The sequence below is a fragment of the Alligator mississippiensis genome, chromosome 5 (genome assembly GCF_030867095.1).
Source record: "Alligator mississippiensis isolate rAllMis1 chromosome 5, rAllMis1, whole genome shotgun sequence".
Taxonomy (NCBI): Eukaryota; Metazoa; Chordata; order Crocodylia; family Alligatoridae; genus Alligator; species Alligator mississippiensis.
The window spans coordinates 165273722-166427154 of NC_081828.1; the positions used below are offsets into that span (position 1 = coordinate 165273722).

At 42.2% G+C, this 1153433-nt stretch overlaps 2 protein-coding genes and 1 long non-coding RNA gene across 8 annotated transcripts; 2 read left to right on the forward strand and 1 right to left on the reverse strand.

The window, feature by feature from the left end:
- The first annotated feature begins 54640 nt into the window (after window positions 1–54640).
- Window positions 54641–674802, forward strand: DGKB (diacylglycerol kinase beta). The gene is made up of 25 exons (XM_059728962.1): window positions 54641–54905; window positions 97664–97913; window positions 168290–168366; window positions 186403–186423; window positions 211664–211817; window positions 216997–217137; window positions 226309–226358; window positions 230606–230680; window positions 232643–232762; window positions 248127–248244; window positions 251156–251244; window positions 251326–251442; window positions 266583–266681; window positions 279955–280071; window positions 294827–294900; window positions 306232–306306; window positions 335274–335359; window positions 336854–336943; window positions 345147–345307; window positions 445874–445938; window positions 553731–553821; window positions 559283–559478; window positions 654502–654622; window positions 658168–658228; window positions 672326–674802. The coding sequence occupies exons 2-25, from the start codon at window positions 97844–97846 to the stop codon at window positions 672431–672433; spliced, it is 2376 nt and encodes a 791-aa protein (XP_059584945.1). The 5' UTR covers window positions 54641–54905; window positions 97664–97843; the 3' UTR covers window positions 672434–674802.
- A 91442-nt stretch (window positions 674803–766244) lies between these two features.
- Window positions 766245–843906, forward strand: ETV1 (ETS variant transcription factor 1). 6 transcript variants are annotated; one of them, XM_059728963.1, is made up of 13 exons: window positions 766245–766384; window positions 766854–766987; window positions 767728–767815; window positions 769647–769694; window positions 779420–779473; window positions 805657–805786; window positions 807791–807979; window positions 812874–813121; window positions 826640–826706; window positions 829193–829263; window positions 832077–832246; window positions 837089–837190; window positions 841151–843906. In XM_059728963.1, the coding sequence occupies exons 2-13, from the start codon at window positions 766943–766945 to the stop codon at window positions 841370–841372; spliced, it is 1434 nt and encodes a 477-aa protein (XP_059584946.1). In that variant the 5' UTR covers window positions 766245–766384; window positions 766854–766942; the 3' UTR covers window positions 841373–843906. The 6 variants fall into 6 exon arrangements, with proteins under 6 accessions (XP_059584946.1, XP_019353556.1, XP_059584948.1 ...); XM_059728965.1 differs by lacking the exon at window positions 766245–766384 and adding an exon at window positions 766543–766613; XM_059728964.1 differs by lacking the exon at window positions 766245–766384 and adding an exon at window positions 766621–766703.
- A 207556-nt stretch (window positions 843907–1051462) lies between these two features.
- LOC132250671 (uncharacterized) lies at window positions 1051463–1059316 on the reverse strand. Its single transcript, XR_009462276.1, has 3 exons — window positions 1059155–1059316; window positions 1058902–1058955; window positions 1051463–1051975 (listed from the first exon to the last, which is right to left on the reverse strand). It is a non-coding gene; the product is annotated as an uncharacterized LOC132250671 (long non-coding RNA).
- Window positions 1059317–1153433: the final 94117 nt, after the last annotated feature.

Consider the following 1153433-nt stretch of genomic DNA (forward strand, 5'->3'; position numbering starts at 1 on the left):
CTGGACTGTTATCAGTGGTGGCAGGTGAGAGAACATGGACCAATAGTCTCAAGCTGTAGCAAGGGAAGTTCAGGTTAGATGTTAGGAAAACTTTTCTCACAAGGAGGGTACTAAAGTACTGGAACAGACTACCCAGGGAGGTTGTGAACTCTCCATCCTTGGAGGTTTTTAACACCCAGGTAGACAAACCTCGTCTGGTATGATCTAGTTGGGAATGGTCCTGCTTTGAGCAGGAGTTTGGACTAAATGAGCTCCTGAGGTCTCATCCAATCCTAATTTTCTGTGTTTCGGTGATTCTAAGACAAGTTTTTTTAATATCTTTATTTAGACCTAATGGTGTGTGTCCTTAATATTTTTTTTTTCTGTCAGAGTTCATTCTGGTCCATAGTTGCTGTTTAGTTTCACCCAGAGTTGTCATGAGGGCACTTGTTATATTGGATCAGGTATATCACATTTTGAGAAAGCCATGTATAGGAACCATGGATTCTGATTAATTTTTTATGGGTGGTGCTGATAGTACTTTCAGTGGAGATGTGCTGACAGGTTAAGCACTTCTTGCCAAGGCAAGGATGTGTTTCACATGATGTCTGTTGGGAAGCTGAAAGTCTGTTTCTAATAGTGGCCATCTATAAGTATGTAAGGGGTGTATATCTGGAGCTGGGAGAAAAACCCCAGGGCACCCGAGGGCACCCAAGGGGACAACAAGGAGCAATGGCCATAAACTGTTGGAGGATGGTTTCAGATTGGATACAAGGAAGAACTTCTTTATGGTAAGAGTGAACAGAATCTGGAACAGACTTTCCTAATAAATGGTGCAGTCCCCAACCTTGGAAGTCTCCAAGAGGAGACTGGACAGACATCTTGCTGGGATCATTTGATCTCAGCAGTATTCCTGCCCAGAACAGGGTGGTTGGACTCGATGATCTTTTGAGGTCCCTTCCACCCGTTAATTTTTATGATTCTATGATAGTACAGGTTTCATGGTGCAGTTTTCTAGAATTTTTTCCTCCAGGTGGCTAATGAAGAGGGTGGTATATTAAGGAGCCATCCTTATGCCATAGTTAGAAGTTATGGGCCATAACTTGAAGGAGCAATTCTTACACTATCTAGAAGACATTGGACTTTCCCCAAAATTCTGTAGAAATCTATATGTCAAAAGTGTTACTCTACTCCAAAGTGTTATCAGGGTATCTAATGAGGGACATTCAAGCAAACATCTTTAAGAAAAGAAAAGAGAAAAGAAAAAGAATGAAAGCCAAAGATTGATTAAGCAAATTGAAAAAAAACAGAGCATTTATAGTATGTCAATAGATGCAGAATACCCTTGATAAGGTTTTAATCTGCCCTTTGGAGTAGAGTAACGTTGTAGCACATATTGTAGATTTCATAGAAATTTGGGGAAAGCCCAATATCGTCTAGTGATTTATGCCTAATCAAAATAGCCATAGATATTTGCAGTGCTACTGATACTATCTTGTTTACCAATGAAGTACTATACATTTTTGCAATATACCATTATATTTTGCAGTATACCAGAGCACTTTATCAGTAGTATGAGTCCACATTAATTGGGATCGTTGGAATTTGAGGAATTCATTAACTTAAATGAACCATCCATCCAACTAAATCCCTCACCTTCCATACTTCAATGGCTTGGCTGAATGGTTTGTAATCCTTTTTCACAGTCTATGAAATCAGAAAAGGGTGCTTGGAACAGAGAAACTGGCATACCTCTTACTGCGTACAGAAAACCTCAATAAAGCAGCACCATCTGTTTTTTAAAGAATGCTTTGTTCTCAGCTGGATTTCTTGAACTAGGCCTTTGAGGATACATTTATAAGAAACAAGTAAAGGAAACGGCCAGTGGACAGCAAACCAGTTTATGTAAACTGAACCTCAGCCAACATTTTGCATGGAGACCAAAAATGAATTCTAGGTATCACATCACAGTTAGTATTGGTGCTGAATGCAGGGTAAAGGGTGACAAAGAGACATATATATGAATTTACATCTGTCATGGATGATATTTAATTGTAACTAGTTTGGTCCAGACTTCTTTCATACCAGGGGTAGCTTGTCCATATGATTTATGAATCTAATACATTCTACAGAACTTTCTCTGCTTGAGGAATGGAAGTAACTAAACCAACACCTACAGGCCCTCCTGTTCAGTGGGGTGATAAAACTAGAACCAAGGAATAGCAAAAGATCATTGAGGGATTCTTTTAGACCAGATATGTCAAACTCATTTGACTCTGTGGGCTTAAGATAGACTACAGGGCTTCCCACAGGCCAGATGACTGTTTAATTCTGGAGCTGCCAGAGCTGCTGTTTCAGTGCAGCTCCAGAACTCAAGGGATTAACTCTGCTGCCTCCTGCTCCTCCTTTTCTCCTACCACTGATCTTAGATTCCAGAAGTGACTAAAAACTCCTATTTAGGCCTTTGTTTGGGTAAAGGTGCAGGGAGATGAGCAGCACGAACTCCTGGACTTCAAAGTCTGTCTGCAACGGCTGCTTCTGCAGCCCCAGGGATAGACACTGCAACCCCAGGGATATACACTGCAGCAATGAGTCCAGTGGGCTGAATCAAGCTCATGGAGGTGGGTGGTCCAGCCCAAGAAGAGTCTAAAGGACTGGATGACTTCTCTTTATGGGCTAGATCCAGTCACCCTGTGTATTTAACACCCCTACTTTAGATAAAACAAACCATCTAGATAGAAACATTTGTCTACCCATCATAGTGCATATTTAGTTAATGTCCTTGTACTGGACCTTTACATTCAGTGCAGAAAAAAAATATGCATAGGTTGTATAATGGTATGAGAGCATTATGCAGTTATAAGTGTTAAGGTGTACACCAGCATGGCCTAAGTGTGCCCTGGTCAGAGCAGTTCTAAGCACACATATACTTTCTCCCCTTTCTCCTGAACAATACACTAAAAAAGTGGAAATACACTGGTAAGTAAACACATTCTGGGATCTACCAGAGTAGCCATTTTCAAGCATGCCAGAGACTGAGGTCTTGAGAGCAGCTGCAAAGAGGTGTCTTGGAGTTATCTTATGGACAATTTTTTCTGGGTTTGTCATGTGCTTATGGCAGCAACTTAAGAGTGGCTTGGGAAAGGTATATCTGAAAATGGTTTGGCCAGGGAATGCTGAGGTTGTGATGTAGACACAGCCTCCATGTTGAAATTTAAAAACTGAAAGTTTACTGATGTAAACGTATAAGAGATTAAAGAATTTGGTCCACCCACTGAATTTCTTCTGGGTGACAAATTGTGCCTGTGTGTTATCTTTAATTGAGTAGATCACTCCAAAATATGTTTTAATTTCATACTTAGAGATATTCTTGATGATTTGTAGGATGTTTTGTTGAGGTCTGTGGGTCAGTAAGTCACCTCTTTCACGTGTTTCCTATCTGAAATCCTTTGGAACCTGAATCCCCAGTTACATAGTAAAGAAACAGTCTTTTAACAAATTAGATGATCAGGGCAATTTTCTTTATTTTGTGTAATAGATAAAATTGCTGATTACTATCACCAAGTCTCCTTAGTTGTAGAATCCATTTTATTACAAGTTTCAAGAATTAAAAACAATAATACTTCATTATATGCTTCATAGATTTCATAGAATTCTAGGGTCAGAAGGGACCTATTAGATCATCGAGCCCGACCCCCTGCTCTGGGCAGGAAAGAGCACTGGGGTCAAGTGACCCCAGCCAGGTGCTTGTCTAACCTCCTCTTGAACACCTCCAAGGTAGGGGAAAGTACCACCTCCCTTGGAAGTCTATTCCATATTTTGCTAACCCTCAATTCATATTATGTAGTTTTTAAAATCTGTTTTATTAAGTAGGCATAAGCTCTAGAATTTCATGAGTGCATGCCTATAAGCATAGGCCACTAGGAGATTAGTTAAAGCTACTACAAACAGGAAAAAGCCACGAGAAAACAAGATGTGTGTAACAGGGAGCCAGGGGCTCCAGTTACTCTGAGAGCAACTGTAGCAGAAAGAACCCCAGGCAGTTGCACAGGGATTAGTGACAGGAGGGAAGGCAGCAAGGTAGCAACTGCAGCCTAGGCACAGTAAGTTGCCCACTAAGGTGAGGAGACACCTGCAGCTGGTGAGGAGATCACCTGACCAGAAGGAGAGGAGCCCAGGGGATATAAACCTGAGGCAGAGGGCAGTACAGACCTGAATTTTACAGAAAGAGGAGCTCCTGTCAGCTCAGGTTGGTGGGGAGAAGGAGCTTTAGGCCATGACAAGTACTCCCAGGGCAGAGAGCGCCAGAGAGTGGGAAGGTGGCTTGGCTGTGGTATGATGACCCAGAGAGGGAGGGACTTTGAGTTTAAAGCAGTTGCTTGAATTTTTGTTCTAATTTATACCAGAGGACCAGAAGTGACTGTAAGGAGTGGAAAGGAGATCACAGGGGCACCTGATGGGCATGCTAGGCTTGAGCCCTGCCAAGGGCAGAGGCATGAGACAGAATCAGGCTGAGGCTGAGATTGAAAGGCTGACCCTGAGAGGGGATACCAGAGGTGGCTTGAGGCTGAAAGGGCCAGAGCCTGAGCCCAGAGTGGGCAACAGGGGCAGCCAGGAGATGACAAGGTGCTGAGACTGAAAAGGCTAGGTCACAGACAGTGGGTCTAGGCCACCAGTCAGCCACCAGAGTAACTTGTTGGCTAAGGCTTAGAAGACCAAAGCCTATGCAGGAAGGCAAACCGTGACTGAGTGATATCTGCAGCAGAAGGACACAATTAAGAGCCCTAAGGCTTAAATAAGGGCCATTTTAGCCATAGGTGGTGACCACTGGCTCGTAATGCTGGCTGGGCACCAGTAGGTCCACCAGGGTGAAGAGCTATCTGCAGAGAACAGAGTAGTGTGGAGTTAGTGAGCCAAGGACCTGGAGACCCTAAGGGGTCAATTAGATCAATGGAGGACAGTGAGAGCACTCCAGGACTTCCATATCATTGGAATTTGAGAAAAACTGAAGTCATGATTGTCGTATCATTCAGTAACATCTTCCATTTAATTCATGCAAGTAGAGAGTGTTGGAGAAATTCCTGCCCGAAGTCTTACCTGAAATATTACATTGAATTAAGCAACTGCTGTAGATAAATTATGTAAGTGATTAGTATTAAAGGTGATAGTGCAGTCTGAAAGATCTAAAGAAAGCTTCAGGCAATAATAGACCAAAAAAAATGGGATTTTCTGGGACAAAACTGAACATTAGAAATATGAGCACTTTCCCCAGAATTGTGTTTGTAATGTGTGACATCACAAACAAATTTTATGCTAATAAAGTTTATTTGGGAGAATCCAAAAAGAAAATTAGCATTTTAACAAATTTGACTTTGAAGAACAACTTTCAGTTTTCAAGTCTGTCTGTACTATGATACTCTCTTGCTGCATAATTTATTCAGCGGTTCATACTGTACCAATGAAATCTCCTATTTTTGGTGTCTGATCTATTGTACAGTGGCTGTAACTAGTGCACTATATATCACATTGCCCTTTAGTAGCATTCTGCTTGAGAATAGCATTTCTTTGTAAGCAGAATTGTTCTTTTGACTCAAGAAGAAAAGTGTTTTGGACCTGGAGGTCCTGAGTTCATGCCCTGCATGAAGTTGGGCACAATAGAAGGAAAACATTTAGTAGCCTCATGAAAGACATTAAATGAGAAGTTTTATTCTTCCATTACAATGAAGTGCAATCCCTAATTTGTCTACAGTTTCCTACTTGAAATTGGCTGCTCTGAATGTGGCAATTGTGCTTACATGATTTTGCTAAGCAGTTGATGGCTTGATGTATTACTATGTCATGCTGCTGCCCAGTAGATGCTAAGGAACACTTGTTGGTAAGAATCCATGCCTCCGTCTGACTGGCTCTGCATGGGATTTGTTTCTATGTATGTGATAACCCCCCACCCCCCAGCCAGGCCCTCCAATCTCTATGTACTTAATGTCCTCTAGTAAGAAAGTGTCATCATCAGTAAGAGTACCTAATATCCCTTTTGCACTGTAGAGAGTGGCTTCACACTGGTTTCCTGTTTTATCACACTCCTAGGGCTACACCTGCATTTCTCCTGACTTTCAGCTAATAGTTACTAAGGCTGTGCAAAATTTAGATGGGTATTTCATTTCAAAGCTGTTTCGATGCATTTTGAGCTTGAAACAGATAAATTGAAATGAAACAAAAGGCTTCAAAGTGAAATGAGGGCACTCAAAACATTTTGAAAATTTTGAAAGGTTTTGAGCTTTGAAGCTGGGCTTGCTTTCAGCTAAGCAGAAACTAAGAAGTGGGGGGAAGGGGGAGGACTGCTCTGACATTGACATGTGTAGCTGGCCAGTGACTGTGATCCTTCCCTGAGGTCTCTTCCAATCCCAGTGCTCTGGGGGGAGGAAGAAAAAACAGCACAAACAGCAAATCAGAGCACAAAGAAGCATTCTGACAGGAGGCAGCCTGCCGCCATGATGATGGGGACACAAGGGATGGAGTGGGTAGGGCAATGCCAGCACAGCTGGCCTCGTCCCCCTGCCCTGCTGCCTCCAGGTGGCAGCAACAGAGCGGACGGAAGGGGGGGGTCGAGGCCAGCAGGGCTGTCCTTGCCCCCCTCCCCCCTGCTCCCTGAAGGTAATGTGGGGGGGAACAGGCCCGAGTGGGGGAAAAGCCGGCCCGCTGTGGTGGGGGGCAGGGACAGCGGTCCCGGCCTGACACAGCTGCAGCAGCAGGTGGGGGAGGGAAGGAGAAGGTCTCCTCCCCCCCTTGGGCCCAGGCCTACTCCTGAACCCGCTTCTCCCATCCCCGAGTGGGCCCAACATGGGGCAGGGGTGGAGAAGTGGACATGCCATGATGTCGGCAGTGATAGTGGGGCCAGGGGAGGATAGGGCTGGGCCTGACACAGGGGGGAGCATGCCCAAGCTTGAGGAAAAGCCGGCCCACCACAGCAGTGTGTGTGTGTGTGGGGGGGTGGCACAGCAGGCCTGGCCTAGCTCAACCAAACCCAACAGAGCAACTGCAGTGGAAGAGGAGGAGTGAGCCTCTTCCCCCCATTGGGCCCGGGCCCACTCCTCCCCTACCCCTGCTCCCCTGTGTCAGCCCCATGCCCGCTTCTCCCATCCCATCACTGCTGCTGGGTCGGCCCACGCTTGCTGCTCCCCCCCCACATCCTCCCGCCATGGCAGCCTGGCTTCTCCCCACCCTTGCACTTGGTCCTCCCCCGCATCAGGCCCAGGCCCATTCCTTCCTTCCCCCCACCACTGAGGCAGGGCGGGGAGGAGTAGGCCCAGACCCCAAGCAGCAGGAGAGAAGGGGAAGTGGGCACAGATGGGGAGGCAGGGCTCCGTCCCCACCTGCTCCCTCCCCGGTCATTCTCGATGGGCAATTGGCTAGTATTAGATAAACACATATTACACTACAGAAGAACACACAGATTTTTCCAGCACACCAAATATACTATGAAGTGTGCTGGAAAGGCAGCTGCCAAGCCTTCAGAGAAGGGCGGAAGAGCAGGTAGAGGGAGAGCTGTAAGTGTCCCCAACCTGCAAACTAAGACAATCTCTTTCCTACAACTAGCAGGCATGAGGATTCTGGTTGTACTGGCAGCAAGGAGAGGAGAGCAGTGCCACTGCCTGTGCTTCAGTCTGCATCGCCTCCAATAGCACCAGCCATAACCCCACCACCACCACCATGACCGTCTCCCCCATCCCAATTTCACTTTCCAGCCTGAGCCTTCCAGTGCCAGACAAAGAGCTGGAGGAAGAGCTGGGTCTAGATCTGAGTGCCATAGCAAAGGAAATTCTGGGTAAGAAGGGGGAATCATTTCAGTTTGTGCTCCAAACCCCTCAAGTTTCTCCTAGAGCCAGGTCTCCTTCCCCAGAAGGCACTTCGGAGCAAGTTGAGGTAGAGGTTGTAGAGGCAAGTGGCTCAGCTGAGTCTGCTCCTCCTGTTGCTGTGCCTCTGCCTGCTGAGGAGGGGGAAAAGGCAGCATCTGCATACGCACCTGCACCCCAGAAGCGAGGGGGTAGTGTGGTTTGGGATCATTTTGAGCTCACAGATGATCCCACATATACTATCTGCCTTCACTGCTGAGTCAAAACCAGCCGGGGCAAGGGAGTGAAATGCATGAGCACCACTGGGATGCTGATGCATCTCCACAGGCACCACCCCCTTGCCCTTGCTGCTCTTCAGCCTGGCACCAGTGAGAGTGTGCCCAAAAAGAAGTCCCCCTGTCACTCAAAAGTCCCTGTCCCCCTGAAGCAGAGGCAGGCCACCCTGGAACAGTGGAGGAAAGGTGGGCACATGGGAAGGGGGTTGTAAATTCCCTTTGAGGATCAGGTCTGAGAGATTGGAGACAGGTAGTTGGGTGAAATATGGTATTTTAAGGTGGATTTGACTCTATGTCCTTTTTTTAGAATTAAATCCTCGTTTATTATTTGTTTAATTTTATTTTGTATAAATACAAAATAAAAAAAAGAAACTTGCTCCTCCATATCCCAGGTGAGTGCCCTACACCATGGAACTAGCATAGCATCTCTCTCTCTTCATCACCTCATGGGGGTGAGGCAGCAATTGAATGGGAGGTTTTGAGAATATTTAATGTTAGAGGTAGGTTCCAAAATCTCTTTGTGGACCTAGCTTGTAGGGACTTGTGAAAATTGGACTAGGCATCTAGCTGTGTTTTTTTAATATCAAAATACCTTTGAAAACCTGACTGGTCCAAGTGCCACATCTTCTGCTAATGTAAATGGAATATGCTCCATTGAAGGAAAAAGCAAAATGGACTTATACAAGATGAAGTTTTGGCCTGTTAGCTATTAAGTACAAACTTGTTGCCATTGCTGCAGTGTGTTCATGTTACATTATCACAAGAGTACACTAAACCCAGAATATCTTTTAGGCATTGAGTGTACCATTTTGGTGACTGTCCTGACTTCTGGCATCTCACTCTGGATGGAACAACATGGACCCCAGCCAGTCTTGGACTGGATCTCTGATAGCAGCCCTGTGGTTACAAACTGTATTGATAACATAGCTCCAAGTTGCTCTTGGCACCTGCAAGGGTTTTTTCCAAGTTTCCAAGTTGCAAAGGATATGGAATAAAGGTTAAAACAGAATATGGCTTACAAGCTTGGCTATATTCTCTCAGCCCATCTATAATTTTATCTCTATTTGGGAGAAACAGCCCCTGCTAAGAGAGTGCGTGCGTGCATGCATGCATGAGTGCGTGTGTGCGTGTGTGCATGTGTGTGTGTGTGTGTCTCCCTGTCTGTCTGCCTGCCTGTCAACTTTTCAGTGTTGTGCTAGGCAATTCCCTCCTACCTCACTCCAATGAGTTCTTAAATGCAACTTATGGTCTGTCAATTTATACATTATATTCCACTAGCATAAATGGAATATAGCAGTGTTTTCTAGACTTAATAGTTTAAATCTGTACTCAAACTTGGGATGTATCCTGCATCCTCAGTTTTCCTTATGGATGTTCAGGGGGGAAAAAAGGAGAAAAAAAATCTTGACACAATACCATTACTTTCCCTTCTCCCACACTGAGCATTAATGGGAATGCGTATGGAGCAACCACAATCAGATGCAATCAATCAGAAGATTGTTTGACAGAATGGACAATTTAAAAGACACAGTTAACAAAAATAAGGCCTAGTATTCTTGGAAAATTTTGGAAAACATGTTTGCTACCCAAGCTGTTTTCAGCTAAATAAGAAGTCAGCCGTGAAAATACAGTGCCAGTTCCTTTGGCAGATTCCCCATTTTCAAATGTCTTTAAGTCGATGCCAGAAAATATTCCACAGCTTTAAACTTGTGTATTTGCTGTGGAAGTGTGGTAAAATGACAGCTATCAAAACACTATGGAATTAAGAACTACACATGTCTGAATGCAAGAAGGTACATCTAGTGTTTGGTTTTTTTTTAATGAGAAACTTAAAGGTTTACATATGTACATTTGGGATATACTCCTGCCTTCTTTGAAGTCAACGGGAACTGTCATATTGGTTTAAATGGATCTGCCATGCTCTTAACATAAGTAGAAGTATGTTTGTACTCAGTATATATTCTACATTTTTCTTTTTGATATAGGATATAAGTATTAATTCAAACAAGTTACCAAAGTAATACTACTAGGGGACATGCATAACACGAGAGACGTGCAAATCCTTGATTTGAAAGCAACAATGAAAAATCCCCAAGAAACCTTTCATTGTTGTTTTTCTGGAAAAAAAAAACTAATTACATTTTAAAAATAGGTCGAATGGAACATTTCACTTTAAAAACTTTTTTTGGCATTTTAAAATTAATAAAATTGCAAAACAGTTTTAAAATACAGAATCAAATGATTACATTAAAATATTAAATGTTCTTAACTTTTTTCAAAAGTTAAATATTTTTGATGTTCTTTGACAAACTAATTCAAAATCCATGTGCATTTTCAAATACGTTGTATTTCTCAAGTCTTAAGGATTAAAAACATCTTATAGCCCAGAAAGAATTTTTCTTATGCAAATAAAATACTGGACCAAAAATTTCCCTTTTATAGCCATGTTCATTGGCAGATCCAGGATTTGTAAAGTGAGGGGGTGGAGGAGTGGACTGATTGGAGTGCTGGCTTGCAGGTTTCTTAGGATCTATCTATGATACGACAGGCATCCTTCAGTCTCAGGCTTTGGGGTTCAGTGGCCAGTGCTGGCAGAATCAACAGGAAAGCTCAATTTTGGGGACACTTGCAGGTCTCAGGAGGGCTAAGATACAGTCAAATGAGAGGGTAAAAATTTTTGCTTGTTTTGGTTTGCTTTCTCCAAACCTATAGTCAGTATTGCTTGTGTAATTTTTGTATCTGATATAATAAATCTTTTTGCTGTTTTGTGTCCTTACTGATTGCCAGCAGAAAGAGTGAGTTTTAGGCAAGTGATACTCCAAGTTAACTCTTTTCATGGAAAGGGGGACTTATAATTTCTTTCATAACCCACCAAGGTGGCCACCTGGGGCTGGCAAAGATTCCCTCACAGATTCTGCAGCTACAGAATTTGGTATAAGGGCACAGGAGTTGAGGTTTGCTGTGATAGGAAGCTATCCCAGGGAAATCTCAGTTTGCTCCTTGGCACAGTGGGGAGAAACTCAAGACTCTGAGGCTTCCTTGTGGGTGGATTTGTGACACTGGGTACTTTTTTTAAAGTCCCCAATTCAGGTAAGAATCTTGCCTCTTCTCCCTAGCACCTGCATCTTTTCCTTTCATGCTCAACGGCACCTTCCCCCCCCATTCCCCTACTACTGCCACTGTCCCCAGTTGACTCAGGGGCGGCAGAAGTTTCAGAGTTGCTCCTGCCCTGCTCCAACCAGGTGGCATGGGAGTCAGGCTTAGCCAAGGACTGCAGCATTAGCAGTGGTGGTAGATGGGTTCCCCCTCTGTAAGCTTGCTCTTGGGCTGGTGGTGAAGACCTGGGGGAGGAGGGGCTACGCAAGGAGGAGGAACCCATCCACTTCTATCACTGCCTCTGTCACTGTTTGAGCCCAACTTTCCATGTAGCCTGACTGTAGTGGGGTAGAAGGAACTCCGGAGCTCCCTCTACTCCTGGGTTAGCGAGAGACAGCAGGGGTAGTAGAAGTGGGGGAAGATGAGAATCGCAAGGGTAGAGAACATGTCACTGAGTGTAGAGAAGGATGGAATTCTTACCTCCTTTATTCATAGATTCAAAGAAGTTAGGGGCTGGAAGGGACCTCATGAGATCATCAGGTCCAGCACCCCCCCCCCGCTCTAAGGCAGGAAAGATTGCTGAGGTCAGATGACCCTAGCAAGGTGTGTGTCCAGTTGTCTTTTGAAAATCTCTAGGGAAGGTGACTGTACCACCTCTGGGGGAATCTGTTCCAGACTCTGGACACATAAACCATAAAGAAGTTTTTCCTTAAGTCTAATCTGAAGTGAGCTTCTATCAGTTTATGACCATTATTCCTAGTCTTTTCCTGGGGTGCCTTGGTGAACAGATGTTCTCCTAGCCCCTGATGTTCACCCCTTATATACTTAAAGGATGCCACCAAGTCCCCCCTGAGTATTCTCTTTTTTCAGGCTGAATAGTCCCATGTCCTCCAGCCTCTCCTCAGATGGTCTGTTCTACAGACTTTAATCTTTTTTGTGGCTCTCCTTTGGACTCTTTCCAGCTTCTCTACATCCTTTTTGAAGTGCGGTGCCCAGACTGGACACAATACTTCAGTTGCAGCTTCACCAGTGCTGAGTAGAGTGGGAGGATGACATCCTTAGTCTTGCTTGTGATGCATCGGTTGATGCATGCCAAAGTGTTGTTCACTTTGCTGGTTATAGCATCGCATTGGTGACTCGTGTTCATTTTGTGATTGACCAGGTCTTTCAGTTGTCATGCTGGCCAGTGTAGCACCACTGAGCCTGTAAGTATGTTGTGGATTATTTCTCTCCAGATGGAGCACTTTACATTTCTCGGTGTTAAACATCATTACGTTTAAATCTGCCAACCTTATAAGTCTGTCCGGTCAGTCTGTCTTCCAGCATGATGGCACTCCCTCATAACTTGGTGTTGTCCATGAACTTTGCCAGTATTCTTTCCACACCCATATCCAAATCGTTGATGAAAATTTTGAAAAGCACTGGTCCAAGTACTGAGCCTTAAGGGACACCACTGGTCACTTTTAGCCATGTCAACTCAGTTCCATCTACTAATACTCGCTGGGTCTGACCTCGGAGTCAGTTTCCCAGACACTGAACCATTAAGTTGTTGAGGCTGCAATTTCTCAGTTTAACCATGAGGACATCATGGGGGACCAAGTCAAAACCCTTTTTGAAATCCAAGTATATGACTTACAAAAAAGTCTCTTGCTACTGCTCCTGCAGCATGGTCTGAAAGTGGGGTCTGACCATGCCACTGCAGCCCTTTGGATTCACCCCTGCCCATGTTGCTTGTATATGCATATGATTTTATATGTTTACATGTATAGCTGGTCAATTTACAAGTACAATTGTTCTAAATGCTTGCACAACTGGTTTACATTTTTACAAATAAACCGAGCATGATACTTCAAATGCTTGTCATGATGTGTTACACTATTAATATGCATCCATTCAATAGCCTCAAAGATTAATTATTTTGGTCTGTGCCTTTTGGAAAGTTACCTCTGCCTTAAACGTCCATGTGCCTTCAACTGAAGATGCAAGGCCATCACAGCTTCCTTCTAGGTCCTTCTTACATGTTTCTGTGTGTTCCATTTTAAATGTATGAACTTTGTTTAGATCTTTCACTTTTTTGTGTAGTGGTATAATTGCATAGTTCCTGTGGTAATGCTCTTCATTGGATAACATTTTGAGCAATTGTAAAGAGAAAAAAGAACTCCAGTCTCCTGGGAAACAGATAGTTGGTTTAATAGTTATAAATTAAGGGTATCTTGAGGTCCAGAAAGAGTTGCACCAGCAGTCATTCATGCCCTAAGCATCTGTTACTGCCACAGAAATCATGAGGTACTGAGGTTCCTCATATATATTATTTATGGTACCAATATCACCTACTTATTTGCCATCTGCAGTGACCAACTTGCATAGTGCCTGTGGTAATACCCATCATTTGACAAAATTTAGGGTCAGAAGGGAAAAAAGAACTTTAGTCTCATGGGAAAGAGAAAGTTGGCCTAGCATCAATAGAAGTTCTCAGTAACAAAAAAACCTAACCATTCCTCCTTGTTATGGAACTCCCCAGCAATAGCAGAAACCTCAACTGGTACCAGCAGCTATCCCAGTTGTAATACTGGTGTGGCGGAACACCTTTGGGGTGCTCGCCACGTGGCAGGGGCTGCAGTAGGCTGGGGCAGAGCCCAGCAGGGAAGGCAGCCAAGTGAAGCCCTCCAGATCTCATTCTAAAGGGAGAGGTGTGTGGCGGAGCACCTTTGGGGGTGCTCACCACTTGAGGGCTCTCACAGGCTCTGAGGAGAGTCTGCTTTGGAGGAGCAGCAGGGAAAACCTTCCCCAGGTACCATTTTAAGGCAGGAGGTGTGTGGCAGGGCACTGTTGGTGCCTGCCACTTCAAGACCTGAACCAAGCAGCCGGCAGGTGCTTGATTGTGGCAGCCATTTTAGATCCCTGGCTGCCTATATAAACAGATCAGTTGCCTCCTGGTAGGCCAGACAGCAACATTGCCTGGCTACAAGGCTGCATGTGTCATCCTGGAGGTAAGGGAGGAACTGAAGGAGATGGTTTAGAGGCTCCTGGTCCTGACCTAAAACTGCACCCTGCTGAGAGTGGGTGGCCTGGTGGGGCTCTCAGTGGTGTGGGAGCCCCCAGGAAATGCCAGGCTAGTTATCACCCTGGTGAAAGGTGGGTAGGGGCATCTTAACCCTAGCCCTCACCTTCAGGTGGGTTTGCGTAACACTGGAGGAAGTTGGGGCCAGGCACAGCTATGGCCACCTGAGCCCTGTGGGGTGTAAGACCCCAAGGAGGGGGCCCCAAGTGAGGGGGCAGAGATGAGGAACCCCAGCGAAGGGGGAAGAAAACCAGAGGGCTGAGAGCCCAGTATGTTTATATATACTGGGCTCTCAGCCCTCCGGTTTTCTTCCCCTTTCTCTCTCTCTCTCTCTCTCTCTGTGTGTGTGTGTATGTGTATATATATATATATATATATATATATATATATATATATATATATATATATATATATATATACAGAGAGAGAGCACAATGTTATGCTGCTCCAGGGGGGCAGTGAGAGTCCCCATGAGACCCTGGAACACCAGTCATGATGTGAGTTACCCCAGCTCCCACAATCAGCTGGGTTACTTCTAGTAGGGGCCAGAAGGCGGACCCAAGAGAGTGAGGGGGCTAGTGGCAGAGGCCTGAGGTAGAATACCCTCAACTGGTCAATGCTGGGGCCAGGACCAGAACGGTCAAAAGGGCCAGGAGCCCACTGTGAGAGACACCTCGAGTTGAGGGCCTGGGGTCCCGACTGGCTTTGAAGGTAAGGACAGGGCCTGTGTGGCCAAAGGTCCTTGGGGGGGACCACGCCTGAGAGGGGAAACAGTTTCAGGGAGCTAAGGAGCCAAATAAAGGCGGGGTAGGCTGCTGGAATGGAGGGATCTTAGTGGGATCCTGATAGGAGAATTCTGGGACCCAATGTGGAGCTGGTGAGATTTAACAGCTGGATGCCATCTGCGAGGCTTGGGCTGTGGTGTAGGGGAGGATCAGGGCTGCAGATAGTGCCTCCTGGCATTGGGGCAAGAATGGGCAGCTTTAATTAACATCATAATTAATTAAGAACAAGGCATGGCAGGAGAGTCAGGTGGGTGGCGTTCCCAAAGGCAAGTGGGGAAACTAGCACTGTGGCTAGTCAGGGAGCCCCACTTTGCCACAACTGAGTTTGTCCTTGATACTAGTTAGAACATATTCTATGGGTATTCCTAAACTGCCATTTGGTTCAATATTTCCTCTTGAGGATGTACAGCTACACCTTGCTTAATGTCATAATTACGTTGTTGAAAAATGCGACTTTAAGCAAAATGATATTAAGCAAATCCAATTACGTCACGGTAGTTATTTACTAGCAGGTGGCAGCCAAACAACGTTATAACTGAACATTATACAACTTTTAATGAGTAGGTTCTCTAATAGATCAGCAACATAATAATGAAACAACATTAACCGGGATGACGTTAAGTGAGGAGTACTTTTTATATTCATTTTTTCTCTTTGGGCTTTGAGGGTAGTTGTATGCCTCAGCAGCACCGAGTTTTGTAGCCTTCTTCTCTGTTTAACCTTGGGGAGATTTTAGAATTGATTTCAGATATCAGCACAGAAGCTAATGAAAAGACACCTTTCCCTATACTACACCCTTATGCCTAACAGCATGTCTAAGCTGCAATATGGCCATTACCCCTGGTTATATTGGGCCTTACAGTGAATACCCCATGGAAGAAAATCTGTATCAGTACCTGATTCAAAGGTTAGATCTCTTTCTGCAACATCAAAAGGGGGACTTGTTAACAGCCCTGTGTGCACCATCATTAGCTGAACTGACTGAGTTTCAGATGAAGAATCATCCAGCCTCGATTCATATAACCTAATTGCCTAAAGAAGACAATAGGACCAGAGTCATCTACTCCTGCCTGAGATGGTGTTTCAGGATCTTTTGGGAAGAACTGCCAATAATTTTAAGGTTGCAGTTGAGGTGGATTAAGTAAAATCACATACACTATTGGACATCCCCCACACTTTGTTTCCTAGACATCTTGCTATGTTAATTATGTAAGAGTTTTATATCCTGCAAAGCTTCTCTGGCAGACACCTGCCTCTGACTTCTTCAACAGAGAGCAGATTATTTCTATGAAGTACTTTTCCTTGCAAAATTTTACATTCATCCTGCACTCTACTCACCATTCATTGTAGTGTCTTATGAATGGTTGTGCCAAGGCAAAAACAATACACTTAAGAAGAGATAAACCAAAACTTGGACTGTGTTTGGGTAAAAATATTACTCAGTATCAAGCCTCCAAATGAGAACTGTCAACTACCAAACTCTTGATAAAATATTTGTTAGTTGGAACTCTGTCACATTAATGACACTTCCCCAGAATAAAAGAAGTTTAAGGCCATCATTGCTGAGGGTCAATTTATAGCATAAACTTCTCTCTTGACAGCCTCTAATGACTTCAGTTACTAGAGGGAAGATCCTTTTGGCCCCATTCTTCCGTGGTGCCTAATGAAGCTCCAAGAACAGCCAAAGGTATCCAGTTCATTGGCGACGTGTATGGGTGCATGTGGGTTCACATGTATCCCCTGAGCTTAGCAGTGCACTCCCTACAAAAAAGTGCTGCTGACACTGGTGGAGGCACGTATGGGCATTTGCTGCTTGCAACCCCCTGCCTTGCCACCAACACTGCTGGTGGTGTCTGCAGGCAGTCTGCGATTGTCACTGGCCGCCGCTGCCAACCAGCAGCATCTGCAGGCAGTCGCTGACCACCAGTTGGCACTCACCACCTACCCCCCGCTGCCACCAGTGCCACCACCACCTGCAGGAGCTTGCTGTGCTCCCCCTACCTGAGGGGTATGTGGCATTCATGATCCAGTTTAAGAGATGTGAACGTTGCAATGTAAAAGTCAAACAAGTGCTTGAAGAAGAAACACTTACTTACACTATACCAACTCTGGTTCTTAGAGATATGTGTGCATATTCCACAACTTTCTTTTCCCAAAGTCTTGATGGTCTATTGTGCTTATAACTCTGAAGCATGTAGTTATTTCTGCTCACAATGGGAAACTGGGAGAATTTTCCTCTTGGAAGACGATGTTTCCAAACATTATTTTAACTCTACAAATTCAAAATTAAAATGAAGACGCATCATTCTGAATGCAATATTAATACTGTAAATAGATACAATAACTCCAGTGATAAAACAGTAGTGTTTCATCAGGCATAGTGATGAAATACTGTTTTCCAGCTGCCACTATCATTTTTCTGATGTCCCAAAGAAAATGAAGTAAAGTTACAAAAGGTAATATTTAAGGAGAGTCAATTTGAACTCTTATCAATGACACAATATTTCCACTACCACTGCAGTTTAAATTTTGCAGTATCCAAGTATGCTTTTATAGGTTACCAGCAGTATTCTAAACTTCAGTTTCTTATTTTGTATCTTTAATTTGTGGTACCTGATAACTAGGAGAAAGCATGTAGCTCTTATTTAGAGGTGTATTTATCAATTTTCCTTTACAAACATGTAGGAAATTAAGACAGGCAGCTATATTTTATAAGAAATGCATTGGTTTTAGGAAGTGATTAGCTAATTCCCATCAAAGCTTCTCTACATGAGAACAATAGACACACTTTCGATGTAGCCATACACATAAATGAAATACAGTAAAGGACTTTCTAAAATTTCTCAGTAGGATGAAAGTTAAAGCTGGTTATAATTTTGTGTGCAATTTTGACCTTGCAAACTTAAGGCCAAGAATTCTCCATCTTTTTATGGACTTTTATATAAGTCCCTAAATGAGCTATAGTAAAGGAGAAATTCCAACAGTAAGTGAAGATGGACAAAACTGAAAGAGCTGAACTAACCCTGAGCACCTTAAGCATCTGAAATATTAGCAGTGGAACCCTCTGAACACATTTCAGCTTTACTTTTTTGCTGAGTCTTAAAAAGGTATCTATTTAGATAGAATGAAATGTGTTTAATATTATTAGTGTTCTTGGGTTCATGGAAAAAGGTATTTCATCTTCCTTCTTGATGATCCCTCACTAATAGTCCAGAATTGCCTCAGAGCCTACACATGTAATTATTTACAATTCACCTCATATTGAACACTTCTTTTGTTCCACATAGACTAGCACAGAAATAGCTACATTAAATTCAATGTGATTCTCATTCCACAGTTTTCTTGCTTGCCACAGAACAAATATAGGCTGAAATGGGAAAAAAAATGCTTTGAAAAATCAGGAAACCCAGTATATTAGGTAGCAACTTTGAAATTATAACACTAGAATCACTCAAAATCAACCCAATAAAGAACATTTTGGTTGTTAGCATACTGTTGGTTTGAAAGCATTAATACTTTCCCATATCTATCAGTTATTTGTCTAAAATGTCATTTATTCCTATATGGTCAAACCCTAAAGTCCTTACATAGACCAACTTCCGTTAAGTTCCATAAGTATTTAGGCTAATTAAGGAAATGCAGCAGAGGCATTTGGAATATTTGGTCTGAGTGTGTAAAAAGCCATTTACTGGTCCTTAACAGAAATAAAGGGTCTTTCATTTAATGTTATAGGTTTCCCTTTGATTTAAAGTTATGCATATTGTTGTGTGTGCCTGTTTTAAACTAACTGTGTAAAATCTGACATAAAAGAAGAATGAAACATAGATATCTTTGCAATTGTTACTTTAAAAAAACAAACCCTGTAGCATTTTATTCAAGTTTTAGAGAACACGACATCTCAGAGAAATGCTAGACTCTCTAAAGCAGGGGTGCTCAACACTCAGCCAGTGGACTAGTTGTAGCCTGTGGTGAATTTCTGGATTGATGGAGAACCCTGGGCCCTGCATGCTGGATTGGGCATCCAATCCTAGTGCACTGGGCCCCAGAGCCCAATTCTGGTGTGGAGGGTTGGTTGTGGGGGGCAAACCCCCCAAGACCCAATCCTGGAACACGGGGGCAGGAGTAGGGAAGTGCCAGGCCCCCAGAGTGCAATCCCAGTGCATGGGGGCAGGAGGGGACAGTACTAGGGTTTTAGGGTCCAATCCCAGCATGGACAGGTGGGAGTTGTGATGCCAAGCTTCATAGCTTGATTATGGTATTTGAAGTAGGGAGGGGTAGTGCTGACCAACTGGCCCAAACCTGACATGCAGAGCTTACTCCATCCTGCACACCTGCCCTGTGCAAATTATCTGGCTCATGTGGCCAAAAACTTGAACACCACTGGTTTAAAGCAATGATTCTCAACCAGGGGGTTGTAAGATTCTTTTAAGGGTGTTATGGGTTGCCACACAATATTAGCACTATGAGATGTGCAAACGCCTACACAATTCATAATACAGCTACTCCTCACTTAACACTGTAGTTATGGTCTTCAAAAATATGATGTTAAGCAAAAGGTTGGAATTACCACCAAGGAGTACTCGGCACTGGTCCTGTAGGGAGTGGATCAGGAAAACCAAGGCTGCAACCGAGCTCCATCTGGCTTCACATATCAGGGATAACAAAGTCCTTTTTCATATATGTAGGGAATTGGAAAAAAAGCAAGGGTAACACTGGACCCCTGCTGAACCAAATGGGACAGCTGATAACCGACACCCAGGAAAAGGCCAACCTGCTTAATGGGTACCTTGCGTCAGTCTTTCATCAGTCCAATGGGACCACCCTGCCTAGCAAGACATGGGACAGCCAGGGTGAGGGCGTATTTATACCCAGCATGAGTGTTGATCTAATAAAGGATCACCTTGAGAGGCTGGACACCTTCAGGTCAGCTGGTCCTGACAGATTATGCCCTAGAGTACTCAAGGAGCTGGCAGGTGTCATAGCTCAACCATTGGCAAAACTATTAAAAAATTCATGGCACTCAGGTCAAGTACCTGAAGACTGGAAGAAGGCCAATGTGGTACCCATCTTCAAAAAAGGGCTGAAAATAGATCCCAGGAATTATAGGACAATCAGCTTGACCTCAATCCCTGGTAAAATTCTCGAGAAAATTATCAAGGAGACCCTTCTACACAAGCTGGCTGACGGCAACATCCTGAGAGAGAGCCAGCATGGATTTGTCACGGGTAGGTCTTACCTGACCAATCTCATCTCCTTCTATGACCAGGTGATGTATCACCTGGACAAGGGAGAAGAGATTGATGTCATATACCTGGACTTTAAAAAAGCCTTTGATTTGGTGTCCCATGACCTCCTCATGGAAAAATTGGCCAACTGTGGCCTCGGCTATACCACAGCCCAGTGGTTGGGAAATTGGCTCTGAGGTTGGACCCAGAGAGTAGTGGTCGATGGCAGTGAGTCATTATGGCGCTCCATAACCAATGGCATCCCCCAAGGCTCTGTCCTTGGACCGGTTCTCTTCAACATCTTTATCAACAATGTGGACATTGGTGTCAGAAGTGCACTGGCTAAGTTCACCAATGATACTAAACTTTGGGGCATAGCGTCCATACCTGAGGACAGGCTAGTGATCCAGGCAGATTTGGATAAGCTTAGTAAGTGGGCAGACACAAACCTGATGATGCTCAATACTGTTAATGCAAGGTACTCCACCTTGGGGGGGGGGAGGTGCAAACCCGCAGCATACTTATAGGCTCGGCAGTACTACGCTTGCTATCACCACTGCTGAAAGAGACTTAGGGGCGATGATTGACCACATGATGAACATGAGCCACCAATGCAATGTTGCAGCTGGTAAAGCAAACAAAACCCTGGCTTGCATCCATAGATGCTTCTCAAGTAAATCTCAGGATGTCATCCTCCTGCTGTACTCAGCCTTGGTGAGGCCGCAGCTGGAGTACTGCACCCAATTCTGGGCTCCACGATTCAAGAAGGATGTTGAGAAGCTTGAGAGAGTCCAGAGGAGAGCCACACACATGATTAGAGGGCAAGAAAATAGGCCCTATGAAGAGAGGCTGAGAGCCATGAGACTCTTCAGTCTGGAAAAGCGCAGGCTCAGGGGGAAAAGTGCCCCAAGGAAAAACAAGGACCAAGGGTCATAAACTCCTACAAGACCATTTTAGACTGGACATAAGTAAAAAATTCTTTACTTCCAAGCCCCCAAGACCTGGAATAAACTCCCTCCAGATGTGGAGCAGGCACCTACTCTGGACGTATTCAAGAAATGCTTAGATGCTTATCTTGCTGGGGGTCCTTTGACCCTAGCTGACTTCCTGTCCTTTGGGCAGGGGGTTGGACTTGATGATCTTCGAGGTCCCTTCCAGCCCTAATGTCTATGAAATCTGTGAAAATGATGCTATCTACTAGCAGGCGGCAGCCAAACAATGTTATAATTGAACATTGTGCAACTTTAAACGAGTGTGTTCTCTAATAGATCAGCGATGTAATAACGAAACAATGTTAAGCGGGATGATGTTACGTGATGAGTAATTGTATAAACCCAGAGATTTCAAATGGATATCTATACTGTCCAAAAATATTCTGACCTGTTGTGATCTTTGAGTTATTTGCAACAGAAAAATTGCTCTATTGTTTTTCCATAGCCTAGAACAGTGGACTTTTTAAGCACAAGATCACTTTTTGACTTAAAATGAAACCTTGGATCTACCTCAAAGAAAATGTAGAAATAACAGTTTATATTTACATTTATGTTATATGAAGCTGAGTTCAAGTGTTTAATATACATAATTATACATTTTCCCTACTTACCAAGTCTTAGTGTGACACTTGCCCCTACCCTGGGGGTTTTCAAAAAGAGGCTAGACAGCCACCTAGCTGGGGTCATTTGACCCCAGCATCCTTTCCTGTCCATGGCAGGGGGTTGGACTAGATGATCTGCTTAGGCCCCTTTCAACCCTACCAGCTATGAAACTTGTGATTGCACATTATCTGCCAGTGTCTTGAAGCTCCCAGCAGCTCCAGGGCAGCCCCCTGTGCTCATAGGCAGCAGAAGGCTGGAGCTAAGGGAGATCAGCCCCCGTCCCCAACATGGGGCAGTGGGTAGGGCCACAGGGCAGCCCGGAAGCAGGCTCTGGGGGCTGCAGCAGGGGGAGAGGGGCACACACGCAGCCAGGATCACAGCCTGGCAGGCGGATCACTGACTTTCCAGCATGACAGACAAGTACCAACCTATTTTGTGAAGGGGAAGGGGCTGTGGGGGCCAGATCAAGGTCCCCACAGTGAAGGAGGGATAGGGGCAGGGACTAAGGTGATTGGGGCCCTGGCTGAGCCAGGTGGTAGGACAATCATGGCCTAGGTGGCTCATCCAGGCATGTGGTGGGGCTCCTGCTGCTGTGTGCACCCCAACAGAGGCCCAGGGGGCATGTGCCTCCCAAACTGTGCATGGGGTGCAGGTGGCAGCCACTGCACGCTGGTCTCTGAGGCCTGAGCTCTGCTACAGCTTCCCCAGGAGCAGCACAGTGCCATGTGCATCCTGCCACTGGGCTGAGCCAAGCCCCCACCTGCCCAGTGGTAGGATGCATGTGGTGTCGCACTGCTCTCAGGACAGCTGCACTGGGGCTTGGGGAAGTTTAGGTTAGTCTGGCAGCAAGAGACCAGCTGCCATGGAGATCAACAAACTGGAAGTGCTGGGGATTCTCCAGCAGTGAGACAAGCCGGCACGTCTGATATTAGCGCTGCGGTGAGAAACCCTGGCCCTGGTCCTGGCACACTTTGTTAGTGCATGCCAGCTCCAATTGGCTGGACCAAGCCTGGATGCTGGCATAAAGACAGCATGGGCAGTGAAGGAGGACAGACTAGAAGTAGAAGCCCACAGCTGGGAGAACCAGCAAGGAAGTAGGATACTGTGCTGTGAGAAGTAGACATCTGATTAGAGAGAGAGACAGGTGTTGACAGTTAAATATTAGGAAAAAATTTTGCACCAGGAGGGTAGTAGAACACTGGAGCTTTCTTCAGGGTGTGGTCTCTAAGCAGTACTATAGTACAAATAAATATTCACAATAAATGGGTAAAACTCTTATATGAACAGTATGTGATGGCTGAGTGAATTAAACCCCTTTCACTTTTTTCTGATACATACAACAGCACACACAAAGACTTAGGGTATATTCTTCAGAGCAGTGGTTCTCAACCTTTTGAGACTCAAGGTACCCTCGGACAATGCCATTCCTTAACTTACATTTATTTCTAGACCAGTAGTCCCCAACTGGAATATCGTGATTGATTGGTTGATCATGGAGCCTCTGACAGTCTATCTCAGCCTCAGTCCCCCACCCCCTGCCCAGCAGGTCAGTCTGTGGGGGAGGGAAGAGGCAGGGGGGGTAGGCAGATTGCGGTCCCTGTGGTGAGGGAGGGAGTGGGGCAGGGGCAGGGGCAGGGACTGGGGCTGGGGTGAGTGGGATCCTGGTCATGCCGGGTGGTGGGACAAATCATAGCCCAGCAGTTATCTAACCTAAAACTGAGACAATTGCTCCTTGTTCTGTCATCTGCCACTACTGAGAACAGTTTAGCTCCATCCTCTTTGGAACCACACTTCATGTAGCTGAAGGCTGCTATTAAATCCCCTCTCAATCTTCTCTTCTTTAGACTAAACAAACCCAGTTCCCTCAGCCTCTCCTCACAGGTCATGTGTTCCAGCCCCTTAACCATTTTGGTTGCCCTCCTCTGGACTCTCTCTAATTTGGCCACATCCTTTTTGGGGGAGGGGAGGGAACAGGAAAAACTGGACACAGGACTCCAGATGTGGCCTCATCAATGCCAGATACAGGGGAATAATTACTTCCCTCGGTTTGCTAACAACAATCCTACTAATGCCCGGTATGCTGTTAGACTTCTTGGCAACAAGGACACACTGTTGGCTCATAGACGGGTCCTTTTCTGCAGATCTACTGCCCAGCCAGTCAGCCCCCAGCCTACACCAGTGCATGGGATTGTTCCATCCTAAGTTCAGAACTTTGCATTTGTCCTTATTAAACCGCATGAAACTTCTTTTGCTACAATCCTCAAATTTGTTGAGATCTCTCTGAATCCTAGCCCTACCCTCCAGCACATCAATTACTAGCCCCAGCTTGGTGCCATCTGCAAACTTGCTGAGGCTGCACTCTGCCATCTTTCAGGTCATTGATGAAGATATTGAACAAAACCATCCCTAGGACCAACCCCTGGGGAATCTACTTGATACTGGCTGCCAACTAGACATCAATCTATTGATTACTACCCTCTGAGCCCAATGATCCATCCAGTTTTCTCCCCACCTTACAGTCCATTAATCCAACCCAGACTTCCTTAGCTTGTCTGCAAGAATGTTGTGGGAGAACATATCAAAAGCCTTGCTCAAGTCAAAATATATAATGTCCACTGCTGTCCCTGGATCCACAGAGCCAGTCATCTCATCATAGAAGGCAATCAGGTTGGTCAGGCATTACTTGCCCTTAGTGAATCTATGCTGACTATTTCTAATCAACTTCCTCTTCTCCAAGTGCTTAGAAATGGATTTCTTAAGGATCTGCTCCATGATTTTTCCAGAAACTGAGGTGAAGCTGGTCTATACTTCCCTGGATCCTCCTTTTTCCTTTTCTTAAATATGGGCACTATATTTTCCCTTTTCCAATCATCCAGGACCTCTCCCAATTGCCATGAGTTTTCAAATGTGATGGTCAGTGGCTCTGCAATCACATCAGCCACCTCCCTTAGCATCCTTGAGTGCATCCCATCTGGCCCCATGGACTTGTATATGTCTAGCTTTTCCAAATAGTCCTTAACCTGTTCTTTCATGGTTGGCTGCTCACCTCCTCTCCAAACTGTGCTGTCAGGTGCAGTAGTCTGGGAGCTGACCTTGCTTATGAAGAATGAGGCAAAAAAGGCATTGAGTACTTCAGCCTTTTCTGCATCCTCTGTCACCAGGTTGCCTGCTCCATTCAGTAAGGGACCTACTGTTTCCCTGGTCTTCCTCTTGTTACTGACATACTTGTAGAAACCCTTCTTATTACCCGTCACATCCCTTGCTATCCGCAACTCCAATTGCACTTCAGCCTTCTTGATTTCATCCCTGCATGCCCGAGCAATACTCTTATACTCTTCCCTAGTTATTTGTCTGAGTTTCCGCTTATAAGCTTCCTTTTTGTGATTTAGCTTACTGAAGAGCTCCCTGCTAAGCCAAGCTTGTCTTCTGCCATACTTGCTAGTCTCTTATGCATCAGGATGTTTTGTTCTTGCACACTCAATAAGGGGTTGGTTTTTTTTAAGTACAGTCAGCTCTCCTGGACTCTTCTCTCCCTCAGACTGGCTTCTCAAGGGATCCTGCCCATGAGTTCAATAAGTGAGTCCAAATCTGCTTCTCTGGAATCCAGGGTCCTTATCTCCTTTCTTCCTTTCCTTAGGATCCTGAACTTGATCATCTTGTGGTCACTGCTGCCCAAGTTACTATCTACAATTACATTCTCCACTAATTCTTCCCCATTTGTAAGCAGCTGGTCAAGAAAAGTATGACCCGTACTTGGCTGCTCCAGCACTTGCACCAAGAAGTTGTCCCCAACACTGTCCAAAAACGTCCTAGATTGCCTGCGCACTGCTCTATTGCCCACCCAGTAGATGTCAGGGTGATTGAAATCCCCCATGAGAACAATGGCCTGTGATCATGAAACTTCCACTAGCTGTTTGAATAAAGCCTCATCCACCACTTCCTCCTGGTCTGGTGGTCTATAGCAGACCCCCACCATGACATCACCCTTGTTGCTTCCCCCTCTGACCCTATCTTAAACTTCTATTTTTGCTCCAACATTTTTTTTAAACTCAGTTTTATGGGATTCATTTTTATAAAAAAGCTTGCTTCATACAGTGATTCATAGTAGTTCTTCATCAGTGGTGCTTCTAGACTGGAAAGATATACCCATTTATCATTCAAGGGTTTGGGATTTGAAGACAAATCTGAATATGTGATGTAGCACAAAGTGGGTACATCTACTCATGCACTTTATTGCAGAGTTGACTAATTAGTTCTGCCGTCACCATCTACATGTGCATCTCTATTAGGGCACAGTAAATTAATTCATAGATTAATAGATGTTAGGGGCTGGACGGGACCTCACAGATCATTGGATCCAGCCCCCCTGCACTTGGGCAGGAAAGACTGCTGAGACCAGATGTTCCAGACCATAGGCACTCGAAACATAAAGAAGCTTTTCCTTACGTCCAACCTGAAGTGATCTTCAATCAGTTTGTGTCCATAGTTTCTTGTCTTCCCTTGGAGTGCTTTGGTGAACAGACACTCCCCCAGGCCCTGATGTACAACCCTAATGTACTTATAGGCTGCCACCAAGTCCCGTCTAAGTCTTCTTTTCTCCAGGCTGAACAGTCCCACATCTTTCAGCCTCTCCTTATATGACCTACTCTCCAGACCTCTAATCATGCATGTGGCCCTCCTTTGGACTCTTTCAAGCTTTTCCACATCCTTCCTGAAGTGCAGTGGCCAGAACTGGATGCAGTATTCCATCTGTGGCCTCACCTAGGCTGAGTAGAGCGGGAGGATGACATCCTTAGTCTTGCTTGAGATGCATTGGTAGATGTATGCCAGTGTTTGATTAACTCTGTCAGCTATGGCATTGCATTGGTGGCTCATGTTCATTATGTGGCCTATCGTGACCCCCAGGTCTCTTTCAGTTGTGGTGCTGGCAAGTATTCCACTGCTGACCCTGTAAAATTAACTCTGCTGTAGGATAGTGCTGTCTAGGACAAGTGCTATTCCACAGCAAAATTATCTAATGCACTGAAACACACATGGAGATGGTGACTGGGGATAGGTGGGGTATAAGGGTGCTGCAGTACAGGGGCTGCCCACTAGCTAACCTCACACTGTAGCACCTTCGTGCCCCAACCAGCCCCTCCAGAGCACATTGAGCTGGGGCAGAGCAATTCTGGGCTAGCAGGCTGACCCCCAGGGTTGCCTGCCAGCTGAGGCTGCTCTGCCCTGGCTCAATGTGCTGCCATTTCAGGTGCACCTTTAAATGTTGTGCCTTAGAGCAATAAACTGCAGTATGAACTGTGCTGGAGTTTATTGCTATGTGCTAACTGCACATGTACATGTACCCAGTGGAACCTTTATATCGTACAAAAAAGAGTTTAACATAAAAGTCCCAATATAAGAACAAAGAAATACAAATGAAAATATTAATCTGTTATACATAATTGCAGCAATTAATCTCTGGAATCACTAACGTCTCTTATTCATTCTTTCATTGCCTCTAGACAAATGTTTACTCTGACCAAAGTACTGATACTGATCTGGAGTGTAAAATTGTACTTGCAATACTCTAAATTCTGCCTCCTGCTGATGTGTGATTCAAATTATGCTCTTTTTTTTGTCTGTATCAGAGTGAGGTGCAAAAACGATCAATGGAAATAAGTATATTGAAGGTAGAAAAAGTAATGCTTAAAATGTTTTAAAACAGTCATATTTAGATTTTTTTCATTGGTAGGATCAAAAGGTAATATTTAGTTTACAGAAATATCTGCCACATGTAAGCGCATTTCTCTAAACAGAGAATTGATAAATATCTTTGCTATCAGTTTCTTTTCTTTTAGGTACTGTTGAGACACATCCTGTATACACAGATCGATTGTTCTCCTAAAGCAACTCTAGATTAGAAGGCTACTTGTAGCCTCATTAGTGCACACAAACCAGACTGCTCACTAACTGTTTTTCAGCTGCTATCTTCAAAATTCTGTAAGAAGGTTCAATAGGTTTCCAGTCTGCTTTCACTTCAGACTGTTCTTAAATTGCAGTCAACAACTCTCATAAGAACCCTATTATATATATGACAAAAGCTAGTTATAAACCCTTGCACTGTTCTAAATGTTTCTGTAAAATAAATAATTATTATAACTTTCTCCTTCTTAGTAAGAACCTTTTATATATACTCGTAGTATTGAATTCATTGTATACAATGGGAAACTTGAAGATAACCAAATAAAAAAATACAAATCAGTATATAACATAAGAATTACAAATGAATAGGTGGGATTATATCAGTGATAGGTTCATACTTATAACAGATATGAACCTCCTTATAGCTCTTTGTTTCTTTGCTTTTTATGATGCAGTTAATAGTCATTCAAAATAAGGGCTCTGCAGCATAGTTACAGTGAAATGATCTTCACGAAATAAATGCATCTTACTGGGTGTATCTACTTATGCACTTTACTGTGGAGTTGACTAATTAGTTCTGCAATAAAGTGTCACCATCTACACGTGTGCTGGTATTATGATGCAGTAAATTAACTAACTCTGCCATAAAATAGTACGATTGGGGACTGTACAGAGCAGAGTCACTATATGTGCTGGAACATAACAGGGGGCTGCCTGCTGCCTAGCCACATAGCTCTGTGCTGTTGACACCCTTGTGCCCCAGCCTGTTGCCACAGCTCCATTGCCTGATGCTGCCACCTGGAGCCTAGGACTGACCCCCCCCATGCCCTCTACCAGCGTGGGGATGCTCCACCCTGCCCCAAAGTGCTGCTGTCCTGGATACATGTGTAAATGCTGCACTTGGGGGCAGTGTACTGTAGCTCAAACTGTGCCAGAATTTATTGTGTCACCTTAGCTTCACGTGTAGATGCACTCACTGGGGTCAGAAAATTGAATATTTAATTTAAATGTTTTATCCAGAAAGATGGGAATGAATGCAAGTGTTCCAAATGAGTTCATAGCAGAATATCAATGCTCATTGGACTTTTTTACTGTAACTTGGATGACAGAAGGCTTATCTAGAGGTCCTACATTTCCTTTTAGATACAAACAGCTATATGCCCCACAAATTACATAGCAAGTGCAAGATGGTCATAACAGTGGGTGATAAAGAACTGTAACATGAACTGATTTGGCCTTCAGTGGATCTTCAAAATGGGATTGGGTTAATATTCTGTGATGTTCAACCCTAAATTTAAATAGGTACAGCCCCCATTAGATCTAACTGGAATTCTAGCTATTTATGCCAGAACAAAATTTCTTCCAGGAATGTTGAGAGTATTGTGGGCCTGTAAGGTAAACTAGGAATGGAAGGACTCAGTCTCATATCCTTTTGCTATATTTCCCTTCTCTGTCTAGACTCTCATTTTGTACGTTCGATGAATACTAAAAATGAATGATTGTTTTGATCAATTTTAATTTTCCATTTGCACCTCTTAAATGACCATCATGCAATACTGTTTAAGGCATCACTATATTTGGTCTAGAATAATATAGTACCAAGTCTCACTTGGTTAAATGTAATCCATACAGAGCATGCTGTTAATAAACAACAGGACAGAAATAATCTCTAAATAAAACTACATTAATTTCAATAGAATTACACCAGAGGTGAATTTAGCAGCTTTTTATTGTTGTTTTTATTTTGAGACATGGTAATATATACCTTTCAGCTAGGAGAGGAAGAAAGTGTTTTCTTTGAACACTTTTCTAAACTATTGCATCTTTAAATGCATGACAGGAAAAGCCTTACCATTTTCAATGTGTTTATTCATTGAAGGTGAAATGGAGGTTGAAGTCAGACCAAAGGACAGTATATTGAAAATGTGCCTTGCCAATCTCAAATCTGACAGGTAATGTAAATGTTCCCATTCTGCTCAGGTTATAAATAGATGGTCCACAGCTATAAAAAGATAGATGATATTCGAAGTTGCTGGTCTTACACATGTAAATAAACAACAGTAACTGAAAATGTTTTCTTCTGTATAACATCTTTGTTCATAGGGTCAGGAAGAATGCATGGGTAGGCAAATATGCCTCAAAGCACTGAGGATTTATTGGAGATGATTCTTTTATCAGTTATACACATTTTATAGTAGTGGTTTGGCCTACCCTTTAAACTTTTATTGGCATAGCAGTATTGGTTTGATGTGTAAAAATCATCCCCAGTTGATAAACAAAGTCAACAAAAGCTCCTGTGTGAATACAACAGTACTCTTCCACACAACAGCACCAGCTAAGGAGAGGTGATGCTCTTCTTTCACCTATTCTTTCTTCTTTACCACCTTCTTTATCTCTCTTGTTTGTAACACATAAATCTTCATATGCAGAAGATCTGCAGATTATATACAAGCTTTTCTAAAGTTGACGTGGCTTGAAGACAAAGCAGGAGTCAGGAAAAAGTATAAAAACTAAATGAGATCTGGAAAAACACAGAACTTACCTTGAAGAGATGTGGATGGGAGAGATGGGATGATCACCTGCCTCTGTATAATGATCCTTTGGAGGGAACTTTCATTCTAGTTTATGATCCATTAAAGAGGTACAGAACTGAGGATATTCACATGGTTTCCTCTCCAAACCTTCTTGCTTAACTTTTTACATTAGTACTACAGTACTTCAGGATAAGGAGACACTTGCCAACTGAAAGTGCTTCTTTGGAAACATAAATTATTAGGTTATCCTGGCTCTGTTATGTGCGCTGAATCCTAGACATACATAAAGCTTGATAAGGGTCTTAATCAGCAAAGTATTAATAATTTTTTTATAAAGGAAAGCTAGGACATTCAGTTGAGGGGAAAGAATCCATGAAAGATGCTTTCTGACAGGCGTTGGTATAGTCAGCACTTAGGGAAGATCCTTTCTCATATCTTCAGTTTGTGTTTGATGAAATGAAATTGGTTTGAGGGCTAGAAATGGGTGGGTGATCTGCTATGACTAAAATAAATTGATCCAAACTAAACCCGAGTCAGAGTTTAATGAGCTTTGTAAGAGAATAGATTATCTTTGCTGAGATAATTTTACGCCTTTGTGTTTCTCCAGTTCCTGGTTCTATCATTAAGTATAGTACCAGAATTATTAAAGAAAGTCTTTTCTTGTGACATTGAAAATGTCAGAGCCACTGCACACAACTGAAACAAGGGTTGATGCCTCCCTGCCTGGCATCTTAAAGATATGTAGCCTGGGTAGTACCCAGTTATGTACTCCCTTCTCCAATTGAAGGGAATGCTAGCAGGGCAGGTGTGCTGTGGGGTGAAACTGCTGGCTGCATGCAGTTTCCCTCTTTCCCCTATAGAACCAGACCAAGACACTCAATAAACTTAACTATGTACAAATTTTAATGTGATATAAAAATGGTCATATTAACATATTTATACATAAGATATAGGAGCCATAGACAGTATATATATATTCAAGTCAATACAAATACTTTATATACAGGTGAAGAATCAGGGATGATCAAAGCAAGGGTCTCATTAAAAGATCATGCAATCTTAAACTCTAATGGGATGTAACACTCACAAAATATGAGGCGCAGAACTCACAAAATATGAAGCGCAGGGCAAAGCATGTCCAAACTTAGATGCCCAAGAAAATAAAAAGAGAGTCTGTGCTGCCCTGGTGCAATGACAGTGCCCCAAGGGTAAGAAGAGGGAAAAGTTTCACTGTGCCCTACAGGCCCCTGTACCCTGTTTGAATCACCCACAAGGGGGACCTCATAACTTGGGAATCCTCCCCTTTGGGGCTTCCCCTCCAGCAGCTAGCCACAAACGATGGGGGGAAAACCCTCTTCCCAGTAACTCACAATTCCCTGAGGCCTAACAAGGCCCTACTGTTCCTCTGGCCAAGGTGTCTCCTCTCTCAACAGGGGGTCCTCAGTTTCTTGAGGCCCTTCCAGCCTCAGGCCCTCTCTAGTATGCTGTCCTGTGCACCAACGGCCCTGGATCGTGCAAAGGGTTGGAGACCCGAGCCACCTTGTGCAGCTCCAGGGTTTTGGTCCTTCCCAGACCCTCCATGCACTGTCTGTGCACCGTGTACCCAGCCCCATGCTGGGGGTTGGGGACACTAGCTGTCTTGTGCAGCTTTGGAGTCTTGGTCTGCTCCTGGACCTCTGTGCACCATCTCGTGCATTGCATTCCCAGCCGCGTGCCAGGGTTGGAGACCCTAGCCTCCTCATGTAGCTCCAGGGTCTCGGTCTGCTCCCGGACCCTCTGTGCACTGCCTGTGCACCAGAATACTTGGCTTCATGCCGGGGTTGGAGATCCAAGCCACTGTAGCTCAAAGGGTCTTGGTCCCTCCCAGACCCTCTGTGCACTGGCTATGCACCAACACTGCGCTCCCTCATAGCGGGGCTCGGGACATGGCCACTTGCCACTCCCCATCCAATGAGTCTTCGGGCTCTTCCAGGGCTACAGCTTTGTTCCTCTGGCCAGCTCTGCTAGTTCTTCCTTGCCCTATTCTCTGTCCCTCAACACAGCCACCCATGTGCCAGGCAAGCTGCCTTTTTATTCCTTTTGGGGGCTTGTTATGATAAGTGAAATAGAAGAAAACACAATGTCCTTTGAAAATGGAACTATGTAAGTACACTTATGAATCCCTTATTTTCTTTTAAAATTTGTTCTTATTGTAGTATAAAACACCTTGAATATTTAGTGGATGGAGTACCAAGAATAGATATCTCTACTGCTCCCTTTTTTCACGTCATGTTGACTATCTTTCCTAAGCCTGGTAAAGTATCTTGAGTTTATAAAATCCCATTGAATACTGGTTGAACTTGAATGGGAAATGGTTGTGTGGTATGTCCATCACTGAATAGCAATGTTTAGTTCCTCTTCAGCCATAAAGTGAGAGCTGACCTCTATTGACATGAAGAATATGTGTTTGGTTAGGTAGGGATATGTGTTTTTATGGGTGTTTCCAGCAAAACTCTGAGAGGTTGATTTTGCTATTTCATGTTGAGGGACATATGCCCTTATAGTTCTGAAGATGTTAATTTTAGGCATTGTGTTTAAATGTCATTGATGTCTAAGTGTGCCCTATTAGTGAACCTGCATCAGAGTTTAAAACGACATCTCTGTGTATGTGTCTACACAAGATGTTTATTGTGCAGTACATATGAGCTCCTATGAGGCTGGAGTAAACTAATTTACTCCATAGCAAGATAGTGCTTGTAAATACAAATACATGTAGATACTGCCAGTTGGCTGGGGCATGAGGGTGCTTCAATGCAGGGTCTGCCTGCCACCTATGCCCACACTGAAGGACCCGTGAGCCCCAGCCAACCCCTCTGCAGCATGTTAAACCAGGGGGAGCAGCTCTGGGTTGGCAGGCTGAATCCCCTGCACCCCCTGCAACATGCTGCTGTCCTTGGCAAATGTGAAGACGCGGCACCCAGGAGCAATAAGCTCCAGGGCAATAAGCTCCAGAATTTATGGCATCACATTATTATGAATGTCTAGAAATGCCCAGTGATGACAACTGTTGGTTATATTTATTATGGTAGTATCTAGAATCCCAGGTTGAAACTGTGGTCTAATTGTACTAAACACTGCATTTATTGGCAGCTGTTACTAGAGTTTACAATCTAAATAGAAAAGGCAGATGGGTGGAGAAGCAGATACTCAGCAGTGAACTTACATTTCCAGGATCAGGCAATGGATCAGTGGCAGGCTCAGAAATAAAAGGAAGTATTTCCTGACCCCCTCTGCCCCTTTTTTGGTCTTGAAGGAAAAACACATTCTACTTGTTTTAAGACCTGGCTATTCTTTACTTTTAACAAGCTGTTGTTCCTCATGAACCAAATTTTTGTGTACATATGGCCAATCCAATGTGCCTGGTTACAGTTAAAATATTTTAACATTTGTATAGTGATTTCAATATTAACCCTGATGGCTAATATTCTTGCCCAGGACACACTTTTCAATGGGCACTAGTTTATAACTTACTGTGCAGCTTCCTGTTGTTAATTCAATACACAAATTGATCTTTCTGACATAACATAACACCGAATTGGTACACTTAAACAAGACCTTTAAGAAGTGCTAATTAATTCAGGCAACTTTTCTTCTGAATGCTCTCTGCTGGTTTAGAAACTATAAATTTGCACTATGGCATTTTTCTTAAGTGAATAAAAATCTCAGCACTTCCGTGCGAAAATTAAATTTAGTTTCACATGCTTTTTTCTCAGTCCTATAATTTCTGTTCACAGGTCATATTTCTCTCACTTTTGGTCCATATTCTATCACTATTTCTTTTACAATTTCCTCAGTTTTACCTGTTTTTTTACTCATAATTGTTAAAACTCCTCAAATTTAATTGAAGTAGAGTTGAGCCTCCTCGGTTAAACAAGCCATTTTCTTTCTATAATTTTGTTATTAAATTATTTGTCCTACTTTTTATTATACAACTTCGCCCATCTCACATTCATTTCCATAATGTTTTTACCTGTGTAGCTATCAGCCTGATCCAATGCCCACTTAAGTTATTCAGTCTTTTCACTCACTTCATATAGTGCTGGACAACGCCTCCATAGTTCAGTGGGAAATTAGAAAGGTAATTATTTTAGTAAGAGGCTTGTTTCAGTGATCATAGCTTTCTTGAAGGTCTCTAAAGAACCTCACTTAATATTAATCGACAGCCCACTGTACTATTAAAAAGCAATTTAGAAACATGGCACTGCTGAGGCCAAGTATCATTGGGTAATTAGTAGGCAAGACAGTGTGTTTTTACTCCTGTTGAGATGCGCCTTCTTTTTTGTGTACTTCTGTTGCATACATTTTATAGCTTAATCAAGAGATGTTGAAAATGTATTTTTTTTAAGTCATTCTGGTTGAAACATTATTTTATTACTTTTTTTGATTATATTAACAGGTGTTCCTACCATTCTACGGTTTCTTAAATAACTGAAACCATTAAATTCACACTTAATTCTATAATATTGATATTAAATACCTTATACTATAATAGTTGGATGAAAATACCACTTATATATATCTTAGCCACATAGGAAGTGGTTTAACACATCAGTGTTGTATGTAGAATTTCTCTCCATGGTTCATCTAAGGAGAACTAACACTTCTTAAAAGTATCATGACATTTTCAAGCATATTATTACAGTACTGTTTAATGTGAAGTGCTATTAGAATTATGTAAGCTTTTTACAAGCCATATTCTGTAAAATGTCACTGGAGTCAATGTTAGAATTTGGCCATATGAAGATGTTTTTAACTTCCCTAATAAGACATATTTATATTATTCATCTATTGCATACAAATTACCTAGAATCTCCTGTAAATGAGGTCCTCATAGACATTTCATGTTAGCAAAGGGTGCTCACCCTTAGAATTTTAGCTAAAGATGGCTGGATGGCAAAGAAAGAACATACTAGAAAACACCATTGCAGCCTGACATGGAGGCATTGTTAATTCCTTGGGCATTTTTTTCTACTGTCACCACAAAGCCACTCTGCTTCATGACTTCAAGTCTCTATTCATCTTCATGTTTTGTATCTAGAAGAAATAACACTTATTTCCAAATCAGCCATAATTTAATCCTCTTTCCTGTTCTTTTAAATGACTGTTTCTTTTGATATTTTAATTAGATTCTTTTGATCTATTTTCCTCTTTATCTACCATTTTTTAATCTCTCCACTATTGACTTTCAGTATTATTAATAAATCTCTTCTGTCTCTCTCTCATTGGTTGCTTTTCTCTTCCTTCCCTAAGAAGGAAAGAATAAACTAGTATCTTTCCACTCTGCCAAGTGTCTGTGTGAAATGTCCCTCCGTTGTTCTTATAAACGGATATGCTTTCTCCTTCTGTGTTCAAAGTAAGATCTGCTGCATGTAGTGACAAAAATGATTTTATTACTTTATGCCTGTTAATCAATAGAGTCAACTGGATTTTCTTCCTTCATTCTACCAAAGGCTTTTTTAGTAATTTGTATAGTAATCAGTTGCTGTTATTTTTATATAATCGCTTTTGTGGAGTAGATCCAAATTTTAAGAGGAAAGAAACAATAGGGTATTCTTTTTGCTTTTTAAATGTATATTTCTTTTGTCTTTAAATGTTGAGAGGACAGGAAAGTGAATGCAATTCTTTCTTAGAACCATAAGGCTAGAAGGCCTTTGAACAAGGATCATCTACTCCAGTCACCTGCAGAGACGCACTTGTTCTAAACAATCCTGGAGAGCTGCCCACCAATTTTCTTCTTGAAAACCTCAACTGAAGGAGATTGCATAACAAGGTTTTTACACAACCTGTTCTATTGTCTAGATATGCTCTTAATTTGGAATTTTTTCACTCTTTGGAAAGTGCTTTGAAGGAACTGTATTGACACAATGGCCTTAAGTGACAATCTTAGAAGGATGTAGAAGTATAATGGGGCCAGATCAGAACTATGTTCCTTTCTCGTAAGTGAGAGACACTTCAGGCTTTCTCTATAAGATGGATGGAGTGTTGAATGTCCTTGTAAATAAGCTTTAAATATTTTCAGTGTAATAGCCTTTCCAGGCAAAAAGCAAATTTTAACCTTTTTGCTTTTGTAAGAAGACTGTTTCTAATCAAGTATTTGCTGGTTTCCAGGGTAAAAAAAAAAAAAGAAAAAAAAAGTATTTTCACCATTTAGCAGAAGACCAGTTTTTTAGCTGATGATCATTTGTGTATCATGGAAAATTTTCTTTCATGACCTTAATGTGGTCCTTGAAACCCTGGAAGATGCTGGAAGGTATAGGGAGGGAATATATGCTAGTCAATCTGCCTCACATAGCTTCCTGCTTACTGAATACTTGCACTACAGTTATAGCCTTCCATATTCTTTTGTCTTCCTCATCACCATTTTCATTTCAGAGAGCTAGTACCTGTGCAGATAGTACAGTTAATTAGAGTTTTCATGGCCAAGTCACATTAGGGCTGCCCTCTGAAGGATGTGCCCATTGTGTTTTGTATTCTCTTCATACTCTTCAACACCTATTATATCACCAGAGCCTTACAAATATTATCTGGGTTAGATTACATGTGAAAACTCTTGATTTTCAATAATGTATGCATTAAATATTTAGAGAATGCACTTTGCATCTGCACAGATCCCTCTCCAAAGTAACACTGGGATTTTGAGACCGTTATTTTCTATAGTGTGCCTGTTGGGGACCACATTCTGTAATGGGAAGGTAGGACTGATGTTGAACTTGGTTGAACTATTCATTTTCCAGTGGTGACTTTAGTGAATCAAGACGGCTTAAGTTTCAATGTGCATTTTGGCCAGTGTATAGTGATATAAAAAATTAGTAATACACATATCCCCATAATTCCTGTGGAGCTAAAGAGAAGGGAAATTCCTATGGAGGAGACCTGGATGGATGTCAAATAATTGTAGAAAGCCACCATTTAGAAAAGGGCATTATCATATATAAACCAGTATTGGACTGTGGAAGAAGAGATATTGCTCTTTCTGCATTTATGTAGCAAAATAAATAAATAAAAATGTAGAGCTCCAGCTATGTAATCAGTTCATAAATTTCCTCTACATTTCTCAATGTACAGCTTGTGCTAGGTAAAATTATTGTTCTGCCAAAGCTATAGATTGCTCTTGAGCAGGGGTGGGCAATTATTCCGGGTGGAAGGCTGCTTACCGAGTTTTGGGGAGCTGTTGAGGGTAGCCCCGTCACTTGACAGTTGCCTGCCCCCTGGTCACCATATTGGAACTGGAAGTCCTGCCCCTGACCCCTGAACTTTGCCACTGGAAGTCCTGCCCCCTGCCCTGGAAGTACTCCTTTTGGGAGGAAGGGTACTGCAATCTTGAAACCAGAAGAAAACCCCAAATCATATACAAAAAAAATAAAACCTCTACTATAATTTATTTTAATTTTATTTTAAAATATTTTTATATTGATATATGCATTTATGAAGTGTATCTAGAGGTGACTGCATAATACGTAAAAAAACAGTCCTACTGTACGTTGTGTGTGGGCAGTAAGGGGTTATATGTGTGGGGTGTTGTTGGGGAGTGGGTGGTTGTGTGGTGGGGTATGGATATGGTGGATGGGCTGGGACAGAAAAAGAAAAACAGGGCCAGGATGCTGGCTCCATTGCATGAGGCTCTTGCAGACTGCATGTGAGCCTCATGTGATGCAGCCAGGTACACCCCATGCCCAGGCTCCACACTTTTGCCAGCCCACCCTAGGTCCCAGGGCACCTGTGTGGGCTCCTCACCCACCTGCCACCACTGTTTCCTTGCTTTCCCTCCCGCATGCTTGCCCACCACTTTCTCCACCATTGCCACTCCCCATGGCCCCCACCACTCACCAGTGCAGTGGCCCCCTCCGCTCCCTGCCTAGGGACCCCCTGCCTAGGCAGAAAAGAGTGCTGGGGTCAGATGACCCCAGCCAGATGCCTATCCAGCCTTCTCTTAAAGACCCCCAAGGTAGGGGAGAGCACCACCTCCTTTAGAAGCCCATTCCAAATTCTGCCCACCCTTACCATAAACAAGTTTTTCCTAATATCTAGCCTAAATCTGCTCTGTCAGTTTGTGGCCATTGTTCCTTGTTACCCCAAGAGGCGCCCTGGTGAACAGAGCATCTCCAATCCCTTGCTGCGTCCCCCTAATGAATTTATAGGCGGCCACAAGATCACCTCTCAGCCTTCTCTTGCAGAGGCTGAAGATGTCAAGGTCCCTCAGTCTCTCCTCATAGGGCTTGTCCTGTAAGCCCCTAACCATATGAGTGGCCTGCCTCTGGAGCCTCTCGAGTCTATCAACATCCTTCTTGAAGTACAGTGCTCAAAACTGGATGCAGTACTCCAACTGCAGTCTGACCAATACTGTATAGAGGGGAAGTATCTCCTTGGTTCTATGCGTCCTGCATCTGCTGATGCATGATAAGGTGTGGTTGGCTTTGCTGATGATTTCATCACATTGATGACTCATGTTCATCTTGGAGTCCACTATGACTCCGAGATCCCTTTTTGCTTCTGTGCTGCTGAGGGGGTCACTTCCCAGCCAGTAGGTGTGCTGGATATTTTTGCACCCTAGGTGCAGTGCTCTGCACTTGTCCCTGTTGTACTGCATCCTATTGGAGGAGACTTATCTTGGGAGACTTATCTTGACCCCTGGTTCAAGAACATGGAGGCAAAAAACTCATTGAATAACTCAGCCTTGTCCTCCCCTCTGTCGCTAATTGTTCCTTCTTCTTCAGTAGGGGTCCTATGCTGCCCTGTGCCAGTCTTTTACTCCCTACATACCGAAAAAAAGACTTTTTGTTGTCTTTAATTTGCGTTGCTAGGCTCAGCTCTGTAGTTGCTTTGACTTTTCTAACTGCTTCCCTGCAAGTGCAGGCCAAGTAGGTACACTCCTTCCTGGTAGCCTTCCCCTGCTTCCACTACCTATATGTCTTGTTTTGCCCTTAGGCTTCCCTGGATTTCCCTGTTTAGCCAAGGAAGTTTTTTGGCTCCTTTCCCCATTTTCCTTCATACTGGGATAGTCTCCCTCTGTGCCTGAAGGATCACTTTCTTTAAGAACGACCACCCTTCCTAGACTCCCATCTCACCAATACTCTTATCCTGCAGTGCATCATTGACTACACTCCTAAGCACACTGAAGTTAGCCCTCCTAAAGTCAAGCACTTCCACCCTACTAGTTATCTTACCCACCCTATGCCGTATGGTGAATTTGATAGATTGTCACTGTCCCCAAGGTGACCACGAATCTGCAGCTCCCCTACCAGGTCCTCCCCCATAGCCAACACCAAGTCCAGTAAGGCATTCCCCCTAGTGGGACCATATACCTCCTGCATAGGTAAAGGTCCTGCATGCAGGTTAAGAACCTACATGAGTGGATGGATTTAGCTGACTGCTCCTCCCAGCAGATGTCAGGGTAGTTTAGGTCCCTCATGACAACCACTTCCCTAGACTGTACAGCTTCTGAGAGCTGCCTCAAGAATTCCAACTCTAGCTTTTCCTTTTGGTGTGTTGGTCTGTAGAAGACCCCCAAAACTGAGTCCCTTTCCCCCCAACCTCCATGTATCCTAGCCCACAATGCTTCAACTTTCTCCTCCTCTGATCCCATTTTGAGTAGGGTAGATTTATAATGCTCCTTTACATAGAGAGCAACGCTGCCCCCTTTCCTCTGTACTCTGTCCCTTCTGTACAACCTGTAGTCCTCAACGTGTACCACCCAGTCATGGGTAGGGTCCCACTAGGTTTCCATTAGCCCCACTAAATCAAAGTTATTGTTGCTAGCAGGAGTGCGAGTTCTTCTTGCTTTTTCCCCATGCTCCTAGCATTAATATAGAGGCACTTGAGACCTCTGAAAGGTGCCTTTTGTGCCCCCCCCCCCCATTCTGATGCCCAAAGGGCCCCTTAGTACTTACCTGGGGTGTACTGCAGCATGTCTTGCAGTTTGTAGGTTCTAGATTCTCTCCATCTCCTGCCTCCCCATCCCCTGTTGTAGTTAGTACTTAGACTGGGAGTAAGTGGGCACATGGGAGCCAGCAACAGCCAGATAGCAGCATGGTATCCTAGGGCCAGTGGCGGGGCCCAGAGCAGGGTGGCAGGAAAGCCGGGTCCTGGGTGGCAGGGGCTCTACGGAGCCAGTCCAGCTCCCCTCTCTTTATGCTGGTGCAGCCCAGCCCAGCTCCATAGGCCCCTGCCAGCCCACTCCCCATGCTCCTGCCACCCATGCTCTAGGCCCCGTCAGTGCTAGCCCTGGGACATTGGCACTCCTGCGCACTTCTCACTTTCATTCTCCGCCACTGCCACTTTCCCCACTTTCCTGCCCACCTGCTGGCTGCTCTGCACCATGTGGCTCCCGGCTGCATGGCCAGACAGTGGGACTCAGTGGGAACCAGCTGGTCCCTGAGGACTGGGGCAATCACCTGCAGTCCTTCCCTGCATCCCTGTCCCCCCTACCTGAATTTCCCACTCCCACACAGGGTGGCATGAACAGCCCCATGGTCCCAGTCCAGAAGCCTCTGCTAGACAGGGACTTCTGGCTGGGGAGGTAGGGCCGGGCCGGCTTTGCTGTTCCAGGAGCCTGCTGTGGCTTCCTCCATGTCCTACTGCCCCTTGTTCCTGTCATCTTTGACAGGCAACAAGGGTCAGATAAATACTAATTTTCTAATTTTTTAGGAGCCCCATGAGCCAGATAGAAAGGCCTGGTGGGCTGGATCTGGCCCGCAAGCCATATTTTTCCCACCCCTGCTCTTAAGTCATATAAGCAACATTTTCTGAGGTGATAGATGTATATAAAAAAGTTATAATACACTGTTTTATTATCTTAAATCCTGAATTTAGGTATGTCGTATTTATTTAGAATAAAAGAAATGTAAAACTGGAAGGGGTGACCTCAGGAAGTCATCTAGTTCAAGCCCTTGCACAAAGCTGTATCATTCCTGTCTAAGCTATCCCAGTCAAGTGTTTGTCTGACCTACTCTTAAAAACTTCCAAATATGATAATTCCACAACCTCTATGGATAGCATGTTCTGGTGCTTTACCACTCTCTCATAGTGAGACAGTTCTTCCTAATATCCAACTTAAGTTTTTATTATTGCAACATAAAACTATTGTTCTTTGTCCTGTTCCCTGTGGCTGTAGGGAATAGTCTTTCTCCATCATCTTTGTAACTGCTCTTCAAGCATTTAAAGACTGCTATCAAATTCTCTTCTTAATCTTCTGGTTTCCAAACTAAATAATTTCAGTTATTTCAGCCTTTTCTCATAAATCTGTTTCTGAGGCCTCTGATCATTTTTGTCACTCTCCACTGGACTCTTTAATCTGTCCACAGATTTCTTCAATTAAGAACCCCAAACTGGACACAACATTCAGCATTGGTGAGGCCTCATCTATAGTGGGAGAATCATTTCCGTTGATTTGCAAGTGACACTTCTATTAATACAGCCTTGTATGCTGTTGGCCTGTTTTGCAAGAAGAGCGCATCTGATTAAACAATCAAATCCTACTTCCTTGGTTTTCAGTTGCTCTGTGTTCAGTTATCTCCTTATATCTTGGCTTTAATATCTTTCTTCTTTCAATCATCTTATCTCTACAGTTGCTACTTGTAGCCTTCTTAAATTGTACTCTAAATTTTAGACTTGTATTTGAATGCTCAGATTGTATAGTATACTGTAAAACGTTTTTCTGTTACTTTATTTTAAAAGAAGGTAGTCAGCACCACTGTGCTCAGTAGTACTTAAAGCCAGGACAGTTCCAATAGAAACAGTCCACGCCAGACTATTAAGTCTGAAATAGATACATGTTGAAAAGGAAATGAACAAATATAAATCAGAACTATTGTGATAGCACTAAAAGAAAACTCATAAAAGAATACAAATACACTTATAATAGTACTACAGTTATTTTCAGAGTAGTATTTCCACTAAATTACATGTAGATTACTTAATCAAGAGCCAGTTATGCGCCTTAGTTTCTTTTACATTAAAATTAGCCTTGTAATTAATTAAACATTCTATCGCCTTTTTTAAAAGGTGAACTAAAAGCTGTTGTTGAAAGTACAATACCAATTATATAAGTACTGTAAGAATTTTGCAGAATTGGGGTTCCACCTCTTGCAGGCTCAAATTAAGTGTAGTGTATATATCTTTTGTATGGTGAAAATCTGTGTTGTCTTTAAGAAGAGCATAGCACAACTCAGCAACCAGGAAGGATGTTGGGCAGAGGCAGCTTTCAACCACCTTTGGGCCCTAAAAAGCTAAAGAAGCTTTGGGAACGACTTAGGTCTCCTGAATTATATGAGAGCAACTCCTGTGGGCTGCAGCAGTGCCTGGAATCTTCACCGTGATATATCACTGTGAAGACTGTGTAGTGTGGGTATGTGTATACATATATTATATATATATGCATACACACATACACAAATACATACATGTGCCCTGCAAAACCTATACCTTTTATATATGTCCTGTCCTCAGCTCATTCTCTACTCCTAGCTATGGGAAGGGGTCAGCTGTCTTCCACAGTGGCTGCCCCAGGGGAATACTCCCGCAGCTGAAATAGGGCCTTTATACTACTCTGGCCTATTGACAGAGCAAAAATGTAAGAGTAGGACTGACTATCTTATTTGCAATGTTTAAAGTTGTGAACCCTGAGTAGACTGGGCTCTGCCTATGCTCATATGCAGGCAACTGCAGGACCAAAGCCTAAATTTCTGCCTACTAGGTCTGAATATCCTTATCTGCTTCATAGATGCAAACATATCTGCTTCATAGCTTTATCCTTTCTGCTTCATAGATGCAAACATCTAGCACACAAAACTATGAAATTGTGCAAATTTGGAGGGATTATGAGCTCTGACATAATATTCCCTTATTACATAGGGTCATAGGAATGTAGGGCTGGAAGGGACCTCATGAGATCATCTAGTCCAGCCCTCTGCTAAAGAGATGATCAACCCTGACTAAATCATCCCAGCCAAATATCTGCCTAACCTACTCTTGAAAACTTCCAAGGATGGAGATTCCATAATTTCTCTAGGTCACCTGTTCTAGTGCTTGACCACCTTCTTAGTCAGAAAGTTCCTCCTAATCTCCAATCTAAATTTTCCCTGATGCAACAAGAGGCCATTGCTCCTAGTCCTGTCCCCTACAGTCACAGAAAAAGCCCATCTCCATCCACTTTGTAATAGCTCTTCAGATATTTGAAGACTTTTATCAAATCCCTCTTCAGTATTCTCTTTTCCAGACTAAATAATCCTAGGTCTTTCAGCCTGTCCTCAGAAGGTCCTCATAAATCTTGCTTTACAGGGCCCCTAATCATTTTTGTTGCTTTGTACTGAATTCTTTCCAAAGTGTCCTCATCTTTCTTGATGTGTGTATCACAAAACTGGACACAGTGCCAAATAGATTGGAAGATTCATTGTATGGTTGCAGTTTAAATTTTTTATAATAGATCATTTAAATTATTTTAAAAATTCTTTTGTTTACAATTTCCATTAAAAAAACAAGCAAGGAACAAAAGAAAAAAAATCATGTTGCTATGCTATCAAAGAGCCATCATAATTAAGTGTCTTTTTTTCCTTGAATATTATGTCAATACATCACTCTCAACCTTTGCTGGTGTAGTATAGGGCTAGTCCTGTCATTTTATTATTGTTGCCCACTGAGCTTAGCTAAGGATTGTGCAGTGGTGAAAACTAAAATAAGGTAAATTAAATCTTCAGAAATGACTAAAAATGAAGGAAGCAGTACATCAATTAGTAACAGGTATATTCAACAACTGAGGATTAAGAGCTGGTATGAAAAATGTCACTAAAATTTATCATGGTCTTGTTTGTAGACAGTGAAAATACATGTTTTGCATTCATGTTATTGTTTCCTACTTAGTGGTTACTTCAGCATTTAGAGTCAAGTGTTTTCTTTGCTTCAAAATGATAACGTTGGCATATTTCTTAGGCATTTCCAGAGCAGAACTGAAAAGACTAGAATTTACATATAAGCAGTAATGATCATTATTTTCTTTTAAAAACTAGAGAAAATGGCATTGGTAGTGGCATCCCTTTTGTACTGGTATTAAACGGGTGCTTAAGCTATGGCCCACGAGCCTGATCCATCTCAGAGATGTGCTGGAGTTGATTGCTACATGCTAATTGCATGTGTAGATGCACCCACATAGTAAATAAATCCTAGAACTGTAGCATTAAAACACACATGTGTAATATACAGGCATTCTAAAACAAGATGCCAGTGTTCCAAAAGACACCTACCAGATGTATAAGTGAAAAATAAAGATAAATAATTGCAAGGATAAATATGGTAAATAAAGTGCTCTTTGAGATTATACAAAACACAGTTGGGCCATAATTATAGTCCTACTGATTGGAACAGCTGGGATTTCTCCTTGTTTTCAGAACTACTTCAATGAAAAAAATCCATAACTGAAAGAACTGCAAGATGAGTGAAATAGGTGCTTAGGCCTGAATGACCTATGTATAGGGTATCTATTCCTCTTCCTCCTCCAATTACTGTTTTGTCCATTCCATTCTACTGTAAGTAGATTAGGGATTTCCAAGTTTTTTATTGTTTTACTTTTGATGTTATATTATGCTTGTGTTTGAAGACAAGAAATACATGAAGAGTGAATCAAATTAGGTACATTTTGCGTTTTTATATAATTCTTCTTCCCTCAGTACATACCTCTTTGGATTCTCTTCCCTCTGCACCCTCCAGCTAGCGAGAATAGCAAAAGCAACATCATTCCCTATGTCTCTCCTCTTCTGTCATTCTCAGTTCTGTGCCTTCTGCAATGCCAACCTAAAAGTTTTTAACATTATCCTAGATTGTTTAAAACATTTTCATTTATTTTTACTTGGAATTCCCAAATTAAAGCCTGCTTCATGAATCTTTTCTGTTCATCTCCTCACCATTGCATCCTTAATACCTTGAGTTATCTCTGAACTTCTGTCCTCTGTCTTATCCGGCCTTTATTTGATTATAAACACTGCACTTTTCTATTCTGACTTTTTATATGCTGTACAAATGTACAGTGTTGTATAAATATATAATAATTATCATCTATAAAATCTTTGTAACTTTGGCAATTAAACATCTATCACTGAACAAAAACTCTGTTTTCATTCCACTTTTTGCTTACCTCCCTGTGGAGATCCATCAGGAGTAGGGCAAGGAAATGGCTCGTTAATCGCTCCTGTGCAGATGCAGTTTTAGAGATGGGATTAAGATTCTTCTGGCTTCCTTATGATCTGCTGCCAGTAGGCATTGTGTTTCCTGTCAGCCACTGGAATAGGCTTTGAGAGACACACACACACACACCTACATTCAGAGAAAACTGGGGAAGTGGAGTGGAGGGGCAATAAAAAACTCAAGGTTCCTTTACCAGATCTTTTATATGTCCTTATAATCACAAGAATGAGTTCTGTGCAGGATACATGCTGTGAATTAATAGTCAATTGAAGTTAATGATCCATGACTAGAAATCAGGCCATTGACTTCTGAAATGATTATTGGCCATCAGGAAACACATTGCACTTCAATTGTTGTTGCGTGCAATAATAATAATCTTTTTAAAGCCAATTTACATTGATTGTTGAATGTTAAATAGTGATTCTCAAGAACATACTTATTAAGATTCAACAAATGTTTATAGAGAAGCCATATCTTTTCACACAGTTGTCACACTGTCATAAACATGCAGATGGTTATTAACATTTTAAAACTATCTTTTAAGTATACATTAAAGCCATATTTGAGACACTTCACATAAATACAGTTCTTTTTATTGTGGTAATTCTGTGGGCCATATGCTTCCTTGTGATATGTTGCACATAATGAAGAAAAACCAGAGTTTGCAACCCCAAATCTTGTATGTTACTGCTAGACAGCAACACCAAGAAATATAGTCAGTGTTATTTGTACTAGGGGTGTTGGTTGTAGCCATGTTGGTCTAAGGCAGGAGCAGGCAATTATTTCAGGTGGAGGGTCGCTTACTGAGTTTTGGCAAGGCATTGAGGGCTGCATGACAGGCAGCCAGGGGCAGATAAATATTAACTTTTAAACTTTTTTAGGGGCCCCGCAGGCCGGACAGAATGGCTTGGCAGGCTGTATCCAGCCCACGGGCTGCAGTTTGCCCACCCCTGGTCTAAGAACATAGATGCATCTTCATAGACTTCTTGTTTACTTTAGCTTCTTTTCTACCTTGGAGAACTCATAACAGCAGCAGAGTCTCCCAGTTCCTGAAGAAGGGTGTTTGTGCCCAAAAGCTTGGAAAGAACTTTTTTTCCAACTATTTGGTTGGTCTAATAAAAGATATCACATCTACCCAAAGAACCTTGCCTGCCATTTATACTAGGGGGGCACCGATGAAGATTTTCTTGGTCCATACCAATAATCGATGATTAAGCAACCATATCAGCCAATGCTGATCTGTAAGCAATATTTAGTAATAATGGAAGGCATTTTAAACTACTGACATAAATAACATACACACACACACCTTCTGCCTACTCCAGCCCTCAGTGAGAAGGCAGTGACTGTTTTATTCCCATGCACATTGCCCCATCGCCCACAGCTTCTACCCATAGCCCCACTTCTGCACAGTCTGTGCTGCTGTCCTGGGTGGATGGGGCAGACCCTTGTGTGGACAGTAGAGCTGGGTGCATTTGGAGACCTAGAACATGCTGTTGCCTCAGCGCCAGTGGGCCCTGTGCAACTGAGCTACCACAGCTGCTGGGGAGAAGCTGCTTTTGTAAAGGCCCCCGTAGAGTGGCATGTCCCTTGTGTGGCACCTTACCCTTCCTGTGTGCAAACAATGTCTCCAGAGCAGCCCTGGCACTCAGGCCCCTGCTGCATGTGTGGTGTGCCATGGCAGCAGCAGCAGCAGGAGATAGTAATGGTGCTGTTGTTGCTGACCATGGCACCCTGTAACCATTTCCAAGCACCCCATCCCCATCCTGCTGCTCACCAGGATGTGTAGTTTGCTATGGGCTTGGCCTGGCAGCAGGGCACGGGGACCACACTATGCTCACCAGGGTTCTCCAGACACGCAGCCATAATTATTGGCTACAATGGCCAAAAAAAGCGGATAGCCGATAATGTCTTTTCTCCTATTGTTGCCAATCCAACCAATATATAAGTGCACCCCTAATTTATATTGTTTACCTTTTGCCCTACCAGTGTCAAGGAACTCATAATGAACTAATATGCTCCAGTTTTCTGCCACACCATTCAGACATGGGTGAACTGTAAGTAATCTGCTTGGCTAAATGTAAGCAACATAAAGTGCTCTCTGCAATGACATGGATATTTCAGATTTTATCCCACTATGGGTTTAATACTGCACCCATTTATGTTAAGAGCAATTAATATATTGATATAGATTTCATTGGGATCCCAGTCCAATCCTTACTAAAGTTTATGGGCGTCTTCCCACTGGCTTCAGTGGACTTCAGAACAGATTTTGCAGAGCAAGTCAAAGTAATGTGAGGGATGTTAAGTGGATGCTATGTCTCACATATAATGCCAAAATATGTACGAGTTAGATGAAGTAAAAAAATGAGAGAACAAAAAATGATACAAGAAAAATGGCATTTACAAGGAAGGTAAGGATAGGAGAGTGAATGGGAAGAAAGGAAATAAACATGCATCCATGTGTTGGAAGGTGTTTTAGTTTGACCATTTTATGGTTACCATTTTTGTTTAAACCATTGGTAATAATGTTTATCAAATCAGAGTATCCATACAAAGCAGTAATTCAACTTTCATTATATTCATACAACAAGTTTTGAATCACTTGTTTATATGGGCAGTAATTAGGCCTGGAAGTTTCACCACTGCCTTCCCACAAGCTGTCTCATTTGATGGCTGCTATCAAACAGGCACTGCACCACTTCTGTTTATAGAATATAAACACCACATTGGGAGGGAATCTAGCACATATGCTTTTTTATGCCAGTAACAACCCAATGGTTCCAGATTATAATGCTTTTAGTACAGTATCTTCCCTGCAATACCTAAAGTGCATCTAAATAAATAGTGAATGGACAAATACACAAAAGAGGGTTAACTTAGCTACTTTTTTCTGATTTTTGGTGTGTCCTTGAACAGGTCATGATTCAAATGTGAATGTTCTGTGTGGCATATTTCGCTAACCTCCAACACATTATTCATGAACAAATGCCTATAAAAATTTGATAAGTAATAGTCAAAATATGTTTTTAAGTTTGATTGGAGGACCATCTTGGGCTTCAAAAAGTTATGGGGCTTTTTGAATGAATTGTATAAAGTTGGAAGTTAAGCAGAGTTAGGAAGCTGTCTAGGATTTTGAACCTTTGGGTCATTTTGATCAAGGTATACTGAAATGCTTAAATGACCATAAAACAAAACAAAACAAAACAAAACAAATCTGGGTGAGCTCTGAATTTAATTTCTTTCCTCATAGCCAGGGATGGTTTACTCTATTTAAAAAATCGCAAATTATCTATCTGATAAAACCTCACAAATTCTCTGACTTAAAAACCCAAAATTTGTGTTTTTCTGCAATTACAATGAAACAACGCTATATATATAGGTATCAGTTGAACACAAGGTTTTATTGATATATTTACCATTTTAAAGTAATTTTGAAGCCTACCAATGCCTTAATCATTATAATAAAAACAATTCTAAATACCATTTTGGTGTGCGATTTTTACTTTTGTCGTAGAAAATCTGAGCTCCCCCTGCCCCCATTGCTCACCAGGATGTGAATCAAGTTGTGGCTTTGCCTCCTGCTGCTTTGTGGCATTGAGCAGCCCTGATATACCAGTGCCCTCCCCCTGCCATTGCCCCTCACTCCCAAGCCACAGCCCCTTGGTTCTGCTGGTGCACCTCACTTCCCACCCACCACCAGCTGGGCCCTGCCAGTGCCACTCACTTCCCCCACCCCAGCCTGCAACCCCCCCCGCTCCCCCCCACACTGCTGTTGCACCTCACTCATGACCCACAACCCCCTTTCCCCACCAGCCCTGCTGGAGGGAGCCCCCAGCTGCCAAGGTTACAGAATCAGGACTAGGGCCTGCAGTCACTTGTCCCTCCCAGCAGCGCCTGAGCCCTGGCTGCTGCCCATGGGAGGTGGCAGCTGCTGCAGCTAGCATGGAGCCTAGCTCCCTACTCCCCAATGGGTGGCATGGCCAGAGTGGAGAGCATTGTGGGAGGATGGAGAATGTGGGCTGCCTGCAATGGGCTTCAGGCTCCCTGCCCTGCTGCCCTCCACACAGGGCCTCGGCTGCCCAGTGGGCATGACCCAGCGTGGGAAAGCAGAGAGGGGTGATCAGGCTTGGTGCTGCCATTGGGAGCTGCCAGTGCCACCATTGCAAGGTGCCCTTTGCTTACCCAGCAGCAGTGGTGCAGAGCTGTGCCCCCGCTGCTGTTGGGTGGGCAGGAGGCACCTTGCCATGGCACTGTGGTCAGTGTGGGGCTCCTGGCAGCAGCACTGAGCCCGTCTGCCCCTCTGTTTTCCAGCACCGGTTCCCACCCACTGGGCTGCGGAGGCCCCCAGGGGAGGCAGGGGGGCAGCAGGGCAGGGAGACCAAAACCCACAGTGGGCAGGTCACATCTGTCTCCACCCTGTGCACAAATCTGCAGGGCACATGCCCCCCCCCCCCCCCATGCCTCCCTCCCCAGGAGTGTATGCGGTGTGGGGAGCCAGCCCTCCTGCAACCTCTAGGATGAGCCATCCATGGCTCCATCCTGCTCCCCCAGCTAGGCCCCGCCTTCCTGCCCCAGCCCCAAGCCCCATACATGGCCTGGCTGGGCAGTGCCCAGCCCCAGCCCTGGCCCACTCCCTCCCTCAGCATGTGGGGCTTAATCTGCCAACCTGCAAAGAGAACCCACTGTTTCCTACGTTTTTCTCCCAATTTTTTTTCTGTTAAAAGAGAAAATCCATGTCTTTCTCCATTAAAGGAAAAAAAATCATGTATTTCAGGAGCAAATCAAAAACACAGATCCCTGCTCATAGACACACAAAGCAATTGCTTACTTGCTTCAGTTCAACTAACCTTTTTAATTCAGTACCATTGTTTTGTTATGAGTTTGGATGCTTTCATATACTAACTATGTTAAGCACTATGTTATCCTGTAGAAACATACTAAATGCAAAAAAAGAAAATAAAATGTGTGCAGGGTGAGCTTATGTGAAATAGTTTTAAACCTTGAGGAAATACTTTGGGGAGTTTAGCACATAAAACTCTGTCTAATACATAAGCACAATAGGATATATCCTTGACTTGTAGAAAATGATATAGCTCTACTGAAGTCAATGAACCTATGACAGTTTAGGAGGACATGCTTCTAAGCATGATCATCCCATCACTTTGGGTATGCAAAATAGCATCTCCCTGCTCCCAGTTTGTCCAAGTTACTGAGAGTTACAAATGAATGATTGTTACAATTTCTCAGTAGGAATGAAAGGTTTCAAAAACAGGCTTATTTTTAAAGAGTATCTAATGTTTGCATTTTAAGCTCATATTTAAGCACCTAAATAAGAAGTTTTAAACATGCTATGCAAAAAGGCATCTCCTTTGATATAATTTATTTGTATGCCTAAACGTTGACTTCAGAATATAGTGTTAGATAACCACTTTCAAATACTTAGATTATGAATTCCATACATGGGTAATTTTTCTTGCCAAAAGAGAAAATAGGTTGCAGACAGAGAGGATGTTATAGTCTAGTTTATTTACAGTAGGTAACCTTTAGGGACAGATTAGATGATGGAAGCAAAAATAGTTTTATACATCACACCATCACAAGAGCTGTACAGTAGATCTTTAGCATTAAAGACTGCAGGCAGGCTGTTTCTGACTGTGCTATTCCCAAACACTTCCAAGATGGCTCTTTCATTCCTAAGCCAAATTCCACTCAACCATCCTGTGGCTATGTTGTCGTCTTAATGTGTCCTATAGCCATGTGTTTTGGGTGTCTGGGCAAATGGGTGATTATCACTGTATCTACTTTGCAGCATGGAATAAAACTTCTCAAACTTTATATTCCTCAAGGAGTTCGACAGCACTTACTCTGACACTGAAATACTGCATTAACTTAGCTCAAATGGTTGGACACGCAGTTGCTTTCATTTCCATCTGAACAATGACTTAGATATTTATTTAAATAAAGTAATTATTTTTACTACTCATGTCACAATGGCTTAAATTCAGCCTTGGTTTAACTGTATTAATCACAATGCAGTGACAACAGATGAATTTGCTTGTTATTTTTTAACTTAACATATTGATTTTTTTTTAAACATTCAAATATAAAACAAGAATATACAGTACCAAAAGAGAAAATATATATCTAAACTCTAGACAGTCTATTGAACTATACCTTGCAACATGTTTTTATAGCTATTCTTATCCTATGTTAAACAACAAGATGCCCTATGTTTATGTTTCCAAGCATAATTTGAAGGCAAAGAGAGCTTTTCAAATATCTTAAGTACGTAGCTATTCAACTTAAAATAAATATTGCAGAACAAGTATATGAAAACAGGGGTAAACTTGAAACATATTTCTTGCTATAAAATTATTTTATGGCATAGTTAGGATTCATCCTATTAAATATTGGTCACTGAGCAGTAATGTTATTACCCATACCCAAGCCTCATATTTGTATTAGGGCCAAATTTCTTTGAGAAAATCTCTTGGAATCAGTGTGTTCAATACAGGAGTGATAGGGAACAGTGGTGTACTTCAAATAATCTGTTATTTGAAAGGAAGGCAGTGCTGCTTTCTATAGTTCCTTTTCTGATGGCAGAACTGCCTCAGCTGCAGTATTTGAAAAGTTACTGAGAATGAGATTACTTCTCTAGGTAAATGCTTTTCCACTCATTGAGAGATTGCTTGCTTTCAGTTTTGTATATATTTGTAGAAGGGACACCCAACAGATAGTTGTTTACGCTGCCTTGATATTGCGATGCTCTAAATCAGTGGGGACCAGTCATTTTGGTAGGCATGCCACAAACTAAGTACTGTACCCTTCCCAAGTGCCACTCTGATCCCCTTCTCTCCTTTGCCTTATCTGTTGCTCTGCTTCTGCTCCCTCCTGCTTTGCTTTCTGCACTTATCTGCCACTGTGCTGCCTGCCCTCTCCCCTATATTCAACACACAGAGCTTGCCCATGCCACTACTGACACCCCTTGCTTAAAAAGGGAATATTGATCACTTCACTCACAAGCTGATTGGAGCAGGTGCCAAGAAAGTCCTTCTGGCCCAGATCTGTAGCTACTGAAGTAAACAGCAAGACTTGCATTGACCTTACTGGGAGTTAGAGCTAGCTTTTAGACATGTGGTTTTCAGGATAGGAGAGGAGGTTGAATAAAACAGCTGCAGGTTATTTGCATCTGAGATAAGTGAGGTGTTGTGCAATTGTAATGTGAGCATAGGCAGATCTAGAATTTTGAAGGGCAGGGGTGCTGATGGTGAGGTGCATCTTCAGGTATAACTCAACATGCGTTGTTCACCACTTAAAAATAAACTAGAAGCTTTACTAATATGCAAGGGGGCTAGAGCTGTATTATTCAACTTAAGACTGAAGCAAAAACAAATAACTTCATTGGAATGTGTTCAAAACAATCTGGAGGGCTGTGAAAAAGGAGCTTCACCAGGAGCAGCTAACAGAATTGCTGAACAAAGAACAGCTCTGTTGGTTGAACATTAAGACCATTTAAAAAAAAAAAAGAGAGGGTCATTAAAACCCGTGGAATGAAGGGTTTAGCTTATAATTGGTCATGAAGTCAATTAACTTCCTCAGCACTGCCTGATTAGAAAGTAGCTGCCACTGCCAGGTAGGTAGTTTTAAACTTGGGGTGGAGCCAGTGGCATACTGTGGGTCTCCAGCACCCGGGGGGCCAATACTTCCATTTGTACACCGCCCCCCCCCCCCCTGCAGCTGATCGCTGAGCAGTGGGGGTGGAGGTCCCCCAGTGACTGATCGCCAAGCCCAGAAACACTGGCAGTGAAATCGGAAATGCTGGTGGGGGAGCCAAGTACCCCTGGAGGGCCTGGCTGGTGCCCCCCTGCAGGCCAGCACCCAGGGGCATGGCCTTCCCCACCACACTGGTACACCACTGGGTGGAGCAGGAACCAAAGGGGGGTGCAAATGCACCAGCACACCCACCCTGGATCTGCCCCTGGTGATCATGAGATACTACCGAAAAGGATCTGGGGGTTACAGTGGACAAAATTGGAGGAGATGAAGCAGAGGGCAGTGATATCAAAAGGATCCTGCTTTTCTCTGGTTTAAAAAAGTTCACAATTTTGGGATTAAAAAAGAAACCCTAAATCCACGTTGTTCGCTGATTAAAATTGCATATGTGTGTGTGTGTGTGTATTCCATCCAGGAAGAGCACACAGCAACTGCTGCAGCCTCCTTAGTCTGACGAAGGGTTTTTGAACCCGAAAGCTTGCTTAATAACTATTCTCCAACCATTTGGGTTGGTCTAATAAAAGATATCAAATTCACCCAAGGAACCTTGTCTGCCTATATCCTTAGACCAACATGGCTACAACCTAAACCCCTGTGTATACACTATACACACACACATATATATAATCACATTAATATATAAATATCTATATAGATGTATATAATAAGATCCCTGGTGACAGTGCTTAGGGGACTGGGGCACATGATTTCTGAGGAGAGACTGAGGGAGTAGGGCTTATTTAGTCTGGAGAAGGGAGGACTGAGCAGTGATTATAATAGCAGCCTTCAACTACCTGAAGGTGGGTCCAAAGAGCTGGACTGTTCTCAGTGGTGGCAGATGACAGAGCAAGGAGCAACGGTCTCAAGTTGCAGCAAGGGAGGTTTAGGTTGGCTATCAGGAACAACTTTCTCCCGAGGAGGGTAGTAAAGCTCTGGGACAGGTTGCCCAGCGAGGTTGTGGGATCTCCATCCTTGGAGGCTTGGAAGACCCGCTCGACCAAGCCGTGGCTGGGATGATCTAGTTGGGGCTGGCCCAGCTTTGCGCAGGGAGCTGGACTAGACCTCCCGAGGTCCGTTCCAACCCTCGTTTTCTATGGCTGTGTGCTACTGGAGAAGAGGAAGGATGCCCTTAGGGAGGGCAAAGCCCCTGCTCCCCCCACCCTTGATTCATTCCTGGGCGGGGGACCCCCCCCGGCTTCTAGGCACAACCGCGTGTCCGAGACGCGGGGCCGCGAGATTGCAGAGCGGGCAGCTCCCTGCAGGCGGCCGAAGGGGAAACGTGCCCCGGGTGCGGGCCGGCCCGAGCAGTGCGGGGGAGAGCCCCGCCCCCCCCACGCGCACGCGGCGAGCGGGGCCAGGTGCGCGCAGCCCACGGCCGCCCGTGCCGCACACCCGCGCTGCCGCGCACCCGCACTGGCGCCCGCCCGCGCCCTCCCGGCTCCCGCCGCAGCCGCCGCCGGCGTCGCTGAAGTTGCGGCGAGCGCTGCCCGCGCGGCGGGGGTGTTGGACGCCAGGTCTCTGGGGCAGGGGCAGGCGGTCGCTTGTCCCCTCGCAGTCGGCGGGGCCGGGGCTCCGCTGCCGCAGCCCCGCGCCGGGCACCGCTCGGCAGAGCACTGCAGTGAGTCCGCGCGGGCGGGGCGCGGGGGGGTCAGGCCGGGGCTGCAGCTGGGCTTCGCGTCCGGGACCCGCGCGCCGGGGCGCAGGGCCCGCGGGGGCAGGGGGGGAAGCGGGGCCTCTCGGCACCGGGGCATGTGGCGGCGGCGGTGGCGGGTTCCCGCGAGGGAGCGGGCACCGCGCGGGCGGGCGGCCGGGCGGAGGGCGCTGGCCCCCTGCCTCCTCGGCAGGCGGCTCCCGGCGCAGGGTTTTCCTCGGGGACCTTGGTAGGCTCACCCGGCCTCAGCCTCGGGAAGCAGCAGCCTTCCCTTCACCTTCGTCGTCTTCTTCTGCCAGGGCAGGTTTCCCGGAGACTCCTTCATGCAGGTGGGGGGAAAAAATCCCAGTGAACTTTTGCAGGATCGGTACAAAAAATGGCATCGAGGAACCTATTTTTTTTTTTTCAGATCTGAGATAATTTACAACTGCGGGTAGGGACTATTAGGCTGATCTGCATATGGCAGCCAATAGAAAGCAGTGGCATTTTGTAAAATAATAATAATAATAATAATAATGGCTTTGACTTTAAAAAAAAACCCCTCTTTTACAAAGGTCTGCAGACAGCTTTTTAGGTTTGAGCAGTGAGAGTTTGAATGTCTTTTCTTTTTAAATTTAGTAGTTCTGAATGCTCAAAACATACAAACATCACTCTCTGCAAAGAGGGATTGCATTAGGTCTCAAGAAGTGTCTCGGACCCATTTTGGAGAGCCTAACGCACATTTCTAAGTAGGCCTGGACCCCTGCCATGCTTTGCAGATAAAATGACAGGAAATGACACCTTCCCCCCCCAGCAGTAATACAGAAATACCGTGCTATGCCTGGAAAGCATAGGCTATATGGAAGGAAAGCAGCTTCTAGGAAACATCTGACATCAAGAAGCAGTCATCTCTTGCTGGGATGTCACTACACCTCATGGTCAGGTGCGGTTATGGATGGCACTGTTTATGAAGCAGTTGCAAGCCCTTAAAAGTTAATTGCCGGTGGACTGATGTTTGCTTTTATCTTAAGTTTTAAAATATTTTTTGAAGAAATTATTACACATGGGTATTATTTAGACCCACACAATCCTGTGAAATTAATGAGGTTACACGGGTTTAGGAGGAATAAATATGTGTAGGACATGGCCTGCAAAGGTCGTTGCAGATTTCTTGAACACTTTTAAGAAGTGTCAGAGCAAAATGTTCGAATAACATGATAGCATCATCAGTACAAATACCTAGGTAGATATAGAAGTGCCTGTTTGAAGAGGTTAGGGAACTTGAGAATAACAAAGCTCTTGTAAATTAAAGTGTCTTAGACAGTATTCCGTTTTTTTTGCAACCGGCACTTGAGAAAAATATCATATAGATCTTTATATGATACAGGTGGACAGCTCTGGGCAACAGCTGAATTTGTCAGAAGGGGAATGAAGACAGCAGTGAAACACCTGTAGGAAAGCTGCTAGAGCAGCATATGGGCAAAGAAGGAAATAAAATTGATTGTTGTTTTAAGAAACAGATTTATGAAGAAAGGTAGGAATAAGTCAACACAGAAATTTTAAAGAGTCAGTTATGCGACTGGACTGGACTTTTGCTTTTTGCTGCCTGCTTGCACTCTGGTGTTGGGAGGCTAATGAGCACTTACCTTTTGAAATAAAAGTTGAGGGACTCAGGTTAAACTTTCGTAATCAATACTTTTGATTTCAAACAGCTAGGAGAGAACTTATTTGGAAGTTTACACAAGATTGCTTTTCACTGCATTGGCGTGACCTTTATAGTGCATTGCTTTGTTAAATGTTCTCCCTGAACACAATTTTAATAGATCTGTTATTAAGAGATATTTATTTGCCGTTTTCTCTTCCACTCATACTTTTGTCTTGCACAGCATATCTATTTTCTATTGATATCCATATTGATCATTTATCTGTTCTCATTTTGTCATCCCTTCATCTCCTGTGTGTACTGTGTGGGCCACAAGTAGACGGGAGCAAAAAGCTGTGGGCAGGAAGAAGAGGATATGGAAGAGACAGTTCTTGTTTTGTGACACGTTGTTTAGCAACACAGGAATCCTAACCAGGTTCCAAAGATGGGAATGATAACCTACCTTAGGATCCTGGTTGTCACGCTTTTTCCCCTGCTCACTGTGATACAATATCTCTGTAGAGAGCAGTGTGAAAGATGCTGACATCTGAGGGATTCCTTAAGACCATGGCTTCACAGAGAACAGCAGTGCTTCTGCTGCCCCTCTGAAATCCAAGTTTAGATACATCTAGGGAGCTTTTGATATGGTTTTGCTTGATTTGTAGTGCTTAAGTATTGTGTGGAATCTGTCCCTTCAATTTAAGAGCTTTTTAAAGGGTATTTGAAATATTACAAATGTTGTCTCTCTCCATGCACTAGATCAGTGGTGCCCAACCTTTTCTTCCTGTTGGCTAGATGGGCAGTGCCAGGTCTGTCTGTAGGCTGGACCTGGCTGGTGAGCTTGATCCAGTGCAGCAGGGTCTCAATCTGGCACATGGGGTGTATAAACAGCCTGGGTCTGTTCTGGCTGTGGGGGATAGGGAACAATAGGATGGCCCACCTGATCTGGCCATTTGCTGGCCTGACCCTGTGTTCAGAGCAGGCCTGCAGGACTCCCGCAGTTCTGGGAATTTAGCAGTATGGTAGCGGCAATTAATGCTGCCACCACAGCACTGTCGGCAAATTTCCTGGCCCTTTGGAGAGTCCTAGATCCTGGATGACTCAGCTCTGTGTGCTGGGGTTTGAGCAGCCCTGGTATATATTGGTTTGTAGGGTGTCATCCTGGACTTACACCCTGGTATCTAGAAAGTTGATGTTAGTGTAGAAGTATTCCAGAGGGAATTGAATTGAGTTGTTAAACCTGTAGTGAAAGTCAGTAAGCAAGTCCAGGTTTTCAGTTTCGATGATGAAAATGGCACCTCTATAATGCAAGTATAGTTCAGGTTTGGTGGCACAGTTTCCTAAAACCTCCTTGCAAGTGACTGATGAAGAGTTTGGCATACTGGGGAGATGCCTCTGTGCTGATAGCTGTGTCCATGGTTTGGAGGAAGTGTCAGCTGTTGAAAATAAAATTGCTGTGGGTGTGAATGAAGTGAATGCCTTGTGCAGTATGTTGTGGTTGCAAATCTGAGTGTTGTCCATTTCCCTATAGATATTTCAGGCTGGAAGCTGTGCCTTCATGGTGTGGCTTATTCATGAAGAGGCTGGTGATATCCATGGTTGCAAGTATGACCTTCTCAGGGAAGTGGTTGATGTTTTGGATCTTGTTGAGAGAGTCTGTTGTGTCTTGTAGAAAGCTTGCTTTTTTAGTGACAAGTGCTTTCAGGATGGTTTCTATGAGTCTTGATAGCGGTTCAGTGAGAGTACTGCAGCTGGATATGATGGATCTGCTAAGGTTGTCTCCTCTGTGAATCTTTGGGAGCATAAAAATATTCCTGGGGTGGGAGAGTTTTGTGTTAGTGGAAGTAGATTTTCCCTGAAGTTGGTAGGGTAAAGATTTGATAATATTTTCCAGTTCATGAGTGATATTTGTGTGGTATCTTCCCCAAGTACTTTATAGTAGTTGCTGTCAGAATTGTCTGTTAGTACCAGTAATGTAGTCCTGATGGTTGAGGATGATAATAGCTTCTTTGTCATGTGATTTGATTACTATTTTGTTGTTGGATCTTAGGGGCTGTCTGGCTTCTCTCTGAGAGACAGAGTTTGCAGTTCTGATTTTGTTGAGAAACTCACTGCTAGCATTCTTCCTGAAACAGTTGATGTAGTCTAGTATGTGGCTCTGTCCTCTGGGAGGTGTCCAGGCAGATTTTTTCTGTTCTTTGTTTTTCCTCTTGTGGCAAAAAGGTTGTCAGAAATGGCTGCCACCTCCTATCCCATACTTGAACCAATTAAAAGATTCAAACAATTGCCGACCAGACCTTGAGGGAAAAGTTGCCAGCCTTTCTACAACTAAGCTTCAGGCAGCCCCTAACCCTGCCCAACTTATCATCAGGAGTAAATTTCCTGTTGATCCACAGGCACTGAATGGGACCCAGCCTTGCCTTAATGATAAATGTCAATTAATCTCTGTTTCCACAACAACCAGTACTCCCCACAACAAAGCCCTCAAAATCCATGGATCGTACACGTCTGTCCCAGAATGTGGTGTATCCCATCCAGTGCACCATATGTCCTTATGAAAATGGTGGGTGAAACCAGACAAAAACAATGTACCAGAATGTATGGGCGACTGGTGCCTCCTGAGTCGGGGTGGGGGGGCGCGCAGTTGCCTCCCCCACAGTGGCCAGTCAGTGACATAAGCAGGGAACGCTGGCTGTCAGGGGGTGCACCAGTGCTTTCAGGGGGTGCATGTGCACCCCCTATGTATTGCCACTGCCAGAATGAATGATCAATGAAAAAAGAAAAAGGACATAGACACTAGAACATGGCAGGGGTGGGATTTTTCACAGGACTTGCACCTGGTGTGATCTTACAGTTCTCATGCTCAAGGGAAATTTATAAAATGCTTTCAAGAGAGGAGCATGGGAACAACACTTCATTAGCCTATTGGACACTGAGGGTGTTTATACACATGCTGTGGAGGGGGTGGGGGGGTTGCTTTAATTAGGATAGCTCTGAGAGCTACTCTCATTAAAGTGTCCAGTGTCCCTGTGCTGAAAAATGGCGGTGGGGGTACTTTAACTAAAGCTCATCCAGCAAGCTTTAAAGTGCCCCCGCTGCCATTTTTTTAAAGTCGGGACACTGATGCACATGATGCCAGAGTCTGCTGGAGCACATAATTACCATGCTCCAGCAGATTATATTAATTATATTGTAATTACAATACACTGAAGCAGCCTCAATGCACGTGTATAGGCACCCTAAGAACCAGGGACTCAGCATAGATGATTACTTCATGTTCTGTTACAATTGCCCTGATACTTGCTAATCTCTGCACTTCGCAGGCAATAATGACCCTCCTGAACAACCTTGCTTTTCCTTTTATCAGGTTCTTACTGCATCTCTCTTGCCTGTTGATTTGATAATTTCTCTTATAGCTAGTATTTATTTACATGTGCAGTTTTACACAAGGTGCTGTTTCATTTGATGCTTAGCTCTGCTGTCTGCTTCTCTCCAAGAGACCGGAAGGGTTCTGTGATACTGGAAATCTCATCCAAGTCAATCCCAACCATGCAGTTGATCCAATAAAAGACTGTTACCCACAAAAATTCTTGCCCCACTCATACTTCTGGGCCTATCGCAGCTACAACATTACTTCAACACTACCAATCCTGTCCTAAATAACACTTTTTATTCTTCCATGTAATGAATCAAATATATTTGAAATATTACATCTCGATAAGCTTTTTCTTCTTTTAAGAAGAAAGGTAAAGCTTTAAAGCCACATGTTGGTATCTCAGTTTTAGACCCTGTTGACTCAGTTCTCCAGTGGGAGCAGCAATGGACCTTTTGTGTATATAATGACACGGGTGCCCCGCTCCCCCCAGTTGTTCTAATTTTCCCTCTAAAGAATTTAACTTCAAAGGAAGCTGACCAATGCTAGTTAATTTCCTGCTGCTTCGAGTGCATTAGCTTTTAGGATTTGAAGGGTTGTAGAAGGAAGCTGACAACCACCTCCAGAATTTTAATTCTTTACCTTTTCAAGCAGAACAAGCTTCAGAATAATTTCCTTTTGGAATTCTGCAACAGTAAGATTAAGTACAGTTGTCACTGATATGTGGAACTGAACCCTGTTTGGAAGGGAATTTCCACCAGCAAGTCTGTTATGGGAAGTCAGCCATGCAGATGAATAGTTTTAAAGTGCACAGATTTAAGGAATCAGGTTGGTTGGTATCTGGCTTGAGTTGGACATTGCTGCTACTCTTTTTTGTTTGAAGTTACTGGTAATATCAGATAACATACGTAGGGTCTCAGTCCTGCAGCTCAGTCCTGTAATCATAAGGGACTACTCAAAAAAAGGTTACATATTTGCAGGACTAGGGCCCTAGCCTGAGGGCGAACTAAAGGGAATTGGTGGGTATTTATTCACCAAGGCGCCCCTGTGGGTTACAAGAAATAATGGCCACAAGCTAGCAGAGAGCAGATTTAGATTGGACATTAGGAAGAACTCCTTCACAGTTCGAGTGGCCAAGGTCTGGAACGGGCTCCCAAGGGAGGTGGTGCTCTCCCCTACCCTGGGGGTCTTCAAGAGGAGGTTAGATAAGCATCTAGCTGGGGTCATCTAGACCCAGCACTCTGTCCTGCTTATGCAGGGTGTCGGACTCGATGATCTATTGAGGTCCCTTCTGACCCTAACATCTATGAATCTATGAATAAATTCAGACAACTGAAAAAAATGGCAAGCTCTATGATGGGGCCAACCAGAGAATCAGAGTATGATTCTTTGCAGTGCCTTTCTCAAGACAGAGAATAGTCTATATCAATATATATCTGGGACCTGTGGAGAAGTGGAAGAAATTCAGAGAAGAAAGTAAGGAAGGGCAGAAATAACTGTTAATGGCCTGACAGACAAATATTATAACAGTTTTAAAGAGTGCACCTCACCTTATTGCAGTGGTTTTATGTAGGGGTGTCAAACTCACCCTGCTCTCTAGGCCAAATCCAGACCATAAGATTCAGTAGTGGTGATAGGGCAAGTGGTGATGGTTTTGGGGAGTTAATTCAGCTGTCAGGAAGCCCTTGCTGCTGGGGCTCTGTGTCCTGGATTTTGGTAGCAGGACTTGCCCACACATTCTCAGCCCCTCTGGGAGCCTTGTGGGCTGGATCCAGTCCTTCATTTGACACTGCTGGTTTAGTGTGTCTGCTCATATCCTGCAGTAATTGGAAACTAAATTAGGGGTACTGTATAGAGAGTTGTAACAACTGTTTCAATATCAAAGGATACTGATGTAAGCTATTTCAGTGCTCCTGTAACTACAGTTTTTAAGTCTCTTTCATAAGGGGTTGAAATTAGCATGATTTAGCTCACTTGTACTGCTATAAGATCATGGGGCTGTAACAGGACAAAAACAGATGTTGCCAAATGAGGCAGATCAGCTGTGCAAAGACACACCAGCACAGCTGATCTGCTGCATTGGATGAAATGCTTTCGTTGCCTGTTGTCTTGCTTATTCAGCTGTGAGGCAATGGGTGATATGTTCTTCTGAGGCTGAAGGGGCCAGTTGTGTACAACCTGGGAATTTCCATGGGTAATTGGGTCCTTCAAGGCACTAGAGGACCTGCCCAGATTTCTCTGCTTATAGAGACTCACCCACAGGATCTCCCAGGCACGTCTCCTTAAGTGGGGAAAGCCCAAGGTTCCCTGCTTACAGGGTATATCTACATGAGACACTTTATTGCACAGTAGACTAATCTACTGCATAGTAAAACATCACTGTCTACATGTGCACATGTATACTATACAGTAGTCTACTAGGCAGTTAGTTACTACCTGTAAAGAGGTAGTAACTTAACTGTGCAGTAGATACTGTGCAGTAGTGTATGTGTGAATGCTGGCCTGGAGCAAATCTGCTCTAGGTAAGTCCGTACAGTAGCGGGCCACAGGGGACAGGGAATGCCCCTGGTTCTGGCACTACTAAACTCTTAGCTTCCCCCAGGATCTGGGAGCTGATCAGTGCTGGGACTTGGGAGCTCCTTTCTGCCCCACACAGCCCAGCACTGGCCAGGAACTGTCCCATTCTGGGGCAGGTGCCAGCTAGCTCCGGGCTATGTGGAGAATTCTCTGGAGAGCGGACAGGTCCCAGCCAGGTCTGGGATGCACATGGAGAGTTCTCCTATCAGCCTGGGGCTGGCCAGGAAGTATCCCATTCTGGGGCAGGTCCCAGCTGGCCTTGTGTGGGCTGCCAGAAGATCTCTCCACACAGCATGGAGCTGGCTGGACCTTGTCCATAATGGGATGATTCCTGGCCAGCCCCGGGCTGTGCAATATTTTTACTGTGCTGTAGCCTACTTCAGATTAATAGCACAGGTGGATGCACCCACTGAGATGTGCCCTAGGAATCTTTTGGGTATTTCTCTGTAAGCAGGAAAGCTTGATGTTCTCTTCTTATGGAGACGCAACCCTGGGATCTCCTGGGCACGCCAGTTTAAGCAGGAAACACTGGGTTTTCTCCCCTTAGAGATGTGCCTGGGTGATCTCTAGAGGTGTGCCTCTCCATATGTGGGAAAACCCAGGCTTTCCCTGCTTCTGCAGATGCGTTCAAGTGATCCCCATGGATGTGTCTCCATAAATGGGAACACCCAGGCCTTCCCTGCTTAAAGAAGTGTACCTGAGAGACCCTGTAGTGCATTTTCCCATCTTTCCCTGGCTATGGAGACTCACCCTGAGATTCTCTGGCACATATCTGTCTAAGAGGGAAAAGTTGGGCAGGTGCCCCAGACATCTTGTTCTAGAAAGAAGTTGTTTCTAAATAACCAGTTTAACTGCCAGTTAATGTGGGGCAGAGAAGATGCCTAAAACAGGTGCAAACTTGTTTTGAAATGCCTAAGTCTTGTCCTTCTAAATTGGTGTAACTATTTATTTTGTTCATACCTGAGGGTCTATGCTTGTGGCAAAACTCTTAGAATTTAGAAGAAATGAGACCCCTGGCTTTCTAGAAACACTTAATAATTTTTAACAGAATTTTAAAAAAGGAGGAATCCTTTACTCTGAGCCGGTGTCATACAAGATGATACCATTGATACATAACATTTTTACCATTTTGAATATAATACTTATGGTGGCTTGGGTTAGTTATAAATTGTTCTAGACTTTGGGCGTTTACTCAGTGTTCTGTAACTAGAAAAAATGGAGCGTCCAAATTCTGAAAATGTATAAAACACATTCAAGCATTAGTAAAAATGAACATGAAATAATATGCTGTTGAGATGAGTGTAAAATAGGGTAAATTTTAGCAAGACTTAATTTTTGTTCCTCCACGTTCACTATGGCTAGATCTAAAAATTGCCTGCATAAAATAAGTACAGTTGGAAACTTCCACTTCTTGAACATATATATTCTGTGTGATTTTATTTTTCATATAAAAGTATCTGCCTGTCTTTTAAAATATTTATATGAAAATGGAAATATGTATTATTAGAACAAAAATTAAAAACCTGGAATAATGTTTTGAAGTTTTACATTTTTTCTGGTAGGCTCCAATCCTGTGGAGGCTTACTCAGCTTCTTAACCTAAATTTGTTCTACATTTTACAGAAAATGGAAAAATAATTGACAGTGAACATGTTCACTTCACAGTTTTAAATTTAGGGAGGATTTATGGAAAGTAAGTTGGAATTGTCAGAAGTGGATCTCTCTGCGGCTATAACATTAAAGGTCCTTTACTAAAAGCTACATATTGCACAAAAGACTTGAAATCTATCTATCTGTTTAATTTGTTGGCATCCAGAGACTATGAACAACAACTTGTGAGTTTATTTGTATGAACAATCATGATACTTATGACTAGACCTTGGTGAATTTTACTTGTCTGTCTTGGTGGTGAGAGAAATAATCTTGATGAATGACCCAATATTTCTCATAATGCACAAGAGGAAATGCAAGTCTTTACACCAAAAAAATCTGTGAATTCCTACTCAGGTTGAATGAACATAAGTCACAGGAATCTTTTTGTAGTTGATGGAGAGAGTCATTTCTAGAGTTTTGCAAATAGGCTCTTATAAACTGCAGTATTCAAAACAATCAATCATATTCTAAGAGCTACTAGCACGCTGATGTACTTATTAGCTGATTTTCTTCTTTAGACAAAGAACACAAATATGTAAATAATGCACTATATCAAATATTTATTGAAACCAAAATTTAAACCATTTAAAATTAATAAATTGTGCATCTTTTAGAATATTTCATAGGTAATTAAAGCACATGTTGGCAACCTTTTGTCCTTTCAGGCTGGATGGAGGTTGTGGCTGGCACTCTGCTGTGCACCACAAATTTCTGACATCTGGAGAGCTAAGTCACTTGTGCTTATTCCTGCTGCAGATACCCAGCCCTCTGTAGTGAGTTAAGCACAGGCACAAGAGATCAACAGAAGAGCTGCTCAAGGGGACGTTGCAGTGGGGACAGGTGGCTTAGTGCAGCGTGTGGCACCTGATTCCCTGTGCCACGTTGGGCTAGGTTGAGCCTCTTTGTGGTTGCCAACTCCTGAATTAAAATAGTTCAGAAATCATTTTCAGAGCTATATGGTATATTTCATATAAAAAATGATGTTAAAAGAAGTTTGCATGCCATGTAGACACTCTAAGGTTGAGATTCATCAAAGTTAAAACCCCAATGTAACATTTTTCCATTATTTGATTGCAGGATACATTTTTTAATTCATGACCTAGTATTGTATATAAAACCATACAAAATAATAGTGAGCCATTTCGGAGTTGGAATCTATTTAACTGATACAATCCTTTACCATTGTTCAAATAATGCAATGTATATTTTTAAGAATAAAACGTACTTATTAGAATGGGGTGAAAAGTACAGAGCAGGGGTTAATACTGATAGAGCATCAATTCTTGCAGAGATTTCAAAAGTAATTCTGTGGAGGGGGGTTGTGATAAATCTGTTTTCAAAGATAATTTTTGGGTTCTACCCACTTAGGGCAATTTCTTCACAGTTTACTCTAAAGCCCTGCTGTTATGGTTCAGTGGTAGAATTCTTGCCTCATTCTTGCCTCAATTCTTGGTCATGGGTGACCCAGGTTTAGATTCTAGACATGCACGTAACTGCAGCCATTGGGGCACCAAACATCTGGACTTAGTCTGACCTTTGGATTCTGTCTCAGTGGTTTAAGGGAAGATGGAAGGTCTGAGCAGCCTCTGCTCCTCCATACTTTTGCCTATGTGTACGCTTCGAAGGTTTAGGTAATCTGTCATGCACAAACCATGATCCAGAAGGTTCGATAATTGCCTCCTACTCTGTAAAGGAAAGTAACACTTCAGTGCTGTCTCCTCTTTTTAACAGCTTTGGCTTCACTGTGGATTGTCATAGCATTAACTTTGAAATTAAGAGCCAAAAGAGTGGTGTTCATGTATAACTTCATTTTTTGCTCTCTCAGCACTTCCATCTTCTACTGTCTGGATTCGCAGTTGTCATATTATTTAGAAGTCTCAGACAAGACAGAGCATTGAATCTACTTGAATTTATCTTTGATCTCAATCAGCTACATTTGTAGTAGGATATTAGTGCATATGCATTCCTGTGCCAGTTGGGTTATATTCCTGTAGTAAAGTGTTTTCATATTGAAGTGAAGGTTCAAAATGAATATTCTGAAAGGACTTTGATGATATGCTTCCACACTAGTTGTCACTAATTGGACAAAATCTCAAAGGAGTAAAGAAGAGAAAGTTCCTGTTCCATGGGATGCTCCTAGGGACGGAGGGAAACCTTATTTTACATTAGCTGTTGGAAAAAGTGAATAAAGAGCATTGGGAACAGCTCTGTATAGGCCGTAGTCCACGGAGCAGAGTGGTTGTGAGACTTCCTGAGAAGTGGGAGAAGTATATTCAAACTCCTTCTGCCTGAATGGGTCTCAGAACCTTGGACAGGGCTCCTTATTAGGTATTGAGAAAAAGCTAGAGTCCACCATGTACATTGATAATCTCACCTTCAAACAGCCACTTGGCATGGCTTTTGTCCACTTAAAGAACTGGAGATTTGTGTGGAGTTTATGTACAGCACTTCCTGGATAGTAATAGATTGCAAAAGGGCATAGTGTGTGAAGAGATGTTTAGGTGGCTGCTGTGGATCACTTCTGAACATATACGGTATGCCATGTTGTCAGCTTGGGAACTTTCAGGTCAATAAGGATATACATAGGGAATCTAGAAATATCAATGGTTTTATGCTTACTATTCAGGGTTAAATATATTTGTATTTAGTCACCTGGAGTCCTAAAAAAACACTTAAATGTACTTGGGTGTCTTGGACTTGGATCCTATTCCATCTTTGTGTTGTCTTTGTTGCATATTGTGCCGGTCTCTGCTCGAAGGCTCACTCCCGCGCTGCCTTTGCCTGAGCAGCTGACCTTGTTCACCAGGGAACCTTGCGTAGACCCCAGAGGGTACCTCAATTGCCTTCGGGGTGTCCCCCAAACTCGCCTGCCACGACTTTGGATGGTCTTTCAGTGAAAGGGGTCCCCTTTGAGTGTGTCTCCAGAGTGGTCATGCATCCCAGTGGATGTCCACGGGGCTCCAGCCTCCCCTACACCCTGGCCATATGCCAACCTTCGAGACAAGCCTCAAGATCTTTTGCGGCTATTCCCTGTTGATATCTTTCCGGTCCCCACGTGTCCTCCCTCGCCGGTGGGAGCCTCAGGCTCTAGCCGACCCAGAGGGTCTGGTGACACACGGCCTTTGGAGTTGTCACATTTGACGCCCTGCGCTATCTACGGCAGATGCTGCGGTTCCTTCCTGCGCACTCATGTGAATTCTTTCCCGCCCTTGACTGGGGTCACTTCCACCCCAGCCTGGAACAGGGGGCTCTGCGAACCTGCTCTAGACAGGGAACTAAAGTAGATCATCCCCCAAAAAAGGAAAACACCACTGATACCCCCCACCATAAAACCCCAGGGCCCCGAAACAACCCAGTGTGACAAATAGAAACTGATACCTCAACTACAAGAGCAATGGGACAAAAGAAGAGCAAAATGGATGAGGGGTAACCATGGGGAGAGTCCCACACTCCCTTAGCCCCTAACGCCCCTAAGCTAGTGTGCCCTTGGGGTCGGGGTACACGCCTCCGCCCCAGCTGGGGTCTCTCTCTTCCCCTCCAGGACCTGCCTCTGCCCTGGAGCTGCAGCACCTGTTGCCTCTGGTAAGAGCTCCCACGCCAGCTCTCACTGCAGCCGCTGCTGGTCTCTCCTTTGGCTCCTTTGATCCCCGCCGGGCTTCTCTGGCTCAGCGATCTCTTGCAGCTCCTGCTGCTGCCACCGCTGCCGCTTCCAGTCTCTCCGCCAGCTCCTTTGATCCCTGCTGGGCTTCTTCAGCTCGGGGATCTCTTGCAGCTCCTGCCGCTGCTGCTGACTGCAACAGCTGGATGCTCTCCGCCCGGCGGTTTCCCGCTGGTTCTCCGGCCCTTGGTGGCCCCTTTCCTGTGATTTTTGGGGCTGATTTTTATCTTCACCAGGTGACGCCTCTTCGTAGCGTCACCCGGCCCCAGCTGGAGATGGGCGCGGCTGATAAACCACTGGGGGGGTTTTCCCCGGCGTGCCTCTTCGCTCCTCCGGGCCCCTACAGCAGGTTTTTTTTTTTTTCTTTTTCTTTGGTCTGGGGTCTGCCTCTGAATAAGGCTTCCTCCTTGCCTGACCCTTCATCCCTGGGACACATATTAAGTGCAACTAATTGTCTTAGCTTTGTTCATAGAACTGACTTAGTGTTTTCCTTCATTTGATCCCCTATTTTTTTAAATTGTCTTTGCAATTTGCTCAAGTCCTCTATGTGTTTTAGTCTCAAAAAATCTGAATAACTTGACAAAATGTAATGGAAATGGATTTCCTGGGAGAAATCATGATTGCATTTATTTTTAAAAAGTGAAATGGAAACTGATTTTGTTTCAAAGCAGTTGTCTTTTAATTTTTAGTTTTTTGGTTTTGGTATCTTTAAATTATATTTCCATTTCAGACTTCTGTAATCAAATCCAAAGTAATTTAAACTGTCATTAAACATTTTTCTTGTGATTATGATTTTTATTGCTGATTATATGCTGAATATATGCTCAAACATTCATCGTGTACTGCAATCATGATTTAAATTTATAGCCTGTAAAAGATATCTATTACTGTTTAGGATACTCATTAATTAACTACAAGGGTTAAGAGTCAATATTTAGAGAATGCTAAAGCTGTACACGAATTGATTTTTTTTTTTATTTGACTCGTACAACAGTGCAGAAACCCACCATTCTTTTTAGCATGTAGTAATTAAGGTACTTTTAAATAAAGCATAGTTAATGCTGTAAAAATATTCTGCTAATTTTAATTTGGAAATTTTAAACAAATTTAATTTGACTATTTTGTGTTCTTGTCTTCCCTATTTTTCGAGCTTTTATTTTAGCAAATGAGTTATTGGCAGGGTTGCTTGAAGGTCTTTTTTAAAAGAACATTTTAGAGATTATTGGTAGAAAACAAAATTTGGTTCATAAATGCATGCCTTCTGACTGAAAGTCTGACTTACCCTTTTCTCAGTAAGAAAAGGTGCCTCCATATCTATCTGTGCAGTCAAAACAACTTTAATTTGAATTTAATTTAAAATAATGAATATCTTTGAGGAAAATTGTGAGCTGTCCAAACTTACTAGAAAAACAAAAAAGTGTTAACATTTTTAATAAATTATTCTTTACAAATTATAAACAGTTAAACGTTTATAACCCAACATTTTATTACATCATTTGGCTTTTTTATTATGAGTTGTAAATTTTTTGGTGAAAATCAATACTTTATCTGTCACTTCACCTATAGCTTATGATCTTATCCTACTGACATGTATATAGGATCATGAGTTGCTGTCTTCAAGGAAGACCAACAAATCATAAATATCCCAAGTCAGTGTTGGTTTGATAAAAATTGATAGAAGGGTTAAAGCAGGGGTGGGCAAAATGCGGCCCGTGGGCTGGATGCGGCTTGCCAGGTCATTCTATTCAGCCTGTGGGGCCCCTAAAAAATTTACAAAATTAATATATATCTGCCCCTGGCTGCCTGTCATGTGGCCCTCAATGGCTTGCCAAAACTCAGTAAGTGTCCCTCCGCCCAAGTGTGTGTGTGTGTGTGTGTGTGTAATTGTATACATGTATGTATGTATGTCAGAAAATGAGTGAAAACTAAGCGGTGGCATTTTCCAAGACCTGCTTCGATTTGATGAGTTTGAGAACCACTGGTTTACAGTCTGAAGGCTTTTGGTCCATTGTTCAGCATCGTGAATTCGCATATGCTGAATGACACAAGAAGATACCTTCTAAGTGAATATATAAATACAGGGATATAAATCCCATTCTGCCACAACAGCAAAAATCTGTAATGTGTGATATCCATAACCAGTCAGGGTCAAGGTCAATAACCTTATTTAAAAAAAAGTCATCTTAACCCCCCCCCCCCCCAAATGTTTCTGAAGAACTCAATGTTGCATTTTCAAAATACTCAACAGGAAAATAAATGTGACTAAGATGACTGAGTAATTATAGGCCAGTTAGTCTCACCTTTATCCTTGGAAAAGTCTTTGAAAAGATTATCAAGGATCATATTTGTGAGGGTCCAGTGGGAAATATAATGCAGCAGGGCAACCAGCATGGGTTTGTAGCAGGTAGATCATGCCTTCCTAATCTGGTTTCTTTTTATGACCAGGTCACAAAATGCCTAGGCGCAGGAGTAGAAGTGGATATTGTTTGCTTGGATTTTAGGAAAGCCTTCAATACGGTATCTCACTCTCATCCCATAAATAAATTAAGAGGTTGTGACTTAGATGTTTACACAGTCCAATGGGTGGCAAATTGGCTTGGGGCTCGCACCCTGAGAGTGGTAGTAGATGTGGGTCGGTATCAATCTGGAAGGATGTGAGCAGTGGGGTCCAGCAGGGCTCCGTCCTTGGACCTGTAATCTTCAATGGCTTCATCAGTGACTTGGAGTGAGGTGTACTCTGTCCAAATTTGTGGATGTTACTAAATCGTGGGGTGAAGTGAAGACACCAGAGGGTAGGGAATGACTGCAGGCAGACCTGGACAGGTTGGAAGAGTGGGCTAAACACAATAGGATGCGGTTCAACAAGGACAGATGCAGAGTGCTGCACCTAGGGAGTAAAAATATTCAGCATGCTTATCGGCTGGGGAATGATCCTCTCAGAAGCACAGAAGTGGAAAGGGGTCTCGGAGTCATAGTGGACTCCAGGATGAACACGAGTCGTCAGTGTGATGAAATCATCAGCAAAGCTAACCACACTTTATCATGCATCAGCAGATGCATGACAAATAGAACCAAGGAGGTGATACTTCCCCTCTATGTGGCATTGGTCAGACCGCAGTTGGTGTACTGCATCCAGTTTTAGGCATCATACTTTAAGAAGGATGTGGGTAACCTAGAGAGGGTCCAGAGAAGGGCCACTTGTATGGTTAAGGGTTTGCAGGCCAAGCCCTTTGAGGAGAGACTAGAGGACCTGGATCTCTTCAGCCTCTGTAAGAGAAGTCTGAGAGGTAATCTTGTGGCCGCCTACATTGGGGCCCCCATTGGGGGCAGGGGGCAGCAAGGAATTGGAGATGCTCTGTTCACCAGAGAGCCTTCTGGGGTGACAAGGAATAATGGTCACAAACTGACAGAGAGCAGATTTAGGCTGGACATCAGGAAGAATTTCTTTACGGTAAGGGTGGCCAGAATTTGGAATGGGCTTCCAAGGGAGGTGGTGCTCTCCCCTACTCTGGGGGTCTTTAAGAGAAGGCTGGATAGGCATCTGGCTGGGTCATCTGACACCAGCACTCTTTCCTGCCTAGGGCAGGGGGTCAGACTCAATGATCTGATGAGGTCCCTTCTGACCCTAACATCTATGAATCTATGAATGGCAATAACTCATTGGAAAGTATTATCTATAATACATGACTGTCTGACCAAAACACAGCCTCTTGAGCTTTGATTATCACTGTAAAAACTTTGGATTTGTAGGCAGTGGATTTTCTGTTAAGTCTTCCTTTTCAGGGAAAGACAAAAGTAAGGTTAGTCCTCCTTTGTTCATTCCAAAAACATTTTTCACTTAATTATGGCTGTATCCATATATTAGGTAAACTAAAATATTCTCAAGTTTTCTTGATCAAAGCAATTGGCCTACTGAAGTGTTGTACTGTTAAATTACTAAATAGACTTTAGGTTTCTTCTCCTTTGGATTATTGGACTTTCTTTCTCTGTCTCCCCCTCTCTCCCTGCCATTCACATAATTTAAGGATTATTTTACTCTTATTTTTTACAGGGCATTTTGTTTTAAATCGGATATGATATATAGAAACAGAAGGTTTATATTGTCATTGTTTTTTTTTTTTACTGTTGACGAAGCATATTTTATGATTGCTGTTACCTGTGCTGAATGTTATATCATTCATCTCCCAGTCCAAATTCAAACAGCTCATTCCAGCAATTTTTTAAATGAATATATGCCTAAAGCATTCAAGTATAGCGTGTTCTGTTCTGCTTTCAGTAACGTACTGTAGATGTAGAGCATGTACAATACATTTGAAATATATGAAATAGCCAAGCAAACTCACAGTGACTTCCTTAGGGGTGGCTAATCTGTGGCATGAGTGGCACAAGTGCCATGGGCAGCCTCTTGTGTGACATGCAGGGGACAGGCAGCATAGTGGTAGATAGGGCAGGAAGCAGAAAGCCAAGTGGCAGATTGGGCAGGGAGCACAGAGCTGGGAGCAGAAAGCAGAGCAGCACTTAGGAATGGTACAAGGCTAATTTGTGCATGCCTACCAGAAAGATTTGCCCCCAGTGTCTTAGCTGGTCAACTCCAAAGGTGACTAGATCAACTTGCCTCTCTTAAGACAAGAGAGGTGCCATCTGGAAATGATTGGTTACTGTGGCTCTGTCAATAGTAAGTTTCCCAGGGGAACTTGGAAATTTGCTGAAATATTTTGGTTAAACACAAGTCCTCTAGGTGTTCATTTCCACAATGCATGGCTGTGTTTTATCTGTAGTTGTTTGTCTTTACACTCATTCCCTGGTAATAGCTAGAGAAGGTTGTTAATGGTTGGAACGGAGAGTAAAAAGGAGTGTCAGATGAACTCATTTTGTTTGAAATCCTGGTGGGTTTGTTTTGTGTGTGTGTGTGTGTGTGTGTGGTTTTGTGGCACTTAAAAAAAAAAAAAAGTTATGAAGATGCTTGTCATCATCCTTTTTTTTTCTCTTGGGTTGGCTATTTTTCTGTCATGTTCTTCCTAAACTTTACATTTAAGACATTTACATACTATTTAGGGAAATTTAAGGAAAAGCATAACACTTTTCATTGAAGTCACTGAGCTCTGATAAAAAAAGATGGGAAATGTGGCCCAATTTAACACAATTTTCATTGTAGAATGATTTGTCCCCAGGCAAATTTACCATCCGCAAAACAGTAGAAGATGCAACTTCTGATAAATTCTAAGTCTAACAGCCCCTGATGGTTCAAAAGTCAAACTTTTTCCTACTGTAGGGCAAAAACCTACAGTAAATAGGATTTCAAAGTGATGTATGAATTAAAATGAAAAAAACCCTGTTATTTTTCTGGAAGTATTTTGGGTGGTTGTATAAATTGCATCTTAACTGTCAAGGAAAATATGCATATTTGAATTTTATAAAGGAATATATGCATAATATTTATTGGAGGTAAATAGGAAGAAGACGCATACTGTTTACTGTAGGTTTTTGACCAGGAAAAAAATGTGACTTTTGAACCATCACTTAGTGGGACTGTTAGACTTAAAAACCTATTCTTTTAAAATTCATACTTTACTATTTGTAGTAGTGTCCTGTCTTATTAAGTTAGGGAAGAAAGACATTTTAAATATACATTGTGCTGGTTGATATTCAGTGAACACAGTAATAACATTTTGCGCTTATCTGCTCTCTCTGCCTTCTAGTATTAATACTTACTTGTTTGGTTTCCTCCTTCCTTTGGTTTTGCTTGTAATCAGTTTGCTTCTTGGTGCCAAATTTAATGCATCTCATAGTGAAAGGGGCTACAGGGATGAAAGAATTTTCATACAAGTCCATTTAAAGCCAGTGGGAAGACTCATGCCAACTTTAAAGGGCCTTGGATAAGATATTAAATTCACAGAGAACTTGACTATCAACACTCTATTTGAAGATGCACACACTACTTAAATTAGCTTTAGAAAATATGTCAAGTTGATTTTGTGATTAAAACAGTGTACTTGATTGCAGATCTAAGTTTGACAGGTCCCCTATGTAACATGAGACTACCTGTTCGAAAGTATTTATCCATCTTAAAAGGCAGAAAATAATGGAGGTTGATTCTTAGGCTCTCTTAAAAATCTCAGTAGGTACCTTCTGGCCATTGCAGTCTTGCAGAATGTGAATTGTGCCTGAAATCACTCCAGGTGAAATGTGGTTGCTAAAATTTCCCTTCTTTGACCCTTTGTCTTTATTATTTGGTTAGATTGTAAGCAGCTTGGGCTATGACTGTCCGTTATTATCTATGTACGCAGCACCAAATATAATGGGACTTGATCTCAGTTGGTGTGCCTAGCTGCTTCTGGAATATAACTACATATCCATTTGCTAGTACTTAGCCTTTCATAGAATCATAGAAAATTAGGGTTGGATGGGACCTCACAAAGTCATTTAGTCCAACCCTCTGCTTAAAGCAGGACCATCCTCAACTATATCAACTAAACCAAGGCTTTGTCTAGCCGGGTCTTAAAAACTTTCAACCTTGCTCTTCAGCAATAGGTGAACAGCTCAAACGATATGGAATGACTAAAATAAATGCTTATTGTCTACTATAACCAGGTCCTTCTTTGCAGAGCTGCTGCTCAGCCAGTCAGTACCCAGCTTATACGGGTGCATGGGATTGTTTCATCCTAGATGCAGGACTTTGTACTCGTCCTTATTGAACCTTCATGAGATTTCTTTTGGTTCAAACCTCCAATTTGTCTAGGTCTCTCTCTGAATCCTAGCCCTACCTTCCAGTGTATCTTCTACTCCCCCCAGCTTGGTGTCGTCTGCAAATTTGCAGAAGGTGCACTCATTTTCCAGGTTGTTGATGAAAATATTGAACAAAACTGGCCCCAGGACTGACTCTTGGGATACTCCTCTTGATATCGGCTGCTAACTAGATATTGACCCATTGATTACTACCCTTTGAGCCCAGCAATCAAGCCAGTTTTCTATCCACCTTACAGTCCGTTCATTCAACTCATGCTTTCTTAGCTTGCTTGTGAGAATGTTGTGGGAGACTATCAAAAACCTTGCTAAAGTCAAGGTATATCATGACTACTGCTCTTTCCACATCCACAGAGCCAGTCATCTCATCATGGAAAGCAAGCAGGTTGATCAGGCATGACTGGCTCTTAGTGAATCCATGCTGACTGTTCCTAATCATGTCCTTCTCCTCCAAGTGCTTGGACATGGATTTCTTGAGGACCTGCTCCATTATTTTTCCAGGGACTGAGGTGAGGCTGAATGGTCTGTAGTTCCCCAGATCCTCCTTCTTCCCTTTCTTAAAGATGGGCACTATATCTGCCCTTTTTCAATCATCTGGGACCTGTCCCAATTGCCATGAGTTTTCAAAGATAATGGCCAGCCACTCCGCAATCCTTTTGGCAGACTCCCTCAGCACCCTTGGTTGCATTACATCTAGCCCTGTGGAGTTGTATATATCCAAGTTTTCTAAATAGTCCCTAACTGTTTCTTTTCCTACTGTTAGCTGCTTTCTTCCTCCCCAAACTATGCTGCCAGGTGCAGTAGTTGGGGGGCATAGGAGGTTGACCTTCCCTGTGAAGACTGAGGTAAAAAAGGTATTGAGTACTTCGGCTTTTTCCTCATCATCTGTCACTAGGTTGAACCTTGCATTCAATAAGGGAGCTACACTTTCCCTGATCTTCCTCTTGTTGCTGACATACTTGTAAAAACCCTTCTTGTTACTCTTCATGTTCCTTGCTAGCTCAACTCCAGTTCGCTTTGGCCTTTCTGATTTCATCCCTGCATACAGAGCAATACTCTTGTAGTGCTCTGTAGTTGTTTGTCCAAGTTTCCACTTCTTGTAAGTTTCCTTTTTGTGTTTTAGCTCACTGAAGAATTCCTTGCTAATCTAGGCTATTCATCTGCTATACTTGCTAGTCTTTTTGTGTAGTGGGGTGGTTCATTCCTGTACCTTCAGTAAGGTTTCTTTAAAATACAACCAGCTCTCCTGGACTCCTTTTCCTTTCAGACTGGCTTCAGCCTGTCCATCAGTTCCCATTAGCAACACACTGTTTACTTGCCCAGGTTGAATATTCACTAAAATACAAAGAATTGAAGAAAGGAGCTCCACAATGGTGTGTTTATTTATTTATTTTTATACATTGTAGAAATCTACTCTCCGTACTCCAGTATGTAATAAAGAAAAGAAGTAGATGGCTCTTCCATTTATAACAAATCATTTTAGGAAGCAGAACCAAGCTTTTATTTTCATTGCTAGAATAAGGATACTGAAAAGAGTCTATTCTACCATTTGTGTTTTATATAGATCATTTCTTTGGGGAAGGAATTATACATGCAAATCCTATGCATTTGGGGAACAAAATAGACCAAAGGGCCGTTAAAAAATCTTTTAATTTGAAAACTTCCATGAATCCATTCAGGATTGAACAATACAGAATAATTCTTACAAACCAATTCACTTGTTAAACAACAAATGTTCTCTCAGTGTTGTTTACATTTACTCTTACAGAATTGCAATTAAATACAAACTCAATGTACATTCCAGATATGGCCTTTTCATAAAGCACCTAAATCTTTAGTCATTTCTATATAAAAATGGAAGGAGAGATAGTGGAACAATACAATAGTGGAACTGTTTAAAAAGGGAAACTCTTAACATGGAAAACTTTGAAAAGCAAATAAAGCTAAATACAGTAAAAATAACAGACATAATGGCCATCCTTAAGATAAAAAGATTATTGTTCTTAGCCTCTGTCTTGAGATGTAAAGCCAAACTCAGAACTTATGAACAGCTGCTCTGTTTGTAGGTTGCTTTGTGATGGAATATTATCCATCTGGGCTACTCCTTAGTAACCTTTTAGGCACTATGGTTGCTTGCAGATGTTTAAAAAACAAGGAAAAATAACCCCGTGCTTTACCAGAACAAACAGTACACTACTTCAACTTGGGTCCTCAGTGTCTGTATAGGCGAGGCATTTCAGCAGGGGTTTTTGATACTTTTATCTAATGTTCATTTAATCAGCTATTAGATAAAAGTGCCAAAAAGTCCCACTAAAGTGCCCCATCTGTACAGATATTGGGTGAGCTGGGTCCAGCTAATGTGATACCTTTTCTGGACTTGTGCTGGGCTCAGTGTGGGGGTGCACAGAGTATAAAGTGAAGTGCTGTTTTTTCGCAGTTTTTTAAATGTCTGCAAGCAGCCTATATGTATCAACTTCTTCAACCACTGTGTCCACATAAAGGTTTCTATACCCATCACTACATGGCTTTATAAAAATAGAAATGAATTCTTCTCTGCCTGTTAAATGAAAAGGAGCTCATAAAGGGTTAAATCTGTTAAATCTGAGCTCATAAAGGGTTTCTGTGAAAATATTATTAATTTCCAATTTGAGTGTAAAATTGGTCAAATATGTTCACACAGAGTGAGCTTAAGGACCAGTACTGTAGAAGCTTAGAAATAATATTACTATTGAACTGAAGTATAGTAAAAGGACATTTTATCATGTTAATACTTTATATAAATTAAATGCTCATCTTGTTCCACAATTGGGTAGGACTTTCCTGTCAGTAGAGGGGGAAAACAGTTCTTGTAAAAGCTGTTGAACATCCATTAAAATAGAGGCTGGTATTTTGACTTTGTTTAGTTTGCCATAAATTGAAGCATGAAAGTTGTCATGCTATTCCTGAGTCAGCAGGGTCTAAATGAATCTGTTGGTTTTGGACTAGACCCTGTTTCTGTCACGCTGACTTTTGTAGTTGAATGCAATGCATCAAGTGCAGTGGACACATGCCAGCATTTCATCTTGGAAAGCAAATGAAGGAGGGAAATGGAGCCCAGGTTGGAACCAGAAAGAAGTTTTTATGACAGTGATGCACTCCTAGTGAAATAGAAATGAATTTGTTGTTGCAGCTCTATACTTGCATTTACTTAGTGCTGTTGCTATAGAAATAAAGATCTAAATTCATGCAGGTAGCATATACATGGTGAATATTACCATGTGTGATATTGCTTTTAACTGTGATGCTTTAAGTGGGGGTTGGGTTAGAAGAGTGAATTTTAAATGCTTTCTTTGACAGAAGAACAAATATAACAGTATCACAATGCCACCTATTTTGTGTTACTTGTACTTTTGTTTTCAATGTTGTTTTAACTATTCAGGTACATGGATAAAATATATTTTTTCACTTCTTTATTTTGGTTTACTTTTTCTTACTTTGACTTTGTGGCAATATGTTGGTTACCTGAATATGTTGCCAGAGTGACTGACTCTACAGTTTGTGTTTTGAGCAGTAAGTGTGGGTAATAGTCAGAAAAGACCTAACAGTTTTTGGGTTTTTTTTAAAAATCTTTATAGGAAAGTAGAATACATTGCCTTTGCCTGGCCCTGCATACCAGACCCATGAGAAGCCCTGTGGGCTGGATTACAAGATGCCAGGAGCTGAGCACCTCTGACCCAGCTCTGACCTGGGGGCTGATTGATGGATTCTCTGTGGGGTATTTCGGCTAACAAGCCCCATGGCTGATTCAGGGGCAGTCCACCCCAGGACATCCTGGCTATGCTACAAGCTGTCAGATGATGAAACCTTATGCAAGGTCTTCAAGGGCTACATTTTGCCCCTTGGAGGTTTTTCTTCCACTTAAGTTCAAGTTCAAATATGCACATGTTTCAGAGTATTTGTTGCTGTGTCGTCACTGCAGATCCCCTCTTGCCAAAGGGGTTCTCCTAAAAAGCAGCAAAGAGTTCATCAGCAAAGGCACACACCCGTACTTCACTCTTCAATACCTAGAGCTTTCATCCTGATATAGGGAGTCTGATAGTTCACTTGAGAGAGACACCTTATGCAGTCCCCTTTCCCTTCCAAAATTGGCCCTGTTTGGGTCCTGGAGTGGCTTCTACACCATCTAATTAATATCCCTGCCATCTCACAGGCCATCTTCTTTGCCCCTTTTTAGGGACCATTCCTTTGAGAGTTTCCTATGAGAAGAGATCTGCTCTGTGTTTGTACTAGAGGCCATAGAACCAGTGGTCTCACATCCAAGGAAAAAGGTATTCTGAAGTAGACTAATTCTAATTACAAAGAGAAAGGGAGAGGAGGCTGAAGAGCAGTCTTGTACAAAGAAAAGCTCGTATCTTTCAACTGCAAGCTCAAGAAGCCTACTCGCAAGCAGAAAGCCTACTTCTATATTGCTATAAAGCAGTGGTGCTCAATGTTTTGGCTCTGTGGGCCAAATGAATGGCATGGGGCTAGTCTGTGGGCTGGATAGGATCCTGCTTCCCAGGATTGGGCCCACATGCCTGGATCTGGACTGTGATGCCCTGTCCAGTCCCAGTGCTGGAATTTGGGCCTCGGGACCCTGTACTGCCTCTGCCCAGCCCTGCATGCCAGGATTGGGCTCTGGGGCCCTACATTGCCTCTGCCTGGCCCTGCATGCCAGCCCTGTGGGCTGGATTACAAGGTGCCAGGAGCTGAGCACCTCTGACCCAGCTGTGTGTGCTGTAGAGGGGCTAAACAGCAGGCAGGAAGCCCCTGCACTGAAGCACCCTCATGCCCCAGCCAGCCCCGTCAGTACCTACCTGTGTGTTGAGGCTCAGCAAATAATTCTGCTGTAGAATAGTACTTGTGAACACAAGTACTATCCTACAGTGGAGTTTATTAGTTTACTGTGGCTTAATAGGGCTTCACATGTAGATATGGAGACTTTACTGCAGTGCTAATTACCATATTTCACAGTATATAAGTTGACCCCAAATTTTTTACCAAAAAGTTAGGTTTTTCATATATCCAGTGTATAAGTCGATCTTCGCTTTGATCTTTGTCAAAGCAATAAAAAGGATCTGGCCCTCGTGTGTTGGCAGGCTCTGGGGAAGTTGAATCGGGATTCTGGGAGCTCAGGTAGCACCCATGCAGCTAGCATCCCACCCAGCTGGGCCCAGGGAACACCACCAGCACCACTGTGGCATGATGGACCAGGGCCCCCTGCCGCTCAGGTGATGGTTGGCCCACTGTTAGCTTACCCTGTGTCCCTGGGCAGGGTAGGAGGGCAGATTCTGTTGAAAGCAGGAGTGGGCCTTTTGCTAGTTCTGCCTTCAGCAGGTTCTTGCATCTGGCCAGACACCTGGCACTGCCTGGGAAGTGGCTGTCTATGCGCTGCCTATGGGGTGAGGCAGCCCATTCTCAGGCAGTGCCAGATGTTCTGCCCGGTTTCAGGAGCCTGCTTATGGCAGAAGAAGTGAGGGGCCAGATCCTGCTTTCAGGAGAGCCTGTCTGGATACAGTGTATAAGTTGAGGTGGAAATTTAAGGATAAATTTTTGGGGTTCAAACCCCGACTTATACACGGAGGAATACGGTAGTCAGCTTTGCAGTAAACATTTCATGTAGATGTGCCAACTGGGAAGCAAAGTACAGAACGCTTAGTTCCCAGTGTTCTGCATTTTTTAACATTTTCAGTTTGATTAAATATATCACATGGGAAGAATCTGGATTAATTTATTTAATCAGGGTGATTTTTATGTACTGGTTTGTTTGTTTTTTTTAGGACACTCTGTATTGCAACAATTTAAATTTTGTAACTGTATAATACACTTGTCAAGTCCTGTAGCTGGTAGCAGAGAGAACTTGCTATGATTCACCAGATCACAAACTTGGTAATTCAGAATTCTTTCATTGTGAGAGTCAGCAGAACTAGAATTCTACCATACTAGAATATCATTTATTCCTTGAATTTAATATTCGCACCATATTAACTGATTTTGCCAGGAAGATTTTTTGTTTAAACAAATACATTATCCATATTTGAGGTTGTATCTTACTGTATTCTCTTCTGTTTAAAATATGATGAGCCTATAAAGAAAGAACTTGTGTGTGAATGAGAGAGAATGCTTGCTGCCCTATAGTGAAAAGTAGCCAATTTTAATGAACATGTAAATGGTTTTGCTAATACATATGAGTCTGTGCATATGCTTATAAATAACATGGCTGACTTGCTATTCAACCTTACTTTTTACATTTAAATGAGTAATTTCTTTTTAAACTATAATCCCTGAGTTTGAACTCTGGGAAACAAGCCCCTTGAGATTCATTTAGTAAGCTCTTGAATTAAATACTTTTTTGCCTGTGAAGCTTAAAATAAATTCCACCCTGAAAGATGTCAATCTATATTTATTTGATTCATTTGTGTTATCTTAAAGGAAAGCATCCAAAGGAGAAGATAGGCTGCACAGGCCTAGCATACCATTAGCAAGTTTATGTACTTAATTTTTCCTTTGTAGATTTTGTCTTTGAGGGTTTTTTTTTTCTTTTAGTCTCCAAATCTATTTTTGTAGTGAAGAAGCCCTTAGAAATCCAGATATATTCTTTTGGATCCAACAGAAAGCTTAGTGTAACTGCTATGAAAAATTAAGGCTTTCTGAATTAGTCTTTGAGGAGCTAACCTGCCTTGCCTTCCAACTTGGATAATGGAGAGAGTAGATGGAGTTGGAAAGGCTTTATTAGGTTTCTTGGGATATAACTTGAGTAGCTTTTAAAATATTTGCAAGCTTAGAGAGTAGGTGTGTGTATGAGACAGAGAATTGGGAGGGTGAATCAGGATGCATGTTTTCCAAATATAATCATAGTGAAAGAGGTTCATTTTAAATATGCACCTCTATGTACTACTTAGAATGAAATACTTAGAATGAAATTGAATGTGTCAAAGGATTTTATTCAGCTCACTGGCCATTTATCCTCCACTCTGATGCATCACAGTTTATACTGATGTAAGAGGATCTCTGTTATTAGCAGACAGTAATGCAGACTACTACCACTGCAGTATTTTTCTCCAAGATTCAAGTGTCTGCCAAACTTGACACACACGTTCTCTGTGTTACTGGATATATTCCACATAAATCATTTAGGAAAGAACATGTAAGTAACTGGCTCTCTGAGGAATACAATCTGTTTTGTTTTTCTTTAATTAAAAATTTAAATGGACATTTTAACAAACTCAATAATAATATGCCTTGAGTGAATTTGGGATTTTTTTTTTTTTTATCAGAGATTTTGCAGTTTTTAAAAAGGGAAAACCAGGATTCCTGTTAGGGAGGCAACTGGCAGGACTCAGGCAGAGGAGCCTGCCTAGGGCTGGCACCCAGGACCCAGCTGGAGGTGGCTAACCTCCTGGCCAGGAGGACATGCTTTGGCAGTTCAAAGCAAACCACCACACTGGGAACATCTTCCAGACAATAGCTGCCCTGAAGGCAGGGCGGTAGCACACAAGCTGTCACAGGTGGTTATAGCCAGGCAGCAGCCCCCACTGCCAGACTGCTGTAGTGGGTGGAGGGTGCAGAGAACTCTTGGTTAGGGCTGCTTCAGCAGTCCAGCTGGCACAAGGGGTAGTGTCTCCAAGTACCAATTGGCTGAGCCCCAGAAACTCCTGAGAGCAAGTAGCCCTGAGCTGCTTGCCAGGGAAGCATTTTATATTGCTGGGGCCAGCACAGGTCCTGGCCCCAGGCTCTAGCTCCTCCTGGCTGCAGATCCAGGAGGAGCTGGGCAGGGTTATTTTACCCCAAGTGGCACAACTTGCTCCATGCCAAAGTGCATGTCCAGGTATGTGCACTGTGGCAAAAATCTCCGGCTCAAATTTGTGCCGCTTCTATTTGAGCTGCTGCCAGCGCACGTGTCTGCATGTGTGGATGCGCCCATTGTGACCCAATGATTTGCTAGGGCCCAACTTGATAGTATTTGAGGGATGATGATAATGAGGTGAAAATCAGTTCAAACTGTCTGTATAATAATCAGCTAGGCATAGGAAGGAATATAGCTATTTTTTTATGTTGGGGATGGTTTTGCTGTCCAGTATCTCTACCTTATCTACGTAGTTGTACCCTTCCATGTCCCAGAGGCAAAACAAGCTCCTTCAGTGGGAGAACGGGTATGCCAATTGTTGCAGAGCAGGGTAAAGTGGGAGAGTGATGGGAACAGAGGGGGAGTGAAGTTTTACCTGCTATTGCTCTCTGCAGAGTGAAGGTTGCTGCTGCTGCTATAGCATCATTGACTTGGGAGGCATCAGTCCCATGACCAAGTTTCCTGAGTGTCATCCCTGGTGCCACATTTACTCCCTTCTGCCACAAATATGTTACTGACTCAGTCATTCAGCTAATCATAAAAACTTATTGCAACATGTTTATGACTTTTACAGAAAAAATTTAGAACTATAAGACAACCACAGTTTCCTTTCAAGGAAACAACAATTGCTGTCTCACAACATGACAGATTGGTGACTTGTCCTGAGTAATAGGAACAAATAACATATCAGCAGAATGTTTCACACCTTAATTGGTATGGAGGTTGAAGTAATTTTGCTTTTCAAGAATTAGATTACTCAATGCAGGACTGACTGAAATATATTTCCAGCCCCCTGCAATGTCATTGTTTTGAGTCACCAGGTTCATTGTGCAGAATTCAGCATGAAACAAACATTCTCACTCATATCCTTCACCTATCCCAGATTCCTGCCACGTGCTAGCAGGGGGCAGCTTTCCTACAGAGGTTGGCTTCAAAAGTAGTATATGCCTTTGTGAAAAGTAATAGAGCATGCCTACAGTGCATGCATAATGAACTAGGTCAAATATTGGTTGAAACCAGTATAACTGTGTAGCACAGAGTTCAATGCAAGCTAATTTACCTCAATAAGGTTTAAACTGGCCAGAATGAATCTCCCAGCTACCCTGACTAGATTGCTTCTATTACCCAAGTGAACTCCAGTATCTTCACACAATACTATTCACACAGTGCAGCTAGATGGAGCAGTCAAAGTTCTTTTCGTACAGGAGGAAAGTGGGGCATCTCATGTCACAGGCAAAGCAGTAATAAAGGAAAAAAATCTTGATTTTTTTCAAGAAGGTTCAAGTTTTCAAAACCAGTTCAATTCTGTGTTATACAGCAGTGGAGAACCATCAGCAAATATCACATTTGTATTTTAACCTGCTTGTAGACTGAAGCTCCTACAGCCTGGGAACCCTGTGGTCCAAGTCAGGTAAAGCTCCACCTGAAATGATGTACACAAACTGTTTTTAAGCTTTTGAATGGAATCTCTGAGACAGTTTTCCCTATGGCTAGGGACAGACATTACACACAAACTGGTTTAAGTGATCAGAAACTGGTTTAAACCTGGAACAGAACAGATGTTCAATGCACATAAACCGGTTTGAAAATGGCTGCAACCGGTTTGAGATAAATCTGGTTGATTGTAGTATCAGACTTAACCGGTTTGACCCAAATTAGTTTTTGTAATGTCTGTCCCAGATCCCTTGCTTGTTTAAGATAAATCAAACACCCCCAGCATCCTGGCATGCTGTCTGGACTGGGCAGGGCTCTCTGCTGCACAGAGCTGGGCTAGCCCTTCCCCTCTGCTCTCTGGCTGGAGCTTCAGCAGAGACTGCAGGTATAGGGTGTCTGCCTGTCTTTGTCCTGCTCCTCCCTCCCCCTCCCCTCACCACTCCCTGCTCAGGCAGGGACTACGCCCTCCCCTCTGCCTTACACAAGTACCTCTCAGCATTAGCTAGTGTACCACATGCTGGCTACAGTCCATGCTGTGAGAGGAGTGACAAAGGCAGACAAGGACAGTGCTGCTTAGGGCTTTTTGGCGCTAATCAACAGGTATCTGGTAATTGTCACAACCCAAAGTTGTGATTTTTCGTTTGTGTGCGCTTCGGCACTGCTAAATTATTTTTCCCGCTAAATTGCAGCTTCTTTGCACGGTGGAGTTTTCTGCTGCAGAAGAGAACCCCGGTGCAACGGAGTATTCCCGCCAAATTTGAAGCTTTCTTTGCATGGTGCATTTCTTTTGCATCCAAGAAATGCACGATGCAAGGAGTTCCCGCCATTTGTATGAAGATTCGAGCCACATTATTGGCCGATTCTAATACATGCACACTTGGCGGCTAGCGATTGGCTTGCTAGCCGTATAAAGAGCTTGGGTGGTTTCCGCCCAAGTTGGAGAGAGAGCAATTGGAGTTCGAGAGGGAGAGCGTGAAGATCTCTAAGAGCTACGGATCCTTACGGACCCAACGCATTTCTTAAAAGGCAACAGAGGCCTGAACAGCCTCTAGCCTCTCCCCGTTGCTGATAAATTCCTAGACGTATCCCTTCCTGCAGATTAAAGATACGAACCCGCGGAGCTTTAACAACTCCGGGGCAAGAGAACTGAACCGAACCCACGGAGCTTCGACAACTCTGTGGGAGAGAAATTACTGAACCCGTGGAGCTTTAACAACTCCGGGGCTAGAACGAATTTGTCGTAGTCCTCCAACGAGGATTTAAGCGGAGCTGCACCTGAAAACTGTCCAGCCTACACTGCGACCATCTTGGGTGTAAGTAAATAATCTTTAAATCAACCACTACGCCTCTGTGACTAATTCTAGCTCGCCCCCGGTCTCCTCCGGCCCCGTGTGCCCGGGCTGCTGGCCACAGCCCGCATGCGCAAAGACGGGCCCAGCTTGCCCCCGGCCCGCTCAGTAATGTCCCTCTGCTCCTTCTTCGGAACAAGTTGTTTAAGAAGAGCTTGAACTAATGAGAGGTTATTTTGTTTTGCTGATGGGCTGATAAATGCTCCCTGCTGTGTAAGTAAATGCTGTGTAAATCCCTACTGGCTCCCTCCCTAATCCAGCCAGGAGCCTGGCCATGCCCCCTGCCCCCCCGCCCAAGCTCAGAACTATGGAAGGGAAGGATGGGTTGCTCCAGTCCCCCCCAGGATCTAGCCTGAGCCACTGAAGGTACATGCCTGCACTCCTTCAGTCCAGAAGGGGTGTCTGTACAGTTACAGACTGATTCAGCCTAGGCAGGTTAAACTAACCTGCAAAGATTGAATCAATTCAAGCTTAGGCTTTTTGAGTGTCTGTCCCTAGCCTATATGATTAAGAATGTTTCAGGTGCATGTCTGCCCAGAAAACAGTCTTCAATATCAGTTTTCAAAAGCCAGTTCATGATATAGAAATGTTCTTTGTGTGGGTGGGAATTAAGAATCTTTTTGTGGAGAAATGAATATTGGCATTTAGAATCTTATTTAACAACACACATTTTTATATTATTATGTACATTAGCAGAGCAGAAAATTAGTCCTGAGCTACTAAAAAATACCCTCATACTGACATTTCTTCTGAGTCTGTACATTATTAAAACTGTGAGGTTACTAATTACACTGTTTCTTTTCAAATAATTGAGCAACCATGATAATGGTACATGATATTTTCTGGGAATTGATGACCAGCTTGGCAGAGTTGGTGCACCCTTTGCTATTAATCCCCAGGAAATATCCTGCACTGAGATATACTGAAAGAAATAAATTGACAGTCCCTTGGAAATAAAGGAGTTCTTCCTGGTGCTGTGAATGTGACATCTCAGATAGATTTGTCAGACCTCATATTCATTTTACATTGTCTAAAGAAAATCCTCCTGTCTAAAATGGTAACTAGACTATTTTCCATTTAGTTTGTAATTTATTCTGCACTAACCAAGGAATTTAAAATTATTCTGTTTGAGGCCTGGTTTTACTTTTCTTTTAAACAAATACAGAATTATAATGAGAAACAATTTCATAGGATCATAGGAAATTAGGCAGAAAGGGACCTCACAAGGCCAGCCCCCTGGTCGTATCTTGAGTGCATATCTTTTTTCCCTAAAACTGAGTAAATTTGGGCTTTCAGTGAATGTATTGATAGATCTGTTAAATGAGGTGGGATGTAAAGGAATGTACTACTTTTTTGTGGCACATTCTAATGCCTTCAGCCACAACTGCATGGATGAATCCAAGTGCATGCCCTGCAACTCAGCGATATACACAGGAGGAAAAATCTGGCATGATGAGGGGGCAGAAAGCTGGGTGGGTTGCTATAGGTAGCAGTCACTTTCTTGGATTCTGCTTGGCAGGTTGGTCTGAGTTTAACTGTATTTTTGGGACTGAAGCCCTGAGATATTGTGAGAAGCTTCCTCTCTTGTCATAAAGAAACATTTGTTTTGCTTTTGGCCTCCTTGGCCTGGTTCTATAAACTTTAGGACAGCCAAAGACTCCTGACACATGGAAATTCCTTCTACTTAATAGTTTTATTTGTGAAATTTCTAACAAAGTGGTGATTATGGAAATTGGTGTTTATAGTGTACTAGGCAGTTGCCTGTCAAGAATGACGGGGTGGGGGGACAGGGCTCGGATGGAGTGCTGCCACCTAATGCCCCATGCTGCCACTGTTCTGCCTGTTGCAGGGAGAGGGGTGGGGGAGCCGGGGCCAGCAGTGCTGGCCTCAGCTCCCCCACCCCCTCTCTGGTCCTCAGCATGGCTTGCAGGGAGTGGCATGGAGCAGCGCTGGTCTCAGCTTCCCCACCCTCTGTCTGGTCCTCGGTGCAGCTTCTGAATCATGGTGGTGCTCCCCCCACGCTTGAAGCACTCTGTTTGGCTGTTTCTGTCAGCCAGTCAGAGTGCGAACAAAGTATTACAGCTGGATGGACAGACAGACAGATGGGCAGACTTAGGCTTTTATAATATTAGAATAGGAATCATGAAAGAAAAGCTGTAACGTGTTATAATGTAGAGATGAATAATTTAAGGAGCCTTGTTATCAGGATGTACCAGAGGAATTTTCTTTCTTATTCTTATTATCACAGGATGGATGCCTTACTAATATCATGTCTCTGTTTGTCATATTTGTACAGTCTATTTTATCTGGTTCTTGGTCAAGGAGGATTGGAAATTACAAAACATATTTTGTATGAAGAAAATGTTGGCAAAGATCCACATATTCTGGAACAGGTCAAACTCTTACAGGATCGGTAGATTTCTTACCTGATATCCTGTGCGTTGCTTTCTTCAAAGTAATATGCCTTTGCCTTTGCACTGTTGAATCTGTTTAATGCAGCTGATCAGTAATTTGCTTGCCAACAGGCAGGGAGGGACATGTTTGGTTTATGCTCGGCATTGAGAATTTTTTTTTCTTTTTTTTTCCAATGTGTTGTACTAGTGCCATTATGGTTTTCCATGTAGTAGAGTAGAGCTTTCTTTGTTCATTTGTCTATAGCTTAGAAAGAGGCATAGCTTCAAAACAAAGTACAAAAAACTAATGTAAATTAACATGTCTTTTAGCATTACTGAACATCATAACATCTGTAGAAAACATGTTTCTTGTTGAAATGAAGTGTTTACTTTAGCTGATTTGACACACATACCATAGAGTATAAGTATGCATTGGTGAATATTTGGCTTGTTTTCACCATCTGTATAATCTAAGGTAGCTACATAATTATCTATATATAATTAAAGTGCTCCACTCTAAAAGGTTTATATAGGGCTGGACTGCTGCTCCTTCAGTGCAACCAGTAGTAGGGGATTGAGGAGAGGAAATCTCTGTAAGGGTTTCCAATGTAGAGTTCACCTCCTCTACTATTCTACTTATGGATATTATGCCTCCATCAAGCAGAATTAGATAATCTGTAAGATTTTGACTTGCTTAGTATCCCCCATCCCCAGAGGGTCTGCACATCCATGTGTACCTTTCTAGTATGGCTGTGCAAAGCTTTAGTCACTGATTTAATTTGGTGGAGATTTGGCCTGATTTGGTGGCTAATCTCCGAATCAAATCAGGAGACCCTTTAATCTCTCCAAATCAAATAGGAACCCTCTGAATCAATTTGGAAAGATTTGCAGATTCAGACATAGACACAGCTTTAAATGTTTTCTCTACATACCTCTAGGTACCAGGTGGCTCGTGACTGCTGAGATGGTGGGGTGGATGGAATATCCCACAGGAGTGCAGGAGGGTTCCCACTGCACTCAGCAGAAGACCTGGACGTGGACCAGAAGCACTTCCGGTCCACTTCCTGGTCCGCCAGGGAGTGCTCTAGGCCCCCCTGCCCCTGCATATCTCTGGCTCAGTGACTGGTGCCTCCTGAATCTGGGGGTGTACCAGGGGTCTCCCCACAGCCGATCATGGAGCCAGGGGAGCGCAGGGGGCCCCCCATCAGTTGTGGACCCAGAAGTGCACCAGAAGTACTTCTGGATTCACTGCCAAGCATGAGGGGGCCACCCCCCCTCACGTTCCTGTCGGATGCTCCATCCACCCCACAACTGTAGCATTCATGAGCTGTGCTTGGTACCTCATGATATGTAGAAAAAACATTTAAAGCTGTGTCTATGGCCGAATCACTGATTCTCTGAATCGGCATCGAATCTTAAGATTTGCATTCAGCCGAATCGAATTGGGACAGTGATCCGAATCAATTAATTGAATCACTGTCCCTGATTCAGGCCAAATCAAAATCCAAATCAAATATGGCCTGTTTTGCACACCTTTACTTTCTAGCATTCCCCTCAGACTGGCAAATTAGTTCTGTTGGCACTGGCTCCCCTGCAGCATTCTAGGCTTAAAATGAGGGCCCCTGTATGGCTCCTCTGAAGAAAAGAGTATAATACAGCCTTAAACTCTTTTAGCCATTCCTTTAGTCTCTTTTTTAGGCAGGTCAAGCATTAGGTACCATTTCCTCACCATTTCTCCACACCTGGTCTACCCCAGCACCTCTAGCTTGTTCAGCTCTTGTCTCCTTTCATCTTGTGGATTTCCAAAAATTGAACAATTTTTCAAGGGTTTTGGGGAAAAGATATTTAATCTTACAGATGTTAATGCACACAGGAAGCAGGAGGTATCTGTGTGTGAAGACAGCCACCCCTCCCCTTTATCTATGATGTTTCCCTCTGACAGATTGGTCAACTAAAGTCATAGATTCATAGATGCTAGGGTCGGAAGGGACCTCAATAGATCATCGAGTCCGACCCCTTGCATAGGCAGGAAAGAGTGCTGGGTTCAGATGACCCCAGCTAGATGCCTATCTAACCTCCTCTTGAAGACCCCCAGGGTAGGGGAGAGCACCACCTCCCTTGGGAGCCCATTCCAGACCTTGGCCACTCTAACTGTGAAGAAGTTCTTCCTAATGTCTAGTCTAAATCTGCTGTCTGCTAGCTTGTGGCCATTATTTCTTGTAACCCCCGGGGGCGCCTTGGTGAATAAAACCTCACCAATTCCCTTCTGTGCCCCCGTGATTAACTTATAGGCAGCCACAAGGTCACCTCTCAACCTTCTCTTGCAGGGGCTGAAGAGGTCGAGGTGCCCTAGTCTCTCCTCGTAGGGCTTGGCCTGCAAGCCCTTAACCAAACGAGTGGCCCTTCTCTGGACCCTCTCCAGGTTATCCACATCCCTCTTGAAGTGTGGCACCCAAAACTGCATGCAGTATTCCAACTGCGGTCTGACCAGTGCCTGATAGAGGGGAAGTATCACCTCCTTGGATCTGTTCGTCATGCATCTGCTGCTGCACGATAAAGTGCCATTAGCTTTTCTGCTGACTCATGTTCATCTTGGAGTCCACTAGGACTCCAAGATCCCTTTCCGCTTCCGTTCCATTCCACTTGCACACATGATTAGAGAAATTAGTTGAGATCCCAACCATAAATTGTCTTGTTATAGATGGTAATGGCAATGCCAAATTGTTCAAATTAAAGATCTTTAAACTGAACTATGCTACAGCTATATAGTATATGCTAACATTAACTTTTACAGCTAAAGAAGCTAATATCATTGACAATACCTGTAGTAATATTGTAAAAAGTTGCAATAGAAACAATTGCATTGCTTGACTTGGCCATTTAAAAGTAAAACTGTCTTCAGTAAAACCCAATCATTTGTCAAAAGAATGAAAAAGTCTGATGAACCACCTATTTTCTTTTGATATAAATAAAAGGGTGAAATTCCCTAATTAGAATGATATGCATCTGATAACTGTCATTTCTCCTTACAGTAGTTATTCCCCTTTTCTTTTGATGTTGAAGTTGATTCATTGCTGTCTGGCACTACAGTCTCTGAGGGCTGACTTCCAAGGCCATTAGCCATCATTACCCACAATTATTTTACTGTTCTTCTTTTTTCTTATTCCACTGTGTTTGAGCCAGCCAATATTTGGTGTTGTTCAGTCACTCTTTCTAAATTCCACTTCTTACATTTCTATCCTGTTATTTTACTCAAACTTGAGAATGCAGATAACATGCTAATATTTCATAGATTTCATAGACATTAGGGCTGGAAGGGACCTTGGAAGATCATCGAGTCCAGCCCCCTGCCCAAAGGGCAGGAAGTCAGCTGGGGTCATAGGATCCCAGCAAGATGAGCATCCAGTTTGCTCTTGAAGGTGTTCAATGTAGGCGCTTGAACCACCTCCGGTGGCAGGCTGTTCCAGACCTTGGGGGCTCGGACAGTAAAGAAATTCTTCCTTATGTCCAGCCTGAAACGATCTTGAAGTAGTTTGTGACCATTCGACCTAGTCGTCATCCCTTGGGGCGCTCTGGTGAACAAACGTTCCCCCAGATACTGGTGGTCACCCCTGATAAACTTGTAGGTGGCCATCAGATCACCCCTGAGCCTGCGCTTTTCCAGGCTAAAGAGCCCCAGGGCTCTCAGCCTGTCATCGTAGGGTCTGCTTCCCTGACCTCTGATCATGCGCATGGCTCTTCTCTGGACTCTCTCAAGCTTCTCCACATCCTTTTTGAATTGTGGAGCCCAAAACTGGACACAGTACTCCAGCTGTGGCCTCACCAAGGCCGAGTACAAAGGGAGAATGACGTCCCGGGATTTGCTTGAGAAGCATCTATGGATGCAAGCCAGCGTTTTGGTCGCTTTACTAGCCGCAGCATCGCACTGCAGGCTCATGTTCATCTTGTGGCCATTGATGACCCCCAAGTCTCTTTCTTCCATAGTGCTTGCCAACATAGCACTGCCGAGCCTATAAGGATGCTGTGGGTTTTTCTTCCCAAGGTGGAGAACCTTGCATTTATCGGCGTTGAACACCATCAGATTCTCGTCTGCCCACTTGCTGAGCCTGTCCAGGTCAGCCTGGATCACCCGCCTGTCTTCTGGTGTGGATGCTTTGCCCCAAAGTTTGGTGTCATCGGCGAACTTGGCCAGTCCGCTTCTGACTCCAGTGTCCACAATCATTAATGAAGATGTTGAACAGTATGGGTCCAAGGACAGAGCCTTGGGGGGCCCCACTGGTCACCGGACACCACAATGAGTGACTTCCATCTATTACTACCCTCTGGGTCCAACCCCAGATGCAATTTTCCAGCCATTGGATCATGGAGGACCCAAGGTGACAATTGACCAGTTTCTCCAAGTGGTGATCATGGGAAACCAGATCGAAGGCTTTTTTGAAGTCAAGATATATGACATCAATCTCTTCTCCCTTGTCCAGGTGATAGGTCACCTGGTCGTAGAAAGAAATGAGATTGGTCAAGCAAGACCTACCCGCGACAAACCCGTGCTGGCTATCCCTTAAGATGTTGGAGTCGGCCAGTCCATTAAGGATGGCATCTTTAATAAACTTTTCTAAGATCTTCTCGGGGATAGAAGTCAGGCTAATGGGCCTATAGTTAGCCGGATCCACTTTCCTCCCTTTCTTGAAGATAGGCACCACATTGGCCTTCTTCCAGTCTTTGGGCACTACATCAGAGCGCCAAGGGTTTTCAAAGATTCGTGCTAGAGGCTGGGCTATGATGCTTGCCAGCTCCTTGAGTACCCTGGGGTGAAGATTGTCAGGGCTGGCTGACTTGAAGGTATCCAGCTTCTCAAGATGTTCCTTCACGAAGTTAGCATTAATGGAGGGCAGGGGATCACCCTCACCCGGACTTCCCTGTCCCGTAGCGGGCATGGGCGTCCCATGGGACTGATGAAAGACCGACGTAAAGTACCTATTTAATAGGTTGGCTTTTTCCTGGGCATCAGTTGTCAGTTGCCCCATCTGGTTCAGCAGGGGTCCAGTGTAGCCCCTGCTTTTCCTCCGGCTCCCCACATATCTGAAAAAGGACTTTTTATTGTCCTTGATGCTCAAAGTGAGTTGGAGTTCAGTTGCAGCCTTGGCTTTCCTGGTCTGCTCCCTACAGGACCGGACCAGTGCAGAATAATCCTCCTTGGAGGTGACTCCCATCCTCCATCCTTTGTAGGCCTTTCTTTTTAGCCTCAGGAGGTCTGCTAGGTCCCTGGAGAGCCAGGGGGGCTGCTGTGCCCTCTTGCTGCCTTTCCTCCGAGATGGAATAGACTTAGTTTGTGCATTGAGGATCACTCCCTTGAGGAGCAACCACTCTTCTTGAACTCCCCTCTCCCTGTGGTCATGGTCCCTTAGGGCCTCACTGACAAGCCTCCTGAGCTTGTCAAAGTCGGCTTTCCTGAAGTCAAGGACTTGCGTGTTGCTGACTGACTTGCCAGCTTTTCGGCGGATGGTGAAGGTGATCAGCTCATGGTCGCTGTCACCCAGCTTCCCATTGATCACTAGGTTGCCGACTAGGTCATCCCCAGTAGCCAGTACCAGGTTGAGCAGCGCTTTGCCTCTCGTTGGCCCATAGACTTCTTGAGTCAGGTAGAGGTCATCCACGCATGAGAGGAAGCTCTGCGACCGCTCAGATTTTGCTGAGCGATCCTCCCACGAGATGTCCGGGTAATTGAAGTCACCGATGACAACCATGGTCCTGGAGCATACCGCCTCAGCCAGTTCCCGGGCAAACGCCTGGTCAAGCTCAGGACTTTGGGTGGGAGGCCTGTAGTAGACTCCTACCATTGTGTCCCCTGTGCCGTGTTCCCCACGAAACATGTTTGTGTCTTATGTGTTTGGATTGTAGTTCTTACTCAAAATGACTATGGAAGCTGCCATAGCAGGGATTTGGTAGAGAAATTCATTATTTTTATTAAATGGCCCTACCTGTGATCTGTGTGCATATGTTCACATCACTAGTAGGGATGCTGCACTGGTGGGTTTAGAAGCAGGATTTGGAAACACCCTTTGAAAACATTCCCCATTTTCCCCTTATCCCAGTGAAGAAGCAGGCAGAAGGTAGTATAGGGTGGTACTTTAGAGACTCTCTAACTGGTTCAGAGAGACAGGAGCTTTCATAGACAATAGATTCTTTTGTCAGATGCTGTGAACGGACTTAAAAGGTGGGAGGGAGAGCAGGGGACTAGGGGGATGCTGGGGGTCCAAAAATCCCCTAGCACTATGCATTGAAAAATCCCCTAGCGCTGGCTCTTTACAGGTATTACACATAGCGCTACAAAATATACATCTACCAAGACATTTCTCTTTGAAAGAGGCAATGTTTTGTAGCACTCCTCATTCTCTTTGTAGTGCAACAAATGGTATGTATGTCTATATGATCACTTTCTGTAGTGCTACAAGGTAGTATTTAGCATTACAAATGGTAGCGTGTGTCCATGGCCTTTGTTTTTCCTTCCTTGTACCTCCAAGCTCTCAATATCTTTTCCTGCTTTTGTTTTCTCTTCTTTCCTTCTAGCCTTTGATCTCCTCTTCCTCCTTCTTTCTTTGTTCATGCCAAACTCCTCCAATCTGAATTCCACTTTTGCCATTACCTTAGTGTGACCTTTCAAAGTAATTCCAATGTTAAACATTAATGTAAGGAGTAGTACTACTAGAGATTCCCCCATTAGAGACAGAATTGCATCTTACCTTAAGAAGGTGAAGTCTGCAAACAGTTGTATTAAGACTGGGTACCAGGGCTTAATCCTACTGCCTGAACTGAACCATAATATGATTACACTTGATTATCAATTTTGTTTTGATGGTGGTATTGAAAATCAAAGCCCTAATCTTTCAGAGGATTAGCTTGTCTGTCTATAATACTTCTTACATAAATCTCTCTCTAAGGTGATAAGTAAAATTAGCCTATTTTTACAGGTGGTACCTGAAACACAGGGGAAAAACGTAGCTGGACTGAGTATAGAATCCAGTCTTTAGACGGACATTATGCAAAAACTGGTTTAAGTGATCAGAAACTGGTTTAATAAACCTGTACCAGAACAATCTTTCAGTGCAAATTAAACCAGTTACAAAATGGCATAAACTGGTTTGAGATAAACTTGGTTGAATATAGTATCAGATTTAACTGATTGAGCTCAAACCAGTATATGCAATGTCTGTCCCAGACCCCTTCCTGGTTTAAGTTAAACCAGTGTTCTTTAGTGTCTTGGCTGGACTGTCTGCTTCAGGGGAGCAGGGGACCCCTTCCCCTCTGCTCCCTAGCCCGAGCAGGGACAGGACATGGCAAGACACTGGCCAGCATGGTCCTGTTAAGGCAGAGTGGACATGGAGGGGGTCCCCTCCTTCTCTTTCTCCCCCAATGCAGCCAGGGTCTGCCTGTTTGTCAGGGAGCAGAAGGGAGGGGTCTGTGGCATTGGCCCCTAGGACTGGCAGATCGAGGCTGCAGCTTGGAAAGGATGGAGGGAGGAATTAACCCTTCCCCTTGCTTAAGGGGCCATGCTGGGGCTCTGTTCTGTGCTGGGGTGAACTCTTCTTCCTCCTCCAGGGTGAGGGGGAGGGCTTTGCTGTGCTGGGGTGGGGCTCCTGCTCCTCCTCTCCCTGCCACCATGGGGTGGGTAGGGGAGCTCTGTGGGGCTGCCCACCCCTGGGGGGGGACTTTTCCCCCTGCTCCTCCCCTGCTGCTGCAGGGTGGGGAGGGGGACTCTATGCCAGGTTGCCTGGCCCCAGAGGGGGACTCTTTCCACTGCTCCTCCCCCTGCTGCTGTGCAGTGGGGAGGAGGTCCTCTGTGTGGTGGTGCCTGGCTAGGCCAGGGCACAGGGAGCTGCTGTAACTGAGTGGCAACTGTGGCTCAGTTATGGGAAACCCTGTCAGCAGCGCAGCCCAGCCTGGTCCAGTGCTGGCCAGTCAGCAACTTCCTTGGGATGGCTCGAGACACCAGCAGGCCCAGAGCCCAGCAGCCATCCACCATGAGGGCTGGCTGTGGACCCACAAGCCCTAATGGTGCCTCTGAGCCAGCCTGGATAGCCCGCTGCCTGCCCACTGGCCGTGTGCACCAGGCTGGGCTGGGCTGCACCCCTGACAGGGATCAGCATCCCTGTCACTGAGTCGCAGCTTCTAGAGTTGGCCCTGCCCCTGTGACCTGGCCCCACCATGCTGCTGCCTTGGCTGGGGCTCAGGGCCACTCCCAGCAGCTGTGGCTCAGTGACAGCCACACAGAACATTGCCTCCCCACTCCACAGCGGTGGGGGGATGAGGAGAAAGAGGAAGAGTCCTCCCCCCCGCAGCACTGACCAGAGCCCCCCTCTGTGCCCCGCAATGGCAATGGGCAGGGGGAGGAGGAGGGGGAAGAGTCCCCCTCCAGGGCTGGGCAGCTCTGCCGAGCCCACCCTGTGGGGAGGGAGGATGGGGTAGAGTACTGAGCAGAGCCCTCCCGCCCTGCTCTGTGGTGGTGGGGGGTGAGGGAGGAGGGTGCAGAGTTGCCCTCTGGGGCCAGGCAGCCTTGTGTTCCAGGATTGCTCCCGGCTGTCAGGGAGCTGCTGGGTTGGGCAGAGCTCTCCCCTCCTCCTCCTCCCCCGCCACAGAGGGCTGGCCACACTCCGTCTTCCCCCATTCTCCGAACCCTTCTGGCCAAGATTGGGGTTTAAACCTCTCCTATGTTTTACTCAGGCCTGCCTGGGCCTGGCTATGCCCTCCCCCCGTGCCAGCTCAGCTTCCCTGTGGAAGGGCTCAGGCACCCCTGGGCTTCATGTGCTTGTATTTCTGGAATGAAAAGGGAACGTCTATCCACTTGCAAACCGGTTCAGTCTCTGCAGTCTAGACTAACCTGCAAAGATTGAATCAATTCAGGCTTGGGCTTTTTGAATGTCTGTCCTTAGCCCTTGCAGCCCTAATACCAGCTCCAGGTCCTATTCTTGTCCTGTGTAGCTTGATCTCCAAATCACTGCACAACTCTAGCTTCTCAAATGTTTGTTATTCCTCTTGTGTTTGCATCTTGAGAAAAGACAACCTAGCTCTTTCTTTGGTATGTAAACATCTCCTTACTGTAGTTAATGCAAATGGACTTTAATCTATAACCATTTTTTTGCCATTTCCTGTGCATTGTGGTTTAGGGCACAAACCAATTGTGTTTGGAAGTAAAAATAACTGAGGAAATGCTGAAAATCATTTAGCGACATATTTCTGTCCCAATGTAAAGCATGAAGTGCTAAGAGTGTTTCCTTTTGGGATATATCCAGAGCCAAGAAATTTTGTTAGTTTGGATAATAATCCTATAAGTTTCCAAGTTTCTGGGAGTTTCTTCAGAAATGATCATATCTACTTCTCAAAAGTTTCTCCTCCCTAATATAAGGTTTATTACTATTTTGTCAGTAGTTGTGTTAAGATTGAAAAGCTGTTTTAGGTCTACATAACACATTTTCTCCACTGAGGTGAAAGATTAGCATTTTTATAAACATCTTTTGCTCGATAACTTTATCTTACTTGAAATTTATTGTGCAGATTAATTTTTATGTAATAATTTTTGACGTTTCAGTACTTGAAATCTCAGAATTTAGTTAAAAGGGAAAAATTGTCCCGGCAACTACCATCCGTTAATGCCACTATTTACTGCCTGTGTTCATGTACACAGTTTGAACAGCCAAATTGCTGGCAAAATTTCAATAGTAGGGTTGGAAGGGACCTCAGGATCATTCAGTTCAAATCCTTAAATAGACACAGGATTTGCTCTTCAGACAGAGGCCTGTGCTGCCATTTACTGAAAACCTCAAATGTAACGCATACTATAGCTGTCATGGGAGAAAAAAAAGCTGATTAGCAGTGTTGCAGTAAGCCTTTAGAATAATGAAGAAAATTGGAAATACATGCAGAACTCTTAAATATTGGAATATTAATGTTTTTAAAAACAATTAATGTCCCATGTGTCAGTAAAATGATACTAGTTATGTAATTGGTGTGGGTATAAAATATATACATATAAAATATACTTAATGTTTTTCCTTCTTTTTAACAGTGCTTTAATTTGCCATTGAAGACAACTTACACCATCAGACATTCCATGTAGAGTGATTTCATCTAGCAAATCTCCAAGTACTGTGAATTGAAACTACCAAGCTGTGTAGTTTATGAGCAACTGACATACAGGGCAGATGGCATGTTTCTTTGACATTTAACAAGGAACCATATTACCATTATGATGAACCAGGAGAAGTGGGTTAATCTCAGTCCTGCAGAATTTTCTCAGCTTCAGAAGTATGCAGAGTGTAAGTATCTACTCTTTGAAATATTTTATTAATGCAAAATTAAGACAGCTTCAAACAGCAGTGTAAACCAAAATATTTAACTTATGCCATATATTGGAATGTTCAGTTTGCATTGTAAAACAACTCATTCTTTTTATTTTTATGGGGCTTAACATAAACTTTTTTTCCTGTTGGAACACTTATCCATAGATAAATTATGCTTTCAAGGAGAGAGATCTTATTTTTTTCCATAAAACCATAACGTGTTCAGAGGAGAGCCAACAATTTGATTATCCATGTAATGTGAAGTCCCTTGTCCAAAATGATTGTGGGTTATCTGAACAACCTGTTTGTCCTGTTATGCTCACCTAAATATATTCTTTAACTGAAGTATTTGGAAGCTAAGGGAGCTCAGGCATGAGTGAAACAAATATTTTGGCTTATAACCTGGTATTCAAGTTTGGTAGACGTAAGAAATATTGATTGCTTCGAGAAGAAAGCATAGAATCGTAGAAGAATAGGGTTGGGAAGGATCTCAACAAGTCATCTAGTCCAGTCCTCCTTCTCCCCCTCTCTTTCTTCCTCCTTAAAGTGTGATACCTAAAGCTGTATGCTGTACTTCAGGTGAGGCCTCACCAGTGCTGACAAGAGTGGAAGAATCACTTCCCCAGACTTGTGTGCAACACTTCAGTACACTTCAATAAATTTCAGTGTGTTTTTTGTTTTTGTTGTTTGTGTTTTGTTTTGGACTATTCTGTCATTCAGCTTATGGTCTGCCATAACCCCCACATACTTTTCTGCAGTACTGAGGCCAGTATATATACTTGCCAGTATATATTTGTCCATTTGGTTGTCCCATCTTAAACCCAGTACTTTACATTTTTTCTTACTAAATTTCAACAAATGTATTTCAGTTACTTTCTCCAAAATATCAAAGGTCACTTTTTTATCCCCATCCTACTCCCCCAAATGTCTACTAACCCAGACAATTGGTTTTCACTTGCAAATTTACTTAAGTGTGCACTCAAACTTGAAGTGATTAATTAAGATACTGAGCAGTACCAGACCCTGAACATACTTCCGGAGAACCCCTATCTCCTTCCAGTTAGACATTGAGCCATTCATGACTACTCTTTGAGCACAGTGATCCAACCTGTTATGTAGCCACCTTACAGTAGTTTTCACCTAGACTCTATTTCCTTAGCTTACCTATGGGAATGTAATGGAAGATTGAAAAACTTGCCATTGTGGTAGAGATCACTTCCAGATCTCTGTTAGGAGAATGTTATAGTATTGTGAAATATATAAAGATGCTGTTCCCATTTGCACGTGTCAGAAATCCAGAGCTCTTTGGAATACAGACATATTTAAGGCCCAAATCTGTAGGTCCCTACTCATACAACATTTCCACTAAAATTGTCTGAGAAAGTATTGTGGGTTGGGTTCATAAAAAGCAAATAGAAAATATAGGAACTCTTGTAATCAGTTTGGCATCATAAAGAGCAATGAAATAGTATGAGAATATTTGATTTCTTTTCTTGTTTAATGTATATGCAAATATTGAGAATAGTATGGTCACCTATAGACAGGCAAGAAGAATACTTGCACAATTAACTAATGTCTGAAGGAAACGTAACAATAATGCAGAAAGCAGGGTTTTTTTTTTACCTTTTTAGCTATGAGATATAGGGATATGTTTAGTTATACTTCATTGGAGTCATCCAATTTTGGAAAAAGTATTGTAATCCCAAAGTAATAAAGTTAATTTTAATCATAGTTGAGTGAAATGTACTATTAGGATTGAAAAATGTTTCTAGATATGGGAATTTGATGATAAGTTATGACTTCTGTTCAGTACTAATCTGAACTGCTTTTGAGAAATGAAAAGCTCCAACTTTCTAGAATTTACCTTTTTATATAATAGAGACATGGAAAAAATCCTTTTTTGTCTATATGCTATTATACAGTAGTAGTAGAATTTTAGCGTTTGAATGTAGAACTGCTTTGATAGCAATGCACAGTGTTTATCCATGAATACTGTGTGCAACTGGTTCTCCGTTTGTTATATTACTAGTGGGCATTAAACATATGCCATGACTTATTCTAAAAAAAAAAAAAAAAAAATCTACTTTTTATGAGAACTTTTTAAAAATAGCTTCAACAGCTTACTTTTTCAGTTCCAGAAATTGCAATGACTAATTATTATTATTATTATTTTATAATAATAATTCACTGGTTTGGTTTTTTTTTTACTTTTATGTATACTTTAAACTAAAGCCTCAAATGGAATAACGACTGAAATCAAAATAGACTGCTTTGATAGTTTTAAGACTGAATTAATTATTAGAGGAAACAAGCACAGTTTCTGTATGTGTGTCTGTGAGTCCCATTGGTTTCAGTAGGATCTGTGTGCATGCATAAATGGGATAATTTGGAATTCATTGTAGATTTTTTCCAGTCTTTTAAAACTGGATTTGACAAATATTAACTATATTTTCTCAAGAGCTAACATTTGAGGCTATTTGTGTCAATAACAGACATTCTCAGCAAGTCAAAAATAATCAAGAGAGTTTTAGGTTGCCTTGGTTTGGGTGTCTAACCTTATGCAAAGATACTATCACTGAACATTTACAGTAGTAACATTTTTAAATGTGTGACTGGTAGTTAGTTTAAAATATGCAGTTTTATTAAATATACCACCCGGAGCCCAGGAGCAATAATAGGTATGCCTATATAACTGTTGACTCCCCAAGGTTTCCTTGGGATCAAAGAAGGTTTGAAAAGCCCAGTCCACCAAAGTCAAGTAGTGTAAGAAATAATTTTAAGTAAATGTTAATATTAATATACAAATGGTAAATGAATTATAACAAGGTAGAAATTAGGCATAGCATACAAGGATTATAAATTTAAATAAAGGAGAGAATCATTTAATATCTAAAATAGAAATTGGTCTTAAATCTATTAAGTTCTAAAGTTCTAAAAATCACTAATAGGTGACTGACGTCTTAGGATAAAGCACTTTTGACTTATGTTTCAGAGAAGCACTGCTCTAAGTTTATCTGTATAGGAGCAATTCAGAAAGAAAAGGAGCGCAAGGTTGAAGAGCAAAGATTGAGACGGACCTGACTTTTTGTCCTTTATTATTTTTCCAGACTTAAAGCTTGCTGAATAAAATTACCTGAGATAAGGCTAGTGGGTATATAGATATACTTAATGGGTTAGCTAATCTTGAATATGCAGTCATTCTTTCTGATATGGTGATTGAATGTACCATTTTTCTAACCCACAAAATATGCCTATTTCTGACACTAATTTAAAATAACTTCCACAGTAAGACTAGATCTTACTGGTATGTAACCACAAAGCTAGGATCCCTAAGCTTATCTACGCAGTTTAGCCAATTTTCTGACTAAATTGTAAAGTCATCTTGCCTATGATGTTCTTTAACTGATTGCCTTTAGCTTTGCTGCTTCTTTCCGTAGCTTTGCTTGTTGGTCTAAGTTAACAGGTGCTAATTATAAAGCAACCTAGCAGTCTAAGACCTATAGGCTAATTACAGACGGTCAAAAAGCCTGTGGCTGAATTGATTCAGTCTTTACAGGCTAGTCTAATATGAAGAGATTAAATTGAAAAACAACTGGACACACATTTACTTTTGATTCAGGAAATGCAGGCACATATCAGGGGAGGGCAGGGTGCTAGAGCATGGCTCTCTGGCATGGGCTGTGTTTGCTTCCTCATCCTGGTGCCCCTGAGGTCTCTGGGATATCCAGCCCAGACTTCCAGCAGCAGGACTTTTCCTACTTCTAGGCACAGGCAGGGGCTGCTTCCAGGAACTGTAGTCCACAGTCACAGCCAGCAGTAAGTTTGAGCAGGGTGTTTAACCCCTTTCTCTGGCCTGAGACCTCAGCCAGGGTTTGCCTGGGGAGGGGTAGTCCCTGCCCTCCACTCCACTCCGCTTCTTGGCTGGAGCAGACAGCACAACCCAGCCCGGGGCTGGAAAGCATGCTGGGAGATTGTGATTTTACTTGAACCAGGAAGGCATCTGGGACAGAAGTTTCATAAACTGGCTTGACCCAAATCAGTTAAGTTTGATATTTATTAGTAAATGTTTAGGATTGTGAATCTAAAAAAGATGACAAAGCCAGTAGGGAAATACATATCGCTTGAGCGAGGGACTAACATTAGAGTGATGGGGGTGAAGAGGGGAATGCAACTAGGTTACAGGAGATGCAATGTTAGCCAACTAAGCCCGGGGGAGGGGGGCAGGGGAGGGAGGGGGTTCGCGATGCTGAGAGAGAAAGAAGATAGATAAATTCAACCAGGTTTATCTTAAACCAGTTTCAGCCATTTTGAAACTGTTTTATGTGCACTGAACTGCTGTTCAGTTACAGGTTTAAACCAGTTTTTGATTACTTAAATCAGTTTATGTGTAACTTCTAGGGCTGTGCAAAATGGCAGTGTTACGTTTCGATTTCAGATTTGCCGTTTTGAAGGGATAGCGTTTCATTTTGCTGTTTTGAAGCACTGTTCCATTTCATTTTGCCGAAACTATTTTACTGTTTCAATGCATTTCAGCGTTTTGCTCATAGGCTATAACGAGGAATCATGAACATGCCTATAACTTTGTTATTTCTTCCCTGATTCAGATGAAAACAGCATAGATGGAAGCCCCTTATGAGGCTATGAAGCATGTCAAGTTTCAAGGAGATAGGTACAGGGGTTTCTGGGAAACATCACCTCAAACTGTTCAGAGCAAAACTCATGATGTGTGAAGGCACAGGGGGATGAAAACAGCAGGTATGGTAGCCCCTGCTGAGGCCACAAAGCCTGCCAGCTTTCAAGGAGTTGGGTGCAGGGGTTTCTGGGAAACTGCACTTTGTCACAGAGTAGGGTCCCTAGGCTGTGATACCTTTAGGGCCCTGTGACTGTGCCAGTTGTGCCCTGAGGGCGCCTTCTCTTTTCACTTGCCACCACGTTTTGTTGGAAAAGATAATAGGGAGGTTGCCCTTAAGCTTCAACTCAGTCATGGTTCTAATGGACCCCACTAAACCCCATAGGTTCTTGGACCCCTTGCTGGGACTCGCTCTAAATAGGTGCCTCAACAGATATTGACATGTGTAGCTGGCCAGTGACTGTGATCCCTCCCTGAGCTCCCTTCCAATCCCAGTGCTCTGGGGGAGGGATGGAGAAGGAGCATAAAAGTATTATTTGAAATAAGCTTTGTCAGCTGTGCCTTTGCCAGCTTACTGAGCTGTATCCTCCAGGAGTATCAGGAAGGCTCTCACTTCCTACTTGCTGGTCTGTTCCCAGCAAGTGGGATCCAATCCTTTCCAAAATACCCTAATACCCTTTCCTAATCCATTCTTTCCCTGACAGTCTGCATTGACTGTGCAGGGTAGCTCAACATATATTACAGAATATATGTTTATATATTACATAAATACATACATTGCATTATAGAAACACATAGATCTTCCAGCACACCAAACATGAAGTGTGCTGGAAAGGCAGGTGGTCGCTTTTCTGGCCAGGGTGGAAGAGTGGGCAGAGGGAGAGCTTGTGTTTCATTTCAGTTTCAGTGTTTTGAGCTCAAAATGTGTCGAAACATCTTTGAAATGAAAAGTCAATCGAAATTTTGCACAGCCCTAGTAACTTCTGTCCCTAGCCATAAGGCTCAGGATAACCAAGGTACAGCCTTTTATACAGTATCTTAGCAGACTTTGGCTGGTTTTGACCCAGTTCATTCAGAATCCAATCAAAGTCTGAGCAAAAGGCTGATGGCCAGAATTAGCCTAGTGAGTGTGTCTCCAGTGTGCTTAAATCTGAATCTGATGCAAAAACAATTTCAGAATTGTGAACCGTTAAGGAACAGAGTTTTCACAATGTCTGTATGTAGTTTTATTGAATTAACATTTAATGAAGAAAAACAACAGAAATGCACTTATTTCAGTTTAGACATGCTAGCAGATGTAATGATGTGACAAAAATAATGTCGTTAACTTTTTTGTTTTCACATGTATAGCTTGAGTCTGCTAGAAACTCACTCTGTAAGCATTTCTCCCAGTCTAAACCTCCAATTTGTGGCTGGGGACAGATGTTCCATTTGTCCCGGGACAAGGTGTGCCTCTGCTCTGGAACAGAAAAGTCCCAGGATTGGTGTGTACACACCTCACTTTTTCATTGAATTACTGCTTTTCTGCCATTAATTCAGTAATGCAATCCTGAGACAACTGTGCAGATGTATTTCAGTATCTTGGGACAAATTGTTAGAAACCTTCTGAGGTGAACCTTTTTATGCTTGGTTCCGGGACAATGGTCATGAATGTCTGAATGATTGATTGCACTTTGTCCTGGGATAAAATGGTTTCTCTCAGGATAAATGCAATATCTGCTTGTAGCCTGTCTCTCTCCTTGTTAACTCTTCCCTTGAAAATGGAGCTGGGGCATAGTTTTCCCTAGTCTCTTGAAGACAAGCATGCTGACCCACATTGCTTCCCACCAGTTTGTTGTCAAATCCTCTTTTCCCTAGTGGTTCAACTGTGAACCTGTCTTTTTATCCACATAGTAGTGTTAGAAAGTAAAAGGAACCCCTTTGTTCCCTCGAGAACTGTTAGCATCAAGGCCTGTCCAGTGCAACTGGGATGCTATTTCCCAGTTCATGCAAATTGGTATGTAGTGATCAGAGTCCTGTTCCGTGCCATGTGCCACCCAGAGCACATGAGCTGGCTGGCATTGTTCACTCTTCACTGGGAGCCATGGAAAAGCAAAGGCTGGGCCACCATTGTCCATGTATCAAATTCCATACTCCCTCCATGTATGCAATTTGGTTTACTGATGGCACTTCCATGTATCTTATTTCAAGGAAGCAAGGACACTTCACCTCTTCCAACTATACAGTTGGTCCAGTAGAAGATATTACCCAAAATGCCCTTGCTGCTTGTGTATTTTTTTTTTGAACCGTCATAGTTATAGCAACACTTATTTTCAGGAGGATATGCAGTCCTCCAGGCTGTCTGTGTGAACAATGCATATGAGGAGTTCAGTTACACCAATATGCTCATTATTAACGCGGTGGGCTTGCCACTTTTGCCCAGCATGTGGGACTTGGAAGAGGGCAGTTCTGATTGATGGAACATTTCTACCAATCAGGCAATGACTGGGATGTGGGGAGTGAGGAGCCCCAGACCTGATTGAAGACTGCACTTTGCAGGTCTGACAGTCTCTAGGGGCAGGGCCTCCAGAAAGAGTAAAAGGACAGCATGCTCGGCACGCTGGGCAGACACGTGAAGGGACTCAAGAATAGTGGAGCCCAGATGAGCTAGGGAGGGCTGCCCAGTGGGCATTATTATAGTGATAATAGACAGCTGTTATAATGTACTGTAGCAATGTAAAATCTACTTTATAAACCTTGCAAAGAGCTGAACATCTTTGCTATTTATGTTTTCCAAATAATGATTGGGATCAGACTTCTGGAAACTGAAAAGCAAAACAAACATTAGTTAAATGCTAAAAGAATTTTATAAACTGCATGAATTATGCAATTTAAAATATTGTATTTTAATGCTGAATATAAATAAGATGAATTTATCTCTGCTTTTGCTGATAGACCATACAATGTTATTCTAACATTATGAATACACTTTTATAATTCACTTTCCTAATATTTTGTATATTTCTGTACAAGCACAACTTCTATGATATCACTATAAATGTATGACAGATGCATTATGAGAGCCTAAAATATGAGAGTCTTAGGAGCCCACCAAACAGTATATTTAGAGACAACAGCAAACAACAGAAGGGTTTATTGGTGGTAAAAATACCTTAAGCATATCACAGAATATACTATTACAGGCTTTTTTTCTTTTTCATCCCAACCCTTACTGTAGGCATGTACTTAGCATCTGTACCACTTTCAATCTTTTTTGTGCCAGAAAGCTGGAGACCATCTTGGATTCCACACTCATATACCTGTATGATAATACGAAACACTTCCAGAGTTCCATGAGATTCTCCACAATATCCCTTCTGAAATGAAGTGACTTTCAGAAGGGATATTGTTATGCGTTCAGAATTATGGATCCACAATAACAGTTGTAACATGAACTCAAAACACATTGGATGCTATAAAGGTCCAAGGGAGCTGATAAAGAGTTAAATAAACTCAGAATGGTTCTTACAAGTAGCATAAACATACTCATGAATAATGTAATATTTATGAGCTGTACTATATGAAAATTACTAAATACATCAAAGTGATATTTTTCACCCACATACTGTCACTTGAGATTGGCATCTGCTGTGCCTTGCATCCAGTTTTATTTAAGGACTTTATTTTCCAAAATCTTTGCTATATCATATGTATAATTTTAACTTTTGAAAAATCCCAGATATAAATGTTTGAAATTGAAAGATGACATTTAATTTGGTGCCAGTAAGGTCTTGCACTAAATTTTAACCTATTCCAAAGCCCACTTAAGTCCATGAAAGGTCTCTTGGGAACTTCAGTGAACTTTGAATCAAGCCTGTAATGACTGGTTGGATAATCAATTCCTATTTACATGTCTTTCTTAAAATTAGAACCGTGCTTGCATATGGCTGGCAACATGAACAGAGGACTTTTTAGCTGAGAATATTATAGATTACTTCTGATGACTTTCAACAAACCCTTTCAGACTTTTAATAGTAGGCTATATGCACCATATGAATGAACAAATCTATTGTAGGCACTTCTAAGAATATGTCGTACAACAAAGAGTCTTTTTATCCCCCCCAGTATAAATTCTTGTATGTAACTGATGGAGTGACAAAAAGGGGAAACACAAATGTACTAAGGATAGAGTCTTAATTAAAGAAAGTAAGTAAAATAATTCCGAAGTAAACTGCTGAAGTCTAGTATCGATGTCCTAGGATTTTCTGGTTTCTTACAATTCATTAAGTTCTGTGCATCTTTATTGGTTCATGGTTACGGTATTGTTTGTACATTTTATTCAATACTTATTTAATGCCAAATGCATTAGCAGTCACGGGGCAAGTGCTCCCAGGGCTCACTCACAGGGGAGAAGCCTTCTCATGGGACAACACAGTTGGACGCCATCTTGTATGTCTTCCTCATGACTCTTGCACTCTTTGCTCCTCAGTGGGCCATATTCAACAGGAGGAGTGGTGGCCCCAACTTTTTTCCCAGTCTAGGGAGGACTAGGACCCAGGTATCCCACTTGATGGGGAGATGTCCTAATCGATAGGTCATAAGTCTTCCTGTTTCTTTAGTCTTATCTACGTACTCTTTTCTTCTGAATCCTTAGCTGGATGAAGGGCAGGGGTGTGGCTAGATGGGGGACTGGCATGACTCCCTGAGGCAAAGGGAGAAGAGAGAAGTTTTATTCCTGCCTCTGTCCCCTCAGCGGACCATAGTCAGGGTCTAGCAGCCTCCAAAGCGGAGGGGGAGAAGGAGGGGGATTTCATCTCCCACTTCATCCCCTGTCCCACTGGGTGCTTGGATTCTGCCTGGCCAGATCCAAGCACTTCTGTCAGCCATTCCCCACTCCAGTGGCAGGGGAGGGAACATGGCCAGAACTAGCCGGAATGGTCCTGCCATCTGCCTGCCTTGCCAGCGGCTGGGGCTGGGGCTATGGGGCTGAGCTGGGCTGAGCCAGCTTGCAGGTGCTGCCAAGGGTGGACACGGAGGGCCCAGCCTGGGCTGGGCTGTGGGGACTGGGCCCTTCCCAGCAGCTTGGGCTGGGGGCATGGGGCTGTGCGGCCATTACTCCCAGCTCCCCATGCCCAGGCTGGGCAGGGCTGTCATGTCTCAGCAGTTGTGGCTCTGATAGCTCAGCCTAGCACCATGGGCAGGGGCTGGCAGGGTAGAGCTGCCCTGGCTGGCTCAGAGGCACTGGCGGGTCTCAAATGCAGAAGCTGTTGCTGCACCTCCTGCTTTGTGTAGTACCTGATGGCTGCAGCCACATCACCATTGGGGATTCCTAAAGGCACTCAGCAGAGGAACACTTAGGACAGCTAATAGGCAGTATAGAAGAAGAGTTCTACCTTTTTCCTGGACTTAGGTGCCTCCTTGCAGCCTTGTGTATGGGAGCAGATTCATACTATGAAACCCAAGGCTAAGCTTTGTTGTACAAGTTGTTAAAAGGTGGTGGCCAGCTTTTGCCCAATCACTGAGGAAACAGGACACCTAGGTTCTAGTCTCTCCTCAGCCTAGATATTTGGCTGAAGCATGATGGTATTGAGTATTGGGCATGCACAATAACTACATTTTAAGAGAGTAGGTTAGCTTTTGCTACCCAGAAGGAACAGTTCAGGTTTGGTAGGTTATCTGTGAATCTGTCTCTTAGTCCTAGGCATCTAAATTTCATTAAAATCCCATTGTAGATGTGTGGATTTCTTTGTGAATGTCACTTTAAATGCTGGCAGTGATTTTAACTGTCTTAAAATCCTGAGAGGTAAAATCTTGTTTTCTTTCCTTTGTTTGTGACTTGCTGCATTAGAATAATGGACTCTTTCCTTACTCTGTGCTGAGAGCAAATTTAATTTTAAGAGAGATGTGAAGAGAACCTAGGACATTATTTAAGATTGAAGCCTTTGAGTTGTAGCTTTACCTGATACTGTGCATCTTTCAGCATAAGTTTATTAAGTTATTTAAAAAAACCTCTTGTATCTTATTTAATATAGTAGAGAATGTCATTTGAGAGGTATATCTCTCATGTTCCTTGTATTATTGTGCATTTTCTATGTACTTTTTCTTTACTATTTAGTAGTTTCCACATATATTTTTTCCTGTAAACAAGAAAGCGCTTTTGTGTATTGTAAGATTTTATCTGTTCCTGATGCTTGTTCCTTTTTAGAATGATTCTGGGGGTAATGTATCTGGTTTCTGTGAAAATAATATACAGAGAGAGACTGATAGTTTAAGATCACTGACTCTGAAGAAATCAGAGGGTAAAGGGGTGGGAAGTCCTGGAAATTTGGGATTATGGCAGAATCTCATTTTTAATTTAAAAAGAAAAGGGGTTCTAGCCCTCAGGTTTATGAAAAATGCTTAACAGTATAACAATGTAGTAATCATCAGACAGTGAAAAAGTAACTGTGAAAAGTGGGAACAGTTCTATTGTTCCAATGGGATTTTAATGCCAAAACCATGTAGCCAGCACAACCTTGGAAAAGGACTGAGTGTGTATGTGTGCATGCACACCTGCATGTATGCATGTGCTCACCAAGAAGAGAGCAGTGCAGTGAGTCTGGACCACCCATGTCATTTGTAGGTGGGATACTGGTTTATTACATTGATCTTTCTTTCCTTTTTGTGCTATTGAAGATAAAAAGAATGTGATTATTTTAATATGTTCAGGGTAAGGTATGTTTTCATTGCTATTGAGTTTTAGTGGACATTATGGAGTACTGCTGCATAGTTCTGTTGGCTCTATTGCAAGTTGTAATGGCTGTTTTGAAAGATCATTGATCATTAATTTTGCATAAAGACACCATGCTGTGGTGTATAATTTATTGGTATAGAAAGCAATTTGGAATATATTGGAAGGAACTTGCTGTTTAAATACTAATCCTGGAGAAATTCAATGCTGTCTTAGGCTAGGTACAGACATTAAAAAAGCCTGAGCCTGAATTGATTCAATCTTTGCAGTTTAGTCTAACCTGCATAGATTGAACCAATTTGTAAGTGAATAGGCATTCACTTTTGATTCCAGAAATGCAGCCATATGCCTGCAGTGGCTCAGGCTAGGAGCCTGGTGGCACTAAAGCGAGTCCTTGGCTGGAGGGAAACTGAGCTGAGGGGAGGGCTGTGACCAGACCCCTGCAGGCCTGTGTATGATTGTGGAGGAGTTTAAACCCCCACCCTGGCTTGCAGGGATCCCAGCCAGGGTGTGCCTGGAGGGGCAAGAGGAGCCCGTACCAAGGATCCCCAGCCCACCATCCAAGCTCACTCGCTTGCTGCTCCAGTGGCAGGGGCAGGAGTGTGGCCAGACCCTGGTAGCCTGAAGGGAAGTGGGGTTTAATTCTCCCACTGTGTGGGGAGGGGGAGAGGAGCGGGAGCAGCACAACCACCTATAGGCTCCACTCAGACATCCAGGGCCGCTGCTGCCAGATTCTGGTAGCCTGAGGGGAAGTGACGTGGGCACCAACATGGCACTGACTCCATCCCATGCTGAAGATCCCCTCAGGCAGAGCCCGTGCCACAGTGCCTAGGCCAAGTCTTTCGGAGGAGCGGTGAGCAGCCCCCAGTGCTGATGTAGTGAGGAGGGGGCAGGGGAAGGAGGATGTCACTTGTCTAGGCATGGAGAGGGGGCTGGAGGAGCCAGACCTAATCACAGAGCCTGACTCACTGCTGCCTCTGGCTGTGGCAGCACGGCCTAGGCTGGGGCAGGGGGCCAGTGCCTGCTGCCTCCAGCCCCATGTGGTGGCCGTGGTTTGCAGGTGGACTGCAGGTGGAGCACAGCTCCCTGCCCCAAGATTTGTCTCAAACTGGTTTCGGCCATTTTGAAACTGGTTTGTGTACTGAACTTTTGTTCTGTTACAGGCTTAAACCAGTTTCTGATTACTTAAACTGGTTTATGTGTAACTTCTGTCCCTAGCCTTACAGTTAATTTGAAAATAACAGTTCTTTTTTTAGTTAACTGTCATACTGTTAATACCTCCCTATCTTGAAACTGAGTATTTCAAAACTATTGGTTTGACAGGCACCTTAGCATGTACTAGATGGAACTGTGATGATACTTGTGATAATTAAATCATTTTGAAAAAGGTATACATGCACTGGCCTATTCAAGATTAGGGGCCAAATCCTTTTCTACATCTTAGGCATTTAAATTTCTAAGTATGTTCTTCTTTCATCATGTTTGTCTCTCTTGACAAATATTAATGGAAAAGGTAGGTGGGCCTTTCTCTCTTTTTTGCAATTTACTCTTAAGGCTAAAATGAAGGTGTATTTCTGAAGCAGTAAAATTGCTTTTCATGGACTTCAGCAGTGGAAACCCTGCTAAACCTTATGCCTTGTGTACTACAGCAAATTGTTTCATTTCTGGGGAGGTGGGGAAGTTAAGAGAGAATCAGACCCCAGAGAGAAGTTAGGAAAAAATTGGATTAGGTTTATGGGAAATAAGAATAGGAGAAGAGAGCAAAAAATGAAGTGTTATTAGCTTTTACCTCTAAGGTAAATTCAGAGCGTTTGTGTCTGAGGAACCATAAACATAAACTGAAAATGAATGACACAAGCAAGGGACAAAAAGAATGAGAGTGATATCCACTGAATAGAAATCTGGAGAGGCTGGATAAACTTTCCCTTTTACCAGCGATAAAATGGATTAAATGAGCCATTGTATTATTCATGGAAGGCCCATGTAAAGGTTCTGCAGAGGTATAATAATGATGATAATAAGCAGTGAAAAGTTCTTAAAATAATGTTTATTGGCTTACTTAAGGCTTGTCTATTCATGGAGGGTGGAATCCAAAATAGAATTTGAAATAAGTCTAGAATCGGATTGTCCACACAGGGATACCTATTGATGGGAAGTTAGTCTGGTAGACAAACTGTAAATAGGAAATAGCTAATAATCATGATAAAAGAATGATAGAACACTGTAGAGGTGCCAAGTATGTGGGGGCCCAGGGGCCCCCCTCAGGAAGAGGGCTTTCACCTGAAATGCATAAAGCTTTCCACATGTCTGTCATCTTAGGTCTCCTGTGGCAAAAATAAAAGTTGGTGCTTATGGAACATTGATTTCATCAGTTTATTATAAACAAAGAGCCACACTGAGTTTTACGTGAAACTAGATTTAATTAATCTTGTCATGTTGCTTTTTAAATCCCAGTTCAGTACTTCATTTTCTAATCTCTGCAAAAATAGTCAAATGCATTCACTTTCTAAAACAGGGTATTACCAAATTGTAAATTACACTGTCATATACTTTTAAATAACAATGATGTAAGGTAATTCTGAAGATTCAATATGCACTCAGAAGAATGATATTTGTAATTAAGTTGTCTCTTTTTCTTTGATGCATTCTAAGTCTTTCAGTTTAATTCATATAGGCCCTGAGTCAGAAAAATAGCTAAGCATGTTTTTAACATTAAATAAGTACTCAAGCACTTTTCTGAATTTATATAGATAGTTATAAGTATGTGTTTAAAGTTAAACATTTTTTTTTCAATTGAGGTCATTATCTTCATCAGGCAGCTTAAGAACAGCACTTGGCTTCATGGTACCATGATCCTACCTGTATTGCTTAGGTACCAGAACTAATTTATAGAGGTTATGTTAAACTGTCCTTATGATTTTAAGTTGTTAAGACAATGCTTGTTTTCATATTGCAATATGGAATGCGCTGATGCCAACATGTACATGGTGAAACTTTGTAGCTCCAATCACATCTCTGTAATCCAAGCCAGTCTTCCTCATGTCTCTTGCTTTCCTTCTAGTTAACAGCTTTCACAAAACCCTGGGTTATTTTCCTTTTCCTTTTCCTTCCTCTCCATGATGTCAATGATTTCATCTATCCATACCTATCCTTCAGAAATATATTCTAGTTGCATACCTTGCATGAGACTGAATTGAATCCTTCTTTTCCTTTCAGAACATACTTTTGAACTGCTTTGCAAGGATTCCAGATATTAAAGCATTAACTTTGAAAAATGTTGTTCACAATTAGGCCCGATGAAGTATAATTCCAAGTCTCTATTTATCTGGAAACTGATAATACACTTTTTGTATTAAAGAAAGTCTTTATTTTATGGCTGAGTAAGACCTGTTTGAGTTGTGGAATATCTCTAGGCTAGAGCCAGAAGTTGCATGTAAACCCGTTTAAGTGATCAGAAACTGGTTTAAACCTGTAACAGAACAGAAGTTCAGTGCACATAAATCAGTTTCAAAATGGCTCATACTTGTTCAAGGTAAACTTAGTTGCATGTAGTATCAGACTTAAACTGGTTTGACCCAAATCAATTATGAAACTTCTGTCCCAGACCCCTTCCTGGTTCAAGTTAAATCATAGTCCCCAAACAGCCCAGCATGTTCTGTAGCCCTGGGCTGGGTTTGCTGTCTGCTACTGAGAGAAGGGCTGGCTCTGCCCCTCTGCTTCCTAGCTGGAGCAGTGAGGGCTCTCTGACAAAGGGGAGAGGGGAAGGCAAGCTGGGTTAGGGATGTATCCCAGTCTGCAGGGGGGGGACAGACTTCCTCCCCTCAGCTTGGGGCTGGGGCCAGGGAAGAGGGTTAAACACCCCTTCCACCATTCAAACTTACTGGCTGCAGTGGTGGACTACAAATCCCAGAGGCATCTGGAAAACAGGAAGAGGAAGCGATGAACAGCCCTGCAGAGTCCTGCTTCTGTGATTTTTGGACTGCAAGTCCCAGAGACCTTGGGGGCAGGAGGAAGAGGAAGTGAACACACAGTCCATGCTGGCTACATGCCAGAGAGCTGTGCTCTAGTGCCCCCCCGGCTTCTGGCCTAAGTCACTGCAGGCATGTGGCTGCATTTCCTGAATCAAAGGTAAATGTCTATTCACTTCAGTATAATTTCTGCAGCTTAGACTAACGTGCAAAGACCGAATTAATTCAGCCTCAGGCTTTTTGACTGTCTGTACTTAGCATTAATGGATTAAAGCTGTAGAAGATAGCCAACGTGGTCCCCATCTTTAAAAAAGGGAGGAGGGAGGACCCGGGCAACTATAAGCCCGTCAATTTTACCTCAATCCTGAGGAAACTCTTTGAGAAGATCATCAAGGAGCACATCTGTGATGGGCCGGCATCGGGGATGATGCTCAAGGGCAACCAGCATGGTTTCATTAGGGGCAGGTCATATCAGACAAACCTGATTGCCTTTTACGATCAGGTCACAAAAGCATTGGATGCAGGTGTCGCCATGGATGTAGTCTTTCTGGATTTCAGCAAGGCCTTTGACACTGTCTCCCACCCCATCCTCATTAAAAAACTAGGCGACTGTGGCATCGGTGCCGACACGGTCAGATGGATTGCTAATTGCCTGAAGGGTCGTACTCAGAGGGTGATGGTGGACGGGTCATATTCGACCTGGGGGGAAGTGGGCAGCGGAGTCTCCCAGGGCTCGGTCCTTGGGCCCACACTGTTCAATTTTTTTATCAGTGATTTGGATGACGGGGTGAAAAGCAACCTGTTCAAATTTGCTGATGATATCAAAATTTGGGGTGAGGTGGGCACGCTAGTAGGGAGGGAAAGACTACAGCAAGACCCGGATAGGTTGCAGGGGTGGGCTAACAAAAACAGGATGCGTTTCAATACGGACAAGTGCAGGGTCCTGCACTTGGGCAGTAGTAACTGGCAGCACACTTATAAGATGGGGAAACTCCCTTCTTGAGAGCATGGAGGCAAAAAGGGATCTTGGAGTCATCATTGATCCCAAGATGAACATGGGCCGACAATGCGAGGTCACGGTCGGCAGGGCTAACTGGACCCTATCGTGCATTCACAAGTGCATCTCAGGTACGGCCAAGGAGGTGATCCTCCCCCTCTACACGACACTGGTCAGGCCACAGCTGGAGTACTGTGTCCAGTTCTGGGCACCCCACTTCAAGAGGGATGTGGACAACATTGAGAGGTCCAGAGGAGGGTCACCCGCGTGATCCAGGGACAGCAGGGCAGACCCTACAATGTGAGGTTACGGGACCTGAACCTGTTCAGCCTTCACAAGAGAAGGCTGAGGGGGGACCTGGTGACCGTCTATAAACTCACTAGGGGAGACCTTGTTTCCCCTAGTGCCCCCCGGGATAACAAGGAATAATGGCCACAAGTTGTTGGAGAGTAGGTTTGGATTAGACATCCGTAGGAACTACTTCACAGTTAGGGCGGCTAGGATCTGGAACCAACTTCCAAGGGAAGTGGTGCTGGCTCCTACCATGGGGATCTTTAAGAAGAGGCTCGATGCCTACCTGGCTGGGGTCATTTGAGCCCAGTTTTCCTCCTGCCCAGGCAGGGGGTCGGACTTGAAGATCTACAAGGTCCCTTCTGACTCTACTTCTATGATTCTATGAAGTTGGACTGAGTCTATTGAATTAAATTAATGGATCTAATGGTTATAGAATATCTATATATTTTAGTAGTGAAGTGAGAATGGTATAATGCAGGGGGGTGGCAGTATTTCTCAGTGGTGGGGCTAGAATAACCCAGTATGGGTCAGAAATAGGTAGGCATTAGGACCCAGTCACCACTGCTGCTTCTCTGCTGGTCAGCTGCAGTTTGCCATGGTAAAAGCCCTCCTCTCCTGGAGCGCCTGATGCTGATTGTGCTGCAGCAAGGACAGAGCTCCTCTCCCTGGTGGAGGCCCAGACAGCTGACTGGGGTGTGCTGCTGGGAGAGCTCCCTGCTGCCAAATGCTGTCAACATCACATCTCCATGGGCTGTATCATCCAAAGGCTCTGTGGACCTGATCAGGCCTGTGAGCTGTGTTGCTGACTCCTGTTATAAAGTGTCAAAGTCCTTGGCTTTAGCCTGTGCATACTTTATTATTATCTTTAAAATTAGGATTGCTTTAGATTGCCTTGTGCAAGGGCAAAAGGAATCTTTGATGTGGTTGTCCTTATTTTTGTGGGTAGCTAGAGCAGCCTATATTTTATAAAGATATTGTGTTGTATTTTCCTTTCTAAAATGTAAGATGCAGGGCAAATCTGACTTTCACTGCTTTACCATCATCCAATATAATTTTGAAAACTGAATATTATATGGGGCTGTTAATATCGCCCTACTGGATGCTGTGCCCTGCACTCTGCATTGCAGAGAGCATGTGCAGCACTGAAATAAAGATGGGCATTCTTTGAGCTTAGTTAAATACCGGCTATGGCCTCTGCGTTGTTTAGTGTTAAATGTAAGGGCTGTTTATAAATGTTAACAAAGAAAAGTGAGAGACTAATGTTTATTTTTCACTTTCTATTGGGAGTAATTTATAGAATTGTGTCTGACTAGCTGAATGGAACCGGAGAGAGCACTTAGCAAAAGCAGTGGCCTGGTAAAGGAAATAAACTGTTTCACATCCCATTCAGGCATCTGAGACAGATGGCTAGCTTTCAGATCAAGTTTTTATGTACTGTTTATTTGGAGTATAATAAAACAGGAGGAGTATTCTATTTGTATTACTATTCAGATACACAGCACATTGTTTTGGATAATATATTGACTGGAGTCTTTGAACTAAAAAAAAGATTTTGAAAGCTTTATGGAACTTTGGAATAGCAGCTAGGAATAGGAGGTATTTAGTTATCTAGGATGGCTGAGAAAAGCAGTGAGTTTTGTGAGGGACAGCTAGGATTGCAAAGGTCTGAAAAAATAGACTCACAGTAGGAGACAGTGGCAGAGAGGGAAGGCTAATAGGAAGCTGGGTAATGTATGTTAAATGAACAGAATAAGAAGTTGTGTGAGAGTAGAAAGCAAAAGAAGTTGGAGATGACAGGATCTGGAAGAAAGTGCGAGTAGAAGGATTCAAAGGGATTAGCAGAGTAAGAATTGCATTTGTCTGTGTCTCTGCAAGGTAAAAAAGAAACAAGTACTTTGGCCACTCAATCGTATGCATGTTTATGAAGGACTTGAATTGCAGTTGATCCCTTGGACATGAGTCAGTTGTTAATTCTTATGAGGGGATCACAAATCCTACAAGAAACAGCAATTTCCCAGCATTTGTGTAATTGGAAGAAATCTGTGTGATAATTACTGTTGTATTGGTGACTAAGGCACACGAGACAGCATCTCTGTTGGGATAACTAAGTGAGTAAGTCTTTTATTTAAGAGAATAGGAGCAGAAAATTATAATTAAAATGATCCATCTTATTCATGTATAATGTATTATGCTTAAGAATGTGCCGCATGGTGCAAAAATAGGGTACAAAAGTAGGATTTCAGTAATACGGTTTAACTAAAATTAGAGGTTCTTACTTGATTAATGAAGCCAAAGTTTGGCTGCCAAAAGCAAGGCAGTATCTAAATGCATATGCTCATGTTAAGTAATACTTAGTATAGTGGTTCTCAACTTTTTTAGACTCAAGGCATCCCTCAGAAACTACCACTCCTTAGTTTTCACTCATTTTTTTTTATTATAGAATAATAACAGAGAAATTTTTCTGTTGCAGAGAACTCAACCAGGGTGCTCAGCTGGCACCCTGGTTAGTATTCACTGACTTAACAGACAGAACACTTATAGTCTGGAAACATTTTAGGCACCATAATTGGGAATTCTGGCTTAAGGTCTTTTTTATGGTATGTACATGCATGAAACACACAGAGCCTGAGTAACGTTCTGCATGTTTACAATAAGCTTGCACTGCAGGCTGCTGCACAATATAGAGATACCCAAGTTTGCATGAATACAGGCAGCAGTATAACTCTGAAGCATAGTTCTGCATAGTCCAATTAACTCTGCTTCTTGGTAAAATGAATTAGCACCCGTGGATCTCTGTGTTGGCATGATTCCACTAACTGTACCTGAGCTAGCTTGCTAAAAGCTAACTTAAATATCTCTACACTCCTCTGCAACAGCATTGTTGTACATTTACAGTCAACCAGAACTGGACACAGAGTAAGGCAGGTCTCTTGTATGCATCTTAAGATTTACAAATATTAAATGTTTAGTTCTCACTGAAATCAGTTGGAGTTAGGAACTGATGTTTTGGGCTGGAGTGATCACTGGGCTTTGGTTGAATACCACAAGCTACACATGGGAAATCAAGTATTTGTCCATATCCTTTATTTTGATATATAACTTATAACTACTAAATTTGAAGTGTATGAAATTTTAGGGTGAACTGTTTTGTCAAAAATGCATATCTGGGTAAACAAGTAAATTGAGTTCATGTTGCATTTTTCATTAACAGAAGAAATTGGAAAAAATATTGACATGTCTCACTTCTATATTTTCAAACAAAATACATTGATTTTTCCTTTAAATGATGACTTAATCTCAGATATTTAAAAAAAATTGTTTAAAAATTGGAAAAAGAAACAAAAACATTTGGGTTGACTGAAATTTTTCATTCAACCCCAAACAGCATTTTTTATTTTGTTTTTGGCATGAAACAAAACCAGGAAAGAATAAAGCCTTCCATTTTTGAGATAAACAAATACATTCTGATTCAGGTTAAGTTAGCTAGGGCTACCAAAAAATTACCTTATTTCATGGTGTGCAGGTTTACCTGGTGTATAAGTCAACCCCATTTTTCTGATCCAAAAAGTTAGGAATTTCATGAGAGTCATATAAGTAGACCTAACTCTGTGCATCAGAAATATGTGGTTCACCTATACCAACCCCTATGCACCCTCACTATGGGCTGGGCACCCGGGGGGTGGCTATGTGCCGCAGTGCCACTTGCAGGGCATGGCATTTGGCTGGCATGGCCTGGATAGCACTTCTCGCAGGGGATGGGGCTGCACCAGCTGAGTGCAAAGCCCAGCCTCATACCTTGAGAGTAGTGCTGCCTGGGCTGTGCAAGTCAAGTGCTGAGCCTGGCCCTGTTCCCTGTAAGTGGTACCTGGCTTGGCACTTGGCTGGTGCAGCCCCATCTCCTATGTGCCCGCTATGGAGATGCTGTTGGCTGGATGCTGAGCCCATCCCTGTGAGCAGCGCTGCCTGGGCCACATGCCAGTCGAGTGCCAAGCCAAGCACCACTCACAAGGGATGGAGCGGGGTTCAGTGCTTGGCTGGTGCAGTCCAGGCAGTGCCAGTCGCAGGGGATGGGACTGAGCTCAATGCCCAGCCGACTGGTGTTTCTTTATTGATGGTAAAGGCCCATAGGCTGTGCTCAGTCTGGACCGAGGTCCATGGTCTCCAGTGACAGGGATGCTGTTGGTAGGTGAAGAAGGTTGGTGCTGGGCTGGGGTTCAGATGGGGTTGCGGCAGTGCTGAGGTGGGGGTCAAAAGTATTGATACAGTGTATAAGTCAAGGTTAAATTTTAAGAGTTAAAAATTGGGCTTCAAAACTACTTATACACTGTGAAATATGGTATTAGTACAATTTTATATTTAAATATAGATAAAACATTAGGCAGAGATTTTTTGAAGTTGCCTTGGCAGTTTGGATTTGAATTTTGGTGTCCCTCAGAATTAGCAACCTTTGATCCTAAATTTAACACTGAAGAGCTTTTGAATGGGAAGGTTTATTGTTATTATTTTGATGTGGTAATGTATGAATATTTACCTCTTTGCCGTTTGTGACTGACATCAAACTTGAGATATTCTGACAGGCTCTGATATATCTCTTAACAACTTAGCAAGCTTATGGCAGAGGGGCAGGGGGTGGGGATATTATTTTCTTCAGACTAGACCTGTATAACATTTGACATGCCAAAGCCTTGACAGCCTGAAGATTGGAACCTAGTAAGTAATTTATTTTTTGTCAGTCCCAATTCACGTTGCGATGAACATTGTTTCGAAGTGTACTGAACGTTAAAAAAAAATGACAAATGCCAAAGAGATCTATGAATGCAGCTTTGGGTTGTTGTGTACTATGTAACGCATAGAATTATAAGGGGGATAGGTATGGACATTGTAAAGTTGTGTAAGGATTTTAATGTCCTCCTGTTGTAAATTGTATAACATTCCAAAATGTTCATTTTCAGGTTGAATTTATCACACTTTTCTCAAATACATTATTTTTGTATGGAGAAAAAGCATTTAACAGAAATAGTTGCATTGTTTTGGAGGACAAGGTAAAGGGAGGATATACTTTATTTAAAATGAGCTGAAATGTCTATGTTTAGGAAGCTGGAAACTTATCGCCTCCAGGAATTTATAATATACATGCTGTTCTGATTATAAGGATAGCAACACCTTTAATTTCTTTTCTTGTCTGTATGTTCATTCCTGCAAATGTTAGGCCTCATGCCCTTAGTTTTTCTTAGATCAGATGACTCAGTTCTCTTACAATTGGCCGTGTCCAAAGCTACACCTCACAGGCTATGGACAGATATTCAAAAAGCCTGAGCCTGAATTAATTCAATCTTTGAAGGTTAGTCCAACCTGGCTAGATTAAATCACTTTGTAACTTCATAGACATCCCAGACATGCAGACACATGCCCACAGTGGCTCAGGCTAGAAGCTGGGGGGCACTAGAATAGCCCTCCCTTTCCTTGCACAGTACTGAGCTGAGGGGGGAGTGTGGCCAGGCCCCAACAGGACACGTTGATTAGTCCAGCAGGGAATTGATAACAGTGTTTATCACCCCATTAAGAAAACAACAGAGGGACATTACCAGCTATCTTTGATTCTACCTGTTAATACAGCACAGACCGTAGCCAACATGTGGTCTGCTAGCTAATACACACACACCTCTCGGTGAGGCAGAGAGGAGGGGGGAATTCCTGCTTATCAGGGAGTGGTGAGGGGGAGGGGGGAAAAAACAGCTCTTCTTAAACAGGTTTTCCAAGGAAGGACATTAAGGTACCTGTTGATTAGCTCCAAAAAGCCTGTCTGCCTTAGTAATCTCCTACAGCATGGACTGTAGCCAGCATGTGGTTTGCTAGCTAATGCTGAGGTGTCTGCGTAAGGCAGAGGGGAGGGGGGAATAATCCCTGCTTAGCAGGGAGAAGCCAGGCAGATGCTGCTGTGCCTGCAAGTCTCTGCCAAGCTGCAGCCAAGGAGCAGAGGGGAGCGGCCAGCCCTGATGTTGAGTGGAGAGCCTTGCCCAGCCCAGCCCAGAGAGCATGCTGGGATGCTGGGGGTGTCTGGTCTATTTCAAACCACCAAGAGGTCTGGGACAGACACTACATAAACCGGTTTGAGCCAGATCAGTTAAATGTGATGCTGCATTCAACCAAGTTTATCTCAAACTGATTTCAGCCATTTTCATACTTGTCTATGTGCACTGAACATCTGTTCTGTTACAGGTTTAAATCAGTTTCTGATCACTTAAATTGATTTATGTGGCTTATGTGTAATGTCTGTCTCTAACCCCAATGCATTTATTGACAGTGTTTACTTGGACTGAATTGAAGACCTACAGATCTTTTCTTCAGGATCCTGTGATCAGTGAATTATAGTGATCTTGAACAGCCTCTTAAAAGCACACTGTTCCACTGCATTGGGAGTAACAGACACTGCCCATTGTCCCACAGATTTGGTCTCCTGCTGCTCCTAGGGCTTCAGAGACCAGATCATGTGGAACAACACTGGGGTGCATCTCTAAAAACTGTAAAACCCTTTGTTTCCCCGCTTGCAGAGGTGTGTCAGTTAGAATTGCTCGATGAGCCCCTGCAAGCAGGGAAACTCAGAGTTCCCCTTTATTTACAAAGATGTGCCTGGGGATTCAGGGCACCCCTCTGCAAATAGGTAAACCCAGTCAGGCAGAATTAGGCCCCCTAAAGCCCCAGGACAGTCTGCTCAGGGTGGCTGAGGCACATGCCTTAGACATCCACCACAAAATAGGAGCACAAATTTATACTACCTTTTGTTGCTGCCACAAATTTGGGCATTTGTAGAACAACAAAGGGCATGGATGGCTGCTTTTGCTTTGTGCTGCCGTAATTTTTTTCCTGGACAGGTCTAATTTTTTAAATACTCCAGACTCTAAACTTTTTTTTGTTATCTTGGATCTCTCTGCAGGGAAAACTAATTTCACCTGTCCTGTACTTCTGCCAGTGTTCTGTTAACACTTGCCAGTTGCTGTCCTATTGACTTGTAATAACTGCCTCATATTTACGTGATGATTTTTCTTGAGTCATTGTCCTGCCTTTTTGCTTGTATAGTGTGAAAAAAAGATTATACATAAGTTTCCAGTGGATTACACATGCAAATACTTGGGCAATATTAGGATTTGGCAATCATATTCTTTGAAATTTTGAATGTTGTTACATTAAAAAAACACATGTTTTTCTCTGCATTGGAATCTTGGCAGAATATTTCATATCAATAGGGGCTCCTGTATCAATGCTATATGTCATAGTTCTTTAGAATATCAGGGACAAACTAGGTCTTTTAACATTCTGTGGGTTTAGATTCTCTAAAATGGTATGTCATGATTTTTCTGACCTCTTTAAAGTCTTCATAACTGTTTTATTATTGCAGGGGGCTGTTTCTCATATGACTTGTTTCTGAGACCATCTTTTCTGGAGAAGGGGACAGGTGAATGGACTAGATAAAGTGGGGGGGAGGGATCTGGAATCATTTCTTCTCTTAAGTTTCCTTTACTCTATTTTTTTCAACCCTTTCCTTCTCTTTTCCTAGGCGTCTCATTTCTTTTCCTTGCCTACCTTATTTTTTAAAATCCTTTTTAGGGCTGCTTTTCCATAATTCTCTTCCATTTTCTCTTATTCTTTTCTCGGTTTGAGAATTCACAAGTAAGATTTAAAATATTAAATTCTTCTTCCTTTGCAGTAATGCTAACACTAGCTACCTTCAAGAAAGAGCCTTGGGTCGGTAGTAATATTGTCTTGGAGGACTGTGCCTCACCAGTTAGAGGATATCTATAAAAAAATCAAAAGAAAAAGCTTGTTGCATGTTTGAAAAGAGAATAAAATGAAGAAGGGACAGATAAATTAATTGTAATGTCTCTGGGCATTGTTAATTTATTTACATGCAATGTATGGCAACATAAATTTGAGGCCCTTGGCAGATGTTAAAATAACAGCATGATGGGGAATCTTGGCTGCTTGCAGCTGTTAAAAAAATCCCCAAACAAACCAAACCATGCTTTACTGGAAGAAGCACTGAGTTACTTCTACCAGGTTCCTCAACATCTGTGTAGATCAGGCACTTCAGCAGGGCTTTTTGGTGCTTTCATCTGATTTAATAAGCTATTAGATAAAAGCACCAAAAAAGCCCCACTAAAGCACCCAATCTATACAGCTGTCAGGTGAGCCAGGTCAAACTAATGCACTGCGTCTTTTGGGCATGTGCTGGGCTCAGCACAGGAGCACACAATGTTTAAAGTAAAGCGCTGGGGTGGTTTTTTTTTGTTTTTTTTTTTTACATCTGCAAAATAGCTTTTATGTCCTATCCCAAAAATGGTGCACCCTGCCATTCCTCACATGCTTCTGCTACTTCCCCTATTGGAGCAGAAAATTAATATATTTAAGATATTGTGACGACATGGTGGTTTAGAAAGTTTCTCTCTTCCTTTTCAGTTTCTTGATGTGATGCTTTCCATTTGGGGTGGGGGGGAATCTTTTTATTGTGTATATTGAAACATGCCTGTTCATGTTTGCTTTTTAAATTCCTTTTTCCATCCAGACCTAGTCAGTTGTACTATGTTCCTCTAAAAAAGCAGAAAACTGTTATATATTTTCTCATGAATTGTGTTAGTTGTCCATGATACCCCCATCTGTTCTTACAAAAAGCTACTTGAGCTAAAATCAAGGAGCCCTCAAAAAGGCTTAACAATGCTTAGGGGGAGTTGTCTGCCAGTACCCTGGTTTTATTAAAAACTGACCCATTGTTCACATTTCCCAAGTCTAGTAGATCTCATGGTTTTTTTGTCCATTTCTGTTTGCACCATATGAAAACATCTTAACTGAACATTGTGTGCAAATTACTGAACCAGACAAATAAATTTCTAGCATGGAGGACAACTAATGGGATATAAATCAGAGTAGGAAAAACATAAAAAGAAATTCAGACTGTGTGGGGCAAAATTGTAGACTTTGAAATCAGGTTAAGAAATAATATTAATATTGTGAGCGTTTGGGCAAGGAGGGGAGAGAACAGGAATGACCCCTGTAAATGTATTCACCCCTTACTGAGGGATACCTGCCTGAGTCTGCCTGACAGTGGACATTGAGAGTGGGAAGTAGCATACACCTTTAATCTGTGCAGGGACGTTGACCCATAGTATTTATTATTAAATATGCCTGTGCACTCTCTAGAGCAACATCATCGTTCTGTATATATATCATCATCATTTTATATACACACACACACACACACACACACACACACACACATATGTACATACCTATGTACATACGTGTGTGTATGTATAGATGCATCACATACATGATGATGTTGCTCTAGAGAGAGAGAGACTGTGTGTATGTATATGTGTGTAAAATGATGATGATATATGTATATAGAATGATGATGTTACTTTAGATAGTACACATGTATATTTAATAATAAATACTATGGGTCAGTGTCCCTGCACAGATTAAAGGTGTGTGTTACCCCCCCCCCCCAGTGTCCACGGTCAGGCAGACTCAGGGTGACCTATAGGAGTGTCTGCAATGTGAGTGTGGTGCCTTCTGGTGGTATCCTTCAGGGATCAGGCAAGAGACCTACCACAGGAGGCAGTCCAAAGCATCCTCCACCATGAGGACTTCATCAATTCAGTGCTGGAGGAGACCTCCAGGACTGGAGAAAGGACTGCTAAAGGCAGTGCTAGAGAAGGGAGAAGACATGGCCTCCAAGGAAGCTGGAAGCTTGCGACCTCTGGCAGCAAGCAGAACTCTTCATCTCCACCTGCACCGGTTTGCCTGGAGAACAGATATGGAACCCTAGCAACAGAGGGGGAGGAGAATGTTCCATTGGTGGAGGAGGACAGCCTAGGCCTCCCCAAGTTAGGAATGAGCAAGACCACCACCACCAAGAAGAACCGATGGGTAGTGGTGGTTGGAGACTCCCTTCTGCAGGAGACGGAGGACTCCATCTGCCGGCCTGACGTGTTGTCTTGGGAGGTCTGCTGCTTGCCCAGAGCCCAGATCCAAGATGTCATAGCCAGATTACCGAGACTCATTTGGCCCTCTGATTACTATCCCGTGTTTATCATCCATGTGGACACAAATGATTTTGCCAGGGGGGACCCTGAGCAGATCAAAAGTGACTACAGGGCTCTGGGTGAAGGGGTCTAGGGCTTAGGTCCTGTTCTCTTCAATCTTTCCACTCAAGGGAATGGGTCCGAGGACCTAGAGGTTATAGTGAATGATAAGCTGAATATAAGCCAACAGTATGCCCTTGTTGCCAAGAAGGCTAATGGCATATTGGGCTGCACTGGTAGGAATGTTTCCAGCAGATCAAGGGAAGGGATTCTTCCTCTCTGTACAGCACTGGTGAGGCCACATCTGGAGTACTGTGTCTACTTTTAGGCCCCCCAATACAGAACAAATGTGGACAAATTGGACAGAGTCCAGCGGAGGGCAGCATAAATTGCTAGGGGGCTGAGGCACATGACTTATGAGGAGAAGCTGAGGTAACTGGGTTTATTTAGTCTAGAGAAGAGAAGACTGAGAGGGTATTTAATAGCCTTCATCTACCTGAAGGGTCATTCCAAAGAGGATGGAGCTACACTGTTCTCAGTGGTGGCAGATGACAGAACAAGGAGCAATGGTCTCAAGTTGCAGCAAGGGAGGTTTAGGTTATATATTAGGAAAAAACTTTCTCACTAGGAAGGTATTAAAACACTGGAACAGATTACCCAAAAGAGGTTGTGGAATTTCTTTCTTCAGATGTTTTTAGGACCTGGCTAGAGAGAGTCTTGGCTAGCACGATTATGGTGGGGATGATTCTGCTTTGAGCAGGGGGTTGGAGTAGAAGACCTCCTGAGGTTTCCCTTCCAACTCTAATTTTCTATGATTCTATAGAATCATACTTTATATCTGTTAATATTTTATACCTATACTTATTCCTATGGTGATGTTGTGAGAGTGTGTGCATGCATATGTGCATGTGTAATAACTAATACTATGTCTCTGTACAGATTAAGGGTGTGCAGAGTTCATCATCTTATAAGATATATAATGTTGATGTTGCTCTAGATAGCTTAGTAAGCTAACATGAGCTACCCATTACAGGATACTGTGTGAATCCCAGATGTACTATGTTTTTATTTCCTCTTAACTTTTAAGCACTTTCTCTTATCCTGCCAATGGTTAAATTTACATACTGTTAATTGATTACAACATCTCCATCCTAGCATACCAGATGAGATCCTTTTCCCTTGTTGATGGTTAGCACTTGACTGACTTAAAGATGCTTGCTATGGTAATTTAAAACCTTTCCCTGGATTTAAGGGCAGGAACACTGCAAAATGACCTTGGAGTTTTTCAGTAGTTCCTATTTTATGAGCAGCCATCTGAGAAGCAACTCTGGTAAGTACTCTGGTAAGTATGATAACAAATAGTCATCTTTAAATTGAAAACTGTACTTTTACTGCATAGTTGGGGTGTCTACATGAGATGCTTAACTGTGTAGTAGACAATCTACTGTACAGTAAAGAATCACTATGTAACTGTGTAGGAGCTACTGTGCAGTAGTCTATCACATGGTTTTCTACTACCTGTAAGTACAGATAATAGATTTACCATGCAGTAGCTAAGTGAATGGTTAAATAGCTGCCTGGGAGCAAATTGCTCCCAGTCAACCTGGGCAGCAGGGGGCAGGAGAGCTCTCCCTTACCTCAGGAGCTTCCTGCTGCCAGGGCCAGCTTCAATTGTGTAGTTGGGGTGGAAACAATGTCCCCTTGCCCCTGTAGCAGCCAGTTTTGGCTCCGGGCTCCAAGTTTGGAGCCAGCCCCAGCAGCAGACAGCCAGGCCTGGGAGCTGCCGGCTGCAGGGGCAGGGGACATTGGCCCTGACCTGGCTCTGCAATCAGAGCTGGTCCCAGCAGCAGGCAGCTCCCAGGGGAGAAGGCAGTACTGCACCTCTGGCTCCAATCTTGGAGCTGGGGGCGAGAGCTCCCTGCTTCACGGTTAAGGGGACATTGTCCCTTTCCCAGCTTGGTTATTGGAGCTGGCTCAGTAGAAGGCAGCTCTTGGGGGAGGGGGCAATGTCCTAGACCCCAGCTCTGCCATCAGCTGTCCCAGGGGTGGGACAACTCCCCACACTCCCTGAAACCTGGCCTGACCCTGGTACCCCTGCTAGTCCAAGGCTGGCACCCAGGGGGAACCTAGTGCTGCCCTTGGCTGCTATATAGTAGCAGAGTAGGGCAGAAGTATCCCTGCCCTGAACTACTTCCGTCAGGAACAAATTTGCTCTTGACAGGTGCACATGTAGACGTACACTCAGGAAAAGTTTACTGTTCAGTATTTTACTGCACAGTAAGCTTTCTGAGTAGTAATTGTATGTGTAGATACTCCCACCTAAAGGTGAAAATGTCACGAGCATAAGCTAGAATGGATCTCTCTGAAAAAAGTAATATTCAAATTATAACATCCAAAAATAACAACTTACTAAATGTCTCCTCTGCTTTAAAACTACAAAGTTGAAAAGATGCCCGTTGATTGATGACTTCCAGGACATTTTGGGAGATACAGGAATTATGGGAATGCCTTTGCCTTCCAACTGTTCTTCTCTCCTAATCAACCTCCTCCCTGGTTTTCATGTCTTTGTCTACTCTCCCTATTGCCTTTCTTTTGTCCCCCTTTTTCCTCCAACTTCCTTTTATGTAACTTTATGTAATACTTCTTCCCTTTACTTCTGTTCCATCCGTTATGTCTGAGATTGAGAGGAATGAGGAAACGCAGTGTTCCCTACATTTAACAGTAGAGCCAGTATGGCCAGTCTGGCAAACAAACTGCAGTGGCAGTCAAGGTGATGAACAGTGCTGAATACAAAATTTTATTGTAGACAAAAATGTTAATACAGTTATGTTTCAAATGACTAAGCAATGATAATAAGTCTCAACTCACTTCAGAGCCTCATCTCATTTTGTGTCTGTCTTGGTTGCTATTATTATTTAAAGATAGCATGGTGACCTGTTTATTATTGCTCAGTCATTTAAAACATGGTTTGCATTAAATTTTTTTAATCTACAATAAAATTTTCTCTGCAGCATTGTACATTACCCCTGCGCTACCCCAGACTTTGACTCCCTTAAGAAACTGATGGGCAGGATGTCCTGGGAGGCCAGTGTAAAGGGGAGAGGCATCCAGGAGAGCTGGCTGTACTTTAAAGAAGCCTTACTGAGAGTGTAGGAATAAACCACCCTGATGCGCAGGAAGACTAGCAAGCACAGCAGAAGACCAACTTGATTTAGCAGGGAACTGTTCAGTAAACTAAATCACAAAAAGAAAGCTTAGAAGAAGTGGACAGACATTGGACAAAACAACTAGGGAGGAGTATAAAAGTATTGCTTGGGTATGCAAGGATGAAGTCAAGAAAGCCAAAGACTAATTGGAGTTGCAACTAACAAGGGATGTGAAGGTTAACAAGAAGGGTTTCTACAAGTATGTCAATAACAAAAAGAAGACCAGGGAAAGTGTGAGTCCCTTACTGAACTGGGGAGGCAACCTAGTGACAGAGGATGCAGAAAAGGCTGAAGTGCTTCAATGCCTTTTTCAGTTTAGTCATCACAGGCAAGGTCAGCTCTTAAACCACTGCACCTGGCAGCACAGTTTGGGGAGGAAGTGAGCAGCCAACAGTGGTGAAAGAACAGGTTAGGGACTGTTTGGGAAAGCTGGACATATACAACCTCATGGGGCCAGATGGGATGCACCCAGGGTGCTGAGGGAGTTGGCTGATGTGATTGCAGAGCCACTGGCCGTCACCTTAGAAAACTCATGGTGATTGGGAGAGGACCCAGATGATTGGAACGGGTCAAATATAGTGCCCATTTTCAAGGAAGGAAAGAAGGAAGATCCAGGGAACTACAGATTAGTCAGCCTCACCTCAGTCCCCGGAAAAATTGTGGAGCAGGTCCTCAAACAATCCATTTTTAAGCACTTGGAGAAGAAGGTAATTAGGAACAGTCAGCATAGACTTACCAAGGGCAAGTCATGACTGACCAACTTGATTGGCTTCTATGATGAGATAACTGGCTCTGTTGATATGGGGAAAGCAGTAGAAGTAATATACCTTGACTTTAGCAAGGCTTTTGATACCATCACCCACAGCACTCTTGCAAGCAATCTGAGGAAGTATGGGTTTGATGAACAGACTGTAAAGTGGATAGAAACCTGGGTGGAATATCAGGCTCAATGAGTAGTAATCAATGGGTTAATATCTAGTATCAAGTGGAGTGCCCCAGGTATCTGTCCTGGAGCCTGTTTTGTTCAATATCTCCAGTAACGATCTGGAAGATGGGATGGATTACACCCTCAGCTAGTTCATGGATGACACCAAGCTGGGGCGTGTAGTAGATACATTGGAAGGCAGGGCTAGGATTCAGAGTGACCTAGACAAATTGGAGGATTGAGCCAAAAGAAAACTCATGAGGTTCAACAAGGACAAATGCAAAATCCTGCATGTAGGACGGAACAAGCCCAAGCACCAGCACAGGTTGGGAATGATTGGTTAAGCAGCAGCTCTGCAGAAAAGAACCTGGGGCGTTACAGTGGACAATAAGATGGATACGAGTCAGCAGTGTGTCCTTGTTGCCAGGGGTTGCTTGTACACACCGTGGGGGTTTAATTCAGTTTAGTTCTCCCTAAATTGAAATGGGTTTTTAAAAACACAGCTTCAAGTTAGGGAAAATTAAACTGAGCTAAACCCCTGTGGCTTGTACACAAGGGTGGGGACCCAATCCTTACCTACCTCTTCAGTGGCAGGAGGGTTGGGGGCAAGCTGCAGGTGGGCTGAGCCGTCCCTGAGCTGCATGGGGCCCCCTGAGGCAGGCAGGCTCTGGGGAGGAAAAAAAAAAATCAGGAAAGCTGCTTTTTGCTTCAGTGGAGCCTGCCTGCACAGGCTGCTGCCAGGTCCCATGGCCTCTGAACTGTGCAGGGTGTGCCAAGCTCCAAGCACATGGGCTTCCAGTGCTCCATGCACTGTTGCACTTTATTAGGTAGCAAACTAAAACACCTCGAAAGTGTTTTATCTTGCTACGTACCAAAGTAATTTAAAGCAGAATATGCCGCTGAACGTGCAGACAGAAACACCATTAAAGCGGTGCAAAAGGGCATTTAAGCTGCTTTAAAGGCTGATTTTGTGATGTGTGAAAAGGCCCAGGAAGGCTGTATTAGTAGGAGCATTGCCAGAAGATTGAGAGAAGTAATTGTAGAATGCTGTGTAATTATTCCATTCTATTCTGCACTGGTAAGGCCACATCTGGAGTACTGTATCCCGTTTTGCCCCCCCCTCCTCCTCCCACTACATCAGCTTCAGTTCCATCCATGACACTGGATATGCAGCACTTCTTGAAGTCTTTAATAATGGACCCTTTGGACTTGGAGGATTGTTTCCTTAAGGAACGACCACCCTTCTTGGACTCCCAACTCTCCTCCCCTCCGGGACCTCAGTGCCTCCCCGACTAGTCTCCTTACCTCATTGAAATCCGCACTCCTGAAGGTCAGAGCTGCTGCCTTGCTGCAGGCCTTTGACACCCTGTGCTGGATGGTAAATTCCAGTAGGTGATGATTGCTGTTGCCCAGGTGGTCGAGCACCCACAGACCCCTCACCAGGTCATCGCCTCTGGCCAGGACCAGGTCCAACAAGGCATTTCCCCCCTGGTGGGACTGTGCACCTCCTGGGTTAGATGGAAGTTTTGCAGCTCAGCTAGGAACCTATGTGAGCGGTCAGACCTGGCTGATTGCTCTTCCCAGCAGCTGTCCGGGTAGTTTAGGTCACCCATGATGACCACATCCCTTGACTTAACTGCCTCCGTGAGCTGACCTGAGAATTCCCCTTGGTTAGGTGGACTGTAGTAGACCCCCACCATTAGGTCCCTTTCCCCCTGAACCCCTTGTATTCTGACCCAGAGCACCTCAGTCTGCCCTACCTCAGACCCAGTGCTGTTTGCTGAGGATGTGTATTGCTCTTTGATGTAGAGCGCAACACCCCCACCTTTCCTCCCTGTTCTATCCTGCCTATACAGCCTATAGCCCTTGATGTTCACCGCCTAGGTGAATGTATATTTAGAGAGAAGGTGAAAGGGGTTGGGAATTTAAGTCCTTTGCAATTGCCACAATTTTGTATGGAGATTAAATAGTTTATTTTTAGTAAGGCTACAGTTATATAGTGGATCACTTAGTAGAAAACATGCATCGTGCCTTTATGGAAATCTCTAGTTCAGTCTAGTTCAAACAAAGGTGATAGCTTGTTTGTTTGATATATTTTTATTTTCTTTCCTCTCCATAACCATAGCCTTTTCTCTCCCTGTGATTCAGTGAATTCCCTGTAGCTGTATGGACCCAAATGCCACCTCCTGCGTGGCTGCAGTGACAAGGGGACCAATCAACACTGTACCATAAAGTAAAATAGAAATGATGGATGAGTTTTCAAGTCAGCAACCACCATATATGTTTATACGCTGTACCAAAAGCCTTCAGAAAATGATTGTGCAAAAGCTGAGACTGAACTGCCGCAACCTTAGCTCTTGGATTATGTGTCGTCTTCTCTTTACCTTGTCCATATGGTAGGTTTGAATTAGTGCCTTGACATGCCTTCATCCCCTTCCTCTTAAAAACTTGGAAAGAATTTTTGGAGGCTGCACTCAGAAATAGACCCAACTGTGAAAGAAATAAAGCAGAGTAAACCACTTAGCAGTAATAGAAACTCCAATTGAGTCTTGTTTTAAAAAAAAAATCTGACCAAGTATTTCAGAAGTTCCTTGATAATCTCAGTGAGACTAGCTATCCTCAGTTCCCTGCCCCCCATACAATGCTGTTGAGGATCAGAGCAGCCGCCGGCAGCTGCATCCTGACTCTCACCAGAGGGTTTAGATTTTTACTTGACTGGTGGGTAGTTAATGGATGGAGTGAAATTAACCAGGCACAGACGCGTTGGTTGCAGGAGATTGTTTACTTATGTCGCCCAGGTAGTGATGTGCGACGCAGGCAGAAGGCTTGTGTTGTTTACATTCGAGTGTGTGTCTCAGGTTACAATCGACCGTGTATGACGACGAGATACCGTGAATGACCAGACGAGTCTGCAGGAGGGTTAGGGTACGTCGGGACTGCGATGACGGGGAGTGATTGATGGGTGATCAAACCACCAAGTTACTCTGCTGTGTGTGTTCAGAGTTCTCCGATTTTGGCGGAAGTGCAAGCTGGTTTTGTTTACGCAGTGACCAATTGATTTAAGCCACGTCATCTGGTTTTCGTCTGAATCTCCAATTATATAGCAGTTTTCGCTAGGGATTTATGGCAGGGATATCCCCTTTCACCCTGACCAGTCTTAAGTTTCGTTTCTTGTTTGTGACGTGGGCATAAATTTCAGAAGGCTTAAGTTTCGTTTCTTGTTTGTGACGTGGGCATAAATTATATACAGCTCTCCGCCAGGATTTTGTTTCAGGAGTTTCTGGCAAGGATTTCTTTTAACCCTTAGTTGACTACTGTGTGCAAAATGAGGATGGTCTGAATGGTATCTCTTGCTAGTGGCATGGGCACTGATTAACTGGGTTGTGACAAATGCAATGCAGGAATCCAAGAACCTACTGACTTCACAATTTACAGGTCCATTTCAGTTGTGATATGATGAGTCTTGCCAATCCTTGCTTGTAGTTTGGCAAAAAGTTCTTACTTCATGGAAGTCAGGTCAGTTTCTCCTGTGTCACTTAATGTCTTTACCATCCCACCAGTCATTGTGGCTTTAGAGATTTAGGCCGTGTATAGATAAAATGTGGGGATGTGTGCACAACACTTTAAAGTGGACTAAATTCTTTTGCACCACTTAAATGGTGTTGGTGTTTGCATGCCTTGGCAGCGTATTGTGCATAAATTATAGCTGCTGTAGCAAATTTGGTGGCGTAATGCACCTTAAATAACTTGGGGCATGGCAAACTAAAACTCTGAGGAGGAGTTTTAGTTTGCTGCCCTACCAGCCATGGAGTGAAGCACTGGGCTCTGTGCAGCTCAGGGGCTTTGCAGGAAACCCTACAGGCAGCCTGGCAGCAGTCTGGTAAGACAGGCTCCCTCCAATAGAGGGGGGAAAAAAAAGCAGTGAGCCCGATCTTTTTTTTTTTTCTCCCAGAGCCTGCCTGAGGTGCATGGGGGCATGTTGATTCTGTCTGCAGCTGTGGTGCCCCCCAGGATTGCCTGAGTCAGGTGCCACTTGGGGGCTGCGGAGAGGCTGTCACTGCTGCAGAGGGAAGCACCACCCTTCCCCACAGCCCAGGGACTGCTCCGCCTGCCAGCAGCTCTCTTTCCTCCCTACCGCTGGAGAGGCAATTAAATCCAGTGTGTGCATGACACGGGTGGCGGGGGGGAGGGTGTTAATTGGTCTTGAATTGAAGCTATGGTTTTAAAAACCCACCGCTTCAATTTAAGGCCCTCGTTTTGTCTACACATGCCCTTAGTTTACTAAAATGAGGTCTAAACCATGATGACCCAGGTGAGGGTCTTGAACCATTCAACGATCAAATAGGGAAGTTACTTAACACCATGAATGATTCAAAGGCAGGCTACCATAAATTCCGTTGTAGGTATCTTTATTTATATGCAGGCCCAAACACTTCTATGAGGCCCATTGCTAGGATACCCAGATGCCCTATGCTTTTGTGTGTCTCTGCTCTTTGACCATTCACTCTCAGATGAGCCACCAGCTAAGAAATGCAAACAGGTTCACTGAAGTAAACATCTGTTCTCTGCTTAGTCCATATTGGCCTCCAGCTCTAGAAATATTTTCATGGTGCAGTCAAGAGATGTGAATGGCTTCATTCTGATCCTTGTTTTCACAAATTTTTGTCCCATTGCAAGCATGCACACAGGCCAAATCATTTCAGATTGTTGTGTCTTAGCTATGATGTTAAATGTTTACTCCATCCAAATTATTTTGCTCCCCTTTCTACCGGTCCCTTTGAAGGGACCGTTCTCAAGAGACCTGAGTCCAGTAAGATTTGCTTTTTGTTGGGGGCTGAGGCACTGAAAAAAATTATCTGGCATCTCAAGTTAAAGGGAATTCACTACAGTTATTTTATGTCTCCAAAGAAGAAGGAAGGATAGTATTTGGCATTAAACATAAAAAATAAACCAAACAAACCCTCCATATGTTTTCTCAGCTACTAAGTTTGAGATTTCTTGACAGTCCTTATTCCATCCTTTTGACAATGGAATCACTTGACATCTGTGTTTTATTATAATAAGGTCTTTGAATGGGGTGAACCTGGATTTTGTTGTTGCAAAGGAACTTTAACAACCAAGTCCTCCATTTTCTCCTTTAGCAGTACTGAAAGTTTTCAGTAGTGTCCTCTCAGTGGAGTGGTGGCTGTACTTCTCAGGAAGCAGAAGACTGCAGTAGACTACTTCCTGAATAGTAGGGTATTTTAAAGATCCCACATGTGAAAAGGTATTGCGCAGCCTCAGGATGAATCTGGGGTTCTTCCAGTGTGTCAGTCATCAGAAATTGATCATAATCCCATGTAGAGTCTTGAGCTCCACTCTAGGTCCAGTGACAGCAAGGACTTGCCTCTCGCAGTATTGATTGCAACACTAAGTAGGCTCATTTGGAAGGCTACTGTCAGGAATCAAAAGCAAGGGTGAAATAAACAGACTGCATTCCAGAGTTAAGCCTTCTTTTTCATTTGGTTTTTGTTTGTTTTGAGGAGTGCTCTTGATGCATATGCCACTGGTCCTTTTGAATCAGAGCTGCCTGAATGCCTTCTTTATAGAAGCATCTGTTGAGAGTTTAATGGGTCTTCCAGGGTAATAGCATATTAACACAGGAGCCTTTTTGATTAGTTCTTTCAAATTAAAAAATCAATAGCATGGCTATGCTCCAAATCCACTGAACATGTTTTTCTAGGTGTGTTCTCATGTGTGGTCTTTTCTGCTAAGTTAGGTATAAACTTCCCTACAAAATTGACCATTCCCATTACCTTTTTTTACCCTTCCTTTATCTTTATGGGTTAGGCATGTGGCTACAATCTTAATCTTTCAAAAAAATTATTGCATCTTCCTTTGAAGGACCTTGAGTGCAGAACACAGTTCTAAAGGAAGCCTGTAAATGGAGTATCTTCCAAAAAGCGTATTACTATTCTTTTCCAAGGGAATTTGCCAAAATCTAGAGGATGCACCCAGAATGGAGAAATATTTAGCTTCTGCCATGGTTCCAAAATCTTCATCTCTGGTAAGAACTGGTAATTCTTCTTCTTTTTTATTTTTTACATCTGTTCAATTGCTTAGGATCTAAACACATTCTTAAAGATCTATCTTCCTTTTCCGGTATGACTAAGGAATTGAATGCACGATGTTGTTCTCCCCCTCCCCCATTATATCTAAAATAACTGATCTGTCTATTTCCTCATTAAGTTTATTTTTTAAAGCAAGAGGAACAGTCCTAGGAGCATGAATAGTGGGAGTGTCTGGTTCAGTCAGTTGTATGTTGTACAGAGTTGACAGTTTTCCTGTACCATTAAAAACATCAGAAAACTGTTCTTCTCTATAGCTGTTTACTGGCTTCTCAAGATAGTTTATTATTTTAAATTCAAAGCTTTACGTATCCTTAACCCAATAATAGGTACAAATTTTCTTGAAACAATTATGAACTAATTTTTTACTATATTGTATTTGTACTTAACATTCAATTCGCACACACCTTTAGTTGGAATTAACTCTTCATTATGTGCTCCGTGTGTTATTCTTCTTTTCTCTGTACTCTGATATTAATGTTCATTTGCTCAGTTATAAAAGCAGGTGTTACACTGAACTTTGTGTCTCTATCTATTTTAAAAGCTACCGTTAGTCCATTTGTCTCCAAGACATTTTTTCTAATCTGCAGATGAATCATAGAAAATTAGGGTTGAAAGGGACCTCAGGATGTCATCTAATCCAACCCCCTGCTCAGAGCAGGACCATGCCCAAGTAGATCATGCCAGCCAAGGCTTTGTCTAGCCAGGTCTTAAAAACCTCCAAGGATGGAGATTCCAGGACCTCTCTGGGTAACCTGTTTTAGTGTTTTACTAACCTCTTAGTGACAAAGCTTTGCCTAATGTCTAACCTAAACTTCCCTTGCTGTAACTTGAGACCGTTGCTTCTTGTTCTGTCATCTGCCACCACTGACAACAGTCTAGCTCCATCTTCTTTGGAACCACACTTCAGGTAGTTGAAGACTGCTGTCAAATCCCCCCTCAGTCTTCCCTTCTGCAGACTAAATAAGCCCAGTTCCCTCAGCCTCTCCTCAGAAGTCATATGTACTGCCCCTCTCACCATTTTTGTTGTGCTCCACTGAACTCTCTCCAATTTTTCCACATCCTTTCTGTAGTGGGGGGCCCAAAATTTGCCGCAGCACTCCAGATATGGCTTCACCAGTGCTAAATAGAGCAGAATAATCACTTCCCTTGACCTGCTGGCAACACACCTTCCAATGCAGCCTACTATGCCATTAGCCTTCTTGGCAACAAGGGAACACTATTGGCTCATATTCAGCTCCTTGCCCAGTGTAACCCCTAGGTCCTTTTCTGCTGAGCTGCTGCCCAGCCCCCACCCTGTACTGGTGCATGAGATTATTCCATCTTAAGTGAAGGACTTTGCACTTTTACTTGCTGAACCTCATGAGATTTCTTTTGGCCCAGTCCTCCAATTTGTCTAGGTCTCTATCCTCATCCTACCCTCTAGCATATCTACTACTTCCCTTGCTTGGTGTCACCTTCAAACTTGCTGAGGGTGCACTCTAGGCCATCTTTCAGGATGTTGATGAAGATATTGAAAAAAATGGCCCCAGGACAGATCCCTGGGGCACTCCACTTGGTACTGGCTGCCAACTGACATTAACCCATTGATTACTACTCTCTGAGCCTGATGATCCAGCCAGTTTTGTATTCATCTTATAGTCCATTCATCCATCCCATGCTTCCTTAGCTTGTCTGCAAGAATGTTGTGGGAGACTCTATCAAAAGCCTTGCTAAAATCAAGGATACCTTATCCACTGGTCTCCCCATGTCCACAGAGCCAGGCATATCATCATAGAAGGCAATCAGGTTGGTCAGGCATGACTTGCCCTTGGTTGAATCCACTCTGGCTGTTCCGAATCACCCTCTTCTCCTCCAAGTGTTTAGAAATGGATTCCTTGAGGATCTGCTCCATGATTTTTCCAGGGACTAAGTTGAGGCTGACTAGTCTGTATTTCCCTGGATCCTCCTTTTTTCCTTGAATATGGGCACTTTTCTAATCATCTGGGACCTCCCCCAATCACCATGAGTTTTCAAAGATTATGGCCAATGGCTCTGCAATCTCATCAGCCAACTCACTCAGCATCCTCAGATGCATCGCATCAACCCCCATGGACTTCCATCTTTTCTAAATAATCCTTAACCTATCTTTTCACCACTGTTGGTTGCTCACCTTCTCCCTAAACTGCTTTCAGTGCAGTAGTCTGAGCTGACCTTGCCTGTGAAGACTGAGGTAGAACAACCATTGAGCACTTCAGCCTTTTCTGCATCCTGAAGAAATCCTCATCTACTACTTCCTCCTGGTCTGGTGGTCTATAGCAGACACCCACTGTAACATCACCCTTGTTGCTCTCCCCTCTAACCTTAACCTAGAGACTCTCAACAGGCCTATTTCCAGTTCCATACTGGAGCTCTGAGAAATTATTTGACTCTTTTACATAAAGTACAGCTCCTCCTCCTCTTCTCTCCTGCCTATCCTTCCTGAACAGTTTGTACCCATCCATGATAGTGATAGTGCTTTAGTCATGCAAGCTATCCCACCAAGTCTCTGTTATTCCAATTACATCATAGTTCCTTGACTGCATGAGTACTTCTAGTTCTTCCTGCTCTTTTCCCAGGCTCCATACATTCATGGGCAGGCACCAAAGGTAACTAGTCAATTGCCCTGATTTCTCAGGAAGTATGAGAACACCTCCCCTGTTGCCGCCTCCTGCTTGCTCTTCTTCCAGGTCTCCTGCTTTCCCACTTACCTCAGGGTTTTGGTCTCCATTCCCTGGTGAACGTAGTTTAATGCCTCCACACTAGGTTAGCAAGCCTGTCTGCAAAGATGCTCTTACCTCTCTTTGTCTGGTGGATCCCATCTCTTCCCAGCAATCTTTCTTCTTGGAACAACATCCCATGGTCAGAAAATCCCTGCTGGCAACACCACCTGTGTGGCCAGGTATTGATCTGCCGGATGTACCTGTTGCTGCTCGGGCCCTTTCCCTTGACCGGAAGGATTGAAAAGATACAAGCCCCAGACCCCTTCACCTTTGCACCCAGATCCCTGTAGTTGTTTTTGATCCACTCAGGATCTCTCCTGGCAGTATCATTGGTGCCCATATGGATGAGCAGCATGGGGTAGTTTTCAGAGGGCCAGATGAGTCTTGGTAATCCCTCTGATACTTTGGATCTAGGCTCTGGGCAAGCAGCAGACTTCCCAAGACAAGAGGTCAGGTCTGCAGATGGCTCCTTCCATCCCCCACAGCAGAGGGTCTCCAACCACCACCACCCATTGCTGCTTCTTGGTGGTGGTTGTCTTGATTCTTCCCACTTTGGTGAGGCCTGTCCTCCTCCACCAGTGGGAACGTACTCCTTGCCCTCTGTTGCTGGGGCCCTAAAGCTGTTCTCCAGAGTGCTGCAGGTGTAGGTGAAGATTTCTGCTTGCTTCCAGCTTCCACCCTCTTAGGAGCCCATGTCCTCTCTCTTCTCTAGCACTGCCTCTGGCAGTTCTTCCCCCACAGTCCCAGTGATCTCCTCCAGCACTGAGTTGATGAACTCCTCATGGCAGAGGATGCTTCAGAGTCTCACCATCTCCTCCTGTAGCTCTCTTGCCTGTTCCCTGAGAGACACCATAATGAGGTGCTGCTCACACCACAGGCATTCCCTGACCTGGCCATCCCTGGAGGGAACCTACAAGCTGCAGTCCCCAGAGCATCAAACCCAGACCTAGTGGAAGTCTTGATGGTGAGTGGTCCTGCATAGGCAGAAACCTCCCAGGTGCAAGCAGTGGCAGTGGCTCTGGCATTGCAGCGTCCTCCATCCATTTCCTTGGGTCACTTAATCTGCCTTCTCTCTCTTATTGTCCTTTTTCCAAGGACATTTTCCCTAGCAAACTCACCTGGAAGCTGGTCTGTTTGCTTCTTGTTGGCCCCCAAAGGTTCCTTTTTTCCTGCTTCCTCACATCAAGCTGAAATGCTCTTCCCTCAAAAGGAGAATGGAGAGGAAGAGGGGAAGGGACAAACTGACTTGCAAACTGACTGACCTGTGAACTGCCTGCAAACTGCTTACCCTTTTTGGAGCTCCTGTTCACTGTCTCCTTGGTTGCTTTCTTTATCAATCCAGTGAATAATTTCTCCTCCTCAGTGCATAAGGCATGCACCATTTATTTCTTGTGCTGTCCATCCTGTTTCTGTATGCAAACTCTTGCACTTCCAATGCTTTCCAAATTCTGGACTATGCATGGGTTTCTGGCTACCTCCACAGCATGTGCAGCATTCAGTGATATCTCCAGGAAACTCATTTTTTATTTCCGCTGATCTACTTTGCACTGAAGTTACCTATTCTGTGCTGCCTGTGCATTGCCTTAGGCCCCCATGATTCTGTAATCTTCTCCAGTTGAGCAGGCTTGTCCTCCAAGCTTTGCATTCTAGCATTTTCTAATTTCAAAAGCTTGGCAAAGCTTAATTGCTTTCTCCAGAGTGAGCTCCATATTTCTAACAGCTTTTTCCTAAACTTTGTATTACTGATCCCCAGCACAGTATGGTTTTTTTACACCAAACTGTTAATTTTCCAAAACTGCAAATCTGACCCAGCAGCCCAAGATCAGTTGTCACATACACCCTATTTTCATAGCTCTTATTTTCTGTTTCTGATAGTTGCAGATTATTGTATACAGTTAGAGCTTCCTGCTCTGCTAAATCAAAAAAGATGGGTATCTTGACTGTGTCTTCTTTCTTTATGACTCTGCTGGCCAACATATAGATGCTGAAGATGTGGGTGCTTCTTCCTGTTGTTTACTGTGTTGTTGGACAGCTTTAACTGCTCTGGAAGTCACAGATATTCCATTTCTTATTTTGTTCACTTTTTTCTTCCTAACTTTTGAATGCAGAAACTATACGTCATTTTTATTGAAAGCAGTAGTAATAAACAAACTTCTACTAGGGAGAGATACTGCCAAGTGCCCCAGCTAGCTAGAGACAGACATTCAAAAAGCCTGGAGTCTGAATTGATTCATTCTTTGCAGGTTAGTCTAACCTGGCTAGGCTAAATCAGTTTTGTAACCAGACAGACACCCCAGAAATGCAGTCACATGCCTGCAGTGGCTCAGGCTAGAAGCCAGGGAGTGCTAGAGCAACCCTCCCTTCCTTCCACAGCATGGAGCTGATGGGGGTGTGGCCAGGTTTCGGCAGGAGCTCTGATTAGCCCAGCAGGGAATTGATGATGGTATTTATCACCCAATTAAGCATGGGCAACTGGTGCCATCTGAGTCAGACAGTGATTGTGGGTTGATCTTGCTGACCCGGGGGGGGGGGGGGGGTGTTCCCCAGTGGCCAATCTCATGGCTGATCTCACTCAACTGAAAGCGGCCGTGGAGCTCCCAGAAGCGGCCACAGCCACTTCCAGGAGCATCGCAGCTGCTTCATCCAGTGCTTCATTCAACTGGTACTCGCAGGGCGGGTCACCAGTGCTCTCGCCTGCCCCCCCACCTGTTGCCTAAGCGGGGAGCACCGGCTGGCAAGGGGTGCACATGCACCCCCTATGTGTTGCCACTGCAATTAAGAAAACAACAGAGGGACATTACCAGCTAATTATTGATTCTACCTGTTGATTCTACCTGTTGATTCAGCATGGACTGTAGCCAGCATGTGGTCTGCTATGTAATGCACAGATGCCTCCTCAGCAAGGCCAAAGGAAGGGGGGAATGTCTGCTAAGTAGGGAGGGGAGGGGGGAAGCAGCCTGCAACCTCTGGAGTTGCAGCCAGGGGTCAGAGGGGAGGGGCCAGCTGTGCTGTGGAGCAGAGAGCCCCACCCAGCACTGAGAGCATGCTGAGAGCATCTGGTTTATCTTAAACCAGCAAGGGGGTCTGGGACAGACATTGCATAAACTGGTTTGAGCCAAATCAGTTAAATCTGATACTACATTCAACCAGGTTTTTTTTTTTTTTTTAAAAACCAACCGGTTTCAGCCATTCTCAGACTGGTTTATGTGCACTGAACATATGTCCTGTTACCGATTTAAACCAGTTTCTGATCACTTAAGCTGGTTTGTGTAGTGTCTGTCCCTAGCCACTGTGACAGACCCACCCTTCTCCCAGTCACCTTTGGAGCATGCAAATATATCAATTTGCAGAATTCTAACAGCCATCTTCACAGATTGTGTTTAAATTTATGGTTAACTTTTTTCAACAGCCAAAATCAACCGCAGGTACTGCATCATTTTCTCGTAAGAAGTTAAAAACCTTTAGGGCCTGGAAATTGATGCCTTGTAGCAACTGTTTCAATAGAAGCAAAAGGCCTTCAGATATGCTCAGCAAAGAAAGTAAACTATCTTTACTTTAAATCCTTTCCCTCTTAAAGAAGGAGAGAAAACAATTGTTTGAATTTCTTTTGTTCCAGGAAAGGACCAAGACACTGCTTTTTATGTCCCTTCATTCTCCACTGCTGAAATAGTTTTTAAATTTCCTCTGGCTTTAAAACAAGAAAGCAAACATAATTAAAAACTCATGGAGGAGACATTTCCCCTCCTGTGTGGCAGCTTTCTGTAATTTAAAGCTATTTGAGACAGGGTTTCTAGGGATCTTGGACGATTTGGAGGCTTGTCACAACTTTTTATCTTGCTCATGACCATTCCAGGCTGTAGGTGGATAGTAGGTCATAATGCAGCAGTCTCTATTAAAAACAGGATCTCAATATACTAGGGGTGCACCAATAGAGATTTTTTGGGCTGATACTGATGACAGATTTTTAATAAGCCATGTTGGCCAATACGAGTCTGATTGCCATTTTCCAGCTGGGAAGCTTGGAGAGCAGCATTGGGCTGTAAGTCTGTTTGTGGGCGGGGGGGGGCGGGGGGGGGGACAGATCGAGGCCCACACAGTGAGGGAGGAAGTGGGGCTGGGGCAGACACTGCCCAGCCAGGACAGGGTATGCATCTGGGGGGCGTGGGGAGAGGATGGTGGCTCCCGCCACTGTACACATCCTGGGAGGGCACGGGGGCCATGCACCCCCGGATCTGCACATGGGGCAAGGGTGGACTGCTATTGCAGGCTGGGGCCAGGGCTGTTTTTGGGGTGGGCAGCGGCAGTGCTGGGAGGGGAGCTATGGAGGTTCAGCCACCCCAAAATTCACCATAATCCCCCAAGTCCCCTCCCAGTGCAGCCCGACCCGCCCCCCCCCCCCCCACCAGGAAGAGCCTGGAGCAGCCCCAGCCTACAGTGTCAGCCTGTCCTCACCCTGCTCAAAGATCTGAGGGCACATGCCCCACATGCCCTCCTGGGGTGCATGCAATGGTGGAAGCTGCCCCCGCCACGTCCTCTGGATGAGCTGCTCACGGCTCCATCCCATGCCCTTCCACACCCTGGCTGGGCAGCCCTAGCTCCACTCCTTCCCCCACTGTGGGGGCCGCCTCAGTCTTTCCCCCCCCCCACATACTTTTCCTCCCTCCACCCTTTTCCCCACAACAGATTTACTAGCCCGACACTGCTCTCTAAGCTATTGGGCTGTGCTCCTGACTGCCGGTGTGCTACATTGTAGCTGTGCACCTGCACGAGGCATTTATCGGCCATGTCATTGGTCACATCTGCCAAAAAAAAAAACAAAACAATTGTCAGTACTATACATTTTTCTTATATCTGTGCCAATCTGATATGGGGCCAATGTATTGGTGCACCTCTACAATATACCATAAATCTTATATCCTTCATACTACAAGTGTTCATGTAATGGTATATGATTTACTATTCTTGTCTTCGTTCAAATATTCTTATTTCTCTAATTATAAATATTTAACAGTTCCTTAAAACACTCCTGTTAATTCTTTGTTGCAATTCTCTGTTAACTCCTGCTGTGTACAGGTATATGTGAAACGAATCACTAACTATTTCTTTAAGAGTCCGTCATCTTATCTAATACAGGTTTGATTGGATCTCAGGAGTGTGACTTTTGATTGTGTTGGGTAGCTGGTTTGTAAAACAGAAATGGATAGACTGAACTGTTGTCTCTTAGACCATTATGTGGCAGGTGTATGGATGGAAGTTTTAGCGGCCGCAACTTGTGCTAGAAAAGGAGAGGGAGTTGGAGGAGTAATGTCACTTACATGAATTGTGGAGGCTGATGTGGGTTATGGGGCAGAATTATGATTGCTGGACTTTAATTGCAATTGGTTGGGGTTTTTTTTAATCGTTTATCTGAATAAAATCATTCATCATTTTAATTAATAGATGTTTATTGCTTGAGCAGTTTTAATCCTCAGGTTTTTGACAGATTTTATAACATTAATATGGATGCGATTCATCCATGACTTAGAACATTTTATCATTTATTTTTTATTTGTTAAGTAGCATTTTGAAGAAATTAAATAATAACATGTGATTATTTCCATGGAGTCCATCACTTGGCTCTCAGAGGTAAAACCCCACCCAAAAACTAAGCTTTAATTATTGGAACTGTTTTTACTGTTTCTTATTGAAATGTATGTTTGTGCATATATTATTCAGTGATATATACTGGATATACTGTTCACTAAGACCATGTACAGATGTTCAGAAAGCCTAAGGAGGAATCAGTCTAAATTACATGGTCTTTTCTAAGTGGTCTAGTTTAGATTGGGAGAGAACGGTATACATGTTGGCACTTGGGGAGAAGGGGGCTGCACAAGCAGCCTCCTGCATGCCTCCCAGTATGCTCTGTAAGCTCCCCAGGCTACCAGAGACTGCTGAACATAGTTGAGTATCCAGGCTACCCCTGATTAGCTGCCAGACATAGGCAAATATACCTCCAACCTCCCAGCATGTCACTGTGGACTCTTCCCTGCACCCCAACCTGAGGCTTTCAGAACAGTGCAGTGTGAGTGCCCTCCTTTATGAATTGCATGTGCCTCTGTGTCCTGGCCTGCCTGCACCATGCCATGGTGCCCCACTGTCTGCACCCAAGCACAGAGATCCAGAAGCTGCAGCATGTCCATTCTCAAAGGAGGCTGCAGGATATCACATGCGTCCATCTGGACATGAAGTGGCAACTGGTCACCCTGGGACATGGCTGCCTGCCGTGCCAAATTGCATCCAGGGCCACCTACATCCTGTGCCCACCAAGCATCCTGGACTGAGTCACCAACTTCCGTGTGGTCAACCCAAGATACCATGGATGTGGAGGGGTGGGCCTCTGGTACTACTTCCAGACCACTGAGCATCATTGGTTCTGGGCCCATGCCATCAGCAGTGTCTGGTGGGAGCCTATTGTCTTGGGCATCTGGGATGGTGAACAGTGAGTCCAGATCTTCTGCATGTGTCAGGCTACCTTCACAGACATCATGGCTCAGATGGCTCCCATTATCACATGCCAGGACATCAGCATGTAGCCACCCCTCACTCTGGAGAAGTGGGTGGCCATCACCACCATGAAGCTGGCCAGGCCCAGAAGTCAGCAAGGGGTTGCCAGCAAGTTTGGCATGGGCAAATTCCAGCCAGAGAGGCCATCTGGGAGGTGTTCCCGGTCATCCAGAATGTCCTGGCCAACTGGTTCACTCAGCTCATCAATCCACAAGAGGTGGTCAACAGCTTCTACCATGTGGGCTTCCCCTGCAGCAGAAAGCCCCCTTTTCCTCCAATGTAGCAGAAAGCCCCCTTTTCCTCTTGCCTGCATTTGCTCTCCCCTCTTTGGATATGTTTCTCTTTTTCTACCTTTTCTTCCTTCCTCTCTCTTTCACTTTAAGATAAGGAATTGTATTTTAAAATTTGTATGTGTGCATTTTGTATCTCCCCTTGTAGTTTGGTATTTTTATCTGTTTGTGTGCCATGGCATTTGTAGCTTATATTTTATACTCCTCACCTTTCAACTTTCAACTAAATGTGTTTTAGTAAGTTATACATTGTAACATTGTTAACAAAGGCAGGAATCAAACTGCTCTTTCCTGTATCAGGCTGGCCTCTGAAAGAATGAGTGAATCAGTGATTGAATGTGTAACATGGAAGCAGGCAGCAATTATCACCTGGAAGCTGAACTCAATAGAAGACAGTGTAACAACCGGGAAATCTCTATACCTCACTGATCAAGGGCTAGAAGCCCTGGCCTGACTTAATCAACACCAGAGACCAACTTTTGGGCTGAATATCTCCAGATCGACCACTCCCAGAGCCCTATTCTAAATTCATCAACGGACTCCCAAACCTGCACGTACATGCGGACGACCCCTGGGGCTGACAGATGCTGTCCAGTAGCCACCGAGGGGGGGGAAGTCCCACGAGGGTCAATGACCCCTGGATTGGGCAAACCAGAAAACTGGGGAGTCACCAAAGTCTGCCAAGGACAGATAAAAGGCAGTGAAAAGTGACCCTCAGTGGCACCCTCTTGATCTCCAACTCGACCAGACCTGTCCAGCCAGAAGGACCAGCCGGCGACCCCCTTCTGGAAGATAACACCACACTGAAAGAAGCCTCAACGACAGACTCAAGCGCTTGTAGGATAGGTATACCTGACTCTGTAGCCTGCTACTGTGTGTGTGTGTGCGTGTGCGCGTGTGTGTGTGTGGACCAGCCCCAAGGTTTATGATTACAGTGTTTCAATCCGCCTAATAAACTAGAATTTTAAGGATCCCGAGTTGGACATTTGTAGCCAACATTATTTGATGGAGAACGCGGGCATTATTCTAGGATTATTAGCGGATTGGTAATTGGGGAGACTGTGTCTCCAGATAGAACCCACGTCCACGGAGGTGGGTGGGCAGATTCAAGGAGGGTCTGGATTTAGTTGTCACCCAAGGGGGTGGATTAGGATTTAGACTCACCCAAGGGGGTGGGCAGACTCAAGGAGGGGTCTGGATTTAGTTGTCACCCAAGGGGGTGAGCATATCTCAAGGAAGGGATTTGGTTATAGAACAGGGGCAGAGTTGGTTAGGAGCATGAGGACTCAAGGAAACTGAGAGGCTTGAGGCATGTTGAGGAAAATGTCTTTGTTTAGGAAAAAAGCCCCTAAGGTTGGAGCAGGAGGCCAAGAAGATAAGTGGGTACGGAGGGAGGAAATTCCCCCTCTCCATAGGGAGATTCTGAAGGGTGGACCCAGCCCATGGAGGGAGGATGTGTGCACCCCAGGCTTTTCCATAGGGGACATTGAATCTCAATTTGAAAGATTTTGCCTTTGTGAAAAACCCTCGGTTCAAAGGCAACACAGTGCCTTGGTCTGGCTGCTGTGGCATGCTGTAAAAACAGCAGTTGAGGAAAAAGCTCAGCGAGCCTCTGAAATTGAGGAAAAGGAGGAGCTAATCCAAATTCTAAAAGATAGATGTATTCAACTGGAAACCAGTAATCAGACTCTAAAGGGGTTGTCTCGAAATCTGGAAAATGAAAATGAGCAATTGAGAAAAATAAATCAAGACAATGCCTAAAAATTAGAATTATTGGACCAAGAAAAGGCTAGCCGAGAAGCCTTGCAAAAATTGGTAAAAATAATGGCTAAAGACCAAGCTGAGAAGGGAGCCAAGGTCAACCATGGCCCCTGTCTAAATACCATTAACCGTTTAAAAAAGGAACTCCAGGAGCGCAGCCTGCAAGTAGCAGCTGTCATCCGGGGAGACCAAGCCAGGGATCCAGACATCCCCTTCAATCCAGGAGAGATTTGGGGTGGGGAGATATGGGGAGATCCAGAGGATGCAGGGGAGCCCTCTCCTGAAGACCCTAAGTCTGATCAGGAAAGGACCCTGGTGCCTGAGGTGAGCGCAATCACGCAGACCTGTCACTTGGGATGCTCAGGGAAAACCCACAGAAACCACACAGGTAACAGTCCCCCTCAGCGGAGCTGATCTAGCAGCCCTGGGCAAAACCCTGGGATCTGCTAACATTAGGAATTTGGGACAGTGGTTGCAGAAATCCCTGAATGTAGTGGAGTGTGAAACTCTGAGTGTCCGGGAATGGCACCGCTTACTAAGGGCTTGTGCCACCCCAGAGATTCAGGCAGCTATGAATCAGGAGGACAGCTTTGGGGGAGACAGTATTCTCCGGAGCATAGTGGGTTTGGGGATCAGTTTGGGAAGAAAGACATTTAAGGGACAGTTTGGGGCTAGCCACCAGACACCTGGGGAACCTGTTAGAGACTATGTGATCTGGTGTGTTATGCTGGGATTGCTGTCAGGGACAGTTCTGCCCCTAGACAAGGAGAACCAAAGGACTTCAGACATAAGAAGTATAGATTACCCTCCTGGGTTTTGGAAGGAGGTACAGGAGGGGATGCATCAGCCCATAATTGGACTGATGGGGCCGCTCCGAGAGACTGGGAGATATATGCTGGGAGAAGTCCTAGCCCGGGCTCAGGATGCAGAGAGGTTAATTGGACATCAAGGGGGGGCGATTGCAGCCACCCAGTTCAAAGAAAAGCTTAATGACACACCAAATTATATGGTTACCTACTCGAATGAAAGTGCATGCCCCAAAACTGATAGGGGGGGTTGGGGGTCCAAATTATTGCCCCAGCCCACTCTGGGTTAACCCCAGGGTATCAAAGGAAAGAGAGGGGGAAAATGGGATTCGGTCAGCAGTTTGGAAGTTTTTAATGCAGCATGGGGAACCAAAAGGGAGATGGCATGGAAAGCCTCTAGCCGAGCTGCTTATCAGAATGGCAGAGCTGACCGGGGAGGGAGCAGCACCTCCCCTTTCTAACAGGGTAGCAGCCTCAGCCCCGGTCTCCGAGGAGCACTGATGGAGCCCCCGTAATGGGACCCCTGAGCAAAGCCCTGGCTCATGGGAGAAATTGGGGACCCTCATTTGGGATCCAGGAGGGAGACCCCAAATACCTGTTACGGTGGGAACTCAAGGGTATACCAGTGCACTCCTGAACACCAGAGCTGCACTAAATGTATATGGGAGGAAATGGGACCTAAATCAGGAAAATGGGTACATGTGTCCCAAGAAACTGTTTAAGGGGGCAAAATAGATCTAACCCTGAATCTAGCCTTGTTAATAGGATTCTTTGTGTCATGAGGAGAGCATCCCAGTGACCCAGCTTGGAGAAAAGAAAAAAAAAAAATGAGCCACCAACCACCTAACCCTCAAGGAACAATCTCTTAACCCTGCCGGCCACCCTTCTTGGCTAGCAGGAAGGAACGGCTCTGAGCCGTTGGAAAATACGCATTGGACGGGCTGATCAGTGCCCACATCGATGTTGAGGCAGAAAAAGGCCAGAGAAGTCTTTGACTTGTGACGGCCACCCTCCTGTAGGTAACTGCTCCACTTTTTCAATATAAAAGAAAAGTACCCAAAAAAAAAAAATGGAAAATGCTGTGTGCACTGCCACTGCACATGTCAGCATTGCACTTTGTAAATATGAATAATCAGCCGCTGCAAGGAGTTTTCCTTGGCAGGTTTGTGTGTGTTTGTTTTCTTTTGCAGAAACCACAGTATAGTCAAAGGTGACCGACAAACGATGAGGCCTCACTACTATCAGCAGCATCTTCCTCATCACAGCCATGGCAAAAATTGTCTTGTCTGTTTGTGTTGTCTTGTTATATGTTTTGTGTTTGTTTGTCTGGTTTGTTTTAAGTTGTCAGTTTAAATAGATATGATATCATAAAGATATAATAAGGGTAATTGGTAATACCTCATCTAAAAATTGGACCTGTCTGTGGATCCCAGACCAGAACACTTCCGTCCGGTTGGACTGGAAAGTTGTTCTGATGTTTGAAACAAGGGCAGCAATTCTCAAAAGGTTTTATATTCCACTTGGTTAGCAAAAGGATATTTATTAAGGGTCATGTGTACTTTGTTTTTTTTTTTTTGGTTTTGTTTTTTCTCTGTACTTCTCTTAAGGATTTAAATGCTATTTAGAATATCAGTATAATAAGATGTGTGTAAAAAAACAAAAAAAACCAAAACTGCATTCAAAGTCATATTTTAATAAGCAAAGAGACAACTATACCATTGTAACTGTTCAAATCAACCTCGTTATGTTATTTTCTCTCTCCCACCCCCCAAGGCTTTTCTCTGTCAATATCTTTTAACTGCCTAAGTTTTGTTTTAACTTCAAACCAGCTGAAGATGACACACCTCCTGTCTATATAGCTGAACAATGGTGTTCAAACAGTATAGTGACATCACCCTTGTGTAAGGCCGATGTCAAAGGGGGGAATAATGTAGCAGAAAGCCCCCTTTTCCTCCAATGTAGCAGAAAGCCCCCTTTTCCTCTTGCCTGCATTTGCTCTCCCCTCTTTGGATATGTTTCTCTTTTTCTACCTTTTCTTCCTTCCTCTCTCTTTCACTTTAAGATAAGGAATTGTATTTTAAAATTTGTGTGTGTGCATTTTGTATCTCCCCTTGTAGTTTGGTATTTTTATCTGTTTGTGTGCCATGGCATTTGTAGCTTATATTTTATACTCCTCACCTTTCAACTTTCAACTAAATGTGTTTTAGTAAGTTATACATTGTAACATTGTTAACAAAGGCAGGAATCAAACTGCTCTTTCCTGTATCAGGCTGGCCTCTGAAAGAATGAGTGAATCAGTGATTGAATGTGTAACATGGAAGCAGGCAGCAATTATCACCTGGAAGCTGAACTCAATAGAAGACAGTGTAACAACCGGGAAATCTCTATACCTCACTGATCAAGGGCTAGAAGCCCTGGCCTGACTTAATCAACACCAGAGACCAACTTTTGGGCTGAATATCTCCAGATCGACCACTCCCAGAGCCCTATTCTAAATTCATCAACGGACTCCCAAACCTGCACGTACATGCGGACGACCCCTGGGGCTGACAGATGCTGTCCAGTAGCCACCGAGGGGGGGGAAGTCCCACGAGGGTCAATGACCCCTGGATTGGGCAAACCAGAAAACTGGGGAGTCACCAAAGTCTGCCAGGGACAGATAAAAGGCAGTGAAAAGTGACCCTCAGTGGCGCCCTCTTGATCTCCAACTCGACCAGACCTGTCCAGCCAGAAGGACCAGCCGGCGACCCCCTTCTGGAAGATGATACCACACTGAAAGAAGCCTCAACGACAGACTCAAGCGCTTGTAGGATAGGTATACCTGACTCTGTAGCCTGCTACTGTGTGTGTGTGTGTATGTGTGTGCATGTGTGCATGTGTGTGTGTGGACCAGCCCCAAGGTTTATGATTACAGTGTTTCAATCCGCCTAATAAACTAGAATTTTAAGGATCCCGAGTTGGACATTTGTAGCCAACACCCCAACTGCATGGGGGCCGTGGAAGGCACCCATATCTTTGTTCTTTGCCCACCCCAGGGTGCCCAGGTGTTCATCAACCACAAGGGCTACTTCTCCATTATCCTGCAGGGCATCATCAATCATCAGGTCTGTTTCACCCACATCTTTGTCAACTGGGTGGTCTGTGATGCCCCATCTTCTGCAATTCTCTGCACCTCCAGTTGATGGACAATAAGCATTACGCTCCAGGAGTCCCCAGTTTTGTCATTGATGCTGTTATCATCCTTCCCCTCATCATCAAGGACCCAGGTTACTGCCTTCTGCTCTGGCTCATGAAGCTTTATGTGGGCAGCTGGACCACTGAAAGAAGCACTGAAACTACTGCCTGTGCAGGTGCAGAATGTTGGTGGAGTGCACCTTTAGCCACCTCAGTGTGTGCTGGCACGCTGTCAGTATACACCTTGAAGTGTATTTTATTGTCACCACATGCATCCTCCACAACATCTTCGAGACCGGGGGAAGGGCCAGAGATGTGTAGGGCCAGACAGCTTTGAATGCCCGAGCACCAATGACCTGTCACCAGGCTATGGATCTCCTACTCTGGGCCCCTCTGGCCCTGTGTCCCAGGCAATGCCTGGACACTGTTCCCCACTCCCCATTCCCCCAAGGGTCATTTGGGGGAATACATGTGAGGAAGGGATGCATTTCAGTTTACAATATTGCAGTTGGCAAACTTTTTTCTTGTTTTTTAATAAAGAAAACCTGTTGAATGTTGCCCGTGACTCAGCTTGGTCTCTTAAACCATAGAAACAAGCCAGCAACCCTTTGGAAGGAAGAAGGGGTGGAGAAGTTTGTGAAAGGAGCAAAATAACCTGCATGGGCAGTTATGACTGGGAACAGGGAGTGTTTGTGGTCAGGGGAAATGTGGCAGGGGTTAAACTCAACATAGAAGCTTGGAAGGGAGGCACCCTACTTCCCAGACTCAGGAGTGAAGACCAGGGAATTCTCCATGTAAGAGCTGGACAGGTGGGTGATCCCAGACCCACTGTCCACCTGAGAGGGCTGCAGGCTTGGGGTAGGACGTGACTGTGGGGCCAGGGGGAAGGGGGTCGTGGGGCAGGGCACAGCTGATGGTTCCTCATGGAACCTTCAGCCCCGACCTCACAACACAAGGCCCACTTCATGTAGCAAGACTGAGCCTGGAGGCTGCCTCTCCCTATCATGGCTGGAGTAATCCCCTACAGCAAGACCTAGGCCAGGAGAGGGGCCACAAGAAGTGGAAAAGGTTCTCCCACCTGACAGGTGGATGAACTGGGGCAGGTGGGCTCTAATGCCAGCCACTGTTCCAACAGCAGGCTGGCCCAATGGGCTGATGGGCTGCACTCTCTTCTCCCACCCCCCAGTTTCCAGCACTCCCCCTGCTGGGACTCCTGCAACTGTTTGGGGGACCTGCATACTTGTAACAACCCCAAGGGTTGGGGGTGGTGAGGATTGGCTCAGGGAGGTGAACAGTGTCATGGACCTGGTCCCTTTGCCCACTGCTGCCTGCTAGATTGGGGCCCACAGGGGCCTTTCTGTTTCCCCAGACCACAGGTCAGTGGCTTCTTTGTTCCACTCCTGTCTCAGGTCTGCCTCCCATGCCACTAGCTCCCAGGGTGTGGTGGGGATCACCCCCCTCGAGCCTGGTATTCAGGGGTCCCTCCTATGGGACTCCTGTTCCTGTCACCCCTGAGAAGAGCCTCTGGAGTGGTGCACAGCATGCTGTGAGGGGCTGGGCAGCAGTCCCTACTGCCATCCTCAGCCTGGCAGACTGTGGGCTCTTTGTGGGAGGCAGTGCTGGTGCCAGTCAGGGGTGTCACAAGTGGCCACAAACTGGTCCAGGCCAGTTTAGTCTGTGCTGGTGGTCTGTGCGAGAGCCTGGCAGGACAAATTATGCTGAGGGGAAACCAGCACGGGTTCGTAGCAGGCAGATCGTGCCTGACTAATCTAGTCTCTTTTTATGACCAGGTTACGAAACGCCTGGACACAGGAGTAGGGGTGGATGTCGTACACTTAGACTTCAGGAAGGCCTTTGATAGGGTATCCCACCCCATACTGGTGAACAAGTTAAGAGGCTGTGACTTGGATGACTACACAGTCCAGTGGATGGCGAATTGGCTAGAGGGTCGCACCCAGAGAGTCGTGGTGGATGGGTCGGTTTTGACCTGGAAGGGTGTGGGCAGTGGGGTCCCGCAGGGCTCAGTCCTTGGACCGATATTCTTTAATGTCTTCATCAGCGACTTGGACGAGGGAGTGAAGTGTACTCTGTCCAAGTTTGCGGATGACACAAAGCTATGGGGAGAAGTGGACACGCCGGAGGTCAGAGAACAGCTGCAAGCAGCCCTGGACAGGTTGGACAAGTGGGCAGAAAACAACAGAATGCAATTCAACAAGGAGAAATGCAAAGTGCTGCACCTAGGGAAGAAAAATGTCCAGCATACCTACAGCCTAGGAAATGACCTGCTGGGTGGCACGGAAGTGGAAAGGGATCTTGGAGTCCTAGTGGACTCCAAGATGAACATGAGTCGGCAGTGTGACGAAGCCATCAGAAAAGCTAATGGCACTTAATCATGCATCAGCAGGTGCATGACTAATAGATCCAAAGAGGTGATACTTCCCCTCTATCAGGCACTGGTCAGACCGCAGTTGGAGTACTGCATGCAATTCTGGGTACCGCACTTCAAGAGGGATGTGGATAACCTGGAGAGGGTCCAGAGAAGGGCCACTTGTATGGTTAAGGGCTTGCAGACCAAGCCCTATGTGGAGAGACTAGAGAACCTGGACCTTTTCAGCCTCCGCAAGAGAAGGTTGAGAGACGACCTTGTGGCTGCCTATAAGTTCATCACGGGGGCACAGAAGGAAATTGGTGAGGTTTTATTCACCAAGGCACCCCCACGGGTTACAAGAAATAATGGCCACAAGCTAGCAGAGAGCAGATTTAGACTGGACATTAGGAAGAACTTCGTCACAGTTCGAGTGGCCAAGGTCTGGAACGGGCTCCCAAGGGAGGTGGTGCTCCCCACTACCCTGGGGGTCTTCAAGAGGAGGTTGGATATGCATCTAGCTGGGGTCATCTAGACCCAGCAGTCTTTCCTGCCTATGCAGGGTGTCGGACTCGATCTATTGAGGTCCCTTCCGACCCTGACATCTATGAATCTCAAGTCCAGTTTCTGTACCTTGGCAGCCTGGGTGTAGGCATCCCCCAGCCTGAGGATGTCCCTCCTTCCACATCTGGAGTCTGTGCTCATGATTCTGGCATCTGGGATCAGTTGTGTATGCCTGGCACTTAGAGGCAGCAACGAAGTCTGCAGCACCTCCTCCTTGTTTCCTTGATGCCTCCTATGGACATCCCTCATTTGCTCTTCAGCTGTGTGTTCCATTGTCCTTGAGCCAGCATCACATCCTCTGTGTGCTGTTTTCCATTGCATAAGTGTCATTTCTGCAGTGTGATGGGAGACAAAGCCTTTGTGTGAAGTTGCAACTTTTGCTGATAAAATGATGATATATAAGGGCCTGCTTGTCTGGGACCCTCCCAGCACTCACTTGGAGATGGCAAGGTAGCTTTAGTAAGTCCTCTGTCTGGGCCCTTCCTCACCCTGCCCAGGGCCAGGAACTGGGGTCCTGGCTATGCTGCAGGTGGGCAGCAAGCTGTGTAGTGGTGTTGGGGCAAGTTGCTGGGTGGGGGAAGCATCCTTCTTCAGGAACTGCATTGGGCACCTACTCTACTACCACAGAGGCTCAGGGGAGGACCTGGGGTCCCTTGGGGACTTGAACCACCCTGGAACAGGCAGGGACTCACCACTCTGGAGAATGCTTGGAGAGTCTTTATACCGCCCTCTCCCCCTTGCATCTTTCCCTTACAGGAGAGTGTCTGTGCCAGAGCGGTACTTCGCTTCCAACATTTCCTGGGTGAGGTTGGTCAGGCCATGAAGGATGAGCTTTACCACTATTCCTAGGGGAGTGCCAGCTAATACACCCTGTTTTTGCTGCAGAAAGTGGGCAGGGGAGCTGTCTGATTTGAAGGCACACAGGGGAAGCCCCGATTGCTGTTCAGTGTGAGAGTCCAGTTTACATATTACCAGTGGGTCTGCAATGATGAACTGACGTGTGCAAATGAGTTCACAATCAGCAGATCTATTGATGCAATAGCAAACCCATGACTTGACCAGGGAGGGGTTCCCCAGATCCTGGCTGCCTAAGAAGAATCCTGATCTGCACTGGTTTTGGCTTTCCAACACTTGTTGTTTTTGCTTTGAATACACCAGGAGTGGGAGGGGGCAGGGGTTGCTTCATTTTCAGGGGTTGTGGTTGGGAGGGGGGGAGGGGGTGCTGTCCAGGACTCGGATGGGGCTGCAAGAAGAGGAAGGATCAGTACAGTGACTACGTGCGCCACGAAACTTGGAGTTGACTCGCACCCACTGACTTTCCCTATGGATCAGATCAGAGGGGCGGGGAGAAGGTGCTGGAGTGTCATTTGTAAGCCTGTCCACATGCATGACTCAGGAGTCACCCTGGCAATGGGTCTGGATCAGCTGAGATAGGTCTCATGCAGGACTCCTGCCATCACATCTGTGCCTTCCTTGGACTGGTAGGAAGGGAAGGAGAGAGGTTGTTTGGGAAGGGGGAGTTTTCCTTATTTTGTATCTCCCCTGCTGTGCTGCAACTCCGGTGGGTGTCATAGGTAGCTGTGTATAATCTCCTCTGCCTGACTTCAGTGTCCTCTCTGCCACCTGGGTTCGCACTGCTAACGGGTTGGGCGCCAAGCTTTGGCATGCGTGCCTGTATTTTCACACTTTGCCTGCAGGGCTCTATAAACTCTTTTGGTGGTTTTCTGTGTGTGGCAGGGCAGCTGGGTGGGAGAAGGAGAGGGATGCTGTTTCAGTGCCATTGCTCTGGGCAGCTGGGAGGAGGCTCAGCTTCTCCCCTCTCTCTTGAGGTCATGGTCAGCTACTAGAAGGGAGGGGTGAATGTGGCAGATATATGTTCCCACAGAATGGGAGATGGGCTACTAATCACCCAAAGGTGGGGGTGGGGGAAGGGGCAAGGGGGGAAGGAAGAGGTGAATGTGGTGCTATGACTATGGTCCAGGAAGGAAGGGAGGAGAGTGGAGGGCGGTGAGTGGTCTGCCCAGTGCTGAAAGACAGAAACTTCTCAAGCAATTAGCAGCCTAGGGCCCTGATCTCTGACCAGTCAGGATGGATGATTTGTAGTCCTCCATCCCTGTACCAGCCCCCCTCCTCAGCCTCCCCTTCTGGGCTTCTCAGCCTTGATGGCCTTGGAGAGAGCTGTGACGATGGGGATGGCCTGTAGTGGCCACTGGTTCTGCCAGTGGCTGGGAAGATGCATGGGGTAAAGGTGAAAATTTTGGGCCCAGTGACCCCCTTCTGGGAGACAGGCTTGCACAGAGGACTTTGGGTTGGTAGGGCATCTTTGTGCTATTTTCTGCCTGTCCCATTGGCTGTGGGCATGGCCTGCCTGCTCCCCTTTCATCTCCCCCATCTCCCACAGGGCTTCACATTTCCCCTGGTATCTGGGTCCACAGCACAGCTTCATGGAGCCAGATAGAGCCATACCTTCTTGGGCAGCATGGTGTCCTCAGTTGGTGCCTGAGTCTTCATGAGGTGAAGCACATGGGCTTGGGCTCCAGGTCATGGGTCTTGATTTCCATGATATTGGAGCTTTCCCCCTGCTCCTTCATGTTGTGCTCTATGCTCTCAACAATGCCTAGAAGGAGGTCAAAGGAGCTCGGGTCCATCTGCAGCTGAAAATTTCCTCCCAGATCCTGTGATGATCCAAGGACCAACACCAATGGGCCAAACTCCTCAAGGGTCACTAGTGGACCTTGTGCTCTGTGGCCCCTGGGGACCTGCTCCTGAGCACCCAGTTGTCCCATCTCAGGACCTTCCTGCACCTCCTCTTCCAGTGGGGTCCCTGTCAAGGACTTCTCCTGCCCCACATTGGTACATTACATGTGTAATGTGTAGATGTGTACATGTGTGGGGTGAGAGAGGACAGTTTCCCATAGAAAGGCATGCCCTGCCTCTTGGCCTGAAACTTTTTCTCATGGTCATGCTTGTACTGGATCTTCGTCTATTTGTCTTGGCCTGCCACTGTACCCAGTCCCTGCTGTGGCCTTGTGCTGCTGAGCAATGCACTTGAACATGTCCCTGTTGCAGTGCTGTTTGTGGAGCTGGTGCTAGGTCTCCTCCTTGTCCTACATGGCGGCAAGATCCCTCATCTCTCCATAGTCCCAGGTGTGTGACTAGGGTTGTGTAGTGGAGAAGACATGTTCCTCCATGGTCTACAGTGGTGCCTGTGGGATTGTAGCATCCATGGGTGGTTGAGGGTCTGGATGTGAGGGGGCAGATCGATAGAAAGGGTGGATGGATTGAAGGAATAGTGGGAGCGCATAGGTGTGAGTCCCAGTGCAGAGCTCTGCTTTTCACTTCAGCTTTGTGTCACCTGTGCTTCAGAGTGACTGGGGCTCTGTTGTCTAGGCCACCCCCACAACCTCAAGCTTTCCAGGGGCTTCCATCAGACACCCCATGGGATTGGCAGTGCCGCACGCTCTGGCCTGGAAATTTCCAGTGTCCCCTACTTGCAACACTGAGGTTATGCCCCACCTGCTTCTGAAATTTCCAGGAGCATTTGCGTGCTTGCCCTGGCTTGTATGCTCAGGGCCTCTTCATTTACAGGCCAAAAAACCCTTGCAGCACCCCAGGTTCACATGGTGTGAGTACCTGCAAGCAGCGTCTGAGCTGTGGAGGTCACAGGGCCACCTGTGTGCAGATCCAACCCCAATATTCTGCTACCTGCCACCCTGACCCACCGGGGGTGAATCCTGACACTGGTTCCTGCTTGGGAGAGGCAGGGGTCTATGCTGGGTTGCAGGATGTTTGGCTCTGCAATCTGAGATGTGATGTGTTGGTGCCAGGGTTATGGTCTGGGGGGGCTGTGCCTGAGCATGGAGGCATGGGGGTCTCTGGCTGGGTGTGCAGGTACCAAGGTGGTACCCACCTGTGGTCGTATGCCTGAGTTCAGGGGTTCTCCTGGGCTCAGTGTTAGGACATGCATGTATATCACAGAGTGATTAGTGGTGGCGTGTGAGGGCATGGCCCAGAGAATTGGGTGCTTAGGTCCTGGGGCTCACGCAGGGGACACAAATGCCTCCCTTCCTTCCCCACAGCTGCCTGTGGCTGACAAGTGGTTGGAGGCAGGAGGTGGGGCTGGGGAGAGGGGCTATGCTTGCTTGGCACTGGGGGTGGGGCCTCCTTGGTCCTTGGCCAGACCAGCTGTGCATGGGCCAAATGCTAGCACACCAGCTTGCAAGAGGTGGAGCTTTGAGGTAGAGGTGTGGATGGTACCCAGAGCCCCATCAGGTGTGGGCACTCTTGGTCCTGGCTACATGTGGCCCTCATGGCTAGAGCCCTCTCAGGAAAGGGTGCTCCCAGTGGTGGTTGCCTGCTCCTTGCCAAAGTAGGATAGGGCTTCCCCTACACCAGTAATAAGGTGCAATTAGATCTAAGGTGCAATTCTGCAATCATGCCTCCTGCCATGCATGTATGGCAGGAAGTACGATTTTGTGGATCCTACATTAGGTGCAGTCGTTCCTTTCCCTGCACATGTAGAGATGGCCTTAGAGGGGTGCCTTTACCTCAGGGGCAGACAATTATTTCAGGTGGAAGGCTGCTTACCCAGTTTTGGCAAGCTGTTGAGGTCCTCATGGGTAGTCCCACCTCTTGACAGGGGCCACGTTCCCTGGTCACCATCTTGTGACTGGAAGTCCTGCCCACTAACCGCCGGCCTTTGCCACCAGAAGTCTCTCCCCTTGCCTCTGGAAGTACTCCTTTCAGCAACGGGTTTTGCCATCTTGGAACCAGAAGACTACCAAATTATATTCTGAAAAGTGAACATCTACCCCAGGGGCGGGCAATTATTTTGGGTGGAGGGCTGCTTACCCAGTTTTGGCAGGCTGTTGAGGGCCACATGGGTAGCCCCGCCCCTTGACAGGTGCCCCGCTCCTGGTCACCATCTTGGGACCAATGTCCTAATGTCTTGAGACCAATGTCCCAGGGCCAGCACCGGTGGGGCCCAGAGCAGGGCACAGGCTGGCAGGGGTCTGTGGAGCTGGGCTGGGCTGCACCAGTGGGGAGGGGGGAGCTGGCCTGACTCCATAGAGCCTCTGCCAGCTGGGACCCTGCGCTCCTGCCACCTTGTTCAGGGCCCTACCGGCACTGGCCCCGGGACATTGGTGTGGGCCCTGTGCTTCCACTGGCTCCCCGCCTGCTCACACCGAGTGCTTCCCAGCGCCGCGGTTCAGGCGGGGACAGCACACAGCCCCGATCTCCTGCTCGCCAAACAAGGAAGAAGCTGGTGCCAAGTGTGGAGAAAAGTGGCCCCTCACCCACCCCATGGCTCGTGCTCCCTGCTGCAGGCACTCACAGCCTGCGTGGGGCTGCCTGGAGCAGGCACAGGCAGCCTCATGTGGGCTGTAGGTGGCTGCAGCGCAGGGTGCTGGCCATGGGGTGAGCGAGGGGCCACTTGGTGCTGAGTGCAGGGACATCTTGTAACCCGCCTCACTGCCAGCCTGGCAGTGGGCCAGGTTACAAGCTGGTGCTGAGCACGGTGGCGGGGAGAAAGCAGCCCCTCCCCACCCCATGCCCGGCGCCCCACGCTGTAGCCATACGCAGCCTGCCTCGGGCTGCTTGTGCCTGCTCCAGACAGCCCTGTGTGGGCTGTGAGTACCTGCAGTACAGGACGCCAGCCATGGGGCGGGCGAGGGGCTGCTTTTCTCTGCGCAGGGCAGGAGCCCAAGGAACAGCTGAGCACTAGGGGGAAGCAGCCCCTCCCACGCCCAGTGCCCTACGCTGCAGGCGCTCACAGCCCACATGGAGCTATCGGGAGAGGGCACAGGCAGCCCCTCATGGGCTGCAAGCAGCTGCAGTATGAGGCACCGGGTGTGGGTGGGGAGGAGTCACTTCCCCGCCCCACGCTCCTCCCTTGCCCGGAGTCCCCCCTCCCCTTATCTGTGCTTCCCGCACCAGGGCAGTCATGTGCTGCTAGCTCAGAAACCCTGGCTGGGGCTTCTGGCTGGGGGGCGGGACCGGGTGGGCCCCGCTGTTGTTGGAGCCCACTGGGATTCCCTTGGATCCTACTGCCCTTGGTTCCTTTCATTTTGACAAGGTGACAGGAACCAAGGGCAGAGAAATATTAGTTTTCTACATTTTTTTTAGGGGCTCTGCGGGCTGGATAGAGTGGCCTCACAGGCCGGATCTGGCCTGCAGGCCGTATTTTGCCCACCCCTGATCTACACCATTCATTAATTTGATTAAAAAAAATATTTTTGTCCTGGTTTACATGCGTTTGTGTAGTGTACATAGAGGTGATTGTATATAATAGCTTAAAGTGAAGTCTTACTCTTGTATATTGTGGGGGGCTGTGGCTATGTGGGGTATGGGTGTGTCTGTGGGGGGTGGATAGGTGTGGGGTAAGGGAGCATGTGGGTGTGTGTGGGGATACATGGGGTATGGTGTTTGGGGGGGGAGGTGTGTGAGGGGGTGTGGGTGTGTGGGTCTGCATGTATGGCAGTGCAAGGGGGGTATGGGTGCATGTGTATGGTGGGGTGTGTGTGTGGGATTCTCTCTCACACACACACACACACACACACACACACACACACACACACACACACACACACACACACACACACACTCCTTCCCCCTACCCCTGGGGTACCGGTGCAGCTCCTGTGGTTGGGCGATGCAGCTGGGAGCCATGTTGTACTGCAGTGCAGGGACAGGAAGGCAAGGAAATGGCTGGGGGTGGGTGGGGTGAGGCTGGGCTGCTGTGTTCCTGCTGAGTCTCCTGGGTTCTACTGCCCCTGCCTCCTGTCACCTTTGACAGGCAGCCAGGAGCAGAAAAATATTTTCTAAATTTTTTTAGGGGCCCGGCGGGCCAGATAGAATGCCCTGGTGATCCAGTTGCAGCCCATGGGCTGTATTTTGCCCACCCCTGTTTTACCTGCATGTTTATATGTATAGTAATTTAAATATATATTTGTCTCTTTTGGTGTATGAACTACATCATGAACCATTTGGAACTTCCTACACAATTGGACATCTTATGCCTCAGGTAGGATTCTATACTATTCTACATGTTTAATATTAGAATATGGGAAGTTAACAAGGAATTGGCCGGTCTTCAAAGAGAACCAGCATCTCTGTTAGGATTGAAGAACAATTCTGCAACTTTGTAAACTGGATTGCTGTATATGCACAGTTATTATTTATATTGTTATAGATACATTTGCTTAGTTTTTTATCACCAGGGATCTTGGTTATTCTTTAAATAAATCCCAAATTCTCTTATAAAATATCCAAAATTATTTGATTAACAAACCCCAAACCCCTGTTTTTTGTGATTAAAATGAAGCACCATTCTGTTTATAGGTATCAGTTGAACACAATGTTTTATTGATATATTTACAATTTTAAAGCAGTTTGGAAGCCTACCAGCGCCTCAATCATTATAATAAAATAAATTCTAAATACCTATATATTTTTGTGCTTGATTTTGTTTTTTTTATCATGAAAAATAAGAGCTCTCCCTGCCCTCTTTGCTCACCAGGATGGGGGTCCAGCTATGGCTGTCCTCCCCACTGCTTTGTGGCACTGAATACCCCTGATATGTTTATGTCCTGCCACAGCCCACCCCACCAGCCCTGCTGGTGCCCCTCACTTCCATCCCACAGCCTCCTGAGCCTGCCATTGCCCCTCACTCCCAACCCACAGGAGATGGGAGGGTAGCATGGGCCCCCATCTTCGGAGCCATGGCATTGCAGCGCTCCCTCTAGCACTGGGTCCCACCCACTGGGTTGTGGAGGCGGTGGCTGCTTGGACCTGACCCAGCCCAGCCACAGCCCTGTGCCCTGCTCTAGGTGCAGAAATCTGAGGGGGCATGTGCCCCCCCCCTCCACCTCCCTTGACATATTGCCTATACCTCCCCCACCTCTCCAACATATCATCCATACCCTTTCTGCTCTCCTGCCCCCGTATACTTACCTGGAGGGAGCTGCAGGAGCTGCTGTCCATCACCCTGTCTGGCTGCCATGTGAATGCATGTGTACACACATGCACATGATGCCCCCTACATCCTGGTCCCCCAGTGCCAAACAGTCCCTTTCAGGCTAGGACTCTGCCAGTCTGCAAGGTTTTCTCCTTTAAAGGAGAGAATCCACTTTTTTTCTGTAGCAAATGCAAAACCCAGATCCCTATTTATCACATACTGAGAATTACTATTTTTATTCTGAAATAAAATTTCTGTATTGCCATCCAATGTCCAACATCCTTCTTTTTAGTGATCCAGGACCTTTCAAATTATTTGCTGAAAATCCAGTTGTAGTTAGTTATTCCAAAATTGTTCTTCACATACTGTTCAGTAACAGATATTCCTTTTCCATCCTGCATACCCCATCCATTGCAGTTTAGTAATTTTACTGTTTGTGATTATATCAGAGGCATATAGGGAAACAGATGTGGTTTTGAAGTCGTATTATAAAACTGTTAGGAGACATATACTAGGATGTCTGCTGAGGCTTTGGACATGTGCAGTGCTAATGAGTTCGGGAGGACCATATGCCTCAGATTCCTTTGCTAGCCAGGGTCTAGAAGTGGCCAAGGAATGGGCTTGTCACTTGTTCTTTTTTCTCCCACGATCTTCCTTTCTATGATGCCAGTTTTGCATTAAATTGGTTTCTAGACGTCCAGATTTTGTTAAGAGTGAGCATATTTTCATATGACTGAAATGTGCAATTGTCTGATGACTTATGCCTGTCCATTCTCTAGTGCAGCTGCTATATCTGCCCTATCCTAAAGCTTTTTGATTAATTTTCCTGTTTAAAAAATGGTTTTAATTTCTAGTTTTTCCTCATGTTTCTTCTGTCACCAGCAAATATTTTTTGTCAGAACAGGGTGATCGTTGGTACAGTAAGGCTGTTGGAATTTTGTTTTTTTTTTTCTTCCAAAAATGAACTATTTGTCAAAAATATAATTTTAGTCATTCGCAAACTACAAGTGCAACCTCTGGTTTTGGAAGAACAGGTTAGGGATTACTTAGAAAAGCTAGATGGTTTCAAATTGGCTTGGCTGGATGGGTTGCACCCTGGCTACTGAAGGAATTGCCTGAGGTAATTTTAGACCCACTGTCTATTCTCTTTGAGAATGTGAGAAGGTAAAAACTAAACTCTTTTCCTCCTTTCATTTAAAAAAAAACGCCAATAACTTCGTTTTTGCTGTGTTGATTTCCAAGGCACCATAGTGCTGAAAAGCATCTAATAACCTTTGGAGACCTATTTAGGATTGTGACATCATAATGCATCATTTGTGTAAAGCAAAACAAAGATATTGTTGTTCAATAGAATGGTTGCAGAGAATTGATTCAATGGTAGGACATGGTTTAAATAATTCAAGAATAGATTATAAAGTAGCAGAATAAGGAAACATCCTTGTCATATCCTTCTATTAGTTGTTTAACTTGGACAGGGCACTGCCAATCGCATAACTCGTCCTAGGTGCTATATTGAATAGTAAGTAATGATTAATTGTAAGAGAGGTTTATCATTGGCATTATTGCCAGTTTCTTCCATAACTTTAATCTGTCTGCGGAGTCAAAAGCTCCTTTACACCTATGAAGGCTACACAGAAATGATTTTGTCTGTTTACATATTTATATGCTAAATAGTGCAACTCTAGGTAGTGGTCCATGCAAGAATAAAATTTTCTGAAACCAGTCTTCTCTTCTCCCAAATCTACATCTAAGAATAAAAAAGTAAATGTCTCAAATATTTTGCCTGGAATGCTCGCATAAGACTAATAGGACAATATGATGTAGGATCTCTCTTATTGTCATTTATAAAAATAGAGACTACTGCATTTTTTATTCCAATACTCTGAGTAAACTCCTTCTAAAATAATTATACTATTTTTGGGCTCAAAATTGTACACTGCCAGCCAGCAATTTCTCAAAGATTTATGCAGGGAAAAATCAAGGCCTTTCTATTACTCAGTAAGGATATACATGTTCTTACTTGAGAATCAGAGGAGAAGTAATGACTCAGATTTGAAGCAAGGTCTTTCACCTTTGAGGAAATGTGCCATAAGTAGCAAGCTATAGGAATTTTGTTCTGTTAATCTATCCTGGTGATTTGTTTTTTCAGTTTTTTATTTTGGCACCTGAATAAAAATATATATATGAGACATGGCATGGGACACACGCGTGCACACACGCATGCACATATGTTTGTGTGTGCATGTGTGTCTATGTGTGACCTTAGTAATAGCTCTCTTTTGCTAGAGAAGACTTGAATTCACATTTTTTCCTCCCAGGAATATGCCCTAAATACTACATGATAGGCAATTCCAGAGTGGGCTTTCCATTCATCCTATTAAGCTGTTAAACTTTGCAAGCTGGTAGGTGATATGACTGATCAGGCCCCAAATGCAAGAGCGGTGGCCTTCCCTATGAACCCTGGGAAGCTTAGGTATGGACTGTTCACCGCTCAAGATATAGGTACTTCTGAGTAAGTCCAGAAGCAAACCCTTTGGTGATCAGGGTATTTTACTGGTAGAAACTTAGTTATCTAAGGATTTCAGAATCTACCAGAATTAGGCAGAGGATTTTGAGGATCTGAATTTTGGATTTAAGTGTTTTTAGTCAGAAATGTCCTGTAGATTATTTTCTGATTTACAGTCTCCGACCCAATGCTTGGGAGGCAGATATTTTTTTATAGATGTGGCCTAGCCTACCTCCCTTAAAGGACTGACTCTCCCAGTGCTAATAGTGCATCTTTGGTAGTGGTTGTTTCTTCATGTCAGGTTGTTTCATTTTACTGTAGTTGTGGTTTTCAATCAGTCTGTAAACAGCAGGGCTGGGGTTTGTTTTTGTCCTGTGTAATTGTAATGAGCCTTGTATATATTCTCTTCTTGAATTTTTTTTTATGATTACCTTATTTTGTTATACTGTGATTCATTTTTCCACTATTTGCAGTCCAGGAAGAATTTTAATGATGATTGACTGTGGCTTCCCATTGTACAGAATAAAGCTTTCTTTCTAAAAAGTACAAAGAAGGCATGATGGTTTATTTTGACATTATCCTGCATTTCTAAAATTCACTTGATATGCTATATCAATCTTATGAAGTACTCAACTGTCATGTGCTTTACCTTTACTTCTGGCATGTGGCGACTCCACAGAGTTGTTACATCCTATGTACAGTTGGGAATGAGCAGACAAATTATTTTATTCCAACAAGCTAACCAGAGTCAAGGATAATGTACATTGGGAACAGTTTCAAAGTGGGAGAGGAAGCTGCTGCTTGGAAGTGTGCTGTAGCTGTTATATGTGCATGAGCCCGTAGTGATGCAAGTGATCTGTCATCCAATTTTAACAATGCATAAAGCAGCATTTTGTGGGATTCCACCACCTAAATATTACAGTGTAACAGGTGCTGCAGGTCCAGAGCAGCAATTCCCCCTCCCCTTTTGAAACTGGTGCAAGAGTACACTTGTCTATAAAAAGATTATATTAGTGAAATGAGAAACACTTGGTATGTCAGGTTTAGTCCTTAGTTACAGTGCACTCTCTTTTTGCAGTCATAGGGAAAAATGCAACTCTGAGTCATTCTGCCTTTCCGTCTGCTTCAGAGACTCAGTAGGGGTTATGCCATAGTGTAGTGCTTAGACTGATTTCTTTGGTTGTTCCATTTGAACATTACCTATTGATGCAGCTCATTAATGAAAATGCTGTTGCATGTCTCCTCCTCACAGTTTTCTTGACAACAGTTTTCCTATGTGCTATTAAATGTGCGCTGCCATGGAAGGAACTTTATCAGAAGTACAAGAATAAAGTCAACCCTTCTCACTTTGCTTATTTGGCTATTCATAGTAACCTCAGGCTAAGTACAGACATTCAAAAAGGCCCTGATGGAAGCACTCTCACTTTACTTATAGTACTTTAACTTAAAGTGGGAATGAACTGAGCAGACATATCTGTTTGGTGGTGAGGGGAGGTTTGGTACCTGCCTACTCTGGCTAAGGCCAGAAGGTGGGGGGTGCTCCTGAACACCTTCCAGAAGGTTTCCAGAGTGGACCCTCTTCCTCAGGGGGCAGGCCAGGTCTGTGGCAGGAGAAAGGAAGCCACTTTGCCATGTTAACTTCACCCAGTCTCTCCCATCCTCCCTGAGACCCCAGTCAGCAACCTGTCGTGGGGGGGGGACCCTCATGGTGGTGGAGTTCCCTTCCCCTACCCCTACCCAAGCCTCCTAACAATGGTAGTCAGCGGCTGCAGCACAGGACTGCCTGGCCCGGCTTTATGCTGTACCAGGAACTGGGGTCACGAGATGGGGAAGGACTGGAGCCTCTCTGCCGTGTGGACCTAGTCTCACTGTGCCCCGCCCCACCCCGCCCTGCCTCTACCAAGATCAAAGCCCACAAGTTTGGGGGAATTCTGTGAAGCAGAGAGGCTCCCTTTCCCCATCCTCCCCACCCAGCCCATCTGGCTGTGCAGGGGCAAAACAGTCTTTTCTGTCTCTTTTCTCTGACAGTCCAGGGGTAGGGCTGGGCCAGTGCTTGCCTGGAGCAGATGAGCACTGGATGAGAGTAGCAAGCCACTCAGCGAGGGGACCCTGGCATGGTGTCAGAATGTGACCTACGTTGAAGTGCCATGGATGTTGTATGGACATTCAAAAAAGCCATCTAACTGGAAGTGCTTTAGTCTAATACCATATTCATTGAGGGTTCATTTAGAGTGGGATCTGCCATTTTTAAAGGGCGTTAAGTGCCACGAGCATCCATTCTGTTACGACTTTAAAGTGCTTTTTGCATGCTTATTGTGCATTAAGGCTAAGGACAGAAGTTACACATAAACCAGTTTAAGTGATCAGAAGCTGGTTTAAACCTGTAGCAGAACAGAAGTTCAGTGCACACTAATCAGTTCCAAAATGGCCGAAACTGGTTTAAGATAAACCTGGTTGAATGTAGTATCAGACTTAACTGATTTGGGTCAAACTGGTTTATGGAACTTCTATCCCAGACCCCTTCCTGGTTTAAGTTAAATTAGAGTCTTCAAGCATCCCAGCACTTTTCAACCCTAGGCTGGGCTGTGCTCCCTGCTCCAGAGAGCAGGGCTGGCCCCGCCCCTCTGCTCCCTAGCTGGAGCAGTGAGGGCTGGTTCACTGCACACCCACCCCTCCCCCAGCAAACCCTGACTGGGGTCTGGGGCCAGGAATCGGGGTTAAATTCACCTTCCCCTGAGTACATAGCTGTCTTGCTAAAACGTAGTGCCAGCTGTGACTGTGGACTACAAATCCCAGAGGCACCTGGAAGTAGGATGAGGAAGTAACCAGCAACCCTGGGAGTCCTGCTGCTTTGGTTGTGACTGCAAATCCCAGAGACCTCAGGGGCAGCAGGAAGAGCAAGTGAATACATAGCCCAGGCTCCGTTTCAGTTTCTAGTTTTTCAGAAAAAGAATCCTTTGTTCAAGTTTTTATGAATTCAATGCCACTACCTTCCTTCCCTCTCCCCCCCCCCCCTTCACCCTGGCAGGGCATGGGCTGGGGCCTGGCCACACCCGCTCTGCTCCAGCAGGGCTTTCTCTCTCCGCTCTTCTTTAGCAGTGTCTGGCAGATGTGCTTTAGCACTTCTGGCTTGAGCCGCTGCAGGCATGTGACTGCATTTCCTCAATGAAACGTGATTTTCTGCTTGTTTGCTTATTGGTTCAATCCCTGCAGTTTAGACTAACCAGCAAGGACTGAATCAATTCAGCCTCAGGCTTTTTGACTGTCTGTACCTTGCCTAAGTGTAACATCTGTATTTAGCCTCAGAGGGACTACTAGTACAAGTGAGAAAGAAGCAGGGTTTGGCTCACAGTGAGGAAGCCCTTGGAAGTCAGACAAGGGAAGGCAGTTTTAAAGCTTGGATAAATAATTTAAGGATCATACAAAACTTATTTCTATAATTCCTTTTAACAATTTAGAGTTTTACACTTATTGAGAGAGAGAGAGAGAGAGAGAGAAAGAGAGAGACCATATTTCAAGACAGGGCTGTCCAGCTGAATACTGCATACAGCCCCTGAGGCATCAGCCTTTAGCCCCTGGGCTCCAGGTCTGGGTGCCACTCCCTTCCTCACTTTCTGGGTGCTGCTGCATGAATTAATATACTGAAGAGGAATGGTGATTTGTGTTAGCTTTTTGTTTTACCACATGGAACACCTGGGTTCACTTCTTCAATGCTATTGAAGGGCCTATCAAATTACATGGGCCTCTATCCTCCAAAAACGTACAGATATGCATATAGTATACACTGTGAGTGGCCAGAAAATAACTATTACTACTATAGTTGAGAGAGCATTTCATGGGCAAGGTCCATTCCATAGTGCTGAGCTGTGCTTTTTTGCTCAAGATGGTTTGTGGTTTAACTTTAAAAAAAAAATTAAGAACTATTACAATATTATATTTTGCTAATGTAACTTAAAAAATGGACACAAACATTATTTTTGTAACTTGAAGTAACTTTTAAGAGGTTAATTAGTATAGATTAATTTTTGCTAACTGGTTTGGTGGTCATATTTCTTGGGTGTATTGATGGTGTGTTTGAGTGAGTCAGAGTTCAGGGATTTGCACAGTGACCAGTTATTTGAACTACCGCACTGTTATCCAATCACAGTGTAGATTGCAAATGACTAAATAGTTGATATTCAATAATTGCCTTACCTCCTACACTCTGATTGCCTAAGATATTCTATTTCAGTTTAATTTCTCCAGGTCTTCTTCCCTTCCTGCCAGCTCTAAATGCTAAAGGCCTCTACCTTTGCTGCATGGGAGTTCTTTTGTATGACTGCTGGTGTGAAGTTGCCTCTGGTAGAAGAATCCTAGAGCAGCTGTAGAACCGTCTGCTTGACATTTTCCTGACTGTTTTGACAGATTTTTCTATCCATTCGCAGCTGAGTCTGAAAGTCCAGCACTACTAAAGGATCAGAGGAATGAAAAAGTGATTTGAAATTACTTGTTTTGAAATATATTATCATAGTCAAAGATCATCAGAGATTATTGGGATGGAGTGTGTAATACGTATATTCTTTTCTTACCGTGTTGATAACTCCTATACTGCTAGAGGAAGTTATTCATGCACATTCAGTGTAGGTTATACTCTGAATATAAACCCAGTCTAAAACAAAAGATGACTTTCTTGACTACTATTAATGAGATATAAATCAATGTACAGTATTTTTGTTTCCTTTTTTTAGATTCCACCAAGAAAATTAAAGATGTTCTAGAAGAATTCCATGGTGATGGTGTGCTAGCAAAATATAATCCGGAAGGGGTAATTCTTCTTTTTATATATTCAATATATGAAAATTGTATTAATTGGAAAAGTAAATATTGTTTTAAAAATGCCTTTACTACATAAGTGCAGATATTTTTAGACAAATTAGCTGTTTGTGATGGGATTTTATTCTTTGAAAGGAAAAGGTATTTTGGAGAAACAAAAAAGGTCTATCAGTAATGTCATGTAAAAGTTTTGAGTGACTTTCTCATGCAACATCACAGTGTGCCATGAGATCCTTTCAAGGGTGCTGTACAATGATAGCACAATATCCTATGCTAATGTGCAAGCACCTATACATCTAACAGCTAAACCCAGAGTCCATGGTGTGAAAGACATTCTGACCAGCTCCGGTATTTCCGAGTTCTTTGCAACAGAAAAATTGAATCTATTATTTTTCCATAATCAAAAAAAAAAAGGTGAAAGCTAAGAGTTGGCAGTTTTCAAGGGGTGCTTTGAGTCTAACTAGGGGTGCCTTGAACCTAAAAAGGTTGAGAACCACTGTACTATACCCATCAGTAGACTAAAATGAGTTGTCTTTGTGAGTGATAATCCTGAAGCTCTGTATACTTTTGGATTGTAAATCCAGAAGGGAATGTTACCAACTAGCCTGGTATTCTTCCATAATACATGCCAAAGAGAACTCTCCTCTAACAAATTCTGTTTGAACTAGAATATATCTTTTAGAAAATCATCAATTTATGATGGTGGTGATTTTATATCCCTTAGCAATTATCTACACATCCTAGCTTATAATTTATATGTGCTACCATCAACTTCCCTTTTTTCTCTTTGTATTTTTAAAGACTTTTTATAGCTGCTGTTATAGCTGCTTGCATTTCGACTCTAAGTCAAGCTACTTGTGTAACTAGTGTTATAGAACTACTTCTATAACTTCTTTTTCAATTGTCGCATTGTAACGTTCATGGTTATATAGTAAGATATTTTATATACTTACTTCTCTTGTTTTTGTTATCTGACAAGATGAGGTCTAGTACAGAATTCACCTGCATTGGATGTATCGCTTTCTGAGATAGGAAACTGTCATCTGTAACTTTTAGAAATTCCAAGGATGTTTTTGTACTTGCAGCATGACATCTCTAGCATATGTCACTCAGACCCAAGTCCCTCAGGTTAAAGCATCTTTTTTCTTCCCCATTCTATATATGAGATTTTCAGAAGATAGTCATCCTGTTCCCTTGTGGTATTCTGTGGTCTGTAACAGATAGCAACTCTACTCATCTCATGCTTTATTTGTTATAACATTATTCTATAATCATTCAAAGGCATTTGCTTCCAACTGTTGGTAACTTGGAAATAAATAATACAGTTTTTGACACAGAATGTCATAGTGTATTCTGTGAAACATTGCAGAGTAATATATTTATGGAGATAAGAGTAAGCTAATAGAATTTCTTGTTCAACGACTGCAAGTTTCTTTGGGTAAATGGGATATCTCTTATTAGACCAACTAAATTGTTCAAGGTGTCTTACTTTGTGAGCTCAGCAAAAGTATTTTGTTCTAATGCTGACAAAAGAGTCATCAGGGCTAGGGACGGTGATCAGAAGTTGGTTTAAACTTGTAACAGAATATAAGTTCAGTGCTCATAAAGCAGTTTCAAAATGGCTGAAACTGGTTTGAAATAAACCTGCTTGAATGTAGTATCAGACTTAACTGATTTGGGTCAAACTGGTTTATGGAACTTCTGTCCCAGACCTCTTCCTGGTTTAAATTAAATCAGAGTCCTCCAGCATCTCAGCATGTTCTGCATCCCTGGGCTGGGCTATGCTCCCTGCTCCAGAGAGCAGGGCTGGCCCTGCCCCTCCGCTCTCTAGCCTGAGCAGGGACAAGGACATGGCCAGATGTGTCCCAGCATAGCCCTGTTAAGGCAAAGTGGACAGGGAGGGGGTTAATTCTTCACTTGTTCTCCCCCCCCCCCCCCCCCCCCCCCCAAGGCAACCAGTGGAGGTTGACAGACCCCAGCTGCAGTCACTGGGATTAGAAGAGACAGAGTGAGGAATTAACCCCCACCCTCCCTGCCCACTTCCCCTTAATGGGGCCATGCCAGGACAATTTGGCCATGCCCCCACCCCTTCTGCTGGAGCAGCAAGGGGAGTGGGAGGGGCAGTAGCCTGTCAGGGTGTCCCAGGGAGCACAAGTACAGAGTGGGTTTATTCTCCCCCCCCGCTTCTCTTTCTCACTGGCAGGGACTGCAGCCATCCCGGCATGGCCCCATTAAGGCTAAGGAGACAGGGAGGGGACTATTTTGGGAGATTGCAGCTGGTGCTGAGCGCTCCCACCATCACCACAGAATGGGGAAGGGGGCTCTGTGTGGTGCTGGAGGGGTAGTCTTCCCCCTCCTCCTCCTCCCCCCCTGCTGCTGCGGGGCAGGGAAGGGGTTTCTGTGCAGTGCTGCCTGGCCCCAGAGGGGGACTCTTCCCCTTCCTCCTTTCACCACCCCACACACCTGGATGCTGCTCCTTGCCTGCCTGCAGCCCCGTTCCAGCTGCCCCACTGCACGAAGGGACCATTTTGGGATTTTTGGTGAGCTATGGCAGGGGAGGTAGGAGTGCTGACCCAGCTTATGACAGCTCACTAAAACTCCCTAAGTGGCCCTGTGACCAAACTAATTGCCTACCCTTGGGGTAAGCAATGGAGGAAGAGCAAACCCTCAGCTTTCTGCCTTGGAGCTGGCAGGTTTTCACAGTGAACTACAGACTCTTTAGTTGATTCTGATACAAGTTTGTCTGGTGTTAGCAAGTGTTGTTTCACACCTGTGTGACATGGTATAAACCAAATGATGGTAGGGGGTGGGGGAAGAGGGAGAAGAGTCCCCCTCCAGCATGGCACAGAGCACCCCTCCCTGCCCCACAGCAGCAGGGGAGAGGGAGGAGGATGAGGGGGAAGAGTCCCCCTCTGGGCCTGGGCAGCAGAGCTGTGTGCTGGGATTGCACCTGGCTGTCAGGGACCCACTGCAGGGGGCAGGGCTCTTGCCTTCCTCCCCCACCAAGGAGGTCTGGCCATGTCCCTGTCTGGCCACAATCCCTCTTTCCCCACCCTCCAAACCCTGCAGGCTATGGTGAGGATTTAAACCCCTCCTCAGTTATACTTAGGCCTGCTGGGGCCTGGCCATGCCTCCCCCCCCTCCCCCCCCCACTCCCCTAGCTCAGCTTTTCTATGGAAGGGAAGTGAGGGCTGCTGTAGTGCCCCTGGGCTTCTAGCCTGAGATATTGCACGTATGTGCCTGCATTTCTGGAATGGAAAGTGGATGTCTGTCCACTTGCAAATTAGTTCAGTCTCTTTGAGTTAGACTAACCTGCAAAGATTGAATCAATTCAGGCTCAGGCTTTTTGAATGTCTATCCCTAGCTTATAAGCTGCTTTAACAGTTAACCCTCCAAATTTGCTATTTCTATGGATTTTCAAAACTCATGTTTTAAAATATTTCAGCTGGATTTTTAACCACCTTGCACCTTATAGAATTTCAAATACCTTTGGAGGGTTAGAGAATGTAATGCAGTACTACGGATGACACTGGAAGATTAGCCTGTATTGGGTGATTGGTGTAGTGGCTCCAACCTCACTTTCTTTGTAGCTTTTGTGTAGAAGTAACTGAAGCTTCTACAAACCCCACTGTCCCTCCAGATATCATTTAAGCCAGCTATCATCATTAACAGCTGCCATAATTTATAGCAGTGTTTGGACTAAGAGCCTTCTCTCTCCCATACAATATCTTGAAGTACCTCATGTCCTCTGGTTCTTTGTAGCAATTTTATGTTGCACTGATAACAGATTACGGTCTGGAACCTGGCATGATTGGTGATGGGTAGATCATTCAAATGTAAGGGATCATACATCATAGGGTTCTTGTTCATTTAAAATTGTAATTCTCTGTACTTTCAGACAATACAGGTGGTACTTTTCATGTGGACTAGCATTTTAAATGATATTTTAGGGCTAGGATGTGACTGCTTTTATCTGGGTATTTGTCAAGATAGATACCTTCCTTTCTTCATGCAGTCACTGCGCTTCAGGCTAGGGATCTATGCCTGAGAAGTGGGTGAGGGAGAAAAGAGTAGCTACTCCTCTGCTCTGCTCCTAGTGATGGAAGCAGAACAGGGAGAAGTAGGCAACCCCCCCTCCCTGCAACTCTGGGGGCTCCATTCTGGAGAGTCGGTATGACATGAAGGAGGTAATGGGAGCAGTGGGCTGGGAGGTGGCCTTCAGAAACTCTCAAAGCTCCCAAACTCCTCAGATTGGGATACAGTTTACAAGCATTGTTTCTCTCACAAGGAAGATCTTCCAGGTTGATACCTGGAAGATACCTGGAAGATCTTTCTCTTAGAGGGGGTGGATTTCCATTGGGAGAAATTGAATGGACATTGGTATATTCCTAGTTTCTACCTGGAAAGCAGTGATCTAAATTTCTCCTAATTTAGAGGGATTATATCATAGCTAAAATGTAAATGATGGTGCTCCAAATTTATTTACTGTATTTACTCAAATACAAGATGAGATTCCTCCCTCCCCCCCCCCCCCCAATCAACATGGGGGAAAAGAAAAACTGCTCATCTTACTTCCACATTCAAGGAAACCCTATTAAATACATTGCATATCATTAAACTGCTGCCAAAAGCAGCATGTGTTCAGAAATGGAAACCAGCTTTGAAGTTGAATAAATGCAGCCAACACTGGGTATGACTGTAAAACGTGGCCAATATTGGGCAAACATACTGATGGGAACCTAGTTTTATTTTTATTTTCTTTAGAAAAAAATATAGATATAGATCATCTAGCATAAAATTTTCCATCACACACCTTAAAACCACATTAAGAAACTATGCACCCGTTACAATAAACGCACCCACCTGCTGCCCTTCCCCAACCCAATCACAGTCCCTTAGTCCAAGCCCCAATTTGGGGTTTACATTTTCAGTTCATTCCCTGTCCTTGTCAATGTTGCTGTTGCTTCCGCTGCTGCTGATTTTGTTGCTGTCTTCCTTGCTGTCTCCAGGTCCAGTTGCATTGTTGTCCTTTTCATTCTCCCTGTCCTCTTCCCCTTCTGGGGGTCCTTGAACAGCCTGTGCCAAATGTCCTTTTTCCAGGTGGAGTTGGTTGCATCCTCTCCCACTGCTTTCTGGTAGTAGGACTGAAGTTCACTCAGAAACGTTTTAACACAGTCTGTTTCCTCGAGCTCCATGTGTCTGTACATTAGAAGGTTCCTGCATTGCCACAGGGCACTCCTGATGCAGGACACAAACTGGTTGAAACAGGTTGTCAGGAACCCCTGCTCATTAAACTACTGCCAAAAGCAGCATGTGCTCAGTAATGGAAAGCAGCTATGAAATTGAATAAATGCAGCCAACACTGAGTATGACTATAAAACACATGGCCAATATTGGGCAAACATACTGATGGGAAACTTTTTCTTTTCTTTTTTGCAAAAAAAAAGTCTGTCTAGATATATCTTTACATCAAAAACTCTGCCAAGTGGCCCTTGTGGTTCACTTGGCAGCTCAAAGCACACTTAAAAACCCATTACAATTTGCACCATGCAACCTGTCATGACCCAAAAGTCTGATTTTTTTTTTTTTTTTTTTTTTTTTTTGTGTGCGCTTCGGCACTAAGAATTATCCCCGTGGGTTTACAGCTTCATTGCACGGAGGAGTTCTGCTGCACAGAGAACCTGCATGCAAAGGAGTGTTCCCGCCACTTTGCAGCGTTCTTTGCAGGGTGCATTTTCTTTGCAACACAGAAATGCACGGTGCAAAGGAGTTCCTGCTCTTCGCATGCAAATTTGTGCCCCGCAATTGGCTAGTGCTAAATTATTCCCACGTGGCGGCTAGTGATTGGCCTGCTAGCCGTATAAGAGGCTTGAGCAGTTTCCGCCCAAGCGGAAGAGGACTCCACATCCATCTCGTGGGGACTCTGGGTGTGCGTGGCAGGGTAATAGAAACCCTGTGTGTTGCTCAGAGGAGTCTGGCGGCCTGATCCACCGCCCATCTCTTCCCGTCTTCGAACAGAACCTTCTATAAGACGTATCGACGAGTTTTATGCGCGCTTGTCCTGGACATCCGGAGTTCTGTCTGCGTGGAGCCTAGCAAACTCCACGTGTGTTCGTGTTTTCTGTTGTAACCGCAACTCAAGCAAGTTTTCCAGCCTGCACCGCGACCATCTCGGTGTAAGTAAACAATCTTAAAATCAACCGTTATGTGTCTGTGCCTAATTCTAGCTCGGCACCCGCCCTCTCCGACCCGGGCTGCCAGCCACAGCCCACGTGCAGAGCGACGAAAAGGGCCCGGGGCCTGACCCGGCCCGCACATGGTGACAAGGATGGGATCAGGAGAGGGCTCGCTAGAGTTAGAATTAGTTGAGAACTGCCCTTGGAGAAGTGGGAGAAACAGCATAGCAAGCGTCGCAGAACTGGAGGCGCACATCGCGTACCACCAGGCGGGCGGAACGGGCAGGAGATGTGTCCGTGGACACCTTTCACTAAGGGGAGAAGAAGGAGCTTCTGAAGTCGGAGCCCTAGAAGGGAAAGAAGTGTATCTTCACCCCGCGGCGTTCGGGTGTATCATGAGTGATGAGCGGGTCCTGTATAGGCCCCTCGATAAGGTAACCCTTGCCGAAGTCGACCCGGCGAGCGCAGTAAGCCCGACCCTCACCCGGGAGTGTGTCCGTTGCTCGCGGTGTGCCTGGGAGATGGGAGAGCCGATGCCGATCAGATGGCTTTCCCCTTGCATGGTAATACCGGGACTAAGGGGTCGCAATCGTCCGTCCGAGCTCCGTGAAGACCCGGAGACGGAGGACCGCGCCGTAAATGAGAGAGTGGTCCTACGGTGCGACAAGGGGGGAGAACTAAATGCAACTTTTCAGACTATGACTGATTTAAGCTTAAAGACCCAGCTGCGTATGGCCGTTCGAGCGGCTGGAGAAGCAGCTGAGAGAGGGGATCTTAAGAAGCCCCAACAAGATGGCGCCGAGCAGAGGGAAGACCGCGTGGAGAAGCTGGAAGAGAGGGATGGAGCTTCGGGAGAGCCCGCGAGGGTTCGGCCGGTGACTCTGCCCAGCGACGCAGAGTCGATTCTATCAACCACGCCCCTCTGTCGAAGGGAGGGGGAGTCAAGCGGAGGAGTGCATCCGCCCCTCCCGCCTGAAACAACAACAACCCCTACTGTAACAATGACTACAGCTCTGACAAAAACAGCAACAGCAACGACAACTCGCGAAGAAATTGATCAGCCTACAGCATCAAGCAGCCCAGTCATCGGTCCGCAGAGTGCAGTTCATGCTACCACCTATTACACTTGTTCCAGAGCCGAACTGCAGAATTTGCGTAGAGAATCCAGGATCCGATCCGAAGAAACTCTGGCTGTGTGGTTAGGACATCTAGTCGTGGAACTTGGGTCCGACCTCCTGGACCAGGAAGAAGCAAGCTTCTTGGTGAGACAAGCTTCATGGAGTAGAGGACATGTCACCGACATCGACATGGTGGCGTTTAGCGTCCACTGGCCTATTCCGATTCCAGCGCTTGTGGCAGGAGTGATTGAACAGAAGGCCCACGCATGGCATGACGGACGACCAGAGCACACCGGTGCAGAACAGCTTGTACTGGCTATTATCGGAGTTTCGTATTGCACCTGGAACCCAAGAGAATGCACGTTGGGACTAACACCGCTCCAACGAATGCGATCATAGCCTCACCGTCACCTGCGAGACCCTGGAACCGTTCCAGTGACTCTCGACAGCATAGATAGTTGTCTTAAGGTTTACGGGCAAAGAAACATTGTGGTTTTGCGGATTGTGCTGAACCCACTGGTGGATCATCCTGTGAGTAGTCTCCTTCATCAGTTGTCAAGACTGCATGTCCTAATGGAGCCAAGACTATCCAGTGATTGGGAGTGTCAACACCTGACTGAGGCTCAGAACACGAAACACTGCGTATCCGAGCGTCCAGTATTACACCAGAGAACGCAAGAGGAGAGATACATGTTTGGATTCCTCCTGCAGCGTTCTGGACTTAATAAGAGACAGCTTCGGATTTTGGGAGACGCGGGACAATGGCAGCTAGCCTACGAGTTAGGCCTTCGCTATCTAGAAGAAGGCGATGATGACTCCTTGACGATTTCGTGGAGTTGCTGAGTCGGAAAAGAGAGAGAGCTGTCCAGTATAGAATCGTGTTTACATATCTGTATTTAATAGTAATGATAAGTTTAATCGACTGCATTATCGTGCAGTCCTGTGTGATTTTATAAATAGTAGTAAATAACCATTTTAAGAGAGTTCTTTTACAGATCAGGGATTCGGAGTGCGTGGTGGAGAGAGGCCCCGAGAGGGACAACATCACTGAAAGGAACGAAGGCCTGACGCGCGATTCCACCATGATGCCCACCGAAGTCATGATCGTTCAGTTTTTTGTTATGAATGTGATTTTATGTATATGTGTGTGTGTCGGTTATTATTTGATTCGATCCCTTGAGGATGAACTTTTATTGTTGACTGATTTTGTTTTTGCTCGTTTAGTTTTGCGAACCGTTGACAGAGCTATGAATAACCCGGATGATAGGTTTGAAGTATAATTCTGTTGTGCCTTCAGCAAGGGGGGATCTCATGACCCAAAGGTCTGATTTTTTGTGTGTGCTTCGGCACTAAGAATTATCCCCGTGGGTTTACAGCTTCATTGCACGGAGGAGTTCTGCTGCACAGAGAACCCGCGTGCAAAGGAGCGTTCCCGCCACTTTGCAGCGGTCTTTGCAGGGTGCATTTTCTTTGCAACACAGAAATGCATGGTGCAAAGGAGTTCCCGCTCTTCGCATGCAAATTCGTGCCCCGCAATTGGCTAGTGCTAAATTATTCCCACGTGGCGGCTAGTGATTGGCCTGCTAGCCGTATAAAAGGCTTGAACAGTTTCCGCCCAAGCGGAAGAGGACTCCACATCCATCTCGTGGGGACTCTGGGTGTGCGCGGCAGGGTAATAGAAACCCTGTGTGTTGCTCAGAGGAGTTTGGCGGCCTGATCCACCGCCCATCTCTTCCCGTCTTCGAACAGAACCTTCTATAAGACGTATCGATGAGTTTTATGCATGCTTGTCCTGGACATCGGAGTTCTGTCTGCGTGGAGCCTAGCAAACTCCACGTGTGTTTGTGTTTTCTGTTGTAACTGCAACTCAAGCAAGTTTTCCAGCCTGCACTGCGACCATCTCGGTGTAAGTAAACAATCTTAAAATCAACCATTACGTGTCTGTGCCTAATTCTAGCTTGGTGCCCGCCCTCTCTGACCCGGCCTGCCCGGGCTGCCGGCCACAGCCCGCGTGCAGAGCGACGAAAAGGGCCCGGGGCCTGACCCGGCCCTCACACAACTGTACACCTATCCCTTTACCAGTACCCCTGCCCACTGCCCTCCCCAGAGGGTCTAATCCTGAAAAAGTCTATGTCAGACCCCTCTTCACCAGATGAGGTCTGCCATTTCTTTCCCGTCATCTTCTTCTGTCTTTCTGTAGTACCAGTACATTTCACTTAGTCCCATTTTAATACAGTCCTCAACTGTGGGGTCCAAGTGTCTGTTTGTGAGCAGGTTCCTGGTTTTCCACAGTGCAGACCTGAAGCAGGAGTTGAACTGGTTGAAGTACGCTGTCAGGGCTCCATGCTGTCTGTTCAGGTGCCTGTAACAGCGCCGCAGCCGCGACGCAGTTACTAAAATGAGGGAGCAGCTGCCGGAGATGAAGACATCCGGGAAATGGAGAACGTAATAACCCCAGGCAGCCAATAAGGAGCCAGGAAAGTGAAATAAAGAGGGGAGGAAACTTCCCAAGGTTGCCTTCGGGCATGCACTCATGAAGAGGAACAAGAAGGGACGCACTCCTAGATGAAGTGAGGAATTCTGGGGGGAATCGAGACGTTCTTCCCCGGATTGCGTCCTACCTGGAGAAGACAGCCTCTGCGGTGAGTCGTAAATGGAGCAGCGGCACAGAAACCCCCGCAGCTCCGAGAGCTCAGCATGCGGGGATTCCCCGAGCAAGGGGGGAGAAGAGTAAAGAAAGAGGCAAAGAGAAAAAGGGCGAAGAAGCCCTTACACTGCTCTGTAGCCATCGTAACCCTGATCCCATACCGGAGGGTGAAGGGGGGGCCAGAGATGCCAGAAAGTGAAAGGAAATTGATGAAGCCGCGCTTCGCAAGCCAGCACAAGCCGCAGCCGGGGAATCCCAGTATCGGCATTAATCAGCCGCTAATTGCCTTGTTAGCGGCTGATTATTGAGTGACAAGCAAACAAGTAGCCCTGCGTTGCTCCCAGACGGCAGACAGTGAGAACCCCACGGCGATCTCCGGGGGATTCACGTTTCAAGAGAGAGAGAGAGCCAGACTAACTTTAATAAAACACTTGGAATTAAGATCTGACCCGCGTGTTCATTAATGGGGTACCGGTATCTAACAACTTTTTCTCCCCCCCTCAAATTGTATTTAGATCAAGTCGTGGCAGGCGGGAATTGGGGGAGCTATCAGAGAAACGGGTACCCAGGACAGGCACTGTGACAGTGCCCATAGAGAACTGATTCCCTGGTGAGGTTTCTGAAACTTGTCATCCCCCAGGAGGAGCACACAGACTTCCTTCCACATCTCCCTGGCGTATAGACAGTCCCAGAAGAGGTGGTCATTTGTTTCTGCCTACCGGCATCAGGTCAGCCATGGGCAGTTTGATGGGCCTCTCTGCTCTGCACTGTTTCTCCATGCTCACACGGGAAGTGCCTGGTGGCTTTCCTGCCAGTTTAGGTCTCTGTACTTCTTCTGCAAGTCCCTGTGGAAGATTCGCTCCCACACGGGCTGGCAGCTGTCACCAGGTAGTAAGTCTACCAGTGATATGGTGTCTGTTTCCCTTACTACTTCCTGTATCTTCCAGTGGTTTACCAGGGTCACTAGGGTAGCATCATACAGCTTATATTTCTGTTGAAAGCACTTCAGAATCTCATAAAACCATGGGGGAAAACATGGTCCACAGGCTCCTATTAATCATTGGGTGCACTTGCCACTGTTGCAGCAGCTGCCCTGCAAAATACTTAACAAAGCTGGTGGTTTTAGATTTCCCCCTGTTGCCAGCTTGCAAACCTCGCTCATGTACTTGGTCCAGAGGAAGAGGAGGATGTCTGACATTCCTTTGCCTCCAAACCATTTTGCTTTGTACATCTTGGCCCTTGCCACTTTCTCCCATGTGGAGTTCCAAAAAAAACCCAACACACATGGCTCTCTGGATTCTGCGAATGACTTGTTTTGAGGGGGGGGGGGGGGGGATTAGAGCAGTGTGTAGCAGCATCAGCAGGAGCACCACCTTCATCAGTGCCACCTGTCCCCCTATTGACAGGCAGCATGATTGCCATAGACCTAGCCTCTGTCTGGACTTGCCCTCCGTCTTTTCCCATGCCCTCTGCCTCGTCAGCTGTGGATCAAACTCCACCCCAAGGATCTTTACCCCTTCCTGGGGGATGGAAACCTTCAGGGACAATGGGAACTCAAGATTATCTAGTACTGGGCAGATGCTTTTGCTCACATTGAGCTTGGCCCCTGCTGCTGCTCCATATACCTGGGTGTGTTGTAGTGCTTTTTCCACTGACCTTTTGTCCCTGCATGTGATGTTCAGGTCATCCATGTATGTGAGGACTTTCATTTCCTCCCCGTTCTTCTCAGGGATTTTCACTCTCCTGATCCGGGGTTCCTGTCTGAGTCGTTGTGCTAATGGTTCTATAACACACATAAACAGGATCAGGGAGAGTGGGCAGCCCTGCCTAACGCGCGATTCTACTGCAATTGGGGCTGTCAGGGACCTATTCACCAGGACCCTGCTGCTCATGTTGGTGTACAGTGCCTTTATTTAGGTGACAAAGGTTGCAGGGAATCCCGTCTTTTTCAGAGACTCAAGTAGGAAGGGATGGGATACTCGATCATAAGCCTTCTCCAAGTCGAGGTTCTGCACGGCAACATCGTGTCCCCTCTCCTGCTGGTACTGGAGCATGTTGCACAGCTGCATCAGGGCATTGTGGATTTATCACCCTGGCACTGCACACCTGGTCCTCGTGGATCACTGTACCTATAACAGACTTTAAGTGCTCGACCAAGACTTTGGCCAGAGTTTGTAATCAAAGTTCAGGAGTGTAATTGGGCACCACTTCCTCAAGTCTCACCTCTCTCCTTTCTTGTACAGAAGGGTCATGAGGCTTTCCTCCATCCCCACTCCCAGGTTGCCCTCCCACAAGCGCTCCCTATAGGCCTCCAGCAGGTCCAGGCTTACCTAGTCCCAAAAAGCAACATAGAACTCTTTGGGCAAGCCATCTGCCCTCGGAGTTTTACTGTTCTGGAAGCTGTGGAGCATCATGTTGATCTCCTCCGCTGTCCACTCCCCCACCAGCCTCTGTCCTTTGTCCTTGTCAAGGACCTGCGTGAGCCTCTGCAGATAGTCCTGCATTGCCCCACGGTCCTCCAGTCATGCCGTGTAGAGCTCCCAGTAGAAAGCTGCTGTCATCTCCAGCATCTCCTCATTCAACTGGTGCTCCACTCCATCTCTGTTTACCATGCTGGTCATTTGCTTCTTTCTTAGTTTCCTTTATTTTACTAAAATAAGCAGACCACTCTTCCACCCTGTTCCCTGTACCAGGCCCCTATCCAGGACTTCACCTTCCTCATAGCCTCCTCCTTCATGTCCCAATCCCAAGCTGCTTGCTTGTGTAGGCTTTGTAGTCTGTGGTTGAGGTGTTCCTGTTGTCTTCTCTGGAACCAGGCTTGCCTCCTTCCGGCTTTCCAGAAGAAGTCCCTCCTTCTCTCTTTGACACTGGCCTACCACTGTGTGTGGTTCCGGTATCCAAATCAGAGAGTTTTCCATCCTGCATGGTGCTGCCTGAACTCCCGCTGTATCTTCTCATCATCAAGCAGAGTCACGTTCAGTTTCCACATGCCCTTGCCTCTCTTGGGCTGCTGTCCTACTTCTGCTTTAACTGTTAGGAGGCAGTGGTCCGAGAAACAGACCTGCGCGGATTCAGCCTTGGCTATCTTCCACCCTTTTGGGAAGAGGATGAAATCTGTGCATGATTTGGACTGTCCCAGGGGGTCTGCTCGGGTGAAATTTTCATCTGGACCTGTGGCCTCTTTGCCTGCATCCACCAGGCTGTGTGCTCAGATGAGCTGCTGCAACAGCTTGGAGGATCTGTCTGGTCCTTTCATTTGGCCTCCAGTTAATTTGTCACCCACCTCAAGAATGCAGTTCATATCATTTGTGATCATCACTGGCCAGCCACTGGGCATCACTACCATCATGTTCTTGAATGTGTGTTTCGCTGTCTTATTTGCTGGTGCGTATGCATTCAGGAGCTCAAAAGTCCCTTCTTCTGTTTCCAGGGTGACCTGCAGCAACCTGCCTGCAGTGATTTCTCTGTGCTGCAGAGGCTGCAGTTTGCCTCCCTTTAGGAGCACTGTGACCCTTGCTGCCTGGTCCTCACTGCCCCCAGACTAGATGGAGAGACTGTGTTGCCACCTCTTCTTGAAATCCACATAGTCTCTAGAACTGGGGAGGTACATTTCTGCCTGCATTTGCACTAGGATCAGTTCAATGATGTCCCATTTCTCCTTCCTAAGCATGCTTTTCACATTCATTGAGGCTATAAGAATCCCCATGAATAGAAATGTGTTGAGGGATTGCATCTGGAGCTTTTTCATTTTCATTGTTTAGGTTTAGGGGTTCTCAGGCTCTTTTCCTTCCCTGCCCTGTCTCTTCCCTCTGTTTGCATGGTTCTTTTGGGGTGCTGTTGCTTCTCCTACAGTCTGGATTGTGCTTGAGGGGACCTGCTTCTCATCTTTTGGTGGGGGGGCAGGGGTTCTGGTCTTCCTCTTGGGGTTTTCAGGTTTCCTCCTCTCCTGTCTGGACTTCCATATCTGGGCCTTCACTATTTTCCTCCTCTTCTGAGGTACTATTTAGGCTCCCCCCCTTGGGAGTTTAGGGTCTCCCTTTCTTTTTCCTCCTCTTCTATCCTTTTCATTTCTTCAGTCAGTTCATCCTCCCTCACCTGTTTGTTCAGTTCCTCAGTCTCTTTTCCAAAGCTATCATGTTGTCATGCACACGGGATTCTTTCTCCTTTTTGGAGAGAGGTTCCTTTCCTGCCTCCTCTCTAGGGGATTTTCTTCCTCCTTTCTTCCTGTCCCTGCCCCTTTGGGTGCAGTGGTTACAGTAGGGGAGTGGAGGGGACCTTTCTGCCTTCATGGTAACAGTTACCCTTTCCCAACATCGATATAGGTGCCAGGGCCCTCTTTAAAGATATGCCCCTCTTTTTCACACAGATTGCACTTGTTCACTTCATGCCTCTTTTCCTTGCATACAGCACAGACTTTGTTTGTGCACTGTGCAATCAGATGGCCCTCCTCCCCACACTTTCTGCAGAGTTTGGGCTGTCCCTGGTAGAAGATGAACCCCTTGTGGGGGCCTAGGAAGATGAATGGGGAGAGGTGCTGCACTTCTCTTGGATTCCCACGCTTGGTTTTAGCACAGCTCTGGCTTTCCAGGATCCATTCCACTGTCCCAACTCATCCAGGACTTTCTCCAGTTTTCCCACTCTTTCACACTGCCTTTTGAGCCAGAACATCAAATCCTTTTCTTTTACTAGGCCAGATGCATTTTAATTGTCAGTAGCCTCTCTTTTCTTGGGGTTTCCAATGCCAATTAAAAAAACTTCAGGAGGGGGTTTTTCATGGCTGCCTGGAGTTGTCCCCAGAACTCTTCCCTAATTTTTGTACCTTTAAAGCAGAGCTCCCACTCTTCCCCTCCAAGCATACCAATGAGCCAATGCAAATTAGCATAGTTAACTGTAAGGAGGAGAAGACGACAGAGCTGATACTGCCTGAGAGCAGGCAGGAGCCGGCAAAGGAAAAGCGAGCTCCCTGAGAGCCACGTTACCAAGTTATTGCTCCGTGGAGTTAGAGCGGCCCCAGAAAGAGGAGGAGATGATGAGGGACCTGGATGGAGGAGAAGAGAGTGACTTCTCATGGTAAGGAACCCGGGAAGACAGGTGGGACAGCTGCGGTGGCAGTGAGCCCACAGCCAGCTGGCTGAGGAGCTCAGAAGAATTGCTCTAAGATAAGAGACACCGGCTGAAGAAGTTTCACAGGGAATGTGGTGCTGGAACTTCAAAGAGGGCTAGTTTGGAGAAGTTGGCTGAGACCCTTTGACAAAAATTAAAAACTTAACCTTTTAGTTTCTATAGTTTAAAAAGCAAGCAAAACTGATCACTGAAGAGAACTACAGGTTCTAGAGACTGAACCTCAGACAGTTCGCCAGGTTAAAGGTGGACTAACGCCCTTTGCATTATTTTTATATACTTAAAAGAGGATTGGATTGAGCAACCACAGCCCAGAAGGGCTTCTACTCATTTCATTGGTTATCCTTATTCATTTTTCCTAATTTTGATAAAGACTGGACATTGTACTTATCTGAGTTTGATGAAGCTGTCTGTTAATATTTGGAGAGGTACATCCATCATTCAAGGCAAGGAGAGATCCGAGGTACCTAGAGAGAGAAAAAAAATCAATAAAAGTTAGTTAATTATGAGAGTGAGCACTGTGAGTTTTAATAATAAGAACTGAAGAATTTTCAGCATCATTAAGTGGTGTTACAAGAGAGTTCAAAGCCACAAAAGAAACCAACCTTGGTCCTGTTGGTTAATAGTGTTTAAAATTCAACCCTCCTGATAGAAATCCTTTTACATCAAGACATGGCAGGTGAGAGTCGAGATCACCACTAAGATAACCACGTGATTGAATACCTTTCATTACTTGAGACCTAATCTTGAAGGCTGGGGCTATCTATACTATTGAAAATGTAGTCTGACAACCTCACATTTACCTTTAGCAGTTCTTGGAGGATGTTCAGTCCAAAGTCTTTCCTGGCCATAGGCAGCTTCCCCGGGTTCTCCAGGTATTGCCTCTTCACCCTGAACTTTGCAGAGTAGTATTCTGCAGGTCTCTCCATCTTGCTGATGGGTTTGTTTTTCTGGGAGCTGGTAGAACCAAGCCTTAGGGTTTGCACCAACCCTGCCCCCACCCCATCTCGCCTCACACAAGAGACGGGGGAAGAAAAAACGTTTATTTTGACTGCAGCAGAAACTAATGATCAGCTGCTAGGTGGGAAAACCACCTGCTTGATCATGGTGTTTCCCCTTTCACATAAGAATGGAAACCTAGTACAAGGAAAAGTTACTGCATCCCATCTAAATAAAATATATGGTAGTGCCCATTGTGTTCAGTCCTCTCAGTGCTGACTCCATTTAAAGTCATGGTGAGACAGTGTATTGCATACATTTCTACTTTCTCTTTTCTCCTACAGCAGAGCTGTGCCTTTCTTTCCAATTTCCAATAATTCCTTCTTCTTCAACAGCCTTAAATGTCTGGCAAACATCACCAAACAGGACCCCAAACAATTCAGCCAGAATTCCTCTGTCACCTACTTTCTCAGCCTGCCGCAAGTGATGAATGTGAACCCACCTTGCATGAGGTGGAGGTGAACCAGCTTGTCCTGCTTCTCATTTGCATATAAATTTTTGGAGGATCCCAGGACTCATAACAAGAACACATGGTTCCAGTCATGAGTTGGGGAATAAATAGGACACAGATCCTTTGTGGGTATCTGGAGTACACACATAGTGAGAAGTGCTGAGCTATGAGATCACCATGGCTTTGAGACACCATTGACTCTGCTGTGGCCCAGGCCAATAAACTATATTGCAAGTCATGAGCCTTTTGGCTTTGGACTAATGTTATGCATAGTTTGTATCATATAGAAGTAGGTACAAAAGTGCTAATTAAGTGTGTTTATGGAGTACCTGTGTTTAAACTTGCAGCAGTTTCCAAAAAGATAAAAATACATCAATTCTGGATAAACTAAGTATATGGGTACTCATAGTAATTTGCCCGTATGCAAATTTACTACAGGCATGTTTATTTCAAAATCAGTGTTTTCAAATTTGCTTCTCACTTCCATGTGCTCAGGGAGAGCAAAGTCTGACAGTAAAAAGAGGGGAAAGTGGCTTTTATGAGAAGTTGGGAGGGCAGAGAGCAAGGGGGGCACTTGCCTCGCCTTCCCCCCCCCCCCCCCCAAAAAAAAAACCACAACAATTTATTTTCCCTGCTGTAGCAGTAGGAGGGGGACAAATATCAGTTTTTCCATGTATAGAATCTAATTATTGGGGGGTCATCTTATAATCAAGGTTGCATGTTATTTGGGTAAATATGGCAGGGCTCATTTTAGCTAGTGACTGGCATCCACTTTCCCTTTGAGTGGATATACTGAGCAAATTATTGAGGATTAAGAAAGTAGCTAAAGCTGAAGGGAATTAAATGTGTATGTGGAGCAAGACCATGATTCAGGGGGTTATAATGCTGCTTTTGTTTCATTTTTCCAAGCCCTGCCTTTGGCAGAAAAATAAGTGACTTGTGGGCATATTCTATGATCTTCCTCTGTCCAGGGGTTTTGTACCTTTGAGAAATGCAAAGCCACTTCTTTAAAGGATTCAGTTTTCAGGGTTTCTAAAGGGTTCAGTCACCTCTTCCTGTCCGCATTTCCTACTTTTCGAAGTCTTGTGTTTTGTTGAACTTGATATTTATGAAGGCCTTTAGACACAATTGGCAAACCTTTACTCTGCATTAAAAACATTCTAGGCCATTTAATATAACTTCTACCTATTACTGATTCCCGTTGTTGACAGTGGCTGATATCCAAAGAATGCACAATATGTAATTTGTTAAGTTATTTGTATTGCTATTTTTCTTTGCATAACTATTATTGCATGGTTAAAAAATCAGGTTCTTCTATGTCTAATTAAGAGTGCTGACTAGACTTATTTTCTTGACACCTGTACTAATGAAAAATCTTGTAACATGTTTCTGTATTCTTTTTCAGACATATTTACATCACTAATCTTTGAACTAAAATAGTTCTGTTATAAAAATAGAGTTTTAATACTACTATGTTGCATTAATGTGTTATTTCTTTTTCTTGTATGCATTCCAGAAACAAGATATTCTTAATCAAGTAAGTAATCTTTCATCATATGATTTTTTTTGCTTGCTAATATGCACAGTGATTTTGAATTTACAGGGATCTACTGGGAATTATTTTATTGATGCATATTTCGTGTGGATACCTTATCCGATAAAGTAGTAATATTTTGTGGTTATTGCCATAGAAATATTAAAAATCAGGTTTTCTGATCAGGGTCAAAGTACCCGTGGCAGTGTCAAATTATGCAACTTTTCACCTCTCAAAATCCAGTGCAACTCTTCACTCTTCTATGTCGAGTTAATTCCTTTCCCATACTCCCAAAATGACAGCTGACAGATTTTTGGGTCAGATATGAGGAAGGATCACTTACTTCAGGTTCATTATACATCATCAGCTATGTTAAGAACCTATGTTAAGAGTAATGGCATAAGGTTTTAGAAAACTAGGTTCCCCATCTCTTCAACTTATGGAGAACATGTTCACATCCAATAAATATCGTACTAATGGACACTAACTAGTTACTATTTACGTGAAGGTCAACTGTACCAAACTATTTTCTTTGCTAAGTTTGCGGTTTACTTAACTCTATTTTGTTGAAGAAGGGGAAACAGTGGTAGATATAATCTATGTGGATTTCAGTGAAGTGTTTGATATAGTGTCACATGGAAAAGTGTAGGTTAAGATTGAGAACAGGGGCACTGATATAAGAATTATGAAGTGGCTAAAGAACTGGTTAAAGGGGAGGCAATATTAGTGCTGGAATTTTCAGTCCATAGAGAAGTAGTGGAATATTTCAAGATTTAATCTTGACACAATCTTAATAATGTTTTCATTAACATCTGGCACAAAAACTTGGAGGATAGCAATGGATTTTGTTTATAACTCTGACTTGGTAGACCAATGAGCCTTCTGCCGGCCAGCCCTTCTGTGCATGCGTGCAATTTAAAAAGGGCCCGGCAGTGGCAGAAGCCTCATTGGTGTCCTGGCTCCAGTGTGAGATGTGCACGTGTAAGCCCACTGCACCCCCGTGAGCCTAGGGACCCCAGGACCCCTGATGAGCCCCGGCCTTTCCGCAGGTAAGCAGGGGCCCATGGAGGGAGGGACCTAGTCAGCTGGGAGCGGGCTGAGTGGGCCGAGGAGGGTCATGCCCCCCTGGCTCCCACTTTGCCCAGCCCTGCAGGGAGCCGCGCAACCGGAGCCTTGCAAAAATGCCGTGCAAACAGGCATACTCCTGGGCCCGGTGCACGAGTTAGCGCGGGAGTTTGTGCAGGAGGGTGCATGGGAGGGCCCAAGGCCTGCCTGTGAGCCCCCCTAGGGAAGCTAGTCCTAGCCGTAGCCAGCCCACCAGTGGCATGACACGGATGGGCACACGCCGTACCCCGAGGGTCCCCTTGGGGTCTGTGGTCTCCCCCTCTGGCACCTCAGAGGCGTCCACCCAGATGGAGGCCATGGTTCCAAGTTCCATGCAGACGGAGCCTCTGGCTCTGGGAGCATGGCCACCTCCCTTGTGAGATCTGCTCCCTTTTCAGGTCTCTGGTACGCCAGCTAGAGGAGCTTCAGGCCGCTGTGCAGAGACTGCCTGCCATCAGGGACTGTGAGCAGGGGATCGACTCCTACTGCCAGGCCCTTCTCCCCTGGGAGATGAAGGGTTGATCATGGTCGTCTTTCAGGACTGGGGAGGACTCCAGGACCTCCCATGCTGTCCAGCCCAGGGGTTGAACCAAGGTGGTCGAGGGCCCCAAGGCCCTCCCACTGCTGGAGCTTTGCAACAGATATGGACCTCTTGCAGCCCCAGCAGAGCCTGCTAAGTTACCAGCTCCTGAAGGCAACACAGGCTCTACTGTTGCTACCACCCCCGCTCTTCTTAAGACAAAATGCGAAGTGTTTTGTTGTGGGAGACTGCATCCTGAGGGGAACCGAGGGGACAATCTGCCACCCTGACCCCTTAGCCCAGGAAGTCTGTTGCTTCCCAGGAGCCTGGATCTGAGACGCTGCGGTGAAGATCCCTGAACTCCTCCAGCTCACCGACCACTACCCTATACTCCTCATCCATGTGGGCACCAATGACATGGCTCGGAGCATTCCCAGCTGGGTCATGAAGCACTACAGGGATTTGGGAGTAGGGCTTAAGGGGTTGGGGGTGCAGGTGGTGTTCTTATCGATCCTCCCAGTCTCGGCCTATGGGATAAGGAGGGAGAGGAGGATCCAGGTAGTGAACCAAAGACTGCAGCTCTGGTGTCATCAGGAAGGCTTTGGCTTCCATGACCACAGTCCGCTCTTTGGTGAGAAAGGCAGTGAGCTGCTGGGAAGGGATGGCCTCCGCCTCTCTCCGCTGGGGAGGAGGCTCTTCTCAGCCAGACTGGCTAACCTGCTCCACTGGGCTTTAAACTAAGCCTGCCGGGGGATGGGTGGGGGGGACTACCGCCACTGCTGGCCTGCTGAGCAACCTTTGCAAAGCCAGCAGATCAAGGCACTTAAGGGCGCTCACCCCTGCCTCAGCTCTGGAATGAACTGTAGGCAAGGCAAAGGCCCCCAAGGGGACACTTGTGTGCCTATACACAAATGCCAGGAGCTTGGGGAACAAACAGGAGGAACTTATCCCTCTGCTAAATGCAAATAACTATGATGTCATAGGGATAATGGAGACCTGGTGGTACTTCACCCATGACCGGACTACAGGTATAGATGGCTGTACCCTGTATAGAAGGGACCAAGTGGACAAAAGGGACGGGAGTGTAGCTCTCTATGTCAAGGAAAGCTATGCATCCCCGCAAGCCGAAATTGGCACCCACGGTGGACTTGAGACCCTCTGGGTTAAAATCTGTGGGGAACACGGCACAGGAGATACTATGGTAGGAGTCTACTACAGTCCTCCTACCTAGGGCCTTTACTTTTTAACATCTTCATTAATGATGTAGACATTGGTCAGAAGTGGGCTGGCCAAGTTTGCTAATGATACTAAACTCTGGAGTAAAGCATCCACGCCTGAGGACAGGAGGGTGATCCAGGCAGACCTTGACAGGCTCAGGAAATGGGCGGATGAGAACCTGATGGTGTTTAACACCGAAAAATGCAAGGTTCTCCACCTTGGGAGGAAAAATCTGCAGCATGCTTATAGGTTCGGCAGTGTTACGCTGGTTAGCACTACAGATGAAAGGGACTTGGGGGTCATGATTGACCACAAGATGAACATGAGCCTTCAATGTGATGCTGTGGCTAGTAAAGTGAGCAAAATGCTGGCTTGCATCCATAGATGCTTCTCAAGCAAATCCCAGGACATGGTTCTCCCGTTGTACTTGGCCTTGGTGAGGCTGCAGCTGGAGTATTATGTCCAGTTTTGGGCTCCACAATTCAAAAAGGATGTGGAGAAGCTAGAGAGGGTGCAGAGGAGAGCCATGTGCATGATCAGAGGTCAGGATAATAGACCTTATGACGAGAGGCTGAGAGCTATGGGACTCTTCAGCTTGGAAAAGCGCAGGCTCAGGGGCGATCTGGTGGCCACCTATAAGTTTATTAGGGGTGTTCACCAGGATCTGGGGGAATGTCTGTTCACCAGAGCGCCCCAAGGGATAACAAGATCAAACGGTCACAAACTCCTCTGCGACTGTTTCAGGCTGGACATAAGGAAGAACTTCTTTACTGTCTGCGCCCCCAAGGTTTGGAATAGACTGTCACTGGAGGTGATTCAAGCACCCACTTTGAATGCCTTCAAGACACTTTTGGATGTTTATCTTCCTGGGATCCTATGATCCCAGCTGACTTCCTGCCCCTGGGCAGGGGGCTAGACTCTGATCCTCCAGGGTCCCTTCCAGGCCAAATGTCTATGAAATCTGTGAAATATACAGAGGAGAGTTACAATATATACAGGGAGAAATATACGGATTTAGCAACTAGAATTATAAAAAGGAATGGACTGTAATAGTTCCTTTCAGGAATAAGTATTTCTGCTGCTGTGGGTTTAGCAGATAGTAATGACAAAGGAAGAACCACCCCTTGCCGCCCGAGATTTTGTCAATCATATGATGATTTTGAGCCACCAATGTGATGTGGTTATGAAAAAGGTAAATATGAGAATATATGATGGATGACACCTTAAAGTTTAACTGGTTCAGAGAAGCATGAGGTTTTAACTGGTTCAAGCAACCTGCTTTGTCAGATGGTAAAGTAAACATGCTCCTAGGCTACAAGCAGATGTCATATTTGTCCTGGAGAAAACTATTTTATCCTGGGACAACATGCAGTTGTTCAGAGGTCCATGTCTTTTGTCCCAGGACAAACCCTAAAAAGGTTCATATGATAAGAAATGCTAACATTTTGACCTGGGACTGTGTCACCAATCAGTGGTGGAAAAACAGCAGTGCATTCAGCGGTTCACTAAACCCTGATTGAAAGGGCAATGTATGTACATGCTAATCCCAGCACTTTTCTCCTCCAGGATAAACACAAACACAACATGACCCAGTACAAATACAATGTATTTTTGTAGCTCTAGATATACTAGATGACTAGAGACCATGATAATGCCACTGTAAAAGGTGCTGATAGCACATCATCTATAATATGATTTGTTTCTGTAATATGTAATATGACAGTTTTCATTACCTATGTTCAAGAAAGATGAAGTATAGTTCAACTATAACAAGTGAAGAGAAGTATTACTAGGATGATGATAGAGGAAACTTCTTTAATGAGCGGAGGCAAATAAAGTCTTGGAGGGGATATTTACTTTCTAATGTGTCAGGTAGATCACACCAGAGAGGAAGAAAAATATTTCAGTTTTGCCAAAATGAAATGTTTTCCTAGGCTGCCAGGATTTCTGGAAGCTAGCCAGCCAGGGAGACAAAGAGCCCACAAGCAGGCAGCCCTAAAGAGCTGCCTTAGCTTCCAGGCAGAAGGCTTAGGGATCCTGAGAGAATTAGGCAACCTTCTGGACAGGGAGGCAAGCAGCCTGGGGAGCTAGATCGCTTTACTTGCTTTCTGTTGAAAGTTTCTTGGAGTTGTCAGGTTTCTTCAAAAAGTTTTCATATCTGTGTAATGATCATTTTCTGATAGAACACCTTTAACTTAGCTGCTTTTTTTTTTTTTTTGGTCTGTTTCTAGTGGCATCAAATTATTCCTCTGATCCCCTTCAATTCATATATCCCATTCAGTCTCTCAGGTAAAAGTTACGTCCTGATTCTCCTCTCAGATCAATGTAGTTATTGAATGAATAAGAAAAAAAGTTTCTTTCTGGCTTACTCTTGTATAAGCTAGTGGAAAAGTAGCATCAGTAGGCAGTTGAACAATTGCTTTAGGTGCCTCCCGGGAGGGGTGATACAAATCCTAGGCTTTTTGGATCTATATGCAAAAGAGACTTGGGTACCTCTCAAGAACCACCCAAATATATAGTGGTAGGCAGCTAGGCCCTCTATAGAGAGAATGGAAGGAGATTCCTCAAAACAGTGATTCAACAATCCTAGGGGCAGCCAGTAAATAACATCTAAAAAGGTACGTCTTATCTCCTCTCATCTCCTAGGAGCTGACTCTGGCTGCACATTTAGGTGTTTCCGTTCATTTGAAGTCCAAAACACCTAGTTTCTCTTAGAGTAGGCACCTAAATGCTGAGGGCTGGCGGCACTCTTCTCTTGCACAATAACTTAGTAATTAAATCGCTCACCCAGGAAATGGAAGACTGCTGTACGCACCCTTTTCAGCCAGAGAAGATTCAAACCCATGTATCATACTTCCCAGGAGGGTGCTTCAGCTGCCATGTTATAAAACAGTCTAGGTGGGCTCATACTCGACTCTTTGTGTGGAAGCTGGGCCAGTGACTAGAAAGGAATCATGGGGCCAGAAAGGCAATAGCAGTAGATTGACTCTGTAGTTCACTACCACCAGTGGTGTTTTGGAGCTGAACTCCATACCGGCAGTAGGAATTAGGTATGCTCCAGGTATGTCTAATTGATTGGGTGCTGTTAGGGACTGAGATACTGTGGGAGGCACCTATCTGCATTTTAATGAATTTTAGGCAGAAAGTGGAAATCTAGGTGTTGCAGTTGGATTGCTACGGAACATGCTCAAAAGCTCATATATAGGCATTGAGGGACTTTTGCAGTCTGGTATGAAGATACTACCTGAATTTAAGTAGCTACTGATTTTGTAGAACTGGGCCAATCTGAATTGTGGTATGGGACTTTGGCTCTGTAGATGTTTAAATTGGATTTATGTAGATTTAGGCACCTATCTAGATGTATCCCTAAGTCCCTGGCCTTTTACTTTTGTTCTTCTCTGAACTAGAAAGCTGCCAAGTGTAGATGTGCACTTGCTCACATGTACTTTTCCCCCTCTTCCCCCTGTCTAAACTAATGATGACTAAAGGATGTTTTTTAATGGTTAATGAGAAAAAGCTGTGTTCCCACAAAATTTCAATTCTCTGTATTTTTAAAATACATTATTGTATGATAATTGTAATCTACACCCACAGGATTTCAGTAATTTTATCAGAATGGAACTGAAAAGATTGAAATGTTGTGCAACTTTCCCCACCCCCCCATCCCCCCTATTAATGTTGTGGCGATTATAGCTGGTTAGAAGACAGGAGAAACAGTATCCCTTTTTATTTGACAATTCTTTGAAACACGGCCTGGTTGGTTCACTTTAAAAGAAAGTGAAACCAATACTTTGTTAGAAACAAGGATCATTCAATAAATACAACACCTCTTACATCATCATTGATGAATATTTATAGGCAATGCATTCTCGGGTATAAAAAGCAGCAGCACAATCCTTACATGCATATTTCACTGTTAATTATATCAAGCCAGTTTGTTTACCAGTCATTTCTGATAGGTAGGTAGGTAGCATGAAATTTAGCTGTTAAACTGATATTCTGAAACGTCAGCTGAAAAGTAATTTTTCTGCATAGTTCCTTACTGCAAAAAATATGTTACATAAAGTGTTTTTCATGGGAAAGTTGTCCTTTCTGTTTGTCCTTCCTCTGTGCAAGAGTATTCATCATAGAAGCCATTTTTATCAGAACGGAATGGTAGTTTTCTCTTAATTCCTATAAGACCCAATAATGATATCTGACATTTTACAAAAACAGTTCTGAGATGGTTAAATGTGCCAGAGGTGTGGTAATATTCAACAGAATGCACTTTGAGTCCTGGTGCTTATATTGAATAATTAAGAAAATAATTATGTTTATATTATACAAATCTCAGTAGGGGAAGGAACAGTGGTTCCCAACCTAATTACTTTGTTTATTAGATCTAATGGCACATATATGTTTATGCAGCACTGCTTGTGATAAGAAAATTGTGTGAGCAAACGTTATAAGCAGCAAAACAAAATAAACATTTTACTTGCTTCCATGCTCTTCATACTATGTAGTCAAAAATTATTCACTAATAACTAATCTTTTCTAAGCCAAAGAATGCCTATCTCTATGTAGATATACTTTAGGGAGGATGAAGAACCCTCACAATCCCCTTGTTCCTTCCCTAGCTTCTGTATACAATAGCATGGGAGGCAGCCGTGATGCAAGGAAGAAGAGTTATTCTGGCCACAGTAGGAAGTGAACTGTTCTTTCCTTGCATACTTGTAGATTCTGGTAGAATGGACATCTAGAACCATGTCTGAATGTGGTGGCTCTTCAGCTAAATCTGTTTCAAAATAAGCTTGGAGAAAAGGGTGCGTTAAAGATCCAGAGAATATTGTAGATTGCCTTGAAATTCCTTTTATGACCAGTTTCTTGTACCAAGCACATCATTAGCATCTCAAAAATGAGATAGTGGGAGAGTAGAAAACTTCAGCAGTAGAAGAAATGGCAAATAGTTTTAAAATTAATACAGTATAGTCTATGACAGAATGCATTAGAAAGGCACTGTACAGTCATCAACACATAAAGTTGTCTTATAACTATTAAACATTTGACTAGTTACTTCTGCATGCGGGGGTGCAACAGGTTTTTTTGAGTTTTCAGTTATATCAGGACAGACAGAAACAGGCTCAGGCTTGCTATATGTTTGAAAATTTGCTGACATTTTTTTATCATGTCAGGTGTATAGTAGAATTGTAAAGGGTTTAAGAAAAGCAATATTATGTCAGTCAAATACTGTCAGCGTATACATATGTGAAGGAACACTAACGTAACTTTTCTTCTCATAAAAAATTAGTCCTATTTATCTCCAAATTTGCAAGATTTTTTGTTATTACTAAGGGGGGGGGGCAACAACCAAATTTGTATCAGAACAGCTTTCAAAATTATTTAGAGAAGAGGAAGGTACTTAGGAACAGTTGGCATGGATTCACCAAGGGCAAGTCATGCTGGCCAACCTAATTGTTTTCTGTGATGAGATAATGGGCTCTGTGGATGCTGGGAGAGCAGTGAGTGTGATATAGTTTGGCTTTAGCAAGGCTTTTGATATGGTCTCCCACAACAGTCTCACAGGCAAGCTAGGGAAGTATGGGTTGGATGAATGGACTGTAAGGTGGATAGAAAACTGGCTGGACCATTGGGCTCAGAGGGCAGTAGTCAATGGCTCGATGTCTAGTTGGCAGCTGGTATGAAGTTGAGTGCCCCAGGGGTTGGTCCTGGCACTGGTTTTGCTCAATATCTTCATCAATGACTGGAAAGATGGCATAGACTGTACCCTCGGCAAATTTGCACATGATACCAAGCTTTGGAAAACAATGTTCCCTCTAAGGAGTAGCAGTCTGTGAGCACGCCGCCTCAGTCCATGAGCGTGCCGCCTTGGTCTAGTGTGGGACACTTACTAAAGGGGGCTGGGGCCGGGGGTCTGGAGCTGGGAGGCTGGGGGCCAGAGGCTGGGGCTGGGGGCTGGTGCAGGATTTGCTGGTTCTGGGGAAACTGCTCTGTTCTACCACTTTGCCTTGGGGAGCGAGGAGTCATGTGGCATCAGGGCTGGGGAGTGGAGCACTTCCCCAGAGCTGGCGGAGCCTGAGGAGCAGTTCCCCAGAGCCGGCGGAGCCCGTGCCAGCCCCCAGCCCCAGCCTCCATCCCTGCCTCGCCTCACCTCAGGGAGGGGCCGCTGCCTGCCCTGAGTGAGGCTCTGCCGGCTCCGGGGAACTGCACCACTCCTCGGCCCTGACACCGCATGCCTGCTCGTTCCCCAAGGCAATGCAGGAGAGCCCGCACCGGGCCCCCGTCCCCACCTCGCCTCACTTACCTTAAGCTCCTCTCCTGGTGCACAGCCTTGCAAAGGCTGTGCATGGACAGACTTTTAGTTGTGCGCAGCTGTGCACGTGTGCACCTTAGAGGGAACCTTTTTGGGGAGTAGTAGATATGCTGGAGGGTAGGACAAGAATTGAGAGAGACCTAGACAAATTGGAGGATTGGACCAATATAAATCTCATGAGTTTCAATCAGGACAAGTGCAAAGTCCTGCATTAGGATCATAGAATCATAGAAGTAGGGTCGGAAGGGACCTTATAGATCTTCAAGTCTGACCCCCTGCCTGGGCAGGAGGAAAACTGGGCTCAAATGACCCCAGCCAGGTAGGCATCGAGCCGCTTCTTAAAGACCCCCAGGGTAGGAGCCAGCACCACTTACCTTGGAAGTTGGTTCCAGATCCTAGCCGCCCTAACTGTGAAGTAGTTCTTATGGATGTCTAATCTAAACCTAAACAGGTAGTAAAGCATTAGAACAGGTTACCCAGACACATTGTGGAATCTCCATCCTTGGAGGTTTTGAAACCTTGCCTGCGATGATCTAGTGGGGGCTGGTTCTGCTTTGAGTAGGGGGTTGGACTAGATGATCTCCTGAGATTCCTTCCAACCCTAATTTTCTATGATTCTGTGATATTATGATTCATAGCAGCCTAGTAACCCTTTACTTTCCTGCAAACTACCTTCTGTGAGGAATGTTTTTGGCACAATTGGTAATGGTTGTCCTGCATGGATAAAACATCAAATGGTCAGCTCCCAAAACTACAGGCAGCCTGGGTATGTTTTGTGCCTATTGGAGGAGAGAGAGAAGGATTTCATGGATAAGTGTTCCAAAGGGGATAGGGTGGGAAAATTAAACTACTGAACCGTGTCCTATACGTAAGCTCAGAAGCCTGTACCCTGAGTTACAAGTTCTGTATTATAAAGGACCCTGCTACACATTACATATATGACAAAATTAATTGTCTTTAGACAAAAAAAGACAAGGGGAAGAGAGAGGCTGCATATGAGTTCCCTGCAGCAGGAAAAGGACTACTGGATGGACAGCAAGTTTAGTTTAATTTAATTAAATTAAATTTAATTTAATTTCCTTTGCCAACAAGTTTTGTTGTTGTTGTGAGTATCTGGTCTGGCACTGGGGCAAGTAACAGTCAACTCTGGGTCAGGGAGTCATCACCCCTCCCATTAATTAACACATCAAAGTTGTGGCAGGCACGATAACAGTGAGGAAGACCGACCCAATTGTGCTGATTGGCGCTGGCCTTGGGGTAGAAGAAGGCCAGTGAATGTCAACGGGACACAAAGGCCCACATCCATACACGGTGATATCCTGACACACCTTTACTTCAACATCTGTCAGGGGTCTAAATGAAGTAATGAACCAGTGTATGAAACCTAGATTAGTATCTGTTGAAAGTCACCTCTTTGACCTGATCAGGGAGGTGTGAGCTGGAGAATTCTTTGCTAGGTCTCATGCACATTCACTTATTAGTGCTTTGTCTTTCTTCCTCTCTTTCTTTCCCTCATACTTTGTCTTTTACTTTCATAAAATCCTGTTATTTAGAAAAATGCACTTGTAATTTTGAATTAGTCTTCATTTGTAAAATGAGAAACCCAAAGTTCCTGCATCTGATTTCTATCCATTTGTACCTGATGACTGACAAATCAGTACTTGGTGCCTGTGAGCAATTCTACAGGTCTTTGTATTATCTGTTCAGCTACATAGCAGGCCTATTTTATTTTTCTGTAATGGCTGTTATCTGTGAAATTACAGATGGTAACTAGATTGATAATCTAATGTTCATTAATGTCTGGCTACAATTTCTAAACTCATTTAATTTAATTGAGATTTACTCAGGGTGAATTAGGAAATATTAGTTAAAGTACCTTCCCCAATCTCTTTAATTATGTTATTTTTATATTTTTCATTATGTTGTACAATATATTCGACCCCTATATATCTTCAAGATGATAGCTTTGTGATGCAGATATAATTGAAGAATCTGCTCAGTGGCATGTACACACAATTTATTCATTTCCATGTGAAACAGCATAGAACAAAACTCTTCTAATTAAGTATTTCCCAAACTTCTGATACCCGGGGCACACTTTTTTCTAGATTAAAAATGATAGCATGCTATAGTCTTTTACTTGAGAAGAGAGATATATGTGTAAGAATTACACAGCAGTGCCCAACTTCTTTGCTCAAGGGGCCAATTGAGTGGTGTCAAGTCAGTCTGTGGGCTGCAACTAGTCATTAGGCCTGATCCTGCATGTGGTGCTGGCCAAACCAGGGCCCAATCCAGCTACACAGAGCTTGGAAATTTGGTGGTGGGGGAGTGGTGGCAGTGTTAATTGCCACCACTCCTACACTATGACATTTCTTGATCTATAGCGAGCCTGACAAGCTAAATTATATGGCCTCATGGGCCAGATTGGCTACTGATAAAATATCATTTTTTGTAGTACACTTATTCCACTCTCGCAACATACTAGTATACCATGGTACACCCTTTGGAAATCATTCCTCTAATCATAACATTTAAAGTAATTAATTAAACCATGGTGAATACTTGGGGACCGTATTTTTCAAAACAATCCAGAAAACTGTTTTTTCAGGTGTCACTTTGAAACATCCTCAATGGGCACGTGATGTCAGCTACTTTTTTCACTCCTGTTTTAAGCCATTGCTTTTACCTTTTTCCTCTCATAGTTTCATAGTTGTTAGGGGCTGGAAGGGACCTTACAGATCATCAGGTCCAGCCCCTCAAACTTAGATGGGCATTAAGACGTTTGTTGAAGATCCCCAGGGTGGATGACTATTGCCAAGGGGAGGGGGGGAGTCTGTTCCAAACCCTCAAATACAATCTTCTGTTTATTTCTAAGAACCAGATATCCAGTTCGTTCAAACTAACACAGATACTTTTCTTCAAATGGATAGATTTCTGAAGGTGAAAGGAGCCATGGCAAAGGGCCATATACAACTCGTACATTCATTTACACTAGTGCAAAGAGAGGTAGCTAGCTGTGTTAGTCTGAAGTCATGTAGAAGACAGGGCAGTTTGGCACGTTAAGGACTAAATCACAAAGGCATGAGCTGTCATAGATAATGGAATCATAGATAATTAGGGTTGTAAGGTACATGAGGAGGGCATTTAGTTCAAACCACTATTCAAAGCAGGATCAGCCCACACTAGATCATCCCAGCCAAGGTTGTAAAACGTCCAAGGATGGAGATTCCACCACCTCTCTGGGTAACCTGTTCCAGTGTTATACTACCCTCCTAGTGACAATGTTTTTCCTAATGTCTAACCTAAACTTCCCTTTCTGCAACTTGAGACCTTTGCTTCTTGTTCTGTCATGTGCCACCACTAAGAACAGTTTAGCTCCATCCTCTTTGGAACCGCCATTCAGGTAGCTGAAGGCTTCTACTAAATCCCCACTCAGTTTTCTTTTTTGCAGACTGTATAAGCCCAGTTACTTCAGCCTCTCCTCATAAGTTATGTGCCCCAGCCCCCTAACCATTTTTGTTGCCATCCACTGGACTTTCTCCAATTTCTCTCTGTCTTTTCTGTAGTGGGGGCCCAAAACTGGACACAGTATACCAGAGATGGCCTCACAAGTGCCAAATAAAGGAACATAATCAGGATGCAGGCAGAAGTGCAGCTCCCCGATGTAACTGATAACACTTTGCAAAAGTGTTTTTAGTTACAGTGTTCCTCAGAAGTTCACTGCTGGTTCCAGGCGGGAGGGGAATCTAGCAGCTGGCTGGAGCCTGAAGTCAGTTTCCCCAAGCAAAGGCCCCTCCTCCCTGCAATGTTTTCAGAATGGAAGGGGGTGAAGAGAGAGGAGGGAGCTCATTCTAGGGTTCCCTAGCCAGTGCTGGAGGGTGGGGGTGGATGAATTGGAGCCCCCAACCTTGGGGGCAGAGGGCCTCCATTTCACCCAACCCACCCTTCAGCTGAAAATCCCTGACACTGAATTTCCACCACTCCCTATCCCCCTTCCATTCTGAAAACAGCTCAAGGCTGGCAGGCAGTGCAGAAAGAAGTTACAGAAAATGCTTTGTTCTGAAACATCTTCATCTGACTCCTCATGTAATGCATGGACAGATTTTTTAACCTGTTTGGCCAGTTTTTGAAGCTGTCTGCAGCTGTGCATTTGTGTTTGCACATGGCTATAAAACACTTCCTGTGGCCAGATATGGAAAAAATTGACACTTTTGTTTGCTTCCTCAGTCTGCTGACCACACTTTTACTAATCACCCCAATTAGTCGTTACCCATCTTTGTAAAAATGGCACACTATTAGCTGATATTTAACTTATCTTCCACTGTAACCCCCAGGTCCTTTACTGCAGAGTTGCTGCTTAGCCAGTTAGCGTGTACCGTTGCATGGGATTGTGTGCTAGTGCAGGACTTTGCACTTGTCCTTATTGAACATCATGAGATTTCTTTTGGTCCAATCCTCCATTTTGTCAAGGTCTCTCTGAATCTTATTCCTACCCTCCAGTGTATTTACTGTTTCCCTCAGCTTTGTGTCATCTGCAAACCCGCTGAAGGTGTAATCCATCCCATCTTCCACAGTATTGATGAAGATATTGAGCAGAGCTGGCCCCACGACTGACCTTTGGGGCACTCCATTTGATACCAGCTGCCAGCTAGGCACCAAGCCATACCCTTTAAGTCCAATGCTGCAGCCAGTTTTCTATCCCTTTTACAGTCCATTCATCCAACCCATACTTCCTTAGCTTGCATGTGAGACCATTGTCAGAGACCTTATAAAAAGCCTTGCTAAAGTTAAAATACATCATGTCCATTGCTTTCCCTGCATGCACAGAACCAGTCATCTCATCATAAAAGGAGATCAGGTTGGTCAGGCATGACTTGCCCTTGGTGAATACATGCTGACTGTTCCTAGTTAGCATTTTCTCTTCCACATGCTCAGAAATAGATTCCTTGAGGGCCTGCTCCATGATTTATTCAGGGAGTAAGGTGAGGCTGACTGGTTTGTAGTTGCCCAAATCTTCCTTCTTCCCTTTCTTAAAGATGGTGTCCACATGGATGAATAGCATGGGGTAGTAGTCAGAGGGCTGGGAGGCATCTTGGTAGTCCTTTTGTGACATCTTGGATCTGGTCTCCAGGCAAGCAACAGACCTTCTGAGACAACTGGTCAAGCTGGCAGATGGATGCTTCCATCCCCCAGAGAAGGGAGTCCCCAATCACTATCACCTGTTGCTTCCTTTTGGTGCCAGTGGTCTCAATCCTCCCAACCTTGGGGATGCCTGCCCTGCCATCCTCCACCAACAGAAAGTGCTCTTCCTTCTCTGTTGCTAGGGCTCCATATCTTTTCTCCTGGAAAACTGCTGCAGGTAGAGATGAATATTTCTGCTTGCTCCCAGATGTCACAAGCTTCTAGCTTCCAGGGAGTCCATGCACTCTTCCTTGTCTAGTGCTGCTTTTGGCAGTTCTACCTCCACAGTCCTAGAGGTCTCCTTCAGTACTGAATTGATGAAGTCCTCATGGTGGAAGATGCTTTGGAGCCTCACCACCTCCTCCTGTAGCTCCTTTGCTTGCTCCCTGAGAGAAACCCTAAGGGGCACTGCTCCTATTGCAGACACTCCCCAACCTGACCATCACTGTAGGAACCTACAAGCTGCAGTCTCCACTGTGCCAAACCAGGACCTAGGTGGAAGCCTCGACAGGGAGTAGACTTGCCTGTTCAGACACCTCACAGGTGCAAGCAGAGGAAGAACTGGCAGTAGCAGTGACTGACATTTATTTATGAACTCTTTGAGAACAGCACTCATTTATAAAAAGAGAAATAGTGAGGGAGGTTTGCAATTTTGTATCTCTCAATACTTTTAAGACTGGGAAGAAGAAATGTGAAAGCTCAAACAACTTGAGTATTCATTTATACATAGATATTGATTGATTGATCTATCAAGCTATCTAGAATCGATCTGTCTTTTTAAATAGGGTAGCAAGCTTTTCTTTGAAGCCTGCAGAAATGTCTGCAGTATTTCTATAGGTTCGCTTAAAGATATGTTCATTACAATTAGTGTGAAGGAGAATATGGGTGAAATGCTGTGCACTTAAAAATGTAATTTAAAATTACATTTATTACCTTTAAATAATTTTTATTATTAAACTTACATTTACTGTGCAGCTAAAAATGTAATTTTAGTCTCCTTTTCAAAAAAATTAAAATGTAGCTAGTCTTAAGCTGTCTCTGGATTTTAGCACCAATTTCACACGCAGGTGAATGGTTTGATTCAGTCAGAGCTTCCCCTGCTTTGCATTTAATCCTTTTCAGGGATCCAGTTATTCTGAATGTCTTAGCATGAAACAGAATGTACATTTACACCTCACCATGTAATGTAAAGGCATTTACAAATGATGTTGGAATATGGCATAATAATTATAATTATGCTGATGATAATTTTATTTCTACATGTATTAACACTTAGATGGATAATAGTGTCCATACACATATGATAATGAAGAGTTGTATTCTGCCACTAGGTACTATTTTAAATATTAATATTCTTTACAAAAAATGTAGACTATTGAAATAAAAACCACACTATACCTTCCCTAATGAAAACATAAACTGTGTGCACTCAAAAATACTTACTTGCAGCCATTACTAATTAAGATGATAAAAACCTGGAATAAGTCCACAGCGATTAATGAACAAATTCTGGATTAATCTCAGTAATTTACATCAGTTGCTGCAATTATGGCAGGCATGAGAAAGTAATGGTTGGTTATACAACAAAAAGTGTCAGTGCATAACATTTAATTCAGGTACTGCTATCTTTCTAGCCTACTGTTTTTTGTTACGGTCCATTGAACTGACTTTTCAGAGGGAAGATACTCCTTCCCCACTGCTGCAAAATTTTGGTTTTGATTGGAAATGCACAGATTCAAAATATCATGGAGTTGGAAAGGGCCTCAAGGGCCATCTAGCCAGACACTTTGCACAGGTGCATGATTTGCTTTTTTTTAATCCATCCCAGGCAGATGTCTATCCAATGAAGGAAGACTGTACAATTCCCCCAGGAAGCTTGTTCCATTAACCTACTTTTCTTGCAGTATAGAGCCTCTTCCCAAGAATTAAGTTAAATTTGTTTTTCTTGTCCTGCCTCTGTGTCAAAGACAAACAATTTTCCTCCACCTTTATGGCATCCTTTTTAATGTTTGAAAACTGGAGAGATGGGATTGAAACGCACGTTATCTCAAATACAAACCCACCTGGCCCTTATGTAATGAACTTTTTATCTTTTTTCCAAAAGTAAACAATACTATTAAATTAAAATGTGCTATTATTTTCCGTCAGTTATGTATGCAATGATGTTCAGAGATAAACCTTTCAATCTGAATTCTTAAGTCTGATTGGGATTGCATTATCTCTCCTTACAAAATTAATATGCTGAAGAAACATCCGAGGGTTGGTGTTGTTTAACTGCATAGGAATGAACCTGAAAGTAATTGATCAGTCTGTTTATTTTGATACCTAAAGTTCGTAAAGATTTTTATGATCACATATTTGTTATATCTGATTCTACAAAAAGTTGTAAAGTATAATAACACTTCCATTTTCTGCATCACAAAACAAGCAGGCTTCTAATAAATCACATTAACTCTTAATTTATTCAGTAAGCCGCTTGCAAGAATAGTTATAGTTTTCAAATGAAATGTCATAATATTTTTATTTGTTAAAAATAGTCTTCAAAATTACAAAATACACATACAAGCATTCTATCTTCCATATGGTAAAAATCATAGTAAATCTCCTGGAATTTCTTACAAGTGTTCTCTTCTTTGATGAGGATGCTGTTTGGTAGATGAAGAGGAAGCAGGTGTTATGGTCAGGAGTCCCCATGAATCATAAGCCTGTATGGAATCAGGAAGTTCTAAATTTGTGGTATGACAAGTTACTTGCAATTCTTCCCAGTCTTTTTCTTTCTACTGACAGCATAGCTCTTTTAGGATCCGTACTGCCCAGGATGCTTTCACTCTTCTTTCCATGCATCTACAATAGATCTTATGATACAAGGTGATGCCAGAAGTAATAAACTTGGGCCCTTAACTTCAGTTTTGAGGTCTGTCAAAATAGGCATATAATTTTAAAGAGAGTAAACCTTGTACAGTGGCTGATCCCTATTCTATTCCTACACAGAGCAGAATTAATATAGGTGGGCTTCCACAGGCTCTTGGGAAAGAGATAGTGAGAAAATACAAAGCTTTGTTTCCATCTCTCTTTCTGCTTTTTAGGGAGCTGGTCTGCTCTGTTTTACTCGTCTGACTCTCCATATCTCAGAAATCATAGAAATATAAGGTTCAAAGGCGTTTATTTTGTACCCGAGGAGGATTTGTGCAGTCTCCAACAGTTACACATGGAGTTGCCCATATGCATTGAATACACACCACAAGTCTCCAGTTAGTACAACTATAATTATATCCTGATGCTGGACACAGACAAAATTCCTACTTAATTAAAGGGGATTCCTGTAAGCAGAACAGGATATGAAAATTAGAATAAATTTTATTTCAGTGGGATTTAAAAAAATATATTGTTAGCTTTTGAGAGAGACTTCTTTAAAAAAATTATGTCTAGTATTTCAACATGAACAACTGTTTTCATGGTCATGGAAAAGAGAAATAGAAAACATTACACATTCTAGCACATTTTTTGAAATATAGATTTTAAGAAATAATAAAATGGTAATTCTAATTACAATTGGAAGGGGAAGGATGTTGAAATACAATCTTAATTAAGTAGTAGTTTAATTATATATCATGTTGTCTGATTTCTAACTGCTTCCAAGCATGGAAACTACAGTTGGCATTGCTCCGTAGATCATAATAGCATTGTGTTTGTTTAAAAGAACATTTATAGTGTCCCAGTATTTGAAAGCAGTTTGGGGAGGAAGTAAGCAGCCAAGAGTGGCAAAAGAACAGGTTAGGGACTATTTAGAAAAGCTGGATGTGTACAAGTCCATGGGGCTGGATGCAGTGTACCTGAGGGAGCTGTTGCAGTTACCCAATATGTTTGCAGAGTCACTGGCCATTATCTTTGAAAGCTCATGGCAATTGGAAGAGCTCCTGGATGATTGCCAAATGGTTGATCAAGTGTCCATGTTTAAGAAATGGAAAAAGGAAGATCCGGGGAATGACAAACTGGTCAGCCTCACCTCAGTCCCTGGATAAATCGTAGAGTAGGTCCTCAAGCAGTCTATTTCTGAGAACCTGGGGGAGAAGGTGATAAGGAACAGTTGGCATGGATTCATACTTGATCAACCTGATTACCTTCTAGGACAAGATGACTGGCTCTGTGGATGTGGGGAGAGCAGTGTATGTAATATACCTTGATTTTAGCAAGGTTTTTGATGCAATCTACCACAACATTTTCACAAGCAGGCTAAGGAAGTATGGGTTGGATGAATGCACTGTATAGTGGATAGTAAACTGGCTGAACTGTCAGGCTTAGAGCGTAGTAATCAATGGCTTAATGTCTAATTGTTAGCTGGTATCAAGTGGAGTGCCTCAGGGATCAATCCTGGGGCCAGTTTTTTCAAATATCTTCATTGATGCTATAGAAGATGGGATGGGTGCACCCTCAGCTGGGTACACTCCACCAAGCTGGGTGGAGTAGTAGATAAGCTAGAGGGTAGGGCTAGGATTCAGAGAGACTGACAAATTGAAGGATTGGCTCAAAAGAAATCTTATAAGGTTCAAGAAGGACAAGTGCAAAATCCTGCACTTAGGATGGAACCATCTCATGCAACGATACAGGCTGGGGATTGACTGGCTAAGCAGCAGCTCAGTAGAAAAGGAGCTAGGGGTTACAGTGGACAATAAGATGAATATGAGCCAACAGTGTGCCCTTGTTGCCAAACAGACTAATGACTGAGTGGGCTGCATTAGTAGGAATGTTGCCAGTAGATTGTGGGAAGTAATTATTCCCTTATTTGGCATTTGTGAGGCCACCTCTAGAGTACTGTGTCCAGTTTTGGGCCTCCACTATAAAAAGGATGTAGACCAATTGGAGAGAGTCCAGTGGAGGGCAATGAAAATGGTGAGGGGGCTGACAAGGTTCCTTGGGTGAATTTGATATCTTTTATTAGACCAACCCAAATGGTTGGAGAATAGTTATTAAGCAAGCTTTCGGGTTCAAAAACCCTTCGTCAGGCTAAGGACGCTGCAGCAGTTGCTGCGTGCTCTTCCTGCTTGGAAGGCTGAGGGGGCTGAGGCACATGAGGAGAGGCTGAGGGAAATGGTTTTATTTAGTCTGGAGAAGAGATATTAGGAAATTTTTTCTCACAAGGAGGGTAGTAAAGAACTGAAATAGGTTACCCAGGGATGTTGTGGAATCTCCATCCTTGTAGGCTTGAAGTCCCAGGTAGACAAAGCCTTGGCTGGGATGATATAGTTGGGGATAGTTGTGTCTTGGCTGGACTAGGTGACCTCCTGAGATCCCTGGCATCTCTAATTTTCTTTGTTTCTGTGTATTTGGAGTGTAATCATTTCACAAGTTACCGATACCACAGTAAATTACCTGATTCAGGCAGCATCAAAATAATATATAAATATAGAAATAGAATGCAATTGCATTCTTTGATTCTGTAGAAATTAATGAGAAGTCAAATGGTGCCTGTCTTCTTGAATTCAGTCATATTACAGGTAGGAGTAGGGATGACTTTCTCTCACATTATGGTCCTTATTTAGTCATAGCCAAAGCTTCCTTTGATTTCTGTAACCATTTAGAACTGATTGGAGGATTTGTTACATAGGTTAAACCAGTTTAAACCCATAAAGAAAATCATCCCTACGGCCAGCTTAAATTCTTGTTGCCTGCTTTGTGCTTGAGTTAATTTGAATTTTTGTTGCCTTAGTCACTCATAGATTTGTTTGTGACAGTTTGTCACGTCTTATTTTAGGTAGCTGTATAATGTATGTATTTCTAATTCTTCTCTTTACAGAGTCATTGTAGTCTGTTTTCAAGGTAAATGCAATATTTGTGGCTGAGTAAGAAAAGAAGTTTTATAATTGACAAGTTAATTTGCTGAAACTAATTCAAGTATAAGAAGTGCATGGTTTCATAGCCTTCTGTTTTTTTTTTTAATGTTCAGCAAATAGGCCCCTTGTATTCTAGAATTTTAGGTAATTAATGGATAATGATGATAACATTTTGCACAGTTTAGTAACAGAGGCCCTGCAGCTAACTACAGGTAAGGTGACCATGTTATCTTGACGCAAATCTAGGATGAGGGGTGACACACATACCAGCCAGAGGAAGGAGCTGCTGGTGCTGCAGAGAGTAAGACAGGCCATAGTAAAGCCCCCTCAGGGCTACCAGGCTGCGTCCAGAAAGCAGCATGCACTGCAGCAGCCCACAGGGACCTCTTCCCTACACTGCTGGGGCAGAGTGGGACACTTACTCCAGGTGGTCGGGAGGCCTGCTAGGTCTCTGAACAGGTAATACAAAGACCTGTATAATTGCCCACAGGCAGGCAGAGAGCTTCAGAGCAAAGCAGGGCTGGGGGTGGGGTGGGGTGGGCAGCTATCTGGGAGCCCCAGAGGGACCAAGATCGAAGTTGCCCCTGTGGTGCACTGTTTGCAGCCCCACTCATGGGAGTATGTGTCTGCTGTCTGCAGCTGTTGCTTAGGGCTCAGAGTGGGAGTGGGTAGGGAGTAGGGTAGGGGAGTTAGCAACTCTATTTTGATTTGATTGCCCTCAAGGGACCCACCAAAGACTCAGCCCTAGTGGGCCCCAGGGTGCTGTGGAGATGCAGGTTGCCCCTGTGCTGCAGGATCTCCTCCCAGAAAGGAGCGGGTTATATACAACCAAGGGCCAGCAGTGCTGTGGTATGTGGTAAAAAAACCAAACAAACCAAACAAACAAAACCCTGCAGTTAGATAGATATCTATGAACCAGAAGAGTATTTCTAGGAAGCAAGGTGTAAGTATGTGCGTACAATATGCACAGAAGGCTTCATTTGCAGTCTTAAGGGCTAGAAATATAATTTCCAATCTCCTATCCATATCCTTCAATTTATATGAAAGCCCAGATTCTGCAACGTTTTTCTTTTTATTATTTTCAGTTCCCTCTTAATTATAGCTCTTTGTAACTAATTGAATGAAATATTTCTTGGACATAATTCACTAATGCATAATCTAATGGTAAAATTACTGGGTCATTTGAAATGTTGAATTAGTGGTTACTATGCTAGTAAGCTGTTACAAAAAACATATTTGAAAACATTATTGTATTGCTGTTGACAAATGACCAGTTTTCAGCGGATTGTGACATAATACACTGTTGCCTTGTAGTTACATTTTTAATTGCTATTCATTTAAGTATAATTTGTCTTATTGAAAACAATATAATTAACTAAAGTGTATTCTACCACATCGTAGCTTGAAATTTACAATGATGTGAAAAAAAATATGAACTGTTAAAACTTACTGAGGAGGATACATACAGTAGGTATTTTCCCTGGAGACTACACTGTATGACAAGTTGATAATCTACATTTTCTACCCAGTCTAAGATTTTGTAGATAATATTGTGGTCTAGATACTGTCTCCTAGTTTCCTCTAGTGTTACTCATGTTGGGTAGAATTTTGTTTGGTGTTCCCATTGAAAGCATTGCTGTCCAGTTGTTGAAAACACTGTTGTCCAGCAGTGGTGATGCATAGGGACCCCCCCAGGTCAGCATGATCGGCCGCTGGGGATATCCCCCTCCCCCCCCCAGTCAGTGAGATTGGCTGGGGGGGATCTCCCCAGTAGCTGACTGGTGTCTGGCACCAGTTGCCCATGATGTCCAGTAACATACTCAGTGTGGATGGGGCTTGCTTCAGCTACTCTTATCTTAGGTTCCATGTTTCTTCATCTCTTGCAGTAACCTCAGCATGCAAACAAACACCAGCACCACACTTCAGCATGAACTCCCACAGAAAGAGGATAAAGAAAAGTAACACAACCTCATAAGTGGTAGAACACTTGTCATAACACAACTATTCCATCTCTTACTTCATAGTCCTTATCCTCAAAGGAATCATGGAAAGAGAAATCTGTAACTTTCTTGAATACCAAAAGCCATGGACTAAACAAAGGCATTGGCTCATTAATATATATCTTGTGTCTTTTCATCTACTGTCTTTTTTTTACTTCAGAGGTGATCACTGGCCACATTCTTATCATAGAAAAGTAGAGCTGGAAAGGACCTCAGGGCTAGGACAGAAGTTACACACAAACCAGTTTAAGTGATCAGAAACTGATTTAAACCTGTAACAGAACATAAGTTCAGTGCACGTAAACCAGGTTCAAAATGGCCACTACCAGTTTGAGATAAACCTGGGTGAATGTAGTATCAGACTTAACTGATTGAGCTCAAACCAGTTTACGGAACTTCTGTCCCAGACTCCTTCCTGGTTTAAGTTAAGCCAGAGTCCCCCAGCATCCTGGCATGCTCTGCAGCCCTGGGCTCTGCTGTGTTGTCTGCTCCAGTAGAGCAAGGCTGGCTCTGCCCCTCTGCTCCCTAGCTGGAGCAGGGGGAGGCAGGGGTGGGGGCATAGATAGATGCCGGCCCTAGTAAGGCAAAGGGGAAGAGGATTATTTCTCCCTCCCTGCCCCAGCAGTGGCATCATGTGAATTGGCAAAGGAGGGGGTTTAATTCCTCCCTCCCTGTCCCACTGGCATGGATGCATGCCAGGATCCACCTGGTGCTCCCCCCTCGCTGCCACAATGGCAGGGGCAAGGGCATGGCCAGAGGCCAGCCAGCATGGCTTCCTTAGGCAAGGGTGCAGGAAGGGGGTATTATTTTCCCCCTCCCTCTGGCATCTAGCAGAGGAAGCGGAGAGGGAGCTTATCCCACTGCTCGCCCCGCACAGGAAGTGACCAGAAAGAGGCAGCAGTCGGGTCTGGCAGACCCCGGCTGTGCTCCCCTGAGGGCAGAGGGAGCAGAGTGGGGAATAAACCCACTCCCTGCCCACTCTGTCTCAGGGGGCCATGCCGGCTGGCCTCTGGCTGCACCTCTGTCCATTCTGCTGCAGTGGTGAGGAGAGAGCATCAGGTGAATCCTGGCTCCCATCCATGCTAGTGGGACAAGGAGGGGGGAGTTGAACCCCGTCCCTGGCTAGTTCACTTAAGGCTACTGCCAGGGTTAGCCATGCCCCCTCAGCATAGTTTCCCTGCAGCCAAGGGTGCTCTCTGGCACTCCAGCTTCTAGCCTGAGCCACTGCAGGCATGTGCCTGCATTTCCTAAGTTAAAAGTGAATGTCTAATCACTTGTAAATTGGTTCCATCTAGGCAGGTTAGACTAACCTAGCCCAGGAGGTCAACTAGTCCAATCTCCAGCTCAAGCCAGGATCATTGTGGGGCAGGGATGAGCTCTGCACTGAGCAGGGCACAGAGAGCCTGCACTTAGCTATGTACACAGGGAGAGAGTGAAGTGTTTGATCCTCCCCACCTCACACAGGGGCAAGCAGAGACTTGCATGAGCTTGTCTCCGTGCAGTGGAACTAGGCAGAGACAAGCCTGCGCTTACCTCCTTGCATAGGGACAGGCGAAGAAGAACAAGTGTTTACTTTCTCGAACCCTGTGGCACCCTTAAAAGAATCTTGGGGCTCCCCCAGGTTGTCAGTGACCGAATCTTGAAAATATGCAAACAACATTGTCATGCAGATGCAAATAACTCTGTTCAATAAGTAGTTAAATTTATTTTGTTTAAATAGATTAAACTAAAGCAGTTGTTCTGAGTTATACTTAGCTCGGACTGTGATTACATCTTTCCTAAGCTTGGTGACAGATGGTTGGTAGCTTGAAAACTTGTCTCCTAATTCTTTCAACTATAGTATCTAATAGAAGATACTACAAATTTTACTTTCCCCCCATGTGCCCAAGTCATTTTTTGTAAATGGGTTGTGGAGTCTTAAGTTACTGATATATTTGAAAATGTGACCCCTGGTTTTTCTCTCTCTCGTGTAAATTAGTGCAAGTCTTAACAGTCCTTATGCTGCTGATGTTCCAGTCAGTAAAGTGATGGAGTGATAGGGTTGTATCACTGTGACTGCAATGAGAATTTTCCCAAATATGATTCCTCAGCTTTACCATAAAATTATTCAAGGAGGAAAACCCACTTTCCTGGTTTATGGAAAAAAAAAAAAAAAAAAAAAAAAAGATCGTATTATTCACACTTCTTTTACATTAAGTTGTCTTTTTCAGTATAATCACGGACATAACAATATACAGGTACTCCTCACTTAACATCATCCCGGTTAACGTTGTTTCATTATCACATCGCTGATCTATTAGAGAACGTACTCATTTAAAGTTGCGCAATGTTCGGTTATAACGTTATTTGGCCACTGCCTGCTACCAGATAACTACTGTGACTTAATTGGATTCGGATAACATCATTTCACTTAAGGTTGCGTTTTTCAAGAAAGTAACTACGATGTTAAGCAAGGAGTAACTGTAACTGCATTGATTATTGTATAATTATGACACAGTTCAGACTTAACTTGAAATAATTTCACTTATTTCTTGATCTGTTCCATGACATCTTTATTTCATCATAACTCCATATTACTCACTAGGATAAAATGTTATCATATGGTTTAACAAGTAATTAATTATAACTGATATTATTACTGTATTAAAAGAATAAAAGTCATAATGAAAGCTAATTAATCACTTTCTTTTACCTTTCTTCAGAGTACAAGAGAAAATGAGGTTAAGTAGCAAAAAGTAAAAAGTGATGCAAGAGATTTCATCAGCCGCCTGAACTGTCGGTCCTTTAATGTCATTCTGTTGGTGTAAGGGACTTTTGGTTCACCAGGCCTTTGTGTAAATAGAGGATAAATAATAATCATAACATTCTGATTTAATTTTGTGGGTATTATTTAAAAAAAATAACCTCCCACCCCCAAAAAACAGAACTCCAACTATGTGAGTTAAAACAATATGATGATACCCTTATCTCATAGACCACTGTTATTAAAACAGATGTAATATCTGCTAATAACTAAAATTGTTGAAAATGAGATTTATTCTGAACTTCAAAAGCTTAAATGTTTTATTTTTTACTTTAGACAATTGATTTAGATGGTTTTAAGCTGTTCATGAAGACCTTTCTGGAGGCAGAACTTCCTGATGATTTCAGTGAACATCTCTTTACCTCATTCAACAACAAAATCCCTCATTGCAGTCCTTCTGTTAAAAGCAAACCTCAACTCCTTTCAGGAGGTAAGTAGTGGAAGTCATACTAATGTAATGAATGATCTATTTTTTCCAAAAACATGTACACAGGAAAGTGTGCATATGGCAGTAAAATTTTGTTGTAAGACCAATAGATTCTAGGCAACTTAAAGAACATGTTTTATTCTAGACTCATTTTGTGATTTGACATTAATAGATTTGAGGGAAGTATGTCATTAACTTTTTACTGAAGGTTGTGTTCCTTTATACAGACAGTGAAATGCTTGCAGAAATGAAATATTTTCATTTTACACTAGCAGACAAAACAGTAAGTGGACCAAGCTAGTATCATTTTAGTTACTAAGGTTACATAGCACTTCTGTCTACTTTGCAGCTTGTTTAGACACATAGGGAATCACAGTTTCTGTAAAAAGTCTCCCACTGTTTTTCTGAAGCTTTTCTTCTCAATTACTTCATTTCTTGTAATTGACTGACTATACTGCTGCTTTACCCATTCTTTACACTTAAGGTAGAACTAGATGTTGCTAATTAAAGCAGGTCATCTCTGTTGGGATCTGTTCCGGCACAGTTATCTACTTCACTGAGCAAAATGTACATCACCTGTTGTCCCAGCTGCTTGTGTTTTCCTGCCATGAAGCAAATAGATGTCCACTGAAATAGTGGCACAAATTATTACTACCTTTTGTTGCAGCTACATCTGGGGGGTATGGGGAAGGTTAAATTGTATTAAAAACAGGCACCTGATATAAGGTAAGTTGGGCTGGGGGAGGCTAGCAGGGGAGTAAGGGGTTGGTGACAAGCAGGCCCTGAGTGGGGGGCTGGGAGTTTCTGGACAGGTCAGGGGCAAACAGGATCTGTGGGAGGATGGGGGAGAAGGTGGCATCCACGGGTGGGACAGGGGGCAGGTGGCATCCGCAGGAGAGATTAGTAGGGCAGGCGGTGTCTGCAGAAGGATGGGGGGTCAGGCAGGATCCACAAGGGCATATGCAGGCAAGTGGTGTCCATGGGAGGATGGGGTGGCAAGTGGGGGTTGCTGGGGTCTGGGATATTTTGGTGGATCAGAGGGGCTTGGGGGGTCTACATGGGGGCTTCGTGGGGGAGGGCAATGGGCTATTTTTAGCCCCCAGACTCCCCCTGCCCCAGAAAACCTCCCCCCACTGATACTTGCTCAGCTTCTGACAGTGTTGAACAATAATAAATCTTGTGGCACTCAGTACAGCTTGTGGCATGGAGGGTTTGGGGTGGCTGGCTGGATTGCTGGGGGGCTAAAAACCACCTGGTGTTAGTGGAGCGGGTAGGAAAAGCGCAGGCCCAGGGCTGGGGCCAGTGGCTGGATTTTCCCAGACATAAGGCTGTGCAGGTAACTGTACTGAAGTTCCATTCACTGGTCTAATTTAGATCGATTAAGTTTGAGTGTACATCAAGCTGTGTGTCTTAGACTAGTTTCGGCCATTTTTAGAACAGTCTATGGTCACAGAACGTGACATGTAGTAGCATGCCATTGGATCCTTGATCATGGGATCAAGGAGTCAAAGGCTGCTCTCACATGCCTGATCATGGCTAAGTACGCTCTCTCCTCCTCCCTCCATTGTCTAGCCTTCATGACCCAAGAGCTGCTAAACTCCTCTGTAGAAGCCAGCATGTCCTTCTTTGTGGAGGCTTGAGTCTTCCTCTGCTTTGTTGCTTTCTGGACATCAGTCTCTGACCACATCTTTGGCCAGTTACCCTATCAATAGTATCATTGCTACCATTTGCAGGTGTCTGGGCTGAAAGTTGGAGGATGAACAGTAGTTCATTGTTTTCCTTATTGTTGCCCTAATGGCATGAAGAACTTCCAACAAATTTGCACATTTCAAAGGTTCTTTTGCCTGGTAGGCTCTCCATATAGTAAGTATGGTGTCCTCTTTGCTTCCTAGGAACCCAGGAAATTAGGAGACTTGCTTGGGCATCCACATGGCAAATAACTATGGGGTACAGCCAGTGCCCCTAACTTAAAGGAGGCTGAAATACAGGTGGGCCCATTTAAGGGGCAGGGGTGGTCTGCTGAGTGTGGTCTATTGCCTTGGGACCCCCTAATGCTCCTTAGCTATAACCATAGGACTCAGCTACGATGGCTGATGTCATTCCGATCCACGTGACCCTGAAGTGGAGATTTCACCCTGTCATTGCTGCACAGCAGAGTCAAGCCATTTTTATATGCCTCTGTTCAAACCCCAAACAGTGCAACTCCAACTATAACAGTTGCCTGCCACATACCATTCCTTGAATCTGTCTTGTTGTAGGCTGGGTCTTCCGGGGCATTGATTCCATGGTGGGAGATGGATTGCTAGGATGTTGAAGATGGGGGGTGGGGCAGGAAGCTGTTCTTGTTCAAGTCTGGGTCCATTTCAAAGTCAGCTCAGCTTTGTCAGATGGCCAGCAAGCCTGCCTAATTCAACAGGCTCGGCTGGAAGTCTCTGATCTGACTCAATGGTTGGGTTCCTGCATTGGTGTGTAAATTCTGCATGTCTTTGAGCACAGTTCTGGGCAGCCATGTGGGCAACTATGTCTACCACCTTTTCAGACATGGTAACCTCATTGACTGTGAAGATGCGGTGGCTGTCCCACATCCGTGCAAACTGCTGCCTCAGTACCTTGCACTTGGACTGTCATTGATCCACATCATGGTCTTGTCCTGGGCTACTATTTCCTTGTGATCCATTGAGATTGCCCTGCTTTGGTGATTTGAACACAGTGCCTGCTAATTCTCAGTCTCACCCCAGATAGTGATGAGATCTGCTACCTCCTCTGTGTTCTAGTTTCTAGCATACTTGTTCAGGGCACTGGATTCATCAGACTGATGGGCTAGGATGAAAAGAGGATAGTTGGGTGTGTGGGGTGGATGCCTTGGATAGATCTGATGGGTCCTGGAGGTTCCCAGTGGTTGCTTAGTGGAAACAGTCTTTGACGCCTGTCTTGGATGTGTAGCAAGCTTGAAATGGTTGGCAGGTTGCTGTGCAGAGCAATTAAAAGTTAGGTACAGCCACCACTGCTTGGCATTTTTAGGCAGTATAGTTCTGTGGTTGTGGCCAGAGCAACTGGGCAGGCTTCAACAGGGGCCAGGATTGGAGTCAAATTGGTGCATTGTAGGATACTTGGAGGACTGACTGATCTGTCAGACTCATGAGAATATCGCAAGGCAACCATTCATGTCCATCATGATAGTGGATCCCCAAATGCTTTTGGAGATTTATCCTATGACAAGCAGCAAGGGCATCTAAATGCTCGTGTTTTGTCCTCCAAAAAAACGTTTTCTCCTGTAATGAGGGCAACAAAAATGTTTCAAGGGCTGCAGCACATGACTTATGAAGAGAAGCTGAGGGAAATGGGCTTATTTAGTCTAGAGAAGGGAAGACTGAGGAGACTTAATAGCTTTCAACTACCTGAAGGGTGGTTCCACAGAGGATGGAGATAGACTGTTGTCAGTGGTGGCAGATGACAGAGCAAGGAGCAACAAGGGAAGTTTAGGTTAGATATTAGGAAAAACTTTCTCACTAGGAGGGTGGTAAAGCACTGGAACAGAGGTTGTGGAATCTCCATCCTTGGAGGTTTTGAAGACCCAGCTAGACAAAGCCTTGGCTGGGATGATCTACTTGGGGATGGTCCTGCTTTGAGCAGGGGGTTGGATTAGATGACATCCTGAGGTCCCTTTCAACCCTACTTTTCTATGATTCTGTTCATTTTTAGAATGTCCTGGTTTTCAGATGTAGAATAGTTCAAACCAATTCAGATAATAATTGAAAGGGAAAGATTTTTGTGGATGATTCTTTTTTTGGACCAACTGTATGGTTAGGATAGATTTAAAAAAATTTTCACATTCCATTGGGAGGCCATTTGAATGTTAAGGGAGCAATCCTGGTATTTAAAAGTTTATCTGGCTCTATCCAAACCTTGTAGTTGGTCCAACAACAGATATTGACCACAAAAATCCTTACCTCTTGCATATTTACTGGACCATAATGGTTACATCACTTCAACACTACCATTGGATTATAATAATTTTTAGAGCTATTATACTTGGGAGTACACCAGCTCTAATTGTTCTTTTATTTACTTGACTACTACCCTTTTATATTCACTGATTGCATAAAAGATTGTTGTGGGTACAAACCTGATGTAAATGAATTCTTCATGCCAAAATACTATGTATTTATGCAAAGGCATTACCTCCTCACCTTGCCCTTTTTAGAAGTCCCATTGAAATAAATGTGGAAGCAAGATGAACATAGTAGAAATTAGGAATTGGTTTCCATTGGATAGAATAATGTGAGAGAGAAATTAAGTGTGCAGGTTATCAACAAACAGCCTGTTCTAAATTAATTATAGAAAGAGTTGAGGAACAGTTAATCCTTTTGTAAATATTCGTTTTTGATGCTGTCAAGGTCAAGGAGAGACATAGTCCGCTTCCATGATCAGAAACTTCTATGATTTTTCTTTCTGTCATTCTTTATGTTAGGAACTGATCCTACAAATTCTCATGCAGGAGTCATCTCACCAGCTTCCGATTAAAGTACAAAGATTAATGGAGCTGAAATGTATGTTCTATTTAGTGTATCAGCAATATTCTTTCTCATAAGCAATGTTGTTGCACATTATTTTCATAGTGACCTTTAGCAGGGATGGTTACGGCTTAGTTGTGCTTCTGGCACATATCTTTGGCAAAGGGATATATTCGGATTCCATTAAATAAATTTTAAATTAAAATTTCCATTAAAATAAGTAAAAACATCTTTAAACAAGGAGCAGCTGCTGACAGGACATTGTATCGGAAACCCATGTAACTTCTGCAGACCTGCTGGAAAGGTTGCTGCATTGGGATGAGGTTATTTCAGTGCATTAAATAATAAATAATTAGATACACTAATGAAACGATATTCAAGAAAACTGCTGCACTTTCAAATGCAATTTAACACCTGAATGACTACAAATTATATGAATTCTGCCTTTTTACTTTGTTTCCTACTGCTTTACTTTTATTTCAGCTCTTTAAAAATGAAAAAACTAAATGTTTAAACCATGGTTTTATTTCTTTATGTAGATATTAATTGAATTCCAATCAGTTTTAAGGACTGTAACTTTGTATTTGTGTGAGAGAGCCCTGGTTTTTATTCTTTCCTTGTGTCACTGATAAAGCAAATACATAGTAAAGCATATTTATTATTTTCAGGTCTGAGAATTACTAAAAGTACTGCTACATCCCGACCTCCTACTTCTGCCAACTTAAACTTACCAGATGTGATCCAGTTGAAAGACATTGTTTGCTATTTGTCTCTGCTGGAAAGGGGAAGACCTGAAGACAAACTAGAATGTAAGTATACTTTTTTCCATGTATTTGCTGAAAATACTGTGACATCTATGGAAATTTAAAATTTTAAACATGATAATTTGTTAATAGATAATTAACACACTCTTAATAAGCTATTGGTTTACATTTCCATTGTATAAACCTGTGAACTACTGGGTCTTGCAGATGTTGTAAAAGAGAAATTTCTGATTCTATATTTAAGAGCCAATACTCTGGTAAAACTTGATGCTTAAAAAATGATACGGTGAAGTTCTGCAATTATTGTGTCTTGCTGATTTCCATATCAAATTTGCTCATTGAGTTGAAAGATTTTTGTCCCCTTCTTTCCAGCTTTTATTTGGTCTCTTTCATGCAAACTGAGTTATTTCCAGTTTGTACAATATTGCTAGTAATATAGGGTCTGTGATCTAAATGTACTTATTTAAATATATCTCACTAACCCCATCATATACAGTTTTTTCTATGGTCGTGGGTATGAAAAATCACTTAGAGATAATAAAGATGTACAGGCATGACTGATAACATAAGGGAATGTGCAACTATACTAGAGATATTGTAATGAAACACTTAGTAGGTTTGTTGCAGAAATGTAGACATCGGGCTCTATCTACTGGAAGTTTAGCTTCACTACAAGATGACATGTCCCAGCCTTCTTAAACCCTCTTTACGTTATTTTACCTAGCTTATAACTATGGTATCCAAGTTCCTAGATCTGATAATGTGAGGTGATTGGGAGTTTTACCTGAGCAAGGACTTCAGGATTTGGCCTCAGAATTACTGATACTGGACTCCTGGTATCATATAAGTGCTCCTAAATTCTATTGCTGATTTGTGTCTAGAACTAGGAAAAACTGAGCTTCTAGGACCAATTCCCACTGAACAGCATTTCTCAACCCATAGGTTGCGACCTAAAAGCGGGTCACAAAAATAAATAAAAGGGTTGTGAACAGTCTTGGAAAAACATGGAAAATCACAGATTTTGTCCTTTAAAAGTGGGTTTCCCCTTGCAGGCTGGCAGAGTTCCAGTCCACAAGGGGTTGCTTAGGGTTGCAAGAAGTGAGAGGAAAGTGATGATCAGGCAGGGAGTGTTATGTGCATGTGCAAGTGCACACATGCACATGACAGCCAAGCAGTATGGAGAGAAGCTCCCCATAGGTATGTCAGTGGGGTGAGGGATAGGAGGGGGGCATAGATGATGCATTGTGGGGCATGTGCTCCCCACCTCCCCCGGTGCCCCAGATTTGTGTGCCTATGGCAGGCATGGGGCTATAGCCTGGCTGGACCAGCACAGGCAGGAGCTTCATCCATGTCCCAGTGTGCAGGATCCAGTGCAGGAGGGCAGAGTAGAGTGGCACGACTTCATGAGGAGTAATGGATGAGGGTGAGGAGTCTCTCTCCCTTCACCTCCTCCCACCACCATTGCTCTCCTCAGGCTTTGGCTCTATCCCAGAGGGCTGGTGAAGTGAGCATCAACGACCAGACCATGGCAGAAGGGTAGAGCCACAGGCTATTGCACAAGGAGCTGGCAGCAGGAGGTGAGGGCAACATGGTTCCCCATCCTCATCCATTACTCCTTGCGCTGGTGGTGGCATGGCTGGCACAGGGGTCCTGGAGACGGCAGTGACAGCAGCGAGTCTCAGTGTGTCACTCTGTCCCATCCACTGTGCTGTGGAGGCAGCTCCTGCCTGTACTGGTTTGGCTAGGCTGAAGCCCTGGGCCTGCTGTGGGCTCACTCCCCCGCCCCCCACCATCCCACATGCCCATCCTCTGCCCCACACACTGTAGGGCTGGGCCCTGGAGATGGGGGGCAGCGAGTCAGGAGTGAAGGACACCAGCTGTTTGGGAGGGTGGAGGGCTGTGGGTTGGGACTGAGGGGCACCAGCAAAGCTATGGGGCTGAGAGTTGGGAGTGAGGGGCACTGGCAATTTGGAATGTGCAAATTGCACACTGATGAATATCACTTGGGAGTAATGTAGGGCGACATGTTGATATTGCTGTTAATGTTTTCCTGTTGATGTTGATTTCTGTCTTCAAAATTAAGACGGTTGATCAACTTTAACTCAGAGTGTAATAAGTATTTTGGGGCCAAAATACTTCTGTGTTTTCTACTTAAACAATGTACTGTATCAGGACTGGCCATCAATGTTTATAAAAGGATTCTGGTACAAAAAAGATTGAGAACCACTACCATAGAAAATATATGGATGGTGTCCTGCTGGCTGACTATATAAACTACTCCAGAGTTTTAAAGTGAGAACATAGTTTTCAGATCTACTTGTGGAACAACGGTCAGCTGCATCTCTTGAGCACCAGGGGATGTGGACTGAGAGGCCAGAGTGGAGTTAGTAAGGGGATGCAGCTCTTCCTTCTGGTCCCTTGGGTTAGAGAAAGAAGTTACACACAAACTGGTTGAAGTGATCAGAAACTGGTTTAAACCTGTAATAGAACATAAGTTCAGTGCACATAAAACAGTTTCAAAATGGCTGAAACTGGTTTAAGATAAACCCGGTTGAATGTAGTATCAGACTTAACTGATGTGGGTCTAACCAGTTTATGCAACTTCTGTCTCAGACTGCTTTCTGGTTTAGGTTAAACCAGAGTCCCCCACCATCCCAGTATACTTTTCAGCCCTGGGATGGGCAATTCTGTCTTCTCTAGAGAGCAGAGTTGGGTCTACCCCTCTGCTCCCTAACCAGAGCAGGGGTGGGGCATGTCCAGATATCAGCCAGCATGCCCTCCTGAGGCAAAGGGAGCAGGGAGGGGGCTGATTCTTCACTCCTTCCTCTCCCACTGAGGAACTGCAGCTCAGGTCTGCCTGGCTGGGGTTTAGAGGCCCCTGTCAGTCCCCCCTCCCCCCTTTCCTTAGCCTGAAGCAAATTGGGAGAGGGAGGGATTCCCCCCAGCTGCCTGTGCCCAGGCTGGGCAGGGCTGTCATGGAGCCGGGCCATCCCAGCAGCTGTGTCTCCGTGACAGCCCAGCCCGGCAGCACAGGTAGGGGCTGGCCAGGTAGTGGGATGCCTGGGTGGCTTGGAGGTGCTGGCAAGCCCCAAGCCCGGCAGCCACTCGCCACAGCTGCCGATGCAGCACCCAGTGGCTGCAGCTGCATCACAAGCTGTGCACTGGCCTGGTGGGCTGTTCTTCCTCCCTTGCCTCCAGTTGCCACGGCTGCCCCTGTTTCTGCCACACCATGCCACTCTGGATGGGTGGTCAAGAAGCTTCAGCCCAGAGGCTTCTGTCCAGCACATGGAGCTCTGGCTCCAGCTTCAGCTGCCCTCCACTTGCTATGTACACTCACAGGGCCTGCTCATCATGCTGGGTGGGTGGAGGGGATGGACGGCAGCCAGAACTGGAGCCCAAGCTCCTTGCACTGGGTAGAAGACACAGGGCAGAAGGTCCCCCCCCACCCTAAGTGGTGCAACACAGGGCAGCGGGAGCAGGAATCATAGCTGGAGATGAGGGGAGCAGAACAGACCTGCTGGGCCATGCCAGCTTCCCCTCACCTCCAGCGGTTACTCCTCCTCCCACTGCTGCCCCTACTGTGCTGCTGCAGATGGTGGGGGTGTGGAGGGAGCTCCAGACCTGCAGCTTGAGCCCAGTGCATGGAGCTCCAGCTGCCTTCCACTCGCTTCACCTGCCTGGCATGATGAGCTGCCCCTGCGGATGGGCGGAGCAGGTGGAAGGCAGCTGAGAGCTGGAGCCACTGGAGGTGAGGGGAAACTGGCTTGGCCTAGCAGAGTTGTTCTGCTCCCCTCACATCCAACTGTAGCTCCTGTTCCTACCACCCTGCACAGCACTGCTTGGGGCAGGGAGAAGTTCAGCCCTGTAGCTTCTGGCCAGAGCATGAAGCTCTGGTTCCAGCTCTGGCTGCTTGCATCCCCTCCGTCCACCTAACACGATGAGCAGTCCCTGCGGGCAGGCACAGTGGGTGGAAGGTGGCTGGAGGTGGAACCAGAGCTCCATGTGATAGGCAGAAGCCACTGGGCTGAAGCTTCCCACCCACCCATCCAGAGCAGCGTAGTGCAGCAGGGGCAGGGGTAGCAGCAGCAGCTGGTGGTGAAGTGGGCAGAACAGCCCACCTGGCCCTGGCCAGTGCACAACTTGTGATGCAGCTGCTGGGTGTTTCACAGGGCAGGGGATGTGGTGACGGCTGTGGTGGGCAGCTGCCAGGCTTGGGACCCACCAGTGCCTCTGAGCCACCTGGGCAGCCCACTACTCAGGCAGCCCCCACCTGTGTTGCCAGGGTGGGCTTTCACAGAGCTTCAGCTGCTGGGAAGGGCCTGGCCCCCTTGGCTCAGCCCCTCCTGGCCCCTCTGCCTCCACTCTCAGCAGCACCTGCAAGCTGTCTCAGTTCAGCCCACAGCTCTGCATCTGCAGCCCCAGCCCTGGGTAAATAGCAGGGACATGCTGACCAACTCTGGCCAGAACCTCTGCCACCCAAGCATGAGCAGGAGGGAAAGTGGCTGCTGCCGAAGGGAAGGGAGGGTCGCTCTAGTGCAGGGATGGGCAATTATTTTGGGTGGAGGGACGCTTACTGAGTTTTGGCAAGCCATCGAGGGCCGCATGACAGGCAGCCAGAGGCAGATAAATTTTAATTTTCTAAATTTTTTAGGGGTCCCGTGGGCTGGTTAGAATGGCCCTGGCGGGCCGCATTTTGCCCACCCCTGCTCTAGTGTCACCCCCCTCCTGCCTCTGGCTTCTAGTCTGAGTCACTGCAGGCTGCATTTCAAAAATCAATAGTGAATGTCTATTCACTTGCAAAGACTGAATTAATTCAGGCTCTGGTTTTTTGAATTTCTGTCCCTAGCCTTAGAGAGATTTCAGAAAAGAGGAAGCAAGTAAACATCAGTGAGAGAAACATGAAGTCAGTCTTGAGTGCTCTTGACCCAGCATATTTGAAGAAAAGGAGACATACTATTTTCATATACAGTTTAGAAAAAGGGATTCTTGGAGATGAGTAGATATAGGAAGAATATAATAATCAATAGATGTTTTAATATATGGTCAGTAATTTATCACAGATTGATATAGAATCCATCAGGTCAAAGGGTTGTTTATAACCATGTTTATAAGCCTTTTTACTTACATCCTTAAAACAGTCTTTAACACTACAAATCCTATTTGTGACGTTCTTAAAATAAAACCATCCTCCTCCTAATATTTTTTGTAATAGATGCCAAGTCTCCTGTATCTTTGTCTATGCTATGGTTTTGGATATTCATTTGTGGCTGTAGGAGCTGTGAGGATGTATATCAGCTTCCACAGCATCATTCAGGGTATTCTTTCCAGAAATTGTTCTGTGGTACATTGCAGGACAGTTGGTCTTTGCTTAATTGCCCCCAAACTGAAATGTACTTTGTTGCAGTGTTAAAGAAACATGGATCCATTAGAGGAGTTCCTTCTTTTGTGGTCCAAGAGTTTGTGACAGTTAAGACAAATACTAGAAAGAAAACTGCAAAAGTCACTGCATGTGTACAACATGATAGAAACAGCCAGGCCAGGTACTGTGCAGGGCTCTTAAGCAGGTCAGGTACTTGTTCAGAAGCTTGCACAAGAGACTGTGGACATGCTAAGAGTTCCTGGTCCTTCTCCCTCTTCAAGGTCTCCTTCCAGAACCTCTCTGGATTTCTCAGTTCCTGTTCATCCCAGGCCAGCAATGGTGTCCTGAATTCAAGTGCCTTTCTTTGTATTTCTGAAATGAAGGTGTCCACACCTGCCTGCCTTTTGCCCTTTGAAGCAACGTTCATGTGCCCAGGCTCCTGGGCAGGGTGCTTTGGCATTTGAAACTTAAAGTATGTGTGGTGGAAGAGGGAGAGAGTTTACTCAGTATTTCCTCAAAGAAAGCAAGATTTTTTTTTTCCATGATTCACTCCTTTATTACCAAGCCAATTTGCAGTTTTTATTATTTCTGGTGTCCCTCCCCTCAATTTTGAGATGGGGTAGCAGGTGAAAGTTGTGTAAAACAGCAACTAATCACAAAGTGGTAAGTTCTTTATCTGTTCTAATTAGTTTTTGTTTTAAAAAAAACAAGACATCTATCCATCGTGCTTGCCTGTTTAGGTTGGGGAGGAGGATGAAAAGGAACCTCTCTTACCAATCTAAGTTCTCTGGCTTTTTTTTGCTTTTTTTTCTCAGGCTGGGACAAACTATCTAAGACATGAACATTGTGGAGGTTTCTTAATGGAAAAAAGAGATGACTCTCCAAACCAGGGAAAGTGTTCCTTCAAGGCATGTGAAGGAGATTTTTAGTAGCCAACTGGTCATATAACTTTTAAGTGAATAGAAGAGTCTTTACAGTTATGAAGGTAGAACAGCAAAATTTGCAGTAACGGACCCGTGCTAAATGACCAACTAAAATTCCTGATGGATGACAAATTTGTAAGCCATATTTCCCAGGACTGGGTAGACATCAGGGAGATCATTGATAAGCTACTGAAGTAACCACTGCTTTCATGATAGCCATACATAAGCTACAGCACCCTCTACAGGGTTATGAGAGGAAGAACAAAATGGTTTGGAATTTTTCATTGGGGACTTCATTTATATTGGCAAAAACAGTGAAAACTCAACAGGACCATAAACATTATGCTTATATGGATCATAATACTTTATTAAACATCTCTGATCTTATGCAACAACTCCTGAAGGTTGTATGACCAAGGAATAATAGTTAGTATTGCTGAGGCAGTGCAGAAAGGCATTCATCGTTTTGTTTGTCTTATTTTTTTTTCTTCCCAGTACTCAGCCATTCTGTAAGAAGCATGGACCACAGAGTGTGGGATTAGGGAGAATGTACCCTTGTATAAATATCATATGTGGTTTCAGCCATAAAAAAACCTGACCTCACCCCCATGGAAACCAAAATCTGCTCCAACTTTACCCTCTTTATTCATCTATCAGGAACTCCCTTTCCTTTTCTGCCGAAACATAGAGGTGGTGGGCAGCATTTATTGGTCCAAAGATTCTTTTTCTTTGGTTGTACTTCTGCAGGCCATTCCTGGGGAGGTACTCAGGTGAATCTCCCAGGGTTTTCAGGGGAAAAACTTGTTGAGAGGCCTTTCTAGGTTCACTGTGGGTTGAGTCTCCATAATTTCAGTTTGACCTTAGAACCTCTCTGCAAGAGGCTTCCCTCCCCCTTCCTCCCTGAAAACCAGCTCCCCCAGGAGAAGAATGGGGTTGTAGAAGGTTGCAGGTCTGATGTGCAGAGCACTGGCAAACACATTTTTGAGCTCTTTGAAAAAGGGGCAAGAAGGTCCTTTACTGAACCTGTGGTTTGTGTCTTTTCCATTCTAAAAACAGTACTTTAAGTGTTTGGTATATTCCTTGCACTGCAACCTGGCCCAATGAATGCTTAAGTTGAGCATGTTCCCTTTAACATGATATTTCAGGAGTGGATATTCCTCTAACTGTAGTTGAAATTGTGGTTCTTAGTGTATCTCCTCCAGATAGTAACCAAAGTTCAACTACACTTTTCCAGCTAGTTAACTGAACATCAGGAGCACATTCTCAGATTGGGAAAACAGGCCAAGCTGGCCATCTGAAGCAGCAGCATATGTGGAAAGTGAAGGTTAAACACTCCACAGCTTCCAATTGATAGTGGAGGAAAAGGAGGTGTACAGAAGGGCTGGAAGACACAGGGACAGGGAATTGTGGTAACATTGGTGAAGGACTGCCTGTATTCAGGTTTCATAACTCTTGATTATGCTGTAACCTCATTGCCCATTGGTTGTGCACAGAGGTGAATAGTAACTTGAGTAGGTCCTGTGGGCTCAAGCTGTACTTGTCCTGAGAAATGTGCTTTCAGACTGTAGACAGATGTAACACTAAATCATTTTAAAAGGGGGCATATTGTGGGAGATACCATGTGGGAGCTTTTTTCAGCTGAACTGATGCAACTCTTCCATCTGTTGCCACCTATACCAGTATATTGCAGCTTAAAGTGATGTAATGTTAAAACTGAATAGAACAGATCAGTTTACCATCTACTTAAAGCAGACAGAGAAAGCACCTAAATCTAATTTTAATGACTTGGGAGTTCAGCAGTGTATAGACCGTGTTTCATTTACATTGCTCAAAATTTTTAGCATCGCTGAAATTTTATAGGTATGTCATTAGCTATTTATTTTTGTTGTAGATAGTTCTCCAAATTTTACATTGAGATACATAGCCTCATTACAGAATGACAGTTTTACTTCTGTTTTGTGTTCAGCTCCAGTATTGTATACAACTCTCCAGTTGATGACATTGCTAGAAATTCAATAACTCAATAGGAAATCCCTTCTGGGAAGAGGAGAAGAATGCTATATTGATTACTTACATAATACTGAGTAGTCAGAAAAGAGATAGATGAATGAATGGGTGGGTGGGTGGATAGATATTTAAATTAAACACTTTAAAAAAAAAAAGTTTTTTTGGTTTGGAAATAAAACAATTTCCAAAACTATAAACCTGGAAAGTTTTGTCATTTCTAAAGTGAATCCAAGACTACTAAAGGATGAAAGCTTGAAGCCAAGCATATTTATGTATTACAACTCCAACTTCTTAAGAGTAAGTCTAAACTACAAATGAAAGTGGGATTGCAGTAGAGGCATGAAAATGTCCATCCGGTGATAAAAAGAGTCAACTAGCTACAAAGTCAGTGCTTAAAAATGTGTAACAACTTTATAAATGGTTTCTGTTCAGCTTTAATTTGAATGTGCGACAAGGCCGGAAGTTAATTATCATGTCAAATGTTTTTTTCTGAATAGGAATGAACTTTTGTATTGTGCTCAGGTGTCTTTGTAGAATTATGGAGAATCTGATCACTGGGGTGTTCTGAGAGAATATTACCATGATTTCAAAGAAACATCTAATATGTTTATTATGTGTAGCATTGTGAACTGAGTGAAACAAGAGACAATATGACTTTGTAAATTTGTTTACACATGCATTAAACATATCTGTTAAGTGTTATAAATACATTCTGCAATTATATTTAGCTAATCAGTAAGCATTTGTAAACTGAATTGAAGTATTTGCAATAGGGGGCCAATAGATCATATGACTTAATGTAGGTGCGGTCATGATCCCAGGTTTAAGTTTTACTCTGGAATTAACAATTTAAATGAAATAGTTTGGATCTTGGGGTTTTTTTCCCCTTAATATAATTTTTCTCTTCCTTCCTTTCTTTCTTTTTAGTTATGTTTCGCTTGTATGACACAGATGGAAATGGGTACCTGGACAGTTCGGTAATTTTATTTACAAATATTGATGTGTGTTTTTATGAAACTGCATTAATTGACACAGACAGCAAACTTTGGTGGCAATAATAGAAGTAATATAAAATATTCAATAAATACATGCATTAGGGGTGTGCAAAGTGGGCTGTATTTGATTTGGGTTTGGATTCAGCCTGATTTGGGGGACAGTGATTCGATTAATTGATTTAGATTATTGTCCCGATTCGATTCGGCCAAATCTGAAGATTCAGTGCTGGTTTGGAAAATCAGCAATTCAGCCATAGACACAGCTTTAAATATTTTTTTCTACATACCTTGAGTTACCAGGCATGGCTCGTGAACGCTGAAATGGTGGGGCAGATGGAGCGTCCCACAGTAGTATGGGGGACCCCAACTGTGTTGGCTCCAGCAGTGTAAAAAGCTGCCCTGTCCTGGCCCCATCAGTACAAAAATCTGCCCTGGCAAGTAGCTCAGGGCTACTCACTCTAAGGAGCATCTGGGGCCTGGCTAATTGGTACCTGTGGACACTACCCCTTGTGCCAGCTGGACTGCTTAAGCAGCCCTGATAGTTCTTTACACCCTCTAGCCCCTGCAACAGTCTAGCAGCGGGGGCTGTTGCCTGGCTATGACCCGCTGCGCACCTGCCAGAGCTGGATGGGGACTGCACAGTTAGTAGAGGCATCTGCCCCTCTGGGCCAGCTGCCAGTGGGCTGTGGCTGCAGAGTTGGTCTTTGTAAGACACTGCTTCCATGTGTGCCCCTGCCCGGCCATCTGGGCAGCTATCTCCCAGAAGATGTTCCGGGTGTGGTGGCCTGCTTTACACTGTCAAAGCATGTCATCCTGGCCCCAATTGGCCAGGAGGTCAGCCACCTCCAGATGGGTCCAAGGTGCCAGCTCTGAGCAGGCTCCTCTGCCTGGGTCCTTACCTCCCTAGCAGGAATTCTGGTGTTCCCTATTGGAAAATTGAAAAATCCCTGATTTAAAAAAAAAAAAAAAATACAAAAGTCACTCAGTAAAATACTGTGAATCCATGTTCCTCCACAGTCCTCCACAGTTGAAACAAAAGACCACTATATATATATATATATATATATATATATAGAGAGAGAGAGAGAGAGAGAGAGAGAGAGAGAGAGAGAGAGAGAGCAATCAGTTGGGCAATGTTTTATTGATATATCTACAGTGTTAAAGCAATTTGGAAGCCAACCAGTATCTCTATCATCATAATAAAATGAATTCTAAATATTTATATGTTTTGCTGTTTGCCTTTGGTTTTCTTACCAAAGAGCATTTAGAGCTCCCCCTGACCCCTTCTCTAACCAGGATGTGGGGACAGCTGCCCAGGCAGCCACAGCTCCTGCAAGCAAATATCATCCTGTCTGGCAGCTGGACACGCAGGGTGTGTGCTGGGGGGATGTGGGATTTGCAGAAGCGGGGGTGGGAAGCGGGTTGGGTGGCTGTGGAGTGTGTGGGTAGGCATGGGTGGATCGTGGAGGGACTGAGGGGAGGGCTGCTCCAGCCCCCTGGATTGCTGCCCTTCCTGGTCCCATCCCCTGCCTGCTCCTGCAGCCCCTCCGATGGCTGCCCTGCCTGGCCCCACTCCCTGCTTCCACCCCCAGATCTCCCCAATGGCTGCCCCACCCAACCCTATACACTACCTAGTCCCCCAGACCTCCTGATGGTGGCCCCACCTGGCCCAATCCCCTGCTAGCACCCTGAGACCTCCGATGACTGTCCTGCCTGGCCCCAGTCTCCTGGTACTTAAAAAAGCCCCATGCTCACTGGCAGTAGCAGAGGCTATTGGGGTCACTGGGGCCTCCTGGCAGAGCGCCCCCACCTCAGCATGGGGCAGCGGGGACCGGCAGCCTAGTACCCACACTGCCACTGCCCCATTGTGTGGGTGCAGCCCAGGTCGGCAGGGTGTTGCATTGCTCCATGTACTGTTGGGCAGTTGGGGCCACTGCAGCTGTCACCCGGGACCCAGCACCACTCAGCCTGAGCGGCTTCACTGCTTGACCGTGCGCAGAGCTGTGCGGCGCCCTGCTGACCCTGTCTGCACCCAGATGATTGGCAGCAGCATTGCGGGTGCCAGGTGGCCAGGGCTGGTTCCTGCTGCCCCATGCTGTGTGGGGGAGCTCTGCCAGGAGGCCTCAGTGACCCCATTGGCAGCTGCTACTGTTGGTGAGTGCAGGACTTTTTTTTTTTAATTGCCAGGATGCTGAGGCCGAGTGGGGCAACGATGTGGGTGCTGCAGGAACTGGTGGGGGGTGGGACCAGGCAGGGCAGTGATCAGGATGGCTTGAGGGGCAGGTGTGAGATACGACTGGGTGGGGTAGTGATCTGGGGGGCTCAGGGAGCGGGTGGGGGATGGGGCCAGTGGGGGTCTCCAGCCCCCACCCCCACCTCCTACTTACCGGCATGGAGCCCAGGCCCAGCTCCCTGCAGCTGGCACGCTGCCTGCCCTGCACAGGTAGACAGTGTGCTTCAGCACTGGGGTGAGGACCAGCCAGGCTGGCCACCAAAGCATCTCTGCGGAAGACACAAGCCTCCGGGTGCCTCAGAGCACAGTCCTGGACCGTGCCCTGCCCCTCTGTTTTTGCCCAGGGTATTTTTTGACCCTAGGGGTCTAATTTTGCCCCCATGTTGCAAATTTGCAGCACAGGGAACATTTTTTATGTTCCCACACATGCCTCTTACAGCATCTCAAATGACTTTAAGACTCTGCAAGAGGCATGTGCACGTCCATCTGGACGCACTCTAAGAGTGCAGATCATGGATCTATTGTGCATTGGTCCTTGTCCTCCATATAGCTCATGAGGAGAGGATCCATCTAGTATTTGCACCCACAAACTATAGCATCTTCTATGCAGCTACATTTCTAACTGCACTGTATTCTGTGTCACTTACCTTTTTAGATGTTTTGCTGGTAGCCTGAAATTAGAAGTTTTCTAGTTGGAGAATGCTATGTTAATATAATTCAAATGAGAGGACCAATTTAAATGTGCCATTCATTTGAATTATAGAAAAATCAGCAATAGGTGAAGGTCCAAATGGCAGAAGAAATGAGGGTGCTTATTCCTGATGGAGAGGACAGTATGTACTAGGCAATTTAGCTTTACTTTTACTCAGAATAAAGACATTCTGTCTCTGAGTAAAATGTTACCTGTTGCAAAGTATCATCTCAAAATCACATCTGAAAGGCTGGATTTTACTAAAGTTATTAATTATGACAGTATACTGAGTTAATAAAAATAACTTTCTAAAATCAACATTTTAAGTGCTAATCAATGCAAGGCTATCCATGAATTAACTGACTTCATTTATCCACAAGATTTTCTGTGCCTGTGTTCTCATGAATTTTTACAAGCAAAAAAAAACTTAAGCAAACAAAAAAAGGCTGGAGAGTATATTGATTTATCATACTTATGAGAGGCTGCCTCTGTAGTAGAAAATTGTAGGAATAGCAATTTCATTCTGATCCTTGTTTCCAGGGCTCATTCACATTTTACATTAGACTGTCATTGGTTAAAAAATGGAAATAAACATGGCAACAAGGACTGGAACTCAAATACCACTTCTTCTAATTAAATTTCCTAATCTTTATGATACAAAAACATGTTTCCTCTTGTACTTTTGACTGCTGGAAGCCCAGTTTCAAGAGAAGTGGAGGGGTACCTCTACCCACTGCATTTTATAGCTGCAGTCTGGAAATTCTTTTGGGTGAATGTTGTACCCTTTAGTGTATTATTTAGGTGAAAGCTTGGGACACTTTTACATATGCTCCGGAGGTGGGGGGAGGGGCAGCACTTCAATTAGAGTGATAATTAAAGTGCCACAATGCCTCATATATTAGCATCTCTGCACTTCAAAAAGGTGGTGAATGAGCCTTTAGTTCAAGTGCCCCACCACAATTTTGAAGTGCAGAAAAGCTGATACACGAGACACGGGGAGGCTGCTGGACTAATCGGTTCCATGCTCACATATAGCTCCGTACTTCTATTGATGATCAAATGTTAGGCAAATAATGAATCATTGTGTAAGTATTTCTACCACGCACTTTAATGATTTATATTTAAATGATTGGTTTGTTAAAGTATACATTTAATATGTTCACACCCAGAAAAAAAATCACTCTAATACACCATTTGTTTCTATCAGCATAATTATCAAATAGGTATCTGAATTGCAAAGTGACCTACAAAAGATTTAGTTATAATATTGCATTAAAATGTCTTTGTTTCTTTTTTACTGCCCAGGAGCTGGAAAATATCATAACTCAAATGATGCATGTTGCAGAATATCTTGAATGGGATGTCACTGAACTCAGTCCAGTAAGCATTTTGCCAGATGAATGTTGATATTAAGTCTGGAAGATGTTGGGGACTGTTTTAAATCACTTTATAAATCTGTACATGATATATTAGTATATAAATAATACAAACTAATAATGGTTGGTTCTCTGTGGGACTGCTGTATCATTCACTCGATCTCTTTTTTTAATGAGGATAGCAAACTACTGTGGTCATAATTATGAACCATAAAGTTTAAGGCCTTGTCCTTAAGGCATAAATCTATCACAAAAGCTGAAGGAGAATCAATTATGATTTGTTCTATATACTACACCTAGCTCAATTACATTTTATTGTCTTTGGGCAGTGCATCAATATTATATAAATAACAATAATTATAATATGACATTGGAAAGTCTTCTAATTCCCTATAATTTGGTTTTATTTTATTTATCATGTTTACCCAAAATGAAGATGACCCTGAATTTAAGACCAGCCCTGAAGAATTGTATTCCAAATATTGAAATTGTTATAATTTCCCATGTGTAGAATCAAATTATTGGAACAGCATCTTAAATTCATGCCCTCCAGCCACTGCAGCAGGGAAAGCAGTGGCAGGGGGGAGGCAGTAGGGGGACAGGCAGGGGCAGTTAGGGAATAGGCAGTAGGAGGGTGCAAATAGCAGAAGCAGCCTGTCAGGCAGCTTGCCCCCTGCTTTTGTTGACCCTCTGCAATTTGCCCTCTGCCGCCTGTCTCTCCTACCACTTACCTCCCTCCTTCCTGCCCCCACTGCCACATCTGCCCCTCTTGTAGCTTCAGTCTTCCTATCTCCCTTCCTCCCCATCATCCCTTCCTGCAGCATCTGCCCCCTATCACCTGCCTCACCTTCCCATCTTCTCCAGCTTTGCTTGAGCCTGGAGCATAGAGCATGGAGCCACTACCCAGCCTGGTAGCAGCTGTAGCTGCGTGGCAGCTCCAGCCCTGGCTCCAGCCAGGACTGAAGCAAGGGTAAGCAGTAGGGTGAGGGTGAGTGAAGTGGAGGCAGGGAGCAGGGCAGAAGCTGTGGGGACAAGGGCAATGGGGGCAGAGGCAGTAGAGGCACAGGCAGCAGCTGCAACTACAGCTCTGGCCATGACCCCAGGTCTGGGCTGGAGCTACAGCCACAAACACAGCAGCTTCCCATCTTCCCAATACCTCTTTTTGAATCCAAGAGAAGGGTCTTTTCCCCTAAGTCAAATGGGGAAAAAAAACCTTGTCTTGGATTTTAGTAAATGTAAGACAATAAGGTATGCACCTTTACCAATACAGCCTTTTATTCTATGAAATGGAGAGAGCCAGAACAAGGGCATGTGCCATTTATGTTCCATTTTAAAACCAAATTTAAGTGACACTCAGGTTTTGTGTGAGGTGACTTTTTCCTTAAAGCTGTGTCGTGCTGTAGAATTCAAGAACTTGTACTGCTCCAAGAATAACAATGTAAAACTGTCTTATAATGTCTTTAGGGATTAGATAATGCTAGAGTGATGTTATAGCCATAAAGGAATAAGGATAGAGGTAAAATATTTCTGTTTCTTTGATATATTTGTTGGGAATAATAAAATATGCATGTTTCAGTGTTGATGTGATGTTATGTAATGTGATATACTTTGTTATTTCTTGCTGGCAAAATTTTGGAATAAATTGGGGAAAATTGAAAATATGGGGCAGAAATGATTTTTTAATCAAAAAATTAGATGCTTTAAAAAACACATTTTGTAGAAAAATATAGTGTTTTGATAGGAGTGGCTGATATGAGTTGTTTTTTCACTGAAGAAAATGGTTTTGAATGCTTTTGTTTTAGTTTTTATAATGATTTAGAAAAAAAAATGAAAAAAACTTTTAAGAATTTATTTGCAGAGTTCTTCCGCACAGGATAATTGTTGTTTTTCCTTATGAAGTGGTGTTCAGGAGGCACAGACTTGTTATCTTATAACATGGAATTTACAGATTTTTAAAATTGTACAGATCCTTCATGAAATGATGGAAGAAATTGACTATGACCATGATGGCACTGTATCTCTGGAGGAATGGATCCAAGGAGGAATGACAACAATCCCACTGCTGGTGCTTCTTGGATTAGAAAATGTGAGTATTAACACAGCGATATCCAAAGGGTAACTTTTTGAGTCAATGGGGGCCATGAAACTGGTATATGTGCATCCTGCAGACATCTTCATTTTATTTATGGAAAGAAAATTAAAAGACCACAAGTCCTCTTAAATAGCTACATCAAGTAGACCATGTTGTCAAAGGGTAGGACACTACATACTGAAAGCTATGTTCTCTAAAGATCATAACTTCATATTGAAGATGGAGAGCTACACTAAGATCACTTTTATACCAATTAGGCACAGCTGTTGTACTGTTGGCAAGTTTCCAGTGCCACCTGCTGTCCTGCCATTGAGCAGATTTTGGGATTATATAGTTTAGCTGGATCATTCTATTTCTGGGTGCATGCTGTAAATAGTACACAGTGCTGCAATTTAAACAGCTTCTTTAGCAGATTATTTTCTTTTCTAATTTTTAATTTTTTTTAGGAATATGCACCTTTTCTTCCATTTGTATTATATAGCATAGTTATAGTTATTTTGGGAAGTAGTGAAGTACATAATTTTCAGTTGTCATATTTCAATCTCTTTGAATTTGGATCCACCTACATTACATCTATGAATTAATAGAAATTTTTCTTTGTGACATTACTTCATTACTGTGAATTAGAGGCAAAAGCTGAAATTAATTCTGGTGCTGTACACACTAATATAGACCTAGAAAATAATAACAAATTAAACAGAAAATTTATAGGCTGCCATACTTGATTCAAACATTTCTCCTGTTGAGTATTTAATTAAGGAAATGGTTGTTTAATAATTATATTTTCAAAGGCCAGTTCAGTCATGTCAAAATTCCCTAGCATTGTGAGGAATTTGTCATTGTGAATGTGTGTCGGTGTTTTGTCCAATGGAGGATATTTCCATGGTCTTATATGTGGAACAATTATAAATACTTAGTTGTAAACAGAAAATAAAATGAATTATTCTAAGTGTATTTTAATCAATAAGCAAAGAAAACTTCAGGATTCATCTGCCAGTTATATTATATTGAAGTGCTTTGTACTTCACTGTGATTTTCTGACTGATCAGACCACGATCCAGGGGGACCCCATGGATTCCCTTCACTAGTTTTGCAGGATTTAATCAAACAACTAGGGATGGTATAAAGCCCTGAAATTATTGCAAACTCAGTGAAAAATAAAATTGAAGCCCCTATCAGTTCCCTGAAACTTTTGTATCATTCACATTATCCATAGATCCAGCAAGAAATTATTTAGCTGTTAATGTTATGTTTACGGTTTGTTTATAGTTCTGATGACTGCGTTTAAATGTATTTTGAACAAAAAAAGCCAAAACTCTGATGTCTGTCTCTTAGAGTAATTTCCACAGATAGGAGAATATTTTCATTTGATATGGATGAGGGTGCATAACCAAGACTATTATATGCATCAGTCCACTAGTGAAAAAGCTGAGTTTTTTTTCATTCTGTAGTGTGTGTCTCTGCTTATAAACATGGTAATGAAGACTCTGGTAAAAATGCCTTGACTCAAAAATTAAATGTAGAGTTATGGCAAGGTGAGGATGTTCATAATCAAGTTAGTAGCTGAGAGAGGAAGAGACAAACTCCTGGCAGATATAGCAGTCTGTTTTTGATAGTGTTAACAACTTGGGTATCCAGAAACTGAGAGCAGCTAAAAGAAATCCTGTTTGCTCTGGAGGCAAATTCCCTTCATGCAAGACTAGTTTAGAAAATGCTTCTGCCTTCCCAGAATATTGCTTAGTTTTTAACTTCAGCAAAGCAAGATACATTTTAACACAACACCGAACTGGGGCAGTCGGGTAGTTTAGAGATGCTGGGGTTAAAGTAAAGTAGAGATCATTATTATAATTGGTCTCATGCTCTGAGGATAGTGACAGTATGAGAACAGGATAAATCACTCTAAATAGGCCCAGTTCAGTGCTCTCCCTCTAAAGCATCCACCCCTGCCACTGTTACACTGGATACTAGGCTAGGTGGACAGTTAGTCTGACCCAGTTTGGCACATCTTATATTCTTAAATTATATAGAGATTTGAGTATTGCTTGTATTGGAATCTATCATGCCTCATGAACACCAGTGGCATCAGGAATAAAAAAGGGACATAAAACTAGGGAGAGCATTGAGATTAGTGCAACTTTGCAAATCAGTACTTCTGAGGTGAAGGAGCTGTTTCTGTTGCAAATATCTAAGATTGTTCTGATACAAACAGTTAGAGGCTTCTCTGTGCATTTCTGCAAGCCCCTGCTATAATATCATTTTAAGGTTAATAGTATATTGATTGTCTTAATTCATAGATTTAAGGTCAGAAGGGACTATTGCGATCATCTAGTCTGACCTGCAGAACAAAGGCATAGAATTTCACCCTCTAATTCCAGCACCCAGTCTAGTAACTTGTGGTTGTATGAGTGCATATCTTTTAATGAAATATCCACCCTGATTTAAGGGTTTCAAGTAAAGGAGAATCCATTGCATATCTTGGTAAATTAAGCCAATGGTTAATTACCCTCTCTGTTAAAAATAATTGATTTATCTCCCATTTGAATTTGTGTAGCTTCAGTTTCCAAACAATGGCTTTTGTTGTGGCTTTTACTCTTACATTAAAGATCCCTTTGCTATCAGAAATTTTTTTTCTAAGTTATGTTTTTGTAGACCATCATCAAGTTACCTCTTAACCACTTTTTCATTAAGTTAAGTAGATTGAGTTCTTAACGTCTTTTAATTGCTTGGTATTGAGCCAAGTAGGGGAAGGTATATATTATTTTCTAGGTTGATTATTTAATTGTTGATTGTCTGCAGTGGTGTTAACTATTTACTTAGATATCCCCTCTCATCTTATATATAATATGTACATTTAATACAATCTGGCAGATCCTCAGTTAGTGTAATTTGTCAGAGTTCTATTGACCTAATTGGAGCTATGATATTAGCTGCCACCCCACCCTGATATTTTTATCACAACTACCATATCATTTGTGTATTATATTTATATTGTATATATACATTAACAAAAAAAACTAGAAGGCTAACATAAATGCTTTCAATTACAATTACAGTAGAATCTTTCTAATTACACACCTGTTCCAGATAGGAGAACATTAAACTAAAATGGTCTGAAAAGAGTTGAAATAAAACAGAATTATATAAAACTTAGAAGAATAAAACAAGGTTATTCAACCTATCTTAACTATATTTACCCTGTTCTTCATTATTTTTTTTTCTGCAACTACTTTGCAGGCAAAACAATGAAATAAATATGAATTTTGCCTGTGAAGCAGCTACAAAATAGGGGCAAGGAATTATATTTACATAATGCCCCTTGCCAAGGCAATCAGCATGCCAAAAGACACAGTTAAAATGCAGCATAGTTATATTTTAATTGATAATTGATTCATTCTTCTTTATATAATATATCAATATATAACATTTGGCAATTTCTGTACTTAAAGACCATATCTTACAGTTTTATACCTGGTTAACCCCCAGTTTTACCACTTAGCACTTGGCTGAATGCTTCTCTATCAGATGTCACATCTACTAAAATTGTTCTCCTTAAACACCAGTAATTACTGTTCACTAGCATTTACTTAAATTGGTTTCCTGGGAGATGTTCCAATATAGTATCTCTCTCATTTAAGAGTTTCCTGATTAAGTGAAAATTAAGATTGTTACAAGTAACTGAAAACTGGGAGATATAATGGAAACCTAACCTTTGATGGTTGCTATACATATACTATATAGTGCTTCTGAAAGTTTAAAACTGCTTTAACAACATTAATAAAATAAATCTCATGATATTGCCATGAAAACTTTCATATCTATTTCATAGGGAGACTGAGACACAGAAGGTTTAAGTGATTATTTTTTCACAGCCAAAAAGGTCCAAAAAGGCACTTCATTGTCACAGTGCTAAACACTGACTTTCAAGTGCTTGACATTTGTAGTGAAATCCAGAGTTAAACACCAGAGTTAGGTGCCTCAGAATAGCAGAAATATAGCATGATGAGAGCAGGGATCCATGTCAGGGAAGACAAAAGGGAAACATTGAGGACAAGTCCTAAATCCTGTCTCTTTGTGAGGCACAAATGTTTTACTTATTACTCCTGGGAGATGCCTTTCACCTTTTTTTTCAAAAACAGAGTACAGGTCACTCTTTCAAGGCAGCTGGAAAAGGAAATGTTGTCCCTCATTTATATGGTAACTTATGATGGGAAAACACAAGATGTGGTAGACCTGTGCTCAGTTTCCTCTTCTGCTAGAGAAAGTTCAAACCCACATCTTTTGCTCCCCAGAAAAATAACCTAAAGCAGTGATTCTCTATCAGTATTGTGAATTTTTTTTAAGAGTGCACCGGGTACTGCACAGTATTAGCACTCTTAGATGTGCAGAAACTTGCACATAATTTGCAAAATATTTCAAATAGGTTCAAATAAGAATTCATAGTGTCAAAAGACTAGCTATGGTCTTTCTGAGTTCTTTGCAACAAAAGAATTGCTCTATATTTTTTTCCAGAGTAAAAAATGAGTGAAAACTAAAAGCTGACATTTTTTAGGAGTGTCCTGAGTCTTAGGATGGGGGGGCCTTGAATCTAGTTGAGGCCCTGGCAGATGACATTTTTTTCAAGCAACAAGTAATGTTGTTGTTGGAAGCTGTTATGCTATGTGATTTGCTTCATGTTCACAGGGCAAACGACCTGGGGACCTGGGGAAGGGAAAGGGAGTAAGTGCCCTAGGAACTTGATCTGCTATCATTTGCCAGCAAAGGGAGCTGGAGAGCTGCTAGAAGGGACTGTCAGAACCCTTCCCAGACCTTCAGCTATGCTGCTAGTGGGAAGGAGGAGTGGTGCTTCTTGAATTCTTGTGCAAAGCAGGGGAGACCCATACAAAGCAGGGAGGCAAGAATGGTGGGGTTCAAATTCTCTAGGGACATCTTTGAGGTGCTTTTTTTTGTGTGTATGTACTTTTCCCGTCTCTCCATCTTGCCCCAACTGGCAGTTTTCCAAACAAATTCCCTCCACCTCTCTCAGATTAGTGTTGTGTGTACCTAAAGCATGTCATGTTGAGTGTCTGTTTATAGTCTGCTTCTCACAGGGGAGAGGTGATAATGGCTTCTTAAAATGTAGCCTTGCAGGCTGACTGTGGAAAGGGAGGAGGGATGGTGAATCATGACATCTCCTGCTGAAGCACCATGGGGCAGCAGAGTTCAGCATAAATTACAGTGTCTCCTTGCAGGAAGTGGGAGGAGGAGAGAAAGAGAGAGCGGTTCACCCAGGGATTCTAGAGTACCTGACTATGACCCTGTGTGTAATGTTTCACACGTTCAAATTAAAGTGCAATAGAAATGAGCTGCAAAGATAATCTACATTTTACAAGTAACATTTTTGTGCCTGGATGGACATTTTGTGGCTTAGTATCCAGTGATAAATTGCTTAAATATGTGGCATGTTACAGTTTATTGCTCCATTAATACAGATTGGAGCACTTGATGTGTTATTTCTGCCAGGGTCCTGAGAACCACTACCCTAAACCCTATTCCTACTGAAACTGATCCACTTTGCATAAAACAATTCAAGATTCATTGGGTCAGTGAAAGGGAGCAAGAGTGAGCATGAACTTGGTCTGCTTGTTCTTGCACCTATTTGAAGGAAAAATCCCTGCTTCAAGAATTATTCATGTATTTTATATTGTGGAGCTTCAGAACCTCCAGGGTTGGGTGGCATTTCATCAGGGGTTTTCAGAGATGCCTACAGTCTGTATAAAAAGGCAATGGATTCTGCTGTAAATTCTACCACTGATTAGTGGCATAGTGTTCATAGAATCATGGAAAACTAAGTTTGGAAGGGACCTTAGGAAGTCATTGAGTCCAACCCCCTGTTCTTCAATTTCCTTACTTTAAGGTAGTTAGGGTTAGTAAGTGGAGGGATGGCAGCCCTATACATAACAAAATGGACAACATATTGCCAGATTCATAGGCACAGATAATACAGCCTATCACTTCTAGAAAAGTGCTGAATTGATTGTGCCTCAGGAGCCTCTTTCTGCTCTTGTCCATATTGTCCATCTAGAAGCTCAGCCACAAGTTTGCTTTCTCTTTGGCCCCTGTCTAGGGTTACCATATTTCCAGTTTCAAAATAAAGAATGCTGGTCTGGGAGGAGGGGGAGTATATGATTGTTGGGGGACAGTTTCTAACTGTTAACAGTAAATAACAAGTGTCATTGCCTCAGAAATTAAATGTAGAACAGAAACAAAGCCACCAGCCCTGCCACTGTCCTCAATCCCAACCCACAGACCCATGGTGCTGCCAGTGTCCCACAGTCCCCTGCCCACCTGGTGCCCCTCACTCCCAAGCTACAGCCCCCCCCCACCCGCCTTGCAGGTGTCCCTCACTCCTGATCCACAGCTCCTTGCTCCCCCTAGTCCTGCTATAGGGGGTCCCTAGCTGCCCCCATCTTGACTGGGCCCAAGTGCAATGGCTGCAGCAGCTCTGACTCATGCAGGTGTCAACAGAACGAGTCCAGCCCCAGTGCAGGCTGGAGGGAGGAGATGGAGAGGCCTGTAACACCCCCCCGCCCTGGGCTGGGGCTCCCATGCCACACCAAGTGGCCTGGCCACAGCCACCCTGGGGCAGCATCTCCTGGCTGCTCCACCCCTGTGAGCATGGGCACCAGACCTGGTACCACTGGCCCTGCTGTGCAGCTCCCCACCACCTCTGAAGGCTCCCCCCCCCCGAGGAGCAGGGGACTTCCTGCTGCCCCCTCCCCACCATTCTGCTGTAGCCCCTGCACCCAGCCACCTTCCCACAGAGCCTGGCCGTCTTTATCTGACCACCCCCCCTACACACCCATCCCCTCCACACATGCGTGCACATATGTATACACACATGCATGCACACACACAGCCCCCCAGACAATTTCCAAGCTATGGCCCTCCAATCCCTGCCTCCCACCAGACTTATCTGCATCCAGCTGCCGGGGCTGCTCCCACCACCCTGCCTGGCTGTGAGCCGGCCACATACATATGCACGTGCAGATGCATGTGGTTCCCCCTGTCCTCAGTTGCTCCAAACAGCTCCTTGCAGGCTGGAAGGCTGCCAGGCTGCAAGAGGAAACTCATGGTTTCCTCCTTTAAAGAGGAAAATCCATGTTTTTCTACAGCAAACAGAAAACCTGGATCTCTGGTAAACATGCACACTGCTAGGGCAAGCTGGGAAATGCAGCTCTAGCAGCAAAATCCCAGACCTTTGTTTATATTTCAAAAAACCCACCTGGATGGAGACCAGAGGACCTAAAAAGAGGACATGTCTGGGAAAGCCCAGACATATGGTAACCCTACCCCTGCTGCATGTTACACTTCAGACATAATTAACCAGTTGTGCAGTAACTTTGTGGCTCCTTCCAATCATGTTATTAATTGAACGTGTGGCTAGGATAACCCTGTGGCTGGGACGCCATCAGCCAACACAGGCTCTCAGCCACAGGAACACATGTCTCCATGGCTGGGGGGTCCATCAACTGATGGGTTCATGGCCATGCATCTCAGGTGTCTTTGCAGCTGGAAGCCCGTAACCGATGCAGGCTCCCAGTGATGGGGACACTCCAGGTGTCCCTGTGGCTGGGAACCTGAATCAGTTGATAGGATTCCCAGCCATGGGGACACCTGGGATGCCCCTGTGGTTGCACTGGCTGGAGCAGGAGGAGCTTGGGATCATTATCCTGGGCTCCCCCTGTACCAGCAATAAGGCATATTGAGATCTGATGCCTAATCCCACAATCACATCTCCTGCTATGCATGTATGGCATGGTAGGAAGCTTGATTGTGTATGGCATATCAGATTTTATTGTGCCTTTACCTGCCTCTCTGGACTGGCCCTAACAGTCCATTTTTCTTGCACTTTTGCTTCCCCTCATTTTGGAAGAATTCTGTTGGGCAGCATCCACTGACTCCTGTGATTTATTTATTTATTTTTCTCTGAGCATCATCATTTTAGTGACTCTCACTATCTCCGGTCATTTGATTCTGCCACCAGCACTACACTTTTTGTGTTCTGTTTTCCCACAATCATTTGATCCCACTTCTGCTCTTCTTCTCTCCTATGATTGAGGGGTGAACTTTTCCTGTTTTCACGGCATAGGGGACATGTGGGGGGTGGGGGCACAGGGAAGCATATGCCCCCCTTGAGAGTTCTGGTGCCCCTACTGACAGCGAATGCTCCGGCTGGTAGGGGGGCATGGGGAGCGCTTGTGCCCCTCCTGAATTTGGCTCTGCTGGCAGCATGTCAGCGGCAGAAGTGCCACCATCGTGCTGCCGATGTGCTTGGGGACCGGCTGCTGGGTCCACTCCACCCCTGGCTGCAGGCTGTCCTCTGCGCCGCTAGTGCCACCCCAGACTTGGGAGGCACCAGTTGTCCATGCAGGGTAGGACTTGTATCTGTGGCCCTGTCAGGCTCTCAGTGGGTCAAATACTAAATCATGACCTTTCAAGGAGGGTGCAAGTCTCCTGAGTGTGCTGCCATTCCAACCTTGCCCTACAACTTTAGGGGGCATTTGTTGGTAACTCTTTCACAAAACTGTGGTCAATAGACTTCCCAGATATTTATTCTCTTTACAATGTGAGAATACTCAGTTGTACATTTATATCTGGTATATCAAGCTATGGCTCCTATTGTCCTCCTTCAAGACTCCTTTCTCAGTTTATGCCTTTTTTCCCCTCAATTTGCATTAGTTCAGCACATTCAAGACCCCGCCACATTCAGACTTCCTTACTTACCCTCTACTAAGCACAGGCAAGTTATCCAGGAGAAAGAAACTTGATCACTGGGTTGTTCTGCACAACTTTGAGACTAGTTTTCTTGTGTTTCTTTCATTAGTTTAGATATTTGGACAAACTTCCATTTACTACTTAAGTCTCTTCTTGGAGCTGTGGGCATCACCTGATGTTCTCCTCTTGGTATCCCACACTTACTCTTTTTTACAACACCCTTGTCCTGCACTTTGATTTGTTTTCAGCAGTCATCGAAGATCACATCTAGTTGTGGTCTCTCTTTTCATGAGTGGGTAGTAACCAGCGTTCCTATTGACGGGCCTACAAAATGCTGGTAACGGCCCATCCATTCACATCCACTAGATTTCACTTATAAGGACCTAGACATTTTGAAACTCAGAATAAACTCTTTCCTCTTGGTTACCACTAGATGTCATATTTGTACTGTTGTAGCTCAAAGATTAGCTCTGCTTTTATTAGGCAAGAGAAAAATTCAGCAGCAGCAAATGGCTTGTAACCTATATAACCTGTGTCACAAGTAGCCTGAAAGAATGTAAGAGAACATAGTGGCTTGCTTTTTTAGTACTAACCTGTTTACCTGCACTCATGAAAGAGTTGCACAATGAAAATATACAAGTGAAGTAAATCTAAATGAGGTAAATACTCTACAGCCCAAGAGCAACAAAGCTAGAATTGAATTAAAAGAACATTTCCTGGTGAATGAGATTTATTTCATATCCTCAAACAGCTAATGTAGTAGGCCATTACCACTGAAAATTTAAAGGATAAGCATTGTTACCTCTTTTTTTATTATCTTTTATTAAATGTTAAATTGAGCGTGTGGTGAAATGCATGATGTCTAGTATATTATTGTCATCTGTTGTTCTGAGCTGTATGTATGTGGAATTGGGGACCTGAACCAAAGGTACTGTAAAGTCTTAAGTTGTTTAGATCCATTATAGCATGTGGTACTTCTTCGACTGAAATGTTCCAGTGCTTATAGACAACACCTGACTATTTCTGGTTTTATATTTTTGTTTCTCTGTGTCAGTGAGAAGTGAGGCAAGCTTTGCTTTATATTGCAACGATAAACTTATCATTGATGATGATCAGGCCACATTTATAAAGTATGTTTGTAAATGATTGTGGCATAGATTAATTGTGTGCTATATCTATACGTTCTCTCTCTCTCTCTCACAAACACACACACATACCCATATAGGGGGCTGGACAGAGTCTGTCACACATGGAGGTATAAATTACCTCTCCTTGTGCTAGCCGAGTTCTCTTTTAGAATGGATATAGGTTCATTGTAGGAAGAGTTGAGTGGGTCTGCCACTGTCATTTCTTTGATTTACCACCAGAGGGCACAGCTTCATCGCTTTCCAAGAGTTTTTAGCGAGAGCTCTCAGAAAAGTCAGTGCTGTCAGCTTTTACCCTGCACTGTTACCTAAGGGAGTTAATGCAAAGGGTGCTGCAGGCACTTTTCAACTCTACAGAGTTGCCACTGACAGATTTTCTTTCTTGGGAGCCTTTTGCTAAGCTTATCCTGAAAGAGGCCAGTGTAGAACAAGAGCAATATTACCTCATTCTGTATCTATGCGTGTGTGCTTATACAAAGAGTAGAGTGTATATCTGGAAACCACACCACCACCTAAAATCTATCTATACTATGTGCTAAGTTTTACTTGAAGCTTTTTCTAGATGTGTACAATAGAGGGCTATGGATAATGGCTCTGCTGCAAGCCCACCTATTTAGGACCAGCAAAAGGTGATGCACTAGAGAGGTGAGTTCTAGAGCTGCTTACACAACCAAACTTCCTTCCTTCTGTACTTCCATCTGTTCTTGGAACAGATGGAAGTACAGCTGCTGCTCGACCCGTCCTTGCTTCTGGATTCAGAGCTGCAGCTGCTTCAGGGAAGGTGGAGGGTGTTGGGCGGGGGGGAGCGAGGGGGCCAATGGAGTGGTCACGCTACTGCCTAGGGTATGGTACTAGCTGCTTACATCTCTGAGTCTGCCTGTTCTGTGGTTTGTTTGTAAGGTCCAGTTCTTCTGCCATTGTAGGTTATGACAAACCCCCTATTGATTTCAGTGGTAGCAGGGTTAGTACCACAGCATCTGACCTTTTCTATTTGCATAGTACTGACTAAAGTATATAAGATTTCTTATTGTTCATTATTTGGGATCTTCCTGGTGAGGGAGGTTGTTCCTGACTTAATTTTAATAGAATGACAGGGAGAGTCTTTCCAGCTGTTGAACTGGAACTCTATGGGAGGAGCCTTTCTTGGAATATAATTGTTATATGTTGGAGGCTTGATGGATGCTTTCCTCCTTCTCTTTGGCTGACAGGCATAGAAAGGTCAGTCATGGAGAACTCTTTAGGCTAGGTAAAATTTAAAAAAAATACAAAGCAAAATAAAAGACCATCAGCCAACCCTAATGTCTCCTAATCATTCCTCTGTGCTTGCCACAGCATTTTCATTTATAAATTATTAAAAAAATACCTGTAAAATAGATTAGAGATGCATAACAAGAAAAATGCATGCATCTATTTATATTTTAAAGTTGGCTAGTAGAATGATGGGTGGTCAAGCAGGTCACAAGTCCTAGGCACTCCCTAAGGCTGGGGTGTATCAGTTCCTGTTTCCCCCTCTGTACCTTCATTGCAGCAGCTGCTGCTCCAGCAGCAGGGAGGGCACCAAAGCAGTAGTGATGCATTCTGTGGCAGCATTGAACAGAAGTTTGCTGTTGTTTGAGGGAGGCGTTGCCAAAACTGGTAGTTTTGGCCACTCTCATATATGTGTCAGCAAGGAAAAAAAGGAAGTAATATGATCTCCCCCCGCAGCAGTAACCCTTGGATGCTGTTCCTGCTCCGCTGTCACTGCCGCTGCTGCTCGACCCGTCCTTGCTTCTGGATTCAGAGCTGCAGCTGCTTCAGGGAAGGTGGAGGGTGTTGGGCGGGGGGGGGCGAGGGGCCCAATGGAGTGGTCACACTACTGCCTAGGGTATGGTACTAGCTGCTTACATCTCTGAGTCTGCCTGTTCCGTGGTTTGTTTGCAAGGTCCAGTTCTTCTGCCATTGTAGGTTATGACAAACCCCCTATTGATTTCAGTGGTAGCAGGGTTAGTACCACAGTGAGAGATGAGAGCCAGTGTGAGTAAAATAAATATTACCAATACCGTTATATGCTAATGTGTGTATATGGTATATAGACATATCATATAATCTATATTTTCACTGTATCTGCCCTAGATCTTCTAAATTACTATTAGTTTTGGGATTCTTTTTCAGGATATGGAAGCAAAATGACTGAAAATCAGTAAATGCACTGCTGGATCAGAAATGTGAATTTTACTCATACTTAGTCTTATACTGAGAGAGGTTTGTTTCACATTAGATGGGCTTTTTTTTCCCCTATGCAGTGTTTTAAAAAGTTATGTACATGCATAATCATATGCAGCACTTTATTGCTGATTTTGGCAGTGCACAAAAGCAAAAATTTAATTTGCTATTTTCTAAAAGTGTGTGTGTTTATGTAATGGATTTGTGCATCAGTTGCAGCCTGTAACACAGTTAAGTGTTTTAATTGGCAGAACACCCACATCAAGACTTGTTTGTTTTTCTGATAAGGAAAATGCCAGCTAAGTTACTCCATATGTTCTCTTCAAATAAGAAGAGGCATATTCACATGTAATGGCCATCTTTAAAAAAAAAAAAAAAATCAGAAAAAAGTAAAATGAAACTAATGTGAAGCAAAAATGTATTTATGCATAACCATGTATTTTATGTTAATTTTAATAAACAGTAAATAGTTTTGCTTATGAACACAGATCAGCTTGCATTTTAAGTGTTTTTAGTTTATTACAGCACATGTTGATGACCAGACTAATATGTCTGAAGAGTAGAAGTGTTTATTATTTATAGTATTCTTTTCTCAAAAACATTTACAGTCTTTAATTTTCTAGTAAATGAATGGTGGCTTTCAAAGACTCAAAACATATTTAATACTGTTGAACGTCAGTATACTAAAGAAATGCATTGAAGTGGGTAGTAAGACAAAGTGGAAAAAAATTACTGTTCAAGGATCTCTGGGTAATAAGACAGGCTTGCTTAACAATGGTCCTGAAGGAACTTGATTGGAGACTGGGACTAAGTACGGGGAGTCTAAAAGCCTGAGAATGAATCAGTTCAATCTTTTCAGGTTAGTCTAAGCTACATAAATTGAACCAATAAGCAAGTGAACAGATATTTACTTCTGATTCCAGAAATATAGACACATGCCTGTTGTGGCTCAGGCCAGAAGCCAGGGGGTACTAGAGCACACTTTGCTCAGTTGGGGCAGTCAGCTTGGGCCAAGGTTAGCCTGCCCACACTGCAAGGGGGGAGTTTGTGCGGGAGGTGCAAAGTATTGGAAATGCCGGTGGTCGGTGAGTTAACTTGAATCTGGAGGGGGCCTGGAACAGAAGTTCAGTAAACTGATTTAACCTAAATCAGTTAAGTCTGGTACTACATCCATCCAGGTTTATCTTAAACTGGTTTGGGCCTTTTTATAAGCAGTGCATATGCACTGAACTTCTGTTGTGTTATAGATTTGAACTGGTTTCCGATCACTTATACTTGGTTTACATGTAATTTCTGTCCCTAGCCTAGGGCTCCACAGCTGCTTCTGATTCTTCAGAGAACACTGGAAAACCTCCACACTCTTTATCAAGCTGAGAAGTTTTGAATAGGCAACTCCTTTGTTCTCTGTACAGAAAAGAGGCCCTGACATTGACTAGCTTTCCAGGATGGCTTTTGAATTCTTGATGATAATATCATGGAACTCCACACAGGATCTGATCCTGAAGTCTAAATATATACAAAAACACCCCCACTGATTTCAGTTCCTATTGACTTTTAATACAGGCATTTTGTAGACATTATTCAAAGTTATATTCAAAGTAAGACCTCCCTTTGGAATAGGTGTAAAACTTTTATTTCACTAAGGTGATGCTCACATACATGGATATTGTTTTCCTCCTTATGATGCTGTGTAGATAGATCCAGAGTGACTATGACTCATCAGTGACAGATAACTTGAGTTCAAAAAAACAGAACAGTGCTATAGTTTCAAGAATTTAGCATGTGAAATTAGATACTAATGTGTAATATCTAAAAGATTTGAGTTGCATTACATCTGTTGATTTACTTTAACGGTTCTTATGACTAAGACCTCATGAAATACAATAAACTATAGACAGAGGTATTTATAAGCATTGAGAGAGACATTTTTGTATTCTTTGATATCATAATTAAGAGATTGAACAAGAACCAGCTATAGATGTAGTCATGCTTTTTTAAAAAAAATTTAAAATAATATATGTCTAAACAATATATTGAAAATGTTTTTTATTTACTTTATGTCTTTAGAACATTGTGTATCAAAATAACACAAACTTGAAAATAATCAAGCAAAACTGGCCAAGTTCAGGACCGACAAAATTTAATATCATCAGCTTTCACAGTACCTGAATTTGGCCTAGTATGTTGCAGTATATTTTGATCTGGTACATGGTATTGGTGAGCTTTTAAGTATTTGGTTCCATTTCTGACAGTAGGTTATGAGAAATTAAGATAAATGTAAATGGTGGCCATGTTTTTTTGTTTTTTTTTTCTTTTTTGTTGCACCTAAAATTAAGATTTCTGGATCACCCTCAGGTTCATTAATTACATTAAATGTTGTAGTTTCAAAGTCTAAAAATAAATTCTATACGTAACTGTAATCTGATTACATTGCTAGTTAAGAAATGGCCAGAAATCTCACAGCAGTATGGCAACATGTAGAACACAAAAAATGAAAGAATAACATGTTGAAAAAGTCTTGCTCAGAGACTTGCTACTTTTGTTTCTTTTCATATTGTTTCACTTACAAGTAACAGACTATGTCATTTAGGGTCTCAAAAAAAAGAAAAGAATTTAAAGCAGATTTAGTAAACTTTTTATATGTTAGATAATCTTAGTTGCTAAATTAACGTTTTAATAATTATTGATTTTGATTAAATAATTTTTAAAAACCCCATCCCCACACTCTATTGTCAGCCAACTCAGTTATTTGAGGGACTAGTGAAGCTAGGCCTTTAGAATTTAAGGCCAAAGGGAACCATTATCATATTGCACTCAGACTTCCTGCTTAATACGGGCTATATGACATCCACAGAAATGTTCCACATCCCAAGAGCTCTTAAAGAAAATTTGCTGACATTTTTAAAAATTCTTCAGTCAAACTATAGCAAAGATGTTTTTAGAACTAACTGCAATGTAATTAATGTTATAGCTGCTTTATAATGTCTATAGACAAATCTGTGTTGCAGTGTTAACAACAGGTGGCTACTCCCCTTCATGGTTTGGAAATGCATGGACATGTTGAAGCTTCTGAGGAATCTATTGTCATATCAGTTCCTGTGTACTAGAAGGATTATATTTTCATCTGATGTAAAGTAATAAATGAAGTAACAGCTTGTCTTTTACGTTCTTGAGTCAATCTCCAATTTTTATTGGCACTTATATATTTCACTGTTTATTTCATTAAATGAAATCTGTTTCTTTTATGGCCTGTGCAGAATGTGAAGGATGATGGGCAGCATGTATGGAGACTGAAACACTTTAACAAGCCTGCCTACTGTAATCTTTGCTTGAACATGTTAATAGGAGTAGGCAAGCAGGGTCTCTGCTGTTCTTGTGAGTATATGCATTTCTTTGACCATTCTCTATATACTTTATATTAACAGTATTACAAATACCTATACACTCTTTAAAGCTGGAGCAAATGCTCAGTCTTAAAGTACAGGGAAAAAATCAAAGTATTGACACGGGGTTGGTAAAGTGTTAAGTGATTGGATTTCAAAACTTCCTATGAGAGTGTGTTCTATATCATAATAGAACTTCATATTACAATAAACTCTCTTATCTTGCCTACATTTTTACACTTGCTTTATGTTTTATATTGCTATTATATATCCTGGTTATGAGAACAACCCTTCTTTGATATTTCCTCCTTTAAATATTTGTAAATAGTTATTCATATTCTTTATTAGTCATCAACTAGCATGGGTACTGAATACCATATTTAGTTATTCTAATCTTCCTCGTAATGCATTCTATCTGGTATATCTGGACCTAATTTTCAGGCTCAGGTTCCTACGATCTGGTATCCAATTTGCATAGAAGCTTTGATGGCATATGCAATTACTTGATTGGTTGTGCAATCACAAGACTTGATTCTGCTACTATTACTCACATTTTTAGAGTTTAAGGCTGAAAGGACAATTACATCATCTAATCTAGTCTCCTTGATAATAGAGAGTCTTACATTTCACCTGGATACCCCAGTATTGAGCCCAGTAACTCATTTTTGACTAAATAACTCAGATCTTTCTAAAGCATATTTTTAGAAAGGTGTTTTGTCCTGGTTTGAGGACATCATGAGATGGAAAATCCAGTGTTTCCTAAAGTAGTTGTTTTAAGCAGTTAACTATCCTTCTTATTAAAAAAATAAATAAAAAAAATCGAGGGGGCGGAAGGGTGGGGAGTTTTATTTGAATTGTTCTGGCTTTATTTTTCACGCTTTCTCTACTAGTTTTAATAATACTTGGTCTATTCTTTATGGGAACAGAATTAACTGCAATAAAGTCTCCTTTCAGTCTACTTTTTGCTAATCTAAACTTTTTTTCAGCTTCCTTACATTTTCAGTGTCCTTTGAATCAAAGCTACTGCATTACGAGTATGATGACCAGTAGCTTTCTGAGCAAGTAGGACTACTGATACATTTCAGATTACTAATTGTAGATAAATGTGGCATAATTGGACATACATTTTTGGGAGGAGACACTGTCCCACTTAGGACATATTTTAAAAAATCCTCCACGTGTTTACTTACACCCTGAATAATCACACATGCAGAGTTTTGGAATAAAATATCCACTTTTATTCCAAATAATTTAAACTAATGGAAATCTATCAGCTTTAATACATGGTTATAATACAGTATAATAACCTAGGGAATTAATTTTCCTAAAGTCCTGAACTGGCTAATATATCATGGTCTATTCCGTCTTCTCTAGTATCATTACTCTCTCAACCTGGTGGAAACAAGTTGTCCGTATTCTAAAAACGAAATTTTATTTGTTTGAGAACTACAAAATCCCTTTGGATAAATACAGTGGATCCTTTCTTTTTGTATATATATTGGTATCATGAAAATAGGACTTTTCCTGTCTGTAAAATAAAACTGCTTTGATCCTATTTATAAAACTTTCTCAGTTGCTGTGAATGTGTCTTATTGTTTAGTATGGATCTCTTAATTTTTCTTGCTAATGATACCTGGAAGGAATGATAGCCCCAAATGAACAATGTGGGGAGCTCATGTGGGTTATTTTCAGTTTCTTCAAGTAGGAAGGAGTCTGGATATTCCTACAAAACCACTTCTGCAATTTTGCATCAAATTGAGCTCCACCTTCATTCCTTCCACAGGGAAAAAAAAAAATCTGCCCTCCCACATACTTTCAAAGCATTGCTATAGATTGCATTTTTTGTTTTAAATTGTGTGGGAGATGGAAAAAAAAAAAAAAAGGAACCGCAGGGGGGCCCACCATCCCTCCATGGCCCAATCAACAATGTTACTCCCTGCAGTTTGTCTGATTAATGGCTGCACCTCCCACTGGGTCTGTGTAATAGGTGCAAGTAAGGTGTTTAGAAGTGCTTTGTGCTTAATTGCTGTCGAGGTCAAAAGCTTGAGACTTATCTGTTGCAGGGAGAAATTCACCTTTAAATAGTAGAATCTATTGAATGCTGTTGTTATAAGCAGTAGCATTATTTCCTCATCAAAGCACAGTTATACTAATGTTAACTATTCAATCATCACAGAAATATAGTAGTAGAGTTTTATAATTGAAGTCAAGGGAGCTTTGCATCATAAACTGGCATTTTTATATTGCTCTATTATAGCTAGTGTGATCTTTATAGACAAGGTTTGTCAATAAAGACAAGTATGTAAAACAGATGGGGGTGGGTTTAGAAAAGGAAGCTTCTCTGTATAGAGGTAGTGTTATGGCAAGCCAGAGTTGAACTTTGGATGATTACGTGAAATGCATGAAAACAATTGCTATCTGGAAATGGACTAATCAGCTGATTAAGGTTTATAAATCAATAGAGGGAATATCATAAACTCATTGGCTTTTATTTTCATGCTTGCCAGCTGCTCTCATGCCTATAGTTTGTAAAATATAGATTTCTTCCTACTAGCAAATGACACCAAACCATTTGGCAGTCATCATTTTGTCTTTAATATTTTTGCTGTTTGGGAATTATTTTGAAATAAAAAATTAGTGCGGACTGATTTAATTAAACAGTTCCTGCTTTGGGGTTGATAGACACTCTTGGATTTTTCACTTGCATGTTTCCTGCACTAATTGATCTTTTCTATTCTATGGGAAAAAAACAACGTAGTTTAATTTTTTTATTTTTTTTTTTAGTGACCAGTTGGATTGATTAAATAGTAGGCATGAAGCAATGTTCTGCTAATGTTACTTATTGTATAAAATGTTATCAGAATCTGTATTAACTCAGCATTAATAATATGTTTCTCTTTCAGTTTGCAAGTACACAGTGCATGAACGTTGTGTCTCAAGAGCACCTGCCTCTTGCATCAAAACATATGTGAAGTCCAAAAAGAACACTGAAGTAAGTCCATGGCAGTATTTTATGTGGCACATAAATGTTAAAGTCAGTAACTCTACCTATGCCTGCATTTTTCTATCATAGGTAATGCACCATTTCTGGGTAGAAGGAAACTGTCCGACAAAATGTGACAAATGTCACAAAAATATAAAATGTTACCAAGGCCTGACTGGACTTCATTGTGTTTGGTGTCAGATCACAGTGAGTATCTACAGTCTGAGGATCTGTGAAAATGATAAACTTGATGGAACCTATTTACACCTTTTTAGATAGTAAAATGCACTATGGTGCTTCCTACTGTTTTTTCTGGGAAAGTAAGTGTTCTGTGGAGTTTGGTCAAAATCCACTGTGTATTGCACTTGCATAAGGGTAGAACAAAGGACATTCAGGAAAGCAGAATGACTTCATAGATCTTGAGGGAACAAAGAGAGAGGAGAAAGTAGTGTATTAATCTATACACCAAGAGCAATCCTTGTTTAGCTAATGTAAATGGTGTGTTCTACAGCCACCAATAACTGGGACCGAATGGCAGTCAAGGTATACTGCCTTTGTTGGTGGGGTCTTCATGACAGACAACACAATATTCACCATTTTTACTTCAAGTCAAAGCAGGATTTAAACATGGAGAGAGTCAGCACTCTTCCAGTATTTTTTTTTAGTTTTGGCAGAGCAATAATTCATTTGTTCAGTGTTTTAAGGAATAATTTGAGAACAAAATATTTATGACTATTTGTAGTTGATGTACAAGGTTGTCTGTTTTAAGACTCATCTTTTCTTAATACAGTGGAACAAACTTTGAAACATTGTCTAAGAAAATAAATCCAGCATACCTCCAGTAATAAACTGTTATGATTGTGTATAAACAACATTTCAGAAAGAAGCAAATGTGTACTACAGGTTGTTCACAAGATTGGAATAGTTTATTTGGTGAGCAGAACACCTAATCCAAAGTATTTAAATTCAGGTAACTAAAGATAGAGAAATCAATCTGTATTTAGATATTTATATAAGAAGGTCCTGACTTCTTCTTTTTCCAGAAGTGTTGAGCACCATAAACTCCAACTCTAAATAAAAACTGGAAATGCATAGCTCCTCTGAAAATTCTGTATCTATTAAATACCTATTTACACATGAATCTGGGGCCAGATTTTTAAGCATATTTAGGTGCTTGAAGATGTTGATAGGTATGTTGGGATTTTCAAAAGTGGGTAGGTAGCCTATGTGGCACTGAGGAGTGAGGAGACCTAGTGGCTTGGGCATTCAAATTTGAAAATCTTGGCAGTATCATTTCTATAATTGATAACAATGATGTCAACATTTTAAGTCTTATCTGCATTTTTCTCAGAATAATATATTTTGTTTTCAATTCGTCTCTAAGATTCAGATATAAATCAGTAATGCATAAGTAGTCTTGCCAACCTCTGAAAATACTTAAGATTTGTTTTTACACTACATCTACTATATTTTTTGCTTCCTTCTGATTCCAGTTCAGAAGCTTTTTTTAACCATTCTCCTTCTGTAAATATTACATGCTAAAATGCCTTAGATTCATCAATTTAAAAACAAACCAACATACCCCTAAATCTGTAACATATACACAAGTGAGTTTGAATTACATACTGAAGAAATTAAACTATCATCACACCCTTATGATAATAGTGTCTTTTTACCTGGATATATACATCCCTCCTGCTGTTTGTGGCTGATACATTGTGTTGTGATGTGAGAGGTTGTTAGTTTTTACAAGGCTAATTCCAAATGTGTCTTTCTTCCCTTTTATATGTGCCCATTTTTTCTATAAATGCAGCAACAGAGAAACACACCTAGAAAAAGAATGTGACAGTATAACAAATAGTATTTAGCAGGCATTTAGCAAGGCAGTGAAGTCCTATACAACTGAATCTCTCTCTCTCTCCTGGCCCTATTCATGTCAACATAAACTCTTAGCAGGTGATAGGTTTAAAAAAATGAGTCAAATCACATGATACTTCCCCATTCTAGAAAAAGCAAGCAACTAATTTTGCTGCATTTCTGTTTCTTGATTTTGATATAAAAAAGAGCTTAAAACATTGCAAATGCCAGAGGATTTTATGATATAATGATTCAGACACTTCTATGAAATTATAACATTAATAAATAAGTGCACATGCAAATAAGTGCACATGTGCATGCTCACACACATGCACACACGCATATGCACATGCCTATGAATGATGGACTGCTTCTTCTCTGAAGATGTATTGAAGTTGGCCTCTCATAGCCTCAGATCAAGTATTGCTGTCCTTCTGGGACTATTTGCATATCTCGTAAGAGAACCATGCAGCCAAGAGTGTTGATGGGCTTCAACACTGACAAGTGCAAGGTGCTGCACGTGGGGAGGAAGAACCAGCAGCATACCCACAGGCTGGGGAACTCCCTTCTTGTCAGTGCAGAGGCAGAAAAGGATCTTGGAGTCATTATTGATGCCAAAATGAACATGGGCCAACAGTGCGGCGATGCGGTCAGGAAGGCCAACTGTACCTTGTCATGCATCCACAGATGCATCTCAAGCAGGTCCAAGGAGGTGATCTTCCCCCTCTATGCAACACTGGTCAGGCAGCAACTGGAGTAGTGTGTCCAGTTCTGGGCACCGCACTTCAGGAGGGATGTGGACAACATGGAGAGGGTCCAGAGGAGGGTCACTAGCATGATCAGGGGGCAGCAGGGCAGGCCCTATGAGGAAAGGCTAAGGGACCTGAACCTCTTCAGCCTCCACAAGAGAAGGCTGTGGGGGGATCTAGTGGCCATTTACAAACTAACCAGGGGGGACCAGCAGGCATTGGAGGAGTCCCTGTTCCCCTGAGCACTCTGAGGAGTGACAAGAAATAACGGTCACAAGCTGGCAGAGGGTAGATTCAGACTAGACATCAGGAGGTGCTACTTCACTGTCAGGGTGGCTAGGATCTGGAAAAAACTTCCAAGAGAAGTGGTGCTGGCTCCTACCCTGGGGGTCTTTAAGAGGAGGCTGGATGAACACCTTCCTGGGGTTGTTTGACCCCAGTACTCTTTCCTGCCATAGCAGGGGGTCAGACTTGATGATCTGCTCAGGTCCCTTCCAATCCTACAAACTATGAAACTATGGAACTAAGCGAATGATGGTTTGAGCAGAAAAACATGGCTGGCTCTTCACGAATCCCTAGATTTCTCAGTGGCTCCTAGGATTTCTCTGTGATTTGAATTCTACATCCTGTCCAACTAGCTACAGACTCTCACTTTAGAGGAGTTGTTGCCTCAGAAATTTCAAATACATTTCTGTGGAGTTTATTTTTATTTCTAAGCTCATTTTTCTCCAAGAAGAGCAACGGTATGTTGCTAAGTATTTTTTTAATGTAGGTTCATAGAGTAATAGAAGAAAAAGGGTGGAAAAGACCTCACAAGGTCATCCAGTCCACTCACTTCCTTGAGGTAGGATCATCCCTGACTAAGCCACCTCAGCCAACTTTCTATGCAGCCTGCTCTTGAAAATTTCCAGATATGGAGATTGCACCAATTTTCTAGGTAATCAATTCATTCCAATGCTTGACCACCCTCATAGCCAGAAAGTTCCTTCTAATCTAAATTTATTCTGCTGCAGTTTGAGACCATTGATCCTTGTGTTGTCCCCTACAACCATAGAGAATAGTCTACTTCCATTCTCTCTGTAGTTGTCCTTCAGGTATTAGAAGATTGTTATCAAATCCTCCGTCTGCTTTCTCTTCTCCAGACTAAATAACCCTATTTTTTTCAGCCTTTCCTCATAAATCTTGTCCCCTAAAATCCTGATAATTTTTGTTGCTTTATTCTGGACTTTTTCCAAATTATCTGCATTCTTGAAGTGTGGGGCTTAGAACTGGACACAGTACTCCAGGACAGGCCCCATCAGTGCTGAAGAGAGTGAAAGAATAATTTACATTGATTTGCAAGTGACCTTCTTGTTGATACAACCTAGTATTCTTTTTTGTTGTTTTTTTTTGTTTGTTTTTTGTTTTGTTTTTTGGGGGGTTTTTTGGTCAACAAGAGCACACTGTTGGTTCATTCTCAGTTTATGGTTTACCATAATCCCCAGGTCCTTCTCTGCAGTAATGCAGCCTAGTCAGTTATTCCCCAATCTGTATTTATGCATTCAAATATTCTGTTCCAAATGCAGGGCTTTGCACGTAGTGCTCCTTAATTTCATTTTGTTGATTGCCAACTTAGTTCCATCCAGAAATATGATAAACAGTCAAGCCTGTCATCCATATAATTAATGAAGAGATCAAAATCGAATGCAGGACAGACCTCTGGGGAATCCCATTTGATGCCTCCTCCCAGATGGACGATGAACCATTGATGACTACTTGCTCAGTATGATTATCCAGCCACTTATTTATCCACCATACATTTCTTTCATCAAGTCTGTATTTCCTTAGTTTGTCAATGAGAATGTTGTAGGAGATGGTGTCAGAAGCCTTGCTTAAGGTAAGGGCCACTCACTGCTTTCCCTCCAGCCACATTGCCTGCTACCTTATTGTAGAAGGAAATCAAGTTGGTCAGGCATGACCTGCTCTTGGTGTATCCATTACGGCTGTTCCTAATAACATTTTTCTCCTCTACATGTTTCACAGTAGACTTTTTGAGGAGCTTCTTCATGTTCTTTCCAGGTATTGAGGTCAGACTATCATTCCTGGGATCGTCCTTCTTCCCTTTCATAAAGATGTGCTCTGTATTTTCCCTTTTCCAATCATCTGGGACCTGACCTGACTTTCACAAATTATCAAAGAATCAGAGGCTCTGAAATTACCTCAGCTAGTTCCTTCAGTCCCCTAAGGCACATCCTATCTAGCCCGCCAAATTGAAAACACTTAGCTTCTCTGGGTAACCCCTAACCTGTTCTGTCATTACTCTTGGCCAGGGGTAGGCAACCCCGGCATGTGTTCCAGAGCATAGCACACAAAGACAGTTTCCTTGCATGTATGCCTTGGGGAGGGGGCTGGGGTAGCACTGCTATAACAAGGACTGGGCCCCTCATGACTCCTCTGCCATCTGCCTTTGGCACACCAACATCTTACAAGTTGAGGTTGTGGGTGTTTTTGGCACTCTGACCAAAAACGTTACCAGCTCCTGTTCTAGGCTTTTTGACTTATTGATCTTTGCTGCCAACCTTACTCATTATCTGGTTCCCAACCCCATTTGTGAAGACTGAAGTAAAAAAAGATATTTAAATATTTCCACTTTCTCTGCCCTATCTATAACTAGATAACTTTTGGCATTCTGTAAGGGTCCTACAGTTTGTTTGTTCTTTTTGCTCTTGACATACTTTGTATTGTCTTATGTCCCTGGCCCTTGAGCTGCATCTCAAATCAGATCTCGGCGTTCTAAATTTTCTCTCTGCAGACTTGTGCAGTGATAATCTCTGCCACTTTTAGGGCTAATGGTAGGGATCATTTTTCACTGCTTAAATCAGTGAGAAAAAGGGTTTGTCACAGCCCACTCATGGTGCAAAGATCTCATTTTGTGGGCCTTTCACAGTGGCCCCGCCCATCACCGCTGATTGGCTGAGGGACCCTGGTGGCCCTGTCCCTTGCTGTTGATTGGCTAAGGGGCAAAACCAGCATAATTAAGTAGCAGATTCTATGGAAATATCACATAAATTACTGTATTATTATAAATCTAAGCATTAAATTTAAATCTAAGTCTTTGTATTCCGGTAAGCATTTGGGGCAGGGAGTAGGGGGTTGATTCCATGGGAAACAGCAGCCAACACCATTTTTGTGGCGATCATGGATACTGCCATTTTTCACAGTTTCCGTAAAAATTGCAAAACTGCAATTGAAATAGATTCCTGCCATTTTACTCTTCCCTAGTAATATAACCAAGGTTATACTGTTGTGGGATTTCTTTTTGAGTTTCCACTCATTGAAGAGATTTCTGGTCTCCTATTGTACTTCCTTGTCTTCCATTACATTGTGATAGCTTGCTCCTGAATCCTTAATGCAGCTTCCTTAAAGTACAGGCAATTCTCCTAGACTCATTTTCTCTACCTAACTCCTGCTGCTGCTTCTGCTGGTAGTTTCTGAAAAATTCCCTCTTCTTTCTTTACCTATTTCCACTCAGCAAGCTTACACTGAAGAAGGGTAAGAAAGTATCTGGGAGAACTCCCCACTGAAACTCCACTGTTTGCTGGCCTCTGTGCTGATGTCACTTGCTCTTGTGTGTCTTGACAATATTTACTATAATAGGAGTTTTAGTTTTACTTTGGAGGATATGAGTGAGGATGTGTGAATTAATTTATATAAGATTTGAAATATTTTAGGCATCAACTTTTCCTCCAATCCAAACAGAACCAGTTTTTCAAGGGCTCTGAGTTTTCATAGTTTCATAGTTTGTAGGGTCGGAAGGGACCTTGACAGATCATCAAGTCCAACCCCCTGCTATGGCACAAAAGAGCACTGGGGTCAAACGACCCCAGGAAGGTGTTCATCCAGCCTCCTCTTAAAGACCCCCAGGGTAGGAGCCAGCACCACTTCTCTTGGAAGTTGATTCCAGATCCTAGCTGCCCTGATTGTGAAGTAACACCTCCTGATGCCTAGTCTAAATCTACCCTCTGCCAGCTTGTGACCGTTATTTCTAGTCACTCCTGGTAGTGCTCGGGGGAACAGGGACTCCCCCAATGCCTGCTGGTCCCCCCTGATTAGTTTGTAACAGGCCACTAGATCCCCCCCCTCAGCCTTCTCTTGTGGAGGCTGAACAGATTCAGGTCCCTTATCCTCTCCTCATAGGGCCTGCCCTGCTTCCCCCTGATCATGCGGGTGGCCCTCCTCTGGACCCTCTCAATGCTGTCCACATCCCTCCTGAAGTGTGGTGCCCAGAACTGGACATAGTACTCCAGCTGTGGCCTGACCAGTGTCGCATAGAGGGGGAGGATCACCTCCTTGGACCTACTTGAGATGCATCTGTGGATGCATGACAAGGTGTGGTTGGCTTTCCTGACCGCGTCCCCACACTATTGGCCCATGTTCATTTTGGCATCAATAATGATTCCAAGATCCTTTCCTGCCTCTGCACTGACAAGAATGAAGTTCCCAGCCTTTAGGTATGCTGCTGGTTCTTCCTCCCCATGTGCAGCACCTTGCACTTGTCAGTGTTGAAACCCATCCTGTTCGTATCCGCCCACCCCTGTAACCTGTTTAGGTCCAATTGCAGCCTATTCCTCCCTTCTAGCATGCCCACATCTCCCCACATCTTACTGTCATCAGCAAATTTGAATAGGGTGCTTTTTATCCCCTCGTCCAGGTCACTGATGAAGATGTTGAACAGTGCGGGTCCGAGGACTGAGCCCTGGGGGACCCCACTGCCCACATCCCTCCAGCTCAAAAATGACCCATCCACCACCACTCTCTGGGTGCAGCCCTCCAGCCAGTTAGTGACTCATTTGACTGTGTAGGTGTCGTCGCCACAGTCCCCTACTTTTTTAATGAGAATGGGGTGAAAGACAGTGTCGAAGGCCTTCCTGAAGTCTAGAAAGACTACGTTCACTGTTACCTCTGCATCTAAGGGTTTTGTGACCTGGTCATAGAAGGCCACCAGGTTGGTCTGACAGGACCTGCCTCTAATGAACCCATGCTTGATGCCCCTAAGCATAACCTCCCCTGCTAGCCCCTCATGGACATGCGTCAGGATAATTCTCTCAAAAAGCTTACCCAGGATTGAGGTAAAGCTAACTGGCCTATAGTTCCCTGGGTCCTCCTTCCTCCCTTTTTTGAAAATGGGAACCACATTGGCCCCTTTCCAGTCCTCTGGCACCACACCAGAGCACCACGAGTGTTTGTAAAGTTGTGCCAGGGGTCCCGCAATCACCTGTGCTAATTCCCTCAGCACTCTGGGGTGGAGATTGTCAGGACCAGCTGATTTAAATACGTCCAGTCCCTCCAAAAGTTCCTTGACTAGATCCTCACTGACCCTAGGCCTGGGTGTGCCTCCCTCGGGGCCTGAGGGTGTTGCAGCGGACGGGCTGATCTGGTCCCTGTTGAGGAAAATGGAGGCAAAGAAATCATTAAATAGGTTAGCCTTGTCATCTGGTGCAACAACCAGATTTCCTAGCGTGTCTTGCAGAGGCCCCACGTTACCGGGTACTTTCTTTTTGCCCCCTATGTATTTATAAAAGGACTTCTTGTTGTCCTTAATCCAGGTAGCTAGTCCCAGTTCCTTCTCTGCTTTTGCCTTCCTGACTGCCCCCCTGCAGCTCTGAGCAACCGAGGTATAGTCTTCCCTGGTGATGGCCCCTCCCTTCCATTGGGTGTATGCCTCACTTTTAGCTAGGAGATGTTCCTGTATGCTTTTCGTGAGCCATGGGGGCTTTTGTGCCCTCTTGCCCCCTTTGACCCTTGTTGGGATTACCTCCCTTTGGGCATGGAGCATCATCTCCTTAAAGAATGACCACTCCTCTTGGACACCCGACTCCCCTCCCCTCCGGGACCTCAGTACTTCCCCAACTATTCTTCTTACCTGTTTGAAATCCACCCTCCTGAAGTCCAGGGCTGCTGCCTTGCTGCTGGCTTTTACCACCTTGCGTTGGATGGTGAATTCCATCAGGCGATGATTGCTATCGCCCAGGTGGTGAAGCACCCGCAGCCCCCACATGAGGTCGTCACCTGTGGCCAGCACCAGATCCAACAAGGCGTCTCCCCTGGTGGGGCTGTGCACCTCCTGAGTTAGATGGAGATCCTGTATCTCGGCTAGGAACCTATGTGAGTGGTCAGACCTGGCTGACTGCTCTTCCCAGCAGATGTCTAGAAAGTTCAGGTCCCCCATGATAACCACATCTTTTGACTTAATTACCTCCGTGAGCTGGCTTAAGAATTCCCGGTCTAGCTCTTCCCCTTGTTTGGATGGCCTGTAGTAGACCCCCACCATTATATCCCTTTCCCCTCGACTTCCTTGTATTCTATTCAGTGTGCCCCTCATCTGACCTTGTGCTACTAGAAGAGGATGTGTATTCCTCCTTGATGTAGAGCACCACTCCCCCACCTTTCCTCCCTGTCCTGTCCCTCCTATACAGCCTATAGCCCTTGATATTCACCGCCCAGTCGTGCATTGGGTCCCACCATGTTTCTGTGAGCTGCACTAAGTCTGGCTTGGTGTCAGCTAGCAGGAGGGCAAGTTCCTCCTGCTTGTTCCCCATACTACGAGCGTTTGTGTAGAGGCATTTGAGACCTCCTGAAGATGTGTGCACCGGCCCCCTAATCTCAGTACTACCCAGGCCCCTGTTGCTTACCTGGGTATTTGTTCTGCTCATCATTGGTCTAGGCTGGGCTGTTCTTGTGGGTGTCTCTTGGTTTTTTCGTTCAAGGCTTCCTCCGCCCTCATCTTAGCCATCCCCTGACGAGCCTAATTTAAAGCCCGCCAGAGGAGATCCACCAACCTAGAACAGAACACATGCTTACTTTTGGGGGAAAGGTGAAGCCCATCCCACCCGAGCATGTCTCTCGTTGTGATGTGCGGGTCGTTGTCTAGGAAGCTGAAGCCTGCCTCAAGACACCGTTCCCGAAACCGCCAGCTGGTCTCTCTGATGCAGGTCTCATGTCGTCTTCCAGGTTGATATACTTAAGGAGATATCCCCCTCCCACTGCAGATGTTCAGTTGAGCAACTGCTTTCATCTTTGTGGCTATCTTTTTAATTCTTTATGTAGCTATTTCTTGACTCCCACTGTTTTCTGACTACTGGTATTCTTCACAAGGTCTATCCCAGACCTTCTAGACTTTTCTTTCTCTTTGTATCACATATCTTATCTTCCTACCACCCAAACTACTTCATAAACTCTTGGCTTTCACTACAAGTTCTTATTTCCACAGTTCCTAAACATCTGGTTGCAGGATGGTACTGGGAAAAAGCTAACTTTGGGAAAATGAACTAATGAGGGGAAAAGGTTTGTAGGAAAGTTTATGAAACATTTTAATGTATTATTTTTCTGGGTTGCAGAGTTGTTTTAATTAATTTAATAAATGACATATTAAATCTATCAGATAATGTGAGCATTTTCTGTAAATGAGCATGTAGCTGTAGTATACACATCTTCAACCATTCATTTTGTCTCTTATACCTCAGTTCTGTTGTCAAAGATCAGCAGAGACTAATAAGAAGATTAAGCCATTTTTTTATAGATAAGTTTGCATGCCACTGAGTAGCAGAGCTGCTAATTATCACTGAATGTGTGAAGATACTTCTATTTGATGTAACATGGCCTGGTGTGCATTAATTATGGTACAAGTAGCCTTACCACTGGGGCATAGAATTAGCATGACAAATGCTTTAGATTACAGGGCTACCAAAATACCCTCACAATAAGGCTTTAATACTCAGAGTAAATCAAAACTCATTAGACTTTTATTTTCTGTTGCTAGGTAACTGCCTGAGAAGGTAACTTTGCAATATAAATGAATATGGACAAGACTAATATTAGGTGCCATTCAATTCAAAATTCAGAAATAATATGTCTATAATACACTGTGCTAGATAACTTTATGAAAAGCATCTTACTTGTAAAGTTTATATGTCACCGACTGAAATGATTATATTATAAGTTTGATATAGTTCATATTGATATGGGTAAATCATCTAAAGAGAAATGAATCACTCACTCACTAGAAAAATGTCTTTTGTAAGTGCAGCTGTAGCACCACAAATTTTATATCATCTGCTGAGTGAAATATCACCTATTGAATTATATGCTGCATGCTACTTATTAACTAGATATATCATTTTCTAAATTAGATATGCCTTTCTAAGGTCTTTATATATGCTTAGAATACCAGGTTAATTTCTATTAATTTAAATATATGTATCTGCTAGTAAAAGCCCTCTATATGCAGACATGCTCATTTATGGGAAATGCACATGTTATCTGATAGACTTAATATGCAGTTTATTAAATCAATGTAGAGATAATAAACTATGCTAAATTTCATAGTATAAAGCTCTGTTTTTATTATGATTGTCTGGTCATATTCTAAACCATGAAAATAAAACTTGAATGCTTTGCATATGTCTCCATAAACCAGACATAAAATTATATCTTCGTATTATGTGATTTTGTGTGTGTGTGTATAAATAAATGAATATTGAATTAACTTAAATTTTTGAGTACCATCAAGATCTCTAAGACATTATATTATCTAACAGCTTATAATGTTAATTGTATTTATTAGAATTATACATTTGTTATCTACAGATCTTTCTCTTTCTTTCAACAAGAATGTAAATGAGTGCTTCTTCATAAATGAACTTCTCAACATTCTGTTTTTGTTTAGAGAGTGGAGCTCTTATTGCTCTCAAAAAAATCCCCAGGCTAGTGGGAGGGTAGAGGGGTGGAGGGGAAGGAAGGGGTTGGGGGGGAATAAATTAAAGTTCCATTCTCATTCTATTGGATTTGATCTAAATACACCTAGAATTTTAATGTTAAGTAAGTAATGGTTGCTTATAGATTCATAGATTGTAAGGCCGGAAGGGATCTCGGAAGATCAGTTGGGTCCAGCCCCTTGCACCAAGCAGGAAAGACAACTTGGGTCAGAGCAATGGCCCCACACTCCCATTCATTTTCCTCCTGTTCCCTATGTACCTAAAGAAGGATTTCTTGTTGTCCTCGATTCCTTTTGCTGATTTTAGTTCAGTCATTGCCTTAGCTTTTCTAATCTGTTCCCTATAAGTGTGGGCCATTGCTATATAGTCCTCCTAGGGGCTGTCCCTAGCTTCCATTGACTGCACATCTCTTTCTTCTTTCTTAAGAGGACCATGATTTCCCTGTTTAGCCAAGAGGGCTTCCCAACCTTTTTGCTACATGGGAATGGACTTCCTTTGTGCTTCAAGGATTGTGTCCTTTAGCTTTTTCCTTAGTTATCTGTTATCTTAGGTTACTAATTTTATGAAACTAGGATTAGTAGCTCAGCAGTGATTAATGGTTCTGTCCCCAGAATTGGGGCTTCTTTGTGCAGTGCATTGTGGTGGTGGGGGGGGGGGGGGGCGGGGAAAGAGGGATAGAAAGAGAGAGAGAGATTGACCCTGTCTTAAACAGCTCACAGTCCAAGAAGATACCATTTTCTCTAAGGCTAAGTACAGACATTCAGGGGAATTACAGGGAGGTTAAGTAAATTCAGAATGACTGTCTGATATGAGGTGAGTCAGGATGGAGGGGCTATCATGGGGATTTTAGGGTCCAGAAGACTGTATGGGATCAGGGGTCTGCTGGGGGATGGAGGGGAGATGCGACCTATGTGTTGTGTGTTGTGGGGGGAGGTGTGGCCCGTGTTTGGGTGAGGGTGGGGAGGCATGACCCACAAAGGGTGGTGGGGGTGCGTGTGACCCATGGATGGGTGGGGGGCAGGCTCAACCTGTGGGTGGGGTGGGGTGGGGTTCCCTCCCAAGTGAACCTACACCTGATGCCACTCATCCTTCCTCCAACCAGGACTGATTTGCTTGCCTCTGGCAGTGGCAAATGCTGATATAAAATTAGCTGTACCCAGAGTAGCTTGTGGGATGAGGGTTGAGAGGGTTGGCTGGTCAGAGGGCAAAGGGCCAGGAGAGGTGCAAAAAAAGACTAGTGCGAGGGGAGACAGGGGTGAAAAGAGCAGCCCCAGGATGGATTTTCTGATCCCAAGGCATGTGTGGAGAAAGTATACAGAAGTTTCATGTACCAGGTTGGCCTAAATTGAATAAGTTTGATACTACATAGATCCAGGTTTATTTTAAACCAGGTTCTACAATTTTTAGACCAGCTTTTGTGCATGGAACTTGTGTATGGTTGCAGGCTTAGACTAATTGCCAGTGACTGAGGATTTTTGGGAATCTAAGTCCCAGTGGCTGATTTTCATTGCACTATATTTAATAAGAACACATTTTCCTTTTGTTTTTAGCTTAAGTTTTTGTTTAAGTTTCTCTCAGATTTCTCATTTAGTCAGGCATTGCTCCGCCTATATTTTCTCCCCAATATTCAATTTAGGTGATGGAGGTTAGGTCCAAAATTCTAGGAATATTTATTAGCTGAGATGGCACTAAAATCATTTTTAAAGTCCCTGGGCATTTTGAGGCCAATCTACAGATTTTACCTTGATTGTACCTTGTACAATCAAGCCACAGTGAATAAAGCATTTTCAACTGCAAGTATTCAAATTAATTTTAGATTTTTTTTCTCGCTTCTGAGCATTTAGGTCATGCTTTCTTCATATTTTCAAACTTTTCTCCAAAACTTATGAGGTTGGAGGTTTTTGGCGTGAAGTTTTTATTGATTTTTATTTTGAAATGTTGACTTAATGTACAATATTTAGGGCTAGAACTCTCTATTATTTATGGGTTTTACTATTCTTTGTGTGGTCTTCACCTTTCTTTTTCTGGGGCATACTGTCTATATGATATAGCAATATGCAATGAAAGGTATTTCCAGTTATGCTGTTGTTAAAAGTATATTTGTAAGGTATTCTTCTTGCTCAGCTCTTTGGAAAGGCTGTGTAGTCCTGTCCAGAATATAGTTTACATTTTCCAAAATGCATAGGTGGAGGGAGAAAATATTATTGGGGGGGGGGGCTGTGTGCATATGCGCTTACGCATGTGCACCCACCCACACACAGAGCAGGTAAGGCTGTCATGGGGAATGGGCATAGTGGGGCAGATTGAGGGCCCTGTGGTGAGGAAGGGAGTGGGGCAGGGGCTGGGGTGAATGGAGCTCCAGGGCTGGGGCAGGTTGTGGGATGTTTAGAGCCTGGGGGGCTCATCCACGGGCATGGTGGGTGGGGGGAGAACTCCCACTGCCACACGCACCCCAGTGGAGGCCTATGGGGCATGTGCCTTCTGGATCTGTGTTGGGCTCTGTGCCCCGCTGCGGCTGCCTTGGGAGTGATGCGACACCATGTGCCTGCTGCCTCTGGGCAGGAAGGAATGCAGCGCAGTCAGCATGGAGGCGGCACATGGCATCATACCACTCCTGAGGCAGAGGCAGTGTGGCATAGAGCCCAGCCTGCAGCAGCAGTCTGCCTCTGCCCCGCACACAAATCTGGGGGGCACATACCCCCCAGGTCTCAGCTGTGCTGTGTGCAGGGCTGGGACCCTTTGACAAGTCAGTTGGGCTCTGACCATCCCACGACCTGCCCTGGCCCTGGGGCCCCATTCACTCCAGCCCCTGCCTCTGCCCTATTCCCTCTCTGACCGTGGGGGCCTTGATCTCCCCCCACGCCCATGCCCCTTCATCACGACAGTCTTACCTGCTGTGGTAGGCAGTGTTCTACATGCTGCCAGGCTGCTGCAGGCTTTGGCTGTGTGTCTGTGCTTGTGTGTGCCCCTACCCCACCTTGCTGCAGCCGCCTGGAGCCCACACCTGGGCTGCCCTGCAGCCCTCTGTGCTGCCACTGCTGCCCCATGTTTGAGGGGACTAAGCCCCATTAGCCCCAGACTTCTGGTGCCTATGCCAAAATGTAAAATAAAACAAAAATAGTGTGCATACGCAAGAGTGGGTATGCATGTATTTGTGTTGGGTGTGTGTTTTGGTCTTTCTTTGGTTTGTTTTTGTTGTGAATAAAGGAAGGGGAAGTTGTTAATTTGTGCAAGTTTGGTTGATTTGCATTGAGAAGTAACTTTTAGGATTCTGAAAATTTAGGAGAAAATAGTTCAAGTAAAGCAACGTAAGTTCCTAGAATATGCTATAGGGCTAAGAACAGACAGTCAAAAAGCCCAAGGCTGAATCAATTCCATCTTTTCAGGTCAGTCTAAACTGCATAGATTGAACCAATAAGCAAGTGATCAGAGAACAGGTACTTAACTTTTGATTCCAGAAATGCAGCTACATGCCTGTAGTGGTCCTATCCAGAAGCTGGGGGGATGCTAAAACACCCCTCCCTGCTCAACTGGAGTAGACATCTTGGGCCAAGGCTAGCCCACCCACCCTGCAAAGCATCCTGGAATGCTGGGGGACTGAGAGTTAACTTGAATCTGAAGGGGATCTGTGATGGAAGTTCAATAAACCAATTTAACCTACATCATTTAAGTCTGTTACTATATCCATCCATGTTTATCTTAATTTGCTCTTGGCCATTTTGAAAGTAGTTTATGTGCACTGAACTTTTGTTCTGCTGGAGATTTGAACCAGTTCCCAATCACTTATACCAGTTTGTGTAATTTCTGTCCCTAGCCTACAAGTCAAATAGCTATAATTTGACAACACTACTTATGTTTTCCTGCTCTACAAGTAGAATAGCAGTTCTTTGGTTAATTTAGTATAGCTATATGTATAGGATGGGGGCATTGTGAAATATTCTAGTATAATTTTGTGGTTGAATAGTAATTTATTGTCTTTTCTACTCAGCTGCACAATAAATGCGCTTCACATCTAAAGCCTGAATGTGACTGTGGACCATTGAAAGACCACATTTTACCACCCATATCAATCTGTCCAGTAGTATTGGTGAGTTCATGGTCTCTTGTCTAATAAAGACCTATATCAAAGATATTGGAAAAACCTGTGTTAAATACTTGATCACTGTAACTTTTTTCCTAATTTGACAACCCAACATAAACCCCAAAACAGAACAAATAATTCTAATTTATTACTTACAGGCAGAAATACTTTTTCCCCCAATATATTGCATTTTCCTTCATATGACAATGAACTTTCTGTAGGAGCGTTCTACTATATAACATGCTATAACTAAAGCTGACTCAGGTTTTATCACTTAGTCATACTGTACTTACCAGAAATTGTATAGGCAGAACACTTCTACATTTTACATCTTTTATAGATCCAACTTCCCAGAATAATGAAGTTATTCTTATGGGCAGTTTTTGCTTGGGATGCATATTGTATATCTGCAATGCTGAGGTCTCTCATCTAAGCCGGAGGTTACCTAGAATGATGACATTGGCCTTGTAGCAAGCTATGCATCAATATTATGGTGTATTTTATTCTGCAGGAGTGGACAGTAAATTTCACTGTCCACAAAAACAATAACTCAATTAAATGAAAATAGAAATACCTACTGTATGTACGTAGGACTGAAAAAAAGCCAAGCAGTTTCTCATGGACAGACACGTTCAAAATTAACTTGTATATGAATTTAATGTTAAATTGATTTTTTATGCTCATGAAAGTCACAGCATCATCACATTAATGCTAATAGAAGTTGTGATATACACGGATCTCTCATTTTAAATTTACTTTATAATAAAAATAATAGTTGAGTTTGAGAAAGCATGAAGTCAACTAAACTAGAGTAGTCAGAAAAACAGGAAAAATGACTGTTAAAACTTAAATCTGTTGCTGGAAATTTTAAAACTACTCCTGCTTGTGTAAGATTACGTATGATTTATAATGTAAGAGTCACTCTACTGCAACCAAAGAAGTTAAAACAATGGCAACCTGGTGTTGATGCAAGTAAAAAGGTAATATGTGTAATTTCCAAAATGTTTTGTAATGATGTAGATAGCAAAAATGGAAGTATGGGTCTGCTCTGAAAAAATTACTGAAAAATAATTGTTTGGGTTTCTTTGACAATTGCAATTCCATGATTCCAGATTATACTTACCAAATTTATATTATATCAATCCTGCAAACTATCTGAGATGTGTAACTCAAGCTGGTTTTCTACTCGCTTGAGCATCATAACTAGTAGTAAAGGCTCTGCAGCTGAAATTTTGCTCTCATCTATATTTGTGTGAGCCCGTTTTCTTCCGTGGTGTATTGCAGGTACAGAAGAAGTAGAATTTGGTTCTGCAGTCGAATTAATTTAGCACTTTTACTGTTCTTACAATCCAGCCTGGATTCCAGTTCACCCTTGCGCAGCACTGCTGAATCTGCAGATTTAAAAGGCAAAAAAAGTAATGAAAAATGTTTTTGTTATAAAATATTTAGTTTCTAAAAATATGTAAAGTTGTTCTAAAATAAATAGTTCTAAGATATTGTCTCTGACTACATATGGATACTTTTACTGGAAACGTTCATGTCAGTACTGTACATAAATCATAAGGAAGGAAACAAGGTTGATATTTGGTGTACTGTCTTTCAGTGGAAACTTTATGATTTTACAATCCAGTATGCTTGGTCAGCCAGCTGCTTTTTATGAATATATATTCTAATTATACATTTATAATTAGCATTACATTAGAACTTTCTTAGAATATATTACTCTAGTATACCAGGGCTTGCGGACAGAGGTGATCTCTCTTATTAGACCAACAAGATTTTTGCAAAAAAAAATTCTTTAATTGCAAGCTTTCGGGCACAAGCACCCTTCATCAGGCACTGGAGAAAAGATTGTAAAAGTTCTCCTGGGTAGAAATGAAAGTTCATATTTCATAGGATTTCACAGAGGAGTCAACAGATGAACTTTCATTTCTACCCAGGAGAACTTTTACAATCTTTTCTCCAGTGCCTGATGAAGGGTGCTTGTGCCCGAAAGCTTGCAATTAAAGAATTTTTTTTTGCAAAAATCTTGTTGGTCTAATAAGAGAGATCACCTCTGTCCGCAAGCCCTGATTGCTTTTTCCTCTAGACCAATATGGCTACAACCTGGGTACCTTACGCTAGTATAAGTTACTCTAAGAGTATTCTAATTAATAATACATATGCATTTGCATCACTGCTAGCATATCACTCGCATGGGTAATAAGAATTCTGTTTAGAAATATCGACTACAGTGTACACGTGATTTCTTGGTAATTTTTAAATTGAGTTTTCCTATTTCCTCTCTATGTGGATTCCTCTTGATGAATGTATCATTTCAGTGAAGATGAAACCATAACCATCAAGAACTAGAGAAAAGTAGCAAATATCTGTTATTAACCAGAATCACAGTTAGGTAATCTACTAAGTGTGCAGTGTTAAGCATGCTCCTCAACAGAAATAGTGCATTTCAGACACAGTGCCTTATGTGAAAGGATAGGATATATTATTCAGAATGTTGCTTTAGCTATAACGATCTCTGAATTAGTGAGATTTTTTTTTTTCATCTTTGAGTGGATATACACTGTGCCATAAAAAGCAAAAGCAAATGAGCAATCATATCTTGTAGAAATCTGTGACTATGGGGAAGAGCAATTTTTATTCTTTTCCTAGAGGAATTATTTTTTGTTAAAACTTTCCTCCAAAGAAAACAGATTCTCCCCAGGTTTACATGTCAAATTTGAGTCATGCAACAAAATCCATATAAGGAAAATAGTTTTCTTCTTTCCAGCTGTCACTTATTGGAGATCAGACTACTTTCTGAGATCTGGTGGGCATAATTCAAGGCAGTTTCTTTGCATATGGACTGTCAAAAGTCTTGCGTTCAACAGGAATGAGACATTTTATGGCTGTTACATTTCCTTTGGTGTCCTACTGGAAACGCATACAAATTCTAGTGCCCTTAGGGCTGCACTCCCAAGATTTCTCCTATTGAGAATGGGAAGCTCTGCATCACCCTCACTTTAAGTACCTGGTATCTTGGTCTCTGTGGAGACCTAGCAGCTTTGTCCCCTGTTTTCAAACTGCTTCCCAAAGACAAGATCCCCCCAGTCAGTGGTTGTCATCTTTATTCCCTAGGCCTATGCTTTTTGTAAAAGCCAAACAACTGACCACCAAAAAACCAAAAATCAAACAAGCAGAAAAAACCTCTTGAGCTCATATGTATAGCAGTAGAGACTTGTGGTCTGTGGTCTCTATCTTGCAAGTTACAATGTGTGGGCAAACCCCTGCAATCTGCATTAAGCCCCACTAAATTCAGTGGCTCTATATTCAAGCTTATGGATATGTAAATAAAAAGTATCTTCTAGGATCACAGGAAGTTTCTGTAATCTACAGGGTTTTACTGATTCATTCTTTTGTTCATAGAATTATTACAAATTAATTTGAATACATTCTCACAGATTCACCAATTTGCAGCAGTAGTAAAATATCAAGATTGTTAAATGTGTTGGGGGTGGCGAAGGCAGGTAAAATCATTTGTATTTTGTGTTTTTATTTGCATTTGCACATAAAGAAAATTCTGTCTCTAAAATAGGAAATGCAAGAAACTGTCTAAAATAGGAACTAACAGCTAGCTAGAAGAGCAGGGTCTGAGAATAAGTAAAATTGATGTTTTCCATTCAAACTCAATGCACCCTTCAGAATTACAAAAAAAAATGAGGCAGATTTTTTGCCGTATTTTATTTATAGATTCAATTGGCAAAGTTCTCAGCTGCAAAATAGGGGAAACAAATGTTTTGGAAATTTAACGTGGTGTACACAGCAGAAGATCCACAAGAGATCTTTCAGGAATCCATCTTTTACCAGCATTTCTCACATTCCTACGTTTTAGTAAGATATACTTTATTTACTTTTAAAACAGTCTAATTCACGTAGTCACCATTCTAATTTAGAATAAATGTGATGTATTGCATGATGAAGTTTCTTGCTTGAGTTAAATGAGTTTAGTTATAAACTGTGCATGCAGATCTCAAGTGATAGTATTTTAATAGATGTCAGATACACTTTAATGTTACCCTCTTTTATTTCAGTAACGTTTTAATTAATTCACACTGATTGAATAAATGTACATTGAGACTTGTTTCCTAATGAGGGCACATTTAGAGGAAAGGTTTTGCATCATTCTGATATCCTGTGGGTAATTATATTCTAATTATATGGTGGGGGGAAAAGTCTATAACTCAGTGCTGATATTGTTCATTGGACCCAATTAATTACATGCGTATAATGAGAGTTCATGATAAGGTTGACTGGCAGTGAGTTTAAAAATCTTTAACTCAATTGAATCCTAGCCTAACATGAGTATACAATTAGATGATAACCAGGTTAAAAGCTGAGTATTGGAATGAGACAAGTGAGTATCCAAGAAGACTGACCTCTCTTTTTAGTGTTGCTTTTTATATGAAGCATAAATGGAGAAATGGTTTCTGACATCTTGGCTTATCCATTTTTGTGCTTTCTCTTTATTTCATTCTACTAATGTAAACTCAGTGTTCTTTCTATTAATATAAATAAGTAATAGGATAATTAGATTTTCCCTTTCTCATATATGATCCTTTGTGTAACAACAAACCAACTAACCAAAATACACAATATAATTAATATAACAGCCTAATTCTCCTGTCATTTATACCATTTTTAACCCAATGAAACTTTATTCTACTTTACTGGAGCTAATTTATATAATTACTTTATTGCAAATAAACAGTCTTGAAAATCATAATAAGAATACTATATTAACATATCCTGCTTTAAATACAAAAACTTATGTACATTGACTTTACTGTGCAAGTATTCGGGAACTCCATATTTCCTTGTTTCCATAGTAACAAATGTACTTCAAATGAAGGGAAATGCTATAACATTAAAGGAATAACTAAATGTGAAAGAAAAAAAAAACTTATTGTGAGATTTAACATAAGCAGCCCAAACACAGTTTTTGACAATGTAGAATTACCTACTTAATTCCCTATTTTGTCTTTCCTAAATAATTTGGTCACTCTAAGTCATTGCAATAAAAAGTTGAGAGCACCTTATGAAAACTTGCATTTTCTCTAACTGGAAGGGTTGGGGGGAATTATAGACAAAAGATGTATCTATTTATATAATATAAAAATAGAAGAATGGATATTCTCATACATATTATATGAGTGTATGGATAGAGTACAATATTAAATTTACATGGAATGCAGCTCATTTCAGTTGACCTTCTGTATCCGAATGCTGTGTTTTTGTTAGATGACAAAGCAAATCTGATTTGTATTGGGATCTCACAATACTGGACAGGAACATAACTGAGAGGAGAGAAGGATCTTATGTTTATTGATCATTGTGATACAGTATCCAAAACATTATGAGAACATAAGAAAAACAGCTAAGTTGCAAGTTTTTGGCATACTCCTCTCCTATTCCATTTTCTGAGTTTTAAGTGAAGATTCAAAAATCTTGACATTACATATGTCTTAGCAAATTAATTATGCTATTAAATAGGAATTTCCTCAAAAATCATATGCTGATCCTGTACAGCAGTGATTCTCAACCAGGGTGCCTTGAGAACCTTTCAAGGGTGCTATGCAGCTTTAGCACTGCTTCGTGTTTCATAAAATAAACCCAGAGATTTCAAATAGGAACTCTCAGTGGTAAAAATTTATGACCTGTTCTGGGCTTTCTGAGTCCTTTGCAACAAAATAATTGCTCTTAAATTGATCTGTAGTCAAAAAATGGCGAGAAGCCCCTTTTTCTCAAGAGTGCCCTTAGTCTATCCATGTGTGCCTTGAGCTTAACAAGGTTGAAAATCTCTGTTACTTGGGAGCATTCTTTCTCCTTGAGAATTTTGAGAGAATGGATTCACATAAAGCAAACTAGTGTTTTTATTAAAATAGTTATACATGTGATAACATGAGATTATTAGAAAGTTTTCTTGAGAAGTAGGTAACAGTACATTCTTTTTACACATTGGGAAACATGCAGAAGGAGAATGAATGAATTAGCAGTGGCACCATAAGACATAGGTGAAGGAGAAGAGAATTAGTTTCCCTTGGGCCTTACTCCTCTGCCTTAACCCCAAGAATATTCTTCTGTTCTTCTCATGTATTGGAAAGGAACAAGAAAAAAAAATTCTTAGCCTACCATAATCTGTGCAGAGAATCAGCTAAAGGCTCATGTAGCTCATCAGTACAATCTAACCCCTTAAAATTAATAGATATACCATATGCTGATCTTTTGTACATGGATAAATGTCACACTATTGGAATAACTTCCTTTTGTACTAAGAGTTAGTGGTATATTTTCTTGCACAGCAAAATTAAATAAAAAGCCAAAACATGGTGTGGGGCAACATCTAATGAAACTGTGAGGCTGAAACACAGAAAGCTATTTTTCTTTCTCAATTGCACATCGAATCTCAGGTTTAGTTTAACCGAACATTTAAAGCAGATTAGAAATATAATGGTGTTTTTATCTATAGTTAGAGCTTTTTCATTTCTTTGAAGTTAGGTTGAAATTAATAATTGCTATGGAGGAAAATGTATCTTTCTAATTAATTATCTGGACTGCAAACACAGTTCAATGTTAAAATGAATAAGATGCTGATAAATTGAAATGGCAGCCATTCAATCATTTTGAATTATACCTAGCTTCCTGTTCACAACCCATCTCTACTTTCTGTTCCTATGTTTATTTCTCAGCTCCTCCTTCACTGATCTATGTATTTTTTTAAATCTTCAATCAATTTTTTTTTGTCTGTACCATCTTTTTTTTACATTATTAGCTACTATAATGTAGGCTTATTCTAGGTTACAAATTAAGGGAAAAATCAAGCTGTCCTGGGCCTTACTACTGGCACATAGTTTGAGAGTGTTGTGTGCTTTCAGCCACAGTAGAAGTACACTCGTGCTCTAGAAGCAGGGACCTATCAAATTCATGGTGGAAATAGAGCGTACAGCTGCTCCCTTAATCTCTCATGTTCCCTCGCATGCATCTTGCCCCTTCCCCCTTCTCCCCTGCCATCTTTGATGCTGATTAGTGGAGGACCCTGTGACTTCCTCCTGATTGGCATGGAAGCTACAACCATGGTTTTAAACATGGCACCATTTTTGCCTCCCTGCTAGTCAGCAGCAAACAGAAGGGCTATCCAGGGCTCCTCAGGTAAATGGTGGTGGGAGGCAAAAAAGGCACCATATTTAAAACTGCAGTTTTTGCCTCCCCACTGATAAGGAGCGAGCCACAAGAGTGGCCCCTCAACCAATCGGTGGGGCAGGGCAGTGCAGGGGAACCTGCAAGATTAAAGGAGCCACACTGCACTTCACTTCTGCCATGAATTCAGTAGGTCCCTACCTAGAAGGGTAGACATAAAGAACATGTCCTTTTATTTGACATTTAAACTGTAGAAAAGCAGCCGGTACATGTTATGAAATCAATCAGACAGAAATGCAGCTCCCCACTGTAACTCATAATGCTTTGTAGGAAGTGTTCTGAGTTGTAATGATCCACTGGACCAAACAGAAGCTGGTTTCAGGGTTGGTTTCAGGGGGAAGGGAAATCCAGTGGTTGGCTGGGAGACTGCTGCTAGTTTCCCTTAGAAACAGCCCCTCCTCCCTCCCAGCTGGGTGCTGTTTTCAGAATAGGAGGGGGGAAAGGAAGAAGAGGAAGCTTGTTCTAGGGGTTGCCCAGGTAGTGCTAGAGGGTGGGGTGGGTGAATTGGAGCTCCCCCCACAGCAGGGAGGGGGAGGGGGGGGGCTGAAAAAAGCTCAGATTGAACTCCCTCCACTCCCTTTCCACCCTCCCATTCTGAAAACAGCTCTGAGGCTGAGAGGCTGCGCAGACGCAAATTACTGAAGCCGCTCTTTTTTTAAATGTCTTCAGCTGAACCCTTATGCAGTGAGGGTTCAGATTTTCATGGCCCTTTTAAAGCTCTTTGCAGCCATGCACTTTTGTTTGGTCATGGCTGTAGAATGTTTTCAGGAGCCAGTTTGGGTGATAATTGTCACTTCTGTCTACACCCTAAGTTACTCTTTTGTTTTAGTTTTGTTGTACAATGGGTGCTTGAATATTTACACAGGACTGTATATGTGATAATCTGCGATTGTTTAGAATTCTGCTTCATTAAATACTAAAACATAGATGATCTGACCTGAAGGTTCCCAGACCAAACCAAATATCTTTGAAAATTAGTTCAGTTAAAAAAAAAACCCAAACCAACTAAGCAAAAAAACAATTAAAATGGGGTGTTCAAATCTCATATTTAGATTTCCAGGAGCTCAGTCACAGAAGGTACTGAAAATTCACGTTCCAATTTCTCAGAGCATCTAAGTACACGGGTGTAACTATAAGCACATGAATAGTCACACTGGCTTCAGAGAGTTGTACTCATGTGAAGAAAGTTAAATATACATTCATATGCTTCATTGGATCAGAAATGAAATGCTCAGCAATTGAACAGGCCTCTGGGTACCAAAATACTCACGTAAATAATCTGTTTCTATTTGTGCACAGTAATAGAATGCAGGGCTCTCGGTAAATGTCTGTGTTTAGAAAGTGGACTTGTCTCACCTAAAGGCATATATTTTAATAAGTTCTATGGAGAACAGATCTGTAGTTTTCAGTCAGTGTTTTGACAAATTTAATTATGCTGTTAATTATTCACTGATGTCTTTACGTACCTACTTAAACACAGCTTTTAAACTTATAGCATGTTAACTAGTCACACCAATATATTGAATTTATGTAGGAAAGTACAGACTTGTACAAATTAAATAAAGTAGGAGGATAAGGAAAAAATATATTTTGCCTATATAAACACTAAATGCCAAATCTGCAACAGAAGATAAACAGATCTCTGTTTAGTAGAACATTAGCTGTTACCTCTTTCTGCTTCTCCCCATAGCAACACCAACTAAAAGCATTAAATATTGTTGAATGTCATTATTTCACTTAAAAAAGGTATAATTGCATGTACCTTTGCATATCAACAAAGGACAGAAGCACTTTTTATAGTTGCATACTATATAGTTCATTAACCATAGTAAAAAAAAAGACATTTTATGAGATGCTCCTGTTTTTGGACCAGGATTCAAAGAATTAAAAGGACATGAGAACAAGAAAATATTTACGACATACCAAAAAAAAAAAAAAAAAAAGGGATCTGGACTATTTCAGGCCATCTTCCTTCATTTCAAAGCAGGCATTCTCATTTCTTCTACTGTTTTGAATCTGTAACAAGTTCTCTTGCACACTCTTAGGAATATGAATTATGGGATGTGGTAGTCAGAGAACTGTTAGAAAATATTTTTGTGCAATGATGTCTTAAACCAAAAATAAAGCAGTATACTTAATTTGTTGATAACTTGTTCAACCCAATAGCTTCAACTTGACATTCCTTCTAGAGAGGGTTCCCCCACCTGCCATTTGTTATAACTTTACAGCTGAACCTTCTTTTTTCCCAACAGACTTTACCCACTGTAGGAGTTTTGCTCCCTGAGGTGCGTAAAACAGAGGTGCCCACGTATAAACAAGTATAAATGGGTCATGATATTGCAACATTTCTCTTGCAATACAGTGCATTTTGGGGCTGACTGTGGTGGTGGTGTTTTGTATCATCACTTGAGATGTGCTATTTCAGTTTTTAGGGGGTAGGAGCACCTTTTACAAAGTGCTTCTTGGTATGAAACAGTGATCCCCTGGAACAGTATTCATTGGTATAAGTTCCATCCAATCTAGCAACCAGTGGCTAATGGCTACAAAGTGGGAACAGTGAAAGTGGAAAATACGGATATGAAAAGTGAGAAAACAGATGGGATTAGAAGACCCTTTTTGTTTGACAAGTGTTGTTTGGGATTGTTATCAGCCTGACAAATGATTAAAACACAGAAGAGATTGATTCCCTAAGCCATCAAAATGTACAACAACTTTTCAAAATTTGTATTAATTCTCCCTCAACTTCAGCCACATCCATCAAACAAAATGATTTACAGCCATTTGTCAGTCATTTTGTACACTTTAATAAAAAAAAAGCCATTAAATAGAGCATGTTCATAGTATAATGTTTACCACCTTGAAAATAAATGCTGGCATTTTGCCATTTCATTTATTTTCAATAAGTGTTAACTTTGGCTCAATATTAATTTAAAAGTTATACACTATTATCCAAAGGTGATTTTATTAAAATATGTTATCTTATGAGAAAATGACACTTTTTCATTTCTGATTAAGCCTTAAATATCATAGTACTGTCCCAACTCTTAGAAGTATGAATGTATCTATTTCTAATTAGAAAAATAACTTTTGCCCAGATTTCATTTGTTGAAGGTCTACAAAATATCAAGTGCGAGGGGATCTGAAAATAGATATTTGCCCCATACACTGTAAATCTTTTTTTCTATTAAAGTTAAATAAGTAAATAATCAAGGTATAGGCCTAGGTAGAAATACATATGCATTTTAAACCTAAATGTAGTTAGTGCAGTGCCCATCAAAGACCTGTTGCTATCCACAGAAGCATGCCACTGAAGCTGGACATCTCTTACCGGCCTTAGAAAACACTACAAAGAAGGCACTTTTGCTTAGACTTCAACATCACATACTTTATTCACTTTAGATAAATGACAGACTGCTGAGTATAGCCCATGTATGTATACACAAGGTCAAAATAAGGAGATTCATTCTAGGCTCTCTATGTTATGTAGCCCCTTAAGGGTCCATCCTTGAACTCTGTACCAGCAATGTGAGCCTATTCACATTTGGAAAAGTGAAGGTAGGTACCTTATGGTAGAGTTGTGTTTTCGTTCTGTATATTTTAGACTTGCAGTTGGCATTACTAGCATTATTCATCTCCATTTCTGAAGCAAATCTTAAATTCTCTGGAGTTGTTCCTTGTACAAAAGACCTGTAGAAATCACTGTAAAAAGCTATTGTCATAATGGGTTATAATGTCCATTCTATGGGTTTCCACAGTAGCCTATAAAATTGTATTGCAAGGTTATAATTTTTCCTTTATATTCTGTAAGATGGTTCAGATATAATATAGAAAACTGATTGATTTCTGTTAAGTTCTAGGAATTTTCTGTTTCCTGTGCAAGGAGAAACTTTATAGCATGATTGCTTTGGAAACCTTCTTGTTCAGTTAGGCTAGTAGTCTAGCTTAAAAAACAACTAATAAAAACTGAATGAAGGAAAGAAAAGGATGTGCCAGCCATAGTGCCAACTGAAGGGTTGTGCTGCTATCTGTCTCATGCTGGGACAAAAACCCAACTGTGCTTGAAGTAATCATCACTTGCTGCTTCTAGTTCAGGAATGATCAATAACTGCAGGTTTGGTCATTGTGGTAAACATCCCTTTTGTTAAAAAAGCTTTCCTCAGTGTATAAATACTTTTCCAATGAAAAACAGCATGATGAAAAAAATAATTTTAACAATACACATTAGGAATAAGCCTATTTTTAATATGTATTCTCTTTTAAAATTAATTTTCCCTATGTCATGCATTTCCCTTTCAGTAATCTTCAAGCCTCTGGAATTATTATACAGTATGTTGCACAGGCCTAGTGGCACAAAGTATCCTGAATGCCAGCTTAATTGGCCTCTAGAGGATTCTTGTAGTGTAAGGAGAATATCCAGTTAGAATAGAGTTTCAGATCTGTTCTGTGCCTCATAGCTATGATTGGAAATGTGGTCAGATTTCTTACTGTGTCCAGCAATCCCAGGCTGGTGGAAAGATCACAAGCAGCTAGGCCTAACGAGAGCACAGCTTGTACCAGGGCCAAGCCATCTCCTGTGCAGCCCCAAATTTGGGAAAATGCAAGGATGGCATAAAATCAACAATTAGGTAATGTTAATGAAGCACATCCAACATTGGTTCTCTGATTTTAAGCGATCATTATTTTTCAATACATTGTATGAATTTGTGAAAAAGAATTGATGGGTGCATGTTATCTGTAGGAAAATAAATGAGATACTTTTGTATCTCCTGATTTCTTCCTCATTTTTAATTATCCGTGAGATGAACTGATAAATAGTTGGAAATCTAAATGCCACAATATTTCTGTTAAGAAGATTAGTATTTTCTTTATTTTATTCTCATTGGATGTTTAGTTATCCAACTTCTTATGAACCTGATGTAGATTAGCAACATACTGTGCTCTCTTTATACTATGTGTGTATTACAAAATAGTATATTTTTTGTGAAATGGTTAAAAATATGTGTTTTAAATATAGTAAGTTGATTGACAGACTTCTAGCATGGGTATATTTTGATAAGTAACTAATAAAAGTACTCTTGAAAATGTCCAACTTATGTCTGAAGTTACAACCAGTCTTCCAGAAATTATTGATCTATCCTAAACTTTTCTTTTAATGACTCTATTTATTTATTTATTTATTTATTTATTTACGTAGGATTCTGGCTGAAAACCATACTCCTGAAGGCATACAACCATAATATAAATTTAAATAAAAATAACAGAAATGCAAATATAATAATAAAATAGGGCCAATCATTATAAAAGCATTATTCCTTCTCCTATAATTAATATAATCAAATACAAATATAGTGATAAATCTGATCATGAATCTATAAAAATATTGTGCATAGGTCCACAATTAACACAGTAAAAAACAAATGTAGTGATAAAGTTTATCGGTCATATCAACAGTAAAGCATGTTTAGGTCTGATTGCTTCAGCCTTGTAAGCAAAAATTGCAAGACAGTTTAGTAAATATGGATCTGTTTGCTGAAGGAGCCATATTAATTTCTCTCTATTTGAGAAGTATGTAAATTTTTGCAAGAATGGTGATAAATACTTTTTCCTTATGTCATTATATAAAGGACATTTTAAAACATAATAAATAGTGTCTTCCAAAACTCCTAAACAGGCTGGACAACATCTTTTAGCCCTTGGAACTTTTAATGACAGAGGATTTTGTATGATTAGCTTCCATGTTATGGAACCAACGTTTGTTAGATGGAGATAATATGCAGTTCCATTATCTTTCACATCATTGCTTTGATTTTTGTTATGATTGGATTATTGTCACCTATCTATTGCCTAGCTAAATATATCTAGGCATATAAATAGATGCCATGTGAAGTGGACAAAAATCATGTAGCAACTAGGTCTCATTTTCATTAAAGTAGGATCTGACCTTTATTTTGAATGGAAAATTTAATGCTTGGGGTGACTTCCAGCTATGGTAACATTCCATCACATCCTACGTTAAAGTGTTCTTTTTCCCCACTTCTTCCCCTAGGAGCGGCAGGCAACTGTGAAAAGAGAAAAGAGTTGTCCTCAGCAAATGAACAAGTTGGGAGAACGGAACAAAATGCAAAGAGCAAACTCTGTTACAATAGATGGACAAGGTCTTCAGGTGTGATTGTTGTTATGTTCATGTTTTTCCATGGGTATTTATATGCTTAGAGAAGAAAGTGGAGTGGTCAGTTTTAAAAAGGATCTATTTCAAATGGACATTTTCCTCTGATATTATACTCTAAAAGTTCTGAAATGCTACACATTTATTACAATAAGGTAAATGTTTCCTTCTCCGAAGGGTATCATCTGTGGAGTATTTTTAATGTTTGGTCTCTGTTACCTATTATGAGGCATGTAGGTCATGCTGAAATGTCACTTGTTTAGTCATAAAAAGCATTAGTTGCAGGCTGAAATATGACTTGATCACCTTAATAGATGTCATGCCCCACATCACAAGCTTATTTTGTAAATTCTAATGTTTGACTTTAGTCATAGTTGCATCTTCTCGTTTTGTACTTTTAAGGAAAACCTCGAGAGATTTAACTTTAAGGCCTTTATGTATCCACAATTTACTTCTTGTATATTTAGCTAATTGCAAAGAGTGTTGCTTAGAGAGATGATGAAGCAGTGTTGGTTGTACCAGATACATATATATTTAAAAAAAAAAAGAGGATGTCTTCAATTTCAAAAATCAATCCATTTATGTGCATCCTACTGACTAAACATTAGTGTGGGATGGGAATATATATTCATCATCAGCAGTCCTTATTTGTGGGTCCAAAGATGGCTGTCAAAGCCTATCTGCAATTGACACTGTTGCAGCTCAGGCATGTTTCCATGCAGATTCTGGGTTCTTGGTTCGGTCCACAACGTGCTGTTTCTTCCACTCCCATTTTTCTGTCTCCTGTTGTTATCATAAGGTTGAAAAGTACTGAGATCCTTGTGTAGCAGACTCTTCCTCCATTTAGGGCAGTACTGACAGTCTCTGAGGAACTGATATCGATATTGCATTTTTTCAAGTTGGGTTTGAAGAAGCACTTACTCAGCCCTTTTGAGTGTATGCCTTGACTGATCTGGGAGACTAAAACTTGCTTCAGGAGTCATGAGTCAGTCATCTGAATGACATGGCCAGCCCACTGAAGTTGATCATCATCTTGATGCTCATGGTGTTTGCTTGCAAGAGGATGCTAATGTGGGTGGATCTGTGTACCCATGGTCCCTTCCTGCTCTAATGTCCATGAAATCTATGAAATCTTCTGCAACTTGGTACTTCTGGAGCAGTTTGAGGTGTCTCCTATGTGCTGTCCATGTTTCAGCTCTGTGCAGTAGGGAGGGGATTAGAACTGCTTGATAAACCATGAGCTTGGTTTCAGATCTGATGTCATGATCTTCAAGCACTCATTTCCTCAGGTATCTGAAGGCTGCACTTGTCCATTTGAGGTGATGTTTGACTTCTTCATCATGGTAACCTTCTGCGAGAGATGTCTTCCAAGATATGGGAAATAATCACTGTTCTCCAGAGTCTTACTATGGATTTGAAGTACTGGAGCTGGGGACTGCTCATTAAGAGTTTGTTGATGGGGGACCTTAGTCTTCTGAATGTTAAACTTCAATCCCATCTTCTTGTATGCCACAGTAGATGCATTGACACGTGCCTGATGGTCTGGTTCTGAATGAGCATACACTACAGCATCATCAGCATACTGGAGCTTGATGATTAAGGTTGGAGTAGTCTTGGTTTTTGTTCAGAGTATGCTGAGAGTATGCTGAAATTAAACAGTTTATCATCTATTTGGTTAGCTCCATTCCAGCTCCATTCCAGCTAGAACTGGAACTGGGGGGGGGGGGGGTAAGAAAAAAAGAGTTTGGGTGGTAAAGGCGAATCAGCCGTAATGGAATACATGTATGGACAGCACACCTCAGAGCATTCCAGTTACTATTGCAAACAACTTTTCTTTTTTAGGTAGTTATAAGATTTACTGTACATTTTTAGTATAAGTTTACATTGGTCTTTAGTGCTGTCTACCGGTTCTGTGGCTGATCCAAATATGAGGAGATATAGATAAAGGGAAGTGTATTATGTCCAGAAGTGCACTATGTATTTCCAAACTTTGATGCTTGCTCAAGATGTCTGTAGTGCCTTGATGAGGGACCATTGTTAGAATCAGAGAAAATTAGGGTTGGAAGGGACCTCAGGAGGTCACCTAGTCCAACCTGCTGCTCAAACAGTACTATCCCTAACTAGATCATCCTAGCCTTGTCTAGCTGGGTCTTAAAAACCTCCAAGGATGGGGAGTCCACAACCTCTCTGGGTAACCTGTTCTAGTGGTTTAGTACCATCCTACTGAGAAAATTCCTCCTAATATCTAACCTGAACTTCCCTTGCTGCAACTTGAGACCATTGCACCTTTTTCTGTCATCTATCACCACAAAGAACAATCTAGCTCCATCCTCTTTCAAACCTCCTTTTCAGGTAGTTGAAGGCTGCTATTAAATCCCTTCTCTGCCTTCTCTTCTCTAGACTAAATAAGGCCAGTTCCCTCAGCTTCTCCTCAGAAGTCATGAGCCCTAGCTCCCTCACCATTTTTGTTTCCCTCCAATGGACTCAGTTTGTCCACATCCTTTCTGTAGTGGACGGGCCCAAAACTGAACACATTACTCCAGATGTGGCCTCACCAGTGCTGAATAGATGGGAATAATCACTCCCCTTGACCTGTTGGCAACAATCCTACCAATGCAATCCAGTATGCCATTAGCCATCTTGGCAACAAGGGCATGTTGTTGGCTCATATGCAGTTTGTCCGCTGTAATCCCCAGGTCCTTTTCTGCAGAGCTGCTACCCTACCAGTCAACCTCCAGTCTGTACTGGTGCATGGGATTGTTCTGGTCTAAGTGCAGAACTTTGCACTTGTCCTTGTTGAACTTCATGAGGTTTCTTTTGGCCCAGTCCCCTGATTTGCCAAGGTCACCCTGAATCTTAGCCCTACCCTTCAGCATATATACTACTCCCCCCCCCCCCCCCAGCTTGGTGTCATCAGCAAACTTGCTGAGGGTGAACTCTATGCCATCTTCCTGGCTGTTGATGAAGATATTGAACAAAACTGGCCCCAGGACCAACCTCTGGGGCACTCTGTTTGATTCTGGCTGCCAACTAGACATTGAGCTGTTGATTACCACTCTCTGAGCCCAATGCTCCAGGGAGTTTTCTATCCACCTTACTGTCTATTCATCCAGCCTGTACTTCCTTAGCTTGCCTGCAGGAATGTTATGGGTGATGGTAGCAAAAGCCTTGCTAAAATCAAGATAATATACCACATCCACTGATTTCCCCCTGTTCCACAGAAGCAGTCATCTCATCATAGAAGGCAATTGGATTGGTCAGGCATAACTTGCTCTTGGTGAATCCATGATGACTGTTTCTAGTCACCTTTTCCACCAAGGACTTAGAAATGGATTCTTTGAGAATCTGCTCTATGATTTTTCCAGGGACTGAGGTGACACTGACCAGTCTGTAGTTCCCCAGATACTCCCTTTTTCCCTTTCTTAAATATGGGCATTATTTTTGTCCCCTTCTAATCATCTGGGACCTCTCCCAATTTCCATGAGTTTTCTAAGATGGCTCTGTGATCACATCAGCTAACTACCTTAGCACCCTTGGGTGCATCCCATCTGGCCCTGTGGGCTTATTTGTCCAGCTTTTCTAAATAGCCTCTAACCTGTTCTTTTGCCACTGTTGGCTACTCACCTCCTCCCAAACTGTGCTGCCAGGTGCACTACTCTGGGAGCTGATCTTGGCTGTTAAGACTGAGTAGAAAAAGGCATTGAGCATTTCAGCCGTTTCTGCATCCTCTGTCAGTAGGTTGCCTGCTCCATTCAGTAAGGGATCCACACTTTCCCTGATATTCCTATTGTTACTGGCATACTTGTAGAAACCCTTCTTGTTACCCTTCACATCCCTTTCTAACTGCAACTCCAGTGCCTTCTTGATTTCATCCCTGAAGGTCTGAGCAATGCTCTTATAGTCCTCCCTAGTTGTTTGTCCAAGTTTCCACTTATACGTTTTCTTTTTGTTATTTAGATTACTGAAGAGTTCTCTGCTAAACCAAGCTGGTCTTCTGCCACTGCTGCCATACTTGCTAGTCTTCCTGCACATCAGGATGGTTTGTTTCTGCACTCTCAGTAAGGCTTCTTTAAAGTACAGCTCTGGGCTCTTCTACCCCTCAGAGTGGCTTCTCAAGGGATCCTACCCATGAATTCCCTGAGTGAGTCAAAGTCTGCTTTTCTGAAGTCCAGGGTCCTTACTCTGCTGCTCTCCATCCTTCCTTTCCTCAGTATCCTGAACTTGATCATCTCGTGGTCACTGGTGCCCAAGTTGCCATCTACTAGTGCATTCCCCACCAATTCTTCCTTATTTGTGAGCAGCAATTCAAGAAGGGCATGTCCATTGGTTGGCTGCTCCAGCACTTGCACCAGGATGTTGTTCCCAACACTCTCCAAAGATCCTTCAAGATGCTTGATCTATAAAACCTTAGTTCAAAGAAAAAAAAACTTACTGATGGATAAAAGGGGCATTGCTGGTTAAATCCTAGTTGCATTTTGCAGGATTTTAGGTCTTTGCTTGAGAGAACATTTCCTGATGATGTTAAATACTAGAGGTGAAATCTATGGAAAGGTACAGAGAAAATCATCTGATATCATACTGTAGTGTTTGAAGCTCTGAGGCTTCACTGAAAGACATTAGAAATATGTTAAAACACAGAGTGCCTTCATTTTTTGATGATTGAACTGTGTCAGATGTACAGAAATCTAGTGGTTCTATCTACCAGCTGTTAACTGCAAAGTGATGTTGAAGTGAATATTGTTATTGGTGGGGCTGGTGAACACTCTTCAATGGCTTCTTTTTTTTTTTCTTTAGGAAGATCTGGAGAGTAGTTTGAATAATTATTCTCCTGCCCTAAGGGCTTTTGTAAAGAGTTCTGAATGGGTCTGTGGAAGAAATTCAGCCTTGCTTTATTTCATAAAGCACCATGCACATCTAACATATGAAGTCCATTCATAACAGTAATATCCAACCTTGATGGGATGGAAAATCTCTGTGAATTAGTCCATAGGAGACTAAAGTTATGTTAGTAGATCAGGGAAGCAACTGGAAGATATGGCAGAGATCATATTCGTTTCTGCAATTGAGGAATTTTTGTTGGACTTGTATAGACTAAAGACAATCCAAGATGACCAAATCTGATTTTAAAGGCCTCCTGAATATTTGAGTTAAAACTAAAGACTACAGGATTTTTTTTCTGTAAAGAAGTCTTTGTAAAACAATCTGTTAGGGTCACTTGTAAGCTTCAGTTGGGATTTTCAAAGGTATCTGTCCATTTTTTGAACACTTTAATGGCTTGGATTCTGTGTACTTCAGAGTTTCTCCCTCATGTAATGCTGCAGGGTTTGGGATCAGCTGAGGTGCTCAAGATAGAGTATTCTGGTTTACATGAAAAGGGGTTATAGATTCATAGATGCTAGGGTTGGAAGGGACCTCAATAGATCATCGAGTCCGACCCCCTGCATAGGCAGGAAAGAGTGCTGGGTTTAGATGACCCCAGCTAGATGCCTATCTAACCTCCTCTTGAAGACCCCGAGGGTAGGGGAGAGCACCACCTCCCTTGGGAGCCCATTCCAGACCTTGGCCACTCTAACTGTGAAGAAGTTCTTCCTAACGTCTAGTCTAAATTTGCTCTCTGCTAGCTTGTGCCCATTATTTCTTGTAACCTCCTGGGGTGCCTTGATGAGTAAAACCTCACCAATTCCCTTCTGTGCCTCTGTGATGAACTTATAGGCAGCCACAAGGTTGCCTCTCAACCTTCTCTTGCGGAGGCTGAACAGGTCCAGGTGCCCCAGTCTCTCCTCATAGGGCTTGGCCTGCAAGCCCTTAACCATATGAGTGGCCCTTCTCTGGACCCTCTCCAGGTTATCCACATCCCTCTTGAAGTGTGGCGCCCAAAACTGCATGCAATATTCCAACTGCGGTCTGACCAGCGCCCGATAGAGGGGAAGTATCACCTCCTTGGATCTGTTCGTCATGCATCTGCTGATGCATGATAAAGTGCCATTAGCTTTTCTGATGGCTTCGTCACGCTGCCGACTCATGTTCATGTTGGAGTTTACTAGGACTCCAAGATCCCTTTCCGCTTCCGTTCCACCAAGCAGGTCATTTCCTAGGCAGTAGGTATGCTGGACATTTTTCCTCCCTAGGTGCAGCACTTTGCATTTCTCCTTGTTGAATTGCATTCTGTTGTTTTCCGCCCATATGTCCAACTTGTCCAGGTCTGCTTGTAGTTGTTCCCTGCCCTCCGGCGTGTCCACTTCTCCCCACAGTTTTGTGTCATCCGCAAACTTGGACAGAGTACACTTCACTCCCTTGTCCAAGTCGCTGATGAAGATATCAGGTCATTTCCTAGGTCATTTCCTAGGCAGTAAATGACAACCCAGGCAGTAGGTATGCTGGACATTTTTCCTCCCTAGGTGCAGCACTTTGCATTTCTCCTTGTTGAATTGCATTCTGTTGTTTTCTGCCCATATGTCCAACTTGTCCAGGTCTGCTTGTAAACAAGATATTTTCAGTGAAAGATTTTTGGGTCTGGAATTGGCTTGTTCTGTTTATTGAGCAAAGCTTTAGTTTGCTGAACTATAGATCAAGGAGCAGAGCTTGTCTAATATCCTAGGTTTTTCTTTGAGGAAGAGACAGAAGTGTGGTGATAAATTAATTTAACAGAATGGAGTAATGGTAAAGGTTGAAATTATTGTATTTTTATTATTTAGATTTATATCTTGACTATTGAAATGGCTTAGAAAGGCTTACAGTTAACAAACAATCCATAGACAGGATCCCCCCAAAATACCCCAGAACCTAAAAACTCCTCACTTCCCAACCTCCACCTCCTTGCCCAAACCCCTACACAAGCAAACCACACCTCCCAATCCCCAGTCACATCTGGATACAAAAAATGTTTCCCCCCGTTCCCCACCACTCCCTGTTCATCCATTGCCCTGAATCACCCCCAGGGAAGACCCCCCATCCCAGCCTTTCCCAATGTCTTCTCCAAGCTCATAACCCCTTTCCTATAGAGCTTTAGTGTCTGTCAAACCTCCCTCTCCAAAAAACACACTTAACTCCTCCTTCTCCCCATAACAAACATAACATTAAATTAAAAAACCCTAACAAGAAAGTAAAATCTGCTAAAGGTCGCCCTTAATTGTTTTCCTTTAGTGCCACCTGGGGGATGCCTACAGCCTGGTTGGGTCCTTTACCTTCCTTTCAGGCAGCCAAGATGGTACCTGGGAAGAATCCCACTGCTCTCCTGGATAGTGGTGAGGAGGGAGTGATGGCAGCACTTCTTCAGCCCAGGAAGGTCTTCCAGCTGTGTTGGCTTGTAGATTCTGAAGGGTTCAGTGAGAGTTTCATATTTTGAAAATTGGCCTTATTTTCTTAATGCAGCTTATATAAAGACTCAATTTTTTAAATGAACTACCAACTGTAGCAAATTGTCCATTCGTTGTCTTGTCTTAGGACTTGGACAACATATAGGTAAAATGGACACAATAGCATCAATACAGCCAATAACATGTGAGCAGTTAACACGTATTTCTCACGAATGTGTACGTTCATGTTTTCAAGGGTTACTTTAGGGTGTGCCCAGGAGAGGGATGGGGCTGATGTCCTAATGTACAACATGGCCCTGCCTCCCTGGTTTAATATAGGAATCCTTTTTAATACATTGGAGTAGGTCTCTCAGAAGTTTCCAATTTTAACTTCCTCAGGTCAGCCCTGAGAAATTCCGAAGAGAAAGGAAATATTTCAGTTTTCAAACTTTGCAAAGTAGCAGCATAGACATACTACATCACTGCAATGGGGCCGGTATCTCATCACTGAAGGAGAGAGGGAGCCAAGGAGCAGCTGGTCTAGTCTCCTGGGCCAATTGATAGTGGCAAAGGGTCCTTGAATAATATAGCCACCTGCTTCAGGTGTGGCCAGCACAGTACAGCCAGTGTTTGACAGGCCTGGGGTGGAAGTAGTGGGTCAGGTGTTAAACATATAAATCCAGGATGTGAAGCCAGGGGGCAGTCTGGTTCCACAGGCTGCAAGAAGCAGAGCTTCAGGGAGGGAGCAGGTCCTGAACTGGTAAGGAGGAAAGACTCTGGGGTGCAGGGAAGCTGTAGGAAGCCACTGCACCACCAGGCAGCCAAAGTGAACCTAATCAGATCGTGATCACTGTCACCTAGAGTACCTCCAATCTTCAGGTCCCCTACAATTTTCCCTCCTTTGGTAAGCACTAAGTCCAGAGTGGCATTACCCTAGTCAGTCCTTTGACACTCTGTGACAGAAACAGGTTATCAGTAGCTGCCAAGAAATTGGCTGACTTCCTGGAGCCAGCTGAATGGTGCCCCCAACAGGTGTCAGGTAGTTGAAGTCACCCATGACAATTAGGTCTTTAGTTTTGGCTGCCTCAGTCAATTCCCCGATCATTCTCCTGTTCTTGGGAGGGAGGTCTGTAGTAGATTCCCACCCTCAGGTCTCCCTCTCCTGAACCCCCTTGTATCTTGACCCAGAGGGTCTCAAGGGACCTTTCCTCATTATCAAACCTGACTTGCAGGGAGGGGTACCACTCTTTCACGTAGAAGGCCACCCCTCCTCCCTTCTTCCCAACTCAGTCCTTCCTGTAGTGCCTATATCCTTTGATATCCACTGCCCAATTGTATGACTCATCCCACCAGGTCTCCATCAGCCCAATGAGGTCAAATTCCTCATCTGCCAAGAGGAGAGCTTGTTCCTCTTGTTTGTTGCCCATGCTTCTGACGTTTCCATAAAGGCACCTGAGTTCCCCTTTGGTCACTTCAGTTTTTCTGTCACCTTGTGACTATCTCAGGGTATTGGTGCTCACTTGGGTGTCCACTATGTCAATGTCTTCTCTTGAGTCATTATGGGCAGAGGATTCATGTTCAGCAGTGAATTCATGTATAACAGTGGAACCTCCCCCCTCTGCCGTAGACATGCCTAGTTTAAAGCCCTCTTCAGCAAGTTGGTGATTCTTGTGGCTAGAGAGATGGAGGAGGCCACTTTGAAGGCACCCTGGGGTCCTATAACCCTCAAAGGGAGGGAATCACTCTTGTTAGGAGAAGCAAAGCCTGGGGGCACAAACCCAGAGCCCACAAGAACGGGAAGCCTGGAGCCAAGGAGTCCAGAGTATATGCAGGTGTGGCTGGTGCTGGGGCCCAGGAGCCTACGGTCCTGAGACTGGGTGTCAGACAAAGGGGCTCAGTCAGAGTAAGGCGGGCAAAAGCCAGGAGGCCCCAGTGCAGACAAGGACCTAAGACCCAAACCCTCCCTGCCCTCTAGGGGCAGCTTCCCTGTCCAATCATAACATCAAGTTGTGGCAGGCAAGACAATGGGGTGGGATCCTGATAGGCCAGAGTAGGTAAACAAAGCAGGGTCCAGGCAGCTGCCAGGGGGTGACTTTGCCAACAGCATGAGACAGTCAGGATATATATGGTTTTCTGTAGCCAAGCTTACAGGTTCTTTCTAATGGTTGTTCACATGAAGGACACTTGATAATAACAATGTGTCAGGGTCAGGAGCAAAGAGCTACCTTGAACAATTATCTCATATGCCAAGTTTATGATGGACATCTACAGCATACTTGTAGCCTTACGGCTGATGCCTACAAGCTGCTATAATAAGGTAATGTCTTAGTTTAGGACTAGCTGCAGACTGTTGACTCAGTTCTGGTTGATGGGGGAAAAAAACCATTAATTGAACATCAGAATGAGAGAGACCATTTTCCTGGAAATATGCACTGAGCTAGCCACACCAGCATGTGTGTGGAGAATCAAGTGGTAGTTGTTATCCAGAATCTGGCAACCTCTGACTGCTGCTGATCCATGTTGGCCTGGATAAAACTACTGTTGGTTTTGCCACATCTGAGTATTTGCAGAGCAAGGTAGGGCTAGGTGATGGGTCCATGGTCTCCATCTTCAATGCTTGGCAGTTCATAGCAATGTAAGTGATGGTTGGCATCCCTGTCTGCTTTTAATTGCCACTTGAAGTCCTTCACTCTGAACCTACACTTCTGGGAATCATGCTGATCCCAAAAAGCTGTCAGTCTGATGATGGTGTTGTAGATCATTTTGTGATGGTTTTTATTCTCAGCCTTCTATAGTTTAGCCTCTACCCTAGTGAGATGAGATTGACGGACTCTTCACATTTCCAGTCACTTGAACAGCACACTGGAGCAGACAACATTTTGAAGACGCTGAGATCTCTTAAGGCTGAAGACAAGAAATGAACAAGGGAATATCAAAAACAAACAAACAAACAAAAGCTCTGTAGCATCTTAGTGAAAAGGAAAAGGACCCGGATACAGCTTTGTTCCAGATATCAGAGTTTACCATGGTGACATCATGACCCTAGAATTAGTGGAAATGAGAGAGGTGACTAGAGCACCCAGTTCAGAGAGGGCACAAAACAGTGTGAGTCATCATTTAGCTAAATCACAGAATGGTCATGGACAAAATAAAACCTGAAGTGGTATGTTTCAAATTTATATGGATTTAGCCATCAGTTTGTCACTGATGGGGAAAGACTAACTTGGTTCTAAGTTTGTGTAATGCATCTGGCTTTTCTGAATCAGGCATGGAAATTCAGCACTTCAGAGCAGACTCAATTAATCGAGTCTTCTGGAGCACAGAAATTGACATGCTCCAACAGCCTTCCACATCATGTGTATCAGTGTCCCTGTGCTGAAAAATGGTGATGGGGCTTTTTCTAATAAAACACGTTCAATGAACTTTAGTTCAAAACACCCTCTCACCATTTTTTCAGTGCAGGGTCGCTGATACATCTGACATGTGGGTGCTTTTAATTAGTGTGGCTCACTACTTAGAGTGGCCAGCACTGCATCCCAGAATATGTGTAAAAATGCCCTATATGTTTCGTTTGGAAAAACCCTTAGTTTTCTGTGTAGCATAAGATTTGCTGATGCTGATGTTTTGTAGCTGAAAAATTAAGGTTAATGTAGTATTTATGCTACTTTAATTACACAGGAAGATAGATGCTTATATCTTGTTGGATCAACAGTAATCCAACACAAGATTTTTATTTTTTCATTATGTTACTATTGCCCTTTAAAATATAGAAATCACCTTCAGCAATTTAGCTTAAAACAGGTGTTTTGGGAGTTTAGTTTTGTAAACAAGTATGTGGATCAGAAAACTTAATGGCGATGATAATTGGCACTTATTTGCTGTCTTTATATTTCTGGAATGTTATATAAACACAACATAAAATTTCTCACAACATACCTTTGAGATTACCAGAATAGTTTATGTTTTAAAGATGAGGGAAACTTGGTTATAATTGATCTGCTCCTACTGAAACTAATGGCCAAACTTCTTTTGCAGCATTGGGACCAAAAAATGTAAGTGATCCCTTCTGTGACTTCAGGAAGGCTGGCCTTATATAAAATTTAATTGAATTAAGGCATAAAAATGTTCAATAAATTAGTCTAAATCTCAGGTTGCATTTTGAATTATCTAGAAATGTCTACATTATTTAGAAAAGTCATTTAGAAAAGCTATAAGAAATTAATTGAAAGGGGCCTTATTTTTTTCCAGAATGGAGTGAAATAGGAATGACTAGACTTTTTTTTTTACCAGTTCTAGAACTTCTGTCTGAAATAACGTGGTTATGTTTTGAAATAAAAAACTGGAAATGGGAAATAATTTAATCTATAAATTTTTTTTGTGTTAAGAAAAGTATCAAGACAAAACATCGAGTTGCAGAAGTGTGTGCAGATAACTAAGTGGCAGTGGGGATCTGCGCTACTTAGTGAAGACTATTAATCATAGTTAAGCACATTCATCTTACTTCTTTCTAGCTAACCAGCATAATGATCAGGATTATTATTTCTAATTAGAGGAAGTAATAGATCATGTATAACCTTAGGATGAGTCTCATTAATTAACCTGAGTCCTAAGGGACTTCAATAGGTAGTCCATCTTTGTCACAATCAGTACCATTGGTTTACATTTAGCTCATGGGAACAAACATCATGGGAATTGGACTAAATGACTAAAATTGATTAAAACTGTAGATAAGAATTAAATATATGACAATCATTGATATATAATAACAAACTGCAGAATGTATGTTCAAACATACAGTGCCTAATCTGTATGCATATATTGGATCTGATTCTGATGCTGCAGCAGTTCTGCACTTGTGCAGCTCCACTGATATCATTGGAATTATTCCTGTTTTACACTGTTATAGATTACACCAGAATCAGACCAAATGCAAACATAATTATAGGTGGAGCTGATATGACTGCCTTTAGCTCAAATTGCTCAAAATTTTCATTTGGAAGAAAATGTTGCTTATAAATATACCAAACTTTAACCATTTGTGCTGAAAATTTCCATGGCTGATGTTTATCGATACTAAATTTTTGGAAGTTTCAGCTGAAAAAACTCTGTCATTTTAGAAAATAAGATTAAAGATAAATATTTTATTTTACCAGTGATAAAAATATATATGCAACCATTTTGTTGAGAAGCATTAATATCTCCATGCTTTGGGGACAAGGGCTTGAAAGTTGTCAGAATGGTTTTCTTTTTTTCATATGTGTGCATTTTATTGTCTCTGTCAGCCTGGCAAGTCTGTAAACCTCTCTAGGTTTGAAAATGCCCAGTAGAAACTTATAAGAACTTGGTAGATAATTCTGACAAGGATTTTATCTGTACTGAATATTTTCTAGCTCAAGGCTACAGAAGCTGAGCACCACTTAGTTTGCAGTTATTCCAGAAGTTACTGAGGCAACAAACAGAAAGTGAGGAGAGGGACAACATCAGTTCTAGGTTTTTCTAACTTGTGGGTATTAGATTTGCAACACTGATATCTTTTCAATATTTTTATATGTAATGTATGCCTAAAGTAGTGTTGAAAATAGTACTTGGAAAACTTTCTAAGCCCTCTAGCTGCAGATCAAAATCTTGCCACAGCCAAGAACTGCAGGACACAGGCTGTTGACAGACATGAAAAAAACCAAACTCTCTCTTTATCAGAAGAGACTGCATTAGTTTGACTGGCTCCACAGTGCCTGTATACATTGTGTGCTTCAGTGGGGCTTTTTGGCACTTTATCTGAAGGTGATCAATGAACTATTAAATAAAAGCACCAAAAAAGCTGCGCTGAAGCACCCGGTCTATATAGATGTTGGGCAAGCGGGGCCAAACTAATGTAATGCCGCCTCTGGACATGTGCTGGTCCATAAGCAGTCTACTTTCAAGACATGCGTGTTCTAGAGCAGTGGTCACCAACCAGTCAGTCTCCATCAACTGGTCAATTGTGGAGCTTCTGACAGTCGATCTCAGTCTGTCAGAGGCTCCATGATCCGGAACAGCAGGACGCACGTAGCTGGGCTAAGCCACGCCCCCTGCTGCCCAGGTTGGGCTGAGTAAGTGGGGTCAGAGCCCAGGTAGCTTGCCCAGGAGGTGGGGAGCAGGGGCAGGGGGTAGGGTAGATCTTGGGGTGCCAAAAACTGATCTTCACCATAAAAAGGCTGGAGACCACTGTTCTAGAGTCAGTGATCTGCATCTAACACCTGGACTGAAATGATAATTTGTCATTAAATGTCTTCTTAAAATAAGTAATAAGCAAAAACTGAATAAAATAATTAAAAAAAAAGGAAATCATAAGTGAAGAGGTAAGTGGGGAAAGGTGATTTTATTTAACTACTACTATTTTTCAAGTGCTGCCTTTAAATTGCATACAGCTCATGAGCCATGGTTTGGTCACCCCTGGTACAAAACTACTGTTTTATGAGTTTTAGAAGTTTATAGAAACAAAATGTTAGCTAATGTAATTCTTCTGAAATATCTTGAAGTAAAAGAAGATAAAAACATTCAGAACTGAGGATCAGTCCCATAATATCTGACAGTGCAGAGTGATTATATTGTCCAGCAAGGTAGTAGTGAGTCTACTGCCAAACTAAAAACTGAAGTCAATATGTAACATATTAGAAAACCAGTTGAGGAATGATGAATGGGTCAGAAGAATACTCTTTTCTCCAATATCAGCATTTCTCCCTTATTTTCTTGTTCTCTTTCTTTAGTCACTCCTCCTTCAGCAAACTTCAGCTCCTTCTTTTCCTTTTGGTTTATTTGAAGGGACTACTGGTACTTGTTTTTGACTGCTACATTAAAAAAATAAAACCTGCATGATTGTATGCCATCATAAATATGAGGGTATTGTGGCATTTCAAAAATTTTGAAAAAAAGAGCATTGTTCAGTTTGTGAAATTCTCTCCAAGTTCGAGATTTCATGTAGATGAGACACAATTTTGTTTGTGCATAAAATTATGCTCACAGACTTAGAGGCTTGGCTCAAAATCTATAATGAAATACAGTGCTATTTTTAAAGCATAATTTTATTTTCACTTAGAATGTGTATTTCCTTACTTGTTTTTTTATATGGATATTACTTAGTCTGTCAGGCTCAAAATTATTAATTTCTTGCATCATCTGATGTGCACTTCCTTTCGTGATGAATATAACTCATATGTTCCAATGTTGTACTTATTTAAATGGAATTTAAGGTTAAAATGGCAGCACAGCAGTATGCCAGAGAGCTGGCATCAATTGAAATAATAAATGTCATTTATAATTTGTAGCAAATTAACCAAGAGGGGATTATTGCAATTTGTGGAATTATTTCCAGCTGGATTACAGTTACAGGAGCACAGCTTGCTGTTTTCTGTCTAGTGTAAGATAAACCAAATGCAGCATTCAACATTGATGAGTGGCTGTGTTGTATGTTTTTTTAGATCACTCCAGTTCCAGGCACTCATCCACTTCTGGTTTTTGTCAACCCTAAAAGTGGTGGGAAACAAGGAGAAAGGTAGGTTGTTTTTTCTTTTTCCCTTTTGGCAAGTTCATTCTTTGTGTCAAAAAATGCATTTGTAAACTTTAGAGCTGAAGAAGAAATAGATTTGAACAATTTTGGAGTATATTTTAATAATGTAATGCCTTATTTTGGGGTATTCATACAAACATGTTCGGCAGAGATATTGAATAACACTACGACTTAGTTCTGTAGTTAATAATTGCAGTGACTTCTATATCATAGTTTAATTTCAAGTCCAGAGTAGCTACTTCATTGTATTTCTGTGTTTGCATAAAATTAAAGTTGCTGTATCTTGTATTTTAAGGCCCAGATCCTATTCTAAGTGCTAGAAATCTAAAGACTTACCTTGTACTTGTTTCCAAAGTATTCATCTGGCTCAGGAAAACATACTGTTTTACCCAGAGAAGCATATACTCTCCCATTCAGTGGATGGCTTTGTACAGTTCCGGAGGTTAGACCATATTCCTTCCTGCAGAATCTAAGGGCTCTCCCAGTGGGCGGCTTCATGTGCTTGTAGAGACATATCCTGTTCTGGCGGGAGTGGGAGGGGAGGAAGGGGCCGAGAGAATGTCTAGCACTCTGTTCCTTCAATGGTCAGATTTAGCATAACCCCTGCCATATTGTGATTTAGTTGGCTAAGCTGGAAGATACCTTATTGGGATCTAGATCCTCAGAAGGAAGAGTTCTACCTGAACCAGCATGTCTAATCGACAGACAGCAGCATTGACAAGAAATATAGGAGCATGCCTTTGATGCAGAATATCCCCTGAAGAGTTTTGCTCCATACTGTTAAAGCAATGGCTTCTGAACTTGGGGTGCAACCTCAAATAGGATCATGGTTTCTATGAGTGGGGTCATAAACCCCTCAGACATTTAGTTATTACCCAGATGGGCTTTGGAGTGACAATAGGGTCCTGGAATGTGTGTGTTTGTTTTTTAATATAATTGCTATTTGGGAAGTAGCCAGAAACAGGAAGAGCAAACTTCATGTAAATGGCTACACAAAAAATAAATCAGTGTATAGTCTCTGTCTCTGGAGGTTTTGCAATATGATATTTTCATATTGTATATCAAAAGGGTAAAGAAATGTATAACTCAGCATGATGACCAGCACGTGTTTGGCCAAACCCCTTGTTAATTCTGTGGTTCTGAGGCTGGGTTTATTTCTTACTTATTAAAAAAAAAAAAAATAATAATAATTCACAAACAGCCTAGATATTCTAAGCGTCTTGAAAGAAATACAACTGCTTTGGTGTTTTTGAAGCAACTTCAAGAAGGTAGGGGGAATGTTGTCAGTTTAATATCCCTTATAAAGAATAGGTGAGAATTTTATCTGTTCCCATAGAGAATCTCACAGAAGAATTCTCTTTTCCTGAATGCTGGTAATGTGTACTAGTTGGCTAAAATTTAAGATATATGATCAATGGTATGCTTTGCACATGAAAATTATAGCAGTGGAAAAACACCTTAATCTTACAGACTAGACTTTCATTATCTTGGTTTACGCAGATTAAGGTAGTGTTCTATTGAAAACTGTTCTTCAATCTTTATTCAGGATTTTCTTTATTTGATGGATCATGATGAGCTGAGCTATGATTTTAACTGACTTTCACTCAACAAAAAAAGGTTATTACACATTTTGTAAGAATCAGCTAGCTATGTATGAGGTGCCTCCACAGATACTGGAGTGGACAATATTGGACCTTACCATGTAAAAACACGGTTCACTACTGCTCCACATGAGGCCAAATACTGAAAAAATAGCACATAGCTGCTTTTTGACATATGCTCAGGTCATGCCTGGTGCCTTTTTCAGGCTTTGGGTGTGCTCATGAGAGCAGTTTATGGTATGCTAAGTGCCACGTTAATGGTGACTACATGATCTTTTATTTCTATGGGGAATTTTGGGAGCAGGAACATATGGATGTGGCATGCTTTCATGGCAGTGCTTCCTAGCACCATCCAACATAGTGTAGACATGCCCTTTGAGGTTCTATATCCTGCTAAAAGATAAAACCACTCATGTTAAATTACCCATACTTGTTCTTTCAGTGTCCTAGAACCAAATCTATCAATTTTTTTCAGCCATAACTTTGTCTCATTTCCATATTTTCAAGCTTTAAAATACGTATCTGATGTAACAGAGTAGAAAGATGCTGAGGAAGCGTTTATGAAAAGGGAACTTTTATATTCTTCGTTTGTGAATTCTAGGACAGAGTAGATATATAGAAATAATGTATTCAGAGAATAAAGTTAATATTCCTAGTCTCTATTTTCTTGTCAATGGCAGTTAAAAAATTGCATGACTTGCAAATGACTATAACAGGAGTTCACAAACTGGGTTGTCACATCACTCTGGGATGCTGTGAGACCCTTTGAGGGCTCCTAGGTCACTTTGTAGTACCAAGACACTTTGTAGTACTACATATGAACACCTCTACATACCTGAATTGTTTGCTACTACATATATAACACTGAAGAAGTGAAATTATTGAACTGTCCATTTTCTGTTCTTGAACATATCATATGTACATTGTCACATCCAGTTACAGTTTGGCATGAAGGGAAACATTTATAGTCAGTTTCTTTCTCTTTTTTAGTAAACCTGGGAACTAAAATGAATCAATCCCAAGTTCTAATTTTGGTACAACAACCAGAAAACATTAATATATAAGTTAATGAAATATTATACTTAATACATTATTAATATATAACGTATACAATAATATTGTCTTAACATTGTACTAGTAAAAAGCAGGATGCATGGTTCTCCATGATTCATCACTAGGTTTTGTTAGTGTTAATACTTAACTGGCACCACTGAGATATGTAATGAGTCAGCTGGGATTCTTATATAATGGACCTTTGTACACACCACAACATTGGTCTTTAAAGCAGCTTAAATGCCCTTTTGCACTTTTAATGGCATTGCTGTTTACACTGTGAATGGTGTATTGCGCTTTAAATGACTTTGGGATGTAGTAAAATAAAACACCTTTGAGGTGTTTTAGTTTGCCACATAACATAGTGCAACAGCCGTGGAGGGAAGCACCTGGCCCCGTGCAGCTCAGGGGCTGTGCAGGCAGGCTCCACTAAAAAAAAAAAAAAGCAGCAAACCTGATTTTTTTTTCCCCCCCCCCCCACCCTGGAGCCTGCATTCCTGCCTGAGCTGTGCATTGGCCTGGTGCTTCTCTGCAGCTGTGGGGGAGGGGGAGAGGCAGTGCTTCCCTCCACAGCTGTGGTACCCCCCGGACCACCCAGGCTGGGTGCCTGCAGCCAGGTGCTGCCTGTGGGGTGCCACTGCGGAGGAATCACCAGGCCTTCCCCCCCCCCCCCCCCAACTGCAGCTCAGGAACCATTCAGTCCACCGGCAGCTTGCCCCCACCCCCTTCCACCGCTGGAGAGGCAGGTAAGGATCAGGCCTGACACTTGTGTACGCGCCACGAGGGTGGTTATTTCAGTTTAATTCTCCCTAAATTGAAGTGTTGCTTTTAAAAACACATTGCTTCAATTTAGGGAGGTTTAAATTGAACTAAACCTCTGTGGCATGTACAAGTAGCCAATATTCCTAATATGGGAAGAATCTTCACTCTCTTCACATTGGAATATATAGACATTATTTTAGTGCCATGCTATCTATTGAATATAATAAGGTCTGTTCAACAGTAATTTACTGCGTGGTTAAAGCTTGTCCTCAGATGACCAGATTTGAGAGGAAGGGGTACAGGCTATTAGGTCTAGGTACAGACAGTAAAAAAAGCCCAAGACTAAATCAATTTAGTCTTTGCAGGTTAGTCTGAAGTGCACAGATTAAATTGGAAGAGAAGTGAACAGTACAGGTGTGAGAAGCAGGCCCTATTCAATTCAGATTCAGCCTGAATCAGGCATCATGATTTGATTCATTGATTCAGATCACTGTCTCTGATTTGATTCAGCTGAATCCAAATCTGAAGATTCGATGCTGATTCAAAGAATCAGCGATTCAGACATAGACACAGTTTTAAATGTTTTTTCTACATAGCTCAAGGTACTAGCGTGGCTCATGATTGCTGCAATGCTGGGGCACATGGACCGTACCACAGGAGTGCAGAGGGGTCCTCCACATGCTCAGCGGCAAACCCAGGTGTGGAACAGAAGTACTTCCTGTCCACTTCTGGGTCCAATGAGGAGCATGCAGCCCCCCCCCATGCACCCCTGTGGCTCGTTGATCGGCTGTGGGGGGACCCCGGGTGCTCCCCAGACCCAGGAGGGACCAGTGCTTCTGATCTACTTCCAGGCCTGCAGGTCTAGTTCCAAGACACTGCATGCACCCCAGCATTGCTGCATTCATGAGCCGCCTGAAAGGTGGCCTGGGTCACCGGAACACCTCCAGCTTCTGCTGGACAGTCGGCAGCTGCCAGTACTGGCTGGCCACAGGGACCCGGGGGCAGCACAGCTGGAGGCCCAGGAGGGCATGGATGGCCCTGGCAGTGGCATCCAGGAGCATGTTGTCGGCATCCCTGCTGAAGCTGACAAGTGGGACCAAGTCTGGGTGGTAGCTGCTCAGTGGTGGGGAGCCTGGGATGGTGCAGTGAGGCTGGCCAGGCAGTTGCTGCACATGGGGGAGCCAGCAGGACCAAGACTGACTTGGGCCAGACAGTGGTTACTGTGGTGGGCCAGCAGGGCCAGCACTATGGCAACCAGGAGCCCAGGGCATTGGATGTCAGTGGGAGGGGCAGGTGCTGGAGCAGCTATGGTGCAGGAAGGCAGAGGCTGCAGTGAGGGAGCTGTTGCATGTTGCTCCCACGCTGTGCACACTACTTCTGGCCAGAAAAGCAGCTGGTCAGGGAGCAGGGACTGGGGCTGCCTTTTGAAGATGGCTGTTGACTGCAGGCAGGAGCGGCCAGAGCATCCAGTTCCCCCTCTGTGGTGGAAGGGGCCCACTGCAGGGCCACAGGAAGCAGGAGCAGTTTGCTGCTAGGAGCAGCAGATCTGCTCCCACTTCTCTGCATGTGTAGATTTGTGCCCTGGAACGTTTACTCTGGAGTACTTTACTCAAGAGTGAACTGTTTCTGGAACAAATGCATGTGTAGACATGCCCTCTATAACCTGCAGGAATTCAAACCTATGGCTCCCTCCTTCCAGGATACATAACCTAACCATTGGGCTGTAGATAAGGCTAAGTTCAATGATGCTACTTCCCTCCACCCTTGCCTTTCCCTTTTCCTGCAATGCTGGGTGACTGTGTGGAAAAGCATGCAAGATCTTTAAGGTCAGAGAGAGGATCTAAGAGGAGAAAGTGATTGTAACCTAGCTGCTGGGGCACCCACCTGTAAGGGGAGAGCTTTGGCATCTGGTTCCAGTTGTCTGGAATATTTATACATGTTAAATAAAAGTGTCATTGGATAAAATGAAAACTCCTGATTTGAATTTGAACTCATAATAATTAAGAAAGCAGCTGAACCCAGGTCTCCCAGTTACTGTGATCATTAAACTGTTAGCTCAACAGCATCATAGCACCACTTCTTCCTCTTGCCATATTTTAGAAAGAAAGGAGTTAGCAGTGCACACTCCTATGAAAGAATGGTTGTAAGCACTTACCATCAGTAGGGGATTTCTTGATGTGTACCTCAAGTAGACAGAGTTATCTTTCTGCAGCAGGGCCAGCCCGTCCTATCCTGTGGAACCTGTGGCCACAGGGGGTCATGCAGCCAAGGGCCCGTGCCCCACTCATCCCCCATTGCCTGCGCCATGTTTGAAGGGCTCGATGCGGGCGTAGCCCCTTCCTGGCCGAGCAGTGGAGGAGTTCCCAGCTCCATTCCCGCCCTGGCCTCAGGGAGGGAACCCAGGCATCCTCAGCATGTGCTGCCCCCACTTCGCATCCCCTGCAGCACAACCCATGTGTGCACAGCCAATGTGTGCACAGCCCAGCCCTGACTATTTTATTTCAGTGAGTTTATACTGCAATTAACCGTAATTTTGAATTTTTGATGGATCGGGGGCCCCAATACTATATCTTACAGAGGGCCCCAAAAATTATGGGCCAGCCCTGTCCTGCAGCCCTGACTCAGGGACCTAAAATTTGGAGAAGTCAGGGCATTCAAACTGTCCTCATTGTTTTTAATTATCTACATGCAAGTAGCAGCCTTCTGAGCATGCTAGATGCTTTTTATTCCCTTTTGAGGTACCTAACTCTTCCTCTTCCTATAGCAAACCTAGACACTTGACTAACAGGGATTAGAAGACCCTGATACTTTAAGAGAAAAGGCCTGCTATTAGATACAGGCAGTGGACTAAGAACGAGCTTACAGGGGAATAAGCAGCCAGGGAAAACTAGTAGAGCTCAGGGAAAGCTGAGTAAAATTATGCTTGTACTTTTGGACCAACACATCTACAACCTTTATCCCTGAAACAGGATACTGTGGTGCACTTATCTTTTTAGTGGCTAAGGTTTTTAATAAGCATAGTACCAAGCTTCTAGTACCTCATAGTAATAGTGATTTTGAGGTCCTTTTAGGCCTAATTAATGTGAGTTTAAATAGACATGTACTTTCACCAAGTCATATTCCACAAACCATAAAGCTGTGGCTAAAATATACTAGCCACTGAATTAAGATTACTGCTTTTTGCCCTCTTGTAAATTAGCTACTACATTCTTTGTAACTACATGTTTGTAAAAAGAAGGTGCACAATATTTTACAATCCACCTGTTATGTCTGATCCAATAATCATCACAGCAGTTCACTGTAATTCACCTATCTGCAAAATTAAGCCTATCACCCCACATTGACTACTTCTTTCATGACTGGTGGGAAGGCTGAAATGTATTGTCTGTGTCTGTATGTTATTATTTGTTAAGGGGTGACTGGCATCAATAAATAATTGGTAAACTACAGAAATTCTTTATATAGTGATTTACAGATGGCCATAGCTTAAGAGGATTTGTATGTGTATATGTGCACTGTGTATGTATAACCTTCCCCCTTTAGACCTTTAGTACATTACACATTGTCACTAGGAAGTGCATAGAATTATGTCTGGGAAATTCTGTTTTCCCTAATTTAAAACCATTCAAACATTGTAAGTTCAAAAGTTCAAATTAGATGTCATTAGGTTCCCTGTTTTGCTTAGGGGAAACATCTGTGAAGAAAGGACTGGAGATCTAGTGGAAAATAGGGTGAAAATGAAGTAGAACAGAAAGCAAAAAACAAACAACTAGAAGCTAAAACAAGATAAGGAAGATAATGGAAAAAGAATTTTAAAATGTGTAATTTAAAATATTAATTAAAATATGAGAGGGGGGTTATTAATTCACTTAGCGTTATACATCCTTATTATAGATTTAGAGGTTCTCAGAATCTGAAACCCTACAGTGATTTTGCTCACTTTTAAAAAATAATTTTGTAGCTTTGCATAAATATTCCATAGCCATTTTCATATGTGGTATGACAAAGATTTGTATTGGTATAACTGTAAACCCCTTTGTGAAACTTAGTGAAGAAAACATATTTAATATAACTAAAGCCATCATTAAGGCTCTTTATGAGTGCCTGTTGTATCCATCCTTCCCTCTCCTAATATACTAGGGCTCAGCATCACACAGCCTACATGCTGAATCTGGTCCACTGAGCTACTGGATCTGGCCCATGGAGCCAGGGGACTTTGGCATTGTTGGTGGTGTGGTGCTCTAGAAGTGTTCCAGTGACAGGGAGCTTTGCCCACACCAGGGCTGAGTGGTGAGGAGCTATGCCCATACTGCAGATGGGGAACAGCAACAAGTGGTAGTGCTGGTGGCCAGCTCAGAACACCAGCCCACCTCAGACACAAGCCAGGTTGTTCCAGCCTACATCTCTGAAAGACTCCTGGCCACTATAATATACCAGTGCCTCCCTCCACTCTGTTAATTCTAAATACCTTCATGAAGTCATACACTTGAGTATGTCAATGTAGCACAATGTGGTGCTGTACAGAGAGTAAGTTCTAAAGCAGCTTGAGTACCAGCAATGGTATAGCCATATTGTTGAGGCAATCCACATAGGCATACCTGCTTTTTTAGACAAAGTGCCTTACTAATGTACCTATATTGCTTCTGATACTCAAGCCAGATTGTTCAGATCTAGTTCAGCTATTAATACACGACACAAAATGTTGTGTAGACATATTTTGTGTCCTGTTCAAGACTCCAACATGTTTTTCATGTTGATTCCAATATGTGTATCTGCCTGCCTCTTTAGGTACTCTCCGTTCATGCTCCTACAGTTGAAAATGATCAGAAGTCATGACAATTCAGAGGGCTGTGTATGCCGTAGGAGTGCATAACTTTTATGAGTGCCTCTTTTTGTTGCCCATCCACTGAGTTTCTGAGATTATAGCAACTAAAGAACCTGGGCACAAACTGCAATGGTCCAGGCTTTTTTCCCCTCAGTTCAAAACCCCATGTGTCAGCCAAGAGATGGAGATCACATAAGTGTAAGTTATTCTTTAGCCATAACCCTCAGGTCTTTCTCTAATGTTCCTCAGCTATGTCTCAAATGAGATTTTTGAAGCAGTGATTGCTACTTCTCCAAGTTCAACTACAGTATCTGGATCTCTTTGAATATAAGATACCCGATTACCGGTAATGTATATGAGCGTCCAGCTGGAACTGTTATTGACTCTTCCTTTCACAGTCATCTTATTTCTATCCTCTTGATGAAGTTGACTCACTGCAGTTTTTGACTCAGTAGTTAGACTTCTGCCTATTCATTTGGTAACAAAGTCTTCTTAATCAAATGAGAACTCTATTCTTGCTTACAGTGTTCAGTTAAATGCTAGTGTTAATGTGTAAGACTGGACAAATGAGAACTAGGATCTAGTTGGTCCCACAAATAGCCTTTGAGAAATGCAAAATTATGTAAGGAATGATTTATTCTTCATTCCTTTCAGTTTATAGCATACCACAAAGGAGCTGCAGATTTCAGGGGCTGCAAACCATTTTGTTCTGGGAGACGGTACAGTTGTACAGACATCCTTGTCCATTGTCTTGGGATCACTCTTATTGATAAAAGAGTTTATCAGTAAGAGGTGCTAACAGTTTATTCCAGGATATTGCAAAGTACATTCCAACAGTTATCCTAGGATTGCATCATTGAATCAGTGGCAGAAAAACAGCACTGGTGCCAGCAGCTCACTAACCCCTGATTAGGAGTACAATATATGTATGAGCCAATCCTGGGATATTTTTGTTCCAGGACAAACATAGACATAATTTATCCAGAAATAAATACAATGTCTGTTTCTAGCCAGAAAGATAAGTGTTCACTGCACTATGTTTCACTTGAGCATGGTAAGTGAAAACCAGTATCTGTTAAACATATACTTTGCACTATATCTGTCTAAACTTAGCTGTGATAACCAAGCCCTACTAGTTTTTGAACTGCCTGTTTTCCACACAGACCCCTTGCTGGTAGCTTTGCCTGGGGAAGATCTTTTGTTTTTGAGATCTTGAGTATCTTTTGTTTAATATGATCTTGAGTATCTGCTGCTCAGTTGTTTTTTGCACAAAATTAGGGTTTGGGAGTATTTTCAGTCTCCTATGACTTGCCTTTGCTGTAAACAATTGAAATACATGACCTTTGATTCTGTTACCATTTGGTTACTAATTTCCTTAGGCCTCAGAGGAGTTAAATGTCATTTTGAGCTGGGTGGAACATGTTTTGACCTAGCAGTCTGTAATTTATCCAACTGCTGCTCAGTTTGGAAGTATTTCTCTTTCCAATCTCTTTCAGAATTTCTTACACGTATTAAATGACCTTCAGGTTCTTCACCAACTAAACCTAGCTTTATTATTGGGTCTTCTTTTCTCTTCCACGTCTTGATGAAGCTATCTCTTATGCTTGTCAGAACATTCATCCTTGATAAATCTCAGTTCAAATAAGAGTTCATCATAGGGCATATTTTTTCTGTTGACCATCCAGACTAGTACTCTTTGAATCCCAAGTGTTGTTAGCAGTGAGTTATGCCTGGAATCTTGTATATGAGAGGGCAAATCTCTCTCCTTTAGTTCAATAGCCTTAAGAATTTTTGAGCTAATGCCTGTATTTGCACAGGTAAACAGAAGGTCATTTTCTGATATGGTAATACACCTCAGAAAGCATACTCTTAAGCTCAGAGGCATTCACTATAGTGGCTTTTCTTGATCCTAAAACAGTCTCCAGCACTTGCCTACCCTCAGTTCTGGGTGCAATAAACTCTCAGTGAACTTCTTCCTCTTGGTTTTGTGGGGGCCTTCACTGCCTACTATAAAATCGCTGGTTTGAGTTTGCCAAGTGAGATAATTGACCTTTCCACTGGGTCTGGGAGAACTGCCTGAACAAAAAGAAACTTAGTTTCTATCTGCTGTAATCTTTACCTCACATTTCAAAACCTGTTCTAACAACAGTGTTACATCTCAAGAAAGATTCACAACAGGATGGGGGGCCTCCACTGAATGGGTGCCTGTAAGCCAGTAGGTCTACTATCTGTTAACAATTCAACTTGTGAATCATAGGTATAAATAAAGCGTGTCTCAGTAAACTGCACAGGTTCCCCTTCCTCAGTGTGCTGGGAGTCTCCTCTTCCTCGGTGATATGGTATATTTCTACAGGCTGTAACCCCACATTTTGCCAAGTATCTATGAATATGCAGAAAATTTGGATCTTATGTATCTTTTTTTTTTTTTAATTCCAGATGCCATTGTTCTTAGACATAGACATCTCACTTGAAACTCTCTATAATCCTTCCCTGTCCTACCACCATTTGTGTGATGAAACAGTGAGATACTGAGGAGGCATCATATATGACTCCTAAACTCCCTTTTTTCCTGCATCACATTTTGACTAGTTGCTGAAACACTGGCTGGAAAAATCTTTCCAGAATTTTACAGAAAGCATCACGCACCGTCATCTTTTAAGGAGCTGTGTCTCTGACTGGCTCTTACCGAGGTTTCGGGCCGGTATCAGAGCTGCAGCAGCTGTCTGCCCCCTCCTCCACCTTGTACTGAAATCTCAGACAAGGAAATTTTTACCCCAAGCAGAATGGGGTTAAAAACCTCTTTATAGAGTCAGGTAAATGTGGCATTTGTATACTAGATATTTGATTACAAGCCCTTGTCTCACCTTTACACCTGAAAAGCATTGTAAACACTTGCAGAGCTTTATAAAGTATAATAATATATCTGCTCTCTCTACTGTTTTGTAATACTGTGAGATTTTATCAGAAATGATTAAAGTACAACTTAGTATGTTAGCTGCTCCAACTCTTGTATCCAGGTTTCTTTAAAAGTCATCGGACTAAATGCTTTTCCTCCTATCTTTTTAATCTCTACAGAATTTACAGAAAATTTCAGTACCTTTTAAATCCTCGTCAAGTTTATAGTCTTGCTGGAAATGGACCAATGCCAGGGTAAGTCTAAGGCTAATATCGTTACAGGAGCTCATTTAATAAAATACAGCATAATTAAATAAACATAGTGATACATATAGATATAGATGGCTTTGAATATATCAACCAAACATAGTTATGGATTAATAATTGAAAGAATGACACAAATTATGTGTGTATATATACTTGTAAAACTACACATCATCTATGCATCAACTACACTCTATGCTATCCATGCATTGTACTGTCTCCCTATGTGATGTATTATATTTTCCTTGTACCTTTGACTGCTTGACCTGCACTCTGAATCCCCTCTGGGACCACTTCTACATTCTATGTATCTAAGCACCACCTCAAAGAGGCATCTCTGGGAGTTATAGTTCCTTCACCCTTCTCCTCCCCCCTCCCCTTCTGAAATATTTCTGCAAAGATTTGTATCTCTTCTAAGTCATCAAACAACTTCATAGATTCAGTGGTCAGTAAAGATTAAAAAAAAAATGACTTAATTTAGAGTGCATAGGTTATAGTAGCTGCAGCAGTTCCAGGGAGAACATAGTGCCAGCTAAAGTAACGCTACTTCAGCCACACCCTTGAACATATAGCCGACAACACAAATTCAGTGCCAACTAAAGGAATCTACACCTGCAGTTTTAAGGTAAATTTCTTATTTTCTACTATCTGAGCCTGAGTAGTGGGGAATAGTCAAAACCGTGATGAAGGATTTTAAGATGTTTTGTATATTAATTAGATTAAATTCCTAAATTTCACGTTAGCCAGAAGAAAAATGGAATGAAAGTATTTGCACATTCATGCCATGTTGTATGCATTATGGAATATTAGTTTTTATGTTTCCTTTTTTGTGTGGGTTTTGAGGAGTTTTTCTAACAATTTATTTTTGGTTAGGTGAGGCCTAGACCTCAGTATAGAGCCACACCCTCCCCCTCCCCCAGCATCCAAGTTCACCTCTTGCAGGTGGCAATGAGGGAGTAGAATCTCTGGACTGGGCTGGCACGAAGGCAACCCTATGAACTCCACAGCTTGGCCACTTCCAGGAGGTACCAGAGTCATGTGCACGTGGGGTGTTGCAAGCATTTTTTGGCCTGCACCAAAGGGTGCCAGATTACTAGGACCTAGGGGAGGGAAAGCTTTGAGCATCCAAGGAAGGGCAGGCAGGTAGACACCCCTGGAAATTTCAGGAGCAGGTGGGGCATGGTCAGCTGTCTCAGGGTTATAGGTAAAGGTCACTGGAAATTTACAGGCTGAGGCATGGGATGTTGCCAGCATTGTGGGGACATCTGCGGTAAGCCCCTGGAAAGTTTGAGATCATGGGGGTGGCCTGGCCCATGCAGACCCAATCATTCTGGAGCAGAGGCCACACCCAACTGGAGTTAGAGTGAGAGCCATGTGCCATACTCACGCTTACATACAGCCACCATTCCATCCATCCGTCCATCTACCCTCCTACCCACCCCACTCCTTGGAGCTGGACCCTTACTCACATGCAGATTCTGAGACCCCATCGGCATCACCACAGACCACCAAAGACCTCTTCCCATCCTCTTCCACTACCCTACCCTAGTGACACAACTGGGGCCATGGGGTGGTGAGTGATCTCCTCTCCATTTGGGGTGAGCAGGAGACCCAGGACCAGCAGGGTTTTGACAGCTCAATGCTGTTGGTCCCCAGAATTTTGAAGGATGTAGCAGCAGAGGTGCACCTGAAGCAACACCTTAGCTCCCTCTACATCTTTTCAACCGTGGTCAAGGCCACAGACCCCAATGTACAGGACATGGGGGAAAGCTCTGACAGCACACTTGTCATGACCCAGGACCTGGACCCCAATGCAGTGTCCTCCATCTTCTGGAAGCATACCTGTATGTATTGCCCACTCTCCCCTCCCCAGTCTTCAAAACAGCTAACTTGGTTGAACACCTAGCACTAGGGATACTCTGCCAACATCACTGCCACAGGTGTTCTGCTTCTGGTCCTCCAACATCTATTCATTTTCCCACTTCCAGATGCCCAGAGCACCCCCTAGTTCCCTGACTTCCAGAGTAGTGGCTGCCACCACAGCACCCACACCCAGCCCTCCCCACAGTTCTGGTGAAGTTTTTGGAACCGAGCAACTGCACCTTGCTGCCCAGCCAGGTACAGCTTGAGCCTGCTCCATGTGACCGTGATGGGGACCCAGGCACTGGAAGAAACATGAAGCCCCTAAAGGGAAGTCGGGGGAAGGGAACAGGCAGGCCGTGTCCACACCCAGCAGGGCAGGGAGATAATAGCATGATGCTATGACAACCCAAAGCCATCTGTGCAAGCTTTTCTCCAGAAAGTAGGCACTGGACCCAACTTGCTCCCCTTCCCTCCCCTTCCCCTGCCCCTCATGGACCAGTGGCCTCTACAAACCATTTCATGGTCACAGGTCTCTCCCAGCCTGTTGCTGTGGAGAACCCCAGAAAGGGTGGTCCCAGTGCATGGGTGGCAGGGTGTGGGGGGCCAGTGAATTACCCTCACACTGACCACTCAAAGCATGGGGCCTCAGGCCATTGATTCCTTGATAGATCTTCAACACAGCTAACACAGTCTTTCAGCATTGAGCAGACCATTCAACCCCTCATCTCCCATCCCAACCCCTTTCTCCCTCCCTAGAGCTCAGTCAAGATGCCAAGTTCCCCACTACCCCAGTGTGGGTATCAGCTCATTGCAGAGCCACAGGTAACATGCAAACCAGACTCTTACGGTGAATGGCAACCTGGGCTTCTCCTCTGCACCTTGAAAGGAGATGACTCCCCCCGCTCTTCTGGGAGACCATGTCCTGCATCAGGAACAGGGTGTATTGGCTGGTGTTTCCCAAGGAAAAATGGTCAAGCTTATCCCTCCAGGCCCAGCCAGGAAAAGTTAGCAGTGAAGTACTGGTCCTGCACAGTGTGTGGGCCGGGAGTGGTCCGAGGCCCTCGGGGGTTTTTTCTCCACGCGGCGGGCTGTGGCCAGCAGCCCGGACACGCCGGGTCGGGGAAGACAGGCAGCACGCTAGAATTAGGCACGGACGCTTAGTGGTTGATTTAAGATTATTTTACTTACACCAAAGATGGTCGCGGTGCAGGCAGGAAAACTTGCTTGAGTTGCGGTTACAAAACAAAACAAAAAACTCGAACCTGCAGAACATAAGGGTACGTCGCAATGGGGTTTCGGCGACGGGAAGAAAAAAACTGCAGGACTCAAACCCCGGGTAGAGCTCTGGATTCACTCGCACGAAGTTTGCTAGGCTCCGTGGAACTTGCATGCAGGGAAGGGTACGTCGAGGGATCAGGCAGCAACGGGGAGAGGTGAGAGGCTGATCAGACCCCTATAGCCTTCTTGATATACACGCTGGGTCCGATAGGCTCCGCAGCGCTTAGAGATCTTCACGAGATGTGAAGTTCTCCTCCTCCTGATAGTCGTGGAGTCCTCCAACTTGGGTGGAAACCACTCAAGCCTCTTATACGGCTAGCAAGCCAATCGCTAGCCGCCACATGGGAATAATTTAGAACTGGCCAATAGTGGGGCACAAATCTGAATACAAATGGCGGGAACTCCTTGCACCGTGCATTTCCTCTCTGCAGCTCAGAAATGCACCCTGCAAAGAAAGCTACGAGGGGCGGGAAATAATTTAGCAGTGCCGAAGCACACACAAACAAAAATCACACCCTTGGGTTGTGACACACAGGAGTTGCCATAATGTCTCTCTTTTAAGGGAATGATGCCAGGGGTTTTAAGATCTCTGTTGGCAGGACTCAAGGTCCCCAGATCCTGTGAGGGAGTGGAGCAGGTGCCTGCCATAGATCCTGGAGAGGGACCCAGCCCCTTTCTCCCCAGTGACCCATCCAAGCACTGCTGCAGGGCTTACTGCCCACTCACAGGACCAGTTCTCTGTTTTTCAGGGTAGAGAGCAGAGGCATGGCTCCCAAACACAGGGCAAAAAGGGACAAGACAGGGAACTTATCAAAACTACTTTCCTATCTCTTTGTCAGTACCCAGCTGAGTGTTGGGACGGTCTTAAATGCCTGCCCTTCATTTTATTAGCAAAAGTTGATACTTTACCCAAAGATGCTATCTTTCCCCTGTCAAACTGCTGAGACACCACCTGTGTGAGGGAGGACAGTGCACAGAGGACAGAATGGTGGCTTAAGGACAGGGGTCATGCAACTTCAGAGTGCACAAGGGACACCTGTAGGTGGTGTCAGAGAAAGAGGGAGGAGATGTTGCAAGTCTTGGTCATTACCTCTGAGTGCTAGGCATGCACAGATAACTCCTGGCACTGGAAGCTGAGGGAGTGGCATGAGGAGAGACTCCAGATATGAAGGGAGGACATCCTCAGGCCAAGGGATGCCTACACCCAAGCTGCCAAGGTGCAGGAACAGGGGCTTGGGATGGCCACCTGTAGCTTTGAGGAGGCAATCTGTCCCTCAGAAGAGCTAGCAGAGTCCCAGCACCAAGAGAGGGAGTGTATGAACAAGGTCGTAGATTGCTTTGTGGCCACTTAGTGCCCCAAACTGGCACCACTGCTGCCTCCTGCAGAGACCCTATAGCCCCCACAGGCTATGGATGGTGGGAGAGACTGCTGCCCAGCACCTGATGGCATGCCATTCCCCACTTTGGGAAGTCTTGTATGGGGTGAAAGTAATGGAAGTCCTGTGGGAGGGATCCCTGGGTGCCTGGCAGGGGGGAAAGGTCTCCACCATGCTCTGACTGGGAAGAAAAGTTGGAGATGGAGGCAGACCCAGACAGAAAGAGTGAGGTGATAGACCTGGTGACCCATGTTTCAGGGAAATAGAAAGAGCTTTAGTGGGACATGCTCTGCTGGGTTGTGTCAGGTGAAGATAGTGGGACTGGAGTGCCTGTGGCCCAAAAACAAGGGTTTCCCAAACGCCATCCTCCTCCCCAGGCTGATCCATCCCCCACAAGCTGTGGTAGCTGACTTGTGTAGGCAAGCCCCCAAGCAGTTCTGAGACAGTTCCAGCTGGGTGCAGGAGAGCTTGGAACCAGTGGGAGAGCACAGCTCACAAGCCACCTGTCCAGACTCATTTGCCTGCAACATGGGGGGCCCACAGGGGAGCTCATCCACCTGCAATCTCTCCTGGTCCAGGTCCCCATTTCAGGGAAGCATTGTAGCCACAGTGGGGATGGGCAGGTCCTGGCTCCATTCTTGGTCTCATCACATGAGGTGGGGTCCAGGCATGGTTGATGGTTGAAAGGTCAGGGTTCCCACAGAGGGAGACTTGGACTTGGAGTGGGGGAGTGGATGGGTCCTGTGAGGGAGCACCAGGAGTCTACAGCCCCTATTGTGGCCATACCTCCAGCTCTACAGTTACTTTCGCTCCCAGCCCCGCAGCCCACTCAGGTGGCCAGTGGGCCAGGATCACCCACCTATTCAGCCCCTACACAAAGAACTCTGGTCTTCACTCCTGTGTGCCAGGTTTAAAGCCTTCTTTCTCACACTTCCTCTCCAAGTTTTGTGTTGAGTTCTGCCCCTGGAGCATGCCTTCTCATGCCAACCCATTCCTTGTTCTCTCCCCGCCCCTGCCAAAGTTTGTTTTTTTTTTGGTTTGCATCAATGGGAAGAGGAACCAAGTTCTAGCACAAGCAATGTTCAAATAGGTTTTCTTTAAAAAAAACAAGGAAAGTTTGGCAATTGCAACATTGTAAACTGAGACACATCTCTTTCTCACATCTCATTCCCCTGAAACTTGTCATATGGCTCTCAGGGGAGTTGCTGGGGGGAAAGGCATCCAGGCAGCCAGGGTTATGGGCAGTCTCACCTGGATGTGGGACTAGAGGAGCCTGGGCCAGGAGATCAATCACCTGGTGCCAGGGCATGGGCACTTTAGGACTTGAACCTCTCTGGCCCTACTCATCCATGGAGGACCCCTGGTCCCCATGAGCCCGGGAAGTGGTCTGCCAGGGCTTTGTGGACCCGGAATGTCGGTTGGTTTACAGGGCTGGTACTCCCAACATCATTGGGAGGCTCACTCTCCCCAGGCTTCCTTTGCTGTGCATTCTCAGCACACCATTCCTGATCTATGTTCCATGCCCATGGTTTTGCAGATGTTGTGGAGGATGCTTACAGAAATGATGAGGCATGGCAAGTTCTCCTGCACCTCAAAATGCCTGCTGGGAGCCTGCCAGTATGCCTTGACGTGGCCACTCAACAGTCATGTGCTACCTGCTTAGGTAATAGTTCAAGTGTTATTTTTGGCAGTCCAGCTCAGGCAGTAGTAGCTTAGCCATGACTCAGGTACTGTGGGGCCATTGCTCAGCCCCAGCCATTGCTGTGGCCGTGATGTTCCCCTGTGATGCTCTACCTGCTCAGGCAGTAGTTGAAATGCTGTCTTTGGCAGTCCAGCTGCCCCATGCAGGGCTTCATGAGCCAGGTCCCTGATGATAAGGGGAGGGACGATGATGCTTCCCATGAAACTAGAGAACCCAGGATTGTAGTACCCATTTTCCATCAGTTGAGGGAGGAGGGAGTTGCAGAAGACATGGGTATCATAGCTGCTGCCTGCCCAGCTGGTGAAGATGTGGGTGAAGTGGCCCCAGTGTTCAACAATGCCCTTCAGGATAACAGAGAAGTAGCCCTTGCACTTGATGAAAACCTGGGTGCCTTGTGGCAGGCAGAGGATAGGGATGTGGGTGCTGTCCACGGCTCGTAGGGAAACCAGTGACCGCTTCCTGTGGGTTGATGAGGCATTTTTCCAGGACATTAGGACATTCTGGATGATGAGGCACATCTTGCCCAACCTTAACTGTTTTGTGAGGGAGTGGAGACTGCTTGAGTTGACCAGTTTCCAGATGATGATGGCCACCCACTTCTCTGATGCGAGTGGGGAACATGTGCCAATGTGCAGTCACATGATGTGGGGGCCACCTGGGCGATGATGTCCAAGAAGGTGGTCCAGCTCATGCAGAAGTTCTGAACCTGCTGTTTGTCAGCCTAGAGTCCAGCAAGATCTGCTCCCATCAATTACTGCTGGTGGCAAAGGCCCAGAGCTGGTGCTCAACAGTCTGAAGGTGGTGCCTAAACACCCCAGCTTTCTGGGTGGCCCCATCCTCAGTGGCTGAACGGCAGCCAGTGACCCAGGCCAGGGATGCTTGATGGGTGGAAGGGGTGGTAAGTGGCCCTGTCTGGAGTGGCCAGCTGCTGGCTGGTGGGCAGTAAGCTGCATCCTATGGAGACCACCTGCTGGGTCATGTCCAGTTGGCCATACATGATGTCATAGGTGACACATAGGGGGGGACATGAGGTGGGGGCACATGCCCCCCCGACAGGGCCATCCTCATACCTGACACCACCATTGGCGGCTTCTGCAGATGTTTGCCATCTCTGCCCTTGCCACTGACATCGCTGGCAGCTTCTGTGGGTGTCCCTCCAGACTCAGGAGGCAGCAGTCACCCATGCATGATGTCCTGTAGCCTCCAGCAAGAGTTGTGACAAGCAAGAAGCAGGATGTACCACAGCTTCTGGGTCTGCAGTCTTGGGCCTGGGTGGTGTGGTGCCACGGTGGGGTACTGTTGCACGTAGAAAGTGGGTTTTTAAACTTAGCACTTTGAGAATTGACACAACATTTGGTTGATGAATAGCAAAAAGGCCTGTTTTAATAACTTCCAACAAGCTACAAAATTAAATAACAGAAAAAGACTCTCCCAATATTAAACAAGCTATTAGTTCTTAGTATTATCTTAGCTGCACAGAGATCTTTATCCAATACAGGCAGAAAGAAATTCTTGTACAGCCTCAAAGCGTGGATCCTTCACTTGTTGGCTGGATGGCAGGATGGTTTGGTCTGGACACCCCTTGCTGGTAAATTTGCTTAGGTTTTATGCTGTTTAATTGTATAGCATCATAACATTTTTCCTTGGTGGTTGGCCAATTAGAGCCCAAGCAAACAGGGAGGAAAAGGTTGATCATCCTAATACAAGTGTTAATTACCTGGCTCCTGTTCTAGACGTCTCTAGGTGTGAAGACTGTTTTTCTTTCTGCAGCCCCTGCAATTATAGGTCAGTTTAAAGGTGATAGGTCTGAGTGGACCAACAGGATCCTTAGAGGTGTCACCAAATCTGTTTTGGGGCACAGGCAGTCCTCAACTTACAATGTTTTGAGTTACAACATTTCGCACTTACAACTTTATAAATTGACACCGTTTCAACTTTATGACATCAGTTTTGACTTAACAACATTTGATCCAATGCAACGCCAGTCCAGCAAACAAGTTCACTGCGTCGCTCATCTCCCTGGAGAACATCTGTCCAAACTTCCTTGGACGCTTTCTTTAACAAAACAATCAAGACTCCAGAAAAACCTGCAGCCAAGACTCCAGAGAAGACTTCAGCCAAGAACCCTTCAAAAAGTCCAACCAAGAGCCTTTCAAAAAGTCTAGCAAAGTCACCTCAAAGAAGTCCTCCCAAATCAATATGATTGCTATTTACAATAGAAATACATTAATGTAGCTATATCACTCATATATAGTTGATTGAGTACAAAATTCTGGGGTATTCTTAGTGAAAATAGGGTATCAGGCCTTGGTTCAGGAACCAATCCCCCATTTATAACATTGTTTCTTATGAGAAAATTAGTTCCGAGTTACAAAGTTTTGGCTTAAGACGCGGTTTTCAGAACCAATTGTGTCGTAAGTCCAAGGACTGCCTGTATTTGTAAATCAATGGGGAAAATTTACATTAGCTTGCACTGGTATTTTCCGTTTACCCAACTCAAGACATACGTTACACTTTAAATATTGTGCCTGTTAACATGAGCAGGGTGCATTTGTCACATACAGGGCATCCCTTCCTATACCTTTTACAAGTTTCTCTTGAAATGCATATTTAGTCTTCTGTTTTCTTTAGCTGCTAGGTCAATTGAAATGCATACTTGGTTACCTTGCCTTCACTGTGTCAGCCTTTTCTTGCTTTCTTACGTATACACACATGTGATTAGTGGGTCAGGTCTCTGCCAACAATTTTAATCAGTTTTATTATTTTATAGCATAGGTCTGGTATTGGGTACCATAAGCACTCTACTCTCTTGACGTGTAATGGGTTGAAAGACATTAGTGGAGTTTGATTTTCTTGTGGTAGTCTTATTACCACAGTCCAGTCTTGCCCCAGTCCCTGTCTTGTACACTGTCCAAGTATTCAGTTTTCATATGCAGCAGTATGGGCAGGCTTGGACACAGGTGCATGTAATTAACAAGGGAAGACTCTGGACAGGGAGCAGGGGAGGGTCTGTGGTGAGACAGCAGGGGTTTAGAGGCATGGTTACCTGTGTCCAGCAGCCAATCAGATGTGGCCTGGGAGGTTGGTTGCAGTCAGCAGTATCCAGCAGCACAGGGCACCTGCACAGTACAAATGGAAAGTGTGCAGGAGCACTCCCCGTCTGCCAGCCACCACCAGCTCAGGCTACCTGTGTGGCATCCCAATCCCTCGTCCCCTCCTTTCCACCTGCAAGGGCGAACATGTATGCTGGTTGCTTCCAATCTAAACTGGGTTTCTAAGAGTAAACCATGTAACTTAGTTAGATTCTTCCCCCAGTTTTTTGAACATCTGTACTCACATCTAGAGACCTCAGCTCCTAAAACCACTGAAATAATTCTCTTCAAAGTTATCCTGTGTAGGTTTCATTGAAACATAAAAACCAAATTAGGTCTGAAGGCTCTTATATATAATGATATGAAGTCAGAGTGTATGTGCTACTTTGTCAAGAAATGTGATGATGTGAAAGGACAGTGTATTTTAAGGCACAAGAGGGCAGTGTTAAGTGCAGACAAAAAGCCTTAATGGGAAACTTTTAAAATTGGTTTCTCTGAACCAAACCTTTGCTTTAAGGAAATATATTTTTTCTCATTTTACTAGGAAACTAGTTTTATGTCAGAGTACATGTGAAGAAACATCTAATTGGTTTTCAGTGTTCATTACATTTTATTCTGGTTATTTCTTTATTTGTAGCTTTAATTCATTCAACAAGGTCAGTTCGTTGCATGTCATTCCTTGTTGCTACTGGTAGTTGATTGTTAGTAGATAGTAGTTGGATTGTCTCTTTAAGAGGATCATTGCTTCTGTATAGTTCCATACATCTGAATAAGCCATCTTTTCTCAGCCATTTAGTCATTTTTCTTCCTGTTTGTATAGGAGTGTTTTTTATAAAAAAAAATCCCCCCAAATCTAGAACAAAAACAAGCAAACAGAAAAAACCAGAAATAGTAAAAAACAATTGCTTTAATTGTTTCATATCAGAAAGTATACATATCACACAAACTACTATCACTGACTGGGGGAAAAAAGCTATACAAATGTAAAATATATTTTTTAATTATTTGTTTGGATCATTCATGATTACTGGGTCTCTGCACTATTTTGTCAAGCATTTCAATTCAAATGCGTTTATCACCTTTATGCAATAATAGAATCATAGAAAATTAGGGTTCGAAGGGACCTCAGGAGGTCATCTAGTGCAACACCCTGCTCAAATCAGGACCATTCCCAATTAGTTAATCCCAGCCAATGCTTTGTCTAGCCAGGTCTTCCAAACCTCCAAGGTTGGATATTCCACAATCTCTCTGGGTAACCTATTTCAGTGTTTTATAAGCTTAAGAGAGTTTTTCCTAATATTTAATCTAAACTTCCTTACTATAACTTAAGACCGCTACTCCTTGTTTTGTTATCTGCCATCACTGAGAACTGTCGAGCTCCATCCTCTTTGGAACCACCCTTTCTGGTAGTTGAAGGCTGTTATTGAATTCCCACTCAGTCTTCTCTTCTCCAGACTAAATAAACCCAGTTCCCTTAGGTTTTCCTTGTAACTTATGTTCCCTAGCCGCTTCCCCAACCATTTTTGTTGGCCTCCACTACACTATGGCCAATTGGTCTACATCCTGTCTGTAGTGGAGGGGGCGGGAGGGTGGGGGGCAAAACTAGACAGAATATTCTAGAGGTGGCCTCACCAATGCCAAATAGAGGGGAAGAATCACTTCCCTTGATCTGCTAGCAATGCTTCTACTAATGTAGCCCAGTATGCCATTAGGCTTTTTGCAAAAAGGACACACGGTTGGCTCATATTCAGTTTATTGTCTATTGTAACCCCTAGGTACTTTTCTGCAGAGTTTTTGCTTAGTCAGTTAGTCCACAGCCTGTACCAGTGTATGGGAGTGTTCTGTCCTAAGTGCAGGACTTTGCACTTGTCCTTATTGAACCTCATGAGATTTATTTTGGTTCAATCCTCTAATTTGTTTAGCTCTTGGAATCCTAGCCCTCTAGTGTAGTTACTAGTCTCCCCAGCTTGCTGTCATCTTTAAACTTACTGAGAGTGCATTCTATGTCATCTTCCAGGTCATTGATGAAAATATTGAAAAAACCCAGCCCCAGGATCAACCCCTGCAGCACTCTACTTGATACAGGCTGCCAACTACCCCCTGAGCCCAATGATACAGCAAGTTTTCTGGTCACCGTACAGTCCATTCATCTAGCCCGTACTTCCTTAGCTTGCTTGCGAGAATGTTGTAGGAGACGGTATCAAAAGCCTTGCTAAAATCAAGTTATTCCACATCTACGGTCTCCCCTGCATCCACAGAGCCAGTCATCTCATAGTAGAAGACAATCAGGTTGATCAGACATGACTTGCCCTTGGTGAATCCATGCTGTTTGTAATTACCATCTTCTCTTCCAAGTGCTTAGAAGTGGATTCCTTGGGGACTTCATGATTTTTCTAGCATCTGATATAAGACTGACTGGTCTGTGGTTCCCTGGTTGCCATGAGTTTTCAAAGATGATGTCCAGTAGGGCTGCATGAAGCTTCAGTCCCCAATTCAATTTGGCAGAGATTTGGCCTTATTCAGTGGTTGAATCTCCAAATCCGAATCCAATCAGAGGATCCTTTAATCTCTCTGAATTGAATCAGAACCCTCCAAATTGATTCAGAGAGATTCAGAAAGATTCACCAATTCAACATAGACACAGCTTTAAATGTTTTTTCTACATGCCTCTAGATATCAGGTGGCTCGTGAATGCTGCTATGCTGGGGCACATGGAGTGTCCCACAGAAGTGTAGGGGGCTCCCCAGCGCACTCGGCATTAGACCCAGACATGGACCAGAAGCACTTCCAGTCCACTTCCAGGTCCATCAGAGTGCGGTGGACTGAGCTGGTCACTGAGCTGGGGAGGTGAAGGGGGGATCCCTCTCCCCTTCCCCTGCACCTCCCCAGCTCAGTGACCGGTGCCTCCCGGGTCTGAGGGGGCTTCCAGGGTCCCCCTGCAGCCGATCGCCAAGCCAGGGGGGGTATGAGGGGCCTCCCTCCTGCACGCTCCCCGATGGACTGGAAGCACTTCCGGGTTTGCTGCTCAGCATGCAGAAGGCCCCTCCCCGTGCTCCTGTGGGATGCTCCATCTGCCCCAGCATCGCAGCATTTATGAGCTGTGCCTGGTACCTCAAGGTATGTAGGAAAAACATTTAAAGCTGTGTCTATGTCTGAATCACTGATTCTCTGGATCAGCATTTAATTTTCAGATTCAGCTGAATAGAATCAGGGACAGCGATCCAAATCAATGAATCAAATCACTGTCCACGATTTGGGTCAAATTTGAATCGAACAGGGCCCGCTTTGCACATCCCTAATGTCCAGTGGCTTTACAATCTCATCAGACTACTCCCTCAGCATCCGCGCATTCATCACGTCTGATCCCATTGGATTAATACACATCCAGCTTTTCTAAATCATCCCTAACTTGTACTTTTGCCACTGTTGGCTGCTCACCTTCTCCCCAAATTATGCTGCCAGGTACAGTAGTCTGGGAGCTGATGTTGCCTGTGAAGACTAAGCAGATAAAAGAAGCATTGCCTTTTCCACATCATCTGTCACTAGGCTGCCTCCCCTGTTCAGTAAGGAATGCACAGTTTCCCTGATCTTCCTCTTATTGCTGACATATATTTGAAGAAACCCTTCTTCCTACCCTTCACATCCCTTGGTAGCTGCAACTCCAGGTGCTTTGGCCTTCCTGATTTCATCCCTGTGTGCCTGAGCAATGCTCTTATGTCCAAGTAGTTTGTCCATTCCTCGTACGCTATTGCAAGCAATACTATTAATTTTATTTATGCGTGTTGTAGTCGTTTTCTGTAGAAGAAAACTATCCACTGTTTAATACCTACATTTTGTGTTTAGGAGTTTATATACTGTGATCTCATCTTGAGGCACCATTCTGTACCATTCAACAACCAAAGAGATATGATGCTAAGGTTTTGTGCCCCGCGTCTCTAAATTCTTCAGTTAACATGAGTTCAGCATTTCAGTGTATTTGCATAGGAGCTTTTTATGCTCCTAGGGGAATGAGATGCTCTACAGGAAAGGGTAAAGTACAAGATTGCACAGTATGTATGTGGTTGTAGTACTGTAAGTGACTGCAACAAAAAGGCTAAATCCTTTAAAAATACTCCTCAACAGTAACAGCTCAGCAGAGGAAAGGTTTTTGAATCTTGTAAAGGGAAATTTGCTCTGCTCCCTGACTCTTGCTAGGGTGAATTTTCTCTTGCTCCTTGGATCTTGATTGAGTAATGGTCATTACCCAGGACTGGAACGTTTTGTAGTTTGAGACTGATTAGAGAGGTAGAGAGACAGGGACAATGCTGGCTGTTTCTGGTGACTTTTCAGAATAACCAAGATATGCTTTCTAAAGCTGTCTGGTTCTGTCTCAGTTTAAGGTTGACAGGCCTTATGTACATAGTTCAAATAAGCATATTTATATGGTATATATAAACAAATCACATCGCACCTGACTCTGTGACATAGATTCCTCTCTAGAAACAGAAACTGACCCGCTGTGAGGCCCTGAAATCAACCACTGCTCAGCCAAAGGGCAACAGTCACATTAAGCATTGGCACATATTAATTAATGGCTTAGAAATTCTTTATTTGGGAGCAGAGAGATAAGGGTGCACTGGAGAAGCCCTGTAAGCTCTGCAGCTGAACAAAAGTATAAAAGGTACTGCACAGTTACAGACTGCCACAGTTAACAAAGTGACATGAAAATTGCCAGGCTGATACATTGTGTAATTTGTGCCTAGCACCTGTGTTTTTAGCCTTGAAAAGAGTTTCCCTATTTGGTTGTTATATCTCTATGGGAGCCTTCTACTTCTGACAACAACTGTTATTGTGGATTTAATGATCTTGAAGAATCTGAAATTCAGTCATTATTCACCTCATAGAGAGGTAAATAATAGCTGGAAGAATAGCAGTTCGGCTGTAGACCCACATGTCACTGTAGAGAGGTCACCATTTCTCAAAAGCTTTGTCCAGCTGAAAAGACTCCACATTCCATTAGGCGTATTATTTGAAATGTCTAATTTATGTTATTTTTATACCTGATAATAGGAATTATTTCCACAAAAGTTGTTCTTCTGTTAACTATCTTAAACACTTAATTTGATAAAATGCCATTTTTAAGAACTCCGTACACAAGTTTGTACCAAGAATCCTATTTAAAACTTCACTTCCATCTGCTTAAAAGGCACCTAACTCTGCAGCATGAATTGTGATGAATCCCCACAACTCTCTATAATTCAGTATGTAATCTTCAGCACCTTGACCTTTGTGACTTCACAAAACTACAGACCTATTCTGAGAATACACTATTTTTCCTTGATTATTGAAATCCATTACAACAGTTTATTCATGATTACTTTGCTGCTAGGCACCCTACAGTCCACAGAGACTTTTAAACAAAGAGATGTATAACACAGAATATTTTTAGGAGACAAAAGTTGCAACTAGCAATGGCAATGCATAGCTTCCTTAGCAAAATTTGCAGGTTTCTAATTCTTTTAGAGGACCTCTAAGTTTAGAATAGAGGTAGATTTATAGAATCATGGAAAATTAGGGTTGGGAGGGACCTCAGGATGTCATGTAGTCCAACCTTCTGCTCAAAGCAGAACAAGCTCTAACTATATCATCCTGACCAATGCTTTGGCTAGCCTGGTCTTGAAAACCTCTAAGAATGGAGATTACACAACCTCTTTGGGTAACCTTTGTTCAAGTATTTTACTACCCTCCTCATGAGAAAGTTCTTCCTAATATCTAACCTAAACTTCCCTTACTGCAAATTGAGACCATTGCTCCTTGTTTTATCATCTGCCACCAGAATCTGGGATGTTCTAGTTGGGGATGGTCCTGCTTTGAGCAGGGGGTTGGACTAGATGACCTCTTGAAGCCCCTTGCAATCCTAATTTTCTATGATTCTATGATTTCAGTCAAGTTATTCCACTTTTCCCACAAACACTTCTATGCTTTCTTTAGTGTTTTAATAATTCTTTATCTAAGACTTGTAAAATATATTTTCCTTTTATTAAATCCTTCTTTAAGGTTTGTTTCTGCTATAGTGCCTGGGCAAGGAGGACCATGCATTGTATCCACACACCATCTATATGAAAATATGAGTACTCTCTTACCTCATTGACCCTCTCCCTGCATCGTTTATTTTTTTCCATCCATTTGCTATGTCTTATTAGGTTATAGGCTCATTGGAGCATGTCGTATCTCCTTGTTATATGTCTGTCTTTGCCTCCATATTTCTGAACAGGGACCAGGACATCTCCCCCACTAGAATTGTGGATGGACCCAGGGGAGGCACTGCCATACCTGGGGTTAGGGACGACTTATTTAGGGAACTTTTGGAGGGGCTGGACATATTTAAATCAGTAGGTCCAGATGCTCTTCACCTGAGGGTGCTGAGGGAATTGGTGGGGGTCATAGTGGGGCCCCTGGCATGGCTCTATGAGCACTTGTGGGGCACTGGTCAAGTACCAGAGGATTGGAAAAGGGCCAATGTGGTCCCCATTTACAAGAAGGGGAGAAAGGAGGACCCTGGCTATTATAGGCCAGTCAGTCTTACCTTGGTCCTTGGGAAGACCTTTGAGAAAATTATCATGGAGCACATCTGCAAGGACCCAGCAGGGGAGCTAATGCTCAGGGGCAACCAGAATGGGTTCACTGAGGACAGGTCCTGCCTGACTAACTTGGCTTCTTTTTATGGTCAGGTCACAAAGTCCCTGAACGAGGGTGGATGTCATCTTCCTGGACTTTAAGAAGGCCTTTGACACATTTTCCCAACACATTCTCTTAAAAAAAAAACACTTAAGTGACTGTGGCACTGATGCCTATACAGTCTGATGGGTGGCAAAGTGGCTAGATGGTCGCACCCAGAGAGTGGTGGTGGATGAATCATTTTTGTCCTGGAGGGATGTGGGCAGTGGAGTCCCGTAGGGCTCAGTCCTGAGGCCTGTACTGTTCAACATCTTTATCAGCGATCTGTATGCGGGTGTGGAATGCACACTGTCCAAATTCACTGATGACACCAAGTAGTGGGGCGAGGTGGGCATGCTGGGGGGAGGGACAGAATCCAGCTAGATCTAGACAAATTACAGAGTTGGGTGGATGAGAATAGGATGGAATTCCATGCAGACAAGTGCCAGGTGCTGCATCTAGGGAGAATCTTACACTACAGGAACCAGCAACACACCTATAAGCTGGGGAACACCCTTTTTGTCAACATAGTGGCAGAAAAGAATCTTGGAGTCATTGATAACTCCAGGATGAACATGAGCAGCCAATGTGAGGAAGCGGTCAATAAGGCTAACCACACCTTGTCGTGCATCTATAGATGCATCATAAGCAGGTCCAGGGAGGTGATCCTTCCCCTCTATGCGGCATTGGTGAGGCCACATTTAGAGTACTATGCCTAGTTCTGGGCACTGCACTTCAAGAGGGATGTGGCTAGCATTGAGAGGGTCCAGAGGAGGGCCACTCGCATGGTCCAGAGGCAGCAGGGCAGGCCCTATGAAGGGAGGCTAAAGGGCCTGAACCTATTCAGCCTCTGCAGGAGAAGGCTGAGAGGTGATCTGGTGGCTGTTTACAAAGTCATCAGCAGGAATTGGGAGAGGCTCTGTTCCCCTGGGCACCACCCAGGGGTTACTAGGAATAATGGCCACAAATTGTTAGAGAGAAGCTTCAGGCTGGACATCAGGAGATGTTACTATACAGTTAGGGCTGCCAGGCTCTAGAATGGGCTCCCAAGTGAGATGGTGCTCTCCTACCTCGGGGGTCTTCAAGATGAAGCTGGACAGATATTTGGCTGGGGTGATATGACCCTGGCACCTGTTCCTGCCCGGGGCAGGGGATCAGGCCTGATGATCTGTTTAGGGCCCTTCCAACTCTAAGCACTATGATACTATGTCCAGTATTTCTTTATTATGTCTGTTTATTTATGCTATCTTCAGCTTAATTGACTTTCATTCCATTGGAGACCAGAATTACCCCTTCATGTTAATCCTGAATAAGTATTGGATCACTTATTTGTATATAGTGCTCTTTAGTTTTAGCTGGGGGCTGGGAGGAAGGGGAGTTCATAATAATGCCAGAATGTCCTTATCATTCACTTCTGCATGCCAAGTATATCAGTAGCCAACATTTTCAGCTTGGATACCTAAACTTAGTCCCACAAATATAAATATAGGCTCTGATCTTGCAAGGCAGTTTGCTTTTGCACATGCCTATTATGGAGTATGTTGATTTAACACTTTGTGGACACAGATATTGCAACACTGGAATATCATCCTTCAAATACACCTTTAAATTAGTTTTCTATTATAATGCTACAACCTGAAGCTGAAGGAAGTGTCCTCTGCAAAAAAGTGTTTTTAGCTTGTACAACTGTTTGGCACCCATGTACCAGTTAATCTTCACACATTAAATATGATCTTCTGGAGTGGAGTATTTGCCCCTTCCCCTCAATAATTAATTTTGTTTAATGAAAGTGATTTTATTAATTTGGTCTAATTAGTGTACAGAAACTTGTAACTGAGTGTTATAATGATGATGGAATGTGGGCTGTCCAGTTACATGGCCAACTAATAACAGCTTTGGCAATCTAAGAGAGAAAAGCTGTGTTCAGTTTTCCATTCATAGTCAAGCAAATAAGTGTTTTTCAGTTATTAATATTCGCTGTAGCATTTATATTTATGGCAAAATGTAAAAGTTATGGTAATAGAACAATGGAGCAAATATTTCAGCAACCAAACTGTGCCTTTGAGTGCTGTTGTTCTTTACTGTTACTTTGTTTAAGAGACTTCAGTGGCAAGTTAAGTAGAAAAGGTACATTGGTAGATTTACTCTGTTAAATCTGGCTCTGGCTATCCAGGCTCTGTATCTGGTGGCATGCACTGCTGCTGTGTGCTGTGATGCTTTTTTTATTGGTGGGTTTTTCTTTTTTATACCAGAATCTCCTCTTGTCAAAACCCACCATGCTGCAAATTAGCAGCATGGCGAATATGTGCATATGTGCCACATGTGGTTTGTGGCACTGCAAATGGGTTTTTGGCACTGCAAACCATGTGTGCATCCTTATGGGGATGTGCCCATGGTGTCAACAGTTGAACTTTTCGCTTCTCTCTCCCATTAACCCATCTTATCAAGATCAAACCATATCACATTTTATTTTTGTGTGTGACTGACATATTAGACTGCAGTTAAAGCTATTGGTCATATGAGATAAGTGCTCCTACTTGGTTCATGTCTCACTTTAGAGAAAAATTGTTTTAGGAAATATCTTAGAGATTTGATATATTATTTGGTTCAATACTATTTAAGTGACTAGCAAGCAAAAATAGTATTAGAGAACAGTCTTAGTACTGTATTTGTTTAAAGACAATAGACCTTTTCCAGATACTTGGGTAATTTCCCAGGGAAAATTGTTGAACTTCAGTTATTAAAACCTAGTTCCGTAAACCATGGCTTCTCTACAAAAGAGAATTTTATTTCATAAATACAATTTTTAGTCCTCCATCCAGGTATGACCCACCTTACTTTCACACAATAAATTGCTTCAGTCCATTTATGGTCAGGCTGAAGTACTTATCTGAGTTGATTATATTTGACGGGGCTATAAATGTCTGCACTTTAGCCATTCCAGTCTCAATGCAACTATTATCACAGGGCTTTGTCACACATATGTAGGGTATGGTAACTGCACTTAAAATGTTAGTGTCCGAGTGTTCAGCCAGTTAAAATGTGTGTTAAGTGCTACTGTAGAGTAGCAAAGTTAAGACATTTCCAGGGAGGAGTATCTCCAGCTCATAGTACTTGTCCCACTCTCCTACGTAGGTAATATGATCAGGAGACTTCAATGTGGCGGGGGATGTGTTCAAGACTGGTGCAAAACTGAAGCTGAGATCAACAAATGCCTGTTTGCCAGTCCTAGTCCTCGCAGCTCACCAGTCTTGAATGGGACTTAGGGAGGGTTTTATTTAGACTGTAGTAAGTATTACTGTGTGACTGCTCAGAAAACTTTCTAACTTGTAATAATGCTTAATACAATTTAAATAAAACATTTCCTAAGCATAACCTACACAGTCACAGGCTACCTGAACTAATCTAGTTCTCAACAACTATCCTACACTGCACTGCTAGTCTTGTGAAATCTACATAAAGCTCCATGAACTGTTTCTTGGAGCTGTGGAAACTGAGGGATAAGTACACACAAGCCATTGCAACTGAAATGTTTGAATACAGTGTTACACTAACACACTACAGTGGTAGTGGATGTGGGACAAACCACTAAACTATATGATTAAACCAGTTTAATGCTACTTTGTCAACTGGTGTAAAACATTAACTAGAAAAAGTATGAAGAATACCATTTAGTGATGATATATTTTTAATTTAACCAATAGGAGAAAAATCAGATACCAAAATATAGCATTATCTCCTAAGAAATTCAATATAGATTTTGCTAGATGTTTCATAGATTTCATAGACATTAGGGCTGGAAGGGACCTCAGAAGATCATCGAGTCCTGCCAAGGGGCAGGAAGTCAGCTACAGTCCTAGGACCCCGGCAAGATAAGTATCCAAATTTCTCTTGAAAGTGTTCAAAGTAGGTTGCATGAACCACCTTCGGTGGCAGGCTATTCCAGACCTTGAGGGCTCAGACAATGAAGAAATTCTTCTTTATGTCCAGCCTGAAATGGTCTTGCAGTAGTTCATAACCATTCGACCTTCTCATCCCTTGGGGTGCTCTGGTGAACAATCATTTCCCCAGATCCTGGTGAGCAACCCTGATAAATATATAGGTGGCTATCAGATCACTCCTGAGCCTGTGCTTTTCCAGGCTAAAGAGTCCCATAGCTCCCAGCCTGTCATCATAAAGTCCATTTTCCTGACCTCTGATCATGCGTGTGGCTCTTCTCTGGACTCTCTCAAGCTTCCCCACATCCTTTTTGAATTGAGGAGCCCAAAACTGGACACAGTACTCCAGCTGCGGCCTCACCAAGGCCGAGTACAACGGGAGAATGACGTCCTGGGAATTGCTTGAGAAGCATCTATGGATGCAAGCCAGTGTTTTGCTTGCTTTACTGGCCGCAGCATCACATTGCTATGTTCGTCTTGTGGTCAATCATGACCCCCAAGTCCTTTTCATCCGTAGTGGTAACCAGCGTAGCACTGCCGAGCCTATAAGGATGCTGCAGGTTTTTCCTCCCAAGTGGAGAACCTTGCATTTTTCGGTGTTAAACACCATCAGGTTCTTGTCCGCCTATTTCTTGAGCCCGTCAAGGTCAGCCTGGATTACCCTCCTGTTCTCAGGTGTGGATGCTTTACCCCAGAGTTTGGTATCATTGGCTAACTTGGCCAGTACGTTTCTGACTCCAATGTCCACATCATTAATGAAGATGCTGAACAATATAGGTCCAAGGACAGAGCCTTGGGGGAACAGGGCACCATGATGATTCACTTCTGTCATTTACTACTCTCTGGGTCCAACCACGGAGCCAATTTCCCAGCCAGTGGATCGTGGTGGACCCAAGGCCACAATTGGCCAGTTTTGCCAAGAGGTGATCATGGGATACCAGATCGAAGACTTTTTTGAAGTCAAGATATATGACAACAATCTCTTCTCCCTTGTCCAGGTGATAGGTCACCTGGTCATAAAAGGAGATAAGATTGGTCGAGCAAGACCTACCTGCAACAAACCCATGCTGGCTATCCCTCGGGTTGTTGCCGTTGACCAGTCTGTTGAGAATAATCTTTTCTAAGACCTTCCCCAGGAAGAGGTCAGGCTGATGAGCCTGTAGTTTGCCGAATCCACTTTCCTCCCTTTCTTGAAGATGGGCACCACATTGGCCTTCTTCCAATCTTCAGGCACATCACCAGAGCACCAGGAGTTCTCGAAGATCATGCCAGGGGCTGTGCTATGATGCTAGCCAGCTTCTTGAGTACCCTGGGGTGTAGATTGTCAGAGACAGTTGACCTGAAGATGTCCAGCCTCTCAAGGTGTTCCTTCATGAGGTCAGCATTGATGGAGGGCAGGGAATCTCCCTCACCCAGGCCCCCCTGTCCTGTAGTGGGCAGGGGCGTCCCATGGGACTGATGAAAGAGATTTGATATAACTCAGATGCATATTTTAAGAAACCTGTTAGCCTATTTAACCTATTCAGATCACAATGTGTTTTATTTCTTTCAAGATAAATTGTGTAATTGGCATTTGGCTATCAGATTATCATGGTTATGATTCTTAGTCATATGTCTTACATTTGTAGTATAAGTTTAGGCATAGAGAATTGAAAGGGCTGAAAATATACATTTATATACACAGTTTTTGGAAAAGGTAGATTCACTTGTGATTAACTATTTTTTTTATTTTTATACTATTGAGGTAGTTATGAATCAAGAGTTTTTTTTATATTCTGGGCAAGTTAAAGATAATAAGATTGATATTCATTTACACTGGAACCCTTACATTTACACTATTCTGACAGGATACAGGGGCCTTACATTTGTTCTAAGTTTTATTTACAGGTTAAGGCCCTTTATTTATACTTCTGTAGCAGTGCAAAGGAGACCTAGTGTATGTAAAAACCAAACCCAATATTTTCATTTAAATTGCTTTAAAACATGTTCTGTAGATTAGAAGCCATAGGTGCAAGTAAAATGCTAATTGACTAGAGAAATCTTGATAGACTATACTTGCACCCGCTCTCAGGTTCTATTAGCAAATCTGTCCAATTCTTTATTTGCAATGCTGAGTGTTGCTGTGTTTGAAAGAAACCATATGGGAACAGATAAACATGTTCCTTTATTAATCATTAGTGCACGCTTGAAATTTGTACTGAGTTAAGGATTTTAATGTATATTTAATCTTTAAATTTATACTACCATTGTAAGAACGATAACTATGACTCTATTAAGTATCCAAAGGATCCAGACTAATAATATGAAGTTGATGTTGGGCAATAAGGTTTCTTGTCAGGTAAAAGTTACTGTGTATAAACATAAAACACTTCCAGGTGGACTTGAATAGTATTTGTTGGGAAATCTTGTCAAAATTTTTTGATTTATCAAACAAAACTTTTTTGTGAAAATTTAGTGTCAGTTTTGACACAGGTAGAATTTCAGGACAAACAAATGAGATTCCACCCCAGAACAATCAATAACTCATTGCTTCAGGCAGTAATGTAGGATGTGTGAGACTGTGTGCTAGGCTATTGAATGTTTTCGTGGGAGCAGGAACAGACAAGCTTGCTTTGCTGCATGCTAATGCTGTATTAAGCCAACCTACAAAATGTCTGTTATATAAGATTTGAGGTAAAATAAAATGTCTGAACTGATTGAGTTTTGTTGATAAAGCTATTTTTCTCTATTGCATTCAGTTAGGGTAGTCTATTTCCACTTGATATCACTGACAGGCAAGCAGCGTCTAGGCCTTTTGAAAATGGAATGTTTGGTATAAGTGAGAAATGCAGGATTGGGGAACACCCTGTGTCATGCTGGAGGGCCATGCTGACCCTCCTGCTGAAGAAGGACCTGAAGAACTGGCATCCCATGTCCCTCCTCTGCATGGACTACAAGGTGGCAGCGAAGGCCATCTTGCTGCATCTGCAGTCTGTGCTGATGAATGTGATCCATCTCGACCAGATGTATATGGTGCCTGGACATTCAATCTTTGACAATCTATACCTGGTTTGGGGCCTCCTGAAGCTAGTGTACCAGGAGGTCCTGTCTTTCACCCTCCTATCCCTGGACCAAGAGAAGGAGTTTGACAGAGTGGATCACAGGTACCTCACAGGCACACTGAGGGCCTTTAGTTTTTGGCCCTGCTTCATATGAGCTCTCCAGGTGCTGTATGCTTCTGCAGAGTGTTTGGTCAAACTCAAATGGACCCTGACAAAGCCCATCCCGTTTAGGAAAGGAGTGCATCAAGGCTGCCTGCTGTCAGGCCAGCTATATGCCTTGGCCTTGGAGCCCTTCCTTGTCCTCCTGTGGAGGTGGGTGGTGGGGCTGATGCTCCAGCAACTGGTGGTACAGCTGGTCCTGTCAGCATAGGCTGATGATGTACTCCTCACGGTCCAGGACTTGGGCGACCTGGCACAGGTAGAGGCCTGCCAGGCATTGTAACTTGGCAGCCTCTTCTGCCTGGGTCAGCTGGGTCAAGAGCTTTGGCCTGATGGTGGGTGATGGGTGGCAGGTGGGCTCACTCCCACCCATGCTCCATAGGATCCACTGGAGCGTGGGTTTGCTGGTCTACTTGGGGGTCTACTTGTCCCCCACAGGCCCCTCCCTGCTGGAGAACTGGCAGCAGCTAGAGGCAAGGTTGGTGGAACAACTCTGGGCATGGGTAGGGCTCCTGAGGTGTCTATCCCTGTGTGGGAGAGTGCTGGTGATGAACCAGCTGGTCCTGTCCATGCTCTGGCACCGCTTACACTTCCTGCCTATGCCCCCTGGAGGCACTGGAGTTTTTCTGGCCAGGATGGCACTGGGTCACTGCAGAGGTCCTGAGTCTCCCCTTGTGGGAGGGCAGCCAGGGCCTGCTTTGCCTGCATAGCCAGGTCCTGATGTTCCACCTTCAGGCCCTGCAATGACTGCTATACGGTGTTGGTGGCCATGTGGCATGGGGCCACCTGGGGTGTGCTTTCCTCCACCATTTCCAGGGGCTCTGATAAGATTGGCAGCTCCTCAGCCTGTGAAGTTTCTCCCTGCAGGACCTGCTAGGGCTGCCAGAGTTCTACCAGGACCTCCACCAGGCCTGGAGGCTGGTCTCTGTCTCCAGGTACCCTGCAACACTCGTCCAGGGCACTGATCCGCTCGTTGAGCCCCTCCTCTGGAACCCCCAGCTGGAGGTGCTGACAGCAGAGGCACCCCAATTGTGATAGAAGTTGTTCCTGGCTGATGTCACCCATATTGGAGATCTCCTGGACTATGATAGGCAGGAATGGGTGGACCCGCTGTTCTGGTCCAGTGCATGGGTCTACCCATGACACAAGTGATCTGCCATCTGATCCAGGAAGTAAAATCTGCCCTACCTCCCAAAGCCCTTGCCTCTGTTGACCAGGTCGTGCGGGGTGGTGGTGGTCCCCGCCACACCATGTCCTCCAGCCCACTGGAGTTTGTCATGGGGCCGGTGCCTTACCCGACCTTGTGGCACTCCCTTATCTACCACCTGAGCTGGCTGGAGGATACCAGACCCATCCACTTTTCCACTGTCCATCGCCGCCATCTCTACATGCTTGTGTGTTGCATGACCAATCATGCTGCCCTTGCCTCCTGCCCAGACACCAAGTGACTGGACTTGCTCAGTGAGGGTGTGGCTGGTGCACCTTAGTGGCTGAGTCTGTATTCCACCTTCATCCCATGAGCCACTGGGGACCTCGGCTGGCAGCTCCTCCATGGAGCCATTGCTACAGGCATGTATGTGGCGAGCTTCCCAGATACCCCAGTTTCCTGCCGCTTCTGCAGGCAGAAGGAGACCCTGGTGCACATGACCCTCAAGTGCGCCAGGCTGCAACCCCTCCACCTCCACCTCCAGAACTTCCTCCTGAGGTTCTAGTTCAATTCACCCCCCACCTTTTTGTTTTTGGTCACACCATCTGCAGCCCCACCAAGTCCTGGGACCTCCTAGTCAACCTCCTTCTGGCCCTGGCCAAGTGGGCCGTATACTTGACCAGGAAGGAGGCTCTGGCTGGGAAGGTGCCCCGAGACTGTGGGACTGCTTTCCTCTTACTTTTCTGTGCATGTTTCCAGGCAGAGCACCAGTGGGCAGCATCCACCGGCTCCTTGGATGCCTTTGAGGACTGGTGGGTACGGCCCAGGGGGCTCTGCTCAGTGTTCCCCTCAGACACACTCATTTTCCCATTTTGACTCTTTGCCCCTCACATCAGTCCTGTCCTGTTTTTTGCCTTTTTTGTCCCAAGTATTTTGTTATATCATTTACACATTAGCCCCCATACAATAAAGGCTACTAGTTAGCCAGGTGGGCCTTAGGGCCCACAGTATTTGAATATTACAAATAGACAGGATCTTCAGAGGCCCGGCCAGTTGGTATCTGGGGACATTAGCCCCTTGTACCAGCTGGACTGCTGCAACAAACCTAACCTAGAGTGGCCCCTGCACCCTCTACCCACTGCAGTAGTCTGGCAGAGTAGGGGCTGCTGCCTGGTTGTGACTTGCTGTCACCTGTGACAGCATCTGTCCTCTTGGACCAGTGGCCCCATGCCTGCGATCCTGCCAGATGGAGACAGGGACCACCTGGCCATCTGGGCTGTTGTATGGGTGCTGCAGTAGACCCACCTGCACCTCTAAACCAGCTACCAATAGGGTGTGGCTGCACAGTTGACCTTTGTGCGGCACTGCTGTCATGTCTTCTGGTGCCCATGCTCTGTCATCTGGGCAGCTATCACCCGGAAGATGTGCTCATTGTGGTGGCCTGCATTGAATTGTTGAAGCATTTCCTTCTGGCCCCAGATGGCCAGGAGGTCAGCCACCACATCTGGGGAGGTCCCCAGTGTTGGCCCTGGGCAGGCTTCTCTGCCTTAGTCCTACCACTTGCCTCACCAGCAGGGATACTGGTGTTCCCTGCTTAAGATTGTGAATTCTCTGATAAAAAACCCAAATTCTCTTATTAAAATACCCAAAATCTGTGTTCTTCCATGATTAAAATGAAACACCCGTATATATAGAAGGTCAGTTGGACAATGTTTTATTGATATGTTTACAATTTTAAAGCAATTTGGAAGCCTGCTAGTGCCTCTGTCATCATAATAAAATGAATTCGAAATATCTATACACTTTGGTGTTTGCTTTTTTGTTTTTTTATCATAGAAAAATCAGAGCTGTCCCTGTCCCCTTTGCTCACCAGGATCTGGGGTGCTGAGCAGCACTGGGATACTAATGCTATGCCCCTGCCCATGCCCTTGCCCCTAACTTGTAACCCACATCCCCTTCAGTGACTCATGACCCGCAGTCCCTGCCTGCCCCCCACTCCCTCCCTCCCAGGAGCAGCTCTCAGCCCACAGCAGGACATGGGTCCACCTGCAGCTGTTCCATGCACTGCTTTGTGACACTGAGTAGTGCCAACCATTGCTGTTCTGCTCCCTGTGCCTGCACCCAGGCCCCAGTGATCCTCATGCTGTTCCTGGGAAGCCCTTGGCTGGGACCTGGGGACTGGGCTGGACAAGCCCCTTCCCTTCCAGGCTGGCGTCCCCCTGCACAAGCTGCTCTAGCAGGTCAGGGGGGCTCCATACCTGGCTCTGGCAGCCTCTCCTACTGTAGTGCTCCCACATCCCCCATCTCCATCTCTCTCTCTTTCTCACTCACACCTCTGCTGCCACCCTTGGCCCATCACATACACACATAGACCCCTGCTGCCACCTCCCCCCTCCTCCCCAGCCTGTCATACCCCACAAGTGGCTCCTGGCACTAGAAGCTGCACCCCCCCAAGCTGGGGTGCATGTCCTAGCACCAGTGTGGGCACAGGGTAGGGCTTTAGTGCAACAGTTGCCCTGAAGCCATGGCCCCCACTAGCAGATTCCATCCCATCTGGCACTGGGCAGGGTATGAGATTTGTGGTGGGATGTGGGGTTTGGGGGGCTTGTCAGGGGATAGTGGGGAGGGTGTAGGGCTTTGGGGGTGAAGTTTGGGGGTGGGGTTTGTACAAGGGTTTAGAGGAATGGGGTTTGTGGATGGATTGTGGGGAGATTTGTGGGTGTGGGGTATGTGGGTGGAGTTGGGGGTTTGTGGGAGTGGCTTGTGGGTGGGGGTGTGAGGGTTGTGGGTCAATTGTAGGGGGTTTTTGGGTGGGGGAGACTGTGGGTGTTGGGGAACTGTGTGGGAAAGGTGGGTCCCCTATGCACCCCCTGCCACAGCACACAGCTCCCATTGCAGCAGCAGCCAGCAGTGGGCCTTTGTCATTCATGGCCTGCTGCCGGCACAGCCCCCCACAAGAGCACAGTGCTGCCTGAGACCCGGGCCAAAATGTGCTGCATAGAGCCAACCCATTCCCCTGGTACACACCTTTGGCCAGGACCAGGCCAGCTCCTGCCACCACCTGGGGCTCCCAGCACTGCCAAAAAGAGCTGTGCGCTATTGGGTCAGGCTGGCTCCTGCCTCCACATGTGCCAGGAGCCAGCCCAGGCTGGTCCTGCCTTCAGTTCTGTGAGCACCAGGTGGCAGCAGGAACTGGTCCTGTCCTGTCCTAAGGTGCATGCCAGTGGGCCAGGCCAGCTCCGTGTGCCACCTGGAGGCCCTGGGTCTCAGGAAGAGCCAGGGGCTCCCGGGGTTCTCTGCAAGCAAGGGGCCTTGAATGTCTTAAGGGTCCACTGCTGGCTGTTGTGGACCGGGGATCCACCCCTCCCACACAGTCTCCCCCTTACCCTCTCACAATCCCCCCCACTCCCACACAATTCCCCCACAAACACAGTCCTCCCACTCCCATTTCCCTGCTTACCAGGGACTGAGCTTGGGTCCAAGCCATTGCTACCAGCCTTGCCCCACTTCTATATCCTCCAGCTTGCTGAGGCAGTATGCTGGAGCAGCAGGGGCATGAGGAAGTCATAGAGATGCTCTGGTCAGGTGCTAGAGCATCTCTCTGGAGGACCCAGACTCCAGTTACTTTGGGGCATGCTCCAGGAGGGATCCCTGCACTGCTTTTTCCCCCGCATGTTTTCTTTTGATACCAGGATTTCCTGATATTAGACTTGGAGTCCCTGCTGCATATTTGCAGCACAGGGAACATTTTTCCATTCATGGTGTGCCTCTTGCGACATCTCAAACAGCTTTGAGATGCCACAACTGGCACGTGCTTGCTCGTCTGGATGCAACCAAAAAGTCCCTGGTCGCCATAGAACGTTGTCCTCCTGCTGCCCCCCAACTCATGCTACTGGCAGCTGGCCCAGCCATTGCCACCCCTGCCAGTGGTGTTGCCTCACGCATTGCTGCCACTCAGGGCACAAAAGTGCCCAGGTATGTATCTGCTATTTGTCTCACTATGTTGTCATATATAGTATTTTTAAATTCCTTATTTGATTATTTGTTAAATGCGTGGAGGTTATTCATTGACATGTGAAAAAAGCCATTGTTATTTTGAAAAAGGATAAATTGTACCATGAGCAAGAATGAAATTATGAAAAATAGCTGGTAGAGTTGTGAGTCATTCTTGGCATTCTTTGCTTTTGGCTACCAGTCAATTTTTAAACCTTGTTTTGGTTTATTTTTCAATAAGGGTGTTGGTGCACAGGCTTGCTTTGTATGTTGCATATAAGATAATGAAAGGCATTTCAATATCCACTTTCCCTTTTAAAAACAATAGAGGTTGTCATAGAATTCTAGAGCCACATATTCTCTGAAAACAAAATAAAATGTTTCTTATTCAGCCTTCTTCAGTTTTAAAGTAATAACATGTTCTATACTCAAGAATTAAAATATTCTACTAATTTGTGAGTTAATATTTTCATAAAAGGGTTTATCAGACAACTTATTGTGAGATTTTGTGAATATAGATCATTTTTTATTATTGAAAAAATGTTAAGCATGAGTTTTGTTAGGTGAAACATATATTTCTTTCAGATAATAGAAAAATATTCTTCCCACAATTGAGAGAATACAGAATGTTGTTTTTTTTTTTAATTAAATAAGTATTGTACTTTTTTTTCAGACTAAATTTTTTCCGAGATGTTCCTGACGTCAGAGTACTAGCATGTGGTGGAGATGGAACAGTTGGTTGGATTTTGGATTGCATAGGTAATACAGGGGGGGGGTTTTAATTATTTATTTTGACCTATTAAATTCTGGGGGTGTAACAATGTTGTGTCTTATTTTTCAATATATTCATTCAACCATTTTAAATATAATTTCACATATTTAAAAGACTGATAGTCAGACGGTTTACAGTGAAATCCATTACCTTTTAAGTGATATGGTAAATGATTATCATTGACAATATCTAGAGTGCTTAGTTCCCTATTTCCAGTCTACTATTGCTAGTTCCCTAGGCTACCTAAACACTTAGGATCATTGAACTAATACATGTCATTTTTGCTTTAAATGCATCTTACAAAGATTAATCAAATATTTTTCACATCTTGGTTAGTTCCAGAAACTTCCGTTTATTCACTCCCTTCTTTCAGTTACAGGAAGAAAGCAAAAATCTGGTAGTCCCAGGGTGTTTGAAACTTCTGGATTTAGTCATGGTCTATGGCAGGGGCTGTCAAACTCACCTGGGGCCTTGAGCCAGATCTGTGGTTACCTATTGTGGCTACAGTGGCAGAAGCAGGAGTCCAGTGATGGAGAGGGTAGCAGTGCAAGGGGTCTGAGGCCAGAGATGGGTCGGGTGGTAGGTAAGAAGGGTCTGGAACTGGTGTGGGGTCTGGAACTGGTGGGGGTCCAACAGCAGTGGGGAGGGGTCCAGTAGTAGCAGTGGGTTGCAGGGGAAGTGGTGGTGAGTCAAGCTCGCTGCTTCTGGCCATGGCCAGCGTAGCCAAAAGACCCTGAATTCCAGGGCAGGACATGTCCCTGAACATATAGCCTGCTGGTAACCCTGGATAGAGTAGCTCTGTGGGCCATAAATATAGTGGCTTGGAATACTTAGTCTGTGTAAAAAAACAAAAGTCTCTTAAGTTTAAACTATAAAGTTTCAAAGGAATTTGTCATGTATAAAGTGGTAAGATAGAGACACCTGATTTGCTCAACTTTATTTCCAAAGGGAAGAATGTATGGGTATTGGGTCCAGAGCCTGCTTGACTTTGAGTCCTCATATGCAGAATATATTCCATATGGAAATGTAGTTAAACTCGAACCTGACTAATTTAGCAGAAATCTACAAGACTTGATTTTCTGCTCAGGCCTTTTAAGTTCATTATATCCTAGTATCCTTATGTCCTAGCTGACTCATAAAACTTAAAGCATGTTTACCAAGATCTTCAATCTCTCTTTTTAAGCCTGATACTACAGTCAGGGATGCCAACATATTGTAATAATGGTGGTAGTAATGCTAGTAGCCAGTGACAACGATGATGTAATTACACAGTAAATGCTAGTTCTTGGGGGGGCTGCACTGTGGCTGATGGAATACCTGTCTCTAAAGCCAGCTTCCTTCACAAAGTGTATTTCATTATCTTTTGTTGAATCAAAACCAAACCTTTATTTATAAGCTTACCATTTTATCTGCACAACTTCATTTTGAGGTTTATCAATGTCTTGTCCATTTAATTATTTTTTTTAAAAATTTATTTACAGAGAAAGCAAATTTGCCTAAGCATCCTCCAGTTGCTATTCTGCCTCTTGGGACTGGCAATGATTTAGCAAGGTGTCTGAGATGGGGAGGAGGTAAACACAAGTTAAAATATCTTCTATTATGTTGTTTAAAAAGAAACAGAAGTTTGCCGAAAAAAATATATTAATTTCTGTTTTATGATCTGTAAAGAGCATTAACAAGTTTCCCCCCTTTCATTGGAATCAGTAGTGAGAGTAAACTGAACTGAAGAAAGATATTTTTTTTTTGTCTACAAATGGCATACCTAAATGTGTTAAAGGAGGATCTATAAAAGTCCTCTTTTAACACTTTGCTTGTAACTCCTGTTTACATGAATGAGAGCTTTATGGATTCAAAGAGTGTAAAATATGACCATGAAAGTTTAAAATAGTCTGCATTTTTACAATCTTTAAAGCAGGTATTCACATGCTTAGGACATGATGCAGAAGTATATGTAAATATATTTTAACTGGCTTTCCTGAAAGGGTTACTACGTATGACTAGTTATTTTCATTTATTTATTTTTTAACAGTCAGAAACTTTGATGAAAAATGCCAGTCTGAGACCACAGTAAACGAATGGCTTTGATGTGAATGTTTTTATTGTTCATTGCTTCTTTAATCCTGCAGAATATTCCAGACAATCTTCATGGTACCATCTACCAGGAAGGAAGGAGACAAAGAATAGTGAAGCAAAAAAGATGTATAAAGCTAAACTTTTCGTATCCTTTGCCTCTTTTCCTGGAAGCTTGGAGCCTAGCTTTCATCACTTTCTATAACTTATTTCCATCCAATACCTTCATTACAGGGTACAATGGGAAGACCAAAGACACCTTGAAGAAGAAGGACATAAACGAGAAGGATTCGGCTAATACTGACCACTTGCCTGGTGAATCTATGCTAGTTTTGTAGATTCACGACATCAGAAAAATATTGGAGAATGCATTTCCAAGGATACATCTCTACAAGTTCTCACTCTTAATGGGACTAATAACTGTGCCTGTCAGATTCTTTGCTCCCTTTAGATCTACACATATGATCCAAACCTGCCTGTCTGTGGTTTTAGTTTGGATCCAGTGCCTATTCAGTTTTGGCTCTGTCATTTCTGCATGAATGTTGCCCTGCTCCCACTTTTCCTACAACTTCTGTTGGTCCCTCCTGTTTTCCTGCTTCTTCCTTCTCACATCAAAATTTACATAATTTACGGCCATGCTTTTTTCTTAATCAGTATCCATTCATCCAGAATTCTGGGGAGCATATCTTTCTAGCGTTACTTCAGAGATGGCAAAAAACTCCAGCAGTAGAGTGGTTTCTACTGCAATTTAGTAGATAGAACTGATATGTCTGATGTGGCAGTGTTTGTCCCATGCAGTTGTTTCTTTACTTTTGCAAGATAGCCACAGGTCCAGTGACAGCTTGACTCTTTCTTGGGTTTTCTCCCTCACTCTCCAGTGTGTAAAATCCTATTCATATTGTCCATTGGTGGAAATCTCAGAGAACCATGACCTCCTGCCAGGGACAGGAAAAGGGCAAGTATGTAAATTATAGGACTATGATTTTCTTAGACATTGAGACTCTTAAACTTTAGACTCCAGCTGGAAGATGCGATAAAATGCTGCTCTTCACAGCATGCGTATTACTAGCTCCTACCTCCCTTCCATTATAAATGCCTTCTTTATATTATAAGACGTACAAAAAACTAGAACTCTTGGTTCTTTATATTATAATCCATTCCCTATATAATAACTGTGAGTATAGCTCCTAGGTATGGCATTTCTTTTCCCTTTTCTAAAAGCTGATTGGATTAATAAAAAGTCAGATTTTGAAATACGCTGACTATTCAGTGCTTCTAGTGAACCGGAAGCAGCCCAATGCATCGACCTGGAGGGATGTGGGCAGTGGGGTCCCCCATGGCTCGGTCCTCGGGCCTGCACTGTTCAACATCTTCATCAACAACTTGGATGAGGGGGTGAAAAGCACCTTGTTCAAATTCGCAGATGACAATAAGATGTGGGGAGAAGTGGGCATGCTAGAAGGCAGGGACAGGCTGCAATTGGATCTGGACAGGTTACAGAGGTGGGTGGATGAGAATAAGATGGGATTCAATACTGACAAGTGCAGGGTACTGCACCTGGGGAAGAAGAACCAGCAGCATACCTACAGGCTGGAGAACACCCCTCTCATCAGCACAGAGACAGAAAAGGATCTTGGAGTCATTATAGACTCCAAGACGAACATGGGCTGCCCATGTGAGGACGCGGTCAGGAAGCCTAATTGCACTTTGTCATGCATCCACAGATGCATCATGAGCAGGTCCAAGGAGGTGATCCTCCCCCTCTATGCGACACTGGTCAGGCTGCAGTTGGAGTACTGCGTCCAGTTCTGGGCACTGCACTTCAGGAGGGATGTGGACAACATTGAGAGGGTCCAGAGGAGGGCCACTCGCATGATCAGGGGGCAACAGGGCAGGCCCTATGAGGAGAGGCTACGAGACCTGAACCTGTTCAGCCTCCACAAGAGAAGGCTGAGAGGGGATCTGGTGGCTGTCTATAAACTGGCCAAGGGAGACCAGCTGGCAATGGGAGAGTCCCTGTTCCCCCGAGCACTACTGGGAGTAACAAGGAATAACAGCCATATGTTGATGGAGAGTAGATTCAGGCTAGATGAAAGGAGGCACTACTTCACAGTCAGGGCGGCTAGGATCTGGAACCAACTTCCAAGGGAAGTGGTGCTCAATCCTACCCTGGGGGTCTTCAAAAGGAGGGTTGTTTGACCCCAGCATCCTTTTGCCCCTATGGCAGAGGGTTAGACTTGATGATCTGCTCAGGTCCCTTCTGACCCTAGCAACAACAAAAACAACAACAACAACAATAATAATTATCTTAGAGAGCAAGATGATTTGGTTTTGGCAAAGATAGCTTCTCGAAAATCCTCAGGGACTTCAGTTTGGTTCACTCTCCCTTTGTTCTTACAGAATGAATACTGACTCCTTGGATTATGTCTTGACATTCCTGTTCCCTCTTACCAGGAATGTGGGAGCACCTATACATGTGCATCGAGGCTGCTCCAATGTGTTGTAATTCCAGTGTGTTGGAGCAGACTCAATTAATCTAGGCTGCTGGAGTGTGGTAATTACCGCGTCATGTGTTTCAGCAAAGCCATGCTGAAAAATGGCAGTGGGGGCACTTTAACTAAAGCTCGCTTGACAAGTTTTAGTAAAAGCGCCCCCACTGCCACTCTTCAGCATGGGAATGCTGATACACATGATGAGCGGCTCCACCTGGCACTAATTAAAGTGCCCCCCCTGCCCCGCCTCCCAGAGCATGTGTATAAATGCCCTAGGACATTTGTTTGCCCCACCCTTCAATTGTTGGCTAATAGGTGTTGGTGGTTGTTGGCTCAATAAGAATTTCTGTTTTCTGATATTTGGGAAGGGCTATTTTTCCTCCTTGTGTTGTGATTGATCTTTCCTTTTATTTTTCTGTTCTTACTCAGGCAAGCTAAACTTCATTGGTTCAGCTGAAACATCATCTCTTTCTCCTCATTTGCTGGATGAGGTTCATTTTCCTTTCTCTACTGTATAGTGGCAGATTCTTCCTCCAAATATTTGGCCCGTTTCTCTCGTGCTCTCTTTCCAAAGTTCCTTTTACAAATTCCCAATAACACGTCTGCAACAGTGCCATTTTGTGACTTGCTGGGTCTGTTGAGCTCAAGACAATTCAGGCCCTTTGAACTTATTTTTGGTGCCCTTTCATTGCCTGTTTGCTGCCTGCTGCTTCAGTATTAGAAAAAGAAATCTGATCAGACATGCTTACCTTCTAACCAATTTCTTGCTTAGAGTCCCCCCCTCATGGAAGACATGAATCATTTGTTTTGGTAAATGAAAGGAGGTTAGAATAACTATGACAGTCTCTAAAAATGTTGGTGAGACTTTCATTCAGGAACTGACTGTAATGCACAAGTGTCCATGTTTTTACCAAATCGGCAGATGTCTAGAAAGCCACAGAAGCCTCATAGAGACTCTTAAAACAACAAGCAGAACAAGGTTTTTTGGTATCAAAGAATTCCAAAACAATTGTTTAGTAGTTTCAATATTTCACAAGGAATTTTATTAGACTGTAAAGAATTTGCAAGGTTTTTGCTACAGACTTAAAGAGACAATACCCTCTGGTGAATTAGATATGTGCTGCCTTGGTAATGAAATCCCACTTTTCAAACACCTTGTCCTTAAACTTTTTGTTGGTACACTATATTCTCTATCCTCAAAATGAACATTTTTATACTTAGATATATCTATTGCAGTGCTTTGCTTTTCTTTTGTAGTAAGTCTCTGTAATACTGTCCCCATATAGACAGTACACTTCCAAGGATCTTGAGATCTGTGTACTGTTTCTTAGAATCATTGCTCTTTATATTTTTCTGTGTAGCTCTCCTCTCTGATTCTTATAGATCTCCAACTTAAGCTGTTTTTTAGGAACAGCATAGTGTATTAGAGTGAGATAAGAGAAAATCATTTTTATATGTGATGCATGCTCTGTGCTAGAGTTCTGGAAAATGGTAGGTCACAGTTGCATTCTAGCTAGGTTTCTATTTCTACTTATGTCTCAGGCATTATTCCCGGTATTAATGAGTATCCATGTATCATGAAACCAATTTGGGATAGATAACAAAACGCTGTTTTGTTGATGGTGAACCTGGGGCTTCGGGATACTCTACAATTTATGTAGGATATCACAGGAGGTTATGTTGCAGTGTCCTGGTGCACAGTCCTGGACCTTGTATAGAAAATCAAGTGTACACATCTCTCTAGATTTTTTAAGGCCAAACATCCTTTGGCAGATAAATTCTGAATGTTATCCCATATCTCAACTCTCAGACCTGGTTTTTGTTTTGTTTTGCTTGTTTGTTAGTTTTTACTTTTCTTTCAGTTTGAGACGAAAGAAGAGAGTAGATACTCAAGTTCAGAGTTCTGCACACTAATCCCAGACACCAGGGTTTGCATTAGGAGATATCCTTTCTTTTTCTGCTGTGTTTAAAGAAGTCTTTGAGTAAATTCATCTGCCTCCAGTTCCCAAGGAAAGATCTCAAGATTCTGGCTTGCTTTTTTTCTGTTTTGGGAAAAGAGTTTACCTATTTCTTTCGTAATGTCTTTCTAATCCCCTGAATTTAACCCAGAGTAGACAAGATGTTGAACCTTGTTATTCCTATCTGACTGAGATTGTCTTCCAGCTTCCTAGACCTTGAGGTTGCACCATGTTTGGACTCTTTCTAGGTGTCCTCATTTCCTCTTCCACAATTCCACAATTTTATCTTCATGTTTCTATACTTCATGGCCTAGAAGAACTGAAAGAATATTAATGGCAATTAAGCATTAGTTTAATCATTAATAATTAATTTAATACTGATTGGCATAGTACCTGCAAATCTGTGATCAAGAAACAGTCACAGGTCTATGAGCTTTCTACCTGAGTTTTCCAGAGCCTGAAACTGTCCTAACTACTCAGATTATAAATACCATGGGACTTCAGGTTTTTCATACAGATGCCTCCAATGTTTTTAGATCCCTATTTTATGAAAACCAGTTTTCAGGTGTTTACTCATCAATGAGAGGAGGTGCACTACAGAATTTGTAGGACATACATGAAAATCTCTCCTGAATCTGTTGACTTTGCAAATGCCTTCTTCGTCCATTGATTAAATATTTTATTGCCCAAATATCAATTCTCACAAAACCTAAATTGGATTTGGACTTCCATGAATAATCCCATGTCTCTGCTAACCCTCTATTCAGGTATTTCCTATTCCTCTTTGAGAAGAGGTTTTTTGTTTTTGTTTTGGTTTGGGGTTTTTTTTACATCTAGAAAATGGGAATACATTGTACTTGCTTATTTCCCCTTATAAAATGCAGTCTATTTGTCCATTCTTGAAAACTGAACTGAGACAGCAGTTTGGCTTCTATCCTGCTGTCAGGTGTTGGCTAAAATCAATTGTTAATATGACTTGTGAACAGATAGGCAAGATTCCATTTTTGCCAGCAAAAGCCAAAAATACTCTAAATATATTTTATCTTTCTGGACAATGTAAGCAGAGGTAATTTCAGTGGAGATATGCAAGGCCATTGTATTCTTGCTTCAGACACTAATCACACAGTATCTTATACCCTATTGCTGTTGTCTGAATTCTTTCTACTACTTGTTCATAAGCAGCTGTAAGGATTCACATCTTCTTGTTATATCCACTGATTGTCTGGAATCTCCTGCAAGATGGAAGAAGTTGGGAACAAATAACAATGGAAAATTACTCACTTGTAATTTAAATTTGTCAGGGTTCCTCCTCTTCTCCCATCCAGCAACCTTCTCTACTGCCTTTTGTTTTGAGTTATCCCATCTGGACTGAAAGATGCCAGTTTGAAAAGTAACTGATGAGATGGTGGGGAGAATCACTGCTCAAATATTCTCTGTCTTTCATTATTCTTTGCCTCCTTGCTTCCTGGTAGACAGTGCCATAACACTGATTTTCTGGAACTTTCCATAGGATGGGAGAACAGAAGGGGCTTCGTCAAACCGAATTACTGGTGAGTGATTTTCCCGGTCTCAAGGATGCAGACACCTGGCATGGACTCTAAATAGTGAAAAAACAGTGACTCTGGTACTCAGCTATCATGCACATTCAGGGAATCATAGCTATGAAGGTTGGTAATAGCTAGGTAGTAAAAATATCACAGACTACTTACTACATGCTAGTGTGTGTGTGTGTGTGTGTGTGTGTGTGTGTGTGTGTGTGTGTGTGTAGAGAGAGAGAGAGATGGAGACTGACTCTGTGTACTGTCTTGGAGGGCTCTGGATGATTTTGAACACTCTCTTTGCAAAGTGTTGAATTTTGCACCAACAAATAGATTTGAAAAGAATTTCTGATGCTGCTCCTAGGTTTTCCCAACTATAATTTTAACTAATGATAGACATGCTAGGTGCATTTACATGTGCCATTAAGGCAATATGATAAATTCCAGTGCAGTTTGCATGTGCGCCCAGGACTACAGCAGTTTGAGCTGGGGCAGAGTAGCCCTGGACTCCAGGTGGCGTCTTCAGGTGTCAGAGGGGCTGACTGGAGCATAAGGGTGCTAAAGTGTGGGGCCAGGAGGTGGACACTCCTGGCTCTTTAACACCTTCCTGCTCCAGCCAGCTCCTGTCACTGTCTAAATGTATGTTTCAGCACACACAATTACTCCTCTGTAGGATAGTATTATCTACTGCACCCTAATACCAGCACACGTGTAGGCAGTGATGTTTTACTGCAGAGTTAATTAGTCAACTCCATGATAAAGCACATGTGTAAATGCACCTACTGGTGGCTGTTGACTTATGCTTTTATTGATGACTCAGCAAGTACCTAGGTTTGCGTTATACATAATTCCTTCTGCTTTCAACACTGGATAGATATATCCACATTCCAGGTTTGCTGCCCCATGGTCATTTTGCTTCAACAGCATATAAAGTGCTGGCCAATATAATCCCTTTTTTGTTTTGCAGGGGTTCAACAAGTGGTAAACCAGGCCTTTTCTACTAGCATATAGTGTAATCAGTATGCTAGTGAAGGGCCTTACTTATTCACAAGAAGTGCCAGGCAAGTAGGAGTAAATTTCTATATTCTACCGCAGGATTATCAAAATATGGAAGAACCAGTTTCTCTGTTTATCCTTCTCCTTAATGGTTAGCAATGGCTCTGGACATTTAGTGTGTTACCATAGAATTCACTAGAAACGTTGTCTGAAAGGTCATAAACCACAAAAAGAAGTTTTAGCAATAACTTTTAGGTTTTCAGTGATGCTTTTGTAGGACAATGCTAACACTCCATTGCTCTCTGTACAGATATTTTGCACTTAAAGTAATTTAATTATCATGACAAAACATGGTATGAAATACAGCCTGGTGCTATCAGGTAACTGTTGTCAAGAAAGTTTCCGAGTTTCCTAACTTGGAAAGTTCAAAGGAATTTCCAGTTAGGAAATGCAAGATCAGATTCTGCTCTTAGATTCAATGTCCTCTGAAAAATTCAGTGTTACGCTAGTTTTTCAGTGGTATAGATGAGTGTTAAAATTAGCTCTGTATTTGCATTTCCATTAATGACAGGTGCTAGAAGAAAAATATTTGGTCACAATACAATTCTGTGCTTCAGGTTTGATATGTGGAAGTTACATTTTTCAAAAACACAGGGAGGGAGAGATGAACAACAGAATTGATCACATTTATTCAAAATTGTCATTTTTACCTCTTGCTAGGATATGAGGGTGAGAATCTGATGAAGATCTTAAAAGACATTGAGAACAGCACAGAGATTTTGTTGGATAGATGGAAATTTGAAGTAATACCCAATGACAAAGATGAGAAAGGAGATCCAGTGCCTTACAACATCATCAATAATTACTTTTCTATTGGAGTGGTAAGATTTATATTTATGTGATATTTTTTCTTGCCTGCATAATGTCTGCATTGCATGTCTAAGAGTGAAGAATGAGTGGCTACAGATAATTTATTATGTCATTTTACTAGTAAAATGAATACATAGATGACTGACAACAATTTACATGAATTTACTTATACATTCAAACTAGAATTATTTTTCAGAATCTTCCACCCACTCATGTATAGTGGAGATAATCTTGTTGTTCCTACTAGTTTATGAGCAACTATAGCACTAAATTCAGCATGTTATTATAATGACCCTATAAAAATATAAAAAAGGTTAAGCATTTATTATCCCTTTTTAGTCACCTTGTCTGTTAATGTTCATACATTGAAAATCTTGCTAAAAAGTGGCATTTTCTTTTTCTTTAGAGCTTTTTTCTTTAGAGACTCTTTTCCTCACTTCTCTTTCCTCTATCCTTAAGTTCTACTAGAAATCAAGAGAATAGTGCTCAAATAAAAAGAATTATCAAAGTATCTTCTTGGTTCAAAGCTATCATTTAATGTTCCTAGGGATGTTCCACTGTGCAAACTATTTTTGCTTTGTTGCTTGTATTTTGGGATTCTTTTGCTTATGTGGGAATCAAAGGTAGTTTTACCTCTGACTTCACTGAAAGTTGGGTTGGTCCTTCATTTTCTTGTGAAGTATGGTTGGATTTAAAAGAGGCATCAATAGGTCTATTTTTTTTCTTCTTTATAGTGGTTAAAATAAAAATTAACCAACAGATGACCAACATACTTATAATGTAGAACAACAGAGATGCAGCAGCCACGGCCATCTGGGGTGGGGGAGGGCAAATCGGGGTGACTGCCCCGGGCTATGCACTTTGGGGGGCCCTGCAGAGCTGGGTAGAGTGGCCACAGCAACTCTGCACCGCTGCTGCCGGCTTCACGTCCAGCCACTTGCCCCCTGCCGATGTTCATGATGGCAGTGGCAGCTTCTTCGGGTCTGGGGCGTGTGGGATTGGAGTGGGGTTGGGGTCCCACATGGGCTGGGGCTGATTTGCCCTGGGCCTCGCACCCTGCTCGGGTCAGCTCTGGAAACAGCCTTTCTTCTAATGGGGTAATATTTGCATTTACACAGACACCTGCAAGCCCTCAAGGAACAGGATTTCCCACTAAGATCTTTGAATCTTGATGATCTGAAATTCATATATATTGCCTAAATAAAAAATGTAGACCATGTAGAAAATGCAGAAATTTTTGTTTTTTCAAAGTACCTATTATTATTATTATTATTGTTGTTGTTGTTGTTGCTATGTGTTTTCCAAGTTATTGAGGGATAAACTATATATCCTCACAGCACTGTTCTCAGAACCTTACATCAGCTGAAGCTTATGGCTAGTGTGGCTTTAGTCTATGCTGTCATAGCTTTAGATCTACCTTCCAAAAGGTGAAGGTATATTGTTAGTACTAAATGGAAGTAACAGCCTGTACTGCGCCGTGCCAGTAGTGACCAGTTATTTTTAACTGCTACGTAATCGTAGCAATGTGCTATAGCAAGGGAGCACATTGCTAAGGTGATGTAGCTGTGGAGTCATGACTTGTGCCCGACGATGCTACATCATCAGAGCACGCTGATTCAGTGACATTGTGTCTCGTATAGATTCACCCAGTACCACTTACCTTAGGTGACAAAAGTAGCTTTAACACAATAGCAAATCAAATCCCAAGTGATCACTAAAGTCAATGTTATTTTTTAAGATAGAAACATGTCTTCTAGAACTACTTATCTCTATGTACCTGGTGCTTTAAAAAATTCTATGAATCACTATTTAAGAGGGTAATATGAAATCAATATATACATAGTTTCATTCCAAGGAAACTGTAAATTAAGGAAGAGGAGTATAGCTAGCAAAACTCCCTCACCTAGGCTGACATACTCACCTCACATACAACCTTGGATGCTTGTATATAGTTTGGGTGATGATTTGATACAAATCCTGATACAGGGATGGACAAATGACATGCAAAGTAAACTTTTCCTTAGAAATACTTTCCTTTGTGCCTTCCTGATCTCCCCCTTGTTTAGTCTAAATGTCTAAACTGTGAGACAGATACCCTAAAAAGCCCCCTAATTTAAATAATAATAGTATTGCTTGTCTATTTTTAATTGCCTTTGATGTTTGAACGTTTATTGTGTATATGTTCCAATTATTCTCTTTCAATTTGAGTGCTAGAAACTTTTATTAAAAAAATCCTGAGATTCTTATCTAAAAGTGGCAAGAAGCTGGGATTTAAAATTGTGAGAGTTGGTAGCATTGCTACTGACCTTTTTCAGTATAAAGTTGCCTTTTTCCCCCCTTACATTTCTATCTGAGGATTGCTTTTTTCACTCTAACAGCTGCAGACCTTTGGTTGCCAATTTGAACTCATAGCTGTTGGCTGCATCTTCTTCTTTTCCACCTAGTAAATGTTAATTAATGTTATGTTGCCACCCTTGTTTTTCCTTTTCTCTCCTCTAAAGATAGGATGCATTCTCAGAACAGTAGGAATAGATTGAATGCTGTGCTGAAGTAATTTGTCTTGTAGGCAGCCCCATAAGCAGTCATAGGGAGACTGGTGTCATTGAGTAGTTCAATGCAAGAAAAGGAGAGGGTTGTTGGTTTTTTTTGCTATCTTTTGCTGTATTGAGACATCTGTTCCTCACCTGTTTTGAGTCTATGCTGAGTACAGTGAATATTGTACAGTGAGTTAGTAACTTGTGTTTTTGCAAGTAGCTTGTTGGGAAGCCAGACTGAAGGCCAGCTACAGTGTCCTGCAAGCTATCCCAAAGTTGGTAGGAAGGAGATCAGACCTATGCACCAGTACATGGAGTAGGATCTCTGCTAGGAAAATGCTGTACTTCCTGTTTTTGTCTATTCTGCTGAACAATTTTGAGACCTGCTGGAGTCAGTCTTGTGATCATTCTTAGCTCTGCCTAGGAGATATGACTGCTTGCCTCCTTTATTCATGTCCTCCTGGGAAAAGCAAGCAGTAATCAGTAAGTAGAACACTCCTCTTTCTTCTCTCAAACTTACAGAATTTGTATGGGTTCAGGTGGTTATGAGGATCATGAAGAGAGTAGCTCACACTGTTTGGACAAGTAATTTTCCAATAGGTGGCACTATAAGAAAGACCAGAAAGAACACTGTGGAAGAAATAACAAAGCCAAAGTGTGTCGATGTCTTGGCTCTTTTTAAGTGCCTGAGCACTGAATGTGTCAGGAGTGAGTTGGCCCCTGCAAGTGCATGAAATCAGAAATGAAGACTAATCTAAAACCTATTCTCTCAAAACATAAAGAAACAAAAATGTCATGACACCATAACAGATTCCTGTCCCTGAACAGATAAACATAAAAGAGGTAATGTTAGGAACTGGATTTTTGTAAAAAAATTCGAAAACTATGAAATTGCAACAGAGCAAGAGACCAAAGAACATGAAATAAGAACTTTTATGTACTGTAACAGCAAACACTGTTGCATCTTCAACATCTGGATGTGTCTAGAGCATACCATGGGCACCTATGTAAAGTTCTGTAAGTATACAGAAAAAAATTCTCAACCTTGAAAAATGTCATATACAGAAAGTATATATTTAACAGATATAACCAAGAATCTGGAGAAGAAATAGATTAATATGTAGCCAAACTATGAAAGAATGGCTTAATCAAATAGTAATGAAATCTTAAATGATGAATTAATTCATTTGTAACAAGCAGAAAGATGTAGGCATGTAAAATGCCAGGGGAGCCCATGTTAATCTACCAGGAGTTACAGGCCCAGGGAAAGATAGCAGTTTCGTTTTTGTTTTTTTAACAATTCCAGGCATGTTACTCCTGAAAATAAGTTTTAAAAGCAAATGCCTTTCAGTGTATCAGTTGCTACAAGGGAATTGATAGAGAAAAGAGAAAAAATCTGATGAGATATTAAGCAAATGGAAGAAGTCATTAAAGACTTAACATTAGAGTTGCTGAAGTGAGAGACCACAAGTTGAATATAAGCACCATGGTAGCCACTGAGATGCCAAGCAAACTGTGCATTTACAGCAGTCCCAGCATTACACAAAGTACAAAACACAGCTCACTACTAAATGCTCACAGTTAAAGAAATATTTCTTGAATTGGCAAAAGTAAAATATCCTTAGTGCTTGCTACCCAAGGTAATTTTTACTAAATGCTACTGGAAATTTGAAACAGCTTCCTCATCACTATGAGAGAGATACAGATAGTTGAGAATTGTGTTTTGGAATCATATTGCAGTACAAGAATATCAATGCCACTGTCAAGTTGTACTTAACAGGATTTGCAAGGATTAGTGTAATAGCTGATGACATTCTGATGACATTCATGTACAGTCATGGAGACAGCAAGATGGAAAGAAACTATGACAGATCAGAATCACAGACAGATCTGACTGATAGAAATAGCTGGGGAAATAAATGAAAATTTAATAAAACACTAGATGAAATTGTGATTGAACACAATACCATGCAAAATGATGCCACAGAAATGGCACCTGAGGCATTTTTCCAACAAAAGAGATGACCAATAGCTGTCACTATTGACAACAGAGCAGAGCTTCACCAAAAATGAAAAGAATATTTTACAATAGTGTTTTCCTGTGAAAAGTTCATTTAGTATGTTCAACCTATATATTCAAAGATGGGAAAATAAAATTTGAGTAGTAAGTGTAGACCACCAGAAAACATTCTTACAAATCTTTCTACCAGTGGCTCCAAAACATCTTCAGGGTTATGCACTTAGATGTATACTACAAAAAACAAACTAAGATGCACCTCTTATCCAGACCAGCCTTGCAACATGAATTTATAGGAGGTGAACAAGTCTGAGATTCTTGCCCTAACAAAAAGCAGAGAAAGACATGCCAAATTTCAGCCAAACCATGTGCCAGTTTCCAGACAAGGGGTGAAAACAATTTAAGAAGCACAATAAAGCAAATATTTACAAGTGCTTATATTCCATCATGTTGGCTTGATACTAGGAAAGGGGCCCTACCTGTCTCTAAGGATATTGGAATAATCGGGATAAGCTGATCATCATGTAAAAAGTCAGTTGGATCATTTTACCCTGATCATTGAGAGTGAAAATTATCTTGGGTGTGCTTCAGAACCATTCTGAGTTAAATACTTTTCTCCAGAGGGCCAAGGACATCATATACTGGCCAAACATGGCTATGAATATTAGAGTTAGATGAGCAACTGTGATACATGTGGGGAAATTAGAAAAAAAAAATACTAAAAATATGTAACTTTGCAAACAGACCTTAAAGAAAGTGTGAATGGGTCTTTTCACTACATGCCACACAACTATCACATTAGTCAGATTTTTCGAAATTATAAAACTGTCAGAAGCTCTCATAACAACCATAAAAGACAAAGTAATGAAATATTTCAGCTAGATTGGTATCCTAAACTGTTTGATTTCAGATGGGCTCCAGTTCTTTGGAGTGAGTTTTTGCATTTTACCTGAGAATGGAATTTCAGTCCTCTTACATCATTCCCATACTACGGATAGTCAAATAGCAATACTGAGTTGGAAACTGAATGGCTAAAATTATATTATAAAGAACATCAAAAACCAAAGAACACATATGGCAAGGCACCCTTAGAAAAAGAAACATGTCTCAGAATTAATTAATAGCAGTGCAGTCTAGAGAAGGACTTGGGGGTTATAGTGGATCTTCCGCTGAATATAAGCGAATGGTGTGCTCTTGTTGCAAAAAAAGCCAACAACATTTTGGGTTGTATTAGTTGGAGCATTGCTTATAAATCGAGGGAAGTGATTCTTTTGCTCTATTCAGCACTGGTGAGGGCTCATCTTGTGTCCTGTGTCTAGTTTGGAGCATCACACTTCAAGAAAGAAATGGACAGTTTGGAAAGAGTCCAGTGCAGGGCAACAAAAATGATCAGGGGCCTTGGAAATGAGATGTATAAGGAATGGCTGAAATAACTGTTTAGTTATGTTATGTTTAGTTAGCCTGGAGAAGGCTGAAGGGAAGTTTGATAACAGTCTTGACATATCTGAAGGGAAATTATAGAGGATGGAGATGGGCTTTTTTTCTATGGCTGTAGGGAACAGCTAGGAGCAATAGCCTCAAGCTGCAACAGGGGAAATTTAAACTGGAGATTAGGAGAAACTTTCTGACCATGAGGGTGATCAGTAGGGCTATGCAAAGCTTCAGTTGGTGACTTGATTCGGAGGAGACTCGGCACAATTCGGTGGCTGAATCTCTGAATCGGAATCACATCAGGGGACCAATTGAAAAGTCTGAATTGATTCAAAGCTCTCTGAATCTTCAGAAAAGATTCGGAGAGCTTTGATAATTCGGGCAGTCCCTGGTGGCTGCAGCAGGGAGCTGCAGCTGGACTCTGAGCTGGTAAGTACTAGGGGCGAGGGAAGCGGGGCTGGGGGAGGGGGGACGGGGTCATAGGGAAGGGAACCTGCCAGCCCCCCAGCCCCCCCTGACTGCCCCCCTGCTCCAGCTCTTGGTACTTAAAAAAAAAAAAAAAAGCTCCCAGGTGCTACCGGGTGGGGGGGTGATACCTGCTGCCCCCACTGCCCCACACTGCATGGGGGGCTTTGCCATGAGCCCCCTACCCTCCCTCACTCCCCCAGACCCCCCACAGGTGCCCCATCTGAGCCAACTCCAGCCCTTTAAGGAAAAAAAAAGCCAACAAAAGCCCTGTGACTCACTACTCCTGCAGTGGCCTTGGGGCTTTGGGGGCTCATGCAGAGCCCCCCACTATGTGTTGTGAGGCAGTGGGGATCACCCACCATTGGCAGGAGCAGTGAATGCAGGATTTTTTTTGAGGTTTTTTTCCTTAAAGGGTTGGAGCTGGCCTGGGCAGGGCACCCATGGGGGGGCTGAGGGAGTGAGGAGGGGCCAGGGGAAGCTCATGTAGAAGCTTTCATGCAGCATGGGGCAGTGGAGGGCAGAGGGGATCACTCCTCCCACCCAGCAGCACCTGCTGAGCTGGGGCTATTTTTTTCCAAGTGCCGGGACCTGGGGCAGCCATTGCCGGGCTGTGAGAGGGGCGGGGGGTGGGACTGGCCTGGCTGATTTGGAGATTCGTCAGCAGCCAAATCTCCAAATCAGATTTAGCTGAATCGAATCAGGACAGTGATTCGAATCACCAAATCGAATCACTGTCCCCCGAATCAGCCGAATCTGAATCTGAAGCAAATACTAGGCACTTCACACAGGCCTAGTGGTCAGTGATTGGAACCTACCTAGAGAAGTTGTGGAATCTCTGAGTAGGTGAGATAGACACTTGGCTGGGATGATTTAGTCAGGGGTGATCCTGCCTTGAGGAGGGTGCTGAACTAGATCCCATCCAGCCCTACTTTTCTATCATCCTATAATGCTTAAAGTGAAGAAACATTCATGCCTTGGTGCCAAAGCCCCAACATTATCTCAGCTGGCACTGTTGGAAGAAATAATAGACTGAAAAGAAAAAAGGCCAGAAAAGCCAACAAGTTAAGACTTCAAATACCTACATATGGGACACCCTGTCAGGATCAAGCAATTTCTTCAAGACAAATAATGCACTTGCGAAGAAAACACCTAAGTAGATATTGTGTCTTAGGAGCTTAGGGTATGTATACACTGCTTCTAAGGTACTTTCAGAAAGCATGCATCAGCCACCCACACCAGTCACACGTTAGACCTAGAAGTAAGGCAATGAAACAACTCTGAGGGTGCTGTCTTCTACCATTTTCAAGCTGCCCCCATTATCAAGCTGCCAAAGACAGATCTTGAGAGTAACTAAGTGGGGCTGCCTCCAGAGCAGTTTTACTGGTAATATCAGGGTGTGATATACAAGTGGGTGAGTGGAGTATTCTTGCCAGTATTCTGACAGCATCATAGAATCATTGAAGACATACTCTTTAATTGGTTGGATTGCTGAAGAGTTGGAAAGTCACAGAATTAGTTACTTCATCATTTTTAGGAGAAGCTAACTAATTGTGTTCTCGCTTGTGTCTTCAAGCAAGTGCTTCTGCAGCAAGGACCAGAATATTATTCTCTACTAGCTGAAATCTGCAAAACATTTGCAATTACATTTTTATTGCAAAAGTATTTCTTAAATACAGGATTTTTAGTTATCCTTTGAATGAATAGTTTAACAGAATCAAAACAACTCGCCCTCGAAAAGGCTAACAGCTGCCTAGGGTGCTGCTGCCATGGAGGGAACCACCGGGACCCACCGCAGCTCAGTCTGCTGACAGCTCACCCCCTGGCCACAGAAGAGGAGAGCAGGCTCCAGGAAAAAAAGAAAAGGATCTTGCCCTTCTCCATTTTTGTTTTTTTTTCCCTTTGGCAGAGCCTTCCCTCTCCATGAAGCTTGGTGCTTCATTCTAGCTCTGACTTGCCTTCATATCCATTTGAAATGCCTTGGGATCTATAATAATACACTTATTCTGTCTGTGTGAAGCACTCTGATTGGCTGTTTCAGTAAGCATTGTGATTTGCTGCCAAGACAACCAATCGGAGTGCTCCAGGTAGACAGAATAAACCTATTATTATTATGGATATATTTAGGAGACTTGACATATATTATTATGGATATTTAGCAAACTTGACACTGTTATTTCCATGCAAATATACTCAGAAAATGGGAAGCTCAAAAATTAAAAGAAAAAAAAAATTACAATACAATCTTCAAAAACAAGTAACAATATGATTTATCTGAGAAGTGCAGGAAGTGGTCCTGATCACTGGTGGTGACTGTGTTCAATAAACACAAGCATGGGCGACCAGATGCTGCCTTAGTCGGGGTGCCATGTGCCCCACCCCTTCCCCCCCGCGACAAGTCCAGCTAACTGGGAGGGGGGGTGCCATGTGCCCCCCCCCGGGTGATCCCACGATGGCCAGTCACTGTGGCCGATTGCTGCAGCCGCTTCTGGGAGTGGCTGCAGCTTCTTCTGGGAGCAAGCGCCAGCCGATCACTGCAGCTGCTCCCAGAAGCGGCTGCAGCGATCGTCCGGCACCTGCAGGGGAGGCACTGGCACTCCTGCCTCCCCGCCCCGCCCATCGCGTAAGTGGTGAGCACAGCCAGTCAGGGGGTGCACCAGCACTCTCAAGGGGTGTACATGCACCCCTTGCACCCCTACATTTTGCCACTGAACACAGGTACACATGATTGGAAAGAATAACAAACTTTAATTGTGGAACAGTAGACAACAACTGATGGAATCTTTCAGTTACCCAACTCCATCAGTCTCCTGTTAGTGAGCCTCTCTAAATTATAATTTCTATTACCAGATCTTCCCTCTGACTAATAACTAGAAAATCAATTAGTACAAAAATCAATTAACACACATCTACAGAGGAAAGGTTCACTCTGAAGTGAGTTCTTACTACTAATTTTCTTATTCACCCTTTTCTGCAACTCTTTCAGAAAGTCTCTGTGAATCAGGAATTTTCATTTTCTGCTCAGACTGGTGAAGTATCAAACCTGGTTTCCTAATTGGTTTTCATGGGAAGCTTTTCCTCCAAGTCTTGATAGACCTGAGTCTTTATATTAGGATCAATTGACTCAATCTTTTAGCAGGTGTGCTTTCTGCATAGTACAAAGTTCATTAGCTACAGACTGTTGAGGTTGATTTCTTCTTTTTAGATGACAGCATCCATGTATTTTTGTCTGTAGGTAGATTTCTTCTCATAAGGGGATGGTTGCTTCTTGTGTCCTAGAACAATTAACTTCTTCCTATGAAGACTGTCCAAATTTGGGCAGGATGGCCAAGATTATCATCAAGAGGCATGCCTTTTGTGTCTTCTTGTATTGCAAGCACACACTTGACCACTCACATGGTCAAGGGGCAGCAGGGCAGGCCCTATGAAAAGAGGCTAAAGGGCCTGAACCTATTTAGCCTCCACAAGAGAAGGCTGAGATGGGATCTGGTGGCCATTTACAAATTCACTAGTGGGGACCAGTGGGAATTGGGGAAGGCTGTGTTCCCCCGAGCACCACCTGGGTTTACTAGGAATAACTGCCACAAATTGTTACAGAGAAGGTTCAGGCTGGACATCAGGAGACATTACTTTACAGTTAGGGCTGCCAGGCTCTGGATTGGGCTCCCAAGTGAGGTGGTACTCTCTCCTACCTTGGGGGTCTTCAAGAGGACACTGGACAGATATTTGGCTGGGGTGATATGATCCTGGCACCCATTCCTGCCTGGGGCAGGGGGTTGGACCTGATGATTTGTTTAGGTCCCTTCCGCCCCTAAGTACTATGATACTATGATTTACTTCAATTCAGTTTCTCACAAGCTGCCAGACCCAAAATGGGTGTCACTTCCATAGGTACCATAATGAATGGGAGTTTGTACACTCTGTATTTATGCTAGGTGCCAGTGACACATCTCCCTTTCCCTGGTAGATTTGTTCCTGAATAGCCAGTTATTTTCATGTTTGTTGGACTCACTTTTCTTCTCAATTTTAATTTTCTATATTTGTGCTCTGGCAAAATATTAACCTGTAGGGCTATACAAAATTTCACCGGGTGTTTCAAACAGCTTCAAAACAAAACATTTCAAAAATTTCGAAATGTTTCAAGTTTCAAAGCCAGGCTTGCTTGCAACTAAACAGAAACTAAGGAAACGGAGGGGGAAGAGGGCAGAAGGACTGCTCTGATATGGACATCTAGCTCCCTGTTCGATTTGCCAGCATTCTGATTGCTTCCCCCAGCTCTCTGGTAATTTCCCCAAATTTTCCCAGGGGGGTGTGGGTCCCCAATATGCACGCGGAGTTTCAGCCCACAAGCTCCTCCCAGGGGCAGCCTGCTGTTTATTATTATTTAAGCTGTAAATGCTGTAAAAAAACCCCTTGAACTTATAAAAGCTTATAAGAAAACAAATAGTAGTTTCTTATAATCATAAATGACTGTAGTCTAAAGAAAAAAAATATTCCCCAGATAAGTGTATCCTTGAGAACATACTTATTTAGCTCTCATTCATTTCAGTTGTTCCTCATGTATCTTTGCCTCTATTTTTCATTTACATATGCAAAGTTAGTGAAAGCACTTATGTTAAGATTTGGGATATAGTTAACAACCTCTTATGGTTGGTTTTCCAAAAGTATGATTAGCATCAAGCCAATGTTTTACTTGCTGAAGTTAGTGAAGGTCCTTTTTTATATTTAACTCTTCATCCAGTGGAAACAGATAGGCTAGCCCAAAACCTTTAGAAAATCCTTCCTGCCATCATCAACAAATTCTCCCCTCTCCCTCTCCCCCTTCCTCTCCCCCTCCCTCTCTAAAGAGTTCATATATTTATTACACAATAACAGAAAATAAACTAGTAAGAGCACTGTTTAGCTATTCCTAGAATAATTATAGCCTAATAAGATATTATAGAGCATATGCTACCAGATACTTTACAGTTCTGTAATTTAGAGCATCAGGCCATAATCACAAACTAAACTCGCATTATCTTTCACTGCAAGACTAATCACTAGGACTGATTTTGAGGCAGATTGTAGCAGCTGTAGTAGTGTGTCTAAGGCATAATCAATGCAAGACAGTGAAGGCTTTAAGTGAAAAACATCATTCTTACTATTCAGAACAGTTCTTATCTTTGTACTACAACATATGAAGTGGCTTCCACCGATATCTTGGAAATATTGTTACTTTTTACAACACCAATGTTAATACAGAATTTATGTTATAAGAATACATCAAATACTACAATTATACTACACATGGCAACTATAAATATTACAGTGGCAACAATTGTGTGTAATTGCAACTAATTGAAGTTATAGTCTTGTACATGAATATAAATATGGCTTTGGGGAGTTATCATAGAATCATAGAAAATTAAAGTGTGAAGGGACCTCAGGAGATCATCTAGTCCAACCTTCTGCTGAAAGCAGGACCAGCCCCAACTATATCATCCCAGCCAAGGCTTTGTCTATTTGAGTCTTCAAAACCTGGGGAGCTGGAGGAAAAGCAAGGGCAACGTTGGACCCCTGCTGAACCAGATGGGACAACTGACAACTGACGCCCAGGAAAAAGCCAAACTATTAAATGGGTACTTTGTGTCGGTCTTTCATCAGTCCCATGGGACACCCATGCCCACTACAAGACAGGGAGGTCTGGGTGAGGGAGATCCCCTGCCCTCCAGCAATGCTGACCTCATAAAGGAACACCTTGAGAGGCTGGATAACTTCAAGTCAGCTGGCCCTGACAATCTACACCCCAGGGTACTCGAGGAGCTGGCGAGCATGATAGCCCAGCCACTGGCAGGGATCTTTGAAAACTCCTGGCACTCTTGTGTAGTGCCTGAAGACTGGAAGAAGGCCAATGTGGTGCCTATCTTCAAGAAAGGGAGGAAAGTGGATCCGGCAAGCTATAGGCCCATCAGCCTGACTTCTATCCCAGGGAGGATCTTAGAAAAGTTTATTAAAGAGGCCATCCTTAATGGACTGGCCAACGCCAACATCCTGAGGGATAGCCAGCAAGGGTTTGTTGCAGGTGGGTCTTGCTTGACCAATCTCATTTCCTTCTATGACCAGGTGACCTATCACCTGGACAAGGGAGAAGAGATTGTCGTCATATATCTTGACTTCAAAAAAGCCTTTGATTTGGTATCTCATGATCACCTCTTGGCAAAACTGGCCAATTGTGGCCTTGGGTCCACCATGATCTGCTGGCTGGGAAATTGGCTCCGTGGTCAGACCCAGAGGGTGGTAATTGATGGAAGTGAATCATCATGGTGCCCTATGACCAGTGGGGTCCCCCAAGGCTCTTTCCTTAGACCCATATTGTTCAATATCTTCATTAATGATGCGGACACTGGAGTCGGAAGCGGACTGGCCAAGTTTGCCGATGACACCAAACTTTGGGGCAAAGCATCCGCACCAGAAGACAGGAGAGTGATCCAGGCTGACCTGGACAGGCTCAGGAAATGGGCGGATGAGAACCTGATGGCATTTAACACTGAAAAATGCAAGGTTCTCCACCTTAGGAGGAAAAACCTGCAGCATCCTTACAGGCTCGGCAGTGCTACACTGTCTAACACTATGGAAGAAAGAGACTTGGGGGTCATCATTGACCACAAGATGAACATGAGCCTGCAATGTGATGCTGTGACTAGTAAAGCAACCAAAACGCTGGCTTGCATCCATAGATGCTTCTCAAACAAATCCCAGGATGTCATTCTCCCATTGTACTCGGCCTTGGTGAGGCTGCAGCTGGAGTACTGCATCCAGTTTTGGGCTCCACAATTCAAAAAGGATGTGGGGAAGCATGAGAGAGTCCAGAGAAGAGCCACACATATGATCAGAGGTTAGGAAAACGGACATTATGACGACAGGCTGAGAGCCATGGGGCTCTTTAGCCTGGAAAAGCACAGGCTCTGGGGTGATCTGATGGCCACCTATAAGCTCATCAGGGGTGACCACCAGTATCTGGGGGAACATTTGTTCATCAGGGCGCCCCAAGGGATGATGAGGTCGAATTGTTACAAACTACTGCAAGACCGTTTCAGGCTGGACATAAGAAATAATTTCTTTACTGTCCGAGCCCCCAAGGTCTAGAACAGCCTGCCACCAGAGGTGATTCAAGCACCTACATTGAACACCTTCAAGAGTAAATTGGATGTTTATCGTGCTGGGATTCTACGACCCCAGCTGATTTCCTACCTTTCGGGCAGGGAGCTGGACAAAATGATCTTCTGAGGTCCCTTCCAGCCCTAATGTCTGAAACCTCTGAGGAAGGAGATTCCACAAGTTCCCCTGGGTAATCTGTTCCAGTACTCTATTACCCTCCTTGTGAGAGAGTTTATCTTAATATTTAACCTAAACTTCTCTTGCTGCAACTTGAGACCCCACTGCTCCTTGTTCCGTCATCTGCCACCTATGATAACAACCTTGTTCTATCCTCCCTCTTTGGAACTACCCATCAGATAGCTAAAGGCTGCTATTAAATCCCCCTTGGTCTTCTCTTCTCTAAACTAAATAAGCCCAGTTCCCTCTGCCTCTCATAAATCATGTTTTCCCACCCTCTAACCATTTTTCTTGTCTTCTGCTGGACTCTTTCCAACTGGGCCACATCCCTTCTATAGTAGAGGGCCTGAACCTGGACACAGTACTCCAAATGTAGCCTTACCAATGCCAGATAGAGGGGAATAATCACTTTGCTTGATCTGCTGGCAGCAGTTCTACTAGTATGCTTTCAGACTTCTTTTCAACAGGAGCACACTGTTGGCTCATACTCCGCTTACTGTCCACTGTAACCACCAGGTTCTTTTCTGCAGGACTGCTGCTTAACCAGTTAGTCCCTAGCCTGTACCAGTGCATGGGATTGTTCTACCCTACGAGCAAGACTTGCACTTCTCCTTATTGAACTTCATGATGTTTCTTTTGATTCAATGCTCCAATTTGTCAAGGTCTCTCTGAATATTTGCCCTACCCTCCAGTGTATCTACTACTCCCCCAGTTTGCTGTAATCTGCAGACTTGCTGAAGGTGCAGTCCATCCCATCTTCCGGATTATTGATGAAGATATTGAACAAAACCAGCCCCAGGACCAACCCCTGTGGCACTCCACTTGATACCAGGTGATAACTAGACATTGAGCCATTGATTACTACCCTCTGAGCCTGATAATCTAGCCAGTTTTCTGTCCATCTTACAGTCTGTTCATCCAACCTGTATTTCCTTAGCTTGCTTGCAAGAATTTTGTGGGAGACCACATCAAAAGCCTTGCTGAAGTCGATGTATATCACGCCCACTGCTCTCCCTGCATGCACAGAGCCAATCATCTCGTCATAGAAGGTAATCAGGTTATTCAGGCATGACTTGCCCTTGTTGAATCCATGCTGACTGTTCCTAATCACCTTCTCCTCCTTCAATTGCTTAGAAATGGATTCTTTGAGGTCCTGTGCCATGATCTTTCCAGACCCTGAAGAGAGGCTGGCCAGTCTATAGTTCCCCCGATTCTCCTTCTTCCCTTTCTTAAAGATGGGCAGTATATTTGCCCTTTTCTAGTCATCTGGGATCTTCCCCACTCACTACAAGTTTTCAGAGTTAATGGCCAGAGGTTCTTCAGTCACATCAGCCAACTCCCTCAGCACACTTTGGTACACCACGTCTAGCCCCATGGACTTGTATACATTCTGCTTTTCTAAATAGTCCCTTATCTGTTCTTTTGCCACTTATGGGCTACTCACCTCCTCTCCAAACTCTGCTGCCAGCTGCAGTAGTCAGGGAACTGACCTTCCCTGTGAAGACTGAGGTAAAAAAGGCATTGACTGCTTCAGTCTTTTCTGCGTCATCTGTCACTTCATTGCCTCCCCCATTCAGTGAGAGACCTGCATTTTACCTCATCTTGTGGTTGTTGCTGCCCAAGGTCTCTGTTGCCTCCCCCATTCAGTAAGAGACCTATGTTTTACCTTATTTTGTGGTCACTGCTGCCCAAATTGCCATCCAGTTCTATATTCCCCACCAATTCTTCCCTGTTTCCAAGCAGCAGGTCAAGAAGAGCACAGCCCCTAGTTGGCCTCTTCAGCACTCGCACTGGGAATTTATCCCCAACACTCTCCAAAATGTGCTGGATTGCCTGTGCACTTGCAGGAGATGTCAGGGTGTTGGAAATCCCCCATGAGAACCAGAGCCTGTGATCTGCCAACTTCTCGGTGTTTGAAGAAATCCTCATCTACTTCATCCTCATGGTCTGGTGCTCAATAGCAGACACCCATCATGACATAACCCTTGTTGCTCTCCCCTCTGACCCTAACCCTGAGGCTTTCAACAGACCTGTCTCCAGTTTCATACTGGAGCTCCAGGGTTCTGTTTGTATCTTGGTGACTTTCCTATATCAGTTTTGCTAATACTGGGATAGATTCTTCATGGACTTACTGAAGAACTATTTTTGGGGAGAGAGCATATGGAACCTTTCTAGTTACTCTTATGAGGCCTGATAATGGTTAAGCTGAAAGGAAATTGGGGTAGGGAGGAGTCATCACCCTATTTCCACTCAGTAGCAGCATTGTTTCATAAAAGTCATAAAGGACACCTCAGACAGTTTGTAGCTCTGGACACGCACAGCATCTAGGGAGTTTTAGGAAGCAATCTATCTTATCATAACACAGTGTTTCCTGCTGCTCCCTCTAAGGTGTGTGGCTACAAGTCTTTCTCACAATGAGAGACAATGTGGATCCTGTTACTGTTAAAGCTTTCAATTAAAGCTACCAGCCTCGTAGTTCAGTTTTGATGAGAAGCTTTGATCTTTTTTCAGTCAGTGCATCCTAGCCAGTAAAATATTCTGCTGATTCAGTTCCCCTCTCTTTCATACCCCTGGAACTTCATTGTCTTTAATCTAGTAACACAGATGTAACTATCAACTGAAATTGACTATGGATCTGGAATTATTTAATGCTTATGCAACGTTTAGCACTCTAGAAAAAACTTAGCAAAAAAAAATTCTCTTGATAATGCAAATGGCGGAATGATTTAAGCTAATTATTTTCATAGCTGCGTTGACTCCATACCATTAATTGAACTAAAAATTATATCACTAAGGCAGGCAGACATAACCGATAACAAATAGTTACTCCGTTGCCCCTGAGTAAAGTGCTTATAGCATTTGTGACTGCCTTTGGAACCTTTGGGAATGACAGAACATAAAAGTTATTGCAAGTTTCAGGAACCAAAGGCTCAGTCCTTGAAAAGGCTTAAATTTCTAAAGCAGGCACATAAGCCTAAGGCTGCTATCTAATAGCCCCTTCCTAAACCCTGAGGCACTTGAAGTGCAGAGATATCTATGTTTCCATCAGTAAAATTTGCTAGGCACCTAAGTTCTAATTTTGCTCATACCCAGAACTGCCTCTCTTTTGGCAGGGTTGAGGAGCTTGGCATTGATCTCATAGGCCTAAATGGGATCTTAAATCTAGGCCTAAACCATGCACCTAAGTCTCTTCAGGCTCCCACTATGGCAGATGGGGTCAGAGTACACTCTACACATGCCAGCAAGATCAGACTTTTCCAAAAATGCAGGATCAAGGCCACTGTCATTCCAAACCAAGGGTGATGATGACCTGAAGGTACACTGTCAGGCTCACTAGTCAAGGATGGTTTGGTTCTATGCCTTTCTCATGTTGAACAGATTCAAACACAGGTTTCTTAGCTTTCAGAAGACTTCTGAGCCAACTGGATGTAGAGTAGGGATATCTAACTGGTAACCCATGTGCTGTATGTGACCCTAAGGGGTTAAATTGCAGCCCTGAGGCTCCCTCCTGGCCACCACTCCCGATGCACCTGGAGTTTCTTGGCTCTCCCTTCTTTCTTTGACTTCCATGTTATGTCCCTGCCCTAGGGGGTGCTGCATCATGGGACAGCATGGCATGGGAAGCTCAGGGCTGGGGGCGGGGATGTCTATGCAGGGTCACTAGAGGGGGATGCATCTGCATAGGCATGCATGCAGCAGGAAGAGGGATGTGGGTACACAGTGCAGCAGGGGAGGGGTTCATGCAGCATGTGGCCTCAGGCCTGCAACCCCCACTGATGTGGCCTACAGAATGTGACACCTGTGAGTGCAACCTGTGGCCATGTGACTTTTCATAGATTCATAGATGCTAGGGTCAGAAGGGACCTCAGTAGATCATTGAGTCCGACCCCCTGCATAGGCAGGAAAGAGTGCTGGGTTCAGATGACCCCAGCTAGATGCCTATCTAACCTCCTCTTGAAGACCCCCAGGGTAGGGGAGAGCACCACCTCCCTTGGGAGCCCGTTCCAGACCTTGGCCACTCTAACTGTGGAGAAGGTCTTCCTAATGCCCAGTCTAAATCTGCTCTCTGCTAGCTTGTGGCCATTATTTCTTGTAACCCCTAGGGGCGCCTTGGTGAATAAAACCTCACCAGTTCCCTTCTGTGCCCCCGTCATGAACTTATAGGCAGCCACAAGGTTGCCTCTCAACCTTCTCTTGCGGAGGCTGAAGAGGTCCAGGTGCCCCAGTCTCTCCTCATAGGGCTTGGCCTGCAAGCCCTTAACTATATGAGTGGCCCTTCTCTGGACCCTCTCCAGGTTATCCACATCCCTCTTGAAGTGTGGCGCCCAAAACTGCATGCAATTTTCCAACTGCGGTCTGACCAGTGCCTGATAGAGGGGAAGTATCACCTCCTTGGATCTGTTCATCATGTATCTGCTGATGCACGATAAAGTGCCATTAGCTTTTCTGATGGCTTCGTCACACTGCCGACTCATGTTCATCTTGGAGTCCACTAGGACTCCAAGATCCCTTTCCGCTTCCGTTCCACCAAGCAGGTCATTTCCTAGGCAGTAGGTATGCTGGACATTTTTCCTCCCTAGGTGCAGCACTTTGCATTTCTCCTTGTTGAATTGCATTCTGTTGTTTTCCGCCCATATGTCCAACTTGTCCAGGTCTGCTTGTAGTTGTTCCCTGCCCTCCGGCGTGTCCACTTCTCCCCACAGTTTTGTGTCATCCGCAAACTTGGACAGAGTACACTTCACTCCCTCGTCGAAGTCACTGATGAAGATATTGAAGAGTATTGGTCCAAGGACCGAGCCCTGCGGGACCCCACTGCCCACACTCTTTCAGGTCAAAACTGACCCATCCACCACGACTCTGTGGGTGCGACCCTGTAGCCAATTCGCCACCCACCGGACTGTGTAGTCATCCAAGTCACAGCCTCTTAACTTGTTCACCAGTATGGTGTGGGATACCGTATCGAAGGCCTTCCTGAAGTCTAGGTATATGACATCAACCCCTACTCCTGCGTCCAGGCGTTTTGTAACCCTGTCATAAAAAGAGACTAGATTAGTCAGGCATGATCTACCTGCTATGAACCTGTGCTGGTTTCCCCTCAGCATAATTTCTCCTGCCGGGCTATCGCAAATGTGAGCCTTGATAATTTTTTCGAAGACTTTGCCTAGGATGGAGGTAAGACTGATTGGCCTATAGTTGCCTGGGTCCTCCTTCCTCCCCTTCTTGAAAATGGGGACCACATTGGCCCTTTTCCAGTCCTCCGGGACCTGGCCTGTGCGCCACGAGCATTCAAATATTCCCGCCAGTGGCTGTGCAATGACGTCAGCCAGTGCCTTCAGTACCCTCGGATGGAGTTCATTCGGGCCTGCCGACTTAAAGGCATCTATTTCCTCCAAGTGACTCTGCACCATCTCAGGGTCTACGCATGGCAATCTGGTGCCTTGCTGCTGCCTCTCTACAATCCCAGTGAGAGCCTTTTCCTGCCTCTCACTTAGGAACACCAAGGCAAAGAACTCGTTGAGGAGTTCAGCCTTGTCCCCCCGTCCGTCACCAATTGTTTCTGCCCATTTAGTAGGGGTCCTATTCTACCCTGGGCCTTCCTTTTACTCCCTATATATCTAAAAAACAATTTTAGATTGGCTTCTGACCAGTTAGACCATAAGTTGAATGTGAGCCAGCAGTGTGCTCTTGTTGCAAACACAGTCAACCCTTCAGGAGTGCTGATTGAAAATCAAGTGATTCTTCTGCTGTATTCAGCACTGGAGAGACCTCACTTAGAGAACTGTGTCCAGTTTTAGGCCCCATGTTTCCAGAAAGATGTGGACAGATTGGAAAGAGTCGAGCAGAAAGAGGCAAAAATTATTAGAGGCCTTTGAAACATGATTTAAGAGAAAAAGCTGAAAAAACTAGGATTAGTCTATTTACTTGAATACAAGATGACTCACCTATAATTAGATTCTATATATGGAAAATTTATAAATTTGTCATAATTTTCCTGGTATAGAATCTAAATATTGGAAGGCTGTCTTGAATCCTCCCTCTTCTCCCCACTGCTACAGCAGGGAAAGTAGTGGCTGGAGAGGTGGGGATGTCAGGTGGTCCCCTTGCCCTCCACCCTGTCCAATTTTTCTCTCTGCAGCCTTCATGCTTCCCCACCACCTGCACTCCCCTATCCCCAGCTCTCCTCAGTTTCTACCCCTTCCCCCTGCCCAACTCTTCAGTTTCTGCCTCTTCCCTGCTTACTGTTAGATGTTGCTCAGGGTGCTCCATCTGCGAACACAGCATGTGGAAGCTCAGCCCTTGCCTGGCCATACAGTAGTGTTGATGCTGCTGTTTGGCTGGGCAGGGGAAGGAACTGCCATGTGCTTTTTGTCTGGGAGAGACAAAACCATCCCAGCCAAATGTCTGTCTAATACGCACTTGAAAATATCCAGGGATGCAGATACTACAAGCTTTCTAGGTAGCCTGTTCCAATCCTTGACTATCTGGAGCTCGATAGTGGAGTCAGAGCTGAGCTGCCCTGGACAGTAAGGGGGTATAGGCAGAGGGTGGGGGGAAGACAGAAGTTGCAGAGGGGAAGTGGGGGGGGGAGGGGGAGGGGAGGGTCAGAAAGCTGTTGTAGGTCTGAGTCTAGCACCAAACCCAGACTCAAAGCCCAAGTTGGAGCTACAGCAGCTGCCTGCTTCCCGCTCCACTTTGTATGAGAATGTAAGACACGGGGCTTTTTTCCTTCTGCTGATTGGTAAAAAAAATCCAACCCTTTTCTTTGCATAAATATGGTATTTAGTGAGGTAAATAAAATGAGGGGGTGGGTTTGATTACAGTCTGTAAATACTTGAACAATGATTATACAGAGGATGCAGATAACTTTTTCTCTGTGGCTGTAGGAGATAGGACTGGGACCAATGGCTTCAAACAGCAGCACAGGAGATTTGGATTGGAAATTAGGGAGGACTTTCTGACTCATAGAATAGTCAAGGATTGGAACAAGCTGCCTGGAAAAGTTGGACTCTCCATCCCTGGATATTTTCAAGTGCAGGTTAGACAGGCACTTGCCTGGGATGTTTTTGTCAGGGATGAACCTGCCTTGAGGAGAGGGGTGAACTAGATGACCTCATGAAGGCTCTTCTATCTCTACTTTTCTATGATCCTGTAATTTATGACTCATTGAGCCAGACAGAAAGAGTAAAAGGGAATATAATTATTTAGTACAGTGTTAAGGACACTTAACCAGAAGGAGAGAGGCCTAGATTCTGGTCCCAGTTTTTGCTGTGAGACAAAACATATAGCAATCCTTAGAGCAATGATCAAAGCTCAAGTCTCTCTTCCAGTTGAGTGTTTTAATCACTGAGATGGAAAATGTCACCATATCCCAGAGCAGCCTATAGTTTGGTGGTGAGGGTAACTGCCTCGTGCGAAACGTGGATTTGAACTCCATGTAAGGGTGTGTACAACATATAATGGAGGTCTTCTACAGTTGTGGCTGAGTGTTCTAACTGCTGAGTTGTCAGATAACAGGGAAATGGCACAACCACATACTTCATAGTTTTTGGTCTTTTAGAGAAATTAGTTAGCCTATTTAAAAAAATGAAAGAAAAAGAGAAATAGCTTAGATGAGGGGCTGGCAACACTTTAGAAGCAACAAGCTACTTTAATAGAACTACATCTAAAGAGGGACTGCTGCTTCTCACCTGGCTTCTTCTGCAACCCTCCTCCCTCATTCTCCCCTCACCCCCAACATCTCCATTGATGTTCTGGCTTGATAGGCTAGACCTGGTTTGCAGCTATAGGTGCCTGACACCTGGCTTAGACGCTAACTCCAGGAAAGGGTTCCAGATTATGAATCCTGTTCTGACAGAGGTGCCTGGAACTTAAGAGTTGGGTGCCTAAAACCCCAAAAGGAGTAGGATTTAAAATACACCCTTCTTTTCAGTGTTTCTTACTGGCTAACTTTGGTAGCACCTCTTTTAGCATGTTGGTGGTTCTGAATCCCTTTATGTCTAACTCCATACGCACTTTATAGGCAATTTTAGGGTATTTATTTAGAACTGTAGTTTCCACTTTGGCAGTCAGAATTCTTAATTCTTTTGTGAATTTAATTGTTAATTTTCTTATTTGTTCTACAGAACAGATCTGTTCTTTAATCAGCCTGATTTTTTACACAGTCACTTTTCATGTCAAAACTATATTTAATGCATTAGTCTGAATTGAACATTACTTAACATGTTTTCTAGTGATGTAACAGTAATAGCAAAAATAATGTCAGCATGTATATAATTTTCTGCAGGCAACTAATTCTATCAATGCCAATGGGAGTACTCACATGCCTAATGTTAGATATATATTTGAGTAGCTTCTTGGAACAGTCCAAAATGGGTACACAGTGCTATCTGATTTGATAGCATTTTAAACGTTACATTGTATCGATGTAAATATAGGCAGATAAAAGTGGTAAATCAGACTCTGAATTTATTTTCAACTGTAGATGTTCTAATCCTATATACATATCCATCCAATCGCTGTGACCAGTGTGAATAGGATTTTTGCTGACATTGAACTCCAATGCAAAATCAGTTCCAGAGCAAATAGAGAACCAAAGCTCAATTCTGGTTTTACATTACAGAATTTTGATTTCAGAGCAGTTTAGTAATTTCTCACTTAGATGATCTTCAGCAAAAAATATTAGCATTGAAAGCCTATATATTAAGGCGGCAAATAGATTAAGAAGGGTTTGGAAATATTGTCTAGGTCTCTTGAGTACCGAATCAGTATTACATAGTGTCTTAACACACATAGACACCTCCACCCCCTTTCTACTGAGAACGAAACCTTATTCATATTAGTATTGCTGATGAACTGAAATCAGTATGTGTTTCCTGCAAAATTATTATCAGAAGGTAGCAAAGGTCCACGACAAAGACAAGCGTACTTTTACAACACCTAATATATTACCACCCAAATGCACTATCAAATAGATATTTGCATGGTCATGATTTAATATCCTTCAGTGTTAGCCAGTGACTAAGAGCCTCTTATTCTGCCAATGTGAAAAAATATGACTACTTAATTCTCATAATCATAAATTTGAAATTGGTATGGGTCTGCTTCCCCATCACTGTCCCCTAAGTCATCAGCCACCTCTTCCATTATATCTCCTTAATTCTTTTCTGCAGAACTGGAGGAAAATTTTAGCTGAAACAACTTAGTCCATATTTTACTCTTGTGCTATGTGACAACTTCCTGTTGACATCCAATGGAAGCTTTATGCAAAGACCGTACTGTATATTTTAGTCAATAATGGTGGAGTCTAAATATGACCAGTTGTTTAATTGATGAGGATAATTTCACAAAGTATTGTTCTGTTTTGTGTTCTATGTACCTCTTTTAGTATATATTAATTTCTACAGACTAATATTTTAATATATTATATATAATTCAGGTGCAGTATTATTTTTTGGTTTGCTGTGATGAAGTATCTTAGAAGCTCAAAACATTTTAGACTTTACTCTTTGCTTTTTACCATGGTCCCAGAGAATCTTTGTTAACAGGTCACAGAAAACTTCTGTACCAATGAATCATTTAGGTTTTGGACTTCCAAAATGAATTCCAAATCATTTAGGTTTATATTCAACAACACATTTAAAAATGTGTTTAAGCTTATGCTGATTCAAGAAAGGGGTTAAATATGTGCTTAATTTAAACATGTCCATAGGTTCCAGTGATGTTAGTTGTGTTGATGCATATGCTTAACTTTAAATATTTAATTATGTCCAATTCATGATAGTGAGATTTATGTGCATGCATAGCTAAATGCACCAGCTATGTGTTGCTGAACTAGGATGAACATAACGCTATGTTTAAGTGCTTTGGTGACTCAGAGCCTCAATATGTTCATATTGTTAATGGAATATAACCTGACATGTTGGATTATTTCTTAAACCAAAAAGAAGAGATTACACCACATAGTAAACCGTGCTGAAATCAGTGAGGCTCTGTTTTGGCACAAGCATTCATTCATATAGATTTTAGTACAGGCTCCAAATAGTTGTGCCAACCACATACTTAGCATTAGTCTGTCAGTTACTTATTTAATTTAATCAGGAAAATGAGTAAGCAGTTAGGAAAATGACCTTTTTTTCATATATCACCTGTTTGTGTGAATTTATTTTGCTTTAGTTTGGCTTTTATGACAGAACTTGTCAAAATTCTCTTACTAATATTAAAAATTCAGGTTTAATTTCTATGTATTTCAGGTGCTTTTGTTTTTTGTTTTTCACTCAGGTTAAAGTGTTTGGGTTTTGGAATTCTGCTATTTTAAATGAAAAACTAAAACATTTTACTCAAAAGAGTTTACAAAATCACAAAGTTTTTGTTTCAGGTTTGCTTTTTAAATGCATAACTTTTCACAATAAAAAATTAAATAATATTTTTTTCAGATTTTACATAGATGAAATAATTGATTTATTTTAATGATGTATCTTACATATTATTTACTTAAGTTTTAAGTTCAACTCTGTGTCTTACCTAAGGGATATAACCTTGAAATTTCTTAAAGCAAGTTTTAGATACAATTTAGGAGTAAAATCCGAAAATTGTGATTAAAGGAATCCTGCTTTACAGCTACCTAAACTCTTAGGAATCTCCTTTTCTGACCTGAAAGTTTCCTGGTGCACATATGGTTCTGTCTTCTGCATGTACCCAGAACTATTCCATATTGAGTAGCTGGAAGCATTAATCCCTGAACTGATAGGCAAGTTGTCCCCTGTTTATAGGATGGGTACCCTGATCTGGTAAGTGTGCTCAAAATGTGCCTAATATACACCAGCAGCATGAATTCAATACAAGTTATCAATCACAGTTAGCTTTAACTCAGAAGCCCTTATGGTGAAATGAATCATATCACCCACCTTTTATAAAATAGTTTACTGGTTTTCAACCTTTATAGACTCAAGGCACCCCTCCATAAAGTGAAGATGCAAGAAAAAGCTGGACTCCTTACCTTAGTGGTTAGGGCACTCAGTGAAGAAATAAGAGTCTTGAGATATAATCCCTGCTTTAGGTTCAATTTTGGTTTTTGACTGTTTAATAAGTGCATTAATACTACAGGGACCAGAAGCCAGGACTCCTCTCTCAGCTGAGTGTCATGATCACTAGGCTCAAATTCATGCTGCTTCTGACTTCCTTCTTCTGGTCCCATGATTCTTGTATTCCTTTCTTCCCAGTGAGCCATATTCTTGCGGTTGGTATGATGTCCTGGGAGGTGAGATATGTGGGTATGCATCTTCTCAAGTTATGCAGTGTCTAGAACCCAGGTTTCCGCTTCCTGGGTGAGTGCTAAATGGTGAACATCACCACCTGTAGTCAGATTATAAATATGATTGCGCTGTACTTACTGCTTTCAAAGACTGGGTACAATCACCCATCCTCAGCACTGGGCGTATCTACATGAGATGGTTAAAACGCAGTAGCCTAATAACACTGCGCAGTAGTGTGCTGGGTAAAAACTATGCTAATACGCTACTGCACAGTAGTACTGGGCTACCACACAGTAAACATCACAAAAAAACCATGCACTGGCATTACTGTGCAGTATCGCAAGTTACCACACATTTAGTTAGTACTTGATTAAGCAAGTACGAAATTAAATGTGCAGTAATTACTGCACATTAATGAAAGTGTAGACATGCCCACTGGGTGCTAGGATCTAGATCCCAAATGGGCAAAGTCACCTTCTTTGCTGTCCTGATTCAGATGCCTATGTTCTAAAGAAGGAAGGGAGTTCAGGCATATCTCTGTGCTTAGTGTTTCCTGTTGGCCAGTACTAAGTAGCTCCCCACTCAATATGCAGGTTTTCTGGACTGTTCATCTGAGGTATATAAACCTCCCTGTAAATTTTATCATAGCAACAGGGATTATTTCTTGTCAGAGGTGTAAATAAGATATTACTTAAACTGCTGACAGGCAATAATCTCAGTTCCTATGATGCTACAATTTAGTCACATTTTTCAAAATGTGTATATGTATATTGCACACTATAAGTTACTCACACCAATTACATATGAGCACATATCAATACATGCATATTAGATATATTCTATATAGCTTTTTTTTCAATATAGTTTCTTCTTTAATGGAGAGAATGCTAAGGAATGAGCAGAAGCATTGTGGATTTATACAGGCGTCAGCAAAACTGTAGTGTTCCTTTTTCATGCTAGCAGAATGGTTGCGAGGGGTATGACTCTGTATCTCTTCTCACCTTCCTTCTTTCCTTCCCAGTCTCCCCCCATGCTACATTTTCTCTCACAGCATTTTACATAAATGATAAACATCTACTTGTTGGTGGTTATTTAACTTTAACAGTTACATTAGAACAGCAAGTATCTTAAATAGAGAAAGGAACCCTCTCCTTTTCAGATTTATGAGTTCTTATCATTAATTATTCTGCTGATTCCTGTCATGTAAAATTATTCTCACATTTAGAGTCAAAGACCAGAGGTGAGCTGTTTCCTATAATTTGTACAAGTTTTAAAGTAAAACCACTGTGATAATATGAAACACATTCCTAAAGCCTCTTTTTTAATTTACAGGAAATGTCTAAAATATAACAATTTATAGAACTGTTTTGAGATGGTTTATATTAAATTTCATGATTGAGAAAGTTAATTGCATTAAATGAAATGCAATGAGGCATTACAATTTATTAAGCAGGTGCCATAAAAGGTATTTTGTGAATAGATGTGTAGTGAAATGAGATCTAAGCCTTCTTATTCTTTTATATGTAAGTTTAATTTAGCTTAGAGAAAGACTGAAACTTTCAAAATCATCTTGTTTAGTGCTAGGGATGTGGTTATATTTGGTCTTTAGTCCTGTTTTACTTTGTTTTTTTTAAAGCAAGAAATTACAAAGCAACCTAGCCAGCAGCTAGTGTCACAAGTGACAATTATAAATGAGAGTATGTGCCTGAAGACATAATTAATCTGCACCAAGATCAGAACAGCTTCTTAGCTAAATACAACTAAATCAGCCATGTAGTGTATAATTAACTTACAACTATATTAGTCCAAGTACAATATTACTCATTATATATGTAAGGTATTATTTTCTCCATATGAAATTTGTAACGTACTAAGTAATGATTAAGAGTTCATTATAGTACTTCATTCATATTATCATAATGCAATTGTGATGCATGTTCATCTTGTTAATGTTGTTATTCTTAGTAATTCTTAGCAAACATAAAATGTATGCTTCTACATATGAGGGGGTTTTTTATACACAAAATAAAAAGTATTTGGCACTGGATGAAGTTAGGGAACATTTTAACTTCCTTTACTCCTTTGACTGAGTTATACTTCTGCTTTTTAAAACCTGCATGGTCTGTGTGAACTTGAAAGAAATTCTGACTAATAGTATGGTCAACAGTAAGGTGGGCAGGCTGAAAGGGTGGTTATGAGTCTCAGCAAGTTGAAGGTAGGAAGAGGCTCGAAGAAGAGAGAAATTGACATGAAGGAGAAGACAATGCTTCTGAAGAACAGCTGACTATGAGAATGGAGGTGCAGGAGAGGCTAGATACAAGACAGTGAGTTTACATGAAAAAAAGTAGTGTTCAGAAAGTGAGATCTTGTTCTCAGTCCTGACTCAGTGAAAGATGACAGAATAAAAAAAGAAAAGGAGAGAGAGAGATGTGGGGAGGGGGAAATTCTGGCTAAGACTTTGGCGGGGGGGAGGGGGGGGGGCTTGATTTTTTTCATTCAGAGAAAATGGCTGAAGTGGCAGGCATAAAGAGCTCTGAGAACTGAAAGGAAGCATCTAGGGGTTTTAAAGAGAGAAGTCTTAGGAAAGGACAGGGTTTTTGTAAATAGTGGAGGGGTGTGTACCACAGTTTCAAGGTGAACAAAATGGGGACCAGAAAGCAAAGGGAAGCCATTCTAAAATAAAGAAAAGCTACTGCTTAGACATTTCAGTCCTAGGAGATAGCTGCATGTCTGAGGATATTTCCATATCAGAAAAATATGTAATAATCATTATTTTAAAAAATGATTTATTATTGATTTTGTGAAAGATGTACCACCATTTAGGAAAGAAAATCCCTGCAAATTTCTGAGACCTAAGATATTCTGACATTTAGCACTGTTTACATGTCTAGGGAGTTGAAAGCTTAATTGAAGTTCCAGTGGTACAAAAATATTCATCATATTTCCAGATCTGCATGTTTTCTACATTTTCATGGCAAAATCCCAAGAGAAACATGATTTAACTAAAAGTGGGTGGATTTAGCCAAGAAACAGTTAGTCGTATGCTACCATCTGAACCAGGTGGATCTAGAAGCAAATTACTGAACACAATTTATTCCATGTCCTTGCTGGAACAATTTGTGCTAAGGATCCTCTGCAGTCAATAGAGAGCTGCCTGGCTATATGTGATTTTACAATTCCTTTAGTTAACCTAGAGATCCAACTGCAAAATTTAGCACATCTTTTGTATTTGTGGCAGTCGTTGGAGGACTCAGGGTTCGCAAAACTCCGTTGACTGGGTTACAACATGATATAAGTATAGGATTATGATATGTAAAAAAGCTTCATTATTTTTCACATTATACAAAGTAAAACTTCCCCTTTTTCCCCTCAGCCAACTTGTCTTTATGTTCTTACTGTATTAAAACTAGCCTATGACATGCACTTGTCAATCTTATGTTAATAATCATTGTGACATGTCTTTCACTTCAACTGGAACCATGCAAAATGCTATGATTCATATTAATCAGATATATTGTAATTTTGAACTTTATAATACTTTGTAACTTTAGAAATATGTAATATATAGTACTTTGTAACAGGTTTTCTGTATCTTTCAGTTCCAACCAAAGATTATAACATGTAACTAATGCTATTTGGTTTAAAATATGGTACAGACCGTTTTAATATTAATAGCCTCATTAGATAAAAAAATAGACTCAAAAGTATGTAAGTATAGGTCAGAGTATGTAAATACATGTGGTTTAAACACCATGTTTGCCAGGCAATTTAGTATTATAGATTCCTGATATGTTTTATGGAAGTTTATAAAATTTGAATTAAATTAAACACTTAAAGGAGAGATTCAGCCTCTTGGCTGTGTGGAAACAACTTTGTACACTTTACAGAATTCACTCCTAGTATAAAATGAGTTTACTGGTCATTAAAAAAAATGAGCATTGTTCACCATTGCACCCCCTAGCACTGTCTGTGAAGATGGGCAGTAAAGTTGGCAGAGCCAAATGATCATGGCATGCAAGGAAATTAAGATACACCTACAAAGGGCACCTCTACACGAGACACTTTACTGCACAGTAGGGCAAATAACATAGCATAGTAAGAATCGCTGTCTACATGTGCAAATGCAAGTGGCAAATTAACTGCCAAGTAATTAGTGCACAATAAGGCACTTACAGATGGCTGACAGAGATTGTTTCCTGCTCCCAGGAGCTGCCTGCTGCCAGGGCAGGCTCCTCCACTGGAACCTGGGCAGAGGCAATGCCCCCTTGCCCTGGCAGCAGGGAGCTCCCAGCCCTCACTCTGTGATTTGGTGCTGGGAGCTCCCGGCATGGGGAGAGTTTCCTACTCAGCCTGGAGCTGGCCAGGACTTGCCCCAGACTGGGACAGTTCCAGGCCAGCTTTGGGTTGCTTTGGAAAGCATGCACATGCAGCTCAGAGCTGGCTGGGACTGTACGAGTTTGGGGCAGGTCCAAGCCCCACAGCTTTTTCCCAGCTCCATGCTCCGATTGGGCGATTGAGGCATGGGGCTTGGAAAGAGCTGTGGGATAGGAGCACGTCCCAAACCCTTGCTCCAATCCACCTGTGGGGAAACTAACAGTGAGCCCCCAGCTCCACCCAGCCTCCAACACCAGAACCTGCCGCAGCAGCAGGCAGGTCCCAGGGGCAGAGAAATATCTGCTAGCACCCAGGGGAGGCCTAGAGCCCCCCCCCCCCCAATGTATGCAAATCTGCTCCCAAATGTACGCACGTGTAGATGCACCCCAAAAGTGTCAAAACAATACTATCCTGTTTTATTATTTTTGCACATGAAAAATAGGAGACTATAACTCTAATGCATATAATATTGTATTTTTATGTGTTATGACTACACAGCTTACCACCAATTGAAAAAATATGAGACCTGGCATCCTTAATGCAGCACTATCTAACTGAAGACAGGGTTCAGTCCAAATCCTGATTACCCCTACTCAACATTGCAAGGGAGACGAGGTGCCTCAACCTGTGAAATAGTTGTTCTGTAGAGGATTAAAGGGCTTATGCCAGCTAGCAGCTAGATCCTGAATTCAAAGTAATGTCAGGAACTGACTCTCTACTTCTCATGCTGGCCACTAGGCCTGTGCGAAGCGGCAAGTATTTGCTTTGGATTTGGATTTGGCCAGTTCGGAGGACAGTGATTCAATTTGGTGATTTGAATCACTGTCCCAAATCAATTTGGCTGAATTTGATTCAGAGATTTGGCCGTTGCTGAATCTCTGAATCAGACAGGCCCCATTCCCTGCCCGATCTCTCAGCCCTGTCATTGGCTGTCCTGCCTGGCCCCAACCTCCTGGCTCTTAAAAATAAAAGCACTCACCAGCTGCTGCCAGGAGGAGGGAGGGGCAATCCCCACTGCCCGCCACTGCCCTGCACTGCGTGGGGGGCTCTGCCATGAACCCCCATCCCTCACCTGCTCTCCCAGCCCCAACATCCTAGCTCTTTAAATAAAAAAATAAATAAAAGCCCCTAGTCACTGGCTGCTGCCAGGCCGGGGGAGGGGCGGCATCCCTGCTATCCCCTGCTGCCCTAGCTGTGTGGGGGGCTCTGCCATAAGCCCCCCAACCCCTGCCCACTCTCCCAGTCTCCCCTCCCCCTCCATGGCTGCCCCTCCCAACACCAGCTCCTGGCTCTTTCAGGGGAAAAAAAAAGAAAAAACCCTGCACTCACCGGCTCCTGCCAAGCAGGGGGGTGATCCTTGCTGCACCCCACTCCCCTGTGTTGCATGCAGAATTCTGCCATGAGCCCCCAGAAGCCCCAGTGGCCACTGAAGCAGCTGGTGCATGTGGGACTTATGGGTTTTTTGTTTGTTTATCTGGGTTTTTTTTAAGAGCCAGGAGCTGGGCTGGGCAGGGCAGCTGTGAGGGTGTGGGGAGCAGGGCTGGGAGAGCGGGTGGGGGATGGGGCCTCATGGCAGAGCCCCACATGCAGCCCAGGGCAGTGGGGGGCAGCAAGGATACCCCCCCTGGCCTGGCAGCAGCTGGTGAATGGGGGCATTTTTTTTTAAATTGTATTTATTTTTAACTGCCAGAAGCTGGGGCCGGGTAGAGCAGCCATGTTGGAGGGGTGGGGCTGGGAGAGTGGCCGGGAGTTGGGGGAGCAGGCAGATGAAGGGGTCTGGTGGGGATCCCCCCATGGTCCCTTCCTCCCTCCTACAGCCCTCCCTCCCCCGCACCCTACTTACCAGCACGGAGTCAGGGTTGAGCACCCTGTGGCAGCGAGCAGGGACTGCCTGAATCACCAAAGGTTTCCAAATCTTTTCCAAATCAATTCAGAGAGCTTTGAATTGATTTGGACCTTTTTAAAGGATTAAAGGGCTTATGCCAGCTTATGCCAGACCTTTTATTAGTCTCCTGGTTCAATTCAGATTCAGAGATTCAGCCACTGAATTGGGCCGAATCTCCTCCAAATCGAATCAGTACCCAAAGCTTCGCACAGCCCTGCTGGCCACAAGTTTCAATGATTACTCAATTTATGTTAACTCTTTCCTTTGTTTTAATTTTTCATTCCAATGAATATCCCATGTTAATATCGTTCTGACCTATCAGATGTCTAGATTACTAGGAAAAAAGCAAAAAAACCTCATCAGGAAAACCACTAGCAAAATACTAACAGATCTGAATACAAACTAGTTGTAATGAAAAATGCCTTTTCATAGTATTTCACAGCAAATGCATGGAACTTATGGACTACAGTAGGTTGTGTATCAGCAGCCTTGCCAATTTTGGCCAGAGGTAAAAATTAATTTCTGGTCAGATCTAGAACAAGCCTGGAAACCCAGCCCTCATCCTTGCAGTTGTTTTGTAAGTCAAAGCAGCATCTGGACAACTAATGTGGGTTCTTGAGGGTCTTAAGTGATGAAAAGAGATTTCATGGAGCTAGTCAGCCTCTTTTTTTTTTTTTCTCCGAATCAGCCAATGGGTAAAGAGATGGAGACTTTTCATAATGGTCCTCCACCCACAGATAAACTATGTGAGTTCTAGAATGAAAATGGAAGAGTTGTAAGTGGGACTTCCCAGACATCTGAAAGGATGTCCTCCTGACTGACACAGATTACAGATAATTGTTAAGTAGCCATCACCATTCTTTCCAAAGTAGGATGGTGGAGGAGCAGAAGGTATCCCAGCCTCACAGTGGTCAGAGGATTTGTAAGAATATTAGTATACCCAGTCATAGCCCATGATTCCAATCTGTTGATGGGGTAATAATATAAAAGGTATTCTTTCCCTTATACTTAAGAGCTTCACTGCTCTACTGAAGTCATTGGGAGGTTTTCTACTGATTATATTTCTGTTTTTCCTACAATTATTTTTACACTTTTAAATAATTTATTTGGGACTGGTACAGGAAGCAAGAAGATACTACAAATGCCTTGGGTGCATGAATAAAAGGCTATTTTAAACCTAAAAAGAACATAATTTCCCTGTCTCAGGAAGATTATGGTATCTGTTCCAATAGTGACTTTTTCTTGGATTCCAGTTGTTAGGTATCTTTGAAGAAAGTGCACTGATTTTGAAGAGAGAAAATAAACTTAACAATGGGGGTCTAATGAGGAAAAAAGCATTTTGTGAAAAGCAACTGTGCTCATTTTTGAAGTTATTAGATTAATAAGTACAGTCTTAGTCAAATGACATTTCCCATCTTAGGAGGGTTATTGACATTTTGATATGAGACAGAGAGACCTTTAATGAGATCTCAATCAAAGGTAATATTTAGATAATGATACATGAATTCATAAATGCTAGTCAAATAAAAATGCTGTAGTCCATTTTGGCCTTCACCTTTTGGGAATCTGTACAGGTCACAAGATGAACAAGATCAGAGAATGACTACTAATGTGTTCTCACTTGACTGTTTAATTATGTCTGGTTAATTGTATGATACAATGTTTGAAGCTAAATTGTACATTGTAACTTAATCCATCACCCAGACAAATCCCATGGAAAAGCCATGTACTACTTCAGATATTAAAAATTGCTGTCGGTAATAAATGTGCAAAACTTTCAAAGGGTGACCATACAGTAATGGTCCCAGTGCTCCTTGCTGATACAAAAGTATGTGATGGAGATCAAATGAATGCAGAATCTTTGTAAATCAGATCTTAGCTTTGATTGAAAGCCACAGAGCATGAGGCTGGTATATAAATGCTTAAAGATCACTTACTGCTGCTTTTGTCAAGGTAGTTCCCATATGTAACATTTGTGTCCAAAGGTCTACTATTTCTTTCTTTGGCTCCAGTGTTTACAGGGTGCCAAAAATGCAGCCAAGCTCAGTGTATTATGTGGGGGGGGAGGGGGTGTCTTGGAAGTCTGAGGGGGCAGGTGGCACCTAGAGGGGGATGGGGAGCAGGCATTTTCTGCAGGTGGTTTGGCGGGGCAGGTGGCATCTATGGAGGGATGCAGGGACCAGGCAGGGTCTGACATGGTCCAGGAGGGTTTGGCAGGATCCGGAGGGCTCACAGGGTCCACGGGCAGTCTTGGTCTAAAAATAGTCCACTTCCAGGTGAAGAAATGTGAAAACCACAGCCCCTGGGCTGGGACCAGCAGCTGCATTTTCCCAGCCCTGGGGAAGTGTACTGAAGTTCCACACCCTGGTCTAACCTGGATTGAGTAAGTCTGATACTATTTTGATCCAGGCCCGTCTTAGACCAGGTTCTGCAACTTTTAGACCAGTCTATATGTGCGAACCTCCTGTACAATTATGGGTTTAGATAGATTTCTGAACACTGAGTCTGGGTCTGAGTGTAAGCTCCACACCCAGGGAGAACTAAGTTGCATTGAGTGGCCATTTTGAACCCAATCTAACTTCCCCCTAACCTTCCCCAATGTCTGCACTTAGCCTTGGTTCATAACTGAGGAATATCATACCCACATGTCCCTTAATTCAAAGCAACATTCATGTAACTGGTTATCTCGTTTTTCTTAAAAAGAAAAAACACCCCCAACTGTTCTCATGAATAATAAAAATAAATCCCTTTTCCACTCCCACAGCAAGGGGTTATAAGTGCTGCCACCTGGCATCTTAGTGAAAGATCATAATCATGTTTTCTTAAATATTTCACTGAGATGGTACATGGCAAGAATTAGTAAATTTTTATTCCTAGACCCAAATTAAATACTCGGTCTTCACTTGGGGTAAAATTAATGAGAGGTTTTCCAGAGCATCAAGACTTGCTTATTGAAATGCAACATCTTTTTAAATAACATTTTTGTGTGATGCGTGAGTTGAAATAATAGTACAAGGTGTAAATCTATATGAACAGGCTCTTCAGTCCATTCCTGCTCTCTCTTTCTCATTCTGTCTCCCTCTTCATTCATTCATTTCTTGTCCGTTTACTTACCATTCATTCATTCCATATCCTATTCATTATTATCCGTCATCACTGCTCTTTCTTTCTTTTCCTCTCAGTTAACATTTCACTTTGGCTTGTGATATGCACAGAAATTGTAGCTGTTTAATAAAGTCAGTTTCTAAATTCATTTAGATAAAGAGATTCAACTGCTTTACGTGAACACTTGAGTAGTTTAAATGTGGCTCAAATAGTTTTTAGGTTAACAAAATCAAGCTAAATCAGTTTTGGCTACTTCTAAACCACTTAGAAAGTGTCCAAACAAGCAGATGCACACATTTTATATAAATCTATTTTGTTAAGTCACTTCAGTTTATATGCAGAGCAGGCCTTAATCTCCCTCACTTTCTATAATCCATTCTCTCTTTGAAATCTCACACTGAATCCCACACATTTTTTGCTCCACCCCAGCACCCTGGTCTCTGCACCAAGCTGGTGGTAGGGTACAGCTGGAAATTGCTTTTATAGTCCATTGTAGTCTGGTGGGTGAATTCCAGTTTGTATGTTGATGTGATTCTTTCCAAATGGATATAACTGTGTTGAGATTCACTGTGTGTTAGCCATGATGACTACTGTAGGATTGCTAGCACATTCAATTAGAGTTAAAGCAACATCTGTGGCTTACTTAAATATCCCATTGAGTGAAGTATGTAAAGCAGCAGAGCTCTGTCATTATCTCCTCATAGCATGACTTATTTGTTTGAGCATAGGGGTACAAACTACATTCTTGAAGAACAATATTGCAATCATTTCAGTTAGTTTATACCTCTGCCTACCTTAAAGGCTAGGAGTCTTTGAGAATAATCCAGCAGTGGAAATCTAAGTGAGGCAAGTCTCAAAGAATAAAATAAAGAGTTTAACAAGTAAATTATATTCTTCCATTGCATTCATTTTATGAATTATGCCACACTACCTTCTCTCCCAAGTTTTTCATGACCATAGCTTTATGCAGCAAGAGTTGTTTCTTTTGCGTTAAGGAAAAAAGTCTCTGTTTTAATATTGCCAAATATTATGGCACTCATCTATATACAGGCCCAAGGATTGCTGTCCCCCTTCCCCCCGCCCCCCCCCCCCCAGCAGTGACTGATAGACACTTATAGGTCATAATGGATAATCATCTGTATATGAGCTTGGTGTGATACTACTGCTAAGAATGAAATGTGATCCTCAGCTTTATTAATAGTGGAATGATGAGTAGTGTATACACATTGTGGAGACCATGAATGTATTAGGAAAACTATCAATTCTGGTGCCTACAGTTCAAAAAATATATTGAAGAACCAGACAGTATTCAGAAAAGAGCTAAAGGAAAGATTCAAGGGAAGGGTAGCTTTGCTTTATATCAAAAGAAACACAATCTATTTAATTTAATGAAAAGAAGATGAGGATGGGACTGAATCAGTTAATGTGAGGACATTTCTGATAGTGGACGGCTCTTCGAAAACACAAATGTAACAAGATCAAGAGGCTTGAAGTTAATGCTAGATAGATAAAGAGTGGAAATAGAGCACAAATATTTTATATTAAAATGTAATTAATTATTTTAACAACTTACCTAGTGATGATATGTATCTCCTGCACTTGAAATGTTTAAACTTAGATTGTTTTTCTTTCTAAAATTATACAGTATATCTCAGTAAGAATTTACAGGATTGATATAGTAATCAGTGGTGAAATTAAATGGACTGTATTATGCACAAAGTCATAATGGACCCTCAGCATCTTAAAAGTATTGAATTCCTGGCTCCCATGAATTTAATAAAAGTTTTGCCATTGATTTAATCTGAGCAGGATTTCTCTGTAAGAACCTATAGTGGAGAAAAGAAATAGTTGGAAGCCCCTTTATATCATTCCATGTGCATGTGGATAATGTCTTCAAAGTTACTGCAAGTACTAGGTCCCAAATGTATTGCCAAATATACATACATCTCAAATGAAGAGTAGTTCTCTGTAAATAATACAGTCAAAGAACGTATTACTTATGTAACATTTTCTTTGCATGCATACAATGATAAGGTTCATTTTTATCTGCAACCATGCATCCTTGGGCGAGGAAATTTTTTGAAGCTTAATTTTTGTAGGAACAGCACATTATACAAGAATTTCATTTTTACAAAGCTGAAGCATACAGCAGTTTGATGTTTAAAACAGCAGACCTTCATGAGTTGAATCCCATTATGGGCTTCTGTTGCATGGTTGTTAGTATTTGCACAGTATGATTGAAACGGGTATACTTTAAACAAAAAACCCCTAACCCTTTAATTAAAAAAACATACTCCTCATCCAATGTCCTCTTTTTATCACAATATCTATTTTGATATCTCTCCTAGTCCTTTCCCCTTTTCTGTTTGAAATCTTTTTGGAAGTAATTGGAGCTTAGGTATGTGCCAGAAAGCTTGATTCAAGATACTTAAAGAATGCTGGCCTTAGAAGTACCAAGTGACTCAGATGGCATTTTAGAAGGGGGATTGCAGGCAAGGATAATTTGAAGTTCCATGAAAAATAAACAGTAGAAAATGTTGCAGCAAAAAAAGCATGTATGTATAATTCAATTAGAAAATAACATTAAAGGATTATAAGCAGGTCTGCCTGACTCATTGCTCCCTGAAGACTCTGGATGCCTTCTATTTGTGCATCATATATCTTTAGCTATGTTTGAAGTTAAACAGCATATAAGATGTCTTTTTCTGTCAGGAAGAGTGACAGATTCTATAGTTCCCTTTCTTCACAGCATATAAATATTCCAGTGACTGCTCTGATGGTTTTGATCATTGAGTTTTAAGATATAAGCTTATTGATTATCCTGTTTTGATAAGTAATGGGCCTCTGTCATTATTTCCAACAATACCAAGCTTCTGACATACAAGAAATCTAAAACATTTACATATTTATTTTTAAATTGGTTCCAAAGTATAAAATAATTCAGCTAATGCATTTCTGTAGCATTTGTGAACTGTATTTGTGTAACTCAGAGTTATATGGGGCATAAAACATGCCCACATTTGTCTACTATACCAGTAACTTTCTAGGAGTTCTTGGGAACACCATGGGTGCACTTATTTTGTGTAAAATTATGCACAAAGCAGTCTCTTTATGAAGCTTTAGGTCCAGCATGTGTACAGAAGCTGGCTTACACAGATGATACTGGAGCTGGTACAGTGTGGTTTCCCATGTGCATCTTGTGTGCTCAATCACATCCCTGGAAAGTGAGTGTGAATCTACTTGTTACCATTTTATAGCCACTTTTCTGAAGTCTAAATGGTTGCACAGAATGTCATAAAAGGGAGAACTGGGTACATAGTCCTTGCAACTTACACATCAGGTCTAAGAAAAAGGCAGTTGGCCATACTGCAGCACTGTAAGTCACACTTCACCCATTCCTACTATACACAAATAAGTGTTCAAAGGTATTTTTACTTAGGTATGCAATAGTGCTATTAAAACACCATCTGCCTGTGATTGCCTTCTATATAAACTGTGACATGATACAACAAATGATGGCATCAAATGAAAGTGGTGGGACAAGGGATAGGAGGACTGAAGTAATGAAAAAAAATCACTGGTTATTTTGAATTTCACATGCCTTTATTTTAGCTTTACAGTATTAAACCAAGCTGTAATATGTTATCTTCCTTACCTCCATTTTTTTTACTAGCTCGGTGACTCAGAACTCTCTTTAAGAGCAGCCCTTGCCATTCCTACTAGGCGTGTGTGAAGCTTCAGTCCGTGATTCGATTTAGAGAAGATTTGGCCCAATTTGGAGGTCGAATCACCGGATCTGAATCAAATCCAGAGAAGGAAAAAAACCTCTGAATCAATTCAGAGCCTCTGAATTGATTCAGAAAAGATTCAGAGATTTGGAAGGCAGTCTTTCAGGGGAACAAACTGAGAAGAGGGAGGGGGAGCAGGGGGAGAAAGACTGACATCTGTAGCTGGCCAGTGGCTGTGATCTTTCCCTGAGTCCCCTTCCAATCACAGTGCTCTTGGGAAGGGACATAGAAACTGCATATAAACCTCTGTCCACTGGCTTTCTGTGCCTTTTGTGAGCTGTTTCTGCCTGAGCAACAGCATCTGAAAGGTACTCGACTGGCTTGGCTTCCCACCTAGTCAGTCTCCTGCTACTTTCTGTTCTTGGAAAGGATTGGATTTAGCTTAAGAACTAGAATACCTCTACTTATCCCTATCGAATCCATTTCTTTCAATTCATATTTGTTCTTGTTTCCCTCCCCTCCCCCCCCCACCCACTTTTTAAAAAGAAAGCTGTTTTCCTTGGCAGTGAAACACCTGTACCTATCTCCTTGAAACTTGGCAGGCCTCATGCCCTCAGATGGGGCTACCATCCCTGATGCTTTCATCCATATCTGCCATAACACACACACACACACACACACACACGAGTTTAGCTTTCAGCAGTTTGAGGTGCAGTTTCCCTGAAACCTTGCACCTATCTCCTTGAAACTTGGCAGACTTTATGCCCTCATAAGGTGCTACTATCCCTGCAATTTGTATCTAAATCAGCCAAAAAATGACAAAGCCACAGGTATTTCAGTGATTCCCCATTATAGTCTATGGCGAAATCTCCGAATTTCTCTGAATCAGCACCGAATCTTCCCAAGCCAATTCTGCTGAATTGATTCAGGACAGTGATCTGAATCTCCAAATTGAATCGCTGTCCTTCGAATTGGCCTAATCTGAATCGAATACTTCCCTAGTTGCACAGACCTAATTCCCACTTTCAGGGATGGATCTAAGGTGGGAGGTGGTGTGCAGCAGTGCAGTTGCACGCCTCCCCCCAGTGATTCCTGCTCTACCCAAACTTTAAAATCAACTACCTGGGAAGGACAGCAGCATTTCTAGTCAGTCTTCCCTGACGGAGTTAATGGACTTCATGGCTCATTATCATCTCCCTCATTCCTGTTAATGTCTCTCCACTCCACAGGTTTTAACAACTTTTTATCCTTTTTATTTGTCTTGATGTTCACTATCCAAACTATCCTTTTGAGTAGCAGGATAGAAATGACTGCCTTTTTACTATTACTGTAGAACTGGTATGCAATCATTTGAAAAAATTGGACATATATAAATCAACAGGACCGAATGAACTTCATCCGAGGGTGCTGAAGGAGCTGGCCAAAATCATTACAGGACCACTGATGAAACTTTTCCAAAACTCGTGGCAGTCCAGAGAGGTCCCTGAGGACTGGAAGAGGGCCAACATTTTGCCCATCTTAAAGAAAGGGAGGTCCTGGGTTACTATAGGCCAATTAGCCTAACTTCTATCCCACGGACGATCATGGAAAAATTTATCAAGGAGTCTATGTGTAATACGCTTCCAGAAGGTAGTATTCTGAATGGCAGCCAGCATGGCTTCATCGCAGGCAGGTCTCGTCTTACCAACCTTATCTCCTTTTATGAACAGGTAACTTGCCACCTGGATAAGGGAGAGGAGGTTGATATTGTATGACTTGACTTCAAAAGGCCTTTGATCTAGTATCCCACAATGTTCTCCTGAGTAAATTGGAGCAAATAATACCTTGGCTTGTATCAATCGATGCATCTCCAGCAAAACTAGGGAAGTCATTCTTCCATTCTACTCAACGTTGGTGGGACCGCAGCTGGAGTACTCCATCCATTACTGGGCACTGCACTTCAACAAGGACATAGTAAATCTCAAGAAAGTCCAGAGAAGGGCCACCCATATGATCAGAGACTTGCATGGCAAGCCATACGAGGAAAGGCTGAGGGACCTGGGAATCTTCAGCCTGAAAAAAAGGCTGAGAGGTGACTCGATAGCAGCTTACCGCTACATTGGGGCATACATCAAGGGCTTGGTGAACAACTGTTCACCAGGGCACCCTTGGGGATAACGAGGAGTAATGGCTATAAACTCCTGGAAAACCATTTCAGGTTTAACATTAGGAAAAACTTCACAGCCAGGGTATCTAGACTGTGGAATAGGCTCCCTCCAGAGGTGGTGCAATCACCTACCCTGGAAATCTTAAAGAGGAGCCTGGACAGTCACCTTGCTGGAGTCACCTGACTCCAGTTGTCTTTCCTGCCTGGTGCAGGGGGCTGGATTTGATGATTTTCTGAGGTCCCTTCCAGCCTCACTATCTATGAATCCATGAATACTTTCTTCTGCAATGTACCTGTCTGTTAGCTATTCCTGGTAATGTCTCTCTTCTGTTTCACAGTTGTGCAGACTGTTTTTTAGCTCTAACTTACATGCAGTAATATTAACTCAGGTATAGAAATGACTGACTGCGAAGTAGTGAAGGCACTGTCAAGACACTCAAGAAGGTTTCATTTTGTGTTATGATTCTAAATAAGAGGCATTTAACTATTGTGACTACAGGAGAATGCTATCTTTTGATTATTTTTACTTTTTTGCCTAGTTTGTTTTCTTTTTAAACTTATATTGTCTAGTAAATTAGTGCACATTGCAATAGTTACCTATTTGATCTTAAACTGAATAATATAGTGCTAGCCCCCTAGTATATTAGCAAAGCTTGTAGCTTCTCTTTAACTGGAAAAAAGCATGTATTGTATTACCATACTTACTTGAATCTAAGACAACCCTGAATTTAAGATGACCCCCAATAATTAGTTTCTATACATGGAAAATATATAAACTTGTTATAATTTTTCAGGTATAGAATCTAATTATCAGAGGTTCATCTTGAATTTGCCCCCTCCCACTGCTACAGCAAGGAAAATAGTGCTGGGGGGGAGGATCAGCTGACCCCCTTACTTGCTGCACCCTAAACTATTCCCCTGCAGCCCCATCCTCAGCATACTGCTGGGCTCTGTTTCCTCCCTAAGCATGTGGAAGTGAGAGAGATTTGAAACACAAGGGACCAAAAAACATTGACTTTGAAATAAACATACCTATAGTAATTTGCATACAGGCAAAATACTGTAAGTACTTACAGACTTATTTCATCCAGAATTGATGCATTTTAACATTTTTGCAAACTGCTGCAAGTTTCACCACAGGTACCCCATAAATCCACTTTTGAGTTGCACTTTTTATACCTACTTATACACTATGCAGTACTAATTATGCCTGATATTAGTCCAAAGCCAAAAGGTTCATGATTTCTCATGCACGTAGATGTTTGGTCACCGGGTGATGGAGCCTCTCATCTACATAGCTGTCTGGTGATGTTTGCCAGACATTTAAGGCTGGTGAAGAAACAGAAATCATTGAAAATAGGAAAGAAAGGTGCCATTCAGCTGCAGGAGTGAAGAGGAAGTCAAAATGTATTTGATGTAATGGTTCACCATGAATTGAAAATGTCCAGCACACCTACAGCCTAGGGAATGACCTGCTGGGTGGCACAGAGGTGGAAAGGGATCTTGGAGTCCTAGTGGACTCCAAGATGAACATGAGCTGGCAGTGTGACGAAGCCATCAGAAAAGCCAATGGCACTTTATCGTGCATCAGCAGATGCATGACGAATAGGTCTAGGGAGGTGATACTTCCCCTCTATAGGGCGCTGGTCAGACCGCAGTTGGAGTACTGCGTGCAATTCTGGGCGCCGCACTTCAAGAAGGATGCGGACAACCTGGAGAGGGTCCAGAGAAGGGCAACTCGTATGGTCAAGGGCCTGCAGACCAAGCCCTACGAGGAGAGACTAGAGAAACTGGACCTTTTCAGCCTCCGCAAGAGAAGGTTGAGAGGCGACCTTGTGGCTGCCTATAAGTTCATCACAGGGGCACAGAAGGGAATTGGTGAGGATTTATTCACCAAGGCGCCCCCGGGGATTACAAGAAACAATGGCCACAAGCTAGCAGAGAGCAGATTTAGATTGGACATTAGGAAGAACTTCTTCACAGTTCAAGTGGCCAAGGTCTGGAACGGGCTCCCAAGGGAGGTGGTGCTCTCCCCTACCCTGGGGGTCTTCAAGAGGAGGTTAGACGAGTTTCTAGTTGGGGTCATCTAGACTCAGCACTCTTTCCTGCTTATGCAGGGGGTCGGACTCGATGATCTATTGAGGTCCCTTCTGACCCTAACAGCTATGAATCTATGAAAACAGTAAGTGCTTAGGGGGGCTGAATGCAATGGACAATATATCTTATGAGAGAGGCTGTGCTAACCTAGCTTTGTGGTAGGTTCTGGTTGCCCAATATGAACCATGTGTTTTCTAGGCATGTTCAGCGTGGGTTGCATTTAACCAACGTCATATTTGGTTACCATTACTGAACACATGTTACTTCTGGCACCATTTTAATGATAGAAAATGTATTTAATGATGAGGTTTTCTGGTATGGGAATATAAGAGGTGAGGTTTTTCCTTCATGCTGATTGGGGGGGAAGACTCTCATAGTCAAGTAAATATGGTACAGACAATGATGTGCTAGACTATTTGCACCCCCTCTTTTCAAAATCCCAGATCTGCTCTCCTCCACATTGTTTTATATCCTAGTACAATTGAAGTAAACCACTCACAGCAAACATCTACTGTCCCTTTGATTAATGCTAAAACAATAATACCTGAATTTTTTCCTTAGTGGAATGATACTACAGCAGCAGTTATCATAGCATCAGCCCATCAAGAGAGTCTGTGTCATAAATAGTTTAAAACTTAGATATTTTTTGAGATTGTCACTGGAGCTGTGTGCAGGTGTAGGGAACTGTCTGCTCAGTTTCCAATGCAGGATCAGGACTCCTCAGTAGTTTCTAAGATTAGATTGAATACTTGGAATGCTACAATAAGCCCCAGCTGATATGGTCACTTGCTGCTTCAGGTATTATTAATTTCAATTCTGCCTTGTCTAAAAGCATGGATTAGACATATCACATAACAAAACAATCTGCCTATCATGTCTGTGCTCACCTTGTGTGATATTGCTTTACATTCAGGTAGCCCTAAAGGGTACTCAAGACTGGTAGCAGCATACCACATAGGCATTAATTTCCCCCATTAGGGTCTTGCTAGCACTTTTGCATGTAAGTTGTATAACTTATGACCAGCTGCTTCTGTGCGCGGTGCATAACCGATGGGAACATATGGCTTTAATTAAGTAGCCTATTCTAGCTGCTTTTTAGGCATCTATCCACATGGCATACAGTATTTATTGAATCCAAATCAAGTTTCACAGCTGTCTCTTGAGATAATCTGATTGACTGACATGAGCTGCTTTTAAATACTGTTAAAAACAGGTTAGTTCCCACAATCTCAGGAGATTCAGACAATGGGAAATACTGGCTCAGCCACATGCAAAAGCTCATATGGCTGGGATACAATTTTTTTTAATACTTCAGGCTAACCTGAATGTATTTAGGCTAAAGGGAACCATTATGTAACTGCTAATGCTGGCAGGCAGCAGCATAGAACCAGAAATGATAATGAAACCTCTATCTTTTTCAATTTCATCTATATTTATATATTTATTTATATGAAGTTGACTGCAGTCTGAACTTTGTTTTAAATGCTTTTTAATAGTAAAGATGTTCAGCTCACCAGTAAGCTAGAGTGTTGAGCTAATACAGTTATCAAAGAACTACATTTAGACTTAAACATTTCATTTTCCTCCAAAGCTGACTGATATTGGCTAGTTGAGAAATCACTTTGAGTCAGAGAGCCACCTAATAAAATACTCTTGTTCATTTGTTGAACAAGTGAGTTGAGCTGCAGCTGTGATAATTTGCATGTGATATACCCTGATCATGGAATGTACTTGCTGTTATAAAGAAAAGCATATAAAATCGAAGGTTATATAATGTGAAGAAATATTCACATTTTATAAAAGTACAAGTGTATCTTGAAGATATTTTTGGAGTTACTCCATGCTGAAAGAGAAAATGATAATCTAACTGAGACCAAGTAATATTCTGGCCTTGAACTTGTACTAAAGATTGCAAATGTAAAATCAGAAATCCTATGTCTCTTTAGCAGCAAAGGGAAACATATATATTATCTGGGTGAGATAAATCTATAGCTTTGTATTTTAAAAGGTATTTTTTTTATTTAAAAGTAATAGGGAGCAAGTCAGGAACTAATAATTTAGAAGCCTATGGAATTCACACTGGGAAAATTATGCTTTTATAGTAAATCCTAGTTTACTGATTTTCTCTAACATGATGGATGTCATATTCCTGGCATCAAAGTTGCACTGAAAATATATAGGACTCCATAATCCCCATTGATACTGTGTTGAGCATTGAGACAGGGTTTTTAGGCAGGTCATTCAACAGCAGTGGCAATCTCTCAATTTGAGGTTGATTTCTGCCATAGCAAATTGTTGGGTCTTGAGGTGACTTATAAACCAAGGACCCATCCACAGAAGGTCTCCCCTGCAGGTCTCTCTGCAGGGGTAAGTAGTCTGCAGCCCATGATTTCTTGCCTTTTCCTTCCATTTCAAAGGCAAGACACTTTTCCTCAAAACAGGCTTCTGCTTGTTTGAGGTTGTAGCGCTGAAGGAGTTGGTTAGCAGCCAGCTCCTCCCAGTTCTTGATGTCAGTATTCATTTTCTTGAGATATGCCTTCAGTGTGTCTTTATAGTTTTTTTTCCTCTGACCACCAGGAGATCTCAGGCCACAAATAAGGTGGGAGTAGAGTGGTTGTTTTGGGAGTCGAGATTTGAGTAGGCTCTTGAGATGACGGTAGGTCACCCACGTTTCAAATCTGTGGAGGAGGGTGGGGATGATGACTAGACCTAGATCTTGGTGTCTTTCACGAAATCATGATGAATAAAGACACACGACAACAGTTTCCCAAAGGAGACACTTGTGCACTGGATCCTGTGCTTCATCTCCTCCTAATAGTTCCCTCTTTGAGAACTGGGCTCTGTTCCTTCTGTTCCCATACTGCTGGGCTCTGTTCCCTCCCTGAGCATGTGGAAGGCTTACTTTGAGCTTTGGAGTAGAGATGGGGATGAGGGAGGTTCTTTCAAATTGCCCGAGTCCTCCTCCCAGGAAAACCTCTTCACTAAGAATTTGCACGTAGAGATGGTGATCGTATTTTTATGGAAAAATTCTGTTGAATATTTAGCTCTCCCCAAATGTGTTGAATTATTGATGTTAGTGGAATACCCATGAATACAGAATCTATGTCAAGATGGCATCTTAGACTAATTCATTCAGAAGCATACACTGTTGTCAGTAACAGTCTACTTGTCAGATGCTATGATTTCAGATTAGCACTACCAACTACTACTCTCTCTACCCATGAATGAAAGCCATTTATTACATATAAGATATGCAGTGCAACTTTGATCCTTTTTTATTAATCTTATGGTTTATTCTTGGCAGTCTTTGACTGACAGCAGAATAGTTTGGGAGGCGGGGTGGGTTTGGGGTTTTTTTGATCAAACTCAGGTGCTGAACTCAATTAATGTTAGAAGTTCTAAAATAACTACAAAATTGGTCACTAGGCTGCTTAGGGGACACACAACTATATATCCCCAAATTATCCTGTACTTGATCAAGACAGAAACTCAACTTTTAAAAATGTTTGTTACTGACAGCTGAATTCCAGAAGGTTTGGAAGCTGAGGGTGGAACTTTGTGCTGCACCTTTTAGAGCAGGACGTTTAGGGCATGTCCATACCACTAACTTACTTTACCAGGGCACACTTTACAGAAACATGCCATACATCTTGGGACAGACACACTTCCTCCCAAACTAGAAGCAGTATAGCTGCCTTAATGAAATGTAACTGCCTTCATTGAGAGGCAGCGAGGTGCAGTTGTCTATGAACATAGCTATGTTACTTCTGCTTCAGAGAGTAGCTTGCACAAAACACCATGGCTACCTTTGTGCTTCCAATCTCCTCTGAAGACCTAAGAAATTATTGTGGAATTTAGGCAGCCAAGGATAGCTGTCTGAAATGATGTCTTCACTACAGCCATTAAGGAAGTAGGGTAAATTAGCAATGTTCCCTCAAATGCCATATATACTGCTAACTTGGATATCTCTAAAAAACACTTCGTTTGCTAGCCTTTTGTGACTGTAGTCCAAACATACCTAAATCATGACCTCTTTTGGCTCCTGTTACTCTGTCTGGGCTCTCCTCTTACGTCTCACTGTATAACAGTGTCCTATGAAAAATGCTTCAGGTTTCTGTGAGAGATGCATACGGTTCCTTCCTCAGTCACTTTTTCTTTCTCTTTTCCTTTTGCATCTTGTCTTGGGTAATAGGAGTGGGAAATGAAATGGAAAGGGAAAGGAAATGGAGATGGAGGGTGAAATGAAGGAATTCAGCTGCTGAAGAATAAGATTTTTTTTTAAAGTGAAAAAAATTAAAAGAAAGACGAAGTGAATGAGAGAATGTATTGTGTTTTAATACATTGGGATTGGGATGTGGAAGGGGGGTGCTGGTTGTGCTTCCCAAGTGGAAGGGAATGGTGAGGGAAAGTGCTTTTGGTGGAGATACTGGCCCTGCCCTAGGAAAGAAGCCCCAGCTCTTGGGGACCTGATTCTCCCCCCCACCTTGTTCCCCTGAAATCCCTATAGACCCCACTCCCAGACCCATCTATGCCCTGCAACCTGGCCATCTTACGTGTGCTCTGCAGGCTGTTTCCATGTTGTTGTACCCCTGGAGATGGGAAGGTTGCACCCCCAGGGGTGGGAGGGAGAGAGGGCTTTGGCTTGGTGCCAGAACCGCCTTCTCCTAGGCAGTAGAGTTCCGAGGGTGGAGAGTTTGTCCACATAGAACAGGAGGGTGGGGGAGGAAATACTGCCTCCTGGGATGTTGGAGGACTGCAACTCAGGCAGCTCATTTGTTGGGAGGGGCCACACATTAATGAAACACAAGCTGGGAAACATGGATCAGAGAGAAAACTGTCCTGGAGTGACATAACTTTAAGCTGCCTAAAGTGTGTTTAAAACTAGTTTCAGGTGTTAATATGTGGACAATCCAGGAGTTAATGGCTCCAGGAGTTGCCTAAAATTAATGTGTAATAGGGCCCTGACTTCCTGTGCAGCACATCAAACAAGAGCCATTTGTCTTCATGTTTAAGGTCCTTCACAACCTTTCATCTAGTATCAAGAGGCTGCCCCTACTAAAAATCACCCCATGATATCAGCCTCTGTTGCCCCCCTGTTAACTGTTTAGGCAGTCATTTTTGTGCTTCCTCTCATGCCTTCCTTCATAATTGGAAAAAGCTCCACATAACCATCAGCAAGGTTAACCGCACTGGGTGTTTATACATGTGCTCTGGGAGGTGGAGGGAGGGCTGCTTTAGTTAGAGCGGCTCTAATTAAAGCACTCAGAGCATCATGTATATTAGCATCCCTGTGCTGAAAAATGGTGGTCTTGTACCTGCTAATGATCCAGCTGGACACTGGTAGTGCTTACTGATTGGTTGCTGTGCTTTGCACACTGTCAGTCATCCTGGCTCTGCACAGTGGGATCCTGGTATATAACTACGTCTTGTAGGTTCAATGATGATTTAGTAATAAAATAATAATGTGCTGATGTAGATGACATAATGTCTACATATTTTTGGACCCTGTTACAATGCGTTCATCAACAGAAGACAGCTTTAGCAGTGTGGGGTTTTGTATGGTCATATCTAGATTTCTAAACAAATGGACCTTATCCAAAATATTATTTAGTTATTAGAATTAAGTAATAGTCAGTTTAGTCCTGCTACTTGGTGACTCATATTATCTGAAGGAGACTGCATCATTCAGAATTTTTCCAACTTTTTTATGTACTAATTTGAACTAGCATGTAAACCTCTGGTTCTAACATTAGAAACTAGTAATCCTTGCTCTTTGGAAACCATGGCAGCATTGTATGATGATGTCAGTAAGAAAATAAATGTGTGTCAAGGTGACACAAAGGATGCCTAATAAACCTAAGGCAGTTATTTTTGAGAGACTTGTTTAACTAATATTGAAACCACGTATTAGAGGTACTTTTTAAGCATGATCAGTGCCTCTGAACTGCTGAATTTGACTTGTGTAATTATGTGCTCATAATTGAGTTCTAAATAGTTTCAAGAGGGAATGTACAGCAGGAGCTCTATATCAGTATAATAAAAGATTAAATTAAAAAATCATTAGGACCAAGTGAGAGAATTCTTTATGAATTGTTAGTTTTAATTTAAAAGCGACCTGAAAGTTTAAGTAGTGTATGATAGAGCTGAATTGCCCCAAGCGGTATATAAGAGCACATGTATGATTTTAAGTCTGCCTTTTTTCCAAGTTCCTATTTGGCTATAGACACCTGGAGGATTTCCCAGCGTTCATGTACTAGTGATATCACAGCCATGGTGGAAGATCCAAACCAAAGCTCCTTACCCAGCACAATTCCAGTTAACAAAACTTCATTTGTTTTAATCTGTTTTACTGAGGCATGCTGGAATACAACATGAAACCAGCCTCTAAGGGTTTAGAGAAGTGATTTTTAAGCAGATAGAATGATTCCCTTGCCATTCCCTGCCTCCTAACTTTATTAAAAATACCATTCTATGGGCAGGGCACTGGGTTGACAGTGAAGAGACATGGCTTCTTTAGCTACTTTGCTGTTGAGTAACTGGGTTATCTTAAGAAACCAGTAAATGCCTCAGTTTATCCACCTGGATGATCAAATTAATGCAATTTAGCCCTAAAGTGGGCCACTCCATGTGACCCACTGCCAGTGTCACTTTACTTGCCACTTCCCTGGTTCTGCCTGCTTCTTATCACCCCTTCCCCCTGGTACCAATTCCCTCCAAGAGCTGGATCAACATTTCTATAATTTATCAACTCTGCCTTAGAGCAGTCACATGAAAAACATATAGGAATTGCAATTAATTAGAATGTTGTGTTAATCAACACAGTGCTCAATGGATTCAGTTTCCTTGTTTAACAAATAAAATGGGAACATAATTTATATTCCTATTTTTAATATTTTATATATTTTAAACATATATATACTTACGAAATAACTGCTATATGAGCTTCCTTTACCTGTGGTTAATCTTATCGATGTTTATTTCATGCTGTTAACTTTATTTATTCAGTACCTTGCTGGTTTTGACTCTCCATTTTCCAAGGAAAGGAATTAATCAGGATTACACAACAATTTATTTAAGAAATAAATATGAAAGAAATATTAAGAATGACCATGCATGACTCATATGTTATTAAAACAGTAGTTAAATGAAAGAAAGAATCATTTCCTTTACACTTGAATGTTCACTATCAAACCTAGGGATATGCATTACTGTCCACTTAATTCATGGGGAATTTTTTATGTCAATTCTGCAAGAATTAATGAGAATTATGCATATAAAAATGGATAGGAAAGTGTGCTTTTAATGATTCCTTGTGCTTTGGATGGTTGTATAGACAAGATACTAAGACTTGGCATCATTAGAACACACTTTTGAGCAAATTCCTTAATTTTGTGGGGTTTTGTTTCCTTGGGTTTTTTGGTTTTAAAAGTCCAAAATGAAGAATACAGGTTTGGGTGTAGACCTCACTATTGCACTGTAAGTATGTAAGGTAACCATATACATATATTCTGAACATCAACTGTTTTTACTATTAGTAGCCTTATAGGTCCCCCACTTTTCTTTTAGTGAGTTTGTGCTTATACTTCATATGTTTTATAAGTGTTATGGTCCTTCAGCCCACAAAGAAAGGAAAGACATTAAAATATAGTTTGTATGGTTGTCCTAGATTGAAGTCACTGAAAATAATATTACCCATTCAATTTTGTTATAACTGGTATCCCTTTGGCATACCATTGACTGGTAGTCAGAAAAGGAAAGTACTTTCATAAGGATCAGTAATGTTGTATCAAGAGACTTTTATGGAGATGTACCATGACTGCTCTCCATGTTTTCCCAGGGCTGAACTTGGTCATATTTCTAGATGTGTTGGCTTTCTGTATGATTATGATTACAGGTAGTGATTATATGTCACTACCCATCTTGTTTTTATAAGCCAAGTATGCAGTATGATCCTGGGTGATATCTTATGTGAATTCTGAGGGTGCAGTGAACTGCTGGGAAATATAACCTAATTATGTGTTCCCCTGGAATCAAGATATGTTTTGAAATCTCAACACTGATTTAGAAGCTAAACTTTGAATACAGGAAACATAAGGTACTGAGTCATTTTTTGTCCCGTTGTTTTTTAGCTAGTTAATTATCCTCTTCGTTGAATTATCAGCATTGTCTGCTCCTCTTTGCATTAATATTTATTATTTATTTTTGAGCAGCCAACATTTTTAAATTTATTGAGAATGTCAAATGGTACTGTTTATACAGTAGGAATGAATGACATATTTTATAAATGTTTATATTCGTACAAGAAAAATATGTAATAATTTTTAAGATTGGTTATTTAAAATAAAAAGATGCTATTTTTTTGTATTTTGAATAGTCACAAGAGGTTTTACAGATCAGCATTTCATTGTGGATTTTTCAAATGACTTATAGTCCAAGAAATTGAAGTTTCAGTCATCTTTAAATCTGTAGAAAAAATAATTTGTATACATAAGCTACTGATTATAAATTATAAATCTGTGGGATTGTGTTCAAATTTCTAATTGGTGAAAAAATAAGTAATTAACTGGGAGGACATAAATGATTTTCTATCAAAGCTGTCTTCCACTGAATTCTACTAAAGCTGTTCACGATTGTAAGGGTTATGATACATGGAAACACTATAATTTGTATACAGATGTCAGAATGGTATAATCTTATTATAAAATGTTTTAGGAATTGGAACATTCTGATTGGTTAAGAAGAGTTGAAAGCACAATTCTGCATAGAGTTGTTTAACCCTATCAATCTCCATGGCTGCTTACAGACATCAACCCTCCTGTCTCTCCCCTCTCCCCCGCCCAAATAGCACTTTACTTTCAGTTCGGTGCACCCCCACACTGAGCTGGCCCACCCAGAAGAGGCATCTTGTGAGTTTGACCCAGCCTGCCCAGTGTCTGTATAGATTGAACTCTTCAGTGGGGCTTTTTGGCACTTTTATCTAATAGCTGATTAAAACAGTTATTAAATGAAAGCGCCAAAAAGGCCTGCTGAAGCGCACAATCTATACAAATGTTGGACAACCTGGGTCAAACTGATGCATTTCCAGTAAAGCAGTGGGTTGTTTTTTTTCCACATGTCAGAGGAACACAAAATTAATATAGCTTCTAGAATTCAGAGAGCAATTGAGAGATCCGGAGAATACACAGGGAAGGAAAAAATATATTCCTAGCAATTTTGCTCTTTTTACTCTGTTGTAATAGTTAAAGAACTATTACCACCTAGCACCTCTGCTCTGGGCAGGAAAGACTGCTGGGGTCAAATCACCCCAGCAAGGTGTGCATCCAGTCTCCTTTTGAAGATCTCCAGGGTAGGTGCCTGCACCACCCTCACTGGGAGTCTATTCCAGAGTCTGGTCACACGAACTGTGAAGACATTTTTTCTTATATCCAGTCTGAAACCTTCTAGGAGTTTATGAGAATTGCTTCTGGTTTTCCCCTGGGGTGCTTTAGTGAATAGTTGTTTGCCTAGCCTCTGATGCTCACCCCTGATATATTTGCAAGCTGCCACCAAATCCCCTCAAAAGTCTTCTGTTTTTTAGGCTGAACAATCCCATATCTGTCAACCTTTCCTCATATGGCTTGCTCTTCAGGCCTCTAATATATGATTATATAGAGTGGCTCTTCTGTGGACTCTCTCAAGCACCTCTTCTCTTGCAAGCTTCTCTTGCACACTTGCACCTCTAAATGCAAACACATGCAAAACGCATAATTCCTCGTTACTCTACTTGCATCTAAAAGTGGTATGGATAGGAAGAACAAAGTGGAACATAATCAGAAAGACAGAACCAGAGAACTGAAGCTTTCCTTGATTCTGCCTGCCTTTGGATGGAGCAAGAGAAAAGAGAAAGCAGGGCTCTGTGTAGACAGTTCTCTTAGATTATTTAAATTAGTAAAGTATTCGACTACAGAGATGATCATGATGGCTAGGGACAGAAGTTACACAGAAACTGGTATAAGTGATCAGAAACTGTTTTAAACGTGTAACAGAACATAAGTTCACTGCACATAAACCAGTTTCAAAATGGCTGAAACTGGTTTAAGATAAATGTGGTTGAATATAGTACAGTTACTCCTTGCTTAACATCCTAGTTATGTTCTTGAAAAATGTGACTTTAAACGAAATGATGTTAAGCGAATCCAATTACATCACAATAGTTACCTAGTGGCAGGCGGAGGCCAAACAACATTATAACCAAACATTGCGCAACTTTAGACGAGTATGTTCTCTAATAGATCAGCGATGTAATAACGAAACATTAACTGGGATGACCTTAAGTGAGGAGTACCTGTATTAGACTTACCTGATTCAGATCAAACCAGTTTATGGAACTTCTGTCCCAGATTCCTTCCTGGTTTAAATTCAGTCAGAGTCTCCCAGGATCCCAGCATGCTTTTCAGCCCTGGGCTGGGTTGGGCTGTGCTGTACGCTCCAGAAAGCAGGACTAGCCTCACCGAAAATGATTTATGTCCTCCCAGTTAGTACTGATTTCTTCACCAATTAGAAATTTGATCACAATCTCACAGATTTATAATTTACAATCGGTAGATAATGTATACAAAATATTTTTTTTCTACAGATTTAAACCCCTCCCTAATTTTTCTATAGATTTAAACCCCTCCCTAATCAAAGCATCCTGCCAGGGCCTGGCCATACCCACCCCTCAGCTCAGCATTGTGGAAGGGAAGAGAGGGCTCACTCTAGCATGCCTTGGCTTCTAGCTTGACCCATTGCAGGGATGTGCCTGCATTTCTTGATTCAAAAGTTCTATCCACTTTCAACTAAACATCTATCCACTTTCAAATTGGTTCAAGCTCTGCAGGTTAGACTAACCTGCAAATATTGAATCAATTCAGGCTCAGGTTTTTTGAATGTCTGTCCCTAGCCAATCATTTTGGAATAAAAAACCTAGATGAATGATTTGGTTAGATACTGATTTACCTCTATACCCAATTATGTTCTGGACAACAGTCTCTATTGTAGAGAGAAATTTGATGGTCCTAATGATTCCATTTCTACCCATTCTTCTAGCATTTCTGTTATAATTATGTCATATTATTTTGAATAAGCTACTTCAGAGTTTTATTTTTATAATCGTAGTGCTTCTGATAATAGCATGCTTATTTTTATATTATCAGATACCCTGAGAAAATACATTTACCTATCTTTTTCTTGTTAATTTGAAGTATGTATTCTAGTTATGTTAACCCCACAGCCTAAAACCATGAATTAACAAATGCTGAAGATTTCATGATGTTGATATAAAGTGATTTTTATCTCTGCTGATTTGGCATGAAATCAGGTGCTCCAAATGTGCTTGGCCTTTCATGGCAAATGAGAAAATGTCATTAAATTATAACAAAAAACAGCTTGATGATCTATTTTGTTTGTGTAGAGAGGGCATAAAAGTAATTTTAAGGCATGGGAAAGAAGAATTAGGGAGTGATTATTCCATAGTGAAATGGCCTGATTTTTGCCAGTCAGGGAGCATGGTTATGATTACATTAGGCCACTGGAAGTACCATCCAAAAATAAGCAAGAGGTAGTATCACAAAAATGATAACAAACACAAGCTAAGAAATCAGAAGATGAATCAAAATGCTTGCCTATCCTATTCTTCTCCACTGTCACCTACTAATCCCATTACAGATCCGCCTCAAGTCCCTCATTTGTTTTATGTCAGATTTGCAGCCGTCAGTAATGTAGCCCACCAGATTCTTCAAGTGAGAAAGATGTATACATTGGATAGTGCTAAGGAATGTCACTGTGAGAGCATGCTATATGTGTTCCCCATATGCCAAATGTTTTTTTAAACAAGGCACAAGGTAAATTTTTGGTAAATTCTGGAGGAGTATCTCAGTTTCATGCATGTGTATGAGAATGGTCCTATACATGCCCAGTGCTGAACATTTTTATTTGTATTGATTTTTTAAATGCAGCGCGAGAAACAGAAATACATGTATATCAGCTATACATGTTAACCTGAACTATGTATGTATCTGTCTTAAACAAAAAAAAAAAGGTGGGGGGGAGTAGAGAGGGAAAAATAGAAGGAAGAAAAAGTAGCAAGGGGTAATAATTTAGTCACCAAAATATTCTAAGACCTCTTTCCAAATTGCACCAAACTTTCAAAGCAGTTAAGCCTGCTAAACATGACTTTCCATAGATGGTAGATGTACCATCTCACCATACCACATTTCAACCTTTGTAGATGTCCTACATTTCCAATGCAGTAATATAATCCAGCATGTCAAGGTTGCTGTAAGAATGCGGTCTGGGAAAGATTTAGTTTGGTTTCTTGGGTATATACTCAAGAACACACATTAGACAGAATTCCATGCTGCTGCCCAAACACAGATCTAAGCAGCCTCATGCCCCCAGTTGCACGCCACTTCCAATGGCATGGGGCTCTGACTGGTTGGCAGTGCCAAGGGAATGTGGCATTGTGGAGCTGAGGGTGTGTTCTTCTGGTAGCCCATTGAACTATTGGTGGGCCAGATGCAACAGTTCAGTGAGCCGGATCCAATCCGCAGACCATATGTTTGATACCCCTAGTTTAGCAGAGCCCAGTATAGCTCAGAAATGATCTTTTGTTATTTATGATGAAGCCTAAGATCAATTGCTGAGGTTTGAATATCATGACTTGCTGATTTCCACTGGGTTTCTGTCATCTGTATACCTATTCCACTTTAGTCCTAAATAGTACGTATTAGGTATTATGTATTATATGTTCATAGAGTGATGGCACCAAATAGGAAAGATAAGCATATTTTAAGGCAAAAATAATAGTGTATCTGTAGTATTTGCTATACGTATAGCTTCAGATTCAAACTGATTTTTATGAAATTTGATGTAACCATATATATGGTCATTTTACTGTTTTCAGAAGGTCAGATTTATAAAAACTCAGAAAAGATTTAATATAATTTTCTGCTAGAAGCTGTTCTACATCCACAATACCCTTATCCATCCACTTTCTCCAGATCAGTTTGTGGGACTTATACTTCAAAAAGGTATTGCCCCAAATAGAGGCCTTATGATGTGATGAAGAATGAAAATTAAGTAAATTCACCAAATATTTCCAGGCTTGTCAGGCTGCAGAAATTGTAGGCATTAGAGAGTTACAAAGACTTTGATAAGTACGGCTTGGTAAGAAAAGGGGAAACATAAGTGCCTGTTCAATTTCCATTCATACAGGAGAGAGATCACTTATATCTGTTGTCCAGTACATAGCCTGACTTAGTAAGAAGGCATTGGGATATTGCTGAAGAAAATGAAAGCCACCTTGCATCTTTTTTAATGAAAGTCAAGCCCCTTTATCCTCTCCCCACAGAAACCTATTGAACATTTGGCTGTTTTCAACAAAACAGGATTTGGTGGATTACAGCTATGTAATAGACAAACTAGGTGAAGTAATATAATCATTTTTTTTAATATTGTCATGCCCCCAAAAGGTTATTACCAATCTGCTACATTTGTTCAGATCCTATAACACTGAGAATATTCTGAAAGTTTTGTTAGACAATAATATTATTATTACTGGATATTTTAATACACATGTAAATTATGTATTCTGGTTCCCATTGAAACTGACATTTGCTAAACTTATACTTTGTTGCATACTTGTTTAGTTCAAGTAATTCAGATTTATTCTGATTAATTTTATAATTGGATACATTGCGAAATTATTGCTTAATGATAAGAGGATCTGAACTGGTTTCTGAGGCTGTGACAGAAGTAGTAGTGCATTACCTGCATACAACAGGAGATTGTATTTAATGGGCGCATCTACACATGCATTTTAATGCCCACTAGCCTATTTTACTGTGTATTGAAGTGTCATGTAAAAACATGCAATTTATGCTAATACACAGTAAAATAGGCTACTGCACAGTAAGCGTCACTTAAAAGCTGTGTACATTCGTTACTGTGCATTAAGGCTGTGCTCATTTCTTTAGTACCTCACATTAGAGGTGCTAAATGTAATGCTCATTAGAAAAAAAAATCTTAATGCATGTCTAGATGCACCCACTATCTCCTGACTTTAATGCCTTTTATATCACCCTTATTCCTTACAGCTGTAACCATTGGTTCCAATGCTAAATCAAACACAAGAGGGGATAATGGGCAACCTTTCTGAGTCCCCCTTTGCAAGTGAAATGGATCAGATAGCATATTACTGTTGACAACTCTTGAAGTGGGATTTGTAAATAATAATTGTATCCACCTTATGAATTCTTTTCCAAGCTCACTTTTTTGTAGTACGCAAAAAAGTACCTCCAAAAAATGCAATCAAAGGCCTTCTCTTCATCAAGTGCTAAAACAGCCATAGGGACACTGGAATTTTGTACTGATGATACTATATCAATAACAGAATACATTTTGTGAACCAGCCTTTTTTGATGAATTTTACTTGATTTTTTGTGAATTTACTTAGGGAGGACCTGTTCCAATCTGTGATAAAATTTTGGCTAGAATTGGCTAATAGTGTGTGCATTTGTTCAAGAAATTGGTCTGTGGTTAGAACAATTCATAGAGTGCTTGCCTGATTTAGAAATTACAAAATAATAGCTTAATGTTAAGTGTTTGGGTATCTACCTTGGTCTTTTACTATAATTTATATACCTTCAATAGTCGAGGTAACAATATTTTCTTCTCCATCTCTGAAATGTGTTTTATTGGTATATAATCCAGGAACATATCTATTTCCCCACTTGAAACATTCATATTCTTGGTGTATAAATTAGAAAAGAATTGAATGAACTGTTGGTTGATTTGTCTCTGTGTTATGGGCATATTCCCTAGAGAGTCTCATATAGCTGATATTTTATTGAAGTTAGGTTTACTGTTTAGTCTATATGCTAGCAACCTTTCAGCACATTCCCCAGATTCCCAATAATCTGTCTTTTGGAACAGTAATTTATTCAGTTCGTATCTCATTGGTAAGAATGCATAGTTTATCAGGCAAAAGATTTGCAACATAATCCTCATCTAAAGACTTAATTTTTGTTATGAAAGTATCTGTTTCTGAATCTTTTTTTTCAGAAGTATATGATATTATTAGACCTTTGTAGGAAGACTTTAGTAGTTTCCTATAACATTGACATGGAGGAAGCAGTAGGTTGATTAAACTCCATTGAAGCATTGGCCACAGAGTCGGTTATGCTGTGAGAAATTAAAAAATAGTCAATTCTAACATATACTGAATGAAGTCTTGGGAAAAACAAACAAAATCTACAGTCCTTCATTGAGGGAGTTTCTCTTCTCCAAATATCTGCTAAACCCAGGTCTGACACAACTTTTAGTAACTTCCCTACAAGTAGATGTTTGTCGATAGTGGGGCATGAGACTTATTAATGACAAGATCCAAACATTCATTCCAGTCTCCCCCTAGGGTAAAAGGGAATTTCCCAAATCCCAGAAGACAAAAAAAAGTGATAAAATGTTGAATTGTTAGCACTGGGACCATAGGCATATCCTGAAGTAAAAATCTAATCCATAGTTTTAACATATGTAGGAACAAATATATCTTCTGGATCATCACCTATGTCAATTATATGGGGGCACAGTTTTGAGAGACTAAAATAGAAACTCCACGTGACTGTTTTATATGCGCTAGAGATTGATGACTCCACCCAACTATGCTCTAATTGTCAAGATTCCTCTACTAACAGATATGTTTATTGGAGCACAGCAATATCAGCCTGCTGTTTTTGAAAAAAATAATCCTTTTTTTTAAATAGGGTTAAGACCTTTAACATTCAAGACATATGTTTAACGGGACTGCCATTCTCAGTTCCTTTATCTTCTATGTTCAGCTTGGTATATAGATGGCGAATTACAAGTTTCCTTGAATCAGATGTACATTTATCTGTATAGTGCCACAGTTTGTAACAGAAACACTTCCATATATACAGGCGACCCTCACCATTCACGGAGGATATGTTCTTGTATCCCTCATGAATGGTGAAATCCACAAATAAGGCACTGTGTTCATGAACGCTGTCTGCGTTCATGAACTCAGTGCCCCTGGTAGCTGTGGGGGGGCATGGCTGCTCTGGTGATGATGGGAGCACAGCAGTGATGGCAGGAGCATGGCAGCGGCAACCTCAGAGCTCCTGAGGAGCTCCTTTAAGTGTATTTAAGAAGTGAGTTCAGCATTCACAAATATTTGAAACCATGAATGCCAAACCCACGAATAGTGAGGGTTTCCTGTATAGAGTCCATAACAACATATACTCCCAGCCATGCTCTTCAAAAGATCATGAGGGAGAAGAGTAAAAGAAAGGAAAAAGGAAAACCATATACATGTAAAGAACAAGAAATACTAACTTTAGAATTATTACATGACATATTATGTCTTCCAGGAAGGCTTCAGCAGATGTAACCCAAAGCTCTCTACTACTCTGCAACAATAAAGAAAACAACATTAACCAAAATCATGTAAATGCCATGCTTTGACTTACAGGCTAGGGACAGACATTCCAAAAGCCTGAATTGATTTAATCTTTGCAGGTTAGTCTAATTTAGGTAGACTAAATTAGTTTCGTAACTGGACATGCAGGCACATGCCTACAGTGGCTCAGGCTAGAACCTTGGGGTGGGGCGGGGGTGCTAGAGCAGCCCTCCCTTCCTTCCATAGGACTGAGCTGAGGCAGGGCATGGGCAGGCCCCAGCAGGATGCTCTGATTAGCCCAGCAGGGAATTGATAACAATGTTTATCACACCTAACTTAGTGTTTATCACCCAATTAAGAAAACAGCAGAGGGACATTACCAGCTACCTGTTGATTCAGCACAGACCATAGCCAGCATGTGGTTTGCTAGCTAATACACAGACACCTTCTCAGCAAGGCAGAGGAGAGGGGGGAATTCCTGCTTAGAAGGGAGTGGTGAAGGGAGGGAGAAGCACCCACAGTCTCTGGAGCAGCAGCCAGGGAGCAGAGGGGAGGAGCCAGCCCTGCTGTGGAGCAAAAAGCCCAACCCAGCCCAGAGAGCATGCTGAGGGGAATAGTCTGTTTTATCTTAAACTAGTAAGGGGTCTGGGACAGACATTGCGTAAACCCGTTTGAGCCAAATCAGTTAAATCTGATACTACATTCAACCAGGTGTATCTTAAACCAGTTTCATACATTTTCAAAACAGTTTATGTGCAGTGACTATCTGCTCTGTTACAGGTTTAAACCAGTTTCTGATCATTTAAACTGGTTTATGTGTAATGTCTGTCACTAGCCACAATGTTTTACAGTTTAAAAACCCTAATGTTTTTCTTTTGGGGTTTTTTTTTTCCTCGTTATTTCAGTGCCACACAGATTATCCTATAACTTCACCCTCTTGAGATGTTTTTGATGTAAGAAAAGTTTCTGTTTCCTTAAGCCCTTGACAGACATTACACTAAAGATGCAATTAACTGGTTAATCATGTCTTCCTCAGTGACCTGTCCTCATGTTCATTCAATTAATGGCATAATAAAATGAAGAATAAATCACAAAATGCGTCATAACTTTACGGCTGGTGCCTGTCACACCTTTAATTGAACGTGATGTCCTCCCATGGCTGGGAGCTCTGATCAGGGAACCAAGGCTGCTACTTGCCAGTTCAGGGGGAGCCTGATTCCACTGATCACTGGGATCAGGCTTCCCCTGTACCAGTAGTATGGAGCAATGGGATCTGATGCTAACTCCCACAACTGTGCTTCATAATATGTATGTGTGGCATGGCAGGAAGCACATTTTTTGGAATCCCACATCAGATGCCATTGTGACTTTAAATTAATATCTGTCAGGGGCCTTATTGTCAGAAAAAGTAGTTTTTCCTACACGAGTCAGATTCAGAATGGCAAGATGCCTCATGGAATATCTCAGCTGCTTGTGCTGGGCCTGTAGTTTTGGTTGTTTAGACAGAGTCTGTTTTTTCCTGCTTTAAAAGAGATCCACACCAAAAGGCAGATCAGAAAACAGTATTATATAAATGCCGGACTTATACCATGTCATCTTTCCTAGTTCTTTGGCAGCTTTCAATTCTTTTGATTTGGTAGAAACTCTCAGAAACTTGGCTATAAAGGCCCTATGTTTTCTTCCCAGACCAGGTTTTCTCTAACAAGGTCTGTGGACCCACATCAGTGTCTGAGGGGAGTTTTAACATGCTAACAAGTAGGTTTTTTTATACATTCGATGGGATTACCTTCATTGCACCACTCAGGTATCCTATTGATACAGATGTCATATCTCCTGGATCTCATCTCCATGTTCAGCACTTTGTCCCTCAGAATGTATATCTCCTTGCCATTTGCTAGCTAATACACAGATGGGCTAGAGCCCATCTGCCTGGCCGTTTCCACAGTTTGATCCTCACAGGCAGAAACTCTGTCTTCCACTGCCTGAACCTGTTTCACCAAGGCATCCAATGAAGCCTGAACACTCATAACAAATTCTTGAGTTTTATTCACTAAGTTTTTAATTTGTAGTATCTCTCTAGCCATGCCCTGTTTCAGAGAAGCCAGGTCCTCCTTATTACCCTCAGGTCTTCCCTCATCTTGGAAGCCAAGGAGCTTCTTGATTCTGTGGTTTTTTTGACAACCCCTGACAAGGTAGGGGAGTGAGAGTTTTTACCAGCCATACGTGAGGATCTATGGTTTAATCGTTGTATAGTTTTATAAGAATTTGTAGAACTTTAACAATTAAAAATGTTAATGTTAACAATTATGACAAGATCACAAAATCCTTAGATGCAGGTGTAACAGTGGACATAGTCTTTCTGGACTTTAGGAAGGCCTTCAACACTGTCTCTCACCCCATTCTTATTAAAAAAACTAGGGGACTGTGGTGTCGACACCTACACAGTCAAATGGGTCACTAGTTGGCTGGAGGGCCACAGAGAGTGGTTGTGGACGGGTCACTTTCGAGCTGGAGGAATGTGGGCAGTGGGGTTCTGCAGGGCTTGGTCCTCGGGCCCACACTGTTCAACATCTTCATCAGCGACTTGGACGAGGGTGTAAAAAGCACCCTGTTCAAATTCACAGATGACACTAAGATGTGGTGGGCAGTGGGCATGCTAGAAGGGAGGAATAGACTGCAATTGGACCTAGACAGGTTACAGGGGTGGGCAAATGAGAACAGGATGGGTTTCAACACTGACAAGTACAAGGTACTGCACCTGGGGAGGAAGAACCAGCAGCATACCTTACCTACAGGCTGGAGAACTCCCTTCTCATCAGTGCAAAGGCAGAAAAGGATCTTGGAGTCATTATTATGCCAAAATGAACATGGGCCGACAGTGTGGGGAAGCAGTCAGGAAGGCCAACTGTACCTTGTCATGCATCCACAGATGCATCTCAAGCAGGTCCAAGGAGGTGATCTTCCCTCTCTATGTGACACTGGTCAGGCTGCAGTTGGAGTACTGCATCCAGTTCTGGGCGCCACAATTCAGGAGGGATGTGGACAACATGGAGAGGGTTCAGAGGAGGGCCACCTGCATGATCAGGGGTTCGCAGGGCAGGCCCTACGAGGAGAGGCTAAGGGACCTGAACCTGTTCAGCCTCCACAGGAGAAGGCTGAGGGGGGATCTAGTGGCCATTTACAAACTGGTCAGGGGGGACCAGCAGGCATTGAGGGAGTCCCTGTTCCCCCGAGCACTCTCAGGAGTGACAAGAAATAACGGTCACAAGCTGGCAGAGGGTAGATTTAGACTAGATATCAGGAGGCTCTACTTCACTGTCAGGGCGGCTAGGATCTGGAACCAACTTCCAAGAGAAGTGGTGCTGGCTCCTACCCCGGGGGTCTTTAAGAAGAGGCTGGATGAACACCTTGTTGGGGTTGTTTAACCCCAGTACTCTTTCCTGCCATGGCAGGGGGTCGGACTTGATGATCTGCTCAGGTCCCTTCTGACCCTACCAACTATGAAACTATGAAAATAGGTTGCAAATATTACAAAATATTAGGACCTTGTCAGATTGTATCTGCTTCGCTCCATGGTGACCAGTAGCTCCTGGCGAGTGCTGCTGTAAGGCCAGATACATGACATTTTTGGTGGGTGACATGTTCAGAGCCAATGGGCAGGATGTGCATTCATGGTAGAGCTTCCTAGCATATTCACTGAGTTGTAGAAAATGACCAGAGTACTAAAATGTTTGAGACTGAGGTATCTATGGCTGCTGACAGACATGGAAAAAAAGCAAAACATAACAGTGCTTTACTTTCAGTTCAGTACGCCCCTGTACCAAGTGCACTGGATGCCCAGAAGAGGCACTGTATCAGTTTGACCTGGCTCGCCCAGAATCTGTATAGCTTGCATTCTTCAGCAGGGCTTTTTGGTGCTTTCATCTAATAGCTGATTCAATCAGGTATTAGATAAAAGTGCTAAAGAGATCTGCTGAAGCTTGTGAGATATACAGGTGCTGGGTGAGCTGGGTCATACTCAGAGCCAGTCCATCCTATCCTGTGAAACCTGTGGCCACAGGGGCCCCCGCAGCTAAGGGGCCTCTTGTGTCCGGCTGCTCACCACACCCCTGCATCCCCAACATCGGTTTCACATCTGGCTGCTCGCCACCCCCCCTCCACCCCCTGGTGGCTTTGGCCACTTGCCCCTCCCCCACTGGTAGCAGCTTCTTCAGGGCAGAAGGCCCCAAAAGTATTTCTTGCAGGGGCCCCAAAAAATTGTGGGCTGGTCCTGGTCATACTGATGCAATGCCTCTTCTGGTAAAGCACTGGGTTTTTTTTTTTCTTGATGTCTGTCATCACCCTGTGCATTTGCTTTGTAGATTTAAGAAATGCCTGTAATGAGTTTAGCAAAGAGTACCCATTAATAATATTGGTATGCTCACTATGTCCTGTAAATCTCAACACTTTTAACTTCTAAAATTTGACTGTGGATGAGGGATGAACTCTTGAATCGACATCAACACCTTTTTTACTCTTGTTGACAAAAGCTTATCATGGGCTGCCACAGTGGCTGAAATATCACTGCTGCTAGTAGGTTTTGCAGTAATTTTCACTGCATTGAAGGTTCATAGTCATAGAAACGCAGTGCTTTCTGTCAGGTCAGTCTGTGTCACTGTGTAGGATTGACAGTGCGTATTGTAGCTCCCCTGACGCTGCATATACATTTGTGGAAGAACACAGAGAATCTGACTCTGGTCTACATTGTGGTTCCCTGGTGAAGAGCATAGGATTCCATCTCTACTCTAACGTGCTAAAACCCCTTTTGCTACATCTGTTTATTTTGCTGAAATGTTATTCATAGCACAAGGTCTGGATGGGCCTCAGCCACAGTGTATGACATGCTTTGTTGCTATGATTATGAGGTGACTTTTTTCCTTGAAAAAGAACCGTAAAAATCAGACTTATATGTGGGGCCACCTCTGTGTGGAAGAAACTGCAAATCTATATCCAATATATCCAGTCTTGAGGTAGGTAAACGTCAGGATGTACCTGATGACTGAGTTTCTGATAAGCAGCCACAAATCACTCTGTTTTTAAATACATGTTTTAGTTGGTCTAAAGAAAATCATTAATGGAAACCTAGGGAAAACTTGCTGACAACATTCACACATTTGATTAAAGGGTTTCACAACTGAGACTGATACACAGATTCAATACCTGAAGTTGATTACTTTTTCTTCTGTTTATAGAGGAGCAAAACAGTAATTAGGGCCTAATTTTGCATGTTTTATTATCACCAAGCTTCCAGTGAATAAAATGGGCATTCTAGATATCTCAGGAACACAGACCAAACACTGAATTTTCTAGATTGCTTTGTGATTTGAATATAAGCACCTAAAATTTAATAGATATAGTATCAGATAATACTGTTTAATTAGTCTGTGATGTTAACATTTCAAAAAAGGCTTTCTGGATCATTCTTCTATCACAGTTGTTCATGCATGTTCAATAGTGATTTGTTTAAACATGGAGCAGTGTAACGGAGTCCTAGCCCTGTTACTAAGAAGCAAGAGTGTCCCCTTTAAGACCAGAGTCTTCTGAGCACAGCCTGCCAGCAGAGCAGGTATTAAAGGGTAACCCTGCCGGCTGGTCAGCTGACTGGGATGCTCACATAACTGTGTGGGAATTCAGGCCAGGGCTATATAGAGAGGGTGGCCAAACCAGGCTGTGGCTGAGAGTGGACTCCTGAAGACACCAAGAAACTGTGAAGCAGCCCTGCCAGTGAGAGCACCCGGCTGAGTGATGCTGGGATGTTGAGCTAGCGATAAGCAGGCTAATTGCCTCTATTATTTCTTTGCTTTGTTGTAACCCAGGGGCTTAGTGTTTATGCTGAAGTTTAATCTGGTGGTTAGTGGCTGAGGCTGTAAAGGAGGTGGAGGTCTCATTGGCACCCGCAGGGGTGAAGCTTCAGGGGCCAGAGGGCTGGTGCTATAAGGGTGCAACTTTAGGGACCAGATAGCCTGGAGATGAGTTGTATTGATTGAAGCTAATGCTTCATAGCCAGGCCCAACATAGTGGGTCTGAGCTGGATGGCTTAGCTATATAAAAAGGGGTGGAAGCTGCATTGGGTGAAACTCCAACAGAGTGAGCAGAAGATGCAAATGACACCTGCGAGGCATGCGGCATGATAAGGGAAGGTTAGAGTTGTGCAAATAGCCCTTAAGGCAGAAGCTTATCACCTGCAGGTGTTTGTGAGCATAGACCATATCTGGGAAGCCCTGGGGCAGCCTCCTCTTTGAGAACCAAAGAAACATCAAGACCTTGTGGGCAAGTACAGGGGAGTCTGTTCCCAGAAGAAAATTCAAATATAAAGGGACAAATGCTGCTGAGGATGACACCCTGTTACAAGCAGCATGTTTCTACTCATGTGAGACTGGGCTGTGGCCTAGCATTTGCAGAAAAAAGATGTTAAATTCAATTGTTACATTGAATTTTAAAGAACCTAATTATAATAAGGTCTTTAAGAAGCATATTTTGGAGCTAGAGATATATTATTATAAAATGCATATAATCCTGTTAGACACATTGATACATCAACCTACTACTAACACTCTTGCAATCTGGGTCATTCTTGCATTTCTGCCTGCCAATTCAGATTTTCTGGCCCATTGTCCTGACATAAATGCAGTTTAAAATTATGTATCTGACCATATTATCTTTAGAAATTACTATACTTACGTTGAAGCTTGCTCGTGCAGTGGGCTAGTATGCTAATCTTTTAATTTCTGAACACCTGAGTTCAAGTCCTGACTTGGTATCCAGTTGTGATTTGCAGTCTCACTGCTTTGTTTTGTTCATATTGCACACTTTGCATGGCTGTCAGTATCTACACAAAAGTGATTCATGGTTAAGAGGGAAATTAGCAGGAGATACTGTGGATCAGTACTAAAATGCATTAAGAAATGTCCTTTTGTAGAGGTGAAATGAGTGTTACTGACTCTAGTCTTTGTTGAAATTAGATTTCAGAAATGCCTAAATGAGTTAAGGTAAGAAGCTGGGATTTTCCAATGAGCAGAAGATGGAGTTGCCCAGCTCCCAGTGAGGGTTGTATGTAAAATGTCCTTTGGCTTTTTTACAAATCCCAGATAGCCAAAAGTCCAACTGAAAATTTATAGGATCTATGTTTCTAACTCACCAAGGAATTTTGTAAAATCTTCCTCATAATATAAACCACTAAACATTGAAAACTGTCATATAAATGCAAATATTTAACTCGCACTTAAATATTCTATTAATTTTACCTATTTTTTGTATAGCTAAGGAACAGGGAATCCAAAATAAAATTGTATTAATTCTGACCCTGAACAATCAATTAAACAAAGAAAGTCATTGTAGGAAATTTACTGTAATCTTAAGTAATAGCTCTTATATCTGATATGAATGAGAAAAATTAACTTTTACTTTTAATTAAATATAATGCCAAAAAGGTGTTCAAGCCATTCTGACATATGTAGAAGATAGAATAATAAAGTGCAGACACAGTCTTAATCACCCTGCATTATTAAACATTAATATACTGTCATTAACAGTACCTGTTATAATCTATGTCATTTTGTGCCTTGCAAGAGAAGCACTCATCTCCTTTCCAATACTAATCACAAAAGCAGATGCATAAGATACTTGAGTAACCCTTTTATTGCCAAGTTTGTTATGCAGATTGAAGAGGGGAATTGACAAAGTGTCATTGAAACCTATGTAGACAAGGTATCAAAGAGTTCTTTAGCTGTGATATGCATAATTTCCCAAACCATAGAGCTAGGTTAAAGAAGCATTTTTTATACATGTTTCACTCAACACTGTATCAATCCTGTAGTTTGTATATAGCTAATAATATATGTATACTATATGTATACTATATGTATGTATATCTATAGAATATAGTATGTGTATAGCACTTGGTTAGTGAATTGAAAGCACTTTGCGGTTAAGCCTCAACACATCCCAATAAGCTAGGTACACTTTGTTATTCCTCTTTTATTGATGGACAAACTTAGATGAAGGAAATTTAAGGGGGTGCTATCAACTTGAAAAATAATAATTTAAATATTCACTGTAATGTGGTTTCAGAATGTTTACAATTATTTTTGGAGCAGGGGAAGAGAAATTGTTCGCATTTGTAAGGTAGCTGTCCCCTATTGCTCTCTTTCAGACCTGTTGTCAGATGAGGAAATGAATTAATTCCGCAGATAAACAAATTTAAAAAACCCCCCAAAATTACTACTTGTACCTCTTGGTAACAGTAAAATTACATTTTACTTACAGTAACAGGAGATAAATTAATGAATTCAACTTCCTAATAAAATGCTGTAACTGCAGCATGCCCTGCCTCCTTCACTGAGAGATGGTTTTGGAACAAGTTAAGACATTTATGATCCAAATCTAGGAGATACTTCTTGTTGAGTTTTAAGATTTTATAGGAATAATGCTTACAGGCTTGATAACAGCATTGTTAGCTGCAATGCAAAAACAAAGTGACAAGTCAAATGGCTCCAGTTTTATTAAAATAAAACCATTCATTTAGTTATAACTCTAAGCAGGTGGTCCTTAGTGAGAGTGAACCAATTACATCGGTAGTCCATGTGGCATAGCTGGATTTGTCATGAGGTACCTAGGTACTTTAGAGGGTAGTGTAGTGGCCCACTATAACCATCCCAACCATCTCCCACTATAGTGTAAGAATCTTAGGAAAGGAGTCAAGAACAGTTTATATCTGCATTACAGATCTTGCTAACCGTATTCTATGCTGTTGGGTTCCTCTTTAGATTCGCCTATTTCAGCTCCTTGATGGCAAGCAATTGCCCAGTAAGCATTACTTACTTGCCAGATTTCCCAGTTCTTTTGTAGCTGAAAGAACAAGTCACCAGCTCCATCGATTCCTCTTTGATTATATCATTTCCTTAGGCTTAGCCTTAAGAAAGAGATCTTGCTTAAATTCAGCCCCTTACATACAGAACACATTGTCTGGCACATAGCCATCTCTAGTAAAATTCTGTCCTTTTGTTCTAGATTGGTATATAATAATGTGCTACTGTCTTCTTTCTGGGTTTTTGTTTGTTTGTTTGTTTGTTTTTCCCTCCTTTCCTGTCCATCAGCTAACAAGCGATGAAGGGGTTTATTGAAGAAGTGGTGTCATTGGCTAGGGACAGACATTCAAAATGCCGGAGTCTGAATTGATTCAATCTTTGCAGGTCAGTCTAACCTGGCTAGGCTGAACCAATTTGCAACATCATAGACATTCCTTGTGGACTGAGGAAATGATGGCATATGCCTGCAGTTGCTCAGGCCAGGAGCTGGGGGACACTAGAGCAAGCCTTCAGCTGCAGGGAAGCTGTGTTGGGAGGGGGTGTGGCCAGCCTGAGCAGTAGGCTTGGTTGAACTGGCCAGAGTGGGCTTTAATTCCCCCGTCCATGTTCCACCAGCAGGGACCCAAGCCAGGTCTGCTGGGCACTTGCCACTTGCTGCTGCAGTGGCAGGCTGGCATGGCCCCTGAGGCGGGGGGAAAGGGGGGGGCAGGGAAGAAGGTTATTCATCTCTCTACCCCCACTGCCCCCAAGGGACCGCAGCCAGGTCTGCCCACCCAGACCACCACCACTGCCGCTCACTCCCTGCTTGGGGCAAGCAGCAGAATAAGCCCTCTCTACTGGATGCTGGAGGGAGGGGGAATAACCCCCATCCCTGCCCCCACCTGGCCACTGCAGTGGTAAAGGGGCAGAACCCTTGATGCAGGGAGCTGCCCCTGTCATAGTGTCAGGGAGCACAAACCCATTCCTGCCAGCCCCCCGCCCACCCCATGGGGTGGTTAGAGCTGCGGTGGACTGTGCACAGCAGCAGCAGGGTTTGGTGGAGGACAGATCCCCCCCTTCCCCCCCAACACACACACACAGTGCCACCACCACTGCTGCAGTCTGCAGCAGATTTCCCCACCCCTCAGCACAATCATGGTCATTCATCTGCCCCCATCTTGGTCACTCCTCCTTTGCTGCTCCAGCGGCCAGGTGGGGGGAGTGGGACAGGATCAGACGCTGGCCAGCAGGGCCCCTTAGGTGAGGGATGGGGAGCAGCATTATTCCCTCCTCTACCTCTGGGGCACTGGAGCAGGGTAAGCTTGCCTTGGCTGCTGCCGGTTGCTCTGTGCCTGGGCAAGGGGTGGAATAAGCCCCCTCCTGCTTCCTTCCCTCTGGCATCCGGTGGAAGGGGCTTATTCCACTGCTTGCTTTAGGCACAGAGCGAGTGGCAAAGATGGTTGCTGGGGCAGGCAGATTTGGTTGCAGTGCCCCCGGGGCAGAGGAGGAAATAACCCCGCTCCCTGCCCCCTGCCTAAGGGGCCCTGCCAGCCACTTGCCCCAAGCAGGGAGCGAGGAGTGGTGGCGGCGGTTGGGTGGGCAGACCCAGCTGCAGTCCCCTGGGGCAGTAGGGTAAAGGGGGAAATAACCACCTTCCCTGCCCCCTCTGCCTTAGGGGCCATGTGGCCCACTGCAGCAGAAGCAAGGGAGGAGCACCCAGCAGACCCAGTTTGGGTCCCTGCCAGTGGGATAGGGAGGTGGGAATTAAACCTCTCTCGGGCCCTTCAGCCAGGCTCTGACCAGTTCAGCCAAACCCCTCTCTGGTCAGACCCTTGCCCTGCCTGTCCCTGCTCTGCTGGGGAGTAAAGATGCAGGGCCAGCCCAGAGAGCATGTTGGGATGCTGGGGAACTCTGGTTTAAGTTAAACCAGGAAGGGATCTGGGACAGACATTGCATAAACCAGTTTGAGCTCAATCAGTGAAGTCTAATACTACATTCAACCAGGTTCATCTCAAACTAGTTTTGGCCATTTTGACAGTGGTTTATGTACACTGAATGTCTGTTCTGTTAGAGGTTTAAACCAGTTTCTGATCACTTAAATCTGTTTATGTGCAATGTCTGTCCCTAGCTATTGAGGTCTACTCATGTATTTTCTTATACAACATGCAACTTTTTTCCAAAACTTAGCTGCTGGAAATTGGGATACATTTTTTAAGTGAGAAACTACAGTAGTAGCAGCTTCTGCTGCCCAAACCTCTGCTAGCAGAAAGAGCAAGTAACGCTGCATGAGCTTGAGTCCTGGGTGCCAGGGCAGAGGCTCCTGCTGAATCATCTGGGTGGGTCTTCAGCTGACTCAGCAGGTGGTGCTGGCTAGGGTCAGGCCGTTAACTGACCTAGCAGGCACTGCTTCAGAAGAGAAGAAAGGTTGGGCACTTTGGTTCAGCCATTTTGAAACTGGTTTATGTGTACCTGAGCTCCTCTTCTGTTATAGGTTTAAACCAGTTTCTGATCACTTAAACTGTTTTATGTGTAACTTCTGTCCCTAGGCATAGGGCACATCCCACCTACAAATCTGTCTGTGGTGCTGCAAACCATGTGTGCCACACATGCAGGTGTTCACTATGCTTCTAATTTGCAGTGCAGTAGGGTTTTTTTGACATTGGGAGAGTGCAGTGTCCAAAAAACCTGCAACAGAAAAAAGTGGGGCAGCACACATGGTGGCAACCTGAAACCACAGTCTGGCCAGCCAGAGCCAGGATCCAGCTGCTGAGCAGGCTCTCTGTGCCCAGATCACCGCTGGAGCCCTGGGAGGCCCCCAGGATGTCAGCCCAGGTGCTGGTCCCAGCCTCCCCTACCCCACCCGAGGCAACTTGCACCAGAGTGTGTGTGTAGGGGCATTTCCCGGAGACAACTAACAGCTAACAAATAACTAGCAGCTATGTGATGCTAGTTGTCCCTGGGGAATGAACGTTCCCGCTCGTACCTATAAGATCCATGCTTCTGCTCAGTACAGAATTTATCCCTAACTAAACCATCCCAGCCAAGTCACTGTCTAGCCTTTCCTTGAAAAATTCCAGGGAGGGAGATTCCAATTAAGAGGGAAAACCCAGGAGTTACAAACTAATCACCCGAACTTCATTTCCCAGAAAGCTACAGTCAGTTTGTGAGGACTCAGAAATTAAACAGAGTAATTTGTTGAGAACAAATCATGTTAGACCAATATAATTACCTTTTATGATGAGGCAATAGAATATGTGAATAGGGAAGAAGTATTAGAAGTGATATTTCTTGACTTTGGAAAGACTTTTGATACTGTTTCACATAGCATTCATTTAGTATAAGGATAAGCATGTGCTGGAATAGTTTATGTAGGGGAACTGTGGAATCTATATCATTGGTTGTCTTTAAGAAAAGACTAGACAAATATAGACACAGCAACTTGGCCCTGCCTTTGGGCAGGGCACAGGACTAGGTGACCTTCCAAGGTCTCTTCCACTCCTATTTTCTATGGTTTTGTGCAATTACAAGCTAAGAACTATTCACTGACATGATTTAGGAAATAAGGCCCCTGGCACATGTTGCACTTAAGATGCAATCACACCATAACAGTGTGACTGGGTAAATATTCATGCTGTCAGGGGTCTGACAAAACAAGAAACCAGCCAAAAAAATATTCCACAAAATATGTGTATATTTTGTGACTCTTTTCCACCATGCCTCAAATTGAATGTGTAGTCAGGTTGAAGTGAGCTATGGAGTCTGATACAGATGGCCTGGAAGGTATTGGTTGATAGCTCTCCTCCCCTCCCCTCCCCTCCCCTCCCCCCTGTTGAAAAGCTGACAGTCATGTGTTTTCAGGGTACTGAGTTGAGGGGAGCTCATCAGCTAGGGCTTGGTATGATGCTTGCTTTGTCTTGCAGCTCCAGTGGGGACTGAGGAGCAAGGTACACTCTAGTGCTGAATTGCAAGGATCCCTGGTTCTGTAGGGCTACATGCAACCCATCAGGTTACCTGCCTTGCCTCACAGCTCTGGCAGGGGCTGAGGAGGAAGGCACTTGATACATCCTGTCCATGGGGACCCTGGGTTTGAGGAAGAAGTTCCCCAATCCCAGGTCTCCATGTGCTGGAACCTTTAAAAAATGCATGCAGCTCAGCTGTACACAAGATTTTTGGACATCCCAGTACACAGGACTCTGGAACTGGACCCCGGGCTGAACCTAAAGATCAGCTGATTGTCCATGCCAGTCCTGGGACCTCATCGGAGTCTCAAACCATCTCCATTTTGGTCCTGGGGCTGGGACTGACCATCCACTGATAGTCCCAGCCCCAAACCCCCAGTTCATGCAAAGCTATGGTTATCTGGCTTTCAACTTGCTGGTTCGTAATTAGGGCTCCAGGTTCCCCCTGCACTGGTAAAAAGTAGCAGCATGATTGTGATCTGATCCCTGATCCCAAAATCATGAATTGAGCCATGCACACATGGCAGGAGGTACAATTATTGGGATTGGGATCAGATCTGATTGCACCATTAACTGAATGTGTGCCAGAGGCCTATGTTCAAGTATCAAATGAATATGGAAAAAATAATTAGTTTCTGACAGTTCTGAGACAGAAAAAGTCTTATTTTGTTGAATAACAAGCTAATTATGAACTCCTTAGCTCATTTGTACTTTTGATCCATTTAAATGACACATGTCAGAGCAAAACCATTGGATTAGGTTCTCACCTGAGGCTGATAAGCATTGCACTATAGGGAAATGTGGGGAAAAATGAATTTATAATACTTCAGGAGCTCCCTTGCATGCATTAGGTGCCATCCAGCTGCTTATGGATTATTCAGACAGTTCTTGGAAATCCTGCAAGCTGAAACTCTGACTCTATGTTTTCTGCTTTCCTTAAAAGTGCTTTGTATTCTGGGAAGGAGAAAGCTGGTGAGATGTCAAACTTGTTATCCAGGCTTTGTACCATAAAGGCATTCCCACACTAGGGGAGGGGAGGGGATTCTTATCTGGCCAATTCTATCAAGTTTTTGGCTGTTGTGTGTTGTCACAGGAACATAAAGCAGGCAAATTAGGTTTGAGGACTTTGCCCCCTTTTGTAATTTTCCTGTGGAGGAACAAAGAAGTGAAGACAAGGAGTAATTATGTATTGAATTTAAAAGTCAAGTGTCTGCCATATTCAACTACAGGAATAATTTATATATATATTTGGGGAAAAATATATATATATAAAATATATACTGTTTGAAAGTTAACTCAACTCAGAGCTGGATTATTGATGAAATTCTCTATAAACATAAGCATATAAGATCAGGGTGGACAACTGTTTAGACCTTCATGGCTGGGAATCATGCCATCACTACCCACAATTGATGCACATACATGGCTATTTGGCTGTCTACCTCATGCCATCTGTTCAGCTGGCATGGTGCCTGCTCACAAATTGGTTAGACCTGTGCCAAGAGCAATTGATGTAGATGGTTATACTGCAAAACACTGTAAGTGGCATCTCTTCTATATGAAGTTCATCTCTTTTGGATATTGCATTTACACAATATGGGGTCCTACAAGAATACCTGCCTTTTGCAGAGATGTGGGGGGGCGAAGCTTATTGAGTCATTCCAGTACCCTGTCATTAGGAAAGGGGAAAAGAAATGAAAAATGGTTTATGCTCAATTCTGAATGGCAACAAATAGTATCACCCAAATCATTAATTGGTATACATTTCCAAGTTGATAAAAATATTTACCAATAGACCAGACCTGCAGAACTGGTTACCAAAATGCTTACCAATCAATCCCTCCTCCTTCTATACCTGAAAAATATTTATTTTTATGAATCTTGAAGTTAGAGACATAGGGCTTGATCCAAAAGTACAGAAGTCAGAAAGAGTCTTCCATTGACCTTCGATGTGCACTAGATTGCTGGAAAACACAGCAATAAGTCCCGTAGATTTCTAACTCCTCTCTTTCATGATGCAATTTTATCAACAGCAAGTTGAAACAGTGGATTTGAATGGTTTTATCGATTCAAACTGGGATACAATGATTTTTCAGTTTTAGATTTTTTTTAAATTTAGTTTAGCTAATGTCTGCAGTGCCAAGAGGTTATCAACAGGTGACATTCATATAACTTTCTGAAGACTGATCCTTTCTAGAGCCTAGATATGTTCACATCTCATGGTTGGTACATTTGTTGACCATTTCTACAGAGCCTGTACAGAATTGAATTGGCACAAAGGTGAACTTACTGTTTGCAAGTAGAAATGTCCATGTAGGTCCAAGTCAAAGGGTCAGGGCAATGCAATGTGAAAAAATCTTGTGTTGTTCTGTCAGTTATGTATCTGCTCTCTGCACAAATATAGGGTTTTAATTGCTTGCTGCTTCATAGTAACTAAAATCTACTTAAAAAATGAAACAGTATAAGTTTCAACTAGCAAGATTCATTATCTGAAACAGAAATTTCAGTTTACGTGTAACAGTAAAGGAAAGGTTTGTATGTTTCCCTTTAAGAGTAATTAACTGTAGGAGTATTGTCATTTTCCCTCTGTGAACTTTTCTCTGTGTATGAATGTCAGTGTTCAGTTTGAGCATGCTTAGTTGAGTCAGGATGATATCATTTATGTGGGTGAGTTTCCATATATTGGTTTGTGGGAGGCATGATATTTTACTGATTGTTAATCTGGATATGTTGCCAAAGCCCTTAGTCTGAGTTTCACAGAAGTGGTACTGATTAGCTTTGGCTTCCTAATGGGAATTCAATTGGAAAGGGCTGGGTAAGCCTTAAAAAGGCAAGTAAACAGAATAAAGCTGAGTTTTTTCTCTCCCGCTCTCTTTTTATTGGAAACATCCTATGCTTTTATAAATGATAAGAAATTCAGATTTCAGGAGATTGTACTTTAAATCAAAAAATTATGCCATAAGCTTAGATTGTACAGCCCTGACACTGGTGAGTAGCTTCATCAATATAAGTCAGTGGATAAAACCTTAAATTCCTTGAAAATAATAGCAAGACTCTCATTAGATCTTCAGTAGAATCAGGTTTTCAAAGGATTTAATTTCATTTAAATTTTTATCAGTGTAAAAGAAGAGTTACCTAATCTGACCCATCATTTGACTTGATTGAACTTTATTTATAAAATTATTTTATTTTATTTAGAATGTTGAATATATTTTAGAACAACTCTTGCTACATATTCATGAGTATGAGCCAAAGTCTTTTTTCAAAGATTCATAGACTATAAGGCCAAAAGGGACCTTGGAAGATCATCAGGTCCTCCAACACGTGACAAGTTTTGCTGATGTATTCAGTGATTTTAAAAAACATTTGTCTGTAACACTTTACAGAGAGAAATAGATATTTTGTGCAAAAAAAATTGCAGTAGTGACAGTTGCACCTAGATTTTTTTGATGGTTTTGTGAAAAATTCACAATAAAAAACAATTCTTTTCTGCATTTTTTTATATCACGTGGGGGATAATTTTAAAATTTATGAACTGTTTTTGCAGTTCAACATATGACTATCTCTTGTTGCTGATGTTTGAAGAGCTGTATTTTATTGTGGAAATTTTATTATTGTCCAAATGTGCAGTTTTACACCTGCAGTTTCACATGCCAAGCTGAGCAAAGAAAAAAAAGGTAGATTCTCACAGTTCTATTATGTGGGTGCTTTTGGGGTTCAAAATGGGACATTGCTTAATTCATAGTTGCTGAGTCATTCTGGAGAGCCCTCAATAGCAGCATTCTTCAAAAATCCCAGAAACAGTGGCGCTGATCATTGTGGCTTCCATTCAAACAAATGGGAGTTTTCCTTTCACTGGGATTGGACTTCTCTTGACTTGACCAGCACAAAGTAACATTTATAGACAGGAAAAAGAGATTTTTTTTTTCTAGCTCCAACAAGTTCATTTTTTAAAGACACTTTGCTGTAACCATGTAAACCTATGTAAACCTACAGTTTGTTAACACGGAACTTTAATGAGCCCTGATAAGAATCCAGTCAGTGGATATCCATTTAGTTAGTGATGATCTGAACTCCAGCTGATTGTCCTAGCAGCTGTGTGACTTCATTACCATTAGAAAGGCATACTGCCAAGCCAGCTGGTATCCAAAGAGGCTACTCAATAGGCATTGCATATCAGTTTGTTGGTTTACATATCAAAATTACAAGAGACTCCCATGAAAAATTTTAGTATAAAACAGAATCTCCATTTAAAAAAATCTTCACTTAAACTCTAAGTTAAATATTCTTACTGTGCCAAATGGAGGCTATTTTATCATACAATGTTTTGTTTTTCCTGTGATGTATATTATTGGTGCTTTTTCAACTCTTGATTTAATGAACCCAACATGTCAATTTTGTATTTAGAATCCAAACATAACTGCACATCATAATTTCTAAGTTAAGAAAACATCTTTTTTTGTGTGTTTTGTATTGGTGCTTTTGAGAATACATTGATATTTTCTCATATTGATTGCAGAGAAAAGAGCTGCTGAACTTTGACAATACTAGCTGTTTGCCAAAAAACAGCAACTATTGTAACAGATAGTATTTAACAACTACAGATAATATCCATGAAGACCATTTCTACCTATGGGCAATGTGTATTTTTAAACATGGAATGTGAGAGAGGGAACAGCAATAATGTAAGCTACTGCTCTAGGCATGCACATATACAATACAACAGTGCTCCATTAAAGAACCCAAACCAATAACCTCAGAAAATATCTTCATACATTAGTGCATATAAAATATATAAACTAAACTAGAAACAATGTCTTATTGATTCTATATTGTTCAAACAAGTGGAGGACAAATTTTAAAAAGTTTATAGGTTAAAATAGTGCAGTTTTTGTTCAAGCAGATATTTCAGGGTGGGAAAAGCCGAAAGGGCGTTAAATATTATGTATAGTTTTTAAATATTTTAAAAATTATTCACTTGTAAACTATCTCCTCTAGGACATTTTAATTCTTTAATAGCTTCAGGAGACATCCTCTCAAATACACACACACATGCATTTGTTTCATTTGGACTTGAGATTTAGGAACAATTTAGCCATAAAACTTGACTAAGTAAAAAATGCATCTCCAGATGCATGAGTCTAGACCAGACCAAGGTGATGAATTAAATTTTGGACATTTTCTTCTCTTTATAAATGAAGTTAGTTGGAAACTCTTACGGATGACATGCTAGCTGAAGAGCCTGGTTCTGCCCTCTTTAGACAGAATCCTTTTGCAAAAAAAAATTAAGGTAGCAGACAGGGTAGATTTGCATCTGATAAACTAACTAAAGTCAAGGATATATAAGATTTTATAAGCAAAAGCTTACTTTGTCAGATACTCTGGAGGGAGACTATGAGAAGCAGAACTTCTAAATAAAAAGCAGTGACTAGAATACAAAGAGGACAGGGAGAGGAAAAAGGAGAGGTGCTGCCGGGAGAGGCAAGATAGGGTAAGAGAGAGAAAAACAAAGCAGTTAATTCATTGAGGGAAATAGGGTTATAAAACCTAATCTGGGTAATGGAATCAGAATCCATAGTCTTGGTTTAAACCAGGGGTGGGCAAAATCTGACCCACAGGCTAGATCTGGCCCACCAAGCAATTTCATGTAGCCTGTGGGGACCTACCAATTAATTGTACTCCACCCAGCCCATGCATCTTGTTCCCACCCTTGTAGGAGAAAGGACCCGGCCCAGCTAGCACAGCTTTTGGGTGGGGCTCCTGCTGTCACTGCTGCAGCTGCTGAGGGACCTGCTTGGCTTCCCCAGTGTCCCACTCACTCTGGGCACCAGGTAGGGAAGCAGCGGGGAAGGGGGAGCTGCAGCTAGGCAGGAGCATGGGGCTGGGGCTGGCAAGAGTAAGGAAACTGCATCCGGGGGGGGAAGTGGGAGTGCACAGCTCAGATGGGCAGGGTGTGGGTATGAGGGGTGGTGGGGGGCTGTTGGAAACCCCCTACACACTGCCCCTATGGTGCACAGCCCCACTGTTAGCAGTAGCGGGCAAACACGCAAGCTGCTTGTGGCCCACACAAGGGCTGCCCCTGGCAGTGTATGGCTCTGGCCAGTGCTCCACATGGCAGCAAGGAATGCAGCCAGGCCAGCCCACCTCAATCGTGCAGGCCTCCCCACAAACCATGTGCAGCTGCTGGCACTCACGTACCACTGGGGGAAGTCTTGCATGATGGAGCTGGCTACCTTCTGCACACCTTGCTATGCAAGTCCTGGGATTCTGCCAGAAGTGGAAGAGGGCCCCGCCCCCTGCTTCCCAGTGGAGTCCCAGGACCTGCATGGCAGGGGACAGTGAAGGCAGCCGGCTCCACTGCACGGGGCTTCCCCCAGTGGCATGCTGGGAGCTGCATGTGCACTGCATGAAGCCCCACATGATAGAGGTGGGCCAGCCTGCCTGTGCTCCTTGCTGCCACTTGCACCGCTAGCTAGAGCTATGCACCAGCAGGCTACAGCACCTGTGAGGGCCATGAGTGCCGTGAAAGTCCACTGTCTGCTGCTGCTGCCGCTGGTGGGTGCATAAACCATGGGGAGGCAGTGTGTGGTGGGGTTCATCCACCCACACAGCCACACCCCACACCAAAAGAGAGCTTCTGGAGTGCAAGGGGAGAGACTTCCGGTGGCATAGGTCAGGGGTAAGGGCTGGGATTCTGGTCCCAAGATGGTGGTCAGGAGCTAGGGCACCCATCAAGTGATGGGGCTACCTTTGTGTTCCTCAACAGCTCACCAAAACTCATTAAGCAGCCCTCCAGCTGAAATAATTGCCTGCCCCTGGTTTAGACGATACTTAACACAATTCAGTCTTTGGGGCTAGGGACAGGAATTACACAGAAACCTGTATAAGTGATTGGAAATAGGTTCAAATCTGTAACACAACAGAAATTCAGTTAATATAAACCTCTTTCAAAATGGGCAAAACTGGTTAAGATAAACCTAGATGGATGTAGTATCAGACTTAACTGATGTAGGTTAAATCAGTTTATTGAACTTCTGTCCCAGATCCCCTCCAGCTTCAAGTTAACTAGCAGCCACCCGGCATTCCAGGATGCTTTGCAACTCCCCCACAAATCCCCCTTGCAGTATGGGTGGACTAGCCTTGGCCTAAACTGTCTGCTTTAGTGGGGCAGAGGCATGCTTTAGTGCCCCCTGGCTTCTGGCCTGGGCCATTGCAATCATCTGCCTCCATTTCCAGGATCAAAAGTAAATTTCTGTTCACGTGCTTATTGGTTCAATCTACTCATCTTAGATTAACCTGAAAAGATTGAATTGATTCAGCCTCAGGCTTTATGACTGTCTGTACTTAGTCTGGATGATTTTGTTCCACAATTTCCTGTTCAAGTTAGTTTTAAAGTTTTGTTGTCTAGGAAGAGCTACTCTGAGGTCAGAGATGGAATGACCATGGAAGTTAGTGTTCTGCCATATAGACAACAAAACTTTAAAACTAACTTGAACAGGAAATTGTGGAACAAAATCATCCAGACTAAGTACAGACAGTCATAAAGCCTAAGGCTGAATCAATTCAATCTTTTCAGGTTAATCTAAGATGAGTAGATTGAACCAATAAGCACGTGAACAGAAATAATAAGCACGTGTCTTTGGAATCAATATTTGATTGGTATTCATTCATTCTTACATGTAGGGGTTTCCCCATCTGTCCAGTTGTAGACAATAGAGGGGGACTGCAAGCAGGTGATGGCTTACGTGACATTGGTAGTGGAGCAGGAGCAGCTAGAATGTTTATAATCCATGAGATCTGGTACAGTGATGATTTGATCTGTTGATGAGGGACCACAGCTGTCATCTATGTCCAGACCAAGGTCTGGTATCCTGTTGATAATAAGTGTTAGGTAATCTGTTGCTGGAGAGATGCCGTTTGAGGTAGGGAGCTGTCTATACACCAGGACAGGTGTGTTCCCCATGGTTACCTTGAGAAAGTCAGAATTTTCCAGATGGGGTTGGAGGTCATAAATGTTGATGGGGATTCACAGCTGGCCTCTGGGTGCAGAGCAGGGCATGATGCCTTGATGAGTAGGCAGTCTTTTGCTGGAGACACACTGTTCTAGGTTGCGGGGTTGTCGCTGAGATTAACGTTTCACTGAGTACAGTCTTTGGCCACAAATTCTTTGTTGCTGATGGTGATTTACTTTCAGATCCTAGGCTCCTCTTTGCCTCATCTGTTTAAGCTTTTGAAAGAATAGTTATCGTGTGTTTTGAGCCCAGAGAAGAATATGAAGTTTTTAAAATTGAATCCATCAAAGTACTCAGAGGCAGTTAACCGTGTTACTCTGACGTGAGGCAGAAGGGAGGGCAGAGTGACAGTTTATAATCCATAGGCATGTGCTGTCATAAGCAGCAGCTTACTTTAAAGCTTTAACTTTAAAAACCAACTTGAACACAAAACAGCAGAACAAGGAGCAATTCACAGACTATATTGAGTTAAGTATGGCCTAAACAGAGACTCTGGATTCGTATTCCATTACCTGGGCCAGCTTTTATAATCCTGATGTCCCTATGGCTTTACTGTTTTCTTTACCACCTTTGCCCCTCTCTCTCAAAAGTGCTTCCTCTCTTTCCTCGCCCCTTCGCTATCCTTTGTATTTAAATTACTGCTTTCTGTTTAGAACCCTTACTTCCTTCAGGTACATTTATAGCATCTGATGAAGTAAGCTATTGCTTATGCCTGTCTGAATTAGTTTATAAGGTGCTACTCTGCCCTCCCTTCTACCATCAGTTCATTGTCTACTTCAAGAAATGTGGAAGTAAAGATTTAGCCATAAAATGGAACCTCTTTAACAGATGTGTTTTAAAGAGTTCCTCTATGTAGGATTTTGGACAGTATCCTAAATGCCACATGAAAATAGTTCTACCTAAACCATATTAGTAAGAATCAAGCTTCCAACTGAAATCTAACCAGTGTGACATGAACTGAAACTTTTGAAGGATGTGATACAAGAAGTTGGTATGATAATTCCAGACCTGATTAAACAAAGTGGCCACTTTAAAAGAGTACATTGAAAAAGGCATAATTAGGGGAAAATGTCAAGGTATTACAGTCTATATCTGTCTTTAAGTATGTGACATGTGTGACATACCCCACTGATGTCAGTGGGACTAATCATATGCTTAAAGTTAAGCACATGGTTAAGTAGTTAAATGAGCAACCCCATAACAAAACAGAACAAGACTCTGATTCAGGAAACAGTTAAGAATATGCTTCAGTCCACCCTTTCTAAGGAAATCATTTAAGCACACTCAAAGTTTCATACTGATCAATGGGGATTTTGCCTTAATAAGAACTTCAAGTAAGCTATACCAGTAAAAATTCATTATTCTGGGGATACCTACATCAGCAATAGGAGCTGCAGTCAAGCAGCCATGTTAATCACGGATCAATCACACCCTTTAACATGCCTGACTGATGCAGCACTGTTGGGGGAAGACTGTGAGCCCCTCTACACATGCAGGTATAGGCGCAATGGGATCTAATGCATGATCCACACAATCATGCTTCCTAACTATAAAGTTAGTACACATTTTCAAGGTCTAACTTTAAAGGTTGTTGGAACTTTTTATGGTGTGATGCCTACTTTGCACCTGTCGCTCTTCAAGGTAATTTTTTTAATACCTGTAACATGTAGAGAGACATATATTGGAGATATGGCCTTTATTCCTTTCATTGCTTCCTTGCCATGCTTCATGTTTAGAAAACATTTGGAACAATGATTATAAACTGGTATGAACAAGCCTTATTGCTTGTTCTCTCAGATATTTGAATGTTGCTCTGACTACTATGCTCCCCGGGCTGATGTACATTAGAAACTATGAAAACCTGTTGTGTGCTGCAGTTGATAATAGGTAAATCATTTAATTGTTAAAGGTGAGGTTAGAAAAATGCTGTTTCAGTAGGTAAAAAAAATGCAAGGCACTAGGTTAAATATTAATTTGAATGTCCTCAATAATGGTATCTCTGCTATTTAAGGAAGTCATTATTCCACTGTGTAGTCAACCAGGGTATTGATTAGAATTAATTCACTACAAAAAGTCCTCAATTATTTTTAACATAAGTTTTTCCTCTTTAACAGTACCCTGAAGCTTGTCTTTTTCGTGGTCAATTTAGCAACAAATTTGCAATTAATCATTTGCTGATTGCAATGAATGGTCTGTCGATAATATGCAGCTTACATTGCTAAAAGGGTTATACAGAGCTTTATTGTTTTCCTTTTGTCTTGGGAACACTTTGTCTAGCTGTGTTTCCTAGAATGGATTTTGAATAGATGTTTTGAAGTAATGCATGCCAGTTTTAAAGAGACACCATGGACTGCTCTGAGGATATTAATCAAGATATGCCCCAACTTTCTTTTGGCATTACAGTATTTGGACATCTGTTCTGACTCCTTATATGTGAAGTAGGACATACTGGCAAAAATGAAGGGTTTCATTATCTTAAATGTCATAACATTTGTTTGAATTACTTTGTGTAGATTTTAAATGCTGAAATTGTAATCTTGGTTTTTTATAGATTTCTTTGTCCTTTCAAAAGACTATAAAAATGGGAGCCTTTTAAAAATTCCATCCATAATTCAGAAAGCATAATTTACAATTTGTGCAATAACAGTGAAATTGTTGTGGATGATACTTTAGTAATTCTAACAGAGTGAGTATTTTTACTGAAGTAAACATAAAAGGAAAAAATGTTTCTTATTCCAGTGGCAGCATGTTTTGTGACAAATAGTATATGAATGAAAGGGAGTCTTTGCCCATTGTATTTCCCTTTGGGGATTATTGACATGAGTTCTTTTCAATTGCAAGCTACTGCAACTTAAACATTTTTCATTGTGTTGTTCAGAAATAAATGTCTTGTGTGTTTCAAATACCATTATGGTGAGTGCCTTAGTAGTGTACATTTCAAACTGAAGAGGACAGAACAATGAAGATTGTTACAGGGTTATCATGAAACTAGAGATGGGCTTAAACTACAAAGTTCACCATCAAAATGCAAGGTATTTGGAAAGGTTTGATCTCTAAATTTTGTTGGTTTTTTTCCTAGGTGTTATTTACTCCTACAGTAAAAATCAATTACTGCTTTGAGATTGTTATTATTAATTCTTATATTGTACCAAATAGTTATAACAATTTGAATGTTCTTAAATAGTAACTGACTTCCAATGGCATGGATGTAATGCTTATATCTGAATAAAAATTAACCTGAACAACAGTTATCTATACTGTAATTACAAAGATAACTTTATTACAAGCGTTGGCAAGACAAGTGTCTGCTTATTGTGCAGCAAATTTGAGAATACTAGCTTGTCATTTAACATTCATTACATTATCAGAGGTGTTGAGGCAAAACAGTGCCTTACAAACATGTACATTTTGATTTGCAAATTTATAAAATCTAGTATCATCTTGCAGCCTTGTGCAATGTGGCTTATTCAGGTCAAAAGTTCAGGACTGTTTCGACTAACCCTACATTTAAACAAAAGGTTCTCCTTTGATTTATGACATCAGTTACATCACTGGGGTTTAATCTAGTCTGTAACATGCATGTATAAAATCTACATCAGGAATGGTTTCTCTGCCCTATGCAGATCATTTTCTTTATAGGTAATTGGACCTGGGTATACATCTAAACTGAAGAGGTGCTTTTGTGCTGTTTTACTGAATAGAGATGGATTGTTGTATTGTTACCCAGGTGCTGAAATTGGCATTTCAAGTCAGATTTTCAGAATGGTAGAAGCTTCTCGCTCTGCACAAAACTTGTAATAGTTGTACAATAAGTGACAAGCTTGGTATGTACTCGACCATTTATGCACTCAAATACTTCATTTGCATGTGCAATCATAGGGTTCTGGATTTGTGCCCTGTTGAAACACTGGCATTCTTGTAGATTCCTAAAACAGGGTTGTAGACACCTATCTTTAGAAACTGGATTGCAAATGAGGGGTTTTTTTGGCTCTCATGCTTTTGACAGAGGGATTCATATCTTTATATTTAAAAAAGAAAGCCCAAGAGTGGAGAGGAGTAGAGTATGAAAACATAGGAGGCTTGCTGATTTCTTCATCAGTGTACTTCAGGAGGTGAAGACCAAGCATGGCACTAGTAAAAACAATAATTCTTTGGCACTAGTTTTTCCAAGGAGACCTTGTGCAGTGGACTGATATATGGATTAATTAATGGAATTGTCCCGGACAGTTTAGGGCAGAGGATAGGGCCCTTGTGTTGCAGATTCAAAGCACATTAGTAGTAAGTTGTTGGAACAACTGAGGTTCATTATGTCTATCCAGACAATATCATAAAGAGTATGATTAAAATAACAGAAAAACAGACCTGAAGTTTTTGGCTAATGGATGTATGTAAATTCACAGACTTATATTCACACACTCATTGATTTTTGGGCCTACCCAGTTCTCTGCTATGTGGCATGAAAGTGGCAGCAGTGCCAGTTTCTCCTTACTTTCTGGCACCACTGTAGTTCTGTTGTGATTTTGGCATTTTACCTCCATAGGAACTGAATATGCTAGCTGTAAATTGTCATACTCAAAGAGTTCACTGAGAATGGTAGTATCCCATAGGCCCACCCAAGGGCAGACTTTGTCCCTTTGTTCTGAGATTCTTCAGCAGTGAAATAACCTTGTATAGTTATAAGATGTAAGATTAGTTTACTCGATCCACTATGTTTTCTTTAGCAACTTACACGAAAGAGAGCAATTTAAATAGATTCTACTGTTATTCCTTTTCAATACTTAGTTATTAGTCAGCCGAATATAGCAAAAGACAAATTTCTGTTGCTTTCCATTTAAAAACATTCAGATAGTGTGACCTGTGACTTATTGCCTTGTCACACAATAGAATCTGTCTTCAGGATAAATCAATAGGAATATTAACCTCAATACATTTTAATATCAAAAGATGACAAAAATAAGTACTATATAATCTCTGCATACCAATCACTGGGCAGATAATCTGCGCAAAATTTGGGGGTTTTTTGTTGTTTTCTTTTGCATATCTAAATTATTCAAAATAGATATAGAGAGTAGTTGGTTTGCTTCATCAGGAAAGTGCAACTAAATCGATTTTACAGAATTTGACTACACCTATCATGAAGTATAAGTCTCATATCTGATACTATGGACAGTATTGATTTAATAGAAACATGGCTAGCTTTAACCCTTTCTCAGTTATCTATATTTAAACTCTTTCAGTCATCCTTAACATGTCTTACATTTTCTGGAATATAGGATCTTGCATTTCATACCAAGTGTCTATTTCGGCCCCTAAATGCTCAGTGAAATGACATCTAATTACATTCATTTAAAAAAAAAAATTGAATCCCATCTTTCTAATAGCCATTTCTGTGCTGGCTATACTTTTCTACTGAAGAGTAATTGATATAAAGTACTTCCATGTATACCCTAAATTAAAAAATTATTCTGAGAAATGGTAGGAATATTTCATGGAATGTTTATGGATCTGCAGGTAATAAGTCTGTAACGTATGGGCATGTTGAGATTTGCACTTAAAGAAGAGCTTCAATTGTTTTATAAGTATAATGAAAAATATAGCGTATCCATTTAGAAATGACAAATTTGGAGTATAATGAAAGTTAAGCCACGGTTTAATCAGAATGATGGGGGGCCATAATTTGATAAGGGCCACCATTTTATGTAAGGACTGCTGGTCGTTTACCCCAGTTGTTCTCAGTGGGAAACATTGATCATGCTTACTGGGAACATTTGTGATCTCCTTCACATTGAGCACAAGCGGAGATGACATCTATTTTGAAATAGCCCAATCCGTTCTTAATAAAATTTTCTGTTGAATCACATTTTTCTTCAGCTGCTTTTGAAGTAGTTTTCATTTATGAAAAAATTATAACCACTACCGTGTATTTTCCATGTTTCTTTTAAAATCTATTTGTTTCACCAAATCTACTCTACCAGATGAGAAATACAAAGAACCTTTACTCTATCCTTTAATAATGGGATGAACAGTGAGGAGAAGGAGGTAATCAAATGTGTTTTAAAAAATATGTTGCAATAACTATATGATTGCGGAGTCAGTACAGTGGGTGGTTAAGTTTGGTGCTTCATCTTTCAGTTTCTGTATCTCAACATGTTTGGATTTTATTGTAATGTTTTATCTTAACTTTGAATTCCCATAGCTTATAGCTTTTTTCAGGGTGAGTTATGCAGTATTCCTGTCACTTTTACCTTGAAGTTTATCAACCTTAATTCTAGTTTAATACTTTTTATCTAGAAAGTATACTAGAATGAAGTTCTATTTAGTACAGTGTCTTTAAGACAAAAAGATAGTTTGACTCACCTATCACCAGTAAGTTAGAACAGATGGTGAGAAAGGGCAGTATCAATAATGTCAATTATATACCGTTGTCAGACAATGATGAACAGAGTACTCATAAGAGACTTACTCATCTTCCTAAAGGAAGAATTTTGAAACCAAAGGAGTGCATCATCAGGAGAAAGAAAGGTAAGTCTTGAAGTAAAGAAGAGGGCCTGTCTAATATTTGGGGTAAATTTTGAATTGGGATAGTAGGTAGAAGACTAAAAGATAATGAAAAATAGAAAGAGACACCTCAGTTAAATGGGGATGTAGTGGTATAGGTACAGGCAAAATTTTGAGCTGTGTGTCATGACAGAGTAAGCTAAGGACATCAAATTTTTGAGAGAGCAAAGGGTAGACATATGGGGTATAAAAAAGGAGGTTTTGGAATTCTAAAATGAATTACTAAGAAGAGACAACTGTATTTGAATCATAACAACCAACCTTTATTTTTAATGTAATTTTTTTGTGAGCTATACAGTACATAATTATATATATAATGCTATGATAGCTATCTTTGATGCCAAGATCTTTGACTTCTAAAAGTTGTTTGCCCAGGACAGATTACTTCATTATAATAAATGATATTACAACACACAACAGTTTAATTTCAAATGGAAAAACAGTGAATGAGGAAGCTGTGACCCATGTGCCACCTTTTTTCAATTAAGAGGAAAAATCTCTTTTCAGACTGTAGATCAATGAGAGACATTCCAGTGGTTGCATGCTTCTTATAAAAATAAATATCTGCTATGGAAACAAATGGATAATGTAAATATGCATAAAAACAATGCTCTGTTGCCAGGGCTTTGACTAGCAAGTGCTGAGAAGTTGCTAAGGAAAAATCTGATGAGATTTTAAAATCCAGCCTTATCAAAGAAATAAATGTATTGAATTGAGTGGTGGGTGATATAAAGTACAATTTGGAGATCAAGGGGGAGTTTTCAGTGTTAGTTTTACCCAAGGTCTAAAGTGATTAAAAGCAGCTTTATTTTATTTTATTTTATTTTAAGTCAGAAGTCATAAAAAGATGTGTATGCAATTAAGTTTTTATTTCTCATATTTCCACTGATAGCCTTCTGACCTGAGAGACAATTTTTTTATTTTTACATGACAGCTTTTTATGGTTGCTATTGCTATTTTTATTATTGTTGTTATCATTTGACATAGGCACCAACTCCATGGGTGCTCTGGGGCTCAAGCACCCATTGAAAAAAAATTAGCAGGTGCTCAGCACCTATGGAGCCATGCTTGCAGATTTTTTTTAAAAACGCTTTATCAGAAGAAGCAGCACATTACTTCAGCCTGGCTCTGTGGTGTCTGTAAAGATCGAGCACTTCAGTAGGGCCTTTTGGCTCTTTTAGCTAAGCTGATTCAATCAGCTATTAGATAATAAAAGTGCCAGAAAAGCCCCACTAAAGCACCTGATCTTTAAAGATGCTGCAGAGCCAGGTTGAAGTAATGTGCTGCCTTTTCTGGGCACGTGCAGGGCTCAGCATGGTTTTAAATTGTTTGGGTTTTTTTGAGGGGAGGGGTTACATCTGCAGCACTCACTGGCAGAAAACAAAGTTGGTGCCTATGTCATTTGACATATCATGACAGTGCTTGAAGGACGGGACCACACTGAGTTCCACTGGGTAAAGTGCTGCACAAACAAATGACGTTCCCTGTCCCATAGAATCATAGAAAATTAGGATTGGAAGGGACCTTTGGAGGCCATCTAGTCCAACCCCTGCCCTGAGGCAGTATCATCCCTATCCAAGCCATCCTATACAAATCCTTGTTTAACCTATAACTAAAACCACACAATCAACTGTTACACAACTATGAAGCATAGCACCCTAAGTCGCCATATGTAAATCAAAGGAACAATGGCTATCAGTGTCCTACTGCTGGAAGGATTGTTCAAATAAGCTTTAGAGACCCAAGGAAGATTGGATTTATAGTTCCATGAAAGTACTGCACACACAAATGACAGCCCATACCCCAGATTCTTCTTTTTCTCTAAATTTTCTGCTGTGGTGGTAACCTGCACTTCCACAAAATTGTGGTGCTTAGAGGACTGCACACTTTTTGTCTTGTATTAACATATTTGCTTAAACCTGGCCTTACTAAGCAAGCTGGGTGGAATCTGCTTGTCTGCCCTTTTCCTGATTATGCACACGTAAGCCACACATACATTGTTTTTTCCCTACAAGAACAGCTACTGTAGCAGCTGTTTATATTGCATTGTATTGTTTATATGGATTTTCAGTTTGAGCAGTGACCTTGATTGAATCCTGCTCAGGATCACTGAGTAAAATAATTTTGGGCTACTTTCAGCATAGTTCTTCATCAGCAGTTAACAGAATCACTATGATAGGTTTACCACAGTGATATTTGTTTAATATATTAAAGGTTACCAAGCAACATATGGTCATGATGCCAGAATTTCTTATATATCTGTGCTGTCTGACTGATACGTGAATGTTGCACCACTCTTTGTTGGCCACATAGTTGCTGTAGCTTCCAGTTCCAATAGATTCATATAGACAGGTAAGTGAGATCTATGCCATTGTGAAAATGTACACGCATATCCCCTAGAAGTCTTAAGGTCTCTGCACGCAGGCAGGACAGCAGGGTTTTTTTTGTTCTGTTTTCTTGTTTTGTTTTGTTTTCAATAAACACCTCCCATCCTGAAAAATAATTTTACTTTGGCTGCATGAAGGGTTTTAATTCACTATTACTCAAACATAAAGTCAAAGATTAAACAAAAAGCTTTTACACCTTCCAAATATACATCTCTTTTCATTTGTCAAACACTTATAAATACTAAAAGTGTACATATACATTTCATTCTGATTGCAGAGGTGTTATTTATTCCAAAGCATTTTAAGGTGTACTTAATATGTAGAGTATCACTTGAATTGGTTATCTTTCTACAACTAGAAGGATTTTTTTTTAAGAATGGTCACCTTAGTGCTGGTATTGTAAAGAATATCATTGTTTCTGGAAATAGCTTAATGTCAAGCACTCCTGAATTTGTCCTGGAAGTGTAGACACACAACAGGTAATCAATCCAGGAAAGACTTGAGGAATATTTTACTGAAATTGTGGTGTTGTCGTGTAAATTGGTTATTTTTTATCTCAAACCTGCCTGGCTTTTGCAGGCATAGAATTTTACTAGAACCTTTCATAAGCTCTAGGGGTTGAATACCTTTCTGTACTCTTAAGTCACTCCATTTCATTAACTTTTTTTTTTTGAAAATGTGTAACTATTAAACTATTTCAGGCATAAATACCCTGATCTAGGGTATTTATACCCGAAAGCTTGCTAAGAAGAATTTTTCCAACTATTTGAGTTGGTCTAATAAAAGATATCATATTTACCCAAAGAACCCTGAAACTATTAAAAAAAAAAAACAGGTCCTGAGTTGGAAGATTTTTCTGCCCTTAAGAAAATAAGCATCTTTAGTAGATTTTTGTAATGACTCTTTTTAGACCATGAAAAAGAGGATCACATGAAGTAGAAATTATTTTTAATAGATTCTCTGTAGCAGGTCTCCTTTAATTGTTGTTTCTCTGATTTTTATGTTTCTTGATCATTCCACATTAAAAATAAAATTGATAAGTGCAAACTGGTTGTTCAGGTTATATTTGCATTCTGATCCCAAAGATTACAGGTTACTGAATTATCTCTTAATCCTCCTAGCCTCCTGGATCCATTAAGCCTTAATTAAAGAAGCATCTTAGAAAAAAAAAAATGAGATTGTTTGTATCCAAAGAAGATGTACATCAATCATTTGTTTGTTCACTAGCATAAAATTATTATTTAATGGAGATTTTAATCATACCAAGCTTATAGAAAGACATACATTAAATGCATTAATCTTTCTATAAGGGTATTCACAACGTATAAGGTTACTTCTCTGAAAAGACTGCTTCAGATTGCTTTCCGGTAATGCTAATACCCATTAAAAAGATGAATATATATATGTGTAAGTCAATCATAAGGTATTAAAGAGGTGTAGCAACTTAAGCTCCTTTTCTTCTTGGCAGGTCACTTTGAGAAATGTCCCAGCTCAATTAAAATATTTTTTCCATTTCCTAGGAGTAGATTCAGATATGCTCTGTCCATTCCCTATCTCGTTTTTACTGTCAAGGTTTAAACCAAACCTGAATAAGATGTAGGTAAGGATTGTCCAGCCGTTTAAAATTTGGGGATGGCTTGGATTAAGACTCTGTGTATGAGAACATGCATGTTTGTGTACTTTACTGTGCATGTGTGCTTGCATGTGTGTAGGGCAACGCTTTCTAAAGGTAACAGAAAGATGCGTTTCTTTTAGGAGTGTGCCTAACGAGTGCAACCCAAGATACAGTAGAAGTATTCCTGTTTTTTGTAAAAGTTAGGGTAAACTAGGATTTATATTAATCAAAATTCCTATCAGTTACTTAATTTCTGATTCCAAATTCCCATTCACTACCCTATGAGTTCACTACCCTAGCAACAATCTAAATGAGTGGAAAAAGTACAAGAAGAAAATTGCTTTCAGGTTAGATTGGTTCCATCGTCTGTGGCAGGAGAGGTAAAGAAAAAAAGACTTGATCAGTCTGGGCTGCTATATTGATATAACATGTAGATGACCATAAAAAAAAAGAAAAAATTGTCTGTATTAAACAGGAAGTCGAGTAGACATTAGGTTATTAGTATACTATTATTGAAGAATTGTAATAATGTCCAGGGTGTCATTCCCTAAATCAACTCATTAGTTGCTTAGAATAACTCTTGGTAATAAAAGTTTGCTATTCAGTGTTATCTGCAGTGCAAACCTATAGACTTGACAGAAAAGGATTTGTTTTTCTTGCTAGAGATCTTGTAGTCAAGTGTTGATATTTTGTGTTGACTCAGGATAGATATTTCCACTACTATTATAAAGGGGGCAGAAAGTAAGGCAGAGTTAGGGCATGTACAGACATTATATTTAGACCTGTCTAAGCAAATGTAAATTGATCTAAACCTGTAATTGTACAGAAGTTCAGTGCACATAGACCAGTCTAAAAATGGCTCAAGCAGTCTAAGATAGACTCAATTCAGATAGATTTAGATTAGATCTATGCATTGAATTTCTGTACTGCTTCAATTCAAGTTAGATCACTGTCTTCTTGCATCCCAACTCACTTTGTGCCCCTCCCTAACCCTCCCTCATAGGGAAGTGTCAGCACATGGCCTGCACTCAGCTGCTTCAGCTGAACCATAGACCCCAACACTGAATCCAGGAGAACCCCAATGCTTGGGCACGCCCCCACGGACTCTGACCCTGGCACCTACACAATGTATCTCAGATGCGAGAGCCAGACACTCTGTGACCTGGACCCCAGCATAAACACCCTCCCATACCTGGGCAGTGTGGGCAGCTTGCCTCTGATGGGTAAGGGGTGGGGGGAGGGGAGGACATAGGGACTGGGCCTACATGAAGGTGACCTCCATGGCTCAGCCACTGCTGCTAGGTACCTGAACCATGTGCAACTGGGGTGCTGCAAGGGTTTTTTAGTCCAAAGATGGAGGGTCACTGAGCAGCTAAGCCAGAGCAAGCAGGTATATATCCTGGTAACTTCAGGAACAGGTGGAGCATAGCCATCTGCTTCAATGTTGCAGGTAGAGGACACTGGAAATTCCCAGGCTGGGGCATTGCCAGAATCATGAGGGGTCATCTGGAAGCCCCTGGAAATCTGAGGTTGTGGGGGTGGCCTGGCCAGTGTAGCCTCAGTCACTCTGGAGCAGTGGCCACATCCGGCTAGAGTAAGGAGAGCCACATGCTGAGACCCATACCTACATGCACACTCCATCCATCCATCCATCCATCCATCCATCCATCCATCCATCCATCCATCCATCCATCCATCCAGGTGCTCACAGCCAGACCCTCATCCACTTGTGGATGCCAAGACCCTATCAAGACCACTGCAGACCGTGGAAGAAACCATCCTGTCCTCCTCCACTGCCCGATCCTGGTTACACAAGTGGGACTACAGGGAGACAGATCTTGTCATCATCTTGGGTAAGGAGGAGACTCGGCAGCAACACTCCACAAAGGACACCGCAACATGGATGTGTTGAAGTACACTACCCAGCAAATGTAAGTGCAGTGCACAACAGGGATTGGATGCAGTGCCAGACCTTGATGAAATGGATGAAGATGACACCAATAAAAAGTCTAGGGCGGACCTTTCTTTGAAGCTGTCCCACTTCCTTGCCATGAACAAGGCCTTTGCCATTGTGCGCATGGAAAGTACAGCCAGAGGACAGGAGGAGTCCTTAGTGGGGATCCCACCAGGGGAAGAGGTACAAGAAGTTCCTGGAACAGTGCGAGAACCAGGTGTCCAGAAGCAGGTCCCCAGGGGCCACAGAACACAAGGTCTGCTGATGGCAGCGGCCACTAAGGAATCCGACCCAACAGTGCTGGTCCCAAGCCTTGCAATTAACACTGTTCCTTCAAAACGGCAAAACAGAAGTTGAAATGAAACAGTGCTGTTTCGCACAGCCCTAATGCGCATGTATAGACTGTGATGCTTTACTGCACAGCTAATTAGGAAACTGCAGTAAAGTGTATGTGTAGATGCACCCACTGTGTATAACAACTAGGAATCAATACTTAGCAATCCTATCCATATTCTTTTTGTCTTATGACATCCATATCATGAGCCTTCTACCAGAGCTAGGGGAAGCAGAGAGCTAGCGTATGCACTTTTGATGTGAATTGAACAAATACATATGGTTTCTCTCTTAAATAATCATTATACAAACTTTCCCTGAAATCCTTAGGCTGACTCCATGCACAGGTGTGTGGTTATAGTAGACAGTGATCAAGTCTCTGACCAGTTCTGTATGCTACTGTTTCCAGCCTGCTCTGAAAGTAGGGAAGAGTTATCTGTTGTTCACTCTCCTGAGCTGCAAGTGGGGTTTATTAATGCCAGAGGTGAGTCAGTTGCTATAAGAGAAACACTCCAGCATTCCAAAACTGTGCCACTAGGAAAGCATGACAGCACCTAATTTTTACAACTCAGTACATAAGCCCACCACTCACTCCAGAACATCAACAGGAAAGAGCAAGTAGGGCCCATAACCAGTTCAGGAGGCTATGGGGTCTCTGCAGGAGGTAGTGCTGGCACCAGTCAGGGCCAGGGTGTCATAAATGGCCGCAAAGTGGTCCAGGACCTTGTCCATACATGCCCTGTCTTGGCGCTGGGACTCTGCCAACTCTGCAGAGAAAAAGGAACCTCCTCAGAAGAGTGGGTGGCTATTTTGAGCCCCAATTCCTGCATCTCACTAACCTATGTAGAAGCATCCCTCAGCTTGAGGATGTCCCCCATTTCACATCTAGAGTCTCTCCTCATGCCAGACCCACAGCAACAAGCTCCAGAAGTCAGCCTGGCATTCAGAGGCAATGACCAAGGCCTGCAGCATCTCCTCCTCACTTCTTTGATGCCTCCTACAGACATCCCTCATGCACTCTGCAGCCTTGGGCCCCCCTGCCTTTGAGTTGACATTGTGTCCTCTAAGCACTGTCTTCCCTCACACAGGTGATGTTTCTGCAGTTTGACAGGGGAGACAGAGCCTTTGTTTGATGTTGCAATTTTTGCTGATAACATTAAGTATAAAGGCAGGCATCTTGGACCTTCTCAGCACTCGTCTGGGCAATCATATGGAGATGGCAAGGTAGCTATGGCAAGTCCTCTGTCTTGGCCCTTTCCACCCTCCTGCCACCTCCCAGGCCTGGAAGCCATGCCACTGCTCTCCACCTCGCACAACAAAGTTCAGAATCCCAGGTGTCCAGGCCCAAAGTCCAGGCCCTGCAGCAGGACTGGGATGAGATGCTGGGGAGCAAGGGGCTGTGTCCCTATCCAGAAACCATAGTAGGCACCTGCTCTGCTCCCTCAGAGGGTCTAGGAACACAGGGTCCCACAGGAACTCAGACCATCCTCAGAGTGGGCAGGGACTCAACACTCCAGGAAGCTCCTACACCACTGTCTCCCCCCATCCTTCCCTTACACTCCCTATGCAGGAGTGGTACTTTGCTCCTGACATTTTCCTGGTGATGTTTGGCCAGGCCTGGAGGGAAAAGTTTTACCACTATTCCCAGGGGAATGCCAGCCAATACACCCTACTCCTGCTTCAGGACGTGGTCCCCTCGGAGATGTTTGACAGCTAGAGGGGGGCCATCTGCTTTGAAGGCATGCAGGGAAAGCCCAGGTTGTGAGTCTAGGTCATGTGATACCTGTGACTCCACTATAATAATCTGATACTCATGGATACATTCACAATCACCACAACTACTGATGTGATACCGAACGCGTGGTCTGACCCACATCCCAGTTGTCTAATAAGAGTCCTGCCATGTACTGCCCTTGGCTTTTGAGCACCATTCTTTTGTTTTGAATACACCAGGAGGAGGTAGGGGTTGGGGTTGCCTTGCTTTCAGGGAACAGGGTGCAGGGGGGCACTGTCTGGGACTGGGATGGGACCATGATTTTGGGGTGGCGGGTGGGGAGTGACATGAGTGGTCATTACAGTGACTGCTTGTGCCATGAGATTTGGAATTGTCACTTGCAAGCATCTCCAGATGCATGACTCAGGAGTCACTCTGGCAGCATGACCAGACTGGCTGCGACAATGGTTCCTACATGGGACTTCTGCCATCACATCTGTGCTTTAGACGGGGAGGGAGGGAGGGGGAAGGGTTGTTTGGCAAGGGCTTTTTTATTTGTTCCTGCTGTAGTGGTTTTCACAGATAGCTGTGTGTTATCTCCTGTCCTTGACCTTGGTGTCCTTTCTGCCACCTGGCCCAGTGGTGCTGCCAACTAGGGTAGGGTGCAGAGCACTGTCACTTGTACTGATTTTTACACTTTGTCTGCAGAGTTCAAAAAACTGCTGTAGTGCCTTTCTGTGAGTGAAAGGGAGAAGGGGAAGTTGTTTTAGTGCCAATGCCATGGGCAGCTGTGTTAAGGCTCAGTTTCACCCAGTCATTGAGCATAGCCCTAAGAGATAGGGCAGGAAAGTGTAAATGAGGCAGATTTCTATTCCCACAGAATGGAGATGAGCTGCTAACCACCCAAGGCCAAAAAACAGGGGTGCTGGTGCCTTGGCTGCAGTCCAGGAAGGGAGAGAGGAGAGGGGAGGGCCTGCCTAACCCTGAAAGACAGAAATCTCTTAAGCAATTAGCGGCCTGAGGCCCTGCACTTTGAACAGTCAGGGTGGGGTGAATTACTAGGCCTCCACACCCCTTCATCTGTGCACCACAGACCCACCTTCTGGGTTTTTCAGTCATGATGGCTTGGGAGAGGGCTGTGACCACAGAGATAGCCCAAAGTGGTCACTGGTTCTCCAGGAGCTGGGGGGGGGGGGAAGGGGCAGTGGATTGTGTCTGCAGCAGACAAGCTAGCACAGAGGGCTTTGGGGTGGTGAGGTATTATGGTGTCACTACCTGCCTACTCTGCTGCCTGTGGGTACAGCCTGTTCATTTCTAATCCCCAATCACTCTCATCCCTCTAATCCCCCAAAAGACTTTGCATTTCTCCCGGTGCCTAGGTCTCTGTCATGGCCATGTGGAACAGGCTAGAATCATACCATGTTGAGCAGCACGGCATCCTCAATCAGTGTCAGAGTCTTTACCAGAATTGGGAGGAGGGCAGGCTGTGGGTCATGCTGCAGCAGGGCTGCTGTGCTGGTAGTTGGGAGACTGGGTAGTGCTCTGCACATTTGGAAGGGGGGCAGCAAGAAGGTGCCAGAGTGAGAGTAGAACACCAATAGCAGCTGGGATGGGAATAGTGTCCTGGGGGCTACATGTTTCACCAGAGTCTGTAGGGCTGAGGACCATGGAGAGGGTTCCTGTGAGGTGGAGGGTATGGGCTCAAGCTCGGTGTTAATTGCACCCATTAATTGCACCCAGTCAGCCCAGTCAGCTGGGGCCAAATCCCTGGCTTGTGCCAGACCCTTCACCACCCGACACTGCCACCCGGACGCCCAGGGCTAACTTCCCAATGCCTCCTGCCAGCCTGGGGCTGCTCCACTGTAGTTCTAATTGCTGCAATCCTGGGCACATGTGTAGATGCTGCATTCAGGAGAAGTTAACTCTAGCATAAACTGCACCAGAGTTTATTGTGGTGCCTTAATAGCATGTGTAGATGCACTTAGTAAGAGGCAGAACTTATGCTCATCTCCACCTTCAGCTTCCTGCTGCTGATCTTCTTCAGCCCCTATGGTTGGTTTACATTTTTTACACCAGCTTATGAAAGGCCTAAATGTATTTTTTTAATGAAAGCTAACATACATCATGATGAGAACAAAGTGCTACCCTGTTCACAAGAGGCTAATGTAAGCTCCTTCCAGCTCATCTATGATACAGAACCCAGACATTGGGCCAGGCCTGGCAGCAGGACTGGATGTGACAGAAGACCACTGAGTAGCACTTGGAATCAGCTGGTTTAAGAATAGTGAATGATACAATCAATAGATTGAAGACAATCCTCAATAGCTCCCCTGTCTTGGAACCTATCTGTAGGTAGGTATTAGTGACCCATCTAGACTTTCCCTATGCCTGAAGTAGGGTGTTTGTGCCCAAAAACTTGCAAAGAACAATTTTTCCAAGTATTTAGTCGGTCTAATAAAAGATATTGCATCTACCCAAAGAACCTTGTTCATCTAGTTTTACGTTCTTGGTAAAGAATGTTGTAGCCTTTCTCCAATTTTTTGCATTAAATTTGTCTGGGATGCATCTGTCTTGTGTTTAGCCCTTCAAAATTGATCTTTATGCATTATGTTTTTTACCTCTCAGCTCATTAAGTTGCTTGATCTGTTTTGGAGTCAGAAAATGTTCAGGCAGGAGAAAATTTCAATCAAATCAACCTTCCACGGAAAAACAACTGCCTGTTTGCCATCTGCAGTGGGCATTGATCCCTAGCTTGTTTGTGCCTTGCATTTGTTATGCATGAGTAAGCATATTAGCCTTTTCATTTCATTCATTAGACAGTAAGTCTTTGATTAGTGTTTTCTAGTTTCTGTCAAATATACTACTACTAGTTTATTCATTTTGTCCCAGGTTTCTCTTTTACTTTTGTTTTAACACAGAGGAAATGTAACAGTTAAGCACAATTTAACCCTTTTGGCCTTTTTTCCCCATAGGAATTGCTAAAATATATACTTTTCTGTCATTGAAGTATCTGTTGTGTGGATGATGTATCAATGATTTTACCTTTTAAGTAGGCTGATTATAATGAGATCCAGGACATCTGGGACATTCATCTGGAACATCAAGGACACTGCCCTCCCCACTCCTCCAAGCGCTCTCATAAGTTGGCAGGGGCACAGCTTGCTGTGTAGGCAGCGGTACCTGCCTGCCCACCTGCAAGGTACACCATGCCACTCCAACTCCTGGCCAGACTATGTCCCACACCCCTGCATTTCCAGGATGCCCATCATAATTCCAAATAGCCAGCTGGGACCAGCCTGTGAAATCCCAGACTGTCCCAGCTAACCCAGCACATATGGTCACCCTACTTCTAAGGCTAATGCAGTGATTTTTTTTTCAGATAGCAAAGTATTTCCTCTGAGATTGGCACTCAAGTTTGACTGCTAGCCTCATTTTATTCTTAAATGGAGACAGGTAGTAAGCCATGTTAGTGTAAACTCAGGCAGAAGATGTACCTTATAGACTAACTAAATCAGAGGTGCATTAAGTTTTCATGAACCAAAGCTCACTTTATCAAATGCAATGAAAATACGTGGAAAGAGATGGCAATCAAATAGAGTTATTTGAATACAGAACATCTGACAGCATCTGATGAAGTGAGCTTCGGCTCATTAAAGTTTATGATATATATATGTATATAGTTAGTCTATAAGGTGCAAATCTACTCTGCCTTCTACATGACTTCCTATAAACATGACTAACTGCATCTCTTGGAATTTCTTCAAAAAGCATCTTGATGCTCATCTTGCTGGGGTCATCTGACCCCAATGATCTTTCCTGCCCAAGTGCAGGGGGGGGCTGGACCCGATGATCTGTAATGTCCCTTCCATCCCCTAACAACTGTGAAACTATGAATTCAAAAGCTAGGAAACTGTTGAGTGTAGGGGCGGGGGAGGAGGGGCTGCAATGGTGAAAAAGCCAAACACGTAATAAACCCATAGGGACACAGGGGTAAAACAAAATGAAAAAACAGGTCATAATAATTTGTAATCCCTGTTGAGACCATACTTTACACAACCTGGTCTGTGGATATTTCTTGTTCCACAATGTTACCGTTTTTAAAGTTTTGATGTATAAGCTACTCTGAGGTCAGCAATGAATTGTCCACGAAAGGCTTGAGTGTTCTTCCACAGCCTTTTGTGTGTTTCTGAAGTTGACATCAGATCAGTTTCCCTTCATTCTTTCATGTACTGATTGTCCTATCTGTCCAATATAGACGGTAGAGAGGTGGTGTAAGCAGCTGATGGCATATGTGACATGGGTAGAAGTCAGGTGAATAAAGTTCAAATGTTATAATCTGTGCTGTTTGATTCAATGCTGCTGTGTTTTGTATTGATGTGGGAACACCATGCATCTGGGTCCATTGCAAGGCCTGATGCCTGATTGAGACTAGGAGTTAAGGTAGCCCATTGCTTAAGATCTTGTGTAGATGGGTGCATCTACACAAGATGCTACTGTGCAGTCGTTACTGTGTATTTATTTAGTACTAGTATTAATAAGTACTAAATAAATGCTCAGTAACCGGAGTTACTGTGCAGTAGTGCCAGTGAACATCTTCTAAGTGATGCTACTGCACAATAGCCTAATGATACTGCACAGTAGCGTATTGGTACTATCTGTGCAGTGACGTGCTACTAAGCAGTATCTTTTGGCTACTGCGCAGTCAGCATCTCTTGTAGATGCAACCACTCTTGGGGGATTGTGTAAAAAATGGTTTAAACAGGGACTGTGGATTATCACCTGGATTAGCCTTTTTGACCCCCTTTGTCCCTATGGGTTTATTACCTGTTTGCCTCTCTCAGCACTGCTCTCTGCTTCATTCCCTGTTTTTGTCTTCAAATCACTGTCTCTTATTTGATTACCTGTTATGTGCATGTCCTTTCATAGTGTCACATGAAATGAGCTCTGGCTCACAAAAGCTTATGCATTAGTTATTCTACAAGGTGTACCTCCACCCTTTATTCTTAAAGTGTTTTACAGCTCCAGTATCACATGTAGTAGTGAATGTTTGCTATGTAAACTTTGCGACCTTCTATAACTAAAGTGATTAGTGAATGGATAAGATAAGATAAGATAGACAAAACAATGATTTTTGAGATGCTCCATAGAGAAATTTCAGATGGCAGTTTAGGTGAAAGGTCAAGCTGATAAAGCTGGTTTTTATTAACACTGTTGCTTCTCTCATAACACCTATACTTTTCTTTTCTTTTCCTGTGGAACTATAGTTGCCTCACCTTCCCAGCCTTTGGTCTGATGTATATGAACTGCAGCAAAATACTTTTTAATAAAATATTCTGTTTCTGCAAAGCACATGGTACTTGTAAAATACATGACATGGAAGTATAAACTGAAGGTTTCTTTGACCTGTTTTTGAGATGAGAGACAGTTAGCCATGTTAGTCTGAAGTAAAGTAGAAGGCAGGGTGGGCTTGCACTTTTTTGAGATACTACGCTTCGGTCTTATTTAGTGATTTAAGTTATATCACTTGTGAATAGTTTGACTGGCCATGCCAAATGCCTACTGCTCAAAATCTTTATTCCATGTTACATCATCATCAGTGACTAAAGTGTGTGTGTGTGTGTGTGTGTGTGTAAAAGCTTACCTTTTTCTTTGTTGTTTTTCATGTATAATCTGAAAGTTCTTTACATCCTCTTTATCAGATAATTTAACTAAGTGTATCAGTGTGCATATGTATTATAAATATTAAATGAAAATTTAAAAACTAACATTTTTCCTAAAGTGTTCATGAGTTAGTAGACTATATAAAACAGCTGGACCTGCCTCTGATCTGGAAGTTCCATTTTGGGAATCTAACTTCAGCTAAAATGAAGGTTTACAATGTCAGTATTTTTTGTTTGCTTGTTTGTTTGACTGTAGTGAAACATTGCCCTATACTTGTATTAGGATGGATTTATTTAAGCCAAAGTAATTTTAAATCACTGGCTTTAATCAGAATTAAATCACCAAAGAAACGACAGTGATTTAATAATCAATATAATTTTTTGCTTTTGACCTTTTGTCTATCTTCTTACAAAAAAATCAGTTCTCATTAGTTGATAACCATTAAAACGTGTTAAGAAATATAGCCTTTATTTTAAATCTGGTATTTTTTTTTGTTAATCTTTATGTCCATTTACTTAAGCAGTTATGTGGCATGATATAAATTTATTCAGATTCTCAATATTTACTATTATGTTCAAATATTGGAAATGATTAATTACTTCTTTACTAGGTTATTAATATTATAGTCAGGATTAGTTTTGATCTGCATTTGGATGGAAATAGGAATTCAACTTAAATGCATAAAACGTTATATCATTTAAATGCACTGATAACAGTTTGGGTTTGGTATTTTGCTTTTCCCCACATGCTTTACAGGTGTTATTTTTTTTCCCTGTTAGGATGCTTCAATTGCACACAGATTCCACATCATGCGAGAAAAACATCCAGAGAAATTCAACAGCAGGTAAGACACTTGAATAGGCACTCGGCTAGGATCATCAGGGACAATTCTGCCTTGAGCATGGGTCTAAACTAGATGACCTTGTGAAGTCCCTTCCAGCCCTACTTTCCTCATGATCCTAAGAACACAAACATTATCTGTATAAGAATATGTTGTTTCCAGATATGAAATATGTGTTTTTCACGAGAAGGTAAGTTTTGCATATCCCTTTATAAATCTTCATTATTACTGCAAGGCAGATTATCAATGCATTTCACTTTAAACATGGGCTGTCAGTTTACTTCTGATATCACTCAGTTATATCTAGTAACACAATTGAAATGAATGGAATTAGAAATGTGATGTTCTCATATGTAACATGTTTGAGTTTTAAGATTAGGATGATGGAAACAATGCACAGTTTATCTGAAGATCCCTGAGTTGACACTGCCATTAGACACTGCTGAACATTTTATTATACAGCTGCAGCTGGTGTCCTTGTGTTTCATTCCCACATGCATGCTGGCATGCTGATAGGGGGCTCTTCCACATATATGCTTAGAGAGGGCGACTGAATGCCATTTAAAAATACATGCTTCTTATTAAGAAACACTAGGTATATACACACTGACAAAAAAAATTAGCTTAAAAACTTAACTCTGTGTTCCTTTTGAGTGTCATATGGATAGTTATTCCAAACGTGTTATAATATGCAATGTTAATGTGGTGTGTTGGGTAGATAAGGTTTGTTGAGTAGATAATATCTCTAATACAGTGCTTGTTTGTCTCTCTTATGTGGACAATTTAACACATCAGGATGATGGGGAGCTGCAGAGTTTCAGAAACATTAAGTAATGCTTAAAGGCACAAAGGGAAAAAAGAAAAGAAAAATATAGGATATACAGTAAGGCAAGCTGTATTCATACACACACATTCTTTTTCTGAGTCAAAGCATGGCATTTACCTACTGACCTAAGTAGAAAGCCTATTCTGCTTTGTTCCATGGGGAGATCCTGGATTGCTTGTGCCTCAGGTAAGCAAGTTGCCCTGTGGCCGAGAGACTATGTATGTTCCTTGTCCTGCGGGATAGCAAAACTGCTCCTTAAGCAGTGGCTTCATCTCTTGACCTATGCCACATGATATCAGTCTGAGCCTTATACAGCCTTCTTATTTGCACTGGACAGAAGGGAAAGGCACTAAGTTCTCCATGTTAAGATAAGCCATAAAGGAGCAAAGTTTCTTGCCCACTGTCCCCTTGCTACCCATGTGGAACATATCATCTGTACTTTGGTATATGGTAGCAAATTCCTTGATAAATACCCTAATGGCTCCTCTGTATAAACTGCTAGGGCCACTTAGTATACTGAAGGACACTCCAGGTGTTCAAAAAGACAAACACAAAGAAATTCTACTCTTTGAAGCTGAAGCTGGTTTATTAGTGGTCTTTCTGCATATTTTCAGCAGTTGGCAATTATAATTTATAAAAAGATCAGCTAATAATATGAGTTTCAGATCAGATTTAAGTCACAATAAATCATATGCCATTAATAACATCTGCTAGCGGGCTCACCTTGAAATTCATCTATATTTTAAAGAATCTGATGTTTCTAACATTATCTTAAGGAAATTAATTACAAAAATATATAGTTCCAGTCCCTATACCTCATGTTACTAAGATATTGGAAGAAGTTGAAAAAGGAATGATTTTCTATGGTATAGGAAAGTTCCCATTTAGGCAGATTATATAATGTGTCAAAAATTAATTAATGTAAGTCCAAGTACACTGTTAATAGAAAACATATACATTTATTGGCTAGACTGTTTATAATATGAGTTGTTCTGATAATGCTGTATTTTTAGAAAGGCAGGTTTTTATTTATGATATTTTAGACAAGAGACGATATACATCTTTATTCAGGTGGTGTGTTGAAGCATTATAATAAAAACCGATCATTTCGTGAATATTTTTTCTTATTTTTCACAGAAGTGAAAAAGACAGCTTCTGCCAATTGCTAAATGCAACTTTCCGTATAGTTATGTATTTTCAATTGCAGTTTGTCCTGCTAACAACAATATGTATGTGGCAATGATAAACCTGTTACAATATACAGATAAAGGGTGTAGATAATAGTCTTTCCAGTACATTTTTAAAATTCATAGTGGGTTTGTAAAGATGAGTCTGTGGGGTGAAGGACATCTAAACAGGATAAAAAAAAAAAGTGAGGAAATCAAGCATCCCACCTCTGTCAAGCACCCAGAAGCATCCCCGCTTCTAAGTCTTTGTTTAGAAAGTAGTCCTGATGACCAGTAATTCACCAATCAGAAACCAGTGTTCTACATTCCAGCATTTCATCAGCTCTTATATACATTCATAACTATCAAACTCAAAACTGCCTAGCAGCCAAACACTTCAGAGGATTGAAGTGAAGGATTGAAATTACAGGGGTGTAGGTTGTAGCCGTGTTGGTCTAAGGACATAGGCAGACAACGTTCCTAGGGTGAATCTGATATCTTTTATTAGACCAACCCAGTTAGATTGAAATTACTGCACTTGAAAAAGCCTTGTTCAGTTCCCAGTACCTCCTGTTAAGAGCAGGATCAAATTTCCCTTTATCAGTAAGGAACAGTCCAGTTAACTCTAATGGGAAACTAGAAGGCAATAGGGCCTGGGGTGGTATGGAAGCTAAGGTGCACCATTGATAGCCCAGAGATCAGAACTTCAGGGCCATAGCAGAAGTGTTCATGACAGCCCTGTCAAATTCCAACATATCAGTGAATTCTGCTAAATACCTTGTTACAAGGATGTGAAAAAGGAAAGGAAAGAGGGCAGTATTTCAAGTAATGCAGGGTTAGTAAACTGGGACATACTGTTGAAATAAAAATCCAGTTTGGGTAAAATGTCCAGCAGAAAGATCTAAACATCAGATTCGTGCTGAGAATAACGAATGTATGGGATGAGTAAATTCTCTGTATATAGGAGATAGTGTAAACATTGAACAGAAAACATTCAAGTTAATATTAGCTGCATCTACACAAGATGTTGACTACGCAGTAGCTCATGACTACTGCGCTTTAGTATTACGTGGTATGAATCATGATATGACACTACTGTGCAGTAGTAACAAGCTACTGCACAGTCAGTCTTGCCTAAAAGTTGGTTGGCAATGTTCCTGCGCAGTCATTTAATACTTGTCTCGTGTAGACATAGTTATTGTGATCTAAAATAATATTCAGTTATTAGCTTGGTATCATCATACTGTAGCACTTAATAGCATAAAAGACCTTTTTAGTCTCAGCAAACTAAAGTAGGATTTATAACTTGCATTTACAGTTCTAAGTACATCATCTGAGAGATTTTCAAACATGAGTCTCTCCTCCTGATTTATAGCTTTTTATGATGAAGAGATCCTAAAACAGAAAAAAATAATCTCATATGCCTAATAATTTGATTAGTGTGGTATTCTTGACCTTGTATTCTGGAAATTCACTTTCATCTTAAATATGCTTTTATTTTGTGCCAGTATCTATGCACTTAACCTCTGAAGAAACTGGCACTAAAAAAATAACACAAAATACCAATGTATTTGTTGAAGAAACACCTACAAGAAAATAAATCCTTTGCTAATGAATAAATATGCACATCTGTCTGATTGTGGATTAGATTCTTTATCTATGTACTATGTGGGTGTCTTCAGGAAAGACCAGAGAAAAAAAGGAAAACCATGTAACGAAGCAAGCTTTCTATACCCCCAGCCAGTTTTGGTACTGCAGTGTCCCGAGGTCAGCATAAAACCTCACCCTGTCTGATCTCATCCTATCCCCTTGAGAGAGAATTCCCGAGCTTATAAACAATGCTGTTACTCTGTATGGGTCTCCCGGTAAAAAAAAAACCCATAATTGCTGCACTTGAGGATTTGGAGTCACCAAAAAGCAGGACAGAAAGAAGGAACAATAAATAGAGCCTTGTGAATAATAGATTTCAGTTTGGTGATCAGATATAAAAAAAGCGAAAAAATGTGCTTTTGGTCAACCCAAAACAAAAATGTGTCAGTCCATAACCAAAATGAACAAACTGAAAACATTTGTTTTGGGTTGAATTAAACAAACATTCCATTTGCAGGTACATTTTACCCCTGGAAAAAAAATCTAAATTTAGTTTTGAAAAAAAAGCAAAATGTTTTGATTTTTTTCCATTTTCCCCCTCCCCCCCATTTTTCAGTTACAGATCTACACTGAATTCGACACATATTTGCATGTAGTTTTGGTCAAGCCCAAATGGTATTTATTGGGTATCAGTAGCTGATCAACAATAACAACAAATCAAAATTAACCAACTCTAATGGGAAACACTGCAACGCTTCTTTTTTGGTTGTGGCTGAGCTAAGTAGGGTATGTCTGCACTGCATCCTTGGCATGTCCAGCAGGGGCAATCCAATGCACATCCAATAACCCACTCATGTTTGTATGTTCCAAACTCAGAAATGTGCTAGTGATTCTCTTCTCTGATTAACCTCAGCAGTTGTTCTTGAAACCTCAGTCTGTGGTGTGACTGTGAGTAGGTTTGTTGGCACATTTCTTGGCCTAGAGCATGGGAATGAAATGCTTAGATATGGCACACTCAGGAGCATCCCTGCCAGCACATGCTAGGGATGCTGTAAACATATAATAAGAACACAGCAGCCCCATGCAGTGACTGGAGTGTAGACATAAATTATAGCGCTGTAAAACGTGCACAGAGCACTTCTGTATACATCCCAAGGGTATAATAAATCTGTTTCTCTGATTCTTTAACTCTCATTTCCTTTGAGCCGGACTTTTGCTTACTTGCATTGTAGAGATGAAAATGTGGTGCTACTCTATGCTAAGTTTCCTGTAGAAGCAATATGGAAACTACAGCTGATTCACTATGCACTTCTAAGAGGTTGGTCTGACAGTAACTCATATTTCTGAAACTGTATCTCTCTTACAACACGATCCACTGGCTGGAAAATTGGCTCCGTGGTCGGACTCAGAGGGTAGTAATTGATGGAAGTCAGTCATCATGGTGTCCTGTGACCAGTGGGGTCCCCCAAGGCTCTGTCTTTGGACCCATACTGTTCAACATCTTCATTAATGATGCGGACACTGGAGTCAGAAGCGGACTGGCCAAGTTTGCCGATGACACCAAACTTTGGGGCAAAGCATCCACACCAGAAGACAGGCAGGTGATCCAGGCTGACCTGGACAGGCTCAGCAAGTGGGCGGACAAGAATCTGATGGTGTTCAACACCAATAAATGCAAGGTTCTCCACCTTGGGAAGAAAAACCCGCAACATCCTTATAGGCTCGGCAGTGCTATGCTGGCTAGCACTATGGAAGAAAGAGACTTGGGGGTCATCATTGACCACAAGATGAACATGAGCCTGCAATGCAATGCTGCGGCTAGTAAAACGACCAAAACACTGGCTTGCATCCTTCGATGCTTTTCAAGCAAATCCCGGGACGTCATTCTCCCCTTGTAGTTGGCCTTGGTGAGGCCACAGCTGGAGTACTGCGTCCAGTTTTGGGCTCCACAATTCAAAAAGGATGTGGAGAAGCTTGAGAGAGTCCAGAGAAGAGCCACGCGCATGATCAGAGGTCAGGGTAGCAGTCCCTACGATGACAGGCTGAGAGCCCTGGGGCTCTTTAGCCTGGAAAAGCGCAGGCTCAGGGGTGATCTGATGGCCACCTATAAGTTTATCAGAGGTGACCACCAGTATCTGGGGGAACGTTTGTTCACCAGAGCACCCCAAGGGATGACGACTAGGTCGAACGGTCATAACTACTACAAGACCGTTTCAAGCTGGACATAAGGAAGAATTTCTTTACTGTCCGAGCCCCCAAGGTCTGGAACAGCCTGCCACCGGAGGTGGTTCAAGCGCCTACATTGAACACCTTCAAGAGCAAACTGGATGCTTATCTTGCTGGGATCCTATGACCCCAGCTGACTTCCTGCCCTTTGTCCAGGGGGCTGGACTCAATGATCTTCCGAGGTCCCTTCCAGCCCTAGTGTCTATGAAATCTTGGCTGTCCACCCAACACAAGGGTCATTTCAAATTGTTTGTCTTTATCTAGAAAGCTCTAGCCAGTTGAGAGACTGTTTTGCAATTTATTAAGCATAGTGGATATCTCTGATGGTGAGGTTGACAGAACGCAGGTTCATAGTTCTGGGACCTGGAGGTATAGTGTACTTGGGTGAGATTTGCCCTGTTTAGAAGACTAGCATTAATTTTATTAATGTCAGAGTCTGTTTCTGGTGAAATATAACCCATAACTAATACTTGCATTGACTCTTTGCACTGGAGCAGATATCAGACTCATTTGCAGAGTGCTCAGCTATGGAATTCACTGCTCCTCAAGATGAGGGTGTGCTCAGGTTTACCACCTCTGTGATGGGCATAATGTAAGACTTACCGTCATCTAAGTTGATAGTGAAATGTCTTCAGCTGAGTGCTCTAAAATATTAAATATGTACTATTAATCTCTTCAGGAATGGTATAGGTGTTTTCCCTTCAGGGAAGTGGTACATGTTTTAATTTATACAACAGCCCCTAGCTATTGTTGCCTCAGAAATATGCTTAAAATAACAGTCAAAATAACGATATAACCATCTTTACAAGAGGAAATTCACAGATTATATGCATTATGTAGCAGATCAGGATTGCTTAGCATTCTGCACACTGAACAAAACAAATATCCCAGCATGTGTTCCACAAGTAACAAACTGATGATTCATAACAAACCTATCCATATTCTGTAACTTAAGGTCAAAATATTATTTTCTTCAAATGATGTAAATGTGGCATTGCATTTTATTGAAGAAGATATATACCTACTGAGAGTAGGTCATGAACTTTTTAAAATGGAATTTAAAGTACCAATTGGATGTTCTGTACTTCTTTAATTAAAGCACTGCTTTTTTTTTACGTGGTGATCTTAAGGCAATATCACTAATCTAAATGATTTTAAGAATATAGGCAGTAAATCTAGGGGTTTTTATTTTATAAACTTATAATTTTGGCATCAGAATTAATAATACAATGCTTCAGAAAGTTTTTTTTTTTTTTTTTCCCCTAATCTCCTTTGTAGTAAGTTTGCACATGAAGGAAGTCTTACAGTGATATATGAGGACTGTTGTTTCAATTTGTTATTTGTTGCCTGCTGATAAAACATACTTGTGGTTTTTAGTTTGAATTAATAAAATAATTTTCCATGACTTTTGCGTGCACAACAGTACAGTGATACAAATCTGTAATAAAACATCCTTTTTTTTCAATTGGGGGGTCATTTTTTTTTTTTAATAAAGTGGGTTATGGAATAGCTGAATGGGGGAAGTTATAGCTGAGCTATCTAAATCCTTACTATATGATTAGATTGCATATGTCCTGGAAGAAATAGTTACATCAAATTCTGGGCTCCACAAATAGGTAAACAGCAGACATTATTAATATATATTCCAAAATGAAAAGAAAATGTTTAATTTAACAAAACAAAAACAATTAAGGTTACTAAGTGACCACAGTGCACTTACCAATCATATTATTGACAAATCCCAAGCCATTAAAAGTAATTAAATAAATTGTTAAGGTCTTAAATCTTATATTTCCTATTTAATAAACATAAACACATTATTCTTAAGTACAAAGAAATGAAAATTTAATCATTATTAAAAAACAAACAAACCCTTAACTCTGACCCATGGATATTTTATGGATTATATTTCTTATTTTTATTCCAGTATCTAAGCTCTGATTTAGGAAAGGTGAGTGGCCCAACTTCCAAGAGGTGGTATTATGGGTGCCCTCTATTAGACTATTTAATATCTAGTGGCTAGGAAACTCTCATGGAAAAAGGGAGATGTATATTTCAGTCCCCTGAGGCTGAGGAAAATTTGGCACCTCCACTACTTCCTGGGCAAGATACTTGGGAAAGATGAGTGGCACCATCAACACCAGTGGCTATATTTCTGAATGAGAGTAGTCATGGATGCTGCACTTTATACAGAATTTAGTCATGGGACATGTGTCCACCTTACTTCAAGTACCCATTCATGCAATGCCTTGGTGCAAGCACCCGGTGATGGGCGCAAGGAGGCTTCATGCAACCTCTGATAGGGACCCCAATCACCCCAGGGAGGACCCCAGAACTTGCTTGCCATGACTTTGGGTGTTTCTTCAGTGGTGGGTTCCCCTGTTGGTGGTCCCTCAAGGTTGGTTGCTCCACCCAATGGGTGTTCGTGGGGATCCACCTCCCCTACACCCTTCCATACACCAGCCTCCGGCAGGCCACCTGATCTTGAGGTGACCGGCCCTCCAGTCTTGGTGACTCTTACCCATTGCATGATCCCCACTATCACATCTTCTTCTCCCAATCGACTATGAGTCTGTTGAATATTTTCCTCTCCTGTGGGTCACTCTTGCCTCCTGCCAGATGTCTGCCAATTCTTGTGAGCGGTCCGTGGTGTCTGGCTGCCGCCCAGACCCCTCAACACAGAGTGGTTGACCAAATAAGAAGTACAAAGAAAGACAAAGCCCAAAGACAACCAAGGAGTAGGTACGGGTTAGTATGAAACAAAAGGGGAGAACTGCACAGGAAAGAAAAAGAAGAAAAATGCTGGTACGGGAGAACAACTAAAGATTAGACTGGACAGCCTTATTAAACTGGCTTGACTCTAGAGCCTGTGCCTGTCTGCATCTCCTGATGCTATACTGCTTTGTGCCCTACTTGTGAGCTTCCTGTAATTCTTCCTTGTGGCTAGTTATCCTCAATGATCCAGTCCATGCGTGCCCGGGTTGTGCAGTACTCTCCGTTTCCATAATCTTCTCCCCATTCTTCCAGGAACAGGGTCTCTTTCCACATGCTGGTGCTGCCCATGACTGGCATGGGATTTTTCAGCAGCTGTTGCTGCCTGGGCATCCCTGCCTGATAGATGCTTTTCTTGCTGTGCTGGCAGTGACCGCCACCGGCATGGAGAGCATCCACGGCCTCTGCTGCCTCTCCCACTCTTCCCAGCTCCGAGCTGGTGCTGGCTTTTATCCCAGCTGTCCAGTGATCACCTGTGACATCACCCATCGACCCCAACTGTATATAGGTGTGGCTGACAAACCACGCAGGTTTCTCTTATTGGCATCCCTCCTCTGGATTCCAGAACCCTAAAGTGGGTAAGTAATCTTTATTTTCGGGGTTTCCTCTTTGGGGTTGCATGCCCCCCATGCTTATGCCCCTGGGGCAGGGTGTCACATACTTGACCATGAGTTCGCCATGGAAATGGCTGAGGCTGCATGGTCTCAGTGCATGGTTGTCATGGGTGACTAACTACACAGATATCTCATGGGAAGAGCACTCAGCCAAATCCAATCGGTCGCAATACTTCGTCACAAGCATTGACAATCTTTATTTGTCTCAAGAAGTCTATGAACTGACAAGGAGCCAAGGCACTGATGAACCTGGTACTGGCCAAAATAGATGATCCAGTCAGTGACCTGAGAATTGAAGGGAAGCTGGAAAACAGTGACCATGAATTGATCACTTTCTCTATTCATTGCAAAGCTGGAAGACAGTCAGCAATACAGAAGTCCTTGACTTTAGAAAGGCTGACTTCCACAAGCTTAGGAGGCTAGTTGTTCAGGCCCTGAGAAACTACAGTCTGTCAGGGAGGAATATCTATGATGAATTGTTGGTCCTTGAGGATGCAATTCTTGAAGCACAAGTGAAGTCCTTTCCAACCCACAGAAAAAGTAGCAAAAGAGCTGTATGACCCCCTTGGCTCAATAGGAAACTCAAGGGCCTCCTGCTCCTAAAAAAAGAAGCATATAAAGGATGGAAGATGGGAATTATCACTAAGGAGGATAACTCAGCACTAGCCCGCACATGTAGGGAGCAAATTAGGAAGCCAAGGTTGAAACCGAGCTCAAACTGGCCACTCAAATTAAGGACAACATAAAGTCCTTCAAGTCAGAAAAAGAACAAGGGTAACATTGGACCCTTACTAAACCAAGTGGGGCAGCTGATAACCGACACTCAGGCAAAAGCCAATTTCCTTAATGACTACTTCACATCAGTCTTCCATCAGCCCAGTGGGGTCACCTTGCTTGGCAAGAGGCAATATCAGCAGGGGAAGGGTGAACCTGCATCCATCATTACCACTGATCTTGTAAGGGAACACCTTAAGTGGCTGGACATCTGCAAATCAGCCGGCCCGGATGAAATGCACCCAAGAGTGCTAAAGAAAGTAGCTGACATTATAGCATAGCCTATGGAGAGGATATTTGAGAACTCATGGCGCTCAGGCAAGGTCCCTGATGACTGGAAGAGGGCCAATATTTTGCCTATCTTCAAGAAAGGGAGAAGGGAAGATCCAGGCAACTACAGGCCAGTTAGCTTGACCTCAATCCCTGGAAAAATCCTGGAAAAAATCATCAAGGAAACCATTACCAACATCCTAACAGAAGGTAATATTCTGAGAGATAGCCAACATGGCTTTTGTGGCAGGTAGATCTTGTCTAACCAACCTGATTTCTTTCAATGACCAGATGATGAATCACCTGGACAAAGGAGAAGAGGTGAACATCATATTCTTAGACTTCAAGAAAACCTTTGACCTTGTGTCCCATGATGTCCTTATGGGAAAACTGGGGAATTGCAGCCTAGACAAAGGATGTGGAGAAGCTCAAGAGAGTCCAGAGGAAAGCCATGCACATGATTAGAGGACAAGAGAGCAGGCCTTATGAGGAGAGGCTGAGAGGCATGGGACTGTTCAGCCTGGAAAAGCATGGGCTCAGGGGTGAGCCTATGCTGTATTAAATCTATGGTGCCTAAATTTTAGGCGTTACAGTATTTTATTTGATGCTCCTACAACGATTTGGATCTGATCCTGAATTGTTAAAGAACTAAAAATGTCACGAACATCGTGTTTGCACTAATTCCCAACCAATTTTTTTCCGCCTAGATGGGTTTATATAACAAGAAATAATGCCCAAAATTTGTCGTCGTTGATACTAATTTAACCTATTACGCTTTTAAAATGTTTAAATCTAGTGTTCAAAATGCATTGGTATTCAGTAAGTATATTTCTATAAATCACTCAAAATACAGGAAACCAACTTCTAACTCAATATCCTATGCCTCTTTGGGTAGTGTTGGCAGTTACCATCTGGGATACGGCAACTACGGTGCCATAGCAACACGCTCCCTTGTTATAGTGAGTTGCTACAGCGCCATAGCAGCTAAATATAACTGCGCAGTGCACATGGCACAGTATGGGCTGTTACTGCGCTGTCATTTAGTACTTCCTTTTGGAAGAAAGACAGTAACACAGTAACAAAGACACTATAGGGACATGTGTAGACGTGCCATTTGTTAACTATATGAATGTGCTGTTTTAGCTATTTAGCATAACTTAAAATAAGCCCATGTGAATATTTGGTGATGCATTTGAAGATAACAGTTTTCTTTATTGTTCCTTCTTATATGAATGCACTTGGGTTTGCTCACATTGTTTTAAACCTTGTATTGCTTTCACGCAAAAATCAGGTTTTTTCTGACTTGATTACAAGTTTATAATATCCATAACAGCATCAGCAGTGTTGTTTTATATGATTTTGCATTATGATGTAACAGAATGAAAAACATTTCTGATCATATTCTTGATAGCACATCAAGTATCTGTCAAGTAATAAGGCAAATAATATAGATCCCCCCTACATTAACTTTTGAGTGCCCCAAGTTAGTTACTTTAGCTTTATCAATTTGTATTCCTCAAGTAAATATACTCTGAAAATATTCATTTTAGATGCAATGGAAAATAGCTGTACACTCTTACTTATTTAAGAATATACATTTATTCTTATATTTAGTAAAACAGCAGTAGAAACGGTCCATGTTCTGTTTAAAATAATTTTGATTAGTGTTTATTTTAATTATACTAGGTAGCCAACACAAAAAATAGCTTGTCATGTTGCCTCATAGTATTTATCATTTTTAAAATCAATGTGTAGTCATTCTCCACATTTCAGAACATTGTGTTGAAAGCTTATATGGGTAAATAAAGAATGAAATTAGATATGATGTACTTATATTCAGAATATAGAAACCTCAAATCATCTTCCTTCTAAAACTGTACAAAAAGCAAAGATATTTCAAGGTAACCATGCATTCATTCAGAACACAAGATAAAAGCATGTCATCAGCAGAAAAAATATACCAGTTGATCAGTGACATAAATGGTATGAAGGAAAGCCTTGCAACTTCTGAGACTAGTTCTTTTGCAACTGCCTCAGTTCTTGAACATTGCAAAACTGAAAGTTTAACTGAAAACAGAAAAAGAATACTTGTTTTCCTCTGCCTCCTTTTGTATTTAGCCTAACTGGTCATTCTAATAACACACAAGTGTTGGGCTAGGTATAATCTCACACTATAGTGTAGTAATGACATTTGTTTTTCATTTGTGATGTTATTTATAAAAGTTAGAATTAGATACCTTCTCATTTAGACATTTTGAAATTAAACCACATAAACTCTTTGGTGCCTTCCAGAATGCTGGGTATATTAGCATCTGTTCCACAAAACTCACATCTCTGATTCACAAGAATTTTCTGCATATTAGGAAATTTCCATATCCTGTATGAGGCTGAATTACCATGTTTTCTTGTGTATAAGATGCATATGTATAAAAGACATCTGCCCCTCCTCCCGACCCCTTCCCCTCCCCCCCACCCCCAAGAAAGGATAACATTGTGATACATAAACATTGATTGATATTTGACCAGCTTTAATTACAGTGATGTCAATTGTTTCTTGTTACATCATTTTTGTGTATAGGAGGTACCTTCATTTTAAATCTTTAGGGGGAAGAATGTATCTTATTCATTAGAAAATATAGCAATCCCATTTTTTCCCTTGTTTTTCTTTTCTTGGGACTTTGTTCTTTTAGGCTTACATTAAGCCACCTAAATCTGAGCTGGGTCCCACAAATGCCTGTTAGAAAATTATCTGTTAATGGGCACTTTCTGCAGCTTGGTAGTGCTCTATGTATGCTTGTAATGTTAGCAATTCTGAAAGAGACATAGCATTGTCAGAACTATTTTGTGGGTATGATGAATTGTTGGTTAAGTAATCATCAATTCTCTGTTTTGAGTTGATGAATGTCATCAAAGCCCTGTGGAGAATGTGTGAGTATGGGGAGACTAGTGTGCAAGGTATTTCCCTCATTCTTTTGATAGTGTCTCACAATTTTTCAAAGAATGCTTGAAGGAGACCCTGTATTCATTGGCTGATCACTGACTGCCATGAGGGAGAGGATGTTATCTGGCTGTCCTGGCATAACAGCAAAAGAAAGAATCAATGAATCAGAAATAAAAATGGTTACTTAGCAAGTTGTCAGGATTTCCAACCCTTTTGTGTTTTTTAAATCTCATACAATTTAAATAACTGGGACTTATTTTAGATATAATTCTACCACAGGATTACAAATTCTGTGGCTAGATTAATAGCAAAAAAGTTGTTAATTTGGACAACTATTGCTTTAAATTTAGTGAATACGTAAAGAAATTTGTGTGTGGGGCTAAAATTTTGGGATGGAGCTCTAAATTTTTATGTAATAGAAATTTAGATTGATAGTTTAGATAGATTAAAATGTCACAAATTACTAAGGACTACATAGTCCAAGGAAAAGAGTTTGATTGTTAGTTTTGCCATTTTTGTTCAAGTGAAACTTAGGGACCAGCAGCTAGTCACATAGATTCTGAATTCTTTAGAACCTTTCATTTTAGGCACGTGAGCACACGTGTATGCACACGCGCACACACACGCACACACACACAGATTTTGCAAGGTCTGGTAACCTTTCTTGCAGCATTCTATTTTTAAATCAGTTATGAAGATCTCTAAAGGCACTGAATGCTCTTTGCAACAGTAACTTGTGATTTGGGAGTGTAATGGCCTCTCAAATAATTTTTTCAGGGTTTGGAGTATTTCTGCTTGCAACATATTAAAATTAAGGACAATACTGATTATACTTTATACGCTTTAAAACATTACCATGACTTCTGCCTTTTCTGGTTATGGTGACATATGTTGCTACTATATATATTAATATTATATATATTGGTGTTGTAGAAAGGTCTAAATTCACAAGTAATTTAGATTTTGATGGTAAAGCCCCTAAAACTGCATTAAACTCTCAATTTGTAGCCCCTTATCAACATTTCTTTGATGCTTAAAGGAAAAAAAATGTGTTTTTAGGAAAGAAACATATTCTTTTTGCTGGTATGAGAAAGCAGGTAATTCATTCTGAGTGACATTGTCAAAATGTCTAGTTCCTTTGTAAAAAGAGATCCAGGATAAAATTTTCAAAAATGCCTATCAGTAACGTAGAAACCTGTATTTCATTCAGATGTAACTTAGGTAGTAAAGAAACTTGGACTGATGTGGTACTTACCCACTTGGAAGAACGCACATCGCCTATTTGGAAATAACTGTCTCTTATATGTTCCTACACCGATATACATGAGAAAAAACTGCTGTAACTGAACAAACAGGTTGCAGTATTTTACCTCACTTAGAAGTGTAGAAGAAAGGTGCGACACCTACATTGAAGCAGCTTTTACCAATATAATTTAGCAGTGGAACAGCTCTTAAGTCTGCCTGTGCATGCAGCAAAAGCGGTGAGAATTAGGTATCTATGCCCTTTTGAAAAATCCTACTTTTTTTTTAATCTTGCCTGTAAATACCTGAGATTTTTTGAAAATGGCATTTAGTTTACCAAAATATTAAGATGCTTTTAAAATGTTTACCTTGTTCTGTATATCTTTATACACAAATCAGTTGTTTCAGATTTCACCTGCTTTCACCAGGTTGATACCTTCCGGGCATACATTGTTTTTTAAGTTTCACTCCTATTTTTGTTTTTGTTTTTGTTGATCTTACTTTATCATAAAAGACAATAATGTTTACCAGATGGTGAGAACATCTAATATAGTGATGGTAAGAATGACATGTATGTTGCAACTCCTACAAATATACAAGAACAGTAGGCTATCTAACCTAAATGCCAAAAAAACAAACAGCACGGCAGAAGAGTGTCTTTTAAAAGCTCAGTGTACAAGCAGCACCTTGTACCATCAAGTGGCTATATGTTGCAGGATTAAAAAAAAAATCATACTTTCATACGTATGGCAGAAGACATGCAGGTATTAAGAGTCCAAAAAGAAATGCCTCCACTGAGTTTTTCAAAAAAACATTTATGAAGGGCTCGGTTTGGCTTGGCACAGAACTGTGCAATTCTTGATTCCTATGGCTCAAGGTAGAAGAGTGACGTGTTTGTGCTATTAGATTAATAAATTTTCACTGTTTTAGATCCAAGGAAGGCAGAGGAAGGCAAAAACCCCAACAATCTGACCATGGGTGGGGTAAAATTCTTTCCTGACCCCAAAAGTAGAGATTGGTATGACCCTGCGTGGAAGGGGAACATCTTCTATCCAGGAATTTTGGGGTTAAAATACCAGCAGGTGCACTGGCACATCCCAGTCAAAGTCCCCAGGCTTGGCTGCACCTAACACATAGTGCTTCCGAGGAAAGTGAAAAAAGGAGAAAAAAAAATCCCCCAAACCCTGACACTTCTAGCAACATGGGTGGGGGGGAGGGTATCCTTCACAGCCCCATGTGACACCAGCAAAGGCCAGAAGCATGGGAATTACGTATAGCATAACATAGGCATATTGTTCCTAGATAATTCCTGACCAATGTTTTTTCAGTTTTTTCTTGAACACCTCTAAATGACAAAGATTCCACAACTTCCATAGGGAAACTATTCCACTGCCTCGTTTTTCTAACAGTGAAAAGTTATTTTTGATATCCAATATAAATGTGCTTTGCTGGAACTTCAAGCCATTTATCTGTGTCCTGAGTTCTGAAGCAAGAGAGAAATGGTGTTCTCCCTCTTTTTTATGGCAGCCCTTCAGATATTTGAGGATTGCTAAGATGTCTTCTTTTAATTGTCCCTTCCTCAAGTTAAACATGTCCATTTTCTTCAACCACTCCTTGCACAGCTTGCCTTCTAGGATGTCATTTTTACCACCTGCCTCTCTGACTTCTCCATGTTCTCTTTAAAATGTGGAACCCAAAGCTACACTCTCGGCATGTCTACGCATGCGCCAAACTGCACAGTTGTTACTGCATGGTCATTTAATCATTTCTGACCCTACTGTGCAGTAGCATCAGCATCATGGTTCATGCCTGCAAACACTATGTTGCCATAACTCATTGCTATGAGCAGTCATGGGATTTAACTGGTTAATTAACTAGTTAAAAAGTTAAAGAAATGGCTCTTTTAACTTTAACTAGTTAAAGTTTTCAACTGTCAACTTTTAACTTTAACTAGTTTTAAAAAGAAGGTTAACTTTAACTTTTTTAAAGTATAAGTTAAAAGTTGAAAAAAATTGAAAACCAGCTTTCCCAGAGTTTTTCTTGACATAGCCACTCTCTAGGACCTACATGGGACAATATTTCTTTATTGAAACTCTAGGACTTCTTGTTTGAGAGAAAGAGAGTAAGTAGTATGCTTTCCTATGAGATATGGTCTCTTAAGAAATACAAGTCCCAGAGTTCCTTAGTTCATGCTGGCATTTTCTGTGCATTTGCAGAAGTTAACAGGACAGCCAGTTGGCTGCAGGAGAGGGAACAAGCACAAGCAAGCAGAGATATTAATCCCAGTAAGAGTGGGAGCAGGTAGTGAGGGTGGAGCAGATGATGACTTTTTTTAAATTTTAATGAAGATCCAAACCAGGGCTCAAGAAGTTGAGCCATGAATGGTGCATGCCCCCAACAGCTGGGGGGGCATGACTGCGCTGGCAGCAGCATAGCAGGGGCGGTGGGAGCCCAGCAGTGGTGAGTGTGGAGCTCCCACAGACACTGCCAGCAGTATCAGCAGTGGGGGGGGGAGGGGGGAGTGCTGAGCAGGAGTCGATAACCACCTGCAGGCACCGCTGGCAGCTTTGGTGGTAGCCAGGGGCGATCGTGGACCCACCCGCAGGCTGTGCCAGCTGTGCTGGCAGCGGGGTGGCAAGCAGCACCTTTTTGCAGGGTCTGCACTGCCATGTGCAGGGGGTGTATGTGCACCTGCGTGTACCCCCTATGCGTCGCCCCTGAGTTGAGCATTACTTCTCATCTGTAGGAAACTTATCTGAGATATCACCTACTATGAAAAACCTCTTCATCTGTTATAACACAAGCATTCCCTCATCTGCCCACGTAGAGCGATTGTTCAGTAGCGGGGGTTTAGTCACCTACTATTAGTAGGTTTAGTTTTACAACACAGAAGAGGAAAATTGTCAGATGTAAATTCTGAAATGCAGCTTTTGCTGAAGTTCAATCAGAATGTTTAAACAGTTTCTGCTATGCAACTGAACATTCTTTTTCTCATTTAAACTGATTTTCTCATTTCAGCCTAATTTTGATTTTCAGATACATTCACTATTTCTCATTCAGATATATTTCATACCCTTCTGTTACCTTTTAAGCAATAAAAATTGTAACAACAGAGGTTTTCTGTAGAAACAGCTTTCATTTGTCACCTGGCTATGGATATCGCCTTTCTGTTATTCTGGTATACATATGTGATGCATTAACTTTTACAAAGTACTTCACATAGAGTGGGTGAGAAAGATCTAACATTACATAGGTATTGGTAAATTGTTATTCTGAAAACTGTATGACAAGTATTCAGGGGTTTGGGTTGTAGCCATGTTGGTCCAAGGACATAGGCAGACAAGGTTCCTTGGGTGAATTTGATATCTTTTATTAGACCAACCCAAATGGTTGGAGAATAGTTATTAAGCAAGCTTTCGGGTTCAAAAACCCTTCGTCAGGCTAAGGAAGCTTCAGCAGTTGGCGTGTGCTCTTCCATTTGGGTTGGTCTAATAAAAGATATCAAATTCACCCAAGGAACCTTGTCTGCCTATGACAAATATAACATTGTTTTCAGGTAAAGTAGTTTCCCAGAAACCCCTGCATCTGTTTCCTTGAAACAGGCTTTGTGGCCTCAGCAGGGGCTACCCTCCTTGCTGTTTTCAGTTGAATCAAGCAAGAAGTGATAAAGTTATAGGCATTTTCATGATTCACCATTATAGCCTATGAGCAAAAATTGAAACGCGTTGAAACAGTGAAACAGTTTCGATGAAACAAAATGGAACAGTGCTTTGAAACGAAATGAAACATCAAAATGAAATGCGGTCCGTTTGCAATGGCAAAATGGAAGTCTAAATGAAATGGTGCTGTTTTGCACAGCCCTACTAAAGATGCTCTTTCCAGTTCTGGCTAGATGGATCCCATTTCTTGATAACAGTCCTCTTTCCCAGAATATTTTTGAAGAATTCAAACCTTCATGACAACACCATCCTCTCAGCCACACATTTACTTCCATAATATGGTGGTCCCTGCTTAGGCTCTTGCCTTCCACAGGGAAGATTGATGTGAATGCCATTTTTGCCAAGAGACTCATAGTCTCCTTTGAGTGAGACGCGTGAATAACTTCTGACACAATTTGTTCAACAAGTATTTTGCTGTTTTCTTTCCTTAGAATACTGCTTGTGAACATCTCATAGCTCTTGAACATATTTGTCTGTAATTATTCTTTACTAAATACTTCATGGGAATAATTCTTGATCACTTTAGTGTTGATAAACAGCTTATTTAATTGTGTTTAATATTTTAAATTAGAGCTAGTTTCAACTGGACACAAAGTGGCATATTATGCTGCTATTCCCTAATTGTATGACATAACTTTTACAATTTTCCAATAGAAATAATCATATTTGTGAATTTAAATTTCTATGCACAAATATTTGACAATATTTTCTTAAAGTTTACTGTTTTTGCCACATTCTGTCAGTAGACTATATGAATGAGGAATAGTTTGTGTGTTCTGAAAAACAAGTGAATTTATTTGAGAATTCATTTAGATATTTGATAGTAACCTTTGCCAGCTACCCTTATAATGGGAACATAAATATTAATGTAGATAGATTCTGCAAAGTTATCAAGAAAATTTTTGCATCTAAGAATATACCTACAAGCCACATGTAGAACAAAATATTTACTAAAACCTTGAGGTAGTGAAAGGGAAAAGAAAGTTTCTTTCTAAATATGGGCCAAACAGTCCCATACATAACTGTGGTTTCCAAGCTCTATCAAGGAATGTAATGAACAAGACGATTTTGTGCCTTGGTCATCTTGAATGCTTTTTGAAACAGTACCTATCATTCAGCAGTGCAAAAACTTTCTGTCAATACTAGGTGTGAAACCATAGCCCCATTGATGTTAACAACAAAATTCCCCATAATTTAAATAGGACCAGAATTTCACCTAGATGTTTCAAAGCTTAATGATATGGCTTATCTGCTTTCTAGTTACTGTGAGCTCAGCCTACCTCAGTCATATTGTGATCTCAGAAATTACTCTTTATCTTTTCAATACCTTCCAGGTTTAAACTTCTTTCTACAGTATAGCAAAGCGTTCAGTGAGCCAGCCTACTAAAAATTCATTTAATTTTAAACTTACTCCTTTGTACTTTATCTCCTCATTTTGTATATTGCATGTTTGTTACTAAGAAATATAGGCACTTTCTTAGTATATGTTCTCATTAAATAGCATGATGACACCAGCTGGTGTACAAATGCTTAGTGTTTAGTTTTAATGAAGAAATATGCTATCCCTAAAGTAAAGCCTCTAGTTTTTGGAGAACGAATTATAACTCTATGAGTTTTTTAAGATAAAATAATAATGATTCTGTCAGCAGCAATAAGGTAAAAAACCTGCTGTTATTTTCAAGACATACTTGTACGTCAAATGAGAGTTTAAATTAAAGTCTAGTAAAAATAAGATTTTTTAATATGTTTCTTAATGAGAATCTACTGTGAATTTCCACAAGTGCAAACTATATAGTATAAAGAAGAATGCATACATCCATAAAAGTGATGGTGCATTTATATTGCAGTGCTGTCTATGGACCTCCATTAGAAATTGGAATCCATTTGTGTTATTATTATATGCACATAAAGAAAACACAGGCCCTGATCCTGAAGTTTGAAGGGGCACAGTAATCTTCTCAGCTATATAGAGAAAGGCAAAAAGCCTGATGCTTAATCAATTCAGTCTTTGCAGGTTAGTCTAACTGCAAAGATGAAATTGAAACAGAAGTGAATCGACATTTATCTTTGATTCAGAAAATGCAGCCATGTGCCTGCTGTGGCTCAGACCAGAAGCCAGGGGGCAGTAGAGCACAGGTCTATCTGGCTCTGTGTTCACTTCCTCTTCCTGCTGCCCCCAAGGTCTCTGGGATTTGCAGTACAGAATTACAGCAGCAGGACTCTTCAGGTTTGCTCATCACTTCCTCTTCCTTTTTCCAGGTGCCTCTGGAATTTGTAATCCATAGTTTCAGCCAGCAGTAAGTTTGAGTGGGGGAAGGGGTGTTTAACCCCTGGCCCCAGACCCCAGCTGGGGTTTGTCTGGGTTGGGGTAGCCCCCCTCCCCCCCATTAACTGGGCTTTATCCCCAGCCAGGCTTGCCCCCCCAGCCCCCTTGTCAGCCAGCCCTCACTGCTCCAGCTAGGGAACAAAGGGGCAGGGACAGCTCTGTTGTCTGGAGCAGATAGCACAGCTCAGCCCAGGGCTGGAAACCATGCGGGGATGCTGGGAGACTAGGATTTAACTTGAACCAGGAAGGGATCTGTGACAGAAGTTTCATAAACCGGCTTGACCAAATCCGTTAAATTTGATACTACATTCAACCAAGTTTATCTGAAACCATTTTCAGCCATTTTGAAACTGGTTTATGTGCACTGATCTTCTGTTCTGTTCCAGGTTTAAACCAGTTTCTGAGCACGTAAACCAGTGTATGTGTAACTTCTCTCCCTAGTCCTCATGTCTGGGCAGCAGAGTAGCATGGACTTCCACTGGTCTATCAATAAGTACAGGCATATACCTTTCACATTTTGTCTTTTTTGGGTGTCTATTGTTTTCATTCTCTTCCATTATTTTTTACTCTTTTTAACTTTGATATGGCCTCTCTAGACTGTTTTTAGTTCCTTCATCCCCCAGAATGATACATATTACAGGTTCCAATGGAACTGCACTCTTGGCTCTACAGGATTTCAGTTTTTGTTATAAGACCAAATCAAGAGCTCTTGTATTTTAAGAAAGAAATGAAACAATCTAGCAGCCTAAAGGAAACACTGGTAAAGAACATACCTGTTACTTGAAGTTTTAAAGTGTTGGTGTGCATTGGTGTGTTGGTTTATTTTTCTCTCGATGTCTTTATTTTCCAGCACATATCTTTTGTCATTAAGTTCTTATTATTTGTTCTTATTATTCGCTATTAATTCATTAGAATGCATACTTCCGTGTTATACTTTTCTACCATGGGCTTCTTTTATTAACTTGAAGTTAGATGATAAAATACCAATTGTGACAGTTTGCTACACTGGGCTAGTGAGATTTTAGAGCCTTGGGGCTAAATGACCATATGTGACATTCCATACCAAGGTTTGCCTGTTTTGGAACTGTAGAGTCAGTATCTAATACTGACCCTACAGAACCATACCAGGAGTTGCTGACTGTGAAATTAGCAGTGTCATTCACTCAATGAAAATTAAAGAACCGATGCAGATAAATGGAAAGTTACCCTAGTGTCCTGACAAGCATGCTTCCTTCTGGTAAAACTAGTCCTTAAGTATGAGACTGCATCTTAACTGCTGTTGACTTCATAACTGCAGTTCCATTTGTCCACAAAACCATTAAGGTCTAGCTCTAGCTTTCTCAAATCACCTTGAAATCTCCAAGCATAAAAGTCATGCTCATGCTTATGAATGTCTTCAGCTATTCTGTAAGAATTTAGGTTTGGAATAAGTCTGAGCCTGTTGAATAAAAATTAGTTCTAACAGACCAGCTTGCTCTTCCACAGAAATCCTGAACCATTTGAGCTTACATATTTTTCACCTTTTATTGTAAGGGATATTTTTAGTCTTCACATTATAACCACACAAAATGCAAAGTGGAAGTATTAATCATAAAAACATTGATTTTTAGAATGTGTTTCATTGACTCAAGTACTATCTTGTACCACTAAAATAAGAAACTTTATAATATTTTAGGTTGAGTAACTGTTTAATTGTAGTCTGCAGAGCAGGTTCCTTATAAATAGGATGATATACACATTAAATTGTCCTGTAACATGGATATTCACGATAGCTATGTAGAGGGTTTATCTGTACCCTGGAACTACAGAGGCCAACATTTAGGTATGTAAGAAGCAATTAAGGAAGGCAAGTTTGTCTTATTCTTGCAGCTGAAAATACTCTTTTATTAGAAAAAAATTTCATAACAGCAAAGAATCTGATTGATGTTTTAAATATTGAGGTAAAATTGGATTACATCACATCTATGGTCCTTATTGCTAGCAGCAACAAAGAGAGGATGCTCAAACATATGTAAACTTTTTGGGATTCTGTATTCAGTATAAAACAGTAGGAGAGAAGTGTCTGTTTTAAGAAAGCCCTGAAAGAATAGGAACCTTGAATTCTTTATTCTGAAAAGCTCTATTATTCATTAGGGAAAAATGTTGCATGTCTTGCAATGGGAAGAATATATTTATTTGAGACATAAGAGAAGATCTGGGCAAGGATCTGTTTTCTCCTGTGAAATATTTTGCCATTTGAAAAATTTTGCCATTCTACATTGGAATAAAACTTAAACATTTTGAAATTTTATTTTGAATAAAGCATCCCTCACCCATCCCAGAATAGCCTTTAGTACAATGATCAGGACAATAACCAGGAATGTGGGAGACTGAAGTGTAAATCCCTACATCAATCATTATGCATGCAAAAATGCTTCTTCAGCCTGATGATAGGATATTGTTGGCACTGGATTTATGACCCAGATACCTTGTTCCAGGCAAACCCAAACCCTCAGAACAACCACAGCCTCTCTATTTGATAATAGGTGAATTGTATTGATATACAATGATAACAGATGAGAATAATGCAAACAATGCTCTATCTACTAGTCCCAGGGTTCACAAAGTCCCTATGGTATGTGTAGCCAGCATGTGAGCTTCAGTCTGAGGTTCTCTCTTGAACGTCAGATGTCAGCAGCTTGGAGGTTGAGGTCTGAGGCCCACCTTCCCCCAGTGGGGAGGGTGAGATGGGCTGGTGGCGTTCCCTCTGTCAATGATGGCCTGTCAGGGACCCTTTGCTGCTCTGAAATCCCTCTTTCTGTTTTCTTTCCTCCTTTGATAACTCTTCATTAGGGCTATGTGAAATAGCACTGTTCCATTTCAACTTGTGTTTCAAGGTTTCGCGGGAACAGTGTTTCATTTCGAATTTTGTTTCAATTTGAAACTGCTGTTCAATTTTGTTTCGTCAAAACTGTGATGCTGTTTCAATGCTGTTTTGACATTTCACCCATAGGCTATAATGGGAAAGCTTGAAACAGCCTCTCTCATCTGGCGGGCAAATGAGGCCCAACCCCGGGAGGGCTGTGGGGGCTTCGCCAGTTCTCCCAGTGTTGCGGGCCCCCTTCTGCCTGCCAGATGAGGGAGGGATGCCACCTGAGACCCTGGTCACCTGGGCTGAGTTGCCTTCCGCAGCCCAATTGTAGGGCTGGAGAGGGGAACTGAGTGATTGGACTCAGTTCCCTTCTCCAGCGCAAATGCAGCGCTAGGGAGGAGAACTGAGCCAAGGTTCAGTTCCCTCCCCCTGTGCTGTGATTGGCTTCCTGCAGCCTGGCCGGGGAGGCGGGGAGAGCCAGAGCTGTGCTCCCCACCTGGCTGAGCCTGGAGCCGCTGGGAGTGCAGCCCTGGTTCTCCCCTGTCTCCTACCACCTGGCTGCTGGATGCCTCGAAACTAGCCTTGTTTTTTTTAAGGCCATTTCAAAGCCCTTCATTTCATTTCAATGTCACTGTTTTGAACTCAAAATGAGTCAAAACGGTGTAAAAATGAAACAGCCAGTGAAATTTCACACAGCCCTACTCTTCATTCCTGGGCATTGCTGATTGTTCTTCCAGTGGTTGTCAAACTGTCCACATTCTGCCCTGTCAGCATGTTCCTTTGTTTCACAAACTCATCACATCCACACGTCCTAATTTGAGCTTTACTGGTTTCTTCTAATTTTGTCTGTTCCCCAAAAACAGAAATCCCAAGGGCTCTGCAGCTGGGCACTGTGACCTGGTCAACGCAGCAGAGTCCCTTATCTCTGTTATGGAACACTGTGTTACATGTCTTCAATTTCCTAGCCTGTGTGTCTACTTGCTGCTTGCCTGTGTCAGAAACAGTGGGCCTGTCACAAACAGGCTTTTAAAAATCAGTTACCCTTTGCAATTGTCCTGGAACATTATTCTAATGCATATGTACTTTATCTACAAACCAGTTCCCAAAAGTAAATCTCTAAATACCATTTTCTAGCTATCAGACATAAGAATGTAGGAAGGGAAGGGACCTTCTGCATCTCTGAGTCTAGTCCCCTACTATCAGAGGCAATCTTATGATATAGTACTTTTGTAAATTTATTTTAAAAGCATTATTTGTCCCCAGTACTACTCCTATTGGAAGGCTTTTTGCAAGAAAGATGGCCCATGGTTGGAATCCTGTCCTTATTGCCTTGTGTGGTACTGGTACTATGGGAAGCCTCTGCAGGTTTCAGTAGTACAGTATTGGCAACCCCACCGTGTCAAAAATCATGAGATAAACTCTTAAAGAATCAAGAGATTTGGCATGTAAATCATGAGGTGCTATTTTTGGGGGGGGGCAGTGCTATTTGTGAAGGTGTGGGGGGCTGTGGGAGTGTGTGTGGGGGGGGGGGTTGGAGCCTGGGGATGCAGGGTCCCTGCACACCATGGCAGGATGCAGGGTACTATAGGTCAGGAGTGAGAAGCAGCAGCAGACTTGGGGGGGGGGGGGGCTGCAGACACGCACAGAGATACAGACACAGAGACAGACACATAGACAGCACCCATCTAGTAAGTGGAGGGGAATGAGAGGGGGGGCAGATCAAGACCTCCATGCTGAGGGAGAGAGTGGGACAGGGGCTGGGGTGAATGGAGACCTGGGGCTGGGGCAGGTTGTCCATAGGATTTTGGGGGGAGGGGTTGGCTCCCTGCAGCTGCATGCACCCTTGGGGCAGGCATGGGAGGGATGTGCCCCCTGTGGGGCAGAGGCAGGCTGCCTGCTGTGGGCTTGGAGCTTTGCACCCTCATTGCTTTGCTTTGGGACCTCAGCTTGTGATGCCAGTGTGCTGGGCAGGCAGGGGATGTGTCATGGGGCCAATGCATCCTGCATCTCCTGCCTGCCTGGCAGGCAGCAACAACATCACATAGCTGAGCTCCTGGGGTAAAGGCAGCAGGGCACAGAACCCTGAGCCCATAGCAGGCAGCCTGCCTCTTATACAATGGTCACATGCCCCCCATGCCTTCCCTAGGGATGTGCACTATGGCATGGATCTGTGCCCCTCAACCACGGTCTAGACAAGCTACCCACCACATGACCCACCCCAGCTCCAGGGCCCCATTCACCCCATCCCCTGCCCACTCTCTCCCTAACCTGAGGTCCTCAATCTGCCCCCAACCCCTTCCCTTTCCCCCAAGCCCCTTCCTCTCCACAGACTTACCAGCTGGGCACTCTCTATGTGCACCAGAAGTAAAATCTGGAGATTTCAGTGTCGTATCCTGAGATTGCAAGTTAGGGTTAATTTGATTTGGAAATTGGGAGTCTTGCAAATGTTTCATGAGAGTTGGCATTACTGGAGATGGAAATTCTGCAATAGGTATTCTATAGGAATTCAGAAGCAGACATTCAAAAATGCTCTGCTGAATTACATATCTCAGGGACCCATTTCTCAATGCCATAAGGCAGTAGTTTTCAACCTGTGGTTACAGACCCCTGGGTGTCCACAGACTGTCTAAGGGGTTCGTGAAAGATGCCTCAGATCAAAAGTATGTTCAGGCTTACAATTCAAAGGGCCTGCACCTCCATTCAAAAGTTTTTAGGGGTCCACAAATGAAAAAAGATTGAAAACCATTGCCATAAAATGATCTAAAGATGACCTCAAAGGGTGGCCATCATGGCTCTTAAAATACCATTTTCTCAGGTTTTATAACTGAGAAATAGGACTTGAGCTGGCAATTTCACAAGAAGAACTAGAGAGAGAAGTCATTTTTTGTTCCCTAAGCTTATGACTTTCTGATTGCTTGTTGACCAAATATCAAAACCCCTGAAATAATCCACTTTATATTGTTGAATATGCAGTGACTGCATCAAGTGAAAATAATATGAATGTTCTCTGAATTATATCTCAGTGTAATGTAAAATGCACACAGACCATGGTTGTTTCTTGTAGTTTTAGAAACAGTTGATATCCTCATTTGTACTCCATAATCCAACACAGTGAAAGCTTAATAGACCATTCAAGAAACGGTGGGAAGTTAATTCTAATATGTAATAGTGTGAGGGGTTTAGTTTTTTCCTTAATACAATGAAGCTTCTAACAATTTTATTTGCAAAGAAGATGATTATTTAATAAAGTGACAAACTGTCCCACTGATAGGATACATTAATTTGCTTCTAAAGCTGTTCCTTGTACTCCATAAGAAGGTGATAATTAGGTTTGCAGATTAGAATAACATAATCAGACCACTTGTGTGGATGCTTGTTAAAATATATTTTCCTCTTCATATAAGCCTTATAATAATTAAAACCTGTTTAAAAAGAGAGCCATTCTTTTTCAGCATGGACTTTCCAAATGAATCCTAATAATATATCAAGTTATTCTTAAGCTAATTCAGCTCTTTAAAAGGTTAATATTTGAAAAAGAATATGGAAAGTGATTAACTGATGAGTTTAAGTATTAGCATTAGGTTTTGCTGGAACACCTACAGTATAAAACAGTCCTCATTCATATCCTGATTTAATTTCTTCCACTGTCACTGCTGATTGTTCTATTTAATCTTTGTAAAGTCACATGAAATTATCTTGTATGTGTAAATTAACAGTCATTTTCTAATTCCACTGCAAACTTGAGGGATTGTCAAAAAATATTGCTAGTGACCGATTCTTCATTTTAAACAAACTAAATACAGATGCTGATGAAATGTGGCACACTGAGTCTATGCTGGATTGTGTGATAGTACTAGATACAAATAAAGTCAACATAAACCAGCGATGAATATGTAATGAGTTTTTCAAGTTCAAATGATTTAGGTTTGTCTATATCACAATGTATCTAAATTGTATCCTCTGATATTTTTTGGTCTCCAAAGCCAATTTCCTTTTTCCTTTGCTCGGGACTCTTGCAGTATTAAATACTTATTAAACTAACTTCCTCACCTGGATGAAGATCGAAACTGTGCATATCAAGATCATTTAAAAAAACTTTAAATGTTCTTACTCCGTTACTGTTAACAGGATTAAAAATACTTTTGTGTACTTAAAATATATAGGACCAGTGCTGTTTCTTTTTTGGAATGGACATGAAATTAGTTCCATACCAAAAGGAAATCCTTAAGAAGAAAAATGGCCCTTAAAAAGCACTTCTTTGTAATTTATTTCATTATAAACTTAGTCTGAGGAGTTTCCTTAAAATGTTTATGGAAATTATATAAACAAAGGGAGAAGGCCCTATTCAACACAGATGTAGAAGGATCTATTATCATGTATAGGCTTGTATCTTTTGACACTGGAAATGAATTTGACTCAAGTACCCAATACAGAATAAATAATGCTTCATTAGTAGAAGACAGTTGTCTACCTGGTTGCAAAATACTAAAATCATTTACTTTCTATGTAGCAAACATATTTTCCTATATGCATTGCTAAGTGGCTAGTTCCATAGACACACACACACACTTATAAAACTCAGCCTTTGGTGACTAATATTTTTTGGTGGAGTAAAAATCATATTTTATCATTATATTAAAAGGTAGGTGAAAATAATTTAGTTTTGGTAAGCTAGTAAATACTCATATTAGTATTGATAGATTCATATTCACTCAAAAGGATTCTTTTGATTTAATGGCTTCTTTTTAATATTACCCATTAAGACTCTGATGGTATTTATAAAATGTATATTTTAAATTATTGCTTATTCTTTTTTTCTCATTCTTAGAGAGCAACCCAATATTCAGCTGGTTTAAGTAAACCATATGACCAAAATGGTATGTGTTGTTGCCCAGACATTGAATCATAAAGACCCTTCAAGTCTATGTATCAGTAATTCAAAAACAATTGACCACAACTTTCCTTTTGTGAATAGACAATTCATGGCAGGCAGCATGGTAAATAACTTTACTGAGTGGCATCTTTACCTAGGATTTTGCTCTAGATTTTTCTGGTTTGAAATGAAATATCTGTCAAAAGACACAAATCAAGGGCAGCCACTTTTTTTTACCTCTGAGCTGCCTACTCACTTAAAGCTGAACACTACTAACTGTTGCTCTTTGACTTATGGTCATATCACAGAAAAATAGGAGTTATCATGCATAAAACAGGTATTTCATTAAATGCATAGGAGACCTTTTAGGGATAAGATGACCCTGTATCCAAATGCACTGAATCTGGATCCAAACCTTTTGGACCAACCTTTCTTGTAAGAGCTCACTTATGCAGTTGCCTCCATCTTGAAAAGGATGGTTTCTGGAAAAGAGAGGTAGGAGGATTTGAAAACAGGAAAGTGATCATGCTTAATGCGTTACAGATGAAAGAAAAGACTATTTCTCCCACCCCCCTCCAATCCACATGTTGCTGCTTTTGTGTGGTTCTGGATTATCCTTTAAAAGATTTTGCACTTAATTGCCATTTAAAATAGTGCATAGCTATATACAGGAGAGACGTTAAGTTTCTAAAATTCCTATTCCACAGTTTCTATAATTACTACTCCACATAGGTGAGAATGCCCATTATCCACTGATTAGCAGTTACAAACACACATAGATGCAGTTCCTGAAAATCCTAACATTACCCTTGCATGCATTCGTATCTTTTGTGTATGGTACCCTTCACCATACTGCCTTTTAAATATTAATCTGTTTATTCTTACAGAATCTTAGAAAAAGGACATCTTGTGGCTGGTGGAAAAGAAATATAAATCACCTATTTCACTTCTGCAGCAAATTTTCTAATTATAGTAGCACCTTTTACGTTTATTACATTGTGTTAGATGTCCTCTATCTCTGTTGCCACTGAGGATAAATAGAATATTCATTCCTAAAGGCAACATAAACTAACAGTTAGCAAAATTATTACGGAGTTTTAAATGTTAAAAAAATAGCTTTGAGAGTGGTAAAGGTTAGAAAGTTTATCAGGTCACTACATCGTTTTCTTATTACCTGGATTTTAAAGCATTCAAGTGTTAACCTTTTGAAAAGGCAGAAAGAGAGGCCAGATGATTAGGAGATACTTAATTATCTGTTTCTTCAAGGAAGATATAGTCAGGTCCAACCTCGTTCAGCTGCCAACACTTGCATAAGGCTGCTGGAGAGAGCTCTTCTGAATACCCAATTGCATGGCCCTAATTTGAGATAAAATAATGTATCTAACTATGCTGTCATCTATAATTCATGGGCACTTATGAGTGTAATTCATTGAAATCTCACCTCTGGCCCAACCTCTGCCACTCCAGGAAGTGAGATTCATAGCACTTTTCTTTCTGGTTTTATCCAAATCATTATGTGAGCCTTATAGGGGGTTTAAGCAGTAAATTGTACACAATAAACATATAGCAGAAGCCTGGCATGAAGTTGAGCTTTTTAATAACAGAGGTTGTGTTTGTTTTCTTTTCCCTTCTTTTAGAATATAGGGAGAAAAAGAAAAAAACAGTTTGGTTGGTCCCCTGCTAAGGCTAAGCTTTTCTTCGAATGTCATCTGTTTTCTAGGACTGTAAAAAATTGAAGAGCTTTGCCCTTTTGACCTACTAATACATCTCACTCACAGTTCACTGAGAAGCTGTGACAACATACACACTGATAACAAGACAGAAAGTTACATCCCATTTTTTTAAATCCTGGCTATACCAGCACTGCACTGAGCAAGTCTAAACAGCAGCGTGGTGAAATATGAATTAATTTGTACTTGTGTCTTTTTCTCTATTTAATTTAACAGGTCATCTATAAGATTATCAGAAAGATTTAGGTATTGGTCAATATTACCAAACTAGACTTTTAATCTTGACATTGGCAATTAGAAGTCATATTTTTTTCCTTTATGCTATTCTTTCCATATTTTTTTTTCTCTGATAAAATAAGCCTTTTCTTACCTACATTATGATCATGAAAAATGTGGTCCTGTAAGAGGATGATCCTCTGCCTCGTTCTCCTCCACCAGTTTTGTGTGGGCCTGCAAGGTCCAAGAAGCAGTGTAACTGCTGTTATTCTAAGGCACAGAAGTGGGTATGTGTGCAAGACAAAAGCAGGGGCTTTAGTCCTCACGTGCATTATGGAGTAGTAGACTTTCTGTTTCTTCCTTAACAATGTGGAAGTGAGAAAGGAAGCAGGGGTATGGCCTGTTTTCATAGAAGCAACAGTCCACTGATAATGTTTGTCTGGCACACATTCCTGCTGGTTTAACCGCTGGCTCAAATGCTGGTATGATTCTGTACCAGTTTGGTGATACTTTGTGTGTTAACACTCTCACCGTGCTGAAAAATTGATTTTCATGAAATTGAGCTCGCTTCATTAAATACTGTAAAAGAACAAACATAGAGGCTAGAGACGGACATTACACACAAACTGGTTTAAGTGATCAGAAACTGGTTTAAACCTCTAACAGAACAGACTCAGTGCACATAAACCAATTTCAAAATGGCCAAAACTGGTTTGAGATGAACCTGGTTGAATGTAATATCAGATTTCACTGATTGAGCTCAAACCAGTTTATGCAGTGGCTGTCCCAGACCCCTTCCTGGTTTAACTTAAACCAGAGTCCCCCAGCATCCTGGCATGTTCTCTGGGCTGGGCTTTCTGCTCCCCAGCTGAGCAGGGACAGGCTGGGGCAGGGGTCTGGCCAGAGCGGGGTTTAATTCCCCGCTCCCTGCCCACTGAGCTGGGTCTGCCAGCTGCTCCCCCCTTGCTGCTGCAGCAGCAGGGCTGGCATAGCCCCTGAGGCAGAGGAGGCAGGGAGTGGGGATATTCCCTCATCTACTCCCACTACCCCTGGGGGACTGCAGCTGGGTCTGCCTGCCCTGACCACCACCGCTCGCTCCCTGCTTGTGGCAGGTGGCAGGTGTCGGGACCGAGGGTCGGTCTAAGGCTATGGCCAGTAGCCCGGACCGTCAGGTGGGGTTTTTCCATGACGGAGTAGAGTTAGGCACAGAAGCGTATTGGTTTTACAAAGAAAGCTTTACTTACACTGCCAATGGTCACAGTGCAGGGAGGAAACTTGCTTGAGTTGCAGTTGCACGCAAACAAACACAAGTGAGATCTCTTCCGAACCACACCAAACCGAGATGAGTCGTCGATGTACGACTCCACGAGCGCTTCATACGGGGGATACGTCAAATTTCCACTATGATGGGGAGTGGGTAAGAGCTGATCAGGCCTCTATGTCCTCCTCCAAGACACACGCGGAGTTTGCTAGGCTCCACAGTGTGCTCAGAGTTCCCCATGAGATGGTTGTGGAGTCCTCCAACTTGGGCGGAAACTGCTCTAACCTTTTGTATGGCTAGCGAGCCAATTGTTAGCCGCCACGTAGGAATAATTTAGAATTGACCAATAGTGGGACACTAATTTGCATACGTGTAGTAGGAGCTCTTTTGCAGCGGGGTTTTCTCTCTGCAGCTGAGAAATCCACCGTGCAAAGAAAGCTCCACGTGGCGGGAAAATTCCAATGTGCCGAGGCACTAAAAATCATTGGGTTATGACAGCAGGGAGGGGCTTGCATTCAGGGAAACCATGACAGTGGCTGCTGCCCCATCACAGTCACACCCCCCTTGCCACTCCACCAGCTGGGTGGGGGCAGAGCCAGAGGCCAGCTGCCAGGGCCTCTTAGGGAGGGGGCAGGGAGCAGGGTTATTCCTCCCTTTGCCCCCAGGACACCACAGTGGGTTTTGCCCACCCCAGCTGCCACCACTGCCACTCACTCTGTGCCCAGGGCAAGTGGCAGAATAAGCTCCCTCCTGGCCCCCTCCCTCAGGCATCTTGCAGAGGGGGCTTATTCCTCCACTCTGGCCCCCTCCGAGCCCTGATGATGCTGCGTGCAGTCCATCACAGCTTTGCCTGCCCCCCTCAGTGGATCCCCTCTCCCCCCTTCTCCCCACTGGGAAGGGGCTTGCACTCCCTGACACTATGACAGGGGCTGCTGCACCTATCAAGAGTCCTGTTTCCTTGCCACTGGGTTGATCGGGCAAGTGGGCCATAGCTTCCCTGCATCCAAAGGTGCACTCTAGTGTCCCCCGGCTCCTGGCCTGAGCAACTGGAGGCATGTACCTGCATTTCCTCAGTCCACCAGCAATGTTTGTACTGTTACAAATCAGTTCAACCTAGGCAGGTTAGACTAACCTGCAAAGATTGAATCAATTCAAGTTCTGGCGTTTTGAGTGTCTGTCCCTAGCAAGAGTGTATAAAGTGGGGTGAGTAACTTGAATACAAGAGGTGAGAAGGGAAAGAGGAGGCAGGAAGTGCTGGGAGAAGCAACCAATCAAGGAACCCGTAAGAAATTAGTCTGTTGCTTGGGAGGTGCCCCAAGATGAGCTGTTGTTCAGCTTTGGGGTCCCAGGAGATGGTGACAAGGATGTGATAAAATTATCCAAAAGTTATTAGATGGTGGTAATGGGAGACTTCAAGTCTCCAGACAATGCTGGAAGAACAATGCAGGCAAACACAAAATGTCAAGCTGGTTTCTACCTTGTGTGAAGGACAACTTTCTTTTCCAGAAGCTTGAGGATTTCATAGATTTCATAGACATTAGGTCTGGAAGGGACCTCGGAAGATCGAGTCCAGCCCCCTGCCCAAAGGGCAGGAAGTCAGCTGGGGTCATAGGATCCCAGCAAGATAAGCATCCAGTTTCATCTTGAAGGTGTTCAATGAAGGCGCTTGAACAACCTCCGGTGGCAGGCTGTTCCAGACCTTGGGGGCTCAGACAGTAAAGAAATTCTTCCTTATGTCCAGCCTGAAACGATCTTGTAGTAGTTTGTGACCATTCGACCTCGTCATCCCTTGGGGTGCTCTGGTGAACAAACGTTCCCCCAGATACTGGTGGTCACCCCTGATAAACTTGTAGGTGGCCATCAGATCACCCCTGAGCCTGCGCTTTTCCAGGCTAAAGAGCCCCAATGGCAGTGATGATCTAAAAAAGCTTATCTTATTTAGTTAGTATATACGATATATATCTATCCTGCCTTCTGCTTCACTTCAGATGAACACTGCTAACAAACTCTCTCTAACTACTGGCTTACCACAGCTTAGCTTGCCTCAACTGAAAAAATAATAATTGTAAATATTCTACATCAAAAGAACCTCACAGAAACAGAGCTACAATAGCACTTGTTAGTATTATAATCTGCTATTAAGCCAATGTAAGAATTTTCATATGCCAAAATTGCACTGATTAAAAAAAAAATAGGGCAACATTGTTTCATGTTTCATCTGGGCCTTACAGATGTGTTATATGCTGCAGATGTGACTGGCTTAAAGACTGAAGTAGCAATTCTTGACTGACTATGTAGCTACTCTATTTCTACCTTCTGACCAGGGAGAGAACCAGTCTTTTCCTGCCCTTTAATATATACTTGAACTTTGCAGACGCATAAAAATATTACAGTTCTCCCAATTATTTCCCCATTCATTTGAAAACACAAATGATTTATCTTAATAGCTTTCAAAAATCCATCATTAAAAAAATGTACTACTATAAAGAAAGATTTGGGAACTTTTGGGGGTTTGTTTATTGGGGGGGTGAGGTTCTGTTTTGGTTTGTTTTTCTTCCCCTACAATTTTTATAGTAAATGTTAAATATTGAAGATACTTATTATAACTGTTTGTGTGTTGGGGGACGGGGTCTTTTGATTCAGCAGAAATAACCCTGATAAAATGCTCAGTTTTGCAAAGATGCCCTTTCAAGATGCAAATTAACACAATTACCTTAGTTGAAAACATATTTTGGAGGTATGCAATCAAAATAATAAACTAGTTAAATAAAGCTTGCATGTGCAATCACATTTGGTAAATAATAAATACTTCCTAATGAGGAACTTACAAGCTTTGCTTAGTGTTGTTTTAAATTCAGCTTGTAGACAGTTCTGATACAGATACGGTAGAACTTCCCCAAACCCAAGTGCTCCTTTGTCCTACACAGCACAAAAGGAGAAAAAAAAGCACAAATTGATCAGAAATGACCCAGAAGTCTCATCTACATGAGACGTTGACTGTGTAGTAGTAGCTTGTTACTACTGAGCAGTAGCGAAGTGTCCCGCAAAGCATGATGCGATGCTTCTGCTGTAAGCAGTGCTGCCAATACAAGCTGTGCCTAAGGGCTGGTTTCTCAGTTTCCTACTGGGATGAGCAGCACATGAGGATGCCACTTGGGGCTCCACCTCCCCTTATGCCCCTGCCACATGCCAACCAAATGCTGGGGTGGAGATGATTCCCTGACCCCAGAGTGAAGTATCCCCCTGCTGTCACATATAATAGTCCCAAAGCCCCAATCCGAGTGCACTTGTACAGGTTGCAACACCAACGACCGCGATCTCTCATTTGGATGTAAGCTTGCCTGCAAATATATAGTCCAGAATCAATTCCTGCCTTGCTTCATGGCTTAACAACTAAATTAATGAACTTAATCAATTCCACTTGTCTTACTGATAGTAATTAACTCAATCTGTTCCTGCTGCCGCCTCAGTATCAATTACTCAGTTCAATTTACTCAGTCAGCAGCATCCTTACTAGCAATTAGAGTTCATACACAAAAAGAAAGAGTCTGTTCAGGTCACTTACACCTCCTCAGGCAAGGCTGCTTCCGTCTCCAGTCATGCATTGCTGCCACCAGGAAGAGAGGACAGAATGCTCCCCTTTCCCTCAGGCTCCTGGTACATCCCACAGGCTTCACTACCCCTGCTGCTTCTGCAGGCATCTGAGCAGCTGCTGCTGAGCACTCCTCTGAGTTCTCAGGATGTGGAACTCTGCTCCCCTCACTGGCATTAAAACTTTCAGTTGGGCATGGTGTGCCTCAGGGTTCCAGCTCCATGCCGCTCCTGCTTCTCTGCATCCCACCAGCACCGGACTTCCAGTTATGCCAGTATGTTATACATGTCTTACATGTTATACTTAGCACATGCTAACAACACTTACAATGCTAGTGTCATCACATTAAAGCAGGAAAGCATGTGCTAAGTGCCATCGTAGTATAGTAAAATTACGTCTGTTCCAGGAAGGAGTATCCAGATGGTATCTCCTAAGTCTTGTGGAAAGTACTGGCCAGATCTGAATGTCCAGAAGATTACATCAAGGGTCTGAGGCTTCTTCAAAACCAGATAACTGTGACCATCAGAGATAAAACCATTGCCATTCAAACTGGGGTCAAGCAAGGATCCATCATTGTCCCAACTCTGTCCTCCATTTGTTTTACAGTCATTTTTGTTCTTACTATGGACTGCCATCCTTCTGGAATTGACACTAAATACCTAACAGATGGAAAGCTCTTTTATGTTTTCAGTAAAAGACCAAGGGCACAGACAGAAGTGACAGTTGTCACTCGATCCGGCCCAGAAAGAGTTCTATAGCTGTGACTAAACACAAGTGCTCGGCTTCAGGCTGCTTCATAAATGGCTGATCAAGTGAAAATCTGAACCCTCATTGCATGAGTTGTCAGATGAAGACGTTTAAAAACATAACGTCTTCTGTAACTAGTGTATGCACTGCCTCCCAGCCTCTGAGCTGTTTTCAGAATGGGAGGGCAGAAAGGGTGTGGAGGGAGTTCGGTCTGGGGTTTGTTCAGTCCCCACTGGGGGTGGGACGAATGTATTGGAGTCTCCCTGAAGTGGGGCGGGGGGAGCTCCAATTCACCCACCCCACCCTCCAGCGCTGTCTAGGGAACCCCTAGAATGAGCTTCCTCTACTTCCTTTCCCCCCTTCCATTCTGAAAACAGCATGGCCAGAGGGATGAGGGGCCATTGGTAGGGGAACTAGCTATAGGCTTGCAGCCAGAAGCTATATTCCATTCCTCCCAGAACCAACAGTGAACTTCTGTTTGATCCGGGGGATCAGTGTAACTCAGAACACTTCCTGCAAAGCGTTCTGAGTTGCAGCAGGAAACTGCACTTCTGTCTGCACCCCAAAGTACTCAGAACAACCATTCTTGAACTTCAGTATGCTGATGATTGCACCACCCTTGTGCACACTGAAGAATACTTCTAGGCCACACTGGATCTTTTTGGACAAGCCTACCAAACTTTGGGCCTCTTTTAAAATTGAAAAGACTAAAGTGGTCTATTGGCCTGCCCCAGGTCACGAATTTGACCTCTCCTCATCCCCAAATTACCATTGAGGGAAAGACCCTGGAGTTACTCAAGCACTTTCCCTACTTAAGTTGATGCTTGTCATAGAGTGAACATTGATGAGTTGATTCAGCACAGGATCTGGTGCACAAGTGCCTCTTCACAAGTGTGAAAATGTTTTGGCATGTCATCATGATCTCCAGAAAGACAGCAAGGTCTACAATATAGTTATCATGCCCACTCTCCTCTAATAATGTGAAACATGGGTGAGCCATTGTCATCTTAAGAGCCTGGAGAGGTTTCACCAATGATACCTCTGGAAAATCTTCAACATCAAAAGGGAAAATTGCTGTACAAACACCATCACCCTTGCTGAAGCCAATGTTACTGGCATCGAATCAGTGAGCCTCAAGCACCAACTTCGGGGAGCCGGACATTATGTCTGACTCTCAACATATCTGACTCTCAATTCATATCTGACTCTCAACTCCCAAAGCAAGCATTCTACTTCCAGCTTAGGAACAGCCTGATATCTCACAGTGGCCAGAGGAAATACTACAAAGACACGTTGAAGACATACCTCAAGAAAATAGATGTCAATATTGAGACTTGGGAGGAACTGGCTATTGACAGACTCCAATGGCACTGTAACCTCAGTCATGCAGATGCCCATTTCAAGGTACAGCTTCTTGCCCTCAAAGTAGAGAAGAGAGAGTGGAGGAAAGATAAGGGGAGAACCAAGCCAGAAATGCTATGGTAATTTTGTACACTTACGTGGTTTTTTCCTTTAAAAAATATGTTTTGTAATTTGATTTGATTTTCATATTTTTTATAAAAGTGTTTTTTCTGCCTTTCTCGTATCTTATTTACTTTAAATAGTGACTTATAATATGTACTGTTTGGTGTCAGGCAAATCTGTAATCTAGGTTGCCCTACTTTCCTAATAACATTATCAACAGAGTGTATTATTAGTTTGGCAAGGGAAAGCTAATTCCTAGTAAACATAGGATAGTATTCTTAATGAGGCTGCTGTTATTGCAATGAAAGCTTTGACATCAAAGGCGGGTAACAGGGGGAAAGGACAGTTGAGCATATTGAGAAAGAAAAAGTTTGCCTCCTGCATTATATATAGAAAATGTGTGGGTAGAATAGTACATATGACAACTGCTTGTCCAATTCTGCAGTCCAAGGAAGAATTTTTATTTATTTTCATAGGAGCTGTGTCTGAGTACATAATTCAGGACTGGAGTCTCATTGATGAATGCCTTACGATTGGTGATGAGTAAGGAGTTTTATTTGTTTGTTCTCTCGTTTACACTGGACCTTTGCACATGTCTAACTGTGTCCACTCTGTCATTTGTTATGGATGGCCAAAGCAGAGATTGCAAAGTTTTATTCTCCCAAGTCCAATGGTTTTCATTTTGTCTTTTGCTGTAGCTACAAAAACATTATTATAAATTTGCATTAGGAAAATCAACTTGAGTCACTGGGTTTAACATATAGGCTTGCTCCTGGTTTAAGCTGATGATCCGCAGAATGACATAGTCTTAGCACAGAAAACTGAGGGGTTGTGGCACTATATAAGGGGATGTGAGTCTACAAAATAAATATCCTTCTGAAATGAGATGCAAAATTAAATGGAAAGAACATCCTTGGCCTGAGACAATGAGATATTGCCTAACACATGCCTGTTGCAATGCTTAAAAATAGAAGTATAATCTAGCTGCATTTTATTAAGCGTCTCTAAATAATTTGAATGCAATCCTCCAAAATCAAAACTATCTGTCTGCCAGTGAATGATGCATGTACTTTTTGAATTTGTGGAAATTGACTTCAGCTAACAATGGCACTCTTTTGCAGTGTGATGCCATACAACTTAGTTTGGTAGAACAAATGCCCTTTCACATTTAATTACCTTTTCAACTCAGCTGACTATTATAGTCTTCTTCCATTCCCCATTTAAATACCATACTCTCTTTTCCTACCTTTCTACCACTGCTTAGAGGCAATTATTTACCAGGCTGCAAGATATGTTCAAATAAAAAGTTTGATTCTCTTGTTAAAGTAATAAGATTTCAAATATTATCAACATCATAGTATATTAAGCATATTTTCCTCGGACTGGGGTTATTACAAAATGAAAAATGTTTTAAGATTCCTTGAAAAACTAAAAATGCTGTATGGAAACATCCCCTCCCTCTTGAGATTTTGTAAGTAAACTTTGATTCATACTTTCAACGAACTTCTCAACTCTAGTAAATTGAAATATTGACTTTGGTGCAAAAGTTCTGGTTTACACTTGGTGAGTGTCTGATCCTAAAATCCTATTTTTCACTGATGCACATAACTTTTATAAGACCTACTTTGTACATGGGTTACTGTCCAGCTGATGTTTAATCTTCCCTATTGTAGGTGGACTTTTGTCACAGCTAATTTTGAGAGAGTGCCCATCTTCTGCTCTATTACTCTGTAATGAGATTTTTCTGCTTTTTCCATGAGCTCCCGTAAAAAGCAGTTATATATATACCTAAAATTACCCCACAATAAGCAAAATTTAACTGGGGCCACAGTAACCTTGAACCAACCAGTTACTGTAGGCTAAGTACCAGTGTAACTTCTAGGGACACTTCTTCCCATGCTACTGTGTGAGTTTGAGTAACACAGAGCATAGCCTTTACTTGCTGTCAGTTAGGTCATCAAGCCAACTGACAGAGGGGATGCATGCCAGGATACACAGATCCAAAGTTCCCCTAAAAATGCATTATTGTGCCTATATCATTCATTGAATAATCCAGTTGTAGGCTAATACATATACATACAGCTAGATACTGTACTTACTCACATACGGTGTGCCTTTTTTCAAAAATCAGTTACTGAAAAGTGGAGGGGTGCATCTTAAATGTGGGCAGCAGAAGGCTGATCATGTGGGAGCCAAGCTTCTCAGTCCCTCTTCTCTAGCCATGAGTGAAGTTAGTGATGTCTGCTGAGTCAGATGAGGACCCAATCCTGCAGGAGCTTAAATGCCCTTCTTGAGCTGAGTGGGCCCTTAGTCAATATGGAAGATACTTCCTGCTGCCCACCTCATTGGAAAAGAGGGACCAGGCAGTTTGGCTGAATGCCCACCCAGCTGGAAAAGAATGGACAGGCAGTTCAACTCAACCAACAGGATCTTGCCAGGTCACCTGAGAACCAGTCCTGCTGGAGCTGAACTTCCCAGTCCCACTTCTCCATCCAATGGGGAGGGGAGTGGAGGGAGGGAGCCAGAAGTTCCTGCCACATCCTGTATGTAGAGGGTTAACAGAGCAGCCACAGGTTTGTGCTCTCTCTTCCTTTACTGCTGTGCCTTTTTTCCCCTGCAAAAATACTTACCAGTATTTTCAATGAAAGATCTTTTTTTCTTCAATCTGTCTTCCAAAACCAAGATAATCAGGGAAATTTAGCCCTATTTCATTTTGGGCTAAGGTGTTTTGCTTTCATTGCTTCAGGGTAAATGTGGGCCCAGAAACATTACTGTGGACTAGCCAACGTGCAGATAAGTCCCGGCTCCCAATGAACTGCCATTCCTGTGTGAGCAACTACCAGGAGATTACCACGTGCGCTGCTCTATGAGAAGTGTTCTTGTGCTTACAATTATGCTGCAGTAAATGGAAGCTAGATCAAGACAGCTTAGCTTTATTTCATTCAGGTCAAAGGTTGAACACTCTGAGGTAGAAGAAAACACAGGGACAGTGTGTTACTGCAGAGCAAATATCAAAGTCCCTGTTTGTTATTTATGTTTTCTCAATATGGGGGAAAGTTGACTGTATTGGGAGGAAATAATTCATTTTTATAAGACTTTACATAAGTCAAAAACTGCAAAGTGCATTCATAGTAGACGCATATTAACTAGGAAAGGATTTTTTTCTAGCAAAGATCAACTTGGCACCCACCATTCACTATGGCCAGCAGCTGGGGCTTAGAAATATTTTTGTTATAATAGAATTTTATCAAAATGGACTTTGTTGTACAGTATAACCTCATAAATCCAGCATCCTTGGTTCCCAGCACCTGCCAGAAATTTGAAAATACTGGATTTTTTAAACCAACTCTGAGGGAAGGAGGGAGGCTGAGGCTAAGGAAGGGGCAGGGGGAGGGACACAGTGCAGCCCAGTGGGTGCAGGCAGTTGGTGTCGGCTGCTCCAAGGGCTGCTGCAGGGAGCAAAGCAGAGGGATATGCCAGTGGATGCGGGGCAGGGGACACAGCTCTTGTTGCTATGCACACCCGAGGAGGGCTGCGGGCTTGGTGGCTGCACTGGGCTCTTCCCGGGGAGTGTCTAGCAGCAAGAACTGTTCCCCCCCCTCCACCTGACACCTACTGACAGTTCCCTCTGCAGCTTGCATCAGCCTTTCCCAGGGCCACTGCAACAGGAGCTGAGGTGAATGGAGACAGGCTGCACCACACCATGTGCCCTCCAGGGCTCTGCTTGTCCCCACTCACTGTGGCCCTGGGAGCAGCAGATATCAGCTGCCTGCAGCATGGCATGGCAGCCCAGGGGCTGAAGTGAATGGGAACAAGCAGAGCCTGGGGGGCTTGGGGCACGGCATAGCCCAGCAGCTGCAGGCAGGTTGCATGGCTGCTCCTGGGGCCACTGCAGCAGCAGATGGGGTGAGTGCAGACAAGCCATGCCATGCTCTACTTGTTCCTACTCACTCCAGTCCCTGCTGCACCAAGAGTTGTGCCCCCCTGCCCTGCACCCACTGACAGATCCCTCCACTTTGCTCCCTGCTGCAGCACTGAGAGCAGCCAACGCCACCTGCCTGCAGTGCCGGATTTTTGAGAATTCTGGAATTTTGAATGCTGGATTTGTGAGGTCATACTGTATTGAAATTCTGTCTGTATTAAGACATCTTATTTCTTTCAGTAGAATAGAAGTACATGCTTTTATAAATCTATTGAGATATAACTGACATAGCCTTTAGAAACTGGCAAATGTCAAGATACTGCAAAATACATTTGTAAATAATACATCTGATGTGCATTTATGGTGACATTCATTCTTTAGTGGGATTGTAAGTACTCAGTCATATGTACTAAATTCCATTAAGAAAAAAAAATCACTTCATAGCTTCACTGTATTAGGAAGAATATGCAGGGTGACTGCCTATAGATGAACCCATGGTAAAAATGAGCAGTTAGGTATAACATGACTGCAGGCCTTTCAGGCCGAGGAAACTAAATCATTGAGTGACATCCTATATTCACACTGTATAAGTTCAGATAATAAAGCATAAAGTAGTTACAATGAAGGTGGTAAATATGTTTCTGAGTAAAAATATAAAACTATATTGCATTAACTGTAGATTTCTGGGCCATGTTACAATTAAATAACATGATTTTTTTCCCTAGAAAAGCAGATAATATGCCATCTATGTGCAGGCCATGTGCAGCCAGAGGAAGCAATAATGTAAAATTTTAAATTCTTTAAGGGATTATTAAATATATTGTGTTTTGTCGTAATGCTAACTTAAAAACAATTTACCTGTAGTTCTAGGTGGCCTGGCTTAGATTAAATTTAAAACTGATTCAGCACAATTGCAGTCTTGCCATATTACCTGTAGCATAAGTGTAAATTCTGAAAGTAATTGATGCTTGAATGTAATTGGATGTAACAATGTCATAAGAGCTAGGGATAGATGTATATAAACTGGTTTAAGTGATCAGAAATCCATTTAAACCTGTAACAGAACACAAGTTCAGTGCACATAAACCACTTTCAAAATGGCCAAACCCAGTTTAACATAAACCTGGATGGAATATCAAACTTAACTGATTTAAATTAAATCAGTTTATTTAACTTCTATCCCATAACAGTCTCCATTTTCAAGTTAACTCACAGTTCCACAACATCCCAGGATGCTTCACAGTCCTGGGCTGTGCTGTCTGCTACAGTGGAGAAGGGCCAGCCCCATCCCTAGCTGTCACAGAACTTAGTAAAGCCTCTGCTTCCTTTCTGTGTCTGTTAGCCATGCAGGATGAGGAGCAAGGGAATCGACCTCCAGGCTCTCATAGCCTGGATACACATGGTGTGAGGGGGAGAAAGCCCCCCATGCCATGCAGATGTCAGCTGGGGGACCTGGTGCTGGGCTGGGGAGTGCGTTCCTCCCTGCCCCCTTCCTGTCACAGGCAGGGGGCCGGGAAGAGTATGGGGCTGCAGCAATCCTAGCCCAGCTCACTGGGCTGCAGGGGGGGCGGGGGGGTGGTAAAGGCCCCCATGGTGGGGGCTTTCCCATCCCCATGCCATGCAGGCCCCAGCTGGAGGGGCTGATGCTAGGCAAGGGAGTGCATTTCTCCCTCCTTCCTCTCAGTCAGGCATCGGCTGACTGGGAACTGCACTGGGTTCAGCAGCTGTAGGCAATGCTACCAGGAGAAATGGTGCACATGAGCACCTCCAGGTTCCTGGCCTGGGCCAGTGCAGGCTTCTGTCTGTTTTGCCTACCTGAACACTGAATGTCAGCTCAGTTTGTTCAATATACACAACATAGAAAAGTCTGCAAAGACTGAATCAATTCCACCTTGGACTTTTTTGAACATCTGTACTTAGCCAGGGTGACTGCCTGATTTTTTTTTATACTATTGCAGAGATCCTGTAAAATAATTCATGGAAATAGTACATACTCACCCATTATAACCAGAACATATTTGATTGGATCAACCAACAGTTGGCCAACCAACTTTGATTAAAGATAGATCTAGTCATGATCAAACATGCCAGAGCTTTTACGTTCAGAATTCACCTTTTTTCAGGTCCATGTGCTTCCCAGCAGCTAGCTGAGGAGCTGGTTGGTTCTTGCAAACCCCATGTTCATAACATAAAGCATTCACAAGTGTTTAACAGCCATTTTGCTGCTGTTGACAATTCTAATTCTCCCTTTTTATTTCAGAATTTGTCATCTGTATTTCCAGGAGCAGATTAGATAGGTGGGGAAGGAATTTATTTCTCTGTGGGCTAAATTGGCAGAGTGTAGGGGGGGGTATCTTTTTCTTTTTGTGTTCCTTTAACCCTGTGTATATGTGTGAATTAGTTTGAATGAGAATCAAGAGGCAAGGCTTTTCTAAAAATTCTAAGAATACAAAAGTAATGTTTGGAATAATATGGAAATTTCTAGCACTTGTGATGGTGGCTATTGCAGGTGAAAAACGTGAGTGAGAGCATTGGGAGGTTGCTGGTGTAAAAAGAAAGGGAGACTTTAAGACTTCAAAACCTGACATTCACCAAGGGCAAGTCATGCCTGACCAACCTGATTGCCTTCTATAAGATGACTGGCTTTATGGATGCAGGGAAGCCAGTGGATGTGGTATACACTGACTTTAGCAAGGTTTTTGATAGTCTCCCACAACATTCTCACAGGCAAGCTAAGGAAATATGTGTTGGATGAATGAACTGTAATGTGGATAGAAAACTGGCTGGATCACTGAGTTTAGAGGGTAGTAGTCAATGGCTTGATGTCTAGTTGGCAGCCAGTATCAAGTGGAGTGCCCCAGGGGTCACTCCTGGGACTGGTTTTGTTCAATATCTTCATCAATGATCTGGAAGATGGCATAGAGTGTACTCTCAGCAAGTTTGCAGATGGTACCAAGCTCGGGGGAGTAGCAGATATGCTTGATTGTAAAATTAAGATTCAGTGAGACCTAGACAAATTGGAGGACTGGACCAAAAGAAATCTCATGAGGTTCAATAAGGACAAGTGCAAAGTCCTGCACTTAGGATGGAACAATCTCATGCACCAATACAGGCTGGGGACTAACTGGCTAAGCAGCAGCCCTGCAGAAAAGGACCTGCAGGTTGCTGTGGACAATAAGCTGAACAGTAGCAATGCATAGGGGGTGCACGTGCATCACGTGAGAGTGCTGATGCACCCCCTGAATGGTCACGCTTGTCGCATAGGTGGTGGACAGTATGGGCAGGCAGGAGCACCACTGCCCCACTGCAAGCACTAGTCAATCGCTGCAGTGGCTACAGCTGCTTCCAGGAATGGCTGCAGCGATTGCAGCAATCGGTCGCTGTTGGATCACCTGGGGGTACCTCCCCCCCACAGTCCACAGGATCAGCCTTGGAGACCCCCTCCCCAGTTGGCTGGATTGGCCATGGGGGACTGCCCCCTGGGTCAACAGGACCGGTTGCAGGGGCGGGGTGTATGTCCCCCTGGCTAAGGTGGCACCAATCACCCATGAAGCTGACTATAAGCCAAGTGTGCCCTTGTTGCCAAGAAGACTAATGGCATACTGGGCTGTATTGGTAGGAGTTTTGCCAGCAGATCAAGGAAAGTGATTATTCCACTCTGTTCAGCACTGGTGAGGCCACATTTGGAGTACTGTATCCAGTTTGGGGCCCCCCACTACAGAAAGGATGTGGACAAATTGGACAGTCCAGCAGAGGCCGACAAAAACGGTGAGAGGGCTGAGGCACATGACTTGACAAAAACGGTAAGGTACCTGGGCTTATTTAGTTTATAGAAGAGGAGACTGAGATGGAATTTAATAGCAGCCTTCAGCTACCTGAAGCGGGGTTCCAAAGAGGATGGAAATAGACTGTTCTCAGTGGTGGCAAATGACAGAACAAGGAGCAGTGGTCTCAAGTTGCAGCAGCGAAAGGTTAGGGTAGATGGTAGGAAAAACTTTCTCACTAGAAGGGTAATAAAACACTGGAACAGGTTACCTAAAAAGGTTATGGAATTTCCATCCTTGGAGGTTTTTAAGATCTGGGTAGATAAAGCCTCAGCTGAGATGATCTAGTTGAGGATGGTCCTGCTTTGAGCAGGGGGTTGGACTAGATGACCTCCGAAGGTCCCTTCCAATCCTAATTTCTGTGATTTTATGACATCATCTGATACCCCCTTTCTAGAAAAGGAGTGATAGGATTCAGAGGTGGGCTGAGTTTTTCTGACATCAGTGTAATATAGGGTGACAGAGACAGCAAGTGTAATATGGGGCGACAGGCAGCAGCCCTGGGTCCTGACTTCAGGACTGGAAAGAGAAACTGTAGCTCCTGCCACATATAATATAATATGGGTAGGGATCTATCCTGTTCACGATTTCTCATTTTTCTTGGAAACTGCAAAAAAAGCACTTTCCACAAACTGCCCAAAAATGGTGATCCCTATAATTTTGGTAAAGTATCACCAGGGAATAAAACCCTAAAATTAAAATGCTGGCTCCCCAATGGGCCACTGCAGCTTGGCCTTACAGCCCACAGGGTGGAGGGAGACCCCAGCATGAAGGGAAGCAGCAAAGATAGCCTCCACCCCCACCCCTCACTGGTGATTGGCTGCCCGTCATGCAGCCCCCTTCCTCTCCACCAATCAGTGGTGATGGGCAGTGTCATCAGGGCTCCACAGCCAATTACCAGCAGGGGAACTGCTGTGAAAAGGGTGCAAAAATGGCACAGCCTACTATTTTTCTCTCACCTCAGCCAGAATTAAGTATATCCCTAAATATGGGGCCATGTAACCCTCACTAGACATAATAAAAACTGTGGCACTTAAAAAGATGTGGAAGGTAGATTAATAGCCCTCCTACCTCATAAAAAGTATTTAAGTTGCAGCCCTCCACGTTCAGATCTCTCCCTCTGGGTTTCATTTACCTGTATTTCCTGATAAACTTGCAATTTGTTGCCCAATGAATCTTGTATTCCCTTCTCCACAGTGCCAGAGCTTCAGGAGAAGCTCTACAGGTTGTAGCCAAGTTGGTCTGCAGGGAAAAGTAATCAGAACTCTTGAGTAGGTGATATCTTTTATTAGACCAACTAGACAGTTGCAAAATATTTGTTTATTTGCAAGCTTTTGGGCACATGCGTGTGTGCCCAAAAGTTGAAAATGACATTTTCCCCAGAACCCCAAGAGTTCTGTGAGCTTCAATAGGAAATTACTCCTAACATACTCCCAGACACTGTCCCAGGAGATTACTCCCGCATGCCTCTGGGCTAGCCAGGTCACCCTCTTAAGAGAATGGAACATGTGAGTATTATCTTTTTTTGACTGAAGAAAAAATGAGCTGGTGCCCAATGGTGAGGGCTCACCAGATTGACTAGTCTTAGATAGCTCTCTGCTCAACATACTTCCCCTCTTGGAGCCTATTTTGAGGATGTCCTTTATTAGACTTAGCTCATGGTCTTAAAATCTTGCCATTGCTATGAATTCAAATTGGTATCCACTAAATGTTGTAATTTTTCTACCCTACTTTATGCAAGTCCTATATATATATATATATATATATATATCTCATAGTCTAATGCCCTTTTAAGCATCTTTTTTTAAGCATCTTTCTCAGAAAGATCTCTTTTAAAAGATTAAATATTTGATGTGACCACTGAAGACTTTCTGCACTGTTATCCTTAAAAAAATTTTTAAACCACTATAAACTGAATGACTCAGTGCAAACTATTATTAGCATAGATAGTGCACTATGTAGAACTGTATTTTTTTCTATGAAAAAGTTCTCTGCTGAGAATAAAAGTTTTTTCTAGTAGAAACAGAAGTAAAGGCTGTATTGTAAGGTCATTTTATCTGGACACTGTTTGTAAGAACGTAGTTTGTTCCATTTTCAGTCTTCAGTGGGTGTATCTACACGTTCATTAATGCACCGTAATTACAGCGCACTAAGCTTAGTACTGTAATTACAGGTACTAACCTAGGGCACCGTAATCAGCACTTCTGTGCAGAAGCACCATCACACACTTTTTTCATGATGCTAATGTGCAGTAGGCTAACTCTACTGTACATTAGCATGGTTTTTGCCTGCCCCGCTAATGTGCAGTAGAATTAGTCTACTGTGCCTTTAGCGCCTCATGTAGATGCACCCAGTGGGAAGGTGGCTAGCATATATTCTGCCCATAGTTAAAATTTGTTCCATCTTTAACCAAAGTGAAAACTTTTCATGCCTGTTCATCTCCAATAAAACAAAATAAGGATTAGAGCTTTCTGTAGCCAGTCTTGCCAATTGAAACTATCACTTAAGTTAATATTTCAGTAAACTATTTAAGCTAAGGGTATGTAATAAAGTAGGTTGTGCACCAAATTCTCACAAGTGGAAAGAGAGGTGACTAGATTGTAAGGGAAGAGGGGAGGAAGGTGGTGAGTGAAATAAGGTCTGTGTATTCATTTTTACCCCTGAATTTGAGCCCAATTTGGCAGATTCAGGGCTCTTTGATTTCAGTGGGACCTGGATTCCACCCAAAATCTTTCTCTGTTTGCTATTCTAAGAAGATCAAATCACACTGTAGTCCTTCTGCTAAAGAGCACCTGCTTCCAGGAAGAGATCTATTGTCTGATTTTTGCTATCACACTGATGTGCCTCCTTTGATTTGAGCCACTCCTAATTCACAGTAGGGTAAAGCTTTGGATTCATGACAGTGTTTACACCAGTGTAAAAAAGGATCAGATACATGACATTGAGCCCTACTGAGCTACAATGGTAACTCACTGAAATTCAGTATAGAATTGTCCAAGGAAATAATAGTAGTAAAAGTGCCCCAGAGTAAGTTACATTGTGTCTGCAGCTTATTTTCAGGTAGCTGCTTGCCCAGTGTCCTGTAAGAGTCTTTACTGTATGCAGCTATCCTGAAAGAAGTGATTTTATATCCTCACCAGATTTATATCAATACACAAAACAAATGCAAATTATATCAGTATAAACTTGTCCTATAGTCCAGCTACTAAACAAGAGAGTTGGGCTCACTGATATCAATTAGACTACCAATGCGAACAAGTGATACTCAGTGATCCCAAATAGTATCACCCTACTTCTGAAAATGGGACTGGGAGGGATTTACAGGAATTCTGAAGGTTCTCAGGTATACCTAATAGATGTCTCACAGATATTTGTGTAACCTGGTCTTTAAACTTTTAGGGCAGTGGTCTCTAATGTTTATATGGTAAAGATCACTTTTTGTAAGTAAAGGGCACCCCAGGATCTACTGTCCTGGCCCCCCCCCCCCCTGCCCTGCCCTGCCCCGCCTCCAGGACAAGCCGCCCGGCCTCTGACCCCACTCGCCCAGCCCAGGGTGGCAGGGGCTGTGGTTCAGCCCAGCCACTCCCAGTCATGGAGCTTCTGACAGACTGGGATCAACTATCATAGGCTCCACAATCGACCTCTGCTCTAGGGCATGTCTACACATTCATTAATGCACAGTAGTTACTGCACATTGTTTAGTACATAATGAAGTACTAACTAAATGTGCAGTAACTACAGTTACTGAAACTATACATAGTACTCCAGCTGAGGCCTTAAGAGTACTGAATAAAATAGAAGGAACACTATTTTTTATTACATATGATATATAGCTGTTTTATAGCTATATTTGTAATATATGTATTTTTGTTTAGTTTGTGATCTGTTAAAACTCCCAGGCCTTTTTTCAGAAGAACTGGAGCACAGCTAGTGGTTCCCCGTCTTGTATGTGCTTAGCTGGTTATTCCTACCTGAGTTTAGTACTTTGGGTTTGCCCTTTTTGAATTGCCCCTTATTTATTGCAGGCCATTTCTGAAACTGTCAAGGTAATTTTGAATTCTAATCCTGACCTCCTAAGGTTGGTATTATCTGCATATTTATCAAGCGTGCCCTCTGTTCCATCATCCAAGTTATTGATGGTCACCACTTATTTTCAAGCAAGCAATTTTCTCTCATGCTGATCCTCATACATGGGAACCATCTGCTGAATTACCTCATTATGTTCCTTCAAATCATTCCCTAAATCTCTCCTTTTTCATGATACCTACAAAAAGACCTTGCAACAGTTAAGCTGCTGATGTGCTAATTCTCCTGTTTATTGTGAGGACCAATATCATCTAACTGTTCTTTGCACTTTTCATCTATCTGTCTGTATACATTCTGTTGTCTCTTCTTTTGGTGAATATTTCTACCAGCTCTCTGCCACACCTAAGCTCACTACTGCCCATTCACTCACACTTCCACTCAGTGCATGCCAGATCCTAAGAGTGAGGCAGTGTAGCCACCTTTGTGCTTTAGTAGGCAACTGGAATCATGCCTGAGACAGATCCTGAGCACTGTTGTGAGGTTCTGTTCTGTGAAGAGTCCACCCTCTCTGGGATTTGGCATGTAGGGAGTAGAAGTAAAATGGTGGAGGCTATTTCTCAGCAGTAGTGCCAGTGGTGGCATGGAGACAGTTTAAACAAGCATGGACTGTAAGCTCTTTTTGTTCAGTGCTTAGTGAATTGCCATCCTAGCCAGGACTCAGGCTTCTAGGTACAGTGGTAATCCAAAAAAAAAAAAAAAGTAGTAATAATACCTGAAACATCTTAATTTCCTCAGGAGAGAATAGAACAGGAACTCTTCCAAGTTTATTACCAAGATAACTACCTTGAAATTACCTAAATTCCTGCAACAGGGCAAGAGTTAATTTTGTATTTTAGTTCTCATCTATAGCTAAGAAATATTAAGGTGTAAAGAGCCTCTACAACTCATGTTAAAGGTTGTGTAAAGTGAGAGGTTATAATTAGCTTTGCTGTGTCTTCATTAGTAATGAAACAGTCTCATTTTATTGCACCACAGCCTTTTTCTAGTCTGTTATAGAATGAAATGTCACTGAAGTATTTACTGATAGGTAAAATAAAGTCTTTACAGTATATGTGAAACCTAAAAAGAGTCTGGTACTGTTTGTTCAGATGTAGCAATTTTTGATGGAACACTTACAAGAAGCAGCAACTCTAAATTAGCCATTCCCAAATTGCAGTCTGCTACATGTATTTTGGTGGTCCATAACAAACAAACTGGGCACATAGTGTTTCCTTTGCTCTTTGATTATGTCTTTTGTTGCAGGGGTTTTTGATCATCATTAACCCCCAAATAAAGCACTTGTGTGATTAGTCTGAGCAATTTCATCAACAATTATATATGTGTGTGTGTGTGTGTGTGTGTGTGTGTGTGTGTGTGTACTTTCATAGTATAGATAAAATAGTCCATATATATATGGTTTCCATTTTCAAAAATTCTTCCTTTTGGTATTGTGGGGAATACTGCTGGACCTGATGAAAGATGATAAAATAAAAAACACATTTTAGGTTTCCCAGTGTCATGTATACATTATGAACTATACCAAGATCAACTTTATTTAAAAAAAATTAATTCTAGATAATGTTCATCTATCAAAATAAACATTGTGAACCATGTTGTACTTGCAAATATCCCAACTTAAGTTGGTTACTGTATAATCTAGTCATTGTAGAAAAGTTAGATAAAACAAAAGAGTAATATATGTAGATTAATGCAGATGACTAGTTCCAATAGTAATGTTTATTTAATATACTTAATGTAAATGTGCATTTAAATTAATAATGTATTTAATGTAAATATGTTTAGAATGAGACAGGACCAAAATTACCATCTCAATGATCTTGTTAACCCAAAAACACTCAGATATGTCAAATGGTTACAAAAATGTATCATCGTCCCTACTTTTTGGCAGGCAGGTTTTAATAGCGTGAAACTGATTTCTTATAGAATAGTTTGTAAGCATTACTATTTTATTACTTTATCGATCTAGAGGCCAAACTCAGTGGGCACATCTACATGCGTACTCGACTGCACAGTTTAGCAACTAGTAAATGAGTGCCCATTAAGTGCCGTTACTGTGCAGTCCCATCAGTGCACAGGCCATTTCTGACCCTACTGCGCAGTAACAATGAGCTGTTGCACAGTAACTCACTGCTACTGCACAGTAGGATCAGTGTCACAGTTCACGCCCCCATAGCATCTCATGTAGAAACCTCTAGTGTTACCCAGGGAAAACTATTATAGAGCTCAATAAATGTTTTATGTAACAAAGGTAAATTAAAAATTTGGTCTATTTAGTATAAGCTGGTGACTGTAATGCTTCTTTTATTTTTCATATGGTTTAAATGAATGCATTTTTCCTATTTTTACAGTGAGAAGATCTTTTATCCTTTATTTCTATGGGAGCTGCTTTAGTAACAAGAGCCGTGCAGTAACTAATACATACTAAATAACTGTATGAAATTGTCATTGACAACAAAGAGCTCATAAACTCTGACTTATTTTAAATTAGAAAGAACTGTTCTGGGGGTTTTTTTACTAAAATAAATCAATTAGCAAATTTACAAATTATTTGCCTCCAAAAGTCCATTTAAAAATCAATTATGTGTTAATCTTTAAGTCATTCATTCCTACAGTTTTATTGCACTCATGACTCAAAAATAGATGCATTTTTTATTATTAAGTTTTGGAAACAAAGTAATTCCCAGCCCAACTTTTAGTGGCAGTTTAAATATAGAACATAATTTTTAATCATCTAATAATAAGGATGTATTGATAATGAATATGAAGACAGTTTTTCACTGGACAAATGGTACTGTTATAAGAGAGACATACTGCTGAAGAAAATGGAAGAAACAGAATACAGAGTTCCTGGAGAAAATGCCAAATTGTACTGAAGCCTGACTATTTTTAAACAAAATAACATTTGTTCTGGAGTCCAAAACTCCCTCTAATAATGCTAGAAATAAACATCTGTTAGTTTTTCCATTATAAAGTTCCATCTTTATGGGCTTATAATTGGGCCATAAAATTCATTCTTCTCAGAAACCTGACATCTTTAAAAGCTAGGAAAGTCCTTTGAATAAATAGTAAACAGATTAAAGGGGAGTGAGTAGATATATTTGCATCATACACACTATGCACTTACATTCTCACCTCATCATCCATTTGACTTAGGGCCATTAACCTTAACTAATCATAGGTTCAAACTGAAACATAACTTCTCTTTGAGCTTTTTATCTTTTAATTCAAGAGCTCATTACCGCATCTGAATCTTATGAGAGACTCAGACCAATTACAGACATTACATTTTTATCTGTATAAGTGATCAGAAAACAGTCTATACATGTAACAGAACAGAAGATTGGCGCACATAGATTGGTTTAAAAATGGCAGAATCCAGTCTAAGCTTCCTGCCCCTCCTTCCGCCCCCCGCCTCCGCCTGGGTGAATGTGTCTTCTGTTTGCTACTGATCTATAATACGCCACATACAGAAAAACCATGTAATTTAGATCGATTCCGCCTCAGGCTTTTTAAATGTCTTACTTAACCTCAGAGGAAGGATCTGCTCGTGAAGATTTTCCTCATATTGCTTTATCATACTTGGGGTTAACTTCCAAAACTCATGAATCCTGCAATAGATCAGGTTAATCTTCAAACATGCAATTTCATTTTCTTGCTCCCTTTCTAGTATTAGTAGAAATCTGGAGCAGACATTTAAATATTGGCCTTCATATTGCTTTATTTTACTAAGTACTTAAACAGTTACAAAAACCTACTGTTTGCAAATTATATGGAAGTATATTGAAAAAGAGTTAACTCAAACTAGGATATTTTTTTTCTTTTTTCCACACAAAGTAATACACTAGATTACATTTACTATCACTTCATTACCCATGGGTTTATGTTGTTCTGGTTTAATTATTTTTTTTTTAGGGCTGTTGAACTATTTAAAAAATTAAGCTCAATCACGAGATTAAAAAAATAGTTGCAATTGATTGCAGTTTTAATGGTGCAGTTAATAATAGAATCCCAATTGATTCTATTATTTATAATTGCGGGTGCCCCTCACTCCTGACCTGCAGCCCCCTAGCACAGCTGGTGCACCTCACTCCTGACCCACAACCCCCTGCTCCCCCCAGCTCTCCCTAGCAGCATCTCCTGGGACTGCCCAGCCCCTGCAAGCATGGGCTTTCGGGTACAAACACCCTTCTTCAGGCTGAGGAAGCATCTGCAGTTGCTCTGTGCTCTTCCTGGATGGGATAGAGTAGAATAGAAGCCAGAGGCCAGTTTGCAAAAATGCCAGTCAATGAAAATGCATTGAGGCAGTCAATGGGTGAAAAGCAGGTAGAGGTGGGAGGAAGGGGAATGTAGACCTGGTGATAAGATGTAGCTGGTAAATACTGAGAGATTATCTGGGGTATCAGATGTTAGGCAGGTTATAATGTGTCATAAATTCAATGACTATATTTAGTCCATGATTTTTTTGTATCCAGTAGGTTGATTAAGTAAAGTTCGTAGGCTCATCTGCAAAAGGTGTTTTGTAAATTCCATTTGAAGATTAGAACTGAGAAATCAGAGGGAGTGATTGTCTTGTAAGAAGTGTGCCCCCACAGGTAATCGGGTATTCTTGTCTTTGATAGATTTTCAATGTGCGTTTATTCTGGTGTGTAGTTGTTGTTCAGTTTTGCCTACATATTTTCCATCAGGGCATTTAGTGCACTGGGTGAGATATGTTACATTTCTGGAGGTGCAGATGTAAGATCCAGGAATACTGATGCTTCTGTTGTGGGTGTAGTTAAAGTGGGGATGGTTCAGGTATGTTGGCAGGTTTTACATTTCTTGTCATGGCATGGTCTGGATCCATTCAGCATGTTTTGGGCCGTAGGAAGTTTGCTTATAGTGATGAGGCTGGTAAGGCTTGGTGCTTGTTTAAAGGCTAGGATGGGTGGTTCTGGGAAGGTCTCTATAAGAACTGGATCTTCTTCTAGTATGGATTGCAATTGTTTGAGGGTTTTCCAGGTAGGTTCCAGGGGGGGATGATATGTCATGACTAGTGGTGTGTGCAATTCTTGGTGGGGGTTTCTGTACTGCAGCAGTTCTTCACATGGTATCCAGGTGGCTCTTTCAAAAGTGTGATCTATCTCTCTGGAGGAGTGTCCTTGTTGAGTGAAAGCCTTTTTGAGATTTGTTAGGTGACAGTCGCGGCTGTTCTCAGTGCAAATTAGGTGGTATTGGAGAGTTTGGCTCTATATTACAGCTTCCTTGGTGTGTTTAAGGTAATTGCTGGTTCTGTGCAGATATGTATGTTGGTCTGTGGGTTTCTTGTATATGGTGTTTTGTATTTTACAATTCTGGATAATGATCATAGTGTCTAAAAAGGAAATGTTGGTGCTGGAGTATTCAAGAGAGAGTCTGATGGAAGGGTGATGATTATTGAATTTCTGATGGAAATCAATCAGAGCTTGCAGGGTTTCAGTCTAAATGAGTTATTTAAGTTACTTCAGCGTTATAACCTTGGGCTTATAATAATGTCATGAAGAGTAGAATTTGATTATCTCTTCTCTAAAGGGAGTACTTAAGATGATGGTCAAGAATGATGCCACAGTACCTTTAACATGAATCATTAACAAAATGTTAAATTTGTAAGCAATTATTCAGAATGTGAAAAACCACAATGATAAATAAAAATAAACTCAGATTAACTAGGTCACATTTATCTGAAGTTAGCACAGGTACTGCTATCCTCAAAAAGGCTGTGTCCAGAAATATATATATAAGGAAAATACAACAAAGTAAGTGCTTGTGTTGAAAATTAGATGCACTCTGATGTCACTTGTTATCCAGAGCCCTTCTCTCCTTTGTGGCTCAATTAATGTTTTTTTTCTGAAATTCAGCAGTTATAAAGTGTGTATTTTTTATGTAGCGTAGCCTTTCAGTTTTTGTTCTACTACGAATTCTTAGCAACCTGCAGGTAGGCTTTATTTGTCATTCATTGACTGTTTAACTATACATAAATAAGCCTTACTAAATTCAGTTAAATGAAACCAGATGTACCCTTAACAATCCTTATTACCAGTTTCAGACTTCTTCTCACACTTTAATGTGTGTGATTCCATGGGATAGTCCAAATATGAATTACCATGTAATCTCTCTTAACATCTTGGAAAGATTCTTATGTACTCTATGGGTACATGTACATGTCGTCCTTTGGTAACATAGCAACATGCTATGTTGCCATACAGAATGCTACAGCAACGTAGCAATTCACAGATTCACACATTCACAAAAGTTAAGGGCTTGAAGGGACCTCATAGATCATTGGGTCCAGCCCCCCTGCTCTGGGAAGGAAAGACTGCTGGGGTCAAATAACCCCAGAAAAGTGTGCAACTTGTCTCCTTTTGAAGATCCTCAGGGTCTACACATCTACACATTGCATAGGTCTACATATGATCGGCAGCAGCGTGCTCCCCCATTATAGCGTGCCGCTATGATGATGTAGCAGCTTTTACTGTTTGCATGGCGCAGTACATGGAGCTACTGTGCCATGATTTGCTACTTCCGAAAGTACTTGAATTCTTCCCACTTCAAGAGAATAATTACTGTATACGGAATTTTTTACAAATAGATCATTATAAAATGTGGGTTAATTTATACACCAGATCTATGAAAGTCCTAACTTTTTAAATCAGAAATATGGCGTTGTCTTATACACCATATAGTCTTATACACTGTGAAATATGGTAGATATCACACTGTTGACTGCTATGTTCTGAGCCTGCTAGTTCCCTGGATCCTCGTTCTTCTCTTTTGTGAAGATGGGCGCTATATTGGTCTTTTCTAATGATCCAGGACCTCTCCCAATCACCACAAGTATTCAAAGATAATAGCCACTAGCCAGTGGCTCTGCAATCACATTGGCCAACTCCCTCAACACTCTCAGGTACATTTTGTCTGGTCCCATGGACCTGTATATGTCTAGCTTTTCTAAATCATCCCTAACCTGTTCTTTTGCCACTATTGGCTGCTCACCTCCTCCCCAAACTGTGCTGCCAGGTTCAGTAGTCTGGGAGCTGGCCTTGCATGTGAAGACTGAGGTGAAAAAGGGATTGAGTACTTCAGCCTTTTCAACATCCCCTGTCACTAGGTTGCCTCCCCCATTTAGTAAAGGACCCACACTTCCCCTGATCTTCCTCATTGCTGACATGCTTGTAGAAACCCTTCTTGTTTCCCTTCATATCCCTTGCTAACTGCAACTCCAGTTGTGCTTCGGCCTTCCTGATTTCACCCCTGCATGCCCAAGCAATGCTCTTATACTCCTCCGTAGTTTTGTCTAAGTTTCCACTTCTTGCAAGTTCCCTTTTTGAGTTTTAGCTCACTGAAAAAATTCACTGCTAAGCAAAGCTGGTCTTCTACCATACTTGCTAGTCTTCCTGTGCATATGGATGTTTTGTTCCTGCACCCTCAGTAAGGTTTCTTTAAAGTACAGCAACCTGTCTTGGACTCCATCCCCCTCAGACTGGTCTCCCCGGGGATCCTGCCCATCAGTTCCCTGAGTGAGTCAGCGCCTTCTTTTCTGAAGTCCAGGGTCTGTACTCTGCTGCTTTCCTTCCTTCCTTTCCTCAAGGTCCTGAACTCAATCATTTCATCATCACTACTGCCCAAGTTGCCATCGACTACTACATTCCCCACCAGGTCTTCCCTCTTTGTGAGCAGCAGGTCAAGTTGAGCATGGCCCTTAGTTGGCCTCTCCAACACTTGCACCAGGAAGTTGTACCCAGGGTGATTGAAGTCTCCCATGAGAACCAGGGCCTGTGATCAGGAAAATTCTGCTAGCTGTTTGAGGAAAGCCTTATCCACCTCATCCTCCTGGTCTGGTGGTCAATAGTGCACACCAACCACGACATCACTCTTGTTGCTCTCCCCTCTGACCTGAACCCAGAGATTTTCAACAGGCCTATTTCCAGTTTCACACTGGAGCTCTGAGTAATACAGCTTTTTTACATAAAGAGCAACTATTCCTCCTCTTCTCCCCTGCCTGTCTTTCCTGACCAACTTATACCCATCCATGACAGTGGATCCAGTCTTCATTATTAAGGTGTCTAAGTCCAATGCCTAGCACCTTAGCAGTGAAACCAAAATGCCAGCATAATATCACATTTCCTCTTTAATCTTTCCTGTTTATTTTGATGTTTTATAGGGAATTTATTTTGGGTCAGACAGCGGTAGTTTCTTTTGTGGTTTTCATTCACAACAGAACCAAAAATCTCATTAACAACACAAGGTTTATCAAGCCATAGTTACCATGTTCATCTTGATGTTTTGCTATTGCAATAAGAATTTCTTCAGGAGAGAGATATAGAAGACTTATGCCATCTTGAAGGGGAAACTCTTTAATAGAAATGTTAGGACAGGACTATTTCACCAATCAGCTGCAACTTATAAAAAGTAGCCTAATGCAACAAGAGCATTTACATTTAATGAAGCAGATTGATTGCGTAATGTAGCTAACTGAAGGAAAGAAAGATCTGATGCCGATAAAAATCTCATCAGGTGATGGCTTTGACAGAGCATCTCAGTATCCTTGTCACCCAGAGCTGTCATAAACAAACTACTGATGAGACAATGACAATAATTAACACAGTGTTAATGGGACAGAGATGCTCACAGTTATTTTTCAGCTACAGTGAACTGAATGAATGCCAGGCAGTGCATGTGGCATAACATCATAACATGCGTCCCTTTTTATTTACTGTGATTACTGTTGGGTCCCTTCCTGCTCCAAATTGCATGTTCTTGCTTTGACCTCATGTGATAATATATTAAAAAAACAATTTGGAAAAAAATAGACATCAAGTAACACTACTAATACTATTTCAGGGAGAAAAGATCTCACATATTTAGGTATGCTAACTGTTCTTTTATGGTATTAGCTGAATCAAAAGATTGCCCTTTGCTCTGGGAATGTGCTGCTATTTAGATATTGTTGTTTAGGATTACATCTCCATATAAAATAATGTTACTAATGAAAAAAAAACTCTGAAAAGAAACAAACAAATAAAACTTCTGCAGTAAATTATTTCAGAATGTTATCATGATTTTTTGTCTAATGAAAGGCAGTTTCTGTTTTAATGGTGCCAAACCCTTGTGATTTTTGTCCCAAGAGTCATGAACTTTGGAATCATTTAGCAATCAAGTCCTTTGAGAATCTTAGTTTTCACCAACAAAATATACGTTTTCAGCCCCCGTGGTGACTGAAAAAAGCTTAAAGACAGGATTCTGACAGCCACCTTAAGGCTAAGGACAAATAAAGTTATATATTAAATGTATTTTCCCCAAATCTCACGCATATTAAGCCTGACTCATGATTTTTGAACACTGATGTTGGCAATCTCATTTTACCCATAAGAAATAACAACGGAGCGAATCCAGGCTGATTTGGACAGGCTGAGGAGATGGGCCGAACAGAACAGGATGCAGTTTAACAAGGATAAGTTTCATGTGTTGCACCCGGGGAGGAAGAATCATCAACACTCCTATGGCCTGGGAGGTACCATTCTAAGTAGCACAAAGGCGGAAAGGAATCTCGGAGTCATAGCCGACTCCAAAATGAACATGAATCACCAGTGTGATGAGATAATAAGCAAAGCTAACTGCATCCTTTCTTGCATAAGTAGGTGCATCACAAACAGGTCTAGAAAAGTGATACTTCCTCTCTATGCGGCATTGGTCAGGCTGCAGCTGGAGTACTATGTCCAATTTTGGGCACTGCACTTCAGGAGGGATGTGCATGGCCTGAAGAGGGTTCAGAGGAGGGCCACTCATCTGATTAAAGGCATACAGAAAAAACTCTATGTGGACTGATTGGGAGACCTGAACCTCTTCAGCCTCCTCAAGAGGAGGCTGAGAGGTGATCTTGTGGCCACCTATAAACTCCTAGTTTCATAGAAGGTAGGGTCAGAAGGGACCTGAGCAAATCATCAAGTCTGACCCCCTGCCATGGCAGGAAGAGTACTGGGGTCAAACAACCCCGGGTAGGTGATTATCTAGCCTCCTTTTGAAGACCCCCTGGGTAGGAGCGAGCACCACTTCCCTTGGAAGTCGGTTCCAGATCCTAGCCGCCCTGACTGTGAAGTAGTGCCTCCTGATATCTAGTCTGAATCTACTCTTGGTCAACTTATGGCCGTTATTCCTCGTTACTCCCAGTAGTGCTCGGGGGAACAGGGACTCTCCCATAGCCTGCTGGTCCCCCTTGCCCAGTTTGTAGACGGCCACCAGATCCCCTGTCAGCCTTCTCATTAGGTGGCGCCAGCAAGATGTAGGGGATACAATGTTTAACAGGGTGCCTGTCGGGGTAACTAGAAATAATGGTCACAAACTGGAAGGGAGCAAATTCAGATTGGACATCAGGAAAAAATTCTTTAAGTGAGGGTTGCCAAAATATGTAATAAGCTTCCAAGGTAGGTGGTGTTGTCCCCTTCCTTGGAGGTATTTAAAAGGAGATTGGACAGACATCTGACTGGGGTCATTTGACCCCAGCACTTATTTCTGCCCAGGGCAGGGGATCAGACTCGATGATCTAATAGGTTCTCTCTGACCTTAACATCTGAAACTCTGAAACTATGAACTTGGCATCTTCTGTCCTTCTACAGAATAGCCTACCCGTACCTAACAACATGGGCAGGTAGAATTGATAAAACTTGGAGCTCTTTGGGGTAGGAACTGTCTTTGTTCTGTGCTTGAAAATATCTAGCACAATTAGGTCCTGGACCATTACTGGTTTTCCTAGGGGCTACCAAAATAATGATGATAATGAAGATGATTCAGATAAAAATTCTTATCTGCCTTCATTTTAATGTTATTGTCATGACTTAAAGATCTATCTAAAGATTAAAGATTAGGGCCAATATGTATCTCATAAATATGAACAAGTGGCCTAATTTTAGAGTGCTGAATATTCAGCAGGTCCCACAAAAAGTTGCATCACTTTTGAAAAGCAGGTCAGTTATTTAGATAGGGACATGTTCATTCTCATTGGCATGTATTGGCTCTATAGGGTGTGTGTAGATGAAACTGGGGCCCTAAACTGAAGCAATGGATTTTAAAATACACCACTTCAGTTTAGGGCTGATTTAACCCCTGTGTCGTGCACACACCCCGCTGACTTACCTGCCTCTCTGGTGAGGAGGGGAGAGCGAACTGCTGGCAGGCGGAGAAGTTCCTGAGCTTCATGGGGGGACTGATGCTTTCCTCTGTGGCAGTGGCAGCCCCATCAGGCAGCCCTCTTCTGCAGGCATCCGGCTTGGGTGGTCCCGGGGGGCACCACAGCTATGGAGGGAATCACAGGGTCCCCATGCAGCTCAGACAGGCTCTAGGAGGGGGAGGGGAGATCAGGCTCACTGCTTTTCTTGGGCAGAGCCTGCTTTCCCAGGCTGCCTGCAGGGCTTCCTGCAGAGCTGCACAGAGTCCGGTGCTTCACTCCACAGCTGTAGGGGCAGCAAACTAAAACTCCTTGAAGTAGTTTTAGTTTGCTGTGCGCTAAGTAATTTAAGGTGCTTTGCACTGCCAAATTTCCTACAGCAGCTGGAATTAATGTGCAATACGCCACCGAGGTGTGTGAACACCGACACCATTAAAGTGGTACAAATGCATTTAGCCTGCTTTAAAGTGTCGTGCACACACACCTCTCATTTCATCTACACATGGCCATAGACACCAAAACTGTTCATATCAGGGGTTTAGGTTGTAGCCGTGTTGGTCTAAGGACATAGGCAGACAAGGGTACACAGGTATTTTTGGGTAAATCTGGTATCTTTTATTAGACCAACTTAAATAGTTGGGAAAATTTTTCTTTGCAAGGTTTCAGGGTACAAACACCCTTATTACATTTTGAGAAAAGAATATGGGGCTTCTGCAAGCTGTGAACAAAGTTTTCTGAGGCTCCATAGATACACATAAAGTTTGTTAGAGGTGAGTGTGAGGCATGGCTATTACATCTATGATTAAACAGTTGAGTCAACAAAAATTATTTTCTTATGTTTTTCTTTTGTTGTGTGTGTTGAATATACCTACCCCAGTCAGTGGAATCGATCTTTTGCATGGGGAAAAAGTCCCTGTCCACACACTCTATTTATAGATGTAAACAGTTTTTATTTAGTATATAAAAATAAACAAAAATGGACTGTTATATATCCAAGGTTAAATTCATCCATTACAATAGTCTGGAACTGCTCTGCACCAATCAAGGTATCCTGTCAAACTTGAATAAAATATGGTTAGAAATACTTGGAACCTGTGAACACACAGCACTTTTTAATTGCTACATCAATTAATTTTAAACATGCTACCTGCTTAATCTTTATACAATTAATTACAATTGATTATTACACACTTTAAAGAAAACCCATCAGCAAATGATAGCTAACATCAGGTCTCTGCTTCACAAAGATTTAAAGCCAGATGGGTCCTTCTGGTTTTAAGTTAGCTTAAAGTATCATCTATGCATTAAAGGCTATTAACAGAGGTTTAACACCAGAAATAATGATTTATGCATTTCAATTTAATGTTATTTCTGGTAGTAAGCCAAAAAAGGCTATATATTTTTTTAAAAAAAATACCATTTTTAATTATTTAGATAAATAATGCAAAACCATTATGCCTTTTAACTAATAGCCAAATAATTTTCAAAGGTATCTCCTAGGACCTCAGTGTGTCTTAATTAAAGCAAGTGACATCGGATTCTGTTTGACTTGTAGGAAAACCAAATGCTGTTTTACACTTCCAGGACCTTAGGAGACCTTTCAAAAGTTGGTTCTATTTAAAAAAAGAAAGAAACAAATATTGTTAGAACATTTTTTTTATGGTTAAGTCTGAGGCAAATCCATTTAATTATCTGTCAGTTAAGGGAGGAGGAAAACAAATATCCTTTTCCCTTTGAAATTATTAGAAGTGTTATGCATTGAGAATTCATAAATTTGCATGTGACTAGATTCCAGTCAGGGAGAGCTATCTAGTAAATTTATGTGGAAAGGATAAAAAGTAAAAATAAACAGTAGTATACATTTGGTACAATTTTTATTTTTTTTTAGATTTTTTTTTATATTACATATTTATTGGTAGCAATTTCAGTATGCATTTAATAGAGTCAGTTGTCTTTTTGTATCACAGCTAACTGATAAAACAAAGAATGTTACTCCAATAAAACCCATATTTCTATTACTGGTTATATTTGAAATTTCATTTATTAGCTGAAAGGTTACAAGCCAAATTTTTGTGCAAAGTTTAAGTAGGATCGGGGGGGGTTTAGTTACTCAAGAGTGAAATAATATGTAGTTTTTTAACGTAAAACATAGCTTACCATTGGCCATATACCTAATGTGTAAGACTCAGTGGACAGTACACTGAAAAGGAAACAGAAAATGTGTGTAGAAAGAGTACCAGATCAGCACTGTAGCATTTTCCGCAGGGGCAAGTGTCTATTCAGGGCACAATGTGGAGAAGAAAAAAGGCAAGAAGCTATTTGCTGGTTTGGAAGATGGGCACCTTTTTAGATTACTAATACTGACACAACCACATTATTAAATCCCTTCTTGCAAACAATTATTTCTGATGTATATGAACGCACAAGCAAGCGTTAATTCTGAGAAGAACCACTAGATCTATATTATTCTTTTGCTGATGCGAGGACTCTGAGCAATATGACACAGTCCCCTCTCATCCTAACTGCTCACTGGATTGACAAGGACTTTAATAGAAAACTAGCAGTTCTGCACCGTAAGGCTTTTGATGGAAAACATAGAAGTACTGTCTTTTCTGACTGCCTTCTAAACATGCTAGAATGACAAGTTGTCAGAATTAAGTGCCACATTGCTCATATGAAAACAAAGCAAACATGGAGATTTTAGTGATAGCTGTGGTTTTATTTTGGACTATTTTGCCAGTACCTTGCAGCTATACATTAATGATGCTTATTCAAAGAATTGTTTATAGAAAAATTGATTTTATTGAGCCACAGTGTGATCAGTTCTTTTAAATATGCCTTTTGCTTCCTGTACTTCTTGACATAGCTAACTAGGCTTTCCTGTCTCCTAGTTCACAAAAGTTGCAAGAATCCATCTGCTGTCACGGAGGCTGCATACAGACATTCGGGGAAGTTACGGGGAGGTTAGATCAAGTTAAAAATAGCTACCCGATCTAAGGTAAATCAGGATCAGGGGGCTAGCGGGAGTAGTTAGAGGGACTGGAGAAGCAAGCAAACTCCACAGGAGGGGACAAAGGGTGCACAGGGAATTGGGGGGTAGTTGGAGTCCATGGGGGAGATCTGGGGTTTGGAGGGCAGGCAGGGTTTGTTGGGGTGGGGGCGTGGCTGGGGTCTGGGAGGGTTTGATGGGATCTGGGGGGCTTGGGAGGATAGGGGGCTCTCTCCCCTGCCCTCTGGGGCTGGGGGCTATTTTTAGCCCTCTGACCACTCCAACCCCAAACCGCCCTGGTGAAATTACTCCCATGCCCCAACACCTTTGCCCACCCAGACCTACTTCCTCTTCTAACATTGGTGAAGACTGATAAAACCAGCACAGGGAGCAGCTTGCGGGATGTGTGGGGGGAGAGGGGGTTGGTTGGCTGGGGGGGCCTGGTGGGGCTGGCTGGTCCATGGGGGTGGGGGTTCTCAGTCTGGGGGTTGTAAAGGCAGGGGGCTAAAAATAGCCTGGTGCCAAGGAGTAGATTGGGAAACCACAGCCCTAGGCCTAGGGCCAGCAGGTGGGCTTTCCCAGCCCCAGAGCTGTGCTGGGAACTGTACAGAAGTTCAGTTAGAACAGTCTCATCTGATCTGAGCTAAGTTAGACTACCTCAGAGGTACAGCTCAAATTAGGTCAGCTATTTTTGGACTGATCTAACTGTCCTGAACTTCTCTATAGTTCACACTTAGATGTACCCAACTAGTGTAAAGTCTATACCTAGGCAAACTAAGTTAGACCGGGTGGCCATTTTTAAAGTGATCTAACCTCCCCACTAGCCTCCCTAAATGTCAGCCACAAAGACTATCTTAGAACCAGATTAAGCATTAAAAGCTCATGGCTCAGGGCTTGGCTTCTGGAATCATGTGATTACATCAGCAATCTAAACTTTCTTTCTAAAAAAGACCTTAAGCTTGAAAAAGTTAGGCAGAACTAATACAAGGTGCCTGCCTGTGTCTGTAAACAACCTGAATCTGATTCTCTAAAAAGCGTAAAGATCCTTATTTCCAATATCCAAAATAAGAAGTCCAAAGAAAGAGAAAAGCACATTTGCTTTTTCCAGTGCATTCTGATTTTTTTTACTGTATTTTTATTTTAAATGCTTCCAATGTCATTCATGATCTTTAAGCCTTAATTGTACCACTGTAACCCTATATTAAATGTATTCAAAGGCCTAACTTTCCCCTTTTTAAAACAGGGATTTTTTTTTGTTAAGTGCTGAAGTACAGATCTAATAAACTGCAGGGTTGCATTAATTTCAATACAGGATGACAGTTTCCTATCAATATATTGATGATTCCCAATGGGAAATCTTGTAATTAATTTAGTCTTTCAAAAATATGTTGTGTACCAGTATATTATTTAGTTACATAACTTTGTGACATCCATCACAAGACAGAAGCCCAAACATGATTTTTTTAAGAGCCAAGGGTTATGTACTATATGCTGGAGAAGAAACAGTGGGCTGTTTTTTGTATACCCTTCAATCCAAATATTTACCTGTAGTTTCTAAAAGGTGCTTCTTTTTCTAGTGCTCTTTTTTATTTGTGCTGAGGTTGTACCTTCTTTCTTTCACTTTTTAGATTAGTTTAGTGAGAGGATAGTAAGAATTGCAAATATTTTACCTTCATAACCATCACCATAAATCACAAACCATAAGATTTGCCTTTGTGTTTAGAGGAATCAGCTTTTGTATTGACTGTCTTCCATAATTAATAGCATTTACTCTGTAAATCAAATTAGCCCCTGTTTTTCTATAAAGGTTTAGCGTGAGATCATTTTTTAAAACATTAAATGACCTTGACAAAAATGAGGGATCAATAATGTGTTGATTAGCAGTCTGTTTTCTGTAATATTGGATGTTTCCCTTGTCGTTAGCTTTTCCTGTTGCAATTCTGGTAGGGGTTGAAGGTCACTGATACTTCTGGTAATACTATTTTCCATAAACAGTTGATTCTACTTGTGTTAACACTGATGGATTCACTTAGCCATCTGCATGAGTTTTTCTTTTAATCTGCGCCTTTGGGTGCAAGGTTATTTTGTGGGAATATTTGTCAACTCTGCTGTAAGAAAGAAATATTTTATTGGACTTGGTGGAACAGATTCTGATCTCAGTTTCCAGTGTTACCCCAAATTGATATCAGTGTTAGTGACATTAAAAACCATCCCTAGAACCAGAGAGAAGGATGCTTTAAATCAGGGGCGGGTCATTATTTTGGGCGGAGGGCTGCTTACTGAGTTTTGGCAAGCCATCAAGGGCCACATGACAGGCAGCTGGGGGCAGATAAATACTAATTTTCTAAATTTTTTAGGGGCCCCACAGGCTGGATATAATGGCCTGACAGTCCATATTTTGCCCACCCCTGTTTTAAATGGTCAGGCACTAGCTGTGAGGATCGGCAACACCTGGGTTTAATTCCTTGCTGCTTTACAAATTTCCAAGATCCTTCCAAGACTAGCACCTTAGGGTGCCTAAACATGTGCTCCAATGTGTTCTGATTAGAACGCATCAGAGTGGGCTGGAGCAGTCTAATGAGAACGTCCCAGCATGATGCAACATCTTGTGTGTTCAGTGTCCCACATTTCAAAATGGCTGTGAGTGCACTTTAACTAAAGCTCGTTTAACAAGTTTTTAGTTAAAGTGCCCCCACTGCTATTTTGAAATACAGGATGCTGAATCCTTATGATGCTGTGGCCTTTTAATTAGAGTGTCTCCTAAGAGGTGCTCTAATTAAAATGTCCCCCTTCCCACCCCAGAGCATGTGCATAGGCACCCTTAGTTGCTAATCTGTAAAATGCATTTAAGAAGGTATGTCTACAGGTTATTATGGCAACTGGTTGCTCACTTACACTACTGAAACAATAAACCCCAAGCACCTGCTCCCACTCCATGCACTGGGAGCACAGAAATAAAGCAGTTGGGCTAAATAGGAGAATTCCCTAAGCTGCCATTCTTAAGGCAAACATTAAGATCTTGAGCATTCCTAGGACAGCTTTGCAGCCTCATTTCCAGGTGTAATGCCCTGCTGGTTAGACTGAGATCTCTACCACCACAGTAGATAGTTATGTACTCAGAGTACTTCCATACTTCTTAGAGCTGTCATGAGGTTTCACATTCAGCCCTGTGAAGCACTCAATTACTATAACAGCAAAGGGTATATTAGTACCTAAGGTATCTATAGATACTGTAGGCAAACAAAAATCAGAATTTTCATCTTGTAGGAAATTCCAATATTCTGGCGCTTGTGTGCGTCTTAAATTGAGACAAAATGGCAACATTTTGCATTGAACCAAAAGTTTTTAAAAAGATTAGGGATATTTGAATATTTCCTGTTAATATTGAACATTTTCTGTTAACGATTTAATTTGCATTGGTAGATAGTGAGTACTGTTGATATGTCTAACGCATATTAAGGTACTTAAACATGAATAACTAGGTATCTGCATTCAGAAATTTATTTGGTCATATATCAAACCAGTGGAGAGCTAGGAAACCAGTGGAGAGCTGGGGAAAATTAGCCTTGTCATGTAAGTCCTCATCTCCAGGTGGACCCTTCTGTCTCAGACACAATACTTAAAGGGACAGACGAGTGAAGTAATAAGAATCTATTTTTACAGAGTTGATTTTCTTACCATAATCACATTTAAAAATAGCTAAATTGATTTTTTTTTTACATTTGCTTTACCTAAAACAAGCTAAAAAGAGGTTACAAATGTATGCATTACATACAGTCTGCTAAAATCAGACTCTCAAAAGAGCTGCAGTTACTTCCATTGAAATCAGTTATAATGCTGTCATTAACTTCAGTGTATCCAGAATGTCATCCTAATTACACAAGAGAAGAGAAAGCTTACAAGTGACTAAAATAGGTATATTCTTCTATTAAAACAAAACAATGTTTTTTATCCCATGCCCATGAATGCTAAATCTACACAGAGGATAAAAATATGAGTAATACTAAATATATGACTTCTTTCCAAAAAAAAGTTGATAGACCTTGGTTTCCTTAATTGCATCTTATATTGTTATAGATGGCCCATCTATACTACATCCCTAGGGTTCCCATCAATGATGTCAAGCATCACTTGCCCCTTTGCTCCCACTTGTATATGCCTGTCCCAGGGGAGCGGGGGCACTGGGAGACCCCCGCGGCGGCCAAGGGGTCTGCTTACCTCCCTCAGGACCGGAAGACCCGAAGAAACTCCACACGCCGGCGCTGCTGGCACGGGCCATCAGCTGGGCATTTATCCGGCTGCGGCTGAGCGGCGGGGGCGGGGCACGCCGGCCGGGAGGAACAAAAGGCGGCCCCGCCGAAGCAGCAGGGCGGCTGAAGGGAGAGAGCTGGAGCGCGGAGCCCCAGTGAGCAGGGGATCAGCCGCCACCCGCGGAGTGCGGGACGCCGCCGGGTAGAGGCGGAGCAGGCTGCGAGCAGCGCAGCGGAGAGCCCAGAAGGGAAGAGACAGGGGGAGAAGTCAGCCCCAGAGGCGGGGCAGCAGCTGGCGGGAAACCCGACACCCGAGGCAGAGGGAGGCGTAGCAGCTACCCCGAGAGCAGGGCCAGCTGTAGCCGGTATTGCGGAGCAGGCTGCGAGCAGCGCAGCGACGAGCCCAGAAGGGAGGAGACAAGGGGAGAAGTCAGCCCCAGAGGCGGGGCAGCAGCCAGCGGGGAACCCGACACCCGAGGCAGCGGGAGGCGTAGCAGCCACCCCGAGAGCGGGGCCCGCTGTAGCCGGTATTGCGGAGCCGACGGAGCGGGTAACGGCGGCCGAGACTATTGGGGAGGCAGAGAGGATGGCTGCGTCCCAAGGAAGGAGGGATCAGGGCAGCACCCTCCAACTGGGAGAGGCATACCCGGCCCGAAGACAGCCGGTAGGGGCTAGGGTGACCGAGCCGAGAGAGAGGACGAGACGAGGACGGGTGAAAGGCCAGGACAGGAAGACCTGAGGTGGCGTATGGCCGGGGTGTAGGGGAGGACGGAGCCCCGAGAGCACCCGCGAAGAGGCGTGCCGGCACCAGGGGATACCCCAAGGGAAGACCCCCCACTGAGAGAGTCATCAAAGTCGTGGCAGGCGAGTTTTGGGGTCCCCCTTAATACCAGCCGGGGTAAACCCTGGGGCGTACCAACGAAGCTCGGGGGCACAAGATCCCGAGCCCGGGCTAAGGCGGCGCGCGAGCTCCTAATCGAACGGAGGCGGGTATAAAGTGGTGCATTGGCCGGGAACATGGAGGACCCGGACATGGCGGCCTATGCCAGTGCCCAACCCATCCCGGTGTCTGCACTCGAGGCTTTAGGCCAAAACCTACAAGCCCTCACCCAAATTGTGGGCGCTCAGCAGCAGATGCTGGGTCAACAACAGGAATGGCTCAGGCAAGGCCAGGCATCGTTTAGGATGCCGAAAATGACGAAGGAGGATGACCCCGAAGCATATATAGAGGCCTTCGAGCGTCACGCCTTAATGACTAGCCTCCCCCAGGAGCACTGGGCCAGTCAGTTGGGAGCCCTAGTGGTCGGAGTGGCACAGGTGGCCTACCGGGCCATCCCGAGAGAGGAGGCCCGGGACTACAAACGGGTCAAGCAAGCCATACTCTATCGGCTGGAACTCAGCCCAGATTATTACCGACATCTGTTCCGGGCTAAGAAGAGGCCCGACGAAAGGTGTCCCCGGGTGCTGCTACAGTTATTGCGTGACCTCCTTGATAAATGGGTGAGCCCAGTGGGGTCGGACTGCCAAGATTTGGCGTATCAGGTTATTTTGGAACAATTCCAGATTGACCTAGATGAAAGAACTCAGCGATGGGTGCGGCAACACACCCCGCGGAATTGCGAGGAGGCATTGAAGCTGGCGGAAGCCTATGCAGCCGCAGAAGCAAGTTACCCAAAGGAGCAGAGGAACCAAAAGCCAGCATCGCTGCCACTGAGAGAGGCTGGACATCGGCTGGCCCCTATCCGGGGGACAGGTAAAGATACGGTGTGTTTCTGCTGTGGGCAGAGGGGGCACCTCTCGCGAGAATGCCCCACGCAACCCACTGCGCGATGGGTCCCGGCTAGTCAACCCAGAGGCTTCCCTGACCGGCACCGCAGCACGGAAGTGGGAGAGCCTATGGACTGCAGCTACGCTAACTGCGAGGGGAATGCGACGTGGAGCCGCCCAACCGTCAAGGCCTGGGTAGACGGCCGACCTATACGGGCCACTCTGGACTCAGGGTGCGCCCAATCAATGGTAAGGGCCGAGGTGATCCAGGGCCGAGAAGGAAGGGAGGCCCCTCCCGTGACGGTGGCCTGCCTCCATGGGGAGGCCGAACGCGTAAGGCGGCAATGGATACAGCTGCGCGTGATGGAGCACTAAGGGGAGCTACTCGTGGGAGTGGTGCCGAGGCTACCGTGCGACATGCTACTAGGCTGAGATTGGACACCCCTCTACGACGTGTTGGAGCGAGTGAGGGATGTGGAGCGAGCCCGTAAAAAGATGGGGGCCAGCGAAGGGTGGCTAGGAGAGGAAGAAGCGGAGCCGACCAACAGGGAGGGCTTCATAAGCATCGACCTCAACCAGGTTGCCAGTAGCCGACAGTTCCGGGAGGCACAGAGCGATGACCCGGAACTCAAAACCCACTGGAGGCAAGCCCAGGAGGACCAAGGTGAAGCTGCGTCGCCCAGAGGAGAGCAACCCCAATATGAGGTAAGGAACCATCTCCTCTATCGCATACCAGGGCCAGGAGGGAGGGCCCCGCAGAGGCACAGTTGGTAGTCCCGAGGCAGTTCCGCCAGATGATCTGGCAACTCACCCATGCGAGCCCAGTGGGGGGCCATTTGGGGCGAGATAAAACCCTGGCCAAGGTGGGACATTGGTTCTTTTGGCCTGGGATGGGAGAAGAAGTGGCCTGTCGGTGTGCAGCCTGTCCGGAATGTCAGAAGACCCGAACAGAGCGCCCTGCTAGGGCCCCTTTGCAACCGATGCCGGTCATAGATACCCCCTTTGCGAGGATAGCCCTAGACATTGTGGGGCCCCTACCCCGCAGTAGTTCTGGCCACCAGTATGTACTAGTCATGGTGGACTATGCAACACGGTATCCTGAGGCCGTTCCGTTGCGGACCGCCACGGCCCCTCGGGTGGCAGAAGAACTGATAAAATGGGTCGCAGGAATGGGTGTCCCTGAAGAGATCCTGACTGACCAGGGCCGAAATTTCATGTCCAGCGTCATGAAGGTGGTGTGCCAGACCCTGCAAATAAGACAGTTACGCACCGCGGTATACCACCCCCAAACCAACGGGCTGGTGGAGCGCCTAAATGGCACCCTGAAGAGGGTATTGAGGCGGTGCATTCAGGGAGATCCACGGAAGTGGGACTTGTTGTTGCCGTTGGTCTTGTTCTCTCTCAGGGATACCCCTCAGGACTCCATGAAGTTTTCCCCATTCGAGCTGATCCTCGGGCATCGCCCGAGGGGATGGCTGCAGGTCCTCCAAGAAGAGTGGGAGCAGGACCCTAGGGGGCTGCAGGACCCGGCAGGATATCGCCAGGCTTTCCAGCAAAGGATAAGAACAGCCCAGAACATAGCTCGTGAGAACCTGAGAGATGCCCAGGCACGGCAGAAGGAGAGGTACGACAGCAACACCAAAGAACGGGTCTTCGAACCTGGGCAACGGGTACTAGTGCTGTTGCCCACATCCACTAGCCGGTACCTGACGCAATGGCAAGGCCCCTTCGAGATTCTCCGGCGAGTTGGGCCTGTGGACTACGAGGTGCACCGGCCCGGCCATTGCCAAGAGAAGCAGATCTTCCATGTAAATTTACTACGAGAATGGAAGGAACCAACGGGCTGGGTAACTTTCATGGAGACTGAAGGGGAGGATTTGGGTCCCCAAGGGCAGCAGCGAGAGGGGACGCGTTCCGACGATATACAGCAACTAGTCGGAGTAGGGGAAGTCCTATTGGAACTACAGAAGCAAGAAACACGGAAGGTCATTCAGGAATTCTGGGACGTGTTTTGCATAGAGCCAGGGTGGGTCCATGGAGCCAGGCACACCATTAAGACGCCTCCCGGGGCTATAGTGAGGGAGAAGTGGAGACCTATACCATATCACTTACGAGACGCCGTGCGGGGAGAGGTGGACTCCATGTTACAATTGGGGGTGGTGAGGCCTTCCCGAAGCCCTTGGAGAAGCCCACTGGTCCCCGTGCGAAAACCGGACAGGTCACTAAGGCTGTGCGTTGACTATAGAAGGTTAAACGCATTGGCCACCTTCGACGCATTCCCCATGCCCCAGGTAGATGAGTTAATAGAAAAGATTGGAGAGGCCCAATATATATCAACGCTGGATTTGGCCAAAGGCTACTGGCAGATCCCGGTGGCACCAGCCGACCGACCAAAGACGGCCTTCGGCACGCCCTGGGGCCTATATGAGTTTGTTAGAATGCCCTTTGGGTTACATGGGGCGGCAGCGACATTCCAGCAGTTAATGGACCGACTGTTGGCCCCGCACGCAGAATACGCGGCGGCCTACATCGACGACATTATCATATACTCGCCAACCTGGACGCACCACAAGCAAGCCCTCCGGGCCATGTTGTCAGAGTTAAGGCGGGCCGGAATGACAGCAAATCCGTGGAAGTGCGCTTTAGCGAAAAGAGAGACCAAATACCTGGGATTCCTGGTGGGTAGAGGCACTATCAGACCCTTAGTGGATAAAGTTGAAACGGTGCGAAATTTCCCAGCCCCGCAAAATTGCCGTCAGCTCCGATCATTCCTGGGGCTAACCAACTATTACCGAAGGTTTGTGCCCCACTTCTCAGAATTGATGGCTCCCTTGACAGAGGCATTAAAGGGAAGGAAAAATGGGGCAGTGAGGTGGACAGAGCACATGGAGCAATGCTTCCGGAGATTAAAACAGGCCCTTTGCGAGGAGGTAATAATGCATACTCCTAACTTCGGGAAAATTTTCGTTTTGCAGACGGATGCCTCCAAAACCGCACTGGGAGCCGTCCTCACGCAGGAGGAAGAAGGAATAGAGAGACCAAGAGCATATGCCAGCCGCAAGTTGACACCGGCAGAAAAAAGGTACGCCACGATAGAAAGGGAATGCCTGGCCATTCGGTGGGCCGTGGACCATTTCCGATATTATTTAATGGGCCGAGAATTCAAACTAATAACGGACCACGCCCCGCTCCAATGGCTAAGCATGGCCCGGACCGATAATGCCCGGATCACCCAGTGGGCATTGGCCCTACAACCTTATAAATTCCACATAGTGTTCAGGCCTGGGAAATCAAATACCGTGGAGGATTTCCTGTCTAGGTGCAACAGCAGCGACTCGGATGAAACAGCAAAACTGCGGACGTACAAGGCGGACAACGGCTCTGGTGTACCCTGGAAAGGTAAAACAAGAACGCCCCAAGGCATCTTGAGGGGGGGGTTGTGTCCCAGGGGAGCGGGGGCACTGGGAGACCCCCGCGGCGGCCAAGGGGTCTGCTTACCTCCCGCAGGGCTGGAAGACCCGAAGAAACTCCACACGCTGGCGCTGCTGGCGCGGGCCATCAGCCGGGCGTTTATCCGGCTGCGGCTGAGCGGCGGGGGCGGGGCACGCTGGCCGGGAGGAACAAAAGGCGGCCCCGCCGAAGCAGCAGGGCGGCTGAAGGGAGAGAGCTGGAGCGCGGAGCCCCAGTGAGCAGGGGATCAGCCGCCACCCGCGGAGTGCGGGACGCCGCTGGGTAGAGGTGGAGCAGGCTACGAGCAGCGCAGCGGAGAGCCCAGAAGGGAAGAGACAGGGGGAGAAGTCAGCCCCAGAGGCGGGGCAGCAGCCGGCAGGGAACCCGACACCCGAGGCAGCGGGAGGCGTAGCAGCTACCCCGAGAGCGGGGCCAGCTGTAGCCAGTATTGCGGAGCAGGCTGCGAGCAGCGCAGCGACGAGCCCAGAAGGGAGGAGACAGGGGGAGAAGTCAGCCCCAGAGGCGGGGCAGCAGCCAGCGGGGAACCCGACACCCGAGGCAGCGGGAGGCGTAGCAGCCACCCCGAGAGCGGGGCCCGCTGTAGCCGGTATTGCGGAGCCGACGGAGCGGGTAACGGCGGCCGAGAATATTGGGGAGGCAGAGAGGACGGCTGTGTCCCAAGGAAGGAGGGATCAGGGCAGCACCCTCCAACTGGGAGAGGCATACCCGGCCCGAAGACAGCTGGTAGCGGCTAGGGTGACCGAGCCGAGAGAGAGGACGAGACGAGGACGGGTGAGAGGCCAGGACAGGAAGACCTGAGGTGTTGTATGGCCGGGGTGTAGGGGAGGACAGAGCCCCGAGAGTACCCGCGAAGAGGCGTGCCGGCACCAGGGGATACCCCAAGGGAAGACCCCCCACTGAGAGAGTCATCAAAGTCGTGGCAGGCGAGTTTTGGGGTCCCCCTTAATACCAGCCGGGGTAAACCCTGGGGCGTACCAATGAAGCTCGGGGGCACAAGATCCCGAGCCCGGGCTAAGGTGGCGCGCGAGCTCCTAATCGAACAGAGGCGGGTACAATGCCAAACACAGAAATGTGGTGGTCTCCTCAAGGTGTCCTCACAACCACTTTCAGTCATACCAGAAACGGTGATCCTGAGAACAGCCAGGAGTGCTCCCCCAACACAGCTTCACTACTGCTTCATTTCTTGGTTTGGGACATGTATTTGGGCCAAGTGGGAGTGTGTGCTGGAGAAGGGGGCCTACCCTCACAGTACCAAGAATGTGGAATAGATATGTTCTATCAAAGTAAATAATGTGGATTATTATTTATCTATAAGAATAATTAAGATTTATTTGCTGCCTTATGTGTCCAAAGCACTGGTCAGATATTAAGTAATTAGTCCTCACAGTGGTATTCAATATGTCTGTTAGTGACCTGAAAGAAAACATGAAAGTCTTTTTAGGCAACATTTTCACAGCAAAAAATGGCAAAGTGGTAAATAATAATATTGTCGGTACAATTCTGCAAAGCAACTTGGGCTAAGTATAGATGTTCAAAACTGCCCTGGTGGCGGGCAATTGTGCTCTGAGTTAACCCCGGATGGGATCTGGCACAGATGCTTGATAAAGTACTCTAACAGAAAGCACTTTAGGTTAGTACACATGCATCCAGGGTTAACTTAGAGTGGGATCTGCCATTTTAAAAGCTTTTTATGTGCTGTGAACATCTGTTCTGTTATGGCTGTAAAGCACTTTCTGCATGCTTTAAGCACATTAAGTATAATGTCTATATCTAGCCTTGGACTGCATAGAAAGCTAGGTTTAATTATACATAGGATATTTTTAAAGCAGCTAAGTACAAAGCCATACCTCTAGAAGGCAGGAATATAGGCCATGTTTATAAGTTGGGGGGCTATATTTTTAAAATCAGTGACTCAGAAAAGAGCTTAATATTTTTGATGGATAATCAGCTGATCATTAGCTTCCAGTGTGAAGCAGTGATGTGATGCTTAGCTGCAGAAACATGGAGATAAGGAAGCAGAAAGATTTTTTCCTCCCATTGTATACAGGAGTAATGAGATCATTACTAGAATACCATATCATCGTCACCCTGTCCCTCCTGTCCCCCCCAAAAAAGGTGTTGCCAATCTGCAAGGATTTAGGAAAAAGCTGCAAGAGTAATTTGAAGCCTGGAAAACAGGCTTTACAGAATCTCAGCCTGTTTATCTCAACAAAAGGAAGGTAATTTGACCATGGTATATAAGTACTTATACAAGTAGGAGATAGGTGATAATAATGGACTGCTTGATTCAGAAGATAGTGGAGTGGACAAGATCTGGAAGTTGAGACTAGGCAAATTTGGTCAAGAAATAAAGAGCAAAATTTTTCACCGTAGGAAGATGTAAACAAGGGAACAGCTTACTGCATGCTGTGCTACTACAACAACCCCTCAACAAACACTCAGCAATGCAATCCAGGACACAACAGAAATCCCCACTAGCACTCCACCCAGCACAACAAAAGCAAATATGGTTATGGCACAATTCCACAAGCCTTTGGGATAATAGTGGGATGATTTTTTGTACCTTTTTATGTTTTTCCTTGTATGTCTTTGAGGCCAGAAAATGGGTGGGAAGGGGGCGCATCTTTAAGGATTTCATATTGACAAAGTAGTCTTTGATCCAAACCCTAAAATTACTCTAGTTTCCAGCTAAACATACCTAATATTTTCACTTAGTGCCATTCTCTGTAAATAAAAAGTAGTTCAATTATGAAGTCTCTAAGGCCCAGATTTTTCAAGTATTTTTCAGGTATTTACTTACAGAGCTAAGTCCCATAGACTTTCATTGACACACTAAAAGTAACACCTGACTGCCTTTACAAATCTGGTTTGAAATTACTATAATGAATAGTAAAAAAATGAATAACCTTTTTTTTTAAAAAAAAAAAGGTAAGGCAAGTACATACACTCTGGCAATCCACATAGCAGCAGCTATTAAGACATATTTCACCAGGTGCTGCAACTGCATTGTCCCAAAATTGCTATGGTCATCAAGCTGCATTTATACCTTTGCACAGCTTTGCTACCTGAACTTTAGCTCAGTTGGAAGGGCAATTCTCCAGGTTTTTTAGGACTCCCTTGACCCTCACATTGATATGAGGATTCTTTGTCAAACCCATATACATTGGAGATGATCATACCCAATTTTCATAGAAGAAGGAGTAGTTACTTACCACAGTAATGAAAGTTTTTTCAGAATGTTTGCTTGATCAGCTTCATAGCAGGGGCTCCATACCTGTCTTCTTCCAAACTTTTCAGTGTCTACATATTCTTGATTTAAAGGAAGTACCTAAATAGTATTTGGGTTTGTGCCCTTACAAATATCCTTTGTGGGGAAAAAACATTAAACAAATCCCCAGATACTGATATTCAAATTCTCTAAACTCTGTGCATCCAGCGAAGGGTGCAGTTCAGGTCTGTATAGGCAATTTCCCTAGAGAACTACAGTTAGGATAGTAAATAAATAGTCTTTCTAACTAATCACCTTTCAAAGTATCTGCAGCTTAGGTGTTGTTAATAGAAGTGTTAATATTCAGAACAATAGAAAACTATTGACATTAAGAGTATTTCATGGCTTTCTTATATCATAGTTGACTATGTTTTTTCAAAGGAAATTCATATACATAGCAAAAGAGAACACTTGGTGTCTTGGCCTGTGCCTCTCTCTAGCTAAGAGAATAGCACAGAGTGCTGTCTGAGCTAGAACCTGTTGTAATTCAGCATGTCTGATCATATGAGAGCTTTTTGCTTGCTCCTGTGTAGGGGGAGGGAAAGCTTTTGATCCAGCAAACATCTGGTAGCTCAGGAATGAAAAAAAGTACTGATTGGTTCTGACAACTGTCTGCTTCACAGCAGTATTTAACTGGAAATATTTGAAACAGATTGATATGAATAATGAAAGATTGTGTGATGTATGACATAAATAAACTGCACCATAATTTAACTCATTAACAAACAACTGATGTTTCCCATCTAGAAATTGGGATTTAAACCCCCACTAACTATGTTTTCCGCATTCTGGATATTTTGTTTTTAATAATCTGACAACAAATAGGACTTTTATAATAATTCTCTGTGCAATATATTGCAACTGTTTCATTGTGAAATAGGCTGAATGGGATGTCATTGTCCTTTAACTTTAACAAGTGCTGCTGATGGATGTGGTCCATTTAAATGTACAAGAGAGAGCTGAACTAGATAACGAACTTATTATTACTCTCTGAGGATTATAGGTTAGTCCCAAAGGAGTGCAGTAAGCCAGAGAAAATCCATATCTACTGGCTAAACAATAGCCAGAAGGCTGACTGGAGATATTGATTTACTTTCTAGGCCATTTAGGCCTTAATGGTGGAGAAAAGCTGAAGTGCTGTTTACTTTTCTGCCAGAATCGACCAAACAACCAGTCCGTTTTTTACAGACTTTTGATTGATTTCGCTTAGAGGAATTAGAGGTGATTTATTTTTAAGCTGAAAGCAACTCGTAAATATCTCCCACTACACAGGTTCCCTGAGAGTAAATGTTAAGTGGAAATACTTATTGAGAAATACTTTGTTGCAAATCAATGTGAGCAGGTAATACGCCTCACTAGGAGCAGTCAGGTGTCAGACACCTTTCCAAAGAATGGTCAAGACTCTAATCGCACTTCTTGAGAGACAGTGCTTTTAAAAAGTCTCCAGTTTTGCAAACTTGAATAAACCAGATTGTCTGGCTGAATTTAAGCCAACTGTACCCTGCTGACTTAAAAAAGGGCCTTGGCTAGGGCAGCATAAATGGTATTCAAGGTTTGTGTTGAAGAGCTGTTATATTTGATGGATGAAAACAGTAATTTATCACATAAGTAACAACTGTCCACGGTTCTTGAAACTTGGGCAGAAAAATATGTAACACTGAAAAGGAACAACTCTGACAAGGAACAAGGTGGGGCTGTTGAACAAAGCATTTTGATAGACAAATTAAAAAAGAAGCTACTGAGCACATAACCATGAGTACAGTGGGTTAACTACTGCAAGAGATAAAGAACCTAAAGAGAGCCTGACTGGCAAGTGAATTAGCTTTATTTATAAACTGCTGAGTTTATTACACTTGTGAGCCCAAGGATGATTAACTAAAGTCAATGGAAAAAAAGTTTTCCAGTGTGTTATTGTGGGGCTTACAATAAAATGTCAATAACAAATGCACAAAAATCTATACTTTTTATGTTAAGAACATGCACAAACACAATCTACATTTTCTCCCTAGGGAAACTTCTCCCCAAAATCATCTTAATAGAATGTCTTTGGTCAGTTTTGTTTTAATTCCAGATTTTACTTTATTTTTCTTAACTAGTCATAGCTAAAGTGATCGCAATGTCTTATTTATATAGTTGTAAAATAGAAATATGTTTCACTTATCAAAAATTCATATTTATGATAATTTAATTTGAGTCTTACACATAGGAAAGTGTTGTAAATTTTGAGTCTTTCAGTCTAAAGACTTACAGTTCAAATCCTGAACTAAGCTGTTTTAAGCTATCCCCTACCGTAATTCCAGACCTGGTCATTTGATGGACAGTAAATTGCACAATTCCCCAATTTCATATCTTGGATAAACACAATCCAGTCATGCTCTCTATCTCTGACCATGCTTTTATTCATTGGACTAGGAGTCACTAATCCAGTTCCAAACAAGGAAATTTCTCTAACAGTTAGCTTTACTTCCATTCTGCACCAATGGACTGGTACAGCAGAATCACAAGAAACTAAAAATCTGAGCATATGTTTCAACCTGCTCCCCAACCCAGCATGAAAAACTAATACTGCATTCTTCGTCCTATCCATTTCCAGTTTGGTTTATAGTAGCTACTGTGAAATACTTTGCTATTTGCACTTCAATGCACCACACTTTGGCCAAGTTACTCTAAGTACTTACTTTGGGATTCAGTGTGTGCTGCATGTGTTGTTGTTTTGAAAACTAATAAAAAAGAGAAAATCTGAAGAGCTGTTTAAGGATCTCTTATGGCTTTCTTTGCTTTTCATAAAAAAAAAAAAAAAAAAAAAAAATCATCTCCACCCTTCCAGCATGTAACAATAAAACATCCTTGAACATTGTGTCCTTAAAATATGGGTACTGTCTGCCTTTGAAATCTTAAAGGAAAAACACCCTGAAGTCCTATTTCAGGGCTCAATTGGTGTCTCCTTATTTACTCTTAAACCTTGACTTTTTGAAAGGCCAAGCCTGTAAGCTTGCAAGCAAAAATCTATGAGCTTTGTACAGTTAGCCAGTGAGACTGTTTGCTGCATCTCTCATGTAATTACTACAAACCCAGTCCTGCAGTAATTTGTGTGCTGATAATTTTACATTTTCTTGCTTATCTGCTACTGTTCACAAAGAACTATGTATGTATGTGAGCAAACCGGTAGTGATTTTGATGCTATCCCTGTGATGAATAGGAGCTTGTCTATACAGGAAAATTATACCAGTTTAACTTAAGGTTTTAATTTAAAGTTGCATGATTAAACCAGTGCAGTAGGCAAGATGGTATAGGTTGTAGCCATGTTGGTCTAAGGACATAGGCGGACAATGTACACCCAGGTTTGCCACCTCACAAATCTCAAAAGCCTTTCCCTCAACAAGGACACTCCTCCAGAGAAATGGATCGCATGTTTGAAAGAGCCACCTGGATATCACATGAAGAATTACTGCAGTACAGAAGGAAAACCCCTATGAATCGCACACCACTAGTTATGATATATAACCCCTCCCTCGAACCTATACAAAAAATCCTCAAACAATTGCAACCCATACTAGAAGAAGACCCAATTCTTAAAGAGATCTTCCCAGAACCACCTATCCTAATCTTCAAACAAGCACCAAACCTCACTAACCTCATCACCAGAAGCAAACTTCATATGGCCCAAAACACACCAAATGGATCCAGTCCATGCCATGATAAGACATGTAAAACCTGCCAATGTATCTCCACCACCCCCACAATTACTACACCCCACAACAGAACCATCAGCATTCCTGGATCCTTACAGCTGCACCTCCAGAAATGTAATATATCTCATCCAATACATCAAATGCCCTGATGGAAAATATGAAGGAGAGACCAAACAACAACTGCGCACCAGAATGAACGCACACCGGAAATCTATCAAAGACAAGAATAGCCAATTACCTGCTGGGGCAAATTTCTCAGTTCTAATCCTCAAATGGAATTTACAAAACACTTTTCACAGAGGAGTGTATGAAATTCACTTCATCAACCTCCAGGATACAAAAAATCATGGACTAAATATAGATATTGAATTTATGACATATTATAACCTGTATAGCATCTGATTCCCCAGGTACCTCTCCACTATTTACCAGCTATATTCATTCTCCTTCCTCTCCTCCCCACAGCCTGTCTCTCACCCACTGACTCCTCAGTTTACATCTTCACTGACTGCCTTTCTTGCATGCATACCAGCCTGTGACTTATTTACTATTCAATCCATCCAGGAAGAACATACACCAACTGCAGATGCTTCCTCAGCCTGATAAAGGGTATTTATACCCAAAAGATTGCTAAGAAGAATTTTTCCAACTATTTGAGTTGGTCTAATAAAAGATATCAGATTTACCCAAAGAATCTTGTTGGCAAGGTGGACACTTTTGGTTTAACACTGACTTACTTGGGTTTAACATAAATTAAATAGGAAGAGCTTAACTAAATCAAAGTCACTCTGCACAAGACTCTAAAAGCACAGCATATTAATTCTACTGTGCATTAGCAAATCACATGAAAGCCATGCTAATGTACAGTAGACTTAGTCCACTGCACATTAGTGTCACATAAAAGATGTGCTCTGGTACTACTTACTGCACAGTAGCACCGATTATCATAGAATCATAGAAAATTAGGGTTGGAAGGGACCTCAGGAGATCATCTAGTCCAACCCCCTGCTCAAAGCAAGACCGTCCCCAACTAGATCATCCCAGCCAAGGCTTTGTCTACCTGAGTCTTCAAAACTTTCAAGGATGGAGAGTCCACAGCCTCTCTGGGTAATGTTTTCCAGTGTTTTCATAGATTCATAGATGTTAGGGGCAGAAGGGACCTCAGTAGGTCATCGAGTCCAACCTCCTGCCCTGGGTAGGAAAGAGCGCTTGTCCAGTCTCCTCTTGAAGAACCCCAAAATAGGGGAGAGCACCACCTCCCTTGGAAGCCCATTCCAGATTCTGGCAACCCTTACTGTGAAGAAATTCTTTTTAATGTCCAACCTAAGTCTGCTCTCTGTCAATTTGTGGCCATTGTTCCTAGTTACTTTAGGGGGTGCCATAGTAAATAGAACATCTCCTATTCCCTGCTGCCCTCCCTTGATGAATTTATAGGCAGCCACAAGATCACCTCTCAGCCTTCTCTTGTGAAGGCTGAAGAGATCTAGGTCCCTCAGTCTCTCCTTGTAGGACCTTGTCTGCAGCCCTCTGACCATATGAGTGGCCCTTCTGTGAACCCTCTCAAGATTCTCTGCATCCCTCCTGAAGTACAGTGCCCAAAACTGGATGCAGTACTCCAACTGAGGCCTGATCAGTGCCAAATAGACGGGAAGCATCACCTCCCTGGACCTGTTCGTCGTGCATCTGCTAATGCATGATAAAGTGTGGTTAGCCTTGTTGATCACTTTGTCACATTGATGACTCGTGTTCATCTTGGAGTCAGCTATGACTTCAAAATCCCTTTCTGCTGCTGTGCTACTGAGAAGGTCAACCCCCAACCTGTAAGTGTGTTGGTGGTTCTTTTTGCCCAGGTGCAGCACTTTGCACTTGTCTTTGTTGAACTGCATCCTGTTTCGTTCTGCCCATTTTTCCAACCTATCCAGATCTGCCTGGAACCGTTCCCTACCCTCTGGTGTATTAACTTTTCTCCATAATTTGGTACCCTCCTAGTGAGAAAATTATTTCTAATATCTAACCTAAACTTCCCTTGCTGCAACTTAAGACCATTGCTCCTAGTTCCATCATCTGTCATGGCGCATTGTTAGTACCTGTTATTATGGTACATTAATGCACATGTAAACATGCCCTCTTATACCAAAATAAGGTCCCTGAAACTTCAAGCACTGAGGTGAATGCAAAACTGCTCTTAGGAGTAGTTACAGTGATTTAAAGATCAGGATCCCAGAGCATCTGCACAGCTTTCTGCACTGGTTTATGAATTTGATTCAAAACCTGGTTTAAACTAATGTGATCTTCTTGTGTTGACAAGCCTTAGGTCTGCTACCCTGTTAAAGAACCCAAAGAGATTATGTTTTTTTTTTGTCCAACATGTGAGCTCTTTATTAATTAATTCCCCAAGTATCACCAGTTTCAGAGCTAAGCTTGACTGTTCATTTTCCTTTTGTCTTGAGAGCTTAAAAGGAGAGCTTCACAGTAAGTAAGTATGAGGTTCAAAGAAGTGCATTAAGAAAGAAAACAACAGCTGGTATCACAGAGCTGTGATAGATTTTAAAAAGCAGGGGTGAAGTAATGATTAGAAATGCAATATGGAGTTGCAGTATAAGAAGTAAAACCACAGAGGCACTGAACAAGACAAATATAATTTACGTAGTAGCACAGGTCTAATTACTAGGCTTACTTGATAGCTTAGAATTATCTCCCACAAAGGATGATTCTTTACTTGCACTCTGGCTGCAAAGAAGGGTCCCATTAGACATTGAAACTGCATTTACCACTCAGTGTATGATTACCTAAAAATTAGGTATAAAGCATAATAGTTTTCTGGAAGTTCATGTTTGATTATATGCTTATGGAAAAGTTCTCTAGAATTCTACACTGAGCTGCTGCTTGTCCAGAATCATTCAACTATATTCTGCGGTTTGATTTAAGAATTCTATTGAAAAGAGATGTTTTCTTTTTGTTTATATAGGTTACTTATTCATTTCCATAGAATTTTGAATTTCCATAGAATGTGCACACCCCAGTACTCCTGTTGTGGCTGATGAAAACTCAAAGCTATCACTGTAGACACAGTCTTGCTTGAAGCCTCCCACAGGAAACCATATGTAAGGCTTCATGCCTCCTATAGAAGAAGAATAGATAGGAAAAACTTAGGCTTGGAGAAAGAACTGTCAGGCCAGAGGTCTGTGAAGGAGACACTTGGAAGAAGAGGGAACCAGCTGCCAGAGAAGGTTGCCAGAGAGGCCCTGGAGACAAAAGACCCTGTAGGGCAGCAATGACAACTGTTGTGAGCTGTTCAGTTTAAAACACAGTTTCCAAACTAATAGAAAAAAGCTCTGAGCAAAGAAAATGGAAATGGCCAGGTGTCTGGAATGTGATTTCACCTCCTCTACTGGGGAGCACATCTGGCCACCAGTTTCCATGAACTGTTGCTCTCATCTTTACATTCTTTAGAATTTTTCCATGTGGATAAAAACAATAAAAAGGAATCTGTTTAACTCTTTACTTTGTAGAATGGTTAACGAACTACTTCATTTTTTAGACTGCTATCAGTACATACAGTACATACTGGGCATATCTCCTTGAGATGTTTACTGTGGAGTTGACACAGGCAGGGGGAGAAAAAATTATTTGAGTGGGGGGGAGCACTGAGCATATGCATGTGCCCCCCACCCCGGCAGGTAAGTCTGTGGGTGAAGGGGCAGGGGCGAAAGAGGCGAAAGGGCTGTGGGGAGAGGGAGTGGGATTGGGGTTGGGGCAGGCACTGTACAGCCAGGATGGACCACAGGGCATGGGGTGGATCTGCGAGCGGTTTGTCTGGGGAGCACCCAGCACAGGGAGGGGGTGGTGGCTCCTACTGCTGCTCGCATGCTGGGAGGGCATGGGGAGCATGTGCCCGGGATCTGCCTGGGGCAGGGTGGGCTAAAGCTGTGGGCTGGGGCCGAGACTGTACCAGGCTTTCCCAGCAGGGGGGCTGGGAGAGCCTGGTACAGCTCAGGAGCCATGCTGTGCTCAGGGTGGGCTACAGTGGTCCTGGGAGGGAGGATTGTGGGGGCTATGGTAAATTTGGGGTTGCTGCAGCCCCTCCTATAGCGCCCCTCCCAGCACTACCACCCCCTGCCCCAAGTACAGTGCGGCTTATTTCCCCACCAGGAAAAGCCCAGTGCAGCCCCACAGCAGCAGTCTGCCCTGCCCCAAGCAGATTGAGGGCACACGCCCCCCATGCCTCCCAGGGTGCACATAACAACAGGAGTTGTGCCCCCCAAATGAGCTGCTTGCAACTCAGTCCTGTGCCCCGCCCCAGCTGTGTAGTGCCTGGCCCAGCCCCAGCCCCACTACCTACCTCACTGCTGCCTGCCTGCCCCTCCCCACCCCGCTGCATCTACTGGAAGCCCACAGCTGGGCTGCCTTGTGGCCCTACTGCTGCCCTGCATTTGGGGGGGGGCTAAGTCCCATTAGGTTCCCCCTTCCACTGCCTATAGGAGTTGACTAATTAGTTTTGCAGTAAAACATCACCATCTACATGTGCGGTGCTATTAGGACCAAGTAAACTAATTAACTCTGCCATAGGATAGTATTGCCAGATACAAGTACGATCCTATGGCAGAGTTATGTGTAGACACTGACAGGGCTGGAGCGCAAGGATGCTTCAGTATGGGGGTTGCCTGCCAGCTAGCCCTGCGCTGAAGCACCTTCGTGCTACAGCCAGCCCCTCTGCAGCGCATTGAGCCAGATCGGAGTAACCCCAGGCTGGCTGACTGATCCCCAGTGCCCCTTGCCAACCGGGGCTGCTGTACCACAGCTCAGCGTGCTGGGGTCCCAGGCATACGTGCAAACACTGCACCCAGGAGCAATAAACTCCAGCATGAACTGTGCTGGAGTTTATTCAGCCACATTCATTGCACATGTAAACATGCCTACTGGGGCCTAATTTTAACCAGCTTAAGGTCTATCCTTCTATCCAAACAGAATAAAATGTAAGATACTCTGTTATTTACCATTCTGTGGATAGCAGCACAGAACAGCTTCAGTGGAGTTTCATGTTTCCTTTTTCCTTCTAATTCATGTGTGGTCAGTGTAGTGAGTAAAATTTTACCACTGAACAGTTTCTGATGGCTTCTGCTTTATCTTTAGACAAATTGCTGAACGTGATAAGGGATGAAGGGCAGTGGACTGATCAGTCTAGATAAGCTGTGCATATATACTCTTCTCTTTAGCAACCACTCTTTGCCATTCTGAAATATGGGATACCAGATTGGATGGACGTATGGTCTGAACCACCATGGCATTTCTTATGTTCACAAAGGAAATCTGCAACTCCAAATATGATTCCAAAGATGTGTACTTCAGTGACATTGTGAAATTGTATATGTACGTGTATGTTACATGTCTTCTAAAAAAATGACATACTGCTGAGGGAAATAACAGGGGTACGTGTACAGTTATGCATAACTAGTAGAGAGAGAGTCTTGCTCATACACCTGTATCTTCATGTAAAGAGGCAGAGAAATTACAATACTGTATTCTTTACTCCCTTGCTGCCTCACCTTTTTAGGTGCCACTTAAATATGGGAAGATTTCCAGAGCTGTATTTCAAACAGCTGTCTACTGCAGAGCTGTATTTCAAACAGTGAGGTGGTAAATAGTTGCAGTAGGAGAATCTATTATTTATATGGCCACCATGTACACTTACTATGGTAAGCCCTATTTTTGCTAAGTAAAAACCTTCTGACACATTGAAAACACACTATGAAGGCTCTGAATATAGAAAACATTTACAAAATAGTAGTTTTACCACAATTGACTGCAGTAATATTACTGGGATCCAGTACTCACAAGTATATCTATTGATGATAATATTTTCAGGTTTCTGAATAATCTACAACCCATTTAAAAATAACAGAAAAGGAGAAAATGTCTATAATCAATATTAACATTTATTTTCCAAAATAATTTTTTAAAGTCCTTTTTCATAAATCTGGACATGAATGACTGGTACCTCCTGCGACTGGCGGGGGCAGCACTGGTGGTGTCGGCAGTGGGCAGGGGATGTGGCGAGCAGCAAGTGGGGACAGCTCGCAGATGCCACCAGCCATATTGGTGGTGAGTGGGGGAGGGCGGGTATGAGTGGCAACCACCCGCAGAAGCCAGAAGCAATTTCAGTAGCAGCTAACCCCAGAGGGGGCATTGCCCCTCTGTGCCCCCCCCCCCCCCCCCAATGCATTGCCTATGAATCTGGGTATCCAAGTCATTGATTCACAGGTATGTTTGTCTAGTACTGTTTTGCAGCTCAAGGCTAGTACTTATGCTGTAACACTTTTTTAAGGAATTGGTGAATCAGCAAGACCTGGGAATTTTCAGGATAGAAGGATCTAGTTCCTCAACCCTCTGAAAAACCTCCATGAAGAAGATTAAGAGGAAGGAAAGGTGATAGACATCCATCTGACAGCAAGGTGGGCTTTGTGGAAAAAGCACTGGACTGAGACTGATCATCAGATGATCAGGGCTTCTGGCCAAGGGAGTGCATAGTCTACTCCCCTTACTGGGAACTTTGATTTGCTGAGGGGGCTCCCAGCCAGGGAAGTGTATTATGTACTCTCTGGCTGGGAGCCACATTAATAGAGGGGTCTTTCAGCCTCAGCAACAAACAGGAGTCATGAAAGAATCCACTGTGCTTCAGACACTTTCCACTGGCCACATGTTCAATTAAAGGTGTGACAGGAAACAGCCACAATTTTGTGTAATAACTTTGTGGCTTATTTCTCATTGTATCTCTCTGCTAATTGATTGAGCATGTGATCAGGTCACTACTTAAGATATGATTAACTGTGTTAATCACATCTTAAGTTTAATGTCTGTCAGAAGCAATAGACCAAGTGACTTCAAAGGTACTTAGATGTTTAATGCCCACTGAAGTCAAAGATGGTTAGGAATCTAGATGCATTTAAAGCTAGGACCCATATTCTTGTGGAGCCTCAGTAAAATGGAAGATAGTGCCTCGCCTCTTTTTTAAATTTGTTTATCCATCCTATGTTGTTAGTGTTTAGGTTGTTAGTGTTTCAAAGCAAGAACCATATCTCTTTCTCTCCCTTTGAGTAAGTGTGTGTGTGTGTGTGTGTGTGTGTGTGTGTGCATGCATGCATGTTCTGTGCAGGGTACAACAGGATCCTAGGCTCAGCTAAGGTTTCTGTAAATCATTTTTATAAGAACTGGAACTTAAGGGTAGTGGAACTAAAGGGGGGATAGACACTCCTAAGCTTATGTATCCACACAATCTGCCAAAAGGTATTTATTCACTAGGTCAGTAAGTGCACATTCATATAAATAGCAGTCTGCACCCAAACATCTGTCAGTACCTTAAAAACAAGTGGGTTCTTTTGTGTTAGCTTGTATTGGACCAATTAGCATAGATGGGAAAGAGTTGGAGGAGGTTTCAGGCAAGCTTTTGGACACAATTCTCTTCCTCAGGCCAGGTACAAGGTGACCTGAGAAAGAGGACTTTGTGTCAAAAAAGCAGGTTTAACATCTTTTCCAACTATATAGCTGGTCTGATAAAATAGATCACTAAAAAAGTCCTTGCTTCTCACATATTTCCTGATACGTAGGAAGACTAGCAAGTATGGCAGAAGACTAGCTTGGCTTAGCAGGGAACTCTTCAGTAAACTAAATCAGAAAAAGGAAGCTTACAAGAAGTGGAAATTTGGACAAATAACTAGGGAAGTGTGTTGCTCAGGCATGCAGGGATGAAGTCAGGAAAGCCAAAGCGGAATTGCACCTAGCAAGGGATATGAACGATAACATAGATTTAATAGATTTCATAGACATTGGGGCTGGAAGGGACCTCACAAGATCATTGGGTGCAGCCCCCTGCCCAAGGGATGGGAAGTCAGCTGGGGTCAAATGATCACAGCAAGAAAGGCATCCAAATGTTTTTTTAAAGTGTCCAGAGTAGGTGCTTGCACCACTTCTGGGAGGAATCTATTCCAGACTCTGGAGACTCTGACAGTAAAGAATTTTTTTCTTCTATCAAGCCTAAAATGGTCTTCCCAGATTTTGTGACTGTTAGACCTTGTCTTCCCTTGGGGTGTCCTGGTGAACAGATGTTCTCACAGCTCCTGATGCACACCCCTTATATACTTATAGGCAGCCACCAAATCCCCCTGAGCCTTCACTTCTCCAGGCTAAAAAGTCCCGTGCCTCAACTCATCAGGCCTGTTCTCTTGTCCTCTAATCATGCATGTGGCTCTCCTCTGGACTCACTCAAGCTTTTCCACATTCTTTCTAAAGTGCAGAGCCCAGAACTGGATGGAGTATTTCAGATGTGGCCTCGCCAGGGCTGAGTAAAGTGGGAGGACAACTTTCTGGGTCTTGCTTGAGATGAATTGGTAGATGCAAGCCAGGGTTTTGTTTGCTTTGCCAACTGTGACAGCACATTGGTGGCTTATGTTCATCTTGTGGTCAATCATGACCCCCAAGTCTCTTTTGGTTGTGGTGCTAGTGAGAGTATCACTGCTGAACCTATAAGTATGATGTGGGGTTCTTCTCCCAAGGTGGAGCACCTTGCATTTTTCCATGTTTAATGCCCATCAGGTTTTCATCTGCCTACCTTGCGAGCCTGTCCAGGGTGGTCTGAATCACCAGCCTATCCTCTAGTGCAGTGGTTCTCAAACTTTTTTTGCGGACCACTTGAAAATTGCTGAGGGTCTCAACAGACCATTTAAACTTTTTTTTGTTCTACAAATCAAAGCACACAACTCATATTTTAATATCAGTAGTTTTACCTTAGAAGTACTGATAGTCTCGATTATTCCGCAACCTTTCTGTGGACCACCTGAATGGAGCTTGCAGATCAGTGGTGGTCTGCAACCACAGTTTAAGAACCTCTACTCGAGTGTGACCACAGTTCCCCATAATTTGATGTCATCAGCAAATTTAGCCAGTCTGCTTCTGATACCTGAATCCAGATTGTTTATAAATATATTAAAGAGTACTGGTCCAAGTACAGAGCCCTGAGGGATGTCACTGGTCACCATGTACCATGTTGACATGGTTCCATTAACTATCACTCTCTGGATCCAACCATGGAGCCAGTTCCCCAGCCATCGGACTGTGAAGTTGTCGAGGTCACAGTACCCCAGTTATACCATGATAACTTCATGGGAGACCAAATCAAAGGCTTTTTTAAAGTCCAAATAAATGATATCAACCTCTTCTCCTTTGTCCAGATGATATGTCACCTGGTCATAGAAGGAAATGAGGTTGGTCAGGCAGGACCTACCCGCAATGAAGTCATGTTTGCTATTTCTCAGAACGTTGCATTCCATTAGCCTGTTGTTAATGGTTTCTTTGACGATCTTTTCCAATATCTTACCACGGACTGAGGTTAAACTGATTGCCCTGTAGTTCCCTGGATCTTGTTTCCTCCCTTTCTCAAAGATAGGCACCACATTGTCCCTATTCCAATCTTCAGGAACCTCTCCTGAGCGCCACGAGTTCTCAAATACCCTTGCCTGTCTGACATTAGGCCCGCTATGATGTCAGACAGTTCCTTTAGCACCCCAGGGTGCATTCCATCCAGGCCAACTGATTTATGAATGTCTAGCCTCTCAAGGTGTTCCATCATGAGATCTTCACTAATGATGGGCATGTGTTCGCTTGTGCCCTGGTAATACTATATCTTGTTAGGCAGGGTGATCTCCTTGGGCTGGTGGAAGACAGATGCAATGTAATCATTGAGGAGATTAGCTTTTTCCTGGGTGTCAGTTGACAGCTGCCCCATATGGTTGAGCAAGGGTCCAGTGTTGCCCTTGTTTTTCTTTTAACTACCTATGGATTTGAAGGACTTTTTACTGTCCTTGATTCCCATAGCCAGTTTAAGTTTGGTTATAGCCTTGGCTTTCCTAGTTTGCTCCTTGCAGGTGCAGGCCAGTGCTGAATACTCCACGTTGGTGATGTTACCTGACTTCCATTCCTTATAGGCTTCTCTTTTCAGATACAAGAGTTCCATGAGTCCCCTATTTAGCCATGGGGGTTGCCCAGCCCTTTTGCTTCCTTTTCAATGGGCTGGGATGGACTTCCCTTGTACTTCGAGGATCGCATCCTTAAGGATCTACCACTCACTGTGGACTCCCTTCTCCATCAGATCCTGGTATCTCAGTGCCTCGGCAACCAGCACCTGAGTTTGTGAAAGTCAACTTTCCTAAAATCAAGGATTTCTGCATTGCTGAGTAATTTGCCCGCTTTGCGATGGATAGAGGAAGTGATCAACTCATGATCACTGACTCCCAGCTTCCTTTCAATTCTCAGGCCACTCATTAGATTATCCATCCCCTTTGGCCAGATCTAAGAGCACCTTGCCTCTTGGCCTGTAGACTTCTTGAGACAAGTGGAGTTCGTCAATGCAAGTGAGAAAGCTATGCGACTGACCATGCACCTCCCATGAGATGTGAGGCTAGTTGAAGTCACCCATGACAACTGTGCTTCAAGAGTGTACAGCCTCTGCCAGTTCTCTAGATCTTCCTCTTGGTTAGGAGGTTGGTAGTAGACTCCTACCATTATATTGCCTTCACTGTATTCCCCCCATAGAATCATAGAAGTAGGGTGAGAAGGGACCTTGTAGATCTTCAAGTCCGACCCCCTGCCTGGGCAGGAGGAAAACTGGGCTCAAATGACCCCAGCCAGGTAGGCATCGAGCCTCTTCTTAAAGATCCCCAGGGTAGGAGCCAGCACCACTTCCCTTGGAAGTTGGTTCCAGATCCCAGCCTCCCTAACTGTGAAGTAGTTCTTATGGATGTCTAGTCTAAACCTACTCTCCAACAACTTGTGGCTGTTATTCCTTGTTATCCCAGGGAGCGCTAGGGGAAACAAGGTCTCCTCCAAACCCTTCTGGTCCCCCTAGTGAGTTTATAGACAGTCACCAGGTCCCCCCTCAGCCTTCTTTTGTGAAGACTGAACAGGTTCAGATCCCTTAGCCTCTCATTGTAGGGTCTGCCCTGCAGTCCCCTGATCATGCAGGTGGCCCTCCTCTGGACCCTCTCAATGTTGTCCACATCCCTCTTGAAGTGGGGTGCCCAGAACTGGACACAGTACTCCAGCTGTGGCCTGACCAGTGTTGCGTAGAGGGGGAGGATCACCTCCTTGGCCCTACTTGAGATGCACCTGTGGATGCATGACAGGGTCTGGTTGGCCCTGCTGACCATGACCTCGCATTGTCAGCCCATGTTCATCTTGGAGTCAATAATGACTCCAAGATCCCTTTCTGCCTCCGTGCTCTCAAGAAGGGAGTTTCCCATCTTATAAGTGTGCTGCTGGTTACTACTGCCCAAGTGCAGCACCCTTATGAGTCAGTATTGAAACGCATCCTGTTTTTGTTAGCCCAACCCTGCAACCTATCCAGGTCTTTCTGCAGTCTTTCCCTCCCTACTAGCATGCCCACCTCACCCCAAATTTTGGTATCATCAGCAAATTTAAACAGGTTGCTTTTCACCCCGTCGTCCAAATTGCTGATAAAGAAATTGAACAGTGCGGGCCCAAGGACCGAGCCCTGGGGGACTCTGCTGCCTACTTCCCCCCAGGTCGAATATGACCCGTCCACCACCACCCTCTGAGTACGACCCTTCAGCCAATTAGCAATCCATCTGATTGTGTAGGCTTCAATGCCACAGTCGCCCAGTTTTTTTCGTGAGGATGGGGTGGTCGGCAGTGTCCAAGGCCTTGCTGAAGTCCAGAAAGACTACATCCACGGCAACACCTGCATCCAGTGCTTTTGTGACCTGATGGTAAAAGGCAATCAGGTTGAGCTGACATGACCTGCCCCTAATGAAACCGTGCTGGTTGCCCTTGAGCATCATCCCTGATGCCGGCTCATCACAGATGTGCTCCTTGTTGATCTTCTCAAAGAGTTTCCCCAGGATTGAGGTAAGACTGACGGGCCTATAGTTGCCCGGGTCTTCCCTCCTCCCGTTTTTAAAGATGGGGACCACATTGGCTATCTTCCAGTCATCTGGCACCTGGCCTGAGCACCACGAACGCTCATAAAGCTGTGCCAAGGGCCCTGCAATAACCCCTGCTAGCTCCCTCAACGCCCAGGGTGGAGAGCATCTTGACTTGCTGATTTGAACACGTTCAGCCCCTCCAGAAGCACTCTAACCTGGTCCTCCTTGACCTTAGGTCTGGAGGCATTCCCCTCAAGTCCGTCTTGAATCATGGTGGGGGAGTCCCCCCCATAATCTAACCCAGAGAGTCTCAAATCAACCTTCTTGGGTGCCAAACTCCACTTGTAGGGAAGTGTATTGCTCCTTCACATAGAGAGCTACACCCGCACCCTTTCTAGCAACATGATCTCTCCTGTGCAAGGTATCGCCAACTATACCTGTGGTCCAGTCATAGGTGGAATCCCACCAGGTCTCCGTTATTCCTATGAGATTGTACTGATTTTTGTGTAGCAGAAGGGCTAGTTTCTCCCTTGACAAGAAGGGTTTCTACAAGTATGTTGGTAGTAAGGGAAGGTTATGGGGAAGTGTGGGTCCCTTACTGAATGAGGAAGGTAACCTTGTGACAGAGGATGCAGAAAAAGCTGAAGTGTTCAATGCTTTTTTTACTTCAGTCTCCACAGGCAAGGTCAGCTCCCAGAGTACTGCACCAGGCAACACAGTTTGGGGAGGAGATGAGCAGCCCTCAGTATTGAAAGAACAGGTTAGGGACTACTTAGAAAAGCTGGACATGTACAAGTCCATGGGGCAAGATAGGATGCACCCAAGGGTGCTGAGGGAGTTGGCTGATGTGATTGCAGAGCCATCAGCCATCATCTTTGAAAACTCATGGTGATCAGGAGAGGTTCCAGATGATTGGAAAAGGACAAACATAGTGCCATATTTAAGAAAAGGAAAAAGGGGGATCCAGGGAACTACAGACCAGTCAGCCCCACCTCAGTCCCTGGAAACATCATGGAGCAGATCCTCAAGGAATCCATTTGTAAGCACTTGGAGAAGAAAAATGTGATTAGGAACAAGTCCTCATGGATTCATCAGGGGCAAGTCATGCCTGACCAATCTGATTGTGTTCCATGATGAGGTGACTAGCTCTGTGGATGTGGGGAGACCAGTGGATGTGGTATATTTTGATTTTAGAAAGGCTTTTGATATGGTTTCCCACAGCATTCTCACAGACAAGCTAAGGAAGTATGGGCTGGATGAATGGGCTGTAAGATGGATAGAAAACTGTCTGGAGCATTGGGCTCAGAGAGTAGTAGTCAATGGCTCAATGTCTAGTTGGCAGACGTATCAAGTGGAGTGCTCCAGGGGTCAGTCTTGAGGCTGGTTTTATTCAAGGTCCTCATCAACAACCTGGAGGATGGCATAGAGTGCACCCTCAGCAAGTTTCAAGATGACACCAAGCTGTGGGTCGTAGTAGATACTTTGGAGGATAGGGCTAGGATTCAGAGTGATTTAGACAAATTGGAGGATTGGGCCAAAAGGAATCTCCTGAGATTCAACAAGGACAAGTGCAAAGTCCTGCACTTAGGACAGAATAATCCCATGCACTAGTACAGGCTGGGAGCTGACTGTCTGGGTAGCAGCTCTGCAGAAAAGGACCTGGGGGTTCCAGTGGACAATAAGCTGAATGTGAGTCAGGAGTGTGCCCTTGTTACTAAGCTGCATTGGTAGGTGTGTTGCCAGTAATTTAAGACAAGTGATTATTCCTTTCTATTCCGCACTGTTGAGGCCACATCTGGAGTACTGCTTCCAGTTTTGGGTACCCCAGTACAGAAATGTGCACAAATTGGAGAGAATCCAGAGGAGGGCAATGAAAATGGTGAGGGGTCTGTGGGACGTGACTTATGAGAAGAGACTGAGAGAACTGGGCTTATTTAGTCTAGAGAAGAGGAGACTGAAAGGGGATTTAATGGTGGCCTTCAACTACCTGAAGCGGGGTTCAAAAGAGGATGGAGCTAGACTGTTCTCAGTGGTGGCAGATGACAGAACAAGGAACAACAGTCTCAAGCTGCAGCAAGGGAGGCTTAGGTTAGATATTAGGAAGAATTTTCTCACTAGGTGAAAGTAAAGCACTGGAACAGGTTACCCAGAGAGGTGGTGGAAATTCCATCCTTGGAGGTTTTCAAAACCCAGCTAGACAAAGCCTTGGCTGTCATGATCTAGTTGGGGATGGTCCTGCTTTGAGCTGAGAGTCAGACTAGATGAGCTCCTGAGGTCTCTTCCAATCTTAACTTCCTATGATTCTGCTTCTGTGATTCTATTCCTGGACCACTGTGGCTACAACAACACTCCAACCCTACTTCAATGCCTTAACTAGGCCACCAGGATCCCAGGAGTGGGTGCCTAAAAGTGAATGGAGCTTTAAGGTCTATTCCATCTCAGTCAGGAGAGTGGTAGGTTCTCTCTAAACCTACTCTAGAACCCTGCAAAATCCCAACCTTTTCAGTCTGCTCTACAGCGGCTTCTTCAGGGACCTAATGAAGAGGGAGAGAGAACATATCAGAGGGACATCATTGCCCTTATTCAACATGGGCAGGGTGAAGCAATTTCTTTGTGCAGACCTGGGGAAATATGTGTTAGGTCTTTTAAATCTGCAATAGCTGCTTTCTCCCTTTGCCAATTTTTTTACTAACTCACTATTTTCTTTTCAATAGTGGTAACAGTCTTTTTAAAAGTTTTTTTTAGATTTTTTTTAAGCTTTCTCAGAATTGAACATCTTTGAGTTACTTTCGTTCATCAATGGGAGTTAAACACTCTTGGGTAGAAGAAAGGCTTAATGAATTCCATATGGATCTCCTTTACAGAGAAGCAGTTCATAAAACTGCTTTGTGCATTTTTTATTCTGAAATATAGTGAGAATCATGCAGCTGGACTAGCTAGCCAGAAGTTTCTTCTTATAAACCTGTTCCTGAACCTTTGGAGAACTATAACAATGGTCTCATTAATTTAAGTGGTACTCAGTGTCATATCAGCTTTTACATACCAGGATATTAGGAGGAAGAAAAAAGGAAAATAGTTTTATTCATCTGACATAATTTAAAGATGAAATGTGAAGTTCTTTGACCCTGATCTAAACTATTTGGTCTATTATAACATACATGTAGAGGTTTTCAAACAGTGCTTTATTGATTCCCTTGTACAGTCAGGTCTGGTAAATGTGAAATAGTTTACAGATTTTCTTTCTGTTCATGTAAAAAACCTCTTCAGATTAATGACTCATTGGTACATCAGCATCTGCTCCCAAGACTGGAGAATTGGGAGAGAAACTAAGAGGAAATATTGGGATAAAAATAAAATGTGAAATGTAGGAATTCTCAAGGCGCAGACTGGGCACAAAGGAGTTTAAATGACATAGTATAGTTTAGTGTATACAGTGTAATTTATAACAAACAAGCTGATGATTCACAGCACTTTTTGAGAAACTAAACACATTTTTATTTTTCAGCCATATTGATAAGTGCTTTAAGACCTGTTGCCTTTAAATTCAAATACTAGGATTCTTCATTTCAATCACAAACTTATTTGTATCATAGAACAGAAAGCTTGTTTGGTTATGTGGGGAATAGCTTGTAAACTATTATCATTCAAGTTTCATACTGTTTTGTAATTGCTGGGTTTAATACCAGGTGCTCTAGGTTAACCTACTGCTAATTTGTGCCAATTGAGAGTATCACATCTATGTAACCTTGGGAGAAATATATAATCTTTTTTCCCATTAAGCAACAAAATATGTCCTGTTGCATGTCAGGATAGCACAAGTGCATTCTGAGGTATGACTCAGAAATCATCTAGTTCATCCAGTAAGTAGAGAAGTTCACAGTGCCTTGAATGACTGAACGTTGCTTATCTGTTAAAATAAGTTACATCTTAAATAGCATTATAGTATAAAATTCTCCTCTATGTGTCATTTAATTCTTAACTATGTGGTGAGTAGAACATGTGAGAGGGTCAGACTCATAAGTGAGCCAAAAGACAAGAGTCAGGTTTTAGAGATGGCTAATAAGTGGAAAAATATGAGATGGAAAGAGATCCTAGATGGCAGTTTACTTTTTGAGTAACAGACAATAAGAGAAAAAAAGAAACGTACCTGGGATTAAGGTCATACAGGGGCTGGCAAAATGTAAGAGGGTAAAGTCAGGGATGGAAAGAATAACACACTTGGAAAAAGCTGGAAAAGTGGAAAATAGTGACTTAAGGATTCAAGTTGGGGATCACACAATCAGAAGGCAGGCATGCAGGGAGATGGTCAGCAGGCAGCACTTGTGGTACATAGTACAGAAGAGATTATAAAAGAATATCATATTCAACTGCAGGATACAAAACAAAATTAATTGCAAAGCAAGACAGGGAGTGAATTGCTGGTAAAGCATTGCAAAAGCATTTATGAAACTCATTAGTTATGGGGTAATTCAGTTGCATAATGCTATTGAATAGCATAACCATTTTATATGTTAAATTTACATTTGATGATCACTGTACTGTAGTTGTGACAGTGTGGATGTCTTTAATTTGTTCATTTCTGTAAAGCTAGTGTTATAGCTGTCTTTTCAAAGCCCTTAGATTTTATCCTAGTATCTATACAGTTTATACTTATGCTGTGTACCATGGCAGATTAACATACTTTATTTGCCATAAGTATAGTAGGTAATGGGAAAGAAAAAAATTGACAAAGATGTACCTATTAAAATCTTGCCAGCCTCACATAAATCTCTTATGGATGTGCATCTCCAACTGACTATTTCCTTACTTTTGCGTATGATTCATTATAAAGCCTAAAAGGAGTTATATGATTGTTAAGACAGAAGTGGAAAGAAAAGAAGAACATTAGAAAAAGTCATACAATCTTATTAATATATATTATATGCTACAATGAAATCATTTCTACCTAAGTATAAAATTACCTAGATAATAGATCTACGAACAATGAGAAACGATGGAAAATATGTTGTCTATTGTACACTGCTGTAAGAAAGTCAGATTTATTTTTTTTAAACCCTTACTTTTAATTTTGTGAAAAGCGCAAATATTGCTTCATTTTTAACATTTAAAATTATTAGATAAAAACATTGTATTTTAACCAGTTTTATATCAGAAATATATAGTCATTGTAATACAATTATAGGGTTGTAAGGGCTCATCTACTTCAACCTAACAAATTTGCATCCTAGGCAAATGCTTATTCAGATGCTTCTCTAAAACCTCTAATGAAGGAGGTGTTATTTTACTTATTAATTCCTATATGAATTTTATTTCACTAGACATGGTCTGCTGGGTATTATGAGCCCAAGTTATTTGGGGTTTAGCAAGTTAGAAGCAACATCTTACATTGTGTTTATGCTTTTACTGTCTTGAGTAAAATCAAATATTTGAAGCCCTAAATGAACACATTCATTACACTCAGAGCTTTGGAGAGTTTTGTAGCCTGTCAGGTCTCAGTTGTTCCTGAGTGCAGAATTTTTTCTTTGCTTCTGTTTGGCTTGACCGCTGCCACTGCCTGGCTAGGTCTGGGGCCAGAGCCAGGGCTGGAGCCACTACAATTGCTGCCTAGCCATGATTGGGGCTGAAGCCACTGTTTGCTCCCTGTCTGAGATGTAAGCAGAACTGCTGAATAGTTTAAGTGGTGATGAGGGGCATGCAGGCATGACAACAAGTGGCTGGGAGTAACAGGTAGGGAGGCAAGAGAGTGGTGGCAAGAGGCACAGGTCAGGCTGCCTGCTCCCCTGCTACTGATTCCCCCCACCACCATGGTGTGGTGGAGAACAAATTTAGTACAACCCTCCAATAATTAGATTCTGTACATGGAAAATTATAATAAATGTATGTTTATGTTTATATTTAACAAGCTAATTGTTGTGGGGTCATCTGAAATTTGAGGTGATCATGGATTTGAGTAAATACAGGAAATAACCAGTATGACCTGTTGCCAGCTTGCCCGTCACCTCCTCCTTCCTACAATGAGAGTTCTTCAGGCTGACTGTCTCAAGGCATACGTTCTGGCAATGTGTCCTCATGCTCAATGCTACAACATTCTGCACTTGAGTAATTATGTTTCTTTTTCCTTGGAAATCCTTACTTGTGTATGATAAACAAAGTAGTGGTAAAAATGTTAGTAAGATTGCAAATTCAAGCACTCAGAGCTAGGCTTCACAGACATTGTAATGTTTCCTTAATTGTCCCCATGATCATATTCATTATGATATGAACTTTAAACTGATTATCAGGTATCTGGGTTTTCCTTTTTCTGCAGAAAAACACAATTTTCTCCTTTAAAGGAGAAAAACATGGATTTTCCTATTTGAAGCAGGAAGCAGCTTTCTGCAGCCTGGCAGTTCCATCCTGCAACAAGCTGCTTGCAAAAAGGATGCAAAACCCTGTCTGGAGGGCGGGAGGATGAGGCTGAAGCTGAAGCTGGGAGCAGGACCTGAGAATCCCTTGGCCAAGGGACAGGACGGCAGAACACATGGGCATTGATAGGGCTGGGGGGGCTGTGGCTTAGAAGTGAGGGGTAACAGTATGGGCAGGGACAGGGCACTGGCATGTCAGAGCTGCTCAGTACCGCAAAGCAGAGGGGAGGACAGCCACACTTGGACCCAGATCCTGATGCAGGGGAGGAGCTGCTGCCAGAAGGGAGTGAGTGGGGAGTAAGCAGGGGCTGTGAATTAGGAGTGAGGGGCACTAGCAGGGATGGGGGAGCTGTGTCTTGGGAGTGAGGGGCACCAGCATATCAGGACTGCTCAACACCACAACGCAGCAGGAGGGACAGCCGCAGCTGGACCCGTGTCCTGGTGAGCAAAGAGGGTAGAGGGAGCTCTGATTTTCCATGATAAAAAACCAAAATCAAACACTAAAATATATCGGTATTTTAGGTATTTAAAATGTATTTTATCATAATGATTGAGGCACTGGTAGGCTTCCAAATTGCTTTAAAATTTAAATATATCAATAAAATATTGTGTTCAACAGATACCTAGATTCATAGATTGTAAGGCTGGAAGGGACCTTGGAAGATCATCAGGTCCAGCCCCCCACATCAAGCAGGAAAGACAATTGTGGTAAGGTGACCCCAGCAAGGTCTCCCTAGAAGATCTCCAGGGTAGATGATTGCACCACCTCTGCAGGGAATTTATTCCACAGTCTGGACACCCTGTGAGGAAGTTTTTCCTAATGTTGAGCCTGAATCAGTCTTCCAGGAGTTTGTGGCCATTACTCCTGGTTTTCCCCTTGGGTGCCCTGGTGAACAGTTGCTCACCAAGCCCTTGATGTACTCCCCGAATGTAGCAGTAAGCTGCTACCAGGCCCCCCCTCAGACTTCTTTTCCTCAGGCTGAAGAGTCCCAGATCCCTCAGCCTTTCCTTATATGGCTTGCCTTTTAAGACAAGGTGGCTCTTCTTTGGACTCTCTCAAGCTTATCCACATCCTTGTTATAGTAGGATGCCCAGAACTGGATGCAGTACTCCAGCTGCAGTCTCACCAGTGCTGAGTAGAGCAAGAAGAATCACCTCCTTTGTTTAGCTGGAGATGCATTGATTGATGCATGCCAGAGTATTATTTGCCTTACTGGCTACAGCATCGCACTGCCGGCTCATTTTCATACTGTAGCCTGTTATTACCCCCAGGTCCTTTACATTCGTGGTGCTAGTCAGTTTGGTGCCACCAAGCCTGTAGGTATATTGGGGGTTGCTCATCCCGAGATGGAGCACTTTACATTTTTCAATATTGAACTTCATCAGATTCTGATCTGCCCAACTTGCTAACCTGTCTAGGTCCTCCTGTAACTGTAGCCTATCTTCAAGCATGACCATGCTTCCCCACTATATATAGTGGTGTTTCATTTTAATTGAAGAAAAACATGGATTTGGGGGGTTTAAATCAGAGAATTTTGGACTTTTTAACAGAGAAAACCAGGATCCGTGCTGATTATTCCATACTAATTGTTGGACCCCCAAATAATACCCACGTTTGTCCTCAGTCTTGATCCCTTTTTATTTATCTTTGACACTTTGGCTCTGTTCAAATTCTGTTTTCTGTCCCTACCTCTTGTTTCAGTTACATTCTTTGCCTAGCCAGTCTCAGTCTTCACACCCTGTCCCATTGTTCAGCAAGTCCTAATATTGTCCCTCTTCTTTCCAGTTCCAGTCTGATTGCCCAAGCATTCTTTTCCCCATATAACCACTTTCCATCTTCACTGGATCCAATATCAGATCTCCATTGTTGGGCTACTTGTACAACATGAGTATTACCCCTGCTTCAACTTCTTGTTCCAGTCTCTTTGCCGAGTCTCAGCTATCCATCTACTCTCTCCTGTTTTCCTCCCTTCCTTCTCCTGTCTCACTGGTTGTGAGTCGCAGTCTCTTTGCCCAGCCACTCCAAATCTTCCCCATCTCCTCTAGTGTTGATTGTCATCAATTTACTAGCTACTAGTTCATTCCCATTTCCTTCCCTAGCTCTTAGTCCCAGTGTCTGTCTATCCTGATTCCCAGTCTCCTTGTCCAAACACTTCTAGTCTTCACACAAGCTCCCAGTCTAGCCAGTATGGGCACATATATGACTGTCTGACGCCTGCAACAGACACAATTAATCAAGTCTTCTAGAGCGTGCTAATTAGCATGCTCCAGCAGCCTCCCGGTCATATGTATTCAGTATCCACATGCTCCGAAGTGGCAGCAGGGGCACTTTAGCTAAAGCTCATCAAATGAACTTTAGCACCCCCACTGCCATTCGGAAGCATAGGATGCTGAATACATGAGACACTGTGGGTGCTTTATTTAGAGCAGCTCCTGAGAGCTGTTCTAATTGAAGTGCCCACCCCACCCCAGCCCATGTGTAAAGATCTGCCCCACCAGTCTACCATTGTACCCTAACTTTCCATCCCTCTCATCCTCCCACTCACCACATTTCCAGATTTTGTTGCCTGTGCCTTCAAACTGGCAGTTTTTCCTTTCATACTGCTTGGGAATGTATACAAGATTGGAGTCCTTGATCCAGCAAAGCTTTGGAGCAGGAGCCCCAAGCTACAGTTTCAGGGAAAGTTCTGCTCCATCCTAGATGGGAGCATGCTTGTCCTGGATGGAAACTCCAAGGAACTTTGGTAAAATCTAAGAGATATGTAGTGAGCAAATGCAATTTTTTTTAGAGATTATAATTTAGCCAAGTTTAGGTGGAATATTTATGCAGATGGCAAACATTGGATCACTAACACAAGGTTATTCCAATGCTGAATTAAATGTCCCTGCTTCAAAGCATGGAGATGGGAGAGCTTTTCAAAGGAAATGTTAATAGAAATGTTTAATGTGAGCAAATTTGCATACTAATCTCCCCCCTCACCTCCCAACTCTGCTCTCAATAATTTTGGCTAAAATCCCACCCCCACCGAAAAAGGTACAAAATAAAATTTTCCAAAAAAAAAAAAGGTAAAGCTGGCAAAGTTCTAAGCAGATTAAAGTAATCTTAATAAAAAATGATGTTGGTATCCTGAATAATACTTCCTTGAAGTTTGGGGGTGGAGGGTTCATTTTTTCAAATTTAAAGGTAAACTTTCTTATTGACTGACCCCTCTTTTAATAATATGCCGTAACTAATTCTGGTGTTATCATGCATATTTCATTTGGCTGCCTGTGCATATTGTGATGCAGTGCATGTGCTCTTCTAGTGTATAATAAAACATTTATTATTTCCATATTTAGATACAGAACAATTTTTTCCAATAATGTGACTTGTAATTACTTAATCAGAAAGGTTATATAAAATAATTTTAGCAGTAGGGGGGTTTCTAATGAACTGATAATAAAGCAAAGCTTTATCACAGTCTATTTTGATCATGATAACCAAATATTGGTCTGACCTTATCCAGGAAACATTCAGATTAACCAAACTCACTTGATTCTTGGATGAAAATACTGCTCTACCATTTTTTTTTTAATTAAGTGAATGTAGTACTTGTGAAAGGTTTTGGATTGACAGCATTAGAGGCAAAAGTGTGCTATTCATCTACAGTACAAGAATATTGTAGGTAATGGCAGTACAGACTTTCTTCTACTACACTGCCAATTTGTCTCAAACCTATTCTAGAGGATTGTCCTACTTATCACTGAATTCTCTAGTACTAGACTACATGAAACGAGAGAGAAAATATTAGACTTTTGAAGTATGGTTTTGTTTAGTGCATCCTTAACCTCTGTACAGATTGTGTATGTATTATATTTTTATCTAATATATACATTTGTTCTAAGTATTGTTTTCATTATTGATCTTGTACTTTTATTGCATTAGCAGTCAAGATATGTTTTTAAAGAGAGATTAGATTTCTGCTTCAAAATATACACCAAACATTTCTTATAAAATAAGCAGTAATCTTTACTGTTCTAATAAGAAGTGAAACAAATATAGATACAAATAGCTAAAATGTATTGGACTAGAGCTTCCTTTAAACAAGAACTTCAACTCTCAGTCATCAGCCAGCCTATTAAGAAAAATCAGTCAGGATAGTCGCCTACACTTTGTGTTTATTCTGACCACCTTACAATCAGATATCTGCCATTTTTTACTATTCTACAGTATTCAGACTTTAATGACAATACATAGTAAAACAAATGTATTTCTGTTGAGTGCTCACAATACGATACATTGCTCTTCCAAAAGGAGTCTTGCTTATATTTCCAGCTGCCATTGATAAAATAGACAAGCATCACCTACTTAAAAGTACAGCACATAAACTAAAGATAGATATGGAGATTTTTATCTATTAAAACAAAGGAAAATTGTATTAAAATAAAGAGAAGATGGGTTTTGCATATGATGTTTAGTGTTATTTTCTCTCATATCTCCAGTTTATTTGGGTTTTTTTAACTTGTAACTTTGTTTTGTCTGCATAAGAAAAGAATATATGAAGTGTACAACTTCAAAAATATCTCCTTTGCTATAAAAGATAATTTGCATATGTCGCAGGGCACCTCGGTGCCCCTGCTCCTATAGAGGAGAAACTGCCAAGGAGCGAGTGAGCGCGCCCTGGCCTGACATAATGAGCCCAGCTGAGGCTCGCTCAGGTAATGAGCGCAGCTGCAGGTTGCCGGAGCAACCAAGCAGAGCCAGCTGCCTGTAGGGGGCAGGGCCTGGCCCTTATAAAGCTCAGGGCTGAGGCCAGGCTGGCAGTTCTCTGCCAGCAGCCTGGGAGGCAGGAGGTGGAAAGGAGCATGACTTGCAAGTACAGCTCATGATAGCCCTGAGAGGATGGGCACTAGAGTTTAGCCATGCGGCTTGTGGTTATGTTACAGCCTAGGGGCTTGTGGTTTTGCTTTGTGTTTGTGTTATTACACCCGGAGGCTTGGGTGAGGCTGTAGGGGTTGGAGGAGGCCTCAATTATAGGGACCCCAGAGAGTGTGGGGTGCCCTAGCGCCAAGAGGGCGCATTATTTGCATAGCGCCAGGGAAGGCATAGCTCGCACGCCAGGGCGTGAGCAACTGGCGGCGAGGAGCGCAGCCAGTGGGTTGTGGGCGCAACCCGTAGGTTGCGGACGGGGACCTAGACCCCGGATTGCGTGTGGGGGAACATAGACCCCGGCCCCAGGAAAGGGGTGGTATTATTGAGTAGCCCAGAGTGGGCACGGCGAGCCCCAAAGAGGGGGAGCGCCATTGTATGTTATTGAGTAGCCCAGAGTGGGCACGGCGAGCCCCAGAGAGGGGGAGCACCATACTGAGCAGCCCTAGAGAGCGGGGCCATATCAAGGAGCCCGAGACGGGCATAGCGAGCCCGGTCGCAGGCTAGTGCGGTAACACCCCTCAGACTGAGGCAGGGCGCTGCGGTTGCCCCGAGAAGACAGGGAGTAGCAGCGCGGTGAGCCAGGGTCAGAGAGGGTGCCCGTGCGGTTGGCCCATAGGACCGGAGGCCCGCTAGAGGGTCCCTGAGCAGAACCATACTGGCAGGGGAGGCCCAGAGTGGGCCAGGCGAGAGTCCCAGCAAGAGGCTGGGCACGAGAGAGGGAGCCCAGAGTGGGCCACAGTAAAGAGGAGGCCCGAGAAGCGGGCGTACAGACAGGACAACGTCCATTACATCTGCGAGGCTTGGGGCGTGGTATTAGGGGTTGGTAGGAGCCACGCATAGCCCACAAGGCTAGGGTGTCTGGGGAACACCCACCATATCGGGAGACCCCCAGGGGGTCCGGAAGAACCGCGGGGACAGAGGTCCTGAGTAGCCGTGCCCAGGGAAAACACAAGGCAGCCTCCCATCATTATATTTACCATCAAAGACGTGGCGGGCGAGAATTAGAGGGTGCCTTGGGCCGGACTGTACACGGAGCGAGGGACCTCAAGGAGATCACGGCCCTCCGCGAGGACCCCGCCGTGACAGCATATTTGAAGGAAACCTCTAATATAGTCCATTTCATAGTTTGCTGAGGGTTTTGATACATCTGTTTGAAACTGAAGCCAAAAAATAATATCTATATCTATCTAATGGTTGTATTTCTAGTTTTCTTCTTGATAACAGATGTTTCATCTTTCCTATTCTTCCAAGAAGAAAAAGGAGAACAAGCATATACAATACTTATATTTTAGGAAATAATATGATCCCACAGGGTACAAAACAGTGACAGGAAATAGATATTCAATCCAAACAGCAACTGATAAACACATTAATCCACAAGAACATAATTCTACAATGTTCTGATTCATAGATTCAAATTTTCTAGTAAATATCAAGTGTCCTGTCAATTTCTGGGTTTTGTTGTTATTTCTTCAAGACAGTTAGCATGATTTTAACATCACTCGGTTCTTGATGTCCTTAAAAAACTATGTGATTGCTATCATATAATTTCTCTCTCCCCTCCTTACCCCCCAGAATGAGTCAGGGTTTTCAGCATATGCAGCCGTTCACAAATGTCAAGTTAAAGCTAACTTTATAGACTAGAGGAAAAGATAGCAAATAAGGGAAAGGAATTGAGAGAATAGGAATAAGTAGCAAAAAAAGAGGCTGTAAAAAAAAAAAAAAAGTACCGAGGTTTGTTCATCTTTATTCCTAAAGGGTACGAAAATAAACTGCTTTTCTGTATTCTTAAATCTGACTGTTTTGTTTTTCCTACTTTTCAATTGCATACTGTCCCAATGTAGAGCATAGGAAAACGCCAGTTTTCAGTTTTCATTGTTTAGGTTGCATCAGTCTGAGGTGAGCACGAGGCGATAACATTTGCAAACCCCATCGTTTGGTTATGTAAATGTTCCTTGATCTATTCATGAATTTACTAACTGACATCAGCAAAGAAGATCTCTAAAGATTTGGTTTTCAGAAGTAACAGGTAGTTACAGCATCCACTCTTACGGCATTCACATACAATCAGTGGGTGCAAAAAGAAGGGCCCTTTTGAAAATATGGCATGATAGATATCCCTGAAAACAATGCCATGAAAAAACGGTTTTCCTTTTGGAAAATGTCTGTTCATTTAGAGTTCAGTGCTGAACTACAGCGAGTTTAGTACCCCTCTACATTGTCTTTATGTGGTTGTAGCTTTACAATACAGCTAGTTTTTTACCTGAAGCCACTTACTCTGTAGAGTGAACCCAACTCTATAGCTAGTTCATTTTATAATTAGATCAGTCTGCATTCCTTCCCACCCCTCCACATTTGTGCACTGATGCAGAAGCAGCTATATCAACTTCCAAGCACAGTATGTTGTGTTTGTACCCAAGAATGACTGATACAACTGGATGCACTACATTCATATCTGATTCTTAAATGTGAATAATGAATTCTAATTTGGTATCTTTTTAGGATAGTTTTTTGCCACTGAATATTAATTAAAGTATTGCTTTAGTTACACAAAACTGCATTTAATTATATGAACTGATGTACTGATTATATTTAACAGTATAAAATAAATCCAGTAAAGTAGAAGTGCAGGCTTCATTATACATTTGGGAGGAAACAGATGTAATATCTCCACTGCTTCATGATAAACTATAAATTTCAATATGATGTAAATCTATTTTTATTTTACAATAGAATCCATTAATGAACTTCAGGGTACAAATTCCATCATCTTTTTATGTGCTTCAGTGACTTAAAATGACTTGCTAGCACCGCTGTCCTGGTGCAAAGTATCTGAGGAGAATGCTATACTTGGAATTTTGATTTTCTCTGAATATCTTGGGGTACTTGCAGATGGGCACTGTACCCAAGCTGCAGCCATGCATCTTACTTTAAGCTATGTGATTCTACATCAGGAATGGCTTGTGCACATGTTCTCCGGTGCTGGGAGCCATGCCATGAACTCAATCTCAGTAACTCAGGGTGGGGGGAGGTCTAGCAGGTCTGCAGAGTGGGTGGGGGTTGGAAGAGTTGGGGGCAGCTACATGGGGGGCTGGGGGAGTAGTGGGTCTGTGGAGTGGATGTCTGTCTGGGGCTGGGAGGGTTGGGAGGCTAACACTCCTTGGCCAGGGAGGGATTAGAAGAACATAGCCTGGAGCTGTGGCAGCAGCTTGGCTTTCCCAGCCCCAAGGATGTGCTCCAAATGTATACAGACATTCAGTAGATTTGACTAACCCAGTGGTTCCCAATCTCTGGTATAGGTACCACCAGTGGTACACAGACAACCTACCAGTGGTACTCGTTAACAGATTTATTATAGTTACTTTATATGACAAAAAAATTCTGGTATAACTTAAGGTTGAACTGAAAAATTTGCTGGCGATAGTTAAGGTTGTATCATTTTAAATTAGTGGTGTGCAATCTGTCAGAGTTTGGGAACCACAGGACTAACCCATTTCAATCTAACTTAGTTCACATCCTCAGGTGAACTAATTTAGATCAGGCTGGTCATTTTTTGTCCATTTTAACTTCCTCAAACATCTACACAGATAGACATGTAGATTGACCTAAACCAAGTTAGGTCAGTCTAAATGTAACATCTGCACATACACTTATCTGTCATAGGCCCTATGCAGATATTACATTTCTACCAAGAGAATCACGACTCTCCCAATAGATACTACAGGCACACAAGCATTTTCAGTTTCTCCCTGGAGACATATTCGCCCTCCAAGAGAAGCTCTTTTAGGTGTCAACCTGCAATATCTCCCTTCTGAGAGAAACTTTATTGCAAGAATGAACACTTTTATGTTCCACCCCCCGTCCCCTGGACCAGGGACTGCCAGGTGTATGGCAGGGCTAGGAACTGAGTTTAGGGAGGCTGTCCCCAAACCCAGTTCTGACCCTGTCAGCTTTCCCTTGCTCACCCCGCCACCTACCTGCACAGTTAGGCAGTGATTTAAAAGACAGTAGAGGTTGGAAGTGGGCTCAAGGAAGCTTTCTTGTCTCAGATCCTTACATTAAGGACTTTAAATGTTGCATGTGCCAATCAAACTGGGGGCACAGACAGTGATTTAAAAGCCCATGGAGCTGGGAAAGTTCTCCCTGAAGCAGCAGGACAATGCTCCCCAAACTTCCCCAGACCAGGAACTGCCCGGTCTGGGGGAAAGACTGGGGCTTCTGTAGTCCCCTCCCAGACTAGTCTGTGGGTGGGTAGGGGAGCAGCGGAAAAAGACTCCTTCCACATTCCCCAGACCTGGGATCACCCTGAGCTCTGGAAGGAGCAGGGAAGAGGGGACAGTTACTGTCTGTATGCCTGTACTGCTCCCTGTTCCAGAAACATTAGTAGTCGTGGAAATTCTCAGAAACGTCTACTGCTAGAAATGAATGCCTGTTCTTGCCAACAATAAACAATAACCAATTAACTGGCTTGGAGCTGGCTTCTCTACTTATGTCTTCTTCATGAAGGGAGAGCCCTACTTCCAGACGCTTGAAATCTATGGAATAGGGATTTCAACCACACAGTAGGTGTAAGATGTGAAATAAGAATCAATAAGTTTTCAGAGGGATGTCACTGGTTAAGTGACAAAAACCTTGTGATAGTCACTGAGAAAGAAAAGTCAAAGGTACATTTGAACCTGTCAGTTCAACACATTTCTGTTATCCCTTTAGGGGATATCATAGAACTTGACACCAACATTTAAGCTTTGAAAATTATGAGCTCATCTATTTCAAATGGGATGTCATATGTTCCCAAGCCTTTGCCATTACTTATGATGGAAGACAGGATGATCACTTTTTTGTTCAGATATTGATATTGCATAAGCTTCTTTCTTTTCTTTCTTTTTTTTTCCCTGTTTCAGAATGAAGAACAAATTTTGGTATTTTGAGTTTGGCACTTCTGAAACTTTTTCAGCCACCTGCAAGAAGCTGCATGAATCTGTAGAAATAGAAGTAAGAAACTAATTATTGCATGTCATGCTATGAAATGTTGCTGGTTTGACTGAAATGTTAGGGAGCCAAGGGTGCAGAGTGCCTGAATCCAGCAAGACAGAGAAATGTACATACTTTTGACCCCAGATCCCAAAATATTATTTTTATCCTGTCTATTTGTGGTGTAGCCGTGAACATTGGAACAAAGTTCAGTTTGATGATTAGTGAAGTCTTAATACAGTGGAAGAGGGCAAAAGGTGAACTATAACATTAGAAATCAATAGGGAGTGTGGCTGGGTCAGATAGAAAAATGAAAGACTGTTGGAGGGAGTGAGAACTGCTGCAGGATTAAAATAAAAAAATCTTATTATTTCTAGGTCCTGAGTTTTTATAGCCCTTAAAATTCAGTTCTCTAAAATTGTACTTACTTTTCTGAATAAAGGTTAAAGAATAAATTTTTGGAATCATTCCCCTTTATCAACTATCTTTTCTCTCTGCTGAAGAGGCCATCTTACCATTCTGCATCAACAGTTAGCTAAAAAGACAACCTGGATAAATAAGGACAGAATAGGTACAAAAGAAAAAGTACCTCCAAACAGGGGGCTAAGCAGTTTGTGACACAAGTGACTGCATTAGGTAAACCAGGGGCTGCCATTTCTATTAAAAATGTAATGTGAAATAGATTGCATTGAATATAAAAATGGTATTTTAAACTACTATTATGTAAGTAATAATAATGAAATTATTCTTCAAGAATATTTCAATCCTTTTCTCTTCTGAAATAATTTTAGAGCATCTAACAATATTCTTTTGAAAGTAACGGAATATTTGCCACTTACCAGTGAGCATGAGAACTCAAAATGTGTAACAGAAAGCCGTTAGGACCCGGTCCAAAGTCTACTGAGAACAACTGAAAGATTCATATTGACTTAGACTTAATGGGCTTTGATCTTTGTTGTTCTCCAAGCACCTGAATACTAAGACTGAAGTCAGGCACAGAACTTGTCTAGTGTGTTTGGTGGAAATGCTTGTGAAGGTATTTTGTTGCTACCAAAAAAAAATGATGCAATCACTCTTTTCTTGAAAGCTGGAGTATTTATAGCTGTTCTTTTAAAAGCAAAACTGTAATATCTATTCTGCTTTCTAAGAAACTGCTTCATATTCAGTTCTAAATGCAATCAACCCCTGAAAAAATATTTTTCTAAACATCTAAAGAAGTGACTATCTGATTTGTTTCTGAATGTGGTCCTGGAGTCTCTCTCACATACATTTTAATAGAAAGAGACAAAGAAAACAAGCAGGTTTTATTTCCAAGGAACTACTTTCCATATAGCCAAAATTCTCTGTAAGACTTGTTTGTGGTTAGATTTTTTTTTCTTAACTAGATGACCGTAATATAGACTACAATTGCTATAATCCTGCAGCCTCACAATTATCCTCTTGGAATGGCACTAAATCTCAGTCTTTTATGTATAATACCACTACTACTAATAGCAACAATATCCATTAGAATGTAACGCTATAACATGCACTTGTCCTTAATCATTTTATGCTTGCTGGTTAACATTATTAAGGCTAAAGAAAGGTATACGCCCAAACCAAATAGAAACTAACCTCGTTAATATGGGTGACAGGAACAAGTCATTGCAGTCATTGCCCTGCTGATTGGGTGCACCAGTAATGCTTAACAGTGTATTCATATTTGGTTTTCCCTTGTTTCATGTCATCAGCATTTGTGTTTACAATGTGTTTTCATCTGTTTTGTAACCTGCTGGCCCTTGCTTGAGGATATCATTGTACGTGAGACCTTGGTGAACAATACCACATTTCACTTTGTGTGTTTTATTCACAAAGAGCTCATTTGCCAGAGAGCCAAATTTTGAATGAACAAAGCCCATGAAGATTAAGGATCTATATCTCTGAGCTGGGAAAATGTAAATAGGCATTCTATGGGCAAATATTTGTTCATCTCTATGTTTGATTTCTAACCTAATCAAGTATGGCCTTCCTATTATGCAGTCCCATATCCTAAGTCCTGTATTTCTGTTTTGTATGAGGGGCACAGTAATTTTTAAACTCTTAACTGACAAGCTAGAATCCATGTATAAGTTACAGGAAGGGTCACCTGTTCAGGAAAGCATCGTATCCTAATTGTTGTCTTGAATTGCTTCACCTTCATAACTGCCTTTAAAGAAGAAAGTCTGATGAGAGAAGTTAAAAGATGGTATTATCTGGCACAATGCTGCACTTGTTTAGGCTGCATAGTCTTTATGTCATTTATTTTCAGGAAGCTGAATCAGACATTATGGCCTTAATGTAAGGATAATCTAAAATGTCCCAGGCTAGTGAAAAAGCTAATGTAAAAGCTAACGCTCAGAGAGGGGCGGAGGGGGGGAGGCTGAGGTAAGAAAGGAACTAGAAATAAGCTACTATTAATTTCTAACTGTCATAGACATGCTATGCATGCAAAAAGCATGCTGTTGTATTAACAACACCTTTACATTATGTGAAACAGAAAAAAATGGGAAGAAAACACATCTGTGTTTTGTTATTTTAGCATCTGAATGTGTTAGGGCAACGGAAAGCTACCTGTCGTGCAAACTCCTCGTCTGTGTATGAACAAAAGAAATCCTCCTTTACTAATTTTAAAAGTAACTCGTCACTGTGGGATTCTGAGGCCTAGTCAAATAATTGTCTTAGTGTACTACCTGCTGTGTTCAATATTGAGTGAAAATGGAAGCCAGGCCTCTGTACCATCTTATTTCACAATTCTTCTTTTATTTAAATAATTCCAGTTGGTTTGGGGGACGCCAGACCTTTATAAATTAACAGCAGGGAAATACCAAAGGTGTCAGATTGCATATTTATCATCTTTTTCGTGTAATACTTAAATATGTATTAAGAAGTGACTGACATAAATTAGGCAGATTTCAGAAGCCACAGGCCGTGGCTTGTAGAGGACCCCCTTCTGCTTGACATTTCATCCTTGTCAAAGATCAAATTATTTTAATTTAGGCTGCAAATTATAAGGAATGAAGACTTCTTTGTGGGAATTCCCTGTGGTAATCTGACTTTTGTTGTTACTGCTGCTTGTCAGTGTGCAAAAGATATAATATGCATGCAAATAAGGTTAAAAAATATGTACTATCTAATTATCCAGCCAGTACATTCCACTTGAAGACAGTGGGAGGCCTGACACACAGTATGTGTTTGATTCATTGAGGCCTGCAGGGTATTTACACAAGATTACTTTTAATTATGAAATTAATATCTGTTTATCTAGAATGTATAGTAGTAAGTGACTATACACATGAGCAGAATTTTTTTAGTAAAATATGTCATTTTAATATTTAATACATATAAAATATTGGGAAAAACATGATTTTTTTTTTCCTCAAAAATTATATTGAAGTCATCACGTTTATCGAAAGGAAAAACAATCAATACAGATTTGCACTTTCTGTTATACTTGTTGTCACAACTGCCAAGTCATTTCATGATGTGTCATTGCACTTTGCCAGCTTCCTTCTATGGACATTATCCACAAATTTAAACCTTAATTTTGGAAGAGAAACATTAAAAATACTGTCACTGTCCTCTCTTTAGATTTTTAACATTGTTAGAATTTGAAAGGTACAGAGTCTGCTTTAAGTATGGTTCTGTTTTGTGCTCTGGTAGCTTTCATATAAATGAATAATGAGGGTATGGGCAGTAATAATGATATGTGGCTATCTCTTGAGTTATAGTCTTTTTCATGTTAAAAGCCTTAATACAGGCTTAATATTAAGCAGAGAGAAAGTGACAGTGACCCATAGAGCGGCAAGCTGCAAGATGTCAGTGAACTATCACTGAAGCATAATGAATTATTTTTCTAGTTTTCACCCTGATAATTATATATTGGAATTGCAAAATAAAGCCTGTATCCTTCAATTTACAATGTACAAGTGGACCCCTGCAGCCTTAAAGTACCCCTTTAAACATGCAGACATCCATGGAAAATTGTAAATTTCAGGATTAGGAGTGAATACATTTAATATATGCTGTGGTGTTTTTGCCTGGATATCTCCACAGTTGCTGTTTTGTGTAGCATAAGGTAATCATACAGATGCCACAGGAATGTTGCTATCAGGGATACTAGATGGTTCTGTGAATTAATAAGTGGATAATGGTGTCTTTTCCTTTTACATAATAGGTTCAAAAGTGATTCAGGGTGTATTAACCAATTTTTTTTCCTGTTGTCCTTGCCCCCATCATGCCCTCCTCATCTTTATAGTCAGTGTTTTGCTGCAGAATGGGCTGGCAGTCTCTGTTTGATTCCTAAGGGAAGGGGTATGACTGTGTTAGTAGCACTTTGCCTCTAGACAAGGTAGCGGGTTTAACTCTAAAAACAGACTCATACCCAATGCTGTCATACCATATATTACTTAGAGGAGGCTTTGGATAAATCCATCAGATAGAATGATAAATCAGGGCTCCCAGTTCAATCTCTTAGAAGTGAAAAAGTCCTCTGGAGGAATAATTTAAAAAGTAAATTAATAACAATTTATTATTGGGGTCAGACTCGATGATCTATTGAGGTCCCTTCTGACCCTAACATCTATGAATCTAACATCTATGAACAACATGTTCTGTGAAGCCTAATATTTCTCGAAAGAACAAGGAAAACATACAGTGATAATGCAAGCTGCCCTTCAGTAACAGGCTTCACACCTGAAAAGACAGCAATGGCAAGATATCTGTGTCTAGTTATCTTTAGTTCAGCAAGGCCTTTCCAGCATAACCCCCCCCCCCCCCCCCCACTGATGCTCTCTTCTGCCCAAAGACCCTGCCAGTAAAATGAAGCATATGAGCCTAAAAGAGTAAATTAACACATCATTTAAAAATTAAATTTTAAAAATCCCATTTAAACCCAAAAGGGAAAGATGCCAGAGACTGTGTAGTCCATCTGGGGATTTCCATGATTAGTGGTAATATGTAAGGGCCTCAAACATTAAGGTGTGATGGGAACCACCATAAAACTTAGAGAGAGAGTGTGTTTTTCTTGGGAGCAGACAAAAGGACTGCAAACTATTATGAAGGTAAGTACTTTAATATGGATATCTGTCCACTAAAAGCTGAAGTAAAATCATTTAATAATACAAGTAATAATACATTTAAGTCAGGGCAATACATGGTCATCAAAGAACAGCCTTTTACTACCCAATAGATCCATATTTAAGCAAGCAACCTGGGAATCAGTACTATTAGTATAGACCAAGATCTGTTTTCCTGAATCCCTTCTCACAGCTCCTTTCCTGCAATAAGTATATATTAGAATTAAACTTTAGTTTTGGAAGAACACTTTGGAAGTAGGAATTCCACAGCCGTAATAATGATAAATGGAAGAAAAACATTTGGTAGGTAGAACATTTTGATTTTTCTCTTTCTCTCTTACTGCTTTCTCTCTTTATTTCCTTCTCTCCCCACCCCCTTTGTGAATCAGTGTGATGGAATTCAGCTAGACTTAATCAATATTTCTCTGGAAGGAATTGCAATTCTGAACATTCCAAGCATGCATGGTGGATCAAACCTCTGGGGAGAGACGAAGAAAAGACGTAGCCATCGTCGAACTGAAAAGAAGAGGTCAGATAAAAGAACAACTGTCACAGACGCCAAGGAATTGAAGTTTTCATCCCAAGGTAAGCCTTTGGATTAAAATGATTATCTGATTCTGGAGAGTCAAATCACTTACTGCTGTAGCACAAGAGACATATAGTACCAGTATTGGGATAAACATGGATATACTGAAAATTGCACTCTGAGTACCAGCAAACCTATCTTTCTTAGAATATCACATGGTATGCAGACTAGATAAAGCAGGGAACATAGTTTTCTTCTGATTTATTTAGTATAAAAGAGCTTAGTTTTGCTGGAGCCAGCTAACATTTACTACAAATGCTAGTATACATACAATTTGGTTTAGAGGATAATAATTTCCTTTCTCCAACAAACTATCTCTTCTGTGCTCAGGAAGCTTGCCCCATCATAGTAACAAGGAAGTGATTCCACAGCACAGTGGTGTTTCCCCCCCACCCCACCCCAAAATAGGATGTTCTGCCATGATTTTTAAAGCTATTGTTCATTGCCCTAATATGATGTGTTTTCACACTATTACCTGAGCATGAGATAAGGTGTATAGCGCTGATCTGGAAACATGATACGTCACATCAGCACAGTATGCTGATATAAATAAAGTATAACAGTGTCTAGAGCAGAGGGATAAGCAGCCTCTTCTAGTGTACCAACCTATTCTAATGCAGGTTGCTATTAGGGTCTTGTTACCTGTTAATTTTAGGCAGCTCCTAGAGCTCTGAATCCCTGGATTATCCACACATTAACACTTGAAACTAGTTTTAAGCAGTCTTTAAGTGGCTTAAAGTTATACCATTCCAGACTAGGTTTATCTCTGATCCATATTGCCCAGCTCATGTTACACTAAGTTGTAGCCACTTTAGACTACACCTCAGTGTAAATACCCCACCAACCTCGCTGGCCCAGATCAGGCCAGTACCCCTGCACCTTCAGCACCCCAGATCCCCATTCACAGCCTGCCCCCATGCCCGTCCGTACACACTTACTTGTGGCTGTCCACATTGTCTGGCCCCAGCGGAGCAGCCAGGGTTAACCTGCCTGTCTGGCCAACAACACTCACCACTGCTGCTGCTGTCTGGGCTGGGCTCAGCCCTGAAAAGAACAGCAGCCTGGCAGTGGTGACAATGGCCCCTGGACAGACAGCACAGGCAGCCACAAGTAAGTTGGGGGAGGGAACAATGGAGGGGGAACACTGAGTGGCAGGGGAAACCCAGAATGGGGAGGAGGGATTCTTACCTTTCAGTCCTCCAAGCCCCTGCTGATCTGAATGTGACTGTTCCAAACCCAGGCTAGCACTAACACTGATCAACATTTGTGCAGCTCACAGTGTAACATGTAACAAGGCCTTTATTACACCTTGTCAGCAAGGGGTGGGGAACAAATGGTCTCCAAGTAAGGTGAGGACAAAATGCACATAAACCAGTGTGTAGCTCATTGGCGACACATAGGGGGTGCACACGGGTACACGCACACCCCCTGAGATTGGCAGTGCACCCCCTGAAAGAAGCACTGCCAAGACTGCCAGTGGCGCCTGCAGGTGGTCACCACCTGCTATCCCGCCCCCTCGCCATCAACACCACCAGCAGCATCTGCAGATGGTCACTGAATGCCACTGGCCGCCACCAATGCTGCCAGCCGCATCTGCGGGTGATTGTCGTGCCCACACAGCCTTCAGGGCCATGCATCATTCATAGTATATCTTGTACTGATATTGTTTTATCCTTGATTCTTGCAGCGGTAATTCTACTCTGGATTGGGTATACGCCATTCTAGGGGGTTATGTCTTCTGTCTTCTCCTTGTTTACTCTAGTGAAGAAGTCATTTATTACAATCTGCCTGGCAACTGACTCCCCAGCCCAGCCCAGCCCAGCCCAGCCCCTGGCTTGTTTACTTTTCTTTCCATCCAGGAAGAGCACGCAGCAACTGCTGCAGCGTCCTTAGCCTGATGAAGGGTTTTTGAACCCGAAAGCTTGCTTAATAACTATTCTCCAACCATTTGGGTTGGTCTAATAAAAGATATCAAATTCACCCAAGGAACCTTGTCTGTCCAGTATAAACATTATGTATATCTGAGTTGTGTCCTGAGGCACAGGGACTCTGGGATTGCTGAAGCAGTGTACATAGTAGCAGCATTTGCTGTGCCCTTGAGCATGTTGCAGGATGTTCTCTTTAGCTTCCAACGCCATTTCAGCCCCAGAATCCCTATCGCCCCTCCCTGTCAAGTCCTGAGTTTTCTATTGCTATAGTCCATGCCAGTATCTCTTGATTCTTGCATACCAGGAGAGAAAAGAATCAGGACTGAGCATGGCTGAAGTGTAGTGAAAGCTTTATTTCAGTTTCCCTTTTGTATTGCCTTTGTATAGCTTAACAAACAAAGGGATAGTGTCCTTCACCTCTCAGGCCGTGATTCTATCTCTTTGTGATGAAAGTTATGATGAAAAACTACTATAATCTTTCAGTTGTTACAAGATCTGTATGGAATTAAATTGCTTTTCAATCTATTTGGCCAGTGGATTGGAGTCCAAATTTTTAAAAAATCACCATTACACTTTGCTTAACACAATTGTTTACAGTCTCAGTGAATATATCAAGGAATGTAGTCTGTTACATTAACCTTTTAAAGGTGGTCCCTTCATTTCAGTATTCAAGAATATTGTCACATAGTGCAAAGAGCACTGCGTGTTATACCTATTATGTGGCTAAACAATGGAACTCTGTTTCCAGTGCTGATCCAGTGTCTTTCACAAGTCTTTTAGTATAGTTTAAATAGTTTAAGTCTAAAGTAAATAGTCAGTGGACAAACTTTAATGGTAATCAGATAGAAAAAAAAATGTGCTAAGAAAAGAAATGTATTTTAAAGGTTCTAAGATTATAAAACACAGATTTTAAATTATAAATACACATGTAAAAGTACTTGACTATGGTTTGGTTAAGTCTGGAATTTATAGACAAGCCTTGGTTAGGTCAGGTGAAAAGTTTAAATCTATCGGCTATCAAAACAGCTGACTTCCTGTCTGTTCTATGACCGTCTGATAGCTTCATTAGCTCTAGAAGATTCATAGATTCATAGATGTTAGGGTTGGAAGGGACCTCAATAGATCATCGAGTCCGACCTCTTCAAGCAAGAGTATATGCTTGAATCATATTTTGTCATAGACAAGTTTTGTTTTTGTTTTTTTACTCCTTAAGTCTCTTTAAGATTCTTATTTTTAGATGGGAGCAAACATTTCACAAAAATGTTAAAGCCATGTGCTGAAATTTGTACTGCTGGGTTGAGAACAAAGATAAATACACACCTGCATGCTAATCTCTGTTCCTTTATTTATATATTATGAATAAATATCCTTTCAGCTGGTTTTATGTCCAACACAGAATCTAATCACTAGACCTAACTAAGCACTACATTTATACGAGACTATTAGCTAACCTAAGGGCTTCTTGCTTTTAGAGGATATGTATTTGATTTCTGTGAAAATCTAAATCTCTCAGTTATAACTCTGAATAGCATTTGAATTTGTGTTCAGAGCTGTCAAAAATAGCATTGCTACTATGTCACCTAAACTGTGGGTCAATTTACACTTCATTCTACTCCCTGCTCTCTGCCTTTGTGATGTTATAACCTGACCCAGATAATGCACATTGGGGTGAAGCTTGGTATACCAGGTCTAAGTCCAGGAAAGATATATTTATGTCATCACTACTTAAGGCTTTGCTGTAACTGAGCGATTTGTGTAACCTGTTGCATCACTTCCCTGCAGCAAGCCAGAAGGAGATTGTGAATGAGAAGTCAAGGGAGGGAGTAGGTTGATGTTCACTGCTGAGTAATTGTCCTGGTGAAACTAGACCACTTAGTTTATTAATATGGGAGAACGTTAGGAGGCAAGAATCAGCCCTTCCTGCCTACCTGCAAGTAGGTACTTTTTCTCAGGGTCCGGCTTCCCTTTCTGTGTTTCTGTACAGGGTGAAATTATCCCACTCAAGAGAGTAAGACATTGCCTTACATCTCCAATAATTACACCTCCAATAGTCCCCAGGGGTTCAGCACTACCCCCTTCCACCAGGACTGGTCCTTGGGGACCTGGCATCACCCCTTCCTATCCCACCATGCTGGGATTTGGTCCTGGAGGCCTGACACTGTCCCCTTCTGGCCTCCACATGCTAGATTGGACCCTGGGGCCTGGCACCATTACCATCCAGCCCTGCATACTAGGATTGAGCACCCAATTCAGTGCCTAGGACTTCCCTCAGGTTCAGAAGCTTCGTGGAGGGGGATCAGTGCCACTTCTCTCCTTCCACTAAATTTCTGACCTGTGGGGAGCCCCTGCAGGCCATGGGCTGGTCTGAGCATTTCTGGTATAGCATGTTTAAACAAAATGCTAGCATAGACATTCACACAATTCTTAGTATGTTTGAATTAAGAAAATATTGGTGTATTTTTGGACATATATTTCTTACATTCAGAATAATCTACTTTTCATGAAAAAAACCTAAATACAGATTTATTTAAGAGTCTAAAAATGGAAGCATGGTTAGCATGTTGACTGTGCAAAATTTTCACATGCAGCATTTTAGTATGATAGGTCCACCAGCATTTACAGAGCTATGAAGTGTCTGTCTGCTAGTGGGTTTCTAGGTCCAAGATATTAGCAAAGACCATGAATTACCCTTAAACTTTATTTGATATTTTTTTTCTTTTTTTGGACAAAAAGCCAAAAACTGGTGCTTTAGCATAGATTAGTCAAGACCTATACATGTAAATACCACTTTTTTTAGATGATCCATCATCAGTGATATATATTAATTTTTCCTTCCTGAAATATTCAATTCAGTTCTTACACCTTTCATTTTCTTCTTTAATGTTTGTGATAAAGAAATATGTTATCACTGGACTTGCACTGCCAAACTTCTTTTGGGAGGGAGAAAGACTTTTATTCCCTAGAGTTTATTTACAGCAAAGCTTGCAACCTCTTTACAGGTATTGTATTATAAACTCTTCACAACATGAATGCTACTACTTCTGTATTTTGTATAGCACTGGGTATGCTGATGCTTAACAAAGCATTAATGAAAAGCAGAAGACAAATTTTACAGCTTGACAAAAAAGTTGTAGTGAGTTCTTCTAGACATGTTGGACTAATTCAAGACAATGCATGTTCATGTCCGAGCATCTAGATATGAACTGAACTTACAAGCTGATTCAATAGCTCTGGGTGGAAATGTGTGTTGATAACTGCTTTATGAGTTTCTGAATGGAAATGCGAAAGTTGTAAAGAAGTAATATGTAATATGTATTAAGGCAAAATATTCACCAGCAGAAATAAAGGCACCTTTAGAAGCTTGGGAGTATGATCAGAGGCCCCAAAACACAATATCTGTAAACAAAGTGGGGGTAGTATATTTGTTACAGTGAGGGAACAAACCTATCCAAATGGGTTCCAAATAAGTGATCTTTGTGGTCCCACAAAACCCTTTAGTCTAGAAGCTTTATTCTTGGGGATTTTTTTTTTTATGTTAGTGAGTGGCCTAAGAGGCTTTTCATTGCTGTCATGCATCTCCAGATTTCCAGCGTTAAAACATTGTTGTGATCCAGAGACATAACTAGGAGTTTTGTTGCTCTGGGCAGGGAGGAAGGGTCGTGGTGCTGAGTGATTACCTCCTTCAACTGGAGCTGCTGCAGCTGCTGTGACAGCATGAGCTTTACCTGCTGCCATGGTGCGAGCTCCCTGAATAAGGATGGGCTCCATTGTGGTGCTGCCATTGTGGTGCCCCCTCAAAACTGGTGCCCAGGTCTGGTGCCCCATACACCTACCCCTAGTTACACTGATGATAATGATTTTCAACATCTCCAAAGTTGAATAAAGATACATAAGAGAAGCAGAAGCTGCATTCTAAGGTGAGCTTCACTGTAAAACCTTTCACTGGGAAAAATGCTTTGGAATCAGTCAAAATTAAAGTTATCCATGTTAGGGAGTTATCTATGCTTTCATATGTATAATATAAAGTTTTAATTGGAGTCTGGAGAAAATACAATACTGATGTGCAGGAAAGAGGCCATTTATCCAATTTTTCAGTTACAACACATTATATGCCCTGCTCAGCTTTACTCTTTTCCTTTTTGTTTAAGACATTTTTTAAACAAAATGCAACTATCAATCATTCTCTCATAAAACAGAGTTGCATAAATAAAAATAGCTATTATATTTCAAAACCATTCATTATTATACTTCAGTTGCAAAAAATGATGTGATGATAGCTTTAGCACACAAAAAGGATTTATACAGATCCTTAATTAATAACTTGACAATCCTAGCTAGGTATTTGAGAACATATGCTAAATATGTAGTTTGATGGAAATGGACAGTCCTGCTATTATCATTTTCACCAATTGTATTAGTTAGATTTGTGAGTTATTTAGGTTAATTTAAGGAAAATAGTTTTAAATTGGCTAAATATAACTACAGTGTCTGTTTTAGAGCTATAGATGATACATTTGGCATTCAAATTCCAGTAAGCAGAAACATTTCCAAGCATTTAAATTCAGTGACTAAATCAATTAAATGTTGAAGCAAGAAAATAATTACATATTGCTAGGAACTGGGCTAAACCTCACTGAAACTGAAGAGGTGGGGATATAAACACCACCTTTCACTTAAGATAGTGTAAGAAACAGTTACACTCCTTTATGATCCCCAATAGCTAAAACAGTAGCAGTCTCCATCCCAAATACATGCATGTGTTACCACCCTACAGGCACCTGCAACGCATGTGTGGGTGGAGGGGTTTCACTGGCTGCTGTTATGTGGAGACTTATGTGTCTTTGAAAGCAAGGGAATAATACCAAAGGAGCTAAGAAAGAATGGAATGCCATACTCAATAACATCTGAATTAATAGCTTAACCCTAAAGAAAAACAGAGAACTCCTGGACTGAATGCTGGCTAAAAGAGTATTGGAACTCTGACCAAAGAGAAAGTCCTGTGCTCAGGAAAATTGGATTTTATACATTCTTTGTACAAGCTTGCATCAAACATACTTGGCTACATCATCAGTGTATCCTCTTAAAGCAAACATAGCAACCCAAAGTACCCAGAGCTCTGGCTAATGACTCAGGTCGAAAAAGAGAAACTATTATCATTCCTAAATTTATTTATTTATTTTTATACACACACACACACACACACACACACACACACACAATGCACCAACAATATATATAATGTGCTGATGAAGAATGGAAACTTTCCATCTTCCATATACATTGTTCCTAAATTTATATATATAAAAAATTTAGGAATGATATCTATGAAAGATTGAAAGTCTCCATTTATCAGCACATTATATATACTGTTGCTGCATTGTCTTCACTGACTGTACATAGGGTAGTAAAAAAAAAAAAATGATTGACAATTCAGAATCAGGGACCCTATTTTCTACTTGGTTAAATATATAGCATTAATGATATTGCACATCTTCTGCAGAACCTAGTTCTGTACTGTTTTTCCAGGACCTTCCCTACACACATTCATAAGTTATAGCACTGCATGATCTTCAAAAGTTTTAAAGGCTTTATGTGAATACCTTTGGTTTTGCAATGTCACACAAGCTTATATGAATATCTTTGGTTTTGGAATATCACAAATTTGTCTTTTCTAGATTTCCACTATTTGCTATTTTTTAGTTGTCTGTCTGAAAATTGTATGAGAATAGCCTGAAATGCCAAAACATGATGTTTTGGCATTTCAGCTTCTGGCCTTGAATGATGTGAGAATACAAAGCAAAGCCCATAAATAATTAAATTAATTGCATAATCCAGTTATTTCCACAAATGATAATGGAGCATTGCCATATTTATAAGGTTTGAATACAGCATAGGTAGTCAGTTCTATTTTTATTTGAATCACTATCTCCCATTTGGGATAATCTTAATCCAAAATGGACACAGTTTAGGTGATATGAAGGTTAATTTCGGTTAAAGAATGAGAGGGCTGCAAAGGTAATAAGTAAAATGAAGGAAGGAGAAGGAATAAAAAAAGAAGGATGATCCCACTGGTCCAAAGTTAGGAGAGCAGTAAGAGCAGGAAACACAAAGAGCAGGAAACACAGCTGTCATCAGCTGATGGTGTGACCTTTTATAAAATATGTTGATTCGTGGTCCAGTTATTTTGCATTAAGGACAGAGTTGAATTATAGTCAGGGCCTCATAGTTTTTACCTTGGAAAAATTTACTGAGAGTGATTTGATGAAACCATATGCCCCAGTTATTGGTTTAATTTTGTTTAGATGCTTAATCTTTATCTAGAATTTATAACTTTCCTTTTTAGAGCTATTCCTTGTAGGTTTACTGTTGTCTTCAGAGATCTTCATTTTGATTTTTTCATAATGAAGCCTAACCATGCAGATATTTCAGAGTACCAAGTCAAGTAAGATCTCACTGTTCAAATGAAATCAGTACTGTGCTCTGTATTCCCTTTTTTCAGTGACATCTCAAGAGTGTAATGGCCTCTTCTGCATGGTTTCACAAAAGAAAAGTGTTGGGATACTAAGTTCACCACACTGAACACCCAGAGAGGAATCTACAGCTCTGTATTAGACACATAAATTTGCTATTCAATTCCTGGGGAAAGTTAGATGCCTAAAAATGGGATTCTTAGCAGCATGCTAAGCAAAGAGCTGAGAAAGTCATCCAATAGAAGATACTGAAGAAAAGGATGCGTCTTAAATTCTGCCCTTCTCCAAGCCTTAGGTTCCTATACTTGGGGTGTAAAGAAATTCTGATTCCTAATTGGGATCAAAACTCAGAACCTTTCCCTAGCATTAAGAGACTAAGTTTTTCCTTTCAATAACCTAAGAGGACACAGTCTTGTGGTTTAAAGAGCAATGGCAGTGGCTGTACTCCCTTACACAACAGCTCAGTAGCTAAACCACATATTTAAGATGTCAGAGACTTGAGTTTTATACCCCGCTCAGTATAAGGATGTTCTAACCACATCTCCCACCTCCCAGAATAGTGTTATACCTACCATGAAGTCTGTTTAAGCAGTGCCACTATATAGGAAAGAATTCAGGATTCGTTGGGTGAAAGAGGAAGCACAAAAGCATGTGCAACTCAGTACCCAGTGAACAGGGCATCCACATGGGAGAGGGAAAAGCAGAGTTCTTGTCCTTGCCCCAAGGACTTTTTCTGTGTTTTATCCAATGCCTGTTAAATGGAAAATACAGAAATAGTCTTTGGAGATGTCAGAAGAATGCAGGGCTCTCTTCTCCCAAGTAAGTGCCCTGATCACCAGCCTAGAAAGCTATATTTCCTCTCTTTGCCCAATGGATCATGAATTCCTTCTGTAAACTGTCATGGCTCCAACTGGAGGAGTGGAAAGGGGTACTGTCCCAGAAGAACCTGAGCACTTTCCTGGGACGTGAGAGAGATTAATTTAACCTGTTACCATGCTTAGGTAGTAAATTAAATACCATACATTTCACATTCTGAGGTCTTAAGATCTCTTTATAATTGTTTTATGAGATCATTAAAGACAGGACTGCTCTCTTCCTGATACAATGGTATCCTCTGAAAAATATATATTTTTCCCCTTCCTTGTTGTGTTCTATCATATGCCAGTCTTTCCTCTTGGATATTACCTCTTCATTAAAGCAGTGCTGAAGGATTCTGCAAGACTTACTCATATTTTTCAGTACCTGAAAAACTAAGCCCATATTTTGTAAAATATTTAGTCCTTTAGAATGCAAATCACTCTGCAATAATAGCAAGATATAGATGATGATGATTAAGAAGTAGTAGCCTCTTGGTAATTTGAATGGCAGACTTATTTGGATTTATATTTATAAAGCATGCATGTGTGTTTCTGTGCAATGTGTGTTATGGTAGAAAAAACAATTTCCTTTTATTTACAAGGCAATTGAGATTGTCATTGTATTATACCTTTTGGTTCACAGAACATTCATTTTCTTTCAAGAGTTATTCATTGAAAGAGGATAATTATGGTGTATTTCACAGACTGCCAGAAGGAAAATGTATCTCTGAAAAGTTTAATTTCCCTTAAGTTGCTCATTTTCTATAGGAAGACAGAGCTATTAAGTAACATACACATGACAAAGATTGATTAAAATGACATAAGGACTATCTTATGTCTAAGTTACATGCATAACTTCCATGATTTCAAATAGAACATATTACTTGAAGTAATCTATAAAAGGGCTAAGAAAATGTGTTTCTTCAAGAAGGTTGGCAGGCATGGGAGGAATGGCATGTTACCCACCCACCCATAAGTAGGAATTGAGCATTTTCTCACACTAAGGGCCTTGTTACACATTAATTTTGGGCAGCTCCTGGACCTCTTAACCCCTGGATTGTCCACACATTAACACATGCAACTAAGGACCATTTAGGTAGCTTAAAGTAATAGTTAAGGACCCTTTAGGTAGCTTAAAGTTATGCCACTTCTAGGCAGATTTCTCTCTGATCCATGTTACCTGTGTGGATACCTTTATGAGTGTTATGTATAAGTTGTTATGTTGGCCTGAGGACTGTGGAAGGTAATGGAAGGACACAGCAGAAACATAGTCTGAGCACTGCTCTCTGAACAAACAAACTTTATCGTTTTATAAACTTAACTCCTTGGTCTTTTGAGAACTACACATTACCTGGCTTGTGTTACACTAATGTATAGCCACTCTAGGGTACACATTAGTATAAACACTGCCACCCCCTCTCTTGATGGGTCAGATCAGGCCCACTGCCCCCTATGCCCCCACTCCCTGCTCCTTCATCAGGCCACCATCCCCCTCCCTTCTCCACTGACCTGAATTAGGCCTGCTCCCTCCCCTCCACTCCCCTCCCTGCCCTGTCCCATCCCCCACCAACCTGGATAGGTCTGCAGGCCCCTCAAATTGGGCCCACTGTCCCCTGCCCCCCCCAGCACCCCAGATCTCCACTCACCCCTCCCCCTTGCCCCCTGGCTTACTTTTGGCTGCTGGATTGTCCCAGGGGAGCAGGCAGGGAGGGGGGGGGGAACCCATCTGCCCAGCCTCCACTATCACCAGTGCTGCTCTCTAGGCTAGGCTCAGCCCAGAGAAGAGTGGCAGCCTAGCAGCAGCAGTGGTGGGGGTTGGGCACATGGATTTGCTTTCCCTGCCAGCTCCCCTGGGACACCCTAGCAGCCAAAAGTAAGGCAGAGGAAGCAGAGGGGGAGCCTCAGAGACAGGAGATTAGAAGAGAGCAGGGGTGAAACCTCAAAGGCGGGGAGCACTAGGGGGCAGGGGAGGAGCCACAAGCCCAGATTGGCTCCCTCTGACCCAGATTTGGCCCACCACCCCCACTCCCCCAGCAATGGCCTTCTGCCCCCCTCTACCCTGCTGCTTACTTTTGGCTGACACTGTTGCAAGGAAGCAAACAGAGAAGGGGAATCTCCCTGCTGACCCCCCACTGCTGCCACTGCCACTCTTTGGACTGGGCAACACAAGTAAGCCAGGGGATAAAGGGGATATGGGTGAGATACAAGAGCAGGGGAGTGGAAGGGAACAGAGGGAGCCCAGGTTCAGGTGGGAAGCCTAAGATGGTAGGGGAGGGAGGGCATTCTTACCTTTCAGTCCTCAAGGCCCCTGCTGGTTTGAACACATCACTCCAAACTTGAGCTAGCGCTAACACTGATCAATATTTGAGTAGCTCAAAGTGCCCCGAGTCAGCATCTCCTAACATGTCTCTCTTTGCACACATCATACACATTGCATAATTAGCGGGGGCTGCTTATGTACATCTGCCCCATGAGTCATATGTCACTTTTGCTCTAGTTTAATGCTTTCCAGGACCCCTATGCTTCCTCAGCCTAAACAAACTACTTTCAAGACTGCAAATTAATATTTAAGAGGGGAAATGCAATGTAATAAATACATTGCCTACAAAGAACTCTAATATACTGAACTCTCAATACATTGTCAGTTAGACATACAGTTTCCACAATTAATCCTGTACTGTCAGTGAGATGGATTAGAGTGCCTAACAATTTCTTCCATCTCTAATACCTTAGACACTAGTGTTGCTGGTGTATCTGCATGCAAAGACCTGAGCTTCAAGTTGAGAATGTACCCAGAAGAATATGAAGTTCGATAACATTTAGCCATTCAGCACATTCTAGGGGACCCCAGGAAAAGCCAAATTTTTGTTCACATGGTCTGCTTTGCCTATTTCCTCCATGTCACAGTCTTTTTTTTCTGACAATAGCTTCATTGGTGTGTGTTAGCAGCCTGTGAAACTGAGTATAATATAGTGACAATCTGGAATTAAGTGTGCTAAACCAGGAGAAAAATAAATGTTGCTTGAAAATTTACTGTACAATGCAGCAAATAATATTTGTATAGGAATGTATGACATAAATTCCATTGGCCATAACTCCCTTTGGGGTGATTCCTTTTGAACTTACCAGATATAAATGAGGGAAGAATAATAATAAAGAGCTGTAACTAAGGAATGTTGCATACATGCTACTCCTAAAAATGAATCCGTGAGAAACTCTGCACGTTCTTGTAATATATAACAGTGTGTTTAATGCAGATATTTTTATTGTCTGTATATTCACCTGTGTTCTTATTCTGGTATTTTCCTCCTCCAAAATCACATTTTGAAGTGAGACTATGGATGAAGCAGAGAACAGTAAGATTAAACTAAAAATCTCTACTGAAAGGTCTCCTTTAATTTAGATGTAAATAAAACGCTATATTTAAAAATAAAAATCCCTAAATTCTATTTTTTCTAGGACAATGAATTATGGTCTCACACTGGCATATAGCACTGCAACAGAATTTCTGGTGCAGTAGTGTTAAATGAGGGTGAGAGTAGAAACTAGCCGGTGTCTTTAGTTATATATATATATATATTCTATTACAGTACTTTGGTAAAGACTTTTCCCATAATTGTCAAAATGAAAACATCTGTTGCTTTCTCCAATAAGCTCATTTGCTTTCATGCCATTTTTATAATCCACTTGTCTCTTTGCTTCTGAAGTTTTTCAGATATAAATTATTTGTAAATGTTACTTTTCTTCCAAATGCTTACAAAAAGTCAGCAATTAACTAACTATAACAGGTGTTTCCTTTCTTGGGGAAAGGAATGCATATGATTATTGTAATTTAGATTCCTTTGCGAGTTAAGGAATTGTTCTCTTATTCAAAATCAGTGCAAGTACATATAAAATGGTAAAAATTGAAGCTTTTAGGCAAAAAGAATTTTTTAACCCTTCCAGAATTTTTCTCAAGTCCATCAGAATCGCTGAGCCTTTGGGTACTTGTCAGTAATGACAATGCTTTGAAACTCTGACATAAGTGGAATCACACTGATGCACATGGGTGTGGTTAAAATTCACAGTGATCTCTTTTAATGCCAAACTGTATGTATTTTCATTATGACCTTTCTACAGAGAGGCGGAAATATCTATCTTCAGTATTCAGTTTGTTTAACAGCAGACAAGTATTCCCAGGGAACATCCACTAGTGTATTACCCAGACTATTTGCGCATTTAACCCTGCCCTAGATGCCTGAATCTTAAGATTAAAGATTAAAAAATACAAACACGATATCCCAATGGAATATTTGTGGCTGTGATAATATATCATCATGTCCACCCATATATTCTAGTTGTTTTTCATTAGAAAATTTCAAGTTCCTTTCAAGATTTGTCATAGGTATCATACTGACAGCAAAAAAAGGAAGGACAATTTCAGCTGATATACCTGAAAATGCCAATCATTAAAAAAAAGGGTAAAACATTCTAAAAATGTTTCTGACTTGAATGATTTTAACACAGTCTTGTAAGGCAGCAAGCTAGGTGTATATTTCTTCCTGGTGCATCACTCACCACAGATTTGCTATGTACAGGAACAGCACGTGTGTGTGTGTGTGTGTGTGAGAGAGAGAGAGAGAGAGAGAGAGAACAATTCTTGTTTTGAGTAAAAATTCTAACTGATTTTTTCATGCCCTTTGGAAAGCATCAGGCTCACTGCATATTGGTTTTTAGAATCATAAAAATATTCTATGAATAACTAATTCTTTTATGGTTTTGCAAGAAAGGGATGTTTTAAAATGATGATGAATTTACAAATTTTGGTTTTCTTTTCCCATTCCCTTCTCGTTGCTCCCTGTCTTGACTGTCATCACTGCAACATTTTACCTCTGGGAGTGGGATAAGCAAATGTCATGCTGCAGATATTGAAGAGGGTGATATTGCTGTCTCTGTCTTCTCTTTTTAGTATAAAGACTGGTATAAATCAGGGGTAAGTGTAAGTAAAAGCAAAATCAGTCCAGCCATGTCATCTCAGTGACCTACTTCATTTTTCCCTGCTTCCTTTAAGTTGTGGTTTTCCTTCTGACACTGTTAAATTTTGTCAGTAAACCACCAGATTGTTTATAAGAGTACATTGTAAAGTAGGTTGTACTAGAAAGTACAAGCTACCTAACAAATTAATGGCATTGTGAGGTGCTGCTTGCTGGGGTGAAAATAAATTGTAAGAAAATAGAGGGAGACAGGTAATGGGCACTAGCTATGCTACACAACACTTTTCAAACTGCTGCTGACTGTGTGCCAATAGATATGGCAATAACTGTCAACAAGATTTACAATACTTTCACATTTACACAGTGAGAGTAGAAAGGTTGAAAGAGTTCTATAATTTTATTTAAAGTTTAGTGCCAACTATTTCTGAACCAACTATTCCCAGGTGACAGGGTCACAAACACATTGGTTGTCATTCACATGTATCAATGAGAGAGTCCTTTCTTTTAAATTCAGGAGTTGTTGAAACTGGAGTTTAGAAAAGATATTCCACAATTTCTGATTGCTGTGAATTGTTTCTGGTTGTCTGTGGCCCCATTCCATGAGTCGTAAACTTTTGGCATAAAGAGCTCTTTTAACCCTGTCCCTGGAACTGATAGAGGGTGGTTTAAATCTACTTTTAAACTAGCTGATGAAGTAATCCCTCTGCTTTTGAAAACATACTCCATGTCTCTAATTCAGTTAGTCTTTAAGGTGTGAATGTACCATGCCTTCTGACCTAAAGCTACTCTGTCAACTTTGTGCCACCTGTGAATTCACTCTGCACCAAAGGCATCATCAGTCGGCCGATTAAGCATCTAAAAAGCTCCCTTGAACCTTCAGAGCTAATTTTCCTGGCAAAATTTTTTAACTGTTTTCAATAGTTGTTAGTATTGAAAAATTGACAAAACTGGGAGAATAAGTTGAACTCTTTCACAGATTATCAGTAGAAATGTCAGAGAATTTCTGAGCACTGAATATTCATTTCCTGGTAATATTGCCTGACCTACAAGGGAAGGGCTTATTTTGACTTTGTGATTTTGCTGATCCTCAGTAACCACCCATATAAGTACCTCTTACCTGATGGTTAAGAAATCTACACTGTGCTAGTTTACCCTCTTTCCTTGACGGGTAATCTGTGGGTAAGAGCATGCACAAAGTGAGTTACCACAAAGCAGCTGTTGTTGAAAATAGCTCTCTTTATGAGTTGAAAGTAAATATGGACTGGACATTGCTGAGAGATGATAAACATAAAACGCACTGTGGAAATCGCCAGTCATTTCCCATGGTATAACAATTCTCTAAAAATAGTATTGGAAAATCCCTCCTTTTTCTCCATGGGGTTGTCATCAAGCATTTCTTTTTCTGAGTTAAAGCCATGAAAACATTCCTTTAGGTTCTTTTTTAAAGGGTTGACTACCAAACACTTGAAAAATCTACGTTCCCATATGTGACTGGCATGATTTTATCGGGACTGAGTGAGATTCCTTACACTCTTGAACTAAATGATAGATTATGACTGTTTGGCTTTGTGTTTGATTCTGTTTACTGCTAGTATGACTTAACCCCAACTTCTCAGAAAAGCTTCCTGTGGTTTTTACATTCATTGGTTTCAGCTGCCAACCAGTAAAAAAAAAAAAAAAAAAATCTGGGAGATGCAAGACTTGGATCAAACCACAGTTCGTGTCTTCATAAATCTCTTATGTCAATCTGTTGGTCACTTTTATTGTGGGACTAATATCTCATTCAGTAAAGAAAAAGGGTCAAGGTTAGTAAATAAAAAATAGCTTTCAAAGCTCAGATAATACAGGGGGCTGACTAAGCCATTTCTCTTACTATTTTATATGAACTGAATAAGCTATCGTGTTTGGACAAACTGGCATCTAGTGATAAGTATTTATTTGTACTGTGGTAGCACTAGGCGGTCCCAATAATGAATCTGGCTATAGTGTGCTAGGCACTGTACACAAAGGGATAGTTCCTACTTGCAGAGGAAATATTTGTCAATCTTGTAGCACTTGTGAATTGCACCAAGGCCTCACTAGCAGGCTGATTAAACACCTGAAAAGTCTCATTGTGCAAACACCTTAATGTTTGCACAAAGGGGTAAAAGGGGTTGAATATCAGCTGCTTCTTGGTAACTGACTTTGCATGCCCTAACTCCACAGTAAGTAGGATACACTCTGTCAGCTTAGCGCCCAATGAAAGAGGGGTAAACTAGCATGATTTAGCTTTCCTTAACCATCAGGTAAGAGTATTTATATGGATGGTTACTGGGGGCAGAAAACACATGATAAATCTACCTCCTTTTCCTTTGCAGTCACCTGCCCTGCTGTCACACCCTCAGTTTAAAATATTAACTTAGTACGATTAAAATATATTAACCAGGAGTCATCAGGCCCTGGGTCCCAGCACCATCCTCTCCCACCCCCGTGCACTGGGATTAGTCCCCTGGGGGCCTGGTACCACCCTCCGTGCCCCAGCATGCTGGGATTGGACTCTGAAGTCTGCCATCACCCCTGCCTGGCTTTGCATGTTGGGATAGAGTACCTGATCCAGCACGCAGGGCCAAGGGCTCCCTGTGGGTTTGAAAATTTGGCAGTGTTTGAGTAGTTCCATCACTCCCCTGTCATCAAATTTCCAGACCCATGGGAAGCTCTGTAGACCAGATGACACAGGACTGCAGGCCAGATCAGGGCCACAAGCCAGGGGTTAAGCACCCCTGGGCTACAGTATCCCATCTGGTAAGCCATGTTATTTCCCTGACCCAGAATGTCCCCTCCTGGTCCCTCAGGATGTCTATGAGACCTAAAGCAGTTCTATGCCGAGACATACCATGTTTGCTCTGCATGTGCTAACTCCTGAACCAGAAGTTAGTGTAGTGCTACGCAAGCAACAGTAAACTGTAAAATGGAGAGGGTTATGAGCACCTGTGCAGTGTCACACTAGGTGGATAAACCACTTTACAGGCAATTTATTGGTTTCAATTTCACTTTAGGAGCTAACATATGTGGAACTGGCATAGTGTGTCTCAGTACAGAGCTGCCTTGTACTATATGGACACACTTTCCTCTATTGGGAGAAAAGGTCTCCAGAGTCCTATTACTTCTTAGCCTAGCACTCTCCTTAGAGTCTTGATGAGAAAATTGTATGTGCTGCCCTTAAACATATTCTGGGACATCTTCCCAGTCCTGCTTTTAGTGCTGAAAAATCCAAAGAAATTACCAATTTCAGTCTCTCCTCCTAAAGTCCTTCATCTCCCTCTTATTCCAGGATGCAGAATCAAAAGAAGTCACTCCTCTTGAATACCCTCCTTTCCCTTAGTTTACCAGAGTTGTTCTTATGCAACTTTTCTCAAACCCTTAACTACATCCAGCCCTCTTCTCTCAAGAGATGATCCAAGGCTTCCTTGCTCCAAGGCTGTATTCTGTGATATCTCTATAGTCACTATTTTACCGTTCTCCCTAAGCTTAGCCTTGTTCTTTCTATGTGTTTCATCTTGTATTAATGGAGCTTCCACATGCTCATTAATTCCATATTCACTCCAATTATCCCCTTCATGGTCAGTGTGGTGTCATACTTCCCTTCAAGAAAGTACTTAAGCATCTGCTGAATTTTAAGCATGTATTTAAATCTGATTGAAATGGAATGTGCTATAGTCTAAAGACATGCCTAAATGTTTCCCCAAATTAGTGAGAAGGAAGAGGTTTTCTTGGTTTTATAGTTGGGAGTGATGTTAGACAAGTTTTTGGGCAGTGAGGGAGATCTGAGGAAAGGCACTTTGTACCCAAAAGATTGTCTAACATCTCTCTCTCAACTATTCTATTAGTCCAATAAAAGATATTACCTCTCTCCCCCTCCCACCCTCCAGCTTCCCTTTCTTCTTGTATATTTCCTGGATCATCATCGCTAAACTAAACTCTAACCCTTTCTAAATGAGGATCTTCATCAAGCACACTTAATTTTTTAGCAATCTGTATTCTAGCATGTTTGTGCTTTTCTGTCCCTTTCATCAGGGACAACAATTCTGTGGAACAGATTGCCCACAGAAGTTGTGGAATCTCTTTCACTGGAGGTTTTCATGAGGAGGCTAGATAAGCATTGGTAATGCAGGGGTTTGTGGGCAGGTGGCCCAAAATGTCCCTCCTATCCCTTTGATTCTATGATCAGCAGGGATCCTGGTTTCTTCTGTTTAAAATTCCCAAATTATCTGATTAAAAAATGGAAATTCTCTGATTTAAAAACTCCAAATCCATGTTTTACTGCAATAAAGATGAAACACCACTATATATATAGGTATCAGTTGAACATAATGTTTTATTGATATATTTACAATTTTAAAGCAATTTGGAAGCCTACCAGTACCTCAATCATTAAAATAAAATAAATTCTAAATATCTATATATTTTGACAATTGATCTTGGTGTTTTTGTCATAGAAACTCAGAGCTCCTCCTGTCCCCCTCATTCATCAGGACATGGGTGAAGCTACAGCTTTGTCCCCTACTGCTTTGTGGTGCTGAGCAGCCCTGTTATGTCAGTGCCCTGCCACTGCTGTTGTCTCTCACTCCCAACCCATAGCCCCCTGCCCCTGCTTGTGCCCCTCAGTCCAAAGCCACAGCCCCATAGCCCTGCTGGTGTCCTTCACTCCCCACCCACAGCCCACCACCACCTCAGTGTTGCTGGTACCCCTCACTTGCAACCCACAGCCCCCTATTCCCTGCAGCTGTGCTGGAGGGGGCCCCCAGCTGCTATGACTAAGGGATCAGGGCTAGGGATTGCAGCCCTCTACCTCCCCCTCTCCCCCCTCTGGCAGTGCCTGAGCCCTGGCAGCGGCTGCTGTGCCTAGAGTGGAGCGTGGAGCCCAGCTCCCCAAGCCCCACCCCACCCCCAGGCAGCATAGCCAGAGTGGAGCCTGTTGGGGGAAGGTGGAAAATGTGGGCTGCCCACAGTGGATTTGGGGCTCCCTGCTTTGCTGCCTTTCCCCTGCAGCCTCCACAGCTCAGTGGGTGGGACCCAGCCTGGGAGAGCAGAGAGGGGTGGGCAGGCTTGGTGCCTCCATCAGGAGCCCCACAGTGGCAGTGCCACTATGGCAAGGCTCCCCCTGCCCACCCAGCAGACATGGCAGCAGTTGTGCCACCCTCCTGCTGCCAGGCAGGCAGGGGGCACCTCACCATGGTGGTGCAACCAGCATGGGGCTCCTGGTGGTGGCATCAAGCCTTTTTGCCACTGTCTGCTCTCCTATACTGGGGTACTGCCCTTTGGGCCACAGAGGCCTCCAGGGAGAGGGCAGAAGGTCAGGGAGCCCCGAGCCCACAGCAGGCAGCCCACTTCCATCCCCACCCCATGCACAAATCTGGTGAGCATGTGTTCCCCCATGCCTCCTTCCCTGAGCATGCATGCAGCATGGAGAAACAGCCTCCTGCCACACCCAGGACAAACCACCCATGGCTCCATCCTGCTCCCTAAGCTGGGCTCTGCATTTCCACGCTGGCCCCAGGCCCCATGCATGGCCCAGTTGGGTAGCACCCAGCCCTGCCCATCTCCCTCCTTCAGCATGGGAGCATTCATTTGCCCTCCTCCTTACCCCCATAGTCTTACCTGGAGGGATCTGTGGGACCTGCTTTCCATCCTGCCTGGCTACCATGTGCATGTGTGCGCGCGCACGTGCACGCGCCACCCCCTGCCTGTAATCGGCCTCCTCCCATTCCCTCAGGCCCAAGAAACCCCTTGCAGGCTGGAACTCTGCCAGCCTGCGAGAGGAACCCTCTGTTTCCTGTGTTTTTCACTGTTAAAAGAGAAAATCCACAATTTTCATCATTTTTCCTCAGCAAATGGAAAATTCAGAATCCTGATGATCAGTTAACCAGGGTATGTAAACTTTTCATTTTAAGATATCTGAATCTTAGAATAATAGATGATCATTTAGTCCAACCCCCTGCTTGAAGCAGGATCATCCATATCCAAATCATTCCGTACAAATCCTTGTCTAACCTAAAACTACACAATCAAATCTATCACATAATGTAACCTGCCATGGGTAGAGCATGAAGACAATGGCAGTCAGTGTCCTGCTGCTACAGGATTGTCAATGTATGCTTAAGAGATCCAAGGAAGAGTATACAAAGAAGGTAATAAACTCCTATAGTTTGTACCAATCTGACCATGGGGTAAAATTCCTTCCTGAACTCAAATGTGGCAATTTGTATAACCGTGAGTGAAGGGACAAGACCCTCTAGCCAGGAATCTTTGGTTTTAAGTCCCAGCAGCAGCACTGGCACACCCAGTGAAAATCCCCAGCTTTGGCTGTAGTCAACACCCAATGCTTCAGAGGAAGGCGGGGGGAAAAAAAACAGACACACACAGCTACAGAAGAGGGGGAAAAATTCCTTCACAAACCCATGTGACAACCAGCGCAACTCAAAAGCATGAGAAATACCCCTAGTGTAGCATGGGCATACCTTCTCCTAGAATCCTTGACCAATGCTTGTTCAGCCTCTTCTTGAATAAGTCCAGTGATGAAGACTGCACAATTTCCCTAGGTAGACAATTCCACTGCCTCACTATTCTAGCAGAGAAGTTTTTCCTGGTATCAAGTTTAAACCTACTTAGTTGCAACTTCAAGCCATTGGTCCACGTCCTATTCTCTGCAGCAAGAGACAAAAGATGTGTTCCCTCTGCTTTATGGCAGCCCTTCAAGTATTTGAAGACTGCAATGATGTCCCCTCTCAATTGCCCCTTTCACAAGCTGAACATGCCTATTCCCTTCAACCTCTCCTTACAAAAAGCAAAACACTGAAAAATAATACTAACAGTTGCTTGCTGTGATGATCCGTGCACGAGGCAAAATATTTATAGTGTTTTAAGCTACGATGTTCTGATGACTTTTATGTTGGACGATGACCTTGATTAGTGTTTTTCATTGCATGACTCCAGGTGGGGGGACCACACTGCGGGCAGGGGCGGGGCAGAGAAAGCTGCTACAGAGTGTGGGGGGAGCAGCAGTGGCAGCACTAAGAGGGTTTGGAGGGCCCTCTCCAAGTTCCAGTTCCATCAGTTGCCCTGCACAGTCCATGACAGCTCAGACCCCCCATCATGACATCCCTGCCCCCCGCCCCACCAGAAAGAGGCTCGCACTCCCCAGACACCGTCAGGGGCTGGTGTCCCCATCAAGGGCCCTAACTCCTTGTTGCTCCAGTAGCAGAGCAGAGGCATGACCAGAGCCCAGTCAACAGAGTCCCTTAGATGGAGGGAGTCAGGGAGGTAGGTTATTCCCCGCTCCCTTCGGTGTCTGGTGGAAGGGGCAGGAGGAAGCTTATCTCACCACTTGCCCCGCGCAGGATGTGAATGGCGGTGGTGGTGTTCGGGGCAGGCAGATCCTGCCGCAGTCCCCTGGGGGTAGAGTAGGGAATAACCCCCCACCCTGGGGGGGCCATGCCAACCAGCATCTGGCCACACCCCTGCCCCTGCAGCAGTGAGGGGAGAGCACCCAGCAGACCCCAGCTCAGGTCCATGGGGCAGGGAGGGGGAGAATCAACCCACCACCCCCAGCCAGTTCACTCTAGGCTACTGCCCGGGCTGGCCCCACCCCCACCACTGGAGCAGCCATCAGAGAAATGCTGGTGGGATGGGAGAGAGGTGGGGAATGAACCTCTTGCCTGCTCCCTTCTGATGTCAGCATCTGGTCAGGCCCCCTCCCCTGCCTGTGCCTGCTCTGGCTAGGGAACAGTGCGTTTGGGCCAGCCCTGCTTCACTGGAGCTGAGAGCATAGCCCAGAGAGCATGCTGGGATGTTGCAGGACTCTGGCTTAAACCAGGAAGGGGTCTGGGACAGAAGTTGCATAAACGGGGGTGAGCTCAATCAGTTAAGTCTGATACTACATTCAACCAGATTTATCTCAAACTGGTTTCAGCCATTTTGAAACTGATTTATGTGCACTGAACTTATGTTCTGTTACAGGTTTAAACCAGTTTCTGATCACTTAAACTGGTTTATGTGCAATTTCTGTCCCTAGCCTAGGGGACCAAGCAGAGCAGTTTGTGTAATGCGTTTATGTATAATGCCTGTCCCTAGTCCTAGTGGCTGGGCAGACCCAGCAGGGAGGCCCCCTGGGTTACTGCGCAGTAACACAGCTACATGTACATTACTGCGCAGTAACTAATTGGGCATAAATTTGATACCTGCGACATGCGCAAGTCACATAAGTCACCATATTTACTGAGCAGTATGGGCAGGCACATGTAGATGTGCACCCATAATTTCGGTAATTTCAGTTACAGTCATTTCGGCTACTGCACAGTAAATGTGCATGTGTAGACATGCCCGCTCATGAGCACCTAATTCCCATGAAGCTTATTTAAATTAAATTAAATTTTACTAAAACTGTATTTGATATTTTAGTCGAAATGGGCTACTTAAATACATCTTTTCTTTTAAAAATGTATTTCACAAAAGTTTCCCCAAGACTGCCCAAATGGCTTGGGTTTCATGTCTGACTGTTAGTTTTCAAAGGTTATTTCTACACCTATAAGGCCTACCTAACAAGAGGATTTGTGTGAAATCTGTTTTGAGTTACTTTAAGCCCTGCCTTAGAATAGTATTGTCTTGTCAAAATCTGAAAATCCCACAATTCTCAGATGTTTCTTGAGAGTAACATTCTAGGCTCTGGCTTGGGTTCACAGATAGGCAGTTAAAACTTTCACTTAGCAATCCAGCAGAAGGGAAAAGCAGAGCTCTTCTGCTAGGGAAAGAAAAAGATTGTGTTAAAACAAAAGCTAATAGGAGAGAAGATGGCCTTTTAGCTTTAAAAGTGAAGGAACTGCTTGCAACAGCTTGAAAGAGAGGGTGACACTGTGACCACAGAATTCAAAAAATCACTGGATTCCTTTCATTGTACATGCATTAAGTATCTTTTGGTCTGGGCCACATGTTTGATTTCTGTAGGGATTTGGGGGTCTTCTTAACATATGTTCCATCGTTATAGGAACCTGACATATCTGTGAAGTTTGTGAGAAGTTTGGACAATGTGAACTGCTAGATAATTGACAAAATGCTGCTAGATAATTGAAAAAGAAAAAAAAATCCATTTAGCTAACATGTACTACTTCTACAGCATGGTGAACGACTTTGTTATCTATCTAGCAATAAAAAAAGACAAAGTATGTAAAGTATCAGAGCTGGGGTATCTTGGATGGATGGGAAGGCAGCTGAATGTATGCCTCTGCCCCTTGTTAGAAAATTTTTCTCACTGTATGTCAAGACCTCAAGAAGGCATGAAGTGCAGTCTGGACTTTGTGATTTATTTGTATGATGATAATGTTGCAGGATGTTAAATTGTGCTGTGTGTGTTTACAGTTTCCCTTCTTGAATGTGGGCTTGACTATCATAGGAGTTTTCATATCTGAAATGTTAGTTAAACCAATAAAAAGACATTTCCTGTCTTAACATTATGAAACATAGTCATGCTTCTATTTAGAGAAATGGCTAAGAAACATGTACCTGAGGAATCCAAAGAAAGTGACAAAGGGGGCTAGAGGTCAGTCCATAATTATGCAGTAATTTCTCTGCATAAATGAAGGTATACCATTGTTTGCTAATGGTGCTTTCTCTTTGGCTACTCAACCCCTGCACCCATCTAAAAGGGTCTTGAGATCAACCCACTTGTCACATTAGTGGCTATTTTTTCCTTTGACTCTCTCTAACCTTGTATAACAGCTGTTAATACAGTAATCATTGTACATTTGGGAAAACCCCTGAGGACAAAGCTTGCTTTTTAAAAATAGGGATTTTTTTAATTTGCCATACATTTTTGCTTCAAATGAGCAAAAGTAAACAAAGTTTATTTTATGATGGAGTTTAAAAAAAATGAATAAAACAGCGATCATGTGTACTCTCATATAGTAGTTATCCCCACTTACCTACCCAGAGCAAACTACTTGCTAGAGGGCATGTTTTTCAGCTGGCTCAGAAGTAGCATGCATAGGGGCATGCACAGCTTGCCGTTTCATTTTGGAGTGCTTAAGTGGCGAGCTTTATTAGAAGGACCACACACAGTTGTTGCACATATGAGAGAAGCAAGCTGACAGATGTCCACATCCACTGGCTCTAATAATAATAATAACAACAATCCTCCAGCTAACAGATTGCAAGCGGAAAGAAGCTTGTTCAACTAATAATGGTTACCTTTCTCCTCTGAAACCAAGTGCATTCCTATAATATTACCATAAATAAAATTACATTGTGCATAATTTCTATCAGCCAAGTGATCAGAAGTGTGACTGATCTTGAAAGATGGGGAAGGTAGCTTTTAACCTATACTTTCAATATGAGTCTAATATTTAACCTTTTTTACTGTATAATTATTTTACTCTAAAATGTAATTATAAAGTACCTTCACGCCCTCCTATGGGCAGGAACAAAAGCAGTGCCAATAACAGAAACCTGCTCTAAGGCTGATACCAACACTATAGCACAGAGCTGGAAAAAACTGCATGATAATAATGCCACAGGAACTAAATAGAAGAAGCAGAATAAAGTACCTGTATTGTCTTGCCTTCTTTCTCCCCAGTGTCCAGCACAATTTAAAGTGACATGTACAGGGGTGACTGGTACCTCCTGAGTCTGGGGGCACACAATTTGTGGGCAGGCCCAGAGGGCATACCAAAAGCCCCATATCCAATCCTATACTTCATTGTTGCGGCTCAGTGCTCCTCCCCCCGTCTCCCCAGCCCCCCAACACACTGCTGGCCCACACAGCAAAAAAAACTGCCGCGTCCTGAGTGGTGCCAAGTCAGGGGCCAATCTCAGGGGGGGCACATGCCCGCCCCATGCCCCCCCTGCCTGTGGACAAGTAGTCAGTACCCAGGACAACGTTGCCAATTCTCATAATATTTGGTGTTTTTCTTAAAGACCCAGCTTACGAAGTCATAAGGAATATATGAGATTTTCTGTATATGTCAGAGAAAAGGTTTTGGTGCTGCAAAGAAAAACTGTGAAAAGTTGAATCGTAATGCCTCAAAAGACAGATACCCTCCCTCTCCCAAAAAGCTCTAAGTTTGAAAAAAAAATAGTCGTTACTTGGAGGACTAGAGCTTGGAATTTTTTAATCTTTGCGTTTGGCAATGCTGTTAGTATTGCAACAAGATAGAGTGATGAGTAACCCAAGAGGCATCTCTCTGCAGCTTTGGGAGGCAAGAAATCCATTGTTCAGTATACAGCCTTTGCATTTGGAAGGTTTCTTCACAACCGTAAAGGCTAGAAAGTTTTCTTTCAAGTACAAGTGAAGATTCTTTAGAACCTGCCAGTTTTCTCTCCCCTGTTTGCCATGCTGAGAAGATTTTTAAAGCCCTCTGACTGCATGAGTCAGTCAGCAAAAAACATTTGTACAGAAACAGCCATAGTCTTTTAATTACAGTTCATGCTCACATTCATACTGCTATCACAACCGTCAGCAATTGCATCCATGCAGTGTCAGCAAGAGTTAGCTCCAAAAACACAGGCCTCTCCTTAGTAAGGAACAGATCTATTAGCTTAGAGCTTATCTATGTGGGGAAGTTAGTGCAAAGTGTGGATATGAATTTATAGCACTACACCACACAAAGGCACTCTTAGCTTGGGCTTCGAGTGTCCACATAAGTGTTTGTTTAGAGTAGCTCCAGAAATTCAGAGCCCAACTTGCTCTGCTTTAGGTTTCCTTGTAGACAAGCACTCGGTTAGTAGAGGAACCATACACGCATGCGCGCGCGCGGACACACACACACAAATATTTTTAATTTTGTGTCTCAGGCCAAATCAGTCAAATTTGTTCTGGATTTCATCCACTGAATAGAGCACAATCATTCAGGTCCATATGGTGTTCCCACTGTCAAGTATCTTCACACCCAGACTCTTCAGCCTGGGGTTTCAGAGATGCCCATCTATGACACACATCCTACGTGCATGCCCCAAGCCTGGAGGTTTTGGGTTTTGGATGCCTGCAAAGCTCATTTGCCCATAGCCAACAGGCCAAAGAAACAAGCTAGGAAGAAATCTCTCATCTCGATAAAATAGGCGTGTAGCCAAGATCCTTCCAATGGGAGGCTATAGTAGACTCTTATGTGGGGTGGGGGGGACCTGTCAGCAGAGCTTTGGACAGGTCTCCACCCTTCACTACACAATGCCATTCAAGGTGATCTGACCTCCCCAGCCTCTCTCTCACCCACTGACTCCTCAATCTACATTTTCACTGATTGCCTGTCTTGTATGCATACCAGCCCAGCCTCTGACTTCTTTACTATTCATTCCATCCAGGAAGAGCACACACCAACTGCTGCAGATTCCTTAGCCTGACGAAGGGTTTTTGAACCCAAAAGCTTGCTTAATAATTGTTTTCCAACTATTTAAGTTGGTCTAATAAAAGATATCAGATTCACCCAAAGAACCTTGTCTGCCTATGTCCTTAGACCAACATGGCTACAACCTGCACCCCTGATGTCTTTAAGGCCATTTAATTAAGCATTAATTAAGCCTACATTGTTATCTAATAATCTGTAATACAGTTTTAAATCCCTCGCATTGCATTGCAGTGGAGATTTCAACCCTCAACTCTAGCAATAAACTCATTCAAATATGCATTAGTATCTAGATATACATGGGCCTGCTCATGAACAACTTACTACTTCCTCTTTCAGCACCAGATACATCCCCCCTGCAGCATCTGAGTGCTGCTGACCTGGTAAATAGATTTGAGATCACTCTTGAACCAAGATCCAGCCCTTATTAATAGCGTGCAGAGCAGAGCCCCAGAGCTACAGAACAGCCAGCTTTGTTTGTGTTTATTTTTTTTTAAATAAGGGAACTATTATATTTTTCTGAAATCAAAGCCCTGTTTCATCTGGAGAGTTTTCTCTCCTTCTCTGTCATGGGATTTTGGGTGCGGAAGGCTGACTGAAAGATGGGTGAAAATCTTAAATAATTTAAAAATAATAACATGCATTTTAAAATCTCCTGCTCCTTGCTGAATTTGTTTTGGCATGCAGAGACACTAATGCACCTGTGGAGAGAATGTTCTCAGTAATGGGTGACATCTGGTTTGAAGACAAAAGTGGAATGTCAGTAGATACAGTTAAGAGTATGACAGTGGTTAGAGACAATCTAGCTGGCAACTGCTGTGAGGTCTTTGAACAACTGTTTGAAAACACACTGCTTCTGCAGAAAACTCCATTTATCTGCACCCTGCTTACAAACAATACTGCTACTTTTTAACAGTGTTGAGTTTAGGCTGATAGAAATTTTGTCTTCAACTTCTAAAACTACAAGAAATTTCCAGATGTGAGATGTATCTTGTGAGACTTTTAATTTTGGAAATATTTATAGATTTAAAATATATTTGTTGCTGTGTGACAGCATCCTGTTTTTCTGTTTGTTCACACAAAACTAAGATTGAATTTGCTTGGGAGTTTCTAATTGGTTTTGAAATCTGATTTATTTATGATGTTGGCCAGTGGAAGGCCTAGTACTACTACCATACCTGCTTAACCTATGTAGCCCCTTTAACTTTGTGGGACATTGCAATGTTTAAAGCTAAGCACCTATATACACCTGTTCAGAAGTGTCTTCATGAGAACTACAGGGTTTTGTCCATGATTAATTAATGATTTTGACAGTTCGAAAAAAAAATGCTCAAATGGTTACGAAAATGATTGAATTGCTTAAGTATCATTTCTCTTTATAGTGTTTCTGATTTTGGCACTGAATAATGATCTGTTAACATCTTGTGTATATGCAGTTGTAGGACAGGCATGTGTCTGATTTAAAATCAAAATATAATGCAACTGATTTAGGCTATAGAAAGAAAAGAAAAGACAGTTGTTTCAAATGTACAAGATAGCACTTCACAGGTATGGTCCATTTTATAAGCATGAATATAAGGAATTATAAAGGAGCTCCAGAAACAAGAAATTGGCATTTCTTTTATGATGGATATATGTATGAATGTTTTAAAAAGCACATAATATGCACTTGAGCAAGTTTGCTTTACTGTAAGCAACCAAACTTTCCTTTACGCAGATGAAGAGTCCCTGCATCAATGAGCTTGCATAGTAAAAGTTCATCTAAGCCAGTGATTCTCAACTTTTTTGGACTTGAAGCACTCCTCATTAGTCTTGAGGCACCCCTCCGTAACTTGTGTGAATGGCACCCAATTTGAAAAATCAATTTATAGATTACAGTGTTTACCTCTATGCAGAGGGGCCTAGCAGTGGGAATAAGAGATTGTCCAGGCAGGGCCAGGGCAAAATTATTGAGTAGTTTAGCCAAAGTTACATTGTAAACTTCTAGCCTCTTAATGAAATATTGGAATTTTAACAGGACCTTTGGCAGAACTTGTGGAAACAGTCACAATTTATTTCACATAAGTGTTTATTTCAGAATAATTAAGAGTCCTCTGTGTGTCATCCAGAGCCAATTTAAAAGCCAATAGCAAAGAACACTTGTCCATCAAGCCAATTAAATTTCACATTTAAACCAATACTGAACTTGCCTTGTGTACTAGATAGACTTCAGTGAAATTAAAAAAAAACAAAAATAAAATAAGCACCATCAGTAATAGTGGAAAGAGAGGAACAGCCTACATAAGTATGAGTTTTCAAAGGCTATAAACAGATGTTTTCTTTGGAGAGGGATCAGCTGTGCTGGGATGCGTCCCAACACAGCTGACCTGCTTCATTGGCATCTACAGATGTCTTTGGGGGGCCTTGTTGCTTTTAAGTCTCCAGAGGCCCAATCCTTTGAGACAATGGCCCTGGATACCATGGCCCAAGTCAGGTGTGGCAGCCTGAATCACACACCTGCAGGGGGATTCCAGGGCACTGTTTGCAAGCAGGGGGACCCCTAGGCTGTTGTTCAATAAGCAAACAGATGCCCTTCCATTCACAGCTTTAGTCACAGCACCACTTTTGAGCACTGACAATGGACTAAGATTTCTGGTCCCTCACAACTTGTCCTGCCATAAAAATGTTTATGGTAGCACAGGGTCAATGCCTGTTTGTACCCTAAATGAAAGCACCACAATCAAGCACTGGCTGTCTTCAGCATTAGTGTATCTCCTTCTAGTGGCTGGAATATTGACCTGTAACATCCCCAGACTGATGGAACATGAGGCTGAATTCAGACAAGGGTTAAACAAAATGAGTGTTGAAACAGAAGTGGAGTTAAGGTAGCAGGGGATTCAAGGTTAGCTCCTCATGGAGTGCTGTCTTTAGAAATACTTAAGATATAGTAGACAATAGCAAAAGATGTTCTAATAATCCCTCCATCAATGAATTTATGACTAAGCAATCTGAGGAAGTGTCAATGGGATAAGCCTTAAAACATTTCTTGTGATAATTTTCTTCCCCAGATGGAGTGTTCCCACATTGTGACAGAATTTCATTTATATCTATGTGACTGTTCCCTTGAGAGCAATGCCAACAAATACTTTAGGTGTTTAAAATCATGCCCCAAGCATTTTGATGCATGGTAGTTGAAATAATTCAACCTAAGTGTGGTCTCCACCCAGGAGAGTACATAAAGCAACAACATACTTTCCCTGTGCCTGAAGAAGGGTGTTTGTACCTGAAAGCTTGCAAAGAACACTTTTTCCAACTATTTAGTTGGTCTAGTAAAAGATACCACGTTTATCCTAAAACCTTGGCAGCCTAAGTAAGGGATTTTATTTAGTCACTATACAGTAGATTAATAAACAAGGAAATTTAATATGCAGTAGAATTTCACAAGTTCAGAATAATGACTTCATCACTTCTCGCACATCTTTCTCTTTTATACGTGCCAGGAATTGTTTTCTTTTTACAAAGCAGCAAATCCGGTGAAATCACCTGTAAGAGTGATTTTTATGACATTTTTATGTCTGAATTATGGAGTATCTGCATTAGAACAGTGTGAATTAGCAAATTTGTAGGAAACAAGGGGGAAAAATAAACACTGTACATAGTGCTTTCCATAGACTTGGCCCTAGTGCATCATCAAGCACTACATGCAGCGGAAGTGTTTTGCTCTCCTGGCTATGCACACTGATGCCAAATACGTAACTCTAGTCCACCGATAAACATGCAGAAAATTAGATACCTATGACCAAGCTTGCACATGCAGATACAGTGTGTTTCCTCTAAATCATTTTCTGTCTAAAAATGAGTGGAGAGCAAATAGAGCTATAAATATAATTGCACATGTATAGATCTTCAATAGAATTTTTAGATGTAGGCAAATGAAAGCATTAGCAAGATTGCTTTCCAATCTTGTGCAGCATCTCTAAATCTGGAAAGCTTTGAATAATTCCTTTTAGCATTCCAAGTGACATTGAGAGTTTGGATTAGCAAGAGGGAAGACTAGATGGCAAGTTGATTCATAGAAATGCAACATTTCATTTTTGACCTCAACAAGGAAAAAAGTGAAGCATAAGGCAAGTGGACCACTTTGGATCTCTTATACATAAGCCATACTTCACGTGAAATGATTTACATTGTTTATAAGCTTTTTAGTAACAGGCTTATATCCAACACTAGTAATTTACAGGTGTTCTTTGAGAGAACTCGTCAATATATTATCTCTTGTTTTAAACATGTGTCTTTAAAAGGAAACCATACAAACTGTTTTACTGTCTTACTAATTTTCTCTGAGTTATAGGAAACCTAGATCTTAAGCATATAAATATCTGGCTCAAATTTTAAAGAAAAGTTGTTTCTAAGAACAAGAAGCCTTCTTTCCAGAAAAGCAATTACAGAGGCTAAGTACAGACAGTCAAAAAGCCGATGGTGAATTGAGCAAACTTATGCAGGTTTTTGTAAATAGCATAGGCTAGTTCAGGAGTTCACCTTTTGGTCGAGGAGAGGCAGGGCATGCAGGCTGCCTACACTGGTGAAGACCAGCAGGTTGGGGGTGCTCCTGCATGAGTTCCAGTGTACCCCCCAGGCTGCCAGAGACTGCCAAGTATAGCCAAGTACAATTGAGTGGCCAGGCCACCCCCAATTGGCTGCCCAACATGAGAGAACACGCCATGACTACCATCCTTCCCATCATTATCAGCCACAGGCATCTGTCAACTGTAGGCAGGTCACTCATCCCCTGCAGCCCAGTTGTGCTCCCTGGGACTGTGCCCATTCATGGGCAGCATGGGGGTCCCTGGGCGGGGGTGCAGGAGCCTACCCAGGGATCTCCATGCCTCCACAAGTGGGCACAGCCCCAGGGAGCATGAGTGGGCTGCAGGGCACAGCCAAGCACACCTTCTTCCTCCTCCCCCTACCATCATCAGCCACTGTACAGATTTAGCTCTGTCAGAGCCCAGGTGGGGGGAACTGGCTGGGGTCCAAACAAAGCACCCAAGCATGGGGTGAGTGGTAATGCACCTCCCTTCAAGGGGGAGCTAGTGAGAGATTGCAAACCACCTGGGATGCCAGTGGACACCAACCTAACATGTATTGATAGGGGTTGTGGTACAGAAGTCTGATGCATCGGTCTAACCTAAATTGATTAAGTTTGAGTGCATGTCAGTCCAGGTTAGAACAGGTTCTGCCATTTTAAAAGCAGTCTATGTGCACCAAACTTCTGTCCTGTTAAAGGTTTAGGCCAGTTTCCAATCACTTATATTGGTAAAAGTGTAGCATCTCTACCTGGCCAGAATGTTAAGGGTCAGTTTCAGTGTTGCGGGAAGATACCATAACTAAAAAGAGGCTTGATCCAAACACTGCTTTTATTTTGGGGGGCATGCAAAGTCTTAAAACTACATATGCTACAGAACAAAAGGTACAACTAATATGCTTGACATATAAGGAAGTGCTCAAGAAACTATTATTGCCTCTTGCTTCTTCTGATATGCCACAGGTAAAGAAAGCCATCTCCCCATTTGACTCCCACCAACAACATGAGAGAACTAGCTTCCTAGTGTTCAGTCTACATTACTCCAAAAGACAGTGAAGAAGTTAGGACAAGTTCTCTTGTGCAGAAGATAGGAGAGTCAGCCAACCGGAGAAAGTCTCTGAAAGCGCTTAATTCAATGTTTGTGAAGATTTAAAAGCTTCTGTAGCTCTGTCTCTGTTGTGTTGAAGCCCTTGCTAATGACTCCTACCTACGTGCATTAACATAGGTTGAGTCCTACCTACATAGATTTAAATCTAGTCCTAACTACATACATTAAAATCTAGTCCTACCTACATACCCCACCGAGAGCCACAGATCCATTCCCCATTTTGATGTTAATATCTCACTTTTATTATTTCTACAAAGACTCCAGTGCATAAAAATCCAAGAGATAATATAATAAACAGCAACTAACTTCAGTGTAATGTCCGTTTTAAAACCTTGGGGATAACTATCTTCTTTTCAGCTGAGCAGATTGCCTTCAGCTTTGGGCACTGCAGCACAATCTTAAAAGAATTATTTTTCCTAAGCAATATATTATTGTCATCTGCTCTCCAAGTCAGTTATTATTTGAGGATTATAGCTATAGATTGCCAATTTAGCAATTTATAGGAAAAATATTAATAAATTGTATGTAGCTTTTTATAGGAACCAGAAATACAGCGTTGATGCATAGAAAATGTATGTAAATAATGTCCTTCCCTCAGTATAAGACTTGGCATCTGTGGGACAATATTGGATGATGGAGAGTGAATCTAGACTTTGGGTGTAATTCACAGTGCTTTTTGTGATGTGTTACAAATGTGGATTGTGCATATAGGTGAGAATAAAAAAATATAATATCCAAGACTGTAAGATAGGTTGGATGTGAAATCCACAAAGATACACCATCTGGAAAAGATTGGAACAAAAAAAAAGAACAAAAAGAACAAAAGCAGCACTGGATTTAGACTTTGACTAAGACTTAGGATTTGAAGGGCCTCCTCAGTTATCCAGTCCAGTCTCACAGATGTAGGCGATTCTCTCATTTAATATGCATCATAAACCGATCAATTCAGTGTCTATATTTTTGGATTTTTTTACAAATGCAGTCATGATGCAAAAAATAGCCAGAATGCAAGTCTTCTAGTTTATTTTTTTCTAAAAAGCAAAGAAAGCAACTGAAAAATAGAAAATAATTAAGCGAAGTATGATATCTCTTTAGCCTTCCTGCTTTGTAACTGAAAGGTAAATTGGGATCCTTGAAGTTTTCTGGGAGGAAAGCATTTTACACATCCATTTAAGGTATCCAAACCTAATTTTGCCATGATAGTTATTATTTATTTAGTATATATTAAAATAAAATTTCTTGAAACAGGGACTGTGAATGTGGGGCTGAATCTTTTCCTTGATGTAAAGAAGTGTGAAATGTGGGTGAATTCTGGGAGCTTATATTTTATACGCAGGCTGCAATTTGGCTACTCTGTATCATATGCAGTTTCCCAGTGTTGCGTCTTTTAAAATTCATTACCCTGTTACTGGCAAAGAGGATGCTTTTCCCCTGATATCTAGCATGACAGACTCTTCTCACATACCTTTACAGCAGTAATTCTCAACCTAGGTGCCATGGGACACCCTGGGGTGCCACGAGATTGTTTGAAGGATGCCTTGAGGTGTGAGGAGAGAAGCAGATAAACGATGTAGATAAACACAGACTCAGGCTTGTCCCTGCCTGAACAATCCCCCATCCCCACTGCTCAGGCCCTTTACAAGGAGGTGTAAGCACTGTAATATAGAAATCAGTTTTTGAAATCAGGTGCCACTTCATTAAAAAAAGTTATGGAGGGCTGCCTTGAGTCCAAAATGTTGAGAACCACTGCTTTAGAGAAAGTTTAGCAACACCTGTGCATTATTCTACTGTGCCACAGGAAAATATTAAGTGTTAAATCTGTAAGACTTGAAGAATAAGATTTATGGCAGCACTCACTGAAAGCTAGTAGTTATATGTCTTACAGGCTTAAATTAAGCTGTAATCAGACCAGTACAACAGTTAAGTGTTAGCATTTGGTTGGTAGCAAGCCTGGCTAAAAGTAAAAAGCCAAACAATTATGCCTGACTGTGCTTAGACCAGGCATTTACTAAAATTAACTGTGGACAGATATTTATTTTTCATGAGCTGCAAACTTATTTTTTGTATAGTGCTTCCAGTTTGCAGTCCAAATGGTAGTGTTATAAACTTAGACAATGGGTTCTTTAATGTACTAGAATTGACAGTACAGAGTCCCTTATTTAAGAAATGGGGAAATTCCAAAATTGTTATAAAATTGGAAATAGCTGAAAACACAGCATCCTCCAGCTTTCATGCTTATCAGTTTGTTCTATGGCATGATCAGCAAAGCAGATTAATTTTAAACCTGCAAGCACAAAATAGTAGCTTGAAAGCAATTTGTTGCACTTTTTCCCTTAGTAAAATTATGATTGAAGACTGTTCACCTGGGAAAATACAAATTCACATCATAAACATAATGGTGCTTAAAAGAAGTACTAATGATATACTTTATGAATTTTAATTTGTGTTTGGAAGTCAGCAAGTGTACTTTCTATAAATGTAAACCATCTGTTGGCACCTTCTAAAAGACTAGAATTCAGTCCATCCAAACATGAATTATTTATTTTGGATTTTTTTTTCTAAGTAAACTCTAGGTTTCCTTTCTTAATGTTTTTATCTACCGTGAAGTTTCAAAGTCAATACATTCATAACAGTAACTCATAAATAAGAGTTTGGAGAATGCTTTCAAATATGATTACATCGTCGGGACAAGTTGTTGGAGTTTGTTTGTTTTTTCCTTTTATAGAAAACATTTTGTAACATGATGTCAGAGCAAGGTGCCTTTTCTGAGCATTTTAGTTCTAAATGTTGATATCATAGATCTGTCCTGTTTGGTATAGATAAAGGGAATATATAGAAGGTACTTTACTCATTTAAGTCCAGGTTCATTGTAAATATATTCTTCCACTAATTTAAATATGAACAGATTAAATCTGTAAAAAGGCTGCTCTGCTGTGCATTACAGTCTGAACTTCAATGCCCACAAATATTATTTTAGTACAGGTTTCTGGTGGCACTACATCTACAGTTGCTGTAGCTTCAATGGTGACTTTGCTGTTTTTCTTGACCCTTTTATACCCACATGACTTTTTTGTTCCCTTGTAGTTGTACAAACTGTGATTGATGAGATGTGCTTGGACACTTCCGGGAAGTGGTGGAAGTGGATGGCCCATCTTGTTACATCTTGTTACACTTTGTTCATTAGAACAGTTCCCGATGACCTCTGTCTGCATGGGTTCAATTTTGTCTTCGAGGCATGAATCAACATAGACATTTTTTCCTATCTGATAATTTGCTGTTTCTTGATCCCATGAACAAACAACACATTAGCCTTGTCTGTCTTTCCAGTGCTTACTGATGAACTACTTCCTTTGCTATTAGCTGGCATTCATTGTCATGAAGCATATGCACATGCTTGTTTAGTGGCAGCACCAGTTGTGTCATCAAATTTAAGCCAATTTTATCACATTGTTATCTAGACTCATAGAATATTAGGACTTTTATATCTTCCACTTTTTAAACAGCATCATGGGATTTTCACACTTCACTTGATGATGTCAAAGCTGTCTTGCAAATCAAGTCTTCAGGTATCTATTGTCTTTAATAACATTAGTATGCAGGTTGCACGTATCTCACAATTCTTTTGCTAAGTTAATATAAAGTGTTCCCACATTGCAGGTATTACTGGTATTTTTCACACTTTCAATCACTGAGGATACAAGTAAGCACACAGTTCTGTACAAAGTATGTTTGTTTTGTTAGTGCAGATATATGTGACCTACTTCTAAAATCTACAACCTCCTTAAAACTATATCTCTTCATCAGTTGTCTAAAATAAGACCTCAACACAATAATTTCAATCTGTTTGTTTTGATATGGGCTTGTTGCTGTCTTTGTTGTTGTTCATTATTAAAGCAGCCAATATGTTCATGCAATAAAGTTCCATTTAAGAGTTTATGTGCATAATTTTATTTAACTACAAGTAATCCCAACTGTACTCTCAGCATACAATACTGTAGTTTACTGCATAACAATTTGTAACAATCCAGTAGATCTTTGGTAAACAGGACAACAGACCAAATTTTGCTCGTTTTATTGATGTGAGCAATCTTTTTGATTTCATGTGAATGTGGGAAGCAAGATTTACCCCCATGTCACCAGAAACAGGAATTAAATACCTTTATAGAAAAGAATTGTTCACAATCTTTCTGTTTTGCTTTGGAAAGAATGGTTTGCAATACTGATACCATATTTTAGGAAATGTGTAAGACTTGGTACAGTAGCTGTGGAAGGATATCAGCTTGTGTTTCCACTTCACATCCATCAAAACAAAGTTAGAAGCAGCCTGTAAAATTATCTGGTCATTTTAACATAGCCCTTACTGTGGGATAGTTCGGAGCATCACTCTATTCCTTTGAGAGTTTAGGGGCATTCTTCCTGAGATGACCAGGGTGCTTCCCTGAAGTTCTCCCTGCACAGGTGTGTGGTCAAACTGCTATATACATTTACAGGTGCAACATACCCATCACTTTCCACTTGTCCTCATTATGCTGCCAGCAATTGCTGAAGTCAGCTGAATAGCAGAGACTGAGCCAGGGCCAAGCTTCTGCCTACATCATATCCTCTTTGGGAAACTATGGGACAGTTTTATAATGGGGGATATGTTTTCAAACATCATATACCATAACATCCACTATTATCCAAATTGAGTTTTTTTACATAAACATATCAAAAAAGGTAGTGTCTTTGTATTCTAGACATTTAACTTAAACAGTTATCTTTGTATACGGAGCCAGCATTTCTCTGTCTACCTGGCTCAGGGTCCACTTTGCTAACCCTTTCAGCACTGCCAACTCTCAGGACATTTGGTGTTTTCCCTTACATTCCAGGATCCTGGAATCACATGATTCTGTGAAAAATTTCTAAGCATTCACATTTTAGTTAAAGTAAGTATCCCTGTGACAGGAATACCTTGAAAAAATTACATTGGAAGACTAAGACATTAGAATCCAAAGAAATATACTCCCAAGTTATTATTTTTAAATTCACTATTTTAACCAATCTTGTGATTTATGGAAGCAGAAACACAGTCATGATTTTCAAATAAATGGGGATGCCTATGCTGTACTTTAAATACATTATTGACCATTTCCAGGACAAAACAAGTGAGAATTTTCTTTGGTTTTGTTTCTTTATAGAAGAGCTTTCATGTCTTTGGCTTTAGTGTCTCTTAGATTTACTCTTGCTGACATTTCTATTATATTTAAAAGGCCTAACTATGTATTCAGATAGTAGTAGTAGTAGTATTGTTGTTGATTGGGGAAGTCATGAGAGGAAGAGTTATGTTTTAGGTATTAACACTGTTTTAGAATGCCAGTTAAATCTTATGACGGCTTTTTTTTTTCCCTGCGTCTTTTGTGATGTAACATGAGCAACCATCAGTATTTGTTAGAGGTATATGTCACATAATAAGATATTGCTTTGAATGGGTGGGGTGACTTACTGGCTAAAATCTGACCTCAAGTCCTAAAGAAAAAAGCTTCACAGCTCAGCTCTATTTCAAAGAGTCATCTGCAACTCTAGTGGAGTCCTGGCCACAAAGAAACCAATGGAAGTTTTGCCATTGATTTAAATGAAGCCATGATTTCATTCTACATTTGTAATAGGTTGTCATAGCAGGTAATCTAAACTGTTGGTGGTATAAACGTAGGTAGCACAGAGTTTGAATTACCTCTCCTTTAGAAAAGTCAGACTCAGGGTCACCAGCAAGGCAGTATTAGGATAGGTACCATTCTGTTTCTTTGCACTGTTTGGCTGATTATCCAGCCTAACTCACACATCTGGACTGCTCAGTAATTCAAAGAAACCTCACCCTATAGTAGAGGAGATCAAGACTGGTATTCACCAGAGACTGTGAACAGCGAAGAAAAATTATGTCAGCCTGCAGGGAGGTCATTGACTGACTGAATTAAATGAAATCTATTTAGTTTCCTGCATACTCTGTCAGATAAATATGAAGTAAGGAATACAGATTTGCCTCACACTCGGCCTTTTATGTAGATGTGTTTGGAAATGTATAAATTACAACAGTTCAATAAGCCATTGCAATTTATTATATTTTTCTGTCTAGTTATGTTACATCTGCTGCTAATAAAATACTCTACTGCATGGTATTTTCTTTTTATTTATTTTTTTTCTTTCTTTTTATAGTATACTTTGAACATGATGTTTGACATTCCTTTTCCAAATATACACTTTAGTTTTCTTCTCCTTTGTAGATACATATGCACACAGATGTTGTGTACTCCTGACACGATTATGATGGTGCAGCTACAAACTTCTTTAAAGCAAGGACTAGCCATTATTATCATTTCTATTTTAGCACAGTCTAAAATAATATCAACATATGCAAAAAGGTCACCAGTACTTTAAAAAAAACTAAAATAGAACATTGTGTATTATTATTTGTTAAAGCCAGGGATGGCCAGCCTGAAGCAGTGTGCCAGAAAGCCTTTGTGTGTGGCATGTGGCAGATCAGGAAGGGGGCAGGCAGCACAGCAGCAGATAGATAAGGAAGCAGAAAGCAGAGCAGGAGATCAGGCAGAGACCAGAGTAGCAGATTGGGCAGAGGAAGGTAATTAGAGTGGTAGTAGGGGAATGGGTGGGCCTAACTTCTGGCATGCCTGCCTAAAACTTTGGCCCCCAAAGGGGATGACTTAGTCAGTGACCTAAGAATCGATGGAAAGCTGGGTAACGGTGACCACGAGCTGATCACCTTTACTATACATCGCAAAGCCGGCAAGTCAGTCAGCAATACAGAAGTCCTTGACTTCAGGAAAGCTGACTTTGTCAAGCTCAGGAGGCTGGTTGTCAAGGCCCTAAGAGACCACAACTCGACAGGAAGAGGAGTCCAAGAGAAGTGGTTGCTTCTCAAGGGAACGATCCAGATAGCCCAAGGGATGGCCATCCCATCTTGGAGGTAGGGTAGCAAAAGGGCTCAGCAACCTCCTTGGCTCAGCAGGAAACTTGAGGACTTCCTATGCCTCAAAAGAGAGACTTAAAGGATGGAAGGCTGGAATTACCACCAAGGAGGAGTACTCAGCACTGGTCCATATCTGCAAGGAGCAGATCAGGAAAGCCAAGGCTGCAACTGAGCTCCATCTGGCTTCACATATCAAGGATAACAAAGTCCTTTTTCAGATATGTAGGGAGCTGGAAAGAAAGCAAGGGTAACATTGGGCCCCTGATGAACTGAATGGGACAGCTGATAACTGACGCCCAGGAAAAGGCCAAACTGCTCAATGGGTACTTTGCATCAGTCTTTCATCAGTCCAATGGGACCGCCCTGCCTAGTAAGATGCAGGATGGCCAGGGTGATGGTGTATTTACACCCAGCATCACTGTTGATTTATCAAGGAGACCCTTCTGGATAAGCTGGCTGAGGGCAGCATCTTGAGGGACAGCCAGCACGGGTTTGTCACGGGTAGGTCTTGCCTGACCAATCTCATCTCCTTCTATGACCAGGTGACATATCACCTGGACAAGGGAGAAGAGATTGACATCATATATCTGGACTTTAAAAAAGCCTTTGATCTGGTGCCCCATGGCCTCCTCATGGAAAAATTGGCCAACTGTGGCCTCAGCTATACCACAGTCTGATGACTGGGAAATTGGCTCCGAGGTTGGACCGAGAGAGTAGTGGTCGATGGTAGCGAATCATTATGGTGCTCCATGACCAGTGGCATCCCCCAAGGCTCTGTCCTTGGACCGGTTCTCTTTAACATCTTTATCAACATTGTGGACATTGGTGTGAGAAGCTTGCTGGCTAAATTTGCCAATGACACTAAACTTTGGGGCATAGCGTCCACACCTGAGGAGAGACTAGTGATCCAGGCTGACTCGGATAAACTTAGTAAGTGGGTGAATACAAACTTGATGATGTTCAATACTGTCATGGGATGGGGTCCCTAAGGACAGCCATGTTATCCCTAAGGCTCCTTGACTGTGCCAGTTTGGCCCGATGGGCACCCTCTATTCTTGCCCACCATGAATTGATGGATTTATGATATAGGGAGGCTGCCTTCACGTCCCATTAGGCACAGTCCCAGTGGATTTTCTTGAACCCCAAGGGTTCCTGGACCCCTTGTGGGTCCGGTTCCAAAATATGTCACAGGACACCCCATGCATGGCTCCAAACCACCCCTTTACCACGCCCCAAGCCTCGCAGATGGTACTTCCACAGCGTCCCTCCGAGGCCTTGGTTTCACTTGGCCTTGGGTTGTCTCTGGGCTCTCCACAGCCCTGTCTCACAGCGCCCACACTGGCGCTTGGCTCTCCGCAGCTGTCTCTGGCACCGGGCTCTCTGCACCCCTGTCTCTCTCCACGCCCGTGCTGGCACTGGGGTCTGTGCACCCCTGTCTCTCATGGTGCCCACACTGGTGCTGGGGTCTGTGCACCCCTGTCTCACACGGTGCCCACACTGGTGCTGGGGTCTCTGCACCCCTGTCTCGCACAGTGCCCACACTGGTGCTGGGCTCTCCACAGCCCTGTCTCTGGCACTGGCCTCTCCACGGCCCTGTCTCTCTCTGCACCCATGCTGGCACTGGGGTCTGTGCACCCCTGTCTCTCACAGCACCCACACTGGGGCTCAGGTTTCCACACCCGTCTCTCATGGTGCCCACACTGGCGCTGGGGCCTGTGCACCCTGAATACCGCGTCCTCTCTGGCGCTGGGACTTGTGCACCCCAAATAGCACCCTCACTGGCCCCAAATGCCACACCCTCTCTGGTGCCGGGGCCGTGCCCTCTCTGGCGCTGGGGTACCCATGCCACAGTGGGCCCCCAATGAGGCCTCCTCCTTCCCCAAATAACCTCACCAAAACCACTGGTGTTATAAACAGAAATCAACCTGCAAGCCCCAAGGCTATAACATAACTCAAGCCACCCAGCTATAACATAATTCAAGCCACACAGGGCGTGCTCTTTCTATCAACAGTATCAGAAGCTGCACTTGCAGTCAGGCCTCTCCCCTTTGCTTCCTCTGGGAGAGCTTCTTCCCCCTTGGCTGCTGGCAAAGAACTCCCCTCCTGGTCTCTGGCCTGGGGTTTATATACGAGCCGGGTCCTGCCCCTCCTGGTCAGGTGACCGCTGGCAGGTGTGGGCCTACTAGCTCGTTCTGGCTGCTCTGGTAACCAGCATCTGGGGCTCCCAACTGACTGCTAGGGCTCTCTCCCCAGCAGCTCCAGCCCTTAAAAGGAGCAGGACACCTTAGTGCCCTGTGACAAATACCAATAAATGTAAGGTATTCCACCTCAGGGAAAAATAACCCAGCATATTTATAGGCTCAGCAGTGCTACGCTTGCTAGCACCACTGCTGAAAAAGACTTGGGAGTCATGATTGACCACAAGATGAACATGAGCCACCAATGTGATGTTGCAGGTGGTAAAGCAAACAAAACTCTGACTTGCATCCATAGATGCTTCTCAAGTAAATTTCAGGATGTCATCCTCCCGCTATACTCGGCCTGGAGTACAGCATCCAATTCTGGGTTCCACAATTCAAGAAGGATGTGGAGAAGCTTGAAAGAGTCCAGAGGAGATCCATGCACGAGAAGGCAAGAGAATAGGCCTTATAAAGAGAGGCTGAGATCCATGGGACTCTTCAGCCTGGAAAAGCACATCAGGGATGTACATCAGGACCTGGGAGAACATCTGTTCACCAAAGCACCCCAAAGAAAAACAAGGACCAACAGTCAGAAACTCCTCCAAGACTGCTTTAGACTGAACATAAGAAAAAAAATTCTTTACTGTCCAAGCCCCCAAGACCTGGAATAGACTCCCTCCAGAAGTGGTGCAGGCACCTACTCTGGACTCATTCAAGAAATTCTTGGATGCTTATCTTGCTGGGATCCTTTGGCCCTAGCTGACTTCCTGCCCCTGGGGTAGGGGGCTGGACTTGATGACCTTTGAGGTCCCTTCCAGCCCTAACGTTAATGAAATCTATGAAATCTATGAATTTAGATTTGGTATGCTCAGGTGCCTGGAAAATATCATTGGTAATGCCATACTGATCAGCAGGAATCCTGGTTTTCCCTGATAAAAACAAATTGCAGATTCTCTGATAAAACCCCCCAAATCCATTATTAAAATGAAAGGCCCCTCACTTCCTCCCACAGCCCTCACACTCTGGCTGGTGCCCCTCCCTCCCCTTCCTCCACCACAGCCCCTGGGCCCTGATTGTCCCCCTCATTCCCCACCCCACAGCCCTGCTGGTGCCCCTTGCCCCCACCCACAGCCCCCTGCCACCCCCAGCCCTGCTGGAAGAGGCCCCCAGATGCCAGGGCTACAGGGCCAGGGAGCCAGGGTCTGCAGCCCCATGCCCCCAGCAGAAGGTAATGGCTGCTGCAGTGGAGCAGAGCTTGGCTTCCTCCCCTGCTGCCTGCCCATTGAGGGCTTGGGTGAGGAGGACTGGCTCCCTGCTGCTGCACGCACTCCCAGGGAGCAGGGGGGACCCATGCCCCAGAACTGTGTGGGATGGGGGTGAGGGCATGCGCAAGCTGCCCATTGTGGGCTTGGGTACCCATCCTGCTCTCCCCCAGGGCCTCTGCAGCTTGGCAGGTGCAACCTGGTACCGCAGGGCACAGTGGTGCTGTGTGGGGAAGCTGCTTAGCACTGCCCCCGCTGCAGCTGTGCACACAGTGAGTGTGTTGCCAGAACATAACGAAACTCACAGCAGCAACGAGATCCCTTTGCGGCTCTGCTGTTCCCTGCAGTGCCAGGTTACACCCGCTGGTCTGCGGAGGCCCCATGGGAGAGCAGCAGGGTGGGAGCCCAAGCCCACAGCATGCAGCCCGCCCCCACCCTGCACACCATTTTGGGGGGCATTGGTCCCCCCTGCCCACCAGGAGTGTGTGCAGCAGTGGGGAGCAAGCCCTTTTCCTCCTGGCCCCCAGATGAGCCACTCCATGCCAGGGTCCTGCAGCCACACACTGCAGCCCCACACACCGCCTGGCTGGGCAACAGCCCCAGCTCTGCCCATATCCTTCCCTCCCTCCCTCCCTATGGGGGCCTCAGTCTCCCCCCACCCCACTTACCTACAGGAGATGCTCTCCTGGAAGCCAGGTGTATATACATACACATGGTGCTCTCTGCCTGACCACCCTCCTCCCCTTCCCTCCCAATCCCTTAGCATGCTGGAACTCTGCCAGCCTGCAGAGAGCTCTTTGCAAAACTACAAAATCTGTGGGTTTCTCCAGTAACATGAGAAGTCTGTGTTTTCCTCCAGTAAAGGGAAAACCTGTGGTTTTCTCCATTTTTCCACGAGAACCAGAAAACACGGAGCCCTGCTGATCGGGCCATGGATCCATTTGAGTCCATCCTGTGTTCACCTTTTACTGACTGTCCAGAACCGGTTGCTTACAAAGGAAGTATAAATCTCACATAATAGACACTTCTGCATGGTTCAAACAAGACATTTCTTTCTTACATCAGTGAAATGGTAGAAGCCTAAAGATTATATCCCCAATATTTTTTTTATCTGAGGTAGAAGATTAAGGGCAGATATACATTCTTTTCTACTGACAGTCTCCACAGGTATATCCTCAAGGTGTTTGGTCTCTAGTCTTCCATTGGGAAAAGCCAGATTTGCTGTACAGGAGGACATAAGCCAACAACCTGCCCCAAACCACCTGACTTCCCAGAGATCCACATAAGACATTTGCAGAGGACCAGAAGAGGCATTGGCTTCCTCTCCTGACAGCTCACTGACAGCACCAATTCTGTTGTGACATAAAGTAGAGGCAGCACCATATAAAATCTGGCTGCAGGTTTTCCCCTCTGCATTTTTACATCACATTAAGAGAAGGCCAGACATCGGAGAGGTTCAAATTCCTTGTCATTTTCACTAGAAAGTTCTGATTTTTAAATCTAGTGTTTCTAGCTTTTTTCATTTATCATACCTTTGAGCTTTAAGCTTTCCAGCAGACATTTTTAACATTATTCTTTGGAATCAGCAATAACCTTGCATAAGTTGTAAAAGCCTGATGTTCAAACTATACCTTTTTATGTCTTTGTATCCTTTCTTGGTTTGATTGCCAATATGAGTTAAAAAACCAGTCACTTGGAAACAAAAGGTGCAGAAAAGATATGAAAAAGATGCAATGACTGCTGCAATGCTATGTTGTAGATGAATAATAGACTAGTACATAAACAGATGCAAGCTGAACATGAATGCAAAATGAATGGGAGGAAGCAAACAGCAAAGAGGAGTTGGCAAGGTAAGGAAAAGATTAGGAGCACGTAATCCTTTCCCTACAAGGTGCTCTCTTGCTGATGAAACAAACCCTTCTCCTCACCATATTATAAAAATTACTTTAGTAGTATCAATCCATCTTGGACACACATGAAGAGAAGAAAATCTAGACACATGCAAGTGGGAACATTTTGGGGGAGTTTCAGATGGACCTATCTAGTAGAAAATTATCTGGAGTTATCCTTAGATCTGACCCTTTTGGTCTGCAAAATATTTAGATAACTCAGAAGAATGTTTTACAACAGTTTGAAGAATAATGTTTGCAGAAAACTAGGAGACCATATCTTCTAACTGAGTAACTGGTATTTAAAAAGTGGGACTCAGATGTTTGATAATCCAACCTTTTACTTGAAAATCTTGGTGTGGGTTTCCATGAGTATAGTTTCCTTTGTGCTTAGTACCACTGCCTGGACATGAGGGGAAACAGGATAGGTCAAGTTATTGATTGGTGTGTCATTTTGTGACTCTCAGGAAGAAGGAATTGGACATTGTATTACCCCTGTCGCAAGCGCAAGTCAGGGGCAAGAAAAATATTTTGCTTGAAGCTGTTTCAGTGTAAAGTGCTTTGATTTGTACAGAACTTTGTGATCCTTTATACAGTTTCTTTTAGTTTAGAAGTTCCAAGCTAGAAATGCTAGTCCAGGTCTGTGTTAGCTATAATGGGCTGATTTGATTTAGTTTCTGATTTGATTCAGGTTTTAGTTTGGATTTAACACACAGAGATGTTCCTTCATCTAAGGATGCATTGTTCTATATCTGTTCTTCATAATCTTAATGTCTTCTTCACTACCATTGTACAAAACTATCTGTACTGGGAGAGGTTAATTCTGAAATGGTTTCTAGCTCTTGGAATTCTTTCAAGGCTTATAAGTGCCCAGCTTTCCATTTTGCTTTCATACCTGGGAAAGTCCAACATCAGATTTATCCTGTGACCTCTGTAGCATAATATTCAGTTCATTCTTATATTAATATAGCTATTTCTTTTCGGCTTTCATTTGTACATTTTAGGAAGTGGTAGAAAGCAAGCAGCTTTTTTTATTTTGAAAGGCATCGTGCTCTAAGGGTCACGTTGAAATGTGAACAATTAAAATCCCATTTTAATCATCTCTTGCTGTCATTATTGGTCTTTCAAATGATCCTGGTAAATGAAGAAACACAACAGCCCTATGCTGCAGAGTTTCAGCATATATGCAGTTCAGAACCTTAAAGCAGAGCCACAATATGCAGTCATTTAAAAAGACATGGTTAAAATAATTGACTCAGCACATTTGTCACCCTAATAATTTTGACACAAAGTTTTGTGTAAAATTAGCATCATTGTGAAATTTAATAGCACTGACACCATAAAAGAAAAAATAAAACAGTTAAGCATTCTAGAAACATTCCTGTGCAATTTAGGCACATCTCTCATGTTTACTGTCATAAAATTTTATAGCTGCATAGAGCAGCCAAATTAGCTACAGGAAGCTAAACATTAATAAATTCCTCTTTAAGTATGCAAGAATAGATTAGGTCTTTTCAGGAGTGGTGAAAGCAGAGATAGACAAAGGAAGCAATAGTAACACATGCAAAAATACATAGCACCCAATCCTGCTCTTACCGAACTCAGTGGAAGTTTTGTCATTATCTTCAGTGCATAGTGAATCAGACCTACCATCCATGTTATCTTTTTTTTTTAATGGAAGTTTAAAGCATTTAGCATGTCACAGGATCAGTTCCCATCTTCCTGATTCAGTTGTTTTTAAATATTGGGGAGATGTGTGTCAATGTATAGGCTAATTTCAATCCAAAATCAAATGGCATGGTAGACCACAGAAAGTGTCAAGGACCTAGTGGCCTGACTATTCTTGTAGTTCCCATGCAGATTGAAGTTTTTCTTCTGTTAGCTAATCTAATTCTAGCTGAAAACATTTCTTAAGGAATACTGTGCTAAAATAGGTGGAATAGAGCTATGTTCTGCCCTGTATTATGGTTAACCTGCCTACAGCAATAGAGATCTACAAAGGACATTGGAAATTAAATAGCTTTTATTAACTGGGTTTTCAAAAAAAACTTTGTTCTCAGGATTGTACTCAGCACACACAGGGAATAATTAAGAAACAGTCTCTTGAGTCGCTTGTGTTTTTCTTAAAGGAATAGTGCACCTATTTTTAATTGTACAGGAACACAACACTACCTCCCTGTAAACAAGAGAAATTTGGAGATGTTGTTACTAATTATTGCTGTGTAGTTACAACATGTGGAGATATCATAATCCTTACATTCTTTGGGTTGGAAATTACCTATGCATCTGAAATGAACATTTTTTCATATACTTGTAAGTACAGTCACAGCGTCATCTGAAGTTGTAATTTTGTTGTTAATTACTGTTAGGCTTTGCTATGAGGCCTTACAAGTTATTCTAGATTCATTAAAGTTCTGTCTTTGGTATTTTTCACAAGAGCAATAATGTATGACTATTTCTTCTGTTTGTGCAATCAAGTTGGGTCAACATGGCTAGGTACAGAAATTACACATAAACCAGTGTAAGTAATGAGAAACTGGGTTAAACCTGTAACACAACAGAGGTAGGTACAGACAGTCCAAAAAGCCCAAGGCTGAATTGATTCAATCTTTGCAAGTCAGTCTAAGCTGCATAACTGATAAGCAAGTGAACAGACATTCACATTGTATTCCAGAAATGCAGCCACATGCCTGCAGTGGCCCAAGACAGAAACCTGGGGGCACTAGAGCACACCTCCCTGCTCAGCTGGAGCAGCTAGTTTGGGCCAAAGCTAGCCCACCCACCTTGCAAGGGGGAGGTTTATGGGGGAGGTGCAAGGCATCCCTTCATGCTGGGGAACTATGAGTTAACTTGATTCTGGAAGGGGTCTGGGACAGAAGTTCAGTAAACCAATTTAACCTATATCAGTTAAGTCTGATAGTACATTCTTCCAGGTTTACCTTAAATTGGTTTCAGCTATTTTGAACTTGTGTTGTGTTACAGATTTGAACTGGTTTCCAATTACTTATACCAATTTATGTGTAATGTCTGTCCCCAGCCTAGAAGTTCAACACAGAAACCAGTTATAAAATGGCTGACCCCAGTTTAAGATAGATATGGATGGATGTAGTATCCAATTAAACTGATTTAGGTTAAACCATTCTATCAAGAGTCTGTCCCAGATCCCCTCCTGAATCAAGGTAGGTAAGTCCACCTGCATGCCAGGATGCCTTGCACCTCCCCCAACCCCCCTTTGGAGGGAAGGCTGGCTATTCTCAGCTGCTCTTTCTTCTCCAGCTGAATTAGGCCAGCCCCACCCCTGGGTTGTCACAGAGCTGAGGCAGCAAAGCCTCTGCTCCCTAACCTGCATCCTGCCTTCACCTGTCAGCTTGGCAGGCTGGTGGAGAAACAGTGCCCACCAGCCCCAGCTTTGCCCCCCAATCCACAGTCTGCAAGCAGAGGGTAATTTTCTCCACCCACCCCCATCCCCATGCTCAGCCTGTCCCCGCAGTGCCCTGGTCTGTAGTGCCACATGGAAGCAGAGGGGATTCTCCCCATCCCCTTCAGTCCAGCCAGTGCTCAGCCCAACCTGCAGGTGAGAAGGGGGAAGCAGTCCCTCATCCCTGAAGCTGGGGGTTACCCATGTGGAGGGAGCCCCCACCTCAGTGGGTTTCCCCCAGACCAGCTGAGTTCCCCTAAGCCCCATTCTGTCCTGTGACATGGGAGTAGAGAGGATCCTTTCCTCCCCCATGGTCCAGCCAATGCTTGGCCCACCCCATAGGTGGGAGGAGGAAGCAGTTCCTTATCTCTCTGCAGCCAAGAGAGGGGGGCAGAATCCCCTCTGTTCCCGTGTGGGAGGGCAGGCAGGGGCTTACAAGGCCCAGGCTGGGGCAGAGAATACTAGCTGCCAGGATAGGGAACTCCACCTGCCGAGGTGGGGCTGAGCTGTGGCCAGACTGCTTAGGAAAGGTGCGGAGTCTCCTCTGCTCCCATGTAGCAGGGCAAACTGGGCCTCAGAGGATCCTGGCTGGAGTGGGGGAAACCCCTTGAGGTGACTATCCCCACATGGGCAGCCATCCCAGCTGCTAGGATGGGGAACTGCTCCTCCTTCCCACCTTTAGGGGCAAGGCTGAGCTGTGGCTAGACCATTCAGGGAAGGCAGGGGGACTCTCTTCTGCTCCTGTGCAACAGGGGAAGCCGGGGCTTGAGCAACCCCAGCCAGAGCAGGGGAGACCCCCTGAGGCTAGGACTCCCCCATGTAGGCAGCCCCCAGCTGCAAGGACTGCTTCCCCTCTCCCACCTATAGGGGCAGACCATGGCAAGGAAATCTCCCAGGCTCTCACAGCAGAGCACACCAGGGTTCATGGGACCCCAGGTGGACAGAGGGAAACCTCCAGAGGCAGTGGCTCCCCCACATGGGTAAATTCTCAGCTGCAAGGGCCAGCAACTAGATGGGGGATCTTCCCTCCCCCCTCTCCCCCCTGCTTCAGAGAGACAGCAGGGGCCTGAGGGCATGTGCTGGGCAACTAAACATGGATGGCCCCCTATTGGCTGGGCTCAGCAATGACCAGAAGGCTGGAAGGTGTACTCTAGTGACCCCACCTTCTGGCATGGGCCAGTGCAGGCATCAGGCTGCCTTTTCCAATTGAAAAGTGAGCATCAGTTCACTTCATTATCAGTTCAATCTACACAGCTTAGAGAAACCTGCAAAGATTAAATTAATTCTACCTCAGGCTTTTTGACGGTCTTTACTTAGCCCATGTGTCTCATAACCTTCTCTTTTTCAATAGCACTATACCAAAATGGCATTCTTGAATGGTTTTCAGTATCTGATAGCCAAAGAAACTTGTTCTTGTGCAGATATCCTGACTGTTGTTTCTTTTAAAAGATTCATTGCATTGTAGCTGGGCAGTTCTCTTTTTCTGCTAGTAGATACTGATAGGGTTAAGCACATTAAATTCATATTTCCTTCCAAATCTGTGATGTTGGGAGCAGAGCTTCGGGTTACTGTAGCCCCCTGTCATGCGGATGACTGGAAAATATACCCCTACATGTAGCCACAGGAATTTTGAAGCACTCTAGCTGAGGGGGCACAGCAGAAGGCTATACATCTATCAACAGCTGAAATGCTTCATTTTTTAAGGACTTTAAAGTGCAGCTGAACTTTGAAATACTTCAGATATTATGTCTGCATCTATTCTTAAATTGTGCTCCATGCATCTAGTAGATAACAGTATCAGATGTTTGTCTTGTTTCTCTCTGGTGCTGCCATGTTCTAGAACAGGGGTTCCCAACCCCCAGGCCATGGCCCAGTACTGGGCCATGAAGGTTTGGATGCCAGTCTGCAGGAGGGTTGGGTGCCAGACCAGAAGTCTAGAAGTGACCAGCATACTGTGGACCAGCAGCCAACCCTTTTTTATACTCAGTATATAAAGATACTGAGTATAAAAAAAGGGTTGACTGCCTGCCCACAGTATTCTGGTCACTGCTGGTCCATGGTTTGCTAGTCCATGACCACTTCTAGTCCACGGTTTGCTGGTTCACAGTCACTTCCGGTATGCATTTTGCTGGTCTGTAGCATAAAAAGGTTGGGAACCCCTGTTCTAGAACATCACTGATGATTACTGGGGGCCTTGTTACACAGTAATCTTGAATGGCTCCTGGAGCTTTTAACATCTTTTAAAACATTAACACCTGAAACTGGTTTCAAGTGCTCATTATGCAGCTTAAGCACTCCAGGCTAGGGTTAACTCTGATCCATGCTCCCCAGCACATGTTAAACTAAGGTGCTACTACTCTAGGCTACACCTAAGTATAAGCACTCCACCTGCCCCCACTGCCTCCTCCTGCGTGCCTGGTTTGGATTTATTGCCTCCCTCTGCCTTCCCCAGCATCCCAGTTCCCTGCTCTCCCTCTCCCACCTCATTTACTTGTGGCTGCCCACGCTGTCTGTCCAAGGGGAACAAACCTGCCTGTTCTGCCACCACTGCTGCTTCTACTCTCTGGTGAGCTCAGCCCATAGTAACAGCTGGGCAGGCAGGTTAACCCTTCCTTGCCTGCTCTCCTGGGGCAGACAGCTGGGAAGTTCAGGTAGGCTGGGACTGGGGGCAGGGGGGATAAGGCGGGGAGCAGGGAAGGTTGTGAAATCTCTATCCTTGGAGTTTTTAAGACCCACCTAGACAAAGCCTTGACTTCATTGATATATTTGGAGATGGTCCCACTTTGAGCAGGGCGTTGGACTAGATGACTTCCTGAGGTCCCTTCTAACCCTAATTTTTATGATTCTATGGTTGCATCTGAACGTCTCTTTTTATATATGCTCTCCAGTTGCATGCAGTGTTCACCCTGCACTTTTCCATTTGCCTGTGCAAAATGGTTTGCTTTGTGGCACTTCCAGTATCTTCCCTGAGGCAGGGCATTCTTTTTGTTTTACATAACATAATCCACATTTACTATAAGCCAGTTGTGTCTATGGTTTTGCTGCATTACACACAATATTGTATATGCTTGGTCCCCTGCAGTTATACCCTTAAGCCTTCATTCTGTGTCCAGTTACTGTTCTGTTTTATCACATACATGTTAGGCCTGGTGGTGAGTATTTTTATCTGCTGTCTGGCTGTCTCATGTGCCCTGGCTATTTTAATAGCTGTTTCTGATGTTACATTGTCCTCCCTTGATAATTGTTCTTGCATTTCCTTCAAGTGTGATCTCACAAAGGTCTGTCCTTCAGCATGCCATCTCTGTTTGAGAAAGTATAGTCTTTTATTTTCCACAGAACCCATTCACCAGTTGTGTTACAAAGTGCCTGATTTCTCCCATAGTTTTTTTATTGTCTTTGTATGGAGGTAATTTTACTTAGGAAAAATTGGCTTCACATACTTCAAACAGCCTGTCCAGAGGTGTTTCATGAACCTGCCATTGAAACCAAAGCTCTGCATTTTTCCCCTGTACATATTAGAAAATGAGCAGCTTTCTGGCCTTCACTTATTTTTCTCATGACATGTGAAGATCAGATCCAGTAACACCTTTCAGCTAGTTTGGTCCTTTTCAATGCTTCAGCATCCATGCAAGCACATTTCCTATGATTTCTTACCAAAACTAGGGGGATTGATGAGAGCCACTTCATGTAGTGATCCCTCGTAACCTCTCTGACAGCTAAGAGGTCCCAAATTTACAAAAATTCCAAAATGCACAAAGATAAAGATATAGACACTGTTTTTATCATACAAAAGGAAAAAAAAAGTGTGAATTTGCTCATTTTGTCTCTGACACCAAGTATTTACTTTGTTTTAGATCAAAGATGCTCAGCCTTTTGGTCCTGTGAACCAGTTGAATGGTGTGGGGCTGGTCCGTGGGCCAAATCAGACCCAACATGCCAGGATTGGGCCTGCCGGGGTCATGTGTCACCCTCGTGTGCCAGGATTAGGCCCCAGGGCCCTGCATCACCTTCACTTGCTGGGATCAGGCCCCAGGGTCCTGTGCCGCCTCCACCTATCAAGATTGTGTGTTGAGGCCCTGCACTGCTACTTCTTGCTGGCATCAGGCTCCAGAGCCTTGTGCCATGCCTGCATGCCAGGATCAGGTTCTAGAACCAGGAGCTGCTCTGCATGGCCAATCTAGCTCTCAGGGCCATGGCCAGCAGAACTTCCCATGGGGAGCCCTGTGAGCTGGATGGTATGTTGTCAGGGGCTGGATCTGGCCCATGGGCCAGGTGTTGAGCACTGCTAGTTTAGGCTATTTGCAACAATAGAGATTCATAAAGGGTGGGGTAAATTAGCAGACTTCTACTAACACCATTGTAGTTCTATTATATATGATCTCAATGATTCTGTTAATACTTTGCTCTCAGAAGCTTGGACAAAAAGACAGAGAGATGTATTCCTGAGTCGCTCCCTATCTCTCTTAAAGGAGAAGTATCTCTTACCTGGCAATTGCTAGATGTAATAAACCTCTCTTCCTCTTTAATACATCCCTCTACTCTCTGATAATTCCCCTCACCACCACTGTGTGCTGTGAAGTAGAAGTTGTTAGACAAGCTGGGAGTTTCCTCTGTGGCAGAAGGCCACCTCTGTGTCTCCCCAAAAACTCTGCTCTGTGACAATTTGGTTAGGATGGGCCCTGCAGAGGGTACACACCTTACCCTTTCTCTTTAGGTGACCTGAGCTGGATACATTCCTGAGGGAGGGGAAAAACCTGCTCCTTCTGCCTATGTGCCTGTTATCACATACCTGGGTGAGGGGCTTGGGCTCCCTGGTGGGCTAGAGACTACCAGTCTGTCCAGCAACCAGTGATGCATTTCAAATTGGTTGGCTGGCAACCAACAGGTGCTGGCCTCCATTCGACCAGGTAAATGAGGTCATAAGGGCTATATAAGTTAAGGACTGCCCAGGAGGAAGGGGCAGCAGCCATGAGGAAAACCCAGAGAGAGAGGAGCTGGACCATCTGAAACTTGCTCTCTCTTTCAAAACTCACCTGCCTCTGGATGATACTTGTGAGTAAGCTACCTGAGATCTAACTAGATATATAGCTTGCAGTAACTCAGATGCAGGTGATCAAAGGCTACTCCAGCCACCCTGTTTGCTCTAATGGATTTCCCTGATACTATTCAAATCTGTACCCTATTCCAACCCTAATCCTTGTAACCAATAAAGCTCTCCTTTGTACCGAGTGTGGGAGCAGGTCTAGATTATGCCTTGGGGTCCCCTTGGTTCAGCTAAGGGAGACCACTACTTGTGCGTCCAACTGAGGGAAACACCTCAAGTTTTTGAAGTGAGTCAAGTACCCTCGAGGGCTACTAGACCTGTGTTCCCCAGGGGGCACAGAGCCAGAATCAATCCCATCCCTGGGTGGTGGCAGCTCTACCCCCAGGCTAGTGGGTGTGTCCAGGAAGGGGGTCGGCCAGATGTGAGGTGCCCCCAGGAAGGCACTCAGAGCCTGGAAGGTGGTCGGATGCAGTGAGGTGGGTGGCTCAATTCAGGAGCACCCCCTACTTTCCTACCACACCCTCTTTCATCAAGAGAATATTAGGGAACAGCTAGGGAAGTGAGTCTCTGTCACTTTGGGTCATGGGGGGGTCACTGTTGGGGCCCATCAGGGAGAAAGATTCCAGAGACAAGCCAGGTGATGAATCCAGGAGGTCAATCCAAGAAGAAGTCTAAGAACAGGCTGAGTCAGGAATCTGGGGAGGATCAAGCAGAGAGTGGAATCAGAGAGCAAACCAAGTTGATAAGGCAGGAGGTCAAATGGAGAGCAGGGTCTAGGAGCAAGTTAGAATCATAGAATAATAGAAACATAGAACCGGAAGGGACCTGTAAGATCACCAAGTCTGGTCCCCTGCTGTGGGCAGGAAGTTATTGGGCTCATACGAACTCACCGAGGTGCCTTTCCACCCTCATCTTGAACACCTCTAAGGAGGGTGACTGCACCACCTCTGCTGGGAGTGTGTTCCAGATTCTGGAGAACCTTACAGAGAAAAAGTTCTTTCTTATATCTAACCTGAATTTACCCTCTGTAAGCTTATGCCCATTGGTCCTTGTAACAGGGGGCCTTCTCATGGCCGATTTACCTTTGGCCTGCCCACCTGTTTCTGGGCTAACAGCCTGCCTTCTCGCCTGCCATGCCTTGATGATAATTAGTTAATTGTTGTTAATTATGCAGAAGGCTGCCTATTTCTTACCCCGATGCCAGGGGGTGCTATCTGCAGCTCCGTACCTCCTCTATACCACAGCCCATGCCTCACAGATGGCATCCTCTGTTACAGTCACCGGCCCCACTCTGGGCCCCAGAATTCCTACTGTTTGAACCCCACCTGGATCCCAAAATTCAGGCGACCTATTCCGCCTTCTTTCTAGGCTGCATAGCTCCCTGAGCTGCTTCCCCCTTATGGGTGTGGTCCCCCTGGGACCTTTGGCTACACTGGCTCTGGCCTCATCTCTAGGCCAGTCAGAACCCCAGGCCCTCAGTTCTGGGCATCTCTCGCAGTGGGACCCTGGCCCTTCGACCCTTCTGGTCCTGGCCCCGGCATTGACCAGCTGGGGGATATCAAGACAGTTTTTTTGAGTCTATGGCCCCACTCTCTAACTGGGGTCCACCTTCTGGACCCTACAAGGGGGTAACCCACCTGGTTGTGGGAGCTGGGGTTAAGGTGCCCTGACCTGCCTTTCACTGGGGTGGTAACTAGCCTGGCTTTTCCTGGGGGCTCCCGTGCCACTGAGAGCCCCACCAGGCCACCCACTCCTGGCAGGGTGCAGTTTTAGGTCATGCCCAGGACTAGGAGCCTCCTGACCATCCCCTACAGCTCCTCCCTTACCTCCAGAATGTTCCATGAATCCTCACAGTCAGATGATGTTGCTGTGCCTCCAGCCAGCAGTAAAATGCCTTGCTTATATAGGCAGCCCTGAATCTAAAATGACTGCCTTAATCAGGCACCTGCTGGCTTCTTGGCTTCAATCCTTAAAGTGGCAGGCACAAAGAGTGCCCTGCCACAGTCTTTTTCCTCCCTTGAGGTGCCTTCCTGAAGAGTTGCTCCCCTAGGTCTTGGTGTTCATCCCTGATGTACTTAAAGGCAGCTATCAAGTCATCTCTCAGCCTTTTCTTACTCAGACTGAACAGGCCCAGGTGTCTCCTAATAGGGCCTATCCTCCATGCCTGTGACCATATGGGTGGCCCTTCTTTGTACCCTCTCAAGCTTGTCCATGTCCTTCTTGAAGTGCAGTGCCCAGAACTAGACACAGTACTCCAGCTGAGGTCTCACCAGTGCCAAATAGAGAGGGAGGAACACCTCCCTGGATCTACTGGCCACACATTGGCTGATGCATGCCAGAGTTCTGTTTGCCTTTCTGGCAACCTCATTGCACTGTTGGCTCATATCCATCTTCCAGTCAGTCATGACTGCCAGGTCTCATTCAGATGCTATGCCAGCCAGTAGATCTCCACCCATTGTGTAGTTGTGGTGCGAGATTTTCCTACCCAGAGGAAGGACTTTTCACTTCTCCCTGATTAAACCTCATCTAGTTCCATTCCGCCCATGAGTTCAGTCTGTCAAGGTCATCCTGGATCCTGACCCTATCCTTCAATGTGCCCTCATTTCCCCACAGCTTGGTGTCATCCATGAGTGTAATCATTGTACTTTCCACCCCCTCGTCCAAGTCATTAATGAATATATTAAAGAGCACAGATCCAACCACTGATCACTGGGGGACACCAGTGGAGACGGCTCTCCAGAATAAAGTCATCCCATCAATTACCACCCTCTGGGAGCATCCTCTAAGCCAATTGTCCACCTACCTCACTGTAGACTAGTCCAGCCAAGCACCTTCTGGTTTGTTTGTGAGAATCCCATGGGCTTTACTGAAGTCTAAGTAAATCACATCAACTTCATGTTCCTTGTCCAGATGGCTAGTTACCTGGTCATAGAAGGACACCAGGTTTGTCAGGCATGATCTACCCTCAACAAAGCCATGCTGGTGCTTGTAATTGATAGCCTGCTTAATAAATTTTTCAAATATTTTACCCAGGACTGAAGTCAGACTGACCAGTCTGTAGTTTATGGGGTCATCTCTCTTCCCTTTCTTAAAGATGGGCACCACATTGGCCCTCTTTCAGTCATCCAGGACCACTCCCAAGTTCCATGATTCTTCACACAGCTTGGCCAGTGGTGCTGCTATAAGCTCAACCAGTTCTTTCAGGATTCTTGGATGTAGGTCATCGGGCCCAGTTGACTAGAAAAAATCCAAGTGTTGTAGAAGATCCCGCGCCTGTTCAGGACTGATTTCATGTAGCCTGTTGTCTTCCCCATAGTCCCCTCTAGTCAGGTAAACAGCCCCTGTTTGATTTCAGGAAAACCAATGTGAAGTATATATGTAGAAGTTCAGCTTTTTCATGCGCATCGACTGTGGGCTACCCCGTGTATTCAGTAGGGGGTCCCACAGTGGAGCCTGATGTTTTTCTTGCTCCCTATGTATCTGTAGAAGGACTTTTTGTTGTCTTTAATTCCGGTTGCCAGTTTGATCTCCATGCCTGTTAAGGCTGTGCAAAACAGCACCATTCCATTTTTACTTCCATTTTGATGTTTCAATGGGACAGTGTTTCATTTTGAGTTTCATTTCATTTTGAAACCGCTGTTCCATTTTGTTTCGTTGAAACTGTTTCACTGTTTCAATGCTGTTTCGATGTTTTGTCCATAGGCTATAATGGGGAAGCACAAAGCTGCCTATAACTTTTGTCATTTCTTCCCTGATTAGGTTGAAGCTTGCAGGAAAGGTAGCCCCTGCTGAGCCCTCTCTAACTTTGGCAGAGTGCAGTTTTAGTGGTCATGCCCAGGACCTGGAGCCTCTTCCTTCCCCATAGACCCAGCCCATACTTTCAAGTTCATCCTGGCATGGGAGCTCAGCAGGGACATGTTTTTCCCCTGCTGGCTGGTGATGCAGTGAGTGCTGCCTCCAGCTCTGAGAGTGGGGCATTATACGGCTTTTAAAAAATGAAAAAAGGAAATAGGTGTGGACGGAGTGAGGAGGGTGGCATTCACTCCATCTATACCTGGAGCTTGGGGAACCTGAGCAGCGGGAGGTTCACCTTGAGGAACACCAACTGCTCCACCAAACCAGGATCCAAACAGGTGTGGTGGGGTGTCACTACATCCCCAGCAATCCTGAACACCTTCTCGCTTAGAATACTGGTCGCTGGACAGGACAGGTGTTCGTGGGCAACCATGGCCAGATCCAGCCACATCTGGCTGTGGCTTGCCATGTAGGCCAAGGGGTCGCACAGCAGTGGCTCCACATCCTTGGCAAGATAGGCAGCCACCAAGACCTGAATGCTACATGCTTGATGGTGGGGTCTGGTGCCTCTGGACCCCATCATGGAAGCCATGCCCTGGGCCCACATTGGCAGCATCTGTGGTGAAGGAAGAGACTGACTAGTGGTAGCATGCTAGCATGGGACAGTGGATCCTCCTCTTCCACGTCCCCCCACCTCTGCCATTCTTCCTCCCCGACTCTCTTCACCAGCACCTCCATCCACTGATTCAGGCTTTGGCTGCTGCATACACTGCCTGTTACCCTCAGGTCACACATGGCAGCCAGCACACAGACCATACTGAACTGCAAGGGATCAATCCATTTTTCCTGAAGCCCTCCTTCAGCCACCTCACCAGTGCTTGGACATCTGGTGAAAGCAGCTTGCCCCAGCCAGGAACATTTGTCCCCTAGAACCTCTCCATGTGGCTTTGAAGTTCCCTCACTATGGGGATCACCTGGCTAAGGAGGGCATTGCCAGCACTGAGGGTCTTGGTGGCCTTGAGGAAGGGCTTGAGGACCACCAAGATCTGGGAGATGGTATCCACTCAGCTCTGATAAGGGGGCCACTGATCCCAATCTGCCCAAGCAAGGCCATCTCATGGATGGACTTCTGTTGCTCCACCAGCCTCTTGAGCATCAAGTATGTGGAGTTTCACCAAGTCTCCACATCCTGCATGATTTTGCAGGGCGCTGGCAGCCCTGTCCCCCTCCAAGGCATCCCTGACAATGAGGTGTAACTTGTGTGCCACACAGCGGATGCCAGCGAAGTTGGCATCACGGACCACCTTGACTATATTGGCCCCATTGTTGGTGACCATGAACCCGCAGGTGAGCTCGCCCAGTCCAACGAGCCACTCCTGCACCAAGTGGTTCATGGCCCCATTATTTCTGTTGCTGTGTGGGACTCATCCATGACCTCAGCTTGAAGGAGAGCCCACCAATGGCCTAACTGGTTGTACCAGTGTCCTATGACGGAGAGAGAGGTGTGATCTCCACCCCGGCTGCTCCAGATGTCCAAGGTGAAGTGTAAAGCCACCTGCACACCTGCCTTGTGCAGCTCCTCCCTCAAGTATTCCCTACATGCCTCATACAAGGAGGGCATCACTGGCCTGCTGAAGGTGGTATATGTGGGCACATGGTAGGATGGGGCCATGAGCACCATGAACTGCCTGAACCCTATCCACTCCATTAAGGAGAAGGGCTTGCCATCAACAGCAAGCATCACCCTAATGCTCTGGGTGATCTTGCTTGCCCTTGCAGCACGCCCCCCTTTCTGTCCACCTTTCCCCCACTGTTTCAGGGTAGCCTGCCTCTGCTTTGGGGGGATGGGGGCTTTGGAGCAAAAGGGAGACTTCCCTTTGGGCATGCTCCCACTGGTGCTAGGCTGAGGAGGTGCAAGGACAAGGGGTGGTGCCTGTAGAGATGCATCAGCATCTCCGTAGTGCTCATGTGTTTTGTTCCCTTGCCCCGGCTGGTTTTGGCTTGGCAGTGCAGGCAGATAGCGTACGTGGGATCATCTGTCAACTCAAAATGATCCCAGACCAAACTACCCGCTCACTTGTGGGGTGCGGGTCCATGTGTGGATGCTGCAATTTCCCCTTCCAAAGCAGGCAGAGGCACAGCAACAGGAGGAGTGGACTCAGCTGAGCTACTTTTCTCCGCAACCTCTACCTTAGCCTCCTCTGAAGCGCCTTCTGAGGAAGGAGACCAGGCTCTAGGGAAAATTTGAGGGGTGTGGAGCACAAGCTCAGCTGATTCCCTCTCCTTACCCAGAATTTCCCTTGCTAGGGCACTGAGATCCAGCTTCAGCTCTTCCTCTGGCACTGGAAAGCTCAGCATGGGAAGTGAAATGGGGGTGGAGGAGACTGTCATGCTGGTGCTGGTGCTGCTGCTTGCTTGTTGTCATGGTGGTGGAGGGGGCGTTATGGCTGGTGCTCTTGGAGGGGATGGAGTCTCGGGCACAGGCACTGGTACTGCTCCCCTCTCCTTGCTGCTTGTGGAAGCCTCATCCCTGCTAGTTGTAGGAAAGAGGCTGAGTCTCAGTTTAGGGAGTGGGGGGGACTTACACTTCTCCCTCTACCACCCCTCCCTGAAGGCTTGCCAGCTGCCTTTCCACCATGCTTCATGGTGTTTCATAGCATCTTGTTTTTATACAAATATATAAATATATCTGCATTCTTATATAAATTCTGTAAGGTGTGTAGTCTATGCCACAAGATATAAATGTATATAAATAAAATAAAAATGTATCTCCCTTCCTATATAAATTAAATTCTATAGTATAATAACCAATATAATTATAAAATTGAAAAGAATAAATCAATGAATATAATAATAAAATAAAAGGATCTAAAAGAAAGAAAAAGGTATTCTGGAATGCCACTTACTAGGCTAGACTAGCAAGTAGGAAATCATTCAAATCTGTGCTAGTGGTAGCCTTCATTGTCTAATGCTCCTGAGCTACTGGAAGACACAGCTCAGTAACTGTCAGACTCCAAGCCAAAAAGCAGGCCAGTTCAAGCAATGCTGCTTTTTATGCTGTTTTTCCATCCCTCCCCCAGAGCACTTGGATTGGAAGGGACCTTAGGGAAGGATCACAGTCACTGGCCAGCTACACAGTTAATATGAGAGCAGTTCTTCCCCTTCTTCCCCCCTCCCCCTCTCCTTACTTTCTGTTTCCCTGCTGGCAAAGCCAGCTTGAGCTTCGAAACTCAAAATGTTTCAAAACTTTCAAAATGTTTTGATTGCCCTTGTTTTGTTTTAAGGCTGTTTCAAAGCCCCTCGTTTCTTTTTGATTTTGCTGTTTCAAGCTTGAAACAAGCTGAAGCAGCGTTGAAACAAAACAGCCGGTGAAATTTCGCACAGCACTAATGCCAGACTTAGCTTTCCGTATCTCGTAACTGCAGGCCCTGGCGATACAGGTGTATTCCTCTCTGGTTGCCAAGCCATTCCATTGCTTATACACTTGTTTTTTTCTTTTTCAATAACTTCCTAATATCCCTAGTGAGCCGACTGGGTCTATTGGCTCCTTTCCCATGTTTTGTCCGCAAGGGGATGGACTGTTATTGCGTTGTGAGAATTGCCTCCTTAAGGAAGCACCACCACTCCTGAACTCCCAAATCATCCAGCTGCTGGTTGCAGAAGCCTCTACAAGTAGCCTCATGAGTTTGCCAAAATCTGCCTTCTTGAAATCCAGGACTTCTGTTCTGCTGACTGATTTCCCAGTCTTATGGTGGATAGTGAACCTAACCAAGTCTTGATCTCTGTCTCCTAAAGTACCACCAATCCCTAAGTTGCTTACAATGTCCTCCCCTTTGGCCAGCACTAAATCCAGAGTGGCCTTACCCCTAGTAGGCCCTTCCATAACCGGTGTCAGAAACAGGTTGTCTATTGCTGCCAAGAAGTAGGCTGACCTGCCAGAGGTGGCTGAGTGATCCTCCCAACAGATGTCAGAGTAGTTGAATTCACCCATGAAAATCATGTCCCTAGTGCAAGCTGCCTCAGTCAGTTCTCTGGAGAATGCCTGAACACCCTCCTCTTCTTGGGAGAGAGGCCTGTAGTAGATTCCCATCATCAGGTCTCCCTTTCCTGATCCCCCTTGTATCCTGACCCAGAGGGTCTCCAGGGACCCTCCCCTGCTGTCGAACATAATCTGCATGGAGGGGTACTGCTCTTTCACATAGAGGGCCACACCTCTTCCCTTCTTTCCAACCTGATCCTTCCTATAAAGCCTATAGCCCTCAAGATTCACTGCCCAGTCATGTACATCATCCCACCAGGTTTCCTCCAACCCAGCCAAATTAAAATCCTTGTCAACCATGAGGAGTGCCAGTTCCCCCTGTTTATTTTCCATACATCTGGCATTCCCATAAAGACACTTGAGCTCTCCCCTAGACACCTCAGGTTTTCCATCATACCGCCTGTGTCTCAAGCTGTCAGTCCTAACCTGGTTGCCCATTGCTTGAACACCCTCTCATGTGTTGCTGGGGTTAGAGGCATCCTGTACAGCAGTGGAACATTTTCCCTGTCCCCCGGATGTACCTAATTTAAAACTCTCTTCAATAAGTTGATGATTCTCATAGCAAAGAGCTTCTTCCCTCTGCTCATGAGATGAATAAGGTCCATTGCATATAGAATACTGTCACAGAACTGTGTACCAACTGGCTTGAACCAGGAAGCCAGGGGGTCAGGCAGAGAGCAGAGTGAGAGCACAAGTCAGAGGAACAGCAATGCAGTCTGGGATGAAGTTGAGCCTCATTGCCCAGACACTTCCTGTTCTGGGTAAGGGGTTTATATGGGTGAAAGTGGAGGATTAGCTGACCCTCGCCAGGTCACTTTAGTGCCAGTGAGTGGAGGAATAGGCCCAGATGGAGGCTTCAGTCCAGCCTTGGCCACCCAGAGTGACCAGCTATAGGTGGCAGGCTGAGATGAGTGGTTTTGATGGTCAGGCTGAGGCCCCAGGTTTGAGACCATGGCCTGATGGCCCCTTTTCATTTCCTGATAGGTGATCAGCATCTACATATTCTTAAAATTAGTGCCTTTTTAGTTGACAGAGATCTGCTGCTTACACACAGAAATTATTTCACTTGGGTTTAGCAACAGATTGCAAAAACTGAATCTGAAGTTCCCAGGGTGCTGTATGCTTTTTCAGCATTTTATCATGATTATAACAATTTAAGCTATTATGTAAATTACAACAGTCTTGTAAAATGGCATGAATCATTCTGAAACATTGCAGCATGAAACTGTGAAGCAAAATGCTGCTATAACATGAAAAATGCAGAGACACAAAGAAGGGATATTTCATTAAAACCCCCTGTTTTGTGCCATGACATTCTCAGGACATTCCTTTTGTGTTTAGCCACTCACCTGTCTTTATTACAAGAGCTTTCATTTTTCTTAAGACATTTTAAACCCTTCTTTAATATTTTTAACTAATTTAAGTGTGCAAAGTGGTATCTAAGTTAATGTATATAATTTTTACAGTCCTCCTTGCATACATATTTTATCACATATTTCATTGTATTTGTAAGGGAAAGTGCAGCCTTGTGCTTTCTCTTGTTGTTCCTGTGAAGAAGTCATTCTGTTCCAATACAATGCTTTTATTCAGTTTCACTTGACAAGCCTAGGCTGTGTACACATGTTCAAATGATCTTGGAGAATTCTCCTTAGTTCTCCTTGTAGAAAACTAACCTAGAGCTGCTTGAAGAGACATTTGCAGGCTGAGCCCCTGAAAAGCAGGGGGCTTGCAGTGCTGAGGCTGCAGAGCCAGGGGGCCCTTGTGCACACATCTCAGCATACTCTGCAGGCACCCTCAGTCTGTCTAGAAACAGATGGCAGCAGTGCAAAGGGCAGCCCTGATTAGTTCACCCAGACCCAGAGTCAGCTTATATCTCCCTACAGCACAGTGTGGGATTGTGAAGGAGGCATGTTTTGCTCCCTGCTTAGCTGGAAAAGCTGAGTCCATCAAGTGACACACTGTCTCGCTGAAGGGTGAGGAGGGAAACAAAGCACCCTGGGATTCTGGAAGATTATCCTGTGGCTTTTCCCATAAGAGAATGTGTACAGACATTTTCTCCCAGGAGAAACTCCTGGGAATGATTTAACCCTGGTTGTTCCCTGGTTGTTTTTCTACTGGAGTGGCCAGTTTTACTCCAGCAAAAAAATCTTGAACAACTGTACACTCATGGTTTCTCCTGGTAGAGTGGCGGTTTTCCCAAGAGAAACTGAATATCTGTATGTGGTCTTAACTATTCACTGGCTATCATTTTTTGAGAGGGGATAATTTTAATGCCCATAAAAATGAATGGGGTTCATTTTACCCAAGCATAGTCAGTGATCACAGCCAACATACAAGCTTTCCTACACAGCTCTGCCAATATGCCTTAATCCTGACATGCAACACCCCTGCTATTCCAGCACTTGGCCTTTTCTGAACAGAGACAACAGCCAATTGTGACAAATTGTGGTGGTTTTGGCTGCTTCTTTTTATCTATCACCACAGTATAATTTTGTTTGTTTGTTTTGGCAGACTTTCTAGTTGCTTTGCACCAGAATCAGAAAGAGCTGAAAAGGAGATGTTTTCTGGCCTTAATGAGTCTCAGTACTCCCCTCATTAAAGGAAAAGCAGATGTTTTTTCTTAGGTTGAGTGTCCACCTCTAAGTAAGATGCATTATTTAATTGTGCAGTCATTGCTTCTAGTTAGAGCAGTCATAATTTTCTATTTTCTATTATATGAAATGGGGTGGGAAAGGAATTATAATTATGCCTCAAAAATATAGGAAACAGGGGACAGCATTTTCAAGAATAAGAAACAAGGTGTAGTATTTAGAAAGCATCAACTTGAAAATAATATTTTCTATCAGAAAATTTTTTACTGGCTATGTTTACTTAGACCCTGTCATGAGCAAGAGATTGTGGACCTTTCCAGCTCTAGTTTTCTATTATTCTATGTACTAAACTTTAATCATGGCAATAATCCCATTTTCTCTATTTTTTTCAGATTAGCTAGTACTAAATTCTTATAGTTATCTTTACCCTCAATCTTCTTCAAACCTTTGTACATAAGTCTTTGAACTAATTTCAGCTTAACATAATCATTTTGATCAAATATTGATTATTGCTCCTGGAGTGTAGCAAGCTACACTAAAGAAATACCTCTTTCATTACCATTTATATACAGGGTACTAGATTCAGTTTATAAATCTATATTAGTATGAAACACTGATTTAAGTCAAGGTAGAGCTTGGTGCCTGGATGTTAAATGGAATATTGTGAAAGAGAATGAGGTGATAAAGATGCCACCCTGACTTTAACATTGGGGTCACATGACTTTACACAGCTGTGAGAATGCATAGATCAGACATTTTTAAGATTTCATTTGTAAAAAGGTTGGTTTTAAAGGAGCCACTGAAATTTTAGATACACCACATCATTCTTCTTCTTTAGCTTCAGAATTCAAAAACCTTCCTTTAAAAATACTAGGTTAAGTGTTTGCCTTCAAAAGCATGTCTGAATTAGGAAAATTTACACTGCTATAGCTATACCAGTATGGTTACCTCAGTGCAAATTCCTAATATAACTGTTCACCTGTTATCAAAATGGGGTTTGCACCATAGTACCATATTTTCACATACCACATGCCCCCAAATAGGGCACTCACTTTGTTTCTGAAAGCAGAATGTAGGTGGCTTTTTCATGAAGAGGCTCTGTTGCAAAATGTCTTCCAGCTTCACTCTCAGCCAGCAACCAGAAGGTAGATGTGAAAGGTTTAATACTGAATCTTTTCTGAATGCTTGTTGAGAGAGAAGATGGCAGATATTTTGAAAAATAGTATCTTCATGTTTCTAGTCTAGAGATTCCAGCTCCCCCACTTAAGACACACTCCCCAGTTTCTGAGGGCTGAGGAAGGAGTGCATGTGGTATGCAAGTCAATTCAGTAATTTACAGAAAGGAGTTGCACTATTTTAGCAAAAATGCTTGATATAACTATTCAGTTGAGCCAGCACAACTGTGTGTGTAGACAAGCGTATACCAGCTGGGATTGGTTTGGGTTGCCCCAAAGTTGCATCAGTGTAACCAGATCACTGCAACCTCACCTGTCTAGTTTAGCCAGTGAAAATGTTCTGTTGCATCTCAGCCTTGCTGCAATAGCACATCACAGGAAGTTGCTTCAGTACAAGCTTGTCTTCATAACAGCGCCACATTTCTAAATCTAGACAGCTCTATGTAAACTTCCTAATGTATTTCCTTAAATTGAGGTTGTCCATATGAAATGAAATTCAAATGGTGGCTGATGTCAAATCAATGGACTGGAGGAGGGGCAGAAGAGCCTTGTAACAAACAGCATTTGTATAATTGGTTTTATAAACTTCCATGTGTTTCCTGTCTTGATTTGATTTTTGGGGGGCCAGGACTCGCAACAGAATCTTTGTTTTATAAAGTCTACATCCATTTTTAGTTCTGGTTACATACATTTCTCTTTAAGAGGACAGGGCCTCTCAGGGTGGCATTAATTATTATGAACTCAGTATAATGTTAGCAAGTTGTTGATATAACACAACCCAAGAACTGTTTCCAGAATGTTTATATTGGATTTAGTGTCTTTTCATATTAGGGATTTCAGTTTTTACTAAAGCTGTAATGAGATAAAAACTCCTCATCACAACAGACAAGTTCTAGTGAAGTCTAAGTATTAAAATAGTAATGGCTACATTTTCTGAATTAATTCAGTGTATGCTGCAGTGGGTAGTGACTGGCTTTGCCAGAAATGTGGAACAACAACTTAGTCTTTGTCCTCCAATGTTGTTAGCCTCCTGCTTTACTTCCTTCAAATTGAGGAAATAATCAATAATACCAGCTGCAGCTGTTTCTGTCCTTTTGTCTGCTAGCCAATCAGTTTCAATTGCAAAATCAAAATCATAAAGAAACCAGCAGTCATTGAAATTAGTGAAGCACAGAGACTTATGACATAATACAGTAAGTCTTTAAAATCAGAAATTCTGCATGAAGGGAAGGTAAGTTCTTGTATCTCTTTATCTGTTATATATGCGTATTCTCTCTTTTTCAGAATAACTAATAAAAGGTTCCATGCAACAAGCTATGATGAGGGGAAGGCTAACAAGTAAAAGTAATATTAACATAAAATAGTAAAAGTTTCCCTCTTATGTTCCATAACCAGTATATGATATATTCAGTGACATGATTTTTAAAAGCTTTAGTGCACAGGGAATTTCCCAATCCAAGTAATGCAACAGGAGGCATCTAGGATTTGATCTTTTTAACTTAGACTGTGTATAGATTCAAGTATTACCTCATCAAAATTTTTAATATGATATACACATGATACAAATGTTTGAAGTGACTACTTTGTGACATTTATAAATTGCCCAGAGCTCTTCTTTTTAAGTTGGATTTCATTCCTGGTCATTAGTTATTTGGACTTCATTATAAAAATGTTGTATAGCTTGATTGAAAGAGAAAGTGACATACATTTTGTTGAAGATCTCAGATAAGGAGGAAAAAGTATATAGCTATAAAGCTCTAGGACTAGTGTGTGACAGGCTTCAAAAAAGTGCACGGGAGTTAGCCAGAAAAGGCAAAGGTCTTCTATCGCTCCTTGTGTGTCCAAGGTACAGACATGACACTTTTACCAGTATAAGTGATTGGAAACTGGTCTATACGCATAACAGAACAAAAGTTTGGCACACATACAGTGCTTTAAAAATGGTGGAGCCAAGTTTAAGATTCCCCTCCCCACCCCACCAAAGAGCGAGGATGTGTTCTGTTCACTACCAAACTAAACTATGCTATTTACAGAAAACCACATAACTTAGATCATTTCTGCTTCAGGCTTTTTGAATATCTATACCTAGCCCAAAGCTCCAGCTGTATAGAGTCTAGAATACCCCTAGAGATGTTCCAAAGATAGCTGAGTGGAAGATATAGATCTGCACTTCCCTTTTTCTGAGTGGTGCCATCAAAGGAAATTTACAAAACTGAGTGTAGCACCATGCTGGAAAACCAAAACCCTGTCATCCCATTGCACACTGGAAGCATACTTCATCTGTTGTGTGCATATTCCATGCCTGGGGATAAAGAGGACAGTATTCAGTCTTTTATGCAATGTGCAAACTGAACTAGCTTTACTTCAATTCCATGACATATGCAGCTTAATACCTTTTTTCAGCTAGTTTGTCCCTAGCTAACTTTAAAATACAGAACAAAGCAAGGAAAATAGTTTAAATGGAAATACTTTAGATCATGTTTTGTTTAGAATTCACTTTGATTAAAAGGCTTGCCATATAAAGGTGCAGACAGAAGTGCAGCTCCCAGGTCTAACTCATCATGCTTTACAGAAAGTGCCGTAAGTTAGACCAATCCTTCCAACCCAATAGACGTAAGCTGTTGGATAAGGAGGGTAGGGAATCGAGCTCCAATTTGGAGCTGATCCAGGGAGAAAGGCTGCATCTTCGCAGCCTCATCCCCTAATTCTGCCTTCCTTCTCCCAGCTCCTGTTCTGTCTCAGGATGGCAGGGGGAGAATTCTATTCTGGGGTTTCCCCAGCTACCCTGGAGTTGGGGGTGGGTGGATTGGAGCCCCCCACCTTAGGGGGACTCCAAACCACCCACCTCATCCTCCTGCACTGGCTGGGCAACCCCCAAAATGAAATCCTTCCTCTCCCTTTCCCCTCCCTTCCATTCTGAAAACAGCACTGGGACCAGGGCTGGGCCATGTCACCGAAACCCTGCTCCTGGCATATGCAGACAGAAGTTATTGAAGTTATTTGGAGAGCCTTCATCTGAACCCTCATCTAATGAAGGTCCAGATGGTTGTGGGATTAAGCCCTTTTAAAGCACTCGTAGCCATGCACTTGTAGAGCATTTTCAGGGGCCAGATTGGGTAAAAATTATCACTTCTGCCTGTGTCTTAAATTGCTAATAACTACAGCTGGTCAAAATTCTCAGCTAGTTTTTTGTTGTTGATATTCTTAAAAATTGCTTTGACTAAAACTAAAAAGTACTTTTACTGTACTTTAAAAGGATTCTCATAAAAACTTTATTGAAAATGGTATGAAAACCATGATTAAAAATTTTCATTTGCTGAAAAATAGTTTTCTTGGTGGTAACACGGTTTTCAATAAACATAAAATGCTGTTAATGATCTTCAACAACACTTTAAATAAAAATGTCATAGAAATTAACAATATTGTTCCGAAAAATTTTAAAAAGACAAAAAATACATTTTGAGCTATGAAAATTGGGAAAACCTGGAAATTTCAGACATTTATAAGAAATTCTGTTTTTATTTTTCACCACATTCAAGATCCTTTACTAAATGTCCTCAATTATGTCAAAGTCCTTCTCATGATCTCCTTTTCTGGTTAGGGAAATGTCATAGTCTCTTCCAAATTTAGTATTTAAAAGCTTACCTCAATGTGAGATCATCCAAATTCATAATTTATTCCTACTAAGTCTGTTGCTCCAGCACGAACAAACTCCCAGATGTACACAGCACAACATAGTGTTCAGTCTGAAGAATGTTTTCCACAACATAAAAGGACGTTTTCTCTCTTTACTTACCAGTCTGCCCTATAGACACGTATAGGTACTCCTTTCATACTCCTTACTTCTCTTCTCGCAGTACATCATGCACTACAGAAAAATGTCTTACCCTTCTTTTTAAAGGCATGGATTATTTTAATCTGTCTTTCACAATTACCATAATCCTCTGTGAGACACTTATTGTTTATATATACCTGGGGGGAAAAGTTTATTTTTTCAAGTCATAAAATAGTGAAAATGCCTATTCATCATATTTCATTCTCCGGACATCAGTAGTTATTTTAGCTTTTTTTATGTGTGTGTATGTGATTAATTTAATCATTTTGAAAGGTAAACAGATGTAATAAAATTGACTTTTCAAGTTTTGTTTAAGGTAGCTGTCATGAAAGCAAAGAAAACAGGAAATCTGCATCTCAGAATCCTCAGGACAGATATTTTCCCTTCCTTTGGATTTTTGCAAGTAAGTGTTACTAATAAAACAATAACAACTAATAGAATAACAGCAACTACGAGACAAATGCAGAGCTCCTGACCACCTCCAAGCCTAACTCAGCTGAACTCTGGATCAGATGAGCTGGTGCAGAGAGGTTAATTCCAGGACAGATATGGCACTTAATACTCATATATCATAGCCCATGTATTGAAGATTCTGAGAACCTGAGATCTTTATAATACTCCTGTAACTTTTGCTAAATGACCTGACCCAAGTCTGCATTTTCTTAGAAGAAGGGAGTGGAGAATTTCTGAATCACTGACATATACACACAACCTAGTTCCACCACTGCAAATATAGACATACCTAAGCAAATCAGGAAGGGAGATCTGACACATTGGCTATTTTAATTGAATTGTTTCCCAGATCAGCCAGGGGATCAGAGTTCTTTTCTTTGCTCTGTCTCTTCCCTTTCCTTTGTGAAAATGAAATGGGACAATTTAGTCCCTTACGTCTCCCCTGCCTTCCCCACTGTCCCCCCAAAATTGCCTTTTCAAAGAGATTCTCTGCACAATTCACAGTGTTAAATTAATGCATTCTTGTGCAATCATTTATTAGGCCAGTTTTCTATCCCTGTCTTGTAAGGTAGAGATTTTTTTCTCATGTTCTCAATTTGAACATATTAGTGTATTTCTCATGGGGTTCAGTGGGAGTTGTGTACATGTAAGCAAAGTCAGAACACAGCCCTTTGCCTTCTGAACAAATTACTCATTCTGATACATTTAGGAAAATAAAATTATATACATGATAGAGCAGTTATATAGTGTTTGTTATGGTGGAACTTTTTCGGTCCGTATTGGGTCCAATGAACAATACACAGTGTATCAAAGAAGAGAGAACATTAAACAGGGAAGGTAATAAACAGCATAACATCTGTGGGATTCAGAAGCAAGATAAAATCCTAATATTCAGCTGTTCCCCATAAGAAATTGATTTCTAACATGACTCTCCCTATGCCATTCAGATCACTATAATTTATTTCTTTTAATTCAGTATTTACTGAAGGAGTGGTTTTGTTTCTAGCACAGGCTGTAGTGCTTTTTGGAATCACTGGAGTATTAATATGTTGCTGTTTGTAACAGAGCAACTCAGTTGTTTTCATTACTCTGACATTCAGGGTTTATCATTTGCCAAAGCCAAAAAATTGATAAGTAATTGTGCCATTGATTTTTTTTTTAAATATAAACAAGTATCATTTTGCTGATTTTATTTGAAGTTTAGTTTCTTTTTGCCTTGGTGTTCCTCAAGATGATTTGTAGGAACTTAGACTATGTGTGTGGATTTTTTTAATTAACCGATCTGTATTCTGTAACCCAGTCCTGCAATAAGAACCATCTCATAAGAACCCTGCAATAAAAGGGACCCCGTATGGAACTGGGTTCTACCCTCAAAATTCTCATTGTGATCAGGACCCAGACTATTAAATTAGAAACATAGCATATATTAGTAGCTGTTTTGGTGATTTGTATACTGTGAAACAACCAGAGGTGTAAGCTAGGAAATTTTGCATGTCGGGCACCAATGGTAGCTGAGAAAGCAGTAGTGACCGGGCCAGTTGTGCTGGCACGGTTGGCACTAGTGGGTTCCAGGGCTGATGCCCCACTCTCCCAACCCCAGCTACATTTTTGAGAGTAAAACAATACTAAAGTAATTGTGCTTCATTTAAAAAAAATGAAAATGTGACATTAAAAGAATCCATGTGACAGGATCCAGTAGATAGTGTTAGTCATTGACAATGGAATATAAAAGATGGGATTAAGTAAAGGACACAGTAATAAAGACACAAGCAGATGCTACTAGAAGCATCAGTATAGCTCTGAGAAAGCAGAAGGGTAAAAAATAAATCTAATAAAAAGTAATAGAAAATGTTACTCCATGAAATACTATTAAAAAGAAGCAAATGGTAAAGTCAGGCTGAGAAGTAGATGACAGAAAAGGCAGGTACTTACCCTGAAATACATTGTAAGCAGAATTCGTCTGCCCATACAGAGAAGTAGGATGGAGTAATCTGTTCCTTTATGTTACAATGTAAGAGACAACCCCAGTTGCACTGGGTAGAGGTCATATACTTTGGGAGTTTTGATGTATTGTTGGCGGGGGGGGAGGAGAGGGGGGGTCAATAAGGATGCTGACCAAGCCCAGTTCAGCAGGGTAGGGTGCAGACCCAGGGTAGTGGGGGAGGGGTCTGACCTGGTATGGCACAGCAAGGGGGGTTGTGCTGACCTAACTCAGCATGGTGGGAGGGAGCAGGGAGTACTTGATCCTATTCAGCCTGAGCCCATCTGCCCCTTACCCACCATTGTGCTGAACAGAATAGGCAGGCAGGTGGGCAGGATCTTTGTGGAGGCTGTCCCAGGACCCCCATGAGCAGGGCATGCTCAGCTGGATGGATGGGATGGAGCTGTGGGCAGACAGTGAGCAGTGTCTGGTACTGGGACAGGTGGCCAGGGCCAGGGCAGGGATTGCAGGGCAGTGACAGCACATGACAAGGGCCTGGGGCAAAGCTGTGATCCATTCCCCATTCTGTCACTGTCCTGTGATCCTGGCCCTGGCACTGCCCCCCCTCCTGCCTGTCCTGATCCTGGACACCACTTCCCAATTGCCTGTGGCCCCATCCTATCCACCGGACTGAGTGTGCCCTACCTGCAGGGGTCCCAGGTCAGTCTTCATGGAAACCTGCCCTCCTGTCAACTCTGCCCGTCACCCCCAGCAGTGGGTGAGGGATGGACAGGCTGGGGTGCCAAGGCAGTGGGGCTGGGTCCAGCAGTGGCAGCAACACTGGCAGCAGCATCCAGAAGGAGCCACCACCAATGGGGCTGCTGGGAAGCCGAGTCCAGCCTCTGTGCCACCCCAGCCCCACTGTGCTCCAAGGGGTGATGAGACCAGCTGCATGCACCCTTTGCCCTGGCTGCCCCTCCCCCCCACCCCTGGGCTGGGTGGGGCTGAGGGACCCACTGTAGATCAGATAAAATCCCTTAGTGGGCTGAATCCAGCCCGTGGCCTGTATTTTGCACATCCCTGCTCAAAACCAAGGCACTATCTTGAAATGTTGACTTGATGTTAAAGATATGTATGAAGTTTCTTTGCCTGGTTCTATTGTGTAATGTGGCTATGTATCTCATCTTACTCAGGCTGCACCTAGAAGAACAATTTAACCCTCAACAAAGGGTGGAAATGAAGGCTCAGAGATAACTTCAAGTCACTGGTTTTGTTTTGTTTTTCCCCTTTTTATTCAGTTTTTAAAAACATAGACACTAGGAAGCACCGTCAGTTAATAGTTAATGAGAGTCAGTGTAAGTCATTGGAAAAGATTGATAAGGAAGTAAAGAATATCTAAGCAAGCTAAATATATGCATAAATCAGCAGGGCCAGATGATGTTCAGTCAAGGGTTCTTAAAAAACTGTCAGAATAAATTGTTGGGTCACTAGCCATAATTTTGACAACTCATTAAGAACAAATGATATACCAAAGACCTGAAGGAGAGCAAGTGTATTGCCAATTAGGTATAAACTGGCAGATTGGACCACCTGGTCCAGTAGCAGCTAAAATTTCTTTCACTGAAAGACTTTTTCTTCAACAACTCTATTTGCAGGACTTGGGGTCCATACTTTGCAACAGAGCAAGGCAACTACAAGATTTTATAAAATCAGACAAGCAATCAGGGCCAATTTGGTTTCTAATATCTAGAGCTCTCAGTTGCCAGGCCTTAGAGTTTTACATCCTCAGAGGTCATGTCTACATGTACGTATTTCATGCACATTAGCCCAATTTAAGGCACATTAAAGCCACTGGTCTACATGTGCACATTGTTAAAAATGGAGATTTAAAGCTATTCAAGCCTAAATTTGATACCTGCATAATGCAGGCATCAAATTTATGCGCAAACAGCTAAATCACATTAGTGCAGTGTGTGTTCACTGACTTGGGACTAACTTTAGTTCCAAGTTGGTCCGCACACCCACATTAATGCACATTAGTGAATACACAGATAGAGGTATGACTAAATCGCCTTAATGCACATTAGGCCAACATGAATTAAGTTTAGGGACATGTAAAAGCATATGTAGACATGCCCTGAGGATCTTTGTTAATAATTGAAGAGCCATCCAGTATAATTCCCTGTATTCCTAAGTGTGCCATGAGCTTCATAAACAGTAATAGCCAGGCTAAATACAGACAGTCAAAAAACCCAAAGCTGAGTTGATTCAATCTTTGCAGGTTAGTCTAAGCTGTATAGGTTGAACTGATAAGCAAGTGAACAAACATTCACTTTTGATTCTGGAAATCCAGCCACATACCTGCACTAACCGGCCCAGAAGCTTGGTGGTATGAGCGCATAGCTCCTTGGTTGGCTGGAGCAGAGAGCTTGGGCCAAGGCTAGCCTACTTACCCTGTAATAGGGGGCTGTGAGAGATGTACAAAACATCCTAGGATACAGTGGACTGTGAGTTAGCTTGAATCTGAAGGGAAACTGGGACAGAAGTTCAATAAACTGATTTAACCTAAATCAGTTAAATCTGATACTACATCTATCCACATTTATCTTAAACCAGTTTCGGCCATTTTTAAAATGGTTTATGTGCACTAAAGTTCTGTTATATTACAGATTTGAACCAGTTTCCAATCACTTATACCAGTTTGTGTAATTTCTGTCCCTAGCCCTGGAGGTTCCAATCACTTTTAGGCTTTTTTGTATTGGACATTTTACAAATACATATTAAGAAGTAATCTCTGTCACAAAAAGCTAACAATACAAATTCTAGTGCTGCACTGATAATTGTAGACAGATGCCCGTGGATATGTAAAACTTTGTTAAATCAATAAGGACCTTTCCGGCCAGGAATCACGCGGTGCCTGTACATGAGAGCAGAGGCTGGTCTGTAACTAGAGTGCGTCAGAGCAGACTCAATTGAGTCTGCTGGAGCACGGTAATTAGTGCGCTCCAGCATCCTCCTGCATCTTGTATATCAGCATCCCTGCACTTCAAAATGGTGGCGAGGGCCCTTGAATTAAAGCTTGTCAAACAAGCATTAGTTCAAGGGCCCCCGCCACCATGTTGAAGCATGGGAACATAGATACATGAGATACTATGGTGCTTTAATTAGAGCAGTTTTCAGAGCCCCTCCCCAACCCTTGGAGTACATGTAAAAGTGCCCATGGTGTTAGAGCAGGGATGGGCAAAATGCAGCATGAATAAGGCCCACCAGGCCATTCTGTCCAGCCCACGGGGCCTCTAAAAATTTAGAAAATTAATATTTATCTGCCCCTGGCTGCCTGTCATATGGCCCTCGATGGCTTGCCAAAACTCAGTAAGCGGCCCTCCGCCGGAAATAATTGCCCGTCCCTGTGTTAGAGGGACCTCAAGGACCATTTAGTTCAATGCCCTATTTTTAAAACCTGAGAGACAAATGCCTAACAAAGCTCTTCAAAAGTTTCAATGAAGGAGACTCCACAACTTCCACAAGCAGTTTGTTCCATTTTACAGTTAATGAGTTTTCCTCAGATTTGACCTAAATCTGCTTTGCTGCAGTTTAAAACCATGTAACTTGTTCCCTGTGGCAAGGGGGAACAATCTTTATCCCTCTCTCTTATGGCAGCTTTTCAAATATTTATAAACTGCTTTTGTGTCTCCCTTTAAATCTTCTTTTTTAAAACTAAACATACCTTATTCCTTCAACACTTCCTCATATGATTTGATTTCCAAGCCTTTACCATCTTCATCCCTCAACTCTGGAACCTCTGCAACTTTTCTACATTCTTTTTATAATATAATGCCCAAAACTGAACATAGGGCTCCGACTGAGGCCTAACTAACATCAGTTAGGGTAATACTATTACCTCCCAAGACTTGCATCTATTATGCATCCAAAAATAGCATTTTAACAACATTTCATTGCTGATCTCATGCAGAGTTTGTGATCTACTCTAATTCCCAAATCTTTCTTAGAAGTTCTAATGTTTAACCAGTTATCTCCCATTCTCTATGTACACATTTGGGGGTTTTTTTCTTCTCTATACGCATACTCTACATTTGTTTAATTCCATTTGTTCAATTCCAGTTCTGCGGGACCAGAGTCTAAATTGAGAAAGAGTATGACAAGTTAATGGAACGAACCATTGGCAATCGTAAGAAAGGAGGGCAATTGGACTAATAGCAGAAAGGTGTGGTTAGACAACTGATTACATCAGTAACATAACTAGCAGTGGGTGAGGGGACATGAGTCTGAAGCAGAGGTAGGAGGCTCTGGAACAGAGGTAGTGTGGCTAAAGACTTCACTACCTATAGCCTCTGGCAGCACAGACCAGATGAAAGTGCAGGCAGAGGGGCTTGAGAATTTGGAGGTAGGGAGGGAAGGAGTCTTCAGGGGGTTTATTCTATTGCTGAACTGGCATTTTACATCATTGCTCGGTGTGACTTTCAGTGGCACCTACAAGCCCCGGTGCCTGCACCCCCTGGCTGCTAGGTCCTAGCCACAGGCTCCTACTCTGTGCCAACAGAACTGCTGCAGCCTGCAGCCCCTCTGCCTGTACCCCCTAGATGCTGAGTCCCGGCCACTTCCTCCCTCTTTGTGCTGATAGAGACCATAGCTGCTGGATTCCTTCTGCCTCTGGTGCCCCACTGGAAGGTAGACTTCTGCTGCCCAGGGAACAGAAAACATTATTACTACTCCTCTCTTTTCATTTTTTTTAGAAGCCCCATAGTTGTAAGTTCTACATTTGTGCTTACCAGAAAATTCAATTGCACTGATACCAATTGTTGAATGGTTCTGAATGGTTCCACTGAGTTTGAAAAACTTTTACCAGACATGAATGCCATTAGTCCAATGGCATCTAAAATTGCCAAAAGCCAAGGAAGAAGATTTTCATGCTGTAATCTAGATGGTACATGGAAGGTACCCACTCCCCAATCAAAAGGATGTCAGTGGGTGCGTATATGCTTTGCAGGGGGAATGCGGCCACTTAGCTGTAGGCCCGCTCACCTCTCTTTCCTTATAGTGCAGAACAAAAACCCAGGTCACTCAATGGCATTTAACTATGTACAGGTTTAATGAATACAAATAATATAAAACTTATAACCATAAACTTACATACCTATATCTTTGAGTATATAGTTTTATATGTGTGTGTGTATATACATATATATGTATATAGATGTGTGTGTGTATATATATACCAATCAATTTGAGCCCTCCAGCTCAAGCCAGCAAGCAGGCTGCCACCAGCAAGCCTGCCACAGTGAGTATTACCAGATATGTAAGCCCTTTTTTAAATACCTTGATGTTTTACATTTTTATTTTACAGAACTTGATGTTTGTCTCTAATATACATTATGTTCCTTAAGTCAAGAAGCAGGCCTCGCATTTGTCCCAGGACCAGTTGTGCCTGTTTTTGCTTCAGAACAGAGAAGTTGTGGGATTGGTTTGTACATACATTGTCCTTCCAGTTGGGATTGTAATGAGGCCACACCAGAGTTCTGGACCCAGCCAGTCCCATTCAAGAGATCAGGGCAAATCATTCCTAGAACAAGGGCTACCTGCAGCAAGCCCAGGGTTATCCCCTGGTCCCTGCTGGGCTAAGTGAGGCAATCAGGTCAGCTAGTACCCTTAAGCCACAGGCAGCAGGCCCCACTTGCTCCCTCCTTTAAAATTCAGGCCCAGTCCACAGTCTCCTTGTACAGGGAAAACCAAAAGTTCTTGCCCCTGCCCTCCCATGAGCTTCCTTGCTAATCTTCAGGTTTTGACTCCTGTCTCTACTTCTGGCTTCCAACTCTGGAAAGACCCTTGGCTTTCCTTGATTCTGATTCCCTGCTCATAATTCTGTTTTGACCTTCAGCTCTGGCTTTTGGCTTCTGATCTCGGTTAACCTTTGGCTTACCTTGTCTCTGGCTTTTGACCCCAGTTCATTCTGACTTTGGCTATGGCTTCTGAGTCCAGACCCCAGGTCCCTGGGAACCCAACCTGGACTACATGCAAACTTTGGATCAGTAATCTGGGCTAAGCCACTCACGCCCCAGTGCATAACACAGTTTAGTGAGTAGTGCTGCTTTTCTGCCATTGATCCAATGATGCAGTCCCAAAACCATTCAAACACAGTTCATGATGTCCTGGGACAAAGTGTTAGTTATCCCGTGAACCTTTTTAGGGTTTGTCCTAGGACAATGGACATGGCCATCTGAGCAATTGCACTTTGTCCCAGGAGGACATGGTTTCTCCCAGGACAAATGCAATGTCCGTTCATAGCCTAAAAGACATTAATGAGTATGATATAGAGTAAAATTGTGTAACGATGGTAGAATACATAACTGAAAATAGTCATTTTTAGTTTTATCAGCTTTGATTCTATAAAATGAAAAAAAAAATCACTATTTATTATAGGGCCCACCCATGCATAAATAAGGGCTCTAAAGATGCCCTGATAAAGAACTCTCTTTTGAGTGCAATGCAAGTGCCCTAACATTTCATGCCAAAAAGCTAATTCTGGTTTTATTTTTATTAACATTCATAAAGAAAATATATGGGAGGAGCTTTACTCTATGCAAGTGCTAATTGAAAATAGAAGGATAAAAAAATGGGGCAGATTATTATCTAAATACTTTCTAGATTGGAAGCTAATGGTGCTAGTGGCAAAAAGCCATGAAGCAAGAGCTTGGATGGCTGAGCAGCTGATGTTTGTAGTAAGAAGGAAGAGCAAGCACAAGGCCTAATTCTACAACCAGTATTCACACTGAGTAACATCTGCTCATGTGAATAGTCCCATTGAACTGAAGACTCACTCAGGAATTCAGAGAAAAGCCACGATACTGTACAAAAGTGACTCTCTGGTGGTCAGTATAAAAAGAATTCAATGGCATGATGTGAGTGAGCAAGCATCAGACAATATCAAAAAGGTTGGAAGAATCAAGAGCTCACTTAGTAAGAGCATTTCAGAGTTTTCCTTTATGCTATCATTATCCTTTTACAATTATCCTCATCCACTCATGCATATTGAAAGCTGTGTGGGTAGAAAAATAGTTATGAAAAATAAGCATGTATTAGTAGAGTCTCCTGCAACAAGATTAAGTCACTGAGCAAGCAAGCAATACTTCATGAAGGGATAGCCATGAAATTAGAGGGAAAGTAACTGTCCATTAGCATTGGCGTGAGATTAGAACATTGCTGAGCTAATGGATGACCATTTCTCAAACATTAAATTGTATATGTAGTCTACACTTACATGTTAGTCAACATTCAGGAGTGCTAGCAATAGGGAGTGTGACTTACCTAGATTAATAGTGACATAAAGACACATACTTAATATTATACTGTTAGTCATGTTATTGTGGCAATGCTTAATGGCCAGTAGGGCCCTGTTATGCTAAGTCCTATACAATGTAGAAGATGCAGCAAGTGTTAGTAGTAGCATATGGTCACTGCCTTGAAGAACTTTCTAAACATAATTGACACTATATCAAGGGTTTGTACAAGGACTAAAACACTTTTAAACCAATGCAATTATATCTAAAAATAACCAGAGCTACTTGAAAGATTGTAAAGTTTATTAAAAGGAAATAATGGATGATGCCGAACCTAATAAATGTATAAAATGTCTGTCTTATATTTATGTTTATAAATATATAACCATAATTTTATTTATAATGTTTATCTATATTTTATCTATAAATATACTATAAATAAATCCGTTAACCTTAGTTAGCCCTGTCATTCAACTGCCTTGTGATGCAGTCTTTAATTATGTAATCTCACACTATTTTTCCATAAAAACCTATCTCCTTTACTGCACAGTATGCACCTGCTGTAATAAGGGCTGTATAAGGAAGGAATGCCTTATAGGTGACCATTTCTTCTAATAGTTTCAGATTTTGGATAGAATACAGTGAGTGAGGCATGGTATTGCAAGAGGAAGATAGAATGAATAGTCTCATAGTTAAGGCAACTGAAGGCTGCCTCATCTCTTCCAATTTGTACATGTGGCAGTCTGTTCTCTTCCTTCCACTGGCTTCTTGTCCCAGTCCAATCTTCATTACCTAGCTAGTCCCAGCCTGCTCCCTAAGCCTCTCATCCTATTCCCAGCATACTTGCCCAGCATATCTATCTCTGTCTCATACATCCAGACTTCCTGTATCAAATGGAAGCTACAGCTCCTCACTCATCACTCCCACCAGCCTGGTTTCCAGTTGCTCCCTGTGGCAATCAGTCCCTGGACTTTACCTACAGTCTCAACTGGTTAACCCGACTCATTTATCAAATTCTCTTTCCTCAGGCAATACCCATTCTTTCCCCAACACCTTTATAACAGTTTGTTTTAAGTAGCACTTTTTAAAAACCTTTTGAACTGAACTCCCAGGAATTACAAGAGGCTGATAACTGTTTGCCATACATTTTTATGGATGTTTCATTTTATGCAACAAGCCCTCCAACAAGGTTTTCAAGAACATTGATATTTTTAGCAGTGTGTAACTCTAGTGACCATTATCAAGTAAAAGGCTGTGAGAAATGAGATATTTTAAAAGTAGCAAATGGCAGCTTTTACAATTATTAAATAAAGCTTTTATTCATGTAGGTTGATGACACAATTACAGCATGTTCAGCTCAACTCCTAAAATGTAATTAACATGAGTTGATGTCATAGTTAAATATTTTAGGCAATTCACTAGGCATTTACTCCCATGGATTCTTGGTATTGTTTTCCTTTCCTTACTCAAGTTGTACAGTATCCACTTATATCCACAAACCAGGACATTGATTGGGATTTGATTTTTTTTTTCCTTGAATTTATTCTATTCATGTTTAGGAAGATTAAAGCTGTGTTAGATTTTTTCATGGCTTCAGTCTTAATTAACAGATCTTTAATTTGTACAATGAAAGCCAAATCAAACTCTAAAGAAACATCAGAAGTCAAAAGGATATAACTTGCTTAAAATACTTTGAGCAGGTTGCCATTTATTTTAGTAAAATTACATGAAAATTTACTTTTCAGAAAATTCCAAAGTTACACAAATTAGAGGTGGAAAAAATAAATAGGTAAAAGAACATATATTCTAGTATTTATAGGGCAGGCCTGATTTTCATGTTCTTGGGGTCTTCTGTTAGTCAGTTAGAACAGGTTTTTTTGGTAGAATTTCAATATATTTATCTGAAACATAGTGCTGTGGCACAAAAACATTTTTTTGTATTGTTTTCACTATGAGTTAGTTTGCTTTGTGTTACCTAATATAGTCAAAGATTATCATAATTTGACATAGAGACATTTATTCAATTGGTAAATGACTTCCACTTTGCCTTTCTAGGTCCCCATCTTCTAATAACTTTTGCATCCATTGAGTTCATTGAGACTATGCAAGTGTCAGAGTCCATATTCATAGGTCCAATTACAAGACCAGGACCTTAGACAGTAAGCTCTTTCTTTGTACAATATATATTTGTACAGTGCCAACCAAAGTAGAGCTTTGACTCTAATTGGGGCCCTTGGGCACTACTGCAATCAAATAATAATAGGTTAAAATTTTCATAATCCAGCTCAAAACTTTACTGCTTCAGAGGGAATGTATATATTGAAAATTAAAATGTAGAAAGTGATAAGATCTCTGGCATAGATATATGGCTAGGGACAGAAGTTACACACACATAAACCAGTTTAAGTTATCAAGAACTGTTTTAAACCTGTAAGAGAACAGAAGCTCAATGCAAATAAACAAGTTTCAAGAATGGCTGAAAATGGTTTGAGATAAACCTAGTTGAATGTAGTATCATACTCTACTGATTTGGGTCAAACCAGTTTATGAAACTTCTGGCCCAAACCCCTTCCTGGTTCAGGTTAAATCAGAGTCCTCCAGCATCCCAGCATGCTTTGCAGCCCTGGCCTGGGCTGTGCTGTCTGCTCCAGAGAGCAGGGCTGGCCCTGCCCCTCTACTCTCTAGCTGGGGCAGTGAAGGCTGGCTGCCAAGCAGGTGGGGCCAAGACCAGCTGGGGATGCAGCCCAGTCTATCAGGGGGATACTGCCCCCCCCCGGCATCTAGAGCCGGGGGGGGGGGGGTTAGACACCCCTTCTCCCACTCAAACTTACCGCTGGCTGCAGCTGTGGGCTACAAATCCCAGAGGCACCTGGAAGCAGGAAGAGGAAATGATGAGCAGCCCTGCAGAGTCCTGCTACTGTAATTCTGGAGTGCAAATCCCAGAGATCTCAAGGGCAGCAGGAAGAAGTGAACACTCAGCCAGAGAGCTGTGCTCTAACACCCCCTGGCTTCTGGCCTGAGCCACTACAAGCATGTAGCTGCATTTCTGGAATCAAAGTTAAATGTCTGTTCACTTCTGTTTCAATTTAATCTGTGCAGTTTATAGTAACCTACAAAGACTGAATTGGTTCAGCCTCAGGCTTTCTGACTGTTTGTACCTAGATCATGAAGGAAGTGTGTGTAAGATTTGAGGTATTATTTATCCCTAGAAAGTATTAAATTTATCTCTACACAAGTTTTCTTAAATCCTGTTTTTAATTTATTTGAACACACATTTTATTGAACACTATTATATATTTTTAAATGTATTGAAAGCCATATCATGGAAAATAATTTTATTTCACTTATACAGAATCTCAACATGCTAATACCAGATGGTATTTTATAGCAGGTCAGAAAATAATGAAGGAATCTGGCTTTAGAAGTGAAGTAACAAGGAAAGATGAGTAACTAAGGATTACAAATTTGCAAAAGCATTTATTTCCTAAACTCAGCCCTTTGTAATGGTTTCTGATATGTCTGTGCCTGTTCTCTGTGGATTTATTTGTATTTATTGCATATCTGTCACACCTCATTAGGGTTATAAAAGATTATTAATGATGCAATGAAACACGTTCTCAATCACCAGAAATATGTAGACTTGCAATAATTTGACCTTCACTTTCTTAAGATTATTTATTAGAAATATGTGGGAGGCTTAATTGGTGATTAGGAATGGAAGAAACAGTAGAATTTCAATTGCCAAGAGAATGAAATAGTTTTTTTTCCCCCAAAAAATGTTGCTGAAGAAATTCATTAAAAGCTCAGCTTGTCTAATTGTATTGCTGACAACATTTTCTTTTTGTCTTTCATGTGTATTCAGTGCTTCAAGGAAGCATTGGATTGACATATCTAGATCTATCAATAAATATACCGAGTAAATAACAGTTCAAACATTCCAACAGTGTCCCACTGAACCATAGAGCTACTCACCAATTGGCAAAGCTAGTTAGCTGAGTTGTGGCACTATCTTAACATAGGCATATTGCTTCTGTTTCTGGATATACATGATACCAAGAAGTACCTTGTAGAGCTGTCTCAGGAATCTCTGAATGGCCCTGCCTTGTGTCATGTAAACCGGTGCTAAGTTTCTAGTCCGTATGGTTCGAGACAAAAGCTTAAACTTTGAAGTGAATGCATTTCTTCACAGAAAGTAAAAAGGGAATAAAAAGGCTGCAACATATACTATTTTAAAAAATGTTTTTAAAATTAATTGTATGATTTTTTGGGTTGACATTGTTTTGAATTGCTTTGAGGTTGACAATATTGCATTTACTTAAATTTTGTCATAAAAGTAGCCATGTACTGGATTGAGGTAGCACTCCTATGGAGACAAGAAAGTGTGATCAAGTAATTAAAGCTATATCCTAGTGCAAATATAAAAAAGATAAGGGTTTGAATTAATTTTATACAAGTGACCTTAATTCTGAAATTACCTAAGTTTTGAATTCAGTCTTTGCACCTCAAATAACATTAACTGCATTTTTCAAATGTCATATTACATTTTCTTTAAAAGAGAAATGCATTCACTTATGCGATTGTAATCTTCCTTCCCCTCAAAAGCAGGGAGTGAACATTTATTCTTCAGCACTGCAACACAGTCTTCTTTACCAGAGTTAAAAAATTCACATTTAATTACATTAGCTAGTGGTCTGCTATCCTATATAGAACAGTCATAAGAGGAGAATACATAGTGCATACACATTTTACAGAAACTGTAGCTGAATGCTTGGCCCATGTCTTCATTGCAGTTGAAAAGTGCAGTTTCCACATAGAAGGTATAAATGGACAAGCATTAGTCTAACTCAAGGACTAACAGCAGTGGAGCCACAGCAGCAGCAGCTACCTCACAGACTATTTGGCAGCTAAATCCCAGTAACATAACTAGGAACGAGCACCAATGCCTGGTACTGACTTCTAGTGGGGTACGCAAACAGCAGACACAACAGCTGCCAACCTTGTGACTGCAGCCACCAATGATGACCCAGTGGCCCCTGGGCTAAGTAGAGATAGTCCAAAAGCCTGAAGCTGAATTGATTCAATCTAAACTGCAAAGACTGAACTGATAAGCAGTAAACAGACATTCACTTTTGATTCCAGAAATGACCCACATGCCTGCAGTGGCTCAAGCCAGAAGCTGGGAGATGCTAGAGCTCGGCTGGAGCAGACAGCTTGGGACAAGGCTAGCCTACCTAACTACCCTGTGAGGGAGGGTTTTGGGGGAGGTGTAAAGCATCTTGGGATGCAAAGAGACTGAGTTAACTTGTATCTGAAGGGGATTTGGGACAGAAGTTCAATAACCTAAATCAGTTTGGTCTTATACTACATCCATCCAGGTTTATTGTAAATCAGTTTTGGCCATCTTGAAAACAGCTTATGTGCACTACATTTCTGTTGTGTTACAAATTTAAACCAGTTTCTGGAAAATAATTTTATTTTACTTGCACACGTTTATGTGTAATTTTTGTCCCTAGCCCTGATGCCAAGGGTATAGAACCTACTTGTTATATCTCTGCTAAATCTTATACAATTGTAGTTTCACTTTGTTGATTCTGATCTACTTAGATTAAAGCTAACCAGTTTAAAGTCTATACATCACACTTTCAGTTGCAGTGGAGATATACCCTTACATAATCATTTTATTTCTGAGAGTCAGTATGACTAAATACCTAATATTGGGTCTTTCCTATTTGAGATCTAGGTTAGATTAGAGTTATAGCCTAACTTAAATAAACTTTCCCTGGGAGAGAAAACCTTGCTTAGTAAGAATCATTAGAGAGGTCAGCTTTTTTACTTATGGGCTATGATGGGATCTGAAGCAGGATCCCAACAAATGTTCCCTGCCATGCCGCATGTGTATGGCAGCAGGTGCGATTGTGAGATCCTGCATCAGATCCCAGCAAACCATATTGCTGGTATCAGGGAACCTGATCCAGGGAAGCTTGGCTCACTGCATTCCCCAGTTGGGAGCCAGCTAGAGAAGCCATTGGGTGCTCCCCAGCTGGGAGCCCTTATCAACTGAGGGACGCTCTGAGCCTCTGGAGAACAAGTAAGCCTTGAAAGGTCCAGTGTACTCCAGAGGCTGGGTACTGGCCCCATTTAATTAAAGGTGTAATAGGAACCAGCCACAAAATGATTATGTGTATTTTGTATAATAAGTTTGTAGCTTATTCCTTATTTTATCATACAGTTATTTGAATGAATATATGGTTAGGTGACTACTTAAAATGTGGTTAACCCATGTAATGTCTGTCAGGTGCCATAGTTTCCATGAGAAGCATCAAGAAGTATCAGATGATCCATTCTGTGTTTTGTGTTTGTCATAGAGCCAATAGAGTCAAGCTTTGTTGCCCCACAACCACCCCCCCACAACCAGGGTGGGTGGGCTGGCTGTGGCCCAAGCTGTCTGCTCCAGCCAAGCAGGGAGGTGTGCTCTAGTGCCCCCCAGCTTCTGGCCTGGGCCACTGCAGACATGTGGCTGCATTTCCAGAATCAAAAGTGAATGTCTGTACTGTCTAAAAATCCTGCTCTAAACAAGTGTAAGTACTCTTAAAGAGAAAAATGTCTTCAATTTGTTTAGAATGGAACGTGTTAAATGATTTAAACATAGGTTGTTCCTGTTCTTTTTCTGTGAGAAATGTTGAATGAAAATCCTTTGTTTGAAAATATTTCTGATTTTTTTCCAATTTTTTCTTGGAAAGTTTCAAACTAAATAAAGTTGACATTTTAAGTCAAAATTAAACAGAACAGTTCATTCTATTTGAAATGCTGATTTGGAAGGATTTTTTTTTCTTTTGGGAAAACCAAAATTTTTCATCAAAGCTTGTGAAGCATTTCAGTTTCAGTTAAACTATTTTTCACTGGGAAAGATTTCTACTCAAAATATTTTAGCAGCTATAAATAAGTAAATAGATGTCATAATTCCTACTCTTATTATTTATTTAATTTGCTTTTTTCTGTGCAAAACACTGACATCTTTTCAGCACTGCAATACACATTTTGAAAATGCTATTAAGGCTATGTGGCATTCCTGTATGGGGGGGAAAAACAGTTTGCTCTTCAATAAAAGAGCCAGTAATGGAAGGATTGCAACCTGTCTTTTACCATTGCAAAATCCAGAGCCAGATGTAGAATATAAATACTCTAATGGAACATAGGGAGCTAGGAGCATAGGAGATAATCTGATGCATGCAGATGCTAGCAGTCAAGATTACTCAAGCTGTACTGAAATTTCCTTTGCACCTGGCACTGGAGGTGTTAGCCATGCCAGTTCAGTCCCCCAACACAGATGTTCTTGTTGTACCACTTAGCATGTGGAAACATTTAGGTTTCTGTTTAGCTCGGCATAGTACACATAAATACTGTAATCCAAAGACCACCCATTTATTAGTGCACCTGCATCTTCCATTTTCTTTAATTCTGTTCATGCATTGCAACCCTCTTGTGCTTTGTAACCTAATGCAGAGAACTAGGATAGAGGAACAAAAGGCTAAAATATTTATTTAATAGTACTATGACTGTCTTATGATGTCAAAAGAAACTGCATATTCAAAAGATTACCGATTATTTGTGCATACAACTTAAGTCTAAATTTGCAGAAGTCTTCATTTTGTAAATGTCTATGTATTGGCATCACATATATTTATTCATTTAGCTTTCTAGCCTGTGGTCTAGGCTACTGTGATATTAACCCAATTAACTAAAGCACTTAAGCCTGTGTTTATCTTGAAACACCTGCATACTTTTTTCTCAAGTCAGTGAAGTCAAGTATATACTTACAATTTTGCAGGCAAGGGACTCTAAAAATTGTGTTAATTATTAAATGACTCTACAAAAATAAATCTTCTCAAGTATTAGCGAAAAATCTTTCCTAGTTAGTGGCTACCACTAAAAACAATAATTTCATTTTTACTTTGTTAAATTTCTGGGACTTAACAAATACTACAAAAAATACCCACACGTGAACTCCAGGTACCCTAATAACAATTAAATTTAGTCATTAAAATATCACCCATAGTCCCACACAATAGAAAAAATAGCATAGTAGCTGGAAAACTAAGGTGCATGGGAGCATGTCCCAGCATGCTCCACCTAAAACCCATGTCCTCAACTCAAGTGAGAAGCCCTCTCAGATACCTTTCTGCAATGAAAGATAATACTCCTGTATATGTTCCATTGCAATATAGCTCATAATACTCAGAGAAAAGTGGAAAAAATGCAAACAGAGCAAGTTATTGGAGAGAATTAATATTTTAAAATAGTAATGATGAAGCCCTACAATGATGGAAGTGAGTAACCAGAAAGGCAATTCTTCACATGGATTTAATCAGAATAGCTGTTCAGGAAGTATTGGATACTGTTCTTCTATAATTCCAGATGTAAACAGAACAAGAGTACCTGATTCTGTTTTAGCTTAATCCATTTGGGGAGTGGATAGAATGCATATGTAACATTAAAAGGACTTGACCTGTTGTTCCTTTTCCCCATTTGTGTTTTGTCTCCCTTAATATAAATGAGAATCAGATTTTTGGGGCCAGATTCTGTCATATCTATCTTATTGTGCTTGGAGCTTATCTATATTGAGTCAGTGCCGGGTCTTGTGGATCATGGATTTGAGTATGCCCTGCCTATCCAAGTCTGCTCTAGAACCAGAAGTCTTCCAGTGAGCCTGCTCTGGGAGTGACCTTAGCACCTGCCCTTGGGCCTCAGTTCCTCAAGGTACTGAGAGCAGAAGCTATGGACAAGTCTAGGGCTGCCTCATTAGAGAATTTCAGACTTTAAGATATATCAGCAGATGCAGGTGATGTAGCATGACCAGCATGTTCTCCCTCAGACCAAGATGCAACAAGTTTGTACACAGGTGACCGAGTGCACTTTGTATGTAATGCCCAGGTTGTAACCATATTGGTCTAGAGGAAAAAGAGTCCTGATCAATACAAAGCAATCAGGTCTAGGATCCTGATTGCTTTGTATCTAATGCATAGAATAGGATCTGGCCTTTAGCCTTTTCTGGGTGCTCTGTCTTGCATCTGGATACTATTTCAGATCCCAGTAACAGTGAAACTGTACAAACACTGAGTAAGAAGTGATGATGCCCAGAAGGCTTGTACAGCCTGTACTGAAGTCTGCACTGCCACACTTTCACTGTTATCAGTACCCAAGCTGTCTAAATAAGAGCTATATTAAATATCTTTCCAAGTGCTCTTGTGACACTGCAGTGTAGACATAACTTAAAATATTTATTTATATGGATGTTTCAGACCAGGAACAATGCATAGGCAGTGCATGTGCACCCGCTGAGTGTGGCGATGCACCCCCTACAAAAAGGTGCTGCTGACACTGTCAGCAGCACCTGCAGGCAGTTGCCACTCACCACCTCGCTGCCAACATTGCCGGCGGCATCTGCAGGCAGTCCGCCATCGCCACTGGCCACCGCCACCACCACCAGCAGCGTCTGTGTGTGGTCGCCGACCCCCGGTCAGCGCTTACCACCCCACCGCCGACAGAGCCAGCAGTGTGTACAGGAGCTCCTGCTTACCGCTGCCACACTCCCGCTGCTGCCGTGCCCCGTCCCTCTCCCCCCCCCCCCCCCCAGCTGCCAGGGGCATGCATCGTTCATGTTTCAGACCACGAGAAATGGCTAAATGTTCTGAACTGTGGAAAATTTCAGGACTATGTCATGGGTGGCTTCCAAAATATTTTCAAGTGGAAATCTTTTGAAGTAGAAGGCAACTATCTAAAGTACACAGATTTTCTGAGGAAGACTGCTTCAGAAATTGCTGTTGTTCTGAGTCGGATGAAATCCACTCCATTCATACATTACAGAGCCAGAGATTATAGAATGTAAATGTAACAGGACATACATGGGAATGAGACCTATGAATGAGCTGTGTGCCAAAGGGATGGGGGTCCTTAGATTCTCTGGGGCTTCTAGGCCATGTGCCTGCTCTTGACAAAAATCCTAGCCCATTGAAATCAATGTGAGTTTTGTCATTGATATCAATAGAGTCAAGATTCACCCAGAGAAAAACTCCTTTCTCTGAGGGGAAAATGCAACACTAACTACATTAGAACATTTTGTTCCCCCAAAGGGGAATATTTATCCCCCTGTCTAGTACTCTTAGAAATGTACAGATCAAAACTGGTTTACATTGATCAAATTTCTACAGGTCCATCAATATTATTGTATCTTTCCTTTCTAAACAGTGGCATTTTTATAGGCTAATCAAATATACAGTATTACTAGGAGCCATTTGAAGTGAATGCCAGAACTACATAGAAGTAATCTGAGAATTAGATCTATTTTTGTTAGTTGAAACAATCTTGACTTGCTCATATTGTATTGTACCTGATACCCAGTAATCTGATAGTACCAATACAAACAGAAAGATATCCGGTTTGAAGTTCTTAAATATCTGTTAAAAGTGGCGAGCAGTCCAAGCACATTAAAATTCCATTTTCCCCTACAAGTGTTTGCTGCCGATGACCCCCACTGATCTTAAATATATTTCTGTATCTGTAACTGAATAGAGGTTTTCCGTACAGCATGTTCTAATGGTACTCTGGCCTTTAGCCAACAAGCCACTGAATAAGGCTATTTTTAAAATACAGAAACTGGGAACAGCTGCAGCAATCAAATTTGATAAAAACAGAGGAACTTTGCTTTTTTTACAATTTGTCCAAGTTTAGACTCCTTTCATAGAACGGCTTTTGTTCTGTTGGATGAAGAGGGTAGAAGAGTAACACAGTGAAACCCTTTTGAAAAAATAACTTTTAAAAGAATACAGATTAAAATAATAGGGGGGTTTTGGTGCAGCAATATGTTCAAGACAATTGTACCTCAAACTATTAAAAGAATAAATCTCTAAAAAGAATACATTTGGCCTGCTAAGCTGTGCCATAAAAGGCTTTTCCATAATGATCTCCTGAAGAGGAAGACGAAACCTCTTGTTTCAAAATGTTAGAAATCTGAACATTGGTCTTGGGAGCAGTTGTTTGATTGGGGAGTGATTTGATTTGAATGCTTCATTTCTCTTTCCCTTTTTTCCCCCCAGTGTTAATGAAGAATGTATCTGTTAAGGGGGGAGGGAAGGGTTCATGTAAGGAAAAAGTTTTACAAAGACCTTTTGTGCATGTTAAAATGTTTCACAAAATATTTAATTATAAGGAGTTACTCATCCTTGTTCCCCTGCTAGTTTTAAGTAAGCTCACAATTGCATGCTAAATGAAAGTCAGGAGATGATTTTGTACTGCAAATTCAATCTGCGGTAGGAGGCTGTTAAGAGATTCCATTTGAGGAGTGAGTCTGTGTGCTAAGCTTATGCAAGACAGAAAATACTGGATGATAATGTTGTCCCACTGAAATCAGTGGAAATTTTTGCCATTTTTTTCAGTAGTCACACTTTCATTCATTTTGTTCTTTTTAATCACTTGCAAATTACTTAAATTCAAAACCCTATCCCACTAGGCTGCTTCGGTGTACACCAATTCAAATTGGTTAGAAAGAAATATAATTTTCCTTTGTCTTTTCTCTTCTTCTTTGTATCTATATAGGTATGTGTATGCATATATAAAATATTCTTGTACTGGGACCTATCATTTTCGCAACTAAGTATCTCTTAAAGGTAAAAATCACAATAGGACAACTTATATTATTCAAGATCTTTTTCTTTCCTTTTTTAATATCTAAGTATAAGGGAGAGTGGGTGTTACTTCAGGAAGTCTTAAGCTAGGTATTGGGCTTAGAATCAATATGTGTATGACATACAGCAAGGCTATCCAACTTCTAAGCAGCCAGGACCACACCAGTGGGGGGCCACATTTCATGTGGGCCATGGGCCCCCCAGGCCACACACCATATGCATGTGCAGGCCTCACCTTCGGCTGCCCAGCTGTGGGCTCCACCTCACCACACTGTTGTGGGCTCCACTGCACCATACCACATGACTGCTCCAGGCCAATGGCTCCTCTGGCACTGCAGACTTTGCCATGCTTCCCAACCCCAGCCTCTGAGGCAAGGCTATGCAGCAGAAGCCCAAGGATGTAGAAGGAGCTCTGAGCCCTTAGCTACTGTTTAAGCCAGAGCAATATGGGCAACAGCAGCCAGATGGGAGTCCAGAGGACACATATTAACCCCTTGTGGGCTGCATGTGACCCACAGGCCAGCAGCTGGACAGCCCTAACAGACAGGATACTGCATCATGCATATGCACTAGAACCAGAACTGCAGCACACAGAATAAAAGTGTGTCAGATGCTGGAGACATGCATGTTGTATAGAACTTGACTCACATAGGTAGTCCCATGAAGTCACTACTCAGAGGAAGGATAGTTTTGATAATTCACTTGGGTTTCAGAAGAACTGAATTCAGATCCTTTATCTGTCACAAACTTCATGTGTGACCTTGTTTAATAAGTTCATGATTCTGCAGAGACTTACTCATAATGTACTCTGACTAACTTCACAAATTACTCATGATGTGAAAAGCTTTACACACACACACACACACACACACACACACATACACACACACAGATTTTACAGGATCAGAGCTGTGATCTATGTATGATTTCTCCCTCTATAAAACTGAAGTAATAATACTTCCTTCCTCTGACCTTTTCTTTGTCTTATCTATTTAGATTATAAACTCCTGGAGGCAAGGTCTGTCTCCCTCTATTTTTACTGCATAGCTAATATAAACGGGCCCTGATTTCAGCTGGGCTTCAAGTTTCAATTGCAATATAAATTATAATATGTACTATGGTATATTTCTCTGATTCCTGCTAGCCCTTGCTTTTTTTAAATCTTCAGATTGCACAGTTTACTGTGATTTTGCTAATTTATTTTAACCAAGTAATCTAGCAACTGTTTGTCTTAAAGCATGCAAAGTCTATGATTTAAGCATATCTTTAGCACTTTATACAACAGCAGTTCCTATCTCTGCATATAAGAGTGACCCTACATTCCTGCATAATGGAAAATTGTATTTTTAATACATGCACTGTTCTGAGCAGATACTATAGCATTCATGTGGTGCAGAGCATTGAACTCAGCAGGTTTTCAAAGGCTTTCTGGCAACACACCAGTTTTCAAACTCTTATCCTGTATTTTAACTGGAACCAAAAAAATTTCCAGCATGATGATTACCAGGGTTTAATTACATTTAGTCAGCCATGTAGTCCTTTCTCTCTGAAGACAAAGTGCCGCCAGAGACAGATTTACCACTGACCAACAGTGTTTTTATGCAAATGTGCCTGAGTAAGTACAGTAACCCCAAATTATAATAGAGTCTTTCAATCTCTTGCCAGGACAGCAATATTTATATATTTCAGAGATAAATTGGATATCAAAACAGTTCCATTACAGAAGGGAAGTTTTCTATGTAAATCACTGTTTCTAATCACACTGTATTTCTCCCCACCCCCTACCCTCCTTTGCTTTCTTTGTCTTAACTTCATACATGAATTCCAAATGTATTATTGTATTGCACATTCACTTTATATATTGAAGTGTGTATTTAGTGCAGAGATAAGAGGCAATATAAACTTTGCATTGAAAAGCTTTAAGGTTTCCAAGTGTGTTTCTTCTGGGGTTGGGGAAGTACTGTAAAGGGCTCAAATTCATGCATGGTGTTTTGTCGACTACTAGCGCAAGTTTTCATTTGTGCTCCTCCCCTCCACTTGCCTGAGAGGAGGAAGTAGACGGGTAATATCCCTAGTGACTTTATCCCCCCATCAGGAATGAGTGCACGGGGTCAGATGCGCCTCTGCATGCTATTCAGAATCTGCTAACATCAGCACTCGCTCATGAGAGCTGGCTTTGTTTACTGATGGTGCTAATATGAGGAGACACGTGAAGTAGTTTGGTTTATGGAAGAGGGCAGGAGAGGCATGGTGCTGTGAAAACATTCCCACACAATCTAATGGCTCATTCAAATGGAAAACAAGTGAGAGCCTTCAGTTCTTTTACAATACTTAAAGTAGATCAAACTAACTCAAGAACCCAAAGGCAGCAGTCAAAAATCACTTTTCTAATGCACTGATCGCAAGGTACTCTCCAGGGCCAATTAGCTGTTGGAGCTCAGATCACATTTATGCATCTCAATGAAACAGCCTAATTTTAACATTACCTAGCAGTTGTAGTTGTTCTCACTGGGAAGTGCTGGATGCTAAACTTTTGAAAGTCTGATCTTCAACTTCTAAGTATTGGATAAAATTGAATATAGCAGATGAAGGATATATATAAGGTGTAAAACGTGTCAGATAACTGTACATCAGAAAGTAACAAGTGATTAGTTTAAGATTGCTACTAAAAATATTCCTGTTTGGCCCAAAGTTCCTCCCATTTGTAGATGACTGTCTCATTACAAGCGTGAACATTTTGAAGTGGCCTCACTTTTCAAAGGTCAAAACCAGTGTTCCAGTGTTTATCAAACCACAATTTTTGGATGTAGGTAGTGTGGATCAAGGGGCAGGATTTTGTCCTTAGTTACCTGCTGTCACTGGCACGAGCATCTCTGTAACTGAAAAATGATGCATCATATTTATGTCACTGCAAATGTCACTATCTTGAATCTTGCATATGTTGCATGAGCTGTCAGTAAAAAAAAAATAAAAAAAATCTGTTCTTAATTATTCTCCCATTATTTAAAAAATAATTTTAATCACCTAGTAATGGACCTATGATGTTAATTTATCCAGATTTAATACATGATTTAATACATTTATAAAATGTTGTATGTTTTTACTATCTAAGACATTTTGTCTTTTAAACCTCTGGGGATATCAATGAAAATGGAATATGTTTAAGCTTGATTTATGATTGGATATACATATGAGTAACTTCAGTCTTAAGAGAATATTGTATTTTTAACAAAGCAGGCAATAGAAAACTATAAATACAAAGTTAAACTTATGCTTTTTAAAATAAGAAAACAAATGGATATGAAAATGCTTTTGTCTGGGGTGTTTTAGACAGAGATGATACTGCCCAACAGCATTGGACAACATGACTTCTTGAGGTCTTTTTCAGACCTTTTTTCTATGATTCTATTGAAAAATCCAACAGAGCTGCTATATTTTGGTCTATTCTCTATTCTAATATTTTAAAATAATAAAGATTGTGTTTGTTGTTGCACTGTCATTGTATGAAACTAATTTCACTCTGAAAAAAACAGCAAGGACATAGAGAAAAAGGAGAGAAATAAAATTAAGGTACTTTCCAGCAATAATCTTTCTGACTGAAAAGGAATAATCTGGACCATGTACTAAAGAAACTGTATTCTAATTCTTCACCAAATTTCCCCCTTGGTACACAGGTTTCAGTAAATTACCTCAATCTAAATCCCAAAGAAGTTAAAGATTCCTTCTGAAACTTTAGAACAGTGCTTTAGTTACAAAACTTATCATGAATTCCACCAACATTAATGGTTGAAGAGTTAAAACATACAAATAATAATGTTCTCTCCTTTCCTTTGGCAATGTCATAAAGATGACCTCTCAGATTTTAACTTTTTTTCTACTTCACTAGCTAGACTATATCACATGGTAGCATAGATATTAACAGCCAGTTTATAAAATAAGGGACATTGAAGCATAATATACAACTGAAAGAAAATGTTTCTATTCCCTGTCCATCTGTTCTTGGCAACATACATTCAACTGAAACTTGTAAAACATTTTGCACAAAGCAAAGCAAGTGGGATCCAAATAGGATTTTGCTAACTTGGGTTGCATCACAAACTAGTCTCAAGTATGAATATTGATATTCATGGTTACAGACCCTTTTTGCATCCTAAACTGTGTCTACAGATTCCTTGAAGTCAAGTCAAGAAGTGTTTATTTCACTTTCAATAGTGTATTAAATTAAATTTTAGAAAGTTAAGTAACAAGGATGTCACATGCATATTTTAATCTCTCTCCCTCTCTCTCTCTCTCTATATATATACATGCTCATACACACACACGTGCATGTATACAGTGTATATAGTATGTGTGTAAATCTGGCATTTCCTTTCTTTTTCAACTATATAGATAGTTCTTTTTCAGCTATATATATAGTTGAAAAAGAAAGAAAATACCAAATTATATATATATCATACACACACATATTGTACGTGTATACATATATAGTGTGTGTGCGTATATATATAGTTGAAAAAGAAATACCAAATTAATAATTATCTATGCAACTTCAATTGTGCTCCATTTTATATCTAACTTGCGCGCTCCATGTAAGACAAGAGTCTCATAAAAATTACAAGTTATCATGTAATTAAACACTCTATTATGATGCTACAGATAAGGGGTCAAATTAAAGTTGTAGAAGGCCACCTGAATGGAATTTAACAAGACAAGAATAAGGCAGTTCTCTAGCTCAAGGCCTTTTCCTCTACCAGATTTCAGAGACCTGCTGCAAACAGTAGAGTTGACACAACTTCTCAAAAAAGATTAAAAGAATCTTTTATAATGGTATGTGCTACGGTATTGAAATAGGAGTCATGTCCAGTTCCTCACATAATAATATAATCAGTATTATAGGTATATAATAAAATACCCTTTAATATTATAATAAACCATGGACAATTCTTATTATTTGATTTCAGAGATTTTTTTTTTTTGGTAGGTTGTTTTGGATGACTTGCAAGTGAATCTAATTTTACTAGGCCTTAATGCTGTAACTAACTTCTAGTGAATTTAGGTAATGTTGTCACACTTCTCCCCGCCTCCCCCCCCGTACTTCTCATCTGATGTCACTATCACAGTCATTTTTGCTATTGATACCTATCTGTCATGTTACTTCAATATTTATTTCTAGATGAAGTATCAGTATTTTCCTAAACAGCAGTGTGTTGCATTGTTTCAGATCTGAGTGATCAGCTGATGGAAGTGGTTGGTCTGGAAGGAGCTATGGAAATGGGTCAGATATATACAGGACTGAAAAGTGCTGGAAGGCGGCTAGCCCAGTGTTCATCGGTTGTTATCAGGTATAATATTTATTCTGCCTAGCATATTACAATAACACATTCATGTTTTATATGCCATTTGTTCATTATATTTGTATTCTAACAACCACATTCATATCTTTTGGTTAAAAGCAATTATTTGCTACATATTAAATGAAAGCTACATACTACATGCACAGGAAAACCTGTCAAAGGTAAATGGTTAATGATTCCATGTGTCCATGAGGTTTCCTTTCTTTCAAACATATCAAAAAGAGACCAGACAAATTCTTAACGTTAATCTTTACTTGGTATTTTCAGCTTTTACTTCATTGTGAAAGGAAGCTTGTCCAATAGTTAGACCAAAGGATGGCAATTTAAAACTCATGGGTTTCATTATTAGCACAATCTTTGTGTAACTTGAGTCATACAGCTTATCTTTGGCGTATTTTATGCCATATCATATAATTAGTATCTTCATATAATCAGTATCTTAATACTTCTGTATATGTATAATCAGTATCTTAATACATTCTTCACCAGACTTAGCAGTTGTGATTAGTGTTTGTAAAGGACTTTGTGATACTCAGAACTCAAAATCCTTAATTTTAATGTATGTATTTATTGAACAATGACAGGTCAGTGTTAATAAAGGTACTGGTATATCGTAGCCATGAAATAACAGGACAGGCTAATTTGGCTGTGACTTTATTTCCTGAGCTAAAAGTGAACATGGTTTTCATTGGTAAAAGTAAGTGCTGAGTACAACCAAGGAAGACCTCCTATATGTTCAATTTATGAAATATTGCAAGAGCAGAAATTGCAAAGTCTTTCACTTAGGGAATATGGGCGTGTGTAGATGAAATGGGGGCCCTAAATTGAAGTGGTGGGTTTTAAAAAACACTGCTTCAATTTAGGGCCGATTAAACCCTCATGTCATGCACACGCCCCGCTGATTGACCTGCCTCTCTGGTGGGGAGGGGAGGGCGAGCTGCCTGTGGGTAGAGCAGTCCCTGGGCTACAGGCAAGGTTGGTGCTTCCCTCCGCGGCAGCAGCGGGCCACCCAGATGACACCCGCCTGCAGTCACCTGGCTTGGGCTGTCCCAGGGGGCACAGCAGCTGTGGAGGGAAGCACCAGACCCCCACGCAGCTCATGCAGGCTCCAGGGAGTGAGGAAAAAAAAGATCAGGCTCACCTCTTTTCTTGGGCGGAGACGCTGCTGCCAGGCTGCCTGCAATGCTTCCTGCAGAGCTTCACAGAGCCTGGTGCCTCGCTTTGCAGCTGTAGGGGCAGTTTTAGTTTTAGTTTGCAGTGCCCCAAGTCATTTAAGGTGCATCATGCTGCCGAATTTCCTACAGCGGGTGGAATTAATGCACAATACGCCACCGAGGTGTGCAAACACTGACACCATTAAAGCGATGCAAAAGCATTTAATCCGCTTTAAAGTGTCGCGCACACATGCCCCTCATTTTATCTACACACGGCCCATGTCACACCCTTCCTCGTCCCATGCCAGAAAAGACTGCATGAGAAAAGGCCATGTAAGCCTTTAAGAAAAGAAGATGGAATTTTTTCAAATGACTGGGGTTTGTGTATGTTTGTGTATATTGTTTTTAAAGCATGATGCCCGAAGTGAATACCACATCACAGCCCCTGGATTAGAATGCTAAACAGTCTCATTTCCAGTTCTTAAAAGGAAAGCTTCTGTGAACAGTACTTCAGGGAACTGATTTGATTTTTATGTGACTACAAGTAGGGTAACCAGAACTAGACACAGGTTTTATGATAATCATTTCTTCTGTCATAAAAAAATATGTTGGTGTGGCTGACAGAACGTTTTTGTTTCCTTCATCACTGTTGGTCTGAAATTGTTACAGGTAGCATGGGATTCTCTTTATTATTATTTATTAGTTGTACTGTAGTAGCATGTAGGAGCCCTAGTACCACTGCACTAGCCCCTATGCAAACTTATGGGAAAAAGGCAGTCCTTGAAATCAAGTTTATCCCTAAAGTTCTGACATAATTAACTCTGAATTCACAAGCTTCAGTGTCCTCTCTCAGAAAAGAGAAGCCCCATATTTTGAACATGCCGGTGTACTTTTGTTCTGAATTATAGAAGTACACTTAAGCCCTGGTTATATGTTACATTCGTAACACTGAATGCACCCTTGTTGTGCTACAAAAAGTGAGTGTACAGCCTTTCAAGCTGTTTGTAGCACTTTAACAATGCTGCAAGTCAGTGGTGCTTCCTGTGGAAAAAATTCACCCAGGGTAGCCATTTCTCACCCTTTGCCCCCCTTTCTCTCTTACCTTTGGCTTGCAGGCACAGGAAGAGCAGGAAGCAGAGAGCTGGAAAGCCTCATGAAGTGCAAGGCATTTTGGAAGTCATAGTTCTCCAGAGTGGCAATGGAGTTTCCTGCAGCTGAGGCAAATTTCAACCCCATTTTTTGCCATTGAAACCCATGTCCAAAGGGCAAAAAACAACACTGGTTCTGGCAGCAAAAAATGGGGGTCAGTTCTTTGCCAAGCAGCAGTGAACTCCACAGCGACTCTACGAAACTGATTCTCAAAATGTTTTGTACCCTGGGACACACGTTGCCTGTACTGGCTGCTTTCTGGAGCCAGAAGTGCAGGCAGAGTGTGGCAGTCAGTAGCCCAGGGATGAGGCACCTCCTTTACCTGCCCTCCCAGATGAGGCACCTCCTTTACCTGCCCTCCCCACTTGTCCTTCTGGCACCCCTCCCCTTAGGCCAATAGTTTTCAAACTTCCAAGTTGCAGGACCCTTTCATATTACTTCTGCTGCTATCCCCTATCCCTAGCTCTGGGCCATATGAGCTGATGTGGAACCAGGCAACCAGACCTAGTAATGATGGCATACCACTTTCCAGCCCACTGCACCATTACCCCCAATCTCTTTGCAGAACCCATGATGACGTATTGTGGAATCTCAGTGTTTTGCAGAACAAAGGGGAGGGAGAGCTGTCAGGGAGCCCTTCTGCAACCCTGCTGAAGCTTTGCTTGTTGCTATAGCTGTGCCCAAACCTGGGTAGCCACAGCTCTGAGAAGCTCCCATGGGGGCTGCAGAGCTGATAACTGGAAACAGGCAGCTGCCTGCTCTGCCAGATGAGCATTGATAGCCTTCCATGGCAGGGGAGAGGGCAGGCTATCAGTTATCAGGCTCCACTGTGGGGTAGGGGGACCCAAGGAGCAGCCCCCTATTACCTGCTGGCTGGTAGTTCTCCAGGCAGGGGGACTGTACCCTCATAGCACTTCCAATGATGAGACACTTCCTAGTATGACAGAGTAACGTTTGTCCAAACCACTAGGTTTGTCTGCAACACACCATGCACATACATTACATATGTCAGAGGAAAACCAAGCTCTCTATTTTGTAAAAACATACAGTCACATACATATACTTAATGACTGAAATTCTTGATGATACTAGTGGAAATTGAGTGCACAACTGAGGACAACCTTGTAATTGCCTGAGTCTGTCAAGTCCTCATGTATCTGTGTTCACAATGCAAATTTTCTGAATTTTGTCCAGGCACACTTCTTAATAAAATTAAATGTTTTTCCTTAGGACCAGCAAATCTCTGCCTATGCAGATTGATGGGGAGCCATGGATGCAGACTCCTTGTACAGTAAGTATGTTAGTATTTGCCATATGTCATGGAGCTGGTTTTCAAACAAACTTTGATGGAAAGGAAATATTTTTTCTTGACAAAATTGACAAACATCTCAAAACTTATTTTTTTTCAACCAGCTCTAATAAACAAACTTTGATTTCAGCTTTTCTTAAATGGTAGGCAAAGAGACAACTGAAGGCATCACTGTTGACTTAGCTTTTTCCTCATCTGTTTCTTCATATGTAGATAGAATTCACACCCACTCTCACATGAACACAAAGAAACAAAAAACCTGTAATTTAATCATGCTATTTCTTCTACAAGCTGAGATGGTACGAAAAAAAGACACAGCTTGTTATTGTACTGCTTATTTTAAATACTTGAGAAATGCTCAGATACAGCTATGAAGAGCAAGCCATATAAACAGATACATGCGTGAAGCCAGAACAGTGGGGAACCTCATGAAATTTAGAACAAAATATTTTGGAGTTAAGAGATAGCAAATTACCTTGTGCAGTGATAGCTGGATGATTTAAAAAGCAACAGTATGGCAGTCTGCACTTACACATGCAGCACAGAACCTGGGATTTTCTACTCACTGGACTTGGAGAAGGACCAGGATAATCCATGGAAGGGGTTGTTGCCTGCATATTTTTTTACAAAATCCCATCTTAATGAACTATGATGCCATACACATGACTATCATGTGCATACAGCATAGGGTGACTTGCAGGTTGTGCATGTCTGTGCTGTCATCTCGTGACTCTGCCCAAAATCCAGTCTTTGTTAATGTTATCCAGCCACTGTTCTTAATACAATTAAATATTTTGCTTTCAGGCTTGTAAGTCTATACAGTTTAAGAAAGAGAATCATGGATGCAGAACCAGGTTTGATATTTAAAATTCCAATGTGAGAAAATAGTAAATTATCAAGGATAATTATTGCTATCTAGTAAAAATACCCTTATAGAAACTGGACATGGTCTTGGGCTCAGCCCCTTCCCAGATTTATGCTGTTATTTTTTAAAGAAATTACTCTGTGTCCTACAAAAGCATGCTATGGAATATATTAATTTCCTTTTATAAATAAATGATTTATATAAGCTGTTTGTTTCTTGAATGCAAATAGTAGTGGCAGCAAAAGTGGACCTCAGTGAATCTCTCTGAATTTAGTTACAGAATCATTATAATGATTGTATTTTATTTAATTTTATTTTATATTACACAAAATATATCCCTTTTTTCTTCTCTGGAAAGGGTGAGGAGCTTTGTGTGTTTACTGATGTTGCTACTATTGCTCCTCACATTGTAATGAGCTTATCTGATCTCATTTTCTATATCCCATGCACAAAAATGATTTGTGCAAAAAACAAAAAGATAAAACAATAATGATGACAAACATAAGAAATCTTAATAGAATTTATCCTGGAATAGGTGCTAAGGAAACAGGGGCATTTACTCTCCACAGGGGGCACTTAGGACAGATAGAGTTGTGGAGGGAATTCTGCCCCATCCCTTTCATAAACCTGGGGTGACCCAGATCTGTTCAGTGACAGGGAGCCACTAGTACTGCTGCTTGAATATTTTAGGGGCAGTCTCTTAGAGTTTTCAAGCAACAGAGTCCCCACAGGGCTTCCTTGCAGATTACCACTTCATGGGCTACCAGGGAGCCAGTGCTCTCCCTGCCTCCCTTCCTTCTTCTACTTGGAGTGGGGGAAGGCAGAGGACTGAGATACTGGTGGTCCTCTGGACCTGAGAGAAGTATACATGCATTCAAGCTGGCATGAGAGAAAAGAGATCTTCTTGGTTGGAATTGCTCTCATATTTTTTGTGGAAAAGCCAGTTCTTTTCTGTGAAAAACCTCTTGAATGCCATATGCTAGCTTTTGGTGCCAGGAGAAAGGCATTTCTCCCGGCACAAATGTAATGCCTGCCCATAGCTTCAGCAACTAGAGCAATCACCCAAGATGCGAGAGATTTGGGTTTAATTCTTCCTCTGCTGATTCAAACCCATACCCCAGAGAATGCCAGATACGCTGTTCTCAGACTCGCTCTTTCCAGCTCAGTGCCCTGATTACTGAGCTAAAGGGTTATGCTTCATGATACTTCCTGGCTGTGGCCTAACAAATATTTATTTTAGAAATTATAAGATTAAATGTTTATTTTAAATATTTTAGAAGTAGAATAGTTTCAATAGAAAGGAGTTAAAATACCACTTACCCCTCCATAGTTAATTTCTGTATTTAGTAGGGGTGCACCAATAGAGATTTTGGGGGCCGATACCGATAGCTAATATCTAAGGAAGCATATTGGCCAATACCAATCTGATATCCAATACAGCAGCCATCAGGTGGTAAGTCTGGTGTGGTGGAAGGGGAAGAGTTATGGGGGGCAGATCACCTCCCCCTGCGGTGAGGAAGGGGGCGTGAGATTGAGGCGCTGCTCATGGGGTGGGGCAGCTCCCACTGCTGCTTGCACCCTGGGAGAGCAGGGGGGGGGATGTGCCCCTGGATCTGTGCAGCACGGGCTGCAGCTGCAGGGTGGAGCTGGTGCTGTACAGGGATTTTCGTGCTAGGGGTGGGCTCGGAGTGGGCTCTAGCAGCACTGAGAGGAGGCTTTAGCCATCCCAAGTTTTGCTGCAGCTCCACTCCCAGCCCCATGTTGCCACCCAGCACCGCCCCAGCTGTACTCCCTGCCTCCACCCAAGTGCCGGGAAAAGCTGTGGCTGTGCTGGGCAGTGACATGGGAATGCAGTGAAATTTGGAATAGCTGCAGCCTCCTCTGAGCGCCACCGGAGCCCACTCCGAGCCCACCCCCAGCAAGAAAAGCCCTGAACAGTGCCAGAGCCGGCTCTACCCTGGAGCTGCAGCCCGCGCCATGCAGAACCGGGGGCACACCTCCCCCATGCCCTCCCAGGGTGCCAGCAGTGGCAGGAGCTGCCTCCACCCCATGAGCTGTACCTTCATCTGGTGGTCCCTCCCACCCACCCCAGCTGGGCAGCCCTTGCCCCCTCCCTCACCATGGTGGGGTGTTGATCTGCCCCACCATGACTCTTCCCTCCCCCCTTCCCTTCCAACTCACCAGCTGGAGGCAGCTCTCCATGCTGCTGGCTCTGCTCCATGCTGTGCTGCGGCTGCACAGCACAGGCATTCATCGACAAACTTATCAGCCCCATCAGGCTGATATCCAATGTAGACAATTTTCTTTATATTGGTACTGATCCGATGTCAGACTGATGTATCAGTGCACCTCTAGTATTTAGTTATAGAATAATAATATTCAGAAAGAGTCAGTGAATGGTGCCTTTATGAAACAGGCAGCCAATGGATTATCTGCCTACATTCCATAAAATGTTTTTATAGGATACGGAGTAGTTTCTTTTGACAATAAAGAGTATATCAGGGAAGAGGTTATAGTCAAGAGCATCAGCAGTTTCTGTCACTTTTTAACAGGTATTTTTATTAGATAGCAATAAATATTGGCAATCATTTACTACTCCCTCACACTACTGTTTTGAATCTGGGTCTCCCGTTTGCTGGATGGGTGTTCTAACTACCAAACAATTGTACAATGTCATACTACTGGAACCAGTACTACTTCCTCCTCCAGTTGCATTTTAAAGGGCTGGAAAAAAAACATGTTTCATTTTTAGAACAAGCAGGTTTAAGCACCAGACTTAAAAGACATACTGGGCACATCTACATTAATGCATGGTAGTTACTGTGCATTTAGTTTAGTATTTTCTAAATGAAGTACTAACTGAATATGCAGCAACTACTTTTACTGTGCAGTAACACTGGTGCATGGGTTTTTTGTGACACTTACAGTGCAGTAGCCTAATAACACTGCACAGTAGGTTATTAGCACAGTTTTTGACTGGCACACTACTGCACAGTTTTATTAGGCTACCGTGCAGTAAGCATCTCGTGTAGATGTGCCCACTGGGAATCCTGAGAGAGATGCCTCCAGTAATGCTGAGTGAACTTGTCTGTACATTGCAAGTTTTAGGTACACTCCTGGCTTTAGTGTTTCTTACTAGCCAGATTAGGTGGCTCCCTTTTAATGTGCTGCCTTTTGTAACTCCCCAAACATTGTATAGGGAACCTAGGCACATAACTCAGGGCTGTGGACTTTGCTACAGGGACCAAGCACCTAAAAGTCAGGCATTCTGGTGCCTCTGTGGGTCTAGACTTAAGTGTCATCAACACCCATTGAGTTTATTGTGGCATTCGTTGGAACTGAGGGCACTCTGCACGTGGCTCCAATGATAACTGTATTCAACACCTTTCAGGAACTAAGCAACTTTGTATTTCTCAGCAACTGAGACATTTTAATTCTCAGAAAAGGTTGACTCCATCCCTTTCCAGGATGTGGGTAGCTAAGCTGTGAGTCCCTTCTCTATTTCCCGTTTAATTTACATGTTGAACCAAATGACAACAATGCAAATTATGTTTTTCAAGAGACTAAACTTGACTTTCTGGTTAATGCTGCTCTAGATCCAGTATATTAAGCAGAAAGCTTCTTCTACCAGCTCCTAGGATATCTATGGCATTTCAGTAAAACATCAGCACATGTGGACTTTGAAGATTGCAGGCTGTTTGAGTGAGATGAACAAGACATCCACTTTTCCTGTTACTACACTTTGACTGGCATTTTTGTATAGGAACAGCACAGCAGCACATGGGTTCTTGAGAGCTTTTTCTTTTTGGTGAATAAATGTAACTTTCCCCTAAGTGATGGTGTAAAACATGGCTATTGTGGAATACAATTATTTTGGAATGCAGAAAATATTGTGATAATCCCCATAATTTGTAAAATCTGATTTGCATGCTTTTGATTTCTTTTTTGTCCCTGATGCTAAAGAATTTGCTGCATGCTTTACTTGCAATCTGTTTTCATGCAAATTGCCCCTGTAATAACTTGAGACCAAGAAGATCTGTGCCTGCTGGCTCCTCTGCTCAGACTGCACAAAGAGATTCTAGATTCCTTTCACAGTGGGTACGACTTTACTGTGCTACACTGAAAGCTAATATCCATAGACACTAGTGTAACAAAACGGTAGGGTGTCAGGGTGCTCCCGGAGATTCACCCTGGATTTGCATAGTTTATTGGAGCCCCACTCTGCTGAATGGTTATGCCTACATTACTGATTTGTCCAGAAATCACAGTTTACCACAGCACTTTGGTAAAGTAACAGGAAAACAAAAGGGTATATTTCAAGGGAGAACAAATGATATTAAAAAAAAAAGGAAAAAGTGATCAAATGCTTTGACAACAAAGTATGGTAGAACAAAACTGACAAAATCTTTACCCTATGTTCAGGCTACCACCTCCCAGTCATAAAAATCATGTGAAAATCTCTCTGGGGTCAGCCTCCCCTTACTTACAGCTAGCTCCCTCAACCAGGGACCTCCATTCCCCCTCTTCATACCAGAAGCCCTGTAGCTACCTACTAGTGATCACTACCTCCAGAACATTTTACATGGCTTCCCCAATGCACACACCCCTAACTTCAAGGAAGACAGAGAATCCTCTAGAGCAGGAGTGGGCAAAGTCCATCCCTCGGCCTGGATTGGGCCCACGGCAGACTCCATTTGGTACCTCTGTGAACCAACTTTTAAGTTGGCACCCTGCCCTACCTTCTGTATGGTTTTGTTGGAAACTATGTGTGCGGGCCGCGCCCTGATCCCACCTTTGTCGCCATGTGCGGCGGCGATTCCAATCTCATTCCCGTCGCCATGTGCGAGCCGGGGGTAAGCCGAGCCTGTCTTCGTTGCACACGGGCTGTGGCCGGCAGCCCGGGCACACGGGGCTGGAGAGAACCGCGGGGCGGTTTAGCGCACGCGAGTTAGAATTAGTTACGGAGGCGCAATGGTTGATTGAAAAGATTGTTTACTTACACCCAAAGATGGTATTGGTGTAGGCTGGACAGGTTTCCAGGCACAGCTCCTGCTTGGATCCTCACTAGAGGAACACGACAAATCGATTGCTCCCACGGAGTTGTTCAGGCTCCGCGGGTCCAGTTCGGTTAGACTCGAAAAGTTTCCCCGGAGTTACTTATGCTCCGCGGGTCTGAAGTTACAGGAAAGGGATACGTCTAGGATTGCGCTCGGCGGCAGGGAGAGGCTAAAAGCAAAAGCTCCGTAGGCTCGGTTCCATTGCCTCTATTGCCTGCTTAGGGGAGGCGCGTTAGGTCCGCAAGGGTCCACAGCGTTTGAAGATCTTCCCACAGAATCTCTCTAGTCCTCCCTCCTCCGACTTGGGCGGAAGCTACCCAAGCCTTTTTTATGGCTAGCAAGCCAATCGCTAGCTGCCACATGTGCCTACATTAGGAATGGGCCAAAAATGTGGCGCAAATCCTAATACAAATGGCGGGAACTTCTTTACAGCGTGTATCACTACGATGCAAAAGAGATGCACACTGCAAAGAAGCTATAATCTGGCGGGAAATCCCCCGTTGCACCAGAGTTCTCTCTTGCAGCAGAGAACTCTACCGTGCAAAGAAAGCGACAAATTGGAGGGAAATAACTTAGCGGTGCCGAAGCACACACACACAAACAAACAATCACACCTTTGGGTTGTGACACTATGGACTAGAACCAGTATGGTGCTGTGACAGTTAACTTTTAGGGTTCTGGTCCCTGGTGTCAACTACATTTTACATTCTACATTTGAATGGTCATTGGCTAAAATCAAAACTTGTATTCACCCTCCTGGTCCCAAGAATCTTACATTCCTTCCTTCCAATCATGGGCAACTGGTGTTGCCTTAGTTGGGGGGGAGGGGAGGGCATGTGCCCCCCCTGCCACCAGTCCCGCCAACTGGGGGCGTCCCCCGCAGTCAATCCTGCTGACCGGCGGGGCAAGCACTGGCCGATCACTGCAGCCACTCCCAGAAGCAGCTGCAGTGATCGCAGTGATCAGCTGGCACTTGCAAGGGGGGGGTGGGCACTGGCACTTCCATCTGCCCATCGCCTAAGCAGTGAGCACGGCCAGTCAGGGGGTGCACCTCCTATGCATCACCACTACTTCCAATGGTCAAGTTCAACAGGAGAGATTCAGGGGAATTAACTCTACGCTACCGCAGCAGAGCCTATGATCTGATGGTTAGGAGTGGGGAGAGGTGGATTTGAACCTCCTCAGACTGAGACAAGCTTAGAATACAAGTCTTCCACTTACTGTGAAGACATATTAGACTGTGATGTAAATGTGGGTGCTGCCACCATTGCCACCACCACCATGTCTGTCACTCAGTTTTTATGAAGTCTGATTCAGTCATTGTGTGGTATGCATATATGCTCCAAGCACACTATTAGATCAGGCCCCCAAAATATTCCATCAAGCTTCTGGATTCTGATGAGGCTTAGACAGGAGCTAGGCATATGCCTGCTCAGGCCAAGGCAGTCTTATAAATGCAAGAACCAGAAGCAAGACATCTAAATTAGTTTAAGCTAAGCAGCAATGTGTCTAGTGAATTTTGGTTTAATTCAAGTTAGACAGCTATTGAGAGTGGGCATGGATTATGATTTAGAATTTAAGCACCAATGTCCTTTATTTTGGATCTGGCTTTCTATATGAAATCCTGACTGCAGTGAAATCTATGGGAATTTTCTGCTGATCCAAATTGACTCAGGATTTTACAGTATAGTTCTAATAATGTAAACAATATGACAGCTGTGTATTAATATTTATTAATTGCATTGGAGTAGTACCAAGGAGTCTCAATAGGGAGAAAGGCCACATTGTGTCAACAGTGTACTCACATATAAAATAGAGAGCATCACCACCCTACTCATATTATTATCTAAGTTTCTGCAGTATGTTGCATACAGGCAGACTGCTGTGCTGCCCAGAGCCCCAGTCAGTCAGCTGAAGCATAATAAGCTGTAGGATTGAAGCCTAAATTGTATTGTTTTCACCATCTTTTTGTATAACATTCTTTTGGGGGAGGAAAGATTATAATGTTAATGTTATGTTAAACATCTTGTCTAATTAGCTGGAGAGGAAATTTTATCATAGCTCTCTCAGACAAATACAGTGACATGAAAGATATTTATGGTTTCACCTGATTTCCAAACAGGTCATTAATAGTAATGAATCTTCAAAGGCTTTCAAGTTAATTCGATAAATTTCTAACTTCACCCATCAGGATTTCTGGAAGAAAAATAATCTTTCGGTTTAACTACCTAGCTTAATAGCATTGTTTTTAGAAAGCTATAAGAGTATTCTGTCTTAATTACAGATAACTGTGATTACATTTCTTTCATCTGTTCCTGACTTGGTGAACATCAAGTCTGAAGCTGCTAAGCATCACAAGACTAAAAGTGGAAGAAAGAGACCTTATAGAAGATGCAGGCATTCTTCCTCCATGAACAAATGACAATAATAATCCTTAGATGGGTCCATTTTAATGGAGAGCCAGAACTTTATAATGTCATTATTTTTTTATAAAACATCAGGCACATTGTATGTCTATTGATTAGAATTATCAAAAGGAAATTTACTATTAAGCCATTATTTTTCCCCTGTACTATTGTTCATAATGTATATTGGACCAGACAATTATGTTTTGACTGTTTCTCAGTCTTTTCATTTTATATGTTCTTTGGTGAATAAGTCTGAATAATGGGACATTTTTCCCTGGCCTTTCTCTAATTCCCTAAGAGTACAATTGAACCATGGTGCAAAATGCCCAACCAAGGCCAACTCACTACTTAAGCTGTATGTGAAGACAGAGAGATACTTCTTACACACCAGCTGAAAAGCATCTGCCTCAGCTGATGGGAAATACTAAGAGAGGAACTCACTTTTGCATAGCTCTGTCAGCCCCAACAGGCCATGGAAACGGCACAGAAAAGCTACCACTCTTCCCATCCCATGAATTTCTCAAGCCATCCACTCTCTTCTCTTATGTCATTGAACATGTTGTGCTTTTTTGAACACATCCATTGTGTCTGTTTTTTCAGCAGGAGCAGGATCACACCCTAGTTGCATTGGTTGATGTAGGGAAACATTAAGTAGTAGTTAAATAGTTAACATACAAATTGATGCCAATCTTTCGAAAAGTTTCTCTCTTTCTAATGACAATGAGCAGAGGGTGTATTACTTTTTTTTTGTTGAGGTTCTGACACTTTATTGTGCAGTTGGGCGTTATTTTTTTGTGTTCACTGGTACATTGCGCATTAATTAGTTTTGTTTACCTATGCATAATTTTTCTTAATTTCACAACAGTAGTTTTTGTAATTGACAATGCAATTTACTGCATGTGTGCTTTCTGCACCTCAGACAAGTATGCTAACATGTAATGCACCTATCTTTCCAGTTCAGATTGTTAAGAAAAGAATTAGTTGTGACTAATTGCCAATTAATTTGCAGTGGTTTGAGGGAGGGAGGGGGGAAAACAATTGCACCTACTAATTAAAATTTAAAATATTCCAAAGTGTCATCTTTAGGTGTCTGTGGAATACATAATTTCCATTTTAGTTCTGTGCTGGATCTGTAACAGCCCTGAGCTTGACAGCTCTATTAATTTAAAGGCTCAGTGATACCTATTAGTACAAAACACGAAAAAAATGCCATTAATCATTTATTTTAATTTTGCAGCTCTGTCATTTTCTCAGTATGTTTAAAAATTATGATGACACCATAATGTTTTCCAATCTACCTGTGTGAAGGGGAAACGGATCACACTACTTAGGAGAGATACTAGAGTATATTATTAGAGCTTAATTAATGCCAAACTGATTAGGTTTGATTGCATTTTGCACAATAATATTGTTAAGAAATTATTTAAAAGAAGTGTGGCATAACCTACTATTTAAAATCATTGGACTGAATCAAAGAGTTTGGCCAAAATGAACACAGCAGAAGCCAGGAGAGAGGGTTCCAAATCTATCGTGTCCCTGTACAATGTGGTCTCCCTTCTCAAAGTTAGAACAGCCTTAAGGGCTGGTCTTGCTGAGCTGCCTCTGGGCCCATCCTCTCTTGGTGAATGGTGTGGAATAGTAGTGCTGCAACCATGCCTTGCCATGGACCAGAGTAGCCTCTCCACTGGGAAACAGTTCCTTATGTTAGAACACACTTCCCAGCCAACCTCACAGCTAGTTTCTGCTGATAGCTTGGAGTAAAGTGATCACAGAGCCCTTAAAACAGTGTGTTCATACTTGAGTTTACTTTATCGCCCCTAAAAGGTAGAATTCACTTCCTTACTGTTAATCCAAACATTTTAACAGAAATTAGAGAAAATGAAGACTATCATCTTCATTTGCAGTTTCTAGTTTCTTACTATCAGTGATCCTGATTAGTTCCCATATTTATAGCACCACATTCTCTTTTCAGCGGAAAAGTAATGATCTCTTATTTACGCATACCATGAAATCAGTAATACATACATACGTAACTAGTACATATTGTAGAGTCCAATAACATAAAGGGGAAACTGTTAGGTCTAAGAAATACAGCTAATACATTCAACGTATTACTCCCTAGTGCATTTTGTTTACTGGATGCACTATTAATGTGGCTTCTAGGCATGTTTTGAAGCTCGGACCTGAAAGAAATAAATGTCCATTTTATGCATTTATAAACATCTTGAATATCACAGACTTGGACTTCTCATTCATTACAAAAGTTATCTTCAAATAGAGAGCAATTACCATCTCTAATTTTAAGAATTATGCTCTTTCAAAACTGGCTATGATTTTCCTTTCAGCAAATATATCATTAAATGCACTTTCCGGGACTGCAAAAGTGATTTTAAAATTTCTAATGCTAAATTTTTTGTTAGAGCCATTTATTAGATGTTAAACTAAAACTAAAAGTTTTTATGTCTGCAAAACTTCATTGTTAAGACTACTAACTCATAGGATGAAATCTGGGCCCTGAAGAAGTGAATGGGAGTTTGCCATTGATTTCAGCAGAGGCACAAACATACGACTGGAAGAGGCTTACAATAATGTTATTTACTGAACTTTCAACACAGACAAAATTTGCCTTGCACAGTTCTTATCTGAGCTTGCAACTTCCTGTTGGATGCAACTTTTCTGGCTTTTTATGATTTTTTTCCCCCTAAATATAAAAAGTTACCCCAAACAGAAACATTTTCTTGTGTATTTTTTTTATGACAGTCTCTCAATCTATTCATCAGCTTTGCATGTTTTGTCATTTTTTTGCAAGGATTATCCATGATTGCATTTCCTGTGTCCAAGAAAATGGACTAAATTCTCCCAGCTCTAGAACTCAAAGTATTCCATAAAATTTCTACAAATTGACTTTACAAAGGTATCGACAGTTAGTGAAAATAATGGTTTTACGGTAGAATGCAAAATATTGCCATTTTTTAAAATTGGAATGGGCATATTTATGACTGATTCTTTTCACGTAGCTGTTCCCTGTGTCTTTGTGAGAGTTTGTATGTGCTTACTGGGCCTTAAGGATATTGGGTCTTTTTTAAGTCTTTTTTTAATGTAGTTCAGTAAGAGATGACATACGTGTCTTTGCATAGAGTAGCAGATAAGTTGAATTTAATAACTAATCCCCCAGATATTTCATAAACCTTCATATACAAAGTCATACATTACTCTCTTCAGCTTAAATTGTGTTCATGTATATATTTGATGTCAGTGGAATTAAGCTGGTTTATCTTAGCTGAAGATCTGCTCACTATACCACGTTTATAAAGATGTACTTAAGGCTGTATACCCTCATATACGCTGATCTTTCAGAATAATTACAGAAAATGTTCAAAATGACTCCCGTGTCCATATTAAATCCTCCAAGCAATAAGACGATATGTTTTTTTCCACTCGTACTGTTCACTCCTGGTTGAAACCACTCCCTTCAGAAAAGCCTGAGAAGAGAAGCTAAGAAACACTCCATGATAAGTCAAGAGGTTCTAGATCTCAGACACAAAAGAGGTTGAGGTTTTAGACTCTGGAGCCCTTTTCAGAGAATATTTATTTGAACTGCTTAGTTATTCTTATCCAATGGTATAAAAAAGTGTGAGAGGGGTGCTGGTATCCAGAATAGCTGGTTCAAATGAAAGAGATTTACAAATAAATATTTAGTCAGAAAGTAATTATAGTTGTCCCGAGAGACACAATATGGCCTCCCCTTCTAGGGGATTCCAGAATGAGTCCTCAAGATTACCCCTCCACTTCTTTTTAAAGCCATCCTTTCTTTGCCTTTTGCTCTCTGGCTGGGTAGAACAAGATTTGTAGAATTATAAAATTACATCAGTGGAAAGAAAACTTTTCTGCTGCTTCATCATGGTTGAGTTTTAATATTATCTACGTATTTTACTCAATGAAATTAGTAGGGTTAGAGTGTTGTTGTAGCTATGATGGTCAGGGAAATATGTGAGAAGCAAGGGGGTTTTTTGGAGATACCTGCACCAGCTGTTTTCCAAAAATGGCTCCATCAAGTAGTTCCATCAAGTAGTAGCTGGAAGTGCCAGTGCTGATTAGCTCATTATTGAACTCTGTGATCAGGCTGACTGTATGTGACCACTATCACCACTTCCAAAGCCAAACCTGTCTTATCCATGTGATGTATGTCTTATATCAAGCCATGAGAGAGATTTTCAGAGCTGGATCATTTCTTGACAGGAAATTGACATAAATAGAGCTATGCTAATTTACCCCAGCTGAGAATCTGTCCTCCACAGTGGAACCTGAAGTGGCACCTATTGTGAAAAAATGTTTTGTCACCAAGTCTCTAGAGCAAGAATACTTCTCTGGGTGAAATTAATCAAAACCTAATAGCAAAGAGAAAGATAAACTAAATTTGATGCCAGTGAATACTGATGTTATTCTAAAGTTATATAATAGCATTGCAATGCGCATGTGAAGAGTAAGCTAAGGTTCCAATGTAGTTAAATAAACCTACTCATCCCGTTAAGATTTTTATGTTTTGGTCTCTTTAGATTGTAAAGTAAATTCCTATCCCAAGAAACGGCCTGTTCTATATTTTAATGAGCCTCTCCATGTGGCATACATTTTTTGTTTCATTACTATTAGTGAATGACAAGTGAAGGATATTCATTTTAACTTGAAAATGTCAGGTATGCACTTTAAGAGATATATTTTTTGCAGTTTTTAATGAGGTGGTGTTTCTTTTTGAAAGAAATACCCATCTCTGATGTGGGTACTGTGCAGGTGACAACTGATATTTAATAAGTGATGGTTCTTGTATTAGTCGTAGTTCACTAAAGAAAATGTCTCAGATTGCTTTTGAAAAACTCTTAGCGTCACTAGCCCAAAGGCAAGATGTGACCTTTTTATTACATAATGAGAATCATTTATTATCTTACAATGTATCTTAAAGTCACAGACAAAATGCCACTTTGATAATTGCTTTCAATTAGCTTTGAGCATAGCATACATTCATAAAATGTCTTCTCTAATTTAGACTTGAATTAGAGAAAATTGCAGACATAATCTACTTTAAGGTTGTCTCATTTAAGGTGATTCGTAGTTTTATATCAAAGAAATCAAAATGGGTGGCTTTACAGCAGTCTTTCAAAGTGCTTAAACAGGCTTTTCAATATTTGAATCTATTCTATTGCCAATTAATTAACAAATTAGAACACTAGTTCATCATTTTTTTTACATGTTAACTTTTTACTTTAATTCCTAATGGTTATTTTGATATTAAGCATTGTGTTTTTGTTAAAAGAGAACAATTGATTAGGAGAATAAATAACATATACTATAACACAACACCATGTATATCTTAATAATGAGCACCAACTTGTTGCCCCATCTTACAGTGTGTCCTTTCCTGCTATTAAGTTCTTTTTCATTCCATGGATACGTAAAACATTAAAATTCAAGCAATGATAATGCTGGTTATAAATCTCACACCTCCCAAATTGGTAGTATATTGCCAAGAAATTATTATGTATTTAATAGTATAACACAAATAATTATAAGTATGCATGATAACCTTGAATATAATGGATTTGCTTTATGGTATTTCATATATTAGGTATAATAAAATATACCTAAGGACCTAATTTTTAAGATCCAAAATGATTCAGCTACATTGGTGTTTTGCAAAAATACAAGAGATATTGTGCTAACTAAATGCTAACTGTATTTTCTTTTCCTCCCCTAGATAAAAATAACCCACAAGAATCAAGCCCCAATATTGATGGGACCTCCTCCAAAAACTGGTCTTTTCTCCTCCATCATCAAAAGAACAAGGAACCACAGCAAGGAATAAGCCTTTGTAGCTGAGTTGTTAGAAAATAAATTAGCAGCATTGGTGTTTGAATATTCATGCTGGAAATCTTTCAAGAGTTTTAGAATATTCTTTACTTGCAGAATCATGGAATCTGGTATAGCAGTTTCTGTGACTGAGCTAATGTAAAATGATGCTATTAGAAAAAAAATATTGTCACGGTTTTGTAGGCATTTTGCATGAAGAAAGCAGATGTTTACATAAAGTGATATGGCATATTTTTGTTGCATGCATTACCATTTACTAATTTATGAGATAATTCTGCCATGGAATACAAGAAGGGAATGCCATAAGTAATTTGATTTTCTTGATATGATTCCATTTCTAGTTTACTCTAATGCAGTTATCATAATCCATAGATTTGATAATTGCTTCTCTTAATCTGAAGATGTTTGGATTCGGTAATTGATTTGACCTGTCACAAAAGAGTCTGAAAGGTCACAGGTCTCATTAACTCGTACTTTTACATTTAACATTGCTTCCCACTCTTAAGAACACTTTTCCTTTGCATTTTAACTCCACAAAATAGTACTCAAGTATTTATATCTTTGATAAGATATCTCTGATCCTGCAAACACATAGGCATGAGTAACTTTGCACATAGAAAACATCTTAGTCAGCTGACCTGCATTACTATTCGCATACATATAATTACTCATGTGTAAGTTTTTGCAAGATCTAGTATTAATGAAAGTCTGCCTGAATAAGGGTTACGAAACTAAGGCCACGCTAAGACAAAAGATAATACTACCTGTAAAAACTAGCCAGCAATGTTGTTTGCTGAAACATTAAAATCCTCTACTCAGCAATAAATCTTTGTAGTATGCCAGACTTTAAATCATTTTGCATATTGACCAGTAGTGCAGTGTGTATGCACACAAACAACCAAACCTCATGCCTAATAAAGTGCATTTCCCACCAAAGATTTAGTGAAGGATGCTTCAAAGAAATGGGTTAATGCATAATTAATCAAGCACACTGGATCAGATTCACTTCTGAAAATTTACAGTTCTTTTGATTACCTTGTCAATGTCCAGACTAATTCTAGGATAGGAAAAACAGTCAATTAATTGCAAGTAAAGTGTTCACCTTTCATTTGTTTCATACAGTAATAAACACAGACACATACAGTGAGTACTGCACAATTAAAACTTTATCTAATTTTCTTTGACTGTTATTTGTACATTTACACCATACACTACTTTCTCATGCTCTGAATCAATCTCCTGACAGCAAGGACATGCTGTTATCAGTTCCTTTTTTATAATTTGCTTCCATGAATAAAAACATTTCCTCTTAAAATGATTTGGGAAGCAGTTGTTCAGGTCTTCATTTCTCAGATCTCTGAGAAACTTCTCAGCAGCTTAGAAATCACAGCTCAGGTGTTTGCCTATGGTTTGCATGGCACTGTTGGATTGCCTAAGGCAAGTCCGAGAATGGCAACGTTTTTCAATGTTGCATATAAACTTACGATCTGGATCTACAGTAAAATGCTTTTTTGTGCGATCTTTACATTGTTCTTCATACAGAATGACCTGCACCTCATCACTGCATGTTTTCTGTTCTCAAACATCCCATGAGAAAATAAAACCTTTTTGAAATGCATGATTTATTAGTTTGCTCCCACCTTTATCTATCCATTAAAGTGCTAATGTTTTATCAAATCTATTTTTATATTGATTCATTCATCCTTAAAAAAAATTAAATCACATTTAATTATTCTGTAGTGCACGACACTATGCATGGGTTTAAGTAAAATTGATATTATTTGGTTCCTAAGTGTGTGAACTCAACAGAGTTCCTTTGTATATAGTAGATACTGAACTAAAAGGCAGTATATTGATGGTAAAGATTAAATATATATGAAATGTGCTCTCAATGTTCTGTAAACATTAGGAGGCAAATACCAATTAAGTTCAGCATTAGTTAAAAAAACAGAATGACAGTTATTTGCTAAAATTAAGATACTGTAATTCACCATTTTTGGGACCAGTGTTATTAACAATTATGATAAAATAGAAACTATTGCTCTTGTATATTGCATATATATCCACACACCAAAAAAAAAAGTCTGTTGCAGTGTAGTTACTGCAGTTATCTATAGAGGGCAAAAAGTATTTGCATAAAGAAATACCTTGTTGGCATAATGTTACATAATGTGTACTGTACATTGATTTTATGAAATTATGGTTACAGGTATTTTCACATATCTTAACATGGAATTTTCTACCGTTGCTATTCAACCTTTTGTGGCAAAATGTGTTTAATGATATCAATTATATCATGTGCCCTCTATGATAATCTCATGAATATTGTAAACCTGAAAAACAAATAAAATGGTGCATAAACTATTATTTAACCATGTATTCAATTTAAAGGTGCCAGCCTGTGAATATCTGTCAGATATATGATTTTTCCTATATAGAGAGAAGGATGGGTTTAAGCACAATCCAAAATAGTTCATTTCTCTTGTGATAGCTAGGTTGAAGAAGCTAACTCATAAATGACATTCCCACTGAAAGATTTAATAAAATAAATTGGCCATCTTACTGTATATAGACAATTGCTTTTATCTGTTATATTTTATAGTCCTACTAATCATCATGATAGTTTTTTAATGCAACTTATATGGTAATTAAATACTATGTAGAAATTGTGCATACTGAAAGAATATGATGTTCTGAAAGCCAAGGGAAAAGTTTATAGTACATGGAATACAATATGAAAGTAATGTGGTATATTTGATGACAAAGTAATTCACATTTTTTCTTTAATATCTTCTGTGTGGTCACCAATTAAAAAAATACACTTCTGTTTCTTAATTTAAAAAAGAATATACAGAAATATGTTCATGTAGTAGATACAGACATACATTTCTTGAGGTGCAACTTTGCACTAAAGTGAATGACAAAACCATCATTTGACTTAAATGAAGCACAAGGAGAGATCCAGGTATGATAATTTCTGCAAACTGCTCATAGAATAAAACTGACTGAACGATGTCATTAGATTGGCAAATTTGCCATTTACTTGCTAGAACATTGCCACTGCTCAATGCAATATTCAGTCCAGAAAACTATCCTTTCTCTTTTCTTGACTTCTTTTCATTCACTTCCTTCCCTTCCTCATCTTTTTACTTCCCTTGTTATGGCCATTGCTAGATTATTTACATTTGGAACCTTCAATCCAAATACCCCCAGCAAAAAGTCAAGTTTTGAAATGAGCCAGGGCTACTCACTCATGTGCTTACAATGAAAGAAAATGAAAGGCAAGAATATAATCACTGTTAAATCACTATTGCACCCAGAATTTATCCAGTGGTTAACCTGTTCTACATCTCACAAAGCTGTTCATTAAAACTAACAGATTATTCCTTATATTTTATGGTTCCTCTGCACCTCTGTGTTTGAGAGGATACCTTAATTTTTCATTTACAGATATGATAAGCTAGAAAATACTGATATTTCCTTGACTGATTCTGAAATAGGATTAACACCCTGAATCTACTATTATTACCACATTAATGTTACAGTGTATTTCAGAAATATATGCAGTAAAAATGATGCTCGTTTTTTGAAAACTTTGTGAAATTAATGGGCCTACAAAGTAAAATGAGAATGTTTCAAGTTATATCGAGGGGAAAAACTCAAAAAAGTCTGGTTTTGACTCTGCATGCCAAAAAATTGAAAGAGAAATGATAGAGTTACTTTAAAGCACATTTTGCATGATTTTATTTATTACTGGAACGATGTACTAACACTATTGCTTTTTGTGATCAGTAGGGACCTACTTTAATCACAGTTTTGCAATTTTCACGGAAACCATGAAAACTGGTTTCTGCAATCACTGCAAAAATTGGGATTTCCTACAATTTTGCATGGAATTGCCCCCCCAAAATAAAAGCTTACCAGAATGAAAAGAAAGCACAGGACTCTCTCTAGCCATAGAGCACATGGTTTGAGAGAGAGCTGCTGAGAGGCTGAGCTAGTGACATAGACTCAGTAAAGGTACCAGTCAGGAAAGCAAAAGGGGTTCAGCACCATCTGTTAAGAAGCCACATGCCATGCTGCAGTCTGAAGATGAGTGACTAACCTCTTGGCCAATCAGAGGGAAGGGCAGGGCCTCCAGGCCCCATGGCCAGTCAGCAGCAAAGGGGGGCTTGCCACAAAAAGATTGCAAAATCAGTTCTGTGCATGGCAAGCAGCCCGTGAAAATGTCTTCATCTTGCTGCAATGTAGGTAGGTGCCTAGTGAGCAGTTGCGCTAAAAGACCTGGCCCTTTAAGACAATTTCACAATGACTTGCTTCCTGCCATCTACAGGAATGTCTAGGGCTTATGATTCCTAGCTGGTACATGTGATTTCAGTCCAGCAAAACTGACTGAAAAGGATCAGGTCTATAGGAAGCTTCCAGCTGTTACTTTGTAGAGTAGCTCAGGCAGAGCCGTCCCCTTGGGTAGGGCGAATCAGAGTGACCGCCCCGGGCTCCGCGCTTTGGGGGGCCCCATGGAGCAGCCATGGGCACTCCCACACGGCCCACCTGGAGCTGGCCACTCAGCCCACACCGCAGAAGAAACGTCAGGCTGCTCACCACCCCCTCTCCTCCCTGCTACGTGCCAGTGGTTTCATATCTGCTGAAGAGCGGCTTGTCCAGGGCACGTGGGATCTGCTTGCCCCCCCCATGCCAAATTTCATTGCTACGATAGGGCTGTACCCTGCCTTTGTAGGGGCCCCACAGCCCTGTGAAGTGTTAAAGGGGCCCCTCACAGGCTGATTTGCCCCAGGCCCCGCACCCCTCTAGGGTCAGCTGTGGGCTCAGGAAAGCTGACCATTGGGAAAGACTGGAAGTGAGTGAGATCTGTATAAAACGATCTGCAGTTTCCCACAGATAAGAAATCAGGGCAAAAGCCTTGAAAAAACATGCCAAATAAATGAGGAAGGTTCCAGTGAAAGGCCTAGAAGAGAGACAGGTATTGTATCAAAGGGCTTTGGTCAGGTAAGGGGATGTGGGTGGCTAGTGCCTTAACCAGGGACCAAAGTCAAAAGCTAAGAGGCAGGAATACTCCAGAAGTAAGGAGCTGAGAGTCATAGGCAGGAACAAGCCAAAGATCAAAAGCCAGATATAGATATCAGGACAGGAGCATGTAGCGGTAGCGAGGACTGGAGTCGAAGCAAGGTACAGGTATTGAGGCAATCTACATACTCCCCATGAGGATGCTACAGACTGTTTGCCACTGTCTTCCTGATGTTTTGTTAAGGCTGTGTTTGGAGTACAATCCTCTTCCTGTAAGCTCAAGACTCCATGACCAGCCATTCTTCAGGAGCATGCTGTGAGAGAAACAGTTGGAAAGCCCAGGAGATTCCCACACGTCCCCACAACATCGTACACACGTACTCCTCAGAGACCTCCCTGAGCATAACTAAGAGACCATGAGAAGAGCTTTACAGCCCAGAGCAGGTAGAAATTGCAAAGGAACATTCTCAATAGCAGAAAAAAAATAAAGCAGAGCTCCACAACTGACTTGATTATGAAAGAAGATTGAAGGAGCTGGCATAGGCTTATTGAGGGGACAGATGATAGAGAGTTCTGGTTCACTCTGCTGCTGGCATTGAGGTTCCTTTCACCTTCCTCAAAAGCACTGGGTATTGCCTAGTATTTGCTTATGAGGATTGTTCCAGAAGTGTCTAAGAACAGGTTAGACAAACATTTGTCTAGGATGGTTTTGGTAGGGATGATCCTGACCTGAGCAGAGTTAGAATAGATGGTTTCCTGAGGTCCCTTCCAGCCCTGCTTTTCAATGATTCTGTGGTTCCCAACTAGAGCAGGGAATAATCACAGCCCAAAAATATCATGAAGCAAGTTTTACATAATGTCAGTCCCTTCTGGGTTAAGAGTACAGTACTCCCTGCTGCCATGGTGCAGCTAAGTAGACAATAGAAATGTCTGCCCGTTAGGAGTAATAAAGATTGTTGCACATCAAAGTGTGAAGGCTGGCTCAAGCAGCACGATAAACCACTGAGCCTTTGCAGCAGCAGAGAGAAAGGGGACTTTGAAAAAAAAACAAAAAACGCCATAAGCAAAAGAAAGGACTTTTATAAAGGCTTGTAAGGGTTTTGTTTATTTTTGGATACTTTGTTACAATAAAAAAAGGCCAAAAAAGCTGAGGCAATGGTAGAGAAATTGAGTCACATCTGAATATCTTGAAAAAGTGAGGTGAGCAACATGGCTCACTTCTGCAGAAAACTACTGTTGGCCTTGGCCACAATCTGCTCAATTAACAGAAGGCTGTGGAGCAGGCTGCTCTTTCCCAGATGTTTTTGAGCAGAAGCAACCTTTTTTTCCTTCTTTGTGCTCCTAGACCATTTTGCTTTTCCTATAAGCTGGACTCTATGAATCTGTAAGCAAAACCATGACACCATTCTTAGTTAACCTGAAGGTGATGTTGCCTGTCAGTTAAATTAAAACTTACTTTCATGGGGATATGAGAAGATTTTTTTTTTTTTACATTGAGGGCAAATTTTATGCCACATATCAATCTTCGCCAACAGACACACAGCTATGAAAAATTGCTACACAGCTATCATCTATTTCATAATGAGAAATGCTTACCTTTCTTACACTCAAAGACTGAACCTGGATTTTACTTAAATTTGATAACGGGTCTCCTTTTAGCTAGTAAACATGTATAATTTCACTCCGATTGATTAAAGCATTAGAAAGTCACAAGGCATTGGAAACAGGACTGTATGCATCATATATATCATTGTTTATAAAGTTGTTTCTGAGATTTCAGTACTGAATAACATTTTTGTTGCATGGTGGAAATAGGATTCTCAATCCTTTCTTATTCAACAAGAACAGTAACTAATGCAAAGAAACTTCTATGACTGTTCACGTCACTTCTGTCAAATTGCCCTACAGTTTGAAGCTATAGATAAGGGACAATACTCTAGGTATCTAGAAACTCTTGGCATGGCAGCGTTTCAGAGATTGTTTTCTCTCTCTGATTCATGATATGAAGGACTACCTGTGAAGCACCTCGGGGAGCTCTTCACGTGTGACTCATACAAAGAGTAAGTGATAATCACTGTGTATTGTTATTTATAGAAAAGCAACAACTATGTTGATGACAGAGCAATACCGTCTGATGTCTTAAGTGCCAGTTTCAAATAAACTTGTGGAGTTATTCCCCAGGACTGCCTGATTCAAGGAGCAGGAACAGAATTTGGATTCTTTCACTGGTAGCTCACTGGTTTGAGGCCAAACAAGATTAGTAGTGACTAAAAAATTTTACTTTCTGATAGCTGCTCAGTGGCTTATTTGAAATGAGCTTGTTGTACTTGACTCAGTGACAAATCCATATTATGAAAAGTGTCACAGTTGGCAATAACTGGCAGCCTTCTTGGTAGCCTGGGTAGAGCAAGACCAAGGCCTGGATGGGCCCAGGTTGTGAATGTATCGCCATCTATGATCAGCCTATCAATAGGAAAATAGAAGACATCAGTCTCAAGGCATGCTCCCCTATCCCTTTCCCATTCAGAGTTTTATGTAAAAATAACCTGTTAATGGCATCAACAGCAGCAACCTGCTCGGTTGTGTTTTAATTCTTAAGGGGCAACAGGACATGAAAATAATGAGCGCCAGGTGTGAGTCCTTACCATCAGCAGTAAGAATGAATGATGTTGAAAATGAAAGTAAATCTGTTTGGTTATCTCAAACAACTCTTCTGATACTGGAAATTGGAAATATAGGCCTTCTAATTTAGGCAGTTATACACATCAAATGATCCTAAAGCATAATACAGTGTCCAGCATTTGGAGAAATGACAGAGAAGCCAATGACTGTTTTACTTTTGTGATTTTGTTTTTAAACCAGCAGAATGAGGCACCCTCTTGTTCCAAAATTAAGGAATTTTTGTCCTATCTATTGCTCTAATTAAGTGAATGCTAGGTTTGTACTCTAACCAGAGATTTTGTAATGATGGCATCATTAGGTTTCATGTCTTATTTTCTATATCAATATAATTTGGTTCTAAGTAAAAGGATGTTTTGGAAAGTTTTCCCATATGCTAGTCCTGCAAACTCAAACCAGGATCGCAATCACCAGATAGGTTCTTTTTATCTTGTATTTTATCATTGGACCTGGTCAACAAAATCTCCATCAGAATATGCTGTTCCAGCCATGGCAATGTGGTTGACAAAACTGAGTCAATTATCACCTGAATTTGATTTCAGGGGAAAAGGAGAAATTTTGATATTTTGTGAAAGTTCTGATATTTTCAACATAGTCTGTTTCATCATTTTTCAGAAAAGTCCTTTTGATTTTTGCTTTGAGGTGACTGTTCATTTAGAACTTTTTTCCTTTGTATGTTACTTCATAATACCAATTTAAAAAAAATCAAAATTGAAACAAAGCATAAGATTATTTCAGTCAATTTACACCTATGTGTTTCTTAAACTTTTTTTCTTTTTGCATAATTTTCTAATTTTTTATTTTCATTCTAATTGGGTATGAAGCTGAATTTTAAAATGGTAAAATCATTTCTGAAATGGGCTCTAATTGCTTCCTATACTTTAGGGTCTGTAAAATCAAATTATGAACTTTGTAATTATCTCCAACAATTTGAAGCCTTCCTTAAACTGAATTATTTGAGTTCTTAAAGAGACAGATTTAGATCATAATTCTTTTTTGCTCAAAACTCATTCTTCAAAATAGATTTACATTGGTACCATAAAAGTTTAAAATGTCCCTTTTTACTAACTATGGTAAAAAGTCATTAAATCTCAATGTGATTCTTTCAAAAACATCAACAGTCTCACCCCTCTTACCAAAGTTTTAACAGCCAGTGTTGAAGCTAGCTATTCTATTAGGAAGATCTTATTACTCCTATAAAATAAGTGTATAATATGAGGCTATTATAAAAATACCACAAAATATGTTAAGATAATGCAATTATATTTACTACCATAAATGTAAAAGAATATATTTATGTAATGTTTGTTGTAACTCCATAATAATGTAATGTACAGAATGCGTTCAATCAAACATAACCAATTGAACAACTTACGTGAGGTATTCAAGACCTCACAAAGTTGCACTCTAATTCCTAGAATCCTGTACTCCTTAATATGTCCCCAGTCACTTGTATAAATTGGTGAGGTAGAGCTGTTTTGTTATCTATCAAAAGAATGGGCCTATTCACGTAAGGGTTACCTAAAATTTGCATGGTATCTTCTGTAGTGGCTGTCTCTTTATCACTATCTAATATTAAGTGGTCACATAAAATTATCACCTTAGGAAACCTGCCAATTCAGTCAATAACCCTGTTTTGCTTTTTTTGTTTTGTTTTGGGTTTTTTTGGTTTTTTACCCATGCAGGACAAGAGGGGAGTTGGCTATATGTCAAGGTTAATGGCTGTGTAAGAAAAAGTTATGTCCTCTTAGTGTAAGATAAGGTTCTATTTTTTTGATGATATTCTATCGCTACATCAGATATATCAGTGTTCTGCTGCCAGACAGTTGAAGTTCTTGCCAGTTAAGTGATTTATAGTTTTTCCTTGGATTGCATGCTGTATCTTGGACAAAATAATAATTCTTTGGCAGATACCAATTGTTCCTCATTGGTTTGACTACTACTCTGAGAGCTAGTCAAAGCATTAAAAGAACATGGTTGTTGACAGCTTGTCTGGTAAAATATGTGTGTGTCTGTGCACAAAAGTCTATACATTATATATATAGATACATAGTTATCTGTTGATTTTATAGATATAGTATGTATACATGCTGTCATGATGCTTATGCTGCTCCAGTGTGCATGAGAGAAGAGGACATAAGCCTAATGACAGGGCTACAGCAGACCACAGGGGCGCATCCAGGCAAGCATGCATGTGTGTTTCCACAGGGACAAATTGCAGCAGAACACAGCTGCCACCACATGTGCTACCCCACTTTTTTTTGGTGCGGGTATTTTTTTACACTAGGATTTTCTGGTGTCAAAAAACCCACTGTGCTGCAAATTAGCAGTGCAGCAAATGCCTACATGTTTAGTGCATGTGGTTTACGGCACCACAGATGGATCTGCAGCAGCACAAACTGCATGTGTGTGGTTATGGAGACACACCCCAGAGGGACTGCTGCAATGTAGCATGGCCTTATTGGGGACAGTACTTGCATGTCAATAAATATACCTGAGATGGAGGTTATTGTTGTGCATACAGTCCTGCTCTAATATATTACATGCATTTCAGGGTATAAATTGTGTAGAGACGTTGTGCTGTCTTCCACTATGGCACTCCCAAGGTATGGATATACCCTAACTCAGCTCTCTAGTGCAGAATTTATTTTGTGGAGAATTTTGAAGTTTTTGATTTTCATTCCAATCTGGTATTATGATGAATTTTAAAGATAATAATGTCAAGACATTAAAGATAAGATATTGCATTGGTTAAAACAATAAAAAATACAGTTGCAAATTAAGGCCATGAGAGAAAATTCTGGCCCCACTGAAGTCAGTTGGAAGTTTTCAATGAGAGCAGGGTCAGGATTTTACCCTTGGTAGCTGAACTGTTATGTTTTTACAAAGTAAGGAATGAGTTGGGGGTTAACTTCTGCTCCATTGCTTTAAGGGTCCCAAACATTTCAGCAAAATTGGCATTATGTACAGTATGACACATTCTCTACAGGCTGATTCTAACTAGAATAGTTGCTGTTTTGGGATACATGCTCTTTCATACTTAAAACCTCAGCAAAGCAATCGTGACTTGGGTTTTTTGGCTGTGCCTAGATGCCACAATGTCAGGTGCTAACAACAAACCCAAACAAACAAACATTGGTGAAAACAAGAGGCATATGGATAAAACCTGATGACTATGCCATACATAAAAGGTATACAAAATGGGGTACACATGTTTAGTGGTGATGCATAGTCCCCTGAGAGCGCTGGTGCACCCCCTGACAGCAGCGTTCCCCGCTTAGGTGATGGGCAAGGGAGGCAGGCAAGAGCACTGGCTGGGGAGTGGGGGCACCAGGAGAAGCGATCCCCACAGTCCCTTGCGATTGTGCTGGTTCGGGGTGGTTACTCGACAGCTGATCGCACCGGCCCGGTTGTGGGGAACCCCCCTACCCCCCGGTCACTGACTGGCCACTGGGGGGGAAGTGCCCTCTCTGACTCAGGAGACACCAGTCACCCATGCACATTTGAAAAAGAATGTTGCATTTGTCTAAAGCCTTTTGCTTGCAACAGCATTTAACATCTATGGGTGCTGACAGATGTGGAAAAAAACCCAAAACAAAACACTTTACCAGAAGAAGAATCATGTCAGTTTGACCTGACACCCCAGTGTCTGTATAGCTCACGTTCTTCAACAGAGCTTTTGGTGCCTTTATCTAATAGTGGATTTATCAGTCAGGCCACCTATGGCTTGACTGTTGTGTCATCATTATTGCATAACCAGTGTATTAATCTAGGTTTCTGTTGTCATAACCTACATGTGCCATTCTCAGGAGATGACATTCATTTCAAGGTAATTAGGCCATGAGTTAGAACATTATAAAAAAGTGGGTATGATGGATAGTGTATGTGTGTTTTTATCCAGAAACATTATCTGAAGGAAGAGGAGCACCTACTTGCTCTAAGATAGAAAATCCATTCTCCTTACTCTTTGGTAAAAGGAGTATTTCAAGTAAAGTAAATAATGTGTTTACAATGATGATGTGACTTTTTATATTATAATCTGTTACTAATTCTGTATTTAAATGCAAAGGACCAGAGACTTTTTGTTTAAGGAGACATAGGGTGTCTTTAGACATGCTCTAGGGGTGGGGAAGGGCATTTTAATTAGAGCAGCTTTCAGGAACCGCTCTAATTTAAGCACCCTCAATGTCTTGTGTATTCAGCATTCTGTGCTTCAAAATGGTGGTGGGAGCACTATAACTAAAGCTCATTTGACAAGTTTTAATTAAAGTGCCCCTGTAAACATTTTTAAGCATGGGCATGCTGAATATATGTGACACAGAGACTGCTGGAGCATGCTAATTAGCATGTTTCTGCAGACTCAATTAATTGAGTCTGCTCCAACATGCTATAATTACAGCTCGTCAGAGCAGGCATCCCACATGTATAGGTGCATCCCACATCCCTCTACAGGCATCCATAGGTATTAATTTAACCTGACTAAATCACAGCTTCATGGATTTTGTGGAAACCACAACACAACATTGTCTTGATTACTATGATCACTGAGATATCTGCCATTGACCTTTTTTTCCCATGAAATCAACCAAAAAAAATACAGTGATCATATAGACTGAGTAAAGGTGCACTCTGCCAATCAACAGCTAGGGGAAGGGCTATCAGGGCCCCTCTGCCAATTAGCAGCCAGAGGTGGGGCTGCCACAAAATGCCCATGAAATCAGCTCTAAGTGCCATGACCAGACTGCAAAAAACCCTTTGTCTTACCAATGTAGGTAGGTCCCTAATAATGAATGATGAGAAGGGTTCCACAATGAACAGCTCTATTCTCCAACTTAATGCCTGCAGATCCAGCCACCTTTCTAAAACCATTGATTCATATCGCAAACCTTTCCTCCGACCTCCATGTCTCTTTCTGTGTAGATTCTCACCAATTTCTTTCAAAAGAATAACTAACAAAATAGAAGTGACCTTTCTTTCTCAGCTCAGCTTCTTTGCCCGCTTGTCTTAAGTCACCGATACAGAATTTTCTTGTCCTCCTTTAACCTGTCCACTTGCCTTATCAGCCTCATCCCATATCTTGATCTCTCTCTCTCATGGACACTCTCATTCCTCTCTTACTCTTCTAGATAGCATTTCACACTCCTCTCTGTTTCGTCCACATCACAGTACAAGTAGTTTATGATATGCCCACACCAAAAACTTTAGTACACCATAGGGACACCTGAGCTAGCTTTAAACAAGTTTGAACGTCAGAAGAGGTCTAGCCAGAACAACATGAAAAACAGGAGGGGCAGCTACACATGCGCTTTACTGTGGAATTGACTATTTAGCTCTTCAGTAAAGCATCACAGTCTACACATGCACTGGTATCAGTTCACAGTAAATTAATTAACTCTGCCATATGATAGTACTGCCAGGAACACTGCTATCCCACAGCAGAACAATTATGTGCTGAAATGTATGTGTAGACACATACCACCTAGCCCCACACTTTAGCACCCTCATGCCCCAGTCAGCCCAATGCAACCCAGTGCTGCCACCCAATGCCACCACCCAGAGCCCAGAGTTCACACCTTGGGCCCCTGCTAGCCCACCCCAGCTCAAAGTTCTGCAGTCCCAGATACATAGGTAGATGCTAGACTCAGGAGCAGCTGACTCCAGCACAAGCTACACCAGAGTTTTTCATCACCTCAATATCACATGTATATATACCCAGGGTAGGCTAGTTTACCCTGGTAAGAAGTGGGGGTTTCCATACAGACATAAACTGATGACTTTCTCCCATTTTATAAAGTATATGCTTGAATTCTCTATGCTTCTTCACCTACTGCCCTCTCTCCTCCAGTCCTAGCCTAGACCCTTTCTAGTCCAGCTTCAGTACCTTGGACATCATATATACCACCTTGACACAGTGACCAATGAACGCTTCTTAGCCAAAGACAAATGCAGTCCATCTTCTTTCTCCTTATTGAATACTCAGTTTCCTTCGATACAGTCAATCATGTTCCTGAAATCTTTTTCTTGTTTGGTTTCCTTGACTCTGTTTTCTCCTGTTTCTTCTAATTATTCCATCAGCATGTCCTTCAGAAAAGCCTCCTTTTCTGGACTCTAGCTTTCCTGGCTTCCTTCATCTTCTCCCTAGGCAATTTCCTTCCTGGGCATACATTCAGTTATCATTTCATTTTATTAAAGAAGTTCTATAACAGAGTCACAGATTCATGGAAGTTTAGGGCTGGAAGGGACCTTGTGAGAGCTTTGGGTTCAGCCCCACTGCTCTAGGCAGGAAAGACTGGGGGGGTCAAATAACTCCAGCAAGGTGTTCATCCAGTCTCCTTTTGAAGATCTCCAGGATAGGTGCCTGCACCACTCCCAGTGGGAGTCTATTCCGGAGTCTGGTCACATGAACTGTACAGAATTTTTTCCTTATATCCAATCTGAAACCTCCTTCTAGGAGTTTCTGACCACTGCTCCTAGTTTTTCCCTGGGGCACTTTGGTGAATAGTTGTTCACCTCGCCCCTGATGATAGTTTGCAGTACAAGGGGACTGAATTTAATGACCTGGATTCAGAAACCACTTTAAGTCATATGTTCCTTGGGACATCTCACAGATGTGCTTCTCTACTCAAGAACTATCTTGATCTGTCCAAGCCAAAATCTTAGTTTCTATTTCTCTCTCTGACATCTCTTTAAGAATGTACAGTCCTAAGCTTAAGTTCTACCTAGTTAAATCAGAGCTCTTTTCTTCTTAATGTCTTCCACCACAAGTCCTTCTCATGATTTTGCTTCTTGATTGCTACAACATTATCCTGCTAGTTGCACAGAATTATGATTAAGGCATAATTTTGGTTTCAGATCTTCCTCAAGAGCCACACATCTAAGCCAGACTGTTCCTACAATCTGCCTTTCCAGCCACACAGCTAAAACTCTCATCCAGAAAGTCATCATTTCATGTCTCAGTTATTTCACTTCTTTGTCTCTGGCTTCAACAAAAGCAATCTTCCCCGTTTATATCCATATAGATTGGCAGAATTCAGAGATTATTTGGCTATATCATCTCACTGTTTTTGAATCCCTCTATTGTGCTTCAGCTCCCTCTTCTCTCTCACACTGAACATAAGCTAACTATCTTTACTTTCGAAGCCATTCCTGGACAATCTGCACCCTACCTGTTATCTCTTGTTCACTTTTAGGTAGGCAAGATTCTTTGAGTAGATATGATATCTTTTATTAGACCAACTGAGTAGTTGGAAAAAAGGTCTTGGCAAGCTTTTGGATGCAGTCACCCTTCTTCAGGCATGGGGAGTCATTACTGTTCTGAGACTCTAAGAAATGAAAGAAGCTACAGGTGTGGCAGGATGTCACTGAAAGTGTAAATAGATAGAATTAGAAAGAGAAAAGGTGAGGCAGAGAGGTGAAACAAAGGGGGAGGGGGGAGGGGGAAGAGAGCAGGGGGGAAAAGGCTGAAGGGAAGCAGTGCAGTGATAGAGTACAAGGTAGAAAAGAGGCTGTCAGGCAGGTACCTGGTGAATCAGATGTCAGGCAGGTTGTAATGTGTCATAAAACCAATACCTATATTAAGTCCATGATTTTTTTTATCCAGTAGATTATGAAGTGAAGTTCATAGGCTTGTCTACAGAAGGTGTTTTGTAAATTCCCTTTGAGGATTAGAACTGAGAGATTGGTGAGGGAGTGATTGTCCTGTGACAAGTGTGCACCCACAGGTAGTCGGGCATTCTTGTTTTTGATAGATCTTCAATGTGAATTCATTCTGGTGCGCAGTTGTTGTTTGGCTTCTCCAACATTTTCCCTCAGGGCATTTCTTGCACTGGATGAGTTATATAACATTTCTGGAGGTGCAGCTGTAAGATCCAGGAATGGTGATCGTTCTGTTGTGGGGTGTCGTTATAGTGGGGGTGGTGGAGATATGTTAGCAGGTTTTGAATTTCTTGTCCTGGCATGGTCTAGATCCATTTGTCGATGTAGTTTGGGTCATATGGAGTTTGCTTCTGGTGTTCAGTGCTTGCTTGAAGCCTAGAATGTGTGGTTCTGGCAAGATCTCTTTAAGAATGGGGTCTTATTCTGGTATGGGTAGCAATTGTTTGAGAATTTTCCATGTAGGTTCCAGAGAAGGATGATATGTCATAACTAATGGTGTGCAATTTGTGGGGATTTTCTTTTTACATTGCAGTAAATCTTCACATGGTATCTGGGTGGCTCTTTCAAAAGTATGATCTATCTCTCTGGAGGAGTGTTCTTGTTGGCTGAAGGCCCTTTTGAGGTGGTAGTCACGGGTATTCTCCTCACTGCTAATTCAGTGGTATTGGACAGCTTGCTCAGTTATAGCTGGTTAACTCCTGCTACCATTCCACCTATGACACAAGCTTTCATTAGTCACTTGATAAATTTTCACACAAGCTGCTTTGTGCTTTCTCCACTGTTGTCTTATACTTACTCTTCAAATCCCTTCTTAAAACTCTCCCTTGCTAAAATGCCTACCAAAAAAAACAAACAAAACCTGACAGTGGTTAAATCACAAATGTATTTAGGCAATTGCTTATCATACTACTCAATACCGTTTAGCTGTGACCATGTGCATCTATCTATTGTTGCTAGTCTTAGATTTAAAGTCTTTAAGGTAGATACTTTTCTTTTGTTTGCTTTCTAGCTCCTGTGGGCTAGAGCACAAACACTTCATAGCTGGATCCACATGAGCATGGATGTTTGTTTCCCTGAGGACAAGGAGCAGCAGCACAAGGTCCCTTGTGTTGTTGCTTCTTGTTCCTGGGGAATGCCTGTGCCACACGCCCTCTAGTGCACAGCACGTTACCCTGGGTTGGGTGTCCCAGGTGGGAAAAGGGAGGCTGGAGCCAGCACTGGGCTGGCCCCAGAAGCCCTACCTGGGGTCCTGGGGGCCTCTTGGGGCTGCAGCTGAAGTGTGGCTCCAGCCGGCCAGGCTCCAGTTTTAGATGGCACGCAATGTCCCCATGTACACTGCTCTGCTTTTGGGTTTTTTTGGCACAGGTTTTTTTTTTACCCTAAGATCTCCTGAGATTACCTCTCTCTCCTGTCTCCCTCCCTGCCCCATGCTGCAGTGCAGAGAATAACTGATTGTATGGTATGTGGTGCCGCAGATATGTCTACAGTGCCACATACCACACAGCTGTGCTCATCTGGACGCAGCCCATAAGGTTATTGGCACCCTAGAAAGGGTAAGGAATAGAAGTCGATGGCTCAGCTACCCTCCATGCATGGCAGTATTCCAATTCAGAGGGAAGAATATGTATACCTTTAAAGGAGTTTTGTCTCCATGTTCCTTTCTGTAATGGTGACTTCCAGGGGACAGAATGGCTCTGGCCCACCCCAGTGAAAAGCTGCATGTATAATGCTTAATCTGCTCAGGAGGGCAGATGTTTGCAAGGTGATATATTAAAATGATTTATATTTGTTTATTTAAATATATAGATTAAAAATAGGGATAAATATTAAAAAACTGAGTTGATTGCAATTCCCTATAAGCAGTTTCTGTATTGTTCCATCCACTAACACCTAGTATTTCCCATTGGTGGTTGCCAGGAAAAGATGTTAACCAGGATAAAACAGAGAGAGTAAAATGATTTGGAGTCAGGGGAAATTAATGTGTTATTTGCAACAGAGCTGAAGTGCCGCACATTCAGTGGAAAATGATTTTAATTAAAAACTTTGAATTTAGAAATAATGGGGAATTAGGCTGAAGTCTACATAAAGCAGGGGGGGGGGGGCTGCAGGGATGAGAAGGGTGTAGGAGGAAGGTACAATGCAACCTAAATCCTTCTAGTTATTTCTGCAGAAATTACAGCATACCTGATTCCAATGACCAGTACATTCCTCCACACTAATCAAGACATTTGTTCAGGATTTACACTAGTGTTAATGAGATTTCAATGTGAATGGGAGTGTTTATTAAATAGAGTGAAATAAACCAGTACTTAACAGTATATAGAACTGCCTGTGCAGGATTTCAATAAGACATAATTCCTCCCTTGACCAGATATTTTAGAATGAATCCTACCTTAGCTGCATAACAGAAATACATTCTCTGTGCCTTTGGCCCTAAAATGCAAGTCTCTTAAGCAGATTTCTGAAATCCTTACTCAGCATTTACTTATAGGTACTTCTTACTCGGGCAAAATTCTCACTGAGCCACATCTAGACCTACCACCACTGTATACTCCATTGATTTCAAGTCACCAGCAGGAGTCTAATTCAGTCTTACTGGCTTCTTGATGAGTTAATTTGAAGGGATGCCCCAAAACTTGTGTAAGGCCCTACTATAGTGCCACCATCACAATTTCTACAGTAGTAAGGCCTTATTATAATGCCACCATCAGAATTTCCTAAAATTGAATACAAAACAAAAGTTATAGCCTCTAAGACCCACCATGTGAATTTTATTTTGCTAATTATACACCTACTTTGCCACAGGCAGGTAGGACTCTGGACCTAACCTGAGATGTGTGTCTTTTTTCCTATCACCGTTTGTTCATTTACTGCCATGCAGATAATGCATTGCATTTCACAGCACAGCAAGTTTAATCAGGACATGTCATCATTAATTTGTACTGATATGCACTGATGGACAGGGTTTTCCAGGAGCATGACTAGCTGTTTATCAAACAATTGTCAATTCTGGAGAAGAAATGGTGCTATCCCCCTGTTGTTTTACAGCATCTGCTTTATCATCTGCTCACAGGAGCACTTTTTTTTGTGGGCTTTCCCTTGTAGCTGTCAACTGCAGACAGCTTCATTTATTTCTGCTGATTTCTAATTCCTTTAAGACAAGTGTCCAAAAAGAAACAGTTGATTCAATGGTTAAAGAGCACAAAACAAGACCAACGACCACAATATGCATTTGATTTTTGATGCTTTCCTGTTATTTACCAAGTGTCTCTAAGTATTATAAATAATTTAGCATTCAAAGTGACTTCTTCTCCTCCTCCTCCTTCTCCTTGTCGGGGCCGAGGGGCTGTGGCCAGCAGCCCGGGCACGTGGGCCGGGGAAGTCGGCACGGCGGACTAGAATTAGGCACTGACGCTTGGAGGTTGATTAAAGCTTGTTTTACTAACACCGTAGATGGTCGCGGTGCAGGCAGGAAAACTTGCTTGGTTACAGTTGTAGATAGAAGAAAAGAAGAAAACTCGAACGATGAGAGCTCTCTGAACCGATAAGAGAGTCCGAGCTGTGACTCTCAACGAGCGCGCAGGGTAGGGATACGTCAGGGATCGTTCGGTGATGGGGAGAGACTCTTGATGGCTGATCAAACCACCATTCGGTCCGAGATTTACATAGAAATCCACGAGATAATCGTGGACTCCTTGCCGGAATTCTCTCGGATTTCTCCCGGAATTCTCAGAATCGGGGTTCTCAGGATCCTCCTGAGATTCTCAGAGATCTCCGACTTGGGCGGAAACTGCTCAAGCCTCTTATACGGCTAGCAAGCCAATCGCTAGCCACCACGTGGGAATAATTTAGAAACAGCCAATAATGGGGAACAAATTTACATGCGAGTGGTGGGAACTCCTTTGCACCGGGGTTTTCTCTTTGCAGCTGAGAATTGCACCGTGTAAAGAAAGCTCCAGATGGCAGGAAATAATTCTGCAGTGCCAAAGCGCACACACAATCATTGGGTCATGACATCCCCCCTTGCTGAAGGCACAGCTGAATTATATCACATGCTCGTCACTCGGATCGTCGAAAGCTCTCACAACTGGTTGTTGAACTAAATGGGTAAACACAAAATTAGCTAACGTAAAAAGTTCATTCTCCAGGGATTGAATTAAATAATAGCCGGCACATACACATGCACACATAACCAGATTCATAACAAAAAACTGCACGATTAGGGCTTCAGTGGGCATCATGGCGAAGGCGCATGTCAAGCCCTCGCTTTTGCTGATGATGTTGTCCCTCTGTCTCTCAGGGCTTCTCTCCGCCACACGCTCTGAGTCTTGAACCTGTAAACAAACTCTCAAAAAATAAGTTAACGTATATCAAAATATTTACAAAAACCCACACACAATAGGGCAGTTAGTTAAATGCACTACCACTTCCCCAAAATATATAATACAGGTGTTTAAACACGGCTAGAGTAGAACCAACTCTCTCTTGCACGATCAACTAGATGAAATCGTCGAGGAGCCGTCATCTAGCTCTTCCAAAGAATGAAAACCCAACTCATATGCCAATCGCCATTGGCCTGCGTCTCCCAAAATCCGAAGTTGCCGTTTACTGAGTCCAGAACGCTGTAGGAGGAATCCAAACATGAATCGCTCCTCTGGTGTTCTCTGTGGCAATGGTGGAAGATCGGATTCGCGATGTCTTGAGCCTTGAGCCTCGGTCAGGTGTCGTTGTTCCTGATCGCTGGATGTTCTTGGCTCCATCAGGATACGCAGTCGTGACAACTGACGAAGAAGATTACTCATGGGTTGGTTCACCATTGGGTTAAGCAGAATCCGGAGGACAACGATGTTTTTTCACCCATAAACCTCATGACAACTATCTATGCTGTGGATGGTCACTGGAACGGTTCCAGGGTTTTGTAGATGACGGTGAGGCCATTAGGTCTTATTTGCTGGAGGGGTGTCAGTCCCAATGTACATGTTCTGGGGTTCCAGGCACAGTATGATACTCCAATGATCGCTAGCATAAGTTGCTCTGCGCCAGTATGTTCTGGCCGTCCATCATGCCATGCGTGGGATTTCTGGCTTATCTGTCCTGCAACAAGCGCTGGAAGTGGAATAGGACAGTGAACATTAAACGTCACCATGTCGATATCAGTGACATGCCCTCTACTCCATGAAGCTTGTCTGATTAAGAAGCTTGCCTCTTCCAGGTTCAGCAGGTCGGACCCAAGTTCCACGACCAGACGTCCCAACCATACAGCTAGAGTTTCTTCAGGTTGGATTCTTGATTCTCTACACAACTCCTGTAGTTCAGTTCTAGTGTGAGAGTAATAGGTAGTAGCACGAATTGTACCCCGCGGATTGATGACTTGACTGGTTGTTGCTACAGGTTAAGGCATTGCTGCTGTGGGAGTCATTGCTGTTATTGCTTCTGGCAGGAGGGGCGGATGCACTCCTCCGCTCGATTCTCCCTTCCGCCGGCAAGAAGGCGTGGTTGCCGGAAGCGATGCTGCGTCAGTGGGCGGGGTCACTGGCTGAACTCTCGCAAGTTCCTCTGAAGCTCCACCCTTCTCTTCTGGTTCTTCCACACGGTCTCCCTCTTGCTCGGCGCCATCTTGGCGTGGCGTCTCAAGATTTTCTTTCGCAGCCGCCTCTTTGACCGCTTGAACGGCCATACGCAGCTGGGCTCTTAAACTTGCATTTTTCTGCATCAAATCAGTTATAGTACGAAATGTTGCAGTTAACATTCTCCCCTTGTTGCATTTTGGGGCCACCCTCTCATCTGCGGCGCGTCCCTCCATCTCCAGATCTTCGCAGAGCTTGGATAGACGCTTGCAACCCCTCAATTTAGACACCACCATAAAGGGGGTGAACCGGTCGATCAGCACCGGTTCTTCACTCTCCCGAGCACATCACAAGCAACGGGCACACTCCTGGGTGAGGGTCGGGTTTACCGCACCTGCTGGGTTGACTCTGGCGAGGGACACAGTGTCGAGGGGCCTAAACAGGACCCGCTCATTATTCATTATACACCCAAATGCCGCGGGGTGAAGATACACTTCCCTCTCTCTTGGGGATCCGTCTTCAGAAGCTCCCTCTTCTCCCTTCAGCGAAAGGTGTCCGCTGATAAACCTTTCACCCGTTCTGCCCGCCTGGTAGTAAGTGATATGCGCCTCCAGTTCCACGATGCTTGCTATGTCACGTTTCCCACTTCGCCAAGGGCAGTTCTCAACTAATTCTAGTTCTATCGTGCTTTCCCCGTATCCCATCCTCGTCGCCATGTCGGGGCTGAGGGGCTGTGGCCAGCAGCCCGGGCACGTGGGCCGGGGAAGTCGGCACGGCGGACTAGAATTAGGCACTGACGCGTGGAGGTTGATTAAAGATTGTTTTACTTACACCGTAGATTGTCGCGGTGCAGGCAGGAAAACTTGCTTGGTTACAGTTGTAGATAGAAGAAAAGAAAAAAAGAAGAAAACTCGAATGATGAGAGCTCTCTGAACCGATAAGAGAGTCCGAGCTGTGACTCTCAACGAGCGCGCAGGGTAGGGATACGTCAGGGATCGTTCGGTGATGGGGAGAGACTCTTGATGGCTGATCAAACCACTATTCGGTCCGAGATTTACATAGAAATCCACGAGGTGATCGTGGACTCCTTGCCGGAATTCTCTCGGATTTCTCCCGGAATTCTCAGAATCGGGGTTCTCAGGATCCTCCTGAGATTCTCAGAGATCTCCGACTTGGGTGGAAACTGCTCAAGCCTCTTATACGGCTAGCAAGCCAATCGCTAGCTGCCACGTGGGAATAATTTAGAAACAGCCAATAATGGGGAACAAATTTACATGCGAGTGGTGGGAACTCCTTTGCACCGGGGTTTTCTCTCTGCGGCTGAGAATTGCACTGTGCAAAGAAAGCTCCAGATGGCGGGAAATAATTCTGCAGTGCCAAAGCGCGCACACAATCATTGGGTCATGATACTCCTCAGCCAAATTCACCTTTATTTCATTTGATAATGTGCCACATTATAGCACAAAGTGGAAAACCACTCATATAGCTCTATAGTTTAACATGAGGTATTTGTGTAAAATGTAACTGTGAAGGGCTCTTGTAATTACATGGAACTAGTAGTTCTGGAATCCTTACTCAGGCAAAATTCCTACTCATGCTATAGTACTTTTTTCTGACTAAGAACTCCAGAATGAGTACACAGACTTGTGAAAAGTGTCATTTTATTATACTTGACAAACATACTATAATAACTTCCTTATAGTGAAGAAACCAAAACCTACACATTAAAAACAGACCACATGCTCCAGTAATATTTATTAGTCAGGTGCCTGACAAATTGTCCATATCAGACTCAGGTAGCACCCACTACTTTTAAAGTGCAGTTATTGTCAGAAATGCAATTACTTAAAAATACGGTGCCTTCAAAATCAAAAGTTGTGCTCCTGATGTGTACTTAGTCACATCCACTTACCTCAAATGACCAAAACTATTTTTATTCCCGTTAATATCATAGATATATCTAAGAATGGCACTGTTCAAATGCTTTGTTGGATGGAAGCCTAAATGAGGTTAAAAGATCTACTAGAAGAAGCAGCTGCATAAACCTGCTATACTGTTTTAGCCAAAAGGTTAAAAATTTTGTGTATTATAACTATCAAACATTCTGTTTTGGCTGGAACAATCCTAGCTCAGGAATTTAAAAAAAAAACAAAAAACCTAGCATACTGAAGAAATAAGAAAGTTGTGATTTTGCCCAGAAAAATGTATGTATTTTGTAACTTCTACTGCCCCAAGTATATGCTAACAAGAACAGTACTGAGACAACCAATGCCTGTTCAGTGTATGTTATCTCCCAAAATGTAAGCAGGGTAGCTGCCTCCGTAATACTGAGCGTGCACTAATAAGATGGGAGCTGAGACTCCCATAAGTTTGATGGCTTTAATTATCATCATTTTTTTCCTGGTTGTCTCAACCAAAGGCCCATAACCTTAATTTTAGTGAAAGCACTGTGATCAACACTTTGCACAAAATATTTCACAAAATAACGTGCAATAATTTTTACTAAAACTTGATGTCAGCACAGTAATAAGTCCATTTCTATATAAATAATCTCAGTACTATTAATTTTTGCTGCCTTTTCAGAATATCTTCAAAAGCTGGTTCATAAATAAAGAAAAAAAGTTTTAAAAAGGAAATAAATATCAACTACCTTTCATAAATGCAGTCCAAACAAGCTACCCCCAAGGGACATTAAAGTTCAACTGAAATGCAATGTGAAATGTATGTGCAACATTGTAAGTGATGCATAATTTCTGGAATTACACATGGATGTTTTGACATTAGAATCAAAAAGAAGTTAAATATTTGCAGAGTGCTACTACACACATTCACACACAGCTCAGGGCTGGGGTGGGGGAAGCTGTATTTAAAGGTTTCTCTAAATCCAGAGATAATTACTACAGCTTGTCTAACACAGATCACATCTTAATATTGCTATCACTTAGGCAATATTTTCATCAATCAATTCAACTTCATAAAATAATATTTTACATTCATGGATTGTGTTTCATTTGGAAGTATTCCAAACTTCCTGGACACACATACAGTAGTATAAAAATATATACTTAATATTACTCCAGCCATAGTGGAAATCTAGTATCCTTTGGATTAAAACACAACAAATATGTAGTAATGCTCAGCAACCATTTAGGAAGGGAAAGGAAGAAGACGAATATATGTAACTGATACTGCAGAGGGAAATAAGCAGTAACCAGACAAAGTGAACATATATGTATTTAAGCTAAGTATTCAGCTGAGGTAAATAGGTGCAGCTCAACTGATTTCAATATTAGCTGAGGAACTAGTCTTTCAACAACATTGTTCCTACTCTTTTGAACCAATACACAGTACTTTCTAAGAGGGCAAATGATGAGGACCTTGATTTTGAGTAGATTTGGATATAAATTGTGATGAATGGCTTACTGAAAAATGAGGTTCCGTTTAACCTGAGTGTTTTAAAAAATTGGGTCTATTTTTCCAATCTATTTCAAATTCAGCTGAAAACAATAATATAATGGTCGATTCACAAACTGAGCAAGGAAAAGTGTCCATGCACCACTTTTCACCTAATAGCCTAGTGATTAGCACATTAACCCAGGCTGTGGCAGACCAAGGGTCAGATCACTATATTTGCCATCTGGTAGAGGACTGCCCTAATCACCATCTTCCAGGTAATCTGAAGTGAAATGCTTTCAGTCTTTCCTGTCGTTTGCTCCATTTTGCATAAAAATGAGTAAATGCCTATTAAATAAGGAACTAGAACTTTTCTCTTTAGAATGTGTGTCCTATCCATCCGAATATATGGTCCTTTTTACTTTCTCTCTCTGGCCCAGTATTTGGAACATACAGGTACATTTTAAAGCTGGCATGAGGTGGCCATACCAATTCTGGTGAACAGTATGTGGTTATTTTGTTTACTTATGCTTGAGTAGTAATGCAAAAAAACCCCCAAGCATTAGTTTTGCAACTCAAAAGTGGTAACACAGAGGACCAACATTTGATTTTTAATCACCAAGGGAATAAAAGAGATTACTGCATTGCTAGCATTGAAACTAGAGCCACATTTGATATTCTTTTAGAGAGGCTACAGTCAAATGAAAATTACTGCTTACTAAGGTTACTTATTTTGTCTTTGAAGGCCATGTAATAGTAAATTCTCTGTTGGTGAGTAAATGGAAAGGAATGAATAGGCACAGCCGCCATTTGCATTTCTCTTATATCACAGCTTTGAACATTTGAAAACTTTTTTAAATTCAGTTAAAACTTAAGTTTAAGGGAACTGAAATGTCATTATACTTATTTAGTAGTAAAAGGTAAAAGACCTGCCATAAATGTGCATGGGGTGACAGGTTACCCTGACTTGAATCTCAGTTTAGCATGACAGGGTAACAAACTGTTGATGTGACAAATTGTTGTCTTTAGCAATCTCTCAATTTGAGGATGATCTCTACCATATCTTGTTGATGGGTTTTGAGGTGACTTGAGTCCAATCTCTGAGCCACAGATACATCCACAGAAGTTGCTGGTCTTTCTGCAGGGGAGAGTACACTGCAGGCTGGGATTCTTCTCTTTTCTCATCCTCTTCTCTCTCTTCTTTGCTCTGAGAGCAAGACATTTTACCTCAAAACAGGCTGCCGGCTACTTGGTTGAGGTTGCAGTGCCATTGGAGATGCTTGGCAGCCAGTTTCTCCCAATTCTTGATGCTGGCATCCATGTTCTTGAGATATGCCTTCAAAGTGTTCTTGTAGTGTTTCCTCTGGCCACCACAAGATCTCAGGCTGCAATTAAGCTGGGAGTAGAGCATCTGGTTTGGGAGTCAAAAGTCAGGCATCTGCTCACAATGTCCAGTCCAGCAAAGTTGGTGCTTGAGGATCACCAATTCAATGTTGGTAATATTGCTTTCAGCAAGGATGTTCAGCAATCTTCCCATTTGATGTGGAGGATTTTTTGGAGGCATCATTAGTGATTACCATTCCAGGCTCTTGAGATGATGATGGTAGGTCACCCATGTTTCACATCTGTTGAGACAAATGGGGATGATAACAGCATTGCAGACCTGTATTTTGGTGTTTTTCTGGAGATCATAATGAATAAAGACACACCAAAGCAATTTCCCAGGCACTTGTATACCATATCCTGTGCTTGATTTCATCAATGATCACTATCTAAGAGAGGTGGCTACCAAGGTAGGGGAAGTGCTTGACTATCTGCAGATACTTTCCTTCAATGGTATTTTGGGGAGAGGGTTTGTATTCCTGGCCTGGGACAGGCTGATAGACCACTTTGGGTTTCTCTCTTAACATTGAGAAGATTAAGGTTTGGTAGGATTTTTTTTACGAGATCCAGCGCAGTCTGGAGGGTTTCCTCAGTGTGCACAAGGATGACAGTTGTCAGCATACTGAGGGTCAGGAGTGGTTGTTTTGAGTACTTTGGCCTTTGAGCAGAAACATCCCAGACTGAAGAGCCCTTCGTCTGTTTGGTACGCAGCGTCAGTTCTGGAAGGAAGGTTGTTCTTTATAAGAACCAGGATGACTGTAAAATAAATGGAGGACAGACTTGGGGCAATGATGTATCCTTGCTTGATCAACATTTGGATCACAAATGGATCTATCTCCAATCTGCTACATGGAATTGTCACAATCATCTGGTTATGAAGAAGCCTCAGGACTTTGATGTAGTTTTCAGGACATCCAAATCTAGCCAGTAATTTCCACAGGGTTTCATGATTGATTGAATCAAAGGCCATAGGTCAATGAAGGCCATATATAGGGTCTGATGGTGTTCCCAACACTTTTCTTGGATCTGGAGGGCAACAAAGATCATGTCAATTGCCCCATGGGATGGTCTAAAACCACACTTAGATTCCGGCAGGAATTCCTCAGCAAGAGGTAGAAGAAAGTTCAGGAGGATGCAGGAGAAGATTTTCTCTCTTGTGGAAAGGAGGGTAACCCCTCAATAGTTCCTACACACAGACATATCTCTTTTCTTGCAGATAGTCATGATGTTGGCATTCCTCAGGCCCCCAGGGATCTCTTCAGTGTTCCAAATTCAAAGAATAAATTTGTGGAGTCTCAGTACCAGTTCTTCACTACCAGCCATGTAAAAAATTCAGCAGGTATGTCATCTGGTCCTGTAACCTTAGATTTCATAGACATTCAGGTTGGAAGGGGCCTCGGAAGATCATCAAGTCCAGCCCCCTGCCCCAGGGGCAGGAAGTCAGCAGGGGTCATGGGATCCCAGCAAGATAAACATCCAAATTTTTCTTGAAAGTGTTCAAAGTAGGTGCTTGAACCACCTCCGGCAGCAGTGTATTCCAGACATTGGGGGCTCAGACTAGAAAGTTCTTCCTTATGTCCAGCCTGAAATGGTCCTGAAGGAGTTTGTGACCATTTGACCTTGTCATCCCCTGGGGCACTCTGGTGAACAGACATTTTCCTAGATCCTGGTGAGCACTCCTGATAAACTTATAGGCAGCCACCAGATCACCCCTGAGCCTGCGCTTTTCCAGGCTGAAGAGTCCCATGGCTCTCAGCCTCTCATCATAAGGTCTGTTTTCCTGACCCTTGATCATGTGCATGGCTCTCCTCTGCACTCTCTCAAGCTTCTCCACATCCTTTTTGAATTGTGGAGCCCAAAACTGGATGCAGTACTCCAGCTGCGACCTCACCAAGGCCGAGTACAATGGGAGAATGACATCCTGGGATTTGCTTAAGAACAATGGGAGAATGACGTTGTTGTTCTTAGTTTCCTTGATGGCATGCCAGGCTTCTTCTAGGATAGGAGGGTTGGCGAGGGAACCCCCTTCAGGGTATTGAGAGATGAACTAGACGGTGGTATCTATTAGGGGTGTGCAAAGAGGGCTGTATTTGATTCGGATTTGGATTTACCTGATTCATGGGACAGTAATTCAATTTGCTAATTCAGATCACTGTCCTGATTCTATCTGGCTGAATCCAAATCTGAAGATTCGACTCTGATTTGGAGAATCAGCAATTTGGTCATAAACACAGCTTTAAATGTTTTTTCTACATACCTTGAGGTACCAGGCATGGCTCATGAACTCTGAGATGGTGGAGCAGATGGAGTGTCCCACAGGAGTATGGGGGCAGGGGCAGCAGATCCAGAAGTGGACTGGAAGTACTTCAGGGTCTGCCACCAAGTGCACAGGGTACCCCCCCCAATGCCCCTTGGCTTGGTGAACAACTGTGGAGGGACCCTGGGTGCCCCCCCCCCCAACTCAGGAGGTACCAGTGCGCTCTGCAGTGGACTTGGAAGTGGACCGGAAGTGCTTCTGGTCCACTTTTGGGTCTGCTGCTGAGTGTGCTGGGGACCTCCCCATGCTCCCATGGGATGCTCCATCTGCCCTACCATCTCAGCGTTCACAAGCCACCTGGTATCTTAAGATACATAGAAAAAACATAAAACTGTGTCTATGTCCAAATCATTGAATCTCTCTGAATCTCTCCAAATCAAATCAGAGTTCCAATTCAATTTGGAGATGTTAATGGGTCTCCTGATTCAATTCTGATTCAGAAATTCAGCCACTGAATCAGGTCGCATCTTCTCCAAATAGAATCAGTAACCGAAGCTTCGCACAGCCCTAGTATTCATCACAGTTGACTCGCAGTTCAGAAGTGCCTCATATGTTTTCCATCTAGCTTGGGTAGATCTGTTGGATAGATTCTTTGAAAATAATCAAGCCATCCTGCAATATCAGGAAAGTTGGGCCATAGATGCCTTTTGTTACCTGGAAAAAAACTATGCATGTCATGTTTGTCAACACAGATCTGGATCTCGTTGGCTTTACCTTACCACCACTGATTTCTTGGATCCTCCTTTGAGCTTTGGCTTTGAGGAACTGATACATCATGCACTGGAGATGGTGTACTAATTATTGCTGAGCTTAAGATGGAAGGTCACAAAGTGTGTTAATGCCTACAGCATTAACCGATGAGCTGATTCTTTATGGCAAAGCTGATGCCATAAATGAATCTGTCCTGGGCTGGTTTCCCCTTTCACAAAGAGGTATAGCCTCCACCCTCTTCCCCCAGCTGACCCTCACCTGTCATCCTGGCTCACTCAAAGCTGCAGTATCAAAGTTGTATCTCATTAGTTCCCTGGAGATGATGGCAGTTCTTCCTTCTCGTTGTTCATTGTCTTGCTTATCCATCAAAGTATAAATGGTCGAAGTGGTCAAAGTCATTGTTAACTTATGATGTTTTTTACCTCAGAGAGAGTGACCCCACTGGACATAGTTATCTAGTAGGGGCAGATAAGACAACCAAGATTTGGGGCATACTTTCGAGCCCCTTCCTTCTGTGGGGTAAGCAGAAGGGATCCTGCATAGGAGTGCTCTGTCATGGTAGCAGGCTGCCAAATTCCACCCCTGTCTCAACCCAGGTGCAAGACAACTATCAATCTATTGCCACCTGCATGCAGATTCATGTCTAGAGATTGCCAGTTTCTTTAACCTGTCTCCATCACCACTGGTCCATCACTGCAGGGCTTTTGAAGGTTGGTATAGGAGAGCATGTTGTTTCCTGTGGTAGAAACCTGCACATGACTTGGTCCTACATGAGAAAGCTGGTGCATGGAAACACCAACCACATGATCTTGACAAGGTGGAGATCTGGGCCCAGTGGCAAGAGAGAATCCTAGATGACAAAAGACATCCATCTTTGCTACAGCATTATTCCATCTTTACAGCCATTGAAATCCTGACATCACCTTCTGCCTGATCCATCATTGAGGACTTGGGGGTGAACTGTTGCTTGTCTGGAATCTCCCCTTAGGCCTGTTCACCATGGATGACCCTGCCAGGAGTGTGAGACTGGGTGACGCATCTCCTAGGATCACTGGAACATGCCAGCCTCTCTACCACTACAAGGTCTCAGTCCATGGAGAGGTGTGATGAATAAAAGAAAAAAAAGGACCTGCAACTCTTGTATATTGGTGGGAATATATTCACTCCCAAGTAATTTGATTGTTCTTGTTCTCACTCTGAAGACCTTGTAAAGACTGTGTAAAGAATTCTGGTAAGGGTTTTCCTACCCAGCAACTAACAAAACTGTAACCACAATCCCTGTATGAACTGGCAGATTCCCCTGGACCAGTCTGAGCTGTACTTCCTTTAGATGTTGGAGATGGACCTACAAAAACCCCAGACAGCAGCAAGTAGGGATGCAGCAGAAGAGGGAAATGGCTATGGCAAGAATACATTGCTTTATTTGACTTGTATAATGTGAATGGAGAACTGAATTGAACACTATTGCCAGCACATCCTGGGGAGTGCCATTAGAGTCCTACTTAATATATTTATCTAGATATTGAACAGTAATCGTTACTGGTTTTTTCATGTTAATTCTGTTTCTCCTACCCCTTTCTCCTACCCCTTCTGTTTCTCCTACCCTTTCATTTATTCATGCAATGGACTTTGTGTTTGCTTATCAGGGGGTGCCTGGAGAGTTATTTGGCTTCCCTGGCTTTTTATGGGAACTCAAGCCAGTACTTTTTTGTTAAGTTCTAAGGAACCCTTACATAATTGATCCTGGCTCCTTTTGCTCTTGGCAACATCTGATGAGAGTTATGACATGAACATTACCTATATAGATATCCATTATGGGTGTATGTGTGATACCCAGTTAGGAGATGAAGCTCAATAAAGCTGAATTTTAGAGCCAGTAATGCTGTTTAAGTGACCATCTGACTAATGAATACATCCAATTATTCTCCCCTTCAATTCATCCTTACACTAGTGAGAACTTCACTAGTAAGGGAATAAAATCTGTACATATTTTTCAATAAAGAATAAGCAAACTACAAAGAGTACCTGAATGAAATACTCCTAATTTGAAATGTAGTTAGAACTGAAGGCAGATTTAATGGCATTGTGTTTTCTTCTTTGCTAACATTCAAATCCACAGTTTCTTCTGGATTTGGTTTGGCAGTCACGTCCCACTCAATATGAAGGCGTGCGAAAGAGAAAATCAGTCTGCTAGCATACTAAATCAGACCCAATTTCTTACTCATCTTATGGCAGCAAGGCTTCTTTTAGCTGCAGTAATGCCAACAGACAGAGTAAGTGACAGATGAAGCAGTTTGTAACAGTTTGGCTATGGAATTTGGGATACTTCTTTCTCCACTGTGAAGTGCCCTTTGGTACTGGGTGGGGGGAGGAGGGTAGAGAGAAAAAGAAAATAAGCTCCACAGAGATTTTTCAAAACCACCAAGTGATTTGGCATCCAAATCTCATATTTCAAAGGAAGAGTTTTTTATACTCTCTAGCATACCATGGGATTCAAAAAGTGTATCTAGATATACAGGAATTATTTGGGTGAACGTTTTCAACAGTTAACTAGTGAATTAAAATGACTATTGAGTGTCTTTAGTTCTACACTTGCTTACTCTTAATACTTGATGGCCCTATGTACAATTTAACCAGCTACTGCAGCACCAGAGGATTAGCTATACCAAGTTAGCAATTCTTTCAATTGCCTTTTCACACTATATTCAGATATTAATAGAATGAAAAAATGCCTATTGCTAATGAACATTTTGTTTTTGTTCAAATAGCAATATTAATACTATCTTAATTCTGAGTTTTTCCGTTTTTCAGAGATTTGTCCCTTAACATTTTTTTCCAATACCTCTGACCTTTCAAAGAATAAGCCCTCCTCATAAAAGAGTTCATAGACATTTTTAGTTTTCTATATAGGATTTGCATTTGATAGAACTTCCTGGAAGCTGAGTAACTTCCAATTTCTTTGCACTTTAATCTCCTTCTACAACATCGAGTTTTCCTGTCAATGAAATGGCATGTCATGAAATGAAATGGTATGTCTATACTGCATGGTTAACCAGGGATATTATTTGGAATTTAATCTTAAATTAATTTTGATCCAGATTTAGAGGTAGTTTCAGTTCAGACTAGGTAGCTCAACTGGGGACATGAGTTACAGCATAGGTTTGTCCTTTAACATGGTCTAGAATCCATACACTGCACTGGTGATGCTAACTTTAGACACTTGAGTGCTGACACCTTCAATGTCCCTCATGTAATTCCCTCCCAAAGGTCATACATGTTCTCACATAGTTGACACAACTGACTAGGAAAGAATCGTCTCAGATTACATTGATACTGTCTCTGTGCAGAGCCTGGGATCACAGCTGAGAAGCAAGTCTTGCCAATTGCTTCCTCTAAGCATGTAATAAAGCCCCCAGATTAGTCAGGCAGACAAGGTTCCTTGGGTGAATTTGATATCTTTTATTAGACCAACCCAAATAGTTGGAGAAAAGTTATTAAGCAAGCTTTCGGGTTCAAAAACCCTTCGTCAGGCTAAGGAAGTTTCAGCAGTTGGTGTGTGCTCTTCCTGGATGGAATGAAAAGTAAAGAAGCCAGGGGCTGGGCTGGGGAGTCAGTTGCCAGGCAGATTATAATGTATCAAACATCCAAAGTCTATGTTTAGTCCCTGATCTCTAGTATCCAGGAGGTTGATGAAATGGAGCTCATAGGTTCGTCTCTGGGAAGTGTTGTGTAAGTTTCCCTTGAGGATCAGGACTGAGAGATTGGAGAGAGAGTGGCCCTCCTGTGAGGAATGTGCCCCCACCGGTAATTGGGTGTTTCTGTCTTTGATAGATTTCCGGTGTGCGTTCATTCTGGTGCGCAGTTGTTGTTTGGTCTCTCTATCAGGGCATTTGGTCCATTGGATGAGATGTATTACATTTCTGGAGGTGCAGCTGTAAGATCCAGGAATGCTGATGGCTCTGTTGTGGGGTGTAGTGACTGTGGGGGTGGTGGAGATGTGTTGGTAGGTTTTGCATTTCTTGTCATGGCACGGTCTGGATCCTTTTGGTGTGTTCTGGGCTTGAGGAAGTTTGCTTCTGGTGATGAGGTTGGTGAGGTTCAGTGCTTGTTTAAAGGCTAGGATGGGTGGCTCTGGGAAGATCTTTTTAAGAACAGGGTCTCTGTCTAGTATGGGTTGCAATTTTTTGAAGATTTTCTGTACAGGTTCAAGGGAAGGGTGATACGTCATAACCAGCGGTGTGCGATTTGTGGGGGGTTTTCTTTTGTACTGCAGCAGTTTTTCACGTGGTATCCAGGTGGCTCTTTCAAATATGCGATCTACTTCTGTGGAGAAGTGTCCTTGTTGGGTGAAAGCCTTTTTAAGATTGGTGAGGTGGCAATCCCGGGTGTTCTCTTCAGTACAGATGCGGTGGTATCTGAGGGCTTGGCTGTATATCACAGCTTTTTTGGTGTGTTTTGGGTGATTGCTGGTTCTGTGCAGATAGGTAAGTTGGTCTGTGGGTTTCTTGTATACTGTGGTCTGTATTTTACCCTTCTGGATACTGATCATTGTGTCTAAAAAGGAGATGTTGGTGCTGGAGTATTCTAAAGAAAGTCAGATGGAGGGATGGTGACTGTTGAATTTCTGATGGAACTCAATCAGAGATGGCAGGTTCTCACTCCAAATGATGAAGATGTCATCGATATATCGTAAGTACAGCAAGGGTTTGATGGTGCAGTTCTTGAGGAAGTCTTCTTCCAGGTGGCTCATAAAAAGATTGGCATGCTGTGGGGCCATTTTAGTGCCCATAGCTGTTCCCATTGTCTGGAGGAAGTGTTGATTATTAAAAGTTAAATTGTTGTGTGTGAGGATGAAGTGTATAAGGTCAGTAATATCTTTGGGCTTGTATTCTGGGTTGTAATCTTGTTCCTGTAGATATGTAAGGCAAGCTTGGATGCCATCCTGGTGTGGGATGTTGGTATATAGGCTGGTAACATCCATGGTGGCTAGGAGTGTGTTGCTGGGAAGGTGGTCTATGTTTTTAAGTTTCTGTAGAAAGTCTGTGGTGTCTTGTACAAAACTTGCTCTGTGGGTGACAAGCGGTTTTAGGATGGATTCAGTGAAACCTGATATTTCCTCAGTTAGGGTCCCATGGTTGGATATGATATGTCTGCCAGGGTTCCCTTGTTTGTGGATTTGAGGGAGCATGTAAAAAGTCCCCGGGTTAGGTAGCGGGGGGATCAAGGTCTGTAGTTTTTCTTGTAGTCTTGATGGAAATGATTTGATGGTATTGTTGAGTTTTTTGGTGAAAAGGGGAGTAGGATCTTCTTGTAGTTCTTTGTAGTAGGTGGTGTCAGAGAGCTGTCTCTTGGCTTCCTTTATGTAATCCTCATGGTTTAGGATGACTATGGCTCCTCCTTTATCTGCTGGTTTTATTACTATTTGGTGGTTAGATTTTAGAGATTCTATGGCCTTTTTCTCTGGTAGAGAGAGGTTGCTGTGGTGGCGTGTGTTGCTGATTATTTTGTTGTTCATTCTTTCCCTGAAGCAGTCAATGTAGCGGTCAAGGTTAGGGTTCCATCCATTGCGAGGTGTCCAATTTGATGTTTTTTTGGGCTTTTTGGCATTGATCCTTTCCTGAATGTTGTCAGAGGATGAGTTGTTGTTGGGAGTGGGTTCAGTTCGGTCGTAGAAATATTCTTTGAGGCGCAGGCGTCGGAAGAATTCTTCTAGTTCTCCACATTGAAGTATTTTATTAGGGTATTTTTCTGGACAGAAATTTAGGCCTTTAGAAAGGACAGATTTTTCAGTTTTGGTAAGTGTGTGTGTGGAGAGATTGATAATATTTGTGGGTTGGTTGCTGCTTTCAGTTTCATTGAGTCTGAGTTTGGACTGTTGTAAGGTGTTGGTGTTGTTCCTCTGATGGTTGTTTTGTGGCTGGGGAGCTTGTTCTTGGAGTAATTTGTTCCATTTCTTCTTTTTATGTAGGATGAATGCTGTAGAAAGTTTTTCGTAGTCTCTTTGTATCCACTGTATATTGTCAGGGAACATGCATGGATTTCTATCTTTTAAGTTGTTGTAGTGTATGACGATGTCCTTCCTGAGTTGGTCTCTTTTGGAGTAGAGTAGGTGAAGTAGATGATTTCTAATTTTCTCTGAAGTTCTTCTGCATAGCTGTGAAGCATATTTGGAATTGTGTGTAGTAGTCAGGGGATTGTAGATGTTTAGTCCTCGGGGAATGAAGTTGTGTTTCTTGCAAAGGCTTAGAAAATATATGTCGCTGTTGAGTTTGGCTTCTTTCTTTTTCATGTTGTACAGTTTCCATTTCAGACGGCTGAATTCGATATCTTCCATGTTGCAGGGGTTTAGGTTGTAGCCGTGTTGGTCTAAGGACATAGGCAGACAAGGTTCCTTGGGTGAATTTGATATCTTTTATTAGACCAACCCAAATAGTTGGAGAAAAGTTATTAAGCAAGCTTTCAGGTTCAAAAACCCTTCGTCAGGCTAAGAAAGTGTCAGCAGTTGGTGTGTGCTCTTCCTGGATGGAATGAAAAGTAAAGAAGCCAGGGGCTGGGCTGGGGAGTCAGTTGCCAGGCGGATTATAATGTATCAAAAATCCAATGTCTATGTGTAGTCCCTGATCTCTAGTATCCAGGAGGTTGATGAAATGGAGCTCATAGGCTCGTCTCTGGGAAGTGTTGTGTAAGTTTCCCTTGAGGATCAGGACTGAGAGATTGGAGAGAGAGTGGCCCTCCTGTGAGAAATGTGCCCCCACCGGTACTTGGGTATTTCTGTCTTTGATAGATTTCCAGTGTGCGTTCATTCTGGTGCACAGTTGTTGTTTGGTCTCTCCTACAGATTAGTCAGTGAATTTACCTTAGAGCAGACATGAGACTGTGGTGACTTGAAAGGTATACTGAATATGTTTTATGGATAAATAATTGTGTGCTTTGTACTGATAGAGTTTTTGATCTACTAAAAGGTGTTATTCCTTTCCATCATGACAATTGGGTAAATTGCTTGCAAGTATACCTTAGAAAATAATCTGATATGGAAGTGTAGTTTATGTAGTGAAGGAGCTCAAATACTATGACAGGTAAGTTCACGGCTGGATCACTGAGTTTTCAGGAAAATAACTGATGGCAGATTTTCATTCTTCTGTTTGTTTCATTAACCTATTCAGTTGCTCATAGCTCTCATCCCAACAATTCATATATATCTAGAAAAAGCCGTGTGTTCTTTTGGGGTAGTAAAAAGGTAGTTTCTCAATCACATTGTAAAGACTGACAGCAGTTTGACTTTGTATATCTTGACAAGAACAAGAATCAGTTTGGGAACTACAAAATACACAGACCTTCTGGATAATCTTTCTCGTGTATTCTTAAACTCCAGAAATAGTCCAGACATGACAGCTTTGTTATCACCTGTCTACCATGAGTGCTAAATTTTGAGATTGTCTTAAAATAGGCATAAATTTCTTTCTGTACTTTTTGAACTGAAAACTAGAAAGAGTAAACAAGAATATCAAATATCACTTCTCCAGTTTATGGAAACTATATTTGTATAAAATCTGGGCACTTTCTATGGCCCTGATCTAATAAAGTACTTAGGCACATGCTAAAATTTTAAACATAAATGTTTCCATTGAGGACAAAGAGACTATTCCCATGCTTAAAGGGAGCCATGGGCTTAGGCATTTTGTTAGATCGTGGTTATTCTATCTAGATAAATTATAAAGCCCTATAGCTGAAAGTACTCAGAAGGCTTTCTGATACTACAGGCAAAAACAGCAATAACAATCTTTCATCACTTCCTTCCATAGAAGAAATAGCTTGATTAAGTTATAATTTTTATTTGCTTTCTGGCTTGTTTGTGTGCATGAGTGAATAGATGTCATCTGCATGGATATTAACATCACTCAAGACAGCAAGTCTTGTGAACTTTATCAGCATGTCAAACAGCATCTCTCTTATCAGTTACTCAGGAAGTCTTTGATATCTTGGAGTTTATGGATTAACAAACTGCTCCCCAAGTTAATTTTGTCTCTGGTATCATAGATTGAAAGGACACACTTAGAATTTTAATTTGAGAGAGCTTTATGTGTATTTAAGTCCAGACAAGAGAGGAATAGCAACTCTCTGTCTCCAGCTTTGGCTTATTTGGATCTGGGCATTTGGTGTACTGGAAGCATGAAGTGAACTAGCTAATAAAAATTCTGCAGTGACCATCAGCTAGTTTTCTGTTGATACAGGTTGGGTGATTTGTCATGGATGTGCTTACATAGATCTTGTATTGACTAAGTGAAGCTGAGGTTATGCTAATATATTTTGGGTGCATAGGAGGCAACTGTTGGTAAAATATACTAATCTAATTTCATATTATTTCCTGAATGCATATATTCCATTGACCTCTGTCACAGTGTTTACTGACTCTTTAAGTGTAGGTATGACTCAGGCCATCAATTTTCTGATTTCAGCCTGAAATAGAGGGTTTGGACAGCAAAGAATGCTAGAAGAAATAGGACTTCATGGTAGAAGCTTCCTTTTCAGTTTCCCTAGACTTAGACATAGAGATTTCATTTCTCCCCATGCAGGAGAACAGCCCTACTCCTTGCTCTTCACTTTGGGCTGACCCAGAAAAGTGCAGGGAGAGGCCATGTGTGTGGGTGGGGGAGGTGGGGGTAGAAAGGGGACAGAGGGGGTTGGCCCACTCTTGCTGTGGCAAGTGGCATGGCAGCCTGCCTCACCCGGTGCTGCTTTAGGTCAGCTAGGCAGCAAGCGAAAGCCAGAGGGTTTGGGAGTGTGGTGCACAGAGGCTTTCCCTAAGCTGGACTCCTGGTCCCTCTGTTTTTTAAATTGCTGTCCTCGCCTCCCAGCTACATGGTAGGGGGAGACAAGGGAAAGGTAGAGCAGCCAAGAGCTGGGCTTGCTCCTTGCCTGTTTCACCTTGCCCCCACCACCCAGCTGGCACGGAGCACAGTGGGTGAGGCCAGACTGCTTTGCTGCAGCAGCAAGGCTCAGGAACCCTGCCACTGCAATTTAAATGCTCCCTCTTTGCAATTCTGGAGTGAGAAAGGGGCACAGAGTATCTAGAGGCTACTCCTTCTCTCCCCTCTGAGTCTATGAGCTGGGGGAACAGCTGTCTCCTGCACGTTCTCCAGACCAGTGACCCTAGTCTCAGGAAGGCAAGAAAGACTTTCCCTTGGCTCCACTCCTTCTGGTCCCTGAGAGGAGTTAAGCCAGGAAAAAGCATGCAAACAGTCAGTCTCCCAGTAGAAACTCTCTGAGGAGCAAGTTAACCCTAGTTGTTCCTGGGTTATTTTTCTTGCTGAGTGGCCATTTTCTGCTCCAAGAGAAAAAGCTTGGACATCTGTACACTTTGGGTTTCTACTAGGACAACAGCCATTTTTCTGGTAGGACCTGAACATCAGTACATGCTCCATGCATGAGGTAAGACCTAGAATGGGACTTTTTAAGGACAGAGCTGGGGAATCAGTAAAGAAGATTCTTTTTTAATATAGTTGTATGTTTGAAGTGCTGAAAAAAATCATGTCAAAGAACCTAATCTCAAGAATAAGACTTACAAACAGAGAAAACAAAGGCAGAGGTGCAGTCAGACTCTGGAAGGAAACTACTGGTCTATGACCTCTCTACTTCTTTTAGAAGATGTTTCCTTTTTTGTACTATCTGGAAGCCTTTAGTTCTGAAACATCTGGAAATAACAGTTTTTCAGATTCCCTTTCAGATTTTCATCACTTTCAGGCTGTCAGTCTTTGAACACCGCTTCCTTGTCTTTCCAAGAATAAATCTAAGGGTTTTCTTTTTGTATTTCTCCAGTTTTTGCAAATGGTCATGGAATTGGGTTTCACTGTGGTGAAACAAGCAACTTCTTTGAGATATTTAATCACTGCAAATGAGTTCCATGTGTAACCATCTTCCCTCCTTGGGGCTGAGAACATCTCTGTGAAACAGTGAAGCTCAGCGTTTTTTGTTATAGTATTTCATTTGTTCATGTCAGAAGGCATTGAATTTACCTCTCACCTTTGAACTGAGTAGAGCTAACATTAACAAAGATGATTTTGTGTGATGTAAAAAGATGTGCTTTTCTCCATGAGAAATTGTACTGAACAATGTCTTCCTTCAATAGGATTGCATTTGTATACAGTGATACCAGATTTGGACCCTTGTTGTCCTATATGAATTATTTTAAACTATTCTTTGTAGTATTTACTCAAGCATTCTCCTGTACCTGAATGAACATGAATCATATTTAAAGTAATACCTTCTTAAGTAATTATAGCTATACTGCTGGTTTATTAAATGCCATTATCTGATAACTTCTCTGATTTTACACAGCATACAAAATGTTGTTTCATTTTTTTGTCAATTACTTGTAGATTGAAAATTTCTCTAAAGTTTGAATAATGTGTCTAAATGTGTCTAAAAACATAGCCATTATTCATCTTCAAATAAAAGAAACTCTCACTGGGACTTCTTAGCTTTGGAGGTTCAAGCTGAACTGCATGTGATTACTCTATTTTATTTATTTTTTTAACTTTATACTCATTTAAATTACAAGGAAAGCAGTACATTTGGAAACTATTTTTGCTAAGCTATTAGCAACTAATGAAATAAGAACATTTATCTTTTCAGTCATAAGTATGTGATTATTTATTCTCTGTTTATCATCTTTCGGTTCCTTTCTTTAATAATCAACCACACAAAGTTACTTGTCAGCAACAATCCCTGGCTGCCTACCTTCTTATACCTAGCTTCAGTCCAGCTGCCCCTGGCCTTAACTGCAGTATTTTCTCCTCTTAATGTGACAGGAGACCTAGGTCTCCTGCTACAATCTCCTTGGGCCTTTCTCCTACCCTCTTGCTTGCAGGTTAAGGACTAGGCAAAAATTATTTATCTTCTGACTGGAATTGCAATCTAAGCAGTGTTGTCTAAGGATAGGGTTACCATACATCTGGGTCTTCCCAGAAATGTCCTCTTTTTTGGACCCCTGTGCTGTGTCCAGGTGGGATTTTAAAATAAGAGTACATGTCCAGGTTTTCTACTCTCCTGGGCTGACTGCTTGGGGTAGGGAGCAGTGGACAAGGCTGTTGGGGGTCACATGCTCCCTGTGCGGGCTCTGGAAAGTCAGGTAGAGAGAGAGAGATAAGAGAGAAAGAGAGTGGGTGTGCATGCAGTGCGGGAGCTGCTTGGGCAGCATGGCTGGGGGGAGTAGGGGTCTGCGGGTCAGGAGTGAGGGGCGCTGGCAGGGCTGGGGGGCACAGGGCTGCAGATCAGGACTGAGGGGCATGGGACGGGGATGGCAGAGGTGACTGTAGGCTGGGTGTGCAGGGCACTGGCAGCACCAGAGGACTTCAGGTCAGGAGTGAGGGGCACCAGAAAGGGGTGGGGGGCAGGGTACTGCTGTTTGGGAGTGAGGGGCACTGGCAGGGCTGGGATCTGTGGGACCAGAGTGAGGGGCAGCAGCAGGGCTGGGGGGGTTGGCTTGTCAGTGAGGGACAACAGAATGGGTAAGAGCAGAGCAGCAGCATGTCACTGCCTGCCCCCACCATCATCATATTCCCCCTGCCCCTCATCCACCCCCATGACAGATGTACTCTTTTTTGAACCTGGACATATGATAACCCTGTGGAGGAACCTTTTCCCCTTGCATGGCCAAGTAAGAGATGTGACATCTAGACTTTGGTGATGAGAGAGACAGCAAACCTGTCTTCCATGCTTAAAAAGATGCATTATTTTAATTACAATTGCCTGAGGCAATGCACACAGTGAAGAAGAAGGCACTCTGATTTTACTATGAAGTAAAGTTGCAAAGGTTAGTTCCAGCTGGGGCACAAGGTTAAACTTGATGGCTTTACCTTGGAGCAGAACTGAAGTGTCCCCTCTCTTCAATATGCTTTTATGTTGCATATTAATGCCTTCCTCTTTCACCCTCTAGGACATAGGCTCAGAAGCAGCAATAGAACTGAGCAAAGTCTTGTCGCTCATTTGGTTTCTATGGTCTGATGGTCATAATGTGTTCAGCCACTATTCCCCGGTTTGAACTACAGCAGCTCAGGTTTCAAGGTGATCTCCCAGCCAAGCCAGGCCCAGTACTTAGCTTCTAAGATCAGATGGGATCAAGTATATCCAGTCAGGCTTAATCACATTAGTCACCCCAAGGTTAAAATAAACAAACTTAAAACCTCTAACAGTTATGAAGACAAGCCTAGAGTAAAAAAAATAGTGGATACCTGTGCCAGACACAGGCAGTTGAGAGGTAATTGTGTCCTCTCCTACCTGACAAATAAATTGGAGGATAAGCTGAGGGAGAGAGTTGTGAGGGAGAACAATAATAGCTAGGTATACAGATACCTAGTTTTACAGGGGTTCAAGGAAAGTGTTGGCAAACTGTGCTAAGTGCTTTTCTTGTCCTACAGTTGATTCGGTGTGTGTGCAAACCCAAGTACAACAGGAGCAGCAATGACTGCTTCTGTCACAGTCCATCTATAATCATAAACACAGATATCTTCTATTTTGTGGTATTTACTAACACATTTTCTGGCACCCAATGGAATGAACTTATCTATTCACCTTATGTTATATTAGAGGTAACAAATTAGTTTATTTTAGATTTCTTCAGGGATATTTTTTTAATACATCAGTGCTTTGGACATTGTGTTACTTACAATATATCTCTCAATCTAATCTAACATCTATTATTGAATTGCAGTTTCCAAATCTGATCTCCATTCTTTCTCAAACTTTTCCTTCAACACATTTAGTACCCTGGAAAAAATACATTTTCACATCTCTGTCTTCATTTAGAACACTGTGTACTTTTGATCTCAGTATGTTCTTTTCCCTGTCTCAGTAAAATAAGCAATTTGCTATATTTTCTACAACAGTCTACAAGTGGGACATTTTGTTGTTGCTGAATGCTTGCTGTTTTGGGCTTGTGGTATTTATTTTTTTCCCTTCATTTTGTGCATGTGCAAGCACATGAATTTTGTGCTTGTGAAAAGTGCCAGCTTGACAGCCTGGAAAAATGAAGTCCTTTATTCATTCACATAGGAATAACAGTACAGGTAAAAAGGATTACTATCTTCTCTACATGGTCCACTATATAGACTCAACTCTGGAGCCACCTAAGGAGGAAGAGGGCATCCAAATTCTCAGCCTCTATTCTAAGACTGCCAACCATGTTATCAAATATTGCAATGGTGGTAGTAGATTTGAGCTGTGAAATGAGCTAACATGTTTCTCTCAGTTATAAAAAAGAAATACTTGTCACTAATACCTGTCAATGTATTCTCTTCATCTCTACTGGCTCTGGATTGAACTAGTAGATCTGACTTCATCTATTTTAAGCTTATTTAGCAGTTGAACCAAAGTTCACTAATTTCCACACTATGAAGATTCCATGCTTTTAACAAGCCAGCTCTAAGTAGATCCCTCCTCATGCTGCAAATGATTGCCATCCTAATTTAAAAAATCCTCTGGCTGACAGCGCAAGCTTTGCTTTCTTTCTTGGCTCCATTACGCAGGCAGTATAGATGATATCTCATCTTAATATAGTAAGATTAACCTTGACTCTTTGTATTAAACAAATGACTGTTGTAAATGTTCTTCTTTACATCTTAGAACTCCTCCAATGTACCGCAATATACTCTTTACTCTTCTCTCTCCCCAATATGGTGTTTTATAACCTATTTCTACCAGGTTCAATACATTCTGGCAGCAACAAAAGTTTTTTATTCATAAAAAGTAAATGTCCAGATTTTCAAGTATTTTAAAGTAAATTACCAAGTTACAGTTCAACATAAAATGCCTCAGCAGCTATGCAAAAATCTTAAATTGTGCTGGTTGATACACATTTCAATTCCCTTTGCAATCTGTGGGCTCCTACAGACATGCGGGGAGCCTGCTCCATCGCACTAGAAATCCAGTGTGTTGGAACAGACTCGATTAATTGAGTCTGCTGGAGCTTGGAAATCAACACGCTTCGGTACCCTTCTGCATCACGTGTATCAGCAACTGAAAAAGTGGCAGCGCAGCACCTTGAAATAAAACATGTTCAATTAGATTTAGTTTAAAGTACCCCACTGCCACTTTTTCAGCACAAGGGCATGTGGGGATGCTGATACATGTGATGTGATGGCACTTTTAATTAGTGCAGCTCTGTAATTAAAGTGCCTGGCATTGTGTCCTGGAGCACCTGTAAAAATGCCCTGTGTGGCTAAATTTCTCTAATCCTAAAGGCTACAGTGCATCAAAGCCTCCAACCCTAAGGATCTGCATTCTGTTGCAAATGACAGAACACTGTTCAGAGGTTGATCAGAACTGTCACTGAAGCATCCCTTCAAATCCTCTTGAAGTTTTAATTTCACCTTCATCTGGCACAGACTGGCCTTCAGTTCAGTTTTTCTTAAATTAGAATAAGAGCAATAACCCAAGTCTTTTTTTTTGTTTAAAATAAGCACAGAGAACTTACAATTATTTCTGATTTAATTGAACTATTATGAAAGGTTATGTTTTCAGTGATCTTTCCCTATACAAATTTCCAGAGCTTTTCAGAGCTAATGATTCTATTATCCCTTCTTTAAAAGACACGATGTCATTTTTATGCTCACATCATACCTGCACTTCTAACATGTATAAATAATATCTTGTGACTTATCAGATCAACTCTGTTTTTTTACTTGGGCATATTGACAAATTAATTGTACTTGAAACACTTTCTTTCCAGTAAAATATGTCATAAGTGCAAGCATGACAGAGTGAGTTGGACTCACTTCTGACTCACCTATCGACAAAATAATTTACAAAATCTGACAACTTCACCTTTTTAATGATGATAAAGGACAAATCAAAAAGGACATATCTTAACATTCAGATTCCTGGCTGAGTTTACAATATGCCATACGTTTATCTTCAGACAAAACAGAAATTACAATGGGACAAAAAGAAAATCCAATTCTTCCAATTTTTTCTTCTAAAGTCACTCTAAAAAAGTACAATGGTACTTTATATGTAGATCCATCCACTTAAAGTAAGATTCAGTCCCAAGCCCAAAATAATTATAAATGTAGGACAGTCAGTACAAAACTTGTCAAAATGACAAAGGATCTCCCAACCTATAAAAATAGTCTTTTCATATAACCTCAGACTGTGTTACACTTACAACAACTAATGAAAATAAACTGAATAAGGTGAGAGCCACAGTTAAAACTTCAAATATAACAGTACATCATGTACTGTACAAAGTAAATGCTTAAAGCTTGATTCAGCTATTACAGATGTCAATGGAAAACCTCTGGTTTTGCAGCAAGGTGGGTTAGACCCTAACTCATGCCCTGGCTTGCTCATAGGTTTGAATAGGCACAGTGGTGACTCTTCCTTCTTCAGAAATCCTACTAGACAGGGCACGATTCTTCCAGACAGAAAAATGCACACTAATATATCCTGTAATTTCCTAAATAGTAATCAGAATGTATCCTTGAGTAGTGCAGACTGCTGAATGTGTTGAATATAGTAGCTTCTGGGACTTCATGTGTACTTTATAACACTGACCATGCCTCTTGTGTTGTGTGTTTAAGATTTAGGGAGAAAATTCCACCATAGCTGATAGCAGTTTTGGAACGGAGATGGGTATATAGTGTTTTTGAAACTGAGGCTACTTCTAGTTAGGAGCTGAATTATGGGTGTCCACTTTTGAAAATGTTAGTTACTAATGAAATAATATACCATCCCACCATTTTAAAGCACACACTACTAGTTTGGTTTTGTTTATATAGAGAAAGCATAAATCCTTCCCAGATTCTTAAAGTTTCAGACCAAGAGTTATGTTCAAGAAATATTATGGACTCAGTTGTGGCTTTAACCCACAGCCTGTGACAGGGTCATAGTTCAATTTGCCCCAGCTTAGCAGGAAAGCCATTCAGTTTCTTAGAGTTGGCCACAAATTGGCCCTCCATAACCAAATAATGATAAGCAGATCAGTCCCAATGTTAATGTTCCCACAGGAAACACAAAGAATTTAATAGATGTGCAGGGTTTTTTAGTATCACAATTTTAAAAGCTTGCAGAAATATGCAAAAGGATGCTTTCTTACCTGGTAGGCAATGAATTGAATTGTTTTCTTTTGCTAGATATTTGTCCTCGGTGACTGAGAACTCTGTCAGATCTCACTAATCTATCAACACAAGCTGAGAAAATGAATTTGTAAGTGAACAAGTCAAGAACAATTGAGTACTTATATTCATGTGATACTTTTTAACACCATTGCTAGAAGCAATTGCTTAACACAAAGAAACTAAGTACCCAGCCAAATATCCCAACTTCACAGTACTCAAACTTCCATCTTCTATTGCAAGTGTCTCCCATTTAATAGTGAATCTAAACATTTAGATGAGAGATTCTGAATTACCTACATGCAACTGTGTGTCTTTAACACTTCTGAGGTTGCCAACATTTTTGTAGAGTTGGGCACTGTTTAGTCTATACAGGAATGTGGGATGTGGTCAAACAGCCTATCTGCTAACAATGAAATGACATGCCTTAAAAGCAAACATTTCATTCACTTGCAACCAGACTGTGACCCATACTTCAACTTTCTGTTTTTGTGAACTCCCCATATGTTTTGATTGTTATCATCTAATGGTTCACATGCCATCCGTCAAAACAAAGAGAGAACTCAAACTCCCAGGAGAATGTATTTAACACACAAAGGTTTCATTTCATAATTACTTTTTCCCTATTTTTTAAATCTTATTATTGATGCATGCATAGCTTATTTCTGTAATCATGCAATGGAGTTTTTGAAAAACGGACTAGCATTTGCGGTTTGGATTCCCCCCTCCCCCCCCCCCCATGTTTTGGGTGCTTAGTTTAGTTAAAGGAGAAACATTTTTCACTATAATATTTTTTTCCATGATATGGAAGAAGAATCCAGATATCTTTTTGTTCTTCTGGGTTTTGTGACTGTTAAAGCAGAAGGGTCATTTATTTGTACTGTTATTTTGTCTGTATTTCATGATCTTTGATCTTTCAACCTCTACTCAGTTGCAAATCATGTTTCCTTTAATACAAGCAACTCCTGAAGCATCCACTTTGGCCATATTCAACCTACATAGCTTTCTTGAGGACATACACCCTGTGGTTCCACAGATTCCAAAACAGGAAGCAATTTAGCGAACTCTATTCACTGGAAAGGTCAGACGCCCTCTGCTTAGAGAAAGACAACTGACCTAACACGTATTACTATCCAAGTGGAAACAACTCCTTAGGACTGCTGTTCTATACCTTTTATATCCTTGTTATAGTGCCAAAGACTTTATCTTACATGTTGCACAATATCGTTGTTTTTTAACCTATGCATTTTATATGGAGATCAAGAGATTAATTGGTTAGGAATCTTCACTTAAGATGTATGCACAATTTATGCATGAACAAGAATACTGATGCATACTGCATGGGTCACTGTTTCATTACTGATGTGGGAAATTAGGTGAACCTATCCAATTAACAAATTCAGGAGTTAGACCCAAGAAGTTGCCCTATAAGTCAGCCTTTCCAAAAATGTAGGGCATGCCCCCAGGGGCTGGGGGGAGGATGTGAGCATGCAGATCATGATGGTAATCAATGGTGCTCTTCTACTTCAGTGTCTGATGATGATTCCACTCACTGCTGATTGCCATGGGGGGGGGGGGAGGCAGGGGGAAATTGGTCACAATTGACAATGAGGGCAGCTGTGACTGGCTGAAATTGGGGACCAATGAGCTGAAAGTGCCTGACTTCACTATGGTGGGGCATAAGCCCACAGGGTTTGGGAAGTGATGGGTTAAGTGACCGCCGATAATGTATTCAATAGGAAATCTAAAGGCAACAATTTCTAAAGCAGCTTTCACCTATTAGCAAAGGCAAAAAATAAGTGTGAATATTTTCCAAAAAGTCATATGCACATTTGACTGCTGTTAGAGACAGGAACAGAACTTGCAGAGTCCCGTAACTATTGCCTCATCTCCAGAGTTTTCAGTGAATAAACACTGCTAATCAATAAAACCGCAGGCAGAAGGTCAATATTGGTTAGTATATTAGATAAGACTACAATGAATGTCCTGATAAATATATGGGCTGGTGAAAAAGACAAGAGCAAACTCTAAAAACTAAAGAGGACATTTTCGAAGGCTTCTGTCATGATTTTAGCCAAGTGATTCACTAAGATTCATGCAGCAGCTTTTAGCCACACACAGCTCATAGGGAATTCTAATGCTAAAATCCAACAGACCACTCCTGAACTTCAAAGAAAAAGTTCTTCCAATAATGTTAATTCTAGTTAGAAATGTTTCCTCTTTCTCTCCTCCCAATAATATAATACATGGCAGTTTCATCTATCTTAGTTATGTCTGAAATACCTACCTATCACATCAGAATAGGTAGGACCTATTGTCTGAAGATTTCCGAGTGTATTGCAAACATTAATGAGCAGACCTTGCAACATACCTCCTAGCCAAGTAAATATTGTTACTCCCATTTCACATCTCATGTACATTATTTTACAGATAATGAAATATATGATGACTTGCCAAAAGTTACAGCAGAACTCTAATGTCTGAGCTGGAACATTCAGAATTTCTTACTTCTGATCCTGTGCTTTAGCCATAAAACCATCTTTCCTCTTTTAAAATCAAAGGAAGGCTAAATGCTGTCAGTGTGATCCAGTGGGTGGATTTTCCCATTCTCTGGGTATGTCTACGTGTGTATTTATGCATGTCTAAACATAATGCACCTTTGCTTAGGGTGCATTAAGGCAGTTTAGGTGCATGTCTACATATAAACATGCTAATGTCATATTAGCCTATGTACAGACACGGTAATGCACATCAACATGGTGTCTATCCATTGACACACACTGTGTTAATGCACATTAGTGTGTGTACTTGTGCGCTAATGCAACTTAGCTATTCATGCCTAAATTTGATATTTGCTTTATGCAGGTATCAAATTTAGGCTCACATAGCAAATCTCCATTTTAAAGGCGCATTAAGAGTATGCACATGTAGACGTATGCATGTGTACACATGCCCTTAAAAAGGGTGATTTTAGGCTAAGCCTGCTTAAAAGAGGCATGTGCCCTCTGTAGAGCAGAATGCAAGCAGGGCAGTTAAAATAAATCCAAACTCGTGTTGCCAGGAGAGTCTAGGCAAAGTTGAGGATTTCTGATTTCTACTCCTACAGTGAAGTGTTAGACTTCAATCAATAACTAGGCCTGTATATATAGAGATGGATATTTTTGGTTCACGGTAATTTGGCTGCCAAATACAAAATTGCCTCCATAGTTATTCTTTGTCTGGAATGTGTATGAACTGAAACAATGTATAGAGCCATCTAAGTTTTTTTTCCTGGAAAATTAGCAAAACAACAATTATATACTGATTATAGTAGAGGAATCTAGGCATGTTATCAAGATGTGGCATGACAAGTTCACTAGACATATCCTTTTCCAGCCTGTCCACAGGAGGGCAAAGTCTGCATGAGGTAAAGAAAAGTTCATTGCAGATGCATCCCCTGTAGGGTAACTAATTCATTTATAAGAAATAAGGGGAGAACAAGGCAACATTTGTCTGTCTGTCTCTTGCCTCCCCCCCTCTCTCTCTCTCTTTCTCTCTCTCTCTTTCGTTCTTTCTTTCTTTCTCTTGTTTAGAAAGGTTGCAGTATATTAAAGTATTTGTTGGTATGATGATGTGTACTCTGAATCAATAACTGAAACCTCATGTTACACAAAGGATACTAAGCAATTTTGTTTTATAATAGGTTGCAGAAAGTGACCACACTTTGCATTTCCTGCCCTTGTAGTGGTTTTTTGGCTTTCCAAGTCTCCATCAATATAAAGAAAGTAGGAGTCTAGTGAGATACAGCTTACCGAGTAGAGAACAGAGACATGAAAACTAACAATATGGTAGGAAGCAGACAGATCTATATCATAGTTCAGGTTACAGTCATGCCTCTGTCTCCATGTATGTTGTCACATTACCCCAAAGTGCTTAAGGTTCTGGATATTAAGAAGTTGCATTAGAGAAGCATAAGGGATGTATGAAGTTTAGCTGCGGTAAAGACCTTCATGTGGTTCTATATTAGCACTTTGCCTAATTAGCTACCAAAAATCCCAAAATTAATATGAAAGTTTCAATTAACAAAAGCAAAGAGATTCAGAATGAAATCTTTCATAGCATTCTTAGCTTATCCTTTCAAACTACTGTAATTTACAGCACTTAGAATACACAGCCACATATGGCTAGATTTAAATTAAAGGTCAGGAAGGCACCATGACTCTGAAGCAAAATTCCTCTCTGATTCCCTTTTGTTCTAGGAGCTGGGAAAGAATATATTGTTTTGCTTTAAGCTTACGCCAGCGGTAGGTTATGATGCCTCCATAGCATGCTAGATAGTTGATTGTGCAAGCAGGAAACAGAGCTAAGGTTCTGCCTACCTGCTGTGGATGGGAGATGTGCAGGTGTGCAGCTCCCATTCACATACTCTGATACTGAAGGAGGAAACACATGCAGTGTTGGGACTGGAGGATTCTTAATTACCCAACCTATTCCACTGCATGATACTGGTGTCCAAATTATAATATGTGCCCAAGTGGTCCAGGACACTGTAAAATCATCCAGTGTTTGCACTTAGGCTAGCTTATCCCTCCCAGTCCAAAAAACCCCACAGTAGCAACAGTCTATATATAAACAGCAGAATAAGCTGAAAAATATAAAACAAGCTTTCATACTGATTTCCCACAGTTTTGTCATATAGACAGACAAGTAACATTTAAATATAAAATATGATGTTAAAAATATATCCTTTGTCTCTTTTTTCTCAGTAGGAGAATGTGTATAAGACATTTCCATTGACATCATAATGGCTCAGAAGTCAAAGGAAATGTAGGAGACACTGATCTATTATAATATCAATGGGAATGTATGAAACACTGCAATTGGCATCCTTGATGCAAGTTTAGAAGTCACTTTATGCAAGTGCAAGATACTTTCATTGACATGTATGGGATACTTCTATGCATGGACCTCATCCAATGTCATTTTGTATCATTACTGGATGTCTTTGATGGCAATGAAATTACATAACCTATAAAAGGGTTGTAAAAAGAGATCTACAGTGCATGTGTGGTAACCTCCCTTTCAAAAGTGCAACCTCTTAGCTCTTTCACAATGTTATTGTTTTTAACGACAAAGTCTGATCCTTACAGTACTTATGGGAGTAACTTTATTTGAATGAGTTGTCCCATTTTTTCCTTTAATAAAACTTCTCACATAAGGAAAACTACAGATGCATGAGTGAGTACAGGAACAGATCCTGTGAGACAATGATACAAAAGAATAAATAATTAAAAAATAGTAACAGGAGAAACCAAGAAGGGGGGGAAATGAACAGCGAAATTTACCTGTGTTTTTATTGGTACTAATCAGAAAACTAAACCTAAAGTTACTTTTGGCTCATTTACACTTAACATATATATATATCCAAATCATGTCATTAGAAAAAGAAATCCCATTTAGGCTGACAGTTTACATATCAAATTTCAGTGTACAGTGACTGTGAAAAACTACCACATGACAGGAGAAATGTCAGTCACAACAAATAGTCTGCCTTACATTTCACCTTCCGTGCACTCAAATGATATTATTGCACTATTAATGGTACTACAGTAATCTCTCTTAGTGGATCATTCCACTGTCTAATTGCCCATGCTGTTAAGCAACAGTTTCCAATGATGAACCTATTTATGACTTCAAACTATAGTTTCTTGTTAGCCAATTCTCAACTGCTGTAAATAACCCATTTTGCCTCATTTATGTTATTAAATCTCAAATATTTTATCCTAAAAAAATGAGGCTTTACCCAATCTGTACATCAAGCTTCTATAACTTCTTATCACGGACTATAAATTCTGACTTTTTCATTGTGACACACTAGTAATATTATTTTTAATACTGTATTTTATATTTAATGCCCTTTTTGACCTTTTTTTACTGACAGAATCTTCAGTAAACTTTTCCATTGATGACGTAGTATCTTAGAAGTCAAATGAAGTGTAGAAACCTGAGCCATTATAATTTCAATGGATCTTGATGCAGTCCAGCAGTTGGCTTCATCAGTGGCCTTGGGCTTAAAGTAAATCATCTGAGTTTATTCCCAGCTTTGTAGTAAAACCACTCTAATGTTTGAAGAAGTCAACTAGACAAAATGTTTCAATCTTTGGGATTCCCAGTACTTCTGAAAGTCAAGCCACTTTTGCCTGAAATCTTAAATACTGTACATGCTTCCCAATTTGAGGCATCCAAATGTAAAAATCCTGGCAGTCTTCACTGTTTCTTCACTTCATTCTCTGTACGGTGAAGATAAAAATAGCTCCTTAAACCGTGAGAATACTGTGAAGCCCCCAGATAATTTAGCAATGGACATCATAGAAATGCCTATTCCTAGGTAACTATGATCTTCCTTCATTAGTGTAACTTTTCTTTGAACTGTTTTTAAGATCTCCCTAGCATTTTGCAATTCAGATCTATTTTCTATGCTGCTGAAGTATCTTGGAGGTTGCTATAACATCTGCAAATCAGAACGCAATTTTCTCAAGGAAAAAGTATCTCCCCTCACATTTCTCCTTGGTTTGATGTATCTTTCATATTTGCCTTTTGCTTATACTCAGTCAGTCTGTAAGCAAAGAACCATTTTCAGTTTCCCTATAAAGTTTCTTTCTGAGATGTTTTGATGCAAAACTTTACATAAGTCTAGGCAAATTACTATATTACTTTGCACACCAAACCTTTCTCTCTTTTTTTTTCCCCAAAGAAGACCTTTCAACTGCTGTAACTTAATGGACTTAATCATTGTTACTTATCACTCAATGTGCTTTCCTTTCCTAAGTATTTGAGTGTTCGTGCCTTCATTATTTGAAGTTCACTTGGTGAAAGGAATTGTTCTTATTCAGGCCACAGAACTTCAGTGCAGGTGATCCATGCCTTCCTTCTGGCTCATTTCTTACATAGGAAAGTGTGGCTCAGTGGATCCATGTTGCTTCTTTCCTGGTTTACAATTAACCAGACCCTAAAGTCTCACTGCTTGGGATGATGGGAAGTCCTTCTGCATCAGGACTTCAAGTTATGTAGCAAGCATCTGACACCCTTTGCAAACTTCACATAAACTCCTGAATCCTTACGTGGAGCTTCACTAGTTTGGCTGCATTATGGCTTTCTGCAGTCACAGAAGAGGGAGTGGGATTATAATCTTTTTTATAATTGATTATGTGCTATCTGTAATGTTGAGATGAGTTTCTTTGTTGGTGTCCTCCAAGAAATGGAAGTGCTGCTCTGCATGGCAGCTCTCCCAACACTAAAGGGGGAAAAAAAGCCAAGAACAAATTGTCTTGGCTGGCTATAAAAACACAAACTTGAAAATAGAAAAGTCCCCAATTTAAATCTGCTGTTTCTTTTACAGACCAGAAATATGATGAGCATCTTTTAAAGACTCTTGTTGCAAATTATTTTTACAATTATTTTCTACATTCAAGCTATTAGATATAATTCACCTTCTTATAAATAAAGACTAATGTTTGCAAGGACTCCTGCACCTGAAACAGATCATTTATTTTTAGTTGAAGCTTTTGTTTTAAAATAATCAAAAATGCATTACATATTACTTTGGTTTGGTTATGTAGATCAAATTCTCCTCTCTAGCTGAAATCCACAATTTGCTAGTAATTCTTGTCTCCAGGTCTCAGGAAAGGATCCATTCTTAAATATCTGAAACCAAATTAAACACAATACAGTGCAATTTGTTTCAGTTCTCATAGCCTATTGTAGTCTGTGATGTCTCACAGACATTTATAGCTTATACATTCATTACCATTCTCCTAAAGTGGGATCTTGCATCCCTTTTCCAGGGTGTTAGGCTAGGTTCTTTTGTAAAACATAGAGCTATACAAAATAGAATTTGCAAGGTATTTTTAGACAGGAACACAGATATTAACTTAAGGTTCCTTGTTAAGCATTCTGTTGTGGAGAAGACTTTAGATATTAACTTTTAGGTTACAGATTCCTGGGTAACTGGTATGCCATCATAGCACATCCCGTTAGCCCAGACAAATTATTCTGTAGGTATTCTATTGTTCGAATACATAAACAATTGTCGTGGTAAACTATTATTGTGCAATCAAGTTTCATATAGTGATGTTTCATAGCCTTATTAATAAGGCAAGACAGTTTTAAGAACAATTGTGTTACTCTGGATATCAAACCATCCATTTTTGTAATGTAAACTAAATGTAACAACGTAAAACAAATTTACAAAAATCTAGCATGCTATATTTATGTATGTACCTTTCACATTATAGTATATTTTATGAGAGTTAACATCACATTACAGTTTGTTCTCTTTCTTTTGTACACTTTAACTGAAGAAGCTTGTAGTTTTTTGAAGAAAAAGGAACATGATCCATGTACAATAAGGAATTAGAGAAGTCACACTCCAGGAGGGACCTAACAGGGAGTGAAACTGAGCAAAGGAATGAAAGGATGTTACCAGATGACCACTACCTACTTAGCTTGTATGACTGGCCTCTACACGTGCTCAGTTCCTGCCTTGGGGCAAGTTAAGATTTTGATTCCTATAACTGAACCTTCTTAATTGATGATGAACTAATCTGAGATTTTAAACTCTTGTATTAGTTGCTAGAATGGTCTCTTAGAGCAGAAGTGATCACTGTAAAACAGAACAGTTATGAGTACTGTAATTTAAACTTTTGGCTGCCCTGGTGTGTGGAGGGATAATAGGATATAGAACGGTAACACTGGCAATATTCCTCAGCTGTATACAGTACAGTGTGCTGTTACAAGACAGAAATGGGGTAGGGGAAAGCATAAAAAGATGCAATCAGAGTGAGCAATGTGATGTTTGCATTTTTGTTTGGTTTTTTCTGATTATTGAAATCCTTTTGGTGGAGGGGAGGGTTATGTTAGGAAGAAATTAGATGGAAAGGCCAAAGAAAGGGATCAGAGACAGGCAGGAGATAACAAGGTCTGGGGCAAACAGGCAATCAGCATATGGAAAAATGTGTTCAGAGGAAGTTTGCATGCACTGTACTGGTGAGAGTTCCTGGTAAGGATGCAGCTGAACATGTCCCACCCATCTGTGCTTGCTGATGTGCTCCAGACCTATGAATTTGCTCTGCAATTATCCCCTGAAGCTACTTTCAGGCTTGCTGGAGACCAAGGATTTGAGAGTGGACATGGAGGGCACAGAGGCCTCACTAGTATCTTCCTAGGGGCAGAGTGTGCCTGTGGGCATAAATACGATGTAGTTGGGGGTTGCTTAGCTCCATCCTTACCAGAACCTACTAAAATGTAGACAAGCCTAGTGAAAACTTCAGAACATAGGCTAATATCGTTAGTGTTGATCAGCCTCAGCTGTCCCCTCACTTTTAGCTCTTTTCCTTCAGTGAAGAGGTAGTTGCTTGAATTAGTTTCTCAGTGTGAGAATCTGTCCATATCAAAATGTCCTGAATTGAATAATAATAAGTATCATGTCATTATAACTAATTTATCATAACAGTTAAATAACACTTATTGTAAAACCAGTTAATATGCTATGATAAAAGCTGAGAGTACTAGAAAACTCAAAGCCAACTCTCGTATGCTCATCTTTTGCAGCATGAATTAAGCACAGTGTGAAACTTAAATGGTCACTATTAAGTCCTTTATGCCAAATCACTAATCTACCATTAAAGTTTAATATTCTCATAGGGAATATAATTTCTATTCCAATTAAGTTTAAAACAAGCATTTCCCCTGGTTATACCTCATCCACATTGTGCTAAATATCCACTGTAAAAATTAAACTCATGAATTCATGATTTCTCTGAATCTTGCCCATAATTCTGTGCACTACCATGTAAAAGTGGGTGACATGTATTTGTTCTATTATATGCTTCCAATGTCCCTTTGAAATAAAATCTTGGTATTGGAAGTATTTCTTTAAAATTAGAAATAAGGATTTTTCTTGAATTTCTAAATTAATGGTCCATTACATACCTGATCCAAACTCTGTTGAAGTCAATAGAAAAACTCCCACTGACTTTGTTGGAATCTGGATCCAGTTCTAAGGACCAACAAAAGACTTAGATGGCTAAGGCCACAATTGCAAATCTGAAAATAGTATCTTAACTTTGATGCCACCCAGGAGATGGAAAAAGTCCATATGCACCTTTGTCTGAACTTCAAGATTCTCCAGGCACACAACGTTTGGCTTCTTTACATGTGCTCCAAGAGTCATTATAATTAAAGTGCTCGCAGCATCTCTTGTATTTGGCATCCCACGCTTCAAAATGGTGGCAGGGGTACTTTACTATAGCTTGTTTGATGAGGTTTAATTAAAGTGCCCCCCCCCCCCACACACACACCATTTTGAAGTGTGGGGATGCTGAATATGAGACGCACAGGCTGCGGGACCATGCTAATTTGCACAATCCAGCAGACTCGATTAATCAAGTCTGCTCCACTGCACTGTAATTACAGCACATTGGAGCAGTGTCCCCTCCCATGTACAGGCACCTGTGCCCAAAACTGCCTGGTCTTGACAGCACATATCAAGATCCAGAATTGATCATTCTTCCACCAAAGTCCTTGAGGAGCTTGATCTGGTAGCATTGTAATGGATTCTAGTTCCTAATCCCAGGATTATTTACTTATTTATTTGTGTTTTGCTTTGAACTGCCCTAGGAGCAGGTAGCAAACCCCAAGACTCCTCTGGCCCAGGAGAGTGTTTAACCTCTAATCTACACAGTGACGCTTCCACTTGTTTTTTCTCACTGATGTTCTTTTTCAGAGGAGCACAACTTCAACAGGCAGGGGGTAGTGTACCTCAGAGTACCTTGATGGTTAAGATACCTGGGATCTGGGACATACAGATTTTAATGCACCCAGGGAGAGGATGGAGTTGACCTTGGGTTTCCCATTTTCTATGAGTATTGTATAAAAGGGGGCTTCATTTCCTAGCTTTTAAAAGAAGAATGACCCCAGCTCTGTTCCTTTTAAAGAAATTATATAAATACCTACCTCCAGCCAAGTTTCAAGTCTATGAGGGACCCCAGGGGTGAAAATATCTCCTTGTAGCCCTATCTAATGCACCCTAGACATAAAATTTAATTGCTCAGGAATTTATACTGGCTAACTAGGCAGTTGCCTGGTGACTTTAGGTAGACCCCTGATCAGCCTGCTGATATCTTGTGTTCCAAAGGTACTGAAATGTCCCCATGCATGTTATAGAAGACCTAAGCATCTAATACAGGATTTGCAATTTCGCTAACTTTTATGTGCCTCTACTAGTGATGGCTCTAGTTCCTGGAGCTAAATTACTAATGTTTCAGCTAAAAAAATTTCACCTACATTTATCTGTATCATTTGGTGAAAATGGGGTCTTGACTAACGTACTGAAGCTGCTATCATCATGATTTTCTCTAATTTTCCATATAAACCATTATTTTGCATTGACTTATCATGTAACTCAGTTGAAAAAAATATATTGCTGAAGGCTATAGGTGTTTCATTTCTGAAGCAGTACACGATGACCTTTAAAGTCCTCTTAATCAACCACAAGAGAGATGATAATGCTCATACAAAAAAACTCCAGTATTGATTTTAAGAACCTTTAAAATCCTCAAGATGCAGTTTATATGCCTGCATAGTTCAGTAGGTGTACCACAGTTCACTCTTTGGAATGTCTGCCAAATATTTACAGTTGCATGTTACATATAGTGACCTTCCAAGGTGGTATTTCAAGGGAGGAAAAGTGGTCAGAAGCAAAAGAGTAGGCAAGCAAGGGATGGTCCAAAAGAAGGCAACACTCGTATATAATTTTTAGAGCCTCTTCAGTCCTGAAAGCCCAACCACAGTGACAATAGGAAGCACAGATACCATTTCTTCTCCTTAGAAGTCTCACACCCCTCCCACTAGTTAATTTTTTTTTCACAGTTCGTAAAGGTTTTGCCATCAGCTTGTTCTTTAACTCACCTAGATGGTCTATGCTAGTTGTGGAAGGAATTCTTTTATGAAGACATTTCCAAGTAGTACTTGCATAATGACGTCGTCACTGGTAAAGAAACACAGTTTAAGATGAGTTAAGATTTACACATGCATTAATCCAAAATTGTGGAAGTCAATCAGGTCTTTCTACTTATTTCAGGACACTTTACAGTAATCCTTAATCCAAGGATTAAACCTCTTTGATTATGTATAAATAATGCATTATTTACAAAAAATTACAGTCTTTAGAGAGAGATTTTTAAAATATATAGGCATCTAAATAAACTGATAGATGCATGGTGGGATTTTTCAAAGTGCCCTAATACACACTGATTTCAGCAGGAATTAGGAAGCTAAGGGCTAGATCAAAAATAACCTTGTAAGTGGAGTCACTGAGTATCTGAGGAGACATAAAGAGTCATTGTTTCTGTAAGGTGATCTAAATTAGGCACATATACTTCCTGTACTGTGAAGAAAGCCATCTAAATGTCTTAAGACCCAGATTGCTCATGTGGCAGGCACCTATACCTAGCCAACATGACATGTCAGTGACTAAACTCCTGCTTCTCAGATCCTAGGCATTTGATTCAGGATGCAAAGAAGGTACTTGGGAACCAGACTGTCAAAAAGCCAAAGGCAGAACTATCTAAGTTATGTTGTTTTCTGTAAGCAGCATAGTTTAGATCGGTAGTGAACAGAACACACATTCGCCCCTTGGTGGGGGGGGACAAATCTTAGACTGAGTTCCACTATTTTTAAATCAATCTGTGTAAGCAAAACTTCTGTTCTGTTATGGATATAGACTAGTTTTATGTGCCAAACTTTGGTTCTGCAGCTGGCCTAAAAGAAGAGATGTCTACTTGAACCAGCAGTATTGGCTTCAGTGTCCCTCTTTCCACTCATCCTGTTCAGGTATGTTGCCAAGAATATAAGACTCATAGTGCTAAGGAGGAGCAAATAAAATAGAGTGCAACTTTTGGGTGCAGTGAGACAAACACTGCTCTTGGAAAGGACAGTCATAGTCCCAGTTCCTGTTACTTGGTTTCATAGATTTCATAGACATTAGGGCTAGAAGGGACCTTGGAAGATCATCGAGTCCAGCCCCCTGCCCAAAGGGCAGGAAGTCAGCTGGGGTCATAGGATCCCAGCAAGATAAGCATCCAGTTTCATCTTGAAGGTGTTCAATGAAGGCGCTTGAACCACCTCCGGTGGCAGGCTGTTCCAGACCTCGGGGGCTCGGACAGTAAAGAAATTCTTATTTATGTCCAGCCTGAAAGGGTCTTGAAGTAGTTTGTGACCATTCGACCTCGTCATCCCTTGGGGCGCTCTGGTGAACAAACGTTCCCCCAGATACTGGTGGTCACCCCTGATAAACTTGTAGGTGGCCATCAGATCACCCCTGAGCCTGCGCTTTTCCAGGCTAAAGAGCCCCAGGGCTCTCAGCCTGTCATCATAGGGTCTGCTTCCCTGACCTCTGATCATGCACGTGGCTCTTCTCTGGACTCTCTCAAGCTTCTCCACATCCTTTTTGAATTGTGGAGCCCAAAACTGGACACAGTACTCCAGCTGTGGCCTCACTAAGGCCGAGTACAGGGGGAGAATGACGTCCCGGGATTTGCTTGAGAAGCATCTATGGATGCAAGCCAGCATTTTGGTCGCTTTACTAGCCGCAGCATCGCATTGCAGGCTCATGTTCATCTTGTGGTCAATGATGACCCCCAAGTCTCTTTCTTCCGTAGTGCTAGCCAACATAGCACTGCCGAACCTATAAGGATGCTGCGGGTTTTTCTTCCCAAGGTGGAGAACCTTGCATTTATTGGCATTGAACACCATCAGATTCTCGTCCGCCCACTTGCTGAGCCTGTCCAGGTCAGCCTGGATCACCCGCCTGTCTTCTGGTGTGGATGCTTTGCCCCAAAGTTTGGTGTCATCGGCGAACTTGGCCAGTCCGCTTCTGACTCCAGTGTCCACATCATTAATGAAGATGTTGAACAGTATGGGTCCAAGGACAGAACCTTGGGGGACCCCACTGGTCACAGGACACCACGATGAGAGACTTCCATCAATTACTACCCTCTGGGTCTGACCCCGGAGCCAATTTTCCAGCCAGTGGATCGTGGAGGACCCAAGGCGACAATTGGCCAGTTTCTCTAAGAGGCGATCATGGGACACCAGATCGAAGGCTTTTTTGAAGTCAAGATATATGACATCAATCTCTTCTCCCTTTTCCAGGTGATAGGTCACCTGGTTGTAGAAGGAAATGAGATTGGTCAAGCAAGACCTACCCGCAACAAACCCATGCTGGTTATCCCTTAAGATGTTGGCATTGGCCAGTCCATTAAGGATGGCCTCTTTGATAAACTTTTCTAAGATCTTCCCCGGGATAGAAGTCAGGCTAATGGGCCTATAGTTAGCCGGATCCACTTTCCTCCCTTTCTTGAAGATAGGCACCACATTGGCCTTCTTCCAGTCTTCGGGCACTACACCAGAGTGCCAAGAGTTTTCAAAGATCCGTGCTAGAGGCTGGGCTATGATGCTCGCCAGCTCCTTGAGTACCCTGGGGTGAAGATTGTCAGGGCCGGCTGACTTGAAGGTATCCAGCTTCTCAAGATGTTCCTTCACGAAGTCAGCATTAATGGAGGGCAGGGGATCACCCTCACCCGGACTTCCCGGCCCTGTAGCGGGCATGGGCGTCCCATGGGGCTGATGAAAGCCTGACGCAAAGTACCTATTTAATAGGTTGGCTTTTTCCTGGGCGTCAGTTGCCCCATCTGGTTCAGCAGGGGTCCAAAGTTGCCCCTGCTTTTCCTCCGGCTCCCCACATATCTGAAAAAGGACTTTTTATTGTCCTTGATGCTCAAAGCTAGCTGGAGTTCAATTGCAGCCTTGGCTTTCCTGGTCTGCTCCCTACAGGACCGGACCAGTGCAGAATAATCCTCCTTGGAGGTGACTCCCGTCCTCCATCCTTTGTAGGCCTTTCTTTTTAGCCTCAGGAGGTCTGCTAGGTCCCTGGAGAGCCAGGGGGGCTGCTGTGCCCTCTTGCTGCCTTTCCTCCAAGATTGAATAGACTTAGTTTGTGCATTGAGGATCGCTTCCTTGAGGAGTAACCACTCTTCTTGAACTCCCCTCTCCCTGTGGTCATGGTCCCTTAGGGCCTCACTGACAAGCCTCCTGAGCTTGTCAAAGTCGGCTTTCCTGAAGTCAAGGACTTGCGTGTTGCTGACTGACTTGCCAGCTTTTTGGCGGATGGTGAAGGTGATCAGCTCGTGGTCGCTGTCACCCAGCTTCCCATCGATCACTAGGTCGCCAACTAGGTCATCCCCAGAAGCCAGCACCAGGTCGAGCAGCGCTTTGCCTCTCGTTGGCCCATAGACTTCTTGAGTCAGGTAGAGGTCATCCACACATGAGAGGAAGCTCTGCGACCGCTCAGATTTTACTGAGTGATCCTCCCACGAGATGTCTGGGTAATTGAAGTCACCCATGACAACCATGGTCCTGGAACAAGCTTTTTGCTTTTGCTTTTTAAGCAATGACTGTCTAATGTGAAATGCATAAACAATCTAGGAGGCAGGAGCTAGTACCCAGGGATGCCTGTACACAAGTGTGATGTAATTACAGCGTGTTGGAGCAGGCTTGATTAATCAAGTCTGCTGGAGCATGGTAATTACCGCACTCCAGCAGCCTCCCCTGTCTCATGTGATCTAAATTACCCGGACATCTGCTGGGAGGAGCAGTCAGCCAGGTCGGACCGTTCCCAACAAGAAGCAAGCGGGGCAGGAGTGCCCAAAAGCCTCCCTAGCTCACCAAGGACATCCGGGAATGCCTGGTTGCCAAAAAGGCAGCGTACACCCGGTGGAGGGGGGGGGGTGGGCGGGAGCTATCTCTAAAGAAGAGTATACCTTCACTGCTCAGGCCTGTAGGGGGGCTGTTAGGCAAGCTAAGGCAGACATAGAGCTAGGACTAGCATCCAAGATCAAACATAATAATAAGTCCTTTTTCAAATATATAGGGAGGATGAAGAAGGCACCGGGAAATGTGGGGCCCCTGCAAGATGTGCTGGGGAATCTGGTGGTTGCGCCAGAGGAGAAGGCAGACCTCTTTAACAAATTCTTCACCTCCGTTTTCTTGTGCAGGGACCGGGACTCCCCCACCATGTTTCAAGATGGACTCAAAGGGAACGCCTCAAGACCTAAGGTTGAGGAGGACCAGGTTAGAGTGCTTCTGGAGGGGCTGGACATGTTCAAGTCAGCAGGTCCAGATGCTCTCCACCCCAGGGTGTTGAGGGAGTTAGCAGGGGTTATTGCTGGGCCCTTGGCATGGCTTTATGTGTGCCCATGGTGCTCGGGCCAGGTGCAGATGATTGGAAGATGGCCAATGTGGTCCCCATCTTTAAAAAAGGGAGGAGGGAGGACCCGGGCAACTATAGGCCCGTCAGTCTTACCTCAATCCTGGGGAAACTCTTTGAGAAGATCATCAAGGAGCACATCTGTGACGGGCCAGCATCGGGGATGATGCTCAAGGGCAACCAGCATGGGTTCATTAGGGGCAGGTCATGTCAGACCAACCTGATTGCCTTTTATGATCAGGTCACAAAAGCATTGGATGCAGGTGTTGCTGTGGATGTAGTCTTTCTGGACTTCAGCAAGGCCTTTGACACTGTCTCCCATCCCATCCTCATTAAAAAACTAGGTGACTGTGGCATCGATGCCTACACGGTCAGATGGATTGCTAATTGGCTGAAGGGTCGTACTCAGAGAGTGGTGGTGGATGGGTCATATTCAACCTGGGGGGAAGTGGGCAGTGGAGTCCCCCAGGGCTCGGTTCTTGGGCCCGCACTGTTTAATTTCTTTATCAGCGATTTGGACAATGGGGTGAAAAGCAACCTGTTCAAATTTGCTGATGATACCAAAATTTGGGGTGAGGTGGGCATGCTAGTAGGGAGGGAAAGACTGCAGAAAGACCTGGATAGGTTGCAAGGGTGGGCTAATAAAAACAGGATGCGTTTCAATACGGACAAGTGCAGGGTGCTACATTTGGGCAGTAGTAACCAGCAGCACATTTATAAGATGGGAAACTCCCTTCTTGAGAGCACGGAGGCAGAAAGGGATCTTGGAGTCATCACTGATCCCAAGATGAACATGGGCCGACAATGCGAGGTCATGGTTGGCAGGGCTAACCGGACCCTATCATGCATCCACAGGTGCATCTCAAGTACGGCCAAGGAGGTGATCCTCCCACTCTACACGACACCGGTCAGGCCACAGCTGGAGTACTGTGTCCAGTTCTGCGCACCACACTTCAAGAGGGATGTGGACAACATTGAGAGGGTCCAGAGGAGGGCCACCCGCATGATCCGGAGACAGTAGGGCAGACCCTACAATGAGAGGTTACGGGACCTGAACCTGTTTAGCCTTCACAAGAGAAGGCTGAGGGGGGACCTTGTGGACATCTATAAACTCACTAGGGGGGGACCAGAAGGGTTTGGGGGAGACCTTGTTTCCCCTAGTGCCCCCCGGGATAACAAGGAATAACGGCCACAAGTTGTTGGAGAGTAGGTTTAGATTAGACATCCGTAAGAACTACTTCACAGTTAGGGTGGCTAGGATCTGGAACCAACTTCCAAGGGAAGTGGTGCTGGCTCCTACCCTGGGGGTCTTTAAGAAGCGGCTTGATGCCTACCTGGCTGGGGTCATTTGAGCCCAATTTTCCTCCTCCCAGGCAGGGGGTTGGACTTGAAGATCTACAAGGTCCCTTCCGACCCTACTTCTTTGATTCTATGTATCAGTGTCCCCACACTTAAAAATGAAAGTGGGAGTGCTTGTCAAATGAGTTTTAGTTCAGAGCTCCTGCCACCATTTTTAAGTGCAGGGATGTTGATACATGAGACATTATGATGCTTTAATTAGAGCAGCTCTTGGAGCTGCTCTAATTAAAGCACCTCCCCCCCGACCTGTCCCTGTGCAAGTGTAAAAGTGACCATGATTTTCCCCTCACAGCCCTTTTCTTGCTGGGCTAGAGACATACCCTCTCCTGCCTACTCTCCTTCTAACACCACAAAGCTTGTTTCCTTTGCTGCACAGTGGAGTGGGATGACAAATCTATCCAGTCTAATTCATAGCCTGGAGGCTGGGACAGTATCTTGAGAAGCAAGAGATATGGGCTTGAGTTCCTTCATTAGTCTACATGAGACACTAAATGCACAGTAGACTAATTCTGCTGTGAATCAGTGTATCATGGTGAAAGCCATACTAATGTGCTAATGCACAGTAGAATTAGTCTACTGTGCATTAGCATCACTGAAAAGATGTGTGCCAGTGCTACTGTGCAGTAGTGCTGATTACCATGCATTGTTAATACCTATTACAGGTACTAAATTTAATGCACCATAATTTTGGCAGATTAAAGCATGTGTAGATATGCCTAGTAATGGGTGCCTAGAACCCTGATTGCCCATTTTCTGGTTGAATATTTTACTTAGTAGGATATTTTGCAAAATATAAGCTACATCCTCCGCCATTTTTATACTGAGTCACATTCTCAGTATCAGTGGTGCTAAGTCCTGCCTAAGAAACTGAGGATTTAGGAGGAGCTTAGGCATCTCCCAAAATGGTTTTCATTACAAGAGAGGATAGGTAGGAGTTAGTCACCTAGCTGGCTAATCTGGATCACGTTTTAACATGCACAGCAGCCCAAGTCTAGGTACTTAAGAGTGCAGACAGAAGTGACAATTTCTGCCCAATCTGACCAAACGCACATGCGTAGCTGCAGACAGCTTTAAAAATGGCCGATTAAGTGAAAATCTGATCCCTGTGGTGAAAGAGGCGCTGGGGTCCTCAAGGGCAGGGGAACTCAGTGCCCAAAATGAGTGGTCGTTCCTTAAGGAGATGATACTCAGGGCCCAAGGGGTGACAATCCCAAGGTATGATTCTTGTTGAATCCTGAGATATGATTCGGTGCGTGAATGAGATATGGATGCTTGAGAATACTTGAGGTTTGAATACTGTGCAAGTTTACATGGTTCGTTATAATAGCTGCGTGGCTGACGCGTATGAGCAGTGACTGAAGCAGTGAGAGAGAGAGAGGGGTGACCTATTGGACTGGATTATAATTGGATACTTACCTGTAAAAGCGTTATTGGATCAGGACCTCGATCATCCATTGGATTAGTAATTATCACCCTTCCCTCCTTTTCCGTCTGAGACCCTCTGAGGGAAAAGACTGAGGGCCTGACTGTCACTCCTGTGAAGGCCCTGATGCTGCCCCTCGCTGCCTCCTGGCAGGTCTGTTTATAGTGCAGTGCAGTTAACCAGCATATATAGTTATGGTTTCTGTTGTGATCGTGAGTTTATAATATACTTTTGAACTTTATTGGAGCCTCTCTGTATTTATAAGGTATATGAGCGCAGGCTGTAGCTCTATGTATATCCCTGACCCCCAAATCCACCCCTAACAGAGACAACACATGAAAGGCCCTGCTGTCTGAGGAGGCCTAAGAACACTCCACCCCCTAGATTTCTCATAGGCGGTCAGTGTCCAGGACACCCGGTGGTGTCAGAAACGGACATTTCAAAATGTAGCATCTTGTGTAACTTATGTTTGCCAAACTCCCAACCTGTTCAGAAAGGGAGGGGGGAAAGGGAACAGAGAGAGTTCAGTCTGTGGGGTTTTTCAGCCCTCCTGGAAGGTGGGGTGGGGATATTGGAATCTGCACCCTCCCCCCCCCGCCGAGGTAGGGGGGCTCCAATTAACCTACCCCATCCTTCAGCATTGGCTGGGAAACCCCAAGAATGAGCTCCCTCCACTGCCATTCCATGCTCCCATTCTGAAAACAGCAAGCACTAGTAAAGAGCCCTGGCCATTGCTGTGGGAACCTGGCTGCAGGCTCCCAGCCCCAACTAGATTCCTCTCCCACTGGAATCAACAGTGAACTTCTGTTTGGTCTGGGGTAATGTAAGTCAGAATGCTTTACAAAATACATTCCAAGTGACAGATGGGAGCTGCACTTCTGTGTGAACCCTGAAGGATTTTTTCAGGCTAAAATAGTGGTGACTAATAAAGTCAAATACTTTAAGCAGTTCTACAGTAAAGGGGGTGTGGTTGATCTGGATCATTTCTTGTGCTTTTTAGTGTCTAAATTCTTTGCAAATGCTGTTCAGGTGCCTACAAATTTGATTTGGATCTGGGCCCTAGGTGCCTAGCTGTATCTTTAGCCAACTAAATACCTTTAAAAACATGGCTGTACTCTCTGATTATATATATCTTTTTGGTGAATGTATAAACAAACCTGTCAATTTGATTTAAAAAAATTAAGATCCTGCCTTGAAAAATAGTAACCAAGTGTTCTGAATAAATATGCATTGAACTAGTTTTCTCCAATTAGCGCATAAAAGTGGCCTTAGGATGATTTTTCACGTTTTTAAAGGTTAGTTCCTGAAAATCACTGGGGGGGGGGGGGGGGGCGGGGCAGGGGTGTTATTGATTGATTTACTTCTATACTCTGACAAAGATCTAAGTCAAAGGTCACTCCCTAAGTGCAATAATAATGTGTTACTTAATAACAAATATCAATACCATTTATCTACATTGTGGTGATAAAAGTAAATATATTCGATATTCAAATAACATTCATTAGTTTATTATTCATATTATTGCTATATATTTTGTTTCCTGAATATTCAAATAATAAACTAATCATCTAAGCTTTATCTTCTATCCCCCCAAAGTTATAACACTAACCACATTTCTAGCTGGCATCATGGTAAAGAAAATGTGGCAGACTTAAACCAAAGCCATGTTTTCCTGAGTCTGCAGTCAGGCTGAAAAATCAACCTCTGAAAAAATAAACTGCTCCATTTACCTTGATGTGACAGTTGGTTCTGCAGCCTGAAAATGACCATTTAAATGGAAGCATCAGTAACTATTTTATGGATGATCTATGTAGGCAAAACAAGCATTCGAAGCAAGAAATAGATCTGATGATAAATAGTTTGAGGCAAAGCCTGTTATTAAATGTATTTAATGACTAATGAGTTGTTGACAAAACTTTTAATGTCACTTGTAGATTATTCCAAAATCTAAGCCATGGGTTACATAAAAGTTTATTTATGTGCAGATTTTTTTACTACTGTGTCATAACCATTTATCTTTTATACGGTGACTTGTCATATTTCATCAAATTAAATTATAATAATATTTTGATGAATATCACAACATATAATTGATTTTGCTTTGATTATTTTCTGCATAAAATGGTTTGTATGTTGTATTTGGGTGACATAAAGAAGATAAAACAAGAATAGAGAATCTGGCCCTCATTCCTCTGATAGAACATCCAGATTGAATCCAATATGTATAATATTGAAGAAGTATTTATTTAAAGATTACAGAACAGAATAAATTAGATCTTTTAACACAGTACTTTTTCTTACACTAAGATCTGTGAAGGAGTGTCCTTAAATTACAGAAGAGAAACATACAAAACGGCATTTAGGTATCAGATTTTTAAGGGCATTTTTGTGCCTAAGATGGCAGATGGACACCTTATAGGATTTTTCAAATACCCCTAGGTGCCTCACTTGCTCTGTTTTCAGTGGGAGTTCAACATCTGTGGGCACTTTAATCTAAAACCTCAGCAGAGCTGTCAAGATCTCATCACCACATAACACATATTAAAGGTGATGTTTTCTCCCCAGCATCATGCATTGATAAACCAGATGTCTTAAGAAAACTTTAGCAGAATTGAGAAACTTCATGGGCAAATAGTGATCTGGGATATTAGTTCCCAATCCAGTGGGCATAACACGAAATCAGTTACATTTTTGTAAAGTGCCTTTGGTTGAAAACTGTCTGCCTTTATTTTATTTTATTTTTAAATACAAATCTTTTTTCTCCAATTTTTTCACTAAAATTTCAAAATTTACATGAAATTTATCACAGAAATTTACAAATTTAAAATATTTCAAGCTGCTCTTACTCTAATTCTGATGGTATAAGATACCCATTGTTGTGTTATTCAAGCCCCTTTTAAAAGCAGTGTGGTTGCTATGACTCCTTTCAGTTCTCATTCTAGAGGAAAAAAATGTGTGGGGTGGAGGGTTCTGTTTCCTCCTCCACCATCTCCCACCTTTAGTACAGCTTTATGGTCCTCTTTACTCTTCCTGTTTGAAGAAGAGACCAGGATCTGGTACTGGGGCTTTCAGCCCTACAGAGAAAACAGAGCTGGCAGTAGCTTACTCATAATAAAGGCATTCTTTCCACTAATCTCACACAGGATCCAAGATAAGAAATCACCTGAGAAAGTCCTTTACTTATACAGCGCAAGAGAGCTTGAGCTGATTCTGTGGAATTGTCATCGACATGGAAACTGAAGTCACAACAGGACATTTAGTGGCTGAAAACTCATAAAGAAATGTAATAACTAAATAGTCAATAATTAAAATGTGTATGGTAAATACTTTATTAGACACTGACCTTAAGGACCTTGTATTTGGCTTTGCATTTGTTTATTTAACAATGTGAATCTTACAGCATGGTGTCTGCTGCCAGAACACTAGATTCCCAAGCTAAGATTCCAAGTATAGTCATTTGAAGAAATAAATACCTATTTCTGAGTCTTCTTCACTTCCCAAAAGACAGGTAAATACACATCATCATCAAGAAACCACATCTGCATACATATGGAATATATTGCTAAACAGCTTGACTCACAATTGCTAGATGTGACCAAGTTAATTGCGCTATGTCATCATCAGCAACAATCCTTTGTAGTCAAGGATTATTGTCTTCCATGATTGTCTTATCTGTGGGTCCAAAGATGGCTGACAAGGCCTATCCAGGACCGACATTCGACAGACTATGTTGTAGCTCGTGCGCATGTTTGTATATGAGGTATCTGGTTCTAGGTTCTGTCTGTGAGCGCATTTCTGCCATTCCCATTTTTCCATCTGTTGTTGTCTGGTTTCAAAGTACTGAGTTCCATTGGCAACATGTTGGAGGGGCATCGGGGGGCACATTTCCCCCAAGATTTCTGTGCTGATAGCAGAGTGCAGGGCACAGGGCTGCAGTCTGGCTGGTGCAAGGGCCCAGCAGCAATGGGGGTGGTGGCAGCGGTATGACTTTTGAACGAACAGCAGTGCATGGGGCTGCAGCCTGACTGGGCCCAACACCCAGCAGCTTTGGGGGCTGAGGTGGTGGCAATGGCAGCATGGAGTTGTGTCCCCCCACTGTGATGGCAATGTGGAGTTGTGCCCCCCCACCCCAAAGTTAGCACTTGTGCATTGCCTATGCTAGGATCCTTGCAGCAGACTTCCTCTGTTTGTGGAGGTCCAGGGCAATAGTCTCCTATGATTTGATATTGATTTTACATTTTTTCAAGTTGGCCTTGAGGACATCCTTGAAGCACTTTCTCTGCCCTCCTCTTGAGCCTTGACAAAGCTGAGAAAATAAAAAATTGCTTCAGGAATCTGCAGTTGAACATCTGGATGACATGGCTGGTGCAGTGAAGTTGATGTTGGATGATCATCACCTCAGTGCTGTGATATTTACTTGCGAGAGGACACTAATGTTGGTGCATCTATCTACCCACTGGATTTGAAGCATCTTCTGCAGGCAGTGCTGAGGTACTATGTACTATGCCAATTATTTTACTACAGTTAAGAAACCTCATATGACATACAATACTGATCTCAATCATCAAGATTATGATTAAGTATCCATCTACATGTTTTACTTTGTATTCCGATATTTATTTATGGATTTTAAATGTGAAAATGGATGGGTGTATTGCATTCATACTGAAGGGAGCTAAATAATATCTAAAATAAAGCCCAGAACTTGCATGTAACATTTTTTTAATTGGTTGCTCTGGAAGACACAGATAGCTAGCTGTATGAGTTGAGAGGGGTTTTGTTTGTGTTTCTATACTCTGCTACTAAGAATTTTTCAGAACTATAATTGATACCTATAGTTGATCAACTATAGTTGATATATGGGAAGCATAACAAAAATAAGCATTACTTGAGACAAAGAAAAACAAATGTTAGTGGTCTTGCAAAACTACCACTACAGTTGACATGAATACCTTACTTGGCAATACCAAGAAAACTAGGAGTAAATTGCATCAAGCCTAAACTATACTGTAGGCGTGTCTACACATGCTTTTACATTGCAGTAACTTACTTTTAGCTAACCATTCAGTTACTGCACAGTAAGTGGTTTTTATGTCAGCATCTACACGTGCAGGCATTACAGTGCAGTAACTGGGTGTGTGGATTGACTTGGGACTAAAGTTAGTCCCAAGTCAGTCCACACACACAGGGTTACTATGCAGTAATTATTCAGGTGCAAATTTGCTACCTGCCTGATGCAGGTAGCAAATTTACCCCCAAGTCAGCATAAGTCACCATAGTTACTGCGCAGTACAGGCGAGCACGTGTAGACACGTACCTGTACTGTACAGTAATTTTTGGTTACTGTGCAGTATCTGTGCACGTGTAAATACGTCATGTCTAGATGTGTTCTCTTCAGAAGAGAGCTGAGGTGTGTTAGTTCAGCAGTATGAGGAACAGTTCAGTGATGCTCCCCACTTTCTGTCCACATAAAAAAAAATTAAGATGACACCCTTGGATGCCACTTTAGTACTTTTGCAAGCATTCAAATGATTTTTTTTTAAACTAATGACAAAAGTACTAGGTGTATTTTCTAGTTTCACATAGGGATACTTGTACTTCCAGAAGGGCTAGGGGCAGACATTGAAAAAGCCTGAGCCTGAATTGATTCAATTTTTGCAGGTTAGTCTAACCTGGCTAGGCTAGACCTGTTTGTAACTGCACAGACATCTCCTCTGGACTGAAAAAAATCAGGCATGTGCCTGCAGTGGCTCAGGCTAGAAGCTGGGAGTGGGGGAGTACTAAAGCAGCCCTTCCTTCCCTTCCACAGCAGTGAGCTGTGTGTGTGTGGGGGGGGTGGAGGGAGGGTGGCCAAGTCCCAGAAGGACCCTCTGAGGTTTGCCCTGCTCCTGAGCCGCCCAGCAGGGAATGTTTATCACCTCTAATTCAGTGTTTGTCAACCCAATAAGAAAACAAAGCCTCTCTCCATTACTTCAAGCTCTTCTTAAACAGTTTTTCCAAGGAAGGACATTACCAGCTACCTGTTGATTAGCTGCAAAAAGCCTGTCTGCCTTTGTTGTCTGCCACAGCATGGACCATAGGCAGTATGTGGTTTGCTAGTGCATGGTGAAAGGTATATGAGTAAAGCAGAGGGATGAGGGGAATAATCCCTGCTTAGCAGGGAGAAGCCAGGCAAACACCTGTAGTTTCGTCTCTGTGCTTCCTGGACCCTAGTGGCACCACCAGCCCCAGCACACAGCGAAAGTCTGCTCTTGTCCCATGCACAGATGTGGGGGTACACGGAAGAGTCCAGCTCAGCCCCAGCAGCCTGCAGCCCTCCTGGGATGCACGTAGCAGCAAGAGCCATGCCCCTCCTGCCCTGCACCCACTGACAGTTCTCTCTACTTTGCTCCCTGCTGCAGCCCTGGGAGCGGCCGACACCACCTGCCTGCAGCCACTGAGCTGTGCTGCACCCCTCCCCCTGCCCTTCCCTACCCCAGCCTCATTCCCTCCCTACCTCACCACCATGGGAACGTATTCTTATTTGTTACCTTATAAACTGGGTTCTCTTTATGCAAATTTGATTTATGTGCAGTTTTCCAGAAACGCATGTACCACATAAAGCGAGGGAAACCTGTATATGACTTTATGGTTTCTTGTTGGTTTCAAATTATTGAGAAGAAAATATGTTTTGGGACAATCTAAAATAGGAGTGCCAAATGTATGGTTTGCAGGTTGGATCCAGCCCACAGAGCCCAACCATCTGGTCCCCACTGCTCCCACAGGTCTGATCAGATCCACACAAGACCTGGCTCATATCTGTGGCATGGGGCTGGTCCATGGATTAGATCCAGCCTGCAGTCTCCCTCCCTTTCTTCCTCTCCTTCCTCCAGCACACCTGATTTAGCACCCAACCCAGTAGCTCCAGGACTGCTCTTCACATGATTCCTGCTCCAGCCAGTCCAGGACAAGCTGTGCAAGCACCAGATCAGGTATACTGAGGAAGAGGATGGGGAAAGAGGATGGGGTCTATAGGCCAGATCCGGCCTACACACTGACCCGAAACCACTCAACTGGCCTGCGGGGCCAGATGAGTTTGGCATCCCTGATCTAAAATGTAATATTAAAAAAAAAAAATGGTGATCTGAAACAAAAATTGGTTTGGGGTTACATTAAGTTTCTTATTTTGCCTGAGCGATTTTCATACAATTGAAAGAAATCTCTAAATAAAGTACTTATTTGATTTCAACCAATTAAAATGAATAGGACACAGGACATAGAGCCATTCTGTTTTTTATATAAAACCTACTAGAAAATCAAAAATCAATTTTGTTTCACAGGATCATGGGAAAGTAGGGCTGGAAGGCACCTCACAAGATCATCTAGTCCATTCCCCTGCCCAAGGCAGAAACTTCCATGACTAAACCATCCCAGCCAAGCACCTGCTCTTGAAAACTTCCAAGGATGGAGATTCCATAATTTCTCTAGGTAGCCTGTTCAATGATTGACTATCCACATCATCAGAATGTTCCTCCTAATCTCCATCTTAAATTTCTCCTTCTTCAGTTTGAGGCCACAGTTCCTCATCTTGTCCTCTACAGACACAGAGAAAAACCCATCTCCATCATCTCTGTAATCAGCCTTCAGGTATTTTTTTGGCTAAGGGTTGAACTTCAAGGCCAGTTCAATAGCCAGTAAACATGAACTGATTATCTTACTCCGACTTCCGATGGCCAGGTATCCACATCAAGACCGTAACTAGCATTACAGTTAGCTTTGACTTTCTCATCAGAGAAGCAAAGGCTTGGAGGGTCTTAGAATAAGAGTTGTTGACACGGGGAAGTTAATGCAAAGAAAATTAATGTCTGAATTAAATCCTTACGTCAGCTTCCCAAGCATACAAGTGTAAAGTAGTTTACTCCACTTTCAAAGTGGAAGAGACAAGCCCCTAGTTATCTTTTTTAGCCCAACCTTTGAGTCTTGTGGGTCAAAACTGGCCAGAGTTGGAAGATCAAGGTAGGAATGGATTAACAGACTATTTTTATTCTCCAATGCAATCAGTTCACTACTACCTGAGAATACTTAAATGTAAAGAGAAAAAAGAAAAAAAGGAAAAGGCATGATGTGAGAGAGAGGCCATATCAATTTCTCAGCTTGTCTTTTTCTCTCATTTTTTCTGCTTCTCCTTTTTCTTCAATGCACTTTGACTTTTCTCTTTTACATATTTTAAACCTTCCTACCTTACTGAAACTGGACTAAAAGCCCCATGCTGTGCAAAATCGTCAGCAATCACTCTCAGTGGTGGACAACAGGTGCTATTGGCAGGGGGTGATCATTTAGCGTAGCTGGGGACCAGCACATTGGCAGCTGTGGGAGTTTTATGTGCAATTCCTATCATGGGACTGTATCAGTCTTTGAAATGTAGACTGTGCTCTTGCTTTGTTGGTACATTATGTTCTGATGCTCAGTGTGTACTTACACAAGTCTAATAAAAGAATGAAAGGAAAAAGAAATGCTCAGTTGACAAACCAGTAGGAGTTTGGCTCCAATGTTATAATAAGGAGAGTGAAGAAGCAAGAGTAGATTCAGTGGCTGACAGCTAAGCCCAAGAGGAGGAATTAGATTTATGACATCATATCTTTGCTGTTATGCCTTTTTGTATTAGACTTAACTTTACTTCTGGATTCCATTTTAGGTTCAAGTTTCTTTGAAGAAGAAAAAGGGGGTTTTAGTTAAGGCACAGCCTGAGACACAGGAGATCTGGATTGACCTATTTGGAAATGAAGTTTAACATTAAGTTCACACAGGGTGTGTCTACATGAGATGCTACTGTGCAGTAGCTCATTGCTATATAGCAGTACTGTAGCTCGGCTATCACACACAACTGTTGCCAAGCACTAACCGAGCTGTGATGCTACTGTATAATAGTAATGAGATACTGCGCAGTAGTGTTGGGGAAAAAAACTGCAGGGGCAGTACAGCACAGTAGCACCGGTACTGCACAGTCATTTAGTACTTGCTTATGCAAGTAACAACTGTGAACTGTGCAGTCCACCCCTCATGTAGACGCAGCCACAGGTAATTCTAAGTTATATTCCCATATAAGGTGATCACTGCTGTGAATATTCTGTAACCCACTGTATTTATAGATCTCACCTACTCGTCCACTGTTGACTGCCTGGAGAATACTGATACAGATTGTTCAAAGTTTTGAGAAGAAATCTTTTTGTTTGTTCCACATGAAGATGACCACAGAAGCTATCATAATACAAGAGTCTCTGGTATCCAGGAATAATGCATAAAGATTGTTAGCGTGTCCGCGTGGGGTGCCACCTGTTCCACTGGTTCTTGCCTGCCACGACTTCAATCTTTTTAAAGAAATGGGGAGGGAAGAGAGGTTGCAACGATCAGTACCTGCGAAAGGACCATGCTAGGTCTATTTCATAATCTAGGTGCTTTTTTTATTCTTTCTTTTACAGAGAACTGGATGGGAGGCAGCAGCTTGTCCAGGTTGTTCCTGGGATCACCCCAGTGCTCCAAAGAGGATTCCCAGCACCTCAATTGGTACAGTAAGTGGTGTCAATAGGCATCTCTCCAGCTTGTGGCTGTGTCCTCAATCAGTCCCCGCAGGGTCGTGTCTGAATCCTCCGCCCTGTGTAGGGTGTCCCCAGGGTCCGTCTGCTTATCCAGGTTACTTGCCATAACCCGCGGCACTTGCAGTCCTTGCCCACTCCCAATAATAAAGAGAAAGTAAAGGGGAAAAAGGGTTTTCTTTTTTTTCTCACGTCTCTAATTACCTTATTAGCAGCTCGTCACGGGCACCGGCCAGTCTCATTTGCTGTGCGCTGTGCCGGTGTGCGGATCTGGGAGTTTGTCCATGATCAGGTCCACAAATCTCAGCCCCAGCTTCCTTCTCCCCTTGAGTCCTGGATGCTGGGCCAGGTCTTTTCAGGGGTCTGGGCTAGTGACCGCCCCCTTTTTGGCTTCCGAGTTGCCTTACCGCGTCCCTGTGCAAAGCTGCGGCTTCTACCCACGCAGCGGCTTCATTCTCCCCAGACTCACTGCCGCTGCCGTGTGCTCCTGGTAGGTAGCGAGGGTGGGCTGCTGGTCCTGGGCTCTGGAGTCCCTTGGCCTGCGTTGGCCTTGCGTCGTGGAACCCTTCTTCAGATCCTTCCTTGTGAGAGTCCCCAGCAGCTCCTCTCTTCTCTGGTGGTGCCCGAAGGCATCTTTCCCTGGGCATTGTCCTCCTGATATCCCCGGGCACCGAGCCCCATTGGCTCTCCGTGGATATGGGGCATCTCCTCACCCCACTGGGACATTATCACCACCAGCTGCTGGAATTTCTCAAGTAACAGGGCTCCAGTTGGGAACCCTGTTACAAAGATGAACAAACAAGACATAAATTATGCTTTTGTGAAATGCATGCCTCTAGTTTGAAGTTCCTTTCTGAGGGCAACAGTTTGCTTTGCAATTCATGCCTTCATAGTAGTCTCTGTACTGTGATGAGAACTGTCTTTTGGTAAACTTAAAGTGGTTTTGAAATTTAGTGTAAACCCAGGCATGTGTAGAAGATGGAATGCTCTTCAAATTGAGACGAGAAGATGCCTTGAAGGAAAACAATAAACATAATTGTTTTGGGCATGCTGGAGGAGAGGGACAGGCTACAACTAGATCTGGACAGGTTACAGCGGTGGGCGGATGAGAACAGGATGGGTTTCAATAGTGACAAGTGCAAGGTGTTGCACCTGGGGAGGAAGAACCAGTAGCATACTTACAGGCTGGGGAACTCCCTTCTCATCAGCACAGAGGCAGAAAAGGATCTTGGAGTCATTATTGATTCCAAAATGAACACAGGCTGCCAATGTGGGGACGCAGTCAGGAAGGCTAACGGCACCTTGTCATTCATCCACAGATGCATCACGAACACGTCCAAGGAGGTGATCCTCCCCTTCTAATGCGACACTGGTCAGGCCACTGTTGGAGTACTGCATCCAATTCTGGGCGCCGCACTTCAGGAGGGACATGGACAGCATCAAGAGGGTCCAGAGGAGGGCCACTTGCATGATCAGGGGGCAGCAGGGCAGGCCCTACAAGTGGAGGCTATGGGACCTGAACCTGTTCAGCCTCCACAAAAGAAGGCTGAGGGGGGATCTGGTGGCCATCTACAAACTGGCCAAAGGGGACCAGCAGGCTATGGGAGAGTCCCTGTTTGCCCGAGCACTACCAGGAGTAACAAGGAATAATGGCCAGAAGTTGACTGAGAGTAGATTCAGGCTAGATATCAGGAGGCACTACTTCACAGTCAAGGTGCCTAGGATCTGGAACCAATTTCCAAGGGAAGTGGTGCTCGTTTCTACTCTGGGGGGTCTTCAAAAGGAGGCTGGATAATCACCTAGACGGGGTCATTTGACCCCCGCATTCTTTTCTGCCCATGGCAGGGGGTCGGACTTGATGATCTACTTAGGTCCCTTACGACCCTACCAACCATGAAACTATAAATTTTCTGTTACCTTAATCTGGTAGGAAGTCATTATGATTGCTATTAAGACATTAGCAAAACTCTTTAGATCGGTGACAATACAATAAGATGACTTGTATTGATGACTTCTATATGTAAACTTTAGAAAATCATGTTGACAAGGTTCCTTGGGTGAATCTGATATCTTTTATTAGACCAACCCAAATGGTTGGAGAATAGTTATTAAGCAAGCTTTCGGGTTCAAAAACCCTTAGTCAGGCTAAGAACGTTTCAGCAGTTTGTGTGTGCTCTTCCTGGATGAAATGAAAAGTAAAGAAGCCAGCGGCTGAGCTGGTATGCATATAAGACAGGTAGTCAGTGAAACTGTAGCTTGAGGAGTCAATGGGTGAGAGACAAGCAGGGTGGGGGGGGAGGTTTATAATGTGTCATAAACCCAATGTCTATATTTAGTCCATGATTTTTAGTATCCAGGAGGTTGATGAAGTGGAGTTCATAGGCTCGTCTCTGGGAAGTGTTTTGTAAGTTTCCTTTGAGGATCAGGACTGAGAGATTAGAGAGAGTGTTTTTTTGTGATAAATGTGCCCCTGCAGTAATTGGGTATTTCTGTCTTTGATAGATTTCCGGTGTGTGTTCATTCTGGTGCACAGTTGTTGTGACATTTGACATACGTTGACCATTTGGGTTGGTCTAATAAAAGATATCAGATTCACCCAAGGAACCTTGTCTGCCTATGTCCTTAGACCAACACGGCTACAACCTACACCCCTGCAGAAAATCATGTTGGCTTTTGCTAATAGAAATTAGCAATTCATAGCTAAGCTTCTGCAAAGTCTAGCCATAAATTTATTGAAAATATGCTAGTTCGGAAGGAGATTATGGCTCCTTGGAGGGAGTTTCAAAAATATCTAAGTAATTAAAAGCACAATACAATAGGATTTGTGAAGAAATATTCAAAAGAACAAATGGAAGATTGATACCTGACTTCTACTGTCTTTCTAATTCTCATCTATGTCTAAAAAGTTACTCCTCATTCTTTTAAATCATTTAGGCACTTTTAAAAATCCCATCCTTTAGCTAGAATCTCCATATCTTCATCTATTAGTTATTTAAGTTTTCTTTTACTTCTCCCTGTGTTGTTTTATACAAAATATAGAATATTAGCTAGAAAATCTGTGTTGTGGACACATTTATTCTAGGTCTCCTAAAATGATGAGATGGGAAACCTTCATCTCTGATGCTTAAAAATGTATTGATATGAGCAATTTTATGTGGACATGTGGGAGTAATGTGAATTCTATGAAAAAAAACCAAACATTTTGTTTTGGTCCTTCCATAATCATTTATCTGAAGTTGATTCTCTCCAAGAGTGTAAGCCCCCCTCTACACGTGAAAGTAAGGCACGATGGGAACTAAAGCTGCGATGGGATCTAATGTGCAACTCAGACAATCAAGCTTCCTCCCATAGCACACCTGCATGGCTGAAAGTGTGACTGTAGGAACATACATTAGATCCCATCGCACCTTACCTGAATGTGTAGAGGAGGTCTGGTCTGAGACTCCCCCTACACGGGCAAGAAGCAGGCATCTGTGACTGAGAGCCCCACAGATTCCAGTTAAGTGGTTCCCAGCCATGGGGTGCCCCAAACACCCCTGGGGCTGGAGGATCCCTGCTGTGGTGATCTTCCTGCCCTGGGGATGCAACTTATCCCTGGGGCTGTAGGATCACTGCAAGGGCAATCCCCCTGCCTTAGCGGTGCAGGGAAATCCCCGGGACTGAAGGATTGCCATACAGGCAATTTCCTGCTGCCCCAGGGACATGAGGAAATCCCTGGGGCCAGAGGATCACTGCAGGGCAATTCCCCCACTGTGGGGATGTAGGAAGCCCTCAAAGCCAGAGGACTCCTGCACAGGCTATCCCCCTGCCCTGGGGGTGCAGGATGCCACCAGGACTGGAGGATCATGATGATGCTCAGGCCCTGGGGTTCTCCCATACTCCAGAGCTCTATGGACTGCAGCAGTCACAATCCCCAGAGTCCAGGGGATGATGATGACACTACTGTGCAGTAGCAATAAGTTATTACACAGTAGCTCATTGCTACTGCGCAGTAGGGTTGTAAACGACCCATGCACCACAGGGACTGCACAGTACAGTAACAGCAGTGACTGCACAGTCATTTAGTACTTGCTTTAGCTAAAGCTTTAGTAGTAGCAACTGTGCAGTTGGGGGCACATGTAGATGCACCCATTTCTGAGGTCTAACTTTATAACTGTTTGGAGATTTTTATTGGTGTGATAACTGCTTTGCACAGCTGGTCTCAAGGTAATTAAATATCTGTAACATGTAGAGGAGGCCTAAGACATATAATCTTCTATGTAAGAGATGCCTCCTTTGGTTTCAGGATGAAGGGTCACTGGGCTTTACTTTTACACCTCTGAATTCAGTATTTGTTTGTGGAATAACAATATATACTTGCACTGAAGTAGAATATTTTTCGTTTCTGATTTATGTAGTACTTAGGAAAAAGTGCTTAGATATTTTTACATTTTCTACTACAAAGTTCGTTTCTCCAAATAATTTAGCTTGTGTGTATGGAGCTGTGCATTTAATTTAGTAATACAACTCCCATTGGCTTTTATTCGGTATAAGTTCTAACACCATCCTCATCACAGTAGCATCCATGAACCTTCCAGTAGTAACTTAGGAAACTTACATAAGATCATTCAGGTGTGGTCCACTTTCTGTTTAACTGACTCTTCAGTGGGTGAATTGGATGTACAATGCCTAAGGTTGTTTTTTTTGTTAGGGTTTATATGTGCATGTTTGGGGGCCGTGTGCCTTCATGTGTCCATAAATAAAACACTTCCCTGTTTTTATAACAGAGAAGACAAAGTCAAAAGAAAAGTACCATGATTTTACTGAGGAAGGAAATGAGGTTTGTGATGATCCTTGTGATGAACACAGTGTGTTCCACAGACTTGGACAGTTCCCTAAAAATGTTTTTTCCTGCACAGATAAGCTTGTTCCTTTCTGTAGAAAGTTCCAATGTGCTACAGGAGCAAGAGCTGTTGACCAAAGTCTTTACACTTGAACTTTAGTCAGTCTTTTAGATATCCTTGTCCCAGATCATTGAGCCCCTTGAAGATAATGTCCAAGACTGCAGTTGATTTAAAAGAGAGTGAGAATTTAATCTCAAACACTGAGAATAATATAAGCTTTGATAAGAGTGGTGGTCTGAAGTCCGCAGCCATAACTAGAATTGCCATTGCTGCACTGGGGTCCTGCATATATTTGACACAAATGATATTGCAAAAAAAAAATGCTTAAAAATTCTCAAATACAAAACCAGTAAAAATATTAATGTAGCAACAAGTACTTGTACGCTTTCTGAGGAAAAAAAACTGCTCAGAGAAGGTTAAGGTAGATATCCGTGGCAGATTTGGGTTCTTCCAAAGTAGGAGAGGAGTAAATGCCAGCTTTTCTCCACAGGGCTACATCCAAAGTTCAGAGAAAACAATTATTCTCATTTACTTCAGTGGACTTCGGATCAAGACTTTCATTAGTAGAGTACCTATTGTAAGAGATAAGAAGGGTCACTGGGAGACATTCTATTGTTAAATATCACAAACCTAGCTGACTATAAAAATATGATTTACTCAAGGTAAGCCTACGATATTTGATAAACTGGGTATTATCATGTAGGCTGAACTTTTGCTGCTACTAAGGTAGGAAATCTGGATTATAGGTAAAATAAATTATCGTTTAAAAGTAGTTTTAGTCCTGTTCACACATATAACATGTTAGAAATAGACTGGGTTTCGCGGCCCAAATGAATAGAATTGGACACTTCATAAAGCAAGCTTTTGTTGTGAAAGGAAAAATAAATTTAGAAAGGTAAATAAAGTGAGGTATAAGTTTAGTATTGGAAACATATTTATTTATTTATTTATTTATTTAAAGATATGAGCTCACATCAACATCCAAATTGTGACTGAGTTCAAAACATTTGTATATGAAACTCTTGAGTTGATTCCTGTGGCCTAGATCCATCTCTAAGAAAATAAAATGAAACGGATCATGACATGAATGGCATAGTGTAACTCTATCATCTAAATGCTACCAAACATGAACTGCACCTTTCAGTTGTTTTTGTAAGAGATGTTTATTTCTTTCTCTTCCTCTTACCCAACCAAGATGTGATTTCGAAATGCAAGCAAGTAAATGTCAAATCTTTTCTGTCTCTCTCCTGCCATTGCATGTCTGAAATTCAGCCAAACTGAAAATTTCCATTCAGACTGACTGGCATTTGATCCATCGTTTTTATTTATTTATTTTTGAAACACTCATGTTCAAAAGCAGGGAAACTTTGTGCGACTCTTGCTGTTTCTATGCATGAAATTTTAAGAACAGCTGCCTCTGTGAATCCTTTTCACAATGGCACATTTTCTCCTGCAAATACTCTTTCCTTCTTCCCTCACCCATTTAAAAAAAAAAAAGAAGAAACTTCACAACTGCTTGTGAGTCTTGGTTTTCTGTGATTCCAAACATGTGTGAAAAGCAGGTAGAAGCCAATTTAGTTCCATGCCAAGCCAAAAAGAGAGAGAGAGAAAAGAAAAAGCTACAATAAACAGTCAGTGAGATCAGTGGTAAGCTTGTTAAAATCTTGTGACCTTCATCTTCTTTAGAAAAAAAGGAGATCATAGAGACCTTTTGCTTTATACTCTGCTCCTACTAATGTCTGTGATCCCCATTTTTACTTTATTTAAATAAAAATGAATAGCTAACATAATCACAAGGAAAGTGATGGAGCAGAATTGCTTATGAGAAATCCTTTGTGTTAAAAAACTCTTTAAAGTTAACAACAGTAGAGAGCAATCTCCTCAGCCTGCAATATATAACAAGGATGTGAGAAGGTGTAATATAGGGCCATGACAGATTGGGGGAACCCCCCACCACTTTTGGTGAATTGCATATACACTTTCACCTTGTGAAAGCCAGCAACATTTTTTAAAGGCTGAACTATTTTTTTTACTTGACTCTTTTTAAAAAAAAAAGAAACAAAAAGAAACAAATAATTTTGAAAAACGAATTTCCTGTTAATTTTTTTTAGTTGTGCAGGCTTGATCATTCTTCTTCAATTCTATCACATCTGTAGTTTTCATCTATTCTAGCTTTCTACAGGGTTTTGTTTGTTCGTTAGTTTCATCTTGGGTGCTGTGACCAGACCAAGAATTTGAATACAGAAGTTTTAAAAACAGAATTATTTCCAATAATAAATAAATAAGCACTAAATATTATTAAAATTGTAATTTTGTGTCAATACTTTAAAACAATACCATAATATCATTCTTCTGCCTTGAACCATTAGTATGTTATAAAATACAAGGCTCTGACAGACATTATATTAATGGTGTGATTAATGTGTTAATGATGCCATAAACAGTAACATGCCACATGTTCAACCAAATTATGGCAGGATAAAATGGTAATCCAGCCACAAAGATATTCCACATTTAATGTAGAACACACATGGCATGGCAAAATGGGCAATTTGGGGGATTGAGCAAAAATTGCTCTGATCCCAATCATATTCTTATATTAATATTTACCAGGGGTCACAACATTCCAGATGATCTAATTTCTTTGAGATCTTCTAACTGGTGCTGCTTCCATGAAGGCATTCATCTTAACATCCCATCTCTCTACACTTTTATACAGAAATATAACTATAGACAGCAACTCTTTGGTGTTGACTCATAAATGTGTCTTTCTCTTTCTACTGAATTCCATATTTTAGTCCATTGAGCAATTTAAGATCAAAATGCCCATTACAGAGCTATTAATCTTCTCTCCCAAGCTTTCCTTTCTTCCCTGTTTCTTTATCACTGTGGAAAACTTCATTTTCCACTCAGGCACTCACAGCCCCTTGGCATCTTCTTCAGCTCATCTCTCTCTTGTTACTTGTTTTTATGTAACATAGCAAGGACTTTCCTCCTTATCCAGACTGACAAGGCTCTTGTTCAGGACCTAATTATTTCACAGCTCATTTTGTAATCTACTTATCTCCAACTTTGACACCATGTCCTTGCCTACAAGTCCATTCCAAATACTTCTGGTAAGATCACTTTTCTGTCACATTACCTGTCTCTCCCCACTGTTTCTCCTTGTCTACCATATTAAATTTAAGTTCTTTGGATTTAGTTTGATCTATTCTTGCTTGCCTCCCTCCCACTTGCATCTGTGTAAGGGCTTATCACAAGCTAAGGCCTAGATTCACCTGGGACACTAGTTCATGCACTAGATCTTATAGCAATCATCACATAGGTAAGTGATAACAGTCCTGATTATCCTGATTCTTGGGTGTTTATATACATGCTCTGGGAGTGGGAGTGGGGGCGTACTTTAATTAGATCGACACCTGGAGCATCTCATGTATCAGGGTCCCTGTGCTTAAAAATGGTGGCAGGGGTGCTTTAACTAAAGCTCATCAAATGAGCTTTAGTTAAAGTGCCCTCACCACCATTTTTCAGCCTGGGAACACTTAACACATGAGATACTAGTCTACTGGAGTATGAATTACCATGCTTCAGCAGACTTGATTAATTAAGTTTGTTCCGATGCGCTGCAATAACAGCACGTCAAAGGAGCCTCGCTGCACATGGATAGGCACCCCTTGGCATTTTCCTTCATGCTGTCTCACATGCATGGAAAACAGATCCCTCTGAAATCTCAGTCTTCTTTTTAAATAGTTCCCAAAGTCCTCCTTTCCTGAAATTGCTATGAATTCTTTCTGTCTTCCACTGGTTAGACAGCAAGCTTAGATCCCTGTTTTGTTACCTTATCCTCTGTCTGCCCCAACTCATCTGTCTGTTCTGTTGACCTGCTATCTGACAAATTAGAAGCTTTCTGGGTCTTTATTCTGTGTCCACCTAGTTTCAACTACAGTGAGGCCCTGATGGATCACTTAAGGTCTTGGACACTGCCATAATAAAAATAAATATTAATATTGTACATTGTGTATTAAAATTACATAATGTTGCAGAGCTGGGAGCAACATTTGTGTTACTGAATCACCTACTTCTTTCCATGCAATAGAAATCTATAGAGCCAACAGTTTATCTGCCATGTAGACACACTAAGTAAATTCTGTGCTAAAAAAACATCTAATCATATTTTCCTTTTTGTTCCTCCTCCACACCTGCCTACTAGAGCAACAACCCAGGATACTCAACCAAACTTCAGTTTTTATATGTGCTGTGGAATTTACAACCAACATGTGTGTAAGCACAAGTGGCACATTTACTGTTTGGAAAGGCATTAACTAATATTGTGTTTTTAAAGAAAACCATGTTAGTTACTTGTCAAATGCACTGATACTTTAAGTCTTGAAAATTCCTCTTAGATTTCTGCACACTTTTCTTATCTACAGACTACTACATTTTTCTTGGAACAGTATGATATTGTGTTGGTATCCAGTGCAAAGGAAGGATGGTAGCTGTTTGGGTTTGAAAGGTGAGGTGACTACAGTCAGATATACGTGTATGTAGGAGGGAGCACTTAGGTAGGATGGATTGTGTGGCAAATGAAAGGACAATTAGCTTGATAATAATGTGTGTGTGTCTATAATAAAATTACATGATATCAGTGTCATGTTCCCCACTAAGTCTTGGGAGTGTTCATGGAGTGTTATACAGATTTTTCTTGTTGTTGTACTGATATAACACATGTGGTCTTGTGTAAATGCCCATGTCACTTAACTCTTTGTATGGATTATGTTACACTGTCTATATATCTTTTTATTATTTTGAAGGTGGTTTAGGCAAAGAAACTGAGAAAGATACTTCAGGAAAAGTGTAGGGAAAACTGCTAAGTATCTCTTTCCACTGTATTCTGGCAAGGACAATAATCACTCCTAATCACAGACAAAAGGAGCCACTGGTGGGTGGGCACCCAAGTTATTGTCTGTTTTTAGTAGGAAAAAACAAATGCACAATAGCAGAGACATCTAGGTGAAATGGCCCATTATCCAGAGGAATGCCAGCTTTCCCTGGCAGGAAATAAATTTCTATAGGATTCTGAGACTCAGGAAGAATTGGGACTATACTGATGGGGGGAAGGGGGCTGTCTTGGAGAGTATTTTAAGGGCTATCTGAAGTTGCTAGGGTCTTTGGCTTTTCTCAGGCTTTGGAGGAGTTCAGGAGCACAGTAGTCAGGGCTGGAAGGAGGAAGACTAATCTCTGAGAATAGTGGCAGGACTCTCTTAAGGACTAGGTGGTTAATCAGATGAGAGGGTAAAACAACTTTACTTGTTCTGTCTGCAAACTTATGGTCAGTTTTTCTTGTACAATCTTCTTCTTTTATATAATAAATCCTTTTGTTGCTTGTGGTCCTGTGGTGTTGTTACTGATTGCCTGTGGTAAAAAGTGATCTCTGGGTAAGTGATATTTCAAACTAACCCTTTCTATGGAAAGGGTGATATACAATTCTTGCACAACCCAAGGGTAACAACCTGGAACATGCAGAGATTCTCCTGCTGCAGCTGTGAGGTCCAGCATAAGGGCAGTGGAGCTGAGGTTCACAGGGATGAGGAGTTATCCCACAGAAAACTTTTGCACAATTAGGTACAACAGTGGGGCAAATGGAGTTACCCCACAGATGGGTTTGTGGTAATTGGTATGTGTATTACTTTGCTAACAGCTACTTTAAACATCTGAAGAAACCTAGTGTGAGCTCAGGGTGAAATTCTATACTATCTCTCTAAGAAGAGGCTTTAAATGATTATAGATGGCTATCCTATCCCCCATCCACACTTGTGTCATGTGTTTTAGGTTGTCAATGAGTAACAGTATAGCCCACAATCCCAATGCTGGTTTGTACATACTCCCAGCATACTTCTATACTAGGCTTTATGGAAAGGCAGCTTAGGTCTGCCTCACTCAAATTCGTGTCAGAGGAATTGTCCTCTAACTACCCTTTTGATTTCAGCAGGCTTTTGAGGAGCCAGTAGGATACCCCTTTTTCAAAAACAGGATAATAATCTCAACCAAAATGTTTACAGGCACCTGAACATATTCAGTCTCAGTGTTTGTACCTTTTTCTCCAATGTCCCGGAGCTCATAAAATACTATAGATGTAATTGTGACATTGAACTCTTGTCTGAAGTAGGGGTGTTGCATGACGTCTCTGCATAGCTAGCGTCCCAGCTAGTGAATTTAGGTCTCAGATTTTAAACTGTGATTGGCACTTACATGGATGTAAGTGGAAGGATGGTTAACAAGGAACCTCTTTCTCTTATGCTGCTTGTGCAAGGTCCTGTTAACATGTACAACCACCCTGTTCTGATTTATTTTTCCCAGTTAATCACAGACTGCTATTTTAGGTGTCAGTCCAGCATCTGGAGTATTTTTCTTGATTTTGGGTATGTTTGTTTGCTCTACTGGTCAGGAAATGAGTGTTGTTAAGCCTGGGAAGTAATAATAGGTAAGGGTTGATCATCCTATCATTTGAATTGTTCTTGGTATTTTGTGGTGGAGGGACTATTTGCTGCTTTGGTTGAGATGGCATCTAAACTTTAGTGTTATTCTCTGCATATTGATTATGGTGGCTAGGTGACCCAGTTATGCTCTGCAGCCACTTTTAAGAGTTCTTATAATATTTTTTCTACCCTCAGGTTTCTAGATACTAGATTAAGGCAATTTGAGGCCTGAAGAATAGCTCTGACCATCCCTGACCATCTTTGGAATGGTTATGACAAGGCATATCTACACAAAAGCCTTTGCATAGCATGTTTTATCAGCAGTTTCAAGAGCACCAGAATTTCCACTCTTGTTGGTCTGATGCTTCAAAGAACAGGTGAGCATGGGAGGTGAGGACTGAGAATTTCCACTTCCTCTTCCAGTTGCTCAGTGGGACAGGGGCAAACTCCCAGGCTCAGTCACAATACTGGCCCAGCCACCTGTCTAGGGCAATCTGCCCAGTCTCTCCTGCCACACCTTTGTTGTTAAATAAGAATAGTGGTATTAAAGCAGGAGACTGCCCATTTATGAGCTGTATGTCTAGGGGTGTACACACAACTCCAACCTTCCCTTATTGTATCCCATGCCTTGCAGATGTTACCAATATTGTCACCCCTGGGCACCCCTCAGGTGCTGGGCCCTACAGTCCCTGTGTAGCTGTAGCCCTCGGGCACCAAGCTCTCTGGCACTTGGCTGTCTGCACCTTCCTCGGTGTCTCTCCACTCTGGCTCCTGTCTCTCTGCACCTGCCTCAGTGCCTCTCTGCTCTGGCATCTGTCTCTCTGCGCCCCTCTCAGGCGCCTGGGGCTCTATACACTAGTGTGCCCCAATGAGACTTCCTCCTCCCCTGTTAGCCTCTCCCAGTCCACTGGTTCATTCAACAACATAAACATAAGCCACCTGGGCTATAGCATTACACTAATAATGAAGACTGTACCCTGCCCCTTTTAGATGACAAAACTCCCACCCTAGGATAGTGTCTCCTAATCTTGGCTACCTTATAGGCTCCTAGAGTCTTAGTCCTTCTACACATCAAAGCTGGTGGCCAAAGGTCTCTGGGTAGCTCTTGAATACTGTGCTCCTTCTTTAGCAGTCTCCAGAGAGAGAGAGTGACACTGCTAGCTCTAGCCCTGAGCTTATGTATCCCCAGAGCCCTACTTCCTTCTGGTCATCTGACTGCCTGCAGGTGCTGGCCAATTATCTCATTACGCTGTTGTTCAGGCAGCCTGCAGCTGTGGAGCTCTGCTTAGCCTGCAGGGCTCTCTGGCCGGGCAGTTTCTACCCTTAAAGGAGCAGGCACATCTTAGTGCCTTGCTACACTCCACATCAAAATAGAAAAGTATTTGTGCTTGAGGCTCTCACAACTCTTCAGACCAGTGGAAGGACTGAGATCTTTAGTCTGGGTGGTTTTGTGTAGGTGGGTTAGAATAGGTGTTGGGATGTATGTATATGTAAATGCATGTCCTTCCACTATGCCAGTAAAACAAGGCTGTCCCTTAAAATAAACTGTTTTGGCAGTGCCCATCCCCAAGAATCTACTCATTATCTTGCCAAGCTTCATCTCTTCTCTTTCTAAGCCAAGTTCATGTATTTCTTATAACTGCCCAGGAAGTAGTCACTCCACCTGGTCAACTATTAATAATACCTATATACTTTTCATTGATATACCTCAAAGTGCTTTACTAATAGGACAAGTAGGCTTAGTACCTTTTTGAAGATTAGGCGACTGAGGCCTGGAGAATGAAGTAATTTGTCCAACATTGCCACCAGAACCAGAACAAAAACCCACGTCTCTTAAATCTTGTGTAAGCATTCTGTCCCATAGGCCATATTAGTTTAGGACTATTGGACCCTGTTCTTTCAGCATATTTTTAATTCTCAGCAGTCTCAAGTTTCTTCATTTATTTATTATGAGGATTGGGTATATATTTAAGACATGTTCAGTTTTCATCTTTGCATAATAAAAATTGGTTCAGTGCTGCTTATTTTCCGGACCATTTTGTTTTCCAATATATATTGTTACATATTTTTAGTATGTATGTGTCCCTGAAGACTATCTTACATTAGTCTTAGTATGACCAGGTGTTCACTAAGTAGAGATGACATCCCTAACATTTAGTGGGAGTTCTATATAATGTCAGAATTATTAGATATGATACACTGATTCATGTGTCGAAAGTGGAAACAGGGATGGGATTACTTCTCTGTTTTTCTCCTTATTTTCTTGAAGATCCCGTTTGCACATTATTTTTAAATACTACATCTGATAGATTAGCATATGGAAGTAATCATTATGTGCTTTTTTCCTCCAGTGCTATTTTGTACCAATTTATAGTTTAATCCTGGATGCCTGGATTCAATCCCTGAATAAAAAGCTTTACAAAAATCAATAAAGTAGGCAAATATCTTTTATTATGTTTTGGGGGTTTTAAAAAATATATTTTTGTTACTGAATATTGTATTCTGGGAGGATCATAACATATTAACTGCTGTTAACATGTAGGAAGACATCACTGGTAGGTTAAAATGTGGGCAGTGGTCCATTTCTTCCGGAGAAATTTAATTTGATTTGTATGAATTATGCTATAGCTGGTCACATACTGTATTATTATTTTTGAGACTGTTACAGAATAGCTTTCTGGTGTTGCTGCTCACACAGATAGTTCTATAGTAGTTTGGGCTGAGGGTACCTCTGATTTTATTTTTTTAATTCATTAGCCCATCTTCCTAAATATTGGGGAAGTGTCTTGCTTCAGTAACCTGGATGTACTGTATATTATAGTTGTGTTTCAAAATCTTACCTGGCATCATGTCTAAGCCATGGTCTTCGCTGTTTGTTTCTGATAGGTTTTATTTGGTATGCTCATTATGATAAGGATATCCTGAGGGTTGCTCATTTGTTTCTTTTTGCATCAAAGCTTTGCCTTGCCCTGGTTGGCCTGCTTTATTCTGTTATGTTAGAGCACTGACAGTTTTACCTGAAACAAGAACATACTCTTCTGCCCTTTCACACAGTTTATATTGCAAATAATGTATGATTTGCAATATAAAATGAAATTTTGTTTCAGTGTGATGAGCATATCTGTTTCCAGAGGAAAGTAAATACCATATTTTCTTGCATACAGCACTCCCCCAAATAAAAGACACACCTTGTTTTTGGAAGGCAGAAAGTAGAAGAAGAACATGTTTTCAGAGTCATGGCTGATTGCGTGCCATTGAATGTGCTATGGTGATGTAGTACTGATGGGCAAAAATTGTGATGTCGCAACATGCTCCCTCATTATAGTGTGCTGCTATAGTGATGTAGCAGCTAAAAATAACTGTGTGTGGCTGGCACAGTGCACTACAAGCTGTTACTGTACTTCCAAAAGTACTAAATGATGGCGCAGTAACAACGACACCATACAGCCATGTGTAGATGTGCTTAGTAAGTAGTTCTTTATATAAGTTCCTGTAAATAAAGTGTGGCTTCTATATCACAAGCCTGATCAAGACACTACCAACAGCTCACTTGCTGGTTCCAGCACAGGCTACAGTGTTTAGCCAATTCCTATGACTGTGAGAGGGTTAACACAAATGTGCCCCTTCAGCAGACACAAGCAATAGCCATCTTGGCAGCTGCATGGCATGCGCAGTGTCTCTCAGAATTCTTCTTCTGTAGTAAAGAGCAGCTTACCTCCTTCATAAAACATGCACCCTGATTTTGTGTGTGTGTAGAGGGGAGGGTATTATTTGGGAGGAAAAGGTACATGTCGTATGTGGAAAAAATATGGTACCTTGCTTGTAAAGTATTGTAATTAGAGAGTTTGCATTCTTGTCAAAACTTTTTTTTTTAATGCAAAATGGCCTTTCAAGCAAACCAAACACTTTTGGAAAGTTTTCAATTTGGTTATTTTTTTTCTTGGTTATCCAATGAGGAATTAGAAATTTTCCAAAAAAAGTTTTTGTTTAAAAAAGTTTCCAAAAACTAAAAAAAAGCCCTAAAAGATAGCATAACATTAAAAAAAAAAATCCTATGATAAATAATTACAATTTTCCCACCAGCTTTCAGATGGATTAATGATAGTTAATAATTTTTTTCACAGGATTGTTTTTGAATTTCCATATAAAGACATTTGTTTCAGTTGCCAAAGGAAAATTGTTTTTTTTTGCTTGCAAGTATCTATCTCTCAATACTTAATGAAATTGCACTCAGTGCAGTGGAGGAATGTAGAAATAGGTAAAAGGTGGCTTTAGGCCAGCTTTGTACTTCACCTCTTCTCAGATCTGATGAAGTTTTGCTAAAATAACCTCAAGACCTCTCAACCATAGGTATCGGGACACTGTCAGCATGTTGGCCATCCCTCCCATCACTGGCCATAACATCCTTCCCCGCTCCTAATTCAATGACTGTTCTGGCCCTGATGTAAGTAGGTGACGAGTATGATGGTGGAATTATGATGTAGCTTTTACAACAACCAGTGAATTCTGCTTAAACCTGGAACATTACTGAGTGCCCAGTTCTACTTTAAGGGAGCTGGAATAGCTAAAAGGGGTGGGCATGCATCCTGGTAGAAGGACTGGGCATGCACACATGAACATTTGTTTATAAAACTCTTCTAATAATGTTTAAATATCATGAAGTACTATAACCCTAGGCATGCATCTATATATACTCACTCATACATATATGCATTCATACATATATATAAGGGTGTTTCAGAAAGTAACAGCAATTTTGAAATAAAACCATTTTGTATTCAACAGCTGGGAAACTTCACAGCAGTCGGGCATGATGATGGCAGCATTGTCAAATGCACCCATCGTTTACAACGATGTAGAGAAGTGATGTGGTCCAGTAAATGATCATTGCACGCAAAATGCTTTATTTCAAAATGCCATTACTTTCTGAAACATCCTTGTGCCTGTGTGTGCGTGTGTGTAATACATAGTATGCATATACACACACACACACACATACATAGAGGAAAAAAAAGTCAAGAAGGCAAGCTGATGATGGTAAATTGTTTTCCTTCAAATGCATGTAGAAATGTAACCAGATTAGTTGAAACTTGAAGTTTTATTCCTAAGTGACTTGAAAGCAACTGAGTAGACAGGATGGGAAAAAGCCAGAGAAGAAGAAAGAGGGAGAGAGTTGTGGGGAAACATTAGACACATGGGGTGATCCAGGATTTTGTAAGGGGTAGGTATGGGTGGCTGCACCCCTCCTCCCAGCTTCCCCCCCAGACAGGACAGGCAGATCACACTGTGAGAATAGCAGCTGGCAACTTTTTAAAAAACCCTGAATTAGGCTAGAATCTATTCCCCCCTCTCCTACACCTGCTCTCAGTACCCTGTCCTATTCCCTCCATCCTCAGCAGCATATCACCCCTCTCCCGTCCTCTCTTTCTCCCTGCTCCCTTCTCTGCCCACATCTGCCACTGTCCTTGCTGTCTTTGGCTGCCCTGGGGGCCAGAGGGAGCTCCAGAGCTCCCCCTGCCTCACTCCAGCCAGGCTGCATGGGGAGCTAGAGAAGGCAGGGACAGTAGTAGTTGTGGAGGGGATCAGGTTCCCCCTCCCTGTGCCTGCTCCTGAGCTGGTGGGGAATACCAGGAGGATCATGCAAGGAGAAACAGGGGAGTCTGGCTTACTAAGAAGCCTGGCTGGAGTAGAGCAGGAGCAGCTCTGGAGCTCCCCCACCCCAGTGCCAGGACAACTGGAGACAGCAGGGTGATAGCAGTGGCAGGTGGTGAGGATTCAGGACTTTTTAAGGACCTGGCTGCTGCTCTTGCTCTTTGGATCCACTCCTGGTGAGACGAGACTCCTTGAACCTAATACAAAAGTGATGAAGCAACTGTAGCTTTCCAAACAAAGTAACGTGAAAGGAATAAGATGCAGACTGTTAAAATAGGTCCAGACAATTTGTTCAAACCCTTTTTCACATGCTTTTATACACAATGCAGGAAGATCACAGGACTTTTGATGAAGTAACCAACTGTTCCTAATTTCATAGCATGGGCTTGAATTTCAGGGCTGGGTCTAGCACCCCCCAAAAGTTCCTGATATGGGACTTAGGTCCTGAATTTGAAACAATGGTCTTGGATCAGCCATCCCCTCCCACCTACCCACCTCTAGAACATTCCCACAGCACCCATCAATGTCCTGTTGTGTCTGCTGAGGGCATATACGTGAACACCACATCCCAGCTAACTAGCTGCGTTGCATAGCGACGCCACACTAAGGATGTATACAAGCATTCAGTTCAACCAGTTGAAGTTCAACAGCTTAGTTTAAGCCGTTTGAAATTAGTTCGAAGTGGCCTGTGTGCTCCACAGATACCCTGCACTGCTGACAGCACCCAGTCCGGGAGGGGGTGGTCCAGAGCATGCATCCCAGCATGCTTTGTAGATTTTCCTGCCTACCTAGAAACAGGTAACAGCAGGCCAGGACACCAGTCAGGACTAATTAGCTGGTGGTCCCAAGGAACCACTTCCACCACCTCACAACTCTCTCTGACACCTTTTGAAACTGGGTCCTAGGTGCAGTGCAGGGGCTTTACCCATGAGCAGCTAGAGCTGAGGTCTAGTTGGGCCTCTGGCCATGGTGAGCTGGGCCTCTGGCTGTGATGGGGGGCTTTCTCTACCATGCTACTAGGGTTCTGGCCATGGGGAAGCCTCACCACCATGGCCAGAGCTGAGGGCACTTAAGCTTTGTGAGGGAAAGTTTTTTCCCCCCACATTAAACTATGGAGCTCTGCTACCACAGCCTGCACATTGGGCCGCAGGCACATAGCTCTACATTGGTGTGAAAAACTACTGTGAGCGCATCTACATGTATGCTTTAATTCGCCGCAGCCTGTTCTTCTGCACAATAAATTGTCATGTCAAAAACAGCGCGGTAGAAATAGGCTACTGAGCATTAAGTGTCATTAAAAAGGCATGCACTTTTGCTACTGCACATTAGGGAAGCCTAATGAGCATTTATGGAGTACCTCATATTAGAGGTACTATCCTTAATGCGCAGTAGCAAAAGCAAACTAATGCACGTTTAGAGATGCTTGTGTGGAGCTGCAAGCATGGGGCTCTGATATACCATGGGGGGATATCTCCCCCACAACCATATATTAAACCCCACGCTAGCAAGTGTGTGGCTGTCAATTGCCATGGGGGAGGAATCTGCCCATCTACAGTATGAGACCCTGCAATCACAGCTCTGCAGCATGGCAGCATTTAACGCCTTGGAGGCTGTGGAGAAGAGCTGGGTTTTCCCAGCCCCTCAGCCTTCAGGGGGATGGGTTTGTATGACTTGGGCTGCTACAACAGACTGCACTGCAGCCCAAAAAGAGTACAGTATCTTCCTGGAGGGGGGAGGAGAGGGAGCAAGGCACACTGGATGCCAGAGAGCACCACAGTGGCCTCAGTCTTTTGGCAAGGTGTACAGGTGTTCATTCAAACACTTGAACCTCAATCAAACTTAGGTTTCAACCTGGTCTGATGAAGTGGACATTTCTACTGCATGGGCCTTTTAAAATAATTTTAAATCCTTTGAATGCTTGTTCATGCAGCATTTCAATGAGTGGAACTATGACTCCACCAGTTGAGATGTAATAATTGTACATCCCTTTTGACAGCTATGCTAACCTGAACCAGAGTTAGTGTCATTTTGTGGGACACCCAGGACTCTGTCAGGGGAGTTGGTCCCCCAAAGTTTTTCTTTTTTTTGAAATTGCTGTCTGCAGTATCCTGAGAAAAAGGGGAGGGTTAAGTTAGATGATTCTCCCATTTTTCGCTCCATTTAGTCAAAAACAGAACTCACTTAGCCACACCTACTGAACTTTAAAAAGTTGGAACCGTGATGCATCTTTTTAAATCAATGTCACAAATATTCTATTCTGTCACTTGGTTTTTTCCATCGTGGAGACACTGCCTAAATAAAAACCTAGTATAGATGCTACTGTTATACAAAAGAAAAAAAAAGCTGTTGGACCTTTGCACTTCACCTTACAATTTCTGCTGCAAAAGTCTTAGGATCACTTAAAACATGTCAGACACCCAAATCTTGATGCATCCTGGTACAACAGTGCCACAAAACCCAGAATCAGTGTCTATAACCAGCCAAATTTTGGCCACAAACCACAGAAATTGTACCATCATAACAGAAACATTTGCTTTTTATTACTCAATTAAAAATTCTGGATCTCAACAGCTCTGGGAAGATTAAAAAACTCTAATTTGCCCAACTCCAATTTTGCTGTATCCAATTTATTTCTGGTTTACTGTCTAAACCCTGTATATTTGCATTTTTTCCTTGCTTGCTAAAATAATCCAGATCACAAAATATTATATTTAATGGTACAGGTTTGGGATATGCAGCCAAAATTTGGTAGGGTTCAAATTTGCTGGCTGTGACACACTTTTGTGATGCTGTTGGACTTGAATATATTGGTCTCCAGCCCTTTTATGTAATAGAAATGGATCAAGATGTTCACTGTCCAAGCAAGAGAAAGGGGGCGCAAGGGCCAAAAATTGATAGGATCCAACTGGTCAGGGATATAATGCTGTGCCACATCATTACAAAAATCAAAGCAGCAAAACTTGATCTCTTTGGAAGCAGTGGGGTTTGCACTGGATCCTGGAGGATCTCGGTTTGGGGTGGTTGCAGTGATGCTCCTTGCTGTGGGACACATAGGAATCCGGCTATTTTTTGTCAGCCTGAAACAAGCATTTGCATTTGTGCAACAGATTGAAGGGGGCAGGGGCCAAACATCGGATAGATCCAGCAGGATCCGGCAGGATCCAGCTTTTACCTTTTTCCCTGAGGAAAAGAGGGAGAGAGGCAGCCTGACTGACAGGCAGAAATCTGATCCTGTGAAAGACACAGAGAGCCAATGGGAGGCAGAGATCCATCAGTTTGGCTTGGAGGCCCCTGGAGGAGAAGTAGAGGAAAAACCACGGATTTGAGCTCTGTCAGTGGCGCTTTCTGCTTCCAAGGGGGAAGTGCTGGGGAATAATTAATGTTTTTATTAAATTTGGAGGGAATTTTTTGCAGCCGATCGCCTTGCGTTACCTTCAGGTGGGTCTTTCCAGCAACTTTTCCCCGTAGCTCCAGATAATTGCATGGTCGTGGGTTGCAAAAATGATCCTTTGAAACAAGGTAGCTCCGCGTCTCGCTCTCGCTCTCTCTCTCTCTCTACTCCCGTTAGGTGCAAAGCGAGTCATGTTGTTCGCCATTACTAGTTCTGCACACGTTTGCGAATCAGTGCTGCCACTGACACAGATCGCTCTGGGGATACAGGAGCGGTGTAAATAGATACCTTGCCTCTTGTTTTGCTTTCTGCTACTGTTCAAAGTGCTTTTGCTCGGGGTTTTCCTGGCACTGCCTTGTAACCCAGGTGAAGGCAAGGAAGGGAGGGTTGTTTTTTTTTGTTTTTTTTTTTTATGAATGGGACTCTTTGAGGTTAATTAGGTATGCAAATTCAAGCAGTTCATTCATGATTTTTTTTTTTTTTTTAATCTAAAAGCCATCTTGTATTCCCCTCCAGGCTGCTTGCAGTCCAGATCCTGAGGAAAGCTGCAGATCAAATGCCCAGAAAATAAAAGAGTCAGCTAAGACTTGTGGAAGAGCTGCAGGATGGATGGATTTTATGACCAGCAAGTGCCTTACATGGTCACCAATGTGAGTGATCAGCTCCAAAGTTGGTGTTTATAAACTTGACTCGGACTTAAATGTCTGGGGGAGTTTTGCCGGTAGTGTCTGGTTTGTTTTGCCTGCAAGATAGGCTTATCTTTGAGTTATTGCAATAAAGCATCCTGCTCTTTTCAAGACAATGTCTGGATGATTAAAAAAAAAAAAATCAAACAAACCATGCACACGATGAGTAGGAGAGGAGGACAGCAGCAGCTGCTGCATTCAAAGTTTCTGGCTGTGCTTGCTTGTAACACTGAGAATGAAGTTAAGACCAACGTTAACACTTTTTTTTTGTTTGTTTTCAGGCTGTTGCAAGCAATTTTACAAATAACATTGGGGAAACAAAGCAGCCTATTGTGATCTCCTTATGTTTGAGATCTCCTGAATAGCTTAAGCAAAGGGGATTTGTATGCTGTTGTGTAGGTTTCAGAACAAGGCTAAAATTCTATGTTTAGCCCTGTGCTGGTGCTGGAGCATTTTCCATATGTATCAGTGCATCTGCACATGGAGATGTGTTGCATTTAGGCACTGGGATCCCCCGAGCATGAGCCACTCAGGAGAATGCTGGTCTATAAACTGCATGTAAAATTTAAGACTAGAAGCTGTGGGATAGTAATTTTCTCTGTGGAAAATGTATGGACTCTGTGTAGGTTTTGAATATTTTGGTTTAAATCTGGAAATCTGAGGGTTTTGTTTTTTTTTAAGTAACTGATCTTTCCTGTTTATAGAATACGCGTGGGAGAAACTGTAATGAGAGACCAACAAATGTCAGGAAAAGAAAATTCATTAACAGAGACCTGGCTCATGATTCAGAAGGTGAGACCCCTTCCCCCCTGTTTTACTTAGAAATGCATAGGAGCTTCAGGAGAGCTCTTTATTTACTTATTTTGGAGATAAGTTTGTCTAGATCAATTTGTATAAATAAGACAAGAAAATTGCATCTAGGGCTGTGAAACAAACTGGCAAAGGCACTTGGCTGCTAAAGTTGATATTCCCTCCTTCACTCACCCTGTTGCGTTTTAGGTATTGCTGCACATCTGGTACATAAATGACGTGCACTTGAGTGAGAATTTTTTGCAGCTCCTGACACAAGGACATACGTTAAGGATAAAATGCATCTGGCTGCTTTGCCTACAGGACTTGTGTACAGTAATCCCTCCCCCCAACTCTCCCTCCCCCCCCTTATTTTTTTTTTTTTTAATTCACTTTAGCTGCTACTGGCACAACTCCATGAGTGGTAGCTAGAGTGCGAATGTTGGTATATACCAGCTGCTGGTATTTGAATCTCTTTCTTAGGGCAGGACTGAATACAGTAGCTGCTGGTAGCCTGTCTACACTAGTACTTGATAACACCAGTGAAATTGTGCTGATGAGAATTACGCTGGGAGATTTAAGCCCAAAATTGACTAGGCTTTATAGGCCCAACTTTTTAAACCTTACTCGCATGAGTAGTGATGAGATACTCATGTTTGTAGCCCCGTGGACTAAGTTGAGCAAGCTGCTGATCCAAACTGGAGCTTTTAAGTGCTTTGGTAATAACATTCTCCTAATTTACAAGGGCTAGTTGGCTTCTGCATGGGTTTGTCAAAAAGGAGTTTGTTCGTCTCTATGCATCTTCTATCACAATAGGATCCTGCATCTGTGTGTTTAAAATTCCTACAGGATTTGTGAGCGGCCCTTTGTAGCACCCACCGAAAGCAAAATCACTTGCTTGTTTTTAGTTAGAAGATTTCTCAAAGTAAAAAAACAGCAGCAGCATCCCACCATATGGACTAAGAGCCTGTAACTTAAAGAAGTGTACAATAGATATCTGCTAAGAAGAAGTTTCTTTCCAAAAACTTAGTGCCTTAAGAATGAATTCTTCATCAGTGCAGACATCATAGCAAGTCGTAGCTTTGCTGGGCAAATTTTCATAGATGAGTTACTGTGCCCCCGAAATGAGGTCAAATTCTGCTCTGCCTTACACCCATCAGTGTAATCCTTGCTGATTTCTGTGAGGTTGCAAATGGTCTAAATCCTTGCAGATTTTGGTCCATGGAAGAGATGATGCCACTTGATAGCATTGTGCAGTATAGTGGAATCAACCTATATTGAATTTTTTATCCTTTTTACATTTTATTTGCTAATTTTTACCCTTTATTTATTTGTGCTGGATAGCTATTTTAAAATAAGAGAGTGGGGAAGTAGGGGCAAAAAACAGTCTTTGGTCTGGTAAAGCTGTTATTGAGTTCTATGGGAGTTTTGCCTGTGAAAAAATTAGAGGTGGTCTAGGGGGACTGGAATGTTAGAATCCAAGAAATTTTCATCTGAACTTCACTTTTGGGTTGCCAAGTAAGCATTTTCTGCTATAAACGTAAGATAAGAGAGAGAAATGTGTTAGATTTAGACACAGGTATCTGTGGATTCTGATTATTAGTTCCAGAGTCGATTAAATATTTGTTTAGGCTCGTTTAGTAGAAAAAAGATGTAAACTAGTCCTTATTTGTGACCAGGATATGTCTGTTTTTTCTCCTTTCTGTCTGTATGTAGGATTTGCAAAGTATAATTTTCATGTATTTTTGGGGGGAAAATACACTTTTTCTAACGTTTTCACCTTTTTAAAGACTAAAGGTGTGAGTCTTTTAAATGTGTCTTCATCCTTTTTCAGAACTCTTTCAAGATCTGAGCCAATTACAGGAGACATGGCTTGCAGAAGGTAAGAGGAAAAAAAAAACTGCTTGTAAAAAAAGAGGAAAAACAACTCTGGAGGAAAAAAAGTCCTGAACTTGCTGTCTTAATGTTCAGCCCAATTAATTGAGCTCTAAAAGAGCCACCTCATGTGTCATGCATACATTAGAGCCTCTGATGAGTTTGTCTTTGGGGACTCTGAGGCTGCTCTACCCAGTGTCATCACAAATTACCAGGAGAAATTGCTTCCAGCTCACAATCACATCTGCTTTTGGCAAGAACTAATGCACCAAGACTTCAAGTTCTAAGCCTCTGTTCAGATTTTAATTGCAATTGATCAGGTTTATATTATTGTACCTCGAGAGACTGCATACAGCCAGAACTGGGTTTGCTGTTTCCTTTAGAGCAGCACATATAATTATTTGGTGTTCTGGTGGAGTACTTTTCTGATGGCAGAAATTAGTTTCTCTGGGTTCATCGGGACGGGATGCTTCAAGATTTAAGTGCAAGTGTCTTCTTTCCACCTTGTTCACAACACAGAACATTAGGTGTGTATCAAATACTTAAGGAAGATTTTTCAGAAGCTATTTGATATTCTGAATAAGTTGCTTGGGGTTTTATTTTTTTTCCTTCATGTCTTGTACTTTTTATAGTACTGTGAATGGGGTAATTGAAAATCTGACATTTGTCATTTTACAGTTGCTTTCATTTTTTAAATATTTCAGGTAATCTCTCAAAGCACATAATACTGTGGATGAAGGTTTTAAAAACAATATATTTGAAATCTGAATTTAGAGTGGCTTTCGAGAGATGGGTTTACTAGTAATAAAAAGGATGAGATATTGCTACAGGAGAACTTCAGCAAAATGCAAAAGAGATTTCTGCTGCTTGAAGCATATTTGTTCACTTCAGCAATATTTTGTGATGTTTTCCCTTGATATTAAATATACTGTTTATTTCAAGCTTTAAGATTCTTATGCTTTGTCTGTCTCTCTAATGTATTTTTTTGGTTGAAGTTTAAATGGAAAATGCTGTGGCTGAATTTTTAACATGATTTTGATATAAATAAGCCTATTTTCTGAAAATTTAGCCTGACTTATGAACTGTGGGTATTCACGCATGTTTTATTTTCCTCATAGTGTATAGTTCAGTACAATATTGTTGTTTATTGCATTACTGTTTTGTTTTTTGGGAGTGGGGATGACTGTTTGCAACTGCTTACCATAAGAGAAAAAGGAAATATTACTGGAGGCACTAGGCAACAGACTGATTTTTGATAGCCATGCATGGTTAAGGTTTTAGTTTGTAAGAACGTTTCTTTGTTTTGCTGATGTTTGAATTCTCTCAGCAAGAATCTTTACTAGTAACATGTGTCTATGTTATATATAATCAAAGAGTCTTTGTTAAACCGATAGAAAGGGAGTTGAGTAAAAGTATTAATGTAATTCTTTTCTAATCACTGAAAGTAGGATGTACTGCAACAGGATAATCTTTTACTATAATCTTCAGCTACACCATTGACTGTCTCCCTCTGGTCATTGTAGCAAGACTGTTTTGTCTATTTAATTCATTTTAACAAACTAGAAGGTTGTCAGACCACTTATGGAAAGGTATGATTTTCTTTCTTTCTGCCTTTCTTTCTTCCATGAGGGCAGGGGGTCGGGGGCAAACTTTCAGTTTTACTTTCACTGGTATGGTTCTTTTGTTCCTGAAAATGATTACAATTCTCCGATTTTTTAAGTCAGAAAATATGTGTCAGATTGATAATATATATGCATAGAAGCTTTGCAAGTTTGGCAAAAATATGGGAATGATCACACCCTTAATCATTCCTATAGGTATATAACTTACTAGAGTGGCATTTTTTTTCTTCAGAGCTACACTTGTTTCTTCAGACTCAATGAATTTTTTCAAAGCCCTAAGTTTTTTTCCTTGTGTTCTTTAACTAACTCTATAAAGTTAGAAATGTTTTGACAAAGCTCTATCTAGACTAAGTTGAAGAAATCTTGTAAATGCTGTGTATATCATATGGTGAGTATAACAAATATACTTTACACCCAAACTATTGACTTCCATATTCATTTGTAAATGTTTTCAGGATGTTAAATATAAATAATATAAATATCCCATTATTTTAGAAATATTTTAAAGCATCTCCACATTTTGGTCTACCTTATTGTTTTAGCCCTTAAAAGAGACAACTTTTAAAGAATTTGCAAGGACTTTATCATATAACTGAAATAACTGAGTTTGTGCAAGATTACAAAAACCCCACTGAGCATGTATTTGTTAATATGAACTCCTGATTTATTTAGTAAGTGTTTAAAAATAAAGTTTTTTAAACTTGCACCACTGTTGACAATATACTGGGTGTTTGGGAGGCTGCTTTTTAGCTCTGCTGAAATGCCTACGAAAGTTAGCTTAGTCAAGAAGGAGATTTTGAAATTAGGCTTGTTTATCCATTGCTAGATTTGTCCATTTATGTTCTTCTGGACCTTCTTAAACTAGAACTCTGCCAATTTGGCACAATCAGGAGTGTTTACATATTTCTTTTCATGATGCTCTGTAGCCAGGAAAATGACCATGAAATTTTAAAACATATTGACTCTTTTTAAGAGCAGTGGCAACTGACCAGGTTTCTCCTATGAGTTCAGAACCCCACTGGGTTGTAACCAGGTCAGAAAATTTGCTTATTAGATAAGAGTCAAGTGAGTTGCGTGAAGAATCCATGCCAAATAAAAAAAGAAAAAATTTAAAGGCACTTTTAATACCTGAGATTTTTATAGAACGCTGCCATTTATTGTGTTCTATAAAGAATCTTGGTAATATATACGCATAAAGAAATGAAATTTCATCTAAGTTTACGTATACCACTTCCACTGAAAATAATGGGAGCTTCCAACGTCGATTGAATGAGCAAAACAATCCAGAATATAATACATACATTTTGTAAAAAACATATTAAACAAGGTATCTCCTTACTACATACTCCCCAACCCAACTGAATGCCACTAGTAGAAAAAGTTAGGAATTTGTTACACTAAATGCAGTACTAGAAGTCTGTGATTATAAGTTTTTAGCTTTTTCTGAAAGCATCACTTAAAGCATGAAGGGAAAAAACAAATTATCCTAATGCAAAATGTAGACAGTATAGATTCTTAGTGTTGGTTGTTAAAGAAAATAAATTTGCGCTATTGTTCAATGTCAGAATTTGAAAGTGGAAAGATTTTAATAATTGTTTCCACTATCGCACTTGAAAATAAAGAGTTAAACTTGCCTGTATTTCCAACCAAGGTAAATATTATTCAGGTAATGCCATTGTTTTATATTTAAATACTGTGGTAGCTACATCTTGTCATGATAATATTATAAAATGCCTTTATTGATTCTGTATATTTGGAATTAGATTGCTGTTGGCAGATAGCAATCATTCAGTGGCTTGAAATAATTGTTTCAAATATTAATATAATATCTCATCATGGTAGCTGCTGCTACTTATTCTGGAAGAAAGTGGAGAAAAACTCTTTGCTACTGAAAACCTCCTATCCATGGTGGAAGCATTTGGGGTTGGGACCTAACAGGAAAAAAAAACAAAACAACAAAACCCCCCCGGAGTATGTGTTCGTTAAAAATGCCTCTTATTTAGTAATTTGGATACTATTTCCTACTACAGCTTGGTAAAGATGACTAAAAAGCTTCTAAAACTAATGTTAGTAGTCAATGTTTTTGATTATTTTTAAAGTAGTAGTCCCTTTTCTGGTAAAAACAGTAGGATTTTTTAAAATTAATTAAATTTCATTTTTTGTGCTTTGTGCTTTAACTCAAAGTTAATTGCTTTTAAAGTGAAAAGTGCTGTGACAGGCTCTCACGCTCCCACTCTTCTTAGCTAGTACAAGTTGGTGACCATCGCAAACTTTCCAAACTAAAGAGGCACTACATACTGATTTCTGTAAAGCATTTGTCTCTGCAACTCGTTAATGGTCAAGTTTGGATGATTAAGAAACAATTTGGACTATTAAGAAATAGTTTCCATCATCCCTGCTACCAATGTCAAGTTTGTGTGCACAAGTGCCATAGTAATTTCTGATACAGTATTATGCTATGGAGATCCCATGAACGCCATGTATGAGAGTGGTCACTTTTAATTTGCATGGCTCTGCAACGCTCAAATTACCTTCTTCAGCAGAAGCTGAAGTTACAGAGCTATATTCTAAAGGGGCGTAAATTGTTGTAGCTCCCTTGAGGTCAGTGGAGCTATGATGGCTTGTATCTTCAGAAAGCCTGGTCTCTCTGCTAAACAATAATGAATCCTACCAGAACCTGGGGTATATGGAAATTAAGTACTGTGTCTGTCTGAATAGTCAATAAAGTGAATGTAGACAAGAACAGAACACTACACATGTTGGAGGCTGAAATTTCCCTAGTGGCACAGGTCTAAGAAGGATAGTAACATTATTTTCAAAGTTGAGATGTGTCGCATTATGAATTATTTTTGGATGCTACTCATTTGATCCATTTGACTTCCTAACACCTGACATGAATGCCTAATTTCAAGTATCTTCATATACTCAAAAAATTGGAGAAAAGTTGGATTTGACAAAATGGTACTAATCATTTTTATAAAGCTGTCAGTTCTGAAAGAGTGCCCACCACTAATGCTTGTAAGAGTTTCTCATTTACAGAAAAATCAAGTTCCTAATTCTTTTGCAATGCATTAGTAGAATGTATTGCGCGTATGGGATAAAGTTAGATGTAAAATGTGCATAGGCATTTTAAATCAACTTTTCTCTTCTTTTTTTTATTTAATAATATATATTTAAAAAAATAAGTGGAGCAGATTCCACCAACCCATCGTCACATTAGTGATTATTCAGACTCGGAAGAGTTTCAGGCTATGGGGTTAGTTTTAAAGAGACATTAAAGATAACAAGTTGGAACAAGTTAATGTAAATGGTGGGGATGAAGGGAAGGGGAAATAACTTTGGGCTGTTTTGACAGTACATCCAATTTTTACAGGCAATGATGTGTCCAAAAAATTGTCATTGTGCTATCATCTGAATCCTTTTTTTTATTAGGAGCTGTTATCCCTTTTTCATTATTTTTAGTACAAAAAGTTACGCTCTTGTATTTATGCTTATATTTGATGTAATTTTTTTAAATGTTCAAAACAGATAATAAGTAAAACAAAGCTGCGTAGGCTTACTTCTTTGTTCTGTGGCCTGAAGCCTTATTTTCGGCTAAGCCAAAGCACTGTTGTTCATATGCTTTATTTCCTGTCAATTTCAGTTTCTTTTGCCACACTGAGTAAATCTTTTGATGTTTTGAAACAAATTGCTTCTAGCTCCAAAAGCAAACCTCGAGGTCAGAGGTGGGAGTACCGTAGGAAATGTTACGATATCCGAAATAAAGTTCTTAAATGAAGCGAAGAGAAGTGGCAGCTCTGCTTTTCAAGTAGCCTTTGCTACATGTCATGCTGAACAGCTGGCAGAAGTTTGGGCCTGGGACAAAGAAGAGTTAAATTTGATTGCCTTTTGGTTTGCTTAACTTTTCGTTTATTAAATATGTTCCTTAGCAGGTCTGTGCTACGTCTTGAGACAAAGCAATGAAATCAGTGTGTTTATGCAGAAAGTTCAAGTTTACTTTGCTGTAGCTTTCTGGAAGGGTGTGACATGAAAAGATTGTGGTTGGGGCCACATGGTTCATGCTGGACTGTGTTTTTGTGAATGGAGGCAGAACTCCAGTTCTGACTGCTTGTCTTGAGGAATTGCTTAGGAGATCAGCTGTCTCATTCACTGGCAGAAAGAATGACTCATACATCTTCTGCCTTGTTTGGCTCTAGGTCATTGTTACAGTGGATAGAGCTGGTTTTAATTAAATATTAACTCCTTTTGTCCTGGATGTTTGTTGATGGCAGCTTTATTATTGTTTGTTTGCAATGAAAGAAGGCAAACTGTCCCCCCTTCCAGTGCAAATTCCTCTCCCAAATAGTTCTCTTTTTGCAAGATGTAAGTTCAGCTTTTTAAAGTAATATTTTAAATTTGTCATTCAAAATTACAAACAGATATTAAGCATTTATATGCTTTGAATAGTTCCTTTTGGCAAGTTGATTTTAATTGAGTAGGTGATGAGACTATAAAATCCAAACTGATATCTCTCCTGCAAAACTTAAGATCATAATTAACATGTTTGTTCACTTCCCCCACCCCCTTGGGATGTACTGCTGTAGTAGGAAGGAAAAAAAAAACTTTTGCTAATAATCTAGGCAAAGCCGAAATAGCTGATAGTGCAGATGTTGCTCACTTCAAGTAAGAGAGTCTGAGACTTGATGGCAACTTGTCTGTTGATTTAGAATGAACTGATAGAGCTAACTTCTTCTGTTATTACAAATAAAATCTACCTGCTTAATCTTCTTGAAAGCCTTTTAATATATACTTTCCCCTCCTTCTGTCCCCTAGTCCCTTTAATTAAGTAGTATGAGGAAATATTCTAGTTCTCTGAGGTGATCATTTCAGACATGTTTTCTAATTCTCTGCTAAATGCAAAGGGAAAAGTTTTTGTGGACTTTTACATTGTGTCCTATCTTGTGTGTGCAAACAGAAGACCACTGTAGATTTAATGGCAGCCTTGCCAAATTGCAGTGTCTGTGACTAAAAGAGAAGAGGAAGCGAATGATATACATATATAAATGTGCATACAGTTGCAACACTCCAAGTCACTTTTTCCTTTCAGGGATCCAAGTTAAACTATAGTTAACTGTCTATTTGCTGGTTTAACTTGTTACAAAGACTCCCTTTTAATTATCCAAACTCGGGGTACAAAAGCCTTCTTTTCTATGAGTAACGTGATGGTGTACCCGTTCCATTTGCCTTTGCACAGCTAGCTGCTGTTGGAAAAAGTCTGTGTTGGGTGGATGATGGCTTGCTTTTTTGTAGTGACCATGTGTGAGTTTCTCTTTGATTCTTCTTCTCTTTTTAAATAGAATTTATAATGGGGAATAAATTAACGATTCTGATTGCCACACATCCTTTGGTTAGCGGGGCATTGACTCTTATCCATATATTATTTTCAGGAGAGGCTTGTGGATTTGCTTTTTACAGTAGTTGATTAATATCTTTATTTAAGCATTTCAAGGGAAAAGTGTCTAATGCTGTGTATAATTTTACAAAATAAAACACGTTGCTGCCTTTTGCTGTGTTGTTCTTTTTTTGTAGTTGCTTCTCGAGGTGTACATATTAGTACATGCATTTAAATGATATTACGTTTGATGGTATAAGTCACCTGTTTTTACTGTTGTTACAAAATGGTTTGTGTGGTTTTACTAGGTTCTTGTAAATGTTTTGATGTCCAGAAATAAATTATGCCCAGTACTAAAATTTGATTCTTTTCTGGTTCACCCCAGTGCAAATCAGGAGTAGTATTATAACCAATGGAATTTTACAGGTGGGGTGGGAACAAGGCCTTAAAAGTGGATTTTGCTTTATACTTCTCCCGAAAATAAAGGACCCAATTCACTGTTGATTTTTCCATTTCCATACCAGTGTAACTCCACTGAAATCACTGGAACGGGAGTAAAGCAGGGGTGAATCACGCTGGGGTTAAGTATGTGCTGGGGGGCTATAGTGTCTCAGTGTATAGTGGTCTCAGTTTTGCTACCACCATGCACACAACAGTTATTTTAGGAGTTACTTGTATGTGGTAGCTCAGAACTGAGCCCATTTATTTAAACTGTTTTTTAACCCTCTACTACCTGAATGTAGAAGTGTCAAATCAACTATGTTTCAAGGAAAATGTATTTCGTATTGATATTTTATGGAAAAAGAAGCTAATAAATGGAAAGACTATATGCTTTATATGTGCCTCAAAATTAAACATTCTTGGGGATGTGTAAAGATCTCTTTTATGAATAGACTGTTTGCAGCATGACTTCAAAACTCAATTCTCCCATAGCGGTCAAGTATCTGATATATGGAAAATGCTTGAATGTAGGGGTCAAAATGAACAACTGAATTTACAGACTTTTCATTTCTTTTTAGTTGATTTTTACCATTCTTGGTGCTTGTGTTGCTCTTGAGTTCCTATTTGGTTCTGTGGTTTCTTTTGGAGAAAAGAGTTTAATGTTCCAAAAATCTACTAGTAATAATTGGCGTGGTAGCAATGTATATTCTATGAAACTTTAATCTTTGATCCGTTAACATATCTACAGATATACCTCTTTCTCCTTAAAGGGATAGTGCTGTAATGTATATGCTTCAAAAACCCTTAACATCTGTGTATTTTTCTCATATGAATGTTAATTAGCTTAATATATTTTGTTTTATTAATACTTCAGTACCTCCCTAGTTCGTAGTTTTACCAAGGTCTTTTATTTTTAAGGTGAGCTTGCTACAATTAATTATCTAGGATTCTAAACATGTATCTTAGAATCATGCGAGCACTGTTTCACTGCATTGTGGGCCTGATCCTGAAATACTTACTCAGAAAACAATTTTCAGTTAAGTAAATAGGATTTTTTCTTTTCTGAGTAAAGAGTGAAGGTCAGGTCTATAGGGTATTGTATACACCTGCTATCAGTTCTTTTGAGTGCTAACTTTTAAAGATTATAGTCTTCCTTCTTGACTAATGTAAGTAATCCTCACTAATGTGAACAAGTTATGCGGAAGTGTTAGTGTAAACTGAGTCCTTAATATTTCTTAGACTAAAAAGTTTTCTAAAATGTTTGAACGCTTTAGTTTTGAATATCTAAGCTATTAATGTTGCAACAAATGATTATATAACTGAGAGATTATATACCTCATGAAACATGTTGGGTGATGTTATGTTAATATGGCATAATGTCATCTTTAATCATATTTACTTGATTTGCCCATCTGTAGACAAGAGTTTTCTAAACTAACAGACTTGCAAATGGCTAATTTCATGGTAAAATTCCAGCTAGCATAGCTCGACAGAAGAGAAAGGGAAAATTAAGTTACAGTAAAGCGAGTTTTTGCTAACTCTAGATATCTCTAAAATTGGGAAGAACATAGTTGTTTCACGATCAGTTTAGCTCACTTGGATGTATAGCGTTTACCTCTCTCTCTCGCCCTGTATTGTGCTAATGTCTTCAGTGTTTACAGGGCATTGACCTGATTTGAGAAGTTGGTTAGGGTCTCTACTTTGCAACAAAACAGAAATGTGATATATCACCAAAGGACAACCATGATGTCAGAACTCCTAATGCAGTTATTGCAGTATTCATAATAGCAGCAGTTGTATAGATGGGTCAGAAAGTTTCCTAAAAACAAAGACTGCAGAAGGCAGATGGACTCTATAGTTCTTGAATTAAATAACTATTTTGTGTCTGTCCAAGAAAAGATAAAATTTGTAACATAAATTCTGTGGTCTAGCAAAATGACAGATTTTTTTTTCTTTTCTCTTTATTTAAACCCTCTTTTCTCTTATTTTGTTTGTTTGCCATGAGAAATTGAACCCAATTATAGGTGTACCTGAAGGCTAAACAGACATAGATTTTAAGCACTGGGATTTATTTTTGTATATAGGTCCCTAATACCACCTCGAAAATTCATGCTTAGCAGGTTTTACCTATGGAAAGGTAGTTTTCATGCTTGATTTCAGACCTCACAATGGTTGAGCTAACAAAATCCTAGTTTTGACTTTGGCTGGGCTTCAAGTTTAGCAGGAAAATCTTTTATGCTTTAGTGGCTTCTTTTAATTCTTTCCTCTTTTTTTTTCTCCCCCTCCCCCTTTCTTCAGCTCAGGTACCTGACAATGACGAGCAGTTTGTGCCAGACTATCAGGCTGAAAGTTGTAAGTATAGTATAAATCATCACTTTCTTAACATTTTTGTCTCCATTTCTATTATTTATTGTGTTGCCTGCAGTCATGTGACAGTTCTTTTTGCCTGTCAGTGACATCAGCACAACGAGTAGATGAAGAAAGTAGGGTTTTGAACTGTAGCCAGTAAAGGTGGTTTTGACTGAAGGTGTAACTTTTAGCAAGTGGTACCATTTTTACTTCTTTAGTTTTTGCCTCTGGAAGCGGAAAGATTTTTCTCATTCAGTGCCATAGGAATAGTGGAGCTTTCTGTTTCTGTAAGCAGTGGGAGCAGGATGATGATGCTATGGAACCAAGTAGCTTGAGACATAGGCAACAAGTGCCTTATACAGAAGTCTTTAAAAAGCACACAGAAAAATCCCAAGTTATTTCTCTCATTTGTACTTAACAAAGAGAAGCAGCACTGAGCATTCGTTTGCACGGCCTGTTTTAGTATGGCATGTCTTGGCATTCTGTGTGGCACCATGAGCCAGAACCTGCCATCCTTTTCTAAACAAAATTGCTTTTGGAGTTCATGGAACTTTTATCTGTTAGAACAGCAGGAATCAGTCCTTTAGTATCAGGGTGCCTGTTTTTACTGAGCCCTTTTGAGTGAAAATAAGCTGGACATTTTGTTGTGTTTGCTAGTCCTCTTGCTCTTGTCAAAATTGTTTAAAAAACACAAAACAAAACAAACCCAACCCATGTACCTCAAATATTCTTTCCTGCTGCTGCCAAAATACTGCTTTTCTGTTACACACTGACCCTCCTTTGAAGTCCCTTATACCAGCGCTGCTCTGTGGTTTGACTGGCAGAGGATACATGGAAGAAATGACATAATAGACATTACATGGCAAAGCCAATGCTATCTTGCATCCTTCCACAGCCCTCGGTATGCCCATCTCATTAGGCCATAGCAAGTCTGGTCTCCATCAACAGAGGTCACTTCTAAACATTGTCTGCTTACAGCAGTTAGAGTGCATGTCTGTTTTTGCACTATGATAAATATGTTCAGTTATTGAGCCTATAATAGCGAATTGCTGCAACCATCTAACACAAATTTAGCTTTAACTGCTTTAAATTGTATAATAAATATGAAGTTATCATGGAAACATTACAAACACATTGTATATCAACATTTATTTTAAACTAAATCTTAAAATAATTTAAAAGTCTTTATTTGGCAGATAATTTAGATACCCATTAAAAAAAAAATCTGTTTCTTGAGACTTGGATACTATAAAACCTTTATGTACAAAAAAAAATTCTCCCATGGTCACACATTATTGTCATATTAAAGTTACATTTGCTTGTAATCAGTTACAACAAATAATTTCCTTCAGAATATCTACTAACAGTTAATGCAAACAGTTAATGGTCATTTTGTAGATTTTTGTAGGAAGCTTTTACCTTCTGTTTTCTTTTTTCCCCTTTCAATATGTTCTTCTAATACAAGGTCATATCAACCAAAAATTGCTCCATAGATTGAAAATAGTGTTGCTGTACATGGGTTCATATGTCCAGATAAAATTTGCATATGCACAGGTCTTTTTTTTTTTTCTTGTATGAGTACAAAGTTCTGCCAACAATTTTGCTACCCTGGAGTTGTTTTTACTGAACAACTCAATGATTCTTGGAGAATAATTTCTGAACTGTAAATTAAGTGACCCATCAAAGTTTGTCACTTCTTTTTGGTGATAAAGAATTTTTCCTAAAATGGCTACTTTATTCATGCTGTTGTATTTCTGAGTTCTTTAGCCACAGCTTACATAGTATTATCAAAGGAACATTTATTTCTTCATTTCAGTTGCTTTCTTTATCTTAAGTAAAGGTCAAGCGAGCTTCCTGGAGAGTTACTCTGGCAAAGGTTACAGAGTTTCAAACATAGATTTGGATGAAATGTACGGAGCTCTGAGCTCTTCAGAAAAGAAATGGAGAGCGGTGTAAGCAGCCAGAGGGAAATTACTGTTGTGAAACACTGCTCCCCCATGGTTTTGACTATTTCCTTTAGGTTTTGAGACTTACCATTAAATTGTAGTATAATTATTTACTGTATTTTAATATATAGTGCTCTATAATGTACACTTGATGAACAGCCTCCAGCACTGCAGGAACCTGTAGGGTAGGAGAGAGCGAGCCAGTTCAAGTGCATGTGAAACTATTGGTTCTGTGGCTTGTGTACGTAACTGAGATAAAAACAGAAGCGAAGGATGGAGACATAACCCTTGAAATACGGTTATCAGCCACTGTTCCACCCAGAGGCAGCTTGCCCCATGCTCTGCCTGCATTTCTGGTGCATGATTTCACATCCCCAAATGTCAGTGGAGTTCTTAGAACAAAACCTTGGGCTTTATACAGTCATACATGCAGGGGAGAGAGAATTTAATGCTCTAAAGCTTAGTAAAAATGACCACAGCCACAACTTGCTGGTGTTACAACCTAGAATACACATGGAAAAGTCATGTTATTTCCTTTCTAGGTTCTTCCATTAGAAGATATGTTCTACAACTGACGATAATTTTATGGTGTTAAATTAGTCTTGAAGGAGAGTCTTTTTAACCGAATAGCAGTGGTAAGAAGGAGGGGGGAAGCTATTTTCTAATCAAGTTCAGGATTGTAGCAATAATGGACTGTTTTTTTTGTGAAACTTTTCATGTGTAGAAAATACCTGTGTTGGCAACAAGGGAGAGTGGATGCAGAAAAGAAGTTGGCTGTTGCATTGAAAAACATATGCTAGTGCTTTGAATCAGTGAAACTACTGGTATTTCAAAATGATTCTTGTTTAGATACATCACCCACTTTACCTGAATAAGTAGTTACTTTCAAGGTTAACTTGGAACCTTGAAAATGCCAATATGAGTTAAGATTAACGTAAGAAGCAAATATACAGATGGTTTGGGATACTAAAAATGTTAAGTCTGAAAATGAGCAGGCATAAGTTGATATGGCTATGTTAAAATTAATGGAATTATATTGATATACTCCTACTGAAAATCAGGCCCATTAACTCATTGATTCCTCCTTTTTATAAGGTAGAGCTATTGGCTTTTGCTAACTTGTTCTTCACTATCTCAGCAGTGCCTCTCTTTCTCTTCTCCTTCTTTCCTCCCTGTATCCTTTTTATATAAGTGGCTTTATTCCTTTCTGTGTTGTACCCCTGCTCTCTACAGTTAGGAACAGACATTCAAAAAGCCCGAGGCGGGATCGATCTAAGTTGCATGGTTTTCTGTAAGCGGCATAATTTAGGTCCATGGTGAGCAGAACACAGATTTATGTTTGGTTAGGGGGCAAATCTTAGACCGGGTTTTGCCATTTTTAAATCAGTCTACATGTCAAACTTCAGTTTCTAATCATTTATACCAGTAACAGTGTGATGTCTGTACATAGTCTACAAGTCGATTTACAGCATTTGGCAACATAACTTACGAAAACTCATGCCTCACAGTTACTCTATAAGGTGCCACCCCACCCTACTACCTGTCTAATTTTGGATTAATACAGCTAACTGCCTCTCTTTGTTCTAAAGCCTTAAAAAACAAACCTGGATTCAGAGATCTGAAGAAGAATCAACTAATTTGAAAGCTTGTCTAAGTCTATCCCAACCATGGAGTGGTCTAATCAAAGAAATCACTCACAAGAATCCTTGCCTCTTGCAAATCTTGATTCAGCCTTTTTTTTTCCTGCTCTCTGATTGTTGCTTTCTGCAAACATTTGAACGCTACTTTTTATAGGGAGAGATTCTCATAAACATAAATATTAAGCTTGAAATAGACTGAAAGCAAAAATGAAATTGCACGTTCAGTACTGCACTTGGTCCTGCATGGCTTAGTTAAGTCAGGCAGAAAGCATGGTAGATTTACACCTTATAGACTAACTAAATTGGGGATGTATAGCATAAGCTTTTGTGAACCTGAGCTCATTTCAGATGCTGTGAAAGCATGTCACAGAGCAGTGTTACTAAATAGAGTGATTTTGAATATGAAAGACAGGGAAGGGATGGATGGATGGATGGATGGATGGATGGATGGATGGATGGATGGATGGGGAAGAGAGAGAAATGATTCCGATACTGTGTCGGGGTAATGTGGCCATTGCAGACCTTCACCGCGGTGTCCAGGAAATGAATTTGTGAGGTAAGTCATTCACCTTGTGAAAGAACAGAAACTACCATGAGACTTACCCAAATAAGCAACCTAGTGCCAATCAACAAAAAATGTTGCATACAACCTGGTCACAACAATAAATCACCAAAAATGTTTGAGGCTATCACTGTTTATATGAAATGCAGTGGGAGGGAGGGAAGGAAGCACATTTTCAAGAAAACTTTTACTTGAAATTGTTTTTCTCATGCTAAGTTTGAGTCTCCTGCTTGGTTACTTCATACAGCAGCAAAGGGAAAGTTGTTTTGTAGAGCTGACCTAGCGTATGCTGTATTAAAAAGATAGTGACTTTACAGTGACTTGAGTATGGTAAGTATATGAGAAGTTTATTGGCATAAAAATGGCTCCAAAATTTTCACCTACTTCTTTCTCTAAATGTCAGCTACATTTTCTACTAGCCCTATCCTCAAAGGTCAGCAAAGCCATTTTGGTGTCCACATCAAGCCTGTAATTGGTTGCTAGGAAAAAGTGGCCTATGTTTGCTTCCTGCGGAAAAGTTTTCAAGTGTTTGAAGTAAATAGTCATGTGCTGATGAGGAGCCAGATTAATTGCCTATTGTAGTCCATGCAAAGCTCTTAGCAACTCTGGGGTGAATAAAAATGGGCCCCAGATTTGCCATCCTAAAAGCCAAAATTGATCAGTTGCTAGAAGCTAAAAGAGGTTAATATTTTAAAGCTTTTCCCTACCTCCTCCCCCGATAGTATTCATGACAGGCAAAGGAGGAACTAGGGTAGTGTTTGCTAGCATTGGCCGATGGTTAAGGGATGTTGTTGGCAGTGAAAATTTACATTATCAACAACAAACTGATTTGTAATGTGACCTTGGTTCAGTTATAAACAAGGATTACCCTGAACCACACTAAGATGTTTTTTCCTTTCACAGTATCATTTTCTGGTGTTGCATTCTGGATTTTTATTTATGTTCTGTTCCTTTGGAGCTTTTTATTTTCTTTCTCTAAAATCTAGATTATCCATTTAAGATTACTGATCAAGTCTTTCTTTTGTCTATTATTGAATTTTCTTGTTTTGAGGATTTGTGCTCTGCATTACCTGATTGACCAGGCTCGCCTGCGCATGATCTCTCTCTCTCTCTCAATCTCTTTCTCTCTCGTTCGTTTTTTGTTTATGTATTGTTTCCGTGCCTTCACTTAACACTGCCAAGGGGTAAATGTTAACGTTAGACCACAGCTGTTGACAGTAAATTGGAAGGGCTGGCTGTAAAATCTCATGTACTCAATGACTGATTAAACTTTAAGATAGGAAAAAATACTTTTTAGTAATGATTTTGGCTGTGATCTTTCAAGACCTTTTTTGCCAAGGTTAGCAAAGGAGTTCTTTCACTGTAGATGCTGGGATACTTAAATTATTCAAGGCCCATGCTTTTTAGATGCTCTGGTTTGCAGTCTTTTTAAAAGCCTATTAAAGATCCTTTACGTGCGGCTTCAGGTAGCTCTGTTCTTCTGTCCATTTAAGCCATGTCTTTGGATTTAACCTGCAATTGGAAAATGCTAAGTGTCAAAATATTTGTGTGAATGCAATATTACAGTGGTCTTTTTTTTTCTTGGGGGCTTTTTAGTGATTTAAATATTAAAAATAGATGGTGTAAGAAGACATTTTTCTATCTAATTCCAGCTGGAATATCTTGTGATCAGAGCTACTGGTCCCTTAATTTTAATTTAATTCAGTGTTATTTTGTTTAACAAATACTTTTTTTTGTACTTGGAGCTGGAAGTATCAATGAAATGCAGGTTCTGATTCCTGTCAAAGTTGATGGGAATGTAATAAGAGTCATATCAGGCGGTATCTTCATTTTTGTGCCTCTATTAATGATGCTGTCGAGTTTATTGAGAGGATAATTTTGCATTCACTAGAAACAGTTGTCAGTTGACTAAAAAAAATAAAACAATTTTTTTGAAGTCCAGTGCTACACTGCCTGATTTAAGTGGTGAGTCAGTGCTTAAGCAGCTGGTAATCATGTCTTAGTAGTACAAAACGTCCTAGAAAGTACAGTTGCTGCTAGTGTTTTGGTTTTCAAGGTGTGGTGATTTGAAGACTAACATCAGGATACAATTTTCCTTTTTTAAGTCTATCTTGCTATAGAAGTGTCTTTTCTTTAAATACAGTTTCTTCGGGTCATGCCATGTCCCAGCACTGCACAAAGATTCTTCAAGGTGGTGCTTCAAGTCTTTTCTTATTCTTTGCCCAGAATTCCCATTTAGCTCCAGCTGCCAGTGCTTTCTGCAACCATTTTGCTTAGTTTTAAGCAAAATGTCAAAATAACAAACTTCCTTTGTTAGGATAGACTTTTTGTCAAAGACTGATGAAATTTATTTGTTTAGCTCAAACCTGAGGGGCACTTTTTAGTGGCTAGAACAAGGGTCAAGGAATGAGGACTCCATGGGTTTTTTTCCACCTCTGGAGTCTACATGACCTTGGGCAGATCGCTTAACTGCTTTGTTTCTCCACATGGAAGTGAATACAGACATGCATGCATACCTCACAGGAGTATGGCACAGCTTCCTTAATTATCTCTTCTAAAATGCATTGAGATCCCTGGATAGAAAGGCTCTACTGAGTACAAAGCAGTGGTGGTGGTTGTTTTGTAAAAGTAATAATGGGTCAAAGTCAGGTTAACAGCTGCTGAGTGGCCCTCATCCCTCCCTTTTCTGCCAAATGTTCTTGCCTCTTTTCCTTCCTCCTCGCACTGTTTTTTCTTTTTTCCTGAAGTCACTAACATTTCACTTTAGCTGCTCTGACTTTTTAAATTCACATTTGACAAAACTTTATTTGTGATTAGTGTCTTTTATTGAACTCTGTGGATTCATTTTGTGGTTCAGCCTCGGGCATCAGTCTGTGCAAGGCAAGTTTCTTCCTTCTTCTGGAGGAGTCTTGGAATTGCTTAAACTTAACTTACCCCAACAAGTCAGCAAAAGATAGCCTGTCTGTCTTTTGTTAAATTTAATTCTTGAAATTAGTCCTTTTATAATCTATAATGCCTCCAGCTCTGAAGTGTCTGGATTTATTTTGTTTTTAATAGGTAGATTTTGTTTTCTCTCCTCTCTGCATTAAACTTCTAGCTCTGAAGGATAAGAGAACCTGTTAAAATGTTGTTCTTTTTTTTTCTTATCAGTCTTATTGATATTAAGTACAGCCAGAGCAAGAGTAAGGAGAAGCACAAGTCTACATCCTCTAATGATATTATGATCCTTGCCACAGTTTAATCCCTTTAAACATTTGGGCTTTTCCTTTTGAACTGGCCTTCATGCCTTTACTGTGGACTGAAATTGCCTTTTGCTCTCCCAGTGGAGACAGCAGTCCTATTATGTTGATGTGGTCCGCTTGTGTAGTACTTGGCAGCAGGGCCCGGATGTGAAGTGACCTGATTGTCTCCAGCTTACTGGACTACAGAGCAGTTCAAGTAACTGGACAGCATTTCTGCGTTTTCTTGGCTTCTGCTGTACACTAGAGCCCTACACATGCTTGTCCCTTCCTGGCCAATCAAACCCAATTTTCCTTGGTCAGAGCCCATTGTCATTCACTATTTTATAACAAATTAAAGGCTTGGGTTGCATGATGAGGTTATCAGCTAATGAATAAACTTCAGTCATCCTGTCCTGTGATAAATCTGTCTTATAGATCAAAGATGAAGCTTTTAGGACTTTATTTCTTTCAAATGGTAATTTCTTAAGGCCGTCAGAGCACTTCCTTAGGGCTGTTTACATAAAAACAAAAACTTTCAACATTTTGAATAAAATATGTTTAACTTTCAGTTTTGTCAAAAACCTTCCAGTTCTTATTTGAGGAATTTTTGTGTAGCATTTGAGAGGTAGTAGCCCTGCTAGTCTATATGGGAGAAGAGGTACAAACAAAACCCCTGAATTTAAATGTCCTTAAATATTTGGATTTTTTGAAACTCAAATTCAGTCCTGCAACTAATTCACTTCTATATCGAGTGTGTCATCATAGAAAAGATATATTCAAAATCTGTTTCACTTTGTTCTCTCTTTTGCTTCCTGCATCAGCAACTAAAGACAAAAGTCAAAGTCCTTAACAGTCAACAATAAGCTTTTCATAGGGTGGTGGAAGGGAGAAGGAAAGAATGACAGTCCTGGATATATTCAATGTTGACAGATCACAGAGGCTGAGACACAGAGTGCATTCATGTTCTCTATAGATCGTCCTGCTAGTAGCTAGTCTGTGAAGTACTCACGTACACATGCATGAAAATGCTCTCCCTCATTTCAGGGTTTTGTGTTTTTTCTTTTTGGAGATAGTTTTAGTGGGTCAATAGATAAAATGGCCCTGATAAATAACAAATAAAAATATATTGCTATGTCAATTAGCCACACTTAGGGCATTAAATTGAAAAAGAAATGCAAGATGTTGTCAGCTTTAGAGATCCTGAATATGTGTTTACTATCAAAAATCTAAAGTTGTCTTTAAACTTGCAGACAGAAAACCAGTGTCTCTGAAAGCAGGATTCACAATCCTGCAGTGAATGGAAACTTCACCTGAGAAAGGACCAGGTTCACTTTTTTCCCCCCTGCTCTTCCCATGCTCTGTATTTGACACATTATTCTTACCATTATCTGGAGTTTGAATAAGCTAGAGCAATGAAAGACGTGTTGATCCATGATTCATATTCCTGCTGCCTAACCTGAGGAGTGTGGATGTTAAAAATGAGTGAATCGTTAGCAGTTTTATTTCTAGTCAACTTTCTCCTTGCTGCTGTTTGTTCAGCAAATGTAGTTGCCAGTAAGTTAATGTAGTGAAATATTTTGAGAGCAATGGTGTTTACTGCCAATTCTGGGAGTCACTGAATAGACAGAGGACAACCTTCTTTAATTTTAACTTAACGTCGTGGGTCAAGATCAAGGACACTGGAAAATCACAGGTGCAAGGAACTTGTTAGTTATTGTGTAGATCGTTTTTGGAAATAACATAGCTTTTTTCCTTCAGAGTCTAACTTGCACTTTAAAAAGCAAACATTCAGCTCTTTGCCACTACAGAGACTTAATGCTGAAAATTGATTACATGTTTTCTTATTAATCCAGTGTTGGAAAAAAGTTCACCTTAGCTGAAACTGAAGCAGTGACTTTCTTAGTAAGGTGCTATTATGTTTGTCCAAGGCATTCACAAATAAATTACTCCAACCACAAGTGTGGGAAAAGAGTGCTGTTAGACTGGCAGGTACATAATATATTGTAAACATAAAGTAAAACTGTACATGCATAGGTATTAACAGATTCAACAGAAAGTAATTTAAGATTCACACGTGCAGATTCAACACATAGTTCACAGGTGCCAACATTCAAAGCAGGAACTATATAGAACTCAGGTTCCAAAGTCTGATCTATACAAACTTTATGTACAGAAATACATATGCAAATACTAGATTGGTTTGTGCTCATTGTGTATTGCTTGTATAAATTTATGAGGCAGTGTGACAGGGCAATCTACCAGGCCTTTCACAGTACTGGCCCGCCCGCCTGTCTAGGGTATCCTGCCTGGTCTCGGCAGCCATGCCTTTGTTGTAAACTGGTGTTACAATAAGCGGGAGGCTTCCCATTTTAAGACCCCAATGTCTAGGGGTATACACATGACTCCAACCTACCCTTATCATGTCCCATGCTTTACAGATGTCATCCTTGAGTTGCTGTTTGCTCCAGCTCGAGGCTCGGCCAAACTCAGCCCCTTGCTAGGCCTCACACATTCCTCCTTTCTCTCCACCCTAACAGGCCTCACTCATACCACCCACTCTGACTGGGCCTCTTGCACGCTGCCCCACACAGGGCCACACTCAGTCTGCTCTACTCCCTTGAGCGGCTCCCGTAGGCCATCAGGCATGCCTCCGTGGTTGGCCCTGGCGCAGCCTCTTGGGCCTCTCCCACAACCCTCATGTGAACAGGGACCAGCCAATTTGCCTGGCGCTGGATAGAGCTCTGACCCAGACCCCTCTCTGGGTAACTCATAAATTGCTCTTTGATTGGAGCCAATGGCTTGCCCACTTGTGGCCTCAGGTGTCCAAGGACTTACCTGGACCTAACTGCCCCCTTCCTGGGGCCTCGACTCATTCACCCTGTGGGCATTCTGCCAATCTCTGGCTTCTAACCCCACACACTCCACCCCTTCACTGGGGTACCGACTCTGCCCCCCTCACTGGGGCCCATACTCTACCCCTATACTGGGCCTCAGGGTCTTATACCCTCACGGGCTCAGATGCCTCTACCTAGGCATGCCTGGCCCCACTTCTGACTCAGGGTCTTACATCCCTACAGGCTTAAGTGCCTCTGCTTAGACCTGCCTGGCCCCACTACCCTCTGGTCTTCATGACCGACCAGATGGTGGGGCCTGGGGTTATCAGGCACCCTTACCCACCTTTCACCGGGGAGGTAACTGGCCTGGCATTTTTGGGGGACTGTCCCACCAAGGACAGCGCCACCAGACCACCCTTCCCCAGCAGGGTGCAGTTTTAGGTCTTACCCAGGACCAAGCAAGCCTGCCTGACCTGGTCTAGCTCCCTCATACTCCAGAGAGAGGGTCCCTCCTGGGTCCCACCAGAGAGCCCTTTTCTACTCTGGGGCTTGCTTGGCCCCCTTGTAGGCCTACCAGTGGTTAGTCCCATGCCTAGGCTGGGCCTTGTTCTGACTAAGCCAAAACCTTCTTCCTGGGGCTCTCCTACCATTCCCACTGTTCCTCCCTTACCAACAAGGTGTTCCATGAGCATCAGCTCAGCTGGGGGTTGTTGCTCCTTTGGCTGTTTGCAGCAAACTGCTGCCTCAGCCTAGAGAGCCAGGATCTAAAGTGCCCACCTCATCAGAGCTGGCCTGCACCTGCTGGCTGCCTACTCTTAGCTCTTAAAGTGACCGAGCACCAAAGGTGCTCTGTCATACACCCTCCCCTTAAAATGGTTACCGGGGAGGGGGGGGCGGTGATCTCGCTGCTGCTCACCATACAGGCTCCCCTGTAGCTTGCAGTAGCATATTAAGTGGCGAGCACCCTGATTGTGCTCCGCCACTTAAGACAGCTTAAGAAACACCTGGATTCATGTACATGTTGATTTTTTGGGGGTTAAATTTAAACAAGATACCTGATTCTCAGTACCTCAGAATATTGGCCTTTTTTGTTTAGACTCCTAACTTTAGGTATCCAAATAATGAAATCCTGAAAGTGTGTTATTTATTTCACTACTGGTACACTGATTCTTAATTCTACTGACCCATCTAGTAGCCTTCCCCTTGTCTAGTAGAAATTTAAATAGCTTTTGCAATAGCTAGTTTTTTTACAGGTCTACAGAATATATCTGGATGATAGTAGATTAAAGATGTACAGTTGAGTTTCAGTCTTCATTTTGACTCCTATTATGCAGCATCAGTTAGTATTGCCTAAATGGTAAGTATTCTTTTTAATGTGACATCGTTGTGGGTCTGAAGTGCTGCACATACTTCCACATACAAGTTTGTAAATGAATCGCCAGTTAATTTTTAAGGCTGAGACTGATTCAGTGGGAAATCCACTTTAGGGCATCCTAGATTCCTGGAAGGATGCACCAACTTTAGATGTGCAACTGTAATTGAGTGAACTAGTGAAATGATTCATGATGATTTGATGAATACGTTGCAGTAATGTACCATAGGTCTGGACTTGGAATGAGTAAACTACAGAATACAAACATCCTGTGAGGTCCCAAAGGTTTTGTGCATGGGGTCAGCATACATACACATGCTGGACGTCCAATAAATGGTTCTTTTGCAGGTTCTTTTGCCCCCAAAATATGATATCATATTTCATGTGTAGTCCATAGCAAGAGAAGATGTAATGCTTAAAACTATGATTTTCAACCCTTTTACGAGGAGTTCCTGGCACCCCTTGTTAAGACTCCAGCATCCCTCTAAGTGACACATTTTAGCTTTCACTGTTTTTTTGTCTATGGAAGAACAATTCTTCTGTTGCAAAGAACTCAGACCATAACAGGACAGAGTGTTTTTGATACTATGGATTGCTATTTAAAGTCTCTGAATTTGTCTTATAAATCATGTGGAAGACATTGCACACCTAACAATGTTAATATTGATCAGCTTCCAAGGTCACTCTGGTTGAGAATCACTGGGTTAAACTCTTTCGTTCCTGCAAAGGCAGTATGCATACTCTGCACACACCCCTGTGGGGTGTAACTTGCTGCCACCTGTGAGCCGTACTGACTAGTGCAAAAAGCAGGGGCATCTGTGCTCTTGGAGTACAAAGACAGCAGTCACTTCAGTACCTGGGTACAGGCCAAGCATAATCCGAGCCCAAGAAAGTAATAGTTTTAAACTTTGTAAGTCAGCAGACAAAATTTGCCCAGCTACACGGCATTCAGGCTTCAGTGATTTGGCAGATTTTGAAAAAAAAAATCACATACCAATTAAATGAGCTATGAAGGTTTCAGGAATTCTTGCTCTTTCTTGGAACTACTGTATATGACTGAGCAAGGTTAACAGGGTTGGAATCTGATTCATTACTTTTGTGTTTGCTTATAAAACTCAATGTGCATTGTATGCTGTTTGTAAAATTCATTGTTAGAATACAGCATGCTTTGTTGGTGTATTCTTTTGCTGTTAAAGATGCAGTCAACTTAAATTGCATTCTGAAAATTTTCAGTTTTTATTTTTAGTAAGTAACTTTACACCTGATTGAAGCTTAAGTAAAATCAGGCGTTAACTTGTGTTTTTTTGTTTGTTTTTTTAAACTTGTTTACTTTGTACATGGGCCAGCCCTTCATACAGTCATTTTTTCTTTTTACTGGCCTCTATGATGGCTGTGATCTGTGGTATCTTCCCTTTTAAGATAGGGAAGATTTATCCCAGTTGTATTGGTGGCGAAACTGATGCACATAATAATTATGCTTTTTAGATTTGGAACCCAAAAATTTAAATTTCCCCCAATTGGAAACCACTTTTTTGAAAAGGTTAGTTTAAGTGTCTTGCTCAGGTTCCCACTGGCAGTCTGTGACGGAACCAAGAACTAACTCTAGTTTCCCTGATTCTCAGACTGAATGTTATTGATCTCCTATTTTGTCTGCTGCTTTGCTCTTTGTATGGATCAGTCATAAAGCAATGGAGAAGTGAAAAAGCAGTCTTAAAAACTTCATGACTGGAATATGACTGGAAATTCCTCAATTCTGGCGGAAGGAGCTGGAAGCAAGAATAGTACCTAACTACCATTTGGTCATTTTTTCTGGGATCTGACCAAATGTCACATTGCGTTCTCTTTTAAAGTAATTAATGCAAAAATCAAATTAAGCAATTTATCTGTTAAAGAATCTGTCATAAAGAGAATTAAAGGCAAAATCATGGCCATTTCAGTTTCAACTGAATTTCCTCAAAGCTTCCTTTGGACTTCTGTTGCCCTTGTAGTCCTAAAGACTGGGCAAAGTTGTGTTTAAGACCCTTTTGAAAAAGTACTACAGAATTAAATAGAAAATAATTTGTTTGTGGAAAATGGCATCTCTCTCTCTAATTATTACCATAATATCTGAGCAGCTTTAGGGTTGTGATTTGATAGGTACCTACCCTGTCTTCAAAACAGCACACCCATAGTTTAAATGTCCAAATTCTTCCTCTGGGGATTGAAACAGGAACATAAAAGCATAGGCTTCTTACTCAGGCTTATCTGTTTCAACAGTTTATCTCCTGTCTCCAGTTTTAGTTTTAAGTTCCTAAGAGACCCTCCCATCCTTTTACATCCTGACTGAAATTCATTGGACCCACTGTTATTCTTAAGGTAAAAACAGACATGGTCAAACAAAGTGGATCAGAGGTGGTAGGACACATCCTGACAGAGCAGATTCACTTTATTGGATGAAACACAAATGTGTTTCCCTTGTCTGGGAATTCCCTGTGTTCCTGTTGCCCTTTGCTTCCTTTTTGGGACCTGTCCTGACCCATGCATCATATGAAGGCACAGGTTGGTGTGGGGTGGAGTGATCCTGGACCTGGGGAATCCCTGGCACCCTGTGCCTCCTTGCTAGGAGTTGTGCCAAACATGCCTCCATGTGAAGCATGGGTTGGCACAGGTGCTAGCATGGAGTGGCATGGGTTCTGGGAACTTCCTGGTAGCCCATCCTTCTGCTGTGGGGCTTTTGCCAGTTCCCTCTCCAACCCACGCTTCATATAAAGGCATGCGTCAACACAAGTCCCACTGTTGAGGCACGGGATGCGGGAATTCCATGGGACCTATGCCAACCTGTGCCTCTGGGTGAAGCTTAGTCTGGGCAGGTCTCAAGTGTAGGCACAGGGGCATGCAGGTCCTGACATGGAGGGATGGAGTGCTAGGGGTTCCTCAGGTCCCATGCTTCCTTGTTAGGACCTGTGCGAGCTTTCCCCATTTATGGAGATGCTTCCTTGGAGATACCTGGGCAAGTCTCCATAATTGGGGAACCCCAACTTTCCCTGCTTACAGAGAGGAGAGGTGCTGCAAGATTCTTTAAGGTGCATCTCCTTAAGCTGGGAAAGCCAGGCAGGTGCTCCAGGGCCTTGAAGGAACTGTTTCTGTGTGGGAATTCCCAGGGTGCATAGGACTGGGCCCCTCAAGCTCCTGGAACACTTGCCCAGGATGGCTAGAGTGTAGGCAGTTCTGGGCTGCCCACACTCACCCATCATAGAGCAAAAAGAAGTCTGTCACAATAAAGCAGCAGTATTTAAACATTTAAACTGATGTGGCTGCAAAAGGTAGGGACATCTGTTTGCTTGCTATTTTTCACCATAAAAATGTGACATCAGGTGACATCTGTTTTCACCTTAAGGGTAACTACCTTGGGTCTTAATGCAGGATTTTAGCACCTGGTGAAAAAGAAGAGACACTGCCTATGCTAGGTCTTGGTGGCTGCCTTCCTGGTACAACTGGCTTATATTTTACAGAATCATTTAACTATATAGTTTTTAGAGAAATTTCCATAGAACACAGTTAGCTTCATCCCAGTTATTTATATTGAGACTCTTCTTTATCCTGTTTATCTTAGTGGGAACTCCAGTGAATCCCAGAAGGGATGAATATGGTTGTAATTGCTTAACAATCCATCATTCCCTCTGGCATTTCTCAACAAGCTCACTTTCAATGCAAAACATTTGCTTTGAAGCAATTCTTTGTACAGACTTAAGGACATCTGCCTCTAGTGCCAATCTCTTGCCCTCCAATGAGACCCTGCAATTGCAAAAGTCAGACAGGTAACACTTAGAAAGAAGCAGTAATACAACACAAAGTCTGTGCAAGTGTGTGTCAGGGGGAGGGCTGACAAAAATCAGTGTAGATTACTGCCCCAGACAACATTGCTGTAAGATTGCTGCTTTTTAAAAGTTAACAAAGTCCACAGCTGTACTGAATAAAATATCTAAACAATTCTTAACTAGATGTTTTAATTTGGGGGGATGGAGGATAGTAGGGTGTGAGCTAACTGAAACCATGTGCCAAACAACTAATTTGCTTTAAAAAAACTTGTTGATAAAATCTTTCTTAAAACAGGGGGATTTTTAGCCTATTAAGCAGCCAAAACAATTTAAGCCAAATGACTGATAGTGTCCTAACAAGGTGTTTACTGGCAGGCTATTGAAAAGTTTGCCTTGTAATTGCTTTGTCTTTGTTGTTTTGGAAGCAGGTTAACTTTTATTGGCATTTACTGAAAGCTGTTTTTCCCTTTCCTCTAGCCAGCTGGCTTTCCCTTTTAGGCAAGCTTTCCTAGTTTTGATATGCAGAACATATTTGCAACTTTGATTGTCGACCGATGTGGTCTTTTTGAACAAGAAGCCAAGTGGCTAATAATATCTGGATTGATCTGTCATGCCTTCGGCAGAATTGCATCATAAGCATGCTGCAGGTGTACTCCCAATAGTTCTGCTTTAACATTTTTGTAAGAGTGGCTGCACAGTTAAGCAAACCAGGGATGCTCTATTCTAAGAACTTTTACCGGTACGGATTCGCTGGTTGAAGCTGTAATTTTCATTTTAAAGTCTTAAGTTATTCTGGGCATGTCTGCACATGCATATTAATGCACTTCAATAAATTCTGGTGCTTATTGCTCTGGAGTTTCTTGTTCCCAGGCATGTGTTTATACATGTGTCTGGGATTGCAGCATGTTGAGCTGGGTTGGAGTAGCCCTGGCTGCCAGGGGGCTCCAGGGTCAGCCTGCCAGCCCAGGGCTGCTCCACCTGGCTCAGTGTGTTGTAGAGGGGCTAGCTGGGGCATGAGGGCAGCCCCCTCACTAAAACACCCTCATGCCCCAGTCACCTGGGGCAATGTCTACACATGTGCTGCTGCAGAGTAAAAAATTCTACAACAGTATACGATTTGTATTTGCAAGTATTATCCTGCTGCGGAGTAAATTTGTTTACTTCAGCCTAATAGGGGTGCATGTGTAGACATGTGGTGTTCACTACACAGTTAATTAGTCTACTGTTAATTAGTTAACTAGTCTACTGTTCACTACACAGCTAATTAGTCTAATGTCTCATGTAGACGTGCCCACTAGTATTATCCTTAGCATGAACACAGTTCTACTGGTGTATTCTATACTAATATAAGCTCTCTTATACTGATATAACTTTAGCCACATTTGTGGGGTTCGCTGGTTTTAAGTATTCAGTTATAGACGTTAAAAGATTCTTTAAAAATTGTCCTTTTTACATTCCATTTGAGAAGATGCACACTAACTGATGAATCACGTATATTCTTTTCATGAATAAAGACATGTTGAAAGGATTCCATTTGCTAAAAGTATACAGGAGGGCCATTTTCAGCAGCCTGAAAAGCAGAGAAATTGGTGAATTAAGGGTTTGTCTACATCAGTGCTTCGCGACCTTTTTAGATTTGAGGCACCTCTTATTAGACTTAAGGCACCCTTCAGAAAATGCCAGCTCTTCACTTGTTCTTTGACTACAAAAAATAATACAGCGGTTTTTCTGTTACAAAGAACTCAAAAACCACAACAGGTCAGAATATTTTTAACACTAGATTCCTATTTAAAATCTCTGGCCATGTCCAGACAAGCGCAGATGTTTGGTTCTCTGGGGACAAGTAGCAGCAGCACATTTTTGCCGCTGATATTTGTTCCTGGGGATTGCGTGGGCCACGCACGAGCCACAGGTTACCCCACATGGGGTAGGGGAGGCATGGGTCACCAACTGTGCCAGTCCCAGCAGTCTTACCTGGGGTCCTGGAGGCTGAGGAAGCTGGAGCTGTGGCGTTCCTGCAGCTGGGAACCTGGCTGGCAGTTGGAATGTGGCTCTGGCCGGGCAGGCTCTGGTTTTGGACAATGTGTGCTGCTGCTACATGTGCCGCCATTTTTTTCCAGGTGTGGTTTTTTTTTTTTTACCCTGGGGTTTCTGGTGTGGTGTGTGGCATTGCGGATGGGTCCGTGGTCTACAGTGCCACATACAGCGTGGCCATGCTCGTCTGGATACAGCCCCTGGGTTTATCTTGTTAATACACCTAACGGTGCTAACATCTTATGACACCCTGTAGCACCCTTGAAAGGATCCCAGGGCACCCCAGAATGCTGTGGTACCCTGGCTGAGAATCACTGGTATACATGGATAAATTGACTGGTATAGCGATATCTACACATTTTGTAGATTTAGCTGCCTTGTGCTCTCCTTAAGAGCTATGTTAGCATTGATCTGCAACAGCCCATTTATGTGAACTTGCAAGCAATTCTCCCTTACTTGCTTCATTTCCATGAGCTCCCTCAACACATAGTTTAGTAACATGATCTTGACTGATCCTTGGGGTCCAGTAACAAGAACAGAGTTATTTTCTGTGTGGACAATAGTTCATTTCAGCAGCTCCACTAGACACTTGTATTGAGGTTCGACTCCAAACAGCTTTCCATTAAGACACTTTAAACATGCCAGTCGGTTTTCCACGTAGACTAGCCCTAACATAAATTAGCTCTACGGAAGGTAACATGACACTTGTTTGTATTGTATTAGGTAATAATGAACTATAATGTTCAGCATGGTTCTGGTGCCCTGTTCTAGTAAACCCAAGTCCGTTCTTAACTGTTATATCTCAGATCTCATTTTAGTCTTACACCTGGTTTATTCAAAGAGTATTTGTTTGTGTTAGGTCATGCTGAAAACTGGGGAATAATTGTGACGGATATTTAGAACTAAAATGTCCTACAGGTGAAAGGTCAGTGTAATTAATTTAAACAAATGCTTACTGATACCTTTCTTAGTCATTAATCTCCTATTTCTTCAGAGTTTGCTTTTTTAAAATGTCACCCCTGCAGCTAGAGAAAATCATTCTAACATAGCAGTGTTTGCTAATACGGAGTCCTTTAGCACTCCCAATTTTAGTGTGGGGCATAAGGATCAGTATTTTCATAGCTATTGGAATTGGAAAAAATATTTTCTGCTCCTGTATCCAAACTAGCCCTCCATAAACTAGAAATAAACTAGAAATAAGTTCCACTTCTGAGCACCATACTGTGCCCTGGTGAGAGTAACTAGCATAGAAATAGGGGATAAGAATCCCACATATGGTATTTTATTTATTTATTTGGCTAAAGCAGATATATACTTCTTTATTATGTAGCATACATGTGGTGCAGCGCTTTAACACATTTTTGCATATTCCACTGGATTATGAATCTACATGCACTTGACTGTGTGTTCTAGGCAGGAAGGGACAATAATCATGTTCTTTATCATCACTGAATCTTTAAATGTTACTAAAGTACGTTTGTAGTTGTGTATTTTCCAGTAAAGGTGGCAGCTTACTTCAAAGCTGGTATTTTCCTTTTGTTAGACAAGGTTCTCAAATAGCTCCATATTGCCCACATATTTGATTCTTGCCAGTTGGCTCTGAAATCTGGTGCTTGGGCTCATCATACAGAATTAGCTTCCAAAAAAATGAGGTCCCATGCTGTTTCTATCTACTGGGCTGGTGGGGGTTGGAAGGATTTGATCTGAAGCCAAGGCAGAACTAAATTGATGGAATCATACTTACTATGCTTGCCAATTACTGCCCAGTATTGGAGCTCCTGTTTTCTGGGAAAGATCACTGAGAAGGGAGTGGTAGGTCAATTCCAGTGACATTGGACATCCTCAAATTTTGCTGTATTGAAACAGAACTAATCGTGTGGGCTGATGATCACTCTGGCTAGAAGCCAGATAACCTTGGTGATATAATATAGCATGCTTCTTTTCATTGGGTTTTGATGTTGCTGTTTGTGAGACTTTGCAGATGCAACTAGAGGGTGGACAGAATGATCTTATGGAGAATCTACATGTTCCTTTCAGAATGATTGACAGGGTAGTTTTGGAATACTCTTTCCCTTTTGTAAAGGCTGTGGAGTTTCCCAGAGCTTAGTTCTTCTGTCTCTTGTGCCCAGTTTTTATTTTAAGCTGTTAGCATGGTTTCATGAGGGCCCCTGATGAAACACCTCTTGGTGGTAGTTAACTTGTTTGTCACTATGTTCTCCTAATATATATGACAGATAGCAAGATCTAAATATGATCCAGTTGACATGAGTTCATCAAAATAAGGTAGTGATTTTTGATGGCCAAGCTTTTTGAGACCCTGATGAAATCTATGAAGATGTCATGGGTCAGATTCTACTTCATTCAGCTCAAATCCCTAAAAATCTGTGACTGCATCTTCGTAATATACAGTCACAAGCAATGAGGACTCACCTGCCTCTTATATTAGCAATTTTCCAGATGCAAATAGTGTGGAATAGAATCACCCTAAGCATGTAACTCCACTCGTGCACCCACCAGGCGAAACTAAATCTGGCCCCATCTGTTAAATTACTTTTAAAGCAACTATAAATCTAGGGTTCTTGTTCATCTCTGTGTAGCCAGGAGGTTTTTTTCACTGAGATTGCAGGCATTGCCCTAGTTATCCATACCTTTTAGTTAGGTCTAGACTCAGTTGATGAAGATGAATATACCTAAGACTAACTATAAAATGCTTTCAGCTGGTGCTAAGTGGCATTATTAGGATAAAAGCCTAATGCTACTGGGTTCTTTACTGTCTACACTGCTTGGTAAAATTCAGGGGTCAGGTTAGTATCCATCAAAGTATCTATCAAAGGACTAGTCACAATTATTCCCCAGTTTCAGCCTGACCTAACATGAACAAATACTCTTTGAATAAACTAGGTGTAAGACTAAAATGAGGTTATATAAGATATAACAGTTAAAGGTTACTTTCAGGCTTGGAGACCTACACCCATCCAGATTTCTAGATCTTCTTTCTTAAAGGGTGACATTCACATCTACTTTTAGAGATTTTTATGGAATATGAATGAAGACTAACAGCACTGTCTAGAATGCAGTCCAGTGAGTGTTCAGTTTTCTGTTCTGTTTGGCGGGGGACTATGGATACTAAATTCACAAGTTTTAGGTTTAAATAACAAGTAGCTGTTGCTGTATCATAGCATTACAACCCTCATATAAAGTCATGCATCTGTGGGTGGATTTGTTTCTTTTATATCTGCCAATAAGAGACATTTTAGAACATCTTTAACAGCTGAGAAGCAACCAATGTTTTGCCCTCTTGAGCAAACCATTTCACAACTAGTATATTGAAAACAGAAGACTTTATGGATCAAAAAAGCTTATGGTACCTGCCATGTTGCAGCATAAATTCTCTCTTAGAATCATCAGGTGAGTGCTTGCTATTACAGCAGGTGAAGAAAATCGCAAAAACACGAAATTGGGTCCCTGTCCTTAAGTGTATCTCAGTTTACATTTTGATAGCAGTTTAGAAATGTTATCGCCTGTTTTGTCACAGACATAATTCACATCTTTCTTCAGGCACTGTAAACAAGAGAAATGGTTTAATGGCTCCATAAAAGGCACTCTGTGCTGATAGCTGAGATTAGACCCTTTAGTAATGGATTTTCGTATGTTGGGGGAAGGGGAGGGTTTGGCAGAGGTAAATGTACTGGAAAAAAATCTTCGAGAGGCTCTGATGTATCTGAAGTGCCTGCTGCACTTCTGTGCATGTCAGAAGTTGGATTTAAAGAGTCTGTGACAGAGTTGGCTTTATTGGTACATAGGCCTTCCCCTTTGTTTCTGGAATTTAACTACATACTAATTGAGGTCATCTCAATCAATTTATCACCTGGAGTTGAAGTGATATTAACTTGAAGTGAATGGTTTTTCATTTTCTTGTTGGTGAAAAAGTCAACTGCCTTGTCTTTGTGTGTACAGACAATACATTATATAGGAGTATTGTATAATGCCATTTGCACCTTAATTGGTGTTAAAAATGAATAAGCTTACATGCAAAATCTAATTTTACCGGTGATTGGAGGGTAGGAATGTAAAAAGCACCCCAAACGCCTTTTCAGCGGAAATGTCCAGAGCATGACTCATTTTGCTTTCTCCATTGCTTTCTTTTTCCGCAGGTGCTCCAAATCCTCCAAGCTATACATGCGCGTGTAGCATTACTAAGTGCCTTGAAGTTCTCTAATGCATACAAGTTGGCAGGTGTCAGTGACTCATTCATTTTACACCAGATAGTACATTAATACTTTCATATATGTGTTGATAATAAAGAGGCCGCCCTTAGTCTGTGGAGTCAAAAATCACTTAAGAGATCACACACCATTAGCAAAGACCCTTAAATTTCCAGCTATAGAGGAGTGTTTTCTCCATATGCCTTTCTTTTTCTTGAAAACCTTATTTTGAACTTTGTAATTAATGCAGGAATCTCAAGTCTACAAACTAAATACTGTGTTGTCCTGATTTTAAGTCAACATTGTTTTCTTCCTGTAAAAAAAAAAAAAAAAAAATTATGCTCGACTTACATGTACGATTGACTGTAATGGAGCCTCCAACAATCATGACTTTTGTACTTGGAATATTTTTGTGCATGCAAAAACAAATCTGTGAAATTTTTATTTTAGTATTTTTAGTGCATTTATATCTTCAGATCCTTTCCTTGGTTATTTGATTCTCCTGTGGAGTTTTATAAGGGCAATAACAGTTCAAGGACTTAATCTTATCAGCTTATGTTCAGAGGAAAAAACAGCTTCCCCCTTCCCCTTCCCCTAAAATTGAATCTGAAAATATGCGCTTGATTTATATTAGGGTTCACTGTTTAATTGGAATGGTATGGCTTTACTTTCTGCCTAAAAAAGGATATACAATCAATTCTATGAGTTTCTCCAGATCTTCCTTAAGTATTCACACCTTACCTGTCTTGAAGTAACGTTGCTATGTAGTAAAGAAGTATTTATAGTCCCTGACAAAAACTATTCCTAAGACTTCCCTAAGCAAAGGTTTCGTGTTGTATCCAGTTGGTCCAAATGGTGTACTGTTTTTTTTCACGTGCAGAGAAGTTAGTTTATCTCAGGATTAGGGTCCAGAAGATGCGATGGGGAGGAGGGAGAAGTAAAAGGTTTTGCTAATGCAATTCAAATTATTTTTAAGCACTTACAGAAATCTTAATACAATTACTCAATTGGGCACTAATCTGAAGACCTTGTTCTGGACAAGTCCTGTTGATTTGAAATGGAGTCTTCATGAGTAAGTTAGGATCAGGGTGTAGACAGGTAACACTTTCTCAAAAGCTTGCCAGATGTAATTGAAATGGCCTTCATTGTGTATGAGTTAGTTCCACAGGGAGACTGTTTACTTTATTTTCTACAAAAGGGTGCTTTAAAAAAAACAAAACAACTCTAAAATGTGACAGTATTTTCTAGACTGCCAATATAAAGAACACAAATTATCATGTAGTCTATATAACTTTCTTAATCTTCTGCTGCATATAAAAATGTTCTATAGGTATACCATCATGTATTATGCAGTGGTCAGCTACTGCTTACAGCACTGAACCACGTCATGGTTGCCTTATGTATTCAAGTTAACTTCATAGAGACTACAGGCATGATGATCAGTACCCTGAGCAGCACTGATCCTCTCAAAGCCTTCTCTTTCAAGTCATCCAAATGGAGTGCAAAGAAATTCACTGAAGTGAAGCTTTTGAGACTAGGTCCTTATTTTTAAAAGCGGGGGGGGGGGGGGGGTATTAATTTACTTTAAATTTGGAGATGGCTATACACAAGTAATTATTAATTCAGATCATAAAAATTAAAATACCTAGTCACTTGAAGAGGGCTGGGATTTTGTCCTTATTAAAATAATGTTTTGGCAAGCACAGAGTGAGAGAAAGAGGGTGGGGCCTGGAGGAAGAAGAGTAAAAAGGGAGTGAGGAAGGATAAAGAAAAAGTAGGGAGAAGGACTTGGTTGTTTGAAATGACATTTCTTTAAAATTTGAAAATATAGGAAGCCTGCCTTGTTTGAGTAAAAATAAAAATATATAAAGAAGCAGCCTTGCTCTTCTCCCCAGAAAAGTTTTATAGTGAAAGGAAATGTAAAATTCAGTGTAGCAAGACAACAATTTTTTTAAAAAGGAAGGTTACAAGTGAATGTCGCACTAAAAAGAGCTATAATGGGTGGGAGTGACAGTGAAGGTAGAAGACTGGCATTTTGCATACTTAAAATTTGACTATTGAAATAACTCCATCCTTGTCAGCCAGCCTAAAAATGCAGTTTGAAAGGTCAAGTAGCCTTCAAAGAAAAATACACAGTGAACACATTTTCTCAGGCTGCCTTTTTCTTTCTAAAAGTGTGCATTTCAGGAGGTGCTGATAAAGCTTTGCATGGCCTGTGTGTCTGGGGAGTGCTTGAGGATGACTTTAAGTTTTACAGCTACTTTATCTGTGCTGGCCCTAGTTAAGATAAAGATCTAATGTGAAATCATTTTGGACTATAATGCTTTTCCTAAATGAAATGAAAGCGTTAACCTACTTGATTTGATACACTTTACCCTAGTTTATACAACCAGGAAGAAGGTGGGGTATACTTTAATTAAAACTACAGCACAGATGCCTTCTAGCTTTCTGCCCTGTGCCTAGCTAGGATTGTATAGAAGTAAAATGTTCTTTGCAGCTGAGGCAGCAGGCTGGAGCCGTGTTCAGTGAAAGTAATTTAATTAGTGTTGATCATGACTCCAGATGATGGTGATTTGATAAGGAATAATTTAGTACTTAACAGCCTTTTACATGCACCAACTCCATGTGGGGAGGTAAAGCAAATTGCACAAAATGAATGTGCTGCTTTCACTTGCGCCTGTGCCAGTGAGCTGGAAAACTGCCTGTTAGCAGACGTTCAGGCTCTCAGCACTATGATGAAATACCCAACCAGTTCTGCGTACAGGGCTGTGGTGTGGGAGTCTCTGTACTCCCGTTATTTAAAAATAAATAAGGGAAGTCATTTTTCATAACAGATGAACTCTGAGGAAGCAGCAAAGTTAAAAAAGAAGAAAATAGAGCAGTGTGTGGCCCTTGTTTGAGTATGAGAGGGTTGGCTTTGAAAAAAGAAACATGTTGCATTATAGGTTTAGCTCAGTAGCTTGAAATCAAAGTCATCCATATACTTAAGTTATAAATCACAGTTCAGAAGATGCTGGGAAGTGGAATGAAGCCCCTGGATCCTGGGCTTAAAACTATTCCTAATGGAGTGAAGTGGACATGGAAATAAGCATGCAACAGTCTGCTCAACTGCATCTGAGTCCTGCTCTGCATTGCTCAAAGGATTGGCCCAATAGAAAAAAAAGTTGTATTATAAAGAAATATTGAGTTTCTTTTCTATTTTTCATTAAAGACCGATTTGCCCAAATGATGGGCTGTCTAACTTCTAAACCCCTGGGGGCCACACAAGGCAAGCCATGGTCCACTGGGCTGCGTGGTCAGTCTCTCCCATTTTCTAAATCTAGTGAATATGAAATTATTGCTTTTTAAGATATAGGGAAGGGTAGAGATACTGTAAAGCCTAATGGTGCATAATGATCTGATTCTGCTGACTGAGATTCACTAACATTGACCTTAATGTGTGTTTGAATTCACTGAAGCGCCACAAAGGTTCTCGAGGGTCCGTGCCTTTCCTGGGGCTGAAATTTCAGGTCACATCTAGATATTTTGGTGTTAATAAGGTGAATTAAGGTGATCCAAAACTTCAAGTTTATCAGAGATGAAAGAGGCACTATGTTTATAACTTTGGGATGTGCTTTAAAATTGTTAAAAAAACAAAATAAAGTCTTGTCCAGGGCGTCTGGTCTACAGTTTTTGTCTTCCTATACTATATGCTACCTTTTACTACCTTAGTTGCTTTTTCTAGATTAGGAATAGGGTTTGCAGCAACCTTGCACTTTTCCCTAATTTAGATACAGATTAACATCTTTTACCTCAGTTTTAGTAGACATTTGACCTTGCACTAAGAAATATAATGGGTTTAGCTAAACTATTTTGGCTAACCTTAACTTGTCCTCAACCTTTTTTTCTTCCACAGACTGTGTTTCTCATTCATATTTCCTTTCTGGCTCATCCCTTCTCTTTCCCCAAATCCTGGCTCCATTCATGTCAATAGCAAAATTCCCATTGACTTCAAGAGGGCTAATATATATTTTTGACATTATTACTATACCATCAGCTATTAAAGAAGCGTGTAATCCTCCAGTTTCATAAGTTTTATTACAGGTTTTCATATAAGTTTTGGGACTAAAAAGATTAGTGGTCCAGTATTTGAGGCTCATATAGGAGAAATTAATTTTGTACTCATAGCTGTGATACTCTTTGAAGTGAACTACTGTGCATTTACAGCTGAAAGCTGCCTTGCTAATATATTACTTAGAAGCAGTTTGTGCCTGTAAAGTATTTTGCTTCTGACAACATTTACAGTAGTTAAGCCAAATATAAGTGGGCTGTTATTTTCCTGCTAATGAGATGGGATCCTAGCCATCATTCTATTAAACAATAAAACTGCTAATAGCCAATGCAAAGGATCTCTGGTGCCTATTTCTCAGCTGACACCCAAAGAAATGTTTGAAATGTTTATTTCCTATACTGTATCTAGTATTCCAGTGGCTTAATTAATCCTGTGTTTAATTAGTAGCATCTAGCTTGCTTCATAAGGCATACTGTTTAATACTGTACTTGGTATTTAATTGCATTTTTTTCCCTTCTTTTCAGTGGCTTTTCATGGTCTCCCATTGAAAATCAAGAAGGAACCCCACAGTCCATGTTCGGAACTTGGCTCTGCTTGTAATCAAGAACAGCCATTCAAGTTCAGTTATGGGGAAAAGTGCCTGTACAATGTCAGGTAAAACAGTCAGGAGTATGTTTATGGTGGTTTCAGTTAGGACTGCAGATTTAAGTGAGGGCTGACTAAAGAGCAATAAAACCATAATAGAGATCTTACAGAAGTTACCTCTTCAGCAGATACCAGACTGATGAGATAATACATTTACTTGAATGCTGATGAAACTGTTTACCATGCTATCAAACACTTTACATAATTATTTTAAAGCAATAATTTTCATTGCAATATTCACACTCTACTCCTCCTCTGTTGGATAGAGCCAGAGTCTAAAAACAACAGGTGAGGGACCTTATTTGCCATAAACTATGTTTGAAAGTACTTTAAAAATGCATTACATACATTAGGCTGAGAGACTGCTCTTTGTAACAGGCAAGAGATTGACAGGTCTGAGCAACACATTATGCATTTGACAAGTTTTTGGTAGATGATATATGCATGTATTCATGGATGATTACAGTGTAAAACTAGTGTTTTGTTAGACTTTGTAGATAATGCTGTCTTCACAGAGGCAATTTATCTCCCTCTGTTCATACGTTTAGATAGTGAAAGTTTAAATTATTTTAAGATATAAAAAATTAGTTTACCACTGCATTTTTTTATTGATTTTTTCTTTTGGTTCACATGTATATCTTTCTTTCCCCTTAAATGTCAGCTGTTGAAAGGGTTTCTTAGCGACAGTTTAGTCTTACCTTGTTTTTATTCACATAAATACACTGCCATTAAAAGTAGAGCACAAAGCATCTTTTGCCTCTTCATCTGATAAACAGGGTGCATCACTTGGTTATAGAGAAAAGTAGGCAGAAGGCACCTCATAGACTAACTTGCTTAGAACCTTCTGCTCTCTGCAGGGCCATCCATCAAATCTGTAGCCTACAGAAGCTCATGCCTCTTCTAATGAGTAGTCTATGAGGTGCCACCTTGCCCTGCCTTCCCTCTAACTTCAGACTAACTTGACTAAGTACCTATCTCTGTGAGCTGACTACCTCTCTCTATTCACAGGTAGTGAGTGAGCCATGTCAGTCTGAAGTCAGGCAGAAAGCAGGGCTGGGGCACCTCATAGACTAGCTTGCTAAAAGAGGCATGACATTTTTGTAAGGGATTTTTGTTGCCAGATGCTAGAGTCATCTTTGGAAAAGTTCGACTTTATTTATCAAGATATTGTCAACCTTATAACCTAATGAATATCCTCCTAGATCCTTTTATTGTTTTGGCCACAACAAATGCTTACTCCTAAATGCTTAGGGTTAAGTATGCAAATAATGATATTGTCTTCAGTGGAAAGTCCCATTGCCTTGATTCAGAAAACCACTTAGGCATGTACTTAACAGTGAGCACCTGCTTTAGTCCTTTCTTAAACTGAGAGATTGACTTAGCTATGTGCCTGAGCATTTCCTTAATTGGGGCACACGTGAATAAAGTTAAGCATCTGTGTATCTGTTTACAGGGTTACAGACCTTTAGTTTTGTGAGAGGGGGAAAATATATCCTGTCAGCAGAAGCTGCTGCTATCTGAATATAGGTAGTTAAAGCAACATAACGCTGCTTTTTCTGGGTCAGATTTCTGGTCTCCAGTAAGGTTCTTTTTCTCTCGCTCCTGAGGTTTGTGCAGACTGACAAACTTGACAGATATTACCTACTCTTCCTGCAGTGGTCCAGGTGGCTCTGCTTTCATGTATTCTGAAACTTGCTCTACACTTGTGCCTTATTACAGCATCACTGTAATGCCAAGTGCTTTCAAAAGTAATTCTCTGCTCCATAGAGGGAAATAACCTGATTGTAATGCATAGCTATTATCCAGGTTCTAACTAAATTTTCTCAGTGCTTTTCCATATCCACAGAAGAGAATTTCCCCAATTTGGGTAGTAAGGTAACTTTATAATAAAAAAATAATCTGAATGGAATGGAATAGTTATTTCTGTGGGTGGAAGTGCTGCATTTAATTGAATTGAAGAGAAGGTAACTTCTGTTTTCTCCTTCCCTTCTGCCCCCCCCCACTTCTGTTTAGTGCCTATGATCAGAAGCCACAAGTGGGAATGAGGCCCTCCAACCCACCAACGCCATCCAGCACTCCCGTGTCACCACTGCACCATGCATCCCCAAACTCAGCTCAGACTCCTAAACCTGACCGGGTTTTCCCTACTCATCTTCCTCCCTCCCAGTCCATTCAAGACAACAGCTTTTCTATGGACCACAGGTAAAAACAAACCAACAAACAAAACCCCTTTAAGTAACCAAAATTCAAGGAATTGCAGTCAATTGTAGGCTGCGTATAGTTTAAACAGATTGTGGGAACCACCATCATGTGAAGTAGAAGCTTTGTAGCTATTCTTATGGAAATCAGTGGAACCCAGACACTAGTTATTGTGAATAAGAGTGGTGGAAACATACTTCCTCATAGGTGTGCTAACCCCATACAAGGGGCTGGCATTCTGTTTGGATGGAGTCTGTTGGGAGCACGGTTAGGAACAACCATGTGTAATGGCTACCTCTGCCATCTCTTCTTGCTATGAGTACTCAGCAAGTAATTCAGCTGAGTGTTTTCTAGAGGAGTAAGGCATCAGAATCTAGCTCTATGTTAATAAGTGAGCATTTTAGCTTGTCTAAATACAAATCTAAATAGCTGTTAGCTTACTTCTGGAGTTTCTTCTAAAGACTGTAGACTCTGCTTGCATAGTTTTTTTCCTAGAGGGTGGGTATTTAAGCTTTCTGAAATACAACAGTTTAATATAAGGAAATTAAGATGCCAAAATAAACTACATCCTAATAACATTAGACTGAGTAAAACCTGTGAAAGCTAAAAAAAAACCCCATAATCCAGAATTAAAGCTGAAACTGTCCTCAAGTCACCCTGTTGTGTTTTGGTATGTTTAGAGATCTCCAAACAAATCATATTTTTTTTCTCTCATTCTCCTGAGAATACGTGCTGCAAAATTTAGGCATAAAATTGATTTCTCCTAGTTTTGAAAATGTTTGTTTGTAAGTGTAAATATGAGTGACACACTATAATAACCGAAAATGTGTTAGAACGAAGGTCAGATATTATGTGCCCGATTCACACGTGGAAGTGCAGTTTACGTGCTTCTGCAACAATAGAGACTTTTTATATCCAAGAATTCTCATTTGTCAGCAATATTTTTTGCTTCTAGTGGTCAACTTAAAGTACCACTAAAGGCTTTGTAGGAATCCTGGCTGCTAGAAGATAGAGTAAAGAAGCTGTAAGAGAAGCTCATTCATCTGCCTTAGCCATGGTCTCTCATATCCTTTTTTTTGGGCTGTAGTAGAACAATGCAAGCCCCCAACAGAGGCCAGGTTGTAGTTATGATTGCAACTTACTGGCCACATCTATATAAAGTACTGACTGCGCAGTTGTTACTGTGCAGTCATTTAGTACTTGCATACCCAAATGAGTGCTAAATGACTAAATGAGTGCTCAGTAACTGGCATTACTGCACAGTAGCATCTCTGCATGGCTTCGAGGTGGCACTGGCTGCACAGTAGCTCATTACTACTGCGTAAAATTGTCACATCACAGTTTGTGCCCCATAATGCTACTGTGCGGTAGTAACGATATACTATGGGGTAGTAACAAGCCACCGCACAGTAAATGTCTTGTGTAGATGAGACTATGGGACAAATGTATTTTTATAAAAATACTGAATTCAAATAGCCCAATAGATTTGATTGAAACCTCCAAAAACTAAATTGCCACCGTTGGAAGAACAAGCATGGGATATTTTAGAATAAAAGGCTTTTGTCTAATAGCCACCAAAAAGGACCGTTATAGTTCAGTCTACGTTTCTGCATTATCTTGTGCTTTTTTAGTAGCTTGTATGTACTATGAATCATGTTTTTCTAGTGAGCCACGTTAAATGCCCATACAACTGTATCATAATGAGTTCTAAACATGATGTCTTTATTTTATTAAAGTATGACTGATTAGTGTCCTAAGAATATTTTGTGTTAATAGGAATAGTGTATTCAGCTAATGAATAGTGTATTCAACAACCTTTCAGCAAAGTCTGAAGTAACTAGTTCAAAGAATAGAGCTTGTGGCTAGGTACAGACATTCAAAAGCTCAAGGCAAAATTGATCTAAGTTATTCAGCTTTCTGCAAGTGGTGTAGTTTAGATCCGTAGTGCACAGAACACACATTCGCCTTTTGTTGGCAGGGAGAGGGGGAGAGTGCAAATCATAGACCAAGCTCTGCCATTTTAAAACAGCCTGTGTGTGCCAGACTTCTGTTATGGGTGTAGAGCAGTTTTGTGTGCCTAACTTTTTTTATGGGTATAGACCAGTTTCTGATCACTTATACTGGTAAAAGTGTAATGTCTGTACCTGGCCTGTGTTAAGTGACCAGTGTTCCCTATTTCCGCATATTATGTTTTGTTGTGGAATGTGTTTTTCCTTTTTATTTTTCATTCTAAATCTATTTTATGTTCTCCCTCAATTCCACTTGTAAAGTAGTATACAGTGGTAAAGCATATATGCATTTATAAACATTTTTTGAATGGGCCTTAGTTTCAAAATGAGCCACATACAAGCATTTGTTTCTAGCAGTGGAAAATTTTTACCACTAAAAATGATTACAGGAGAAGGAGCAGTATAGGCGTTCAGCCTACAGCCATCCTTCTTTGCCCAAGAGCCAAATGGATTGAGCAGTGGGGCAACGTCTTTTCTCCACTTCTTGCACCAGGGACTCCAGCATGTAAGGCGCTGGCAGGGGGCACCTGGCTTCCACTCCTGGTCTACTTGAGGAGTGGGAGCAGCTGCCCCTCCTCCCCCAACATCATCTCCAAACCAAGGGGATCCTGGTTTCTGATAGGCATGAGAGCCTTCCCCCCAACCCTGTTACTTCTGGAAGGGAGTTAGGCTGTGGGAAAGTATACAAACATTCTCCTAAAAGAAAATGTCCTGGGAGCAACTTCTTCGTTGGAGTTGGATTATTTTTCTCCTGGGACCACCATTTTTCCTTTGGGAGAAAAAGTTTGTACACGTTTGATTTCTACCAGGAGTGTGGCAGTTTTCCCACTAGAAACAGAATCTCTGTATGTGGACCATGTTTTCAAAACGTAGTTGTCTGGATTTATCTAGCATGTAATACTGTGTCTCTGATTATTTATTATACCTAATATGGGAGCAAATTTTTCTGAACTGTTTGTTGTGTGGCTTAGGTTAACAACAGCCTCAAGAACATGCAGCTTCATACGAATCATGAGTACATGGGGGATAAATGGTCTTAACAAGTACCAATGGGAATCAAATCCACTTGTATAAACAAATGGCTTGATTCCATACAAAGCTTCCAGTACAACAAGTATTATTAACTTCCTTTGAGGCTTTGTGAGTGAGCCTGTTTCTTATTTTAACTTCAAGTTGCAATTTTCTGATTCACTCCTTGACAGTTCTTAATGATAATTTCTGCTTCTTTTTTTGGCTAATGAAAAAAGGAAAAGAGGGGAAATGAATGCAGTGCCAGTCAGCCTAACTATTTCATAATATGTTTGAATTTCTAAGTTTATTTTCTGCAGGTGTAGGTGGAATTGCAAAGCCTAATGTTATAGTGTGCCACTCTTTACACTGCAGTGTAGAATATTCTTAGAAGCGTTAAAGCAATTATCTTTCAGTGTCTATTACTACATACTAACAGAATGAGTACTAATAGTTTCTGTGTTGGTTTTATTTAACTTATGATAGTACATATTTAAGTGAAACCAAATTCATGAAAATATTCTAATGGAAGTTAATGGAGTTAACATTTTAAAATGCTTACAATGCAATATTTTATTCAAGAATTTACAGACTAAAATCCCTGTTTTTCTCCCTCTCCTTCCACTCCGTTTTCTCAAAGAAAACATCTAATTATAGTTTAGGAACCAAGTCAGTTCACTCCCAAAATTAAAAAAAGTATCTGCAGAATCATTAAGTCTTGGCTTTATATTCATAGAGAAACTTCCATCTTCCTTGAAGGAGCTGTGTTAAAGTAACATTTTTGTCTTGCTTATAGGTGGGTCATGGTAGGACAAGTAAGCTATTTGCTTGAAGAATATCTTATTTGCTGTGGACCTGTAAAGAAGCAATGGACATTTATATACATACTTTTTCTCCCTGTGACATGCCAGAGATCTGCCGCTTCGGAGCAGACTCGATTAATTGACTAATTGAGTCTGCTACACATGCGAGCTGGCGTGCACTGCGCTGCTGTGCATGCAGTTGTATAAGCAATGAAATGCATATCAGCGCACAGAAAATGCTGGTAGTGCACTTTGGAACTAAAGCATCTCCAGTATGTTTTAGTTCCAAAGTGCACCGCTGTCATTTTCTCAGCACTGATACGCATTTTGCCACTTATACAAGTGTAAGCATTGCAGCTCCAGGCACTTTTGAAAGAACCCAGCGCTTCAGTTCTTGCATGTGTAAAAATGCCCAATAGGTTCAATCTCCATTGCTTCTGTTCTAGTTTCTGCATATATAAGGACGGGAGGAGCAATGTGTGAAAACCTGTGTGGGTCCCCAGGGAAGCAGATGGAAACAGCAGTTCAGAGGAAGCCCAAAACTGTGCTTTCCACACAAATTGTTCTTGGTAGCTCCTGCTTTTGGAAGCTTAAGAACAATTTTGTCACTGGTACTCCCCAAGCCATGTGCACACAACCTTCTGCTCTAAGAGAACTGGAAACAATTAAGGGAAGTAAGTGCTGCATGGATTTCTGCTGAGTGCCATGCACCCACAATTGGAGAAGTCTACACTAGGACATGAGTCCTTTCTACTTCTCCCACTACTAATACACAGAAGCTGCTCTAATTCACTGTGGGGATTAGATAGGACCCTGAATATGGGGACTACAAAAGGAGTTTAAAACTGCATTTCCCTTCTATTCTCCCTACCTTAAATTTAGGAACACAGTTTGGTCGTTTTCCTTCCCCACTCCACCACAAATTCTCTCCCCAAATTCTCTGTTACATTCATTAAGAATGAAGGAGAGCAGCTTATTGTCACCACCTTGTCTTATTTTATTTTTACTGTCTGGGTGCTCTGGTTATAGCAATACCAGCAGTATACATTTATGTGTCTTTTCTACCTTGTGTCCTAGATTTCGCCGCCAGCTCTCTGAACCTTGCAATTCTTTTCCACCTTTGCCTGCAATGCCGAGGGAAGGACGCCCAATATACCAACGCCAGATGTCTGAGCCAAACATCCCTTTCCCACCTCAAGGTTTTAAGCAGGAATACCACGATCCAGTTTATGAACACAATGCCATGGTTGGCAATGCGGCCAGTCAAAATTTTCCCCCACCTCTGATGATCAAGCAGGAACCTAGAGATTTTGCGTATGATTCAGGTAAGTAAGATGTTTCTTTAGCTCTGTTGGATAATGCGGTAAAACAGCCTGAGTTATTCTCACTGAAGTTTTTATTAATCAAAACTCAGATCTCTTTTTTTTTGTTTAAGCTCAGCAAATAGCCATAACCCTGATAAGACAATGAAGTGTCCTGCATTATGGTTGCCATCACGTCTGCTCCAAAAAGGCTTGCGTTTCTCGAGCTGTCAATCTAGCAATTGCACACCTAAATTGTGAAAGTCAGAGAGAGAAATGTATGGATGTAAACACAAGCATACTCTAGCTGAGGTGTTTGTTCTGCAGCGTGACAGAAGAGGTGACATTTTAACTTCTAAATCTGTACTTATGGCTTAAGAGCACATTCATCAGTATCTCTCAAAACAAAGTCCAGATTCTTTGCTTGCTCACGCTGCGCTATGTTAGGAGTAACTCCACTGATGTGGGCTTTACATTAGCATAAAAACAGTTTGAGGAGAATTGCCTAAATCATTGTCATCATCTTAGTTTGCATATCGGGTACAAATAATCTGTGGTGACAGTTTGCCAATGAAGAGGATAAGTTGTCAGTTATTATGATTGTGCCTAAGGGCCAACCAAGAACAGGGCCCTATTTTGCTAGATACTGTACAAACAGTAGCCGGTCCTTTCTGTCCTTGAAAGCTTTTAAGAGCAGGTTAGGTAAACATTAATCTGGGATAGTTTAGGCAGGAGGATGATCCTGGCTCGAGTAGCCACGTGGACTCCTGAGGTTCCTTCTGTCCATGTTTTCCCATGATCTACAAAAAGCATCCAATCTAAATAGATGATACAGATTCTAGGTTGTGAAAGGAGGTTTATAATATGTTAGCAGAATGAATGATGCATAGATCATGATAGTTTTTCTACAGTCTTTCTTTTGTTTTCTGTTTTTATTGGGTGATGTTTGCTATTACTTAGAAGGGTATTAGGTAAAGTGAAAGGCCAAGGAAGGGAGAAGGGGACCAAGCAAGTGAGAAGAAAGGTAACAAGGACGGTTGTGCAGTGAGGCTGAGGTGAGGGCTCTGTTTGTTTGGTGTAGCAGGAAGTTGGAGCAAATAGACATCAACCTAGGGCAGCAGAACAGTCAAACCAACAAAATATTGATAACTACCCTGGTTTAAGCTGCTTCTTTAGCTTCTTTGTTTTTTCCTGCTTTTTATCTTTTGGTCTCAAAGGCCATAATGCTGTGGAATGAAAAGGCCACTGCAGGGGGTCCTCGTGAACCTCCAGAGTGGGCACTTCCTCATGTACAGCTCTGGGCTGGGAGAGTATCGCAATGGGGAAGGGGAAGGATGGTGCTGGCTAGGGCCCTTTAAAATTTTTTTTTGACTCCCTTTCATGCAGCAGAACCTGCTTAAATGAGTTCTGCAGCTGCTCCTGCCAGCTTCAATCTGGCTGGCTTCTCCTGTAGCCTGTTTGCCAAATACCACTTGCTGGCTGACTTGTGGCCCCATTGAAAATTCAGCTCATAATAAACTATTTCATTATTTCTGGTGCAACTGAGAACTTATTTTTAATATATTCTCTATGGAGCCACTCAGCCGATTGACCTTTGAGTGATTTTTTTTCATAGCCTAATCATTATAAAGTGCTGGTTTTTAATAGTCCATAGTAGAACAGAAGAATTTAAAATGTAGGGCTGTCTTCTTTTGTGTGTGTGTGTGTCATAGCACAGGATCAAGTGGAAAGAAGGAATATTCCTCTGATCTTTTTTTGGTGTTTGTGGGGGCAGGTAAGGAGAGATTTCTCCTGAAGTTGAGAAATTATATGAACTAGAAATGGGCTCAAACTACAAAGATCAGCTTCCAGACCTGGACCTTTTCATAGGTGAGGTGTTGATACCCTTGGGTTTGGTGCAGATGTCTCTCAAGTTGTAACATAGCAGTATGAGGGAGATTATCTGCACAGTTAACATGGGCTTGGATAAAAAATAGGGGACTTCAGTTTCAGGCACTGCCAGTCCCTTGCAACCTTTCACAAGCACCATTATTCATCCTACTAAACTGAAGGGTAAAAAAAGGCTCTTTTGTAAGCAAGCTTCATATTTGGCAAGGGAATGGGAATGCCTTATTGCATACTGTTACTTTAAACTCTAGTTTCTGTTAGTTCTCATTTCTGTTCAGAGTTTTCTTTATAGCTCAAAACAGATTTTATGCTTAAAGGAAAGATGTTCAGACTTTTACTCCTCCATTCTTTTTTCGATGCCAGTGAGAGAAACATTCTCCTTTAGAGTAATGACATTCAAGCAAAGTCATTGTTTCTTTTGTAGGTGAATAATTAGTTTTTAAAAATGTAATAGCTGTGTAACCAGTGGTCATGAAAAATTAATCTGTTGGTATCAGAAAGTATTTTTATTGGCCTCAGACTCACTGCATTTAAGTTGACACATCTGTACACTCCATAAATTGCAGTCAACAACTGTGGTCTGTTGATATTTTGTCTTGTTGCCATCTGTTCTCCAGAAACCATCATTTTTCCATCCTTGCTAAGAGTACATTAAATAACCCCTTAGGAAACATAATGTATTTGTCACTGAATCATTGATTTCATTTTTTTACCTATGAATGTTGGGGGAAGGGAGAGTGCCATAGTGAAAAGTTTTTTGCATGCTATTTCATTGCAGCTCAAATAAGAATACAGAAACATATTTAAAAAGTTCATTGCAATATGCTGAGATGTTCCTTTTGGGATGTTTATAAAAGAGCCTCATAAAAGTTCATTGCTTTTGTGCACTATACTTTTATACTTTGTGGAAATCTGGTGAATGAAGAGCATTATTATGGGATGATTATAACTCTATTAAAACATGACATTAATTATGACATGGGAAATGGCAGATCAATTAGTTGTAATTGTAATTGCAGGTATGCAATTTCTATTGCAGAATGTTTGAGATAATGGAAAAAGAAAAAAAGAAAAATGTCAACAGAACAGAAGCTTTTTCTCCCCTGCCTGCCTAGAAATCACAGTTCATCATGTATGTTGAATTAGACTTAATGTTCTACTGGAAATCTTCTCTTGGTTGTCAGTCACACTGACACTGTTTAGACCCAAAGTAGTATGCCCTTACTGGATGTATATTATTATAACTTCATTGAAGCTGTAATAGTCTACATCAGCTGAGGATCTGTCCCACAGTGTTTTGCAGTGCTGCATGCAAAAAAAAAGAAAAGATGAAGCCATAGGCACTTAAAGATATAGGATTCTTAGTTCAGGTCTAGGTTGTTCTATGTAGGTTCCACCCAGACCTGACCCTGTTTAGTTTGTAAAATCTTATGAGAGCATAATCTAAGATAGCATACCTGCAGTATACTAAATATATCTGCAAGGCTAGGTGTGTGCAATTTTGTATGTCTTTTTCCTTTTCAGAGTTCCAGAATAAGAAGGTTTTCCTTAAATTACCCACACTGTTTTGCCTGTCTTTTAAAATGAAATTCTAGTGACCTTTCATGAAGAAAAAATCTCTAGTGTTCTACCAGTAATTCTTTTGAACAGGAACTTTGACATCCGTTGTGGGCGTAGTGCTTTTTTTGTAAGAGGTATATCTTTTGCCACCTTGGTCAAAAGCCTCCCACACTTGGCCAAGTTATAATCCTTTGGAAGAATCACCATTTGTACATGATCAGTAGAAACTAAAGGAACATTTTCTGCTAAACCTAAGTAGATTCTGCAGCACTATGAGACTATTCCAGCTGAGGCTGGGCAGGGCTTTGCCTGCGATAGCAATTCTGGGTCATCTGTAGCATCTTTCTAGCTTGAGTTTAGAAACCCGAACTGTGAGCAAGTAGGCTATCCCTATTGGGCTGTTGTATGGCACCTTCTTGGCTCAGTTAGATGGGAGGAAAATCGCCTAATTTTGAAGGGAGTTCTAAGGAGAGTGACCTAGATTGGGACAAGGAGCTTTGATTACAAAGGGGCAGAAAGACTGGAGCTGAAGCCTGGTGAGAGGGGAGAAAAAATGGTACTGGGATTTGGAGGGGGAAAAACTGGATCTGAAGTCATGATAGGAAGGTGGGTCTGGGAATCAGGGTGGAACTGGGACTGAATGGCAGAGGAAAGGGCAGAGAGAGAGAATGCTAGGGGATCTAACAGGAGGCTAATATTCTCTGGGCAAAAACCCTGGGACTAAGCTATGAAGACAGTTAATGATTTCCTCATGATCTTTTCTGTGACACTCACAGTAGTACCTTACAGTCATCCTTCACTGCATAGCTTTGCACTGCACCTCCCTGCAATGGGTTCATTCTGTATATAAGATAAAGACTGTTAGAAAAAAAAAAAAAAAAAAATATATATATATATATATATATATATTTGATCATCTAAATAAAGATTGTGTCATAAAACGTGTCCTGGGAGCTGAATTAAGGTTGCACAGGGAACCTTCGTTTTGTCATTTCCTAGCTTCTGCATTCTTGATGCTATAACCTTAATTTTTTCTTTTAACATAGTTTTTGTTTGTGATATATGAGTCCTGTGTTGTAGGAGCAAAATAAAACTAAAGTTTCTCTCCAAATACTGAATACATGGGTTGTTTTTTTAATGAAGTCAGTATAAGTTTAACGAAAAGAGATTCTATCTGTTGTTCAGCAATTTTTCCATTAGTGAGCATTTTTTGATATTTCTTTACTCCTGGAAACTGGCTGAGGCACTTTTAGAGATTTACTAAGGTAAATTTTCAAAAGACACACATTTTTAAAAGCATCTAGTTTGTTTGTTTGTTTTGCAGTTTTTCAGGGGTAAAAGTAACAATTTTTGTCTATTTCCAGAATGTGGGTTTTTCAGCTGGGTTAAATATTGGTCTGTGAACACTTTGACGTGAACTCCACAAATGGGGAGGTGAAGATGGAGGAGGAAGAGGGAAATCCGAATTGCCAAGCTAAACCAGACCAGTATTGTTCCCCACAGGATATTCTTCAGATAGTCAGTCTAGTCTTTAAGTGACACAAGTGATACCATTTTCACTTCTTTCCTTAATTATATTGGCTAATATTTGTATGGTACTTGGAAAATGTAAAGCACTATAGAAGTGCCAAGTATTATTATTATTATTACTACTATTATTCTTGCTATTCCCCAGGGGGATTATTTCACAAACTAATAGAGTTCACAGTTAAGAAATAGTTCTTGATATTAAGCCTAAATGTCCTTTGATCGGTTCCATTCCATTGCGCATAGTTATACCTCCTTGGCTCATCCTAAACAATTCCTAAGAATGAGCATATTGTTTCTAAATCTTTGTTGGCACTGTGCAGGTATATGCTTAGTCTGGTTATGTGTTTTAATGACTAAAATCTTGCCTTCTAAATCCTCTAGCTCTCCTTAATCTTTCTTTCCTTCAAATTTACTCATTTCTCTTCTTTCAGTATGAGGCTGCCCACCGTATTTATGGTACACTTATATCACTTCTTTATAAAAGTAGAACTAACACTTGCTTTTAATGTGATTTTTCTACATATGCAGCTGAAAATTGCATCACCATATTTTTGGGTAAGAATATACCTAATTGTTGGTTTACCATCATTGCCATAGGCAACACCCCAGCCCCCAGGGAAGTCACTGAGGGTTTTGCTGTTGGCTTCAGTGTGTGCAGTTCACCCAATGTCTTTTGCTGCTTTCCCAGGATGTTTCTAAAATAGATGAACTTGGTTTAAAATACTTCACCCTTTTTCTTCAGAAGCTTGTCTTTGCTGCATTGCTTAGATAAATGAGCATGGATTTTATGATGTTGCTGAACTGCTTGCTCAATATTCTTTCCTAAAGAACAAGAGCATGAATGCTCATTTGGATGTGTGTGATTGTGGAAACATAATGAACCCTGAGAAGGCAAGGTGCAGGGAATTTAAACTTGGACTGATGGAAGATCATTCTTCAAGTCGGCTAGTTAACTTCCTGGGCAGCTGTTTCCCTCTATTAACTGTTGCTGTCACATATACTAATGTGCTGTGCCCGCGCACAGACACCCCCCCCCCCATCTTTGTGACAAGAAAACATTCAGCAACCCACTGCCCTCCTGCATATACCAAAATGTCAAACACCTATTTTAAATGCCAAAGGGACAAAAAAATCTAAAAAGTTGCCCTCTGTTTTTCAAAGATATGGATAAATATCCTCTAAATCTACGGTTACAGTAAGTGGCACTGGCTAATGATTTGATTTGAGAATTGAGAATACAGTCTGGATTTACTCTTTGTGCATTAGTGCAGGTCAAATGGACACAGGCTGCATTTTAAATCAGTAATGGAAGGCTGAAGCCTGCCTTAAACCAATCACATCAGCCTAGCCCAAGACCGATTGATCCCTAGAGACTGAACCCTGTGAGCAAAGCTTTTATATGAATGGATTCTGTACAGCCTGAAGTTTCATTCATAAAATGGATGCTGAAGGGAAAAAAAAACAAACCCTGGAATGTCCATTTATACAGAGCTGAAGGGTGTAGTGTTCCATCAGCTGCTGCTTTGCCAGTTGACTTGAAGTAATGATTAATGTTTATTGGCCCTGCCTGCATGCAACTTGACACCATTTACGGCCCTGGTGTGTTTCTAATGTATAGTGAATGAGAAGGCTACATTCTCAAATCAGAAACATAAACAGGAACTGGTTGGTCTGAATTCCATTCAAATATGTCACTTCAGCCATACAGTGTTTGTCCAATGTAGATTTTAAAGGCAGGGAATGGGGTGGGGGAGCAAAAGCAACACAAACTCTTTTGCAGTCAGATCACCAGAAAAGGGTGCGCGAGAGTACTTTGCCTTGCTGAATATAAAGGGGAACTTAAACTTGAAACAAATAGTTATTAAAAGTAGTAGAAGTGAACATGAGCCTCTGAATTATCCTCAAAGTATCAGTTCTCTGTGGAATTGCAATTCTGAATTGAATGTGTGAGCTTTTGTTTTCTGTTCTGCTGTATAAAATGCTGCATGTTGCCCAGGCAGGCTGTTGACATCTGGTCTCAGAAAATATATTAGAAGTCATGATGTTGTCATAGATGTAAAAGCCAAAGTTGGTTACATTTCAGAAGGGAAAGGAAGTTGTTTGCTTAGAGGGTTTGTTTTTTTTTAGGCTATTAACTGTTAGTCTTGATACAGTTCTAGGGGGGTGAAAAGATCTGGAAGGGTAAGGTTTCTGCAGTACTAAGGAAAATAAGGAATTATTTGAAGTTAAAAGGGATATGTCAAAATCACCTGGGGCTCTGGGCTGAATCCAGACTAGGGATCTCAGCAGGTCACTGTGGCAATGTGTTCCATGGCAACAGCGGTGGCTACTGTGGTGGAAGTGGAAAAAGTGGCTCTAGGCTAGGCAGGCTTTTGCCATGGTAGAGATGCAGAAGCAGCAGTAGGCCAGGCAACCGAGGGCTGTGTTGCACAGGCCACACTCACCCACTTGCTAACAAGGCCATGTCTACTGCAGCTACAAGGCCCCAGATTCTGCAGCATCTCGTGCCCACTCCTGGCCATGCCCCCAGCTTCTCATAGCCTAGCAGGCCGAATGGAGCAGCTTCCAGGGTTGGATCCAAGCCCATGGGCTGTATGTTTGACACCTCTGAAATAGTGTTAGGAAATGAAAGAGAAAGTCATCCTTTCTTTGTGTGTTTCTGTCCCCAGATACAATTCTTTGAGCTCCGCATGATTATTTTCTCTTGATATTCCTGCCCCCCCATTCACAGCTCCTTGTCTGTAGTTCTGCAAATACTGTAACTTTCCACATGAGAGTATTCCTACGAGTTTAATAAGATTGTGTGTTTGTGAGGACTTAAAGTGGGATCCCTGATAAGGTACATCTGGGGAAAAATCTAATCCAAATTTGCTTATGACTATCAGGTCAGAACGTTATCCCCATGGCCTCTTGTTTCCTTACTTCTGAATTAAAAATAAATAAAACAAAACAAAATAGAAATATGGCAATGGCAAATTGTTATCTTAGAATGAAAGGAAATTTATTCCATGGTTTTCATTTGGTTTGTTGTAATTTTCCACAGGAATGAAGTACAGCATTATCTTTTAATGATGCATCCCCATATATTATATATATTTGTGGGAGGGAAGGGGAGAACAAAATGAGCTACGTAGTTGATATATAATAGTGCTCTTAGAAAAGGATAGAGTCTCGTTTAATAAAATTGCGTTGTTATCCTGCATTAGAATTGTCATTTTAGAACAATCTGCATAATTTAAATATAAGATTTTAAGATCAATTTCTAGAGGGAATACTAAGCATTTGCTTTAATTTATATAATTTAAAGTTGTTTACATCTTGCATAAAACTTAATAGCAAAACTCTCATTGCCTTCAGCAGAGCCAGTATTTTACCCTTTGTGCAGAATTCTGTAATGAGCATACCAGCCTTCATGGGGAAAATGTACATTGAGAATGTAAAGACAATTGAACTAAAGTTTGATCCACCAGGTCATTTTTGAGTTGTAGATTTCCACAGGAAATTTATGTCAAGAGTAGGATTCTAGGATTGTTCTAATATTTTCATCTAAATCTGTCTGACTGTAGAGTCATACCACTTTCAATTAATTTTTTTTCCATAGGATCTTCCGCAAGAGGCTTAGCTTTCATACGTTTTAAAGATAGAAGGGTATTATGATCTGATATAAATCCCTGTAAAACATAGGCCACACATTTTACAGAATGATTCATACAACTACAACTAGCCCAGGAATTTGTTTGAAGTGAAAGAAATCTAGATACCTTATGCTGTTATTTTTGCTATCAAAGAAATACATAGCAATGAGAAGATCATATTACAGTTTGTTATTGGAGTCCTTTATACTGTAATCCTTTGGTCAACAGACCTGGTCTGGTAGGTACTTGTATCTGGGACCCCCAGGGATTATTTTCTGTTGTGCTGATGTTCTTTCCTCCAAGTCAGGGCTGAATAAAACCCCATGATATAGTGCTTGAGCCTGATCTTACAAATAGAGTTAAATATCTGTATCTTTACTGTTGGGTGGGAAGCGGAAGCGCTCAGCAAGTGTATTGCTTTGTAAAATCTAGCTCTTAATTAATACTGTGGAAGATGTTGCCTGTTAGATGAGAGGTAATGTCAAGATCCTCATGGTGTGTAAGGTCCCAAAGAGCAGGATTTGTAGCAGTATTAATGTTTCAGCATAGTTTTGACTTGTTGCTGTACTCTGTTTCATGCTGTACATTGTTGGGCTGAGCTGCTATATACTGTTACACAACTGCTTTCTTAGACTGGAGCCACCTGAATTTCATTGGTGGGTGAGATGACCATATAGTAAATCCTTTTCAATTTTAAGAGCTCCTGCATCTTTGTGTAATGAGAGGTACAATAAATTATTATTTTATTAAAAGATTTTATTAAGTTTGGGAAGCCTAAAAGGCAACGTGTCCATACTATAACATTTAAATTTAAAATAAACTTAAGTATTTCTCCTGTGTCTAGAAAAGAAAATCTAATAATCCTTTCATAAATCAGGCCTTGGATGAACAGGAGTCTTGTGAATTTCTGAATTCTGCCCACTTATAAGAACATGGCAGTCGGAGCAGAGGGACAGCATGGGGGCAAGAGGGGTTGGCTGCTTGTGTAAACAAACACAGCTACAGCTTTGGTGTTCTGAGTCACTGTAATAGAAGCCTAAGACTTTAACCACATCATATCCCTTGTTTTAAGGGGATGATGGATTTTTTTTATTTATTTTGAAGACCAAAAGAACATTTGAGGCCATGTTGTCAGGCTGGGTTAATGAGTGCTCTCTGGTCTGTACAACTCCTTGAAGTTCTAAAGCATTTTTACAAATGCTGTGAGATGCTGTGCTGGGCCGTATCCCACAGAAGTTAATCACTAGGGGCTCCTATACACATGTTTGACTTGATTAATTGAATCTGCTGGTTGATGTATTCTGGCAGCCTTCTACATCACATACATCAGCATCGCTGCATGTTCTTGCACTGAAAAAATGGCGGCAGGGCGCTTTGACCTGAAGCTCATCAAATATGTTTTATTTCCAAGCACGCTGCCACCATTTTTTCAGTGCAGAGATGTGTGGCAGCGCTGATACACATAACACAGAAGGCTGCTAGAGCTCGTCAATTTCCATGCTCTGAGCATGTGTGTAGGAGCCGTAGTGATTAACTTCTGTTGTTACAGTAGTGTTCTAACCAGCCATGTCCGTAGGCCAAAGAAGAACTAGGAAGAGAACTAAAACAAGAGCTATTGTTTTCTGATTTTCTGGTATATTTTTGCAGTTTACTGTCTCCTGTTGTCATCACTGTGACACCATTTGCGAAGAGGTGTAGGTTATAAGCTGCTATGAGCTAGCAAAACAGCTCTTTTTGGTTCATTGGAGCTTGTTGTCTGAGAGTTTCTTCTAGACAAGCTTGAACTTCAGGTTTCCAGGCAAATTTTCACTTGGCCCAATCAATGTGAGGAAAGCTATGGAGCACTGAACATGAAAGTGAATTGTGATTCAGACCACCCAGTTCTTTCTGTTCTTCATTGTGTTGGAGAGGAGTTTACTTCATCCCTGCTCATGAAGTACCTTATTCTTCCCTGCTGTGGAGCAGAGGGTGAAATTCTTCCCATTTTCTTACAGCAGAGAGTACTTGGTAAGTAGTCCCTTCGTTCCTCAGAATCTCAATTTGGCCAAGAGAGTTAGGTACGCCAGAGCCCTTGGCCAGTTTACTACCGTGCACATCTGAAACAGCTTAGGACATTTAATATGAGAGAACCCAGTCGGAGGCACATGATTTTAGGCTGTATTTGAGGGTCAAATCCAGAACCTCCTCATTTAGGTCCTGACCCTTGTGTCACTAAAAACAGTTTTCTCTAACTGCAGTGGGAGGAAGGTTGGGCTCTTCCTTTTGTACTTTGTGACATCTTGATGATTAAGACATAGCATTTCTCTACTACTTTATCCTTGCCATTCCCACATAAGCAGGCATTGCTGCAGTCTCAAAATTGTATATTATTTTCAAATAACATTTACTGGAATAACGGGTGTCAGAACAATACGAAGTAAGGCAATTTTCACAGTTTTAAGTAGAGTTCTGTAGTGTTCTTAAGATAAGGAAGGATGAGAATGACCTCAGAGTATTTTAGATTAATAGCATTATTTATGCTGCCTTTACCTTTTTGCTGGACTTTGCCCCTCCTGAGCTTATTTAACTTTTACAGTATGAAATAATTCAGTAAGAACGTGAAGTAAGGGTGCTGCATATTTTAGTCAAGCCTATTTATTTAGACACTGGATGCTGCTGAAAAGTCTGAAGGTGATACCATCAGTCACCTCAACCACTTGGATTTTGCTCTGAAAGTAACTCTGTTACTTAGCTCTCTTTTATCTATCTTCTTGCAACAATATTGTAATGAGAAGAAAACATGTAATTGCTCTGCAATTTCTATACTAAAATGTTTGCTTTTGAAGTAACTCCTCTTAGCTAGTTAAAATACTTCTGGGTCTTAGTCAAGCATTTAGTACAATTTGAAACTGCACTGTTAAATTTCATTGGTTGGACTTTTTATTAGATAAGGTAGAAATGAAAGCAGCAGGCAATTTAATTAGCAGTAATTTTTCTGGGCAAGTCATTACTTTGATGAACTTCAGAGCAATGTTTATGGCTCCTAATTAACCATGTTAGTCATTTGATTGAATAATCACTTTGGAAATGTTTCTACAATTTGATTAGAGTCTGACCCACTCTGATAGTCATAAATTAACTGATAGCACTTTAGAATAACAAGACTCTAGTTACTTTATGAGGAATAAACTTTCCTCTACTATATTTTTCAGTCCTTTGTGGCCTGTTTAATCTTACAGTAAGGTTATTTGAACAAGTTTGGTACAAATAGGGCTTGTCTTGAAACACTGCAGATGTTATTTATAATTGACTTTGGAATACAAAGAAATATAGCCAGAGTTGTTTAAAAGCACAGCTGTATCGACAGAGACATAGCTCCCTTAGACTGTCAGTTATATCATTTTGTAAGAGATGGGTTCATGAGCTGCAAATAAGCTTGATTGCCAGTACTCACAGATTTTTACCTAAACTAGAAAATAGCATCTGTTTCAGTTCTCAAGCTGTATCTTTTATGTATATTTTTCCCTTCTTACAATCCAGTTTATTTGATAACCTAAATGTTTCTTTGCAAGGAGACCAATACTTGTAGCTTTGACTTCCTGCTTGCAAAACTACACTTGAGCCATATGATCACTGAATCACTGATTTCTGCAGCTGCTCAGAATAGTTTTAAAAGATGTCTGAAATACTAGAGCTCCAAAGAGGCAGGTACTGAACGTTTCATAAGGAAAAGAAGTAGTAAAAAGTTTAGCAGGAATGTGCGAAGGAGACTTCAGACAGTTAAAGGAAAGTCTTATTACTATCCTGTGTTGTACTTGCTTTGTGAAGTCAGTGTAAAACCTCATTTTCTTATCCTGCCAAGCCCTTGATATTTATCACTAGTCAGTGAACAGTGAAATTTAGAATTGCATTCTGAAAGGATTTTGTAGAGTGTATTGGGAAAATAATGTCTGGCTGTTCTGACCTCCCATTGCATCTTTTCCTGAGTCATGTGTTACTGATAGCAGATTTCATGGCTTAGTATAGGAGTTTATCACAAGATCAAATAGACTTTCTTTTGATAACTAGTAGGCAGGTTAAAATGATCTAGAAGAGCAAACATTTTTGGTGTGTGTTTGTTTGCAAGGTCTCGTGCACAGATGGGACTACTTGCAGATAGAGAAAAGTGTGGACAACGGAAACATGTCTGCTCAGAGCATGTCATTTTCATTAACCTTGTTTAGCTTTTCTCAATTTTTTTTGAGTGCTTAAAGAAGCCACGGCAGCATAGACAGGAAATCATAATCTGTATATGCATTTGCAGTGGCTTGAATGTGCACAATGCTATTGAAAAGTGGAGGGAGGAGTGAGGGGAGGATCGATTTATAGCTGAATTGCTTAACTGGCTTTTAAAGTGTCTTAACAATTAGAGAAAATGCCTTGAGCTTTTCAGATCCCTGAACGCAAGCTCAAAAACAGTACCCTACTCAAGACTCAGCCTGGCGTTCCTTGTGATAATGATACCACATTTTGTGGTTTATTAGACTCCGCTATGACTGGCAGGCTATTCCACGTAATTGATTTTAAAATTATTGTTATGTCAGATTAGTTACCAGAAGACTTTGGATGTAAGAGTGTGGGTTTAAAAAATTAATTCCGACTTGTGTATTTTTGTTTGTAATCAGACTAAAGTGTGATAGTCATGGGAGCTGACCTTTAGCAAGGTTGATTACGATAAAAGTTTGAGTTCAAGTGCCTGTGTTAGACAAGATCAATGTTCCTTGCATTATAGGTTTTTTCTTCCCATGCCTTGTGCATGCTGCTCTGAAATGCTAACTATGTGCTGACAGGTTCCCCTTGCTGTGACTTATGTCCATTTCTGTTACTCTTCTGTCTGCAGCCTGTCTCATTGATAAGCTGCACACTTTCAATTCTAGACAGTCTTTTGATTCATGTTGTCTTCTCCTTTCAGAAGTGCCTAGCTGCCACTCCATTTACATGAGGCAAGAAGGCTTCCTGGCTCACCCAAACAGAACAGAAGTTAAGTTTTCACTTATGCATTCCTTTTGTACAAGAGAAAATTATTTTTATTTAAAACCAGTGAAGGAATTTGGGCATCCCAGAATTGTCATTCTTCTCTGTTTCCGACTGATAAAACCATTGCAATACTTAGAAGTGCAGGTTAGGTATGTGATAGCTAGCTATAGGTTGGCTATGTTAAAAAGCAATTTTAATGGAGATTTGCTCATTCTGCATTCTTAAGTCCCTATCTATCAAAGAAAGGAGCACTTCTGAATTTGTTCATCTCTGATAAAATGATGACTTTTCCACCAGGATATTTAATGACAGGATAAGTTAAGGAATCACGTTGATAAGCATTGTTTATTTGTTTTGGTCCTCTTTGAGCCTAATCCTACACCCACTTAGTAATGACAGAAATCTTGCTCACTTCATTGAATGCAGAATTTGCAGTCTTTGTCACAATCAATTTTAGTAAAATGTAGTAATGACATATTATATTTAAATAGTAAAGATACTCTAGACTAGAAGAAAATTACTGCTAAAAGGCATTTTGTCTTGGTTCCCAGTCTCCTGCTTTAATGTATACTTTTCTATGGTAGACAAAGGGTTTTCTCTCAGAAATGCTAATTTTGCCTGGCTCAGGAAAATTATGAGTGGAAATGACCAATTTAAAGGAAAAGTTAGACAGAAAATTAAATGCAAAGGCAGTGTTCTCTAAGGGGAATTTAATACAGGGTCAAATAAGGCCCAGTTCCATCATCAAGAAAGAACAAATTTGGCTACAAATTGTATCTAGTTCGGAAAACCGATAAGGGGATTCTAAAGACCTCAAGGAAAAATCTATAGATGGGATTAAGGGACACTAAGGAAAGTTTTCATTAATACCTAGGAACCAAAAATCGTAGCACTGGTATAGACTCCATACCAGATGAAGATGGTAAAACTGATGATGACGTAAAAGGAGCAGAGATGCTCGATAAATATTTATATTCTGCATTTGGAAACCAGTCAGTGCAGTTTTATGGAAAACAGGTCTTGTCAGACAAACCAGATTTTATTCATTGATGAGATTACAAGTTTGATTGATAAAGGTAATTGTGTAGAGGTAATATGCTTAGACTTTCATAAAGCTCTTGATTTACTGCTGCATGATATTCTGAGTAAGAAATTAGCACTATGTAATAATAAGGCACATATTAAAAAATAATTAAAGGATGAAGAATTGTCTGATAGATTTCAGAAAGTAGCTATCACTAGGGTATTGTTGAATTAGGGCATGTCTAGTGGGTACTGTAGGAGTTAATACTGCTCAATATTTTTATTGCTGATTTAGATGTAAATATGAAATCACTACTGATTTTTAAAACAGAAACGTTTTTGGATGGTGCTAAAGTTGGTGGAATGGTAAACAGTGAATATGGGAGTGTCATAAAGAGTGATTTGGATTACTATGCTAACTGGGCCCATTAAAACAAAACAATGCATTTTAATACAGACACTGCAGAGTTTCATATTTAGGAACAAGGAATGCAAACCAACCCCACAGGATGGGGAACTATATATTTGGGAAAGAAGTAGCTCTGGAAAGGAGCTAAGCTTCTTAGTGGATAAGCAACTTGGCATCAACAGTATGATGCTGTGGCAAAGAACTTTTGAAATGTTTGTATGTTTAAATAGAGGAATAGGAACAGTTATAGCGTTTTTACTTCTGGAGATGGCAGTGATGAGATTTGAACCTGGAATATTGTGCATAGTTGTGGTATGCACAACTTAGACTGAAAAATCAGTGTGCATGCAGAAAAGGATTGCAAAAATTATTTAGTTTGGAGAATGCTTTTACAGCCAGAGAGAAATTTTTAAAAGGGCTCATTCGGTTCAGTTTATCTGAAAAGATTGACAGGTGGTTTGATTACAGTGTATAAATACTACATTGCAAGAAAATACTTGGTACTAACAGGCCATCTAGCACAGAAAAGGATCAAAAGCCTCAATTTGTCAGAAGCCAGGGTAGTGTAAGAGTGATGTTGTAGCTGTAATAATCCAGAAATTATGCGAGAGGCAAGGATTTCTTAGAGTAGTATCTTTTATTGGACCAACTGTATAGTTAGGAGAAAGTTAGACAAGTTTCTGAATTCTTCGTCAGGTCCCCTTTCACTTTCCAACTGGGAGACCTGAAAAAGAACATCTTGCATTCGAAAAGGTTGTCTTACTTTATCCTAACTAGATAGTTGGTCCAATAAAACATATATCACCCTAAGAAATCCTTGCCTTTCAGAAGCCAGGCAAATTTTTGGAGCAGACAGCTAAGGGAAGCTATGCTTTAGCCAAACTCAAGTTATTAAGCACAGTATAGGTGTAATTGGGTGAAACACTGAAGGCCTGTGATATACCAGAGGTCATGACTTACTGGCCCCTTACTGCTATAAACTAGATGAAACTTTATTTCTCATGTATCTGGTAAATAAATGCGTGGTGTTTTTTTTGTTTTTTTTTTGTAATTTACAGGTTGTATGTATGAAAAGGCACCTAGACAGTTTTATGATGATACCTGTGTTGTTCCAGAGAAATTTGACAGTATGTATGCCACATTTTCTCTTCTCTTGTGAAGGGGGTTGAAAAGGGAAAGGCAGAATGTCTCTTTTCTGTTGTTGATTAAAAAAGGTCAGTAACATTCCAGTGTTAAGATTCCTTAACACACCATTTGCAGTGTGCCCAACCAAAGCTGACCTTTGTCTTTTGAAACCAGTCTTTCTTCTTCTTTTTTATTTTATCAGATGTGATTGAGATTGTGTCCAGAATTATGATAGAGGAGCATGCTTCTTGCTATCCTGAGAGGCAATAGGAGGTTTTTCATGGCACTGATGATCATATACAGCTTGTTATTAGGGAGTTAATGAAAGCTGATCTTGTAATTAAGAAAGCAGAACAGAAAGCAGCAGCTCTGGATTTACTGATGATCAATTCAGCCTTTGTCTCATTGTTCAGGAAGAGGTCCATCACTGAAAGCAAGTGCAACTGCTCAATTTGGAGTTTGAAATACATTTCCTTTCTTAAGGTCTTTGTATATCATGAGATGAGCTATATTTAAACATTGTGCTATTTAGTAATTTTTTAAAGGTGTTAGTGCCAAAAGAATATTTTTTTCATAGCACTGACTATTATAACTCAGATTTTTCCAAGAGGAGTAAAGGGGACAAACTAGATATATATCCCATTTTTTTCTTAGTGACAAAAACGTAAAACCGTGTGTGTGTGTGTGTGTGTGTGTGTTAAAACTCCTGCATGTTTCAAACTTCAGTGCATTTCCCTATGGCTGGGTGAGTTAAAAAATGAGAACTGCACACTTTTCAAATTGGGGTGGCTCTTGCATATCCATGTTGGTTTGGGATAGCAAGAAATATATGCCATAGTCTGAATCATACTTTTTTTAAAACCTAGGGCTCAGTATTGCTAAATTTCACCATTCCATTGTCACAAGATTGACATGGTCCAAGGTGTGATATTTTTTACTGAAAATTGCCCATATACTCTGGGAATGTGATGAATGTTGATTGTGTCTTTTATTTAGCACATCATTTTATTTTTTATTTCTGAGAAACATATTATGTGCCCTATCCTCCTTTCAGAGATATTCATGACAAATTCCTGTTTACATGAATGGGAGCAGGATTGTCCTTAAATGCCATTACTTGACATAGTAAAAATTCTTCGAAGAAGCAATATCTATCCATTTCCTCCTTGAAAAACTTAGATTTTCTTTTGGGAAAGGAGGGAAAAGGCAAAATAAAACAAATAATTTAACAAACTAAATCTTTGGAAATATTTATGCATTTGCATTGGAAGCAGTCAACCTAACCTTTCTGGAAGCACTCAGTAACAGAGCTCCATTCATTTGACAAGATCAGTGAGACATGTAATCAAAATCTGTGTGTGCTCATACTGGTGAGAGTGTGTGTGTGTGGAAGTGAACACACTTTTTCTAGAAAAGTTATAGACTCCTTGCTGTTCTTGTCCAGCAGAGCCAAAGTGAGAAACATCCAAATATAGCTCGAACATTTTGATATTAGCTCCTTGGATTTTTCTCTCGAAATTAGAGATTTAGGTTATTTTGTACTGGTTAAGAATCTGATTCTCATAGCACTGCACTTGCTATTTACACATTACTCAACTCCCTTTAGAAGAAAAGTCTTGTCCTTGAAAGAGAACAGTGTCCAGGATTGGAACTTAAACCTCACATAAATCAACACAACGTTCTTTGATTTATTTGTTTTCCACTGCTCTTGACTCAGATCCCCCACGATTATAAAAGACTGTTGCTATTTTATTTTTATTATTATTATGATTATTATTATTTTGACTACACTGAGCCTTTGTGCAATGGCAGTAAGGTTGTGTTCTGATTAATGTAAAAATCCTGCCTTGTACCACTAAAAAGGACAGACTACTTATTGGTGAGAACTGCAGCTTTTGTAGTGAGGAGGAGAATAGTTTAACCAATTGATGGAGGATCACTGTCATTATTTGCAGAAAAAAAGTCTCTGCTTTTACCTCAAATCTTTTAGCTGTTGTTGTTTCCATGAGCTGTTCAGTAGCAATATGATTTTAAAACAGGCTAAAAATGCAGGGGTTTTTTTTTTTTCATTGGCAATTTGTGGAGCAGTTAGCAGAATGTTGTTGTGCATTTGATAGCTTCCCCTGGATTTGGAATTTAAGAAAAATTAACTTACTGATCTTCAGGGGAAATACTAATCTAATATGTAGGTATGCGTAAAAAATAATGTGTGCTAAAATGTGTTTATATGCAAGCCCCATATGCCACAAAGGAACTCGCATATCTACAGGATTTGCATACCTATACATAAAGCACATGCTGTTTAACTCCAAGTCAAATATTCTGTCAGATTTTCCTTAGAAGAATTTGCATGCAAAAGAAGTTTCAGTCAGTAGGGTTTTACAGCTTTATGAAGCACACATTACATTTTCAAACCAGGGATTGTGCAAAGTATTGTAAACAAATAGTTCTTTAGACCTTAGAGTTGCTTACAAAAACAGCTTGTGTTCTTTCAGATACAGGGTGTTGCAAAATGTTGTTTGCAACTGAGATTTGCATGCATCAGAACTGGGGTGGTAGGTGGTAGCAGGGTGGGAATAACAGAGACTGACATGAAACGTGACTCAATTTAGGTAATCCACATCTTCATCTTAATTTACAATAAATTACCTGTAAACGTATATTGTATATAATTGACAATAGGGGAAGGAGGCGGTCTGGTAGGATTTTTAAGATTTTTTTTTTTCACACAGCTTTAGGAACAGTAGCAATTAGTTTTGCATTGCATCTAGTAAGCAGGTAATTGATAAATTTTAATAATATTTTGTATATGTAGGTGACATCAAACAAGAACCAGGGATGTACCGTGAAGGACCCACATACCAGCGACGAGGCTCACTTCAGCTGTGGCAGTTTTTGGTAGCCCTTCTCGATGACCCATCAAATTCTCACTTTATTGCTTGGACTGGCCGGGGCATGGAGTTCAAACTGATAGAGCCAGAAGAGGTTGGTGTAGAAGATCACAATCATAAGGCCAACATTTACCTAATTAGATTTATGCATTTTGAAAATCACTAGTGCTTCTTTTTTGGATGCGGGCTTTCTTATCCTACTTGAAATGTTATTTGCATAGGAAGAGAGAGAGGAGAGGTACTATACATGCCAGTACATCTGGAATAGACAGACATTGTTGTAAGTCACTGTCAAGTTACTTCTGGACTTGCCTAATCATACACAGACAATGACAGAAGCAAAATGGGAGCTTGAAAGAATGAACGTCAAAATGCTTGACAGTCAAAATTAGGGACCAGAATCTTAAAAGAGCTGTTTCTGAGCTCCTTCGATTAAATTGGGACCTGTGTACCTAATAAGGCAACCCAGTTGTAGCTGTATTAGTCTAGAGGAAAAGGCAACTAGGACTCGTAGTAGAGCAGATATCTTTTATTAGACCAATAAGATTTTTGTAAAAGATTTTTGCAAAATCTTGTTGGTCTAATAAAAGATATCAGCTCTACTACAAGTCCTGATTGCCTAATAAGACAAGGAGTTTTAGCACTACAGTTTCAAAATGTAGAATTCTAAAACAACCTTTTAAAAGATTTTTTGCTGTTGAATGGGGCATCTAAAGTCTACAGCTGAAAATTTCAAATTTTTCAAACAATTTTAAAATCCAGTAGGAGTTAAGTGCATACTCCCTTTTGATTCCTTTGAACCCCACCTTTGTGCAACATGGAATTGTTAATATGCACTCAGACCTTGAACTTGGAAGGATTCATTGTTATATATGGTATATAATGTTACTAAAATGCATAAATATTTGTTGAAGAGGGGCTTAAAAAAATCACTTGTAGAACTAACGGAAAACAAAATAAGAAATATGAATATAATAGCTGTTTAAAAAAACAAGACAAAACACTAGATAGAGGATGAACCATCCAGAATCTCCCCACACTCCAAAACAAAAATAGAAATTGTTGGACAGTCTTCCTATATGCATTTAACAGAAGTTTGCCTATATGTGTTTGTTTTGGTCAGTACACTCGAAGTGAGGAAACTGGTTTAATTTGAGCATGGGGAAGAGTTATGTATGTTGAAGAGGGGATTAGAATTAACTTTCTCCCTTAGGATCTGCTGCTAGCTACAGCAAAGGAGATTGCAGGTTGGGATGGGGTGTAAGATGTCTGTACACACCCTCAAGTGGGTGTGCTCTGTTAGAGGGCTCTCTCGCATCATTTAAGGAAGTTTTCAGCTTGCTTTATTACAGCAAAGCAAGCAGCTAGTAGCGACAAAGGACTCTTAAAGCAGTCAGGGGCTGGCAGACTGGCTGTGTCTCCCTTCCTCTAGATGTGGCACCTGTAGTAGCAGACGAGGATGGAGATGCTGGCTTTGCTGCATCAGCGAAGTTATGCTGGGCAGGTCCTTGCTTCAGTAGCTGATCATGTAAAGCATTACAGTGCAACAGAGGATTTTAATTGTTTTAGTTGACTTATGGTAAACTGTATTAGGTTCACCATACTCTGTTCATGTGCTGGTTGATCAGTGAGGTTAGGTGAATATTGCATTCATACTTCTGAAGTCTGATGTAATGATAGAAGTCTGATGTGTAATACCTTCTGAAGTCAGTGAACAGACTCTTGTTGATCTCAGTAGATGTTGCAACTGGCCTCTGCAAATATTTTTCCAGATGAGTTTGTTAAATCAATTAAGGAGGGTGGCCAGAATCCTTTAAAGATAATGAAGTTTTCTTTAAAAATAGTTCCTGACCTCTGGAAGTCTGCAGATGATGTTAGATGCAAAACCCACAGGGCATTGACTGATATATTATACACCTACTTTGGTGCTCTGTGAACTTTTATTCTTTCTTTTGGACAGTGATTTTTAACATTTGTTTTCAAAACAATGTTTCTTCTCCAAAGGGCAGATCCTTGTCTGATGCAAGTTATCCTTCTCCCCTTCTTTCTGCATATCCATCACCCATTGCAAATGCAACAGATTCTCTATTTCTCTCCCTTACTCTCTACTCTGTCTGTTGCTTGTCGTTAGCTATGAAGTCTAGTCTATGATGTCTTGCAGATACTATCTGGAGGTGTTTAATATGAATCTTTTAGTCTTATATCTGCACATAAGACAATGGGCCAGATTCAGTTGTGGTAGGGGGAGGGTGTGCTCTACCTAGTGTAGGACATGTACTATATTGCTCTGTTTTGGACAGAATAGAAGCAAATGTACCCCAATCTGAAGGGTTTTAGATTTACTAGTAATTTAAGTAACTACCAGCAAAAGCTCAGGCTAAATTGTCCCCGTCCCCCACTTCCCCCTCCCAATTTAAGCTGTTCCTAGGATTTCCCAGCAAGACCTTTTAATCAAAGAGCACCCTTCCCTCTAGAATTAAGCTCTTTTTATCCTGACTGAAGTTACCCAGATCTTCTTGTTAGTTTGACTAAGCAGTAATTATGCTGCACTTCCATATAGTGAGATCAGGATGACTCACTAAACTTATTCACAGTTTGTTAGGGCATTTTTATACATGCTCCTGACTCAGTGCTGGTTGCTTTTAATTAGTGAGCTAATTAAAAGTGGCCACACATCACATGTATCAGCAGTGCAGTGCGCCTCTGTGCTGAGAAAATGGCAGCAGTGCGCTTTGAACTAAAGCTCATTGAACGTGTTTTAGTTAAAAGCGCACCGCCTCCATTTTCTCAGCACAGAGGCACGCTGTGCTGCTGATACACGTGACGCGCAAGGCTGCCATAGTGCGTCAGTTTACGTCCTCCAGCAGACTCAATTAATCAAGTTTGATGTGCTGGATAACACACTGAATTTACAGTGTGTTGAAGCAGGCTCCCCTCGTGTATAAGTGCCTTTACTGATGTGTTCAACCAGCTTAGACTCCTTCGTGCTCACTAACCTAAATGACTAGAAGACGTAAGGAGATCTAAATTAAAATAGGAATAGCCTATGTTAATTTTCAGACTTCTGTTATTTGCTTTTCTTGCTACTCTACACTGTCATGATCTCCTGTATGGTATGTGGACACTCTTAGATTCATAGAGATGCAAAATTCATAGATGTAATTGTGCAGAGGCTAAATTATGCATTGGTAAGTGAACTGTGGGGAATCTAATGTGGTTTCTCATGAGGAGGAGGGAGCTGGAGCTCAGTTGGTTCCTCTAGGCCTACTTGATCATAGCCTTATCTCTAATATGGCCCATTTTCTTATGACTAACAGCTCCTCAACAACTCTTAAGGAATTCTGATTCAAATTAGGTGAACATAGCATGCCTGTTACTTGCTAATCATCCTTCCCCAATAAAGGAGCAGACAGTGAACACCTATTCCCCTCTCATTTACTCCTGTAAGTGGGGGTTGGAAGCAGCTGATGTATCTTTCATTCTTCTCCTATGCTTTAAATGTTTGAAACCATATCAAAGGAACACCATTCAGTTTAGAAAGCACTACCTTGTTGAATATACCTGATTTGGTGCCATGTCCACGCTCTGTGTTCATTTCATGTTTCAGGTCTGAAACAAGGTTCTGATAGATTTGGGAATAAATTAGGTGAAATCGAGTCAAATGGGAGCTACCAAGAGAGAAATATGCAAACCAGCTGGTTTTTTTGAAAGGGGGAAGAGTATTAGCTGGTGTAAATTGTAACTGACACACCAATATGATTCATAGCAAAGTCTGGTTAGTCAGCGGAGTTGTGACAATCTGCACCAGCCCGACAGTCTGCCCCAGGGATATGTAATAATGTTTTGAAAACGAATTTTTACAGTCACTGTCCAGTTGGAGACAAGATTTTTTTTTCTAGCACACATGCTTTTTGGTGCATGCTTGGGTCTGTGCTGAGATGGCTACATTGCCTTATTTAGGAGTTGGCACCTGGCGAGTGAGAGCAAATGGGTGGCAGGAGTGCTTCATGGCACTGCTAAGAAGCATGCAGTTCACTGTTCTTCCTGTGATGTGAATAATCTTTTCTATAGCCAATAAGTGTGATGAGACATACAATGGGTTGTGGCTTCAGGTAGGGAACGAACAGGGAAACAAGCAGCTGTTTTCCTGGAAGTGCATCTGGTAATAAAACAGGAAGTATAAAGATGGACAGAAAACAGGTTACAGCAACAGGCATATGTTACTAAAGAGCAGCTTTTGGAGTTCTCCATTAGTTGCCTGTGACTCATTTTAGAAAAGGAAATAAAAGAATTGCAACCAGGCAGTTTTCTGTGGGCATGCTCTTTTTGTCATACGTTTTCCCCAAGCCAGTTCTTCAGCCAGTTCTCGTAGCAGCAGTTCTCATCTTTGCGTATAGTAGCTGTGTACTGGACCTTCAGAGGTGGTTGTCTTTTGACTTGCATCTTCTAATAGTTTTAGTATTGTTGCTGCAACAGCTGCAATTTGTCTGACTTCTTGAACTGAGGTGTAAAAGGGTTTGATTTATTTTTTTTGTGTATTCATGTGTGTACATGCTGTACTTTGGTGCTCCAGCAACCAAGGTGAGACAGGAAATATAGGAAATATCCACAAAGTAACTTGGAAAAAGTAAAATTCTGAAGCTACTCGCTCTTGAAAAGTGTCTAACTTTATTTCTTTTCCATTTTTTTTTTAAACTCCCCACTGCATTCACAACTAAAATAGCCTATTGTCAGGTGACAGTGGGTGATTGGCTACCTAGTTTAAAAAACATGCTAGGACTTGGAAATGCAGGTCACAGCAACCTTTTCTTCATTATTTATGCTGTCAATGTGCAGTTTTAGTCCCTACCCCTGCTTTTTAAATAAAATATCTGCTGATAAGATCTACTTGTTTAAATGCATTTAACAAATCAATGCTAATCCATTCTTGTGGCAGGTGGCACGTCGCTGGGGAATTCAGAAAAATAGGCCAGCTATGAACTATGATAAACTTAGCCGTTCACTTCGCTATTATTACGAAAAGGGAATCATGCAAAAGGTGAGCAGCTAATGCAGCATTACATTTCCCTGGAATGTTGTATGTTAAGGAACACTTGTAATTGCATTGCTTGGGCAGGTCTTTCACCCGCTTAGACAAATGCTGAGCTTTAGTATTTTATGTCCTATAAGGCTTTGTCAAGTGTACAGGGGGGCAGTGTACACTTTTATGCTATGTTAACCTTTCTGTGTAAAAGACAGTCATATTGCAGGTCATATTGGGGATCCTGGTTTTCTCTGTTTAAGAATCCCAGATTTTCTGATTACCCCCTATCCCCATCCACGTTTTTCCACGATTGAAGTGAAACACCATAGGTATCAGTTGAACACAATGTTTTACTGATATATTTACAATTTTAAAGCATATTGGAAGCCTACCAGCACCTCAATCATTATAATAAAATCCATTCTAAATACCTGTATACTTTGGCGTTTCATCTTGTTTTTTTATCACGCAAAATCAGAGCTGCCCCTGCTCCCTTCACTCACTAGAATGCCAGTTCAGCTGCAGCTGTCCACCCTGCTGGTTTGTGGCACTGAGCAACCCTGATATGCCAGTGTCCTTCAGTCTCCATCCCCAGCCCCCCAGTGTATAGGTGTGTGAGGAAGAGCGGGTATTGGCACAGGCAGTGCATTTGGGCGGGGCGGGGGCCACTGGCCACACGGGAGGGGCAGGTGATACGTCAGACACATGCCCTCCCCTGCATCACCTGTGGCCTCCATCCCCTCCCCCCCCCATATCAGTTATGTCCCCCACCTTACCCCCATAGACAAACCTGGGAGGAGTTGCTCTCCACTGCTGCCTTGCTCCCTCCAGCCTCAGGCAGCCCTTTGCAGGCTGGAAATCTGCCAGCTTGAAAGGGGAAACCCTCTGTTACCTGGGTTTTTCTCTCTTAAAGGAGAAAATCCGTGTTTTCCCATAGCAGGTGGAAAATCCAGATCCCTGGTCGTAGTACACAGCTTTCCCCATCTGCTGTGGGGAAAATAATACCTAGGAAAGCTTGTGGGACTTGAGATGTGAGCAGAAGAATCCATTGTGGGTAATGCTTTGTAGTCCTAAGATACTTGTCCAGTATTTAAGAGTTATCTTGGTAATTGTAAAGCAGGAAAAAAAAATCATTGATAACTGAGATATCAAGTAAACAATATTAGGATAGTTGTGATTTTATTGGAATCTGGATTTTCATTAACAAACAACAAACGTTCTGACAACCATTTAATGATGTTTAGAATCACTCATACATGACAATCCTCTCTTGTTCTTTTCCTTCGGGGTTATTGTATTTTTAAGTTGCTGTGTGCATTCAGCTCAGAAGTCAGTGAAAATACCTGTTTGCAGCAGCTTAGGAATCAGGCTCTTGCTTCTGAAGAAGCAAGAGGTTGATGTTAGCAAAGATCCTAATTCATCTCTTTATATCTTGCTTCATAGTCTATTCAAAATATCTTGTGAAGCTGCATGGTTTACAAGTTTAAAACTGGAATTGGCACTGTAAAATCTAGCCACAGGAATGTATTCATAAAGTATATGTGTGCATTATCACCATTCAGCTTCTGAAATTGAGCTCTCCAAAGTTGGGTTGTTTTGAAATTCTCCAAGGTCCTAAGAGCCAAAGGCATTTAGGTAGCTAAAGATACAAACAGATAGGGCCCTACCGAAACACGGCAGAAGTGGGCTGTGCTGTGGCTCCTTTAATTTTGCAGGTTCCTCTGCGTGTCCCCGACCACTGATGGGTGGAAGTGCCCTGCTTGTGGCTCACTCCTGATTGGCAGTGAAAACCATGGTATTTTTGCCTCCCCCCTGCTGATTGGCCAAGGGACCCCAGTGCCAAGTTTAAAATCATGGTTTTCACTTCTGTGCCCATCAGGAGCGAGAGCCGCAAGCAGGCCCCTCCACCAGTCAGCAGTCAGGGGAGTGTGGAGGAACCTGCAAGATTAAAGGAGCTGCAGTGCAGCCTGCTTCCGCCATGAATTTGGTGTAGGGCCCTACAAATAGCACAGAGGGGGATTTTCAGAAGCACTAAGGCATGGACGTTGTGCTTACATAGCCCATTGGATTCCCAAATGTGCCTATATGTGTCTTCCTGCTCCTTAACACTTTTAAACATTTGGTCTTAAGACCTCCTTGCAAACTTCAGTTTCCAGTTTAATGTGTTGCAGCACCTTCCAATAATCATATACTCTGTACTTAGCAGGATTAAACCCATAAGATGTTGCAACAACGTTAACTGAGGTATGCAACCTGTACGTATTCCTTTATGTGTTGATAAGAAGTGATAGCATGTTAATTTAACAAGCAGGGACGAATTACAACCTTTTACTTACGTCTGTTGCCCATAACTTGACTTCTGGAATATCCTGACTTCTGAGTAATTGATCTCACATTGATTTTATGTTTGTGCTAATTTTTAGCACGTAATTTCCTAGGGTTTTTCTGGCAGTTTTATTTTTCAGGGAGAGAGAGGTATTTGGCCCAACTATACCAGCATCTGGCTTTCTTAGCAGAGTTGGGAAAGTTTCAGGTTAGACTGCTCACCTTACACCCTCTAGTGTCCTGGCCAGCGGAGCTTCTTAGCTACTGCTTTTCTCCTCTATTAATCTACCTAGTTTGCACAGGTAACAATTTCCCTTGGCAGCCAGCTAACTAACAATTGAATTGTGCACACAATTTGCCATTCAAAGGGCTTGTATAGCAAGTTGTTAGCATTGCATTTAACACATTAAAAGATAGTCTAGATTTTTTATTTTTTTTTGCTCCAAATAAAAATGTTGCTAATTTGCCCTGGGATTAGCTTAACTAAGCAATTAAATTGAAGTAAGAAATAATGCAAACCTTAAATTTTATCAGGGAAGTTGCAGATTTAAAGATGTATTGTGTTCTGCATGTCTTAAAACTGTTTCTTCCAAGCTAAGCCACGGTAGCCGTCCCTAATGACAGTTACGTGGATGTCCGGTTTCACACTGCAAACTTCAGTTCGACTCTGTCACATACACCCTCTTGCTGGAGTTAACAGGTCTTAAAAATAGCAAACCTTTTGACAGAAACCAGTCATAGAAAATTTCAGTCTGAAAGCTCAATGTTTCAGAAAATTGTGGGCAAGTGAAAAGAAGGAATTAAGATTGAAGCACTTCTGCTACCCTAACTGTAGCATGCATTAGTTGCATGCCATTTGGAGGTAGCAGGAACTAGAATATATTACATGAAATTAAAAAAAGTCTTTAGAATATTTTTCATATATTTTTCATATATCCCTTTAAACACTGCATGGTAAAGTATATGGGCTCACTTTCCAAGTGAAAGATGTTAAATGTGGCTCATTATTTTCCCATTTTGATTGCAAATGAAGGTCAAAGACCTCCAAGTACTTGAGAGGTTTAGGGATAAGCCCAGAGTTTTTAGGCAAGTGGTCCCTCATTCATTAAGCAGATCTATGTCTAAGGCTCTGTAGAAGCTGCCGCTAGGCACATAATGACTTTCTTGTTTGATTATACACACCTTGCACTACCAGTACGTGCTACAACTTATTTAAAAAATTTTTTGGAGATAACTGAATATAAATCTACCTATATAAAGCCAAATTTGTATTTGTCCTATGGCAGTGTATCTTTTCTCCCTTATTTTATGCAAACTAGTATGTCATTTACTAGTTTTAGCTTGTCGCTATGTTAACAACCTGTTTGCTTTCTCCAGTAAAAGCAGTTTTATTTGCCATTAACTACAGAAAGGGAGCACAGCTGAGCAGGTTTAGAAATGGAATCCTCTCCTCCTTCCCATACAGGAAATCAGGTTGTCCTCTGTATTGAAACATGTCATTTGTAGACTGTTGTTGCACAGTTCCTGTTGACATTAGTGGAACCAGGATTTCAATTATGTCTTCTGAAGCAAGTTCTTCAGAAACTTGAATTGCAAGCATCCAAATGGCTAAACCTTACATTATTCTTTTTCCCCCCTTTTAATCTTAAGGTTGCTGGAGAGAGATATGTCTACAAGTTTGTTTGTGACCCCGAAGCGCTTTTCTCCATGGCCTTTCCAGATAACCAGCGCCCCTTACTGAAGACTGACATGGAGCGTCACATCAACGAGGAGGATACTGTACCTCTGTCCCACTTTGATGAGAGCATGGTCTACATGCAGGACGGTGGCTGCTGCAACCCCCACCCCTATAATGAAGGCTATGTGTATTAACAACAGTGACAGTGAAGGGGACATCTTCCCCTATGCTTCTCCTCTTTCACAAGACCTGGAGGAAAGCTAAATCCACTCCATTCTGTTTTTTAAATAGTACACTAAAAGGGGCTTTTCCTGTTGCATTACTCCTATGGTCTGCCATGGACAGCGCACTTTATTTGAAAGGGGAGGGTTGGAATCCAAACATTTATTCTGTGTAACAGGAGGAAAAGGGTGGGTTTGATTTTTACTTAAGTTTGGGAAGAGAACATACAGGTTTCAAGTACAATGAAGCTATATCATGTCTGTTTTGTTTCATATCAGCATAAGATATTGTACATTTTCTCTGGGTATCCATAGTACAGTTAATTCTTACTGTGCAAATTAACTGCTTGGATAATATCATCAGAGTAATATGCCTTGGGCATTGTCTCTTGTCATTCCTAATTGTTTTTCTGCAGTTTATAAGAAGGAACAAAACATCCATTGAATAATTCAATTTAGAAGCTCGGAGTGACTGACCCTGCACCTTCTTTAAAAAAAAAAAAAAAATCTAAGATTTCTTTGCCAATCTCTTGATTTCTATTTTGTTTTTTTATTGCCTCACATAAAGCACCCATCTAATGGGATATTAGGCAAAGTATAGTGACTGAGGAGCACAGTTCCTGACTTCACACCCCATTTGTACAGGCCTTTGGCATGGTGTGCTGGATTTGATGGCACCTTGTGTTGCAAATCCAGGCTATCCTATGCTTTAGACCTTTCAAAGTCCATTTGAGGGGAGTAATTACATGTGGTGGGTCTTTCTGATTAGTGTGTCAGCATTAAATACAGGATCCTGATCAGTGGAAAAAACATTTTGTTTCCTTCCATTTCCTTCAGTATATAAATAAGTTATTTAATCAATAGGAATTAACTGTACTAAGTCACATATCTAATTATGCTGTTTAGACACAGCAAGCACTCCTTGAGAAAAATATCCAATACACTAAATAGGTACTTTAGTAATTTTTAGACACGGTACCCATTAATATGCATTTAAACCTTTTACTGCTGTGTTATGTTGATAACATATATAAATACTAGATAATGCTAATGCTTCTGCTGCTGTCTTTTTCTGTAATATTCTCTTTGATGCTGAATTTATGATGACCATTTATAAGCAATGCTGTAACTACAGGTAGCATTTCAGGACAAAATAGATGACTTGAACCATTTATTGCTTAGAAAATAGCTTACGCCATAGCTGTGCTATAAGCAGCTTTTATGCGCATCAACAAATGAATAGTAAGCTTCAGCTTGCTAAGGGAAGCTCTGCGGAACCTTTTGTAACTTTCGGTGGAACGGAGACTTATACGAACTGTCAAAAAATACAATGAAGTCACTGTATGACGTTGTAGTGCTGGCACTGATGTTATCAATCAACTTGTTTTGGACACTAAATGTAAATGTGATCAGATATGTTTGGAAGACAATTTACATTTTGAGGTTTGCTTCTTTTTGAATCATTTTATTTTTGAGAGGGGTAATCTTGAAAAAAAAGCCACACATTATTCTTCATGTAAAATGAAAAAAGAAGATTTAAATATTTATCAGCACCTTTTCTGAAGCTTAATATTTCCCATTTTGAAGGGGGTGGGAGTAAAAATGGGATTTGAAGTGCACAGTGAGCTCTAGAATGTGATACTTCACGGGAGAGCCTCTTTCCAATGGATGATATATCTAGGGGAGGGAGGATGAGGAACAAAGAAGCATAAAACAACAATAATTTTCATTGTAATGGGTGAGATTTCAGAGGCAGTCCTAGTTGGTGGCTTAATTTTCTACTTAATGTCAGTCAAGAAACCAGTTAGCTAGAAATGATTCAGTATGCAATTCATTCAAAACTAAAAAGCAGTGGACACTGGAGATGGCAAGTGCAGAAAAACAATCTGGGCGTGCATCTAATTCATCAAAATCCATGAGGCAGTGTGTTTGGTGGGTGCATATATGCCTTAATATGTCATCTTCTTTTGTCTCTAATTTATAGGTCTCTATTGCACTTAATTTTTTCAATGATCAACCCAAAATCAAAGCAAGAATTCTGAAGCTGCAGAAATCTCATCAGGAAGGGGGGAAATTAGAATGTTGAAAATTGTTGCTTCCATTGAAATAAGGCCCAATGAAACATGCTTTGATGAAATACCTGTGATTGGTTTTGGCTCTTTAATATCAGTGTGGAGTGCCTCCTGTCTGGAGCAGGATGTGGGAATATTGGGGAGAGGACAGAAATGAGCGAACATTCATCAAATGTGTAATATTTAAAGAAGAAAATTTATATATGCTGTATATGGTAGTGATTCACTGAACAAAACAAGCAATCAGCCCAACATTACGTTCTCTCTCAGCAAAAGACGGAAAAAAGTTCTTTCATTGAACTGATTAACCCTTTTGAAAGTGTACCTAAAAGGATTATTTAAAATTCTGTTTTTATTTCACTTTTTTGTTGTTTTTTGTTTGTTTGGTTTTTTTTCAGGTAGATTAATAAACCTGGCAGCTGATTTCTGCGAGAATGTTGTGTATGGGATTCCTAATCATTTTAATTGGAGAAATGCTTATTCCAACTTGGTCTAAGGTTCTCCTTTTGGAAAAAAGGAATTGAAGGTTCTGCTTGCAGTGGTTAGCACTGCTTGCAGTGGTTAGTGGTTGCTTCTAATAGGTTAAAGCAAGTGAATAGGCTATTAGTGTGCATGCACATACATGTGTATACACAAATATACTCGTGAGGTGTGACCAGTATTAAGGCTGCCAAAGCAAGTCTAGTGGAGAGAGAGAGAACGTGGAAATAAGAGAACGTGCTGGTTATGTCTGCGTCTTGGTGATAGCACCTGTAACTCTTGCAAAAAAAAAACAAACAAAAAAACCCAACTGGTATAAACTCCACTGAATCTGAATGGCAGGTTTTTTTCACCTATTTCATACAAATTTAAGTGGATGCATGAAGGGGAAGACAGTGGAGACCCAGGATCTCTGCCTCTGTTTAGTAGACATTTTATAGGGTTTAGAGTTCATTATCAACCCAGAGCAATGGTAGAGTAGTAGTGTGGCTCAGGAGAAGATCAGGGAGGCAGTTATGACTGTATTATATTTTCCCTCATTCTCTATTTATTCCAGAAAGGAAGAAGCCTTCTTCTGTATCAGTAGATAATTGTCCCTGCTTCTTCAGCTGAGCTATGCAGGTAGGTGCAGGCGTGGGGGGAATCCAGTAAAGTCCTGGCATATTCCCTGATCATCTATGCCTACTCACAAGAGTAAGGAAACGCTACTTATTCCTAAACATCCAGCACAGAGATTGGCACCAATTGCTGGTGAAGTCCTCTGTGACTTTCTCTCCCTGTCGCCTCCCTCCCCCCCCAGGCAATAAGTCTCTGCCTTACAGAACAGCCAGCACTGTGCTTACCCCTCTGTTGATTCCCAACCCCTCTGCAGCAAGGGCCAGTGCAGATGCAACAGCTGCAGGCTCTATGGGCAGCATCCATTCCATCTGCCCCCTGCCAGATCAGACCCCAGATCAGGCCGAATCAGACCTGCGGGCCTTAGGCTGCCAAGCCCTGGTCTAGGACAAGCTGCAGTCCTGCCCTTAATGGAGAGTGCATTTTCATTATCACACAGCTGTGTAGAACCTGATCTTTGCCCAAACAAAATGACTGGCACTTTGACTTGAGTAGCATAAGGAATTGAGAGAATTGGGCAGAAATTAGTCTAAAGTATTAAGTAGATAAGTGCATATTGTGGCAGCAAGAACAAGTTGAGGCACAAGAAATAGCTTCACAAGGTTGTCCTCTTGGTGACACCTACTTGCTGCTTTCCAAAGTTTCTCCTCTGGCTGGAAAAATTCCCTGAGGAGTAGATTCAGCTGTTTAGCCCCTTAATGCCTGACTGCAGTGGGCTAATATCCATCCTGAAAGAACAGCTCGTTAAAAGCTATCTTCTGTTTGTTTGGCTTTCAATAAAAGATGAACTGTTGCAAGGAAGAAGCAGCAAGTCTTACTAGTGGCTGTACTCTTTACTGCCATGAAGTATGTTTGGTTTTTGACTGCCTAGCCTACGAATACCCTGTAAGCACATGTGTTTAAAGTCATGCCTACTACTCATACTGTAAATGCCAAGTACTTTCCCAAACTTTCCTACCTCAAAAGGGTAATGTGAAACCTCAATTCATTGTAGCACTTTAAAAATAGGTATGGCTAAAAGTAGTTCCACTCTTAAGTACTATCGAATGCTCCCACTACCAGGTGATATAAGTTGCTAAAAAGTATTATCTTCTCTTACCCCATAACCCTAGCACTTTTCATTTCTGTACTATACCCCATCTGTTGCTATAGAAGCAATTTGTTTCATAACAGGCCTGAAAATTTCTGTTCCTTCTTGAGTCCTTGTTCTTCTGTGACAAGGTATTTAGAACTTGCAGATTCATTGGGATCTGACATGGCTGCGCTGTAAGCACTTCTATGGCCTCAAACGTGGAACCTCTGGGCTGTCAACCACATGCCTTATCCCCTGCACCACCCCAGACCAAAAAATTCCTGAAAAGACCCTGAATGGCATGTTCCCAGAAAGCTAGTCAGATGACAATGTTGGTGTCATCCAAAGAAGGTGTGTAAGAGTTCCAGGTGGAGAGTGTCCACCTTGCCTGTCTTGTGTCCATCTATCATATTCAACACTGCATACATACATATCCAAAAACATTACATACATAAAAACACCCATCACATCATTATGCAAACTCATACCTTAAGGCTGCTGCAGACAGTGTCCGGAGACGTTTGGAAATACACCCACCCTGTCAATGGTGTTGGCTGTATAGAGCTTGCTGTGTTTCTGCTGCTAAAAGAAAGGCAACCTGTGAAGTTCATGGAGACAGGGATGGTGCTGGGGTAGTTTTGGATATGATTAGCTTTGGTCTCTACCTATTTGATTTTCTCTGTTCCATATGTCCTGCCTTTTGTAAATTAGGATCTGAACTGCCCTCCCCAGATTTGGAACAATGTGGCAGGACAGCCACAGCCACAGAAAATTCAAAGTCTTCTCTATGTTTGTATCCAAATGGCTATACGTTGTTTCAACGTAAATGTTCTTTCTGTACCTCTGCCCCAAATATCAGCTTGTGTGGTAATCAGTTTAGATGTAGTAAATGTGCCTAATAAGCAATCTACTGTATGTGTTATACCACCAGAAGTCTTACTTAGTATAAAGTCCTAGAAGTACTGAAAGGAGGTGATTTCTGTCATTAATTTTTCTATTTTCCTGACTGATATGGCTTGGCTGGTCTATTAAAATCTTGTTGAAGGCAGTTCTTCATTCACCCATGACTTTTCAGTGAGTTCTATGTTCATTTGTCAGTGCTGTGGCACTTATGGAACCTCAAGCATTGGAATGTAAGTGTTTTGAGCATATTGCAATGAGCTCTAATATAGTTTTTTTTTAATGTCAAATCCATGCATTCAAGATGGCATATGTCCAGTCAGGGAAAGCACTAAGTGTTGCTCTCCCGGGTTAGGAACAGGCAAGTGGATTCCACCTTTTATTCTGGGATCTTACAGATGCATAAACTAAGAACCTGTCAGGAACAGATAACACTCCTCCCGCCCCCCACTTCCTCCATATATGGGGGGCAATTTGAGTTATTTGCCATTCAAACTGCATGTGTTCTGATTTGAGTTGCCTCAAAGCTGTCCACAGTCTTAGGGGAGCTCCTTTCCTTCAGAGATTGCAGCATTTATTTAGCCAAGCCACACGTTGATATAAGGGCCACAACTCCCAGCTGCAAGGTGGTGGATTGGGACCAGGAAATTTATGCAGAAAAGCACAGGGAATGTGGGACATGATAATATATGCTCCTTTGCCTTGTTCAACCATACAGGGAGTGATCAGGTAGCAACCACCTGGCCTGTACAAATCAGGCGTCCAGAATTTGCTAACATAAAAGATGTGTTGAGAGAAGGCAAGAAATGTGAACAAGTGTTTTATTGATGGTAAGTGGAAGGTGGAAGCAGCAGCTGGGTGGGTGGTCAGTGCAGCAACTGGAGAAGAGAATCTTTAAGCAAAATGAAAGGAAACAAGTGCTGGAGAGGTTTTAGGATTATTGGCAAGTAATTAGGCCCTCAGAAAATAACTGTGGTCTAAAGGGAACCAGTAAACATGGAGACAGCTGCAGTTCCTCAGAAGCAAAAATCACAAAAGATGGTGAAATACAGAAAGGCATAATAACATTAGATGATAACAACCAGAGTTAAAACATGAAAGACATTAGGAGACCTAGAAGATTGCAGTGTTTTAGATAAGGAAGCAAGGGACTAAGATAAATACTGAGGCAGTAAACAGATAAGAGCAGGAGGGAGGAGGTAATTAGCAGCAGTGCACTTTGTGGTCAGTGGGCCCAGATATACTGTGCTGAATGGAGTTTTGCAAGGGGATGAATTTGGCCCATCAAGTTTAGCCCCAAGGACAGGAATATTAGACTGACTTTGGAGTGATTGTTGATAATTTAGTAAAACCATCTGTACAGTGTTTGGTAGCTGTTAAAAGAGCAAACAAGATCTTGGAATATACACAAAGAGTTCTGGGCTATAAATACAGAGAGCTTATTGTCACAGCATATAAAAAAAATACAGAGACAATGGGCCAGATGCTGAGCTGCTGTAAAACAGCTTATATCTGCTGAGGTCGATGGAGGCAAGTGGATTTACAATCTTCCAGGATCTATCCTGGGTTTTGTAAGATGACACATTGTTCTGATCATAGGACTCTGCAGCAGTTATTTAGCTGCCAGGAAGGATATCCTGAACCATGGGCAGACCTAGAATTTTGAAAGGGGGGGTGCAGATAGAGTGGTGCATCATCACATACAAGACAACACACATTTTTCTCCAGTTAAAAATCAGCTAGAAACTTTGCTAATGTGCTAGGGGGATGGGGCTGTATTATTCAGTTTAAAATTGAAGCAAAAACAAATAAAACTTCATTAGGTGAGTTAAAAACAATCTGCAGGGCTGTGAAATAGGAGCTTCATTTCCAGGAGCATCTAACAGACAGCAGAATTGCACACCTTCATTGGTGGAACATCAAGACCATTCAAAAGAAGAGAGGGTCGTTAACACCCATTGAGTGATGAGTTTAGAATGAATTGTGTAGATTATAATGAGTCATGAAGTCTATAAATCTATTGACTCCCTAAGCATTGCCTGACTCAAAATCCTGCTGCCACTGCAAGGAAGATGATTTTAAATTTTGGGTGGAGCAGGAATCAAAGGGGGAAGATAGAAATGCTCCAGTGGACCCCTCCTGCCCCCTACTGCAATCGGTCCCTGTCCTGAATGACAAGGTTTGAGGGACTAAATTAGATAAAGCGTATCTCAATAATTAAATTTGGGTAATATTCAGAAATAATTCAAGATTTAAATAAGAACCTTTATTTTTGCAGGGATCAAGCAGGCTAGATATCCTTTGCTCTCCATCCATGACAAGCTTTCAGTGGTGGATCCCACAGTGAGGATCCCAAGATAAAGAATTGGCCTGGGAAGTAGCTGTGGTAGAATCAAAACACCTGCAATCTAAAGCCATCCAGCATAGTAATGAGTCTGTCTCTTGTACTTATTTGCCTCCCAGTTGTGAGCAGAGCTGTAATAAGCCAGCTGGGTGCCTGGATTAGCTGCCATGCATAAAGGCAGCGACAATTTCCAATTTAAAACAAATCCCCAATAATTAGATTCTATACATGAAAAATTGTGTGTGCCACTGCCACTGTGTGATCCATGGCTTGGGCCAGGGATGGTCTCAGCCACCATACTTAGTCAATGGCAGCAGCAGGAGGGCAGGTGGCCGAGGAAGGGGGAGATGGTTCTGGAGGGGCCAGACACGCAGGATGGCTTTTGTGAATCCTGTTCTCAGCCACCTCCCCCTGACCACCTGACCCATTTCCTCGTGTCTCCCACCAGTTGTCCCCACTGTGCCTGGCCCCTCCAGAGCTGCACCCCTGGCTACTTGCCCCCCAGCCACCTGCCTCGTGCCACCACTTACCCAGTATGGTAGCTCTGAGTCCATCTCTGATCTGGGGCATGGAGTACATGGTGGCCCTGGCCATGGTCCCAGCCCCAGCCAAGCAGAAGTGGCAGCAGCTCTAACCCTGGCCCCTCAGCTAGGTTGGGGCTGGAGCCAGAGCTGGAGCAGCTCCCCAGCAACTGCAGTCTCCCCTGCCCCCTTCTGGGGCTGCACACCACAGTCTCCCCTGCATGCCCCCACTCACACCACAGTCTCCCCAATGCTAGGCAGCCCCTCCCCAACCTCATAACTCATTTCTGGCCCAGCCAGATGCCAGCAGCAGCTCTATCTCCGGTACTCAAATTGAAGAAGGTTTGCTTCCCTGCCCCCATGTTGAATGTGGTATCAAAGTAAGAAGCTAAGTGGTTAGGGGCCTAGATTCAAATGGAGACATAATAGGACACCAAGCTTTTCAGTACCTAACTTTTAGGTGCCTACCCACCTACTAGAATTCACAATGTCTAGGGTTGTCTATTTTCTGTGTAACACATGGGAGGGAGAATTAGGTGCCTAAGAATAGGATTTACAAAAAGCACCCTGAGCAAGGAGCAACTTAGGTTGGCCAGCCAACCAGAGAAGACAGAGGACAAGGGTGGATCTTGAATCTTTGAAACAGCACGTCTGTTCTTTCAGTTCATTCTTGGCCTGAGGAGACAGAACTGGTTCCTTATCATTTTATTCTTTCATCCAGTGTTTTAGTGGTTTGAACACTAATGTGAAATGCAGGAAACCTAGCTTCACAGGATTTGGACATATATATTCCATGAGCGAGTTCTACCCTCTGGGCTATATGGGTTATGAGTACTTTAATTATCTCCTGATGAAGCAGTTCCACTGTGTGGGATAAATAAATATGTATTGGGTCAAAGAAAGAAAGAGACCATGCTCTTGCTGACCATTGCTCAGCAATGTTTGGTCTTATGGTCTGGATCTGGCCCATGGAGCTGTTTCACCCAGCCAATGGACATGGGGCTTTGTCGGAGTTAGGCAGCTGTGGGCTCTGACTGTGGGTACTCTTCCCATGCTGCCACTGGGAGAAGCATCAGCTGCAGGTGGATCCCGGCACCTGCCTGCCCACCTACCCAGAGTTGAGGTGGGTCATTTCAACACACGCTTGGAAAAGGTTGCATACCATTGCTTTAGCCTGGTGCGTTAGAGGACTTGCCTTTCAGGATGGATGACATTAGTTTGAGTGCTCGCTTCAATGAAGACATCATCATTTTATATAAAATGATTTCTAAGAAGGGTCTGGAATGCAAGTCTCTCTCCTGAGATGAGGGTCCTAATTCACTAGCTAGAGTCATGCTTTCTCTCTCTCTGGCTCAAGGAATTTAAGTAATCCATGCACTTGGCAACAGTTTTAACAGAGCAATGTGAGTACCCTTGCTCTAGTTACCTTGTAAGCCATATTTTGAATGGGTTGACTCATCTTTGACTTTTGAAAATAACCCTCTCTGGCATTTACTACTGCTTAGCCCAAACAACTCCCATCTCACCATGCTAGTCATTGTGAATGCAAGTTTCTGAAGTCATCTAACTGTGGCCTAAGTATCAAACTTTGGGCTGTGGATTCCACTAGGCAACAAGAAGCCTTAAAGTTAGGGACTGCACCTTTCAGTTTTGCAGTGCCCAATTCCCTCGTGAATCTAGATCTTCTTGCCTGCTTCAAACAGTAGGTAGGTAACAGCAAAGCATCCTTCTATGATCCTTTCCTGAAGCATTTTTGCTGTAAGAGTCTGGGTAGATTCTAAGATCATGATCTACCTTTCAGTAAATAAAAGAGTAGTAAAGTCAAAACCTCAAACCTCATTACAGCATTACAGTCTAGTAAAGTCAAAACCTCAAAACCTGGTGTTCTTAGGCCAGGATGCTGATGCTAGGGAGAAATGAAAATAAATCTTCTCTAGATATTCTGGATACAGTTTGGCAGCCAGGGAAAACTATAAAAGTGAAAAACAGAACAAATGGATTGATTTTAAAATGCAAGCACAAAGAAAAATCAGGTACTACACATGCATGGGTTTGGGAGTTTTTCTTTCAGTTGGTGGTGGGAGTAGAATGATTCTATGATACATCTGGACTTTTTTTTTTCTTCAATTAATTCTTCCACAACTTGAAGTTAGAATCTATTTCCTTGCTGATTTGTTTCCCCTGTCTATAAAACACATTCATTACAAGGGTCTATTGTAGATGTGCGCGTGATTGCTAAGCTGCTGACATTTTTTTTATTTCAAGGAGAAAAAAGAAACATTGATGTGTTTGTTTTCACAGAAAACTGCATGACTTGAAGAAAAAAAAACCAAGAACAACAAATCATGAAGAAAAATCAAGTGTCTCAGTCACTCATGAGTAATACATCTATCCTGGACTGTAGCCACTAATACCTTTTATAACATTGCACCAGGATGTATTCTCTGTGTGTGGTAGTTGTTTCATATATTTACCAAAGACACTGTTTAGTGATAGTTAAGGTTGTGGCAGAAGTCTAAAGCTTAGAGAGAAAAATGAGAGGATAAGGAGGTGAGACGTATTCCTTTCCCTTCTACAACTGTATTTTACATGCTCCAAACATTCCCCAAGTTTAGCTCCGATCTCCAGCAGAAATCATGAAACGTATGTACCCGAACATTATCAAACTCATGCTCCAAGTACTCACCTTCAGTAAACTCATACTTTTTATAGCAATAGTTCAGCATATCCAACATGATCTCTGTGTTTTGGAAGGTATTCTGGTTCAACACTCCTGAGGTTACTTTTATGATTCTACATTAAAATCTGGCATTATTCCAGCAGGTCAGCATCATACACTCTTTGTTCATCTACATCATATCCCATCCCAGCCAGTATGTAGCTTACCTTTCAACTTCCAATCATGGCTGTGTGGGACATGTAAGCATGATGACCACCATTTTGCCAGTCACTGAAGGGTGAAATAAGGACTCCACAAATAAGACCCAAATCCTGTTAAGCACAACTTAAGCCACATAAAGCACTAAATCACTGAATGTCATCCCCTGTGCTCCTAAACTTTTTTTTTCTTCTGAGCATGAGAGGGCTTTACAATTTCACTACCTTTTAACCCCAGGGCTCATGGGAGGGTGCACAAATTCCCTGCAAGTTCCCAAATGCATTAACATACTGTTATCAGATTTGCCTGTCACTTTGGGGTGTTCTCATTTATTAGGGGTACGTTTCTGGGGGTCTCTGTAATTCTGTCAATGTGCTGCTTGTGTTTCTATATGGAGCTGTATCTCTCCCTTCTGCAAGTCCTTACCACCAATGGAGCTACCTTGCAGAACTCAGTTTCAATGGGGCTGGGTTCCTCCAGACACCAAATCAGTCAAATACACACACACACACACACACACACACACACACACACACACACACACACACACACACAGATTAACGTGACACGCCTGACCTGGCTGGGTTGATCAGCATAGACAGGCTGACACCCTCACATGCCACGAATCAGTTCATTAAGGTAACAACAAAATGCAGTCAGACACAAGCACACAGGTAAACAGAATAACTCTGAATCCGGCTGGGTGTCCAGTTGACACCCTCATGGGCCAGCACTCAGTTCATTAGGGCACGTCTGAGCCAAACTGAGTCAATCAGCCTGTACAAGATGATCCCCTTATGTGTCTCAAACTCAGCATGTCCCAATCTTTTGCCCTAACTGTCCTAGTAGTAACCCCCTTAGTAAGCAGACCCCACTGTGGTTTTGGGCATTACAGGAAGCTTTGGCGTAGATAAAAGAAGTGTTGCTGCAGAGCAAATGGGGAGGTCAAGGGGAAGAAAGTAGGTGAAGTTCATAGAAAAAGTATAGCAACCAGCTTGATCATAAAAGTTATTTATTGCCAGGTATATGAACTTACGATGATACCAGTAATAATAGCCATACAAGAGAGAGACAACTAAACAGTTACAATATTACATAGTTTCAATTTGGGGTTTTGGGTAAGTCTAGCTTGAGTTTGATTAGCAAAAGTCAGGCTTAGAAAGCTGTGCCTGGAGTAAAAGAATAAAAATCAGGTTCCTGGAGTCAAAAAGAGAGAGAGCAAATTGGGGTCTCACCACTCAGCTTGAACCAGTCAAGGTTCCCAGGTGTTGTTGCATCTGACAGACAGGCAGAGTACTCAGCACGATCAATGGAGGGATTCCAGGCAGAAAAGGAGTGGAACTGGTGCAGCTTTTGGACCCAAGCACCAGGACAGAAACTTGAGCTTGGGTAGGGGTTTTTGTAGAGAACTAACAATAGTGCAAGGGAGAACACTAGGTTTGTTTAGGGGTAAACAATGGCTCATATGCTGGATAATAGGAATTGATCACTGCTGGCTATAGGTGGCATTACTCTGAGGAAGCTCACAATACAGACAGGAAAATTTAGTGTTTTGGATACCAATAGAGGAGTCATTACTAGAATTGGTCTGATAAATGTTGAGCTGGGTGTGTGTAGATCTTGGTTGATTAGCATTTGGAGCAGGGATCCCCCATCATGCAGTGTTCCCCTGCTTTTCTGATCCCAGAATTCAGTGTAGTCCTTGCTTTGGAATCTCTGTTCTCCATCCTGAATGCTAATGAAGGTGCATTCCTGTCCCATCTCCCATTGAAATAAGTTGTCATCTGGTTCCATCTTGGATGCAAGTGAGACCAGAGGAGTTGCTTCACTCTTGTCACCCTTATCTGGAGGGCTTTAGGTGTGTCTCCCACTGCATCTTCTTTGTCTTCTGTAAGTCCTTCCTCTAATCAGTTCTTGTTCAGGCAGAGGTGGGGAGGAGAGAGTTCTTTGTGAGTCAGGCAGGCTTGCATCCTGTGCCAGGGTTCCCCAAGAACACAGAGCTGAGAGGTAACAACACAGGGGAATCACTGAATGCAAAATGACTAGATGGTGGGGGCCACTTTCTCCAAATACCCTGATAGTTAGAGCACTTATCCAGGACGTGGAAGACATAGGTGCTAGGCCCCACTCAACCAGAGGGTGATATTCCACTCCTCCCCCACATAATATCCTTCCTTTTCCTAGTAAAGCATCCTAAGGCTCAGACTATGGACAGCATAGGGATGCCAGTTGATGCTAGCTTGGTGCTCAGCCAGGAGGAAAAGCAAACAGAGAGCCAGGCTTTGTGAAGTTGCCTTCGACTCTGGTCACTTATCCTGCAACCCTCCCTACCCCGCCACCTACCAGTCCTCCTGTCATTGAACCATTGTATCCAATAATAGACTAAGAAGCAAGAACTCCAGCCTAGGCCTCCCTCTTTCTGCATATCCTCAGCACAAGGCTTCTTGATTCCTCCCAGAAATATTCATGCACTTTACATTATTGGCTAGCTAGCATGAAGCCATCATCATTTGCAATCCTTCAATACAAGGATGACAGGAAAACTCTTTTTTAATGTTTCCCACCTCCTCCTTTTTTTAACTGCTCCTTTCTTTAGCTCAGAGTTCCTGCTCACTCTAGCACTGAAATTACAATGAAGAATTATCTTCTTTGGGGAAGATGATTCTGGGAACATAAAACTCAGGCTTGGTTGAGTTTAAACTAGAATCCTTTTGTTTTATCACCTGTATCAAGGGTTAGGGCAATGATTGTCACATGTTGTGTGTCAGTCAGTTGAAGCAAAAAAGTCACGAGAAGTTTGCTGAGGCCAACTGGACATTCTGGCATCTGAGTAACAATCTTGTCTTGATAGCAAATTCAACACCATAGAGGTATCTATCTTTTTCATCTTTTCCTTTCCAAAAGATGGTGTAGCAACCATGCTCTGTGAGCTCCCCTTCTCCTGGACTCACTAAGTGCAGCAGTGTCATGATCAGATCATTTACATTCTCTGCTCTGGTCAATTACTGTTGGGGTTTGTCATCAAGGTGTGGACACTCCTGGTTTCAAACTTCATTATAGATTCATAGAGTGTGGGGCTGGGAGGGACCTCGGAAAATCATTGGGTCCAGCCCCCTGTACCAGGCAGGAAAGACAACTTGGGTCAGGTGATCCCAGCAAGGTAACTGGCCAGTCTCCTCTTGAAGATTTCCAGGGTAGGTGATCGCACCACCTCTGGAGAGAGCTTATTCCACTGTCTGGACACCCTGGCTGTGAATAAGTTTTTCCTAATGTTGGGTCTGAAACGGTCTTCCAGGAGTTTATGGCCATTACTCCTGGTTATCCCTAAGGGTGCCCTGGTGAACAGTTGTTCACCGAGCCCTTGATGTATGCCTCTGATGTAGTGGTAAGTCTCCTCTCAGCCTTCTCTTCTTCAGGATGAAAAGTCCCGGATCCCTCAGCCTTTCCTTATACGGCTTGCTGTGCAAGTATCTGATCATATGGGTGGTCCTTTTCTGGACTCTCCAAGCTTTAACACGTCCTTGTTGAAGTGCGGCGCCCAGTACTGGATGCAGTACTCCAGCTGCGGTCTCACCAATGCTGAGTAGAATGGAAGAATCACTTCCCTAGTTTTGTTGGAGATGCATCAATTGATGCATGCTAGGGTATTATTTGCCCTGTTGGCTATGGCATCACACTGCTGGCTCACATTCATACTGTGGTCTATTATTACCCCCAGGTCCCTTTCATTAGTGGTGCTGGTCAGTTTGGTGTTGCCAAGACTGTAGGTGTGTAGGGGTTTTTTTGTCCACAGGGGGATCACTTTACCTTTCTCAATGTTGAACTTCATTTGATTCTGATCTGCCCAACTTGCTATCCTGTCTAGATCCGCCTATATCTGCAACCTATCTTCAAGCATGACCATGGTATCATCTGCAAACTTGGCCAGTGAGCTCTCCACCCCCGCATCCAAATCATTGATAAAGTTGTTGAAAAGCACTGACCTCTGAGGGGCACCGCTGGCCACTTCTAACCAAGATGACACAGATCTGTTCATTAGAACTCTTTGGGTCCTACCCCACAACCAGCTCCCTACCCACCTAACTGCCTCACAGTTGAGCCCACAGTTCTGCAATTTACTCACAAGAACATCATGGGATGCTAGATCAAAGGCCTTTTGGAAGTCAAGGTGTATACAATGACAACCTCCTCTCCCTTAGCCAGGTGGCAAGTTACCTGACGTTGGTAAGACAAGACCTGCCCATGATGAAGCCATGCTGACTGTCATTCAGAATCCTACCTTCTGCAAGCCTATCACATATAGACTCCTTAATGAATTTTTCCAGGATCTTCCCTGGGATAGAAATTAGGATGATTGGACTATAGTTACCTGGATCCTTCCTCCTCCCTTTCTTGAAGATGGGCACAACATTGGCCCTCTTTCAGTCCTCAGAGAACTCTCCTTCCCCATGAGTTTTGAAAAAGTTCTCCAGCAGTCCCACAATGACTTCAGGCCAGCTCGTTCAGCATCCTTGGATGAAGTTCATCTGGTCCTGCTGATATATATACAGTAAAAGCTCTGTTATCTGGCACCCCCCACTAATGGGGGATGCCGGATAACAAAATATGCCAGTTAATTGAGCAGCCCCAGCTGCTGCTTCTCCTGCCATGTCTGGGGCATCCCTCCACCCCTCCTGCGGCATTGCTGCCCCTCCTGCGGGCCCTGCAGGTCCCATGGGACATGGAGGTGGGCCCCACACAGCCCTGTGCAGCTTGTTATGCCCCTGGGCTGTGGGGGCTTGGCAGTACAGGCTGCTTTGCTGCGGGCCATGGGGGGCCAGAGAAACCAGAAGTGCCACGGTGGGCACTTCTGGTTTCACTTTTCCTTACAAGCCAGCATGCCGGTTAACAGACCATGCCGGCCTGTAAGGTGCCAGTTACCAGAGAGTTTATTGTATGTCTAATTTTTTTCAAATGATCACATACCAGTTCTATGCTAATAGTAGGAAGGCAGTCATTCCACCTTGCTCGTTCTGTACTCACTCTGGCATGATCTTGCCTTTGGTCAGGTAAAAGACAGAAGCAAAGTCAGGAGTTCAGTTTTCCCTTGAGTGCCAGTAACCAGCTATCCTGAGTTGTTGAGCAGTGGCCCCACACTCCTATTTTGTTTTCCTCCTGTTCCCTACATACTTAAAGAAGGACTTCTTGTTGTCCTTGACTCCCGTCACTAATTTTATTTTGGTTGCTGCCTTAGCCCTTCGAATTGCTTTCCTACAAGTGTGGGCCATTGTTGTGTAGTCTTCCTTGGGGCATGCCCCAAGCTTCCATTGTTTGTACACCTCTTTCTTCTTTCTTAAGAGGGCCATGATATCACTGTTTAGCCAAGAGGGCTTCCCAGCCCTTTTGTTACCTTTCCTCCACATGGGAATGCACTTTCTTTGTGCTTTGAGGATCATGGCTTTAAGAAACGCCCACTCTTCATGCACTTCTTCTTTGGCCCCTGGTCCCACAGCCCTTTCCCTACTAGTGGCCTGAGTTGGTTGAAATTTGCATTTTTGAATTACTTGATTTGGACTGCAGCTAGAGTGATTCCACTGGATGTGGTTTCTGAGTCAAGTGAAATGAGATAGACTATGTTTAGGGTAACTTGTTTAGCCTCCTCCCCATATGTGGTAAGCAGAGCAGAACCTAAGTAGGCCTGCTCAGTCATGATTGCAGCTGCCAAATTGTACACCTGGTTCAGTTCCAAGTAGTAAAACAACCATCGTGCAATCATCTCCTCCATCTAGGTCCATGGCTGGACACTTCTGGTAATCACTGCCATCTGTCCCCATCGTAACTTCCTACTGAGGGAAGATACCTACATGTCTTCTTTTAATGTGGGGATGCTATTGTGCATGAACAACCACATAAGACTGGAGGAAGGAAATCTTGATCTGATGGCAAGGAAAACCTAGATGACCAGACGTTTCTGTTCCACTCCAGCTGTCATCCACGTTTGTAGATAATGTGAAGTATTCTTGCTTTATCTATCTGCCATTGAGGACTATTGTTCCAACCCAGCAGCTCCAAAAACTGGCACAGGAAGCAAAGGGGAGTTCCCACCTTTATACAGCAAATCATAGAGGTTAGGGTCACAAGCTAACAGGCCACAGGGATCAGATAAAAGGAAAAGAAACATCAATACTATGGTAACATAGGCTCAGAATCTTAATTTCCCTCTCACATCTCCAGAGGTGTCCCCAACCAAGCCTTTATCCCCTAGAGTGCTCAAACATCAGTCTGCAGCTGCCCCCAAGTCTGAGTCCAGCTCTTCAGTCCACAGTCCTGGCTGACCAAGCCAGTGAGATCTGCAGCTACACCGCATAGGGCTGACCAGGTTCTGTGCACACTACTCTCTCTCCCCCTTACTCGAGCCTCAAGCTTCCTCTTCCTTTTTCCCTTTCCCTCCAACCCCTTGGGGTTTCTGGGAATTGCAGTCCAAACTAAGTCAGCACAACTCCGCAGACTGCGCCTTAGTTTCTTTTGTTTTTATACACATTACATTCACATGACTGGTTTTGATTGGTTATTGCCTGTTTGTGTAAGAAGTCTGTCGGGTAATTGCTGATTTCTAGAAATATGGATCTGGTTCAGTTACTCATGATGGTGACACAAAAAGTATGTCTACACTTCAAATAAGGTGTTCAGCTTTCAACAGAAAGATGAGAAGTCTTGAAGTTTGCAGGTTTAAAAATCTACCCTAATAAGGTCCCCAGCATAGTGAGGATGTCTATTCAGGGGGGATCTGAGTGTTAATACTTAGTCCAGACATGTCAGATTGTTTCTGCTTGGTTTCTTCTCAATGGAACAAAAACAAAATTGAAGGTTTAAATTAAAGAAGTTGAAGAATTAAAAAGCTGAAGCAAAAGACTAGTAGTTTGGACACTTATTTGCCATGGTCAGCAAGAAGGAGCTGGAGGAACACAATTGGCCTGTTTTATGTCATACTATGCAAGCACAAGGATTCACAAGGCACATGCTTGGCCTTTCCCCAGAAAACTCCATCATTCTGAAGACACTGACCTCATGTGGATGAGGTCCATGTACACCTGAAAGTGGGATCTACTATGACACTACATTCTATCCCTGGCAATTAGAGAGTAGTGTGGTTTTTACAGTGGTTAGAAATAGGATAACTCATAATAATATGGTCACTAGACAAGACAGGGCAATGTAGTTTCTAAATTAAGGATGCTTTAGCCTTAGAAATTTGAGTACTGGGCTTGCAATGATTTTGCTAACTCATTTTAAAAACGGGAGCTATATTCTGTGTTTTGGTTTTAGCCATTTTAATGAGATTTTACAAAATAAGCTCCTGTTGAAACTGAGCTCTGTAACCCAACCTTAATTACGGTGCAATTACTGCTGCACCATAATTAAATATAGAATACATCATGGTGCAGTGCAGTATAACATTTTTCTTGGTATGAATATAGGGTGGATGTGTTACTCACCAGGGCCTAGGCCACTTGTTATTTCTATGTTGTCTATTATGAAAACACAAGTAACTTTACAGTTCCTTTCAAATGAGTAAAAAGGCTTTTATATCACACAATCCCTCATCAGCACATATCTTGTATATGCCATATACACTGCAGGCTAAACTATTTATAGAACATTTCAGTTTAAAATAATGGCAATGGAACTACTTTTTATATTTCTGGGTCTGTAGTCCTTTCCACTATGGGTTTGATCCTGTGATGCAGAGATCAGAATTGGCAGTTGGAGGGCAGGCTAAGATGTTTTTTAGATACCTTTGTATCCTCCTGATCTTGAGCTGCCAACACTAAGTGCAGACAGAAGTGCAGCTCCCTGTTATAACTGAGAACATTTTTCAGGAAATATTCTGAGTTACAGGGATCCCCCGGACCAAACAGAAGTTCACTGTTGATTGTGGGAGGGATGGGGGGGGGGGCGGAAGGGACCTAGCTGCTGGCTGGAGCCTGCAGCCGGTTTCCCCTAGCAATGGCCCCTCCTCTCTCCCAGCCTGGCCCGGTTTCAGAATGGGAGGGGGGAAAGGAAGAAGAGGGAGTTTGTTCTAAGGTTTCCCAGCCAGCGCTGGAGAGTGGAGTGGAGGGTGGGGTGGGTGTATTGGAGTCCCCACCTTGTGGGGGGACTCCAATACACCCACTCTACCCTCCAGCAGGGGCTGAAAACCCCCCAGACCAAACTTCCTCCACTCTCTTTCCTCCCTCTGATTGTGAAAACAGAGACAGGCCAGCAGGCAGGCAGACAGAAGTTACAGGAGATGCTATGTTTTGGAATGTCTTAAGCTGAACTCTCATGCAATGAGGACCATTTTTGAAGTGGTCTGCAGCCATGTGGTTGTGTTTGGTTACTTGCCAGATCAGGCAAAAATTGTCACTTCACTTTTGTCTGCATTCACTATGACTCGGATATGTTTTCACTGCAGCAGCAGGCTGTTCAGTATTGCTGCTGGGAAAATAAGCCTCACCCACCAGTTCCCACTCTACATATATCAATGCCAGAAATTAGACAGCAAGGGTGCCTCAGTGGGACATTCAAGATCAGAATTTCCAGCATGTTCAAGAGTAACAGTTTGGTGGATGCTGTCTTCCATGCTGACATCCATGCTGTCTCACCCCATTACTTCCTTGGAGTGTGGGCAGTAGATAGAGCATATTTCCTTGGTGGCAAGACTGAGCAGTGTAGACATAGTCTTAGTCATAGTACCGGCACCAGGGCAGCGCAGGATCTGGAGGATACAAAGGTGTCTTAAAGTGTAAACATACTCCTGATAGTCTTTGGAAGGCAGTCCTACAGCTGAGTTTTGCAGTGCTTGCTCTGGGGAGATCCTTGTCTTGTCTCCAAAATGAGACTTGCAAGGCTCCTTTATACTGTGCCAACCCATTTATCTCAAGGAAATAAGCTGGGATACAGGGACTAAGGGTGAAAATCACACCACAGGGTCATACAAAACTCTAAAAATAACCTTAAATACTTTTTCTGTGCCTTCAAAGTCCAACAGTTTAATGTCAGCTACTTGAGAACACTCCAGAACTAGAAGCCAACTCTCTTTTCCAATGAGCTCTTAGTTCTGAGACTGCAAGGCACTGGCCCTCAAAGGTAGAGAAGCAAGGGGTTTTTTTGGTGCTATCTTTTACAGAGTCATGTATATAGTTGGGAGAGATGTTAGACAAGCTTTCAGGCACCAGTGCCCTACTTCAGGTTGGAAGAAGAAACACATACCAGTTAAACAATGGTATGACTCCATATTTAAAAGGTATGTAAGGCGGAGGGCTGTAAATAGAAACAAGAGAAGTTATCAGCACTTGCTTAAAAGCAAAAGAAGTTTAGTTGAATAGCTTGCCTATTTATGTAAAAGAATAAGACCATTCAGACTTACCATCCTCCAATTTTGGGACATGATTCCATGGAAGCAGACCTGTGACCAGATCAGTTAAGGATCCCCCAGTGTGTCCTGCATTGTCACACAATGTTGAGTAGGTTCCCCTCTCAGGCTCTTGAATATCACCTTGCACTATCCAAGAGTGAAGGTGAAACCTGTATGGATTGATCACTGGAATCATCATGGGGTGTTAAGACATTCTTTCTATACAGCATAGTAACTGAATTTTCCTATCTCATTTTTGTGAGCTGTATTTCATTTCTTTATGACAATGACAGAATTAAAAAAACTCAATGAATATGCCTTCATTAAATGTTCTTGAATTTTGCACTCTGAGTATTTGTGTTCATGCAATAAAAATACCAGCCAGAATTTTTTCAGTGAAGTTTTTATTTTAGTATTTTTAGTGCATTTATACCGTTGAGGTTTTTTCTGTGGTTATTTGATTCTCCTGTGGGACTTTGTAAGGGGAATAGCAGTTCAAGGACTTTAGCTGTACTTATCAACTTATGGTAGGGAAAAACTGTATTTTCTAAAGCTCAACTTTTAGATATGGGGCAGGGTAAACTCCTTATAATCAGACCAAAATAGTACATAGGCACATATGCTCAATATATATGTTATGCAGTCACATGAAAGCAAAATTGCTTCTGTTATAATATTAATTTTGAAGCTATTTCATGAGAAAGTAAGGTACAACTTGATGAATATTAAATAAGATGTTTTTTGAAACATTGACAGAAATAGATGAAAGGGTAAAATATTATTAAACTTACACCATAAAATCCACTAATAAAACTGACTGATATTTTAGAAGCAGTTAGAGGCAGCATAAAAGACAATTGTCCTAAGAAGGGAACCAAAAGCCAATATGTTTGCATGGTAGATATGGAAGAGCTGGAAGTGGGTTAAGGTAGACTTAAAATAAACTAACAACAGTCAGATTTCCTGGAAGAGGACAGATGGTTAACTACTGTAAAAGTAAAAAGCATAATGTATTCACAGTAATATCAAACTTTTCCCTTTCTTCTTTAATATGGCAGTGGTAACTAGAAAAAGTCAGAGAACCGGCTCTAAAGTGAAGATCATTAAAAAGTTTCCTGTTACTGCAGTGAAACAATCCATTTATTTGCTACAGGTTTCTGCAAAAATGGTAGGAATTTTTTCATTTATCTTTGGATGTTTTTACAGGCAAAGAAAATTATATTTCCATTAGAGTTATGGGAAAAGAGGAATTAGTGTACGGCTAAGTGTAATTGCTGGGAAAGGTAACACTGAATCTTAGACTTGCAAATATGTTTAGTCCAAATATCACTAGTTCAAGAGCAGATAATGAGTGCCCACAAGTTTTAATATATGTAATATTGTCTCAGGCTCTCATGCTATACAGCATAGTTATGTCTGCCTGTCCTTGTTATATAGGTCAGGATAAATGATCTAATGGTCCCTCCTGGCTTTAAAATCTATTAATCTGTGCAAATATGGGAATATGAAGAAAGGCAGAGTTAAAACAAACATAATGTGGGCAGGAGTTTCTGTTTATTCACTGGTGGCAATGTGAAATTGTTTTAATTTCTATTTAAGGCTGTCTACATTTCAAACTGGTAACATGAATATTTTTACTGTGTGTGTAACATCCAATAAAAACCCAACCCTCACCCCCTCTGAATCCAATGGGAACTTCATTTGGATCTACCCCATGTTCATTTATTGCTTGTCTTTATGCTATTTTTGAGTATAATGATTTATATTCACTGTTACTTTTTGAAAATGCCCATGTAAAGGTAGGAAAGTAACTTTATTTCCATGCCATGTCTGGTTATCCCATTCATTAGTATTTCAGCTGGGCACCTGTAGAGACCAGGAAGGAATATTTTGCCTTCTAAATGCTTTATTCATTTCTATAAGGTAGTCCTTCCATTTTTTTTTGAAGTGTTGGATATTGACCATAGATAGAGTTGGGAGTTTTAAATGGGATGTGTTGGTGCTTCTTTTGGGTCTTAGGAACCTCACAGGTGCCTGGCTGGAAAGTCTTCTTTGGGTTATGATTTGGAATCAGGAAGTAATTCCCACCCCCGGTTCCTACCCCACTGGGGTTTCCCTTGTTTCCCCTGCTTTGTACCACTGGCATTCTGTAGGGTTTTTTTAGTTTTGCTCTCTTTACATGCTTCATGACTCTGTAAGTGAAGATGATTTTTAGGACTCTAGATAAATGGTTACCAGAGAACGCAGTGGACTGGACTCAGTGGCCTGGGAAGCCCCATCCAGTCCTTTAATAGAAACATGGAACAGATTGTCTCAAGTTCCACATCTCATGTATTTGTACTACCGAATCAGAATGATCTGCACAGATGCAAAAGAAGTAATGATAAGAGAGAATCAGTTCTTGGTTCCATTTGGTTGTTTTCTCATAGAATTCCAAACACAGTAGCATAACTAGTGGTGGGCAGATGGGATGCTCACCATGGGTACCAAGTTAGGGGGGGCACCAAGCCAGAATCACTCCCCATTCCCTCAGATTCCACACCCTGGCAGCATACCCATGCCAGGAACTCCAAAACAGAGCCTGGCTGTTGCTGTTACTTTAAGAGCAACAGCTGGGGTAACAGTTGGGGCAGGCAGAGCATGCAGTGGTGACAGTAGCGGGTCTGCCAGGGGCTGTTTAGATGGTCCCAACATGGGTAGGACTTCTGCACCCTTTGCCCTCCTCTTCCCCCAAATCCCCTCCACAACTCTCAGAAATCGTACGTCCCCTGCCCCGGTCTTGAAACTAACCTCCACCCTGCTCAACGACAGGGTTTGCCCCAGGTACCAATTGTGCTTGTTAAGCCACTGTCCAAACATTTCCCTTCTCCTTGATTTTCTGAATAGTAAAAAGCTTTTACTCCATTTTCTTGATATGGCATTATATCTCTACATCAGCGGTTGTGAACCAGGGGTACATGTACCCTCAGGGGCTATGTGAAGCCTCATCAGGGGGTATGTGAGATATATTTCATATATTGTCTAACACAAGGCAAAGGGCCTAAAAAAATAATTTCCCATTCAAAGGGGGTATGTGAAATCTCCCCCTGAGACCAAGGGGTATGTCAAATGAAAAAGGTTCAGAACTGCTGCTCTAGGTAATCCATTATGATAATCAGGAGAGAAAACTTGCTGACGCCTATTTTCAGATTGAGGGACTGAAGTCATTCATTTTTCTTTGATGTCCTTCAGCTGGGCTGGATTCTTTTCTTTTTTCTGTTCCATTTGGTGACAGTGGCTTCATCTACATGAGACGCTGACCGCGCAGTAGCTCCTTACTATAGCACAGTAGCTCATTACACAGTAGCATTGTGTAGCATGAACCGTGATGTGATGCTACTGTGCAGTAATACCAAGCTACTGCACAGTATGAGCTACTGCACAGTCAGCATCACCAGGAAGCTGTGCGGGGATGCTACAGTGCAGGAATGCCGGTTACTGCGCAGTCATTTAGTAACAACTGCACAATCACAGTTTCATGTAGATACTGTCAGTTTGATGTTTTCTTTTCTAGAAAGTCTATTACATTTGTTCAAAGGTTTTCTCATACTATAAAGGGAGGGCTGAGGCTCTGAAATAATACAAAATGTACTATTCAATCCTAGATCATAAGTATGAAACACCTGAGCAGAAACAATACTATATAGCAAAGCGGATCATATTAATATTCCTATATGGCTATATGAGACTATCTTGGGTGCTATGTATCTGGACTAAAATGGGATATGGTCCTCTCAGAGCTCTCAGTCAGTTTAGACTCCTTCCAGGTTTAGGTGGACAATGCAGACTGCTGTGTATAGCACTGGACCAGGACTCAGAAGACCTGTGTCTCTTCTTTATTTTATCTTGAATAAGTAATTTTCACCTCTGGGAAGACCGAGTGGGTCTTCTGGTAACATCCATGTGTCATTCAGGGGTCTGCTGAAGCAGAGAATATCTGTGTAGGCTGACTAGAACTTTTGCACTGGACTCCAGCTTCACCTTGGTTATCTACTAGCATAGTTTCTGTTGGAGCTGTGTTGACAGAGGTTCACCTGCTGGCCACAGGCCACATGGCTTTTTCTTAAAAGTAGTTTCACAGCCTGAAAGAGAAGGAAGAATGAAGTATGCACTTTTCTTATGAAAGCTTATGCTATTACTCTATGGGCGCATCTACATGGTGCCGTATGGTGGTGTTGTCATGGCTCTGTGCTTTAGTACTTCCTTTTGAAAGTAGTAAAACATGGTGCAGTACAAGCTGTTACTGCACCATGCACGTAGTGCATGGGTAGGTTTTGCCACTATGGTGCCATACTGCGCACTATCCCTGAGGAGTGCACTGCTAAGGCAATGTTGCTGGCGATCATATGTAGACACATGTGATTGCTACATCACCATAGCGTGCTGTACAGTGATGTAGCACATAGCTACATCACTGTAGGGCAATGTGTAGACATGACCTATGATTTGGTTAGTCTATAAGGTTAGTCTACCCTGCCTTCTGCCTAACTTCAGACTATTTCTCTCCAAGTTAATACTATCACTGCCAACCTATGATGATCAAGTGAAATTATGTAGGTTTCATGCTTGCCTGTTAATTCTACTACGTTCTTTCCCCATAAGTGGATTAAAACCCTTCTTTCAAACACTCATCTTTTAAGCTAAAGAAGGGCTGTATTATACTGCCGATGTAGTTTTTGTTCTTTGTATGTCTCACCAATCTGGATCTACTGGATTTCTGTTCCTTTTACTTACAAAGGAAAAGAATTTGGTGTGGTCCTTTGCTTTACACTTTGTTTGTGTCAGCCTTACCCATATTCATGAACTGTGTGCCTCTCTTGAACATTAACTATCAAATGTAGAGTATGTTTTGTGTGTGTGAACAAATAGGGACTAGGACATGACCTCAATATTTGTTTGTCTTTGAACCTCAGACCTTAACTTAAAATCTGCTCTCCTCAGTCTGAAAGGCGAATGCACTAGCCTACAATATCGTGCAGCTGCATATTTGATTGGGGTTTTCTTTTTTCCTTATAGAAGGTTAATTTCCATGAAAGGGATTTTGATTTGCCTGTGCTTGTTTGGACAAGAATTTATAGGATTCTGTTTCAGTCATGGTGTTTGGTGTCTTATTGCATAAAGAAATGGAGCACAAAGGCAAGTGAATACTTTTTAATTTTTCACTTAACCACCCTATCAGATGTCTTTTTGTATTAAATATATTTGCAGGTATATTATGCCCTGGGCTACAAGAGCATTTTGCTTAGTCTCTCTTTCTTATTACCAGTGTCTTCCACACATGAGCACTTATGTTAATACAGTGTTTTGTATCCTAGTGATCTTCATGCAGACTGTTTGCACTTTATTAAACCAGAAAAGAAGAGCTAAGAACCAGATTGATACACTTGTTCTGTTCTTAGAATGGAAGTAAAATAGAGGTAATTGCTGATCTATTGAAGACATAATAAAAAGGAACTGCAGAACCAGAACTGTGTGCACAGCACATGACTCTGATAGTGGTCACTATAGAAAACCTTAAGATAGACAGAAGGCTTCTAACATTACTAGTTACAAGCATGATTTAAACAGCCCAGACTCTTGCACAAGTGTGGATATTACAGTCAACTGGTAACTAGAGCTAATATCAGTGATTAACAATACAGAGGGAGGTGAAAAATCCTGCTGGAATTCATTATGTTGATCATCAGGTTCCCCATTACACTGAAATCAAAATGTAGTACAAAAATATCTTTTTAAAATTATATGACTATAGCATATTGTCATAAGAGACTGAAGAAATGAAATCTCAAGGAAGTAAAAAATCCATCTTCTTTAACTATATGTGTAGAATATTAGTTAAGACATATATACTTTCATGGAACTAAAAGGGTCTGCATAGGGATAAGTGATGGGAGAGTTTGCCCCTGTGACACTTTTAATAACATATCTTCATTTGGTACAAGCTAGCAGAGATGAAAGACAACAACCCTTTGTGAATTTTACTGAACACAAACATTTAGAGCAGCTGATAAGCATCGTAAGGTACTGTTGAACCAGTTTGTATTGATTGTGCTTCAGGGCACCTCCTTGTGGAGAAGGATTGATTTTTGTGTGTATGTATGTGTTAGCCAAGAGATTTTAATAGTTTTTATTCTTGCTGTCACGTTGCAAAGCCCCACAAGCAAGACATGTCTGATATTAAAATTCTAAATGATCATGTTCTCCACCTGCAATAAGCATCCATTCACAGTATATAAAAAGACCTTTAACAAAATTACCCAGAAGATATCTTTTGTAAATTATAAGGTCAAATTCTTTCCTCTTTAATACTCATAAAACTCCACTGAAGTCAATCATGTGGGAATTTAGTCAGTTGAAACACAGAGACATTTATATGGATAAAGTTTACCTCAAATTAGTATCCTAGAAATAGGTTAATTATAACAACTATTTTAGTTATAATTTACTGATAAGTATTTTTGTTCTAGAATTTTACAGTTCTATCACTTGAAAAGACAATAAAAGCACCATAGCATTTAACTATTAGAGCTATATAGATCTTACTATAATATATTAGCATTGTATTGTTATATCAAAAGAAATCCTACTCATAATTATTAAAACAAACCCTTACAATTCAATAACAGGATAATCTTTTTATTGAATTCTATTGTATGGTTCAAGAAACTCTGCTAAAGTCTGTTGGACCTTTCTAAAATGCTAATGTATTCCTTTGTTTCTAAACACTCAATCCACTGAAAATCAAGGAAATAGTAATAGTTGTAGAATTACATTGTCTTTAATTGATCTTATGGTTTAATAGCACAATTAAACACTACCTTTGGGTGTATTTTAGCTTTGAAACTTTTTCACAAAGCATTCAAATGAATAAAGTTGTTCAAATGTTCATGGAAAGTAAACAAAAAAGTCACAAATATATCTGAACTGAAATTCACTTTCCAATTGGAATTCATATTTGAGGACATTTTTTTCCACCATTCCTAATCATTATCATTTCTCCAACAACCACATAAACTCATAAAAATTATATTGCTCTCTTTTATGATATCCCTGCTAAATGTTCATGGTTTCCTAAACCCATGACAGCAGCAGCATAAACATTTGTTCTCCATTCACAATAGTCATAAATCCTTCTCATGGAAACAATGACTGAAAAAATCGAGTAGGAGATGGAAACACTAGATCACTCTTCAGAATTTAAAACTCAGCCTGACCAAAAAATGAGGCACCATGCAATCATTTGGTTATACGTTGCTAAAGGACATCTAGGAAGGAGTCAGGCTGGTAAAAAAGAGAAACAGAGTACATTTTTTTAATTCAAACAAATATTTCTAGACATATCACACTCAAATCACTGCCCACAAATGAAAAGCACAGAAATTTTAGAGAAAAGTAGAGGACAATACTATGAGAGAAACAGAGAGCCAGCCAGCCAGCCAGCCAGACAGACAGACAGACAGATCAACCACTCTATAAATCAGCTGGTGTTGGCAGTGCTTCTTAAAATTCTTCACTACTTTGGGCATAAGTTTGGAGAAGAAAACTGCACATTGTGCTGTATGGATCAATGAGTTAGAAGCTGCATTAACTGTTTAGCTAATGAAGAAAAATTAAATAATCCAAAAGGTGCAAAACATTGACTCCACATCCTGAACAAAAGAAACAAAAAAACCTTGGCTATGTGGGCTTTAAAACAATGGCACTACTGCCACTATTGCTTAGTTTTTCCAACTCCCTGCAGCAGCTCTTCTTCCTAAGGAAAGGATTGCTTGAGGAGTGGAAATGGTGGGAGGTAAATTCACTGTTCTTTACAAAGCTCGTGAGCATTCTACAACATGGAAAGAAATATTACCAACCCTTGCATGGTAAAGTCAACCTGAGAGACTGTTCAAGGGTTGGCAGCTGGCAAGAGAGGCAGAGGACCCTAGAATTGATACCACCCTAATGGATTGATAAGCATAAAACTCAGGCTTTCTGTAGAGCTCTTGATTTCCAAAAAAGCTGATATCATCACAGGTTTCATAGATGCCTCTTTCTGAAAAGCTGAATTTTTTTGATTCTCTATTTCCTTCTCAGTGGGCACATCTACACCAGACACTGACTGCTCAGTAGCCTGATACTGTGCAGTAGCATCGCATGGCAAAAATCGTGCTGAGATGCTACTACGCTCAGCCACCAAGTACCCAGCCACCAAGGGATCCAGTCAAGGATAGTGCACAGTTGCATCACATAAAAGGCATTTACTGATGCTACTGCGCAGTAACTCCAGTTACTATGCTTTTACTTAGTACTTGCTTATACAAGTACTAAATAAATGTGCAGTAACCACTGAGAAGTACTGTCTTGTGTAGATGTGCCTACTGTTTATATTGGGGGATTAGGGGAACTGTAGTCCAATGTAATTTACCCAGCTATTATAAGACCAGAGTTTAACAATGAGATTAAGATCTTTGGAAACAAGTACATTCTTGTCAGTCAAACAGTATGGAAGTGCAGTCATAAAAAGTATATATAATCATATAATCAGCATTGGAAAAGTATACTTTTTCAGACATCTATTCCAACTGTGTCTCACTGCATGATCATTTTCTACAGTATAATTTTTGCTGTTTTTGAAAGGACTATATTTAAAAGTCCCAAAGAATGATGCGTCCTCCATTTCTCATAGGAGACTATTCCTTCATTAAAGAAGTACATGCACATGTGACTATTTTAGCCATAACTGTCTGTGCAAAAATAAAAAATCATAAGCAATCAGCCCAAACATATAGTGATATAAAAAAATCAACATGAATAATTTGTCTTGATATTACTTTTTTACTTCCTATAACATTAGACTTTTAACAACTGTGCTGAGGGATTAAACATGAATCTTGGTATGCAGATAGTGCTTAAGGGCATATCCAGATGAGCATTCACGTTCATTTCCCTGGGGACAAATACCAGTGGCACATAGTTAGCCAGTTAGCACCTGGGCTCACCCTAGCAGCTTTATATGGAGTCCTGGGGGCCTCCTGGGGCTTCAGCAGTGGGAAGCTGATGCTTAGAGCCTGGCCCATAGCTGGAGTGTAGCTGCAATTTTGGGTGGTGCATGTTGCCACCATGTGCACCACCCCACTTCTTTCAGGCATGGATTCCTTTTACACTGGGATCTTCTCATGTCAAAAAGCCCACCGCATTGCAAATTAGCAGCATGGTGAATGCTTGCATGTGTGGCACATGTGGTTTGCAGTACTGCAGATGGGTCTACTCAAGACATTTACAGCAGAGCTGACTAATTAGCTACACAGTAAAACATCACTGTCCATTATGATAAACTAATAGTGGTACTATTATGATAAACTAATTAACTCTTCTGTAGGATAGTACTGCCCGACACAAGTACTATCCTATGGCAGAGTTATTTTCTTTGCCATAGCGTACATATTGATGCTGCTGGGGATGGCCTGGGCATGGTGTTGCTTTAGTGCAGGGGCTGTCTGATGGCTAGCCCCATACTGAAGAAACCTTGTGTCCCAGTTAGCCCCTGTAAAGCACATTGAGCTGGGCAGGAGTAGCCCCAGGCTGGCAGGCTGACCTCAGGAATCCCCTGGCAGCTGGGGCTGCTCTGCCTCAGCTCAGCATGCTGCAGTTCCAGGTGCATGTGCAAACACGGTATCTGGGAGCAAAAAATTCTGGGTTGAACTGCGTTGGAGTTTATTCAGCTGCATTAAATGCATGTGTAGATGCCACCTAGTATGTAGTAAACATAGTGGAGAAAACATTGTAGCTGGTAGATTGCACAGCATAGAATCCAAAGGCTACCAGTAGCATTATTCAGATAAATATAATATTTTCTGTTAAAGGGATACAGGTTGTAGCTGTATTGATCTATAAGCAAAAGGAATCGGAACTCATGATAGAGATGATATCTTTTATTAGACCAACTAAATATTTGCAAAAAAAATCTCTGTTTTTCATTTCCACCGAGGAGAAATTGTACAATCTTTGCATTCTTCTATGCCTGAAGAAGGGTGAGTATGCCTGAAAGCTTGCAAGTAAAGATTTTTTTGCAAATATCAAGTTTGTCTAATAAAATATACTGCCTCTGTCACAAGTTATGATATTTTCTGTTATAGTCATCAAACATGTTATGTGATCTGGTACAGAATAAAATAAGTCTCTAGTGATCCCTTTCTTGTCCTACACACTTAAAGATATGGCTTGAACTGTGGTTGCAAAACTTTGCAAGAAACATTGTGTGAGAGTGGGTCTGTCAGCAGATGTTTTTCCTCTGACAGGAAAGCAGAATGATGCCAATTGCAGGTCAACCATCTGAGAAAAGATTAGAATGAAAGAGCCCAAGGGCTCAGTTCTTATCCCAGAAACATGAGTGCGTATGCTTGATTTACTATATTCTTTGTCAATTTAACTCCCATGTGATGCTATGGATGACGCAAGATGTGTTTTTATATTTGACATAACAGTTGAGTTCTAGAAGATACGTTTTCAAATTCTTGCATGAGGATTTACAAACGTGTCTTTCATTTTATGTTTATAAGGAGAACATACATTTTAAAAGCACTATAAAACATTTTTCATTTGAACCTAAGGCAGTTTGCAAAAATTACATGTTCCACTGACTAAAACTATAGAATTTACCTGGATTTATTTATAATTTTTACTACTTGACTTATAGTGATGGGCAAGTCATTCTTTTCTTTTTGTGCCCCAGTAACTACATCTACCCAATGCAGATGATATGTGTGGTGGGAGTGGTTATCTGCAATATTATTACATTTCAGCAAATAGTCTTAAATCTTGTTTTTCTCTGGCTTACTATTTAACAACAACTTTAAGAGCCAATGGATTTGCATCTTTTGTGTGTGGCAGGACAGAACTTTTATTGAATAAAGCGTTTTGGATAAATATAAACTTTTATGTTTAATATTCAGTTTTCTTATCAGTTTCCAGTACTCAGTCACCAAAGGATCCAGTCAACACAGAGAAGTAAATGGATGTTTGTAAGAGGAATTTGAAGGTGTTGTTTTTTCTTTAAAGGTAAGAACAAGGAAGAGACTTGGTGGCTGGTGCAGAAGACTCAAGAATGGCAGTGATAAAGATAACTGGATGCATAAGATGCACAATGTAGATCCTTCCTTGAGACGGTACCTGACAGAGGCTATGTATAAGACTTTGCTGGACAGTGCTAAGGGAAGAGAAGTTCTAAGAACTAGAGGTGCTGCTGTAGATGATGACATAGTTCAAATCTGAGAACATGATGGAGAACAGGAAAAAGGCAGCTATATAGATAGCTTAAAATTTGCAGACAGCTGCTGAACAAGGAGGCCTAGGTTAGACCCAGAGATAAGGATGGTGACCAGAGAAAGGATCTGATCATAAAAACAAGTCAGAGGAAGAGACTGGCTAGTAAAAAAGAAATAATTCTGGGAAACTGTTTTACTGGACTGGAGAATGTGGAGGAGAGGCAAGAAGAGAGAAAAGATGGGGTTGCATGGCAGAACAGATATACCAACAAGATAAAATAAAGGATTATGGGAATGACTAGAGTCCGAGGAAGAACAAGAATTGTATACAGGAGACTGTGAGAGGGAATAGAAGGCAGTGTAATCTGTAGCCAGATGGAAGAAAAAAGGGAAGAGGCTTTGAACTTTACACAAACCCCAAGAAGGAGTCTATGTGACAGGAGAAGACTTGTTAAGAAGAATCTACAGGCTTGTCACCAGACCAAGTCTTGAGAAAAGAAGGATGAGCCATCTTGTGAGGAACAAGATGGAGCTGTGGCTGGAAAGAGTCCTAAAGAAAGTGGTGAAGAATCCGCTGATCACCTTTTAGGTTGAGATATATGGCCGTGTTGGAAGGGATCGAAACAGACTATGTCAGTGTCGTGGGCTTGCCAGGCTTTGCTCAGCTCTCCGGATTTAGAAGACCACGATGCAATTGGTGGGGCAAAACCCACCGAACAGAGATAGGGGAAGAGCCAGGAGGGGAGTCTGCTCCCCCTCTACTCAAATGGTGGGGGCAGGAGTGGACTTAATTAGGAACTGCAGTTGCAGCCCCCCTAATTAGTTCATTTTCAATCTGGGGGTGGAGCCCCAGAAGGAGATATAAGCAGCTGCGTGCTGAGCACATGGAGTAGTTCGCGAGGGACAAAGAAGAGGGAAGGGGTCCTGGGGCTAAGAAGAGCTGGGAGAGCTGCCTAGTGGGTGTATCCCAAAGGAGCCCAAAAGATTCTGCTGCTGGATGGAAGTGGTAGGTGGTGCAGGTGTTGTTGCACAGAGGGTCCGCAAGGGACCGGGATCATGGGAGCTGCAGCAAGGTGACTCAGGTCTCCAACCCCGGCACAAAGCCAGGCTGCAGTACAGGTGTCACTGAATGGAGGGTCTGCGAGGGACCGGGAACTTGGGAGCTGCAGCAAGGTGGCTTGGGTATCCAACTCTGGCACGAGGCCAGGATACAGTGCAGGCATCACTGCATGGAGGGACTGTGAGGGACCAGGACTTTGGGAGCTGGAGGGAGGTGGCTCAGGTCTCCAGCCCTGGCACAAGGCCAGGCTTGGGAGTCAGCACTACTGCATGGTGAGTCATTGTGAGCTGTAAGGCCCAGGAGAAGAAGGGGCTACCCATTCCCTTCAGTGTGTCCGCAAGGGCCCCAGGAGCAGAGTGGTTCCTGAGTGTGAGGAGCAGCATTCAGAGTAGCGTGGCCCTGGGTATGCATGAGGTGGCACAGACCTGCAACTCCCCCTGAGAAAAATTGAGCCACTGGGACGTGTGAGCAAGTCATGCTGCCCTCCTGAGGCCTGGAACTGAGCTCTCCCTTGAAGAAACATAAGTCAGGCCAGGGAGCTCATGAACACAGCCTCACCTGGCTCCTAGGGACATGTGGGTCAGTGGGGAAATGGGTCTTCCAGCAGGGAGTGACACTTGGGGATGGTAGCCTCAAAAAAAGGACCAGGAGGAAGAGATCCCTAGAGGACGGGAACCATTAGAAAACTGTTGCACCTTATATTTTGGAGTGTTATTGATTGTTTGATATACACTGTGAATTTTGGAGGGTTTACTAACTGTTAACTGTATGCCTTGTATTTTAGAGTGCCATTTATTGTTGTATTTATCTGTTTATATTGTTTGGGACAATTATGCTTACCATTTGTATTTGGGTGTATACATAGTTATAGTTATATGTATTTATAACCTGTAAATACTAATTTTGGTTCACTATATATATATTAAATTTTGTACCTGATTAAGACATTGTTTTCTGTCCCTCTTCTACATCAGTATGAGGAGGATGTTTAAAGCAGTAGGGGCTAAAATGATTTTCAGTGAAAATTTTCTAGTCCTAAGAAAAGGAAGGTGCAATGATGGCAAGGTAATAAAGATCAAGAAGTGGCTAAAGGATTAGTGATATGAGGAATGTTTTGGGAAATACTGAGATGTTTAACCAATAGCATGTACTTCATGTCAAGAGAACTCTTTGACAGATGGATTCTACCTGAGTACAGGGAAAACAACCTTCTTGGATTAAGGCTGGTGTGACCGATAAGAACTTTAAAGGAGTTTTGGATGCTGCACTTCAAGAGAGATGTGGATAACCTTGAGAGTGTTTGGAGGAGGGCTACTCATATGGTTGAGGGCCTGCAAGTAAAATCCTTTGAAGACTGACTGAAGGACCTGAATCTCTTCAGTCTTCATAAGAGAAGGCTGAGAGGTGATTTTGTGGTGGTCTACAAGCTCATCGGGGGGGAGGGGGGACTGCAGTAGGGAATAGGGGATACTCTGTTTACCAGGGCACTCCTTGGGGGTTACTAGAAATAATGGCCACAAACTGAAGGAGAGTAGATTTAGGTTAGACATCAGGAAGAAATTCTTTATGGTGAGGGTTGCCAAAATATGGAATGGGCTTCCAAGGGAGGTGGTGCTCTCCCCTACCTTGGAGGTGTTCAAAAAGAGATTGGACAAGCACCTGGCTGGGGTTACATAACCCCAATGCTCTTTCCTGCCTGGGGGTTGGACTCGATGACCTACTAAGTCCCTTCCAACCTTAGAAATATATGAAATCTATGGAGATGGTTGGGAGAGACTCAGTTAAATGTCATACCTGTTTTTAAGACACAGGAAGTTGAAAATCAGGTTAATGGGGGATTAGCAATAGATAAATGACTGTCAGTGGATAGGAGGATGAACAAGCAGTAGAAAAAAAATTGCTAATAGAACTGACAACACTTTTACCAATAGGTGGCTCTTTCCATGACTAAGACATAGCAATGAACATGGCACCAGCTTACCTGAGCCACACGGTGAAGACATGGACCCAAGAAACTGGCAATACTAGCCAACTTTCCCTTAAGCTTCCCTTAATCCTGGAATTGTGCCCCTTCTATAAACAACATTAGAACCAGAACTCCATTGTGAACTAGCTGTTGCAATTCACAGGAATTTACTACAATTTACTGTAGCACAGTACTATTCAGTGGAGCAGTTTTTATAGTCCTGTGTAGTCCACCATAATTGCTCGAGATATGCCTTAAAGAATTAATAAATTTTAGGAAATTCTGAGGAAATTTGAGGTCACAGTAATTATATTTAAAGTGTAAGTTTAAATCTGAGCTTTGACTTTAGCATGGACAAGATCCCATATGATATAGGTGTTCCAAGATGAGACCACACACACACACACACACACACACACAGTATATTAATTTATGGTGGTAAAGTGCTGCTCAAACTGTATTTATGGAGTATCTGTGCTGAAATTTGCAGCAGAGCTGGGGCCAGATCCATACCCACAACAGCCTCCTGTTTCTCTGCAGTTTCTGCCCTCCTCTCTGTTCCTTTCCCCCTCTTACTGTCACATGCAGCTCACTTTTACATTGTGCTTGGGAAGGGAACAGAGCCTGAACAGGGTCTGAAAGAAAGGGGGGGGGTGTGGCAGGAAGACTGCAGAAGGAAGTAGTGGAGGCAGATGGCAAGGGGCCACCTGATCCCCCCCGGCCACTATTTTCCCTCCTGTAGTAGTGGGAGTGGGATAAATTCAAGACAAAACTCCAATAATTAGATTCTGCACATGGAAAATTGTAACAAATTTGTAATTTTTTCATACCATAGAATCTAATTATTAAGGGGTGTCTTATATTCAGGGTCATCCTGTATTTGAATAAATAGGGTGTTTATGAAGTCATCACAATTGCTTTTTCTTAAATGAAACTGCTTTCATCATGAGTGTGTAGCCTCTTAAAAGTAACTAACAATATTTTTAACCAAATTTTTTGTTACCTTTTGATTAATGGTAGGTATTTCTGAAAAAAATAGGTTATATTTAAGTGGATAGATGATAGGAACTAATTTGTAAGTGAAACACTGATGATATTTTTATGCTTATTAGATCTTATCATTTCAGTAGAAGATTAAGCTTTCTTTGGAAACCATAAACATTTAGTTTGTTGTAACTACAGATTTTAATGGTTGAAAAATAGTTTCATCCATCTGTTAGAGACCAGCCATACCTCGAGTTACCTGTATAAACTGATTTCTCTGTAAATGTATTTCTAAATAGGCACAATGAGAACTGATAATACTCCTCATTTTTTAGATGGTATGTCAAATTTAGGGTAAATGATGCTAAAAAATATTGTAAAATGCTCCCTAGCCTCTGTTGGTACAATAAAATGATCACAGCAGTTCTTTTTCTCATCAAAGCAGATGGCTTTAATGATTTTTTGAGCCATAGTTAATTTATCTGCAAACAACAGAGATCGGTTTGCAAATGTGTACTGAAAGAGAGAGACGTTACTGTTCATAAATGCTCCTTAAGTTTGTTTTGCCCTATCATTAGTAGCAAATGGTGTTTACTTAAGGTAAATTATTTGTGCGAACCATCTCAGAGTCAGTGTTGCAGCTACAATAAATTACCTGTAAAGCGAAATGAACATCACCTGGTTAATGTGGTTAGTGCAATTGACCTCATAGAGTACATGAAATTATGTATTTTCTTTTGAATTAAATTTACATTACAGAAATCATTTACATCTTCCCTAAATGCTTCTTTTTGTGCTATTTAATTTGTGCCTCTCCTTTTACAAGTTTCTGTTGTGAGGTTACTATTAATGTAATGTTGGTATTTAATGTCATGCAAAGAAAACCACATGATGAATGCACATATGGGTTCATATTTTAATAATAATATTCCATAAATTTGCTTAACACTAGAAATAAGTTTATAGAAGATCCAAAAGAAGAAATACTTTGTATATAAAAACTTCCTGAAAAGGCTTAAACATGTGATGCATAGACCTTAAAAAATTCTGTCTTTTTTACATCCAAGAAAGAGGAAGTTTATATTGGAAATATATGAACTGGAATGATATATTTCTGCAAATATATGCAGATATTCTTTACCAATGTATCCAGTAACTGATACATAGTGGGACAAAATATCTTTTTTTGATTGATGAAACAATGGATATGTTTCTAAACTTTGAAGCTTACTTCTGAAGATCCCTTTTCCCATTAAAAGCACAGGATTTATCAATATTGTGGTAGCTCCAGGTTACATGGGAACTGGAGATTTTAATTCTGTCCATATTATACACTGAAAATCTGAAAAAAAGAGTTTTCTTTCCCAGAACAGGCATTTATCACTTATAGATGTGAGTAATGTATCCAATTAGGCCATACAAGACTTGTTTTCTTTCTAAACTGATCTTACTTGAAGTTAAAATATGTTTCATGATTTATGATTGATGGTTTGCCAGCTAAACCATTTAAAATGTAGCAGAAATAGACAAAGGTGTTGGGATGACACTGACTATAATAAATAACATGAGATATGTGTTAAGAAAACTGTGAAATTAGATATTGAAGAGCATTGATGCTTGGGGTTGTAGATGCTCTTGATTTCTAACTGGAATTATAAACAAAAGAAAGTTGCATTAAATGGTTTAAACTAAAGAAAGTTGCAGGTGGCATTCTTGATGGACGTTGTTTAGCTCTTTATAATGTTTTATTTTGGCAGGGCCAGCATTCTAAACCAAAATATTTCACTGTGTTGAACAGTTTTGTAATAGGTAATAATAATTCTTTTTAATTACATTGCATAGGTACTCATCTCTGAAGATCTTGAAATCAGCCTTGCAACAACCTGCGTTCCCAGTATTAGTCATAAAGTTAAAGGCTTCTCTAATTAACCACAAGTGATGGGTTACTTATGACTTTTACAGTAAATTGCTGTATGTTTTCAAAGAGCATAATGTACTTTTAATCTTTAAGGCATCTGTTGGGACTAACGAAAGCAAAAAAGAAAAAATATGTGATCTAAAATCACTTTGAGAAAGCACTCCCTCTCCACAGTAGCAATTTTGAACTGCCTCATGCCACTGAAATGTAAACACTTCTACAGTAAAACATAAAAAGTCACTTTAAAGCGTGCAACAATACTATATACTGTCTCAGGCCAAGAGATGAAGATGAGTGCCATATCCAATTGTGACTATACAGAGTGTTCAGGAAAGTAGAATATAATCTACCATTGGCATTTGGACAGTCGATTATATATACAATAATCTTTAGTCAAAATTTTAAGTGTTGTTTACACATAACTCCTTGATCAAATCCCATTGACTTCAGTGGGACTAGGATTTAATTTCTATTCTTTATTTCTGGATATGATATGGTTGCCAGCTAGACAAGAATTTGCTACAGCACTATAATAAGACAATAATCAGTTCACTAGTAGACTCAGCACTTTCCACAAGGTCTTTGCATTTCACCTTTAGAAAAAGCATCTAAATGATATACTCTTTTAAATTCTTGAAGATATAACATCTCAAGATATCAATTGTCTGAAAGGAGGACAGCAAGCCACTGCATGCAACATTGTGACATTTTTTAATAACAGCAATCAGCTCAGTTATCTCACACAATATATCCAAGAAAGAGAAAGAACCATGCATTTTGAAAAGCCAGAACTAAAATAATCCACAGCATTCTTGCAATACAGTCTAGAGGTCAGTTGTATAAATATTATATTAATGTTGCCAGCAACAGTGTTAGACAGCATAATTTAGTCTCAACAACCATGTCTAATGCCCGGAAAGGGGCAGGCATCCTACAAAAAATTCATTTCAATGGAGCACAGACCTAAACATGGTATGACTTAAAGGTACAGAAGTCAGGTAAAACATGGTTTCACTAGAGACTGAGAGATCTGTCTGTCACTAAAATGCTGGCATTCTGTAAAAGGAAGCAGTAGATTGCTCTCCTTCTGAACAGAGTTTTAATATTAAGGCTTTACTAAGAAAAGGACAGAGTAACTAAATTTAACATACATTCTAGAAAAGCAATCAAATCATATAGCTTGAGGTTCAGTAAATAATTCATGTGAAACCTGATGAGATAAGAGGACTGACATGAGAGAACATCATAAATAACATACTGTAAAAAGACCAAAGATCTAGTCTCTCATCAGCAGGTACAAGCTACCATTCTCCTTTGGACATGGTGTTCCCTCTGCTGTCAGGGTTCAGACCTTGTTCAGGTAATATTTTCACCTGCTTTTCTTCAGGAAGTGATGTAAAGCCAGACTGCCCTCTTGGCAAACTAAGTATCACTGTTCTCCCGCATACAAATTTGCTGAGCAAAATAACACAATAGGATTTCTTTCCTATTCTCAGTTACTGTGGCCATTGCTACAATCTGTCCTGTAGTTCAGACCCATAACCTGGACATCATCATTGATCATATCCTTTTTTTTTGAAGACTCAGGTATCCAAGCCATGGCTAAATGCTGCTGTTCCCTCCTGTACAATATCTCTAAAATATAGCTTGTCCATTCCAATTACAGAACTATAACTCTTGCCTAGGCCTTCATCACATTGCATTTTAGCTATTGATTTAAACCCTTTTCTTTCTGTTCTTTGCAAATACACTCTTAGCAACCCAGACTGATCAAACATTGTTGCCAAGTTCATCTTCTCTGTCTAAATTGCTTCTGATCACAAATGCCGGTGAAAGTTATACACAATCTGAGCTATCTTGGAAGGTATTTGGCAAACTCAGATTCTTCTTCTTTTTCTTCTTCTTTTTCTTTGTTTGCAGTGGACCTGATCAAGGGTCAGCAATCACACCTGTGGGTGCAGCCTGGGGAGCTGTGGCTTTGGTGGCATTTGGTAGGTGCCCAGAGCTTGAGCAGAGGAGGGTTGTTCCTACGCCACAGTTGGGTAACAGTGGCTGTGGAGGAAGATGAGCTTTGCCTGCACTGCCCTGCAGTTGAGTGGCAGGGATGGCAGTAGAGGGGGACTTTTGATGAACCATGTGGCAACCAGGCAGCAAGGAGAAGCACCAGTGTAGGCCAGATCCTTGTGCCTGCCTGTCTCCAACCTGAGCTGAGTCATTCCAGACTCCACCCCAATGGAAAATGTTGCTGATCCCTGGACTAGATCAGTTAAGTGCTCCACTGGACTAGAGCCAGAATGTTCAGCGTCCTACAGACTCAAAGCTCTTACTCCACTGCTACTAGAGTTGGTCAGTAATTTTCCTTCAGCGTGATTTTTCTAATGGAAAATGCTGTTGCTACATCATTGGAATTTTCAGCAGGATAAACACAGCAACGTGTTTCATCTTGGGTCTGTTCATAGATTTCATAGACATTAGGGCTGGAAGGGACCTTGGAAGATCATCGAGTCCAGCCCCCCGCCCAAAAGGCAGGAAGTCAGCAGGGGTCATAGGATCCCAGCAAGATAAGCATCCAATTTACTCTTGAAGGTGTTCAATGTAGGTGCTTGAACCACGTCCAGTGGCAGGTTATTCCAGCCCTTGGGGGCTCGGACAGTAAAGAAATGTTTCCTTATGTTCAGCCTGAAACAGTCTTGCAGTAGATTATAACTGTTTGACGTTGTCATCCCTTGGGACGCTCTGGTGAACAAACGTTCCCCCAGATACTGATGGTCACCCCTGATAAACTTATAGGTGGCCATCAGATCATCCCTGAGCCTGCCCTTTTCCAGGCTAAAGAGCCCCATGGCTCTCAGCCTGTTGTCATAAGGTTGACGACACCTTTTGTCGTCAACCTGTTTTCCTGACCTCTGATCATGCGTGTGGCTCTTCTCTGGACTTTCTCAAGCTTCTCCACATCCTTTTTGAATTGTGGGGCCCAAAACTGGACACAGTACTCCAGCTGCATCCTCACTAAGGCCGAGTACAAGGGGAGAATGACATCTAGGGATTTGCTTGAGAAGCATCTATGGATGCAAACCAGCGTTTTGGTCACTTTACTAGCCACAGCATCGCATTGCAGGCTCATGTTCATCTTGTGGTCAATGATGACCCCCAAGTCTCTTTGGGGTGAGGGTATTGGGATGGCCATGTGGTGAGATGGGATATTCCTGTTTTTGGGGTTCCAGGATGCCAGGTGCTCTGGGGAGCTCTATCTGGTCTTCATGTCAGTTGTCAAGAATGGAATTAAAGTAATCAGCAGCTTGGGGGAAAGTGCTATTGAAAAGCTGCAGAGACCTTGGGCAACTCCCCGGGAATGCAGAAGTAGAGGTCCAGGTCAAGTGCAGGCAATATAGGTTGTGGCAGTTCTGAGACTGTATCAGTGTAGCCAGTGTGGGGAGTGGGGGAGGAGAGGTGCAGTGTGGGGTGCCTGGAGGACTGACTTGACACTAGTCATGGAAAGCTTGGTACCTGAACTGAACTGGTGGAAGGAGGACGATTTCAAAATAATACCTGATTATCCAACTATACTTTTGAACAACTGCAGGATGTTTAAACCATTCCATAGTGGCTTGTACATCTGGAAGCTTGTAGTTTAAATGGCATTTACAATGTTCTAAGTGTTCTGTCTGTCTGCACCTGGCCACCTAGAAACTGGATCTATAAAAGAAGCTAAAAAGTGTTCCCACTCTAAAACTCCCATGTGGCAATATTATTCATTTCCACCTTTCTGATTTAATGTTATTTGGATTTTATTTTAGGAAAAATTTGTTTCTTCCCAATTTGGGTTGCTAACAAATCTTCATATTCCCTGGGGGAATATCAAGCAAACCTTACTCTGGGTTATCAGGAACAATGTAGTTTATTGACTGCTGAGATTATTTTAGGCTTTTCCCTTGGGAAAGTAAACCTAAGACTACTCTATTTTACCTTAGAAGCTGAACCAGCTCACAGTATCTCCAGGGATCAGTGGAATGCAGAAATACATGTGTCTTCTTCTTCGGTCTTCTGAGCAATGCTTGGCCAAACTTGAAAAATACAGTCAAAATAGTAGATCTCATGGACCACTGCTCTGCTGTCCAGTAGCAGACTCCATATTTCCCACTTCCTTTTTGTCATTGAAATTACTTCTCACAGCTTTCACATGCTACACTCCTGATAGTCCACCTCCTCCCCTCCCCCATGACTCACTTATAAGAAAGATAAAGGACATTTCAGGTTGTAATGACTTGTATCTTATCAGTGGCAGAGATCAGACCCAGCTCTGCTGTTTTTTCTGTGAATTTTACTGAGAATTTTTTCTCTTTTCTGAAGACGTTGGTTCATTGCAAACTGATCCAAAGGCCAAGCCTTTGATTTTATGTGCATAACTGAGGTCAGGAATTTGGCACGAAGCATTCAAACCAATGCTGGAGGAAATTACTTTAGGATAAAGTTAGGCCTATATTTTCCAAGGCAAGAATAACTCTCATTAACATTGTTGGCAATCATGCAGCCTAATCCCAAGCACGTAATTTTGAAAAACTTCCCCTGTGTGGTTAAAAGGACAAGTGTTCTCAATGAGTTTCTAAATTTATAATAGGCTCAAAGGCTCATAGCCCCTATTTTTTTGTTGTGAAAGTCTATAGTTTACTCCCAAAGGTAAGGCTGCACATAGCACTTTTACTAGGCCAGCAGCATTTATCAAAGCACATTAGCACATTGTTCTTTACACATTTTTATTTTTACACATAATTTTCGTTATGCTTTTTAGCTCTGTTCCCAACAGACTTCTGAAGTACCATTACTCTAATCTCCACCGACTAAGAAAACATGCAGTAGATTAGGCAGTAGTAATGATTACCAAGTGCAGGGCCCCTGCTGTTAAACTCAAATGACAAGCTCATCATGTGCTCTGTTTCTGATGTTCAGCTGCTTTCCTTCATTATTCCCTGAGAAACAAAGTTGGCAAGTCACCACTCAACTCTGAGAACAGAGTGACACTATAACTAGCAAAGTCAAGACTTAAACTATGATCTCAAGAGCACAAAAAAAATTCTAGAGAAAGAGATGCCTTGTTGATAGGTATTTTTATTTCAAACCTTTGGAAGAGAGCATGAAAGCAACTTTTTAAAAAAGAAGTTGTCATAACATATAAAGTTTGGTTCACTATCTGTTTTCTGCAACTGAACCAAACTGGTCTGAAGACAAGTCAAGCTTTCAACAGTGTCATATGCTGGAGTTATAAAAACAGAAGGGTCTTGAACAATTTTATTCTTCTATAGCACAACATTGATGTGAAAAAAGGAGTAAAAACTAGAATGTGAATTTTAGGTCTTGGCTATAAGTTCTGAAAAAGTCCCTCCTAAGAAGGGAGAGGATATTTATACCCCTAGCTTGTGGAACATCGGGGGAAACCATGCTTCAGGCATCTGGTTGTCTGCTATCGTTATATACCCAGGCATGAATCCTGGATGGTTAACATTCATGGCCCATTACCTCACAAAGCCAGCATAATCATGCTGTGTACAGGAAACAGTTGAAGGACGAATACACCTTCTAATACTAACTGAAACCACAGAAAAATGGAACAGTTCTTGTGTGGAGGTTTTGAATTGTAGATTCACAGTTGTAGCTGAATTAGCCATACTCCAGTTGTTCCTTCTACACCCACATGTACTTTGCTGGTATCTTCAGATAGGTCCCATTGTCAGGGCAACAAGAATTCAAATAAAAATGCACAGATCATTCTTTCAAAGTCCCAAAACTTCTTGTCAATGAATATTTTTCTTTGGGTTCTACCTGGGGAGAAGTTGTACGCTATGAGCAATGTGGATTTTGGTCAGCTGCAATTTAGCATTATGCATACCATTGATATTTCCTTTCCAGTGCCAGCACATACAGAAAAGGAGGCCTCAAGTTGGCCTGAAGTGTTAGGGTCAGGGGGAAATAGAGGGGTAGGAGGGTGATGTTAGGGCCCATGACAATCAGCCCAACAGCGAGTCCATGTTTTGTGTCCTTGACAGTTATTTTCATCCTTCAGTGTCTTCGTCTTGTGTTTTTGGGTACAACATTTTACATACAAACCTGTAAATACAGTTCAGTGTCATAGAATCAGATATACTTCCTTAATAAAATGATTTGGTTTGACTCCTTTCTTCCAGAACTCTAAGTCTCACTGTTAATCCAGCTCACTGTTAAACACCCCAGATAGTAGTACTTTTAGAAATAAGTATATAAACTAACACATTGTCAATGCCCTTGTACCACAGTTATAAAGATGCTTGTTGTACACCTGTGACAAACAGGCAACATGGTTTATTGCTTTTGACCACATTAACCTTAGCATACACATTAATTTAAAGAAAAGTCTGTCACCCTTGTGCTTCAGCTCTATGGAATACAATGGAAAAGAAACACCCTTTGGATTGAATAAATATTCCTTCCTGTGACAATTGCCCAACTGCTTTCTGGCAAGTCCAGTCCTCTCTATGCTCACTTTAAAGCCGATATGTGAAAATTGCTTTGCAGTGGTAATAAATATATTCCTGGTCAGAAGGGGGAAAAGCAAATGAATTTCCTTTTGAAAGTTGAGGTTGGTGATTGAGCAATACAGGCTTATGTGGTAGTTTTGTAAAATCAGTTGTTTCCAGGAAGATGGTTCAGGAGCTGTGAATCAATCACTACCCTACTGGTGTCTTTTAATATTCTTAGGTTTTAAATATAGCTCTATAATTCATAATTCATTCCCACAGCTCTGAGCCTCTGATACATGACTAGAACCAAACAAGGTGCCATGAGCACTATATGATGAAAACATATCAATATCAGACTGCCAATATGTCTGCCAATGTGCCAGAGGTTTGTACTTACTTGAAAAAGAATCACTGAGAACTGCCAAGTTTAATTACAAGGTTTGGCATTAGAGTAGACCCTTCACTAAGGGTATGTCTACACGTGCTATTAATGTGAAGCAATAAACTCCAGCACAGTTCACGCCAGAGTTTACACTGTGATTGGGACTGCAGCACATTCAGCCAGGTTGAAGCAGCCCGCACTGGCAGTGTGCCCTGCGGGGTCAACCTGCCAGCAGGGGCGTCTGGGATCTGTCTCAATGTGCTGCACAGGGGCTGGCTGGGACATGAGGGTGCTTGGACAATGAAGATGGGGCTGGAGGAGAGCTGGTAGAGCTGACCAGCGGGGTGGAGCAGTTGCCCCAGAAGCACCCTGAAGATGCCTTTGCTGAGCAGGAAGCAGCAGGTGGCTGCATTCCAGCCCCTGCCATAGAAAGAGTTGTGGCGTTGGTGCACTGGTCAGTGCACAAAGGGTCTGGAGAGCAGATGGGACCACAGCAGCTGCATGAGGCAGTGCGGGTCCCCAACCCTGCACAAGACAGGAGCCCTCGGTGCACAGGGCAGTGCACAGGGCTGAGAGCGCCGAGTGGAGCTAATGGGACATCGTGGCTGCATGAGGTAGTGCGGGTCCCCACCCCTGCATGCGGCAGGTGCCCCATCGGTGCACAGGAGCTGGGAGAACTGAGCGAAGCTGACAGGACTGGACAGGACAGGCAGCTGGCCAAGGCAGTGTGGGTCCCCATCCTTGCATGAGGCAGGCACTCCTTCAGTGCACAGGGTGGTGCATGGGGCTGAGAGAGGGCTGACAGGCCCTGTGGCTACAGAAGGCAGCTTGAGCCTCCCTGCATCAAGTGACTACTGGATGGGTCGACCATCCTAGTGAGGAAGAAAGCCCCTGCAGCCAATGCACAGAGAGAGATGAGCCTAGGCCACCAAAATGGCTGTGAGACATGAGTCACCTGGGAAGGGGATTGCAGTTCCCAAGAGGGGAAGAGAAGGGGATTTCCACAGGGGAGAAGAGGCTCTCCCCTATTTGGGTGATTAAGGGGAAGCCCCATGACAGGGAGGGGGATGACCCCTTTTGTGTGGAGAGAGGAGCTAAGGACCCTGTTTGTTAAGGGTGGATTCGTGCTTACAGGGCCCCCTCCTAGTCATGTGACCTAGGGGAGGGTTCTGATGTTTTCTTAACGTAACAGGTTCTTTTCCCTGGTATCATTTCTTCTTTGGGCAGAGTTGCTGTGCCATTATTGTGTTCTGCTTCCTTGTATTGTTGGGATTTTTTAAGTGAACTTGTGTCCTTATTGTTGTATTATGAGAGATCTGTAAGCTGCTTTATTTAGCCTTCTAGCAGGGCCTACTAGCATGAATGGTACATGCCCCCAGTTTCTGGGGGGCATGGCTGCACTGGTGGTGGTGGGAGCAGAGACGAGAGCATGGTGGTGGTGAGTGAGGAGCTCCTGCAGACACTGTCAGCAGCACCTTTTTGCAGGGGGTGCACTACCACACTCAGGGGGTGCACGTGCACCCCCCATGCATCACCCCTGCATGTATTATATTTATCTTTATGTGCACTGTATTTTATTTGATGTAATCTCATTTATGTATGTTCAGTTATTGTTCCCTCACTGCCAGGTCTTCATTTGTTGATTTACTGTCTAATCAGTGTTTTATTGTTTAGTGTTCCCTTGCCTGCCGCCTGGAGGGCCCTGCTGAGGGCAAGGGCTACGCACTAACCAGAAGGCCAAAGAGGGTCAAGGCCTGTGCTAATATAATGCCTTCATCTGCCATATCTGGCTGAGATTGCCTGGGTTTAGGGTTAGTAATAGTTATTGTCTTTGTAAACTGATATTTGAAAATGATACGCATGCACACACACACACATACATATGTGTGTGTGTGTGTACATGTTTATAAGTTTTATATTATATTGTACAATTAAACCTGTAAATAGTAAAGCATCACTGGGTGTCCCTGGTCTCTGCTCTGCTCTGCTCTGTAGGGAAAGGAGGTGAGATAGCCTGAAGCTAGGCAGTTACACTCCCACAGCATACACACACCCACTAACATCCCTTCAGTTGAAGATAGGGTACCAGTCATGTACCATCCGCAGTACAAGAGGAAGATAATTTCTGAAAAGTAATTTTTCTAGAATTTTTCAATGCTTGTTCCTTTAAAAGTAGAGAGACTTTTCTTCCAAATGGATACTGATTCAATGCTGATTCAGCTAGGTACTTAGAGCATAATCTTAAATGCAAGCGTGTTCTCCATGATGTTCAAGTTACCTGTTTAAATACTTTTCTGAGTCTGAGCCATATAAAGTTGTATCATCCTGCATAAGTGGTCCCCTTTAGTCTCAGGGAGCTATTTTCAGAGTAAGCTAGAATATGATAGGACTAATAGTCCTCTCTACATATTATGGGTATTGTGCAATTGACTGGTTAATTGTTCAATTACCTTGAGACCAGCTACACGTGTAAAGAAGGAAGGGACCACATGATAAAAACCTCTAAGCATCTATAAAGTTAGATCTCAAAAATGTGTACAAACTTTATAGCTGGGTGCTACTGAGCTTTAATTTGCACATGTAGCAGGGTCTCTATTGTGGCTGGCAGGGCTCCCAGCTGATGGGGCTCCCAGCTGCAGGGGTGCATTATGACAAGCCAAGGCTGGGAGTCCTGCAATTGAGGGGAATCTCAGACCCAGCAGCTGCTGACTCTGGGTCCTGGCAGCACCCCATAGTTACTGGGACCTAGAATCTTGCAGCTGCAGGTGCTGGGTCCCAGCAGTGTGCCTACTGGTACCAGGACCCAGTTGGGTCCTGGCAGCTGCAGGGCATGGCTGTGATCTCCCAGCCCCAGGGGTTTCAGATACCCCCCGGGGCTGCGAGATTGCAGCAGCTATGATTTCCCACACACCTAGGGCTGAGAGATCATGGTAGCTGCATTGCCCAGCCATGAAGGTGTGTGGGATGCCCCTCACCCCAGGGGGGTCCCAGCTGCAGGGGCTTGCTTCTTGCTGGTGCAGGAGGAGCCCAGGATTGGGCCCCCCTTCACTGGTAATAAGGTGCTATGGAATCTAATGCGTGATCTCACAATCATTCCTCCTGCCATGCACTGTTCTTTCCCAACCTTTGGCTTCCCACCCACTTTTGTTTCTAAATGATACAAAACCAGAAATTTTCAACCCAGGACCTAGAATGACTTCTGTATTGCTAAAGCATATTCAGTTACTCGAGTAATTTATTGAGTTGTTGCCATGATATCAGAAGTAGTGCTAGAATATCATAATTGAACTCAACCTAGTAGGAAAATAACAGGTGAGTTTGATTCAGGTGTTAGAGGATCCATAGGTCCAGATGTTTTGGACTTTATCAGAATAAATTTATACATCTCTCATGTATATATATGTATATATATGTGTGTGTATATGTATACACACATACATCATACTATCTATCTAAACATATGCATACATACATATATGTGTGTGTGTGTGTGTATATACACATATATATACACATCTACCCACACATACACATATATTTTATATGTACATGTAAATACATATATAACAACTTTGTACATGGGAGATGTATGAATTTATTCTGATAAAACCGTAAATACCAGGAACTATAGGATCTATCTATCTATCTATCTATCTATCTATCTATCTATCTATCTATCTATCTATCTATCTATCTATCAAGGGTTTAATTTTACTTGCTAGTAGATTATAGAGACATCATTATTTAAACCATTTAACATTTTAGTAGAGAGGGCCCATGTGTGCTGTGATTTGTAAAGCATTATGTGATAAATCAACACTATGATTACACATGCCTGGAGTAAAAAAGCATACAGCATTAGGTAATATATACTGAAGACATCAAATTGACTCTTAATGTCTGAATTTCAAGTCTGCTGCTTTTTGTAGCAGAAAATATTATTTGTTGCTCTTGTGGCAAAGAGCAGCAAATCATTTGCAAATAATATGTTGCTTTATACCGTACCTGGTACCTGAAGATATCAAAACACTTTGCAAAGGTGAATAAGAAAAAACATTCTCTCTCCATTTAAATTCTGTTGTTATTAGGGTTTATAAATGTTCTATGCTAAGGTTCTGTGTGTGATCCAATGTGCTTCTCCAATAATAATATTTTCACTGCATTTTTGTCCAATTGGAAAGATATAATGATGATTAACATATTAGCAGAAATTTATATTTCAGAATTAATTATTTCCTTTTATGCAAAAAGTGTTTCTAAGCATTTTATACAAACCTGATGCCTAGCTGTCCAGTTAGCTTTACATTAGGTGAGATGACTTAAAGCAGTGGTCACAAACCCGGGGATCCTGATCTACAGGTAGATCCTGGAACCATTTCTGGTAGATCCTGGTCTGGGGAGACAGCTGGGCATGCATGCATGAGCACACCCACCACTCCCAGCCTCAGCAGGTCAGTCTATGGGGAGAGGAAAAGGTTTGGAGCCAGATTGAGGCCTCTGCAGTGACTGACTGACTGTGCAGTCCATCCAGGAGCAGGGGAAGGTAAGTGGGGCCTCACCCTGACCAGGTGGTAGGAGGACTGGAGCCCAGGGGGGCTCCTCCAGGGGCGTGGGGGCTCCCTCTCCATCTCTGTGGGGATGGAGGTGACAGTGGCTGCTGCCGCTGCATCTCAATTCCCACTGCAGCTGGCCATGTGCAGGTGTGGCTCAGCTCAGCAGTGGGGACTCACGTGGGGGCAGCCCTGGTCCAGCCGAGTCTGGGGAGATCTGGTTGTTCAGAGGCACGTGAGGGTGCTCCCACCACTGGGTGCAGCCTGGCAGAGGTCCTGTGGGCCCTTTCCCCCCCACCTGTGCTTGGGGTGCAGTGGGCAGTCCTCAGCAGCAGTAAACAACAGGTGGGGGGGCACCCCCCCCCAAAGAAACTCCTGGACCATGGAGACTTCCAGACCCGGCCAAGCCAGGACCTGACACCATGTAGCTCTGGCTGCCGGGTGGGCATAGCTTAGCATAGCTGTGGCACAGAAGTGGGATTTGGCACCATCTTGGCCAGGTCTGGGACACTTCACAGTCCAGGGGTGCATGAGTTATTGGGGGGGCAGGGACAGAAAGGGTATAGGGGGATAGATCCTGGGGTGATCTTTAGTTCCAAAAAGTGATCTTCACCATAAAAAGGTTAGAGACCACTGACATAAAGGATACATGCTGTACCATAATAATGGCCCAGTTATACCAAGATAGTAGTGTCATTACTGTGCTTCCCCCAAGTCCAATCCATGGTTAATTACATGAAGACAACATGACATGTCAATAACATTCAACCTTTGTACAACGTCAGGTGTCAGGCAAGTAAAAAACCCCCACTGTGCTGTGCTTTTCTCACATAAATGGGTATAATAAAGTTCCCAGAAGGGCATATATTGAAGGAAATATGCAACTGTAAAGTACTGAGCTAAGAGTGAACCTTGTATCTGAAAGAGGGATTTTGGTACAGGTGGAAAAGAATTAGCACTGTAAACTCTTGCTCTTTATATGAACACTTGTTCTTGTTTCTCTTGTTTCTACACCATTCTGAGCAAACACTTTGAATTGTATGAGCACCAAGGTTTTTGTAAATGCTCATGTGTCCATGCTATGATTTGTGGAGTGTGGTTTCAGTGTTCATGTTTACAATGAGGGAGCAGTCTGATATTTGTGGTATTCCTGTTGTCTCTTTTCCTTAAGATTACCAACATGCAGCCCAATATTAAGGACATTCTTGGTGATCTAATTGTCTATAGTTTTGATTCCATTGCCTTTGCCTTGGTGCTTTCATGTTCTGTTTTGTGATCTTTGCTTTTGGTGGTGTGTCACTGCTTTTGATGGTGTGTCACTCTGATCTCTGAGTGGACTAACACAATTTCTATTTGTATCTATAATTTACACCTGTATAAATTGGAAATAGTCATATACTCTATTGTACTCTGTCTTTATTTCTATATACTTTATCTACATGTTCCTAGCTTTTATAACTTTTGCTATGTACCTACCTCATGTTGGCCACATTTGGACATTACACTTTTCCCAGTGTAAGTGATCGGAAACTGGTCTATACCCATAACAGAACAGAAGTTCAGCACACATAGGCTGGTTTAACAATGGTGGAATCCAGTCTAAGATTTCCCCACTCTCCTCCCACAAAGGACTACGAATCTAAACTATACCACTTACAGAAAATCATGTAACCAGACAGATTCCGCCTTGGACTTTTTGAATACCCATACCTAGCCTTAATCATGCTTTTTGTCCACAATATCCCTGATTATACTTTCTTCTTCTGTATGTTATTTGGTGGTCTTTAATGAAGCTAGTATTTTTAAACCTCAACCATGCTATCCTGCATGGTAGTTTCTGCCCCATCTTACCTTATGACTTCCTTCATGGTAGTTGGAGTCAGATAGCTGCTGCTGGCACAGTTTACACATACTACTGACCATCAGTATCAAGACCATTTATGTCAGCAACTATTTTAGTAGACTTCTTAGTTCATTAGCTTCACTTGGCTTTATATCTGGCCTACAGGAATCCTTGTGCACTCTATCTATCTATCTATCTATCTATCTATCTATCTATCTATCTATCTATCTATCTATCTATCTATCTATCTATCTATCTATCTATCTATATTCATAGATATAATCATGTAAAACTTACCTTTCTGCATTGTCCTGTATGCTATTTTATACTATGCTCTTTTTTGTATGAGAATTTCCTCCAGGAAATACTTTCAGATTTGGGCTTTGCTGCAGTTATCAGTGCCTTGCAACTTCCAGACTGGCTAAAATATATTTGATATGGTGCCACATCCTAAGAGCATTCAAACATTTAATTTGAAGAAGAGGTATATTACATACATTGTACCTTTCCTCTGCTATCAACACTGGCATCAAATTAGTTTTTCAGATAAATCCCGGGTGTTGTTTTTTTGTTTATAAGATCTTAAACAGCCTAATTTGTGCTGACCTTAATACCTATTTCCATGAGACACCTTGGCAATTAAGATCAACTGAAGCAAGCAAGCTAACAGCCTCAAGTTTTTAACAGAAAGAGATAGTGATGAAGTACTTAGAGTGAAGGGGCCTCAAGTATGGGTTTACCATCTCCTCTTACATAACCTTGCATCAAGTGCAGGCAGTAAGACCTAACAATTCTCCCAGAGTTTCCTTAAGGGAGGGAGTTGATTAGGGCCTGAGTAAGTTGTGTGAGTAGATAAGGAATCTTTGGTAATGTTTTGTGGATTGTAAGTAGGAAGCAAGCAAAAGTTAAATTGTGGGTAATTCTTCATGGCTACTAGTCCAACAGAAATTTTGTATACATCCTTAATAATTAAAAAGCTGCTAGAGGGCAAACAGGAATATATTACATTGAAATGAAGAAATACAGTATTGCCCTCTCTTTTGCTTCTTAAATATTCAGATGTCGGTTTTGACTGACAGGTTAGAAACTCCAGCATCTTAAGAGTTAAGGACTTCCTGAAACCTACAGATTTTGTAACCAAAATATTAGATCCTAAGAAAGAAAAAAGTCTGTCCATTTGTCTTAATGGCCACAGGTGTGTTTGTTCAGAGCTCTGAGAGCTTGCACCTTTCTGTGAGCTTTTCTCCTTCTCTTCTTTTGTTTTCCCTTCCCCAAATAGTCTGACCCCTTTCTCACCATAGCCCTCCCACTTTTCATTACTTTTTCCTGCCTTTTTTCACCTTTTAAAATAATTTTCTTCTGCAGTAACTCTCCCCCCCTCTCCTCTCCTTCCCCTCCCTCTGGATTTATTTTGTTTTTCCTCTCTCACTGCAGCTGCTTTGCTGCTTATTCCTTTCCCTTCTCTTCCCTATCATATTGCTCACCTTTCTCCCCTTTGCTGGTGATTGATTATTTGTTTTCCAGCTTCTTTGGTCCCTGTTGGCAGAGGGCTGCCCATCCCCCACCCCTCTAGTTCCTTGCAGGGTTAACCCTTTTTTTTTGCTGGAATGGCTGAAGGTAGCTCCCAAAGGTTCACTGCTGGGGCTTCTGCCCCCTGGACTGGAGTTTTGCTCTCTGGCTTTATGCCCCTCCCTCCATTGGAGTGGGGGTGTTGCTGTGGGGGTGCTGGTAGGCTGCAAAAATGTCCTTTCTGTTGCCCAGGTCAGTTTGGTTCCTATTATTTTCTTCAGCTCTCCTGCTTTGGTGCTTGAGATCATGGTAGTAGGTGTGTCTTTCAGGGGTGTTTTTGCCTCGCAACACCCTTTGACACACCGGCCGTTCAGGTGGTAGCTGCCAATGTCCCCCCATTTCTTTTGGATGATGAGCTCACCAACTGCTTGAGCCATTAGGGCAAGGTGACAGACCTTATCTGTAGACTGCTGCTTAGCAACAAGATCCCCAAGCTCTGGCCCACTCCATGTCCTTCCTGATTGATAGCATTACAAGCATTACAAGGTTTACCTCACCACTGGGGACACCTCATGCTTTCTCTGTGGTAGCAGATCCCATCTGGCTACTCAGTGCCTGAAGAAGAAGTCAGCTGCAGCAGAGCTGCTGGCAGCTGTGCCCAATGGTGGCTCACCTGCCTCTGGTGTGACAGCCCTGTCCGGTGGTGGGGATGGACCTTCCTCCTAGCCACTCCCAGCTTCATTGGAGTCAGCTGGCTCTGCAGCAGTGGGCCTGGGCCCTTCCTTTCCTCCCGCCATAGGAAAGGTTTTGGCTCCTTCTGCTGGGAAGGGCAAATCCCAGAAACAGAAGGGGTCTTCCAAAAAAGCCTCATCATCCCCTCAAGACCTCCCCACCACTTCAAGGGGAGCTGAGGTTAGTGAGTGGGAACCCCCACCTCTGCCTGCCTCCTTGCCCTCCCCCCCAGGCCTTGTGGTGGTCAGAGATGGCCTGGGGGTATGGGTAGTGGCAGGGGAGTCCACCAGTCCTCCCCCCAGCTCTCAGCTCCCTGAGCCTGATGAGGTCGACATGGAGTTTTGGCCCTCTGGGAGCTGCAAGCAGCTCCAGGAGCAAGAGTGCCTGGCCCAGGAGAGCACCCCTCCCAAGAAATTGGGGATTGATGTCCACCTCCCCCAGGACCTCTCGGAGGATGCTACTCCCAATGTTCCCTCTAAGGTGTAGTGGTCTGTGAGCATGCTGCTTTGGTCCATGAGTGCACCGCTTGTTGAGAAGTTTCCGCTGGGTCTGAAAATGGAGTCTGCCACATAGGCTTAACTTAGAGTTAGCTTTTCTCTGAGATGGCCTCAAACAAAGGACCATCACTATTCTGAAGGCTGACCCCAAATTGAAACAGGAAGGCCAAGCAGCAGGAAAATCCCTGACCTGGATTTCCAAACAGTGTACAGGCTGGTGGGGCCAACCTAGGAATGCACCTTGGCCCCAGGCACCAGCTTTTCCAGTAGGGGCCAGCCCCCACCCTCCTCCTAGGCTGGGAGGAAAGCTTCTTTGAAAGGTGTATATACGCTGTGGTCACTCTTGCTGTGCCTCAAAAATGCATGAGTGGCTCCGAGCGATTCCCCCACATTGGAGGTACTCTGACAGTCAAGGGAGTATGCTCTTGGCTGAGCTGTGCAGGCCAAAGCCTCCTGAATACTTGGGGGTCAAAGATCCCATGCTGATATATATATATTCCCCACCCCCTTTGTAAATGAACTCTGCCTCTGGATGAATGCCAAAGCAGGCAATTGCTTTCAGCTTACCTCTGGTTGACTATACCCTAGCCCCTGCCCCTACCTTGCTTCAGGGAGGAGCCGCTGCCTCCCCTGTGGTGCTCTCCCTCCCCACGGGGATGCTGGCACCATGAGAAATGGAGTAGAGTGGCCCCTGTGCAGCTGAGTGGTAACTTACTGCCAGTAAGGTGTCCTGCACAAGCTCTGGTGCCTCTGCCATGCTCAGCGCCCAAAGTTTAGAGGAAGCTGCAACCCAGCTCCTCTCTGGGCAGGTATGCGGCACAGCAAGATTTTTTAAAAAGTTTGTGCACAGCAAGATTTTTTTATTGTATGTGGCTGTGCACGTACGCAGCTTAGAGGGAACCTTGGCTGCTCCCACAGGGCCTGATTTTGAGACTCCTGGTGAAGGGGCAATTCCCCTCCCCAGGCCTTAGCAGCTCTCGGTGCAGGATGTGTACAGCTCCTCCTCCTAGGGGTCAGATTTTGATTCTGCCTCTGAGGATGAGTTGACAGAAGTCCTGGCTCAGGAGGTGGCACCCCTACAAAGTGGTTACAGTTCTCCCTTCCATTGAGAAGGTCCCCACCCCAGAGGTGAAACCTGTTCCTGCTTCTGTGGAAGCTCCCTGTGCTAGTTACTCTGTTGAATACCTTACTGAGTTTCTTGATCAAACCAAGGACCACTGGAAGGTTGCACAGAGCATTTACAAATGGTTCCTGGAACCTGAGATGTTCATGATTTCTGCAAAGGCTGCAGCACTGGCCTTGAACTCCACTCTGGAGATATGCAGCATTATAGTTTTCATCTGAGCAAGCTTGCGGGTGATGTTTGGTACATACTGCATGACGCACAGGCTGGCAGGCAGGCCCATTTTTTTTCCCTGTCCGGCACACTTACTCCTCTCTGGTGTTCCTGTCTGCTCCTTTGGCTTGCCTGTTCCCCTTCTACCCCCTCATGCATACCTGTATGGGCTTTGGCTCTCTCAGTGCCAACAGCTGTCAAGCCCCTGTAATGCACATGGCTTTCTTCAATTTCTTGTGCCAGAGCCAACTAGATGTCACCTTTCTGCATCAAATGCATGCTGCTGCAGCTGATCAAGGCAAGTGGCATGCTGCTGGGTAGGGATGTCTGTTCCTGGGTGATAACACATCCCTCAGCACAGGGGTCATGATTCTCTTGATGCTGCACCTGACTCCTAACTCGGCGGTTGCCCAAGAGGGTGTCCCTGACCGCCTGCTGACTGTTTGTATCTTGTTGGCACTACATCCTCCTCCTCATTACCATCTCTGTGCCTGATGTTGGGCAGGAACAGATCATCCTCTTTTTGGCCCTGGCTGATTTTTTACAGAGTGCAGCTGATGGCGATGACCTTCTCAGAGGAGCAGACCTTAATTCACAGAATCGATGAGCAGCTTGACCAGAATGGGCCAGAACCCCATTTGTCCTTGACCCAGCAGCTGCAGACTGCTTTGGAGGCAGTGGACTTTGTTGCTCTCTGGCCATTTCCAAGCTGATGTGAGGCAGCATCACCTGGCTGATGGTGACCTCTGGTGGGGTTGCCGTAGCATGCTGTGGCTGCTTGTGCATTGCCAAGTTTTACCTCCCAGCCCTGTGGGGTGGCTGCTTCATCCCACCTAGGCTCTTGGATTACATTCTGTGGGTACTGACATGAGCGGTGGGCCCAGTACTTCCTTGAGTCTTCCTGTGCCTCCTGACAGCAATACCAGAATTTCACCTTGATGTGCTCCCCTGGGGGGTCCTGTACAAATGGGTAATTCATGTCCACTGCATCCTGAATGAGGTGGCAGCGGTGTCTAGTGGCACTGGCCCTTGGTGCCTTACTCATGGTGCTAGACTTGAGCCTTTTGGACATTGCCTATTTGTTTTCTTTTTCATGCCAGGCAGCTGAGGCGGATGCATCTGCCTGGTCAACTTTGTGTTTGGTTAGGCTGAGATGGCCACCCTCCAGAGATGAAGGAGTCGGCTCACTGGGGCCACTACTGATGCCGCCCTGTGACTCTTCTGGTTTTTGGTCCAGGCATGCCTGTCACTGCAGTTCTTACATGCGGTTCTCCAACAGACAGTACCTGCCTTCCAGGTGTGTTGGGCCATTTAGGGGGTGCTGTGCAGCACTGAAGGTGTCTGTTTGGCCCTTATGCTGTGACACTGCTTCAGCCCCCGCTCTTCCTTGGATACCAGCATGGGCCCTAGTGGTTTGCCGTGCTACTGGATGCTTTTGTCTTTGTTTTTGCCTTTGTTGTTTTGCTGGATTGTTCCCCCCTTTCCCCAATAAATGTTTAGAAAAAGCCCAAAAGTCTTTCTTTCTTTCGCTGGGCCGGAACTTCTCCGAGGATGTCTACATCCACTCCTTCCCCTACCAGGCAGTGGAGAGGGCCATGGTCAGCCTGGCCAACTTCCTGCTGGGCCAGGCCAAGATGGCCACCCTGAAGAGCCGGCGAAACCGGCTCGCCGGGACCGGGATGGTCGACGCCCTGCAGCTCTTCCGCCTGCTGGTGCGGGCCCGCCTCTCGCTCGAGTTTGAGCACACGGTCCTGCAGCGGACGGTGCCCACCTTCGAGGGACGCTGGGCCCTTGAGGGGGCGCTCTGCCAAGTCGAGGCGGGGCGCCTGCTCCTCGCTCTGTAACACCCCCGGCTGCTTAAGCTGCGGACACACGTCCAGCGGGCCGAGGCCTTGGACTTTGCCTCACGCAGGTCGAGCCCTGAGGCTCCCCATGGGTGTCCCCGCTTGCGGAAATGTAAATATGTCAATAGACCTTTGGCTCTCTATGGTTTTTAGTCTAGAGTGTACGGGCAGGCCTTGCAGGCCGTGAGCCCAGGACCATGTCCGTGAGGCCCAGGTGTTCGGGCCAACCTGTACATACTCTTTACTGGCCCCGATTTGTCACCCTCCCTGGAATAAACGACTCTTAAAAGTCTTTCTTTCTTTCTTTCTTGAGCCGGCGAAACCGGCTCACCGGCACCGGGATGGTCGACGCCCTGCAGCTCTTCCGCCTGCTGGTGCGGGCCCGCCTCTCGCTCGAGTTTGAGCACGCTGTCCTCCGGCGGACGGTGCCCGCCTTTGAGGAGCGCTGGGCCCTCGAGGGGGTGCTGTGCCGGGTCGAGACGGGACGCCTGATCCTCGTTCTGTGATGCCACCGGCTGCTCAAGCCGCAGAGACGCGTCAAGCGGGCCGAGGCCCTGGACTTTTGCTCGTGCGGGTCGACCCCGGAGGCCTCCATGGGTGTCCCTGCTGGCAGAACTGTAAATACTGTAAATAGTCCTTATGTTTCGTTGTGTTGGTTGTTTTTTTTTTTGTCTAGAGTGTACGGGCAGGCCTTGCAGGCCACGAGCCCAGGCCTTGTCCATGAGGCCCAGAGCTTCGGGCGTCCTTGTACATGCTTTTGACTGGCTCCGAGTCATCACCCTCCGGGGAATAAAGGTCTCTTAAAAGTCAAAAGTCTTTCTTTCTTTCTTTCTTTCTTTCAAGATGGCCGCCGACAGCTGAAGCCCTTCTAAGCTCCTCCAGCTCAGGTGCTTTCAGCTCGTTGCCTCGCACTCCCTGCCCCCCTTTTCCTGTCCCCCCCCCAAAAAAAACCCTTGCCTCTCCCCACCCTGTCCCTGGGGACCCCCTCCCTGCCCCTTCCCCCCACTTTCTGAGCCTTTTTCCCCTGGGCTCTGGCAGCCTCGTTTGCCTCTGCCCCTCCCCCACCCCCGCCTGAGTTGTTCCTTTGATTTCTGCTGCCTCCTTCCCCCAGGGCCCCTTCCCTTGGTCCCTGCCATCTGCCCCTGCCTTGGGGCTTGCCCTGAGCCCCTGCGGGGTTGCTCTGCCCCCCCTCAGGCCGATTTTGGGGCGTTTTCAGCCCCCTCCCAGTCCCAGTCCCCCGTGTCAGCCTGAGGCTTTTTTTTTTTTTTTTTTGCTGCGCTTCGCAGTTTAACCCTGTCCTGGCGAGGAATGGCGGCTCCTACACCTGGCAGCTGGCATGAGGATGTCTCTCAGGACCTCCCACTGTCTCATGGCCTGAGGGTTCATGCCCCTCTCCATGTGGGGCTCGAGGCTTGCGTGGAGGCTCTGGCCGCCCTCCTGGGATGGCATACCATCCGCTACGCGGGGCGCGTGAACACGGTCCCGATGATCTATTTGAGCAAGCCCGCCTTGGTTGACAGGGTGTGTGCGGAGGGCCTGGACATTGCGGGCATCCACTACCCTGTCACGCCCCTAGAGACTCAGGCAGTGAGGGTGGTGATTTCCAACGTCCCACCGCACGTTTCCAATCGGGAGCTGGCCAGGGGACTCGAGGCCTATGGGCTTCCTGCGAGTCCTTTTCGCCGCCTGCCGATGGGAAACAAGAACCCTCAGGGCAAGCACGTCCTGTCCTTTCGGAGGCAGGTCTTCATGCTCCTCAAGGAGGGCCCCCAGTCGCTGCCTCGCTCCCTGAGCCTCACGCTCGAGGGGCGGTGGTTTATTATCTATCTGTCTGTGGGAGAGACCACGTGCTTCAAGTGCGGGGGCTCCTCCCACCTGGCCGCGCAGTGCCCTCGGAGCAAGGCGGCCGGACCATCGCCGCCTGCGGCAGCGCCGAGAGACGGCGCGTCGACCTCTGGGGCACGCGGCAGGCCCAGGGAGGCTGGGAGCTCTTCCTCCCGACCTCCTTCCCCCCCCATTCCATCTCAGGGGACCGGGGTCTCCAGCGGGAAGCCATCGTCCAGCCAAGGGGCTGGTGCTACTACCGTGGCCCCACCGCCCCCTCCCCCGTCTGTGGCGCCCCCTGCCCTCGGTGCGGCAGCCCCACCAGGTGGAGAGGCGGACGCCTCCCCTTGCCCCCTGCCTGCCCCGGCCGAAGTGGCTGGGGTGGCCGGGGACTGCGGTGCTGGAGCCTCATCGCATGATGGGGCTCGGGCATCCTCCCTACCACCCGAAAAAGAGAGGGAGATGAGGGGGGCCTCTCAGGACACCCCATCCCTGACAGCCCCCTCCTCGGCCAGTGCCGAGGACCCCCCCACTACAGAGCCGGACCCCGTTCCGGCTGCCACACCACCCGCCCCGTCGGATGTAGCCACCGACGAGGCAGACTTAGCGGGTGGGGGGGAGGGGCCTTCAGGGGTCCCCCTCCCCTCGCCTGTCCCCCAGCCTCCGGAGTCAGGCGGCAGCAGGGATAGTGGCGAATGTCTCTCTTCCGGTGGCCTGGCCCCGGGGGTGGCGGGAGAGCCCGCTGCCCCTTTGGTCACGCCCCAGCCTACCGGAGCAGATGGGGACGTTAGCGAGATGGAGATCCAGCTCTCGGAGTCTCGCAAGAGACGTCGTGAGCGGGATGGCCCCTCCCCCCCCAAGAAGACAGGGAATGTCCTCGCGGAGCCGGTCCTCGACTCGGACGACGAGAGGCGGCTGATGTGCCTGGACATCGAGGGGGTCGACGCTGCAGTTGCGGGCGAGCTCCCGCCGGGGGTGCGGCCTCGCCGCTCTTCCGTAGGCAACATCCACCCCAAGCTGGCGGAGCCCCCCTGGGTCTCTCCTGACTATGGGGGACTCCTGTCCTTGCTGAAGCTAACCAAGGGGCAGAAAAATGTAGCGGGGCACATCACCCAGTGGTGTGCAGACCCCAAAGTGTTTGTCAAGGCTGCCAGGGCGGCAGTCAAGCTCATGAAGCAAGATCGGGGCACACGTCAGATGGCCTACCGTCTGGACAAGCTTGCCCAGAGGGTGAGAGTGGAGTGGGGCCTGGGCGGGTCCCTCAACTAGAGTAGGGCACGGTAGGCCTTCCCTGACCTGTCTGTATTGCCTTGCTCTGCTCTTGGGTGCTCGCTCTTCCACCCGCACTCTGCTTTGCTCCTCCTCTCCCACACCCACCCCCATGGCAGCCACAACCATTGGCACCTTCAACGTCAACGGCTGTCGAGACGCGGTGAAGTGCGAGGCCGTCCTGGAGCTCCTGCGACAGAAGAGGCTGGCCGTCGCCTTCCTACAAGAGACCCACTCTGACAGGTTCAACCAGGCGGCCTGGCGGGCTGCCTGGCGAGGACAGGTGTTCCTGAGCCACGGCACCAACCTCCGCGCGGGGGTCGCGACACTCTTATCGCCGCAGCTGCAGCTTGACGCGGCGGTGCCGCGGGAGGTCGTCCCCGGCCGCCTGCTGACCGTCCGCGTCACCCTCGCGCAACACCGTCTGCTGCTCGTCAACATCTACGCGCCCTCCGATGGCCAGGAGAGGGTCGCTTTCTTTGAGAGCTTGGCTGCCCTCCTGCGCGACGCTAGCGAGGATGATGACCTGCTCCTCCTCGGGGGCGATTTCAATTGCACCACTGCCCCGCGCCTCGACCGCACAGGGCCTGAGCCCCACCTGCCCTCCGCTCGCAAGCTGCAAGCTGCCCTGGAGGGGGCAGACCTCGTGGACGTCTGGCGAGCCCTGCATCCCGATGCGCGCCAGTACACCTGGGCCAAGACGAGCGCCGGCGGTCTCACCATGGCTCGCCTCGACCGCCTTTATATCACCAGGCACCACCTGCCACTCCTGCGCAGCAGCCGCATCGCTCCCTCGGGTCTATCAGATCATGGCCTGGCCTTCAGCGAACTGAGCCTGCCGGGGAGAGCCTGTGCACGGGCACCGTATTGGTGTTTGAACATTAGTCTGCTCCAGGACTCTTATTTCCGGGACTGCTTTGCCCACTTTTGGCGGAGGTGGGAGGCTGCGAGACCGAGCCACTCCTCCTGGAAGCTGTGGTGGGACGTGGGCAAGGTCCAGACCCGAGCCTTCTGCCAGCAGTACACCCAGCTGGCCGCGAACGAGACGCGCCGCCGTATCCGGGAGTTGGAGGAGGACGTGGCGGAGCTCGAGGCTGCTCTGCTGGCCGCCGGCAGCGACGCGGCACTGAGCGAGAGCCTCCGGCTCCGCAGGAAATGCCTGCGCGACTTGGCGGAGAGCGCGGCCCGCGGCGCGAGGATCCGCGCCCGCTGCCAGGAGCTGGTGGAAGCCGACGCCCCGACCCGCTTCTTTTTCGACCTGGAGCGGCGGCGGGCAGCGAGCAAAGTCTTGGACCATCTCAAGACTCCTGAGGGCCGGGTCATTACAGAGCCGGGCGAAGTCCGCGAACGTGCCGTCGCCTTCTATCGCGACCTGTTCGCGGCCGAGCCGTCGTGCCCCGAGGCCACGCGGGAACTCCACGAGGGCCTACCACGTCTCGATGCCCTGGAGGCCGGCGAGCTGGAGCGGGACTTGTCCCTGGAAGAGCTGGCGGCCGCCACGGCCGGCCTCGCCTCCGGCAAAGCCCCGGGCCTCGACGGGCTGCCTGCCGAGTTCTACAAGACCTTCTGGCCTCTCCTCGGCCCCAGCCTCCTGCGCGTTTTCCAGGAGAGCCTCGCCGACAAGGTCTTGCCGATCAGCTGCCGCCGAGCGGTGCTGACCCTGCTGCCCAAGAAGGGAGACCTGGGCTACATGAAGAACTGGCGGCCGGTCTCCCTGCTGTGCGCGGACTACAAGATTCTAGCCAAAGCGCTGGCCACCCGCCTCCGCGCGGTCATGGCCTCTCTCACCGGGCCCGAGCAGAGCTACTGCGTGCCGGGCAGGACCATACAAGACAACCTGTTCCTGCTGCGGGACCTGCTCACGGCCAGCGAGCTCTTTGGCCTCGACGTCGGCCTCCTCTCTCTCGACCAGGAGAAGGCCTTTGACCGCGTGGGCCACGCCTACCTCTTCCGCACGCTGGAGGCCTTTGGCTTTGGGCCCCTCTTCACCGGGGCCCTCCGGGTCTTGTACCGGGACATTTCCAGCCTGCTCAAGGTGAACGGGGTGCTTTGCGCTCCGTTCCCCGCGCGCAGGGGCATTCGCCAGGGCTGTCCGCTGTCGGGCATGCTCTACGCCCTGGCCATCGAGCCGCTGTTACACGCGCTGCGCCGCCGCCTGAGTGGGGTGGCCCTGCCATCGGCCACGGGCCCGTCCGCTGGCCCTCGTCTCCGACTGTCGGCCTATGCGGACGACGTCACCATCTTCCTCGCCACCCGGGAAGACGTGCGGGCTCTGGCAGATTGCCAGCGGGCCTACGAGCGCGCCTCCTCCGCCCGCATCAACTGGGGCAAGAGTGACACCCTGCTGCTTGGCGCATGGACTGGCAGGCCTCCGCCGGACTTGCCGGGGGGCCTCGCCTGGCGCCGCGAGGGCCTCAAGGTCTTGGGCGTGTTCCTGGGGCCGACGACCTTCATGGCGCGCAACTGGGACGGCCTCGAGGAGGGAGTGGAGGCCCGCCTGCAGCGGTGGCGCTGGCGCCTGCCCAGCCTTTCCTACCGGGGGCGCGTCCTCGTCATCAATAACCTGGCGGCGGCCACCCTGTGGCACCGCTGCGCGGTGCTGGACCCTCCGCCGGAGCTACTGGAGCGACTGCAGCGGCTCCTGGTCGATTTCCTGTGGGACGGACGCCACTGGCTCCCACGAGCTGCCCTCTACCTGCCCACCGGCGAGGGGGGCCAGGGCCTGATCGATCTGGCCAGCAGGGTGGCCGCCTATCGGCTGCAGGCCCTCCAGCGGCTCCTGTACACCGAAGGCCACCTCCCGTGGCGACAGCTGGCGTGCCGATTCCTGTGGCGAGTGGGGGGCCTCGGCTTTGACCGGGAGCTGTTTCAACTAGACCTCACCTTCCTGAACGGGGCGGTCCTTCCCCCGTTCTACCGCAGCGTGGTGCGGGCCTGGCGGGCGGCCTTCCATCTCTGTCCCCAGGCCAGGCACCTGCGGTTCCCGCAGCTCCTTCGAGAGCCCTTGGTCCACAACCCGGCCCTGCACCGTGTCGTGCCGAGCCTGGCCTCCGCCAGCCTCACGGCAGCTCTCGTCGAGGCGCGCTCCACCCGCCTGGAGCACCTCCTGGACCCCGCTCGGTCGGACTGGCTGTCACCCGAGGCCCTGGCTGCCCGGCTGGCGATGCGCTCCGTCCGCACCGCGGGGCGGCTTCTGCGGGCCGTTAGGGCCGCCCTCCCGACGGAGGCAGCGACCGCCCTGGAAGCCCATCTCCAGACTCGCCGGCCCCTCCCCGCCGCAGACGCCGCAGAAGACGCCTTCCCACCGCTACCCGTCATCCCAGCGGTACCCGGCGAGCTGGCCGAGCGGCCCAACACGCTGCTCAGGCTCCCGGTGCCCCCCAGCAGCAATACGGGCTGCCCTTTTGGCACCCTGCCCCGCAAGGGCCTCTACATGTGGGTGGTGCGCACCCGGCACGCCCAGGTGCTCGCCGGCCGCCCTGACACCGCGTGGCGGCGGCGCCTGGCGCGGCCCGGGACCCCGGCGTGGCGCACGCTGTATAAGGCGCCCATCGCCAAGAAGACCGGCGACCTGCAGTGGCGGCTCGTGCACGGCATCCTGGCCACCGGCACCTTTGTGCGTCACTTGGACCCAGCGGCCTCGGTGGCCTGCCCCTTCTGCCCGGGGGTGCTGGACGAGGACATTTTCCACGCCTTCCTCGACTGCCCCCGGCTGCAGCCTCTCTTTGCCGCCCTGGGTGCACTGCTTTGGGTACTGGGCCGAGACCTCTCCGAAGATGCTTACGTCCACTCCTTTCCATACCGGGCGGCCGAGCGGGCCACGGTCAGCCTGGCCAACTTCCTGCTGGGCCAGGCCAAGATGGCCACCCTGAAGAGCCGGCGAAACCAGCTCAGCGGCACCGGGATGGTCGACGCCCTGCAGCTCTTCCGCCTGCTGGTGCGGGCCCGCCTCTCGCTTGAGTTTGAGCACGCTGTCCTCCGGCGGACGGTGCCCGCCTTTGAGGAGCGCTGGGCCCTCGAGGGGGTGCTGTGTCGGGTCGAGGCGGGACGCCTGATCCTCGTTCTGTGATGCCACCGGCTGCTCAAGCTGCAGAGACGCGTCAAGCGGGCCGAGGCCCTGGACTTTTGCTCGTGCAGGTCGACCCCGGAGGCCTCCATGGGTGTCCCTGCTGGCAGAACTGTAAATACTGTAAATAGTCCTTATGTTTCTTTGTGTTGGTTGGTTTTTTTTTGACTAGAGTGTACGGGCAGGCCTTGCAGGCCATGAGCCCAGGCCTTGTCCATGAGGCCCAGAACTTTGGTCGTCCTTGTACATGCTTTTGACTGGCTCCGAGTCATCACCCTCCGGGGAATAAATGTCTCTTAAAAGTCAAAGTCTTTCTTTCTTTCTTTCTTTCTTTCTTTCTTTCTTTCTTTCTTTCTTTCTTTCTTTCTTTCTTTCTCGCTCCACCACTTGACTATATCATACTGTGTTGCTGGTTGCTGAGGTGCTGCTTCACCTTCTGCAATGTTGCTTGATCTTTGATTTCCTGTGAAGCACAATGAATCTTACATTAGACTGTTCAGAGTCAGGTGGTGCACCATCTGTTCCCAGACTTGGAAAACACTGAGTAACAGAGATCAACAGAAAGCAACAGCTACACCAGTTTCATCAGAATATTCATATTCACACAGTGACAAGGAGGCAGATGAATCTGTTTTCAAGCACAGAAAAAAAGCTTTTTATTTTTCCAACAGTTACCTATTAAATCTAACATGTTATTTTTTAACGCTATTAAAACATGTTTAATATTCATTAACATGACTACATCCTAAAATATGTTAATGAATTCTTGATTATTTTTTTTTTGGTGATATAAAGTTAGAAATGATGTGATTTAAGCTGCAGATATAGTTTTAATTTCACAATATTTAATGGCAGCTGTGCATGCACCTATCTGAAGATAGCTGGAGAAGCTGCCAAACCTCAGTACTAACATTCAGAAGCACAGGTAATGCAGAAGATATAAAAAATTGAAAGATCAGTGAATCCCTACCTGTCAAAGTACAATAACACTTTAAAAAAAATGTTCACTAGCATTCTGTTAAGAAAAATGTTGAATGTACCTGTCTTGCAGTTAGAAATCCCTGTGCTGAATTAGTTAACACAGTTTATGAACCACAGGTTAGTGCTTTTTTAGATATATGTTGTCTCAGGTACTATTTAATGCAGAAAAAACAAACAAACCTGAGTGCTGTGGAATATGCTTGTCCACTTAGAGGAATCATTCAAGTGATAGAACCAAAGTTGCTAAGCCATATGCTTGTAATGCTTTAATGTTCCACCCCTAGTTAATGCTAAAACAGATTAAATCAGATTTACAGGAGCCCGAAATTGCTTTAACTACTTGGCTAAATATTGTGCCTATTATAGAAGAAAGTGAAAGAAAGATTTATCACATTTTTGGAAACCATTTACAAAGCTTCATTGATCTTCCTGCACTTTAAATTTTCAGCACACTTGTTTTCAAGTACTAAAATACAAGAGAAATATAAAAGGAAAAAAAAAAAAAAGGAAGTTCTGCCAAAAAATGAGGAAATGAGAAAAAGACCAATAGCTTCATACTTTTTATTGGTAAACAATGCCTCCATAGTGTTTTTCTTGAGTGATTAGAACGCTAAGTAGTTAGTGTTAGTAATAGATATATTGGATGACTAGGTGGTCTTTTTCTTAATTCTGCAGCTTGATAAATGATTTTGAGAAGGTGTTTGTGTGCCAGTGTTTGCTCAACTGCAAATGTGTGTGCATGCACACGTGTGTTTGTGTGTATATTTACCACACACAACATGGATGTTTACAAAGGGCTGTGATTGTTCCTGCTTATTAAGTGCACTGAGCCTACCATTTCAAACATGACTGTGGGGAAAAAGAAAGACTGAGTTTAGAAACTGCTGGAAACTTGGATTGGGTGCTAATGTTTGGCCCAAACTGATTAGGATTTTCCCAAGTTCAGAACAATGAATTTTGAAAAATTAGACCAACAGATATGTAAATGAATGTGGACATACCTGAATGTGTGCCCTGTGAAACGAAATTTCAGTGGCAGGTGCAGTCAGGTACTTCAGCTAGGCTGGTTCAACTTCAACCACTTGAACAAGAGAAATCTGAACCTCTGAGCTGCAGATACCATTTCGATCTGCAAAGTCAAGGAGTCCTGGACAACTGTAGTATCAGCCCCAAAATGTATGAGCTGTAATGTGCTTCTTTTTCTTTAGACATCCTAAACACTCAAGGAAATTATATGATCAAAACTACATGAATGTATTTTTTTTTGGCTAAATTTAAATATATCGGGAGGCAGTTCTATATCAGCTTCAGTAAATGACAGCATTGCCATTGGCTTCAATATGTGCAGGATTATACTGTTAGTCTTTTGAGGCCCAATCTTTCTTTCAACCTATGTGAAGTGTAGGAAACAATATTGGATGTGTCTAGTCAGGATAGCTTGTTGATAGCCCAGATAGCAGATGGTTGGAGACAATCTGTAGGCACAAGAACGTAGGGCTAATGTTTCTCTATGGTATCTATCTGTTTGACTATGTACTTACAAGACCCTCATTGCCACAGTATCTAAGTGTATATTAATGATTTTATCCCAGTGAGGCAAGGAAGTACTATTCCCATTTTACAAAGACCACCTGAAACATCTGGGAAATCAAGTGACTTGTCCAAAATCACTCAAGAAAGTTGAGGCAAGGCTAGGAATTGGACTGTGTTCTATTTGGGCAAGCAAATTAAAATGATGATAATGTGATTATAAATGAGGAAAATTACCTCCTACATATTTATCCTTGGAGAACCAAAGGTTCATAATGGAATTTTTCATAATAGTTTCCAGAATGTCATATCAAAAGTATGTTAAGTATCATACAGGTTCTATGTTGACTCAGAAGCCTGATACTAAATATTAAGAACATTTCTATTCTATTTCTATTCTATATCCTCCTTCATGTGACATGTCTGATTCAGAGACTGGCAAACACTATCTTTCATCTTTTATAAAGATGTAAAATGTCCATTATTATTCCATCTAACAATGCCTCTGACATAGCAGGCTCTTTGTCTCTCTCTCCTCCTTATTTTCTTTCCATTTACTTGATCTTAGCCAAAAGACTAATACCAAAGACTGTGAAAAATGTCAAAGTATAAACTATAACATTAACAATCCAGACTTACAATGTTGTTGGGAATTACTGTTTAATATGAATATTCATTATTTGTATCACTACTTTTACATTAAATGCTATTTATAAAGAGACTGGTTGTTCTGCATATTAAGTAACAAAGGAAAAAGCAAGTCATACATGTGCTCTTCAAGTGTAAAGTATTGATGATAAGACACTGTCTGGAAATGCCCCACACTTGAACTGGGTCAGCTAACATGTTTTGGATATCAGAGCTACACAAGCTGACATTTATATCGGACAATTAGCTATTGGCCCAATTTCACCTGGTACTGGTCTGAGGCAAAGCTGACACATGACAACAGGGTAGTCTGAGTTTAACAACTGACTCCATTGATTCAAACTATGGCTGGGATCACCCCAACTCCACGTGAAGGCTTTGGAATACAGATTCTGTACTGTGATCTTTTCATAACCACATTACTACAAACACAGGTTGGCAGTTGATTTCCCATTGACAATGGCAGCAGAGAGTGAGTTATTTCTTTTTAGGAGTACATTAAATTGAGTACCTGAAATGGACTTCACTTAAGCCATTTTTCGGATGGCATAAATTGCATGAATTGTTTGCCTTACTGAAAATAGCCATTTTAAATCATGACTTCATTTTGTGTGACCCTCTGCCCCCCTCCGACTTATTCTTAAGAAAATGGTAGATCTAGATTTAAATACATTCTAGAAGGCAGACACACCTCAGACAGAAAAACCTATTTTCCTGGGGGTTTTTTTACTTCTGCCCAATGTATATAATTGGTTTCATTGAAGTCCTCCTAGGAGAAGCATATGTGAATCTGACTTTAGTCTGCTGCATTCGTTGACTTACAGAGAAAACAATCTCAATGAAAGTTTTTAGAAGAAATCTAACTGGCTGGTCCTCTTTGCTGGGGACATCATTGTGAAATAGTTGAATAATAAATAATAATGAAAATGCAAGCTATGCAGGAGAAAAATCCAGTCCTTAATTTTTTTATGTGCTTCTTTATGGTGGAAAAGAAAACATTAGGAATTTTGCATCTTATCTTTCTCTATTTTTACTTGTGGGACCAGAAAGGCTTGGGGCACTTCCAACACTTAGTCAACAAAAATATGTTAATTGTTTACCAAAAAAAGAGTATTTTTCAGAGTATTCTATCTGTGTATATCTTAAATTTAATTTTGCTAGAAATTCAATAGTACAGAAATCTCTTCAGGACAAAGAGTAAAAGAAGGAAGGGACTCAGAGAAGAATCGTATAAAATGGAAGAACTATAACATCATCTACTCTTTGAAAGAGAATATCGTTGATTAACATTCCTCAGGTGCCTTTATAGAAGGAGATGTGATTCAGGACTGCTGTATCTTTCTGTATAAGTAGATAGTTAATAAAGAGCCAGTAGATGGAGCTCAAGAATATGTTGCAGAATCCCCAGGTTTTGTAGGGCCAATAGGATTTGCTGTTTTGTACTACAAATGCTCTGAACAATAGCTATTAACATGGAGTAACAGGCAAATAGATGGTGACAACAACAAACAGAAACCACTGAATTTTAAACAATATAAAAGAAAACACTGGCCCTCTCAAATCATGACTCACTTCCTTGACAATGTAATATAAATGTCCTACTAATTCTCCAGTTGTGCACAACACCTTGTAGGTTGACAAAACCTGAGTTTCTAATACAGAAAAATATGGGGATGTACAGAGCATTCTAAGGACTTTTCTTCAGACTCTAATACAGTTTTCCAGACTCTGGCAACAGTTGCCCAAACACGGTGGGAACATAATAATGCTACAGCACCTTTCTCTTTTATCTGCACAGGTGCACAGGGAAGGCAGGTTCACCTACGAGGCCAATTCTGGGTCACTCCGGAAGCTATACTTTTCAGGAAGTATAGTTTCTATGCCTGCTTTGGGTTGCATAGTACTGGATGTCTTTTACAAAATGGTTAAATGCTTCAAATTGCCCAATAATTTCAGGTCATCTTTAACTGGAAAACTGTTTAATAAATTCTTGCATTTTTTTCTCATCAGAAGGGCCAAAGTATTAGTGAATATTAATTCCTATTTCATTGGTCAAACATACCTTGATAAATTAACTTCATAACTTTTAGAAAACAGGAAGAGACAGGTATAAGCAGAACAGAAAAAATGGAATAAGAAATCAAATTTGTAATTTGACAGTCATTCTTAAATTTCTACATAATGACTTTGGTTGTATTTTTTGATACAGCCATCAGAAAGGGATGAGGCATGATCTATCAAGCATGGTATAAACTATCACTTCCTCCCCTGTTTCATACCTGTTCCAAGTTTGAAGTAGGGGTATTAGTAATTTCTTGACTCACAATGACAACGAATTATGATAGGCCCACATACCAACTCAATAAGGCTGGATAACCAATATGAGGTGCAAAGGCATAACATGACCCTTTACCTACTACTACTGTCCACTAATTGACTACAGAAAATAAGCAGGAATGTACTGGCTGGTACTTAAGATTGTATGTTTTTTGGAGCACAGTCTATTTCCTTGTTTTGTTTGTACAGTGCCAGCACAATGGGATCCTGGCCCTTAAAAGGTTCTTGGTGCTAAATTCTAAGGTAATACATAACAACAACAACAACAAAACCAAATATTATACCTGCTTATCTTACCTCAATCCAAGTCTGGGTGACCCATGAACAGGTAGAAGGAAAGTAATTTTTCTTTTCTGAACAGCCATGTAGTTTAAGTCACAGCCTACTTCCAAAGAATTTTGACAAATATCATGCAAAAGGCAAGAATTTCCTAGTGTTTTCTTTTATTGGACCAACTTCATAGTGGGAATAGAGTTAGACAAGCTGCCAAATCAATCAGATTCTTCTTCAGGTATTCACATATATTTAAAGGATAGAGAACAGAAGTAAAATAATACACCTGCAGTTTGAATTTGATTCATGTTTTTAATAAAGAATCCATACCACGTCATCCAAATATGCCTGCTTTTTCTTCTATAACTCTCTCCCTTCTTTCCTTCTGTTACTACTGCAGCAGTTTCTCTGCTCTCCTCTCCTAGCCATGTTCCAGAATTAGAACTCTGTCCTCATGTTTTCTGGTCTGTTAGTTGCTTTTAACATGTTTGACCATTCTCAGCTTGGCATCTTGTCTTCCCTTGGTTTCTGTGACTTTGTCCTCCGATCTCCTTTTGCCTTCCTAATTACTCCTTGGTAATTCTTCCTTCCTCCCACTTCCATGCATGGGACTAAATACATAACTCGGCTATTGATCCCCTTTTCTTCTTTCTACATGTTATTTCTGGCTGATCACTTCTGCAAACACAAATTAAGTGATCATTTGTTGACTCACAGATATGCTTCTCTACCCCTGACTTGTCACCTTCTGTTCAAACTAGAATTTCAGCCTGGTTGTCTGACATTTCCTAGTGGATGGCTAGTTGTCACCTCAAATTCAACATGGCTACTAAAAAAGAGATTTTAATCTTCCTTTGCAAGCCTGCTTCACCATTCCCTGATTTTGTAATTATTGTGGAAAACATCACCATTTTGCCTGTCACACACGCCTGTAAACTGGGCATAATCTTCACTTCAGACTTCTCTTTAGGTCCTCACATCTGGGCAGTTTAAATCTTGCAGATTTTTTCTGCATGACTGCTCTAAGATATAGCTTTCCCTACCCACCCACACAACTGAAACTTTTATCCAGTCCCAGTTCTTGATTATTGCAGTATGTTTTTCTCTGGCCATAATAAAAGCAATCTTAGGACACACATATCCATCCTGAATACTGGTGCAAAAATCATTTTCTTAGCTTGTTGTTGTGAATACATCATCCCTCTCTATGCATCACTGCTGGTTTTGCCTTCTGTATTGGATTACCCATGAGGTGCTTAACTTCATTTTCAACATTCTTTACAATCCATCCTACTTGTCTATCATTTCCCATTTGGTATTGAGAGGCTGAGCCCTGACTCCAATCAGTTAGGGATGCTAGTCTCTATTTCCCACTTTTAAAATTTTCAAACACATACTTCCTTTTTCTTGTGCTGCTCCCCTCCTGTTTAGGAGGAGCTCTCCGTAAATATCTGCAAATCACATCACTTTCCTTTACATCTTTCCTTACATCCACTTTTATGATGATACCCACAAAAATGACAAAAATTATGTTACCAATATATTATGACTATTGCCTAGTCGGCTTGTGCGAATAGGGAAGTATTCGATTCAGATTTGGATTCAGCTGACTCAGAGCACAGTGATTTGATTTGGTGATTTGAATCACTGTCCCCATTCAATTCAGCTGAATTGGCTTTGAAAGATTCGGCGCTGATTCAGAGAGATTCGGTGATTTGGATTGGCCGGGAAGAGGCAGGCTCAGCCAGGCAGCTGCAGGTTCTCCTGTGGTTCCTCTGGCTGTGCCTGCCTCTTCCTGGGTGGTGGGGGAGGAGCCACAGGAGAAGCCCCCATGGCTGCCCTGCCCAGCCCCAGACTCCCAGCACTTAAAAAAAAAAAAAAAAAAAGTTCCACACTCAGCAGTTGCAGCAGCAGCAATCAGGGCCTCATGGCGCCTCCCTCCCTTCCCCCCACCCCCTGCCTGGCACCCATGTGGCAGCTGCTCATGGCACAGGTGCAGTGCAGCTCAGCAGGGCACTGTGCACTAAAAGCTGGGGCCGTTGGGGCTGAGTGCTGCTGGGCTCCAGGTAACTGCTGTAGCCAGTGAGTGCGGGGCTTTTTTTTTTAAGTGCCAGGAGGCTGGAGCTGGGTAGGACAGCAATAGGGGCTTCCCCCGTGGCTCCCCCTGACCAGGGAGAGGCAAACACAGCCAGAGGAGCCATGGGAGAACCTGCTGCCACCCAGCTGTGCCTGCCTTTCCCTGGCTAATCTGAATCTCTGAATCTTTTCTGAATCTTTTCCAAATTGATTTGGATGCTTCAAATTGATTTGGAGCTTTTAACGGGTCTCCTGATTAAATTTGGATTTGGAGATTCAGCCCCTGAATTGGACCAACTCTCCTCTGAATCAAATTGGTGACAGAAGCTTGCACAGCCCTATTGCCTACCCCAGTGATCAAAACTGTCTTACTGCTTTTCCATAATCCCACATCTGTCTGAGATAACTTCAAACAAATTAGCTCAGGTATTAGTAGTAGTCAAGCTGCAGCCATGTGGACCTTAGTGTAGGCTAATTTACCTTTCTGAGAAGGCTACACTTTGTAACCACATTTTAGAAATTGGAAGTTTTCTGGGGTATGGGTCTGTCTTTTGTTCTGTTTGTACTGCAGATTAGCATAGCATGGGTCTGATTCATGACTGGGTCTCTTATATGTTATGTTAATGGACATTTCTCTAAACAGAAAATAGTCAAGGTGATCATCTAGAGGAGTGAAAGAGGTTGCCTTGGCAAAGCTTCATGAGAAACAAGCAAATAAAAATCCCTGCTCTCACCACATTGTACCAGCCCACTTCAAGATCCGCTTGTGTTAATGACTAACAGCACACGTACATCATGCAATTTCTGCTGGTTTAATTAGAGATCTGTGAAGACTGGATTCTCTAGAGATAAAAACTTATGCTTACCATATCCACTAATTATCCGCTTTTTCTTTGAACAGATATTTGATATTAGAATCAACTGTTCTGTGGAGGAAAAAAGTTACTCTGACCTTTGATGTGACATAACACGAAGTGAGTGAACATGGTAGAACGTGATGAAATGTTGTTAGATTGATCTTTGGAGTGTTGAGACATAAAGCAATATAAATAAAGTGAGATGCCTGCGGAATTTATGAGACACGTCTACTCTTTTTATTACCAATATCAATTATATTTTCAAACTAATAGATACTGTTATTCACAAACTACTTCAGTTTTTTGCTCAGTTTAGTACATTTCTACTGAAGAACAATACACCAATTATGTTATTATGAAATGCTGTCTTCTGTTTCTGCTTTAACCATTGCATGAGAGAAATATTTCAGATCCCTTTACATCTAAAGAAAACTATCACAGTTTTTGATAGGACAAAAATAATTTATTATATACCTTATTATAACAGCTCTGCCTGCTGGAAGGCCCTGTACCAACTGCTCTTGTGGTCTGAGCAGCGTGGTCTGCTGGGGACAGGCAGGCAGGCAAATGTGGGGCTGTTGCAGCAGCCTGGGTCATGTTCACCTCAGGTAGAGATGGGGACAGGAAGGGAGTGGACAGTGCAAAGAACAAGGTTCCACCACTACCACCACTGTCAGATGGCATCAGGCCCTGCACCTGCAGCCACTCTCGCCCCTTCTCCCTTCTGTCTCCTTCAGGAACAGCTGCTTCCTTAAGGGTCTAATGACCCACCCCCAATCTGCTCCATTGAACAGCCCCTGTCAGCATTGAGCACTGTACATCATGCCCACCATATTCTCAGGGGTGCGCTGCCCACCCTACCACCCTGGGAGATTCTTTTAAGGGTGCCACAGGGTAAGCACCATAAGAAATAAATTAGCTTTTCTAGCTTAATTTCTGATCACCACCTTTATTTTGCTTCAGTAATTATTTTGAACCAGATTAAATCGTTAAATCTGTGACTATTTTCAAGGAACTTGGGGAAAGGGTTTTAAGATAGTGGGAATTTTTCATTTTTTCTATGAGCTCAAGAAATGCTAGAGCATTATTACCTTGACAGTTGACCTCTTTTCACAAAGCAGTCATTGGTTTCATAAATGATTGACCTCTCTTTAGTATGCGAGTTTATATGATTCAGTCAGAGGATCAGAACTGTAATTTTGTTTGCAAGAAATCTAATATAATGCTGTTAGAGGCTTTATACCAGTTTTACACCAGTGTGAATTCAATGACCTCAGTGGACTTATATCTAATTTATACTGATGAAAGTAGGATAAGAATCAAACCTGTAATAGATACAGGGCAGTTCAATTTACTGTCATCACTTCTCAGATAAATAAGCTTAATATGCCAATCCTCCATTATAAAGTGAATATATTTTTGATACATTCAAAATATGGGAAAGCTAGAGCAGAGATGCCTTCTTTTAGGTGAGGTACACAATGAAAGGTACACAATAAAGACCCCATGATACTTTCATAGCAATAGAGGTATAAATTTCAGTGTCCTGATAAAATTTAACACATAATTATACTTTGCTGATGTAAATTCCTGAATGCCATATTCTCTCCTGTCTCTCCCAAAGTTTTGTGTATTCTGGCTGAGTTACACACAGCTGCTGTATTGCACAGGAAAAATGCGTGAAGTGAATCTTATGTGTGTGGATTTTGGTAAGTGATTAAATCTGAAATGCATGATGATGATGATTAATAATCTGAAATACTGTGATACCTAAAGGTCTAATTCAGATTGCGACTCCCACTGCAGTAGGTGTTGGACTGACATACAGAAAGATGCTGGCTTTGCCCCAATCTAATTCTAACATACTTAGATATTAGGTCTGTGTGAAGCTTCAATCACTGATTTGATTTGGAGGAGATTTGACCTGATTTGATGGCCAAATCTCTGAATCTGAATCAAATCAATAGATCCATTAATCTCTCTGAATCGAATCAGAAGCCTCCGGTTTGATTTGGAGAGATTCGACAATTTGGCCAAAGACACAGCTTTATGTTTTTTCTACGTACGTCAAGATACCAGGCAGCTCATGAATGCTGAGTTGGTGGGGCGATGGAGCGTCCCATGGGAGTACTGGGGAGGTCCCCCATGCACTCAGCGGCAGACCTGGAAGAGGACAGTAGCAGGTTGATATATGCTTATGACAATGTATTAGCCTAGGTAATCTTTCTGACAGCAAAGAGATTTCACAAACATTACTGAGAGTCCAGCATGGACTGCTAAACCTTCAATGCTAGTAATGATGATAAAAAAGACACAAGTCCTATTTTGGAAATTTATATCTGCATAGTAGCAGTTCTCTAAAAAAACTACGAAGAAGTTGAAGCTTGACCCTTTGGAAACACCTCCTTTTCCCTGGAGAAGAAAGCTTGGGAAGAGTGATAAAGGGGCAAATTAGGACAGTCCTCAAAAATGCTTTACTTTACACTAGACACCAAGCAGGCTTCTAATAGGCCTGCAGTCAGCTCTTGGGAGGCCTATACATGAGCACAGAGGCTGCTCCAATGTGCTGGAATTCTAACACATCGCAGCAGACTCGATTAACTGACTCTGCTTGAGTGTGGCAATTACCATGCTCCAGCAGCCTCTTGTGTGTCAGCATCCCCATGCTTAAAAGTGGGGATGAGCTTTAGTCAAATGAGCTTTAGTTCAAGTACACTGCCACCATTTTTAAGTGCAAGGACACTGATACACGAGATGTGACGGTGCCTTAATTAGAGTGGCTCTCGGAGCTGCTCTAATTAAAACACCACCTCCCCCTCAGCCTTGGAGCACAAGTAAAAGTGCCTTCAGAGCTCAGGATATTTGAACTTCTGGTCAGAAAAAGAAAATCTGTAAAATTGGCACATGTGATATAGGAACTATTGATTTGCAGTGAATAGGGAACTCTACAATGACTTCTTTACAGACTAGAACTGCACTTAACGTTACAATTTTAGTAATGGAACCATTCTTTTTTTTGCCAATCCAACAACAGCCTTGCTATTTCAGTTTTGTGAAACACAAAATGACAAATTGGGGGTGATTCTGGGTGTGTCCACACGTGCAAATACTCCTGGATGGGTTTACTCTAAAGTAAATTACTAGAGTAAACCCATTCAATTCTAGAGTAAACCCACCCTGGGCAGGCACTTACATGTGCAGGTATTCAGTAGCAGATTTGTTGCTCCTGGCCTGCTCTGGCCCTGTACCGGACCCCTGCCACAACCAGGAGGAGCTGGACGTGCCAGTTGCTCCTGCGTGTGGCCGGTGGCCATTTTTAAAAGCCAGACCTGCTCCCTGGCCACCTGCCTTCCTGGCCTGAAGCAAGCTGCAAAGCATGGTGGTAGGGTGCTGCAACTGTCACCAGAGCATCTTCCCACTGCACCATGGCTGCTCCACCCCCAGGCACCCGCAGTGATGTCTAGTGCCCTGGGCTTCTGCTGGGCACCCTGATTGTTGTGCTGTGCCGCTGCAGTGACTGCCATCTGGCCCAGATCAATCTTGGTCCTTGTGGCCCCCTCCTGCACAGTGCAGCCACCTGTCCTGGCTCACTGTCCTGTCCCAGGCCCCCTTCCACCACACTGCTGCCAGCCAGATCCTGTGCTGCCACTCGGACCCCAGCAAGGATGCCAATAATGTGCTCTTAGATGCCACCACCATTGCCATCCATGTGCTCCTGGGCCTTCAGCTCTACCACTTGTGGGCCCGCCCAACCAGCCAGGGCTGGTGGTTGCACAGAGGCCACCTGGGTGGCCAGCCCCAGATCCCAGCCACACCATGCATCCCCAGCACCACTCTCACTGTGGACAGTTCTCAGGAAAGCACTTTATTCCCATCCACAAATCCCGACACCCCTCTTCCCTCCCTCCCCCACAATAGACCCCACTCCTCACTCCCCCCATCCCCACAGAACCCTTCCACCACCCACCTCAACCACCACAAATAAAGCACCCTCTTTCCCATGCAGACTATTTAAGTGCATGCTGTGTGTGCCCTCCTGGTGGGGGGAGGGGAAGTGGGGGAGGGGCACCTAGGGGGCAAAGCCTAGGGAAAAGCACCCAGCACCCTGGTCACGCCCCTGCAGGTGTGCATGCTGTGGCAAGGCTGGTGAGTGGGGGGGGGCGGGGCTCACCCAGGGGTGATGCTGGCTGTTGCTCTGCTGGGTCATTCATCTCCCTCTCCTGCAACCAAGAGTCCTGGCCCTGCTGCAGGCAGCTCTTGCTCCAGGGCTACATGGACAAGGATTGAGCAGCAAGGCTGGGCCCAGACAGGGGGCCTGGGTGGTGGGGGGCCTAGGGTAGGAGCTGGGGCAGGGACACTTAGCTGGTGGACATGCTGCTACACCTCAGCCCAGGCCCATGGCAGGGGCTTGCTGCTGGGTGGTGAGCAGCTGCCAGGGAGCAGGTGGGGCTGTGGCCAGGGGCAGGGCAGTGTCAGGCACAAAGGTGACTGCCAGGGCCAGGACCATGTCCAGTGTCCAGCAGGCCTCCTCTGTCACCTCCAATGTCCTGGCCACCAGGAAAGCCTACCACTTCTGGGTCTCTGGGTGCCTCTCCTCCAGGGCCAGGAGCCTGTCCCTGAACTCCTGGTCCACCTGGTCCCTCTCCTGCTCCCTCTCCTCTTTGCACTGGCCCTTCACTTCTTTATGTTAGTCCTTTGCCCCCTCATGGGTGTTCCTCTCCTACTCAGGGGTGATGTCCTCCACCTGCCAGGCCCATGAGTCCACCAGGCACTCCTCAGTCACCCCAGCAGCTGGCTCCAGCCCTGGGTTCTGTGCTGTGGAGCTGGCACGTACAGCCCCACCTGATGCTGGTGGTGACTCTGATGGTGCATTTTGATTGCCAATTGCTGCCTCCCACCCACGTGCAGCTGCAGATCCAGGAGAAAGAGCTTCTTTGTGAGAGTTTGCAACTTTGTTGAGAAAAGATGCTCAATACCAGGGGGCTGTGTGCTGCCCAGCCTTAGATTGGGGGTCATATGTATACAGGTGCCCAGGGACCATGGTAAGTTGGTCAGGTGGGCCCTGGCCTAGGTGGCCGCCAGCCAAACCACCATTCCCACACACTCTGCAAAGGAAGATGGGCTGCTTGGTACTGGCCATGGACAGCCTGCCTCCCTGGTCTCCTTCCCAGCCTGGGAAAGGCCTGGCTCCTGGCAGTACCTGCTGCCATAGCTCCAGAGCCACTCCCCCCTACCCTTCTCTTGCTAAAGTCCAGTCTGTCTCCTGTGCTGCTTTCAAGCCCATGGCACCTGGTTTTGGGAGGCAAGGGGCTCCCAGATGACTGGACATGGAACTGGTGGCATGCTCTGCCCCCCCCCCCCATAGGAGGCCTCTCTATAGACAGGTGCCCCAGGGCCAGCCCCCACCTGTGCTGGTGCTGTGCCCTGAGCATGCCACTGCTGTTGGTGTCCTAGGCATGCCACAAGGAGCTGTTTGCATGGACCAAGGGGTGCCTGACCCACTACACCCTACTGCTGCTGATCACAATGGTGCCCCAGGTGCACTTGCAAATTTGATACAGGACCCTGAGCTTTGACAGTGTAGAGGGCAAGCCTGTGCTACCCCCATAACCTCTGCCACTACCTGGAAGGCTACCTGTGGCTGTGCTACATGTCCCTGCCTCCCACAGCCAAGGACGATATTATCACCAGCATTGACATGTTCCTTGGCATGCAAGAGGCCCATGCCCCCTAGCTGTGGGGTCACAGACTCCTCAGTAAACTTTTCCACCCCTGCATGCTGGTAAGGGGGGGCCTCCAGGGGCCAGAGGGAGCATGGGGTGGGGGTCCAGGTGCAGGGGCATGGGTAGGAGTAGGGAGGGCCCTCCTCCTAGTGAGGGGCTTACTAGGTGGTTGTGGTAGGTATGTCCGGTGGCCTAAGTCAGTCCCTGCTGGCTGGGGTGGGGATGCAGTGTCCAGGAATGCAGTGTCCAGCTGCCTGGGCATTGGTCTGTCCAGGCAGGAGCTGGTGATGCTGAGAGCTAGTGGTGGCATGGCCAGCCTGGCCTCCTGGGTGGGGCTGTGCCCCATGAAGCTGTTAGGGTAGGTGTTGGCCCAGGATACCAGAGCTGCTGGATGAGGCGAGGGGTGGGGAGCATGGTGGGACAGGCTCCTAGTGGCCTGAGGGGCCCTCCTCTGGTGACACATTGCTGCATGTGCTAGGCTACAGTGGAGGCTCAGGCAGGCTGCCCGTGCTTGAGTACACAGCATGGCTGCAGCCAGGGTCCCAGGGTGCAAGGATCTGGTCCAGCTGCCACATAAAGGGCATGGATTTGCAAGCAGTCCCCAATGGCTGGTTGTGGTTGCTGACAGTGACCCACTGTGTGCATAAGACTTTGACCTTTATGTGGCACTGACACACTGACTAGTTCTCGCATGTGGCTTGACAGGCCCTCATAGATGTGCGTATTGGAACACCCACTCCCATAAACTGCCTGAAGACCTTAGCCTCCCCACAGTGCCACAAGTTTTGTGGTCTCCCCCTAGGACGAGTTCTGGGAGGTGGGATGTGCCATTGGGGAGGATTCCTGAGTGGCTCCCTCAACAGCTCAGTGGGCCTGCATGCTGCAGTCCTAGTTCTGGAGGCCTGGGCAGTTGCATGCAGTGTCCAGCACAGGGATACGATGTGGGACAGGCAGGTGTGTGGTGCTTCTGTGCCTGGGACCAGCAGTGGGGTCTGGGCAGGCTGCTGTGGCTGGCCTCAGATGAGCTCAAGTGGGACCCAGTGGCTGGAGGCTGGCTGCAGGTGGCCCAGGGTACTGCCAGACCTGGCAAATGGCTTCAGTGCTCAGCACAGTGTGATGGGACAGCCTTAGTGTGATGGCACAGCCCTAGCAGGCAGGGCAATGCCAAGGATCAGTTCCAGAGTCCAGGCAGGCTGCCGCAGCTGGCCTCAGGCCTCTGCTGTGAAACACAGTGGCTAGAGGCTGGCTGCAGGTGGCCCAGGGCCCACAGGATTTCAGAGGCCAGGGGCCAGGGCAGGCAAAGATCCATCCCAGCCCTGGGGCTAGAGAAGCTCCCAGTCCCATGGCCCTGGTGCTGGGCTGAGTGTGGTCCCCTGGTGGTGGGGCTGACCAGGAGCATATTTGCTCCCAGTCAGCATCTGCATGTGCGTTACTGTGCAGTAACTACTCAGGAGTTAATTTGGTACTTGTATTTGCAGGTAGCAAATTAACTCCTGAGTAGAGCAATTTACTGTGCAGTAAGCATCTCTATGTGTAGACAGTGATGCTTACTGTTCAGTAATTCACTCTACTGCACAGTAAAGCATCTTGTGTAGACATGCCCTCTAATTGCCAAATTTGCAACAAGGTTTCAAGAACTATTATCTTAAGGTGATCACCCAACAGGACTTAATATCAGAGTTCACCTTTATTATCACTACTTTTAGAAACAGAAGAGAGTGAAAAATCTTGGCAGACAAAATATGGTGACTCTTTGATAGCCTTCATTAGAAAACCTATAATTGGGTATCATGTCAGTTATCATGTTACTGGCAGCTATCATCAGGAGCACATCTAAATCCCTATTGTTTCATTCTTTCTCAACACTGTCATTCATTTGGGTGACTATTCATGCATAACATGATAGCCCTGGGGTGCAATTAATTTGAGCAGTTGCACAACTTAGTAGAACAAAAAAAAAAGCATTACCAGTATCATGTGCACACTAAAGGTCATATGATATCACAATTTACACCTTTGTTGCAAGAAATGAAAATTAGCAATTAACACAAATATGCAATTAACATATGGATAGTTTACTTGATGTACTAATGAAGCTAATCATATTTTTCACATATGTAAGCATTCTACTGGTTCTGTAACTGTAAAAATATTTTAAATATTTTGGTAGACAGCATGGCATGAAAGACATGTTCAGTGCTGATAAAGAATGGAAGGTAGGGCATAGGCAGCCTAATAGTGTCTGCGAGAGAAGCTAAGGTATGAATTTGCAGTATGTGATCTAATACCTAATGGTAACTGCCCATTTGGACATTTCCACCCCACAATACATGCAGTGTAGCTTTCCTGTCAGTGAAAGTAGGCTAATCATTCTTATATACACTTTGAAGTAAAAGCATACACATAGGCAGTTAATGCAGACTAGGTAACATGACATACTGTAGAACCTGGATACTTTGTAGGCTCAGGTTCCTAACCCTCCTGCAAAGATGAGGCTAGCAAAGTAACTGGGAACATACAGTGCTGTAGCAACAAGCTTTGGGAGACCGCTGAGGTGCTCCAGGTTTTTGCCTGACTTTTATTTCAAAGGGTGCTGCTCCTCTGATTAGCTCTGTGGGACTGCAGCTTTGCTCCAGCTGAATAGAGAAATGTCACCCTTTGAAGTAAAAGCTGCAGCCAGCATCTGAGCAGCTTGTTCTTAATTTGTTGGGAATTAAGCGGGTTGTGAAATACCCAGATACGAATGATCTGGGTTCTACTATAAATTCACACTCTAGCTTATCTCATGGTAACTTGTTCATGTGCCCATACCCACAGAGTAACCAGTAGCATAGCTAATGGTAGGGTGGAGGAGGGGGCAGGAGGAGGAAGGGCAAGGGCAAAGGCAAGCAGGGTAGCAGCCCCAGGCGCTGACTTAGAGAAGAGGTGGAAAAATAACAGGTGCTGCTACTGCTGGCGAGCTGTGCCACCACAGCCAGCAGCTGAGAGTTGCTGCTGCTCTGTGCACTGGAGCTACACAGGGTACAGTTGTGGATCAAGGGTTTGGCAAAGGAGGGTATGGGAGCAGCCACCCACATTTCAACCACATCTTCTCCCAGCCTCCTCCCACAGCACCCAATGTAGGCAGACTGCATTGCAAGAGCTTCTAGGGATTTTTAAAGTTCTCAAAGCAAGTAAGCATCCCCACCTTCCCCTCTGTGCTCAGAGGCACATCACCTTCTCTCCCCTTCCCTTCTGTCCCCTCCTCCTCCAGTTGCTGTTGCTTTCCCCACTGTCTGGGAGACAGGGGAATTTTCAGAGCTGTTTGCGTCTGCCCCAGCCATGCTTTGCCATGGTTGAGCTTAGCTGAGAACAGTAGCAACAGCAATAAGGAGGAGGATAGTTCCCCCACACTGCCGGGTTCCTCCAGGAGTAGGCCTGGGAAGCTGCTGCTGCTGCCACTGTCATTTCCCTAGGTGGGCCTAGCCCCCATGCAACCCAGCAGAGCCAGAAGCATCTCTGCAGATTCCCCCATCCCTGGACAGCTAGGAAAGCCATGGTGGGTGGGGGGTGGAGGAAGAGGAGAGGAGGGGATGTGCCTCTAAGCATGAAGGGGAAGGGGTGATTCTATTCTGCTTTGGGGTATGATGTATTGGTGGGGGTTGGAGGGTTAAAAATAGCCCACCAGTCAGGGTAGTGGGGAGAAGGAAAAGTGAGGCCCGCAGGTCTGCACTCTGAATGCATACATATGTTCAGTTAGATCAGGCATGGATCAGCCCTGTCTTTTTAGGTGAATTAAGTTAGATCAGGTCAGCCATGTTTTGTCTAATCTGAATTTCCTGTACAGATTGGCACTTAGATTGACTTACCCTAGTTAGGTTGATCTAAGTGCAATGTCTGTATGTACCCCGTTAAGTTATATTTAAAAATGAGGAAGGAATGATGATGACATAGTTAGTTGTATCTAAAACAATAATGGCCAGATGGAGCTCCTCACTTGAGTAAAGGCTGAAATATGAAGACTTAAGTAAATGATACAGTAGAACCTTGCTAATTTGCATTCTGCTAATCTGCACACTGCATAATTAACACACAAAAAGGCGGTCGTTCCCCAGCTTCTCAGCAATGATTTAATATCTGAGTGTTATAGTGAGGTTTCATATCATTAAGACTTCATTAGTTTTACAAATGATAATGCAATATTTTTTTTAGCACACCATGGAACAATTTCACTCAAAATCACTTGATTTTAGATTTTTAAAATTGAATTGTTTCACTTGCTCATTGGCCTGTAAAGTTCAGTAATTAACTAGTCTCTTAGCCATTAGTGTGATTTCCTGAGATTTTATTTTGTTTACAAATGTTCTTTGGGGTGCAGGAGTTTTAGGCTTAGAATTTGTTCCCCTTCCCATCAGTCATTCTCTTTAACTGGTTCTTGTTTAACTAAGACATAACATCAAACTCGTAAAGTATGAGGCTAAGGACAACTAAAGACTGAATTTCCTTGTTTTATTATAGTGTTATTACTAAAACATTCCATAAAACGTTATCATACACAGTTCTGAATAGGTCTGAGGTCTAAAATTACCAATTTGTTTGTTCTCTAGTGATTGCAGATTTTAGTTCAATATAATGTAGCCACCTTCTGTTGTCAAGAGGATGGCCTCCAAGATTATGTGTATATGGCATCCGATCATGCTACAGAATGCTGCAGGAAAATACACTCCAACAATGAGCATGCCCACTCCATATGCATCAGCTACCCCCAAAAGTAATGAAACTGCCTTTGGAGGGTCACTAAGTATGCATTAGTAGCCATGCCCTAGACTGAGTGGTCCTGGGCATATCTTATGTGTATACCAAGCTGTGGCAACATTACATATCTTTGTATTTGGTGCATGAATATAATCAGAGAATAGGGATATGCAAGTGTTCTCTTCAACAGCTTCTTTCTCAGGAGTTGCAGATGATTTACATCAAGTTACATAAAGGGAAAAAGACAGGTCTGACTAGAGGACAAGAATCCTATTTCATGGCATTTCAAGCCTTGAAGTGTCAAGGCTTTGTCATTCTGCTTTGGAATAAAAACGAAAACCTTTGGATATTTTCACAAGAAATAATTGCGTCAGGGAAATATGCACATCTAGTTTGGGACGTGGGAGACCCATGCTCAAGACCTTCCTCTCCCTATTCAGAATATACTGATCCAGAGGTGCAGGCACATGTGGTTTGTGATGCTGTAAACAATTTTGTGGCACCACAAACTGCATGCCTGGCATTAAAACATGCCCTGTTCTGCAAATTTGCAGCTCAGGGGCAAAACTTGCTACTGGGAAATCAACCCATATAAAAAAGTGATGTGGTGTGGTGCACACTCCAGGAGTATGCACTACATACACCACAGTTCAGTCTGGCTGCTAGTCAGAGTGTCTCCATTCCTCTAGTTGTCCCCTGGCTCCTCCAGCATGCTGGGAGCCAGGAGGCTTGGGTTAAAGGGCAGTTTCCCCAAAGCGAGGCATTTTGCCTCACACCAAAGCCCATGTGTAGGGGCATGAGCAGATTTGTGCTGCTACTTTTTCCCCCTACTACAAGAACATGCCCCTTCACGTGAGGATGCACCCATAAAGGTAGTTTAAAAATGTTATGCAGTGAATCCACAGGAGGCAAAAAAAGTTGGGTTTTTTGGGGGGTTGGGGGGTTGGTTTCTAATGACAGCATGCATAAAACTCATTTAACAGCTTTATTATAATTTGATGGCAGCAGGATTAACTGTTCAGATTTGCATAGATTCATAGATTCATAGATGTTAGGGTCGGAAGGGACCTCAATAGATCATCGAGTCCAACCCCCTGCATAAGCAGGAAAGAGTGCTGGGTCTAGATGACCCCAGCTAGATACTCATCTAACCTCCTCTTCAAGACCCCCAGGGTAGGGGAGAGCACTACCTCCTTTGGGAGCCCGTTCCAGACCTTGGCCACTCGAACTGTGAAGAAGTGCTTCCTAATGTCCAATCTAAATCTGCTCTCTGCTAGCTTGTGGCCACTGTTTCTTGTAACCCCTGGGGGCGCCTTGGTGAATAAATACTCACCAATTCCCTTCTGTGCCCCCGTGATGAACTTATAGGCAGCCACAAGGTCGCCTCTCAACCTTCTCTTGCAGAGGCTGAAAAGGTCCAGTTTCTCTAGTCTCTCCTCGTAGGGCTTGGTCTGCAGGCCCTTAACCATACGAGTGGCCCTTCTCTGGACCCTCTCCAGGTTATTGGCATCCTTCTTGAACTGTGGTGCCCAGAATTGCACGCAGTACTCCAACTGCAGTCTGACCAGCGCCCGATAGAGGGGAAGTATCACCTCCTTGGACCTATTTGTCATGCATCTGTTGATGCGCGATAAAGTGCCATTGGCTTTTTTGATGGCTTTGTCACAGTGCCGACTCATGTTCATCTTGGAGTCCACTAGGACTCCAAGATCCCTTTCCACCTATGTGCCACCCAGCAGGTCATTTCCTACGCTGTAGGTGTGCTGGACATTTTTCCTCCCTAGGTGCAGCACTTTGCATTTCTCCTTGTTGAACTGCATTCTGTTGTTTTCTGCCCACTTGTCCAACCTGTCCAGGTCTGCTTGCAGCTGTTCCCTGCCCTCCGGCATGTCCACATCTCCCCATAGCTTTGTGTCATCTGCAGACTTGGACAGAGTACATTTCACTCCCTCGTCCAAGTCGCTGATGAAGACATTAAAGAGTATCGGTCCAAGGACCGAGCCCTGCGGGACCCCACTGCCCGCACCCTTCCAGGTCGAAACCGACCCATCTACCACGACTCTCTGGGTGCGACCCTCTAGCCAATTCGCCACCCACCAGACTGTGTAGTCATCCAAGTCACAGCCTCTTAACTTGTTCACCAGTATGGGGTGGGATACCGTATTTAAGGCCTTCCTGAAGTCTAAGTATACGACATCCACCCGTCCTCCTGTGTCGAGGCGTTTTGTAACCTGGTCATAAAAAGAGACTAGATTGGTCAGGCACGATCTGCCTGCCACAAACCCGTGCTGGTTTCCCCTCAACATAATTTGTCCTGCCGGGCTCTCACAAATGTGAGCCTTGATAATTTTTTCAAAGACTTTGCCAAGGATGGAGGTGAGACTGACTGGCCTATAGTTGCCCGGGTCCTCCTTCCTCCCCTTTTTGAAAATGGGGACCATGTTGGCCCTTTTCCAGTCCTCCGGGACTTGACCCGTGCGCCACGAGCGCTCGAATATTCCCGCCAGTGGCTCTGCAATGATGTCGGCCAGTGCCTTTAGCACCCTCGGATAGAGCTCATCCGGGACTGCCGACTTAAAGGCATCCAGTTCTTCCAAGTGACTCTGCACCACCTCAGGATCTACGTATGGAAGTCTGGCGCCTTGCTGCTGCCTCTCTACAACCCCAGTGAGAGACTTGTTGTGTCCCTCACTTAGGAACACTGAGGCAAAGAACTCGTTGAGGAGTTCAACCTTGTCCCCCCTGTCCGTCACCAATTGCTTCTGCCCATTTAGTAGGGGTCCTATTCCTCCCTGGGTCTTCCTTTTACTCCCTATATATCTAAAAAACAATTTCTTGTTGTCTTTTACTTGGGTTGCCATCCTCAGCTCCATGGTAGCTTTGGCCTGTCTAACTGCCTCCCTGCAAGCACGAGCAGAGGAGGTATATTCGTCTTTGGTGATCTCTCCCTGTTTCCACATTTTATGTGCTCCCCTTTTGGCCCTTAGGCTGCCCTGGATTTCTGTGGTCAGCCAGGGAAGCCTCCTGGCCCCTTTCCCTCTTTTGCCTCGCTCAGGGATCGTCTTGCTTTGTGCCCAAAGGATCGTTTCCTTAAGGCACAGCCACCCTTCTTGGGCTCCCATCCCTTCAAAACTCCTACTCTGCAGTGCATCCTTGACTAATCACCTGAGTTCATTGAGATCAGCTTTTCTAAAGTCTAGCACTTTCACCCTACTAGTTACCTTACCCACTCGACGTCTTATGGTGAATTCTATTATTAGGTGATCACTGTCCCCCAGATGGCTACCGATCTGGAGGTCCCCTGCCATGTCATCCCCTGTTGCCAATACCAGATCCAGTATGGCATTCCCCCTAGTGGGACCATGTACCTCCTGTGTCAGGTGGAGGTCCTGTACACAGGTTAGAAACCTTCGTGAGCTGTGGGACTTTGCTGTCTGCGTCTCCCAGCAGATGTCCGGGTAGTTTAGGCCCCCCATGACTACTGCCTCTTTAGCTTTTATGGTCTCTGAGAGTTGCCTCAGGAGCCCCGAATCTCTTTCTTCCCCTTGATGTGGGGGTCTGTAGAAGACCCCTACCACCAAATCCCTTTCTCCTTGCCCCCCATGTAGCCTAACCCACAATCCTTCTACTTCCTCATCCTTGGATTCTGTCTTGATGAGGGTTGATGTATATTGCTCACTGACATAGAGCGCAACCCCTCCCCCTTTCTTCCCCACCCTGTCCTTTCTGTACAATCTATAGCCCTCAATATGTACTGCCCAGTCGTGGGATGAATCCCACCAGGTTTCTGTTAGCCCCACTAAGTCATAGGTGTTTAGTGCAAGCAGGAGCGCTAGTTCATCCTGCTTGTTTCCCATGCTCCTAGCATTAGTATATAGGCACTTGAGCCCTGCGACTGGTGCCTTTGCTGCCCCCCCCCGCTCCGAGTCCCAAGGGGCCCATTGTTTCTTACCTTCTCGTTTCTTACCTGTCCCGTAGTGCTGGCCTCCCCATGGCTTTCAGGTTTCCAATGCTCTCCTTCTTCAGGCTGGGCTGTCCTTGTGGGTGCCACATGGTTTGGTGGTCCACAGCTTCCCCCGCCCTCATATTCCCCTCCCCCGGATGAGCCTAGTTTAAAGTCTGCATGTATAAAAGGAACAATAAGGAACAATATTCATTCTCTATAATCAAGATGGGATCAGAGGAGGGCCAAACTGAGGTACTGTGGGTCAGGATACAAGGGGGTCGGGTGGGAAGGGACTTGGTATTGGGGGTCTACTATAGACCACCACATCAGGAGGATGAACTAGACCTGGAAATCTCCAAATAGCTCTCAGAGGTTGAGAGTTATGGTTGTCATAGGTGACCTAAACTACCCTGACATCTGCGGGGAGGAGCAGTCAGCCAAATCTAACCGCTCATGCATGTTTTTAACCTGCATACAGAACCTCCACCTAATGCAGGGGGTATACAGTTCCACTAGGGGACAGTCCTTGCTGGATTTGGTGTTAGCTACAGGGGACGACCTGGTGGGGAATCTGCAGGTACAAGGTAACCTAGGGGATAGTGACTGTCGATTGATTGAATTCACTATCCAGTGAAGGGTGGGTAAATTAACCAGCAGGGCTAACTTGCTAGACTTCAGAAAGGCTAACTTCAGTGTGATCAGGAGATTAGTTAGTGAGGCGTTAAAGTTCAAGAGCATTGGTGAAATGGGGGTCCAGGAAGGGTGGTTGTTTCTCAAGGGAGCAATCCTATGGGTGCAGAAGTAGACAATCCCATTGCACATAAAAGGGGGCAAAGGGGCCAAGAAGCCCTCTTGGCTGAACAGGGACGTCTGGGAAAGCCTAAGAGCAAAGAAAGAGGTATACAGGCTGTGGAAACAGGGGGCAGCTACTAAGGAGGAGTATACCTCCCTGGCTCATATTTGCAGGGACCCAGTTAGGAAGACCAAAGCAGGATTAGAACTTAGGCTACTGACAAAAATTAAGAACAACAAAAAGTCCTTCTTCAGGTATATAGGGAGCAAAAGGAAGGCGCAGGGTAACATGGGACCCCTACAGGACAAACTAGGGCAATTGGTGACAGAGGGGGACAAAGCTGAGCTCTTCAATGAGTTCTTTGCATCTGTATTTCTAGACACAGACAAATCTCCTAATTGGATCATAAACAGACACAGGAGGGGCACCAGCCCACCATCTGTTAGTTCAGACTTAGTGAAGGGGCACTTGGAAGGGCTGGATGTGTTCAAATCAGCAGGTCTGGATGAACTTCATCCAAGGGTGCTGAAGGAATTGGCCAGTGTCATGGCAGAGTCACTGGCATGGCTATTTGGGCACTCATGATGGTCTGGTCAGGTCCCGGAGGACCAATGGAAAAGGGCCAATGTGGTTCCTATTTTCAAGAAGGGGAGGAGGGAAGAACCGGATAACTATAGGCCAGTTAGTCTCACCTCTATTCTTGGGAAAACTCTGAAAAAAAATCATTAAGGATCACATTTGTGGGAGCCCAGCAGTGGAAATAATGCAGAAAGGAAATTAGCATGGATTCATTGCGGGTAGATCCTGCCTGACTAACCTTGTTTCTTTTTATGACCAGGTCACAAAATGCTTTGATGTAGGAGTCAAGGTAGAAAGTCTTTGATATGGTATCTCATTCTGATCTCATAAATAAACTGACAGGCTGTGACGTAGATGATTACATGGTCATGTGTGTGGCAAATTGGCTTAGGGGTTGCACCCAGAGAGTGGTGGTGGGTGGGTCGCTATCAACCTGGAAAGATGTGGGCCGTAGAGTCCCACAAGCCTTGGTCTTTGGACTGGTGCTATTCAATGTCTTCATCAGTGACTTGGGTATGGAGAGCACTCTGTCCAAGTTTTCAGATGATGCCAAATTATGGGGCAAAGTTAACACACCAGAGTAGGGAACAGATGCAGGCAGATCTGGGCAGGTTAGAAAAATGGGCAGAACGAAACAGGATGCAGTTCAACAAAGACAAGTGCAAAGTGCTGCACCTGGGCAAAAAAAACAACCAAGACACTCTCAGGCTGGAGGATGACCTTCTCAGCAGCACAGCAGTGGAAAGGTCATCCATAATTGACTCCAAGATGAACATGAGTCATCAATGTGATGAAGTAATCAACAAGGGTAACAATACTTTATCATGCATTAGCAGACGCATGACGAACAGGTCCAGGGAGGTGATGCTTCCCCTCTATGTGGCACTGATCAGGCCACAGTTGGAGTACTGAGTCCAGTTTTGCATGCTGCACTTCAAGAGGGATGCGGAGAATCTTGAGAGGGTTCAGAGGAGGACCAGAACCCTCCTCTGAAGGTCAGAGGCCTGTGGGCAAGGCCCTGCGAGGAGAGACCAAGGGACCTATATCTCTTCAGGCTTTGCAAGAGAAGGCTGAGAGATGATCTTGTGGCTGCCTATAAATTCATGGGGGGTGGGCGGGGTGGCAGCAGGGAATAGGAGATGCTCTATTCACTAAGGCACCCCTGGGTAACTAGGAACAATGGTCACAAATTGACAGAGAGCACATTCAGGTTGGGCATTAGAAATAACTTCTTCACAGGAAGGGTTGCCAGAATCTGGAATGGGCCTCCAAGGGAGGTGGGGCTCTCCCCTACCTTGGGGGTCTTCAAGAGAAGACTGGACAAGCACCTAGCTGGGGTTGTCTGACCCCAGCGCTCTTTCCAGCCCAGAGCAGGGGGTTGGACATGATGACCTACTGAGGTCTCTTCTGACCCTAACATCCATGAATCTATGAACAGGGTGATTCCCTAGAAGACAAAGGGAAATGTAGGATGAACTTCAGTCCATCTGTGTGATCTAGTCTCATTCCCTGCAAAACTGAAGAAGACCAAGGAGTCTATTATTGTTGGAGATTTTTAGCCTTTCCCTAGAGGATGGATGGATGCTGCTTGCTTTGGGAGAAACTGGTGTATTCCCTTTGTCCAATTAACCACTGTTTGGCATTGACTATCTATACCATTATCAACTACTTTCAAATAGTTTATGCAGAGATGTTACAGTGGTAAAAATGTTAAGATCCTTGGTAAAACGTAGCATAAAAGTGAGAAGAGTCACTGTTTGAATGTTGATATCCCATATGCAATAGCTAATGGAATCAGGATGTAATGCTTGAAGAAGTCAGTTTTGTGAGGTAGAATTTTTTGCCACGGAACAAATAAGCCTCTTTTGGGGAAGCCCCTCGGAAGACTCCATAGTGAATTCCATGCCAAATACGGTAGGGCTCTAAGGGCTCTGTTCAGAAGAAATTATATGCTGACTTCCACTGCTCTGGCTTTTGTAACTAGATGAGTCTTTCAGCAGAAAAATTAGATGGGCCAAAAAAAATCTTTGTTAAAATAAGTTAATGTCTGCCATGCTGAGCTATATATATCTGTTTCCCTATTCTTCCTCCTCCTCCTGGTGAAAAAGCAATTGTAATTTTGGAGAGGAAAAGTTGTTGCTCGATTAACAAACATTGTTTATTTTTAAAAGGGAATCTTTCTTTGAGCTAGACAAATGACAGTATATTTCTTTAACCATTGGTACAGAAGCACCGCACAGACAGACTCATTTCCACATTCTTGGAAGAGAGGCTGGCCTATTGTACTCCAACGTGATGCACATACTGATTCTCAGCATGCCAACACTCATGCCCATCTGTTAGGATGGCACTGTGCCCACCACAAAGGTGGGACACCGTTCTCAGGAGGCATAGGTGCCAATCACATATAGATTTAAATGGATAGTTTACAGAATACAAAAAGTGACACTTTCCTTGCAAGTGTCTCTACTGACAAAACAAACTATTTCAAATGTCCCCTGCTGCCAAATGTCCCCTGCCAAAACTTTGCTAGCTCTGCACTAAGAGACAGCAGTTGTTAAGATCTGAAACAAGTAAGAGATTTCAAATAGAACTTATATTCTTAAAAAGTGAATTAGACAAAAATCAACAGCCATAAAATAAAATACCCACTCACCAACCCAAGGTTCGTTGAGCTTTTATAAAGAAAATTCTAGGAAACTGATAACGGCAACTTGCTACTCCTCTCCCTAACCCATTAGTCAGGTAACCTGAAAAAGAGAAAGACATTTGTTACTATGAAGCCCTGAAACTCCAGACAGCTGTTTCTCTTGCCTCTAAGCACTGGTGTGTTTTATTTTGGAAAATGCAGTTTCTTTCAAATCAGAGTGATTGTACACAAAGCTCAATGTGCAATCAGTCTGATTTGCAAAAAGAAACTGTATGTATCAAAACAAATTCCCCTATTTCGCTTTGGGAGAAATGAAAGAGAAGATTGAGGGAGTAAAATATGCTGCCTTGCTAATTTAAGTTTGTTACACCTTCCTGTAATGCATTTTGATGCTGTCAGCTTTCTAGGACAGGCAACATAAATTTTTTAAAGCCTCTGCATACACCCAAAACCTGAATATGATCACATTTTCCTAAAATCAGGACAATATACAATAACCTGCTATCAGAGATCCTGATATTGGTATTTTTTTTGTTATTGGTAGTACCTTAGTTTGTGAATAGTCCCATTGACTTCACCAGGAGTTCACAAGGAGTAAGGTTGCCATAATCTAGTCCATAGTGAGAGACACAAAGATCTTTTGGATTAAAGAGAGTTGAACAAAATAAAACTAGCAATAGTTTTATTTTGCAATAATAAAACTAGGCTGTCAATAATGATATGTATTTCATCTAATCTAATCATTTATACAGGGCACCCAGAATACTTCTTACTTTCTAAAAAGTTATGAAACAAGGATGTCTCTTTCTCTCTAAAATTTGTTGTCAAGTTTTAATTTGTTTGTCCTTTAGTACTGCAGCAATGTCATCAAGAAGAAGTTTTATTTCCATTCTGAAGTCAAGGAAAGAATTAGTTTTTTGGGCTGATGGCTACAATTCTGGGCTTTATGTAAAGAGATACAAATTTATTTCACATTGACATAGTTAAGAAAACATGGATGCAGAATGAGTTGTTTTTTATGACAAAGCTGTTTAAAATGAAATCTTAAACTGGACTTTACCCAGGTACATCTGAGGTGCTAGAAAATTGTGAACATAAGAACCCTCAAGCTCCATACTCTATATTTACACATTAAATTATGCACAGATCTAGGATTTTAAAAAGTGGGGTGCAGATAGGTGCATCATTGGATATACCACAAAAAATATTTTTCTCTAGGTAAAAAAAAAAAATTAGAAGCTTTATTAATATGCGTGGGACCTAAGGCCATATTATTCAGTTTAAGACTGAAGCAAAAACAAATATAACTTTATTGGCATACAAACTAATATCATACATTATGTATTAAAAAACCCAAAATAATCTAGGCAAAAATAATCAAAATATGTTGTTTCTTTAGTCCTGTAGTCATTAGAATTAAATGTACATCTTTTCAGATTATAGAAGAAAACCAAGCCTTCCTGAGCATCTTGACAGTTCAGCCAATGCTTCACTGACATTTATTTCTACACCCGAGTTAATGTTTTTAGTTAGAATTAAAAACAGTCTGCAGGGCTGTGAAATAGGAGCTATATTATCAGGAGCAGCTAACAGAATTGCAGAAGGAAAAATACTTTGATTAGTTTAAGACCATTATTAAAGGAGAGATGATTGTTAACACCTGTGGAATTAAGAGTTTTGAAGGAATCAGGTAGATCAGGGGTTTTCAACCTTTATAAATACGTGCACCCCCTGCAGCCTCCTTTTGAATAAGTGTACCCATGGGGGGGGGGAGTGGGAAGCAGCCAGATGAGGAGAGGAGGAGGGAGGGGTGACGAACAGCTGGACGAAGAGCATTGCGGGGTGGCAAGTGGCCAGACATGGGGCACATGGGGACAGGGTGGTGAGCAGTTGGACATGGAGTAGGGGGTGTGGTGAGTGGTGGCAGCGCAGCATCTGTGCAACCCTGCTCTTGCCCCACCCCAGCCCTGCTTCACTGAGGCCGCAGCATGGGGTGATGGCACTCTGGCCCTGCCCATCTGCACGGACCCCCTGGGACCTTTTGAAGTACACATACCCCTGGCTAACAACCCCTGAGGTAGATTATAATGAGCCATGAAGTCAAACAACTCCCTCACTGCTGCCTCAGTATAAATGCTGTTGCCCCTGCTAGAGGTACACAACCCAAAAACGTTTAAGAACTGGTGTACTAAAGAAAAATATGATTTGCTGCCCTTCCTTTCCATGGGGACAGCAAAGCAAAGGTGGGTTCCAGAAGTCAAATGAAAAATTGTTTCTTAAAACACATTACATGCACTTCATCAATCTCAAAAAGGGCTTGATTTGGTTATGGTCTGAATTTAGAAAAGTCTGGGACACTTCTAACTCTTGCTAGTTGCTTTGTCTTCAAATAAGAACTGGATCTGTTAGTGAAACATAGGCTGTAGCTAAACATAAGCAGAAGTTATTGGGCCCACTACAGGGTTAACTGGATGAAGTGTAATGCCTTGTGACATATGGCAGGTCAGGATAATATTTCCTTCTGGCTTTAAACCATAGGAATCTGATTTCCCTTGGAAGGTTTTGGTATAATCAGAACTTAATTTGTAAAATAAACTAACCGAAATCAGACACAAATTTGAAAACAGGCTGCTTAAATCTCATATTTTTTCAGCTGCCATAGCTGCACATAACTCTGTAGATGTATGGTAGGCAATCTGCAGGTCAGGCATGTATGTTTAGCTAATTTTTCAAATAGCTATGAGGTTATTTGTGTTTTCTCTAGCTTATATATAATTAATGGGGGAGGAGGGGTTCTCCCCCATCCTCCTCACTTCATTTTTTCTGCAAAGCAGGGACTCTGAAGGTAACCTACCCCCCCAATCAATGGTGTCTGCACAATTAACTATTAGAAAAGAGCCAAGCCCAGTGGGTAGCTGACAGCTGCTTGAATTTAGGCTGACACCTTTAAACAGGAATAGAGATAGCAAATGTATATCAGCTGGGATATCTCCATGGGAAATACAATAGATTAGTCAGTCTGATCATGGGGTGTAACATCTGTTATCCATAAAGAAAGACTATTGTACATATGGGCCTGATTCTGTGAGATGTTGAGATGGTCAGCACCTTCCTCTACCTCTAAATAAGAATATACAGAAAAAGCTAGGAACTAGAGAGTCTGACTTTTATATAATCAGCAAAATTTACCCATTATATTTCCTTGCATTTTCAATGTGTGTGGATCAGGTCAATTACGTGCTAAGAGTCCACCAGGTACTCTCTCCATAGACTTAATGGGAGCAAAGGCTTCAGGCTGAATTGTTACAAAGGAAAGGAAGGTAGACAGACAGTGAACATAAAGAACAGAGGAACTGATCCATTGACTAACCTCAGTGAAGTATAATCAGAGTACAGAGACAAAGAGAAATAGGGTGAGAGGTGATGGAGTCAAAATGATAGAAGCACCAAAAAATATTCTCTGACTTTCCTTCAATAGGTGGCATCATTTTTCCTAAGATATATTCAGGGAATACGTTCTATGAGCAACAACATTAAGAAAATCAAGGTTATATTTTATGGCACAAAATATATACAATGGGTACATCTACATGAGACATTTACTGCACAATTGACTAATTAGCTACACCGTAAATGTTTTGGTGTCTACACATGCACCTGTACTAGTCTGGAGTAAACTAATTTACTTTGCACCAGGATAGTACTTGCAAACAGAAGTACTACCCTGCTTTAGAGTAAAAAACTGCAGCAGCACATGTGTAGATGCTGCCCCAGCTGGCCAGGGCATGAGGGTGCTTCAGTGTGAGGGCAGCCTGCTGGTTTGCCCTACCCAGATCCTCCACAGCATGTTAAGTTGAGGACAGCAGCCCTGGGCTGGCAGGGTGCCATCCCCCTCCCCCCACCCCTGGGCTTCCTGTCAACCAGGAGTGTGCTGTGCCTGAATCAACTGAGGAGCTTGTTGCTCCAGAGTTAATTGCTCCTGGGGACACATTCAAATGGTGCACCTGGGAGCAATAGTTTATTCATGTGCCATAATTGCATGTGTAGATGTGTCCACTGGAAGAGAGAGGTCATTCTGTGAAACAAAGATAGACATTTTAAATGTGATACTTACATTGGAAAGCAAGACTTTACACGTTATATGGTGAATTCTGCTCTTTTTAATCCATCCTAAAAAGGAACGCGGTGCATCTTTACATGTGCTCTAGGGTAGGGGGCCGGGGCACCCATAGCATCTCATGTATTCAGTGTCTTTTGCTTTAAAATGGTGGCAGGGGCACTTTAACTAAAGCTTATTCCATGAGCTTTAATTAAAGCACCCCACCACCATTTTGAAGTACAGGGATGCTGAATACATGTGATGCCAAGGCTACTGGAGTGTGCTAATTAACACATTCCAGCAGACTCAATTAATTGAGTTTGCTCTGATGCATCCCAGTTAGAATGTGTTGGAGCAGGTGTTGGGCACATGTATAGGTGGCCATTAAGATTATCCATTTCTAAAGGAAGCTAAGATGTCACTTAAATGCTATGAGTTGGTAAGTTAGGAACTTAACATATTTAGTTGAATCTAAGATAAGGTTTCTTTCCCATTCAACATAGGAGAAAAAGGTGGGGGGAGGGACAGCAGCCATGGCTCCGACTCCTACCCTGAGCTTGGGGTTAGAGTCAGAGCCACAGTCACTGCTGCCTCCTTGACACCTGTGCCCCACAATCCCTGTTCTCTCCATACCACCATCCCCTCTGCCCCCGGCTGCTTTCTTTCCCTTTGCAGCTCCCCTTACAGCCTCCAGCCCCAGCCCAGCCCCACAGTCACAGGGGCAGCTCTCGGCCCAGCTCACAGGCTGCTGCTATCACAGAATCTGGGCTGGGATTGGAGTCAGCCAGAGTCAGAGCTGCATGGGGAAGGTAGGGGGGAGGGGAAGAGGAGGGATGTCAGGGACCCAGGAGGGCCAAACTGGGGGCAGGCAATGAGGGAACAGGAAAGGGAGGGGGGCAAGTGTGGTGGGGCAATAGGCACCAAGGCATGTAAGCACTGTGGGGAGAGGCAGGCATCAGGGGCTGCAGGTACCAGAAGGGGGCAAGTGGCAGGAAGGCCATGCAGGGTGGATAGGTACTAAGGGAGATAGGTGGGAGGGGTGAAAGTAGGGAGCCAGGAAATGCAGGGCTGGCATAGGGTGTGCAGGCACTGGAAGGCAGGCAGTTGGGGAGGCAAGTGTTAAGGGGAAGGTAGCAGGGGTAAGTGTCAGGCCCCTTGACTCCTCTCCTGCCTGCCCCCGTATCACCTGCACTCTGCATCTGCTTGCTCTACTGCAGCGATGGTGGGGGCAGGGAACAGGACAAATTTAAGATGGCCCTCAAAAATGTGATTTTTAGGCATAGAAAATTATACCAAATGTATACCTTTTCCATGTCAAGAATCTAATCATTAGGGGGGTCATTTTAAAGTCAGAGTTGTCTTGGATTTGGGAAAATACGATAAATATTATTATTTATCCTATGTTAATTTCTAGACTCTCCTACAAAGTGTTGTGACAGAAGTTCCCTCAGCACAGTGTTCCCAACATAACAATTTCAGCAGATCTCTGATTTCAATTTTCCTTAAAAATGAACAAATTACACCCATAACTGATAGACAATAACTTCCTAAAGTCTCATCATTTAATGGTAGTTCATGTCAGTCTTCAAACCCCTCCAAGCAATTCTCATTTTTCATTGTTGTTGTTTTTCTTTTTTTCAAGTGCATAGGAAGATAAATCTGTCAACAGCTTGGTGGTCGGATGGATAACTAAAAAATATATTATAGGTATCATAGCCCTTCATGACCATGACTAAATTTGTTAGTCTACATAATTTTTGGCATGAAATAGTCTTTGACCTATACTGATTAGTCTGCCCCGGATTTGGGCACACAAAACAAAATAAGAGGTTTTAATCAATATTGATTTTTTTTCCAAAACAGAACAGCTGCTCTGAATCATTTATTCCTTATTTATCCAATCTGCATTCATTTTTCCATGCAGCTTACTGATCTAAAAGCTGTAAAGCCCATGTTTAAATCCATTAGTTTTAATTCCATAGTAAATGGAAGTGCTGTATAAAATCACGGCTCACTTTTGGTTTGGAAGTGAAAATCTACAGACAACTAAATATTGCTCTGCTGAGTTACAGAAACAAAGTGTTTAGAGAGGATGAGGGTACTTATTATGTATGTGGTTGGATGACTTATTTGCTTTCTTTCATAGTTCAATTTGCCTTTGCTATTCTGTCTTTTCTCTCTCTTGCTTGTGTTACAGACCTAGAAAGAAAAATACGACTGGTGCTGGTATTTCAGTAGATGGCACACTTTTCTCTGATCCAGTACTGAACTAGGACTGGTTTATGCAGGGTTTAAAGTTTTTTTGGATGATCTGTAATGAATGCCCTGATCAGTTATGGTCACTCAAAATTCTAAGGCACTTTCAGTAAGAATAAAAGAGGGATCAAGAACAAATGCTGTATTTTGAATTCTCTGATAGTATCAGCTGGTTGCATTATACTTCACTTGTCATACTAAGACCCCTGCAGTTATGGTGTATATGTGATTTCACTTCACTGGTGAGTAAAATGATCCTATGCATTTGCCTTATGAAGCAATCTGGTGTCTTCTGGGATCTAAAAGTCTGAGGCCAGATTCTGGCCTATGTCTAGTCCTTTTATGCTGTTCCATTGTGGGTGCATCTACATGGCCATTAATGCACTTTTGGCAATGTGCATTACATTTGGTACCTCCATTGTGAGGTACTAGAAAATTCACATTAGCCTATTTTAATATGCAGTAGTGAAAGTGAGTATTTTTTTGTGGCACTTTAATATGCATTACAAGAGACTAATATGCATTAAAGCACACATATAGATGTGCCCAGTGTGTAGGATCAATAATAGCAGTGCATTAACCTGGGAATGAATTCCCCTGGTGCAAAAGCTATGTGAGGCTGGTGTATGCACCAGCCTCTACCCTGCCCCGACTCACAAACTTAAAGTTTACAGGAGATGGCCAGTGGCAGATTCAAAGTGTTTCTTGAAGAAGGAAGCAGCATGACCATAGAACCATAGGCAGAGGGAGAACATATTTTTTGGGGTGGGGGAGCTCAGTGCGTGCATGCATGCACCCCCCCCACCCACCCCCCACACACAGGCAGGAAAGTTTGCAGGGGAAGGGGCGGGGGGAGGGGAAATGGCCAGAGAGGCAGAGGGGAGGGAGTGGGGCTGGGGCTGGGACTAAGCAGGGATGGGAAGACAGTGGAGCCGAGCCAGGATCGGGATCGGGGCCTGGGCCTGCTGCACCCATGTGGCTGCCCCTTCCATTGTGCCTGGGCTTATTGCCCTGTGCTGGCAGCCCTCACGCCAATGAATATGCCACCCCCCAGCCCTGCACTGTCCCCAGCTGCCTCCCCACACCAGCCCTGCACTGCCCAGGGGGAACCAGAGCCAGGGACCAGAGTGGGGCCAGCCTTGGCTTAGCTGTCAGGTCAGAGGAACGGAGCCCCTGGGATCCCTGCACCCACCCTGCTCTGAGTTGGGTCAGGGTGCAGGATGAAGGGGTGTAGAGGGGGGCAGCTCCTGCTGCTGTACACATATCAGGAGGCTTGGGGGGCACCCCAGATCTGTGCGGAGCAAGGCAGGCTGACCCTGTGGGCTGGGGCTGGGGCAGCCCTGGGCTCTTCCTGGTGGGAGGGGGCGAGCTGCACTGGGGTGGGTGGAAGTGGCACTGGGAGGGGGGCTGGGAGGGCTACGGTGAATTTTGGGGTGCCTGCACCCCCCATAACCGCTTCCCAGGGCCACTGCTGCAGCCCCAGCCCCAGCCTGCCGTGGCTTATTCGAAGTAGCATACCTATAAGAAGGAGCTACATGAAGGATGGTTTAATGGTCAGCAGAAACCAGTTATAGGATTGCTAGACTAAGAGTCCTTCTACAACTTACAGGTATTGTGCAATTAACTGGTTAATTGTGCAGCTACTTTAAGACCAGCTACACGTGCAAAGTAACTGTCACTCCATAAAAAGCCCCAACCAGTTATACAGTTAGACCTCAAAAATGTGTGCTAACTATAGCAGCTGGTTGATATTGAGCTTTAATTTGCAAGTATAGCAGAGTCTCCTCTGTGGCTGGGTTCCACCCTGCAGCTGACAGGGTTCCCAGCTGCTGGGATGCACCATGCCCAGTGTGAAACCCCTGGGGCCTGGAGATTGCTGTTGCTGTGATCCCCAAGGGGGTGTGTGAAACCCCAGGGTCCACATGTGGCTCCTGGTCCTGGCTGCACTTGGTGCTCAGCTGGGACCAAGAGTCCCCACAACTGACAGGGCTCCTGGTCTCAGTTACACATGATCCCTGTGATAGGACCCCACTACCCCACTGCCAGCAAAGGGGTCTCTCAGCTGCCTCTTGCTGCAGTAGGGGAAGCCCAGGATCAGGCTCCCAGTACACCAGCAATAAGATGCGATTAGATCTAATGCACAAAGGACTGGTAGATGTTGGCCAGGAGTGAACTGCTCCCAGTCAGCCTAGGCAGCAGTGGGGCTACGGGTTGGGGAAAGCTGTCCCAGCTTGGTGGGATTCTGTCTGCCAGCCACGTGTAGATCCTGCAATCATGCCATGCAAGTGAGACCAAAATTCAATTTTCTTTTCTGCCACAGATTTTCCATGTGACTTTTGGCAAGTCACTTAGGGCCCAATCCTCATCCATCTCTAAGATGTCTAAGTTGCCCTTATGCAGCTTTCAGGAACCAAAAGCTATATCTATGCAGCCTCTAGAGAGAAGCTCTGTCCTCTTACACCTACTTCATATGTGTTTAATACAAATTAAGCAGAGTAGATGGTTCAGGGGCATGATTCAGCAATACTGAACTGTCTACCACACCACAGTAACCCATGTCTATACTTTCATTTACTGAGGTAGCAAAAAAGAGCTATGAAATTAAGTATTATGTTTATGTAGCTTTTCTATAGCACCTCCTTTAGAGGTCTCAACAAAATTTACTGGCCTAGGTGCATTCATAAGCTTTATCTATAGGTACTAGAAAATGGCACATTAGATTAATCTACTATGCAGTAATTGCTGTGCGCGTGTAGATGGTGACACTTTACTACACAATGGACTAGTCTAATGCATAGTAAAGCATCTTTTGTAGATGCACCCAGTTTCTTATAAATTACGCCTTATAAAGCTTATGAATTCAAGAGGAAAATTTCTAAGTCTTGAAACTTAAAATAAGATTTCTGCTCTGCTGAATTGTTCCACTTCTCAGGAAAAAAAATATTCAGCAAATCAAATTCTGAAGGGGATAGTTTTGTTTATTTATTTACTTATTTTTAACATGCCTTAAACATGAAATCTGAACATCACACACATTACTCACCAATCCCAAATTGATAACCCACCCTATGTTTTACCTGCTTTAAAAACCTGTCTGTATGTTAATATTAATTCTATAAGATTGAAGTTAGTTTACTAAGAGAGAATTGTTTTAAACTTAATTTGGGATGAAGCTAGTTTCTAGAGTTCAGTTTATCAAACTTTCAAAGGTAAATCTGAACCCAGTGTAATTGAAAGAGAACCCAACTTTTTTCCCCTGCCTTCAAGAAGGTCTTGATATTTCATTTTGTTTTGAGACTGAATCTAACTAAAACGTGATTTTACACAGATTCCTTTTGTCAGATGTTCCTAGTATTCCATCTAAACTGATCTGTGCATTCACAGTGAAGCTTCATTAAAGATCAGGCCAAGCAGTCTTTAAAAAGTACAGGGCTTCAATGATAGACAGATGGTGGCTTTCATGATGTCAGGAAGTGTCAAATATTATGGTTGGCTGCAGAATGATGGCTACTATCCAAACAGATTGAGAAACAGACAGAAAGAGCAAGAACACCATTTGTTGTATTTAGATACATTGTGAACAGAAGGAAGCAAGACAGAGCATACTTTTACACATCTTTTTTCCACTCCTTGTGAAAACAGTTTAGGATTTGTTATGTTATATTAGCCCTATCATTATGCAAAAACATGTGAAAACCAGAGATACTGATAAAAAAAAATATTTCCATTGTGACTTTCTGTGTTATTTGCATTTCTGTATTCTTCTTTTCTTCTTTTTTTTTAATTTCAGAAATGCTTAACATAAGAGAGAGATAGAAATCCGAGATTTTACATTTTTAGGAATAGGGCTAAGCTACTGCCATTGTGTACAAAACATTTATAAGCTCTCGAGGACAGGGCCCCTGTTCAGGAAAGCAATTAAGTATGTTCTTAAAATTAAGCAAGTATTTTAGTGCTTTCCTGAATAGGGGTGGTTTATTCGATAGGATGGGATGGTCTGAAACAGAAGCTCCAACTGTTAAACAGCAGGTGTTTATTGACAGACAGATACTAAAGTATTTGAAACTTAGTGGAAAGATCTCTGAGCCTGCACTGAATCTGGCTGAAGTCAATTAATCATAGACTAAGTTTAGTTATTCTGTATATTTATCTATTTAGGGATAAGTTTTATCCTTTGAAGGACAGTGAGAAATGTGCCTCTATATTGGAGCTCTGTCTTGTACTCTGAAACTCAACAGGAGCTTTACCATTAACTTCAGTGGGAGCAGAAACAAGCATTGGTGCAGGAGAGTGAACTAGACAGGATGATCCAGTATAATCTCTCCATTTGTATTAGCTGGAGGTATTACTGAGACCACCACTTCTGTAGAGGGGACTAAATAATGTCTTCTGCCTGTCATCCTGAACAAACCTTATATAAAAAAAGGCTTTGTGGCCATAGTAAGGTATAGGAGCTACTTTATGGGTACAAGGACATGAGAGTGGGAAGAGAGCATAAGATTCCTCTTCAACTTGTTCTTATATTCACAGGTTAACCAAAACTACGTTGTTTTGCAGTTATTTAGCCCCACAATAACTCATATCTTTGCTTTCCTTCTGCATATCACATCCTAGTCAGGAATGTAGAAGTAGTTACATTTTTCCAATGCACTAGGATGCACAGTATCTTCTTGGCTAAGTACAGCTTTCCAAAAGGGCAAGGCTGATTGATTCAGTCTTCTCAGGTTAGTCTAAACTGCATAGATTGAACTGATAAGCAAGTGAACAGACCATTCACTGCATTCCAGAAATGCAGCCTTATGCCTGTAGTGCAGCACTAGAGCATGCCTCCCTGCTGGGCGGGAGCAGACAGCGTGGGACAAGGCTAGCCCACCCACCCTATGAGGGGTGGTTGCGGGGGAGGTGCAAAGCATCCTGGAATGCTAGGGGACTGTGAGTTAATTTGAATTTGGAGGGGATTTGGGACAGAATTTCAATAAACTAATTTAACCCAAATCAGTTCAATCTGATACTACATCCATCCAGGTTTATCTTAAACTGGTTTCAACCAGTTTCAAAGCAGTTTATGTGCACTGAACTTTTGTCGTGTTACAGATTTGAACCAGTTTCTGATCACTTATACCAGTTTACGTGTAAGTTCTGTCCCTAGCCCTAGAGCTACTCTTACCACAGTAAAGCTGCATCCTACACATACACAGCAAGGCATGCTGTCAAGTACAAGCCCACTCATTTTTCACTCTACTCTTAGCCCAGTTGTGCTGTTTGGATGCTCTTTAAAAGTAAAGGAAGGAGCTGATGTAGGTCAGGAAGAAAACTGGGTGAAAGGGCTTATCAAGACTGAGAACAATTTCCTTGTGTGTTGTTGTGCCTATTTTGCTTATTTATAAGCATTTCTATGATACTGATTCAGATAGTATCTGCGTATAATCTCTCCTTTCCTCCTGACTATTTTCAATACCAATTTTTTCCAAAAAAATCCAAGCTACACAACAAGTTAGAAGTAAAATAGATGTTGACATTTATAATAATGAAAACCTTGTTTTAAAATAAATGCCCATTTTCAAGAATATTCCTTTATCATTTTTGCTTGGTATTAGTTCAGTAGTGGATTAGCTAAATAAATGGGACCATCACATGAGAACAATTTGCACTTCTAAGTTATAACAATATTTACAAGCAGAATAGCAATTACAATCCACAAGGAACCCCTTTAATGGAATCCTGTTTCTGTGTGTAATAAAACAAAACTGTAGATTGGAACTTAGTCCTGACTTATCAAGGTGAAATTTATGAGAAACTGTAAAGAATATAGAGGCTTAATGTTACCTGTTTGCAGTTTTTGCCACACTTCTTGTAGAATTTCAAGGTTTTTATCTGAATGCTGGCTTCTCTGAAGAATTCCTATTGTGTTTTCTGCTCTTGGCCTTTGTAAAAATATGGTGTTTATTACTAACTCAATCATGCAATTTTTAATCTTGTTTTCCTATCTCTAAAACACTGTTGTATGAGCAATATACAAATGTCCACAAGGGCTCATTAAAGTTTTTAAAATGAATTCTCCTTCCTTGTTTGTGGTCACACACAACCCATTTGAGCTCATTGGCTATGAACATACAAGCAAATTAATTTTACTGGCAAATATCAAAGTTTGAGCATTTGTGGAAATGTAGTTTTAAAGTAGAACCCACAAATATTCACACCAGAAGTTTTTTTCACAATCATTCAGTAAGAAAATATAAACAATGTGACCTGTTTTACCAATTTCTAAGCAACACAGCTTGCATTTCAAATATTTGCAATCAGTTCACAGGGTAAAAATTCAAATATATTGGTTGAGTGCATTTAAATTAGGAATAAGTTTGAGAAAATCATGATCTGCTGATGGATATTCCATGAGAAGAAAAAGAGGTTAAATTAGTCAAAGAAATTATACTTTGAGAATTACTCACTCAGCTCTGCTATCAACAGTAAATGAGCAGCAGCAAAGGAAACAACTGATAGAGTCTTCTCTTTCTCTCTGTCAGAGCTGTAAACCAGAGGGCAACCCCCCCCCCCCCTGCCAGATTGCTGTTAGAGAAACTTTTGCTTATTATTTTTACTCAGATTACCATAATTAAAAATAAACTCTCTAGGCATGTCTACACATGCACTTTAATGCACATAGCCCATTTTAATGTGCATTAAAGCATCACAAAGAACTGTGGGCACATCTATACATGCATTTTAATGCACAGTAGCCTATTTTATTGCACATTAAAGCATCACGTAAAAAACCACGTTATTACAGTAAAATAGGCTACTGCTCATTAAGTATCACCTAAAAAACTGCACAAATTGTTACTATGCATTAAAGTACCCTATTGCATATTTTTAGAATCTCACACTGGAGGTACTAAATTTAATGTTCATTAGGAAAAGTGCCTTAATATACATGTAGATGCACCCAGTGCGCTTTTGGTAATATGCATTAAAATAGGCTAATGTGTCTTTTTCTAGTACCTGAAAATAAAGGACTTCTATAGACATGCAACAAGGCTGCTCTGATATGCTGTAAATCCAGCACCTGGGAGCAGACTTGATTAATTGATTAATCTAGTCTGCTGGAGTGTGGAAGTGAATGCTCTCCAGTAGCCTTCCATACCACACGTATCAGTGTCCCTGTGCTGAAAAGTGGTGGCAGAGTGCTTTAAACTAAAGCTCATTTGATTAATCTTATTTCAAAGTGCCCCACTACCATTTTCCAGCATGGGAACACTGATACACATGATGCTCAGGGACTTTTGATTAGAGTAGCTTGCTAATTAAAGCAACCCCCCCAGCTCCCAGAGCATGCCTATAAATGTCCAGAGGTACTAAATTTAATGTGCATGTGCATTACCTAAAGTGCACTAATGAACATGTAGATGCACTCTCTGGGTCCTAATTATGATCTCCCTTAGACTAGTTTTGTGTTGGTGCAATTTTACTCATGTCTGTGGATTGAATCCCAAATTATTAATAGATTATGACTGCAAAGCACAGTTTAATTGCCTGGAGAATGGATGGGATTTTATTCCAGTACTATCCTCACACAGACAGTATGGTAACACTTACATTTAGATGACTTTTAATGAACTCTTAACTTACTCTTCTTTCTCTTACTTTTGCACTGCACCTGAGAGAAGAAATTATTTCTTTTAAAAATCTCTAGTCTTTTTCCCTCATGTCCCTACCTTCTGGAGCCAAATTCTCCTCTTTGGATACTTTTCTATGCATTGGATGTGTGAAGGGAACTGTGTGGAAGCTTAGGGAATTGGAAGCCATTTATTCAGCATCGGACTATTCAGTCCCTCAGTTCTATAAGGTAGAAGGCAGAGCAGGGTGCAATCTTAATCTAATCACAGGCATTCAAGAAGCCTAATGTAGAAGCACTCGAACTTTTGAGCTTTACTCTCAGTGCCCAAAGTTAGGTGAGGAGCAAACAGAACAGATGTAAGCCCTTCGGTTGGGTGGAGTTTAGCGCCTGCCTGCAGAGGCTGAGCTCAGTAGGTAGGGGGTCTCTCAAATGCCTCCCAGCTTGCACTCTTAGATTCCCCAGGCTGCTGAAGACTCCTGAAGACTCCTGAATGGAGCTGAATGGGTGAGCCACCCCTGCTTGGCTGCTGGGCACAGACCACCATGCTCTCAACTAGGGCTGTGTGAAACAGCACCATTTCGTTTTGACTTCCATTTCACTGTTTTGATGGGACAGTGTTTCATTTTGTGTTTTGTTTTGTTTTGAAAGCACTGTCCCATTTCATTTCATTGAAAGAGTTTCACTGTTTCGATGCTGTTTTGATGTTTTGCTCAGAGGCTATAATGGAGAAGCACAAAACTACCTATAACTTTATTATTTTTTGGCAGATTTGGATGAAAGCAGCTGGGATGGTAGCCCCTTCTGAGGGCATGAAGCCTGCCAAGTTTCAAGGAGATAGGTGCAGGGGTTTCTGGGAAACTGCACATAAAATCTTGAAACAAAACTCATATCACTTGTATGTATGAAGGCACAGTGGAGTGAAAACTGCAGGCATGTTAGCCCCTGTAGAGGCCATGAAGCCTGCCAGCTTTCAAGGAGAAATGTGCAAGGGTTTCTGGGAAACTGTACCTCAAGCTTCTGACAAGTAAAACTAGTGATGTGTGACTGTGTGTGTGTGTGTGTGTGTGTGTGTGTGTGTGTTAAGGTGCACCCTCACTGGCACCAGGGCCTCTACACGACGTGGTAGTATGCCCCAATGAGGCTTTCTCCTCCCCTACAGCCTTAGGCTGGTCCATAACAACAGGTAAAATAATAACTTAGTGAGCACTAGCACAGTAGCATCAGCAGCATCTCAGGCATCCAAACTGTGGCAGAGCCTTTCTTTCCTCTCCTGCAGGAGCTTTTTCTCCAGCATATGTATTAAGGTGCACCCTCACTGTGTCCTTCCCCCCCTCTCCTTCCTTTCTGTTTCCCTGCAGGCAAGCCCAGCTTCAGCTTTGAAATTCAAAACTTTTTCAAACTTTCAAAACATTTCAACTCCCTCGTTTTGTTTTGAGGCTGTTTTGAAGCCCTTTGTTTCATTTCAATTTCACTGTTTTGAGCTCGAAATTAGTCGAAACAGCATTGAAACAAAATAGCCGGTGAAATTTTGCACAGCTCTACTCCCAATGCCTTGCTGCTGTGACTTGTACATGCCTTTGTTTCCTGGCCTGTGAGCCCAAGCAAGCAGGGAGACGCAGGAGCTGCAGCAGATCCTGCTGGTCACCCTGTGAGTCTCACTAGATGTTGCAGGGTATCATGCCACCAACCCGGACTTGATGTAATACTGACACATGCCCTCATGGCCATGAGCCACCAGTTGGCCATCCTACATATTGCCCACCAAGTATATGTGTGTGTGTGTGTGTGTGTGTGTGTGTGTGAGAGAGAGAGAGAGACACCAGGGTTCTCTGTGTGTGTGAGTAAGCAATCCAGAAGCTTGGGTTCTGTGTGTGCATATGCACATATGTGTGTGTCTTGGATGCCTCTCATCTTGTGCGTATGTGTGTATATATGCATGAGTGTTTGTCTCCTGGATGCCTGGGTTCTGTGTTTTGTTCACTTCCTTCCCCCCACACAAACACAGAATCCAGACATTTGGGACACACACAAATAGAACCCAGGCATACACACACACACACACATTCAGGGCATGACTGGGCCACTGACTTTTGTACAGCCAAGGTGTCTATGTCTTGTGCAACTCCCTGTTCCCTGGGCTGATGGAGAACGGGTGCTATGTGCTCGAGGTCCCCAGTTTCATTATTGGTGATGTCGTTATCCCCAATCCTCATTAGGACCCTGACCTATCCCCTCCTTCCCAGGCTCATGAAGCCCTATGTGGGGGCAGCTGGACTGCCAAAAGGAGCACATCAACTATGGACCAGGTTTGGCACCGTGAGCACATGTAACTCAGAGATAAGGGAGAGGGTGAGCCCCCTGCTGATGCTGATGGCCTTGGCCCCCCACAGCAGCAGGCTATCTAGATTTGTGAAGCCCTACCCGATTACCTCCTCACCCAAGTGGACCGGGATCCCTCCCCAGATGAGCAGAGCTAGAGGGCTTCAAGTGCCAAAGCCCTGGCACTGGGCTATGGGTTTCCTGCTCCAGGTTCCTCTGGCCCCTGTGTCATGGGCAGTACTGTACACAACCAGGCTGCCTGGGCACCATTCCCCTTCCCCTCTCCCTCCCCAACCCTCTGCCCAGAGGCACACACCAGGTTGCAGGGGAATGTGGTGCAAGCAAGTGATGTGGAAGTTTATAAGGTATGGGGCTGGGATGGGGCCATGATTGCAAGAGGGGAGTTGGGGGTTTCCCTGAGGTGTTGATACAGTGCTGTGAGAATCATAATCAGTCAGCACCCATTGGACATCACCCCTGGATCAGATCAGAGGGGAGGGGGGAAAAGTGCTGTTGGGCCACTCACTAGCCTGTCCAGGTGCAGAACCCAGGAGTCACCCTGGCAGTGAAAGCTCAGTTGTTGAGACAACAGTTCCTACTTGGGAATCGTTCCATCACGTGTGTCCCTTTCCTGGACTGGGAGGGAGGGAGATTGTGGGGAGAGGCGGGGGAGGGCATTGACAAGAAGGCATATTTTTCTCCTTCCTGCTGCACTGTGACTTCAGTGGTTGTCAGACATAGCTGTGTGGTACTCCTGTCCCTGACCAGGGGGGTGCTCTGTGCCAAACCTGCTGTTTATCATTTGCCTGCTAAGCATAATAAACACTATTGATGCCTTTGCATGAGTGCTTTGGGGGGAGGGGGAGCTGTTTACGGAGAAATGCTTGGGTTATCTGTGCTTAGACTCCAATCTCCCACAGAGCGCAGTATGGGCCTGAAAGAAATAGCAAGGATGTGTCAATTATGCAGATTTATGATCCCACTGAATGGGACATGTTCTCTGAGGTACCCAGGATTTGTGGATGGTGAGGGGGAAACTTGGTGCCTTGGCTGGGTTCCAGGCTTCAGCAGGGGAGGGCTGGGGTGGAGGAAAGTGGGTGATTCACCATTCCCCTATAGCCCAGCATTTCTGACCCCTTCCCCTCTAGTCCCAAACCCTTTGTTGGCCTCTCCACCATAATGACCTGAGAGAGGGCTATGACCACAGGGGGTGGTCTGTGGCAGCTTCAGCTTCCCACAGTGCCCCTTCCTTTCACCTCATGTTCTACCCTAGGAGTTCTGCATTTCCTGTGGGGCCTGGGTTTCTGTCATAGTCACATAGAGCTGGAGTGAACCTTACCATCAAGGGTTGCACAGTGTCCTCAGAGCACTGGCCACAGGTCCTGTAGGTTGTGCTAGCACAGCAGCCACCATTCTGTTATTGGGGGAAGGGGGGAGGAGGGGGGCCTGGTAGAGTGCAACGACACATGAGAGCACTTGCTCCAAAACAGCTGTGGCCTCTGTGTGGGGAATAGTGTCCCAGGGCTACCCTGCATCTTCTCCCCCAGTGAGGACCCTGCAGGCAAATCCTCCAGAACACTCCTGGTCCCATGGATGTGGGAGTGTTGCTTGCCCTGTTCTTGCCAAGGAAGTGGCACAGGTCCTTGCGCTCTCTGCCTCCAGCCCACAGTCCACTTTGTAGCATAAAGCACATGGTAATAATGCCTGTTCATCAACATGTTCTTGGCAAGATGCTGTGACCAATTTCTGTTGTGCTCCTGCATGCATATCTGCTGGGCAATGCACTTGAAGACATCTCTGATTCACTGCCTTATCTGGAGCTTGCACTGGACATATTCCTTGCCACAGATGGTGATGAGATCCTTTATTTCCCCATAGTCCAGTTCTGTGCTTAGGTTTGACTGGTAGCAGGGGATGGGGTGGGTTTGTCCATGGTCTGCAGTGATGCCTGTGGTGGTCTTGATGTCCATGGGTGGGTGAGACTTTGGCTGTGAGGGGGTGGGTGGAAGGCTAGAAGGATGGAAGGAAGAAGCGGTGGATGTGCAAAGGTGCAGTTTGAGGTGCATGGCTTTCGCTCTCACTTTAGAGGCTTGTGGACCCTGCTCCCACTTCACTTGGGCTCCACTGCTCAGGTCATCTTGACAATCTCACAATTCCCTGGGTCTTTCAGCAGATGCCCCATGATTTTGGCAATGCCACATGCCGCATCTGGGCTGTAAAAATCAAGGGTCCTCAACCTGCGATCAAGGAGGCTGCTGTCTGTGCCCCACATGGTTTTGAAGGTTCCAGAGATATCTGTCTGCTCAATTTGGCTTGGAGGTTCAGTGCCACCCAGATATTATCTACCATGTGCTCAACTAGCTAGCTGATCATCTGCTAGCTAGCTGATCAGCATGGATCCTGGTTTTCTCTGATAAAAAAAATCCCCAATTTTTTAATTAAAAAAGTAACTCAAAATCCACATTTCTCTGTGATTAAAATGAAACACGACATATATGTATATATATATATATGTATATATATATATATATATATATATATATATAGAGTGGTGTTTTAATCATGTAAAAATGTGGATTTGTAGTTACTTTTTTAAATCTGAAAATCAGGGATTTTTTTAATCAGAGAAAATCAAGATCCCTTTTGATAATTAAGGAAGAAGAGGAGGAGTCATTCTGAATTGAATGAGAATGCAGCACATGGCAGGAGCCTTTCCTCTGAAAAAAATTAAAAAAAAAAGTGATGGCAACTATTTAGGGCCCAAGTAAACCACCCTTCCTTTACACCCTTATAAAATGGAGGACTTCAGTGAAGTGGATTTTATTAGCAGCATGTTACGAATTTCAACCCCGAATACCACTTACCAAATTTGATTAAATTTATTTGTTTCACTTTTATTTTTTCTTTTCCCATCCTTTACTGGCACTGTATCAAGTCCCTGTTTTTAGATTTCAGTATAAATATAGATGTCACAACTGAGAAGAAACACGATAACACACTATCAAATGGATGTTTTACAGTATTATGAATTCATTTTGGAGAGGCATCAGCCATATGGGGATCAGGGACAGCCGTGTGGGGATCAGGACCCTCCAGATGCCTACATGGCTGGGATAGACATCCCTGCCTGGTGGGGACCAGCCACATGGTGATCAGGAGGGTCACAATCCCCATGTATCCAGGAGAGCCATCCCCACCTGACAGGGACAGCCAAGTGCTGTCCTGATCCCCACATAGACTCATAGATATTAGGGGCTGGAAGGGACCTCATGAGATCATCGAGTCCAGCCCCACTGCCATAGGCAGGGAGTCAGCTGGGATCAAGTGATCCCAGCAAGAAAAATATCCAGTTGTCTTTTGAAAGAGTCCAGAGTAGGTGCTTGCACCACCTCTTAGGGGAGTGTGTTCCAGACCCTGGACACTTGAACCATAAAGAACTTTTTTTCTTATGTCTAACCTAAATTGGCCTTCCTGGAGTTTATAGCCATTAGACCTGGTTATCCCTTGGGGAGCTCTGGTGAACAGCTGTTCTCCCAGGTCCTGATGTACCCCTCTTATATATTTGTAGGCTGCTACCAAGTCCCCCCTGAGCCTTCTCTTTTCCAGACTGAAGAGTCCCAGATCCCTCAGCCTCTCCTCATACGGCGTGCCCTCCAGGCCTTGGATCATACGAATGGCTCTTCTTTGAACTCTCTCAAGCTTTTCCACATCCTTCCTGAAGTAGGGAACCCAAAACTGGATGCAGTACTCCAGCTGCGGCCTCACCAAGGCCGAGTAAAGCAGAAGGATGACATCCCTGGTTTTGCTTGAGATGCATCGGTAGATGCACTGCAGAGTTTGGTTTGCTTTGCCAACCACAGCATCACCTTAGTGACTCATATTCATCTTGAGGTCAATCAGGACCCCCAAGTCTTTCAGTCGTGGTGCTAGCGAGAGTAGCACTGCCAAGCTTGTGTGTTGAGGGTTCTTTCTACTGAAGTGCAGCACCTTACACTTCTCAACATTGAAGACTATCCAGTTTTGGTCAGCCCACCTTGACAGCATGTCCAAGTCAGCCTGTATCCCCAGCCTGTCCTGTAGTGTGACCATCCTCCCCCATAATTTGGTGTCATCCAATACCTTTGCCAGCTAACATCTGACTCCTGACTCCAGATCGGTAATGAAGATGTTAAAGAGTACCGGCCCAAGTACTGAGCCCTGAGGGACTCCACTGGTCACCCTGAGCCACGCTGATTTGCTCCCATCAACTAATACTCTGTGGGTCTGATCCTGTAGCCAGTTACATAGCCATTGGACCATAAGAGAAATGCCAGAGAAGCACTCCTGCCTAGTGGGGACAGCTACCTGGAGATCGGTACCCTCTAGATCCCTACGTGGATGGGAGAGGCATCCCCACTGAGCAGGGACCAGCCATGTGGGGTCAGGAGGGTCCTGATCCTCACATGGCCAGGAGATGCATCCCTGCTAGTGGAGATGCTGCCTGGCAGCCATGTGGGGATTGGTTCCAATCCCCACATGGCTGCCACACACATCTTTGTTGGGCAGGAATGACTCTCATGGCCATATGGGGATCTGGAGGGCCCTGATCCCAATGTGGCTGTCCTCACCAGACAGGGATGCCTCTCACCACCATGGGGGAATCAGGTCCCTACCCGATCCTCACCTGGCTGGGCTGCAGCAGTCGTGGTTGCTGGGACAGCTCTCCCAGCTACATGGGGATCAGGGTGGTCCTGAATCCCCATGTGGCAGGGAGACATTTGCCCCTGCAGCCAGTACAGCTCTCTGCCACATGGGGCTTAGCCAGGCTGCAGTGAGCCCCCTGCTTCCTGGGCTGACTGGGACAAAATTGCTGCTGGTCAGCATCTACATGTGTGCTACTGTGCAGTAGCTAATGCACAGTTAATCTATTACCTGTATTTTCAGGTAATAGATAACTGTGCATTAACCTATTTATTGCACAGTAGTCTAGTGCATGGTTAAATAGTGATGCATTTCCACACAGTAGACTAATCTGTGCAGTAAAACATCTTGTGTAGACACATCCAGTAGGAGCTAAAATGATTATGCCACTTTTCCTTCCTCGAGAGCCTAAACTATTCCAGGAATTGGAAAGACTCATAGAAGAATTTATACATGAGGAGCTGCCTAAACTACCCATAGGCTCTCTGGGCCATGCCATGGAATCTGTACAGGCAGTCTTTGGTACCAGTCCAGAGCTTTAACAAACCTTCTATACAGCGGCAATGCATAGGGGGTGCATGGGGGTGCACTGGTACACCCCCTAACAGGCCACGCTCCCTGATTTGGCAATGGGCAGGGAGGGGCGGCAGGAGTGGTGGTGCTCCCCCTGTGACAGCCAACCAGGGAGTGCTGCAGCTACTTCCAGAAACCAGTGAGTGGCTATGGGGAACTACCGCCTTCCCCGGTCACTGACTGGTTGCTGGGGTGCCATGGGCCCCTGACTAAGGGTGCACCAGTTGCCCATGCTCCTTTACCAGCCTGCTAGCAAACCCCTAGTAAATCTAAGTGACTGTAAATACAGGTGGCCTACTAACAGAGGTCACTTATCGAGTGCTCTCCTTACTGACCTTAGTAAATGCTCTTTGACCTGGTTGAATAGAAACAAACATTGTAGAAAAATAAATGAGAATCCACCTAGCTAGCTAGCTATTGAGAGACTTTAAAAGTAGCTTAGTTTCAAATTGTCTGAATACAGGACAGGAATGCAATGATGAAACAAATTCAGAAGCTTCCAGTATATCATCTATTCTTTCTGTGAGCCTATTTCTTCACAGAGTTCTTCAATAACTATTAGGTCTATACAAAATATAAATAAATGGCTCTCCATGAAGATGGTGAGACTCTTTAGGTAACTGTATCAGTGAAATCAGATTTATATTACTCTGCAACATGATTTTAATACTATTCTTCCCTGATATAATCAAGTCTTCTTTTGAAACAGCTCCTGTGAAGAGCAATTAAACATTAGTATGTTAGCTAAACCCTTATTAAATTATGCCTTCAAATGTAAGTAAGTATCTAGGAATCATCTTAAATATGTTCTTGAAGTTTAGGGTGTATTGTATCTTTGAATTATACAGAGGTGTAAGGATTTGCTTGGTTATTGATTTAGTTCTTCTTGCTTGAAATGTTATTTTACTATTAAGTGTTCCACGCAATTGTTAATTAGGCCACTAATAGATTAAGGTAATATTATTTATGACTACAGCTTCTGGTTTTTAACATGAAAAGGAGCTGACAATCAGGTAGGAAATTTTTAACATAGTCATTGAAAGCTTTACAGTAAATAAAAGATACTTGGTATGTTTTTCAGCACTTGTATATTGCTTCAGCCTTCATCTCTATTTCTTCCTTTTATCACTAAATCCAGATATGGCAAGGAGCTCAAGACTAATACATTGTGATTCTGCCATGAGTCCTGTTCAAGAATCAACTTTGAAGAGTGTTGCCTCAAGAGCAAATTTAGAACTAGATTGTGACTGAGAGAATTCATCTACATGTGCAATTAATTCAAAGCAATACATTCTGGAGCAGTTTGAGCCAGACTAAACTATTCCCAGGCACAACATCTACATGTGCACCTGGGACAGCAGCAATTTGAGCTGGGGTGGAACAGTTTACACCAGGGCTGGGGACACTGGGGGTCAGTCCTGGGCTCTGGATGGCAGCATCAGGCAGCAAAGAGGCTGACTGGGGCATGAAGGTACTGAAAGTGTGGAGCTGTGTGGCTAGGTGGCAGGAAGGAGTCTTGTCTCCTGCTGGCTGGGCTGCCTAGGTGCACTTTATGCTTGAAGTCAGTGTCTACCCGTGTGTTTAATTACAGTTAATAACCCTGCCATAAGATAGTACTGGCTCTGACAGTACTATTTTGTAGTGGTGTTAATTAGTTTACTGTAGCCTAATAGTGTTACATGCACATATAGTCATGCTTTACTTTGCACCTAATTGGCCTACTCTGCAATTAAGTGCATGTATAGATGTGTCCAGAGAGTAGTGAGCTGGCTCCTCATTTGCTTTAGAAGCTCCTTGTAGTGATCCAGGCAGCCCATATACAAGAACAAAAGTGTTCCTTAAACTCTCTTATTCCTTGGCACAAGAGTGACAAACAACCCACAACTGAGCCTTAAATATTTAGAGATGGGAAAAGGTCTTGGTTTAACAATGACTAGCAGGTGCTTGACTTTCCTTTAGTATAAAACCTAATCACTTTTTTATGTCTAATAACTATCTGCAAAGCAAATTTAAATATTTATGTCACCACAATTTTGATCACTGATGGAGGTGTAAGGGCCTTTTTTCCCTCAATGTATGAATGAAAGATATGAACATTGTGGAGCACAAGCTGGGTGCATTTAAAAACTCTATAGAAATAAAAAAATATTATATGAAATGTCATCTCCACTAATGATAATGGAAATTGTCACTATTGAGACATACTGGGCGCATCTACATGTGCCCCCATAGCACCATTGTTACTGCACCATCATTTAGTACTTCCTTTTTGAAAGTACTAAATGCAAGCCCAGTAATAGCCCGTGCTGCGCTGTGCCAGTGATGCATGGTTATTTTTAAACACTATGCCGCTGTAACAACCTGCTATAATGAGGGAGTGCGTTGCTATGGGAACATAGCTGCAGCATCATGGTTTTTGCCTGCTGATACTACGTCGCCGTAGTGTGTTGCTATGGCAATGTAGTGTCACATGTAGATGCACCCACTGTACCACATTTCACACAATGTTTCTTGCACTAGCTGCATAAAAGCACAAAGTTTCACCGGAAAACATATACTGTTTCTCATTTCCTTCGCTCCATAAGACAGAGCATGATGATCATTTTTATTAAGATAAAACAAACTCCCCCAATGTTATCTATTAACGATTTAAGCATTAATTACATACAACAAGGGGTTCATTCATCCCTAATTTTAAGGGTTGCTGATAGGGTAACTGGAAAAATGTATAGTGCACCTCACCCTCTTTATGGGAAGGCAAACACTAGATTTTTCTAAGGTCTGGCTATATCTTTAATAACTGTATGTATTATTCTATGTAATACATGAAGCTATTCTTCACTGAAGCTTCTTGGGGACTAGTGTTGGCTTTGACAATGGAATGTGTAATTTGAGTCTGCAAAGTGACTGTCATATTTTGATTTGTTATGGATTCAGAATGGTTAGTTTTTAGAGACCCTATAGAATTTGAGATACTGATTTTTCTAAGGAGCCCATGATCATTGAATAAATGCCTTTATTATAAATAAATAGTTAAAGCACTGAACATGCAATATCATACTGGGAAAGTAAGCACTGTAGCAATTATTTGCTAATAGCTTATTCATAGATTCATAGATGCTAGGGTTGGAAGGGACCTCAATATATCATCGAGTCTGACCCCCTGCATAGGCAGGAAAGAGTGCTGGGTTCAGATGACCCCAGCTAGATGCTTATCTAACCTTCTCTTGAAGACCCCCAGAGTAGGGGAGAGCACCACCTCCCTTGGGAGCCCATTCCAGACCTTGGCCACTCGAACTGTGAAGAAGTTCTTCCTAATGTCTAGTCTAAATCTGCTCTCTGCTAGCTTGTGGCCATTATTTCTTGTAACCCCCGGGGGCGCCTTGGTGAATAAATACTCACCAATTCCCTTCTGTGCCCCCATGATGAACTTATAGGCAGCCACAAGGTCGCCTCTCAACCTTCTCTTGCGGAGGCTGAAGAGGTCCAGGTGCCCCAGTCTGTCCTCATAAGTCTTGGCCCGCAAGCCCTTAACAATACGAGTGGCCCTTCTCTGGACCCTCTCCAGGTTATCCGCATCCCTCTTGAAGTGTGGCGCCCAAAACTGCACGCAGTATTCCAACTGTGGTCTGACCAGTGCCCGATAGAGGGGAAGTATTGCCTCCTTGGATCTGTTCGTCATGCATCTGCTGATGAACGATAAAGTGCCATTAGTTTTTCTGATGGCTTCGTCACACTGCCGACTCATGTTCATCTTGGAGTCCACTAGGACTCCAAGATCCCTTTCCACTTCCACTCCACCAAGCAGGTCATTCCCTAAGCAGTAGGTATGCTGGACATTTTCCCTCCCTAGGTGCAGCACTTTGCATTTCTCCTTGTTGAATTGCATTCTGTTGTTCTCTGCCCATATGTCCAACCTGTCCAGGTCTGCTTGTAGTTGTTCCCTGCCCTCCGGTGTGTCCACTTCTCCCCACAGTTTTGTGTCATCTGCAAACTTGGACAGAGTACACTTCACCCCCTCGTCCAAGTCGCTGATGAAGATATTGAAGAGTATCGGTCCAAGGACTGAGCCCTGCGAGACCCCACTGCCCACACCCTTCCAGGTCGATACCGACCCATCCACTACGACTCTCTGGGTGCGACCCTCTAGCCAATTCGCCACCCACCAGACTGTGTAGTCGTCCAAGTCACAGCCTCTTAACTTGTTCACCAGTATGATGTGGGATACTGTATTGAAGGCCTTCCTGAAGTTTAAGTATACGACATCAACCCCTAATCCTGCATCCAGGCGTTTTGTAACCTGGTCATAAAAAGAGACTAGATTAGTCAGGCATGATCTACCTGCTACGAACCCCTGCTGGTTTCCCCTCAGCATAATTTGTCCTGCTGGGCTCTCGCAAATGTGAGCCTTGATAATTTTTTCAAAGACTTTGCCTAGGATGGAGGTGAGACTGACTGGCCTATAGTTGCCTAGGTCCTCCTTCCTCCCCTTCTTGAAAATGGGGAACACATTAGCCCTTTTCCAGTCCTCCGGGACCTGGCCCGTGCACCACGACTGCTCAAATATTATTGCCAGTGGTTGCGCAATCATGTCAGCCAGTGCCTTCAGTACCCTCGGATGGAGCTCATCTGGGCCTGCCAACTTAAAGGCATCCAGTTCATCCAAGTGACCCTGCACCATCTCAGGGTCTATGCTTGGTAGTCTGGCGTCCTGCTGCCGCCTCTCTACAATCCCAGTGAGAGCCTTGTCCTGCCCCTCACTTAGGAACACAGAGGCAAAGAACTCATTGAGGAGTTCAGCCTTGTCCCCCCTGTCCATCACCAATTGCTTCTGCCCATTTAGTAGGGGTCCTATTCCACCCTGGGCCTTCCTTTTGCTCCCTATATATCTAAAAAACAATTTTTTGTTATCCTTATTGTAAATCTCTGTTTGGAAAACAATAAAAATATATGGTTAAATCAGCAGTTCACAGGAAAGTGGATTTCTCACTGCTCCTAAGAAACTCATAGATTGTAGAGTGTCAGAAAAATCCTGCATATTTAATATCAATTGACAACTTAATCAATTGCATGGCTAATGTGAAATTCAGAGATCTCATAGAAATATTCTGCATATACAAATAAAACTATATAATCAATAAAGTAATCTACCAGTCCATGGATGTTTTTGAGGCATGTTGAAGTGAGATGGTGAAAAACATCTAGCCCAACAGCCTAATACATTTCAATGCAAAATCGCCCAGTATATCATGTAGTCTCTATTTAAACATCTCACATAATCTTTCCTTTGGAGATTATTCCATAGTTTAATTTTTCCAACATTCTGCCTATTTTTTCTTTTCTGAATGTCATCCCAGGTCTATCAGATCTGATCTCTTAATGTTTTCAATTAAGATACTCTAGCATTCTGGCTACCGAAGGGTCTGGGGTTGGGACAGAGAAAAAAAGGACACATTCCTGGAGACTGATGTTGGAACATAGCTAAAGAAAGACATGATTTCTCTAGTTCTGGCCAAGTTTAGCATAGTCACAAAACACCAAAGATGGCATTTATCTGAAATGTTTTTTGTAGAATTTCATTGCTATATTTTTATTCATAGCTGACAGCATAGCCTATAGTAACCTGTGCCACTGTTAATGAAAATTGAAAAGTTATATTATATATTGTCCTTCAGGGGAAAAATATTAAAACATCAACTTTATCTACAAAGACTGTTTCATTCCAGCTGCTGTGTTTCGGGAGTGAAGTGCACGCAAGGCACATACATTATCCAAGTATCTTGGTCCCCAAAGAATGGATGAAAGAATGTTTTCTGGGCATGGATCTCTGTTTTTTGGAGAAGTGTTATGGTAATTTGTTGTTTGTACTAGACTGCACCATAAGGAAGGTTTTACATGTAATATGCACATTGAGAGATGAAGTCATTCACAAATCCTACTGGAAAGGGATGGATTCTATTATTGAAACTGCCTCTTATTTGAGTAATATATAAAGCACAGGATAATGAAGATCAGTTTCAATGCATGAAAGAGCCAACCCTGGCCCATATTAAGAATTAAAATACTGTGGCTCCAACTCTTACATCTGAGCTCAGCACAGCCATAACAGTAAGGGCTGGCACAGAGAGGAAATTCTGGCTTCCTGATTTTGGGTTGTCCAGTCCCAGAACATATTATATAGCCACTAATATAAAGTCCCAGCTATTTTACATCAGTGGAGGATTTTGCGGAGCAAAACTGTACTTTGCTAGCACTTCTGTCTTGCCTGTGTTCCATCTCTACACACCTCTTCTTCCCTTTGTGTTGTGGGCAAGTGGTGGCCAGAGGCACAGTGATTGCTCAGTGCTGAAACTGCTTGCAAGAGATCTTTATTCTGACTCCAGTGTCAGGTGACTGTGTGTAATAACAAGAACGTCACAGGAGTCTGCCATACTCTCCATCTAGGAATCTCAGCCCTTCAAGACAGTCCCCAATATCAGACCCACAGCGCAGTGTGGCACAAAGTGGTTTAAGTGGATCCAAGAATCCAGCCCGAAATATATTTAAGAATAAATTAAGCAAGTATGAAATCACAGGCTACATTGTTAATTTTTAGCCAGCATTACTTTCTGTTTATTGTTATTGAGTGTAGGAAGGATGTCTCCATGCTAGGGAACTGGATTGGGACTCAAGGGATCCAGGTTTAGTTTTAAACTCTCTATCAATCATTCTCTTTTTGTTCCTGTAGCAGCAAATCACTTAAACATGTGCTTAAAATTAAAAACACGCTTAAGTACTTTGCTGAATCTTGGCCCATGACCTTGGGCAAACAATTCCAGCTCTCAGAGCCAAAATATGAACCTTTTACTCATTCAGTAACTTACACAAGGAGTCTCATTGATTTTAATGGCACCAGCCATGAGTGTAACTGTTTATCAGTCTAACTTAAAGGATTGTCAGTCTGGTACTCTGTGCCACAGCTCTCTATCTGTTACATGAACACATTTCCATATCTCACTAAGATGTTTAGAGATAAACAAAACTGCACACAAAGACACTACTAGCTTTCAATGACACCACACAAATACACATGGGAAATAACAAAGTATTAGCTGACATGTTACATATTTTAAAAAACAATATAGTCATATAGCCAATTAAAAAGTATTGTTATGTATACTAGCTGGAGAGTTGGAGTGTAGATTTATTTTGTTTATATTAAAAATATATGATGTATAATATCATACTACTGTACTTAAGGAGTATAAAAAGACATGGACACATAGCTTCATTCAGCATGCATGCATTCTTCCTACTTAAGGTAATGTAATGTAATGTTCAGGACAAAACCCTTCCTTAATATGACCCCTACTTCCACTGAGCCAATATGTTGTGATGACATGGAAGTTAAAATAGGATTTGCTCTGAACTGCTTATTATTTGTAGGTGTGTTCTAGACAGAAAAGAGAGTAAAAATCTCTCATTCCTTCTATAATTACTCATTTTTCCTTTCATCTACTGTTAAAGCAAAGTTGTATCATTGTCTTTTATGCCAAACCAACTTAGCTGTGTCTATTCTTGAAAGAGAAAAATTCAGAGGAGACCTAGGCTAGGGACAGACATTCAAAAAGCCTGAATTAATTCAATCTTTGCAGGTTAGTCTAACCTGCCGAGGCTCAATCAGTTTGTAACCATACAGAAATTCCCTGTAGACTGAAAAAATGCAGGCACATGCCTGCAGTGGCTCAGGCTAGAAGCTGGGCGGTGCTAAAGCAGCCCTCCCTTCCCTTCCATAATGCTGAGCTGAGGGGGGTGTGGCCAGGCCCCAACAGGATGCTCTGATTAAGGAGGGGTTCCCTCCCCCACAACCCAGCAGGGGTTTACACAGCATTTATCACCCCATCAGCAAAACAAAACAATCTCTCATTAGTTCAAGCTCTTCTTAAACAACTTGTTCCAAGGAAGGAATGGAGGGACATTGCCAGCTGACCTGTTAAGCTGACCTGTTGATTAGCTCCAAAGAGGCCTAAGCCACTGTCCTTTGGCCTATGTCCCACAGCACAGATGTAGCCAGCATGTGGTCTGCTAGCTAATGCTGAGAGGTGTCTATGTAAGGCAGAGTGGAGGAGGGATCCCTGCTTAGCAGGGAGCTGTGAGGGGATGGGGGGAGAGGGGTGGGCAGGGAGGAGGAAGCCAGGCAGATGCCTGCAGTCTCTGCCAGACCTCCAGCCAGGGAGCAGAGGGGAGGGGCTAGCTTTGCTGTGGAGCAGAGAACCCCGCCCAGCCAAGCCCAGCCCAGCCCAGTGGACATGCTGGGATGCTGCGGCAGTCTGGTTTAACTTGAACTAGGAAGGGGTCTGGGACAGACATTGTATAAACTGGTTTGACCCAAATCAGTTAAGTCTGATACTACATTCAACCAGGTTTATCTCAAACTTGTTTCAGACATTTTCAAATTGGTTTATGTGCACTGAACATCTGCTCTGTTACATGTTTAAACCAGTTTCTGATCACTTAAACTGGTTTATGTGTAATGTCTATCCTTAGCCCTAGTGAAAAGGGCAAAAAATATACCAAAGATAAGAAAAGAACCAGTTCAAATTCTAAACAGTGGAAAGATCTTCAGCTTGCCTAAATTTATATAACTTCTTGGAAACCAACAATTATGAAAATCAGGGAGAAGGGTGTCAGATTTGAGCTTTGGTCCAAAAAAAAGTAGGAATATTTAGTTTTAGGCTTCTTTTTCTGGACTATTTGTAATTACTTGGTATCCAGAACAACCCCTCCCCCCATTGTCAGTGTAACTGCCTCAGTGAGCAGTTTTGCATATGGGAGCTATTTAAGTGGAATTGACCACTGATCCATTTAATTTGATACTTCAAAGACAATAAAGACTTCAGTGAACTACAGCAGTTATGCCACCTCAGTGTTGGAGGTCTGGGAGGGTGTGTGTGGTAGAAAAACATTGAGCAGCCATGATAACTGTAAAACATCAGAGGCATATTTTTGTAACAGTCAAATTATCTTTGTGAACTCAACCCAGCTCAATAAACTTAAAAAAAATGTTGATCTCAAAGTCTGTAATGAAATTTGTTCCACTCTGTGCAATCATACACAGTTCTTTAGCTGGAGTCCATGAGACTTGAGTGTTTCATTGTCACTCATCTCCTGCTGTCTATTAGCTTCCCACGCTGCCTGTAGTTAAACTTAGTTTAACTAGCTCTTAATGAAATTTGTTCCACTATGTGCAATTAGGCTCACTGCACCCATCCAATCCACTGACTCATATGCAAAAATCCCAGAATGTCAAAAGTCATGGATATTTGTTATAAAAATATGAAAATCATGGAATCCCAGACTCCCATGACAGCCATGAGAAAATTCAAGTGTTTAGCATAAACACAATACCCCCTCCTCTGCATTTAGTAGTGGTGGAGTTAGAGTGAACACTAGGGAACGCAGTATCCTGGGCTGTGTCCATGAGAGAGGATGACAGGAAGTGAGAGAGCAAGCATGGTAAAATGAGAGTTGTGGCTGTTACCTTCCTTTGGTGCTCCACCTTTCCATGAGTTGCAGATGAGGCTAAGGGTACGAGAGAAAGACCAGATGACTAGACTTTGGATGTAATTTCTTTCCACATATGCTTACTTGCACTTTTCTAGAACTTCTTGGTCCTAATAACTGGCCTGGCACTCTTCCCCTTCACTGCAGCAAGGCGCTATGCCCTATGAGCCTCTGGGTCTGACTGACCACATGTTTGGGGTCAGCAAGGATTTTTTCTTGGTTCTAATTGGCATGAGGTCTGGGGTGTGCACTTACTTATTTATTTTTAATTTCCATGAAACATTAAAGGGGCATGCTTTGGTTACTAGCCATAGGATTTCACTTGTGATAATATTAAGAAAGTAAAATAGGTAGCTTGCTGCAAATTGTGGCCATTGGCCAATGTGGCTAAAAGCTAAAAAGACCAGTTCCTAGGAGTAATTGAGATTAGGGATTACATTGGTGAACTGCAAGCCTAGAGAAAAGGGAGAGCTGAAATCTTTGTAGAATGTGGTCCTCTTCAGCTTGGTGCTTCCTGTTACCTCAGACCCATACTTGATGGTTTAGATTCAGCAAAGGATCTGGGATTTTGACAAGTGGGGTAGGCTCAAATGATGTGATTAGCATCATATATAAAACACACATTTTTCACCCCACCACTGTGCCGTGCTGCATTGTGCTGAGCCTATTACTGGGCTGCTCATGTTTCAAGATCGCCATGATGTCTGATGCTGGCACTAGCACAGCAATGTATATGAAATTAATTTGAAACTTTGAGTAGAGCGGGAATTAGTGGGTGCCTGACAGAACCACTGTATTCCCCCTTGATTCCTCTGTCTGGAGAATTTATCTGAGACCATCTGTTTTCTTCCCAATTTTTTGTTTAGTTTGTGTAAATAGTGTGAAACCTTTAAATTTCAGTGGAACCAATTAACTGGCTAGCATTGGAAGATGGGAGGCAAAGCACATAGCCTTTCTTCCTGATGGTAAATAAATACATTTTTGACTGTTTTGTCCCAGGTGCCTGATATTCATGCACCTGTTGGTCTTGCTCCATTACCAGCTACATTCTGATTCTTAAATCTTTATTGTTGGTGATAAGGGAGCAGAAAGTACTCAGAACAATGTTAGTATATAGGTTGAGCAATCAGAAAAATATCTGGTGAACAAGTCTGATAAGGAAATGATCAAAATGAAAGTACTTATGGACAATTAAACTGTCATTATTGAAGATAATCACACTTTCACACCTATAAATTCCCAGTAAAAAATTAATTCATGACAAACGAGAAAACTTCAGCTTTCAGCATAAATGCCCGTGCCACAACATTCATCAGTGCCTTCACAATGAGGGATCTGAGGTTAATGAGAGGAAATGCAAGAGCCTGGGGCATGTATGTTGGTGGGGGGAGGGAGGAGGAGGAGGGTTAGGGAATTGAAGACAACAGGTATGTTCTCAGGAATGAGTTCAGTTGGTGCACACAAGTGCTATTCCACTGACTTCAGTGGCATTGTGTATGCTTACACCATGACTGAATTCAGCCAGTGATACTAATACTCTCTTTGCTGGGATTTCATATAGCACAGCACATAAAATAGAGTGTTATTTATTAGCCTAGACCTCTGAAATATCAGAGCAAATCCTTTTGCGATAACTGTAGACAGTTTTCTTCATTTGAGTGGTTAAGGTGTCATAAAAATAGATTCCTTCTGACTGTAAATCTGGATTATTATCTGCACCTTTAAATGATGTAAAGTAAGTCAGCCAAAGGATTCCTGATGGCAAAAGTTCACACTCACCTCCACTATAAATGAAAAGGAAGACTGTGAAACTGGACAAGTTCAGTATCTGCAGGTGAGAGAATTCCCTGACAATGACAGAAAGATAATAAAGGTAACTATTCTTTTAAAATAATTTTAGAATAACAACTCTTAACAGGAGAAGGTTCTTTTTTCAAAGCAGGGCTGTCCAACTGGCTTCCCATGGACTATATGAAGCAATGAGGGGTTATAACATGTGGTTCCCAGGCTTCACCCAGATACCACTGCACTTATTCCTCTGGCAGAAGTAGCAGTTGGGTTCCTTAGATTCCTCCTCCCTCCTCTAGTTTCTGCTGCATGCGCCTGCCCCAGGGGGCAAGATGGCACAATGCAGCCCGCAGTGCCAGGGGAGACAGCAGCCGGGAGCATCTGTGCAACACACTGCCACAAGTGAGCATGTAGGGGTATGAAAGTGAGGCAGGGAACTGCAGGTGCACTGCAGGGCACTGCAGGTGTGGTACAGTGAGGGGGAAGGGTTGCCCACACATGCATACAGTGTGCAGCCTGGGGTGCTCATGGCTCCTGCACTGTGTGGTGTTTGCTGGTGTGGAGTGTGGGGCAAGTAGCTCACAGCCACTTAGAAGTTGGACAACTCTGTTTTAAAGTGGAGACAGAACATGTATAACTCAAAAAGTGGGAGGCAAATATAAAATACCATGGAACATGCTGTAACAGATTGGCCACTAGGTTGTCATCATTCTAAACCATAGTCATTCAGAACCTCAGCACAGCTATGAATAGAGAAATGCGATCCTTCTCCCGCCAAAGTGTAGGCCTCTAGCACTGAGAACTAATAATCTTGCTAATTTCCTGTGTGCCATCTCTCCTTGACATGTCTTTTAGGAATTCCCTCTTGGCCAAACACTATGTAGGGTCAATGATTTTGTATCTACAAAACCAAAACTAGAAGACAAAGAACAATTATATCCACATTTTTTGAGAACCCAGAATTAAATTACATGAACTATGGCCAAACTAGGCACCCTTTATAACCTTCCTGTTGTCACACTCAAAATATCACCTAAACAAGTAATCATTTTTATATCTAGAGAGATAAATATCCAGTCTGCGACCATGGCATAGAAGGAATCTGACCATAGTACCTAACTACCCTCTTACAAGTGGGGACGTGCACAAACCAAACAACAGTCATGCTCTGGTAAAAAGAACCAGGACCTTAAATATCTTTGTCTACAGTTAGGGTTGCTGGTTGTAGCCATGTTGGTCTAAGGACATAAGCAGACAAGGTTCTTTGGGTAGATGTAATATCTTTTATTAGACCAACTAAATAAACAGTTGACACATTAAAATCCAAAGGAAGGTTGTGCTTTGTCTCCTTTTATTAGAAAATACCTTTAAGACTTTCAGATGATCCATGGGAAAGACTCATGTGCTCATGAAGAAGACTGGGCAGAGCTGACATTTAAAAGGTATTACTGAACCCCAACGCTCTTGGAAGCCCTGAATATGTAGCTTATCAATCCTGCTGGAATTCTTTCAGTCTGTACAACTTCTGAGGCCTGGAAATTTAGCCATTCCCAGATTTCTTCATCTAGTGCCAGCGAGGTATCTGTGCCTAATTTTATTTGTGCAGTGGAAATCCCTCCCACTGGATTGGAAATGAAACACAGTTTTAGCCTCTCTGATGCCCACTTTGGAAAAGAGAGTGGGGGTTAAAAATCTTTCCCAGATGCAACCAACGAACTTTAGTCTGAAGGCGTCAGTAGAGGTCCAACAGAGATATGAAGATTTGGTTTTTTGCTCATAAACCAGTAACCAAAACTGGTTTCCCCTTTCCTGCACTGCTCTTTGTAATAGTGAGAGCCATTCTCTCAAATTATGGAGCAAGAGACTTATAGTTGCATCTTACTGGAGCTCTTTCATTCTCTTTCCTATGAGCTGCGGAGTTCTCTTTCCTTGCCATCAACATCAGGATGTGCCTGTCTTCTTTACTTTCTGTGTGTAGACTTTGGCTGTTGACAGCTCAGTTAGCCTAAGAACTTACTCAACTTCACCTAGTTTACCCATGAAGCTATGCAATACTGTAGGTGGCTTGTTAGAAGTGGGAACCTTTATCCTCTGATGCATCAATTAAAGACCCACTGTATTAACCAAGACAATAACAGGCTCATTAACTTCTAACCAGGGCCCATTCACCTCTAGAAGACAGAATTAGAATGGACATTCTTGTGCGTTTTGCAGTTCCTAAAATTCTCACCTTCAGTTTCCCTTTTTTGCCGGCTTACCAGCTAAAGCCCTATTTTGTCAGATAAGTACAGTACAGTACAGTACACATTTGAGGATATTGACCTCAGTTATTTTCATGGAGTTCTAACACTGAGTCCTACCAAAAGATTGGATAGGAAGGGAGAAATCAGGAAAGTAAACTATATCAAGAGCATTCCCATACATTCAACTCAATCTGGTTACATATCACCTTGCAGGATAAAGCCCTCAGGATATGATCTTTTAACTACTGAAGTCTATGAGAGGTTTGCAGCTGGATTTCAGTGGGTACAAGATTAAGCCCGAAATACACAGGAAGAAGAAAAGGAATCTGGTTTAGTGCATTAGAGCAGTGGTTCTCAATTCATGTGACCTTGAGGGCTGGGTGAATGACATGGAGTCAGTCCACAGGACAGAGTTGAGGTTGGCCTGTGGGCTCTATCCAGCATATGGAACTGGTTCACAGGTTTGATCCAGTGCACAGAGCTGTTAGCCAGCCCACAGCCCTTCCCAAGGTTCTGAAATTCGGGGGCAAGATGAGCAGTGAAAACATTAATTACTGCAGTTCCCAGTGCTCCTTTACCGCTAAACTTTGTACCCATGGTGAGCCTCACAGGCCAGATGACACAACTCCATGAGTGGACTGTATCCTTGTCACTCCAGCATTAGGAAGTTAGTTAAAATAAATGGTCAAATTTTGATTTGAGATCACAGCAAAGAAGGGCTGTAAGGAACCTCAAAAGGTCATCTAGTCCAATCCCCTTGCTCAAGGTAGAATCATCCCTGACTAAATGCTACCAGCCACATGTCTGTGTAATTTGCTCTTGAAAACTTCCAAGAATGAAGATTCCAACATTTCTCTAGGTAGTCTGATCCAGTTTACCAGCCTCCGAGGCAGAATGTTTTTCCTAATTACTAATCTAAATTTTCCCTGCTGAAGCTTCCAGCTATGTCTACTATGGCCATGGAGAAAACCCCTTTCTATCCTTTCTATAATTGCCCTTTAGGTATTTGAAGACCGTTATCAACCCCTCCACTCAGTCATCTCTTCTCCAGCCTAAATAATCCTAGTTCTTTCAGCCTGTCATTGTAAGTCATGCCTCCCAGGTCTCATGGCACCCTACTGTTGACCAAGCCTGTCAGCTGTCTCTATCTATGAACCTCCCCTTTACAGCCAAAGTCCTTGTTATTGGTTCCAAGTACATGACATTCCATTTTGTACTATTAAACATCATACCATTTTTAATATTAATTCCTTTATAATAATCTTGTCATTTTCTATATTGGCTTAATGTTGTTTGAAAAAGTCATGATGACACATCTAGTTCCAGATCTTTAATAAAAATGGAGTCAGGTATCAGTGATGTACTCCTCCTAACTCTTTCAGTTAAGGCTCAGCCAAAGAGCTGCACTCTTGCTCTCCTGCTTTTTTCAGGGCTGCATTATCAGGTTTTCTATCAGGGTCTCTTTTCTCTTAGGTACTATTTCTCTCATTGACATGCAAGCCTTCATAAAACAATGGCGATAGAAAGTTCTTCACTACTATGTGTCTTGCATGTATCTCTGTTTTAGATGATCACATATGTCTGCATTTGGGAGGGAAGTTACTAATGTTTTATCTGCCTAGTTTCATAAAGGAGCCTACTTTGAATAAAAGCAACTGTTTCACCCACCAAATTCAACAATATATAACTTTATCCAGAATAACCAGTATTATTCATGTCTGTCACATCCATATGACATTTATTAATTCTTTGTAAATTCATTTTTATAGAATATCAGTATAAGTTTTAATCAACTAAATATAATTACATACATAATAAAGTTTGGTTGAGGAAGGATACGTGGCCAGAACAGGCATAGAGCTAAGCACACAGATAAACCAGGTCAATTGCTTGGACAACCGGGCAAAATGTATTTTTACACAGGTATTTGTAACAAGAAGCCCAGATGTCTGGGTGCCAACAGAGTAGTGATTTTTTTGTTTTTGTTTTTTGAACATCAGTGCAAGTGCAGCAAGTCTATATTTGACTCATATTTAATAAAGAAAAGATCAGTATATTATATATTAACGCACATACACTGGAACCATTATTCTCTGCTTGGTAAGCTCTGGGCAGTTTTTAACAATGAATATCTCTGTCATGTTCAAAAATGATTTAGAACAAAGTTTACTTGCAAGCTGTAACTTGAAACTCTTGTTACACCATTATTTTATTATTCTTAATAGCACCAAGTCAATCCACAGATATTTCATCCTGCAATTTTCCTCTGTTATGAAAATGCATAATGTTAATCTTTGTAATACTTTATAAACTGACCATAAACCACTGTTTATGGCCAGTTAATCATTGTATTACTTTGCTTTAGGTAATTTAGTGCATTACCATAATGTAACAATCTACTTAATATAAATTTTAAAGTGAACACAGTGCAAGTTGCAGGACATTAATATATTATGCTTTCTAACCAGAAATTCAGGACCACAATTGAAATTTGGATATAGGTCAGATACTTTATGCCTTTGATCATCTCAATGCTTTCCTTGAAAGAATAATAAGATTTTATGATGGACATAGAAGCAAACTAATATTTTCTGAGTTATAATTATGCCTAGAATTCCCAATCCAGATTGGGGCCCCTTATGATAGGTGCTATACAAATGTAAAGTAAGAGCATTCACCCAGCCACCATATAGCTTATATTATAAAGATTAGTTTCTGTTCCACCTGCTGGACATCTAAGGCCATGTCCAGACTGGTGTGGATATTTGGTTCCCTGGGAATAACTAGCAGTGGTGCACCTTGTGCCACTGCTAGCTGTCCCTGGGGAACACCTGTGCCATGTGTGATTTGTCGCGTAGCAAGTTACCCCGGGCAGGGTAGGGGAGGCTGGAGCCAGCACTAGGCTGGCCCCAGCAGCCCTACCTGGGGTCTTGGTGGCCTCTTGGGGCTCCAGCCAGCCAGGTCCAGCTTTGGGCAGTGCATGCTGCCACTGCATCCACTGCTCTGCTTCCCCGCCCCCCCCCCCCCGTTTTTTTTGACTCCTGGATATCCCTCACGCTGCTCCTTTGCAGTGCAGAGAACAACTGAATGTGCGATATGTGGTGCCACATACTGCAAGGCCGTGCTTGTCTGGATGTGGTCTAAGTGGATTTAGGTGAGACTATTCCATCCTGTTCAACTCCTAAAAGTCTATTAATGCATTTACTTCTGTAACACACTAGAATCTGATCCTTGAGACTGAATTACAGAAAAGCACACACAGGAGGAGGTGACCCCATTCACCCTTTGAATTAACAGGTTTTTAAGGGACTCAAGCAGGGTGAAACAATCATATTTATGTGCTTAAATCCATTGACATGACAAACAGGTGGCTTTAGCTAAAGTTTTGATGTGCCTTTAGCTACTGCAGGGTTTTTCAGAAGTCAGCTGCAACTTGCTTTCCTTTATCTTGATAGCACAGCTTGGACAGTACCTTCCACAAACCATTGTCTGGTTCACAGGAGGACAGGAATAGCCTCGGACACAGTAGGTGCATCTACACATGCGCTTTAATGCACAGTTGCCTATTCTACTGTGCATTAGAGCAGCACATCAAAAGCTGTGCTAATACGCTAATACACAGTGGAATAGGCTATTGCACATTAACTGTCACCTAAAAAGCATAGACTTGCACTACTGCGCATTAGTGCAGCCTGATGTGCATTTATTTAGTATTTCATACTGGAGGTACTAAATTTAATGTGCATTAGTAAAAGCACCCAATATAACTTTCAAAGCCTGAGACCAATTGCACACTGATACTGAAATATGCCTATGTAACCAAGGGCCAGATAAAGCTTTATAGGCCCTACAGATATAAAGCATAGAAGCAGATATTTCCTGACCCCCAAGAAACATCAACTTTGTGAGACTCTATATCTATGTGGACTGGCCTTTACTGTTGTTTAAGGATGCTGGGGTGCTGCAGCACACACCAAAGGTTGTCCTCCCAATTGGACAAAGGTTGTCCTCCCTATGCTATCCCCTGACTCCTTCTGCCTTATTGTATGACCAGACTGCCTCCTGTTTTCTCAAAGTACAACTGAAAACAGTAACCCAGTGTGGAGCCACCTAGAGAACCGGAGGCACCAGAGTATGGCCATCTAATGCCTGAACATCACATCCGAAAGAGAAGGACCATTCTGCTTCAAGAAGGCAAAGTTCTTAGGTGAAGTTCTGTGGCTTGACAGACAGGGATGCAAAGGGGATCCAAATGTCTATGTAAAGTAGGAGAGGTTTGCTCCATGTCACAATGCAGCAGAACTCATTCCACAGGTTCTAGTTGGCCTTGTATGTGAAAGGGACACTGCAGCATAGCTCTGATTTATAGGTATTAATCTGGCCACCAGATGGCTCCAATATTTTTACAATTATTTCAAGAAAAATATAGTGGCAATTAGAAGGAAGCATTTTAAAACTGTAGTTAAGAGAATAGGAAGTCTGGGGCACATCCCTTTGTTCATTAGGTTGATTCCCTGAAAAACACCTGCAAAATACTTATTAAATGTTGAAACAATTAGATGAAATATTGCATATTAGGGAAAGCATTTTTTAGAAATAAGGTATTTAAAATTACAGGGAAGCGCAGAGTATTTTGATTTGTAAAGATACCTATTAAGTACTGAAAAGATACAGCATCCTACAAGGAAATGCAATTATTTGGAGATAATAAGATGGGATCTGCTCAGCTAATGATTCCATTAGGTCCCTAGAAAATTTTTATACCCTTTCTTTAAATGTTCTTTACCATAATGTTTCCCATCTTTTCTTTGTCCTTTTTACACCCAGAGGGTGCATCCCCACATGCAGATGTGTTTGCTTGCAGCAGCAAAAATAGTAGCAGCACAAATTTGTGCCACTACTCTTTGCCACAGTGCACACCCCTTCACATGTGCTTGGTGTGCGGCAAATTATGCTGCTTTGGGGAAACTGCTCTTTCCCCTTGCCTCCTGGCTCCTGGCATGCTGGAGGAACCAGAGGACAACTAAAGGAATGCAGATGTTCTCATTGGCAGCCAAAGTGTCCCCTGGGCAGACCAAGCCTCTGTGTCTGCTGACACATGCTCCTCTTGTGTGCAGTACACTCTATTTTTTTTTTTTGCACCATTTTTTTTCGCTACCAGGATTTTTTTTTTTGCACCATTTTTTTTCGCTACCAGGATTTCCTGGTAGTGAAATTTCCCAGCTCGGTGAATGTGTTAATATTCTGGGCACGTGGTTTGTGGCACCATAAAGATTTGTGGTGCCACAAATTGCACATGCCTGCATGTCTGGATGCAGCCTCTGTCTCTAATCCCACATCAGTTGAGAAATCAAGCAACACCTCTCCTCTGAAGTATGCACTGGTCATATATCTTAATCTGTACACTGACAAAAACATCCCAGCAAGGGCAGCTGAATGTATTCTGGTTGGCCAGGTACTCCTCAAATAGTTTTTCTTTCTACCTGACCAATTCCATCCCCCGCTGCCTTGCCACCTACAGTCTTTCCAAGTATGATCCCAAATATAGAGTGTTCCAGGCCCTGGCCCTATGGATCCTATGCAAGTAATTATCAAATATTTTTGTTTTGCATTTCATGCAATAGTTTTAATACAGTCCTGAATAATACAACATGCCCACTATCGATTATCGTACAATTATTAACTAATATACTATGGTTTCTCTCTTTTGAACTGGAATGTGCTTGCCACAATTCAGCTAAGGATGTAAGTATCATTGTGTCTTTTTCGTTCATGCTGACTGAGTCCTGAGCCAATCAGAATTGGGTGTCACTGCCCTAGGTAAGTCAACGTTATTATTGATGATACATTATTATGATAAAACATATGATTGCCATTATATTACATACACTTATTACAAAGTATCATTTAGTCCTATTTTCAGATGAAGAAACTGAGACATGGATCACCCAGTAGACCAGTGGCAGAACTGGGAATGTAAGTGAAGTGTTCTGAGTCCCACTACAATGCTTTATTCTCTCAGCCACGATATCTTATGTGAAGTACTTAAAATTGGAAACTTGTCAGAAGTAATTTGAAAAAAAAGAAGATAACTTTGGTACATGCACAAGAACAACACATGACTGAACGGTGAATCATCGCAAAGATTTACTGTTTTAGTTATGGGAAATGAAAATATGCATTTTAAATAGCCCTACAGGTGTCCATGGTATTTTGAAATCATCTACAGCGTCTACATCCCTGGGGTGGGGAGAGCTGATAGTCTAAGGCTGGTTACTGATGTTCCATTTATACCAGGAGAATTGCAGCTCACCCAGTAGAAACCATGGCTGCGTCTGTACGAGCGGGAATGTGCAGCTTATGGTGCCCCAAAGCCTTTAGGTAGTGCACATGGATCCATTTGCTGCGCTGCATATTTGCAGCGTGGTGGTAAAATGAGATATCAGGAAATGCTGGTATCTAAAAAAACTGCAGGAAAAAATGGCAGTGTGGCACATGTGGCTTCAGTGCATGCCACCAGAAACTGGAGCCTAGCCAGCCAGAGCCATGCTTCAGCTGCCAGCCAGGCTCCGAGTGGCAAAACTGCCATGACTGCAGCCCCGAGAGCCCCAGGTAAGGCTGCTAGTGCCAGCAAGCCTCCCCTACCCGCCCTGAGGCAATTTGCCCAGCACCAGAGCACACATGCAAGGGTGCACCTGGGGACAACTAGCAGCAAAACAAATACTTGACACTCCCCGTGACATGCCACATTTCAGCTTTTTCTCCCAAAGCAAAAATAGTGGTTCCAGAAGAAATATAACCTGATTCCACTCAGGAAGAAATCACTTCCCAGGGAGTTTATCCTGAGAAAATGCATGTCTGCAAACTTTCCTGTGGCTTAGGAATGGAGTCATGGGACTCCCGTGCCTTCCAAAGACCAGGTCACCCTGTTCTAGAGAAGGAGTGCAGGGGAAACTGTTCCTGCTCCTTCTGTAGACCAGGAGGATGGTGGGGGAGCAGTGGCCAGCTGCTCCCTCCTGGCACCTCACACACCAGAGTCCCTGGTATGAGAAAGGGGCAGCAAACTTTGCTGCGTTGCTCCATCCACTCAGCTCCCAGGCCTTGGGAGATGAATGGAGTGAGTGGTGCTGCATGCCCCTTGCCTGCTTCTCACACTTGAGTCCCTGGTGTGAAAAGCAGGCAGGGGGCTTTGCTTCACTGCTCCAGTCTCCCCAGGAACAGAAGCACTGGAGTAGGCCACACTTTACCCAGATCAGTATCACCCTGATCTTAGGAAAGTGCAAGGAGCAGGGGAGAGGGGCAGTTGTAAACTCAGAATCATTCCATAGCAATAGAAACTGTCCACTGCTAGAAATGAATGTGACCTAAATTTTACTTCTTTAACATGGGTTGTGTGTCATAATATGCGTTGGAAATGGATTATAATGGAGAAATTAAGTGCTAAGGAAGAAATTAATTTTGGAGAACATTTTTCTTTTTTCTCCATTTTACTGTACTGTTATCAATGAGTTATCTTGTCTTGATTTTGTATGTGTTTTTTTATATATAATACTTATGATCAGGTGAAGGATAGGAACTACAGGCAATGTTTGGAGTAACATTTGGTCATGATGGTAGGAAGTACTTGAGTAGATAGTAAAGTTAAAAAGATGGCATTGAAATGAGCTGTGGGGAGATTTTAAAGGACAAATTGGAAGACTGTGCATCCAATTTAGTGCACTCAGGTAAATAATCCCATCACACTAATATGGACTAACGTTGGCTCTCACTCACTCAAATAGAAATATGGAGTCTTTTGATTCAAGTTACTTCCCTTGAAAGAGGAATTTGCCCTGCTGTATTTGGTAGCTGCCACAAACTGTTTCTCAGATAAAGAATTAAAACATTGGAGAATAAAACATTTAAAACAGGAAAGCGGGGCAGTTACATTCCTGCTGAAATATAGATGCTTCTATTGCATTTGGTAGCCACTGGAAGATATTATGCACGAATCACAGTATGTAAGCTATTAAGATTGAAGGCATCTGTACAAACAGCTCTGACTGCTTTTTAAAGGCTAAGCTGCACAATTTGTCTTTCATTAAGAGCTGCTGTGCAGTTTTGTGATTTGTAGCTAGCTCAAGAGAGTATACTTCTATTTTGAGATCTTGTCAATAAACAAATAAGACATATGCTTCAATGAGTCATCTCAGCAGAGCAAACTATCACAAGAATCAGTTGACCTGAACTTCCTTCCTGCTCCTGAATCTCTCTCTACCTTTTCTTGTTAGCACAAAGTGCGCCCCATGCACCTCACAAAACGGAGAACCCAGAAATGTGAAGGCAAGGTCTCCTTCATCCATATGGTTTTATTTGCGTTCCGCTAGCACAGTTATAGTCATACAATAACCAACATAAATTTTTAGTTTTATTATCACCTCTAAAAAGAGACAGAAATGTGAAAATTGAAGCCAGAAGGTTTGTATCACAGGATTAATTAGGCAGGGCCAAGTGGAGTCACACTCCTCCTGGCAGTGAGTGCCTCAAGAAGGTGCCTGCCTTCAATTATGGAGCGCACAAAGCAATTAAAAACCCTGTTTCTTTTTCCTGAGGTGTTACTTGTTACTTGATAAATCTCTTTTTTTTTTAATTCTCTGGAGATCTGAACTGGCTTGAGGTGCAATCTACTAGGGTAGATATTCATGAAAAATTGATTTAGCAGTAGCCTAAGTGCAATAGGTTTAAAATAAACCTGAAAGGAATGAACAGTGTGTTTCTTGGCTGACATTTTATTGGCCATTTTTAATACACAAAAAAGACCAGATAATTAAGAATCCAGACATTATGGATCTCCAGGAAAGAATTTTGTCACTGGGATATATGAATAGAATCAGTCAGCCATCCTATGCATCTCCTGCACTCTCAATTAACCTCTTCCTCAGCACTATATATGGAAGTCCTTGAATGACAGGGTTGTATGCACAAGTCAGATTTAAACACTTCTCATGCAGCCCTTGTTCCTAGCAAATGGGAAGTTAGTATTAGTTTTCAGTTATCCCTAGTTTATAGGATTTGAAACCTCAAGCCACTTGCATTATTTATGATCTTCTGCTTTAGCATGGTATTACTGAGAGATCCATTGGACCATGGGCTATGAACCTTGATGCCAGTGTCCCTGATCATACTTTATGTGGTTGGATCTTCATGTAAAGGCTTTTGCCACATTCATTTCATTCATCCTAATTCTTTTTCATCATGCTAATTCCCATGAGATATAAATAATTCAAAATATGAAATAAAGTACAGCGTGTATCTGGTACAAATAGTGCTCCATCAAGACATATGTGTTTGAGCTATAACAATGACCTCATGCATCCTGTTGAGGAAGGGGAAGCAAAATAATATTTAAATCAATAAAATAAAAGAAGCAGGATTATAAATATAACAGAGAGTTTGAGTTTTCTTCACAGTTTTTATATGAAGTAAACACACTACTTAACAAATAAGGGTTACACTGATTCATACCATTGGCATTTTGATATTCTCAGCTTTCTTTAATACAACTAACTTCATTTTTAAATGTAATTATATTTAAAAATAAGTGCTGGGGAGTGGAGGTATTTTTCCCATCATGCACTTTAGGGTTTTTTTTTATTATTCCCAAATTTAAATATAACCAGAAGAAGAATGAGAAAATTCTTTATAAAGGTCATTAAATAAATGCTGCTGGAACAAATCTTTAAACAGGATCATCACCGAAATGGGGAAGTTATGCATATGGAACACTTTTACTTGTAGCACAGATTAAACAGTTGGCAAAATAAAGCTTTAGATTGCCAGACATTTTGTGTCCCTAGAAATCAGTTCTGACAGATTTTATTGAGCCTTTTACTGATATTATTGCTGCTATATTTTTTCAGTTAAAAAAAAAAGGAAAAAGTGGATTGACTTTTTCATTGCAGGTCAGCCTACTTGGCAAAGAGGATACTATAACTTGGCAAATTTTTGTACTAATTGTGATTTAATGTGCATGCCATATTTATTAAAGGAAAATATTAGGGTGTCAATAGCTTTCAATATCTGTGCCATTGGCAGAAGAACTTTAACACATAGTTTCAGGCTTATTTCAGGACTGTTCTACAGCTTCACTAATCCTTGCTGAGGTAGGGAAAAAAATCTCTCCTTTGTTTTTTACTGTTGTTTTTCTGGTTAATGATACTTCAGTAAAGATCCCTTAAAATCATGTGATAATTGGGGAATGGCAGAGCAATACACAATACTTCATTGTACTTATTAACTTGTCCCAAGAAAGGTATTAATAGGTCAGATTTATTAAAACAGATAAAAACATTGTAGTAAATTATTTTGGAGCAGGGATAAATTTGTCATCAGTATTTCTAATTGGTCACATATTATTTTCAGCAGGGTTTCAGATATAATCAATGATAGAATGTGAGGGGCAATCAAAAAGAGAGACAATTGCAGAGAATTAAACATTTTTCACAATAACTAACCAGACATTGAGGTTGCTTAGTTAGGAGAGGAGATTTATACAAGGATAGAAAAGATAAAGATATGTAGTAAATAATGTACATTATTTAGACTGCAAATCATGTATGGACATCTTTACTGTCTTTCCAAACAACAGAACAAGCAGGCATTCCATGAAGTTGTAGGGCAAAGTTAAAACTGCTTAAAAATAAGATTTTTCTATACTTAGACAAATTATCTTGGACTCCCTGGGGGCATCTATATGTGCAATTAATGTGAAGCAATAAACTTCAAGCACAGTGTCTACACATGCACCCAGGACAGCAGCAATTTGAGCTGGGGCAGAGCAGGCCCCTAGCTGGATGGCTTGATTGGGTATAATTTACACCTGTGTTCATCATAGGTTGCATCCAGATGAGCACGGACATTTTGTGCCTCTGCTAGGAGTCTTCAGGAAACGCCTGTGCTATGTGCCCTCTGGCACGTGACAGGATACCCTGGGTAGGATAGGGGGGCTGCAGTCAGCAACTGTGTTGGCCCTAGCAGCCTTACCTGGGGTCCTGGAGGCTGAGGAAGCTGTAGCTGCATTGATCCCACAGCTGGGAGCCTGCCCAGCAGCTGGACTGTGGCTCCAGCCAACCAGGCTCTGGTTTTGGGCAGCATGTCCTGCCTCCATGTGCGCTGCCCTGGTTTTTTTCTGTGTGGATTTTTTTGACACCAGGATCTCCCCCACTCCCCCCACCCTCCCAGCACTACAAGGTAGCAGTGCGGGAGATGCCTGAATGTGCATTGTGGTGCCACAGACAGGTCTATGGCACCACATACTGCAAGGCCACACTCAACTGGATGAGGCTTACTTGTGCATTTCAGCCCAGTAAAAATTACCTTGCCAAGTTTACTGTGCCCTAATACTTGCGCATGTGTAGACAGTGATGCTTTACTGCGCAGCTAATTAGTCTACTCCTCAGTAAAGTGCACATGTAGATGCACACACTGGTACTAAGTGTCTCTGAGTCCATGAGCATAGCAGGATTAAATAAAGACTAGACACTTACACTGAAAAAGAGATCATCCACTATTACAGTAGACAGAACTACAAGAAATCTAGAGAAATTTAGTCTAGAGAAGAGGAGACTGAGAGGAGACTTAATAGCAGTCTTTAACTACCTGAAGGGGTGTTCAAAAGAGGATGGAGCTATGCTATTCTCAGTGGTGGCAGATGACAAAACAAGGAGTAAAGGTCTCAAGTTGCAGCAAGGGAAGTTTAGGTTAGATATTAGGAAGAATTTTCTCACCTGGAGGGTTGTAAAACCCTGAAACATGTTACACAGAGAGGTGGTGAAGAGAGGTGGTGGAAGCTCCAACTTTGCAGGGCTTTCAAAACCTGGCTAGACAAAGATTGACTGGGATGATTTAGTTGGGGCTGGTCCTTCTTTGGACTAGATGATCTCCTGTGCTCCCTTCCAACTCTAACTTTCTATGATTCTATGAATTATTTTTTCAGAAATGTAACCATGACATATCCTGTCAGCAGCATGGGAGTAAATCAAATGGCTACCACCTGATGATCCAACTGATGTCAGATGGAGTTAGAAAGAGGCTGATTGTTTTTCTTTACTGTCTTCCCTTAAAGAACAAATATGAACTAAAGAGAAACAGGAATGCGTTGTGAGTGGGAGGATTAAAAGAATTAGAATTACAGTAAGTGAGGGCATGTATACATATGCTTTACTGTAGAGTTGACTTCTTTGGGGAGAAGGTGAACAGCCCTCAGTGGTGAGGGAACAGGTTAGGGACTATTTAGATGTGTATAAGTCCATGGGGAGTAGTAGATATGCTGGAAGGTAGGGTTAAGATTCCATTTCAATGGATGCTAATGCCATCTCAGGAGTTTTCTTTTGTTTCATTAGGACTTTTAATATTATGGATTGGTATGTTGGAAACAAAAGGCAGCAGAGGTTTCATGAGGTCTGAGAAGTAATATGGGTATCCCTGGTAAAGTGATGGCTGCCAAGACTCCTTCCATTGACTTCAATGGGCTTTAGATCATGGGTTGGTCAGGAAGTACTTGTAACAAATCTGCAAAAACACAATTACTTACAAATTGTTGATTTGGACAATAATAGTTGTAACTGACTGTAAGATATGTTGCTTTGTAACATCTCATTCTCCACCCTTAATTCTAGTTGGTTAATTAAAGAGGCTGGAGGAACACAGCTAATCATGGTCTTTTTGATGCACTTAATCACATTTGAGGAGAGTTCCATTGAACTTAGCTAGCTAAATTTTGTATGTCCCAGTGAGCATTTCCAGCACTATTTTGTGGGTGGGACAGAGCACAGTCCTCTATTGTCTCTCTGTTTTTCAGATTTCTCAAGGCATGATTCAGTTACTGCTTTTTGACAACATTTTCAGCAAGGGATCCCTAATTACAAGATGGTAAACATGCCTATGATTAACATGGCTAATCTTCTGGTGGTTCCCAATAAAAAAACTGTTGAAGTGTCCTAGAGCAAAAAACTAACCCCAGACTGATAGTTATGTGGGTCTCCAGTATACCGTTTAAGGTAATGGAGATGGTGAGAAAAACTTAAGGTTTTTTCCCATTCCCTAACTGTAAGACTAGAGTTTTTCCGCTCTTCATGTTAGTTATCTGCAGAGCATTCAAATAATTATATGATTCTATACAACTGAAGGCTTTCTTAATCATTCACTTGCAGTATTGCTTATTCACTTAAACTAAATCCAAAGCTTGGCCATATTTTAACTTCTGTCAACTCCAAAACGACCAATCTGACCAGGCATTCTTTTTTCTCTACTCTGATCAGATACAAACCTATCAATGCACTCTGAGATGTTCATTGTCTTTTACCGTATCTCACAGTGTTAAGTGATGACTAACACCGTATTTTAACTATCCATTATCTGTTACCACCAGTTCAAATTATGGGAAAAGTTTCCCTTGATAAATGAACATCCTTTCTTGGCTTTTATATCAAATACAAATGTGCTAATAATAATTTAAATCTATCTTCTCTAATAAATTAAACAAAACCCTCATTCTCTTTTTATGGCAAGGTAGGAAATTCAGATCTGATTCTGAAAACTTTAAAGTTAGGGGAACCTTAAGATTGATTCAACTTCTCAAATATAAAATTATATTTCTGGTCAACCATGTGAATGTCTGAGTAAATGGATAGCTGGAGACCATAGTGCTACCTATATTGAAATGGATCAATATCATGGCAGCACATTTTGTTTGGGTTTTTTTTATCCTAATCTTCTTTTAAAAGCAGATGAACCAAATATAGGATTCCATGAAAAAGAGACATAACAGCTAGTATCCAGTTTCACGACTATCTACTTTATTAAATAATTCTGACAAGCCAATCAGAATGTCAAATCTGGTTTATAAACAATGAGATCAGAAGGTTTTATTCTAATGTAAAGATTGTCTGATGGGTAAAAAAAAATGCAAGCCTGATGCTCTCATAGGAAAAATCAATTTTACCATGACACTCAGGGTTATATTATTTTTAAGAAAAGGGTTTTATAGCAAGAGATTTGTTTTAAACCACACCATCTTATGAAAGTACATGCAAAAGAATACATCTGAAAAAGTTAAGGAGAAAAATCTCTTATGTTATAATATAGTCTAAAAACACAGTTACCAAAAGATTATATATACCATATGGCTGGCCCACAAAATGTATAAATAAAGGACAAAAAGATGTATCATAATGGGTGATATACATATGCTTTTCTCTGAATACGAAAATATACACATTAGGAAAGCCTGGAATAACAATGGTACACTATCATGACCACGTATACCTTCTCTATAAGCTAATGCAAAGAAATACTTATTAAATAACTGCCTTCAAAACCTTATGAGGGGGTGAAATCCTGTCTTCACTGAAATAAATGAGAACTTACCACTGATTTTTATAAACCAGGATTTCACTCATATAATACAAGTGGGCCTCTTTAATAAAAAGTAATTTTCTGTGGAAAATGCACATACATTTGAGAATGCAAAGTTGAGAATGGAAAATAGTAGCACTCAAAGACTTCAAGGTTTTCTTCAAAAGCCTGACTTTTAATGGGCGTTAGATGCTTGATTAACAACTATGCCTCTGAAAACCTCCCCTCAAAAGCAAAACAAATAGCTATTTCCTACTGTAGAAAAATACGATTAATGATGCTAACTTTGTATGCTTATAATTCCTTGTAAAATAAACAACATTATTTTGTATGCCTTTATAGTCTGAGTATGTCACAAGTATATATTTTCCTTAAAAAAAAAAGAAAGTATCTTATTTTCCACAGTTGAAATCATATATCCATCACTTAGGTAAATGGAAACTACAGATGTTGCTAGTTGTTGTCATTTTCATAAGACAATGATTACAATAAGAATATTTTAAACATCTACTTGTATTGATAGGAAGAAGGCCTGTTGTATATTTTTGCTCCATTTTTTGTAACAGGCTCTGGGCAGATTCATATACCTTCATAATGTACCACTGGCTTCAGCATGGGTCTGGCCACTTGAAATCTTGTGTAGGCCTAGCAACAGAAAATGTAGAATAAATGCCAGCTGTCAGTTAGTGAATCAGTCAAAGTGTCTCATTCGGCATTTGGAAATGTATTCCAGTACTACACACAATTTTATTTTTCTTGGTTCACTGCATATGAATATTTTGTATAAGAGAGAAATGGGGAGAGCCAGAACATTTTAAAGTTTTCACTGCTCAAATTATATTTCTGAAAATGTTTGGACCTTGTTTGGATTTTGAAATGTGTTGTGAACTTTCCCTGGTGTCTTAATATTACTTCATGCAATCCTAGCCAAAACTAGGAAGAGCAGAGGCACGTGAAAAAGCACAAGTTTCTTTCTTTGTTTCTGTTTTTAACTTTTACCCAAGCCCAGGTTTTATTCAAGGTGCGGGAGACAATTTGAATTAGCTGTTATTTTATCTAAACACATTTATGTTACCATAGTTCCTTCCATATTTTATAAATAGGCTAAAGCGTGCTTGAGCCAAAAGTGAATGTTTCAGGCTTTTAAAATACAGTTGTTTAAAAAATAATGACTTTTGCTTTTAGCCAGCAAAGCTCTCTTCTGAAGTACTGTGCTGATTAACAAAGCTGTCTGTGAAATTCATGGTGCCACTGCAAGATCAGCCTAGAAGAGGATAAAATGTCCATTTGGAGATAAGAAAAATTAATTTGTTGGCTAAAGGGATACTTCCCTCCAGTATTAAGGCATTATGAAATATATTAGAATTGAGTTATATTCTACAAGCACTCTTTTCTTGTAACAATTAGTATTTCATTTTAATTGCATGTCTGCATAATTTGTTGAGAATCTATACTTTCTGTGACAAAGACTTAAACTTATACTGTCAGAGAACACAGGATAGGATGTAGGACTACTCCTCTATCTAATAAATTGATACTGCCATATTGTTTTTATTTAGATTTCTTAAACACAGTGCAGGGATTTCTAATATCTCAGGCATAAGAGATGCAGAGGAGCTTATTGGTTTTGGGTTGCCCCTAGCCTTCAAATTGCCTACAATTTTACCCCAGTGTAATTTCACCTCCTTAGAGATGCCCTAATTTCTAGTAGGCAGCTGCCTGTTGAGAATGCAAGACATATTGCCTCCCTGAGGATTTGAAAGTTGCTCTGTAATGGTCATGAAGGAATAGTATGTAGCTTGTAATCTTCTAGTGCAAACCTTTAGGTTAAAATGAACTTCATTAGCTCTTTGGGCAAGACCAGCAAAAAATGTAGGAAGGGCCAGATTCTGATGGTTTGCTAGCTATAGGTAAATCAGCTTTTCTAAGGATGGCTTTAGTGTAGTTGCAATGTAGGGACAAAAGGGCTTAATACAGCCCTGTTTGGTTTATACTCGTATGGCCTCAAATGAGTTGGAGCCTGTAGACGAGATCTTAGTAATATCCCCAAAATGACATACTAGAGTATACACTATTTCCACAAGCAGTCAGACTTCTATTATTCACTCTACAGTTGCCTTCTATCACACAGTTGACTGCCTCTTGCTTTAGAATAAGAGTGTGAAGTTACCATCTCCCTTACTGCCCTGTGCATGTTTTAGGCTTTTACTATCAACCAGCAGTGTTGATTAGATTACATAGGCACAGCTGGCTCCACTGGGACTCCCTGGCCATGTCTACATGTGCCCCTGACTGCACATTTGGTACTGTACAATCATTTAGTACTTACTAAAGTGGGCACTAAAGAAAGTACTAAATTACTGCATAGTGCCCACCAGTACTGCACAATCCTGGCAGCAAAAAGTTATTTTTAGATGCTTTATCACCTTAGCAATAAGCTAGTGATATAGCTCACTGTTACTAAGCAGTAGCGTCAGCATCAGAGTTTATGCCCGCCAATGCTATGTCACCGTAACAATAAGCGATTCCAAATCCGAATCGAATCGGAGGACCCTTTAATCTCTCCAAATTGAATTGAAACCCTCTGAATTGATTCAGAGATTTGGAGATTCAGACATAGACACAGCTTTTAATGTTTTTTCTATATACCTTGAGGTACCAGCACAGCTCATGATTTTTGCAATGCTGGGGTGCATGGAGTGTCCCACAGGAGTGCGGGCCCCCCCCCCCATGTACTCGGTGGTGAACCTGGAAGTGGACCAGAAGTATTTCTGGTCCACTTACAGGTCTGCCGGGAGGTACACTGGTGTACTGGGGCCCCCTGCACCTGTTTGACTCGGCAGTCAGCTGCAGGGGGACTCCAGGTGCAGGGGGACTCCAGGTGCCCCCTCCCCAGACCCAGGAGGCATCAGTCGCCGAGCCAAGGTGATGTGGAGTGGCTCTCCAGCATGGTTCCCGGCAGACCAGGAAGTGGACCAGAAGTGCTTCCAGTCGACTTCCAGTTCTGCTGCTAAGCACGCTAGGGAGCCCCCTCATGCTTCTGTGGGATACTCCATGCGCCCCAGCATCACAGTGTTCATGAGCTGCCTGCTACCTAGAGGCCTATTCCTATAAATATGAAGAAAGTAACCAACACTTATGTTAAACTAAAATTCTTGTTCTTTATCATGGGTCTAAATTGAAGCATTCCTACTCAAAATGAAAAAAAATTACATAGGGATCAGCTCCTGGATTGTAAAGGAACAGCAATGTGAGCTACTTTACTTGGAAACAGTATCTCATTATTGGTTACATTCATGCTGAATTTTGCAGCAGTTACGTAAATAATACAGGTCACCACTGCATATTACAAATAAAATCTGCAAGAATTTTAATGACAGCATCTGTTTTCGAGAATAGAGGTTTTATTATTATTATTATTTGATCAACGTTGGAAAGTATAAAATGTCAGAACTATTATTTTCTATTAACTGTATCTGGCACTGGCATAAACAGTCAACTTTGCCAAGTGCTTGAGTGGGTATAGAGGGGGAAAAGGAAAGGAAAGTGCCTGCCAAACTTAGTAAAAACTTTATAATCAATTTATAAAACACCTCATTTGCTTGCAGTTTTTATTTAAAGATTTTTATTATAAAAACAAAATTCTTTTGATATTGTTCAGCTAAAAAAAAATCTCACACATGTAAGAGTTTGAATGTCTGGCTTGTCACAATTTTAATTGTAAATCCCAGGAAATGCAGAATATGAAAATTAAATTAGGAAGTGCTCAATGGATTGCAGAACAGTAAATTTTATTAAATTTCTTTACAAAATAGCATTTGGGAAATAATTTAATACAAAGCTGTATGTGCCTTACTAAGTCAAAATGAGAAAGATTGGATCAGTTTTTAGTACATCCACAATATTTTTTCCATATTATAATATCAGTGGGCCTGATGCAAATGCCATTTGTGCCAATGGGAATTGGATCATAGCGAACATATTTTTAAGATCTACTTACTATTTTATCTACTTAAAAATTATTTCAAAACTGACGTAATTAATAAATAAATAATTTATATTTGAAATCCTATCTATACATATATGAAGCAAAAGCAAAATGTATTGTCTATAAGTAATCATTGGGAGCTGTTATCGAACATTTATAGCTGGCAACATATTCAGTCCAAACCCTTTTTAACATGCTAATACCAGTACTATGCAGGATTTTGTAGTGGATAGAGCAGAGCTTGTGACACATTGCTCAGATGTATGCTGGTATAGAAATCTGCATCTAAATAACAGATCATCAGATGTACGGACAGTTAGGTTTGTTTAATTTTCACGTGAAGGCAACATGTGATATGTAACTCAGTATTAACAAAGTTAGTTTCTCAGCATTTGGGTTTAAAGAAGTTCTGTCCACAGAACTTTTTTCATGCAGCTCTTCTCTTTAACTCCTTTTGTAGTTTAGCAAACAGAATAAGGGGAGATAGGATTTCCAGAGTTGTCCCCAGTGATATATAAACTGGGATGAGTTCATTTTACAAGATACAGCTCTCATAAATAGAATTGTGCTATTTGTTTCAGTGAAATGGAATTACTGGTTTGATTTAGATTGGTTTAAAGTCAGAATCATGTATATTTATTCATTATGGTCAGATGAAAATAGCTTAGTTTCTTGTTCTACTTCAGATGTAGTAGGGAACACAAGAACTGCAGTGTAAGATAACAGGTGTTTCATGAGAGCAGTTTAACTCTCAAAAGTTTTCTTGTCTAAGGTAGCAGAACAAATGAGAGCTTCAACAGCTGGACCAAGATGTTTGAAGCGGAAAAAGACTCAAGTGGAAATATTCAAAGAAAAGGATAAGTTTAAACAGTAACCATAAAGCACCAAACTGCAGCCAAGGATTTTGTCTAGTTCTTCTTAAGAAGGACTTAGAGAAACTGAAAAAGATCTAGAGGCAATAAAGATAATAAAGGAAAACTAGCAATAGGATTAAAGGTTGAAGGAACCATGCATGTTCAATCTGGAGAAAAGAAAGTGGAAAATTGAAAGCAGTTTTAAAATATGTGAAAAGTTACCATAAAGACCACAGAGAAATGTTGTTTTCCCTTACCACAGAGGTCAGGCCACGTGACAATGAATTTAAGATGCTGCAAAGCAGTTTTAGATCAAATTTCATGAAAAGCTTTGTAACTGTATGAATAGCGGGAGTTACCTAGGGAAGTGGCAGAATCTCCTTTTTTTGGTAAGTTTTCAAAACAGGCTAGCTAGGAACTGATCTGAGATATTTTAGTAACTGCAAATCCTGCATCCATACAGAGGATTCAATTAGGTGACCTTTGAGGTCCCTGCCAATCCAATAATTTTATGATACTGTACTAGGAAATTCCAGGCATACATTTTGGATATAGCAGAAAGTGATGTATGTGGAAATAGGTGCTATATATACAGAGCTGCCCTGTAATGTTATTGAAATTATATTTTGAACTTGCTATTGTGGTATCAATGTTACACACCCAGAAAAGGAAAATGGCTCTAGAGAACTACTACTACTACTAAGGAAAATAATTCCGAGCCTATTAGGGGACAACACCCTAGCTTATGGTTTGATGCTGCTGTCTCTGAAGTAGTTTCCCCAGGAATGACTGAATATGATCAGATCAAAATGCCTGGGAAGTATTTAAAAAAGGGAACTGAGATAAAGATACCAACATTAACTGTGCCAGCAATTGGGCCTGCCTGTTTTTCTATCATGGTAAAATGGTAGGTAAGATTACATTATTTGTTATTTTAAAGCCTTTTCTCCCTAAAGCATTATTCATATTGATACATAATACATTTTTGTTTTAAGATGGCTGTTTCAGTGATACAAAACAACTTGTCACAGGTCCCTGATAGGAATAAATACAATTGCCAGAAGTCAATCTGACCTGCAGGGATGAAACTGGTTGTTACACAGGCTATGGTACCCAGAGTCTGGTCTAAGATATAGCAATAAGATATAGAAATCCAAGACCCAGTTTGTGTGTGTGCAGAGGAGGAGGGAAAGGGAAACTCACTATAACCAAGACAGCCATGCTTTCATTGCAGTGATCATACTTTAGTTCTGATGGCAACTGAGATTAACCTCATGGTGGGCATGAGCAGCACATAAAGCCCAGTGGGAACAGACTGGGCTGGCAGGAGACCCAGGAGATCAGCCTGCCAGTGCAGGACTGTACCGACGGGCTCTATGTGTTGTGGAGAGGCTGGCTGGGACCTGAGGGTGCTTCAGCTTGGGGGCTGCTTATGCTTCAGCCAGCTACTCCGCAGCACGTGGAGCCTCATCAGAGCAGCCCTAGGGCTCCACATGCTGTGGAGGGGCTGGTGGGGGAACAAGGGTGCTTTAGCACAGGGGCTGTCTGCCAGCTAGTCCTGCACTGAAGTCGCCTTGTGTCCCATCCAGCCCCGGCCCTGTCCACAAGTGTGTTTAAGTGCAATAATTTACTATGCCATCAAATAGTGCTTGTATTTGATGGGACTATCTGATGGTGCCTAATCTAATTGCCATGCACTTGTAGACAGTAAAGGGCACATGTAGATACACCGCATGTGACAACTCTGCTCAGGATCTTTTCTTCTAATTTTTCTACTAGCAGCTTCAGAGAAGGCCTCTGGCAAAACTTCTTAGTTTTAGGTTACAATGCTTTGTGGCCCTATCTGAGGCAATGGCAGAAAATCTATTGAAGATAGTAAAAATCTGTGTTAACTTACTCCTATTGCTGGGAAAATTTCTCCAAATATTAAGAGAGAAAATTCCAATTTATGCTTATTGGAAACGGTTTAGCACAAACCTTCCAATGATTCATCTTCAGGTTTTATTCATGAAATGACTAAGCAAAGGAAACTAACTGACAAGTATTCATATTGGTCAACTGAATTGATTTAATGACACAAAGAGCAATAAAATATGAACAGAGAATCTCTCAAGACTCACTTACTCATAATCCTGCCAGGCCACATATGTATCTCAACAGGCATTACAATAGCAAAAAAAAAATAAAAATCTCACATCTTTTTAGATCTGATTTAATTTTTCTCACAGTTCTGAGAAAGAGAAGTAAGTGAAACATAGACCTTGACTGGGTGAACTCAGAATGATAGCTGAGTAGTACATTAATGTTGTCATCTGTTGAGGAGAGCATGTCACACAGAGGACTCAGCCCTCACTGTCCCAGTGCCTTACTTAATGCCTGGCTGCTCTCTGAAATACATTGAGTTTCCTAACATTCCCGAGGACTGGCAGAGAGTGCAGGAAAGCTTTTATTTCATGCCTCATTTATCCCAATATCCTTGGTCTGACTTACCTCACTCATGTTCCCCTGGCAATTACTGAAAAAAGCAGGATTATAGAAAGAATTAGTATTTTTAGTGTAAGGACACACTGCTTCAGATATATTGACACTCATCCAACAATGCATGTTTGTAAGAGATATGCAAGAATTTTGGCTACTTCAGGAGAATTTGCCAAGCCAATACCTGTATGTATTGAGAGGGGAGTTTAGGCACTGATGTGCCTCAAGAAAAAAGATTATTGATTTAATTAAGGTTAATTGATGGGTCATCAAAGAGGAAGGCTCCTTCCCCTGGTGCCTCAGACAGGCCTATGTACAGCCCTGTCTGTGAAATGTGGAGTTGCCAACACACAATTCAATCAATAGCTATATAACACTTGACCTATATAGGTCAGGACATTTTGGATGGAAGACCACCCTCCCCGCTAAGTGCGCATGTGTGGTGGTCATATTTATGTAAGTCTATCTAGTTAATACTTAAGAGTTAGAGGCATTTGTCTGTCACTCAATTATCCACAAATAAAGATTGCTACTAAATGTATATTTACATGATAAACTTCAATTGTTTTGGACTAGGTCTCATTGCTTAGATTTTATTGTATGATCATTCTTTGAAATATCTATTATTGACTACAATACTTAAGATCAGTAAAAAAAAATCATAAATCATAAATTAAACAGCCCAGTAACTGGGCTTTGATACAAATTAAATATCAATAAATAAATAATACGAAAATATACACATTAAGGATTCTTCAGAGAGCCTGCATTTAACGACTCCGTTATTTTTTTCTTAAATATTACATAAGAACTTAATGTAAATTAAACCCAGACAGCAACAGCAGTTCACAGCCCAACTAAACTGGTGGCTCCATGAGATTTCTGGCTATGGAGATTGTGGAAGTTTTTCATGACGATATGTGTGCAGAGTTGTATGTGGACTTTGTACCTGTGTTTTCAAAACTTTGCTTTTAATGGCCAAGTGGGGCACATAAGCCCTTGCTTTTCAAGGAATATGTGCATAGGTTCTGACTTTTTTATTTGCCAGTGGGTGCTTGCAGTCATAAAAAAAACCCAACAAAAAATCAGCACTTTACTTTTAACTCAGCACATTCCCATGCCGAGCCCTGCACATGCCCAGAAGAGGCAGCATGTTACTTCTACCCAGCTCTGCAGTGTTTGTAAAGATCGGGTGCTTTAGGTAAAAGCACCAAAAAGCCCCACTGAAGCACCCAATCTTTAAAGATGCTGCCAGGTTGAAGATATGCACAGAGCACCCATTAATTTTTTAAGGGGTGCTTGAGCCCCGGAGCACCACCAGAGTCAGCGCTTATGGATATGTGAAAAACGCTCATGCACCTTGTGGCATGGCAAATTCTAAGGGCTGATAGATTCACATTGTGATTCAATAAAGCATATGCTTAATTTTATGTGTGCACAGTCAGTGGGATATACACATTCTTGAAGTTAAGAGATATACTGAACTGGATCTAACTTCAGATGCAACTACTAAGCCACTTCTCCAATCCTGCAGATACAAAAAGTATTTTAAATATTTTGGATGTAGCCTTATACACTTTTTTTAAAAAAAACTCTTCAAAACTAAACTAATATTTGTGTCTTTCCTCCTTTCTTTACTACCCTTATGTATTCTGAAACCCACATCAACTACACAATATTTATAGTGTGGTGTTACACTCTGATAAAGTATTACAGAAGGCTGTAGCAACAATCTAGGGCGCAGCAGGGAAGCTGTAAGAGAGCTATTTTTGTAATGTTTAAAATTATACTAAATTAATAAAAATAAAATCTCCTGCTGGGCTTCCAGCTTTAAATAGCATATTGTGGTGTAAATGATCAGAGCATCAGGGCTCTGCTAATTTAGTACCTATTATAATGGTGAAGACATTAAAAGATCGTAGAATTTTTCATTTGAAAAGCAGTGCTTTAGGAACCCAGGGTATAATTTCAATAGATCATGATAAGAATTGCATGCCTGAGGGCAATTGGAGCCCTACATTTGATAACTTTTAGGGAGTTGATTGCGCAATTATGTAGAAAATGGGAGAATGAGGATTGCACAGGCTCCACAGAACATTCTTTGAATAAAACCCTGCTATATTCAATATTTTATCAAAACAAGTTGAAGGGGCTCTTACTAAATACACATAAAACATTTTATAATTAAATGAAACCAACTCTCTCTTATCAGACTAGAAAGCAATAGCAGAAAGGCTTTTAGGGGGTTAAAAAACCCCAACAAAACTAGAAGCTACTATAGAGGTATCAATTCTCTTTCAGGTGGAATCAATAGAAAAGCTTCCACTGAAAAAAAAAAGATGGACATACTTAAGCCACAAGAACCTAAACCTACAAGCCATTATGCCTGTGAATAACTTAATCTGCTCACATATGTAACATTGCTTCATATATGAAAGTGTTTGCAGGATCAAGACCTTCGTGTCAGATACTGAGGAAGAAGATAATTACCAGATATCAGATAGAAAACAGCTAAAAGCAAAACAAGCATTTAATTATCCAGGAAAACTATGTCGTCACTGTGCTATCAAGGATTGTGGAACCACTGGACACTTACCTGTAAAGTTAACTACTCTTACTACCATCAGGGGAATTCTGTTGGAGAGTTAAAAACTATTGGAGTGCTACTATAGGAAAGGTTCTGGCAGGTATTTGTCTATAACCTAAAATTATCTTATATAGGTTTGGACAGATGACAGATAAAAATATTAATCTATTCTTTATACCAGGACTACTTGTCAAGCTATATCTAGGATAGAAATGCTGGGACATTTTAAGGAAAAATGTATGTAAGGCCATAAGTTATGTGTAAGTAGTTGGGTCTATCTCTGTTGTTTGTAGTTTAAATAGGCCTTTTTTTTCTTTTGTTCTGCACTTGTAGAGAGATCAGATTCAGATGTGTTTGAAAGCTGGGATTCTTCTGAGTATTTTTATTAGCACTCAAATTCTCTTAGCAAGACATTTGCTACATGGCTTCTACATTTTTCTAATTAACAGATAAATAATTTTAATAATTATTATATTTACAAAAAGTCAGAACAAGTTGAAAGGCACTAGTATTCTTGATGAGCTGGTTGACATAATGTGACCTGAAGTAATGCGTTACTTGTGAATGATTCAACAAATCCCTAGAGTCAAAGTACTGAGACCACGTCAACCTTGTAAAGGGAACAGTATTCATACTGCTTGGTGAAAGCCTACTCTGTATAGCCCGTAAAATATTAAACAAGAGAACAACAGTAACTTAAGTGCAAGTTTGCTGAATGCCTTTTAGTCAGTGTCGCATAAAAACAGACACTCATAAGCAGCACACTTTTCTCAGACAAATCGGGATAAATCTTATTTCACCTTTAAATACCTAAGGGGCACTTGTTTTGCTGTGCATTGCAATTTTTGGCACTTATGCAGAATTGGGACTCTACATACACCTGTGGCAGAACAGTATCGCTCAGCATATGTACATGCCAGAAGGGCAGTATTCATGTCATTGAGCTCCCCTCCCTCTGGTTTCTTTGACTCTTCCTGGCTGCCCAGTGAGCCAGTTTCAAAAGGAGGGCTGGAGTGGCCATCTATGCCCTAGTGGGTACAGTGTTTTGCTGTGATGTAGGTTCAAACCCCCTCCAGGTGAGAGGAGGGCTAGAACTCAGGTCTCCTGATGACTACTGGTTTCCTGAGCTAGAAAGTTACCCTCTCCTGCTTTGATATCAAAAATATGCTGCTAAAATTCTGGAATTTATTCTTGTAAGTGCATGTCTGACCAGTTCGACTCCCCCATGGCACCTATGTAGCCATAGTACAGACTAGTGAGCATGGATAGGAAAGCACAGGGTAAGCATAGCTATATGGATAGCTCAGAGGTTGTAAGTTCAAGGCCATACTGGAAATGCTTGTGGCGCAGCCCTGTTATACTCCAACGAATTTGTGAATTCTGTTAAATACCTTGTCACAAGGATGGAAAGGTACCGGTCCGTATTATACCCTTTCTGAATTCGGGTCCCTTAGAAGATTCACTTTAAGTGCATGTCTTTGATAAATTAACCAGCTAGTGACAGCAAGCTGAGAAGCAATTGGGGATGGTTTAGATATCTAATATGTTAAAAAAATTAATTAACAGCTAGGACCTGCCATAAAGCTCAGTTGTTTGTTTTACCCTTCTCCCTATATTCTGTCTTTTAAACAATTAACTCTGTGGGTCTAGAACCATCCCATCCTACATGTCTGCGCAATGCCTATTGCATTTGTGGTCACTCCCCAAATCCAAATAATTGTAAATAATCCAGATCCCTGTGGTACATGAAAGGGGCAATTTCTGTGCTTCCCAAATTCCAGATTGCCATGGTCTCTACTCTTTGCTTGGCATATGTATGACTCCTTGTTCCTGTTCTAATGCAAATCCTGCAAGGCATAGAAAGAATCTGTCCCACAATATATTGAAAATCTACATATACCCTTGGGTGGCATGGATAAGCCTGAAAGCTCTGGAAGCATGAACTTGGTTGCTTGGATGTTGTATGTAGTGAACAAGTTAAGTGATTCCATCATTTCATAAAAGCCCATTTTTATTTCCTCTTTTCTTTTAGGGTTGGCATGTATCCATATGGATTTTTTTATTGTTATTAATTACAGATGACTCTTCTTCACACTTGACTGCAAAAACCAGACTAAAATTGGCCATTATTGAATAGAGATGGTCTACGCTGCAATAGCAGCTCATGTGCTGCTTAGGCAGATTCTGATGCCTCCCTCACTTCCTTTTGCCCATCATTTTTTAAACTCAGCAGCTCTGTCAAAAAACAAAACTATAGCTCAGCAACACTAATTGCCACTTCCATCCCTAAAACAGCAATCCATGTTCTCTCTATGAAAACTAACCAAAGGAAAAGCAAGGCAGACAGACAAAGGAGTCTCACACTCCTTCAGACAAATATAATAGCGTGACTACTGCTTCTAACAATCCAGTTCTTATAAAAGCAAAAAAAGAAAACAAAGAATAGCTTGGGGTGTGGATACTGTCTATGGATGCAATGAATAATTAAAATTTGGAAGAGGTTGTTAAGAGGCCAAAATATGGGGAAATACATTAACTTAAGCCCCAAGCAATACTGAAGACAGTTGAAGATGATAAGTTTTATGTTCAAAATACACACATACACATACACACACACACACACACACACACACACATATTTATATATTTGGAGCACTCTTTGCTATATAATGGGAATTGGAATAGAGGTTAACAGAAAGATTGAAGAAAGAAGTGAATCAGGATCTTGGTGTAGGTCAAAACAAATGAAAAGTACTCCAAATATTTTTTATTTCCTATTTGTGAGATAAAATACATGTTCACTTTATAACACTTGAGTCTAGACTATCACTTGAAGAAAATCCCAAAATAAATATTTTTAGGAAGTTGTGAAATGTTTAATTAACTTGGTATAATTATTTGCTATTTTAGGCTTACCCCTGTACTGCCAGCTTGTGGCTTGGTCTGGAAGTGGAAGTGCAACAACTTTATTACAAAGGCTGTTCTCTTGGTAATTATGAGGCCTCTAGGCCTCATAATCTGAAACAGCCAGATTTAATAAATAAAAATAAATTAGAAATAAAAAATGCAGCAGGCATAATAACATGACATGTTGTTTTAATAGGGAGATAGGCACTAGACAATGTGTGGCCTGAATCCAGCTTGCCTTGATCAAGCCAAATATCTTTCTGAAATAAATCGGATTAGTTGTGTTGGAATGATAGCCAGGATTTAGTAGCATACATGAGCACCATTTTTGTTCAGCTTTGTACTATGAAGTTAAAAGAAGGGAACAGAAAGAGTTGCTTAAAGAAGGAATTGAAGTAAGATTTTGAAATAAAGCATTTCAGAATGAAAAGGCATACTGAGCATAGTTCTATGTATTGTCTTTGTATCTACTGTTTTTAACTTCCTATCTTTAAAAGGAAATATGAAAACTCAGACAGTACAGAAGTTGAAATGACAAACCATGCAAAGTGAATTATCAGAGTGAGTATGTTTGGTAACATTGAATAAAATGAACTTTCCATTCATGACATGCACTAAAATGTGTAAAATGAATATGAAGATACGATAGCTCTCTTAGCCTTTGTTTGAGATAGATACATTCAAAGCAATTTTTTAAAAGCAACACAATAAATAAACTGACTCTCTTGGCACTGTAACGACACTTATCAGATAGGGATGGGCATAAAGGGCGAAAGATACTCTGAGGAAGATGATCATGCTGGAATGATGTTGTAGCCATGATGGTCTAAGAAATATGTGAGGCAAGGTTTTTTTGGATGATATCTTTCATTGCATCAACTGTATGGTTGGCATAGCTTTAGACAAGCTTTTGAATGCAGTACACTTCAATTAGAAACTTAGAAAAGTCTACATTATATTGCATTTAGAAGCTTGTCTAAGTCTACACTAACCATGCAATTGATGAAATGAAAGACATCACCCACAAAAATCCTTGCCTCTGAGGAAAACTTACTTAGTCATATCCAGAACTAATTTACTGGTTTCTGTACCAAACGAAGACACACTTCTATTATGTTAAACGGTCTTTTTCATTTCCAGGTGTTATTGGTATAGCAATATTGCCACCAAGATCATTGTTCCTGTTTGTTGAAATGCCTGGCATCTTAAATCTCTCTATGGGCTGCCTCCCATCTTTTCTCATCACATGGATAAGTTCCCTGCCCTCTTCAAATGTTTTTCCTTGATTTACTTATAGTGGTAGTAGGATAGGCACTTGTGCACTTGTTCTCACTTAAGCCAGAATGATTCTTGCTTTTTCTCACTAAAGCCAGATCTCAGTTATGGCAGTCAGGAAACAGCTTTGTATGTTCCTATTACAGTTTTCATAAGAACACTATGAATGGTTACTAGCACTTAAACTATCATATTTAGATCAAATAAAGCTTAATTAGGAAGGCACACACCTACATTTGTCTTTGATATAACTATTCAAAACCTTATGCATTTATAGAAGTCATGCAAGACTACACTATCCTACATGTTGCCCTTACTGGAAGAAAATACCATGTTACTGTAAGCATTCCTTCCCTATGCATTAGACTCAGTGATCTCTGATAAAATGCAAATAGATGAAGATGAAGTGTCTATGTGCCAGCAGAGATAATGGGGAATGCGATTAATCAAAGAAAAACATACTATGAATATCAGAAATGTTATGTAGTAGTGGAATAAGTAGACTACAGAATAAATATTTCTATAGATTCAGGGTCATTTCTAAATGGGCTGGATAGAATGCTAGAAATTATATTGGAAAGAATAATACCACAATGGCAGGGAATGGTCAAGATAATGTAATAGTCTTTCTCATTTCTATTTTTGAAGACTCTACAAAAGTATCATTAGTAATACACTTCTCAGTCATCTCTTACCTCGGTGTGGAAATTCTTTCATTCTATCAAAAGCTACTGGCAAGAGGCTGGAGCCAACCCACCAGGAATTAGTGAAAGAGGAGAACAGAGAACAAAATATTTTGGGAGGGCCAAATCACTAAAGTTAGTGAACGGCCTTGCCTGTTCTTGGTATTTTAGTTAGGAAGTCCAGTATGGCAGGACAACTATCTTTCCATCTCTGTCACTCTTCAAGAAATATCTGCAAGGATATATAGACCTTTGTTTGGTGGAGAAGCAGCTGTTCTGACAAAGCAGTGCTGGTCTCACAGAGTCTGTCAACATGGAAAGTGTATAAGACTCGCCTTTGTGGGTTTTGTTTCTTTTTCCAGGGAGCATACCCCTTGGGAAACAGCCTTATGATAACAGGCCAGAGGGGTGACATACGTGTGAACATATGGCACTGCCCTCCTGGGGTACCATACATGCAAACATATGGCATTGTCCTCCTGGTGCACATTACTCGTCAACAGACACCGGAAGGACCTTGCCCTGGTTGTGTTTTTTATCATCCATATGGTTTTCTATTGCTCCTGATAGCAGATAAATTATAGCTACTTCCAAAAACTCTGGCTAATAATAGTTCAAATTTATTCCAAATATAGAAGCTTACTCTCTCCTTTTGATGCTTCAAAAGAATTCATTGAGAGCTATGCAGTGTCTTTTTATCGCACTGCAGGGGCTCTGATGCATTAAAAAGAGTGGAAGAAGAAAAGAGGAGTCAGCAGACTTACAACCAATGAGGTGAGTAGCCGGGAAGGATATACGACGACTCTGTATGTGAAAAGATAGCCAATGTCATGGAAAATCTGTTTGTTGACACAATGCAAAAGTCTACACATCTTTGGACAGGTGAGGGAAGCGGGCAGTTTCTAATCAGCTGTTTCCATTAAATGCTGGGAGGAAAAGACATAAAAATTCAGTTTGCTTTTACTGGAAAGACAAAATAGGAAAAACGACTTGATATGTGCCTGGGCTTTCCTTTCCCCAAATCCTACTACATTGTGAAAGTCTGACCTGTACATATTATAGAAATTACTTAGCTAGCACATAATCATATCCCATCTCTTGGTAAGGATAATGTTTACTTTTTTCAAAGATGGATTATATCTAGAAGTTGTTTTATTCCTTAATTGTTTAGCATACCTACAGTTTCTCATACCAACAGAGTGATGATGTCTTATATCTGGTTTCATAAGAGATGAAGCAAGGTCAGGCTTTATATCTTTTTTCTAAGAGTAGTTTCACTTTGAAAAGAACTAGAAAAACAAAGTTTTCTCTTTTACTCTAAAGGCTGTTAGAGTAGGTTTTTTGATGAAGCATGCTTCGTTTGACTATTATTCAGACCCCAATCTTGCAATGAACTCTGTGTAGATGCACTTCTGAGCCCGGGATCTAGGACTCAGGGCAAGGATCATCTGAGAGAGCCTGCACAACAAGACTTAGGTTACTTTTCATGGGAAACTCAAACCCATCCCACAAACAATGCTAAGGGATTCTGCAAAGGAGTTAAGAATGGACAAAAGCTAAGAGATGTTATTGAATGAAATGGCAGATGGATGCTACCTGGATATAATGATTTCTTGCCTATAATGATGACTGAATTGACTTGGTGGATTTATGCGTAGTGACCATTCTAAGCTAATTACATTTTTGAACAGGGTAGGGCATATCATTAAAAAAAGATCCTTAGGACACACTGGAGGGATTATCTTTTCCTTTCAGGTAGACATGCCTTTATGGCAGGAAACAATGATAGGCTAATGTAAACAACTTATTTTGCCTACCTTTATATTTCAGCACAGTAGTTCAATACAACCACATTTCTCAAAAGACTCATATTCTGTTATTGAAAGGTAATGGTGGGAACCAACTTAAGAACATGTAAAATGCAAGATTTTTTAATCAATGAGAAGCTATTAATTTAACCAACCCTTCCTGTAATAATATTGAGACAGACTGTCTGCCTGTTTTTACATTATAGCTAGCTTTGCAATCTGTGTGGAACCTAATGAGGTGTGTAATTTTTGTGAATTTATTGATTATAACAGTTATAGGAATGTAATGCTGCCAAATTTTTAGCATTTCTCTCTCTGTTTTTTTAAAATAATGAACTTACTATTTTAGTATGAGCTGTTGACTTGTGCCACTACATATGGAACCAATTTTGCTTGTCTCAACTAGGTCATATTAAGCACAGACCTGACATGACCCAGTGCAGCAGTGAGCTGACTTCCATCCACATAAAACCAGCTCCACTGCTACAAATGATTTAATTTAATATTAAAATTCCTAAAATGTTATGCAGTCATGCAGTGTGTATATGGCCAAGTCATGCAGTGTGTATGTGGCCAAGTGATAGTATAGGTCATACTAGGTCAGGGACCCAAATAATGAATTTTCTCCATACAGAAAGCCAAAATATTCCTGAATCTACATAATCAAAAGATGACTAAAATTTAACAGTTTTGTGTGCTTTATCATAGGCAAAATGCTGTACATTTAAGGCTCATGTTAACTCATGGTTTTCCTCCAGTTCACAGTATATACCATCACTTAAGCAAATATTTCCCCACCCTCATGAATATACCATTAACTTTGACAAGATTGTACATTGTGGAATCCAGGTACAAGCTTGAGGACATTACTGGACTGGTGCCATGCTGTCGATACTACTGTATGTCAACTTGCTGCTCACTAATGGAAGCTGTGGTTCATGCATAGAAAAAAGAACAGATTCTTGAGACAGACCAATTTGTTGCCATGTAAGGGAAGATTTCATATTTGTTCTGTTTGGTGTTTCCTTTCATTTTCTGTCCTTCTCTATAGGTTCTTATATTGCTTCTTCATTGTTGTATCCAAATCCCTTCAATTAGTTCATCAAGCAATGTGATTCATATCTGAAACAAGTCATATATGATGAAAAATGTATGCTCTGTCTATGGAGAAATATCACAACTGTACTATTGGCCTGTGAAATTAAAAGGATTTCCCTCCCCCTCACTTTTGAGCAGGGTTGTCACTCACCCCTGAGTAGAGTTGGATGGGAAACAAGAATTTGATTTCCCCCCAAAATTCAGATGTTTTGCAATTTGTCTTCATCCTACATTGGAATGACCAGAAGCCATTCAGAAAAAAAAATGAGAGAAACCACCCTGAAACTGCCACTATTCTAGTGGTTAGGTCAATTTCATGAGATGTGACAGGCTCAAATTTAAGACCCATTCTGAACCTGGCAGAGAAAAGTCTTGAATCTGAGTTTCTCACATCATAGCTGTGTGCTTTGACCACTGGCAATTGGCTACTGGTGAGGGAGGGAGGAAGCCTCCACAAAAATTTCATCTTGGACCTCAGGAATCTTCTTAACAAAAGCTTTGTTCAAAAGAACATGATCGTGTTAAAAAAAATCAGTTGCAACGCATCAGAATTTTACATTGAATAATGTTTTGACAAATTATTCTCAACCAGGTTTATGCCTTAACTAGATACAAGAGTTCTTTGAACCCTCCGATGATCCTTTCCTGGAGCTAGGTTGGTGATAGAAAGGTTAGCAGACAAATGGAATGAGTATATATAGGTTGCTTACTCAGACAGTCTAAATAAAGAAAAGAAAAGCCTATGTATTGGTAAAGAATAATGACACTCACATATTTACATTTCTACAGATGTATCATCATCTGTTAGAAATAACTAACTGTTTGAACACATTAGTGGACAGTCCTTGATTTCTCAGTTATGTCTATATGTTTCTATAGTATTTTAATCTGTTCACCACCTGCACTATAGCTATAGTGCAACCACAGTCTAATGATTACCATTTCTGAAGCTTTATAAATATATACTTTGTCAAGAGTCTTAAAATATTTAAACTGTTTTTTCATGAATTTTAATATTTAGAACAAATTTGTAGACACAGACTAGAGATTTGTTTGTGGTGAGAGAGTTAGTAAGGTATTTTGTTATGGAAACTGAGACAAAAGCGTAACCCTTGTTTTAGACTTACTATCAAAGGCTGCTCCTATCTGATCCAACTGTAAGTGGTTACCTGGTCATTTGTGCTGTAGACTCAAAGGTGCCTAGATGTGATCCTTGTTACATTGACCTTTATGGCAAGTGCTAGAGAGCCACATTAATTTAAAAAATCTTGTACTATGCCTTTAAGATTAGGGAAGAGTGGAGGTGTTACTAAATTCACTGATAGAAGGCCCTTCAAAGCACAGTGGAATCTGATCTGCAATCCTAACAATTGCACCTCCTGCCATGACATACATGCATGGCAGGAAGTGCAATATTGGGATCAGGCATCAGATCCCAGTTATGCCCTACTTCCCAGTGCACCAGCAAGTTGAAAGCTGGATGTCCCACAATCAACTGATTGTCACCCAAAAGGGAATTCACTGGGGCTGGTTGGAGACCCTGGTGTGGTACTAAACTTGTCCCATGTTCAATTTAAGGTACAGTGCTAAAACTATTACACATTTTTCATGTAATATTTTTATGGCCAATTTTCCTTTGTGTAGTGCCATTAATTCCCAGAATATGTGGCCGGGTTACTATTTAATATGTGATTAACAGACTAGTTATGTCTCGTGTGTATTATATGCCAGGGGCCTAATTTATAGATTATTTGGAAACTAAGACCCAATTCAGGAGAATAGTTAAGCATGGGCCTAACTATAACCCTGTGAATTGTTTCTCTGGGTGAAACCCTGGCTTCACTGAAATCATAGGGAGTTTTGCCACCGATTTAGGGATTGAAGGTGAAATGGGGTTACTTATATCCTGAAAGTAAGGCATAAAGCTTGAATTATCAGAGCCCAAGTGGATACTTTAATCATAATTCTCTGACCCTAAAGGTAAGCAGTCAAAAGACAAAAAAAAAAAAGGTAGGCTGATCTATATTCTGTGCCTGTACTGAAGTAAAATTCAACTCTTAGAATAGGAAAAAAACTGACCTACATATATAACAGCTTTGAATCTAAACAGTTCTGAAATAAATTCAGTCTCTTCCCTGTCTTTATGATGGGTGATTATTTTCAAATACTATTAAGTGAACATTAATATAGACATGATGACAGTAAAAAGTGATAGGGATTGTACAGTTAATTAATCAACAATACTTGACAAATACACCATAGAGCAATGGACGCAACTTATGCCTTTAAGTTAAAGTGAAAAAAAACCCCAAGGACAAAGGCAGGATAACCTCAGTCACCCCAATAAAAATTAAATAATATCAAACAGAAATCAAGGACAACAACACGCAAGGATTTTTGTGGGACAGGTAAGGTGACCAGATATTGAATGGCAGCCTCTTTTTATAAACCTAACAGATATGTATGTACTAACTGTGTATGACAAATGAAACATATTTAACAAGCCTAATTTTCTTTCTGATTTAATAGGACCCAGTAAGTGGAAACTGTATGGCCAGAATAATGAAAAGTACACAAAATTTATCTCATTCTGTTGCATCCTCTCTGTGTTCTTTTGTCCTTTGATTGCACTGGTGGATAATATTATTTTGTTCCCAAGGAAATATGTCCCTTTGATTAGGTTGCAGATATTCTCTCATTTGTCACTGTTCTATCAAGCTATGCCATGTAACAGCAGGAACCCTTGATTATTTAATTGCTTGTAAGAACTCATTAAATCTTACTATCAATCATAGGACATATGGTAAATATCACCCAATGGCATGAGAGGTTTAACAGTGATCTGTCACTGGGGCATACCCTTTCTTTAGTAGCACTGGCCTTTTGTTTAGTTGCTTCATCATAATAATTTTTAATTAATATTGATTTGCAAGAAAGTTCATTCAGTAGCTATAGAAGAAATAGGTTAAGAGAAATAACATGAGCATTTGGAATTTCATAGAAAAATTTAAAGTCCTGAAATATGACAGTATAATTCTTTGACAGTGCTTTGTTGCTGGTGTTGGTCTAAAGATCATTTAATTTATTCTTAAAAGTGTATGCATCTTATTAGGATGACCACATAGTGGGACCATCTACATGAGATGCTATGTTACTGTAGTTATGAGCTATGTCATCATAGTTTGCTGTTATGGTGATGTAGTGTTGGTGGGCATGAACCATGACGCCAATGCTACTGTGCAGTAGCGTGGGAAAAAATCTGTGTGGCATCAGGACTGTGCAGTATTACTGGGTACTGGGCAGTCATTTAGTACTTGTTAAAGCAAGTCATTTAGTACTAAATGACTACGCAGTAACAACCGCACAGTCTGGCAAATGTATAGACACACTCAGTGAATCAAAAAATAAATGCATAGGCTTTGTAATGGCAATACCTGGATGGGTCTCAGTGTTGGAGGGAAGGTAGGGCAGGGTGGCACCATAGAGATTAACTGTTTGAGGTGCATGAGGTTTTGTTGAAAACCACTTACTTTGTCAGATACCAAGCACTGGGGGAGAGAACATCAAATGAAGCAACTGCTGTAGGGAAAAGGGTTTTCTAAATGACAGAATATTGAAGAAGCGACTTCCTACGATGGTAACAGAAGTAAATGTTTAGTTACAGCAGCTATTGGGCAGCTAGATACATTTTTATTCTGCTAAAGATCTTTAAATTACCTCACAATACACCTGAACCATAAGGATGATATATATGCAGACATTGGATAAGACTGAAATTCTTAATTATCAAACATCTATGGGGAGATCTGAACCAACTTATCCACAAAAAATGATACTTGGATGTGTATAGCCTAAAATGCCCCCCCTTTGCCATGCATATAGCAACTTAATTCAAATAGGAAGATACAAAATGAGAAGCAATGAAGTATGGAAGAGAAAGAGCATGTAAACACAACGTTCCATTGGAACCTTCTGTGGAATTTCTCCAGATTTACACTGGTAAAATGAGAACAGAATTTAGACCTATTTTTATAATGACAATTTCTTTCAATGCTTATTGATGTCAGCTGGAACAGGCAGCCTTTTCATAGAGCTTTCCTGTTTAGCAACACTGAGTTTGTTAAAGGGCATGTGGCAGGTGATTACATTCTGCAATTTATACCCTCCATCTGACTTTTATCATGGCTGTCTGTGCTGTCTTCATAATGGATTCTTGGGGAAATCCCCAAATTCTAAGGTATTACTTTATAATTTCTGTATGCTATGATTCTTTCTGGTTCTGCAGAAAAGGACCTGGGGGTTACAGTGCATAATAAGCTGAGTATGAGCCAACAGTGTGCCCTTGTTGCCAAGAAGGCTAATGGCATACTGGGCTGTATTGGTAAGAGCACTGCTAGCAGATTAAGGGAAGTAATTATTCCCTTCTATTCAGTACTGGCAAGGCCAGATCTGGCATACTGTCCAGATTTGGATCCCCCACTACAGGAAGGACGTGGACAAATTGGAGAGATTTCAGCAGAGGGCAATAAAAATGGCTGGGGGGATGGGGCACATGACTTATGAGGCGAGGCTGAAGGAACAGGGCTTATATGGTCTGGAGAATAGAAAATGGAGGATGGATTTAATAGCAGCCTTCAACTACCTAATGAGTTGTTTGAAAGAGGATGGAGCTAGACCAGGGGTGGGCAAAGCCCAGCCCATGGGCTGGATCGGGCCCATGGCAGAGTCCATTTCCCAGCAGCCCCTGCCTGTATCACTGCATCCAGTTTCCATGGAGATCACAGGAGTGGCAGGGCCATGACAGTGCAGGGCCAGGGTTTCCATGGAGACTGGCCCAAGCAGTGCTGATGGGGCACATGGCTGGGTGGGCAGCTGCTCCATAGATTCATAGATTCATAGATGTTAGGGTCTGAAGGGACCTCAATAGATCATCGAGTCCGACCCCCTGCATAAGCAGGAAAGAGTGCTGGGTCTAGATGACCCCAGCTAGATACTCGTCTAACCTCCTCTTGAAGACCCCCAGGATAGGGGAGAGCACCACCTCCCTTGGGAGAATGTTCCAGACCTTGGCCACTCGAACTGTGAAGAAGTTCTTCCTAATCGTGGTAGATGGGTTGGTCTCGACCTGGAAGGGTGTGGGCAGTGGGGTCCCGCAGGGTTCGGTCCTTGGACCGATACTCTTTAACGTCTTCATCAGCGACTTGGACGTGGGAGTGAAATGTACTCTGTCCAAGTTTGCAGATGACACAAAGCTATGGGGAGAAGTGGACACGCCGGAGGGCAGGGAACAGCTGCAGGCAGACCTGGATAGGTTGGACAAGTGGGCGGAAAACAACAGAATGCAGTTCAACAAGGAGAAATGCAAAGTGCTGCACCTAGGGAGGAAAAATGTCCAGCACACCTACAGCCTAAGGAATGACCTGCTGGGTGGCACAGAGGTGGAAAGGGATCTTGGAGTCCTAGTGGACTCCAAGTTGAACATGAGCCGGCAGTGTGACGAAGCCATCAGAAAAGCCAATGGCACTTTATCGTGCATCAGCAGATGCATGACAAATAGGTCCAGGGAGGTGATACTTTCCCTCTATAGGGCGTTGGTCAGACCGCAGTTGGAGTACTGCGTGCAATTCTCGGCGCCACACTTCAAGAAGGATGCGGATAACCTGGAGAGGGTACAGCGAAGGGCAACTCGTATGGTCAAGGGCCTGCAGACCAAGCCCTACGAGGAGAGACTAGAGAAACTGGACCTTTTCAGCCTCCGCAAGAGAAGGTTGAGAGGCGACCTTGTGGCTGCCTATAAGTTCATCACGGGGGCACAGAAGGGAACTGGTGAGGATTTATTCACCAAGGCGCCCCCGGGGATTACAAGAAACAATGGCCACAAGCTAGCAGAGAGCAGATTTAGACTGGACATTAGGAAGAACTTCTTCACAGTTTGAGTGGCCAAGGTCTGGAACGGGCTCCCAAGGGAGGTGGTGCTCTCCCCTACCCTGGGGGTCTTCAAGAGGAGGTTAGACGAGTATCTAGCTGGGGTCATCTAGACCCAGCACTCTTTCCTGCTTATGCAGGGGGTTGGACTCGATGATCTATTGAGGTCCCTTCCGACCCTAACATCTATGAATCTATGAATCTATAATGTCCAGTCTAAATCTGCTCTCTGCTAGCTTGTGGCCATTGTTTCTTGTAGCCCCCGAGGGCGCCTTGGTGAATAAATCCTCACCAATTCCCTTCTGTGCCCCCGTGATGAGCTTATAGGCAGCCACAAGGTTGCCTCTCAACCTTCTCTTGCGGAGGCTGAAAAGGTCCAGTTTCTCTAGTCTCTCCTCGTAGGGCTTGGTCTGCAGGCCCTTGACCATACGAGTTGCCCTTCTCTGTACCCTCTCCAGGTTATCCGCATCCTTCTTGAAGTGTGGCGCCGAGAATTGCACGCAGTACTCCAACTGCGGTCTGACCAACGCCCTATAGAGGGGAAGTATCACCTCCCTGGACCTATTCGTCATGTATCTGCTGATGCATGATAAAGTGCCATTGGCTTTTCTGATGGCTTCGTCACACTGCCGGCTCATGTTTATTGTTTCCACTAGGACTCCAAGATCCCTTTCCACCTCTGTGCCACCCAGCAGGTCATTCCCTAGGCTGTAGGTGTGCTGGACATTTTTCCTCCCTAGGTGCAGCACTTTGCATTTCTCCTTGTTGAACTGCATCCTGTTGTTTTCTGCCCACTTGTGCAACCTATCCAGGTCTGCCTGCAGCTGTTCCCTGCCCTCCGGCATGTCCACTTCTCCCCATAGCTTTGTGTCATCTGCAAACTTGGACAGAGTACATTTGACTCCCTCATCCAAGTCGCTGATGAAGACATTAAAGAGTATCAGTCCAAGGACCGAACCCTACGGGACCCCACTGCCCACACCCTTCCAGGTCGAGACCGACCCATCTACCACGACTCTTTGGGTGCGACCCTCTAGCCAAGTCGCCACCCACCAGACTGTGCAGTCATCCACATCGCAGCCTCTTAACTTGTTCACCAGTATGGGGTGGGATACCGTATCAAAGGCCTTCCTGAAGTCTAAGTATATGACATCCACCCCTCCTCCTGTGTCCAGGCGTTTCGTAACCTGGTCATAGAAAGAGACTAGGTTGGTCAGGCACGATCTGCCTGCCACAAACCCATGCTGGTTTCCCCTCAGCATAATTTGCCCTGCCGGGCTCTCACAAATGTGAGCCTTGGTAATTTTTTCAAAGACTTTACCAAGGATGGAGGTGAGACTGACTGGCCTATAGTTGCCCAGGTCCTCCTTCCTCCCCTTTTTGAAAATGGGGACCACGTTAGACCTTTTCCAGTCTTCTGGGACTTGGCCCGTGCACCACGAGCGTTCGAATATTCCCGCCAGTGGCTCTGCAATGATGTCAGCCAGTGCCTTCAGCACCCTCGGATGGAGCCCATCCGGGCCTGCCGACTTAAAGGCATCCAGTTCTTCCAAGTGACTCTGCACCACCTCAGGATCTACGTATGGAAGTCTGGCGCCTTGCTGCTGCCTCTCTACAACCCCAGTGAGAGACTTGTTTTGCCCCTCACTTAGGAACACTGAGGCAAAGAACTCATTGAGGAGTTCAGCCTTGTCCCCCCTATCTGTCACCAATTGTTTCTGCCCATTTAGCAGCGGTCCTATTCCTCCCTGGGCCTTCCTTTTACTCCCAATATATCTAAAAAACAATTTCTTGTTGTCTTTTACTTGGGTTGCCATCCTCAGCTCCATGGTAGCTTTGGCCCACCTAACTGCCTCCCTACTGGCCTGCCTAACTTCCTCCCTACTGGCCCGCCTAACTGCCTCCCTAGAAGGCCAGGGCCAGTGCCGATGATGGTGCTGGTGCCAGGATCTTGTGGAGGTGACAGCATGGGCATGAGCCAGGGCAGAGTTGTGATCTGCTGCCCACATGCCTTGGGTCATTTTGCCTACTCCTGAGCTAGATTGTTCTCAGTGGTGGCAGATGACAGAACAAAGAGTAATGGTCTCAAGTTGTGGCAAGTGAAGTTTAGGTTAGATATTAGGAACAACTCTCTCACAAGGAGTGTATTTAAGCACTGGAACAGGTTACCCAGCGAGGCTGTGGAATCTCCATCCTTGGAGGTTTTTATGACCCCGCTAGATAAAGCTTTGGCTGAGATGATATAGTTAGGGCAAGAGGCTTTGAGCAGGAGGTTGGACTACATGCCCTCCTGAGGTCCCTTTCAATCCTCATTTTCTATGCTTTCTATAATATGTTCTGTGTATGCTAAAGTGCCTAAAATTGCACAATTAAAGCCAAAAAATATACCTAGGTATATAAAGAGGAGTAAAAAAGTGTAATATTTCACTCAAAATTAGTAGATTTTCTTGTAACCTACAGGACCTCACATGACCTGTAACTGAACATTAACATGACAAGTAAGTTATGACTTCCCACGAGACCATAGGGTTTTGGTTGCTTCGGTTCTAGGATAGCATTTGTAGGTTTCTGGAATCATTATTTGCATTGTTGTTGTTATTATTATTATTATTATTTGGAGTTATATCACAGTTGATGCCAATTTGAACAGGGGTTTTGATTTAAATCAAAACTCACATTTGCTTCTAAAGAGTTCAAAGTAAAGCCCTACAATGTAGGGAAGGATCTATGGGGGCAGATTTTTTTGTGTCACGTACATGTTGGGCACAGCTACAGGAAGTGTGAGAGATACAAAGGATCCACCTGCCAGGCACTCCCCAAAGGACCAGTCTAGCAGTCAATGGGCACATCTATATGTGCATATTAATGCAAAGCAATAAACTTATTGCTCCAGAGTTTATTTCTCTGGGTGCCCTGTTTGCACATGTGCCTAGGACCACAGAATGTCAAGCAGGATAGAGCAGCCCAGGCTCCCAGCCTGAGGCTGCTCCCCACAGCTCAATGTGCTGCAGAGGGGCTGGCTGGGGCATAAGGGTGCTAGCCATCAGGCAGCCCCTGCACTGAAGCACCCTCATGCCCCAGCCAGGCTGTCCAGCATCTACACATGTGCTGCTGTCAGAGTCATCCCTAGGGTATGCCGAATTGGGGCAACTACCCCAGGCCCCATGCTTTGGGGGGACCCCGTGGAGCTTGATGGAGCAGGCACAGCTCCTCCCATGGGGCACGCTTGGAGCTGGTGGCTCAGCCCCGCACCACAGAAGAAGCACAGAGACTCCCCCTCCCCTTTGCGGGGGTACCATGGAGGAGGGTTAACCTGAGGAGTGTTAACACTCCTGCACAGGCTGATTTGCCTCAGGCCCCACACCCCTCTAGAGTCAGCTCTAGCTGCTGCGAAGTGAAAAAAAAAGTACATACAAGTACCATCCTGCTGCCTATTAAGGGAACACGTGTAAATGTGCAACATTTATTCTGAAGCTAATTAATCTATTGTACAGTAAACATCTCGTGTAGAAATGCCCAAGGTTCCCAAGAGTACAGACTGCTAAGCCAGCTACGACTCTTCTAATGTTGTACTTTAGCTGCATTGGCCAAAAGGTGCACTGTAGATGCACAGCAATAGTAACAATATTATTCTGATAGGCATGGTGATACTTCTAGCCCTGAGGGCCTACTGCACCATAGTCTTTTAAGTCTGAATAGAGGGAATGCAAACTACCAAATTAGAAAGATGGTGTTTTTTAGCTACTTCTTACATGTTTAAAGGACTACAAAAGGTTCAGGCTAAGCAGAATCAGATCTTATGCTACTTTAGTCAATAGGACTTTTGCCATTGATTTTGATGTGGCCATGATAGCATTCTCTATCAAAATGCATGCACATGTGTTTCCATTACTGATTTACAAATTCCTTCTGGCTTCAGAGATATTGCCTGCCACAGAAAGATGTCAGAAGACCAACTAATCAAACACCATGTGATGTAATCTTGGAAGTACTGCTGGGACTGATAAAAACAAAGCAACAATGAAACAGGAGTATACTGGAGTTGCTGCATCAACATCTACATTCATTACTCTCTTCAAAGAGATAAAATAATATACAAAGATGAATCAGATTGGTTAATTTCTAGTAAGGATAGTTAGGTATACCACTACATCTGAAATGATAGAGTTAAAGATCTTCTTTGCCAAATGCTGTGGATCAAAAGCATTGGAACAGAGTTAAATATTATTGGCAATTCACAGTGACTGAAAATTCTTTGCCTCTCTGAGCAAAATGGTTTAACTAAAGGACTTCACGGACCTAATCTATTGACGAGAACAACATTACATTACAGTAACTTTATTACTTTCAAGCTAGACATGGGCCAGTGAGGTCAACTCAAGAGTAATGAATGATGCTTTAAAGTAACAAAAAGAGTTATCATTTATGTACGTAGTGATATTTTGGTGGAAGTATACCAAAGAGACTGAGTTTATGCCACAGAGTACAGAAAGTCTTCCAGGAAGCAAGTGATAAGCTTTACTGTGTGAGTATAGAGCAAAACCCATTAAAACCCATTAAAGGAACCCAAACTGTAGACAGAAGGTAAAGGAAGATTGATTTGATGTAGCCATAAAGGCAGTAGAATATCCATTTATTAATTAAAAGTACATTTTATATATTGTGATGTGATAAATAGTTTTGCTGTTTAGGTTAATTCCCTCCGAAATGCACCTAGAGCTATTAACATTGATAAATTATGCACTACTACTTTTTACATTTCTGATAGACAGTCTCTACAAGTACGTCCTATTTTATTTTGGGTTTTAAACAGCAGTTTTGTTTGATTATAGCTGACATTTAACCATTCCTACTACAAACTTCCTAATAATGAACAGGAAGAGACAAGATTTTGCAAACATTACTATGCTTTCCCTCTGCTCTCACTTGCTCACATGGAGAGGACACACTGAAAACGTTTCTTCTGTTAAGGAATATCCCACTGAACTAAGGAAATGAGGAAAAATGTAGAAATGGAAGGCTCCCTAACAAAACAAAAGTTTTAAATGTGTATGCTGTATACTATGGGTGCATCTACACGTGCAATTAGCACATAGCAGTAAACTCCAGTGCACTTCGTGCCAGAGTTCACTGCTGCTGGGCATAGCATTTGCACGTGTACCCAGGACCTCAGCATGCTGAGCCAGGATAGAGCAGCCCTGGCTAGCAGGGGGTTCTGGGGCTCAGCATGCCACATTGGCAACACATCACAAGGGGCAAGGGGGCATGTGCCTAGATTTCTGCACAGATGGTGGGGCATGGGGTACAGGAGTGGCAGAGGTGCAAGTTCTGCACTGACCATGGGGCATGGGGCTGCAGCCTGGTCAGAGCCAGCATCTAGTGCCCCTCCTTGTCTGTCCACCCCTCCACTGTCAACACTTATGCATTGTCAATGGTGTGCCAGCCTGGGACCGCTCTGCCCCAGCTCAATGTGCTGCAGAGGGGCTGGCTGGGTCATGAGGGTGCTACAATACAGGGCAAGCTCACAGGCAGCCCCCCCACCATAGCACACTCATGCCCCAGCCAGCCCCATCACCACCTACACGTGCATTTTGGTGCCAGTAACTACTCCGCTGTGGGTTAGTACATGTGCTAGGCAGTGCTATCCTACAACAGAGTTAATTAGTTTACTGTGGCCTAATAGCACCACACGTGTAGGTGGTGACTCTTTACAGTGGAGCCAATTAGTCAGCTCGGCATTAAAGCATCTTGTGTAGATGTACCCTGTTTGTGCTATATTATACACACGCAAGAGCATTGATCAGGAATAATTAGTGTTACCATCATTCTGGTTAATTATTTTTTCTGGATAGTCAAGCACCACAGTATGAAGTGCTGAAAACTTTACCATATTTTAATCACTGTTATGTACAACAAATATATGCCAAGGAATGTGAGACCAAGATTACTGACTGTGCCTGCACAAGTCAGAGAGTGCGGGGCAAGTTCAGCAGGTAGGGCAAACTCTATGTACTTTACCAGACTAGGGAACACAACCTTTTCTTTGTTAATATGAAACTTCTGTTAATTGATGTCCCAGATAATTGTTATTGACTTTTGGATAATCTACTACTGGGCATATATCTGCCCATACAGCCCAAAGCATTTGGCAAAAGAGATTTTACTAAATTGCTCTTACTTCATCAGGGCTGTCTTTGGGGGGTGGGCAGTGAATTAGGGTGACCACCCCAGGCCCCATTCTTTAGGAGGCCTTTCAGAGCTGGGCGGGAGCGAGGCAGAGCGACCACATCCCCGCCTCTTGCAGTGTTAAAGGAGCCTCACACAGGCTGATTTGCCCCAGGCCCCACACCCCCAATGGTTGTCTCTGCACCTCATACATACAAATATGCCTGACTATACCTGCTAGAGACAGACCAGATTCACTGTCATACAGAAACTATAGTGTACATCTAAAGAGAGAATGATGAAAAGTAGATATATTATAGCGTTTCTGAGCGCTCAGTGTGGGACTTATGCTGAGTCCTTGTGTAAGAGTAGGCCTTCTTGAAGTATAAAGATGCACTAAAAAATTTAACTAAATGCACTAGTATTTTTAAAAATGTGTGTGTGTGCGCACGCACATACGTGCACACATGTGCATGTACACACATGCGTTCATTTTTTTCCTTTCTTGCCTACGGCATTTAAAGGGTGAGTTACTTCAAATTAAAGAGCTATTCAAAATAAGTTCCAATAAAATGCCTTCCATCACAATTTTAAATGAGTAGGAGCTTTCAGCTTGTATATATTTTGTCAGGCAATTTAAAGGTTATAAGCACAAATCATATCTTTGGGTTTTAACCACAGAACATTTACACAGCCCTAACCTATCACCTACAGTGTCTTAAGATACCAACACAGAGTTGAATAATCCACTTGGAATAACAAGTAGGGGTATGGGAGGGAGACTTAGAAACAGCAGAACAGGTCCATATGCATCAATTCAGGGACTGTCAGACACCAGGATATAAAAAAGAATGCTTTACTTCCTGCCACAAGGTAGGACTTATGTGTTTAAACCCTTTTTCTAGCCATTTGTGTGATACAATAATTCAGATCACAAACTTCTAGCTAGCTGTTAAGAGGCTTCTGTACCTTGCAGGAAGGTGTAGAGTCATGTGACCAGCTTTCTCCTTAAACATACTCTATGTATGTGCTCATCTGACTCCCATCTCAGTGTGCCACATACATACTCAGCTGGTATAAACAGGCATAGCTTCCTTGAATAGCAGTCATGCATCTCTCTCAGTATCAAAAGACTTCCCAAATGCTAATAATTTAAAGTAATGAAGCATTATCGCTATTTAAAATTTGAAGAACTACGACAAGAGATTATATTATTCAACTAAAGTAACAGAGGTATACCTAATATGGTCCATATGGCTTTCCTCCCAGCTTTGAACCACTCACTGACAAAATAAGCCCCATCCAACTGCTTCCTCTTGGGTGTAACAGAGATCAGCAGCTAGTCAGAGAAGATGGCTACGGAACAGCCCTGAGTAGCTCAGAGTCGACACAAGCATATTTTTCAGTGCTATTCTCAGGCTTTTTTGAGAGAGAGCTTTTAAACACAGTCTTGGGCATGCACAAAAGGATGTTTCCAGTTTCTGGTGTTGGTGTGCCGAAGCAAGAGAAAGGGGATTATTTGTCAATAGCAGATTGGGGTGAGAGGGAAGTTGATATACATCCATCTCGTCTCAAAGTTTGCATGAATCAAGGCCCATAACCTCTTTTGCCTCTACCGAAGCTACGTGGTGCTTAACTGCCTACGTGCAATTCTGCTGCACCTTGCTTACGTCCCTGAAAAACTCTTAATGAAGAAAATGAGTGGGTTAACACAAAAGCTAGATCCTCCTCCTCATCCACTCTTTTTGTAACTTTGTATCAAGGCTGAGATGACAAGGTGTTGCAAAAGTTGCAAAAAATAATTTTTCAGACTTGAACAGCATGGTATGGGGTCAGAGGAGGGGCAGACTGAAGTGCTTTGGGTAAGATTACAAGGGGGTCCTGGGGAAAGGAACTTAACTGTAGGTGTCTACTACAGACCACCCAATCAGGGGGAAGAGCTGGACCAAGAATTCTCCGGTCAGCTTGTGGAGGCAGTTAAGTCAAGGGATGTGGTCATCATGGGTGACCTAAACTACCTGGACACCTGCTGGGAGGAGCAGTCAGCCAGGTCTGGCCGCTCATGTAGGTTCTTAGCTGAGATACAGGACCTTACCCAGGAAGTGCACAGTCCCACCAGGGAAATGCCTTTCTGGACCTGGTCCTGGCCACAGGTGAGGATCTGGTGAGGGGACTGTGGGTTCTTGACCACCTTGGCAATAGCGATCATCGCCTATTGGAATTCACTATACCGTTCAGGGTGTCAAAGGCCTGCCTGCAGTAAGACAGTAGCCTTTGACTTCAGGAGGGCCAATTTCAATGAGTTAAGGAGATTAGTAGGAGAAGCACTAAGGTCCCAGAGGGTAGGGGAGTTGGGAGTCCAAGACGAGGGGTCATTCCTTAAGGAGATGATCCTCTGAGCCCAAAGGGTGACAGTCCCAATGTGAATCAAAGGGGGCAAGAGTGCTCATAAGCCCCCATGGCTCACCAAAGGCATTCAGGAATGTCTGAAAGCTAAAAAGGAGGTGTATATCCAGTGGAAGGGAGGGGCTATTACCAAGGAGGATACCTCTGTTCCTCAAGACTGTAGGGGGGCTGTTAGGAAGACTAAGGCAGAGACAGAAGTAGGACTAGTGACCAGGATCAAAGATAACAAGAAGTCTTTTTTTAAATACATAGGAGTAAAAAGAAGGCACCGGGTAATGTGGGGCTCCTGCAGAACACACTTGGCAATCTGGCGGTTGCACCAGATGAGAAAGCTGACCTCTTTAACAAATTCTTTGCTTCCATTTTTCCTAACAGGGACCGGGACATCTCTCCCAACAGGATCTCAGATGGACTCGGGAGAGGCACTGCCAAGCCTAGGGTTAGGGAGGACCTAGTTAGGGAACTTTTGGTGGGGCTGGATGTGTTTAAATCAGCCAGTTAGTCTTACCTTAATCCTGGGTAAGCTTTTTGAGAGAATTATCCTGGTGCATGTCCACAAGGGGCCAGCAGGGGAGATTATGCTTAGGGGCAACCAACACGGGTTCATTAGAGGCAGGTCTTCTCAGAACAACCTGTTGGCCTTCTATGACCTGGTGGCCTTCTATTTTCTACAAAACCCTTGGATGCAGGGGTAGCAGTGGACGTAATCTTTCTGGACTTTACAAAGGCCTTCAACACGGTCTCTCACCCCATTCTCATTAAAAAACTAGGGGACTGTGGCGTTGACACCTACACAGTCAAATGGGTCACTAACTGGCTGGAGGGCCGCACCCAGAGAGTGGTGGTGGACGGGTCATTTTTGACCTGGAGGGATGTGGGCAGTGGGGTCCCCCAGGGCTTGGTCTGTTCAACATTTTCATCAGTGACTTGGACGAGGGGGTAAAAAGCACCCTGTTCAAATTCACAGACAACACTAAGTTGTGGGGGGAAGTGGGCACACTAGAAGGGAGGAATAGGTTGCAATCAGACCTAGACAGGTTACAGGGGTGGGCAGATACGAACAGGATGGGTTTCAACACTGACAAGTGCAAGGTACTGCACCTGGGGGGGAAGAACCAGCAGCATACCTACAGGCTGGGGAACTCCCTTCTTGTCAGTCCAGAGGCAGAAAAGGATCTTGGGGTCATTATTGATGCCAAAATGAACATGGGCCAACAGTGTGGGGATGCAGTCAGGAAGGCCAACCACACCTTGTCATGCATCCACAGATGCATCTCAAGCAGGTCCAAGGAGGTGATCCTCCCCCACTATCCAACACCGGTCAGACCGCAGTTGGAGTACTGCGTCCAGTTCTGGGTGCTGCACTTCAGGAGGGATGTGGACAGTATGGAGAGGGTCCAGAAGAAGGCCACTCACATGATCAGGGGTCAGCAGGACAGGCCGTACGAGCAGAGGCTAAGGGACCTGAACCTGTTCAGCCTCCACAAGAGAAGGCTGAGGGGGGATCTAGTGACCGTTTATAAACTAGTCAGGGGGGACCAGCAGGCATTGGGGGAGTCCCTGTTCCCCCGAGCACTACCAGGAGTGACTAGAAATAATGGTCACAAGCTGGCAGAGGGTAGATTCAGGCTAGATATCAGGAGGCACTACTTCACTGTCATGGCAGCTAGGATCTGGAACCAACTTCCAAGAGAAGTTGTGCGGGCTCCTACCCTGGGAGTCTTTAAGAGGAGGCTAGATGAACACCTTGCTGGGGTTGTTTGACCCCAGTACTCTTTCCTGCCATGACAGGGGGGTCAGACTTGATGATCTGCTCAGGTCCCTTCCGATGCTACCTGCCATGAAACTATGATCTTCCACGGGCAGCATTGACAGTACTTCTCCAATGACTTAAAGTGTCTCTTCCATGTTATCCACATCTCAGCTCCATACAGTAAGGTGGGGGTCATGACTGCTTGATAAACCATGAGGTTGGTTTCAGATCTAATGTCATGATCTTCAAACACCCATTTCCTCAGGCATCCAAAGGCTGCACTTGCACATTTGAAGTGATGTTGGGTTTCTTCATCAATGTCAGCCTTCTGCAAGAGATGGTTTCTGAGGTACAGGAAATATTCAATGTTCTCCAGAGTTTCACCATGAATCTAAATGACCAGAGCTGAGGACTGATCATTAAGAGTTTGTTGATGGAGGACCTTAGTCTTCAGAATGTTAAGTGTCAGTTCAATTTTCTTGTAAGCTTCGGTAAAGACACTGATGATTGCCTGCTGGTTTCCTTCTGAATAAGCACAGACTACAGCACCATCAGCATACAAGCTCTTGACGATTGAGGCCAGGGTGGTCTCGCTTTTGGTTTGGAGTCAGCTGAGATTAAACAGTATCCCATCCATTTGGTAGTTTTTCTCCACTCTGACTGGATGCTTGTTGGTGGTCAGATGTCACTGAGGTGAGGAATATCAAGCAGAGTGTTGAAGTGATGACCTAGCCCTGCTTAGCTCCCATCTGAACATCAAAAGGATCTGTAATATATTTGTTGCTGAGAACCACCACTCTCATACTGCCAGAGAGCAGGCAAAGAATGGTGATGAATTTTGGTAGACATCCATACTTTAGAAGGATCCTCCACAGCACTTCTCTGTTGGTAGAGTCAAAGGCTTTTGGAAGGTCAAAGAAGGCCATGTAGAGAGGTTTATGTTGTTCCCAGCATTTTTCCTGCAGCTGGAGAGCAGTGAAGTTCATGCCAGTTGTGCCTCTTAATGCCCTAAACTCACACTGAGATTCTGAGGAAAGCAATTCAGCAAGTGGAAGGATAGGGTTCAGGAGAGTTCTCACAATGATCTTTCCTATGGTGGATGTTAAACCTTGACTCTACCTGAGGTCCAATGACTAGGGAGCAATGAACCAATTGGCCATGGAATCCTAAGCACGATCACTCATGGAGCAAACACAAGCACACGCTGCGTTCAACAGCTTTAATGAAGTGGAGGCAACTTCGGGCGCGTCCCCACCAAACTGAGGAGCGGCCCAGAACATCATTGCATTCATACATTTATACCCTCCAGTCTACACTCATTAGCATTAAACCATGCCCAGTCTCCTCCCCCGACTGTTACACCCATGGCTCCACCCCTGCCTTATTCCCATGGAATTGGCTATGCATTAGCCCATTACCATGAAAATTTCCACTCCGAGCCTGCATGAGGTCGTCACCCCTACCACCTTTGGTCACTTGCGGTTACTCATTTTAAAAGCCTACTTTTGCATTTACTCTCTTGATATACCACTGATTTCCTCCCCTATCTTGTCTGAGTTCCTCTATTTCACAACTAAACAAACAGTCAAATGATTAGACAAATGATTAACCATGTAAAGCCCTACATTCCACTAAATTTTGCTGATGTTAGTTAGACTACACATTATACTTCTGCTGCTTAAGCCTTATGTCCAGTTAAATCTCTAACTTGGGCATAGGTAAGCAATGTATCAGCTGCAAGACCAAGTCTTTCAGTGCTCGGGCTCACCATAAATCAGCAAGGGAAAAGGGAGGGAAAAAGCAAGAGTTTACCATCCTAACGTTAGATAGCAAGGTGATCCCTCTGTCATTTCCACAATCAGATTTGTCTCTTTTCTGGAAGACTGTCACAGTAATGGCATCCCTGAGATCATCTGGGATTTCCTCATCATTCTAAATCCTTAAGATGAGGGCATGGAGCTGTAATGTGAGCTCCTTTCCCTGCTGCTTGTAGGTCCCAAGCTGTTGAAGCTTTATAGGTCAAAACTACTACCATGAACTGTACCCAGTATGCTATTTAAGCCAGCGTAGTTGCTGGAGGACTGGAGTTTTGTGCTTCTGGCAACCCACCCCCATCAGAAGATAAGCTATCACATTCTGGACCAGTTTCAGCCTCTAGATGGTTTTCAAGGGTAGCCCTTCATAGAGCATACTACAGTAGACCAGCCTTGAGGTTATAAAGATATGGATCATGATGGAAATATCAGAATCCAAAAGAAAAGGTTGCAGCCTTCTCACCAATGGAGTTGGTGGACGGTGCTCCCACACATTGCTGCCACCTCAAGATCCAAGTCCAGCAGAGGATCCAGGAGCACTCCAATGCTGTAAACCTGAGTGATTAGAGCTGACTGAACCCCATCATGATACATGTTTGTGACAGGGGGCCATCTCAGGGCCAGTAACTTACTTCAGCCTGCCCACCTATGTAGGGCAGTCTGCCCTGTGTCTCTTGCCACACCTTGATGTATCAAAGTAGATGGAAAATGTGGGAGGCTGCCCATTTAATGCCCTGATACCAAGGGTGTAATACATGGCTCTGACCTCCCCTTCATCATGCCCCATGCCTCACAGATGGCATACAAAATGACTTCCAACTCCCCTGGCCCCATTGCTGGGCTGCACTTGGCCTCTGGCCCAAACTTGGCCTCAGGTGTTCTTAGACATGGCTGGGTCACATGCCCCCTCACTGGGGCCTCTGCTCTGACTGGCCTAAGGAAAGTCCTTCAGGATCCCATGGACCCTATTCTTTGCAGCCTCTGACAGCCCTCAGCTCTGCCCCCTCACTAGGGCCTCAACTCCCATTGACCTACGTGTAGTCCTTCAGCCCCCCCTCGGACTCTATCCAGTGAGGCCCCCGGAAGCCACTTCTCCCCCTCATTGGGGCCTCGCTGGGACTTTAGGGACTTGCTCCCCTTGGACCTCAAGTCCCTCTAGGTGGACCTTTGCCCTGTCTCAGGATCCATTCAATGAACCAGGAGCCCACCTCAGGCCCCACTCAATAGACCTGGGCCCCTGTGCTTTTCTGTCAGGGTGTGCTTCCCTAGCCTTTTCCCTCCAGGGAGTACCCACAAGGCAGCAGGGGCTGAGGCTTTACAGCACCCCATCCTCATCTGTCATTGGGGAGGCACAGGTGTGGCATTTCCTGGAGACTGTCCTGCTACAAACAGCCTCCCTACAGCATCCAACTCCAGCAGGGTGTAGTTTCAGATCATGCCCCAGGACCAGGAACCTCCTCTGTCCCCATAATTCCTATCCTTGACCTCCAGGTGGTCTGGGAGCAGCAGTACTCCAGCTGAGAGATGTTCACCCTTTGGCTCCCCAATTGCAACTGCTGGCCCTGCTCCTTGGGCCCCACTCAATAGACCTGGGCCCCTGTGCTTTTATGTCAGGGTGTGCTTCCCTAGCCTTTTCCCTCCATGGAGCACCCACAAGGCAGCAGGGGCTGAGGCTTTACAGCACCCCATCCTCATCTGTCACTGGGGAAGCACAGGTGTGGCATTTCCTGGAGAGTGCCCCGCTACAAACAGCCTCCCTACAGCATCCAACTCCAGCAGGGTGTAGTTTCAGATCACGCCCCAGGACCAGGAACCTCCTCTGTCCCCATAATTCCTATCTTTGACATCCAGGTGGTCTGGGAGCAGCAGTACTCCAGCTGAGAGATGTTCACCCTTTGGCTCCCCAATTGCAACTGCTGGCCCTGCTCCCTGGGCCTGGTTTGATACTCCAGCAGCCAAGTCCTTCTCCAATCAGGCAGCCTCCTGGTTACTATGTGACTCCCTGATGGGCTCTGCAGTCACCTGCTGGTGGCTCTGCTGCAAGCTCAGGCCCTTAAAGTGTCAGGCACCAAAGGTGCCCTGCCACAGTGTCCCAGTCCCCTCCAGAATGAGTGGTCTGCTCACTGCTATCACCTCTGTCTTGGTCGGATTCAGTTTCAATTAGTTCAACCATGCCCAGTCCCCAACTGCTGCCAGGTACTGGGAAAAGACCGAGACTGTGGGGCCAGGGTCAGAAGAGGAGAAGCAGAGCAGGGTGTCATCAACATACTGATGGTACCTCACTCCATATCTCCATACAATCTCACCTAATTGCCTCATATACAGACTGAACAAGAGGGGAGAAAATATATGCGTCCTGGGGGATGCTATAGGAAAGGTCCTGAGGGGATGATAAAGACACACACACGACCACCCGCTTCAGCCTCCCTGCTAAGAAAGACCAGAACCAATTAGTGAACATTGGCATATGACAACCCCTTCATTAACCATAATGTTGTTTTTGAAAACAATCACAAGCCCACAAGTGGGCTTCAGAATGAAACATCCAGCATTACATATGATTTAGGTTCTGTTACCACTTAAGTTGTGCAGTATAACTTCATTGGCTTTTGCTTCTACTATCAAATTGGTATCCTATGTCTTCTACCATTGGGCCATGTGCTTTTGGCATTACTAAATGGCTGCATATTGATTCTGAACTGTTAGCTGTTACTGGCTTGTTTGCACAATTGAATCTTGGTCCCAAATGAGTATTTTGTGTTCTGGAAGGCTTTCCAGAATACTAAGGAGCCAATCAACAATAAAAGAAAATGGTAATGCCAAAATATTTTCCCCATTTTGTGGATGCAGATTTTTTTTTTTAATTCACATTTTACTTCTTCATACAAACTGTGAGTCCAGGACCAGTTGGAGTGTTTTGAAGTGCATACAACTCTAACCTTTCCTAATTGAATTTGCATTTTAAAAATGGTTTATGGTTCCAATTCAATTTGTACTGCCCCTGCCATAGAAATGGGGGAGTCTTATTTAAAATAATCATGACAAGACTTCTCTTTTTAAGGCAGCCAAGCATATTGGGAGAGAGAGTGAAAGAAGGTTGAAAGAAGAAAGAAAAAAAACTGATTCAGCTATTTCTTTCTATGGAAGTTGCATGTAGCATTTACACTTGTAGAATTGAGGGTCTGGAACAAACAGAGGTAGTCTGATAAATAAAAGCAAAGGACTTGGTGAAGGAGAGCTTGGCAAGATGCTCAGGGCAGGGTCTTGCAGATGAGAAAAGATGCAAAAACACAATAAATGGAGTCATTGTCTTGGAAGCAGACAACTGTTACCATGGGAGCAGAGATGGAGAGAAATGGTACCCTGGAATAACAGTGGGGGCTTTGTGAGGGGCTTTAAAGAAAAGAGATAAAGATAAAAGCTTATAATACTCTGTGTGTGTGTGTGTGTGTGTGTGTGTGTGTCTGTGCATGATTGTACAAATCTGTATTTAAGAAAAATGCTGCTCTGTATCCCAAACATATATTTAATGCAACTCGAGTTGCCTCTTTTTCAGCCTGCTCAGTGATGCAATTTCCTTAGGACTAGTGCTAGTACTCTAAATGTTGCTTGAGCAGCTTTAAAAGGAGGGGGACAGATCAGGGGCTAGGGGAAAATTCCTCTCCCTAACTCTGAAGATTTGAATTTACTTCTTCTTTCTCTTTGCTTCTGTCCCCCACCCCTCACCACCATAAAATATTACAGTGGTCTGAGGTGAAGGGCTCCATTAATGGTGCATTAAAGTAATGAGCGAGTAGTAAACTAGGGGTGAGCAAGAGGGACCCTGAGTGCCAAGTTAGGAGGGGTGCTGGAATCATCCACCACCCTTGCAAAGTCTGTGCCCTGGCAGCACTCCCATGCTAGGAACTCCATGCTGGGAACTCCAAAACTGTTCCCAGATGCTTTTGCTTTAAGTGCAACAGCCAGGGCGGAGACAGGACATGCCCTAGCAGCAGCTCAGCTGGGGACATTTTATATGTTCCTGGCATCTGTAAGACTGTTTTCTTCTCCCCTCCCCACCCCACTCTTGGACCTGTACCACTTGATGTCTCCCACTCTCAGAACATGCATGCCCCTCTCGCTCCCAGAACCCCCACCCAAGAACTGTGCTCTCCAGCCCTGTGCCTCCCATCCCCAAATCTCCTGCAGGATTTGTTCTGGGCACTACTTCAGTTTGTTTCATAGATGAATAGATTTTTAGGGTCAGAAGGGACCTCAGTAGATCATCAAGTCTAACCCCGAGCCCTGGGCAGGAAAGAGCGCTGGGGTCAGATGACCCCAGTGTGGTGCTTGTTACACCACTGCATTGAAGGGCTTATATCTCATAAACCATTAGGGATAAAATGGGATGTGTTGTCACAGGAAAAGAGAGTTTCATAGTTCTATTGGAGGAAAAACAAAAACAGAAAACAAAACATTTACTTCTAACCTCAGTAAGTCATGAGACTCTCAGTACTGTGGGTGTCTGCTTAGCTTTTGTGGAAACTTGCATTGTTAAAATAAGAAATATCCCTAACACATACTTTTTTTCTTGTAAAGTATGGAATATTTTGAATCTATAATGGTGCCATGTGGAATATTAGAACCCTACATATTTCATGATTCTAGGGTTATAGAATTTGCAGATAGAAGCTGACCTTTAATTTTTTTAAAGTCCTAAGAAAACTTTAAATGTAAATGGGATACGTTTTCCCTGCAAACCCAAAGTACCAGAACTTTAAACAGACCAGTATGGACAAAGTAATTTTATAAACCCCACTGCACATAGGAGGAAGAGAGGCATAAAAGGATTAAATGGTTTGTGCAAAAGAACCAAGCACAGATCTCCCCATATCCTGTCCCATTCCTCAACCTGAAAGATCCCAAAGCTCTTTTCTACTATAACATCTTCCTACAACACAGTATTTTTCTTGCTTTTTACATTTTCCTATACTTGCAGAAACTCTGAAACAGAAAATCCCCTCTATGTAGCCCTTTTTAAGAGTGTATATTAATAAACACAAACAGGACTTGTCAATGCAGCAGAAAAGAAAACTGCCTGTTATATGCAAAGTATATCTTTAATGATGTTTAAAAAGGAGCTAAACATCTCTATGGGAATTCTTAAAACACTTATCTCTTAGGCACTTATTTAGTTTCACAGGTCTTTGTTGTTTAACAAGTTGGAGAAATGGGTCACCTAATGTTATATTAATCAGTAAATTAATATTTTAATTTGGTTTTCTTTATAGTTGAGATGCTTGCGGCATCTCCAGTGTTTTCTGTCTCTGTGTACTGATGTTAAGTGGTATCATTATCATATTGTACCTTGGGGTTGTGAGATAACAGGGTCCAGTGATGGCTCTATTCTTAGGAGAGTGGGAGGTTTATGATGACACTTCTACATTTTAAATGGCACGTGGAAGCTCTCTCGTAATGAAATGTCTTACAGCTGAGTCACAGGCTTTTCTACATTGGGCTTTTCAGTTCTTATCCTGGAAATCACTGCATTCAGATCCAAGTAGGTGATAAGTTTTGCCTTGTGGAAATAATAAATTTACAAGGTGCTGGAGTAAAAAAATCTCACTGATTCAATTTTTTTGAACAGTTCTATTTTCAAGGCTCTTGACATGCTGGAAGATGGAGACATTTATCAATAGATGTAGAGGGGAGAAAGGGGGGTTAATTCACAATTTGTAAGATAAGTACTAATTTAACATACTGCTTCAAATGTTCAGTAGCATGAGTGAAGAAGGGTCTTTGTAACTATCAGCAATGTAGGGATGCAGCTGGTTGTCTGGGGTAAAGTGGAAGTGGTGACTTCTGGGTGCCGCTGCGATCATGAATGCAGATGCATGGCTGCCAGCAGCAGCTGTCTTTTTCACTCCCCCCACCAAGTTGGTGCTTAGGTCTATTGGCCCTATTCTCCACTCCTCACCCCCCCTCCTCCCTCTGGCAACACCACTGGCAACAGTGACCACTTTTTTGTTTGTTTATTTGTTTTAGGATTACTTTTAAAATTTGCTTGAAAATATTGATATGTGTATGACCAACATTGAGGCTCACAGTTTTCTTTCTGCAAACCCCACTGAAGCATTTGGGAGCACAGACTTAGTTGTTAAATAGGACCATATTTTGCACAGCCTTTCTGTGGCTACATAACAGATGACAGAAGTAAAGTATATAAGAAATCTTCTCTTCCCATGCAGAAGCCTACAGCAATCCCTGAGCTCAGAATAATTCCAGGATGGCAATTGTTGTTGGGCCATGGTTGGTGAGTAGAATGGAGGGATTGTGTTTTACCTCCTTCATGTGTTTTCCAAAGCCACTCTTTAGCCCTGAAGAGAACTCCTCTCTTGTTCCAATAAAATTGAAAGCACAAAATCCATCAGAGGATCTCATCCTTAGAATGGGCACATTCAGTTACTTTCTCACAAAGTACTACCAAAACATCACATCAGCTGTTCTTTTTTGCTCCAGGCTAACCATAGATTACAGTTCTGAGATAGGAAATATATTCAGGGTTGAATGCAAGTACTTAAGCTGTGTGAAGCTTTGGTCACTAATTCAATTCGGAGGAGATTTGGCCCAACCAAATGCCCAAATCCAAATTGAATTAGGAGACCCTTTAATCTCTCCGAATTGAATCAGAATTTGAATTCATTTTGAATCTATTTGGAGTGCTTTGATGATTCAGCCATAGACAGAGCTTTATGTATTTTTTCTACCTACCTCGAGGTACCAGGCATGGCTTGTGAACACCAAGATGGTGGGGCGGATGTAGTGTCCCATGGGAGCAAGGGGGAGGGGGTCCCCCATGTGCTTGGCAGCGAACCCAGAAGTGGACCAGAAGTACTACCAGTCCACCTCTGGGTCCGCCATGGAGAGAGCAGGAGGCTCTCTCACCTGTCCCCCAGCTCGGCAACTGGTGCCTCCTGGGTCTGGGAGGGCACCTGGGGTCCCTCCACGGGTGATCACTGAGCCAGGGCAGTGCAGGGGGGCCCCCACATGCTTGGTGGCAAACCCCCTGCACTCTCGTGGGACACTTCATCCACACCACCATCTCAACATTCACGAGATGTGCCTGGTACCTCGCGACACGTAGAAAAAAACATATAAAGCTGTGTCTAACGCCAGATCGCTGATTCTCTGAATCTTCAGATTCAGCTAAATTAAATGAGGACAGTGATCCAAATCAGCAAATCAAATTACTGTCCCCTGAATCAAGCCGAATCCAAATCCGAATTGAATACATCCTGCTTCGCACACCCCTAGTAAGTACCAAGGCCACAAAATCTAATATTTATACTTTCTATTGTAAATGTCATGCTTTACCTCAGTCTCCATAATCACATAAGTGTAAAGTAGATGTCAACTAATTGATCTCCGAGTCACCATTTTAGATTCTGAAGCACATGATCTATGCACTCAGTCATCTAAATGGATGCAGATGCAGGGTTTACTTGCAGTTGCAAAATCCCCCTGACAATGTGGGAGGCTTTAAAAAATATTCTTTAACTATTCAAGCCCACATGTGAAATGCATAAAAGAAACCATGAGAACTTTTTTGTTTCCTTAAAACAATGGGTGCCTATAGATGTGGTCCAACACACTCTAATTAGAATACGCTGGAGCAGACTTGAATCAAACTGAGTCTGCTGGAGCGTTCTAATTAGAATACTTTAGCATGCCTCACTGTCATGCATATTAAGCATCCTGTGTTTCAAAATGGCTGTGGAGGCACTTTAAACTTGGTGAATAAGCTTTAGTTAAAGCACCCCCGTGGCCATTTTGAAATGTGGGATGCTTAATATACATGACTATGAGACATTTTAATGAGCGACTCTAGGAATCACTCTAATTAAATCGCTCCCCCCCCCCACCAACCCCTGAGCACATCTATAGGCACCCAATGATTCTCAAGCAGGTTGCCTTGATAATCTCACAATGTCAGCACTGTTAGGTTTACAAACATGATTCACAAGATAAACCCAGAGATTTCAAGTAGAGATCCATAGGTGTGGCCTTTCTGAGTTCTTCACAACAGTAAAAAAAAAAAAAAAGGGCGAAAACTAAGAGCTGGCATTTTCTGAGGGTTGCCTTGAGTCTATCCAACAGTGCCTTAAGTCTAAAAAGATTGAGAACCACTGCCTTAAAACAATAACCCTACAATGAATCATTCATCTGTTTTAATTAGACATATGAAAAAATTGGCAATGCTTGCCTCATAGAGGAGCACTTGCTTTAGAAAAGGGGCTATTTGGGTCATCAAGGCTAGTGATAAACATTCAAAAAGGTTGAGCCTGACCTGATTCAATCTTTGCAGGTTAGTCTAACCTGGCTAGGCTAAATCAGTTTGTAACTGCACAGCCATTCCAGACATGCAGGCACATGCCTGCAGTGGGTCAGGCTAGAAACCAGGGGGGCGCTAGAGCAGTCCTCCCTTCCCTTTTACAGGGCTGGGCTGAGTGGCCAGGTTCCAGCACGATTAGGGAGGGGTTCCCACCCCCAACCTGCCCCCGCCCTTGACAACAGAGCATTTCTCAGCTCTGTTAGCATTTATCACCCCATCAGAAAACAAACAGCCTCTCTCATTAGTTTGAGCTCTTCTTAAACAAAGAAGGAATGGAGGGACATTATCAGCTGAGCTGTTGATTAGCTCCAAAAAGGCCTAAGCCGACACTGCTGTCTGCCGGAGCACAGGCTGTAGTCACCATGTGGTCTGCTAGCTAACGCTGAGGTGTCTGTGTAAGGCAGAGGGGACATGGGAATACCTGCTTAGCCGGGAGTGGGGAGGGGAGGCAGAGAGCAGGAGGAAGCCAGGCTGTGCCTGCAAGTCTCTACCGGAGCTCTGGCTAGGGAGCAGAGGGGAGGGGCCAGCCCTGCTGTGCAGCAGAAAGCCCTGCCCAGCCCAGAAAGCATGCTAGGATGCTGGAGGGGTCTGATTTAACATAAACCAGTTTGACTCAAATCATTTAAGTCTGATACTACTTTCAACCAGATTTACCTCAAGCCGGTTTCAGCCATTTTCAAACCAGTTTATGTTCATTGAACATGTGTTCTGTTACAGGTTTAAACCAGTTTCTGACCACTTAAAGCAGTTTATGTATAATGTCTACCCCTAGGCCAAGTAGCCTCCACTGGGCTAAGAACCACGTAATATAAGTTTATTCTAAAAGAGTCCACAAAAAAGTAAGAGTTCCAGCACGTTCCATGTACCCTAGGCAATGAAACACCCCCTACTCCCTATCATAAGACAAATAAACCCACAGGCACCATGAAAAGTACAATGTGACAATATGTTATAGAAAGGGACCAGAAGAAACTAGGTCAGCAGCAGTGCCTCGTTTTGCTTTTAATTGGTCTGGATTTCATGCCCCTCTGTAAGAAACATCAAGTTTGATTTGGTCTTGTATATAAAGCTATGAAGAAGGCCATTTAATTTACTAGGCTTATGAAGTTTTCCACCAATAATTCTAGGTAAAATCCTGGCTCAAATTCAGTGAATGACAAAAATCCCATTGACTTCAGTGGGGACTGCATTTCATGCCTGGTCTGAGATTTGAAAATCTGTTTTGCTTCTGAACATTTTGCACAGGCCCAGTTATCATATAAAGCATGCAGTTAAGATCAGTGAGAGTGCTTGTGCTTTTGCTCAGTGCAGCTAAGGAAAGCGGACTTGGCCTTCTATATGATACTTAGAGACCACAGAGCCCAATTCTGATACCTTTCCACATGCCAAATATCATCTTGCTCTAAAAGCTCCCACTGGTCTCACTGATGGAGTTAGTTAATAATCAACAGTAATAGGAGTAGTGGAATATAGCTTAAATATAGCGTTGCTCCAGAAATTAAAATAGATACAAATATATTACACAAATCGCTCAAGCTAAATTACCTATCTCCAAAGAACCTGGAATATACTCCTTTTTTCTAACAAATACAAAACAAATTAGGACAGAGTTGCTTGCTTTAGATTCTTACAAAAATAGACTGAAATGCAGTTTTATGCCCCAAAATTACAGCAACAGTATCCTTCCCCCTTTATTGATTATCAATCCACTTTGGTTGAAACAATCCTGACTAAGATCAAAATCTCTTTACAAAGCTGACTTTAAATCTGATGAAGTACCAGCACCACTACACTGAGCTATCAGAGGGGTATTTTTGGAAACTGAAAGCAAATCAATATTAATAATATAAACCAGAAATTGATTCACTTTGCTGTTAAAATATGTAATGGTGAAAAAGCATAGATCTAATGATTTTTTTGAAAGTCTGTAGTGACCTATTAATTAAATTGGATACAGAAAAAAAAAATTGAAGAAATTCGTAAGACTTACTTGGGTCAACCAATTTTTAGAAATGAAAGTTCTATCATTAATAAACTGAAGAAGGATCATAGCCATAAAGCAATAAGGATGAAAGTCAAATGAAAAGATGATTATGAGAAATTTGACAAAAGAATTTGTAATCTCTATCTTTCTCTGTCTCTCAGAGTCTAATATGTTAACTTGTACTGACTGGCAAGAGAGGCGATAAAAACTGATAATTCTTTAAATGACACTAATTCCAGGATGTATGCAAAGCCTCACCAATGCCTGAACATCTATCAAGGACATATTAAATAACTCAGGATAGTGGATTAATATTGTGTAACCATCCTCAGAAATTCTAAACCATCCATCCCGACATCCTTACTAGCATTGATTGTGAGCAGTTGAATCAGTGCTTTATGTTCATTTCCTTTCATTTGCTGTTATTTTACACTGGGGAATATTTGCATTTGTGCTGCATTTCTGCCTTAAGTCAAACACAATTTAAAATTCATACCTGCCTTAATACAATAGTAACGTTGATATCCTTTTACTGCCTTTGACAACTATATTGTTTTTCCCATGGAAATATAAAGTAAAAAAATAACTAAAAAGTCAGTGATATGATATGAGGATGATATCTAGGTGGCAATTGGGAGATTTTAACATTAACAGTTAATATTTTACCATAGAGTTTATTAACATCTATTAAATTCCAAAGAAAGTTAACAAAAACAATATTAACACAAAAACTAAGAGTTTTTACAATACATTGATCAGTAAATCATGCAAAAAAAGGATCAAAATCATTGCACAAAGCTGAAAACCACTCAGTCAATCCTTATTGTCAGGCCTAATGTGATCCAATGTACTGCAAAGAGGGAATGGGAAGGAAGTGTCTACACCACATGCTGAATTAAAGGGAATCAACCAGCCATTTACTTTCATTTATTTAGTAACCTTCATGATGAGATCATCAAATGTATAGTCTCCCCTGGAATCATATAATGCTACTACATCATTCTTTCTTTTCTCATCTACCCTTTTCAGTGCTATATTTATGTCAGGTACTGTACCTGTCAAATACATCTAATTATCTGGACAACGGAGAAATAGTACAAGGGTCTTACTGTGCAATGAACAATGTTTTAGAGAGGGGATTTTAAATCATTATGAAACAGGCAGTTGCCAGAGCTCTAAAGATTACAAAACTGTATTTGCAACCAACAACGCTAACAGTAGATCAAAGTGCCTGGGATTGATAAGAAATCATTTTATTTGAAAGAATATTACTGAGTCAAAAGAAAGAAAGGTTACATTTGCCCCTCCCTGCAAAAACAAAAACCAAGACAAAGAATATAAAACAAAACAAACAAACAAAAACCCCTGTGGTAACAAGGTAATAAAATGTTCATACCAAAATAAAATAATATACACACCATGCTAATTTAGCTCCTCAAATTGATGGAAGTGAACTGTCCAGGACTTTAGTGATCCTGGTTTACTATGATCATTATGGATTATATCACACTGTTAGGCACAGTGCTAAGAAGGGAGTGAGGTGCCATTTCAGGAAAAAAAAAAGAGGTTGCCCATTTTGATACATTTTAGAGTTCTGCTGGAGTTGTACAGATTTTTCTGCATTACCAACTGTTCTCTCTCTACATATACATATAATCATAAATATACACCTGCAAACCACCACTTCTATTTTTTTACAACAAGTTGTCCGATAACTAATTTTATACCTTAGATTTACCCATGTAGGTTCATGGTGTCAGTTTCCTAAAGGCAATGAGAATGATGGATATCAGATTTCAACAACCAAAGACTTCAATGAAAATTCCTACATCCAACTTAACCTGGATAAGCCTAAAGTTCAAAAGCAGACTTGGCCCAATTGTAGTAATAACCACAGAGGTCACCTTGGTATATAAGCACTTGGACTAGTTTAATTTTCCAAGGTGCCAAAGACATACAGGTCTCATTAAATTCAATTTTCCAGTGTCTTAAATAAATGTCATTTATGGCCCTGTTCCAACGCTCTTTTGGAAAGATTCTTGTTATCTTCAGTGAGCTTTGGATCACACATTATTGGCAACAGTTTCAAAGTGCATAAGTGACTTAGAAAGCGAAACCCTAACCTGAGAAAGTCAATACAGTAACCTCTTAGTTTTGAAACAGCACTTATGTACTTTTAAAAATTGTATCATGAGTCCACATATGCCTTAAAATTAAACGTCTATTTCATGTTAGCAATGTGAGATTAATAATCTCACATAGAAATCCAGCTAATCTATGTTGTCATGGTGAAAGGTTTCAAAGAAATAAAGCCACATTAAATTTTGCCCAAACTAGAAAGGCAAATTGTATTTGAACGCTTAAGGAATTTATTTTTGATTTAGTTCATTTTTGTGTTATGCCTCTATACAATCTAGCTTACTCTGTGGAAATAGTTAAAGAATTTAACTGCTAAAAACAAAACGAAACTAAAAATAAGTCCTAAGTAATGGAAACATAAAATTGTTGAAAAGCCAAATGTTTTTTAATGGGGGGTAAGCACAGGCTAACAACTATTTTTTAAAATAATTTTGGAGACTATTTCTCTAGGATGTATCTTTTGTCCAGGACTTTGTAGTTGTTTGTGTAGTATGGAGATCTCTGAACAAAGTTGAGGTTTGGAACATAAACTATCAAATAAGGTCCACCTTGATTGCTTTTTTTAATATAGCAAACTGGTAATTAGAGCTGGCTAATTTATTCATAATGAATATGTTATTTAAAATAATATATACATATATTTTCTGTTCACTAATTGATAGAGAATTTGGATTTCTATGTATGTATTCATGGTTTGCAGTTACTCTATGAACAGTTTATGTACCAACTTCAGTCTATAGGGTGTTTTGCCAACCGCTCACTTTGATTATTCTCAATTTGTGGTGTATGACTCTTCACCTAAATCACATGCTTCATCATTAGATGACCAAATTTTAAACAGGAGAATTAAGAATAACACTGGGAAAATGAGTAATAAAGAATAATGAACACTCTTTTACCAGACTTCTGATTCCTGATCTCTGATCTTCCCCAAATGTTCATGCAACACCCCCCTACTCTTTCTCCCCCTTAAACTCCAGAACTGTCTGCGTGAATGTTCATGAATAGCAGATTAAAGGGGCATGTATATGCAGGGAAAATGGTTTCTAAATAGGCTGTTTAAAAGTCTTCCATTAGGCATCAGCTGCTGTTTAAACACTACAGATTATATTACTCAGAAGGAAACAACAGAATTGACTAGAAGAGAGACTTCTTGGAGTGGATATCATGCCATTCAGTGAAGAGTGTAGTTTACACCTCAGTCTAGAGCTCTAGAAATGAGTTGCTTTAAGAATGGGTAGGACTTCTAGGATGTGCAATATCCATCTTCTGCATAGAGAGTCATACACAAACTAAATGGAAATTCTTTAACTACACTAGCAGAAAGTAACTGAAAATCTTGTGATACCTGATCTCTTCCCCAGCTGTGGAGACCTATTGAAACAGCTCTACTTGTAATGCATTTGTCAGAATGCTAATTGGAAAAATGACTTCATTCTATGAGTCATGCAGTCACCTCTGTGGACCTCATTAGACTTAAATTAACAGACTGAAGTCAAGGGTAATCATTTTGAGCTCAGCCATATGTTGGTAAAGAAGATCTCTCAGGAACAGGGCTCATGGCCAACTTTGGTTACTTCTTCTAAATAACTGGATTGAAGATGAAGGTCTGGTGGCATGTACACACTTAAATGTCAAAATATATATTTCTGACCTTTGGATAACAAGGAACAATTTTAAAACAACTCTGATTTTATAACAGATTCACTTAGCTGGAACATGCAAATATCATGCAACTCTTGTGTTTTGAGTTTTGTGTATTTGCTAGATGGCAGAAAAACATATGTATGTGTTACTGTGCCTCTGTTTACTGTGCAGACCTTGTTAATGGTTAAAACACCCTGAGAACATAGAAGCTTTTCATTGTATGCTGCTGTCTTATTGTTCTAGCTTCAGAATTTAGTAGCAACAAGTGAACAGTGAATTAAAGTTAAAGCCTGAAACTACTGCTTGCCCTATGCAGCCAGGCCTCATTTATGGATATGGCTGGGCATTGGTGGAAAATCCAGTGTTGACTCCACCCTTCTACTCACATGGCACTAACCAACAACTGAACTGTAGAAGGGGAAACAATCTGGCATGTTTTTTCTTCTCTTGGAGATTTTGCTCTTGTGCCATTGGGACAGTCCATTCAGAAAGTGTAAGATAAAATTTATCTGAAAAATGAAAGTAAAAACTTCACAATAAAACAAACGTTGATTTGTCAACCTTTTTTCCTGCTTATGCAGGGGGTCGGACTTGATGATCTATTGAGGTCCCTTCCGACCCTAACATCTATGAATCTATGATGGAGGCAACATAGATTGACCTGCTAAACAAGAATACAAGAATTTAAGTCCATGTAATTTTCTATGAGGTTGAACATGAGAACTTCAGCCATTAAGATTCAAGGAAGATTCAACTTCACCTCAAACAAATTCACAAAGATCCAACACTGTTAAGATACCTATTTTGAAATTCTGGATTAAAGTGGTTATAAAATGTCACCAATTTGACCTTTTGTAAAGCTTTTGCTAATTACTCATGTAAGTCTGAACTTCAAAGTAGCACATGACTTTTTTCACATAACCCTTCTTTTTCCTGGCCTTGAAATGTACAAAACTAAAGAAAACAGTTACATAGCTGTCAGGTTACTACAGCTAAGGATAAACAAAAGAGGAGGCTTGTTAAAAGTATATTGTTCCTCCAGTATTTAACCTAACAGGAGAGCTGGTGCTATCCTAGCAGAACTGCCCACAACAAACTACAGAATTTCTTACATTCACATCACCTCATAACAGTCAGAGCAAAATATATTAGAATCCTTTTTGTATGATGAAAAGCAACACTGAGACCTGGCCATGTGCTTCTAGAGCTGATATTGCCATTTTGCTTGGTGAATTTAATCACTGGTGATTCAAAGGGGAAAGTATTTGGCCAAAGCAATCAGAAATGTTAAGTTCCCAAGTAAACAGCAACAAAGTCGCATCCAGTTCTGAGTAGTGCAAATTTCTGCACTACCAAGAATACGACATGGGCCAGTGGAAGTTTTACACCTATGGATTTGTTCCCTATCAGTACTTCGGATGCTGGTTATTTCTGCTTACCTGAGAAACAGACTGACATTCAAGTTTAATGTTCAAAGATCAGTCTTATTGAACAGATTCATCGACACTGGCAGAGCATTTCCCATACCTTCAGCTCTAATACCAAACACTTCTCTTAGTACTCAGTGGGCACATCTACATGTATGCTTTTCTGCACAGTACACTAATTTACTGTGCAGTAAAGTGTCAGTGTCTACACATTTGCAGCATTTGGGCTGGTGTAGATTAATTTACAGCGCCATCGGATAGTCCCATCAGACACAGGTACTAGCTGATGCTGGAGTAGATTACTGTTCTTAAATGCATGGGTAGACAGTGACATTGGGATTAGTTTACTCCAGCTCAAATTGCACCACAGTTTATTCAGTCACATTAATGGAACATGGATGAGTATACTTGTAATATAACTTATTGTAGAACAGTGGGGGGAAGGGGCAATTTTTTGGGGGCAGGTGTGCCACAAATTAGCCCCACACCCTCCCCAAGTGCTACTCTTCCTCTGCCCAATAGCCTGCTCTGCTTGGTCCCTTGGGCTAGGGAGAGAAATTGCTTATAAACTGGTTTAAGTGATCAGAAATGAGTTTAAACCTGTAACAGAAGAGAAGCTCAATGAACATAAGCCAGTTTCAAAATGGCTGAAACTGGTTTAAGATAAACCTGGTTGAACATAGTATCAAACTTGACTGGTTTGACCTAAATCACTTTATGAATCTTCTGTCCCAGACCACTTCCTGGTTCAAGTTAAATCACAGTCTCCCAGCATCCCAAGTTTTTGCAGCCCTGGGCTGGGCTGTGTTGTCTGCTCCAGAGAGCAGGGCTGGCCCCACCCCTCTGCTCTCTAGCTGGAGCAGTAAGGGCTGACTGCCTCCCCTGCCCAGACAAACCCCGGCTGGGGTCTGCGGCCAGGGAGGGGAGTTAAACACCCCTTCCCCTGCTCAAACTTACTACTGACTACAACTGTGGACTACAATCCCAGAGGCACCTGGAAGCAGGACGAGGAGGTAATGAGCAACCCTGCCAAGTCCTGCTGCTGTGATTCTGTACTGCAAATCCCAGAGACCTTGGGGGCAGCAGGAAGAGGAAGTGAACACAGCCAGAGAGCCCTTCTCTAGTGCCCCCTGGCTTCTGGTCTGAGCCACGGCAGGTATGTGGCTGCATTTCTTTTATCAAAAGTAAACTTATGTTCACTTCTGTTTCAATTTAATCGCTGCAGCTTAGACTAACCTGCAAAAACTGAATCGATTCAGCCTTGGACTTTTTGACTGTCTGTACCTAGCCTTGCTCTCCTGCCTTACCTGTTGCTGTGCTGCCTGTCCCCTCCTTGATGTACCATGTGTTACACACACATAGACTGCTACTTGTGGCACTCATGACACAGGTTGGCCACCCCTGTTGTAAAACATGTCTCCTTTAATACAGTGAAGGACAACCTTTTTTAGCAGGCATGCCATGAATTAGTCCTGCCCTAGCAAATACCACTCTGATCCCATCCCACTGCTTGGCTTTCTGATTCCTTCCTGATGCTCCTTGCCCAATTCACTTTTTGCTTACTGCCTATTTCCTGCCATGCTGCTTATCTTCATCCCAGTCTGCCACATACCACACACAGAGGTTGGCCATGCCATAAGTTGGCTATCCCTGCTTTAGTACATAAAATGTATCAATGAAACGATGTTAGCTCCCATATATATTACTAATTTAACACAAGCTTGAACATTTTAGAACCATGTGGTTGTACGCAGTTTAAATTTTTGTTCAATTAAACTACCTATATTCCCTCAGCTAATGTTAGCTACAGCTGTACATCACTCCAAATTCATTTTCATGAAGCTAACATTCTAGTTAATCCATTTTATAGTATTGGAAAGAGGTTATTCATCTGAGTATACATCTCTCTATCATTCCATTATCAGAAAGGAAGTAGAAACTGTCACCTTCTACATGTTACTCTAACATGTATTTTGAAAAATCTTGCTTCCAACACTGTGCAACAGGTAGCATCATAAAGTAGCACCTTATAATTTAGCAGCTGGGATGTTAGTAAACTCCTTTTTTTCTGCTAGTTACATAGTTTCTAACAAATCTGTGTCCTGTAATCTCCAGGCAATTTTAGTTCAACATGGCCACAGAAACCTCAATGCTCACACTGGGGCCAACAATTCAGACTCCCTGTTCTGAAAAATGCAAATTGATATTACTTGAACTAAGGAAACATCTCTGTCCCCTGTTGTATTAACAAGGGATATAATCTTAGTTAGTCAGCTACATGAAGCTGTCAGTCACAAATACCTGGGCAGATTTCAGATTCCATTCAGCACAGGGGATTAGTATATAGGGAAATATCATTTTTTGTTTGAGGTTTTCCTCAGCCTGGGCTTGGTTTCCACAGATCTTGAACAAACAAGTAAATAGAGTGCAAAAAGCTAAATTTGTGCATTATTAAAGTGAGAATTCTAAATATAAAAAGAGAAGACAATTAAATAGTTCTTATAGATACATGAACACATCTATGTTGTAATATATTGTGCTTTATTTATTATTGTTATGCTGTTAAATGGACCAAAAATGCATCATTATATATTTAGGGGTGTACTTGGTAGCTGTGTTGGTCTGAGACAAGAAGAGACTTTGATTCCAAAAGTTTGCAGAAAAGGACAATTTTCTTGCAATTTCCCAGTTGGTCTAATAAAAGGTGTCATTTGGAACCAAGAGTTCTAGTTTTTTCTATGTCTTCTTGTCTCAGACCAACATGGCTACCAAGTACACCCCTGAAACATGGAAGATACCAGATTTTAGCCAATTTTGGATTTTAAACTTAATTGCAGAACAACAGGAAAGATTTTTTACCTCCCTGCCTGCCATCTGACACCTCCAGGGAAGGAATTCTACTTGATCAACACATCAAAGAGCTTCTCAGCACATCTCACAAGACATTCTCATGGACCCAGAGGGACAGCCTTCCATCTTTAGCTCCCTCTGTGCAAAAATGAAGTTCATTTCCTACCTATGGGGACTTTTTACCATCTTGTACCATCTGTACTTTTCCCAGAGCCTGATGAAGGGACTTGGATCCCAAAAGCTTGCCGAAAAGGACAGTTTTCTTGTCATTTCCCAGTTGGTCTAATAAAATGTATGATTTTGGAAACTCCCCCCCCCCCCCCCTTCCCACCCACCCACCCACCCACCAAAGGGCAAATGAGTTTTGTTCACTACCAATCTAAACTATGCCGCTTACAGAAAAATGTGTAACTTAGATCAATTCCACCTCAGGCTTTTTAAATGTCTGTACATAGCCTATAGGATCTCTTACTAAGGAGGTATATTAGTAAAAAACTGCCTGTTTAACTTTGACCCAGGAAAGGGTCAAATAACAACATTCACAAATTACTCTGCAGTAGGCAAGTACACTTCCTCAGTTTTTCCATTTCACCTACAGGGAATGAAAGAACTTCTGTTTCAACAAGCCTGCTTAATCCAAGGGTTTAGGCATAATTAGTAAAAAAAAACCCCACTTTTTTATGCATGTCTTATTTAATTGGAATGACACTAATTTTAGCTGTTTAGTTATGTTATATTATATAAAATGTGTTTTTATTTGTATATAAATTTCAAAAGCCTGAAAATTTATGCAATTAATATTAAGTGCATTATACATTTGTATTTTGTTTTCCCATTTTTTCTGCTTTAGAATATACAGAATACAGATACTATAGAGAATACTTTCCCACTAGATGGTGAACATCAGTGTAGGTCCTCTCATTCAGTAGAGCTACACTGATTTACACCAGCTAAGCATGTGTCCTTATATATTTAAATAATCCCATTGAATTCAAAGGGACCTCTTAAACTCTTAAAATTTAGCATGTGCATATATGTTTACTGGATTGCAGTTTTACATATTACACAAATGGAAAGGGAAAAATAGAAATCTTTTCACTGAGTCTGTTTACTCCATAATATAAAACTATATAAGAAAAGCACCTCTACATCATTGTAATTTTCTAGTGTTTTATACTTTAGTCTTATTTTTCATTGCAGTTGCTCTGATTTATACATTTTAATTTTTTATGTTGTTTCAGGGGTTTTTTTGTTGCCTGTTTATTATTGGTATATATTTTTAGTATTTTTTCTTTGAATTTTTTTTAAATTGACAAGATTTCATCTCTGTTTGTTAAAGAGAACCAGCTGTTTTCTTCAAAGATAATTTTCTGAAGCTGTTGTGCGCCATAATTACACTGCAATTACACAGCAATATCCATAAAAGCAGATGAGGATTCTATGTGTCCTTCTGACTCATTAGAAGTTGCAAAAATGATAGATGTGGTATATCCTAGCTCAACTATTGCCCTCTGTTGGCAAACCCAAGTGCTGTTATATCCCAAAAGAAGAGAGTAATAAATATAGAGATAAAACCTTTGAAAAGGAGTTACTTCCATTTTGATTGTAGAAAGAGTGAAGTGACCATGAAGGTTCAAAAGGTTTTAAACTCATACCTTATGAAGAACACTTAAAATCCAATAGTTTAAAAAATGAAATAGTTTAAACATTTAAAATCCAATAGTTTTTAATAAATTAAAATTATGTAGTATCTGGACTCCACTTTATGAAAGGTCTCCTCTTTATGACTAAGACTTCCCTCTTCAATTTAAGACTTCCCTCTCCTCTTACAAACACATTTAAACAATATACATTTGATCCAGTCCTCCTTGTTCTGGATTTATTCAGAAGTCTCAGAATAGAAATCTCAGGCCATGTGATATTCAGAATATTTTAAAAATTCTATGTTGTATAATTACAGAAGCAAATAAAAACTGAGGGCCTTATTTTTTCCCACATGAGCATGAATGGGGACTAACTCCATATAAGTAAGTAGAATATGAGTTCAGAATTGGGCACCAAATTGTTTGTTTGGAAGAAAAAAATCGCTCAACTGTTTTTATGGAGAGAGTTTTTATCTTTTTTGTCATAAATGCCATATTTAATTATCAAGCCTTTTTTTGAGTTGGGTGAGGCTTGGTGATTTTAGCAGGCAGCCCTGTAGCAAGTGGGTGATCCAAAGCACATTGAAATAAGTGCATATTCTCACTGACTTCTGGATTCCTCTTTATACACATCAAGATGATTAGTTTAACTTTGTGACATGGGCTTGCAAAAGGACATTGGATGAACCACAAAACCTGAGAATGCAGTTTCATTAGGACACTGCAAAGATTAACATGAGTTACAGGGTAAGAGAGTCATATTGGCGCACTAACTTCTATCAAGCATCATCAGTTCCACTCAATTTTGGGCACTACAAAGTTTTCAAAATTTTATTTTGGCAGGGTCAGAAAAGAATTCTCTGATTTTGTAGTCAGTTGGTCAACCAAACTACTAGTTCTTTAGTGACTTGCAACAAACAGACCTCTGTAAACTGCAGCGTTAAACTGCAGAAATCTGGTTTTAGACTTCGAGCCAAGTACGGGGTCCTTTACACCTGAATCATTTTAAATTATATTGCTAGCTGCTACAATTAGATTTTTAAGTAATATAATTTCTGGTACTATATCAATTTTAGAAGCTATGTTAAACCCTTCACTTTGCCACAGTTAACACAGACATTGGAATACATTTTCTCAGACTCAGTACACATGTTGACAGCAAGGACAACGATGAAGGAAGCTGTTTATAGATCAGAGTTACTGCTCATTCGAAGTCATTATCTTCTCATTAAATTACTTGCTTTCTTCTCACTTTCTCCAATAAAACTTTCTTAATATTTCTGATATTTTTTTCCTTAAAATACTGACTGCACTTGTTCCATGGTATATTGAACTCAGTAAGTGATCTCGATAATGGAAAATGAAATACTGATACCACATTGCAACAGTTTACTTTAAAAAGAGACTCCTATTTTCTTTTTGCCATTGCAAATGTCTTGCCAAATTTCTGTTTCCATGTGTGGCAGCAGTACTGTCAGTATGTGGGAATTCATCATTGTCTTTTAGTCCTAGAAATTCCATCTAGTGATGGAAGCATTGTTTAGCTTTCAGTGCAGTATTTGACAATGGCCCTGCAATCATTTCCCAAAGCTCATACCAAGTTGTATGCTGAAAACCAAGTACCATTTTTGTTATGACAAACACCTGATGAAGCTTTTTGTTGGAAGAAAGCTTTTTTTTTAATTTGTTAATTTAGTAGAAGATATCATGTTGAATGCCAAATGCAAATGCTCTGCAGTTCCTTTGTCTATCTCCTACATCTATTTTTTATTTCATTTTCATTTTCTAGTTTTTAGCTGCATTTTGTTCTTATTTATTGTAACACTGAAATAGATACCTATATGATATTACTTAATTCTAACTCTCTAAAAAGGTACTTTCAACTCCCCCTGCTATCCCCTCAGTAATGAATCCATAGATGTTACTGTTACAATTAAAACATCACTTTTGTTTATGGGGCCAGTTCTAGGTGTTTATGTTATTTGATTAAAGCAATTATAGCTTAGAAATTAGAATTCGAGTAATGATACTGAGATGACATATTTTGGAATGTTGCAGAGATTTTATGCATATATGAAAACTACTGAAAACAATAACCATATTTGTGAATACATACAATTCATTCAAAACATGCAAAATTTAGAAGATATCACTTATGTTTTCTGAGCCTCTTAAATTTTGTATCATAGAGTCATGTAGAGCTGGAAGACACCTCCAGAGTCCAACACCTTGCATAAGGCAGGATCATCCCTTTCCAAACTATCCCATACAAAACATAATCCCAACCTATACATAGAGAGGGGTTTACCAAATCCATAATTTTCATGGAAACCGCAAATTTGGTTGGTCTCCTTGAAAAAGCATGGGGACCACAAAAAGGCACAAAATTGGTGAGCAAGCAGGGAAAAAAAAAAAAAAAAAGAGAGCTGTAAAACAGAAAATGGTGGGACGCCCTGGTGTCCTGAAGCACGGGGGGAAGGAGAAGAGAAAGTGGGGAAGAGGGGGAGCAAATCAGAGGCTGAGCCCCTGACAGGAGCCAGTCAGGGGCCAGCCTGAGAGTTTGCAAAGAACCCTGACCTCCCCCTTTTTTTTGCTTTGATTTTTTTTTGCATTTCTTTGCAAATGCCCAGCCCAGGGCTGCCTGCCTGTCAGCCCATGAGGGTGCCCGTGTGTTTTAGCAGCACTGTGCAAGAAGCTACCTTCTCTCCTGGTATGGGGTAAAACCCATGGAAGCCATTAATTGATGCATTACCAAGACCTGGTTTGGGGGGCATTTCTCAATCTCCGGGGAAAGGTAGGACTTCCAGGGTCACTCGATTAATTGGGAGGTGGGGGGGGGGGAGGAACACTGCACTTGGACTGCAAAATCAGATGACAGCCACCCTGATTTTGGTAGGTCTCTACCTATACAGTTGAGCTGCTGATTTCTTGGATAACTTCAAGAACTATAAAACACAAATTAAGCACTGATGCAGCATTTCTGGGTCCTATTATGAAAAGTGCTGTCTAAAAGCCTATTTAAACAAACATCTGTTAAGTACATAATATTACTTTTAAATACACAGTGATTTTGAAATAAAAAAATTAAGTAAACTTTACTGGTTTCCAAATGTTCCAGAATGTTTACTTTATCTGTTTTTTTGTTTGCTTGTTTTAAATCAAGTTTTGCACATTTCTCACTTCAGAAAGTGCAAGAAAAACAAAGACTTAGGGTGCTTGCAGACATAACCATTCCCCCCCAAAATACCATTTTAATTTAAACTGAGCATGTTCCCCCACCGAGCCCCATCCATGCCCACAAGAGCCAGCATGTTACTTCAACTCAGCTTGCCCGACATTTGTAAAGATCAGGCACTTTATTAGGGATTTTTTGGCCCTTTTATGTAATAGCTGATTGAATCAGCTTTAGCTATGATAAGCACCAAAAAGCCCTGCTGAAGCACCTGATCTTTACAGATGCTGCAGAGCCAGGTTGAAGTAATGTGTTGTTTCTTCCAGTAAAGCACTTAAAAAAAAAAATCTGCAACCAGCCATAGAGTACCTGAAGGTATTAGAAACCAGAAATGACCTTGTTATGTAGGTGTGAAGACTCAGTGTTTTGTTCCTATAATATCTGGTGAGTAGGGCATGAGAATTCAGCTTGCTATGGTTACTGGCAGTGTCTCAATTCATGATTTCCTGGATTTGTTATTGATTGCAGTGATAGGAAACCCCTGAGTAACCTGAACTCTCGTGTGTGTGTGTATTATGCTAAATTCAAACTGTTTCCTCATATAAACAATTGGGGCTTAAAAAAAAACACCAAAAAACCTCTCTCTAGTTTTGTACCTGTTATCAACAGTGGCAACTACCTGAGAACAAACTGGTAAGATAGGGTAGGGGTGGGGTTTAATATCTATAGACTATATATACAGGTATCACGCTATTGATTTTAATGAGGCAATGCCAGGTTATGCAAGCTTAGCATCTAGCCCCATCCATTCTGGAAGCCAATTAGAGATCTGAATTTTGTCATCTATGTCTATAGATTATGGAAGCCACATTTTATTGTAGATGAAAAATGAGATTGACTTTAGGCCTGCTTTAAAATTTATCTCAGTGAGATTTGCAATGAAGCTTCCAGATATACAACAATCCGGATGTCATTTAACTCTGCAAGGTATTCTCTTACCTGTGTTTTTTTTCCCTCCAATCCTTCAGATTTCATAGGATTTTAAAAGATTTCATATACACCACATCATTCACTAACCTCCTAGTGCACTATTAGAAATTATTTTCTTGTTTGTTTTAAACTCAGCTGTTGTGCTGCAGCCACTCTTGTATTAGATGATGCTGTATGTATGTACAATACATCGTTCATTTGCAGACACTATTGGTTTCATTAATTCTGGTTTAGGATTGGGATTTGTCTTTTAAATTCACAACTTCTGTCAACTGCAATCATTTTCTGGCTGCCTTTACACACAAGATCAATGCTCTTAGAGTGCAGGTTTCTGCTAATGTCAAACCAAAGTTGATGGTATTTCTGTTTTTTTATTGCCTTGTGACGTATCAATACACTTAAGTACAATTTTTCTCCTTTGCCTGAGGCTGAGTTGAGTGAAGTGGTCCTTCAGTTGCATTCTGTCATCTATGTGTTGACCATGACCTTCATGGTTTATTTATGATTAGAAGGTTATGCCTCTCCTGATCTAGCAATGGTAGTTTCGATTATTTCTCTAAACAAATTCTCTTCACTGCAAATTATTTGCCTATGTGCCACCTTCTTGGCAAGCTCCCAGTTCTGTGCAAAAAGCAGTGGACTCATGTTAAAAATGCTTCCTGATGCATTCTAATCTAATTCTAATCTAATTGCCTTGGACGAAATGGGGTTCACAGGTAACTAACTTGGATTCTGTGAGCAGTTTCTTTCATCCCTGGACAATGTTTTGCTATGAGGCCTTAAACTGAGAAACTGATTCTGTACAAGATAAATCCTTTATATCATCCATCCTAGTTTTGCTTCAGGATGTATATAGATGGGCTCCATTGACAAGAGGGCACTGCAGGGGAAGAGGTGCACTTGGGCCCAGGTATGTGCAGGATCATTACCTTAATTTGTAACTTTTGGAGAGCAACACTGCTCATAAATGTAGAGTGAAACCTTACATGTTAACTGGTTGTGTGTGTGTGTGTGTGTGTGTGTGTGTGTGTGTGTGTGTGTGAATTATAAAACTGGGGCTTGGTTCTTGTTAACATCTAGATACTGGGATATCCACACATACATAATTTATGACTGGTCCTTTCTTACATGAGTAACCAAACCTCTATTAATGATATGACTCATGGGAGCAATGGTTATGGAATTAGCTTAAAGTCTAGTGGACACCATGTCAACAAAGGCTTGTTATAACAAAAAGATAAAACATTCTACTTAGGTAAAACTTAGCTATACCCCACTGCTGAAAAGTTGCTTGAATGTTCAGAGAATATATAAAAATAGTTTCCCATATTTACATCTTGATGAGGGCATCTTTGATCCTATGACAATCTATAAATCATGTTGGTAGTGTCCATAAACACAAGATTTCTTTCTATTCAGCAAGTTTCTGCAAATACTGGGTCATTTGTTCTTATAATGATCATAGAACGAACGTAGTGATAAACTGTACTGATGTTCAGCCTTATGATACTCATCCTGACATTCACTTACAAGCATGCTCTATTATTGCAGTGCTCTTTATGCTATCTTCTTAAAAATGCTATTTATTCTAGTCTTCAGATTGAAAAGTCAGTCAGTCTGAGAGACGTGTCTAAATCATCTTAATCATATTAGCATCGTGCATTACTTTTTCTGTGTTTCTCCAAGTTTATAATTTCTGGGCCCCCTCTACACATTACAGCTAGTGTGCAATTACAAGTGGTTGGCTATATGTTCAAATTAACTATGATCCCTTAAAAAGGGCCAACCAGCTATAAAGTTATTTCTGGAAAATATGTAATAACTTTATAGCTGGTTTCTATCCAGTTTTAGTTTGCACATGTAGCCCCTGTGGCTGGTAGACCTCACCTGATGCAAGTTCCCAGTTACAGGAGCAATCCACAGCTGCTGGGGCCATCAGCTGTGGGACTCACAGCCCAGGCTGCCTGTGGGGCATGGGCTGAGAGTCCCATCAGCTGTGGGACTTGCAGCTGAGAGCTTGCTATTTGCTGGTGCAGGGGAAGCTCAGGCTGGTGATTCTGGGCTCCCCCTGGAACAGGAACAAGGCATGATCTTGTGCTGAATCCTATAATCACGCCTACACATGTTGCGTGGCAGGAGGTGTAATTATATGGATTGAGCATTTGATCCCATCACATCTTTACCTGCATGTGTAGAGGGGGTCTTAGATTGTTAGCTGTAAAGCAGGTTACCTGTTACAATATGACATGTCACTTTATGTAACCATTTATTTACCAAGTGCGTCTTAATTTAAGTGGGGCTTAAGCCTCAACTCCAACTCTAGATTAATTTGTTTATAGTGGTTTTAAAGAGGGGCTTGATTGCCAAGGTGAACAGATTCCTTAAAGGTGTAAGTCTACATAAGGATGCTGATTCGTCAGTCTCTCTCTAGTGAGTAAACCTGCAAACTTTTATTTTAGCTACATTTCAACATCTCACTGATTTCCTATTCAATGGAGTTTAAGTGTGTGAATAAAATTAAGGTGATATATGAATGGTTTTTAGAATGAGCTCCAAGGAAATGAAGAAACAAGTATCATCTGAAGGATATAAGAGGATTAGCAGGTAGTTTAGGGGAGGGTGGCCGCCACCTCCACTATCAATTTAAAAATGTGTACCTGTTTGCCAGAGAATTCTATAAAGCTTTGCTGCAATGTCCTCTCCTCTTTCTCTAAGGCTCAACTAGGGATAAGCTTCAAGACACAATGGGACCTAAATGGGAAGCCTCAAGACAGCTGGGGTTGCTGGTGGCAGCAATCACCTATCTTGCACCCCTCTGACTTCTAGTTACCGGCATACCACTGCTCAAATTGCAGACATGATGTCCTATGAATGGAGTAGAACCACCTCCTTCCCCTCCTTTTTCTTTTGGGACCTGGATGCTGTTCTCCTGAAATGGTGTCTATGCTAACAGTTGAGGTGAGAAGCAACTTGGTCATGTAGATGCCACTAGGTTCATTTTACATTTAACACTGAAATGGTCTTATCAGAAGAAAATAGGTTAAACATGTATTTGGTCATATTTGCGCTGAATTGATTCTGCTGTTTTGAAATGTGTCTCAGTAATCAAATGCTCTGATAGTCACAGTGAAGTTCATCTCATAAAAAAGCCTGCGCAAGTCTCATGCACTAGCTCCTCCTATTTTGAAGTTTCATGTAATTTAGTGACATGAAGACTTTATACTTTTATTCTGGCAGGTTTTGTATTTCACTCCATATATAAAGATATGCTAATTTAATAGAAAATGCTCATCCATTCAAAATATTTTGCAAATCTATGCTATTTAGAAGTGGGGTTTAAAAATAATGTATATTTCAGAGAGGGAGCTCTACTCTGTAATTAACATATCCCAAACAAATGTTTGGGGGGGCTTGAAATCTGCCTTGGATTACCATACTTTCCAAAGAAAAAGGATGTGTTGCTGTTACAGTGCATTCTGTCTCAGTGTGTCCTCCACTGCATCTCTGGCACAAAGTCTTTGCAATTGTCAACAGGGCAGTCAGCCTGTATCTCTCCCTGATGATAGACTCCCTGTCTTAAAATCAGCAAGAGACTCCACATAATACCTTTAACATTTTGTATACCATTTTAAATCTGTGTCCCCACTCTAAGTAGTTTGTTTCTGGTAGTCAAAGAAACAATAAAGCCATAAACATTTAAAGTAAAATAGCAATTAAACAAGAGATGATAGGTCATTGATTCCTTCCTTCACAAAAGATCTAATTAAGATTATCAATCTTATAATTAGATGGGAGAACAATGGCATTTCTTGCCCTTCAGATCCATGCCCTCCCCCCCCGGTGTTTTCCTGCCATATTAAGACTTTCTTTGGAGGGTTGTGTGACAAGTAGTCACTTATATACCCTTACCTCTTGGGAAATATGGTGTAGTATGCAACTCCCTCATGAATGCATGCACAACCTCAAACAAATACAGGCAAAGCAAAAAGCTATGTAGGTTCCTGTATCTCATATAAGCTCTTCAGTTTTTGGGTCTGTCCTAACTTCATCTTTAGTCACAATATTGGAAGGTGAGGAAATAATACATAAGATGCCCACTTCATTTCTTTCAACAGGAAAAATAAGGAAAGCATCTTATTTCCTAAGCAACTCTTACTCCCCTTTTCTCATCTGTAGGAATTAGGGAATGGATGAGCAAAATGATAAAAGAAGGCTTTCTGGAACTTGCTGAGTCACCATCATCACTTTATATAACACTGATTTTCCCCAGAGCTCTGCTATGCTATTCACTTAACTTGACCCTGGCTTCTACTCTCTGGGCACATCTATGCATGGTATTAATGTGCCTGAATAAACTTCAGTGTAGTTCATGCCACAGTTTACTGCATTTGCATGGGCACCCAGGACCACAGCACGTTGAGCCAGGGTGGTGCAGCACCAGCCCAGGGAATCAGCCTCTCAGCCCAAAGCTGCTCCACCCTAGCTCAACATGCAGTGGAGGGGCTGGCTGGGGCAAGAGGGTGTTACATTGCACAGCTAGCCCACAGGCAGGCCTCACACTGTAGCACCCTCATGTCCCTGCCAGCCCCACCATCTACATGCGTGTTTTGCCACACACAACTACCCTGATGTAGGATAGTACTTGTCCCGGATAGTATTATCCTACAGCAGGATTAGTTTACTCCATCCTAATAGGGGCGCACATGTAGATGATGACACTTTACTGCAGAGCTAATTAGTCAGCTCTGCAATAAAGCACGTGTGTAGATGCACCCTTTGGCTAGGGACAGACATTCAAAAAGCCTGAGCCTGAATTGATTCAATCTCTGCAGGTTAGTCTAACCTGGCTAGGCTAAATCAGTTTTGTAATCAAACAGACATCCCAGAAATGCAGGCACATGCCTGCAGTGGCTTAGGCTAGAAGCCAGGGGGTGCTAGAGCAACCCTCCCTTCCCTTGCACAGGACTGAGCTGAGGGGGGCATTGCCAGGCTCTGGCAGGACACTGTGATTAGGGATGGGTCCCCTCCCACCTTAATAACAGAGCATTTATCAGCTCTGTTATCAGCATTTAACACCCCATCAGAAAACAAAGCCTCGCACATTACAAGCTCTTCTTAAACAGCTTTTTCCAAAGGAAAATATGAACCAGCATCTGGCTTCTCTACTATTCATTCCATCCAGGAAGAGCACACTAACTGCAGATGCTTCCTCAGCCTGACGAAGGGTTTTTAAATCCAAAAGCTTGCTAAGAAATTTTTTTCCAAGTACAGTAAAAGCTCTGTTATCCAGCATCCCCTGGGAATGGGGGATGCCAGATAACAAAATATGTTGGTTAATTGATCGGCCCAGGCCACCACTTTTCCTGCTGTATCTGTGGCATCTTGCTGCCCCTCCCGCCGCATTGCCGCCTCTCCTGTGGGCCCTGCAGGACAGGGAGGCAGGCCCTGCATAGCCCCATACAGCTTGTTATGCCCTTGGGCCATGGGGGTTTGGCAGTGCAGGCTGCTTTGCCCCGGGCCGTGGTGGCTGAGAGAAACCGGAAGTACCCACTGGAAGTGCCCACAGTGGGCACTTCCAATTTCACTTTATCTTACAAGCATGCTGGCTTGTAAGATGCCATTTAACAGAACTTTTACTGTATTTAGTCGGTGTAATAAGAGATATCATTTTTACCCAAAGAAACTTGTCTGCTTTTTCCAAAGGAATGAATGCAGGGACATTACCATCTGAGCTGTTGATTACCTCCAAAAAGCCCTAAGCAAACACTGTCCTATCTGCCTTACACAGCATTAGCTAGCATACCACTGGCTACAGTCTGTGCTGTGCTAGAGAGGAGGAAGGCATCTCTGTTTAAGCAGTGGGTCGTGGTAGGGAGGAGAGGGGTGCAGGGAAGCCAGGCAGATGTTACTTTGTCTGCAAGTCTCTGCTGGAACTCCAGCCAGGGAGCAGAGGGGAGGGGCCAGCTTTGCTGTGCAGCAGAGAGCTCTTCTCAGCCCAGAGAGCATGCCAGGATGCTGGGGGAGTCCAGTTTAGATTAAACCAGCAAAGGGTCTGGGACAAACATTGCATAAACCGGTGCGAGCCAAATCAGTTGAGTCTGATACTGCATTCAACCAGGTTCATCTCAAACTGGTTTCAGCCATTTTCAAACTGGTTTATGTGCACTGAACTTCTGTTTTGTTGCAGGTTTAAACCAGTTTCTGATCACTTAAACCTGTTTATGTGTAATGTCTGTCCCTAACCTCTAAGTATATAAAAAAAAAAATTGGGTGGACTCCCCTGACTGGCAATGTCAGATTTCACTAGGCTCAAACATACAGAAAGCATATGACCTTGAAACTACATCTCTGTTTTGTTTTTCTTCAATTTATTGGCCTTTACATTGACTTCTATATTTAATCTGCAAGTAAAGAAATTGTATTCCCTTCCCTGGATGGATCTGCAGTGTTGTCCTCTCATGTACAATGTAGACCCTGATTCAATGATCAAATAAAATATGAGAAATATGCTACACAACTCAAATTAACTGCAGTTAAAAATGCCAACACAGATTTCTTCTTTACCGTAAACAAAATTCAAAGATATATAAACAGCATCTTCAAGTAAATTCAGCAACATACACTAATGATAAATCAATTTGCTGATGCTTTGCAAATAATGAACTATGTGTTTTCAAATAAATATTAGATAAACATGCTTTTGCATTTATGTTCTGGAATGTAGACCATTTTTATGCAGGTTTTTTCAATGTTACAAATCAGTTCACCAAAATATTTTCCAAGTTACAATGTAGAGCGAGGGGAAGAAAATCTTACTCCCATTGACTGTCCTCTGATTCAGGAAAGTACTTAAATTTATTTGTTTTAATCCATCTCTGTTTAGAAAACTATGTTTCATAGGGATGACATTTAAGCATATGTTTAAATATATTTTCTGTGTAGGTATGTGTTCCTGAATCTGAGTTTATTCTCTTAGCACTGGCTGCTGCTAAGAAACCTGGGTCAAGTTAGAGAACTACTTAAAACATTTGCAATTGTGCTTGCAAAAATTTTAATGAACTCACTTTGATAGAATTTTTGACCCATTTGTATTTGTTTTCAGGCAAACGGATTCAGAGGCAGAAATGATTACCAAAATATCAAATGTAAAGGAAATATTACAAAATATTTCAGAAAGTTATTTGCATATTTATACTTGCAAGTATTTGCACCAGAAACCTGATTCTAAAAGTTATACTTATCCTAAAGGGAAACAGAACCATGTGTCTAATCAAAAGGATTTGAATAATTAAAATTCATACTCAACTGCTTTCAAACAATTCGCAGACTAATTTATTTGAAGAAATTATTTGGCTAAAAATAGTGGGAGAAAAGGCCTGTGATGATCACAATTTCTGTCTTTAAATTCAGCAAGGGAGAATGATTCTATTTTGTCTAACACTTTTTCTGCTTTTTAACTGAGCTTGACACACAATACTGTGAAAGGATTCTAACTTTTGGGAACAATATTGTCCTAATTGCTTACTATCATTAAAAGGACATGCTTCATTTTAAATTCCTGAATAAGATGTATTTCACAGAGAAGACAGGGCCTCCAACCAATTTAATCAGGACTTTATTCAATTTATTAGCTGTGTCTTCCAACATATTCATTCTATCAGTTTTCCAAATAATAGCATGCTAGTAAGCAGCATATAAGAGAAGACTGGTTTTAATTGTTTTAATTTAGGCATCTTAACCTGGAATAATAGATTTGCTTTGGAACTGTTAGTTCAGTCATACCATTGATAGTAATAATAATAAATAACAATAATAATAAACAACAACAGTATCTGTTTCCAGTATTTATGTGAGTTTTATCTATTAGGTTTATGAGACAAGATGAACTGGTCCTTGAGCTACCCATAGAAGTACCCTGCACCCTAAACCCAGAGGTATACAGAAAGAAGTTTGCCTGGGGCAGACAATGGCTTGAGGTTTTGTAGGTGAGTGTCTCATATGATGCTACAATGATCAGTGATAGGTCCAGACTGATTTATGACTTCATTAAAAGGTCTAGAAGAGGAGAATAACACAATGCTTATGAAATTCAGAGCTTATAATTTATTGGGATGACAGTTATCAACACTAGTAACAGAAAAAAAAAATATCAAGAACTTAGAAAGGCTTGAAAATAAAAGTTGATGCTTGCAGATTGGGTCATGTATAACTTTAACCACATACCTAATCATATTGGAATCAGCAGACATGTCTGGGTCACCCCAATACAGTGCTAGGGAGTGTGGAATGAGGTGCTTCTTGATGCATGCTAAATGCCAGACCAAACCAACTATACTACTTTGAGTTTGGAAAGTAACCAGTACAGAGCAGGTACATCATGTCTTAGGCTAGGGACAGGCATTCCAGAACTGCAAATTTCCAGGAATTTTGCAACACAGGTAAATGTGGTGAGAGGGGGAGTCCACACTCTTTCTAGCCCTCTGACTGGAGATCAAAAAAGTTATTTCAAAGGTGAGTTCTTCAGCCAGGAACTGCTAGGGAGCTGGACCTTTGCTCCTCCATGCTCCCATGGCAGAGATATTTCTTCAGCTGATGTCATGTGGGCATCAGCTGAAGGCAGATGCCGGATGAGGTGGAAGAGAAGGCCATACTCTCTGATCCCTGGCCCTGACCCTCCCTACAGATGAGCCAGGGCTGTGCTCACAGCCCCCATTGCTGGCCTGGGACTGGGATGGGAGGCACAGTGCCTGCAACTGGAACCATCCCACAGCCACGGGATGGTTGTAGCTGTGGGAGATGTTGCCCCCATCCCCTGGAGCTGTACATGGAGTGGGGGAGAATGCGACAGTCTCCTGTGGATACTGTCATAACCAGATGAGTTGAGTGCCCCTGTCACAATAGAGCTGCTGAATAACCGCAGTTACCTTCAAATTTGGTACGTTCTGCCTCATTAGCTCTTCCTACCTGGCAGTCCGGAAGGCAGCCAAAGGTGCTAATGCCGTGACAGGTATCAGCAATGGCTGGCTCGCAGACCTATTTTCAAGTTTCGGTTGGAACCTTTCATCATTAGCCATGCGCATAATCGCTCCACTTTTAACATTAGTAATACCCTTAGTTGGTATTTTACTTTGTGTTTGTGTTGGATGTCATATCTTAAACACACTTAAGCTAATCTGGCATTTGGTCAAGGGGGCACGTCTAAATGGAGAATGACCAAGCGCCAGTCAGATGTAAAACACAAGGGTGAACTATGCTCGGAGTGTGAGGGAGTCATGATGAACGCATAATCAAATAACCTCAGCAAATCAGGGGCTACATGAGGGGCGTGACCGCACAGCCGGCAGTCACAGCCTCCTGAAAGTCAGCAGATACACGGGACACATTTTGATTGGCTCGGTAGCTTATAAAAAGGGGCAGAACACAAGCACAAGGGGGGGGACCCATGCCATATCGGAGAGGCCTGATCACCCTCACCGGAGGTCCTGCGTCCACGAAATCCCTTCCCCCCCGGACGCCCCCATCACGACCGAGTATATCATTCGAACGTGTTTAGAGCTCTCGAGTCCCAGCGAGTTTAATCTTGAAACTGCTATAAAGGAAACCACCTATACGGAAGTATGAGTAAAACATTTATTTGTTACACCGCCTCCTTAATTGGTTTTCCATCGACGGGAAGAGAGATAAGAGAAGGAGAAACAAGGTCCTGTAACCCTTCCGTCCCCGGCCTGTTCGCGCAGCACCTTTCTGGGTCCAACCACCCACCATCAGGTTGGTCAGATACAACCATTCTTCAGCCATGGAGAATGGCTTTGTCCCATCAATCAGCTAATTGTCAGGACTGGGTCATTCTCCTACAGCTTGAATGATGGGGTCACAGGAGAATGTCTCCCCATCTCTTTCACAGATATGGGGGTGACAGATCTGTTCAAATGGGTGCTGATGCTTGAACAATCCAGGAACTGTCCTAGATCCAGCAGGGGCAGCAGGATCAGTAGCAGATTCTTTACCTCCCTCCTCTTGTGGGGGGAGGGCAGGAGGATGAATGGGGAGTGGAGGACTGTGGGATGCAGGGTCCTGGGATCCCACTTCCCAGAGAAGTGTATAGCTTTTCAACCTGGTGCAAATGAAGAGAGATCTTCCTGGTTGGAAATCAGCTTTTTTCTACAAAAATTAAAAAAAATTAAAAATTGAACAGCTGTTTGCTTTCTTTTTTGTGCTGTGAGAAAAGTGTTTTGTCCAACACAAATACCTGTCCATAGCCTCAGTATGATGCTCCCTACTGCCATGCTGGGTAGTACAAACATGAGCATGGGATTTACTTGTATAAATAGAGTTACAGTTATACACACCTATTTTGGAGAACAACCCCATGGATAACATAACATGAACTTGGTCTTGCAAAAAAACCCCACATTGATACATCTGGAGACTAGGTCAGACCAGAAACATATTTCACCCATCAATGAAAAAATCTAGAAAGACATAATGACAACAAGGAGCATACGATAACAGAAGACAAAATCAAATATGCATTTTCAATACCATCTGGCACCATCTAAAGGTTTTGAATGAATACAGAAACAGATCTTGGGACACCAGTGAATTTAGTCTTGGCTCTACATATTTCTGGTGACGAGAGGCTAGGAATGTCATAAAAAAGTCTGGACACTTATTAACAATGACTGGAGGACACGTAGAGAAAATAAGTTAAAATGTGTGTGTTGAAAGGATTTATTTTGATTTATAAGGAACCATTATAAAATCCAGGCTGAAATTTGAAGTCTCAGGCCATGTCCAAAACAGAATCCCTTCTTCCTTGGCACTGGCTACCCATATTGTAGACAGTAGAGCAGAATAACAAAGGAGGGGAGAACACTGTCACAGAGATACAACTAAATTTTCCTTTGAAGGAGGACAGGTAAGGTCATGATAGGCAGGGGGTGGCGGGGAGGGGGAGACCTTTAGCTGCTGTTTTCCAATGTAGCAGCCAAACAGGTGTGGAGGAAAAAAAAGTTTGTGCCTGATATAATATGTACATAGCTTACCTCCATCCATCTTAACCTGACCATCATCCAGAACAAGAAATTACAACATGATTCTGGGTACGCTCTTAGGCAAGCAGAATTGCTAACTGCCCCTTACTCAGGATTCATGACAAAGCCACAGCTGAGTTTACAGATTGTATCATAATTTGGTTTAGGGTTGAATATTTGAGAATAAGATTAAAACTGAGCAGGAAAGAGTTATCTTCTTATGAGTCATAGGAAGTTCAAAACTTTTCCTCTTTCATACCAGGATGAACTAAAGCCTTTCACTCTTTCTTTTCATTGAAGTCATTTTTCACTTCCCAGGAAAGTACTGTAACCACCAGGCAATTGTGTAGTCTAGGGTCAGGCTCTCTCAATCCTACTGATAATTTTCTCTGGTCTGAATTTCCTGGGCACCAGACTAGTGATTATTCAGGAATGAGAGCCCTCATCTCTCATTTTGATCAGAAGGTCCACCCTGGATATCGGAAACCTCTCACAGTTAAAGTTTTTTAAAATAGTCATGTTCCTAGAAAAATGGAGAGTTTTGATGAATCAATTTTTTTCAAAGAAAAAACATTTTGCCAAGAAATTCCAAGGTAAAGACGTAAATATAACCATCTACAAGTACAATAAGGGGGTATTAAAACATACACAGAAGGCACATCTACATGTGTACATGCTGTTACTGCTCCGTGCCAGTGATGCATGGTAATTTTTAGCCACTATGTCGCTGCAGCAATGCACTATAGTGAGGGAGTGCATCGCTACAGCCATGTAGCTGTGGCATCGTGTTTTTTGCCTGCCGATGCTACATCACCATAGCATGTTGCTATGACGACGTAGTATCTTGTGTAGATGCGCCCAGAGAGTAATAGTTTAGAATGCCACAAGGGTGTAGCTAGGAGCAATAGGATGAAATTAGGAAAAATGTGTTGTATTAGGAAAAAAATTCCTGACAGAGTATGTAGGTAACAAATGTACATGCAAAACTTTAGAGGGGTTGATTTTTATATAGGGCTTCTGCTTGCACTTTGGAGGAAGTATTGCCACTTATTAAAATGTATTCTTTGGTTTAGTCATATCCTAGCAGTTAATAGTGAATTAATCATCTGTACACCAGGGGAGAGTGGTTTGATCAATATCGAAAGTATAATCTTCACTAAGGCAACACATTTGGTAAGTACATCTTGAATAAAACTCCTTCATGCAATGAGTCATTTTTCTTAAAACACTAAACCAATAAGCATTAGAATCCGTTTGGAATAAGGGTGATCTCAGCAACACTTCTTACTGGTCTAACCAAAGTGTGCCCATCTATACCTCCACAGCTATGCAATAAGCACATCTAATGCATTATTAACACAGAGTGAAAATAATAATGGATCAAGAATTAATCTTTCATGAACAATACAAAGCTTTGTTGTTGTGTCTCCAAAAGAAACAACTGCATTCATCTAAATTAGTAAAGAGAGACAGCAAATGTAACTGAGGGGAAAAAGTCACAATATAATTCTATGCAACTTCACCATGAGGTTAAATGTTTTAAATGCTTTTGAAAAGTGATTTTCCAGAACTAGATTAACTGATATAATAATGTTTTGATTATTAAGTATCCAAAATGTGAACTCCATATAAAAACATTCTCTTTAGTACTCCAATGTACAAATTGGATCCATCTATCTATCCATAAAACTTAGTTTTAAGACATTTAGTTAGAGGAAGAAATAGAGACTGGGAAAAACAACATCTTCTCTCTTCTTAGAATATACTTTAGGTTTTCAAAGCACTTCATAAACAAAACGGACTTCATTCATGAATTAACTCTGAAAAAGTTGGTAGAATTACACAGAGGAAAAGCTATCCTCTAAATGTCTCTTCACTTAAAAAAAAATCTTTCAAGTAAACTCTGTTACCATATACTTATGGATTACATTAACGAAATAGAGGAAAGTAATCACTGTTGCAGGACACTGGCAGATATTGCCATCCACAATGGCTATATAGCATGGCTATATAGCATGGCTATATAGCCTTTTCAAACAATTTGCTCTCTTCTACCTGTGGAAACAGTCCCCTTTTGGTCCAGTGGGGTCTTCCTCATTGGGACTGAGTAGTGGGTAGGCTCTCCCTTTGAACTCTTCCTCTGAAAATTTCAAGAAAGACTCAGGAGGCAAGAAATGGCTGGAAGACCATGAGCAAAGTCGGTTTGATTGTCCTTTGCAGAAAAGTCAATCTTATTTTATTGTTGTTAGTAATAAGATTCCTCCTATGCTAGTTAAATAGTCAGGAGTAGCCTGTACTTCCTTCTTCCAGGAACATCCCTCAACTAGTCACGTGTACAAAAGACTCTGATTGGATATGATAGTTCTATCAAGACGTAATAAGTTTAGATTTACCACTCTCTCTTCAGCCTTCTATTCCTTTGCTTTCTCCAGCGGTTCCCTTCCTATCCTACTCCCATGGTGGCCTATCACTTCTGTGAAATCCATAACATACCACCTCATGCTAAGAGTATTTCCATAGATTTAGCAATAAACTTCATATTAGACTTCCATGGGACTGAAAAAGGTCCTAGATATTCATGGACCCTAGATATGCTCTTCAAGTGTTGCTGTTGAGAGAAGAGTGTTTGGGCAGTTACTGGTCCATAGTTTAGTAGACTACCAGATATATCAGAAGAGGTATCCTAAAAACAAAGGAAAATGGGCATTAGATTTGTCTAAGATTTTTTAGCTAGGCGGAGTGAAAAAGCAATAGGGAGGTATGTAGGAAACTGAATCCTACGAAAGGAAAGTTCACCATTAGAAAGCATACAGCACCTTAGACAGCTCAAAGCTGCTGTATATAATGCAGTGTACACTGGGAGAAAAGTGAGGCTATCTGAAGTTTAGGACAACTGTTGCTGTAAATTATATTCAGTGAAGATATGGCTGTGGCTGAGTTTAGAAAATAGTTCTGAAATCTAAGCCTTAAACCTTAAGTTACTGTGCCAGAAGAATATAAATATCACAAGCAAATTGCTTTAATCTCTTATTGTATTTTATGACATATTTTTATTATGTGACCGGCATATGACCTGGCGAGGAGTTCTGCCTGAATAACAACTTCAAGAAGGATGTGGACACACTGGAAAGAATTCAGCGCAGGGGGGCAAAAATGACTAGGGGCCTGGGAAGCAAGACTTATTAGGAATAGCTGAAATAGGAATAGGGCTTATTAGGAATAGCTAGGTTTATTTAGTTAAGAAGAGAAAGCTGAGGGGGGGCATTTGATAACAGTCTTCAAATACCTGAAGAGTGATTACAGAGGATGGAGATGATATTTCCTCTGTGGCCACAGGGGACAGGACCAGGAGCAATGGCCTCAAGCTTCAGCAGGGGAAATTTAGATTGGAGGTTAAAAGGAACTTTCTGATGATGAGGGTGGTCAAGCACTGGAACAGGCTACCTAGAGACCATGTGGAAGCTCCTTCCTTAGAAATTTTCAAAAATAGGTTGGGCAGACACTCTAGGATGGTTTAGTCAGTGATATTCCTGCCTTGAGCGGGGAGCAGGACTAGATGATTTTGTGAGGTCCCTTCCAGCCCTACTTTCCTATGATTATATGAACAACTGAGGAGATTTCAATAATGGGTCCAGAGAGAACCACTTCCTAGGTGGTTCATATATTCCTCTTCTGAAAAGCACAGCATCAAGTTCCAGTCCCAAAACAATTATACTTGTGACTGAACTTTAAACATGCTCTGAACATCTGCAAGAACATCAGAGACTTAACCAGTCTGTTCTTCATGACACACAATTGAACAAATTGTGCTTGGCTTCCATAGCTGCCTGGGAGAGGTCCGAATGGTCTAAAATAATTTTCTATAGGAATGAGTTATATCAGAGTAGTATCGTTGTACATTTCAATGAAATTTAGAGGGGCAATGACTTAAGTCCAAAGTATAAGAGGAACAACAACCTCCCCTGTAAAGAAGATGGACAAAATCTGACAGTTGGCTAACATTGTATCTCCTGTAACCTAGTTGCGTTCCCCTCCTCACCCCCATCCCTCTATTGTTAGTCCCTTGCTCAGGCGCTATGTATTTCCCTACTGGCTTTGTCAGCTTTTTTGGATTCACAATCCTAAACATTTACTAATGTATAAAAAGGAGGCAAGTATTTCTATTTCAAATTAGAGTTGTTTTATTTTTACTGTCTTTATAAAATTATTTTTACAGTCTTTCTATGGACTTTTACAGAAGTCTGGCTACCTACTTACATAGCCTCCATTATCATAGTATATGATAACTCACAGGTTTCACTGTATTTTCCTCACTTTACAGAAGCACAAGGAAACTAATGGTAAACTTCACAAAAGCAAGTAAGCAAAATCAGAAACTATTTGCCATTTCAGATGTTTCTTAAATACTCAGGAGCCTAAATTCTCATAAAGTCAAAGGCCCTATTAAAAGCCTAAAAACTAAAGTTCTTTTGAAAATGGGACTTTGACTTCTCAGTCACTTAGATGTTTCTAAAAAAGTGATCCCAAGTAACCCTTAGACTAATGTCTACCCACTGGATCATCCTTCCTTACACACATGTACCTAATACCAAAAAAAGTTTGGGTTTGAAGGCTGTCCATCTTCAGCTCCTTCTGTGTGAAAAATGAAGTTTATTCCCTACCTATGGGGACTTTTTACCATCTTGTACCAGCTACACTTTTCCCAGGGCCTGACAAAGGGACTTTGATCCAAAAGCTTGCAAAAAAGGACAATTTTCTTGCCATTTTCCAGTTGGTCTAATAAAGGTATCATTTTGGAACAAAGAGTTGTAGTTTGTTGTATATCTTTTTATCTCAGACCAACATGGCTACCAAGTACACCTCTTTCAAATAGGGTCATTTCTGTGCTGTTTACAGTTGCTTAAAATAGAAAAATGCCAGTCACAAAATATAGATTATGAAGGTAGTGGGGTGGGAGGGCCTATATTATTTGTTGTTACAAGAGCTAGTAGATTGACACTAGCAAGAAAAAGCAGGAATCACATCTTCATGTAAATTATTTTAAATATGATGCTTAATACAATATCTTACTTAATCCCTCTACTTGACATCTTCTCTACTTCTGTTGCAGAACCTACACTTGTAATAATCTGTATTAATCACTAGCAAGACCCAAGAAAGAACAGACACCCAAGTGGGAGTTTAAGTGCCTATGTCCCATATCAGTGGAGGCTTCTCAGCAGCCACCTAAGTGCCCTAGGTATTTTAGTTTGAGCTTGATAGGTATTGAACACTTTGAACTAGGTAGTCACATGTTTGACTGATTTAGCTTTTCACAACAGGTAGTGGTGGTTATTATTTTCTTTTAAAATACATCTGCAGACACTGATCCCTTTTTAGACAAGTATTTAGTGGTTAGAAATCGCACCCTAGATCCATAAGACTCGGCTTTAATTCTCCCTTCAGGAGATTCAAACCCAAATATTCCCTTTCCTAGAAGAATGCTCGAACCAGCAGGCAGTAAGTTATTCCAGGGTGGGAGGTATCTCTGCCACTGAAGCTGTTCCACTCCACAAGAGAGATAAGGAGCAAGAGGACCACAGCTTTCTAACTCAATAATCAGGGCACTTACCTGGAAGGGGGTCATTGGGTTCCAGTCACTGCTTTTTGTGGATCCTATTCTAAGGCATGTCAGTCTCTATACTTGTATCGGGTGTCTAGGCACCTAACATGAGTTTTATGGCTGGGGACAGATGCTCATAAGTTAGGTGACATAACACTCTGTACTGTGGTGCTTTTTGGATCTTTCCCCAAAAGATCAAATTGTGAAGTGATTTGCAGAACATAAGCTTAAGAATAAGATTCTAGGTGTCATCTTTGTTACACTTACCCTCCTTCAGACATACCCAGCTAGATAGAAAATATTGTATTAATAAAAAAGCTAATACTGTACCAACATGATAGTAGAACTTGTACTTTAGCCTTATTTAAAACTGCTTTACTAAATTACCTAACTTTCCTCCTGAGACTAAGAACCATTTACTGCCATTACTTAATGATTCTGCATTACTTTACCATACAAAATCAGGGACTGATTTTCTGAGATTCCTCCCACTGCCTTCTCTCCTTCTGCAAAGAGAGAGAGAAAGATGGGTGCATTGGGCAATTCATATTTATTTAAAAAGCCTTAGAAATCAGAAGCATAACATTTACCCTAGTTAACTTTATGCATCTCTACTTTACTGAGCAGAAAAACACCTTCTGAAATTCAGCCAACATTTTTTATCTTAACTCAAGTTTTAGCTCAGTTTTGCTTAAACCATTTTACCTCAAACTCTGCATTTTATTAAGAAAACATCATCTAGTATCTGCTGGTTGCCTTAGACCTTTACTTTGCTGAGCTGCTGAGTTCCATTACACCAAAAAATACAATATCACTTCATAAAACACTTCCAGCTTCATCATCTGAGTAAAGATATGACAAGGCTGTTTATCAGTAGGTAATAAGACAGATAATTTAACTGTACAAGCTCTAATTGGTCTAATTCACTAACTGACCTCTCACCACTTGATTCACTAGTACAATTGAGCTCTGATAAAGCCTTTAATTGTAAATTGCACACAGCTGTGAGCTGCTTCTCACGCTGGCACAAAAACACTATCATCGACTGTTTCATCTCTGCGACCTGCTAATTTGGAGCATATGTAACTGTTTTTAATGCTGAAGGCTTGACATACCACAAACAGCAGATGTTGCAGCTGCCCCTGAGACGCTTTATTTAATTCAATTACGTCTTTTGGAGATATGTAAAAAAGCTAGGCGAGATGAGAGAGGGCAGGAGAATGTTAAAAATGGAGCCCCTGGTTGAGGCCCAGGTGGCTCGATAGGCAAATGATTGGGTGAATGTCTAAATGATCTTTTTAATTGAGTAGACTGACGGCTAATCAGGGTCATGAAGTGTTATCACACTGATGAGCTGAGTGGAGCCCTGGGCTGCTCTGCAATTAATGCTGCTTTTGTGAAAGGAGAAAAAAGAAAGATAATGTATACCATCTGGCAATTGTTTATGATAAAAGCAGCAGTTTGCTACAAATTCAAGTTAAATGCTATTCATAACATTATTTCTGCTGCTGCTGCTGAGGGCAAGGACATGGAGCCCAGGCCTTTGTCTGACTTTCTCAGTCTCTTTCAACAAGCAAAACATTCATTTGCTTCCACGTGTGTTGTTATTAATTACTCGGCTGCTTGCTAATGGACAAGGTACTGTCTTTGAAATGGCAAGAACAAGTCCAGCAATATACTTCTTAGCTGCTTCATGCTAAAGCATCCTATTAGAAGAAAACAAAGCAAGCAAGGGCTATGCTCAGAACTAAAAGCCAGAGTAAACAAGTCAGGTTTTTTTTCTCCCTGCTTCATTGTAAAGAGCTTGCCTCTTTGGCAGATGTGAGTGAAGAATAAGAAAAGAGTTCTTTTGACAGGGAGAAGTATTAAAGCTGTGACAGCAAATGTCTGTGCAGAGAGAGACCTACTGTTGGCATGAGAAGATCAGCTTTTGCAAACCAGAGAAATATTCAAGCAATGACCCAAGAATGCTCCTGGGATTTGCATCTCTAAAAATGTACAGAGAAGGAGACAAACATTAATAATGACATAACATTGAATTGAAAACTAACACTACTGCAAATGGAATAATATGCTACTGATATGTGCAAAGACTTGACATGTGAAAAAAACAACCTTGCCAACTGCACTCCAGGCTTTGAATCAATTGCAAGCTGGAAATAAGAGTCCTGGTGAGCTGCCTAATAATGACAGACAACAGTCAATGCAGAAGAATATAAAAGAATGTACTGTACAGATTCTTATAGGCACCCAGAGTTCAGAACACTTGATCTGTTGTCTTTCAAATCCTAGAGGAAGTGTGGTCTTTCAAATAACTGCAATGGGAGTCAAAAACCCCCAAAACAACCCCCCCCCCAACAAAACATCCTGTCAGCCTGTTGTCTAGTGGTTAGAGCTCAGACCTGAGAGCTAGGTGATGTGGATTGTCTCCCTAGCCCTACCACTGATGCATTGTAAGACCTTGGCTAAATCACTTAACCTCTCAACTCTGCATTTACCTATCTGTAGGCATTAGAAATTACAATACTGGCAGTTAAAATGCCTTTAGGATGGAATAGCAGTGGCAATTATCATTCTGGAAGAGGGAGAAGATTTATAAAAAGTGCATCTGGCACATGGCATATCTACCCAAAATGCTAGAAACACAGTTAACTAATTCTGCACACTAGCGCAGCAAGCAAAACCCACATTAACGTGCAGAAAAATTAGTCTACTACGCATTACATTTCAGAATCATATAAAAGGTTGGAAAAGACCTTAGGAGGTCATCTAATCCAACCTCCTGCTCAAAGCAGGATCATCCCCAACAAGATCATCCCAGCCAAAGCTTTGTTTAGCTGGGTCTTAAAAACTTCCAATGATGTAGATTGCACCACCTCTCTGCATAACCTGTTCCAGTGTTTTACTACTTTCCTAGTGAGAAAATTCTTCCTAAAATCTAACCTAAACTTCCCTTGCTGCAACTTGCAATCATTGCTCTTTGTTCTGTCATCTGCCAGCTCTATCCTCTTTTGAACCCTCCTTCAGGTAGTTGAAGGCTGGTATTAAATCCTCCCTCAGTCTTGTCTTCTCTAGACTAAATAAGCCCAGTTCCTTCAGCCTATATTCAAAAGTCATGTACCCCAGTCCCCTCATCATTTTTGTTGCTCTCCACTGGGCTCTCTCCAATTTGTCCATATATTTCTGTAGTGGGGGGCTTAAAATTGAACACAGTACTCCAGATGTGGCCACACCAGCACTGAATAGAGGGGAATAATCTCTTCCCTTGATCTTCTGGCAACACACCTACCAATGATGTTGTTAGCCTTCTTTGCAACAAGGGCACACTGCTGGCTCATATTCAGCTTATTGTGACAAAGGATGCAGAAAAGGTTGAAGTGCTCAATGCCTTTTTTTGCCTTAGTCTTCACAGACAAGGCCAGCTCCCAGACTACTGCTCCTGGCAGCACAGTTTGGGGAGGAGATAAGAAGCCCTCAGTGGTGAAAGAACAGGTTAGGTACTATTTAGAAAAGATGGACATGAACAAGTCCATAGGGCTGGATGGGATGCACCTGAGGGTGCTGAGGGAGTTGGAAAGTAATCCCCAGGTCCTTTTCTGCAGCGCTGCTGCCCAACCAGTCAGCCCCCAGCCTGTGCTGGTTCATGGGATTGTTCTGTCCTAAGGACTTTGCACTTGTCCTTGTTGAACCTCATGAGATTCCTTTTGGCCCAATCCTCCAATTTGTCTAGGTCAGCATTTCTCAACCCAAGGGTCGTGACCCACAAGTGGGTCACAATATTTTAAAGGGCCACAGGAAGGTCTGAGGCAAATACTGCAAGGCTGCATGGAGCTGGCACACAGCAGGGCAACATAAAGAAGCAGGAGAGGGAGAGAGGGGGCCAGATGCAACAGCTGAAGGGGAAGGAGGGAGAGAGAGGGAAGGATGCTTTGCAGGTCAGGGACTGAGTGTGGGTCACAGCAAGCTGATACTTATGCTAATGGGTCCCAGTGTGATAAAAGTTGAGAACCACAGGTCTAGGTCACTCTGAATCCTAGCCCTACCCTCCAGAGCATATCTACTAGTCCCCACAGCTTGTTGTCATCTGTAAACTTGCTGAGAGTGCGCACTACACCATCTTCCAAGTTCTTGATGAAGACATTGAACAAAACCAGCACCAGGACCAACCCCTGGGACACTCCACTTTATACTGACTGCCAACTAGACATCGAGCCATTGATTACTACTCTCTGAGCCAGATGCTCAAGCCAGTTTTCTATTCACCTTATTCACCTTTCTATTCATCCAGCCCACACTTCATTAGGTTGCCTGGGAGAATGTTGTGGGAGACCATATCAAAACCTTGCTAAAATCAAGGTACACCATATCTGCTGGTCTCCCCGCATCCATAGAGCCAGTCACCTCATCATAGAAGGCAACAGTCAGACATGATTTGCCCCTGACTCTTCATGCTGACTATTCCTAATCACATTTTTCTCCTCCAAGTGCTTAGAAACGGATTCCTTGAGAATCTGCTCCATGATTTTTCCAGGGACTGAGGTGAGGCTGATTGGTCTGTGGTTCCCTGGATCCTCTTTTTTCCCTTTCTTAAATATGGGCACTATGTTTACCCTTTTCCAATCATCCAGGACCTCTCCTGATGAATTTTCAAAGATGATGGCCAGTGCTTCTGCAATCACATCAGCCAACTCCCTCAGCACCCTCTGGTGCATCCCATCTGGCCTCATGGGCTTGATCTCATCCAGCTTTTCTAAATAGTCCCTAACCTGTTCCTTCACTACTGAGGACCTCTCACCTCCTCCCCAAACTGTGCTGCCAGGTGCAGTAGTTTGGGAGCTGACTTTGCTTGTAAAGACTGAGGCAAAACAGGTATCGAGCACTTCAGCCTTAGAATCACAGAACTGCAGGATGAGAAGGGACCTGCTAGATCATCAAGTTTGGTCCCCTGCCATGGGCAGAAAGTTTTTGGGCTCAGACGAGCTCAACAAGGTGCTTGTCCAACCTCATTCTGAATGCCTCCAAGGATAGTGATTGCACCACCTCTGTGGGAGTGTGTTCCAGATTTTGACCCTTACGGAGAAAAAGTTCTTTCTTGTGTCCAGCCTGAATTTACCCTCTATTAGCTTATGCCCCTTGGTCATCATCCTCCCTTGAGGTGCCTTCCTGAAGAGTTGCCCCCTAGATCTTGATGCTCACACCTGATGTACTTGTAAGCAGCTATCAAATCACCTCTCGGTCTTCTTTCACTCAGACTGAACAGGCCCAGCTCCCAGAGTCTCTCCTCATAGGGCGTATCCTCCATGCCCCTATCATATGATTGGGTCTTTGTCACTCTCTAGACAAATGACTTGGCTTTTCAGCCCAACAAGGTGCTACTGCTGCGTTCTGAGATGATAGCTTAACAAACTGCATAGACTCTCAAGGCACCCGAGGGTTCTCGTATGCCACATCTTTGCTGGAATTAATAGTTAAAGGGGAGGAAGATCTTACTCTTACCTCCCTCAGTACCTTGTTGTCTTCCATGTAGTGTCTTTGACCCTGGGGCTCCACCTCCTCTACACCCCACCTAATGCCAACCTGTCCATGATTGGACAAAACTACAAATTGTCCATTCACAGATTTTGGGTCCATACACAGGCTTTTCCTTATCTCAAGTTTCTATTGTGCATTTCTCTACTTTCTAGGCAATATTAGGGTATCACCTTTAGGTTCAGTGCTTCCACTCTGGTACTCATGAACTCAGCCCATTTCTAATCTTTTCCTTTTCGGGTTTGCTGTTGCCCCAGCTCCAGTCCGTGATATCAGGGATCCACACCTGCTGCAGTGCTGAGTTTCCTGGCTCCTCCAAGCCAGTTATAGTGAGAAGCCTCTCAGCATCTGGCTTCCATCAATCGCCCCTGCTGGACTTATTCTACTGTGATTTTGTGATTTAGTTTACTGAAGAGTTCCTTGCTAAGCCAAGCTAATTTTCGCCATACTTGCTAGTCTTTCTGTTTACTGGGATGGTTTGTTCCTGCACTCTCAATAAGACTTTTTTAAAGTACAGCCAGTGATCCTAGACTCCTCTTTCCCTCAAACTGGCTTCCCAGGGGATCCTGCCCATGAGTTCCTTGAGCAAGTCAAAGTCTGCTTTTCTGAAGTCCAGGGTCCTTCCTCTGCTGCCTTCCTTTCCTCAGAATCCTGAACTCAATCATCTTATGGTCACTACTGCCCAAGTTGCCATCTACATCACCTAAAATGCATATGCCAGCGCTATTGTCAACTAGCACTGGTTACTGCACATTTAGTTAGTACTTGTTATTACAGTTACCAAATTAAATGCACAGTAACCACCGCACATTAATGCATGTGTAGGCATGCCCACTGTAAAGATTTTTAAAATCCTTTTGGGAGTGGAGGGAGTCTGTCTGTACTGCCATTTATGGTCAACCCTAACAAGCACCTTAAGGTCCTGTTATGCATTCAGATTAAAAATGGTTAGAAACCAGCTATAGAGTTGTTACACCTTTTCAGGGGTGTTGGTTATAGCTGTGTTGATCTAAGGACATATGCAGACAAGGTTCTTTGGGTGAATGTGATATCTTTTATTAGATCAACTAAATAGTTGGAAAAAATGTTCTTTGCAAGTTCTTTACACATTTTCAAGCACTAACTTTATAGCTGGTTGGTTCTTTTTATAGCTGGATAGTCATTTTCATCATGTGATAATTACTTTGCACATGTAGTTTTTCTAAATTTACTGTGTGATTAACCAGTTAATTGCTTAATATATGTAAAGTGTGACAGGGGCCTTAGCCTGAGAGACACAGACTGCCCCTCAGTTTATACAGCAATAGCTACACATCAACATAGGAAACACAAATACACTGATTCTTAGGAAGGTTCTATACAAAGAAGAAGTTTCCTGTTCATCAAGTAGAGTCCTCTTAGGAATTAAGCTTTTCATTAACTGTTTCCATCTTGGCTCCACTTACGGACAGTAGGGACAGAAAGTGGGAACCATACTGTTTGGAAGTCAAGTACAAAAAAGTTGTGGGATTTCTGCTGTTAAAATTCCTTCAGTGTTCCTACACTGCTGTTGTAATTTCTGCTGTTAAAATTCCTACAGGGAGGGAGAGGCTTAGGATCAGGCTTAGGCTTTGCCTAAGGCCCTGAAGCACAGCAGCTTTCAGAGGCAGGATGAACTACTGCTAGGTGGGGAGCTAGAAGATTTCTAGCTTATTGAAACATTTAGGCTAGAGGACCACTTTGAAATCTGCCCTAAGTAGCAAGACAGATGAAGCCTTAGTTTCTCACACCTGTAATTGTTTTTAGCATGTACTATACAGTATATCTTGTTTTCCTCAGGCCAAGTAAAAGTACTTACATCATATATATGTTCAGAAATGCATTTGGCTGGACAGTTCTCTAGCGAGAATGGTGTAATATCAGCAATAGAAATAGAAGCATTGACCTTACTACTGATGTCATACCACTGGGTGTGTACAAAAGTTGCTCTCTTTACCATTTAAAGCATTTTATTGCCACAACTTAACAGGAGTGCATGGTGATATAGCCCTTTAAAAATGGGTACAGCACTTTAAATGAATCCTTGTTAAATGAGAGATTGTATTTGAAGGACTGTATTTTACAGCAGTTTAGAAACCTACAGAATTTTAAATAACTTTTGTATGCTGGTCAAGTTCCTGACCCATGGAGAAGCTTCAGGAGGCTGCAGAGCACTCCGTGCCTCCTAATCCGGAAAGTTCAAGGAGTTTCAGAGTCCCCCTCCTCTGCCCCCCAATCAAACACTGTACTTTTGTCATGTTTAAGAGCACTGTAACTTTATAGGGCTATAAAAAGTGCTCTAACTTACAGATCAGTAAAACAGGCATAGAGAACTTCTGTATATACCCACTGAAATAAGTGTTACCTCCAATTTATGCCAACAAACTTAAGGTCAGAATGTGATGATTTTGTGACTTTGACTTTAGTTCCATGTTTGAACTAAACTTTATCCCAGACTACTATCTCAATAGTTATGAGTACCAGAGCTGTAGCTAAGTACACTTAAAAAGCTCCTCAAATTATAGTGTTTTTCAGTAGGACTGGGAAGGAAACAGTTTTTCCATCCCAGGAAACCTTTTGTTATATTAAAACTTCTTTGAACTTCATAAAAAAGCCCAAAAACTCCAAAACCTTTCAAGGTAAAAAAACACTGTTGATGCATGCTCAATACAAAATGGAATAGTTCCATAGCTCAATGGTTAGGGCAGCCACTAGGGATCCAGTAGATCTAGGTCCCATTTCTTGCACTAAATAATTTAGAAAAGTGCCTTGAACCTGTTTTTCACATCGCAACGCTAAACATTAGGATATTGCCCTTTCTAGATTGAGTTAGTGTGCCTGCCTGACCAGAAATCTACCTTTGGTGAAATTGGCACATACAGTCTATGAAAAGTTTCAGTTTCAACAAATTGGCATTTTCTGACAAAAACAAAACAAAACCATTTCAGCAGAAAATTCATGAACAACTCTATTCTGTAGTAATTGCTCACAACACTACAAACTCACTGTTATAAAGTATGTTGTACCAGACAATTGCAGTAGAAATTTGCCCTACTTTATTCTAAAAATAAGGGCAGAAAAAATATTGGAAAAATTGCAGCAATATTATTGTGTTGTGAATTGTGCTGAAAGAAGTGCCTGAGGAATGTATTTTGACAGCTCATGTAGTTATCAGGAACCATAGTAGGCTACTACTTCTCTTCAGACCATGCAGTCAGAGGGAAACTTCACTACTAACACCATGCTTTCTGAAATAACTCAAAATAATAAACAGGTACTGTTTGTCTTCCTTTTAAATCACTGTATTAAGCTAAGAATTATGTATGAATTCTGTTTTACTTCAGCTTACTTTCTCTTCTTCTTATATTAGGGACAATACAATGTAAGCAATCTCTTCAAGATGTAATGTGCTGTTATTTCTATTCCATAATCACAAAGCTTCTTATTTCCTTTCTGATTTTTCAAACAGAGAATAATGACAAATCTACGCACAAAAATAACGTCTATGATAATACCTGTTTTCTGAAGTGTTTAGGGATTCTTTATATCACCTATATGTTTGAGATTCCATATTAAATGGACTGATTTAAGATGCTTGTGTGACACAATGCTCAAGAGAACTAGTGCTTTATATAGTCTACAGATATCTCAGCAGAGGTCCATATAATTGCACTAGAATAGCTCTACCTGTTGGGCCACTCAGATGGATGTTAAAACTTCCATTGTTTTTCCAGAGCCAGGTATACCATGTAGTGAAGGAATGATAGTGGCAGTCATTATAATGTTCCTCCTGGGCATTATATGTCATACCACTTTTAAAGTTACCTTTCTTACCCATTTACCTTTAAAGTATTAGTTGCATTAGAATCATATTGTTTAGAAAAAAACTGGTACTTGGTGCCTAGCTATTACCCCTGCCCTGCATTTGGCTATGAAGTATACTGATGTTTTGCCCTACTTTTAGAATACTTTTAGAATTTTGAATCTACTTTTTTCATTAGGGCATACATCCTCATCTTCTAAGGCCCGTAAGACCCATCAGCCTCATTGTAACAGGACCAGGTGCCAGGGACAGCCATGATGCCCCCTGGTGGCCACACTGCTCCTGCCCTGCTTGGCTCCTAGGGTACCCTTCCTTTCCTCTCATCTGCCATGCCTTTGATGGAATAATTAGATTAAGAAAAGGGAGGCTGCTCCAGGGTGAGCTCAGAATGAGCTCTCTTGTATTGTTGGTCCTGCAGGTACCTCCCACACCCTGCTGATCTCAGTTTTGCCCTCAAGTATTAAGTGGGGCCTTCCAGTGCCCCAAGGGCACCAGGTGCCTTAAGTGCAAGTTGTGGCCCTACGGTCATGCCTGTGCTTCATAGATATTACTTTAAGTTGCCTACTGATCAACTAATGTACCTAGGCTGCTGGGCTCCTGAACCTGGCAAGGCTCTCTTCTCCCTGGGCCCCTGGCCCTGGTCTAGCTTCTGCCTGTCCTGAGCTGCTACTCCTTTTCAGGCTCCTCCCCCCTCGGCTTAAGTCTGCTTGGGTTTGGCCTCCCTTCAGTGGCCTTAACTTGCTGTCTGGGCCCCCAGCCCTGGCACAGCTGCTGTGGCCCTATCCCAGCCTTCTGGGTCCCTGACCCCAGGCCATACTGCTTCAGGTAACACTCTAGTCAGCCAGTCAGGCTCCAGGCCCTCTCTTTTCTCTGGGCCCCTGTCCCTAATCTCTCTCCAGTTTTTGGCCCTTTTGGCCTAAACCTGCTCTGACCTCAGCCCTCCAATCTCTGAACACATCATCAGCAGCTCTCTTCCCACCTTTCGCGTCCTGAGCCCCTGACCCCAGGCTGGGCTACTTCTGTTATCCCAGGCTTCTGCCCCTGGGGTTCCTGACCCCACACCAGGCTACTCCCACTGGCCTTGGCCTTCCTGGCCTCACCCTACTACAGCCCACAGCCCTTTGGGTTCCTGATCCCAGACTTGGCTGCCTGCCCCTGGCCTTAGCTCTCCCTGCCTTTGCCTAATGCAGTACACCAACCTTAGCCCCCTGAGTCCCTGACCCCAGGCCAGACTCTCTGCTACTGACTGCCTGTCATGCACCCCTCCATGGCCACCAACCTCCCATGATAGCCACAATTGGTCCACTGTTCATAAGAACATAACACAAACCCACTGGCAATCTAACACTTCCCACACTGAGTCTTAACTTTTCTGCAAACCATAAATCCCCCTTCCACTTTACTTGCAACTCTAAAAAACATCTTGGGTGCTGGTCAGTCCCTTTGCAGCCTGCCAGGCCAGGCTGCCCCCCCCCTCCCCCCCAAATTGCTGGTAGTACTAGGCTTATGTGGCCTAAAGCACTTCCCCTTCTGCTTAGGTGACCGTAATTAAGCACAAGGAGCATTTGTACATGCCACGGGGGCTAACTTCAGTTTAATTCCCCCTAAATTGAAGCAGTGGGTCTTTAAAAACACCACTTCAATTAAGGGCAAAGTAAATCCCTGTGGTGTGTACACAAGGGTTGGGCCCAACCCTTATCTGTCTCTCCAGTGGCAGGGAGGAGAAGATGAGCTGCTGGCTGGCTGAGCAGTCCCTGAGCTGTTGTGGGGAGGAGAGGGCAGTGCTTCCCTAGGTGACACCCTCCTGCAAGCATCCTGCCTGAGCAGTCCCAGAGGATACCACAGCTGCAGAGGGAAGCGCCAGGCCCCCATGCAGCTCAGACAGGCAGACAAGCTCTGGGGAGGGGGAAAAAAAAGATCAAGCTCGCCGCTTTTTTTTTTCTTCCTTCAGTGGAGCGTGCCTGCACAGGCTGCCACCACACTGCCTACACGGGCTGCCTTCACAGCCCATGAGATGTACAGGGGCCGGTGCTTCCCTCCACAGCAAAGTAAACCACCTCAGAGATGTTTTATATTGCTGCGTCCCAAAGTCATTTAATGTGCATTACGCTGCTGACATGTGCAAACAGCCCACCATTAAAGCGCATTATGCCAGCGACATGTGCTAACAGCTACACCATTAAAGTGGTGCAATAGGGCATTAAGCTGCTTTAAAGGCCAATTTTGTGGCATGTACAAATGTCCAGGGGTTTCCCTTTGGGTTTAATGGTTAGGCTGCTTGTTGTGCTGCAGCCAGTTCCTGCTTAGTTGCCTGCTGCAAATTTTCCTTAAAGGAATAGGAGCTCCTGCCTCCCTGTTATACTAACTTTTCTAAAAGCTGAGTGTAAGAATCTATTTTTTCAGTCACAAGCAAATCTCTTTCTTTTTGTTAGTCCTCATTAAATTACCTCATTTTCTTTCCTTTTGCAGCAATAAGGTGCTACTAAATACAATAGCAGCAGTGCTAGGGCACAAGTGCTTTTGGCACCTAGAAGAAATGGAATTTCTAGTTCCCTGGTTCATACACAGTTCTAGTAATGAGCAAAGTTGCTGTAGTCTAATGATTGTTCACTGAAAAATGGCTGATGCTCACAGCACAAAAATGCCTATACTTGGCACTTAGTAAGCAAATAGGAAATAATAATGGATTCTTTTAACCAATTTGTTAAAATGGTTTCTCCTTCTAGAGAAGATCCTCCCAGATCAGTGAGTTGGGGTCATGTACATAAAAGGAAATTTACTTTTTGTCTGAGATTTTTAAAGCATCCCTAAGAATTTGGACACCCAATTCAAATGTATTGGAACTGGTTGTCCAATTCTGCAAGGTTGTTTCAAAAACTATCTCAGGTTTTCTGTTTATTTATTCCTGACCCTGCACAGTACATTCACACTGGAAGGAAAAAAAGCCAACCAGGTTCTACAAATCAAACAGCAGAACTGAAAGAAATTTACAAACAAAAATATCTAAATGTAAACATAGCATGATATAACTTGGAACATTATAACAATTTTTGGAAACACGATTTTAGTACAGTACATGTAAACGCTGTCAAAGTGACAAAAAACATCCACAGAGCTGAGAAATTCTGTCTTAGGTTTACACTAACATCAGAGGGGAAGATTTTCAAAGGCTTGAAGGGCAATCAGGTTCACAGCTCCACTGAAAGTCAATTGGAATACCATAATGTTCTCAATGTTGCCTAAGTGCCCATTTTCAGAAGCAACTTAGGCACTTAGATAAATCATAGTGAAAGATGATTGTTTAGGGACAGACTGTAGAGTTGCTTGTTGCTTGTATGTTTAAGGTGTTTGGTAGGTGTTTGGTAGGATTTTCAAAAGCATTTATATTCCTAAGTAAGTCCCATATAAGGTTGTTTGGGTAAATCTGATATCTTTTATTAGACCAATTTTTATAAGTTGATGTAATAAGAGATATCAGATTTACCCAAAGAACCTTGTGTACCTATGTCCATAGATCAACATGGCTACAACCAACACCCCTCAAATAAGTAAGTCCCATGCACAGATGCTTTTTAAATCCCAGTAGGTGCATATTTGAATTTTTAGGTGCCATATGTCTTTTACACCTTTTGAATTTCTCATTCTAACTATCCTGCCAGAGGACCCAATCCTACAAGGTGCTAAGAGTCCTCAACTTGTATTTGTATTAAATAATAATGGGCTAATCATGTCCTGGTAGGAGATTTTCAGAGTAACACACAGATTTATGCCAAGAAGATGAATTCCTTTCAGGCCTTTGTTACACGTTGTACTTCAAGATGCTCAAATGCTGATCTGTGTTAGTGCTAGCTTGAGTTTGGATTAGGCCAGCAGAGGCTTTCAGGACTGAAAGGTAAGAATCCCTGTTCCTCCTCTCCCCTCCCAATCTGGGCTTCCCTTTGCCCCCTGGGGCTCCCCCTTAATGTTGTATTAGTTCCCCTAGCCCAGAAATGATGGGGTCTGGATAGGCGGGTTCCCCTTCCCTGCCTACTCCCCTGAAACAGTGCTTGCAGCCAAAAGTAATCTGGGAGGTAGGGCAGGGGTGAGCAGGGATCTGGGGTGCTGGGGAGGCAGGGGACAGCTGGCGCAGCAGGGGCACGGGCACAGCAGGCCAATCTGTGCTGGTGGGAGACCACGGCAGCATGGGGTGATGGGCCTGATCAGGGCAAGTGGATATGGGGAGGGGGTAGGGGGCAATTGTCAGATCAAGTTAGGAACTGTGGGCCCAATCCAGGCCAACAAGAAAAGTGGGAGAGGGTTGGTATGTTTATACTAATGTGTAGCTTAGAGTAGCTGCATACCAATGTAACATGAACTTGATAACACAGATCAGAGCTAAACCTAACTTTAAGCTGTCTAAAGACTATTTAAAACCAGTTTCACATGTTAATGTGTGGACAATCCATGGGTTAAAGCTCCAGGAACTGCCTAAAATGAATGTGAACTCCAATCTCCTGACGCTCTAAGCCTTTCATGAGACTGAACGTCAAGAAGCAGGCAGGGATTCCTGTTCTCCAGGCAGGGTGCTGGAGAAGAGTTTCTTGATTCCTCTTCTCTTCTGGAGGCGACTTCCATGCTGAGTGCATAGAAGATAGCATATTGGCTGTCTGCCCTGTTCTTCCTACTATACTTCGGAGTGAGGGATTGAAGCACCAGTGAGGAGGGAGGGGGAAGATACTGGAGGTCTGGGCAAGCCCCTCTCACACCCTCTTGTTGGAGAGAACTGATGGTACATGTTGTCCTGTGATTTTAAAGCACTCCAGCAAGGGGGAATGTTTAGAGCTATACATCTCCAAACCACTGAAGTGCTCTGAATTTGAAGTGCTCCAGACTGAAGTGGAATGTGGAGTGCTTCACGTGTGTGTGTCTGTGGGTACAGTCAAGCCAACAGAACTTGTAAATTCACTGCCCCCTTAGACAATATTCAGATAAATGCAATTTCAAGAACTGAACATTATTAGTGACCAGAACATTAGCTGAGTGGAGAGCAGGGAATTAAACTACAGTGCAATGAAAATAAACACTGGGAAAGTAATACAGTAATAGCTAAAGTACAACATATAAACCAGCAACAGAATTGCACAGTGAATAATGTATTACTTCATTAGATTCCTAAGCTTTGAAAAAAAGGAATCATTGTTAGTCAGTGGTGGTTGTGGTTGTTGTTACCATAGTGCCCAGGAGATACAGGCATAGACCAGGGTGCCATTTTAGTAGAAAGGTAGCATATAAGTGCATGAGAAGAAGAAGAAAAAAGAAAGAAAGAAGAAAAATGAGTGCTGCATCATGCATCATCAGAATTTGAACCGTGAACTTTCAGCACAGATTTCAACCATTTTTCCTTAACATAAACTATTGGAGCTACTCAAAGTTTATACTTATAAACACTAATAATTGTGTTTTGATGGAGAATTGGGGAGGGGGGGGGTTCTATAGCATGAATTTTTTTTTAGGAGTATATGCTTTTTTCTTGAAAACCTGAATACTTAAACCTTTTTTGTTTTCAGTCAATAAACAACAACAAAAGAATCAATTAAAGACGTGGGTGGGGGAGGAAGGATTTGAAATACCACTTTGGTGCCTCCTGAGATAATAGTCTGGTTTACTCAATCCCTCTTCTCCTCTATGGGCCAGGGACCATAGTCAGGGGTGCATCAGTCATGATGGACCATGGCTACAGACTTCCATGAAGTGGGGTTGCAGCTCATCAAAAAGTGACTGCTTGGCATCATGGGTTGTAGTTCAGCAAGAGAAACCAACACAGAGACAACAGGGCCAGGTAGCAATTAAAGTATAGATTCCATGAAGCTCCCAAATGCCATTTCTGAACTGAAATTTTTTAGAGGGTGCTTCAGTGTGGGGACTGCCTGCCAGCTAGCCTCACACTGGAGCACCTTTGTGCCCCAGCCAACCCCTCTGCAGCATGCTAAGCTAGGTCGGAGTAGCCCTGGGCTGGCAGGCTGACTCCTGGAGCCCCCCATCAGCCAGGGCTGCTCCACCCTGGCTCAATGTGCTGTGGTCCTGGGCACATGTGCAAACATGACTCCCAGGAGCAATAAACTCTGATATGAACTGCACTGGAGTTTATTCAACTATGCTAATTGCACATGTAGATGTTCCCAGCCTGAAATTTTCTCCCCAGCCTGATAAATGAACAGCTCTTGCTCCATGTACTACTTCAGAAAGTGGAAAATGAACTCCATGTTAGGTCTTTTGAGAGTCTGTCTTTTGTACAGTGCCACCAGAGAATGGCATGAATGAACAGGCCTGGAAAACTATAGTACTACAGCTCTGGGAAAGTCATAACATGAGAAGTAAGTCAAGTCCACTTTCCTCTTTCTGCTGCAGCTCCAGCTGGTACAGCAGCTCTCAGATTTTTCCAGTCTAATATGCACTTGTGTTCTTGCTTTTGGTGTGGCTCTGGCTACAAATGATGTCTATGTTAAAGTTGTATTTTGTCAGGCTGACAAATTTTTTTCCAAGGAACTAAGAAAATAAATAGTGATTTTTCAAAAAGTCTGTAACTCAGCCAAACCCAAACAAGACTTCATGGGACAAGGGAAAAGAATACCTCTAGGCCAGTTGTCCTTGTCAGATTTCAAAGACTTTTACAAACAGTGGAGGTTCTCCAGTAACAAGCTACAAAAATCTTTGATAGTAGAAAAATTAGGCAAGCCAAATATAGGGATCACTACTAACTCCAACAATAATTCTGACCATTTTACAGATAGGTAAAATTAGTCATACTGACTTCATGCTAGCATGGATTTCAGGGGAGTTACTTCTCATTTTCAGCAGTGTAACAGAAAAGAAAGAGGAGTGGAATGTCTGATTGATTTGCCCAAAGTCATTACCTTGTGTTGTCTTGTACATAGCAAGTCCTGGTATAGCGAAGAAAAAAATCTAGGAGTCTAGAGAAGTGGAACCTGCTTTCTTTCACCACCAACTTGCACACACCAAACCTGGAAATAGGATGGTGAGATTGCTCCAGTCTCTGACATACTTGAAAGTGACCATTGGGGATGACTCCAGAATAATCTCACACATATTTATGGGTTTGATGTGTGCGAGTATGAGCAAGTCCATAAGGCATGCTTGGGAAAAAATGAGCCAGGCCATATTTTTACCATGCCTTTAGCTCCACCGAAGTTATGGGAGGAGCATGTGCGGAATCCTTTTCTAACAGGATTTTGACACTGATCTGGCACATTCTGTTTTGAGGGTCCTCTAAGAGGGATGTAAAATCCTCCTGGAGTGGGATTAGAATTGGATTGCAACAACACCAGTTATAGCGCTTCCTGTTTAAGTAGCAATTTGAAGCCAGGTTAACCAAACCTAAAAAAAAGATAATAGTGAAGGGAGATGGGGTTCAAGTCAGAATCCCTTAAGGATACACTGGGCACATCTACATGTGCAAATGCTCCAAGGTGGGTTTACTCTAGAGTAATTTACTCAAGAATAAACGTACCCCAGGCAGACATCTATATGTGCAGGGAAACAGAAGCAGATTTGCCCCTCATAGCAACAGGCTGCTCCCACCCCTGTCAGCCCTGCACCAGCCCCATGCAGCGGCCAGAGGAAGCTCTAGGGTCTGCTGGCAGGAAGCATGGGGCCAGGAGATAGCTATCTCCTGGTGGGGGCTGGGAGATTGCTCCCTTCTCTGATTGCTTCCTGCTACTGGGGGACCTGCCTGCTGCTGGTGTGAGCTCTGCCACCAGAGCCTGGGTGGAGACAATGTCCCTCTGCCCCGTCAGCAGGGAGCTCCCAGTCCCTGCTCTGCAGTTGCAGTTGTGGAGCAAGGGCTGTGAAATTCTTATCTCCCAGCCTTGGCTCCAAGAATCTCACAGCTTCAGCTCCACTGTTGCACAGCTGAGGCCGGGAGATAAGAATCTCCCAGCCCACTCCATAATTGTAATTGCAGCAGAGGGGCTGGGAGCTCCCTGCCTGGGCTCCCTGCCTGGGCTCTGGTGGCAGAGATCGCACCAGCAGCAGGCAGGTCCTAGGGGTGGGAGCAATCTCCCACCCGCTGCTGCCAGGCTGACTGGGACCACATCTGCTCCTGGTCAACTGTCTGCATGTGCTGTACTGCGCTGTAAGTAATCACAAGTAAATTTACTGCATGTATTTACAGGTAGCAAATTTACTCATGATTAGAGCAAATTACTGTGCAGTAAGTGTCTGCACATGTAGACAGTGATGCTTACTGCACAGTTATGTGCTCTAATCCCAAGTAAAGGATCTTGTGCAGATGTGCTACTATGTTCAAACATCACCTTCATTGATAGGTAGAATCCCCCAGGGTTTCCTAGGGCCAATGCACAAGGAACATCTTACACCCCAGCTACCAACAGGGGTGAACCAAGCCTAAAGACTTTCCTTTTTTATTTCCTGGCCAGATGAAACCAAGAAGCATAAAAATTCACAGACTTCACATAGCATTTTGAGACATTTCCAAACCACAGGAATTTAAGATTTTAGTAAATATACTTTAGTTAAAGCAGCTGAACATTTAATTATAAATTATTCCTTTTGGCCTCATTGTAGATTTATCATGCTATATTGTAAGATAGGCTTCAAGAGAGCGGACTCTATTCATTTGTAATGATCCACAGCCTGCCACCTTGCGAAAAGCAACAGAGGAAGCAGATCTCAGCTGCACTGTCTATTCAGCAAGATGCTGTCTGGCCCATAGAAACCTTCCCCCCTCCCCACCTTGGATGCACTGTAGGTTGGGAATGTATTGATCTACAGGATGAGAGTGCTCATGCTAATTAACTCTCGTCATACAGATCTTTATGCCTAATTCATCAGGCACTTTAAAGTGTGAACAGCTCATCAACAGCCACACACTGAATTTTTTAGCTCAAGGCTGGCGTATGCTCTCTCCCCTGCATGGCCATGGCTAAAGAAGCTTAACGGCCCAAGTACATGGTAATAAATGAGATATTAAATGCACCGCAACCCTCCTGGCCTCCTGCCTGCTGGACTCTTCTTCCTCTATTTGTTAGAAGACTTTTTGTCTTTGGCTATTTAAAAGGGCACTGCTTACTTTATTTTTATTTTGTTTTAAGATTGACTAATTTAAAAGATTTCATTTTTATGACTAGTAACCTTGGAATAAGCCATGTATCTTGCTAGATTTTTAAATGATTTACAAATTCATGAGAGTTTTTATACTCCCTTGTTTATTTTTAGGAGGGCTTGAGACCACCACCACGATCCACACCCTCCCTTTCCTCTGTGCTGCCTGATAACTACTGTCTGCTAGCTTTCTGTTTCATCTTCAGTTACAATGTTGCATTTATGGGGAGCTTCTTGCAGGGCCTGGAGAAAGGCATTCAACCCCAGAAGGCCAAAAAAAAGAAGAGCAAAGTGCTGACAAATGAACTAAGGAAACAGTGAAGGCTGGGGAGGAAGAGAGTGAGGTTACCTTCTTTGGGCACTGAGAGACATTCAGGCCCCTACTCTAACACTTTACATGAAGTGCCATGGGTAACTGGTGCCTCCTGGCTCTGGAGGGGCACCAGCGGCTGATTGTCGATGTAGGGGGTGTGGTCTCCCAGCAGCCAATTGCTGACTGGAAGTCCCATTGGTGATTCTCAGAGAGATACTGGCTGGTGCTCCGCACTCCCCAGCCAGCAATGGCCAATTTTAGGGAGGGCACATGCCCCACCTGCGTGTCACCTATGTACAGTGCCATGAGTTAAGAGTGCTTCCACCAATGCAACAGATTTTCTCCTGTTGAGTTGGGGGTAGAGGGGGGATCAAGCCTGCCTGCAGGAACCTGCCTGTAGCAGAGGAGTTCATCTTTTCCCCTAGCCCCATCCCCCGTTGCTCCCAGCTCTGGTACTTCCTGCTGGAAGGGAGTGAGGAGAGGGGAGGGAGAGCAAACTGCAGGCTGGGGTTAGCCTGGTCTGAGCTGGAGGTGGGGAGCCTGAGGGGGAGGGAGGACGCAAGGTAAGGGCCTCCAATCCACCTCCACCAACTTAGGCTCAGCAAACCCCAGCACACAGCTTGCTCCCCTTCCCCTCTCCCCCCTCCCTTCCTGCAGACAGCCCCAATCACATGACACATTAACTCTAGGGAACACAATTTCCTTAAGCCACTCTAAAGTGGAGCACCTTCATCTGATCCCTCATTTGATGAGGATTAATTTGTCATATGATCAACCACTTTAAAAGTGCTCTGCAGCTGTGCACATCTGTCATGGCATGGCTGTAGAGCACTTTCAGGGGGATGATCATGCAGCAAATGTAACTCCTGTCTGTGCCCTTTGTTCTTCAGTTATAGTGACATACAGAAATCTGATCAACTGCTGAGGACCTTTCTAACTAAATGCCAGAACAGCCTCTTTCTGGTAACTACTTTAGGATTCCCATCCTGATGAAGCAACATCAATACTCTTTCTTTCAAAAAGAGAAGTCAATAGACTGTTTTTGTATCATTTTTGTGTTTAGGAATAATGAACAGTTTCTTCATGTTAGAATATACTTGGGGCAAGTTCTCATTTAAACTAAGGCCCCTTTGACCAACTTTGGAACTAAAATAAATACAGTTTTACGTTACTACAGCAGCATAAATGGGGGCATGGTATAAATTAGAATCTGCCTGTCACTGGCATCAACATTTTCAAATGTACAAACTGAAAGGTAGCTGTATAAATTCAGAGATGCTGACTGACCACCAACAATATCCACTGGATTCAGTAGGAGATTTGGGTAGCTAGACACTGGGACTAGAGCTAGTCAGAACATTTTTGACAAAACATTGGAAAACAGCCTTTGCATTGAAACTTAAATATTTTGCAGATGTACATATTTCCAAGATATTGTCATCAGAAAAGTATCTGAGGTTTAGGTCAATTGCAGGACCTAACTCAAAACATGACATTTTTGCTTTTCATAATGGAAGTTTTGCTAAAATTTCATTTTGTAAAAATGTAATTTTGAAGGCTTGGTTTTGTGCCAGTGAAGAACAAAAATAACAAAGTCTTGAAAGCCTTTCTGAAATAGATCATGGGTTTTCATCCAGTTTTGATTAGGATCTTAATTTACAGGGTACCATAAGCAAGTAACTGCTATTCCATCATGATTTCTAGACATCAGAGTCTATAGTTCCTGGCTCAGAGTTTCAGAATCTGAAACTCCTTTGATTTATAAGGACAACAATTTTTCCTAAACATTTCTAAGAAAGCAAATATAGATACCCAACAAAAACAAAAAGGAAAACCTATCATTATGGATATATATTTCACAAGCAGGGATAGAATGTTTCAAACATTAAATAATTTTTGGCTGTAGAATACCCAAGAAGAATTATGTACTAGTAACAAACTGCTTGAAAAAGCTGTGGAAGAGTATATGAATTTACATAGTACCATTTAAAGATTTACTAAATGGAAAAGTAAGATCACAGCTATAATGGACTAAGCTATTGTGCCTGAATCTAGAGGGTCTGACCTAGAGATGGATTATATCTATTATGTATAGACAGTCAGTGAACAAATATTTGAAAGAGTTGGGACTATTTACATTACCAACAAGAGAAAAAATCTATTAGAGTGAAAACCTATAACAAAAACACTGAGATTGTACAAAGAACCTGTAGAGAACTGGTAGTGTATTGTAAAAATCCATTTTTAAGAGTACTGCTGTTTGTATTTTGTCATTGCACATATATAGTAGAATAGAAAAAGGGACTTAGCTATAGGGCATAATGCATCTGGTAAAGGTTGCTAGAAGGTGACATGATAATTCTAGGTTGTTTGATTTGGGCATTTGGAGTATCCACAGCTCTCATCAAAAGTTTTTTCAGTTCTCAGTGATGACAGTTGAATGGGCTTTCAAAAAGAGTCAAAAGTAGCAGTTGTGTGCTTTATAGATGAGCTATCACAAATTTAATAGCAGTGGAGCAAATGAATGCTAGTACTATCATGAAGAGACAGACAATGAGTGTGAGGGAGTACTGGAGGTGAACAGTGTCCTCTTTAGATGACCAAAGCCAACAGGAATGAATTTGAATGTGCTATATTCTTTCATAAATTTAGTGATACCTGGCATTTGCTTATTTTTTCACTCTATGAATCAGGTCAGTATAGCATCAATAGTTAGCTTCAATATTGATCACTATAGCTCAAGTAATTTTAAAGGAGCTATGCCAATTTTCACCAAAATGAGGATCTGCTTCTTACAGAGAACTCATAAGCTTCTTTAAATGGACCATATATTCCTCCACTTAGCAAAGCCTCCTGTATTAACTTTAGCTTCAAGACAATCAACCGATGTCATATGAAAAATGGTGGAAACATTACTCATAGTTCTGTAAGTTAGGGATTGATCCAGAGACTGCTGAAGACAAAGTGGGTGCATCCAGATGAGTACGCACATGCCTCTTGCCCTGTCTCAAACCCCTTTGAAATGGGGCAAGAGGCACATATGGGAATGAAAAAATGTTCCCCATGCTGCATATCCAGGGGTCTGCTTTTTTAAACTTTTTTAAATTTTGGTTTTTTAGACGGGGCTGGCAGGGGTCCCCCCCCTCCTCCAGCCTATATTGACTCCTTACTTAAAGGCACTGGACCTATGGTGCTGAAGCAGCTGCTTGACAGTTCAAAGCAGGACACCACACCCAGAACATCTTCCAGGTGATAGCTGCCCAGATGGCCAGGCAGGGGGCACACATGGCAGTAGTGCCACCCAGAAGCCAACTCTGCAGCCACAGCCCACTGGCAGCTGGCCCAGAGAGGCAGGTGCCTCTACTAGCTGTGCAGTCCCCATCCGGGTCTGGCAGGTGCACAGCAGGTCACAGCCAGGCAGCAGCCCCCACTGCCAGACTGCTGCAGTGGGTAGAGGGTGCAGGGAACTCTCAGGGCTGCTTCATCGGTCCAGCTGGCACAAGGGGTAGTGTCCCCAGGTACCAATTGGCTGGGCCCTAGAAGCTCCCGAGAGCTAGTAGCCCTGAGCTACTTGCCAAAGCAGCTTTTTATACTGCTGGGGCCAGGACAGGGCTGCTTTTTATACTGCTGGGGACAGCACAGGTGCTGGCCCCAGGCTCTAGCTCCCCCTGGCTGAAGATCTGGGAGGAGCCAGGCAGGGTTATTTTGCCCCAAGTGGCACAATTTGCTCCACAACAAAGTGCATGTCCAAGCACGTGTGCTGAGGCAAAAAGCCCTGGCTCAAATTTGCACCACTTCTATTTGAGCCGCTGCAAGTGCACGTGCTTGCATGTATGGATGCGCCCAGTGTGTTTACACTGACAACAGGCTTTGTATCAGACCAGTCTTCCCAGGATGGAGAATCAGCCCCTGGCCTAAACATCCCAGATTTTGAGTTTTCAGGTGAAAAGGAACTTATGTAAAGAAAAATAAGAGGGATAACATAAGACTGGCTATTGACATAGACAGAAACACTGAATTTTTTTTAAGATCCTCTTAATTTCATCTTCTGTAGCTCTCTCAGTCTCATTGCTAAACTGGAGTAAGGAACTCTCTCTTTATAAGTAGACACGATATCCAGCACCACAAATATTCAGCTTAGAACTGTCAAGCCACACATAAAATATTGATACCTCACATTGGCAGGGTTAATACAGTGTTATTTTAATTGCAAACACACTGTGGGTGATTAGTCAAACTTGGTGTGTCTTGAATTCTAAGATAAAGATGCCTTCTGGCTGGACCTCCTATGCAATTAGCATTGTGACCCTCTTGTGCTCTTCTCTGTTATAAATATGATTGGTCTAATAAGAGTATTAGATATCTTTCATTAACCTGTTGTGAACCATCTTGAAAACCTTCTTTGAATAATGGACCATATTACTTTTCAAAGCCATTTACTGGTGTTAGAATGAAAGGGATGAAAGAAAAGCTTTCTTCATTAAGTGGATGTGGACTGACTGACACAGAATTAAACATAATATACTGTATGAAGTTATGAAAGAGCAAATTAAATGGCAGAGAATATCTGGCTCATTAGTAATGGATAATCAGGTGTTTGTTCCATTGAATTTCTATCTAGTTCTGAAGATGAAGACAGATGCTGGAAAAGAAATATTTTAGCTGGCCCTGCTGCAAAATTCCAACTAATGCACATCTGGAAGTACACTTTTTTGCTATCTCACAACTGTTTCCTAACTGCTGCTTTTTAAGCAAGCACTTTGAATCAGACTCTTCCACCTTTTATTTAAATAGGATTTTGCTTAACCACTGATCACTTCAAATTTACAGACAATAATTAGCACAAATGAGAAAATAAGAAAAAAATAAACAAACTAAACTTTGCATTGCAAATGAGCTGGCAGCATAATAGTCCAGATTCTTCACTGGGGTAAATCACAGGTGTTCCAGCATGAAACTATGCTGATTTACACCAGCTGATGATCTAGCCTGATAACTGTTCCTGAGAAGAAATTAATTAGCTTCAATATTGACCAAGGTAAGAGCTTTAGGTGGTATTTTATCATAACTTCATTGACTTCCATGGGCCTTGTCTTTCAGAGCAGTAACACCTTCAGTGTGTTGTTAACATGTCCATGTGTAAAAGTTCTATTTTTATACTGCATTATCAATTATATAGATATTGGAAATAGTCTTCCTAAAAGAATAACCTGTATTAACATTTGATACTCTGTAATTGTTTAGAGTTCTCAGATTACTATTTTGTTAAAGATTTCCAGTACATAAATAAGCTGCAGCTTTTCTTGATGACTCAATGTTTACCCTGGAAGTCCTCTTCAGGAAGGACGGGACTCAGCAATGACTTTTGTTTGATTCTTCTCATTGGCAACTGGCTTGAAATTGCAAAGGCTATTTAATTAAGATGAAGTTCTTAAAATAATGATTCAATATGCCTTAAAAACAGTTTCCAAAAGAATAAAAGCAGCTCAGTTTGACTGCCTTCAAAATTAGAGAAACAAGAAACAGTTAACTAAGGGAGTATCTCTTGTGCTGTTAGTTGAATAAATGTTGGTGTTTTCAAAGGAGACTTAGAGAACTTTTAAAATAAGGAATAGTAATACTTACTGCTGAAATTATACATGCTACCTTATGCTACCTCTGGAGAGGTCAGTTAGTAATGACTTAAAATAATTGTTAATCATCTGCTAATACCCTGAAGGACCGTTCCATTGTTAGGAATTTTAGGGATGCCAAGATTACCGTTGTGCTGAATTATTAACAGGTTTGTAGCAAAGCATGAGCTTAACTTGCTTTGGTCTTGTGTAAAAATTCCTCTGATCTTTGGCAATCATAATTTATTTACAGCTTCCATACGTTTTCCCCTTTACAAAGAAATAGGGTTTCTTAAGTGTGGCCAGGAGGCATTGAATTTTTATATGTAGTGCTGTTTCTCAGTTAGAAAGACAGGGAAGAAGTGCTGGCTTGAAGGTTGTGCAACCAGATTTTCTGTGTGAAAGGCAGGTTATCTAAACATTTTCTTCCCTTGAGAGAGATATTCATAATATTTATTTTAAAATACAAATATTAAGGCTCTTTGGTCCATGTGAATTATCCTTAGGTATAGTAAATACAGTTCAGGTTAAAATAAAATGAGGGCATAGCAACAGCTGATGTTTACATTTACAGAAAGTATATGCAATGATTTCTGAGGGAAAAATGTTCCAGAATTAAATAGAAGTCTCCCTTTCAGCTGGATAAAGAGCATTTTAGCTTTTGGACTGGAACCCAAATTGGCTGCAACTGCGTATTGTGGCTTACGCAGAACACATCTATGTTTAATGTGGATATCTTCCCAAAAGTTGGGTTTGGTTCAGTTTGCAGAAGGCAGATTAATACCAAATGTCCTGATTTATAAATTGCACGAGAGGATTTTTTATTCCGCTTAGATCAATCATATATAGCATCTTGATGATCCTTTAAAAGTCAGTGAGAGAGAGGATCCTACATTTATCAGTGTCACTTCTCTGCATTAGACAGATAATTATTTGAAACAATTGGTCAGTAATAGTGAAAAGGGAACAGGGAACCACAGGACACACATGGCATGTTTTTCACTATAGGTTACAATTAAAGCTGCAACATAACTTTAAATAGTATATGAAACTGTAACAAAGCCATTTATTTAAATAAAAAGAGGCTATATTCTAATGTAGAAATAATCAACAATTAGTTTTGGCTCAGAAATGAAATCCTTCTGTTGATGACCTGTTCAGGGTCACAGAAGGTATCCAGAGAACCAGTTCTCATCACCTGCTCTCATTTCATCAACTATATTTTACCCTCAGAGTGAAATACTGGTCTGATACCCTCACATCAGGTCTCAGCTCTAATATTGTTTAGTTTAAACTATTTATACTTAAAAAAACCTTTTACATTATCACCTAGGTGTCTTTTACTTTTCACAGCAACCATCACAGAAATAAACCACATAGGTCCCCAACTCCCTGTCTTTCCAACAATATACAATATTTCAGATCTAACTACATGCATTTACTGCTTCTCTGACACAGTTGTGTTGGTTTCTGAATCATGGGATACAGTTAGACACACTAGAGAGCTCACAGCCTACTTACATACTGTCCAATTACTAGACTCTGTATTAGCCTAAAATACTGTGAGAATGTGTGGCTCACACTCTAATGAAACTCTGCTTATGACTGTTAGCTTTGCCTCTTCCACTGGCTGATTTTTTCTCTCAATTCATGCAAATGTCACTACAAAGAAGTATTGCTCCTCGTCGTGATCCTTAGTGCAGTGTCCCACATCAGCTAATTTCTGCTTGCTTAAGTTTCTTCAAGTACTTGTGTTAATGTACCTATTTACATGCAACTGGGCCTCTGTCTAAGCAATCTCTGTGGCTATAGGTCAGCTAAAAAAAAGTCACCCATTCTTTGGTGCTTCTCTGGAGCAGATATTTATGAATATCTACTCTATTTGCCCAAATTCTCCAAACAACTTCAGTGAGGCAAAGGTACTGTGTTGCTGCAGCCCTCCCTTCAGAAGGACTACCCTTTACTTCCTGGGCACATTTCATAGCTTGGATTGAAGTCTCAATTTCAGTACATTTTTTTTACACAAGAAATTTGGCAATGAACAGGCATGTAGCCCAGTCCATGTATATGTTCAAGGAAGCTATTATCAAAAGTGTTCATCACTGACCTAACTCTGCTCCGATGGAAATTAATAGCAAAAATCCCTTAGAGTTCAGTGGGAACAGCATGTAAACAATGTAAAACACTTTTGAAGATCTCACCCACAAGGTTTCTGAAAAAATATGTGCAGAAAATGTTCTGCTCATACACAGAGTGAAACATTTAAAGGCTCAGAACTCTGTCAAATCAACATCAGTTCTCACCAGAGCACTCAAGGGCCATTCTCCTTGTAATAACATAACAAACTTCAACTTCCTATCTCTCTACAGAGTTTTCCGCTACCTGTTTAAACAGAACACGGCATTCTTTTCTAAATACAAGGAAAGTGGACTTCCCTGTACATCCCATACTAGAAACCAATCATTATGAAAGGCTTAGGGACCGCATCCAGAGAGTGGTGGTGGCCTGGGTTGTTCTCCGCCTGGAAGGAGGTGGGCAGTGGGGTCCTGCAGGGTTCGGTCCTTGGACTGGTATTATTTAATATCTTCATAAGCGATTTGGACGAGGGTGTGGAGAGCACCCTCTCCAAGTTTGCAGATGATACCAGGTTATGGGGCAAAGTTAACACACCGGAGGGCAGGGAGCAGATACAGACCGACCTGGACAGGTTGGATCAATGGGTAGAATGAAATAGGATGCAATTCAACAAAAGTAAATGTAAGGTACTCCACCTAGGAAGGAGGAATCCCCAGCACACCTATAGGTTGGGGGATGACCTCTGCAGCAGCTCAGAGGCTGAGAAAGATCTTGGAGTCATAGTTGACTCCAAGATGAACATGAGCCGGCAGTGTAATGAGGTCATCAACAAAGCCAATTACCCCTTGTTGTGTATTAGCAGATCCACAACCAACAGATCAAGGGAGGTGATGCTCCTCCTCTATGTGGCATTGGTCAGGCCTCAGCTGGAGTACTGTGTCCAGTTTTGGGTGCCGCACTTCAAGAGGGACACCGAGAATCTGGAGATGGTTCAGAGGAGGGCCACTCACATAGTGGCCTCCATGAAAGAACCTATGAGAGGAGGTTGAGAGATCTGGATCTCTTCAGCCTTCACAAGAGACAGCTGAGGGGAGACCTTGTAGCCAAGTTTATCAAGGGAGGACAACAGGGAATTGGTGATGAGCTATTTACCACAGCACCCCAGGGAGTAACTAGGAATAATGGGTGCAAACTAGTTTAGAGTAGATTTAGGTTACACATTAGGAAGACATTTTTTACAGTAAGGGTGGCCAGAATCTGGAATGGGCTTGCAAAAGAGATGGTACTATCACCTAATTTGGTGGTCTTCAAGAGGAGGCTTGATAGTCACCTAGCTGGGGTCATCTGACCTTGGTCCTCTTTCCTGCCAAGGGCAGGGGGTCAGACAAGATGATCCATTGTGGTCCCTTCCGACTCTACAATCTATGAATCTATGAACCTAAGAAACAACAACAACAAAATGAACAACAGCTCTAGAAAATCAGCATTGGGAAGAGAAAAAAGTATTTTTACCAATGCAATCAAAAGATTAAAGATCTCAAAGTTGCAAGCAAGTGAATACTGTAGGTCAGAATGGAAATTCTTATGAAAAGTTATCTGTGGCCAAGCACATGCACATATGCACATATATACATATGCACATATACACATAATTCCCACCCTTGATGCTGGACCACACAATTAAATATTCTTGTTTGTGTATGTGAAGGTAAATATTCCTTTTCCCCCCTCCCATTCTGGGAGATGACCTCAGCAGAATTAGTTTAAAGAGTATAGAATCATCCCATTTTTCTGTCAAAACATAGATGCCAAGTCAAGATTTTTGTCTATTCAAGTTCCTACATTCTTGACAAATGCCAATTTTATATATCTTGACATAATTAGACAGGGGAATATCTTCTGTCTTATTTTACAACTATTTATTCAAAACAAATCCCAACCAATTTTTCTCTTATTGGGGAAATTAAAACTTGGTTATATTTTAAAGGCGTCTCAGTCTTCCTTGTTGTGTCTGATGCAAAATCAGCTGAGGGAAACCAGTGCCTGCAAGCTATCTGGCATGAAGATTTTAAACAAAGTTTTCCAGAGAGCACACGTACACATGACACTATGTTGGCATAGCAATGCACTATGGCGATGTAGCATCTGTGGGCAAAAACCATGATGCTGCAGCTAAATCGCCATAGCAATGCCCTCCCTTGGTATAGCACATTACTGCAATGACACAGTGGCTAAAAATAAGAAGTACTAAATGATGGCACAGTAACAATAGCACTGTAGGGGCACATGTAGATGTGCCCTGTGTATCCAAATTAACTTTACTGACTCCTTTAACATCAGTGGAGCTGTTGTGGTTAATGGGGAATGGAATTAGGTGCATTGTGTTTCTATTTGCCACAGGTAAATAGTTGGCTTTTCTGAAACTCAGAGATAATGTGTTTATTGATTTATGCATGTACTAGCATTTGGGTATAAAATAATTTATTCATATTGACATACAGAAAGACAGATCATACTGTTTCTCAATTTTACATCTTTGTGACATGCACTGGCATGCAGATTACTGCTGTGAAGGCTGTTTAGGCCTCAGTCCAAAACTTTACAGTCACCTTCAACTCTGCCAGTATGAGGTGGAATACTTTGAATTTGTGTCACCAGACATGAGGGCTAGGGACAGATATTGCACATAAACTGGTTTAAGTGATCAGAAACAGTTTCTGATCACTTAAACCAGATTATGTGTAATGTCTGTCCCTGGCCATAAACCAGTTTGAAAATGGCTAAGTCCAGTTTGAGATAAACCTGGTTGAATGTTGTATCAGACCTAACTGATTTGGCTCAAACTGGTTTATGCAAGATCTATCCTAGAACCCTTGCTGGTTTAAAATAAATCAGACTCCCCCAGCATTCTGGCATGCTCTCTGGTTTAGGGCATTTTGGAGGTAATCAACAGCTCAGCTGGTAATGTCCCTGCATTCCTTCCTTTGGAAAAAGCTGTTTATGAAGAGCTTCAACTAATGAGTGAGGCTTTGTTTTCTGATGGCATGTGCCTGCATTTCTGGGGTGTCTGTGTTGTTACAAAATGATTTAGCCTAGGCATGTTAGGCTAACCTGCAAAGATTGAATCAATTCAGGCTCAGGCTTTTTGAATGTCTATCCCTAGCCTAGAAGCTGAACTCTGATCTCAGAAACTTGATGACCTGTGCAGGCTAAAAGTTGATTTCTTGATGTCATTCTTTCCTTTTTGTGCTGAAGAAACATTCTTACTTAATATAGCATTTTCACCTCCAAAAATAAAGAAAAGTCCTGTCTATGCCTCACCTACTCCCAGAGTGGATTTATGAGGCTAAATTGATTAATGACTATAATACCATGTGAAGTACTATAATGAAGGGGAGGTGCTATCTCCAAAGAAGAGTATACCTCCACTGGTTGGGCCTGTAGGGGGGCTGTTAGCTAAGTCGGACATAGAGCTAGGACTAGTGTCCAAGATCAAAGATAATAAAAAGTTCTTTTTCAAATATATAGGGAGGATGAAGAAGGCACCGGGAAATGTGGGGCCCCTGCAAGATACGCTGGGCAATCTGGTGGTTGCGCCAGAGGAGAAGGCAGACCTCTTTAACAAATTCTTCACCTCTGTTTTCTTGTGCAGGAACCGGGACTCCCCCACCGTGTTTCAAGACGGACTCGAGGGGAACGCCTCAAGACCTAAGGTTGAGGAGGACCGGGTTAGAGTGCTTCTGGAGGGGCTGGACATGTTCAAATCAGCAGGTCCAGATGCTCTTCACCCCAGGGTGTTGAGGGAGCTAGCAGGGGTTATTGCAGGGCCCTTGGCATGGCTTTACGAGTACTCATGGTGCTTGGGCCAGGTTCTAGATGATTGGAAGACGGCCAATGTGGTCCCCATCTTTAAAAAAGGGAGGAGGGAGGACCCAGGCAACTATAGGCCCATCAGTCTTACCTCAATCCTGGGGAAACTCTTTGAGAAGATCATCAAGGAGCACATCTGTGATGGGCCAGCATTGGGGATGATGCTCAAGGGCAACCAGCATGGTTTCATTAGGGGCAGGTCATGTCAGACCAACCTGATAGCCTTTTACGATCAGGTCACAAAAGCATTGGATGCAGGTGTTGCTGTGGATGTAGCCTTTCTGGACTTCAGCAAGGCCTCTGACACTGTGGACCAACCCATCCTCATTAAAAAACTAGGTGACTGTGGCATCGATGCCTACACTTAAGTCAGATGGATTGCAAATTGGCTGAAGGGTCATACTCAGAGGGTGGTGGTGGATGGGTCATATTCGACCTGGGGGGAAGTGGGCAGCGGAGTCCCCCAGGGCTCGGTCCTTGGGCCCGCACTGTTCAATTTCTTTATCAGTGATTTGGACAATGGGGTGAAAAGCAACCTGTTCAAATTTGCTGATGATACTAAAATTTGGGGTGAGGTGGGCACACTAGTAGGGAGGGAAAGACTGCAGAAAGACCTGGATAGGTTGCAAGGGTGGGCTAACAAAAACAGGATGCATTTCAATACTGACAAGTGCAGGATGTTGCACTTGGGCAGTAGTAACCAGCAGTACACTTATAAGATGGGAAACTCCCTTCTTGAGAGCACGGAGGCAGAAAGGGATCTTGGAGTCATCACTGACTCCAAGATGAACACGCACCGACAATGCGAGGTCATGGTCGGCAGGGCTAACCGGACCCTATCGTGCATCCACAGGTGCATCTCAAGTAGGGCCAAGGAGGTGATCCTCCCCCTCTACGCGACACTGGTCAGGCCACAGCTGGAGTACTGTGTCCAGTTCTGGGCACCCCACTTCAAGAGGGATGTGGACAACATTGAGAGGGTCCAGAGGAGGGCCACCTGCATGATCCGGGGACAGCAGGGCTGACCCTACAATGAAAGGCTACGGGACCTGAACCTGTTCAGCCTTCACAAGAGAAGGCTGAGGGGGAACCTGGTGACCATCTATAAACTCACTAGGGGGGACCAGAAGGGTTTGGGGGAGACCTTGTTTCCCCTAGCGCCCCCCGGGATAACAAGGAATAACGGCCACAAGTTGTTGGAGAGTAGGTTTAGATTGGACATCCGTAAGAACTACTTCAAAGTTAGGGCGGCTAGGATCTGGAACCAACTTCCAGGGGAAGTGATACTGGCTTCTACCCTGGGGGTCTTTAAGAAGCGGCTCGATGCCTACCTGGCTGGGTCATTTGAACCCAATTTTCCTCCTGCCCAGGCAGGGGGTCGGACTTGAAGATCTACAAGATCCCTTCCGACCCTACTTCTATGATTCTATGAAAGATGTGGAACTTTGCCATGCATTAGTGTAAAAAAGAGGCAGATGCAAAATGTCATAGCCACAATTTACTAGAACCTAGTGTAGAATTATCCAGGGAAAACAGGTAAAACTACACCTGCGTTAAGTTATACCAGCATAGATATTATGTATTTTAACCTTATGTCAGAGTAACAATTTCATAAAATCATAGAAAGTTAGGTTTGGTAGGGAACTCAGGAGGTCATCTAGTCCAACCTCCTGCTCAAACAGGACCATCCCCAACTATATCATCCCAGCCGAAGGTTTGTCTAGCCATGGCTTCAAAACCTCCTAGGATGGAGAGTCCACAACCTCTCTGGGTAACTTGTTCCAGTGTTCTACTATGCCGCTGGTGAGAAAATTCTTAATATCTAACTTAAACTTCCCCTGCTGCACCTTGAGACTGTTGCTCCTTGTTCTGTCATCTGCCACCACTGAGAATAATCTAGCTCAATCCTCATTTGAACCCCCCTTCAGGTAGTTGAAGGCTGCTATTACATCCTCTCTTAGACTCCTTTTCTCTAGACTAAATAAGCCCAGTACCCTCAGTCTTTCGTCATAAGTCATGTCCCACAGCCCCCTTACCATTTTTGTTGCCCTCCGCTGGACTCTCTCCAATTTGTCTACATTCTTTCTATAGTGGGGGGCCCAAAACTGACCACAGTATTTGAGATATGGCCTCACCAGTGCTGAACAGAGAGAAAGAATCACTTCCCTTGACCTATTGAACACACCTACCAATGCAGCCCAGTATGCTGCTAGCCTTCTTGGCAACAAGGACACACTGCTGGCTCATATTCAGCTTATTGTGCATTGTAACCCCCAGGTCCTTTTCTGCAAAACTGCTGCCCAGCTAGTCAGCCCCCAGCCTGTACTGGTGCATAGGATTGTTCCATCCTGAGTGCAGGACTTTGCACTTGTCCTTGTTAAACCTCATGAGTTTCCTTTTGGCCCAGTCCACCAATTGGTCTAGGTCACGCTGAATCCTAGCTCTACCCTCCAGCATATTTACTACTCCCCACAGCTTTGTGTAATCTACAAACTTGCTGAGGGTGCACTCTATGCCATCTTCCAGGTTGTTGATGAGGACATTGAACAAAACCGGCCCCAGGACAGACCCCTGTAGGACTACACTTTATACCAGCTGCCAACTAGACATCGAGCCATTGAATACTACTCTCTGAGCCTGACACTCCAGCCAGTTTTCTATCCACCTTACAGTCCATTCATCCAGCTCATACTTGCTTAGCCTGCCTGCAAGAATGTTGTGGGAGAGCGAATCAAAAGCCATGCTAAAATCCATCAGTCTCCCCACATCCACAGAGCCAGTCACCTCATCATAGAAAGTAATCAGGTTGGTCAGGCATGACTTGTCCCTGGTGAATCCATGCTGACTGTTCCTAATCATCTTTTTGTCCTCCAGGTGCTTAGAAATGGATTCCTTGAGAATCTGCTTCATGATTTTTTCAGGGACTGAGGCTGGCTCGTCTGTAATTCCTTGGATCCTCCTTTTTCCCTTTCTTAAATATGGACACTGTTTACCCTTTTCCACTCATCCGGGACTGATCCTGATCACCATGAGTTTTCAAAGATGATGGCCAATGGCTCTGCAATCACATCAGCCAACTCCCTCAGCACCCCTGGGTCCCATCCAGACCCAGGGACTTGTTCGTGTCCAGCTTTTCTAAGTAGCCTCTTCTTTCATCACTGAGGGCTGCTTACCTCCCCCACAAATTGTGCTGCCCAGCGCAGAAGTCTGGGAACTGACCTTGCCTGTGAAAACTGAGGCATCGAGCACTTCAGCCTTTTCTGCATCGTCTGTCACTAGGTTGTGTCTTCCATTCAGTAAAGGACCCATAATTTCCCTGATCTTCCTTGTGCTACCAACATACTTGCAGAAACCCTTCTTGTTACCCTTCACATACCTTGCTAGCTGCAACTCCAGTTGCGCTTTGGATTTCCCTTTGAATCATCCCTACATGCCTGTGCAATACTCTTATCATCTTCCCTAGTTATTTGTCTAAGTTTCCATTTCTCGTAAGCTTCTTCTGTGTGATTTAGTGTACTGAAGAGTTCCCTGCTAAGCCAAACAGGTCTTCTGGCATACTTGCTTCTCTTTCTGTGCATCAGGATGGTTTGTTCCTGAACTCTCAGTAACGTTTCTTTAAAGTACAGCCAGCAATCCTGGAGTCCTCTTCCCCTCAGACTGGCTTCCCAGGGAATCCTGGCCATGAGTTCCTTAAGTAGTCAAAGTCTGCTTTTCTGAAGTCCAAGGTCCTTACTCTGCTGCTCTGCATCCTTCCTTTTCTTGGGATCCTGAACTTGATCATCTCATGGTCACTGCAGTCCAAGTTGCTACCCACTACATTCTCCACTACATCCCTATTTGTGAGCAGCAGGTCAAGAAGAGCATGGCCCCTAGTTGGACACTTCAGCACTTGCACCAGGCAGTTGTTGCCAATACTCTACAGAAGCTTCCTAGATTGCCTGTGCACTGCTGTATTGTCCTCCCAGCAGGTGTCAGGGTGATTGAAGTCCCCCATGAGACCCAGTGCCTGTGATCTAGAAACTTCTGCTAGCTGTTTGAAGAAAGCCTCATCCACCATTTCCTCCTGGCCTGGTGGTCTATAGCTGACTCCCACCATGATCCTTGTTGCTCTCCCCTCTGACCCTAACCCATAGACTCTCAACAGGCTTCATACTGGAGCTCTGAGCAATCATATGGCTCTTTTACATAAAGTGATTCTTTTTTGTTTTGCAATCATAATTGATCAATGCTCATACATTACTATCCAGGCATCTAAGTATTATAACTGACTTGTATGTGCAGATAAGTGGGTGGCAGTTCAGGTACTAATATTTTCTCTCTCAGTTAATTTGATAGGCCAAAAAATGTTTAGTGAGTGAAAGTAGCTTAGGTGAATGTTTGGGCCTACCATGAATGGGTAAACTTTTAACTAATTATTTCCTGTGATCTCTCTAGGTAGCAATAGGCACTGATTACTTCACTGTAATACTCTAGTATATACAAATGGAAATACCTGAAACTTTCCTCACTATGAGCCTGTATAAAAAATAATTTGATTTACTTCATAGGGAGTTTTGTGTATTTGCTATTTATTTTTGCATCTATACATGAAGTTCTTAGGTCTTTAAATGCAGAAAGAACAAAACAAAGCATATTTTTCCCTGGATTTGAAGCTGATTCATCCTATGGTCATCCTTGTAGAAGTGAGCAGTACAGTATATGTCCAGTTCCCACAAAAGAAAACAGTCTCTCTCGTTGCATCTGGCATCCTCCTCATATTAACAGTTTAATTGTTCCAGTGGAATTGTAGCTGCCATTGGAGGCCATGATATTGGGAAGACAGACCACCTTTCACCTTGCTAACAACAGCACCATTAAAGCCTATCTGACCAATCATTATCAGTAGTACTCTGTATGAGGAGCTGGTTTAGTTAACAGTTACTTAAACTTTATTTTCACTACATAATACGGATATCTTCTGATACTGAAAATGTCTAAAACATGAGAATGCACACTATGCCTTACTGGGACCTAGAATCTGGAAGGCTTCCAACTTATGGCCTTTAAACTATCTCCCCCTACTACCGGTACCAAGGAAATTTATTATTGACTCACTATACTACCCAAAAAGGGGGAAAACTTAGATAAGTTCCTATGCCACTGTAAAAAATTAATCAAATTCAAAGACTTAACTCAAAACAAAATTATAAAAATCCCCCATGAAAATTCATGAATTTAATCCAAGCTTTTAATCACTCTGGAACCATTCCTTGAGATTGGGCTTCATCAACATGTCTCTTAAGTAGTTATGTTGGAAGGAAATACATTATTACATTTATGATAACAAAGTAAATTATTCAATAAAGAAATTCAGATCTCAGTAACATCTTTCTCTAATTAAATATATGCAATATGTATGTGCATATCTCTGTTTATCCATCTATTGAGGCTTTTTCTCTTGCAGTCATCATGGGTAATATATAATTGCTTTATAATGATTAAATACTGTAAGTCACAAAAGGACAATAGTATGCCTTTTAAAAAAATTAAAAGTATAGCATTTTTTCAGTAGTCTGTCCATCTCTTCTTTCTCCTAACTCTCTTCCTTCAAAAATTCATCTCAACATCCTTCTTGCTTTCATTTTCAGTGGTGTTAGTGATCCTCCGCCCCCTTCCCCTCCCACAAAAAAAAAAAAAAGGTAAGTTTTCATTTCTAAAGCACTGAATTTCCTGGTCATTTTAATCTCTAGACTTTCTGGTCAAGTATGTGGCACTTTAGGCTAAGTGAAGTGTTATGTTTTTATACTAAAATAATAGTATAGGTTTTTTTATATTCCAACTGGAAGTCACAAAGGGGAAGAATATGACTAAATTATCATCTAAGCAGGCATGGTATAATCCTTTGCTCAATTGCAGGGTAATATTAAGTGTAGGATGGCTCATGTTCAGCCTCAAATAGCTATCTTCTAGCTGACTACTAATGCTATTCAAGCATTCAGATAAATGAAAGCAGGTAGTATTTGTATCACCCATATATGACCAAATTCAATACAATGATGACCTCTTAGTTTTCCTTAGTAATTTCATTTCAATGTAAAGGAGAAGGGATAGAATCAAGTCTTATGGAATTCTAGAGGTGAGTGTTTGGGAGACAGATAACTAAACAATTTGTTCACTTTCAAAAGATGCAAGGAAGAATCAGAATTACTGATGCTCTCCTGTCCTAATATCTCTGAGAAGGCACAGTCATATGCCATAATCATTAGTCACAGATGCTACAAGCAGATTCAGGAGTTTCAAAATCCCCCCATTAGTAGAGAGGAGGATCATCACCCTTATATATCACTAGTCACTGAAGCTGAGACCAATATGGGGTGCTTCAGAATATTGACAAAAGCAAAGTTGGTCAAAAATAGTTCAATATGTTGTTTCAGCAGAAAAAGGCATTCTGACCAAAATCAATTTTTTTGTGCACAAAGAATATTTTAGCTTAAACATTTTTGGTTTAGATTAAATATTTGGAAAGAAAAGATTCAATATTTTTTGTTAATACCATACATCCACACTGAAGAGAGACATTTAGTTTTTGGAAAGCAAAATGTAGAAAAAAGACTTTTCCAGCACCATGCCCAAGAGCTGACTGTCCTCAATCAGCTCAGTGATTCCTCAAACAAAAATTACTATATGTTAACCCTTTCACAACTGCTTCCACATTGGCAGAGACTATGAAACTGTCTACCCCAGTGCTTTCTGCTCCAAAGAGTGGCAACCACTTTGGCAGCCATTATAGCACAGCACCTCCAAGCTTTTATTCCAGTGAAGAAAAATAAGCTTCCCCAATCAAGACCTGCATCCCAAATTTGGAAGTCTAATTTTTTGGGGAAAAGTATATGTGGTATATGAGTAATGAAGGAGTACTTTAAAAATACTTTAACTGGCAAAAAATATTTTCAGTTAACAAAAATATGAGACCAAATAATTTCCTTCTACATTATTTCCCTTCACACTCTTTCTCCTAAGGATTTTCACCTCTTCTTGGCATTAGAAATAAGGAAACAAAAAGTATAAAAGAAAGAAAAATAAAATTGTCCTTTACCAAAATATTTCTGAATATTTCAAATATTTATAACATTTCACTTAGAACTTCTTTGCTAAGGAAACAGAACAATGATTAATTTCTTTTGGGTTTTTGAATGGAATATTTACTTTTTTTGTTCAGCTGTTTCCCCAATGGACTTGCTTAGTAAAGATATTTTGGACACTGGGTAATAATTTGCAAGGCTGTCTAGGTCCACAGAATGTTTATTGGGATTGTATTGTGATTTAGCGTAGCTAATCTATCTTCCTTTTCAGAAATGTACTAACAATCTCTGACAGTGTGAACCTAGGTAAAACATACTGACTTTACCAACCTCAACAGGCATGTTTTTCTTTCCGAGACCTTTCTAGAGGTCCTTGCTCTGTGAACTAATGAAAGAAGGAAAGTGTTTTTCTATTGTATCTTGGACTCTTCATGGCTGTCCCTGTCCCACTGAGGCAGGCAATTTTTTCTAAGTGGTATATTGAGACATTTTCACTTTAGGCAAACAAAGTTTGATGATGCTAGGGAGGTAGCTGACAAAAACAATTTGGGGCCTGACATATTCCTCAGTCTAGTTGCTGATGTGACAGAAAAATGAATGGCATTCTTTCTATCAGTGAAAATTGTATTTTGTCTGCATTTGATTATGTTTCTACCAAAGCCCCTTGCCTCTCTCATTTGGCTCTTATCAACACAAAACCTTGGCCAATGGAGATGGAGAAAAAGATCATATTTCCTTTTGTATAGTCTTTCTGCAGTTATTTTGCATTCAGGGATAGCAAAGTGACTTTTCCCCAAATATTTGTAGTCCCCCACCCATTTTTTGATTGGTAGTCTGAATGGGGGATGGATAATTTGTGTATTTGTACTTATCTTTTTTCATTGAACATACACCTATACAACCTCAGTTTGAAACCCCTCTGATTTCAAGATCAGTATTAAGTATTATTAATACTGTTTTCTTTAGCAGACTGGCTGAATCAAAATACAGCAGGATTAAAGTATTCTGGGGCTTTAGGTATATAATAACAGGATCCCCACTGTTCTTCCTCAACAGCCTATCCTCATTTCAAGGGATGGTGACAAGGGACAAGAAGAAACTTCCTTCCCCATGGCCCTGTAATGATTCCTCCTACAAAGGAAAGGGTGTCTGCAGAAAGATTCTCAGTCAAGTGGCATTTACTTGGAAAGGTACACTGGGTAGGTCTCACTGTACTCTTTTCCTGTGAGACAACCCTGGCTCTCTTGGTGTTAATATTTCAGAGTCTGAAGTTCGGAGCTATTATTTCAGGCTCTCAACAGACTAAGTTACACTTGGGTCACATTTTATTTGCAGTCATGATGTCTATAAATTGCCTTAAAGAGAAGAGAAAAGAAAAGAAATTTAAAATTCTGATGCAGTCTAATAACTGGAAGAGATGCCCCAGTCACAAGTTTATGATTTAATCCTATCGTGCATATAGAGACACACATTGGTCCTTTGGGAAATCTTATAACTTCTGTTTTGTCATTCTTACTGTAAAAACAGTTTGAAACTCTTGCTGTTTTCTACATCAGCATAAGCCACTGGATATTTTTTAAACTTAGTTTCAAACTAGTAAGGGAGGGAAACACTCATGGGAGTTCATCCATGGGAAGTCCAAGTTCTCCCTGCATTCTAGTCCCTGCTTTATCTCCTGGGGATGCCTTAAGGGTAGAAATACCTTCAAAACACTGTTTGAATAGTCTCACTTACTATAAAGACAATAAAGCAGAGGTTTGATTTTTAAGTTAGAAACATTTGTTCTCTCAGCATCTAAATTAAAGACACATTTGGAACAAACAGAAGGGGAACTTTTCACTATGAATACACAATGTGAACATATTAAATCTGAACTTTATAGTGCTAATTCTCTCCCTTGAAAAAAGTGCTGTCTCACAGTCAAAATTAGAGATGGTGGAAAACCTACAGAAAAGGAGAAATCTTAGCATTTTAGAGATATAGCAGGATATTAAAAATATCTGTGTTGGCAACTGTGATTTGGGAATTGATTGATTACTTGAGACTAGAGCCAAAATTGCCAGTGATTTAAAGATGTGCTTCCACTGACTGAAGGAGGGCTGTAGTCTGCTTGAATAACGGCCATGTTACATGTTATGCTGTAAGCTGCTCAAATGTTGATCAGCATTAGTGCTAACTTGGAGTCTGGAGCAGTCACATAATATACATAAGCAACATATAAGGGGTGCATGGTTGTGTACATGCACCACCTGAGAGTGCTGGTCCCCCCCCCCCCCGAGAGTGAGTGCTCTCGGCTTAGGCGACAGGCAGGGGGGACAGGTGGAGTGCTGGTGCCCCCACCCAAGAAGTGCCATTGGCATTTCCAGGCTTGGCATTTAGCCATGGGGAACACCCCCCCCCCCCCCCCGGCCACCTGCAGAAAGTCCCAGGTCAGCCCGCCTTTGCCACCAACATCAGTGCAGCCACCAACACTGTGGTGGTCACCATGGCCCCCAGCCTTGGGAGGTATGTTAGTCTAGAAACCTTCTCTGACTGTCCCCCACCTACACAGCTGTGACTTGCCATGAGAGGCCTGGTGAGCAAGGGCAGGACTATGAGCTGTAGCTGTAGCTGTGAGCTGTCAGTGAGCCAGGACAGGCTTTTGTCCCAAGGCTTTAATCCCAGGACAGGCTTTTATCTACAGGTTGGGGTGTGAGAGATCTTAGGATACTGGAGGAGTTCAACTTGGGCAGCACGTCTGTCAGGAGTGGCCACACCTTAATGGAACAAGATTTGGGTAGTGCAGATCAGATAATCCTGCCCTGGAGTGGCATAACTTTGAGCCACATAATGAGTGCTAAGAACTAGGCCTGTTTGAAGAGGCTAGTATTCACTGTGGATTCATATTCAGCTGATTTGGGGGTGAGTGATTAGATTCGGTGATTCGAGTCACTGTCCTGAATCAATTCGGCTGAATCTGATTTGGAAATTCAACCACCACTGAATCAGCCAAATCCCTGCATCAAACAGGCCCCATCCCCTGTCCACTCTCCCAGCCCCATCAATGGCTGCCCTGCCTGGCCCCAGTGTGCCAGCTCCTTAAATAAAAACAACCCTGCACTTACTGGCTGTTGCTAAGCTGGAGGGGGGCATCCCTGCTGCCCCCCTACTGCCCCACACTGTGTGGGGGAGTTCTTCCATGAGCCCCCCCCCCCCTCATGGCTGCCATGCCTGGCCCCAGCATCAGCTCTTAAAAAAATATCCCACACTCACTGGCTGCTACCAGGTGTGGGGGGCAATCCCTGCTGTACCCCATTGCCCCACACTGCTTGAGGGGCTCTGCCACAAGACCCTAGAAGCCCCGATGGCCACTGCAGCAGCTGGTGAGTGTGGGGATTTTTTTTTTTTAAAGAACCAGGAGCTGGAGCCGGGTGGGGAAGCTATCAATGGGGATGGGAGAGTGGGCTGGGAATGGGGGGTCATGGCAGAGCCCCTCACAGAGCGTGGGACAGTGGGGGACAGCAGGGATCACCCCCCCACCTGGAAGGAGCCAGTGAGTGGGGGCTTTTTGGGTTTTTTTTTAAGGAACTGTGAGCTAGGGCTGGGTGAGGCAGCCTGGGGGGGGGGGCGGGCTGGGAAAGCAGGCAGGGGATGGGGCCTGGTGGGAGACCCCCATGGTCCCCTCCCCCCTCTGTCAGCCCCTCCCCCCATTTACTGGCATGAAGTCCGGGTCCAGCTCCCTGCAGCAGGGAGCAGGGACTGCCCAAATCTCTGAAGCTCTCTGAATTGATTCAGAGACCTGAGAGTCAATTTGGACCATTTTATTGGTCTCCCGATTTGATTCAGATTCAGAGATTTGGCCACTGAATCGGGCCAAATCTCTTTCAAATTGAATCAGCACCTGAAGCTTCACACAGCCCTACTTAGAACCACTTTAAGGTGTTAATGTGAGGACAATCCAGAGGTTAAGAGCTCCAGGAGCTGCCCAAAATTACTATGTAACAGCACCCTAAGGCAAGCAGGAAGTAGTTCTGAATTTGAAGCACCAGTAAAAATAAGTAAAGATTATTGTATGCCAAGAGTAGCTGGTCTTGAAACAATTTCCTGTTCTGTGATTTTTATTTACCATTTAAAATAAATCCTGATCTGCTTTAATCAGACCATAATCAGCTGGAATGTGGCAGATCTAGGATCAAGTCCTGGCTCTGTTGTATTTGGAGGAGAGATTAGACTTCAACTCCCATAACCTTGGATGAGTGCTGTAACAGGTGGACTATTGGGTATTCTACAGTTAGGCTTCCCAATCTATTCTATTAAAGCTATTCAACCTCTTCCGGCAAGAGACTGATCCCAAATCTGCATCATAAAGGCCAGATACAGACATTACACTTATTGTACAATAAGTGTGCAGAAAGCGCACTACAGCTATAACTGAACAGATGGTCAGGGCACATAGAGTGTTGTAAAAATGGTGGATACTACTCTAAGATAACCCTAGATGGATGTGGTATTAGAAAACAAAGCTGGAGGTTGGAGTGCTGTATCAAACTTCTGCACCAGATACCATTATGACATACATTAAATCCTATTCTGCTGGCATCTCATGGGTTTTTCAGCAGCCTGCTTATCCTCCCTCTCAGGGTGGTGCTCTAGCTTCAGCCAGAGCTTGTCTGGTTTGTCTAAGTGCTGGGCTGGCCCTGCCCCCAGGCTGTTACTGACTAGAGTCAGTGAAGCTTCTGTCTCCAGGCCTGTGTCCTTCCTCTGGTTACCATAGATCCATCCACACAAAGAAAACTGCTTACTGCTGAATTTGTCTTATTTCATATTGTCGTGAGTCAAGTTGAGCAAGTGCTGAATGTGGTTCACATGTTATTGTAGGCTCAAAGAAATTAGGGTTTTTAACAGTTAACTTGTGTTAAGAATGGATTAGTCTACACTGATTTTTGGCAATGGATTACAATTTTTCTAATGGATGTGAGGCTTTTGACACAAAATCATGTTTAAATCCTGGCTAACATGGTTCAGAATGGCATTAAGATAAGTTTGGTGATGAAAATGGCTTGTAACTCCACCCTCTACCAAGACATTTAATAGTTCTGTAATATTGTCAAATTATATTGGGCTTTTCAAATGATGTTACAGATTCCCTGGTGTAGACAGAAACCCCAACTCCTATAACTATAGCAATATACTTGAACATGCCCAAATGTACATCAGCATACCTATACATACTAATATGTGGCATCACTATTTTTCAACTCATCTGGGGAAACCAAATGTATGTATACAATGTGGATTGTGAGAAGCACTTACACTGCCCTGTGCTCAATAGAGGATGCAGGCCCAGAAACCCATGAGTCTAGCTCAAAGACCCAAAGTCTCAGAAATCTTTGATGCAGAGATTATTTCTTTGTTCTCATGTCTTAAAACCAAGCTCTGATAATTCTGGTCACTCAAAGTTTGGATGCACATGCACTTGATAAAAAGCTATTTCAGACAGTCTGTTACAGAGTTGGAGGTATGCTGCTGGGGGTCCCATAGATAGATACATAGGCCAGCTAGCTCGGGGAACTCTTTTTTTTTTTTTTTTGGTCAAGTTCTCACATTGTTGGTTTTATTAGTTACTATTTTACAGTAGACACTTTTCCTGGCTATATGAATAATAATATCCAATGGTCTTGCTGGCCTTAATGTAGTACTTCTTTCTTAGAGCCACTCAGCAATCACATGACAACTCCCTGGGACACAGTGTCTATTAGGCTTGTGCAAAGTGGCTAGTATTCGCTTTGGATACAGATTTGGCCGATTCGAGGAACAGTGATTTGATTTGGTGATTCAAATCACTGTCCCAATTCGATTTGGCTGAATCTGATTCAGAGATTAAGCCAAGGGACTCTTCCTTTGGGGTGACAGGAATGGGGGACCCATGATGGGAAAGGGAATGGTGCCTGGGAAGCTTGGGCTATAAGCAGCACTGCCCATAACACAGGGCCTAGGATGCCCAAGGCAGGAGACCCATAGCCTGGTGCTAGGCTGGAGGCCTCGAAGCTCTCTGGTTCTACTTATCCAGGGAGGGCTCTTGGTCCAAAAGGATGAGGTAGTCAGTCAGGGCTTGATGGATCCAGACAGCCTGCCACTGTGTAAGGCTAGGGCCACCAACATTGGCAGGGAACTCATCCTCTTCCCCATCGTTTGCCCACAGTGCCAGGTCCAGTGCTTGCACCATACCTCCTCAACCTAGGCTTCATGGAAGACCTCTGCCCCGGTCTTGCAGATGTTTTAGAGGGCACGTACAGCAACGATTAGTCATGTCTGGGTTTCCTTGTCCACCTTGAGGCACGTGCTGAGAACCTGACAGTGTGCCTTGAGGTGGCCAAAGGTGTTGAAGTGCTTCTTACAGTGGTTGAGCTGTCCTACATAGGGCTTCCTCAGCCAGGGCAGGAAGGGGTAGGCCAGGCCCTAACAAAGATTGGTGGGGTGATGATGTTCCTGCTGATGAAATTGGGGACCCTGGGGGTGTACAGCTAATTTTCCAACAGCCTAGGGAGTGGAGAGTTAAGCAAGACATGGGCCTCATCCTCATTAGCCACATGAAAGTCAGTGGTCCAGTCCAGAAAGCTTGGCAGGCACATGAGGCACTGGGTGCCTATGAGATGGCCGGCTGGTGGGCATGCGGGCAGATGCCATGGCGAGCCACTGCTGGATCAGGTCCAGGTGGGCAGCTTTGATGTCACACAACCTCCAACAAAACTCACACAGGATGACCAGCAGGACCTGTCACAGTTCCTGGGTTTCCCTTCTTGGGTGACGGCTACAGGACACCATAGTGGGGTGCGCACAGGCTGGGACACAGAGACACATTCAAGTCATGACAGCAGGGTGCTGGAGGCATGGTGGCCCATGACCAGAAGCTAATCTGGGGTGGCTCACCTGTTTGGCTCTGTTTGGGGGTCTTCAGCAGGCCACGGAGCCCACAGGGCATGTTGGGAGGCATGTAAGAGGCCCCACTACCTGCTGGCCTCAGCCAGTGCAGGTAGGTTCTGAGCAACACCCTCCCTGCCCACCCCCCATGGGCTAACATCTGTTCTATTTGGTCCCTTGGGTACTTAGAATAAAGCTAGAAATTTAGAGTACTTCTGCCTTGGGCTTCTTGAATGCTTGTACTTAGCCTATGTTTCTGCCTGAGATAGGAAATCCAGGTCCTACTCCCTAGTTCTCTGAATATTTATTCATATAGTAATGTAAAAGTGATGCTGTAACCATGATGGTCCAGAAAATATGTGAGAAACAAGGAATTTTTAGGGTGATATTTTTTATTGGCCAACTATGTCACTCACCCAATAAAAGATATCACCCTAACAATTGCTTGCCTGTCTCAGAATTATTTATACAAAGTAGAACATTTCTAACAGAACAGAGCAGCCAATAATTTCAACCTGTTCTCATTTTGAATAAACTGTTATTGGTTTGTTTATTATATAGTCAGTGTAGTTAATCTAAATATTTTGCTATGTGTAGTTGTAAGCATTTATTTCAGAGTTGTGACAGTTATTTGAATGTACTGGTAAATTCCAGAATTAAGACATTGTAAGTTGTTACAGGTAACACATGCTGTAGTAGTAACACTCTCATGTGTTAAAAGATAAACCTTGATTGTCCAATATAAATCATAAGAATTATGATTAAAATAAATATACAGAAGGAACCCATGAGATAGGCCAACATGATGTACCAAACATATTGCCCCAATTTTTCAGATGTTGTAAATTGTTCTAACTCGATTGGAATTAATAGAAGATATGACCAGAGTGAATAATCGGTAGATAATAATGTACTTGATTGGTTTTCTCCTCATGCATTCTGTGTGACCAGATTTGGATCGCTACTATTATTTTTTTTTGCCAAAAATAATTGGTGATATTTTTTTCTATTTTTATCATAGAACTGGTAAAAAAAAATTTTTTTTTAATTTAAAAACTGAGTTTTTGCAATTGTTTTTATATTTGGCAGTGAAGGGTTGTTTTTTTTTAAATCAATTTGTCACATTTTTTGGTTGGAAAAACTGCTTAACCTTCATTTTTTTACTCCCCATGCCTTTTTTTCAATAAAAATGAGAGAAAGTGAAAGGACATCAGTTTTTTTATAAACAAAAATGTAATTTTTAAATTTTAATTATTTCAGAAGACAAGAAAAGCAAGAACAAAGTCATCACATTAATTTTTATTTTGCAGAAATGCAATTTTTATCAAAATACTGTAACCATTACTTGAAGTTTGGTAAAAAGTAAACAAAGAGGAGGGAATAATATAAAGTGTGAATGACTATTTATTAGTTTTATTTTTCCATGTTTGCTTAATACAGGGACTCCTTCTGAACACTGCACTGAAGACAAATATGCGACTGCAGCTTACGTAGACATGACATAACCCAGAAATCGTTAAACTAGCTAGTTTGAATACTAATAACAAAAAGCTGCAAAAGCATAGGGTACATACAGCATGGGCTACAGAATGTACCTGGTACATAGTCTGGCAGCTGGCCTACGCTAATCTTCATGACGTTGCGGCTACTCTATACTTCTGGTATGTAAGCTAAACAGCTCAGAACTAGCTCAGGTATTTCTAAATGGACTGAAGTCAGATCTTTGAATGCATATCTCATGATTAACTCCTCTGTCTGTGTGAGGTGGCTATGTTGCCAGGGCTGGCTGACTCTTTCATCTGGACAGACATTGCATAAACCAGTTTGACCCAAATCAGTTAAGTCTGATACTACATTCAGCCAGGTTTATTTTAAACCAGTTTCAGCCATTTTGAAACTGGTTTGTGTGGACTGAACTTATGTTCTGTTATGGGTTTAAAACAGTTTCTAATCACTTAAACTGGTTTATGTATAATGTCTGTCCCTAGCAATTAGGTTGTAATGTCAGGTACTTTAATTTTTATTGTATTAGGTTTAATTGCTTTGCATAGGATATCCTATTAGAACCAAATTTGAAGTACTTTTGGGGGGCTGTGACTAGTTACTTAACCTGGTACCAAAAGGTACCAAAGCCCAACAGAGGTTAAGATTCATGTAAACTAACAAATTCCTTCAGTCTGAATTTTACTATAAGTCTGACTCACTGATGGGTTATATCCGTACCCTCTTGAGATCTAGGTGTCTGATGCCAATGAGGCTTTTTAAACTTCCTTATGGAGCTCCTAAGAATCTACCAGCTCTGCTAAATGAGTTGTAGCAATTTTTGTGATGGGGGGGGGGGGGGGGTATAGCTTTTCTGCTGCTAGTCCGGTGAAAGATTGATTTGCTCCAACAGAGACACAGAAACAACACAGTACCTGGCATATCACTGTGAACAGTCTCAGTATGTTGGCAGAAGGGAGGTATCCACAGGCAAGAAAATCACTACACATTTACCAATATCCAGCAAGAGCTCATCATTTTAAACATATGTTCATGACATAATTTGCTTTTAGGTAAGTAAAAAGACAAATATGTTTTTTGGTGTATAGTTTACTTGGAAAGGATTATTCACTTACAATAATTAACTTGACTACTGAGATTTTAATCATTTCATTTTTAACATAAATATTTGGCTAATAGATATGAAAGGTATTTATTTTCCCTACAGTTGGCTTTCTTTCCCAGGATTAGTATAACATGACAGATGGCTGATGTCATCTTTGCTTGGAAGAACTCAGCTGGCAATAATAGCATGGTACATTTCTGGGGATTTGCGATACTGTATGTCATGAAGCGGTTTTCAACCATAAGAGTCCAAAAGGGAATTCCCCAAAGTAAATATCTGCCTATGACATCCTACTGTGTCTTGTTGATGCATCGCAAACAGAAGGAAGCATAGAGTCTATATAAAACTCCATAAATATTTACAATATTGTTGAAAATACATTGGAAATGCTACAGATTGCAAATGGTATGGGCCCCCTTGGCACTGAATCTTTAATTTTGCTGTTGAGTGAGAATAACAAAAACTGGTATTTTTTATATCAAAATCTGTTATGTATATATTTGAAGTTCAGTGAGTTTTGTCACATTTGACACTTGTGTATAATAGAATGAGAGCATTAATATTACTAAAATGTAGATATCTTGGCTGATGGTTTTAAATGTTGTTTAGGATTACTATAGAACTAGAATGATATCAGGGTTTGAAGGACAGAACCAAGTTAATAAGGGCATTCCATGCTGCCATTAATTCATTCTATATAGTGCTGACAGCATCAGGAGGATAGGACTTTATTCCCACCACAGAAATAAATTACAAAAAATAATATTAGGGCTTTATTTATTTTTGCTTATATATATATATATATATAGCTGTGTGTATATATATATATATATATATATATATATATATACCTTTACTCCTCATCTATTCTATCTTTTCAAGGCATTTCAAAAGTTTCTGTCACCTTGCCATCTTTGAGCTGACTCGAGATGTTATTCCTGTCCAATTCCTCACAAACAGTGGTGCGTAAATTTAAGTTTGTATTATGTGCTGACATGCACATTCATATACCCTCCCTCTGTATTGGGCTAGATTCTGATACCCCTACTAATGCTGAACAGTACCTTATTTCACAAGTAGTTCCATCCTTTTCAAGGAACACTAGGAGTAAATAAATCATAGCATGATGTGACACCTGTTTTACAGCTATTGCTACATGGGGGAAAGTTCTCAGAATACTTTGACTTATATTTAGAGCTATCACATTGAGAGAATAGGTGAAATCTTAATCCACTGGAAACAATTCAACACTTTCATTGATGATTCTGGAGCGGAATTTTATCCATTTAAACAGTGAAACATAGACTAAGTCTTTTCTTTTCAAACAAAGATTTTTGAGGGACAACTTTTATTGGACCAACTGTATATGGTCCAATAAAACATGGGAGAGATGTTGAACAAGCTTATGGGCACAAAGTGGCCTTCTTCAATTTACAAAGATATCATAAACGTATTTAAATTTCCTGGGCCATCATGGCCATGGCCAATCTATGATTTTGTAGAGGGGTGCAGAAAAAGTGACTGGAGCTGCAGGGGTGACTGCATCACTGATCCCAGTTCCCCCCTCCCCACTGGGATGGGCAGACCACAATGTGGGAGCAACAGTCAGAGACTTTAAAATTCCTGAACTGGTTAAGAAACATCCCCGCAAAGCTCTCAGCACTCCCTCTTCTCCACTCCATGCCCACTGGCACCTCCTCTCCCTTCTTGTCTTCTCCCCTCCCATTCAGCCACTCCACCACCTGCCACTGTCTTCACTGTCTCCAGTTGCCCTGGTAGTGGGGATAGCTCCAGAGCTCCCCGTGCCCCACTACAGTTGGGCTGTGCAGGGAGCCTGGCTCAGCCAAGGGGAGAAAGGCAGAAGTGGGCAGGTTCCTTGTCCCTAAGCCTGCTCCCAGGTTAGTGGGGAACACTAAAGGAATCTGGCTGAGAGGAGGACCCGGCCCATCACCCCACTCTTCCTGTCCCTGGCTCCCTACACAGTTTGGCTAGAGCAAAGCAGAAGTGAGTCTGGAACTTCTTGGGCACTGGGGAGTAGAGAAGGATATGTGCGACTATGCACAAAGGGGAAGGGAGGAGGAAGAAGAGGGAATTTTTACATGCTTCAAGGTCTTAAGAAAAGTTCAAGGCTGCTGTTCACATGGCATGTTCTTTACCCTCTTTGGATCCACCCCTGGTCATAGCTACAGCATTCCAAGCCCTCTTTAAGCAAAGCATCCTTGTTACTGATTTGCAATAGCTTAGCTCTTAGTGAAAGTGGGGTGAACTTCTGCATGGAACCAAGAGGTTAGAGCATACACATGGACAGCTATCACAGAGTAACTGATGCACAGTAAGTACCTAGCGCTTCCTTACTTTGAGATAACTTGCTTATGTGTCCATGTCCCAAGAAATTATCATCTTACTCCTACTAAACTGCTATCATAATCATCTCACTCCTATCAGCCACATCTAAGGGCCTTGCTGCATGTGTTTTATTTGTAACATACTAAGCATTACCATGCCATACTAAAGCTTAGAATGTGTTCTGAGCAGGTGCACAATAAAGTTTACTACAATTTGTAACATGTGCAGCTTGCTGGTCCCAACTCTGGCACTGCAATGAAGTCTTGAACCAGCTCTAATATGGTCCCAGGGCTGGGACCAACAATCACTTGCTAGGGTCCCAGGCCTACCATTGCATTGGAGTCTTGAACTGCCTGCCATGAGGTGCTAGGGCTGGACCCGACAATCAGCTGATTGCTGGTCCGACCCCTGGCACTGCACCAGAGCCAATTTAAGACCCCAGCCCCCCATTTTTGCAGCTCCTAAAAACCATGATTGCACTGCACTAGAGTTGGTTCAAGACTCTAGTGTGGTGCTGAAGCTGGGATTGATAATGGAGGCTTAGTACAACAGAAGGTCCCTAGCTGATCTCATGGATGGGTGAGGACTACAAATTGCTTGTATGATCTCTGTGGGTGGCCCAATGATAGCTCAACATGTCTTACTTAATAATCTGGAGACACTGCTCAAACAAAAAAAGTCCTAAATTTGCTATGATACCATCACACTTAGTGTGCATTTTACTTCTTGAACACACAGATGCTCGTGTTTTAGGTACAGTTAACATGCCCTAAATGTCCTCTATGAGAAGACCCTAAATAATTGGCCTGATGTCAGTGGGAGAGACAGAAATTAAGTTCACAAATCCTTCTCCAGCTTCTAGGTTCACTGGTACTAATTTGATTTACATTAATTTAAATGAAAGGCAGAACAGATAGAAGCAGATAAAATTGATTTAAACGTAGACTTGGACCCAGTCTTCTATGACAAGACTAAGTTGGTGGTGGTGGTTGTTGTTGTTTTTTCAGTTTTCATTTTCACCAATATTTAACATGTTGGGTTACTTTTAACAAGGTTAATTCCAAAGGGGCCATGGACATAATAAGTTTGACCTTAATTTTTAGCCCAGTGTGAGATCCTAAGGTCCTTCTCCACTTGGCATGTGCTTTCCTGAATTGGGATCCAAATAGGGAATTGTATTGTACCAACTGTGTTATCAATGGAGTTCTGAGCATTGTTAAATTAAAGGAACATCAAGACAAAGTTTAAAACAAAAGTATGTTCTGACAGGGATTCCTCACTTCATTGCCTTTCTCCTGGTTCTTCGCCCAGCACTTTGAGAATGTCCGCCTCTAAAAATAAAATTCTTCCAAATTGTCATTTGGATAAATAATGTTTATACATTTTCCTTGTACATATAGATCATAGAATTTAAAACTTTTCAAAATATATATACTTTTGTAGTAAATGCTACCATATCACAGTGATAAATATGGTAGGCAGAGTAAGGGAGACTAATGACGGTCTTTGCCTGTCATATTAAGCTCTCTTTATATACCTGAGAAATGAACAAATAAAATATGACCATGACATTTATAAGAATGTTTTTATTTCTTTTCCATTTTTTATTAGGGAATAAAATTAAATGGACATGTGCTGTCGTTAAGAAAAGTTTCATCTTGATCCTTCGTCTGAAAAACATTATGGCCAATGAATGATAATTGACCCAGGATACGTATTAGTACCAATGTAGGCTTTGCCCATTACACCAGCAAATTTGAAACAGGTCAGCCTTATAATATGCCACATAAAGCTGTCATGTTCTACTGTAGTTATATTCATGGTACATTGAAGATACAATCATGCACAGCAACAGAGAAAATAGTAGGCTAATAGAAAAACATTAAAAATCCTTCAGTGGCACTGTGCACTTCTTTCCCAAGTATGATTAAATAATCATAAGAACTCCTCTAAGGGCTAATCTACGTTATTTCCCAGATTTTCACCTTGGGGACATATTGTCCCTTGTCACTGAAACCTCAGGGACAGAAGGGTACGCCACAGGGTGGCACAGCAGGAAGCTGAGATACTGATGAAACAGTGTTCAGTTAATGAAGGCATGGCCCATGGCCTCTGCTGGTATGCCATATGTTTGAAGAAATGCTAATGACTACAATTCAAATACCTTTTTCATCTTAACTATATGTAAATGTGTTTATAAATGCTCTCTTATAAATATACTATCACATTTTTAAAGCTAAGTGCTAATGTTGCTTTCAACATCTATAATACACAATAATTAAAACTTTAGCAATTCTGCTTAATTATACCTTATGGGAAACTGTACAGTAATTTATAGAAATTAAGCAGAAAAACAAAGATCAACAGAAATAAAGCAGCAGTAGAAGAACTGAATAATAAATCACTTAGATCATTAATTTACAAAAACAAAATCATTGTGAAAAGAAGACTTAGGGCCCAATTCTCAAACAGCTGAGAACTGTGAGGGGAAGATCAGCTAGAGAACTCAGGGCATTCCTTTAAAACCTCCGCTTGCTGCTTGAACTAATTGTGTCAATTATTTTAGTTCCAGTTCATCCACAAGACTTTTCTTTACTGCCAGACCTCCCAAGCAAAACCAAACAATAAAAACAACAGATTTCACAAGACAAACTTTCAGGCTCTTAATTCCAACAGGATTTCAAGTCTCCCTTCTCCCCCTCTCCCTTGCCTTCTCCCCCCTTTTAAAAATCCCTAACACTGCAGGTGATCATTATCCGCAAATGGTACTTTGCAGTGAATCATCTCCTACATAATTACCAGAGCGACATCTCCATTGCAGCAGCAGAAGTGTTGTTCAGAAGTAGCAGTTGGTGACCAGTTTGGAAAACACTGAACACAACTATTTTTTGCTGTGAGACAAGGCACCCTGTCGCAGTCATATCTATCCCAAAATCCCCCTCAGCCCATTGCTTAATGTGCAGTATTGCAAGGCTCAGTGAATTCAGTTAATATAAACTGGGTTATGCAACCCCCCAACAGCCCTGGACCACATGCACCTCAGGTCATTCTCCCTGACTATGTCCCCCCAACCTTCGACCTAAGCCCCCTCCTGGAGTTAGTGAGGAGGAAGGTGTGTGTGTCAACTCTGCACGTTCAATGCCAGCTGAGGAGTCTTCATGACAAAGATACCCTCAAGTTTTCAACTGCTTTTCACCAGCATCTAAGAATTTGGCCTTATCGGTTGACAAATGAAAAGGAGGCAATAAGCTTTTTGCGCCATTTGTGTGTGCTTTAAAATAATAAAATCCTCTTATTTATCTGCCGTATAGTTTTGTGCTATGATCTTCACTGTAGGACCTAAGCAACTAAAAAAAAAAAGTGTGATTTCTTAAGAAGTCAAGTATCACAATTATCATAATCTCAGTTTTAATACTTGGAGATTTGGGGTGGGGGGGGTGGGGGGGTGTTCCCTTTTATTTCCAAAGCAGTATTTCATGAGAATCCAGACCAGAATTCATATACAAGGCTTGATGCAACTTTTACATAATGAAAGTTAGAAACTGTCTTCTAGTCAAGACCGTTAGATGATAATTATCTAGTGGGGAGATGAATGCCTTCAGCTCTTGTTAAGGTGAAATTGGAGCTACTCGTTACTGTGCTAGATCTGACAATACAAGTAAAGAAAAAATACAACTTCTCTCTGTAGAAAAGGCGATCACATTTTTGCCACCTAGGTAACAAACTTTCTGCCATTTCTAACAGAGGAAGGTATCTTCAGCTGCCTGCTTACAGCAGTGTTTTGCCTGCCTTGTGTTCTCAGAAGTAAAAGGCTGGCAGAGTCAGAGTCAGGAATCTGGCCCTACATATTTGACAGGGAAGCTTTGAATGTATCATTTTCTAAATGTTAAGAACTGTTCATTCTGCTATAGTGAAATTCTCTTTTGTGAAATTAGGACAGCATTGGCCATATGTTGGTCTTTTGCACAGGGGTGAATTTCACACTCTAGCTGCATATGTGATTTTTATTTACAAAAATGGAAAATATGGAGGACTACATGGTAACAGACTATAGGTTTCTTCTTTGGCACAGCAGCTCATCTCCCAGCCAATATGGGATAAAACAATTGTGTCATTTGATGGTTAGTTGATGGTTTATGTGAAGGTAGTCTTGTGATCAGGAAGTCTATTATTTTTATGGTAGCATTATTCATGGTATCAGCAAAGAGGTCAAATGCCATTCTGGGGCAACATTTGAGGTTTTTAAAATTATTTTTGTACTAGCAGGGAAAAATATACATCTTATGAATAATTTGTAAAATTAGATTGGATTGAAATATCCATTTTTAAATTAAATTCTTCAATTTCTGGATGCAGAAAGGTAGGGATAGATGAAGTTCAATCTGTCAAAACAAGGAAAATGGATAGGAAAGTGACTAAATCCCACTTGGATTAGGGCAGACTTCAAGGAACCTACATTCAAAGCTGTTATTCTGAAGACTTCTGCTAGATGCTGTGTCTAACCCTGGAGATGCCTAACCTCCATGGAGATTTTACTGTTTGACCTTAAAATTCTATAGGCACTTAAGAGTTTTGCTTATGTGTATGCCATAACTTCACCTGTTTCTATAGGGCTGAACTGCTTGGCATCTAGTACAGGCCTATCCATGATTAGGATCCAGAAAGCAGGCATGCCTCCACTTAAGGCCCCAACTCAGAACATATTCTAAAAGTAACATATACCAGAATGAAGCAGTGAACACCAACTTCTTTTAAAATGCAGCTGGAGGAAGAGGAGGGAGTGCTCCTCATTATGTAATGGCCTAGTAAGTAGGACTCATTTGGTAATGGGGAAACCTGGTTTCTAATGATTCTTTCCAGGACTTTGCAGCATGTTATATGATGATTCTTGAACATAAAACACAGAAACAGCCTGGCAGTGAGGACCAGAACCCAGGCCTTTCCCAAACAATCCCAAACAAATGCCCAGCTCAGAGTCATCATATTTTCTTTTTTCATGTTGTTATTCTGACCCAACAAATCTTGATTTTTCCCCTGTTCATTAGAACATAAGAACTGCTATTTACCAAGTCAGACCATGGTCCTTCTTGCCCAGTATCCTTCGTCACACAGTAGCAGAGAGTAGAGGCTGAAAGGGAGAGTGAACAGGGTATGACCAGGGTATTTTTCCACCATTCCTCTCCCACTTGCAGCCTCCAGCATTTAGGGCCTACAAAACTCTAATTCAGAGGCTGTACCCCTAATTCCCATGTTTAATAGCTACTGATGCACCTTTCCTCCAAGAATATGTCAAATCTCTTTTTGAACCTAGTTAAATTGTCAGCTTCCACAGCGTGTTGTGGCAATGAGTTCCACAGTGCAATTACAATGCAGCTGCTCAGTGTTACCATTTAAGGATTGAAGACTGCCCCTATCCCAATAGTTTGTAGCTTGTTGGTTAGGTAACTCTCTAAGAATGTGGGTAATATGGGTTTGAATCCCATCAGGTAGGGAATGAGATTAAACCTAGGTTTAGGATATGATATAGGATTACCACATGGCTATTCTACAGAAAAGGAGGAGTACATTTTTCTGTTGCTTTAAAAATAAGAGGAAGCCCTCTTCATTTCTTCTTCAGAAGAGGGTTGATAGGAGACACCTACCTGCAGCCCGGAGTAAGCCTTGTTCTCAGCAGTTCCTTACTGGGTACATCTGGGTGCCTACATGACTTGAAGCAGCTGTCCACTCAGCACACTAACCCTTATGGGCAGTATGTAGACAAAATGAGAAGTGTGTGTGCACGACACTTTAAAGTGGGTTACATGCTTTTGCACCGCTTTAATGGCGTTCGTGTTTGCATGCGTCAGCGGTGTATTGCGCAGTAATTCCAGCTGCTGTAGGAAATTCGGCAGTGTAATGCACCTTAAATGACTCAGAGTGCAGCAAACTAAAACTCCTCTGAGGAGTTTCAGTTTGCTGTCCTACAGCTGTGGAGTGAAGCACTAAACTCCATGCAGCTCAGGGGCTGTGCAGGAAGCCCTGGAGGCAGCCTGGCTCGAGAAGGCAGACTCCACCCAAGAAAAAAAAAAAAGCGGTGAACCTGATCTGTTTTTTTTCCCTTGGGTCCTGTCTGCCTGCCTGAGCTGTGTGGCAGCCCAAGTTTCCCTCTGTGGCTTTGGCTGTGGCTGTGGTGCCCCCTGGGACTACCCGAGCCAGGTGCCTGCCGGCGGGTGCCACCCAGGGGAGGGCTGCCACTGCTATAGAGGGAAGCACCAGCTCCCCCCGCAGCACCAGCTCCCCCCACAGCCCAGGGGCTGATCCACCCTCCAGCAGTTTGCCCTCCTCCCCGTCACCAGAGAGGCAGGTAAGTGTACAGGTGTGTGCATGATGCAGGGGTTTACTTTGTCTTAAATTGAAGTGATGGTTTTAAAAACCCACCGCTTCAATTTAGGGCCCCCATTTCATCTACACATGCCCATGGATCCCATTCTAAGGTGCTTAAAACTCTTCTCATATAGGAAGCCTAGGGCAGATAGCTAAAACCTAGGTGGTTGGGTGGGGCACCCAATTCTTTTCTGGGTCTTGCCTTAAGTTTTTTTTTGGGGGGGGGAGGGAATCTGTTTTATGTTGATACTCTAGTCACCTCTAAAGTTGTTTTGTTCTCATGTTTGTTCTCCTGCTTTGTTAGTTGGTCTGTTTTCTTATGGAAAGGCAGAAGGCAGGGCAGATTTGCACCTTACAGACTAATTAAATTAGAAATGCCTAAGTTTTTGTCAGCAAGGACTTACTTCATCAGTTAGCAGTAATTAATGTATAAGATGCAAATCTACGCTGCCTTCTCCCTGACTTCAGACTAACCCAGTAAACTACCCTTCTTTGCTCTTATTGCAAGTCACCCTGAGCCTTTGTTGGAAAGACTGGCATATAAATCAAATAAATAAATAAATAAAGTTGGTTGCTCAAGGTGATACAGAAAGCCTATGGCAAAAGAAAATAATGACTCATAGTCTCAAGTCTTAGCTTATTGTTCTAATCCTGGGATCATCTCTCCACTCCTTAATAAAAGCCCTTATCCAGAGCCATCAAATCAGTACCTTTAACAGGTGTTGCAGTCGCTTTGCAAGGTGAAGTGGCAAGATATGCATGGGGGAAAAAATCCTTGCTGTCCTATCCCTCCTTATGTACCCATCTAATTACTGCTGTGCTGAGAATTAATTCTAGAGCAAGCAGAAAACACACGGTGAGAAATTTGCAACTGTAAAACAGTGATACCTGCACTACCTAAATGCTTGTCAATTCAGTATTTCTTTTTCAGAAAAATGCTATTTACTTATTCAGATAAGGAGATTGTGAAAAAGTTTGCCAATTTAATGTATCAAGATTACAACAGGAGGTGGGGGGAACTCTGGGTAGTATTTTCATGCAATGAAAACCTAATCAAAAAGAAACCAGACTTGGTGGGGGGACATGAAGAAAAAGTGGGCTGAATCAGACAATTGATTATTAAGCAGGATTCCCTTTTGATTTCAGTAGGAGATTTGCTTAAAAATTGAGGTCACAACATGACCGAGAGCATGTGCATAGTTTATTGAAAAGCTGTAATATTTATATGAGGCATTACTTAAAGTTGACCCTGTAGTTGCATATCTGTAACTACTACTTCCTACCATTACTTCCTATGCTGCCAGCCTCATAACTACTTCCTTTATTTCAGGTGTCCCCAGGTCTTGTCCCATTTGGGTTTTCACTGTTCTGCTTAGATCTTTGTACTTTGGTTTCCACCAAGAATGAAACCTTTTCTAAAGAGTCACTCTGCTATGTTGCTTAAAGAAACAGAAAAGGAACCAGATTAAAATTTACCTGAACTACATGTCTCCAAAATGGTTATTCTTGCACCTGATCCTTAACCTTTTCCCCAACCATTGGCTGGCTGTGCTAGCTTTTGCAGTAGAACCATTATAAATAAGGCTGGTCAAAACTTGGAATTTCTATTCTGTGAGAATTTATGACATTAAGAATTAAATTAAATGTCATATAAAAGATATTTGAAACATAAATTTGGTATCAGTGGATTTATGTTGTTTCAATAAAATAAAAATGGTTCATTGTAATATCAGGTTCATTTTACACTATATTGTAGCCTAATATAAAATAAAACCTGAAATCAGAGACAATTTTCAATTAAATGGAAACATTACATTTTTTATAAAATTAAAACGTTTATTTTAACTTTATTCAAATGCTTTATTTCAATTTTTACAAAGATATTTTTGTTTAAAATCACCACAGTGCAAACACAAACATTTTTGTTTCAGCAAAATGGCATGTTTAGACAGCTCTAATAGCAAATTTAAAAGATTCTCAGAATGACCTAAATTAGGTAAGGTATACCTGAATATGGAAGTTTTAATTTAAAATAATCCAGTTTTGGAAGAGCACATGATGAATTATTTGAAGGCTTATGGTATCCTTTTTTCCACAGCATTAGAGGTGCTGCTAGCACTGAACTGTTACGAGATGAGTAACAAAATTGCTCTCACATGAGATTTTGTTCTTAATGTTGAAAGTATTTTCATCTTGAATAAAAACAAGTAGTTAATGTTTTGAATTTTTTCTTTAAGCAGAAATCTGGGGGAGGAGGATCAGAAAAGCTTAATCAAAATGCCTTCTTCAATAATTCAAAATGTTTAATTCAAATGTTGACCTTTTCATGTAGTTTTAATTTAAATTTACTTTAATTTGAAAACTAAAACTTGTTTTGAAGCTAAACATCAAACTTTTGCATTCGAAAAATATGCAAACACTACAATTTAATTTTTCTTTGAAATAGGACTTTTGTAGAAACAGCATTTTTTAAGGAAAATAAGGTTTCTTCAAAATAGTCCCACAAACCACTTTATTTGCAAGATGTCAATCCTTAAATATATCATATTTTTTAGGACTGAAAATTCCCTGAGCTCCACTTCAGAGAACTGTAATTTTGGATGGATTTTGACTATTTTGGACAGATAAGAATTCTAAGTGAGTGTGGGCGCATCTACACAAGATGCCATGTCACCATAGCAATGAGCTATGGTGGCGTAGTGTTGGCAGACATGGATCATGACACCAGTGCTACTGCGCAGTACCACTGAAAATGACCCATGTGGTGCTGGGACTGCACAGTGATGGTGGTTACTGTTCAGTCATTTAGTACTTGCTTAAGCAAGTAGTGTGGCAGAGCACAAGTTGTGTCTGACACTTTAAGAGATTTAAGCAGCCTGTGAAGCAGCCAGCAGGGGAGGTTAGGCCCAATTAGGTGGTTACATGACCTCAAGGGGGCCACCAGATTGGATGAGGGCTGGGCAGCCAGGGTATAAGCCCAGGCCCTAGGAGCTGAGCCGGCACATCTAGGGAGCCAGTGGAGCAATATCACATAGCCTGAGGACAGCAGCTCCCAGAACATCTGGAGGCCAGGGTAGGAAATATGGGGATGGAGGAGGTTCCTGGTGGTCCTGGGTAAGACATGAAACTGCACCCTGCTGGGGAGGATAGTGTGGTGAGGCTGCCTGTGGTGGGGCAGTCTCCAGGAAATGTCACACCTGTGCCTCCCCAGTGAAAGTCAAGGACACAGTGTAGGGATGGTTTGGAGCTGTGTATTTCACCCTTGGCATCAGGGCAACCAAAATGGGCAGCCTTCCACATATAAACACCTATTTTGTGGAAACATCAAGGGTGTAGCAGGCAACGCAAGGCAGACTGCCCTAGACAGGTGGGTGGGCTGATGTCAAGCTTAGCTGGGGACAGCCCTCTATTACATACAGTTGTCTAAAAATGCCATTTTGCTTAAGCAAGTACTAAATGACTGTGTAGTAACCACTTAAATAGTTAAGAAAATATAAAATGACTGTGCAGTAACCACTGCATAGTTTGGTGCACATGTAGACACACACAGTGTGTCTTAGGCTAGAAATAGATGTAGCCACTTGAAGTGGATCAGCTGTGCTGGGATCTGTCCTGGGCTAGCTGATCCACTTCATCAGGTGAAACACTTTGCCTATTGTCCCGTCTGTTCATTTTTTGGACAGCAGGTGATGCGTTTCTGCCTGTAGAGACACTCCCCAGGAATTTCTGGGGTACGTTTCTGTAAGCAGGTAACCCCAGCTTTCCCTGTTTATAAGAGGCACCCTCAAGATTTCTGGAGGTGTGTCTCTGTAGGCAGGGAAATCCCAGCTTCCCCTGCTTACAGAGACATGCCCTGGAAACCACCCTGGAGCAAGCTGGGCACTCCAGTGTGGTTCCCAGGCTGGGACCACCAATCAGCTGACTGGCAGTCCCAGGCCTGGGGCTGCACCAGCATGTTGACAGGTACCCGGGGAATCCAAAAAGTGGGAACCCAGGCAGGAGCTCTTGAGACTTCAGGGGCTTAATTCTGGATGCAAGGTCAGGCCCCCAAAGCCCCAGGAGTGCCTGTCTAGGGTGACTGGAAAGTTTAGGCATGTCTGGGCTGACCATGCTTTCCTGTCATAAAACTAACAAACATATGCCATAAGAAAGCACCACAAATTGATACTACCTATGCCATGCTGAACATATTCTGTATTTGCAGCATGACAAGGGGTATGGATGTCTGTTGACCTGGCCTTTTCTCTGTTTGCCTGGCCAAAATGTTTATGTCAACACAAAAACAATGTCTATTTCCACTTTAAAGGCACATTGGTTTTCTAACTCTTTTCACAAATTTAGACTATTCAGGTACGTAATTATCAGGGGCTGCTTGCAGACTTAAAAAAAACAAAAATGGTACTTTACTTTAAATTCAGTGCATTTCCATGCCAAGCCCAGCACATGCCCAGAAGCAGCAGCATATTAGTTGAACTCAGCTTGTCTGATGTCTGTATACATTGAACACTTTAGTAGGACTTTGTTTGAGCTTTTGTCTAACAGCTGATTGAATTAGCTTTAGCCAAAAGCACCAAAAGCCCTACTGAAGAGTCCAATCTATATAGAGACTGAGGAATCGGGTCAAAATAACGCGCTGCTTCTTCTGGTAAAGCACTTTTTTTTTAATGTCTGCAAGAGCAAAAGAGAGAGAGAGTAGTATGGAGAGTGTAGGGAAGAGAATAAAAGATAGATCATTACCTATTATTTCAAATGTATATAATATGCCATATTGTCTTAGGCAAGTAGTTTGCAAGAGAGAAAAGACTAGTCTATCCCTTTTCCCTTAATATACATTCTCTTTAATCTCCATTTCTTATTTTTACTTATTTAGTTACTTTATTTAGTTATGTTGCTATTTGTGAGCATAAGAAACTAATTTTTTTGTTGAGGGAGGAAAGACTGAGTTTTAAACTTTGTTTTGCTTTTTGACAGGAAGAGAAAGACAGTATGTCTTATGCATAAAGAAGGTAAAAAACATCACCTGGTTCCTGTATCTCAAAGAGTGTACTGTGCTATTACTGACAAGGATAGGGCAACTAATGGCAAGGCAGCTTACAAAACATCTACCTACTGAGAAGGACTTTCAACATTTTCAATACTGGCTTTGCTCTGATCAAAATTCCTAAGATCCAGTTTCAATGGGAGGGTTAAATATTTTGGATGGAACAAGTGTACAGAGGAAACCTAATAAAAAATAATGATAGCACTTCATTTTGACAGGAAGCAGCAAACAAAGATCCTGCCTGGATTTCCCGAAGACTCGCAAATCCACATACTAAACCAATGAGGTTTCTTTTTCTTTGTAAACCTTGCCTCTTTTTGAACACTACACATCCTCCTGTGTGACTTATTACTCCATTGTGATGCTTTGTCTCTCCACTTACATCTGATGAACCCAAGCTGTAAACTTTAGAAGGGGTGTGAAATGTTGACTCCAGTGAGAGAAGGCCAGTAATGACTGGACATGTCTTATATACATTAGCAAAATAGCTAGACAAGGGAAGAACAAAAAATAAAAAAGGGAAAGAGAAAATCAGTGGCAGAGACATAAGTGGATAAGAAGCAAGAAAATAAATAAATAATTTCATGATCTACTTGGAACTCTTGCCTTAAGTAGGACTACACTTACATGGATGTAGCAGGCAAAGACAATAATGGCCACGATAAGGCACAAATACCTATTTGGAAGGTTTTCTTTTTTTATGCTGCAGACACTTGAGCTCTGCTTTAAAGGCTCTTTCCACAGAGTCACAGAACATACAGTGCTTACCAGTGCTGAGCCATAGTTCATTTCACTAGAGGTACACAGTGAGCTAATTATCTCCTAAGAACTTGCTATAATTTTAAGGGTTATGCGCAAGATGTTAACTAATCACACAGCTCCCAGATATTTGTAACATGCAGTGTGACTGTGAGGTTGCATTTAAATGAGAGACAGGCATGACTACTGATGTGTTGTTTGTTAGTGCTGCACAGCAAGCAAAATGCTACATTACACACTGCCAAAATTCACAATACTCAATCGGTTATGCTTCAGAGATAACAGAAAGCATACAACACTTAATCAGTGTTCAGTGTTCCACAGGCTATATTAAATAATAATAATAATAAACTATGAAGTACTTGGGGAAAAATAGACTACAAATTTAATTACAAATTGCAAATACGATGCAAATGAATGCAAACCAGAGAGACTACATATGCACATTTTTGTAAAAAAAAAAAAAAAAAAAAAAAAAAAAGGGCCTGATTCAGAAAACCCTTACCCACAAAAGTAATTAATGCTGACATGATCAGGCCTTACGTTAGTCTCCACAACTGTAAATATTAAAAATCTGGAAGAGATGAGGTATTCAGTGAGAAACTCATGTTTTATAGGGGGTTTTTTCTCCATGATTTTAGAATCTGGAATTTCTTCTTCCATGTTGACAAAATGACACAAAGACCACATTCTCAGACAGTTCTGAACAGGCATACTTTTACACGTGAATTCTCCCTGCATATGGATATTCTCCAGTCAAATAAGGACTGTTATTGACAAGTATTTTAGAACTTTCTACCTATTTTCAGAAATGAAGCTACACAAAGCAATTATTCACATCTGGATCTGCAAACAATGACAATAGATTCTTTTGCAGCTCTCAGTGACATCAGAGAGTGATTTATTTTCTGTGGGGTATAATTAAAAACAATCAGCCAGCCATTTTTTAATTCTTCATACAACAAATCTTCACGTTATTTTCCAATGTGATATAATGCACCCAGGCAGTCAATAGCCAGATGCGAATAAAGATTTATCTCCACAGCATATAACAATCTGCATCTACCTTATGTACTCTAATATGAAAGAAACACAAGATAGCCATGGAGAAAAAGAGAAGAAAAAATAGTGAAACAGAACACTAGTTTATATTTTGCCCTATTGCACCTTATTTGGAGAACCCTGTGGAATTATGAGACAATACTTTAGGTTTTTACCCCTTTATCATAAAAGTAATAACTCTTTGTTGGCATCATGCCCATTTGATTTTGTAATTCTATAGATATTTCCATAGATGTATCTTTTTAAATGCAAGAGAGAGACTGTATTATTGCACAACAAATCAGATCATACTATGGCTGCGTCAAGCCTGGTTAAAGGTGCCTTTCATTTAAAGTAGCTGCATGAGACAAATGAGTTCACTTCCATCCAACATAAAAACAAATTCCAGACTACTTAGTTCAAATATCATGGCCTGGATAAAAAGTTCTGAGAATAAACAGGAAGTGGGATTTAAAATTGCCCGTTCAAATGGTGCTGCTGCAAAACAAACTCCGTTATGTAGATATGGGACTATGATCTGCAATTTGGAGCGACAGACATGGCCAGGGTCTGCTTCAGGGCAATTATTTGGGCCCATGGGCCACATAGGCAATTCTGGGAGCTGTCATGGGCTGGTCAACACCCTCCCCACCTACAACAGCCCAAAGCCCATGCACCCTGCAAATCCTCCTCACTACCTCCACCAGCACCCAGCCATAGCTGAGTGCACAGTCCCAGCCATGACCCCAGCCCACCCCATGCCCTTTCTGGACTTGTTTTGGCCACAGTGGACCAGTTTTGGACCAGGCAGAACCTGTGCGCAAAGCCCCAACCCCAGTCTGCTGTGTGCCTGCTCCAGAACACCTGCCAACACTGAGCAGTGGCAGCAGCCAGGAAAAAGCTGCTGCTAGGCACAAGGGAAAGGGGCTGCTTCCCCCTCGCCACTGCTGGGCCCTTCTTGCTGCACCCACCTGGAGCCCATGCCCAGTTAACCCTGTGGCTCCTCTCCACTGCCACCATTGCCCCACTGGGAAGCCCAGAGGTGGCATTGATGGTGGTGGAGAGGAGCCACAGGGCAGCCTATGTGCAGGCTCCAGGTGGCTGCAGCAAGAATGGCCTGGCAGCGGCAAGGGGGAAGCAGCCACTTTTCCCCTGTTCTCTGCAGCACCCTCTGCCCAGCTGCTGCCACTGCTCAGCACTGGTGAGTGGTCCAGAGCACAGGGGACAGGGCTGTGCACACGGGTCTCTACCAGTACCATGGGGCTGAAGCCAGCAGCAGTGACAGCTGGAAGAAGCCACCATCTCCTGGACTGCCTAGAAATTCAGTCCAGCTGTGGAGCCAACCCAGCCCCACTGCACGGCTGGGTACAGTGGGATATGCCATGGGCAACATGGCACCTGGGCCAGGCAGGACCAAGGAACCCCCAGGCCAAAGTCCCTCCATGGGCCACATCTAGCACACAGGCAGTATTTTGCCCACCCCTTGTCTATGGAATTTATGTTCCTAGTGAACCCCAGTATCAATAGGGCTTCTTGGATAAATTGGCAATGGACCAATCTGTAGGGCTAGGTAGTGACATTCAAAAAGCCTGAGGCAGAATCAATCTAAGTTACGCAGTTTTCTGTAAGCAGTGTCATTTAGATTGGTAGCGAACAGACCACACATCTGCCCTTTGTGGGGGGGGGGAATCTTAGACCAAGTTCCACTATTTTTAAATTTGTCTATGTGCCAAACTTTTGCTCTGTTATGGGTATAGACCAATTTCTGATCTCTTATACCAGTAATAGTTTAATGTCTGTACCTGGTCTAGCTCTTGAACTGGACTTAGATTTGTATAGGGACTAACAGCCTTTAAGGTATGAAAAGTATATGATGTAGAATAATTTCTAATGTATTATGGGAAGTTAACATTGTTTAGGTAGTGCTATATTGTCTTATGCATTGTTCTAAGTAACCATTAACCAAACTTCCAAAACTCCATGCTGGTGACCATAGAGAACAAAGAATGGGGTTGATGTGCTAATATAGGAAATGTGTTCAGAGTGCTTAACAACAATGACAAACTCAATTTGTGAACCAATTCATGCCACCAGGTCTAAAATAATCCAACAAGAATAACAAAAGGATATAATTAAAGAGCCCAGATGGCTCTAGTCTTAGGGAAAAGAGGCAATATGTCCTTAAGTCAAATAAAGAAGGGATGTAAGGAGCAATTTGACAGCACAGTTATGTTTTGGAAAGATAAGTGTAGGCCCATGGGTGAATGATGACTAATTGGAGGCTGGTTCAGATCAGTTCCTCAAAGGTAGGCATCCCAGAAGCAAATGTTGTAATTGAAAAGCTGGGGGGATAAAAAAAAAGAGAGAGGGGTGGTGGGAGAGAGAGAGAGAATAAGAGAAAGGAGGTCATTTATTTATTTAACAACAACTGGTGTCAGCGGCACATTAGCATAAGCCTGCAAGCTCTTGGGTAGTTTAGCCACTGTTGCAATTGTTTCGATATACCAGCAATTACTACTGTAAGGAGTGTAAGTATCTGTGTAAATGATTTTAGTTATATGTATTAGTTTGCATAACCAGCATTTGTAGCATTTGTGGAAACAAGCTTAAAGGAACTGTAGAATTAGTATCTGTCTCGTAATGAAGTAGTTTCTGGTGAATTAGTGAAATTGTCTTTTGAACTCCAACAAGTTGTGTGTTAAGATCAGTGAAGGAGATAAAAGATACTCTCAGAAGGTCTGAAATTTGCCATGGGAGTTAATCTGTCCTTGAAGATGTGTATCAGAAGAGGAAATAATCAGTAAAGGAGAAGGTGGATCTAATGGCTGTGTATCCAGCAGACATGGAGGAAAGCTAAATTCTGGTTTGTGATGCTACTGAACAGAAAAAAGTAGAATATTTGTTCTGAAAAACAAAGGAAGTTGGCAGTAATGCACAAATGAACCAAACCAGTTCAGTTAAACACTGGTAATCTGGGGGGTGGGAAATGATGATAGAAGGACTGTTTTAAGACCAACTGGGACAGTGTGTCATGTATTTATTGCAATTCCTCTTCCAGGTCATAAAAAATGTGGGTGTGAAGTGGACCCCAAGCAGAACGGTAAAAAAGTTGGAGCAACAAGAATCAGCTCCTCAGATTTTGTTTACATCTGAGCAGTTGAACAAAGGTAATGGATGTTTGACTGTTGAATGTGTAATAGGATCTATGAATTCATGTGGGTAGCTGGGTTTGGTTCAAACATAATAATTACTAGATCACAAATTCTAAAAAAAAAAAAGAAATCAGAGAAATAGAGTAACCAAATGGAACCATTTAAATGGTCTCAAATGGAGAAAAAACACCCGTTCCAAAACTTGGGAAAACTGGGTTTGAAAACTGAATCTCTGGAATTTACACAAGTCTTGGCTACCTAGATAGGAACTAATAATTGCTTTGGGTTTCATTATAACTAATAGCTCTTCAGATTATACTAGTCTGTGGTTTTCAGGTTTTTTGGTTTCTCAACATAAAAAAAAAATCAACCAAGAAATAAATAATCAATTTAGCTGAAAAGCCATCTGCCATCAAAATATGCTTTCACAGAATTTTTTTTTACCAGTTCCAGCAATCAGCTTATTCCTTGAAAAATCAGATTTAAACAATCTTCATTTAGCTCTCATTGAGTTATTTAAAGTCTCTGAGCCAAATTATCTCCCAGTATAACTTTCCTGATTTCAGAGAATCTGCAAAATTATAGCTGGAAGCAGTGGAGGTTTTGACTGAGGTGTAAACATAACTCCCAAAGTATACCATTTCTACAAAATTTTGACTTTGGATTTTCCTTTTCTGCATGTAAGTCCCCAGTTGTAAAATCAATAGCACTAACATATATTTGAAGTCTATCACAGTTTAATAAAGCATGTATACTAAATCACCCTGAAATCACTGGAACTTAAGCATATGTGTAAGTACTTTCCTGAATTAGAACTTGTATGTAAAAAGATCTTGTAGGTCTGTATAAGTTAGAGATGATTCCACAATGCATTTTCATACATTTCCTTATGAGAGAGACTTAAAATCAGGCAAAACATAATTCTCTATTCACTTTACTTTCCTCACTTCTCTCTTCTAAAAGTCATCCTATAATTTTTACTCCCATATCTCCCACATCTATTTTCCCTCCCTTAGTTTGGAAGCCTAATACAGATTTCTTTTTCACAATACACTGTATCATTATCTCCATTATCTAACTACTCTATCTTAAATATTATTTTGCCTAAAATCATTTTGGTTCCTGGCTTCCTCTGTGTTAAATTATAACTTGTTATTTGTGTATTCCTTTTAATGTATCCAACTTATTGTCCTATATGTATAAAATAATTGGAGATGTGTATATTTTCTATGAATTTGAATGGCACAAAATTCACAGAAAAAATGGAAGTGAAGTGAGAATTTTTAAAATGTGTGCACTAAGAGGAAAGCCTGAAGAGTTTTGCTGATCTGTTCAATATGTATAAGTACTATAAAACTTTAGATTGTTATACATATCTTTAAAATTACCTACACTGCATTTCCATTAGGCCCAAAAATGCAGATAAGGTTCCATTTGGGATCTGCAAAGCTCCCGTCGTTTTGGTGAGGTTGAATTTGAGTTCAGCTCATATAATTGTGAACATTCAGATATGTTCCGTTGCCATCCTGACTGCTATTTTTACTAATTTAAAATAGCTCATAGTTGGGCAGATTGATAACCTGTCTGTTCAAATATTCAGCTGAAATCATACAGGGAGAGGAAGAAGTCCACACAAGAATACTCTCAAAAGCTATACTAGATCAGAAAGTCAAAGATGGCAGCCTCTGAGGAGACTGTATAACTAAAGAAGCAATTGGTGAAAAGGTCCAAATGTATTATATTGGTAGAAGCAAACAGGCAATAGCAACAAGAAGATATGCCAAAACCGAGTGATAGTTCACACTGGGGTGGCTAAGGAGCAATATTGTCAGAGAAATAGGCTGGAATAAAGCAGTGGGGTTGAATGTAAAAAGTAGTGTCTACATGAAACCAGGTTGAATAAACAATGTTACCCTCCTAATTCATACTGAAGACTGTGTCATTCTGATATAAACCAAACTCTTTAAAATCAAATCAAAAGCAATCAATCAATAAGTCCAATACTTTGTGGCAGAGCGAGGAGCAGAGAATGCAAACTTGACAGACCGATTTACCTTTGCCCTTATGCTAACTTGTCAGCATTTATAATCCCAGGAGGGTAAATCAGACAATGTATAAATTATTCTCAACAGCACTGACAGCTGCTGTCCTTTGCCTTCCAATATAGACAAAAATCACAGACGCAGTTTCATTAATATTTTTTAAAAATTCACAGAACATCTTCATGATAAAGAAATACAAGAAGCCAAACCAAGAAGAAAAAGAGGAATTTTTAGAAGTGTATGGTTTAAGTCACTCCACTAGCAGAAGAAAGGTTGTAACCCTGCAAGCAGAAAACCTGACTGAAGTGGAGGGTGAAATCCCAGTTTTCAAGAGGCAAGAGCCAGACAGAATGTGTATGAAGCTAACTGGAGATGAAGTAAGGTACTAGGTACAGTCCTTACTCAGGACATCTGATCTGGTATCAGCTCTGCTGGTGAAAGGTGGCAGTGATTGCTACCAGCCCTCCTCTAAGATGAATTCTAACCCATGTACATCCCACTTGCAGAAGCACCATGGCATAACTTTCTATACCCCTTCCTTTCTGATCAATAAAATTCAAACACGGTTGGTGTAACAGATCTGGTTGTTCTGATAACCTGATGCCCCCAATAACTTCTACATAAACTTCATCAGATACGAACATCCCACGGCAAATTGTCAAAAACAAGCTGGAAGTGTAGCAAATGAAATTCAATCCAGTTTAAGATTATGGTGTGGATAAAATGCTAGATTTCTTTGTTCTAGTCCCAGCTGTACCACAGATTTAGTGCATTGTCTCACTACTGCAAACTGATGAGCCCATTAACTCCCATTGAGCCTTAGTGGAAGTTGAGGTTGCTCTGTACCTTTAGGAGTTGGTCAGTACCTTGTGAGATCAGATTCTAATTTAATTGCTATTCACCTCATTTTCTGCTGGCACTGGATTTATGACCCAGTTACCTTGTTCCGAGCAGACCCCAAATCCTCACACTGACCACTTTCCATTTGATAATAGGCAAATTTTATTGATATGCAGTGATAGCAGGTAAGAATAATGCAAACAGTTATATATAAACTACCAGTCCCAGGGCTGTCATCAGAGGGAAGGTATGTCTGGACAGGATGTGAGCTTCATTCTGAGGTTCTCCCTTGAATGTCAGATGTCAGCAACCTGGAGGTTGGAGGCCAAGCCTCCTCCACACCCATCCCAGTGGAGTGGGTGAGATGAGCTGGTGGTATATCCTCTGTCTATGGTCGCCTTGTGTTCCTATCTCAGGGACCCTTTGCTGCTCTGAAATCCCTTCTTTTATATTCGTTCCCCCTCCTGATGATTCTTCATCCGTGGGCATTACTTATTGGTCTTTCTGTGGTCATCATACTGTCCACATCAGCATATTCCTTTGTTTTACAAGCCCATTACATGCATACATCCTAATTTGGGCTTTACCGGTGTCCTCCTAATTTGGTGTTCCCCCAAACTGGAAAGCCCAAGGGCTGTCAGTTGGGCACTGTGAACTGGTGCCACCTTATTTCATTTAATGGAACAGTGTGGAACATACCTACAGTTTCCCAGCCTGTGTGTCTACCCTGTCTGCCTTGAAGGCTGTGAAACTGTGTGACAACCAGGCTTTTAGAAATCAATTAACCCTTGCCGTTGCCCTGGACCGTTGATCAAATGCATATCTATTTTACCTATAAGCTAATTCCCAAAAGCAAACCTCTAAATATAATTTTTAGCCATCACTGCAAGCCACCTCAGAGCAATACTTTGTGACTTAAACTATCTCTGCCAGGCAAACTGGAAGAGGTGCCTTTAAGCATGCTGCCTCTCAACTGGAAGTAGGTTCATCATCTTTACCTAAGGTGTCAATTTAAGGATTGTTTAAGGATTAAGGACTGTTGCTGAAGGATACTAAAAAATTGCCTGCCAGAGCTAATTTACCCTGCCTGTGCAAAGGGAAGGCTATGCTGCTCCTGGAGTAGAACAGGATATTTGAGAGCACCAAAGAGAATATTTTTACCATACAGATATAACCTTAAATCACATCAGATCATAACACTCTGGCAAGCAATACCCCTCTTAGTGAGCAAAGCGTCCAGAGTCTGGCATTTATTGGCATTTTGAGTCTCCAAAAAACCCCACTGTAAATTAGAGCATTAAGCCCTTAGAATTAAAGAGAACAGCACAAGCTAATGTAACTGGAGAGGGACAGAGTGTGTGCAGGTATGCCGAAGTATAGTATTACTAAGAAACAGCAGCAGTGGGTTTTAAAAGTCTAAACAATTTCTTGAGGAGGACATAAGAGCTGTGAAGGGAAAGAAAATCAAGTTTAGAAGGATAATTAGAGAGGATCAAAAAATACTAACTGTCAAGCTGCAGAGAACATTTTAAACTAATGATAACAGATCCTTTAAGTATTATTCAGAATAGACAAAGAAAAAAATGAAAGGGGGGAGGGGGGAGGAGAGTGGAAAAGAGAATCCAGCTCCAGTAGAGTATCATAAGAGGATCTGTAAATAGGATATAAAAATATGCTGATTTGTTAAGTAGTTTCTTTGCTTCTGTCTTTACAGAAGAGAAAAAGGTGAAAAGCTGTATGCAGATAAAAGCTTAGATAATTACCCAAATATATCTGAATCACTTTAGTCTAGAAATCAGACCATGTGTCTCATTATAACAAGAGAAGTATTTTTTTATAGTTATTTGACTATTTCTACCTCTGATCCCAGTATTTCCCAAACAAATCGAAATTTGTGCAGAAAAACATGAGTAAAGGACAGTAGCCATCCTTTAAAAACAAGAAATGTTATGCTCTCTTCTGCACAAAAATATTCAGGAGAAAAAGTATATGATCAGTACTTCAGCTTCCAATTCCTTGCATCCATGCCATGTTATTTCTTAGCACAGGGCCAGTAGAAAATAATATGTTCTATCTGATGGTAGACAGGGGGTAAGACCCATGAATATCAGCCCAGGCACACAAAGATAGCTGACCCTGCTCTCTATAATGGCATCCTTCTCAGATCCCATCTCCAAGCCAACTCTTTTGCCATACTGCCATTGGCTCCTTCTCACTAATGGGAAAAGGAAAGCCAGAGTCCATGTAAAGACCATTGACATGTACTGATATTGTGACATTATGAAAGTCCATAACATGCAGCATAGTGGTAACCTCAAGGTTTTCAAAGAGGTCAATGATTTTTTTAACCTATTAAAGATTTGGTCAGCTATTTGGAAAACAACCTGTTGGGGATCAAAATTACAGTACCTGACAAATTCTCAAAGGCCTTTGTTCTGGTTTCTCTCAATGTTTGATTCTCCAGATAGCTAAGACTGGTTTAAGTACTCCAGATTTATTCATATTTTTTTAAATAAATGTAAGCACTACACCTAATACAAAGTATTTACAAGATCTAGGCCTCAAGAACAAGAGAGAAAATAATTATATAAGGATGCTTGGCACAGAACTGAGCAAATGAAAAACAATACAACAGATGTGATTCATCTTTCAGGTTAAAACACTTAGTTATGATGACTGGTATAATTAGTATTGTGAAAACTTAAAGATCTTTTATACACTTTACACATTTTTGACTAAACAGAACTGTTTCTGTATGGGCTGTTTTCTGTAAATGCTGAACAGCAGTCCCTTTTTGTACCTTTTTTTCCTTCAGCAACTGCTGAAGTCTTCATTTACACTGCACAAATTATCCTTAGCAGCAGGTAGGAAGCAATCAGCAAGGTGTAGCTGGCAATAGGTCTATTTTCATTACAGGATGGAGAGAGCCAGGGGACATGACATTTGTCCAACATAGTAAGGGAGGACTCTATTAGGGAAATTGACTCTGGAGAATTGTAGCCTTGCCGAGGATACACAGAAGAAAGAAAATGTGAAAAAGTACATATGGTTGATTATAAACTAAACAGTTTTTGTTGTTGTTGTTGTTGTATCCATAATACTAATGAAAAAGCAATCCTGAGATATTTTCCTTTTGTTAAAAAAAAAAAAAAAGGAAAATCCACTAAGATGCCTGATAACTTATTATTCTTCTGTCCCAGGATTCACAAGCATCCTTGAATATATCTATTAAAGAGGAGATTGAACAGTGACTAAAGGGTGAAATTATTACCAAGAATGGGGGAGGAGGAGAGAAGAGCAATGTTAACAAAATGTGAAGATTTCCTGGGATTAGGGGGCATGCCAAGCAAGCCAATTAATAGAATTATTTTAAATTAAAACGTTGTCAAGAATGTCAGGTATATGCTGAATCTTACTACTGGTTATATGAGTTCTAATGAACAATCATTGCATTGGCTGTGCACAGCTGACAGGAACAAGAATAGGCATGTTACACAGTTGAAAGTATTTAATCACATGTCTTATGAGGATGATATCACACTTATCTATAATTGTATATATACCTTTAAGCAACCAAGCTCCCAAGATCCAATACATTTCTCTCTAGATTGTACTCTTGGCTGCTGCTTAACTTCTTTGTAGCTAAACTTCTAAGTTCACTGTGAAGTTGGAACTGAAAAAATCTTCAACATTATCAGTAAAGGGCACAAATAGTGTATCTGTTAATCAAGCAAGACTCTTACTATAATCAATAGGTGTTTAGCTTAGGCTTAGACTACAGAGTAAGAACATAAAGGGATCTAAAATGAAAAAATGCCTCTTATATAAGTACCAAGAATCTTGAAGGCCCTTGTAGAGTCCTCTCTGAGAGTCTCTTAGTCTTTAATATACCTATTTTCACAAAGTTCCTTCAATATCAGGAAATACTATTATTGCTATTTGCCTTTGGGGCGCTACACATAGAGATTCACCCAGCAAAACACAAGAAACTTGTAGGATAGTGAACTGAACCTTTGTCTCCTGAATGTCAAGCTATCATGCCAACCACTAGACCATCTATCCTCTCACATGAGGGATGCATCTCATTCATCTATAGTTCTTGAATTTCACTACTATTTAGAAGCAGAAAGAAAATGTTATTGGCAAGTTTAACTCACAAAACCTTCCTCTTTCTTGGTTAAAACCTGAGTGATGAAATATTAACAGCAAATTAGAGAAATTCAATCTTGTAGCCTCCAACAGCATGATTTTATTTGATGGCATTCCTTGCATTCCTAAACGTGCCCCACCCAAATTAAAAAAGGCTATGCGGGGGTACAGCTGTGTTGTATGGAGGAATCAATATTTTCCTGATTTTTAGAAAGAAAGTGTTCCCAGTCCAACTACCTATTTGTCCTAGGACAATGTACCTTAGCCAGGATGCCAGGCGGGTATGGATAAGTTTACCTTCAAGAGGCCCTCACAAAGGCTAGTTGAAACCAGTTGCATGATGCAGAGGCTCACTTTACATAAGGCTTAGCAATTAGAACTGAGTAAATTAAACTCACTCTACACCTGCAAGTAAAGGTGCAATTGGATCGAATGCACAGTCCATACAATTGCACCTCCTGCCATGCTACACATACGTGGTAGGAGGCATGTCAGTGAGATTGCACATTAAAGCCAATCGCACTTTATTGCTGGTGTAGGGGAAGCCCCCTTTCCTGACAGGACTCCCAGCTGTGGGGACCATGCACAGCCAGGACCAAGAGTCCTGTGCCTGAAGGACTGTACCATATGCACAGTCAGGACCAAAAGCCCCCTCAGCTGTGGGACTCAGCCCCTGCAGCTGTGGGCTACTGCTGCAGTCTTCCAGCTGTGTGGGTGCACCCTGTGGCTGGGAGATCACAACTGCTGAGAGATAGCAGCTGCTGCAATCTCGCAGTCACTGTCTGGGGTGGCCCGACATCCCTGCACCTGGGAGACTGCATTGGCTGTGATCTTCCTGTCCTAAGGGTGCAGTGTGATTCCCAGTGGCTTGGAGATATCACAGCAGCTGAGGTCTCCTGGCCACAGGCCTGCCTCCATGTGCAAATTAAAACTGGATAGAAACCACTTATAAAGTTATTACACATTTTCAAGCAATAACTTTATTGCTGGATGGATTTTTTTAAAGCACAATAGTTAATTTGCATGCATAGCCCATCTAAATGTATTGCTCAATTAACAAGGTAACTGTGCAATAGATATAATGGGTAGATGGGCCCATAGTGACAATAACTCTGTCAGACCATCTCTGCATGATTTCTGAACAGTATGTGATCTGAAGAATAAAATGAACTAAGAAACAAAAATGAACTGCCCTGGGATGATAATGACTAGGAGGATGGATACACACTGGGCACATCAGTTTAACTTACATAAGTGTATACTTGTTCCCCACTTTGAGAAGTAACTTTACTCAGTATGTAACTTTACTTGGTATGTACCACTCTAGATAGTATATGTCTGTGTGCTATCTGATGGCTAAAAATGGTATTTAGAGGTTTGCTCTTGGGAATTGGCTTGTAGGTAAAGTAGATATGTGTTAGAACAATGGTCCAGGGCAACAGCAGGGCTAATCGATTTCTAAAAGCCTTTTTTGTGACAGTTTCCTCAAGTCCTGCTGTGTCTGACATAGGCAAGCAGCAAGTGGACACACAGGTTGGGAAACTAAAGACATGTACCACACTGTTCCATAATATGAGATAAGGTGGCACCAGGTCACAGTGCCCAATTGCAGAGCCCTTGGGATTTCCAGCTTTGGGGAGATGAACCAAATCAGGAGGAGAACCAGAAAAAAGCCAAATTAGGATATGTGCATGTAATAGGTTTGTAAAACAAAGGAATATGTTGACAGGGCAGAATGTACACAATATGACAACCACAAAGAGACCAATCAGTGATGCCTAAAGATGAAGAGTCACCACAGAGAGAAAAGATACAAAAGAAGGGATTTCAGAGCAGCAAAGAGTGCCCGAGAAGGAGACCCGAGGTCACTATGGACAGAGGGTATACCACCAACCCATCTCACTGACCCCATTAGGCAGGGGTGGTCCATGGCCTCCAACCTCCAGGCCACTAACATCTGACATTCAAGAGAGAACCTCAGAGTGAACTTTGAGTATTGGCCAGACATACTTTGACTCTGAACCCTGGGACTGGTAGATATAGAATTGTTTGCATTATTCTTATCTGCTATCACTGTATATCAATAGCATTCACCTATTATTGAATGGAGAGGTCAGGGTTGGTCTGAGGGTTTGGGTCCACCCAGAACAAGGTATCTGGGTCATAAATCAAGTGCCAACACTATCCACCAGTTTCACTTTTACTACAGAAGTAAAATTTTAATTTCTTCTGTAGTAAACTGTCATGTTTACCCACACTGAATCTTAGTTTATAGATGTAAAAAGTTCTATGTCTGTTTATGAAAAGCCAGCGTTAATTGAAGCTGACCATAAACAACTTGATGCTGTTGCAAAAGGGGCCTTGCAAACCATCCCTCTCCCATGAGAATACATAGATTACTTTCTCAGTTACAAATGTACACTTTGCCAATTGATTACATACCTTGGTGAGATTTGACAGTTGTAGGCATCTCTAGAGCACTTGATAAATGTGCAGTAGAGCAAAGCCCAGGATTAGATTGTGCTTATGTCAATCTTATAAAAAAAGGCCTGTGCAGTCTCAGATAAAATTGGATAGAGAGTGTCAGAGCTACTGCTGCGGACGAGACTGCAGAAAATAACAACACTGCTCTTAGGATGGTAACAGGCATAATCTAACTACTATTATAATCTTAAAGGGAAATTTACAGTACCAGAGGCTGTACTGTTTTAATATATTAAGATGACAATTCCTAAGGTGTAACAGAAAAACAGAGCCAGGGATATTTTTACATTAGCCTCAAATGAGCAATGACATTAAAGGAAGCTATTAAGAATGGTCACATATGCCAAAACCACAGGTCAAGTCAAGCAAAACAGACAATGCTGATATCATGGGAAAAATTACCTTTCCCCACCCCACTGAAGCATAACAGGAAGAGATTTGTTTATATTATTTCTAAAAGAGAATAGTTAGATAAGTGATCATGTCTATCAAATTATTTTTGTTAGACCCCTAACAATGGGCAATGAGCTCAGTGGCCAGGAGTTCAGTGAAGTAGAGGTTTAGCTATGTAAACCAGAATTTCTCAAACTAGGTATTTATGAGTGGGGATAGAAATTCAATTGCAGAAGTGGAAATGCAGCCAGAAGAGGGGCTACCAGCAGAAAAGTTTGGGAAACATTTAATTACTAGTCCCACCTACTGCCAGGCTAATAGGTAGGTTGAAAATTGTGTCAAGATAGTACAACAGGAAAAGGCTGCAGAAGCACACTCTCTTCTGGATTTAGTACTGTTATAGACTATCACTAATGAAGGTTGCTTGCTGACTTTTTATTCAGCAGGAAACAAGAATTTCTGTGTTTTTAGATCACTCTTTTGGAGTAGCTCTTTGTATACAGTAAAAATGTTCCCTTTTGAATGGTCTTATTCATTGGTGTAATCAAGGTTAACTATAGCAACTGGTCATTACTTGCTCTGTAGCAATTTCTGATAATTTATTTTTGTCCCCCAGGTTTACTGTCCACTTCCCTTTTAAGTGATCATAATCTTTAATACAATGAGGTTAAACCAAAGTAATTGCTCTATCTAGTATTTAGCTCAGGATGCATCTGCTTCTTTCCCAGGGGCACTTTGTGAAAGAAAACTTGTCTAACTTTTCTCTCAAGTCTAAATTGGTCCAATAAAAGTTACCACCTCACCTCACCTGGCAGGAGGCCGGGGAGGGGTCAGCCTGCCAACCCAGGGCTGCTCCAACTCAGCTCAATATTCTGCCGGGGGGGGGGGGGGGGCTGGCTGGTGCATGAGGGTGCTCCAGTGTGGGGCTAGCTGAAAGGCAGCCCCCACACTGCAGCACCCTCATGCCCCAGCCATCCCTGTTAGTGTCTACATGTGCACCACAGTGCACTAAATAATGCTGCTGCAGGACAGTACTTGTGTTTACAAGTACTAACCTGTGGAAGCATTTATTAGTTGACTTCAGCCAAATAGGGCTGCATGTGTAGATGCTGAGACTTTACTGTGGAGCTAATTAAGCAACTCCACAGTAAACATTTTGTATGGATTCACCCTGTTTGTACTACAGAGTTATCTTCAGTATGACAGATTCTGCTTGCTTACACAGATGATGTGAACCAACGGCAGAAAACATAACTCATATAAAACTGAACTATGCAAATTAATGCTGTCAATCATTTCACTCCAGAAATAAAGTCATTTATTCAAAACCTCATTTTAGAGATTTCAAACTAAAGTTGCTTCCTATATATTTTGATAAAAAAGTAATTCCATCTCTTTTAAAAATATATATTTTTTGTATTTATTGTAATAACTGTAGTGTAGACATGACCTTATTGCACTAGTGTGGAGATCCTAGGCCAGATTTGTCTATTCATGGAAGACAGTGAAATCATGCCAATACTGAAAATGACCTTACAAGTCCTTGCTAACATTGAGTGGTATTTTGAGGAAATGAAAGCAACAAATAAATCCATCTGCCTGATACAAGCTTACCTCTCCCTCTTTTTAAAACTTTCTCAAGTTCTGGGAGAAAAATGCAATTAGAACAATCCACTAAGTGCTTTATTTGCCACCTGCCATTCTCTGAATACCTGCTGATAAAAGTGAGGTTTTTTTACTTGCAGATTTGCCTTGATAGACTAGAATTATGAACGTTAGTGAGTGCTATAAAGTGAGTGCTCCAGAAGCCACATGATGATAAATACAGATTCAATCAAATCAAAGTTTGGCAATAGAGAGGTAAAAATTAAATTACGTTTAGTATGTCCCAACAATTTGTTTTAAATAAAACCAGGGTCATTCATGAATTCAATTTGCTGAAAGACCAGATATAGGTAACTATTTCCTCTTTAAACTTGTTTCAAAGAGCACGTTAGTAATATTCTACCATACGATATTCTGTGTAAAACTATATAATATACATATATATAAAACTCTATAATATGCTATTCTGTGTAAAACTAGTGTATTTGGAAAAGTTTATATTCCATCATCATCAGTATAACAAACTTTCAATTCTGATTCTTGAAATATGAAATTAAATTTAGACATTAACTTTTAGACTTTCATAGAATCATTGGATTGGATTATCAACCTAATCCCTTACTATCAATGAACTATCTCATATAGCCCCATTCATAAATATAACAAAGCTCTACCTTAAAATACATGTTTTCTTTTTTTGGCTCCTCCACTCATAATGCAAAACTGTTTCAGAACCTAACCCTCTGATGGATAGAAACCTTCTAATTTCCAGCCTAAAATGTATTCATGGTCAGGTTTAACCCATTCATTCTTTTGTCATGATTAGTCTTTCATTCAAACCGTTCTACTACCAGCCTGGTGTTTAGCTTCTTGACCTATTTAGAGAGAGTTACCACATCCCTTCTCAATAAGGACATTTGCTTAGGAAAGGACTCAACAGCCCCCATGAATAATTTACTATTTATCACACCACTTACTGCTAACCTTACATTGTGTTAATTACTGTTACTTTGAAGAACCACTATATCATGTGCAGTATATTTGTCTGTTTTACGACCAGGATCTCATCTTTGTCTGTCTAGGACCAGTGTCAATTAGCATCACTTCTTTTTTTTTCAAAAGAATTCATACAGTAGATCTGGTCTGTAACCCTAGAAATGATGATTCGCTGCGCCAAACTCAGAAGTTAAGGAAAACAATGGTCTTAAGTACATCAGCAAGTGAGCATAAATATTATTCCGTGGTGACATTCCATGGTTTGGAAAGAAAAGCAACTATATTATTAATATTAGGACTTATTTAACACCTTTATATCTAAAACAGTTCTATGACAGGACTTTAAAAAGTATGGTAATTTGTAAAAGCAAAGAATTTCCAGTACAGGGGCAGGCAATTATTTCCGGAGGGCTGCTTACTGAGTTTTGGCAAGCCATCGAGGGCCGCATGACAGGCAGCCAGGGGCAGATAAATATTAATTTTCTAAATGTTTTAGGGGCCCTGCGGGCTGGATAGAATGGCCTGGCGGGCCACATCCAGCCCATGGGCCGCATTTTGCCTACCCCTGTTCCAGTAGGAGACCTTAAAAGTGAGAAAATTATCTGTCAAAGTTGGTGTCTGAAACAAAACAAATAAAATAAATGCATAGCATCTGTTCTTTTCTTTTTCCTCCAGAGGAGCCCAAAATCCAGTTCCATAAGGGCATTAACCAATGTACAGCAAAAATGCAATGAGTAATGTAAATGGTTCGTAGATTTTATAGACATTAGGGCTGGAAGGGACCTCAGAAGATCATCGAGTCTAACCCCCTGCCCAAAGGGCAGGAAGTCAGCTGGAGTCATAGGATCCCAGCAAGATAAGCATCCAATTTACTCTTGAAGGTGTTCACTGTAGGTGCTTGAACCACCTCCAATGGCAGGCTGTTCCAGACCTTGGGGGCTCGGACAGTAAAGAAATTCTTCCTTGTGTCCAGCCTGAATCGGTCTTGCAGTAGTTTGTAACTGTTCGACCTCGTCATCCCTTGGGGCGCTCTGGTGAACAAACGTTCCCCCAGATAGTGGTGGTCACCCCTGATAAACTTATAGGTGGCCATCAGATCACCCCTGAACCTGCACTTTTCCAGGCTACAGAGCCCCATGGCCCTCAGCCTGTCATCGTAAGGTCTGTTTTCCTGACCTCTGATCATGTGTGTGGCTCTTCTCTGGACTCTCTCAAGCTTCTCCACATCCTTTTTGAATTGTGGAGCCCAAAACTGGGTGCAGTACTCCAGCTGCGGTCTCACCAAGGCCAAGTACTAGGGGAGAATGACGTCCCAGGGTTTGCTTGAGAAGCATCTATGGATGCAAGCCAGCGTTTTGGTCGCTTTACTAGCCACAGCATCACATTGCAGGCTCATGTTCATCTTGTGGTCAATGATGACCCCCAAGTCTCTTTCTTCCGTAGTGCTAGCCAGGGTAGCACTGCCAATGCGTTTTTCAGTGTTAAACACCATCAGGTTCTCATCTGCCCACTTGCTGAGCCTGTCCAGGTCAGCCTGGATTGCCCTCCTGTCTTCTGGTGTAGATGCTTTGCCCCAAAGTTTGGTGTCATCGGTGAACTTGGCCAGTCCGCTTCTGACTCCAATGTTCACATCATTAATGAAGATGTTGGATAGAATATTTCAGTTTTACATTAACAACTTGGGATTTTAACAAGTGCTAAACACCTGTAACTCCAACTGAAATGATGGTAACCACCAGTGCTCAGAACACCTGAAAGATGGATGGATGTCTGCTTAATTTTTAATCAGGATGAGCAAAATGAGACATATATTTAAATAATTTTTACATTAAGATGTTGCTATGAAGCACTTGATTTTCCACCCATTTGTTTATAATACCATCATTTATAATAAACACTGGGTTGTACAACTGGGTAGCATGTTAACTTTGTATTAACTGGATGCAATTGTTTCATTTCAACAAGTCAAGGTAAAATCCTACTAAGGACACCAGTTCTGAAATCTTTAAGCTAACTTGCCAGCCTATGTTATAATTACTAGTATTTTAGTAATTTAGTATTTTAAGATGCTTAACACACCCTTTTCCCAGTGAAGACAAGGCCTAGAAGTGTGATAGCTTGAAGGGGAACTTCCAAAAGTTCTGTATTCAAATAATGTAGATAAATGTTGGAGTTTTTAGAAAAGATAGTGCAACATATGCCTAAGGAGGCAGGTTTATAGCCATTCAATCCAGAAAGCTGCTAAATGCCTTTTTATATGTGGAACATGCAAGAAGTATCAATATAAGAGAATAAGTAACATAATAAATATTTTAATACATTTAGTTTCTTTTAAATCTAAAAAAAAAAACATCTAAAAAGTTTTCTTGCACTAATGAAATGAGCTCTTTACATATAAATTATATTGTAATAACAGAGTTCCCTGGTGGAAAAGAGTTCCTTCTCCTGCTGGCAAAAATTAAAATAATCACAGATGGCTAATGATCAAAAATACTGACTGACAGCTCTGAAGTACAAGGCACGGTTAATATTCTCAGAGCTACAATTTATTTATACTCAGAGCTGGCTTTAGGCACCTACAAAATCCCTGTGTATGGCATCCCAATATAATGGGATTTTTTTAGCCACCAGTAAAGTTTTTTATGCTAGGATATTTTCATAAGGCCATACCAATTTCCATAATGATTACACCAGATTAACCTGCTATTGTTTATTTGTGCCAATTATCTAAAACAATCTTTTGTAATAGTGAAATAAGGACACAAACACTAGTACATGCTTTAATTCTGTAATATATTGACTGAATCATACCTAATATACATTCCTTATAAATATATTAAATCTGTTTCACTGAAGCACAAGTACTATAGAATTCAGTTAGTACAAGGAAGGGGACAATTATATATTTATGTCTGAAATATATATAGAAAGGTGTCCTCGTTCTTCATAAGTGTTCAAATAGATTATTAGGGCCTGATCCAACTCTCATAACATTAGTAGGCATTGCTAATTGACTGCAAGGGAAACTAATTAATTTGATAAGCTAGTTTGATTAACTTTGCATTCTGTTATTGTTTAGTATTTTGTAGACCCCAATAGTGACCTGATCACTTCATAGAAAAGAAAAGTAGCCAATGTTCCAGTTTCAAAGAGTTTATAATGTGAATTTTTAGTATAACATGATGAAAGAGATTGACAAACAATTGGAAACTAGAGGAAGAAATAACTCTGTTGCACACATTAGGTGCTAGTAATATATCCTAGTGCTAGTACCCATAAATTTAGAATGAGGTCTTGTGATATTTCAAGTTTTTTTTCATAAATCTTCACCTCCTGGAATCACTGGCTTATATGAGATCCTTTGCTTTCACTTAAACAAATAATCTTGTTTTTGGTAAGCTGAATAGCAATAGGCTCCAACGATCAAGAGAAAAGCTGGAAAAGGTGACATAAGTGTAAAAGTTTATAAACAAGAATATAAGTAAAAAACCCAAAAATATATTCACTTTTTCCAAGAGATATCATGTGTGTTAAGCTAATTTGGGTCCTGACTCACGAGTGGTACAGTTCCAAATGCTGTTCCTAGATCAGTCTCCCACTCTAGCACTATATAAGCTTCACACCTTCTAATATATGTATCTGATATGACCCACACCAGGGATGTCCAACTGGTGGCCCATGGATTGCATGCAGCCTGCAAGGGGTTAAATTGCACCCATAAGCTCTAACCTGGCTGCCCCTCCCACCAACTGCAACAGCAACCAGAGTCTCCAGGATCTTCCTCCCTTCTTGGCCTTCTACTGTCCTCACCTGAGGAGGTAGGGCAATGTGGCACAGTATGGGAGTCTGGGCCACCCACAAAGCAAAGTGATCAGGGCTTGCAGGGGGGTGGAGACTGCACCCATGTGGAGTAATGGTCAGAGACACTCTGTGCAGTGGTGGGGGGTAGTCCACAAGGGTGCACACTGCAGCAGGATGGAGAGAAATCTCACCCATATGATACAACATAGAAGGAGGGGTGACTGCATAAGTGCCAAAAGTAGCAAGAAAAGGGCCTGCACAGCACGTGGCCCAGTGGCCTGTGGATCTTTTGGTGTGGCCTCTAGGGGCTTAGAAGTGGGAAAGCCCTGACCTAAACCATATGAGTTGAAAACTTACCAATGTAGCTGCTATAACACCAATGCTACGTAAGTTTACAATGATGGAGAAGCCAACAAGGTAATTAATGTGTGGATGTTTCCCCATGCAGACAAGCAATTCTACCTCACCACAAACAGAAAATAGGTTATATTCCACCCTTTATACAGAAATAAGATAGCAAGCAATGCACAGGCAACAGCAGCTTCCCATTTCTTTATCAAGAAGGTAATGAAATAACTCTGTTCTAGATATCTGCTCAAATATTTTTTCTGGGAAAATGTACATGCTAATATGTAACAAACCAAACAAGAAGTGAACCAGCAGCCGAGTAAGGGGGTGTTGGGAGCTCTGAGAACCCCCAAAAGCAACTCTTTTGAAGACTACACATCCATTCTACTTCTCTGAGAAATGCAGTCACAGCAAAGTGAACCATCACAAGTAAACTATTTCAGTGAACTGAACAACAATAAACCAAAATGAGTAGAAGTATTAAAAGCATGCCTCAGGCAACAGAAACTTTGGTGTTAATTTCCATTTCTTTCAAGTGCATTTGATGAATGATGTGACAAAAGAATCCTAATTAAAGTTGAAATCCTGAATACTAAATAAATTAGAAGTGCCACTACATTCATCTTCTACAATGCTAATACTGCCACTTCTGCTTCTTCTCTGTGCCCCTTTGCTTACATCTGTGGCAGTAACTCTCCCAGCTCACATGGGGGGGATGGAAATAGTTCCCCCAAATAAGGAGACAATGGAAGAAGATAATGCTGTACAACCTTGTCTTCACCCTTATTCATTTCTTAATTACAGAGGGAAAGCCTAAAGCTCTTTTTGGTTTTTCTTAAATTTACTTTTCCCCTCTTTACCAGCTCATCCTTCTACTTTATTGTTCTTTAAAAACACTTCACATTCCATATATTGCAGCAGTAGGATTGAAGTGTTTGTGATCATTAATGTGGAAAATTATTGTGTTACTTTATTCCTGAGGAATCATTAAGTACAGATATAACTAAGATGGTACATAAACAATAATAATGGCCTAGACTGTACATTACTGGATTAAATTTGATGGCCTGTGTCATGCATGTCAGACAAGACTATCATAACAGCTTTAAAATCTATGAATCTTTCTCAAGGGGCAACACATAGCTGCCCCATTCAATAAACAGATCAAAGAATGAATGATGGCTCCAAGAATCACAGTCCTTCCTTGTTTCCCTTTTTCTAGAGAATAAGTGTGTTACTGCCCACTTTCTGGACTCAGCTGATTTTCATCATGTGCCAAATCTATATCTGCTGACAATTAGGAGGCAGTGGATCCAGGAGTCTTTTTCATTCCCACTCTATGGAGATGACCATATGAGAAGGATACTGGAGAAAACATAGCTTTGTTAGTGAATGCCTTGCCAAGTCTCACTAGGTGTGTGAACAAGCATTCAAATGACCTGACTCAGTTTAGGCAGTTTATCTGAGCTGCCTAAACCTGGGTTGAATTCTGCTATGCGCTGCAGGTAAGTACAGCTGTAGGACAGCTGCAGTTAAGTAAATCGGGGGAGAGGGACTGATGGGATTGGGGAGGGTAGTAGGTCGGGGAGGGATTGGTAGGTCTTCAGGGATGGGGAGGAAGGCTGATGGGTTCATAGAGGATAAATCGGGGTGGGGTGGGAACAGCATAGCTTTGAGGCTGTGGCAAGTGGCTAGGCATTCCCAGCCCCAGGCCTGTGCTGTGAATGTGCACAACCATTTGTTAGGTCAAGTTAACCAATTTTCAATTGGGTGAATCTAAAGTTAGTCCACTTCTGTTTTCCTTGGCAATAGTATCATAGTTTATAACAATGCTCTTTGTCTTTTTCATATGAGATTGTAACTGCTTCTCCTATGAAACCCACAACTCTACCTCTTTCAAAGAAGATTAGAGAGATTGATTTTGAAAGGAGAAGACAGGTGCTTGTATATGTCTGGTATAGTTTGAAGGCTTAACTTGACCCCTAACATAGTGAAATATTGATGGGCTACCTTATTAACGTAGTACAAGCAAATGTGACTCATGTGCTCATAGCACATTTTTTCCACACCTAATGCCGACAAACTTCGAGAAATTTGACCTTGAGATCAAAGGTATATCTGAGCGAAATAGCCCACTGGGATAGTGCAAATAAGGTGCATCAGTTTCTGTAGGCAACAGCTCACAAGGGAGCGATGAGCCTAGAATCACATCTGGCCTCCTTTGACTCCTCAGCCAGGATGAACACATCCCCCACTTTACGTCTGGGTTAAGCTAGGTGCAGCCTTTGGCATGAGCCCAGAGCATGGTTTGTACTCACATTCTTGAAACCTCAGCAAGATGCCTTAAATGCTCTGCCATGTGTCCCTTTAGTTTTTAGCTAGCTTCTTTAAAATGCCAAACAAGAGTTCTGAGCATAAATTACTGTTTTACAAAGTTATAGAACAAGACAAAGGCCAATGGTTTCATAATTCCACATTTAGATATCTAAAGGTGGAGCTGAACACTCACAGGTTTGGGTTTTTTTTAATTTTAGGAGACAATTTTTAATGTGTTGACTAATTACAAATTTAGGCAACTTGACTTTAAAAATCTGACCCTAAGATTACACAACAACTAGCTGAATTTTAACTTTGACTTTTCACCCCTACCACTGAGATTCTCACCTTCCAGTTCACTCAGGAAAAGAGCAGTTTAGCACAAAGTTTGTAAAACTGCACAAGGAGAGAAGTGATTTCCTGTACATTTCCTCCACTCTTATGAAATTGTCATATGGGCTGTATTTTCCTTCATGTTTGATTGTTTTCTCACAGCTTGTGAGCCAAACATCAGGCTGTAGTTTGAGTGACCTCATACTCATGCCTCTTGGTGATGGAAACTGAGACACCACAAGTGCAAGTAAACTAAGTTTGAACCATCTGGATTTAAGAGCTTAAGTTATTTGGATACTATTTTTATAACTGAAAATGAAGCTTTATTCACACACAAAACTAAGCAGCAAGCAGAACTCACCACAATTAATACGAAGGTGAGGTACTTGGGGATAAAGAAAACCGAGTAATTCCAACCTTTCCAAACTGTGACCCAAGTTAAAAGAAAACACAGATCCAGAACTCCCCTCCCACCTAGCCATAAAGAAAGGTAACGTGGTCACAGCACTACCAGCAGAAATTAAGTATCACAATAAGAAGGGTATTTGTAACTTCTCCTTTCTCAAAGTAAGGCAACAATTTAAGGTCCTCATGACACTTTGACTTTGTTATCACTAAACTTGACCCTTGCTGCCACTTTTTTTTTTGGTGCCTATAGGAGAAAAAGTGCCCACAGGCTACAGATATACATACACATATATGAGTTGTCATTTGTGTGTTCTTCATAGATTTCTAACACACCTATACAAGCTACCTTGTCTTTTCAGGAGAACAAGTGCTGTTCCTTACTTCAGCATCCAGGTACTTTTTGAGGCATAAAAGTGTCAGCCAGTGTAATAAAGTGTAAAAGGACAAATCTGTCAGTAACAACCCAGTTGGTAGCACTCACACCTCATGGCTAGATTCATAGATGTTCGGGTCGGAAGGGACCTCAAAAGATCATTGAGTCCGACCCCCTGCATAGGCAGGAAAGAGTGCTGGGTTTAGATGACCCCAGCTAGATGCCCATCTAACCTCCTCTTGAAGACCCCCAGGGTAGGGGAGAGCGCCACCTCCCTTGGGAGCCCGTTCCAGACCTTGGCCACTCGAACTGTGAAGAAGTTCTTCCTAATGTCTAGTCTAAATCTGCTCCCTGCTAGCTTGTGGCCATTATTTCTTGTAACCCCCAGGGGCGCCTTGGTGAGTAAAGCCTCACCAATTCCCTTCTGTGCCCCCGTGATGAACTTATAGGCAGCCACAAGGTCGCCTCTCAACCTTCACTTGCAGAGGCTGAAGAGATCCAGGTGCCCTAGTCTCTCCTCATAGGGCTTGGCCTGCAAGCCCTTAACCATACGAGTGGCCCTTCTCTGGACCCTCTCCAGGCTATCCACATCCCTCTTGAAGTGCGGCGCCCAAAACTGCACGCAGTATTCCAACTGCGGTCTGACCAGCACCCGATAGAGGGGAAGTATCCCCTCCTTGGATCTGTTCGTCATGCATCTGCTGATGCACGATAAAGTGCCATTACCTTTTCTGATGGCTTCGTCACACTGCCGACTCATGTTTATCTTGGAGTCCACTAGGACTCCAAGATCTCTTTCCGCTTCTGTGCCACCCAGCAGGTCATTTCCTAGGCAGTAGGTATGCTGGACATTTTTCCTCCCTAGGTGCAGCACTTTGCATTTCTCCTTGTTGAACTGCATCCTGTTGTTTTCTGCCCACTTGTCCAACCTGTCCAGGTCTGCTTGTAGTTGTTCCCTGCCCTCCGGTGTGTCCACTTCTCCCCACAGTTTTGTGTCATCCGCAAACTTGGACAGAGTACACTTCACTCCCTCGTCCAAGTTGCTGATGAAGACATTAAAAAGTATCGGTCCAAGGACCGAGCCCTGTGGGACCCCACTGCCCACACCCTTCCAGGTTGATACCGACCCATCCACTATGACTCTCTGGGTACGACCCTCTAGCCAATTCGCCACCCACCGGACTGTGTAGTCATCCAAGTCACAGCCTCTTAACTTGTTCACCAGTATGGGGTGGGATACCGTATCGAAGGCCTTCCTGAAATCTAAGTAAACGACGTCAACCCCTACTCCTGTGTCCAGGTGCTAGAAGGTCATGAAAAGAAATAAACCTTTTCTAAGTACCTTTACTTTTTTCCTTTTAAACTCCTGACAATGCTATCTCCTGATTAGAGGAAAATGATATAAGACACAGTCCTTTTACACATAGATTGGGATTTTCAAATAAGATGGTCTTCTACTGAAGAAGGAATCCTATTTCAACTAGGATTTTCAAAAAGTGAAGTACTGGTCCACTAATCTGCTGAAATCAGCAATAAATGAGGGCAATGTTAAGTGCTTTTAAAAATCTTGCCCACTGCTTTAGGTCTAATGTAAATACACATCATAAACCTTTCCCAAGGCCTGTTATTATCCCTCAACTTTAACTCCTGTTTTATCCTGTAATAAACCTCCAATGTCCTTTTGAATCTGCAAGGTGTTCTACAGGTTCATGCCAATCCAGTCCTTGGCAATGGATACAGCTGGGACTACAAACTACCTTTGGGTTCCAATCTCAGGCATTAATCTCAGGCTTTAATTCCTTTGGCCATGATGGAGGTTCAGAGGTATAAAATGCACATTTTCTTTCTTCTCTCTCTCTCTTTTTTTTTTTTTTTTTTTTTTTTTGCATTTTATACATGACAGAATCAAGCCATTAAGGGACTGATAAATATTTGCAGTAAGTCCACTCTACACTATACTAGCATACTACAGTGGCCATGTAAGTGCAGTTACATGGTACGGCCTTTTAAATAAACAGAAGCAGCATTAGATCAATGCTGAGTGCTTTCAAGAAGCCCACCCTATGTGTATTTCTGCTTCATTAGAAAGCCATCTAATGCAATTATGCAATTGTTTGTTATCATTCCCTTGAGTGGTTGTGTAGTGCAGAGTAACTGCAAGAAACCCTCTTAACTAGTTGTGAATCCTGTAGCGGCCATTACTGTTGCCTATGGTTCAGAAGCCACGAGAGCAGCAACATTTAAGTCTGTGACTTCACTGGGAAAAAAGGCATGTCCTTAACTCAAGTTAAATAACTCAGGGGAAAATCCTTATAAAGACAAATGATAGTTTTTAATTGAGTGTACTAATGTGAAATCAACAAACTGTCCTGCCTTTACCAGGATTTTCCCTTGAGCTGTTAACTCCATTTATCTCATTCACAAAATAAGTACATCCCTTTTTCTGATTAAAGACAGTATCTACATATAGCTTGTCTTTGCAAATTGTTTATAATTAGAAAACACATCCAGTTATCTAGACTTCACTATGTACATACAGGTCAGCCTGTTGTGCTTGTTGTTCACTATTGCAAAAGACAAAACAGGTTGCTTAAGCTAGGATTTTTCATGGAGGAATGGAACTTTTTAATTTACAAAGGTAACCTAGCAGCATCGTTTCCTCTAGCATCCTGGAGCTGTTGTGCACTGTAATGCCCATAATATGGAACTAGGACTTAAAGATGCTACAGAGGCTAAATTAGTTTTGTTTTTCAATTTTTTTTACATGCACAACATCCTCTTTAACACCACAGAAAAGTTTGGATCCTTTATCAATTAGTTCAACAAAGCAATTTATTTAAATAATGTGTCTGCAGTTGTATTTTATGGAGATAATCAGTAGCTTATTAACCTTAATCATAACAACACATTATCACTATTTGGTTTCATGTTGACTAATTTGCAGAATAATGGTGAAGAACACACTCAACACATAAGACTCTATTCCTGAGTTATTGGCACTGAATAAATACAGTGACCCTCACTTGAAATGTCAAGGCCTTAAAAAGAAGCTGTATCACAAGAGAAAGGGAGAATCAGAGAAAAATAGAGAGAAAGAGAAGCATTAACCAGAGAGTTACTTAAAAGGTAAACACTTGTTAAACCTCAGGACAATGTGAGATCATAATCAGACAGCTACCTAGAACACAGAATAAAGGTCAGATACCCTTTATCATGTTTGTGTAGCTTAACTTGAACTAACAAGCAGCAACATGTGTTTAGATCATAGTTAAATGCTTTAGACTTGACAAATGAAGTGTATGGTTAGTGTTTCCTTTTAGATGAAATGGCTATATTGATGTTTTGAAGAAAAAGGTTAGTTTAAAAAAACAAAACAGATGAACCTTTGGTAAGTTTGTCCCTTCTTGAAGTTGTCCATCATTAGATACAGAAGTAGAAAAGCTTTTGCATGTATCAAATGACCAGATTTAGATGAACAATGTTTAGTAGTACTTTTTAAAACTTTCAGCTGAAGCATAATTGATCAGACCCTCTATAGTTCCATAAAAAAAGAAGTTTTCTAATTTTCCTTTTTTGGGGAATAAAAAAAAAATTCTAAAAACAATGTCAAATTCCCCAGCTATCTGTCCATCTTGCTCAGCAGCTGGAGAGCTCCTCAACCCACCAAACAGGCGGATGAGAGAGCTGGCTGAGCAGAGATACTGGCCAAGGAAAGATACTGGGAATCTGTGGAGCTGGAATCCTGATGCTGAATTCCACTTGACAGGCTTGTGGGGAAGCCACGTGGTGGGCTGCAAAAGAAACAGGTTTTTATCAAAGCTTTAAACGGAACTGATATGTGCCCATGGAACATTTTTACTTTGCTGAATTATTATTTTCTGAAGAAAACTGTTCTAATGTAAAATTTTCAACAAGCTTGCAGCCCATTAATTTCAATAATAGCTGAATGGAATTGTGGTTTTCCATTCTATAGGAAATCCCAAAATGTCAGCATTGTTTTCATTCAAAATCCTAACAAAAATTTGACATTTCAATATTTTCTAGGGGCTGGATGCATTCCAAAGACTGCTTTTGGAACTTCAGAACATTGAAAAAAAAAATTAAACAAAATGAAACAACTGTACAGTTACAAAATGAACAATGTGAAATACTACATTGAGAATTATATCAATGTTAAATCATATGTTCTCATACCACTGCAGCACCTTATGGAAATTTTAGTTCTGGAGCCTGATCTTTCTTTTTCCACATAGGCTAAGTTAGCTGGCTAGAGTACAGCCATAATGCATCCAGATTTATGCAACATGCCATGCAACTCGGAGGGCAATTAGAAGATTACCTTACAAAAGACAAAGTGCTATGAAAGAAAACTGCCCATTGGAAGTAACAGAGGATGAGAACTACAACTGAAAAAGCAACCTACTGTAATTGAGAAACAGAGCTTAATGTTTTGTTGAACTGATTCAAAACAAAACATTTTCAGAGGAGTTAAAAAAATTAAATACTTTTCTCATGGAAAATCAAAAGTTTTGATAAAATCAAAATTCCAAAACAGAAAATTTTGATTTTTAAGGAAACTCCATTATCTGTTAGAAAATAATTCTGACGGAAAGCACACAGTGAGCTCCAACAATAAATAGCTCACTTCATTAGGATTATTCAAAAGCCTGAAAGTTCAGTACATAATGCAGGTGACAACACTTCAAAATCTTCAATTAAGGAGTTTTACTACTGTGGTCTGCTGAATTCCCAACTTCCTGCACTACATGATGTTTTCTTCTTACTAAATTAGTGGTCATTGGGTCACAGGATAACTATTTTTTGCATGATGTTGTATCTTACAAAGATATGCAAACCGTATTTGAAAGTGACCAGTTTGTTCATAAAATTAAACCATGCTATAGGAAAAACTCTAAGACTTGGCTGTAGCTATTTCTGCAACTGTCAGGAAAAATGATAATAGGATGTGTTTGTACTGTGACAAGATAGCTCGGAAAGACAACTAACAACTCAAGAGAGGAAAGAGTTTCCTAAAATGCAGTACAATAGACCAGTATTTTGCTACATGCTATAGCAGTCAGACAAGGGAACATCAGTTTTTAAGTATGATAGGTGGATACTGTGAGAAAGCCTACAAAGAATGAAAGATGTTCCAGTACTTCCCGCATAAGATTGTTTTCTTCTTCCTAGAACTCTGATGAGTGAACTCAGAAAATAATGGAAAAAGAGAAAAGGCTTTGTCAACAAATAGAACCAAGTCAAACCTTTGTAGTCTGCATTCCTGGCTTAGAGAAACAAAATGGATTGTTGAGCCCCTCTGACCAGGGATTTTCCTGAGATAAAGATCTGAGAAAGAAGACTGGTTTGAAAGGAAGAATTAGCAAAGGGGATGAAAGAAATGAGCAGGAGTTAGTAAAATGGAAAGAAAAAAAGAGAACCAGAATGCAAGAAAGTGACACAATAAAAATCAAACCTAAAAATACTGGATGATTATAAGGGCTGCGTGAAGCTTCAGTTGCTGATTTGATTTGGTGGAGATTTGGCCCTATTTGGTGGCCGAATCTCCAAATCTTAATCGAGTCAGGAGACCCTTTAAACCTTCTGAATCAAATTGGAACCCTCCGAATCAATTTGGAGAGATTCCATGATTTGGACATACACGCAGCTTTAATTTTTTGTCTACATACCTCAAGGTACCAGGGAGCTTGTGAATGCTGAGATGGTGGGGTGGATAGAGTGTCCCACAGGAGCATGCGGGGGGTCCCTAGCACGCTTAGCAGCAGACCTGGAAGTGGACCAGAAGCACTTCTGGTCCACTTCTGGGTCCTCTGGGGAGCACTCAGGGGGTCCCCCCTTGCCCCCCAGTTTGGTGACTGGTGACTCCTGGGTCTGGGGGAGCACCCAGGGTCCCCCCTTGGCTGATCACCAAGCAGGGAAAGTGTGGGGGGAGAGAGGTCCCCTGAGCACTCAGTGGCAGACCCAGAAGTGGACCAGAAGTACTTCAAAAAGCCCTCACACTCCACGGGCAATCCCATCGCCAGATGAGTACTATGCTGGTGGACTCTGAGGGATCCCGACCTGGAGCACCAAGGGAAGCCTTCAGCAGAGACAAGGTTGCTGGACCATGTTAAGGGATGATGAAGACCATAAGAAAAGGGAGATGTGCGTCGGAAAAGGTGCGGACCAGCTACAGGGCTGGATAAATAGTGAAATCCTTTTTATTTTTCTCTTTAATCCTTTCTTTTATCGGTTCTTTTATGAGGGTTTTTTTCTGGTACCCCTTTGATGATGACTGGCCCCAAGAAGCTCTGAGACCAGGGCAGGGGCACCTCAAAAGGCCCTGAAGTAAGGGCAGGGGCAGAGGCAGCACTCCAGAAGGAAGGAGCGGAGACAGAACAATGGCCAAAGGCCAGGCATAGCCAGAGGTCCATCAGGCAGTCTGGAGTGACTCGACAAGAGAGAGGCGATGTCCAAGGGAGAGCCTGGAGAACACTGGCAGACATCTTAGAGGCTGGTGTATGAATGGGGTGTAGGGAAGGTGGAGCCCCACGAAGACCCACTGAGGCTCGCAGCTGATCCGAGCAAGTCCGCTAAAGGGGAGCCCACCACTGAAGACACTATCAAAGTCATGGCAGGCGAGTCTTAGGGCTTTTCCTGAGGTGACCATGGGCTCATTTAGAGAATGCTGACACCTACATTGTGGTCAACCTCTGGCACATGTGCCAAAGTGGCTCACAAGTAGATACTTGAGACCAGGCAGGCATATGCCCATAATTCATTGATACAAGTTAGAATTTAGATTATAAACTGAGGAATTTAAATGATAAATTGTTTATGAACTGAACTTTACTATAGCTGTTTTGAAATAAAGTACTAAAAATGTTTCAGATTGTTGTTTAGGCTAAGTATTCCCCACACCGTTAAGTGACCACATAAGACTTGCATCTAGTATAAAATTAGAATTAGTATTCTGGGTATTATTTTGCAGTTAACAATGTTAATGGCAACATCCTAGAATAAAAATAAAAGCTGATTGCACTTTTTGTCTTCCTGTTGCCCACCTGATAATCCTGATCATATGTTTTGCTACTAGAGTTCAGTAATATCAGTTTATGATAAAACTGCATGGCCTTTACTTAATAAAGAATTTATGTTTTAATTCAGCATTTCAGTTGACATCTTAAGTATCATGCACATTGCTACATAGCGACAAGACCAAATAAACTTTGGCAGAGTTTCAATATAAAAATTAGAAGGTGTTGATTTTATTACATCTCTGGCAATACGTTTGAAAGCATGTTAATGAGTATTAATGGGTTATGCTCAGCCAGAAGTATTCCTGAAGTCAGTCAACAAGGCATTTCTTTTCCTGCTTTATGACACTGGTAACAAAGAGTCTGATACTGTTATATTTTTCTAACAAGAAAATTTTTGCTTTATAAATACATTTTGATTAAATGAGCTTTCATTTAATATCTAATGGGTGCATCAGCAAAGTGAACACAGTATAAACATATACTATTGGTTTTATCCTGGTCACACACTTTATGAAGTCAGCTACCAGTTTATGACCAAGGATCTGAGTTTACCATTTCCCATGGAAAAATAGAGAAAAATGTGGATTTTCTTTTTTACCCAAGGAAAGTGTGGATGCCTCATTTTAACAGAGAAACCAATAGATTTTGAGTTTTTTTGAAGAGCTCTCTTCAGGCTGGCAGAGTTCCAGCCTGCAAGGCATTTGGAGGGAACAGGAGGAGGGCGGTGAGGCAGGTGGCACCATGTGCATGCACATGGCCACCAGGCAGCGTCCCACTGGTAAGTTGGAGGGGGAAAGGATTGGGGCCCCGATATGGTGTTACGCCTCAGCTCTGTATTCTTGGGCAACCCTGGCACAGGATGCAGTCTGTCTGACTCACAAAGGACTCACCCCCCCACTCCCTCCCCTCGTCTACCTAAACGAAACTGATTAAGATGCAGTGAGAGACACACCTAAGTCCCTCAAGATAAGGATGACAAGAGTGAACCAACTGCCCTAGGTCTCATTTACATCTGAGATGGAACCAGATGACCATTCATTTACACGAGAGATGGAGAACAGAAAGCCTGAAGCAGAGACTGCAGTGAATTCTGGGACCAGAGAAGCAGGGGAGCACTGCATGATGGGGAATCTGTGCTTCAAATGTTAATCAACCCATGTTCACACACACCCAGCTCAGCATTTATCAGACCAGTTCTAATCTGGATTTACTAAGGACTTTCCCCCCCCAGACACACACACACCTCTAAGTTTAATAGGCATCTCGGGCCATACATTCCCCGGTCCCACTATGGGAGGCCTATTTAAACTTGATTGACTAAAACTCGGTTGCCGGGTTAGGGAATGCTGAGGCAAGAGACCAAGTCAGAGGGGGTATGGGCAACATTTGAACAATGGTTAAGGGTTCATCACAGCATCCAGCCTGCTGGAGTCCTAATCTCAGGTGTTGTCATACCTTTCCCGAGATGACTGGTGAAAGTCCTCTCCACAAAAGGTTATAAGCACCCCAATAATTGCTTTAAGTCTGTTAAAAGACTATAGTAAAATCTGGAAAAGTCATGCTAAGCTGAGGCTTGTGCACAACAAGTAAAAATCCAAAATCCTGATGCTGCAAGCTATCTTTTGTTCCTGAAGAAACCATGAGATATCCCATCAGGATATCTGCCATCCATAGGAATCTCAAGCTGGCTCCCAAGTATTTGGGTTACTCCCTAATCTTAAGTGTTTCCTGATTATCAATCAGTTTCTTGAGATGTTCCAAACCAGATAACCCCTTGTCAATAGAAAAGACAATGATTTACACAATTAAGGATGCTTCGAAGCAGCTGAACTGAGGGTATAAAAATCTGTAAAAAGTGTGTGCGCTTCAAGAAGAAGAAGGAAAGAAGAAGAAGAGGAAAGGAGAAGGAGAGGAAAAGGAAAGAAGAAGAAAACTTCTGTGCTGACACCATCCCCTGTCGTTCTTGGGACGCAGGAAGAACAGATCGTCTCTCTCTTCAAGGATTGCGCTACGGACTGTGCTTGTCAGCTTTGCAGCCTGAGTATCTTGGACTAGGTGAGATCCCAGCTCTCTCTCTCTCTCTCTAGGCATAAACTTCTGATTCTGAACTGTATTAGTTAAGCTTGAGCTAAGTTTCCCCAAATACTTAGTGAAACCGGGGTAGTATTGTTATTGTTTGTGTTTGTTTTTCTTTTGCATGTCTATTACTACTAGTACTATTATATAT

Excerpts from the sequence above, each read along its gene's own strand:
- DGKB (XM_059728962.1), top strand. The coding sequence starts at position 97,844 with ATGATGAACCAGGAGAAGTGGGTTAATCTCAGTCCTGCAGAATTTTCT. Across the intron at positions 168,367-186,402 it reads CAAAATATAATCCGGAAGGG|AAACAAGATATTCTTAATCA; the intron begins GTAATTCTTCTT and ends TATGCATTCCAG. Across the intron at positions 266,682-279,954 it reads CAATCTGTCCAGTAGTATTG|GAGCGGCAGGCAACTGTGAA; the intron begins GTGAGTTCATGG and ends TTCTTCCCCTAG.
- ETV1 (XM_059728963.1), top strand. The coding sequence starts at position 766,943 with ATGGATGGATTTTATGACCAGCAAGTGCCTTACATGGTCACCAAT. Across the intron at positions 767,816-769,646 it reads CCTGGCTCATGATTCAGAAG|AACTCTTTCAAGATCTGAGC; the intron begins GTGAGACCCCTT and ends ATCCTTTTTCAG. Across the intron at positions 829,264-832,076 it reads TGTTCCAGAGAAATTTGACA|GTGACATCAAACAAGAACCA; the intron begins GTATGTATGCCA and ends TTGTATATGTAG.